The 941,397-nt window shown below is 44.1% G+C and overlaps 8 protein-coding genes across 13 annotated transcripts; 3 read left to right on the forward strand and 5 right to left on the reverse strand.

Moving 5' to 3' along the window:
• Window positions 1-315: 315 nt before the first annotated feature.
• Window positions 316-29,628, reverse strand: NDUFB3 (NADH:ubiquinone oxidoreductase subunit B3). The gene is made up of 3 exons (XM_073646498.1): window positions 29,480-29,628; window positions 10,151-10,289; window positions 316-554 (listed from the first exon to the last, which is right to left on the reverse strand). The coding sequence occupies exons 2-3, from the start codon at window positions 10,285-10,287 to the stop codon at window positions 398-400; spliced, it is 294 nt and encodes a 97-aa protein (XP_073502599.1). The 5' UTR covers window positions 10,288-10,289; window positions 29,480-29,628; the 3' UTR covers window positions 316-397.
• A 120-nt stretch (window positions 29,629-29,748) lies between these two features.
• Window positions 29,749-124,500, forward strand: HYCC2 (hyccin PI4KA lipid kinase complex subunit 2). Of its 3 annotated transcripts, XM_073646499.1 has the most exons (13): window positions 29,749-29,881; window positions 34,927-34,969; window positions 70,063-70,173; window positions 77,554-77,631; window positions 80,535-80,636; window positions 84,351-84,530; window positions 86,872-86,952; window positions 87,524-87,639; window positions 87,726-87,821; window positions 95,328-95,444; window positions 98,073-98,160; window positions 98,724-98,883; window positions 115,308-124,500. In XM_073646499.1, the coding sequence occupies exons 4-13, from the start codon at window positions 77,581-77,583 to the stop codon at window positions 115,892-115,894; spliced, it is 1,578 nt and encodes a 525-aa protein (XP_073502600.1). In that variant the 5' UTR covers window positions 29,749-29,881; window positions 34,927-34,969; window positions 70,063-70,173; window positions 77,554-77,580; the 3' UTR covers window positions 115,895-124,500. The 3 variants fall into 3 exon arrangements, with proteins under 3 accessions (XP_073502600.1, XP_073502602.1, XP_073502601.1); XM_073646501.1 differs by lacking the exon at window positions 77,554-77,631; XM_073646500.1 differs by lacking the exon at window positions 70,063-70,173.
• A 9,727-nt stretch (window positions 124,501-134,227) lies between these two features.
• Window positions 134,228-148,217, reverse strand: LOC141161550 (queuosine 5'-phosphate N-glycosylase/hydrolase-like). Its single transcript, XM_073646507.1, has 5 exons — window positions 148,071-148,217; window positions 142,055-142,392; window positions 141,061-141,320; window positions 139,007-139,202; window positions 134,228-134,602 (listed from the first exon to the last, which is right to left on the reverse strand). Exons 2-5 carry the CDS (start codon window positions 142,389-142,391, stop codon window positions 134,370-134,372), a joined length of 1,026 nt encoding a protein of 341 aa, XP_073502608.1. The 5' UTR covers window position 142,392; window positions 148,071-148,217; the 3' UTR covers window positions 134,228-134,369.
• Window positions 148,218-176,412: 28,195 nt separating this feature from the next.
• On the reverse strand, window positions 176,413-198,234 carry LOC141161551 (queuosine 5'-phosphate N-glycosylase/hydrolase-like). Its single transcript, XM_073646508.1, has 5 exons — window positions 198,107-198,234; window positions 190,680-191,032; window positions 186,680-186,939; window positions 178,058-178,253; window positions 176,413-177,414 (listed from the first exon to the last, which is right to left on the reverse strand). The coding sequence occupies exons 2-5, from the start codon at window positions 191,014-191,016 to the stop codon at window positions 177,182-177,184; spliced, it is 1,026 nt and encodes a 341-aa protein (XP_073502609.1). The 5' UTR covers window positions 191,017-191,032; window positions 198,107-198,234; the 3' UTR covers window positions 176,413-177,181.
• An 11-nt stretch (window positions 198,235-198,245) lies between these two features.
• ORC2 (origin recognition complex subunit 2) lies at window positions 198,246-234,650 on the forward strand. 2 transcript variants are annotated; one of them, XM_073646503.1, is made up of 17 exons: window positions 198,246-198,397; window positions 202,702-202,796; window positions 204,560-204,709; window positions 204,793-204,879; window positions 205,325-205,417; window positions 205,502-205,530; window positions 207,261-207,318; window positions 217,012-217,178; window positions 217,310-217,408; window positions 218,006-218,115; window positions 218,783-218,915; window positions 221,856-221,952; window positions 224,414-224,560; window positions 229,423-229,594; window positions 229,704-229,765; window positions 231,473-231,591; window positions 234,084-234,650. In XM_073646503.1, the coding sequence occupies exons 2-17, from the start codon at window positions 202,703-202,705 to the stop codon at window positions 234,168-234,170; spliced, it is 1,704 nt and encodes a 567-aa protein (XP_073502604.1). In that variant the 5' UTR covers window positions 198,246-198,397; window position 202,702; the 3' UTR covers window positions 234,171-234,650. The 2 variants fall into 2 exon arrangements, with proteins under 2 accessions (XP_073502604.1, XP_073502605.1); XM_073646504.1 differs by lacking the exon at window positions 198,246-198,397 and adding an exon at window positions 202,234-202,595.
• Window positions 234,651-277,555: 42,905 nt separating this feature from the next.
• On the reverse strand, window positions 277,556-294,527 carry BZW1 (basic leucine zipper and W2 domains 1). Of its 2 annotated transcripts, XM_073646505.1 has the most exons (12): window positions 294,374-294,527; window positions 288,518-288,593; window positions 287,650-287,826; window positions 286,832-286,926; window positions 286,686-286,751; window positions 286,076-286,211; window positions 285,794-285,903; window positions 284,903-285,073; window positions 284,674-284,820; window positions 283,296-283,434; window positions 280,309-280,431; window positions 277,556-277,912 (listed from the first exon to the last, which is right to left on the reverse strand). In XM_073646505.1, the coding sequence occupies exons 2-12, from the start codon at window positions 288,579-288,581 to the stop codon at window positions 277,881-277,883; spliced, it is 1,260 nt and encodes a 419-aa protein (XP_073502606.1). In that variant the 5' UTR covers window positions 288,582-288,593; window positions 294,374-294,527; the 3' UTR covers window positions 277,556-277,880. The 2 variants fall into 2 exon arrangements, with proteins under 2 accessions (XP_073502606.1, XP_073502607.1); XM_073646506.1 differs by lacking the exons at window positions 287,650-287,826; window positions 288,518-288,593; window positions 294,374-294,527 and adding an exon at window positions 287,344-287,368.
• A 29,495-nt stretch (window positions 294,528-324,022) lies between these two features.
• Window positions 324,023-860,918, reverse strand: LOC141161552 (aldehyde oxidase 1-like). 2 transcript variants are annotated; one of them, XM_073646510.1, is made up of 36 exons: window positions 860,767-860,918; window positions 820,767-820,824; window positions 793,519-793,615; window positions 786,686-786,794; window positions 778,447-778,573; window positions 777,158-777,219; window positions 777,020-777,070; window positions 776,591-776,668; window positions 761,609-761,750; window positions 760,595-760,687; window positions 723,867-724,018; window positions 720,726-720,819; window positions 701,887-701,990; window positions 700,000-700,184; window positions 692,505-692,667; window positions 685,305-685,391; window positions 644,343-644,512; window positions 637,889-638,006; window positions 636,742-636,864; window positions 634,656-634,752; window positions 634,169-634,293; window positions 631,665-631,798; window positions 631,199-631,286; window positions 629,975-630,061; window positions 627,628-627,819; window positions 619,401-619,628; window positions 613,101-613,196; window positions 611,785-611,913; window positions 610,454-610,528; window positions 605,385-605,437; window positions 601,579-601,693; window positions 599,457-599,522; window positions 595,630-595,818; window positions 591,497-591,664; window positions 589,720-590,405; window positions 553,443-553,478 (listed from the first exon to the last, which is right to left on the reverse strand). In XM_073646510.1, exons 1-35 carry the CDS (start codon window positions 860,818-860,820, stop codon window positions 590,349-590,351), a joined length of 3,966 nt encoding a protein of 1,321 aa, XP_073502611.1. In that variant the 5' UTR covers window positions 860,821-860,918; the 3' UTR covers window positions 553,443-553,478; window positions 589,720-590,348. The 2 variants fall into 2 exon arrangements, with proteins under 2 accessions (XP_073502610.1, XP_073502611.1); XM_073646509.1 differs by lacking the exons at window positions 591,497-591,664; window positions 595,630-595,818; window positions 599,457-599,522; ... (29 more) ...; window positions 820,767-820,824; window positions 860,767-860,918 and adding exons at window positions 324,023-325,851; window positions 332,997-333,164; window positions 334,386-334,574; ... (28 more) ...; window positions 523,154-523,262; window positions 536,142-536,238 and having other exon boundaries at window positions 553,421-553,478; window positions 589,720-590,352.
• Window positions 344,447-347,441, forward strand: LOC141161553 (uncharacterized). The gene is made up of 2 exons (XM_073646512.1): window positions 344,447-344,845; window positions 345,312-347,441. Exon 2 carries the CDS (start codon window positions 345,960-345,962, stop codon window positions 347,115-347,117), a length of 1,158 nt encoding a protein of 385 aa, XP_073502613.1. The 5' UTR covers window positions 344,447-344,845; window positions 345,312-345,959; the 3' UTR covers window positions 347,118-347,441.
• Window positions 860,919-941,397: the final 80,479 nt, after the last annotated feature.

The raw sequence follows: 941,397 nt of genomic DNA on the forward strand, positions 1-941,397 counted from the left end.
ATGCCATAAAGTTACATTATATGGGCAATATAGGGTTAAAAAGCAACACCTTGGTAAATCATTAAAAAGGGTTCTAAAATCATCAATATAGTCTACTGGAGACAAAGAAATGGGCAAGAGCACAGACATTACTGGAAAGTGACCGCACATATTCTTAGCAATGGTACGTAAATTCCAACTATAGTATTAGACATCTATAGCATAGAAAATGGACATGATGGAATAAATGCTTTTCTTTGAAAAAGTGTGAAATGCATGCAGGCATTGTGCTAATCATTAGGAGATTCATGCAATAAAATGAAAATACAAAATGTATATAATTTAGAACAACAAACATTTAATACAGTTTTAATCTACAGATTTCTAAACAGCCAATGCACTCCCCAGCATCATTTGTTCAATGGTGGCCACCGTTTTTCTTGGGAGGAAAGAAAGCGTATTCTACACCAAGTGCCACCACAAAAGCAGCAAACCCCCACTTAAATCCTTTGAACATAACTTGACCGATGGTGATTGGTTTAGAAAACTCTCCCATGAATCGCCAAGCTTCATTCCTGAAAAAGAAGAAGAAAAAAGAAAACAGATGTAACTTTACAGACACAAACCCTCAGTCTTGTTTAGAGTATTGTTTCTCAACTCCAGCTCTTGGGTACCTTTGGGATATCTTAAAGAGAGAACACCGCCCATATCCACATCGGAAGTGGGAGATGCTGATGATGTTCTGACCCTTATCTGAAAAGGCGCATAAATGATCAGCAAGTATTGACCGCTCACATTTCATGGTAGGGGTATGAGTCGTAATGAGATTGGCACCGCTCACTTATAATGTAGAAGTGAGCAGCTCTGGAAGGCGCTGGATATCCCCGTCACTGGATCTGGGAAATACAAGTTTAGCCCTTCTTTTCTCTCTTACAATGTACCCTGAACAATGAAAAGCATTTTTTGCAGGGACTAAAAGGTGGCAAGTTTTCCCCCCCTTACATCCGCAATCAATGGCTGATGACGCGATAGCACCTCAAGGGTATAGGCCATTCTTTGAATCAGATCGCTGTAGCTGAAAAAGGAGATGTCCTTAAAGGGAATTTGTCACCAGGTTTTTGCTACCGCACCTGAAAGCAACATGATGTAAGAGAAACCCTGGCTCCTGCGGTGTCACTTACTAGGCTGCTTGGTGTGGTTTTGAAAAACCCCTGTTTCCTCTGCAGCAGATCTAACAGTTCTCTAAATGCTGAGCTTTTAATAACCCCGCCCACACCACTGATTGGCAGCTATCTGCACACTGTGCATAGGCAGAAAGCTGCTAATCAGTGGTGGGGGCATGGTTATACAGAGCTTATGAATATGGTGGACTACATGGCAGAAAGTTTACTAGTCATCTACTGATAATCTGCTGATAAAACAGTGATTTTATCAAAACTACATTAAGCAGCCCAGTAAATGACAAAATACTGGAATCATGTCTCTGTCTCTATGATATGCTGCTCTCAGATTAGGTGGCAAATACCTGGTAACAGATTCCCTTTTAAAGAAAAATGATGCCTGATCTTCAATCTGGATCATATGAAAATTGTCATATGATGTACATGTAATAACTCCTCAAAACAGGCTGATTCTCATGATCTATATCTAAGCTGATGATCAGGGCTCATGTGACGTCACAAAGGGCCCGATGCATTACAACTGGCATTTCATACACCAGTCTTAGTGACAGATGTGCAAGAGTAAAATGCAACAAATTTGTTAAGAGCCGCACGCCACTTACAGTAATGTATTCTCAGTGGCATACTCCGACTGGAGTAACCTTTTTGGTATAAGTTACACCGTAACCTTTCATGAAATACCTGTATGGGCGCCATCACACACCAGTCCCACCCATAATCCACCCACAATGGCGGAGCTGGCAGGGACAGTTGTGAAAATGCCAGAAGATGCTACATTTTTGCTCAATTTCATTGTTGAGCCAAAATTTTGCAACTTTTCAAAGTGTTTTATGCCAGTTTTTATGGAAATGTTTTGATGAATTGGCCACAAAATCTGTGCTTTAGCTGGAGTGTTGGAAGGAGGGTGACTTTTAGTTCTGTTTGATGTCAATTTAAAAGATAACTATAGTGTCATTTTTTATACATATCATAGGGGGCCCGAGTCCGGAGACACCCAGCGATCAGTCAAAACACCGGTCTGAAGTGCACAACTCCTGCATATATGGGCTAAATCTATGGGTCTTCTCACCACTGAGCGATGTTTGGATCCATAGACTTACCATTATTTGAGCCCATACAACTCTGTGCATGTGGATCATGAATAGCTCACTTCAGAGCAGTGTTTTTCTGAATTGGTGGGGGACTCAGGACCAGGGTCCTCTTTGATCAGCAGCACGTAGGAGCTCCTACAACATATAAAACATTTCATTACATGATTGTTACCCTTTAAGTCAAACTACTAGAATGAAGGAGGAAGGTGCACTAACTAACAAGCCAGAGACAAGTCAGCCTGTGCCAACCTTTTTTTCATAAAACTATTTTCAATTTCTAGATGGAGAGGGGCAATATATTGACACCTCAGGGAAAACACAGAGGAAATATTTTTTACCATCTGGACAGCAAATAAACAGCGGTAGTCTTATGGTGGGGAATATGAGCTATCAATGGAAATTCCAACAGCCTATAAACATAACAGCCAACAATCACAATTTTCACAAGACCTAATACAGAAAATAGTATCCATTTTAGCACATGGCATTTTTATGGTTTTGATTTAGGATTGAACTGTTTAGAGATATAAATCCAGTTATATAGATCTTATGGGGGAAAACAAAGATCCAACAAAGTTCAATCTAAAGAATTGGAAAGAATATGGATAAAGAAAAGTGAATGAGTAAATGTTCAGAATTGTGTGTACCTTTTGTTGATCCAGAGGAAAGTAAAAAAAAAAACAAACCCTGGAAGGCAGGGCCGGCGCCAGAACCGGCAAACCTGGGCAAGTGCCGTGGCCCTAGACCATCAGGAGGGCCCACTTGCCATCGGGGCCCGAGCCGCTCCCCCAGTACCTGTACAGGACCACTGGCACTGCTTGATTGCTGGCACTTCACCAGACATGTCCTCCCGCAGTGTGCTGTGCTGCTGTGTCTGGTAGTAATGACATGGCAGGGGTGACACTGCACCTTTAATTTTTTTTGTGTTGCCCCTGCCGCGTCATTACTAACAGATACAGCCGCACAGCGCTGCCATGTCTGGTGAAGTGCCAGCAATCAAGTAGCGCCGGCAGTCCTGTACAGGTGGTGGGGGAGCGGCCCGGGCCCTGACGGCGAGTGGGCCCCCCTGATGGTCCATGGCCATGACTGTGACGGCAAACATGCTGGCGGCCCTGGACAGCCACATGATGTTAATATCTGTGTATGACTGTGTATATATATTTGTGTTTTTAAGAATTTGTCTTCAAATATGTACATATATCTGTATGTGTACGTATCTGTGTATATTTTTGTGTTTGTGTATGTGCGTGTCTGCGTATTGTATGTGTGCATGTCTGTGTACTGTGTGTGCGCATGTCTGCGTACTGTGTGTGTGTGTACTGTGTGTGTGTACTGTGTGTGTGTACTGTGTGTGTGTGTACTGTGTGTGTGTGTACTGTGTGTGTGTGTACTGTGTGTGTGTTTGTGCATGTTTGCATATATTCCTTATCCTAAGTCATGATCACACTGGATCAACATTCAGAGCATGAATTTTATATATTGTCATAAGTATTTATGATATTTTCTTCCAAGAAATCCTCTAGCTTTTTTTTTTTTTTTTTTTTTAATCATCGGCTGTTCCTGCTGTGACCAGCTCCTGAGGTCGTAGGTTCCATGGATCTCATGGTAAAAAGAAGCTTTGTCTCCTCTGGAAAGTGAACCTCTTTTTCTCAAGATGCATGAAACGCAATTATGTCTTTTGGGGTAATTAGCACATATCTGTTCTGTACCAAATTTTATGTACAGGTTATTTAAATACATAGAAAAAGTTAAAGGAGTTGTCCACTACTAGTACAACCCCTTCTCGATCTGAATGTTTGGCGCCGATAAAATAAAAACAGTTATACTCACCTCCTGTGCCAGCGCTGTTCCCGTGGTGTCAGCACTCGCGGTCCCGGGGCTCTCGTGTAGTTGTTATGTCACATGAGCCTTTGGATGTATTGAATATCAACAGAAGGTCAGGGCTGCGGCTGCTCTCTAACTCCCTCTTGATGTTCGATTTGTCTGAAGGCAGAGAAAGTTACTCCAGCGCTGATTGGGTGCCGGGCTCATGTGTCATATCACCTGCACGGGAGCCCTGGGACCACGAGTGCTGGAACAGCGCTGGCACAGGAGGTGAGTATAAGTCTTTTCATTTTATCGGCACCAAACATTCAGTTCGAGAAGGGGTTGTATTAGTAGTGGACAAGCCCTTTAATCATGCATCACTTACAGTGGGTACGGAAAGTATTCAGACCCCTTTACATTTTTCACTCTTTGTTTCATTGCAGCCATTTGGTAAATTCTAAAAAGTTCATTTTTTTTCTCATTAACCCCTTAAGCCCCGCGGGTGGTTTGCACGTTAATGACCGGGCCAATTTTTACAATTCTGACCAGTGTCACTTTATGAGGTAATTACTCTGGAACACTGCAACGGATCCCCCTGATTCTGAGATTGTTTTTTCGTGACATATTGTACTTCATGATTGTGGAAAAATTTCTTCGATATCACTTGCGTTTATTTGTGAAAAAAACAGAAATTTGGTGAAAATTTTGAAAATTTTGCAATTTTCAAAATTTGAATTTTTAAGCCCTGAAATCAGAGCGATATGTCACACAAAAGCGTTAATAAATAACATTTCCCATATGTCTACTTTACATCAGCACAATTTGGGAACCAAAATTTTTTTTTGTTAGGGAGCTATAAGGCTTAAAAGTTGACCAGCGATTTCTCATTTTTCCAACAAAATTTACAAAACCATTTTTTTAGGGACCACATCACATTTGAAGTCACTTGGAGAGGTCTTTTTGACAGAAAATACCCAAAAGTGACACCATTCTAAAAACTGCACCCCTCAAGGTGCTCAAAACCACATTCAAGAACTTTATTAACCCTTCAGGTGCTTCACAGGAATTTTTTGAATGTGGAAGAAAAAAATGAACATTTAACTTTTTTCACAAAAATGTTACTTTAGACCCAAATTTTTTTATTTTCACAGGGGTAACAAGAAAAAATGGACCCCAAAATTTGTTGTGCAATTTCCCCTGGGCACGCAGATACCCAATATTTGGGGAAAAAACACTGTTTGGGCGCACGGCAGGGCTCGGAAGGGAAGGAGCGCCATTTGACTTTTTGATTGTAAAATTTGCTTGAATAATTAGCGGACGCCATGTTGTGTTTGGAGAGCCCCTGTGTGCCCAAACTTTGGAGCTCCCCCACAAGTGACCCCATTTTGGAAACTAGACCCCCCAAGGCACCTTTATAGATGCATAGTGAGCACTTGGAACCCCCAGGTGCTTCACAAATTGATTCGTAAAAATGAAAAAAAAAACACTTTTTCATTTTTACGAATCAATTTGTGAAGCACCTAGGGGTTCCAAGTGCTCACTATGCATCTAGATAGGTGCCTTGGGGGGTCTAGTTTCCAAAATGGGGTCACTTGTGGGGGAGCTCCAATGTTTGGGCACACAGGGACTCTCTAAATGCAACATGGTATCCGCTAACAAATTGAATGGAAAATCGGCTCAAATTGTTAGCGGACACCACATTGCGTTTGGAGAGCCCCTCTGTGCCCAAACTTTGGAGCTCCCCCACAAGTGACCCCATTTTGGAAACTAGACCCCCCAAGGCACCTTTCTAGATGCATAGTGAGCACTTGGAACCCCCAGGTGCTTCACAAATTGATTCGTAAAAATGAAAAAGTGAAAAAAAAGTGTTTTTTTTTTTCACTTTTTCATTTTTACGAATCAATTTGTGAAGCACCTGGGGGTTCCAAGTGCTCACTATGCATCTAGATAGGTGCCTTGGGGGGTCTAGTTTCCAAAATGGGGTCACTTGTGGGGGAGCTCCAATGTTTGGGCACACAGGGGCTCTCCAAACGCAACATGGCGTCCGCTAACAATTTGAGCCGATTTTCCATTCAATTTGTTAGCGGACACCATGTCGCGTTTGGAGAGCCCGTGATGTGCCTAAACAGTGGAGCTCCCCCACAAGTGTCCCCATTTTGGAAACTATACCCCTCAAGGATTTTATTAAGGTGTATAGTGAACATTTTGAACCCAGAGGTACGGCACAGAATTTGTTTACATTAGGTCATCATATTGAATAAGTTGTCATTATTCTTGAGCGCAAGTGCTTGCTACTTGAGTTTGCATCGGGTACTCAGGTATGCACCATGTACAGCGTGTGCTCGAGTGACATGCTCGAGTCCCTGCTCCGCATGTTTCACGGTTATTAGACACCCAAAAAAAAACATGCGGGGATCGCTCGTGCATGGCAGGCAATCCCCGTAAAGTTTTTTGGCCGCGAAGCATATGGGGCAGAGACTCGAGCATGTCACTCAAATACCCACGATACTCAATGCATACCAGAGCACCCGATGCAAACTCAAGTAGCGAGCACTTGCTCTCAACACTAGTCGCCATATCGTCATCTTTTTTTCTTACTTTTGAAAAAAATCCCAACCCCAGCCCTAGCCCCAGCACAACCCTAGCCCCAGCACAACCCTAGCCCCAGCACAACCCTAGCCCCAGCACAACCCTAGCCCCAGCACAACCCTAGCCCCAGCACAACCCTAGCCCCAGCACAACCCTAGCCCCAGCACAACCCTAGCCCCAGCACAACCCTAGCCCCAGCACAACCCTAGCCCCAGCACAACCCTAGCCCCAGCACAACCCTAGCCCCAGCACAACCCTAGCCCCAGCACAACCCTAGCCCCAAACCCAGCCCAAACCTAACCCAAGAGTTTATTTTTGACGCCGTTCCTTGTGCGGTATAAGTGATTAGACGACTTTATTCTTCGGGTCGGTGTGATTACAGCAATGCCAGAATCATATGGGGTTTTTATGACTGACAGCTGTCACACACTAAAAGACGCATTTTTTTGTAAAATCTAGTTTTTGCATCCCCATATTTTGAGAGCTATAATTTTTCCAGATTTTGGCAGACAGTCATGTGACGGCTCGTTTTTTGCGGGATGACTTGACGTTGTTATTGGTGCCATTTTCAGGCGCGTGACATTTTTTGATCGCTTTCTATTCCGATTTTTGGGAGGCAGAATAAACAAAAACCAACAATTCAGGAATTGTTTTTTTTTTTTTTTTTTTTTTATTCTGTTCCGCGTGTGGTAAAATTGATGAGGTAGCTTTAGTCTTCGGGTCAGTACGTTTACAGCGGTACCACATTTGTATCATTTTTCTATGTTTTGGCGCTTATACACAATAAAAGCTATTTTATAGAAAAAAATATTTTTTAGCATCGCTTTATTCTGAGAGCTATAACTTTTTTATTTTTCGGCTGATGGAGCTGTATGGCGGCTTGTTTTTTGCGGGACGAGATGACATTTTCAGCGGTATCATTTTTATTTATATGTGTCTTTTTGATCGCGTGTTATTCCACTTTTTGTTTGGCGGTATGGTGATAAAGCATTGTTTTTTGCTTCGTTTTTTTTTTTTTTTTTTACCGTGTTCACTGAAGGGGATAACTAGTGGGACAGTTTTATAGGTCAGGTTGTTCCGGATGCGGCGATACCAAATATGTGTACTTTTATTGTTTTTTTTTTTTTTTTATAATAATATTTATTGATGGGTACATTATATTTTTATTTTTGGTGTATTATTTTTTTTATTTTTTTATAATGTTTTTGCACATTTTTTTTTATTTTTTTTTCCACTTTCACACAGTTTATACACTTTATTACTTTGTCCCACTCTGGGACTTTCACTTTTTTTTTTCTGATCGCCTGCATGGCACAGGAATTAAGCACCATCCCTATGCCATGATGGCTGTCAGAAGTGCACAGTGTGAAGATTGCTTGGAGATGCACTGCGCATGCCCAAGCAATCTTCCTGCTCTCTGGTGACCCGGATGTTGTCATGACGACATCGGGTCGTCATGGCAACACCCGGGAAGCCTTTGCAGACTGCGCTGGAAGCCGGAAGAGGAGGTGAGTATCGCCGATCACCTCCCCTTGCCCCCGCAATGCCGCGATCGACTTCGATCGCAGCATCGCGGGGGTTAATGTGCTGGGAGCGGTGCAGGACCGCTCCCTGCACATAGTACCGGGTGTCAGCTGTGACAATCAGCTGACACCCGGCGGCGATCGCGCCCGCACAGCCTGTGTGCGCGCGCGATCGCCATGACGTACTAATACGGGTCTGGCTCTTAAGTCCCAGGGCACAGACGCGTATTAGTACGTCAGATGTTATTAAGGGGTTAAAGTACACTCTGCACCCCATATTGACTGAAAAAAAGCAGAATTGTGGAAATTTTTGCAAATTTATTAAAAAAGAAAAACTGAAATATCACATGGTCATAAGTATTCAAACCCTTTGCTCAGACACTCATATTTAAGTCACATGCTGTCCATTTCCTTGTGATCCTCCTTGAGATGGCTCTACTCCTTCATTGGAGTCCAGCTGTGTTTAATTAAACGGATAGGACTTGATTTGGAAAGGTACACACCTGTCTATATAAGACCTCACAGCTCATAGTGCATGTCAGACCAAATGAGAATCATGAGCTCAAAGGAATTGCTCAAGGAGCTCAGAGACAGAATTGTGTCGAGGCACAGATCTGGCCAAGGTTATAAAATAATTTCTGCAGTACTCCAGGTTCCTAAGAGCACATGAAACTTAAATCGAAGAAGTTTGGGACCACCAGAAGTCTTCCTAGACCTGGCCGTCCAGCTAAACTGAGCAATCGTGGGAGAAGAACCTTAGTGAGAGAGGTAAAGAAGAACCCCAAGATCACTGTGGCTGAGCTCCAGAGATGCAGTAGGGAGATGGGAGAAAGTTCCACAAAGTCAACTATCACTGCAGCCTTCCACCAGTCGGGCCTTTATGGCAGAGTGGCCCGACGGAACCCTCTCCTCAGTGCAAGACATATGAATGCCCGCATAGAGTTCGCTCAAAAACACATGAAGGACTCCCAGACTATGAGAAATAAGATTCTCTGGTCTGATGAGACGAAGATGGAACTTTTTGGTGAGAATTCTAAGCGGTATGTGTGGAGAAAACTAGGAACTGCTCATCACCTGCCCAATACAATCCCAACAGTGAAACATGGTGGTGGCAGCATCATGCTATGGGGGTGTTTTTCAGCTGCAGGGACAGGACGGCTGGTTGCAATTGAAGGAAACATGAATGCGGCCAAGTACAGAGATATCCTGGATGAAAACCTCTTCCAGAGTGCTCTGGACCTCAGACTTGGCCGAAGGTTCACCTTCCAACAAGATAATGACCCTAAGCACACAGCTAAAATATCAAAGGAGTGGCTTCAGAACAACTCTGTGACCATTCTTGACTGGCCCAGCCAGAGCCCTGACCTAAACCCAATTGAGCATCTCTGGAGAGACCTGAAAATGGCTGTCCACCAACGTTCACCATCCAACCTGACGGAACTGGAGAGGATCTGCAAGGAAGAATGGCAGAGGATCCCCAAATCCAGGTGGGAAAAACTTGCTGCATCATTCCCAAGAAGACTCATGGCTGTACTAGCTCAAAAAGGTGATTCTACTCAATACTGAGCAAAGGGTCTGAATACTTATGACCATGTGATATTTCAGTTTTTCTTTTTTAATAAATTTGCAAACATTTCTACATTTCTGTTTTTTTTTTCAGTCAAGATGGGGTGCAGAGTGTACTTTAATGAGAAAAAAAATGAACTTTTTAGAATTTACCAAATGGCCGCAATGAAACAAAGAGTGAAAAATTTAAAGGGGTCTGAATACTTTCCGTACCCACTGTAGATCTAATTCACAATTTTTTTCCAAATCTATTTAGGATTACACTGTATCCTATTGCCTAATCTGTGTCATGTGTTTCTACATAACTATGAGGAAATCCCAAGATTGGGGACGTCCAATATGTTGCAAGAATGTTCTCAGATGTCCTTGCTAGCACTAGTATTTTGTGCAGTATAAACTTCTGTCTGAATGCTACCTTAGCCATGGGTCCTTCAGTCCCTTTTTTGCAAGCTTCTTTTGGACGTCTTCCAGAGGTGTCCCCTCTATTTTCCAGCGCCTGTAATCTGGAATGGGAATCTTCTCATGCCCATGGTGTTCATGTCCGTGGCCCATACCTGTGAAAGACAGGATTTACTTTATTATGCATTTCCATCAACAATTCAGGGGTGGTGGTACCAGTTAAATCCCCCATGTCCCTATTAGGCAAGTAACTGACACACAGTTAGGATTCTGCTTATTGACAATCCGCTCCGTCATCACAAGACTGCACACGAGCGTCTCATACTTCTAGTCAGATGCCATTAAGATTATCTTCCTGGCTCTCACATTTTCCACTAAGAGAAGAATAATGAGAAGCTTGCTGGCATGTAACTACAAGTATCCAAATATGAAAAGTCACATAACAACCAGGCCTGTGGAGTTGGTAAGCCAAACCTACGACTCCACGACTCCGGCTCCCTCATACATGGCTCATGTTTAAGTGATAAATTTGCTGTAGAACAGATTCATCTCAGCTAAAAGTCTAGACCCTTAGATCAGGAATAGGGCAGACATTTATAGGACATTTCATAACTTTCCCAAATTCTTATGAAAAAAAATTCCCCACAAACTGCATTGAACTATTGTACCCAATTTATTATATATTTTATGAGTCGGAGTTGGTCCATTTTATACCGACTCCACGACTCCACAGCCCTGATTACAACTGCAAAAACTATATATTACTCACTGTTAGGATTCAACATCAAATAATTAGATAAGAGTCCCTGATAAAATATATGCCTGGTTCAGAAAATAAGCGTTTCCTTGTTGCTTATACAAAATAGCTTTACTATGTAACACATGGGATGATCTGCAAGTTCTGTCTGACACAAACAGAGTATGATGTCTGCTATCTGCTGGCAAACTAATGTAGTACCTTGATAATATTGCAGAATAATTGTTTGTTTAACCCCTTATGGCTATGTGCCCACGATGCAGAAATGAAGCAGAAAATTTCTGCAGCATTTCTGCATCTCCCTGGCAGAAAAAAAGCATGCAGATTGTGCATGCGTTTTTCCTGCAGAATACATGCGGAATACATGCGGATTCACATGCGTACCCACATGCGTTAACGCATGTGTTTCCGCATGCGGACTGACGAGCACTTTCCAGGCGATAGCATCACTTGGAAAGTGCTTGACAACTAGATCACACTGTATAAATCCATGCAAAAGGCATGGATTTATATAGCGTGACCGTAAAAATAAAAAAATAAAGCTATACTTACCCCCGATCCCCCGCCGCGTGTGCTGTCGTGCTCGTCCTGGCTTCGTCCGGGTTGCCGGCATCTCGCGAGACAGCCTGCGGTCACATGACCGCGACGTCATCTCAGGTCCTGGAAGGTAAGCGCTGCAGGGGCCGCCGGACAGGTGAATATAAACTTTATTTATTATTTTATTCTTTTTTTTACAGGTACAATGGTACCCAGGTCAGGATGAGAGTCTTCTCTCCTCCAGAACTGGGTACCATCCGCACATAGAGACGCATATAATCCGCTTGTACAAATGTACAGACACGCATTCTATGCGTCTCAATGCAAGTCAATGGCGGCGCTTCCGCAAAATTAATGAACATGCTGCGGATTTATGAGCGCTGCAGAAATGGTGCGAAAAAATCCGCAGCATGTGCATTGACATTGCGGAATGTCATTGGGGACCATGGGGTGCGGATTACCATGCGTTTTTGATAAGCGCATGAAAAACGCATCGTGTGCACGCAGCCTAAGGCATTAAATGGACCTTTCACCTAGTTTTTCATGTTGATCTAGACGTAGGATATAATAGAGGCTGTAGAGCAGAATAAAACTTTTTTCTTTTATTTTGCCTCCCTGTTGAGGAAATAATAGCAATCAAAGTATTTGGCAGCTAATCAGTTAATTTTCATTAAGTCCAAGTGGTTGTTTTCATTGGGGGCGTGTGCTTCTTCTCCCTGTATGATGCTGACCAATCATAAGCAGGCAGCAGCACTCAAAACAAAAGAAGAGCACACCCCCGCACCAGCACTCTGAGCTCCTGGTCTAACCTCCTGCATGGGTCACTGTGTGGGGAGGGGAAACTATGTTTAGCTGTGTCACATTAGAAACCATTCTATCATCACTCCTCCTCTCAGCACTGTCAGCTCTGCTGTACTGCCCATCCCTCACACTGCCTGCCTGGAGCAGAAAGCTCAAAGTGTCATTATCACACTTAGGCAGACTGACTGTGCCCTGATAACTCGTGCAAGCATCACATCGCAATCCTCGAACTGGCCATCGGCTTTCCTGACCTGAGTGTGACACCATGAATTTCTATGCAGCTGTTACATTCAGGTCAGGAGAGCCGAAGGCCAGTCCGAGGATTGCGATGCGATCCTCATGTGAGTAATACAGCAGTCTGACTGCACCATTACAGGTGCATCTCACTAAATTAAAATATAATCAAAAAGTTAATTTATTTCAATTCTTCAACACAAACAGTGAAACTCATATTATATAGAGTCATTACAAACAGAGTGATCTATTTCAAGTGTTTATTTCTGTAAATGTTGATGAATATGGCTTACAGCCAATGAAAACACAAAAGTCATTATCTCAGTAAATTAGAATAATTAACAAAAACCACCTGCAAAGGCTTAATAAGCGTTTATAAAGGTCCCTTAGTCTGTTTCAGTAGGCTCCACAATCATGGGGAAGACTGCTGACTTGACAGGTGTCCAGAAGGCAGTCATTGACATACTCCACAAGGAGGGTGAGCCACAAAAGGCCATTGCTTAAGAACCTGGCTGTTCACAGAGTGCTGTATCCAAGCATATTAATGCAAAGTTGAGTGGAAGGAAAAAAAAAAAGTGTGGTAGAAAATAGATCACTCTGTTTGGAATGACTCTATATAATATATGAGTTTACTTTTTGTATTGAATGACAATTCATTTTATCATGTGATGCACTGGAAAACGGTAAAAAAATTCCAAGTGCATTGAAATTGCAAAAAAAGTGCAATTTTACAATTGTTTTGTTTGTTTTTTTATTTACCATGTTCACTATATGGTAAAACTAACCTCACAATATGATTCTCCATTACTCATATACCAAATGTATAGTTTTTTTTTATTTAAGTGGTGAAAAAAAATGTGAAAATTTGTAAAAATAAAAAAAAAAAATAGTCCATTGCCATTTTCCGAGACCTGCAACGCGTTCAATTTTCAGGATATTTTATGCGCCCTAAGCCAACGTTTTTACTGGTACCATTTTTGGGTAGATACGAGGTCTTGATTACTTATTTTTGCAATGTAATTCTGGCGTTTCGATCTCTTTTCTAGTTAAGCCAATTGATTTAAGTTATTTTAGATTTTGATAGATTGTACCTTTATGAGCACAGCGATACCAAATGCATATTTTTTTAAATAGTTTTATTTTTAAATGGGACAAAAGGGGAGTGATTTGAACTTGTCTTTTTTATATTTTGAAACACTTTTTTTTTTTAAAAACAAAACTTTTTACTGTATTTAAAAATCCCTTTAGGGGACTTGAAGCTGCGGTCCTCTGAATGCTTGTGCTATACACAGCGGGGTTTCAGCACTGCTATGTATAGCAGAAATCACGATCTCCTATGAACCTCCAGCTAAACGCTGGCTTTCACAGGAGTATCACAATGACAGGCAACCCATCGGCACTCCATGATCACAGGTGTGCGATAGGTGGGAGGAATTACGCGCCCCCTGCTAGCGCGTGTTAAATGTCAGAGATTGACAGCGATATTTAACAGGTTAACAGCCGTGGGATGAGCACCGCTGCACCTGCAACTGTTATGCACATGATGGCTGATTAAATCAGACATCATCTTCCGGGAAAGATGTGGGCTCGGTGTGCAAGCCTGCATCAAAGTCAGGGACACAACCTTTGACGTACATGTACGTCAAAGGTCATGAAGGGATTAAAATCTATGGTGATAGTCATGTTTTTTGAAGACTGCAAAACCATCACAGTGACGTCCATTTTTTATCAGTATCTAAAGTATCAACAGAAGTGTGTGGGTCTGAAAAAAAAAATCACAATCAGCACAGAGATGGCATCACATTACAGTCCGTGTGCTGTTTGTGATTCTCTGTGTAGCAAGCGGTTGCTATATACAGGAGAGGGAGATGAAAGAGCTCATACAATGACATTGTAGGCACATGCTCTCCCCTGCATATCAGTCTCCCTGTCTTGTGTGTTCCTATGTGTATAGAAAGTGGTCGCTATATACATGAGGTAGAGGAGAGTACACACAATGACATTGTGCTCGTTCTCATGGCTCTCCTGTCAGCATTGGCCGACGCTGCTTTGTGATCCTGTGTGGGATGAGAACTCTGACACTGAAAAGGTTTCGTCCAGCACCGAACAAAAACAATCAGGTTTTTATTTCATCAAGGATTTTTTCTATTTGGTGAAACATTTTCCCCCTTCCCATAGCTGTATTAGGGCTTGATCTTTGCAAACAAGTTGTATTTGTCCATGGCACCCTTCTGGGGTACATATTACATAGTATTTTATTTATGTATTATTATTAACTCTTATGGGGAGAAATGGGAAAAAAATGCAATCCCGGTGTTGCTTTTTAACATCTCAAATTTTCACATGCTGCAGAAAAAGTGATAACTGTACTCTGTGGGAGTATAGTGATACCAAGTTAATAACTCCTTCATTTTACGCTTATTAGTCTTGTACAATAAATGCACCGTTTGAAGAAAATAATGTGTTTTGTATTGCCATGTTGCGAGAGCCATAAGTTGTACATTTTTCCCCCATCAACGGAGAAGTACGAGGGCTCATTTTGTGAGTGACAACATTTGTTTTTTTGGTCCCATTTTGGGGGACATAAGACTTTTTGATTACATTTCATTACACTTTTTAGGAAGAGGAATGAAACAGAAAACACAGCAATTCTGATTTTTTTTTAACACACTTTTCTCCATTCAGTACATGTACACATTAACTTTATTCTGAAGGTCTATATAATGATGAGAATACCAAATTTACGTTCGTAGTGTTAGATTTTTCTACTTTTGCACACACACATACATATATATATATATATATATATATACACACACACACATATATATATATATATATACACACACACACACACAGTACAGACCAAAAGTTTGGACACACCTCATTTAAAGATTTTTCTGTATTTTCATGATTATGAAAATTGTACATTCACACGGAAGGCGTCAAAACTATGAATTAACACATGTGGAATTATATACTTAACAAAAAAGTGTGAAACAACTGAAAATATGTCTTATATTCTAGGTTCCAAGTCATGAAAATACAGAAAAAAATTTAAATGAGAAGGTGTGTCCAAACTTTTGGTCTGTGCTGTATATTTATTTATTTTTTACAGACTTCTGAATTTTTGACAATTAAAATAAAATGTAAACATCCTGACCTGAAGAATCAAGTTTGCAGGTTAATTTGATCACATAATGAATGCCATATTAGCAAAACTCAAGGGTTCACAATCTAAATTCCTTGTAACATACCTGGCGGCGTCCTTGCATAGTGGTCCATCTCCCACTGTGCAAGAGCGCGCACTTGATTTCCAGTCCAGACTGCCACTCTGGCTTCTTTCCATACTGTCTGCTTTGCTCTGCTCTGGCTGCTTAGGGCGACGCCCGCCGAACTTCCTGTTTCTTGTAGCTGCTGCAGACACACCCCTAATGCGTCATCAGCCTATTGCTGTCTGTCACCTGGTATTTAAACCAGCTCCTCCTTGCAATCCTTGCCTGAGCATCTTGTTCTGTCAGTTGGCTTCTAGTCACTGATGTGCCAGGTCCTGTCTATGTTTCCTGCCTTGCGGTATCAGTTCCCGTGTCTGAACTGTGTCCTGTCTGTGTACTCTAGCCAGCTGTCTTTCTGCCTTTCCTGGAGGCTGTATTTCCAGGCCCGTGTGAACACGCTCTTAGCCTGTTCCTTCTGCCCTCTAGGGGCCGCATACCTAGATCTGTTGTCTATGTCTTTTCCCAGTGTCTGTTCCTGCCCTAACCATCTTCCAGCCTGTTTCCTGTCTCTCTCTACGCCCATATATTCCCTTTTTCTGCAGAGTCTGAACTTGTACCTAACTCTTGCTCGTTGTCACTGTACTTCCGTTTGTGAGTTTGTGGTCCACTCGCTACTTCACTGCAAGTACCCTGCGGGTATCTGGTTCTGCCTTTCCCTTCCTGTCTGTTCCGTGTGAACAGAGCCCTGTCCCCTCTGCCCTGCCTTCTTCACCGCTCCGGCAGTCTCGCTCTGCTCTGACCCTTTGCTCACTGCTCCGGCAGTCTCGCTCTGCTCTGACCCTTTGCTCACTGCTCCGGCAGTCTCGCTCTGCTCTGACCCTTTGCTCACTGCTCCGGCAGTCTCGCTCTGCTCTGACCCTTTGCTCACTGCTCCGGCAGTCTCGCTCTGCTCTGACCCTTTGCTCACTGCTCCGGCAGTCTCGCTCTGCTCTGACCCTTTGCTCACTGCTCCGGCAGTCTCGCTCTGCTCTGACCCTTTGCTCACTGCTCCGGCAGTCTCGCTCTGCTCTGACCCTTTGCTCACTGCTCCGGCAGTCTCGTCCTGCTCCGCCCCTTTGCTCACTGCTCCGGCAGTCTCGTCCTGCTCCGCTCTTACTCGGCCCTTGCAGGCGGCCTCGTCTCGCTCTGCTCTTGCTCGCCGCTCCGAGCGGCCTCACTCTGCTGTGTTTGTCCACCGCATCTGCGGTTCTGTTCCTGAGTCCCAGTCTGTACTGGGACCTATCCATTCTGTGCTCCAACCTGTTGTACCTGCCAGTACCTCCCTGTCTGCATACCAGTCGTGCTTACCAGCATCCACCCGTCTGCATACCAGCCGTGTCTGCCTATACCCACCAGTCTGTGTGCCAGCCTAACCTGCCTGTTCCTGTGTTCCCCGGTGTGGGTCAACAGCCGTGTCCGGGGTCTGACCTGGAGTAGCACCTGGTCCCTCTGCTCGGTTCCTCCGAGTGGATACTTAGTTACGCCCCTCCAGGCATTCACTCTCCGGTACGGTCCAGTGGAATCACTACATATACAAGCACACGCCAGTCAGTCCGGGCACGTGCATTACATTCCTTATCAGTATGTCTTTGGAGCGTGGGAGGAAAAAGGAGAACATGGGAGGAAACCCACACAAACACTTGGAGAACATACAAACTCCTTGCAGATGTTGTCCTTGGTGGGACCCAGAACTCCAGTGCTGCAAAGCAACAGTGCTAACCACTGAGCCACTGTGCTGCCTGATATTTTCCTATTTTTCAGCACATTGTATGGCAAAGATGATGGTGTCATTCAAAACTACAACTCGTCCCACAAAAACAAGCCCCCATATTACTATGCTCATGGGAAAGAAAAAAAAGTTAATGTCTCTTGGAAGAAGGGGAGGGAAGGACACACATGTAGAAAAGAAAAGTGGCTGCAGATAAAAGTATTAAACATGATATAGTGTAACATTATAGGTCAATATGATTACAGTGATACCCAATTTATTACATTTTTTTCCCCATTATACCACTTTTTTTTTTTTTTTTTTAAAGTAGTGGTGTACATAATTTTTTTTTTTTTTACAGTACAGGTCAGTATGAACACAGCTATATCAAACATGTGACTTTTGGGAGCGTTTATCTTTTTCCAGGTTAAACCATTTTTTATTGGGAAAACTGAACATGCGAGCCTTTGATTGCATATGTAATGCGCTGCTCTACTTACGTAGCACAGTGCATTTTGCTTCATCTTGCTTCTGTTATACTCCAACAGGATCTAAAAGGCAATTGCATACACTAGTGGCCAAAATTGAGGCAACACCCTCAAGATGTATGAATTTTTAGCATTCTGCCAATACAAATCCAAATTTCATGAATGTTTTTGATTTCACAGTAAAGTTTTTAAGAAGAAATAACAAAATCCCACATAGAAGCACAATACTAGCAGGAGATTTGTTCATTTGTCAACAAATTGGACACTATTGTCACTCAGATGACTGTGGGAGAAAAGCCATTTATTTGTCCTATTTTCCTATCTAACACTAAAATGTTAATACTTAGTTGGATAGCCCTTGGCCTTGATAACTGCCTGGCATCTACGTGGCATGCTATCTACCAGTTTGTGTAAATCAGGTGGTGTGATGATATGAAACCATGATTTGATGATAGCTGCAATGAGTTCCTGCTTGTGTGAAGCCGGCTGTTTTGACACCTCTCTTTTGAGCCGAGCCCAGAGATTCTCAATATGATTGAGATCGGGGCTGTTTCCTGGCCAATTCAATAGCTGGACATTTTTGTCCTTGAACCAAGAGAGACATTTTTAGCTGTATGGCATGGGTCTCCATCTTGCTGAAAAATAAACGGTGTCCTTTCACCAAACACATCACATGCCGAAGGAATGAGTTTAGTATGAAAAAAATCGCTGCACTACTGTATATCGGTGCACAAGTAGGGGCCGAACCCACTGATAAATAGAAAAAGCCTCGGCACTCAAATATTCAAAGCGGTGAAATTTTATTTGCAGTCCATAAGCATAGATTATTTGCAGTCCATAAGCATAAAAAACGTTTCGGTCATAGTGACCTTCATCAGTTAACGTTTGCAGTGTATAGAAGGGTTTGGATAGTTAAATCCTCAGGGATCAATACGATGCGGACCACCTTAAGAGTGAGGGACTTGACAGGCTCCACAACGCGGTGTCCACCGCTTGTTGTTGTGGAATGAGTTTAGGCTGAAGGACTTCCTTGATGTACTTTTCAGCATTAACTGTTCCTTCAATTACCTGCAGCCGACCACCTGCATCTCTGGACACGCAGCCCCATACCATAACACTCAGAGGAGGCTTCATGGTGGATACTGTACACTCTGGCAAGCAATCCTCTCCAGGTCTCCTCGAACGTAGCCGACACCGTCACTGCCAAAGATGGTTATGCGTGTCTCATCTCTCCATTGTTCAATGGTCCAGTCAGAATGTTCTTTGGCCCACTGCAGACGTGTCTGACGCTGTGAGGCATTCAAAAATGGCTTTTTACTTGGTATTCTGGCTCTTAACCCCGCGTTTACTAATCGTCATCGAAACGTCCGATCGGACACTGTCACTCCAGTGTTGACAAGCTCCTTGTTGATGTCAACAGCAGTTGATTTCCTGTTATTTAGGGCGATTCTAACAATTCTTCTATCAGTCTGAGGAGTTGTAGCCTTCTTCCTTCCTCTACCTGGTTTATTCTTTATGGAACCAGTCTCTTGAAACCGCTTACACACTTTGAGAACGCAGGCCGGTGAGATCCTTTTCCAAATTCGTGCTGCAATTTCCTTTTAACTGTACCCTTCTTCTCTTAAAGTAACAGCTTTGGCTTTCTTCTTAGGTGACCACTCCTGTCTAATACTGCTAGCACAATATCGGTCTTAAATCGCACCCAGGTCACTATAAGCAAACATAGAATACATATCGCAGAAGAGGAAGTGTGTTCAAGTAAGTATGTCAGTGAAAACTTTCATTAAATAGTGGTGATGGTGAAAAACTGTAGGTGTTGCCTCAATTATGTCCACTAGTGTATAGCGGATACAGAGGATATTGTTAGGTTCACAATTCACAGTGACCCATTAACACACCGCGATCCTGCTCTCCATCTGTCAAACTCCTCATGTGTTGCTGACGCTATTGACAGGAGTTTGTTTGGGGTTAAACTGCCAGAAACGGCAAGAACGCTGATCAGCACTTACAGCAGAAGCCCGGCTGTGTATATCAGTCAGATCCTGCAGCTGATTGCACCAGTACAGAATCACTGTCCATGTAAGCACCATGACATATACTGTATATACACTCCCTGACAGAAGTTATTCCGCTTATCCATGTTATGTAAATAAAAGCTTATAAACTGACGTTAAATTCATCCATTGCTTTTATAAATTACTCTTTTGAAAGCTGAAACCCTCCCAAATTTGGTTTAGGTTGAGAAAATAAATTGGCATCAATGCTGAAATATTGATCATTTAATGAACACAGAATGGTCAGATTTTCGCAAGACAAAAGTTTTGTCGCCCACAGAAAGTAATGTGATATTCAAACAAATAATTATCTTGAAATACAAATATATGTTGCATAACATTGGTGAATGAAGTTGCGGTGCTATTAGAGTCATATTTAATATTTTGTGTGACTTCCATGAGCTTGAAGGACTGCATCCATGCGGTTCAACAATGATTCATACAATTTATTAATGATGTCATCAGGAATAGCAAAGAATGCCGTCTTACATGCCTCCCAGAGTTCATCTAGATTCTTTGGTTTTGTCTTCCAAGCTTCCTCTTTCATCCTACCCCAAATATGCTCAATGATGATCATGTCTGGTGACTGGGCTGGCCAGTCCTTGAGCATCTTCATCTTTTTTGCCTGGAGGAACTTTGTTGTAGAGATGGATGTATGAGATGGAGCACCATCCTGCTGCAGAATTTGACCCCTTTTATGATTTGGAATGCAAGAGGTAGCTAATACTTCTTGATATTTTAGGGCTATTGATATTGCCTTCCACCTTGCAAATGTTTCGCACACCCCCATACTGAAACCCCAGACCATGATCTTTCCACCACCAAATGTAACTGTTTTCTGGGTGTATTTTGGATCCATATGGGCTCCAGTAGGTCTCCTGCAGTATTTGTGGTGGCTGTGGTGTAATTCTACTGAAGATTCATCAGAGAAATCCACCTTCTGCCACTTTTCCAGCGTCCATCTGTTTAGCAGGCTGTGGGACTTTGCAAATGCCACACGGTTTTTTATTTGCCTTTTGTTTAGTGCTGGCTTCTGGGCATTGATTCGACCATGGAGGCCATTTCGACACAGAATCCTACAAACTGTTCTAGTTGACACAGGGACTTGAGGTGACCAGGCCTGTTGGAGCTCTGCTGCAGGGGAAGAGGGGCTTGCTTTGGATTTTCTAACCAACAAACGTTCCTCCTGAGCAGTTGTCTTGCGGGGTCTGTCGGACCTGTGCTTGTCAAACACATCTCCAGTCTCTTCAAATCTTTTTTTTAATTCTTTGTACTTGATGCTGAGACACATTAAAGGTGCCAGCCACCTCTGCAGTGGATCTGGTCTTCAGCCTCTTGATAATCAAGGCTTTGGTCGCAGGGTGGATTTTTGGCATGTTGTCAGAGCTCAAGTTGCTGTTCAAGTGAAGGTCTGGGGTGCTGGGTTTCTTTTTATACACACCCACTAATTAACCGATCATTTACTGAGCACTGGTGAGGCTGTAAACTAGGATTGGGTGCATTATATGACCAGGCGACAAAACTTTTGTCTTGCCAAAATCTGACCATTCTGTGTTCATTAAATGATCAATATTTCAGCATTGATGCCAATTTATTTTCTTAACCTAAACCAAATTTGGGAGGGTTTCAGCTTTCAAAAGAGTAATTTATAAAACCAATGGATGAATTTAACGTCAGGTTATAAGCTTTTATTTACATAACATGGATAAGCGACAACTTCTGTCAGGGAGTGTACAGGTGCATCTCATTAAATTAGAATATCATCAAAAAGTTAATTTCTTTCCGTTCTTCAATACAAAAAGTTAAACTCATTATATAGTCATTACAAACAGAGTGATCTATTTCAAGTGTTTATTTCTGTTAATGTTGATGATTATGACTTACAGCCAATGAAAACACAAAAGTCATTATGTCATTAAATAAAATAATTAACAAAAAACACCTGCAAAGGCTTCTTAAGCGTTTAAAAAGGTCCCTTAGTCTGTTTCAGTAGGCTCCACAATCATGGGGAAGACTGCTGACTTGACAGATGTCCAGAAGGCAGTCATTGATACACTCCACAAGGTCCCAGAGTTCCAATTTTCATTTGGAAATCAAGGTCCCAGAGTCTGGAGGAAGAGTGGAGAGGCACACAATCCAAGCTGCTTGAGGTCCAGTGTGAAGTTTCCACAATCAGTGATGGTTTGGGGAGCCATGTCATCAGCTGGTGTAGGTCCACTGTGTTTTATCAAGACCAAAGTCAGTGCAGCCGTCTACCAGGAAATTTTATAGCACTTCATGCTTCCCTCTGCTGACAAGATTTTTGGAGATGTTAATTTCATTCTCCAGCAGGACTTGGCACCTGTCCACACTGCCAAAAGTACCAATACCTGGTTTATAAACAACAGTATCACTGTGCTTGATTGGCCATCAAACTCGCCTGACCTTAATCCCATAGAGAATCTATGGGGTATTGTCAAGAAGAAGATGAGAGACACTAGACCCAACAATGCAGATGAGCTGAAGGCTGCTATCAAAGCAACCTGGGCTTCCACAACACCTCAGCAGTGCCGCAGGCTGATTGCCTCCATGCCACGTCGCATTGATGCAAAAGGAGCCCCGACCAAGTATTGAGTGCATTTACTGAACATACACACGTGGTCAAAATTGTTGGTACCTCTCAGTTAATGAAAGAAAAATCCACAATGGTCACAGAAGTAACTTGAATCTCCCAAAAGTAATAATAAACTATAAATATATGAAAATGATCAAATGAAAGTCAGTCATTGCTTTTCAACCCTGCTTCCACAGAATTTAAAAAAAAATTAAACTCATGAAATAGGCCTGGACAGAAATGATGGTACTCTTAACTTAATATTTTGTTGAACAACCTTTTGAGGCAATCACTGCAATCAAATGATTCCTGTAACTGTCAATGAGCCTTCTGCACCTCTCGACAGGTATTTTGGCCCACTCATCGTGAGCAACCTGCTCCAGTTGTCTCGTGTTTGAAGGTTGCCTTTTCCAGACGGCATGTTTCAGCTCTTTTCAAAGATGCTCAATAGGATTTAGGTCAGGGCTCATAGAAGGCCACTTCAGACTAGTCCATTGTTTTCCTCTTAGCCATTCTTGGGTGTTTTTAGCTGTGTGTTTTGGGTCATTATCCTGTTGCAAGACCCATGACCTGCGACTGAGACGAAGCTTTCTGACACTGGGTAACACTTTTCTCTCTAGAATCCCTTGATAGTCTTGAGATTTCATTGTACCCTGCACAGATTCAAGACACCCTGTGCCAGATGCAGCAAAGCAGCCCCAGAACATAACAGAGCCTCCACCATGTTTCACAGTAGGGACAGTGTTCTTTTCTTGATATGCTTCATTTTTCCGTCTGTGAACATAGAGCTGATGTGCCTTGCCAAAAACTTCCATTTTTGTCTCATCTGTCCATAGGACATTCTCCCAGAAGCTTTGTGGCTTGTCAACATGTAGTTTGGCAAATTCCAGTCTGGCTTTTTTATGATTTTTTTTCAACAATGATGTTCTCCTTGGTCGTCTGCCATTAATCTCTTTAGAAGTTATCCTGGGCTCTTTTGTTACCATTCTTATTATCCGTCTCTTTGATTTGTCATCAATTTTCCTCCTGCGGCCACATCCAAGGAGGTTGGCTACAGTCCCATGGATCATAAATTTCTGAATAATATGAGCAACTGTAGTCACAGGAACATCAAGCTGCTTGGAGATGGTCTTATAACCTTTACCTTTAACATGCTTGTCTATAATTTTCTTTCTAATCTCCTGAGACAACTCTTTCCTTTGCTTCCTCTGGTCCATGTTGAGTGTGGCACACACCATGTCACAAAACAGCACAGTGAGTATCTGTAGCCCTATATACATGCCCACTGACTGATTACAAGATTGTAGACACCTGTGATGCTAATTAGTGGACACAACTTGATTTAACATGTCCCTTTTGTCACATTATTTTCAGGGGTACCAACATTTCTGTCCAGGCCTATTTCATGAGTTTAATTTTTTTTTAAATTCTGTGGAAGCAGGGTTGAAAAGCAATGTCTGACTTTCATTTGATCATTTTCATAGATTTTTAATTATTACTTTTGTCAGATTCAAGTTCTTTCTGTGACCATTGTGGGTTTTTCTTTCATTAAACGAGGGGTACCAACAATTTTCACCACGTGCGTACATTTCAGTAGGCCAACACTTCGGATTTTAAAATCATTTTCAAGCTGTTATAAAGTATTCTACTTTACTGAGATAATGACTTTTGTTTTCATTGGCTGTAAGCCATAATCATCAACATTATCAGAAATAAACACTTGAAATAGATCCCTCTGTCTGTAATGACTATATAATGTATGAGTTTCACTTTTTGTATTGAAGAACTGAAATATATTATTTTTTTGATAATATTCTAATTTAGTGAGATGCATCTGTACATCATGGAGTAGTAATTAAAGGGAAGCCATCATTAGAAAATGACCTATTGTTTTTGTATTTTTTTTTTTAAATATTAAAACACAAGAGACATATATGGCAAATACACAGGACATTGCTATAAACATGTGATACATGGAGGTCCTATCTCTGCCTCCAGAATGGGGTCACCTAATCAGGCTACTGTCCGACCACCAGTGAGTGGAGAGGTGGTGGCCCATTCATCAGCTCTCTCCATACATTGCATAGGAGTTCTGAATACAGCCAAGCAGATACTCTCAGATGCAGCTCTGATCTGGAGATAGTTTTCAGATTCCAGAGGTAGCAGCTGCATCCATCAGACCTTTATGGAATAACCTCTGGATATGTCAGAAATGTCTCTCATGATACAACCAGGATTTGGTGCCATTCTACTTATCTCTACTGGCTAAGGCTGCAAAAGAATTTGCTGACACTTGCCTTTTTAGTTTATGCCCTTCACAATCAGTAAGGACTGAACACTGCGACTAATAGTCTCAAGCTTAATCTGTTATCGAACAAATGGGCACAGTCTGATCCTGCCAGGTTTAAAAAAAGAACGATGATGCTGCCACATAATGCAAGAGCACGGCTGTGACTTCTAGGGGTGGGTGGAGGAATGGGAGACCTCATTTATAATATTATAGAGGGAGAGGCACAAAAACATAAATGAGGTGTACGGTAAGGCGGAGAAATCCATGGCTGAACTCTGCATACTCCAATTAGTTTGTTTGGTTCTTCTGTGCATCTTTGCTGGCTCATAGGTGCTTCAAAGGATTACGCCCTCCACATGGATCCAGAATCTGAATAATGAAATAAAGTTCCTGAGGGATCTATCTGGATTCCAGATAGAACCCTCAGGAACTTTATTTCATCTGGATTCCAGATAGAACCCTCAGTATCTTTATTTCATCTGGATTCCAGATAGAACCCTCAGGAACTTTATTTCATCTGGATTCCAGATAGAACCCTCAGGAACTTTATTTCATCTGGATTCCAGATAGAACCCTCAGTATCTTTATTTCATCTGGATTCCAGATAGAACCCTCAGTATCTTTATTTCATCTGGATTCCAGATAGAACCCTCAGTATCTTTATTTCATCTGGATTCCAGATAGAACCCTCAGTATCTTTATTTCATCTGGATTCCAGATAGAACCCTCAGTATCTTTATTTCATCTGGATTCCAGATAAAACCCTCAGTATCTTTATTTCATCTGGATTCCAGATAGAACCCTCAGTATCTTTATTTCATCTGGATTCCAGATAGAACCCTCAGTATCTTTATTTCATCTGGATTCCAGATAAAACCCTCAGTATCTTTATTTCATCTGGATTCCAGATAGAACCCTTAGGAACTTTATTTCATCATTCACAAAATACACGCCTTCACTACAAACCTTCCAATGCTAAAACTAAAGACACCCCACTCCCCCATACATGAAGACTGGTATTCTGTACACCAGTATTGATGAAAAGTGCGCTAGTGTCTACGCCAAATTCTTTAAAAAGTGCCACTAAAATGAACTTGATGCATCTTTCACCGCCACTGCAAGAAATATACGACAGTAAGAGACTAGAGTACATCTGTGGTACTAAAATTAAAAACAAAGCCACAGTAAGAGGAATTACAATTTCCCCAAAAATTCAAGTATTAAAACACAGCAAAAAAGGGGCAGCAGTGTTTACCTGCCCAGGTCATGGAACTAATGCACTAACAGGATGCAGCAAACCCATATAATAAAGATGGCGGCAACACAGGTGCAGAATACTGATGAGACAATCACTCGCAACCTACCAGTTCATGGAGCTCACCCCTCCAGTTCATGGAGGGGTGATTGCTTAGTATTTGGATTGCACACAGAAAAAGCTTGTATAGGGTGCTGGTCACACACCAGGCTGCCCTATACTATATAAATGCATCCCATGAGGAAAGACACCCCAGTTTACAAGATCAACATTTATGGGCCTGGCTGCACCCTGAAAATAGAAAACGTGCAAAAAACACATATGATATATATCAGGTATTGGCCGACATTTTGGCCAGGCCCATAAATGTTGCTCTAGTAAACTGGGGTGTCTGTCCTCATGGGGTGCATTTATATAGTACTGGGCAGCCCGCCTAATCTAATAGTATGGGCGTCACTAATAGGCTGTAAGCCAGACACTGTGCACTACCTGTGTGTGACCAGTGCCCTATACAAGCCTCATCTTTGTGCAATCCTAATACTAAGCACTCACCCCCTCCATGAACTGGTAGGTTGTGAGTGATTGTCTCATCAGTATTTTGCACTTGTGTTGCTGCCATCTTTATTATATGCAGGGCTGTGGAGTCGATAAGCCAAACCTCTGACTTCTCAATTTCCATGCCACCGACTCCGGCTCCCTCATTCATGGCTCATGTTTAAGTGATAAATTTACTGTAGCACAGATTCATCTCAGCTAAAAGTCTAGACCCTTAGATCAGGAATAGGACAGACATTTATAGGACATTTCATAACTTTCCCAAATTATTATGAAAAAATATTACCCACAAACAGCATTGAACTACTGTACCCAATTTATTATATATTTTAGGAGTTGGAGTCAGTGTAAAATGGACCAACTCCACAGCCCTGATTTTATGGGTTTGCTGCATCCTGTTAGTGCATTAGTTCTGAGACCTGGGCAGGTAAATACTGCTGCCCCTTTTTTGCAGTGTTAATACATCTCTACCGCAAATTATCATGAATTTGCTGGATAAGCTCATCCATGCTCCTCTTTATAGAGTTGGCAGAGCTGGCCGCAATTGGTGTAGAAATGCCAAAAGGTTGAAAAATGTTTGGGCAACTACCAGTTGTATAAAAATTATGACATTTTAAGCAATTTTATTTTACAACTCTGTCAAAAACTGCTTGATGAATCAAGCCCTTAGTATTGGCTGTTTGCAACATGTTTGAACAATACTTATTAGAAGTTTAAGGGTATGTGCACACTGTCCAGAGCCGCCTGCGGCCCCAACCCTGCGGAATAGCCACCGATGGCTTCCGCTCATTTTATGCAAATGAGCGGTACCATTTTATTTTTCACCTGCGGACTTTCCTCCGAGGTTAGGTCTATGGAGAAAGGCAGCATGCGGACCGGAAGCAGACATTGACATGCTGCGGACTGGAAAGACGCGCCGAATGTCAGTTTCCGCGGGTGTGCCGCAGACGCATAGTGGACATGGGATTTCACTATGCTGTAACATCTGGCTGCTGCGGGTTTGACACTGCAAAACATGCAGCTTCAAACCCACAGCGGCTCCTGACCGTGTGGACATACCGTTACCAGATTCTGACAAACCAATTCATATATGACAACCAGTTCCAGACTGATAGAGAAGAATGATGGAAGAATCATCAATTGAAGAAAGATTTATTCGAAACATCGCTCTGCAGTCAAAAGAAGATAGGTACTAAAGGAGTCTTCCCTTTTCTTCAAGAATTAAAGACATTGTCTAGCTTAAAAAAAAAAATGTTGTTATATATTCTTAAGGGGTTATTAAATAGGAAAATTGCAAAGTGCTTATAAAAACAATTAACTTATATATTAAAAGTCCTCTTCATTCTAAATAACGGACATATTTTTTATGTTTTTGTATACTGTTCACTACCTGGGTTACCAGCTATTCTCTGCAGTTTATCATAGGTAGCCGGTCTACTAGGCTAGGAGTGTGATGTTTATAAGCGCTCTGCTTTAGAGCTTGTAAGTGCTGCTTGGCAGCTGGTTGGATAGATGGATCTTGTCAGCTTCAATGTCCCTATACTCCTACAATGCTGCAGAAGCGTGCTCACTTTAGTTCGGCGGCTCAACCATGCCACTAGTCCAAACTGTCGCTCAATCAGGAGTGCAGAGCCCCCTGGTAAGCAGGAAGAGGTAAACTCCAGAAGAATGAAAGTGAGACAACTCCTTTAAAAGGGGTTTCTGGGCTTATAATATTTATGACCAACCCTTATGATAGGTTGTCAATATCAGAGAGGGAAGGAAGGTGGGGGAGTCCAACACCTAGCACCTCCTACTGATCAGTTATTAGCTCTGGCAATGGAGAGACGTGAACAGAGTAAGGCATGAAAAAGCATAGGGCCGTTCAACGTGCAGTGCCGCTGCCAGTATTGAAGCTCAGCTCTAATGCAGTACTGTGGAGCGGCCATTACACATTGACTAGAGCTGTGCAGCTTCATTCAATGTTTACATCCAGCAGGAGCTAATAACAGCTGATCTGATATTGATGGGTTATAGGCGCAGATAACCCTTTTATATAAGGTATTTAACACTTTAGGTTTCAGCTCTCCTTCCAGGTTGAACATCGTTTCAAGTGTTTTCATGTGATCAGAGCTGTGTTATTATTATTACAATGTCCCATATAATGAGCAGTCGTTTTCTGCAACAAGGACATGTGATAAGTATACGGCACATCATCAAGGCCGGAGATAACCATTACAGCGCTGGTCACATGACCCGCAACCAAATCTCAAAACCAGGAAGCTTTATTAACTGTGAGTAAACCGGGGCTTTTAGGACACTTTCAAAAGCTTCATTGCAGAAGACCTGGCAAGAGGCTACGTGATAGGAATGTAGACTGTGAGCCCCAGTGGGGAGGGGGATGATGGCGCTATATAAGATATATTAGGGCTAGACAGTGACTTTGGCGGTGCAGATGCATTCCACACTGGAGTCAATGCATTGGGGTGACATGGTGGCATGTAAACTCCGCAGACCACCACACCGGACCACTGGCTTCCCCATCGTAGACCACAATGGCAGTCGTGTGCCACAGTGACTTCCTCGCGACCTGCGTGCAAATTGTCACAGACTGTCACACAATGTCTCGGGGTCTCAGGACTGAGGTCGCCCACAGCACACAGTGATACAGGAGAGTCCTTGGCTTCAGCCTTTCCTATGTAGCACACACACTGTCAGGTGTGGGCAGACACCACTCTGTACATTTCCCCTCTGTCCTCCCTGTATAGCAGCTCAGGAGCAGACACTAGTCTAGCTGCCATGTGCACAGCGGCCAGCTGATAAACAGAATAAGGCCTTACCTGAAATACACACTGCTCTAGAGGAGAGCTCCCAGCAGACAGGAACCGGAAGCAGGCTTCATGAAGGGCGGATGTCACTCTAGTAACCTTGTGAAAAACCTTATGGAATAAAAATATCAATAAAGTTAGTGAAGAAAAAAATGGAACTAAAAGAAAGACATATTGCCCACCAAACAACCAATCAGCGGGCACGTCTCCAGAGCGAGGCTTGGAGCGCAAACAGCTGCTCTCATCTTCCTTGATGACGTGTGCGCCAGCTCGCTCACCAATCAGGGCGGCGCTTGCTTGTGGAGCGGAGTTGTCCTATGGCAGGTGGCGTTGGTGCTTTCCTGCGGCTTGTCAGGAAGAAGAGCTGGAGGGGAGACATGACCGGGGCTCCGGGAGAGGAGGCGGCGGAGTGAGGTAACCGGAGACCGTCGCTCTGTCATGTCACCCGGTGTCAGGGACCCGAGCAATGATTCCTACAGTATAGAAGGTTGTGTGTGAGCGGGACGTGGGCTGCGGAGTCTCCTTGTAGGACAGGACGCTGTGCAGCACGAGTACACTGCCGGGCACGGAGCAGCTGTGCAGAGCCGTGTAATCAGTGCGAGTGCGGGACAGTGATGTCACCAGCACAGGGGGGGTCACCAAACTGTGATGTCACCAGCACAGGGGGTCAACCAAGCTGTGATGTCACCAGCACAGGGGGGGTCACCAAGCTGTGATGTCACCAGCACAGGGGGGGGGTCACCAAGCAGTGATGTCACCAGCACAGGGGGGGGTCACCAAGCAGTGATGTCACCAGCACAGGGGGGGGTCACCAAACTGATGTCACCAGCACAGGGGGGGGTCACCAAACTGATGTCACCAGCACAGGGGGGGGGTCACCAAACTGATGTCACCAGCACAGGGGGGGGTCACCAAACTGATGTCACCAGCACAGGGGGGGGTCACCAAACTGATGTCACCAGCACAGGGGGGGGTCACCAAACTGATGTCACCAGCACAGGGGGGGGGGTCACCAAACTGATGTCACCAGCACAGGGGGGGGTCACCAAACTGATGTCACCAGCACAGGGGGGGGTCACCAAACTGATGTCACCAGCACAGGGGGGGGGTCACCAAACTGATGTCACCAGCACAGGGGGGGGTCACCAAACTGATGTCACCAGCACAGGGGGGGGTCACCAAACTGATGTCACCAGCACAGGGGGGTCACCAAACTGATGTCACCGGCACAGGGGGGTCAACCAAGCAGTGATGTCACCAGCACAGGGGGGGTCACCAAGCAGTGATGTCACCAGCACAGGGGGGGTCACCAAGCAGTGATGTCACCAGCACAGGGGGGTCACCAAGCAGTGATGTCACCAGCACAGGGGGGTCACCAAGCAGTGATGTCACCAGCACAGGGGGGTCACCAAGCAGTGATGTCACCAAGCAGTGATGTCACCAGCACAGGGGGGGGGGTCACCAAGCAGTGATGTCACCAGCACAGGGGGGGGTCACCAATCAGTGATGTCACCAGCACAGGGGGGGGGGGTCACCAAGCAGTGATGTCACCAGCACAGGGGGGGGGTGGGTGTCACCAAGCAGTGATGTCACCAGCACAGGGGGGTCACCAAGCAGTGATGTCACCAGCACAGGGGGGTCACCAAGCAGTGATGTCACCAGCACAGGGGGGTCACCAAGCAGTGATGTCACCAACACAGGGGGGTCACCAAGCAGTGATGTCACCAGCACAGGGGGGTCACCAAGCAGTGATGTCACCAGCACAGGGGGTCACCAAGCAGTGATGTCACCAGCACAGGGGGTCACCAAGCAGTGATGTCACCAGCACAGGGGGTCACCAAGCAGTGATGTCACCAGCACAGGGGGTCACCAAGCAGTGATGTCACCAATCAGTGATGTCACCAGCACAGGGGGGTCACCAATCAGTGATGTCATCAGACAGCGGTGGTTCTAGAGCTGTGGGGTCGGCAGACAGCAGTGGCTCTAGTAAAGGTCTCATCATGTCATGGGTGTTTTGTCTGAGGATGTTGATACTGTGTGGCTGCATACACATCATTATATACCAGTCGTTGTGCCCAGGTCATTATAGAATGAACATGGTGATCCAGTACACTGGTAGGTGGAGAAAAAAAAGCAAATCTTTATTTCATGTGTGCAGCATTAAAAAAGCCATAAAATCCTCAGTCACTTCCACTCCTCAACCAGACATTGCATTTGGAACAATAGTTCAAAACAAAGACCGTTGTTTGCAATGCATTCCCTGGTTGTGGAGCGCAGGTGACTGAGGATTTTTTTTTTTTTTAATACTGCACACATGAAATAAAGATGTGCATCTTACCTGTTGGTGTGCTGGATCACTTTATTCACCTTATTGAGGAGGATACACAAACAAGTGCAGACGTGGTGAGCTGATCATAAGATTATAGTGCGGGCCTCTGTGTGCTGGTATTATATCAATGATACATAGCCTGAATAGTACTTGCTTTACATCTGCGTTGTAGTTAGAGGATCACTTTTCATAAAATGTCAGGTGCTGAGTAGCTGGTGGAGGATAGGAGTCTGCGCTGCTGTGCTAGATTCAAGAAATCCAGAGAACGTCCTCCGCATTTCTTGAATCTTATCACCGCAGCGAAGATTACTACTCCTATCCTCCACCAATTATGCCATACGGCAGGATTTCCCGACCTGAGGTACTGCAGCAGCTGTCACACCCTGATTTCTCATTTGTGGGTTAAACAATCCCTAAAGGTGAGCAATTTCTCTACCTCTCACCTAGACCAAGTTCTCCACCAGATAAGACCCTATTGCGATTGGTGTCTCCCCCTCTTTCTAGGGGCTGAGTAGCGGTATTTATGGGACCTGAAAAGCAGTAGCGTGAGCCCCCTCCGAGCCTTGTATTAGGCATCGCGCAATCTCCTCTCTGGAGCAGGCAGGCATAGACTGGTGACGTCATTCCACAGCATCTGCTCACTTGTTCCGTTCTACATCCCTTAGATATGTGATTTTATTCTTCTCTGCATGTCAGTCTGTGTTCTACATCCACATGTCAAAAGTGAAAACTTCCATCTAGGGGAACTGCCAATCCACTATAAAGGGGCTGTCCTAGATTAGAAAAACATGGCTGCTTTCTTCCAAAACCTGTTCCACACCTACCCACAGGTTGTAGTATTGCAGCTCAGCATTAATTCACTTCAATGAAACAGAAGTGTGATATCAGACACGGCCATCCCATGGACGGGGGCAGCACTGCTCCTGGAACAAAACGGCAAAGATTTACTTTTTGTAGAGACTTCCTTTTAAGTCTAGCTATATCCAAAAACTGAGTAGGCGGGAAAGCGACAGTAAGGACTTTTTTATTTTGTTCTTTTAAGCTTGACTGCCAAATAACCCTTCAGTGTAATGAGTTTGTGGAACTAGGGGGTCGTGATGGCATATGGACATTATAGAGGGGGGTCCCCCTTACTTTGGCAGAGGGCCACCTTGTATTCTGGCAGTCTCCAGCCATCCTTGTGTAAGTCATCTAAATAACTGGCATGTAATACTACAGTCTGCCTGGGCCTGGCTGGCCACAGCATCGTCCAGCAGAATCCGCTGGTTGCTGAGAGTAGGACCCCCAGTGATCAGCTGATGGGCCTGGACCCTGTGATAAACTCCTCTTTAAAGCAGGGCTGTGGAGTCGGTAAGCCAAACCTCCAACTCCTCAATTTCCATGACTCCGACTCCCTCATACATGGCTCATGTTTAAGTGATAAATTTACTGTAGCAAAGATTCATCTCAGCTAAAAGTCTAGACCCTTAGATCAGGAATAGGACAGACATTTATAGGACATTTCATAACTTTCCCAAATTCTTATAAAAAAAAATTCCCCAAAAACTGCATTGAATTACTGTACCTAAAAATTGTACCCAACTTATTACATATTTTAGGAGTTGGAGTCGGTCCATTTTATACTGACTCCACAGCCCTGCTTTAAAGTATAATCTGCAGGTAAAGTGGGCGATCCTAATCAGTGATTGACAGCCTTTGTATAAGTGTAGATTCAGAGAGAGCTGTCAATCATTGATTAGGACCGCCCACTTGACTTTTATGCAGAAATTTTATTGAATGTGATGGTAACAAATGCTGGAAAACAGGTTCACTACGAATACTTTGAAGATGGAGCAGAGATCCACAGACAACCACAAGAACGACTCTTGGGTTTCTTTTATTGATTACCTTCAATAAACAAGGCATTGCTGGGTCCCAGGGCTCATTTATCAATTAAATAAAGGAGCCCTGTGACCCCGAAATGCATAGTCTTAGAATAGATTGGATTGTATTTTCAATGTGACAGGTTTACATGAAAGGGATCTCTCAGCACAGAATGACTATTTCAAAATAATTCCCGGCGCTCAGTGCTTCATGACGAGGCCAATCATTTATATACAAATTCCCACCTGCTTGTTTTCTCTCTATCTCCACCCCCTCTTCTTTGATTGACAGCTCTGCCTTCATAGAGCTAATGAAGGGTGAAGATAGATGGAAACCAAACAGGTGGAAAGGTGTATGTAAATGATCGGCCCCGCCATGGAGCGCCTGTACCTGGTTTGGACAGTCATTCTGTGCTGACAGTCCATTTAAGAGGGAACCTGTCAGTCAGTCGTCCTGCCCAAACCACGGGCAGCATGAATCAGAACCTGATTGCAGCCAGTTATGTTTTCCTCAAATGCTCAAGCATTTCATAGAAATCCTAGCATTCAATTTATCAAAGTGTTTTTGCCCGATTTCTTCTGTAAAATACTTTGAAAAATTGCAAAACTTTTGCGCGACTTTTGTCGTTTTCACTCCAGTCCTGGCTAGATTAGTCAAAGTGGGCAGGACAGGTGTGGTGAAGCTCGCCCGACAAGCTCTTCAAGTGTAACATACACCAGTAATGTACATATCTGATGAGGTGCACGCCAGTGATGACATGCACCTCTTAATGTATTTGCCGCATCTAACTCCAGCGAGCCCATCATTAAGAGTGGTGTGCACAATGCTAGTCTTAATGACTCGGACCTTTAGTTTAACGATCCAGTGGGGACCATAGAAGGAGGAGACTAGTCCAGGGCCACCCCCGGCCGACTTCTCCCCGCAACGCTCGAGTTGATTGTTCTCCCGTATGTGTGCATAGGAGAAGACCTGTCAGTCATCTAAAGCCAAGCGGGGAGAAGCTTACTTTACTTAAAACTATGTTTTATCTGAGCATTTCAGAGGAGTATATACCTAGCTGCAATCGTGCAGCCAGCGACTGATTATTCCCCCCATGGTTTGGGCAACATGAATCCACTTACAGGTTCCATGTGACTCCATGCAAAGAGGCTCAAAAAGTATTCCACTGCAAAATTCCATTGACCACCGATGGTCACAATTAGAGAATACTGGAAATAAAGTTTTCCTAATAAAGTCAATAACTTGTGTCCATTGTATGTTTCTCCAGATGCTGCGAACTCCCAGAATGCTCCACAGTTTACACTGAGAAGGTGAGTTGTCGGTTTGTAGCTTTTTGTTGTCACCAGTTAGTCTATTGGTAGCTCTGCAGATGATCAGTCAGTGGGAGTATTGCGGTGTGATTGAGGACTGTCCTCCGGCTGTAGATAAGACCTGTCGCTGCCGTCTTGCTTGGCTTTAGCATTCAGCAGTCCTGATGGTAGAAGTCCCGATAGTTCATAAAACATTAAGATACAGCAGGACACAGGCACTTCTGGTAAAAGAGCAAACCTTTTACATTCCTGCGTAAATGATGTACCGTATATATTCCAGATATCTGGCTACAGCAGAAAGGTATCAAACAGCGCCACATCTGTGCACAGGCTGTGTTTGGTATTGCAACGTAGTCCCATTCACTTTATTAGATCTGAGTTGCCATAGAGCAAAAATATAGGTGTGGTGCTGTACAGAAGAAGTGTCTGTTTATTTATTTTATTTTGTACAACCCCTTTAAATTATTAATAGAAATTACTAAAAAAAATACTTTATATCCTCCCTTTTAAAGAACATTATCTAGGAGTGAAAACCTATGTTGCCATATTGTCACGGGCACAAAAGGATGACTGCAAAACAGAGCAACGCTGATATCTTTGGGAATAATGTAGGAATAATAGCCAAACTGTGGATGAAACGATCCATATTCACATCTCTTTACACACCCATTAAGGGCCTAGTTATGAAGGATTTTTTTAAATTTAATGTATTTAACTTTTGCAGTTGGGTCTCATGAAAAAAATTTGTACCATTTGGCTATTACAGGCTGTTTGTATCCCTAGAAATTGCTGAATGCAAAATGAGTTATCTATCAGTAAGCTTCTTCTGACCGAGTTTTCTGGGGGTCAGTGTAATGGTTGGATGATGTAGTCAGATAATGCTATCACTCTCAGTGGGCAGTGTAGCGTAGAGTGAGAGAATGATGCTGCCAGTGCACTCTGTTGTCCTTCCCGGCCACTGGGGGGCAGTCAGGCATCCATTGCTGCTGTGACTGCACTGATATTGTGATATGTCGTGACACAGTCCCATCCTTGTGTTGGGGTAGAAGTATGGTAGTCCCTGATACCATTGTGCTCTGCGGTCACTGTACACGTGCTGTAATAACCTGGTAAGCACACGTTCTCTATCTGCATTGTGTCTGGGTGTAGATACGTCGGCCTTCTCCATGATCCTGGCGTAGCTGCTGATTGATGCACCTAGAAATGGCAGCTGCTCTTGGCTTTATTGCTCGGAGCATCGCTGCCTGCAGTCATCTGTGAGTGAGTGTGACTGCTTCCTTGTGACACACAGGAATTCAATCTATCAGTTTGTTTAAGGCAGGATGGCATGTTTGTGGATCCTCCCATGGCATACATCCAGTATTACCATGAAGGTACATTGCTCAATAAGGTTTGCTTTCATGGTCTCTTCACTGTTCAGCTCCGCTTTCCTGCATGGTGGTGAGATTCATAGAAAGCCAGCACTGTGCTATCTCTGGTCTGTGCTATCTCTGGTCTGTGCTATCTCTGGTCTGTGCTATCTATCATCTGGTCTTTCTGATGAAGGAGCCCCTAACTAAAGGTCCCATCCACTGCTCGGGTTACATTTTGTTTTGCACCATTTTCCTTCTTTATCCTCCTTGTTGCTCTGTATATTGCTGATTGCATAATGAGTAGTGATGAGCGAGTATGTTCTGGCCGAGCTCCGAGTATTTACAGCTGCTCGGTGATATGGTTGAATCGCTCCTGTGTGCATGATTTGCGACTGTTTGACAGCTTTGATACATGTAAGGAATGTCTGCTTCTTGCACATTCCTCACATGTAATAAAGCTGTCAAACAGTCGCAAATCATGCACCCGGGAGCGATGCAGCCATATCACTGAGCAGCTGTAAATTCTCGGTGCTCGCCCGAGCATTGTTATGTTCTGTTACCAGAGCTAAGGAAAGAGAGGAGATCTGTCCCTACGATAGAACTCAGCTGAATCCCTACGATGTAACAGGGGACCTGATCCTGCGATCAGACCTGCTAAAGTCCTAAGCTAGTCTGTACGGAGACCTATAGATGTGGGGATGGAATCCCTACAAGTACTAAGGACTGGGAGGAAAATGGACACCTCCTAACAGAAATAGTAGCAGACAGACGAACAAACAAAATATATAGAACATAGAGGTCCGTAGACCAAGCAAACTAACAGAGTTGGATACAGAGCACAGGCTAGCTAGAAAGTAGTTATACAATGAAGTCCAGCAAAGCCAGAAGGGCGGAGCAGGATTAAATAGGCCAACAAGGTCATGTGACCAGCAAAGGAAAAAACCTAAGAGCAAGGTTCTAACAGTACCCCCCCTTCTAAGAGGATCCTCCGGATCCCCTAGGACCAGGCTTATCAGGAAATCTCCTGTGAAACGCTCTGATAAGTCTGGACGCGGAAACATCATCTGACCTCACCCAAGAGTTATCCTCGGGTCCGAAACCTTTCCAGGCCACAAGATACTGCAAACTACCTCTATACCGTCTAGAGTTAAGGATGCGAGAAATTTCATATTCCCCGTCCTCCACCACCGGAGGAACAGAGGCAGAGGCGTCACCATCCGACACAACAGCTTTTTTTAACAGAGAGACATGAAATACCGGATTAATTCTCCAGGAGGTAGGAACCTCCAACCTAACAGCAGATTGGTTGACAACCTGAAGCACCTTAAAGGGCCCTACAAACTTGGGACCCAATTTCTTAGAAGGAATCCTCAACCGCAGATTCCTAGAGGACAACCAAACCATGTCACCAACAGCGAACAAAACCTCCTGTCGTTTCCTATCAAAGTAGTCTTTAGATTTTCTGTTGGCCTCCTGAAGATTACCACGCACATCCGTCCAAACTCTCTCCAAATCACCGGAAAAATTCTCCTCCTCAGGCACGGCAGATCCCAACTTGGAGAACGACCCAAACGACGGATGTCTCCCAGAACAACAAAAAAAAGGCGAACAACCAGCAGAAGAAGATGTATGATTGTTCAGAGCAAATTCAGCAAGTGGCAGAAACTCAGACCACCCCTCTTGATTGTCTGCCACAAAACAACGCAAGAACTGCTCAACATCCTGGTTTTTCCTTTCTGTCTGGCCATTAGATTCAGGATGATATCTGGACGAGAACGACAAATGAACTCCCAACCTGTCACAAAAGGCACGCCAAAAACGAGCCACGAACTGAGGACCCCTATCAGAAACAATGTCAGTAGGAACGCCATGAAGTCTGACAATTTCCTTGACAAAGGCCTTAGCGAGAGTTTTAGCGCAGGGCAGTTTGACGAAGGGAACCAAGTGACACATCTTGCTAAAACGGTCCACGACCACCCAGATGACAGTAAAACCCTCAGAGGGGGGAAGGTCAGTTATAAAGTCCATAGCCAAATGTGTCCAAGGAGCACTGGGAACCTCCAAAGGACAAAGCAACCCCGCAGCAGGAGTATGTGAGGACTTAGATCTAGCACATATAGTACATTGATGCACCCACTTAATGACTTCCTTCTGCCATCCAGGCCACCAAAAACTGCGACCCACCAGTCTCTTGGTCTCAGAGATTCCGGGATGACCTGCCAACCGAGATTCGTGACACTCAACAAACAAATCTCTCCTAAAGGGCCCAGGCACAAACAACCTCCCATGAGGAGTGTTAGATGGGGCATTCTCCTGTGCTTTAAGAATCTCATCTTCCAAAACGGAGTCCAAAGCAGCTATCACAACACCTTCTTGTAAAATGTTCTCCTCTTTCTCAGCACCGACTATGGGAGAAAAACTGCGAGACAAGGCATCCGCCTTAACATTCTTAGTACCAGGGATGTAAGTAACGGAGAAATTAAACCGCGAGAAAAACAGTGCCCACCTAGCCTGACGGGCATTCAGGCGCTTGGCAGCATCAAGATATATCAGATTTTTATGATCCGTAAGAACCTGAACGGGAAATTCCGCACCTTCCAAGAAGTGGCGCCAGTGTTCAAATGCGAGTTTAATAGCCAATAATTCCCGATTACCAATATCGTAATTCAGTTCAGTCTCCGAAAATTTTTTTGAAAAAAAGGCACAGGGATGTAATCCATCCCCGTTATCCTGAGACAATACTGCGCCAACCCCCACAGAGGAAGCATCAACCTCAACCAAAAACGGCCTAGTAACATCAGGCTGCATAAGGATGGGAGCAGAGGTGAACCTCTCCTTGAGATACACAAAAGCTTCAATAGCCTCAGAAGACCACTGAACCGCATTAGCACCTTTCCTGGTGAGATCGGTCAGAGGTTTGACAATACTAGAAAAAATTTTTATGAATTTTCTGTAATAATTGGCGAAACCTAAAAACCTCTGTATCGATTTCAAACCAATAGGCCTAGGCCATTCCTGTACAGCCTGAACCTTAACCGGGTCCATCTCAAAACCTTCGCTGGAGATAATGTAACCCAAAAAACGAATTCTCTGTACAGCGAACTCACATTTCTCCAGCTTAGCAAAAAGCGAATTGTCCATTAACAACTGTAATACCTCACGTACGCTCCGCCAATGAGACTCCAGATCCGGCGAATAAATCAAAATGTCATCCAAATACACAACCACATTTTTACCGATCAAAGGTCTAAGGATGTCATTAATCAGATTCTGAAAAAATGCAGGAGCATTAGTAAGACCAAAAGGCATAACCAGATTCTCAAAATGACCCACAGGAGTGTTAAAAGCAGTCTTCCATTCGTCACCCTCCTTCATGCGCAACAGATTGTATGCCCCCTTAAGGTCAATTTTAGAGAACCACTTGGCCCCCATTAACTGGTTAAATAAATCAGGAATCAATGGCAGTGGGTAAGGATTGCGTACAGTAATTTTGTTAATCTCACGAAAATCCAGACAAGGACGTAAACCGCCGTCCTTTTTTTTTACAAAAAAAAATCCAACCGCCACAGGAGACTTAGAGGGCCTAATGTGACCGGCGGCCAAACTTGTCTGTATGTATTCCTCCAAAGCCTTCCTCTCAGGAATAGTAAGGTTAAATAAACGACTTTTAGGAAGAGTCGCTCCAGGGACAAGTTCAATAGAACAATCATAGTCTCTATGGGGAGGCAAAACCTGCGATTCCTTCTCAGAAAAAACTCTCCAAAAATCCTGAATAGGAACAGGCAATTCTCCCCTATCCAAAGCTGCAATACGCCCGTTACAATACTTGTCATAACATTTATGGCTCCAGGATTTAATTTCACTGGTAGACCAATCCAGTACAGGATTGTGAAATTTTAACCAGGGCAATCCCAATATTACTGGAGAAGGCAAGTTATTCAACACTACCAAATCCAATTTCTCATGGTGAACACCATTAATAGTGAGAGGAAATTCACAGACCTTGAGAGTAATATTCTTCAAAGGGGAACCATCCACAGAAACCACAGCAATGGGGGATGATAAAGGTTCGGGTTTTAAATTGAGTCTTTCCAAGAATCCCCCATCAATTACATTCAGAGTAGACCCACAATCGACAAACACCCGAAATTCCATTAATTTTTCCTGAGCAATCGTGGAAGCAGCTAAAAATACACCCTTGGAATTTAAACAGGCAATACGGGCGTGACTGACCATTTTTTTTTCTTTCTTCATACGAAGCTCACAGCCTTTAATCAAATGACCAGATTTTCCGCAATAGAAACACAAGCCTTCAAAAAGTCTATGGTCTTTTTCTTGAGAGCGAGGTGCCACCGATCCAATCTCCATCGGTTCACCACTGTTAGTACACACATTGTCATAACCAAAAACTGACATAGCAGAGGATTTGCTCTCATTAACCCTTGCACGCAGTCTTCTATCCACCCGTATAGCTAATTGCATAGCCTGTTGCAAATCTTCAGGTGTAGGATAAGCAATTAGCAGGTCTTTAACCCTTTCATTGAGCCCAGCAAGAAATAGACTTTTCAGAGCAGAATTGTTCCACCCTGTTTGAGTAGACCATCGACGGAAATGAGTACAATATTTTTCCACATTACCTGATCCCTGTCTCAAACGTCTTAACTCAGTCTCAGCTGATGCGACACGGTCAGGATCATCATATAATAGCCCCAAAGCAGAAAAAAAACTATCCACTGATCTGAAGCATGTATCACTAGTTTGCAAAGAAAAGGCCCACTCCTGAGGCTCTTTGCGCAAAAGTGACATTATGAACCCTATGCGCTGGGATTCATCCCCAGAGGACTTGGGTCTCAAACGAAAATACAATAAGCAAGCATTTTTAAATGAAAAAAATTCTCGGTGTTCACCAAAAAATAAATCCGGCAAACGTACCTTAGGCTCCAAGAAATGTGCTCCAGGACAGTTACTCACGTGCTGACGGAGCTCGGCCACCTCCAGAGAGAGTCCCTGCAGGCGATGAGCCAAATCCTGAACCGACACCATGATGGAACAGAAAAATCTTTCCTTAGAGAATTTGCAGGCTGGACTTACTGTTATGTTCTGCTACCAGAGCTAAGGAAAGAGAGGAGATCTGTCCCTACGATAGAACTCAGCTGAATCCCTACGATGTAACAGGGGACCTGATCCTGCGATCAGACCTGCTAAAGTCCTAAGCTAGTCTGTACGGAGACCTATAGATGTGGGGATGGAATCCCTACAAGTACTAAGGACTGGGAGGAATATGGGACACCTCCTAACAGAAATAGTAGCAGACAGACGAACAAACAAAATATATAGAACATAGAGGTCCGTAGACCAAGCAAACTAACAGAGTTGGATACAGAGCACAGGCTAGCTAGAAAGTAGTTATACAATGAAGTCCAGCAAAGCCAGAAGGGCGGAGCAGGATTAAATAGGCCAACAAGGTCATGTGACCAGCAAAGGAAAAAACCTAAGAGCAAGGTTCTAACAAGCATACTCAGCAAAAGGGTTAATAGAACATACTCGCTCATCACTAATAATGAGTTAATCAAAAATCCTGCAGCACATTTCTTTTCAGAGTATGTGCACATGACGTCTTTTGCAGGTGGGCCAGCCCACCAAGTTTTCCAAGAGGAGGACACTTCAAGAAATGGCAATGGTTTTTTTTTTTTATATTTTTATTTTTTGTGGTTTCTAGCTCTTTTCATGGTTTTTGACCAGCGATTTTTTTTTTTTTTTTTTTTGCATCTTTTGGTTTTGCTTTTTCCAGACGTTAATTTTAACTACAGTCAATGATAGAAACAAAAAAACCCCACTATTGCTATTTGAAGTAAAAGCATTAGCAAAAACGTTCAGAAAGATGCCCTGATGTTTTGTGTCTTCATATTCACTTCTATTGTAAGGTACAGAGAGCAGAAACCGTGGCAAGAATGGTCCGCTTGCTTCTTTTAACAGCTCAGAGTCTTTGGAAACCTGAAGCGATTAAAGGGGATGTCCAGCCTTGGGCTACAAGTCTGCAGTCTCTCTATGTGACTGTAGACTTGTGAATCCTAGCATCTTGCACACTGTGCGCTGTGAGGATTCTCTGCCTCCGGGAGCGGGTGGTCATGTGACCACAAGTATGTGATTTGCATACTTCCAGCCACATTCCAACTAGACTTGTTCAGCTTCGTTCAATACAGTTGCGTTGAGCGAGGCCGCGCCCATCTATTTGGCACGTGACCGCACGTATGCAAATCACATACTTGCGGTCACGCTCGCGGTGACGGTACTGCAGAATTCTCACCACGCGCAATGTGAGCATTCACAAGTCTGCAGTCACATAGAGTGACTGCAGATTTGTAGAGTAAGGCTGGACATTCCCTTTAAAGGATGCGCAAACAACTGCACATATGAAGAGCAGGTCGTTTTTACATAGAAATACAGGTGTTCCTTCTTTTCAACATCTATGTAGCGCTTTTTCAGACTAATTTTAGAACAGTGTCCACCTGAAAAAGATGATGTGTGTACGTATCTTTAGAGGGTAGGTTACTTTTATTTTCAGACATCTGAGCTTCTCTTTGCTGATTTTGACAGCTGATTTATTGCCTAAATGTTCAGTTCAACTTTCAAGCTGAGAGGAGCAAAGATGAGTTATGAACTCATCCATTAAAATGATCTCACTGACGGATTCTCAGTTGCCTCATATCCTGCAGTAAGCAATAGACAATGCAACACAGAGGCTATAGAAGGCAAATGGTGCAAAGTTTTTAAATGGAACACTATTATTAAAAATACATGCATTTAAGTAAAAAACAAGCCCGTAAAGGTGTCTATTTTTTTGTGAATTTTTAAATTAACAAGACAAATATCTCTTGTCTTATGTAATTTATATAGTGTGTATATATCAGAATAGCGCCACATCAGTCCATGGGTTGTGTTTGGTATTGCTGCTTATCCCCATTCAAGTAATTGGATATGATCTGCAGAATCAGATACAGCCAATAAATACAAGGATAGGTGCAGATGGCCGTATTATCAGTCCGAGTGCGATCTGATAAAGCATTGGATCACACTTGTACCAATGTTAGTCTATGGGGCCGTACACAGACAGTCTGTCCAAGGAAATAAATCTCTCTCTGCATGCGGAGTTTGATCCGATATTTGGAACCCCCTCTGCCATGAAAGTCAATGAATGCGTGGAAATCATCGGACTGCACTTGGATGACATCTGAGTGCAGTCCTATTTCCTCACACTGATACAGTGGAGAAGATGGAGAAATTTTGTTCTCCTTCTTCTCTTCACAGTGTGCTCCAATTCTTTCACCCTTGAGAACGTGATCACACTATGCCTACACTCGAATCAAAATCTTATCAGTGTTTGATTTGCATAAATGGCCTGATTCTCTCGGATTAGAGAATATACGGTCATCTGCACGAGCTTTTAATCTGTTCCTAGGAAAAAGAAGATGCAGCCACCAATTAATACTTCTGTTTTTATAATCGATTCCTTTAAAAGTGGTGGATATCCATTGATATGGCAGGGGGAGTTCCCTTTGGCTTTCCTATACAGATATACAGTGGCATGTAAATGTTTGGGCACCCCTGGTAAAAATTACTGTTATTGTGAGCAGTTAAGCAAGTTGAAGATGAAATGATCTCTAAAAGGCCTAAAGTTAAAGATGACACATTTCCTTTATATTTTTGGCAAATATATATATATTTTGTTATTTTTTACTTTTTAAAAATTACAAAAAGGAAAGTGGACTGATGCAAAAGTTTGAGCACCCTTGGAGATTTGTGTTCTCAGATAACTTTGACAAAGGTTTCAGACTTTAGTCTGTTAGGATTATGGCTTATTCACTATCATCGTTAGGAAAGGCCAGGTGATGCAAATTTCCCAGCTTTATAAAAACTCAGCCTCCTCTAACCTTGTGCCAAAAAACTGCAGCTTTGGGTGCTGCTAAGCAGTTGCCTAGCACTCTGAAAATGAAAATGGTGGAGGCCCACAAAGCAGGAGAAGGCTATAAGAAGATGGCAAAGCATTTTAAGTTGCCCTTTCCTCACTTCAAAATGTAATTAAGAAATGGTAGTTAACAGGAGCAGTGGAGGTCAAGATAAGGTCTGGAAGACCAAGCAAAATTTCAGTGAGAGCTGCTTGTAGGATTGCTAAAGAGGCAATTAAGATCCCCGCTTGACTGCAAAAGACCTTCAGAAAGCTTTAGCAGACTCTGGAATTGTGTTACATTGTTCTACTGTTCAGAGACACCTGCACAAATATGGCCTTCATGGAAGAGACATCAGAAGAAAACGTCTCCTGCGTCCTCACCATAAATTCAGCATTAGAACTATGCAAAATAACATCTAAACAAGCCGGATGCATTTTAGAAACAAGTCCTGTGGACCGATGAGGTTCAAATAGAACTCTTTGGCCACAATGATCAAAGGTATATGTGGAGAAAAAAAACACAGAATTTCAGAAAAAGAACATCTCACTAACCATTAAGCACCGGGGTGGATCAATCATGCTTTGGGGTTGTGTTGCAGCCAATGGCACGGGGAACATTTCACGGGGTAGAGCAAAGAATGGATTCAATGTAATTGTAAAAAATTCTGGATGCAATCATAACACCATCTGTAATAAAGCTGCAGTTGAAAAGAGGATGGCTTCAACAAATGGATAATTATCTTAAACACACATCAAAATTCACAATAGCCTACCTCAAAAGGCGCAAGCTGAAGGTTTTACAATTGCCCTCACAGTCCCCTGATCTGAACATCATTGAAAATCTGTGGCTAGACCACAAAATAGCAGTGCATACAAGATGACCCAGAAATCTCACAGAACTGGAAGAATTTTCCAAGGCAGAATGGATGAAAATCCCTCAAAGAAGAATTGAAAGACTCTTGGCTGGCTACAAAATGCATTTACAAGCTGTGATATTTTCAAAAGGGGGTGCTACTAGGTACTAACCATGCAGGATGCCCAAACTTTTGCATGTGCCCATTTTCCTTTTTATAATTTTTAAAATGTAAAAGATAAAAATATATAATTTTTATTTGCCTAAAATACAAAGGAAATGTGTCATCTTTAACTTTAGGCCTTTTAGAGATAATTTCTTTAAGTTGCTTAACTGTTTACAATAACAGTAATTTTGACCAGGGGTGCCCAAACTTTTGCATGCCACTGTAAAAGTGCAGGTATTGTTATGGAACCAAAGCAGGAGATCCTATGCTGGATATGTCTTTCTTTTATTCTTTGGCTATTGTGACATGTATGTTGTTCTAATGTCAAACATGTGTCTGACCACAAACTTCAGCTTGATTGTCATGTTACTATAAATCAGTTGTGAGATCATCTGAAGAGCAAAGATAAGCGTTATATACAGTTGTGCTCAAAAGTTTACATACCCCGGCAGAATTTTTCCTTTCTTGGCCTTGTTTAAGAGAATATGAATGATAACAAAAAATTTTTTCTCCACTGATGGTTATTGGTTGGGTGAAGCCATTTATTGTCAAACTACTGTTTTCTCTTTTTAAATGCTAATGACAACCAAAAACATCCAAATGACCCTGATCAAAAGTTCACATACCCCAGTTCTTAATACCATGTATTGCCCCCTTTAACATCAATGACAACTTGAAGTCTTTTGTGGTAGTTGTGGATGAGGTTCTTTATTTTCTCAGATGGTAAAGTTGCCCATTCTTCTTGGAAAAAAGCCTCCAGTTCCTGTAAATTCCTGGGCTGTGTAGCATGAACTGCGTGCTTGAGATCTCCCCAGAGTGGCTCAATGATATTGAGGTCAGGAGACTGAGATGGCCACTGCAGAACCTTCACTTTGTTCTGCTGTAGCCAATGACAGGTCGACTTGGCCTTGTGTTTTGGATCGTTGTCATGTTGGAATGTCCAAGTACGTCCCATGTGCAGCTTCCGGGCTGATGAGTTCAAATTTGCCTCCAGTATTTGCTGATAATGTGCTGAATTCATCTTTCCTTCAACTTTTACCAAGTTTCCTGTGCCTTTGTAGCTCACACATCACCAAAACATCAGCGATCCACCTCCATGCTTTACTGTAGGAATGGTGTTCCTTTCATCATAGGCCTTGTTGACTTCTCTCCAAATGTAACGTTTATGGTTGTGGCCAAAAAGTTCAATTTTGGTCTCATCACTCCAAATTACCTTGTTCCAGAAGTTTTGAGGCTTGTCTCTGTGCTGTTTGGCGTATTGTAGGCAAGATACTTTGTGGCATTTGTGCAGTAAAGGCTTTCTTCTGGCGACTCGACCATGCAGCCCATTTTTCTTCAAGTGTCTCCTTATTGTGCATCTTGAAACAGCCACACTGCTAGTTTTCAGAGAGTCCTGAATTTCAGCTGATGTTATTTGTGGGTTTTTCTTTGCATCCCGAACAATTTTCCTGGCAGTTGTGGCCGACATTTTTGTTGGTCTACCTGACCATGGTTTGGTTTTTACAGAGCCCCTGATTTTCCATTTGTTAATCACAGTTTGAACGCTGCTGACTGGAATTATCAATTCCTTGGATATCTTTTTGTATCCCTTTCCTGTGTTTTACAGATCAACTACCTTTTCCTGTAGATCCGTTGACAATTCTTTTGCTTTCCCCATGACTCACAATCCAGAAATGTCAGCGGCTGGACAAAAGATGCAAGAGTCTGTCTGGTTCCCAGAAACTCACTCAGCTTTTATGCACACACACTGATTACAAGCAAACAGGTCACAGGTGAGGATGTTACCTTTAGTAGCCATTCAATCCCATTTGTGTCAAATTCTGTGCATGTTATCAGGCCAAAATCACAAGGGTGTGTGAACTTTTGATCAGGGTCATTTGGATGTTATTGGTTGTCATTAAGATTTAAAAAAGAGAAAACACAGTAGTTTGACAATAAATGACTTCACCCAACCAATAACCATGAGTGGAGAAAAAGTTTTTTGTTATCATTCATAGTCTCTGAAACAAGGCCAAGAAAGGAAAAATTCTGCTGGGGTATGTAAACTTTTGAGCACAACTGTATGTACCGTCTCCCATCAAAACTTTTTTTTTTTTGCTGAAATACATGTACCTTATTTGGGGCTTAAAAATGCAATTGGTTTTATTAAAAACTTTGCACATTCAACTTTAATGCAGTCTGTGGCCATAAATCAGCTGAGAAGAGCTCAGAAATAGTCACAAAATTTCCTGTTGGGTTATGTGTACACATCGTCTTTTTGTTGCCAGATTACCTGTTTAGCCTTTGAAGCGGAAGACGTCTTAGAGAAACTCCAGCATCTTCTGTGACTTCTTTGTAGACGCCATCGTGTTGTTTTTATTTTAAATTATTTGAGATAGTGGCAATTCGCTCTGCACAATTGTTCCGCAGAGTGAGCTGTCAAAGTACTGGGCGTGCTTACAGTTGTTGCACACAGTATAGTGAGAGGTGACAGCCCCCGTCTCACATAGCGAGATCGCTGCTGTGTCACGGTTTTGGTGACGCAACAGCGACCTCACCAGCGATGTCGCTATGTGTGACACTTTGCAACGATCAGGCCCCTGCTGTGAGGTCGCTGATCGCTGCAAAGTGTCCTGGACCATTTTTTGGTCGTTGCTCTCCCGCTGGTCAGCACACATCGCTGTGTGTGACCAGCGGGAGCAGCGATCAGGCTGGTAGCTATGGTAAACATCTGGTTACTAGGGGCACACGCGCACCTAGTAACCCGCTGTTTATCATGGTTACGAGCCTGCTAAAGTGAGCGGTAATCTCCCGCTCACTGTAGCAGAGTGGTAACCATGATAAACAGCGGGTTACTAGGTGCGCGTGTGCCCCTAGTAACCCGATGTTTACCATAGTTACCAACCTGCTCCTGCTTCAGCAGGCTCGTAACCAGGAGCAGGACATCGTGGAAAGATTCTTTCCACGATGTCGCTGCTCCCCTGATCGTTGGTGAGCCTGCCTGTTTGACAGCTCACCAGCGATCACATAGCGACGCAGCAACGATCCCTGACAGGTCGTATCGTTGTCGTGATCGTTGCAGCGTCGCTGATGTCCTGCTCCGGTTACCAGCCTGCTGCTGAAGCAGGAGCAGACTGGTAACTATGGTAAACATCGGGTTACTAGGGGCACACGCGCTCCTAGAAACCCGTTGTTTATCATGGTTACCACTCTGCTACAGTGAGTGGGAGGTTACCGCTCACCGTAGCAGGCTCGTAACCATGATAAACAGCGGGTTACTATGTGTGCGTGTGCCGCTAGTAACCAGATGTTTACCATAGTTACCAGCCTGATCGCTGCTCCCGCTGGTCACACACAGCGATGTGTGCTGACCAGCTGGAGAGCAACGACCAAAAAATGGTCCAAGACACTTTGCAGCGATCAGCGACCTCACAGCAGGGGCCTGATCGCTGCAAAGTGTCACACATAGCGACATCGCTGGTGAGGTCGCTGTTGCGTCACCAAAACCGGGACACAGCAGCGATCTCGCTAGCGATCTCGCTATATGAGACGGGGGCTTAAGCCGCTCAATGCACACATGATAGATAGCCAACAGTGGAGGCGGCCAGGCACCATTGTAACATTGTTTACCTCCAGATTAACCCTGTATCTGCAGGTTAATGGCGTTTTCTGAGATGACTGTTTCCCTGCATGTTCAGCTTCAAAGGAAACTACGAGCCCGTAAAAAGCTACATTTTTAATGAAACACAATTGCAAAATTATTTTCACCCCAAAGTACAAGTATTTAGCAAAAGTAAATGTCCTAAAATGTAGACGACCCCTTAAACTTATTTTACAACCAGCAATAGACAGTGCAACCTATAGGTTGGAGAAGGCAAACGGTGCAAACATCTTAATGAAACTGATTGCATTCGGGAAATTTTAAAAAGATGCCCCCAAAGGTGTCCATAGCCTCATTCCCATGTAGGATTTAATGGCTATCAGGATTTCATTCACAAGCATTGTACTTTTATTGTAGATTTTCAGGCGAGGAATTTTCAGCAGAATTCTGCATGTAATCCACTATAGCCTGACCTTATTGTAGTCATGGAAGGGGGTAAAAATGTAATTTTCCTAATTTGAACATAATGAGTCTTTTATTTGAACATTTCTTACATTTTAGCTCCTTCAGCTAAAATAATCATATATTTGCCCCTTTTGAGAGCATGAAAAAATAGGTTTTGTATTTAACTGCTGCTGTACACATCTCTGCTGCCCATTGTGTAGAGGTAGTTTGATCTGGCTGCTTGGTATTTTATTCCTACAAGACCTTTGTGCAATGTTATCTACAGTCGGCACCTTGCAATCTTTCCAGAAAGGTTTGGGTTTCAGTCGTTTGTGGCGGGAGGTGACTGCACAGCAGCGGTGATGAATGAAGCCACAAAGTAAAAATGTATAGAACTCTCAGAAGGATTCTTGGACTCCGGCCACCATTCTGCAGTGTGTTCATGTTCATCGCCCTGAACCATTATTGATCGTTGTCATTCTGAAACAAGATGGGTTTGGCGCGGGATCCCCAGGCTGACTCATATTTATTTACTATAGATGTAATTTATATGTCTTCTGATATAGAAATCTGAAATGGTACAATGTTTTCTGCCTATACCCTTCGGAGTGATTTGTTTGATAAGGCCGAGCAGGCATTCAGAAATCATATTCTCTCCTGCGGCATGAACTGAAAATAAGCACAATGTACATGGATGAGTATATCTGGGAATCGCTGGTAATGCTGTTCCATAAAATATGTGAGAGTTCACAAGACTATTCCTTTAAAGGGTTATAACTTGTAATTTTGGGAATCGGCTTTCTCTGGCAAATCCATTGACTGGTTGGAGTGGGGGCCGAGGATGTGCACCTCGGAGGCCAGCGGTCAGACCCTTAGCAAAACAGCAAATTAGGAATAGGTGATTAACTTTTCATTTTTGGACACAACCCATAAGTCTTGAATAAGTGTAGGAAAGCAAAATTTTAACTATTTTGTATTCTTTTGCAATTATCCGTACAAGTGAGAAGTAGAGGCGGTATGTGTCCAACCTTTGCTCTATACACGGTATTTCCTGCCATTTTAATTTCAAGACATTCAGTGGGGTCCAAAACCCTTAGACTCTATTGATTGGTATCGGTACCCCACTCTGTTCACGTGCTGAGACAAGAGCTGTTCACCTGAGCTGTGCACCTCTTGGGAGGATTAAGAGGGAGTTTGAGTTATCATTGGAGGTCTCGAGACCTGCACCCCCACCGATCTCAATTGCTTGCATTTAAAAGGACAGTAAAATATTTTTTTGTTAAGAGGGTTTAGTTACTCTTTAAAGCTTACCAGTGGTTCAGATAATCTCCTATTAGTTACTTTGATCTTAAAAGAGTTCTCCATTACTCGGACAACCCCCTTCTCAATTCTTGTTTTTATCCCTTGTAAAATAACATCTATACTCTCCTCTGATGTTGTTGCCGTTCCAGCAATGTCGGTGCCTCGTCTCCCGGGGCTCTTGTGACATTGGCTGCAGAGCTTGCATGACACATCAATGTCACAAGAACCCCGGGAGACCAGGCACCAACATCGGTGGAACGGCACCCACATCGGAAGAGAGTATAGATGTTATTTTACAAGGGATAAAAATAGGGATGCAACCGCTGACTGGCTGCAGAGCTTGCGTGACACCAATGGCACATGAGCTCTGGGAGACCAAGCACCGACATCTTAGTAACGGCGCCCCCACTGCTATTATTTTACATGGATTACATATAGTGATTGAGAAAGGGATTGTCCTAATAATGGACTACCCTTTTTAAAGGAAACGAGCTGCTTTTTTGATTTTTATGTTTACTTAAATGTATATTTTGGACTGAAAAAAAGTGAAATTTTTTTTGCATTTGAGTTACATTGAAGAAAAACTCCACCAAAGGATGTCCATATCCCTTGTTGGGGTTGTCCACATTAAAGAAAAAAAATCACAAAATAAGAAACTGTTATTATATCAACACAATCGTGTTTTTTTGTTTTTTTTTTAATTTTAAAGAATTGGCTGCTTTTATTTATTTTTATTTTTTTTTCCTAAAATGGACAATTGTGCCCAAGTGAAATGAGGGATCATCTGCTCTTGTCGCCATGAGCATTGCTATTTAAGAAAGTGGCAGGACGGATATTTCTTCAGTGAAATGGCTATTGATCTTCCATAAGTTGGAATTGAAAAGCACTTCATTGTGAAAGGTTAACAGTCCTCATTATCTAATTAATATAGATTGAGAACCACCAAGTAGGATTTTCATCATTTGTGCCGTTGCTGGAGGAATCCACGGTTTCTACAATGTCTATTGAGCATCTGAGGCAATGATATCTTTTAAGGATATGTTTCATTGTTCAGGTTTTTGATGCCACAGCCCTAAATTATGAACACTGCTTCAAAAACTGCATGGAAAAAAAACCTTCATGTGGGAACATACCCTTAGCTTCTCTCAGGGTCCGTGTTACTGCTGTTTTTGAGCACGGGTATACGGGTAGAATGCATTGGTTGTATGTCTCTTACATCCATGTTCTTTGCAGTGATTTTATCTTTTTAAAGTGTGGAGGCTTAGTATTTAGCATTGGAAGGACTATATACTAAGTCAGCATTTGACTGAGCCGAGTTTCAGCAGTTCTTGCCAATTCTTCCATTTTCATAATACAAAAGATGAGATAACACGCGGCGTACATTAATCACTGCAGATATTGTCTGGTGCTGATACATTCTGTCTCCTCTTCAGTTACATTTATATTCCAAATAATATGACCATGTAAAGCCGCATTCATGCCTGCAGGAAACAATTACTGACTTACTGCAATGAATGGGTTTGGGGCGGATTCCACCATTAATAAGCTGATCAGAGATTAGTTTGCTGTTAGGTTCTGTAGAGATCTACATTCAGTTGCTGTTTCCCTGCAGTGCCTCCACAGGGGAAATGAAGTATTACACAGTTCCCACTGAGATGCATAGGATGCCAGTATAATGTAAGGATATGTCAGTACTTCTGTGTAAAATATTTGAAGATGGGATTTAGGAAGCAGACAACCCTATTAATATTTCCGTTGTGTGTTGCATCTTCTGTAACTCTTGGAATCCTTCCAATGGGATAATGCATGTTAAATAGATGTTCTACAAATTATTTTGCAGGGTTCGGTCCAGTATCCAGGTCAGTACTTTGTGGCCGTCAGACGGAAGCCCTGTGAGCTGCCTTTTACATGACGGCCTCCCTGGCTCTTCTTTGGATTAGCTGACGTGTCGTCACATGTGCATCACTCTATAACAATGATGTCACATTAGGCTGGCTAATCAAAAGGAGGGACGGGGATGCCGACTGGGAAGTGGCGGCTACCAGGGCTCCTGTCTGATGGCCACAGATCACTGACCGGGCTCCTGCCAAACGATTCACACTAACTGGTAAATGACGATTATAAAGAGGTTATGCCACAATGGACTCTTGTGGTTATATGGCAGAGCCAGGGCAGTATGTTACTGTAGAAAGTGGAGAGAAAAACCTTAATGTTCAATTTCAAGAGGATCATCTTGCTAGGTTGTATTAGAACAGGATAAACACTTTTTTTTAAGAAGACTTGTAACCAAATAAAAAGTGTCCAGTTTTATTCTTGCTGCCCCCGATATACCATTTCTCGTTTTTCTATATTTGCCATACCGTTGTGGAAATATTATTATTATTTATTATTATAGCGCCATATGAGGCTTTAGTGTTAATCTCTATGGTCTTTACAATGGGGTGGTGCTCATGGGGCAATTATGCAGAGCAGCCTAAAGACATGCCCCCAGAGAACCATGTGAGACACCCGCTTGTAAAGACCATAAAAATTAGCACTGAAGGGAGGAATTAAAGGGATGATCAGGTGAGCGTCAGGAATAATAGAAGTGATAGAACTGTCCACTTCTGATCTGGTGACTGGTTCTCTATGGGTTGTCTCATCTCAGCCTTTCACTGCCAGGTTTGGAATAACTCCGTCCGGGCTCTGACCACGGGAGCTGGGCCTTCAGAGACAGCCAGGAGCGCCTGAGCTGTGCTGCTTCCATAACTCACTTATTTCTATGGGGTGTACTGAACCCGAGTCAGCCGGCCGCTGTGCTTGGAGCCTGGGTGGAGTTACTCACATCTCTACCTTAAAACTCCCTTCTTTATAAATGTAGGAGAAAACTCATTATTTATTTATCTGTGTGTATGTATTATTTATTTATTTTTGTGGTTATGTTTTCTTTGTATTATATTGTGTTGATCACTGTGTACAAATACGTATTTAAAGGTTCTAAGGTTTTCCCGGGGTGTAGACTGGCTTCCATTCCCATTAGCACTGGTCTCCATGTACTTATTTGTTGTTCATTATTCTTATTCATCATTTGTCCTTCATTCTTTTACAGTGAATGGCTTGTTATACCATTATACCAATAACGTCCTTGTATAAAGCATTATTTTGTTAACCTTAGTGACTCGGAGCAGAGTACGTCTGTGTCCACAACAATGGCGCTCTTGTCCCTCCTCCGGCCATGGCGCTGTGCATATATAGGAGTCTTTGTATGTGCAGACTGAGTTGCTTGGCTGTTTCTACAACATGGAGCGTTCCTCAGAGGTAACTGGAAGGATAGTTGGTTATACATTATATCAAATGCAGACACTGTCGGAGAAGTGTAGTACCTGGGTCTGATCGCCCGCTGTGGCTGTGCTGCCACCAAACTGCACAGGGGTGTGCAGGTGGGTGTGTGTGCCGGTGAGTGTGTGTGCCGGTGAGTGTGTGTGCCGGTGAGTGTGTGTGCCGGTGAGTGTGTGTGCCGGTGAGTGTGTGTGCCGGTGAGTGTGTGTGCCGGTGAGTGTGTGTGCCAGTGAGTGTGTGTGCCGGTGAGGCTCATTAAAACCACAGAACTGTAGTGATCGTCAGCCAAATCACACTTTTATTTTTTACACTATACACCAACATGACCCTGCACAGCTGTGTAATTATACCATTATATGAATAAGGACTCATTCATGTATGTGTTGGACCTGTTTTGTTTTTTTTTCCATGCATACAACTCTTAGCTATTAGAACCTATAGTGCTATTCACATATCCATATTTTTCACGGACCGTGTGTCTGTGCAAACCACAGGGAGACGGGTCCATTTTTCTCCAGCAGCACGGATGACAAGGGCCGATACAAGTTTATGGGTCCGTGAAAAATACGTACAGCACACGAATGGTACAGTATCTGTGTCATCTGTGTGCTGTACTTGTTTAACATTGCAAAGTATAAGAGAAGCTTTGTCATTTACTTCTTTTTTTTTTATCCATCCATAAAAAACCACTGATGGTAAAAACTGCCACACTGATGACACCGGTACTTTTTTTTTCGCAGACGTGTGTGAATGAGGCAGAAAGGAAAACCTGAAACACATTAATTGGTCAGAGACGTGGGTCCCTTTTGACTTTGCCTGTAGAAGGGAGTGGGGTTATTACAAGGGGCACTCTGACTTCCTTGTTCCCTCATTTGGCAACTGGACAAAATGTGTTTATTTTTTTTTCCTGGGACAATCCCATTAGCTTGACTGGTATATAAAGAGGACCTGTCAACAGGTGAAAAGAGAGCTGTATTTTCACTTATTTTGTGCTGCATATTATGGGATGTCATTTTTTCCCCTGTATTTTTAAATCTGCTCATTGCAGGGATATGGGCACTTTTTATTTAGTGCATTTAATATGCAAATTTTTCTCATCTTTATCAAGGGGGTGTTGCTCCTAGGATTCTCTGGGGGCTTGTCATTGGGCTACTTTGCATTACTCTATCAGCAACGCCTTTTCTGTAAAGCCCATGAAAATTAGCATATTGTGTGCACTAATTAAAAAATATAGATATTTTTTTATTTTTAATTGACCATGTACATACAAATATACATTTTTTTTGTTTTGTTTTTTGGTAAAGGTGATTCATGCCGGGTATGGGAGCTATGGGGTTATGTATAACTGGGCAAACATGTAATGCTGGCTTTGGGAAAACATGAGTAAAATCCCTTGTGGGGACTGTAATGGCAGCCATACCACCCAGCTTTCTCAGAGACAGTTATTCTTGTCTGGTGGAGTTTTCGCTCCCTATTTTTAGTTTTCTGCGGTGATATGGACCCTTGTATAACAGATTACGGTACATCTACACTTTTGTCATTGTAGACCCTGCAATAAATATTTTGATCACATGTAGGCCTATGGTTGAACGTCTTCTTGTACATGCATGTGTGTATGGCACCTGTTTATAATCAGATACTGGTGGGAGCGGGCAGATTGCTGGTGTTGTAAAGGGTAAAGTAGGGGTTATACTCGTCACTTCATCAGCCAATGCTGCAATAAGAGGAATTTCTGATTACATTCTCTGAAGGTATAAATAACCTAGCATCATGCTGTAAGGAGCTGTGATCCTGCTGATTCCCTGTAGTGATCATCAATGTACGGCACTGAACAAGAGTTCTGCTACAGAAGCATTCCCGATATATAGGAGCGGATTCAGATCTAAGGTGCAATGTACATGTATTTTAGGGCTTTTTTTTTTTTTCTTTCTTTCATGGATCGGGCAGCATGTATCAGACACTGGATGTATAATTTCCACCATATACACTACCGTTCAAAAGTTTGGGGTCACCCAAACAATTTTGTGTTTTCCATGAAAACTCATACTTTTATTTATCAAATGAGTTGCAAAATGAATAGAAAATATAGTCCAGACATTGACAAGGTTAGAAATAATGATTTTTATTTGAAAGAATAATTTTCTCCTTCAAACTTTGCTTTCGTCAAAGAATGCTCCTTTGCAGCAATTACAGCTTTGCAGACCTCTGGCATTCTAACTGTTAATTTGCTGAGGTAATCTTGAGAAATTTCACCCCATGCTTCCTGAAGCCCCTCCCACAAGTTGGATTGGCTTGATGGGCTCTTTTTGAGTACCAAACGGTCAAGCTGCTCCCACAAAAGCTCAATGGGGTTGAGATCTGGTGACTGCTCTGGCCACTCCATTACAGATACAACACAAGCTACCCGCTTCTTCCCTAAATAGTTCATACATGATTTGGAGGTGTGCTTTGGGTCATTGTCCTGTTGTAGGATGAAATTGGCTGCAATCAAGCGCTGTCCACAGGGTATGGCATGGCGATGCTAAATGGAGTGATAGCCTTCCTTATTCAAAATCCAATTTACCTTGTACAAATCTCCCACTTTAGCAGCACCAAAGCAACCCAAGACCATCACATTACCTCCACCATGCTTGACAGATGGCGTCAGGCACTCTTCCAGCATCTTTTCAGTTGTTCTGCGTCTCACAAATGTTCTTCTGTGTGATCCAAACACCTCAAACTTTGATTCGTCTGTCCATAAAATTTTTTTCCAATCTTCCTCTGTCCAATGTCTGTGTTCTTTTGCCCATATTAATCTTTTCCTTTTATTAGCCAGTCTCAGATATGGCTTTTTCTTTGCCACCTTGCCCTGAAGGCCAGCATCCCGGAGTCGCCTCTTCACTGTAGACATTGACACTAGCGTTGGCCTTCATTTCTAAGAACAAGAATAGACTGTCGAGTTTCACATGAAAGTTCTCTTTTTTTTCTGGCCATTTTGAGAGTTTCATAGAACAAACAAATGTAATGCTCCAGATTCTCAACTAGCTCAAAGGAAGGTCAATTTTATAGCTTCTCAAATCAGCCAAACCGTTTTCAGCTGGGCTAACATACTTGTGCAAGGGTTTTCTAAACATCCATTAGCCTTCTTACACAGTTAGCAAACACAATGTACCATTTAAACACTGGAGTGGTGGTTGTTAGAAATGGGCCTCTATACACCTATGTAGATATTGCAATTAAAACAAGGCGTTTGCAGCTAGAATAGTCATTTACCACATTAGCAATGTATAGAGTGTATTTCTGATTCATTTAATGTTAGCTTCATTGAACATAAATGTGCTTTTCTTTTAAAAATAATGAAATTTCTAAATGACTCCAAACTTTTGAACGATAGTGTATATTTACTCTGCGGTGTTTCAGAGTACAACATAGTTTACTAGTCACTGGATGCAGAACTGCATGGGAGACGTGTCGGACCATCAGGTCCTCGGTGGCTTTTCCCTTCCCGCTGCTCTGGAGTAATAAGTCTGTGTACTTACTTTGAAAATCTAAGATCTATTTTTAAATGGTTATTCCCATCTTTAGAAGTTCTCATCGATCTATTGAATGAATGATAACGTGCTGATTGGTGGGCATCTGACTGCTGGAACCCACCGCAATCCCAGGAAGCTGGCTGTGAAATGCCTCATCTGAAAACAGAGGTGGCCGAACTAATGCACGACTACTCTATTTGCCATCTTTGGCAGTCATGTGAAAAATGAAGTTCACCCCTTGTTGTTTTTGCCCTTTATACACTGTGGGGCCATTATACTGCATGGAGGGCTATGTGGGGGTCACAGTTGGGGGATTATACTGTGTTGGGGTCACCATACCTTTCCAGGGGAGATGAGGGGTGCGGTACAGTAGGGTCATTATACTCTGCATGTGGAGGGTACTGTAGAGAAATTCACTGTGGGGGTATTGTACTGTGTTTTTGCAATGAAAGGGGACTCGAGGGCTCCAGTAGAGGGAAAATTACTTTGTAAAGACTGTAAAGTGATATGCTCTTCTGTGACCCCACCTTTCTTTTTGGCGGGGTGGGGAGGGATCCAATTAGTACTTCTGCTATGGGGCCCCATGATTTCTATGTACGCCCCCGGTCACCACCAATCAGCAAGTGATCACCTATCCTGTGGCCTGGAGATGACTGCTAAGGATGGAAATAACCCTTTAATGTTTGCAATTTTTATTGTGAGATCTGCTGATAAATTCCTTTAACAAACCACGCCACTGCTGCTCTTGTCTGACATTAGGATGGGTGACCTTACATACCTGTGTATACCTGGAGCAGTAAGTTTACTACTGGATTGAACATTGTGACAATTTACAATCTTGTCACATGATTTTATTTTTTTATACTACTTTGTTTCTTTAGGGGCGCTTTTGCACAAAATATTTGTAGGAAAAATGCAACATTTTTTTTGCTTCAGAAAACAGTGTTTCCAGATGTTAGCTGGAAGTTGTCACAGAGATATTACTTTTTTTTATCTTTTTGTTTTTTTTAATTTGCTGTATTTCTTTAATTATCTTATTTTTTTATAGAAACAACTTTTTTTTTTCCTTTTTTAAACATCCTTTCAAGTCACTCCTTCACCTTTCCACTAAGATGTGCCCTCTTGTTGAGTCAGAGAAATCCTCTACAACATATAGCAAATGTGGTGCAAGGAATGTAATTAGCTTTTGGGCGCAAGTCTAACCAGACTTCTGGAGGACTTTCCGTAATTTAGTAAATCTCCCCTATTATTTAAAAAAAGGCACAAAAATGTAATTGTAGTCTTGTAGATGTCAATGATGGACCTTTTATAATTTATATATAGACTAAAGGCCCCCATACACATTAAACTAAACTAATCTCCGCTGAACCTGCCGATACCGGCAGGTTAAACCGACTGTGTACTGTCTATGGGGGGCGCCGTCCGACTGATGGTCAGAAGAGATATCGATTGCACATGGCCGATCCTGGATTGCCGATTGCTTTGTTCTCCTGGAGTTAAGCAGCAGGGTGACATGTCAGTTGTCGGCTCTCTCATAGAGAACACAGGAGCGTTCGTCCAAAAGAATGCTCCTGTGTATGGGAGAGATGGCTATTGACTGAAGGATCGTTCAGCCGACATCTGTCTAGTATGTATGGCCAGCTTAAGGGCCATACACCGGTCTCCGCCAATAGCTATCATAACCTGTCGGCAAATAGCATCTGAGTTTTATAAAGGGTGAACTCCCATGAAGAAGAAAGTTTCTGCAACTTAAGAGTCTGTTCCATTTATCTGAATACGACGGTTACACTTTCCACAGATACAAATCCGCTACAAATGCCCAACATGTGAACATAACTTAAAGGTAAAGTAAACCAGATTTTGCTGTGAATCCACAGAAAAAAACATTGCAATCAGAATCTCACAAATCTGCAACATGCTAGGGATTTGAAAATAGGATGCATGCCATTAATAGGAAACCTGTCCGTCATGCTGCTCAAGCTATGGACAGCGTTAATCAGAGCCTGGCTGCACTATTGCAATCAGGTGTGTGGGGGCATTTCAAAGAATACATAGTTTAAAGATCCATCCGGATCTGGGGAGGAAGGAGACTTGTCCATCGGCACCCTCACCCAGCTTCTTTCCTGCGCCACTCCAGGATATTGACAGGTCTTTCCTTTGGGTGTACATAGGGAGAGACCTAAAACCACCGATAAATATGTGCCACAGTATAAAGTGGTATGCATGCAACGTAAAAGGGCATGTTCATACTGGCCACCAAACAGACAAACCCCAAGATATGATTCATGCTGCCTGTGGTTTGAGCAGCAAGAATCAGGTGACAGGATCCCTCTCTTTCTGCACCTTTTTTCCCCTTTTTGTGTGTATGGGGCTTTAATGTATTGTACCCTAGATTGTCACAGATTTCTGATGCGGAGTGTGCCAGTGACTTCATGGTCCATGGAGAATAATCAGATTAGTTAACCTTTTGTTACTGTGAGCAGATAATCCCTGTGATTCACACTTTGCCCTGCTTGTCCTCTTCTGAGCCCATGTGATAACATGTCATACTTGAAATTCCTTTGTGACAAACCAGATCTTACAAATGGTTCCTGTTCAACCTTTACTCTGAAACCCGTTTTCGTTTACTTAAAGGGTTTATCTAATATAAACAACCTGTACCTAGATCAAAGATCCCCACTGGGCCACCACAAACCCATACAATTAGGCTATGTGCCCACGATGCAGAAATGCTCCGGCTTTTTCCTGAGCGTTTCTGCATCTCCCTGGCAGAAAAAACGCATGCGGATTGTACATGCGGATTGTACATGCGTTTTTCCTGCCAGGGACAAGCGGATGTGAAGCGTTCTTCACATGCATTTCCGCATGCGGGTTGTCAAGCGCTTTTAGCATCACTTGGAAAGTGCTTGACAACTTGGTCACACTATATAAATCCATGCAACCGGCATGGATTTATATAGTGTGACCATAAAGAATGGTAAAAAATAAATATTATACTTACCGTCTGATGGCTCCGGTGTTCTTGTCTTGACTTGCCGGCAGCTCGTGGTAGATTTTAAGGACCTGCCGACATCAGCGGTCGCGTGACCCGTCACATGACTAAATAACGTCACTGCAGGTCCTTGAGTCTACCGCGAGCTGCCGGCAAGCCAAGACAAGGACACCGGGGGCCATCAGAAGGTAAGTATAATATTTATTTTTTATTTTATTTTTTTTTTACAGGTACTATGGTACCCGAGTCCGGAGGAGAGTCTCCTCTTCTCCACACCCGGGTACCATCCGCACATTGAAACGCATGGATTCCACATGTACAGATCCAGTGATGTGGATTGCATGCGTTCCAATGCAAGTAAGTGGCCGCGTTTATGCAAAATAATTGGTAGTGCTGTGTATTTTTCCGCAGTGGAAATTTCCGCAGCATGTGCACAGCACATGCGGATTATCATTGGGGAACATGGCAGACCTTCTACCAAGCGTTTTTTAAGCTTTTCTGCAGCGGAATCGCTTAAAAAACGCATAGTGGGCACACAGCCTTAAAGGGGTTCTCCTCTGCTTGGACAACCTGTCCTAAATATAACAGGGCCCCGTTATAAATAGAAATTGCATATACTCACCGCTCAGAATGGCACAGTTCCAGCAATGTCTGCGCTGTGCCTTAGTACCTTCCAGTACTTGTGTGACATTGTTGGGCTGCAGAGCTCACGTAGCATCACTGGTCGCTAATGAGCTGCAGCCAATCAGTGACATCACTGGGACAGTGGAGATAAATGCACATCTCTCCCACTGCTGAAACTACATGTAATATATCATTTTCTAAAGTGAGAGCTTCCCTTTGCTGTGTACTTTCGTGGATCTGGTTAAAATACAAGTATAGAACTTCTGAAAATTGTTTGCTGCGGTTGTAAGTGTGTACTTCTGTGAATTTCCAGGATATCGGGCTGATATATTTTCCCTGCACTGACACATAGTATGGTACTCGTGTCAGGCTGCTGGTGTATTTAGCTCACAGGGGAGTTTGTAGACTCTGGTATGAGGAACGTTACATTGGTCGTTTTCTGCCTCTAGGTATATATAGTATTGCTCCAATTTACTATAGCCACAAACCGATTTATTAAAAGTAGTGAAGAATTGAACCGTATGTATTGCAGAACTTCTCCTATTACAATCATCTCGCTTTTAAGAAGCTATACTTTCAGATTGTAATTATTTATTAGGGTGTCTTTCAACAAGCTCCCTAATATACCTATTTGCAAGGCAGAGTATATAATAAAATTAGAGGTTGCACTACATATTTTATTTTATTTTTGGTCGGACCATACAGAGTGCTAGTTAGTCTTGAGCATTGACGCAATTTGAAGCATTTCCAAAGTTATATGCACTTAGCACAGCATCAAAGCCAGTCAATTAGACAATCCAGTGTAATGTAACAAGGCAAGTGGTAATAAATGACTCCTCTATGTGGATAACAAATAGTAAGCAGATTATGCCAGCACTACTGTCTACTTGGTGTCATGCTATAAGTATAAATGCTTTTGTTACTTCCTGGTGTTTGGCTTTGATAAAACTTTATTGATGCACTCATGTGTGGACTATATGCTTTTGATGCGTTTCTCCCGCGTACACATGCATATGCAGTTTTTTACTTGTGAATTATCCGCATCTAATGCAAATCTTTGGGGAAAATCCGCACCGAAAATTCAGTGTACCCGCAAGAAAAACTGATATCTTGTGGATTTGAAACACGCACCGCAGGTCAGTTTACACGGAGTAAAAAAAGAGCACAGTGGGCACAAGGCTCTATAAATCCCATCCACGTAGCTGGAACTGTAAGACGCTGCGTTTTTAAAGCAGCAAAAATACACAGCGTCAAAAATTCACCAAAAACTTTGTGGGAACACAGCCTTAGAGTATTCTTGGCCAAAGAGGTGTAGAAAATTTGCAAAGACTCCAATTTAAATACATAGGCGTATGTAACTTGAAGAGCTCACTGTGTCTGCAGGGAAAGATGATTACATTGTATAACAATGCTTCCATACAGAAATAGAAAATTCAAGTCATTCTAAACAAATCTTACATCATGCACTCCATTTAAGAATTAAGAGTGAACTGAAACCCGACTTGTCTTGAGCACGAAATTGACTGCTCAGTAACAGCGGCATGTAATGCAATGAAAACTCTCAAAATCTAACAAGAACGGTTGAACTTGAAACAGACCAAACTGATTACATAAGTACAGTAACAGATCCAAACTAAAGTAACAAAGGTTACTGTATTCATGCATCAGAAGAAATAAGCTCACTGCATAGAAACCGTAATCGAACCAGGCTTACCACATGGGTACAGTCCCAGAATTAAGTTTACTGCGTAGATACGGTACCAGAACCAAGCTTACAGCATAGAAACAGTATCACAAACCAATCTTGCTTCATAGATAAAGTAATAGAACTAAGCATACTACATAGACATGAGAACAGATTTAAAGAGGTTGTCCGCTACTTGTACATTGATGCCCTAAGATAGGGCATCAATGTCGTATGGGCCGGGGTCCAGCACCCCCACTGATCAGCTGTTATCGGTGTCGGTGGCAGCTGGAAGTACTTACTTGCGGAGCTGGCTGTCTAGTTGTAGTGGCCGCCGTGAGGTACTACACATCCTCCTCGTATTCAATTCAATGAGAGGAGGATGCGCAGTTCCCAGCGGCAGCCACTACAACTAGACGGCCAAGCTCAGCAGGTAGGTACTTCCGGCATGTGACTGCCGACACCGATAACAGCTGATCAGTGGGAGTGCCGGACCCCAGCCGATCAGACAATGATACCCTATCCTATGGATAGGGCATCAATGTATTAGTAGTGGACAACCTCTTTAAGGTTACTATATTGCTATGGTAGCGGAACCAAGCTTTTATTGCATAGATACCATAGCAGAACTAAGCTTACTGTAAAGCTATGGGAACAAGAACCAGAAAACTTGCCCACAAGATCAATGAGTCCGGTGTCATACCAGCAGTAAAGCATCCTGAGACCATTTGTGTGTGGGTTGCTTTTCATCCAGGGCAATGGGCTCACTCACAATTTTGCCTAGCTACCATGAATAAACATCCTCCAAATGCAACTTCTCCCAACGATCCAGAAATGCTTTGGTGATGAACATTGCTTTTTCCAGCATGATGGAGACCATGTCACAATGAAAAAGTGATAACTAAGTGTCTCAATTAACAAAATATTGAAATTGTGAGTCTATGCCCAGGATACTCTCCAGATCTCAATCCCTGGGTTTTCTTGGGTGCCCTAAAGCCTTCACAGCAATTGAACCACTCTTTGAATGAGGTTTTTGCGATTGTTAGTTTCCATGACGAATAATGACTTTGCAGTTCATCTGATCGCTCGTCCTAGCAATCTAGAGAGTTAGGCTGTGTGCCCACGATGCGTTTTTTAAGCGTTTCCGCAGCGGCAATTCCGCTGCAGAAACGCTTGGTAGAAGGCCTGCCATGTTCCCCAATGATAACCAGCATGTGCTGTGCACATGCTGCGGAAATTTCCACTGCGGAAAAATACGCAGCGCTACCAATTATTTTGCGGAAGCGCTGCGTTTTCTCCGCCATTGACTTGCATTGGAACGCATGCAATCCGCATCATCTGTAAATGCGGATTCCATGCGTTTCAATGTGCGGATGGTACCCGGGTCTGGATAAGAGGAGACTCTCCTCCGCACCCGGGTGCCATAGAACCTGTAAAAAAAAGGTGTCTTTGTCCTGGCTTGCCGGCAGATCGCGGTGGACTCTAGGACCTGCCATGACGTCATTTAGTCATGTGACTGGTCATGCGACCGCTGATGTCGGCAGGTCCTTTAGTGCAGGGTTCCCCAACTCCAGTCCTCAAGGCCCACCAACAGGTCATGTTTTCAGGATTTCCTTAGTATTACACAGGTGATAATTGCATCACCTGCACAGGCAAGAATTCCATCACCTGTGCAATACTAAGGAAATCCTGAAAACATGACCTGTTGGTGGGCCTTGAGGACTGGAGTTGGGGAACCCTGCTTTAGTGTACCGCGAGCTGCCGGCAAGCCAAGACAAGGACACCGGGGGCCATCAGAAGGTAAGTATATATTTGGGCTCATAGCCTAAATGTAAATTTCCACTATAAAAACTGAAGCAACAAACTTTGTTCAAACCAAAATTTGTGTCCGTCTCAAAAATGTGGCTCCGTCTTTAACCCATGCAGCAGAGTAAATCTGTCTGCTCTAAAGGATCCATTTCTAGCTCATCATCCGGACTTTGTTTATGGCGTCCCACAACATTTGTCTGTCGAGGGAACAATTGCATACTGAAACAATCAGAGCATTGGACAACGAGACGATAGAAAAGGGGGAAGGGGTAATAGGATTTGTCTTTGTAATTCCCTTTTAATCTAGCTTGGATCAAGTCTTGTGCATCTGTGCTCTGGCTGGTTTATCAGCTGAGCAGAAAATACTATTCCACAGGCCATGATGGTGCAGGTAATATGGAAAAATGGCAAAGGATTGTGTGTAGGAGCCCTCCCCTGTTCTTTTATTTTTCCTACACATTTTTTACAGATATATAATGTAGTTGTGAACTTTATATAAATTAAAGGTGAACTACAACATAACATCAAAATCTTCTCCGCTTACACAAGCGCCCCTGATACTGGAGCATGCTGCAACTAAAAGTAGAAAAACTAAGGAACATGGTAAAAAAATGCATTCACTCTCTACTAAATTAAAAGGGTCACTTATCAGATAAATCATAAAGGAACCGTTCAGAGGAAGAAAGAAAAGTCTACTGCTACTAGTGCTGACAGAATACACCATCTGTGAGTGCGGTGCATTCATGGCTCTGCCGCCCCTCTCTGCAGTGACTGGCAGGCTTACATAGGGCAGCAAATATAAAGGTTCTGTGCCAGTGATGGAAGATATCCCCGATCAATAGGATAGGGAATATCTTCCTGATCACTGGAGCTGAGGTGTATTCTGTACAGCCCTGTTCTCAGGATCCTTGGGGGAGGGTCACAGTAGTCGGTCCTCTGGCGATCAATCAGCAAGTTATCCCTCTAACTTTTCGATTAAGGTAACTTCTATACTGATTTTACTTTTTGTCTCTCTGACTTTCAGACAAATTTTGGAAAACTAACAGCCGAAACTCTAATCAGCCAAAGATTGTTGGCCAATCTGAAGTCCCAGATCATTTTGATCATGATAAAGTGTTTTGCCATAATTTGTCTAAAAACTGTGGCAGAAATACAGCAGCTTTAGAAAATTCTCAGCATTTTTTTTAACAAGTTTTTTTTCAATGCTGTAATCCATTAAAACCACTGTTTGGATGCCATTTTTGTATCCAATATGACCCTTTCTAGGCCAAATGTAGAAAAAACTAAAATGTAAACTATTCGATGGTACAATATGAATTTGCTGTAGATTAAAATAGTTTTTTTCCCAAGATTTTATTCTGTCATTCATTTTTAAATCAAAGAGAATGTAATGTTCTCAATTCTAACCATGGGTAATATCCCAAATCTACAACATAAAATCCCATGGATGCAGCTGCTCCACGCTGCCTGCAGCTTTGTTCTCCAGATTTTCTTTATTATTCTAATGGGATTTGGATAAAAATCCGAGACATCTGTAGTAACAATTTATTTGATCATGCTTTCAATTTGTTTGCTTTTTGCAGAAATGAGTTTATGTAGCGATAGCGGGACATGCAATCATTACCGGAGCTCAGCCGGGAGCTGATAGGGGGTTTTATGTGCTCGGGTAATAGTGGGCATTTATCAAGGTGATTAAAAAAACATTTTTTTCCCAGTGACCTGTTTAATGGAATACAAATCAAATACACCAGTTTAATATTGCAAATTCTTTTTTTTCTTTAAGTTGTAAGTGAGCTATAAAACAAAAAAATGTTGTAAAATCTGAACCTTTGAGTCATTGACACATCACAATTTTCCAAAGCACAGAAGTCCAATCAGTGACTTGTAAAATCATTCCTGAGCATCGATGGACATTTATATCCGTACAATGTTTGCAACCATGGGGGACAGAATTCCTTGCCACTGGGTAAGGGGTCTCCTCACACCGATGATGGCCATTTATCATCATGATTTTCAACCAGCCAAGAAATCATAATGATAATGACCATTGGGATTGCAGCTGACGGTGATAACAGTCATCCACATGTAGCCGCTATTGTGCGGGTGCTGTTAGGTTGCTTTATACTGAAAGTGCACAGAAAGGTATATAGACTCATAGACTTTCTATTGAGCCTGCCTAACACTGTGTGCACATGCTACAGCTCCGTGCTTCTGCCTCCTGTGCAGAATGCGTCAGAGGAGTATTTCTGGAGGGCTCCGGATCCAGACCCCCATCATTTGGCAGGACATACAAGTTATGGTAAAGAAAGGAAAAGTGAAAAAAAAAAGATATGCTTTAATGAAGTATATATTTTCCAGTATAAACTGTTTGCAATCCCCAGACTTGCTCAGTATGAAAATAAAAAATGAGCTTTACTCAATCTCCCCTGCCTCTCTTGGCCCCAGGCTTTGCTGGCAGGCTGCCAATCACAGGGCTCAGCAGTGGTGCCATGGTAAACTGCACAAGACCACTAACTCAGTGATTGGCTGCAGTGGTCACATGCTGTAGCTGTGTAGTTACGACTGCAGCCTGTCAACAGTGGTGGAGAGCCAATACCGGAGCAGCGGTTGGTGAGTAAATCTTTAGAAAAAAAAAAAAAAAAAAGAATTACACTGAGTAAACATGGCGAGTACAAAAAGTTTATATGGATCCTGTTAGCAGAAAACGGATCCTTTACAAATGAAAGAAAAATGGAAGGCTGATTAACAGATCTGTTTTCCAAAGACTTCAATGTTAAAAAAAAAATGGATCCAGCAGAGATCAGCTGTTTAAAAACTAATAAACTTGTGTCTGCAACTTTTTTGCTAACTGATTTCTACTTGATCCTTTCTAACTGATCACTACTGGACATGAGAGCATAGCCTTAGTCTACTTTTTATGTCCGATATCAGGACGTTAAAAACAGTGACGTTTTTAAGGAAGGTTTACGTCTCTGTATCTCCAATGGATTTTGATGTTTCGCCGTATCTGGCCACTTTGTCCTTGGATTGGTGCCCCTGCTCACTGACGCAGCTGCGCTTATGACCTGAGAATTGCAATCCCAGAGGCCTGACATTTCTAAGCAGCACTGGTTGTAGTTTGCACTTACTTTGTACAATTGCAGTGATAATAAATGCGACTTACAACGGAGGTTATATAATTAACTTGATCAATTTACTTTTTTTTCTGTTTTTTAATAATCAAACTAGAGCAATATAAATAGCTGAGCACGATTAATATAACAAGAGGTTTATCAAAATTCAACACAAAATGCCACTTTTAATGACTACTGCAGTCTCGGAATTATTATTTCCCTCCATGAGAAGTGTCTTTACTACTTAGCAGAGCACCTCTGGCTGTTATGACCTGCTGCACATATGATGTATAGCCAGACACCGGCTTCTGGCAGGGTTCCTGAGGAATCTTAGCCCTTTCCTCATGGGCAGTGGCTTTCACTTCACTAATATTCTTGGGTTTCTCTGCAAATTCCTTCTTCCAATCCCTCCGAAGTGTCTCTCTGTGGTTCAAGTCAGGCGACTGTCATGGCTACTCCAGAATCCTCTAGAAATTCTTCTGAAAACAAGCCTTGGTGGAGTTTGAGGAATGCTTGGAATCATTGTCCATTTGGAAAATGCAATTTACCGCCAATCTTTACCTCCCTCACAGAGGTCATGACATTGATACTTGATTGAAGATTGAATCCATCTCCCCCCCTCCATGCAGGTTTACAATGCCTGAGGAACCAAAGTAGCCTCAGGGTATCTATCACTGGGTCAGGCTTCATTGTAGGCACGGTGATCTTTTCATCATATTCTTTATTCTTCCTCCTCTAGATAAACTAGTGATCCATGGACCCCCTGAAAAGTTCCAGTTTTGTATTCTCAATCCACAGAACAGAATCCCAATAGTTCTGAAGATATTTAAGCGGACTTCCCTTGTACTTTTGGGTCAGTAGAGGTGGACGTCTTTGAGAGACTTGCTGTGTAAAGTGAAACTTCATGTCTGCTGCCACCTAATCTTGCTGCAAGTCTGTTGCAATCACTCCAGGGTTTTCAGCAATCTGGTGGCAGCCGGTGATGGCGTCTTCTGTTTGCCATGTACAGGTAGTGAAGGCAGTGTTCCCTTAACTTTGACCTTGTGTATAATCTGTATCTATCCTTGCTGGTGTATGACTATGCATCACATTTGCAGCAGGTTATAGCAGCCAAAGGTGCTCTGATAAGTACTAAAGACCCTTGATTTGAGGGGGGGTGGATTAGTTCTGAGACTGTACTAGTCATTAAAAGTGGCATTTTGTGTTGAATTTGGAGAGTTCACTTATGTTAGTTTTGTTGAGCTATTTTAGTGCTGTATATTAACCATGTTTGCTCCTGGGCTTTAACATCATGCTGTTGTAAATTTATGGCATGGGGTTAAAGTTCCTTCAATCTAGCAGGAACAGGTCGGGTCTCCCGCTGGCGAGAAGACAGAACCTGCTTATCGCTGTTTCTGGCTTCTATTTCACTGGCTACATGATGCTCAATGAGTAGTGTACAGTGTCATCAGTACTAATGATGCGTCTTTAGGACCTTCGTCACATGGTCACCGGATGTTTGCCAGCATAGCAGAGCTGCAGGGTCCAAACAGACAAAGATCCGCTTTGCCAGTGACTTATGTCACTATAAGGAGCTGTGATTTCCTGTAACTTGGCAGCACGGTGGCTCAGTGAGTGGCACAGTTTCTTTGCAGCGCTGGGGTCCTGGGTTCAAATCCCACCAAGGACAACATCTGGAAGGAGTTTGTATGTTCTCCAAGTGTTTGTGTGGGTTTCCTCCGGGTTCTCCGGTTTCCTCCCACACTCCAAAGACATACTGATAGGGAATGTAGATTGCGAGCCCCAGTGGGGACAGTGCTGATAATGTCTGTAAATTGTCTGAATTGTAAAGCGGTACGGAATATGTTGGTGCTATATAAATAAAAATATTAATAATAATAATATTAGCAAAAAACAAAACCAGAAATCACTTTTTCTTAATATAGTTTTATAAAAAAATAATTATATAAATTACACAGTATTTCTATGTACCCCAAAATGAGTGCTAAAGAATGATACAATTTGTCACACATGAAACAAAACAAAGCCTTATGCAGCCACGTCGGTGAATAAATAAAAATGGCCGTCATTAAGTCCTTTTCAGGCATGGTTATTGGGGAGTTGAATTGTTCTTGTTCTTTGCTTACTGCAAACAGCAGAAAGTTTATAAATTTTGCTAAAAAAAATACTTTATTTGCAATGGGGGTTGTATAATTGAATTGCAACTGTGCGGTGATGGCTCCATCTCACTATGCTCACTGGCAGCAACCAATGGACCTCATAGACAAATGATAGTGTTAGTTGATTTTACAGGAAAAATAGTGCTTCATGGTAATGGAACATTAGATGCCAATGTGAATCTGGTCTATACTAAAATTATTTTTCCATTAGTAAATTATTTTTTTATTTTTTTAAAGCTTTAGAGAATCAAGGATGCCTGTACAAGTCAGCAAATGCAGTCCACGTGAAACCCAGCACCTCCCACTGCTCAATGTACAAAACTGATTGAATTTATTTTTTAAATTCAGGTAAGTGTGAGTGTCTCGCTGAGTGTGCTCCATTGATTGAGTGGGATCACCACAGGGATCTGTTAGTCATGAAGGTGATTTTACAAACCTGTACACTTTTGTGATCTCGGTCAGACATAAGATACTCACGATGTTGGCCTGTAACCAAAGAACCTTGTGTGTTTTCGGTGACCTAAATCCCTTGTGCAAGGAAAGTTACTTGCCTTACTTACAGAACAAGTATTCACTAAGGATGGTGGAATGTTTGATTGGGATTTGTAATAAAAAATTCAGAAGTAGATTAAACGCTTATAACAAATGTAAGAGACAAGTCTTCACCACCCAAAGACAGCCCCAATAGTTGGCAAGGAAAGATTTACACAGCATTTCCCAAAAACAATGTTATTTTGGAAAATTTTCACCGACAGGAATGCAATGGATATTCCCTTTTCCTTCTCTGTTGACCATTAGAAAGCACTGCCTGTTTTATGACACCCTTTATCTGCTATATGTCTGATATTCTCAAAGGCATACAACTCCTCTTTGACTTTCCCGCTCTATTAAAGGCATTGTCCAATACTCAGACAACCCCTTCTCAATTACTCATATTTACCTCCTGCAAAATAATGCCTACAATCGGTGCCATTTTAGCTTTGTTGGGACTTTGTCACGTGATCCCTGCGGCCAATCAGAGCTGGCTTCACTTTTCTGGCGTATCGCATATATTGAGATGAAATTAGAGATCAGCAGCTCTCATTTCCTCCAGATATGTGATTTGTCCGAAGGCGCAGAGAGTGAATCCAGCTCTGATTGACCTCAGGGATCGTGTGACATAACAATGTCACGTGATCCCCGGGAGAGCCAGTGCTGATACTGCTGGAATGGCACTGGAGGCAATGGTAGGTATGGTTTCTTTACGGGGGAAACTTTGGGATTGAGAAGGGATTGTCCAAGTAGTGAACAACCCTCTTAATGGATCATGAACCAGTGCTTCTAAGCTTTTACATACATCCAGTCATACCTGTGTAATATGTTTATACACATTGCTGTGTAGGTTCACCAGAAATACAGGATGGGATTTGGTCACAGACTACTTTTAAATGACTGTACATTTGTATTGGTCTATATGCAAACAATGACAAGTATGGTCTTCTAAATCAATGTGTTGTCCCACCAGTATCACCCAGAATTAAGCCGTCTATACATCATTTGAAAATTTTACCGAAATTGTTTACAATGGCCAATAGCAGGCTACGGTTTGCCAAAAACTATGTTAAATCAGGATGGATTTTTATTGTCTGTTGGCCAGGGCTGTGGAGTCGGTAAGCTAAACCACCGACTCAGACTCCTCAATTTCCATGACTCCTGACTCCACAGCATGGCCTCACAACTGAGCGTGTACATAAAGTGCAGCACAGATTCATCTCAACTAAAAGCCCAGACCTTTAGATCACGAACAGAACCGACGTTTATAGGAAATTTCATAACTTTCCCAAATTCTTATGAAAATATTTACGGCACATACTGCACTGAACTACTGTACCCAATGTATTATATATTTTAGGAGTCGGTCCATTTTACACCGACTCTGACTCCACAACTCCAACTCCACAGCTCTGCTGTTGGCTAAAACTACACGTGTATTGCATGATTTGCCGGCCATTTGCCAATTTATACAAGCCTGTTCTATTTTACCCTTTTTTGTTATTTCTCTAAACAGTCGCCCTGATCTGCAAGTTTAGTCTGACATGCCGATAGTGATATCACTTGTATGAATGATCCAGTATGCCGGTGCTCAGCCAACATGCTGGCAAAAACTAATGTTATGTTTATGGCCAGCTATAGACTACTTCTAACCAAAATCTAAGTCGTAATTTAAAGGGAATCTGTCACCAGGTCTTTGCTACCCCATCTGAGAGCAGCCTGATGTAAGGACCGAGACCCTGATTCCACCAATGTGTCACGTACTGGGCTGCTTGCTTTCAATTTGATTAAATCACTGTTTAATCTGCTGCAGATCTAGCAGTTCTCTGAAAGCTAAGCTCTATATAACGCTGCCCACACCACTGATTGTGTACAGTATACACAGGCAAAAAGCTGCCAAAGCAGCCAAGCAGTGGTGTGGGGACGAGGGTTATACAGAGCTCATAAACATGGAGGACTATATGGCAGCAGGATTACTAGTTCTCTAGTGATAATCTCCTGCTGACAAAACAGTGATTTCATCAAAACTACGGCAAGCAGCCCAGTAAATGACACATCACTGGAATCAGAGACTCTGCCTCTATGTTGTGCTGATCCCAGATTAGGAGGTAAAAACTCAGTGACAGATTCCCTTTAAGTCTTCAGTTGAGCACATTTTGTAGACTAAGGATATGTTCACACGTTGTGTATTTACAGCAGATTTTCTGCATGGATTAGCCTGAAGTGTAATATTTTACCAAAGTGGATATTTCAGCAATTCACATGTTGCGGAAAATGTTTGTGCTGAAATCCCAGTATGTGTCAATTTTTTTGTGTGAAATTAATTGAGGATGTCAACAAATGCAAAGCATGAAATCTGTGTCAAATCCACAACACGAACTCATATAATCCATGAAGATTTTGGCTCAAATAAACTGAGGCAAAATACCCAGCATACCTTTCACGGCTATAATCCGTTTGTTTTTTTTGTTTTTTTTAGCATATACAACTTTGTGTAGTAATCCACATAGACGCAGGTAATATACACAAGATTAATGGACTTGGAGAAGACTTTACTCTGTTGAGACATGAAAATGTAATCTTGCAATTTAGAATGCAGGAATTAATAGGATTTTTTTACATGTCTAAGGGTGCGTGCACACTATCAGTAATCGCTGCGGATTGGACGCTGCGCACTTGTACTGCATACAATCCACAGCGGCCAGATGTTACAGCATAGTGGATGGATTTATACAAATCCCATGTCCACTGTGCGTCTCCGTGCACCTGCGGATCACCCACGGACATGTGGCACGTCTTTCCAGACTGCAGCATGTCCATTTCTCGGAAAGAGAAATTCTATCAGTGCAATGTATAGGATGCGGTGAATCCACATGGTTCAATGAACAGATGCGGATTCACCTGCGTGCAGCGCTGTGGACACAGCATAAAGTATACTGCATTCAAAGCGCTGCCAATACCGACCGTCTGCACATAGCCTTACTCGCACCTTTTGCATTTTTTTGTTCTGTTTTATGTCAAATCATTAAATGCCAAAACAAAAATAATATCTTGCAGTAGGCTGGCAATGATTCCTGGTCTCGCCTGGATTGTGCTGAATCATTAGAAGCCTCTGGCAGAGAATGGGGATGTATGGATCACTAAGTATACTTTGCCTCAATCCATCTGATTAAAACCTTTAAATACATTTGTCCAATTTCAGTAATTTATAGAAGTGGCTGAACGATGAACCAGCCAGAAAGCTAAACTGAGGAACCATATTCTTCCCTCCTTGGCAAATGAAGAGAAAATGCTGTATTTTTACGCTGATTAAAAAGAAGCCACGATAGAGAAAAACGCAGCAATCTAGAGAAATGGTGGTTAGCAGTTATTCTGAGTACTTCTGTCCAGTAACATCATAACAGTACCCTAATCATGCCAAGCCGTGGTCAGATATCCTCATACTATGCTCAGGAGCGGTTCACAAGCCCTTATAGTTCAACAATGTCCCCAGATAACAGTTCCCATATAGTGGAAGAAAAGCGCTACAATGCTGCCTGTCAGCACGACAGGGAAGACCTGACACTGTACAGAGGCATTGGATATATACCAGGGATATGCCATCAGTCGTAAAGGGGATGCCTACTACTCGATCCCAATGTTTGTCCCGAGTAAAATAATAACACTTAGGGCGCAGTCATACGGCCATATAACATGAACAACAATCGTATCGCAGTGCACAGACTGGCCGGCGGCTCTCCTGACCCAAGCGCAACACCATGTATTTCTATGCAGCTGTCACGCTCGGGTCAGGAGAGCCGCCTGCCAGTTCGTGCACTGCGATGTGATGGTCGTCCGTGTTATACGGCAGTCTGACTGCATCCTAATACTTTCCTCCAGTGTTGGCGCTGTTCTCTGGCTCGCTTGAAGCTGCAGCTCTCCCTTCCTCCGGATGTATGTGATACGCCCGAAGGTGGGGTAAGTGAAGTGGCCCCTGATTGTCTGTAGGGATTGCGTGACGTAACAATGTCATCCGAGCCCCGGGAGAACCAGTGCAGACACCGCTGGAACGGCACCGGAAGTGAGTATATGTGTTATTATTTTACTGGGGGCAAACAGGAATTGAGAAGGGATTGTCCCGAGTAGGTTGTCCCAGTATTTTCTCCCCTCCTTCCAGTCTCCTGCCTGCCAGGGAACAGTGCGCTCCTGAATGATGACTAGTTTGGACCAGCGGCATCGTCGTACTGTGTACTGTGTAATGGCTGTGTCTGACCGTGCAGGAACATGGTCTGATCATACCACAGCTCCTGGGCAGGGGAGGAAGGAAAAGAGCATATATAGACAGGACAGCATGGGATCGCAAATAATTCTTTCATTTTTTTAAAAAACAGGCAGGGAAATGTTTTATCTCACAAAAAGAATCATCTGCAATCCCGTGCTGTCCTGTCTGTATACTTTCTTGCTTCCCCCCTGCCCAGGAGCTGTGGTATGATCAGACCGTGTTCCTGCATGGTCAGACACAGCCATTACACAGTACACAGCAGGGGCACATTTATAAGATTATCTCAGCACAGGAACATTTTATTTAAATACATTCAATTGTGGAAGTTATTATTCCAAGATCTATTGATTAAAAGCAACTTTAAAATTAACGTTGTTTGTGGGAAAACCCCTTTAAGTGGGGTTCATCATTTTGCCAAGAGAAAAAAAACGCACATGCAGCAATATTTTTTGTCATATGTGAGTGAATCTACAACAGAGCCTATGATTGTAAATTGTGATGGATGAGTTGTGATGCAAGTCTATAGAAAATCCTAACCATTTTGCAGCACTCTGACTTGTGGGTGTTTGGGGGTCAGGTGTGAAGGAGGCCTTAATGATAAAATGTCAGTGTTCAGAGCCCCAGAATAGCAGCGATGTGAGGAGCACGCATTGCTGCACATCATCAGTTACTTGGGAATAGGGCACTGTCACTGAGCTGTAGTCTTTTTCGTTACAGACCTGGAAATTAAAACATTTTTTTCTGGGTAGTTGGTTTTGACCCTGGCCATCCATTAGGGCCATTGATAATGAGCTGATCACCGCTCTCCTCCAGCTATCGGCTACTTTTGCAGTGATGAAGCGAATGACACTTTTCTTTTTTTTTGGTTCCAGCTAATACATTTGGGTCCAAGTTGGAAATTTACTGTCCTTTTTACTTTTGATATGGCCTGACAAAAATTAAGTAAAAGCTTAAAAATTAAAACTACTGTTACTCTTTATTACACATAAAAATAAGCGACTTTGTAATGCATCTTTTGTCACAAATTTGCTTCTTCCCACTCAATGAATGGGTAAAATCTGTGTTCAGTGAAGGCAGATTTTCCCATTACTGAGATCGGAGACGACAGTTGGTGTTTTTAAGAGTCTATGGGCGAGGAGCTAGAGGAACACAGACATTCTGCTCTAGGTTCTCCTGAAACGTCCGTTACAGTTCTCCATAGAATCTTGTGAGCACCAACTGTCATCTCCTATCTCCCTAATGGGACAATCTGTAAAACTGCATTCACTGAGGACAGATTGTACCTATTAATTGAAAATTTTGAGAATGAAAGGAGAAAGAAGCCGATTTCTCTGATTTTAAGATATTACAAAGTTTCATATATTCATATGTCCTATTTATGGAGGAAAGATATATAGAGATGGTTACTGCTTAATAAGTTGTATCTAAACTTTACTACATTGCTCTACACAGCTACTGCCTGAACCTTCACATTGAATGTACTGGCTATATAGCAGTATCTGGGGGTAGCCATAGAAATAATATAGTTCTGGGATCATAGCAACAAATCTCTCCATGTAACCAATGGAGAGCAGCATTTTCTCATCTGTTTGCTTGGCTGTATCGTCCATGCTCACTAGTGTATCACAAATCATTGCTCATTGTGTAGACATAATTTTTGCACGTTTCTTTGGCCTTTGCATTCAGTGCTTGTCCTTCTTTTTTTCCATCCGGGAAGATCTCCTTTCAGTCGGCCTCATGTATATTTAAAATGTTCTGCTGCATCTCTCTTTTTCGGAGACTCTTATCCTGTGCCAAGGGTAAACAGTTTAACCCCGTGTATTCATACTCTTTAATGTCATGCACGTCATTGGTGGACAGATGTGCTTTTCACCAGCTAGGAGTATAAAAAGCACAAGCGAGCGCGCTGTCAGTATATAGGTCATTAACAAGTCCAAAGTGTTTCTGAACTGTTAAGTTAAAAATAGGAACATGTAAAAGCATCAGACAAGCCGAGCATTCAGTCGTGGATATGCAAATCCCTTCAGTTTCCTGAAAAACCACTTTACCAGTGAACGGAGTACCAAACTGAAGGAAGTGGGGAGAGAGGACACGCAGGTGTCTGCTGGGGTTCAGTTCACCCAATGTCATACACTTTGTCTTATTTTTTTTTTTTTACATCGAGGCATTTGTGTACACTTAGGTCTGAAATCTGATTCATTGTCATAGCCAGGCTGTTTCTCACCCTGGGAATAATAACCTGTAAAAAAAAAAAAAAAAAAAAAAGGGTCCAATTATTTTTTTCCTCTTTAAAGTAAGACTTTGTCTAAATCCACCCTTCATAGTGGAAGCCAAGACACTGTTGGATCTATGATGTGAAGGATCTAAACTGGATCACTAGAACCCATTGGTTTAATGAGGTCAATCAGGGTCAGTTGAGGTTTTTGGATTTTGAAGAATAAGAATAGTGATGCATGCTTTACCATTAAATTGATGGAAACGTTAAGATACCCAAGATGAAAGTGTTGATGCCTCATAGAAATGTAAAATGAGGCGAGATGTTACCTAATAGAGATGAGTGAATCGATTGTCCAGTGGCCATGTCAGTATTCCGTGGTCGCTGGATGGGAGCACTGTGAACCTCTGACATGACATGCCATGCCTCTTCTGATTTGTAGGCCTGGCACATCATCATTGTGTGGTGTGATGAACGCATGACATCAGTCCAAGCCTACTAGTCAGAAAACACCCTGAGGATGCAGGGAGGAGGCCGTTCACCAGGCTCTTGGCCAGTGGTCATGAAATACTGTCATGACTGCTGGGCCAGAGTCCTGTGAATCAATTTGCTCATCTCTAATTTCTAATGTACTTTTGTTTTTCTTAAAAGTTCATCTATGTTAGGTTTTTTATGTTATGGACAAGTGTTCAGAATAAACAAGGGTTTCTCTCTTTGTTAGTAAGAGATCAGTGGTCAGGGTAAGAAGATGCTGGGATCTGAACGTGGAGTAGTGGAAGAATGGCTCTCGGAATACAAGGTGAGTTCATTATCGGGCTGCTCTGCTGGAGGGCTGGAAACTTTTTACCTCTTCCTCCAATATCTTCTCCCTTCTATAATTGTATAGTTTGTTTTAAAAATTTCTGGAAAACTCTGAAAACCCTTATTTGAACAGTAAAAGCTGTCATGAAGGTTAAAAAAGCCTATTAAAACCTGATGAGCTAAAGCATCGCTTCCAAAAAGTTTTCTTATTTAAAGTGCACCTGTCAGCAGGATTGTGCTCAGTAAACCACATACACTGCCAGGTGGGCCACATTGCACTGATTAAAATGACACCTTGGTTGATGAAATCCGTCCTGTGGTTCTTGTGTAATCTTTACTTTCAGTTTGGAGATAATGATATGCTCGTGCTCCAGAGTGGCCTGTGGGGGGCGCTCTATCTTGAAAGGGGTTATCCAGTCTAAGAAAAAAAGCCTACTGTCACTCTGACTGCAAGCAGCTGAATTGTGACTGTACATTGTGCACACCGTCATGATTACCCTGTATTCCCTTGAGGGTGGGCGGGCTAATCACGTGACCGCAAGTATACAAATTAGATACATACCATCATGTGATCGCCCACTCACTGTCACAATTTGGTCATCTACAGTCACCCAGAGTGACAGCAAACTTTAATTTTTAGAGTGGACAACCCCTTTTAAGTCCTTACGATTGTGGTGCTGTCATATTTTAATGATGTAGGAGAGCACCATAAAGGGGTAGTTACATAATTTAAAATGAAATGGTAATTTACATAGAATGTAACAATTTTTAAATTGGAGAAATTTTAAACAGAAGCGCCAGTCTGTAGTTATCCCGTTAAATACTTGTTATAGTGCCCCCTGGTGTTCTCGTTATTCCTTCTCAGAACCCCTCTTAGCTACAGAGAAGACACTGCTGTTGCTTTTGCATCAGTTTCTAAAGCTAATTTGTTGCACATTTTTCAATCTTGACATATAACCCACCAGAAAAATGGTAAAAATAACTTGCATTTTAAGCAACCATTTATTGAAAAGCGAGTTATATCGTCATGCATTAAGATGACCTACTGCACCCTTTTCCCATCATAATACTTTTGCATTTAACAAGGAAAAAGGAGGGGGAAAAAAAAGTACATGACAGGCTTAAAAAATGCAGAATATACATTATCCATGACCTTGTATAGAATGGTGACAAGCATAAGACAGAGAGGATGAGAACAGGTGGAATGTTCAAAGACAATGGAAGTACTGAACACATGGTGAATCTGACAACAGTGGAAATGGAAATAGTCCTGCACCCAGCTAGCATCCTGTAGGGTAATGCCCAAACCATTAGGGTGCTTTCACATTACGTTCCATCACCCGTTCAGTGGCCCCATCAGGGCTTACATTCAAACCTCCCAAAAAGGGATTTGGACGTACAGTATGCACTGACTGGGCCATAGACTATAATGGAGATGGCAGAGCGAACGTGCACTCTGATGTGCATCATTTTCTGGCGTTTATGCCTACTGGAGGCAGACGCTACTTATTAGTGTCCACCTCCAGTAGATGTACATGCCCAAAAAATGATGCACGTCAGAGTGCACATTCACTCTGCCAGCACCTTTTCATCCATGCTGCCAGAAAAAAGCAGACACTTCTCCGAGTGTTTTGCACAGAGCAAATGCCTTATGTATCCATGCATACGACCACTTATATAGTGAAAGTTCGTTAACTGTTAGTAGTCGTAACCATGGATACTTAAGCTACTGCAACGCCCTGCACTTGGGGTAAGCGACATAGCAAATCAGAAGAACTATACTACATTTCTAATTGGAGGTATTTGCTAATTATTATTACTACAGCTTCTACATATTGGAATAGGTTCTTGGAAATTTGAATACCCCTTTAACTTCTATATTAACAGATTGGCAAGATAAGTTCCACTGAATCTAACCAGAAATACAAATACGTGCTTATGCTCATACCCCTTTAGCTTATTATTCACAATATAGCAAGACTCTTCGATCAGGTCTTTTAAAGGGAAACTTACAGTGGATACTCGCCGGCCCATCCACAGGCAGCATGTATCAGACACTGGCTGTAGGATCTGAACTAGAGATGTGTGACTCTGCCGCTGCGATTGAGTCAGCCGTACCTGGCTGAGATGATACAGCCAGTGTCTGATACATGCCGCCCGATCAGACAGCATGTATCCGCTGTCAGGTTCCCTTTAACTGCTTGGGTTTGCTGCTGTTTCCACAACCTTATGCCAATGCATTGGGAATTTTCTGCACAGATTTCCTGCTACGCGGCAGAGAAAAATTCACCACGTGAATAAGAAGCATTCGACTTCTTTCAGTTGAAAAAGCTGAGGATTATCCCCTTTGATTGACAATGGGACTAATCCTTATGGATGTTGCAGGGAACAAGAAGAGAAGTTTAATAAAGGGAAAAAAGACATTACTTTTGTGATAGGAAACTTTGTCATATATTTTAACTAGTCTTATGCTACTAATTTATGGAACAAAACCCCTGAAATATCAGGGCGCATTTACTCTGCTCCCTAAACAGGCTACCGATCACCCAATAAAACGCTCATTCATCAGGTGAAATGATCTTTTGCGCCGCACATCATCCTGTGTAAACAGGACTCGCACTGTCGAGGACAATGGCAGTCGATGTGCACAGATTTATCTATTACAGATCGTTCAGCGTGCATCATTAAGCGGGCCATTCAATGACTGCCAATCCGTACTGTTTAATGGCACAAGTTGCCACCTTTACTCTTCATTGTTTGGCTGTGAGTCCACCATGTGCATATACTTTAGCATGCATCATGCACACATTTTATTATTTAGCACATTTTTTTTTTAAAAGCATGAATGTGAATTTTATCAGAAATATTAAAATTAACTAATTTCCCGTTGGTTCTTAACAGGTATTACCTGAAACGCAGCTATCTGCTTATGCTGCAACTCTCCATCGCAAGAAAAGTCTAGTGTCTGCCCTGTATAAAGTCATTCAGGACCCAAATAATGAGGTAATAATGTTAAGATGAATGCTTATTATTATGCAGTGTAATAATGGACAGTATAGTTTATATAACCTGTGTCACTGTTGCACAGCACTTCTTAGATCAGTGGCTTTTCTTAGATTTCTGCTCATTGGGAATAAATTGACTATTGGATGTTATTTCATTTGTAAATGGATTGTATCCCAACAGTCTTATTTAGCCATTCTTTTGAGCTGCATCTGCTATGTGTCTGTATATTGTTTTTTTTTTTATCCGTATAATAAAGGCAGCACACTGTCTCTCTCAGGAATGGTCTTCATAGACACAAACACTATATGCACTTGGCCCTAGTGAGGAAGCTGCTTCATGCATTGAGCTTAGTGGGCATTGCCTAGATTGGGGTACAGCTCTATCCATTACTCAGCTGAAAGCAGGATTAGAGGATTAGCCCTGTATGAGTTTGCCCCATCCTGATGTAAATAAAAATGTTTTCATTCACTGACATAAAATCAGGATCTTTAAAATACATCATGTTGGTTGCCATTTTTCTCATTTGGTGAAGCAGAGGCACACAAAATATAGTTGCAAAGTTAATATGGTTGAAAAAAGGCAAATGTCCATCAAGTTTACCTGAGGCATGGGAAAGGACAAAAGGAAGGGGCACATACATGATCCAGTCCGCCCCAAAAGAGCCGATCCTTCTAATCGTTCTTTCCTGGTCCCGATTGTCCATCCAGTTAACCAGATAATCAGAAAAGAACTTTGCACTTTTACATAAATATATGTATAATTTTCTCCTAAAGCGCATCAATGGTTCACGCTGTGTGACCTGCTCCTGAGGTAGACTACTCCACAGAGTACCAGTTCTCATGGTATAGAAGCCTTGTCTCCTCTGGAGATTGAACCTTTGTTTTCCATGCGGACTGAGTGCCCCTTTTTCTTTTAAGAGGGCATTTTACATGAAGCAGCTTTTGTCCATACTTTTTAGTATGGGCCTTTTATGTCCTTGTACAAGTTAATCATGTCCCCCCTTAGACGTCTCTTCTCAAGACTAAATAAATGGAATACTTTGAATCTTTCCTCACAATCGAGGTTCTGCATGCCCCTGACCAGTTTTGTGGCTCTTCTTTGTATCCTTTCAATGAACTGGTGCCCAGAACTGACCTGCCCACTCCAGATGGTGCTGCACTAGTACTGGTAGTATTGCGTCATTGTCCCACGAGTCCATGCCTCTCTTAACACATGATAATATCCTGTTGGCATTAGAAGTTGCTGATTGACATTGTGCTTTTATTCAGTTTGAGTCTGCGATCCATAAGTACACCCAGATTCTTCTCTACAAGTGACTCTCCTAGTTTTACCCCCCCCTAGAATGATGGCCACATATTAGTTCCCATATCTATGTCTGAGGATGTTGTGGTTTTGTTAGTAGCTTCATCTCATCTGCAGAAACATTCCCGTTTGTCCTCTGGTTCACCTTGTTGTTTTTGGGTGTAATTACTTATCTGTTGAGGAAGTGCTAGGTCCATTAATGTAACCTCTCTCAAATTCATTTACTTAGTGGGAAGATAAATGGAATGAAATGTCCTTTTGTTAATGAGTTGAGTGTCTAAAATAACCTTTCCGATTAGAAGGTTCTCACATTCGCAGATCAAATGCTGACTTGATAGAAGTAGAGCAGAATATTACAGTATGATGGAGCCCGTGCAGCCCTCGGCTATGGCACGTTCTGCCTGCTGGTATAGATGCCCGATGGGACAGCGCAGGTCATTAACAAAGGCATTGAAATTACTTTGATATTTTATCAATGAAGCTAGAGAGCAAACCAGTAATTATGTTCACAGGCAGATTCATTACATGGGAACATAATAATTGTCTCGCAGAGCTCGCCTGTGGCTGAGCGCTCTCAGATTGAGCGGAGATAACGGGTGGATGAGATGTTTGTCGTATAGTACAGATAAGCGGTGCCCTTGAGTGTTTTAGAACAATAATATATATCAGATGGGCATCATTCTCTACTCTTGAGCATAGCCCAGACCTGACCCCTCCCTCCATATCCACAGCATGTCCCCCTGTGTATTTTCCACAGTTTATGCCCAGAGTTAATGACTTGTCGCTTGTCAGCATGTCTACTAATTTAGTTCATATTAAGGAATCAAAAAGACTTGACTTCTTTATATAAGGAAAATAGAAACATGGATATTTTGTAAGGTGTGACTAGTAAAACATTTTGGTTGGACAGCTCATTTACTCATGGAAATAAAATTTCTCTTTTACATGTAAAACTGTTATTTGGACCACGTAAAAAAAAAAAAAAAAAAAATTAAAAATTGAATCAAGAATGTATACTCCTAATACCCATAATGGAATACCTAGAGATGAAAACCTAACATTCCCGGCAATTGAAAGCAACTTAAAGAGGATCTTTCACCAATTTTTTTCCTGTTGAACTATATACACGATTTAATAGTGGCTTCATAGCAGAATATTTTTTTTTTATTTTGTCTGTCTGTTGCGGAGATATTAGCAATCAAAGTATTTGGCATCTTTTTCATAAATTTTCACTATGTCCACGTAAGCATTAGCTGGGAATTTTCACTGGGGGCGTTTACTTCTTCCTTCTGTATGACATTGCCCAATCATAAACAGTCAGGAACACGCCCCACAATACCTTTTTGAAGAAAGTTTCTCAGTGTGTGAAATGTATGACAGACAGCTCTTATCTCCAGGTCTATATATGATTGGAAAGTGCTGGGATTAAAGAACAGATGACCAACACCTTTCCAATAAGGTCAAGGCAGTCAGTGTGGGGAGGGACAGCACAGCTGAGTTTAGCTGTGTCACATTACAGATCCTTCTATCAGCTCTCCTCCTCTTATAGCACTGTCACTTCTGCTGTACTGTCCCTCTCTTCACACTGCCTGTCTGGAGATGTCAGTATCACACTTATGTCTGTTGTGCCTAGAGCAACTACTGTAATTCTCTCTCTGCAGTAAGAGCAGAGCAAGGGGTCATTACATCTCACACAGAAGTAACCTGTTAAAGCCATTGTGTTGCTGCCTGCTTATGATTGAGCAACATCATACTAAGGAAAGAAGTACACACCAGTGAAAACTCTAATAATGCCCATATGGACTTAGCAAAAATTAACTCACTAGGTGCCAAATACTTATAATTGCTAATATCTCCTCAACAGAGTCGAAATATAGTAAAAAAAAGAAATACTTTTATTCCTCCTCTGCAGCTGCTGTTTCAACATGTGTCCAGTTAAAAAAAAAATTGGTGAAAGGTCCTCTTTAAAGAAATTGTCTCAACCTAATTTTTTAATACCAACACTGTGTTCACATAACGTTTTAGCATGCGATCAGTACTTCTGCCTGGCTTATATCCGAAGCCCTACAAAACAGGCTTTGGATGTATGCGCTGACAGGGTCACAGTGTGCTCTCAGACATCATTTTCGTGTCTCTATTCTTATTAGAGGACCGCAGCAAGACATATCCAACTATGTCTTAACTAGGCGCATATAGCCGAAAATTATGTCCGAGAGATCAAGCTGTGACTCCATCTGTATCATTATAGTCAGTGACCAGTCGGCCATCAACTGTAATGTATGATCACTTTTCTGGGTGAGTATTTGGCTTAGAAATGGTACATTTAATTGATTTGGCTTGATTTCATTGACCCTTTCACTGCTTTCTGCTTACAAATAGGCCCTTTCTCTTATTCTCTTGTTTTTGCAGCTTCTGGAACCGATCTGTCACCAGTTATTTGAGCTGTACCGCAGTTCTGAAGTGCGACTGAAGAGGTTTACCATGCAATTCCTCCCAGAGCTGATCTCCATCTATTTGCGACTGAATGCTAGCCGTGATCGGCAAAGCAATGGCTGCATTGAAGCTCTCCTACTGGGCATTTACAACTTGGTAAGAACGTACATTTTGAGAATAATCTGTTTTCACTCTTTGAACAGTGATACTTTTCCATGTGTAGAATATTATTTTTCACCCATTGTTTAAGAGTTTGTGTTTTTCTTTGTGGAATCTTCCAGCTGGTGTCAGACTTATTGTAGTTTTGAATGACTAAAACTATTGCCATATAATGTACTGGATAGCAGAGGAAAAATTCAAGTTTGGTGAAATGACAAAATGCAAATCCCCGTTTTTGTTTTTTTGTTGTGTTTTTACGGCATTCATTGTGTCGTAAAAATGACCTGGAAATATAATTCTTCAGGTCATTATGATTTCAGCGATGTTACATGTATTATATTTTTTCTTTTGCTTTTTTTTTCACTATTTAAAATAATAAAAAAAAGAACATTTTTAAAATAAAAAAGCTAGGATTGCCATTTTTGGAGACCCAAACTTTTATTTTATTTTATTTTTCTGTCAGTGGAGCTGTATGTTTTGCTTGGCGGTCTGATGTTTTTAATGATGCCATTTTTGAGTATAATTTGTATTTGTATTTCCTTTTGACATTTTTTTTTTTTTTACCACATTTTTATAAACGACAAAAAAAAAAACATTTTCCATAGACATGGATAGAACATTGTTACAGTTCGTATATGGATGTACAGAGAAAAAGTCATTCTGTTATATGCCCCAACTATATCCCTCCCCCTCTTTCATAATGGAATGCATTATATATTACATTTTCACTGTTCTCTGACCCCTATCCTAGATTCTGATCCATCATATTACATTTATATAGAATCCCATTCCTGGAGAATCATATTTACCTTTTAGTGAACATGGTAAATAAAAAAAAAACAAACAATTGTGGAACTGCACTTTTTTTCTGCAATTTTAACGCACTTGGAATTTTTTTTCCGGTTTTCCAGTGCACTGTGTTGTAAAATGAATGGTGTCGTTCAAAAGTACAACTCTTCCCTCAAATAACAAGCCCACATATGGTTATGTGGCCAGAAAAATAAAAAAGTTATGGCTGTGGGAAGAAGGGGGGAAGGACGGACTAAAATAGAAAATCGCCAGGTGGTGAAGGGGTTAAATGTCGTTGCCAACGTTGGACACACAGGCCCTTTTTCGTCTATCAGACACAGGCATTTTCCACTGTGTATTCTCAGTAATTAGCCTTGCAGCTATGTGTACATTTGTCTCCCCAGCCCCTCTCTCTGTTGTTGGACTTGAGAAGCCAAAAAATAAATTCATGCTTTGGGTATTTCTAGCCCTCCAGACTTTTTATCATTTTGTAAATGTTCCAGTTTTATTCTTGCTTGCTTCTTTTTCCAAAGTAGAGATCTATACAGACCATGGATTTTGCAAACCAATCTCCTTAGTATCCATATGGGGGTGTTTTGGAGCATACACAAAAGTTGTGGCATTACTATCCTCTTTATTAAATTGCCCACCCCATGACTGACATAGGTGGTTTGTACCATGTGTTGGTTTTTGTTATGAATTTATCCAATAATGGGCTTAGATAAATTTTGATGAAGTGGAGGTCTGTTTGTGATCTGGATACCCACAAATTTAAATTCCATATCCTATCAACAGGTAGCAGCACAGATTGATCCCAATTAATAAGTCTACCAGACCACTTTCCATATTCTGTAATGATATAGGTGTTATGGGTTTTTGAGTATTCCCCAGATAGGTTAGCACATCATTGGCGTATAGGGAAATTTGTTCCTCTATCCCGACACATCTGAATCCAATTAATTTAGAAGAAGACCTTAGCAGGCAGTCCTGCCGCGTGCCCCCCCCCACCCCACCACACCTGAGCAGTATCCATTGGCCCTTATCTGCACACTCGGGTTTGCATATAATCGTTTCACATGTGATTAGACATTGTGATCCAATTCTCAGTCTATGCATTACCCCGCAGAGGCATCCCACTCCACACTGTCGAATGCTCTGGCGGCATCCAATTTTTAGCATTTTTAGGAGACTTGAACCTGATCTCTTGTTTTATATACTGCAATACTATGGTATCACAGTATATAACTAAAATCACAGGAGCAGCCATGGGGGCCTTGAACAGACTCCCTGGCTGCCTATACAACCCATCAGTACCCCATGATTGCATCTCCCGATGGGATTAACAAGTCTTGTACTGTGACAAAGAATACGTAAACCAGAGTATTCTCTAAAGACACCCGTCCTCGAAAAAAGTGTTGTTTTTTTTACCATTTAGCAATACATTTTAGTTTACCATCATAGACTGATGGCAATTTTAAACCTCTCGGGCCAGTTATTATTATAGCTATAAATAAAACCACCTTTGAGCAATGTCTTCTCTTATTTACAGGAAATTGCTGATAAAGATGGAAACAATAAGGTGTTATCTTTCACTATCCCGTCATTATCCAAGCCTTCAATATATCACGAGGTAAGAATGGGAGCGGAAACATTAAACATTGGCCCCATTTTTAACATCCAGCAGTACCCCTCTACTTGATCGGACCTGACTTGATGCCTCTCCTGACAGCTGTGGTGGCCGCCATAGTAGCTTTAGTCATGCGTCATAGCCATCCCCTGACCCTCTGCTTGAGATGTCTTATTTCTGCGTTGTTCTCCTGCACCCTTTATAGATTCTCCGCTTGTAACTTGCAGTGATCTGGAAAAAACATTAATTTAACATGGCTTTTAGAGTATGTCTATATGTGGCAGATTTAATCCCACACATCTGAATGAGGTTTTTTCTGCACTATATATTACTGCAATCTAAATTCAGATAAATGGGTCCGTCACAATTTTACTTGAAGCCATTTGTTTGCGCCAGATAAATACAAGACCTGGAACCTGAGTGCTGCAAGACAACCAGGACTAACCCCTGAGTCACATTGTCGCCCGGATTGTATTGCGCTTCATTGATAATAGTTTCATAGATGAACAAGAAAAAAATAACTTTACAGCACTGATTTATTTTGTTATTTATTTCTCCCCATTTGTGGCATTAGCCGTCATCCTTGGGGTCCATGGCTCTGACGGAGGGAGCTTTGAGCCAGCACGATCTCATCAGAGTGGTATACAGCGATCTTCACCCCCAGAGAGAAACCTTTACAGCGCAGAACAGGTAAGTAGGATTTTGACTTTGAACTCGATGTATATTAAATGTTTCTTGTGGTTGTTGTTCATTGCAGCACTTCACTCTTTTTTCAGGTTTGAAGTACTAAGTTTTCTTATGTTGTGCTACAACTCTGCAATTGTGTATATGCCGCCTTCTTCCTACCAGTCACTATGCAGGATGGGCTCCAGGTAAGAAGACAGATGGATGGATAGAAACTCTGTTAATGAAAGGAATAGGCAAAGGCGGCAAAAAATCAAGTTATTCCCTATCTGTGTAGTAGGGGATAATTTACTGATTGCAGGGGGTCCGACCACTAAGACCTCCAGCGGTACAGAGATTGGGGCTCTGCCATTCTGAGATTGGGGCTTTGCAGTCTCGTATGATCGGAACAGAGATGTGCATGTTCAGCTTCTGCTCCATTCACTGTCTAATGGACAGCCAAGTATATTGCTTCGCTTTTCCTGACAGCCCCATAGACAATGAATGGAATTGAGGCTGTGCATGCTCCCCTCCACTCCTTACAGTATAGGGCTATAAAGCCAAAACTTGTGATGTCTGGGAGTTCCAGTGGTCAGGACCCTCAGCAATTTATCCCTTTATCCTATGGACCCTTTAAAGCACTCATTATCACTGTCCCCATTAGGGCTCGCAATATAAATTCCCTATCAGTATGTGTGGGAGAACCTGGAGGAAACCAGAGAACAAGGGGAGAACATACAAACTCCTTGCAGATGTTGTCCTTGGTGGGGCTCGTTTTTACCCCTCCCAATCATTTAACTGCTATATATTGCAACATCCTACACAAGTGTTTCAGTTGGAAAAAGGTTTAGGACAGACTGAAATGCATTTTATGTATTTACAATAAAGAACACTGTACAAGTAAAGCAAATGCTAGGACCATTTATGCTTTTTACACTGCCTCGGAGCTTGAGCACAGCTAAGAAACAGTGCAAACATCATCCAGGATTAGCTTTGGTGTGTAGATTGAGCAATGATGAGCAGAGTCATGCCACTATCAAAGTATGAAATTGAATGGCTCTGTTGTATTGCTAGGGGTTTTAATAAGGCAGGACAGGAACAATATTTAGCCTTTGGCCTTTTGTGTAGGTGCTTTATTTCTGGGACACTTTTATAATTCATGGCATTTCTCTGTTGGTTGACTTATATTAATTTCAGCAGCTTTAAAGGGGTTGTTCTGTACTATTAATAATTGGCCATTCTATTTTCATGGTGAAAATAAGTATCTTTGTGATTACCTTGCGTTGCTTTTACTGCCTATGAGTGGCGCTATCTCTGGCTACTCACAGGCGTCATGTGACCCCCGGCTGCAGCCGGCTCTGGCAGCCGCTGATGTCAGGTCATGGTTTCGGATGCAGCTGGGGGTGACTTACTTCTGCGTTCCACGGTGAGTGGTGGGCTGTGGGTGGGGTTACTCTGTCCGTCACACCCGGCATCCACCGCGCGCTCTGCCTCTCCTCATTCATTGGGAAAGCGTGCGGTGGATGCTGGGTGTGACACGCGGGGTAACCCCTTCCACAACCCAGCATGCACTGCGGGGACTGCCTCACTTGACGTGACATCAGCAGGGAATCACGTGATGCCTGTGGGCGGCCAAGGATAGCGCCGCTCACAGGCAGCGCAAAGCAAGGTATTTACAAAGACAGTTCTATTAACCATAAAAATGCATTGGCCACTTATTAATAGTACTGAACAACCCCTTTAAAGCTCTTAGTCCCTGCTGTACAGTCTATACAGATAGTGCTTTGTAGTCCCCAAGGAAGAATTAGAAAATACATGCTACTATTTTTAAAAAAGATTATTTTTTTATTAGATTACTATAAGCATCTCATAAGATTTTACCCTTTTATTGACACATATAGTACAGACCAAAAGTTTGGACACACCTTCTCATTTAATATCCAGCAGGAGAGAGGGAAAGGAAAGCAGAGAGCGCACCGATCTAAATGTAGGTGTATGGTCAGATCATAGATAGATGTTAGTTGCACTGACCTTTATTAGGCCTTGGTCACTTGCTTATAGGTCCCTTTTGAACCACAGAACATCCAGTAATGATCTTCCTTTTTAAGCGGTATGCTGCAGATCCCTGGTGGCTATTGTTTAACTCGGGCAGAGTTATCATAGGAAAAATATCCGAAAAAGATTTCCTCCAGGCTATTTGCGCTCCCGAATAACTTGTAAGTACAAGCTATAGTATTATCTTATATGGATCTTTATTATTTCTCCAAAAACATGTACATACAATGCGTTTCGACAAATAAAATGTCTTCCTCAGGTATTTTGTTATAAGTGCTACTTAGTTCTGACCAGCTTTTATAAGAGGTGTTGCTATAATGGTCAGGGTGTGGACCACATATGGTTAATTTTGACACACCCATTCCAATAAGGCACTACAAGTCAGTAGTTGGTAAAAAGGAAGAAATCCCTATATGAATTAATATAAATACATACAGAAAAAATAAAATGTGATATATAACTGCTTACATGATTGTTTGTATGTTACGATACTTTTTAAAAAAAAAAAAAAAACAGTTAAAAACATTTATAAAAAATATATATAGGAAGACTAATAAAAATGATAACATATGTAAAACCATTAATAACAGTATCCAGAGGTATATTAATTCCTCCTATATCCCCTCAATAATATAATTCAGCCCATCTGGGTGTAAAGTGCCCATTTTAAATATCCAAAAGGATTCTTTACGGTTTAATCTCTCAGTGCGGATTGGACAATTCTCAGGGATTTGTTCCACTGGTGTAACTTTTATGTTAAACTTTTTATTGTGTTTCAAACACAAATGTCTAGATAGTGTTTCATAAAGGCGTTTTTCGCATTATGCCTGTGTGCATTCATACGTGTTCTTAAAGTCTGCATGGTACGTCCCACGTACTGAACGCCACAGGCACATGTAATGACATACACCACAAACTGGCTGTCACAAGACAGCTTCTGTATAATTGGGAACCTTTCACCCGTATTGTTGCAAAGGATTGTGTCCACATTGTGGTCAATAATTTCACAACAGCAGCATTTTTTCGAATGACATCGTGTTACACCGATTTTTTTATAAATGTTCTTTGTCTATGTTCCCATTTATTTGGATGATTTTCTGACCTCCCTGTGGTGCTGATTTTAAATTACTGGGAGCAATAATGCCTCTCATGGTTTGTCCCCTGCGAAAGGTGATATTCGGTCTTTGTGGTAGGATTTTTTTCAGATATGTATCCCTTTTGAGTAGATACCAATATTTATTCAATATCTTTCTGATGTCATTATTATTCCGATTGAAGGCTGTTACAAAATTATACTGCCATCTATTGTTTCTTTTTTTTTATTTCCTCACAGTTTTTATTATTTTTATCCTTCTATTTTACCAAACAGTCGTCCTGTGCATAAGCACTCATGGTCAATTTTTTGGGATATTTTTTATCATCGAACCTGTTGATTAGAATTTTGGACTGTTTAATATAGTCATCTGTAGTCGTGTTATTTTTTCTGATCCTGTGAAACTGACTGTAGGGAATATTAGATTTCCATTTTTTATAGTGCGCACTGTAATAATGTAAAAAAACATTTGTATCCGTTGTTTTAAAAAAGGTTTTACTGATGATCCATTTGTCTTTGTGTGATAACTCCAGGTCTAAAAAGTCAATTTAAAAGTCTTGTGACAGCCAGTTTGTGGTGTATGTCATTACATGTGCCTGTGGCGTTCAGTACGTGGGACGTACCATGCAGACTTTAAGAACACGTATGAATGCACACAGGCATAATGCGAAAAACGCCTTTACGAAACACTATCTAGACATTTGTGTTTGAAACACAATAAAAAGTTTAACATAAAAGTTACACCAGTGGAACAAATCCCTGAGAATTGTCCAATCCGCACTGAGAGATTAAACCGTAAAGAATCCTTTTGGATATTTAAAATGGGCACTTTACACCCAGATGGGCTGAATTATATTATTGAGGGGATATAGGAGGAATTAATATACCTCTGGATACTGTTATTAATGGTTTTACATAAGTTATAATTTTTATTAGTCTTCCTATATATATTTTTCATAAATGTTTTTAACAGTGTTTTTTTTTAAAAAAAAGTATCGTAACATACAAACAATCATGTAAGCAGTTATATATCACATTTTATTTTTTTCTGTATGTATTTATATTTATTCATATAGGGATTTCTTCCTTTTTACCAACTACTGACTTGTAGTGCCTTTTTGGAATGGGTGTGTCAAAATTAACCATATGTGGTCCACACCCTGACCATTATAGCAACACCTCTTATAAAAGCTGGTCAGAACTAAGTTGCACTTATAACAAAATACCTGAGGAAGACATTTTATTTGTCAAAACTCGTATGTACATGTTTTTGGAGAAATAATAAAGATCCATATAGGATAATACTATAGCTTGTACTTACAAGTTATTCGGGAGCGCAAATAGCCTGGAGGAAATCTTTTTCGGACCTTCTCATTTAAAGAATTTTCTGTATTTTCATGACTTTGAAAATTGTACATTCACACTGAAGGCATCAAAACTATGAATTAACACATGTGGAGTTATATACTTAACAAAAAAGTGTGAAACAACTGAAAATATGTCTTATATTCTAGGTTCTTCAAAGTAGCCACCTTTTGCTGTTATGACTGCTTTGCACACTCTTGGCATTCTCTTGATGAGCTTCAAGAGGTAGTCACTAGAAATGGTCTTCCAATAATCTTGAAGGAGTTCCCAGAGATGCTTAGCACTTGTTGGCCCTTTTGCCTTCACTCTGCGGTCCAGCTCACCCCAAACCATTTCGATTGGGTTCAGGTCTGGTGACTGTGGAGGCCAGGTCATCTGGCGTAGCACCCCATCACTCTCCCTCTTGGTCAAATAGCCCTTACACAGCCTGGAGGTGTGTTTGGGGTCATTGTCCTGTTGAAAAATAAATGATGGTCCAACTAAACGCAAACCAGATGGAATAGCATGTCGCTGCAAAATGCTGTGGTAGCCATGCTGGTTCAGTATGCCTTCAATTTTGAATAAATCCCCAACAGTGTCACCAGCAAAGCACCCCCACACCATCACACCTCCTCCTCCATGCTTCACGGTGGGAACCAGGCATAGAGAGTCCATCCGTTCACCTTTTCTGCATCGCACAAAGACACGGTGGTTGGAACCAAAGATCTCAAATTTGGACTCATCAGACCAAAGCACAGATTTCCACTGGTCTAATGTCCATTCCTTGTGTTCTTTAGCCCAAACAAGTCTCTTCTGCTTGTTGCCTGTCCTTAGCAGTGGTTTACTAGCAGCTATTTTACCATCAAGGCCTGCTGCACAAAGTCTCCTCTTAACAGTTGTTGAAGAGATGTGTCTGCTGCTAGAACTCTGTGTGGCATTGACCTGGTCTCTAATCTGAGCTGCTGTTAACCTGCGATTTCTGAGGCTGGTGACTCGGATAAACTTATCCTCAGAAGCAGAGGTGACTCTTGGTCTTCCTTTCCTGGGGCGGTCCTCATGTGAGCCAGTTTCTTTGTAGCGCTTGATGGTTTTTGCAACTGCACTTGGGCAAACTTTGAATGTGTCCCCAATTTTTCGGACTGACTGACCTTCATTTCTTAAAGTAATGATGGCCACTCGTTTTTCTTTACTTAGCTGCTTTTTTCTTGCCATAATACAAATTCTAACAGTCTATTCAGTAGGACTATCAGCTGTGTATCCACCTGACTTCTGAACAACACAACTGATGGTCCCAACCCCATTTATAAGGCAAGAAATCCCACTTATTAAACCTGACAGGGCACACCTGTGAAGTGAAAACCATTTCCGGTGACTACCTCTTGAAGCTCATCAAGAGAATGCCAAGAGTGTGCAAAGCAGTCATCAAAGCAAAAGGTGGCTACTTTGAAGAACCTAGAATATAAGACATATTTTCAGTTGGTTCACACTTTTTTGTTAAGTATATAATTCCACATGTGTTAATTCATAGTTTTGATGCCTTCAGTGTGAATGTACAATTTTCAAAGTCATGAAAATACAGAAAAATCTTTAAATGAGGTGTGTCCAAACTTTTGGTCTGTACTGTACATCGAGCTTATGTAAAGGCTCAATATTTAGCATTGACTTTTATTTCTGAAGATTTCTGCAGTTCACCCTGGCAGCTGGATATCCAATTCTGGGCCAAATCCTGACTGATGACAGCCAATTACTTGTCTAACCAGTGCTTGGACTTTATCACAATTTCTAAGTTTTGTTTGTCCACCTGCATTTTGGGGATTGACCACAGGTTCTCAAAGTGATTGAGCTCTGGGGAGTTTCATGTACATGGACCAAAAATGGCAATTTTTATTCACCAAGTCACTTTTCCCGTGTGACATGATGCTCTATCATGCTGGAAAAAGCACTGATCTTTGACTTGAAGGATGTTCAGATGTCATTCTTTATTCATAGCAATCTAATTAGGTATCTTTTGGATGAAAAGCCGCCTAACATATGAGTGGTCTCAGGATGCTTTACTATTGGCATGACACAGAACTCATGGTAGTGTTCACCTGTTCTTCTCTGGACAGTCATTCTTCCAGATGTCCCCAACAGTCTAAAGGGGGCTTCATCAGAAAAACTAACTTTAACTCAGTCCTCTGAAGTTCAATCCTTGTACTTCCTACAGAATATCAGTCTGTCATTGATGTTTTCTTGGAGAGAAGTGGCTTCTTTGCTGCCCTTCTTCACACCAGTCCAGCCTCCAAAAACCTAACTGAGGTGCAGATACTCTGACACCTGCCTGCTTCCATTCCTGAGCAAGCTCTGCTGTGGTGTTGAATCCAACTCATAGCGGAATCATCTTTAGGAGATTGTCCTGACACTTGCTGGACTTTTTTAGGTGCCCTGAAGCTTTCTTCACGTCAATTGATCCTCTCTTTGAAGTTCTTGATGATCTGATAAATTGGTTTAGGACCAGTCATCCAAGTTGCAATGTCCTTCCCTGTAAAGTCCTATTGATATAAAGCAATGATGACTGCACTGCACTTACTTCCTTGGAGGTAACCATGGTTAACAGAAGAAGACAATGATTTCAAGCACTAGCCACCTTTTAATGCAACTAATCAGCATGATAGTGATATCAGCTGCCTTGTCCTTGTTAACCATTTCTCCCGAGCAAACGAGAAGATCATTGAAATAATGTAAGCAGGTCATTTTGTAACAGGGCTGAAAATCAGTGGAAGTGTTTGTTTTTTTTTGTGATCAAGTGAACTTTCATAGCAGGTAATGACTTTGCAGTTTTTGGCAATTCATCTGATCATTGATCATAACAATCTAGAGTTAATGCAAATGCCACTATAGAAACTAAAACAGAAAACGTTGTGAAAACCATAATTTTGTGTCAGTTTCAAAACTTTTGGCCTCAACTGAATACACAAAACCCTTAATAACACTTGATATTACATCTGCATGTAAAATCTATGAATAATACATTATTCTGTAATTGAGATCACTTTGCTTCAATATATTATAAAAGTAGTACTTGCCTTTGCCTACATAAGGAAAGGTCTGCGTGGAGTATTGATTTTGATCACTAGGTCGACAGTTGCCTCGCCCAATGCCGGATGAAATACTTTTTAGTTGATGTGAACATCTCATTAAAATTGAATGAGAAAGAAATCATTTTTTTTTTTCATCACTCCAGATTGTGCGTGAGTGGCTTTCCAAGGCAGCATGAAAAACGCTGGAAGGAACTGTGTGGTCGTGTAGTGTTGGATCCTGCCTTCATGGTCCAGCTGCTCACTGGGGTTTATCATGCCATGTAAGTCTTCACTAATATCCAAACTAGATCTGTTTTTCAAATGACCAATAAAGTGGGAAACTCTGTATTTACACAAATTAATTATGGATCTAATATTCTTGTTTAGAACGTCTTATTGATGGCCCTTACATGAGAAATATAATCTCATTCATGTATAAGTTTAGATGGAAGTGTCTTGTATAAACACTTTCTTATGTAATTTCTAAGACTTTTTAGACTAGCTCTATACTCCATCAGTGATATATTAGAAAATTCAGAAACAATTAGTGACTGCCGCAGAATAAGGAAACTTTACAAATACTGTTTTTTTGCTTTGAATATTTAGTTCCATTTTCTATATGTAAGAGCATAGTGTGTCACCACTGATTGAACTGTATAGACCTTCCCCAATGACTTTTTCCATCAGTATGACACAGAAATGGCCCAACTCAGAATTGTAGGATAGGGTACGGAGCATTGTGCTTTCATATAAAATACAGGTGCATCTCACTAAATTAGACCATCATCAAAAAGGTAATTTATTTCAGTTCTTCAATACAAAAAGGTGAAACTCATATATTATATAGAGTCGTTGCAGAGTGATCTATTTCAAGTGTTTATTTCTGTTAATGTTGATGATTATGGCTCACAGCCAATGAAAGCACAAAAGTCGTTATCTCAGTAAATTAGAATAATTAACAAAAATCACCTGCAAAGTTTTCCTAAGCGTTTAAAAAGGTCCCTTAGTCTGTTTCAGTAGACTCCACAATCATGGAGAAGACTGCTGACTTGACAGATGTCCAGAAGGCAGTAATTGAGACACTCCACAAGGTCCCAGAGTTCCAATTTTCATTTGGAAATCAAGGTCCCAGAGTCTGGAGGAAGAGTGGAGAGGCCACAATACAAGCTGCTTGAGGTCTAGTGTGAAGTTTCCACAATCAGTGATGGTTTGGGGAGCCATGTCATCTGCTGGTGTAGGTCCACTGTGTTTTATCAAGACCAAAGTCAGCGCAGCCGTCTACCAGGAAATTTTAGAGCACTTCATGCTTCCCTCTGCCGACAAGCTTTTTGGAGATGGAAATTTCATTCTCCAGCAGGACTTGGCACCTGTCCACACTGCCAAAAGTACCAATACCTGGTTTACAAACAACAGTATCACTGTGCTTGATTGGCCAGCAAACTCACCTGACCTTAACCCCATAGAGAATCTATGGAGTATTGTCAAGAGGAAGATGAGAGACACCAGACCCAACAATGCAGACGAGCTGAAGGCTGCTATCAAAGCAACCTGGGCTTCCATAACACCTCAGCAGTGCCACAGGCTGATCACCTCCATGCCACGCCATATTGATGCAATAATTGATGCAAAAGGAGCCCCGACCAAGTATTGACTGCATTTACTGAGCATACATTTCAGTAGGCCAACATTTCAGATTTTAAAAACATTTTTCAAGCTGTTGCTATAAAGTATTCTAATTTACTGAGATAATGACTTTTGTGTTTTCATTGGCTGTAAGCCATAATCATCAACATTAACAGAAATAAACACTTGAAATAGATCACTCTGTTTGTAATGACTCTATATAATATGAGTTTCACTTTGTATTGAAGAATTGAAATTAACTTTTTGATGATATTCTAATTTAGTGAGATGCACCTGTATGTGTTTGCTTTCTTTTTTTCTGTGTTGTCCAAAGGGTGAATTTTTGCAATAATAGTCATGATGTACAATACAAAGTTATATTGTGGTACCGTGTTAGCCAGAAAAATCTATGTAAATACTTTTATGCCGAAAAATGACAAAAGTATTCTCAGAGTGATACCTCTATTGGTTAACGAGGAGAAAAAAAATAAAATAAATATATATATATATATATATATATATATATATATATATATATATATATATATATATATATATATATATATATATATATATAAAATTAATTTTATTTTTTTTCTCGCTAACCAATAAAGGTATCACTCTGAGAATACTTTTGTCATTTTTGGGCATAAAAGTATTTACATGCATTAAAGGTGTTGTCCACTACTTTAATTACCCCACCCATGTATTCTCCAGGGGCCCCTAAGACTTTTTGTAAATACCTTATGTTGCTGATAATGCCTGTGAGTGGCGCTATCACTGGCCTCTCACAGGCATCACGTGACCCCCGGCTGCAGCTGGCTCTGACATCCGCTGCAGCCCGGGGGTCTTTGTCTTCTGTGTTTCAGGTGGATGCCAGGCTGTGGCGGGGTTATTCCCCTGCTTCACACCCGGTGGATGCTGGGTGTGACACAGGGGAATAACCCTGCCCAAAACCCAGCAGTCACCGCGGGGACCCCTGCTGAGTCACGCCTCACTTGTCGTGACGCCTGTGAGCGGCCAGCGATAGCGATGCTCACAGGCATTATCTGCAATGGAAGGTAATTACAAAAAGTCTTAGGGGCCCCGGGGGGATACATTGGGGGGGTAGTCTAAAGTAGTGCACAACTTCTATAATAGTCAAATGCACATTCCGGTGTACTTGCAAAGGCTGCAGAAGAGGTGCAGGGAGACTGTGCTACCATGCTGTAGTCTTTTCACATTTTCATGGTCACCCTCTCTGGGTTCTTAGAATTGCTTCTGTTATAAATATGTCTCTTAAACAGATACAATGGACAGTGGGAACAAGGGCAGGAGGTTCTGGATGACATCATCTATCGTGCCCAGCTGGAGCTTTATTCTCAGCCCTTGCTGGTAAGTGACCCCTCTACCCACCGTCCGTCCTACAATCATTTTAAGATTGTATGAGTAAAGATTTGGTTTTCAGTGTACGCTCTCTTTAAAGACAACCTGTCAACGAGTCAAAAAATGGCCATTTATGGTATTCCAGCTGCTCCCCTGAGTTATATATTTTAATTATTTTTTTTCAAAATCCACCATACAGTTCCAGAGATATGGGCTTTTTTTAATTAGTGCTCATTTTTATGGTCTTTACCAAAAGAGTGTGGCTCACAGGGTAATAATGCAGAGCAGCCTAAAGACACACCCCAGAGGATCCTGTAAGTAATGCCTCCCTTGGTAAAGACCAGAACAGTTTGTATTGAATATAAAAACCCATATCTCTGGATCCGTGTGATGGATCTCAGGGAAGCAGCTGAAATAAATAATAACAAACGCTCACCACCACTTTTTGTTTTGGTGACCGATCTTCTTTAAGCAGAAGAGAAACATGGAGTGTTGAAAGTCTTCAGCTCTGTATAAAAAGTAAAAAAACACTGTCACATCAGTCTGTTTAGTTTTTTTTTTTTTTTGTCCAGGTTGCAAATGCAATGAAGAACTCGTTGCCATTTGATGCCCCTGACTGTTCCCAACAAGGACAGAAAGTACTAAAAGTTGAAGTGACCCCAACAGTCCCTCGCATCTCTCGAACAGCTATTACCACTGCTTCAATACGAAGGCACCGTTGGAGGAGAGAAGGTAACCGCAGTAATCTTAATTAGCTCTGTTGTGTTACTGCTCTTGTAACTCTTGTGCCTATGGTAATATCAATATGAAAATCCTTAATATGTGCTTATTGCACAAATGACGTCATACTGCAGTGCCTGTAATGCATAGATATATACATTACATACTAACCAGTATGAAGGGATAGGCCTTTTTGATTTCTCAATTTTTGGAAGACTTTGACATCCCTAGCCTGACCATTGGATGGAGGTAAAATGAACTGCAAGTTGATTTCACATTCCCACCAGTACAATGGCTTCTTGGCCACATCACAAGGGTAACGAAGCGAGCCAGAAAGGGCACTAAAGCTGCAAGTCATTACTCTTGCAGGACCATCTTAAAAAAAAAAAAAAAAACCTGTATTGTGACAATTTCTAATGAGTTGCTAGTTGGTCTGGATGTGATATACATTCTTGTCAATCAAGTATTCTTTTGAGCATCCATAAAGCGTATCATCTCTGCAGCGCAGAACTGCACTTTCATCTCCAGTCCGGAGGCACGGAGTATGGTTTCTAACGTCCCCATATGTGCCTATGGGCTGTGCCCGGTATTGCAGGTTCTCCTCATTCAGGTGAATACCACACACCGCCAATGGACAGAAATGGCACAGTTGTGCTGTAAACTGTTAAAGGGAACCTGACAGCTGATACATGCTGCCTGATCTATGGGCAGTATTTATCGGACATTGGCTGTATGATTTTAGCCAGGTATGTTTGACTTTGAAATGCTGTGGTGTTAAGCTGCCAAGGACCATGCCGCACTGGAGACTAACCGGAAAGGCTCGTCCCCTGCGGCTTCTCCCTGTCTGCTTCTTGTGAATGAGAGTTCTCTCCCCGTGTGTGTGCATAGGGAGAGACATGTGAGTCGCTGCCAGCGGGCAGGGAAAAGCCACCGGGGACCGGCCTTTCCGACTAGTCTCGGTCCCCGGCACCTCTTAAAGTATATTTCTTCTCTGAAATGTTGGATCGTTTGAGTCAAACATATCTGGCTGAAATTATGCAGCCAGTGCCAAAATACATGCTGCCAAAATCACAGGTCAGGTTCCCTTTAAGAGTTGTTTAAGTTAGAAGGCCTCAGGGTGTATGACTATCTCCCCAACTACCCCATAATCATGCCCTGATAAAATCCTTGTATTCCTGCTGACACACTGTAAGATATTCTCTACATACAAGGAGAAGTGACTTCCGCAGTATGTCCCTTTGCCTGTGTCGTATTATACAACCTATTTTCATGAACGTTCTATTTTACATTTTTTTCAGGCCTCCAAGTGTGAAATATCCCAGTTCTCATTCCTTAGTTTATTTGCATTTTGGGATGTGTAGTCTTAGACCAGGCATTATACAAGAAACTGAAAAGTGTGGAAAAAACCCTCCTAATGCAATTTATAAAGTGTATTGTAGGAGCTCCACTCAGTACCCAGCAGCTGAAATCTTAATGCAGCTTTATAAAGTTTTGGTTTAAGTTTGCTATGTGTTTGTTTTTACTGAATTACTTTAATCCGTGAATTCTCTCACTTTCGTGTCTCCTTTTTGACATTATCTACTATTGCACAAGTTGACATGCCAGGCCTGGCTTGTCACTCTCTACCAGGAGAAATGTCACCCCTTAGATCCCATTGTACAAGTTAAAAATCGTTGTAGCATGTAAAGTAAATGCTTATTACTCTGTCGTCTCATTGGGGGACACAGGACCTTGGGTGTTATGCTGCTGTCCACTAGGAGGTGACACTATGCATAATCTGAAAAAGATTAACTGTGGCTCCTCCCCTGCAGTATACACCCCTAGACGGCGTCAGCCATCTTCAGTTTTTGCTTAGTGTCGCAAGGAGGCACACCTCAGACCTTCACTCATCCCTCGCTTCAGCACGGGATTACAGATGAAGAAAAGAGGGTCTCGACCCCCGGCATGGCTCCTTCCTCTGCCCCCTACTATGGGGTGCACAGTTGAAGTTGAGATGGCGTAGCCACCATGCTGCTCCTTCTCCGGGATCCTATAGGAGCCGGAGGGAGTGCAGGCAGCCATGGCACATACAGGCACAGGCCTTCACAGGCTCTGCACCTGCGGCAGCTTTCTTCCTAAAAGCGCCTAAGGGGGACTCTCTTCAGAGCCCCCCTTCCATTTATGCCCCCACCGCCATTCTGCCTTTCAATTCGGGGGGTTCCGGTTCTGGACACATTGCTATCCAACGCCACCGGGGGTAAGAGTACCTCTCTTCCCCAACTGAAACCCGAACGCAATTATAACAAGCGTAACCAAGCTAGATTCCGATCCTTTCGGAACTCTTCCGGCTGGTCCGTCTCTCGGCCAGCATAAAATAACAGCCGCTTCACACGCAGGGAAGACTCGAGATCGACACAAAAGTCGGACAAGACCTGGCTGTCAAATGCAGGCCAATCAAAATCAAAAAGTGGGAAATCCAAAAAATTTCTTCTCATCATGACTCACGGACTCAAAAAGACACTCCACCTGTAGGCGGCCGACTTTTACTCTTTCATTAAGTCGGGCTACCTATTACAGAAGACAGGTGGGTCAGGGAACTAGTATCTTCAGGATACAAAATAAAATTTACTTCCAACCCACCAAACAGATTCCTTATATCTGTTCCCCCAAAACCGCCAGAAAAAACTTTTCACCAAGCGGTCGCCTCGTTCCTTCAAGCACGTGTCATAATACGTGTCCCAACAGCCGAGCGCTTCCAGGTGTTCTACTCCAATCTATTTGTAGTCCCCAAGAAAGGAGGTGGGGCGCGGCCCATACTAGATCTAAAACAGCTCAACAAATATGTAAGAGTACGTCACTTCCATATGCAGTCTCTTCGTTCCATCATCGCATCCATGGAAAAAGGAGAATATAGACATACAAGATGCATACCTGCATATACTGATTCACCTGCCCATCAGAGATTTCTCAGGTTCGCAATCGACCAGGACCACTACCAGTTCGTGGCTCTCCCGTTCGGACTCGCCACGACCCCCAGAGTGTTTACCAAAGTCATGGCAGCCACCATGCACGTCCTACACTCCAGAGGCATAGTGGTCATTCCATACCTAGACGATCTCCTTGTCAAGGCTCCCACCTTCAAGGACTGCGAGCTCAGTGTCTCTATCACGATCGACACTCTGAGTCGCCTGGGCTGGTTAGTCAACCTACAAAAGTCGTCACCAGCCCCAAACCAGTCTCTGACATTCCTGGGAATGCTATTCAATACCTCCAGGGGTCTAATTCTCCTTCCCAAGGACAAGGCACTGCCTCTCCGTTTAGGAGTTCGCACCCTTCTCGGCAAACCCCCTCGATCTCTCCGGTTTGCCATGAGTCCTTGGCAGGATGGTGGCGGCAATAGAAGCGGTTCCATTTGCCCAACTTCACCTCAGACAAGCTCTCCAATTAGACATTCTCAAGTCATGGGACAGGAACCCTTCTTCTCTCGACAGGAAGTTCCAGCTGACGTTGTCAACCAGGAAGTCCCTTCACTGGTGGCTCATCCGGACCGCTCTAACAAAAGGGAAATCCTTTCTCCCAGGTCAATGGAAGGTCCTGACCACAGACGCAAGCCTGACGGGTTGGGGTGCAGTACACCTACACCACAGAGCACAGGGCAAGTGGTCCCCAGCAGAAGCAACCTTGCCCATCAACATCCTGGAGATTCGTGCCATCCTCCTGGTGTTGAGAGCCTTCCATCACTTACTGGCAGCCTCTCACATCAGAGTACAATCGGACAATGCCACGGCCGTGGCATATGTCAATCACCAAGGGGGAGCCCGCCGTGCTAGAGCGATGCAAGACGTGACACGCATCCTTCACTGGGTGGAGAAAACGAGCTCCATTATCTCTGCGGTCCACATTCCGGATGTAGACAACTGGGAAGCAGACTTCCTCAGCCGGCAAGCAATAGGCTCGGGAGAGTGGGCTCTCCATCCCGAAATCTTTCAACAGATCTGCCATCGTTGGGGTACTCCGGACGTGGACCTAATGGCGTCTCACCTCAATGCCAAAGTCTCCAACTTCATGGCCAGATCACGCGACCCGCGAGCGCTAGCGGAGGACGCCCTGGTTCAGGACTGGACCCAGTTCCAGCTCCTGTACATTTTTCCACCTCTGCCCCTGAATTCCAGAGTGGTGAGAAAGATCAAACAGGAGGGAGTACCAACCATCCTAATTGCACCGGACTGGCCCAGGCGTACATGGTACGCCGACATCGTACGACTCACAGCAGACGTCCCCTGGTGTCTCCCCGACCGCCCGGATCTTCTATCACAAGGCCCGTTCTGCCACCAGAACTTAGAGGCCCTCAATTCGACGGTGTGGCCATTGAGACCTGGGTTCTAACCCAGGCAGGTTTTTCGCCAGATGTCATTGGAACCATAATCAGAGCACGAAAACCAACCTCAGCCAAGATTTACTACCGTACCTGGAAAGCCTTCTTTACCTGGTGCGAATCTCGTAACCAAACCCCACTACCCTATTCCCTACCTAGGGTACTCAGTTTTCTCCAATCAGGCCTGGAAGCCAGACTATCCCTGGCCTCCCTTAAGAGCCAGGTTTCAGCTCTTTCAGTGCCTTTTCAAAAGTGCATTGCTCACAAATCGCAAGTAAGAACATTCTTCAGGGGGTTTCCCGATTGGTTCCCCCCTACAGACGACCACTAGAAACGTGGGACCTCAACCTGGTGCTGACTGCATTGCAGGAATCACCCTTTGAACCCCTTAGGGAAGTCCCACTCCCTCTTCTATCACAGAAGGTGTTTTTTTCCTCGTGGCAATCACCTCGCTACGCAGGGTGTCTGAACTCACAGCACTCTCCTGCACACAGCCCTTCCTGATTTTTTTTCCAGGACAAGGTAGTCCTCCGTACGGTTCCATCCTTCCTTCCGAAGGTTGTGTCCAACTTCCATCTCAATGAAGAAATTTCGCTACCATCCCTCTGTCCGGTTCCGGTTCATAGAGTGGAAAAAGCTTTCCATACGCTTGACCTTGTCAGGGCATTGCGTATCTATGTGTCTAGCACTGCGCCCTTCCAGAAATCTGATTCTCTTTTCCTCCTTCTGGAAGATGGCCTCAAGGGTCTGCCAGCTTCTAAAGCTACCCTTGCCAGGTGGATCAGATCCACCATACAAGAGGCCTACCGCCTCAAAAATTCTCCTCTTCCAGTAGGTATTACGGCACATTCGACACGTGCGGTAAGGGCCTCATGGGCCATTCGGCACCAGGCTTCGGCACAACAAGTGTGTAAGGCAGCCACCTGGACCAGCCTACACACGTCTACCAATCACTATAGCGTTCATACCCTGTCCTCAGTAGATGCGAGCCTGGGCAGACGTGTTCTGCAGGCGGCAGTACCCTAATTATAGGGACCCGTCTACACAATATTCGTCCATTGCTTCCCACCCAGGGACGTCCCATGGTCCTGTGTCCCCCAATGAGGCGACAGAGTAAAGGAGATTTTTGTGTACTCACCGTAAAATCTTTTTCTCTTAGCCTCTAATTGGGGGACACAGCTCCCACCCTGTTGCCCTTCCGGGCCGTTAAGTTGAGTTCTCATATTGGTTTTCCTATGAGTTCTTATATAGTTGCCTTTTCATAGGCATGACTATGTTATCTATGTTACGTTCCTCCTACTGCTTTTGCACAAAACTGAAGATGGCTGACGCCGTCTAGGGGTGTATACTGCAGAGGAGGAGCCACGGTTAATCTTTTTCAGATTATGCATAGTGTCGCCTCCTAGTGGACAGCAGCATAACACCCAAGGTCCTGTGTCCCCCAATTAGAGGCTAAGAGAAAGAGATTTTACGATGAGTACACAAAAATCTCCCTTTTTAAATGTAGGTACTGTTTTTGGTTGAGTTTTTATTGCACAGCCTCTTTTTTAACCCTTTTAGACGTTCTTTTTTTTTTTTTTTTTTTTTTTTATAGTCTTAGGATATAGGCACATAACAGAGCCGTAAGCATGAATAGTGCTGCGGGGCAAGGAGTGTGCACTGCTGTACAGGACTTGTTGTATTCCATGTGTGTGGAGATATTTTCCTTATATGCAATACGAATATTCATACAGACTTCAATAGAATATGGCTACATATTTTTAACAAAAAAAAAAAACTTATGTTTTAATATAAAATGTGAGGCATACATCAGTCCGGTAGAAAGCTTGTGCATCTTTCTGCAAAACGTAAGGCTTGTTTAGATGTAGTATGTCCAATAATGTGAACATGAAGGTATGGTTAGGTCCCACTTTTTTATATGAGTAAATCATTTCATTCATGTATCATGCATTGTTTATTTGATTTTTAAGCTACAGATTTGTATTAAAAGGATTGTCCACTACTGGACAACCCCAGCATAGTCAGTTCAGGATCCGAATTGTGTATACTCACCACCTGTACTGGCAGCGTACCTGTGATGTTGGTACCTGCTGATGAGCGTCGTCGGCTGCTACTGCTGCTGATGAACGTCGTCGGCTGCTACTGCTGCTGATGAGCGTCGTCGGCTGCTACTGCTGCTGATGAGCGTCGTCGGCTGCTACTGCTGCTGATGAGCGTCGTCTGCTGCTACTGCTGCTGATGAGCGTCGTCGGCTGCTACTGCTGCTGATGAGCGTCGTCGGCTGCTACTGCTGCTGATGAGCGTCGGCGGCGGCTGCTGCTGCTGATGAGCGTCGTCGGCTGCTGCTGCTGATGAGCGGCGTCGGCTGCTGCTGCTGATGAGCGGCGTCGGCGCCTGCTGCTGCTGATGAGCGGCGTCGGCGCCTGCTGCTGCTGATGAGCGTCGTCGGCGCCTGCTGCTGCTGATGAGCGTCGTCGGCGGCTGCTGCTGCTGATGAGCGTCGGCGGCGGCTGCTGCTGATGAGCGGCGGCGGCGGCTGCTGCTGATGAGCGGCGGCGGCTGCTGCTGATGAGCGTCGGCGGCTGCTGCTGATGAGCGTCGGCGGCTGCTGCTGATGAGCGTCGTCTTCGGCTGCTGCTCCTGCTGATGAACGTTGTCGTCGGCTGCTGCTGCTGATGAGCGTCGTCGTCGGCTGCTGCTGCTGCTGATGAGCGTCGTCGTCGGCTGCTGCTGCTGCTGATGAGCGTCGTCGGCTGCTGCTGCTGCTGATGAGCGTCGTCGGCTGCTGCTGCTGATGAGCGTCGTCGGCTGCTGCTGCTGATGAGCGTCGTCGGCGGCTGCTGCTGCTGATGAGCGTCGTCGGCTGCTGCTGCTGATGAGCGTCGGCGGCGGCTGCTGCTGCTGCTGATGAGCGTCGGCGGCGGCTGCTGCTGCTGCTGATGAGCGTCGTCGGCTGCTGCTGCTGCTGATGAGCGTCGTCGGCTGCTGCTGCTGCTGATGAGCGTCGTCGGCTGCTGCTGCTGATGAGCGCCGTCGGCTGCTGCTGATGAGCGCCGTCGGCTGCTGCTGATGAGCGCCGTCGGCTGCTGCTGCTGCTGCTGATGAGCGCCGTCGGCTGCTGCTGCTGCTGATGAGCGCCGTCGGCTGCTGCTGATGAGCGCCGTCGGCTGCTGCTGATGAGCGCCGTCGGCTGCTGCTGCTGCTGATGAGCGCCGTCGGCTGCTGCTGCTGCTGATGAGCGCCGTCGGCTGCTGCTGCTGCTGATGAGCGCCGTCGGCTGCTGCTGCTGCTGATGAGCGCCGTCGGCTGCAGCTCTTCAATATTCCGTCAAAGCAGATGTCTGCTCTAATGAAATAGTAATGACTACAACTGACGAGCAGCTGCTCATTGGCTGCAGCGGTATGTGACAACAATGTCACATCATCGCAGGAACAGCAGCGCCAAAGCAGGATGTGAGTATGGGGGCCACAGTAACCATGGGGTAATATGCTGCCACCTGAAGGCTGACACTAAGAATACGGGGGAGACAGGAACGATGGGTTAATATGCTGACACTAAAAATACAGCTAAGGAAAAACAAATCTGCCTCCTCCCCACCAAACTACACCCGTACGGCCAACACCCAGTTATTCAGTTTAGCAGATGCAAGTCTTAGCAGAAGGGTGCTACCAGCTGTAGTTGCTCGGCTAGTGACCTGAGGGATTGCTATTCTTCCTTCTGCAGTACTGGTATTAGTTCTCCCAGCCACAGCTTTAGGATGTCTCTTGATTCCTGTGTCCCACAATGAGGTGACTGAGTAATAAAGATGTTTGGTACTCTCCGTAAAATCTGTTTTGTAGTCCACAATAGGGGACAAAGCACCCTCCATTGTTTGAGGAGGGGGTTCTTGCTCATCCTCCTGCTTTTGCACTAACTGAATAACTGCTTGTCTACTGCCCAGGTGTAGTCTGATGGAAAGGAGTCAGGGTTATAGTCAGATATATCCGTAGTGTCAGCCTTCAGGTGGCAGCATATTAACCCTTTGTTCCTGTATCCCCCAATGAAGGCTACAAGAAAGATTTCACGGTAAGTACCAAAAATCTTTATTTTTATTTGGGGTCCTGATTTGATTAAAGAAGCCCTCCCATGAAGAAGTGTGTGTGTGTATGTGCAAGTAGTGTGAGTGTGTCCATATACTCGCCTACTACCGCTTTCTCTGGGATCCAGCGCCGTTCTGCTCCTGTTCAGAGTGAAGTCACTGCTCTTCAGACTCTCATACACAAATGTATAAAAATAAATACATCTTTGAGGGAGTGCTTCTTTAAGCTGGGATTGCCGGTAGTGGACAATCACTTTAACATGTATGTTAGTTTGCTTGTTACACGCTGTTCATATTTTTCTTTTTGGTAAATATGTCAATGGACTTGCTGCTTCTTTATTCTGATCTTGTTTTGGAGCCACAACCAGCAAACAAGTGCAAGAAGTAGCAGTATCTTCAAAAATACACTAAAATGTTCCTGTGTTGAATCCCAGATGGTTTTGACCTCACAACTGACTCGAATCCGGGCTCCCCGAACTTGCGCACCACTCCAAACGTAGCGGACACTCCCGAAGGGGATGTTCTTGTGTACCTGACCCCTGAGACCATCTTTCCAGAAGCTGCCACAGAGGGTAGGCCAGAGATGTGGAGACAGGCGTCTACACGAGAGTCGTGGAGAATCACTGCTCTCTGTTTATAAAGAACCCCTTCCTCTTTCATATTTTTCCCTCCAAAATGCTATAGTTTCTCCAAACCTATGAATCAAGGTCCGGTATTGCTGTTCTGTTAATCAGCGCTGCTCAGCCTCTGATTAACAGGATTTTCCGGCAGACATGCTTGGCATGGCTATGGTATACATCGATAACCTACGCTGAAGGAATGGGATCTCTGCTAGTGAACTCTTATTTCACAATGTGTTTCCATTGTGGCTTCCCAGTTTTGGTATTTTTGCCTGTATCATGCATCTCTGTAGCGTTCATATGGTTTTATAGCTCTGGTTAGTGGCATCAGTTTTTGTACAGTTATATACATCTACTATTCCTTTAATTCTCTGTAGAGCACGATTATATCAATTACCAGAACCATATAATTTGCCGCCGTCTTCAGCTCTTCCCAGTGCCACTTCGGTCTCACTCTGCCATCTTGTGACCACAACTTCTGACTGACCGGATGTTAGAGATAACGTCACAGGCTCTCTGTGTAAGTCTATTGGAACCTCTTTCTGGCTCACAGAGACTTACATTGAGTTGTGACTTCCAGATCGCCCAGAAAACACTCGATCCAGCAGGTCACAAACTGCTGCAGATCGACCGGAGCGGAGCCGGGGCAGAGAACTTAGATTAGTGACACCACTCCATCGCTCCACTTAAATTCAGACATACAAGTAATATTTAATATTCACTTCCCTTGGGCCCTCTTTATCTGGTCTTGGAAATTATGTGAATTCCCTGTGCTACAGTACAGAACATTAGACAAAACACAAGCATTTTCTCCCAATAGCTGTTACATTTCAGCTATAAAAACCATTAGCTAAAACTGTAAAATGAAAACCGAACATCACACGTTTAAGCCAGTAATTTTCAGACCATGACACTGCATTTATTGTGTTGGGGGAAGATTGACTGCAGCATGGTGTTTGTTCTCGTTACATAATTGCTTTGCTTGCAGCAAGGAAAAAGCAACATTAATAAGGTCAACCTACTACAAAAACTTTATAGCGTGGAAGCCGATGAGCTTCGCATCTACCTGCAAGCACAGTTTAGCTAACGATGGGTAGATACAGCAGCCTTCTAATGTCTATGAATATTTTATAGTCTTCATAGATTAATAAAATGTTCAAAGTATATGGCTACATTTATAATTGTCTGATGTCATAGTGTTGTAATGGTCACACAATAGAAGAACGCACCAGAGCTTCGAATGGCCGTATGAAAACTGGGAGCACATCGATCACTATTGTAATGAGACTTCCCAAGTCCTAGAGTCGGTTTAATGAAGCATGTAAACTTTTTAGCTGCATGTGCATGGCTGCAAATCACTCAAGGAAGATTGGCATTTTTCCTTTTCCTGTTTTTGACTTCCAAGCACCCGAGCTGCTTTTATACACCAATTGGGGGCCAAAGTTGTTTTTTTTTATTATTTTAATCATGTTTTTGTGCATGCCCTTTTGAGTCCTTTAGGATGGATGTGAAAATAGATGACTAAGTGAATGTACAGATGGATATTGTATACAGATCAGGTAATGCAGAGCTAAACCGGAAGGAATATTTGATGTTTTGTAATGGGTGCCTAACCCTTACATGCACCCCATTCCATGATCCTGCTTATTGAATCAGATATCATTGGGTTCTTTCTTTAGTGGAACCAGTAGGAGTTTCGATGTTCTAGCCATGTGAGGCTGGCCGGGCCCTAGCTGTGGGAAAAAGCAAAGTATTACCCCGTAGTTGTGCATACAGCAGGATGTGCACCCATTGCTTCAGGATACTGAATCAGTCTTTTTTCTTCACATAATTCTACAAATGGTTTGCTTTAAGATAGAAAATGCCATTTTAGTCATAGAAATTTGGCATTTTTATAACAGGAGGGAAACTGAATTAATAAAAAGCGACCATGAATCAAGGAAAGGAATTGGCACTGTAAGCTAAATTGGTCTTTGTATTCGCCATATACTCCACAACATACTGTATGTGCACAACGGACCGGTCATCCAATTCAACCCACTTTGTTGCTCAGCAATTTACACAGAAGATAAAGTAGCTGCACTCACTATCAATCTTTTTAATTCATTTACGCTGGATCTAGGATACAGATAGAATAAGCTATGGCCGTTTCACATCCTGTTGCCTGGTTAAAGTATCGCAGGGTGTCAAACAGCTGTAACCTGTTTCTATCTGCATCCTTGTTCTGACATGGATGAATAGAGGAATCAGTGGTGAGTGCCGCTACTTTATCTTCTGTGTGGGCAAATAGAAAGCAGTGTCCAGCCTTTTGGACCAGTGCACATCTTATAAAGGGTACTATGGTTATTAATATCAATATGTACTCTTGTATAGTTTGTTGGGTGACTATTCTGGTGTCTCCAGCAGCATGAAGATCCAGTATGGTTACCCATATATTAAAATATTGGTAAGTATGAACTTGGATACCTTCACAGTCTCTTCATCTAGTAGGTGACACATCAGCAGTCACTTGAATATTCCATCCTCTTCCAGTTTTCCTCTTCCAACACTATTCCTGGCCCTGCTAGAAAGAGAACAAAGGAAAGGTTTCCAAATACGCAGGGTTCCCCACATCGCATGTTTGGTCATTTGGGGATTTTATTTATTTATTTTTACTCACTTATATTGCGCCATTAAATCCCACAGCGCTTTACAGACATTATCATCACTGTCCCCATTGAGGCTCACAATCTACATTCCCTATCAGTATGTCTTTGGAGTGTGGGAGGAAACCGGAGAACCTGGAGGAAACCCACACAAACACGGGGAGAACATACAAACTCCTTGCAGATGTTGTCCTTGGTGGGATTTGAACCCAGGACCCCAGCACTGCAAGGCTGCAGTGCTAACCACTGAGCCACCATGCTGCCCTGCGGATAAATGGTCTTGAACATTTCACCCGAATGTTTTGAGGGTTGTTTTTTTGTTAGGGAGCGTAAATCTATAATACTCTGGAATCTGATTCCCCCCCAATAAGGAAATAACATTTTTAATGTATATCATGAATGTATGGCATTAACATACTGTAGATCCCCAAGCGACTGTGTGAAGCGATAGTTGACTGTATGTGTGAGTTATTAATGGAGGATTACCTATTTATGAGGAGTCATTATCTTTTACTTTGTACAGTACCTAGCCCATTGTTAGCAAGCTTCTCTTTGAAACATAATGGAGATTGTTTTAAGCTCTAGAATCTCCTGCCCTGCGCCCGGTATCTGCACTCTAAATATTTCATGCTTGTTGTACGTGAATGATCCATCTCAGTGATTCTCAGACCCTTACTGTCTCTCATATCTATAACGGGTTGGATGGAGGCCATGACTGCCTTTCAGCTAGAGCTACATTAGTGTATGAATGGCCGTGTACTTGCACATCCAGGATCAGACATTTTAAAATTGCCCAAGTTTGAGAAGCACTGCTGCATGTGTAATATATTCCGATATCTGCATGGGTCTGCATGACGTCGGCCCTAATCTTACTGGCTCTGCGCTCATTTTTGTGTATGCCGAAAAACCTAATGCACCTGCTTTTGTCAAATGTGCAATCTCCTGGAGACATGGTGGCCCTGATGGGGCTTCATCAGGTAGGTGAGGAAGATTTATAACCGTGCATCATGTACAATATGTTGTATGTTATCTTGAATGTGCCTTGTACTTTCCACTCTTACGAAACCCATACTAGTCTGGTTGCATACTCATTCCTTCATTACAAATTTTTCAACGCATTCATTAGAATTATTCAATCAGTTTTTTTTATTCTTTTTTTTTTTTTTCTTCATTTTGTTTTGTTTTTCTGATCATATAGAAATATATTTTCTATTTAATGACCTTTCTGATTTACTTTTTTTTTTGCAATAAAATTGCAGGTTTATTGGTCTATTTTTTTTAAGTTTACATTAAAAGAGCAAACAAAGATATTGCTGGACTTGTCTTTGAAAAGCTACACGTGCTCGTAGTTTGGGGGATGAATTCCTGCTGACCCATTCCCTTTAAAGGTTAAGATACAACCTTGGTAACACCCAGTTCTCTATTTATGTATTTTTCAAATGAAATAAAAGAGGAAAAGCACAACCATGAGTTTTAAGGAAAAAAATAGCTCCAGTGTAAATTCAATAAAGATAACGTTGGTGCTGGATGTGGCTCTGCTGTATTAGTCTTCTTTAAATCATTCATTCTTTATGGCAATCATTGACAGCGGATTGGTACTTACAGTAATGTGGGAATGCAAGGTACTCTGGAGTTATCTCATGGAGGGAAAGGGCACTCTACTTCATGGCAAAATTAAATCAAGTGAGAATTGTAGTATTGAAGATGCTAGTTAATTTTTGAATGAAATGGTTTTACGGTTGGTTATGATTGTTTTCTTGCTCCTATAGGGCACAATAAAGTTGTGTTACAGCAATTTTTACCACAATTCGTTAGTGACTTCATGTCCACATGAAGTCCCAGCATAAAATAGTTACAAAAAATATATACCAGATTTTTCGGACTATAAGACGCAACGGACCATAAGACACACCTAGGTTTTAGAGGAGGAAAATAGAAAAAAAAATGTAAGCAAAAAATGTGGTTATGATGCCCTGTTAAGGGGGAGGGGGTCTGCTGCTGACACTGTTATAGGGGTAATGTCCCCCAATTCTGTTAATATACCACCTCCTGGTATATATGGCCCCCTTCTTCCTGTTATACGTGGCCCTCAATCCCCCATCCTGGCATGCATGGCCCCCCTCATCCCTCTTCCTGGTATGTATGGCCCCCTTCATCCTGGTATGTATGGCCACCCACTCAGACCCATCCTGGTATGTATGGCACCCTTCATCCTAGTATACTTGGCACCCCCTGATCCCCGTCGCGCTGCACAGAAAAAAAATAAACAATTATACTCGCCTCCTCTCTCCTCCAGCGCTGTGTCCCGCTCTGTGCCGGAATAGTCACTGCTCCCCAGAGAGGAGGTGAGTATAATTGTTTATTTTTTTTCTGTGCAGTGCGACGGAGATCAGGGGGGGCCATACATACAGGGATGAAGGGTGCCATACATATCAGGAAGAGGGATGAGGGGGGCCATACATACCAGGAGCCACGCTGCAGGCACAGTGTGCCGGCTATTAAGGAAAATGCATATTCCATGCTCCCCGGGCCTCCTGTGCCCCGCTACTCCGCCGCTGTTGCTTCCCCCACATCCCCCACCACCCGCAGCCACAGTATTTATGTATATCGGACTATAAGACGCACCCCCAACTTTCGTCCAAAATTTTGGAGGAAAAAAGTGCGTCTTATAGTCCGAAAAATACGGTATTTGTCCTCCCAATGTGTTTCCTTAGACTGCAGTTTTTTTAAACATGTTTTATGGGTTTCACCAGTTGGCTTTCAGTAGTTTCCCACTATAGTGTTAGAAATGACAGTGGTGCTGCCGTTGGCATCCCAATTTAATTTTTAGGCATTACAGCTTGATCATTGTATTGCTTGCTAACCCTAACATCATGATCTACATTAATTTACCAGGAGGTCTTTGAACAATCCCAAAACTATTCATTGTGCGGTGATGAAAAACTCACTTCATGCTTAATTGTCACTCGATTCAAAGCCTGACTGCACGATTGTAGCCAGGAATGCCTTGGTCTGAAATGCTTCAGCATTTCTGAGAAAACATAGGCCCCAATTCATTACGACTGCCATTTTGCACGCGAGCCTTAGTGAATGGGGACACAGGAGTAAGATATACCTAATTCATTAAGAGACTCACACCAATTTATAAATGAGGCGCATCTTACAAGTGCCGTGGGCCTTTGGCAGACACGTACTCCAGTCGGGGACTGTAATACATTTCTGGAGTAAATTATGCCACTAAAGTGGTGCAACTTTCCATGAATTTGGCGAGCAGGTGTAGCCACACGCCCTTCCACCCATGCCCCGATCAGATTGGCATAGCTGACCGGGATTGACATCACAATAATAAAAAGAGTTCTGGTGTAAATACCTTGATGAATGGGACACATACTTTGAGGAGTCTCCTTGCATGGCTTCTTCCTGCACCTCTCTAGTGGATTGACAGGTCTGTCCCATGTGTGTCTATATAGGGAGAGACCTGTCAATCCACTGGAGCGACGTGGGCTCTTCAAGTTTTTTCTCTGAAACACTGGAGCATTTCAGAGAAATATACACCTGGCTGCAATCCTGCAGCTCTGCTGTGATTCATGCTGTCTGCGGTTTGGGCAGCATTAATCAAGTGACAGGTTCCCTTTAAAATCAAAGCGGTGTCTGATTTTAAGTGATTTAAAATGTAATTTTTGCCTTATTTGTTGACTATTTGTGGTCAGAATACAGCAAAGTTCACAACCAGTCTGCCATCTGTTTATTAGGAGGTAACCTTAGTTCTGCAGTGCAGTTTTCACCTGAAGGTAGGTTTTTTTTTACCACATGGGAGATTAAATAATGTCAGTATTTGAAGCCATTGGTTTGCTAGGATAGGGCTGAATACAAATCTTATCTCGGTTTTTAGTACCCAAGTATACCCTTTATGTACAGTGTCCGGTGATGTATAGGGATGAGAAATTGGTACCAGTTACAGCATAGTTTACAGGGGCATCTGACCTTTCAAGAAATTAATAATTTGCTTTTATTGAGAGAAATTTACTTTATATGGGTTGGGCTGTCATTCTGTTTTTAGACATCAAGTGACTTTGGTTTTAATTTTTTGGGGGGGGGCTTTTTACAAATGGCTTTGGATACCTCTTTGGGGACTTTTTTTTACTAAAATGTTTTTTTGTGTTTTTTTAAATATATATTTTGTTATGTGTTTTGTATAAGAAAAGAAAACATATTGCACAAAGCTAAACAAGATATTCAACTATTTGTCCTCTGCATGCCATGACTGCTGTTAACTAGCCATCTGTCGTGGCGGTCTGACAGCTCAGTTTCCGGCCCCTCTTTCCACTCTTGAACGATCTTCGGGATCTTGAATTGACCATGCATCAGTTTAGAAGAAGCTTTCCATGAGAGCGGAGTGGCTGGGGTGCTTGCACTTAGACCAGCCCATATGACAGATTGCTAGTAAACTGCTCGCTATGTACTGTGATACACAGAACCTGCTGAAGACACAAAATGTTTGATCAGGTTTTTTTTTTTTCTTTTTTCTAAAACCCAATCAAAGTTAAATGCATTTCAGAAAAAAAATGCCCCCAAGGTTTCCAATGCCTTAAACGTACTGATTGTAATAATTTTAATGCAGTTTTAATTAACCAGATGAGAATAGATCCAGTGTATATATAATATCTTATACAACAAAAAAATACATTTTTTGATATTTGCAATGGTCTGCATTTTAATGACTTTCATTTGTATTTTAGGACCTGATGGCACTGTGGCTGGAGAAGACTCCATTAATTTTAATGATGCAGATGAGGGGTTTTCATCTGGAGCCTCTGTCAGTAGCCAACCTGTTGGCATCAAACAGTCGACTTGTCCATCCCAGAGAAGCGGATCAAGGAAAGGAGGAAGTGTGCGATCCACTAAAGAAAAAGATACGCCTAGTCACTCAAAAGCTACCGAAAGTCGTGATTCCACACCAAGGAAACAACCTTCTGCAACTGCAGATTCCTCACTTGAAGCTATAGAGCTGTCGCCTATGAAGAAGCACCTGAGCCTCCCAGCAGGCCACGTGGTGCCAAAAGCAAATAGTCTAAGTCTCATCAGAACCTCCAGCACCTCATCAAGTAAATCCTTTGACTATGTAAATGGCAGTCAAGCTTGTGGAAGCGGAGGAATAGATGGCGTCACTAATCTTTCTGCTTGCAACACCAACCGGTTTTCCACTATAAGCTTACAAGAGGACCGATTAGGAGGAGATGGCAAAGACCTTCTGTCTGCTGGTGCCCCTTTGACCAAACAGTCTAGATCCCCCAGTTTCAATATGCAGTTGATCTCCCAAGTGTAGGGTGTTCCCTCCTCTGTTCCTGTGCTTATTTGCACTGATTAGAAAACAGAGGTAATGCATTTACAAATATTTTTTTGCTTTCAGTTTGTTTAATTCTGTAAATTATAGCAAGAGCAATACAAATTTCTGTTCTCCATTTGCATAACCCGAAAATCTATGTACTGTCCATGCAGGCTCATTTCTTTGCAACATTTATTATTTGGGTGTTGTGCAATTAAGAAGCCGGCAGTTCCATTTCATCACTGGGAGTCTTTTCTCGAAGAAGAATGACGTTCTGGGAGTGTTCCTATAACTTAGGATGTAATGACTTTTCCTGTAAAAAAAAAAAAAAAAAAATATGGGAAATTTGAAAGGTCACTTGATTCGTGTGATTAATGTTACACCCTTTCTTTTGCGTACCTTTGGACAATTTGTGGAAGTTTTCCCAAAACATCTGATCTTCATCAACCAAGAAATCAAGACTTAGTTATTTATATTTTTTATTATTTTTTTTTGTCCGCATTTTGGTTACAAATATGGTCACCGTTTCCATAACTCAATATATTTGTCTTCCCTTCTTCCCACACGTGTGGGCTTCATTTCATCCAGGGACATGAACCTGGAGGAAGAAAATATTCAAGGATAATCTGGTGTGTATTTAGGATAATCATGTTCTGTACTTGCTCATGTTTGCAGTTGGATGTCAAGTTCAATGTCGGGTAAATGAAGGACTCTATAGGCTGTGTTTCTTTTGGCCAAAGAGCCTTCTCAGCTGCTCCCCTTTGTTCCCTCTCCCCTGTTACTACTAAGATCTGAGATCCTTGCACAGTAGTTTATCAGTCTAGTTGGCCACTTGTGGGAACTTTTCCAGGGAGTGTCAGCCTACTGAAATTGCTGTTGTACAAAGTGTAAGTGTGTTCTGTTTTCTTGGTGATCCTCCTGACCACACTGCCTTTGTTATGATCATTCATTTTGTAACCTGTAACAACTTCCCTAAACTTACCTAGCTATGGAAGGGCGAGTGAATAGTGGGTGTTCTGATCATCGCTGTTTTATTCCCACAACTAGAAGCAAACGTAAACGGATCGGTCCTCAGATTTCACAATACAGATAGATCATAGAGCTGATGAAGCTTGTGTGCTTACTTGCTACATAATCCTGATGTTGAGATGAGTCAAGCTGAACAGTTAAGAGCACCTAAATCTCTGCCCACCCAGTCTGACCAACAGCTGCAGCTTACACTGAGCAGGGTGAGAGTTAGGCTAAGGCTACACGACCTACCCTAACTGCAACACAGAGTGACAAATGCTGACCAACAGCTGCAGCTTACACTGAGCAGGGTGAGAGTTAGGCTAAGGCTACACGACCTACCGTAACTGCAACACAGAGTGACAAATGCTGACCAACAGCTGCAGCTTACCCTGAGCTGGGTGAGAGTTAGGCTAAGGCTACACAACCTACCGTAACTACAACACAGAGTGACAAATGCTGACCAATAGCTGCAGCTTACACTGAGCTGGGTGAGAGTTAGGCTAAGGCTACACGACCTACCGTAACTGCAACACAGAGTGACAAATGCTGACCAACAGCTGCAGCTTACACTGAGCTGGGTGAGAGTTAGCCTAAGGCTACATGGCCTACCGTAACTACAACACAGAGTGGCAAATGTTTCCAAATGTCTTGGATTTTCTGTCGCAAGTCGCATGCGAGATTTCAATGAAAGTTTTACACGACTGCGACTTGTCTGCATTTTGGCTGTTATATTTACAGCAGTATCACAACTTTAAAATATTTGTGTATCTCTGACTAGTTGTACAAATGTTTTTATTCGTGCAACACATTGCTGTGTAGCTCTGGCCTTAAGCAGAGGCATGGAGGAGTGACACTGAAGAGCTGTCAATCGTGATAGGAGATAGTTGTTTCAGGAGGATTATACAGTCATTCTGTCATAGATTTTCACAGTAAGTACACCGGCCTTATCAGATCTAAGAGCTCTACTTAAAGGGAATCTGTCAGCTGGAACCCCCCCCCCCCCTCCACCACCACCAAACTATATGTTCATGAGGTTCTTTCAAAGACAAGTCCAGCAATACCTTTTACATGGCCATTCAATTCCTCCACTACTGAGAAATCCGCGTTCAAATTGATATGCCAATGAGTCTATAGATCTGAAACCTCTGTCACTCCAGCTCTATTCCCCGCCCAGTGTCGCCTCTTCCTACTTCAGTCAAGCTAGAGGAGGCAGTGATGGGAATGGAATAGAGCTGGAGTGACAGAGGCTTCAGATCTACAAATAGCTCTTCAGCCTCATTTGCATATTAATTCACCAATTGCTCAGTAACAGAGGAACACACCGGCCATGTAGAGGTATTGGTGGATTCATCTTTGAAAGAGCTACATGCACATATAAATTGCTTTGGGGGGTGAAATCCTGTTGACAGACTCTCTAAATATAAATATATATATATATATATATATATAATTTTTTTTTTTATTTATTTCATGAAACCCAGGGACCGATCTGCATTGTGTGCTTTAGTTTCCCTTCCACTGATCTGGGTGTGAATGTATTGGGATGTTAAATGGCAAACCTTAGAAAGTACGCTCTTACTTATGTGAATACTGTGCTATTATAAATGATAGTCTGTCATGTGGTTGGGTTTTATAGGAACAGGCAGATCTAGCACCTTGGTTTTTAGATGTTTACAGGGATTCTGTTAAAAAGCCAGCTTATCACCTCCTGTCATTTATTTGGCGACTCATTGTTTTTTTTCAACTGCAGATGTTACTGAGATGTACTGTTTTATCTTTGTGGGTTATCCAGATATTATGGCTTATTTGTTGCGAATGCAGACATTTCTATTTTTATGCTGTGTTGTTTCTGTACAGTGATTTTATTTCATGCAGATTTTTTTTTTTATATAATTTTTGTTTGATAAAACAGAATGCCAACTGTCCAACTTGTAGCTCTCGGTCAAATGAAGCTTGAAATGACAAGTAGCTGCTAAATAACCCCCAATTAAATTCATAAAGCGGGGTGTAATACTGTATTAACAAGTGGATGTAATGTTGGCTGCAAGTTGTGTCCTGGGCTGCTGCTATGGACCTGGCAATAAGAAAAAAGAATATACTGTGCATATGTAATGTAGATGCTGAGGCTGTAGGTGGCGCAACTTCAAGGTTACCGTTGATTCAGCTAAGCTCGTGGTGCGCTAGTTTCCATATGTCACTGTTCTTGCATGTACAATCTGTCTTCTCTTGTGTTAGCCATCCATAGACTTTCCCTAGGTGTCTGTCCATCTTCCCAAGGATTGCTCTGACTTGAGTCACGAGGTCTGGTAACAGTATGGACGTATGTAGCTGAGCTCCAGAAGAAACAATTGCCTTCACAAAATCATTTTGATAGAATAATTTAATCTATCTATTATTTAAAGAGAATTTATGTAAAATAATCAAGTATATATATTTTTCTAAGTATAAATGCTGGAATAGAAGTATTTTATATAATTTAATATAGGACACCTATTTATCTAAAGATCAATACTTCCCAATGTTCCCTAGTTCTGAAGGGAAGCAGATGTGCCAGTCACCAGCTACATTGCTGCGGTGGTCTTCATAGGAGCTCGGAGATCCAGCGCAGTGGCCTGCTGGATGCTGCTGAGATCTGCTACATTGCTGCAGTGGTCTTGATAGTAGCTCAGAGAGCCAGCGCAGTGGCCTGCTGGATGCTGCTGAGATCTGCTACATTGCTGCGTTGGTATTCATAGGAGCTAGAAGATCCAGCGCAGTGGCCTGCTGGATGCTGCTGAGATCTGCTACATTGCTGCGGTGGTCTTCATAGTAGCTCGGAGATCCAGCGCAGTGGCCTGCTGGATGCTGCTGAGATCTGCTACATTGCTGCGGTGGTCTTCATAGAAGCTCAGAGATCCAGCGCAGTGGCCTGTTGGATGCTGCTGAGATCTTGTGCCCCCCTACCGCGCGTTCTGTTGTGCTGAGAGGTCGCCGCGCACCACCACACTCATGTAAAGTATATTGTACCTGTGTCACACATCATCATGGTACGATATTGGCCGTAATTTATCCAAACTGACATGAAAATTGGTCTTGTTTTCCCATAGTATAACAAATGCACCACTTTCATTTTTTCCAGAGAGGCTTATGCAGTGAAAGCTAAGCTCTCTTGTGTCTCTGAGCAATGAGGCCAGTTTTGTTTTATTTTATTAAATGAATAAGTACCATTATTTTTAAGGCAGATTCGTCCCCAGAGTTCACAATGGTAACTGAGCACATTATTAATCAGATCTCGTAGACCTGATTAGGCTGGTGTACTTGCTTTGAAACGAGGAACGGCTGTATAATTCTTATTGAACATTTTCCTACCTGGTATTAAATCTGGCAGTGTAGGAGTCCAGATGGACTGAAGTTATACAGCAATTCTGGTAGGGTTTTCAAGTAAGTACACCAGACTTATCCGGTTTAAGATAAATTAATAATGTATGCAGTCAGTTATGTGCATCTGATTTGTCACTAGATTTTACAGATGTCAACCTCTCTACATAGCCTAACAAGACCTGACGTCTGGTGGCCTGTCCTTATCCTTCCCTCCCTCTTTATAATGCTGTGCTTGCTACAAATGTGCAATTGTCTTTATCACTGTATGCTATAATAAAGCATGTAAAGCCCCTAGAGAAACCCTTTATTCTTTATACAGAATAAAGCATGAAAATCGCTGTGCTAAGCTTTGCCTAAAATAGACAAAACCCCAAACCCTTGTATTCTCCAGTCATTACTGTGGCTGTGAGACAATGGCGCACGTTAGACGCCGGTATAGTGTGATAGGACGCGAGTCTCCAGGTTATGAGCAGGTAGTACATGGTCTTTTACCCTGTTTGCATCAATGACTAAGCAATTAGGGACCATCAGCATATGCCCAAGTGTGCCATGGCATTACGGATCCCAAAGCGTATATTCCCATCTAAACGCCATGTTCTAGTTACAGTATTTTGTATTCTACAGATCTTGATTTATAGTGGAAAGATTGGTGACCGGCCTACAATCTAAGGCTCCGTTCACATCAGCATTAGTCAGGTCTATTGTTCCAGTCCATCATAGGAGTAATGGGTCTGTTACATGACCAGCAGAGCCAAAAGGGACCCCATGAAACTTTGATAACGGGGTCTATCATTTTACCGGCAAATAATAGTTCTGCATGTGTCACTGGCTGCATCTGCAGGGAGGGCTTCACCACAGCAGGTGTGAACGCAGCCTTGGATTAGCTCCTGTAGTGCACGAGTGGGGGGGCAGTAATTTTCCGCCATCACGTTACTGCTGTTGGTATAAGACAATCGCTGAATGGTTGCACCTCTCTGGAGCCTGCAGAATTGTGAATCCAGCTCTGGACTAGAAGCAAAATGCTGCATCCTGCAGTTTGGTGCACCTGAATAAATACATATACATGACCGCTACTCCGCTCTTTATGTAATGTATTTATCGGTAATGGTGTTCAGTGTCTCCGTGTATTGTGTGCATCATACAGGATCCAAACTCGGAGGTGTATTGATTTTTGTTTTACTTTTTAATTTCGGTTACAATTGTGTGTTGTGTTTATAGCAGCCTTATAAAAGCAGCTTTTACTAGTTATAGGAAGTGTATGTTCTTCATTTCATTATGATTTTCTAAGCAAAAATTTGGTCTTGTGCTTCTATTTTTTTTTTTTTGTCCTTGCGATCCTTTTTAATGGGGAAAGGTGCCCCCTGATTAGGACCCAGTATAGCTTTGTGTCAGGTCCATTGAGTAAGTGGTTATTGGAGAGTGGTCTGTGTCCCCACTAATTACAGCTGACTGCGGCAACTTTGAGGTTAACTTTGTTCCAGGGTGTCCTGTTATAGGAACCAATGTTGGCCAATACAAGAAATGTCCATCTTTAATATATGTGCATTATTGCAAAACATTGATTAAACTTGTTTTGTATTGCTGACCTGCTTATGCACTTGCTTGCCTTTTTTTTTTTTTGTGCACGTGGTACATTAATAGTGCAGCGCTGAACCTGAGGCTGTATATAGCGGCATTGTGTGGATATTATCCACCACAGTAGCACATCGGACCTTGCCATAAAGAAATCTTGTATTTTCTCATTAGCTTTAGAAATACCGCTGGTAGATTAAATCCTTATATTGATTCGCCCTCATTGGTCCTAAGAATTCATGTACAGGGGCTTATTGTGATGCTTTGGATACAGAAATTAGAAATGACAGTTTGCATTAAAGGGAACCTGTCTCCTCTAGAAACACTATTCACCTGTAGATATATTGGTATCCTGCATGTAAATGGCATTTAAATCATGTCCAGCTGACTTACTAGTGCAACAGCTACAGGGAGAAAAATGACGTTTTATTCCCCCTTCAGCCTCTCTCTTCTAGTTATCGGGGTGGTGCAGGGAGCTCACTGCTCACTATACAAGTGAGCGCACTGTAATCACTCCTAGGCATTTTGATTGACAGCCTGCCCTGCACACACACACTGCACACACACACAGTGGAGCAAGCTATCAAAGTGCAGATGTCACTGTATAGTGAGTGGTGACTCTTAACTGCTTTGTGCACCGCCTCAATGCCTGGAAATGAACGGCTGTAAGGATAATATAAATTTATTTTCTCCCTGTAGCCTCTGCACCTGCCAGGCATGACATAAACGGGTTTTCCCACAAACAAAGTACATTTTAACGAATAGATCTTGGAATAATAATAACTTCCACAATTGGATGTGTTTAAATAAAATGTTCCTGTGCTGAGATAATCTTATAAATGTGCCCCTGCTGTGTACTGTGTAATGGCTGTGTCTCACCATACAGGAACATGGTCTGATCATACCACATCTCCTGGGCAGGGGAGGAAGCAAAAGAGTATACAGACAGGACAGCACATGATCGCTGCTACTGTTTTCTGAAGTAAAACATGTTAAAAACAAGCAAATGTAAAACACATACAATTGTGGATTTTACTTCAATCCCAAGATCTATTGATTTAAAATTAACCTTTTTTTGTGGGACAGCAGCTGTAAGTGCCATTTAGCTGCAGGTTAAAAGTATTTCTTGAGTTGACAGGTTCCCCTGAAATAACAATATTCCCAATTTCTTCTGGTTTGCTGTAATATCTGCTCATGGTTGTCCATGCTGTTATTTTAATGCAACACTGGCAAGTCATTGTGTGATGCATGGTTCGATGACTGTACACACATTGTTGTACTGTATATTGTGGTTAAGGCTATGTGCCCACGATGCAGAAATGCTCCGGATTTTTTCCTGAGCGTTTCTGCGTCTCCCTGGCAGAAAAACCGCAAGCGATTTTAGCATCACTTGGAAAGTGCTTGTCAACTTGGTCACACTATATAAATCCACGCAACCGGCATGAATTTATATACTGTGACCAAAAGAATGTTAAAAAATAAAAAATAAATATTATACTTACCTTCTGATGGCCCCCGGTGTCTTTATCCGATGCGTCTTGGCTTGCCGGCAGCTCGCGGTACACTAAAGGACCTGCCGATGTCAGCGGTCGCGTGACCCGTCATATGACTAAATGACATCATGGCAGGTCCTTGAGTCCACCGCAATCTGACGGCAAGCCGAGACAAGGACACCGGGGGCCATCAGAAGGTAATTATAATGTATATTTTTTATTTTATTCTTTTTTTACAGGTTCTATGGTACCCGGGTCCAGTGGAGAGTCTCCTCTTCTCCAAACCCAGGTACCATCCGCACATTGAATCGCATGTAATCCGCATGTACAGATCCAGTGATGCAGATTCCATGCAGTCTAATGCAAGTCAATGGCGGCGAAAACGCCGTGCTTCCATAAAATAATTTGGTAGTGTTGCTTTTTTTTCCGCAATGATAATCCGCAGTGGAAATTTCCGCAGCATGTGCCCAGCACATGCGGATTATCATTAGGGAACATGGCAGACCTTCTACCAAGCGTTTTTTAAGCGTTTCTGCCGCGGAATTGCCGCTGCGGAAACGCTTAAAAAACGCATAGTGGGCACACAGCCTTATACTTTTCTTGGCCCAGACATACAGCATGGCATTTTTTTAGCTGGAAAGTTCTTTATTTTTTTCCTTATGTTTTAAAATACATTTTTGTCTCCGAATGCTGTATCTACTATTAGGAACTCAGGATCTTTTCATGTATTTGTGCTAGATTATATAAAATACAATGACTGAACTCCTTACATATTTATTCCAGTATCCCAAACTTGAATGACACTTAAATTACTAACTTTGTGATATTAATTGGATTGTGGAACGTCTAGCTGGTACAGGAACATTATCGTGTGCAATATGGTGCCGCAGTGCGCTCAGTCCCCACAAAGACTACCCATAAATCCCTGAAAGTAATGCACGCACTTTGCCTTCTAACTGTACCTCAGCAGTTGTTTTGGTAAGTGGTGCATTTGAAATGAATTATTCTGTACAAATTTCGCATGAGATTAACAATCAGATTATTATCCCTTCGTAAAAAATGACCATTTTACATTATATTCATTATTTTAAGAGTAGATATTGAAGCTAGAAAATGTCCAGGAAAAGAGCGGCACTCACCACTGCTGAATAAGCAAACAGCACTTTTTTGAGGTCGTCACATGACTGTACGAAACATGGAGGGGTGATTGAGCCACAGCTGTTTCGCATATTCTACTCTTCTTCTTGCTAGAGAAGCGTAGAATACGCAGAACAGCGGTTGCTCAATCACTCCTCCACATTTCCTACCCTCATGTGACGACCTCAATAAAGTGCTGTTTGCTTATACATCAGTAGTGAGTGCCGCTTGTTTCCTGGACATTCTCTCTCTTCAATATCTACATTTATGAGACTTGAGTTGTGGTCTGAGCACTTCTGTTTCTGGTTGACCGGTACAAGCTTTTGTTATAATATGCAGCTTTTCCACTGATTTCCTATGTGTAATAGCATTGCCAGAATTTCTGTTCTCTTTTTTTTTCTTTGTTATTTTAAGATCTGAAGATGAACATCAGTCAAAGGAGGAGTCTAGCAAAAAAAAATCCTGGCTCTAGATTGTAACAGTTTTTATTGTTGAAGGTATGATCGAGAATTTCAGGGCCACCCTATTTATGAGCCGTCAGATGTCACCATGAGATTATACATTGAGGTCCTGCTGTTGGCGGCTTACCACTCCTTAAAACATGAAGTCCATTCTCAGTGGGGAAGTGATTATGGAGACTGTCTCCATTAAAGTGAATGAGCGTTACAGATGACCCCCAAATGATGCTTCGTTTTTATTTTATTTTACTTTATTAATTATCTTCAAATAGGAAGAAGGCAGCAGTTTTCCTTTATCCTGTAGAGATCTGTTTTTGGCAAAGCAAAATGGATGGGATACGCTTGAGCGTACATCAGCTGTGTAGACTTCAGGGCTGAGTTCACATACAGCAATTTAGATCTGCATTTAAATCCTTTTTGTGTTACTTTTTTCCCTCTTAAAATTCCCCTTCCTTTAGGATTTGGCGTGGATAGAAAATGCATGGAGCATCTGATTTTAAACTGCCTTAAGTGAATAAGACTGTGGCCCAAATTTTCAGTTACAATTGATTTTAGTACAGTTTAGTTTGAGAACAATTTTGTTATTTTACTGAATACAAGGAGCTGTATGAAAGACTTTTCTAAAACCGGCACCACTTCTCCATGGGTGCCTAGTACTACAGCACTGCTTCATTGATTTGAGCCCCGCTGCAGTACATGACACAACCAGTGTCTAAGGCCATGGCCATTGGCCACAGAGCATGGCATGTATACCATATGACTATTAACATCGGATATCCACCGGACCCAACTAATGAAGAAAAGCCTTTCTCCTCTACCAAAGAGTTTCTGCAATAGCTTATTCATACCATTGCTCCATGTAAATATCTACTGCTCTGTTTTTACTCCCATTTTGGCTGGTTTCCTGGTGCCCCTGCCGCTCATTGAGGCATTCCTTTGCATGCTGTATGAATCCATGTGTATAAGGATGAGGTGCTGCTTTCTCCACCTGCAATCTCCTGCAGGCCCATGTTTGTACAATGACAAGTAAGCTACGTTTTGGCCCTCCGGCATCGATTTGGTGGCATTTATTCTTGCCTCCCGGGACCATTGTATTTTTCTATTTTCTGTTTAGTGCAGAATTAATGCAAAACTGTGGAAGATCACAATATTGCTGCATGTCAGACATATTTATAGTATATCTGTCTTAATGGAAGCTGGAAAATGCTGTTCACTGTTGTTGAAAATGTGAAACTTAGTTGCCGTTAACAAATGTAAATATCTATCAGAGAGTAAAATAAATATTTTAATTCATTGTAAATAGAGATGTACAAATTTCTGAATCCTTCAGAATATCTATACTATGTTAAATAAATATTGTTCTGTTTCTGGCTGCAAGAGTCGGGTCTGTGTTGTTGGAAGCTTCCAGGGTTTGCAACTGGGAAAGACAAAGTCATAGATGGGGGTGGAAGCATTTATGTCAAAGACCCAAAAGTGCACATTTATATATTCAGGTGATTATCCTAAAATGGCATCACAGGAAGACATTTCTGTAATTCTGAGATTGCAATAACAAATGAACAAACCATTCAAGGTTGTGTTCTTTTATTGGTAAACTGGTTCAATCTAGTCCAATTTGCCTTCAGGAGAACTCTCATTGGGACACTTGGATAAAATCTAGAATAAACTAATTTACAAGCTTACATGATAAATCTAAAGGGTTTGAATAAGCTTTCTGGCTTGGCTCTTCAGATTCAAGAAGAGGCAGCACCTTTTCATGAATCATGAGCGTCTGACTCTGCGCACCCCATCATCAAGACCGGCCTGAACAATGCTGGTCTTGATGAATTGGGCTCAAAGTATTCACTGTGCGCTATGCTGGCGTTTCTATTGGAATACCCAAATCACAGGATCTGATGAGAGCCCCAATGGAGCCATTAACTTCAATGAATCTGTCACCATGGACACTGTCTGGCCTCCACACTGACCGTATTCATCTTTTTCAGACACACACACAAAAAAAAAATCTAATGTTTTTTGTGCTGTTTGAAAAAGATACTGCTACCAGAATGGAGGCCTGATAGTGTCCAAAGTAACACCATTCGATTCTTTGAAGTGCGTGGCTCCATGGGGGTCTGGCGGGATACTAGTCCGAATTCCAAGAGAAACTCCAACATGGTGAGAAACTCCAACATGGCGCTCAGTGTAGAACAATATACAGGTGCATCTCACTGAATTAGAATATCATCAAAAAGTTAATTTATTTCAGTTCTTCAATACAAAAAGTGAAACTTATATATTGTATAGAGTCATTACAAACAGAGTGATCTATTTCATGTGTTTATTTCTGTTAATGTTGATGATTATGGCTACAGCCAATGAAAACACAAAAGTCATTATTTCAGTAAATTAGAATACTTTATAACAGCTTGAAAAATGTTTTTAAAATCTGAAATGTTCTCCTACTAAAATGCATGTTCAGTAAATGCAGTCAATACTTGGTCGGGGCTCCTTTTGCATCAATTACTGCATCAATGCGGCGTGGCATGGAGGCGATCAGCCTGTGGCACTGCTGAGGTGTTATGGAAGCCCAGGTTGCTTTGATAGCAGTCTTCAGCTTGTCAGCATTGTTGGGTCTGGTGTCTCTCATCTTCCTCTTGACAATACAGGTCAGAGGAGTTTGCTGTCAATCAAGCACAGTGATACTGTTGTTTGTAAACTAGGTATTGGTACTTTTGGCAGTGTGGACAGGTGCCAAGTCCTGCTGGAGAATGAAATTTCCATCTCCACAAAGCTTGTCGGCAGAGGGAAGCATGAAGTGCTCTAAAATTTCCTGGTAGACTGCTGCGCTGACTTTGGTCTTGATAAAACACAGTGGACCTACACCAGCAGATGACATGGCTCCCCAAACCATCACTGATTGTGGAAACTTCACACTAGACCTCAAGCAGCTTGGATTGTGGCCTCTCCACTCTTCCTCCAGACTCTGGGACCTGGATTTCCAAATGAAAATTGGAACTCTGGGACCTTGTGGAGTGTACGTGACTGCCTTCTGGACATCTGTCAAGTCAGCAGTCTTCCCCATGATTGTGGAGCCTACTGAAACAGACTAAGGGACCTTTTTAAACGCTTAAGCCTTTGCAGGTGTTTTTTGTTAATTATTTTAATTTACTGAGATAATCACTTTTATGTTTTCATTGGCTGTAAGCCATAATCTTCAACATTAACAGAAATAAACACTTGAAATAGATCACTCTGTTTGTAATGACTCTATATAATATGAGTTTCACTTTTTGTATTGAAGAACTGAAATAAACTAACTTTTTGAGGATATTCTAATTTAGAGAGATGCACCTGTATGTATGGGGAACGGTTAGGCTAGGTTCACAGAGTCACCAGACAGAATCACATTTGGTGATCTGATCATGAGTCCGGGCCATGAGGTATTCCAAGTGCATAACCTCTTTCCTGAGAGAGAATCACACCGATTATATGACAAGAGAAGTGAAGTGGGGCTCAGAGGGGGAGGGGTCCCATGCCAGCTTTTCGGAGGAACAGTGGCTAATTATAATTAGTAAGGGGGCTCAGGGCAGAGCTATCAATTTATATTTTGAATGGCGCGTGGCTGATTGTATATCGATGGTGTTGGTCCATATTTGCATTCAAGGGCGCAGTATAGGAGATATTTTATTCAGGAGGAAAATGTGTATATATACAGTATGTGACCTTGTTATTGTCAGGGCTGCGGTGATCAGCGCTTTAAGATGAGTCATGGTCGGAAAATGTCAACATGAATGTCTGACAGCAGATGAAGAAGAAACAAAAGAAAAGCACTCTAAAGCCCCCCGTCTCACATAGCGAGATCGCTAGCGAGATCGCTGCTGTGTCACTGTTTTGGTGACGCAACAGCGACCTCACCAGCGATGTCGCTATGTGTGACACTTTGCAACGATCAGGCCCCTGCTGTGAGGTCGCTGATCGCTGCAGGATGTCCTGGACCATTTTTTGGTCGTTGCTCTCCCGCTGTTCAGCACACATCGCTGTGTGTGACCAGCGGGAGCAGCGATCAGGCTGGTAACTATGGTAAACATCTGGTTACTAGGGGCACACGTGCCCCTAGTAACCCGTTGTTTATCATGGTTATGAGCCTGCTAAAGTGAGCGGTAACCTCCCGCTCCCTGTAGCAGAGTGGTAACCATGATAAACAACGGGTTACTAGGAGTGCGTGTGCCCCTAGTAACCAGATGTTTACCATAGTTACCAGCCTGCTCCTGCTTCAGCAGGCTCGTAACCAGGAGCAGGACATCGTGGAAAGATCCTTTCCACGATGTTGCTGCTCCCCTGATCGTTGGTGAGCCTGCCTGTTTGACAGCTCACCAGCGATCACATAGCGACGCAGCAATGATTCCTGACACGTCGTATCGTTGTCGGGATCGTTGCAGCGTCGCTAAGTGTGACGGGGCCTCAACCAGATGAGACGACTCTGACAAGTTCCTGGATATAAATATTTATTCGTTATTCTGTATGACTTGCCATGAGATGATTGGAGTAAAACAACCGCTTTTAGGCTTTTTTGTGAAATGTCCTTGGACTGCTCAATATTTTTATCGGAGGCACATGGGCCCATCATTTCATAGATCCATTGACACACCTGTAAAAATCATGGATCAGAGAATGAGATCCGTGAGACTTGAGCATGTCCTGTTCTGATCCAATTTTGTATCTAATGTATTCGCTTATTATGTATAGTGCCATCCCTTCGTATATGGTGTACTCTCTCATTATGTATAGCCCCATCCTGTTGGACATAGTCTACTTTCTTATATATAGAACTGTCCCTTAATACAGTTTCCTGTCTTACGATGTGCAGTACCAGCCTTATTACATATCATTCTCTCATTATATACAGTGCCATCTCGTATTGTGTAGCATCCAATGTAGTTATGTACAGTGCTGTCCTCTATTATATTGTCCTCTTTTGTTATGTATAGCGCTTTCTCATTATTGCATAGTGTCATCTCTTAGGTACAGTACTGACCCTTATTACATAGCATATTCTCCTGTAATTTTTGGAATTCATAGTATCCTCACTTGTTATTTAAAAAGTAAAGTGACTGGTAATGGAACATCATGCAACCAGAACAGTCCATCAGCCTCCTCCAATATAAAAGCAGCTTTCACAGTGGGGAAAATACATATTTGATACACTGTCGATTTTTGCAAGTTTTCCTACCTACAAAGAATGGAGAGGTCTGTCATTTTTATCATCGGTACATTTCAACTGTGAGATTCAGAATCTTAAAAAAAAAAAAAAAAAAAAAACAGAAAATCACATTGTATGATTTATAAATATTTCATGCAATAAAATGCAATTTAATTAAGTATTTGATCCCCTACCAACCAGCAAGAACTTTTTTCTTTAAGAAGTCCTCTTACTCTGCACTCATTACCTGTATTAATTGCACCTATTTAAACTTGTTACCTGTATAAAAGATACCTGTCCACACACTCAATCAATCACACTCCAACCTCTCCAAACAGGCCAAGACCAAAGAGCTGTCTAAGGACACCAGGGGTAAAATTGTAGACCTGCACCAGGCTGGGATGGGCTACAGTACAATAGGCAAGCAGCCTGGTGAGAAGGCGACAACTATTAGATAATGGAAGAAACACAAGATGACTGTCAATCTTTCTCGGTCTGGGGCTCCATGCAAGGTCTCGCCTCGTGGGGTAAGGATGATTCTGAGAAATGTCATGAATCAGCCCAGAACTACACAGAAGGACCTGGTCAATGACCTGAAGAGAGTTGGGACCACAGTCTCAAACATTACTGTTAGTAACACACTACGCCGTCTTGGATTAAAATCCTGCAGGACACGCAAGGTCCCTCTACTCACACCAGCACATGTCCAAGCTGTTTGAAGTTTACCAATGACCATCTGGATGTTCCAGAGCAGGCATGGGAGAAGGTCATGTGGTCAGATGAGACTAAACTAGAACTTTGCTATCAACTCCACTCGCTGTGTTTGGAGGAAGAAGAGGGTTGAGTACAACCCCAAGAACATCATCCCAACCAAGACGCATGGTGGGGGAAACATAATACTTTGGGGAGTGCTTTTCTGCAAAGGGACTGGACAACTGCACTGTATTGAAGGGAGATGGATGGGGTCATGTATCGCGAGATTTTGGCCAACAACCTCCTTCCCTCAGTAATAGCATTGAAAATGGGTTGTGGCTGGGTCTTCCAGCATGACACTGACCCCCGAAACACACAGCCAGAGCAACTAAGGAGTGGCTCCGTAAGAAGCATTTCAAGGTCTTGGAGTGGCCTAGCCAGTCTCCAGACCTGAACCCAATAGAAAATCTTTGTAGGGAGCTGAAACTCAATGTTGCCCAGTGACAGCCCCGAAACCTGAAAGATCTGGAGAAGATCTGTATGGAGGAGTGGGCCAAAATCCCTGCTGCAGTGTGTGCAAGCTTGGTCAAGAACTACAGGAAACCTCTGATCTCTGTAATTGCAAACAAAGGTTTCTGTACCAAATATTAAGTTCTGTTTTTCTATTATATCAAATACTTATTTCATGCAATAAAATGCAAATGAATTATATAAAAAATCATACAATGTGATTTTCTGGATTTATTTTTAGATTCTGTCTCTCACAGGGGAAGTGTACCTACGATAAAAACTACAGACCTCTCCATTCTTTGTAGGTGGGAAAACTTGCAAAATCAGCAGTGTATCAAATACTTATTTTCCCCACTGTATGTATGTGTATATATATATATATATATATATATATATATATATATGTATGTATGTATGTGTGTATATATATATATATATATATATATATATATATATATATACACTGCTCAAAAAAAAATAAAGGGAACACTTAAACAACAGAATATAACTCCAAGTAAATCAAACTTCTGTGAAATCAAACTGTCCACTTAGGAAGCAACACTGATTGACAATCAATTTGTGTTGTGCAAATGGAATAGACAATAGATGGGAATTATCAAGACATGCTCAATAAAGGAGTGGTTCTGCAGGTGGGGACCACAGACCACATCTCAGTACCAATGCTTTCTGGCTGATGTTTTGGTCACTTTTGAATATTGGTTGAATATTGGTTGTGCTTTTACACTCATGGTAGCATGAGATGGACTCTACAACCCACAGAAGTTGCTCAGGTAGTGCAGCTCATCCAGGATGGCACATCAATGCAAGCTGTGGCAAGAAGGTCTGCTGTGTCTGTCAGCGTAGTGTCCAGAGGCTGGAGGTGCTACTAGGAGACAGGTCAGTACACCAGGAGACGTGGAGGGGGCCGTAGGAGGGCAACAACCCAGCAGCAGGACCGCTACCTCCGACTTTGTGCAAGGAGGAACAGGAGGAGCACTGCCAGAGCCCTGAAAAATGACCTCCAGCAGGCCACAAATGTGCATGTGTCTGCATAGAAACCGACTCCATGAGGGTGGTATGAGGGCCCGATGTCCACAGATGGGGGTTGTGCTCACAGCCCAACACCATGCAGGACGCTTGGCATTTGCCACAGAACACCTGGATTGGCAAAGTCGCCACTGGCGCCCTGTGCTCTTCACAGATGAAAGCAGGTTCACACTGAGCACGTGACAGATGTGACAGAGTCTGGAGACGCCGTGGAGAGCGATCTGCTGCATGCAACATCCTTCAGCGTGACCGGTTTGGCAGTGGGTCAGTAATGGTGTGGGGTGGCATTTCTTTGGAGGGCCGCACAGCCCTCCATGTGCTTGCCAGAGGTAGCCTGACTGCCATTAGGTACCAAGATGAGATCCTCAGTCCCCTTGTGAGACTATATGCTGGTGCGGTTGGCCCTGGGTTTCTCCTAATGCAGGACAATGCCAGACCTCATGTAGCTGGAGTGTGTCAGCAGTTCCTGCAAGATGAAGGCATTGAAGCTATGGACTGGCCCGCCCGTTCCCCAGACCTGAATCCGATTGAGCACATCTGGGACATCATGTCTCGCTCCATCCACCAACATCACGTTGCACCACAGACTGTCCAGGAGTTGGTGGATGCTTTAGTCCAGGTCTGGGATGAGATCCCACAGGAGACCATCCGCAACCTCATCAGGAGCATGCCCAGACGTTGTAGGGAGGTCATACAGGCACGTGGAGGCCACACACAATACTGAGCCTCATTTCGACTTGTTTTAAGGACATTACATCAAAGTTGGATCAGCCTGTAGTGTGTTTTTCCACTTTAATTTTGGGGGTGACTCCATTGGTTAATAAGTATGATTTGTGTGTGATTTTGTTGTCAGCACATTCAACTTTGAACAGAACAAAGTATTCAATGAGAATATTTAATTCATTCTTTCAGATCTAGGATGTGTTATTTGAGTGTTCCCTTTATTTTTTGAGTAGTATAGATATATATAAATAATACACACACACAGACACACACGCGTGCATCTCACTACATTAGAATATCATCAAAAAGTTAATTTATTTCAGTTCTTCAATCCAAAAAGTGAAACTCATATATTATATAGAGTCATTACAAACAGAGTGATCTATTTCAAGTGTTTATTTCTGTTAATGTTGATGATTATGGCTTACAGCCAATAATGACATATTATTACTATCACAGCACAGATATGAAACACCCTCTCTGTCGGCTGGGACTTGAAACTAACTAATGAACTAATGTATGAAAGCTGCTGTCAATGAACAAATACTCTGAACACTGCTTCCCAATGTCTGTAAGAATAAATGAATGTACGCAACAGAATAATAATACCTTAATGAAGTGTCTTGTGCCGCTGCCCGCCCGTCGCCCCGACGCGCGTTTCGTCTAGCCTTCACCAGGGTGCTGTTCATTGACAGCTGATTTCATACGTTAGTTCAATCTTTTATGCCATAAATCAGTTTGTTCCCATTTTATATATTAAGCGTGGCAGCAGTATTGTCTTATTATTGAATAGTCCATCGAGATCACATGTTCTTTCCATATTGTCTATACCAGCAAGATTTTCTGATACAATATTTTCCTTGTGCACGTAAATTAGCCCGCTCTTATCTGTGAAGCACTGTATTGGGTTTTATTGTATTTTAATTTGTGATTAAATAAAAATTAAATTTTAATGGTTTAATATACTCGTTCAATTCTTCTTTCTATGGGGTACAAGTCCCAGCCGAGAGAGAGGGTGTTTCATGTTTATATTGAGTTTATGATCAGAATTATTATATAGGATTCCATCAGTGGAACTTTGTTGTTAACACAGCACAAATATGTTTATATTTGGGTAGTCCTCTAAGAAAATAGTCAAGTAGGTGTGTCCATTATAATATTGTGTTTAATTTAACAAATTAGCAAGTAAAACACTGTATGTGATATATATATAGATATACTCTATTTAAAAGATATCTTCTGAATCCCCAAGTTTCTTACTTCATGTCATAGTTCGCAGAAAAGTCATACTAGTAATAGATGCAGCGCACTCTGTGAAAGGGAACAACATCTACAGCTTTTCTGTTGTCACGAGCAAAATCCCACAAAAAGTTATTTATAAGTATTGGATTGACTTCAGTGCTTATTTTTCCTCCTTTCTTTTTGAACAGTTCTTGCACTTGCTCATGGATCAGCTCCACAGCCTGGATAGAGCAGCCCCTGATCTCCATCTCTTCCCGATCTCCATTCTTAAACAAACAACCTGCAAAAACAAAGAGGAACTATTCTCAAATCAAAAAATTTGTTCAAAGTATAAAAGTTTTGCCTCTAGTCAGTATAATTGGTCACAAATACATATGATCTTCTCTTGCTTGTAAGTGTGGGATTTTATGAGAAGCAGGACATAATATAACTATGTTGCACGGTTGTAAAATTTTACTGGATTTTCATGAACACCAATCTATCCCAGTTTATCTACAGTACATAAAGAAAATCTCTTACGAAAGTTTAAAATACTAATAATGTTTTTGCACTAGGGTAGTGTACTTATAATGTGCGATCTTAAACAATTGCATTCTTCCATTCCACTCACCATAATATTATCTTCTAATACGACCACCACCTTCTACTGAACTGTTCTATTTTAGATGTTACATATAGACATAACTTATATGGAAAGTTAATTAATTTTAGAAATAAATTCTTTTATTTGTTTTTCATGAATCATGGGTACAACATGTCTTATAATCCAGAGCCTCACAATTATAATTGGATGTTACTAAACAGTTAACAAACCACAAAGAAACAGCTCACATAAGACATAAATTCAAAGAAAATCACAGAAAAAAAACAGCCTTACCAACTCCAGGTCAGATTACCAGTGCACTAGCAGGATGCAGGAGACCCCCATGATAAAGGCTGGGACAGCACAGGTGCAAAATTACTAATTGAGCACCATTCACACACCTACCAATTCATGGAGGGGGTGGTTGCCTAGTATTAAAAATGCACACAGATGAGGCTTGCATAGGACGCCAGTCACACAGATGTGTGATGCACAGTATCTGGCCTACAGCCTACTGAGGACTCCCTTACTATTAGATCAGGTGGGCTGCCCAGCACTATATAGGTGCACCGCACAAGGATAGACACCCCAGTACACCCAACCAATACTAAAGGGCCTGGCTGCATCCTGGCAAAAAATAGAAAAATGTGCAATAAAAAATGAAAAATGATGCATAAAATACACGAGGTACTGGTCTATATTTTGGCCAAAATACGCAAGCTCACAACTCATGTCAAGGGACCTCATACGTGCAGGTCCCTAGACTAAATTAAAAACCGGCTCACATAGGACAGATTCAAGAAAAAACACCAAAAAAAAAGCCTTACTAACACCAGGTCAGATTCCCAATGCACTAGCAGGATGCAGGAGACCCCCATGATAAAGGCGGGGGCAGCACAGGTGCAAAAAAACTGATGGAGAAACTACTCACAAACCTACCAATTCATGGAGGGGGTGGTTGCCTAGTATTAAAAATGCACACAGATGAGGCTTTTTTTCTGTTAGTTAACAAACCTCACTATGAATTTATATTGGAGATATTAGTATACATTTGACCTATTCCACTCTACAGGAATACAGTGGCATATAGCGAGATATTGCCCATAGGCTTCTATTATAAAAGAAAAAAAAGGTTACTGCTTACTACAGTACTATGCAAAAGTTTTAGGGAGGTGTGTAAAAAATATTGTAACGTTAGAATGTTTTAAAAAATAGAAGTGTTAATTGTTTATTTTTATCAATTAACAAAATGCAAAGTGAATGAAGAAAAGAAAAACCTAATTAATCAACATTTGGTGTGACCACGCTTTGCCTTAAAAAAAGTATCAATTCCTCTAGGTATACTTGCGTGAAGTCAGGTATTTTTTAGGATTATAGACAAGTGTATGAGTAGCTAATTATACCAAATAGGTGATAATGGTCATCTTCATGTGCAGGTCTAAACACAGTTGTTAACTGAAACATAAACAGCTGCGGGAGAGGCTTAAAACCGGGTGAGGAACAGCCAAACTCTACTCCAAAGCTGAGGTTGTGGAGGTATCAGATCATACAACATGGCAAGACTGAGCACAGCAACAAGTCACAAGGTAGTTATAATGCATTAGCAAGATCTCTCCCAGGCAAGGTCTCTCCAAGAATTTGGCAATGTTAAGGACTGTTGACAGAACGGTTGGCCAAGGAAACTTACTGCAGCAGATGAAAGATATCATCATTCTTACTTCCTATTGAAATCGGATGATGTCTAGCAATGTGATCAGCTCAGAACTGGCAGCAACGAGTGGGACCCAGCTACACTCATCTACTGTTTGGAGATGTCTGGCCAGAAGTGGTCTTCATGGAATACTTCATTGTGGCCAAAGAGCTATACTTTCAACATGGAAACAATTATTCAGAAAAAAACATGGAACTGAGGTGCAGAAAAATGGCATCAGGTGATCTGAAATCAAAATGTGAAATATTTGGAGAAGTCCAGCCAAAAGTAATCGTCATGGAATAATTGCACTCAAAAAGCAATACCTTCGACTTAGAAACCAGGCCAAGCATCTTTACTATGCACAAAACCTTAGGAACTGGGGTTCAGAAAAATGGCAGCAAGTACTCTGGACTGATGAGCTAAATGTGAAATATTTGGCTATAACAGAAGGCAGTTTGTGAATCGAAGGACTGGAGAGCAGTACAATAATGAGTGTCTGCAGGCAACAGTGAAGCATGGTGGAGGATCCTTGTAACTTTGGGACTGCATTTAAGCAAACTGAGTTGGGAATTTCATCAGGATAAATGGTGTCCTCAATGCTGAAAAATACAGGGAGAAATGTATCGACCGACCATACAGCCAATGTCATTAAGAACTATATTCAGCGTTAAGAAGAACAGGGAGTCCTGCAAGTGATGATATGGCCCCACAGAGCCCTAATCTCATCATCATCAGGTCTGTCTGGGATTACATGAAGAGTCAGGAGTTGAGGAAGCTTACATCTACAGAAGATCTGTGGTCAGTTCTCCAAGATGTTTGGAACAACCTCACTGCCGACGTCTTCCAAAAACTGCGTACAAGTACCTAGAAGAATTGATGCTGTTTTGAATCCAATGTGTGGTCACATCAAATATTGATTTGATTTAGATTTCTCTTTTGTTCATTCACTTTGCATTTTGTTAATTGATAAAAATAAACTATTAACACTTCTGTTTTTTAAAGAAATCTTACTGTGCAGACTTTTCTCTCAAGTGCATGAAACTTTTGCTCAGTAGTACATATCAGGGGGTGACTGACAGCTTGAACAGTACTGTATAAATAGCTTAGTTGACTACGCTATTCTGTACTAGAGATATAAAGAAATCTATTTCAGTTGTTAAAGGGAACCTGTCACACTGTAAATGCAGTCTGATCTGAGAACAGCATGGTATAGAGAAGAGGATGAGCAGAATGATATAAAGGTGTGTTAGAAAACATTCAGTATAACGTGTATTTTATTCATTTGAATCTCTAGTGTTTGTATGTATATTGATGTCGATCTGACACCAGCGGCTCTGCCAGTGTACACAAAATGACCCGCTCAGAGCCGCTCACTGGTTGGTTGCTGCGTTGTAGACTGTCGACGAGATCTAAGAACTGCAGCCGATATCAGACACCGGAAGCAGCGGCAGACTCCGGTAGACTTGGGGACGGTAAGTAAAGCGCAGTTTGTTTGTTTGTTTTTAGAACAGATTGCACCCGGAGACAGGGATTTTCTCAAAGGAGACAGCCCCTTTAAATTTATTGGCCCAAAGCCAAAAACTATACTACTAATTTATATTGAAGACAAAAGGATTTAAATAAGCAAATTCACTGATGTCTCTGCAAATACATACTGTATGTAACTATTCCACTAGTGTAGGGAGATGATATTGTTGTCATTAATGATGAAAAGCCGTACAAAGTCTCATTGCACCTGACCAAAATCACAAGGGGGAATGATGCCATTAGGACCTGTCAGGCTCTGGAATTTGATCTGATACTTCAATTAATCAAATATAGTACCCATTTAACATTTTAAAGGGAATCTGTCAGCGGGATATCACCCCCCAATTATTTATATGTGCATGTAGCTGGACAAGTCCAGCAATATCTTTACATGGCCAGCCTGTTCCTCCATTACTAAGAAATCAGAGTTTGAATCGATATGCAAATGAGGCTGAAGTGCTTTGGGGGTGTGGAAGCTCTTCTCAATCCATTGCCACTCTATTCCATGCCCAACGCTCCTGCCTCCTCCTGTTGGACTGACTGCTACAAGCAAAGAAGCTGTCAGTCAAGCAGAAGGAGGCAGCACTGCTAAAGGCAAATGCCAGCTATGTAATATAGCTGCCATCTGCCCTGTCTGGAGTGGATTCAGTTCCTGAGCCTGCTCCAACCACCCTGACCCCCTTCCATGATGCAATAATATGACATAGAACATTAAGGGATTTAACTAAAACTGTATTAATATAATAGTTATCGTTACATCAGGGAGATGATGATCAGGAATGGCTGCAAAGGTTCCATTCCCAGGAGAGCACATTATTACATACGCTATCCAGCTCTGGTGAATGATAAACCAGTAATTATCTTCCTAAATATGTACTTACCTTCCTTTAGCTTTTTCACGAGCGCTTCTGAATATCTAATGACGTCAAAGTGAAGCAAAGTTTGAGGAACCCGATAGTCAGCAAACATGGTTATTTCATGGATGTCATGGAAGGAGCCCTCATCTTTTCCTTCCAGTACTGCCCAGGTGTCTCCCACTAGGATCTGGGCACGCTTGTAAAAAGCCACCTTCGTACCCTGCAGATGATAAAAGAAATGACATCAGAACCAGCCTAAATGTGGAGACATTTACATGTCCACTTTGCTGGGTAAAAACCTATTTTGCTGCCTATACAGTTCCTACAGGAGCTACTACCCACCGAACCAGTGTGGCACAACTTTGAGAATTTTCCACTTGGTAATTGTTATACATTCCCACAGCAGTCGGCACAAATGATTTCTTGTATCTTTCCTTCTTACACCTTAGTAGGATTCGATGGTTGCTGAAGGTGCTCTTCTGCCTTATGAACAGCTCATGTAATGCGTGTGCGTTATTGTTCATTATCACTAAACATTTCTTCAGTGTTCCTTGTTCCACTAACTCCTCAAAAGTGTCAAGATGGCGGCCAGCAGCGGAGCTTGTCTTCTTGATGAGCTTATTAGCATCAGACATCCGCACACTACTTCTCCAGCATATGATTGCAAAAAACATGGCATTTGCCACTACGGACTGATAGAACATTTCTAACATTTTGCGCTGCACAGATTGAATGACCTTAGTTTCCATAGGAAGTACAGTTTGCTCATCCCCTTCTTGTAAATCTTCTCCGTATGGCACCTCGTCCAGTTGTTTGTGGTCTAAGTAGACCCCCACATATTTATAACTCTCAACCTGCTCCACTTCCTGACCAGCAATAGTGACAGGTGAACCGTCCATCTTTCTACTGCTGTAGTTCACCACCGGCTCCTTAGTTTTCTTTATGTTTGGTTGTAAATAGTTAGCCTGACACCACAAAATCTGATACCACCCTCCTCTATTCCTCCTCACACCGGCCCCACCTAATGCATCCGACTACAATGGAGTCTTCCGAGAATTTTTGAAGGTGGCAAAAATCTGATTTATACCGAAAATCTGCTGTGTACAACGTGAAAAAAAATGGCGACAGCACCGATCCCTGAGGGGCACCTACACAGCTCACTAATCCGCCAGACACAACCGCTCCCATCTGTACACACTGTGGCCTGTCTGACAGGTCGTCCGTTATCCAATGTCTCATCCCCTCCTCCACCTTCAGATCAGTCATCTTTTTGCTTAGTGGCTGTAAGGTATTGAACGCACTGGAGAAGTCAAAGAACATTGTGTGTACAGTGGTTCCATCATTGTCCAAAAATGAATGTACTGTATGTAACAGAGATAAAAAACAATAAATGGCTTAGAAGTTCTGTCACAGACTTACATTATTGCATTGTGCAGTACATTCAGCTATTGGAGGTGTTGATAAGATGATGTTTTGGAATTTGCAGGAGAGAATTCGTTTTCTGAGGACTTACCTATTAAATCAAAGCAGTATCATGTCATATACAATGTTTATTTTAAAGGGAATCAGTTCCCATGGTTTTGATATGTAATCTGAGATCAGCCTGATGTAGGAGCAGAGATCTTGATTTCAGTGATGTGTCACTTACTAAACTGTGTGTTGTTATTTCAATCAAATCTGTGTTTTATCAGCAGGAGATTATCACTAGAGAACTAGGTGCCTCATGCTTCCTGGTCCAACCAGGACCCCAGCACTGATTAGCAACTTTCTGTCAATATACAGTGTACACAGAAAGCTGCCGCCAATCAGTGGTGTGAGCAGGGCTATACTCAGCATTCAGAAAACTGTAGATCTGCAGCAGAGAAAACTGTGATTCTGTCAGAACTGCTGCACCCTGTACATATCACTCTCCTGTAAGATTACATAACAAAAACCCACTGACGGGTTCCCTTTAAGCCTCATTGTATGTTTTATAAGAATTTTTTTTTTTAAATAAACAGTTTTGCTTAAGTGATATTGACAATTAACATTATTCATAAACATATATAGAAATATTTGTTAAATTGCCGTATGCTAACCTGGTAGACCGCCTCATCACGGTAGGAAGGGAAATTCTCCACCACCAGCTGCAAGAGTTTCACTGCACTCTTCTCACTTTTCTTAACACAGTTTAGAAAAGACCCTCCAAATTTTTCCATCAGTATTTTTCCAGTCTGATGAAGGATCTCAAGGCGGGTTTCAATCAAGGTGATGGGAATTTCCGTGTCAGAGCGGAAAACATACTTCAGCTGGTCCAGGGTTACAGTGGAATAATATGACGCTGTAGTGATGGGAATTCCTAGAAGTGTATAAAGTCATATTTAATGAACATGTTCATGATGTCGTTTGCGAGGCATCGATAAATATTTAGCCTTAAATATTTCTGGCAGACAAAAAAATAAAAAGTGCACGTGCTAAATTTTAGCAGAAAAGCTTATGTCAATTTGAAATTGTGATTAAGAAAAATTAACTGCATGAGGTGAAGATTGGAACTTCAGCAAAAACTTTCCAAAAGCGTCTTCTTGCTTTTCTAGGACAATGTGCTGCCCACCAGTCTCATATTGCCCTCCAAAACTTAATGGCATCTGCTTTTTAGTTGTTGATCATCTGCCATATTCTCCTGATTTGGCCTCAACCGGATTGTAGAATTTTTTCTCTAAAGGATTAGAATTTACTTTTTTATCAATGCATTAAATGTAGAGACCCTGATTTATCAAAGTGTTTATGCCAAAAAAAACTGACGTAAAACACTCTGAAAAATTGCAAAATTTTTGTGCAGCACTTAGTTGCCCAAAAATGTTGCAACTTTTAGCTTTTTCATGCCAGTTTTTTCAGCTCTGCAAAAATGGGTAGAGCTGGAGGGGGCAATCGGGGCTAAACAGATCACGGCTATACTCACCTGTCAAACTCATCAATAGTGGCAACGTATCTTATGCCAGAAATGTTACTCCAGCTTTAAAATGTATGGGGGCCTTAAGGAAATAAAAAAAAATAGAAAATAGCCTGTATAGGTACCATAGGCAACTTACTGACCTTCATCCAAGGCTCGGTTTATGGCAGCACAGAATGACCAGTAGCCACTATACTCCTTTCCTTTGTACTTGACCAAGTACTTCTTATCTTGATTTTCTGACCAGAAGGAAAAGTTCAAGGTGTCAGCAAAAAACACCCAATTGACAGCATCTTCCCCAGAGCCCTGCGGATTCAGTTCATGAAGAAATTTCCATCCCTTCAGTGTGAGCTCCTTGTGATCAATCTTCTCAAAGAGCTTCTCAGCGAGGGAGTGGACACCCGCCATGTCCACAGACACATCCTTGCTCTTCTCAGTGATGAACCTGCCAGTATCTCTGGGTCCAAGTGGAGCTGCCATTCTGTTTTGGTACAAGATTTAACATCAATCACAATATTCATATACATTGTTAATGATCCAATTTGTGCGAGTATCACACTGTATAACATTATAAGATACAGAATGAAGTGGAACTATTTAAATAGGTAAAGACCATAATAACAAGGGGGTCCTCCCAAAATAAATATGAGGAACAATACGGAAAAACAGGGAGTTACGACCCAAAAGACAATCAAAAACAGTGTTGCATGTAAAACATAATGACATTTATTGAATCAATTAAAACAAAGTTAATTACAATCATAATGGTGAGATATAGATAATAAAAGACACAAATGTGTGACAAATTTGGCGCTACTATGTAATGAGATGTGGTATTGCACATAGGGTGTCTAGACATATAAGGAAATCAAATGGGACATATTCCATGTAAGGAAAATAGTCCAACAGTATATGTAGAACCAATTATAAAGTTCCTACAACAATGAATGTTAATGCAACCCCGGCTAGCCAAAATGGCCATATATCCAGGGAAACATAATGGTATCCATAGTCAGTAGACTCACCCATAAAGTGCTGCAGTGCCAAGTTGGTCAAGAAAACAGGAGCCCCTATGCGCGTTTCGCGTAGGCTTCGTCGGAGGGCCTGTGTGTTCTATGTGCCAGGTAAGTTTATATATGCCGCCAAAGACATGTGTTCGATATCAGGTACTGACGTGGCGCATGGGGGCGGAGTCTCCAACGTCACTTCTGTCCCGTTCGGCAAATCAAGTGAGCAGTGTGTGTCAGGAAGAATACTTCCTGTGACGTCAATGACACGCATCACGCCGTACTGATGCCATTGGGGGCGGGACGTGCGGGAAATACCGCGCGCATGCGCACCCTGATGATACCGGACATAAAGGTACAGTGTGTCTGACAGAATTTGTGGATATACATTGCAAGAACAATATGCGGACACCCTTACACTAAGGGAATCTGAAGCAATACATGTTAAATACAGTGCAAAGATACAAAATTGTGCATACCAATAGAATAAGAATTTGGTATATGTGCGATTTGATCTTGGAACTCTTAGAGTTCATTTTGACGCATAATTATTTCACCTTTAAAGATAGTTTTTTTCTACAAACACGCGGCACTGCGATGGGCGCGGCGTGCGCGCCATCGTACGCAAACCTCTTTCTAGGGTATTGGGAGAGGGAGGTTTTCGAGGATGGCGCGTCTGCCGCCTCCCAGGCACAGTGCTGGTACCGCTATATTGATGACCTGTTCATCATTTGGCAGGGATCATAGCTGAATTGAACGAAAATCGCTATAACATCAGACTTACTCATAGGTCGGATAGACGACAGATTGACTTTTTAGATATAAAGATCTCAGTACAAGTAGACGATAATATCCAGACTGACGTTTTCCGGAAGGAGACCTCAGTCAATGCACTTTTGCATGCTACCTCCGCCCATATATCCTCTACTATTCAGGCTATCCCCATTGGCCAATTTCTGCGCGTGAAAAGAATCTGCTCTACGCCAGAACTATTTGAAAAACAATCTCAAGAGTTAAATGAACGATTCATGGCCAGGGGTTACAGTAAACACAGTATTAAGAGGGGATACAATAGGGCCAAAAACATTAATCGCAACCAACTTTTATCTGGTTGCAAGAATAGACAAAAGCAGGACCCGATGAGTAGTCCCCCTGTTAGATTCATATCCACGTTCAACAACAGATGGAAGGATATCCGTAACATTTTGGGCAAACATTGGTCCATTTTGAAAACGGACCCTAATATTCGCAAATTTCTACCAGATAGACCTCTGCTTACGGCGAGAAGGAGTAAAAATATTAAAGACTTACTTGTGAGAAGTCATTATGTCTCAAACCCTTCTCTTCCTTTTTCTACGGCTAAACAGAGACTTGGTTGTTTCCCGTGTGGTTCATGTTTGGCAGGCCGCAATATTGTCCGCACGACAACATTTTGTTCAGCAGGAGGCAGGGAATTCAAAATCATGAAGTACATTTCGTGTAGCACGACGCATGTCGTGTATCACGCTACTTACCCATGTGGCTTAATTTACGTGGGCCTCACTTCCCGCGAATTACGTGTTCGCACACGGGAACACGTGAGGGACATATGAGCAGCAGCAAAAGTGAAGGACACAACATTATTGAAGACTATACCACGGCATTTTAGGTCCCACCATGACTGCGATCCAGATGGTTTGAAAGTCAGGGGTATTGATCGCATTCATGGTGGTGCCAGGGGCGGAGACCTTAAAAAACTATTGGCCCAATTTGAATGTCGATGGATACTAAAATTAGGCACTATGACTCCATCCGGTTTGAACAAAAAATTAAGTTTTTCACCATTTTTATGAATTTGACTCTCATGTATAGCTCAATCATTCTAATGATTCTCCCCCTTTTTTCTATTTTTCTCCCCCTTGTCTTCCATTCTCTCCCCCCCACCCTTTCTTTCCACCCCCTCTATCCCCCCTTCTTCCCTCCTCTATTCTTTCCTCTATTTTTCCTTTTCTGTCTCTTTCTCTTTTCTCTTTCTTTTTCTCCACTTTTTCCTTTTTTTATCCTATTCTCTTCTCACTTACCTTTTAGACTTGCCACCCTGGTATTGCTTTTTAATTAATTTTGTATGTTCTGTGTTTATTTTATTTATTTTTATCTAGAAGTTTCCTTTTCATGTTGCCCGCCATCAATCCTGTTTCCTTGTGTCTGACTCTCCTGTGTCCATCATGGAATAGCAACTTTAATACCATCAGCGGCAGTATTTCATTTTCTATGATTGGACATCATGTGTATACTGTACATCAATTTATGTTGATTATATGTACCAAATTCTTATTCTATTGGTATGCACAATTTTGTATCTTTGCACTATATTTAACATATGTATTGCTTCGGATTCCCTTAGTGTAAGGGTGTCCGCATATTGTTCTTGCAATGTATATCCACAAATTCTGTCAGACACACTGTACCTTTACGTCCGGTATCATCAGGGTGCGCATGCGCGCGGTATTTCCCACACGTCCCGCCCCCAATGGCATCAGTACGGCGCGATGCGTGTCATTGACGTCGCAGGAAGTATTATTCCTGACACGCATCGCTCACGTGATTTGCCGAACGGGACAGAAGTGACGTTGGAGACTCCGCCCCCATGCGCCACGTCAGTACCTGATATCGAACACATGTCTTTGGCGGCATATATAAACCTACCTGGCACATAGAATACACAGGCCCCCCGACGAACCCTACGCGAAACGCGCGTAGGAGCTCCTGTTTTCTTGACCAACTTGGCACTGCAGCACTTTATGGGTGAGTCTACTGACTATGGATACCATTATGTTTCCCTGGATATACGGCCATTTTGGCTAGCCGGGGTTGCATTAACATTCATTGTTGTAGGAACTTTATAATTGGTTCTACATACACTCTTGGACTATTTTCCTTACATGGAATATGTCCCATTTGATTTCCTTATATGTCTAGACACCCTATGTGCAATACCACATCTCATTACATAGTAGTGCCAAATTTGTCACGCATTTGTGTCTTTTATTATCTAAATCTCACCATTATGATTGTAATTAACTTTGTTTTAATTGATTCAATAAATGTCATTATGTTTTACATGCAACACTGTTTTTGATTGTCTTTTGGGTCGTAACATTATAAGATAGTAATATATACTAAAAATAAAGTACTTCAAATGCTACAGTAGTATTAGTGTTGGGGAAACAGAGCTAGTAAAAAAAGAAAGCTGGCAACATAAGATCTGGGACAGATACAGTGCCTTAAAAAAGTATTAATACCCCGTGAACTTTCCCACATTCGTTCATGTCACACCCACAAACTTAAATGTATTTTATGTGGATTTTATGTGATATGCCAACATAAAGTAGCAAGTATTTGTGAAATGTACAGGAAATGATAGATGGTTTTCTAATTATTTTAAAAAACATATATCAGAAAATTGTGACGTGCATTTGTATTCAGCCCCCTGAGTCATTACTTTGTAGGACCACGTTTCTCTGCAATTACTGCTGCAAGTCTTTTGGAGTATGTTTCTACCAGCTTTGCACATCTAGAGGCTGAAATTTTTGCTCATTCTTCATTGCAAACTAGCTGTAGCTCAGTGAGATTGTATAGAGAGTGTCTGTGAACCGCAATTTTCAAATCTTGTCACAGAATCTCAATAGGATTTAGGTCAAAACTGTGACTGGGCCGTTCACACACATGAATATGCTTTGATCTAAACCATTCCATTGTAGCTCTGGCAGTAGCTTTAGGGTCGTTGTCCTGCTGGAAGGTGAATCTACGTCCCAGTCTCCAGTCTTTTGCAGACTATAACAGGTTTTCTTCCAGAATCACCCTGTATATACCATCCATTTTCCCATCAACTCTGACCAGCTTCGCTGTCTCTGCTGAAGAAAAGCTTCCCCAAAGTTGGACCCAGATTGATGAAGAGTACTGTTTGTCACTCATTAAGTCCATTCCTCAGAGACTGCAAGCTGTTATTAAAGCCAGAGGTGGTGCAACAAAATACTAGTGATGTATTGGAGTGTTCTTTTGTGTGTTTGTTTTTCGTGATTCCACAATTTTTTCCTCAGAATTGAGTGATTCCATAATTTTTTCCCTCTGCTTGGTCTGAAAAAGATTACCCTTACTGAGTACCACATTTTTAATCTTGATATCTTTTAGTGTTTCTTAAAGTCCTAAAGTTGCCATTTGAAATGACTTTAGTTTTGTGCCATGTCTGTGATCTGCTTTTTTTCAACAACATTAAACAACTGAATGAACATCCTCTGAGCCCGGTGATTCCATAATTTTTGCCAGGGGTTGTATAAGGGCCAGATTTGTGGAATACACAGTGGTTATGGAAAGTATTCAGACCCCTTTAAATTTTTCACTCTTTGTTTAATTGCAGCCATTTGGTAAATTCTAAAAAGTTCATTTCTTTTCTCATTAATGTACAGTCTGCACCCCATCTTAACAGAAAAAAAACAGAAATGTAGAAATTTTTGCAAATTTATTAAAAAAGAAAAACTGAAATATCACATGGTCATAAGAATTCAGACCCTTTGCTCAGACACTCATATTTAAGTCACATGCTGTCCATTTCCTTGTGTATAATTTCCTTTGCACTTCACAAATACAAGCTACTTTGTGTTGGTATATCACATAAAAAGCCCAATAAAAAACATTTAAGTTTGTGAGTGTAATGTTAAGGAATTTGGAAAAGTTCATGGAGTATGAATACTTTTTCAAGGCATTGAATATGGAGAAACGCCTTTAGATAAAATATCACTGCCAAAAAAAAAGCTGTTTAGATGAGGCCTTTTTATCATGTCTTTTACTGTTTTTAATAAAATCCACAGTCTATGCCATAAATGTATGAAAGAAGCGGCCCCACATTTATCTCTAGATCAGGGGTCCCTTACTCGCATCTGGTGCATGTTGCAGAAAGGTGGCCGCACATACAGTACATGGCTCTTTCTATTCACTTCTGTGGGATTTCCATAAACAACCAAAGTCAGTAATATCCACAGCTCCATATACATAATAAAATGGAGAATTTAATGTTAAGAAGCAAAATACTATAAGAAATAATAGTCTCGTGGGACACACAAATGCCTGTTCTAACAGTGAAGTCACAGCAAACTGAACACATAATCAGACTTACCTTGCCCTCTGCAGGAATAATGTGTGAACAGAACAGCAGAAAGGAATATATATCAGCAGGAAGCACGTGGATCGCAGGAGACACGCAGAGGTGACGTGCTATTGCACAATCTAAATTACTTGCCAAAAACGAATGAACATTATTATAACAAAGATCAGAGCAAACATCAGTGAACATGTTTATAAGAGGGGATGAGTCTGGACTTGTCTTCTAGTGACACATTTATGAAAAAAGAGAAAAAAGAAACTTATTTTATAATTCAGATCAACTGGATTTAAAGGGAACCTGACAGCTGCCTGTACTACGGACACCATGAATCAGCGTCCGGTTCAGCCATTTCGGCCAGGTATATCTGCGGCGTTTCTAAGGCGTACATTTAGAAGCCGTCCGAGGACTATGCCATTTGAGTAACTAGTCCAAGAGGCCATTCCCCTTGAGTGACAGGTCTCTTCCTAAACACATATATAGGGAGAGACCTGTTACTCAAGAAGAGCAAGGCGGGAAAAAAATTGCAGGGGATTGTAATAATATAATAATATTTTTTTATTTATATAGCGCCAACATATTCCGCAGCACTTTACCATTAAGCGGGGACATGTACAGACAATAAATTCAATACCAGGTGAGACAGTTTAACAGTTACATCAGGAGTGAGGTCCCTGCTCGCAAGCTTACAATCTACAAGGAAATGGGGGGACACAATAGGTGAAAAGTGCTTGTTATTTCAGGTCTGGCAATTATAATAAATAGGGATTTTCATATAAAGCTGCATGATCCGGTCATCAGCCTGTATGTTCAAGAGCAATACTCAATTACCGAGTGCAGTTACAGTATCTTGTGCATGGAGGGTGTGGAGACAGATGAATAGTAGGGAGCAGATTCTGAATAATATTTAGGAGGGAACAGGGGAAAGTTAGTTTACTGGGTATTTGAGGTGGTAGACCTGTTTAAAGAGATGGGTTTTTAAAGCGCACTTGAAGACATCGGGGCTAGGCATCAATCGGATCGTCTGGGATACAGCATTCCAGAGAACTGGCTCAGCACGAGAGAAATCTTGGAGACGGAGTTGCAAGGTTCGGATTATGGGGGATGTTAGTCTTAGGTCTTTTTTAGAACGGAGGGCACGTGTAGGGCGATAGACAGAGATGAGAGAGGAGATATAAGGTGGTGCAGAACTGTGGAGAGCTTTGTGGGTGAGAGCGATGAGTTTATATTGGACCCTGAGGTGGACCGGCAACCAGTGTAAAGACTGGCACAAGATGGCGGCATCGGTGAAGCATCTGGACAGAAATACGACCCTGGCTGCCGCATTCAGGACGGATTGGAGAGGAGAAAGTTTGGTAAGAGGGAGACCGATCAGAAGAGAGTAGCAGTAGTCCAGAATAAGAGCGACAGTAAGAGTTTTAGCAGTTTCAAAGGTGAGAAAAGGTCGGATTCTGGAGATGTTTTTAAGATGCAGGTGACAGGAGCAATTGAGTGATTGGATATGGGGGGTAAAGGAAAGGTTAGTGTCGAATATGACCCACAGGCAGCGGGCGTGCTGCTTGGGACTTATGGTTGAACCCTCCAAGGTAATTTCGATGTTAGGTAGAGTTGGGTTAGTGGAGGGGAGAAACACAAGAAGTTCAGTTTTAGAGAGATTCAGTTTAAGATATAGGGAGGAGATGATGTTAGAGACAGCAGACAGACAATCCTTGGCATTTTGTATTAGGGTAGGGGTGATGTCAGGGGAAGAGGTGTATAGTTGGGTGTCGTCAGCATAGAGATGATACTGGAACCCAAATCTGCTGATTGTCCAATAGTGGCAGTGTATAGAGAGAAGAGGAGGGGGCCTAGGACTGAGCCCTGCGGAATCCCGATAGTAAGGGGACGAGGAGAGGAAGAGGAGCCAGCAAAAGACACAGTGAAGGAGCGGTCAGAGAGGTAGGAGGAGAACCAGGAGAGAGCTGTGTCCTTGAGGCCCATAGAGTGGAGCATAGTGAGGAGGAGCTGGTGATCCACAGTGTCAAATGCTGCAGAGAGATCCAGGAGAATCAGCAGGGAGCAGTGACCTTTGGATTTGGCTGTTAGTAGATCATTAGAGACTTTGGTGAGGGCAGTTTCAGTGGAGTGTAAGGAGCGGAAACCAGATTGTAGAGGGTCGAGGAGAGAATTATCTGAGAGATAGCGGATTAAACGGGAGTGGACCAAGCGTTCCAGGAGATTAGAGATGAAAGGAAGGTTAGAGACAGGTCTGTAGTTAGCAGTGCAGTTCTGGTCCAGGGATGGCTTTTTAAGTAAAGGGGTTATGATGGCATGTTTAAATGAGGAGGAAAAGACACCTGAAGAAAGAGAGAGGTTAAATATTTTAGTCAGGTGAGTGGTGACCACCGGTGAGAGAGACTGCAGGAGATGTGAGGGAATGGGGTCACTGTTGCAGGTTGTAGGCCGAGAAGAAGCGAGGAGCTGGGTAACTTCTTCTTCTGTAACAGGCTCAAAGATGGCTAGTGAGCTTGAAGTGCGGCAGGGACGGGGATCCAGGCACTGCGGAGATTGGGGAGAAACTGGAGAACCCGGAGGAAACCCAAGCTAACACTGGGAGAACATACAAACTCCGTGCACATGTTGTCCTTGGTGGGATTTTAACCCAGGACCCCAGCACTGCAGGCAGTATGAACAGCACTCCAAGTCCTGGCCTTTGAAGCATCAATCAGGGAGCACAACTCATCGTGTATAATCCCAGACAGACCAATACTAGTGTTGAGCGAGTATGTTCTATTAACCCTTTCGCCGAGTATGCTCGGGCCGAGCTCCGAGTATTTACAGCTGCTCGGTGATATGTTTGAATCACTCCCGTGTGCATGATTTGCGACTGTTTGACAGCTTTAATACATGTGAGGAATGTCTATTTCTTACACATTCCTCACATGTAATAAAGCTGTCAAACAGCTGCAAATCATGCACACGGGAGCGATTTAAACATATCAGCTCCCGTGTGCATGATTTGTGCACACGGGAGCTGCTCTACTATGCAGTGACGTTTTAGAGCATCACTGTAGAGCAGAACGCGGACCGCCAAGATGTTTAGCATCTAAGTAGTTAACATTTGGTGACAGGGAGCCATAACTTGGATGAGCATTTTGAGGGATTTTATTGCACCATGTGTGTACAGGCTCTTTATTCTATAGAACCTTTCCTAATTTGAGAATCACATTCAGTTAGAACACGAGAACCAGAGTGTAAAATAAAACAGTCCTAACACTAAACATTTCACTGACTAAATCCTAGAATTTGTACTTATATTTCTTAACGATTTACTGTAATCTAAACAGGAAATTTCAATGTGATGATAGAAAAGCAATAGTTGTATTTTTCTGGTGCAAAAATAAATGACTCATTTATAGGAATTCTCCTTCCCCTCTATCACCCCATGTAAACAGGCCAGCAAACACCCGACAATTGAACAAAACAAGTATGGCTATCGGCAGCACATTACCCCGTGTAAACAGGACGTTTTGCTGATAACATGAGATTCTATGGGCATTGAATCTTAATTTCCTGTGTAAACAAATCAGCAAACGACCACCGATCAGCTTGTATGTAGCCGATTAAAAGACCACCAATGCCATTCATTGTGCCCTGTAAACCCAGCATAAGTCTACAGTGTGGACTTTTTTTTGCTTGTTTGCTTTCTTGTGATCTGATCCATGTGACATGTTACTTGCTATGGGGCAAAGGCAGGACAGATGTTCTAAATTGATAAAACCAGGTTCAGACGAGTGCCTGAAAAACCCAGAAAAAATGGAGGATTTGTATTTGTATTCCATCCATATGCCATGTGGCATCTGTATTTTTAGTTTATACATCGAATGTCCTTGAACTATGATTAACACATTTTACAGCTCGGGACATGTTCAAACTAGTTTCTTCTGTCCAAGAACGTGTTTTGCTTAATATTATAGTTTGAATAGGATTTTCGCATTGCAGATTGTTTTTTTTAAGGCCCAACAGTTGGAAGCTCCATTGATCCCAAGCACAGGTCTATCCAAAACTTGTTATTGGTGGAGAAAAGGCCATGTATTCAAGAAAAGTTACAAAGTCAAATAGGCAGAGTCTATTTTCAGTTAGTTGTTATCAATGTTTTGCAGATTTTTTTACCCTTGCACTTTTTTGGTGAAACTGTGATTTAACTTTTTGGGGGTGGGGTGGGGGGGTGATATATCAATTCATTTTTTCAGGGGAAATTCAGCCTAAGGCCACGGCCCCACTATCAGTATTTGGTCAGTATTTTTTCTCAGGAGTGGGAGCCAAAATCAGGTGAGGAACAATCAGAGAAAAGGTATAATAGAAACAAGTCACCAATTCTGCATTTATCACCCACTCCTGGTTTTGGCTCCCACTCCTGAGAAAAAATACTGACCGAATACTGACCAAATACTGATAGTGGGGCCGTGGCCTTACACTAATCTGGGTCCCAGAAGCTGTTTTATATACCCAATGATAACTCGAATAGTCATAGGATCACTTATACATTAAGGGAACCTGTCAATAATTTCTTGGTACCTTCCCTGCTCCAGCTTATTGACAGATCTCTCACTATGTACACACATGGGAGAGACCTGTCAATCTCCTGGAGTGAGGCAGGGTGAAGCCTATAGTTCACAATCGGCTTTTCTAACTATGTTTTAAAACATACCTGGCTGCAATCTCAGAGCCAAGCTTTGATTCGTGCTGCCCGTAGTCTGGGTAGCATGAATCTAGTGACAGTTTCCCTTAAGGCGGCATTGTATGCACCACGACTGTCTTTGCTATGGAGGCTCTCTGGTGTACAGATCGCTATCCCTCGCTGTAAAACATTAATAAACTTTTTTTTGCAGACTCCTGTGTGTATGTTTTTGTTACTATATTTAATAACACATTTTTCATATCTCTTTTGGGCATGAGAGACAACTAGTGCCCCCCGATATCTAAGACATTGTTGAAGGATTAAGTGACGTTTCCAATATATAGGCTCCTATTCACTAAAACTGCTGTTTTGTACAAACTTAGTGAAGGCAGCAGTGGATTAAGATGCACCTAATTCATTAGAAGATGTACCCTTCTTAATGAATTAGGGGCATCTTACAACTGTTGTGCGCCTCCATCAGGAGTGTTACTCCAGCCAGGGACTGGCGTACACTTTTGTAGCGTAAATAATGAATTTGACTTGCGGGCTTTGGTGGCTTTTTTGCTAAAAAGTTGGTGAACTCTCCATGATGAATCAGGCTATTGTGGGGTACTGTAGGCTGGCTATAGGGAAACCAGTGTGGTCACAATATGAGTGATGACAGTCTCTGTACTGTGATGAAGAGCATGTGCCAATCAAGGCACTGTCCAATCTCAAAGCTGCCCAAAAAAAAAAAAAAGCTTCAGGAACAAGCGCTTAGAAGATTATTGAAAAACTTTTCAAAAAACTCCTCAAAGGATGAGCATTTCATGAATCTGTTTCCCTTAGAAAACCCATTTTTGAATGCCTCAAAAAAACCTTTTTGCACATGCTGTAAAAAGCTTCCGTCAGTAGGATGAACCCCCCTAAACCGTCTATATGGGCAAGTAGGCCATAGAAAGTTGAATAAAATACCTTGATATCTGCAATCTGATTTCTTATTCCAGAGAAATCCACGATTATGTGTAAATGAGCTGCTAAGATCTATAGACTGACGCTGTGTGCAGAATTATTAGGCAAATGAGTATTTTGATCACATGATACTTTTTATACATGTTGTCCTACTCCAAGCTGCATAGGCTTGAGAGCCAACTACCAATTAAGTAAGTCTGATGATGTGCATCTCTGTAATGAGGAGAGGTGTTGACTAATGACATCACATCACCACTCTATATAAGGTGTGCCTAATTATTAGGCAACTTTCTTTCCTTTGGCAAAATGGGTCAGAAGAGAGATTTGACTGGCTGGCTCTGAAAAGACCAAAATTGTGAGATGTCTTGCAGAGGGATGCAGCAGTCTTGAAATTTCCAAACTTTTGAAGCGTGATCACCGAACAATCAAGCGTTTCATGGCAAATAGCCAACAGGGTCGCAAGAAGCGTTTTGGCCAAAAGAGGCGCAAAATAACTGCCCATGAATTGAAGAAAATCAAGCGTGAAGCTGCCAAGATGCCATTCGCCACCAGTTTTCCATATTTCAGAGCAGCAACGTTACTGGAGTATCAAAAAGCACAAGGTGTGCGATACTCAGGGACATGGCCAAGGTAAGGAAGGCTGAAAAACGACCACCTTTGAACAAGAAACATAAGATAAAACGTCAAGAATGGGCCAAGAAATATCTTAAGACTGATTTTTCAAAGGTTTTATGGACTGATGAAATGAGAGTGACTCTTGATGGGCCAGATGGATGGGCCAGAGGCTGGATCAGTAATGGGCAGAGAGCTCCACTCCGACGCCAGCAAGGTGGAGGTGGGGTACTGGTATGGGCTGGTATCATCAAAGATGAACTTGTGGGACCTTTTCGGGTTGAGGATGGAGTGAAGCTCAACTCCCAGACCTACTGCCAGTTTCTGGAAGACAACTTCTTCAAGCAGTGGTACAGGAAGAAGTCGGTATCGTTCAAGAAAAACATGATTTTCATGCAGGACAATGCTCCATCACATGCATCCAACTACTCCACAGCGTGGCTGGCCAGTAAAGGTCTAAAAGAAGAAAAAATAATGACATGGCCCCCTTGTTCACCTGATCTGAACCCCATACAGAACCTGTGGTCCATCATAAAATGTGAGATATACAGGGAGTGAAAACAGTACACCTCTCGGAACAGTGTCTGGGAGGCTGTGGTGGCTGCTGCACGCAATGTTGATCGAAAACAGATCAAGCAACTGACAGAATCTATGGATGGAAGGCTGTTGAGTGTCCTCATAAAGAAAGGTGGCTATATTCATCACTAATTTTTTGGTTTTTGTTTTTGCATGTCAGAAATGTTTATTTCTAAATTTTGTGCACTGATCTTGGTTTACCTGGTGAAAATAAACAAGTGAGATGGGATTATATATGGTTTTTATTAAGTTGCCTAATAATTCTGCACAGTAATAGTTACTGCACAAACAGATATCCTCCTAAGATAGCCAAATCTAAAAAAAACCCACTCGAACTTCCAAAAATATTAAGCTTGGATATTTATGAGTCTTTTGGGTTGATTGAGAACACAGCTGTTGATCAATAATAAAAATAATCCTCTAAAATACAACTTGCCTAATAATTCTGCACACAGTGTAGATCTCCCTGAGAATCCGCCTCCAGAGCTTATTTTAAATAAAAGAGGGAGTTACTAGTGTGAGACAAGTAGATCAGAAGAGGAGACTGTCAGTCATTACATGTCTCATACTGGTAATGCTCCTTTTTATTTAAAATATTCTCTGGAGGCAGATTCTCATAGATGTCAGCATCTGGCCCATAGGTCTTACCAGCTCATTCACATATTAAGATAAACATGAATTTCTCTGGAATAAGACATCAGATTGCAGATATCAAGGTAACATTTTATTCAACCTTCTATGACCTACATGCCCGTATAGACGGCTTAGGAGGGTTGATCCTACTGACAGATGCCCTTTAACTCTTCTAATTCAGTAGCTTTCTCTTGTCTTAAGCTTAGATCATCGTAGGACACAGACACTAGAAATGCCAAAGTAATACAATCACTGCTTAATTACTATGAGGTTTCGATTCAGTTGTCATGTGTTTTCTTCCCTGTAGGCTTCCAATTTTCAGTCCTCTCTGATCTATTGGGTGAAAACTAGCTGTTATGATGTCTCCTATACACAGTGCACAGAAACAGATGGATTCTTGCTCTTCTTTCTCTGTAGCACATTCAGAAGCAGCAACAATATTTGTTTTAGTGATCCTCCCCTTTTCTCCAGCACATTGTAAGGGGAAGAATCCCCGAAATGTCACCACTAGTGTTGAGCGAACATGCTCGACACTGCTCGGTACTCGCCCGAGCATCACGCTACTCGGGATGTTCGGCGAGCACCGAGCATTTCCGGGTTACTCGGGCGGGAGCTCGGGTCTCCGCCCTGCATGTTTGGCGCTCTTTACAGAGCCAATGAACATGCAGGGATTGCCAGCCAGTCACTGTAATGCCGCAGCCATGTTGTTCGTGGGCATTACAGTGATTGGCTGGCCGCACAGCGTCACCTCCAGTATTTAAAACCGGGCGCCGCCATCTTGGACACAGTCGCTCCGGATCAGACAGTGTAGGGACAGCGCTGCTGATTTAGGGAGAGATATATCCTGCAAAATAGTTAGTGTAGGGTCTGTAAAGGCTGCCAGATCAAACAAACAGTCCTTCTCAGGACTAATATCCATCCCAGGTATATCAGGCAGGCAGGCAGGCAGGCTGTATAGGAGACGCAGTGGTTATACCAGCAAACGCTGCATTACAGTCCTGTGTGCTGCTCCTGTTGCTGAAATTGCTGGACTTAGCTCCAGGTCCCGGGGGCCAGGAAAAATCCTTTTTTTTATCTAAATCCTCTTTTTTTTTTCCTCCTTCACAATGTACAAATACCCATCTTATTAACCTTTTGGTGCCCCTCCCCCCCCCCCCCAAAAAAAAAGTGTGCCTCTGATTTTTCAGACACAAATATATCTGTTGAAAATAGTCTGGTGTAGGCCAGAGAAATAGAAGTGTGGTTTTTGCAGTTCTATGGGCCATTTGTATCTAAAAAAAACAGTTTGAGTGTGTTGCTCACTGTTCAGCCGCAAATATATATATATTTTAAAAAGCCTGGTATACACCAGTAAATTATTACTGTGGTTTTGATGTTCCACGGTAAAACATCTCTATTATCCTGTTTTTGGCATTTTTTGCTGTATAAAAATAATAATAGTGTCTCCCTGATTTTTCAGACACAAATATATCTGTTGAAAATAGTCTGGTGTAGGCCAGAGAGACAGAAGTGTGCTTTTGCTGTTCCACGGTAAAAAATCTCTATTATCCTGCTTTTTGCATTTTTTGCTGTAAAAAAAAAAAAAATAGTGTCTCCCTGATTTTTCAGACACAAATATATCTGTTGAAAATAGTCTGGTGTAGGCCCGAGAAATACAAGTGTGGTTTTGCAGTTCCACGGTACAAACCTCTGTATTATCCACTTTTGGGCCATTTGTATCTAAAAAAAACAGTTTGAGTGTGTCGCTCACTGTTCAGCCGCAAATATATATATATTTTAAAAAGCCTGGTATACACCAGTAAATTATTACTGTGGTTTTGATGTTCCACGGTAAAACATCTCTATTATCCTGTTTTTGGCATTTTTTGCTGTTTAAAAATAATAATAGTGTCTCCCTGATTTTTCAGACACAAATATATCTGTTGAAAATAGTCTGGTGTAGGCCAGAGAGACAGAAGTGTGCTTTTGCTGTTCCACGGTAAAAAATCTCTATTATCCTGCTTTTTGCATTTTTTGCTGTAAAAAAAAAAAATAGTGTCTCCCTGATTTTTCAGACACAAATATATCTGTTGAAAATAGTCTGGTGTAGGCCCGAGAAATACAAGTGTGGTTTTGCAGTTCCACGGTACAAACCTCTGTATTATCCACTTTTGGGCCATTTGTATCTAAAAAAAAACAGTTTGAGTGTGTCGCTCACTGTTCAGCCACAAATATATATATATTTTAAAAAGCCTGGTATACACCAGTAAATTATAACTGTGGTTTTGCTGTTCCACGGTAAAAAATCTCTATTATTCAGGTTTTGGTATTTTTTTCCGTAAAGAAAAACAGTAGTGTCTCCTGACTGTTGTGACACAAAAATATATCTGTTGAAAATAGTCTTGTGTAGGCCCGACATCCCAGTGTGGTTTCGCAGTTCCACGGGTCAAATCGCTGTACTATCCAGTTTTGGGCCTTTGGTATCTAAAAAAAAAGCAGTTTGAGTGTGTCGCTCACTGTTCAGCCGCAAATATCTCTATTTAAAAAAGTGTGGTATACCCCAATAAACAATAACTGTGGTTTTCCTCTTCCACGGTTCTAATCTACTCTTTATTACCCTTTTTCCATTGATAGTGCAAGTGTAAGCTATTTTACTTCATTTACAATGGGCAAGGCGCGTGGCAAGGGACGTGGAAGTGGACGTTCTGGTGATGGTTCGTGCAGAGGACGGGGCCGTGGCCAAGGTGAAAATGTGCCACAACCAACAGCCACATCTTCTCGCTCCCACTTCTTGACCGAATTACTAGGGAAGCACAGAACAACACCAGTATTGAGAACTGATCAGTGTGAACAGGTTATTAATTGGATAGCAGACAATACTTCCAGTTACCTGGGCACCACCACCTCCGGTCTGTCTTCCACACGGTCAACTCTTAGTAGCCGTGAGTCTCAACCGCATACTCCTCCTCACCCTGATGCTCCTTCCTCCCACCATGCAGAGTGTCGTCAGACAGCAAGTGATCCCACACTTGGACACTCTGAAGAGCTGTTCACTGATCCATTTCCATATTTGGGCCCCTCGCCTGATACTCTTGAAGTGGTGGAAGAGGAGATCCCATGTTGCGATGCCCAAATATTTGAACAGCCACGGCCACAGGAAGTCGACGTTGGCAATCTGTCACAAGAGGTGGACGATGACGAGACACAATTGCCAGGAAGTGAGGAGGAGGATCGTGGTGCGCAAGTGGAAGAGGAGGAGGTGGTGGATGATCTAGTAACTGACCCAACGTGGAAGGAGGACATGCAGAGTGAGGCCAGCAGCACACAGGGGGAGGGAGGCAGAGTACCCCAACAGTCAGGAAGAAGCAGTGTGGTGGCCGCAGACAGAAGGCAGGCAACCGTTCCCCGTAACACCAACACGAGGGACGTTGCCAGTACAAGCGGTAGGTCTTCCAGAGTCTGGAATTTTTTTAAAGACTCTGCTGATAACCCCAAAAAGGCCATATGTTCCACCTGCCATGCCAGCATCAGCAGGGGTGACAAAACTACCAGCCTGACCACCACCAGCATGATCAGGCACATGGCAGCAAAGCACCCGACTTTGTGGGGCGAAACCCAGGGTCCACGACCAGTGTCAGCGGGTGTCACCACTGCTTCTTCCACTGTTGTGCATGCAATAGAACCCCCTGTTGTGTGTGCAAGGCAATCCCCTGTCCATACTGCATGTAAAGATGCCCCCTCCTCTCAGTCTTCACTTGTTATGGCAGTTTCTCAAGAAACAGCATCAACGTCCACGTCCACGTCCCACCGCAGTGTTCAATTGTCCATATCCCAGACCTTTGAAAGAAAGCGGAAATTCGCAGCTAACGCCCCACAGGCCACAGTCCTAAATTCGCACATTTCACGACTGCTTGCATTGGAAATGCTGCCTTTTAGGCTGGTGGAGACGGAATCCTTCCGCAATCTTATGGCGGTGGCCGTCCCTTGGTACTCGGTCCCCAGCCGACACTATTTTGCCCGGTGTGCCATCCCCGCACTACACAAGCACGTGTCCCAAAGCATCTGCCGTGCCCTCAACAACGCAGTTACTGGGAGAGTCCACCTGACAACGGACACGTGGACAAGTGCTTGTGGCCAGGGACGGTACATCTCTCTGACGGCACACTGGGTAAACATAGTGGAAGCCGGGACCCAGTCGGACCTTGGGACGGAACACATCCTCCCCACACCGAGAATTGCGGGCCCTATGTCAGTCAGAGTTGCCCCCACAGTGTACAGCTCCTGCGCATCCTCCTCCTCCTCATGTTCAGCCTCCATCTCAGATATCACCACATCAGTTACAAGCTGGAAGCATTGCAGTACTGCCTCCGCCAAGCGGCAACAGGCTGTGCTGAAACTCATAAGCTTAGGTGATAAACCTCACACTGCTTGTGAGTTGTGGACAGCTGTGAAAGAGCAGGCAGATCTGTGGCTGAGACCGCTGAACCTACATCCCGGCATGGTCGTGTGACAATGGCCGTAACCTGGTGGCGGCTCTGAGGCGAGGTGACATCACACACGTACCATGCCTGGCTCATGTGCTTAACCTCGTGGTTCAGCGGTTTCTTAAATCGTACCCCGAGTTGCCAGATCTGCTCGTGAAAGTACGCCGCCTGTCAGCTCATTTTCGCAAGTCGGCTACAGCTTCCGCCGCCCTTGCTGTGTTGCAGCAGTGTTGGCAGCTTCCGGCACACCGACTGGTGTGTGATGTCCCCACACGTTGGAACTCTACCCTCCACATGTTGCAAAGGATTTGTGAGCAGAAGAGAGCAGTTGTGGAGTACCAGCTGCAACAAGGCCGTCGATATTCAGGTCAGACTCCACACATAAGACCTCAGGAGTGGACCTGGATGTCTGACATATGTACCATCCTGACAAACTTCGAGGAGGCCACCAAGATGGTGAGTGGCGATGACGCCATCATTAGTGTCAGCATCCCACTTATCTGTCTTTTGCAACGCTCTCTGCAGAGAATTAAAGAGGAGGCATTGCAGCCAGAGTATGATGAGATGGATCAAGAAGCCGTAGCAGGCGATTACACACAGCCCAGCCTCATCTCATCCCAACGTGCATTGGGGGACAATGAGGGAGAGGAGGAGGAGGAAGAACAGGAGCTGCTATCATGCGTTGTAGACGGTAGTACCTGTACAAGTGTCATACCGTCGGTTCAGCGTGGGTGGCCTGAGGACAGGGGGGAGGAGGAAGAGGAGGAGGAGGAGGAGAGCATGGTCAGTCGTCATCTTGGTGAGGACACGGAAATCTTGCCCGTTACCAGTCTGGCACACATGGCTGACTTTATGTTACGCTGCCTTAACCGTGACCCTCGCGTTGTCAAAATGTTGGGTGACAGTCATTACTGGTTGGTGACACTTGTAGACCCCCGCTACAAGGAGAACTTTCACTCTCTTATTCCTGAGGTGGAGAGGTCTACAAAAATGGGGCAATACCAGAAGGCCCTTGCTGCTGAACTCTTAAAAAAATTCCCATCTGAACACGCTAGCAGCAGAGGTCACAGTTCGTTGCCCAACCAAGGCGTACAGGCGAGAGAGATGCAACTCCAATCCAGCAGAGGCAGGGGAACACTGTCAACGTTCTGGGACAGTTTTCTGACACCCGCCCAGCTTACAGGCCCTGAGGCTCGGGGTACTCTCACAAGGAGTGGAAAGTTTCAAAAGATGGTGAGGGAGTACCTTGCCGATCGTACCAGCATCCTCCGTGATTCCTCTGTGCCTTTTAATTATTGGGTATCCAAGCTGGACACTTGGAATGAACTCGCTCTGTACGCATTGGAGGTCCTGGCCTGCCCTGCCGCTAGCGTGCTATCAGAGCGTGTTTTTAGTGCCGCTGGGGGAATTATAACTGATAAGCGCACTCGCCTGTCAACTGACAATGCTGACAAGCTGACCCTTATCAAAATGAACAAGGGCTGGATTGGGCCAGACTTCTCATCACCACCAAATGACAGCAGAGTAACATAAAGTCAAATCCACTGGGTTATTTCGGGAGGTGTATTCACATGCACCGCTTCACACCCACACATGGGTATACGCTTCCTCGTTTCGGCTGTTTAATCTTCTTCTCCTTATCCTCAGCCTCCACCACCACTATACCACCAGGGTGCCAGCATTGCAAGTTCCTCCGTCCTAATTTTTGGCAGCTTATGCTGGGAAAGCATAAGCAAATACCATGGGACACCCACTCCCCAATAATGGGACTTATGTTTGTAATATGCTGTACTGCATGGCTCTTGTAAGGGGCATTGCAAGTTGCTCCGTCCTAATTTTTGGCAGCTTTTGCTGGGAAAGCATAAGCAAATACTATGGGAGACCCACTCCCCAATAATGGGACTTATGTTTGTAATATGCTGTACTGCATGGCTCTTGTAAGGGGCATTGCAAGTTGCTCCGTCCTAATTTTTGGCAGCTTTTGCTGGGAAAGCATAAGCAAATACCATGGGACACCCACTCCCCAATAATGGGACTTATGTTTGTAATATGCTGTACTGCATGGCTCTTGTAAGGGGCATTGCAAGTTGCTCTGTCCTAATTTTTGGCAGCTTTTGCTGGGAAAGCATAAGCAAATACTATGGGAGACCCACTCCCCAATAATGGGACTTATGTTTGAAATATGCTGTACTGCATGGCTCTTGTAAGGGACATTGCAAGTTGCTCCGTCCTAATTTTTGGCAGCTTTTGCTTGCAAGGCATAAGCAAATATTATGGGACACCCACTCCCCAATAATGGGACTTATGTTTGTAATATGCTGTACTGCATGTGACGCGCCCCCTGGGCCGTGTGTACACGTGTGTGGGATACCCGGTGCCGGGTCTCTGGGGTCTGTAGTCTCCGTGGCGGTGACCCGGTCCCGTGGCTCAGGCTGGTCAAACCAGTGGCAGTCTTTCTTAGGTTTTGAGGTTAATTGTCCGACTGCGCCACCCGTGGATTGCGGTCAGGGAGTACCACCGCTGCGAGGCAGACCGCTGAGGCTGGTGTTGTGTGCGCAGCATAGAATGGTATAACTCCCCTCGGGAGGAGTATAGCCTCAGGGCAGTGAGTGTGGATGATGGGGGTGATGGTGCACGAGCGCAGCAGGAACGACTCAGAGTCTTTGCAGTGCAGTTCAGTGTCTTTACTGATGATTATAAGGTAGACCCTCCCGGGAGTACTGGCTAGCATAAGAGGCCTGGTCAGTCTGTGAGCAAGCAGGAGTTCCCCTGGCCAGGTGGAGTTGTAGGCCTCCCCGTCTGTCTGCACTCTTCCTGGCTACCTTGCTGTAAGCGGGTAGAAGTAGCCCACGTCCCTGAGTGTACCGTGTAGTGCTCACCCGTATGGCTGGTGACTTGGGGCCTTCTGTTAGCCTCCGCTCCACGACGGCGGTGCTGGTCCCTTGCTTGTGACTGAGCCTCCAGGCTTCTATGGCCAGAGGACCTGAAATCCCCTGCCGGCTGGTTTCTGCTGCTGGATATATAAGTCCTCACAGCTTCGGACTCCTGTGTCCGGTTCCCATTGTCTTCTGCCAGGGCGAGCTCTGCTCAGCTTCCAGCCCCTGGTCTTTAGCTCCTACAGAGCTCCTTGCTGTTACTTTCCCTTGCTCTCACTCTGACTCTGACTGTTCTCTGACTCACTCAACCCCGCCCCAGATCCAGTTTATAAGGACAGAATTCTCCCCTCCCAGGACTGGGGCAGGAGGATGTTGCATGTTTAAGGGATCCTGACCAGGAAACCTCCCACTTGCTCTCCGACATAATATCTCTATTACTGTGGTGACCAGACCCCTGGGGTGCCACAGATGGCTCTTGTAAGGGGCATTGCAGTTCCTCATAATTTTTGGAAAGCCTTCCATTCACTGCTTAGGCCAACAGTGCATGGGAGACCCAGTTGCTATAAATCGAAAAAAAGGTTTAGTTAACGCCCTCTGACCTCCATGTCATTTCCAAGGGGCATTGGAGTGGCTCGAAATTTTTGGTAGGCATTGCACTCACGGTATGCCCTATAACTGTGTAGCCGAACCGCTCCTTTTGTTACAGAAACATATCCTACAAGACATATCTGGTTGACTGGCCTGATATTGATGTGAATGGTCCCTGTTCCTCCTGCTCTTTCTCCTTTGCCACCACCTCATCCATCATTTATCACCTGAAGCTTTGTTTTAACGGGAGTCATAGAACTGGGATAGTAGCAGGAAAACATCCAGCAATCCTCGGAGGAGGTAGGATATGCGCCAAAACGCGGACCACCTCAGGCCTAGCCGCTACTACATACATGCGCTTGCATTCCAAGAAAACAAAGCAGATGCTAACTTCTATCATCATCATCATGCTCCTCACCTAGGCACTCTCAACTCCCCTGATGGAGAAGCCAGGGCCCACCGGAGGAGTCTGGTTCTCTGGTGGGCTCGTCCAATGCTGCCCTAAAGCAGGCCAGGCTAAGAAAAGTGTGGGGGAAGGTGACAGGAGAAATCAGGGCGGCTGGGGACCGAGTATGGACACCTGGCCGCCACCTGGCGGCTGGGGACCGAGCGTGGACACCCGGCCGCCGGGCGGCTGGGGACAGAGTATGGTTACCTCGCTGCCGAAGCGGCCATGAGGTAGTGGCCAGCTTCGGCCTCCTCCAAACTAAAAGGTCCCATTTCAAGTGAAAGCTAGCAGTATGGTATTGCAGCCTGCGGGTGGGTGGGTGGTTGGCTGCATATTTTCGCTTGCATTACAAGGAATGGGGGAGGTACAATTGAACACTGCCCTGGGACAAGGACTTGCACGGGGATAGTTGCAAGTCTGCATCTTCTGATGCGGCAAGGATCACTTCTGATGGGCACACTTTTAGACAGTGACCTGGGGGTCAGAGATGCTTCCAGGGGTCTTCCCCATGCTGATCCCTTGTCTTTTCAGCACTGTATGCATGTGTCACACAGCACATAGCCAGATAAGGTTGTAAAATGTTAAAATGACATTTCCCGGTGAACACATTTGTCACAGTTGAAAGCAATACAAAAGTGCAAAAACGCATGAAAAATGCTACTTGTGAACATAGCCCAAGGTGTGGAGGAGTATTTTTGTTTTTGGTTATTTATTTTACCTTATACACAAGTTTTTACCCTGGAAAGGAAATTCCTTAACATATTTCACAGGGAAACCGCTTCAGTTTCGTTTTTGAACGTTTTATTGTGAGCCCGCAAAAGTGGCTTAATACCTCTGACCACGTTGTTGACAGCAGTGACCTGGGGGTCAGAAATGCTTCCAGTGGCGATCCCCATGCTGCCCCCATGTCTTTTGAGCACTGTCACTATCGTTTTGGGCACTTTTTAGGCTTTCTACAGACTGCCGGGGGTGCTGCCGCAAAAATGCTCGGGTCTCTCAGAGACTAACATTGGGCTCGTTGCTCGGGTCGAGCACCCGAGTATCACGGTAAGCTCGGCCCGAGCTTTGAGCACCCGAGCATTTTAGTGATCGCTCAACACTATCAGTCGTCATCTTGGTGAGGACACGGAAGTCTTGCCCGTTACCAGTCTGGCACCCATGGCTGACTTTATGTTACGCTGCCTTAACCGTGACCCTCGCATTGTCAAAATGTTGGGTGACAGTCATTACTGGTTGATGACACTTTTAGACCCCCTCTACAAGGAGAACTTTCACTCTCTTATTCCTGAGTTGGAGAGGTCTACAAAAATGGGGCAGTACCAGAAGGCCCTTGCTGCAGAACTATTAAAAAAAATTCCCATCTGAACACGGTAGCGGCAGAGGTCACAGTTCGCTGCCCAACTAAGGCATACAGGCGAGAGAGACGCAACTCCAATCCAGCAGAGGCAGGGGAACACTGTCAATGTTCTAGGACAGTTTTCTGAGACCTGCCCAGCTTACAGGCCCTGAGGCGCAGGGTACTCTCACAAGGAGTGGAAAGTTTCAAAAAGATGGTGAGGGAGTACCAGCGTCCTCCGTGATTCCTCTGTGCCTTTTAATTATTGGGTATCCAAGCTGGACACTTGGAATGAACTCACTCTGCATGCCTTGGAGGTCCTGGCCTGCCCTGCCGCTAGCGTGTTATCGGAGCGTGTTTTTAGTGCCGCTGGGGGAATTATAACTGATAAGCGCACTCGCCTGTCAACTGACAATGCTGACAAGCTGACCCTTATCAAAATGAACAAGGGCTGGATTGGGCCAGACTTCTCATCACCACCAAATGACAGCAGAGTAACATAAAGTCAAATCCACTGTGTTATTTCGGGAGGTGTATTTCCATGCATCGCTTCACACCCACACATGGGTATACGCTTCCTCATTTCGGCTGTTTTTTTACTCTTCTCTTTATCCTCAGCATCCACGACCACTATACCACCAGGGTGACCGTGGTCCATGTTGCCAGCATTGCAAGTTCCTCTGTCCTAATTTTTGGCAGCTTTTGCTTGGAAGGCATAGGCAAAGACTATGGGAGACCCACTCCCCAATAATGGGAATAATGTTTTTAATATGCTGTACTGCATGGCTCTTGTAAGGGACATTGCAAGTTCCTCCTTCCTAATTTTTGGCAGCTTTTGCTTGGAAGGCATAGGCAAAGACTATAGGAGACCCACTCTCCAATAATGGGAATAATGTTTTTAATATGCTGTACTGCATGGCTCTTGTAAGGGGCATTAAAATTGTCTTGTTAAGCTACTGTGACCTCCACGTCTCTTCCAAGGGTCGTTAATATTGTCTTTTTATTCCACTGCGACCTCCACCACTCTTCCAAGGGGCATTAAAAGCGTCTTGTTAAGCTACTGTGACCTCCACGTCTCTTCCACAGGGCGTTGATATTGTCTTTTTATTCCACTGTAACCTCCACCACTCTTCCAAGGGGCATTGATATTGTCTTTTTAATCCACTGCGACCTCCACCACTCTTCCAAGGGGCATTAAAACCGTCTTGTTAAGCTACTGTGACCTCCACGTCTCTTCCACGGGGCATTGATATTGTCTTTTTATTCCACTGTAACCTCCACCACTCTTCCAAGGGGCATTAAAACTGTCTTGTTAAACCACTCTGAACTCCACGTCTCTTCCAAGGGGCATTAAAACCATCTTGTTAAGCTACTGTGACCTCCACATCTCTTCCAAGGGGCATTAAAACTGTCTTATTAAACCACTCTGAACTCCACATCTCTTCTAAGGGGCATTAAAACCGTCTTGTTAAACCACTCTGAACTCCACAGCTCTTCCAAGGGGCATTGACATGTTGTTTTTAATTACCTCTAACCTCCACGACTCTTGCAACGGGCATTGCATTTCCTCCTAATTTTTGTCAGCTTTTGCTTTTCAATGCATAGGCGAACACTAAGGGAGACCCACTCCCCAATAATGGGTAGAAGGTTTTTAATACGCTGTAATCCACGTCTGTTTCAAGGGGCATTGCAGTGCCTAATAATTTTTGGAAAGCCTTCCATTCCCTGCTTAGGCCAACAGTGTACAGGAGACCCAGTAGCTATAAATGGAAAAAACGGTTTAGTTAAGGCCCTCTGACCTCCATGTCACTTCCAAGGGGCATTGGAGTGCCTCGAAATTTTTGGTAGGCATTGCATTCACTGTATGCCTTATAACTGTGTAGCTGAACCGCTCCTTTTGGTACGGAAACATATCCTACAAGACATGTGTGGTTGGCTGGCCTGATATTGATGTGAATGGTCCCTGTTCCTCCTGCTCTTTCTCCTTTGCCACCACCTCATCCATCATTCATCACCTGAAGCTTTGTTTTAACGGGAGTCATAGAACTGGGATAGTAGCAGGAAAACATCCAGCAATCCTTGAAGGAGGTAGAATATGCGCCAAAACGCTGACCACCTCAGGCCTAGCTGCTACTACATACATGCGCTTGCATTCCAAGGAACAGAAAGCTAAGGAGGTGGATGGCCTCATGATCATGAATAATTTACTCGTTGTGTAGGAGGCCGACCACTGCTGCTGTCTACCTTCTGAACTTTGTGTTGAAGCCTGATTGACCCAGGACCCGCAATCCTCTATGTCTGGAGGACGTGTTGCATCCCAGTGTCCAACTGTGTCCCGGCTTCCACAATATTAACCCAGTGTGAAGGCGTCAGTGAGATGGACCATTCCTGGCCACATTCACTTGTCCACGTGTTTGTGGTTAGGCTGTCCTTCCCACTAAATGCACTGGGGAGGGCACAGGTAATGTTTTGGTATGCGCGCTTGTGTATAAGGCGCACCGGGACAAATAGGGGCGGCTGGGGACCGTTTATGGACACCCGGCCACCCCCACGCGGCTGGGGACTGTGTGTGGGCACCCGGCCGCGGGGCGGCTGGGGACTGAGTATGGACACCCGGCCGCCCCCTGGCGGCTGGGGACCAAGCGTGGACACCCGGCCGCCGGGCGGCTGGGGACTGAGTATGAATACCAGGCTACCGACGCAGCCATGACGTGGTGGCCAGATTCCACCTCCTCATCCCTAAAAGGCCCAATTTCAAGTGCAAGCAAGCTAGCAGTATGGTATTGCAGCCTGGGGGGTGGGTGGGTGGCAGGCTGCATACTTGCGCTTGTATTGCAAGTTATGGGGGAGGTACAATTGAACACTGCCCTGGGACAAGGACTTGCACGGGGATAGTTGCAAGTCTGCATCTTCTGATGCGGCAAGGATCACTTTTGATGGGCACACTTTTAGGCAGTGACCTGGGTGTCAGAGATGCTTCCAGGGGTCTTCCCCATGCTGTTCCCATGTCTTTTTAGCACTGTATGCATGTGTCACACAGCACATGGCCAGATAAGGTTGTAAAATGTTAAAATGACATTTCCCGGTGAATGCATTTGTCACGGTTGAAAGCAATACAAACGTGCAAAAACGCATAAAAAATGCTACTTGTGAACATAGCCCAAGGTGTGGAGGAGTATTTTTGTTTTTGGTTATTTATTTTACCTTATACACAAGTCTTTACCCTGGAAAGGATGTTCCTTAACCCCTTTCCGACCTGGTCGGTAATAGTACGCACCAGGTCGGGAAGGCCGATTCAGCGGGGGCTCCGGCGGTGAGCCCGCACTGAAGCGAGCACATGTCAGCTGATTATTGGAATCGCATTCCACCCGCGGCTGTTAATATGTTAAATCTCTGACAGTGGCATTTAACTCGCGCTTCCGGGAGTCCTAAGCCCCGCCCATCAGTGACCCCGTCACGTGATCGCGGGTCACCAATGGGTGGGCATGACAACTCAGGGTCTGCAGCAGACGCCTGTGGTTGTCATGTCTCAATTGCTATGAGCGCCACCTAGTGGTCAGCACTCATAGCTAGTGAGCATTTCTCCTGCATACAAGCGATCTGCTCATCGCTTGTATGCAGTAGAAGCAATCAGACAACTGCTGCTTCTAGTCTCCTCTGGAGACTATAGAAGCAAGCAGAAAGTGTAAAAAAAAGTTTTTAAAAAAATAAAAAATATATAAAAGTTTAAGTCACCCCCCTTTCGCCCCATTCAAAATAAATTATATATATATAAAAAAAAAAACCACATACACATATTTGGTATCGCCGCGTTCAGAATCGCCCGATCTATCAATATAAAAGAAGAATTAATACAATCAGTAAACAGCATAACGAGAAAAAAATTTTAAACGCCAGAATTTTTTTGGGTCGCTACAACTTTGCAATAAAATGCAATAACGGGCGATCAAAACATCGGATCTACCCCAAAATGGTATCAATAAAAACGTCAGCCCGGCACGCAAAAAATAAGCCCTCACCTGGCCCCAGATCCCGAAAAATGGAGAAGCTAAGGGTCTCGGAAAATGGCGTAATTTTTTTTGTTTTTTTAGCAAGCTTTGGATTTTTTTTTTCACCACTTAAATAAAAAAGAACCTATACATGTTTGGTGTCTATGAACTCGTAACGACCTGGAAAATAATGATGGCAGGTCAGTTTTAGCAATCTGTGAACGTGGTAAAAAAAGGACCCAAAAACAACTGTGGAATTGCATTTTTTTTGCAGTTTCACTGCACTTGGAATTTTTTTCCCATTTTCCAGCACACGATATGGTAAAACCAGTGATGGTGTTTAAAAGTACAACTCGTCCCGCAAAAAATAAGCCCTCACATGGCCATATTGAACGAAAATTAAAAAAGTTCTGGCTCTGGGAAGAAGGGGAGCAAAAAAGGAAAACACAAAAACAGAAAGACCCATGGTCGTTAAGGGGTTAACATATTTCACAGGAAAGCAGTTTCAGTTTCGTTTTTGAACGTTTTATTGTGAGCCCGTAAAAGTGGCTTAATACCTCTGACCACGTTGTTGACAGCAGTGACCTGGGGGTCAGAAATGCTTCCAGGGGCGATCCCCATGCTGTCCCCATGTCATTTGAGCACTGTCACTATCGTTTTGGGCACTTTTTAGGCTGTCTACAGACTGCCGGGGGTGCCGCCGCAAAAATGTTCGGGTCTCCCATAGACTAACATTGGGCTCGTTGCTCGGGTCGAGCACCCGAGTATCACAGTGAGCTCGGCCCGAGTTTCGAGCACCTGAGCATTTTAGTGCTCGCTCAACACTAGTCACCACAGGTTGAGACGTCTCACCCATCATGCAGGGTCTCTGCTCTACCTAACTGGAACGGAGTTTTCCACTTCGTCTACACCTTCTACTTGTGAACTTCTTTAAACTTGGTGAGAGTGGTGATAGTCCTTACTATTTCAATCTAATAAATGATGGATGTATTACTCCTGATGGTATTTGATAAAAGTATTGTAAACTACAGTGTCTGCAGTAACAATTTAGTTTGTCCTTCTCCAAATGAGGAAAGCATGCAATTCTAGAGCATCTATGTTATAGTTTTAGGGTTTACATTCACTGGACCTAAGGTGACCAACCCCATACATGAAGAACATCCCAAGTTCATTATTTCCCCTACATCTAATGAGACTTTTACCATACCCTTATTAATCACCTCAATTAATGTGTCCACTACTCTAAAGTCTAATAAAATGGTGATCTACACCAGTCCAACCTGTCTAGCATTGTGTATGGTGGTCTCCTGACTTCATTTAGGAACTGTTGTCTTTACTATTAACCAGGGCATTTCTAACAGGGTGAAAAACATTATGATTATGACTGGGGGGAGGTGGAGAAATCACATTGCCTCAATGTCATACTAATTATTGGATAGCCATCACTGAACTAAAATGTTGAAGCACAGCAACATAGCATACACTAAAATGTACAACAAGCCAGACTATGGTTTTGTTTTTCTTCAAACTCCCTCTGGCAGATGTATTTTCATCCCAAATGATCAGCCTGACAAGGACAGCCTGGCACTGCAGCACTGACAATCAGACCTAATACGCCCTGATATTTCTCCCTGCACAATTCAAAATGATCATTACGTGGCACAGAAATAGTGGTAAATGGTAAGAGGAACTGATGGGTTACATGTAGACAATCATTCATTTAAATAACAATGTGGTGACCTTGATGGGAAAGTGGCATGCCATGACAGCACCACATTGAACACTTTAGTATAGGGGTGCACAACATTTTTTTGTCTAAGGGCCACATTGCCATACTGAACTGATTCCAAGGGCCGCAATTTTTTTTAAAGGGGTAGTTACATGAATACATCACCAGAACCACCATCAGTACATTCATACAACACCAGAACCAAATTTTGAGTATTTCAAAAGGATTTGAAGAGTTTCTGTCCCCAAAAAAATCAGTGTGAACACATGCTAACTTAAACTGAGTTTTTTGGAGCAGAAACTCAGCGATTTGAGATTATGAGGAAGATTTGCTAAGTTTTGACACTTAAGGTTTAACATAGCCATGAAATACATTGTGGATTGCTACATGTGTACAAGATCAGAACCATTGACAGCACACGAATACAGCGCCAGAACCATCGTCACACATGATGAAGGCACGGGAGCGCTGATCCGCCATTCTCCTTAAGCGACAATATGAATAAGACCCTGGCAGGGTTGAAACGTTAAATTGATGTTTAGTTGTTATTTTCCTGCAACTTTTTATGTCAGTGCTTGAAGTCTTGCTCACTGTTTGTGAAAATAAACTGTTTGCATATTCAACGAAAGAGTGTGCAGTGAATCTCTAGCTACCAGAACCATCGTCAGTGAATGAGTGCAGCACCAGAACCACCATCAGTGCATGACTGCAGCCCCAGAACCACCATTAGTGCATGTATACAGCACCAAGCTCAATTGTAATGTCAAGTCAGACTCAAACATTTGTATTTCACAAACCTACAATTCTCAATATCTCCTGAACAATGGTAAGGATATACTGGGAGTTGTTACCAACCATCATCGGACTGCGGACCATACAGGAACCACAGTTCTGATGAGACGCAGGAGGTATCACAAATAAACATTTACATCTAGGTGCCTTATAGATGAGATCTTCTCTGATTGGAGTTGTTCCCATTCCTTTTGTCTCCATGTAGCATTGACTTCATGATGAGATTTCATGCCCAGAGTTAGTCTCTCAAGACCTGCCTTTTCTCCATCTTCAGCACCACATTACTGCACAGTGCCCTTAAAAATAAAAGTATCATTACACTGCTCCATAAATAAATAATATCGCCTATCTTGTGCCCCTGAATAAATAACTGCCCCTCACTGTGTTTCCTGCAGAAAATACCCCCCCACACACACTGCCCTTCTCCAATATCCCACCCCACACTGCCCTTCTCCAATATATCCCCCATCAATTCACCTCTGTATAATACCCCACTCAAACTGCCCCTTTCCCAAGCCCACCCACCCCACACTATGCCCCCTTTCACAATACCCCCCTTCCTAATTGCCGCCTAATGTCCCTAATTGCCACATTATGTGCCCTCATAGTAACACAACTCTTCCCTCCCTCGACCCTGCTCTTCTAAAATAACAAGACATTTAATCTTCAGCTTCTCCTGGAGCTTCTCCTTCTCATCACGCTGCTGCACGGCGGGGGCTGACGAGTGCTCCACTTCCCTTGTCCCAGCGCCGTAGTGTTCAAATGTATTTGCGTCGGAGATGTGAATACGTTTGAAAATATAAGAGAAGGAGCTCACACATCCCGGACAGCTCCGCGGGCCGTACAACATCCTTCGGCGGATGCATGCGGTCAGCGGGCCGTATGTTGTGCAGGCCTGCTTTAGTGCAAAGGTGTAGTTTGCATGGCCTTAGTATGCATAAAGTGACTGTTCAAACCATGCAGTGCACCTCGTGATAATAAAAAATAGTACCTTTAATGTGCAAATCTGATTTTCCAGAAATTGTTCTTTATTGAGATATGCTAATGGGGTGTTCGAGGCACCCTTGGTGTGGCCGAGAAATTTAGTGCACCTTCTCACCTACATGTTTTAGACCTATCTCCACCCCCTTCTTCTTTGACCGGCAGCTCTGGCTTTACAAGATCCAGAAGAGGGTGGAGATACAGGTGCATCTCACTAAATTAGAATATCATCAAAAAGTTTTTTTATTTCAGATCTTCAATACAAAAAGTGAAACTCATATATTATATAGAGTCATTACAGACAGAGTGATCTATTTCAAGTGTTTATTTCTGTTAATGTTGATGGTTATGGCTTACAGCCAATGAAAACATAAAGATCATTATCTCAGTAAATTAGAATACTTCATAGCAACAGCCTGAAAAAGGTTTTTAAAATCCGAAATGTTCTCCTACTGAAATGTATGTTCAATAAATGCACTCAATACTTGGTCGGGGCTCCTTTTGCATCAATGCGGTGTGGCATGGAGGCGATCAGCCTGTGGCACTGCTGAGGTGTTATGGAAGCCCAGGTTCCTTTGATAGCAGCCTTCAGCTCGTTGCATTGTTGGGTCTGGTGTCTCTCATCTTCCTCTTGACAATACCCCATAGATTCTCTATGGGGTTAAGGTCAGGTGAGTTTGCTGGCCAATCAAGCACAGTGATACTGTTGTTTGTAAACCAGGTATTGGTACTTTTGGCAGTGTGGACAGGTGCCAAGTCCTGCTGGAGAATGAAATTTCCATCTCCAAAAAGCTTGTCGGCAGAGGGAAGCATGAAGTGCTATAAAATTTCCTGGTAGACGGCTGCGCTCACTTTGGTCTTGATAAAACACAGTGGACCTACACCAGCAGATGACATGGCTCCCCAAACCATCACTGATTGTGGAAACTTCACACTAGACCTCAAGCAGATTGGATTGGCCTCTCCACTCTTCCTCCAGACTCTGGGACCTTGATTTCCAAATGAAAATTGGAACTCTGGGACCTTGTGGAGTGTGTCAATGACTGCCTTCTGGACATCTGTCAAGTCAGCAGTCTTCCCCACTATTGTGGAGCCTACTGAAATACACTAAGGGACCTTTTTAAACGCTTAGGAAGCCTTTGCGGGTGTTTTTTGTTAATTATTCTAATTTACTGAGATAATGACTTTTGTGTTTTCATTGGCTGTAAGCCACAATCATCAACATTAACAGAAATAAACACTTGAAATAGATCACTCTGTCTGTAATGACTCTATATAATATATGAGTTTCACTTTTTGTATTGAAGAACTGAAATAAACTTTTTGATGATATTCTAATTTAGTGAGAAAAACCTGTAGATGGAAAATAGGTGAGAAGGTGAAATGAATTGCTCTGCCATACCAAGCGTGCATCAAGTGCCACATTAGCACATTTGATTAAATGCAGAAATAGTTTGGAATACTAAAAGTACTATTTTTAGTGGGACTTTTTTCTATGACATCATAGAAAGTGCGGTGCTTGGTTTGAACAGTCATTTTGTGCTGAAAAATTCCCTTTAAATATTGCATTACTTTATAAAGTTTACTGCATAGCATCTAGGGTAATATATAGCTGTAATATTGTTCTATGACTATAGTCACAAGTCCACTATTGTATTTAAAAAAAAATCTCCCTTGGAGTTTAGGTTGTTTTATTAGAAAATATGTAAAATATCTATGAAATACACACAGAAAAAGAAAAAAAGACCATTATAAATCTGCGATATTGATTTTATTCTATCTACCCATTAATAATTCAGTACAAAATTCCCAGATTGAAATAAAAATACACAAAAAAAGTCCATAGAACATTTAAACAGAGAATGGGACAATAGTAAAACCGGCACATCGTGTCTTGTTCTATATAGTGATGAAAGATATCAAAAAGGCTTGGGATCAAGTAAAGTAATCAGGGTAGGTCCCCTGAAAAACAATCTCTCTCTCACTTAGACCTGATGCACAGACCGGAACGCAGGTCTCCATTACACAGATGAATGATGTGCCTATAGCCGGCTTTGTCCCATCCTGTCCCTCCGTGTGGCTCCTATTTTTATATAGAGACACAGAACGGATTTTAGCTACTGATGAAAATCTGTAATGAAATAAAAAGTTTGGCATGTTCCATTGTATGCCATATTGTACAGAGTTTATGCATATGGCACCGCAGGACGCTACAGACTATAGAGAAAAGAGTCAACTTATCACCCCTGCAAATGATGCTTTTAGGTGTAAAAGAGCCATACACTGATGAAAACAGAGATTTTGCTATGGTATGAATCCTCATTTGGTGTAAGCATTGTGGTACAGTGACACCCCATGTGTTCATTACAAACAATGCCGGCCCTAGGGGGCGCCACATGTGCAGTTTCTTCTGTGACCACTGAGGCATTCCTAGACTTTTATGGCCTAGATACCCAGAACTGGCACCATAATCCCACACTTGCTGCCCAAACCTAAAGAAGGGGTAAAAGATATAGTTACATCCGCTAGTTTACTGACTGGACAGTATAGTTGGCACCTATAACATTAACACAATCTCAGACACAATGTCCAGCTGGTTGTGTGAAGAAGTTTACGTGCAGGTCACTGATAAATTACACAGCCTGAAACAATGGACCCCTAAATATATATTTTGGTGGATGAGGGGAATCTCTAATTTTCTTATGTCCTGATAGATTTCAAGCTACATGTCAACTCGAAATACATATTTTTCTGCTGCAAGCTACAGTGCATTGTGAAAGTATTTGGCCCCCTTGAACTCTTCTACCTTTTGCCACATTTCTGGCTTCAAACATAAAGATATAAAATTCTAATTTTTTGGGGAAGAATCAACAACAAGTGGGACACAATCGTGAAGTGGAACGAAATTTATTTGATATTTTAAACTTTTTTAACAAATTAAAAACTGAAAAGTGGGGCGTGCAATATTATTCGGCCCCTTTACTTTCAGTGCAGCAAACTCATTCCAGAAGTTCAGTGAGGATCTCTGAAGGATCCAATGTTGTCCTAAATGACTGGTAATGATAACTAGAATCCACCTGTGTGTAATCAAGTCTCGGTATAAATGCACCTGCTCTGTGATAGTCTCAGGGTTCTGTTTCAAGTGCAGAGAGCATCATGAAGACCAAGGAACACACCAGGCAGGTCCGAGATACTGTTGTGGCGAAGTTTAAAGCCGGATTTGGATACAAAAAGATTTCCCAAGTTTTAAACATCTCAAGGAGCACTGTGCAAGCGATCATATTGAAATGGAAGGATTATCAGACTACTGCAAATCTACCAAGACCTGGCCGTCCCTCTAAACTTTCATCTCGAACAAGGAGAAGACTGATCAGAGATGCAGCCAAAAGGCCCATGATCACTCTGGATGAACTGCAGAGATCTGTAGCTGAGGTGGGAGAGTCTGTCCATAGGACAACAATCAGTCATACACTGCACAAATCTGGCCTTTATGGAAGAGTGGCAAGAAGAAAGCCATTTCTCAAAGATATCCATAAAAAGTCTTGTTTGAAGTTTGCCACAAGCCACCTGGGAGACACACCAAACATGTGGAATAAGGTGCTCTGGTCAGATGAAACCAAAAATCAATCTTTTTGGCCACAATGCAAAACGATATGTTTGGCGTAAAAGCAACACAGCTCATCACCCTCAAAACACCATCCCCACTGTCAAACATGGTGGTGGCAGTATAATGGTTTGGGCCTGGCTTTCTTCAGCAGGGACAGGGAAGATGGTTAAAATTGATGGGAAGATGGACGGAGCCAAACACAGGACCATTCTGGAAGAAAACCTGTTGGAGTCTGCAAAAGACCTGAGACCGGGAAGGAGATTTATCTTCCAACAAGACAATTATCCTAAACATAAAGCAAAATCTACAATGGAATGGTTCAAAAATAAAAGTATCCAGGTGTTAGAATGGCCAAGTCAAAGTCCAGACCTGAATCCAATCGAGAATCTGTGGAAAGAGCTGAAAACTGCTGTTCACAAACGCCCTCCATCCAACCTCAATGAGCTCGAGCTGTTTTGCAAAGAAGAATGGGAAAGAATTTCAGCCTCTCGATGTGCAAAACTGAGAGAGACATACCCCAAGTGACTTGCAGCTGTAATCGCAGCAAAAGGTGTCGCTACAAAGTATTAACTCAAGGGGGCCGAATAATATTGCACACCCCACTTTTCAGTTTTTAATTTGTTAAAAAAGTTTAAAATATCCAATAAATTTCGTTCCACTTCACGATTGTGTCCCACTTGTTGCTGATTCTTCCCAAAAAAATTAGAATTTTATATCTTTATGTTTGAAGCCAGAAATGTGGCAAAAGGTAGAAAAGTTCAAGGGGGCCAAATACTTTCACAATGCACTGTATATTTAAGGTGCAATTAGGCATCACATCAATTAAGAAGTGTATCACTACAGGCTAAGTGCTAAATTTAGTTAGCGGTTTCTTTCTGCAAAGGGTTAATAGTAGATACACCTAACCCTGTGAAAAGGAACTTCCTTAATTTGTTCCCGATAATCCCGGGCATAATCCCAGAGGAAATGATCAATCAAGACAGGATTAATTTCATTGCTCATTTTCTCTCCATTCTTCTGAAACAGCTCGCGCAGGTGGTCACAGACCAGTTCCACAGCCCAGATTGAACAACCGCGGACCTCCATCTCTTCATGATCTCCATATCTGAAAAGCCAACCTAGAATCAAATAAGAATATATCCAAGTATGACTATTTGGACACAAGTCTGATGAGATCATGGTCACCTACTAGCAAGACTTGTTGGCTTACACTTAAGCCATTACTACTGGAAATAGGCAGCTCATCTCAGCAATCTGCCACATCCATTCCGGGTAAATAGGTACTATCCAGTTTGGTTATCCTGGCTTTGATCGCCTATTATCTCTGCCATTTTAGCACCTACAAAATCTATTAATTATAGCCTCTAATTATACAATTGTTTTTAGCATCACAATCCAGAAGCATGCGAGTGTTTAGTCAATGGCAAGAGGCATTGGACACGGTTTTAATACTTTCTGGCTTTAATTTACTATGTGTACTTTAGGGAAAACGGATATCTAAGAGTCTTCTATAGTTAGAGTGAAGAGCCAGACTACAGAGTTTATTTGTAGTCTGTTACCATGGTGATGTTTGTAAAGGTCAGTATAGGAGCTGTAGAAATTAGAGTTCTGATCAAGACTATGGGAAGGCTGCTAGGATATCAATAATACCTTGGTTCACCCTTCTTTTTACCTGCCTTTGCCTGGCATACATAGATTTAACAATTTATTTTTTCTCATATGTTTTCTCTGAGCTCACTGCAGAAAATACATTATACAAACCCTCTTTCAGCTTTTTTAGTAGGTCTTCTGAATATCTCATAGTGCCAAAATGGACAAGAGCTTGAGGAATCCTGTAGTCAGCGAACATGGTTATTTTATCAATGTCATGGAAGCAGCCATCATTTTGTCCTTCTAACACTCCCCAGGTGTCTCCTACAAGAATCTGTGCACGCTTGTAGAAGGCCACCTTCTGACCCTAGAATTGGAAAACGACATTAGGAAAAAAGAAAGAACACAGAACAACTTTGTATCGGGAGTTAAGTAAATATGTCTGGTTGATTATGCATATAATATACAAAGTATAGATTTCCTTTTATAGACAAACCAATACTTACTAACATGTAAATACCTCAGCCCATCTTTATATGCCTTTACAGCAAAAAAAATAAATAGCAAAATATTCAAAATTGCTGATGTTGAATAAATTTATCAGCAATAGAAAAATATAAGTAGCACAGCAAATCTTTGGCATCAAACCAATGAGAAAGTGATAATAATTGATTCAGTTACTAAGCAATAGGAAGATGAAAGATTACCGACAGACATTTACAACACCAATGGCACCAGAGGACAATCACACTTGTGTAGTAGGAGTAATATGGCCAAGGTCAACAAAGGAGTTTTAGCAAAGAAAGCTTTGTCCTACTGGTTTCATAAACAGCTGTAGCAATACCAGGTAGGCTAGGATTTAAAGGGAACCTGTCACCTCGTTTTTACTTATTAAACTGGCCCCAATGTGCTGTTAGTGTGCAATGCGCATCACTAACAAGTTTTTTGCCAAATAAAAGCTCTAAGTATTATGGTTTTAAAAATACTTTACATCATTAGGGGATCCGCTCACATACCTTTTCTTTCAGTCATAGGGGCATGCGCACAGCTGATATGAAGCTTGCCTGGGTAGCGGGTGGGCACAGCGCACTTGATATGTGGTTGCAGTGACTTCCGGCCAATCACGGCAATGAAATGCAATGCTGTGGGCTTGCCTAATTTCAAAAGTCCGTGACTGAAACGATAAAGTCACCAACCCAATGACTAAGATAAAAGGTACGTGAGGGATCCCCTAATGATATAAAGTTTTTTTTTTTTAACCTAATACTGGGAGCTTTTCTTTGGCAAAAACTTGTTAGTAATGCACGTTGCACACTAACCGCACACTGGGGCCAGTTTAATAGCTAAAAACGAGGTGCCAGGTTCCTAGCTCTGCAGGCTTTGATTAGTGCACCTGGCTAGCTCCGCATATAAACAAGCTAGGTGTTCATATAAGGCAGTCAGCTCAGGGAGGCTGACCAGACTGGATGCGTCTTGGATCTGAAAAGAGAGACAGGCCAGAAATCTCTGAAAGGAGTCTGCACAGGCCATGTACACAGAACCACAAGTATCCTTGGTTGCTATGGACAATAACTGTTTTGTTTGATCGAGCTGGGGCTAGCACAGCTGTGTATCGGTAGCCAGGGTCTGTTCTGTTTAGTAAGTACCTGGACAAGGCTAGGTATTAATGTTTAAGAGTTTGTTTTGGTGCTGTGGAAAGCAATAACAATTGCATGTGTGAACGCTACCTAAGGCCTACCAGATATAGTGAATCCCTACATGGTGTATTTGTGAAACATGCTGCATTGCAAGGGCGCTTTTGTGCAGACAGATGTTACATTAATTCTTTCAAGACATCTGCTGTTCTTGTACAATGGATGTCAGATAAGTGTAAATGGAGCGATCTGCTATTTAAACCCCTAAAATGCCTCTGTCGATCGCTGACTGTAGCAACTAAGTGGTTAGATTTGGGATATGGCTCTGATGGTGTTACCATTGAAGCCAGGCACCTGCAGAAGACTATCGCCTCTATGTTTGTATTGTATATCTATGAAGCTCAGCCTGTAGTTGAGCTTTATAGGAGGTCCGTAATGTGTAAATATTCTGTAACACAAAGTCTTGCAGTGCTTTGATCAAATGAGTTTAACCACCTTTTACCATTCTGGAAAAAAAAAATTTGGTAACGCTGCATCTGTGAAAGTTTGATCTTTCTAAATATGCAATTATTTAATCCAGTCATAGCACTTTATCTAAAAAAAAATGAAATAAAAAGTGGTTAAAGAGTCGTATGCACCACAAATGGTGGCAATAAAAACAAAAAAAAAGAAGCCCACACACAGCTCCACAGAAAAAAAAAAAGGAAAAAGTTCTGGGTCTTAGAACATGTAACAAACCAGATGTAAACTGGTTGTGAATGTAAGGGATGATCGACTACAGTCAAAGATTTCTTTATACATACAGTATCTCAGATTCAGTTCTGTGTAAGACGCCATGTGTGTTCAGCGAAGCTTTAATTAAAGCCTAAAAAGTGATCGTCTCCAATTACAAACGTCGGCAACTCTTAGCTGCAAACACAGGTGCGTTTTTTCCCCCTTTTTTATGGACAGAAGACCCGCATTTCCCACGGTACATTAGAACCAGAGGTAGAAGTTAGAACAACATAGAAAACTCATTACAGACATCAAATAAGTGTTCTCATTGAAAGCCATTCCTGAGATGTTCCATTCATTAGTTCTGGCCGTGTATTAAAGGGAACCTGTCACGTCCTAGTTGCTATGTACACTGCCCCCAATGTGCATCACTAACAAGCTTTTTTTCATTAAAATTGGTGGTAGTATAATGATTTTATAACTTTATATACACTTTGTCCTACCTGCCCGTATTCAGTGATAGGGTTGTGACTCTCTCATTCAGTCATAGGGGTGTGACTCTCTCATTCAGTCATAGGGGTGTGACTCTCTCATTCAGTCATAGGGGTGTGACTCTCTCATTCAGTCATAGGGGTGTGATTCTCTCATTTAGTCATAGGGGTGTGATTCTCTCATCCAGTCATAGGGGTGTGATTCTCTCATCCAGTCACTGCTGGTGCCGCCCATGTACTTGAATACTGCTCCCGGCGAGGTTGCGTCTAGATCGGGGGTGATCTTTTGTGCTCATCACTTTAGCCTCCGATCTAGACGCTTCACTGCTGAGGAGACTAGATCGGAGTTGCTGGAGTGAGGGTCTCAGTAATCCCCTCCGATGTAGACAGTTCAGCACTGACGCCACTAGATCAGAGCTGATTCCAGGATCCTCATACTCACTGCTGTCTAGTCTCCTCTACTGGCTTTTTAATGATTCTCTTATGCTTTTTTATGCAATTTCTCATGTTTTCAATGGAGCAAACATCACAAGTCAAAAATGATTTTTTTACACTGTTATATAATTTATGTATTTTTACACTGTTATATATTTTATGGATTTGGGCAAAATTCTTTTTTTTTTCCTGATTAATGAAACATACATTTTTATTGTCGCTTTATGTAATATAAAAACTTCCCCTTATCGCTGATTGTTCAGTTTTGCCAGAATGTGACTCTTCCAGTTTGTCCACAGTCCTGTCCGCAGCACCGACATTGTGAAGAGTGGGCAGAGCTACACCGTGAGAGGAGTAGAAGAGCGCCCCCGACTGTCACCATAATGTACAACACAGAAGTGACAAATTATTACAGGAATGTGTAAGGTCACTGGAGAACACTGCTGGTATAATTTACGACACTTTTGAGCTGTACATTCTGATGATTCTGTCGGCTGCTCCGTCACTGGCTGAGACATACAGGAAAATTTGAATTCTATCAAAACTGATCAGAGCCATGTGTCATTTTTTATATTACAGAAAGCAAAAATAGAAAAACTCACTTGATTAATAAAAAAAAAAATAAAAATCACAAAGTGGCCGAACTTTCTCCCTCTCACCCTTCATTAAAGGGGATATCCGGGACTTTATGAAAAACAAAAAATGTGCCTAAGCACTACCAGACAGGTAATTGCTACTTACCTGTCTGTTGTTGCCGGCGGCTTTCTTCCCCAGCACAGAGCATTCACAGACCGTTCCTGTCGGGGATTCAGCAGCCTCTGCTAACGGGGCAGAGTGTGATGTCCAACTCATTCTGATTGACAGCCTTCCCCCCCAGCTACAATGGGAATCCAGCTGTCAATCAGAATGACGTAGTCAGTCTCGCCCTGTCTACACAGTGGAGCGGAAAAGAAGCCTCCGCTCTGTCAACGTGACGTCAGCAGAGGCAGCTGAACGACAGGAACGGATATCCCCTTTAATGAAGGGTGAGAAGGAGAAAGCTCGGCCACTTTTTGATTTTTTTTTAAATTAATAAAGTGAGGTTTTTTTATTATCGCTTTCTGTAATATAAAAAAATGACACATAGCTCTGATTGTTCAGTTTTGATAGAATTCAAATTTTCCTGTATGTCCACAAGTCTCAGCCAGTGACGGAGCAGCCGACAGAATCATCAGAATGTACAGCACAAAAGTGTCGCAAATTATAACAGCAGTGTTCTCTAGTGAGAGATATATATATATATATATATATATATATTATATATATATATATATATATATATATATATATATATATACACACATACATACATACATACACACAGTACAGACCAAATGTTTGGACACACCTTCTCATTTAAAGATTGTACATTCACACTGAAGGCATCAAAACTATGAATTAACACATGTGGAATTATATACTTAACAAAAAAGTGTGAAACAACTGAAAATATGTCTTATATTCTAGGTTCTTCAAAGTAGCCACCTTTAGCTTTGATGACTGCTTTGCACACTCTTGGCATTCTCTTGATGAGCTTCAAGAGGTAGTCACCGGAAATGGTTTTCACTTCACAGGTGTGCCCTGTCAGGTTTAATAAGTGGGATTTCTTGCCTTATAAATGGGGTTGGGACCATCAGTTGTGTTGTGCAGAAGTCAGGTGGATACACAGCTGATAGTCCTACTGAATAGACTGTTAGAATTTGTATTATGGCAAGAAAAAAGCAGCTAAGTAAAGAAAAACGAGTGGCCATCATTACTTTAAGAAATGAAGGTCAGTCAGTCAGAAAAATTGGGCAAACTTTGAAAGTGTCCTCAAGTGCAGTTGCAAAAACTATCAAGCGCTACAAAGAAACTGGCTCACATGAGGACCGCCCCAGGAAAGGAAGACCAAGAGTCACCTCTGCTTCTGAGGATAAGTTTATCCGAGTCACCAGCCTCAGAAATCGCAGGTTAACAGCAGCTCAGATTAGAGACCAGGTCAATGCCACACAGAGTTCTAGCAGCAGACACATCTCTACAACAACTGTTAAGAGGAGACTTTGTGCAGCAGGCCTTCATGGTAAAATAGCTGCTAGGAAACCACTGCTAAGGACCGGCAACAAGCAGAAGAGACTTGTCTGGGCTAAAGAACACAAGGAGTGGACATTAGACCAGTGGAAATCTCTGCTTTGGTCTGAGGAGTCCAAATTTGAGATCTTTGGTTCCAACCACCGTGTCTTTGTGCGAAACAGAAAAGGTGAACGGATGGACTCTACATGCCTGGTTTCCAACGTGAAGCATGGAGGAGGAGGTGTGATGGTGTGGGGGTGCTTTGCTGGTGACACTGTTGGGGATTTATTCAAAATTGAAGGCATACTGAACCAGCATGGCTACCACAGCATCTTGCAGTGGGAAGCTACACTGTGTGCCGAATTATTAGGCAAATGAGTATTTTGATCACATGATATTTTTTATACATGTTGTCTTACTCCAAGCTGCATAGGCTTGAGAGCCAACTATCAATTAAGTAAATCTGGTGATGTGCATCTCTGTAATGAGGAGGGGTGTTGACTAATGACATCAACACCCTATATGAGGTGTGCTTAATTATTAGGCAACTTCCTTTCCTTTGGCAAAATGGGTCAGAAGAGAGATTTGACGGGCTCTGAAAAGTCCAAAATTGTGAGATGTCTTGCAGAGGGATGCAGCAAACTTTTGAAGCGTGATCACCGAACAATCAAGCGTTTCATGGCAAATAGCCAACAGGGTCGCAAGAAGCGTGTTGGCCAAAAAAGGCGCAAAATAACTGCCCATGAATTTAGGAAAATCAAGCGTGAAGCGGCCAAGATGCCATGCGCCACCAGTTTTGCCATATTTCAGAGCTGCAACGTTACTGGAGTATCAAAAAGCACAAGGTGTGCAATACTCAGGGACATGGCCATGGTAAGGAAGGCTAAAAAACGACCACTTTTGAACAAGAAACATAAGATAAAATGTCAAGAATGGGCCAAGAAATATCTTAAGACTGATCTTTCAAAGGTTTTATGGACTGATGAAATGAGAGTGACTCTTGATGGGCCAGAGGCTGGATCCGTAAAGGGCAGAGAGCTCCCTCCGACTCAGACGCCAGCAAGGTGGAGGTGGGGTACTGGTATGGGCAGGTATCATCAAAGATGAACTTGTGGGACCTTTTCGGGTTGAGGATGGAGTGAAGCTCAACTCCCAGACCTACTGCCAGTTTCTGGAAGACAACTTCTTCAAGCAGTGGGACAGGAAGAAGTTGGTATCGGTCAAGAAAAACATGATTTTCATGCAGGACAATGCTCCATCAGATGCATCCAACTACTCCACGGCGTGGCTGGCCAGTAAAGTTCTAAAAGAAGAAAAAATAATGACATGGCCCCCTTGTTCACCTGATCTGAACCCCATAGAGAACCTCTGGTCCATCATAAAATGTGAGATCTACAGGGAGGGAAAACAATACACCTCTGGGAACAGTGTCTGGGAGGCTGTGGTGGCTGCTGCACACAATGTTGATCGACAACAGATCAAGCAACTGACAGAATCTATGGATGGAAGGCTGTTGCGTGTCATCATAAAGAAAGGTGGCTATATTGATCACTATTTTTTTTGGTTTTTGTTTTTGCATGTCAGAAATGTTTATTTCTAAATTTTGTGCACGGATATTGGTTTTCCTGGTGAAAATAAACAAGTGAGGTGGGATTATATTTGGGTTTTATTAAGTTGCCCAATAATTCTGCACAGTAATAGTTACCTGCACAAACAGATATCCTCCTATGATAACAAAATCTAAAAAAAAAACACACTCCTACTTCCAAAAATATTAAGCTTGGATATTCATGAGTCTTTTGGGTTGATTGAGAACATAGTTGTTGATCAATAATAAAAATAATCCTCTGAAATACAACTTGCCTAATAATTCGGCACACAGTGTATACCATCCGGTTTGCGTTTAGTTGGACCATCATTTATTTTTCAACAGGACAATGACCCCAAACACACCTCCAGGCTGTGTAAGGGCTATTTGACCAAGAAGGGGAGTGATGGGGTGCTATGCCAGATGACCTGGCCTCCACAGTCACCAGACCTGAACCCAATCGAGATGGTTTGGGGTGAGCTGGACCGCAGAGTGAAGGCAAAAGGGCCAACAAGTTCTAAGCATCTCTAGGAACTCCTTCAAGATTGCTGGAAGACCATTTCCGGTGACTACCTCTTGAAGCTCATCAAGAGAATGCCAAGAGTGTGCAAAGCAGTCATCAAAGCAAAAGGTGGCTACTTTCAAGAACCTAGAATATAAGACATATTTTCAGTTGTTTCACACTTTTTTGTTAAGTATATAATTCCACATGTGTTAATTCATAATTTTGAGAATTCTTAAAAAGCCAGAAGAGGAGACTAGACAGCAGTGAGTATGAGGATCCTGGAATCAGCTCTGATCTAGTGGTGTCAGTGCTGTACTGTCTACATCGGAGTTGATGTTTTGAGGCCCTCACTCCAGCAACTATTATCTAGTCTCCTCAGCAGTGAAGAGTCTAGATAGGAGGCTAAAGCGAGGAACACAAAAAAATCACCCCCGATCTAGACGCAATCTTGCCGGGAGCAATATTCAAGTACATGGACAGCGCCAGCAGTGACTGGATGAGAGAATCACACCCCTATGACTGAATGAGAGAGTCACACCCCTATGACTGAATACAGCAGGTAGGACAAAGTGTATACAAGGTTATAAAATCATTATAGCTGCAACAATTTTAATGAAAAAAGCTTGTTAGTGATGCACATTACATCACTAACAAAGCAATGGGGGCAGTGTACATAGTAACTAGGACGTGACAGGTTCCCTTTAAAGATGGCTGCAACTTAAATTTCTGCAACAAATCGGCTGCTTGTGAATTCACTCTTGAAGAGGTAAAATGCTATATACTAATGTCTTAAAAATAAGTTAGCATTGGAAAATTACAATCAGGTTTTAGTCTTGCATATATTTAAAAAGAAAATCTCAGATTTTTTTTCATATAACAATATTTATTAAACTAAATTAGTAATCGTGCAACTTTCACAGTGGCCCCTAGGGGTGTTTTAGGCTTATACTCCCTGTCCTTTCATGAAAAGTTTACAGCAAGGTCCTTATTAACATTACAGGCAGGATTACAGTGACAGGTAACACCTCTATACACAGCCGATGACACAGGAGCCACCATTAGATGCTTCAGTATAAAATATAGGGTCAGAGTCTATTCATTCTGGATAATGTCCATGATTTGTTTACTAAAAACAAAACAGTGTTTAGTGTGAAAATTGCAAGATTTCAATTTTTTATTATTTTAATACAGATTGTGATATGGAAAAAAATCTGTTGCCAAACTTTAAAAATAAAAATACATTTAAGACAAAAACCTGATTTAACAAAAGGTTAATTTCTGATGATTGCTTCCCCTTATGTTTAGCTACATATTAACAACAATAAATTATTTTTTAACCTGGAAGATCCCTTCATCCCGATAGGATGGGAAATTCTCTACAACCAACTGCATTAGTCTCACTGCACTCCTCTCACTCATTTTCAGGCAGTTTAGAAAGGAGCCATCAAACTTCTCCAGGAGAATCTTCCCAGTCTGATGAAGGATCTCTAGACGTTCCTCAATCATTGGGATAGGAAAGTCAGAGTCACTGCGCAGTACATGTTTCAGTTGGTCCATGGTTATGTTGGAATAATAAGAGGCAGTGGTGAGGGGTATTCCTGAAGAGAAAAAGAAGGGATTCAACAGAATAAAATTGTTGAATACGCTGTGCCAACAGTGATAATAAGTCAGTGTGGGGGTACAGGTTGGCAATATTAAATGTGGACCAATTTTAAAAGTTAGTGAATGAATTTTAATGGCTTTCCAAATGCATTACATTATAATATTCTCCCAAAAATTATTAACTCCTTAAGGATGGAGCCAATTATGTACTTAATGACCGGGCCAAATTTTACAATTCTGACCACTGTCACTTTATGAAGTAATTACTCTGGAACGCTTCAACGGATTCCACTGATTCTGAGACTGTTTTTTCGTGACATATTGTACTTCATGATAGTGGTAAAATTTCTTCAATATGACTTGCGTTTATTTGTGAAAAAAACAGAAATTTGGCAATATTCAAAATTTGAATTCTTATGCCCTTCAACATAAATTTTGACATTTTTCCAACAGAAATGTTTTTCAGCCCCTTATTTTGCATTTTCATAAGAGTAACAGGAGAAATTGCACCATACCATTTGTTGTGCAATTTCTCCTGAGTACGCTGATACCCCATATGTGGGGGAAAACAACTGTTTGGGGGCACGGCAGGACTCGGAAGGGAAGGAGAACTATGTGACTTTTTGAACGCAATATTGGCTGGAATCAAGAGCAGACGCCATGTTGCGTTTGGAGAGCCCCTGATGTGCCTAAACAGTGGAAACTCCCCACAAGTGACCCCATTTTGGAAACTAGACCCCTCAAGGATTTTATCAAGGGGTATAGTGAACATTTTGAACCGAGAGGTACGACACAGAATTTGATAACATTAGGTCATCATATTGAATAAGTTGTCATTAGTCTTGAACACAACCCTCACCCTAACATCTCAAGTGCCGCTAGACGATGGATCAGTAACAGCTGTGCGGGCGTCTACTTAATATGGGTCTCTTACACACAGTGTTACAGCTCCCTGAGGAAGGACACGTGAAACTCGCGTTGGGGCTGCTTCATCTGCTGGTACATAAGGGTGTTATCCTTATTATGACTGCACTTTACTTGATTGGATTATGTGGCCTGCTGTGTATGTGTTGATACATACCACCGGCTTATAAGTCTATATCTGACTCCATTATCTGGTCTGGAGTACTTCCAGATCTAATTTCTATGCACAAGCACCTGATATTTTTTGATTTACTAATTATATACACCTTCTTAGTGGATCAGGTTATAATATGAGATATGTTAATATGGCATTTTGATATATATCAACTATTGTGTATGTATAAATATTATATATATATATATATATATATTTTCTCATCAGTTCACTAGTGATGCTAGTGGCCTGTGTTACCACATATACAGTTGGTCCCAGCCTTAGAGAATATACACCTCCCATGCCCATTACAATATATGTGACTCAGAAGTCCTAAACACCTGTGTCTGTTTTTCTTTTTGACTATTATGTGATTTGTGTTTATTTGGAATTTAATATATTTTGATATTTTTGTTACTATTTTGGACTCTTGACTCCATGTCTCTTATCGAATATAATGTATAATAATGTGTAGACTGTCATTGTGATGCATGTTCAATTCCTTATACAGAAGACCACAGTTTTAACCCTTTTGCTCCCACGGGTTTCTTAACATTTTGCACCTCTGGCTGCCAGGACAATTTTTTCACTTTTGAGGTGTACAAAGTTAATCGAAATTAACCAATAATAATTTGATACTAACCCCCAATACTGATATATTTTCTGAAAGTGCAACACCTGGCACATTATCATGCCATCCCCTTATAAAAAAAAAAGTTTCTTATCTCTTGCTGGGTTGTGGCTACATAATCGTAACTAATCTGACAGGTGAGTCCCCATGGGCTTCACTTGTTTTCAATGGAGACCCACTTTATCAGGTATCTGTAGGTGACACATGATAGCCTTTTCATTGGTGTGGTCAGAGATCACCAAATGGCAGAACGGGACATTTTAATCCCCGTTAGAATGGCAGTGCGCACGATTGACTGCAGCTCCATTCATTCCCTATGTGGCTGATGATGTGTGCTCAGCTTTTTCCAGCAGCTCCACAGAGACTGACTATACTGGTGGTTGGGTGTCCAACCTGCTGCACCATGATGAGGATAAAAGTTCCACGATCTGCTTATTGGTGCCAAAATCTGTCAGTGCGGGATACTCACTGATCAACAAGCTCTTGCCTAGCCTGCAGATAGGTCATAAAGGAGTTGTCCAGTTAAAACAAGTTAAGTGCACATTGTTTAAAATGAAGTACACCCCAAGTGTCACTCAGGATGTGAGAATCCACTCGGTAGCTTAAAACAGCAAAATTCTACCTTTTTTGAAGCCGTCCCACACTATGCCACATGTGAGAAGGCTAATGGCGAGCCATCCAGGAGTTACAGAGGAACCGGACACCTCTGCCAGTGCTCCTCTACAGTTCACAGCTTTGCAATGGGGGAACTCTTCTAACAAAGATATTATCACAAGTAGTCAAACCATTTAAAGACTAAAGTAAAATATTATATGACCATTATTTCAGCACAAAAAAACAGAAGCGATGAACTTCATAAACAGCCCCATAACCATCTCTCTGAGAGGATTTGACAACCATAAAATTGTGAAAAAACAACCACCTGGCGCATTGCCAGCTCCATTCTCCTTGCACCTGGTGCAAATTAATAATTGCTACAAAGCAATTATCCACAGTTACCTATTTTATCAGACCAACCCTAATCTAAATATCATTACCGAAGATGAAAGCCTTTGAAGAACACAAATACTTGAGTGCTCTCTTATTCCCCCTAGAACAGCACAAGAACTGGCCATTTAGTGATGTGTTACAGTTCAGCCCCATTTAGTTAGGACTCGAACCCAGCAGCTCTTGTGCACCAGGCGGCAGCTGTTCCCATTGAGCTATTCAGCTCGCTGGACAGTTCCTGGCTAACTTAGGTTCTAGTACCTGTATTGTTCCTGAGCAGCTCCACCCTATGTTGTTCCTGATTGGCTTCATCCTGATTGAAAACCCTATTTAAACATGGCCTGCCAAATCCTTCCTTGCAAGATTATTGAGAATCAAGTGACTGGCACTGGAGAAATGCACTTATGTGCCAGGAGAATAGCGCTATTCTCTCAGCAGATAAGTGCATTCCTCCAGCGCCAGTAACTTGATTCTGCCTGCTCCTAGTGAACTATATCTTATGGTATTATTGCTTCCACAAACTAGATGCTTGCTGCTGAGCAGTAAACTGTTCTGAGGAAGGCCATAACTGGCCAAAACGTTAATCATTGCAAACAGTGGACAATCTGTATAATAAAAAACCTTACTTTTGCATCAAGTTTGGAGAACCAAATTCATTTATTATTTTATTCTGGAGTGGAACCCTATTTGAGCACCCATAATAGGAGTGCCGCGCAGCCTTTAAAAACTTGAATGAGGCTTTAGGCCTGGTCATACATTATTTTAACAGAGATGAAGGATTAGTGAGGCTGGTGGGCAACTATGATGTACTTATTTTAAAAAAAATTATAGGAATAGGCAGGTACAATCCAAATTGTTAGTTCCTGATTTTCTATTAACAGAAGAATTACGGAATTGTCTGGCAGCTCGAGGAAGCTGAGAAAATCTACATGAATAATTCAAAAGGCAAGACAGTTTTAGTGAACGATTATACAAAAGAAGTGGTTGAAACATGGATAGAAAATTCAGCCACGTGGATGTCCCATTATCTGTGTACCAACCTTCATCCAAGGCTCGGTTCATGGCAGCACAGAATGACCAGTAGCCGCTATACTCCTTCCCTTTGTACTTCACCAAGAACTTTTTATCATCTTTTTCTGACCAGAAGGAAAAGTTTAAAGTGTCTGCAAAAAACACCCAATTGACAGCATCTTCCCCAGAGCCCTGAGGATTCAGTTCATGAAGAGATTTCCATCCTTTCAGGGTGATCTCCTTCCGTCTAATCTTCTCAAAGAGCTTCTCAGCAAGGGAGTGTACACCCGGCATGTCCACAGACACATCCTTGCTGTTTTCAGTAATGAACTTGCCAGCGTCTCTGGGTGAGAGTAGAGCAGCCATTCTGCGTTCTGATTGTCTATTCAAAAATACAAAATAATAGTATTTTATAAGTTATTCATAATGCAATCAATATAGGAAAATGGCAAGATGGTGCACAAACCTAAATAGCATCAAGAAAAAAAAAAAACTGTAAATTTATTTTATGATGCATTTTCAAGGTATTGTCGAGTGAATGGGAGATAAGGTGCAGTAGTCAGCAGCAGTCACTAAATATACGGGCTCCCGTTTTCCGCTCAATACATTGGTTATACTTTGTAACTGCCGGAGAAGACTTCAGTCAATTGGTGAGGGTGTTGGGTGTCAGACCCCAACCAAACTCAAACTGATGACCTCTCCAGAGGAGGATAGGTCATCTATTTGGTCTCGGACAACCTCTTCAACCCCTACGTATAACAGACCACTGCCGCTCCCCCATAACCTTCCTCCCCACCATCACGCAGAGCTTTCTCAGCTCCTATCCAAATCCCACTTCACCACTTGTGCACTTGACCCCATCCCATCACTACGATTATTCCGGCCCTAATATGTCTGTTCAACCTATCATTAACTTCTGGTACCTTCCCCTTCTGCTTTAAAACATGCCACAATCACATCTATCCTGAAGAAACCATCCCTCGACCCGACCTCTATGTTCAGCTATCGTCCCATATTGCTTCTCCCGTTCACCTCCAAACTCCTCGAACAGCATGTCCATGCTGAACTTTCCTCCCTCCTTGCATATAACTCACTCTTTGAGAATCTACGGTCCGGCTTCTGTCCCCATCACTCCACTGAAACTGCCCTGACCAAAATTACTAATGACTTACTTACTGTCAAAGCAAACAGTTAATTCTCTATACTCCTCCTCCTCATTGTAGACCTGTCCTCTGCCTTCCACACAATCGACCACTCCCTCCTACCACAAATCCTCTTTTCCTTTGACTTCAAAGACCTTGCCCTTTCCTGGATCGCCTCGTATCTTTTCTAACCGCACATTTAACGTCTCCCACTCCAATACGACCTCCTCATCCCGCCCTCTCTCTGTAGTTGTCCATCAAGGCTCTGTGCTTGGACCCCTACTCTTCTCAATCTATAAGAATTAGCCTGGGACAACTCATAAAGTCACATGGCTTCCATTACCCCCTATCCCTCCGGTACTCCCAAGACCTTCTTCCCTTCTCCACACTCATATGTTCCTCACCCAATCGCCTTCAAGACTTCTACCGAGTATCCCCCATCCTCTGGCATTCTGTGCCACAACACATCCGCTTATCCGCCACACTCGAAACCTTCAGATGGAACTTGAAAACCAATCTCTTCAAGAAAGCTTACAGCCTGCAGTGACCCCGCTGCCACCTCACCACCACTGGAGCTCATGCAATCCCTAACCTACTGTCTCCTTCCCCATTATCCTGTAGTCTGGATGGGCATGGCCCTCTTCTTTCTGCACCAGTCTGTCATTGTTAGTTTGTTCACCAGGTTTTATATTTTTATCTTGTATGGAACCCCTCCTTATGTACAGCACCATGGGATCAATGATGCACCAAAAATTAATAATAATCTCTTTAATGTTACTCAAGAGAAAAGGTGTCTTACATTGAAACAGTCAACCATTAAAAGAAGACCTGTCTTGTTTAGAATTAAAGGGGTTATCAGGGACTATCTTTTTTTTTTTTTTTAATATTTTTACTATGGGCTTAAGAAATAAAAAGCAGGTTCTCATTCTGCCTGCCGCCGATCTCTGCTGGCTCAGAGGAGTCACGGACTACTCCTGCTGGTGACCACTCTGTGCCGGTGGAGAATGAAGCCGGGCGCAACAGGAACATAGGTACCAACTACCTGCCTGTTAGTACTTAGGCACTTTTTTTTTTTACAAAGTCCCCTTAAAGGATGTGTTCACATGATGTGTTTTTTTTTTTTTGCGGCAAAACTCTATATTTTATAGTACCAGCAAAATTAATACGATTTGAAAAATCTCCTGCACACGCTTTTTTTTCCTTGCGTTTTTTTGAGCCACTGGGCGTGTTGGCAACATGTTAATTCTTCCAGCATTTGTCACCCATTCTAATGAATAAGAAAAAAGAACGCTAGAAAAAAACAAACATGAAAACCGCACACAAAAATGAGGCAAAAAGGCGCTTATTTTACGCCATGTATGGACATATTCTAAGAGCAGTGAAGGAAAAGATAGTCTGAGAAAATGCACCCCTGTATATGAGATATGAAAGGAACATTAACAAGCCGTATAACATAGGAGGACACTTGAGTAAGGCAAAAAATGGATGTAATTTTATTTAGGTACAAAATTCCAAAGTATTAAAAACATACAAAAGTCACAGTAGCAAGGGGATAAGTACCCCGCTCGACCACCCCGTTCCGGTTTTCCTGAGAGGACCCGCTTCATCTCTACCTACAATCACGAGTGGGGGACTATGAGGCGGGTCCTCTCACGACACTGGAATATTCTCGGCACGGAGCCCTCCCTGAGGGATGTTGTGGGACATTATCCACTCATGACAGCCAGACGGGCTAGGAACCTGGGTGATCTTATCACCTCCAGTCACTATGTCCCACCAGCATCCAATCCATTTGGGTCACGCGGGCCCAGGGTGGGATCTTTTCCATGTGGCCACTGTGTGGCTTGCGCCAATGTCCTTCGCTGCTAATTTATGTCATCTGATGGCTCCCGCACCTTCCCTGCCAAGGGAACAAAAAGTGAAGTCTAAACTGAATAATAAATGGTGGAGAATGATAATTAACATGCCAATAGTATCTAATGCAGCATAATAAATTATTACACTGGACTTCACACTGCTATGAGTTGAGTTTCTTCTCCCTTCTGCAGGTGACGATGCTGCTGCCCCAAGAGGTCATTAGCTACAATTCATTAGCTACAATTCATTTCCATCATGCTGCAGTTTTCCCCCAGACACAGCCGGGATCCTAAAGGGGGCAGTATAGCAAAGCTAGATGCCTTCTTCACACATCGGTTACACCGGTGTATTGTGCACACACATGCATGTCATTTTATCCTATTAAATAACAGCAATGACCTTGATGTTAAGGCTTCATTCACACATCTGTGTCTTTTATCTTACATCTATGTAAAACTGACTGTTTTTTTTCCCCATGTGTCATCCATACCGCCAGCATTTTTTTCTCATCCGATTTAAAGAAAGGAAACCAGAAGACTACGTGATCTTTTATTTATCCACTGACTCTGAACAATGGATCAGTTAAAAACAGATGAAACTTGGATGTAAAACTGAATTGCGAAGTGTGTTTTCTGTGTTTAATCTGTTTTTTTGTGGATTCCCAGAGACTTTAAAAGGGTTGTCTGATCTAAAAGGTGTGTGACTGCAGACTTATGAATCCCCCCCCAGCGCAGGCACTGCGGAGATTCACTGGTTTCTGAGTCGCGACCAGCGGCTACGTATGAGTTATACATACTCCCGGCCAGAGCCCGTCTAGTGGGTGCGGCCTCGCTTCACACACTTGTATTGACAGAGGCCACGCCCCGACTACTGACACGACTGTCCAGTGGCCGTAGCCGACTAGAGGGCGCGACCTTGCTCCATACAAGTGGAGGTTTTTTTTTTTTTTTATAAATGGGTGATAGAGGGAAAGCTACATGGTTATTGGGCTCTTCCCAGCCTAATAAGACCTGCTGTCTGCTCAGCCTTAGCTGGTTATTAAAAATAGGAGCACACGGATGACACACTATGTCACCTGTGCGGGACGTATTGATGTCTGTGCTACTGGAAAAAAACAGACATGTCTACGTGTGGATAACACGGACACAAGGCCTGTGTGAACACACGGACATGTGCGCAGCCCCATAGTTAATGGGTGTGTGTATGTCAGTTTGCAGTACGTGTGAAAACTGGCACCAAACGTACTGCAAACAGGGACATGTGAAGGCCTAAAACTGAGTTTTAGTCGCGCCTCTGGTTTTTCTATTTCAGGCCTCATTCAGACACCGATTTTCACGGATAGGCTATGGGCCGATTCATGAGTCCATAATTATTCACGGACAAGCGGTCTGTGGAAAATTGCTGAGACATGTCCGACTTTGATCCAAGGGTCAGATCAAAATCAGCAATGAAAGTCTATGGGTCCGTGAAAAAAAAATCGCACAGCTCTCGGGTGATATCCATGTATGGTCCGATTTTCACAGACTGTCAGAATGGAGAACACTTTTTTTTCCTCCACATATGAGAAAAACTGATGACACTAGGACCACACTCTGCTCAGAATAATCTGTCCGTCTTTTTCTTATGTGAGAAAATCAGATGTCTGAATGAGGCCTGAGAGCCATTCCTAGTATTAGCTAAGAGATGATGTAAGCCAGGTGTAAACGAGGATTAATACCTACAGATGAAACCAGAAACAAGAGCAAAGGGGAAAAAAAGTAAGGAAGAGGAGGAAAGTCACTACAACTACAGAATGATTGTTAGTCTTATTAATCAAATGTATATATAGGGTTCTGTGACCCCACATCTGAGAAATACATAATACGCAGTACAGCCTATTAAAGCAAATCAGGGAAACACATAAAATACGAGGGAGCAGGAATAACTCAAAGGGAACACTAGCAGTATATACTGACACAGATTGCTGACAGAAGTACGACTTATCAAAAACAATGTAATCATATAAAGGATGTCACATGATTTAAATAACTATCCATTCAAGATAGTAATGATATTAGAATGTCAGTACAATATAACTGTAAACATACTGCAGTTCTAAGGAGATGTATAAAGTGTCAGGGACAACCTATGCACATAGAATAAATAAACCCTCTATAAGTACAGAGGTAGCAGAAAAGTAAGGGTACATACACACGATCAGGAGCTGCTGCGGGTTTGAAGCTGTGTGCTTATGCAGCGTCAAACCCGCAGCAGCCAGATGTTACAGCATAGTGGATGGGATTTCTAGAAATCCCATGTCCATTGAGCGTCTGTGCACCTGCGGATCACCCGGAGCCAAGGACATGTGGCGCTTCTTTCCAGATCGCAGCATGTCAATTCCTCTTGCGGAGTCACTAGTCTCCGCAAGAGAAATCTGATCATTACAATGTATTGAATACTGCGAATCCATATGTGTTCATTGAACCAATAAATGCAGTGCTTTGGACCAAACAAAGTATGCTGCGTCCAAAGTGCTGCTTTTCCGTATCGTGTGCACATACCCTAAGAGAAAATGAGAAGATGTCAGGAATTTACCAGCACGGCATCCCCTCACCCCGACACGCGTTTCACCACTTGCTTCTTCCTGGACGCTCCCATGTTTGAGTCTCCCGCGGCTAAATGTTTCTTGGCTGTTAGTCACAAAACCTGCGGGGATTGCCTGACAAAAATGGGACACTCCTGACACTCCTTGCAAGTTTTGTGGCTAACAGCCACGAAACATGCCGTGGAGGGGACTTGAAGATGTCACTCGAGCACCCGCAATACATGGTGCATACCCGAGCACCCTAGGCAAACTCGAGTAACCTGCGCTCATCACTATTCCTGAGTTATGGACCTTTGTATTTAGTGATAATTTTGTATGGTCTTTACAAGGGTGTGTGGCTCACAGTATTCTCAGGGGGCCTTTCTTTAGACTGCTCTGCATAATTACCCTGTGAGCAACACTACCTAGGTAAAGACCATACAAATTATCACTAAATAAAAAGTCCCAAATGTCTGGAAACAAATGGCGGATTTAAAAAAAAAAAAAAAAAAAATCTGAATAAATCAGGGGAACAGTGGGAATAAAATTAAAGCAAAAACTGCCCACTTTAAAAGGGTTGTCCATTATTTTGACAACCCCTTGTGAATCACTGCACCCCCCCCCCACTCTGGTGCCATTCCAGCGGTGTCAGAACTGTTTCTCACAGGGATAGTGTGACATTGTTATGTCACGCAATCCCTGTGAACAATCAGTACTGGTTTCACTCTCCCGGTCTTAGGACGTACCACATTCAGGTGCATCTCACAAAATTAGAATATCATCAAAAAGTTAATTTATTTCAGTTCTTCAATACAAAAAGTGAAACTCATATATTATATAGATTCATTACAGAGTGATCTATTTCAAGTGTTTATTTCTGTTAATGTTGATGATTATGGCTTACAGCCAATGAAAACACAAAAGTCATTATCTCAGTAAATTAAACTAATTAACAAAAAACACCTGCAAAGGCTTCCTAAGTGTTTACAAAGGTCCTTTAGTCTGTTTCAGTAGGCTCCACAACCATGGGGAAGACTGCTAACTTTACAGATGTCCAGAAGGCAATCATTGGCACACTCCACAAGGTCCCAGAGTTCCCATTTTCATTTCGAAATAGATCGCTCTGTCTGTAATGACTCTATATAGTATATGAGTTTCACTTTTGTATTGAAGAACTGAAACAAATTAACTTTTTGATGATATTTTAAATTTAGTGAGAAGAACCTGTACATCCAGAGGAAGTGAGAGTATAGCAGGGTGGACAAGTTAACTATTTTTAATGGGCTGGAGTGAAACAAAGCGCGCTCCATGGGAGGGGAGGCAGAGCAGGGTCCTGTGATGTGCAGGGGAGGGGGGAATATGGTAATTTAGCACAGAGGCGGCGATTTAGGGGAATAGTAAGCAGATAAGAGGGGTTTCTTCCAGTTCCCCGGACACCAAGCCTCTGGAAAACAGACTTTATAAACCCAGATTTCTCAGCAATCAGACGTCTGCTATGGCCATACAGGTCTGTATAGAGTTACTTTTTTATCACCTGTATGGCCACAGTAGAGATCTGATATCGCCCAGGGGGGGCGACACATTCCCTTTAAATGAAATGTAACAGCGCCATCTTCATGCAGGCTTAGGTTTTTCAGTGTGGGTACAGCACACAAGTCAATGCCCTCCTGCTGTTTAACAGCTTGACTCCCATACTATCAGCACAGTGCCCATCCCGACCTACAGTGTCTCCACAACAAGTAACATGAAGCTGTTCACACGGGTAGTCACAGAAGACTCCAAACACTTCCCTGCACATGCGCACAATCGCGCTACTAATATAAACACACTAATTAAAAACAGCCCTAAAGTAACAAAGATTCTGCTGGTAACAGAGCACCAACACGCCGCTCACCTCTAGAACTGCACAATATGGCGCCGCCCACAGGCTTCACGTGTCTCCCAGCCACACCTCTCGCGTAGAAACGCAACTTTTTGAAACAACGAACTTCCTGATTGGTTCGTGTAGCCACTTCCGGTTTGTGATAGCTTTACTTACTATTGGTTGACTGTATCCAAACTATTTGATGATTGGCTCCTGTAATATCCTATGTTTTCTGATTGTTAGAACTTTTTCGGCTCCTACAAGTGCCATGTGACAGCCGGCTGGCGGAGACAGCGAGAGGCCGCGGGACGGGTGACAGAGGCAAGTGTGAGGCTGGAGTCAGCCGTGCTGTGCCGTATGGTGATGCTGCCGCTGCGCACACAGATGTAGCAGAGCCACGCACAGGGAGAAGCCACAGCATGAGGTGCACGGCTGACCTCTCCCTCCCCCCCCCGCAGGGTGAGGTGCACGGCTGACCTCTCCCTCCCCCCCCCCCCCCCCGCAGGGTGAGGTGCACGGCTGACCTCTCCTCCCCCCCCCCCCCCCGCAGGGTGAGGTGCACGGCTGACCTCTCTCCCCCCTTCCCCCTGCAGTGTGAGGTGCACGGCTGACCTCTCCCCCCCCCCCCCCCCCCCCGCAGGGTGAGGTGCACGGCTGACCTCTCCCTCCCCCCCCCCCCCCCCCGCAGGGTGAGGTGCACGGCTGACCTCTCTCCCCCCTTCCCCCGCAGTGTGAGGTGCACGGCTGACCTCTCCCTCCCCCCCCCCCCCCCCCCCCGCAGGGTGAGGTGCACAGCTGACCTCTCTCCCCCCTTCCCCTGCAGTGTGAGGTGCACGGCTGACCTCTCTCCCCCCTTCCCCTGCAGTGTGAGGTGCACGGCTGACCTCTCCCTCCCCCCCCCCCCCCCCGCAGGGTGAGGTGCACGGCTGACCTCTCCCCCCCCCCCCCCCCCCCCGCAGGGTGAGGTGCACGGCTGACCTCTCTCCCCCCCCCCCCGCAGGGTGAGGTGCACGGCTGACCTCTCCCTCCCCCACCCCCCCGCAGGGTGAGGTGCACGGCTGACCTCTCCCCCCCCCCCCCCCGCAGGGTGAGGTGCACGGCTGACCTCTCTCCCCCCCCTTCCCCTGCAGTGTGAGGTGCACGGCTGACCTCTTCCCCCCCCCCCCCGCAGGGTGAGGTGCACGGCTGACCTCTCCCCCCCCCCCCCCTTCCCCTGCAGGGTGAGGTGCACGGCTGACCTCTCCCTCCCCCCCCCCCCCCCCCCGCAGGGTGAGGTGCACGGCTGACCTCTCCCTCCCCCCCGCAGGGTGAGGTGCACGGCTGACCTCTCTCCCCCCTTCCCCTGCAGTGTGAGGTGCACGGCTGACCTCTCCCCCCCCCCCCCCCCCCCCCCGCAGGGTGAGGTGCACGGCTGACCTCTCTCCCCTCCCCCCTTCCCCTGCAGGGTGAGGTGCACGGCTGACCTCTCTCCCCTCCCCCCTTCCCCTGCAGGGTGAGGTGCACGGCTGACCTCTCTCCTCCCCCCTTCCCCTGCAGGGTGAGGTGCACGGCTGACCTCTCTCCCCCTCCCCCCTTCCCCTGCAGGGTGAGGTGCACGGCTGACCTCTCTCCCCTCCCCCCTTCCCCTGCAGGGTGAGGTGCACGGCTGACCTCTCTCCCTCCCCCCTTCCCCTGCAGGGTGAGGTGCACGGCTGACCTCTCTCCCCTCCCCCCTTCCCCTGCAGGGTGAGGTGCACGGCTGACCTCTCTCCCCTCCCCCCTTCCCCTGCAGGGTGAGGTGCACGGCTGACCTCTCTCCCCTCCCCCCTTCCCCTGCAGGGTGAGGTGCACGGCTGACCTCTCTCCCCTCCCCCCTTCCCCTGCAGGGTGAGGTGCACGGCTGACCTCTCTCCCCTCCCCCCTTCCCCTGCAGGGTGAGGTGCACGGCTGACCTCTCTCCCTCCCCCTTCCCCTGCAGGGTGAGGTGCACGGCTGACCTCTCTCCCCTCCCCCCTTCCCCTGCAGGGTGAGGTGCACGGCTGACCTCTCTCCCCTCCCCCCTTCCCCTGCAGGGTGAGGTGCACGGCTGACCTCTCTCCCCTCCCCCCTTCCCCTGCAGGGTGAGGTGCACGGCTGACCTCTCTCCCTCCCCCCTTCCCCTGCAGGGTGAGGTGCACGGCTGACCTCCCCCCCCCCCCCCCCCTTCCCCTGCAGGGTGAGGTGCACGGCTGACCTCCCCCCCCCCCACCCCCTCCCCTGCAGGGTGAGGTGCACGGCTGACCTCCCCCCCCCCCCCCCTTCCCCTGCAGGGTGAGGTGCACGGCTGACCTCCCCCCCCCCCCCCCCTTCCCCTGCAGGGTGAGGTGCACGGCTGACCTCTCCTCCCCCCTTCCCCTGCAGGGTGAGGTGCACGGCTGACCTCTCTCTCCCCCCTTCCCCTGCAGGGTGAGGTGCACGGCTGACCTCTCTCTCCCCCCTTCCCCTGCAGGGTGAGGTGCACGGCTGACCTCTCTCTCCCCCCTTTCCCCTGCAGGGTGAGGTGCACGGCTGACCTCCTCTCCCCCCTTCCCCTGCAGGGTGAGGTGCAACGGCTGACCTCTCTCTCCCCCCTTCCCTGCAGGGTGAGGTGCACGGCTGACCTCTCTCTCCCCCTTCCCCTGCAGGGTGAGGTGCACGGCTGACCTCTCTCCCCCCTTCCCCTGCAGGGTGAGGTGCACGGCTGACCTCTCTCTCCCCCCTTCCCCTGCAGGGTGAGGTGCACGGCTGACCTCTCTCTCCCCCCTTCCCCTGCAGGGTGAGGTGCACGGCTGACCTCTCTCTCCCCCCTTCCCCTGCAGGGTGAGGGTGCACGGCTGACCTCTCTCTCCCCCCTTCCCCTGCAGGGTGAGGTGCACGGCTGACCTCTCTCTCCCCCCTTCCCCTGCAGGGTGAGGTGCAACGGCTGACCTCTCTCTTCCCCCTTCCCCTGCAGGGTGAGGTGCACGGCTGACACCCCCTTCCCCCCCCCCTTCCCCTTCCCCCCCCCCCTTCCCCTTCCCCTTCCCCCCCCCTTCCCCTCCCCCCCCTTCCCCTTCCCTTCCCCTGCAGGGTGAGGTGCACGGCTGACCTCCCCCCCCCCCCCCCCCCCTTCCCCTGCAGGGTGAGGTGCACGGCTGACCTCTCCCTCCCCCCTTCCCCTGCAGGGTGAGGTGCACGGCTGACCTCTCCCCCCCCCCCCCCCCCTTCCCCTGCAGGGTGAGGTGCACGGCTGACCCCCCCCCCCCCCCCTCCCCTGCAGGGTGAGGTGCACGGCTGACCCCCCCCCCTTCCCCTGCAGGGTGAGGTGCACGGCTGACCTCTCCCCCCCCCCCCTCCCCCTGCAGGGTGAGGTGCACGGCTGACCCCCCCCCCCCCCTTCCCCTGCAGGGGTGAGGTGCACGGCTGACCTCTCCCCCCCCCCCCCCCCCCCTTCCCCCTGCAGGGTGAGGTGCACGGCTGACCTCCCCCCCCCCTTCCCCTGCAGGGTGAGGTGCACGGCTGACCCCCCCCCCCCCCCTTCCCCTGCAGGGTGAGGTGTACGGCTGACCTCTCTCTCTCCCCCCCCCTTCCCCTGCAGGGTGAGGTGCACGGCTGACCCCCCCCCCCCCCTTCCCCTGCAGGGTGAGGTGCACGGCTGACCCCCCCCCCCCCCCTTCCCCTGCAGGGTGAGGTGTACGGCTGACCTCCCCCCTCCCCCCTGCTCTGCTGCGGGTTACTTCCCAAATAAACATATTTTCTTGTCCACATGCACAGATGCAGCGTGTGTTCTGCTGTCAGTGTGATCAGGCCCTAACCCTGTGTGTTCTGTGTTATGGTGGCGGGCATGCCTTTCTCCCATGATGGGGGTCACATCACGGGATGGCGGTGACGCTGCGAGTCCATCACGGTCATTGGTAGTCGTCGCCCCCCCCCCCCAGATGATTAGGATATCAATAATAATTCATGGCACTTAATTCATTTACAGGTGATTTCCCATCTGATCCCTGGGGTGCATTACTGCAGGTACCCGCCATCATGTGAGCAGGGGCCCCGATGTCATGTGACCACTGCTCACATCGCTGTCTGTGGGACTGTCATAGATGCCCCCGTAATCTGTGCTGTGCCGCTCTGTTCTTACAGGGGCCCCAGTGTTATGTGACCACTGCTCACATCCCTGTCTGTGGGACTGTCAGAGATGCCCCTGTAATCTGTTCTCGCGCTTCACCACTCTGTTCTTACAGGGACCCCGGTGTTATCGCTGTCTGTCTGACATTTCCCCCTGTAATCGGTGCTGTACCGCTCTGTTGAGGGACCTCTGTGCTCGGATTGGTGTCAGCGGAGGTCTCCCAGTAATCACACATCACTTGTTCTGGGGATGAGTTGTGGTTGTGCCCCTGTAGTGTGGTTTCCCATGTACATGTTGATGTAGTGAGGGTCACATAGTGTTCTGCACACACAGCAGATTTAGTAGCTAAATTGCCCCGAATCGCAGTGAAATCTGCCTGGGTTACTGGCAGGCTTTATGGGGTGACGCATGTAATGTGTAAGTGTCCGGTTTTCTAGGAATAAGTCTCTTGTGTGTAACGTGCTGTTCTCTGCTGTGATTGTCACTAGAGTCTGTTATAAGATAACATGTGTTTCTGTTATAGAATGAGTGGAGACGCTGAGCGTGGGAGCCGGACCCTTCAGGTGCAGTTTGTGGCAGATGAAGATGTCTTGGAACATATCATTGATAAAGCAGATGGTGGGCGACTCTTCTACTATATTCACACACTGAGGGCCGGTGCAGGTGACCTCTAGAATCGGACGAGTGCTCTGTCATTACTCATCCCCATGTAATCCTATGGGGCCGTGCACATGTCCGATTCTTTTTCTTTTTTGTTCAGACCAAATCTGTCCAAGGAAAAAATCTCAGCATGCCCACTTTTGATCCGCTATTCAGGTCACACTCAGCCATTCAAGTCAATGAGTCAGTGAAAAACATCTAGACTGCACCCGGATGACATCTGAGTGCAGTCCCATTTCTACGGACTGCCAGAATGGAGAAGGGGAGACATTTTTTTTTCTCCATCATCTCCTCATTAGAGTGATCATTTGTCATTTGAATAATTGCCCTGATCTTCAGAATAAACCTGTTTGTGCTAAGCATCTACTAGTGTAACAGCCAGAGCTGTATCTGTGCCATGGTAGAGGACTTTTTACTGCATTTATTAATTTAACCTGAGGACCTTCTCCAATTGCAGCTCTTTCATTTATGTTGGAATAGTATTTCTTTTTCATCTGTGACTCTCCTTTCCAAAGTTATGCCACACAATAATAAAGAGTGCCTATTCTAAACGTTTCTCCTTCAACCAGCTTGGCTTACACCACTGAAGTTCTCGGTGGGTGTTTGCGTTTTCTCTTCTGTGATGCTGGCCAATCAAATCACGGCTGCGTCATAGAGGGGAATCGGCAAATGTCTACTGAGGAGGTCACAGCTGCAGTCTGCTTCAGTGTGTTCTCACGCATAGTCGTTGAGTCCCTTCCTGCTATTGGAGCAGAGCAGCAGCGCTACAGGCACTGCACTGTGTTGCTGAACTCTTGTACTCCTCTTTCTGGCGCTGCTACTCTCCAATAGCAAGAGGAGACACAGCATCTGTGCAGTTTATCTTTTTCCCGTGAGACAAATCTCATTTCAGGAGGGCACACTGAGTCTGGCTGCCCCTGTGACCTCTGTGGGCGTCTGTTGTTCTCCTCTATGATGCGGCTGTGTTTTGATTGGCCGGAGTTATAGAGGAGAAAAGGCATACAATCATAGAGAACTTCTGTAGCATTCACCCAATTGGCTGAAAGGAAAATTTGCACATGAGTCATAGGAGACTTGCAATTTTTACTGTATACAGCAATACTGTAGTGTATAGTACAGGGGATCAGATGATCATAGGTTCAAGTTTCCCAAGGGGAGTAACAAATAAAGTAAAAAAAAAAAAAAAAGTTTTAAATACTTTGAATCGCCCCCATTTTTTCCCAGTTAACAATATAGAAATATAAAATAAATATATATATTTGGTATCCAATTGATCAAAATATAAAATTAATTAAGCCGATTAGTAAACGCTGTAACGAGAAAAACAATCAAAACTCCACAATTGTGGTTATTCAGTTGTCACTATGATGCTAAAACATGCAATAAGTAGCTATCAAAGCATAGTATGTACCCCAAGATTGTATAATTAAAAACACCGTCTCTCCACACACAAGCAGACAGTGGAATGCCGACCACTACAGGTAGTAATGGCCTGGCTGCTGTTCTCACAACAGATGACATTGTGGGGTATAAATATTCTAATGATAGAGAAAGTATAACGACCTATGTAGATGTCTAAAACAGCCTCTCGCTGATTATCCCACGTTGGTCACTCATCAGCGACACACGGGGTGAGATGATTCTTGGGTAAAATTTGGAAAAGCCATGAATTCTGTTAAATAACTACATTACCGTCTGTTAAGTTGAGGCCATCATTTCAGGGGTCAAACTTCGAAACAGCACGACTGCGCAGCGCATCAGTCACGTGAAGAGCTTGACGATGAGTTTTGAACAACATCCTGCAGATGATGAAACTTTGGAGTTTTGGAAGGAAAAGGATTATGTGGATGTTTTAGGAACAGATGCGATTGGTAAGTTCGACCAATGCTGATGTTGTGGTATTTCTCGGTTTCGCTGTGGGATTCTGACACATGACATGTTATTCCGCTTGCAGATGTCTTGCAGGAGGGTCCTGGGACAGGAGGAGGAGATGTGTATTCTTTCCAGACAGTAAAGCGCTGCAACAAAATGGCACAGCTCGGTAACTGTCTATATGTAACCTATTTACAATGAAGTTTTCTCAAGTTTCCCAACAGTTTGCTGGTGGCTCTGTACTTGGAGGGTGTAGGCTGTTGTCAAATGCCTAGTCGTCTTCCCACCCCACTTAATTTTGTCCTTTGTTTCTGTGACTGATATTTATTTGAGTGTTAATTGGACACTTTTGTATATTGGAGGAAATCTCCAGGTAAAGATGGGCAATGTAAAAGGGGCTATACGGTCCTAATGCGAGGTGCGTCAATGGCCGCCTGCACAATATCTGCTGGTTACATGGGTTGTATGGAGAATTTAATTTCTTTGGGGCTTCTCTTTATGTAGCTGAAGCAATATGAAGTCATTTATCTGTTGATAGAATTGCTGATAACACATAAACTCAATACAGAAGTGCATATTATAACCTGCGACAAGTTTCTTTTTTTTTTTTGCAGCTTCAGAAATGGCCCGCACACCTGGTAAGACTGTGACGTTCTCCACAAGTGATAGTCCTGAAGAAGCAATCAGTCCCCCTGCGAGCTTCAAAAGTATGTTACTCCTTATAAGATTACTGTATGAGGACCTACCAGCAGATTTCATGAATAAGTAACATTCTTTTCTTGATTTCACAGAAAAATCCACTAATAAAACTCCCTCTAAGGTAAGAATGTAATTCCATATCCAAAATCTAAAACACAAGCAGTCCTTAGGATGTAGTTCTAAATTATAAAGTGATGTTTCCCTTACACTGCAATTTTCTTTGAATATGAAACAAAAAATGTCACTTTACTGCACCCCCTGAAGAAGCTTGATGCGAAACATGCGTTTCTTATAATTGAGGTTTTATTGATGCCTATGTATTTCAGTATATGTGACACTCCCCTCCCTTATTTGCCAACACTATCTTAAATCTTTGTTTTTTTTGTTTGATTCTGGAGATATTGTATGTAATCAGTCACTAGTCTAGACTCCATCTGTATATTGTCTATGCTGACAGGTGATATGATACGTATTCATATATTTTTAGGGCAGGTGTAAGTATTTATGATATTCAAAAACGATGCTTTTGAGTAAAATGTTGACAGTATATATTCTATTGAAAGATGAAAATAAGTATTTGATACACTGCCGGGTGCAAGTTTTCCCACCTACAAAGAATGGAGAGGTCTGTAATTTTTATCGTAGGTACACTTCACCTGTGAGAGACAGAATCTAAAAATAAAAAGCAAAAAATCACGTTGTATGATTTTTTTACATAATTAAATTTCTTTTTATTGCATGAAATAAGTATTTGATCACCTACCAACCAGCAAGAATTCTGGCTCTCAGACTTGTTAGTTTTTCTTTAATAAGCCCTCCTACTCTGCACTCATTACCTGTATTAATTGCACCTGTTTGAACTTGTTACCTGTATAAAAGACACCTGTCCACACAATCAATCACACTCCAACCTCTCCACCATGGCCAAGACCAAAGAGGTGTCTAAGGACACCAGGGACAAAATTGTAGACCTGTACAATGCTGGCATGGGCTACAGGACAAAGGTTTCTGTACCAAATATTAAGTTCTATTTTTCTATTGTATCAAATACTTATTTTGTGCAATAAAATGCAAATGGATTATGTAAAAATCATACAATGTGATTTTCTTTAAGATTCTCTCTCACCGTTGAAGTGTACTTACGATATAAATTACAGACCTCTCCATTCTTTGTAGGTGGGGAAACTTGCAAAATCGGCAGTGTATCAAATACTTATTTTCCTCACTGTGTGTACAGCTTGCAACGAATTCTGTCTGTGCCCTGCTTGTACCCGTGTGCTGCCCTGGCACTATGCTTCATAGTAACTGTGTTTCTGTATATACTGGCTGCCTATATAATGTGCAGTAAGATGAGTCAGGGCAATAACATGTAAAGGCGCCCTGGTGTAGGGTGATGGAGGCTTACTTATTACTCTATCCTTAAGGGTATGTTCATACCGTCTTCTTTAAGTCGGTTTCGGCATGTAGTTCAGCACTGTAAACCGCTACAGACTTTCCATTGCTTTCAACAGAAAATCTACGTTGTCGTTCATACAGCCATAGATTTGTAAGCTGCCACGAGTAGCAAACCGCAGACTAACCTTATTACATAGTGTAATTCTGTGTGTAAGCAACTGCAAATCCACTGCGAAATCTGACGGTCCGCGAGGGATTGCCTCGCAAGATAGAAATAAAAATACACATCTAATTTTTTTCCACAGATGATACATGTCTCATGTGCCTTGTTCTCCTGATCTGACAACATTACAAATTTCTAGCATTTAATTATAGGCTTAAAGAGTAGCTGTAGCACGACTTGCTTGGTGTTATCACAGTGTGACACTCATTGTGTTATGATGGTATTTTGTTTAGGGGAAGAAACCTGAATTTATTTCCACCACCCCCTATAGACTGAGGAAGAGGCTATCAGGTATTTTATATATGTTAGTTGTTTGTTTTTTTCTTTCCTTCAAATTTTTATTTTTGTTCTTTCTTTGTACACATGTCAGAATTAAGTAAAGGTTTTTCTTTATCACTTCATTGGGGGACAGAGGACCATGGGTGTATGCTGTTGACACTAGGCAAAAAAAAGAAAATGGCTCCTCCTCCGCAGTATACACCCGCCTACAGGCATTAAGCTCATCAGTCTTAGGATCCAGGTCTACCTCCTACAGACACTAAGCTAACAGATCCAACCTTGTGGTGTTTTATTAATCTTTCTACATTCTTTTTCAGATACAGCTCTTCACGGTTAACAGGGAACACTGCGTCCCCTGTTACCCCCTTTACACAAGCGACCGAGAGAGCAGTGTGCATTCTCCACATCGCCCACTCTCGGACCCGCTGGGCAGGACTTATCCCCTGTCACCTCCTGGTGTTTCAGGGTGATTTCGGTGGCCAGTCCTTGCCTGTTCCCCACCCCAGCCCCCTCCTCGGAGCGGCCTGGGAGGGAGACGGTGGTCCCTGTGGGTGACCTTCCCCCAGATTCTGGGGTTGACACAGTCTCCTGCACTGTCCAGGACCGGACAGTGCGGGAAGGAGGAAGAGCCAGGATCCCCCTTATCCACGGAGGACCTCCTGGGACTATCCTCAAAGGGGAGAAGAAGAGGCGTCGGGACCTTAGAAAAGATACAATCCCTCCCCCTCCTGCTGCATCAGCAGGCCCCTCAGAGCCCTGACATGGCTTCGCTTACAAGCGTATATGCCTCCTCCCCCCAAGAGGGCTGTAAATTTCTCAGCGCTCCCTGCCACACGCCTACTGCAGCCTCCTCTTCACATCAGCGGCAAGCGCTTATAATACACAGCGCTTACTTACAGCGCTACCCAAGCCACGCCTCTCTCCTCTTTCCTCAAGTCCCCGGCAGCCCCCCTCCTTCTTCTTGCCCACTATGTGCGGCAAAACTGCCTGCGTTTTTTCTTTCCTCCCTCGTGGGGGCGTTCCTCTTACACCCCCCCCCCCCCCTCCAACAATCGGCCTAGTAAGCGTGAGGATCATAGTGATGCATTTGTCACGCCGACCAGCCCTTCCTTCTACCCATCAGTGGCGGGTCCTTTAGCCCGCCCCCTCCTTCCTTCTGCATATCAGAGCCTTAGCGCCCCTTGTCACTCAGGGCAGTGCGCTCTGCTTCTGCTCCGCCCTTCTACGCCGTCATGCCCCTGCAATGGCGGCATCCCTCTCCCTAGCATCGCTGTTTCTGATAACAGCTCACCACGACCTCAGCTCCAGATCTTGGACGGGGGACACAGGACAGGGGTCTCAGGCTACGGCTACATCCAGGACCAGGTAGGCTCTGCCCCACACACACACACACCTTTCCTACCCTCAGGCTCCCACCTCCACAATATCCCTGTCAGGCACATATGCCCAGACCCAGGGAGCTCTCTGCCCGTCCCTCCCACACAGTCACATACCACGCCTGTGCACTTTGCAGAACTAAGTGGCCTGCAGGTCGGACAACTGCTTTCTGCTCGTCCTGCAAACCTCCCACCATTCTGGCACCCCACGAATCCCCCCCCCCCCCCCCCCCCCGCCCAGGAGGAAGGAACTCCCTCTCCTCCAGAGTGGGCTGTTGCTATGTCCCAATCTGTCTCTGACCTCACCAAAGCATCCCAATCTCTGGTTCAGGTCCTAGAACACTTGCCTATGTTATCCACGGCCACCAGTGCTCCAAACGATCCCACGGACGATTCGCAGGCACCCCAGCCCCCTCCTCATAAGGGCAGACTGAGAGTACTTTCTCAGAAACTAACTCACTCAAACTCCTCATCCAGCTCTCCTGTACCATCGACATCCTCCAAGATGCTCCCTGCATCCCACACCTCCTCCCCAGAGGTCTCCCTGGGATCTGACTCTGCGTCTGATTCTGATTCTGGGTCCGACATGGACCAATATTCCAAAATCCAGGACATGGTTGACAGCCTTGTTTCAGCCGTCAACCAGACTCTGCACGTTAAGGAGGACGAGGGCCCTTCTCAGGACGACTCCGTCTCTTTCAAGAAACTTTAAACGCCTAGCACGCACCTTTTCTAACCATGTAGAATTTGACAGTGTCTTTCAAAAACAGTGGGAGCATCCAGAAAAGCGTTTCTCAGGAAAGAAACAGCTAGACATGCTATATCAGTTTAACCATGACCTTGTCGCCAAATGGTCGGAGTCCCCAACTGTGGATCCTCCTGTCTCTCGTCTCTCGGCCAAGACAGTTCTGTCTCTCCCTGACTGCTCCTCCCTCAAGGACACTACAGATAGACAGGTGGAGGCTTTGGCTAAGTCAGCCTTCGAGGGCTTCCTTTGCATCAATTTGGGTATCAAAATCAGTGTCCGCATGGGCAAAGGAGCTTAGGCAGGGCATCTTAACAGCGGCTTCCCCAGACGATCTGGCTGATCTAGCTGATCAGATTGCCCATGCAGGGAAATATCTGCTCACGGCATCCCTCGACGCCGCTGCCTGCTCAGCCCGTGTCTCTAGCAATATTATTACGATGCATAGAATTCTTTGGCTGAATGCTTGGAACGCCAACCCGGCATCCAAAAAATCTCTAACTAATCTCCCTTTTCAAGGCTCCAGACTGTTTAGGTCTAAGTTAGACCAAATCAATTTGGATGCCACAGGGGGCAAGAGCACTTCCCTTCCCCAGCCCAGGCCCAAACTTCCCTTTCCTAGGATACGTTCACTTCAGTTCCGGTCCTTTCGTCAGTTCACCCAACCGGGCTACTCCTCTTAACAGGACCTTACGACAACGCAGAGGGCCAGACGTAAGCCATCCTTTAGGCCCACCCCCAACTGGCACGCAAAGGGTCACTCCACCAAGCCCTCGGGATCCAGATCACGATCCAATAGATTTTTTACAGCATGACGGGTCACCCCCACCTGGGACCTCTCCCAGGGTGGGCGGCCATCTACTTCTGTTCCAAGACTCTTGGGTCTCGGCGATAGAAGACGCCTGGGTCAAGGAGATTGATCTCTGGCTACAAAATTGAATTCAACACCATGCCAGGAACACTATTTCTCAGATCCCGCCCCCCACAACCACCATCTCTGCTTCCAGGCTTCCTTCAGGCCATTGCCTCCCTTCGGCACTCCGGAGTCATAGTACCTGTCCCCTTTCAGGAAAGGTTTTCCAGTTTTTACTCCAATCTTTTCGTTATTCCAAAAAAGGACGGCTCACTGCGTCCGATCCTGGACCTTAAACAGCTAAACCGACTAGTACGCATGCGTCACTTCAGAATGGAGTCCCTCAGGTCTGTAATCGCCTCGATGGAAGCCGAGGAATATCTATGTTCAGTGGACATTCAGGACGCGTATCTCCACATCCCTATGTGTGCATCACATCAGAAGTTCCTTAGTTTTGCCTTCCAGAACGCACATTACCAGTTCACTTCCCTCCCCTTCGGGCTTGCCTCCGCCCAAGGGTTTTCACGAAGGTAATGGCGACGGTCATGGCCATTCTAAGAGCCAGAGGGATTGTAATTATCCCCTACCTCGATGACCTGTTGATCAAAGGCCCCCCACGTTCAAGGACTGTCTCCTCAGACTCCAGATCACCTTAGACATGCTCTCTTAGGCTGGCTGATCAACACAGACAAATCCTCCTTGGTCCCTTCTGAACGTGTGACCTTTCTGGGAATGCAGTTCGACACAACCCTTGCCTGGGTCCTTCTTCCAAGAGAAAAGATAAACTCTCTCCGCCTGGGGATCCACCTTCTCTCCAACCCAAGTCCACCCTCTCTTCGGCTATGCATGCGTGTCCTGGGGAAGATGGTGACTGCTATGGAAGCAGTACTGTTTGCCCAATTCCATACCCGGCCTCTTCAACTAGCCCTTCTGTCAGCATGGGACAAGAACCCATCGTCTCTGGATCTACGTATCACGTTACCTCTTCAAGTGAGAAGGTCATTGACATGGTGGACTTTCCTCTCTTCCTTCAGACCCGGGAGATCGTTCCTACCGTTTCACTGGCAGGTGGTCACGACCGATGCCAGCCTCATCGGTTGGGGGTAGTCTTTCTTCACCATACGGTACAGGGCCGGTGGACTACCCACGAGGTCTCCCTACCGATCAATATCTTGGAGATAAGGGCAATTTACCTGGCGTTACGTCACTGGCAGGATCTTCTAGCAGGGTTCCCAGTCCGCGTACAATCGGACAATGCTATGGCCGTGGCGTACTTAAACCATCAAGGAGGAACGCGCAGCAAGTCCGTCTTGAAAGAAGTGGCAAGAGTTCTTGTTTGGGCCGAAAAGACAGTTCCGGAAATTTTAGCAGTCCACATTCCGGGGGTCGACAATTGGGCGGCCGACTTCCTCAGTAGTCAGGGCCTTGCCTCAGGAGAATAGTCTCTCCATCCCGATGTGTTTCCGCAGATTTGCTTATGGTGGGGCACGTCGAACGTCGACCTCATGGCGTCTTGGTTAAACCACAGTGCCATCCTTTTGTAGCCCGGTCCCGCAATCCACTAGCGATCGCTCAAGACGCGTTAGTAATACCATGGTCTCAGTTCCAGCTGCCCTATCTCTTTCCCCCTCTACCATTGATCCCTCGAGTCATCAAGAAGATCAAGACAGAGGGAGTACCGGTAATCCTAATAGCACGAGACTGGCCCAGACGGGTCTGGTACGCGGAGCTAGTAAACCTGTTCGTCGACTCACCCTGGAGACTACCAGACCGTCCAGATCTCCTCTCTCGGGGTCCTATCCTTCATCAGAGTTCTCGTTCTCTGAATTTAATGGCATGGTCGTTGAGACCTTCAGTGTTAAGGAAGGCGGGTTTTACTGACAATGTCATTCAGACCTTAATTAGCACCAGAAAACCCGCAACCTCGCACATATATCACAGAACCTGGAGAGCCTTCTTTCGTCACTGTGAGGGAGATCAACTAGCTCCCATGTCTGTTTCGTTACCGGTCATCCTGGCCTTTCTTCAGTCTGGCCTAGAGGCGGGTCTCTCCTTGAGCACCCTCAAAGGTCAAGTGTCTTCCTTGTCCATCCTCTTCCAACGTAACTTGGCTGCCTGGCTTCGGGTCAAGACTTTTCTACAAGGGGTGGCGCACCTGGCGCCGTCTTATCGCCCCCCCAGTGGATCCATGGGACCTTAATATGGTCCTAACCGTCCTCCCACAGCCTCTGTTCAAACTCATTCAGGACATCTCAGCCTCTCTTCTCTCCTGGAAGGTGGCTTTTCTGGCGGCTGTTACCTCTATTAGGAGGGTTGTGGAGCTCGCAGCCCTCTCATGTTGGTCGCCCTTTCTGGTCTTTCATCAAAAGAAAGTAGTACTCAGGCCGGGCTCTTCCTTTTTGCCGAAGGTAGTTTCCGCCTTCCACATCAATGAGGACATTGTTTTGCCTTCTTTCTGCCCTGCTCCGCGGCATTCATTGGAAAAATCTCTGCATAAACTGGATGTGGTCAGAGCTCTACGCGTGTACCTTTCTAGAACTTCCTCCTTTCGGCGTTCGGACACCCTCTTTATCATTCCTGAGGGGTGTCGCAAGGGTCTTCCTGCTTCGAAGTCAACCATCGCCCTTTGGATACGCTAAACCACATTGGCCCCAATCTCCTCCCTCTCATGTCCCAACTCTGCATTGAAGCATTATAACGAAATAATGCTATGCGCCTTGGATGAAGCCGCACCTCCTACACAAAGAACAATTCGGCATAGACGGCGACAACCCTGGCACACACGTCAAACACGTTTTCTCCAGCGGTGTTCCAGGTGCGCTGAAAGGCTGTGGAGAAAATTAATCTGCCTGAAGATTTCCTCCATTATAAATTTATGCTGAAAACATATAACTCTGCGCTTCCTCTCCAAACAAACCTACTTTAACAACCTCATAATCTGACTTTCCAATAATCCTAAATGACTTTGACACGTTTCATTCTCTCCTCAATCAAACAGCACAGTCCACAATCACTGACCTCAGCGCAGATGATCTGGCCAATTATTTCAAAGAAAAAATTGACCATATCCGACAGGAAATTTTCTCCCAATCCCCAAACGTTATGCATGCTCTCCCCCGCCACGTTGTATCTTGCTCACTTTCTGATTTCGAACCAGTCACGGAAGATGAAGTGATCAGGCTCCTTGCATCTTCTCGCCCTACCACCTGCACCAGTGACCCTATTCCCTCACATCTCCTTCAGTCCCTTGCTCCAGCTGTCACCACTCACCTAACTAAAATTTTCAACCTTTCCCTCTCATCTGGTATCTTTCCCTCTTCTTTTAAACACGCCAGCATACATCCATTACTTAAAAAACCATTCCTTGACAAGAACTGCACGGCCAACTACAGACCTGTTTCTAATCTTCCCTTTATCTCTAAACTCCTGGAATGCCTGGTCCATTCCTGTCTAATCTGCTATCTCTCATACAACTCTCTTCTTGACCCTTTATATTCTACTGAAACTGCCCTCACTAAAGTCTCTAATGATCTACTAACAGCTAAATCTAATGGTCACTATTCCCTGCTGATTCTCCTAGATCTCTCTGCAGCATTCGACACTGGATCACCAGCTCCTCCTCACTCTGCTCCGCACTATTGGCCTCAAGGACACTGTTCTCTCCTGGTTCTCCTCCTATCTCTGACCGCTCCTTCTCTGTGTCTTTCGCCGGCTCCTCCTCCTCCTCTCTCCTTCCCCTTACTGTAGGGGCTCCTCCAAGGATCAGTACTAGGCCCCCGACTTTTCTCCTTATACACCGCTCCCATTGGATAAACAATCAGCAGATTCGGTTTTCAGTACCATCTCTATGCTGATGACACCCAATTATACACCTCTGCTCCAGACATCACCCCTGCATTACTACAAAAGACCAGTGATTGTCTTTCTGCTGCGTCTAACATTATGTCCTCCCTCTACCTAAAACTGAATCTGTCAAAAACTGAACTACTCGTATTTCCTCCCTCCACTAACCTACCTATGCCCGATATTGCCATTTCTGTTTGTGGCTCAACCATTACTCCCCTGCAACAAGCCCGCTGTCTTGTGGTAATTTTTGACTCAGATCTTTCCTTCACTCCTCACATCAAATCACTCGCTCGTTCATGTCATCTACATCTCAAGAATCAGGACTTTTCTCACCTTTGACTCGGCAAAAACTCTTACTGTCGCTCTTATTCATTCTCGTCTGGACTACTGCAACTCTCTACTTATCGGGCTCCCTCTTACTAAACTCTCCCCTCTCCAATCCGTCCTTAATGCAGCAGCCAGGATCATATTCGTTGCCAACCGCTACACCGATGCCTCTTCCCTGTGCCAGTCATTGCACTGGTTGCCCATCCAATATAGAGTTCAATTTAAACTTATCACGCTTACCCACAAAGCGCTCCATGCTTCAGTACCCTCCTACATCTCCTCCCTTGTCTCAGTCTACCACCCTACACGTGCCCTCTGTTCTGCCAGTGACTTAAAACTAAAATCCTCCATAATCTGAACTTCCCACTCCCGTCTCCAAGATTTCTCGCGTGCTGCGCCAATTCTTTGGAATGCACTACCCAGGACAGTTCGATTAATTCCCAATACCCACAGTTTCAAGTGGACCCTAAAAACCCATTTCTTTAAACTGGCATATCGCCTCCACACACTATCTGTCCATCCCAGTTGTCCGTCCCAGTTTTCCCCCATATTAAAATCTTCTTCAATTTCAGGTTCATACCAACCATGCACGTAATAGCCTCGGTCAGGACTGCACACATACTGGCAGAGGACCAGTCCATGTATTATTTATCCTATTCAGTATATCAAGGCTGCATTATACAATATATGTACATTCTACCTTTTGTGTCTCCCCCATTTCCTCATAGACTGTAAGCTTGCGAGCCGGGCCCTCACTCCTTTCGATATGAGATATGTTTATTCTGTATTGTTTGTATAAGTCCCCCCTAAAATTTGTAAAGTGCTGCGGAATATGTTGGCGCTATAAAAATAAAAATTATTATCACTCCACCCGGGCGGTGGGGGCCTCTTGGGCGGTTCGCCATCAGGCTTCGGCTTCACAAATCTGTAAGTCCGCAACCTGGTCTTCTCTACATACCTTTTCAAGGTTTTACAAGGTCCACACTTACTCCTCGGCTTATGCCAGTCTTGGACAGAAGGTTCTGCAGGCTGCAGTTGCCCGCAGTCCTACTTAGTTTGTGGCTATCTTGGTTCTCCCACCCTAGGAATTGCTTTAGGACGTTCCATGGTCCTGTGTTCCCCAATGAAGCGATAAAGAAAGAGGGATGTTTGGTACTCACCGTAAAATCTTTTTCTTGGAGCCTTCATTGGGGGACACAGCACCCTCCCTGAGTTTGGGCATATGTTCCTCCAGTTGGCCCCGTTGGACAGCCAGTTTGTTTTCCTCTGAGGTGCCCCATTGGGCATAGTAGATTTGTTTACGTTATGGTTTCTCCTACTGCTTTACTCACTAACTGGTGAGCTTGGCGCCTGTAGGCGGGTGTATAGTACAGAGGAGGAGCTATTTTCTTTTTTTGACAAGTGTCAACCTCCTAGCGACAACAGCATACACCCATGGTCCTGTGTCCCCCAATGAAGGCTCCAAGAAAGATTTTACGGTGAGTACCAAAAATCCCTCTATTTCAATCTTCATAGATGGATATTACTGGACAGTTCCTCTTAAAGCAGTAAATTGCAACATTTTTTTTTTTTTTTTATTAAAATTAGCAGCTGTTTTTTGAAATATTCAATTTTTTTTTTTTTTTTTTTTTACAGCTCTTTCCCTAGGAGACCGACCACCACTGCTGCTGTCTAGCTTGTAAGCACTGTGCTGAAGCTGGCCGAGACTAGGAGGTAATGGCGCAATCCTGGCCAGCTTCCAAAAAGTGCTTACAAGTGCAAGAGAAAAGTGCTTGTAAGCACTGCGCATGATCTGCTGTCTAGCAGCAGTGGTCGGTCTCAAAGGCAACGAGCTGTAAACAGAAGTGTTAAAGGAATTGTCCAATAATAAGCAGTAAATTGCAAAATTGCTTGTATTTACAAACGCTATCTGACAATATTCAGCTATGATAATGGAAATAGCCAGCTAAATTGATTATAAGCCTTCACAGTTTTTTCTAACATGAAGATCACTTGCTGAAAGCCACTTCTACTTTTTGGTTACTTCTGTCCAAAATATGGGTGAATATAAAAACCACCATTTTTTCTATAAATGTTAACAGCAGAGAATTTGATGTTACTCTCGCTGAACTACACCAAAGTGATGATCTGCCTAAGTCCACGGCCCCACTATCAGTATTTGGTCAGTATTTTTTATCAGGAGTCGGAGCCAAAACCAGGTGAGGAACAATCAGAGGAAAAGTATAATAGAAACAAGTCACCAATTCTGCATTTATCACCCACTCCTGGTTTTCTCTACCACTCAGGAGGAAAAATACTGACCAAATACTGATAGTGGGGCCGTGGCCTAAGCTTGTAACTCTCTGATGGGTAGTGTGCGCTCTTCAGGTGCAGGAGGTGTCGGGGCTCAGTGATGTAATGGGCTGCTCATCTGATGTCTCGCTATTATATATCTTCTTTGTGCACCAGCAGAAAACTTTGCAATAAATGTAATTCATTATAAAACTACAAGTATATGCGCTTTGAAAAGTCAGTTATGGGAATGTATGTGGTAAAAGATTGTGGTGTTCTGTCTCCAGCACCGGATCTACAATCTGATAGTGAGAGCGACTACTCAGCCTCCAACTCTGATGAGGATATGGATGAGATACCCGCTACAGCTAAAACCCCAAGTAAATCATCCCAGATGCCAAGTGAAGCATCCCAGACCCCTGGGAAAACACCATCCAAAAGAGGAAAGAAGAAGGTAAGAGCCTTCCACCCCTCCACCTTAGGTGGTAAATGGTTTTAGGGGCTACTGTTCCTGTAGTTTAAGGTGCAAAAAAATGTTTTTCAAAATAGATTGCAGTGACGTGAATTTCTTTTTGTCATTTGCAGAGCAACTTGGTAGAAGAGTACTTTGAAGCCCACAGCAGTTCTAAGGTCCTGACGTCAGACAGAACGTTACAGAAGTTACAAACGCCAAAGTTAGACCAGGTAAAAGTCAGGCGTTCATGGGGGGTCTGAGACAACAATGCTTGAGATATTTGTCCTGAATCCAGTGACTGCTGGAAAATTCGTCGGTGATTCTATAGCTGGTGGTGGAAGGTTTAGTGAATAAAGGGCTGATCACAGGTAGGATAGGCAGAAGATGTATATGCTGTGTCTTGGCCTACAGAAAGAAATCTTGTGTGCCTCAGATCAGCGATCGCCTTCTCCTTACTGTCCTGGGTCTTGCTGTAATACAAGATACTGGCCGCCTCTGCTCTGTCCCTGGTGATCTGTCCTTATTGCAACTTAGTGCCATGCATGGCGACTACAAAATGTACAAAGCTGTGCTTGGTAAGCAATAAGAGGAGGCAGAGTGCCTGTCGGAGCACCGCAGCCTCTGCAGTCAGCTCTGGGTGCTGTTAGACGGACCCCCAATGATCTGATATTGATGGCCGTTAGTATCAAAGAGTACACTACGACTGGCTGAAAAAGAACGGATGCATAGCTCGGCAACAAATTCTCGTTTCCACAGTTTGAACTTGTCGTAAAGTGCTTTCCAGTGTTTTGTGATTTTTGCAGTCTCCCACTGTATTAAATCTATAGGAGACCTTGCAGAAGCTCCTGGACCAGTCACCCACGGCTTTTGCTGATGATCTTCGAAATCTGACAGAAAAACATGAGGCCTTCTTCTATAAGTGGATGCTGCAGCTTCAGTAAGTGTGTAATACTTGATTTTAAGAACAGCTAAAAAAACTTTGATTAGTCACTTTTTAAGGGGTAGACTCCCCATAGCTACTTGTCATTTCTGCACCAGATAGATAAGTTGCAAATAACTAAGGGTCAAAGCACTGGGACCCTCTTGTCTCCATAGGTTCCATAGATAATAAAGCAGTGGTGTGCTTGCTGGACCATGACTCCATTACTGTGGATAGGTGACAAGCTGCCACGATGGGCCCACCCTTGCACTGCCCCCTGCATGTTTCTACAACTTGTAATAGGCAGGCTCCATCTATTATATTCCTCTTGATGCTTCCATCCACATCTTTCCACGTATACAAGATACGACCTTGCAGTATGTATTCAACATGCAAAAATTATCCTGAGAAATGTGAAATACTGGTCAAGTGTTACTTGCATGCCAGGAAAGAGAGATCTGTATGGTGCTAGCAGCTTGCATCTCCTTCGGCCATTGACTGATATTGTAGAAAAATGTATATGACACATTATGTACTATATTCAGGTTGTCTTTGTATTAAAAAGTTGTAGATGACTGTGTCCATAGGAGTCTATAGATAGGAGACATCGTAGCCCACGTATATATTCCAAAGATTGCAGATACATATAATTATTCAGTGTTTCGCTGGTTTACTTCTGTTTCAGTCTCGGATTCAATATTGTCCTTTTTGGTTTGGGCTCCAAACGCAAACTCCTAGAAAAGTTCAGGAGTGCACTGCTGCAGGACTCACTCCACATTGTCATCAATGGGTTTTTCCCAAGTATCACAATCAAATCTGTAAGTAATTTTCTCTGTATTGACCAATGAAGAACTTCAGGGCAGCGACATCTAATTTATGTAAGTTGTGATATGGAAGGGATTCGTACTGTATTAATGATTCCCCCATAGTCTGCATCATCTGCTGAAACACATAAAACTATGCTGGGGGGGGGCACTGTGTTTTGTTTTGCCAGCTATACAGTACAGACCAAAAGTTTGGACACACCTTCTCATGTAAAGATTTTTCTGTATTTTCATGACTATGAAAATTGTACATTCACACTGAAGGCATCAAAACTATGAATTAACACATGTGGAATTATATACTTAACAAAAAAGTGTGAAACAACTGAAAATATGTCTTATATTCTAGGTTCTTCAAAGTAGCCACCTTTTGCTTTGATGACTGCTTTGCACACTCTTGGCATTCTCTTGATGAGCTTCAAGAGGTAGTCACCGGAAATGGTCTTCCAACAATCTTGAAGGAGTTCCCAGAGATGCTTAGAACTTGTTGGCCCTTTTGCCTTCATTCTGCGGTCCAGCTCACCCCAAACCATCTCGATTGGGTTCAGGTCTGGTGACTGTGGAGGCCAGGTGATCTGGCGTAGCACCCTATCACTCTCCTTCTTGGTCAAATAGCCCTTACACAGCCTGGAGGTGTGTTTGGGGTCATTGTCCTGTTGAAAAATAAACGATGGTCCAACTAAACGCAAACCGGATGGAATAGCATGCCGCTGCTAGATGCTGTGGTAGCCATGCTGGTTCAGTATGCCTTCAATTTTCAATAAATTACCAACAGTGTCACCAGCAAAGCACCCCCACACCATCACACCTCCTCCTCCATGCTTCACGGTGGGAACCAGGCATGTAGAGTCCATTCGTTCACCTTTTCTGCGTCGCACAAAGACACGGTTGTTGGAACCAAAGATCTCAAATTTGGACTCATCAGACCAAAGCACAGATTTCCACTGGTCTAATGTCCATTCCTTGTGTTCTTTAGCCCAAACAAGTCTCTTCTGCTTGTTGCCTGTCCTTAGCAGTGGTTTCCTAGCAGCTATTTTACCATGAAGGCCTGCTGCACAAAGTCTCCTCTTAACAGTTGTTGTAGAGATGTGTCTGCTGCTAGAACTCTGTGTGGCATTGACCTGGTCTCTAATCTGAGCTGCTGTTAACCTGCGATTTCTGAGGTTGGTGACTCGGATAAACTTATCCTCAGAAGCAGAGGTGACTCTTGGTCTTCCTAGCGCTTGATGGTTTTTGCAACTGCACTTGGGGACACTTTCAAAGTTTTCCCACTTTTTCGGACTGACTGACCTTCATTTCTTAAAGTAATGATGGCCACTCGTTTTTCTTTACTTAGCTGCTTTTTTCTTGCCATAATACAAATTCTAACAGTCTATTCAGTAGGACTATCAACTGTGTATCCACCAGACTTCTGCACAACACAACTGATGGTCCCAACCCCATTTATAAGGCAAGAAATCCCACTTATTAAACCTGACAGGGCACACCTGTGAAGTGAAAACCATTTCCGGTGACTACCTCTTGAAGCTCATCAAGAGAATGCCAAGAGTGTGCAAAGCAGTCATCAAAGCAAAAGGTGGCTACTTTGAAGAACCTAGAATATAAGACATATTTTCAGTTGGTTCACACTTTTTTGTTAAGTATATAATTCCACATGTGTTAAGTCATAGTTTTGATGCCTTCAGTGTGAATGTACAATTTTCAAAGTCATAAAAATACAGAAAAATCTTTAAATGAGAAGCTGTGTCCAAACTTTTGGTCTGTACTGTACATTGGTGTAACCTCCTGCAGAGACGTTTACTTACAGTAGACATGGGCAAGATTCACAATGCGTTATAACAAAAATTTATGAAAATTAAATTTACGAAAATGAAAAGGGAACCTGTCATATCCGCTGGAAATTGTATTTACCTGCAGATAAACAGCAGGTAAATTGGTTTTAAACCATGCCTGGCTGGCTTTCTAGAGCAGCGGCTGAAGGTAAATGGCATTAAAATCATATTCTGATGCCTTACTGGAGCAGCGGTTACAGAAAGAAAATAACTTGTATCCCCCCTGCAGCCTCTCTCCTCCAGTCACTGGTGAGGTGCAGGGAGCTTTTACTGTCAGTGCTTACTACACAGGAAGTGCGCTGTAATGACTTGATTGACAGCTAGCTCTACAGCTTGTGTATAGCATGTGTGCAGAGCAGGCTGTCAATCAGTGTAGGGGAGTGATTACATTTGCACTCACAGTATAGTGAGTTGTGACTGTAACCACTCCCTGCACCTTCCAGATGACTGAAAGCCAGAAGCTGCAGGGAGGATATAAGTTCATTTTTCTCCCTGTAGCTCCTGCTCCAATAACTCGTCCTAACATGATTTTAACATTATTTGCCTTCAGATTAACCCTATATCTGCAGGTAAATAGCATTTCTGGACATGACAGGTTCCCTTCAAGCAGAGCCTTGGCCAAACAAAAACCTGCAAAATTGTAAACTGCGAACAATCTCCATGTTCTGTCTGATCCTATGATCGTTTTACTCCAGTACATCGGACTTTGTCATTTAGTGAGGTAGGAGAAGAGTAAGCGGACTATACACAAGTGAGCATTCATCCAATAGGCTGGCCATACTTATTAGATAGCTAACATCCCACTACACAGGAGCAGAACACAGACCAGTAGGATTTATTATGACTATTTCTAATGTTTACTTATGTTTTATTTTCTATTTCTTGGAGTAATGAGCAAAATAATTTATAAATCTGCAATTATCCGTCGTTGTTTCCTTATGATTGGCCACGTTGCCGTTTATTTAATCTGTGAATACAAGTGAACCCATCAGCTTTTACTTATAAATGTTTCTGGAAAAGTTGGTTGAATATAAGTAAAGCGGCCAATACCACCATCACAAGCATTATGTTAACGGAAATATTGCGCTTTTGCTCTATCCAGATCTTGAACTCCATCACAGAAGAGGCACTGGGTTACCCTGGAACTTTTTGCAGCCCATTGGATCAAATGAACTTTATAGCAGAGAAGTTCAAAGAAGGTAAATGAAGGGAGACAAAATTTAGGTGGTTTGAATTGGATACCTTTACAGGACAAGTGCTGTGTTGGAACATTAAAGGGAACCTTTCTGCTCCAAAAAATATATTTATTGGTAATTTGCAGTTATATAGTGTTTAAATCCTGCCTGTCTACCTTACTGGAGCTGCAGCTACAGGAGAAATTTTATGTTATATTCTCCATGCATCCTTTCGCCCCCAATCATCGCCATAATACAGTGAATGCACTACAATTACTCCCCAACACTTTAACAGCTCGCTTTGCAGTGTGCGCGTGTGTGAAGCAGGTTGTCTGTCAGTGTGCAGGGGAGTGATTACAGCCACGTTCCCTGTATAGTGAGTGGTTACTGTAACTGCTCCCTGCACCGCCACAATGACTGTAAGCGAGCAGCTGCAGGGAGGATATAACTTTGTGTCCTCCCTGCAAGGGACGTTGCAGCATACAGCTATAGCTTGTAATATGATTTCAGATGCTTGGAGTAACCTGCCCTTTTCCCGGATTTAAAACCATAATATAAATCCATAGTATACAGTTGGGCAATGTCTTTGGGATTATCAGACACCTGCTAGGGCTACTTTGGAGCAATAGCGGATAATAAACCACAAGCAGTGCTACACAATCTAGGGCTAAATATGCCAGCTGTTTGTACTGCATGCATTGCTGTGCGGGGCAACCAATCCACACAGGGCATTAAATTAGTTGGATGCAGAAACAAGGGTTAGGAAAAAATGTCTACTCTCCCGCTGGCTCCTGTACAGGTTGCTCTAGTTGTCTTTGATGAGACAGAAAGCAAGGAGGTCTTGTTCTTCGGTTTGTTCTGACCACTGAGGCCTGTGATTGGCTACTGCAGTCATGTGACTGCATTAGAGTGCCATCACGTGTGCAAGTCACCTGATCCCCATTGTGTGCCTATCGTTGCGATCTGATGCAGATGGAGCAACATTTCCTTAAAGCACCACTCCAGTGTTTTTTTTTTGTTGTTTTTTTTTTTCAGCGCTGCAGTGGCGCTTTAAATGTAAGCTCCCTCTCTTATACTCACCTTCCGGCGGCTGCACCTTTTCCAATGCCGTTCTGGTCACATGGTGCCATCTCATGCCCGTAATTTCTGACTGGCCAGAAATCAGACGTTACGTCTCAAGACCTCAACGCAAGTCTATGAGAGCCAGAACGAGTCTCTCATAGACTTGTATTGTAAAGTGACCTCCACACAGCTCCATGCAACACTGGAGACCGACAGGAGCGATGCTAAGAAAGGATGAAGGTGGCGACAGATGAGTATGAGGCAGGGGTAGGGAAATTACATTTTAAAGCTCCACTTCAGCGGTACAATAAAAAAAAAAATGATGGAGTGGTGCTTCTATCTATCGATCATTATACTATTCTCATTCTCATTCTGAATTTTAGACTTTGTCACAATCAGTGCAGTAAAGGAGTCATTTACTCCACTAGTAATGATGAACTTTATTTTGGAGCTTTTTGCTGCTGTCTGGCTGATCAGTGACATTTCCATAATGACTGTGAATTTTCTGCTTCCATTAAAGCTGTTTACAAGAATTGGAGCTTAATGAGCTGATTATGAGTGAGGCAGCTGCACTTCTGCTCCAGCTCTGATAGAGAGACTAGTGTGGTAGAATGCTATTACTGTAATCACTAAAGGCATGCATGTGTACAGCCCTTCTACTATGTGAGTAAAAGCCAGACTTTTATATAATTTATTTTGCAATCCTTATTTGTCAGAGTTCCTATGTTTGCTAAGAATGGCCTAAATTTGATCAGATTAAGTTGCCATAAGCCCTGCACTTTGTGTATCTCAGTGGTTCAAGGAGTGGCACGGACAAATGTCTCTGCAAGGATTTTTTAGAACATTATTGCAGACTTTGCATTTTCACAAAGCTGGCTGTCTGGGATGGCTGGACTCACCATAGAGAAGGCAGAGATGGTTAGTTACCATTTCTGTCTTCCTGATCACTGCATACACTGCTCTAAGGAAGTGCTGTGTATACAGATTAGGAGGCACTTACAGTGCTTCCTGCTCTGGACCCAGCGATAATGTGATCACAAGGTGCTTGGAGGGAGCAGGAGTTGCTGTGTCCAATAAGACCCAGATCAGCAGAAGGCTGAACTTGCCCTGTAATTGGGGCTTAAAAACGTTGAAAAAAAAAAAATGACACTTTTTTTTTTTTTCCCATTTACTCTCAATATCATGAAAAAATACAAATAAAAAAGCTGCACAAAAGTTAGGTCGTACATACTGCGAAAAAGAGAGGTAAAAAATATTTAAATAGCCAAACACGGTCCAGTTATGTTCAGGTAGCTGTCCATCGGTGTACGCTGCATTATGTGATTTGTATGCTCTTCTGGATAATGACGTAGTTGCTGTTTGGTAATTGTACTGTTGATGACTTCTGTGGCTGATGAACAGGTCTTTTCCATTTGTTTTTCAGAGCCATCTCTAGAGCTCTATCTTCTGATCCATAATCTGGACAGTCATATGCTAAGAGGAGACAAATGTCAGCAAGTACTTGGGCAACTGGCTTCAATTTCCAACATCCATCTCCTTGCCTCCATAGATCATATAAATGCCCCTTTAAGTAAGTGAGAAGTTGCTGTACTGGTTTATTGGGTGGCATCATGACATTTAGCGCAACATGTCGTTATAGCAGTAACAGACTTCATTTTGCTTTAGGAAATAAGAAATCACGTTGTGGGCTTGTACATCTACATTATTTCATAGGGTCTCTGCAGACTACTTTATTCCAAAGTACAGGAAGTGCTTACCAGCTACCAATAGAAATATATGTAAAATATATCAAGCTGGTGATTGAGTATCCGAAGTCCTGTCACTGTAATGTGGGAACAAAACCTCTGGTTTCTAGAGGCTATTAGACAAGCACATTTTACAATCTGTATTATGACTGCAAGACCCCATCCCCCACAATTCCTCTGATCCAAACTTTGATGGCCATAGAGATCTACAGAGTGAAGCCATAAGATACTGTTTTACTATTAATTGTATTCACAGATATTACGTTCTCTTGAAATTACCGGTTCCAGTAGTGTTGGAGAATGAAGCTTTCCCAAAGTTTATCCTTCTTCCAGTAAACATTGGATCCACTCCCACTTTTTCTTAAAAAGAAATCACAAATTGCCACAATCCAACAATTGTAGTTTGGCTACATTCCTTGTCCTCTATGGTGATCAGATGCATTTTGAGGTTTCCATCATTGGGTGACACAGATGATGATCTTCGGTGTAGCTGCGGTCACTAGGAGTCAGACACTGACCAAATGTGTTAGCGCCTCCCATGACAATCTATGCTAATACTCCTCTAGTCATCCTGCTAGTGGTCCTTACAACTTGGCTTTATAGATCTCTCTACATTCTTCTTTCAGGGTAGTAGATTTTTGTAGCCACCAAGTCCGAATCAATTGGTGAAGCCTCCCTGCAAGAAACGGTCATAGCTAACACATTTTGCATGTTGAAGTGCAAAATTTCAATGTTGCCAGCCTTGACAATTTTATTATGGCTTTCAAGGAACTTCATGTTGAGAACCAGGACTCCTACTCTTAAATGGAATTTTTCTTCTAGCGTCTCCAGTGTTTCTCCAAATTCTTTCAACCTCTTTATATTCAAATTTGGAAGGAAATGGAACTTTCCTGATGTTATCTATCCCATTTCCAGACATCTCCTGTCTCTTACCTGGCCTTACACAAAATTATGGCAGATTCTGACTTATTTTAAAACACCCTCTTTTTGGGTGAATAGTGTAAAACCGCTCCATCAAAACATTCCTCCCAGCAGAGGTGGTGCAGGAAAAGGTGCAAAGCCTGTCTGGTTACTGGTCCACTCCTCTGAGCCACATCATTCTGCAAATAGCTGTAGAGAGCAGACGTTAATCCATTGATTCAGTGTCTATAAATAAATAAATTCCCAACAATTCTTCATTTTTCTGGTTTTCAACTATTTTTATAGCCTTGTTGTTGTAGGTTGGCCTTTAATTTTTTTGATCAAACTTATGTTAACATTATTTTCATGCACTATTGCAATTGCACTATTGCAATTTATTTATTTACTGCAGGGTATTTGCTTAGTTTGTTTTTATCTTATGTTTTTTCTAGTTTGGCAGCCTACGTGATGCAATTTTTTTTCTGAGGCCTTGATGAAGACTAGCATTCAACTGCCCCAAAACAGTTGGAGCCTTTCTGGCTACACGAACAAAGGGTAGGGCCTATTTTCTTTGTTTTTACTACTGTTCAAGCCTGTGCTCTTCTAACAGGAAGCAAAACGCGCAACAGCAAAAAGAAGCAGCTTTTCTTTAAACCATGTCCCTTGTGGTGCCCTTGTCCTTCCAGGACTACCTCCTGTTAGTCTACCGTCCCCCACCTCGGAGGGTAGGACAACTATTTTTCACTCTATACCCTAAGATCACATCTTCCATTCAGTACTCCAAACTCTACCTCCAAAGCTTAGGCCTTTTGTTTTCCTGGTCAGTTTTGATTTTTTTTCCTCTCCAGGGAACAATCATACAAGTCCCATCTTTTTGTGATACTGAAAAAAGAAGAAAAGTATATCCAATTTTAGATCTGAGGGATCTCAAACATTAAGTCGAGGAGTTTCTGAAAACTATAGTTACATAGTTTTCTATAGTTATAGTTACTATAGATGGTCTTTCTCTGCAGATGCATATCTACACATAATCCATTTGTAAGTCCAACTAGAAGGTCCTTCTTTTCACACTCTAGTCACTACCTGGGACGTTCACATTTGAATTGGCAAAAGCTCTAATTGTCACAAAGATTGTTTCTTTTCTGAGGGCTTTTCTTCACTCTCGTAGTGTTGTAGCAGCATCCTATTTCGTGAGTCCTACCTTATGTCTCTTCAGCTGGATAACCAACAGCCCCAAGCGTTTTCTCTCCCCTTTTCAGTTCCTAACATCTCTGGGCAAGTGCTTCATCACACCCCAGAACAGGATCTTCTCCCATTTGAGAAACTTTGGTCTTTACAGCAAAGTGTTTGGTCTCTCCACTATCAAAATATCACTGCTTGATGATGCTGGGAATGATTATCTCCTCCATGGAGTCTAAATGATATCTCCAGTTCCACCCGCTCTCCCTTCAGAATGTTTTTGTAACTTGGTGGAACAAGTCCACAAACGCCTATAATCGTAACACTCTTCTTCTCCTATCAGTCTCGCACTCACAATGGTAGATACTGTTACCCCAAGCTGGCCCGACTGCTTCTTCCTGTTACCTCAGTGGTTGGTTATAACAACAGGTGCCAGTGTCACAGACAATGGAAGGGTCTTCCAGAATCTGATCGTTCAGGGTGTGTTGAACCCACCGGAGTGCTCTTTGGTGGCCCTGGAAACTCGGGACAACCTTCTGTCCCTTCAACATTGCACCCTCAGAGTTTAGACAGACAGTGCCAAGGCAATTACCTACCCTAAATGATTTAGGCTGCATCCTCAGCTCTGCAGCCATCCTAAAGCGGGCAGAAGCACGAAAAAGCAGCTTTCTCTGCTGTTCACAAGGACTGAACAATTGGATCACAGACTATAGGAACCAATCTACTCAGTAGATTTGACACTTCCTTCTGAAATAATCAGAGAGATCTGCTACTGGCAAGTATCCCGGACATGGACCTCATGGCATCCAGACTGATCCACAAGCTGCCTGGTTTTGTATCCGGAACACAAGATCCCTCTTCCCCAGCCTTAGTGGTAGACTTATTAGCCATCCTGCTCACATTTCCATACAGCTTTTCAACTATCTCACTAACATCTGGATCATCAATAAGGTCAAAGTAGGAGTTGTCTCAGTGGTGTTCATCTCAGTGAGCCTGGTATGATCACTCTACTGGCCGGCACTCCTTGGCATTTCCCATTTGACAGATTTTCTTAAGCAGTCACCATCCTAAGAACACAAAGGGCCTGATACATTATTACATTTGTGCCTTTTGTTGTTTAGTTTATAATATTGTTCATTTGCTCTTTATTCTGTTAAGTTGATTCTTTTTTAAAGTCTATAAAGTTTTATATCTATCCACTTGATCTTTTTATTTATTTATTTTTTTTCATTGTGGACATATTTTTGGCCGATTCATCTTTTTTTTTTTTTGCCCCCACTCCCCCCCCCGAGTTATTTTTATGTATGTCTGAATTTGTGTAAATTTTGCAGAACATGCCTCTTTTTGCGCTAAAAAGGCACAAAAAATGTTACAGATAAAAATAAAGGGCGTTTGATTTTGCACAAAATTCATGAATCACGTGATGCATTTTGAAGAATTTGGCTCAAAAACCCTCAACAAATACCACAAGACGAAAAAGGAAAAGTGACTTAAAAATCACAAATGATGAATTAGGCCCAAATTTTCTTTAGGCAGGTGATGCAGGCCATGTTAAAGACTAGAAAATCTTACCCCTGGATCTACCACAGAACTTGACTCGGCATCCCTTGGCAACAAGATTCATAGTCCATTCCTTTGCATCCCTTCTCTTCGCCAGTGGCTCCATAGGATCATAACCTCCTTGATACTCTGCAGCATAATCTTTTTAAACCCTACCCAGCATCTCCCACTGATCTTAGAAGGTAGGCTTTTTGGTGATTTGTCTGTGCACTTACAGCTCTTTTGTAAATCTTCATGTGTGGTGACTCGCCATGACAAGGTAGTCCTCCGCCCAGCCCCCTCCTTTCTACACAAAGCTTTTTACGTTTTTCAATTAAGGATCACATTCTCCCTTTTCGTCCCTCTCCTTCCCACCCTGGGAATTGGTCTCTCCACAGCTGAGATTTAAGTTTCACATTTACTTTTCTTGCACAGTTTCTCTTTATCGGCCAGACGCCCACTTTGTGGTTCCATAGTGTTTCAGGCTGGGTCTGGCAACTTCCATGGCCACCATAGATCCTGCATATTGGTGAATAGGAAAAGAGCCCCCTTTCCAGATGTGGCCCACTCCCCTTCATTGGTAGGCTAAGAGCTTTGTTCTTCCACCCCCCCCCCCCCCCCCCCCTGGAATGGCTTTTAAACGGTCCACCGATCAAATGATTTCATGGTGATCAGAATCCAAATTGTGCGACTAGGGGGTCGCAGATGAAATGTTTGGATTTTTGGGCACAGTAAAATCTTTGTCAGTCATTTGGTGACATGCCCCATCCAAGTTCATTCATTTGTTATGAATGTTTTCTCAAGGGGTGATATTTTTTTTCCCATCAGATTCTCATATGGTTTTTGTTTTTTTGTTCTTCATTACTATTTATGCCCATTTTATTCCAGTACTGGTTTAACACCGTGTCTGCTGGAGGATCTAATGGTTTTCTTAGTGTCGTCAGTTTTACCTGAAGCCATTATGATCATCATTGTCCTCTAATGAACATGACGGGAAAACGATTCTACACATAAGTAACAATTTATTAATTTTCAAATAATTCTTTTTTTTTTTTCCTTTTGTCTCCAGTGTGGGACCAGTCAAAGCAAAGCCTCTATAACTGGCTCTGGTATGAAACGACAACTTATAGTCCCTACATAGAAGAGACATCCTATGAAAATTCATTGCTGGTGAAACGCTCTGGAGCGCTGGCCCTCAGCTCTCTCACCCATGTTCTCCGCAGTCTCACCCCTAATGCCAGGTACATAAAACTTCTTTCTTGCAGAAAGTACTTGTATGAAAGCATCTTTCTACAGTTGCATTACTACAAAAAAGACCGGTTAATAAATCTAAAATATCTTGCTCCTTAGGGGTATTTTCCGTCTACTTGCAGAGTATCAGATGGCCAACAAAGACAACCCTTCCTATACAGGTATGAGAATGAAAAGGGCAATTCTGCTAGTGTGTTTTTTTTTTTTATGGGTTATATTGTATGGATTAAATATTTTAGATCTTGATAGATTGGACTTTTATGGCAAAAGGGGGAGTGATTTAAACTTTACCAAACAAATTAATTTTTTTTTTTTTTTTTTAGTCCCTTTTAGGGGATTTGAACCTGTGATTGCTTGCACAAGCACTTAAGTTTCATCATATGCTGTAATATTAAGGAATCTAATAAAATCACAGTCTGAGTTTCATAGGAGTATCAAAATACAGGCCCCAGGCTGCCATTGAAAACCATGGGTACCCCACCAGCAGGAGGCAGATGAGTACCTTAACCCCTTAACGACCTTGGACTTGTAGGTACGCCCAAGGTCACCTCCCTCTCTTTGGTGCAGGCTCAGGCACTGAGCCCGCACCTTTCCGAGCACATGACAGCTGATCTGATCAGCTGTCATGTGCCCCTAACAGCCACGGGTGGAATCGCGATCCACCCACAGCTTTTAACATGTTAAATGTCGCTGTCAAACTCTGACAATGGCATTTAACATGGCTGTGCTGAAAGTGCATCACAAACCATGCCCATTGGTGCGCCCGTCACATGATCGTGGGGCTGAAGCCCTGCTATGTGTGACACAAGTGATCAGATGATCGCAGCTTCTAGTCTTCCATGGAGACTATTAAAGAAAGTGGAAAAAATAAATTAATTAATTAATTAATTAAAAAATCTAAAAGTTCAGATCACCGCCTTTTTGCCCCATTCAAAATAAAACAATTAAAAATCAAACAAAAATACACGTTTGTTATCTCAGTGTTCAGAATCGCCCAATCTATCAATATAAAAAGAATCGGATCAGTAAACGGCGTAACAAGAAAAAAAAAAATCAAAACTCCAGAATTACGTTATTTTTGGTTGCCTCAACATTGCAATAAAATGCAATAACAGGGGATCAAAACATCGTATGTACCCCAAAATTTTATGAATAAAAACGTCGGCTCGGCTCGCAAAAAATAAGTCCTCAATCAGCCACAGATCCCGAAAAATGGGGACGTTACGGGTCTCAAAAAATGGCGCCATTATTTTTTTTAACAAACTTTTTTTTTTTCACCGTTTTCCAGTACATGATATGGTAAAAGCAATGGTGTCATTCAAAAGTTCAACTCATCCTGCAAAGAATAAGCCCTAGACCGCCATATTGATCGAAAAATATAAAAGTTATAGCTCTGGGAAGAAGGGGAGCAAAAAACGAAAATGGAAAAACCCAAGGTGGTGAAAGTATTAATTAACTTCTCGTCCCCCTCCCCAGTAATAAATAAATTAAATGCCGCTGTTAGAGTTTGATGTCTGCCACCTGCCGTGAGTGCAGCCGGCTCACACGCACCCTGTTGGGATGTAGTAAATGGGGGCTCAGGCTGGTAATACAGTTCTGCTCCATTTAATTGTCAAAGTGCTTTGGTCCCTTGAAACACCTGATTCCCATGATGCCGACAGATGGTCCTACCCCAACTAGTCTAATTTTGGGGATAGCTTGTGTGTTTTAAAGTCCCAGCTAACCCCTTTTAAGTCTTACTGAGAACTGACCTTTAGACATTTTGGGGTTCACGGAGTTCTCATGCTGACAATCCAGTTCCTGTGTTATTTTTTTTTTAATTCTTGTATGAACTGAATCTTGAATTCTATTTGACACCATTTCTCTAGGTCTCTCCTTTCAAGATTTTTATCAGCAATGTCGTGAAGCCTTTCTTGTTAACAGCGATTTGACGCTGAGAGCTCAGCTGACTGAATTTAGAGACCACAAGCTGATCCGAACTAAAAAGGTAGATTTCTTGTACCTATAAGGCACTATGCATTGTGTTGTTTTTCAGATGGATTGTTCATATTATCATCATACCTTCTGATTTAGCTTTTTTTTTAATGCTATTGAATTGAAAAGTACCATAAACGGCAAAGGAAACTTGACCAAGCTGAACTACAGGAAGTTTAAATAAAACTCTAGATTTATGCTTCCCAATCTGTAATCGTATTAAGTAGAAACAGAGACCTTGATTAATAGCAGAACTGGAGCAGATGGAATATTGTTTTATCAAAACTACAGCAAGAAGCCCAGTAAACAACCCAGCGTTAAAATCAGGGTTTCTGCCCCTTCTTTAGGCTGCTCTCAGATGGGTCAGCATTAACAACTTTAAAGAAAAGATGTTTAAGACCTCCAGAACTTTACAGTATATTAGTGTTATGTTCTAGAAAATGCCTGCTTTCTGCTGCTGTCTTGAGTGCTTTGCTGTGTAGACTGGAACAGAGTCAGCTGGTACACGGTACAATTCCTGGTCTCTTGGTGCTGTAGTCCCATCTCTCTCTCAAAACTCTATTAGTCTATTGACGTTTTGAGAATGTGATGCAGTACAGCACCAAGGGACCGGGCAGTGTACTGGGCACTTCATGACCCTCTTCCAATCTACACAGCAAAGCGATCATGACATCCGGTCTCTTCTTGAAGTTGGCAATGATATAAAATTCTGGAGAAGCCCTCTAATATCATTCGCCCCATAATGTCCTTGTACGTATGAGTACGTCCAAAGTCACATCCCCTTCTTTGGCGCGTGCTTCGGCGCTGAGCCCGCACCTTTCCGTGGACATGACAGCTGATCTGATCACCCGTCATGTGCCCCTAACAGCCCCATGTGGATCGCTGTCAACATGTTAAATGCCGCTGTCAACATGTTAAATGCCGCTGTCAATCTGACAGCGATATTTAACATAGCCGCGGCGGAAGGACGTCACTAGTTCCATCCATCTGTGCCCGTGTCACATAACCGTGGGTTGACATGACAACCCGGTGTCTGCAGGAGACCCCTGCAGCGGTCATTGCGGAGATGCTATGAGCGCCGCCCAGTGGTCGGCGCTCATAGCAAGGGAGCACTTTAGCTACACACATCTGGGCTGAAGTCATGCTGTGTTTAGCACAGGCGATTGAATGATTGCAGCTTGAAGTCTCCCATGGGAGTGGTGAATATTCATGGCTTTTAATAGCGGGCACACTGACAGCAGAGCTCAGCAGGAGCCGTGCTGTGGCTACAGTGTGCACGCTATTAGGGAGAATGAATGGTCACTGCTCCCCATGCATTCAGTCCCGGCGTGGGGAGCAGTGACTATTCCGGCACAGAGCGGCACACAGCGCTGGAGGAGAGATGAGGTGAGTATGAAAGTTTATTTTTTTTCTGTGCAGCGTGATGGGGATGAGGGGGGCTATACATAAAGGGATGAAGGGGGCCATACATACCAGGAGCCGCGCTGCGAGCACAGTGTGCCGGTTATTAAGGAAAATTAATATTCACTGCTTCCCACGCCCATGGGAGTGGGGAGCAGTGAATATTCATTGTCTTTAGTAGTGGGCAAGTGTAGGCTGCAGCAGGCGGCTGCTGCCTTCTTTGTACCGCTACTCCGCCACTGTCTCTTCCCCCACATCCCCCACCACCCGCAGCCACAGTATTTATGTATATTGGACTATAAGACGCACCCCCTACTTTCCTCCAAACTTTTGGAGGAAAAAAGTGCATCTTATAGTCTGAAAAATATGGTAAATGAAAAAATAACCTATACATGGTTGGTATCTACAAACTCGTAATGACCTGGAGAATCATAATGACAGGTCAGTTGTAGCATTTAGTGAACATGGTAAAAAACGAAACCAAAAACAATTGTGGAATTGCATTTTTTTTTTGCAATTTCACTACACTTTGAATTTCTTTCCCATTTTTCTAGTACGCGATATGGTAAAACCAATAGTGTCGTTCAAATGTACAATTCGTTCCACAAAAAAACAAGCCCTTACACGACCATATTGACCAAAAAATAAAAAAGTTATAGCTCTGGGAAGAAGAGGAGCAAAAAATGAAAAAACCCCAAGGTGGTGAAAGGGTTAAAGAGGTTTATGCAGTCCCATCTGAGAGCAGCACAAATGGTCTTTGTTTAGGGACAGTAGGGGTTGTGAAGCTGCCATATACCAAGGTGACTTGTGGTTTTACCACACACTAATGCAGTTGTCAAATGACTGTTAAAGGGGCTTGTTTTTCTCTATAACTCCCCCACCCCATCCCGCTCTTCTCTGATTGACAGCTCACGCTTCATAGAGCCAGAGATGTGTGGAGATAAGTGACAAACAAGCAGGTAGGAAGGTGCATGTAAATGTTTGGCCCCGCTGTGATGCACCTAGCGCCTGTACTTGGTGTGAACAGAACCGGTTTTGGAAAAGGTAAACTGGCATTTAAAAGACACTCATTTGTACTAAAACCACTTGCGTTATCATTGACAGGGCCCAGATGGTGTGGAATATCTGCTCATCCCATTGGATTTTGGGACCTTAACTGATTTTCTGCACATGGAAGACAAAGAAGGATAACAAGTCATCAATACAAGGGCAGGAACTGTGGCCTTCCCTCAAGTGTTTGGTCAATGATGATAGATACTCAGCTCAGGGGGCTAGACCTTCACCAGCAGCACGTGCCTTACAGATATACTGTCATTGTGTATATCTGGGTGCTACAATATTGAGCAGTCTTAGTTTTTGCATCTTGAGATGTAGAAGAACATAGCATTTTCTATTGGCTGCTGTGCGGCGATCGGTTAACATTGATTATGAGCATGTTATAATGCAGAGGGTCAAAAAGAAGGGTAGATTAGCGAAAATTTGTCAAATTCAGTGCAGGAGAAAAGTGGAGCACTTGCCGTAGCCATCTAGTCACTACTTTAATATTTCAAGAGTCCTCTGGGAAATAATTGGTATCAGCTCTTGCTCCGCTTTTCATGGCACTCATTTTGATTAATCCCATTATGTTTTCCACATAGTATAAATAAAAGTGTAATTTTATATTCTCTTACATGATGTCTTCAATAACCATTTGTCATTTTTTGTGCATTGTTTCATGAAAATGGAAGAGCAAAAAATGTTGGTTTATTTTTACCTTTGATTACTTTGTATATTATATATGCTGTAGAAGTATATTTAAAGCAACTTTCTAGTTTTCATAAACGTTCTCCGGTATCTATTGAGTGCTTGGTGCATGCACCCGCAGACCTCCTTTTTTACGTTTTGTGCTGTAGATCCAATTCCCAGGCTCCTCAGCTGTCACTTTAGATTGACACGGCACTTGTTTGACCCCTACTCTTGCAGTGACCTGCTCCACCTGCACAGTTGGCTGTTCTGTGAGCAGAGGGGATTATCCTAGAAATACTGCGGCACGATTTATCAGGTAGTCTGAGAAGTGCTTGAGGTAGTCTTAGGTGACCGTGGATCCCAGGAACCTGCAGCAAAAAAATTCATATATAGGAACCAAAAACTTGAATGTTTCATAACAAGCATCAAGGGGAAAGTTGTGTGGGAAATTCATGAATAGGTAAGGAGGGACTTCATGTACACCAGATATAAAAAGTCTACACATCCCTGATAAAATGCCAGGTTTTTGTCATGCAGAAAAAAAATCATACCAAGAAGAATAATTTCAGAACTTTTTCAACCTTTAATATCACCCATAATCTGTATCTGTATAATCGACCGCCCCCCCCCCTCCCCCAGGCGTCACGCGTCACGTGCGGGAACCAGGACGTCTCACAGGGCTCCCAGTCATGCGCACATCCCTGTGCGACACCGCAAGGGACACAGCTCCGGACAAGAGGCGGGCGCATGCCACAAGTGGGCAAGGGCAGCCAAAAGAATCCCACCCCTAATTACAATCACAGCAAATAAATGTCTGTGTGTGTCATTCTCTTGATGGTTCATCCTATTGATGCAGATACATTGTCTTGATATAAGGTTTCTCCAGGATGATGGGCCCCAAAACAACTCTGTATTGGCTTCCAAAAAGATCACTATTAGGTAAGAGCAAAAAAAATAAATAATAACACAAAAATAGTGATAAAATATCTTTTTATACATTAAAGAAAAAAAAAAGGAACAGAAAAAACCAACCAGGGGAAATGGGGATGCCTACTGGAAAGGTACAAAACTAACAGTCTCATTGAGACCATGTGGTACCATTGAACCCAGAATTGTGATCCATCGAGTCTCATTTTGGGCCATTATCTTTTTTAGGTTGCCCTGTCTGATACCACCATGCACAACATCAATGTCCTTAATGTCCAAGGTCTTCACATTACAGTTATGGAACTGTCTAAAATGTCGTGGCAACGTTTTTAATACAGAGGGGTTGGCCACTGTGCTGGCAGCGACAATGTCTCGAACATGTTCCCTAGTCCTCACCCTGAGCTCTCTGGATGTCAAACCCACATATACCTTCGGGCAACCACATGTGGCATAATATACCACGTGGGTCGTGCCACAGGAGATATATTGATTGATGTTAAATTGACGCATTCCATCGACAGCTGAAGGTGGTGGCACGGTATACATTAGCACATGCCGCACAGTGGCCACATGTAAAGCAACCATGTAGAGGGCGTCTTGCACCAAATGGATTGGAGGTATGGGGAGTATAATGGCTTCGAGTAAGGATATCTTTAAGATTCTTTGAACGCCTTGGAGTCATCATTGGAGTGGCTCCAACGCTTTCCGCCAAACAGGGTTCCTTCATGAGGATCGGCAAATGTCTTTTCATGACTGCCCTCATGGTGTCCCACTCATGGTTAAATGTGGAGATGAACCTGATCTTCTGATCAGATCCACGTCCACCCACTCTAGGTTGGAGTAGTTGGCCACGAGTGGTATTTTTGGCCCTATTATATCCAGCCCTCACACTCCTATGACTATACCCCCTTTGGGGGAACCTGTCCCTCAAGTCACCGGCCTGCTTCTCAAACCTCTCATCTGTGGAGCATATAAGTCTCATTCGAAGGTACTGACCAACCGGGACGGCCCTGATGGTAGCACTGTGATGAGCCGATGAGGCATGCAGGAGAGAATTCACCGATGTTTCTTTCCTGAAGACGTCAGTCTGGAGGAAGGACAGTTCGTCCACCTCCAGACTGACGTCCAGAAAATCAATTTGTTTAGTACTGTATTTGGCTGTGTCATTCGCTGCTGCAGAGATCATTGCAGTGGAAAAGGAAAATGTGTGGCTTCCTTGCAAAGGGCAAAATTCCTACCTGCATCCACAGCATAAATTGACATGCTGTGGAGCTCAAGCCCGCAGCTCTTATCAGTTTAAGCTGCTGCTATATTTCACAGCATGAACATGAGATTTTGTAAAATCTCACACTGTAAAGTGCAGTGGATTTTTTTCAAGAAAATACACAGTTGAAAATTTGCTGTGAAAAATTTTTCTAAGTGGGATCTTGCTTATGAAACTCAGCTTTCAGCTGTCTTCATTATTGGTTATTGAACTGTCTCTTCTAATTATGTTAAGGGGAAGAAAAGCCAAATTCAGAGGGTCGTGAACAGACGATAATTCATGGTATTCGCCGTGGGTCTCCCGCCTCATATATGCCTATAAGCTGTTGAGTTTGGGGCTAGTACATACACCACAGTATGTGCACGGACGTCTGAATTTGGCCTTGGGCTACGACCAGGCTACAGAGGTGTGACATGATTATGATATGTGCAGAAGCAGGGAAAAATCTTATTAAAATATAACTTTTATTTAAATCCGATTAAAAAATTAATACATGAATAAAATGCCCAAAAATACACACACGCAAAAGATGATGGAGTGTGAGCAAAAGATTGCATATACAGGTAAAGAGCACAAGAATCATGGAGGAATCACAGAATACCATTATTACAGGATCTAGTATAAAGCATCAGGGAAGGAGTGTTAATAAAGTCCATGTGGACAAGATAAATCATACCCTGATGATAAAGAAGGATCCCAAGCAATGCCCAGGAGGGCAGTAAACAGTGCAAAAGCTCACCTGACTCGGGTTTCGCAACAGTTAAGTCCGGAGTTCGTCAAAGTTGCTGTTACTAGCAAGCCCCCTGTGTAAATTTAAAAAAAAAAGGGAATTAGTCCTACTGGTAATTGGGTTTCCAGGAGTCCAGCCTGACAGCACACCAGGAGGTAGTCCTTCATGTCCGACTAGGGGCAGGAACAGACGAGAGGTTAAAGGCCCCTCCCCACCCTCCATCGCCAGTGTTTTTCCCAAATACCACACCAGGATGGATGCAACACAATTTTATTGAAACTACCAATGCATGATAAATCCTCACATGCCCTGGCAACTCAAAAAGGAGGAGGGAATATAAGGGTGCTATCAGGCTGGACTCCTGGAAACCCAATTACCAGTAGGACTAATTCCCTTTTTCCAGGACGTCCCTCCTGACAGCACACCAGGATAAATGCCAACTAAATGGTCCTAGGGAGGGACTACTGCCTGGAGTACTTTCCTCCCAAAGGCTGTCTGCTGATTGGACAACAAATTTAGTCTATAATGCTTACAAAATGTATTCAACCCTGACCAGGTGGCTGCATTACATATCTGCTCTGAGGATGCTCCTGCTCTCTCTGCCCATGAGGTAGATATGGATCTAGTGGAGTGGGCCCTTATGCCTTCTGGCACTAACATCCCCCTAGAAACATAAGTATGGGAAATGGCTGCTTTGATCCATCTGGCCAAAGTAAATTTTGATGCAGTCTTTCCTTTGTTTTTCCCCCAGAACTGGACAAACAAACTAGAGTCTTTCCTCCATTCTTTTTTGGCGTCTAGATAGTGGAGAACCGATCGCCTGACATCCACTGAGTGGAAGCCCTGTTCTCCTGGGTTTCTTGGCTGATCGCAGAAGGCGGGCAAAATTATCTCCCTATTTAGGTTGGAGTCCGACACCACCTTGGGTAAAAAAGAAGGATCTAGTCTAAGGATTAGGCGATCGTCCAAAATCTGCATATAAGGGAATACTACTGAGAGGGCCTGAATCTCCCCCAGTCGCCTGGCCGAAGTTATGGCCACCAAGAACACTGTTTTAATTGAGAGTGACCTGATACTAATATCCTGCAGGGGTTCAAAGGGGCTTTTACATAGGGCGTTTAGCATTGAATTTAAGTCCCACGGGGCCACCTTTTCCCTTATAAAGGGCCTTAATCTACCCACTGCTTTCGAGAATCTGGACACCCACGGATGTTTAGCCAAGGGATAGTCTAAGTATGAACTTAAGGCCGAAATCTGAACCCTAAGCGTGCGGGGGCTTAGTCCCTTGTCATACCCTGCCTGGAGAAATTCTAAGACTTCTGAAACTGGTGGGGCCTGAGTCTCTATTATTACGTTCCCGTATACCGAACAGAATCTCTTCCATACCTTTGAAAAAATGGCCGTTGTCACCGGTTTTCTACTTGCCTGAAGGGTCGTGATGACCCTATCAGAGAGGCCCCTGGACCTCAAGATCAACCTTTCAGGATCCAGGCCGACAGCTGGAGCCACTCCGCCGCAGGATGCTTCAGAGGTCCCTGTGACAGAAGGTCGTGTCGCAGCGGGAGAGGGAAGTGATCTGCTGTCATCCGCATCAAGAGGGGGAACCAGCTTCTTTTTGGCCAGAAGGGGACCACTGCGATCACTGTGGCCCTGTCCTCCCGAATCTTCCGTAGCATCCTTGGTATTAAGGGTATGGGAGGGAAAGCGTAAGCTAGTGGCATATCCCAGGTCTGGGAGAGCACGTCGACCCCCGCTGGATTGTCCTCTGGGCACCTGGAAAAGAATTTTTGGGTTTTCGCGTTCTTCGTTGAGGCAAAAAGGTCTATTGAAGGGGTCCCCCATTTCTTAACTGAAGAAAGACTGCTTGGTGAAGTTCCCACTCTGATGGGTCTATCCTTTCCCTGCTCAGGAAGTCTGCCACCTAATTTTGGGAGCCCCTGAGATGAAGAGCTGAGATTGAGGAAACCGTATTTTCCGCCCAAGTGAAAATTTCCTCTGCTATCGCCTGGAGCCATGTATGTCTTGGTCCTCCCTGATGTTGAAGGAAGGCTACCGTGGTGGAATTGTCCGAGAGAATCCTTACGTGTTTGCCTGCTAGTAGCTACTGATACCTCTGTAGGGACTCCCAGACTGCTCTTAGCGCTCTGTAGTTTGAGGACCGGTGTCTGATCTCCTGAGACCAAGCCCCTTGTACGTATCTGCCCTCTACATGGGCCCCCCAACCCCACTGGCTTGCGTCCGTGGTAACGGTAATATAAGGGGATTCTATCCACTGGACTCCTCTTCCCAGATTTAAAGGGGATACCCACCAGGCGAGGGAGCCTTTTAAGTCTGGAGTTAAGGGCATCTTTTTGTCCAGGCCTGACTGACGTTTGTCCCAAGCGGAGCTGATTTCCTTCTGAAGAATTCTGGAATGTGCCTGACACCACTTTACACAGGGGATGCACGATGTCATGGTCCCCAGAACACTCATAGCTTCCCTGACCGTTACTTCCCTCTTTCTGTGAAAGGAGCTGAATTTTTTTACTATGTCCCGAGCTTTCTTTTGAGGGAGTCTGGACAAGCCCCGGTGCGAATCTAATAGCACTCCCAAGAATATCTTCAGGTTGCTTGGAGCTAGGTCTGATTTTCCTAAATGTAGAACTTACCCCAAGTCTGCCAATACTCGCATTACCCGACGCTGATGAAGAATTAACTGCGCGTCTGAATCTGCTACTAGAAGAAAGTCGTCTAGGTAGGGAATTATGACTATGCCCTCTCTCCATAGATGGGTGACTACTTCCGTCACTATTTTGGTGAAAATACGGGGTGCCGATGACAGGCCGAACAGAAGACATTGGAACTGATAGTGGCTTATGCCACCTTTCCCTCTTGTTGCAAACCTGAGGTATCTCTGTCTTGAAGGGTGTATGGGAATATGGTAATATGCCTGCTTCAAATCCAAAGTACACATCACCGCGTCTTTGGGTACCAGAGGTATCACGGATTTTATTGACTCCATTTTGAACCTCTTGTACTTTACCCACTGGTTCAGGGGTCTGAGGTTTATAATTGTCCGGTACTCTCCGGATGTTTTTTTTATGGAGAACAGTCTGGAATAATGGCCCCTGTATCTCTCTGAACGAGGGACCGGTGTTATTGCCCCATCCTGGAGGAGCTGCTTGATGTCTACTTCCAGCCTTCTGAGGGCCACTGTTGAACTGGCTTCCGTGATCTGAAATTGTTGGGGGGGGGGGGGGGGGGGAAATTGAGAAAACTCGATCTTCTACCCGTGTTCTATAAGTTGTAAAATCCACTGATTTTGGGTTATTCTCTGCCAACTTCCTAGGAAATGCTGCAGCCTTCCGCCCACTGGTCCGGCGTCATTGACGCGTCTGTCTCTGAGTAGGCCCGGGCAAGTCCCTGCGGCCTCTACCACCCTTCGGGTAGCTCCATCTACCCTCTTTCCCCTTTCCTCTATAATTCTGGGACTGGGTGGGGCGGCTCCTTCGAAAGGAAAAGGGGCGTCTAGGTCGTCCCTCCGGAAACCCCGCTTTACTATCGGCCGCCTTCTGCAGAATGCTGTCCAGTACAGGTCCAAAAACCTGTAGGCCGGAAAATGGGATAGCACAAAGTTTGTTTTTGAACTGCATATCGCCTGCCCAAGACCTCAGCCAGAGTGCCCTACGGGCCGAATTCGACAGCGCATCATTCCTTGCCGCGAACCGGACAGATTCTGCTGACGCATCTGCCCTGAAATTTACTGCCATCCTGACCATGTATAAAGCCTCGGCTATATCCTCCCTGGAACCACTCTGTCTCAGTTTGGCTTCCAGGTCCTCCAACCATAAGCCTGCTGGTCTGGCCACGGACGTGGCCACAATATTGGTCTTGATGATTGCAGCTGAAGCCTCCCAGGCTTTAAGTAGACCGTCCACTTTTTTGTCCATCGGATCATTTAGACTCGCATCCTCAAAAGGGATTGTTGTCTTCTTGGAAACTCGGGCTACTGGTACGTCGATCTTTGGCACCTCTTCCCAGATTCTGGACTCTCCCGTTTTGAAGGGAAGACGGGACCTAAACTCCCCCGGGATTGATAGACGCTTTTCCGTGTTTTTCCATTCCTCCAGAATCATGGATCTGATGTGCTTATTAACTGGAAAACCTCTACTTTTCCTTGCCTGTAGCCCACTAAACATTTGATCCTGGATGGACTGAGCTACCTGCGGCTGTTCATTGTTCATAGTATTGAGTACTGCCTGTAATAGCTCCTCTTTGTCAGCCGAGGAGAAGAGGTATCTTTTCTTCTCCTCCCCCTGACCACAAGGTAAATCAAAATCCAGCTCCTGGGACTGGTCTGATCCGTAGGCTCCCTCCTCTTCTTCCGAAGAGACTATACAATCCTGCCTGCGTTTTTTGCAGGGAGGTTTGCCTGTAGAGGCCTGTGCTGCTAAAAGGGTGGACACCAAAGACTGCACTTCCTCTTTAATCATAGCATTTACTTCGGCTCTAAATGTGGCCTGCTCCTCAGCCATAACTTTTGCTATACAGTCCTTGCACAGCTGTTTGTTATATGTGTCCAGAAGCCTGGTATTACAAGTTGGGCATCGCCTAGACCTCTTCTTAGGAACTGATCCCTTTGGGGTCCCTTTATCGTGACCCAGGGAGATGGCCGTGGAATCCATGTGCTGCGCGGGGCTACCCTCCATAGCTCACTATAGGTGCAGTGCCTAACCGACAGACACACATGGACAGATTTTACCTGTCTGCCGTCTTCGCCGCCATCTTCCCCAGGCTTCTCCTTCCTGCTGACCTCCTAACCGGAAGTGCGTTCCAGGGTGGAACGCACGCCGCAACCGCGTCACCGGAAGTGCGCCGGCCGGCAGAGGCAGCGCGCCCAGAGCCCTCCGAGGAGGGAAGCGGCGCCTTCCAGGAGCTCCGCTCCACTGGGCTGGCTGAGGGACCGGGACGGGTTTCAGCCGGCAGCCTGTCTTGACAGCGGGAGGAGACAGGTATGGCAACCCCTCCGTCCCCTGGGCTGCTCCTATGCTTTCAGCGCTGCTGCGCCCTCTCATGTGCCTGCCCGACTAGGGACAGGAAAAACACTGGCGATGGAGGGTGGGGAGGGGCCTTTAACCTCTCGTGTGTTCCTGCCCCTAGTCGGACATGAAGGACTACCTCCTGGTGTGCTGTCAGGAGGGACGTTCTGGAAAAAAAATGTTCGATATATAAAAATATTTGTTACCGAATGGGGAACAAATTTTGAAATGTATTTTAGTGATTCCTTTCCACCCATATTAACACCTTACACAACCTATGACATAGGTGCATCATCGGTCGTGCCCCGGCATTTGATGCGCGCTCCAGCTCTGAGCCCGCATCTATTCTGGCACATGATAGCTGATTTGATCAGCTGTCATGTGATCCACCCACAGCTGTTAACATATTGACATTGACAGCGGCACTTAACTCACTTGTGTCACAAGACCCGCCCATCGGCGCCCCTGTCACATGGTCACGGGGCGCCGATGGGTTGGCAAGACAACTGGGAGTCTGGAGAAAACCCCCGTGCTTGTCATTGCTGATCTTCTGTGAATGACGGCATAGGAGATGATGACTTTTGCTACACTTAGGCTATGTGCCCACGATGCAGAAATGCTCAGGATTTTTTCCTGAGCGTTTCTGCATCTCCCTGGCAGAAAAAAAACGCATGCGGATTGTACATGCGTTTTTCTGCCAGGGGCATGCGGATGTGAAGCGTTCTTCACTTGCTTTTCCGCATGCGGGTTGACAAGCTCTTTCCAAGCGATTTTAGCATCACTCGGAAAGTGCTTGTCAACTTGGTCACACTATATAAATCCATGCAAACGGCATGGATTTATATACTGTGACCCGAGAGAATGTCAAAAAATAAAAAAATAAATGTATACTTACCCTCTGATGGCCGCCGCAGTCTTGATTTCCTCCGTGCCCCCGCAGTCTTGATTTCCTCCGTCCCGGCTGCCGGCAGCGGTAGAGTGAAGGACCTGCTGACGTCAGTGTCGCGTGACCCGTCACATGACTCTGACGTCAGCGCAGGTCCTTCATTCCATCGTGAACTGCTGCCAAGCAAGGAGGAGCGCACCGTGGGCCGCCGGAAGGTAAGTATATATTTATTTTTTATTCTTTTTTTTTTTACAGTTTTCATTGGTACCCAGGTCCGGAGGGGAGTCTCCTCTTCTCTAGTCCTGGGTACCATCCGCACATTAGAACGCATGGAATGCACATCTACTTATGCAGTGATGCGTAATCCATGCGGTCTAATGCAAGTCAATGGCGGCGAAAACGCAGCACTTCCGCAAAATAATTGGTAGTGCTGCGTTTTTTTCCGCAATGATAATCCGCAGCGGAAATTTCTGCAGCATGTGCAGAGCACATGCGGATTATCATTGGGGAACATGGCAGGCCTTCTCCCATGCGTTTTTTAAGCGTTTCTGCAGCGTTTTTGCCACTGCGGAAACTCTTAAAAAACGCATCGTGGGCACACAGCCTCAGGCTATGTGCCCACGATGCAGAAATGCTCAGGATTTTTTCCTGAGCGTTTCTGCATCTCCCTGGCAGAAAAAAACGCATGCGGATTGTACATGTGTTTTTCCTGCCAGGGACATGCGGATGTGAAGCGTTCTTCACATGCATTTCCGCATGCAGGTTGACAAGCGCTTTCCAAGCGATTTTAGCATCACTTGGAAAGTGCTTGTCAACTTGGTCACACTATATAAATCCATGCAAACAGCATGGATTTATATACTGTGACCCGAGAGAATGTCAAAAAATAAAAAAATAAATATATACTTGCCCTCTGATGGCCCGCGCTGTCTTGTTTCCCTCTGTCCCGGCTTCCGGCAGATCGTGGTACACTGCAGAACCTGCCGACGTAAGCGTCACGTGACCTGTCACATGACTATGACATCAGCGCAGATCCTTCAGTACATCGCGAACTGTCGGCATGAGAGGAGGAGCGCGCCGCAGGCCGCGGGCCGCCAGAAGGTAAGTATATATTTATTTTTTATTTTATGCTTTTTTTTTTTTTTTTTTTACAGTTTTCTATGGTACCCTGGTCTGGAGGAGAGTCTCCTCTTCTCTAGACCTGGGTACCATCTGCACATTAGAACGCATGGAATGCGCATCTACTTATGCAGTGATGTAATCCATGCGTTCTAATGCAAGTCAATGGCAGTGAAAACGCAGCACTTCCACAAAATAATTGGTAGTGCTGCGTTTTTTTTCCGCAATGATAATCCACAGCGGAAATTTCTGCAGCATGTGCACAGCACATGCGGATTATCATTGGGGAACATGGCAGGCCTTCTACCATGCATTTTTTAAGCGTTTTTGCCGCTGCAGAAACGCTTAAAAAACGCATTGTGGGCACACAGCCTTAGAAATGAAGCCCTGCTATGTGTAGCACAAGCGATCGGATGATCGCAGCTTCAGGTCTCCTAAGGGGACTATTAAAGCAAGTAGAAAAAAAATGTTTTTAAACATATTTAAATCATTTTTAAAAATATAAAGGTTCAAATCACCCAAACCCCTTTTGCCCCATTCAAAATAAAACCAGAAAAAAAATACACACATTTGGTATTGCTGCATTCCGAAACACCCGATCTATCAAAATATAAAGTAAATTAATCAGATCGGTAAACGGTGTAGCAAGAAAAAAAAAAATCAAAATGCCAGAATTACGTTTTTTTGGTCGCCGCAACATTGCAATAAAATGTACTAGGTGATAAAAACATTGTGTCGGCTCCGTCCGCAAAAAACATGCCCTCACCCAGCCCCAGATCCCGAAATATGGTGACGCTACTGGTCTTGGAAAATGGCCCCATTGTAAAAGAATAAATAAATAAACTTTAGTGTTTTTTTTTCACCACTTAAATAAAAAAGAACCTATACATGTTTGGTATCTGCAAACTAGTAATGACCTGGAGAATCATAATGGCAGGTCAGTTTTAGCATTTAGTGAACATGGTAGAAAAAAACCCCAACACTTTTTTTTCCCGCTTTCCAATACACTTTATGGTAAAATCTATGGTGACGTTCAAAAGTACAACTCATCCTGCGAAAGACAAGCCCTCACATGGGACATATTGACAGAAAAATAAAAAAGTTATGGCTCTGGGAAGAAGGGGGGCAAAAAACTAAAACGCAAAAACTGAAAATCCCAAGGTAGTGAAGGGGTTAATAAAAAGAAGAGAATAAAAGTGACCTAAAAAAGAAACCCATGTATTACGAAAAAGAAGATGCAAAAATTTGAATATCCGAACAAGAAAAAAATTTAACTGCTCTTTAAACCGTCTGTATGAAAAAAAAACATGAAAACGTGCCTGGTCAGGAAAGGGGTAAATGGCCTGGTTTTCAAATGGTTCAATTATAAAATAAATAAATATGCAAGTTTGATCTTGCCGTAATCATACTGGCCTGGGGAATCATTTTGCTAGGTCATTTTTACTGCATAATGTGCACCATAAAAAAAACAAAAAAAAAAACAATTGCATTTTGGGGGATTTTTTTATCCCCATTTTCCAGTACATCACATAATCTAATGAATAGTGTCATTTAAAAGTACAAATTGTCACACAAAAAAACAAGACCACAATAAAGTTACGGTTGTTGGAAGGAGGGAAGACAAAAATGAAAAATGTCCTGTCCTTAATTTCCTGTCCTTAAGGAGTTAAAGAACTTATTTTACAAGATGTTGTTCCTAGTGGCTATATCATTGGTAAGAAGAGTTTGCAAATGCAAAGCGCTCTTAAAGATTCTTATTTGAGAAATCTTCCTGATGAACAGAATGACTGTTTAAAACTAAATACAGGCGCTCGGCGCACCCTTGACGTGGCCAAACATTTAAGTGTATCTTCCCACCTGCTTGTTTTCCCTCTATCTTCACTCCCATCTTCTTTGATTGACAGCTCTGGCTTTATAGATTCAAAGAAGGGCAGAGATGGATGCAAAAAAAGCAGGTGGGAAGGTGTATATAAATGACTGGCTCCGCCATGGAGCACTGCGCGCCTGTACTTGCTTTTAAACAGTCATTCTGTGCTCAGAGCTCCTTTAATTCGAAGGACAGTACTTGGTTCCCTACCGAAAGTATTTTCTGCTGTATGAACCAAGAAATTGTGCTACCAGTTCTCCAGCCTGAAGGAGAACCTGAGAATCTTAACTTGGTGAATGGCAAGAGATTGGTTCTTAATTTGGAGAATGCAATTCTTCAGACTCTTAGGCTGCGTGCCCACTGTGTTTTTCAAGCGTTTTTCCGCAGCGAAAATGCTTAAAAAACGCTTGGTAATACGTGCCCCATGGTCCTCAATGATAATCCGCATGTGCTGTGCACATGCTGCGGAAATTTCCGCTGCGGATTATCATTGCGGAAAAATACGCAGCATGTCCATTAATTTTGCGGACACGCAGCGTAATTGCCGCCATTGACTTGCATTGAATCACATAATATCTGCATGAGCACATGTGCATATGCGGATATTAAGCGATTCAATGTGGGGATGGTACCCGGGTCTGGAGAAGAGGAGACTCTCATCCAGACTCGGGTACCATAGAACCTGTTAAAAAAAAAAGTATTTAAAATAAAGATTATACTTACCTTCCGATGGCCCCTGGTGTTTTCTCCGCTACGTCCGGTTTCTTGTATGGCTCGCAATGGTCTAAAAGGACCTGCCATGACGTCATTTAGTCATGTGACAGATCACACGACCGCTGACGTCGGCGATCGCGTGACCTGTCACATGACTAAATGACGTAATGAAAAGTCCTTTCACACCACCGCGAGACCGGACGTAGCGGAGAAAACACCAGGGGCCATCGGAAAGTAAGTATAATCTTTATTTTTCACCATTTTTATTCTTTTTTTTAACTATTACTTGGTCACACTATATAAATCCATGACGGTTGCATGGATTTATATAGTGGGACCAAGTTGTCAAGCACTTTCCAAGTGATGCTAAAATCGCTTGGAAAGCACTTGTCAACCCGCATGCAGAAATGCATGTGAAGAACGCTTCACATCCGCTTGCCCCTGGCAGGAAAACGCATGTACAATCCGCATGTACAATCCACATGCATTTTTCCTGCCAGCGAGATGCAGAAAAAATCTGCAGCATTTCTGCATCGTGGGCACTTAGCCTTAGAAGGCCTCCAACTGCAATTCTATGGTTGTAAGAAAGAGAACAAAGCCAGCAAATCCACTCCAGCCTGATGGCTACAATAGGTCATTAAGGTTTACTATATACGGTACTTGAAGGACTTGGCTCGCCTCTGCAAGCTCATTCCACTAAATCTACTGCAGGTTAATTGGCCAAAAAAGTTCAGCTACTACCATACCAAGTGTGCAAAGTAGCAACATGGTTGTCTCCATCCCCCTTCATGAGGCATTATTGTTTGGATGTCATGACATCAGTATAACAGCCTTTGGTAAATGGGAGTGTAAATCAGCAGCCACCTACTCTGCTGCCTCTGCCGAGTACTGCATTGAAATTCTCCTTGTGTATCTGGTGTATTAGAAATCATCCTCATTTCCTGGAGATGGTAGACAGCACAATAATCCCAATGTAATTGGAATATTTTTTTTTTTGCTGTAAGCGTATGTGCCTCATGGCTCATATATTTGGAGCCAAGCTAAACTGATTGAATGTGTGTATTGCTATTTGTGTTTTCTATCCTGCTGAGCTGTTAATGGACATTAACCCCTTTGTGTATATCTTCCCAACAGACTTCAGGAAAGGATAATTCCAGGTTACAAATTTGACATTTTTTTGGGACTGCGTTACCCAAATTTAATAGGCCACCAAGCATGATTGTTTATGCAAGTGGTTTTGCACTGACCGAAACTGCAGTGTGTGACTTCTCTCGTTATAAGACCCCAGTTTGTGGTTGGGTACAGTCAAATTGCCACTCAATACGGTTGGCAGAATCATTTTAGTTGTGGCCAGTAGTTTTGAGATTGGCACAAATTTTGGTTTTCAACATTTGCTGCTTCAGGTTTTTTTTACTGGTAATCAGCATGAACTCTAGATTGTTATAAAGAGTGATCAGATGAATTGCAAAGTCATTCCTTGCCATGAAAATTAACTTGTTCACAAAAACGCCATAGTCCCTGAATTTCAGGTCTGCCACAACGTTACTTTCTTGCATTCTTTCAATGATCTTGTTTAGTTTAGGAGAAATTGTTAAAGAGGACAAGGCAGCTGATGTAGTTCAGTCAACATGACAGAGTTATAAGAGTGGGATGATGCTTTAAATTTTTGTCTTCTGCTGTTAACCATGGTTACCTCCAAGGAAGCATGTGCAGTCATCATAGCGTTGCCTCAAAAAGGATTTACAGTGAAGGGCATTGCTGCTTGTAAGATTGCCTTTAAATAAGCCATTTATTAGATTATCAAGAACTCTAGCAAGTGCCAGCACAGTCTCCTAAAAAGGGAGTGAGACAATGGCTTTTGGAGGCTTGCCAGGTGTCAAGAATGGCAGCAAAGAAGCTACTTTTTCAGACTCATTGGTACATCTGGAAGAATGATTGTCTGAAGAAAAGGTGAGTGCTGCCATGAGTCCTGTGTCATGCCAACCGTAAAGCATCCTGAGACCATTGATATGTGAGGGCTTTTCATCCAAGGGAGGGAGCTCACTCACAATTTTGCCTAAGAACACTTCCATGCATAACGGTGCTTATATATCCTCCAAGAGCAAGTTCTGCCAATAATCCAGGAGCCATTTCGATTTTTCCAGCATGATGGAAACCATGTGACAAGACAAAAGTAATAATTAAGTGGCTCTCTGAACAAAATCATTGAAATTTTGGGTTAGTGGTCAGGAATTTCTCCAGATAGCAATTTAATTGTTCACTTGCTTTTTGAGGATTGACCACAGATTCTCACAGTAAGGCTAGGGTCACACAACCATATTTTATCTGAGAAAATCAGTCCGAATATGTTAATCACACTCTGATCAGAGTTTGATCAAAGTGTGATCCGATTTTCTCTGATGTGAAGATGGGGAAAAAATGTCTTCATTTTCTCCATTCTGTCACTCTGAAAATCGGACGGATGTCATCCAAGTGCAGTCTGATTTTTATTGACAAATCTATTGACTTGTATGGCCGAGTGCGATCCGATTTATGGATGCAAATCATGCATGCAGCTATCGGACATGAGCACGGCCCCAGAGAATAACATTGGTCCATGTGTGATACACTGTTTTGTCGAATAACACTCGCACCGAAAATGCAGTAGTCTGCACGAGCCTTAATTATGACAAAATCAAGCACGGAATAGATACGAATGGGTTTGGCCCAGACACTGATTTGCAGTATGTCAGTGCAAATTGCAGAAGCCTTGAAAGAGAAGGGTCAACACTGTAAAAATTGGGTCTTTGCATAAACTTGATGAATTTGTCAAAAGTTTAAAAACTTATGAGATGCTTATAATTATACACTGGATTTTCTAAAGGACAGCATGACCACTATGTTGTAGAAAGTTGCAGTTTCTGACAAGTAACATAAATGTGCTGCAGAAAATCTGTAACATCTCAACCAAATTTAGTAATCGACAATTTTTCTGTTCGTTCATTTCAGCAGCTGTAAAGATCATACATCCTGCTATTTGGGCTTTTGAGGAGCTGGCCTTGTTCTAAAGACTATTGAACCAATGCACGTAGAGCGTAGTCCGCGGCTCTAAGGGATGCAGACTTTTTCCAGCACGGAGCACCTGTTCCGTCAATCTTATTATTGTGTTTTATTAGAGATTTGCTTGCTGTGTTTTATTAGTGATTTGTTTGCTCATCAGTTTAGCCTCAGGAATCAATGCTTCCATTCAGTGACAGTAAGCATACATAAGGCCAGATCCAAGATTGGTAATCAAGGAAAGCCACTAGTCTTATTGTGTGGATGGAGATAGTAGATACAGTGGAGCCGTCACCACAGGGGGTCTCACATGCAGTACCAGGTGATGGGCTGTTGGAATATTCTTCATTCTTTCAGCTAAAAGCAAATGTTCAAGGGGGAGGGTGTGAACACTAATGCCCACTCACGGGGCTGATCCCAGGGAGGGAGGAAAAGAAGCCACATGTTTAGTGAAGGAGTTGGTGGAATGATGTCAAAAGGGATAGGATCTAGGCTGAGGTCCTGGAGCCCATGGATGGATGGCCTATGGAGTTTTGGAGATCAGTTACCGACTGGGCTGGATAAAGTACTACAGTTGTGTGATCTGTTTGGATTTAAACTTTCTTAAAGGACTTGCTACTGGATACTGGTGCTTCTATAGTTTTATCTGTCATCTGGAGGATCGTGGAATGTGAATACAGACTATAATGGCTGGAGATATGAAATCTGTGGGCCAAACAAAAGTTTGGAGACAGTGAATATCACCTGGTACAAAGGGAGTGGAAGGGGATCTTGTGGACTGAGACAATTGTATTTTGGCCATTTACCTGGAGTTGTAAAACCTTGATGTAAGGAATAAAATATTGTTGCATTGTTAACCTGCCTAGTTGATTATTTACAACCCACAACCTCAGATATACAGGAAAGTGTTTGTTTTTTTTTTTTGTTTTTTTTCTCCAATAGGACTGTCACATGAAAACCAGGTTAATTAATCAGGACATTGAAAATCCTAAACTAATTAAAAGAAGCTAAGTGGATGAAGTTCTAATGCTGCATTTCCGTTAAAAAGATTATAGTGACTGAGCGTTCTGGAGAACATTTTTCATGATAATCTCAGTGTAAACAGGCTGCCAATAACCAGATGGAAGAGCAAACCGCTTGTTCATCGGTTAAATGATCTTTTGCGCAATGTAGTATTCACCAGTGCATCGTCCTCTGTAAACAGGACCTGTGTTGCCGAGAATAATGGCAGCCTAGGTGCACTGAGTGATGTATTACAGATCGACCAGTGCACATAGTTCCAAGATTTGCCTGTGTAAATAGGCGATTAAATGGCCACTGATCGGTAAAAATTTATCGATCGGCAGTCGTGTAGTGATTCCAGTCTATGTAATTGGACTCTTAGGTTAAAATTGCCATGATGAGGTTTTGATGCTGCATAAAAAAAAACCCACACCATCTTGCAGTTACAGCAAAGTGGATGTGATTTACAGAAATTGTTTTTTTGTTTTTTTTTTACTCTCTGTAAGCTGATCTGCCGTCCATTTTTGAAATCCACAACATGTTGATTACTCCTGCAAGTATGCAGAGTTTTCTGTGCAAATTGTCCCCGTAGAATTGAATTAGATGCGGAAAATCCAAAGGTAATAAAACGCATATGCATTTTAAGTACGTGTCCGCTTCGGAAACAATTAAAACTGTATATAATCCACACGACTATCAAAGTTTTATCAAAACGAAACTAAGCTCTATTGAAAACATGACACGAAAGATACAAAAACCGCTATGTCAAAAACACCTGTAAAATAAAAGCAATGAAAAAAAAGTATGTAACCTATTATGTACAGGAATGCTGCAATCTTCAACATTACGTATAAACTTAATGACTTCAGGTGGGATCCTAGTTTAAGGCCATGGCCCCGCTATCAGTATTTGGTCAGTATTTTCTCTCAGGAGTGGGAGCCAAAACCAGGTGAGGAACAATCAGAGAAAAGGTATAATAGAAACAAGTCACCAATTCTGCATTTATCACCCACTCCTGGTTTTGGCTCCCACTCCTGAGAAAAAATACTGACCGAATACTGATAGTGGGGCCGTGGCCTTAGTCTCACCCTCATGCTGCAGAAATTGATATTGACCTCCAGCATGAATTTCAAATCCTTGCTTTCCATATTGCCCATCTCCTGATTGCAGAGTTCTCCCGTAATACATCCTAAAATTAGGTCTCATTCACATGTCCGTATTTAAACATGTGCATGAAATGGTACTGGTGTCAGTGTTTTGGATCAGTGTGTTATCAAGGTGTCCATTTTTACCTTCAGTGTTTTTCACAGATGGATACACTACAAAGTTTCTTCTATACATTGGAAAGTTAAATACGGACAAGCACACTGATGCCATCTGTGTGATGAACGTGTTTTTTACGGACCCAGACTTTTTTTTTTTTCTATTGCCACTTTTCATTCATGATATCGGACCAAGAACGAAAATTTCTCCATGAGTTTCGCGTGGACACACGGTCCGTGGGGAAAAAAACAACACGGAAATGTGAATAGCACTATAGATTATGATGGCAATGTGTTCTATGCATAAGAGTATGAACACATACATACAACACATGTGAACGAGGCTTAACACATCCCTTCTTTTTGCCAATCACATGACAACTCTTGCAGAGTCCTCTACCAGTCTCTGGTCACACCTGTTGATACTGGGATTTAACCCCTTCATGACCTTAAGACGTATTCATACGCCCTGTTTGGGAAGGACTTCCTGACCTTGGACTTATGGATACACTCCAGCTATTAAGCGTGCACAGGCTCTGTGAGTGTGCGATCGCTGCTGGGTGTTCAGCAAATATGACACCCGGCTCTCACTGCCAGGAATGGTGCCCGCACTACTCCCAGCAGTTTAACCTCCTAAATGCTGCGATCGATAGCCTCACTTATAAAGCAGGGAGAGGGACTCTTCCCCTCCGGACGGCGCCCCTGTGAGGGCCCGATTGTTTCCATGGTGATCAAAGGTGGTTTTGACAACATTTCGGTTCACCAAAGCAAGTAAGCTTCTTAGACCATACTTGGAGCTTGCCAGTGCAGAACTGACCGTTATAAAGCATTGCAATGCTTTATAACAATGATCAATGTGAAAGTCCCATAGAGGGATTAAGTAAAAGAAAAAGATGTAGTTACTTACCGGTATCGGGATTTCTCAGAGCCCATGACTGCACCACAGAGAGAGGGGATCCGCCCTTCAAGGACAGGAAACCTACAGATAAAAGGGCGGTACCTCTCTCCCGCATCAGTTGTTTACAGAGCACGAGAGGACCATCAGGTTAGTAACACAAAATTTAACATTTTTAAGAATCATTAGGGGGGGACCACAGCTCCCAGAACCCTGAAGAAGAGGTTGCGTCTAGGCAGTAGTAATTGAAGAAAGAGGGGGAAGACCAGGTTGCCGCTCTACATATCTGCTCTATCGTGGCACCGGCCTTTTCCGCCCAGGAGGCTGCCAACGCTTTTGTTGAGTGGGCTTTCAGTTTGTCCGGGGCGGCTTCCCCACATGAGGAGTACAACAGTGTGGCTTCCCTTATCCACCTAGCCAGCGTTCCCATGGAAGCTTTTTTCCCCTTTCGAGGGCCCTGAAAACAAACAAAGGGAGAACTATCCTCCCTACACTCTTGTGTCACCTCTAGGTATCGGATTACACACCTTCTAACATCTAGCGTATGCAAGTCTCTTTCTTTCTTGTTCCTAGGATTGGGGCAGTGTAACATACCTGGCGGCGTCCTTGCATAGTGGTCCATCTCCCACTGTGCAAGAGCGCGCACTTGATCTCCAGTCCAGTCTGCTAGCCTGGCTTCCCTCCATGCTGTCTGCTTGCCTCTGTTTCTGCTGCTTAAGGGCGGCGCCCGATCACTTCCTGTTTCTTGTATCTGCTGCAGACACACCCCTTGTGCGTCCTCAGCCTATTGCTGTCTGTCACCTGGTATTTAACACAGCTCCTCCCAAGAAACCCGGCCTGAGCATTGTGTTCTGTCAGTTGGCTTCTGGTCACTGATATGCCAGGTCCCGTTTATGTTTCCTGCCTTCTGTATCAGTTCCCATGTCTGAACTGTGTCCTGTCTGTATTATCTTCTAGCCTGTTGTCTTCTGCCTATCCTGGAGGCTGTATTTCCAGGCCTGTGTGAACACGCTCCTAGCCTGTTCTTTCCGCCTTCTAGGGGCCGCATACCTAGACCCGTTCCTGTATCTTGCCTGTTCCTGTCTGAACACGCTCCTAGCCTGTTCGTTCCGCCTTCTAGGGGCCGCATACCTAGACCCGCTCCTGTATCTTGCTGCTGTGTCTGTTCTTGTTCAGACAAGAACAGACACAGCAGCAAGATGCAGGAGCGGGTACAGGATACAGGATACTCTCCTAGCCTGTTTCCTGTTTTTCTCTATGTCCGTACCTTCCCTTTTTCTGCAGAGTCTGAACTCGTACCTAACTCCTGCTCGTTGTCACTGTACTTCCGTTTGTGAGTTTGTGGTCCACTCGCTACTTCACTACAAGTACCCTGTGGGTACCTGGTTCTGCCTTTCCCTTCCTGTCTGTTCCGTGTGAACAGAGCCCTGTCCCTCCTGCTCTGCCTTGCTCACCGCTCCGGTGGTTCTAGCCTGCTTTGCCTTGCTCACTGCTCCGGCAGTCCTGCTCCGCTCTGACCCTTTTCTCACTGCTCCAGCAGTCTCGCTCCGCTCTGACCCTTTGCTCACTGCTCCGGCAGTCTCGCTCCGCTCTGATTCTTTGCTCACTGCTCCAGCAGTCTCGCTCCGCTCTGACGCTTTGCTCACTGCTCCGGCAGTCTCGCTCCGTTTTGACCCTTTGCTCACTGCTCCGACAATCTCGCTCCGCTCTGTCCCTTTGCTCGCTGCTCCGGCAGTCTCGCTCTGCTCTGACCCTTTGCTCGCTGCTCCGGCAGTCTCGCTCTGCTCTGACCCTTTGCTCGATGCTCCCGCAGTCTCGCTCGTCTCTAACCCTTTGCTCGCTGCTCCGGCAGTCTCACTTTGCTCTGACCCTTTGCTCGCTGCTTCGGCAGTCTCGTCCTGCTCCTCTCTCGCTCACCGCTCCAAGCGGCCTTGTCCTGCTCTTCTCTCGCTCACCGCTCCAGGCGGTCTCGTCTTGTTCGCCGCTCTGGGTGTCCTCACTCTGCTGTTTGTCCACCGCGTCTGCGGTTCTGTTCCTGAGTCCCAGTCGGTACTGGGTCCTATCCACTCGGTGCTCCAACCTGTCGTACCTGCCAGTACCTCCCTGCCTGCATACCAGTCGTGCTTACCAGCATCCACCCGTCTGTATTCCAGCCGTGTCTGCCTATACTCACCAGTCGGTGTGCCAGCCTAACCTGCCTGTTCCAGTATTCCCCTGTGTGGGTCAACAGCCGTGTCCGGGGTCTGACCTGGAGTAGCACCTGGTCCCTCTGCCCGGTTCCTCCCTGGTGCACTGGCGTCGTATGCCGTCGTGCGACCTTGGTCGGATCGGGCAGATACTTAGTTACGCCCCTCCAGGCACTCTCCGGTTCATGGCACAGTGGAATCACTACATACACACGCACACGCCACTCAGCCCGGGCGTGTGCATTACAGGCAGAAAGAAGGGAGGGTGATTTCCTGAGACCTGTGGAATCTTGACGCCACTTTTGGCAGGTAGGCAGAGTCGGTTCTAAGAGTAACTCTATCCTCCAAGATTTGTGTGAAGGGGGAGGGCCTTCAGATAGAGCCTGAATGTCACTGACCCTACGTGCAGATGTCAGAGCTACTAATAGCGCTGTCTTGAGGGATAGGATTTTTAGTGACGCTTCTGAAAGCGGTTCAAAAGGGGGCTTTGTTAAAGTTGAAAGGACGAAGTTTAAATCCCAAGGGGCAGTATTTCGAGAGGGGATGGGTCGGGATTTGGATGATGCCTTAATGAACCTAGATACCCATCTATCTGTGGCCAGGTCAAAGTTGTATAGGGCTTCCAGCGCCGCAACTTGAACTTTCAAGGTACTTGTGGCCAGGCCCTGTTCTAAACCCCTCTGTAAGAATTCTAGGATAGATGTTAATGGAACCTCCCCTCCTAACCTGGAACCTGAGAAAGGAACTTCCTCCAAGTTTTCCCGTAAAGTTTGGTGGTCACGGGTTTCCTACTTTGAAGTAGTGTGGTGATGAGATTTGGGGAAAATCCTTTGTCCCTTAGGAGAGCCCTTTCGAATTCTAGGCTGTCAAGTGCAAGTTTGTTACCTGAGGATGAAGTACCGGACCCTGCGAAGGAAGGTCTGGGAGCTCCGCAAGAACCCATGGATCGGAGATTGACATCATCCTCAGCCAAGAAAACCACATCCTCTTTGGCCAGAAGGGGCTATCAAGATTATTCTTGCTTTCTCTTTCCTGATTTTCCTCAGAACAGCTGGAATCAGGGCAGTCGGAGGAAAAGCATAAGCTAGAGGGTGACTCCATGGGATCATGAAGGCATCTAAAGTATGGGGTTCCCTTTGGGGTCTAGAGAGCAGAATGTGTCTGTTTTCTTGTTCTGACTGTTGGCGAACAGGTCTATGAAAGGACGTCCCCACATCTGTATAATCTGATTGAAAACGTCCAACTCCCACTAGCCCTGTCTTAGCTGTGTGTGGCTCAGGAAGTCTGCCGTGTTATTTTCTATTCCTTTTATTGGTAGGGCTGATAGGGATTGTTAGTTTTCCTCAGCTAACTGAAAGATGACCTCCATCACTTGCATCAGAGAATGGGACCGGGTACCCCCCTGGTGGTTCAGGTATGCTACTACTACTCGGTTGTCCGAGAACACCCTCACGTGGTGATCTTGAAGTGTGTTTACGAACTCCCGGAGTGTAAACTCTACGGCTAGAAGTTCCTTCATGTTTGAAGAAACTGGCTTCAGGTGTTCTGTCCAGACCCCCTGAGCTACAAGATTGTTGAGGTGAGCCCCCCAGCCCCCGGGGCTTGCATCTGTGGTTAGGATTTGAGGTGTAGGGGTTACCCATGGAGTACCCCGGGCTAGATTGTCTATCTTCTTCCACCACCTTAGGGAAAGTGTGGTCTCTGATGATAACATTAGCTGCCCTTCTAAATGCCCTTTTAGAGATTTTTCTGCCTCTAAGATTTCCCACTGCAAGGCCCTGGTATGTATTTGGGCCCATTGGACGGCAGGGAAACACGCAGTCAAGGAGCCTAGAAGGGACATGGCTTTCCGAAGAGTCATAGACGGGTGGGTCTTTTTTAAATTTATGATCGTTCTGTAAGTCCCATCTGGTTTCTTCCTCAGGAATAACGGAGAGTAGAGGCCTTCGCCTTTTTCCCCCGTCGGGACCTCCTGAAGGACCGCTTTCCCTATCAGGCCTTTGATTTCTTGCTCCAAGGACAGCTGCTCCTCATTAAAGGACTTTTTGGGTGTTAATATAAAGTTTGGATGTGGAAATGAGAGGAACTGGAATTTTAGACCTGATTTTATTAGGTTCAGAATCCATGAGCTGTTGGATATTTTTTCCCAGGCAGGGAGAAATTCTGATAGCCTTCCCCCCACCCGGGGAAAACCCTCATTGGGAGGGCTTTTTGCTGTCATTGGGGGATTTGTTGAACAGGAACCCTTTGGTTTTCCTTCTATCCTCCCACTTACCCTGGTCTTTAGGGGGCTTCCTGCGGATAAACCTTTTGCTTCGAAAGGGCTTCCTGTAAGCAGTGTTAGATAGGATAGGGAAACTCTTTTTATTGTCCCCGGCTTTCTCTAAGATGTCATCAAGGGTAGGCCCAAACAGAAATTCACCCTCACAGGGGATGGAGCATAATCTTGATTTCGTTTGTAGATCCCCGGGCCAACATTTAACCAGAGGGCTCGCCTGGCTGCATTAGCGAGCCCTGTCACCCTAGCTCCTAATCTGACAGAGTCCGAAGAGGCATCAGTTAAAAAGGCAGCCACCCCTTTCATTACCGGGATGGATTCTAATATTGTGTCTCTAGACGTTTTCTCTCGCAGCTGTGTTTCAAGCTGGTCTAGCCAGACCATTAATGAACTGGCCGTACATGTAGCTGCTACCGCAGGTTTTAACCCTTCCCCAGCGGCTTCCCAGGAACCCTTTAGGAAGGTGTCTGCTTTTTTGTCCATGGGGTCTTTTAACATGCCCATGTCCTCAAATGGGATGGAGAACTTTTTTGAGGATTTAGCAATTGCTACATCCAGTTTTGGCGCTTTCTCCCAAAAGGAACACGCAGGGCCATTGAACAGGTTCTTTCTTTTGGGGGAAAGGAGGCCCTTTCTTTCCGGTCTTTTCCATTCCTTTTAATTAAAGAGTGAACTTGCTCATTAAGTGGAAAAGATTTCCTCTTTTTTGTTCTAACCCGCTGACCATCACATCTTGGATAGATATTTTGGGCCGAGGGTCCAGCCAGCCCCATGGTGGATCTGACGGCCTTAATGGAACTGTTTCATCAATAGGAAAACAGCTTCGTCCTCCCCTATCCCTAGATGAGGAAGAGGATGACGAAGAATCGGACGTGTCTGAACTTTCGTTGTTCTCCGAACTGCTATACCCGGACTCAGGGGATATGTTTTTGTTTTATTTTAAGTCTCCCCTCCACCCCTTCCCCCCAAAGGGACTTAACAGTATCTTCACCCTGCAACTTTATCAGGTATCTAAGTTCTGAGGCAAATTTCGGAGTTTCCTCGCATATGGTCTGCTCTATACAGGAACTGCAGAGTCTTTTATCCCAAGTAGTGGGTAAATTTTCCATGCACAGCGCACAGGTCCTATTCTTAGTTTTGCCTGTACTCTTTGTTCCCCAATAACAAAAAAGAGGGGGGGACCCTAGTTACAAGGTGAACTTTCGCGAAGATCACTTACCAATCTGACGGAAGAGAAGGTACCAGGTCAGGAGGTGGAGCCATCGTTGTAGATGGGGTTTCCCTCCTAGTAGATGCTATAGTGGAGTCTGACCTGCCAGAGCGCCCGCTTCCACTTTTTTTCCGTTCCCGGCGAAGGCCCGGGTCCTGGTGGCCCGTCTCTTCTTATGCTGAGCTGGTGGCGGCGACAGAGTGCAGCGCCTGCACCACAAGTAACTCCTGGTCACACATACCCAAAAGACAGTGTCAGAGCTTCTCAGAAGCACTTACTGGCGTTCGTAGCTGTCTTATAAAGCCCTGGGGGCCCTCCCCCTCCAGCGGGCCATCAAGTTGTTTGTTTTTTTTGTTTTTTCCATACCGCCTGCGGTGCCTTCCGGTGCTCCCGTCCTCCCCCGCACCTGCAGGGGGACACTCGCGTCAGTGCAGACTGGTTTCCCAGTCATGCCTTGCGGTGTAATGTCATCTGGAGGCGCCCTGCGCACCCGTGCATTGGAGCTCGGAAGTTCCGCTCCAGACCGCCGCCAGGCAGCGCCGCAATCACGCCACCGTATCCAGGGAGGTCCAGAGCAGCAAGCTTCGGCGGGCCACGATAGGCGCCACTCCCATCTTCGTCTGGACCACCCCGCACACCCTAAAGGCCTCTGACCCCAGCGGTGGCGGTTCAGGACACCGCACCAGCTGATGCATGGAACCCCCGCTGCCTGAGTCGGTCTGGCTCCAACGCTGATCTCACTCTTCTGGACAGGAAACCAACTGATGCGGGAGAGAGGTACCGCTCTTTTTATCTGTAGGTTTCCTGTCCTTGAAGGGCAGATCCCCTCTCTCTCCGTGATCCAGTCATGGGGGAAGGAGAAAAAAACCCTTCAGTGAAATTAAAAAAACAAACAAAAAAAAAACAAAAGGGCAAAAAACTGCTTTTTCATCATACTGCCAAACAAAAAGTGGAATAAAACAAAGACTAATGTAAATAAAAATGGTACCGCTGAAAACGTCATCTTGTCCCACAAAAAAACAAATTGCCATACAGCTCCATCAGTGGGAAGAAAAAAGTTATGCCTTTCAGAATACAGCGATACAAAAATAATTTTCTAGAAGGCTGTGTGCCCACGATCAGGCTAAAGCAGCGCTTTGGACGCAGCGCATTTTTGCTGCGTCCAATCCCGCATGTAAATCCGCATGTGTTCATTGAACACGTGTGGCGTTACCGCACCCTATCCATTCTATTGTGGAAATTTCTGTTACAGAGATTACACTAGCGTCTCCGCAACAGAAATTGACATGCTGCGGGTCCTAAAGCCGCGCCACCAGAGAGTTTACGCAGCGTCAAATAGAAGCACAGTGGGCATGGGATGTCTATAAATCCATCCATTGTGCTTCTACTGTACAACGCAGCGGTTTGGACGCAGTGCAGGTGAGTGGCGTCCAAAACGCTGCCACTGTGAATCATGGGCACACAGCCTAAAAGTTTGTGTAAAAGCGCCCAACACAAAAATATAAATGTGGTATCGCTGTAATTGTACTGACCCAATTAATAAAGCAGTCTTATTAATTTTTTACCACACACAGAACAGCATATAAAAAAAAAATTATATTCCTGAATTGCTGTTTTTTGTTCATTCTGCCTCCCAAAGATCGCAGTAAGGCTCGGCTCACATTCATCCTGCGCTGAGCGCTTACACTGGGGTTTCCGTGTAAATCTCTGAAATGCGTGATTCAGGCAAAAAATGACCTATAATGAGGCAGATGTGGACATTGGGCGCTGTCTGACCTGTAATACGGCGGTGTCTGTCTTTTTAGGCGTGCATAAAAGCGTGGTCGGCCAGTTTTATGCACCTCTGAAAAGAACACCGCTGAACAGAAGCCAGACGGAGTCCAGAGTAACTCTGCTGTCTCCCTATAGTGAATGGATCCCTTGGGGATTTCATCTGAATCACATCATTCGGAGATTTAGATGGAAACCCCCATGTAAGTGCTCAGCGCAGAGCACAGGATAAATGTGAACCAAAATGTTTTGTAAAATGTTCCTAACAAAATCTTCAACTCAATCCACAAAAACAGCAAGTCACCACACAGGTCCGTCATCTGTCAATGGAAATATAGGGGTCTTCCAGGTTACTGGTAGCACAGAGGCTCTGTAAAAGCACTATGGCTCCTTACACCCCAAAAGAAATCCAGCGAATTCTATGCTCCCAAACCCAAATGCTCCTCTCCCTTCTGAGCCTCACAGTTTGCCTAAACCACATTTAGCATCCACGTTTGGCATTTCTGTAGCGATGGGAGACACCTAATTTATGGGGTCCATGTCTCCAGAAGCACAATGTACGGTCACTACAAAGGCAGATTTGATGTGTTCACTCAGCAATACCCACTGTTGCTTGCTTCTGGAAAACACTCAGTCAAAATAGTCACTACACCTGTAGATAAATTGCCCAAGGGGTATAATTTCTAAAATGGGGTCACTAGAGGGGGGGGGGGGATTCTGCTCTTCTAGCAGATATGATGTTTTGATCGCCTGCTATTGCAATGTTGCGGCGACCAAAAAAAGCATAATTCTGGATATTTTTTTTCTCATTACGCCGTTTACCGATCGGATTAATTTTTTTTTCATATTGATAGATCAGGAGAGTCTGAACTCTGCAATACCAAATATGTGTAGATTTAATATATATATATATATATATATATATATATATATATATATATATATATATATATATATATATATATATATATTTTTTTTTTTTTTTTACTTTTTACCTGCTTTAATAGTCTCCATGGGAAATTAGAAGCTGTAATTATCAGATTTCCTCTGCTAATGATGGTCAGATAGCAAGTCGGCATTCCAGCTACACACAGGCTATGAGCGCCAACCGCTGGGCGGGACTAGTGACGTCCTTCCGCTGCGGCCATGTTAAATGCCTCAAATCACATCGAACAGATTGTACCACTATCATGAAGTACAATATGTCACAAGAAAATTTCAGAATCAGGGGGATCTGGTGAAGCGTTCCAGAGTTAAAACCTCAAAGTGACACTAGTCAGAATTGCAAAGTTTGGCCTGGTCCTGTAAGCAAAAACTGGCTTGGGGGCTAAAAGGGTTAAAGTCTAGTAAGATACCAGGATATGTTTGTTTTTTTAATTGTCAATCTGAAATAGCAGATAAAGTTTGCACAATTTGGTGAGGGAAAGGACCTTTGCATTAGAAGATAATCAAGAATGAGTGTAGTTTAAAAATAGGAATTATTCCTACCATTAATTACGTTTTCCAGGAGTCCATATTAACAGGAGTTAAGTCCTCTGTTCATCTAGGGACAGGAAACACATGAGAGATTAAAAGCCCCCCCCCCCCTCATCACACCCTCAGTGTTAGTACTAATCACCAAACCAGGATGGATGCAACTCTATTTTATCATATACATATACCAATGTTACATTCACATTATTGTCGAGCAGGGGCGGGAAATACGGTGCCGTTATGATGGACTCCTGGAAGCGTAATTAACGGTAGGAATAATTCCTATTTTACCAGTACGTCCATCATAACGGCACGACAGGAGACATACCAAATCAAAAGAAATGGAACATTTAGGGCGGGACTACTGCCTGAAGGACTTTACGGCCATAGGCTAATTGTTGACTGGACAATACATCCAATTTATAATGTTTACTAAATGTGGATATATTGGACCAGGTTGCTGCCTCGCAAATTTGACCCACTGACGCTCCAGCTTTCTCTGCCCAAGAAGCAGAGATTGCCCGAGTAGAATGAGCTTTAAGGGAAATTGGTGGATCCTTCCCCTCAGATTCATACGCGAGGGCGATAGTCCTTGTCAACCACCTTGCTAGAGTCGGCTTAGAAGCTTTCTTGCCCTTATTCACACCTGAAAATTGCAAAAAAAAGGTTTGAGTCTCTCCTCCAGGGGGCTGTGATTTCTATATATCGAACAATTGCCCTCCTGACGTCCAAGGTATGGAAGGATTTTTCCTTTTCATTTTTGGGGGACTGGCAGAAAGACGGCAGTATTATCTCTTGATTCAGGTTCGAACTGGACACCACCTTAGGGTGAAAGGAGGGATCCAGTTTAAGAACCAATCTGTCCTCCAGAATCTTAAGGTATGGGTCCAGAACTGAGAGGGCCTGGATCTCGCCTACCCGTTTCGCTGTAGTAACTGCCACAAGAAAGGCTGATTTCATAGAAAGTAGGTCTACTGATGTTTCTTCTAGGGGTTCAAAGGGAGACTTACATAAAGCCCTCAACACCAGGTTCAGATCCCATGGCTGTTAGAACCTTGCTCTTAGTTTTTTTTTCCTTTGCTGGTCACATGACCTTGTTGGCCTATTTAATCCTGCTCCGCCCTTCTGGCTTTGCTGGACTTCATTGTATATCTACCTTCTAGCTAGCCTGTGCTCTGTGTCTTGCTCTGTTAGTTTGCTTGGTCTACTGACCTCTATGTTCTATATATTTTGTTTGTTCGTCTGTCTGCTACTATTTCTGTTAGGAGGTGTCCCATATTCCTCCCAGTCCTTAGTACTTGTAGGGATTCCTCCCCCACATCTATAGGTCTCCGTACAGACTAGCTTAGGACTTTAGCAGGTCTGATCGCAGGATCAGGTTCCCTGTTACATCGTAGGGATTAAGCTGAGTTCTATCGTAGGGACAGATCTCCTCTCTTTCCTTAGCTCTTATAGCAGAACATAACAGTAAGTCCAGCCTGCAAATTCTCTAAGGAAAGATTTTTCTGTTCCATCATGGTGTCGGTTCAGGATTTGGCTCATCGCCTGCAGGGACTCTCTCTGGAGGTGGCCGAGCTCCGTCAGCACGTGAGTAACTGTCCTGGAGCACATTTCTTGGAGCCTAAGGTATGTTTGCCGGATTTATTTTTTGGTGAACACCGAGAATTTTTTTCATTTAAAAATGCTTGCTTATTGTATTTTCGTTTGAGACCTAAGTCCTCTGGGGATGAATCCCAGCGCGTAGGGTTCATAATGTCACTTTTGCGCAAAGAGCCTCAGGAGTGGGCCTTTTCTTTGCAACCTAGTGATACATGCTTCAGATCAGTGGATAGTTTTTTTTTCTGCTTTGGGACTATTATATGATGATCCTGACCGTGTCACATCAGCTGAGACTGAGTTGAGACGTTTAAAACAAGGATCAGGTAATGTGGAAAAATATTGTACTCATTTCCGTCGTTGGTCTACTCAAACAGGGTGGAACGATTCTGCTCTGAAAAGTCTATTTCTTGCTGGGCTCAGTGAAAGGGTTAAAGACCTGCTAATTGCTTATCCTACACCTGAAGATTTGCAACAGGCTATACAATTAGCTATACGGGTGGATAGAAGACTGCGTACAAGGGTTAATGAGAGCAAATCCTCTGCTATGTCAGTTTCTGGTTATAAGAATGTGTGTACTAACAGTGGTGAACCGATGGAGATTGGATCGGTGGCACCTCGCTCTCAAGAAAAAGACCGTCGATTTTTTTGAAGGCTTGTGTTTCTATTGCGGAAAATCTGGTCATTTGATTAAAGGCTGTGAGCTTCGTATGAAGAAAGAAAAAAAAAAGGTCAGTCATGCCCGTATTGCCTGTTTAAATTCCAAGGGTGTATTTTTAGCTGCTTCCACGATTGCTCAGGAAAAATTAATGGAATTTCGGGTGTTTGTCGATTGTGGGTCTACTCTGAATGTAATTGATGGGGGATTCGTGGAAAGACTCAATTTAAAACCTGAACCTTTATCATCCCCCATTGCTGTGGTTTCTGTGGATGGTTCCCCTTTGAAGAATATTACTCTCAAGGTCTGTGAATTTCCTCTCACTATTAATGGTGTTCACCATGAGAAATTGGATTTGGTAGTGTTGAATAACTTGCCTTCTCCAGTAATATTGGGATTGCCCTGGTTAAAATTTCACAATCCTGTACTGGATTGGTCTACCAGTGAAATTAAATCCTGGAGCCATAAATGTTATGACAAGTGTTGTAATGGGCGTATTGCAGCTTTGGATAGGGGAGAATTGCCTGTTCCTATTCGGGATTTTTGGAGAGTTTTTTCTGAGAAGGAATCGCAGGTTTTGCCTCCCCATAGAGACTATGATTGTTCTATTGAATTTGTCCCTGGAGCGACTCTTCCTAAAAGTCGTTTATTTAACCTTACTATTCCTGAGAGGAAGGCTTTGGAGGAATACATACAGACAAGTTTGGCCGCCGGTCACATTAGGCCCTCTAAGTCTCCTGTGGCGGTTGGATTTTTTTTTGTAAAAAAAAAGGACGGCGGTTTACGTCCTTGTCTGGATTTTCGTGAGATTAACAAAATTACTGTACGCAATCCTTACCCACTGCCATTGATTCCTGATCTGTTTAACCAGTTAATGGGGGCCAAGTGGTTCTCTAAAATTGACCTTAAGGGGGCATACAATCTGTTGCGCATGAAGGAGGGTGACGAATGGAAGACTGCTTTTAACACTCCTGTGGGTCATTTTGAGAATCTGGTTATGCCTTTTGGTCTTACTAATGCTCCTGCATTTTTTCAGAATCTGATTAATGACATCCTTAGACCTTTGATCGGTAAAAATGTGGTTGTGTATTTGGATGACATTTTGATTTATTCGCCGGATCTGGAGTCTCATTGGCGGAGCGTGCGTGAGGTATTACAGTTATTAATGGACAATTCGCTTTTTGCTAAGCTGGAGAAATGTGAGTTCGCTGTACAGAGAATTAGTTTTTTGGGCTACATTATCTCCAGCAAAGGTTTTGAGATGGATCCGGTTAAGGTTCAGGCTGTGCAGGAATGGCCTAGGCCTATTGGTTTGAAATCGATACAGAGGTTTTTGGGTTTCGCCAATTACTATAGAAAATTCATAAAAAATTTTTCTAGTATTGTCAAACCTCTGACTGATCTCACCAGGAAAGGTGCTGATGCGGTTCAGTGGTCTTCTGAGGCCATTGAAGCTTTTGTGTATCTCAAGGAGAGGTTCACCTCTGCTCCCATCCTTATGCAGCCTGATGTTACTAGGCCGTTTTTGGTTGAGGTTGATGCTTCCTCTGTGGGGGTTGGCGCAGTATTGTCTCAGGATAACGGGGATGGATTACATCCCTGTGCCTTTTTTTTTCAAAAAAATTTTCGGAGACTGAACTGAATTACGATATTGGTAATCGGGAATTATTGGCTATTAAACTCGCATTTGAACACTGGCGCCACTTCTTGGAAGGTGCGGAATTTCCCGTTCAGGTTCTTACGGATCATAAAAATCTGATATATCTTGATGCTGCCAAGCGCCTGAATGCCCGTCAGGCTAGGTGGGCACTGTTTTTCTCGCGGTTTAATTTCTCCGTTACTTACATCCCTGGTACTAAGAATGTTAAGGCGGATGCCTTGTCTCGCAGTTTTTCTCCCATAGTCGGTGCTGAGAAAGAGGAGAACATTTTACAAGAAGGTGTTGTGATAGCTGCTTTGGACTCCGTTTTGGAAAATGAGATTCTTAAAGCACAGGAGAATGCCCCTTCTAACACTCCTCATGGGAGGTTGTTTGTGCCTGGGACCTTTAGGAGAGATTTGTTTGTTGAGTGTCACGAATCTCGGTTGGCAGGTCATCCCGGAATCTCTGAGACCAAGAGACTGGTGGGTCGCAGTTTTTGGTGGCCTGGATGGCAGAAGGAAGTCATTAAGTGGGTGCGTCAATGTACTATATGTGCTAGATCTAAGTCCTCACATACTCCTGCTGCGGGGTTGCTTTGTCCTTTGGAGGTTCCCAGTGCTCCTTGGACACATTTGGCTATGGACTTTATAACTGACCTTCCCCCCTCTGAGGGTTTTACTGTCATCTGGGTGGTCGTGGACAGTTTTAGCAAGATGTGTCACTTGGTTCCTTTCGTCAAACTGCCCTGCGCTAAAACTCTCGCTAAGGCCTTTGTCAAGGAAATTGTCAGACTTCATGGCGTTCCTACTGACATTGTTTCTGATAGGGGTCCTCAGTTCGTGGCTCGTTTTTGGCGTGCCTTTTGTGATAGGTTGGGAGTTCATTTGTCGTTCTCGTCCGGATATCATCCTGAATCTAATGGCCAGACAGAAAGGAAAAACCAGGATGTTGAGCAGTTCTTGCGTTGTTTTGTGGCAGACAATCAAGAGGGGTGGTCTGAGTTTCTGCCACTTGCTGAATTTGCTCTGAACAATCATACATCTTCTTCTGCTGGTTGTTCGCCTTTTTTTTGTTGTTCTGGGAGACATCCGTCGTTTGGGTCGTTCTCCAAGTTGGGATCTGCCGTGCCTGAGGAGGAGAATTTTTCTGGTGATTTGGAGAGAGTTTGGACGGATGTGCGTGGTAATCTTCAGGAGACCAACAGAAAATCTAAAGACTACTTTGATAGGAAACGACAGGAGGTTTTGTTCGCTGTTGGTGACATGGTTTGGTTGTCCTCTAGGAATCTGCGGTTGAGGATTCCTTCAAAGAAATTGGGTCCCAAGTTTGTAGGGCCTTTTAAGGTGCTTCAGGTTGTCAACCAATCTGCTGTTAGGTTGGAGGTTCCTACCTCCTGGAGAATTAATCCGGTATTTCATGTCTCTCTGTTGAAAAAAGCTGTTGTATCGGATTGTGACGCCTCTGCCTCTGTTCCTCCGGTGGTGGAGGACGGGGAATATGAAATTTCTCGCATCCTTAACTCTAGACGGTATAGAGGTAGTTTGCAGTATCTTGTGGCCTGGAAAGGTTTCGGTCCCGAGGATAACTCTTGGGTGAGGTCGGATGATGTTTCCGCGTCCAGACTTATCAGAGCGTTTCACAGGAGATTTCCTGATAAGCCTGGTCCTAGGGGATCCGGAGGATCCTCTTAGAAGGGGGGGGTACTGTTAGAACCTTGCTCTTAGTTTTTTTTTCCTTTGCTGGTCACATGACCTTGTTGGCCTATTTAATCCTGCTCCGCCCTTCTGGCTTTGCTGGACTTCATTGTATATCTACTTTCTAGCTAGCCTGTGCTCTGTGTCTTGCTCTGTTAGTTTGCTTGGTCTACTGACCTCTATGTTCTATATATTTTGTTTGTTCGTCTGTCTGCTACTATTTCTGTTAGGAGGTGTCCCATATTCCTCCCAGTCCTTAGTACTTGTAGGGATTCCTCCCCCACATCTATAGGTCTCCGTACAGACTAGCTTAGGACTTTAGCAGGTCTGATCGCAGGATCAGGTTCCCTGTTACATCGTAGGGATTAAGCTGAGTTCTATCGTAGGGACAGATCTCCTCTCTTTCCTTAGCTCTTATAGCAGAACATAACAATGGCGGTACTAGACTCCTTATCATGGGTTTTAAACGAGAAGTTGCTTTTATGAACCTTGATATCCATGGGTGATCTATTAAGGAGTAGTCCAAAAAAGCACTTAGGGCCGAGATATGAACTTTTAACGTATTTGGCCTCAGACCCTTATCAAACCCCTCTTGGAGGAAATCCAATATCGTTGGAATATTGGGGTGAGACGAATTTCCCACAGACTGACCTGCAAAGCTACAGAACTGTTTCCAAATCCTAGTATAGATGGCTGACGTTACTGGTTTCCTACAGGCTTGTAGAGTTGTAATTACTCGATGGGAAAGGCCCTTAGAGGCTAAGATCCGCCTCTCAGGTTCCATGCTGTCAATTGGAGGAATTGGATGTTCGGATGTAACAAGGGACCCTGCAATAGAAGATCTCTCCTGGCTGGGAGTCTGAATGGGAGATCCACCGACATCCGGTGTAGTAGAGGGAACCAGCTCTTTTTGGGCCAGTAGGGCGCTATCAGAATAAGAGCTCCCCTCTCCTGTTGGATTTTCCTTAGTACTCTTGAGATGAGAGGGACTGGAGGAAAGGCGTACACCAGTTTTGTTCCCCATGATTGAGAAAGGGCATCTATTCCTTCTGGGCTGTCGGCTGGGTCCAAGGAAAAAAAGCGCTGCAGCTTCCTGTTCTTTCTTGTTGCGAACAGGTCTATGAACGGGGTGCCCCGTCGTTGAATGATTTGATGAAACACATCCGGATTTAGCTCCCAATCTGAGGGACCAACTCTTGCTCTGCTAAGAAAGTCTGCTACCACATTTTCAGACCCCCTTAGATGAATAGCCGATATTGAAAGGACATTTCTCTCCGCCCAGTAGAAAATTCTTGACGCCAAGGATTGTAACCATTTTCCTCTTGGACCTCCCTGTCGACGAAGAAAAGCGATGGTGGTGCTGTTGTCTGAGAAAATTTTTACATGATTTCCTCTGAGCAAATGCTGACATCTTTGAAGAGTCTCCCAGACTGTCATTAGCTCCCTGAAATTTGACGACCTGTGTTGTATCTCCTTGGGCCACATCCCTTGTAGATATCTGTTTCCTATGCTTGCTCCCCAGCCTTTTTGGCTGGCATCCGTATGGATCTGGATTGAAGGAAGAAGGATCCAGTCTACTGCATTTTCTAAGTTTGAAGGGTCTGTCCACCAGGAAAGGGAGTTTTTTAGCTCTCTTGACAGTCTCATTTTCTTGTCCAACCCCGATGGTCGTCTGTTCCAAACTGACAGGATCGACTTCTGTAACGGCCTTGAACAGGCCTGTGCCCATTTTACGCTCGGAATGCATGAGGTCATCAATCCTAAGATCCGCATGGCGTATCTGATTGAGGTGGTCTTCTGTTTCTCGAAGTTGTAAATTTCCAGTTTTATTTTTTCTCTTTTCTCCTGGGGCAAGGAGGACTTTTGAAGACTGGAATCTAAGAGTACCCCTAGAAATACTTTTGTAGTACTTGGATGGAAGCTTGATTTTTCCCAATTGATGTTCCACCCCAAATATTCCAGGGTTTCGATCGTATGCTCTTGTTGTCTGAGAAGAAGAGACTCTGACTCTGCCACCAACAATATATCGCCCAGGTAAGGGATGATTATAATCCCCTGTGTTCTTAAGAAGGCCGCTACTTCTGTCATAACCTTTGTGAATATTCGGGGGGCCGAGGACAGACCGAAGGGTAGGCAAGTGAATTGAAAGTGGTGTACTGTGTCCTCCTGCTCTAGAGTGAACCTTAGGTATTGCTGGTGACTTGGGTGAATTGGAACATGGTAATATGCATCCTTGAGGTCTAGGGTGCACATTACCGATCCCTTCTCTATCAATGGAATGCTGGTTTTTATAGTTTCCATTTTGAACCTTTTGTATTCCACCCACTGGTTTAAGGGCTTGAGGCCGAGGGTTTTAACACAGAGAAGAGGGAGGAATAATGGCCTAAACCCTGCTCTGAAGGGGGGACCTGTTTCACCACGTGTAGGGATTGAAGGACTAATATATCCTGCCATAGACTTTTGAGATCTACGGGGGAGCGAGGATGAGTGATTTGGAAACGACGAGGGGGGGCATGGGAGAAGTCTATTTTGAAACCTTCCCCTAAGGAACGTAGGATCCATTGATTTTTTTTGTAATGGATCCCCACTTGTCCTGAAAGAAGAGAAGCCTGCCCCCTACTCCAATGGCATCATGGTCTAGCTGGGGCCCCAGAGGCGACCTGATCGGCTCTGTCCTTTCCTCCCTTCCTGTAAGACCATCTCCCCGTCTTACCCTTACCCCTGTAATCACGTTTAGGGGATCGACGGGGTCCACGAAAGGGCCGGTATCTTTTAACCCTATCCTCGGGAAATCCTTTTTTCTTGTCGGATGCTTTTTCTAGGATCTCGTCCAACACTGGACCAAAGACCCAAGCACCCGAAAAGGGAATTGAGCACAGTTTATTCTTTGAGTGGCTATCCCCCGACCACGTCTTTAGCCATATTGCCCGTCTAGCTGTATTAGATAATACGCTACATCTAGCTGCGAATCTGACCGATTCGGCCGAGGCATCAGCCATGAATTGCGTTGCCAGCTTTAACATGGGAAGAGCGTCTGATAGCATCTCTACAGGGCAGTCCGACCTAATTTGATCTGACAGCTCATCCAACCAAAGGCACATGGATCTTGCCACTGAAGTGGCAGCAATATTTGACTTAATTATGGCTGCTGAGGCCTCCCAACTCCTCTTGAGCATGCTCTTTGCCTTCCTAGCCATTGCATCCTTGAGGCAAGACGAATCCTCAAAGGGGATGGATGTTTTCTTAGCCACTTTCGCTATTGGGACATCTACTTTAGGGATTTCCTCCCAAAGTTTGATGTCCTCCAGATTGAAAGACGGGATTTAAAGTCTCTGGGCACAATGAGTCTTTTCTTCACTTCTTCCCATTCCTCCATAATCATTGATTTTAAATGCTCATTTACAGGGAACATTCTATTTCTCTGAGTTCTCAGACCTGTGAACATTTCATCTGGTCTGGAATGTGAGACCTGAGTGTCCTCCAAGTTCATAGTATGCCTGACGGACTTTAATAGTTCATCCGTATGTTCCGTAGAGAAGACATTTCTTTCTCTCTTGTGAGGGTAACAGAAGCGATCCTCATCCACTTCTAGACTGTGCTCTGATGCGGAATCTGAATATTCTCCTTCCTCAGACACCTCTTCCATCTCCCACCTAGGCCTTTTCTGGCGAGGAGAGGGTTGAACTATTTGGGGTGACGGCTGTGTACGGGAAGGCATGAGGCTCGAGACTGTACTCTGGACCTCCTCACGTATCATAGATCTTATATCCGTCAAAAAGGAAGTTTTTTCTTCCTTTAGGACCTCGGCTATACATTTTTTTTTTACACAGCCGCTTTTTATATGAGTCCTGAAGCTTCATGTTAGTCTATTATTATTATTATTATTTATTATTATAGCGCCATTTATTCCATGGCGCTTTACATGTGATAGGGATATACATAACAAAAGCATTTACATAATCTTAACAAAACGAGTCAGCGACTGGTACAGGAGGAGCGAGGACCCTGCCCGCGAGGGCTCACAGTCTACAAGGGATGGGTGAGGATACAGTAGGTGAGGGTAGAGCTGGTCGTGCAGTGGTGTTTACTGCAGGTTGTAGGCTTGTCGGAAGAGGTGGGTCTTCAGGTTCCTTTTGAAGGTTTCCACGGTCGGCGAGAGTCTGATATGTTGGGGTAGAGAGTTCCAGAGTAGGGGGGAAGCACGGGAGAAATCTTGTATACGATTGTGGGAGGAGGAGATAAGAGGGGAGTAGAGAAGGAGATCTTGTGAGGATCGGAGGTTGCGTGCAGGTAAGTACCGGGAGACTAGGTCACAGATGTATGGGGGAGACAGGTTGTGGATGGCTTTGTATGCCATGGTTAGAGTTTTGAACTGAATTCTCTGGGCAATGGGGAGCCAGTGAAGGGATTGACAGAGAGGAGAGGCCAGGGAATAGCGGGGGGACAGGTGGATTAGTCGAGCAGCAGAGTTTAGGATAGATTGGAGAGGTGCAAGAGTATTGGAAGGGAGGCCACGGAGCAGGAGGTTGCAGTAGTCGAGGCGGGATATGATGAGGGCATGCACTAGTGTTTTTGCAGAGTCTTTGCTGAGGAATGCACGGATCCGGGAGATGTTTTTGAGTTGGAGTCGGCAGGAGGTGGAAAGGGCTTGGATATGTGGCTTGAAGGAGAGATCAGAGTCCAGGGTTACCCCAAGGCAGCGAGCTTGTGGGACTGGGGAGAGAACAGCCATTGACGTTGATGGATAGGTCGGATGGGGGATGTGAATGAGAGGGTGGAAAGATGATGAACTCTGTTTTATCCATGTTGAGTTTTAGAAATCTGTCGGAGAAGAAGGATGAGATGGCGGACAGACATTGTGGGATTCTGGTTAGTAGGGAGGAGATATCGGGTCCAGAGAGGTAGATCTGTGTGTCGTCAGCATAGAGGTGATACTGAAAGCCGTGAGACTCTATGAGCTGTCCCAGGCCGAAGGTGTAGATGGAGAAGAGTAGAGGTCCTAGAACTGAACCTTGGGGGACACCGACAGATAGGGGGCGAGATGAGGAGGTGGTGCGTGAGTGAGTGGGAGACGCTGAATGTCCTGTCTGTTAAGTATGAGGAGATCCAAGATAGAGCCAAGTCCGTGATGCCAAGAGATGAGAGAATCTGGAGTAAGAGGGAATGGTCCACTGTGTCAAAGGCAGATGACAGGTCCAGAAGGAGGAGGATAGAGTAGTGTTGCTTGGATTTGGCATTTAGTAGGTCGTTGGTGACTTTGGTCAGGGCAGTTTCAGTCGAGTGATGCGGTCGGAAGCCAGATTGTAGACGGTCGAAGAGGGAGCAGGAGGAAAGGTGGGAGGACAGTTCAAGGTGGACATGTTGTTCTAGAAGTTTTGAGGCAAAGGGGAGGAGTGGTATGGGGCGGTAGCTGGTCAGAGAGGAAGGGTCAAGGGAGGGCTTTTTGAGGATGGGTGTGATTGCGGCATGTTTGAAACATGAGGGGAAGACTCCGGTTGTTAGTGATAGATTGAAGAGGTGGGTTAGGGTTGGGATGAGGACTGTGGTGAGGTTAGTGATGAGGTGGGATGGGATTGGGTCAAGTTCGCAGGTGGTGAGGTGTGATTTGGAGAGTAAAGAGGAGACTTGACCTTCTGTAATGGTGGAGAAGTGGGGTTTGGAGGAGGAGGGTTGAGTAGATATGAGGAGGGGTTGTGTGGACTTTAGGCCAAAGTTTTGTCTGATGGTGTCAATCTTCTGTTTGAAGAATGAGGCAAAGTCGTCGGCTGAGATGAGAGAAGAGGGAGGAGGTGCTGGGGGACGAAGGAGAGAGTTGAAAGTGTTAAATAGCTGTTTAGGGTTGTGAGATAGGGAGGATATGAGAGATGAGAAGTAGGTTTGTTTTGCTGTAGTGAGTGCGGACTTGAAATTAGTGAGGGATTGCTTGAATGCGATGAAGTGCTCGATGGAGTGAGACCTTTTCCATCTCCGCTCCGCAACCCTGGAGGCCCGGCGCAGTTCTTTGGTAAGTTTAGTGTGCCAGGGTTGCCTGTTGAATGTGCGAGGTGTGGTGTGTGTGAGAGGGGCGATCGAGTCTAGAGCTGAAGCTATTGTGGTGTTATATGAAGCAGCAGCAACGTCTGCATCGTGCAAGGAATTTATGTCTGTGAGAGGAAGGAGGGATTCAGAGAGAGAGTGTAGGTCAAGGTGTTTGAGATTTCTGCGAGGGTGTGTGAGTTTGTGGAGTGGGGATTGTGCACCCGGAGAGGAGAGGGTAGAGAATGTGAGGAGGTTATGGTCAGAGAGAGGGAGTGGTGAGTTAGAGAGGTTAGATAGGGAACAGAGGCGGGTGAAGATGAGGTCCAGTGTGTGGCCATCTTTGTGGGTGGGTGTGGAAGACCATTGAGTGAGTCCAAAGGAGGAAGTGAGGGATAGGAGCTTAGAGACAGACGAGTGGGGAGTGTCAATGGGGATGTTGAAGTCACCGATTATGATAGTGGGGATGTCAGTGGAAAGGAAGTGAAGCAGCCAGGTAGTGAAATGGTCTAAGAAGGTGGTGGCTTGCCCTGGGGGTCGGTAAACGACGGCCAGTTGGAGGTTGGAGGGGGAATAGATGCGCACACAGTGCACCTCAAAAGAGGGGAGTGTAACGGAGGGTGGCAGTGGGATTTTGGTGAAAGCGCAGAGTTCTGATAGGAGGAAACCTACACCTCCACCATGTTTGCCATTGGGGCGGGGGGTTTGGGAAAGGTGGAATCCGCCATATGAAAGGGCAGCTGGGGAGGCTGTGTCAGAGGGGGTGAGCCAGGTTTCGGTGATAGCGAGGAAGGAGAGTTTGTTTGTAATGAAAAGATTGTGGATGAAGGAAAGTTTGTTGCAGACAGCGCGAGCGTTCCATAGAGCTCCTGTTAGTATAGCTGAGGAGGTGGGTATTAGTTGGATGGGTATGAGGTTAGAAGGGTTGCGACAGTTTGAGGAAGGTCGTGGATAGGAGGTAGAAGTGACTGTGGGGATATGGCGAGGAGGACCAGGATTTGGAGAGATATCTCCAGCAGTGAGGAGGAGCAGAGAAAGTGTTAGCAGGTGGGAGCAAGAGAGAGCATGAGGTGGCTGTCTGTGTTTGGAGATCCAGGATTGAATGTTGAGGAATAATTTGGAGGAGGAGGTGAGATGAATGGGGAGGATGGAGGGAGAGATGAAGAGTTTCTTACTTGGTGTAGGGATTTGAGGGGTTATTAGAAAGTGGAGGACTATAGAGGAAAAAGTGAGAGCTTTCAGAAACATAGTTAAAGGAGAGTAAGTGGTCAAAGTGTTTGTTACCTGACTCCTGCCCCGACTAACTGCCTCTGAAATAACTGCCACTTCTCTCCGAAGCCACTTTGCACAAGAAAACGCGTGCACACCCCAGCACGCGTGCACCCCTTACAGAGAGTCTAAATATATAGGCCACATTAAACTATATTAGGTGAAGGGCATTGTGGGAACGGCTTGTGGATAAATTAACAGCTGGTCATTTCAACAGGAGATGGCTGGGTGATCAAAGACAGAGCCAGGACGCAAGTCTCTGCAGTTTAGCACCTCTAAAAATCAGATAAGGTATATAGTGGGGAAGGGACAAACATATGTGAATATTGATTGGAGTGGGACAGATGAAGCAGGGGAATTATGCAGAGCATGTACCAGAGAGATGGGTCAGCAGAGCATTAGATGACAGCATACATAGGAGCAGGGGAATTATGCAGAGCATGTACCAGAGAGATGGGTCAGCAGAGCATTAGATGACAGCATACATAGGAGCAGGGGAATTATGCAGAGCATGTACCTGTGGAAAGAGAAGAAGAAGACGAATGTTAGTCCATGGCCTCTGAAATAACTGCCACTTCTCTCCGAAGCCACTTTGCACAAGAAGACGCGTGCACACCCCAGTCTACACGCAGTCTTGATTTTTTGGAAGAAGATCCAGACCTCTGGGTTCTCCTCTCACTGCCCAGGGACTCTGAAGGGGCTTCTGACCGTGAAGGATTAGCTTCCATGGTGTCAGTGTGTGTGTGTGTGTGTGTGTGTGTGTGTGTGTGTGTGTGTGTGTGTGTGTGTATAGCTGAGGTGTACCCTTTTATAGGGCCTTACCTGATCCAGGTGGTAGCCACGCCCACAACGATAATCGCTATTCTTAATGCCCTGGAGGCTCACCACTGCCACTAGGCACCTGTGCGTTCTGGGTGCCGGAAGCCCCTCTTCTCAATGCCGGAAGGAGAAGCCCATGTGGCGTGCGCTCCACCCTGGAACGCACGCCGGCCAAAGCAGATGTCTGCTCTTCTGACTATGCCTCCCGGCCGGAAGTCTCGCACCGCGCTCGGCGTGCGCTCCACCCTGGAACGCACGCCGGCCCCAGAGCGGATGTTCGCCCTGATGACTCCGCCTCCCGCCGGAAGTCATACACCGTGCTCCTCCGTGGAGCGCACGCCGGCCTTTCAGCCGGTGGGATAGTGCAACGCTCAGAGCCCCCTGTCCGGGGGATACAGCGGCAAGCGGCGATCTTCTGGCTGAGGGACCCCGCGAAGGGGTATCAGCATGGAGCCTCTGGACCGAAGGAAGGGGAGAGTTCACAGACCCCCCCCAATCCCCCTGGCTCTCAGGTAACTTCCATCTTCGGAGAACCTCTCCATAGCGTCCTGTCCTGCTAGGGACAGGAAAAACACTGAGGGTGTGATGGGGGGGCTTTTAACCTAATGTGTTTCCTGTCCCTAGAGGAACAGAGGACTAAACTCCTGTCGTGCCGCTATGATGGACGTACTGGTAAAATACTAATTTCAATTATCTTGCTGTGTGAACAGGCTGTTGATCACCCAATGAACCTACAAAACGGTCATACATTATTTTAGCCAATCTATTATGCAGCATTAACGATGACTTCTCAATGGAGCGTTGTCTTGTGTAAACAATGGCAGCTTATGTGGACTGAGAAATCTAGCAGCGCTCACATCCTCTGGATGGATATGATGTTTCCAAAAATGGGGAAACTGAAATCAATGTCAATTGTTACGCGATCTCTGCAGCCAATGTCAAGCTATCCCTGGGAGAGCCAGTGCTGACACCGCAGAATAGTGACGGATATAGGTATTATTAGGGTTGAGCGAGTATGTTCTGTCCGAGTATGCTCGAGCCGAGCTCAGAGTATTTACAGCTGCTCGTTGATTAGGTTAAATCGCTCCTGTGTGCATGATTTGCAACTGTTTGACAGCTTTATTACATGTGAGGAATGTGTAAGAAATTGACAGTTTTATTACATGTGAGGAATGTCTATTTCTTACACATTCCTCACATGTAATAAAGCGGTCAAACAGTTGCAAATCATGCACACGGGAGCGATTTAACCATATCATCGAGCAGTGGTAAATACTCTGAGCTCGGCCCGAGCATACTCGCCGAAAGGGTTAACAGAACATACTCGCTCATCACTAGTTATTATCTTACAAGGGGGAAACACAGGAATTGAGAAGGGGTTGTCTGAGTAGTGGACAACCTCTAACTTCCAGCAACATGAGCCTGTGTAAAGCAAATAAAAAAATCACGCAAAGCTGCTAGTCGTCGAATATGGCATTTAATCTGCAAATAGTTTCCATAACAAATATACCAAATCAGAGCAAAGTTTAAACTTTTAATTTTTAATAGAAAACCAGGGGATAAAACGAATTGTTAAATTTTGAAAGGCCTTAAATTACATTACAGTAGAAAATACAGGAGGTAGAGGGTAACAAAAATTTGAAACATGGATCTAGACATAGCAATGCTATTTAAAACATGGTTATGAAAACTAAAAACGCTGACCATAAGGGGAGGAAAAAAAAATATGAGTGATGAAAGCCCTTATATCATGCTTGATACAGGAGGTAGGATGTAATAACCAGAAAGACACATAATTGGACATGAGAAATTTTATCTACAGCTCCTGTGTTTGCGGTCTGACAACTCAGTCGCCCTCTTCAGTTTCTGACTCTGATTCTGCAAGAAGGGGAAACAAATAAAAACCAATAAAGATTAAGTTTCATTCAGCTCCAAAAATTAGGAACATTGAATATCAGAATTTAAAAAGTCTTAAAAAGGTGGAAGTATAACCTTATTACAGTGCACAGGCTTGAAGTCTGTTGATTGTACTCTTACCACTCATACATTATGCCCTTCATTTAGTAATTTCATAAATTAGTTTAAGTACTGAATTTCCCTATAGATGAAGCTTGTGCCACAACTGCATCACTCTCCACCACAGATGATCGCTGCAGCGTTGAGGAGTCAAACATAAAAATGGCTGCACACAAGCAAAAATCGTAGTAGCAGGAAAAGTCCTCAAGACAACCTACTCATACTCCTGTCAAACTACGGTGCGGGTGGGGACCCGTGCCATCCTATCAATGGCACCTCTCACTTTGGCTAGCCACTTATTTGAATGGGTGCCACATTCACCTTCTCCCCTTATGCAGTCTATGCATGTGAAGTCACTTTCCATATAATGACCTTTTATGTATAACTTCCTATGCCTATTTTTAAAGATACATTTATAAAATAAAATCATGGCCAAAACCTTCAGTACATAACAGAAAAATCCACCACCATTCTTACCAACGGGAGGTTAGTCCTTTTCCATGAGGCATACCAGGCTCCATTATAGCCAGGGAAGTAGAGGGATTAGCAGAAATTCTGCACTAGGGACAAACTGTCTGCATCTGTTGCTCTATATTTCAGGGACCATCACTTTTCTCAATCGCTTGAGAAAGGGGTAGAGTCCCAAAATTTTGCTTAACAGGTACAGTTGTGTCCCATGGATCTATTGATTTAGGCCTCATTCAGACAGTTATTTTTTTCTACGCAAAAAATGATCCACGTTTCTTCAGCCTTTGGTCAGCTTTTTTTTTTTTTTAAACGATCAGTGTTCAACTGATGGGAAGGGTCAGTCTTCAGTTTTTATAAAGAGAATCATTCAACTAAAATAATTGTTTCCTTAAGGTTATGTTCACACATTGCGTTTTTTTATGCGTTTCACAGTACCAGCAAAGTTTACAATTTCAGAAATCACAGGCACACACCTTGGTTTTTATTTGATCAGTATTTTGTGCTTTGCATGTTTTTTTTTTTTTTTTTTGCAGAATAGAGCATGTCACTTCTTTCAGCATTTTTTCACGCATTGGAAGTAATGGGTGCTGAAAAAACACCTAGTGTAAACAGCTTTCAGGTTTTGATGCATTTTTAGTGAAAAAAAACAAGTACAGCAGTATGTGAAACTCATTTAGTTGTGATTTCACCATCTTGTCTTGGTCACCTGAGATGGCAGTTTGGATTAGTGCAGTTTAATTAAATTAGTGAGGTGTACAGCGTAAACATTGGCTGAGCTAGGTGTGAGATTGAACAATCCCTGAGCAACTCCAAGGTCGACCATAGTGTGAAAATAAAAAAAGTGTCCTACAAGCTCAATGCACTTCCAGTGTCTTAGGTAAACTATTCCTGAACAATCCCCCCCCCCCCCCCCAGTTACATTTAAAATTCTGGTTAATATGGTTTCACATATGTCTTGCATTGGTGACTTGTATGATGCTTCTGTGGTGGAAGCAAAGCTCAACTTTGGGATCCTGAAAACACACCAAAAAACAAGTAAAAAAAACAAGCAAAATTCTGACCAAACGTTCCTGGCAAGAGATCAGGTTTTGCTGCTGAAAAAACACAATGTGTGAACATAGCCTTAAAGAGTAATCTGGGACCTAGTTTTTTTCCCCTATTGAGCCAAGAATTTACGGGCAGGTAGTTGCCAACTCCCTGTCTGTTCTGCCCTGTGATGATCTGTTCCAGCAGAGAGGTCACAGAATAATCCTGCTTGCGATTCTCCTGGTGATGTCACATTGACAGAGTGGCTCCTTCTCTTTCACTCTGCTGTCAGGGTGTCTATGCTGATGTTATGCTGATTGAAAGCGGTCTACCCTTTGCATGGCTGTTAATAAACATGACCTCGGCATTGAAATCCTATTGACAGAGCAGAGCTAAAGAAGAAGAGCTGCTCTGTTGACATGAGGTCAAAAGAAGGAAAGCCACTGAGCCGGAAGAGATCTCTGCAGGAGAGAACATACAGGGAATCAACAACTACCTGACCAAGTTCTTAGCGGAATAGTAATAAAAAAAACCTTAGTCCTGGACAACCTTTTTAATGATTGGTGGGGTCTAGGTGCAGAGACAAAACCCTTTACCCTACCAATCAAAATTTCTACAAAATAGTCAAGTTTTCATTAAGGGTAGTTACACTATACGCCCCTTGGGCTTTTAACAGGCCACATTTTTGAAAAGTCAAGGTTTCAGATTTGTAGTAAAAACATAGAATTATGAGGTTTGCATCAAATATTAAAATGTAAATGTACCTTCTTCGGCATTCTTGAGCCATTCAACAAATTTTTTCATCTGTTCCAGAAAGACACTCTTTCCTTTTGCAACATGTGCATCTTTGTACCACTTCAAAATGGGCTCTTCACTTAGAACTTCAGCTGAAAAATAAATTAAATGGAAAAATTAACTCTTGCATCGTAAAAGACACACAGAAGACAGCTCCTTTACAGAAGTTCCCAATTTCCAAACGAAACGAAAACAAAAGCCTAAAGCGATGAACTGGAATATAGGTTGGTGTGCATGCAGCATGTAGGCGCATGTTCACACAGGCTACTAAACAGACAAAACCTAATACAGAAACAAAATAAGCAACACCGTGCAGTAAATAAATAGCAATGCATGAAAATAATGTAGGGTGCTTAGTGAACATAATTTTGCTAAAAAAAAAAAATGGAAAAGCCATCCCATCACGTTACGGTGACCCTATTCTGGACAGTCCTAACCTCTAGTATTAAGAAGTCCAGTGACTTGATGTGATTAAGGGCCGAGAATGACTGAGACCTGGCTAATTGACACCCAGCCATGGGGAACTATATGAATAATGTCCAGCTAAAAGAAAAGGGACGCCACAGCCTTATTTGCACACAGCGCAAAAAAAATTAAACAAAAACCTTAAAAGATGAACTGGAATATAAGTTGGTGTGCATGCAATGTGTAGCCGCATGTTCACACTGGCCACTTTTTTTTTTTTTTTTTTGCGCTCTATGCAAATAAGGGTGTGGCCTCCCGTTTCCTTGAGCTGGACATTACACTCATAGCTCCCCATGGCTGGGTGTCCATTAGCCAGGTCCTTCACAGCCCTTATTCACATTATGTCACTTGACTTAAGGTAAGGTTTTAATACTAGAGGTTAGGACCATCCCGAATAGGGTCACTTTGAAGTGGTGGGATGGCTTTTACATTTTTTTAATCAAAATTTTGTTAACTAAGCACCCTATATTATTTTCATGCATTATTGCCAAGTATTTATATACTGCAGGGTTTTGCTTATTTTGTTTTTGTCTTCAATTTTCAAACTTGTCAAATCATCACCTATCCAGAGTATAGGTGATACCTTACTGATCACATCTGACTGCAGCTCGGAAATGCCCAATCAGAACGAGTACTATTGCTCTAGTCAATCTTTGTGAAATTACATTTAAAAAGGGAATCCGTCAGTAGGATCAACCCTCCTAAGCTGTCTATGAGCATGTACCGTATTTTTTGGACTAGAAGATGCACTTTTTTCCTCCAAAATTTTGGAGGAAAGTGGGGAGTGCGTCTTCTAGTCCAGCTGTGGATGGAGGGGAAGGGGAGATGGGGAGCAGGTCACAGGAAGCAGGAGCCACCTGCTGCAGCCAACGCTGTGCCTGCTGTTAAAGAAAATGAATATTCACTCATCCCGAGCAGTGAATATTCATTCTCCTTAATACTGGACACACATGATTGCTCAAAAGCTGCAAGAACGGCGGTTGCGGCTAACCGTGTGTCCGCTATTAAGGAAAATGAATATTCACTTCTCCTCATGTCCATAGTCTCAGAAGCAGTGAATATTCCGGCAGCTGACCTCAACGTGTGAGGGTGCATGGCAGGGATATCATCTGCTGCTTACACGCTGATGTCAGCTGCTGGCATCAGAACAGAAAGCAGCTGGAGCAAAGGGAAGGCGAGTAGAGTCCTTTATTTTAGGTGTGCGGCATGAGGGGGCCATGCATACCAGGATAGGGATGGGGGCAGAGCATATATACCATGATGGGGGATATTAGTACAGAATTGGGGTAGATTACCCCTATAACAGTGTTAGCAGCAGACCCCCTCCATAACAGGGCATCATGATCACATTTTTTGCTTCAATTTTTTTTATTTTCCTCCTCTAAAACCTAGGTGCGTCTTATAGTCTGAAAAATATGGTAGGCCATAGGAAGCTGAATAAAATTATATCTGGACATCTCTGATCCGATGTCCTATTCCAGAGAAATCCACGTTTTATTATATGTAAATGAGCTGTCCCAGGCTCGGATGACACTAATCTGCCTCCAGAGATTAATTTTTAATAGAAGGGGAGTTACCAGTGTGATGTGGAATGTGAGATGGATGCAGAGAGGAACCTGCAGATGTCAGGTATAATCACACACAGCTCTGAGATCAGGAGAGCAGAGAGTGGTCTCTGATCTCACTGCAGAGCTGTGTGTGATTATACCCGACACATCTGCAGGTTCCTCTCAGCTTCAGCTTCCAGCTCACAGGCAGACGGTGTAATATTGTTTACAATACAGCAGAGCTCAGAGAGCTGCAGCTTCTAAAGTGTTTGTTATGAGAAAAAGTCCAGTTATTTGGTTCTGTTAGTTACATGTCTCACACTGGTAACGTCCCTCTTCAAGTAAAATAATCTCTGAAGTCAGATTCTCATTCAAATCAGTGTCTGGCCCATAGATATTATCAGCTCATTTACATATAAGAAAACCCATGGATATCTTTGGAATATGACACTGGATTGACTACAATATAAGATCCAGACTTCAAGACATGTAGCAAACACAGCAGCAGCCAGTTCCAAATGCGCTGACTTAGGCTAGGATTATGGGGGCACATTCTCAAGCATTCACATTGTAACCTATCAGACAGCTCTGTGTGTGATGTTTGCATGCTTGCAGTACTAGTCCACCGTTTAGTAAGCTTCAACCAGGGTTGACTAATCCAAAAAAAACACAGCCAAAATACAGGAATACTGTTAAAAATCCAATCACTTGTCTCAGTGGTGTACAGCATGGGGCAGCAAAGGCCAGTGATTGACTGCAGCAGTCACGTAGCCCAGTGATTGGCGACAGCCAATGTAAACAGAATATCAGCAAAAATTGTGGAAATGGCACTGACATGATAGGGATAAAGTGGGTGAGTAATGTTATGTCAGCAGGCTTGCTGTCTGTGAGCTTAACTTGTTGGACAGCCCCCTTGCAGACATACATACGACTTAAACACTTACCTTTGTAAAAAAGCACCACAATTTTCTGGAAGGATTTCATGAAGTGAATGTTGTCATAACAATACTCCTGAATTTTTAGCAGCAAAGTCAGTTCAGACTGACCTTGTGTAGTAAAGGCAGCGAGAAGAGGGCTGTATTGCTGAAGAGGAGAGAAATTAAATGTTACTACACACGTCGTAATATCCACTTTCCTGTTACATGGTCTTTGTTTTTCTGTAAACAAACATCATTTTTCCAGATATGTGGATAAACTAATGAGTCAAAGTGCCCCATCTACAACCCAGATATTAGTGGGAGGTCATCTGCAGCAAATGTGAGCTGTAACACAATGCTCTTTACAAGAACAAAAATACCCCCAAAACACGTTGGAACAATTTAAAGGTTTGTTCACACATTGCTTTTTTGTAGCGGTTTACAGTACCAGCATGGTGAATGAGATTTCTGAAAACTCATGTACATGCTTTTTTTTGTTCCTTGCGGAATTGAAGCAGCTTCATATCTGCAGCATGCCAATTCTTCCTGGGTTTTTCACAAAAACGAATGTGGAAAAAAAACAAACGATCAGTTGTTATCGGTGGCGGCTGCCGGCCAGAAGTACTGGTGGAGCTGGCCGTCTACTTGTATTGGCCGGGTATTGGTACCGCCCATCCACCTCCTATTGATTTGAATAGCATTCAAAACATCATTCTCACAGCTATTTTTGCCGTGTTTTTGGTGCCGATTACTTGTGTAATTTGACTACAGTAGATGTTTAATAAAGTTAGTAGAGTTTTTGGTGAATAAAAACTAAGCGTTTTTACACATTACTTTATATAGGCAATAAGCAAACAAAAAAAAAAAAACCACACAGTGTGAACATGGCCTAAGAGAAGGGAGTTCATAACCTTCTGACCATGCGGTGTCCCTTGCAGCCTCTGTCATCTGTCCGGCACAACCTACCAGAGTAACAGTGACTTTTCTTTATGTAATCACCCTTCTTACCCATGAGCAAACTTACACCTTCCATCATTTTACAGGTGGGTTTTTTGTGTTAAGGCACGGGACAAAGGATATGAAAGGATGTTATACTAGAATATGGCAGAAATACCGAGATCTGACAGTCACAAGGATATAACACAGTAGTGATTAGATTCTACATTAAATACTTTGACATCAGGCCTGTTATAAGAGTTTCCAATAAGCAGAGCAACTGGTTGAGGACTATAGATTTTCACAATCTCACCTGCTTCTAAAGTTTTGCCAACTGAATGGAGTCCCCATAGTTTCCCCCAATCTGTGTCCACATTCCCCACAGTAATCCAGCACTTTACTACAAGACAGGCGCAGAAGAACCTGACAAACGTGAGAATTAAAGCAAGTCTATGTAGGCGAGTGCTACCTTCAAGTGTTTGATGGCTTGCTCTGTAACCAGCTCCTCCTTTTTATTCCACTCCACACAGCTCATAACACTTGACCACAGGATACCAATTACTGTTTGCTCCGAGATGTTATTTTTCTTCATTTCTTCTTTTACGTACATACTAATCTGAAAAGTAAAAAAAGATGTTACATTACATTGGGACTGAAGTGTAGCCAAACAGCAGGAACAAGAGAGAAGCGTAGGTTACCTCTTTAAGAGGCTCTCCTCTTGACATCATCTCTTGGAGTTCTTTATGGAGCTCCTTTCGAGCACCAATGGTTTGTTGATTCCTGACATATTCAGAAAGCTCTTTCAATCCTGCATCAGTGAAGTATTTTGTGAAGTGCTCCACGCTCTGCTTGTTTGCAGGGAAAAGTTCCTGAAAAGAAGATTGCTGGTAAGAGTAGAAATTTCCTATTCACCCAATAAACTGGCAGCCTGGACAGGACAGGCACAAAGTTCATAAATCATTCAGCAACTTTCTGCTCTTCAATTGGGGTCAACATGAGCTAAAATGACATTCCTTTATATCCGTTCAAGTTGGAAAGTTGCCACAAAAAGTTCCAGTAGGATGAAACTGCATGGACTGTACCATACACTTCACAGGAGAAGACAAACTACTTCTACACATGTATGATGTACAAGATCACAGGTCAGGCTCTGACTATATACTTCAACCCAGCAAGAGATGGTACTGATGCAACATAGGATTGAGATCAAGGCACAAAAGGAAAGAAAGAAAAAAGTGAGATCTAAAATTTTAGATGGAAACTGAAGAGAAGAAAACAGGAGGCTGATCTGCAGCTAAGTGGTACACCATACAAAGGAAAGCAGAGTGTGAAGGGCAAACAGGCAAGATGAAGAGGGCAGTAATATGCATATAAAAAATAAAAATATGTCACGTCAATGAATAGCATATAATATATATATATATATATATATATATATATATATATATATATATATATATATATATATATATATATATATATATATATATATATTTACTTCCTTTGAACAGATATGAACAAATCAAATTTAGGATGTATACAAAGCTCATTAATTTCAATTACCAAATAAATAAGGATTGTATAGCTACCATAAGTCTGTTATCCATGTTAACTTTACGAAGACTAGCAGCTACTGCGTTGATATCTTTTTCATTGATCCATGATTTAAATAACTTTACTGCAAATGCAGCTGAAACGCCTGCAGGGAAAAAAGGGAATTTGCAGAAATATACAGTTATGAACAAGATATGGATGAGTAAGACTATTTTATCAACAGAAGTGGTTTAGCATAGGGCAGAGCCGAGTATACACTGCAAGGACTGATTCCGTACAGGTGAGACAGAGCTATGGAAATTACTGAGGATTCTTACCTTCTTTAACCAAATTCTCGTTGTAGAGACTGTTGAGAATTGATGCAGAAAGATTCCCGTTGGCCAGAAGTATACCAGTGAGCATGGCCAGCTTATTCCTCTCAGACTCAGAAAAACCTTTCAGAAACAGCAACAACTACAAAACAAGATTTTCACGCACCATGGTCAGATACGGCAATGCTACAGACCAACAATGAATGTCAATGTAGTCTCCATACAAATACGGCTATGCTAGCCCTAGCAACTAATGTATACTTTATTCCTAGGGCATTTCCTCTGCAGACCTTTCACAGCAAAAATGTATTTATTGCGGAATTCTGTGATTGCAATGCAAAGAGCTAAACCTAAAGTAACATCTACAGAGCCGGTCAATGAACACTACAGATTCTTTGCAGCGTGTGCTGTGAAGCTTCATATGATCTCATACAATATGCTGGTACTGTGAAATAGCAGATTTCCATATAGAAATCTATTGCATCCCCCACCCTGTGGCCACATACCCGTAATCTTTCTTTTCTAGCGCTGTTAACAGTATTAATTGAATGGCTAGTGCTAATGGTTTTCTTTTAAGAATTGGCTACTTTGTGTTAAATAATGAAATGTTACACACCTTCTTGACCTCGTCTTCAAAACCTTTTTCCAGGTATTTATAACGCCTGATGAGCTTGTTAAAAACCTACATATAGGACATGGAAAATTTTAGAACCGTGCTTCCAACAAAGGAAAAAACAAAAGAAAAGCATCTACACTACAGACCTGAGCAAATGCTTGCATGGTCTCTAGATCTTCCTGTGCAGAAAACACACAGACACTGGTACGGATCACGTCATCGGCCAAAGTACCACCTGGTGCTGAAGAGAAATATACAATGTTCAGTTATTTGGGATATGCTTCTTGACCCAGACTATGGCTGTCTCCATCCTGACCACTGCAGTCATCAGCAAGGTTACTTTTACACATCGCATGTATGGCGGAGAACCTATCGCCTTCCATGTTAGAGATGGACGACACGTGGTATCTATTACTGGATGTCTCCAAGTAGACTAGTGTACTCCATGCGGGGATGTGACAGGGGAAAAGTACACCAATCAATACCAGCCCTGCAGAGGCCAAAGAGGACCCCATTATGACCTGTCCAGTAATGGTGGACTATAGAAGCTCGACACAGAGCTTTCTTGGCACATAATCCACACATGCACTGCAAAGTGCAGGCACATTATACACTGGAGATCAGGATAGATGCCGCCAGTGACTATAGGACCCCTTGCCCAGCATCCCGCCGGTGGCTATAGGACCCCTTGCCCAGCATCCCGCCAGTGGCTATAGGACCCCTTGCCCAGCATCCCGCCGGTGGCTATAGGACCCCTTGCCCAGCATCCCGCCGGTGGCTATAGGACCCCTTGCCCAGCATCCCGCCGGTGGCTATAGGACCCCTTGCCCAGCATCCCGCCGGTGACAACAGGACCCCTTGCCCAGCATCCCGCCGGTGACTACAGGACCCCTTGCCCAGCATCCCGCCGGTGACTACAGGACCCCTTGCCCAGCATCCCGCCGGTGACTACAGGACCACATACCCAGCATCCCGCCGGCCACCAGGATGTCAAAGAGTGTTTCTGCATAGCGACGGTAGTCAAGCTTCGCTCCTGAAGCATCAAGAAATTTTGCTACTGCTTCCAAATCGTTGCCAGTTTCGTTTAAGCCTTGAATGATGCAATCTTGGAACTGAGTTGGGTCAAACCTCTCCTTTTCATCTACAGTGAAAAATACAAAGGCATTGGAAACACAGAAATCATCATCCGCCATAACGGTGGTAAAGGCCAATTTACAGCACAGGCCATGGATTGTTAGCACTTTTTACAATACATATCCCACCCGTTTCTGAACAGAAGAGGCTGCCAATCATAAACAGAGGCTGGACAGACATCTGTCTGAGATGATCTAGTGAATCCTGCTTTGAGCAGGGGGTTGGACCAGATGACCCAGGAGGTCCGTTCCAACTCTACCATTCTATGATTCTATGATCTCTGCCATTGAGAGAATGGACATTTCTATTGACCATCATCTGAAAAGCTCAGACGCATTGTTGCCAGTGTAGGAAACTGCAAGGTGCAACAAAGATCACTGAACCCCCACCCCCGCTTACATTTTTTGCTCCCTTCCTCATTCCAGAGCTTTGATGTCAGCATTTTACAGCTCCCATATTAATGTGTGGTCAATATCCGCTCATACTGGAGACACCAGGACCTCATGTAGTTCTGGCACCCACATAAGTAAGAAAAGGTCATCGTGGTGGGGAATCCCTTTAACTATCATTACCTATATCACACTGCACAGCAGAGCTAAGGTAAAAGATGTAAGTGCCAGAAAAGACAAGACTACAGCGATGTGATGCTTGAAATGCGCTATTTCTGTGGGTCAACAAATCAAGAGAAATTACATTACCTCTTTTTCGGGTCTTAAAACGCTGGCCAGATAGCGTTGGCTTTTGTTGCTTTTGATTATTCATAAAAAAGATGCCCTATAAAAGCAGAAATCAACAGGTCAAGAAAATGAAAGTTTAGTGAGAATTCGGTCTGAAAGGGTTTTCAGCCTCTAGGTTTAAAGCATAGCTGTGGTTTTAGGTAACTTTTCAGAATAGTCAGTCGTGTGTACAAGAGGAATAACACCATTTTTGGCCATTGTATGCCATCACTTTTCCCTTCTGCAGACTGAGTTGTTCCTGAGCTAGTGGGTGGAGACGAGCTGCTACACTGCAATCACATGAGATTCCTGCTCTCTCATCTTGTCCACTCTCAGAAGCAGCAGGCATACAGCTATGAATTTAGCATCCTCACCCTTACCTTCCTCCCTTGTCTATAAGCTTGAATAAACAGCTGTAACCTGATCCCTCAATGAGCAATCAGTCTGTCTTGTTTTAACTTCACTTACAGCAGGCGGCACTGGTCTCTGCTTGCTGGGTTGTGTTTCCTCCTTACAATGCGCACTGACAGTGCATTCTCTTGATAGCTTGTCACTTCTCATCCGAGTCGGTAAGTGAGAGCACTGTCACTGTGCATTAAAAAGAATATTGCAGAGACAAGATTCTATAGAGTATCCATCGAAATAGAAAACAAGTCACATGATCAGTAGAGCAAGGACTAGTCCAGCCCCTGAAATGAAAGTCAGTGATGATGCCTCGATTCAGAATGGGGGCAATGATGTGGCTGTGACTGCAACCTCTGTCCCCTGATGATATCTCATTTGAGTATCCTAATATGCACTGGGGGCTCTCAAATAAATCGTCATCACACAGGAAGTACCGTAGGTAAAAAAAAAAAAAAAAGCAGTTAATGGAATTTTTAAATAAAGTATATTAGAAAAGCGATTTGGCAATTAGGATTAAAATAAATGGTCATTTCAGAACACCTGTTTAAGGGTCTTCTAGGGTGAGAATATGATGAGCAGGGGTGTCATCACATCATTGATAGGGTGCCAATCTCCATGATTAAAGAGGTTGTCCACTACTTATACACTGATGCCCTATCCATAGGATAGGGCATCAATGTCTAATCAGCTGGGGTCTGGTACCCCCGCCAATCAGCTGTTATCGGTGTCGGCCGGAAGCACTTACTTGACAAGCTGGCCGTCTAGTTGTAGTGGCCGGCGCGGGTACTACACATCCGCCTCTTAATGGATTGAATTAGAGGCGGATGTGTAGTACCCCATGGCGGCCACTACCAACTAGACGGACAGCTCCTCAAGTAAGTACTTCTGGCCGGCAGCCGCCGACACTGATAACAGCTGATTGGTGGGGGGTGCTGGACCCCAGCAGATCAGACATTGATGCCCTATTCTACGGTAGTGGACAACTTCTTTAAGCATATTTTGATTGTAGGAATTCCATGGTCACACTACAGTTTCTTTGACACCTATTAAGGCTATGTGCACACCGCATCACTTTCCACCTGGATCCCATTTGAAAAAGTGCTAACACAAAATAAAAACAATGAACATACACACAGCAATGTCAAAATGACTTGCTGTGCACATTTTCATCTTCTGTAACGTCTTTCAACAGCTTAAGGGTAAGTGCCCACGATGCAGAAATGCTGCATATTTTTTCCACTTCTCCCTGGCAGGAAAAACGCATGCGGATTTTACATGCGTTTTTCCTGCCAGGTAGAAGCGTTTGTTAAGCGTTTTTGCATGCATTTCCACATGTGGGTTATCAAGCGCTTTTCCAGGTAGATGGGGGGGGGTGCAGGACACCGGAGAAGGCGGCGGGGACGCTTAACCCCGTGGTTGGTGTGAGTGTGTTGCACAGTCCGCAGAAGATAGCCACAGGAGCAGTCCAGTGACCCCCACCACGGCTGAACAGGGTGCACAGACAGATGTTGAAGGGCCCCTAATGAGGGATTCACCCAGCGGTATGACGGGGAGCAGAGGACCGCAGTTTTCCCACCAGTGGCAAATGGAGCTAGGGACCACCAGAGAGATCGGTGAATTTCTCTGCTGTGAAGCACCGGATCTCAAATATAGGGTGTCAGGATGATTGTAATAACGTTCCAGTTATGGCGTGGGACCTATAAGGTAGGGCAAAGAACCATAGGCTGCACAGAGCTCAAGCAGAGTTGCCGAGACCTTTTCCCGCGCTGGCCTGCGCAGCAGACATGACAGGGGAGATCCCTTGTCTGAGGTTCAGCTTACTCGCCAGCTCCAGGAGGGAATATCTTCAGATCTAAATGTCCGATATCCATAGGTCTGGTGTCAGAATGATCCCAATTAGGTGCTGAAGAGGTCCAGAGTGGAAACAGAACAAAAAAAGTTTCTTCCAGTAGCTGTAGAAGTCACTTTAGAGTTAACAATCATGGAGCTCAGGACTTCTGTGGCTTACATCCTCAGTGTCCAGGCCACACCCCCCATCAAGCGCATCACTTGGAAAAGTGCTTGACAACTTGGTCACACTATATAAATCCATGCAACCGGCATGGATTTATATAGTGTGACCAAGTAATAGTTAAAAAAAAAAAAGAATAAGAATGATAAAAAATATACTTACCTTCCGATGGCCCCCGGTGTTTTCTCCGCTACGTCCGGTCTGTTGTATGGGTCGCGGTGGTGTGAAAGGACCTGCCATGATGTCATTTAGTCATGTGACAGGTCACGCGACCGCTGACCCATACAACAGACCAGACGTAGTGGAGAAAACACCCGGGGCCATCAGAAGGCAAGTATAATCTTTATTTTTTATTTTAAATTCTTTTTTTTTTTTTTTAACAGGTTCCATGGTACCTGGGTCTGGAGGAGAGTCTCCTCTTCTCCAGACCCGGGTACCATTCGCACATTGAATCGCATAATATTCGCTTGTGCACATGTGCTCATACGGATATTATGCGATTCAATGCAAGTCAATGGCGGCAATTACGCTGCGTGTCCGCAAAATTAATGGACATGCTGCAGATTTTTCCACAATGATAATCCACAGCATGTGCACATGGCAAAAACGCTTGTAAAACGCATAGTGGGCACACAGCCTTAGACTTCAAAAGTCAAGAAGAAGTGACTGGTCCATTTTTCTGGTCGCATCCATGCCAGCATTTTCCTGAAGCGTTTTCTGCTACAAAAACTATGCGGGTACTCCACCGTCAACCTGTGCTGCTAACCCTACTTTCCCTAGATTTCAGCACCCTACAACTCAGCTGCACACCGCTGCCTATGTATTTGCTTATCCTGACATTTCCTGGGGTTGTTGTGTTTTGTTTTATGTAAATAATCTGTAGGCTATGTCATTCATGGTGAAAGAATTTCTGTTAGTCACGTGGAATAATTTCCCTACACATCAGATATCCTTAAAGGGAACCTGTCACCGTAAAAATACAGTGCAATTTGCAGGCACCATGTTATGAAGAAGGGGGAGCAGACCAGATTGTTAGGCTGTGTGCCCACATAGCGTTTTTCAAGTGTATATGCTGCGGAATTTCCGCAGCGTAAACGCTTGTGAAACGCTAGGTAATCCGCTCCCCATGGTCCCCAAGGGGATTCCGCAAGTTCTATGCCCATGCTGTGGATTTTTCCGCAGCGTTTATGCTGCGCTCAAAAATCCGCAGCATGTCCATTAATTTTGCGTTTCCGCAAGCGAAATTGCCTTGTGCAATGCATTGAAAAACGCAAGTCAATTCCGCAAGTGGAAAATGCACGATAAATGCACGCAGAATTCCGCATGCGTTTTTCTGGGAGAGGACTTACAGAAATGAAGCAGAAATTTTCTGCTTCATTTCTGCAACGTGGGCACATAGCCTTATACAGTTTTGTGAGGAAAGATTCAGTGTTGAGTTTCATTCATTTAAAACTTCTGCCTGCTCCTTTTGGGCTTTGTGGTCAAGTGGACGACAGCTTTCTTTGCATATTTTTACATACAGAGAAAGCTGTCAGTCACTGATGGGACCGAAAAGCTCAGAAAGAGCAGAGGTTTGAATGAATAAAACTCAGGTTATACTGAATCATCGCACAAAACTAAGTCAATTTGCTCTGCTCCTCCTGTGCTATAACATGCAGGCTGCACTACATTTTCATGGAGGGGAAGGGGGGAGAGACAGGTTCCCTTTAACTCTCTAAATTGTAAATGGTGTTCTTTAAGCCTCCTTCTGGTCAGTATAACACAAGACCTGACAAGAGACAGTGAGGACTATTATTCCATACAACTGTATTCAGAAAAACAAAGTGCTACTTCATGGGATTCTGTACCCCACAGGCTGGGACCCTATAGATGTCAGATGACACTGTATGGTATATGTAGGCCTTCCTTATAGTGTACACACCTGGAGTTCTTCACAGCGTATAACACTATAGGCCATGAACGTGATGTGAACAGTGACTATAACATGCTTGCAGTTACACAGCGCTATCAGACAATCATACAGATCCGGCACAGCTTCAGTGGTTATTAACAATGTAGCTGCCTATTTCCCACATAGACACTCCCAGCTTTGGCCTTCACACTTTTTTTCTGGCCCCCTGACCACAGCTCCACCGCTTATGTCTGCTCTCCGGCATCTTCTCCATTCACACTACAAGTCCCATCTTTCCTTGCGCTGGTGATGGCGCATGCCCATAGCAGAGGATGAGGTCTCAGTGCAGTGGCGTTGCAGCGCAGGTCACAGCTGAGCACGTCTGTTCTGCACATGCTCAGTAGCACCGTCCGCTCACAGCCCAGGTAGTCACGTCTGTGACGTCATTTCAGAATCCACAGCCAGGAACATGGAGACATCAGACGCATCACAGGAAGCAACGGGCGTGTCCGCTGGGGCACGATGGAGGGCAGACGGGCACTGGAAGGTATTTAATGGGGTGATCCGGTTGGAGGACATTATCCAGCAATAGATTGGTAATAACTGTTTGGTGGGGGCCAAGGACCCCCATAGATTGCCTGAAACACACTTATCCCAAGAGTGGAGAGCCAGTCACATGATAGACCACCGCTCATTCTCTATGGGACTGATGGAAATAGCCGAGCGTGTCACGCAGCTTTCTCCAGGAGCCCAGTAGGGGGCGGCAGGTGACTGAGCAATCTAACAGGGAGGAAAGTGCTCTGATCTGAAGGTCGATGGGGGTCGAGGGCCTGATACCCCCAATCTGAGGCATCAATGAGACAGGGGCATTCTGATTGGAAGAAGTTAAAGGGCTCATGTTGCCCCAACCACAGCTGCATTACTATACGCAGGCACATTCTTCCCCAGTATTACAGAGAAGACATAGAAGAACCGGCCAGGGCATAGAGAGATGAGGTCAGGCTCCGCCCCCTCAGGCTTGCCCCCGCCCCATTCCAGGTGATTGACAGGCCTCTCCCTATGCACAGCAAACCGGTCAATGACTCTAGGGACAGGTTGATTCCCTTTAATAAAGTGCATCTGATGCTGTTATATGGCAGCACCCGGGACAGTCCCTATGAAGCCACTCCATAGAGATCAGTGGTAATGGAGTAGACAGGAGATGCTCAGTGAGTTGCAGCCATTCCTCAGCACTGCCTGTGTGCAGCTCAATGTACGGACAGCGGGAGGCTCCGGAGCTATCACCAGGACGAGCCCGGCCATGTGCAGGGAGGAGCCGATACATCAGAGGACACGGGGGCAGAGGCCAGGCCGGGGAACGAGCCGCCCGCCCGCGCTGCTTTTAGAGGAAAACGACAAACAAGGAAATAAAATACATGAACACCGGATGGAGAGGCAAAGGCCGCTGTCACACAGGGCCGCGATCGTCTTCCAGCGACACACCGGGCGGTCCGCACTCACAGACCTATCCTGTAACAAGTGCACAGCTCACCGAATGTAAGGCAGGCAGGAAACGGGCCTGAGACGGGGCGGGTGGTTACGGGAAACAAACAACGAAGGCCTCTTCCGAGAGATTCCCCTGTGCTGCTCGACGACCAGGAGAAAGAGAGGCCGGAACGCGTCAAGGTTACGTCACTGAGGGCGGCCCGAGAGGATTGTACCACTGTGTTCCCACATGTGGGGGAGTATAACGTGTTGTGTTTTTTATTTTTAATACAAAAAGTAAAAATTTGATCTTCAGGCAAAATCCATGAATGTGAGGCAAAGAGACCTATATGTCAGCACAGGTGGTCTCCAGTTACAGGCAGTGTTTCACGTGTGTATGAGATTTGTTCATCAGGAGCTCCCCTGTGTGACAGGAACATGGGGACACTCAGAGGTAATTGGCCAAGAGGGTGGAGGCGTGGCCTGTGCAGGGCGGTGACAGAACCCGAGGCGGAAGGGGACATGGACTGGACAGTGTGGGGAGTCCGCGTTGTTGGCCTCCATTTTGGGCTATTGTGTGTCAGTATCGGGGGCCAGAGAGCGCAGAGACGGGGATGGCGGTAATGGGCGGGGATGGCGCCCCCTGCTGGTCATGGCTCCTGATACTGGTGCAGGCCGGCCAGTGGGGGAGATACGCCCTGACCGGGGCAGGAGAGGCTTGTGGCCGGCAGCCGTCATGCGCACAGGGCAATGGCCACAGCCGCCATCAGGCCTCCCCCTGCGGACACTCGGGGGCTGCAGGTGGAGTGATGTCAGTGCTCAGCCAGAAGTTCTGCTGAGGCTTCTCCTAATCCGCTCCTGGATGTCAGCTGACAGTGCGGGGCTGGGGGCCAAGGGCCACCATACATGGCTGGGGCCACGGTACCATACATGACTGTGGGGGCCACGGTACCATACATGGCTGGCTGGGGGCCTCTGTACCATACATGGCTGGCTGGGGGCCTCTGTACCATACATGGCTGGCTGGGGGCCACTGTACCATACATGGCTGGCTGGGGGCCACTGTACCATACATGGCTGGCTGGGGGCCACTGTACCATACATGGCTGGGGGGGGGGCACTGTACCATACATGGCTGGGGGGGGCTCTGTACCATAAATGGCTGGGGGGGCACTACCATACATGTCTGGTGGCCACTGTACCATACACGACTGGGCGCCACTGTACTATACATGGCTGGTATATGGCTATACACAGCGGGAGGCCGCACGGCGCCATCTATACGCAGCGGGAGGCCGCACGGCGCCATCTATACGCAGCGGGAGGCCGCACGTAGCCATCTATACGCAGCGGGAGGCCGCACGTAGCCATCTATACGCAGCGGGAGGCCGCACGTAGCCATCTATACGCAGCGGGAGGCCGCACGTAGCCATCTATACGCAGCGGGAGGCCGCACGTAGCCATCTATACATGGGGAGGCCACACGGCGCCATCTATACACAGCGGGAGGCCGCACGTATCCATCTATACACAGCGGGAGGCCGCACGTATCCATCTATACACAGCGGGAGGCCGCACGTAGCCATCTATACACAGCGGGAGGCCGCACGTAGCCATCTATACACAGCGGGAGGCCGCACGTAGCCATCTATACACAGCGGGAGGCCGCACGGCACCATCTATACACAGGGGGAGGCCACACGGCACCATCTATACACAGCGGGAGGCCGCACGTAGCCATCTATACACAGCGGGAGGCCGCACGGCGCCATCTATACACAGCGGGAGGCCGCACGGCGCCATCTATACACAGCGGGAGGCCGCACGGCGCCATCTATACACAGCGGGAGGCCGCACGTAGCCATCTATACACAGCGGGAGGCCGCACTTAGCCATCTATACACAGCGGGAGGCCGCACGGCGCCATCTATACACAGCGGGAGGCCGCACGCAGTCACGCACACACACAAACATATGCAGACATATACATACACGCATAAACACATTTGAAACACAAAAATACATATAAACAGACATCACACAATGATATCTGCCTGCACACAAACACACTCAATCACTCACACACACACTCACCATCCCCCGGCTCTGCTCCAGTCGTCTAGCTCCTCTCCGGTGTAGCAGTGCAGCAAGCACTGCGTGACGTCACACTAGCAGACACGGCCTCGCACAGGGCCGTGTCTCCTAGCAGTGAACCGGCCGGGCCAGCACTGCACCTGTTAACTTCCCAGTGTGCTGGCCCGGCCGAAGAAGTAGCGGCCGTGCGCCGCTGCTGGGGGAGCGGTCCGGGGGCCCCCTCGCCTCTGACTGCCGGTATGTGCCGCGGCGCCGCAGATATTATAATGAGGGCAATCTGGCCATGGAGCCCCGGGCGGTAGCCCAGATTGCCCTCATTATAATCCACTGGACATCTTAGAGGCTAGGGCATAGTGCAACATTGTATTTATTAATATTTGCACTTTACACCTCTTAGAGGGTGCTGAGCTCAGATATGAGGCTATGTGCCCACGATGCAGAAATGCTGCATATTTTTTCCGCTTCTCCCTGGCAGGAAAAACGCATGCAGATTTTACATGCGTTTTTCCCGCCAGGTAGCAGCGTTTGTCAAGCGTTTTTGCATGCATTTCTGCATGCGGGTTATCAAGCACTTTCCAAGCAATTTTAGCATCACTTGGAAAGTGCTTGACAACTTGGTCACACTATATAAGTCCATGCAACTGGCATGGATTTATATAGTGTGACCAAGTAATAGTTAATTAGTACGCACAGGCTGTAATCCCCCGATTCAGTGAGGGCTCCGGCGGTGAGCCTGCACTGAACCGAGCACATGTCAGCTGATTCATACAGCTGACATGTGCCCGCAACAGCCGCAGGTGGAATCACGATCCACCCGCCGCTGTTAACATGTTAAATGCCGCTGTCAATCTCCAACAGCGGCATTTAACGCGCGCTTCCGGGAAGCGTGTCCTAAGCACCGCCCATCAGCGACCCCGTAACGTGATCGCGAGTCACCGATGGGTGGGCATGACAGCCCAGGGTCTGCAGCAGACGCCTGCTGTTGTCATGAGCTGGTCGCTATAAGCGCCACCTAGTGGTCGGCGCTCATAGCACAGGACCATTTCTGCTGCATACAGGGGATCTGCTGATCCCCTGTATGTAGCAGAGGCGATCGGACAGTTGCTGCTTCTAGTCTCCTATGGAGACTATAGAAGCATGCAAAAAGTGAAAAAAAAAGTTTTTAAAAATATAAAAGTTTAAATCACTCCCTTTCGCCCCATTCAAAATAAAATAATAAAAAACCCTACATAGACATATTTGGTATCGCCGCGTCCAGAATCGCCTGATCTATCAATATAAAAAAAGAATTAATCCTATCGGTAAACGGCGTAACGAGAAAAAAGTTCTAAACGCCAGAATTACGTTTTTTGGTCGCCGAAAAATTGCAATAAAATGCAATATCGGGCGATCAAAACATTGGATCTACCCCAAATCAATAAAAACGTCAGCCCGGCGCACAAAAAATAAGCCCTCACCCAGATCTCGAAAAATGGAGACGCTACGGGTCTTAGAAAATGGCGCTTTTTTTTTTTTTTAACCAAATTTTGGAATTTTTTTTCACCACTTAAATAAAAAAGAACCTATACATGTTTGGTGTCTGCGAACTCGTAATGACCTGGAGAATAAGAATGGCAGGTCAGTTTTAGCATTCAGTGAACGTGGTAAAAAAACTAAATAAAAAACAACTGTGGTATTGCTCTTTTTTTTGCAATTTCACCGCGCTTGGAATTTTTGTCCTGTTTTCCCGTACACGATATAGTAAAACTAGTAATGGCGTTGAAAAGTACAACTTGTCCCGCAAAAAATAAGCCCTCACACGGCTATATTAACCAAAAAATAAAAACGCTATGGCTCTGGGAACAAGGGGAGCAAAAAACGAAAATGCAAAAACGAAAAATCCCAAGGTTGCGAAAGGGTTAAAAAAAGAAGAAGAAGAATGGTAAAAAATAAAGATTGTACTTAACTTCTGATGGCCCCCGGTCTCCTTCTCCAATGCGTCCGGTCTCCCCGGTGTCTCGCGGTTGTGTAGCAGGACCTGCCATGACGTCATTTAGTCATGTGACAGGTCACGCGATAATAATCGATATTATGCGATTCAATGCAAGTCAATGGCGGTAATTACGCTGCGTGTCCGCAAAATTAATGGACATGCTGCGTATTTTTCCGCAATGATAATCCGCAGCGGAAATTTCCGCAGCATGTGCACAGCACATGCGGATTATCATTGGGGACCATGGGGCACTTATTACCAAGCGTTTTTTAAGCGTTTTCGCTGCGGAAATTCCGCGTCAAAAACGCTTGAAAAACACATAGTGGGCACGCAGCCTCATTCTCTTTGGGGCTTCCAGCAAAAAACAAGAGCAGTGCTCGCAGCCACTGAGGGAATGAATGGATTAGTGGTTAAGTCTCACATGCGGCTCCAGTCTAATGGCGAAAAAAGCTCCACATTCTGCCGATTGGGTTCCATCTGTTGGACCCTCTCCAATCAATACGCAATCACTTATCCCGTGGAGAGGTGATTACCGTATATACTTGAGTATAAGCCGACTTTTTCAGCACATTTTTTAGGCTTATACTCGGGTATATACTTTATATAGTATATACATTCCGCTGTTGGAAAGCGGTGGGGAGGGGGTTTGCGCCGGTGGAGGAGCGGGGCACATGCAGTAGCCGGCTGCTGCAGCTACCACGTGTGCCCACTACTAAAGGAAAATGGGAGTGGAGAGGAGTGAATATTCATTTCTTTAATAGCGCCCAGTGTCAGCAGCGCTGCAGCTCCCACTGCAGCTCAGCGATCCTCCGTGCCCGCTATTAGAGAGTATGAATATTCACTCCTCCCCACTCCCATGGACATAGAGAGGAATGAATATTCATTCTCTTTAGTAGTGGGCACGGAGGATCGCTGAGCCGTAGCTGGAGCTGCGGCGCTGCTGACAGTGTGCACCCGCTATTAAAAAACATGGATATTCACTCCACTCCCATGGTTCCGGCATGGAGAGGAGTGAATATCCCCGCAGCACACCTCGGCGTCTGAGGGCGCATGGCTGTTATGTCATGCGCTTCTCAGATGCTGAGATCAGCTGAGAACAGGGCACAGCGCTGGAGCAGAGGGAAGAAAGGTGAGAAGAAGTGTTTATTTTTTTCATGTGTGAAGTGATGAGGGGCCCATGCATACCAGGATTGGGGATGAGGGGGCCATGCGTACCAGGATTGGGGATGAAGGAGCCATAATGTGACGCCAGGTGTGGGAAAGACTTAGTGCAAAACAAAGGGAAAGGGAGCCCAGACACTAGGGAAAGGGGGAAGTGGAGACCTACTAGTCTGATCTGGCATCACCCTGTCTCAACTAGCTTCCCTTTATTGCCTCTTCAACAATTGCGGCACGCATGCCTCGCCCTACTCTCCCTGGTGTATGGCTACGGCTAGGGATGGGAGGAGATGAGCACTAGTCAACCTCCGCTAAACTCTATAGACAACAAGGGTAGACAAAACAGGGGGAAAACAGCTTAGCTTTAGATGACCTCCAAATAAGCACACGCCCTCAAGCTCCAGAGAGGACGAAGTACTGCTCCTGCTAAGCTTCACAAGTAGAAATGAGTATAACCGGCGACTCCCTCTCAAACACACCAGGTATATATGCACCCAGGCCAGATAGCTAATTAGCAAGGGAGAGGTAGCCACTCGGTCCTAAAGACAGCCTCTTATCTAAGGAGCTGTCTGCAATGGCAAACGTAGAGATCTCCTGCAAACCACTACAGGGCGACTGTCTGACACACCCGTGACAGTACCCCCCCTCTACGAGTGGCCTCCGGACACTCAGGACCGGGTTTCTCAGGAAAAGAGGTGTGGAATGAACGAACCTCTGACGCTGAAACCCACATCCTCTCCTCTGGACCATAGCCTTTCCAGTTCACCAAGTATTGTAAAGAACGACGTTGGAGATGAGAATCTACAATCCTCGAAATCTGGAACTCCAGATTACCATCAACCATTACTGGGGGTGGTGGTAGAGGTGAGGGCTCAAGAGGTTTCACATACCTTTTGAGTAAGCACCTGTGGAACACATTGTAGACCTTAAGGGCCTGAGGAAGTTCAAGACGAAACGCAGCTGGGTTAATGACAGCGGTTATTTTATAGGGACCAATAAATCTAGGTCCCAGCTTCCAAGAAGGAACTTTCAATCTTATATTCCTGGTAGACAACCATACAAAGTCATTCACATTCAGGTCCGGACCTGGCAAGTGTTTTTTGTCAGCCATACGTTTATACCTGTCTCCCATGGTCTTTAAATTACACAGAACACCCTGCCATACCGAGGAGAGCGATGAAGCAAACCGTTCCTCCTCAGGAACTCCTGAAGCTCCTCCCCCACTGAAGGTACCAAACTGTGGATAATAACCGTATGCACCGAAGAACGGTGACCTGCCAGTGGATTCTTGACGATGATTATTGATGGCAAATTCAGCCAGCGGTAAGTAGGATGCCCAATCCTGATTTTCGGAGACGAAACACCTGAGGTATGTCTCCAAGTTCTGATTGACACGCTCGGTCTGACCATTCGACTGAGGGTGGAAGGCAGAGGAAAAGGACAGCTGCACCCCCAGTTGAGAACAGAATGCCTTCCAGAACTTGGAAACAAACTGGGTCCTCCAATCAGACACCACATTGGAGGGAACCCCGTGAAGCTTCACAATCCCATTTATGAACACCTGAGCAAGTGTCTTGGCATTGGGAAGTGCAGGTAATGCAACGAAGTGAACCATTTTACTAAATCTAACTACTATGACCAAAACCACCGTTTTGCCTGCAGAAACTGGTAGGTCAGTAATAAAATCCATGGACAAGTGTGTCCATGGCCTACTAGGGATAGGTTGCGGAAGAAGAGTACCAGACGAACAGGTATGCAAAACCTTAGAACACGCGCAAATACTACAAGCAGCTACATGTTCAATTACATCCCAATGCAACCTCGGCCACCAAAAACAACGAGAGAGGAGGTCCGCAGTTGCCTTACCACCTGGATGCCCAACAAGCACAGAGTTATGATGTTCCTTGATTACTTTGCGGCGTTGATCAGATGGTACAAATAACTTTCCTGAAGGACAGGAGGCAGGGGCGTCCCCCTGAGCCTCCAGCACCTCACCCTCCAGTTCAGGATAGAGAGCCGAAATGACTACCCCTTTCTGTAATATCGGGGAAGGGTTCTCATGGTCACCACCACCAGGGGAGCTCTGGGACAAAGCATCAGCCTTGACATTTTTGAACCCTGGACAAAAAGTGACAACAAAATTGAACCTAGTAAAAAACAGGGACCGTCTGGCTTGCCTAGGGTTGAGACATTTATCTGACTGGATATATGACAGGTTCTTATGGTCAGTAATAACAGTACTAGAATGGACAGCTCCCTCCAACCAATGTCGCCATTCCTTGAACGCCAATTTGATCGCCAAAAGTTCCCTATTACCCACGTCATAGTTTCTCTCAGCCGAAGACAATTTTTTAAAAAAGAAGGTGCATGGACGCCATTTACCAGGGGACGAACCCTGAGACAACACAGCCCCAACCCCGACATCTGAAGCATCGACCTCCACAATAAAGGGTTGAGAAACATTGGGTTGACTGAGTATAGGTGCAGTGGCAAAATCATTCTTTAAGGAAGAAAAAGCCTGGAGAGAAGCATCCGACTATTTGGAAAAATGAGACCCCTTCTTAGTCATGTCATTAAGGAGTTTCACTATAACAGTAATTTTGGATGAATTTCCTGTAAAAATTAGTAAAGCCCAGAAAACGTAGAGCCTTCAGGTTCTCAGGACTTTCCCAGTCAAGAACTGCATGGATCTTCTCCGGATCCATCCGAAAACCTGAAGATCACAAGTACCCTAAAAACTGCACCTCCTGAACAGCGAAAACACATTTTTCTAGTTTGGCATAAAGTTTGTTATCCCTTAATATCTGAAGCACCTGCTTAACATGCCCCCAATGAGTCTCAAAATCTGGTGAATCAACCAAAATATCGTCCAGATAGAGCACCTCAAACCTCCCCACCAAATGATGGAAAATATAATTTATGAAATGCTGGAATCCGCAGGTGGATTGGTCAAACCAAAAGGCATAACCAGACTCTCGAAATGTCCTTCCGGGGTATTGAACGCTGTCTTCCATTCGACCCTTTTCTGATTCTAACCAGATTGTAGGCTCCCCTTAAATCCAACTTGGAGAATACCTTAGCTCCCACAACCTGGCTGAACAAATCAGGAATCAGAGGAAGAGAGTATGGATCAAGGATGGTAATTTGATTTAATTCCCGGAAATCTAAACAGGTACAAAGACCGCCATCTTTTTTCTTCACAAAGAAGAACCCTGCCGCCACGGGCGAAGATGAGGGTCTGATATGTCCCTTCTCCAGACTTTCCGCAATGAAATCCTTCATGGCTTGGCTCTCAGGGACAGAAAGATTATACAGTCTAGACTTCGGTAGTTTAGCTCCATGGGTCAGGTTAAAAGGACAGTCATAAGCACGATGAGGAGGCAAATCCTGACACCCCTTCTCAGAAAAAATGTCCTCAAAACCAGACAGAAAAGCAGGTAATATTTCCGTATAGACAGTAGCAATGGAAATATCTAGACAGTTCTCATGGCAGTAATCTCCCCATTCAATAATCTCCCCGGCTTGCCAATCCACCAACGGATTATGTTTAACAAGCCAAGGAATACCCAAGACAATTGGTGTGGGAAGATTGTCCAGAACATGGCAAGGGATGATTTCACAATGATCTGAACCCACCCTCAGTTTTACATTATGGACAATCTGAATAAATGCTTTCTGTGCAAGTGGCGCCGGGTCAATGGCAAAGATGGGAATAGATTCAGCTAAAGGACAGCAATCTAAGACCATGAGTTTTCACAAACTCAGCATCAACCATGCTGACTCCGGCTCCACTGTCAACAAACACAGAAACTTTTTCAGTTTTGCTCTCTAGCACCACCCCTGCTGTCAGGACCAAACGGGAACTGCAGTTACGCCACAAATGCACCCCTTGTTTATCCAACTCCAGACTACCGAGAGTTAATTGAGTTTCCTTTTGTTTAGGAATTTAAGGACAGGTCCCAACAAAGTGTCCCTTTTTCCCACAAAAAAAACATACGCCTTTTTTCTTGCGAATCTATGCGATGTAGAGACACCCCCTAACTGCATGGGTCCCCCCCCCAGTACTGGTTCACCCCCAGACCGCTCCCCTGGCAGAGGTACACAACCCCAGCAAGAAGGCCCAGTAGAAGGTGGTTGCACCCGTCTATCCCAAAGGCGTCTATCAAGACGTATGGCCAAAGACATGGCAGTCTCCAAGGACTGAGGAGTTTCATATACAGCCAAGGCATCTTTCAACCTATCAGTAAGCCCCTCACAAAATTGACTTCTAAGGGCTGAGTCATTCCATTTGGAATTTGTTTCCCATCTATGGAATTCCGAACTGTATGTTTCCACTGACCGAATCCCCTGCTGAAGGCGACCTAACCTAGACTCAGCCAAGGCGACTCCGTCAGGGTCATCATAGATGAGGGCAAGAGCTCCTAAAAACCCTCCACAGATTGGAGACAAACTGAGTCCTGCGGTAACGAAAACGCCCATGACAGGATCGTTCTGCAATAGAGAGATCACAATACCAACCCGTTGCTCCTCATTACCGGAGGAGTAGGGACGAAGTTTAAAATACAATTTGCATGCCTCCTTAAATACAAAAAACTTGTCCCTACCTCTTGAAAACCTGTCCGGAAGGGCAACCTTGGGTTCAGGCTGGACAGGCCTACCTGCAGAGACCCCCATATTGGCGACCTGTAACCGCTGATGCTGCTGCTGTACCTCACCACGGAGGTCATTCACCTCCAGAGACAGCCTGTACAGCCACACTGCAACTGAACCCATACCCAAGGGAGAAAGGGAAAAAAAGGTGCACGCTCAAAAACACACAAAGAAAAAAACAAAATGTCAGTTCCCTTTTTTTTTTTTTCCTTTTCAAAATGTGCTTGGCCGGTTATAATGTCACGACAGGTGTGGGAAACACTTAGTGCAACACAGAGGGAAAAGGGAAAGGGAGCCCAGACACTAGGGAAAGGGGGAAGTGGAGACCTCCTAGTGTGAACTGGCGTCAACCTGCCTAAACTAGCGTCCCTATATTGCCTCTTCAGCAATCGCCGCATGTGTGCCTTGCCCTACTCTCCCTGGCATATGGCTACGGCCAGGGATGGAAGGAGATGAGCACTAGTCAACCTCCACTAATCGCTATAGACAACAAGGGTGGACGAAACAGGGGGAAAACGGCTTAGCTTTAGATGAACTTCAAATAAACACAAGGCCTCAAGCTCCAGAGAGGATGAAGTACTGCTCCTACTAAGCTTCACAAGTAGAAATGAGTATAACCGGCGACTCCCTCTCAGACACAACAGGTATATATACACCCAGGCCAGAAAGCTAATTAGCAAGGGAGAGGTAATCGCTCAGTCCTAAAGACAGCCTCTTATCTAAGGAGCTGTCTGCAATGCCAAATGTAGAGATCTCCTGCAACCCACTACAGGGCGACTGTCACCTCTGACACACCCTTGACACATGCATACCAGGATAGGAGGGACATGCATACCAGAATTGGGGATGAGGGGGCCATGCATACCAGGATAGGAGGGACATGCATACCAGAATTGGGGATGAGGGGGCCATGCATACCAGGATAGGAGGGGCATGCATACCAGGATCGGGGATGAGGGGACCATGCATACCAGGCTTGGGGATGAGGGGACCATGCATACCAGGCTTGGGGATGAAGGGACCATGCATACCAGGCTTGGGGATGAGGGGGCCATGAATACCAGGATTGGGGATGAGGGGGCCATGCATACTAGGCTTGGGGATGAGCGGATCATGCATACCAGGATTGGGGATGAGGGGGCCATGCTTACCAGGATGAGGAAATTTAGCAGTAGCTGCTGCATTTCCCACCCTAGACTTACACTCTAGTCAATATGTTTTCCCAGTTTTTTTATGGTAAAATTAGGTGCCTCGGCTTATATTCGGGTCGGCTTATACTCGAGTGTATATGGTACTTTTACACCAGAGAACCCCTGTAAGTGCATCTCTGACGCTGTGTTCCAAGTATTTAATCTCTAATGGAAATAAAGAATCTTCTCTAATTAATATCAGAGAAAACAAATGACCGCCATACACAACACAATCCACTATATTAGCACCAATTATACCACATACAAGGGAGAAATACCGCCACACCATGACCAGACCACATATTTCCAGCATATAGTGACCAAGTGATACTACATACAAGGAACAAATACCGTCACACCATGACCAGACCACATATTACCACCACATAATGATCGAATAATATCACATACAAGGGACAAATATTGCCACACCGTGACCAGACCACATAGTGACCAAATAATACCACATACAAGGTACAAATACTGCCACACCATGACCAGACCACATATTGCCACCACATAGTGACCAAATAATACCACATGCAAGGCAAAAATACCACCACACCATGACCAGACCACATATTACCACCACATAGTGACCAAATAATACTACATGCAAGGGACAAATACCGCCACACCATGACCAGAGCACATATTACCACCACATAGTGACCAAATAATACCACATGCAAGGAACAAATACCACCACACCGTGACCAGACCACATATTACAACCACATAGTGACCGAATAATACCACAAACAAGGGAAAATACCGCCACACCATTACCACCCCATAGTGACCGACTACTACAATACTGATCACAAACCACAATACCAACAACACTGTTATTACCACCAGTGACATTATACACATGAGCTCTGTATATAGGGCAGTGTACAGGTAATACAGGGATCACCAGGGACATGCACAGGAGCTTTGTAAATAGTGTCAGTATGCAGGTAATACAGTGATCACCAGTGACATTATACACAGGCGCTCTGTATATAGTGTATAGTGTACAGGTAATACAGTGATCACCAATTACATTATACATAGAAGCTCTGTATATAGTGTACAGGTAATACAATGATCACCAGTGACATTATACACAGAAGCTATATATATAGTGTACAGGTAATACAGTGATCACCAGTGACATTATACACAGGAGCTCTGTATATAGTGTACAGGTAATAGAGGGATCACTAGTGACATTATACACAGGAGCTCTGTATATAGTGTAAGTGTACAGGTAATACAGGGATCACCAGTGACATTATACACAGGAGTTCTGTATATAGTATATAGTATGCGTGTACATGTAATACACTGACTCACTAGTGACGTCTCTAGGTGAAGTCTTTCAGCTTTGTTTTTTTTTTCATCTGGCACAGACCACCATTACTTCTTCCCTCCAGGACTCGCCTCTGCAGAAAATAACACAGTCATCAATAGCTGATCGCTTCTAGAGCACATTCCCCACTTTTCCCCCCATCTTCTACAACACGCCAGATGAATAAAAAAGTGATGTAGTGCCACCCTGCACAGTAACAGGGCCTCCCTTTTTGTTCCCCCCATGAAAAACAGTTTCCTAAAAAGTAAATTATATTACAGTAGTAATAATGTCCCTAATTGGTCTCTAAAAAGTAATTATGTTCCCCACTTGCCACCAGAAACTAATAATATATGTTCCTCAATCTGGCCCCCAAACAGTAATTAAGTCCCTCATCCTGGCCCCCTTTATTTAATAACGTGCCCCCAGCCTGGCCCCCTATGTATCTTGTCCAGCCTGGCCCCCATATCTGCATCCTAGCACCCATATGTCCATCCCAGCCCCCATATGTCCCTTGTCCTGACCCCCAGATATCCATCCTGGCCCCCATGTCCTATGTCCTGGTCCCCAGATATCTATCCTGGCCCCATATGTCCCTTGTCCAGCCTGGTCTCCATGTCTCTTGTCAAGCCTGCCCCCCATATGTCTCTCAACCTGGCCCTCATATATCCACCCTGATCCCCCCCGTATATTCATCCTGGCCACCTATGTCCCTTGTCCTGCAACCCACATATAGGAATTCTGGCCCCCCCATATAACCATCCTGGCCCCCATATCCCTTGTGCTGCTTCCCCTCTAATATTTCCATCTGGACCCCCATATGTCCATTGTCCTGGCCCCCATATATCCATGCTGGCCCCCATATGCCTTGTCCTGCCCCCCATATATCCATGCCGGCCCCCCATGCCTTGTCCTGCCCCCCCATATATCCATGCTGGCCCCCATATCTCTTGTCCTGTCCCCCCATATAGCCATCCTGCCCCCCATATATCCATGCTGGCTCCTTGTCCTGGCCCCCGTATCATGCTGCATCCACAGAAGGAAAAAAAATAGATTTCTCTTACCTTCCTGGGCTCCCGGGGCCATGCGGTGTCCTCCACTACAGATCCGGAGTGCTCATGACCTCCGACCTAGCAGAAGCCGGCGGCTGACATGAGTGCGCCTGTCGCAGCCGGCGCATCACAGTGACGTCATACGCCGGCGATGCCAGATCGTCAGTCTTCATCGGGACGCGGCGGTTCAGGTAATGAATGCTGTGTGCGCACGGCCCTGCACATACTCTGCCTGCACTTTTAAAGGGCCCGTGCCCCTAAAAACAGCAGGCTTTTTTTTTTATTCTATTTCTTCCCCCTCTCCTGTGCAACAAGGGCCCACCGGGGATTTCCCTGATACCCTGCCAGGCCAGTCCGACCCATGGGTAAGTATAACATGTAAGCAGCACCAGAAAAAAGGTAACTATCTAATGGGACAAAGTCCAATGGATAAATAATAGCATATTTTGGGCTGCAAACTAATGTAACAATAATTAGATTAATGGCAAGTAAACATATTAGGGAAGTAAATCCATAAGTATACCTGTATTCATCTCCTGTTGGAATGGCGCCAGGTAGGGGGTCAATGACAAATCTGAATAAAATATGACCCCAAGACAGCGGGCATGTTGCTGGGGAGTAATGGTGGAGCCACAGACGGAAATGGTAATATCGGGCATAGGTAGGTTAGTGGAGGGAGGAAACACAAGGAGTTCAGTTTTTGACAGATGCAACTTTAGATAGAGGGAAGACATAACGTTATAGAGACATCGGAAAGACAATCACTGGCATTTGTAGTAATGCAGGGTTCATGTCAGGATACGGTGTGTATAATTGGGTGTAATCAGCATAGAGATGGTACTGAAAACCGAATCAACTGATTGTTTGTCCAATAGGGGTGGTGTATAAGGAGAATAGCAGGGGGCCTAGGACTGAACCTTCAGGAACCCCGACAGTAAGGGGAAGAGGAGCCAGCAAAAGATACCGTGAAGGAGCGGTCAGAGAAGTAGGAGGAGAACCAGGAGAGAGCTGTGTCCTTGAGGCCGATAGAGAGGAGTATAGTGAGGAGGAGCTGGTGATCCAAAGTGTCAAATGCTGCAGAGAGATTTAGGAGAATCAGCAGGGAATAGTGACCATTAGATTTAGCTGTTAGTAGATCATTAGAGACTTTAGTGAGTGCAGTTTCAGAAGAATGTTAGGAGTGGAAACCAGATTGTAAAGGGTCAAGAAGAGAGTTACAGTATCTGAGAGATAGTGGATGAGATGGGAATGGACCAAGCATCCCAGGAGTTTAGAAATGAAGGAAAGATTAGAGACAGGTCTGTAATTAACAGAAAGATACCATATGAGAGAGAGAGATTAAATAATTTAGTTAGGTGAGTGGCGACAGCCGTGGAAATGGACTGGAGGAGATGTGAGGGAATAGGGTCATTGGTGCAGGTAGTAAGGCGAGAAGATGTAAGGAGCCTGTTTACTTCTTCTTCTGTGACCAGTTCAAAGACAGAAAGTGAGCAAGATGAAGTGCAGGAGTGAAGAGAATGCATAATATTAGGGGATTGGGAGAAAATTTTCTGTTGGTAATGGTAAATTTTTTCTTTGAAATAATTGTTCAGATGGGGGCTTGTACTCTTGGATTGAGGAGAGAATGAAAAGTGTCAAAGTCGTTTAGGATTGTTGAATAGTGTGTTGATAAGGGTGTTGAAGTAGGTTTGTTTGGAGAGGTGGAGGGTAGATTTGTATGTTTTAACTGCAGTATTCGGTAGCCGGGCCCGCAGTCTTCCAGGGAGGTCACGGTGGCAGTGGCCCAGCTCCGTGGCCCTGGCCGAGCAGATGAGGGGAGTAATTACAGAGGATTTGTAGTCTTTATGTGACGCCGCCTGTGGTGCCTGGTCACGGATGACCAGCGCTGCTGTGTGGACCCTGGGGGATAGATGGTATAGCAACTGGGATGAAACACTTCCCACGGGTGAAGCGGGCCCCCAGGGATTGAGAAAGCTTATATGAAGGATGGCAGCGGGGGAAGCAGGGTGCAGAGAGCAGGGCGGCAGCAGTGATGATAGTCGCAGTGGTAGCACAGCTGCGGGGAGGCGCAGAAGAAGAAGACAGGCACGAGGAATGCAGTCCGGTTACCTTTACTGCAGAGAAAGCTGTCCGAGTCACTGGTCACTAGGTCCAGGAGGGTCCGGTCAGCCTGGAAGCAGTCAGAGTCCACCCCGTCAGGTGAGTTTGGAGGCCTGCCTGCTGTGCTTCTCCATTGCGGGCCCAGCTGCTTGTGAGCTATCCTGCGGTCCCTTTTCTTCATTCCTGCCCTAAGCTCCGTACTAGCAGGCGGTGCGAACCTATAACGGGTACTGCCGTCTTGGGTGCAACTCCGGGCTCTAGTTATACCGCTGTGCTGCCGGGCCTATGCTTGTGGCCAGGAAACTTGCAGTCTCCTGTCCCCCAGATTCGGTTGCTGGGATGTGCAATCCCTGTACAACCCAGGACTCTGGCGTCCTCTGATCCGCTGCCTGGGGTGAGCTCTTCACCTGCTCTGCTCCCCAGAAGTTTCTCCTGCTCCTGCTTTCTCCCCCTCTTCCTTCCCTCTCACACTCACTGACTAACTCCCCCCCCCAGCCGGAAAAGGCTGCTCCCCAAAATAGGGTGTAGAACTCCCCCTTCAGGTCAGGGATCAGAACCTGTGTGTGCATGTGGGGTTTACCTGACGTGGGGAGCTCCTCCTGCTTCCAAGCGTAATATCACCTCCGGTGAAGGAGGCAACACTACTGTGGCAACCGGCCCATGGGGCGCCACATTAGCATAAACTTATAATGGATGAAATCTTTGGCCAGACTGGATTTTCTCCATAGATGTTCGGCAGACCTGGAGCACCGCACAGTTAAATGACTTTGGGCCACTGATCTCACACCACCCCTACACAGATAGTGATGTCTCACATCAAACACAGGTCACACCAGCCTGGCCCAAATGGATTCTGGGCATCACTATCTATGTATTGGTGGTGTTAGATAGTGACCCAAAATCATTTAACCCCTGAAAAACACCAGTTACTTATTCAAATCTGGGAGAATTGGCTATTTGCCCATTTTGGTGCCAGTTCTGATCCCCAGAATCCGTTTAGCCCTGGCTGCAGTGACCTGAGTTAGATGGGAGCCATCACTATCTATGTAATGGTGGAGTGAGATAGTGTGTAATAGACATTCCTCACATGTAATTAAACTGTCAAACAGTTGCAAATCAGGCACACAGGAGCGATTCAACCAAATCACCGAGCAGCTGTAAATACTCGGAGCTCGGCCCGAGCATACTCGCCGAAAGGGTTAATAGAACATACTCGCTCAACACTAATGGCTGGTCATTGCGATGAGAGCGTCTCTAAAAGTACAGGTCTTGTAGGTTGTTCCTGGTACGCATTGATTAGTACCTACAAAAACTGAGCCAAGAAAGGTCAAGCTGTGAACCAGAGAAGGGTGATGGACATCCAGTCGCATTGATGCATGTGGGAAGTGCAGGATAACCTGTCAAAGAAGGACTACTGTGGCACAAATGGCTAAAGAAAGATTTTCCACCTTTGGGAATTTTTTTTATGTAATTTCAATAAGCCTCTGTGTTGTAATGCCTATTGCTGGCCACCGTATAAGTTAACTGAGAATCCATCAGTGAGCTCATTAGGACTGTGTCACAGGAGAGTTTGTATCTTATCTGACTTTTTCAGAGCTCTTCCCAGCTGAATTATGACCACAGATCACATCAAAGTTGAATGCGTAGGGAAACGTAGAGCCTGTTAAAACAAATGGTGCAGAATTTTTCTTTATGAAAACAAACACAAAAACTATTTTTAGCTCCAAATACAGGCATTTAAAGAAAAAAAAATGTCCCCAAAGTTGGATAACCCCTTTAATACTGGCTATTATTGTAAGGCTGTACATGACCATGACCAGTGCAGCCAATCCTTTTGTTCTCAGCCAGATAAGATGGAGCTTGGGGAGTTTGGCAGCAGCTTTCTCTAGGAGAACTCGGAAGCACTCAGCAGAGCCAGCGCACATGGGTATTAAGGAGTCGGAAGAGATAGAAGCATGAGCCTCCTGCTATGCTCCATATGACTTTTTATTTGGTATTCCATGTGGCTAAATGGTAATTAATATTGGAGCAAAGTTGTATACATTGTAATACTGTGAGGATATCTTTTGGAATTTAACATGCCTTTATGCTGGTATTCCCGGCTTCCAACTGAAGCTTGATGACAAAATGTAAAAGAATGGAACAAAGATTAGTTTAACCCTTTTGTTGAGAAGCATTTCTTGACATTTTGCACATGAAAGTGCGCACCTGGCACATTGTCAAAATGCCTCTTAGCACTTGATACACCCAGGCACCTTTAGGCAGTTTTGCGTCAAAGTGAATTGACTTCAAAATGTATTCTGCAGCTGGACAACGATCCCACATATACAGCCAATGACTATAAGAACTATCTTCAGTTTAAAAAAGAACAAGGAGCCCTGGAAGTGATGCCATGCCCCCCACATAGCCCAGATCTCATCATCAGCAGGTCCGTCTGGGTCTATGTGGAGAGACAGAAGGATTTGTGCAAGTCTAGATCCACAGAAGATCTGCGATTAGTTCTCCAAGATGTTTGGAACAACCTCCCTGCCGACTTCCTTCAAAAACTGTGTTGTGTACCTCGAAGAATTTATGCTGTTACGAAGGCAAATGAAGTCACACCAAATATTGATTTGAATAAGATTTCATTTTTGCACATTCACTTAGAATTTTGTTAATTAATATAAATTAACCATTAACACTTTTGCACAGTACTATATATTATATACATATTTACAAATGATGCTAAGGTATAGGTTGTAGTTAAGTGTTGTAATACAATGAGTAGAATATATTGAGGTTGGTGTTTCATACCCCAGTCTTAATATAAAGTAGTACACAGGCACCACCTTGTAGTAAATTGAGCACATCTCCGGTTTTCCATGCTTCATAAAGTGAAATCCCATGGCTGGGGTAGATTTAATATAGTAAATTTGTTTGGTCGTGTAAGGCCACCATGATCTGTCTACTCCTTAAAGGTTGGCAAGAGCAGCGAGTAAGAGCAAAAAAATGGAAATTATGGAGCAGATAACTGCTGTACTGTCATAGTTACATTTCCCCCATTATCTGCATACTTTCTGTTGAAAAATAGAAGGAAAAGCTGGTGTTGTGGTGCCACACATGATGAATTAAAGGGGTTGTCCACACCTGCAGATAACCTAATCCTAGCGGTGTGTAATACTCACATTGTTAAGATTCGTCTCTCTTGTGAGAACAAGTATGCGCTCACTCATCAACAAGAGTTAATAGAACATTAAAGGGGTTGTGCCACCATATAGAATACTTTTAACCAAGCAGAAAAGGTGAAAATAAATGGTTTTGTAATTTACATTTATTAAAAATTATGCTTTATTCAATAAATACCAAGCTTTTATCTTCTGAAGTATGCTCCGTAGCGCCCCATACTTGGCCACGTGATGAGTGCTGGAACCGTCAAGCGGAGCTGAATCCTAACCGTGTGGTTATTACTCACAACTAAGAGTCAACAAGTTGCAGGGCTAGCTGAAAGTTTATTCAGGGTTGCAAAACATTTTTAACTGTGTTTTGGCAAGTGCGTTGACTATAAAACAAAGTAAAATTTCATGCTGTTTAGTATGTAAGGTTCCTAAGTGTAGTGTGATGCTGATATTGAACCATGGGAAAAAAAATGTTCAGTTTGCAAGAAATCAGAAAAGAAACATACAGGTCATACAGCCAGGCCTGACATCAGCACCCGGGCAAGTGCTGGGACCCGTGAGTGGTGCGGTGCCAGTGCCAGCGCCCCCCTCCCCGCTTGCTCAGGGCCCCGGCAGCCGGCGGCACAATACTTACCCCTCACCGTGCCTCCGCAGCAGCTCCGGTCTCTTCCGTGGCTGCCGCACTGTGACGTCTTTACACCGCGCTCTCTCCTGAGCCGTCACAGCGCAGAGCGGGAAGACGCCGGCATGGGTGAGGAGTCTGGAGCAGCGGTAGCAGGTGAGAAGTGAGGTGAGTATTTGATTTTTTTTTATATGGATGGAGGCATGGGGCATTATATGGGGGGGAGAGGTGACATCCTGCATGGGGCATTATATGGAGAGAAGGGGTGACATCCTGCATGGGGCATTATATGGAGGAGGGGAGAGGTGACATCCTGCATGGGGCATTATATAGGGGAGGGGAGAGGTGACATCCTGCATGGGGCATTATATGGGGGAGGGGAGAGGTGACATTCTGCATGGGGCATTATATGGGGGGGTGACATCCAGCATGGGGCACTATATGGGGGGGAGAGGTGACATCCTGCATGGGGCATTATATGGGGGGAGTGACATCCAGCATGGGCCATTATATGGGGGGAGTGACATCCTGCAAGGGGAAATGACATCCTGCATGGGGCACTATATGGGGCGGAGTGACATCCTGCATGGGGCATTATATGGAGAGGAGGGGTGACATCCTGCATGGGGCATTATATGGGGGGAGTGACATCCAGCATGGGCCATTATATGGGGGGGAGTGACATCCTGCAAGGGTAAATGACATCCTGCATGGGACACTATATGGGGGGAGTGACATCCTGCATGGGGCATTATATGGAGAGGAGGGGTGACATCCTGCATGGGGCATTATATGGGGGAGGGGAAAGGTGACATCCTGCATGGGGCATTATTTGGGGGAGGGGAGAGGTGACATCCTGCATGGGGCATTAAATTGGGGGAGTGACAGCCAGCATGGGGCACTATATGGGGGGGAAGTGACATCCTGCATGGGGCATTATATGGGGGGAGTGACATCCTGCATGGGACATTAAATTGGGGGTGACTTCCTCCATGGGGCATTATATGGGGGAGAGTGACATCAGCATGGGGCACTATATGGGGGGGAAGTGACATCCTGCATGAGGCATTATATGGGGGGAGTGACATCCTGCATGGGGCATTATATGGGGGGAGAGGTGACATCCTGCATGGGGCATTATATGGGGGAGAGGTGACATCCTGCATGGGGCATTATATGGGGGAGGAGGTGTCATCCTCCATGGGGTATTATATGGGGGGGAAGTGACATCCTGCATGGGGCATTATATGGGGGAGAGTGACATCAAGCATGGGGCACTATATGGGGGGGAAGTGACATCCTGCATGGGGCATTTTATGGGGGGAGTGACATCCTGCATGGGGAATTATTTGGGGGGTGACATCCTGCATGGGGCATTATATGGGGAAGAGGTGACATCCTGCATAGGGCATTATATGGGGGGGAGAGATGACATCCTGCATGGGGTATTATATGGGGGGGTGACATCCTGCATGGGGCATTATATGGGGGGGAGTGACATCCTGCATGGGGAAGTGACATCCTGCATGGGGCACTATATGGGGGGGAGTGACATCCTGCATGAGGCATTATATGGGGGGAGTGACATCCTGCATGGGGTATTATATGGGGGGAGAGGTGACATTCTGCATGGGGCATTACATGGGGGAGAGGTGACATCCTGCATGGGGCATTATATGGGGGGGAGGTGTCATCCTCCATGGGGTATTATATGGGGGGAAGTGACATCCTGCATGGGGCATTATATGGGGGAGAGTGACATCCAGCATGGGGCACTATATAGGGGGGAAGTGACATCCTGCATGGGGCATTTTAGGGGGGGAGTGACATCCTGCATGGGGCATTATTTGGGGGGTGACATCCTGCATGGGGCATTATATGGGGGGAGAGGTGACATCCTGCATGGGGCATTATATGGGGGAGAGTGACATCCTGCATGGGGCACTATATGGGGGGAGTGACATCCTGCATGGGGCACTATATGGGGGGAGTGACATCCTGCATGGAGCATTATATGGGGGAGGGGAAAGGTGAGATCCTGCATGGGGCATTATATGGGGGAGAGGAGAGGTGACATCCTGCATGGGGCATTATATGTGGGAGGGGAGAGGTGACATCCTGCATGGGACATTATATGGGGGGGTAGATGACATCCTCCATGGGGTATCATATGGGGGGAAATGACATTCTGCATGGGGCATTATATGGGGGGGAGTGACATCCAGAATGGGGCACTATATGGGGGGAAGTGACATCCTGCATGGGGCATTACATGGGGGGAGTGACATCCTGCATTGGGCATTAAATTGGGGGTGACTTCCTCCATGGGGCATTATATGGGGGAGAGTGACATCCAGCATGGGGCACTATATGGGGGGGGAAGTGACATCCTGCATGAGGCATTATATGGGGGGAGTGAAATCCTGCATGGGGCATTATATGGGGCGAGAGGTGACATCCTGCATGGGGCATTATATGGGGGATAAGTGACATCCTGCATGGGGCATTATATGGGGGGTGTCATCCTCCATGGGGTATTATATGGGGGGGAAGTGACATCCTGCATGGGGTATTACATGGGGGAGAGTGACATCCAGCATGGGGCACTATATGGGGGGAAGTGACATCCTGCATGGGGCATTTTATGGGGGGAGTGACATCCTGCATGGGGCATTATTTGGGGGGTGACATCCTGCATGGGGCATTATATGGGGGAAGAGGTGACATCCTGCATAGGGCATTATATGGAGGGGGAGAGATGACATCCTGCATGGGGCATTATATGGGGGGAGTGACATCCTGCATGGGGCATTATATGGGGGGGAGTGACATCCTGCATGGGGAAGTGACATCCTGCATGGGGCACTATATGGGGGAGTGACATCCTGCATGGGGCATTATATGGAGAGGAGGGGTGACATCCTGCATGGGGCATTATATGGGGGAGGGGAGAGGTGACATCCTGCATGGGGCATTATATGGGGGAGGGGAGAGGTGACATCCTGCATGGGACATTATATGGGCGAGGGGAGAGGTGACATCCTGCATGGGACATTATATGGGGGAGGGGAGAGGTGACATCCTGCATGGGGCATGATATGGGGGGGGTAGATGACATCCTCCATGGGGTATTATATGGGGGAAGTGACATTCTGCATGGGGCATTATATGGGGGGGAGTGACATCCAGCATGGGGCACTATATGGGGGGGAAGTGACATCCTGCATGGGGCATTATATGGAGGGAGTGACATCCTGCATGGGGCATTAAATTGGGGGTGACATCCTGCATGGGGCATTATATGTGGGTAGAAGTGACATCCTGCATGGGGCATTATATCGGGGAGGGGAGAGGTGACATCCTGCATGGGGCATTATATGGGGGGGTGACATCCTCCATGGGGCATTATATGGGGGAGAGTAACATCCAGCATGGGGCACTATATGGGGAGGGAGTGACATCCTGCATGGGGCATTATATAGGGGGAGTGACATCCTGCATGGGGCATTATATGGGGGAAGAGGTGACATCCTGCAAGGGGCATTATATGGGGGGAGAAGTGACATCCTGCATGGGGCATTATATGGGGGGGATGTCATCCTCCATGGGGTATTATATGGAAGGGAAGTGACATACTGCATGGGGCATTATATGGGGGAGAGTAACATCCAGCATGGGGCACTATATAGGGGGGGAGTGACATCCTGCATGGGGCATTATATGGGGGGGGTGACATCCTGCATGGGGCATTATATGGGGGAGAGGTGATATCCTGCATGGGGCATTATATGGGGGGGAGGGAGTGACATCCTGCATGGGGCATTATATGGAGGGGAGTGACATCCTGCATGGGGAAGTGACATCCTGCATGGGGCACTATATTGAGGGGAGTGACATCCTGCATGGGGCATTATATGGGGGGGAGTGAAATCCTGCATAGGGCATTATATGGGGGTGACATCCTGCATGGGGCATTATATGGGGGGGAGAGGTGACATCCTGCATGGGGCATTATATGGGGGGAAGTGACATCCTGCATGGGGCATTATATGGGGGGGAGAGGTGACATCCTGCATGGGGCATTATATGGGGGGGAGAGGGGACATCCTGCATGGGGCATTATATGGGGGGAGTGACAACCTGCATGGGGCATTATATGGGGGGAAAGGTGACATCCTGCATGGGGCATTATATGGGGGGAGTGACATTAAACACCTGAACAAGGAATGTATAAGCGGGGCCCAATTGCAAAACTAGACAACCAACAGAAGATTAGACCCCTAAAATATAACTTTTATTCGAATATGCTAAAAAGGACTCAGTAGTCACCATAACAACAAACACAAAAACAAGACAAAATGCCAGGGAACAGGGATAAGTCACACATCAGTCAGGAAGGATTACGGGCTCTATCTGTCCCTATTTTGTCCCTAAATTCTCTCCCTTCCTGACAGCGGAGGTTGGCACCCTAATTTTTGCTCCGTGGCGCCCCCGCTCAACGTCGGTGTCCCTAATATCCCTGGTAAATATTTATCTTTATATTTAAAAAACCACAATCGTGAATAAAATATAGAGAAAAGTGAACGTACAGATTAAGAAGCCGACAATTCATCATAGATATGCATTTAAGGAGACCCAAGTCTATATATTGCGACAATAATAATAGCCCTGGGAATTTTTAGAAGGTAAAATTTGTCTCAAGATAGCTGGTTTATTACATTCATACACAAGCCAGCATATACTAAATAACCAAAGCTAATAAAGCAGGTTCTGTTATATATGAGACTAATCCCCAGAAGTAATGCCCACAGACCGGTATCACATGTGCATCCTGCTCTATGTCGTTCTAAGTTGTCAGAGCCAGAATGTGATAGAGACTGTAACACATACAAGCAAAACAAATGACCAATTCTAAATGCATTATAACAATCTCAATATCATTTAGTGAGGAATAGCATTTATCATTGGTAATGCATTATGTCACATCTCATAGATATCAAAGAAATAACACAAATCATTAGTGATTCCTAATATCCTATGTCAGAAAATACAGGGACTTAGCACTTATCATAGATAGTCCCTTATATCATGTCCCAAATGCAAAGACAGTCTGATATCATATAAATAGACAGGGAGCAACACTTATCATTGATGATCCCTCATATCTCGTCCGAGACTATCTATGATAAGTGCTAAATCCCTGTATTTTCTGACATAGGATATTAGGAATCACTAATGATTTGTGTTATTTCTTTGATATCTATGAGATGTGACATAATGCATTACCAATGATAAATGCTATTCCTCACTAAATGATATTGAGATTGTTATAATGCATTTAGAATTGGTCATTTGTTTTGCTTGTATGTGTTACAGTCTCTATCACATTCTGGCTCTGACGACTCAGAACGACATAGAGCAGGATGCACATGTGATACCGGTCTGTGGGCATTACTTCTGGGGATTAGTCTCATATATAACAGAACCTGCTTTATTAGCTTTGGTTATTTAGTATATGCTGGCTTGTGTATGAATGTAATAAACCAGCTATCTTGAGACAAATTTTACCTTCTAAAAATTCCCAGGGCTATTATTATTGTCGCAATATATAGACTTGGGTCTCCTTAAATGCATATCTATGATGAATTGTCGGCTTCTTAATCTGTACGTTCACTTTTCTCTATTTTATTCACGATTGTGTTTTTTTAAATATAAGGCTATGTGCCCACGATGCAGAAATGAAGCAGAAAATTTCTGCAGCATTTCTGCATCTCCCTGGCAGAAAAAAACGCATGCAGATTGTACATGCGTTTTTCCTGCAGAATACATGCGGATCCACATGCGGGTTCACATGCGTTTCCGCATGCAGATTGACAAGCACTTTCCAGGCGATAGCATCACTTGGAAAGTGCTTGACAACTAGGTCACACTGTATAAATCCATGCAACCGGCATGGATTTATACAGTGTGAACCGTAAAAATTAAAACAAATAAAGCTATACTCACCCCCGAGGCCCCGGCGTGGCTGCAGCGCTGCTTCCTGGCTGGTTCCCGACTGCCGGCATATCGCGAGACAGAGCGGTGAAGGGCCTGCGGTCACATGACTGTGACGTCACCGAAGGTCTTTCAGCGCTGCTGGCATTCAGAGAGAAGCCGCCGGACAGGTGAATATAAACTTTATTTGTTATTTTATTCTTTTTTTACAGGTACAATGGTACCCAGGTCTGGATGAGAGTCTCCTCTCCTCCAGAACTGGGTACCATCCGCACATAGAGACGCATAGAAGCCGCTTGTAAAAATGTACAGTCGTGGTTTCTATGCGTTTCAATGCAAGTCAATGGCGGGAGTTCCGCTGCGCTTCCGCAAAATTAAATGACATGCTGCGGATTTTTGTACGCAGCATAAACGCTGCGGAAAAATCCGCAGCATGTGCATAGAACATGCGGAATCCCCTTGGGGACCATGGGGTGCGGATTACCTAGCGTTTTACAAGCGTTTCTGCTGCGGAAATTCCGCAGCATAAACGCTTGAAAAACGCTACGTGGGCACACAGCCTTAAGATAGATATTTACGTGGGATATTAGGGACACCGACGTTGAGCGGGGGCGCCACGGAGCAAAAATTAGGGTGCCAACCTCCGCTGTCAGGAAGGGAGAGTATTTAGGGACAAAATAGGGACAGATAGAGCCCGTAATCCTTCCTGACTGATGTGTGACTTATCCCTGTTCCCTGGCATTTTGTCTTGCTTTTGTGTTTGTTGTTATGGTGACTACGGAGTCCTTTTTAGCATATTCGAATAAAAGTTATATTTTAGGGGTCTAATCTTCTGTTGGTTGTCTAATGGGGGGAGTGACATCCTGCATGGGGCATTATATGGGGGGGGAGAGGTGACAACCTGCATGGGGCAATATATGAGGGAGGGGCATTCTGCATGGGGCATTATATGGGGGGGAAAGGTGACATCCTGCATGGGGCATTATATAGGGGGGTGACATCCTGCATGGGGCATGATATAGGATGAAGTGACATCCTGCTTGGGGCATTATATGGGGGGGGAGTGACATCCTGCATGGGGCATTATGTGGGGGCACAGCCTGCACAGGGCATTATGTAGGGGCCAGTATTCTGTATGGAGCGTTATATGGGGGCCAGTATCCTGTATGGAGCGTTATAAGGGGGCCAGTATCCTGTATGGAGTGTTATATGGGGACCAGTATCCTGTACGGAGTGTTATGTGGGGACCAGTATCCTATATGGAGCGTTATATGGGGACCAGTATTCTGCATGGAGCGTTATATGGGGTCCATTATTCTGTATGGAGCATTATATGGGGACCAGTATTCTGCATGGAGCGTTATATGGCGTCCATTATTCTGTATGGAGGACTTAGTTGTGCCCATAATACTGTATGGAGGACTATACTGTCCGGTCTGCACTGTGCGCTGTGAGGATTCGCTGGTTTCTGAGCTATTGTAGAATTTACAATAGATATCACTCATGTAATGTAAGAAGTGAAATCTTTGGCATTGTACTATATCTATATTTCTCCGCCGTATCTCTGCACCATGAATCGCGGTATGTGATAATGGGGCCCACTGAAACTCTTTCGCCCGGGGCCCAGAAAAACCTGGAGCCGGTCCTGCATACAGCAGAGGGACACAACACCCATCTGCAGATTGCATGCAAAGCAAGTATGTTGCATGAGAGTGGTTTAATTTTTTGGAGGCATCTCTGTTCCATGATTGATTATGCTCCAGTTAATTATGTGTCTCATACTTGCGTTTATGTTAATACTAAGGAAAAGGCCAGATGGTGGGATTGTCACGCAGTCATGACTTGGTAAAAAAAAACTTGTGCAGTTGACTCCATGCAGTTTTTGCATAGACAAACAAACTTGGAGAGAGCATTTTTTGGCTACCCCTTGTTTAGCAGGGTCTTTATCACTTGTTTCATGTTGATTCATTTGGCCTTTTGTACATTTACAGTAAAAAAAAAATCTACTGTGAAAGAATGTTAGTTTATGCAAAAGCAATATGCAGTCAATCATACTTGGTTTTTGACCATGTTACAACCAAACCGTCTGGACTCACCCTGAAGAAGCAAACAATATGGTGCAGGGGCTTCAAGTTGAGATTAAAACCAGCAGGTATGGTAAAGAGAATGAAATATCTTATTAAAAGTACTTATTAAAAGGACTTGAAATTACTAAAAGGCCTTTGGAAATATTTTTTAAGACTAGCATTTTATTAATGTTAATGGGGTTTTCCACTTCAAGGAAAGTGGAAATCCCAAATGCTCTTACATTACTAAAATAACAGACAGAGCAGCACTGGAACAGAGGGGGGTGAGAACCTGCTTTGTCTGCTATTTTAGGAATATAAGAGCAATTATTTTCCACTTTCCTTAAAGTGGAAATCCCCTGTAAAATCAAAAACAAAGTTGCCAAGATCCAGGAAATGTAGATTGGCCGTAACTTGGAAGATGAGACCATCAGATGTGAAGACAACTGTGACATCTGTGCAAATGAGACACTGTCCAAGATAATTTGATAGAAGAGGGACATAGTCATAGAATGCCTTGACTTAGTGCTGTTTACCCCATAAAGTGAGGGGGGGGGGGTGCGGGAATGTGAAGCTAGAGGGTGCTAGATTGTGACCCAATAGTGGGGTGAAAAAAAGACCTTGACCACATCCATCCCTGGTAAACTCCAGTGGAAGAGCTCAAAGCAGGTGCTGCCTGTCTCCCGCTTGCAGCAGGCAAACCCTTTGGAGACAGACAAGCGGTTACATCCATGTGATGTTTTTTCTGCTTTTTGAACAAGAAATGTTAACAAAGTTCTTTATGTGTAATTCATGTATTCATTAATTGCAGTGTGATGACACACAGTGGATGAATATATGTTTGTATATTGGCCACAGTGTATTTGAGGCCCTGCATATTAATTTAGTATTTAAGGTGTGTGCTCCTTTTTTGTTTTTGTATAGTTTGCATTGGGAGTTTTTGCCTTCTTTCCCAAAAAAAGTTTTTATTACCAGCTTAGCCTATTTCCTATCTCTTCCCTATTTCATTTGAGGCCTGGCTGGGTATATGGTCAGTCAATAGAGTAATGGTGTTATATACAAACACGAGTAATATATGTGTTTGTGCACCTGCATATTAATCTAATACTTAAAGGGGTTGACCAGCCTTAGGCTGCAAGTCTGCAGTCACTCTGTGACTGAAGACTTGTGAATCCTCACATCCTGCGCACTGCATGATGTGAGGATGATTCGGGCGGTCATGTGAATGCAAACATGCGATATGCATATTCCCGGCCACATTCCAGATAGACTTATTCGGCTTCGCCCAATACATTTACATTGAGCGTGGCTGTACCATCTAGTCGCCACGTGAATGCATGTATGCAAATCGAATCCTCACAGCGTGCACTGCGCGCAATGTGAGAATTCACAAGTCTGCAGTCACATAGAGTGACTGTGACTAAGGCAGGACAAGCCCTTTCAGGTGTGCAGGCCTTTCTTGTGTTTTTTGCTATCATTTAGATAGGTCATCAATAATACCCCACGCTCAGACAACCCCTTAAAGGTTGGCAAAGTGAAGTAATGCCATACGTGTCGGATAAACTATTAAAATTTCCAAACCTGCAATTATATCAAAGCAGAATACAGATAGTTATTTTGGAATACTATTGGCACACACACAGTTTATTTGGTACTCAGCACCACGATCATCACTGTAGAGACCTGTCAACAACAAAAAAAAGTTTTGACCTGCAGCCATAGTGGTAAATGTATAGAAAAATACCGTGTTAAATATATGCAGCAATCTATGTAATTGGAAATCCGATTGCAGGGTAAAAATGAATTATATTCCCCCTGCAGCTGCTTTCAGTCATTGGTGCGGCTCGGGGCAGTGATCAGTCAGCAATCACTATACAGTGAGTGCACTGTAATAATTCCCCCTGCTACTTCACTAACAGCTCCACACACTACAGAGCAGGATGTCAGTCAAGGAGCAGTGGGCGCGATATGAGCCGTTACTGCTCACATCTCAGCACAGCTATGATCACTAGAAGTGAGTGAGCAGCTGCAGGGGGAATATAACTTCATTTTCTCCCTTCAGCCGCATTTCCAGTTACACTGCTGCAAGTTTAAAATATTTGCCCGCAGGTAAAAATATTTTTTCTCTTTAACTTACCCTAACTGTCATTATGTCACAACATAAATATATAATATGTACTATACATTTTATTTATTTATATATATTTATATAAAATCTTTTTTCTATCTGTATGAATTTTTTGACATTAGAAGATGAAATTCCCTGTACATATATTTTTGGGATTGGAAGTTCACATAGGGCATATCGACTTCACAGAGTCCAGGAATGAAGTTCAAACGTATCTTTATTGTGTCCAGTTAGTAGAGTTCAGCAATGTTATACAAAGATTTTTGCAGCAAATAAACATCTTCCCACCTGGGAAATAACTAAACATAAATGCAGGTTTCCTCATTTATACATAAACATTCAGTGGGTCAGACTTCAGGCACCAGGTTCATTTAGTTTTCTCTTTGACTCATGCATTTTGATGAAAATTAACCCCTTAACAACCGCAGATACACATTTTTACAGCTGTCATTCAGAGGCCTTAATCATCAGCGCTGATTTTCTTATCTCGCACTCCTCCTGATGAATTTGGCTCACTGTTCAGCACGATTGGATTACAAAGCGCCAGTCTTGATTTATCGGGGCCAGTATGTGTAAAGAAATCTCTTAAGAACTGGAGAATTTCATCATAGGACTACGTAGGTCATGATTGCCAGTGTTGATATCTTAAAGGTGTTGTCCAGTTTAGAATGACAAATCTGCAGTCACTCTGTGAATCCTCCCAGAGCACGCACTGTGACGATTCACCGGTGACTGGACCAGGAATGGCAGTCAAGTATGCGATATGCATACTCCTGGAAAGAACCCGTCTAGTGGGTGCAGCCTCACTCAATGCGATATGCATACTCCTGGACAGAAACCGTCTAGTGGGTGCAGCCTCACTCAATGCAGTATGCATACTCCTGGACAGAAACCGTCTAGTGGGTGCAGCCTCACTCAATGCAGTATGCATACTCCTGGACAGAAACCGTCTAGTGGGTGCAGCCTCACTCAATGCGGTATGCATACTCCTGGACAGAAACCGTCTAGTGGGTGCAGCCTCACTCAATGCAGTATGCATACTCCTGGAAAGAACCCGTCTAGTGGGTGCAGCCTCACTCAATGCGGTATGCATACTCCTGGACAGAAACCGTCTAGTGGGTGCAGCCTCACTCAATGCGGTATGCATACTCCTGGAAAGAACCCGTCTAGTGGGTGCAGCCTCACTCAATGCGGTATGCATACTCCTAGACAGAACTTGTCTAGTGAGTGCAGCCTCACTCAATGCAGTATGCATACTCCTAGACAGAAGCCATCTAGTGGGGCACCGTCTTGCTCAATGCGGTATGCATAGTCCTGGCCAGAACCCATCTAGTGGGTGCGGCCTCGCTCAAAGCAATATGCATTCTCCCGCCCAGAACCCGTCTAGTGGGCGCAGCCTCGCTGAATGTGATATGCATACTCCCAGCCAGAACCTGTCTAGTGGGTGCGGGCTTGTTCAATACACTCGTATTGAGCAAGGCCATGCTCACTAGACAGATTCTGACCGGGAGTATGCATATCACATACTTGAATGCCGCTCCCCGCTCATACACTGGCGAATCCACGCAGCACACAGTGCATGCGGTGGGAGGATTCATAAGTCTGCAGTCACGCAGATTGTAATAACACTGTCTGCTCTGCTGTACTGTGTATATTACTAAGTTATGACTCTTATTACTGGTATATTACTAGATTGGTCACTAGAATTGCATTAGTTTTATATAAACCTCATGTTTCTTGTTAGGGGGTCTTTTTGAAGTCTGATATAACCCAGTAATATATTTGTATTCAGTACATATCCGGTATTAACAGCATTGCACAAAGCAAAGTTATTGAAGCTCTATATATAAAATATTGCTTGCTTAACAATTATATATCATATTACATTAAAGATAGGCAAGTCAAGGAAAGTATTTTGGGCTCTTGTCCAGTCAAGAGACAAACCCTTTGGTTAAGCACTTTTAATCATTATATATATCACACATCAATGGACCATGGGATGAAAGATGCAGGATCATCTTTTGGAATCTAAAAAAATAAGAACAAACTAATTACTTTGACACGCTTGTCTTTTTCATGCAGTCTCTTATGTAGAGTGTTTTTTTTATTCAAACCTTAAAAAGGTTGTCCAGGTTTGGCATGAAAGTCTGCAGTCACTCTATTTAACTGCAAACTTCTGAATCCTTACAGCATGCAAAACATGCACTGTCAGGACGTGCCAGAGGTGGGTGGCCTTGTGACCACGAGTATGTGATAGGCATATTTCCGTCCACATTCCGACTAGATGTGTGCGGCCTCGCTCAATACAAATGAATTGATTGAGGCCATGCAGGTCTAAGTTGGAATGTGACTGGTGGTCACATGACCGCCTGCTCCCAGCACTGGAGAATCCTGACATTGTGTAATGTGCGCAATGTGAAGATTCACAAGTCTGCAAACCTGGACAACCCTTTTAAGTATAACAATATATTAGTAAATCATGATTTAGAGCAGTGTTTTCCAAACTAAAGTTCTCAGGGCTCCCACCACGTCATGTGTTCAGGATTTCCCTAGTATTTCATAGGTGATTAAATAATTATGAAGCATCAAAAATTTCTGCAGGCTCTCACGCCTGTACAATACTAAAGAGATCCTGAAAACATGATCTGTAGGGGGCCGCGAGGACTGGAGTTTGGGAACCACTGATTTAGAGCAATAGTTTGGTCAGAGGAAGCTGTTCAGTTTCGTTATAATAACACGGACCACGCTACTTATGCTTTTGCAGTCGGCCTTTACAAACATTTGTGAAAGACTGGCTCATTCTATAGAGCTCCCTGATACTAGTGTGGTGCCTTAATAGGATATTACTGTTGAAACAAATCAGTTTGTGAAATTTCTTTGCTCCCAAACATTTCACAATCAATTGAGAGTGTTATTTTTGTAAAGTGGAAGCATTTAGGAACCACAGCAACTCAGTAATGAAGTGTCAGACCACGTAATGCTACAGAGGCGGGTCGGCATAACATATAAAAGTCACCAATACTCTGCTGAGTCAATAAGAGCAGAGTACAAACCTCCTCTGTTATTAACATTGGCACAAAAACTGTGTACTGAGAACCTCATGGCTTGGTTTCCATGGCTGAGCAGCTTCCTGCAAACCTTACATCACCAAGCACAATACCAAGCAATGGATGGAGTGGTGTAAAGCTGCCGCTGCCATTGAACTATGGAGGAGTGGAAAAGTGTGCAGTGACAAATCATGCTTCTCTATCTGGCAGGCTGATACATGAATATGTGTTTTGCAAATGCCAGGAGAACGATATCATCCTGGCTATATTGTGCCAACTGTAAAATTTGTTGGAGAAGGGACAATGCTGTAGGGTTGTTTTTCAGGGGTTCAACAAAGCCTTTTAGCTACTTTGAAGGGGAATATTAATACTTCAGCATACCAAGACATTTTGGACAATTGTATCTTCCAACTTTTTGGGAACAGTTTGCAGAAGGCCCTGTTCTGTTCATCAACGCACAAAGTAGTATGTGTTTGGTGTTAAAGAACTTGACCGGCCTGCACAACGCTCTGACCTCAACCCCATCCAACACCTTTGGGATGAACTAAGCAGAGATTCTGACCCATGCCCTCTCATTCACACTTGGTGCCAAACCTCACAAATGCTCATGAGAATTAAAATTTCCATATACACCCTCCGAATTCCTGTAGAGAGCCTTCCCAGAAAAGTTGAAGCAATTTTAAGTGCTAACATGGGACAAGCTCTATGTTAATGTCTATGAATTTAGAATGGAATATCATAAAATCTCCTGTACATGTGATGTCTCAATACTTCTGCCCATATCATGGATTTTCCTCTATATTTTGATGTTTTTGTAACTTTGATATTTCTCTTTATTTACAAATTTTTCTTCAATTAATTAAAAAGAATTTTTTTAAAAAAAAATAGCATAATAAGCATTACCTATCTGGTGAGACCCCTGCTGTTCCAGCCCTGCCACCTAGTGGTCTTTGTTTACAGGGCTGTAGCGGTGAAGTCACGTCTACAACACAATTAGGCTGTGTGCACAGGTTGGCTTCTTGCTGCTTTTTTTCAGTGCAGATTTGTCAGAAAACCTGAAGGGTTTCCTGATTTCAGCAAAGTGAATGAGGATCCTGAAGTCTCATGCGCACGCTGCTTATTTGTGACTTGCAGATTTGGTGCAGACTTAAATCTGCAGTATGTCAATTCTTTCAGCATTTTTGCTGCAGATTTCACCCATGTTAATGAGTAGGGAAAAATCTATATATAAAAATGCAAGTAAAAGATGCAGTTTTTGCTGCTGTGTTTTTCCTGCCAAGAGATGCTGAAATGGTGCAGAAATTTCTGCATCAAATACTTAACGGGTGCACACACCCTTACTGAGTTCAATGCTCTTTCCGCTGTCTATGATGGCATCACAGCTGACCACAGCGATTGGCTGCAGTGCTCCCATGTTTTAAATGGGACGTCACCACTGCAGCCCTGAAAATGCAAATTGGTGGAAGCATATATTTTATGTATTACTTACATAGAGCTTACAACTAAAGAGGTTTTCCTCTTTCAGGAAAGTGGACCCTAAACGCTGTGAAATACCTAATATACAGTTAGGTCCCTATATATTTGGACAGAGACAACATTTTTCTAATTTTGGTTCTAGACATTACCACAATGAATTTTAAACAAAACAATTCAGATGCAGTTGAAGTTCAGACTTTCAGCTTTCATTTGATTGTATCCACATTAAAATTGGATGAAGGGTTTAGGAGTTTCAGCTCCTTAACATGTGCCACCCTGTTTTTAAAGGGACCAAAAGTAATTGGACAGATTAAATAATTGTAAATAAAATGTTCATTTCTAGTACTTGGTTGAAAACCCTTTGTTGGCAATGACTGCCTGAAGTCTTGAACTCATGGACATCACCAGACGCTGTGTTTCCTCCTTTTTGATGCTCCGCCAGGCCTTCACTGCGGTGGTTTTCAGTTGCTGTTTGTTTGTGGGCTTTTCTGTCTGAAGTTTAGTCTTTAACAAGTGAAATGCATGCTCAATTGGGTTGAGATTAGGTGACTGACTTGGCCATTCAAGAATATTCCACTTCTTTGCTTTAATAAACTCCTGGGTTGCTTTGGCTTTATGTTTTGGGTCATTATCCATCTGTAGTATGAAACGACGACCAATCAGTTTGGCTGCATTTGGCAGGATCTGAGCACACAGTATGGCTCTGAATACATCTGAATTCATTCGGCTGCTTCTGTCCTGTGTCACATCATCTATAAACACTAGTGACCCAGTGCCACTGGCAGCCATGCATGCCCAAGCCATCACACTGCCTCCGCCGTGTTTTACAGATGATGTGGTAAGCTTTGGATCATGAGTTGTACCACGCCTTCACCATACTTTTCTCTTTCCATCATTCTGGTAGAGGTTGATCTTGGTTTCATCTGTCCAAAGAATGTTCTTCCAGAACTGTGCTGGCTTTTTAGATGTTTTTTAGCAAAGTCCAGTCTAGCCTTTTTATTCTTGATGCTTATGAGTGGCTTGCACCGTGCAGTGAACCCTCTGTATTTACTTTCATGCAGTCTTCTCTTTATGGTAGATTTGGATATTGATACGCCTACCTCCTGGAGAGTGTTGTTCACTTGGTTGGCTGTTGTGAAGGGGTTTCTCTTCACCATGGAGATTATTCTGCGATCATCCACCACTGTTGTCTTCCGTGGGCGCCCAGGTCTTTTTGCATTGATGAGTTCACCAGTGCTTTCTTTCTTTCTCAGGATGTACCAAACTGTAGATTTTGCCACTCCTAATATTGTAGCAATTTATCGGATTTTTTTTTCTGTTTTTGAAGCTTAAGGATGGCTTGTTTCACCTGCATGGTGAGCTCCTTTAACCGCATATTTACTTCACAGCAAAACCTTCCAAATGCAAGCCCCACACCTCAAATCAACTCCAGGCCTTTTATCTGCTTAATTGAGAATGACATAACGAAGGGATGGCCCACACCTGTCCATGAAATAGCATTGGAGTCAATTGTCCAATTACTTTTGGTCCCTTTAAAAACATGTTAAGGAGCTGAAACTCCTAAACCCTTCATCCAATTTTAATGTGGATACCCTCAAATGAAAGCTGAAAGTCTGAACTTCAACTGCATCTAAATTGTTTTGTTTAAAATTCATTGTGGTAATGTCTAGAACCAAAATTAGAAAAATGTTGTCTCTGTCCAAATATATATGGACCTAACTGTAACAAATTCAGCAGGTACTTACCCTTACCCTTTGATCACAGTATTTTGGCAGCTGCGGTGACGTCATATTGACAGCCTGCATCACCCTGTAGCTATTCTCTGAGCTGCTCAGCTCAGTGATTAGCTATAGTAGAAATGCTTCCATTTTGAAGTATATACAATGCTTTGATCACCTCTGATTGCATTTTAATACAATGTTGCGGCGACCAAAAACTGTAATTCTGGGGTTTTGCTTTTTTTTTGTTTTATTTTCAATGAGGCAAAAGGCAGGTAATTTCAATTTTTTTTTTTTTTCATATTTTTTAAAACATTTTTTTAAAACTTTTTACAGTAATAAATCAGCATCCTATGCCAGGAAAGATGTGGGCACCATAAACAGAAAATAATTCAAAACTCTGCAAAAAAATGCAATGAAAAGTGATCAAATTGTCAAATCTCTCCTAAAATAGTATCAATAAAAATGTTGTCTCAACTCGCAAAAAGCAAGCTCTCTCAAACATCTTCATATACCGAAAAATAAAAACATTACAGGCTTCAGAATATGTTGACAATATTACATTATTTTATAATTTATTTATTTTTACAAATTCACTTTTTTTTTTTTACTAGTAAAATAAAAAAAAAAAACCTGGACATGTTGGCATCACTGTAATCGTACTGATAAGGAGAACATTTTTACCACACAATGTAAGGCCACGGCCCCACTATCAGTGTTCGGTCAGTATTTTTTCTCAGGAGTGGGAGCCAAAACCAGGAGTGGGTGATAAATGCAGAATTGGTGACTTGTTTCTATTATACCTTTTCTCTGATTGTTCCTCATCTGGTTTTGTCTCCCACTCCTGAGAAAAAATACTGACCAATTTGAGCCGACAATTTGTTAGCGGACACCATGTTGCATTTGAAGAGTCTCTGTGTGCCCAAACATTGGAGCACCCCCATAAGTGACCCCATTTTGGAAGCTAGACCCCCCCAAGGCACCTATCTAGATGCATAGTGAGCACTTGGAACCCCAGGTGCTTCACAAATTGATTCATAAAAATGAAAAAGTGTTTTTTTTTTTCACTTTTTCATTTTTATGAATCAATTTGTGAAGCACCTGGTGGTTCCAAGTGCTCACTATGCATCTAGATAGGTGCCTTGGGGGGTCTAGTTTCCAAAATGGGGTCACTTGTGGGGGAGCTCCAATGTTTGGGCACACAGGGGCTCTCCAAACACAACATGGCGTCCGCTAATTATTCAAGCAAATTTTACAATCAAAAAGTCAAATGGCGTTCCTTCCCTTCCGAGCCCTGCCGTGCGCCCAAACAGTGTTTTTTCCCCAAATATTGGGTATCTGCATGCCCAGGGGAAATTGCACAACAAATTTTGGGGTCCATTTTTTCTTGTTACCCCTGTGAAAATAAAAAAAATTGGGTCTAAAGTAACATTTTTGTGAAAAAAGTTAAATGTTCATTTTTTTCTTCCACATTCAAAAAATTCCTGTGAAGCACCTGAAGGGTTAATAAAGTTCTTGAATGTGGTTTTGAGCACCTTGAGGGGTGCAGTTTTTAGAATGGTGTCACTTTTGGGTATTTTCTGTCATAAAGACCTCTGAAAGTGACTTCAAATGTGATGTGGTCCCTAAAAAAATGGTTTTGTAAATTTTGTTGGAAAAATGAGAAATCGCTTGTCAACTTTTAACCCTTATAGCTCCCTAAGGAAAAAAAAATTTGGTTCCAAAGTTGTGCTGATGTAAAGTAGACATGTGGGAAATGTTATTTATTAACTCTTTTGTGTGACATATCTCTCTGATTTAAGGGCATAAAAATTAAAATTTTGAAAATTGCAAAATTTTCAAAATTTTCGCCAAATTTCCATTTTTTTCACAAATAAACGCAAGTGATATCGAAGAAATTTTACCACAATCATGAAGTACAATATGTCACGAAAAAACAGTCTCAGAATCAGGGGGATCCGTTGAAGCGTTCCAGAGTAATTACCTCATAAAGTGACAGTGGTCAGAATTGTAAAAATTGGCCTGGTCATTAACGTGCAAACCACCCTCGGGGCTTAAGGGGTTAATTTCACCATATAATGTACCCCCCCCCCCAAAAAAGAAAAAATTACAAAAAGGGTCAAAATGGTGAATAACTACAGCTCTGCCACTATTTTTTGAGCTTTGTTTTTACGGCATTAACTGTACTGTAAAAATTACCTGGCAATGTGATTCTTTGGCTAAATACAATTAAGGCAATACCATTTGTATAGTTGTTTTATATTTAGATGGTAAAAAAGGTCAAAACTTTGTAAAAAAAAAAGTAGTTTTAGTTTGTGTTGCCCGGAACTCTTTTATACTTTTGTCGATGGTGCTGTGTGGGTGCTTGTTTTTTGCAAAGAGGGATGTTTAAAACTTTTATATATTTTTAGCATTTTTTTAATATTTTTAAAAACTGTTTTTTTCTTTGCACTTAATTTTTAGTCCCTACAGGCTTGAACCGACAATCATTTGATCGCTTGTACTATACAGTGCAATACTTTTATATTAAAAATCACAATCTCCTATGAATTATGGGAGTACAAACATGGCAGTGAGGGGGTCATCAGTAGACCGTCAGCTGACATGGCAACTCATTGGCACCCTGTAATCAAAATGTGGATAATGGGTGCTCGAATGGATGTCCCACCAACCCAAGACCACTTAAATACCATTGTCAAAGATTGACGTGGCATTCAGGTGGTTAAATAGCAGCGATGGAAGCTCAGCTCTTATTGATGCTTTTAGACGCAGGCACCTTCAATGTATGGACAAAGCTCAGCCCATTAGCCAGATGAATATATCTGCACTGAGGGGGTTAATGATGTTCTTACACCTTAGGATGTAATTGTCATACTATAGCAGCCTTACTGTACCCTGCACATAGAAAGAGCAGATTGTACTAAGTAATTACCATCTCAGTGAATCTGTCTCCACATGCCATACGTATCTTCTCCGGGGTTGCCGGACTGTTCAGTTTAAAATTATTAGACAAGCCCCTTTCCTTTCGAGCAGATGACACTGCGTCCTTTATTGCAAAGTATACAACTGATCCCAAAAAGAGCGCTGCCTCACCGATACCCTAGGGAAATGAATAAAAAAAAAGTAAAAACAGTTGAAAATGTTAAAATATACAAAAAAATTGTAAATACATTCCAGATAAGTAAACAGGGACATTACACATGTAACGTATAAACTTTTATATCAAATTATGGCCTTTAAAGGGAATGTGTCACCCCCTGGGCAATATCAGACCTCTACTATGGGCCATACAGATGATAGAAAAGTAATTCTATACTTACCTGTATGGCCCATAGCAGAGGTCTGATTGCAGAGAAATCTGGTTTTATAAAGTCTGTTTTCCACAGACTTGGCGTCCGGGGACGGGAAGAAACCCCTCCTATCTGCTTACTATTCCCCTAAATTGCCGCCTCTGTGCTAAATTACCATATTCCCCCCTCCCCAGCATGTCACAGGACCCTGTGAGAGGCATGTGACGTGGCCTGCTCGGCCTCCCCTCCTGCGCAAAGCGCTGCTGCCATGGATCGTGCTTTGTTTCCCTCCGGCCCAGTTTGGCTGCGCACTGCCAGCGGAGCGGATGTCTCAGTGACTCACTGTCGCTTGTGCAATACAATGCTGTGGTGCAGTACGCAGCCAAATGGGGCCGGAGGGAAACAAAGCGCGCTCCATGGGAGGGGAGGCAGAGCAGGGTCCTGTGATGTGCAGGGGAGGGGGGAATATGGTAATTTAGCACAGAGGCGGCGATTTAGGGGAATAGTAAGCAGATAGGAGGGGTTTCTTCCCGTCCCCCGGACGCTGAGCCTCTGGAAAACCAGATTTCTCTGCAATCAGACCTCTGCTATGGGCCATACAGGTAAGTATAGAATTACTTTTCTATCACCTGTATGGCCATAGTAGTGGTCTGATATTGACACATTCCCTTTAAAAGGAAAATGAGTGCTCCATACACCATTATTTCAGGGTTATGGGTGCTAAAGCAATTAGTAAATATATGCAGCATATAAAACAGATTGATCACAATGCTTGATTCAGGAACTACTCATTTGTTTGCTCTTTACTCTAAGTTCAATGTACTTTGGTAGTCAGAGACGACCATCCTGGATCTTGGATGGACCAACCTGAGGAGTTTGTCAAACATTTTATAAAGATGAAGATGGAATTTGAAATCTTAGAAACCACAAAAAGATTACAGAAAGATTGGAAAGAGGGCACCCGGAATTATAACGGTGCAATCTACATTTGTTGTCCATTTTTTCGAGTCTTTACTTTAAATGCCTCTTACCTTAGAAGAATAAATAGCATAAACGTTTTCTGAAAAAGGAAGCAGTGATACATTAAACTCCCTTGGAATATCATAAACTGATGGGATCTTGTAAGCTCCTGTCCCATTTGTTAGCAATGCACCCGCTGGAGAGTATTGTAGCTCTTCTGTTGTATAAAGCCCAATTCCTTGGACAAAAGCACCTTCAATCTAAGAATATACATGGACAAAAAGCAATTGTCATCTGCATGCAATCCATATGGCATCTGTTTTTATACATCAGAAGTTAAAGTTATTCAAATTTACATGGTCAAGTAGAGTTTCTCATGTTAAAGAATTACAATGTATCCATAAAAATTCAATGCCACCTGGTTGATCCATATGGAATCCAATTTTTTTTTTTTTTTTGCCCCCATAGACTTGAATAGCTGAGTTTGATCTGACATACGAAAGAAACTAATGCATGTTGTGATTTTTTTTCACTTGCAGATTTGGTCACTGAAAAAAAAACCCTGCTCATCTGAGCAGCATAATGGAATGACATTAGTCCTAATGATGTCCGTCTCATGTCAGTTTTATTCACAGACCGCACTAGGATCAAAAATATGGTCTTGTGAACTTGGCCTAATGGCAATGCACCTTACCAGTTCTTATCTATGGTATTTTGTCCATAAACCATACTTACATCTATGACATTATGGGGTACCCCCAAAAAAGGGAACTATTTTCTATAGGCAAGTGGGTTGGCAGTGCTGCCCTCTCCCGCTAGGTACGCTAGCTCAGTTGGCCAATTAGCGGTCATGAGAAACCATTACAGCGGACGGAGTGATTGTTTTCTTAAGTCTTCTGAATGCACTCAGCTATTTTGAGATGGCAAACTTTAAGGAGCAACGCGCCAACATCACATTCTGTTTCTTGTTAAATGACCAGAGAGAGAACCATCTGAGAGTGTCAGGAATTGTAAGAACAGGCACAAACTGACCATGATTTTTGGTCAAAAGTCATCACAGGGGATGAATCTTGGTGTTACGCCTATGATCCTGACACAAAACAGCCATCCAGCCAGTGGAAGACAGCTTCATTTCTCAGACCAAAAGAAATAAGGCAAGTGATATCAAAATTTGACGTCCATGATGGTTTGTTTTTTCGACAACAAAGGATTCGTTCACGTTGAATTTATTCCTCAGGGCATCACAGTGACCCAACATTACTATCTGCAAGTGCTGAAGCGATTGCATGAGGCAGTGAGAAAAAAGCGACCTGAATGGTGGCGATCAGTGGATTGGCTGCTTCATCACGACAACGCGCCTGGCCTCACAGCATTGTAAATCAACCAGTTTTTGGCGAAAACCGGCATGATAATGATTTCTCACTCCCCTTACACCCGACCTAGCCCCCTGCGACGACTTCTTATTCCCAAGAATGAAGGAAAAACCTAAAGAGAAAGCGTTTTCAGGACGTAGAAGAGGTTAAAGGGGTTGTCCACTACTTTTACATTGATGCCCCATCCATAGGATAAGGCATCAATATGGATAGGGCATCAATGTAAAAGTAGTTGACAACTTCTTTAAGAAAAAAAGCTGGAGGCACTTACCAGCATTGGTTCAGTAGAATATAAATAATGTTTCAAACAGTGGGACAAGTGCAGATCATCTAATGGACAGGATTTTGAAGGAGATTAATGTTTTCAAGATGTTATTTTTAATTTAAAAAAATTAAATAAGTAATTCTCTTTTTTTTTGGCTACCCCCTTGTATAAGCGTAAATTAAAAGCTTCATTCACTTGCACATCAATGTAAGTTGCATGTAAACTGTGAATATCACATGGATGTATCGGAAGGTGTAATCGCTGGATCTCAAAGTGATAGAAATGTCCAAATAGCAACAGAGCCATTTAGCCCAGAATAATTAGCAGCATGTGGTTTAAAAAAAAATGTTTCATCACAAAATGACCAATTGTTTAGATCAGGTTTTTTAATTATTCTTTTTTTAAAAAAGTCAATTTTTTTTTTTCAATATCATGATCCGCATTAAAAAAAAATATATATATATATAAATTTGCAATTTCATACTGGCCACTGGAGATTTTATTTTCTTTAGACCTTTAAGGAAAAGTTTTCAGCAGGCTTCTGTCAGCAGGTTTTTGTTATGGAAGCTGAAGAGAGCATGCTGTAGGGGTTAAAACACAGATTTCAGCAATGCCTCTCTTATCAAGCTCTGTGGTTTTTGTTTGCCTGCAATGATTGTTTTAACACCAGGAGCTTATCATTGCTGTGCAGCTGGTGCCTCCTGGTCCATCTCCGCCCCCTCCTGTGACAGGCTTCTCACTGTCTATGTACATTGTATATACAGAGCCTGGTGTGGGTGGGGTTAGCTTTCTCAGCTCTGCTTCATTACTAAATCTAAAAGCTCTTATTGTGTGAGAACAGCTGCACCCAGAAATTTAAGTCATACCTTGTAGGATTCAACTTCTCTTTGCCTACATCAGGCTGCTCCCAGATGAGGTAGAAAAAACCTGGGGACTGATTTCCTTTAACAGCACAGGCAGGATTATAATAACAGATAACACCTGTATACACAGCTGATAACAAAGAGCCACAATTCACATGGTCACAGCTGACCCTGCTCCTCCTCTTTTCACATTGACTTTTGCACATGCTCATTAGATGCTTCAATGCAAATCTAAGGGTCAGGGTCTGACCATTGTGGCTATATACGTGTTGTTTCCTGAAACACAAAATAAAATAGAGTCTAAAAAAGCCCCAATGACCAGTGGGAATATTTTAAGATTTCTAAATGTTATTTTTAATACAGATTGTGATATGTTAAAAAGCACATTTAAATCCGGTTTCTTTTGTAAAATTTATTTTTTAAACAGTAGTTTATTTTCTAATTATAACTTTCCTTTAAAAAGAATCTGTCACCACATTTGACCACATCACCACATTATTAATATGGGCATACAGGTTATAGACTGCTGAAAAAAGTCCTCCCTGTATGTCTCATATCAGATGTGTTGTTGTTGAGAAATCATCTTTTATCACTTTATATAAATGACCTCTTCCAGGCTATGGGGAGGAAGCTGCCTGGAAGATAACTCTGCCTCCAGAGATTATTTTATATGAAGGGGGAGTTACCAGTGTGAGATAAGTAACTAACACAGAACAGGAGAAATGAGATTTGTCTTCTTGCAAACACATTTTTGCAGCTCTCTGAGCTCTGCTGTATTGTAACAATATTACACCCTGTCTACCTGTGAGATGGAAGCAGAGAGGAACCTGCAGATGTGTTGGGTATAATCACACACAGCTCTGAGATCAGGAGAGCAGAGAGCGGCCATTACACATCACACTGTTAACTCCCCCTTCATGTATAATAATCCCTGGAGGCAGAGTTATCTTCCAGACAGCGTCCTCCCCTTGGCCTTGAAGATGTCATTTATATAAAGTGATAAAAGATGATTTCTCAACAACAACACATCTGATATGAGACATACAGGGAGGACTTTTTTCTGTAGTCTATAACCTGTATACTCATGTTAATAGTTTAGATAGGTCAAATGTGGTGACAGATTCCCTTTAAAATGGAAGGTCATGTAATTCTTTGTCAAATATACCAGGTCTATTGATATATGTTTTGCTCCATTAAAGGGAAACTGTCACAATGTTTTTGCCACCTAATCTGAACGCAGCATAATGTAGGGGTAGATACCCTGATTCCCTTTAAGAGATTTGTTCTACTGTAGAATAATTTTTGTAATGTAAAAATCAATATATTAGTGGAGTTAGTATAGGCTCACATCACTATAAATCAGCTCCATACACAGATGATCTGTTGCTCTATGTTTCAAATCCAATGATCTCATTTCCCTCTATAATAAGGGAATTCAAAGAATTTGGCTCTGTAAGCAATTTTAACCCCTTTACGACCTTAGACATTTCCATAAGTCCAGGTTGCTTGGTACTTACCGACCTTGGAAGTATGGATACATCATGGCGATTTTGCATGCACAGAGACTGTGCACATGCAATCGCCGCCGGGTGTCAGCTGATTCTGACAGCTGACACCCGGCTCTCAGTGTCAGGAGCGGTCCCTGCACCACTCCTGGCACCCATTTAACGAGTGGGCAGGGTGAGAGAAGCCCCTCTGCTCTTGGATCAGAGCCCCCGCGACATCATCACAGTGCCCGATTGTTGACATGGTGACCCAACGACATCCCGGTCACCATGCACTAGCAAAGTAGTTAGATCACGCGCAGTGCATGATCTAACTAACTTGTGTCTGCAGAGCTGACAGTTATAAGGCTTAGGCCACGGCCCCACTTTTAGTATTCGGTCAGTATTTGGTCAGTATTTTTTCTCAGGAGTTGGAGCCAAAACCAGGAGTGGGTGATAAATGTAGAATTGGTGACTTGTTTCTATTATACCTTTTCTCTGATTGTTCCTCACCTGGTTTTGGCTCCCACTCCTGAGAAAAAATACTGACCGAATACTGATAGTGGGGCCATGGCCATAGCAATGATCCTGCATTGCTATGCCTTATAACAGCGATCAGCCTGCAGAAAGTGAAAGTCTCAAAGTAGGAAGAAGTAAAAAAGAAAGAAAAGTGAAAAAAAGTTGTAAAAATATATATATAAAAAAAGTCACAAAATAAAAAAAATGAAAAAAATATATTGTAACCATAAATAAATATTATGAAAAAAACAATAACAGTACACATATTTGCTATCACCGCGTCCAAAACGACCCGACCTATAAAACTGTCCCACTATTTAACCCCTTTAGTGAACACCATAAAAAAACCTATGCTTTATCATCATACCTCCGAACAAAATGTGGAATAAAATGCAATCAAAAAGACAAATGTAAATAAAAATGGTACTGCTGAAAACGTGATCTTGTTCCACAAAAAACAAGCCACCAGACAGCTCCATCAGCGCAAAAATAAAAAAAGTTATAGCTCTCAGAATAAAGCGATGCAAAAATAATTTTCCCTACAAAATTGTTTTTATTGAGTAAAAGCGCCAAAACATAAAAAATATATGAATGTAGTATCGCTGTAAACATACTGACCTGGAGAATAAAGCTGCTTTATCAATTTTACCATACGTGGAACGGCATAAAAAACTCCCAAAAAAACAATTTCTGAATTATTGTTTTTTGTTTATTCTGTCTCCGAAAATCGGAATAGAAAGCGATCAAAAAATGTCATGTGCCCAAAAATGGGACCAATAAAAACGTCAACTCATCCCGCAAAAACAAGTCCTTACATGACTCTGTCGGCAGAAATATAGAAAAATTATGGCTCTCAAAATATGGTGAACTAGTTTGTGCAAAAAAAAAAGCGTCTTTTAGGGCTCTTTCAGATGTCAGTATCTCCAGTACGTGTGGTGACAGTTTCCCACATACTGGAGATACTGACACATGCAGACCCATTCAAATGAATGGGTCTGTGCACATGTCAGTGTGTTTTCACGGAGCATGTGTCCGTGTGCTCCACACGCTGACATGTCCGTTTTTTTGCGGATGCACGGTCCGCAAAACGTCTCACACGAATGACACGTACAGGCGCCTGGGAATCAGCACTACAGTTAGAGCCGTTCCCAAGCGCCGGGTGCTGAATGCTGCCCTCATTATGGTTCCCTGCTGACACTGCGATCAGCACCAGCAGGGACAATGATGAGGGTAGTAGTGTCTGCTCCCGCAGTGTCCCTGTGTAAAAATAAGAATAAAATAATAAAATCCATATACTCACCTGTCCGGAGATGTCCCCCGCTGTAATCCTCTGACCGCTGACGCCGAGGAGCCGGGGAGAATGAGCCGCTCCAAAGCTGCGCTCAGTGAGTGACAAGCCAACACTCCTGAGCGCAGCTACAGGCCCCACTCGTTGGAGCGGCTCATTCTCCCCAGCTCCTCGGCGTTAGCGGTCAGAGGATTACAGCAGGGGACACATAGGACTGGTGAGAATATGGATTTTATTATTTTATTCCTATTTTTACACAGGGACAGACACTGCGGGAGCAGAATACTACTATCCTCATCACAGTCCCTGCTGGTGCTGACTGCAGCGTCGGCAGGAACCATGATGAGGGCAGTGTTCAGCATCCAGCGCTTGGGAACAACTCTAACTGTAGTGCTGATTCCAAGGCGCCGGTCCGTGTGATCCTGATGCGGCACTTGGGCGGCACACGGTTGCCACACATTTGACACACATGGACACACGGGACACGGATATCTCCGGTACCGTTTTTTCCGGTACCGGAAATATACGGACGTGTGAAACTGGCCTAAGTGTGTGACAGCTGCCAAACATAAAAACCCGATATAAATCTGGCATCGCTGTAATCACACTGCCATATCACTTATATCGCATGAGGAACGGCGTAAATAAATAAATAAAAACAATTCTTCACCTGCTGTTGATTTGTTCATTATGCCTCCCAAAGATGCAGTAAGGCTCGGTTCACATTTATCCTGCGCTCTGCGCAGAGCACGTTCAGGAGATTCCCTATAATGAGGCAGATGGAGGCACTGTGGATGCCGTCTGACCTGTGATCTGGCGGTGTCTGTCTTTTTATTAGGCGTGCATAAAAGTACCGTCGGCCACAGTTTTGTGCACCTCTGAAAAAGAACACACCGTTGAACAGATGCCGGACGGAGTCCAGAGGAACTCTGCTGCCTCATTATAGTGAATGGATCCCTCAGGGGTTTCATCTGCATTACGTCACTCGGAGATTTAAATGTAAATCCCGTTATCAGTGCTCAGCGTAGAGCACAGGATAAATGGGAACATTTTACATAACATTTTGAATCACAATAAAAGCTTTCACTCAACCCACAAAAAAAGCAAGTCCCCACTCAGGTCCATCATCTGTTAACGGAAATATAGGGGGCTTCCATGTTACTGGTAGCACAAAGGCTCTGGAAAAGCGAAATGGCCCTTGCCCCCAAAAGAAACTCAGCAAATTCTGTGCTCCCAAATCCAAATGCCCCCTTCCTTCTGATCGCCACAGTATACCTAAACCGCAGTTAGTGTCCACATGTTTGGCATTTCTGTAGCAATTAGAGCCTGCCTAATTTACGGGTGCATGTCTCCAGAAGCACGAGCTGGGCATAACGTACTAGTCACTACAACGTATTGGTATTGCAGTTTGCAATTTTCACTCAGCAACATCCACTGCTGCTTGTTTCTGGAAAACACCCATGTAGTTAAAATCCTCACCAACCTGTAGATTAATTCCCAAAGGGGTATAATTTACTAAGTGGGGTCATTTGAGGGGGAATTCTGCTCTTCTAGCACATAGGGGCTCTGTATATGGAGTCCACAAACTATTCTAGGTAAATTTGCGCTCCAAGAGGCAAATAGCGCTTTGTCCCTACAGAGTCTCGCCGTGTGGCTAAACAGTACTGTACAGCCACATACAGTGGTGGCCAAAAGTATTGGCACCCCTGCAATTCTGTCAGATAATACTCAGTTTCTTCCTGAAAATGATTGCAATCACAAATTCTTTGGTATTATTATCTTCATTTAATTTGCTTGCAAGGAAAAAACACAAAAAGAATTGTCCTAAAGCCAAATTGGATACAATTCCACACCAAACCTAAAAAAGGGGGTGGACAAAAGTATTGGCACTGTTTGAAAAATCATGTGATGCTTCTCTAATTCGTGTAATTAACAGCACCTGTAACTTACCTGTGGCACCTAACAGGTGTTGGCAAATTTGTACAACAAATTTTGGGGTCCATTTTCTCCTGCTATTCTTGTGAAAATGAAAAAATTTTGGGCTAAAACAACATTTTTGTGGGAAAAATATATATTTTTTAATTTTCACAGATCAATGTTGCAAAATTCTGTGAAGCACCGGTGGGTTCAAGGTACTCTCCGCTCATCTAGATAAATTCCTTGAGGGGTCTAGTTTACAAAATGGGGTCACTTGTGGGGTTTTTCCACTGTTTAGGCACATCATGGGCTCTCCAAACGTGACATGACACCCGCAGATCATTCCATCAAAGTCTGCGTTCCAAACCGCTACTCCTTTTTTGAGCTCTGCCATGCGCCCAAACAGTAGATTACCCTAACATATGGGGTATCTGCGTACTCAGGAGAATATGCGCAACAAATTTTAGGTTTCATTTATCCTATTACACTTGTGAAAATAAAAAAAATGGTCCTAAAAGAACATATTTGTAGGAAAAATGCGATTTTTTTATTTTCACAACTCTACATTACAAACTTCTGTGAAGCACATAGGTTCATGGTGCTCACCAAACATCTAGATAAATTCCATGTGGAGTCTAGTTTCCAAAATGGTGTCACTTGTGGGGATTTTCCACTGTTTAGACACATCAAGGACACTCCAAATGCAACATGCCGTCCACTTATTATTCCAGAAAATTTTGCACTCAAAAAGTCAAATAGCGCTCTTTCCCTTCTGAGCCCTGCCGTGCGCCCAGACAGTTGTTTTCTCCCACATATGGTGAATCGGCATGCTCAGGAGAAATTGCACAACAAATTTTGGGGTCCGTTTTTCTTGGCACCCTTGCAAAAATAAAACAGTTTGGGTCTAAAGTAAAATGTTTGCGAAAAAAGTTAAATGTTCATTTTTTTCTTCCACATTCCAAAAATTCCTGTGAAGCATCTGAAGGGTTAATAAACTTCTTGAATTTGGTTTTGAGCACCTTGTGGGGTGCAGTTTTTAGAATGTTGGCACTTTTGGGTATTTACTGTCATATAGACCCCTCAAAGTCACTTAAAATATGATGTGGTCCCTAAAAAAATGGTTTTGCGCATTTTGTTGGAAAAATGAGAAATCACTGGTCAACTTTTAACCCTTATAACTTCCTAACAACAAAAAAAATGGTTTTAAAAATTGTGCTGATGTAAATTAGACATGTGGTAAATTTTATTTATTAACTTTTTTATGTGACATCTCTCTCTTATTTAAGGGCATGAAAATTCAAAGTTTGAAAATTGCTAAATTTTCAACATTTTCACAAAATTTCATTTTTTTTCACAAATAAACACAAGTCATATTGAAGAAATTTTACCACAATCATGAAGTACAATATGTCACGAAAAAACATTCTCAGAATCAGTGGAATCCGTTGAAGCGTTCCAGAGTAATTACCTCATAAAGTGACAGTGGTCAGAATTGTAAAAATTGGCCTGGTCATTAAGGTGTAAACAGCCTTGGGTGGTAATGGGGGTGGAGTCAACTATGCTAAAACAGAAGTCATGAACATGACTTTTAACTCTGAACTGACACAATAATTATTTTCAAACTTTCCCCTTAAGTGTCAGACAGACACAATTAAGTACCAGGGAACTTGGATGATCTGTATTCTTTAAATGATATCCTCATCCTTGAACAAACTTTTCATAATCTAACAAATTATAACTTTAAACCCCTGTCTTGGTTTGGTTATACTAATGTGATCAAAATGGACATCTTGCCAAAACTTCTTTATATATTACAGACCTTTCCTGTTTTTGTTCCTCAGATAATTTTCTCCCGTCTCAACAAGACTATTAGCAAGTTTGTTTGGGGAACTTCAAGGCCTAGGATACATTTTAAAATATTGTGTCGTCTCAAGCACAAAGGGGGTACTAGTCAGCCTGATCTGAAAAAATACCATCAGTCTGCGATTGTTATCAGAGCAATGGATTGGTTGAGGTCTGTGGAACATAAGTAATGAGTGAACTTGGAAGGGGACCTCTCTCCCTGGACATTCACATCTCTACCTTGGATTGACAAAATACATGTACAAACTAAATAACTACCAATACTCACTCAACACTGTTTGCAAACATGGGAGCAAGTCTTAATCTCATTATCTATATCACATAGGTTTGGCCCATTAATGCCCTTAATTGGCAACCCAGATTTCCCTTCTGCTTCAGGTGCAGACTCATTTCTAATCTGGGACAGATCCGCTGGGGTTAGATTGAAACACATTCTCATGGGATCGGGCTCTTTTCCTTCCTATAAGGCCCTGAATAAAATAAGAAAAGGGCCAATGACTGTGAGGGAGTTGGTGTTGAGACCCTTAAGGGTTAATTAAAAGTGCGGGAAAGGTCTGGGGCTGCGTGGTATGCAAATGGTCATACACATGGGAGGAAAAGGCAGCAAAGAACAGTCACACAGCATCTTACCTGAGAAGAAGAAACAAGATGTCAGGCTTGGAAGAGCTTTTGAGGGAGAAAATTGCCCAGGAAGGAGTTGGCTGGTTGCAGGCATTCATAGATAACCCCCCCTCACCCCCCGGAAGCCATGTATGAAACACAGGATAACAGATTACAGCAGAGTCGTCCCAGACGGTGTGCAAGGCCTCCATCACGTCTTAGCTCAAGTCCAGGTCCATGTACAGGAAGACGTCGGGCTCGCATGAATGACACCAGTGGAAGTAGTTCATTTCAAAGAAAAGGACATTCATCTACCATGACTGGACAGGAGAGAATTGCAGCTGATGCGGAGAATTGCGGTGAGCAGGACAATGTATTGCTAACACAACACAGGGAACAGTTTATTGATATAGATAAGGGGGGAGCTGGTACACACAGCCAGAGAGAGGAGATAAGGGGGGGTGCAAGCTGCCTAGAGAACTTGAGGGAGGATGTGACAACAGGAAATGCAAGTTTAACCCCTTCAGGAATCATGCAGATGGAAAGTATTATACAAATGGATACAGAACAGATGTCAGGAAGAGAAGAATCAATAGGCAGAAGGGTGCCTTTCCACAAGTAGGAGCAATTTGATCAATAGTCAAGGCAGAGGTTGTGTTTCTGATCACACAACAAATAGAACTCGGTCCACATATAGATGTGGAGCTGAATATTATAAAAATGTGAATATTATATCGGGGAGGGATGATCGTGGGAGTTGCCGCTCTCATCGCATGAACGGAGATATTTCGGAAGCAGCTTCTTCTTCGGATCATTCTTTTGCAGGGTCCGGCGGAATTACGGAAAGGAAGGCACAGAGACGGAGTGTGATAAGGGGACATCGCAGTTACGGTAGAAGACGACATGAAGGGAAAAGAATTTCGCCGGTCGATAGCCGCTCATCCTCACGGTCTGGCACTTCGGTTTCTTCACCTGAAAAAGAACGGCATATGCGGCACATGGTTCCTTGCGAACGCAGGGATGATCGTTTCGCGGCACGGGGAGATGGAGCATCTGCACGGCCGGTGACGGGAGTTTCCACACAGAGAACAGAGCTGGATATACAACTCAGGAAGCCGGCCGGTGCAACATCAAGGACACAGATCGGGAGTCGTATGAAGGGTGAATGTCCCGTGCTACGGGCATGGTCCACACCACTTCAAACACAGAATACAAATAAAGATTTAGTTGCGGTTTTAAAAAATGTGATAACAAGTTTGGAACAGGAAAGTGGGCAGTGTATCCCACCATTAACACCGGGTGGGGAGTGTTCTCCTCAGCCCGAGGCAGATTCTATAACAGGAAAGTGGGCAGTGTATCCCACCATTAACACCGGGTGGGGAGTGTTCTCCTCAGCCTGGGGTGGATTCTATAACACAAGGTTTAATTTTCAGGGACTCCGTTTATTACGGAGTAGCACCTTGGGGTACTCACATGGTCGGGGAAACAAGGGAGAAGATCAGGCGTTGTGAATATATTGATATTTGGTCTCTTGTTTCCGCTGATCAGGTGTCTATTGATAAAGAACGTTCTTTTGAAAGGAACGACAAAAAGGTTAAAGTGGCCAAGACATTCGGGAATTGGTTACAGGCTTTTCTTGTCTTGGCTCATGAGACCTGTCGGCTACAGCGGGAAAAAGGTCCTGAATTGATGGTTTACATGGATACCATATTTAGTGCGCATAAATTACGCGGGGGATCGGTCTGGTGGAAATACGAAGAGGAGTTCCGCCGACAAAGCCTAGTGAGACATGTTGGTTATACAATGAGGGACACTGCCGTTTTTATGCCACATGCAAATGTAAGCATGAATGCACAATATGTGGGGGAGCACACGCCGCAGTGCGGTGTTTCCGGTGATAAAAACAGAATACTAGATTGGGTTCTGCCAGTGCAAATGAGATCACCAGTGAAAAAGGAAGCTCTACTGTATTGGCTAGATCGGTATTACAAGAGGGAGGAAGCAAAGGTCTTACAGGAGGGGTTTTGTGAGGGTTTTAGGATACCTTTTCAATTTTCAGCAGTGTCTCTGTTCAGTTCAAACTTAAAGTCAATTGAAGATAAAAAGGATATAGTTAAGGAGAAACTGATGAAAGAGGTGGAGCTTGGCAGAATGGCTGGACCTTTCTCGGTTCTTCCAATTGAAAACCTGAGAGTGTCTCCTCTGGGTTTAGTACCAAAGAAGGAGCCTGGCAAGTACCGCCTCATTCATCATTTGTCATTTTCACAAGGGTTATACGTCAACGATGGTATATCGAAAGAAGAAGTGAGCTATACATCTTTTGATAGGGCAATATTCTTGGTCAAACAAGCAGGTAAAGGCGCGTTATTAGTAAAGTCAGACATTGAAGCAGCCTTTAGACTCTTGCCATTACATGTGGATTGTATACACTTACTTGGTTGCCATTTGGATGGAGAGTTTTTTGTTGATATGTGCCTACCAATGGGATGTTCTATATCTTGTTTTTATTTTGAAATGTTTAGTTGTTATTTAGAATGGTTGCTGAAATGGGAGACTGGGTTATGTTCTTTGATGCACTATCTTGATGATTTTTGGTTCGTAGGCCCAGGTGATTCCAAGATTTGTGATTAAACTCAATAAAGTCCGATTTATTGGACAATATCCACACTGGTGAACATCACCAAAATAGATCATAAATCATAAGGAAGGGAAAAAAGGGGGAGAAGAGTGTGAATAGATATAAAATATAACTTTTAATATTAATTCAATTTAAAATACTAATATTCTTGGGTTAGAATCAAATTCTTACCTACATCCAAATGGATGCATATGGGGTCGATATTAGATTGTAAGCTCAGACCCTATAAGTCCTGTATTGTGTGTCACAGCCAATAAATTTATATAGATCCACCACCCATGTCCCTCAAAATTAGAGGTGGGGAATTATATTGTGTTGTCCCTATTAGATGTTTATTTCCCTATTAACTCCACATAAATAATTGTCAAAAATAATTATGGGTCACCGCTAAATTCTAATTGAGATGGATATACAATTTGGACACTGTGGATTACCGTAGATGTGACAGCTGTAACTGTTATATAAATATCTACTGTCACATGTTATTAAGGGTCACTCTTATATTACAAGTGACTCCACAGATAAATGATAAATGATAAATGCGGGATCCCCGCAAAAATCCACCCCAAAAAATATTTCGGGGGTGTATTGTCCCCGTTAATAACGGTGTACAGTACCCTTATTATCAAACCCCGCAGCGGTGTGAGGAGCGGACAGAGATCTGTCAAGGCAGCTATATGCAAGGCTGCACTGTCACTCCTCAATCTCCGCAACGATGTTAGGAGCGAGCAATGATCTATCAGCAGCAGCTATGATCGTAGCTGCATTCTCGCCCCTAACACCGGCAAGCAGTCTCGCACGCTGACCGCGTACACATGGTATGCACGCGGTCAGTGTAATCATCTGAGACGCTATGCTATGTTGCCAGACGGGGACATAGTGGGTGGATAGGGAAGGGAACAAAGAATCTCAGGCTGGCATGTCAAACGCAGGACATAAACGTCCTGACGCGCGTTTCGCCGGGGGTACCGGCTTTTTCTAAGGGCCTGACACGCCTTTCGCCGGGGGTACCGGCTTTTTCTAAGGGCGGGATCGGCCGCCTTCTCAAGTTATTTATACATCCTGCCATGACTGACAGGTATAGCAGCCAATTGAATCAAGGATACGATTTTGTTAAGACAAATTGATGCAAGGTGCAACAAACAAAATTATGAACCAAATGAACATTTCATTATAAATTCTACAAGGATTCAAATGGAATTATCAGCAAATGGATTCCTAATTCAAAGAGAATATTCTTCAAAGGACATGCAATACATATCATACATATATGGTTTGATTATACTCTCAAAGTAAGAACCATCACATATCAAAGAGATGGCAAATAATCTAAAGATATGTCATAAAAGAATATATCATGAAGAGATATGTGATGTATATCAATATATATTTATATAGAGGACAGATAAAATCGAAACCAGTCAAATCCACAAAATACCCTGATCTCACGAATGAGATCAGAGAAAACAACCAAAATTAAAATTCTCATTGAGTCCGTGAGGTCGAACCGTATTCAATCTGAAAATCCATTCACTTTCCTTCTTTAGAAGGATTGAATCCAAATTGCCCCCTCTGATATCCATTTTCTGTTGGAGAATAGCCCACCCTTTCAATTCTTTCCACCTTAGGGCATGTACATCCTTGAAATGTCTGGCAATAGGGGTGGGTGCAAAAACTTTCCATTGTTCTTGATTTGTGTGTTCATCCTTATCATAATTGACGATGCTTCTAATATGTTCTCTCACCCGGGTTTTCAAATCTCTCGTGGTTTTCCCCACATATTGTAGTCCACATGTACATTCCAAACAGTAAACCACTCCAACAGAGGAACAATTAAGATGTTGACGCAAGGTAAAGGTTTTTCCAAAGGCATCTTTAAGAGACCTCTTGGGAACTAAAATTTGGCAAGCCTTGCATGTCTTACAAGGAAAAAAGCCCGGATCTCGAACTGTCACGGGTTTATTATTCCGTTTGAAATGACTGCTCACCAACAGACTCGAAATAGAGGTAGTTTTGCGATAACCTGCAGATGCCTGTGGTGTAAGGCAACAATTGAGATCTCAATCCGATTTCAGGATACCCCAATGTCTATTGAGGATATTCATCATCTCAGACCAGTCCTCGTGATATTCAGTTATGAATCTCACATTGTCATTATTCCGTTCTTTCTGTTTCTTCGGGGTCAAGAGGTCTCTCCTTTCAGTTCTCAAGGCAATATTGTACGCTCTTTTAATATTGCTCTTAGAATAATTCCTTTCCAATAGTCTTTCTTTGAGGTCATCAGCTCTTACTTTAAATCCCTCAAATGAGGAACAGTTGCGGCGTAACCGCAAAAATTCCCCCTTGGGAATGGCTCTGATGGTTGTTGTGGAATGGGCACTTCTGGCGTCCAAAATGCTATTGGTAGCAGTATCTTTCCTATAGAGATCAGTTTGAATCATGTTATCTGCGTCTCTCTTGATCATGATATCCAAAAAAGGGATATTATCTTGATGATATAGAAGTGTAAGCTTCAAATTGTACTGATTATCATTAAGGACGTCAATAAAATTTTGTAAAGTTTCTCCTGTGCCTTTCCAGATGATCAGGACATCATCTATATAGCGTTTCCATGTTACGATCTGATCCACATAGATAGACATGTCCTCCGCAAACACAATTTCCTCTTCCCACCATCCCAGATAAAGGTTGGCAAATGTCGGTGCCACTGCCGCCCCCATCGCGGCACCCCGCGTCTGGAGGTAAAATCGACCATCAAACACAAAGTAATTCCTCTTCAAAATAAACCTGAGAAGGCCAAGAAGGAATTGTTTTCTAGTTGGATGGTAATTTTGATCCTTGGAGAGGAAAAAATCTACCGCCTTACATCCCATGTCTTGGTCTATACTGGTATATAGACTTTCGACATCACATGTCGCTAAAAGTTCATGCTCATCCAGTCTGCTACCTTGTAATTCTTGAAGAACCTGCATAGTGTCCCTGGTATAGGAGGGAAGATCGTATACATATCCCCTTAGTTCCTGGTCGATCCACTGGTTGGCCTTTTCAGTTAAATTTCCTATACCAGAGACAATGGGTCTCCCTGGTGGATTATTGATGTCTTTATGAACTTTGGGTAGCATATAAAATGTGGCTATCCTGGGGTTCTTCACCTCAAGAAAGTCTCTCTCATTTTTGGTGATTGCCCCGTTTTCCCAACCCTGGAATACAATATCTTTATACTCATTCAGGAATTGGTCCGTGGGATTACTCCAAAGGGACTTGTAACAGTCCTTGTTATTGAGTTGCCTCTTAGCTTCCTGGGTATATTTATCTTGTGGCCAGACAACGATGTTACCACCTTTGTCACTGGGCTTGAAAACGACATCATCCAGTCGTTTCAGTTCATTTATTGCCCGTCTATCTTCAAAGTCCAAATGTGGTCCTGAGGTTTTATCAGGTAAAGCTAATATATCCCTTGTAACCATATCTATGAAGACTTTAACAGCTGGACAAGTTTGTAATGGCGGCATGTTAGTAGGCTTAGGCTTTAAAATTTTTTTATGCCAAGTCGACCCTGTTCCTTCCTCAGATTCAATTTTCTCCATTCCATTATCCATGTCAAGTTCCTCAAGTATTTTCAAAATCTGCAGATCTTGGCTAGAGAAGTTAGAAATTATGTCCATTCCTGAAGATAACATTTCATTTGTAGACTCCTTTGAAAACATCTTTTTAAATATCAATTTTCTCCCAAAAAGATGTAAATCTTTAACAATGTTGAATTTATTAAGATGGGTTGGGAGACAGAAATTCAAACCCTTCTTTAGGACATTTGCTTGAGACCCAGTAATAGTGTGTTTAGATAAGTTAATAATTCTGAAAGAGTTAGATTTAACACCAAATGACTCCGTCAATTTCTTTTGTTCCTGCTCTTGGTAGAGCCCCTGAACCCCCATCTGCCTCTGTCCCTTAAAAAAGGCCCAGTGGGGTTATGATTATTATCCATGTCCTTCCTTCTAGTACTATGGGAAGGTTGTTCGGATTCAGACTCTGACAGATTGCTACTTTCTGCGTCAGTCCCAGAAAATTCACGTTTTTGATAGTCTTGTCTACTCGAGGTTTGTTTCCTAACAAGTTGGGATAGTTTTTTTCCCCAATTATAAACTTCACCTTTGGAATGATCCATTTTATTCCTTAGATATTTCTTTCTCTTACGCATCTTAATTTTAATTTCAACCTTGTCAATATATTGCAACGTCTGCTTAAAGCCTTCTTCGAATTCAGATTTGCCCTCCAATTTGTCCATATTGGGGGAAATTTCCTCCAATTCCTTCTCCAACTTCTCTAAAATATATACCTCATCCTCAACAAGAAGTTTCATTAATTCACGAGAGCATTCAGTGAGGGTTGCTTCCCATCTATCCTTCAAGTTTGGTTTAGTAAGGTCATAAGAGGGAAATATAGATACCCGCAGCCCTCTAGAAATTAATCCTTGTTCCAAGTACTGTTCTAGGCTCATCTTAGTCCATGTTGCCTGCATGTGCTTGATTTGGATATCCCTAAATCTTTTTAAGAGATCATCCACTTCTAAGCTCTCTGTGAATACTTCTCTCTCATTTGGAGATTTTTCATTAAAAATGGTTCTCATATCATCTTTTTGACGTGCTAATCTAGACTGCAATTGGCTTGAAATTTTTGATGTAGCCATATCGGAGGGTTAATGCACAAATCCTATACAGACAGTCATAAAGGTTAGTTACACCCAAATTAGGGTCCAAAAAGCGGACACAGAAATGTCCTAGCAGGACACAAAGTCAGTTAAACTCAATAAAGTCCGATTTATTGGACAATATCCACACTGGTGAACATCACCAAAATAGATCATAAATCATAAGGAAGGGAAAAAAGGTGGAGAAGAGTGTGAATAGATATAAAATATAACTTTTAATATTAATTCAATTTAAAATACTAATATTCTTGGGTTAGAATCAAATTCTTACATACATCCAAATGGATGCATATGGGGTCGATATTAGATTGTAAGCTCAGACCCTATAAGTCCTGTATTGTGTGTCACAGCCAATAAATTTATATAGATCCACCACCCATGTCCCTCAAAATTAGAGGTGGGGAATTATATTGTGTTGTCCCTATTAGATGTTTATTTCCCTATTAACTCCACATAAATAATTGTCAAAAATAATTATGGGTCACCGCTAAATTCTAATTGAGATGGATATACAGGGCCCTTAGAAAAAGCCGGTACCCCCGGCGAAACGCGCGTCGGGACGTTTATGTCCTGCGTTTGACATGCCAGCCTGAGATTCTTTGTTCCCTTCCCTATCCACCCACTATGTCCCCGTCTGGCAACATAGCATAGCGTCTCAGATGATTACACTGACCGCGTGCATACCATGTGTACGCGGTCAGCGTGTGAGACTGCTTGCCGGTGTTAGGGACGAGACTGCAGCTACGATTATAGCTGCTGCTGATAGATCATTGCTCGCTCCTAACATCGTTGCGGAGATTGAGGAGTGACAGTGCAGCCTTGCATATAGCTGCCTTGACAGATCTCTGTCCGCTCCTCACACCGCTGCGGGGTTTGATAATAAGGGTGCTGTACACCGTTATTAACGGGGACAATACACCCCCGAAATATTTTTTTGGATGGATTTTTGCGGGGATCCCGCATTTATCATTTATCTGTGGAGTCACTTGTAATATAAGAGTGACCCTTAATAACATGTGACAGTAGATATTTATATAACAGTTACAGCTGTCACATCTACGGTAATCCACAGTGTCCAAATTGTATATCCATCTCAATTAGAATTTAGCGGTGACCCATAATTATTTTTGACAATTATTTATGTGGAGTTAATAGGGAAATAAACATCTAATAGGGACAACACAATATAATTCCCCACCTCTAATTTTGAGGGACATGGGTGGTGGATCTATATAAATTTATTGGCTGTGACACACAATACAGGACTTATAGGGTCTGAGCTTACAATCTAATATCGACCCCATATGCATCCATTTGGATGTATGTAAGAATTTGATTCTAACCCAAGAATATTAGTATTTTAAATTGAATTAATATTAAAAGTTATATTTTATATCTATTCACACTCTTCTCCCCCTTTTTTCCCTTCCTTATGATTTAAGATTTGTGATTACTTGGTACTTACTTTTTATAAGTTGATGAAGGCATTGGGTTCCCCTTTGTCAGAGGAGAAGACAGAGGGCCCAGTGAGTTGTTTAACGTTTTTAGGAATAGAGATAGACACGGAGCAGTTTGTTTTGCGGTTGCCCATGGAAAAAGTTGAGAAATTGCAGTTTTGCGTGGATCAGGTTAGCAGTTCTAAAAAAGTTACGTTACGCTACACCAATTATAGGTTTTGTTAGGTTTGTTGAATTTCGCATGTAAAGTGATACCAATGGGCAGAGTTTTTTTTTCCAGAAGATTGTCTCTTGCAACCAGAGGCATTGGGCAAGCGCATCACTTTATTAGGATGACTCGGAATATGAAGGATGATTTATTGGTCTGAAAAGAATTTCTGCTCACATTTAACGTCAGAACGTTATTTCAAGAGGAGGAGATCTCTAGTGATGATATGGGCTTATTCACGGATGCAGCAGGAGGTGATGGATTTGCAGCGATTTTTGGTAATCAGTGGTGTAGTAAGCAATGGCCTCAACATTGGCATGATTGGGGTCTGATCAAGAATATTGCACTATTAGAATTATTCCCAATAGTGGTGGCTTTGGAAGTTTGGGGTAAACAGTTTAGTAGTAAAAGGATTTGCTGCTGGACAGATAACATGGCGGTCGTATCGGCCATTAATTCACAAACGTCATCATCCCCACCGGTCTTAGCTTTGATAAGACACTTAGTGCTCAGGTGTCTGCAACAAAATATTTGTTTTAGAGACAAACATGTTCCGGGATCACAAAATGTTGTGGCTGATACTCTATCTCGTTCTCAAATGCAGGTTTTTCGGGAACTTCATCCATCAGCGGATCCGGTGGGTTGTCATTGCCCTCATTTCTTGTGGAGCATAGTAGAGGGGAACTTGGCAATTTAGTCAGTAATTCTGTATCGTCTGATACGTGGCGAGGACACGAAAGAGCGTGGATGGATTGGTTAGTATGTTCAAACGGCAAAGCCCCGGATGAGCCCATGGATTTGTTATCGGTAACTTTGGATTATTTAAGAGTTTTAAGACAGGTGGGTGCTTCAGCAAGCAAGGTTACAAAGTGTTTATTTGGCATAGCTTTCTTTCTAAAATTGCATGATAAAAGGGATGTGACAAAGTTTTTCGCAATGCGACAAATAGTAAAAGGATGGCGCAAGGAGACAGTGGTTTTGGACAATCGACGCCCCATATCGTATAATTTATTGGTTAAATGGATGCGTATTATGGTTGCTATTTGTAGGGACATGGAGTAGGTATCACTATTTAGAGCAGCTTTCTCATTGTCATTTTTCGGAGAATTAAGGATTGGAGAGTTAGTTCCGCATTCAAAGAAATCTACAAACGGGCTGTTGGTTTCGGATGTGGTAATTTCCGGGTGAATATTAAAAATATGCATCAGAGGATCTAAGACGGATGTGTTTGGAAGGGGCACTTGGTTATCTGTTAATGAGTTACAGACTGAGTTCTGCCCAGTAAAATTGATAAAGGAGTATATAGCGATCAGAGGTAAGGTAGTTTTTTTCTTGTTACACAGGGATAATACACCTATGACTCGTTACCAATTTTCAGCAGTTTTAAAAAAGGCCATTAGTGAACTAGGATTAGATCCCTCGGAATTTGGGACACACTCTTTTCGTATAGGCGCAGCGACAACAGCAGAAGCGTGCGGTATGTCATCAAATGAAGTCAAAACACTGGGTAGATGGAAATCGGATTGTTTTAGAAGATACATTCGTCCTGATTTAGTGATATAGATTTTATGTTTATGGTAAATATCAAGTGTTTTTATAGTTGGCATAGCATTTTCACTCTATGTTTTAGTTGTTTTTGTCTCTTTCGGTTTCAGGTTTCGGGCCGTAAGAAACGGTTTTTGTAATAGGACATTTTTTCATTTTTTGGGCGGAAAAAAGAGCAGGTATACGTCCATTGGGTCTTAATTTGGGATCTTCACAGGCTTCGGTTTTTTGGAAAGGGGTCAGAGGTCTTTGATGGACACAGGTGCTGCCTATGGTGGTGTAATGCAGCCGACAGTTTGGAGGCAAGGTAATTTTGATAATTCACGCAGGGGGTAATGACCTGTGCAAGGTGAAGGTAGGACATTTGTTATCCTTGGTGAAGCAGGATTTGTACAGGTTTAAAGAATTCTTTTCAAGTGCAACGATAGTATGGTCAGAAATTGTACCTAGAAGCAATTGGCGAGAGGCAAGGAGCGTAGCTGGTGTCGAGCGAGCAAGACGATTGTTGAATTTCAGGATTTCAAAACACGTTCAGGCTTTGGGCGGGGTGGCAGTAAGACATAGGGAGTTAGAAGGGGACAACAAGGATTTACTTAGGAGTAATGGGGTTCATCTTAATGAGATTGGTATGGATATTTTTTTTGTCAGGACTACAGGATGGATTGGTAAGGGCATTTTTATTTTCGGGTGGGGTTGGTCGGAATTCAATGTAGCTATACATTGCCTTCCGCCGTGGCGGTTCTCGTCAGTGCTCGATAAGTTTTATTCACAAGGCCCGCTGTAAACCAGCGGTTGGCCTTTGGTTATTTTATTGTTGGTTAAAAAAGCAGAAAAAATTAGCATGGACGAGGAAGGTTTTTTGGCAATGTATGTACGGTGTTTTTTTGGTTAAATAAAAAAGCTGTGGCCAACCCACATAACCCAACATTGGTTTTACAGTATCTTTATTAAGGTGGCTCCTCAGGCCGCGGTCAATGTTTGGTTAATGCAACCCCAGGACACTGGTAAGAAAAGGTATGGTGATGTGTTACACTCCTCGCAGTCTTTACCGAACTTGGTGGCTCTTGTCCAGGTAGGCATCTATCTTGGCTGGCATATTTCCAGCTCGGGTCATTTATATATTTTTAAGGGTATGGACTGCCCTGTCCATGACCCTGAAGACAGCGTTGAGTGATAAGAATAGTGTTGTGCGGTTTTACTACATTTTATTGTGTCATGTGAAGTGTGAAATTTGTCATGCGGTTTTTAGTAATGAAATGTAACTAATGCATAGTGTTGTAGGTACTGATGCTGCTGTGTAGGTACTGTTAAGGTAATGTCTAGTGTGAGTAATATATACTCAGCTCAGGTGTAGGGAAAGTATAGAATATAGTTTAGTGCTTATGTTAGCGATAGATAGTGACTGTAGGTACATTAGGGCAAGATACAGTTAATGTTTGGGATTAGCCCAGATTGGGAAGTGACTAGGGCTAGTAAAAAGAGAACCACTTCCTGGTTTAGACAGTCTCACCAACTCAGTAATACAGGCACTTCTCAGTCTTTGGCCACGGCACCACTATCAGTATTTAGTCAGTATTCGGTCAGTATTTTTTCTCAGGAGTGGGAGCCAAAACCAGGTCAGTAACAATCAGAGAAAAGGTATAATAGAAACAAGTCACCAATTCTGCATTTATCACCCGCTACTGGTTTTGGCTCCCACACCTGAGGAAAAATACTAACCGAATACTGAACAAATACTGACAGTGGGGCCATGGCCTTAGTGAAAGTGTTCGTTGGAGGCAAGGTGAAGTTCAAGGTGCAATGGGCTGAAATCATGGTGTGTACAAAACGTTCTGGCAGTATGAGGTCGTACAAAATTCCCTGCGGGCATTCCTGCAATGTCCGGAGCCTATGGATCAGTACAGGTGCTATGGAGAGCACCTCAACCCCTTCCGTACAGAGGAAGATGGACGTGGAACTGCGTGAGGGAAACGTAGCGGATCTCGGGAATATTTTGATGCCGGATGGGAAATCCCTCGGGCTAACAGCGTCTGTTAAAGTAGGGATAGTCCAAGCTGAACGTAAGAAAATGATGGAAATGTACTGTGTGAACGAAGCAAGTGGTGAAGGGTGCTGTGCCTGATACTGCGTATTAATGACTGATGTACTTGAACTGTCCAGTAAAGTTGAACTTGTTAAAACGAACCGTGTGTCCTCTAATGAGTGTGGCTGTTCCTGGAACCATGGACGTGGAGACAGGGAAGGCTAACAGTCTGCAAGTGAGTGTACTATACCATTCACAGCACCACACTTATGGACTGGAATACGATTTTCTTGTAATGTGCCAGGGCGTTATGGAGAAGCAGCTCTCCCACGGCTACCGCCCTCTAGCACTTACTAATTCTCACATATGTCTGAAAAGAATAAAGGATGAGCTCACTCCGTTTGAAACCTTAATCACTCAAGTAGGTCCTTGTATAAAACTTGTATCTTGTATATACAAAGCAATACAAATGGATACCTGCAATGACTTTCTATCCTTTACTGGGGTTTGGGAGAAGGAATTCGGTAGTCAAATTTCAGAGGAGGATGGGTAAAAAGTATTTATACTCTCCCACAACTTACCTAGTACTTGTCGTGCTCAGGAGCAAAACTATAAGATTCTATCTAGATGGTACCGTTGTCCCACTATGCTACATAGGATCTTCCCTTTTGTGTCAGACTTGTGCTGGCGGTGTGGTGACGTAGCCGAGTCTATGTTACATATATGGTGGGAATGCCCATTTGTTTGTGGGTTATGGAATTCAATTTTCCACTGTACAATAGTCTTACTAGCAGCAGAGTCACGCCCTTTCCCCAAATAGGCCTACTTTCCATTACTCCGGATTCAATCTCAAAGGCAAAGAAAGATCCTCATGCACTTTCTAACAGCTGTTAAGTCAAATATTCCACATCACTAGAAATCCACAAAAACTCCCATTTTGGGTGGATAGGTGGAAGAAGTTAACAATATTATAAAAGTGGAAACATGATTGCACATGATAACAATCATCTCGCAGCTTTTCACCGCAAATGGACATGTTGAATTTTATTCAGTGAGGGGAATGACCTAGCAATCTTGTTGAAAAAAATACTTAAAATAGAATGTTGTGGTAGATGTGGTCTCCTCTGAAGTGCTGGTTTCAAAATGTCATGTTTTTGTGTTTTGTTTCGTTTTTTTTTTATTTCCCCTCACCTCCTTTTCCTTCCCATTTTTTATCTAGTCCTCCCTCCTTTCTTCTTTACATTTCTCTAGCACACATGATTATTTGGTTAATGTAAGAGCTTATACTAATACCTCATCAAGCTGGTTATACCTATATTATAATGTTTAACGATAACTTATTATTAATAACCGTCAACTTTTTTATTGTTATTGTTGAACGTAACTAGAATGTTCTGTTTTTATATCAATGTTGTTAAAACTCAATGAAAATATTTAAAGTAAAAAAAAAAGACCTGTGTGAATGAACTCTAAAATCACATAAAACTGCAGTACGGACAATCCCAGAGGGTGATGTCTTATAAAACAGCAGCATGAACAGATGTCATTTTAAAAGGCATTTTTTATTTTAATAATTTGTAATCCCTTGCTTAATAAATCTGTGCGTTATGAGGAATCATGGTCTGTTGGGTTACACTACTGGAGATTTTTTGTTCTTTCTTCTGATAGTGATTAAAACCAGAACAAAGCAGATGAGAACGAGCCTTAAACAACAAGAGATGGACACAGCACAACCTGTTATCAATCTAGAAGTATGCAAATAGCCTTTTTAGAGTGGCGTTTTGCCACATGACTTTGGCTTTTATCCTAACAAGAAACTCCATTTGGAGACACTGTTTCAGGATATTTGCCCCTCATCAGTGCAAAGCAGGAGAACAGGATTTGGCTAGATGAGAGGCTTCTGACTGGGGGCCCAATGGGTGAAATTTCTCCTTGTGGAGTGTGTCAAGTTGGCGCAAGGAGACTTATAGGCCATGTAATACTCAGCTGGGAAATTAAATACGTAAATATCTTCTTCAGAGAGGAAGAGGACAGGAACTCTAGTGCCATCTATTGAAAGTAGCAATTCTAAACGTTAATAAATGCCCTTTATACACAAGCATGTGCCTTTAGTGTAATTTTGCATGAAGTGTGAGTGTATATTTTGTAAAAGAATCATAAAAAGTTCATGTGTAAGAAATTTATATGCTCAAGACAGCCTGAAAATAAAAGTTAAATGGGTATTCTGTAGCTTGGAAGTTATTCACTATCCATGGTGGTCCAACTACAGGGACTCCCGTCTATGTGAAATGTGGTGGATCATGCGCACCTCTGCTCCATTCATTCTTAATGGGTCCATTGGAGATAACCAAGTGCTGTGCTCTGCTAGTCTTTGGCACTCCCATAAGAATGAATGAAGTGCCAGTGCGCATGATCAATCACCGCTCCATTCACACGGGGCTCCCACGTTTTGGGATTGGTGGGGGTCCTAGCAGTCGGACTCCTACAGATTGTGAAATTATACCCTATCCATTGGATAGGGCATAACTTCAAAATTTGAAAATACCCCTTTAAATATATGCAAAGCTCATAGCTTGCCACTTAAGATTTTGTCTAAAAGTAAACAACTTCAATAGAGAGCTACCTAGAGAAATGTATAGAATATATAGATATGTATAGAATGCAACAGAAAAAAACTGCTCTGCATAAAATTGAAAGGTATTGGGAGGAATAGTAAATGGCTAATGCACCTCCATGGCTGCTTCTAAAAATGAAGCAGTAATTTGGCCATATGCATGAGCTATTGTCATTAGCAGGAAAATAAATGTTCACTGACAATATACAGTACCTGTCCCACATCCAAGGCTGGATTAATGCTGCAACCAGTATCCATAATGATATCTGCCCTGATGTTCTGTCAATACAAGAACAGTTTTGAAAAAAATGAATTTAAGTTAATTTTCATCAGATTAGTTTATCAAATGTAACTAAACTTTTAAAAGTTGTTTTATATGTTGTAGCCCCTTACTCATCCTGGAGATTGGTAGGGTTTTTCAAATGACCTTGCAGAAGTGCTCAGGACTTGTATACGTGTGCACACATTGGCATATGGGCACATTCAAAAATCTATAGGTCCGTACCCCGCTGTGCACGCTCTCATGCAGGAGCTCAGCATTTCTTCCTGCTAAACTGATCGCTTCTGCGCAATTTTTTGAGCCATCAGTGGTGGTATCAGGATGAGGACCTTCACAGACCTAAAGGATGTTTAAAGGACTACAACATATGACATTTTTTTAATCTGGACTTTGAATACTAATGAGGAATTTCTGAAGCTATAGTAAGATGACATATATAGCTGGAACATAACAGAGGTGAAGCTCAAACAGAAGTAACACATTTGTCATTGGAAAAAGTTTTAATCCGTTACTTTATAATCTCCTGTTAGACAATCAACTTCCACCTCTGAACAGGCAGCCCCAAACACGCAGTATTGGAATGGACAGCCTTCTCCTTTCTCCCAGTCCATGTGGGTCTCGTAACCTCTGAGTATGAGAAGGATAAAACATCACACATTCAACAAAGTGCTCAGACAAAAATGCAATTGCTTTATTTCACTAATTGCTAAGAAATTTGTGATTGCTCGTTCCCATTACTGATACCAGAACTGCTGTGGAGATAACAGCTCCAAGCTTTTACGTCACTATGTTATGACCTTGGTACACTGCACGTAGCAAAGAGAAAACCCATTATGTAAGTGACAGTAAGAGGTTATTTTTTTGTGTAACAGCAGAAAGAAATTAAAGGGTTGTTCATATCTTTTTAAATGGGTAAAATTGCAAAGTGCTTGTAAAACAATCAACTTTACACTTTATCTCTTATTAAAAATCCTCTATATTCACAACGGCGAATTCTATAGTGTGCAGCTCGTTGGCTAGTTTACTGGCTACTAGTGTTCAGCGAGTATGTTCTATTAACCCTTTCGCCGAGTATGCTCGGGCCGAGCTCCGAGTATTTACAGCTGCTCGGTAATATGGTTGAATCGCTCCCGTGTGCATGATTTGCAACTGTTTGACAGTTTAATTACATGTGAGGAATGTCTATTTCTTACACATTCCTCACATGTATTAAAGCTGTCAAACAGTCGCAAATCATGCACACGGGAGCAATTCAACCATATCACCGAGCAGCTGTAAATACTCGGAGCACGGCCCGAGCATACTCGGACAGAACATACTCGCTCAACACTACTGGCTACCTCTGCAGTGCATCAGAGGCAGCAGGTTTCCTGGGCAAGGCGCATGTGCTTGCAAGTTCTTTGCTTTAAAGCCGTGCATGCCTTGCTCTGAAGCTGTCCAGATTACTGCATTGGGGAAAGCTTCAATCCCCCTGCTCTCCTCTGATTCCGCAGCGGTAAAGCTGCCTTTCATTGCAGCATAGTAAAGTGCACAGTGCAGAAAAGTGGTGCAATCATGCTGCCGGCACACATGTTGATCTTTGAGAGGCTTGAAGCTGGGAGGCAAGGGAGCGGTTTTCCCCTGAAGAACAATCATGAAATAATGTGTCCTACCTGAAAAATCCTGTGGCTGAAAGGCTTATTCTCTCATAAAAAGCTTCTTGTACCTGTAAAAAGGAAATCACTACCATGAACTACCATGAAGTGTTTTTCCATAACACTGTTCCCCAGATGAAGGTACCAACACATAGATACTGTATAATAATAATAATAATAATAATATATAGTGTATACAGTAGAGAGATATGCAATCTGTCTAGAAATCAATTATGGGACATTAGATCTTCAAATAACGTCACCTATAAGATGCTTATCCGTCCAGGATTAAGAAAACATGTCTGCTTTCTTCCAGAAAAAGTCTATGTACTATATCCGCTATTGCAACTCAGCAACAATGAAGTAAATTTTTAGAAATTCTTGAAAACCCCTTTAATTGTTAAAATAGATGACCTATGCTGACTGCAAGCTGCTATTACCATATGAATGACTTGGACATTCATCAAAGCAATTACACCAGAATTGTGGCATAAATCGCTTTGAAAAGTCTCAACATTTTTGTGCATCCCAGAGTTGCGCAAAAACTTAGCGACTTATTTTGTATTCATGCCAGTTATGCCAACTTCGACTGGAGTAAAATTTGTGGCAAGGCGCACAGAGGCATATGCCAATTTTGAGATGTGCCTGATTTATTAAGAGGCGTGTGTCTGACTCCCTTATCTTGATGAACCGCGGCCCTGTTGTTTTGCTTGTTGACTGACAATCTGCTGCCACCCCATCCAGTACGACCATGCTTCACACTCTCCTAATGCTTGCTCCTGCTTACATCATTTAAATTAATGTAATTCAGGTAATAATTCTGGAGAAACAATCCAAAGTTCTGAAGCCAAGAGGTTATCAATGACCCAAGCTCCAAGTTGAAGTGTATGAAAGAAGAGTTCTTACAGGTGAAGAAAGCGGACAATTTCTAAATATCTCTAAGGACCAAAAAAGACTAGTCTGGTGTTGTACAAACTAAAAAAAATTGCATTACTTAATACTAAGTAGTCACTGCCATTACAACAAATATATGATTATTAGATGTGTCAAAAGTGTGACACTTTCGTAACCAAAAGTATTTTTTCAGCAAAATTTGCTCTTAGGGTTTGGCCACTAGGTGTATCTCTTTCTTGCAACTTGCTGTAACTGCCTATTGTCAAGACTGATCTATCTATAGTTACAGACGAGCAGGACGATTACAGGAGGTTGGAGAGAGTCCTATCAAGTCCAATGCTGGTCCTGCCCTTACTCAGACAGAATGTTACTGGACATGACTGTAGAGCCACTACATAGCACAAAGTAGGAAAGCTGCTGCACTTTTATCTGCCTGCATCTGTCTATGATTGTTTCTGTCATTCATTCATTAATTCATTCTGTTCAAGTTACCTGCTTGTTTTTCATAGGAGATTAGCAGTGCAATTGTAACCTCTTTCCTCCCTGTCTTGTTTGCAATGACTTCTGTTTTTATACTCGCACTTATTCCACTTACCTTTTTGTATTCCTCCATACTCTCCACTTTTGTGTTTTGTGGAATAGAAAGGCTGGGTTAGAGCAGCGTACACTCAGAAATAGCTGTCCCACTGCTTTACACTCTAGTTATTATAGATATACAGTACAGACCAAAAGTTTGGACACACCTCATTTAAAGATTTTTCTGTATTTTCATGACTTTGAAAATTGTACATTCACACTGAAGGCATCAAAACTATGAATTAACACATGTGGAATTATATACTTAACAAAAAAGTGTGAAACAACTGAAAATATGTCTTAGGCTGCGTTCACACATTGCGTATTTTTGCGCGCTTTTTTGCGAGAGCTTTTTCAAAATACGCAATGTGCCTTGTGTCTGCCAGCAAAGTGAATGGGAAATTCACTTTGCCTTTCAGACACTGTGTGATTTTACGCAGCGCGAAAGCGCAGCTGCGTAAAGAATTGACATGTCAATTCTTTACGCACCGCAGCCTGCGATTTCTCACATATTGTGCCCATTATAAGCGATGGAATTACAGAGCGGTGTTCACACACTGCGTAATTCCAGCGCTTTTTTACGGAGGTGCAGGAGAAACTATGGATACTCACCTATCCGATGGATGGGAGAGGCGTCCGGTCCGGTCCCGCCACTTCCAGCATCTGCCAGTGAACCGATTAGCTGACTGTCAGCTGACCGGCTTGTAAATTAGCTGATCAGTCTAGTCAGTTGATCGGTATACCGACCGATCAGCTGATGTACTAGCCAGTCAGCTGACAGTCAGCTGATCGGTTCACCGGCAGATGCTGGAAGCGGCGGGATGATGCCTCAGTGTCTGTAGGTGCAGGAGGTGAGGCTCCGCCCACCAGCTCCAGCCTGTAGCTCCAGCAGAGCGGCTGCTCCCAGCATGGCCCCTTCTCCCAGCCTCCCCTGTGCTCTCTCTCTCTGCCTCCCCTGTGCTCTCTCTCCCTGCCTCCCCTGTGCTCTCCCTCCCTGCTTACCCTGTGCTCTCTCTCCCTGCCTACCCTGTGCTCTCTCTCCCTGCCTACCCTGTGCTCTCTCTCTCTCTGCCTCCCCTGTGCTCTCTCTCTCTGCCTACCCTGTTCTCTCGCTCCCTGCCTACCCTGTTCTCTCGCTCCCTGCCTACCCTGTTCTCTCTCTCTCTGCCTCCCCTGCTCCGCTCTCCCCCTCCTGCCTTCAGCCCTGCAATTTGCAAGAACACTCTGCAGTCGGGCCCTTTGAGATGGAAGGCTGCATCAGAGAAATGCATCATGTGGAATCATCTGCAGAGAGGGTAAGTCCATGTGTAATGTGTGTGTATATGTGTGTACGCATATGTGTGTATATGTGTGTGTGTATATATATATATGTGTGCATATATGCAGTGGTGTACCGCCAATGGCGGCAGGCCACTCCACTGTTATGGGACCCGTGAGCCTCACCGCAGCGGGCCCTGCTTCTTTCCGTTAGCATCCGCACTGCCCGGCCGCTCGCCCACACAAAATGAAGGGATTGGAAACGTCTTCTGATGCTTCCTCCTCCATCATCATTGCTCACATTGACAGCCGGAGGGGGCCCAGTGCGAGCAATTATGATGGAGGAGGTAGCGTCAGAAGACTTTTCCATCCTCATAATTTTACTCGACGTATGACGTCATTACAGGGCACTCGCTGCTATGAGATGTCCAGCGCTTCACACTGCACGCTGAGGAGACCGGAGCATCAGCTGGAACCAGGAGAGGTGAGTACTGGATCTATTAAAAAAAAACGAAGCAAAAAACGCAGTGTGTGAATGGAGGTGCTTTTTTTACCTGCGTAAAAAAATGCAGGTTAAGGCTGCGTTCACACATTGCGTATTTCCGCGCGCTTTTTTGCGCGCGCTTTTTGAAAATACGCAATGTGCTTTGTGTCTGCCAGCAAAGTGAATGGGAAATTCACTTTGTCGTTCAGACACTGTGAAATTTTATGCAGCGGGAAAGCGCAGCTGCATAAAGAATTGGCATGTCAATTCTTTACGCAGCTGCGTCCTGCGCTTTCTCTCTATTGTGCCCATTATAAGCGATGGAATTACGCAGCGGTGTTCACACACTGCGTAATTCCATCGCTTTTTTACGGCGGCGCAGGATGGATACTCACCTACCCGATGTCAGGGGAGAGGCGTCCGGTCCGGTCCGCTCCAATCCCGCGCTTCCAGCATCTGCCGGTGAGCCAATCAGCTGTTAGCTAACCGGCTTGTAACCGGCCGGTCAGCTGATTACAAGCCGGTCAGCTGACAGTCAGCTGATCGCTTCACGGCAGATGCTGCAAGCGCGGGACGGAGCAGACGTGTCTCTCATGCATCGGGTAGGTGAGTATCCATAGTCTGTACATACACTGCTAGGGACACACACACAGGACACATAGACACAGACAGTACACACACGACACACAGACACAGACAGTACACATGTCACACTGAAATGAAGTGTGACATTACACATGTCACACTTCATTTTCACACTGCGTTTTTTTCTGAGCTTTTTTACGCAGTGTGTGAATGGAGGTGCTTTTTTTACTTGCTTAAAAAAACGCAGGTAAAAAAAGCAGGAAAATACGCAGCGTAAAAAAACGCAGGGAAATACGCAATGTGTGAACGCAGGCAAAAACTGCAGGAAAATACGCGCGCGTAAAAAAAAGCAGCAAATACGCAATGTGTGAACGCAGCTGTAACATACCTGGCGGCGTCCTTGCATGGTGGTCCATCTCCCACTGTGCAAGAGGGCGCACTTGATCTCCTGTCCAGAATGTCTCTCTGGCTTCCCTCCATGCTGTCTGTTTGTGTCTGTTTCTGCTGCTTAAGGGCGGCGCCCGATCACTTCCTGCCTTTTGTACCTGCTGTGGGTCACACCCCTTGTGCGTCCTCAGCCTATTGCTGTCTGTCACTTGGTATATAGCTCAGCAGCTCCCTTCTATCCCTGCCTGAGCATAGTGTTTCCTTCAGTGTGTGCTTGCACTCTGAAGGTGCCAGGTCCCGTCTCTTGTCTCCTGCTTTTTGTATCAGTTCCCGTGTCTGAACTGAGTCCTGTATGTCTCCTGCTTTGCGGTATCAGCTCCCGTGTCTGAACTGAGTCCTGTATGTCTCCTGCTTTGCGGTATCAGCTCCCGTGTCTGAACTGACTCCTTTCTGTTTTCTCTTGTCTGTCCTGTCTGAACACGCTCCTAGCCTGTTCCTCTCGCCTTCTAGTGGCCGATTTCCTAGACCCGCTCCTGTGTCTGGTCTGTCCTGTCTGAACACGCTCCTTGCCTGTTCGTTCCGCCTCTCTGGGGGCCGTATTCCCAGACCCGCTCCTGTATCCCTCTGCAGTGTCGGTCTCCTCCGTACACTCAGTTCCAGTCTGAACTCTCTCCTGTCCTTTACCTGTTTTGCCTCTATGTCCGTTCCCTTCCTTTTTCTGCAGAGTCTGAACTCGTACCTAACTCCTGCTTGTTGTCTCTGCAAGTACTGTGTGAGTATCTGGCTCTGTCTTTCCCTTCCTGTCTGTTCCGTGTGAACAGAGCCCTGTCCTCCCTGCTCAGCCTTGTCTGCACTCTAGCTGTGCTTGCCTGTAACCCTCTGCCTGTATTGTTCCTGAGTCCCGGTGTGTACTGGGTCCTATCCCGCCTGTGTTCCTACCTGCTAGTGCCTCCCTGTCTGCACTCTAGCTGTGCTTGCCTTTACCCCCCTGCCTGCATACCCGCCTGCCTGCATACCAGTCGTGCCTGCCTATACCCTCCAGTCTGTGTGCCAGCCTACCAGCCTGTTCCTGTATTTCCCTGTGTGGGTCAACAGCCGTGTCCGGGGTCTGTCCTGGAGTAGCACCTGGTCCCTCTGCTCGGTTCCTCCTTGGTGCACTGGCGTCGTATGCCGTCGTGCGACCCTGGTCGGATCGGGTGAATACTTAGTCACGCCCCTCCAGGCATTCACTCTCCGGCACGGTCCAGTGGAATCACTACCAATCACACGCACACGCCGCTTAGCCCGGGCGTGTGCATAACAGCATGCTCAGGCCATGGTTCCCGTTGAGCCCCACGGCCTTCGCTCTTTGAGAAGTTTTTCCAGCGAATACATGCATTAAAATAAAATAAATAAATTTTTTTCCCCCTTTAGCTGAGTTCCAGGCGAGTTACGCACCCGTCCAGATGGATCTATCAGCCCTCGTTCCTGCGGATCCGCCACGTTACTATGGGGATCCAAGACAGTGTCGTGCATTTGTGGAGCAATGCATGCTACACTTTAAGGCCTACCCTCTCTATTTTCCTTCCGATTGGGCTAAAGTGGCCTTTATGATTGACTACCTAGCGGGTGATGCCTTGAAATGGGTCACCCCCCTATGGGAAGCATGGGATCCTGTCATCCTTGACCTGCAGGCCTTCCTGGTGGCCTTTCGTATGGTCTTCGAGGACCCTAACTCTGAAGCCCCTGCTGAAGCTTCACTTCCCAATATCCCGGAGCAGCCCCGACGGGTAATGTGTGTGGGTAGCGCAATAGTCCTCCAGCCCAATGAGACTACTGCCCACCCAGAATCCTCACAGGGTGACTACGCTTTCCGGAATACTTCTCTCAACCTCAAGAGGCAGTCCAGACGTGCTAGACTTAGAGGCAAGCCGTCACGCCAGGGTCTGTCCTCCCTGAGACCTCCTGACCCCAACCTTGAAGTCCCTACTGAAGCTTCATCTCCCTGTATCCCGGAGAAACCCCAATGGGTAATGTGCGTGGGTAGTGCACCAGTTCTCCTGGCCGAAGAGACTTCTGCCCATCCAGACTCCACACAGGAGAACTTCCTGCACCCGGCATCAGATGCTTCTTTCTCTTTTACCGGTGTGCATGTCCAAGGATGCTCCAAAGCTGTGGTTACCTCAGAGTCTGTGCACCTCTACTACCTGGCGGAGGATCCCCTGTTGCCTCCTGAACCCTCCGGGATACCACTCGATGACAAATGGAGAGAGACTTCTCTACACCCGGTACTCAATACTTTGTCCGCTTCGTCCTGTGAGCCTGACAATGGGTACCCCAAAGTGGTAGTTACCTCCGAGTCTCTACACCCCTCCGACCAGGCGGAGGATCTCAAGTTGTCTCCTGAACCCTTCGGGGTGCTACCTGGTAGCGAAAGGACAGAGACTCTCCTATACTCTGTACCTGATACCTCGCTCGCTTCGTCCAGTGAGTCCAACTTAGTGTACTCCGAAGCAGAGGTTACTCCTGAGTCTTAACACCCCTCCGACCAGGCGGAGGACCTCCAGTTGTGTTCAGAATCCTTCGGGGTGCCACCTGGTGGTGAATGGACAGAGACTTTCCTATATCCTGGATCTGATACCTCGCTTGCTTCGTCCAGTGAGTCCGACCTAGTGTACTCTGAAGCAGAGGTTACCCGTGAGTCTCTACACCCCTCTGACCAGGCGGAGGACTGCCAGCTGTCTCCAGAACCCTTCGGGGTGCCACCTGGTGGTGAATGGACAGAGACTTTCCTATACTCGGTACCCGATACCTCGCCTGCTTCCTCCAGTGAGTCCGACCTAGTGTACTCTGAAGCAGAGGTTACCCGTGAGTCTCTACACCCCTCTGACCAGGCGGAGGACCGCCAGCTGTCTCCAGAACCCTTCGGGGTGCCACCTGGTGGTGAATGGACAGAGACTTTCCTATACTCGGTACCCGATACCTCGCCTGCTTCCTCCAGTGAGTCCGACCTAGTGTACTCTGAAGCAGTTGTTTTCTCTGAGCCTCTGCACTCTTCTGACCCGGCGGAGGACCTCCAGTTGTTTCCTGAATCCTCCGGGATACCACCGGATAACAAAGAGACAGTGACTTTTCCTCATTATGTACGTGATAACCCGTCTATTTCTTCCTGTGAGCTTGACAAGATGTACCTCGAAGCAGAGATTACCCTTAAGTCTCTGTCCCCCTCCAACCCAGTGAACGACTGGCCCTCGAATTCCCTGCGGAAGATTCTGGCAGGCCTGAAGAAGAGGGGGCGTAAGGGGGGAGGTACTGTAACATACCTGGCGGCGTCCTTGCATGGTGGTCCATCTCCCACTGTGCAAGAGGGCGCACTTGATCTCCTGTCCAGAATGTCTCTCTGGCTTCCCTCCATGCTGTCTGTTTGTGTCTGTTTCTGCTGCTTAAGGGCGGCGCCCGATCACTTCCTGCCTTTTGTACCTGCTGTGGGTCACACCCCTTGTGCGTCCTCAGCCTATTGCTGTCTGTCACTTGGTATATAGCTCAGCAGCTCCCTTCTATCCCTGCCTGAGCATAGTGTTTCCTTCAGTGTGTGCTTGCACTCTGAAGGTGCCAGGTCCCGTCTCTTGTCTCCTGCTTTTTGTATCAGTTCCCGTGTCTGAACTGAGTCCTGTATGTCTCCTGCTTTGCGGTATCAGCTCCCGTGTCTGAACTGAGTCCTGTATGTCTCCTGCTTTGCGGTATCAGCTCCCGTGTCTGAACTGACTCCTTTCTGTTTTCTCTTGTCTGTCCTGTCTGAACACGCTCCTAGCCTGTTCCTCTCGCCTTCTAGTGGCCGATTTCCTAGACCCGCTCCTGTGTCTGGTCTGTCCTGTCTGAACACGCTCCTTGCCTGTTCGTTCCGCCTCTCTGGGGGCCGTATTCCCAGACCCGCTCCTGTATCCCTCTGCAGTGTCGGTCTCCTCCGTACACTCAGTTCCAGTCTGAACTCTCTCCTGTCCTTTACCTGTTTTGCCTCTATGTCCGTTCCCTTCCTTTTTCTGCAGAGTCTGAACTCGTACCTAACTCCTGCTTGTTGTCTCTGCAAGTACTGTGTGAGTATCTGGCTCTGTCTTTCCCTTCCTGTCTGTTCCGTGTGAACAGAGCCCTGTCCTCCCTGCTCAGCCTTGTCTGCACTCTAGCTGTGCTTGCCTGTAACCCTCTGCCTGTATTGTTCCTGAGTCCCGGTGTGTACTGGGTCCTATCCCGCCTGTGTTCCTACCTGCTAGTGCCTCCCTGTCTGCACTCTAGCTGTGCTTGCCTTTACCCCCCTGCCTGCATACCCGCCTGCCTGCATACCAGTCGTGCCTGCCTATACCCTCCAGTCTGTGTGCCAGCCTACCAGCCTGTTCCTGTATTTCCCTGTGTGGGTCAACAGCCGTGTCCGGGGTCTGTCCTGGAGTAGCACCTGGTCCCTCTGCTCGGTTCCTCCTTGGTGCACTGGCGTCGTATGCCGTCGTGCGACCCTGGTCGGATCGGGTGAATACTTAGTCACGCCCCTCCAGGCATTCACTCTCCGGCACGGTCCAGTGGAATCACTACCAATCACACGCACACGCCGCTTAGCCCGGGCATGTGCATAACAGCAGCCTTATATTCTAGGTTCTTCAAAGTAGCCACCTTTTACTTTGATGACTGCTTAGCACACTCTTGGCATTCTCTTGATGAGCTTCAAGGGGTAGTCACCGGAAATGGTTTTCACTTCACAGGTATCCCTGTCAGGTTTAAGAAGTGGGATTTCTTGCCTTATAAATGGGGTTGGGACCATCAGTTGTGTTGTGCAGAAGTCTGATGGATACACAGCTGATAGCCCTACTGAATAGACTGTTTGAATTTGTATTATGGCAAGAAAAAAGCAGCTAAGTAAAGAAAAACGAGTGGCCATCATTACTTTAAGAAATGAAGGTCAGTCAGTCTGAAAAATTGGGAAAACTTTGAAAGTGTCCCCAAGTGCAGTTGCAAAAACCATTAAGCGCTACAAAGAAACTGGCTCACATGAGGACCGCCCCAGGAAAGGAAGACCAAGAGTCACCTCTGCTTCTGAGGATAAATTTATCCGAGTCACCAGCCTCAGAAATCGCAGGTTAACAGCAGCTCAGATTAGAGACCAGGTCAATGCCACACAGAGTTCTAGCAGCAGATACATCTCTTCAACAACTGTTAAGAGTAGACTTTGTGCAGCAGGCCTTCATGGTAAAATAGCTGCTAGGAAACCACTGCTAAGGACAGGCAACAAGCAGAAGAGACTTGTTTGGGCTAAAGAACACAAGGAATGGACATTAGACCAGTGGAAATCTGTGCTTTGGTCTGATGAGTCCAAATTTGAGATCTTTGGTTCCAACCACCGTGTCTTTGTGCGACGCAGAAAAGGTGAACGAATGGACTCTACATTCCTGGTTCCCACCGTGAAGCATGGAGGAGGAGGTGTGATGGTGTGGGGGTGCTTTGCTGGTGACACTGTTGGGGATTTATTCAAAATTGAAGGTATACTGAACCAGCATGGCTACCACAGCATCTTGCAGCGGCATGCTATTCCATCCGGTTTGCATTTAGTTGGACCATCATTTATTTTTCAACAGGACTATGACCCCAAACACACCTCCAGGCTGTGTAAGGGCTATTTGACCAAGAAGGAGAGTGATGGAGTGCTACGCCAGATGACCTGGCCTCCACAGTCACCAGACCTGAACCCAATCGAGATGGTTTGGGGTGAGCTGGACCGCAGAGTGAAGGCAAAAGGGCCAGCAAGTGCTAAGCATCTCTGGGAACTCCTTCAAGATTGTTGGAAGACCATTTCCAGTGACTACCACTTGAAGCTCATCAAGAGAATGCCAAGAGTGTGCAAAGCAGTCATCAAAGCAAAAGGTTGCTACTTTGAAGAACCTAGAATATAAGACATATTTTCAGTTGTTTCACACTTTTTTGTTAAGTATATAATTCAACATGTGTTAATTCATAGTTTTGATGCCTTCAGTGTGAATGTACAATTTTCATAGTCATGAAAATACAGAAAAATCTTTAAATGAGAAGGTGTGTCCAAACTTTTGGTCTGTACTGTAGCAGGGATGGACATATCATTGGTGCAACCTGTGCATCCATATAGGAGGTAAGGGGGCCCATTTCCACCTCCAAAGCAGGTGAAATTGTAATAATAATAATAATAAATTTTATTTCTATAGCTCCAGCATGTTCCACAGCACTTTACATTAGGGCATTATGAGGAGCTATTGGACTGCAAAAGGCACATACATTGTTCTTGCACAGGGGTCTTCTTTATGACATATAGATACGGTGCAAATATATGAATATTTATTGTAAGAAATCAGGAGGTAAGGTCCTGGATGACAGCTATGTGTCACCAAGTTAGTTGGCTTTGGTGATGTAAGTCCCTAGATAAAGTGCACCAGTAACAATAGATTAGTGAAAGGGTTTTTATTAGACTGGATTTTGGGTCCGGGATTTAGGAGAAAGCAAAAGAGCCTGGGTGAGAAAGGTTGGTCCCATACTCCAGTCCAGATCTTACAGGCATGATAACAGGCAGCTGGGTTAGTTTAGCAGAGTGTGTTGTTTTGGAGTTGGAAAAAGACTGTGAATGGTGCAGAGTCTATACTAAAGGCAACGGCTGCACTGTCAGTATTTGGTCAGTACTTTTTCTCAGGAGTGGGAGCCAAAACCAGGAGTGGGTGATAAATGCAGAATTGGTGACTTGTTTCTATTATACCTTTTCTCTGATTGTTCCTCACCTGGTTTTGGCTCCCACGCCTGAGAAAACATACTGACCAAATACTGATAGTGGGGCCATGGCCAAAGACTGAGAATTGCCTGTATTACTGAGTTGGTGTGACTGTTTTGATTTACTTTGCCTTACCCAGAGAAAGGACTGTTTTGATATTCATCTGTTCTGAAGAAAGGACCGTTTGTTATTAATTCATGCTAAAGAAAGGCTTGGAGCTGTAAAGTTTATGAAAGACAATAAACTTTATTCTGTTTTGATATAAACATCCTGTGCCTGTGACTCGCCCAGGGGGATATGGGGGACTCGGTACCTGGGCCTTTACCTTCTTGGGATGTCACGGCAGTCGGCTCCTGGGCCCGTACCCTGGGGTCACTCTTAAAAGGGGGTTGTTGCTTGAAGGGACGATAAACGGTTTTGTCTCATGACCCCACCTGTGGTTCCCGATAATGGGTACCGGCACTGCTGCAGACCTCTGGAGCAGGTGTTAGGGCAGCTGGGTTGGTGCGGCTCTCCACAGGCAGAGCACAACTCCAGGGCAGTGTAGGTGCAGATGGTGATGCTGGGCGTTGTAGTGCAGGAGGGATAACGTGTTAGAAATAACTGACAGAAATAGTGGGGTGCAGTCATCCGAGTTTACTCACAGTTATTTAGGTTCTTCAGGTAGCACTAGATAGCTGACAGGCTCCCACGTCGCGCTGCGTTCACCAGGCAGGTGCTCAGCACTCCCTCAAGTATCTCAAGAGCACTTAACGGTACCCCTGTCTGTATGTTCCTTTCTTAGCCAACTTCCCGTGCTGGGTCTCTCCCTCCTGCCTTGCGCCCCGCCACACAAAGTCCCGATCGGGTACCTTGAGATCCCTCTGGGCAACTTGAAGTTCCCGGACCTTGCTTGGTGCCCTTTTCAGCGGCTTAGGTGCGGATATGGCAACTGCACCTTGAAAGTGCAGAAGCCTCCGGTTTTCTAGCTGAGACTTAAAGTAACTCGGCTAGTCCAGGGACCGGTTCCCTTCTTGCTGCCTGATCCCTCTGATGCCTGGTATATTTGGGCGTATGGGTGCCGTCCTGCACTCACCGTACCTCCCTGGGATCCCTTCTGTTACGGGAGCCTTTCTCCTCCGTTCCCCTCTCACTCTTGGGCCTCTCTTACTAGGCCCCACTCTGGAGCAGAGCTCCCGAAGAGACTCTGCTCCTCTCCTCTTCTCTCTCACTGAATCCACCCCTACACATGATGGCTTCCTTTCTTATATGTATATCTTCAAGTTCTCCCCTGTTCTGCGTCCTCCACCACACCCACTACTTGGTTCCCTCTCACTTTTGGTTCCCCCCCACTCCAGCCAGGGACGGGGCAGCAGAAGAAGTGCATAATGCCCTTCCATCCGGCCTGGAGTAGTGTAGTGTTGAGTGCGGGTGTTGGGGTCCCGGGCAGTACTCCATCCTTACCTGAGAGAAGGAGATGCCACACCTCTGGGTGAGGTGCAGTACCTCTGTGGCAACTGAACCCTCAGGGGCGCCACACCTGTGTGTATCCAAGTGTCTACCAGTGAGCTGAGACCACTACAGTATGTGTATACAGTACAGACCAAAAGTTTGGACACACCTTCTCATTTAAAGATTTTTCTGTATTTTCATGACCATGAAAATTGTACATTCACATTGAAGGCATCAAAACTATGAATTAACACATGTGGAATTATATACTTAACAAAAAAGTGTGAAACAACTGAAAATATGTCTTATATTCTAGGTTCTTCAAAGTAGCCACCTTTTCCTTTGATGACTGCTTTGCACACTCTTGGCAGTGTGAATGCACAATTTTCATAATCATGAAAATACAGAAAAATCTTTAAATGAGAATGTGTATCCAAACTTTTGGTCTGTACTTTATGTATTTATATATATATATATATATATATATATATATATACAGTGCCTACAAGTAGTATTCAACCCCCTGCAGATTTAGCTGGTTTGATAAGATGCAAATAAGTTAGAGCCTTCAAACTGCAAACGAGAGTAGGTGTTATGAACAGAAGCATAAATCTTACAAACCAAAAAGTTATGTTGCTCAGTTGAATTTTATTAAATTTTAAACATAAAAGTGTGGGTCAATTATTATACAACCCCTATGTTTAATATTTTGTGGAATAACCCTTGTTTGCAATTACAGCTAATAATCGTCTTTTATAAGACCTGATCAGGCCGGCACAGGTCTGTGGAGTTATCTTGGCCTACTCCTCCATGCAGATCTTCTCCAAGTTATCTAGATTCTTTGGGTGTCTCATGTGGACTTTATTCTTGAGCTCCTTCCACAAGTTTTCAATTGGGTTAAGGTCAGGAGACTGACTAGGCCACTCAAACACCTTGACTTTTTCCCTCTTGAACCAGGCCTTGGTTTTCTTGGCTGTGTGCTTTGTGTCGTTGTCTTGTTGGAAGATGAAATTACGACCCATCTTAAGATTAGTGTTGAGCCACCCCCGTAGTGTTCGAGTTCGGTTCGGTTCGTCGAACACCCGTGTGTTCGCCGAACTGTTCGTCGAACTGTTCGTCGAACACCTTCGAACACCGTTAAAACCAATGGCAGGCAAACAAAAACACATAGAAACACATAGAAAACACCTTCAAAGGTGTCCAAAAGCTGACAAACTGCTCAGAAGACATAACTAACACATGGAAAAGTGACAAGTACATATAGTCATGCGAAAATAAAAGAGGTGGAGGAGTAAAAGGAGGGGGAGACACAGATATAGGCATGTCATGCCCTTCTAAAATCCAAAAAGTGAGAAGCCGACACGGCCAGTCTGCTCCTGCCCGTGCCACCTCCGTGTCGCCGGGTTTGTGCCAGAGCCGCGGTGAACCCTGATGGCCAGCCCCCCTCTCCCAATACTGGTGCTTGTCCGCTGGTGGGTCGAGCGAGCCCCCCTGTGGTGGAGGCAGCTCTAAGCTTTTTAATTTAAATTGTCTCTCTAATTTGAATGAATACACTTTAAATCCATTTACAAGGATCTATTGGAGGGCAAGTCTCATGCCAGCAGCCGCGTAATTCCAGCTCCAGTAGCGTCCACTAAAGCTGCTGCAGTTAAAAAGCTTTTCTAAGGATCGAGCTCGGCTGTCCACCGCAAGGCATCCTACTGCCAGTCCCAGCCCCTATGCCTTGGGGTGCCTCCTGATGCTCTTCACTGAGTATCCCGTGGTCCCGAAGCTTTTCCTTTGAAAAAATGAAGTGTCCAAACTACAGGTGGTGTAGCTTGCTTAACAGCCGGGATAATCCGCTGACTAGCAGACCCTGCTACTAGGCACAAAGTATTTCCTGGGCTAGATGCAGTTAAAAATTTGTAATTAGATACTCTCGTTGGATGCTGAGAAAGCATTCCATAGAGTCTCCTGGCACGCCATATATGATTCTCTTAAAAAGCTTGGGGTAGGGGTCTAGGGAACCATTTTATAGCCAAAATCACGGCCCTGTATCGCAATACGTCACCTAGGCTGAAGATAGATGGAACTGTAGCACCCTGAGGGCTCGGTTGCTACAGAGGTATTGCACCTCACCCAGAGGTGTGATATCTCACTCTCAGGTAAGGATGTAGTGTGGATCAGGACCCGACACCTGCATGCATTACACCACATTGCCGTGGGGCAGGGCGACCAATATGCCCCTGAGATGGGCACGACAGTCCCTGTCCCTGGCTGGAGTGGGGGGAGGGAACACTGAGGAAGGGGAACCCTGTAGTGCAGGAGCAGGGAGGAAGCAGTTCCTGGGTGCATTGAGAAGGGAGTATAAAAGGTGGGCACCATCTTAGTTCAGTGCAGAGAAGTCTGAGCAGAAGTGGCAGGGAGCAGGGGCTCTGCATGAGCTCTGCTCCGGAGGCGGGCCTAGTAACAGAGGCCCAGGCCTGGAAGAGGGAGAAGGAAGGAAGAGGAGCGGAGAAGGCTCCAGGAACGAGGAACGAAGGGATCTCAGGGGTGCGGACGGGCGAGTCGCCACCGCACGCCAGAATCCACCTGCGTGGAGGGGTCAGGCCAAAGGGGGAGACCGGTCCCCGAAACTAGTGGAGGCAGGAAACGACCCTCAGCTAGAAACAGGAGGCTGTGACATTTTATGTGGCGCAGCCCCTCGCTACACCCGCTAGGAAGGCACCACATAGGGTCAGGGAAACTGGCGCCAAGTTTACCAAGAGGAGGCCCGAGGCAGCCGGACAGAAGGGTTGGTAAGAAAGGCCAGACAAAGGACACACAAAGGGGGTCCTGTGAAGCGCTCCAAAGTTATCTGGGAGTTGTCTGAGCCCCTCACCTGGTGAGCACAGTACGACGTGGGCAGCCGTTACCTGCAGACGTGGTCTGGATAATAAGAACTGTGAGTAAAGGCCCTGGACTGCATCACTGACTCCGTGTCATTACTGCTGCTGCCCTGCACCATCACCCCCATCCTCCGCATACACTGCCCTGAGGCTATACTCCTCCCGTGGGGAGTTATGCTACGCTCTGCTGCACCCACAACACCAGCCTCAGCGGTCTGCCCTGGAGCGGCGGTTCACTCTGACCGCAATCCACGGGTGGCGTAGTCGGACATTTAAACATCAAAACCACATAAATAGTTCCGCCACTGGTTTGACCGCCCTGAGCCACGGAACCGGGTTGCCGCCACGGAGACTACAACCACCAGCATCCACCAAAAAGGGTCCGGCTCCGGGTGTCCCAAGGCCCAGGGGGCGCGTCAGAACATTTTCATCACCTTTCACAATCACCAATGGGACAAGGCAGGGATGTTCTCTGTCCCCTCTCTTATACATCCTAGTGATGGAGCACCTGCTCTCATCAATTCGCCATAACCCCAATATTAGGTGGATTGAGGTGGGAGGCACCGAGTACAAGTGCTCTCTATTTGCTGATGATGTCCTAGTATATATCACTCAATCACATATATCCATCCATGCTGTTATGGCTGAAATAGATCACTTTGTTACATGGTCAAATTTTAAAATCAATGCAGCGAAGTCTGAGGCCCTCGATGTCTCCCTCCCCAAATCCATATAGGATTCCATCCAGTCCAACTTTCCCTTTGCCTGGCCCTCACAGGGTATCAAATACTTAGGAATTCCTATTCATAGAGACCTCTCCCATCTATGTTATCTTAATTTTGGGCCCTTTATTGAACAACTCCATACAGACCACGGTTGGCAAGTTAGAACTGTAAGATTCACTACGTGAACCACTGGTGTTTTGTGGAAAAGCACATGTACACTGTGTTCCAAATTATTATGCAAAAAGTGTTTAGGAGTGATAAGGGAATAATTTGTTTGTTTGTCAGTTAAACTCATTGATGGTGATGTGTGTCAGGGCTCTTTATATCACTGTAAGCAATTGCAGACACCAGTGCTAATTAGTTTGTCAGGTGTGTCCAATGAAAGGCAAGACTACTTAAGAAGGCTCTCTCACATTATTCAGCAGCCTACATTTTCTGCCAAAATGGGAAAGAAAAAGGATGTGTCGGCTGCTGAGAAGCAACAAATTGTGGAGTGTTTAGGTCAAGGCATGACTACAATCAACATTGTGCGATGATCAGGATGAAGTGTCTTGGCAATCAAGAAGTATGTAGCTGATTCACAGTACACACGTGTGCGTGCTGATAAGGGCAAATTGAGGACTCTTTCCTACAGGCAATTACGTCAGGTTGAAAGAGCAGCGGCAAAAAAGCCTTGTCATAGCAGCAGACAAGTTTTTGAAGCTGCTTGTGCCTCCAACGTCCCCCGAACAACAAGATGCAGGGTCCTTCAGAGGTTTGCAGCTGTGCATACGCCATCCTGTCGACCTCCTCTATACACTTCACACAAGCAGAAACGGCTCCAGTGGGCCAAACATTACATGAAGACTGATTTCAAAACTGTTTTGTTCACGGATGAGTGCCGTGCAGCGCTCGATGGTCCAGATGGATGGAGTGGAGGATGGCTGGTTGATGGACACCCCACGCAAACACGGCTACAGCGCCAACAAGGAGGAGGTGGAGTAATGTTTTGGGCTGGAATCATGGGGAGAGAGATTGTCGGCCCCTTTAGGATCCCTGAAGGCGCTAAAGATGAACTCCATAATGTATGTGGATTTTCTCAAACAGCACTTCCTGCCATGGTTCAAGAAGAAGAACCGTGTATTTCACAGCAAGATCATTTTTCTGCATGATAATGCACCATCTCATGCTGCACATAAAACATCTGCATCTCTGGCTGATATGGGCATAAAAGGGGACAAACTTATGTTGTGACCCCCATGCTCCCCTGACCTCTACCCCATTCAGAACCTTTGGAGCATCATTAAAAGGAGTGTCTATGATGGCGGGAGGCAGTTCACATCTAAGCAACAGCTCTGGGAGGGTATTCTGTCCTCATGCAAAACAATTGAAGCAGAAACCATCCAAAACCTGACAAATTCAATGGACGAGAGAGTTCAGAAGCTCCTTTCGAACAAGGGGTCCTATGTGAAAATGTAACATCACCTAGAATAAAGTTTTGAGTTGAAAACTGTTTGATTTCAGTTTCTAACAACCTGCTAATGCTTATAATTTCAAAAATGACCATTTTTTTGGTCTTTATTAAAATGAAAAGGTTGATCGAAAAGTTTGGGGGATCTAAGAGTGTGGCAATCCAGTAGTCATGATTACTTCGAATTCTGACAATATGAGGGTCATGTTGCAGGTAGTGCAGCAAGAAGGCACTTATGTGTCTTGCGCATCTCGGAGCCCCAAAATTATTTTCCGGGCTAGATGCAGCTAAAAATTATTTTTAATTTTAAATCTGGTGGAGCTTATTATAGATGGCCTAATAGGATCAGTGCTGCACACTGCTACAAAGCCCAAATTATTTTCCAGTCAAGATACAGATAAACATGATTAGTAATTTGAAAGCTTAAAACGGTTGGTAGGGTGATTTTAAACAATCATCAAGCTTTTACTCTCCCCAGGATGACACAGGGGTAGAAAAGTCGTTTCGGATCCATGATTTGTTCATCTTTATGAACGTGAGTCTGTCTACATTATCAGTGGAGAGCCGCGTGCGCTTATCTGTCAGCACACCACCAGCAGCGCTGAACACACGTTCAGACAGAACGCTGGCTGCGGGGCATGACAAGATCTCCAAGGCGTAAGTGGCTAGCTCCGGCCATTTATCCAGATTGGAAGCCCAAAAAGAGCAAGGGTCCAGTGACACAGTCGTGGCTTCAATGTTTACTTGGAGATACTCCTGTACCATCGTCTCTAGGCGTTGACTATGTGTCAGACTTCTTGTCTCCTGTGGCCTTGCAAAGGATGGGCTAAAAAAGTGGTGAAATGATTCCGCAAAATTGATGTTACCACCAGATACTGTGGTTCTGTTACGGTTTGAGTGCTGAACACTTGACGGTCCCACGGTTGGCAAGTTGGAACTGTGAGATTCACTACCTGCACCACTGGTATTTTGTGGAAAAGCACATGTAAGATTCTGCAACAGTCTCTGCTGATACTCCTGCATGCGTGCATCCCTTTCTATGGCAGGAATAATTTCTGCAAATTTACTTTTGTACTGGGGATCTAACAGTGTGGCAACCCAGTAGTCAGGATTATTTCTAATTCTCACAATTCGAGGATCATGTTGCAGGTAGTGCAGCAAGAAGGCACTCATGTGTGTTGCGCATCCAGGAGCACCAAGTCCCTGTTGTGTTGGTGGCGAGGTAACAATCATGCTTCCTTCCTCTGTCCTCTCCCCCCAACCTCGCACAACAGAAATGTGATCAAGGTCTCCCTCATCTGATGAGTCTTCCATCAGTTCGTCCTCCACTTCTTCCTGGGCTCCTGCACCTTCCTCACTAGTTTGGCTGCTACCATGCGCCCTGGTAAAACCATCTCCCCCACCCTCACATGCCTGCCGCCTTGGTGCTGCCGACCGTCTGGACCTTGCAGATGTTAGCCCTTCCGCATACAACTCCTCCTCCTCTACTTCCTCCACCTCCTCTTGTGCCACCACCTGACTCCGAATTCTGTTTAACATGTGCTCCAGCATGTAAATCACCGGAATAGTCATGCTGATAATGGCATCGTCAGCACTAAACATCTTCGTCGCCATTTCAAAACTGTGCAGAAGGGTGCATAGGTCCCTGATCTGAGACCACTCCTCCAGCGTGATTTGCCCCACCTCTGAATCTCGTTGGCCCAGGCTATACGTCAGAACGTATTGCACCAGGGCTTGTCGGTGCTGCCACAGTCGCTGCAACATGTGCAGAGTTGAATTCCACCGGGTAGGCACATCGCATTTTAGCCGGTGAAGTGGCAGGCCCAACGACTTCTGTAGAGATGTAAGTCGCTGAGCTGCGGGATGCGAACGGCGGAAGTGAGCACACAGCGACCGTGCCCTCTGCAGAAGGCCATCTAGTCTGGGATAGTGGGCTAAAAATTGCTGGACAACCAGGTTCAACACGTGAGCCATACAAGGCACGTGTGTGACATTGCCCCGGCGAAGGGCCGCACCCAGGTTTGCAGCATTGTTGCACACGGCCTTCCCTGGTTTCAGGTCCAGTGGAGACAACCATTCATGAAATTGGTTCTCCAGAGCTGATCACAACTCCTCAGCTGTGTGACTCACATTTCCCAGACATTTCAATGTAAAAACCGCCTGATGACGTTGAGCCCTACTGCCAGCATAGTAAGGAGGTGTGCAGGATCCCTTCTGCGCAGTTAGAAAGCTTGTGGCATGACCAGACAGGCTTTGGGTGCAGGTGGAAGACCGAGAGGAGGTTGAGGAGGCAGAAGCAGTGGAGGAACTTTGACATAAAGAGGATTGACGCACAACTCGTGGGGACGGCAAGACTTGGACAGCAGCCCCTTGTCCTGCTGTCACCATAGTTACCCAGTGCCCAGTCAGCGACATGTAACGCCCCTGTCCATGCCTACTCGTCCAAGTGTCTGTGGTGAAATGCACCCTGTCACACACAGAGTTTCTCAAAGAAGCGGTGATGTTGTGTGCGACATGCTGGTGGAGCGCAGGCACACCTTTCTTTGAGAAGTAGTGCCGACTGGGCATCTGGTACTGGGGCACTGCGACGGACATAAGGTCTCGAAAATCCTCTGTGTCCACCAGGCGGAAAGGCAGCATTTCTGTAGCCAAGAGCTTGCAGATGGTGAAATTCAACCTCTTAGCTTTCTCATGGCTAGGAGGAAATGGTCTTTTACTTGTCCACATCTGAGGGACCGAGGGCTGGCTATTGTGCTTAGACGGGGTTGATAAGGGTGTCCCCGGCAAACTGACGGTCTGTGAGGAAGATGCAGGCGGACATGTTAGGTTGCCTTGATCCAAAGGTGGTGCTATCGATGTCGGACAGCGCTCAACACCAGCTGCTGTTACCACCTCCAAAGAAAATGATGACCTGCCAATCACGCTGGCTGTTGCGGGTAAAGAGGTGGCAGGTCTGCGCCCCAAAACAGGTGTGACTGCTGTCCCCCCAGTCACAGAGGATGAAGAGGCCGCGGATGCACAAGATATGGCAGACGGTGGTTGGCCCGGCCGGCTAGGCCGCATTGTAGCACACTGAGCTTCCCACTGCAACTTATGCTTCATGTCCATGTGCCGGTTCATGCATGAAGTACTCAAACTATGTATTTTTTGGCCTCTACTTAGCTTTTGCTGACAAATGTTACAGATAACACGAGTTGGGTCATCTTTATCGATCTAAAAAAATGCCCAGGCTATGCAAGGCTTAGCACCCATGCGACCTGAAGAGCCACCACAACTTGTGGTGAGAGGCAGAGTTGTGTTTGAGGATGCAGTTGTTGACGTGCTTCCAGTACTACGTCTCTGTCCAGGAAGGCGCAACCTGACCTCGTCGTCACTAGCATCTTCCTCCACCTCCTCTGCTGACCTCATCTCTTGGCTGACTGTGGGTTGACAGTAAGTGGGATCTCCAACCTCATCATCATCACCCTGTGTGTTATCACACCCGTCGTCCTCAGAGCCAACCTGTTCCTGCCCTGACAAAAAACTAAAGTTGTCGCTCCAATCAGGTATTTGAGTCTTATCATCGTCTTCCTCATTGTCTCCACCAACAGGAGTTACAGTTTGGGAATGAGGGTCTACATTATGGTCAGAACCTTCTGCGTCTGGTCCTGGATCCGACTCATAAAGATTCTGGGCATCAGTGCAGATCATTTCCTCGTCTGGATTCACAGAAGCGCTGGAGTCGACCTCTGATTCCCAGGCTATAGTATGAGTAAACAGCTCTGCAGACTCAACCATCTGTTCTACCTCATACTCAGACGGGCAGCTGGAGATTTGGGAGCTGTGAGGAAGCAAGTGCGATTTGGGTGACACCTTTGAGGACTGGAGTATTTGTGATGTTGAAGTTGATGTGGAGGAGAGCCCACTTAAAGGAGCACTTGATATCCGTTGAAGCAACTGCTGTTTTTGTGCCTCATCTGGAATTTGTAGCGATTGGCGTGGCCGTAAGAAAGGGATCTTATCACATTGTCCGCTAAAAGAAGTAGACATTTTAGTTTGGCTGGAAGATGGTCTTTCTTCTGCAGATGTTACTGTTGCATTTTGGTGGTTAACTAATTCACAACTCTGGAGTTGTTTGCACAAAAAAACAATGGATGGTAACCGAGCAGAGCTGAGTGGCCAAACTGTGGTATTAGGCCAAAACTATTGGCTGGGTTAGATGCAGAAAAAAATATATTCAGTTTGCAACCTGATGGAGGTCAGTATAGATGGACTAATACAACAAGTCCCACACACAGCTAGAAGCCCAAATATTTTTTCAGAGGTACTGTAGATGCAGATACAAATTATTTTTAATTTGCAACCTGATGGAGGTCAGTATAGATGGACTAATACAACAAGTCCCACACACAGCTAGAAGCCCAAATATTTTTTCAGAGGTACTGTAGATGCAGATAAAAATTATTTTTAATTTGCAACCTGATGGAGGTCAGTATAGATGGACTAATAGAGAAAGTCCGACACACTGCTAGAAGGCCAAATATTTTTTCAGAGCTAGATGCAGAAAAAAATTATATTCAGTTTGCAACCTGATGGAGGTCAGTATAGATGGATTAATAGAACAAGACCCACACACAGCTAGAAGCCCAATATTTTTTCAGAGGTAGATGCAGAAAAAAATATATTCAGTTTGCAACCTGATGGAGGTCAGTATAGATGGACTAATACAACAAGTCCCACACACAGCTAGAAGCCCAAATATTTTTTCAGAGGTACTGTAGATGCAGATAAAAATTATTTTTAATTTGCAACCTGATGGAGGTCAGTATAGATGGACTAATACCACAAGTCCCACACACAGCTAGAAGCCCAAATATTTTTTCAGAGGTACTGTAGATGCAGATACAAATTATTTTTAATTTGCAACCTGATGGAGGTCAGTATAGATGGACTAATACAACAAGTCCCACACACAGCTAGAAGCCCAAATATTTTTTCAGAGGTAGATGCAGAAAAAAATATATTCAGTTTGCAACCTGATGGAGGTCAGTATAGATGGACTAATACAACAAGTCCCACACACAGCTAGAAGCCCAAATATTTTTTCAGAGGTACTGTAGATGCAGATACAAATTATTTTTAATTTGCAACCTGATGGAGGTCAGTATAGAAGGACTAATACAACAAGTCCCACACACAGCTAGAAGCCCAAATATTTTTTCAGAGGTACTGTAGATGCAGATAAAAATATATTCAGTTTGCAACCTGATGGAGGTCAGTATAGATGGACTAATACAACAAGTCCCACACACAGCTAGAAGCCCAAATATTTTTTCAGAGGTACTGTAGATGCAGATAAAAATATATTCAGTTTGCAACCTGATGGAGGTCAGTATAGATGGACTAATACAACAAGTCCCACACACAGCTAGAAGCCCAAATATTTTTTCAGAGGTACTGTAGATGCAGATAAAAATTATTTTTAATTTGCAACCTGATGGAGGTCAGTATAGATGGACTAATAGAGAAAGTCCGACACACTGCTAGAAGGCCAAATATTTTTTCAGAGCTAGATGCAGAAAAAAATTATATTCAGTTTGCAACCTGATGGAGGTCAGTATAGATGGATTAATAGAACAAGACCCACACACAGCTAGAAGCCCAATATTTTTTCAGAGGTAGATGCAGAAAAAAATATATTCAGTTTGCAACCTGATGGAGGTCAGTATAGATGGACTAATACAACAAGTCCCACACACAGCTAGAAGCCCAAATATTTTTTCAGAGGTACTGCAGATGCAGATAAAAATTATTTTTAATTTGCAACCTGATAGAGGTCAGTATAGATGGACTAATACAACAAGTCCCACACACAGCTAGAAGCCCAAATATTTTTTCAGAGGTACTGTAGATGCATATACAAATTATTTTTAATTTGCAACCTGATGGAGGTCAGTATAGATGGACTAATACAACAAGTCCCACACACAGCTAGAAGCCCAAATATTTTTTTAGAGGTAGATGCAGAAAAAAATATATTCAGTTTGCAACCTGATGGAGGTCAGTATAGATGGACTAATACAACAAGTCCCACACACAGCTAGAAGCCCAAATATTTTTTCAGAGGTACTGTAGATGCAGATACAAATTATTTTTAATTTGCAACCTGATGGAGGTCAGTATAGATGGACTAATACAACAAGTCCCACACACAGCTAGAAGCCCAAATATTTTTTCAGAGGTACTGTAGATGCAGATAAAAATTATTTTTAATTTGCAACCTGATGGAGGTCAGTATAGATGGACTAATAGAGAAAGTCCGACACACTGCTAGAAGGCCAAATATTTTTTCAGAGCTAGATGCAGAAAAAAATTATATTCAGTTTGCAACCTGATGGAGGTCTGTATAGATGGATTAATAGAACAAGTCCCACACACAGCTAGAAGCCCAAATATTTTTTCAGAGGTAGATGCAGAAAAAAATATATTCAGTTTGCAACCTGATGGAGGTCAGTATAGATGGACTAATACAACAAGTCCCACACACAGCTAGAAGCCCAAATATTTTTTCAGAGGTACTGTAGATGCAGATAAAAATTAGTTTTAATTTGCAACCTGATGGAGGTCAGTATAGATGGACTAATAGAATGATGCTATGCCCAAAAGATTTTACTTCACTAGGTGCAGTAAAAAAATTGGTATTCTATACACAGGTGGTATATCTTGCAGCACAGATAGGCTACTCCACTGACTAACACACTCTGCAATAGGCCAAAAAGGATTAGCTTTGCTAGATTCAGCCAAATGCTGTGAAAAAAACTTGCACAGCACTGGCACAGACCTGCCTGGCAAAAACTGATAGGAACTGATGTAACCTAGTCCTGAAAAGGACTCCAATTACAATTAGTCTTTACTCCCACAACCTATCTATTTAAGAGCACAGACCTCCCTGATAAAAGTCGTAGGAAATGCTGTAACCTAGTCCTTAAAAGGACTGCAATCACAACTATTCCCTACTCCCAAGCTATCTGTATATTTGTGCGAAAATTGGCTTGAAATTAACAAGGTATAGCGCACACAGCAACAGCGGTGCCGTCTAACACGCAGCTGCAGCAGTGAGAAAATGGTGGCGACGGGGAAAATGGCTTGGTCTTATAGGGCAAGGACATGTGACATACACTGCCAATGACACATGCCCTTGCTTGTGTGAAAAAAAGCACTTCGCTCCGTGTGTGCGCTGCTGATAGGCTGACAGATTGCACCTCCCCACTGCAAATGCGGGAAAGAGAAAAAAAAATGGAGATCTTCATTGTTCCTGCAGAGATCCATCCCCTGCCCCTCCCCCCGCCCCGCTGTACACTCAAACTGCATATTAACATTAATTTTCATCATTACTGAGAAAAAATCCAGTTATGATTTTGGTGCACGAACAGTTATTGAACATAACCTCGAACAGCCGAATTTTTATCAAATTGTTCGTGTTCGCCGAACGGCTCGAACACCGCCCAAAACAGCTCGAATTTGAGATTGGTGAACAGTTTGAGTAGAACAACGCTCATCTCTACTTAAGATCCTTGATGGAGGAGCGGAGGTTCTTGGCCAAAATCTCCAGGTAGGCCGTGCTATCCATCTTCCCATGGATGCGGACCAGATGGCCAGGCCCCTTGGCAGAGAAACAGCCCCACAGCATGATGCTGCCACCACCATGCTTGACTGTAGGCATGGTATTCTTGGGGTCGTATGCAGTGCCATCCAGTCTCCAAACGTCACGTGTGTGGTTGGCACCAAAGATCTCGATCTTGGTCTCATCAGACCATAGAACCTTGAACCAGTCTGTCTCAGAGTCCTCCAAGTGATCATGAGCAAACTGAAGACGAGCCTTGACATGACACTTTGAAAGTAAAGGTACCTTACGGGCTCGTCATGGAACGGAGACCATTGCGGTGGAGTACGTTACTTATGGTATTGACTGAAACCAATGTCCCCACTGCCATGAGCTCCTTCCTTGTTGTCCTTGGGTTAGCCTTGACTCTTCGGACAAGCCTGGCCTCGGCACGGGAGGACACTTTCAAAGGCTGTCCTGGCCGTGGAAGGCTAACAGTAGTTCCATAAGCCTTCCACTTACGGATGATGCTCCCAACAGTGGAGACAGGTAGGCCCAACTCCTTGAAAAGGGTTTTGTACCCCTTGCCAGCCTTGTGATCCTCCACGATCTTGTCTCTGATGGCCTTGGAATGCTCCTTTGTCTTTCCCATGTTGACCATGTCTGAGTGCTGTTCACAAGTTTGGGGAGGGTCTTAAATAGTCAGAAAAGGCTGGCAAAAGAGATCTTTAATCCACACATGTGAAGCTCATTATTCTTGGTGCCTGAACTACTTCTTAATACTTTAGGGGGACCAAACAGAATTCTTGTGGTTTGAGGGGTTGAATAATAAATGACACTCTGAATTAACTTTTAACGTTTAAAAAAAAAAAAAAAAAAAAAAAATTTGCTGCAGTGCATTTCCCACTTCCAGGCTGATCTACAGTACAAATGTCACAATGCCAAGTTAATTCCGCATGTGTCAACCAGCTAAATCTGCAGGGGGTTGAATACTACTTGTAGGCACTGTATATATATATATCACACACAGTGGGTACGGAAAGTATTCAGACCCCTTTACATTTTTCACTCTTTGCTTCACTGCAGCCATTTGGTAAATTCTAAAAAGTTCATTTTTTTTTCTCATTAAAGTACACTCTGCACCCAATTTTGACTGAAAAAAACAGAAATGTAGAATTTTTTGCAAATTTATTAAAAAAGAAAAACTGAAATATCACATGGTCATAAGTATTCAGACCCTTTGCTCAGACACTCATATTTAAGTCACATGCTGTCCATTTCATTGTGATACTCCTTGAGATGCTTCTACTCCTTCATTGGAGTCCAGCTGTGTTTAATTAAACTGATAGGACTTGATTTGGAAAGGCACACACCTGAGCTCCAGAGATGCAGTAGAGAGATGGGAGAAAGTTCCACAAAGTCAACTATCACTGCAGCCCTCCACCAGTTGGGCATTTATGGCAGAGTGGCCAGACGGAAGCCTCTCCTCAGTGCAAGACATATGAAAACCCGTTTTGCTCATAAACACATGAAGGACTCCCAGACTATGAGAAATAAGATTCTCTGGTCTGATGAGACAAAGATAGAACTTTTTGGTGATAATTCTAAGCGGTATGTGTGGAGAAAACCAGGCACTGCTCATCACCTGCCCAATACAATCCCAACAGTGAAACATGGTGGTGGCAGCATCATGCTATGGGGATGTTTTTCAGCTGCAGGGACAGGACGACTGGTTGCAATTGAAGGAAACATGAATGCGGCCAAGTACAGAGATATCCTGGATGAAAACCTCTTCCAGAGTGCTCTGGACCTCAGACTTGGCTGAAGGGTCACCTTCCAACAAGACAATGACCCTAAGCACACAGCTAAAATAACAAAGGAGTGGCTTCAGAGCAACTCTGTGACCATTCTTGACTGGCTCAGCCAGAGCCCTGACCTAAACCCAATTGAGCATCTCTGGAGAGACCTGAAAATGGCTGTCCACCAACGTTCACCATCCAACCTGATAGAACTGGAGAGGATCTGCAAGGAAGAATGGCAGAGGATCCCCAAATCCAGGTGTGAAAAACTTGTTGAATCATTCCCAAAAAGACTCATGGCTGTACTAGCTCAAAAGGGTGCTTCTACTCAATACTGAGCAAAGGGTCTGAACATATGCGAACAACTCGCCGGAGAAATTACAGAAATGTTTCTGCTGGGTCAGACAGCTTTGGGTAGACATAAGAACCAACACAGAGTATCAAAAGATGGAATAAAAGCACAGGTATCATATTCTAATGTGCTACAAACGATTGTGCATTTGTTTTACATTTTCTTCAGAATGACAGATATGCTTCATAATCAGCATCATACCAAAGTTATGTGAAATCAACCTACCCAACTTTTCCAATTGCCTTTAGGGTCTTTGCTGACAATTGGTTCAAGCCGTTTCCGAAGTTTCTCACAAGCATCCTGTGTAGAAAGTCAATGAAATAATTTGACTGGTAACAGCAACTATTAGCACATCTGGAAATGTGCCGGTGTAGTTATATATACTTGTTGTAACTATATAATCTGAAATATAGCATACCTTCACTGCCATGCCATTTACATCTGCTCCAATTGTGGCAGCTGTGGCAATGGTATTGGGCACAGAGCCAGTGTTTGTTTCACAAATGTGGATGTAGGACATGGGTATCCCCAACTCTCGACTGGCAATCTGTAGTTTAAGTGAAGAGAATATATGCGATTGTTGAACACTTCTTATAGTTTTATACTAAAGTAATTTTCCTTTTTTTTAACATTTAGTGGAAGTGTTATGCCAGATGTCATTCAAAAATATATTACGACTGACTCCGGTAAAAATTACATTGTAAAATAATAATGACTTGCAAAACAGACAATCAATAATGTGATTTACCTGAATAATTTTGGTATGAATCCCTTGTCCCATTTCAGTACCTCCATGTGACACCAGCACTGAGCCATCACAATATATATGAACCAATGCAGCAGCCTAAATGGATCAATGTAAAATGAATCTTATGTTATACTATTCACTAGTGACCATATACAATATATTACCTATAAACTACCATTTCTAAATAGTAGAATAAGCTTAAAGGGGTTGTCCAGTACTCGGATAACCCCTTCTCAATCCTCATGTTTCCCCCTTGTAAAATATTAACACCTATACTCACCTCCAGTACCAGTGCTGTTCCAGTGAGTTGACACAGTCTCTCCCGGGGATCACGTAACATTATGTCACTTGATCCCTGTGGCCAATCAGTGCTGGCTTCACTCTTCCAGCCTTCGGATGTATCACATACATCCGGAGGAAATGAGAGAACAGCAGCAGCTCTGACTTCATCTGGGTGTATGTGATTTGTCCAAAGGCCAGGAGAGTTAGGCCAGGGCTATTTGGCTGCAGAGATTGCATGACATAACAATGTTACGTGAACCCTGGGAGAGACAGTGCCGACACTGATGGAATGGCACCATCACCGCAGATGAGTAGAGGTGTTATTATTTTACAAGGTGGAAACATGATGATTGAGAATGAGTTGTCTCAGTAGTAGACAACCCCTTTAAGGCTGGGGCAACAAAACGATTCTGGCCATGACACAGTCATGTGGCAAAGATCGTTATGTGTAGTGCAATACAAATAAATATGGTTACATTGTGACCCCAGGGTAGTGCGAGCATAACAAGCAAGTTGCAAAAAATCCAACGCTTGCTTCTCGAGGTTCCCTAGGGGTCAAAATGTGATCCGATTCATTTGTATTGTGCTGCACATAAGGATCTTGGGTTGCATGACTGTGTCATAACCAGAGTCGCCATGAAGCCCCAGCCTAAAGTAGTAGTATGACTACTAAAAAGAAATTTACCTACATTTAGTTCAACTAATTTGATTATTAAAATAAATCTATAGATAAATTTATAGTGTTTACTTGATTTTGAAAAGCCACAATAAAGGTGACAGGAAATTTTAGGGGGATCAATGCTATGCCTCTTTTCTTCCAGGGGTTCTGTTTATTAAATTGTTTCACTGCTTCCATCCTGGCATGGTATACAGAGCTCTCCATACAATCCTCCCAACATCTTCTCAGATTAGTTGTATCAAACTCCTGCTTGTAAGGGGTCATAATAATGTTTCTGTACATGTTGATCTCTCTGACCTAAGGCAAATAAAGAATAATAAAACAATTACAATACCGCTCCTATAGAAATTAAAACTTTTCAAAATTTAGGGAACTTGAAGTGGCCTTCCCAGGGTGTAGTTAAACTGCACTCCTCAACATTGAAACAGCAACATCAAGAAGGGAAAGATGAGGAATTATGCTAATCACAGAATCGATAGACATGTTAATGATATGTAAATGATGGAAAAATGGAAACAAAATTTTGTAAACATTTCGACTTATTCAGTATTTCAGTATTGAGTATGAGCGCCACGATTTAAAAAAAAAACAACAACCCAGAATACTCAGGGAAGCAGTAAAAATAAAATAATAGCAGAAACTGGCCACTTATGACCTGACGACATGTCCTCTGTAATGCAATACTTTGATGTTGAGGCACATTCACGATCGTAAATCTTCCCCAAAATATAACATAGTAACATAGTTTTTAAGGTTGAAGGAAGACTAAGTCCATCTAGTTCAACCCATAGCCTAACATGTTGATCCAGAGGAAGGCAAAAAAAACCCATGTGGCAAACACTAAGCTCCACGTTGGGGAAAAAAATTCCTTCCTGACTCCATATGACAATCAGACTAGTTCCCTGGATCAACGCCCTATCAAGGAATCTAGTATTTATAACCTGTAATATTATACTTTTCAAGAAAGGCATCCATGCCCTTCTTAAAATTTAATAGTGAATCACTCATTACAACATCATGCGGCAGAGAGTTCCATAGTCTCACTGCTCTTACAGTAAAGAATCCCCGTCTGTGATTATGATTAAACCTTCTTTCCTCCAGAAGTAGAAGATGCCCCCTTGTCCCTGTCTCTGGCCTCAGAGTAAAAAGATCAGTAGAAAGGTCTTTGTACTGTCCCCTCATATACTTGTACATAGTAATAAGATCACCCCTAAGCCTTCTTTTTTCCACAGTAAATAACCCCAAGTGTAATAACCTGTCTTGGTATTGCAGACCCCCCAGTTCTCTAATAACCTTGGTCGCTCTTCTCTGCACCCGCTCTAGTTCAGCTATGTCTTTCTTATACACCGGAGACCAGAACTGTACACAGTATTCTAAGTGTGGTCGCACTAATGACTTGTATAGAGGTAAAATTATGTTCTCCTCATGAGCATCTATGCCTCTTTTCATGCATCCCATTATTTTATTTGCCTTTGCAGCAGCTGCCTGACACTGGCCACTAAACGTGAGCTTGTCGTCCACCAATACACCCAGGTCTTTTTCAGTTACAGTTTTGCCCAGTGTTTTACAATTAAGCATATTATACATTTTATTTCCTCTGCCCAAGTGCATTACCTTACATTTATCCCCATTAAAGCTCATTTGCCATTTATCAGCCCAAGCTTCTAGTTTACATAGATCCTCCTGTAATATGAAATTGTCCTCCTCTGTATTGATTACCCTGCAGAGTTTAGTGTCATCTGCAAATATTGAAATATTACTCAGTATGCCCCCTACAAGGTCATTAATAAATATGTTAAAAAGAAGGGGGCCCAATACTGACCCCTGTGGTACCCCACTGTTAACTGAGACCCAGTCTGAGTGTTTTCCATTAATAACCACCCTTTGTTTCCTATCACTGAGCCAATTCTTAACCCACATACATATATTTTCCCCTATCCCCATTGTTCTCATTTTATGTATCAACCTTTTGTGTAGAACCGTATCAAAAGCTTTTGAAAAGTCCATATACACAACATCCACTGCATTTCCTTGGTCCAGTCCCGAACTTGCCTCCTCATAAAAACTGATCAGATTAGTTTGACAGGAACGGTCCCTCGTAAACCCATGTTGATATTGGGTCACGAGGTTATTCTTCTTCAGATGATCTAGTATAGCATCTCTTAGGAAACCCTCCAGGATTTTACCCACAGTAGAGGTTAAGCTTACCGGCCTATAATTTCCAAGTTCAGTTTTTGTCCCCTTTTTGAATATTGGCACCACATTTGCTATACGCCAGTCCTGTGGTACAGACCCTGTTATTATGGAATCTTTAAAGATTAAAAATAATGGTCTATCTATGACGTTACTTAATTCCTGCAGTACACGCGGGTGTATCCCATCCGGGCCCGGGGATTTGTCAACTTTAGTGATTTTTAGATGCCGCCGTACTTCCTGCTGGGTTAATCAAGTGACATTTAATGGAGAATTTTTGTTATCACTAATCATGTTTTCTGTCATGCGATTTTCTTGTGTAAATACGGTTGAAAAAAAATCATTTAGCATATTGGCTTTTTCCTCATCCTCATCCACCATTTCACCCAGACTATTTTTAAGGGGGCCAACACTATCATTTTTTAGTTTTTTACTATTTATGTAGTTAAAGAATATTTTGGGGTTATTTTTACTTTCTCTGGCAATGATTCTCTCTGCCTCAATCTTTGCTGCCTTGATTTGTTTTTTACATAATTTATTTAATTTTCTATATTTATTTAATGCCTCATCACTACCGACTTGCTTTAGTTCTCTAAATGCTTTCTTTTTGTCACTTATTGCGCCCCTTACAGCTCTATTTAGCCATAGTGGTTTCCTCCTATTTCTAGCATGTTTATTCCCAAAGGGTGTATATTGTGCACAGGTACTATTCAGGATGTTAATAAATGTCTCCCATTTGCTTTGTGCAGCTTTATGTCTCAGGATATCGTCCCAGTTTATTGCACTAAGATCATCTCTCAACCGTTGGAAATTAGCCTTCCTGAAGTTTAGTGTCCTTGTAACCTCTCTACTACACATCTTATTAAAGGTTACATGAAAACGTATTATTTTGTGATCACTATTACCCAAGTGACCCCCAACTCGTATATTTGATATGCGGTCTGGCCTATTGGTTAATATTAGGTCTAGCAGTGCCCCCCTTCTTGTTGGGTCCTGAACCAGTTGTGAAAGGTAATTGTCTCTCATAGTTGTCAAAAACCTATTACCTTTGCTTGAACTACATGTTTCTGTCCCCCAATGTATTTCAGGGTAGTTGAAGTCTCCCATGATAATGACTTCTCCTTGAGTTGCTGCTTCATCTATTTGCTTTACGAGGATATTCTCCGCTGCTTCCATTATGTTTGGAGACTTATAACAAACCCCTATCAGTAATTTATTATTTTTTCCCCCTCCCCTTATCTCCACCCACAGGGACTCTACATTTTCATTAGATTCACATATATCCTCCCGCAAGACAGGTTTTAAGGATGATTTTACATATAAACACCCCCCCCCCCCTCGCTTGTTTGTACGGTCATTTCTGAACAGACTATAGCCCTGTAAATTAACTGCCCAGTCATGGCTTTCGTCCAGCCACGTCTCAGATATCCCTACCATGTCATAATTATTTTCCAACAAAATTAATTCTAATTCCTCCATTTTGTTGGTGAGGCTTCTGGCATTAGTGTACATGCATTTTATGTATCTCTCTGTACCTCTATTCCTTCTTACTTTATTGACTGTTCTAACCCCACCCCCAATTTCTTTATTTGTGCCCAGGTCACTATCTGCACTATCTTCCCCACCTATAAAATGAATACCCTCCCCCCCAATCCCTAGTTTTAACACTCCTCCAACCTTCTAGCCGTTTTCTCCCCCAGCACAGCTTCACCCTCCCCATTAAGGTGCAGCCGGTCCCTAGCGTAGAGTCTGTAGCCAACTGAGAAGTCGGCCCAGTTCTCCAGGAACCCAAATCCCTCCTTCCTACACCAGTTCTTGAGCCACTTATTTATCTCCCTAATCTCCCGTTGCCTCTCTGGCGTGGCACGTGGTACCGGTAGTATTTCAGAGAATACCACCTTGGAGGTCCTTGCTTTCAGCTTGCAGCCTAATTCCCTGAAATCATCTTTAAGGACCTTCCACCTACCTTTAACTTTGTCATTTGTGCCAATGTGCACCATGACCGCTGGGTCCTCTCCAGCCCCTCCCAGTAATCTGTCAACCCGATCAGCGATGTGCCGGACTCGAGCGCCAGGTAGGCAGCACACTGTTCGACGATCCCTGTCTTTGTGACAGATTGCCCTATCTGTTTCCCTAATAATTGAGTCCCCCACTACCAGCACCTGCCTAGCCTGCCCTACTTTCCTATTTTCCTATTTACTGGAGCTGACACTCCTCCGGCTTTCCGGGGACATGCCTTGCTGCAGCAGTGCTACCCCTGTACCGTCACTCCCCTCATCTGCCAACTTTGCAAACTTATTGGGGTGTGCCGGATCAGGACTAGCCTCCCTGGCACTCTTCCCTCTACCCCCCCTTCTAACTGTCACCCAACTAACGGCCTCACTGTCCTGCAGCTCTCGACTACCACCCTCCCCCACATCTACCCCAGTGAGCTGCTGCTCAGTGAGCAGCAGACTCCTTTCCATGTTGTCAATGGATCTCAGTGTTGCCAGCTGCTCATTTAGATCCAGTATCTAGGCTTCCAAATGCACAACGTGCACACATCTCGCGCAGCAGTAAGCAACCCCGACCGGCTGTTCAAGGATTGCATACATGTGGCAAGATGTACACTGGATAGCATTGTCAATAATGGAGCTCATTTCCTAATGGGGATTGCAATAGACAGAATGTTAAGTAAAAAGAAAAGCAAAGAATTAATGAAATACAGACAGCAATTCAGTCCAAAGGCCTCCCTTCCAAACTCCCTGAATCCAAGTCACTGAAAAACAAGTCACACACTTACTTTCGTTCGCACTTACACTCCGGTCACACTCAGCTCGTTCACACTCGCAAATTAAGAGATTTAAAGAGTTTTTTTTTTTTTTCCATTTTCCAGCAATGTACCCTTCACCTCAATGCACTTCCAAAGGACTGGATGCCCAACCAGCTGCCCCTTATAAACCCTTAATTATGACCCCTTCCCCTTAATTAACCCGTTGTGAGTAAAGCTACACCTCAGGATTTTAGTGCAATGTAGTTAACCCTTAAATACACAGGTAGTAAACTAAGAAACTAAAACTGTAGTGAGAAAATAGGTTTTAAAAAGCCCAATAAAACTAAACAGGTAGAAAAGCACTCAGCAGGTCACAATGCAGCAACTCACCGCAATTCACACAGGTATTTTCTGCAGGATTCCCAAATACCTCTTCACTGAAAAACAAGTCACACACTTACTTTCGTTCGCAATTACGCTCTGTGTTGTTTTCCACAGAGATTGATGTTCACATGAGTATAGTACATTAAAAGAAATCCAAGTTGACTGTAGTCTATTATCTACGTATGGGTCAAATTCATATTTTGCTCAATACAAATAATTCATGTTAAAAGATAAACCCCAACATTACTCAAACATCTCTCCTATCCTTCAGACTGAAGTCAGCTAAATCACGAAGGAACACATATGAAACAAGAAGTATAGAAACACTTGTGAAACAAACTAGAATATGTGTTACACCTTAGATTCCCTAAAGTACACCCCTTTTGGTCTGATGACAGCTTTATACACACTTGGCATTCTTTCAAGCAGTTTCATCAGGTAGTCACCTGAAATGGCTTTCTGACAAATCTTGAAGGAGAGCCTACAGGTGCTGAGCACTTGGTTACTTTGCCTTCACTCTGCAGTCCAATTCATTCCAAACCATCTCAATTGGGTTGAGGTTGGGTGATTTTGGAGGCTTTGTCTTCTGATGAAGCACTCCATCCCCCTCCCTCTTGATAACATAGCCTATAAATAGCCTGTAGGTATGTTTTTGGTTATTGTCTTATTTCAACACAAATTATGGTCTCACTAAAAGCAAACCACATGAGATGGCATGTCGTTGAGAATGCTGTGGTGGCCATGCTGGGTAAGTATAACTTGAATTTTGAATAAATTATCAACAGTTTCACCAGCAAAGCACCATCACACAGAAACCATCCGCTCACCTTTTCTGCGTCCCGCAAAAACATTTCTGACTCATCAAATCACAGTGCAGATGTCCACTGATCTAATGTCCTGTATTGTTTGGTCCAAACAAGTCTCTTCTTTCTTTTCCGTCCTCAGTGGTGCCTTTGTTGCAGCAATTCAACTATAAAAGCCAGCTTCTCAGTCTCTTCTGGACATTTGATGTTGAGATTTGTATGCTACTTGATATCTGCGTATCATTTATGAGGGCTGTTATCTGAGGTGCTGTCAATTTGCAGTTTCTGAGACTGGTAACTCTGATGAACTTATCCTCTGGTAACTCTGATGAACTTATACTCTGCAGCAGAGGTAATTCTTGGTGTTTCTTTCCTGATTTTGATGAGGCATACCTGTTCATTTTAAGACATTTCAGGTCATGTTGAAGCTGCTAAAGACAAAGCCAAGGGGGTGTAAAGCTGTCATTAGAGTAAAAGGGCAACAGAATGCCTCAGTGGTTAGAGTCTGCAGCCTTGCAGCGCTGGGTTTCTTGGGTTCAAATCCCACCAAGGACAACATGTGCAAGGAGTTTCTATATTTTCCCCATGTTTGTGTGATTTTTCTCTGGGGACAGTGATGATAATGTTTATAAAGCGCTGCGGAGCCCTGGAAGCAAAATTCTTATGAGTGCAAAATTTCAAAAGTCGAAAAAGAAAGTAGCAGTGGTGTTCCTAGTGCTAAGACCGGGGATAGTGCACATACCTTGATCTATGGCTGGATGCCCTGGATCTCTGATATACCTGCTGTGAAGACCCGGGGTCTTCCATGGGCGTAACGCTACTCAGACAACGCAGGGTGAGGGTAAAACAGCGTGGCAATACTTTATTGAATCACAAAGCAGACAATAAACACACAGAACAGTCCCAGCAAATGGCCAAGATGGTACAACATTGCACAGTCTCACCCTTCCTTCTCCGCCCACCTGGGATAGAGCAGCTGCGACTTTGTAAACTTCCAGGGCCAACTACCTCACCAGTTGACCCCCGCTTCTGGCGGGTCCCACAGAGAGGAGGTAGTGGCAAGCTTAGGAAGCTAATAGTCCGTCCAGGTACAAGACCAGGAGACAAAAGGGTCCCACCCTGCCCTCTCCGAGAGTTTCTGTGGGGGCAGGCGACCGGTGGGTCCCTCCTGGCAACTCCAAATGTCTCCATATCTCTCTCTGATGGTTAAAAGGAGCAGATCCGAATCTTTCCTGTCAGGGCCGTTACCCGTGAGCTAGAATCATGTAGAATACAAATCTGTGTCTCTTTGGATGCCATGCAATCCATCTACTTTTCTGAAGGATGTCTCTCATTCTCCTTGTAAAGTCTTTCTGAATCTCTGTCCCAAGACTCACTGCTACAAAAACACATGTCCCTTTTTAAATACACATGCACAGGTTAAGAATTAGGGATGATATTATTCTACAGGGCTTGAGTATCCACAGCTCATCCCCCAAGATTGACTGGTAAACAACCTACAATGGTATTTAACCTATCTAGCAAACATTCATTGTTCTAGCTAATCTATTTACATAGTTTGTATCACAGGGGCTCTTGTAAATACACATCATTGTTTCAGAATCAAAGAACAGATAACATGCAGGGTTACACAAATAATAGTCTGTGTTAATCAACTAAAGAAGAACACAGATTAAAGAGTTCACATAAAAATAAAGGTATGCTGCTCTTGCCATCAGAAAGTATGTCTGGCATAATTAAGATTTTACACTGTATCGTCACATTGCTCCCACAATCTTAATTAGTCAGACATGATAGGATCCCAATCATCCGTCTCCACTTATTGGAGACAGTCCATCAGCATGTCTTTAAGCACAGACACGAATGTAAGAGGTCTCACCTTCATTAGAACAAAACTCTGTATCATCCAGTTTGCTCAGAGCATATTCCACTTCATCCTTGCAAATAAACGCCAAACGTAATTCACAAAAACAGACTGGTATCCATTGTGTCCACACATGCCGTCCTCTGCATCCTCTGGTTTCTGAATTAAATCCGATGATTGTCGGTGGCCTGGTGTTCAATCCGATGAAGCTGGCACAGCTCTTGTAGTTGCCATATCTTGCTGCTGCTGTATATCCTTTCCGGTCCTCCTCCCAAGGCAGGACTCGTGGGGTTGGACATGGTAGCATCCAAAACCCGCTGTATATGCCTCACCTATGGTCTGCTGGGTCTGTCTACACGCCTCTCTGGTTGTGGAGCTCTGTGGACGATGTGTGCTAACACCAGTCTCCTGCAGATCCCCCAGATCTGCTGGGCTGAGTAGTGTCCCACCGCTGCGACCAAAATGTGAAGACTCGGGGTTTTCCGCGGGCGTAACACTACTCAGACAACGCAATGTGAGGGTAAAACAGCATGGCAATACTTTATTGAATCACAAAGTGAGCAATAAACACACAGAACAGTCCCAGCAAATACCCAAGATGGTACAACATTACACAGTCTCACCCTTCCTTCTCCGCCTGCTTGGGATAGAACAGGTGCGACTTTGGAGACTTCTAGGGCCGACTACCTCAACCAGTGGCCCCCCGCTTCTGGCGGGCCCCCACAGAGAGAAGGTAGTGGCAAGCTTAGGAAGCTTGCAGTCCATCGAGGTACAAGACCAGGAGACCTGAGGGTCAAAATCTGGCCTCTCCAAGAGTTTCCATGGGGCCAGGCGACCAGGGGTGCCTCCTGGCAACTCCAAAACAACATATCCATGGGGCCAGGTGACTTCTTTGTCCTCTCCTGGACTCCCCAAAATGTATCCAAAATGGTTAAAAGGAGCAGATCCAAATCTTTCCAGTCAGGGCCGTACCCTTAGTCTAGAATCATGTAGAATACAAATCTGTGTCTCTTTGGATGCCATGCAATCCATCTACTTTTCTGAAGGATGTCTTTCATTTTCCTTGTAAAGTCTTTCTGATGTTCCTTGATTCTCTGTCCCAACACTCATTCTGTCACAGAAACACATGCCTCTTCTTAAATACACATCCACAGGTTAAGAATTAGGGATGATATTATTCCACATGGCTTGAGTATCCACAGCTCATCCCCCAAGATTGACTGGCAAACACCCTAAAATGGTATTTAACATATCTAGCAAATATTCATTGTTTTAGCTAATCTATTTACATAGTTTGTATCACAGGGGCTCTTGTAAATACACATCATTGTTTCAGAATCAAAGCGCAGATAACATTCAGGGTTATACAAATAATAGTCTGTGTTAATCAACTAAAGAAGAACACGGATTAAAGAGTTCACATAAAAATAAAGGTATGCTGCTCTTGCCATCAGAAAATATGTCTGGCATAATTAAGATTTCACGCTGTATCATCACACCTGCATTCTGTGGTATAGCACCAGTCTCTACAAAATGTCAGTACCAAGGCGCAGGTGGTGCAATGTCTTCATTGCGTTGTGCCACCTGTGCCAGCCTGCTTTGGTGCAGGGCAGTAAAAGGCTTGGTCATTCGGATTAAGTGAGTATAAACATTATTTTGTTTGGGGGGGTGGTACAAAGTTGCCATTATTACTTTTGGAGGAAGCACTAATGGGCATTAATACTTTTGTAAAGGTGGAACTCTCAGGGCCTAATTTGTTTTAAGGGGGCATTCAGGGGGCATTATTACTGGGTGAGGAGGCATAATACTTGCCTTGCCCTGGCCCTGGCAACCCACGCTACACCACTGCTATAAGGTAAATGACCGGTGCTATCTGAATCTGAATTGTTCATGACATTTGTTGCACAAAACACAATGAACCATCCATTACATTACTTATTTTCTCTTTCTAATGGTACCTTCAAATAGACTATGTGATATCTATTGGCATACGGAAATGACGTTTATTGATTTTACTTTACAATCTCCATCCTTAAAGCGTAGCTATCATTTCAGAAAACATTTTTATTTTGGATGACAGAAAGTATAATGTTACAATAGATCCAGGGGAATGGACTGGATATAACTAAATAGTAGGGCACAAAACATTAAGGTTCTGAGTATTTGGCAGATTTGTTGCTGTAAGGTAGCCAGCTACAGACATTTGATATTTATGGTTTGGCTGATAGCGCTAATATTGCACTAACAGGGAGATACGTGGCTGTCAGCTTCCACTAATGCTGCATATCTCTGCATGAAGCAAAACATTACCCGCATTAATAGCCAATCTTTAGAATCCTTACTTTCTGGCATTGCACACAGAGGTGCACTCCACTCATTAGATACTCCTGATTCACTAACGGGAATCTGTCAGCAGGTTCTTGCTATGTAATCTAAGGTCAGCTTGATATAGCAAGTGACACACAGATTTCAGTGATTAGTCACTTATTAAGCTGTTTGCTGTAGTTTCCATACAATGAATGTTTTATCACCAGGAGATTATCATTGCTGGACTAGCTCCCTTGTGCCAACTAGTCTGCCCTCACCCCCTTCTCTGATAAGCAGCTTAGTGTCAATATACAATGTACACAGAAAGCTGTAGAGTGAGCGGGGGCAACTTTCTGAGCTCTGCTACATCTAAAAACTCTGATTGTGTCACAACTGCTGCACCAAGTAAACTAAGTGACACATCGCTGGAATCAGGGTGTCTTTCTCTACACCAGGCTACTCTAAGATGACATAGCAAAAACCAGGTCTGTAGATTCAGTAAGCCAAACTTCCGACTCTGACTCCTCAATTTCCATGACACCAACTCCGACTCCACGACTCCGACTCCCTCATACATGGCTCGTGTTTAAGTGATAAATTTACTGTAGCACAGATTCACCTCAAGTCTAGACCCTTAGATCAGGAATAGGACAGACATTTATAGGACATTTCATAACTTTCCCAAATTCTTAGGAAAAAATATTCCCCACAAACCTCATTGAACTATTGTACCCAATTTATTATATATTTTAGGAGTTGGAGTCGGTCCATTTTATACCGACTCCACCAAAATGGACACCGACACCGACTCCACGACTCCAACTCCACAGCCCTGGCAAAAACCTGGTGACAGATTCTCTTTAAGAGGCGTTCATCTCTTAATGATTCAGGAGCATCTGACTGCAACACGATACATCATCAAGACCGGCAAAAAAAAATAAATCGCCAGTCTTGATGAATCGGGGCCATAAATAATAAATATATAATGTATTATTAATACATTATATTAACACATATATAACGTACACAGCTATAATACTATGTATATAGTCTGTGTAAATTTCTGTAAAACAGATAGTGTCATACATATTACACAGCGATTTGCTCTTTTTACTACTTTTTTGTTGATTCACTGAAGAAATTAGGAAACACGATTGAATCAGATATCTAAAAAACATTACTAATCCTTACCTGATGAGGAGGTAAATTGCACTTAGCTGCTACTTCATCTATCCACACTTCTGTAATCAGTGAACACTGAGGAAAGCCAAAGCCTCGAAATGATATGTTTGATGGAAGATTTGTTTTGCAAACTCTTCCTTGACACCTCAGATTAGGAATGTGGTAAGCAGCATCTATTTGCAGCACAGAAACCTCCATTATCTATGACAAATAACAGAATATTTAAGGCAGTGTTCACACTGGTTCTCTGTTTTTCTGTTCGTTTATAGGAATAGAAAAATTAAATTCTTGGAAGAAATGTCTCTGTCCTATAGACGGACCCCATTGACTCTAAGGCCTGATTCAAACGTCCGGGTTTTTTTTAACGTTCAAGAAAAACGGACTGAGTTTCATTAATGGTTTTGATCCAAGTTTCATCTAAGTCATCAGTTTTTCTTGGATGAGAAAATTAAAGGCTTCTCCAGCTTTTCATGGCATCCGAGTGCTTTCTGATTTTTTCACGGACACTTAGACTTGCGTTGCTGATTTTAAGACGACTGCCCCTTTGGCTAAATACGAGATTTGTCATTGAAAAACATGGACTTGTACGTGAAAAACGAACGTCTGAATGAGGCCTAACGAGGTCTGTTTGGTTTCCATCGTCATTTTAACATATAGAAAAAAAAAGCAGAATGCGGCAGGATTAATGAAACTTGCCGCATCCAACCCAAGTGTGAACCTATTCTTGGATTAGATTATTACATAGACACTTTTCACTATAAGATTAGATGGAAATGTCCATTGTCAGTCACGACCAGGCATTCAACAAACTTTCTCCTTATCCTACCAGAATGTGTGAAAAATGTTGCTTCTCTGTCCCATTGACATGAACTAGAATTATATGCAAAAATGAAAGTTTAGTCAGATGATGAACATGTTATATCACCTTTATTGGCTGTGGTGACACATTTGTTATAGACTCAGTAGAGATAAGTTTCAAATCACAACAATCTTTAATTGTAACCTGAAGTTATGATTGAAGATCATTGGGATCTAAAACTGCATCAAGTATTAGCGTATATATCTCCTATATCTCTTACATGTATCAACATAATGGATGTAGCACTCGCTGGCTTAAGCTTTTAATTTTGGTATTTAATTAAAAAGTTTGAGTGCCAGATCATGCTGTGTTTTGGTAACGTTTTGTGATGATGAACTCTATGAAAATACTATTATGACGCATAATGCCTAGCCCCTACTGGAATCAACTTTGGATGATTTTGCAATCATATGAGAAGTGTAGTAAAACTGTAAATGACTTACAAACACAGATTCTGTCCCAGAATATCCGCCATTACTGTACATATTAATATCCGCTGCTACGATTCTACCATCTTTCATGTATCCGATCTAAAAATACACAAAGCATAGACTTCAGTTATTTCTATATTCCTTTTTCCAGTACCAGAAATGAAAAGCTATTAATCATCAATACTCATTGCGCATAGTTGAAAGTTACTTCCACAATTTCTTTTTTCAAATCGAGAAATAAAAATTTACAAGAAAGTTTAGATATTAAATGGATTGCCGATTGGTGAGTGTCTGACTGGTGGAACATACACCAATCAGCAAATTGGAGAATTTTTAATCTCTGGCGGGAAAATCTTTATCCCAGTTACAAAATGGTGTGGCAGGTCGGATGTCCAGCCGCCTCTCCAATATTTCTCTATAATGCTGGGATAAAAGATCCCCCTTCCATCAATCGGTGTAAATCCCAGGATTAGGACTCTCACCGATCAACAAGTTATCACCGGAGGACAACACCTTTAAGGCTAAGTGCCCATGATGCAGAAATGCTCAGGATTTTTTCCTGAGCGTTTCTGCATCTCCCTGGCAGAAAAAACGCATGCGGATTGTACATGCGGATTGTACATGCGGATTGTACACGCCAAGGGACAAGCGTAAGTGAAGCGTTTTGATCATGCGATTTCGCATGTGGGTTGTTAACCGCTTTCCAAGCAATTTTAGCATCACTTGGAAAGTGCTTGACAACTTGGTCACACTATATAAATCCATGCAACCGGCATGGATTTATATAGTGTGACCAAAAGAATGGTAAAAAATAAATATTATACTCACCTTCTGATGGCCTCCGGTGTCCTTATCCGATGCGTCCGGTCTCCCCGGTGTCTCGTGGTTGTGTAAAAGGACCTGCCATGACGTAATTTAGTCATGTGACGGGTCACGCGACTGCTGACGTCGGCGGTCGCGGGACCCGTCACATGACTAAATGACATCACCACAGGTCCTTTTAGACCATCGCTAGCTGCCGGGAAGCCAGGACAGATCGCTGAGGAGACCGGGGTCCATTAGAAGGTAAGTATAATGTATTTTTTTTATTTTAATTCTTTTTTTTACAGGTACTATAGTACCCGGGTCTGGAGGAGAGTCTCCTCTTCTCCAGACCCGGGTACCATCCGCACATTGAATCGCTTAATATCCGCATGTGCACATGTAGTGATGCGGATATTATGCGATTCAATGCAAGTTAATGGCGGCGAAAATGCCGCGATTACGCAAAATAATTGGTAGTGCTGCGGATTATTCCGCAATGATAATCCGCAGAGGAAATTTTCGCAGCATGTGCACAGCACATGCGGATTATCATTGGGGAACATGGCAGACCTTCTACCAAGCGTTTTTTAAGCGTTTCTGCAGTGGAATTGTCGCTGCGGAAACGCTTGAAAAACGCATAGTGGGCACACAGCCTAGCAATAAATCTTTTAAAGGTGTGACTTTTAAAAATGCATCCTGGATAATGTCAGAAAGTACCAATTATACAAGTATTTCAATAACCGTTCTCCACATGCTTGTAATCTGTTCTCACAAACAGTGTAGATCTTATAGTTATACATGAGTTGATATAGGATTTCTTTCTGTTATGGACAGTATACATGCACTACATTCACTCGGGTGTAATCTCTGTTGCAAATCAGCTAGAAAACACACATCAGTTTCCACATGGAAAATCTCTGCGGATAGATGAGATTTGGTAAAATATCATTCACTTGTTTGTACTATTTCATGCGGTGGAATATCTGTTGCAAAATCTGCAGAAAATCCGCCCCTCAAGCATGTACACTAAGACACATTTACTGTACATGTAACCAACAAAAGGAATAATTATGTAGTATGGGCCTCTTCATACACACAGGTTTTTGCCACCACATCTGAGAGCAGCATAATGTAGGGGCAGAGAACCTAATTCTAGCGATGTGTCACTTACTGGGCCGCGTTTTGTATTTTTTTTTTATAAACTCACTGTTTTATCTGAAGACTGAGCTCTTTATAACCCTGCCTACAATACTGTTTGACAGAGCTTTGTGAACACTGTGAATAGGCAGAAAACTGCCAATCAGTGGTGGGGGTGGGGTTTTACAGAGCTCATGATTATGAAGGACTACATGGAACCAGGTTTACTAGCCCTCTAGTCATAATCTCCTGCTGATCAAATATTTTATCAAAAAATCAAAAGATTTTATCAAAACTACCACAAGCATCCTAATAAGTGACACCTTGCTGGAATCAGGGTCACTGCCCCTATATTAATCTTCTCTCAGATTAGGTGGCAAATAACCCATAACAGATTCCCTTTAATATTGAAAACTGAATATAAGAAATCAACATTAGCCAAGTCATATTTCTTATTTTAGCTACATATGGTATAAATCAGGGCCAGGATAAGGTATTTTGGTGATAAGGAATGGGTCAGAGACTAAAATAACAGGACACCTAATGCAATTTCAAAGTTAGATTCAGAATCGTTCATTGTTTGCGGACCATTTACACAATATGAGGGAAACATAGTGATATTCATCCATGACATCCTACATTTTAAATGTCAGACCCAAGGCCAGTCATGGAATCTAATATAACTTAACTATAATGGGGGACGAATGGTTTCAATTAAGGTGTCCAGCATTTGGCAGATACCCTAATGAAAACTAAACAGACCCTATTATAGATAAAGGTATACATATAATGTTTTTTACGTCCGTCATGCGACAAATACCGCTTGCAACAAAACTGATGTTTGGTGGTTCTGGTGACGTATTCTTGTACTGATGGTGACTCTGGTGATGTAGCGGAGTGCTGATGGTTCTAGTAATGTATTCATCACCTGAACCATCATCAATATATAAATACAAAACCAAAATCATCATCAGTGCATAAACAGAACACCAGAGCCATCAATAGTACATGAATACAGCTCCAGAACCATCATCTGTAAATATGACGCGCCCCCTGGGCCAGTGTTGTTTGGGGGATACCCGGAGCCGGATCAGATGGGGGTTGTAGTCTCCGAGTGGCGGTGACCCGGTCCGTGCCCAGGGTGTCAAGCTCAGTGTGTGGCAGTCCTACAGATGTTACTGGATGTTCTTTAGTGTCGACTACGCCACCCGTTGATTTGCGGTCACTACGGCCGCCGCTGCAGCAGGGTCCGCTGAGGCTGGTGGTGTGTGTGCAGCTCAGGTAGTATAACCCCCAACGGGAGGGGTATAGCCTCAGGGGGTCAGTTGCAGAGGATGGTGGTTGTGGAGGTGCAGTGAGGATGGTAATGAAACTCAGAGTCGGGCTGTGCAGTTCAGGGTTTTTACTTACTGCTTTTGTGTTGGTCACTCCGGCCTTGAGTGACCACCCGAGCCGTGCTGCGTCCACCAGGTCCTGGACTCGGCCAACCCCCAGGTGATTCTGGAGCGTGTTCCTGAGCTCCCGTTTTGACTTGTCCTTCTCTCTGGCCTCCCCCACCAGGGATCCACCTAAGTCCGGCTCCCTCGGGCCTCTTGTTGGTAAAACCCTTGTCTCTGGGTTCCCTGACCCTATTCTTGGTTTGCCTTCCGGGTGGATTTAGTGGGTGGTCGTGGCAGATCCTGCCCACGACCTCCGGTCTCTGGCTAAGGATTAGTGCCCTCCACCAGCTTGGGATCCGGTACCCTTGTGCCAACTCTTCACCCTCTGGTCTAATTTTGGGTTCTTGGAGTTCCCTCTTCTCCCCCTCTGGGTCCTTCTTTTCTCCTCTCTCTCACTCTCTTGGCCTTGGAGCTGGCTGAGCTGCTCTGCTTGTCGGACCAAACCTCTACAAAAGACCCTGTTCTAAGATGGTTCCCACCTTATATACTCCCTCTATGTGTGAGCTCAGGTGACCAGCACCCAATGAGCTCCTAGCATTACCCAGACTGCTCCCCCTATCTGCCCCTACACTACTGGGATGTTCCACCCCCCTCCCACTCCAGCCAGGGACAGACGCTGTCGTACCTGCACATTTCTCTAGTGGGAGTACCATTGGTCTGTCCCCCGGAAATGGGATGTATGTAGTGCATGCAGCCTACTGAGCTCAGTTCCACACTCCATCCTTATCCGGGAGTGGAATACCACACCTCTGGCTTGAGGTGCAATACCCCTGTAGCAGCCGAATCCTCAGGGTGCTACATTCCCCCCTGGTAAATCACAGCACGTCCTCGGGCTGTAAGATATAAAAAAACATCCAAAACATACAATTTTTTTCATAAACATAAACATATAAAACATCACATATATTATCAGCAATAAAACTTTTCATATAAAACTTTTCATAAATAACATCCTTGTAAACACTCTTGCTCCTCCGGCCACGGTGCAACTTGTGACCGGGAAAAGTGCGACAGTCTCCTTTAGAAACACGGTTTTCCTATAAAACCTGTAGAGGGCGCCTTAGAAAGCGCAACTATATACAGGGGGAATATGGCCGCTCTCAGTCCTCGGCCAGGTAATGGGAATAGGGACACACGGGTTAACAGTTCACTCTTGTCCCAACGGGGACATATTTAAAGCAGCAACAGTTCACTGTACCCCGATGGGTAACTATTTACAGTCTCTTTACCGTACTTTAACGACGGCGTCCTCCTGCTCCTTCTTTGGATTCAGACCCGTCCGGGTCCTCCTGCTCCTCCTCACACCGCAGCTCCTCCTCCGTCAGGCGATGTACATGGAGGGCGTAGGGTCCTTTGGCACACTTGTGCCGGGTGAAGGTGACCTCGTCCCCTACATACAGGTCACGACCTCTGTGTCCCTCCGGCAGATGGCTTTCTACGTCTCTGCGGGTGACAAAGACGTCGCCGGGGGTATGATGGTCTCTTATGAAGCCCCACCCATGCTGCAGGTTGAATTTAATCACAGTCCCGGTGGTACGGGGACCATGAGCTGCACGGGGATCTCTCCTGGTCCGGCTCTTCTGCTCCGCGCTCCTTATCTGTGCTTGCTGTTCCCGGACCCGCCTCTCTCTCCGCTCCTTCTCGAAGACCTCGAGCTGCTGGCGGCAGCACTCTGCACGCTCCGCTGCGGCCGCCCGAGTCTCCTGAGTGAACCCCATGAGGTCTCCTCCGGTGGGGTCCCACTCAAACTGTGCCTCCTCTAGCGGGGGCTGGGTCCTCCTGACGGGCTTCGGAGCCGGAATCAGGGGCTCACACAGGGGCCTCGCCCTTTGGAGTTCCAGTTGGTAGTACTCCTGGGGCCATATGAAGGGCTGCCCATCCGGGCACGTATGCTGGGCGAACAGGTCCTCACCCAGGTGCGGTACTTTAGGTGTTATGGGCGCTGTGGTGGTAGCGGCGCCCGGGTTGACCAGGCCTTGCGACCAGGCTTGGGGCACGCTAAAAGAAAAGGGCACCGTAAGAACGGCGGCGCCCGTGGTTACTCGGCCCTGCGACCAGGCTGGTGGCTCCGCGGAGGTAGGGGGCGCTGTTGGAATGGCGGCGCCCGGGTGTACTAGGCCTTGCGACCAGGCCGATGGTATTTCCTGCTTTGCCGCGCTCAGGGTTGAAGCGCGTGACGTCACAGGGGTCGCGGCCGCGGTTTCCGGTTGAGGCCTAGTCTGCGGCGGTGACGATGCAGCGACGGGCACGGCAGGGGGAATTTCGGGCTCTGCGACGGGGAGCTGGGGCAGGCACGCGGTTTCCCGGCTCGGGGTAGAGACGTCCCCTTTACCTGCCTCCATTCGTTCAGCTCCCTTCTCGGCGCCGTCTCCGGCCTTGAGTCCTCCTGCACCATCCTCAGAGGCGGTCTGTCTCCTCGTCTCGGGTGGCGTGCTCCGCTGACGGGTTTCGGTCCGCTGGGCCATCTCTCGGCTCCACTCCGCCAACGTCTCTCGCTGCACCCGGGCCATCCTCCGTGCGAGGCCCTCCAGCGCAGTCTGTGCACACTCCCGGTCTCGGGGGAGCTGTGCCAGGACCTCCACTAGGCCTAGTGGGGTTGTGGCTTGTAGCAGGCTCCTGACCACTGGGTCGGTGCTGCCTGACTCTCCCTCCATCTCCGGGTAGGCTTTCTCTGGACTCCTCTCCAGACTTCTTGTCTCCGGGTGCGCTCTCTCCAGACTGCTCCAGGCGACACCCATCTTTGCTCTCTTGTTCTGTCTCCGCCCACATTGAGGGTGGTCCCGGTGCAACTTTGTGATTGTCAGTTCCAGGGGCAGTTCTCTCACGCTGATGGACACTTCCAGCATCATAGTCTCTGTTGGTGGGCGCGGTTTCCGCTTTTGGCGCCATTCTTCGACCTGGCCCACGATGGGAGGTGGCCTTTTGCCACCCTCTGGCACGCCCATAATGGCGTCCGCTCTTCCAAGGCGGGAAATCTTCTGGAAATGGCGGGAATCGTCTCCCAGTGGCGGGAAACGACGTGTGATGGGGTCCGTTGGCGGGGACCCTCCGGAACCGGCGGGAGACTTCTTTTTAAGGTAACGGTGAACTTTTCTTCAGGCACGCAGTACCCGGTTGTTGCGGGCACGTTATCCTGCCGACTACGCCAAAGTTGACGCGCCCCCTGGGCCAGTGTTGTTTGGGGGATACCCGGATCAGATGGGGGTTGTAGTCTCCGAGTGGCGGTGACCCGGTCCGTGCCCAGGGTGTCAAGCTCAGTGTGTGGCAGTCCTACAGATGTTACTGGATGTTCTTTAGTGTCGACTACGCCACCCGTTGATTTGCGGTCACTACGGCCGCCGCTGCAGCAGGGTCCGCTGAGGCTGGTGGTGTGTGTGCAGCTCAGGTAGTATAACCCCCAACGGGAGGGGTATAGCCTCAGGGGGTCAGTTGCAGAGGATGGTGGTTGTGGAGGTGCAGTGAGGATGGTAATGAAACTCAGAGTCGGGCTGTGCAGTTCAGGGTTTTTACTTACTGCTTTTGTGTTGGTCACTCCGGCCTTGAGTGACCACCCGAGCCGTGCTGCGTCCACCAGGTCCTGGACTTGGCCAACCCCCAGGTGATTCTGGAGCGTGTTCCTGAGCTCCCGTTCTGACTTGTCCTTCTCTCTGGCCTCCCCCACCAGGGATCCACCTAAGTCCGGCTCCCTCGGGCCTCTTGTTGGTAAAACCCTTGTCTCTGGGTTCCCTGACCCTATTCTTGGTTTGCCTTCCGGGTGGATTTAGTGGGTGGTCGTGGCAGATCCTGCCCACGACCTCCGGTCTCTGGCTAAGGATTAGTGCCCTCCACCAGCTTGGGATCCGGTACCCTTGTGCCAACTCTTCACCCTCTGGTCTAATTTTGGGTTCTTGGAGTTCCCTCTTCTCCCCCTCTGGGTCCTTCTTTTCTCCTCTCTCTCACTCTCTTGGCCTTGGAGCTGGCTGAGCTGCTCTGCTTGTCGGACCAAACCTCTACAAAAGACCCTGTTCTAAGATGGTTCCCACCTTATATACTCCCTCTATGTGTGAGCTCAGGTGACCAGCACCCAATGAGCTCCTAGCATTACCCAGACTGCTCCCCCTATCTGCCCCTACACTACTGGGATGTTCCACCCCCCTCCCACTCCAGCCAGGGACAGACGCTGTCGTACCTGCACATTTCTCTAGTGGGAGTACCATTGGTCTGTCCCCCGGAAATGGGATGTATGTAGTGCATGCAGCCTACTGAGCTCAGTTCCACACTCCATCCTTACCCGGGAGTGGAATACCACACCTCTGGCTTGAGGTGCAATACCCCTGTAGCAGCCGAATCCTCAGGGTGCTACAAATACATACATCAACAGAACCACCATCAGTGCATGAATACATCACCAGAACCACAATCAGTACAATAATACATCACCAAAACCATCATCAGTACAGGAACACATCACCAGAATCACCATAAGTACTTGAATAGAAGAACCACGCTTAGTACATCAATAAATTGCAATGTCAATTTAGCCCGATACACATTTGTATCGAATAAACCTACAGCTCTCAGTATGTCATTAACAATGGAAAGGAGATACTGAGTGACTGCAGACCATATAGGAACCACGGGACTGATGATATGCAAGCAAGATCACACAAAAACATTTACATCAAGATACCTTTATAGATGACATCTTCTCTGATTAAGATGTTTCCTTTCTTTTCATCTCCATCTTGTCCTGACGCCATAATGACTTTTCACATCACAGCTCTCCTCTGCAGACTTCCATCTTCACCAGTCTTCTGCAGCACATCCCAACACGGTGCCCTCAAAAATAAGAGTGTTATTAAAATGCTCTCTACACAAAAATATCTGTCCATACTGTACCCTAAATAAGCCTCCTATTGTACATGACCTCCACACTGTTCGCCTTAATGAGCTATAACTACCCCACTGTCTGCCACTATTAGCTATAATCGCCACACTGTCCCCTTTGAACCAAAGCCTACACCATAGCTATCCCCTCTCCACTGTTTTCCCTTACACACTCTATATCTCCACATTGTCCCCCGCCATGCTCACCTCTTGCCATACTGTGCCCCCATTTCATTCTGCCCCCTCTCCATTCTGTGGCCCCTCTTCACACTATGCCCTCATACTGTCCATCACACTGCTCACTCCAAACTGTACCCCCTCCCCATACAGTATGAAGGTCTTCACAGCAACCAATACAGTATTGTGTGGGTATACAGCCCACACATTATATAGTATGGTTACCACAGCCCTCCTATTATATAGTATGGTCACACCACAGCCTCCTTATACGGTATGGTGGTCACTCAGTCCCTAATACAGTATAATGGCCCCCGCAGCCCCTTATGTACAGTATAATGTCACCCACAACACCCCATACAATATATCCACCATTGCCCCTTTCCAGTATGGTAACCACAGCCTCCTATACAGTATGATGTCTCCACAGCCCAGGTATTATGTCTGCCACAGCTCCTCATATAATGTCCCTCATATCATGATCCCCCGGCAGCCCCTCATATCATGTCTCCTCGAAGCCCCTCATATCAGGTCCCCTGGCAGCCCCCTATTTCATATCCCCCACAGACTCTCATGTCAGATCCCCCCATAGTCCCTCATGTCAGATCCACCCACAGGTTTTCATATTAGGTCACTCCACAGCCCCTCATATCATGTCCGCCCACAGCCCCTCATATCATGTCCGCCCACAGCCCCTCATATCATGTCCACCCACAGCCCCTCATATCAGGTCCCCCCCGCAGGCCCTCTTACCTGGTACCCCCGCATATCCTGTCCTCTCGCAGCCTCTCATATTATGTCCTGCACATCTCTCACATCAGGTCCCCACAGCCCCTTTTGTAATGATCCCCACTTAATGGCCTAATAATATAAGAAAAAAAAAACAACTTATACTCACCTAATCACTGTACACCGTGGCTGCTGCTTCCTCTTCTATGAAGCACAGCAGTGGGCGCTGCACGGAGCAATGACATCATTGCATCGCCCCATCTGACATCCCCTGTGTGTGCCGTCTTCAACAGGATGCAGGCCAGAAGTGGCCTGCATTTTGCTGGAGTCCCAGTGGAGCAGAAGGCTGATTACAGCTCCTCTGCTCCTGTCTCAGATGCCGCTGACATAAATTGTATTTGCGTCTTACAGACACGGATACGATTGCGGGGAAGGAGCGACGGTCGGAGTGCAGGCAGAGAGAGGGGTGAACAGCGTCAGTGACTCACTGACACTGCTGAATGTGCCTGCGCCCCGGCCGTCACTGTACTGAATGCCTGTGGCCACAGGAAAGTGCCAGGCGGATGCAGGTATTCAGCAACTGCGCCTTCCTTGGTGAGGCAGGAGGTAGTGTCCTAGGACGGTGCCTGCCCTGCCTACCCCTCGTCCTGGTCCTGGTCTTGATTAATGGAGTTGCCCAGCACATAGTCTTTATGACCTATTCTTACAATAGGATAGGTCATCAATTTCAGATTGGGTGGTCTGTCAACCTGGCACCCCTTACCAATTAGTTGTTTGCAGCTCTTCGGCAGCTGAATAGACACAATTTACAGAACTGGCCCACCACAACATCCTAAATTATACTGGTCATTCCCAGGAATTACGGCTCAGCTACAATTTACCTAATCAAAAAAGCTGATTGATGGGAATGTGTCAGACCTCAACAATCCAATATTGATGACATATCCAATGAACAGTACAAAAAAATCCAATTGATAGGTCTTATTGTCGTAGTCCTGGAAACCCCTTTAAATTGGGAGTTTTCATGCAAAAACTTGTAATTTCTATGTATGCACTGTGATTACATAAAATGGAGTTTATAGTTTTTTATTAAAACTTACTTTGTATCTCCCAAGGTAGGGGTGTCTGCCACCCTTTATTAGCATGTCTTCATCTCGTTCCAAAACACAGCGAATAGGATGTTTGGTTCTGCACAACAAGAAGAAAACACTGGATTTACCCTAAACATCCCCACGTATCTCTCTGTATGCATGTCTGGAGCTATGGTCATCCAGTTCAGAAAAGTTTCACTTTACCCCAAATCTTCCTGCTTGGAACAATTTAAAACAGGCTGAGAAGCTGCAAGGACAACGCTCTCACCCAGCAGCCAGAAGTTACATTATATTTAACTGGATTTATGGTAAAAATGAAGGTTAGACATTTTCTAATAATGCTCTTCATGTGATTTCCATATTTCCTCCAGAATCTAGAAAAGCTCTGCATAAATGTTCTCCAGAATCTTTGTTTGCAGGGTTTATCTTCACATGAACCCCTCTACTGTACAGGCTGCAATGGCGATCAGCCGTCTCAGTGCTCCAGGCAAACAGCTGATTCTGCCAAAGGAATTTCTCAAGCAGCAGAAAGTGAAGTAAGGGGGCTATATATTTTACTATGGACCTAAAAACTAACAAACAATCAGGTAGTTGTTCTACGCAGTGCCGGCACAGAGGGGTCATTGCTTCTGCCGGCGATTCAGCTACTCCATGTCAACAGAGAAGCATCTTCCTCTTTCAGGCTGTCTTTTTTGATGGGGTATGACTGCTGACGACATGTTGATTGACAGCCGGCTCCCCGCAGCTAGGTAACATGAGGTTGGCAGTCACAGCTCTGTCGACATGATGTCAGCAGAAGCCTGCTGAATCTCTGGCAGCAGCGGTCTGTGACCACTTTGCGTTGGCGGAGATCAGCGTCAGGCACAACAGGCAGGTTGGTAGCAACTAACTGCCTGTTAGCTCTTAGGTCCATAGTTTAAAAAATAAAAAAATTGTCCCGGACAATTCCTTTAAATTCAGCTACTCAAGAATCGCACTAAGGCCACGGCCCCACTATCAGTATTTGATCAGTATTCGGTCAGTATTTTTTCTCAGGAGTGGGAGCCAAAACCAGGTGAGGAACAATCAGAGAAAAGGTATAATAGAAACAAGTCACCAATTCTGCATTTATCACTAGAGATGAGCGTTGTTCTACTCGAACTGTTCGCCAATCTCAAATTCGAGCTGTTTTGGTCGGTGTTCGAGCCGTTCGGCGAACACGAACAATTTGAGAAAAATTCGGCTGTTCGAGGTTATGTTCGATAACTGTTCGTGCACCAAAATCATAACTGGATTTTTTCTCAGTAATGATGAAAATTAATGTTAATACGCAGTTTGAGTGTACAGCGGGGTGGGGGGAGGGGCAGGGGATGGATCTCTGCAGGAACAATGAAGATCTCCATTTTTTTTTCTCTTTCCCGCATTTACAGTGGGGAGGTGCAATCTGTCAGCCTATCAGCAGCGCACACACGGAGCGAAGTGCTTTTTTTCACACAAGCAAGGGCATGTGTCATTGGCAGTGTATGTCACATGTCCTTGCCCTATAAGACCAAGCCATTTTCCCCGTCGCCACCATTTTCTCACTGCTGCAGCTGCGTGTTAGACGGCACCGCTGTTGCTGTGTGCGCTATACCTTGTTAATTTCAAGCCAATTTTCGCACAAATATACAGATAGCTTGGGAGTAGGGAATAGTTGTGATTGCAGTCCTTTTAAGGACTAGGTTACAGCATTTCCTACGACTTTTATCAGGCAGGTCTGTGCTCTTAAATAGATAGATTGTGGGAGTAAAGACTAATTGTAATTGGAGTCCTTTTCAGGACTAGGTTACATCAGTTCCTATCAGCTTTTGCCAGGCAGGTCTGTGCCAGTGCTGTGCAAGTTTTTTTCACAGCATTTGGCTGAATCTAGCAAAGCTAATCCTTTTTGGCCTATTGCAGAGTGTGTTAGTCAGTGGAGTAGCCTATCTGTGTTGCAAGATATACCACCTGTGTATAGAATACCAATTTTTTTACTGCACCTAGTGAAGTAAAATCTTTTGGGCATAGCATCATTCTATTAGTCCATCTATACTGACCTCCATCAGGTTGCAAACTGAATCTAATTTTTTTCTGCATCTAGCTCTGAAAAAATATTGGGCTTCTAGCTGTGTGTGGGTCTTGTTCTATTAATCCATCTATACTGACCTCCATCAGGTTGCAAACTGAATATAATTTTTTTCTGCATCTAGCTCTGAAAAAATATTGGGCTTCTAGCTGTGTGTGGGTCTTGTTCTATTAATCCATCTATACTGACCTCCATCAGGTTGCAAACTGAATATAATTTTTTTCTGCATCTAGCTCTGAAAAAATATTGGGCTTCTAGCTGTGTGTGGGACTTGTTGTATTAGTCCATCTATACTGACCTCCATCAGGTTGCAAACTGAATATATTTTTTTCTGCATCTACCTCTGAAAAAATATTGGGCTTCTAGCTGTGTGTGGGTCTTGTTCTATTAATCCATCTATACTGACCTCCATCAGGTTGCAAACTGAATATAATTTTTTTCTGCATCTAGCTCTGAAAAAATATTGGGCTTCTAGCTGTGTGTGGGTCTTGTTCTATTAATCCATCTATACTGACCTCCATCAGGTTGCAAACTGAATATAATTTTTTTCTGCATCTAGCTCTGAAAAAATATTTGGCCTTCTAGCAGTGTGTGGGACTTGTTCTATTAGTCCACCTATACTGACCTCCATCAGGTTGCAAACTGAATATATTTTTTTCTGCATCTACCTCTGAAAAAATATTGGGCTTCTAGCTGTGTGTGGGACTTGTTGTATTAGTCCATCTATACTGACCTCCATCAGGTTGCAAACTGAATATATTTTTTTCTGCATCTACCTCTGAAAAAATATTGGGCTTCTAGCTGTGTGTGGGTCTTGTTCTATTAATCCATCTATACTGACCTCCATCAGGTTGCAAACTGAATATAATTTTTTTCTGCATCTAGCTCTGAAAAAATATTGGGCTTCTAGCTGTGTGTGGGACTTGGTCTATTAGTCCATCTATACTGACCTCCATCAGGTTGCAAACTGAATATAATTTTTTTCTGCATCTAGCTCTGAAAAAATATTGGGCTTCTAGCTGTGTGTGGGTCTTGTTCTATTAATCCATCTATACTGACTTCCATCAGGTTGCAAACTGAATATAATTTTTTTCTGCATCTAGCTCTGAAAAAATATTTGGCCTTCTAGCAGTGTGTGGGACTTGTTCTATTAGTCCACCTATACTGACCTCCATCAGGTTGCAAACTGAATATATTTTTTTCTGCATCTACCTCTGAAAAAATATTGGGCTTCTAGCTGTGTGTGGGACTTGTTGTATTAGTCCATCTATACTGACCTCCATCAGGTTGCAAACTGAATATATTTTTTTCTGCATCTACCTCTGAAAAAATATTGGGCTTCTAGCTGTGTGTGGGTCTTGTTCTATTAATCCATCTATACTGACCTCCATCAGGTTGCAAACTGAATATAATTTTTTTCTGCATCTAGCTCTGAAAAAATATTGGGCTTCTAGCTGTGTGTGGGTCTTGTTCTATTAATCCATCTATACTGACCTCCATCAGGTTGCAAACTGAATATAATTTTTTTCTGCATCTAGCTCTGAAAAAATATTGGGCTTCTAGCTGTGTGTGGGTCTTGTTCTATTAATCCATCTATACTGACCTCCATCAGGTTGCAAACTGAATATAATTTTTTTCTGCATCTAGCTCTGAAAAAATATTGGGCTTCTAGCTGTGTGTGGGTCTTGTTCTATTAATCCATCTATACTGACCTCCATCAGGTTGCAAACTAAATATAATTTTTTTCTGCATCTAGCTCTGAAAAAATATTGGGCTTCTAGCTGTGTGTGGGTCTTGTTCTATTAATCCATCTATACTGACCTCCATCAGGTTGCAAACTGAATATAATTTTTTTCTGCATCTAGCTCTGAAAAAATATTTGGCCTTCTAGCAGTGTGTGGGACTTGTTCTATTAGTCCACCTATACTGACCTCCATCAGGTTGCAAACTGAATATATTTTTTTCTGCATCTACCTCTGAAAAAATATTGGGCTTCTAGCTGTGTGTGGGACTTGTTGTATTAGTCCATCTATACTGACCTCCATCAGGTTGCAAACTGAATATATTTTTTTCTGCATCTACCTCTGAAAAAATATTGGGCTTCTAGCTGTGTGTGGGACTTGTTGTATTAGTCCATCTATACTGACCTCCATCAGGTTGCAAATTGAATATAATTTTTTTCTGCATCTAACCCAGCCAATAGTTTTGGCCTAATACCACAGTTTGGCCACTCAGCTCTGCTCGGTTACCATCCATTGTTTTTTTGTGCAAACAGCTCCAGAGTTGTGAATTAGTTAACCACCAAAATGAGTGGAAAAAGGCCTGCTGCTGGTGGAAAGGGGAATAGGCTTGTTGGGAAGGGGAAAAAAGGTTGTGTCCGTGGGGTAGGTGTTAAAGCAACAGTAACATCTGCAGAAGAAAGACCATCTTCCAGCCAAACTAAAATGTCTACTTCTTTTAGCGGACAATGTGATAAGATCCCTTTCTTACGGCCACGCCAATCGCTACAAATTCCAGATGAGGCACAAAAACAGCAGGTGCTTCAACGGATATCAAGTGCTCCTTTAAGTGGGCTCTCCTCCACATCAACTTCAACATCACAAATTCTCCAGTCCTCAAAGGTGTCACCCAAATCGCACTTGCTTCCTCACAGCTCCCAAATCTCCAGCTGCCCGTCTGAGTATGAGGTAGAACAGATGGTTGAGTCTGCAGAGCTGTTTACTCATACTATAGCCTGGGAATCAGAGGTCGACTCCAGCGCTTCTGTGAATCCAGACGAGGAAATGATCTGCACTGATGCCCAGAATCTTTATGAGTCGGATCCAGGACCAGACGCAGAAGGTTCTGACCATAATGTAGACCCTCATTCCCAAACTGTAACTCCTGTTGGTGGAGACAATGAGGAAGACGATGATAAGACTCAAATACCTGATTGGAGCGACAACTTTAGTTTTTGTCAGGGCAGGAACAGGTTGGCTCTGAGGACGACGGGTGTGATAACACACAGAGTGATGATGATGAGGTTGGAGATCCCACTTACGGGCAACCCACAGTCAGCCAAGAGATGAGGTCAGCAGAGGAGGTGGAGGAAGATGCTAGTGACGACGAGGTCAGGTTGCGCCTTCCTGGACAGAGACGTAGTACTGGAAGCACGTCAACAACTGCATCCTCAAACACAACTCTGCCTCTCACCACAAGTCGTGGTGGCTCTTCAGGTCGCATGGGTGCTAAGCCTTGCATAGCCTGGGCATTTTTTCAGATCGATAAAGATGACCCAACTCGTGTTATTTGTCAGCAAAAGCTAAGTAGAGGCCAAAAAATACATAGTTTGAGTACTTCATGCATGAACCGGCACATGGACATGAAGCATAAGTTGCAGTGGGAAGCTCAGTGTGCTACAATGCGGCCTAGCCGGCCGGGCCAACCACCGTCTGCCATATCTTGTGCATCCGCGGCCTCTTCATCCTCTGTGACTGGGGGGACAGCAGTCACACCTGTTTTGGGGCGCAGACCTGCCACCTCTTTACCCGCAACAGCCAGCGTGATTGGCAGGTCATCATTTTCTTTGGAGGTGGGAACACCAGCTGGTGTTAAGCGCTGTCCGACATCGATAGCACCACCTTTGGATCAAGGCAACCTAACATGTCCGCCTGCATCTTCCTCACAGACCGGCAGTTTGCCGGGGACACCCTTATCAACCCCGTCTAAGCACAATAGCCAGCCCTCGGTCCCTCAGATGTGGACAAGTAAAAGACCATTTCCTCCTAGCCATGAGAAAGCTAAGAGGTTGAATTTCACCATCTGCAAGCTCTTGGCTACAGAAATGCTGCCTTTCCGCCTGGTGGACACAGAGGATTTTCGAGACCTTATGTCCGTCGCAGTGCCCCAGTACCAGATGCCCAGTCGGCACTACTTCTCAAAGAAAGGTGTGCCTGCGCTCCACCAGCATGTCGCACACAACATCACCGCTTCTTTGAGAAACTCTGTGTGTGACAGGGTGCATTTCACCACAGACACTTGGATGAGTAGGCATGGACAGGGGCGTTACATGTCGCTGACTGGGCACTGGGTAACTATGGTGACAGCAGGACAAGGGGCTACTGTCCAAGTCTTGCCGTCCCCACGAGTTGTGCGTCAATCCTCTTTATGTCAAAGTTCCTCCACTGCTTCTGCCTCCTCAACCTCCTCTCGGTCTTCCACCTGCACCCAAAGCCTGTCTGGTCATGCCACAAGCTTTCTAACTGCGCAGAAGGGATCCTGCACACCTCCTTACTATGCTGGCAGTAGGGCTCAACGTCATCAGGCGGTTTTTACATTGAAATGTCTGGGAAATGTGAGTCACACAGCTGAGGAGTTGTGGTCAGCTCTGGAGAACCAATTTCATGAATGGTTGTCTCCACTGGACCTGAAACCAGGGAAGGCCGTGTGCGACAATGCTGCAAACCTGGGTGCGGCCCTTCGCCGGGGAATGTCACACACGTGCCTTGTATGGCTCACGTGTTGAACCTGGTTGTCCAGCAATTTTTAGCCCACTATCCCAGACTAGATGGCCTTCTGCAGAGGGCACGGTCGCTGTGTGCTCACTTCCGCCGTTCGCATCCCGCAGCTCAGCGACTTACATCTCTACAGAAGTCGTTGGGCCTGCCACTTCACCGGCTAAAATGCGATGTGCCTACCCGGTGGAATTCAACTCTGCACATGTTGCAGCGACTGTGGCAGCACCGACAAGCCCTGGTGCAATACGTTCTGACGTATAGCCTGGGCCAACGAGATTCAGAGGTGGGGCAAATCTGGAGGAGTGGTCTCAGATCAGGGACCTATGCACCCTTCTGCACAGTTTTGAAATGGCGACGAAGATGTTTAGTGCTGACGATGCCATTATCAGCATGACTATTCCGGTGATTTACATGCTGGAGCACATGTTAAACAGAATTCGGAGTCAGGTGGTGGCACGAGAGGAGGTGGAGGAAGTAGAGGAGGAGGAGTTGTATGCGGAAGGGCTAACATCTGCAAGGTCCAGACGGTCGGCAGCACCAAGGCGGCAGGCATGTGAGGGTGGGGGAGATGGTTTTACCAGGGCGCATGGTAGCAGCCAAACTAGTGAGGAAGGTGCGGGAGCCCAGGAAGAAGTGGAGGACGAACTGATGGAAGACTCATCAGATGAGGGAGACCTTGATCACATTTCTGTTGTGCGAGGTTGGGGGGAGAGGACAGAGGAAGGAAGCATGATTGTTACCTCGCCCCCAACACAACAGGGACTTGGTGCTCCTGGATGTGCAACACACATGAGTGCCTTCTTGCTGCACTACCTGCAACATGACCCTCGAATTGTGAGAATTAGAAATAATCCTGACTACTGGGTTGCCACACTGTTAGATCCCCGGTACAAAAGTAAATTTGCAGAAATTATTCCTGCCATAGAAAGGGATGCACGCATGCAGGAGTATCAGCAGAGACTGTTGCAGAATCTTACATGTGCTTTTCCACAAAATACCAGTGGTGCACGTAGTGAATCTCACAGTTCCAACTTGCCAACCGTGGGACCGTCAAGTGTTCAGCACTCAAACCGTAACAGAACCACAGTATCTGCTGGTAACATCAATTTTGCGGAATCATTTCACCACTTTTTTAGCCCATCCTTTGCAAGGCCACAGGAGACAAGAAGTCTGACACATAGTCAACGCCTAGAGACGATGGTACAGGAGTATCTCCAAGTAAACATTGAAGCCACGACTGTGTCACTGGACCCTTGCTCTTTTTGGGCTTCCAATCTGGATAAATGGCCGGAGCTAGCCACTTACGCCTTGGAGATCTTGTCATGCCCCGCAGCCAGCGTTCTGTCTGAACGTGTGTTCAGCGCTGCTGGTGGTGTGCTGACAGATAAGCGCACGCGGCTCTCCACTGATAATGTAGACAGACTCACGTTCATAAAGATGAACAAATCATGGATCCGAAACGACTTTTCTACCCCTGTGTCATCCTGGGGAGAGTAAAAGCTTGATGATTGGTTAAAATCACCCTACCAACCGTTTTAAGCTTTCAAATTACTAATCATGTTTATCTGTATCTTGACTGGAAAATAATTTGGGCTTTGTAGCAGTGTGCAGCACTGATCCTATTAGGCCATCTATACTAAAGCTTCACCAGATTTAAAATTAAAAATAATTTTTAGCTGCATCTAGCCCGGAAAATAATTTTGGGGCTCCGAGATGCGCAAGACACATAAGTGCCTTCTTGCTGCACTACCTGCAGCATGACCCTCATATTGTCAGAATTCAAAGTAATCATGACTACTGGGTTGCCACACTCTTAGATCCCCCAAACTTTTCGATCAACCTTTTCATTTTAATAAAGACCAAAAAAATGGTCATTTTTGAAATTATAAGCATTAGCAGGTTGTTAGAAACTGAAATCAAACAGTTTTCAACTCAAAACTTTATTCTAGGTGATGTTACATTTTCACATAGGACCCCTTGTTTGAAAGGAGCTTCTGAACTCTCTCGTCCATTGAATTTGTCAGGTTTTGGATGGTTTCTGCTTCAATTGTTTTGCATGAGGACAGAATACCCTCCCAGAGCTGTTGCTTAGATGTGAACTGCCTCCCGCCATCATAGACACTCCTTTTAATGATGCTCCAAAGGTTCTGAATGGGGTAGAGGTCAGGGGAGCATGGGGGTCACACCATAAGTTTGTCCCCTTTTATGCCCATATCAGCCAGAGATGCAGATGTTTTATGTGCAGCATGAGATGGTGCATTATCATGCAGAAAAATGATCTTGCTGTGAAATACACGGTTCTTCTTCTTGAACCATGGCAGGAAGTGCTGTTTGAGAAAATCCACATACATTATGGAGTTCATCTTTAGCGCCTTCAGGGATCCTAAAGGGGCCGACAATCTCTCTCCCCATGATTCCAGCCCAAAACATTACTCCACCTCCTCCTTGTTGGCGCTGTAGCCGTGTTTGCGTGGGGTGTCCATCAACCAGCCATCCTCCACTCCATCCATCTGGACCATCGAGCGCTGCACGGCACTCATCCGTGAACAAAACAGTTTTGAAATCAGTCTTCATGTAATGTTTGGCCCACTGGAGCCGTTTCTGCTTGTGTGAAGTGTATAGAGGAGGTCGACAGGATGGCGTATGCACAGCTGCAAACCTCTGAAGGACCCTGCATCTTGTTGTTCGGGGGACGTTGGAGGCACAAGCAGCTTCAAAAACTTGTCTGCTGCTATGACAAGGCTTTTTGGCCGCTGCTCTTTCAACCTGACGTAATTGCCTGTAGGAAAGAGTCCTCAATTTGCCCTTATCAGCACGCACACGTGTGTACTGTGAATCAGCTACATACTTCTTGATTGCCAAGACACTTCATCCTGATCATCGCACAATGTTGATTGTAGTCATGCCTTGACCTAAACACTCCACAATTTGTTGCTTCTCAGCAGCCGACACATCCTTTTTCTTTCCCATTTTGGCAGAAAATGTAGGCTGCTTAATAATGTGAGAGAGCCTTCTTAAGTAGTCTTGCCTTTCATTGGACACACCTGCCAAACTAATTAGCACAGGTGTCTGCAATTGCTTACAGTGATATAAAGAGCCCTGACACACATCACCATCAATGAGTTTAACTGACAAACAAACAAATTCTTCCCTTATCACTCCTAAACACTTTTTGCATAATAATTTGGAACGCAGTGTACATGTGCTTTTCCACAAAACACCAGCAGTTCACGTAGTGAATCTTACAGTTCTAACTTGCCAACCGTGGTCTGTATGGAGTTGTTCAATAAAGGGCCCAAAATTAAGATAACATAGATGGGAGAGGTCTCTATGAATAGGAATTCCTAAGTATTTGATACCCTGTGAGGGACAGGCAAAGGGAAAGTTGGACTGGATGGAATCCTATATGGATTTGGGGAGGGAGACATCGAGGGCCTCAGACTTCGCTGCATTGATTTTAAAATTTGACCATGTAACAAAGTGATCTATTTCAGCCATAACAGCAGGGATGGATATATGTGATTGAGTGATATATACTAGGACATCATCAGCAAATAGAGAGCACTTGTACTCGGTGCCTCCCACCTCAATCCACCTAATATTGGGGTTATGGCGAATTGATGAGAGCAGGTGCTCCGTCACTAGGATGTATAAGAGAGGGGACAGAGAACATCCCTGCCTTGTCCCATTGGTGATTGTGAAAGGTGATGAAAATGTTCTGACGCGCCCCCTGGGCCTTGGGACACCCGGAGCCGGACCCTTTTTGGTGGATGCTGGTGGTTGTAGTCTCCGTGGCGGCAACCCGGTTCCATGGCTCAGGGCGGTCAAACCAGTGGCGGAACTATTTATGTGGTTTTGATGTTTAAATGTCCGACTACGCCACCCGTGGATTGCGGTCAGAGTGAACCGCCGCTCCAGGGCAGACCGCTGAGGCTGGTGTTGTGGGTGCAGCAGAGCGTAGCATAACTCCCCACGGGAGGAGTATAGCCTCAGGGCAGTGTATGCGGAGGATGGGGGTGATGGTGCAGGGCAGCAGCAGTAACGACACGGAGTCAGTGATGCAGTCCAGGGCCTTTACTCACAGTTCTTATTATCCAGACCACGTCTGCAGGTAACGGCTGCCCACGTCGTACTGTGCTCACCAGGTGAGGGGCTCAGACAACTCCCAGATAACTTTGGAGCACTTCACAGGACCCCCTTTGTGTGTCCTTTGTCTGGCCTTTCTTACCAACACTTCTGTCCGGCTGCCTCGGGCCTCCTCTTGGTAAACTTGGCGCCAGTTTCCCTGACCCTATGTGGTGCCTTCCTAGCGGGTGTAGCGAGGGGCTGCGCCACATAAAATGTCAGAGCCTCCGGTTTCTAGCTGAGGGTCGTTTCCTGCCTCCACTAGTTCGGGGACCGGTCTCCCCCTTTGGCCTGACCCCACCACGCAGGTGGATTCGGGCGTGCGGTGGCGACTCGCCCGTCCGCACCCCTGGGATCCCTTCATTCCTCGTTCCTGGAGCCTTCTCCGCTCCTCTTCCTTCCTTCTCCCTCTTCCAGGCCTGGGCCTCTGTTACTAGGCCTGCCTCCGGAGCAGAGCTCATGCAGAGCCCCTGCTCCCTGCCACTTCTGCTCAGACTTCTCTGCACTGAACTAAGATGGTGCCCACCTTTTATACTCCCTTCTCAATGCACCCAGGAACTGCTTCCTCCCTGCTCCTGCACTACAGGGTTCCCCTTCCTCAGTGTTCCCTCCCCCCACTCCAGCCAGGGACAGGGACTGTCGTGCCCATCTCAGGGGCATATTGGTCGCCCTGCCCCACGGCAATGTGGTGTAATGCATGCAGGTGTCGGGTCCTGATCCACACTCCATCCTTACCTGAGAGTGAGATATCACACCTCTGGGTGAGGTGCAATACGTCTGTAGCAACCGAGCCCTCAGGGTGCTACAGTTCCATTTATCTTCAGCCTAGGTGACGTATTGCGATACAGGGCCGTGATTTTGGCTATAAAAGGGTCCCCTAGACCCCTACCCCAAGCTTTTTAAGAGAATCATATATGGCGTGCCAGGAGACTCTATGGAATGCTTTCTCAGCATCCAACGAGAGTATCTAATTACAAATTTTTAACTGCATCTAGCCCAGGAAATACTTTGTGCCTAGTAGCAGTGTCTGCTAGTCAGCGGATTATCCCGGCTGTTAAGCAAGCTACACCACCTGTAGTTTAGACACTTAATTTTTTCAAAGGAAATGATTCGGGACCATGGGATACTTAGTGAAGAGCATCAGGAGGCACTCCAAGGCATAGGGGCTGGGACTGGCAGTAGGATGCCTTGCGGTGGACAGCCGAGCTCGATCCTTATAAAAGCTTTTTAACTGCAGCAGCTTTAGTGGACGCTACTGGAGCTGGAATTACGCGGCTGCTGGCATGAGACTTGCCCTCCAATAGATCCTTGTAAATGGATTTAAAGTGTATTCATTCAAATTAGAGAGACAATTTAAATTAAAAAGCTTAGAGCTGCCTCCACCACAGGGGGGCTCGCTCGACCCACCAGCGGACAGGCACCAGTATTGGGAGAGGGGGGCTGGCCGTCAGGGTTCACCGCGGCTCTGGCACAATTCCGGCGACACGGAGGTGGCACGGGCAGGAGCGGACTGGCCGTGTCGGCTTCTCACTTTTTGGATTTTAGAAGGGCATGACATGCCTATATCTGTGTCTCCCCCTCCTTTTACTCCTCCACCTCTTTTATTTTCGCATGACTATATGTACTTGTCACTTTTCCATGTGTTAGTTATGTCTTCTGAGCAGTTTGTCAGCTTTTGGACACCTTTGAAGGTGTTTTCTATGTGTTTCTATGTGTTTTTGTTTGCCTGCCATTGTTTTTAACGGTGTTCGAAGGTGTTCGATGAACAGTTCGACGAACAGTTCGGCGAACACACGGGTGTTCGACGAACCGAACCGAACTCGAACACTACGGGGGTGGCTCAACACTATTTATCACCCACTCCTGGTTTTGTCTCCCACTCCTGAGAAAAAATACTGACCAAATACTGATAGTGGGGCCATGGCCTAATAGGAAATATGGACAGAGGTTGCCCCATTTGGACAATTCCTTATAATATCCATAAGTATGTAAAATGTAATTAATTTGTTGAATAGATGACATACTGGTCATAAATATCTAATGGACAATACAAGAATATTCAAGAAAGAGAAACAGCACAGTAAGGTAATTTCATCAGGGACGGCTGCATTCCTCCAATGGGTTAACTCCAATTCCAAAAATGAGCCATTAAAGTGAAGAATGAAAGCTGCACTCCACAAAAGATTTTATATAAAGAAGGTTTATTGTATCTGTGCCCAAAATAGGTGAGGTAGTTAGCAACGCTTCAGCGCTTCCATAGTGCCATTTTTAAGCTGATTACATATAGTGTGATTTAATTTATGCACAAATCCTCACCAGTGATTAAAGAGGTTATCCGGTCTTAGGCTACAAGTCTGCAGGTACCCTATTTGACTGCAGACTTGTGAATCCTCACATTGTGCACACTGTGTGCTGCGAGGATTCTCCGTTGCTAGCACCTGGAGCGGCGAGTGTGACCACAAGCATGTGTTTTGCATAGATGCGGTCACATGCCAACTAGACATGCACAGCCAGACATGTCTAGTTGAATGTGAAAAGAAATATGCAAATCACATAATTGTGGTGACATGACCGCCCACTCCCGGGACTGGAGGATCCGAACAGCACACAGTGCGTGCTGTGAGGTTTCGCAAGTCTGCCGTCAATTAGAGTAACTTCAGACTTGTAGCCTAAGGCCGGACAACCTTTTAAAGGTATTAATGATATAAAAAATACAACAGTATACAGTCAAAATGTCCTATATAAAATATTTCAAAGAAAGGAATGCAGATAAGGTGCTGCACTGCTGGTATTAAATCCAAGAGTTAACAGAAATTAATTATTTGAAGCTTATTCTCAATGCATTTCGAAGCCGCACTGACTTCTTCCTCAGGAGAACCACAAGAGCAGCACCTTGTCCACATTCCTTTCTTTGTAGTTGCTACGTTGGATTTTCCAACCGGCGGAGCAGCAGCTGGATTTGTGTTATTGTGAGCCTACTGAGTGTTGTGTCTTTCAAAGCCACACCAGGTAAGTGCAAAAAAACCCATTAATAATGCATTGTGTCTGGTGAATGCCCTATAGTGCCATCTTTTTAATTTCTAGTTCTATATAAAATGTTATCATACACCTTTACTATACATAAAGTGCACAACACATAATAAATGTGTATATAGTGATAAAGATTAGATGAATACAGTAAAAAATAAATATTTGGCATTAATTTAATCTAATAAACAGCTGGCATTCACCCATGATCACCCCCGCTCTAACAAAAACATAGCGATCCCTAGTACCGAGCATGTCAACAAGTCAACGGCATCCGTCTTCCAGTTGCCCGATCATGTGACAAATTACATGACTACTATGCAATCTTTCCTCCTTAGCTTATGGGTGACGAGAACAATGCTCAGTCACCAAAGAGACCATGATGTCACGTCTCACCCCAAAAGGTAGAGAGACACATAACGCAGCAAGTATTTATTAAATAGTTAATACGGATGATAAAAAAGAAGTCCACTATGGTCAACTGAGAAAAACTGAACTGTGGCTGTTGGACATCTTTCCTCCAAGGTGCATCTCAGTCTTATAACACAACTAATGTATAATATAGTCATGGCCACCCCAAATTCAAACTCCTTGGTGTCATGGTACTAATTCTACTGATCTACATTGCCCCACGTTTTTTAATATTGTCTCCCAATCTCCTTCACGTTTTGGTGGTGGGACATAATATCTATAATCTGATGTTTTGTGACCCGTCTAAAGAAAGTATCTTGGTACAGGTCAATTTCTTAGTGTGGAAGCTTCATTTAAAGTTATTGACATGAATTCTGCATTCAGTAATGGTTTCTCCCACATACTGTAAACCATATAAAATATATAGACAACATACTCAGTTTTGCACATCCAAAAAATGGAATATTACACTCTTCAACAATGAAATTGCAACACCAAGAAGGAAAGTGAAACAGGAGCCATTTTTCAACACGACAACACCAAACCACATGGTTCTCGTCCTACTGTGAGTAGCCTGTGTGGCCTAAATATGCTACCATAGACTGCACCGTCTCCGGACTTGTCCCCCATCAATGACATCTGGAACGTCATTGGTCGACAATTGCAATGGGAGCTGCCAGCAGTGGATTATGATGATTTTCCCAAGTGCATTTAGAGTGGCCAAACATTTTTCACACAAACATTAATAGCCTCATTGATAGCAGCCAAGTGTGCAAGTGGGGGATTTCTACAAGTGATGTTGAATAATTCAAGATGTTTTGACAAATACTGTTTCCATTTTTTCATAATTTGCATATCATGAACATGTCTATCCGTGCTGTGATTTAGTTTACGTCGCACTAATCTGGATGTAATCATCTTGAATCGTTACTGTCTGCCTCACCTATTTTAGGCTTGGAAAGCAATAAACCATCTTCATATCCATTTTTTTTTGGAGTGCGGCTGTCATTCTTCACTTTTATGTGATGGATAATGTAGTGTTAAAAATAACTTACTTTTGAGCTGCCACTGCGCTAATGGCTGCTAAATAAGCCGTCTTTACAATTTTGCCACCGAATGCCCCCCCTATTCTCTTCACATGGCAGTTTATGCGGTTAAAAGGTATTCCAAGGGATCTTGCAACTAGGCCCTTTTTAGGAAAAATTATTAAAATTAGACAAAAAATGGTATTACAATTGGAAATAATGGTTTTTACTTTCCTATTTAAACTATTGCATGGTTATATAGAAGTTTTAAATGTATTAAAATATTTGTTGGAACATATTTTTAATTGCAGATCATTCCATATTATTTATGAATCATGATCACATTGCAGTATAAATACTATGCCTCCATGTCATGAATCCTTTCCAATGCATTTTTTTCCTGATTTTTCAAAACATATGAACTGCAGAGAAACAGAAAGAGTACAACCTGCACTATCTGCGGCTAAAGTCCGTACTAATCAGAAGGAATGCGCCCAAAAAATGTGTCTTCCAACTGTGTCACTTCCAACACTGAAAGTGACACAGTGAACAGTAAAATAATAATGTCGGACGGATTGGAAAGGGTTAAGACTGGTGTTTTGTATGGAAGTGCTGGAATAAGATGGGCCAAATTCATTAAGAGGCACTCGCCACTTAAAGGGGTTTTCCCACGAACGAAAGTTGATTTTAATCAATAGATCTTGGAATAATAATAAGTTCCACAATTCAATGTGTTTAAATATAATGTTCCTGTGCTGAGATAATCTTATAAATGTGCCCCTGCTGTGTACTGTGTAATGGCTGTGTCTGACCATACAGGAACATGGTCCGATCATACCACATCTCCTGGGCAGGGGAGGGGGGAAAGAGAATATACAGACATTACAGCAGGGGATCACAGATGATTCTTTCTGTGAGGTAAAACATTTCACTGCCTGAAGAAAGAATCATCTGTGATCCCCTGCTGTAATGTCTGTATACTCGTTTGCTTCCTTCCTGCCCAGGAGCTGTGGTATGATCAGACCGTGTTCCTGCATGGTCAGACACAACCATTACACAGTACACAGCAGGGGCACATTTATAAGATTATCTCAGCACAGGAACATTTTATTTAAATACATTCAATTGTGGAAGTTATTATTCCAAAATCTATTGACTAAAATGAACTTTTTTTTGTGGGAAAACCCCATGAATTTGGTTCAGTGGTGTGCGTCTTCATGTGCCTCGCCAGAAATATTACTCCAGTCAGGTACTGAAATAACATTTCTGGCATAAGAAATGGCCACACTTTGGAAGAATATGACGGGTGGGCATAGTCACGTTCTGATTCTTCCCCAGCTGCCCCCATTGTGGGTCAAAACTGTTTTGAATATGTCAAAGTTTGCTACATTTTTGTGAAACTTTGTGTTGTGACTTTTTAAAGTGTTTTATGCAAACTGGCAGAACCAATCTGTTCAATAGGGGCCTTTAAGACATGTGGCTCCTTCACCGATCAGCTGGAATACCTGCAAGCAACAGACAAAACCTAAAATAAAATAAAAATGAGCAAATGCTCTGTAATAAGTGAGTAAATAGAAATAGTACAGGTAGACAACATAGGGTACTTAGTTAACACTGTTTTGATAAAAAAAACATAGAAGCCATCCCACCGGAATAAGGTGAGCCCAATCAGGATAGTCCTATCCTATTAAACCTCACTATGTGTCAACAGACCTCAATATAGATGGGAGAAGACCAGGACACAAATCAGACTGTTCAGACACCTGCCCGTGGTAAGCTATATAGACAAAAATACCATCCCAAAGAGGGGAAGCCACGCCCCTGCATGTACAAAGTACAAAAAACGAAAGCAAAACCAAAGAAATGAGCTGGAACATATGTTGGTATAAGTGCAACGTGTAGGTACATATTCACACTGTCATCTGGTGATGACAACAGCTGATCAGTGGGAGGGCTGAATGTCAGACCCCCACCGATCTTTATATTAATGACCTATCCTCTGCGTAGGTCATCAATATAAAAGTATTGGATAACCCCTTTAAATCATGGGAGTGATGTCCTCTGTTGACTTGCCTGCATGTATGTAGGATCCTGTGTTGCTGCATAGATTTCCATTTCCTGGCCTTCTTTGGAGGGGATAACTCGGATGCTTTGGGTCTCCATGTAGAAATGTTCCTGTCCTCCAATATATATCTCTCCTATTCGAAAAGTAACACAACATGAAATTAGGTTGGTATTTTGTCTTTAAGTATATTTACTCTCTATATATACACATATGTGTCTGCCTTACTTTCATTTTTTTGGTTTTTGTTACTATTGTATCTGTGCTATGTTTTATTCTGGGAAATAAGCATTTGACTTGATCTGCACTGAGATATGTTATTTGCTCAAAAGAGGAGAACAAAAATATGAAATGTTCATTAGTGTATGATAAGGGCCACCACTAAATGTAAAGGTGCTGTCATACAGTAGCTCTTTAATAACACTCAGAGACTTCCATTACTGGAGAACTGCAGAACATTCTGAGCTCTGAGCATAGGATGTTGTGTATTTTCACTATGACAGAAATCCATGAGCAGCACCAAAGAAATCTCAGCCTTCATCAAGATCTATTCATTCTGGAATCAGTGGTGATCCCATAACATAGACTTTACCAATGTAAGCACTGAAAAAATTGCATGTAAGTGGTTTCCACCCTCTGCTTTTCCTAGTCTATTTGTCTGACTTTAGCTGCACTATATAAGAACGTACTCATTTGGAGTACAGATCCTGGCATTGAAAGGGTCAGCTGAGCACCTGTGTCTCACTAATTTTGGAGATAAGCTGCTGCAGGAGATTGTTCTGATAACCGGTGGCTAGGAAGTCATATGTGGCTTACGGACCCTTAATGTATGGCTCATGGCTGTCTGCCAGCTTGCTACATTAGCACCAGGTCTAGCAAACATCTATGAAGAACACGTCTCCAGATGGTGACTTCTGTAAGTAGTCCTACACAGAAGAGCAGATCAGGATGGGAATAGACTGGTCTTGGAATAGGATGATACTACCAGTCAGATTGGGTCCTTGAAGCTCAATGCGATAGTGTGGTGGGAATGCCTGATGCGAGAATACCCAATGTAGGTAACGTGGGACCCCCTAGATCTAGGTATACTGCCTTGGGGTGAGCTCTATGAGGAAGCTATGGCTGTCATTATACCAGTAGTCGGGCTTTGGGTGTCACTACTGTGGTGGATTGGAGAGCAGAAGCTGGATGTCACTACTTCGGGGGGCTCTGTATGTGGCTCGAGACCCTATGTCAAAGCTCTCAAGGAAAGAAAGGTTGGGGACCACTGCGATAAGCATAACACTCAGAAGAGGAGACAGGTGCCGGCTCTTTCACTGCCAGCAACTGTACTCCTTGTTAATACATTATGATATCAATACAGCTGAAGGCAGGTAAATAGACCCTGGAAAAGCAGAGGCTTGGAAGCCACTCAATTGCAATTTTTTTTATCAGGAATTAAGAAAAATCCCCTAATAAAGTGATTTGCCAACTTATGTAACTTTCCATGCAGGACAAAATTCTAGAAATAAAAATGACAGCTTAGTTAGTTATGTATTAAGTGTAAGTTGACTTATTTATATAAATGATAAGGACCAGGCAGTGATAATTAACAGAATTTGAAAAAAAATATTGTAAAAAATATTAAGAAGTTCACAGGACCTTGGACTCTGCAATAGGACCCTGCACATCTTTTTGCTCATCTTGACATAATATACATAATACACTCCAGATCCAGTTTAGACTACGAAAGTATGTTACGTGAAGATAAACACACACAACTATATATAATATCTGCCAAAGGCTTTATTTCTAAAAAGAAATCTAAAAACAGAATATGAATAAAAGATACATAAAAAGAGTGGACTGACTGCGAGACTATGGGGACCGGACTATGAGTATTTCTTACACTGGTTTCTCCACTCTTTTTATGTATCTTTTATTCATATCCTGTTTTTATATTTGTCTTTTTACAAATAAAGCCTTTTGCAGATATTACTGTATATATGGCGAGTGTTTTTTTTTTATAGTTGATACTATCACGTAGACACGATACAGTGAATTTAGTTGGTTTATATATGGTATATAAAAGTTAAAATCACAACTCAAAATATGTAATATTGTTACAAATGTGGAGTAATGTTATAACGACCTAATTTATTATCATACCTTCAAGTATGTGGTCTGCGGTTTTGAAAGCCTCGTCAACATCACCCTGTTGTATTTTCTTATCCGGTTCAAAAAAGGAATCCTGTTTTATTGCATCCTTTAATACAGAGCAGAGGAAGACGAGATGAGACAGTTAACACTCTCTTAGAACAAACTCAGATGTTTGTTTTTTTTCTCATATGTGAAAGAGGGACCATTTTTTCAGTGTGTTGGATCCGTCTCCTTCCGTGTTTTACTCATATGAACACAGAAATTATAGAAGTTTTTCAAAGTTTCCTCTTACTGCTCAGTAAAGACGGCATATGGATGACACCCATTGAATGAGCACCGTAAGCAGGATCCCTAGATACTAAATACATAACAGTTTTTAAGGGAATTTTTTGCTACCTTTTTGTAACTCTGTGTGACTGCAGGCTAAGAAATTATGAATAAGGCTATGCTCACACGTTGAGTTTTAACTGCTTTTTTATGCATTTTCTAAGCTGCGTTTTACAGAAATCTCATGCACACACATTGGGTTCTCTTCCTGACTGAATTGGAAAACTGCTTCGTTTTTGCAAACTGCAACATGTCACTTCTTTCAGTGTTTTTGCAGTATTTTTTTCATCCATAGAAAGCAATGATTAAGTGCAAAAACACACTAAAAAAAAAGCAAGTATCAGGTTTTGTTGCATTTTTGGTGCAAAAAAATAAGAAAGTTACATCATCTTTTTTGGGGGGGGGCACTAAACTTTATCAGCATGCACAAGGGACAATAAAAACGCAGCAAATACGCAGCAAAATCTGCTTTGCAATCAGCTTCTTTACTGCCAAGAGAGCAGGTTTTGCCTGCGGAAAAAAAAACGCAGCAAAAATGCAATGTGTGAACATAGCCTGATTGTGAGTATTGGAGTAAAATATTACAATTTGCATACCTGTACTTTACAGAAAATGTCTCCAATTATTATAAAACTTTGCTTAGCAACTAGTTAATTGCTTTAATCTCCACACCAGGGTAAAGTGGCTGGTTGCCAAAGAGTGGCATTGCCAAGTAGATAATCTATAATGTTTCACTTGATCAACTACAGTAAAAAAAAGGTTAATACTGTAGGACTAAAACTGATGAAATAAAGTGAGCAAGTTCTCTATATTCTGCATATTTTAATAGTCATTTGGATATTTTCTAAATAAAATATATTCATATAATAAATGTTGTTTTTACCTCAATAGTGACAATCACTGGTTTTATATCTTCATAGATGATTTTCACCTTTTTGGCGGCTTGCTTTGCACACTCAGGTTTGTCAGCCACGACAGCACAGATAATGTAGCCGACACATAGCACCTTTACAAATAAAAATACAATAAAATTGTGCTTTTCTTCTTATGAATCATGAAACCTGCTGCTAGTTGGATATAGCTTTAGCTATATATGAAACTGACAGGTAATATATAATTTAATAAAAAATTCTAAATCAGACTTTTGCTGGGAATACTGGTTCTTTTTCTGCTCCAATGGACCTACCCGTTGACTTTTCCTTTTGTTTTAACTTTTAAAGAGCGCTCCTCCTATCAAAGTCTTTATCCTCTTAATATATTGCAGTCATCATATTATATAGCACTGTGCACTTACAATTGCTCATTTTGCCTTTCTACTCAGCTAATTCTTCACTTTTATTTGCTCTATGTAGTCACCGGAAATCTGTGAATCATTCCCTCTTCAGCTCCTGACCCAGCTATCCCTCCTCCCCCTGCCAGTGACTTTTGCAGTGACTCAGGACTCACGCAGGGAAAATTGACCTCCTGTTTCTACATAGCGCTTAGAAAGATTCAGCTAGTCAGTTTTTAATCATGTGATGTCATAGACCTAATGGAAAATAGTAAAATTAGCTGGATAGAAAGGAAAAATGAGCAATTGTAAGTACACAGTGCTATGTAATGATGAAGCTATTGCAAAATGCGCATTGGGTCTTTGATGGATGAGTAAGCAACTTCATGATTTTCTATATATAATCTATTTATGTTCCTTGACTGGGGGATACTATTTGGTGAACACATTTATACTTTTATATACCATTTGCTGAGTATATACTATTATTACATATTATTTGATATACTTATTACTCTGCTTGGTTGATAGCCACACTGTTCTATTCTATGTAGTGTGGGGTCTCCTCAGTTTATCACCCATCACTGTATATATCATTGTGTCTGTGTTTTTTTTTCTTTAATGAATTTTTATACCATTTAATAAAATATGTACCTTTTTAACAAGATAAACTCTAGTCCTGGCATTCTCTTTTCTCTATAAGATGTATATCCCAGATAACATAGTAACTTCTCTTGTGAGTCCCATTTTCATTTGAAAAATAAATGGTTGTATGATTGTTCACACTATGTATCTTCTTTAGAGATAAAGTTGCAAGATAACAACCTCGGATATTTGGTCTATGTGAAAGGAGGAATGCCGACTGTTGAGTACAGAAGACACCAACCTCGGATAATCCTCCTTACATTTCACTAACATTGGTTCCGATTTTCTGAGTGTATATCATTAAGCTTCTTTATGGCTTTGTGTTGACAGACATACTTTTTTATAGGTTATATTTGGGCTTTCTGGCCCTTGAGGTTGCATTCCTTAAAGGGGTTAACCAATTACATTTTTTACTATGGGCTGAAGAACTAACAGGCAGATAGTTGCTCACTACCTGCCTGTTGTGCCCAGTGCCGATCTCACAGACTGCTCCTGCCAGCGATTCAGCCGCTTCCCTTGACATCATTTTGACAGAGCAGAGGTTTCTCATTCACTCTGCTCTGTTGACGGGGCGTGGCTGTCGACATCATGGTGATTGGCGGGAAGCCGGCTGTGAATCAGGATCCCGACAACAGAGCAGCCTGGAAGTAGAATAGCTGCTCTGTTGACTTGGAGCAGCTGAATCACCTGCATGGGTGGTCAGTGACCGCCCTGAGCCGGCGCTGGGTTGAACAGGCAGGTAGTTGCTTCTGTTAGCAACTACCTGCCTCTTAGTTTTTGGGCCCATAGTAAAAAAAATAAAATGGTCTTGTATAAACCCTTTAATATAGTTTGCAGTATTCTGCACATTGCAAGAGTGTGACAAGTCCATTGATACCACATTAGAAATAACAAATGGCTGAAAATACTATCAACAAGACAAAGGTGAACCATTCATTTACAGTGGATTTCTTGATTTTACTTGGAATGAGATAACATATTTTTGTCTTAATCGGAATTTTATATAATTATGGCAGTTCACTTAAACAGGACAGAGATGTAAAACCCAGTAATGAATGGAGCGGTAGTGAGTATGATCGACCACTCATGTGAGGCTTGTCAGAGCCCTGATTCTCAGGATCACTGGAGACCCTAGCAGTCAGACCCCCAGTGATTGGGAAGGGGATAACTTCCACACTTGAGCATAGCTCCTTAGGAATATTGTCTGCTTCATGTTCTGGTAGATTACACTCTTTGACGTACCTTATTGTCTGCCAATAACTGGTCAGGCCAGTTATAATAAGAAAAGTTATTTGATCCAGGAACATCTTTGGCAGTAATAATGTCACACACTCCTGGCATGCTCAGCGCTTCTGTTACATCTAAAGATCTTTGAAAGACATGTAGAAATGCATAGGATGAAATAGTGAAAAAGTCATACAATAAAGTTGTCCAACAGCCCCTCAAAACGTGTTCACCTAATTAAATGGACTGTCTCACTAAGCTACACAAGTTGTATATGATCAGTGTCTTATTGGTGTGGGTTAACCATTGTCACTTCGCTGATTGTGTAAATGAAGTGGCCATGTGTTATGAAAGCGAGTGGCCACTTTCTTGAGTCAAGTTGGGTCTGCGTGACATTTTTTGTCTCATTTTGACCTTCACATTGATGACATATCCTAGCAATGTGACATCAATAATACATGGGGAATTTAATATTCTTCTTGGCCAACTGGTGTAAAAAGTAGCAATTTATTGTGCACAGCACATTTACGCCATAATTTGCAACTTTTTGGGTTTTTCCACCACACGTGCCACTTTTCTTAAAATTGGGTGGGACTTACTGATCTATGAGAGACCCAACAAAGTTACAATATTTTCTGTCAATAAATTGTGTCATTTTATGCATGCAAATCTAGATGATATTTTCTGGCACAAGCACAGTAAGCGATGTTCTTAAGTTATTAAGAGATGTGTGACTCATAATAAATCAGGCGCTTGTAACGTCAGCAAGATCGGTGAAAAGTATGCCAGCCTTCATATATCTCCTCTAATGTTGATAGTATGAGGAATATCTACCCGGTGAGAAAAGCATCTCAAAGCTTCAGACAGTCCTAAGCTCTACTTCAGTTATAAAACGGGAAAGTTACCTAACCATGGCTAGTTAATTTGTATAAGAATTCAAATTTTCTTATCTATAATGCTATAAAGTTTTATAAAGTTATATAAAGTTTTGCTTTTAATGGACCGCTGCTCATACTATTAAGACCAATTCTATACATTATTATAAAGAAAACAAATTAAATAGAAGAACAGTGTGACCTTATAACCATTAGGTATACTCACATGATTTTCGCATGAGCTTTTGAGCTTGTGACCAAAGCCAAAAACAGCTCTCCCTCTATGCGAGGCATGTCATCACAGTATACTGCTTCCCCAGACACTTGCATCATGGCTGCATGGTGCATCACAGGACGTCCAACAGCATCCTGAGTGGCTTGATGAGTTGTAATTTCCTAGGAATTATATAAGCAAATGATGTTCTGTCATTCTACTAAAATGAGGAAGAAAAGTCCTTTAAACTAAGATCAAAATAATCCCCCAGATTTACAATTACCATGTTCAAGATATCTGCAATCAAATCAGTCCTATAGCCTTCGCCATGATTTTAGCAGGTAGAGCGATTTAGCACTTCTGATGCTGAAAATATAAATTCAACGTGTTGTTGTCTGCTATATTCTCTTCTCAACATTGAAATTTAATCTAGTAGAAAAACAAAATGAGCAAACACCCTGTAATACATAAATACGTACCATAAATAAATTAATAGTACATGTAAATTACATAGGGTACTTAGCTGACACTGTTTTGATAAAAAAAACCATAAAAGCCATCCCACCACGACAATGTGTACCCAGTCAGGATGGTCCTATCTCTAATGTAAAACCTCTCTATGCACCAGCAGACCTCAATAGACCGGTAACAGACCAGGATCCTGGCCTGACTGTTTAGACACCTGCCTGTTGAAAGCTATATAATAGCTATTATAGCTTTTCACAAGCCGGTGCCTGAACACTCTGGCCTGGGTCCTGCTCTGCCACCGTCTATTGAGGCCTGCTGGTGCATGGAGAGGTTTTATATTAGAGATAGGACCATCCTGACTGGGTACACATTGTCGTGGTGGGATGGCTTTTACATTATTTTTTATCAAAACAGTGTCAACTAAGTACCCTATGTACTTTACATGTACTATTAATTTATTTACTTACTGCAGGATATTTGGTCATTTTGTTTTTATTCTAGGTTATGTTTGTTAATGGCCACAGCATGAATGTGAATCTACACATTGCGCTTATATCAACATATGTTGCAGTTCATTTCTTTGGTTTTTCAACATTGAAATTGCAACAACAACAAGGAAAAGTCAGGGGATTATTGAAATTACAGGATGGATAGACATGTTAGCGATATGCAAATGATAAAAAAATGTAACCAAAATTTTCAAACAATCTCGATTTATTCACCATCAAGTATGAGCACCAGACACATAAATACACACACTTACACACCTTGGCTGCTATCAATGAGCTTATTAATGATTGTCTGAGGACTGTTCTGTCACACTGAATGCACTTGGGCATGCAAATCATCAAGATCCACTGCTAGCAGCTCCCTTTGCAATTGTCAATCAATGATGTCCCAGATGTGCTCAATTGGAAACAAGTCCGGAGACGCTGCAGGCCATGGTAGCACATTTAGGCCATGCAGATTGTTGAAAGTAGCACAAGAAACATGTGGCCAGGTGCTGTCATGTTGAAAAAAGGCTACCCTATATTATGCCACTTTACACCGTCATCCAGAGAGTAGGACTGGTGTGATATTCCCCGTGAAGGCCTCTTGATGGTGTTGCAAACATGGTCTATAGACCAATCTGTTGCTATCATTGCATCCAAAACAAAAGCGGGACTCATTGCTGGAGAAGATATACGTCCATTCCAGTCTCCTTTGCTCCTTTTCAGCCTTCGGTCTCCTTGTGGAGACCAAATGTGTAATGCCATGAAGAGACCATCATGAAGGAACATCACACCAGTTCTACTCTCGAGATTATGGTGTGGAGTGATATAATGAGTGGTAGCTTGACCCCTCTGGTCTTCATACCAGGTAAATTAACAGCTCCGTGTTACATTAATTTGGTCATGGAACCAGTGGTAAAGCCATTTCTCCAAAGTGTCTCAGGACCCATCTTTCAACAACACAATGCCAGGCCGTATATTCCTCATGCTACTATGAGCAGCCTGCATGGCTTAAACGTGCTACCATGGCCTACAGCATCTCCAAACTTGTCTCCCATAGAGCACATCTAGGACTTCATTGCTCGGAATTTGGAGAGGGAGCTGCCAGCAGTGGATCTTGATGATGTCCGTTCCCAGGTGCATTCAGTGTGGCAGAACATTCCTCCGACATCAATTACTAACCTCATTGATAGCAGTTAAGGTGTGTAAGTGCGTATATTTTGCCACGTTGCGCTCACACTCGATACTGAATAATTGATGTTTGAAAATGTCTCATGTTTTTCATCATTTTCATATAATTAACCTATCTATCCACCCTGTGAATTTCCATAATTTCACAATTTTTACTTCTTGCCGTTGCAATTTCAATGTTGAGGAATATGTACAGTACAGACCAAAAGTTTGGACACACCTCATTTAAAGATTTTTCTGTATTTTCATGACTATGAAAATTGTACATTCACACTGAAGGCATCAAAACTATGAATTAACACATGTGGAATTATATAATTAACAAAAAAGTGTGAAACAACTTATATTCTAGGTTCTTCAAAGTAGCCACCTTTTGCTTTGATGACTGCTTTGCACACTCATGGCATTTTCTTGATGAGCTTCAAGAGGTAGTCACCGGAAATGGTCTTCCAACAATCTTGAAGGAGTTCCCAAAGATGCTTAGCACTTAATGGCCCTTTTGCCTTCACTCTGCGGTCCAGCTCACCCCATAGTCATGAAAATACAGAAAAATCTTTAAATGAGAAGGTGTGTCCAAACTTTTGGTCTGTACTGTATGCAAACTTCAGATTGCAGTGACCTAAAATAGTCCTACTCTAAATCTAACAAATAAAGTATATACAGTGGGTACGGAAAGTATTCAGACCCCTTTAAATTTTTCACTCTTTGTTTCATTGCAGCCATTTGGTAAATTCTAAAAAGTTCATTTTTTTTTCTCATTAAAGTACACTCTGCACCCCTTCTTGACTGAAAAAAATAAAACAGAAATGTAGAAATTTTTGCAAATTTATTAAAAAAGAAAAACTGAAATATCACATGGTCATGAGTATTCAGACCCTTTGCTCAGACACTCATATTTAAGTCACATGATGTCCATTTCCTTGTGATCCTCCTTGAGATGGTTCTACTCCTTCACTGGAGTCCAGCTGTGTTTAATTAAACGGATAGGACTTGATTTGGAAAGGCACACACCTGTCTATATAAGACCTCACAGCTCACAGTGCATGTCAGACCAAATGAGAATCATGAGCTCAAAGGAACTGCTCAAGGAGCTCAGAGACAGAATTGTGGCAATTCACAGATCTGGCCAAGGTTCTAAAAGAATTTCTGCATTACTCAAGGCTCCTAAGAGCACAGAGGCCTCCATAATCCTTAAATAGAAGAAGTTTGGGACAACCAGAAGTCTTCCTAGACCTGGCCGTCTAGCCAAACTGAGCAATCGTGGGAGAAGAGCCTTGGTGAGAGAGGTAAAGAAGGACCCCAAGATCACTGTGACTGAGCTCCAGAGATGCAGTAGGGAGAAAGTTCCACAAAGTCAACTATCACTGCAGCCCTCCACCAGTCGGGCCTTTACGGCAGAGTGGCCCGACGGAAGCCTCTCCTCAGTGCAAGACATATGAAAGCCCGCATACAGTTTGCTCAAAAACACATGAAGGACTCCCAGACTATGAGAAATAAGTTTCTCTGGTCTGATGAGATGAAGATAGAACTTTTTGGTGATAATTCTAAGTGGTATGTGTGGAGAAAACCAGGCACTGCTCATCACCTGCCCAATTCAATCCCAACAATGAAACATGGTGGTGGCAGAATCATGCTATGGGGGTGTTTTTCAGCAGCAGGGACATGACGACTATTTGCAATTAAAGGAAACATGAATGCAACCAAGTACAGAGATATCCTGGATGAAAACCTCTTCCAGAGAGCTCTGGACCTCAGACTTGGCCAAAGGTTCACCTTCCAACAAGAGAATGGCCCTAAGCACACAGCGAAAATAACAAAGAAGTGGACTCAGAACAACTCTGTGACCATTCTTGACTGGCCTAGCCAGAGCCCTGACCTAAACCCAATTGAGCATCTCTGGAGAGACCTGAAAATGGCTGTCCACCAACATTCACCATCCAACCTGACGGAGCTGGAGAGCATCTGCAAGGAAGAATGGCAGAGGATCCCCAAATCCAGGTGTGAAAAACTTGTTGCATCATTCCCAAGAAGACTCATGGCTGTACTAGCTCAAAAGGGTGCTTCTACTCAATACTGAGCAAAGGGTCTGAATACTTATGACCATGTGATATTTCAGTTTTTCTTTTTAATAAATTTGCAAAAATGTCTACATTTCTGTTTATTTGTCAATCAAGATGGGGTGCAGAGTGTACTTTGATGAGAAACAAAATGAACTTTTTAGAATTTACCAAATGGCTGCAATGAAACTAAGAGTGAAAAATTTAAAGGGGTCTGAATACTTTCCGTACCCACTGATATATATATATAAATCTATTACTATTGTTTTATGCTTAGCTAGTATTTAGCCTAGCACAGTTGCAAACATATATCATGTTGTGCTAAGCAAGGTTAAGTTAAATAGTTAATTCTTTTAGTCCCAATTTATCATGCCTTATCAGCTCTCATAATGAATGCCTAATCGAAAAACGTACCTGATATTTCTGCATACTTTTTAGTGTCGTATTCTGCATTACCGTACTTTTTACATTGTTTCTCTGGGCTACGTCTACAGGAGAGTTGTGCCCATTCACACGGTACTAAAGGAAAATATACAACAAAAACATTAAAATTTGTGGAAAAATGTAAACTATTTACCCCAATAGATAGCATATGTTCTTCTTCTTTAAATAGATCTGTCACCAGAAAGGGATCCTCTCTGAGTAATGCTACCTACAAGTTTCTCAAGCTTTTAGAGCTTTTTATAATGAGGGTGCAGCGGTGATCAGCACATCTTTGAGGGTCACGCTTCTGACACTCCCAGCAAACAGCTGATTTTTCTAGGGTTGTCCCTTCCATGGTTCCAGTCCCAAAGTACATGTGCTGCTGTCAGAGTAGTTCTCCAGTCTGGCATATAAAATAGAATGAGGTGCCCGAGTATGGGACTCTATGACGCCTGTGTAACCTAATAGGGCATACAGTGTTGCTCACCATTATTGGTACCCCTTAATTTTTTCATAGACTGTACAATATCTTCAGAAATAAATGGAAATGTACCAAAGTTATATCCTCAGGATTTTTTAATTAGTGGTCCAAAGTAATACAACAATAAAACATTGTTTTTCAACTTCCATGTTGCAATTTCAAAGAAAAAACAGAATAAACAGCATGTGCAGCAATAAAGGCACCCCTAATTAATACTTGGTTGCACACCCTTTGGCATTGCTGACGGCCTCTAAACGTTTCTTGTAGCCATCTATAAGCTTCTTGCACTTCTCGGCTGGAATTTTCTCCCACTCTTCCTTTGCAGTTTGTTCAAGCTCTTCAATGTTTGCAGGGTTCTTTTTCCCAGTGGCAGATTTTAGCTCACCCCAAAGATTTTCAATGGGATTGAGGTCAGGACTCATTGCTGGCCATTTTAAAACAGTCCATTTTTCTTTTTCACCCATTCCTGTGTACTTTTGGATGTGTGCTTTGGGTCATTGTCTTGCTGGAGGGCCCATGATCTTCGACTCAAACCAAGTTTTCTTACACTGGTAAGGACATTTCGCTGCAAAATCTCTTGATAATTCTCTGCTTTCATGTTTCCTGCACTATGCTTAACTTTTAGTAAGGAGTTCTTTTCCTTATAAGCTTCATTGCGCCGTCTGTAAACAAACTGTTGCTTTGCATTGCCAAAAAGCTCTATTTTTGTTTCATCTGTCCACAAAAACATTTTCCCAGAAGGATTGTGATTTGTCAATGTACTTTTTGGCAAAGATCAATCGTTCCTTTTTATGTCTTTTCTTCAGCAATGGTTTCTTCCTTGGCCTTCGCCCATAAAGCTCTGCTTTGTTTAGTGTGCGGCATATGGTAGTCGTTGAAACCATGACCCCAGACTCTTCCAGGTTGGCCTTCACATCTTTGGATGTTTGACGTGGTGTTTTTTCCACCATTCGCACCAACCTTTCGAAGACGTCTCTTGTCAACTTTCCTCTTTCCCCCACGTCCAGGGAGGTTCTTGACGGTTCCATGCTTGGCAAACTTCTTAATAACATTGCGCACTTTTGAAACTAGGATACCAAGGTCTTTGGAGATGGCTTTATACCCTTTGGAAGTCTTGTGTTTGCTAATAATAGCAGTTCTGATGTCCTCAGACAGCTCCTTTGTCTTCACCATTGTGACAAAGGAACAGGGCCTACCATGTGGCATTTTAAAACACTGAAGTCATCATTCATTGGCTAATTCATGTCACATGGGCACCAACAATTAATCACAGGAGAATCTCTTTTGTAATTTACCACCGACAAGTCAAAATGTGTTTCCATACTAAATTAATGTAAAGGGTGCCAATACTAGTGACACAGCAAGCTTTAGGTTTTTCTATTTTTCCCTCCTATTGTTTTTTGTTTTAAATGATCGTTTATCATTTGCTCTTTTGTATTTAACACGAGGGCTCTATACAAAAAAACAGTTTCACTTGATTCATTTTTTTCAGGAGATATTCCACATTATGTATGTAAACTTCATGGGTGCCTATAACGATAAGCAGGACTGTATGAGCGAGAATTGTCTTTTGATATAACCCTTTTCACTAGCAGACACAGAGAGAAAAGGGTCCGTGTGCAAGAACAATATATGGGCTCTTTGTAGTACAATAGCATCTCATAATGCACAATTCCACCTGCTTTGGAGGTGTAAATGGGCCCCCTTGCCCCTTGGGCCCATGCTGCATAGGTTGCACCAATGATATGTCCGCCTCTGACCCTTTTAATGACAATGAAACCTGTATAAATACATATGCAGTAAATGCCCCAAATAATAGATGCAGGCAGCCAAAAAGTTATTATTCAAAACTTATTACTGTAAAATTGAATGCAATCAAATTTGGATCTGTGTCTCAGAAGCTATGCTGTTATCAATCTACAGGCATAAAAAGTAGTACAACAATTTTGACTTGTAAATGAATTGGTAAATACAAGGAAGAAGCAATGTGAGGTTTATATTATTGGTCAAATGAATTAATGTGGCACCTTTATGATCTTTGCATACTACCATAGGATAAAGGAAATTCTGGTAAATATATAGGGTGGGCCATTTATATGGATACACCTAAATTAAATGGGAATGGTTGGTGATATCAACTTCTTGTTTGTGGCACATTAGTATATGGGAGGGGGAAAGCTTTTACAGATGGGTGGTGAGTGACCATGGCGGCCATTTTGAAGTCGGCCATTTTGGATCCAACTTTATTTTTTTCAATGGGAAGAGGGTCATGTGACACAAACTTATTGAGACTTTCATAAGAAAAACAATGGTGTTCTTGGTTTTAACGTAACTTTATTCTTTCATGAGTTTTTTACAAGTTTATGACCACTTATAAAATGTGTTCAAAGTGCGGCCCATTGTGATGGATTGTCAATGCAACCCTCTTCTCCCACTCTTGACACACTGATAGCAACACCCAGGGCCGGCTCCAGGTTTTTCTGGGCCCCGGGCGAAAGAGTCTCTGTGGGCCCCTTTTACACATACACGATTCATGATGCACAGATACGGCGGAGAAATATATATATAGTACACAGGGCGCAGCCTGCCACCTCATCCTTCACATATGCAGACATGCGCACGCACACACGGTACGCAGACATGCGCACGCACACACATGCACGCAGACATGTGCACGCACACACATGCATGCACACACATGCACGCATACACGGTACGCAGACACATGCACGCACACACGGTACGCAGACACATGCACGCACACACGGTACGCAGACACATGCACGCACACACGGTACGCAGACACATGCACGCACACACGGTACGCAGACACATGCACGCACACATGGTACACAGATATGTACACATACAGACATACACACATTTTTACACAAATTCTTGAAAACATATATAAAACAGACAAATATATATACACAGTCATACACACTGACATTCACATACATGCACTCACACAGACCCATTACAAATATTTTTAATATGGGGATTGGGGAAGCCTCACTCACCTGTCCCCGGCGTGTCACAGACTTCATGGCCCTGGAACATCAGAGGGGCCCACTTGCGGTCGGGTTCGGGCCGCTCCCCCCCATCTGTGCAGGACCTCCAACGGTGTTTGATTGCCGGCACTCCCCCAGACATGGCCGCGCGCTGTGCGGCTGTGTCTGCTAGTAATGACGTGGCAGGGGCGACACACAAGCACAATTAAAGGTGCAGTGCCAACGATCCTGCCGTGTCATTACTAGCAGACACAGCACACTGTGCGCGGCCATGTCTGAAGTGCTGGCAATCAAGCAGCGCCTGCGTCACTGAACAGGTGCCGAGGAAGCGGCCAGGGCCCCGACAGTGAGTGGGCGGTGGGCCCCGACAGTGAGTGGGCGGTGGGCCCCTCTGATTTTCCAGGGCCCCGGCACTTGCCCGGGTATGCCGGGTGCTGACGCCGGCCCTGGCAACACCGCAGAAGAAATGCTAGCACAGGCTTCCAGTATCCGTTGTTTCAGATGCTGCACATCTCGTATCTTCACAGCATAGACAATTGCCTTCAGATGACCCCAAAGATAAAAGTCTAAGGAGGTCAGATCGGGAGACCTTGGTGGCCATTCAACTGGCCCACGACGACCAATCCACTTTCCAGGAAACTGTTCATGTAGGAATGCTTGGACCTGACACCCATAATGTGCTGGTGCACCATCTTGTTGGAAAAACTCAGGGAACGTGCCATCTTCAGTGCATAAAGAGGGTAGCACATCATCATGTAGCAATTTCAGATATCCAGTGGCATTGAGGTTTCCATTGATGAAGAATGGCCCCACTATCTTTCTACCCCATATACCACACCATACCATCAAGATACGAGATGTGCAGCATCTGAAACAACGGATACTGGAAGCCTGTGCTAGCATTTCTTCTGCGGTGTTGCTATCAGTGTGTCAAGAGTGGGAGAAGAGGGTTGCATTCACAATCCAACACAATGGGCAGCACTTTGAACACATTTTATAAGTGGTCATAAACTTGTAAAAAACTCATGAAAGAATAAAGTTACGTTAAAACCAAGCACACCATTCTCAATAAGTTTGATGTGTCACATGACTCTCTTCCCATTGAAAAAAATAAAGTTGGATCCAAAATGGCCAACTTCAAAATGGCCGCCATGGTCACCACCCATCTGGAAAAGTTTTCTCCCTCCCATATACTAATGTGCCACAAACAGGAAGTTGATATCACCAATCATTCCCATTTAATTTAGGTGTATCCATATAAATGGATACACCTATGTTTTTGTTTTGTTTTTTGCCTTCCCCTGGATCAACGCTGCAGAATAGCTGCAGTGCACAAGAAATAGGCTGAACTGGATGGACGTTTGTCTTTTTTCGGCCTTATAAACTATGTAACTATGTAAATGGCCCACCCTGTATATATTTAATATATAAGTATATATTAATATTAGCGTTGGTGTGAATCAATTTGCATGTCCCAGAGTATTGGCAACGACAGTGGTCTGTGGACGCTAGTGGAGAACCACCTTTTACTTTCCGTCATCCCTGGCTTTTCTTTTGATTAGTCAGCATGGCGTGACGTCATCCTTGAGGCATGATGCATATGTGGTATCGTGACAGGCTGCCTAATAATAAGAAGAGACGCGGATGCCGTCAGGTAAGAGGTGTTTCTCCCACTCCCAACATGTAGCCATAAACCACTGTGGAAAGTGGAATAGGACATGAGAATTTATTCGCACCAAATAGTTTATAAGTACATATAAATCTGAGCTCTTGCAGCACTGATCCTTGGTGTTAGGACATAATGCAAAATTGAAAAGTTCCTGTAAAGTTCCTAAACATTTCATGTAGGTTTTAACTGAGGGATTTTCTAAATTATTAATAAAAATGATTATTCTTTTAGTTGATCATTCTTCAGATACAGTATATGGTTAACACAACATAACCCACCTCTGAGTTCAAAGCTTGTAACACTTCGAGGTAGAATTTGAAAAGAAAACTAACAGTCAATGTTCTTCTGTATTCTACCTTCCCTCCCGGAGCTGAGGGTGTAAGGGAAATCTCATCCAAAATAAATCTACATGCTTCACCCAGTGTCTCCTCATTCCACTGCCTGGTTAGATGAAAGGGTTAAATTAGACTGTATGACCCATATTAATTATATAGCAATGCACCACATAATAATATTACTGCAAACCTTCCAATGACTGCTTCTCTCGCCTTGTTTGCTTGAACCGTGCTTGTGCCAATACCACCAAAGTAAATATTCATGTCTTCAATGATGTCTGAATGGTCTCGGAACAGCACTCTCATTCCTGCGACCACTATAGCCATAGAGTTCACCTTTCTCTGTGCCTGTCTGAAGGCAGAAACAACTTCCCACTGTGGACAGAGGGCAATAATGTTAAAATAATCCCTTGGAAATTCCGTGTAGGAGCCAATGTAAAATATCACATCTTCACAATTTCCATATTGTCATTAAAAAAGCTCCAGCCAATGTCAAAACATATCAAGACTGACATTATGGGGTGTTTTATCATTCACTAGAATACGGCACTGGAAACCTCAGCAATGTTCGTGGATCCTTTAAGACACAAAATATATATAGTTGTCCTTGAAAAGTAGAGAAAGTGCTTTAAACACCTGGATAACCCCATGACGCAACTATGTACACTCTGGGGTCTGCATGTGTGGAGAGAGCTCAGTAGTTGAGCCCACATCACACACAGCAGAGGGCAGCTGTGTTATCCAGCTGGGAGTTGCTGTAAGGCCATGGCCTCACTATCAGTATTTGGTCAGTATTTTTTCTCAGGAGTGGGAGCCAAAACCAGGAGTGGGTGATAAATGCAGAATTGGTGACTTGTTTCTATTATACCTTTTCTCTGATTGTTCTTCACCTGGTTTTGGCTCCCACTGCTGAGAAAAAATACTGACCGAATACTGACCAAATACTGATAGTGCGGCCGTGCAGCAGCAAAGAGAGATAGCTCCAGTCACTGCTGTCTGAGGCTGCGTGCACACGATGCGTTTTTCATGCGTTTCCGCTGCGGAATTTCCGCACTGGAAACGCATCAAAAACACATGGTAATCCGCACCCCATGGTCCCCAATGGCATTCTGCAATGTCAATGCACATGCTGCGGATTTTTCCACAGCGTTTCTGCAGCGCTCATAAATCCGCAGCATGTTCATTAATTTTGCGGAAGCGCAGCGGAAGCGCCGCCATTGACTTGCATTGAGACGCATAGAATCCGTGTCTGTACATTTGTACACGCAGATAATATGCGATTCAATGTGCGGATGGTACCCAGTTCTGGAGGAGAGAAGACTCTCATCCAGACCTGGGTACCATTGTACCTGTAAAAAAAAGAATAAAATAATAAATAAAGTTTATATTCACCTGTCCGGCGGCCCCTGCAGCGCTTCTCCTTCCAGGACCTGAGATGACGTCGCAGTCATGTGACCGCAGGCTGTCTCGCGAGATGCCGGCAAGCCAGGAAGGAACCAGGAAGGAGCGCGACAGCACACGCCGGGGCATCGGAGGTAAGTATAGCTTTTATTTTTTTTATTTTTACGGTCACACTGTATAAATCCATGCCGTTTGCATGGATTTATACAGTGTGATCTAGTTGTCAAGCATTTTCCAAGTGATGCTATCGCCTGGAAAGTGCTTGTCAGTCCGCATGCGGAAACACATGCGTTAACGCATGTGGATACGCATGTGAATCCGCATGTATTCTGCAGGAAAAACGCATGCACAATCTGCATGCGTTTTTTCTGCCAGGGAGATGCAGAAATGCAGCAGAAATTTTCTGCTTCATTTCTGCATCGTGGGCACATAGCCTAAGGCTAAGTGCCCGCGAAGCAGAAATGCTGCTGATTTTTTCTGTATCTCCCTGGCAGGAAAAACGCATGCGGATTGTACATGCGTTTTTCCTGCCAGGGACATGCGGATGTGAAGCGTTCTTCACTTGCATTTCCGCATGCGGATTATCAAGCACTTTTCCAAGCGATTTTAGCATCACATGGAAAAATGCTTGACAACTTGGTCACACTACACTGTGTTCCAAATTATTATGCAAATAATATTTTCTCAGATTTTCCCAAATTACCTATATGAATTGCAGTCATTGTAATTTTCCAGTCAAATAACTATTAGAGTGCAATTGAAAGTTTTTTTGTATAAACTGCCTATGATAACAGTATATTTAAAAAAAAAAACTCAAACTGCACTCAAAATGCATGTTCCAAATTATTATGCACAGCAGAGTTTTCAACCTTTTCATTTTAATAAAGAACAAAAAAAATGGTCATTTTGAAATTATAAGCATTAGCAGGTTATTACAAACTGAAATCAAACAGTTTTCAACTCAAAACTTTATTGTAGGTGATGTTACATTTGCACATAGGACCCCTTGTTCGAAAGGAGCTTCTGAACTCTCTTGTCCATTGAATTTGTCAGGTTTTGGATGGTTTCTGCTTTAATTGTTTTGCATGAGGACAGAATACCCTCCCAGAGCTGTTGCTTAGATGTGAACTGCCTCCCGCCATCATAGACACTCCTTTTGATGATGCTCCAGAGGTTCTCAATGGGGTTGAGGTCAGGGGAGCATGGGTGCCACACCATAAGTTTGTCCCCTTTTATGCCCATAGCAGCCAGAGATGCAGATGTGTTATGTGCAGCATAAGACGGGGCATTATCATGCATGAAAATGATCTTGCTGCGGAATGCACGGTTCTTCTTCTTGAACCATGGAAGGAAGTGCTGTTTGAGAAACTCAACATACATTATGGAGTTCATCTTTACCCCTTCAGGGATCCTAAAAGGGCCGACAATCTCTCTTCCCATGATTCCAGCCCAAAACATTACTCCACCTCCTCCTTGTTAGCGCCGTAGCCGTGTTTGCAAGGGGTGTCCATCAACCAGCCATCCTCCACTCCATCCATCTGGACCATCAAGATCATTTCATGCATGATAATGACCTGTCTCATGCTGCACATAACACATCTGCATCTCTGGCTGCTATGGGCATAAAAGTGGACAAACTTATGGTGTGGCACCCATGCTCCCCTGACCTCAACCCCATTGAGAACCTCTGGAGCATCATCAAAAGGAGTGTCTATGATGGCGGGAGGCAGTTCACATCTAAGCAACAGCTCTGGGAGGGTATTCTGTCCTCATGCAAAACAATTAAAGCAGAAACATCCAAAACCTGACAAATTCAATGGAGTTCAGAAGCTCCTTTCGAACAAGGGGTCCTATGTGCAAATGTAACATCACCTAGAATAAAGTTTTGAGTTGAAAACTGTTTGATTTCAGTTTGTAATAACCTGCTAATGCTTATAATTTCAAAAATGACCATTTTTTTGTTCTTTATTAAAATGAAAAGGTTGAAAACTCTGCTGTGCATAATAATTTGGAACATGCATTTTGAGTGCAGTTTGAGTTTTTTATTTTTTTAAAAATATACTGTTATCATAGGCAGTTTGTACAAAAACCTTTCAATTGTACTCTAATAGTTATTTGACTGGAAAATTACAATGACTGCAATTCATATAGGTAATTTGGGAAAATCTGAGAAAATATTATTTGCATAATAATTTGGAACACAGTATATATGAATACATGCAACCAGCATGGATTTATATAGTGTGACCAAGTTACGATGCTGCAAATGCAGCATCAATAGTAAAAAAAAGAATACAATGGTGAAAAATAAAAATAAAACATTACACTGCGTGCAGAATTATTAGGCAAATGCATATTTTGATCACTTCGATACTTTTTATACATGTTGTCCTACTCCAAGCTGCATAGGCTTGAGAGCCAACTCCCAATTAAGTAAATCTGGTGATATGCATCTCTGTAATGAGGAGGGGTGTTGTCTAATGACATCAACACCCTATATAAGGTGTGCTTAATTATTAGGCAACTTACTTTCCTTTGGCAAAATGAGTCAGAAGAGAGATTTGACAAGCTCTGAAAAGTCCAAAATTGTGAGATGTCTTGCAGAGGGATGCAGCAGTCTAGAAATTTCCAAACTTTTGAAGCGTGATCACCGAACAATCAAGCGTTTCATGGCAAATAGCTAACAGGTTCGCAAGAAGCGTGTTGGCCAAAAAAGGCGCAAAATAACTGCCAATGAATTGAGGAAAATCAAGCGTGAATCTGCCAAGATGCCATTTGCCACCAGTTTTTCCATATATCAGAGCTGCAACGTTGCTGGAGTATCAAAAAGCACAAGGTGTGCGATACTCAGGGACATGGCCAAGGTAAGGAAGGTTGAAAAATGACCACCTTTGAACAAGAAACATAAGATAAAACGTCAAGAATGGGCCAAGAAATATCTTAAGACTGATTTTTCAAAGGTTTTATGGACTGATGAAATGAGAGTGACTCTTGATGGGCCAGATGGATGGGCCAGAGGCTGGATCAATAAAGGGCAGAGAGCTCCACTCCGACTCAGACGCCAGCAAGGTGGAGGTGGGGTACTGGTATGGGCTGGTATCATCAAAGATGAACTTGTGGGACCTTTTCGGGTTGAGGATGGAGTGAAGCTCAACTCCCAGACCTACTGCCAGTTTCTGGAAGACAACTTCTTTAAGCAGTGGTACAGGAAGAAGTTGGTATCGTTCAAGAAAAACATGATTTTCATGCAGGACAATGCTCCATCACATGCATCCAACTACTCCACAGCGTGGCTGACCAGTAAAGGTCTAAAAGAAGAAAAAATAATGACATGGCCCCCTTGTTCACCTGATCTGAACCCCATAGAGAACCTGTGGTCCATCATAAAATATGAGATCTACAGGGAGGGAAAACAGTACACCTCTGGGAACAGTGTCTGGGAGGCCGTGGTGGCTGCTGCACGCAATGTTGATCGAAAACAGATCAAGCAACTGACAGAATCTATGGATGGAAGGCTGTTGAGTGTCATCATAAAGAAAGGTGGCTATACTGACCACAAATTTTTTTGTTTTTGTTTTTGCATGTCAGAAATGTTTATTTCTAAATTTTGTGCACTGATATTGGTTTACCTGGTGAAAATAAACAAGTGAGATGGGATTATATTTGGTTTTTATTAAGTTGCCTAATAATTCTGCACAGTAATAGTTACCTGCACAAACAGATATCCTCCTAAGATAACCAAATCTAAAAAAAACCCACTCCAACTTCCAAAAATATTAACCCCTTAATAACATCTGACGTACTAATACGCGTCTGTGCCCTGGGACTTAAGAGCCAGACCCGTATTAGTACGTCATCGCGATCGCGCGCGCACACAGGCTGTGCGGGCGCGATCGCCGCCGGGTGTCAGCTGATTGTCACAGCTGACACCCGGTACTATGTGCAGGGAGCGGTCCTGCACCGCTCCCAGCACATTAACCCCCGAGATGCTGCGATCGAAGTCGATCAAAGTCGATCGCGGCATTGCGGGGGCAAGGGGAGGTGATCGGCGATACTCACCTCCTCTTCCGGCTTCCATCGCAGTCTGCAAAGGCTTCCCGGGTGTTGCCATGACGACCCGATGTCGTCATGACAACATCCGGGTCACCAGATTGCAGGAAGATTGCTTGGACATGCGCAGTGCATCTCCAAGCAATCTTCACACTGTGCACTTCTGACAGCCTTCATGGCATAGGGATGGTGCTCCATTCCTGTGCCATGCAGGCGATCAGAAAAAAAAAAGTGAAAGTCCCAGAGTGGGACAAAGTAATAAAGTGTATAAACTGTGTGAAAGTGGAAAAAAAAAAAAAAAATGTGCAAAAATATTATAAAAAATAAAAAAAATAATACACCAAAAATAAAAATATAATGTACCCATCAATAAATATTATTATAAAAAAAATAAAAAAAAAACAATAAAAGTACACATATTTGGTATCGCCGCGTCCGGAACAACCTGACCTATAAAACTGTCCCACTAGTTAACCCCTTCAGTGAACACGGTAAAAAAAAAAAAAAAAAAACGAAGCAAAAAACAATGCTTTATCACCATACCGCCAAACAAAAAGTGGAATAACACGCGATCAAAAAGACGCATATAAATAAAAATGATACCGCTGAAAACGTCATCTCGTCCCGCAAAAAACAAGCTGCCATACAGCTCCATCAGCCGAAAAATAAAAAAGTTATAGCTCTCAGAATAAAGCGATACTAAAAAATATTTTTTTCTATAAAATAGCTTTTATTGTGTATAAGCGCCAAAACATAGAAAAATGATACAAATGTGGTACCGCTGTAAACGTACTGACCCGAAGAATAAAGCTACCTCATCAATTTTACCACACGCGGAACGGAATAAAAAAAAAAAAAAAAACAATTCCTGAATTGTTGGTTTTTGTTTATTCTGCCTCCCAAAAATCGGAATAGAAAGCGATCAAAAAATGTCACGTGCCTGAAAATGGCACCAATAACAACGTCAAGTCATCCCGCAAAAAACGAGCCGTCACATGACTGTCTGCCAAAATCTGGAAAAATTATAGCTCTCAAAATATGGCGATGCAAAAACTAGATTTTACAAAAAATGCGTCTTTTAGTGTGTGACAGCTGTCAGTCATAAAAACCCCATATGATTCTGGCATTGCTGTAATCACACCGACCCGAAGAATAAAGTCGTCTAATCACTTATACCGCACAAGGAACGGCGTCAAAAATAAACTCTTGGGTTAGGATTGGGCTAGGGTTAGGGCTGGGTTTGGGGCTAGGGTTGTGCTGGGGCTAGGGTTGTGCTGGGGCTAGGGTTGTGCTGGGGCTAGGGTTGTGCTGGGGCTAGGGTTGTGCTGGGGCTAGGGTTGTGCTGGGGCTAGGGTTGTGCTGGGGCTAGGGTTGTGCTGGGGCTAGGGTTGTGCTAGGGTTAGGGCTGGGGTTGGGATTTTTTTCAAAAGTAAGAGAAAAAGATGACGATATGGCGACTAGTGTTGAGAGCAAGTGCTCGCTACTTGAGTTTGCATCGGGTGCTCTGGTATGCATTGAGTATCGTGGGTATTTGAGTGACATGCTCGAGTCTCTGCCCCATATGCTTCGCGGCCAAAAAACTTTACGGGGATTGCCTGCCATGCACGAGTGATCCCCGCATGTTTTTTTTTGGGTGTCTAATAACCGTGAAACATGCGGAGCAGGGACTCGAACATGTCACTCGAGCACACGCTGTACATGGTGCATACCTGAGTACCCGATGCAAACTCAAGTAGCGAGCACTTGCGCTCAAGAATAATGACAACTTATTCAATATGATGACCTAATGTAAACAAATAATGTGCCGTACCTCTGGGTTCAAAATGTTCACTATACACCTTAATAAAATCCTTGAGGGGTATAGTTTCCAAAATGGGGAAACTTGTGGGGGAGCTCCACTGTTTAGGCACATCACGGGCTCTCCAAACGCGACATGGTGTCCGCTAACAAATTGAATGGAAAATCGGATCAAATTGTTAGCGGACGCCATGTTGCGTTTGGAGAGCCCCTGTGTGCCCAAACATTGGAGCTCCCCCACAAGTGACCCCATTTTGGAAACTAGACCCCCCAAGGCACCTATCTAGATGCATAGTGAGCACTTGGAACCCCCAGGTGCTTCACAAATTGATTCGTAAAAATGAAAAAGTGAAAAAAAAAACACTTTTTCATTTTTATGAATCAATTTGTGAAGCACCTGGGGTTCCAAGTGCTCACTATGAATCTAGATAGGTGCCTTGGGGGGTCTAGTTTCCAAAATGGGGTCACTTGTGGGGGAGCTCCAATGTTTGGGCACACAGGGACTCTCTAAATGCAACATGGTATCCGCTAACAAATTGAATGGAAAATCGGCTCAAATTGTTAGCGGACACCACATTGCGTTTGGAGAGCCCCTCTGTGCCCAAACTTTGGAGCTCCCCCACAAGTGACCCCATTTTGGAAACTAGACCCCCCAAGGCACCTTTCTAGATGCATAGTGAGCACTTGGAACCCCCAGGTGCTTCACAAATTGATTCGTAAAAATGAAAAAGTGAAAAAAAAAACACTTTTTCATTTTTAGGAATCAATTTGTGAAGCACCTGGGGTTCCAAGTGCTCACTATGAATCTAGATAGGTGCCTTGGGGGGTCTAGTTTCCAAAATGGGGTCACTTGTGGGGGAGCTCCAATGTTTGGGCACACAGGGACTCTCCAAATGCACCATGATATCCGCTAACAAATTGTCGGCTCAAATTGTTAGCGGATATCATGTTGCATTTGGAGAGTCCCTGTGTGCCCAAACATTGGAGCTTCCCCACAAGTGACCCCATTTTGGAAACTAGACCCCCCAAGGCACCTATCTAGATGCATAGTGAGCACTTGGAACCCCAGGTGCTTCACAAATTGATTCATAAAAATGAAAAAGTGTTTTTTTTTTCACTTTTTCATTATTACGAATCAATTTGTGAAGCATCTGGGGGTTCCAAGTGCTCACTATGCATCTAGAAAGGTGCCTTGGGGGGTCTAGTTTCCAAAATGGGGTCACTTGTGGGGGAGCTCCAAAGTTTGGGCACAGAGGGGCTCTCCAAACGCAATGTGGCGTCCGCTAACAATTTGAGCCGATTTTCCATTCAATTTGTTAGCGGATACCATGTTGCATTTAGAGAGTCCCTGTGTGCCCAAACATTGGAGCTCCCCCACAAGTGACCCCATTTTGGAAACTAGACCCCCCAAGGCACCTATCTAGATGCATAGTGAGCACTTGGAACCCCTAGGTGCTTCACAAATTGATTCGTAAAAATGAAAAAGTGTTTTTTTTTTCACTTTTTCATTATTACGAATCAATTTGTGAAGCACCTGGGGGTTCCAAGTGCTCACTATGCATATAGAAAGGTGCCTTGGGGGGTCTAGTTTCCAAAATGGGGTCACTTGTGGGGGAGCTCCAAAGTTTGGGCACAGAGGGGCTCTCCAAACGCAATGTGGTGTCCGCTAACAATTTGAGCCGATTTTCCATTCAATTTGTTAGCGGATACCATGTTGCATTTAGAGAGTCCCTGTGTGCCCAAACATTGGAGCTCCCCCACAAGTGACCCCATTTTGGAAACTAGACCCCCCAAGGCACCTATCTAGATGCATAGTGAGCAGTTGGAACCCCCAGGTGCTTCACAAATTGATTCATAAAAATGAAAAAGTGTTTTTTTTTTCACTTTTTCATTGTTACGAATCAATTTGTGAAGCACCTGGGGGTTCCAAGTGCTCACTATGCATCTAGATAGGTGCCTTGGGGGGTCTAGTTTCCAAAATGGGGTCACTTGTGGGGGAGCTCCAATGTTTGGGCACACAGCGGCTCTCCAAACGCAACATGGTGTCGCTAACAATTTGAGCCAATTTTGCGTTAAATTTGTTAGCGGACACCATGTTGCATTTAGAGAGCCGCTGTGTGCCCAAATATTGGAGCTCCCCCACAAGTGACCCCATTTTGGAAACTAGACCACCCAAGGCACCTATCTAGATGCATAGTGAGCACTTGGAACCCCAGGTGCTTCACAAATTGATTCATAAAAATGAAAAAGTGTTTTTTTTTTCACTTTTTCATTGTTACGAATCAATTTGTGAAGCACCTGGGGGTTCCAAGTGCTCACTGTGCATCTAGATAGGTGCCTTGGGGGGTGTAGTTTCCAAAATGGGGTCACTTGTGGGGGAGCTCCAATGTTTGGGCACACAGGGACTCTCTCAAATGCAACATGGTGTCCTCTAACAAATTTAACGGAAAATCTGCTCAAATTGTTAGCGACACCATGTTGCGTTTGGAGAGCCGCTGTGTGCCCAAACATTGGATCTCCCCCACAAGTGACCCCATTTTGGAAACTAGACCCCCCAAGGCACCTATCTAGATGCATTGTGAGCACTTGGAACCCTCAGGTGCTTCACAAATTGATTCATAAAAATGAAAAAGTGTCTTTTTTTTCACTTTTTCATTGTTACGAATCAATTTGTGAAGCACCTGGGGGTTCCAAGTGCTTACTATGCATCTAGAAAGGTGCCTTGGGGGGTCTAGTTTCCAAAATGGGGTCACTTGTGGGGGAGCTCCAAAGTTTGGGCACACATGGGCTCTCCAAACACAACATGGCGTCCGCTAATTATTCAAGCAAATTTTACAATCAAAAAGTCAAATGGCGCTCCTTCCCTTCCGAGCCCTGCCGTGCGCCCAAACAGTGTTTTTTCCCCAAATATTGGGTATCTGCGTGCCCAGGAGAAATTGCACAACAAATTTTGGGGTCCATTTTTTCTTGTTACCCCTGTGAAAATAAAAAAAATTGGGTCTAAAGTAACATTTTTGTGAAAAAAGTTAAATGTTCATTTTTTTCTTCCACATTCAAAAAATTCCTGTGAAGCACCTGAAGGGTTAATAAAGTTCTTGAATGTGGTTTTGAGCACCTTGAGGGGTGCAGTTTTTAGAATGGTGTCACTTTTGGGTATTTTCTGTCATAAAGACCTCTCAAAGTGACTTCAAATGTGATGTGGTCCCTAAAAAAATGGTTTTGTAAATTTTGTTGGAAAAATGAGAAATCGCTGGTCAACTTTTAACCCTTATAGCTCCCTAACAAAAAAAAATTTTGGTTCCAAAATTGTGCTGATGTAAAGTATACATGTGGGAAATGTTATTTGTTAACTCTTTTGTGTGACATATCGCTCTGATTTCAGGGCTTAAAAATTCAAATTTTGAAAATTGCAAAATTTTCAAAATTTTCGCCAAATTTCCGTTTTTTTCACAAATAAACGCAAGTGATATCGAAGAAATTTTTCCACAATCATGAAGTACAGTATGTCACGAAAAAACAGTCTCAGAATCAGGGGGATCCGTTGAAGCGTTCCAGAGTAATTACCTCATAAAGTGACAGTGGTCAGAATTGTAAAAATTGGCCCGGTCATTAACGTGCAAACCACCCGCGGGGCTTAAGGGGTTAAGCTTGGATATTTATGAGTCTTTTGGGTTGATTGAGAACATAGTTGTTGATCAATAATAAAAATAATCCTCTAAAATACAACTTGCCTAATAATTCTGCACACAGTGTATACTCACCCTCCGATGGCCCCCGGTCTCCTTCTCCGGTGTCTTCAGCGGCTCGCGGTGGTGTAAATGGACCTTCCATGACGTCATTTAGTCATGTGACAAGTCACGACGTCGCAGTCGTGTGACCTGTCACATGACTAAATGACGTCATGGAAGGTCCTTTTACAACACTGCGAGCCGCTGAAGACACCGGACACACTGTACAGGAGACTGGGGGCCATCAGAAGGTGAGTATAATGTTTTTTTTTTATTTTAATTATTTTTTAACTCCAGGTACTATGTTACCCGGGTCTGGAGGAGAGTCTCCTCTTCTCCAGACCCGGGTACCATCTGTGCATAGAATCGCTTAATATCTGCATGTGCACATGTAGTCATGCGGATATTATGCGATTCAATGCAAGTCAATAGCGGCAATTACACCGTGTTTCCGCAAAATTAATAGACATGCTGCGGATTTTTCCGCAATGATAATCCGCAGCGGAAATTTCTGCAGCATGTGCACAGCACATGCGGATTATCATTGGGGAACATGGGGCACATATTACCAAGCGTTTTTTAAACGTTTTCGCTGCGGAAATTCCGCGGTGAAAAAGCTTGAAACACGCAGAGTGGGCACGAAGCCTAACTGTTTAGATCAGGGGTCCTCAAACTACGGCCCACGGGCCACATACGGCCCGCTGAGGATTTTTATCTGGCCCGCCGGGTGTTTTTGTCACCACTGCCTGTCCTGCTTAGCAGACGACAGTTCAATGTCGGTGAGCCCTGTAATCGTGGGCGGAACAACGAGGTGACGAGTAAAGGCGATGCGCTGCCACTCCAGAAGACTTGCAGCCCTCCGTATACACTGTGTTCCAAATTATTATGCAAATAATATTTTCTCAGATTTTCCCAAATTACCTATATTTTAATAAAGAACAAAAAAAATGGTCATTTTTGAAATTATAAGCATTAGCAGGTTATTACAAACTGGAATCAAACAGTTTTCAACTCAAAACTTTATTCTAGGTGATGTTACATTTGCACATAGGACCCCTTGTTCGAAAGGAGCTTCTGAACTCTCTTGTCCATTGAATTTGTCAGGTTTTGGATGGTTTCTGCTTCAATTGTTTTGCATGAGGACAGAATACCCTCCCAGAGCTGTTGCTTAGATGTGAACTGCCTCCCGCCATCATAGACACTCCTTTTGATGATGCTCCAGAGGTTCTTAATGGGGTTGAGGTCAGGGGACCATGGGTGCCACACCATAAGTTTGTCTCCTTTTATGCCCATAGCAGCCAGAGATGCAGATGTGTTATGTGCAGCATGAGACGGGGCATTATCATGCATGAAAATGATCTTGCTGCGGAATGCACGGTTCTTCTTCTTGAACCATGGAAGGAAGTGCTGTTTGAGAAGCTCAGCATACATTATGGAGTTCATCTTTACCGACAATCTCTCTTCCCATGATTCCAGCCCAAAACATTACTCCACCTCCTCCTTGTTAGCGCCGTAGCCGTGTTTGCATGGGGTGTCCATCAACCAGCCATCCTCCACTCCATTCATCTGGACCATCGAGATCATTTCATGCATGATAATGAGGGTATTCTGTCCTCATGCAAAACTATTAAAGCAGAAACCATCCAAAACCTGACAAATTCAAAGGACGAGAGAGTTCAGAAGCTCCTTTAAAACAAGCGGTCCTATGTGCAAATGTAACATCACCTAGAATAAAGTTTTGAGTTGAAAACTGTTTGATTTCAGTTTGTAATAACCTGCTAATGTTTATAATTTCAAAAAATGACCATTTTTTTGTTCTTTATTAAAATGAAAAGGTTGAAAACGCTGCTGTGCATAATAATTTGGAACATGCATTTTGAGTGCAGTTTGAGTTTTTTATTTTTTTAAAAATATACTGTTATCATAGGCAGTTTGTACAAAAACCTTTCAATTGTACTCTAATAGTTATTTGACTGGAAAATTACAATGACTGCAATTCATATAGGTAATTTGGGAAAATCTGAGAAAATATTATTTGCATAATAATTTGGAACGCAGTGTACAGCACAGACAACGTGATGACGTCACACGCCTGTGCCAGAAGTAGACGGAATCGAGCGGGCGCCTATTCAGAGCAGTGGGGTACATAGGTGAGTACTGGTATTTTTTTTATTTTTAACGCTGGGTCCGGTCTGTCATGTGACGCGCCCCCGGGGCCTCGGGGGAATCTTTGGGAGAAATCACGGTGGCTGGCCCAGGGCGGTCAGTGCACAAAGGGGTATCCATGATCAGTAAAAGTTCAGAGAGTTCGTGACGCCACCTGTGGTGTCTGGTGAAGGTCACTAGCGCTGCCTCAGTCCTCTGAGGCAGGTGTTAAGGCAGCTAGAGATGGTACAGCTCCCCACAGGCGGAGTGGGCCTCAGGGCAGTGTAAATGAATGGATGGTGCGCTGGGCGTTGTGGTGCGGGGAGGACAAATGGCGCCGGTGAAGAAACAGACAGAGGCTGTTCGATGCAGTCGTCCAAGGTTTTACTTACAGTCCTTAGGCAATTCACAAGTGCACTTTACAGGTAAAGGCCTCCCTCGGCGCAATGCGTTCACCGGACAGGGGTTCAATCCTTCTGCAAGCAGCTTAGGAATGCCTGGCGGAACCCCACTTTCTCGTGTTCCTACTTTGACCATTTTCTTACTTAGTCCTTCTCACCGCTGCCCTACGCTGCCCACTCTCAATCCCGCTCGGGTATGCTGAAGTCCTTCCTGTACGTCGGATCCGGAACCAACTTGATCCCCTGGAGATTAGAATGAAGCAACCGATCCCTCCTGACACCTGGCAGGAGAGGGGCATATGGGTGCCGTCCTGCACGCGCCGTACCCCCTGGGATCCTTTCTTTAGAACAGAGCCTACTCCCTGCTCCCCTCCGTGGCCTTTATCTTGGGCCCTAACTTGTGGAGCAGAGCTCCTGCTGAGCATCTGCTCCCGGACTGTTCCTCTGAACCGCCCTCACTTCTACTCCTTGCCCTAATATGGCTTCCTATTATATACCTACTGTATAAGTGCTTCCTGTATCTACTTCCTCCACCCACAACCACTATTGGTTCCCCCTACCTTTGGGTTCCCCCCTACTCCAGCCAGGGTCAGGGCTCAGCAGAAAACTACATTGCGTCTTGCCCCTCCTGCTGGCCTGGAGCAGTGTGGTGTTGGATGTAGGTGTTTGGGGTTCCGTGCAGCACTCCCATCTTACCTGAGAGAAGGGAGACACCACACCTCTGGATGAGGTGCAGCATCTCTGTGGCGACTGAACCCTCAGGGGCGCCACACATGCATATTGGGGACATTTACTTACCTATTGAGGACCTATGCTGCCTATTGGGGACATTTACCTGCCTATTGGGGACATTTACCTGCCTATTGGAGACCTATGCTGCCTATTGGGGACATTTACCTACCTATTGGAGACCTATGCTGCCTATTGGGGACATTTACCTACCTATTGAGGACCTATGCTGCCTATTGGGGACATTTACCTGCCTATTGGGGACATTTACCTGCCTATTGGGGACCTATTCTGCCTATTGGGGACATTTACCTGCCTATTGGGGATATTTACCTGCCTATTGGAGACCTATGCTGCCTATTGGGGATATTTACCTGCCTATTGGGGACCTATGCTGCCGATTGGGGACATTTACTTGCCTATTGGCGACCTATGCTGCCTATTGGGGACATTTACCTGCCTATTGGGGACATTTACCTGCCTATTGGGGACCTATGCTGCCTATTGGTGACATTTACCTGCCTATTGGGGACCTATGCTGCCTATTGGGGACATTTACCTGCCTATTGAAATACCGGTAAGTTGGTTGATTTAACTTTACTTGTTCTTCATTTTAAATATTGTATTTGTTCCAGTTTTGTATTTTTACTTCAAAATAAGATATGTGCAGTGTGCATAGGAATTTGTTCATAGTTTTTTTTAACTATATTCTGCCCTCCAATGGTCTGAGGGACCGTGAACAGGCCCCTGTTTAAAAAGTTTGAGGACCTCTGGTTTAGATGATGCTATCAGTCACTGACAGCAGTATTTAAACAGAGTGATCTCTGGTGTGAACATGCAGGAATGTTTAAAAATGTTTTAGAAATCTAGAAAATAATAATTCTAATCAGCCCCCTTTTCTCAGTTTATCAATAAACACACGCACACAAAAAAAAGCTCCATAAGCAGAAAAATAAAAAAAGTTCCAAGTATCAGAAAATGGCAGAAGAAAACTTTTTTTTTTTTAATTTTGAATTATTTTATCCCATAAAATAATAAAACTATGCATGATTGTTATTTCCCTACTAACCTGCCAAATCATTGCTAGGTCATTTTAACCGGACAGTAAATACTGTAAAATGAAACCCAAAAAATGATGGCAGAATTGCATTTTTTTTTCACCACTTGAATTTTTCTTCCTATGTGCCTGTCCATTATATGGTGAAGTGAATTGTGTCATTCAAAACTGCAACTCGTGCCGCAAAAAACTAACCCTCATATGGCTGTGCAAAAATGAAAAATCTCATGGGTATAAAAGGGCCACTGGAGAGAATAAATAAAAGCACAGTGGCTTATCTACCGAGAGAGAAAAGCAGTGAGTTTCCAAATACGACTGCCATCATCTTCGACAACTAGTACGTTTTCTCATTTTATTATCTTGCATATGTGGCACCCCAGGGGTCTGGTTTCCACAGTAACGGCAATGTTATGTCTGAGAGCAGGTGGGAGGTCTCTTGGTCAGGGATCCTGTGCATGCCACACCTCCTGCCCAGTCCTGGGAGGGGAAGAACTTCCCCTATATAAACCTAGGGCTGAGGCAGGGTTAGTGAGTAGAGAAGAAGTAGAGACAGAGAAGAGAAGCAGATCTAGGAAAAGAACATCAGGAGCTCTGTGGGAGCAGTGCTATAAGGAGTCAGGGCTGGCAGCTGCAGAGCTCGCCCTGACTGAGAAGCTATCACTGGACCCGGAGTCCGAGGCTGTGGGGACTAATCTTTACCCAGCAGCAGAAACCGCCCGGCAGGGGATTTCAGGTCCTCTGGCCAAGAAACCAGAAGGCACGGTCACACGCGTGGGACCAGCACCGCCGTCGTGAAGCGGACGCCACTAGAAGGCCCCGAGTCACCGGCCATACGGGTGAGCACCACACGGTACACTCAGGGACGTGGGCTACTTATACCCGCCTCTAGCAAGGTAGCCAGAAGAGTACAGTCAGTTTGGGAGGCCTACAACTCCACCTGGCCAGGGGAGATCCCATCTGCTCAAGGACTGACCAGGCCCCGATCACTAGCCAGTACTCCGGGAGGGTCTATCTTTATCACCAGTAAAGACCCTGAATTACACCGCATCGTCTCTGAGTGATTCCTGCTACCCCCATTATCCACGTCGGCTGCCCTGAGGCCATACCCCTCCCGTTGGGGGTGATACTATCACGCTGCACAATCCTACCACCGGCCTCAGCGGTCTGCCCTGCAGCGGCAGCTCCTTCGCTGCATTCAACGGGTGGCGTAGTCGTCCAACATCTACCGCTAATACATCGCCGCTCAGTTTGACTCCCTGGGCACGGACCGGGTCACCGCCACGAGACTACAACCCTCAACAGATCCGGCTCCGGGTAAGCTCCCGTGCGCGCGATGCCGCGCGACGAAGGCCCAGGGGTGCGTCAACTTTTGGCGTAGTCGGCAGGATCTCGTGCCCGCAACCACCGGGTACTGCGTGCCTGAAAAAGACTGTTCAAACTTACCAGTGGTGAAGATTCCCGCCATCCGGCGCCATCTTCTGTCTTCTTCCCGCCATCCGCGAAGTTTTCCCGCCATCCGGCGCCATCTTCTGCCTTCTTCCCGCCATCCGTGGAGTTTTCCCGCCGTTGGACGCCATCTTGAAGACGCCGCGCGGGAAGAAGAGGGGCGTGGACTCCGAAAGCGCGCGAGAATTGAAGCCCCGCCTCATGTCCGGACGTTGCGTATGGTCCTGGAAGGAGCCCAGCAGACGCCGACATCACAGGAGCGCGACGGAAGGTCCTCAACCCTGACGATCCACTGCGGAGCCGCGGCCTACGGAAGAGGATCATCGCAAGGTAGGCCACGGTCCACTAGGGGGGAGGAAGATGTCGGATACGGAGGAGAGCTTCACTGCCTCAACCCCCGCCAGCGCCACCGCTGCTGCAGTCATGCCTTTCACCATGCCCTATATCCCGGGAGCGGCCTGGCTACCCCAGTACTCAGGGGAGTCACATACCCTGCATGACTTTAGAGAAAAGCTGGATAGCCTCTTCCAGGTGTATCCCCTCACAGAAGAGCAAAAAGTGAGCATCCTGGTGGCCCAATTAACCGGGGCAGCCCAAAGGGAGATAAAGTCCTGGCCACCTGGGGGAAGGACTGTTGCAGGGATACTAACCCGGCTGAGGGACACCTTTGATACCCGCACCTCAGCCGAGATCAAGCTTAGATTCTACGGGTGCAAGCAGCGAGCACACGAGAGTATAAGGGACTATGCCCTGAACCTACAAGAGGCCCTGAGAGCCATTAAGCAGACCGACCCTGACGGCGTGGGAGACGAGGACAGGCTGTTGACTGAACAATTTATAGAGGGTTTATATTGCAATGCCCACCGAACCCAGTTGCGGGCAATGGCCTTACAGGACCCTCATCTGGGATTTGCACAGTTCAAGGACAGAGCCATCCGGGTGCTCCGAGAACCGGCACCAGGTGGCGTTGTGACCCACAGACGCCCCACTACCACTTACCACCAGGAGGCGGCACCCTTGTCGGCAGGGCCTGTGGGAGCTGATGCGCAGGCTTTGAACAATGACCCGGCTCCAGACCTGCACCATCAGGTCCAAGAGCTAGCTAAAAGCGTTGCCGCGCTAACCCGAACTGTGCAGTCTTTACAGGTTTCCACTCCAGGGAAGATCCAGCTGGCATCCGGACCGGAGGACATCCCGTGGCGTCGACCAAGGAGGACCACACCGGCCAGAGGAAGACCCAGCGACCGATACAACGAGGACGGACAACCCATCTGCCGCCGCTGCAATCAACCCGGACATATGGCAAGGTACTGTCCTTTAAACTGGCACAACCTGGGGTAGAGGGCCAAACCCCAGGAAAAAGATCATCAGGCCCATCGAACTGGCGCGACAAATATGTGGGAGGACGTCCAGTCTTGCCCGTGGTACTGGATGGCATCCCCATGAGTGCCCTACTGGACACCAGGTCACAGGATACCACTATCCCGTACGTGCTCTTCAAGCAGTACTGGAATGACTCGGATATCACCCGCTACCCTGACGACGACTTGAGTATCATCGCCAGCAATGGTCAGCCCGTGCCACAGATTGGATTTAAAGAGGTGACCATTAAAATCGGTAGAGTCGAATTGGCGGCACAGGGACTGATCATTGTAGACATTGACAAGCGCGAGAGTCACCCAAAGATAACTCTAGGAACTAATGTAATTGAAAATTGTCTTGCAGAGGTGATTTTCCTTTTACAGCAGGTTGCCAAGAACACCAGCTCCAGCCAGCAGCGAGTGCTCCAGAAAGAGATCCGGGCACTGATGCGACGGCAACAGATAGAACTCTCCGGTGGTGAGATTGGTAGCGTAAGAATGTGTGACCCTTTTCCTATTGCCATGCCCCCAAAAAGTGAAATGATGATTTGGTGCCGGGCAGCTATTGGTCTGAGAGGTAGAGATTACCAGGCAATGGTAGAACCAGTTTACTCAGACAGTAGGCCCACCATTTTGACAGCACGGGGGGTGGTCAATGTACGCCATGGGAGGGTGCCCGTTCGTATAATAAATATCGGGAAGAGGGAAGTGTACCTGCCCCGGTATGCCACGCTAGCCAAATTGTATACCATCAATCAAAATTCCATACAGTCCGTAGAACCCTTGCCTCCATCTTCCCCGGAGGAAAGTAACGGCTCTAAGGAAACAATGGAGGACTGGTGTCAGCAACTACATTTGGGTACTGACTCCACTCCCTCACATCAGAGACAGGGAGTCTATCGGGTGGTTCAAGAGTACGAGAGAGTGTTTAGTAAACACCCGTTAGACTTCGGGCGAGTCAAGGGGGTAGAACACCACATCCCCACGGGAGACCATCTTCCCATAAAAGAGAGGTATCGACCCGTACCCCCTGCACACTACCAACACGCCAAGGGGATGCTTAGGGACATGAAGGAGGCTGGGGTGATCAGGGATAGCTGTAGCCCCTGGGCAGCTCCACTAGTCTTAGTCAAAAAGAAAGACAACACCATGAGGATGTGTGTAGATTACCGGAAAATCAACCGTATCACACACAAGGATGCGTACCCCTTACCAAGGATAGAGGAGTCTTTGGCTGCTTTAAGATCTGCTAACTTCTTCTCTACCTTGGATCTCACTAGCGGGTACTGGCAGGTTCCTGTAGCAGAGGCGGACCGGGAGAAGACCGCATTCACCACCCCGATGGGACTTAGCGAGTTTACCTGCATGCCGTTCGGACTCTGTAACGCACCAGGAACCTTTCAACGATTAATGGAGTGCTGTCTGGGCCACAGAAACTTCGAGACGGTCCTGTTGTACCTGGACGATGTCATCGTATATTCCAAGACTTATGAGGACCACCTGAAACACCTGGCGGAAGTGTTCGAAGCTCTGGCAAACTACGGCCTAAAGGTAAAACCCTCCAAGTGTCACCTCCTAAAACCAAAGGTGCAGTACCTGGGACACGTGGTGAGCGCTGACGGAGTGGCTCCCGACCCTGATAAGATCACAGCAATTAAGGAATGGCCAAGTCCCTCCAGTGTAAAGGAAGTGCGGCAGTTCCTTGGGTTGGTAGGCTATTACCGCAGATTCATCCCCGGTTTCACTAAAAAGGCAGCTCCTATGCAGGACCTCCTGATAGGCCAGTCCCGGAAGGCCAAGAACCAGAAGCCGCCCTTCAAATGGGAGAAGTTAGAAGAAGAGTCCTTCCGCCAGCTGAAGATGGCCCTCACGGGGGATAAAATCCTGGCGTACCCTGATTACAGCCAGCCCTTTATCCTCTACACCGACGCAAGTAACATTGGGCTAGGAGCCGTACTGTCCCAGATCCAGCAGGGGAAAGAACGAGTAATCGCTTACGCCAGTCGAAAACTGCGACCCACCGAAACAAACCCTGAGAATTACAGCTCATTTAAGCTAGAGTTCCTGGCAGTGGTGTGAGCAGTCACCGAACGCTTTAAGCACTACCTCGCTTCTTCCCGGTTCACCGTGTACACGGATAACAACCAGTTGACACACCTGGACACGGCAAGACTCGGTGCCCTAGAGCAGAGATGGATGGCCCGTCTGTCCAACTACGAGTTCACAATCAAATACCGGGCAGGACGATCCAATACCAACGCGGACGCCCTGTCCAGGATGCCAAACCTACCGGACGTAGGAGAAGATTCAGAGGGATTGGAAGAAGTCGAACTCCCCGCGTTCCACCGTCATGGGACTATCCAGTATTCCCATCGGGTAAGGAGTAAGCAAGCCGCTACGTTTAACCCCTTGCCTCACTACAACTGGGAGGAAACGCAAGACAGTGACCCTGCCGTCCGACTGGTGAAGGAGATGCTCACTCAGCCAGATGCCCGCCTTGACCCAGACGCTCCGGAGGAAGCCAAACAACTGTGGGCTGAGAAGAGTCGACTGTTCCTTTACAAGGGGAAGTTGTGCCGCAGAATGGTTAACTCCCGGACGCATGAACTAATCTGGCAAGTAGTGGTGCCACGAAGAGACGCAGCCATGGTGATGGAGGCATACCACGACGGGGCTGGACACTTCGGATGGAAGAAGCTGGAGTTCCTGCTGCGCGGGCGGTTCCACTGGGTAGGCATGAGGGGAACCATCGAGAGGTGGTGCAGAGACTGTGGCCCGTGCAACCTAAGAAGGAAGGACCGTGCCAGCCAGAAGACCCCCCTTCAGTCCATTGTCACCAAGCAGCCGTTGGAACTGGTAGCCTTGGATCATGTAAAACTGACCCCAAGCAGAAGTGGCTACGTCTACGCGTTAACCATTGTGGATCATTACTCCCGGTTCTTGGTTGTCGTCCCCGTTAAGGACTTAACAGCTCAAACAGCAGCTAGAGCCTTCCAGCAGCACTTCTGCCGTCCACACGGGTACCCGGACCAAGTGCTGACGGACCAGGGACCTGCCTTTGAAGCGGAGGTCTTCCAGGAAGTCTGCAATCTGTATGGCTGCCGGAAGATAAGGACGACACCCTATCATCCGCAAACTAATGGACTTTGTGAGAAAATGAACCAGGTGGTAATGGATCTTCTGAAAACGTTGCCCCTGGAAGAACGCAGTCTGTGGCCTGAGAAGCTGCCCGACCTGGTGGACCTATATAACTACATCCCTGTAGGTTCCACCAACTGTACCCCGGCTTACCTAATGAGGGCAAGGCCTGGTAAGCTACCTGTTGACCTGGAGATGGGAGTCCTGACACCCGAGGACACTTCACCGGAAGCAGACTGGGACACAGAGAGGCAGCAGCAGTACCGGAAAGTACAGGAGAGCGTGGAGTGAAGTCTCTGTCTCGCTAGGGAAAGACAAGAGAAAAATTACAACCAGTATGCTCCCGCTGTTCCCCTGGTACCCGGAGAGCAGGTCTTGAAGAGGAAGAGACGGCTCCACAAGTTGGACGACCAGTGGGAGAAGGACCCGTACACCGTACTGCCCTCAAGCCACGACAACCCAAAGGTTTGTACCATCAGTAAAGACGGAGGGGAAACCACAGCCATTGTATCCCGGGATCACCTGAAGAAGTGTCCCGAACAGCTACGGAACCCAGAAGGAGAGCAAGAAGACCCTCGACCCGTAGAGGAAAGGGAAGATATGGTTAGTACTGTGCTCGGAGACTTCCCTCGATCCTGGATTCAAGTCAATGGTGCAGTTGTGGTACCCGTCCTCACGTTCCTCCAACCAGCATCCCAAGTGCCTACGGAGCAACAGGTAGAGCTGGAAGAGCAGCCGGTCCAGGAGGCAGCAGACTCCACACAAGCAGAACAGGAGGATCAACCCTCTGCTCATAGTGAGCCTGCCGTACCCCTAGTGAGCCAAAGAGCCCGTAGACAGCTGCCCAGTTTACCCTTGACAGCTCCTACACCCTGTAGTTCAGGGCCAGACAGTCAACTCCGTAGGTCCACTAGGGCCACTAGAGGCCAGTTACCCGCACGTTGGAGGATTTGAAGTGTTTAAATTGTTTTATTTGTGGTCACCTGTCTGTTACTTGTAAATAATTATGTGTTTCTAGTTATTTTTAGGAGTCCTTGGTGGATTTACCGGGAATCCTTGTACAGTTGGTTGGAGCGTAACCCAGGAATGGATTAAAAGACTGTTAAGGACTCGGGGCAGGACAGACCCCTACCTGGTTACGTCTCCCTGTTTTGGTGAAATGGACACCTTTGTTTTCCTCAAAGACTGCACCCGGTTGCGGACACGCCGTAACCATCTTTATGTGTTTTTCTTATTGTATTATTATTGTTTATACCTTGTTATGTTTTTCTAAAAATATGTTTAGTCCCGGAGTACTAAATTTCACTAGGGGGGAATGTGGCACCCCAGGGGTCTGGTTTCCACAGTAACGGCAATGTTATGTCTGAGAGCAGGTGGGAGGTCTCTTGGTCAGGGATCCTGTGCATGCCACACCTCCTGCCCAGTCCTGGGAGGGGAAGAACTTCCCCTATATAAACCTAGGGCTGAGGCAGGGTTAGTGAGTAGAGAAGAAGTAGAGACAGAGAAGAGAAGCAGATCTAGGAAAAGAACATCAGGAGCTCTGTGGGAGCAGTGCTATAAGGAGTCAGGGCTGGCAGCTGCAGAGCTCGCCCTGACTGAGAAGCTATCACCGGACCCGGAGTCCGAGGCTGTGGGGACTAATCTTTACCCAGCAGCAGAAACCGCCCGGCAGGGGATTTCAGGTCCTCTGGCCAAGAAACCCGAAGGCACGGTCACACGCGTGGGACCAGCACCGCCGTCGTGGAGCGGACGCCACTAGAAGGCCCCGAGTCACCGGCCATACGGGTGAGCACCACACGGTACACTCAGGGACGTGGGCTACTTATACCCGCCTCTAGTAAGGTAGCCAGAAGAGTACAGTCAGTTTGGGAGGCCTACAACTCCGCCTGGCCAGGGGAGATCCCATCTGCTCAAGGACTGACCAGGCCCCGATCGCTAGCCAGTACTCCGGGAGGGTCTATCTTTATCACCAGTAAAGACCCTGAATTACACCGCATCGTCTCTGAGTGATTCCTGCTACCCCCATCATCCACGTCGGCTGCCCTGAGGCCATACCCCTCCCGTTGGGGGTGATACTATCACGCTGCACAATCCTACCACCGGCCTCAGCGGTCTGCCCTGCAGCGGCAGCTCCTTCGCTGCATTCAACGGGTGGCGTAGTCGTCCAACATCTACCGCTAATACATCGCCGCTCAGTTTGACTCCCTGGGCACGGACCGGGTCACCGCCACGAGACTACAACCCTCAACAGATCCGGCTCCGGGTAAGCTCCCGTGAGCGCGATGCCGCGCGACGAAGGCCCAGGGGTGCGTCACATACATTGCGGTGGTCAGCGAGTCTTGTAGAGTGGTTGAATAGCTGAGTTAGATGTCTTTTTTCAGCTTTACAGACTATATGACTATGCCACTATGTAATCACAAACATATTTAGACTGAGCCCGAGGAGGCTTCTGTCCTTCCTGCTGCCTGAATTACTGCACTGTTCCTCTTTCCATGAACTGAACATATGGTAAGTGCAGTTTATGTCTACAAAAGTGCTCCAAAGTTTTACTTCAGATAAACTTTCTCCATCAATATTAATAGCTCAACTAATCTACCATGTTTCTTTGAAAATGAGACAGGGTCTTATATTTTTTTCTCCGAAAGATGGGTTAGGGTTTTTTTTATGGGATCTTATTTTTTACCATGAACAACAATCCACATTTATTCTTGAACAAAAAATCAACATTTATTCAAATATTTCATCACATTCTGGAACATCAACACAACTCTCCAAACCCTGAATTTCATCATGAATTTTTTTACTTTTTACACCTGCTGATGAAGAATGATGGGGTTAGAACGATCACTGATAGATCATTCTATCCCTATACATATCATGTTATCGGCAGCGTATCTCCTGTTTACACCGGGTGATGTGCAGGCCAGCCTTAATGAACGGGGCCGATGGAGAAAGATGCACTTAATTCATTAAAAGGTGCCCATCATTAAATAAATTAGGAATCTTACAAGTGCCGTGCATCTTTGGCACAAATGTACATACATATGTATATATACACACACACTGCACATACATACATATATATATACACACACACTGCACATACAGTGGTGGCCAAAAGTATTGGCACCCCTGCAATTCTGTCAGCTAATACTCAGTTTCTTCCTGAAAATGATTGCAATCACAAATTCTTTGGTATTATTATCTTCATTTAATTTGTCTTCAATGAAAAAACACAAAAAGAATTGTCCTAAAGCCAAATTGGATATAATTCCAAACCAAACCTAAAAAAGGGGGTGGACAAAAGTATTGGCACTGTTTGAAAAATCATGTGATGCTTCTCTAATTCGTGTAATTAACAGCACCTGTAACTTACCTGTGGCACCTAACAGGTGTTGGCAATAACTAAATCACACTTGCAGCCAGCTAACATGGATTAAAGTTGACTCAACCTCTGTCCTGTGTCCTTGTGTGTACCACATTGAGCATGGAGAAAAGAAAGAAGACCAAAGAACTGTCTGAGGACTTGAGAAACAAAATTGTGAGGAAGCATGAGCAATCTCAAGGCTACAAGTCCATCTCCAAAGACCTGAATGTTCCTGTGTCTTCCGTGCGCAGTGTCATCAAGAAGTTTAAAGCCCATGGCACTGTGGCTAACCTCCCTAGATGTGGACGGAAAAGATAAATTGACGAGAGATTTCAATGCAAGATTGTGCGGATGGTGGATAAAGAACCTCGACTAACATCCAAACAAGTTCAAGCTGCCCTGCAGTCCGAGGGTACAACAGTGTCAACCCGTACTATCCATCGGAGTCTGACAGAAAAGGGACTGTATGGTAGGATACCCAGGAATACCCCACTTCTTACCCCGAGACATAAAAAAGCCAGGCTGGAGTTTGCCAAAACTTACCTGAGAAAGCCTAAAACGTTTTGGAAGAATGTTCTCTGGTCAGATGAGACAAAAGTAGAGCTTTTTGGGAAAAAGCATCAACATAGAGTGTACAGGAAAAAAAAAGAGGCATTCAAAGAAAAGAACACGGTCCCTACAGTCAAACATGTCGGAGGTTCCCTGATGTTTTGGGGTTGATTTGCTGCCTCTGGCACTGGACTGCTTCACCGTGTGCATGACATTATGAAGTCTGAAGACTACCAACAAATTTTGCAGCATAATGTAGGGCCCAGTGTGAGAAAGCTGGGTCTCCCTCAGAGGTCATGGGTCTTCCAGCAGGACAATGACCCAAAACACACTTCCAAAAGCACTTTAAAATGGTTTGAGAGAAAGCACTGGAGACTTCTAAGGTGGCCAGCAATGAGTCCAGACCTGAATCGAATAGAACACCTGTGGAGAGATCTCAAAATGGCAGTTTGGAGAAGGCACCCTTCAAATATCAGGGACCTGGAGCAGTTTGCCAAAGAAGAATGGTCTACAATTCCAGCAGAGCATTGTAAGAAACTCATTGATGGTTACCGGAAGCGGCTGTTCGCAGTTATTTTGACTAAAAGTTGTGCAACCAAGTATTAGGCTGAGGGTGCCAATACTTTTGTCTGGCCCATTTTTGGAGTTTTGTGTGAAATGATCAATGACTTGATTTTTGCTTCATTCTCTTTTGTGTTTTTTCCTTGCAAGCAAATTAAATGAAGATAATAATACCAAAGAATTTGTGATTACAATCATTTTCAGGAAGAAACTGAGTATTATCTGACAGAATTGCAGGGGTGCCAATACTCTTGGCCACCACTGTACATACACACTGCACATACATACATATATACAGTACAGACCAAAAGTTTGGGCACACCTTCTCATTTAAAGATTTTTCTGTATTTTCATGACTTTGAAAATTGTACATTCACACTGAAGGCATCAAAACTATGAATTAACACATGTGGAATTATGTGCTGTGTATCCACCTGACTTCTGCACAACACAACTGATGGTCCCAACCCCATTTATAAGGCAAGAAATCCCACTTATTAAACCTGACAGGGCACACCTGTGAAGTGAAAACCATTTCCGGTGACTACCTCTTGAAGCTCAAGAGAATGCCAAGAGTGTGCAAAGCAGTCATCAAAGCAAAAGGTGGCTACTTTGAAGAACCTAGAATATAAGACATATTTTCAGTTGTTTCACACTTTTTTGTTAAGTATATAATTCCACATGTGTTAATTCATAGTTTTGATGTCTTCAGTGTGAATGTACAATTTTCATAGTCATGAAAATACAGAAAAATCTTTAAATGAGAAGGTGTGTCCAAACTTTTGGTCTGTACTGTACATATATATATATATATACACACACACACACACTGGTATAAACACAATGTGCACATACATACAAGCCTTCCTCCTCTTCAGCTTTAGACTCCTGTAGTGAAGTGACATTTGGTGACTTCATGATCACATGACCATAATGTCACCAAAGGTCCTTAAGCAGTCTTAACTTTAGAATAAAATGCTGGGGGCCCCTAAGAGAGAGGGGGCCTTGAGAAATTGTTCGACTTGCTCTCACTTCCCTCTAATGCTGGCCCTGCATACCAGCTTTTCTCCTGTTCAGTTCCTCTAGACTTCTGCAGTTAAGAGATCTTTGGTGACATCATGGTCACATGACTGTGAAGTCACCAAAGGTCCTTAGGCAGTCTTAACCTCAGAATAGAAACACTGGCAGTCCCTGGGCAATTGCCCTGTTTGACTTCCCCTAACGCCGGCCCTGACTTGTAGGGCATATTTTTGGAGTAGGGCTTATATTTCAAACAAACTGCAAAAATGCTGTAAAATCATGATAGGGATTATTTTAGGGGTAGGTCTTATTTTTGGGGAAACACGGTAGTTAGTAAAAGATAAACAGGAAATTAGAGCTGTATATGGGGCATTCTGGGACCTGAGGCCAGTGAAGAACATACAGTGTAGACCCTCTAACAGCCACTACAGCATGATATATATACTGTAAATCATGGTTGTATTTGAGTAGAACAAATCTCTGCCATTTATTGTTTTTTTTGGGGCACGCACTTAAAAAGTGCTTCAACTTTATACCCTCAAGCAACTCCGTCCATAGTCAGACCATCTTGGATAGTAGGTTATGTTCACATGTCAAGTAGTTATTTCTATTTTTGGAGATATTTTGACATGAAATAATGGAAATATGTTCAAGCACAGGATCCATTCATTTGAATGGGAACAAATTTATCCTAAAATGTTTTCTGTTTGACTGTAATCCATCAGGTATCCAATTTTTAGCTGGATCAAAAGATGTAGGGCCCGATTCATCAATGCTTTTAATGCAAGTATTCTGGTGTAAAAATCCTTGAAAAGTCACATAGTTTTGGTGCGCTGGCAGCTGCGCTAAAATTACTTAACTTTTGGCATTTTCATGCCACTTTCATCCCAGCTCTGATAAAGGGGCAGAGCTGAGGTGGGACACAGGCACTGCGACCGCCACATGTCAAAGTTATGATAAGCGGCATTTACTAATCAAAACTGATCTGCCACAAATGAGACAAAACCGGAATATAAACGGAAACCAAAGTGAGCATCTGTTTTTGGTCCGTTTGTAACTGATTTAGTTTTTTTAATACTGGATGACAAGCGGAAGACAATTGGACTTGTGAACTGAACTGTATTCAAAATCCAAAATGTACCTTTTGAGTGAAAGGAATGAACACAGACACCAGAACTTCTTCTGGCAGGAGACAAGATGAGGATCCCTTCCATCTGAAGAAGTCATCATTGCAAATGATCCGACGAGTTTTTCCTATGACCAATTATACCATTATTTAGAAAATACAGAATATGGGGAAAAAAACTATTGAAATTGACTTAATTGGCATCAATCATTTATTATATCAAGTGAAAACAACATTTGGGGAAATGTAATAAGAATTTTATCTCAGGTGGTGCAAAAAGAGCTGGCGTTCATGACACGCATTATGTATTATGTGCTTTATACAATATTTGTATCTCACACAATTGCTGCAACATAATGGTGTCAAGTAGGGATCATCCACCTGATGATTTAATGAATTAATTGAATTGAATTGGGAAGGACTCATGTGTACTTTATACTTGTATACTTCATAGATGGAGTCTGATTGGACAAAGATATAAAGTCTTGTAACTTTTTGTGTTCATTTATATGAAGAATCTACAGACCCCAATCTGTATTGATGCACCATATTACTTTTTAGAACACTTCAAGAATTATTTTCTATCATTTACCTTTTGACAGAACATTGAGTGAAGTATTTCCACAGGCTAGTATGGGGTTCAGATCAGAATTCGGGTTCCGGCTAATTATGTGTCCACCTAATGACTGCAACAAAGTTTTGTAGAATGAGTTAAAGTTAGTCCTTGTTATTAAATTCTTTATAAAGTAGTAATATTTATAGATGAAGTGTTCTAATCATGAAAAAGAAACAAAGAATTGAGATACCTGCACTATTTTTCAACTGGTCTTAAAGGGGGAAACTGTCAGCAGGTTTTTGCTATGTAATTTGAGAGCACCATAATGTACGGGCAGAGACCTTGATTACAAGGATGTGTCACTTACTGGGCTATTTTTGCTGTTTCAATACAATCAGTGTTTTATCAGCAGGAGACAAATGGCCTTGTGCTTCTTAGTCCAACCACTGATTGGCTGCTCTCTGTCACTATACATTGTACACAGAAAGCTGTGGTGTGGGCGAGGTTATACACAGCTCAACAACTGAGCTCTGCTAGATCTGCAGCAGAGAAAACTGTGACTCCATCATAACTGCTGCACCCAGTAAACTAAGTGACACATTGCTAGAATCAGGGTCTCTCTCCCTTCCACATAATGCTGCCAGATTACATAGCAAGAACTGCTGTCAGATTTTCTTTAAGGGCTGCTGATATATTGTATTCAGACATGCTATGTATCTAACGTGATATTTTACTAACCACATATATTATGCAGCTTCTAATGGGTAACATTGTTAGAGTTGACATTTCATTGCATTATTTATATAGCAATAGTTTAATAATAACATTTTAACATACAGCCACATTTCTGATCTGTTGTCCTGCCAGGGATTTCAGCTGTTGTAAAAGAACACGAAAAGTCTTAGTCTTCTCATATGAGAGTTGAGACACTGCTTCCTCCAAAGTCTCCTTCAACATGGACAGAGTACATGCAGCACCTATACACAGCCCTAAGAGGGTTACAAAATTTTAAGGTTTGTTATTTACTTGTAATCTAGAAGACTCAAATGAATTACATATAATAAGATTCTTATGTTTTAGAGATGTGTAATGTTCATGCGGATCCTACGACTAAAATTTAAAGCATCTAAAAGCCCTTTTCGTTCAGATGATTTGACCTGCAGGTGGGCCTAGATTTCAAGCTGAAACATGGGTACAAAAATATCTTTACCATTAACCACTTTTCTTTCTACCTAGAAATGATACAAATGTGTTTTTTACTATTACATTTGTCTCATCAAGTATAATAAAATATCTTCAAAAATGCAAGTATCATTTTAGGATTGTTTTATTGTTATCATTTCTCAAAAGTTGCATTAAGATGCCAAGACTAGAACAGTTCTGAAAACAGCATTGTTATGATTGGAGTGGGCACATAGGCGGATTATAATGAGGGCAATCTGGGCTAAAGCCCGGGGCCCCAAACCTCCAGGGGGCCCAGGGCTCCGGGGTGTCTGTGGGCAGATAGGGACAAGTGGTTGCGAAATTTTCCCCAGAGCTTTTTATCTCACAGAAGAACAATGGATTAAACAGACTAAAATCAGACCTGCCCAATCCTTCATTCCCCTAAAGGCAAATGTTGGGGAACATTGGGCAGGCATCATAGACGTCAGTTCATTGGTCGTGCCAGACAAAATAAACAGACCTGTCAAATCAGAACTATAATTATAGTATATACCTACGAAATCAATTTATGCAATTTATGGCACATACCATCCTTTGTATATTTTACAATATTTAGATCTGGAATTCTTCCAATTGAAATTATAACTGGGTAGAAAACTCCTTTTGACTTTATCTCCGGCCCTAAAGGAAATAATAAGTGTTTTTTTGTTAGAGTTTGAACTTTTTCAAATAGGCATATGCACCCACACATACCCCCCCCCAAAAAAAGAGGCCGACGATGCATACTGGTTCTCTTTTGGCATACGGTAATCAGTTTCCATTAATGTGGTTTTACACAAAATATATTTTTTTAAAACAGTTTTTATTAATTTATTTTTAAGCAACAAGAAATGGTACACAGAGTTCAGGCAATCCGCACCAGGAGCAGAGACGGTGCTAGAAGTAAAAAGTCATCAGTTATTTAACAATCCACAAAAGAGAAAAAAAAAGGAGCCAAATGTGGTTTATCTGCGCTGCTGGTAGGCAATGAGGATCCAAATATAAGGATAATTAAGGATATTTTATCTTAGGTTCTTTAGTCAACGCGTTTCAAAGTCATTCCAAACTTCTTCCTTAGGACACAAACACATTGACTAAAGAACTTGAAATATAAAATCCTTTATTATACTTCCATTTGGGTCTTCATTGCCTTTCAGCAGCGCGGATAAACCACATTTGGCTCCTATTTTTTCTCTTTCCTGGTCGGAAGACCTGTGGATCTGCAGCAGCTGTTTTCATGCGTATCCATGGTTGTGTGTAACACAGCCTTATCAGGTTAGCATATCCTTTATTTGCAGAATTGTTATTATCACATAAAAGCCTATTTGCACTTTTTTTGCTCCTAGTTTCTACTATATTTAACAATCCACAGCATACGCAGTAAAGCGGAGTCTAAAAAGAAACATTTTCTTGTTCTATCTCAAACCTTTCAAACCTTACAGTATCTGCTCAGGTAACTATTTCTCACACACCTCATATCATTGCTGGCAATCGTATTAGAGGCTAGAGCGGTTTGAGCCTTGAAACATGGGTGCCACATTTCAAGAAAGTCATGTAGAGCTCCTCTGGCTGGAAATGTTCTCTAATACAGGGTTCCCCAACTCCAGTCCTCAAGGCCCACCAACAGGTCATGTTTTCAGGATTTCCTTAGTATTGCACAGGTGATGTAACTATTGCCTGTGCTGATGCTGGAATTATCACCTGTGCAATACTAAGGAAATCCTGAAAACATGACCTGTTGGTGGGCCTTGAGGACTGGAGTTGGGGAACCCTGCTCTAATACATAGGTAAGAGCATATCAATCAACTGATTCCAAAGGCTTAGGTCTTGTTTCTGGGATGGCTGTAGGTTTTCGTGGGCCCCAGGAGAAAGGGTCTCAGTGTGCCCCTTTAGCACATACCACAATTCATGATGCACAGATACGGCAGAGAAATATATATATAGTACACAGTGCTGACCGGACAGTAGTTCTTCATACAGTATTATGGGCCCCATATAATGCTCCATACAGAATGGACCCCATATAATGCTCCATACAGAATAATGGACCTCATATAATTCTCCATACAGAATAATGGACCCCATATAATGCTCCATACAGAATAATGGACCTCATATAATACTCCATAGAGTATACTGGCCCCCATATAATGCTCCATACAGAATACTGGCCCCCATATAATGCTCCATACAGAATACTGGCCCCCATATAATGCTCCATACAGAATACTGGCCCCCATATAATGCTCCATGCATGCTGGGCCCCATATAATGCTCCATACAGAATGGACCCCATATAATGCTCCATACAGAATAGTGGACCTCATATAATGGTCCATACAGGATAATCACCCCCATATAATGCTCCATACAGGATACTGGCCCCCATATAATGGAAGAGGCCAGAGCTGTGGGGAATGGGGAGAGGTAAGTATTGTGCTGGCGGGGGCCCTGAGCAAGCGGGGGGCCCACTCGCTGGCACTGGACATCTCTGCTCACAGGCCCCATAGCATGCCGGGGTGCCTGACGGCGAGTGATCCCCCCCCCCCGCCTGCTCGGGGCCCCGGCACTTGCCCAGGTGCGCTGGGTGCTGACGCCGGGCCTGTTCTGTTTAACCAGGGTGATGTGCTGCCAAGAACAATGAGTTTTAAGTAAGATTAAAAATCCATTTCACCCGACGAACAAGCGTTTGTTGAGTGATTGGTTGCCTGTTTGGACAGGCTGATAATCCGGTACGCTCATTTCACAATTATCAGCCAGGATAAATGTACCTTATAGAAGAATAGATAAACCACCAAAATAACAGACAATATATAAATAGTTGAGATTGGCTTTCTAAAATTTCTATTATACCCAGCAGTGCGTCTATTGATCGTACAGATAGAGAAGCAAATGGATGAGATAGAGAAGGGGAGAATGCCATGTAATGATGACATTGCTCAGTTCAGTGCTGAAGCCTCAAGATACTCAGACAAAAAGTAACGGTTAATATGCATTACATTTTTATGTCTTTGTTCTCACCTATGCTGGTGTTTCCTACCATAAGAGGAGCCTCGGGATACTTGACTTTTAAATCTAAAAGTTCTTCCAGGTTAAAAACTGTAATCCACTTCACCTTCTCGCCTTGAAAGACTAAGGACTGTGGGCTCTTCTTTTGCATCATCAACTAGGTAGTAAAAGATATGTATATTTTACTACTATATACTGATAAAAGGCTTGTTATTTTGGCTGTATATCCCCTCTAAATTGATTCCATACATTCTCACTAATATTTTTCTTACATTTCTTTTACTTTTGCCTGTTGTATCTCCTCCAGTATTAAGCAACAGATATACTGAACATAGGCTAAAAATATGGTTAAAAACCAAGTTGTCATACTTATACATCAGATCACATGGATGTCATGTGGGACCAGGCTCGGACTGGCTCACAGGAGAACAGGAGAATCCCCCGGTGGGCCCCACTCCACCTATATGAGAATTAGTGTTTCACAATGTACATTCTAGTGCAGCATCTCTTCATTCATTTAATAAACTACCCCGTTTATTATTATATAGAAACATTAGCAAACTCGTGAATGAAGGTAATATGATGTTTGCATGTAGCTGAGCAGTGGGCCCCCCAGAGTCAGTGTTACTGGTGGGCCCTTGGCACTCCAGTCCGGCACTGCCTGGGACCCCTCGCTATGAGTCAGAGCGCTGCTAACAATCAGTGGATCTCACATTGGTGAACCAGGTCAATATAATACAGACAATCATTTGATAAACATCTAGCTGGCTACAAATTCTTCTGCTAAGATGCAGTCATGTCTGTGATAGCTAAAGTAATTTAATGAGCATGGTTTTTTTTAACTCCTTCTCAACATTGGATGTACTGGTATGTCAAATGTTGTGACTACATCTTTGATGAAAACCCCCATGCCTGCCAAAAAGGTGTTCCTGTGATTTTTACTATATATTGCAATACACTAGTATTGCAGTATATAATATAAGCCATTAAAAAATCCCAGGTTCAAGTTCCGTGACGGGACTAAAAACTTAATGAAAAGTTTTTAAAAATATAAAACAAAATTAAAAAAGATAAAAATTCAAGACACCCTCATTTTCCACAAGTAAAAGAAAAATAAAACATATTTGGTATCACTGTGTCAGTAATTTTCAAGTCTATTAAAATATAAAATGAATTAATCCAAACGGTAAACATTGAAAAAAATCGAAATGCCAGAATTGCTCCAACAATGCAAGCAAATGCAGTAAGAAGAGAACAAAACGTGGTATACACCCAAAAATAGTGTCAATAAAAATCTGAGTTTACCACACAAACAAGCTGTGAAACATCTCCATCCACATCAAAATTGAGATATTACAGTTCTCAGAAAATAATGAAACAAGCTAATTTTTGTTTATTTTAAGAGATTTCCACATTTTTTTCAACACTAAAACCAAAAAATATATAATATAAACCTACAGAAATGAGGAGACTATTTAGAAATTAAACAAAATCTTTATTATATATACAGTACAGACCAAAAGTTTGGACACACCTTCTCATTTAAGGATTTTTCTGCATTTTCATGACTATGAAAATTGTACATTCACACTGAAGGCATCAAAACTATGAATTAACACATGTGGAATTATATACTTAACAAAAAAGTGTGAAACAACTGAAAATATGTCTTATATTCTAGGTTCTTCAAAGTAGCCACCTTTTGCTTTGATGACTGCTTTTCACACTCTTGGCATTCTCTTGATGAGCTTCAAGAGGTAGTCACCGGAAATGGTCTTCCAACAATCTTGAAGAAGTTCCCAGAGATGCTTAGCACTTGTTGGCCCTTTTGCCTTCACTCTGCGGTCCAGCTCACCCCAAACCATCTCGATTGGGTTCAGGTCTGTGGACTGTGGAGGCCAGGTCATCTGGCGTAGCACCCCATCACTCTCCTTCTTGGTCAAATAGCCCTTACACAGCCCCTGGAGGTGTGTTTGGGGTCATTGTCCTGTTGAAAAATAAATGATGGTCCAACTAAAGGCAAACGGATGGAATAGCATGCCGCTGCAAGATGTTGTGGTAGCCATGTTGGTTCAGTATGCCTTCAATTTTGAATAAATCCCCAACAGTGTCACCAGCAAAGCACCCCCACACCATCACACCTCCTCCTCCTCCATGCTTCACGGTGGGAACCAGGCATGTAGAGTCCATCCGTTCACCTTTTCTGCATCGCACAAAGACACGGTGGTTGGAACCAAAGATCTCAAATTTGGACTCATCAGACCAAAGCACAGATTTCCACTGGTCTAATGTCCATTCCTTGTGTTCTTTAGCCCAAACAAGTCTCTTCTGCTTGTTGCTTGTCCTTAGCAGGGGTTTCCTATCAGCTATTTTACCATGAAGGCCTGCTGCACAAAGTCTCCTCTTAACAGTTGTTGTAGAGATGTGTCTGCTGCTAGAACTCTGTGTGGCATTGACCTGGTCTCTAATCTGAGCTGCTGTTAACCTGCGATTTCTGAGGATGGTGACTCGGATAAACTTATCCTCAGAAGCAGAGGTGACTCTTGGTCTTCCTTTCCTGGGGCGGTCCTCATGTGAGCCAGTTTCTTTGTAGCACTTGATGGTTTTTGCAACTGTACTTGGGGACACTTTCAAAGTTTTCCCAATTTTTCGCACTGACTGACCTTAATTTCTTAAAGTAATGATGGCCACTCGTTTTTCTTTACTTAGCTGCTTTTTTCTTGCCATAATACAAATTCTAACAGTCTATTCAGTAGGACTATCAGCTGTGTATCCACCAGACTTCTGCAAAACACAACTGATGGTCCCAACCCCATTTATAAGGCGAGAAATCCCACTTATTAAACCTGACAGGGCACACCTGCGAAGTGAAAACCATTTCCGGTGACTACCTCTTGAAGCTCATCAAGAGAATGCCAAGAGTGTGCAAAGCAGTCATCAAAGCAAAAGGTGGCTACTTTGAAGAACCTAGAATATAAGACATATTTTCCGTTGTTTCACACTTTTTTGTTAAGTATATAATTCCACATGTGTTAATTCATAGTTTTGATGCCTTCAGTGTGAATGTACAATTTTCATAGTCATGAAAATACAGAAAAATCTTTAAATGAGAAGGTGTGTCCAAACTTTTGGTCTGTACTGTATGATTAAAAAGAATTAAAAATTTGCAGGAAATAATTGTTGCAGGAAAAATGACTAAGTCCCCTAATACAGCTGATAAAGACTTAAAATAGTTCATATAATAAAAACATGGCTGAAAAAAAGTGCATGTGCTTGAATTGAAATAAATATCCAAAGATAAAGGACCATTATTAAAACGCACCTGTCAGCAGGATTGTGCTTAGTAAACCACATACACTGTCAGGTGGGCCCCGTTACACTGAGTAAAATTATATCTTTGTTGATGAAATCCGTCCAGTGGTTCTTTTATAATCTTTATTTTCATTTTTGAGATAATGATATGTTCGTGCTTCAGGGCGGGGCTTTGGGGAGGGGCTTTAACTAGTGCTCTCATTATGTATTCATATTTCTGCCTTCTGACAGGTCACTGTGCTTTCAGTGACCTGCCTACTATTTTAAATGCTCCCTGTGTAATTTGTGTGCCTAACTTGAAATTTACATGCAACAAAATGGCCCCTTTGCTGGTGGAAAAATAATTTGCCTGCAGCAACATGGCGCTCGCGCGTGCTCAGTAGCATCTATTGCTTGCCGTGCGCAGTAGCATCTATCGCTTTTTCCTCCAGCAAAATGGCACCATTTTGGTGCAGGCAAATTTCATGTGTGGCACACAGATTACACAGGCAGTATTTAAAATAGTGCGCAGTATATTTGGTGCATGCGCAGTAGCATCTATCGCTTTTTTCTCCAGCAAAATGGCACCATTTTGGTGCAGGCAAATTTCATGTGTGGCACACAGATTACACAGGCAGTATTTAAAATAGTAGGCAGGTCACTGAAATCACAGTGACCTGTCAGAAGACAGAAATATGAATATATAAGCAGAACACCAGATAAAGCCCCTCCCCACAGGCCGCCCCGAAGCAAGAGCATATCATTATCTCAGAAATGAAAATAAAGATTATAAAAGAACCACTGGACGGATTTCATCAACAAAGGTATCATTTTACTCAGTGCATCGGCGCCCACCTGGCAGTGCGTGTGGTTTACTATGCACAATCCTGCTGACAGGTCCGCTTTAAATATGTTTCAACAGTGTAATATTGTACTTACTGATCTCAGAAGTCCATAAAGCCTTGCAAATAAATAAAGTGCCTGTGCATCAGTTATGAAAGACAATATGTCAGTAAGTGTAAAGCCCCCGTCTCACATAGCGATATCGCTAGCGATATCGCTGCTGAGTCACGGTTTTGGTGACTCACCAGCGACCTCACCAGCGATGTCGCTATGTGTGACACTTTGCAACGATCAGGCCCCTGCTGTGAGGTCGCTGATCGTTGCAAAGTGTCCTGGACCATTTTTTGGTCGTTGGCCTCCCGCTGGCCAGCACACATCGCTGTGTGTGACCAGCGGGACCAACGATCTGGCTGGTAACTATGGTAAACATCGGGTTACTAGGGGCACGCGCGCACTTAGTAACCCGCTGTTTACCATGGATACCACTCTGCTACGGTGCGCGGAGGCTCCCGCGCACCGTAGCAGAGTGGTATCCATGGTAAACACCGGGTTACTAGGGGCACACGCGCACTTAGTAACCCGATGTTTACCATAGTTACCAGCCTGCTCCTGCTTGCAGCAGGCTGATAACGGGAGCAGGACATCGTGGAACGATTCTTTCCACGATATCGCTGCTCCCCTGATCGCTGGTGAGCCTGCCTGTTTGACTGCTCACCAGCGATGTATTAGCGATGCAGCAACGATCCCTGACAGGTCGTATCGTTGTCGGGATCGCTGCTGCATCGCTTAGTGTGACGGGGCCCTTACTGGCCACTTAGAAAGAATGGAAAGGTCCCTTAGATGCCGATACAAACAGTGTTTACAAATGTAAACAGCAGATAATGCTCCAGTGAGTAAAAAGACACACAATCCAAGAAGGGTGCAGATAACATTACAAATTCACTGAATGAGGACCTAGAAAACTCAAAAAGTCCCAATAAATTAGTCAAAATCACTGACTGAGGCAGACATACAATAAAATGTAACCTTTATTCATACTCCTTAAAAACTATTCAAATTCAAATCCAGCGTACTTTTACAGTCTATCCATTACAACCCTCTTTTGTATTATAGGGTCATATCTCGGATACTAATAAATATTAAAAACACCCATGTAAGTGCTGATGTCCTCCATTTATTATTATATTCACAGTGCCATCATTTATATTATTTCCGTGTCAGGAAATTATATAGCATATGAGAAATTATTTTAGAAGAATTGCACTATTTCCATATAGTATCTGTAGTATAAAAATAAGTTCCTATTTCCCTTAATGTGTTGGAGCTAATGATATTCAAAATTAGATCCGATAATATACTATTGCCCTGTGTGGTATCTAAACAGGAATATTGCACTATGCCCTTTCAAAATCGGCAGCATACCCCAGTATTTAATATTCCTGATTCAATAATTACACAATTCCAATAATATTACACCGTCACCCTGTATGGTCTTTCTACATGTACATTGCACTATGACTATTCAATATCTCAACCATGCCCCAGTATTAATTATTCATGATCTATTCGGTACAAAAAACTACAGGGTCCTATTAATAACCTGACACAACTGAATAGAGGTCACACTGTGAGTGTAAACTAATACAACTGCCCTATGCAAACACTCATCTCTCATAATTGTCTGAGTATAATTTCTGGCTAAGGAATTCCAGTACATCTAATCCCTGTGCTCATCAGATTGTTTCATTTGTATCCTGTCTCAACGCTTTTCACCCCCCCCCCCCACATTTGGTGGGCACATGAGGAGGCTAATACCCATTACGGTGAGGAAAATAAGTATTTGATACACTGCAGATTTTGCAGGTTTTCCCACCTACAAAAAATGGAGAGGTTTGTAATTTTTATCATAAGTACACTTCAACTATGAGAGACAGAATCTAAAAATAAAAAACAGAAAATCACATTGTATGATTTTTACATAATTAATTAGCATTTTATTGTATGAAATAAGTATTTGTTACAACAGAAAAACAGAACTTAATATTTGGTACAGAAACCTTTGTTTGCAATTACTGAGGTCAGACGTTTCCTGTAGCTCTTGACCAAATTTGTTGCACACAATGCAGCAGGAATTTTGGCCCACTCCTCCATACAGATCTTCAGATCTTTCAGGTTTCGGGGCTGTCGATGGGCAACATTGAGTTTCAGCACCCTCCAAAGATTTTCTATGGGCTTCAGGTCGTCTGGAGACTGGCTAGACCACTCCCGGACCTTGAAATGCTTCTTACTGAGTCACTCCTTAGTTGTCCTGGCTGTGTGTTTCAGGTCATTGTCATGCTGGTAGACCCAGCCACGACCCATGTTCAATGCTCATTCTGAGGGAAGTAGGTTGTTGGCCAAAATCTCGCAATACATGACCCCATACATCCTCCCTTCAACACGGTGCAGTCATCCTGTCCCCTTTGTAGGAAAGCACCTCCAAAGTATGATGTTTCCCCCACCATATTTCACGGTTGGGATGGTGTCCTTGCGGTTGTACTCATACTTCTTCTTCCTCCAAGCACAGTGAGTGGAAGATATACCAAAAAGTTCTATTTTGGTCTCACCTGAACACATGACCTTCTCCCATGCCTCCTCTGAATCATCCAGATGGTCATTGACGAACTTAAAACGGGCCTGGACATGTGCTGGCGTGAGTAGGGGGACCTTGTGTGTCCTGCAGGACTTTAATCCATGACGGCATAGTGTGTTACTAATGGTAATGTTTGAGACTGTGGTCCCAGCTCTCTTGAGGTCATTGACCAGGTCCTCCCGTATAGTTCTGGGATGATTCCTGACCTTTCTCAGAATCATCCTTACCACACAAGCCAAGCGCTAACAGGTCTGTGAGAGCCAGAATTCTTGCTGGTTGTTAGGTGATCAAATACTTATTTCATGCAATAAAATGCAATTTAATAATTTAAAATCATATAATTAGATTTTCTAGTTTTTATTTTTAGATTCTATCACAGGTGAAGTGTACCTATGATAAAAATTACAGACCTCTCCATTCTTTGTAGGTGGGAAAACTTTCAAAATCGGCAGTGTATCAAATACTTATTTTCCCCACTGTATATTACTGCTACATACATTCTAGCACAGGAGTCTTATTGTTTAAATATCCGGCCATGATAAGGGCTGCCAACTGTGAATATAATGATAAATGGAGGACATCAGCACATACACGGGTGTTTTTAATATTTATTAGTATCTGAAATATGACCCTATAATACAGAGGAGGGTTGCAGGGCTGCCACCAGGAGTTTTAGGGACAATAAATGGATATGAATAGCGGTACCAGAGCGCCAATAACAGGGCAAAAATATTAAAAGGACTGATTTATTAATATACACACAACGCGTTTCGGTGGACACAGCCACCTTCATCAGGTGTGACAAGCAGCAAACAATTGATCCTTATATACATTTGACTAGGTATACAATTACTTAAAAGGGGCGGGGCCAGATACAGAGTAATACCTCTATATTAACCCCTTGAGTTCATATATGCTCAATAGAGTAAAAAGGATTGTTATAAAATAATGCCTAATGAAGCATATAGGGTTCTTATAAAAAGGATTCGCTGTAAAAAAACAACAACTTGTGAATCCTATAATCTTAATACTTCATAGGATATATTGTCATCTACCACCCTATATTTTAGATTATATAAAAAAATAATAATAATTTTTACATACAACATAAAACAATGCATAAATATAAAGTATAAAATTACAATCAGTTTCTATCATTATAATTAGGAAAAGTAGACGAAGAAAGGAAAGAGAAAAAAAAAAAAAAAAAAAAAAATTCCAAAAAAAAAAAATCCCCCCCCAAAAAAAAACAAAAAAAACAAACAAACAAAAAAAAAAAAAAACCAAAAACAAAAAAAAAACAAAAAATTTTTCTTTAAATTTTTTCTCCCTTCTCTCTCTCTCCTCCCTCCTCCCCTCCCTCTCTCCTTTCCTCTCTTCCCTCCTTCTCTCTCTCCTCCCCCCTCCTCCTCCATATAAAAGATATATATAATAAATTTGCTAAAATATGAAAACAATTATTTAAAAAGTTGTCTTCTCTATATTAAGGTTCAAACCTTCAGGAGACAAGGTTCCCATTTTGAAAATCCAATAATTTTCACGTGTAATGAGACGATTTAGTCTATCAGGGTGTGTATCAACTATATGATCAATGATAGTTAGTTTTAGGTTATTAGGATTTTTTTGATGTTCTTTTAAGAAATGATTAGAAACACTATGTAGGGGAAAGCCGTTTCTAATATTTTGGCGATGTTTATTTAATCTGGAGTGCATTTCCTGGATAGTGCGGCCAATGTATTGCAGGCCGCAGGTGCACTGGAGCAGATAGATCACATATGAGGACTGACATGTAAGTCTAAAGCGAATGGGATATATCTCTCCAGTGACCGCAGAGACGAATGTTTTGGCTCCGTTATCAATGGATTGACAGCATAAGCATTTAGGGACATTACATTTATAACATCCATTATTGCTAATAGGAACTGAATGGTTCGGTCTTCTACCAATTGTTGTATTGCTAGGGGCTATATAGTTTCCTAGATTTTTACTCCTCCGATATATGACATGAGGAAATTCCGGTAAATGACCAGTTAATATTGGATCATTACTTAAAATGAACCAGTATTTTTTTAATAAACTGGATAACACTTGCGTAGGTTTACCATAGGTAGTAATCAGATTTAAACTGAAATCGCTGTATGGCTCTTGGCTGGTATTCTTGGATTTGTTGATACACAGGTTCTGTGATAGGGATCTAGTTTTGGAGAAAGCATCCTCTAATAATTTCCGGGGGTATCCCTTAGCTCTAAAACGTTTTTGTAAAACCTTAGATTCCAGAAAAAAATCCGAATCATGTGTACAATTTTTTCTGACACGCCAATATTGACCGTATGGAATATTTCTAATCCAGCTGGGTAGATGGCCACTGTCAAATTCAAGATAGCTATTTACATCCACTTCCTTAAAGTGGGTAGATGTGGATATTTTACCCGAATTGTCTATATTTATCTGAAGGTCAAGATATTGAATATTACTCTCAGATATGGTAGAGGTAAAGGAAAGACCCCAGTCGTTAGAGTTTAATTCATCAATAAATTTGGCAGCCTCCACAGTATTTCCCCTCCATATAATAAACAGATCGTCTATAAAGCGGCGGTACATAACGATGGATTTATCGGCGCCGAGGGATTGCGTGATGTGGATAGACTCGAATGCCCCCATATATAGATTTGCATAACTGGGGGCAAACCTCGTCCCCATCGCGCAGCCCCTCAGCTGCCGATACATCACCCCCTCAAAAGAAAATACATTGTTCTCAAGAATGAAAGTTATACCCCTCAATAAAAAGTTTTTTTGAGGATCTTGTAAGTTAGGGTCCTCATCTAGGAATTTTTTAATTGCCTGTAAACCCAATACATGTGTGATATTGGAATAAAGAGAGCTTATATCGAGTGTAATAAGAAGACAGCCTGGAAGAGGGGGTAATTCTCTCAATAGTCTAATTAAATGTGTGGAATCCTTTAAATGAGAATCTAGGGATAAAACGTACTTCTGTAAAAAAAGATCAATATAGTGGGATAAGTTGGATGTGATAGAATTAATACCAGAAATAATAGGACGTCCAGGGGGATTAAATTTATCTTTATGAATTTTGGGTAAAAAATAAAAATAAGGGACTTTGAATTTTTTAATGTCTAAAAAGGATTTTTCTTTTTTATTGAGGAAGCCAGCTGTAGAGGCCCCTGCTACAAGTCCTTTGTACTCCAAAAAAATGGTTACAGATGGGTCTGCTTCTAATTTCACGTAGTAGTTTGAGTCGTCTAAGATTCTGAGGCCCTCCTTGATGTACCAGCCTCTGTTCATTATCACAGTCCCCCCTCCCTTATCTGCTCTCTTTATAATTATTTCTTTATTATCCTGAAGGGTTTTTAATGCACATTTCTCCTGGTAGCTCAAGTTATTTACTTTTTTAGAAATTGGGGGGAATGTCCTAAGGTCCCTCAAAATTAATTGTTGGAAAGTTTCAAGGTGTGAACCTTTGTGATGTAATGGATAAAAATTATTTTTCCCCTTCACATTTACATGAGTGAAAGGGTCCAGTAATGGGGGGCCTGGTATATTAGATTCTTGAATGGAGGGGGATACTGTTGAGCATGAACTAATAGGATGTGATTTTCTCTTATCTTCCAATAGAAAATGTCTTTTTAGTGTCAATTTCCTTATAAATTCATTTAAATCACAGAACAAAGTGAAATTATTAAATGGGACAGCTGGACAGAAAGATAATCCTCGACCTAACAAGGATCGTTCAGCTTCAGATAGCACATAGCTAGAAATATTAAAAATGCCCCCACAACCGATAGGGGTTTCTATCTGCAGGGAATTTGTATTCTGGTTCATTGGCAAGATTTCATTTTCTTTATATTTGGATTGTGTCTCAATTTCGGCATTTGGACTATTTTTGTTATTGAGGCCTCGGGTTTTTCCACTCCCTCTACATCCCCTAAATTTCTTTTTCGTTTTGGACAACGTCCGGGGACCACGTGAAAAAAATGTGTAATTTTCGTTTTATTAGTTTGAGATGCAACTGCATTCTGTGTTTGAGGATTTATCAAGATACGCTGCCGGGGGTGTTGGTGAAGCTGGGCGTCCATCTCGGCGTTACATGCAACTAACCTGACCACGTGATCCACCACCGAGAGATCAGGATCTGTGAACGCCGCTGGAAATAGATGACAGCCACCAACAGAGCGGAGCTTGTGGAGCTTTACACTGGGGTTGTGCAGAGGTGCACAACTTCATAAGGTTAGTAGCCATCCTCACACCCCTCTAACAATTGCAATACTGAGTCACCCATTGCGCCTTGTTCTCTCCTCTCTTTACATATTGAGTCTGCTATTGTTGGGGGCTTAGCCTCAAGACCAGGAGCTGCAAATTGGGCGACTCAGATTATTCAACACATCGAGAGACGGAAAAATCTTGCAGAATCGTCAACAGATAAGAACTGTGTTTAAGACTTTAAAATCTAAATTGCTGGATCATTATGGACTTTTATGTGACCAATAGAGAGAAATTTAGATTATCTCTGATCATTACAGCCCTTAGTAAAGACTCTAAAGATGGCGACAGATGCATATATACTAATCCAACTATGCTGAATGATACAGATCAAAAAAGGTTACGTGGACTGTTTTTGAACTTAGAAAATAATAGCAAAATAGAAATAACTAATCACGTAGACACGATGTTTTTAGAACATTACATTAAGGATAACATAATACCCAAGGGATTGAGAATGAATCTCAATTCATCCTTTCCTCAGGATATTGTTTTTACTGAAAGATGGGACAGGTGTATTTCTGATTGCTCAACAACACTGATCAGATTGTTGATTGATAAAAGGAATACTCTGGCTATGCATGCTTTAGAAACAATAGCTAAAATTAAAGGGGATTTGGAGTTCTTTTCTTCATCTGCGGAATATTTTGCCACAGATAATGAGGTAAAACTAAGACTGGCTAAGTTTGAAAATGATTTAATAAATAAAAAAGCCAAAAAATATGAAAGAGATATAAAAGACTCTAAAAAAGAAAAAATCCAATCACCACTTCAAATTTCACCTGTTCCCATCATCTCTATGCAGAGAACAACTAGGGATAATCCATCATCCCCTATTCTAAGCAATGATACTGATAACCATACAAAACAAGTGAATAGTTTTCAAAAACAGTTTTTTATGAATAAAAAACAACAAGCAATATATGAGACTCATAAAAAGAAGTTATCCATTAACAATAATTACAAGAAAAATACTGCATTTAATTCTAATTTGGAAAAAAATAATGACCTTATAATAGAGGGAATGTGTATGGAAATTACTCCTCCCTCCATACTGATTACTGATCCACCTATTTTATCCACACAAGCAGCAGATGTAGAATTTATTGCTAATCCGTCTACTATTTCCACACAAGTAGCAGATATTGATGAACTGAACTTCACATTACATATTAACACACAGGAGATATCCCATAGTGGATCTAATATCTCAGAGCTTTCTAGTGCAATACAGATTCCTATTGCTGGGGAGTTATCTGGACAGATCCCGTTAGCGGATACACTGAATATTTTAAATCAAGGGAGACCTTCTGATAAAACAAATGGTATAAACCACATAAAACCCCCTATAAACAGAATGACATCCTTGGAATTATCTCCGATTTTGAATGAAAATAGTATCTTGATAAATCCTCAAACACAGAATGCAGTTGCATCTCAAACTAATAAAACGAAAATTACACATTTTTTTCACGTGGTCCCCGGACGTTGTCCAAAACGAAAAAGAAATTTAGGGGATGTAGAGGGAGTGGAAAAACCCGAGGCCTCAATAACAAAAATATTCCAAATGCCGAAATTGAGACACAATCCAAATATAAAGAAAATGAAATCTTGCCAATGAACCAGAATACAAATTCCCTGCAGATAGAAACCCCTATCGGTTGTGGGGGCATTTTTAATATTTCTAGCTATGTGCTATCTGAAGCTGAACGATCCTTGTTAGGTCGAGGATTATCTTTCTGTCCAGCTGTCCCATTTAATAATTTCACTTTGTTCTGTGATTTAAATGAATTTATAAGGAAATTGACACTAAAAAGACATTTTCTATTGGAAGATAAGAGAAAATCACATCCTATTAGTTCATGCTCAACAGTATCCCCCTCCATTCAAGAATCTAATATACCAGGCCCCCCATTACTGGACCCTTTCACTCATGTAAATGTGAAGGGGAAAAATAATTTTTATCCATTACATCACAAAGGTTCACACCTTGAAACTTTCCAACAATTAATTTTGAGGGACCTTAGGACATTCCCCCCAATTTCTAAAAAAGTAAATAACTTGAGCTACCAGGAGAAATGTGCATTAAAAACCCTTCAGGATAATAAAGAAATAATTATAAAGAGAGCAGATAAGGGAGGGGGGACTGTGATAATGAACAGAGGCTGGTACATCAAGGAGGGCCTCAGAATCTTAGACGACTCAAACTACTACGTGAAATTAGAAGCAGACCCATCTGTAACCATTTTTTTGGAGTACAAAGGACTTGTAGCAGGGGCCTCTACAGCTGGCTTCCTCAATAAAAAAGAAAAATCCTTTTTAGACATTAAAAAATTCAAAGTCCCTTATTTTTATTTTTTACCCAAAATTCATAAAGATAAATTTAATCCCCCTGGACGTCCTATTATTTCTGGTATTAATTCTATCACATCCAACTTATCCCACTATATTGATCTTTTTTTACAGAAGTACGTTTTATCCCTAGATTCTCATTTAAAGGATTCCACACATTTAATTAGACTATTGAGAGAATTACCCCCTCTTCCAGGCTGTCTTCTTATTACACTCGATATAAGCTCTCTTTATTCCAATATCACACATGTATTGGGTTTACAGGCAATTAAAATATTCCTAGATGAGGACCCTAACTTACAAGATCCTCAAAAAAACTTTTTATTGAGGGGTATAACTTTCATTCTTGAGAACAATGTATTTTCTTTTGAGGGGGTGATGTATCGGCAGCTGAGGGGCTGCGCGATGGGGACGAGGTTTGCCCCCAGTTATGCAAATCTATATATGGGGGCATTCGAGTCTATCCACATCGCGCAATCCCTCGGCGCCGATAAATCCATCGTTATGTACCGCCGCTTTATAGACGATCTGTTTATTATATGGAGGGGAAATACTGTGGAGGCTGCCAAATTTATTGATGAATTAAACTCTAACGACTGGGGTCTTTCCTTTACCTCTACCATATCTGAGAGTAATATTCAATATCTTGACCTTCAGATAAATATAGACAATTCGGGTAAAATATCCACATCTACCCACTTTAAGGAAGTGGATGTAAATAGCTATCTTGAATTTGACAGTGGCCATCTACCCAGCTGGATTAGAAATATTCCATACGGTCAATATTGGCGTGTCAGAAAAAATTGTACACATGATTCGGATTTTTTTCTGGAATCTAAGGTTTTACAAAAACGTTTTAGAGCTAAGGGATACCCCCGGAAATTATTAGAGGATGCTTTCTCCAAAACTAGATCCCTATCACAGAACCTGTGTATCAACAAATCCAAGAATACCAGCCAAGAGCCATACAGCGATTTCAGTTTAAATCTGATTACTACTTATGGTAAACCTACGCAAGTGTTATCCAGTTTATTAAAAAAATACTGGTTCATTTTAAGTAATGATCCAATATTAACTGGTCATTTACCGGAATTTCCTCATGTCATATATCGGAGGAGTAAAAATCTAGGAAACTATATAGCCCCTAGCAATACAACAATTGGTAGAAGACCGAACCATTCAGTTCCTATTAGCAATAATGGATGTTATAAATGTAATGTCCCTAAATGCTTATGCTGTCAATCCATTGATAACGGAGCCAAAACATTCGTCTCTGTGGTTACTGGAGAGATATATCCCATTCGCTTTAGACTTACATGTCAGTCCTCATATGTGATCTATCTGCTCCAGTGCACCTGCGGCCTGCAATACATTGGCCGCACTATCCAGGAAATGCACTCCAGATTAAATAAACATCGCCAAAATATTAGAAACGGCTTTCCCCTACATAGTGTTTCTAATCATTTCTTAAAAGAACATCAAAAAAATCCTAATAACCTAAAACTAACTATCATTGATCATATAGTTGATACACACCCTGATAGACTAAATCGTCTCATTACACGTGAAAATTATTGGATTTTCAAAATGGGAACCTCGTCTCCTGAAGGTTTGAACCTTAATATAGAGAAGACAACTTTTTAAATAATTGTTTTCATATTTTAGCAAATTTATTATATATATCTTTTATATGGAGGAGGAGGGGGGAGGAGAGAGAGAAGGAGGGAAGAGAGGAAAGGAGAGAGGGAGGGGAGGAGGGAGGAGAGAGAGAGAAGGGAGGAAAAATTTAAAGAAAAATTTTTTTTTTTTTTTTTGTTTTTGGTTTTTTTTTATTTTTTTTTTTGGGGGGATTTTTTTTTTTGGAAATTTTTTTTTTTTTTTTTTTTTTTCTCTTTCCTTTCTTCGTCTACTTTTCCTAATTATAATGATAGAAACTGATTGTAATTTTATACTTTATATTTATGCATTGTTTTATGTTGTATGTAAAAATTATTATTATTTTTTTATATAATCTAAAATATAGGGTGGTAGATGACAATATATCCTATGAAGTATTAAGATTATAGGATTCACAAGTTGTTGTTTTTTTACAGCGAATCCTTTTTATAAGAACCCTATATGCTTCATTAGGCATTATTTTATAACAATCCTTTTTACTCTATTGAGCATATATGAACTCAAGGGGTTAATATAGAGGTATTACTCTGTATCTGGCCCCGCCCCTTTTAAGTAATTGTATACCTAGTCAAATGTATATAAGGATCAATTGTTTGCTGCTTGTCACACCTGATGAAGGTGGCTGTGTCCACCGAAACGCGTTGTGTGTATATTAATAAATCAGTCCTTTTAATATTTTTGCCCTGTTATTGGCGCTCTGGTACCGCTATTCATATCCATTTATTGTCCCTTTCCCCCTGTTGGGGTGCGGTAGAGCTGCCTTTAACTTATTGTTCTTTCACCTGTGGGAGGAATTTAATTAGAATCACTACCCTGGTTTTCCAAGCTGCGCTGCCCTAACCCCTCCGGAACGCTGCCGGGGGTGTTGGTGAAGCTGGGCGTCCATCTCGGCGTTACATGCAACTAACCTGACCACGTGATCCACCACCGAGAGATCAGGATCTGTGAACGCCGCTGGAAATAGATGACAGCCACCAACAGAGCGGAGCTTGTGGAGCTTTACACTGGGGTTGTGCAGAGGTGCACAACTTCATAAGGTTAGTAGCCATCCTCACACCCCTCTAACAATTGCAATACTGAGTCACCCATTGCGCCTTGTTCTCTCCTCTCTTTACACCAGGAGTTTTAGGGACCCATACTGGCAAAATTTTCTGGCCCCCTTGAGATTCCACCCAGGCTCCACTCCCACCCCTCAAACCTTCCACAGTCCCACCGCCCACTCTTGGAAAAACTCTACTTTCTTCACCACATCCTTACCAATCACACTTTAGCAATTCCAATCGAACACCATATCACATACATAGCCAGCAGCTTTTGTTTTTGCCAAAAGATTTAAGCCGCCACCAGGACAAGGTAGACTCTTCTTGCGGGGGCCCTACTCTACTCTAACCTGTTAAAAACTTCTTATAATACCCAATACTCTTTTTAAGTATATTTTTATTTATTTTTATTTAAGGGAATGTGTCACATACATTTTTGACAATAATGTCACATACATGGGACAAATACCGTCACACCATGACCAAACCACATATTACTACCACATAGAGACCAAATAATACCACATACAAGGAACAAATACCACTACAGCATTACCCGACAACATATTACCACCACATAGTGACCGAATAATACCACAAACAAGGGACAAATACCGCCACACTGTGACCAGATCACATATTACCACCACATAGTGACTGAATAATACCACATACAAGGGACAAATACCATCACACCATGGCTGGACCACATATTACTACTACATAGTGACCAAATAATTCCACATACAAGGGACAAATATCATCACACTATGACCGGACCACATATTATCATCACATAGTGACCAAATACTGCAATACTGATCATTAATAAAAAAAAAACACAATACTAATATTACCATGCCATTATACAAAGGAGCTCTGTACATAGTATACAGTGTATAGTGTCAGTGTACAGATAACACACTGACTCACCGGTGACGTCTCTAGTTGAAGTCCTTCATCTTAGCTTTCCTTGTTTATCCAGCGCAGACCACCATCACTTCTTCCAGCTAGGACTCGTCTCTGCATAAAATAACACAGTTATCTAGAGCATTGCTTCCAGAGCACATTTCAAAATTTTCCCCCAACTTCTACACTACACCAGATGAAGAAAAAAAAGTGACATAGTACCGCCCTGCACAGTAACAGGACCCCCCTCACTGAAAACAGTATCCTCAAAAATAAAATACATCACAGCAGTAATAATATCCTTTAATTAGTCCCTACAGTAATAATGTCCCACATCCAGCCCCATGTCTCCATCCTGCCCCCACTGTCTCCATAATTAGCCCCTACAGTAATAATGTCCCACATCCTGCCCCATGTCTCCATCCCGCCCCAATGTCTCCATTTTGCCCCCCTATGTCTCCATTCTGCCCCCCAATGTCTCTATATCCTGCCCCCAATGTCTCTCCATCCTGCCCCCATGTCTCTCCATTCAGCCCCCCATGTCTCCATCTTGCCCCCATAGTGTGGCTTTACAAAAAAAAAGATTCTCCTTACCTTGCAGTACTCCAGCGGCGCCAAGCTCTCCCATCACCCGAAGCACAGTCGCCGGCGCATGACAGTGACAGTGCGCGCTGCTATGCCTGTGATTAGCTGGAAGCTTCCCGCATGGTAATAGATTTCATGTGAACGTGTGTCCGAGGACGCACGTTCTGTAACTGAAATGGCAGAATCCTGTTGCTGGGGCCCGGTGAGCAAAAAAACGGGGGTCTGACCGGACCCCTCTGTTCACTGGGCCCCATACGCCAGTAAGGGTAGTAATGCCCTGATGGCAGCCCTTGAGGGTTGTAACGGATAGACTGCAAAAGTACGGTGGATTTGAATTTGAATTTTTAAGGAATATCGATAAAGGTTATATTTTTTTGTTTGTCCACCTCAATCAGTGATTTTGCAGATAAAATGACCTATGTGAACCAATGCTGTATAGAGAGGAAACTCCTAATGCACGTTTTGTATTAGCTTCGTCGGAGAGGTATAGATGCCAAGGCGCCGCTTCCAGCTGCAGCGCATACTGTTTATTGGTAGGTTTATTTATACCTCCTCTCTCTCAGCTCACACTATACCCCTCTGACGAAGCTAATGAGAAATGTGCATTATTAGGGGTGTCCTCTCTCTACAGCACTGGCCCAGATACGTAATGTTATCTGCACCCTTCTTGGATTATATCTCTTTTCACTCACTGGAGCATTATCTGCTGTTTACATTTGTAGACACCGTTCGTATCGGCATCTAAGGGACCTCTTCTTTCTTTCCAAGTGGCCAGTAACACTTACTGACATATTGTCTTTCATAACTGATGCACAGGCACTTTATTTATTTATATCCATGACGAAACCCAAGAGAAAAACAAATTGAACAAATACCCAGCAGTAAATAAATAAATAGCAACAATGCATGAAAATAATACAGGCTACTTGGTTGACATTTTTTTGATCAAAAAGTTCATTTCTTTTGCTTTTTGTTTCAGCCCTCATTCACACATGCGTCATTAGACACGTGTAAAGTTTTAATAATAGAGGTTAGGACTGTCCAGAATAGGTTCACGTGGTGGGATGGCTTTTACATTTTTTTTATCAAAAAATATGCTAACCAAGCACCTTGTATTATTTTATGCACTGTTGCTATATATTTATTTATTTACTGCAGGGTATTTACTCATTTTCGCTTGGGTTTTGTCTGTTTAGTGGCCAGTGTGAACGTGCACTTACATGCTACATGCACACCAACTTACATTCCAGTTCATTGGTTTTGCTTGATAGATATGCAAGGCTTTATGAACTTCTGGGATCACTAAGTACAATATTCCACTGCTGAAACATATTTAATTGTGGTCCTTTATCTTTGGATATTTATTTCAATTTAAGCACATGTACTTTTTTCAGCCATGTTTTTATTATATGAACTATTTTGTTAAAGGGGTTTTCCCACAAAAAAAAGTTAATTTTAAACAATACTCTTTTGTGTACTCCCCTGCCCAGGAGCTGTGGTATGATCCGACCATGTTCCTGCATGGTCAGACACAGCCATTTCACAGTACACAGCAGGGGCACATTTATAAGATTATCTCAGCACAGGAACATTTTTTTAAACCAATCCAATTGACGAACTTATTATTATTCCTAGATCTATTGATTAAAATGAACTTTAAAATTAACTTTGATAGTGGGAAAACCCCTTTAAGTAATTATCAGATGTATTAAATGACTTTGTCCTTTATCCTGCAACAACTATTTCTTGCAAATGTTTAATTATTTTTAATCTTGTATTTAATAAAGATTTTGTTTAATTTCTAAATAGTCTCCTCATTCCTGTAGGTTTATAATTAATTTATTTTTGAGCCATTATAAATATTGGCCAGTTTATAGGTTGAATAAAAAATATACAAGTTTGGTATCACCAAAATTCCACTGACTAGAGGAATCTTATTGCTTTGTCACCCCCCCCCTCCCTTTGAATGCTGTAAAAAAACTCAAAAAACTAAAAAACAATTGTGGAACTGTGTTTTTTTGTGCAATTTCACTGCACTTGGAATTTTTTTCCATCCATATTTCTGTACATCGAATGATAAAATAAATGGTCTCGTTCAAAACTACAACTTTTCCTATAAAATAAAGTATTCGGTTAGTTATGTCATCAGAATATTAAAAAAGTTATGGCTCTTGGAACAAGGGGATGAAAAAAATGAAAGAACAAAAATAGAAAATCATCAAGTCCGGAAGGGTTAATAAACACATTTAACAAATTATAAAAATATCTTCAAATTGTAATAAAAGACTGAGAAACTTTAAGTGTTACTTACAGTAAGTTCAGGAGGAAATATTAATTCCTGTGTTGGGTCCACAGGTAACAAGTCTTCTTTATTTAAAAAAAGTGTAGTTATCTATAGAAACACTGTAATCAGACACAGCTCAACAACACATTATTTATAAAGTTCATACAAAGCCTAAATAATATGACAATATTAGCTATAGCACAACCTCAATTCCCAAAAAAGTTGGAACGCTATGTAAAATGAAAAGAAAACAAAAATGCAATCATTTGGAAATCTTTCATAGCCATATTGTATTCACAACAGAATGTAGAACACAGATCAGAAGGTGAAAGTTAGACATTTTTCCATTTCATGTGAAAAAATTAACTCATTTAGAAATGGGTGGCAGTTCAAACAACACATCTCAAAAAACGGGGTTAACAAAAGGCTGGAAAAGTAAGTGGTACTAATGAAAAACAGCTGGAGGGTCAATTTTCAACTAAGTCACCTGACTATGTATAAAAAGTGTTATGCACACGCCCGGGCTGAGTGGCGTGTGCGTGTGATTGTAGTGATTCCACTGGACCGTGCCGGAGAGTGAATGCCTGGAGGGGCTTAACTAGGTATTCACCCGATCCGACCAGGGTCGCACGACGGCATACGACGCCAGTGCACCAAGGAGGAACCGAGCAAAGGGACCAGGTGCTACTCCAGGACAGACCCCGGACACGGCTGTTGACCCACACAGGGGAATACAGGAACAGACTGGTAGGCTGGCACACAGACTGGTGGGTATAGGCAGGCACGACTGGTATGCAGGCAGGCGGGTAAGCAGGCAGGGGGGTACAGGCAAGCACAGCTAGAGTGCAGACAGGGAGGCACTAGCAGGTAGGAACACAGGCGGGATAGGACCCAGTACACACTGGGACTCAGGAACAATACAGGCAGAGGGGTACAGGCAAGCACAGCTAGAGTGCAGACAGGGAGGCACTAGCAGGTAGGGACACTGGCGGGATAGGACCCAGTACACACTGGGACTCAGGAACAGAGCCACAGATGTGGCGGACAAACACAGCAGAGTGAGGCCGCCCAGAGAGGTGAGCGAGAACAGGGCAGGACAAGGCCGCCTGGAGCGGTGAGCAAGAGTAGAGCAGGACAAGGCCGCCAGGAGCGGTGAACAAAGGATCAAAGCTGAGCGAGACTGCTGGAGCAGTGAGCAAGAGTAAAGCAGGACGAGGCCGCCTGGAGCGGTGAGCAAGAGTGGAGCGAGACTGCCGGAGCAGCGAGCAAAAGGGTCAGAGCGGAGCAAGGCTGCCGGAGCAGCGAGCAAAGGAGTCAGAGCAGGCTAGAACCGCCGGAGCGGTAAGCAAAGGAGTCAGAGCAGACTACAACCGCCGGAGCGGTGAGCAAAGGAGTCAGAGCAGGCTAGAACCGCCGGAGCGGTGAGCAAAGGAGTCAGAGCAGGCTAGAACCGCCGGAGCAGTGAGCAAAGGAGTCAGAGCAGGCAAGGCTGAGTAGGGGGGACAGGGCTCTGTTCACACGGAACAGACAGGAAGGGAAAGGCAGAGCCAGACACCCACAGGGTACTTGCAGTGAAGTAGCGAGTGGACCACAAACTCACAAACAGGAGTACAGAGACAACAGGCAGGAGTTAGGTACGAGTTCAGACTCTGCAGAAAAAGGAAAGGAACGGACATAGAGAAAAGACAGATGAAAGATAGGAGAGAGTACAGACTGGAACTGAGTGTACAGACGAGACCGACACAGGAGCGGGACACAGGAGCGGGTCTGGGAATACGGCCCCCAGAGAGGCGGGACGAACAGGCAAGGAGCGTGTTCAGACAGAACAGACAAGATACAGGAGCAGGTCTGGGTAATCGGCCCCCAGAGAGGCGGGACGAACAGGCAAGGAGCGTGTTCAGACAGGACAGACAAGATACATGAACGGATCTAGGTAATCGGCCCCTAGAAGGCGGGAGGAACAGGCTAGGAGCGTGTTCAGACAGGACAGACAAGATACAGGAACGGATCTAGGTAATCGGCCCCTAGAAGGCGGGAGGAACAGGCTAGGAGCGTGTTCAGACAGGCCTGGAAATACAGCCTCCAGGAAAGGCAGCAGGCAAGAGTACACAGACAGGACTCAGTTCAGACACGGGAACTGATACCGCAAGGCAGGAGACATAGACAGGACTCAGTTCAGACACGGGAACTGATACCGCAAGACAGGAGACAAAGAACGGGACCTGGCATCTTCAGAGTGAAGGCACACACTGAATGAAACACTATGCTCAGGCAGGGATAGATGGGAGCAGCTGAGCTATATACCAGGTGACAGACAGCAATAGGCTGAGGACGCACAAGGGGTGTGACCCACAGCAGGTACAAAAAGCAGGAAGTGATCGGGCGCCGCCCTTAAGCAGCAGAAACAGACACAAACAGACAGCATGGAGGGAAGCCAGAGAGACATTCTGGACTGGAGATCAAGTGCGCGCTCTTGCACAGTGGGAGATGGACCACCATGCAAGGACGCCGCCAGGTATGTTACAGTACCCCCCCCCTTACGCCCCCTCTTCTTCAGGCCTGCCAGAATCTTCCGCAGGGAATTCGAGGACCAGTCGTTCACTTCAAGGAGATCACTTCCACTGTCCACAGGAAAAACTGATCTCATCTGGTTAGCTAGGATGCTACCTCCTATCCAGCCATCCTCAGCAACAGACGAAACGGGTAGAGTACCAGGAACAGCACACAAGGAAGTCTCTCTCCACATATTTTCAGGTGGCACCCCAGAGGGTACAGGAGACAACTGGAAGTCCTTCACCGGGTTGGAGGGGGACAGAGACTTGGGGGTAATCTCTGCTTCGAGGTACATCTTGTCAAGCTCACAGGAAGAAATAGACGGGTTATCAGGTACATAATGAGGAAAAGTCACTGTCTCTTTGTTATCTGGTGGTACCCCGGAGGATTCAGGAAACAACTGGAGGTCCTCCGCCGGGTCAGAAGAGTGCAGAGGCTCAGAGAAAACATCTGCTTCAGAGTACACTAGGTCGGACTCACTGGACGAAGCAGGCGAGGTATCGGGTACCGAGTATAGGAAAGTCTCTGTCCATTCACCACCAGGTGGCACCCCGAAGGGTTCTGGAGACAACTGGCGGTCCTCCGCCTGGTCAGAGGGGTGTAGAGACTCACGGGTAACCTCTGCTTCAGAGTACACTAGGTCGGACTCACTGGACGAAGCAAGCGAGGTATCAGATCTAGGATATAGGAGAGTCTCTGTCCATTCACCACCAGGTGGCACCCAGAAGGGTTCTGGAGACAACTGGAGGTCCTCCGCCTGGTCGGAGGGGTGTAGAGACTCGGGAGTAACCACTGCTTCGGAGTACACTAGGTTGGACTCAGTGGACGAAGCGAGCGAGGTATCAGGTACAGAGTATAGGAGAGTCTCTGTCCTTTCGCTACCAGGTAGCACCCCGAAGGGTTCTGGAGACAACTGGAGGTCCTCCGCCTGGTCGGAGGGGTGTAGAGACTCGGGAGTAACCTCTGCTTCGGAGTACACTAGGTTGGACTCACTGGACGAAGCGAGCGAGGTATCAGGTACAGAGTATAGGAGAGTCTCTGTCCTTTCGCTACCAGGTAGCACCCCGAAGGGTTCAGGAGACAACTGGAGGTCCTCCGCCTGGTCGGAGGGGTGTAGAGACTCGGGGGTAACTACCACTTTGGGGTACCCATTGTCAGGCTCACAGGACGAAGCGGACAAAGTATCGAGTACCGGGTGTAGAGAAGTCTCTCTCCATTTGTCATCGAGTGGTATCCCGGAGGATTCAGGAGGCAACAGGGGGTCCTCCACCAGGTAGTAGAGGTGCACAGACTCTGAGGTAACCACAGCTTTGGAGCATCCTTGGACATGCACACCGGTTAAAGTGGGTGAAGCATCTGATGCCGGGTGCAGGAAGTTCTCCTGTGTGGAGTCTGGATGGGCAGAAGTCTCTTCGGGCAGGAGAACTGGTGCACTACCCACGCACATTATCCGTTGGGGCTTCTCCGGGATACAGGGAGATGAAGCTTCAGTAGGGACTTCAAGGTTGGGGTCAGGAGGTCTCAGGGAGGACAGACCCTGGCGTGACGGCTTGCCTCTACGTCTAGCACGTCTGGACTGCCTCTTGAGGTTGGGAGAAGTATTCCGGAAAGCGTAGTCACCCTGTGAGGATTCTGGGTGGGCAGTAGTCTCATTGGGCTGGAGGACTATTGCGCTACCCACACACATTACCCGTCGGGGCTGCTCCGGGATATTGGGAAGTGAAGCTTCAGCAGGGGCTTCAGGGTTAGGGTCCTCGAAGACCATACGAAAGGCCACCAGGAAGGCCTGCAGGTCAAGGACGACAGGATCCCATGCTTCCCATAGGGGGGTGACCCATTTCAAGGCATCACCCGCTAGGTAGTCAATCATAAAGGCCACTTTAGCCCAATCGGAAGGAAAATAGAGAGGGTAGGCCTTAAAGTGTAGCATGCATTGCTCCACAAATGCACGACACTGTCTTGGATCCCCATAGTAACGTGGCGGATCCGCAGGAACGAGAGCTGATAGATCCATCTGGACGGTGCGTAATTCGCCTGGAACTCAGCTAAGAAAAAAAAAAATTATTTATTTATTTTAATGCATGTATTCGCTGGAAAACTTCTCAGAGAGCGAAGGCCGTGGGGCTCAACGGGAACCATGGCCTGAGCATGCTGTTATGCACACGCCCGGGCTGAGTGGCGTGTGCGTGTGATTGTAGTGATTCCACTGGACCGTGCCGGAGAGTGAATGCCTGGAAGGGCTTAACTAGGTATTCACCCGATCCGACCAGGGTCGCACGACGGCATACGACGCCAGTGCACCAAGGAGGAACCGAGCAAAGGGACCAGGTGCTACTCCAGGACAGACCCCGGACACGGCTGTTCACCCACACAGGGGAATACAGGAACAGACTGGTAGGCTGGCACACAGACTGGTGGGTATAGGCAGGCACGACTGGTATGCAGGCAGGCGGGTAAGCAGGCAGGGGGGTACAGGCAAGCACAGCTAGAGTGCAGACAGGGAGGCACTAGCAGGTAGGAACACAGGCGGGATAGGACCCAGTACACACTGGGACTCAGGAACAATACAGGCAGAGGGGTACAGGCAAGCACAGCTAGTGTGCAGACAGGGAGGCACTAGCAGGTAGGGACACTGGCGGGATAGGACCCAGTACACACTGGGACTCAGGAACAGAGCCACAGATGTGGCGGACAAACACAGCAGAGTGAGGCCGCCCAGAGAGGTGAGCGAGAACAGGGCAGGACAAGGCCGCCTGGAGCGGTGAGCAAGAGTAGAGCAGGACAAGGCCGCCAGGAGCGGTGAACAAAGGATCAAAGCTGAGCGAGACTGCTGGAGCAGTGAGCAAGAGTAAAGCAGGACGAGGCCGCCTGGAGCGGTGAGCAAGAGTGGAGCGAGACTGCCGGAGCAGCGAGCAAAAGGGTCAGAGCGGAGCAAGGCTGCCGGAGCAGCGAGCAAAGGAGTCAGAGCAGGCTAGAACCGCCGGAGCGGTAAGCAAAGGAGTCAGAGCAGACTACAACCGCCGGAGCGGTGAGCAAAGGAGTCAGAGCAGGCTAGAACCGCCGGAGCGGTGAGCAAAGGAGTCAGAGCAGGCTAGAACCGCCGGAGCAGTGAGCAAAGGAGTCAGAGCAGGCAAGGCTGAGTAGGGGGGACAGTGCTCTGTTCACACGGAACAGACAGGAAGGGAAAGGCAGAGCCAGACACCCACAGGGTACTTGCAGTGAAGTAGCGAGTGGACCACAAACTCACAAACGGGAGTACAGAGACAACAGGCAGGAGTTAGGTACGAGTTCAGACTCTGCAGAAAAAGGAAAGGAACGGACATAGAGAAAAGACAGATGAAAGATAGGAGAGAGTACAGACTGGAACTGAGTGTACAGACGAGACCGACACAGGAGCGGGACACAGGAGCGGGTCTGGGAATGCGGCCCCCAGAGAGGCGGGACGAACAGGCAAGGAGCGTGTTCAGACAGAACAGACAAGATACAGGAGCAGGTCTGGGTAATCGGCCCCCAGAGAGGCGGGACGAACAGGCAAGGAGCGTGTTCAGACAGGACAGACAAGATACAGGAACGGATCTAGGTAATCGGCCCCTAGAAGGCGGGAGGAACAGGCTAGGAGCGTGTTCAGACAGGACAGACAAGATACAGGAACGGATCTAGGTAATCGGCCCCTAGAAGGCGGGAGGAACAGGCTAGGAGCGTGTTCAGACAGGCCTGGAAATACAGCCTCCAGGAAAGGCAGCAGGCAAGAGTACACAGACAGGACTCAGTTCAGACACGGGAACTGATACCGCAATGCAGGAGACATAGACAGGACTCAGTTCAGACACGGGAACTGATACCGCAAGACAGGAGACAAAGAACGGGACCTGGCATCTTCAGAGTGAAGGCACACACTGAATGAAACACTATGCTCAGGCAGGAATAGATGGGAGCAGCTGAGCTATATACCAGGTGACAGACAGCAATAGGCTGAGGACGCACAAGGGGTGTGACCCACAGCAGGTACAAAAAGCAGGAAGTGATCGGGCGCCGCCCTTAAGCAGCAGAAACAGACACAAACAGACAGCATGGAGGGAAGCCAGAGAGACATTCTGGACTGGAGATCAAGTGCGCGCTCTTGCACAGTGGGAGATGGACCACCATGCAAGGACGCCGCCAGGTATGTTACAAAAAGAGCACGTTAGAAAGGCAGAGTCTTGGAAGCAAAGATGGTCAGGGGTTCACCAATCTGTGAACAGCTGTGTCTAGAATTGTGGAGCCATTTCAGAAAAGTTTGAGTATTCCACTATCTACGCTACATAATATCAAAAGATTCAGAGATTCTGGAGAAATAGTTGTCAACAAGTGGCAAGGGTGATGATCAATATTGGATGCTTGTGATCTCCAGGCTCTCAGGCAGCTCTGCATTAAAAATAGGCACTATTCGGTTGTGCAGATCACTGTATGGGCTCAGGAGTAGTTCCATAAATCATTGTCTGTGAATATAGTTTGCCCTACAATCCACAAAAGCAAGGTAAAGCTCTGTTAGGCAAAAAAGAAGACATATATCAGCACAATCCAGAAATGCTACCGTCTTCTCTGGGCCAATGCTCATTTAAAATGGACTGAGACTGCATGGAAAACTGTTCTGTAGTCGGATGAATAAAAATTTGAAACTCTTTTTGGAAAACAGCAACACTGTGTCTTGCGGACTGAAGAGATGGACCATCCAGCTTTTATCAGTGCACAGTTCAAAAGTTGCATCTCTAATGGTATGGGTTTGCATTATAGCCTATGGCATGGGCAGCTTAGACATAAAAAGTACTATCAATGCTGAGAATTATATAGAGGTTTTAGACAACATATGTGTTATGATCTGCTACAAGAACTAAGGAAAGAAAGGGAATCTGTCCCTACAATAAGACTGAGCTGATTCCCTACGTTGCAGCGGGCGACCTGTTCCTTGTGAACAGACCCGCCTTCGTCCTCAACTAGTCTGAACGCAGACCTATAGAATAAAGGGAGGGGTCCCTAAAAGAACTAAGGACTGGGACAAAATTGGACACCTCCTAGCAGATGTTGTAGCGGAGCAAAAAGACAAACAGACAAAAAGTACTTAGAGGTCCAAAGGACCAAACGAACTAGAGAGATAGGTACAAAAGCACCTGGCTAGATAGAGAGTCAAATAACACTGAAGTCCAGCAAAGCCAGAAGGGCGGAGCTGGAATAAATAGGCAGCAGGTCACGTGACCAAAATGGAAAAAAACTAACAGGAGAGTTCTAACAGTACCCCATCTTCTATGAGGATCCTCCGGATCCTCCAGGCCCAGGCCTATCAGGAAACCTCCTGTGGAACGCTCTGACAAGTCTAGGGACAGAGACATCATCCGCCCCTACCCAGGAGTTATCCTCGGGACCGAAACCTTTCCAAGCGATGAGATACTGCAATCTCCCTCTATGTCTTCTGGAATTCAGGATACGAGAAATTTCATATTCGCCGTCCTCCACCACCGGAGGAACTCTGACAGTAGCATCCCTATCCGATACATCAGCCTTTTTCAACAAGGAAACATGAAAAACAGGATTAATCTTCCAGGAGGTGGGAACCTCTAACCTAACAGCAGACTGATTAACCACCTGAAGCACCTTAAATGGCCCCACAAACTTCGGACCCAGTTTTTTAGAGGGAATCCTCAACCGCAGATTCTTTGAAGACAACCAAACCATGTCACCCACCGCAAACAAAACGTCTTTACATTTCCTGTTAAAATACATCTTGGACTTTTTGTTAGCCTCTTGAAGGTTACAACGTACAGTACAGACCAAAAGTTTGGACACACTTTCTCATTTAAAGATTTTTCTGTATTTTCATGACTATGAAAATTGTACATTCACACTGAAGGCATCAAAACTATGAATTAACACATGTGGAATTATATATAGTGTGAAACAACTGAAAATATGTCTTATATTATAGGCTCTTCAAAGTAGCCACCTTTTGCTTTGATGACTGCTTTGCACACTCTTGGCATTCTCTTGATGAGCTTCAAGAGGTAGTCACCGGAAATGGTTTTCACTTCACAGGTGTGCCCTGTCAGGTTTAATAAGTGGGATTTCTTGCCTTATAAATGGGGTTGGGACCATCAGTTGTGTTGTGCAGAAGTCTGGTTGATACACAGCTGATAGTCCCACTGAATAGACAGTTAGAAGTTGTATTATGGCAAGAAAATAGCAGCTAAGTAAAGAAAAATGAGTGGCCATCATTACTTTAAGAAATGAAGGTCAGTCAGTGCGAAAAATTGGGAAAACTTTGAAAGTGTCCTCAAGTGCAGTTGCAAAAACCATCAAGTGCTACAAAGAAACTGGCTCACATGAGGACTGCCCCAGGAAAGGAAGACCAAGAGTCACCTCTGCTTCAGAGGATAAGTTTATCCGAGTCACCAGCCTCAGAAATTGCAGGTTAACAGCAGCTCAGATTAGAGACCAGGTCAATGCCACACAGAGTTCCAGCAGCAGACACATCTCTTCAACAACTGTTACGAGGAGACTTTGTGCAGCAGGCCTTCATGGTAAAATAGCTGCTAGGAAACCACTGCTAAGGACAGGCAACAAGCAGAAGAGACTTGTTTGGGCTAAATAACACAAGGAATGGACATTAGACCAGTGGAAATCTGTGCTTTGGTCTGATGAGTCCAAATTTGAGATCTTTGGTTCCAACCACCGTGTCTTTGTGCGACGCAGAAAAGGTGAACAGATGGCCTCTACATGCCTGGTTCCCACCGTGAAGCATGGAGAAGGAGGTGTGATGGTGTGGGGGTGCTTTGCTGGTGACACTGTTGGGGATTTATTCAAAATTGAAGACATACTGAACCAGTATGGCTACCACAGCATCTTGCAGCGGCATGTAATTCCATCCGGTTTGCGTTTAGTTGTTTTCAACAGGACAATGACCCCAAACACACCTCCAGGCTGTGTAAGGGCTATTTGACCAAGAAGGAGAGTGATGGTGTGCTACACCAGATGACCTGGCCTCCACAGTCACCAGATCAGAACCCAATCAAGATTGTTTGGGGTGAGCTGGACTGCAGAGTGAAGGCAAAAGGGCCAACAAGTGCTAAGCATCTCTGGGAACTCATTCAAAATTGTTAGAAGACCAATTCCGGTGACTACCTCTTGAAGCTCATCAAGAGAATGCCAAGAGTGTGCAAAGCAGTCATCAAAGCAAAAGGTGGCTACTTTGAAGAACCTAGAATATAGGACATATTTTCAGTTGTTTCACACTTTTTGTTAAGTATATAATTCCACATGTGTTAATTCACAGTTTTGATGCCTTCAGTGTAAATGTACAATTTTCATAGTCATGAAAATACAGAAAAATCTTTAAATGAGAAGGTGTGTCCAAACTTTTGGTCTGTACTGTACGTCAGTCCAAACTCTCTCCAAATCACCGGAAAAATTCTCCTCCTCCGGCACAGCCGACACCAATTTGGAGAACGAACCAAACGACGGATGTCTCCCAGTACAACAAAAAAAAGGAGAACACCCAGCAGTAGAGGATGTATGGTTGTTAAGAGCAAATTCAGCGAGTGGCAGAAACTCAGACCACCCGTTAGATTGTCTGCCACAAAACAACGCAAAAGCTGTTCAACATCCTGGTTCTTTCTTTCTGTCTGTCCATTAGACTCAGGATGATACCCAGATGAAAATGACAAATGGACTCCCAACCTGTCACAAAAAGCACGCCAAAAGCGAGCCACAAACTGAGGTCCCCTATCCGAAACAATGTCGGTGGGAACGCCATGGAGTCAGACAATTTCCTTAACAAACGCCTTAGCGAGTGTCTTAGCGCAGGGTAGATTAATGAAAGGAACCAAATGGCACATCTTGCTAAAACGGTCCACGACCACCCAGATGACAGTGAAACCCTCGGACACAGGAAGGTCAGTAATAAAATCCATTGCCAGATGCGTCCAAGGTGCACTAGGAACCTCCAGAGGGCAAAGCAACCCCGCAGCAGGGGTATGCGAAGCCTTTGACCTAGCACATACCGTACATTGACGCACCCACTTGATGACTTCCTTCTGCCACCCAGGCCACCAAAAACTGTGACTTATAAGTCTCTTAGTCTCAGAAATTTCTGGATGACCTGCCAACCGAGACTCATGATATTCCACAAACAAATCTTTCCTAAAGGTTCTAGGCACAAACAACCTCCCATGGGGAGTGTTAGATGGGGCATCCTCCTGGGCTTTCAGAATCCCATCTTCCAAAACGGAGTCCAATGCTGCTACCACAACTCCTTTCTGCAAAATGCTCTCCTCCTCCTCGGTACCAACCATGGGAGAAAAGCTGCGAGATAAAGCATCGGCTTTAACATTCTTGGTACCAGGGATGGAAGTAACAGAAAAATTAAACCGAGAAAGAAAAAGTGCCCACCTAGCCTGACGGGCATTCAAGCGCTGGGCAGCATCCAGATAAATCAAATTTTTATGATCAGTAAAATCCTGAACCGGAAATTTAGCACCTTCCAAGAAATGCCGCCAATGTTCAAACGCGAGTTTAATAGCCAGCAATTCCCGATTACCAACATCGTAATTAAGTTCGGTTTCTGAAAATTTTTTTACAAAAAAAGCACAGGGATGTACTCCATCCTTGTTCTCCTGAGACAAAACCGCACCGACCCCCACCGAAGAAGCATCAACCTCGACCAAAAAAGGCTTGGTCTCATCAGGCTGCATAAGGATAGGGGCAGAACTGAACCTCTCCTTGAGATACACAAAAGCTTCAATGGCCTCAGTAGTCCACTGGACAGTATTCGCACTTTTCCTGGTGAGATCGGTCAGCGGCTTAACAATTATAGAAAAATTCTTAATGAATTTTCTGTAATAATTGGCGAAACCCAAAAATCTCTGTATCGATTTCAAACCAATAGGCCTAGGCCATTCCTGCACAGCCTGAACCTTCACCGGGTCCATCTCAAAGCCCTCACTGGAGATAATGTAGCCCAAAAAACTAATTCTCTGCACAGCGATCTCACATTTCTCCAGCTTAGCAAATAGTGAATTGTCACTCAATAACTGCAATACCTCACGTACGCTCCACCAATGAGACTCCAGATCTAGCGAATAAATCAAAATGTCATCCAAATACACAACCACATTCTTACCAATCAAAGGTCTCAGGATGTCATTAGTAAGGTTCTGAAAAAACGCAGGTGCATTGGTAAGACCAAAAGGCATCACCAGATTCTCAAAATGACCTACCGGAGTGTTAAAAGCAGTTTTCCATTCATCACCCTCCTTTATTCGTAACAAATTATATGCCCCCTGGAGATCAATTTTAGAGAACCACTTGGCCCCCACTAACTGGTTAAACAAGTCAGGAATTAACGGCAATGGGTAGGAATTGCGTACGGTAATTTTATTAATTTCGCGAAAGTCCAGACATGGACGTAAACCGCCGTCCTTTTTTTTACAAAAAAAAATCCAACAGCCACAGGTGACTTAGAAGGTCTAATGTGACCAGCAGCCAAGCTCGTCTGTATGTATTCCTCCAAGGCCTTTCTCTCAGGGATAGTCAGATTAAATAAGCGACTCTTGGGAAGAGTAGCTCCAGGAACAAACTCAATGGTGCAATCATAGTCCCTATGAGGAGGTAAAACTTCCAAAAATCCTGAATAGGTACAGGTAATTCCCCTTTTTCCACAGCCGCAATGCGACCGTTACAACACTTATCATAGCACTTAGGACTCCATGACTTAATCTCATTAGTAGACCAGTCCAGTAAAGGATTGTGCAGTTTTAACTAAGGCAAACCTAAAATTACTGGAGAAGGTAAATTATTTAATACCACCAAATCCAAATTTTCCTGGTGAATACCATTGATAGTGAGGGGAAATTCAGCAACCTTGTGAGTAATACATTTCAAAGGAGTGTTGTCAATAGCAATCACAGAAATAGGTGATGACAAAGGTTTGGATTCCAATTTAAGTTTTTCCAAAAACCCCTTATCAATCACATTAAGAGTAGAACCACAATCCACAAATACCTGAAATTCAATCAAATCTTCCTGCAATAAGGAATTCCCTGAAAGAAATACTCCCTTAGAATTCAAACAAGCAATACGGGCGTAACTGACCTTTTTTTTTTCTTTGCTTAAACGAAGCTCACAGTTCTTAATTAAATGGTCAGATTTACCACAGTAAAAACACAATCCTTTGGAAAACCTGCGGTCTCTTTCCTGAGAGCGGAGTGACATCGCCCCAACCTCCATCGGTTCTCCGCCATCCGAGCAGATCCTCTGAGGACTAGGAGCTGCCATTGCAGGAATTCTCTCATCATTAATCCTGGCACGCAGTCTCCTGTCCACACGTATAGCTAATTGCATAGCCTCTTGCAATGTCACAGGTGCAGGAAATGCAATCAGCAGATCTTTAACCCTTTCACTTAGACTGGCAAGAAATGAACATTTTAACGCCGAATCATTCCATCTCACTTCTGAAGACCACCTTCTGAAGTGTGTACAATAATTTTCAACATCACCTGACCCCTGCTTCAAACGTCTTAGTTCTGTCTCAGCAGATGAGACTCGATCAGGATCGTCATACAATAACCCCATAGCAGAAAAAAAATCCTCCACTGAACTAAAACACGGATAATTAGGTTGGAGAGAAAAGGCCCACCCCTGTGGTTCCTTGCGCAAAAGTGACATGATAAACCCAATGCGCTGTGATTCATTCCCAGAGGACCTGGGTCTCAAACGAAAATATAATAAACAAGCATTTTTAAAGGAAAAAAAATCTTGTTGTTTACCATCAAAAATATCAGGCAGTCCTACCTTTGGTTCCACAAAATGCGCTCCAGGACAGCTACTCACGTGTTGCTGGAGATTGGCCACCTCTAGAGACAATCCCTGCAGGCGTTGAGCCAACTCTTGGACAGACACCATACTGATCCCAGGATTTCTTTCCAAATTTAGTTTGGGCTGGACTTACTGTTATGATCTGCTACAAGAACTAAGGAAAGAAAGAGAATCTGTCCCTACAATAAGACTGAGCTGATTCCCTACGTTGCAGCGGGCGACCTGTTCCTTGTGAACAGACCCGCCTTCGTCCTCAACTAGTCTGAACGCAGACCTATAGAATAAAGGGAGGGGTCCCTAAAAGAACTAAGGACTGGGACAAAATTGGACACCTCCTAGCAGTTGTTGTAGCGGAGCAAAAAGACAAACAGACAAAAAGTACTTAGAGGTCCAAAGGACCAAACGAACTAGAGAGATAGGTACAAAAGCACCTGGCTAGATAGAGAGTCAAATAACACAGAAGTCCAGCAAAGCCAGAAGGGCGGAGCTGGAATAAATAGGCAGCAGGTCACGTGACCAATATAGAAAAAAACTAACAGGAGAGTTCTAACAATATGCTCCCTTCCAGACAGCATCTATTTCAGGGAAGGTCTTGCATATTTCAGCAAAACAATACTAAACCACACACTGCATCTAACAGAAAAGAATGGCTTTGCAGAAAAAGAGTTCAGGTGATGAACAGCCCTCCTGCAGTCCAGACCTTTCACGAATAGAGAACATTTGGTGCATCATGAAACTAAAAATCTGGCAAAGGAGATCCAGGACAGTTGAGCAGTGAGAATCCTACATCAGACGAGAAAGGGGCAACATTCCTCTCCCAACAATCCAGAAATTGGTCTCCTCACTTCCCAGACATCTCCAGACTGTTGTAAAAAGAAGAGGCGAGGTTACACAATGGTAGACATGGTCCTGTCCCAACTTTTCTCAGATGTGTTGACGCCATCAATTTGTAAATGTGATGATTTTTTTCAAATGAAATGCAAACATGGCTTCCAACATCTGATCTGTGATTCTATGTTCTGTTGTGAATAAAATATGGCTATAAGAGATTTTGCAATCATTGCATTCTTGTTTTCTTTACATTTGACACAGCGTCCCAACATTTTTGGAATTAGGGTTGTACATTATCTGAAGATCTTGGTGGTCTTTGTTCAACACAAGAAAAAGAGTAAACATGATATCAAAGTTGGATTGGTAATATAATAGTTTACTATTATCGGTAGTCATTTTAATGCTATCTATAGGGGGTCTAACCAGGAATATTTCTCCTTGTGGACCGTGCATAAGGAGACTTATAGGCTCCTCTGGGAAATGGCACTCTCCATAAGGAGAAACATTATCCCTTACACCCGCTGTCAAAGGCCTCTCACCTAGCTAAATCAGACCTTCTGCTTTGCACTGATGAAGGGAAAACACCCCAAAACCATTAGTCTGGTTTGGCTCCATGTGTCTAGGCTTGTTAAAGGGGCGATATTGACTTTTGACAATTGTTACACCCAACAGGTAGCCTCTTTCTCTCTGAAAAGGCTATCTGTTATCTATAGTCAGATACTTTCATGTAGCCGTGTTGCTGTTGAGGCACTTACATTATCCCTTTGGTCATGGTCTAGTTGACCATTCTGTTCAAGTTTACAACAGTTCGGTTCCTGGATAGACAACAAGAGGTCAAAAATTAAAATGAGTGGCAGTGATACATATTGACTGCTTTTAGCCACATTATGTCAATTATTTTAAGTCCTGTTTTAGTAAGTGTCCAAGGCACCACCAATTCAAAGTAGAACCGTAGGCCTTCCTATGCGACATCGTCCTGCTTGAGGAAGGATTGCATGCTGAAGCATGGCTTTTTTTCATTATCAAATTTAGAACATTTGGTATCTGAAACCTCTGTATTTCACTGTATGTAATTCGCTGTAGAATTATCAAAGCATTTTAAAGTCAAATGTGATCCAAAGTATAAGAAATATAAGTTTCAAAATAGGTCCAACAGCAAGACGAACCAAGGCACATATCTACTACATGCATGCATCCAAAAGCATGGTTAACCTCTTGGATTATGCTGATATTTTTCTTCTTTGGTTTTATTTCCCCGCATTCCAGGACCAATAATTTTTAACATTTTTAACATAGCCGTATGAAGGATTGCTTTTTTTTTTTTTTTGCGTGACAAGTTGTAATTTTAAATTATTAGTTATTATTACTATTATTATGGGAGAGTCCATTGATTTACTGAAAAAAGGGAAAAAAATTAAAGTGAGGTGAAATTTAAAAAAAAAAAAAAAATAATTAAAATGGCGTCATTTAGACGGAGCTGCCAAGTTTTCCCAGACGAAACCGTTTCAGGAAAATGCCAGCGTCTTTTACTCTCTACTGTGAGCATGTCAATTGTTTTTTAACTGCTCCTGGGTTTACAAAAAAAAGAAGTGACCTAAGATGGAACATGTACACAGTATTGTCGTTTTGACATTGCTGTGCATTATGTCCATTTTATGGGCGCATTTGCAGTACTTTCTAAGGCTGATTCTGGGAGGACTCTGCCTGAAAAAGACAACTTGTGCACGGTTCCTAAAAAGAATAGATAAAAAAAAATAAAATTACCCCCCACCCCAATAAAAATGGCTTCATTCTCCAAAAATTGACAAGCATACTTTTTTTTAAAATTTTTCTGTTATTGTATTGTTTGAGGGCTTTTTATGCAAATCGAACTTTAATTTTACTAATAGCATTTGGGGTCCATATGACTTTCTGATCACTTTTTGTTTAATTTTTGTTTGGGAGGTGACCTGTGATTTTGCCATTATGATTTTTTTGTTCATCACATGGGATAAATATTTTTATATTTTATTAGTTTGAACAATTATGCACCAAATATGCCATTTTTTTTATTTCTTAGATTTTGCTATTTACATTTTGGAGGAAAAGGAGGTGGGTATACTGAACTTTTACATTTTCAGTTACTTTTTAAATATTTTTAATATTCCTTACATTTTTAATTGGTCTACTTAGGGGACTTGAATCTGGAATCACTTTATCGCCAATACAATACACTGCAATACAATAGCATTCCAGTGTTATGGCAAATTCACAATCGTCTATGAAAAAGCAGGGAACCTTAAGGCTATGTGCCCACGATGCAGAAATGCTCCTGATTTTTCCTGAGCGTTTCTGCAGCTCCCTGGCAGAAAAAAACGCATGCGGATTGTACATGCGGATTGTACATGCGGATTGTACATGCGTTTTTCCTGCCAGGGACAAGCGGATGTGAAGCGTTCTTCACTTGCATTTTCGCATGCAGGTTGACAAGTGCTTTCCAAGCGATTTTAGCATCACTTGGAAAGTGCTTGACAACTTGGTCACACTATATAAATAAATGCAACCGGCATGGATTTATATAGTGTGACCAAAAGAATGGTAAAAAATAAAAAATAAATATATACTTACCTTCTGATGGCCCCCGGTGTCCTTATCCAATGCGCCCGGTCTCCCCGGTCGTGTGACCCGTCACATGACTAAATGACGTCATTGCAGGTCTTTTTAGACCATCGCAAGCTGCCGGGGACCCCGGACGGATCACTGAGGCGACTGCGGGCCATCAGAGGGTAAGTATAATGTATATTTTTTATGTTATTCTTTTTTTTTACAGGTACTATGGTACCCATGTCTGGAGGAGAGTCTCCTCTTCTCCAAACCCGGGTACCATCCGCACATTGAACAGCATGATATCCGCATGTGCACATGTAGTCATGCGGATATCATGCGATTCAATGCAAGTCAATGGCGGCGAAAGCGCAGCACTGCCGCAAAATAATTGGTAGTGCTGCGGATTTTTCTGCAATGATAATCCGCAGCGGAAATTTCCGCAGCATGTGCACAGCACATGCGGATTATCATTGGGGAACATGGCAGACCTTCTACCAAGCGTTTTTTAAGTGTTTCCGCTGTGGAAACGCTTAAAAACGCATAGTGGGCACACAGCTTTAATCTTGTACATGTCATATATAGTACTATGTTTCTTCATTGTTTCTGTTTTGCAATGACTATGTGTATGTTGAGAAGTCAACTTATTGTTGAATGTATTGGTATACACTAGTAAAACAATCCGGCAATCCAGTTTGGCAGGAGCTGCAGTTAAGGCAAAGAAGAGCGCTGATAAACATTGCCAACCAATGTGTTCCCGTGATAAGGCTTAGCTCTACACCTTGAACATCTGATTAAAGACTCATTGCAAAAAACTGGTTTCAGGGCCCAAATTAGAGCATAAATCAATTCAGTCACGTTCCATTTGAACCTGCTCTCCACTTTGAAGATTCTCAATGCTTTTCATAGTTCCTCTCTTTGTTCTTTTTTTTCGCAATAAATTCTCTTCTTCTGTTAAATCCGCTACTGTTTCCATCACTGATCCTGACAGTATGAGATTTAACAAATTCTGGGCTCTAAGAAGGTTCATAGTTTTATAGCTTTTAAGGGTGAAGGTAGACTTTAGTCCATCCAATTCATCCTATACCCAAAAATGTTGATCCAGAAGAAGGCAAAACCCCATGAGGCAGATGTGAATTGGCCCTAATTGAGTGTAAAATTCCTTCCTGACTCCACATACAGAAATCAGACTAGTTCCTTGGATCAACGTCTCAGCACAGAAAGTACCGATAACCTGTAGGATTATATTTTTCAAGAAAGGCATCCAGGTCCCCCTTGAACTATTTTAGTGAATCAATCAACAACCTCGTGTGGCAGAAAGTTTCATAGTCTCACTGCTCTCACTGTAAGAATCTACGTCTATGATTATGATCAAACCTTCTTTCCCCTAGATGTAGAGGATGCCACCTTTGTCACCATCGCAGGCCTAGGTGTAAAATTAGAAAGATCTCTGTACTTTCCCTTCTTTCATTTGTACATTATTCCAAGGTGCTGTCTGCACCCTCAACTTTGCTGCAACAAGCTATCTACCTGACTACTTGTCTCTGCTGTTCCAGGGTACTGTCCACACACTTGATTCTGCTGCATCTAGCACTTCCAGCTCCACATGCTCCATGTGCTATGCTGCATATCCAGCTTTACTGGTCCTTGCTTTTCCCTGATCATCCTACTAGTCCAGATACATTGCATGAATGCCTTCTATCTGTGCTGCACACCCTGACCTACAAATCCACCTCATCAGATGAGCCTATAACAATTTTGTTTGTAGTCAGAAATTTGTATTTTCTTGAAAATTTTGCTCATAATCACTGTATTTTCTATGTTGGTATCTTTCTAAAATTTTTAGCGTAAAAACAGATTTTTGGTCCCTCTGTTCCCTACCACAGGCAGCACATGGATGCAACTTTCACGACATCTGCGTGCTGTCCGTTTTTTTTTGTGTGTGTGTGGGTTTTTTTTGCGTGGACTCACTCGAGTGGGTAACATGTCACCTCCTTTTTTTTTTTTTTGTTTGTGGACCATCGGTTTAAAAAAAAAAGACATGAAGGGCCATAGACTATAATTTGTCCATGTGCTATCCATTGAGAAAATTGGAATGCACACATGCCTAAATAACGGATGTGTGAATGGGGCTTCAGATGATTGTCCATGCACCCTAAAATTATCCCACAGATTTCGTGCTAAGTGTGTTTTGGATTTGCTTTGATAGGAACACAGATTACCTTGCACAAGGTCTTGCATCCATCAAGTATTGCTCTGTATCCTGTGCAGCGGCAGAGATTTCCTAGAGAGAATAACAAGTGTTCTTAAAATACAAAGGATAAGATTATACTGATAGTAGGGAAAAGTGTATATTTAGTTTTCTTTATGTAGAATTTTACCTAATTGTCTTCACTCATCTACACTGTGTCAGAATAGTAGTGTCTTTGTGTCCAGTTGAAACCAATCAGAGTGCAGTTTTACTGCTGTCATTTAAACAATGGAAGATACAATGTAACAGAATGGGTTCTATGATTGAAGGTTTATATATAGGGTCAGTTGTGTTTACAGAACGTACCTCCCAGAGCTTCATATATCTGCTCCATAGTCGGTTCTGGATGATTTCTCAACAGTGAATATACGGACATCACCATTCCAGGACTACAGAAACCGCACTGAGAACCATGAGCTTTTGCTATTCTTTCCTGTAAATATTAACATCATATATGAAAACATAAATCTCCCGTAGCCACCTGTAAATTGATAATCTGCTGCTTTTGATGGATCTGTTAGTTTTCTTATGGGATCCAGTTTTGGGCTCTACATTTTAAAAAGGATATTCAGAAGTAAGAGTCAGTTCAAAGGCAGCAACTAGATTATTACAAGGGATGAAAGGCCTCTAATATGATGAGAGGTTGGAAAAGTTGGGCTTGTTTAGCTTAGAAGAAAGATCTCTGTACAAATATGTGTGTGATCAGTACAAAGGACTGGCACATGATTTATTCCTTATAAAGATTAGGGGGCATTGACTACATGCAGAGGAAAGGTGATTCCAGCAGCTAAACAGGAAAGGGTTCTTTACAGTTAGTGCAGCCAGACTGTGGAATGCCGACCACAAGATAGCAGATACTAGAACAGTATTTAAAAAGACCTGGATGCTTTTCTCACAACAAATGGCATTGTGGGTTCTAGAAATCTAGCGATAGAGAATGTATAACTGCTAGAGGAAGGTTGAACTTAAAGGGAACCTGTCACCAGAAAAAATGCTATTAACCTCAGATATAGGGTTAATCTGCAGGTTAATAGAGTTATAATACTGGCCGGCGCCTGCACATAGCCTAACACTGGGGGGAGAAAATGAACTTTATTCTCTCCAGCAACGTTCCCGTCTCAGTCACGGGGCCTGGCACGGGTTCAGTCACCCCTCTAAGTATACGGCAGGTCATCAAAATTAAACAGCATAAATGGATATAGTCCATGACTTGATCATAGTCTAAGTGGAAGGGTATGTACAGCAATGAATGGTTAGTCTAAACCTTAGTATCAAAGTGCTCAGTGCATATAGAATATAAGTAAAATAACAGGCAAATATTGCTGCAGTGAAAAATTCATAGATACATAATATGCTGTGGGGATGTTACCTGAGCCAAGCGATGGCGCCACTTGCCCCATACTGTAATCACTTCACCTGCTCCTTGACTGACAGCTCGCTCTTTAGTGTATAAGCAATGTATGTGAAGATCAAGGAGTCAGTCAAGGAGCAGGTGAAGTGATTACAGGGCGCTCACTATGTTGTAAGCAGTGACTGTTACATTCCCCAGCGCCGCCAATGCCTGGAAGTCAGCAGTTGCAGAGAGGAGAAAACTTAATTTACAGTAAGTCCCCTGAACATGTTAAAAATGCTATTTACCTGTAGCTTACCACTATATCTGCAGATTAAAGGGAATCTGTCAACTGTTTTTTGCTACCTCATCTCAGAACAGCATAATGTAGGAGCTGAGACCCTGATTCCAGTGATCTGTCACTTACTGGGCTGCTTACTGCAGTTTTGATAAAATCACTGTTTGATCTGTTGCAGATCTAGGCGTAAAAGAGGCATGTTTTTCTGGGCACAGCACGGCTCTTTCTCTTTTTTCCATGCCCCGGGCGTCCCGGACGCCTGCAGCTTGCTTAACTTACACTTTCCCGGTGAGGCACCCCTTCACCTCGTCACTGCAGTCCTCAGGAGCGAGGTCAGAGAGGCAGGTACCAGTAATAGGATAAAAGGGTGGGCCAGAGGGATGTGATACCACTCTGATAGTCTTGGAGACAGGGAGGGCTTATAAATTACCATAAATACAGTATTTTTCGGACTTTAATATGCACCGGACCATAAGACGCACCTAGGTTTTAGAGGAGGAAAATAGAAAAAAAAAATGTAAGCAAAAAATGTGTTGATGATGCACTTTTAAGGGGGAGGGGGCCTTCTGCTGACACTGGTATAGGGGTAATGTCACCCAATTCTGACAATATCCCCCATCCTGGTATATATCCCCCCCCTTCCTTTTATATGTGGCCCCCATCTCCATCATGGTAAGCCTGTCATCCCTCCATCCTGGTATGCATGGAACCCCTCCATCCAGGTATGCATGGCACCCCTCATCCTTATCCTGGTATGCATGGCACCTCTCATCCCCAATCCTGGTATGCATGGCACCCCTCATCCCTGTCCTGGTATGCATGGCACCCCTCATCCCTATCCTGGTATGCATGGAACTCCTCCACCCTGGTATACATGGCACTCCTCATCCCTGTTCTGGTATGCATGGCACCCCTCATCCCTATCCTGGTATGCATGGCACCCCTAATCCCTATTCTGGTATGCATGGCACAGCAATCCCATCCTGGTATGCATGACACCCCTCATCACTGTACTGGTATGCATGGCACTCCTCATCCCTGTCCTGGTATGCATGGCACCCCTCATCCCTGTCCTGGTATGCATGTCACACCTCATCCCTATCCTGGTATGCATGGCACCCCTCATCCTTATCCTGGTATGTATGGACCCTCATCCTTATCCTGGTATGTATGCCCCCCTCATCTTTATCCTGTTATGTATGCCACCCTCAGCCTTATCCTGGTATGTATGGCCCCCTCACCTTTATCCTGTTATATATACCCCCTCATCCTTATTTTGGTATGCATGGTCCCCCTAATCCCCATCATGCTGCACATAAAAAGAATAAACACTCCTACTCACCTTTCTTCTCTCTTCCAGCGCTGTGTCCTGTCTACCCGCACTGATCTCGCCATGTGAGCCGCGTATGGCGTCACTACCATGCACGGCTCACAAGGAGAGATCAACTGCCGGAAGTCACTGCTCCCCACGCCGGGACTGTGTGCGCGGGGAGCAGTGACTTCATGGTCCTTAATAGCCGCAGCACGGCTCCTGCTGCTGCTGGGCGATCGCATGTGCCCGCTCTTAAAGGGCATGAACATTCACCCTCCCCACTGCCTCCTGTGTCCCGCTCCTCCGCGGCTACCGCTCCCCCCACACATCATATATATATATACCCCCTCCTCCCCCAACATTCGAACTATAAGGGTATACGCCCTATAAGATTTATTAAGTTTTATTGGAAATGCTGGATCAACTGCCTTTGTTATATGGACTATTTCCTTTGGAACTTGGATCCATGCACACCAGCATCTGTGAACAGGTGAGCTGATTGCTTATAATTTCTCTTTCCCATGTACATTTACCCACACTGACTCTGCATTGTTGTAGCTTCCCCCAATATCATCATTGAGCACAGGTTTTAAGTTGGATCTTATGAAAATACACACCCCTCCACCTTTTTTGCCTTTCCTATCCTTTCTAAATATAGTGTATCCCTCTGTCACCCAGTCATGGCTTTCATCCAGCCAGGTTTCCGTAATACCCACCACATCATATTCCATGACCGACATTAGAGTCTCCAGTTCATTCATTTTGTTTGTGAGATTCTTGCATTTGCCAGCAGACATTTAATACAATTAGCACATTTGTTACTCCTACTCTGCTCCCTACTTTCCTTGCATCCTCTAGTGAATAATCTCCTATTCATAAAACAGTGATTTTACTGAAACGTCAAGCAGCCCAGTAAGTGACCCATCACTGAAATCAGGTTCTCTGTCCCTATATCATGCTGCTCTCTGACTAAATGGCAAAAACCTGACAGATTCCCTTTAATTAATTTGCTTTTCTAGCCAACCGGTTACTATTAAATAAATGTTTCACTTGATTATAAACTTGAACATTTATACACAGAAAGAAATCAAACTAAAAGATCTCACCTGTACTGGGTGCAATCTGCTTGTTGTGCCTCCAATCCCCTCCACTGTAGTAATTGCTGCACCATATACAGAGCAGACGGGCAACAGACAGGCATTGGCTGAATAGTGACTAGATGTTGTTAAGGTGTCAAATGTCTCTATAGGATTACACTACCGTATGTAAAAAACATCTCCAGGACCATACGATATAACAAGCATCTACAGGACCACTCTATATAACAAGCATCTACAGGACCACTCTATATAACAAGCATCTACAGGACCACTCTATATAACAAGCATCTACAGGACCACTCTATATAACAAGCATCTACAGGACCACTCTATATAACAAGCATCTACAAGACCACCCTATATAACAAGCATCTACAGGACCACCCTATATAACAAGCATCTCCAGAACCATACGATATAACAAGCATCTACAGGACCACCCTATATAACAAGCATCTACAGGACCACTCTATATAACAAGCATCTACAGGACCACTCTATATAACAAACATCTACAGGACCACCCTATATCAAGCATCTACAGGACCACCCTATATAACAAGCATCTCCAGGACCATACTATATAACAAGCATCTACAGGACCACCCTATATAACAAGCATCTACAGGACCACCCTATATAACAAGGATCTACAGGACCACTCTATATAACAAGCATCTACAGGACCACCCTATATAACAAGCATCTACAGGACCACCCTATATAACAAGCATCTACGGGACCACCCTATATAACAAAGATCTACAGGACCACCCTATATAACAAGGATCTACAGGACCACCCTATATAACAAGCATCTACAGGACCACTCTATATAACAAGCATCTACAGTACCACCCTATATAACAAGTGTCTACAGGACCACCCTATATAACAAGAATCTACAGGACCACCCTATATAACAAGCATCTACAGGACCACCCTATATAACAAGCATCTACAGGACCACCCTATATAACAAGGATCTACAGGACCACTCTATATAACAAGCATCTACAGGACCATACTATATAACAAGCATCTACAGGACCACCCTATATAACAAGCATCTACAGGACCACCCTATATAACAAGGATCTACAGGACCACTCTATATAACAAGCATCTACAGGACCACCCTATATAACAAGCATCTACAGGACCACCCTATATAACAAGCATCTACGGGACCACCCTATATAACAAAGATCTACAGGACCACCCTATATAACAAGGATCTACAGGACCACCCTATATAACAAGCATCTACAGGACCACTCTATATAACAAGCATCTACAGTACCACCCTATATAACAAGCGTCTACAGGATCACCCTATATAACAAGAATCTACAGGACCACTCTATATAACAAGCATCTACAGGACCACCCTATATAACAAGAATCTACAGGACCACTCTATATAACAAGCATCTACAGGACCACCCTATATAACAAGGATCTACAGGACCACCCTATATAACAAGCATCTACAGGACCACTCTATATAACAAGCATCTACAGTACCACCCTATATAACAAGTGTCTACAGGACCACCCTATATAACAAGAATCTACAGGACCACCCTATATAACAAGCATCTATAGGACCACCCTATATAACAAGCATCTACAGGACCACCCTATATAACAAGGATCTACAGGACCACTCTATATAACAAGCATCTACAGGACCACCCTATATAACAAGCATCTACAGTACCACCCTATATAACAAGTGTCTACAGGACCACCCTATATAACAAGAATCTACAGGACCACCCTATATAACAAGCATCTACAGGACCACCCTATATAACAAGCATCTACAGGACCACCCTATATAACAAGGATCTACAGGACCACTCTATATAACAAGCATCTACAGGACCACTCTATATAACAAGCATCTACAGGACCACCCTATATAACAAGCATCTACAGGACCACCCTATATAACAAGAATCTACAGGACCACTCTATATAACAAGCATCTACAGGACCACCCTATATAACAAGCATCTACAGGACCACCCTATATAACAAGGATCTACAGGACCACTCTATATAGCAAGCATCTACAGGACCACCCTATATAACAAGCATCTACGGGACCACTCTATATAACAAGCATCTACAGGACCACCCTATATAACAAGCATCTACAGGACCACCCTATATAACAAGGATCTACAGGACCACTCTATATAGCAAGCATCTACAGGACCACCCTATATAACAAGCATCTACGGGACCACTCTATATAACAAGCATCTACAGGACCACCCTATATAACAAGGATCTACAGGACCACTCTATATAACAATCATCTACAGGACCACCCTATATAACTAGCATCTACAGGACCACCCTATATAACAAGCATCTACAGGACCACCTTATATAACAAGCATCTACAGGACCACCCTATATAACAATCATCTACAGGACCACCCTATATAACAAGGATCTACAGGACCACCCTATATAACAAGCATCTACAGGACCACCCTATATACCAAGCGTCTACGGGACCAATCTATATAACAAGCATCTACGGGACCACCCTATATAACAAGCATCTAAGGGACCACCCTATATAACAAGCATCTACAGGACCACCCTATATAACAAGCATCTACGGGACCACTCTATATAACAAGCATCTACAGGACAACACTATATAACAAGGATCTACAGGACCACCCTATATAACAAGCATCTACAGGACCACTCTATATAACAAGCATCTACAGGACCACCCTATATAACAAGCATCTACGGGACCACTCTATATAACAAGCATCTACGGAACCACTCTATATAACAAGGATCTATAGGACCACCCTATATAACAAGCATCTATGGTACCACTCTATATAAAAAGCATCTACAGGACAACACTATATAACAAGCATCTACAGGACCACCCTATATAACAAGGATCTACAGGACCACCCTATATAACAAGCATCTACAGAACCACCCTATATAACAAGCATCTACAGGACCACCCTATATAACAAGGATCTACGGGACTACCCTATATAACAAGGATCTACAGGACCACTCTATATAACAAGCATCTACAGGACCACCCTATATAACAATCATCTACAGGACCACCTTATATAACAAGGATCTACAGGAGCACCCTATATAACAAGCATCTACGGGACCACTCTATATAACAAGCATCTACAGGACAACACTATATAACAAGGATCTACAGGACCACCCTATATAACAAGCATCTACAGGACCACCCTATATAACAAGCATCTCCAGGACCATACTATATAACAAGCACCTACAGGACCACCCTATATAACAAGCATCTACAGGACCACCCTATATAACAAGGATCTACAGGACCATTCTATATAACAAGCATCTACAGGACCACCCTATATAACAAGCATCTACAGGACCACCCTATATAACAAGCATCTACGGGACCACCCTATATAACAAAGATCTACAGGACCACCCTATATAACAAGGATCTACAGGACCACCCTATATAACAAGCGTCTACAGGACCACTCTATATAACAAGCATCTACAGTACCACCCTATATAACAAGCGTCTACAGGACCACCCTATATAACAAGAATCTACAGGACCACTCTATATAACAAGCATCTACAGGACCACCCTATATAACAAGCATCTACAGGACCACCCTATATAACAAGGATCTACAGGACCACCCTATATAACAAGCATCTACAGGACCACTCTATATAACAAGCATCTACAGTACCACCCTATATAACAAGTTTCTACAGGACCACCCTATATAACAAGAATCTACAGGACCACCCTATATAACAAGCATCTACAGGACCACCCTATATAACAAGCATCTACAGGACCACCCTATATAACAAGGATCTACAGGACCACTCTATATAACAAGCATCTACAGGACCACTCTATATAACAAGCATCTACAGGACCACCCTATATAACAAGGATCTACAGGACCACTCTATATAACAAGCATCTACAGGACCACCCTATATAACAAGCATCTACAGGACCACCCTATATAACAAGGATCTACAGGACCACTCTATATAACAAGCATCTACAGGACCACCCTATATAACAAGCATCTACAGGACCACCCTATATAACAAGCATCTACGGGACCACCCTATATAACAAAGATCTACAGGACCACCCTATATAACAAGGATCTACAGGACCACCCTATATAACAAGCGTCTACAGGACCACTCTATATAACAAGCATCTACAGTACCACCCTATATAACAAGCGTCTACAGGACCACCCTATATAACAAGAATCTACAGGACCACTCTATATAACAAGCATCTACAGGACCACCCTATATAACAAGCATCTACAGGACCACCCTATATAACAAGGATCTACAGGACCACCCTATATAACAAGCATCTACAGGACCACTCTATATAACAAGCATCTACAGTACCACCCTATATAACAAGTGTCTACAGGACCACCCTATATAACAAGAATCTACAGGACCACCCTATATAACAAGCATCTACAGGACCACCCTATATAACAAGAATCTACAGGACCACTCTATATAACAAGCATCTACAGGACCACCCTATATAACAAGCATCTACAGTACCACCCTATATAACAAGTGTCTACAGGACCACCCTATATAACAAGAATCTACAGGACCACCCTATATAACAAGCATCTACAGGACCACCCTATATAACAAGCATCTACAGGACCACCCTATATAACAAGGATCTACAGGACCACTCTATATAACAAGCATCTACAGGACCACTCTATATAACAAGCATCTACAGGACCACCCTATATAACAAGGATCTACAGGACCACCCTATATAACAAGCATCTACAGGACCACTCTATATAACAAGCATCTACAGTACCACCCTATATAACAAGTGTCTACAGGACCACCCTATATAACAAGAATCTACAGGACCACCCTATATAACAAGCATCTACAGGACCACCCTATATAACAAGCATCTACAGGACCACCCTATATAACAAGGATCTACAGGACCACTCTATATAACAAGCATCTACAGGACCACCCTATATAACAAGCATCTACAGTACCACCCTATATAACAAGTGTCTACAGGACCACCCTATATAACAAGAATCTACAGGACCACCCTATATAACAAGCATCTACAGGACCACCCTATATAACAAGCATCTACAGGACCACCCTATATAACAAGGATCTACAGGACCACTCTATATAACAAGCATCTACAGGACCACTCTATATAACAAGCATCTACAGGACCACCCTATATAACAAGCATCTACAGGACCACCCTATATAACAAGAATCTACAGGACCACTCTATATAACAAGCATCTACAGGACCACCCTATATAACAAGGATCTACAGGACCACTCTATATAGCAAGCATCTACAGGACCACCCTATATAACAAGCATCTACGGGACCACTCTATATAACAAGCATCTACAGGACCACCCTATATAACAAGCATCTACAGGACCACCCTATATAACAAGGATCTACAGGACCACTCTATATAGCAAGCATCTACAGGACCACCCTATATAACAAGCATCTACGGGACCACTCTATATAACAAGCATCTACAGGACCACCCTATATAACAAGGATCTACAGGACCACTCTATATAACAATCATCTACAGGACCACCCTATATAACTAGCATCTACAGGACCACCCTATATAACAAGCATCTACAGGACCACCTTATATAACAAGCATCTACAGGACCACCCTATATAACAATCATCTACAGGACCACCCTATATAAGAAGGATCTACAGGACCACCCTATATAACAAGCATCTACAGGACCACCCTATATACCAAGCGTCTACGGGACCAATCTATATAACAAGCATCTACGGGACCACCCTATATAACAAGCATCTAAGGGACCACCCTATATAACAAGCATCTACAGGACCACCCTATATAACAAGCATCTACGGGACCACTCTATATAACAAGCATCTACAGGACAACACTATATAACAAGGATCTACAGGACCACCCTATATAACAAGCATCTACAGGACCACCCTATATAACAAGCATCTACGGGACCACTCTATATAACAAGCATCTACGGAACCACTCTATATAACAAGGATCTACGGGACCACTCTATATAACAAGGATCTACAGGACCACCCTATATAACAAGCATCTATGGAACCACCCTATATAACAAGCATCTACAGGACCACCCTATATAACAAGGATCTACGGGACCACCCTATATAACAAGGATCTACAGGACCACCCTATATAACAAGGATCTACAGAACCACCCTATATAACAAGAATCTACAGGACCACCCTATATAACAATCATCTACAGGACCACCCTATATAACAAGGATCTACAGGACCACCCTATATAAGAAGCATCTACGGGACCACTCTATATAACAAGCATCTACGGGACCACTCTATATAACAAGCATCTACGGGACCACTCTATATAACAAGGATCTACAGGACCACCCTATATAACAAGCATCTATGGAACCACCCTATATAACAAGCATCTACAGGACCACCCTATATAACAAGGATCTACGGGACCACCCTATATAACAAGGATCTACAGGACCACCCTATATAACAAGGATCTACAGAACCACCCTATATAACAAGCATCTACAGGACCACCCTATATAACAAGGATCTACGGGACCACCCTATATAACAAGGATCTACAGGACCACTCTATATAACAAGCATCTACAGGACCACCCTATATAACAATCATCTACAGGACCACCCTATATAACAAGGATCTACAGGACCACCCTATATAAGAAGCATCTACGGGACCACTCTATATAACAAGCATCTACGGGACCACTCTATATAACAAGCATCTACGGGACCACTCTATATAACAAGGATCTACAGGACCACCCTATATAACAAGCATCTATGGAACCACCCTATATAACAAGCATCTACAGGACCACCCTATATAACAAGGATCTACGGGACCACCCTATATAACAAGGATCTACAGGACCACCCTATATAACAAGGATCTACAGAACCACCCTATATAACAAGCATCTACAGGACCACCCTATATAACAAGGATCTACGGGACCACCCTATATAACAAGGATCTACAGGACCACTCTATATAACAAGCATCTACAGGACCACCCTATATAACAATCATCTACAGGACCACCCTATATAACAAGGATCTACAGGACCACCCTATATAACAAGGATCTACGGGACCACCCTATATAACAAGGATCTACAGGACCACTCTATATAACAAGCATCTACAGGACCACCCTATATAACAATCATCTACAGGACCACCCTATATAACAAGGATCTACAGGACCACCCTATATAACAAGGATCTACGGGACCACCCTATATAACAAGGATCTACAGGACCACTCTATATAACAAGCATCTACAGGACCACCCTATATAACAATCATCTACAGGACCACCCTATATAACAAGCATCTACAGGACCACCCTATATAACAAGGATCTACGGGACCACCCTATATAACAAGGATCTACAGGACCACTCTATATAACAAGCATCTACAGGACCACCCTATATAACAAGCATCTACAGGACCACCCTATATAACAAGCATCTACGGGACCACTCTATATAACAAGCATCTACAGGACAACACTATATAACAAGGATCTACAGGACCACCCTATATAACAAGCATCTACAGGACCACCCTATATAACAAGCATCTACGGGACCACTCTATATAACAAGCATCTACGGAACCACTCTATATAACAAGGATCTACGGGACCACTCTATATAACAAGGATCTACAGGACCACCCTATATAACAAGCATCTATGGAACCACCCTATATAACAAGCATCTACAGGACCACCCTATATAACAAGGATCTACGGGACCACCCTATATAACAAGGATCTACAGGACCACCCTATATAACAAGGATCTACAGAACCACCCTATATAACAAGCATCTACAGGACCACCCTATATAACAATCATCTACAGGACCACCCTATATAACAAGGATCTACAGGACCACCCTATATAAGAAGCATCTACGGGACCACTCTATATAACAAGCATCTACGGGACCACTCTATATAACAAGCATCTACGGGACCACTCTATATAACAAGGATCTACAGGACCACCCTATATAACAAGCATCTATGGAACCACCCTATATAACAAGCATCTACAGGACCACCCTATATAACAAGGATCTACGGGACCACCCTATATAACAAGGATCTACAGGACCACCCTATATAACAAGGATCTACAGAACCACCCTATATAACAAGCATCTACAGGACCACCCTATATAACAAGGATCTACGGGACCACCCTATATAACAAGGATCTACAGGACCACTCTATATAACAAGCATCTACAGGACCACCCTATATAACAATCATCTACAGGACCACCCTATATAACAAGGATCTACAGGACCACCCTATATAAGAAGCATCTACGGGACCACTCTATATAACAAGCATCTACGGGACCACTCTATATAACAAGCATCTACAGTACCACCCTATATAACAAGTGTCTACAGGACCACCCTATATAACAAGAATCTACAGGACCACTCTATATAACAAGCATCTACAGTACCACCCTATATAACAAGTGTCTACAGGACCACCCTATATAACAAGAATCTACAGGACCACCCTATATAACAAGCATCTACAGGACCACCCTATATAACAAGCATCTACAGGACCACCCTATATAACAAGGATCTACAGGACCACTCTATATAACAAGCATCTACAGGACCACCCTATATAACAAGCATCTACAGTACCACCCTATATAACAAGTGTCTACAGGACCACCCTATATAACAAGAATCTACAGGACCACCCTATATAACAAGCATCTACAGGACCACCCTATATAACAAGCATCTACAGGACCACCCTATATAACAAGGATCTACAGGACCACTCTATATAACAAGCATCTACAGGACCACTCTATATAACAAGCATCTACAGGACCACCCTATATAACAAGCATCTACAGGACCACCCTATATAACAAGAATCTACAGGACCACTCTATATAACAAGCATCTACAGGACCACCCTATATAACAAGGATCTACAGGACCACTCTATATAGCAAGCATCTACAGGACCACCCTATATAACAAGCATCTACGGGACCACTCTATATAACAAGCATCTACAGGACCACCCTATATAACAAGCATCTACAGGACCACCCTATATAACAAGGATCTACAGGACCACTCTATATAGCAAGCATCTACAGGACCACCCTATATAACAAGCATCTACGGGACCACTCTATATAACAAGCATCTACAGGACCACCCTATATAACAAGGATCTACAGGACCACTCTATATAACAATCATCTACAGGACCACCCTATATAACTAGCATCTACAGGACCACCCTATATAACAAGCATCTACAGGACCACCTTATATAACAAGCATCTACAGGACCACCCTATATAACAATCATGTACAGGACCACCCTATATAAGAAGGATCTACAGGACCACCCTATATAACAAGCATCTACAGGACCACCCTATATACCAAGCGTCTACGGGACCAATCTATATAACAAGCATCTACGGGACCACCCTATATAACAAGCATCTAAGGGACCACCCTATATAACAAGCATCTACAGGACCACCCTATATAACAAGCATCTACGGGACCACTCTATATAACAAGCATCTACAGGACAACACTATATAACAAGGATCTACAGGACCACCCTATATAACAAGCATCTACAGGACCACCCTATATAACAAGCATCTACGGGACCACTCTATATAACAAGCATCTACGGAACCACTCTATATAACAAGGATCTACGGGACCACTCTATATAACAAGGATCTACAGGACCACCCTATATAACAAGCATCTATGGAACCACCCTATATAACAAGCATCTACAGGACCACCCTATATAACAAGGATCTACGGGACCACCCTATATAACAAGGATCTACAGGACCACCCTATATAACAAGGATCTACAGAACCACCCTATATAACAAGCATCTACAGGACCACCCTATATAACAATCATCTACAGGACCACCCTATATAACAAGGATCTACAGGACCACCCTATATAAGAAGCATCTACGGGACCACTCTATATAACAAGCATCTACGGGACCACTCTATATAACAAGCATCTACGGGACCACTCTATATAACAAGGATCTACAGGACCACCCTATATAACAAGCATCTATGGAACCACCCTATATAACAAGCATCTACAGGACCACCCTATATAACAAGGATCTACGGGACCACCCTATATAACAAGGATCTACAGGACCACCCTATATAACAAGGATCTACAGAACCACCCTATATAACAAGCATCTACAGGACCACCCTATATAACAAGGATCTACGGGACCACCCTATATAACAAGGATCTACAGGACCACTCTATATAACAAGCATCTACAGGACCACCCTATATAACAATCATCTACAGGACCACCCTATATAACAAGGATCTACAGGACCACCCTATATAAGAAGCATCTACGGGACCACTCTATATAACAAGCATCTACGGGACCACTCTATATAACAAGCATCTACGGGACCACTCTATATAACAAGGATCTACAGGACCACCCTATATAACAAGCATCTATGGAACCACCCTATATAACAAGCATCTACAGGACCACCCTATATAACAAGGATCTACGGGACCACCCTATATAACAAGGATCTACAGGACCACCCTATATAACAAGGATCTACAGAACCACCCTATATAACAAGCATCTACAGGACCACCCTATATAACAAGGATCTACGGGACCACCCTATATAACAAGGATCTACAGGACCACTCTATATAACAAGCATCTACAGGACCACCCTATATAACAATCATCTACAGGACCACCCTATATAACAAGGATCTACAGGACCACCCTATATAACAAGGATCTACGGGACCACCCTATATAACAAGGATCTACAGGACCACTCTATATAACAAGCATCTACAGGACCACCCTATATAACAATCATCTACAGGACCACCCTATATAACAAGGATCTACAGGACCACCCTATATAACAAGGATCTACGGGACCACCCTATATAACAAGGATCTACAGGACCACTCTATATAACAAGCATCTACAGGACCACCCTATATAACAATCATCTACAGGACCACCCTATATAACAAGCATCTACAGGACCACCCTATATAACAAGGATCTACGGGACCACCCTATATAACAAGGATCTACAGGACCACCCTATATAACAAGCATCTACAGGACCACCCTATATAACAAGGATCTACGGGACCACCCTATATAACAATCATCTACAGGACCACCCTATATAACAAGCATCTACAGGACCACCCTATATAACAAGGATCTACGGGACCACCCTATATAACAAGGATCTACAGGACCACTCTATATAACAAGCATCTACAGGACAACACTATATAACAAGGATCTACAGGACCACCCTATATAACAAGCATCTACAGGACCACCCTATATAACAAGCATCTACGGGACCACTCTATATAACAAGCATCTACGGAACCACTCTATATAACAAGGATCTACGGGACCACTCTATATAACAAGGATCTACAGGACCACCCTATATAACAAGCATCTATGGAACCACCCTATATAACAAGCATCTACAGGACCACCCTATATAACAAGGATCTACGGGACCACCCTATATAACAAGGATCTACAGGACCACCCTATATAACAAGGATCTACAGAACCACCCTATATAACAAGCATCTACAGGACCACCCTATATAACAATCATCTACAGGACCACCCTATATAACAAGGATCTACAGGACCACCCTATATAAGAAGCATCTACGGGACCACTCTATATAACAAGCATCTACGGGACCACTCTATATAACAAGCATCTACGGGACCACTCTATATAACAAGGATCTACAGGACCACCCTATATAACAAGCATCTATGGAACCACCCTATATAACAAGCATCTACAGGACCACCCTATATAACAAGGATCTACGGGACCACCCTATATAACAAGGATCTACAGGACCACCCTATATAACAAGGATCTACAGAACCACCCTATATAACAAGCATCTACAGGACCACCCTATATAACAAGGATCTACGGGACCACCCTATATAACAAGGATCTACAGGACCACTCTATATAACAAGCATCTACAGGACCACCCTATATAACAATCATCTACAGGACCACCCTATATAACAAGGATCTACAGGACCACCCTATATAAGAAGCATCTACGGGACCACTCTATATAACAAGCATCTACGGGACCACTCTATATAACAAGCATCTACGGGACCACTCTATATAACAAGGATCTACAGGACCACCCTATATAACAAGCATCTATGGAACCACCCTATATAACAAGCATCTACAGGACCACCCTATATAACAAGGATCTACGGGACCACCCTATATAACAAGGATCTACAGGACCACCCTATATAACAAGGATCTACAGAACCACCCTATATAACAAGCATCTACAGGACCACCCTATATAACAAGGATCTACGGGACCACCCTATATAACAAGGATCTACAGGACCACTCTATATAACAAGCATCTACAGGACCACCCTATATAACAATCATCTACAGGACCACCCTATATAACAAGGATCTACAGGACCACCCTATATAAGAAGCATCTACGGGACCACTCTATATAACAAGCTGTCATATTGTGTAGCATAACAGTATTTTTTAGAATACTACCACTAGGTGTCTCTAACTTACTTTAGGTAGAAGGGGAAATATGCTACTACTGCAGATGGAGTGCATTGTATAATTTGTTAATTAGTAAATTGGATACCGGATCTTCTTGGAAACAGGGTGGATGTGAGATACCATCACAGTGCAGGATCCACAGCCTCCTTCTCCACACCCATATTTTGTACCTGTCAAGTTCACTGGCAAAAAAAATGTCAAGGAATAACTTTCACTTAGTAGTTTTGAGCAGAAAATAATTATTTTATTTTATCCCAGAATGTGGTCTTCACTTAAAACGTAAGTGTAATTATATAGCACCGTGTAAAATACAACCATCTACAATGTGATAATACATGGTTGTTTGGGCAGAACACCACATGTAGAAATTTGGCAGTAAAAGCTCATTCAAGTCTATAGGGAAAATTTGTTAATAAAATATATATATACCGCAATAGAAATTGACATTCTGTGGTTCCAAAATTGCTATCAGGTCAGTTTCCACAGCGTTAAAAAAAGCACAGCGGGCAAGAGATTTATATAAAATCGCACCAAGGACAACATCTGCAAGCAGCTTGTATGTTCCCTCTGTGTTTGCATGGGTTTCCTCCGGGTTCTCCGGTTTCCTCCCACATTCCAAAGACATACTGATAGGGAATCAAGATTGTGAGCCCCAATGGGGACAGTGATGATAATGTCTGTAGAGCGTTGCAGAATTAATGGCGCTGTATAAGTGAGTAAAATCAATAAATAAATCACCCTTTCAAGTCTATGAGTGCGTAAAAATAACCGGATCTCACACTTAGCATGTGAATGGCAGTGGCGTACCGCCAATGGCGGCAGGCCACGCCACTGCTATGGGACCTGTGAGCCAGGGGCCCCGAAGCAGCGGAGGAACGAGGTGGATAGGTGAGTATTGTATTTACTGGAGAAGGGGGGTGGGTTGTGGCGGCGGAGGAGCGGAGCACATGCAGTAGCTGGCTGCTGCAGCTACCACGTGTGCACGCTACTAAAGGGAAATGAATATTCCCTCTTCTCCACTTCCATGGGCATGGAGAAGAATGAATATTCATTCTCTTTAGCAGCGGGCACAGAGGAGTGCTGAGCCGCAGCTTTTGCTGACAGGGCCCGCTACTGAAGAGAATGCATATTCATTCTTCTCCACGCCCATGGTCCCGGCGTGGAGAGGAGTGAATATGCCGGCAGCTCACATCAGCGTCTGAGAGCACGCACTGCTCAGATGCTGACATGAGCTGCTGGGAGACAGGACGCAGCGCTGGAGCAGAGGTGAGGAAGGAAGGTGAGTATAAGTGTTTATTTGTTTTATGTGTGCAGTGATTGGGCCATGCATACCAGGATTGGGGGATGAGGGGTGCCATGCATACCAGGATTGGGGGATGAGGGGTGCCATGCATACCAGGATTGGGGGATGAGGGGTGCCATGCATACCAGGATTGGGGGATGAGGGGTGCCATGCATACCAGGATTGGGGGATGAGGGGTGCCATGCATACCAGGATTGGGGGGATGAGGGGTACCATGCATACCAGGATTGGGGGATGAGGGGTGCCATGCATACCAAGATTGGGTGATGAGGGGTGCCATGCATACCAGGATTGGGGGATGAGGGAGGGGTGCCATGCATACCAGGATTGGGGGATAAGGGGTGCCATGCATACCAGGATTGGGGGATAAGGGGTGCCATGCACACCAGGATTGGGGATGAGGGGTGCCATGCATACCAGGATTGGGGGATGAAGGGGCCATGCATACCAGGATTGGGAGATGAGGAGGCCATGCATACCAGGATTGGGGGATGAGGGGTGCCATGCATACCAAGATTGGGGGATGATGGGGCCATGCATACCAGGATTGGGGGATGAGGAGGCCATGCATACCAGGATTGGGGGATGAGGGGTGCCATGCATACCAGGATTGGGGGATGAGGGGTGCCATGAATACCAGGATTGGGGGATGAGGGGTTTCATGCATACCAGGATTGGGGGATGAGTGGTGCCATGCATACCAGGATTGGGGGATGAGGGAGGGGTGCCATGCATACCAGGATTGGGGGATAAGGGGTGCCATGCATACCAGGATTGGGGATGAGGGGTGCCATGCATACCAGGATTGGGGGATGAGGGGGCCATGCATACCAGGATTGGGGGATAGGGAGGCCATGCATACCAGGATTGGGGGATGAGGGGTGCCATGCATACCAGGATTGAGGGATGAGGGGTGCCATGCATACCAGGATTGGGGAATGAGGAGTGGCAGGCATACCAGGATTGGGAGATGAGGAGGCCATGCATACCAGGATTGGGAGATGAGGGGTGCCATGCATACCAGGATTGGGGATGAGGGGTGCCATGCATACCAGGATGAGGGATGAGGGGTGCCATGCATACCAGGATTGGGGATGAGGGGTGCCATGCATACCAGAATTGGGGGATGAGGGGTGCCATGCATACCAGGATTGGGGGATGAGGGGTGCCATGCATACCAGCGTTGGGGATGAGGGGTGCCATGCATACCAGGATTGGGGGATGAGGGGGCCATGCATACCAGGATTGGGGGATGAGGAGGCCATGCATACCAGGATTGGGGGATGAGGGGTGCCATGCATACCAGGATTGGGGGATGAGGGGTGCCATGCACACCAGGATTGGGGATGAGGGGTGCCATGCATACCAGGATTGGGGGATGAGGAGTGCCATGCATACCAGGATTGGGGGATGAGGAGGCCATGCATACTAGGATTGGGGAGTGAGTGGTGCCATGCATACCAGGATTGGAGGATGAGGGGTGCCATGCATACCAGGATTGGGGGATGAGGGGTGCCATACATACCAGGATTGGGGGATGAGGAGGCCATGCATACCAGGATTGGGGATGAGGGTGCTATGCATACCAGAATAGGGGTATGAGGGGTGCCATACATACCAGGATTGGTGATTAGGGAGCAGGATGGGGAAATTTACCAGTAGCTACTGCATTTCCCACCCTAGGTTTTCTCCATAGGTCGCTAAGGAAAGTATGATGCTGGCTCAGGATCAGAGTCTGCTGCATACCAGACAGATGCCGGCTGTAACTTTAAACTTTTAAATGCCGGTGTCAATCTTTGACAGCAGCATTTAAATTACATTACTACTAGTGCATGTGTACACCGACTCCCATTACCTCCCTGAGATGCGATCACAGGGAGCTAATTGGTTTCTATGTCATTGTGCGGCTCTCCTATGAAGCTCAGGCCACAGGCTTAGCTTCATAGGAGAGCTGTGATTTCACGATATACTACAATACTATGACATTGTAGAATATACAGGTGCTTCTCACAAAATTATAATATCATCAACAATTTAATTTATTTAAGTTCTTCAATCCAAAAAAGTGAAACTCATATATTATATAGAGTCATTACAAACAGAGTGATCTCTTTCAAGTGTTTATTTCTGTTAATGTTGTTAACATGTTGTATCCCGGTAGCTTGTGCACCTTTTTCTACCACACTTTTTCCTTCCACTCAACTTTCCATTAATAAGCTTGGATACAGCACTCTTTGAACAGCCACCTTCTTTAGCAATGACCTTTTGTGGCTTACCCTCCTTGTGGAGTGTGTCAATGACCGCCTTCTGGACATCTGTCAAGTCAGCAGTCTTCCCCATGATTATGGAGCCACTGAAACGCTGAAACAGACTAAGGGATCTTTTTAAACGCTTTGGAAGCCTTTGCAGGTGTTTTTTGTTAATTATTCTAATTTACTGTGATAATGACTTTTGTGTTTTCATTGGCTGTAAGCCATAATCATCAACATTAACAGAAATAAACACTTGAAATAGATCACTCTGTTTGTAATGACTCTATATAATATATGAGTTTCACTTTTTGTATTGAAATAAATTACATTTTTGAGGATATTCTAATTTTGTGAGAAGTGCCTGTAGTATAAGTAATTGAACACTTGCATGTTCAAGTTCCCTGAGGTACTAAAAAATAAAGTAAAAATGAAAAAAAAGTAAAAAAAAGAAATTTCTATAAATATATATATATATATATATATATATATACCTGTATATATATGCTTGAGAAAGGTCCCCACCGTGGACCATAACGTCGCCATATGGGCCATTAAAATCAACTGTTTTCACTGAATTGGAGTGCTGCTTCTATAATTTCTGGATATATACCTGTATATATATTTTTTTGTTGCAATCTTACCGCACTTGGAATTTTTTCCCCATTTTCCAGTACATTGTATGATAGAATGAACGGTGTAGTTCAAATCGACAGCTCGTTCCACAAAAACCAAACCCTCATGCAGCTATTTCGCAGGAAAAAAAAAAGTTATGGCTCAAGGGGAGGAATAAACAAATGTATAAAAAATTAATTCCTGGGTCTTTAGGGGGTTAATGACCTGCATGACCATGTACATCTGGCGTTGTCTGTGTGCTCAGCGGACAGCACATTGATCCAGTAATAACCAGCGTGCCAGTTCACAGCAATGATAGTTTGTGTACAAAAAAATCTCGGAATGCTCTACTAATGCATATCAAAACCAGGCGGCTCCTATTCTCATCCACAATGCAGATGAGCACATGGAGCCAGTCATGTCTGCAATTCTTTACATACGTGTTCTATCCGTGTTTTTCACATATAGAACACATACCCATTATACGGCAGGTGAAATAAGTATCGAACACGTCACCAAGTTTCTAAGTAAATATATTTCTAAAGGCGCTATTGACATGAAATTCTCACCAGATGTCAATAACAACCCATCCAATCCACACAGGCAAAGAAATCAAACCACATATGTCCATTAATTTAGTTATGTGTAATAATGAGAAATGACACCGTAAAAGTATTGAACAGGCTTACTGAAATTTATTTAATTTGTGCAAAAGACTTTGTTGGTGTCCGCAGCTTCAAGATGCCCCCTGTATGGAGAAACTAGTCTCATGCATTGCTCAGGTGTGATTTTTGCCCATTCCTCCACACAAATACTCTACATTCTGAAGTTCCTGTGGGCTTCTTCTATGAACTCTGAGCTTTAGTTCCTTCCATACATTTCTATTGGATTCAGGTCATGTGATTGGCTGGGACAATTAAGATTTTCCTTGGCTGTGTGTTTGGGATCATCGTCTTGTTGAAAGGTCCAGCCTCATTTCATATTTATCGTCCTTGGTAGATGGAAGCTGATCTTTATCAAGAATGTCTCTATACATTTGTCCATTCATCCTTCCTTCAATCATGTGAAGTTTGCCAGTGCCGTATTCTGAAAAACTACCCCACGCCTTGTTGTTCCCACCTCCAAACTTCACTGTTGTTATGGTGTCTTTGGGGTGATATGAAGTGCTTTTTGGCCTCCAAACATGGTGTGTATTATGACATCCAAAGAGTTCAATTTTGCTCTCATATGGCCAGACTATATTCTCCCAGTATTTCACAGGCTTGTCTAAATGTTGTTGAGCAAACTTTAAACACTCTTGAACATGCTTTTAGTTCAGCAATGGAGTCTTGCGTGGTGAGCATGCATACAGGCCCCAACAGTGCTCACTCGAATCTTCAGCAGTTTCAAAATTATCTTGTAACCAATACCATCAGTGTGATTTGAAACCAATAAGGTTGTGAAGGTCTTGAGACAGCTCACTGATTTTACCCATCATGAGATGTTTCAAGTATGACATCTTGATAATGAGACACCTTTTTATAGGCCAGCTGATATTTTTCACTAAGTAGTAGGATTATGTGGCACCCCAGGGGTCTGGTTTCCACAGTAACGGCAATGTTATGTCTGAGAGCAGGTGGGAGGTCTCTTGGTCAGGGATCCTGTGCATGCCACACCTCCTGCCCAGTCCTGGGAGGGGAAGAACTTCCCCTATATAAACCTAGGGCTGAGGCAGGGTTAGTGAGTAGAGAAGAAGTAGAGACAGAGAAGCAGATATAGGAAAAGAACATCAGGAGCTCTGTGGGAGCAGTGCTACAAGGAGTCAGGGGCTGGCAGCTGCAGAGCTCGCCCTGACTGAGAAGTTATCACCGGACCCGGAGTCCGAGGCTGTGGGGACTAACTCCTATCCAGCAGCAGAAACCGACCGGCAGGGGATTGCAGGTCCTCTGGCCCAGAAACCCGAAGGCACGGTCACACGCGTGGGACCAGCACCGCCGTCGTGGAGCGGAAGCTACTAGAAGGCCCCGAGTCACCGGCCATACGGGTGAGCACCACACGGTACACTCAGGGACGTGGGCTACTTATACCCGCCTCTAGCAAGGTAGCCAGAAGAGTATCGTTAGTTTGGGAGGCCTACAACTCCGCCTGGCCAGGGGAGATCCCATCTGCTCAAGGACTGACCAGTCCCCAATCGCTAGCCAGTACTCCGGGAGGGTCTATCTTTGTCACCAGTGAAGACCCTGAACTACACTGTACCGTCTCCGAGTGGTTCCTGCTACCCCCATCATCCACGTCGGCTGCCCTGAGGCCATACCCCTCCCGTTGGGGGTTATACTATCACGCTGCATAATCCTACCACCGGCCTCAGCGGTCTGCCCTGCAGCAGCAGCTCCTTAGCTGTACTCAACGGGTGGCGTAGTCGTCCAACATCTACCGCTAATACAGCGCCACTTAGTCTGACTCCCTGGGCACGGACCGGATCACCGCCACGAGACTACAACCCTCAAGAGATCCGGCTCCGGGTAAGCTCCCGCGTGCGCAACGCAGCGCGACACAGGCCCAGGGGCGCGTCAACTTTTGGCGTAGCCGGCAGGATTTCGTGCCCGCAACCACCGGGTACTGCGTGCCTGAAAAAGACTGTTCAAACTTACCTGTGGTGAAGATTCCCGCCATCCGGCGCCATCTTCCGCTTCCTTCAAGCCATCGGTGGAGTTTTCCCGCCATCTTCGGCCTTCTTCCCGCCATACGTGGAGTTTTCCCGCCATTGGACGCCATCTTGAGGACGCCGCGCGGGAAGAAGAGTGGCGTGGACTGCGAAAGCGCGCGAGAACTGAAGCCCCGCCTCACGTCCGGACGTTGCGTAAGGTCCTGGAAGGAGCCCAGCAGACGCCGACGTCACAGGAGCGCGACGGAAGGTCCTCAACCCTGACGATCCACTGCGGAGCCGCGGCCTACGGAAGAGGATCATTGCAAGGTAGGCTACGGTCCACTAGGGGGGAGAAGGATGTCGGATACGGAGGAGAGCTTCACCGCTTCAACCCCCGCCAGCGCCACCGCTGTTGCGGTCATGCCTTTCACCATGCCCTATATCCCGGGGGCAGCCTGGCTACCCCAGTACTCAGGGGAGTCACATACCCTGCATGACTTTAGAGAAAAGCTGGATAGCCTCTTCCAGGTGTACCCCCTCACAGAGGAGCAAAAAGTGAGCATCCTGGTGGCCCAATTAACCGGGGCAGCCAAAAGGGAGGTAAAGTCCTGGCCACCTGGGGGGAGGACTGTCGCAGGGATACTAACCCGGCTGAGGGACACCTTTGATACCCGCACCTCAGCGGAGATCAAGCTTAGATTCTACGGGTGCAAACAGCGGGCACATGAGAGTATAAGGGACTATGCCCTGAACCTACAAGAGGCCCTGAGAGCCATTAAGCAGACCGACCCTGACGGCGTGGGAGACGAGGACAGGCTGTTGACTGAACAATTTATAGAGGGTTTATATTGCAATGCCCACCGAACCCAGTTGCGGGCAATGGCCTTACAGGACCCTCATCTGGGATTTGCACAGTTCAAGGACAGAGCCATCCGGGTGCTTCGAGAACCGGCACCAGGTGGCGTTGTGACCCCCAGACGCCCCACTACCACTTACCACCAGGAGGCGGCGCCCTTGTCGGCAGGGCCTGTGGGAGCTGGTGCGCAGGCTTTGAACAATGACCCGGCTCCAGACCTGCACCATCAGGTCCAAGAGCTAGCTAAAAGCGTTGCTGCGCTAACCCGAACTGTGCAGTCTTTACAGGTTTCCACTCCAGGGAAGATCCAGCTGGCATCCGGACCGGAGGACGTCCCGTGGCGTCGACCAAGGAGGACCCCACCGGCCAGAGGAAGACCCAGCGACCGATACAACGAGGACGGACGACCCATCTGCCGCCGCTGCAATCAACCCGGACATATGGCAAGGTACTGTCCTTTAAACTGGCACAACCTGGGGTAGAGGGCCAACCCCCAGGAAAAAGATCACCAGGCCCATCGAACTGGCGCGACAAATATGTGGGAGGACGTCCAGTCTTACCCGTGGTACTGGATGGCATTCCTATGAGTGCCCTACTGGACACCGGGTCACAGGTCACCACCATCCCGTACGTGCTCTTCAAGCAGTACTGGAATGACTCGGATATCACCCGCTACCCTGACGACGACTTGAGTATCATCGCCAGCAATGGTCAGCCCGTGCCACAGATTGGATTTAAAGAGGTGACCATTAAAATCGGTAGAGTCGAACTGGCAGCACAGGGACTGATCATTGTAGACATTGACAAACACGAGAGTCACCCAAAGATAACTCTAGGAACTAATGTAATTGAAAATTGTCTTGCAGAGGTGATTTTCCTTTTACAGCAGGTTGCCAAGAACGCCAGCTCCGGCCAGCAGCGAGTGCTCCAGAAAGAGATCCGGGCACTGATGCGACGGCAACAGCTAGAACTCTCCGGTGGTGAGATTGGTAGCGTGCGAATGTGTGACCCTTTCCCTATTGCCATGCCCCCGAAAAGTGAAATGATGATTTGGTGCCGGGCAGCTATTGGTCTGAGAGGTAGAGATTACCAGGCAATGGTAGAACCAGTTTACTCAGACAGTAGGCCCACCATTTTGACAGCACGGGGGGTGGTCAATGTACGCCATGGGAGGGTGCCCGTTCGCATAATAAATATCGGGAAGAGGGAAGTGTACCTGCCCCGGTATGCCACGCTAGCCAAATTGTATACCATCAATCAAGATTCCATACAGTCCGTAGAACCCTTGCCTCCATCTTCCCCGGAGGAAGGTAACGGCTCTCAGAAAACAATGGAGGACTGGTGTCAGCAACTACATTTGGGTACTGACTCCACTCCCTCACACCAGAAACAGGGAGTCTATCGGGTGGTTCAAGAGTACGAGAGAGTGTTTAGTAAACACCCGTTAGACTTCGGGCGAGTCAATAGGGTAGAACACCACATCCCCACGGGAGACCATCCTCCCATAAAAGAGAGGTATCGACCCGTACCCCCTGCACACTACCAACACGCCAAGGGGATGCTTAGAGACATGAAGGAGGCTGGGGTGATCAGGGATAGCTGTAGCCCCTGGGCAGCTCCACTAGTCTTAGTCAAAAAGAAAGACAACACCATGAGGATGTGTGTAGATTACCGGAAAATCAACCGTATCACACACAAGGATGCGTACCCCTTACCAAGGATAGAGGAGTCTTTGGCTGCTTTAAGATCCGCTAACTTCTTCTCTACCTTGGATCTCACTAGTGGGTACTGGCAGGTTCCTGTAGCAGAGGCGGACCGGGAGAAGACCGCATTTACCACCCCGATGGGACTTAGCGAGTTTACCTGCATGCCGTTCGGACTCTGCAACGCACCAGGAACCTTCCAACGATTAATGGAGTGCTGTCTGGGCCACAGAAACTTCGAGACGGTCCTGCTGTACCTGGACGATGTCATCGTATATTCCAAGACGTATGAGGACCACCTGAAACACCTGGCGGAAGTGTTCGAAGCTCTGGCAAGCTACGGCCTAAAGGTGAAACCCTCCAAGTGTCACCTCCTGAAACCAAAGGTGCAGTACCTGGGACACGTGGTGAGCGCTGATGGAGTGGCTCCCGACCCTGATAAGATCACCGCAATTAAGGAATGGCCAAGTCCCTCCAGTGTAAAGGAAGTGCGGCAGTTCCTCGGGTTGGTAGGCTATTACCGCAGATTCATCCCCGGTTTCACCAAAAAGGCAGCTCCTATGCAGGACCTCCTGATAGGCCAGTCCCGGAAGGCCAAGAACCAGAAGCCACCCTTCAGATGGGAGAAGTTAGAAGAAGAGTCCTTCCGCCAGCTGAAGATGGCCCTCACGGGGGATGAAATCCTGGCGTACCCTGATTACAGCCAGCCCTTTATCCTCTACACCGACGCAAGTAACATCGGGCTAGGAGCCGTGCTGTCCCAGATCCAGCAGGGGAAAGAACGAGTAATCGCTTACGCCAGCCGAAAACTGCGACCCACCGAGAGAAACCCTGAGAATTACAGCTCATTTAAGCTAGAGTTCCTGGCAGTGGTGTGGGCAGTCACCGAACGCTTTAAGCACTACCTCGCTTCCTCCCGGTTCACCGTGTACACGGATAACAACCCGTTGACACACCTGGACACAGCAAGACTCGGTGCCCTAGAACAGAGATGGATGGCCCGTCTGTCCAACTACGAGTTCACAATCAAATACCGGGCAGGACGCTCCAATACCAACGCGGACGCCCTGTCCAGGATGCCAAACCTACCGGATGTAGGAGAAGATCCAGAGGGACTGGAAGAAGTCGAACTCCCCGTGTTCCACCGTCATGGGACTATCCAGTATTCCCACCGGGTAAGGAGTAAGCAAGCTGCTACGTTTAATCCCTTGCCTCACTACAACTGGGCGGAAATGCAAGACAGTGACCCTGCCGTCCGACTGGTGAAGGAGATGCTGACTCGGCCAGAGGCTCGCCTTGACCCAGACGCTCCGGAGGAAGCCAAGCAACTGTGGGCTGAGAAGAGTCGACTGTTCCTTTATAAGGGAAAGTTGTGCCGCCGAATGGTTAACTCCCGGACGCATGAACTAATCTGGCAAGTAGTGGTGCCACGAAGAGACCCAGCCGTGGTGATGGAGGCATACCACGACGGGGCTGGACACTTCGGATGGAAGAAGCTGGAGTTCCTGCTGCGCGGGCGGTTCCACTGGGTAGGCATGAGGGGAACCATCGAGAGGTGGTGCAGAGACTGTGGCCCCTGCAACCTAAGAAGGAAGGACCGTGCCAGCCAGAAGACTCCCCTGCAGTCCATCGTCACCCGGCAGCCGTTGGAACTGGTAGCCTTGGATCATGTAAAACTGACCCCAAGCAGAAGTGGCTACGTCTACGCACTAACCATCGTGGATCACTACTCCCGGTTCTTGGTTGTCATCCCCGTCAAGGACTTAACAGCTCGAACAGCAGCTAGAGCCTTCCAGCAGCATTTCTGCCGTCCACACGGGTACCCGGACCAAGCGGAGGTCTTCCAAGAATTCTGCACTCTGTATGGCTGCCGGAAGATAAGGACGACACCCTATCATCCGCAAACTAATGGACTTTGTGAGAAAATGAACCAGGTGGTGATAGATCTTCTGAAAACATTGCCCCTGGAAGAACGCAGTCTGTGGCCTGAGAGGCTGCCCGACCTAGTGGACCTGTACAACCACATCCTGGTAGGTTCCACCAACTGTACCCCGGCTTACCTGATGAGGGCAAGACCTGGTAAGCTACCTGTTGACCTGGAGATGGGAGTCCTGACACCCGAGGACACTTCACCAGAAGCAGACTGGGACACAGAGAGGCAGCAGCAGTACCGGAAAGTACAGGAGAGCGTGGAGCGAAGTCTCTGTCAAGCTAGGGAAAGACAAGAGAAAACTTACAACCAGTATGCTCCCGCTGTTCCCCTGGTACCCGGAGAGCAGGTCTTGAAGAGGAAAAGGCGGCTCCACAAGTTGGACGACCAGTGGGAGAAGGACCCGTACATCGTACTGCCCTCAAGCCACGACAACCCAAAGGTCTGTACCATCAGTAAAGACGGAGGGGAAACCACAACCATTGTATCCCGGGATCACCTGAAGAAGTGTCCCGAACAGCTACGGAACCCTGAAGAGGAACAAGAAGACCCTCGACCCGTAGAGGAAAGGGAAGATATGGTTAGTACTGTGCTCGGAGACTTCCCTCGGTCTTGGACTCAAGTCAATGGCGCAGTTGTGGTACCCGTACTCACCTTCCTCCAACCAGCATCCCAAGCACCTACGGAGCAACAGGTAGAGCTGGAAGAACAGCCGGTCCAGGAGGCAGAAGACCCCACACCAGCAGACCAGGAGGATCAACCCTCTGCTTATAGTGAACCTGCCATGCCTCTAGTGAGCCAAAGGGCCCGTGGACAGCTGCCCAGTTTACCCTTGACAGTTCCTACACCCTGTAGTTCAGGGCTAGACAGTCAGCTCCGTAGGTCCACTAGGGCCACTAGAGGCCAGTTACCCGCACGTTGGAGGATTTGAAGTGTATAAATTGTTTTATTTGTGGTTACCTGTTTTTCTTGTTGCTTGTGTATAATTATGTGTTTCTAGTTATTTATAGGAGTCCTTGGTGGATTTACCGGGAATCCTTGTACATGGTTGGAGCGTAACCCAGGAATGGACTAAAGACTGTTAAGGACTCGGGGCAGGACAGACCCCTACCTGGTTACGTCTCCCTGTTTTGGTGAAATGGACACCTTGCTTTTCTTCAAAGACTGCACCCGGTTGCGGACACGCCGTAACCATCTTTATGTGTTTTTCTTATTGTATTATTATTGTTTATACCTTGTTATGTTTTTCTAAAAATATGTTTAGTCCCGGAGTACTAAATTTCACTAGGGGGGAATGTGGCACCCCAGGGGTCTGGTTTCCACAGTAACGGCAATGTTATGTCTGAGAGCAGGTGGGAGGTCTCTTGGTCAGGGATCCTGTGCATGCCACACCTCCTGCCCAGTCCTGGGAGGGGAAGAACTTCCCCTATATAAACCTAGGGCTGAGGCAGGGTTAGTGAGTAGAGAAGAAGTAGAGACAGAGAAGCAGATATAGGAAAAGAACATCAGGGGCTCTGTGGGAGCAGTGCTACAAGGAGTCAGGGGCTGGCAGCTGCAGAGCTCGCCCTGACTGAGAAGTTATCACCGGACCCGGAGTCCGAGGCTGTGGGGACTAACTCCTATCCAGCAGCAGAAACCGACCAGCAGGGGATTGCAGGTCCTCTGGCCCAGAAACCCGAAGGCACGGTCACACGCGTGGGACCAGCACCGCCGTCGTGGAGCGGAAGCTACTAGAAGGCCCCGAGTCACCGGCCATACGGGTGAGCACCACACGGTACACTCAGGGACGTGGGCTACTTATACCTGCCTCTAGCAAGGTAGCCAGAAGAGTATCGTTAGTTTGGGAGGCCTACAACTCCGCCTGGCCAGGGGAGATCCCATCTGCTCAAGGACTGACCAGGCCCCAATCGCTAGCCAGTACTCCGGGAGGGTCTATCTTTGTCACCAGTAAAGACCCTGAACTACACCGTACCGTCTCCGAGTGGTTCCTGCTACCCCCATCATCCACGTCGGCTGCCCTGAGGCCATACCCCTCCCGTTGGGGGTTATACTATCACGCTGCATAATCCTACCACCGGCCTCAGCGGTCTGCCCTGCAGCAGCAGCTCCTTAGCTGTACTCAACGGGTGGCGTAGTCGTCCAACATCTACCGCTAATACAGCGCCACTTAGTCTGACTCCCTGGGCACGGACCGGATCACCGCCACGAGACTACAACCCTCAAGAGATCCGGCTCCGGGTAAGCTCCCGCGTGCGCAACGCAGCGCGACACAGGCCCAGGGGCGCGTCAATTACTTTCTAATACTGATAGATTTCAGCTACTGTCATAACCTTCTATGGCGTTTTGCACCTCTCTTTCTTCATGTGTTAAATACTTTTTTCCTGTGTAATTTCTCATTATTACACATCATATAATTTATAGCATCTATGGTTTGATTTCTTTGCCTGTGTGGATTGGATGGGTTGTTATCAACATCTGGTGAGAAATTCATGTCAATAGCACTTTTAGAAATATATTTACTTAGAAAATTGGTGACATATTCAATAGTTATTTCACCCGCTGTACATGTCTGCAAAACAGTCATGGAGATCTGTTAATTTTTGATCCAAGTCACGGCTCAAAATCAAGTCTATGGGTCAGTGAAAATCACTGACATCACACATTGCCATCTGTCCAGTTTTAACTTTGTTAACTTTGGTGGGAGACGCTTTGCAGTTTCTTTATTTATTTTTGCATATGAGAAAATTACTGATTAATCTCTGAAATCAAAAACCGACATACAGACCAAACACTGACGAAAATACGATCTGAAAGACTGATAAAAAGCGGTTTGATTTTTTTTTGCTGACAAGAAAAATCACTGATGTCTGAATGAGGCCAAATACACCAAGCCCCAATACTAACACAGGGTACATCAGAAACCGTCAAAGCAAAATCAGCTCACCTATTGCAGAGATGGCGCTTTCCTATAAGAACAAACAGTAGAAACAAATGTCGATGGTCCAGCCAATATGGATAAAAACTTCTTCACGGTTTTATTTTAGTAGCATTTTTAAACATCAGGAAACATTATCCAAATAGAAAGCGTTGCAGAAAAAAAATCACTGCATTAACCAACATGTTTAGGACGTATTTTTGGCTTTAATCATGTACAATAAATAGAAGATTTTGATCAAAAAACCGTAAAAGCCATCCCACCACGACAAAGTGTACCCAGTTGGGACAATCCCAAACTGTCTCTAAAATTAAAACTTTACCTTGTGTCAGCTGACCTCAATGTGAATAAGGGCAGAGCAGGACAGAGGCCAGACTGTTCATTCACCCATTCCTAGGAAGCTGTATAGATGAAACGCCTCAGAAGTGGGAGGCATGCCTCTGTTTGTACAAAGTACAAGAAACTGCAGCAAAACCAAAGAAATGAGCCGGTGCACAAGTTGGCATATGTACAATGTAAGAACATGTTCACACTGTGGCCATATCACAGACAAAACCAAACAAAAAAAACAAAATGAGCATACATTTTGTAGTAACTTCTCATTAATCAATATGAGTATTCCCATTGGAAACCCTTCTCTCTATTGTATCAATCTTTGCTTTGAAACCATATAGTTGTATTAATGTCATTATTCTGTAAATAATGCAATAGTAGTAATAGTAGAACACTTTCTTCAAAAAATAAACTTTTTGAAAAACATACGAGTATTGAACCACAAAAACTTTATTCAAAAAATTAATGAAGAAACAATTAAAATATGTATATTTTAAATGAAGTGCTTCCAAGAAAGTGAGATAAAGGACAAGTGTGCTATGATTCAATTGCACTATGCAATAAGGGACACCTTTATCTCTAATGGTAATTCGATCCAATTATTATATAATTCAAAAAATAATTAAACAATAATGCATTAAATCATTCCCTACCCTCCATAGGATTCTGACCAATTCATATAAGAATAGAAAAGTGCAATGTGCTATATATAAAGTGCAACAGCAGTGCTTGTGAATTCACAAAGTCACTCAAAGTAGCCACCTTTTGCTTTGATGATGCTTTGCACACTCTTGGCATTCTCTTGATGAGCTTCAAGAGGTAGTCACCGGAAATGGTCTTCCAACAATCTTGAAGGAGTTCCCAGAGATGCTTAGCACTTGTTGGCCCTTTTGCCTTCACTCTGCGGTCCAGCTCACCCCAAACTATCTCTATTGGGTTCAGGTCTGGTGACTGTGGAGGCCAGGTCATCTGGCGTTGCACCCCATCACTCTCCTTCTTGGTCAAATAGCCCTTACACAGCCTGGATGTGTGTTTGGGGTCATTGTCTTGTTGAAAAATAAATGATGGTCCAACTAAACGCAAACCGGATGGAATAGCATGCCGCTGCAAGATGCTGTGGTAGCCATGCTGGTTCAGTATGCCTTCAATTTTGAATAAATCCCCAACAGTGTCACCAGCAAAGCACCCCCACACCATCACACCTCCTCCTCCATGCTTCACGGTGGGAACCAGGCATGTAGAGTCCATCCGTTCACCTTTTCTGCGTCTCACAAAGACACGGTGGTTGGAACCAAAGATCTCAAATTTGGACTCATCAGACCAAAGCACAGATTTCCACTGGTCTAATGTCCATTCCTTGTCCATTCCTTGTGTTCTTTAACCCAAACAAGTCTCTTCTGCTTGTTGCCTGTCCTTAGCAGTGGTTTCCTAGCAGCTATTTTACCATGAAGGCCTGCTGCACAAAGTCTCCTCTTAACAGTTGTTGAAGAGATGTGTCAGCTGCTAGAACTCTGTGCGGCATTGACCTGGTTTCTAATCTGAGCTGCTGTTAACCTGCGATTTCTGAGGCTGGTGACTTGGATAAACTTATCATGAGAAGCAGAGGTGACTCTTGGTCTTCCATTCCTGGGGCGGTCCTCATGTGAGCCAGTTTCTTTGTAGCGCTTGATGGTTTTTGCAACTGCACTTGGGACACTTTCAAAGTTTTCCCAATTTTTCGGACTGACTGACCTTCATTTCTTAAAGTATTGATGGCCACTCTTTTTTCTTTACTTAGCTGCTTTTTTCTTGCCATAATACAAATTCTAACAGTCTATTCAGTAGGACTATCAACTGTGTATCCACCTGACTTCTGCACAACACAACTGATGGTCCCAACCCCATTTATAAGGCAAGAAATCCCACTTATTAAACCTGACAGGGCACACCTGTGAAGTGAAAACCATTTCTGGTGACTACCTCTTGAAGCTCATCAAGAGAATGCCAAGAGTGTGCAAAGCAGTCATCAAAGCAAAAGGTGGCTACTTTGAAGAACCTAGAATATAAGACATATTTTCAGTTGTTTCACACTTTTTTGTTAAGTATATAATTCCACATGTGTTAATTCATAGTTTTGATGCCTTCAGTGTGAATGTACAATTTTAAGAGTCATGAAAATACAGAAAAATCTTTAAATGAGAAGGTGTGTCCAAACTTTTGGTCTGTACTGTACATATTTTAATTGTTTCTTAATTAATTTTTTGAATAAAGTTTTTGTGGTTCAATACTCATACATTTTTCAAAAAGTTTATTTATTTTTTGAAGAAATTGTTCTATGTATAGTTGAGTCATTCCGAATAAGTATATGGATTCCAGATGAGAATATAAGTGTAATAGTACTAATAGTACTACTACTACTAATGGTTGGAATTAATTTATAAATGAGTGAACATATTTAACTAAACAATAGTAAAAAAGAAGTGGATTGTTTTGTGACTGTATAGTGGATTGTATTATCACTATGAGCCAGCGGCTTGGCTTCTGCCAAGAGGACATCAGCTGAATGTAATATGGTGAAATGTAATAACATGTAATCACATTATGGAGTCATGTGCTCTGTGCGTTTTTGGAATCTCTTGGATGCTGAAAGTTTAAAATGAATGAGGCTTTACTTTAATTGCACGTGTAGTCAATGGGGTCCATTAAGATGTCAATGTCATGTGAAGGATCAGTCCTTGGTTTCTATTATGTTTTTCAATCCAGAACAGAGGAGCGGAAACCCTAATGCAGATGTGGAATCTTCAAACACTACATTGCAGCTGTATAAAAGGATACATTTTCTTCTGAGATATGGTAGCAGCATTTGCTCTGGATCAGCTTTCTGTTCAATTATCTGTAGTGAAAAAAAAGACTTGAAAAGTTGGATAAATGAAAAGAAAAGTCACTCAACAATCCAGGAATTTCAAAATGGAAGGGATTTATTTACCCGTTACAATACAGAGATTTTGGGGAAATTAAACTTAGAATGCGGCCTTCCTTTTCTCTTTTATCTAAACTAGCTCTTGTGTAAAAAAGTAATAATAGATTAGTTAAAGAGAACGGGTCTCCTGCGCTGCTGGTATGGATCCAAACAAGAATTCAGACAAACTTATGCGGATTACTTGGAAAAGAGTAGAAAATAAACTGCATCATTCACTACCACTTATCACTTATGTTTGCCCGAATTCTTGATTGGATCCATACCAGCAGTGCAGGAGACCTGCTCTCCTTCACTAATCTGCTATAACGTTGGATTTTCCCACCCGAGGTACTGCAGCAGCAGGGATTTCATTCATCTATGTCAGTTTAGTCTATGTTGTGTCTCACACAGCCTAACCAGGTGAGCAAAACGGCACGTGACCAATATTGTTATCCAGATAAAACCTTATTGCGCTATCTTGTCCCATAGTTACCTCTCTAAAAAGGAATAATAAATCATAATAATTTTATTTATATGGTGCCAACATATTTTACAACAAAATTGGATTGGCATATCCATTGATAAAAACATAAAGCTTTATTCCATATGATTAAAAAATCCAGATGATAGAGTGTGATGGAATACCCTCTGACGCATTTCTGGTGTTGCTATCGCCCTTAGTCAAGGGACAACATATTTAAAAGAAATAAAGTGAAAAGTAGTATCTATAATCACACAATAACATGTAAACGAGCGCATATTAATCATCATTATTATAAAATACATTAATAAAGAACATAAACAGCAGATAGAAAACCCCTAGCTGGTCTTTCACTGCTTGGCTTAAACTACAGCAGTATGGATGGACATCCAAATGAGACTATCACAAGCAGGTAATACTAGCAGGGGGAAAGTATATAAAGCCACACCTGAAAGGTGAGAGGGCAGAGAAATGAGTAAATGAAATCACCTGTTACCCTAAAAAGACGGAAAGAAGGATAACAGAAACTAAACACATGGAGAAGAGGTGTATCTGCTGTGGCTTGGCGGACATAGATGCCGACCACAAAGCACAGGCTCAAGGGTTTGAACACAGACGTATGACTCATAGCATCATTCCTATAATTCATACCTCTGGGCTGTTTGGCATCCAGCCTAACAATCTAAAAGACCTCTCTCAGAGTTTCTTTTGACAACCCCCCCCCCAGTCTTTGAGTTTAACACTTGCAATACCGTTATGTACTGCATGTCCAAAAAGTGTTTAACTGCACCCAAATACAATCTGTGATTGTTGTCGATATGCTATAGATATTCCGCTATCATTGTCTTTATTTTTCGACTTGTACAACTTATGTTTTTCATATTACAACTGTTACAATCAATCCAATAAATTATATGATGTGTATTGCAGTTAATGTAATAATATATACTCCAATGGTCATCGATTTTTTTTAGGTTTTTCTTTAGCGTACCAACACATTTTAAGGGGTTATTCACTACTAGGGCAAGCCCTTCTCATTCTGAATGTTTGCCTCAATGAAAATAAAAACCCTTTACACTCACCTCACATGCCAGCGCTTTTCCAGTGATGTCGGCACCCACGTTCCCAGGGCTCACATGAAATTGTTATGACACCGGCGTCACTGTCCTCACCTTAAGACATATAAGTTATCAAGAATTAGTCGGAACTGTGTCTGGCCGATCACTTCTTCTTGATTACTTATATGCCCAAAGGCGGGGACAATCTCACGTGAACCCTGGGAACATAGGTGCTGAAACCACTGGAACAGTGCCGGCATGGGAGGTGAGTATAAATGTTTTTATTGTTATGGGGGCAAACATTCAGAGAGAGAAGGGATTATCCCAGTAGTGGACAACTCCTTTAAATTTATTACCACTACATTTAAAACAACATTTAACAGAAAGACAAGTAGAATTCTCTGTGTGTTTTTTTGTATGTATTTGGTGATAATAAGTCATATTGCCCAAACAATGGTCTCATCTGGCAACGTGTCTATAGCCTTTCAACAATATTTGATTGAAAATTTAATTTTGATAAAGAATAGATACAGTGGGTACAGAAAGTATTCAGACCCCTTTAAATTGTTCACTCTTTGTTTCATTGCAGCCATTTGGTAAATTCTAAAAAGTTCATTTTTTTCTCATTAAAGTACACTCTGCACCCCATCTTGACTGGAAAAACAGAAATGTAGAAATTTTTGCAAATTTATTAAAAAAGAAAAACTGAAATATCACATGGTCATAAGTATTCAGACCCTTTGCTCAGACACTCATATGTAAGTCACATGCTGTCCATTACCTTGTGATCCTCCTTGAGATGGTTCTACTCCTCCATTGGAGTCCAGCTGTGTTTAATTAAACTGATAGGACTTGATTTGGAGAGGCACACACCAGTCTATATAAGACCTCACAGCTCACAGTGCATGTCAGACCAAATGAGAATCATGAGCTCAAAGGAACTGCCCAAGGGCCTCAGAGACAGAATTGTGGCAAGGCACAGATCTGGCCAAGGTTACAAAAGAATTTCTGCATTACTCAATGTTCCTAAGAGCACAGTGGCCTCCATAATCCTTAAATGGAAGAAGTTTGGGATTACCAGAAGTCTTCCTAGACCTGGCTGTCCAGCCAAACTGAGCAATTGTGGAAGAAAAGCCTTGGTGAGAGAGGTAAAGAAGAACCCCAAGATCACTGTGTCTGAGCTCCAGAGATGCAGTAGGGAGATGGGAGAAAGTTCCATTAAGTCAACTATCACTGCAGCCCTCCACCAGTCGCGCCTTTATGGCAGAGTGGCCCGATGGAAGCCTCTCCTCAGTGCAAGACATATGAAAGCCCGCATAGAGTTTTCTCAAAAACACATGAAGGACTCCCAGACTATGAGAAATAAGTTTCTCTGGTCTGATGAGACGAAGATAGAACTTTTTGGTGATAATTCTAAGTGATATGTGTGGAGAAAACTAGGCACTGCTCATCACCTGCTCATTACAAGCCCAACAGTGAAACATAGTGGTGGCAGCATCATGCTATGGGGGTGTTTTTCAGCTGCAGGGACAGGACAGCTGGTTGCAATTGAAGGAAGCATGAATGCGGTCAAGTACAGAGATATCCTGGATGAAAACCTCTTCCAGAGTGCTCTGGACCTCAGACTTGGCCGAAGGTTCACCTTCCAACAAGACAATGACCCTAAGCACACAGCTAATAAAACAAAGGAGTGGCTTCAAAACAACTCTGTGACCATTCTACTAAACTGTCCCAGCCAGAGCCCTGACCTAAACCCAACTGAGCATCTCTGGAAAGACCTGAAAATGGCTGTCCACCAACGTTCACCATCCAACCTGACGGAACTGGAGAGAATCTGCAAGGAAGAATGGCAGAGGATCCCCAAATCCAGGTGTAAAAAAATTGTTGCATCATTCCCAAGAAGACTCATGGCTGTGCTAGCTCAAAAGGGTGCTTCTACTCAATACTGAGCAAAGGGTCTGAATACTTATGACCATGTAATATTTCAGTTTTTCTTTTTTAATAAATTTGCAAAAATTTCTACATTTCTGTTTTTTTTCCAGTCAAGATGGGGTGCAGAGTGTACTTTAATGAGAAAAAAAATGAACTTTTTAGAATTTACCAAATGGTTGCAATGAATCAAAGAGTGAAAAATTTAAAGGGGTCTGAATACTTTCCGTACCCACTGTATGATTCATTTAGGGCTCTTTCACATGTCAGTGTGTCCGGTACGCGTGGTGATAGTTTCCACACGCTCGCTGGAGAGAGCCATTCTCCCCGGCTCCTCGGCTTCAGCGGCCAAAGGATTGCAGCGGGAGACATCTCCGGACAGGTGAGTATAAGGATTTTATTATTTTATTTTTATTTTTACACATGGACATTGCGGTGGCAGACACTACTACTCCCAAAATTGTCCCTTGTTCGTGCTGATCACAGCGCGAGCAAGGGACAATGATGAGGGCAGCATTCAGCACCCGGCGCGTAAACTGATTCCCATGCACCGATACGTGTGATCCTGATGTGGCACATGGGCGGCACATGGTTACCACACGTGTGCCACACACAGACATGTGTGTACAGGTTTTTCCGGTACCGGAAATATCAGGAACTGTGAAACTAGGCTTAATGTCATTAAATTTGAGGCTATACAGAGTGCTAAAAGTAACCAACTGACTATCATGTTTGTAAATAACGCACTGTTTGATTTTCTGCTGTTCTTTTTTAAGGAATCATTGATTGTTCTTTCTTTATATCCTCTAATTTTCAATCTGTTTTTAATAATAAGACTTTAATCCAAGCAAATTCGTTTTCACACGATGAGGCTGTTTTCACTAAACTCTATTTTACTGAGGTATATTCTGCAACACTTTACAATTAAGCGGGGTAAAGTATAGAGACATTTATGGAATTTTGATTTCAACAAATAAATGTTATTCTTTATATAATGAAAGTTGTACATTTTTCTTATTGCAATGTCTATTATATCAAGTTGTCACACATTCCATAATCTCTTCTTTCCAATCATTAAATATGAACTTTAACTCCTTAATTACAGCCCACCATAGGTTACCAGTTGTTTGTAAAGGTCCCTAATCTGCAGCAACATCTTTCAGTTGCTGCATTAGAGCTCCTGCAATCAGCCTATAAAGCACCCAATCAGCGCTTTTTAGAAAATATTGTCAAAATTTGGCAATAACACGGATTGTACTAAACCCAGCAATCACATGATCTCCAGATGTCTCCTCAGCACTACAGAGCTGCTGGGTCTTAGCAGACCCAGATCTGCTCTGCCAGTTACTAGTGAGGGGGCTGTTATTCCTTGTAACTGGCCTTTATGAATGCACCAGTTACAGTGAAAAACTGCAACAGCAAACAATAAAATAAATTGATGGCACCCAGGGGTCTTTTATGACTTTTGGGGGACATATTTTGTATGAAAAATAGCAAATATATGAAAAAAAATGTAATGAAATGGATTGAAAGAGGCTTCTGCCAAAAAAAAATATTTAGAATATGATACATGTTCTTGCACCAACATTATGTACAAACAAAATACTACACCTAAGGTTAATTACTGTAAAATGTGAAGAGTTAAAAAAATTATCAAAAATATTTTTTTTAATTATTTCTTTATTTAGTATAAAATACATTTTCCGGCACAAAGTTTACTGAAAAACAACCAAAAAAAGTATATGCAACCGTAATAACCTGATCAGTTACTTTAATGGGTTGTTTATTAGAATATTTGAAAAGTCTAGAAATAATGGTAAAACTTTTTTTTTCTATATTTGTATTGCAAGAAAAACAATATATACTGTATACATTACACTCTAAAATAGTGTTAAAAAAATTATTCAATTTAACTGTAACCACCATAATCCTGCATCATATGACCAAGACTAGTGACATTTCAACTTCTATGTCTTGGTCAGTGGTGGTTGGGTTTCAGCCTTCCTTACCTCGGCCATACATCTGAGCACTGAAAACCTTGTACTTCTGGGCGCATCAGGGAGGTTGCAGGTCTGGAATATGACAGCATTATAGGATAATGGGTTCCTAGTCGCTTTACGTTTGATTCTTCTCAAATCTTTGGGAGTTGATGTGCATCTTTTTTTTTCCCAACACGTTTTTTTGCAAACCTGTTGACTATATGCAGCAAAACATTTGATGGTACTGTGATCATGCCCCAATATCTTAGCAATTTCAAGAGTGGGGCATCTGTCACGGGTGTGTCAGAGGTGACAGACTGTCGCCCTGCAGTGGGTTGCTGGAGATCTCTACGTTTGGCATTGCAGACAGCTCCTTAGATAAGAGGCTGTCTTTAGGACCGAGCGGCTACCTCCCTCTTGCTAATTAGCTCTCTGACCTGGGTGTATATATACCTGGTGTGTCTGAGAGGGAGTCGCCGTTATACTCATTTCTACTTGTAAAGCTTAGCAGGAGCAGTACGTCGTCCTCTCTGGAGCTTGAGGCTGTGTGCTTATTTGGAGTTCATCTAAAGCTAAGCCGTTAGTTGACAGTGGAGCCGGAGTGAGCATGGTTAATGCTGAGTTTGTGAAAACTCATGGTCTTGCTTGCTGTGCTTTAGTTGAACCTATTCCCATCTTTGCCATTGACTCGGCGCCACTTCCACAGAAAGCATTTACTCAGATTGTACATAATGTAAAACTGAGAGTGGGGTCAGTTCATTGTGAAATCATCCCTTGCTATGTTCTGGACAATCTTCCCACTCCGATTGTTTTGGGTATACCTTGGCTTGTTAAATATAATCCGTTGGTAAATTGGCAAACCGGGGAGATTATTGAATGGGGAGATTACTGCCATGAGAACTGTCTAGATATTTCCATTGCTACTGTCTCTCCAGAAATATTACCTGCTTTTCTGTCTGGTTTTGAGGATGTTGTTTTGAGAAGGGGTGTCAGGATTTTCCTCACCATCGTGCTTATGACTGTCCTATTAACCTGACCCCCAGAGCTAAACTACCGAAGTCCAGACTGTATAATCTTTCTGGCCCTGAGAGACAAACCATGAAGGATTTCATTGCGGAAAGTCTGGAGAAGGGACATATCAGACTCTCATCTTTGCCCGTGGTGGCAGGGTTCTTCTTTGTGAAGAAAAAAGATGGCGGTCTACGTCCCTGTTTAGATTTCTGGGAATAATATCAAATCATCATCCGTGATCCATACCCTCTTCCTCTTATTCCTGATTTGTTCAGTCAGGTTATGAGAGCTAAGGTATTCTCCAAGTTGGATTTAAGGGGAGCCTACAATCTGGTTAGTATTAAAGAAGGGGACGAATGGAAGACAACGTTCAATACCCCAGAAGGACATTTCGAGGGTCTTGTTAGGCCTTTTGGTTTGACCAAGGCACCTGCGGTATTCCAGCATTTCATAAATTATATTTTCCATCATTTGGTGGGGAGTTTTGTGGTGGTCTATCTGGACAATATTTTGGCTTACTCACCTGATTTTGAGACTCATCGGGGGCATGTTAAGCAGGTGCTCCAGATATTAAGGGATAACAAACTTTATGCCAAACTAGAAAAATGTGTTTTTGCTGTTCAGGAGGTGCAGTTTTTGGGGTACTTGTCACGTTCAGGTTTTCGGACGGATCCGGAGAAGATCCGTGCAGTTCTTGACTGGGAACGTCCCGAGAACCTGAAGGCTCTACAATGTTTTCTGGGCTTTACTAATTTTTACAGGAAATTCATCCAAAATTACTCTGTTATAGTGAAACCCCTTACTGACATGACTAAGAAGGGGTCTGATTTTTCCAAATGGTCGGATACTTCCCTCCAGGCTTTTTCTTCCTTAAAGAATCATTTTGCAACTGCACCTATACTCAGTCAACCCGATGTTTCTCAACCCTTTATTGTGGAGGTCGATGCTTCGGATGTCGGGGTTGGGGCTGTGTTGTCTCGGGGTTCGCCCCCTGGTAAATGGCATCCCTGCGCCTTCTTTTCTAAAAAATTGTCTTTGGCTGAGAGAAATTATGACGTGGGTAATAGGGAAATTTTGGCGATCAAATTGGCGTTCGAGGAATGGCGACATTGGTTGGAGGGGGCTGTCCATCCTATTACTGTTATTACTGACCATAAGAACCTGTCATATCTCTAGTCAGCAAAACAGCTCAACTCTAGGCAAGCCAGATGGTCTCTATTTTTTACAAGGTTCAATTTTGTTGTAATTTTTCGCTCAGGGGTCAAAAATGTCAAGGCTGATGCTTTGTCCCGGAGCTTCCCTGGTGGTGTTGACCATGAGAACTCTGCCCCGATATTACAGAAAAGGGTAGTCATTTCGGCTCTTTATCCTGAACTGGAGGGTGAGGTGTTGGAGGCTCAGGGGGACGCCCCTGCCTCCTGCCCTTCAGGAAAGTTATTTGTACCATCTCTTCTGCGCCACAAAGTAATTAAAGAACATCATAACTCTGTGCTTGCTGGGCATCCAGGTACTAAGGCAACCGCGGACCTCCTCTCTCGTTGTTTTTGGTGGCCGGGGTTGCATCGGGATGTGATTGTCATGTAGCTGCTTTTAAAATTTGCGCATGTTCTAAGGTTTTGCATACCCGTCTGTTTGCTACTCTTCTTCCGCTACCTATCCCTAGTAGGCCATGGACACACTTGTCCATGGATTTTATTATTGACCTACCGGTTTCAGCAGGTAAAGTGGTGGTTTTGGTGGTAGTAGATAGGTTCAGTAAAATGGTTCACTTCATCGCATTACCTGCACTTCCCAGTGCCATGGCACTTGCTCAGGTGTTCATAAATGAAATTGTGAAGCTTCACGGGGTTCCCTCCAATGTGGTGTCTGATCGGGGGGCCTAGTTGGTTTCCAAGTTCTGGAAAGCATTCTGTTCTCAACTCAGGATGCAGCTGCCCTTTTCCTCTGCCTTCCACCCTCTGTCGAATGGTCAGACCGAGCATGTCAATCAGAACTTGGTGACATACAAATCAGGAGGATTGGGCATCCTACTTACCGCTGGCTGAATTTGCCATCAATAATCATCGTTAAAAATCCACTGGCAGGTCACCGTTCTTTGGTGCATACGGTTATCATCCACAGTTTGGTACCTTCAGTGGGGGAGGAGCTTCAGGAGTTCATGTGGTGGAACGATTTGCTTTGTCGTTCTCCTCGGTATGGCAGGGTGTTCTGTGTAATTTAAAGACCATGGGAGACAGGTCTAAACGTATGGCTGACAGAAAACACTTGACAGGTCCGGACCTGAATGTGAATGACTGTGTGGTTGTCTACCAGGAATAGATTGAAGACTGAAAGTTCCTTCTTGGAAGCTGGGACCTACGTTTATTGGTCCCTATAAAATAACCGCCGTCATTAACCTTGCTGTGTTTCGTCTTGAACTTCCTCAGGCCCTTAAGGTCCACAATGTGTTCCACAGGTCCTTACTCTAAAGGTATGTGGAACCTCTTGAGCCCTCACCTCTACCACTGCCCCCAGTAATGGTTGATGGTAATCTGGAGTTCCAGATTTCGAGGATTGTAGATTCTCGTCTCCAACATTCTTTCTCTACAATACTTGGTGCACTGGAAAGGCTATGGTCCAGAGGGGAGGATGTGAGTTTCAGCATCAGAGGCGAATGCTCCCAGATTGGTTCGTTCATTCCACACCTCTTTTCCTGAGAAACCCGGTCCTGAATGTCCGGAGGCCACTCGTAGAGGGGAGGGGGGATGGTACTGTCATGGGTGTGTCAGAGGTGACAGACAGTTGCCGCTGCAGTGGGTTGCAGGAGATCTCTACGTTTGGCATTGAAGACAGCTCCTTAGATAAGAGGCTGTCTTTAGGACCGAGTGGCTACCTCTCTCTTGCTAATTAGCTCTCTGGCCTGGGTGTATATATACCTGGTGTGTCTGAGAGGGAATCGCTGGTTATACTCATTTCTACTTGTGAAGCTTAGCAGGAGCAGTACGTCGTCCTCTCTGGAGATTGAGGCCGTGTGCTTATTTAGAGTTCATCTAAAGCTAAGCCGTTTTCCCCCTAATTTGTCTACCCTTATTTTCTATAGAGTTTAGAGGAGGCTGGCTAGTGCTCATCTCCTCCAATCCCTAGCCGTAGCCATACACAAGGGAGAGTAGGGCGAGGCACGTGTGCAGCGATTGCTGAAGAGGCAATATAGGGACGCTAGTTAAGACAGGGTGACGCCAGATCAGACTTGGAGGTCTCCACTTCCCCCTTTCCCTAGTGTCTGGGCTCCCTTTCCCTTTTTCCTCTGTGTTGCACTAAGTCTTTACCACACCTGGCTTGATAGCATCCCTCTGTAAGACTTGTAACAATTAATGAGTCAGTTAAATCTCAAGCTGGGGTTTTATTGACTGTCACAGGCCACTACTGTGCATTGCACCACAATGTTGACGTTGTAGGCCGGCTAATTAAAAGAGGAACCACACGGATGCCATCAGCTGAGAGTCAGTTCTGGGCTCCCATCCAGCAACTACAGATTACTGATGTGGCTGCTGGACTAGGTACTGCAAATTGATTTGCACTAACTCTACTTGTGACTTTACAGAGTAGCTTAATTAACCGTTCCATCATACCACGGCACGACCAGCTCTACCCTCACCTACTGTATCCTCACCCATCCCTTGTAGATTGTGAGCCCTCGCGGGCAGGGTCCTCTCTCCTCCTGCACCAGTCGGTGACTTCTATTGTCTAAGATTTTTGTACTTTTTTTTATTATGTATACCCTTTTTCACATGTATAGCGCCATGGAATAAATGCCACTATAATGATAAATAATAATAATAATAATAATTAAGGTTAATTCAGTCAAGGGTCATAAACAGGTAATGAACAAGCAGGGTTAGGTATCAGAGAAACACCACTTTCAAAACAGGGTCAGTATACACTTATAACTAGCAACTTTCAGCAATATGCTGAGAGTTTAAGTAGGGTGTAGTTCTGCCTCACTGGACACAGAAAGGAGCTGATTACTCCTGCTGAGCTGCTGGACAGCACACTCACTCATTCTGGGTAGTATGACAGGTCCCAGCTAGTGATGGGCGAGCACTAAAATGCTCGGGTGCTCATTGCTCGGGTCGAGCACATTGGAATATTCGACCCGAGCAACTAGCCCAATGTAAATCTATGGGAAACTTGAGCATTTTTCAGGCGGCTCCCCCCGGCGGTCTGCAGAGGGCCTAAAAATTGCCTAAATCGATGGGAACATTGCTCAAATGGCATGGGAAAAGCATGGGGAAGAACCCTGGAAGCATTTCTGACTCCCAGGTCACTGCTGTCAACAATGTTGTCAGAGGTATTACACCACTTTTACCGACTCACAATAAAACAAAATGGATTTTCCTGGGAAACATGTTAAGGAACATTCTTTCCAGGGTAATGACTTGTATATAAGGCAAAATAAATAACCAAAAACAAAAATACTCCTCCACACCTTGGGCTATGTTCACACGTAGTGTTTTTGATGCGTTTTTGTACTTTTGCATTGCTTTCAACCGTGACAAATGCAATCACCGGGAAATATCATTTTAACATTTTACAACCTTATTTGGCCATGTGGTGTGTGAGACATGATCAGACACATCCTGTTTCATTTATGAAGGAGGTACTCTGAAAGTCACAAAGCCTTTTTTTATAGGGCCATCACGCGGCTTTTACTATTCTTAAAGGGCCAGCAGTCGGCCCTCACTATTCGTAGAGAGCCATCAGCCGGCTAGGCTTTGTTGTTCCCATTACTAAAGAGTGGGTGTCCTATACTGTTATTACGTATGAAGTGAGTGGGAGGGCTGCCCAAAATTTGGACGCACCCCAATACCCCTTTGAAAATTTGGACGCACCCCAATACCCCTTTGAAGAGACTTAGAGGAGGGCCTCCTGAAAACAATGTTCCCATTATTAGGAAGTGGGTCTCCCATTGTGTTTGCCTATGCAGTGAATGCAAGGGTTGCCAAAAATTTGGAGGCACTCCAATGCCCCTTGAAAGAGACATGAAGGTCAGAGGGCCTCCTGAGAACAATGATCCCATTATTAGGAAGTGGGTCTCCCATAGTGTTGGCCTATGCAGTGAATGCAAGGGCTGCCAAAAATTGGGAGGCACTCTAATGTCCCTTGGAAGAGACGTGGAGGAGGGCCTCATAAAAAAATGTTCCCATTACAAAGGAGCGGGTCTCCTATACTTGTAATGCCCATGAAACTAAGTGTATGGGCTGACAAACATTTACCCCTGGTGGGTATACATGAACATACTGTATAATTTTTTTTTTCACGGGTATCATAAACACTCTTTAAAAAAATTATGTGGGTGTTGCATCATGGACCACGGTCACCTTGGTGATATGGTGGTGGAGGATGAGGAGAAGGAGGAGGACAAGAGCAAATAGCCAAAATCAGGAAGCGTATACCCATGTGTGGGTGTAAAGAGGTGCATGGGAATATACCTCCCAAAAAAATACACTGGATTTGAGTTTATGTTACGCTGCTATTGACGCACCCCTGGGCCTGTGTCGCGCAGCATTGCGCACGCGGGAGCTTACCCGGAGCCGGATCTGTTGAGGGTTGTAGTCTCGTGGCGGTGACCCGGTCCGTGCCCAGGGAGTCAAACTGAGCGGCGATGTAGTAGCGGTAGATGTTGGACGACTACGCCACCCGTTGAATGCAGCGAAGGAGCTGCCGCTGCAGGGCAGACCGCTGAGGCCGGTGGTAGGATTGTGCAGCGTGATAGTATCACCCCCAACGGGAGGGGTATGGCCTCAGGGCAGCCGACGTGGATGATGGGGGTAGCAGGAACCACTCGGAGACGGTACGGTGTAGTTCAGGGTCTTTACTGGTGACAACGATAGACCCTCCCGGAGTACTGGCTAGCGATTGGGGCCTGGTCAGTCCTTGAGCAGATGGGATCTCCCCTGGCCAGGCGGAGTTGTAGGCCTCCCAAACTAACGATACTCTTCTGGCTACCTTGCTAGAAGCGGGTATAAGTAGCCCACGTCCCTGAGTGTACCGTGTGGTGCTCACCCGTATGGCCGGTGACTCGGGGCCTTCTAGTAGCTTCCGCTCCACGACGGCGGTGCTGGTCCCATGCGTGTGACCGTGCCTTCGGGTTTCTTGGCCAGAGGACCTGAAATCCCCTGCCTGACGGATTCTGCTGCTGGGTAGGAGTTAGTCCCCGCAGCCTCGGACTCCGGGTCCGGTAAGAAATCTTCTCAGTCAGGGCGAGCTCTGCAGCTGCCAGCCCCTGACTCCTTGTAACACTGCTCCCACAGAGCTCCTGATGTTTCTTCCTATGCTGCTTCTCTTCTCTACTTCTGGCATGGCCCAGGAGCTGGGCCCAGCCGGAGCCACAGCTCCCTGTCAGCCCTCCTGGCTGAACTCTCCCTCTGAACTCTCTAACCCTGCCTCAGCCCCAGGTTTATATAGGGGAAGTTCTTCCCCTCCCAGGACTGGGCAGGAGGTGTGGCATGCATAGGATTCCTGACCAAGAGACCTCCCACCTGCCCTCAGACATAACATTGCTGTTACTGTGGAAACCAGACCCCTGGGGTGCCACATTCCCCCCTAGTGAAATTTAGTACTCCGGGACTAAACATATTTCTAGAAAAACATAACAAGGTATAAACAATAATAATACAATAAGAAAAACACATAAAGATGGTTACGGCGTGTCCGCAACCGGGTGCAGTTTTGAAGAAAAGCAAGGTGTCCATTTCACCAAAACAGGGAGACGTAACCAGGTAGGGGTCTGTCCTGCCCCGAGTCCTTAACAGTCTTTAGTCCATTCCTGGGTTACGCTCCAACCATGTACAAAGGATTCCCGGCAAATCCACCAAAGACTCCCATAAATTACTAGAAACACATAATTATTTACAGGATATGGCCGCTCTCAGTCCTCGGCCAGTGGGGATAAGGATTGGCTGCTCACAGTCCTCAGCCTGGTAAGGGATAGGGGATGGCTGCTCACAGTCCTCAGCCTGGTAAGGGATAGGGACACACGGGGAACAATTCACTAATCCCAACGGGGACCATATTTTAATTAGCAGCAGTCCTTGTACCCTAACGGGTAACTATGTACAGCTCTTTATTCACGCTACTTCCCTTCAGTAGCTATGTCCTCTTTGTGCTCCCTCCTGAGGGTAGTCCTCAGACCCGTCCGGGTCCTCTTGGCTTTCCTCGTATTGGTAGTACTGCAGCTCCTCCTCGGTTAGCTGGGTTAGTATCTCTGCGACAGTCCTCCTCCCAGGTGGCCAGGACTTTACCCCCCTTTGGGCTGCCCCAGTTAATTGGGCCACCAGGATGCTCACTTTTTGCTCCTCTGTGAGGGGGTACACCTGGAAGAGGCTATCCAGCTTTTCTCTAAAGTCATGCAGGGTATGTGACTCCCCTGAGTACTGGGGTAGCCAGGCTGCCCCCGGGATATAGGGCATGGTGAAAGGCATGACCGCAACAGCGGTGGCGCTGGCGGGGGTTGAAGCGGTGAAGCTCTCCTCCGTATCCGGCATCCTTCTCCCCCCTAGTGGACCGTGGCCTACCTTGCGATGATCCTCTTCCGTAGGCCGCGGCTCCGCAGTGGATCGTCAGGGTTGAGGACCTTCCGTCGCGCTCCTGTGACGTCGGCGTCTGCTGGGCTCCTTCCAGGACCTTGCGCAACGTCCGGACGTGAGGCGGGGCTTCAGTTCTCGCGCGCTTTCGGAGTCCACGCCCCTCTTCTTCCCGCGCGGCGTCCTCAAGATGGCGTCCAATGGCGGGAAAACTCCACGTATGGCGGGAAGAAGGCTGAAGATGGCGCTGGATGGCGGGAAAACTCCACCGATGGCGGGAAGGAAGCGGAAGATGGCGCCGGATGGCGGGAATCTTCACCACAGGTAAGTTTGAACAGTCTTTTTCAGGCACGCAGTACCCGGTGGTTGCGGGCACGAAATCCTGCCGACTACGCCAAAAGTTGACGCACCCCTGGGCCTGTGTCGCGCAGCGTTGCGCACGCGGGAGCTTACCCGGAGCCGGATCTGTTGAGGGTTGTAGACTCGTGGCGGTGACCCGGTCCGTGCCCAGGGAGTCAAACTGAGCGGCGATGTAGTAGCGGTAGATGTTGGACGACTACGCCACCCGTTGAATGCAGCGAAGGAGCTGCCGCTGCAGGGCAGACCGCTGAGGCCGGTGGTAGGATTGTGCAGCGTGATAGTATCACCCCCAACGGGAGGGGTATGGCCTCAGGGCAGCCGACGTGGATGATGGGGGTAGCAGGAACCACTCGGAGACGGTACGGTGTAGTTCAGGGTCTTTACTGGTGACAACGATAGACCCTCCCGGAGTACTGGCTAGCGATTGGGGCCTGGTCAGTCCTTGAGCAGATGGGATCTCCCCTGGCCAGGCGGAGTTGTAGGCCTCCCAAACTAACGATACTCTTCTGGCTACCTTGCTAGAAGCGGGTATAAGTAGCCCACGTCCCTGAGTGTACCGTGTGGTGCTCACCCGTATGGCCGGTGACTCGGGGCCTTCTAGTAGCTTCCGCTCCACGACGGCGGTGCTGGTCCCATGCGTGTGACCGTGCCTTCGGGTTTCTTGGCCAGAGGACCTGAAATCCCCTGCCTGACGGATTCTGCTGCTGGGTAGGAGTTAGTCCCCACAGCCTCGGACTCCGGGTCCGGTAAGAAATCTTCTCAGTCAGGGCGAGCTCTGCAGCTGCCAGCCCCTGACTCCTTGTAACACTGCTCCCACAGAGCTCCTGATGTTTCTTCCTATGCTGCTTCTCTTCTCTACTTCTGGCATGGCCCAGGAGCTGGGCCCAGCCGGAGCCACAGCTCCCTGTCAGCCCTCCTGGCTGAACTCTCCCTCTGAACTCTCTAACCCTGCCTCAGCCCCAGGTTTATATAGGGGAAGTTCTTCCCCTCCCAGGACTGGGCAGGAGGTGTGGCATGCATAGGATTCCTGACCAAGAGACCTCCCACCTGCTCTCAGACATAACATTGCTGTTACTGTGGAAACCAGACCCCTGGGGTGCCACACTATCATTCGGTGGTATTGAGAAGTCTGGCCCAATCCAGTCCTTGTTCATTTTTATAAGAGTCAGCCTGTCAGCATTTTCAGTTGACAGGCGGATGTGCTTATCAGTTATAATTCCACCAGCAGCACTAAAAACCCGGTCTGATAAAACTCTAGTGGCAGGGCAGGCCAAGACCTCCAAGGCTTAGAGAGCCAGTTCATTCCACGTATCCAGCTTGGATAACCAATAATTATAAGGCACAGAGGAATCACGGAGGACGTTGGTACGGTCGGCAAGGTATTTCCTCAGCATCTTCCCAAACTTTGCACTCCTTGTGTGAGTACCCCGCGCCTCAGGGCCTGTAAGATGGGAGGGGCTGAGAAAATTCTCCCAAAACTTTGACAGTATTCCCCTGCCTCTGCTGGATTGGAGTTGTGTCTCTCTCACCTGAAGTCGTTGGTTGTCCAACGAACTGTGACCTCTGCCGCCAGCGTTTTCAGATGGGAATTTTTTTAATAGTTCTGCAACAAGGGCCTTCTGGTACTGCCCCATTTTTGTAGACCTGTCTGCCTCAGGAATAAGAGATATAAAGTTCTCCTTGTAGCGTGGGTCTAGAAGTGTCACCAACAGTAATGACTGTCACCCAAAATTTTGAGAACTCGAGGGTCATGGGAAAGGCAGCGTAACATAAACTCAGCCATGCTTGCCAGACTGTTAACAGGCAAGACTTCCGTGTCGTCACCAATAGGATGACTGACCATGCTCTCCTCCTCCTCCTGCTCCTCCTCTCTGTCATCAGGCCATCCACACTAAACAGACGGTATGACAGTTGTGCAGGTAGTACCGTCTATAGCTCATGAAACTATCTCCTGTTCTTCCTCCTCCTCTTACTCATTGTCACCCAATCCATGTTGGTATGAGATGAGGCTGGGCTGTGTGTAATCACCCTGTATGGTTCCTTGCTCCATCTCATTGTGCTCCACCTGCAATGCATCCTCTTTGATTGTGAGCAGAGAGTGTTTCAGAAGACAGAGAAGCGGGGTGGTGATGCTAATTATGGCGTCATCGCCACTCACCATCTTGGTGGAGTCCTCAAAGTTTTGGAGGATGGTACATATGTCTGACATCCATGTCCACTCCTGAGGTCTTGTGTGTAGAGTCTGAACTGAATATCGATGGCCTTGTTGAAGCTGATACTCAACTACTGCCCTCTTCTGCTCACAAATCCTTCCCAACATCTGCAGTGTAGAGTTCCAATGCGTGGGGACATCACACACCAGTCTGTGAGCCAGAAGCTGCAAACGCAATGGCAAGGGCGGCGGAAGCTGTAGGTGACTTTCTAAAATGGGCACACAGGCAGCATACCTTAACAAGCAGATCCGGCAGCTCCGGGTAGGATTTCAGAAATGTTTGAACCACGAGGTTAAGAACATGGGCCAGGCATGGTACGTGTGTGAGCTCGCCTCGCCTCAGAGCCGCTACCAGGTTCCGGCCATTGTCACACACGACCGTGCCTGGCTGTAGGTTCAGCGGTGTGAGCCACAGGTCTGCCTGCTCTTTCAGAGCTGTCCACAATTCTTCAACATTGTGCGGTTTGTCACCTAAGCATGTTAGCTTCAGCACAGCCTGCTGCCGCTTGGCTGAGGCAGTGCTGCAGTGCTTCCAGCTTGTGACTGATGTGGTAATTTCAGTGATGGAGGCTGAAGAGGAGGAGGAGGCTGAGGAGGATGAGGTGCAGGAGCTGTAGACTGTGGGGGCAACCCTGATTGACCTAGGGCCCGCAATCCTTGGCGTCGGGAGGATGCGTTCCGTCCCAAGGTCCGACTAGGTCCCGGCTTCCACTGTGTTAACCCAGTGTGCCGTCAGCGAGATGTACCGTCCCTGCCCACAAGCACTTGTCCACGTGTCCGTGGTTAGGTGGACTTTCCTGGTAACTGCGTTGTTGAGGGCACGGCTAATGTTTTGGGACACGTGCTCGTGAATGCAGGGACGGCACACCGGGAGAAGTAGTGGCGGCTGGGGACTGAGTACCAAGGGACGGCCGCTGCCATCAGATTGCGGAATGCTTCCATCTCCACAATCCTAAAAGGCAACATTTCGAGCGCAAGCAGTCGTGAAATGTGGGAATTTAGTAGTGTGGCCTGTGGGGCGTTGGCTGCGCTTTCATTTCAAGGACTGGGGTATGGACAACTAAACGCTGTGCTGGGACAAGGACGTGGACGTGCTTCCTAATGCTGCTACTTGAGAGTGTGCAACGACAGATGCAGGGCAGGAGGCATCTTCGCATGCACTATGGACAGGGGATTGGCTTGCATGCACAACAGCAGAAGAAGCAGTGGTGACACCCGCAGACACTGTTCCTGGCCCACAAAGTCGAGTGCTTTGCTGCCATGTGACTGATCATGCTGGTGGTGGTCAGACTGGTCGTTTTGCCACCCCTGCTGATGCTGGCCTGGCAGGTGGTGCAAATGGCCTTTTTGGGGTTATCGGCAGAGTCTTTAAAAAACAACCAGACTCGGGAATACCTAACAGTTGTACGGGCAACTTCCTTTGTGTTGGTGTTACGGGGAACGGTTGCCTGCCTTCTGTCTGCGGCCACCACACTGCTTCTTCCTGCCTGTTGGGGTGCTCTGCCTCCCTCGCCCTGTGTGCTGCTGTCCTCGCTCTGCATGTCCTCCTGCCAGGTTGGGTCAGTTACTATATCATCCACCACCTCGTCTTCTACTTCCGCACCCTGGACCTCCTCCTGACTTTCTGGCAATTGTGTCTCATCATAGTCCACCTCTTGTGACACTGTCGCCTTCGTGTGACTGTGGCTGCTCAAATATTTGGGCATCGCTACATGCGATCTCCTCTTGCCCCGCTTCAAGTGGACCGGGCGAGAGGCTCGAATCTATAAATGGAAAAGTGAACAGGTCTTCGGAGAGTCTGGTGTACGCCACATAACTATAACTGTGGTTTTGCAGTTCCACGGGTCAAATCTCTGTATTATCCTACTTTTGGCATTTTTTGCCGTAAAAAAAAACTGTAATAGTGTCTCCCTGACTGGTCAGACACCAATATATCTGTTTAAAAGAGTCTGGTGTACGCCACATAACTATAACTGTGGTTTTGCAGTTCCACGGGTCAAATCTCTGTATTATCCTGCTTTTTGCATTTTTTGCCGTAAAAAAAAACAGTAATAGTGTCTCCCTGACTGTTCAGACACCAATATATCTGTTTAAAAGAGCCTGGAGTAGGCCAGAAAAATAGAACTGTGGTTTTGCAGTTCCACGGGTCAAATGTCTGTATTATCCTGCTTTTGGCATTTTTTGCCATGAAAAAAAACGGTAATAGTGTCTCCCTGACTGGTCAGACACCAATATATCTGTTTAAAAGAGTCTGGTGTACGCCACATAACTATAACTGTGGTTTTGCAGTTCCATGGGTCAAATCTCTGTATTATCCTGCTTTTGGCATTTTTTGCCATAAAAAAAAAACTGTAATAGTGTCTCCCTGACTGGTCAGACACCAATATATCTGTTTAAAAGAGTCTGGTGTACGCCACATAACTATAACTGTGGTTTTGCAGTTCCACGGGTCAAATCTCTGTATTATCCTGCTTTTTGCATTTTTTGCCGTAAAAAAAAACAGTAATAGTGTCTCCCTGACTGTTCAGACACCAATATATCTGTTTAAAAGAGCCTGGAGTAGGCCAGAAAAATAGAACTGTGGTTTTGCAGTTCCACGGGTCAAATCTCTGTATTATCCTGCTTTTTGCATTCTTTGCCGTAAAAAAAAACTGTAATAGTGTCTCCCTGACTGGTCAGACACCAATATATCTGTTTAAAAGAGTCTGGTGTATGCCATATAACTATAACTGTGGTTTTGCAGTTCCACGGGTCAAATCTCTGTATTATCCTGCTTTTGGCATTTTTTGCCGAAAAAAAAACTGTAATAGTGTCTCCCTGAGTGGTCAGACACAAATATATCTGTTTAAAAGAGTCTGGTGTACGTCACATAACTATAACTGTGGTTATGCACTTCCACGGGTCAAATCTCTGTATTATCCTGCTTTTGGCATTTTTTGCCATAAAAAAAAACGGTAATAGTGTCTCCCTGACTGGTCAGACACCAATATATCTGTTTAAAAGAGTCTCGTGTACGCCATATAACTATAACTGTGGTTTTGCAGTTCCATGGGTCAAATCTCTGTATTATCCTGCTTTTGGCATTTTTTGCCATAAAAAAAAACTGTAATAGTGTCTCCCTGACTGGTCAGACACCAATATATCTGTTTAAAAGAGTCTGGTGTACGCCACATAACTATAACTGTGGTTTTGCAGTTCCACGGGTCAAATCTCTGTATTATCCTGCTTTTTGCATTTTTTGCCGTAAAAAAAAACAGTAATAGTGTCTCCCTGACTGTTCAGACACCAATATATCTGTTTAAAAGAGCCTGGAGTAGGCCAGAAAAATAGAACTGTGGTTTTGCAGTTCCACGGGTCAAATCTCTGTATTATCCTGCTTTTTGCATTTTTTGCCGTAAAAAAAAACTGTAATAGTGTCTCCCTGACTGGTCAGACACCAATATATCTGTTTAAAAGAGTCTGGTGTACGCCATATAACTATAACTGTGGTTTTGCAGTTCCACGGGTCAAATCTCTGTATTATCCTGCTTTTGGCATTTTTTGCCGAAAAAAAAACTGTAATAGTGTCTCCCTGACTGGTCAGACACAAATATATCTGTTTAAAAGAGTCTGGTGTACGTCACATAACTATAACTGTGGTTATGCACTTCCACGGGTCAAATCTCTGTATTATCCTGCTTTTGGCATTTTTTGCCGTAAAAAAAAACTGTAATAGTGTCTCCCTGACTGGTCAGACACCAATATATCTGTTTAAAAGAGTCTGGTGTACGCCACATAACTATAACTGTGGTTTTGCAGTTCCATGGGTCAAATCTCTGTATTATCCTGCTTTTTGCATTTTTTGCCGTAAAAAAAACAGTAATAGTGTCTCCCTGACTGTTCAGACACCAATATATCTGTTTAAAAGAGCCTGGTGTAGGCCAGAAAAATAGAACTGTGGTTTTGCAGTTCCACGGGTCAAATCTCTGTATTATCCTGTTTTTGGCATTTTTTGCCTTAAAAAAACTGTTATAGTGTCTCCATGACTGGTCAAACACCAATATATCGGTTTAAATGAGTTTGGTGTACGCCACATAACTATAACTGTGGTTTTGCAGTTCCATGGGTCAAATCTCTGTATTATCCTGCTTTTGGCATTTTTTGCCGTAAAAAAAAACTGTAATAGTGTCTCCCTGACTGGTCAGACACCAATATATCTGTTTAAAAGAGTCTGGTGCAGGTCAGAAAAATAGAACTGTGGTTTTGCACTTGGTAACACAGACCTGTAGAAGCGTCTTCACGCGAAACAGCTGTTGTCTGCTTTTTTCTTCCCCGCTCTCCCTGCTTGCCAGACTTTTTATCCTCATGGAATAAAGATACTGCTTTTAAGGACTGGTGAATGCAGCTCATTTTTCTTTCTTATGGTTATTTTATAACTATAACTGTGGTTCTGCAGTTCCACGGGTCAAATCTCTGTATTATCCTGCTTTTTGCATTTTTTGCCGTAAAAAAAACCTGTAATAGTGTCTCCCTGACTGGTCAGACACCAATATATCTGTTTAAAAGAGTCTGGTGTACGCCACATAACTATAACTGTGGTTTTGCAGTTCCATGGGTCAAATCTCTGTATTATCCACTTTTGGGTCTTTTTTACATAAAAAAAACAGTTTGAGTGTGTCGCTGACTGTTCAGCCCCAAATATATCTATTTAAAAAAGTCTGGTATACGCCAGTAAATTAGAACTGTGGTTTTGCAGTTCCACGGTTCAAATCTCTGTATTATCCAGCTTTTGGCCTGTTTTACGTAAAAAAAAAACAGTAATAGTGTCTCCCTGTCTGTTCAGTCACAAATATATCTGTTTAAAAGATTCTGGTGTAGGCCAGACAAATAGAACTGTGGTTTTCCTCTTCCACGGTTCTAATCTCCTTTTTGTTACCCTTTTTCCATTGATAGAGCGAGTGTAAGCTATTTTACTTCATTTACAATGGGCAAGGCGCTTGGCAAGGGACGTGGAACTGGACATTCTGGTGATGGTGCGTGTAGAGGACGGGGCCATGGCCAAGGTGAAAATGGGCCACAACCAACAGCCACATCTTCTCGCTCCCACTTCTTGACCGAATTACTACGGAAGCACACTACAACACCAGTATTGCGAACTGATCAGTGTGAACAGGTTATTAATTGGATAGCAGATAATACTTCCAGTTACCTGGGCACCACCACCTCCGGTCTGTCTTCCACACGGTCAAGTTTTAGTAGCCGTGAGTCTCGAACGCACACTCCTCCTCACCCGGATGCTCCTTCCTCCCACCATGCCGAGTGTCGTCAGACAGCAACTGATCCCACACTTGGACACTCTGAAGAGCTGTTCACTGGTCCATTTCCATATTTGTGCCCCTCGCCTGCTCCGCTTGAAGTGGTGGAAGAGGAGATCCCATGTAGCAATGCCCAAATATTTGAACAGCCACGGCCACAGGAAGTCGACGCTGGCAATTTGTCACAAGAGGTGGACGATGATGAAACACAATTGCCACGAAGTGAGGAGGAGGATCGTGGTGCGCAAGTGGAAGAGGAGGAGGTGGTGGATGATCTAGTAACTGACCCAACGTGGCAGGAGGACATGCAGAGCGAGGCCAGCAGCACACAGGGGGAGGGAGGCAGAGTACCCCAAAAGGCAGGAAGAAGCAGTGTGGTGGCCGCACACAGAAGGCGGGCAACGGTTCCCGTAACACCAACAAGAGGGACGTTGCCAGTACAACCGGTAGGTCTTCCATAGTCTGGAATTTTTTTAAATACTCTGCTGATAACCCCAGAAAGGCCATTTGTACCACCTGCCATGCCAGCATCAGCAGGGGTGAGAAAACTACCAGCCTGACCACCACCAGCATGATCAGGCACATGGCAGCAAAGCACCCGACTTTGTGGGGCGCACCCCAGGGTCCACGACCAGTGTCAGCGGGTGTCACCACTGCTTCTTCCGCTGTTGTGCGTGTGATAGAACCCCCTGTTGTGCGTGCAAGGCAATCCCCTGTCCATACTGCATGCAAAGATGCCCCCTCCTGTCAGACTTCACTTGTTATGGCAGTTTCTCAAGAAACAGCATCAACGTCCACGTCCACGTCCCACCGCAGCGTTCAATTGCCAATATCCCAGAGCTTTGAACGAAAGCGCAAATTCACAGCCAACGCCCCACAGGCCACAGTCCTAAATTCGCACATTTCACGACTGCTTGCGTTGGAAATGCTGCCTTTTAGGCTGGTGGAGACGGAATCCTTCCGCAACCTTATGGCGGTGGCCGTCCCTCGGTGCTCGGTCCCCAGCTGACACTATTTTGCCTGGTGTGCCATCCCCGCTTGTGGCCAGGGACGGTACATCTCCCTGATGGCACACTGGGTAAACATAGTGGAAGTCGGGACCCAGTCGAACCTTGAGACGGAACACATCCTCCCCACACCGAGGATTGCGGGCCGTATGTCAGAGTTGCCCCCACAGTGTACAGCTCCTGCGCATCATCCTCCTCCTCATGTTCAGCCTCCATCTCAGATATCACCACATCAGTTACAAGCTGGAAGCACTGCAGTACTGCAGTACTGCCTCAGCCAAGCGGCAACAGGCTGTGCTGAAACTCATAAGCTTAGGTGATAAACCTCACACTGCTTGTGAGTTGTGGACAGCTGAGAAAGAGCAGGCAGATCTCTGGCTGAGACCGCTGAACCTACATCCAGGCATGGCCGTGTGTGACAATGGCCGTAACCTGGTGGCGGCTCTGAGGCGAGGCGAGATCATACACATACCATGCCTCGCTCATGTGCTTAACCTCGTGGTTCAGCGGTTTCTTTTATCGCACCCCGAGTTGCCAGATCTGCTCGTCAAAGTACGCCGCCTGTCAGCTCATTTTCGCAAGTCGGCTACAGCTTCCGCCCCCCTTGCTGTGTTGCAGCAGCGTTTGCAGCTTCCGGCACACCGACTGGTGTGTGATGTCCCCACACATTGGAACTCTACCCTCCACATGTTGCAAAGGATTTGTGAGCAGAAGAGAGCAGTTGCGGAGTACCAGCTGAAACAAGGCCGTCGATATTCAGGTCAGACTCCACACATAAGACCTCAGGAGTGGACCTGGATGTCTGACATATACTATCCTGACAAACTTTGAGGAGTCCACCAAGATGGTGAGTGGCGATTACGCCATCATTAGCGTCAGCATCCCACTTGTCTGTCTTTTGCAACGCTCTCTGCAGAGAATTAAAGAGGAGGCACTGCAGCCAGAGTATGATGAGATGGATCAAGAAGCCGTAGCGGGCGATTACACACAGCCCAGCCTCATCTTATCCCAACGTGCATTGGGGGACAATGAGGGAGAGGAGGAAGAACAGGAGCTGGTATCATGCGCTGTAGACGGTAGTACCTGTACAACTGTCATACCGTCGGTTCAGCGTGAGTGGCCTGAGGACAGGGGGGAGGAGGAGGAGGAGAGCATGGTCAGTCGTCATCTTGGTGAGGACACGGAAGTCTTGCCTGTTACCAGTCTGGCACGCATGGCTGAATTTATGTTACGCTGCCTTAACCGTCCGTGACCCTCGCGTTGTCAAAATGTTGGGTGACAGTCATTACTGGTTGGTGACACTTTTAGACCCCCGCTACAAGGAAAACTTTCACTCTCTTATTCCTGAGGTGGAGAGGTCTACAAAAATGGGGCAGTACCAGAAGGCCCTTGCTGCAGAACTGTTAAAAAAATTCCCATCTGAACACGCTAGCAGCAGAGGTCACAGTTCCTTGCCCAACCAACGCGTACAGGCGAGAGAGATGCAACTCCAATCCAGCAGAGGCAGGGGAACACTGTCAACGTTCTGGGACAGTTTTCTGAGACCCGCCCAGCTTACAGGCACTGAGGAAGTTTCAAAAGATGGTGAGGGAGTACCTTGCCGACCGTACCAGCGTCCTCCGTGATTCCTCTGTGCCTTTTAATTTTTGGGTATCCAAGCTGGACACTTGGAATGAACTCGCTCTGTACGCCTTGGAGGTCCTGGCCTGCCCTGCCGCTAGCGTGTTATCGGAGCGTGTTTTTAGTGCCGCTGAGGGAATTATAACAGATAAGCGCACTCGCCTGTCAACTGACAATGCTGACAAACTGACCCTTATCAAAATGAACATGGGCTGGATTGGGCCAGACTTCTCATCACCACCAAATGACAGCAGAGTAACAAAGTCAAATACGCTGTGTTATTTTGGGAGGTGTATTCCCATGCACCGCTTCACACCCACACATGGGTATATGCTTCCTCATTTCGGCTGTATTTTGCTCTTCTCCTTATCCTCAGCCCCCACCACTACTATACCACCAGGGTGACCTTGGTCCGTGTTGCCAGCATTGCAAGTTCTTCCGTCCTAATTTTTGGCAGCTTTTGCTTGGAACGCATAGGCAAAGACTATGAGAGACCCACTCCCCAATAATGGGAATAATGTTTTTAAGATGCTGTACTGCATGGCTCTTCCTAGGGGCATTTAAGCCGTCTTGTTAAGCTACTGCAACCTCCACGTCTCTTCCAAGGGGCATTAAAACCGTCTTGTTAAACTACTGCGACCTCCACCACTTTTCCCAGGGGCATTGATATTGTCTTTTTATTCCACTGCGACCTCCACGTCTCTTCCAAGGGGCATTAAAACCGTCTTGTTAAGCTACTGCGACCTCCACCACTTTTTCCAGGGGCATTGATATTGTCTTTTTATTCCACTGCGACCTCCACGTCTCTTCCAAGGGGTATTAAAACCGTCTTGTTAAGCTACTGCGACCTCCACCACTTTTCCCAAGGGCATTGATATTGTCTTTTTATTCCACTGCGACCTCCATGTCTCTTCCAAGGGGCATTAAAACCATCTTGTTAAGCAACTGCAACCTCCACGTCTCTTCCAAGGGGCATTAAAACGGTCTTGTTAAGCTACTGCGACCTCCACCACTTTTCCCAGGGGCATTGATATTGTCTTTTTATTCCACTGCGACCTCCATGTCTCTTCCAAGGGGAATTAAAACCGTCTTGTTAAGCTATTGCAACCTCCACGTCTGTTCCAAGGGGCATTAAAACGGTCTTGTTAAGCTACTGCGACCTCCACCCCTTTTCCCAGGGGCATTGATATTGTCTTTTTACTCCACTGCGACCTCCACGTCTCTTCCAAGGGGCATTAAAACCGTCTTGTTAAGCTACTGCGACCTCCACCACTTTTCCCAAGGGCAATGATATTGTCTTTTTATTCCACTGCGACCTCCACTTCTCTTCCAAGGGGCATTAAAACCGTCTTGTTAAGCTACTGCGACCTCTACCACTTTTCCAAGGGGCATTGATATTGTCTTTTTATTCCACTGCGACCTCCACCATTCTTCCAACTGGCATTGCATTTCCTCCTAATTTTAGTCAGCTTTTGCTTTTCAATGCATAGGCGAACACTAAGGGAGACCCACTCCCCAATAATCGGTAGAAGGTTTTTCGTATGCTGTAATCCACGTCTGTTTCAAGGGGCATTGCAGTTCCTCATAATTTTTGGAAAGCCTTCTATTCACTGCTTAGGCCAACAGTGCACAGGAGACCCAGTTGCTATAAATGGAAAAAAAGGTTTAGTTAAGGCCCTCTGACCTCCATGTCACTTCCAAGGGGCATTGGAGTGCCTCGAAATTGTTGTTAGGCATTGCATTCACTGCATGCCCTATAACTGTGTAGCCGAACCGCTCCTTTTGGTACAGAAACATATCCTACAAGACATGTGTGGTTGACTGGCCTGATATTGATGTGAATGGTCCCTGTTCCTCCTGCTCTTTCTCCTTTGCCACCACCTCATCCATCATTCATCACCTGAAGCTTTGTTTTAACGGGAGTCATAGAACTGGGATAGTAGCAGGAAAACATCCAGCAATCCTCAGAGGAGGTAGGTTATGCGCCAAAACGCTGACCACCTCAGGCCTAGCCGCTACTACATACATGCGCTTGCATTCCAAGAAAACAAAGCAGAGGCTAACTTCTATCATCATCATCATGCTCCTCACCTTGGCACTCTCAACTCCCCTGATGGAGAAGCCAGGGCCCACCGGAGGAGTCTGGTTCTCTGGTGGGCTCGTCCAATGATGCACTAAAGCAGGCCACGCTAAGAAAAGTGTGGGGGAAGTTCAGCGGAGAAATAGGGGCGGCTGGGGACCGTTTATGGACACCCGGCCGCCCCCAGGCGGCTGGGGACCGTGTGTGGACACCCGGCCGCGGGGCGGCTGGGGACCGAGTATGGACACCCGGCCGCCCCCTGGCGGCTGGGGACCGAGTGTGGACACCCGGCCGCCGGGCGGCTGGGGACTGAGTATAGATACCTCGCTGCCGAAGCAGCCATGAGGTAGTGGCCAGCTTCGGCCTCCTCCAAACTAAAAGGCCCCATTTCAAGTGCAAGCTAGCAGTATGGAATTGCAGCCTGGGGGTGGGTGGGTGACAGGTTGCACACTTACGCTTGCATTCCAAAAAAACAAAGCAGATGCTAACTTCTATCATTATCATCATGCTCCTCACCTTGGCACTCTTAACTCCCCTGATGGAGAAGCCAGGGCCCACCGGAGGAGTCTGGTTCTCTGGTGGGCTCGTTCAATGCTGCCCTAAAGCAGGCCAGGCTAAGAAAAGTGTGGGGGAAGTTCAGCGGAGAAATAGGGGTGGCTGGGGACCGTTTATGGACACCCGGCCGCCCCCTGGCGGCTGGGGACCAAGTGTGGACACCTGGCCGCTGGGTGGCTGGAGACTGAGTATGGATACCAGGCCGCCAACGCAGCCATGACATGGTGGCCGGCGTCTGCCTCCACATGCCTAAAAGGCCCAATTTCAAGTGCAAGCAAGCTAGCAGTATGGTATTGCAGCCTGGGTGTGGGTGAGTGGCAGGCTGCATACTTGCGCTTGCATTGCAAGGAATGGGGGAGGTACAATTGAACACTGCCCTGGGACAAGGACTTGCACGGGGATAGTTGCAAGTCTGCATCTTCTTATGCGGCAAGGATCACTTCTGATGGGCACACTTTTAGGCAGTGACCTGGGTGTCAGGGATGCTTCCAGGGGTCTTCCCCATGCCGTTCCCATGTCTTTTCAGCACTGTATGCATGTGTCACACAGCACATGGCCAGATAAGATTGTAAAATGTTAAAATGACATTTCCCGGTGAATGCATTTGTCATGGTTGAAAGCAATACAAAAGTGCAAAAACGCATAAAAAATGCTACTTGTGAACATAGCCCATGGTGTGGAGGAGTATTTTTGTTTTTAGTTATTTATTTTACTCTATACACAAGTCTTTACCCTGGAAAGGAAGTTCCTTAACATATTTCACAGGAAAGCAGTTTCAGTTTCGTTTTTGAATGTTTTATTGTGAGCCCTTAAAAGTGGCTTAATACCTCTGACCACGTTGTTGACAGCAGTGACCTAGGGGTCAGAAATGCTTCCTGGGGCGATGCCCATGCTGTCCCCATGTCTTTTGAGCACTGTCACTATCATTTTGAGCACTTTTTAGGCTTTCTACAGACTGCCGGGGGTGCCGCCGCAAAAATGCTCAGGTCTCCCATAGACTAACATTGGGCTCGTTGCTCGGGTCGAGCACCCGAGTATCACGGTGAGCTGGGCCCGAGCTTCGAGCACCCGAGCATTTTAGTGCTCGCTCAACACTAATAATCTGCTATCAAACCAATAACCTTTTCACACTGCTCTGTGTTCAATAGCGGTGTTCTGAGGTCCCCTATTAATTGGGACAGGAAGGTCCAGCATGAAGATGTGGGTGTTTTTTGTGGCACAATTTCAGCTTGCCCACGGCCTCAGCCTCTGAGTGCACCATCACCATCACGTCCAGTTCCCTGTCCCTTGCCACGGGCCTTGCTCATTTTAAATGGAGAACAATGTCTTCCATGCTCACTACAAATGGCTGAATTTGGAGCAAACTTATATGTGATCCGTGTGACGGACAAACCACAGTTTTAAATAGCTGGCCAGTAGATAACTATTTTGAACAGCAAACCGGTGTCAAAATCTTCGCTGACACAGCGAAAAATTTTTTAATGGAGGCCAATAATGGCAGTATTTTCTGAAAACGTATATGTGATCCGTGTGACGGAGAAAACACAGTTTTGAATGCCTGGCCTGTAGGTAACTATTTTGAACAGGAAACCGGTGTCAAAAACTTTACTGACACACTGAAACAAATTTTTAATGGTCTACTATATACACTGCCTGCCTGATATCTCTGCAGATGGATTAGTCCTCAGAAGGACTGTTTGTTAAGATGGATATGTGTAATATACTTCTGTTCTACCTACACTACCTAATAAACAAGCAAATCTCTCCCTAGCTCAGCAGCACCTCTCCATACACTGTCTGATTCCGGAGTGACTGTGACGAGCATGGCGGCGCCAGGTCTGATATAGACCTGATGACGCTGTGCGGCCATCCACTCACTGTATTGCCCTAACCAACATGGCTGCGGCATTACAGTGAGTGGCAGGCAATCCCTGCATGTTCAATGGCTTTGTAAAGAGCGCCAAACATGCAGGCAGGGGACCCAAGCTCCCGCCGAGCAACCTCGGAAATACTTGGTGAGCTCCGCGCAACTCGAGCAGTGAGCGAGCAGTAGCGAGCATGCTCGCTCATCACTAGTCCCAGCTAGTGATGAGCGAGTATGTTCTGTTAACCCTTTCGGCGAGCATGCACGGGTGCTCCCGAGTATCTGCAGCGGTGCTCGGTGTTATGTTTTTGTCACTCAGTGCTAATGATTTGCAGCTGTTTGACAGCTTTAATACATGTGAGGAATGCCTAAGAAATAGGCATTCCTCACGTGTATTAAAGCTGTCAAACAGTCGCAAATCATGAGCATGGAGTGACGACAACATAACACCCGAGCACGCAGAAAATACTCGGAAAACACCCGAGCATGCTCGTAAATCTCGAGTAACGAGCATGCTCGCTCATCACTAGTCCCAGCCCAATCAGTATCTCTGGTCTGCGTCACCCTGAGATATTGGATGACGGATGATGGAAATGGGTGATTGATAGCGCTGCCCAGGAACAGATGCCACCCTGAGCTATTGGTCATGACTAGTGATGAGCAAATTTGTTCGGCATTTCAAATTCAGGTTCGTGTTCGGGGTTCCGGCTTGTTTGCGCCAAAAAATCGGCTCCGCCCATGAACATCCCTGATTTGCTACACTGTCACGCAAATGTTATCTGCGTGACAGAGTGGTAAATCATGGATGTTCATGGGCGGAGCTGATTTTTTTGGCGCGAACAAGCCAGAACCCCGAACACGAAACCAAATTTGAAATGCCAAACAAATTCGCTCAACATCTCCTCTATCACCAGCACCACTCACAGATTGAATACGGAGTAGAATGTTGACAAAAGCAAACGTCACTGGAGCAGGTCTAAGCAGGGGTGTGATAATGACATGTAGCATTTGGTTTGTTCCTTTATAATCTTAAAGATGGAGAAAACAGGTGTGGATTAAAATGTATTTCTTTATCATTGACGCATAAGATCTATAAAGGTTCCTTAAAAGCTATGGACACCTTTGATATGGAAAAATATTTTTTGCGTGTATTAATGGTTACGTTAACATAATAAAATAACACTTAATTGCATTCTGCAGTCTTCATTCATTTAGACCCCTTAAAATACAGTATGCAGCTCAATCCAATTTTCAGTTTTTTTGTGTGGGAGAGTCTCTCCCAGTAATATAAGCTGGATGTGAGTTCTGTGTGTACACAGGATGTTTAGGTTTTCATTTGCTTTCATGTATCAGCTCAACTCCAATAATGTACTGATTTCCTCTCCTCCTGTTTTCCTCTTTTTCTATTGCCTGCTTTTTCTACCATCCCTGAGATACTTTCTTTCCTCTCCACTGCAGATGTGTACAACGCATTCTCTCTAACTCTGAGAGAAGGGAGTTGGGGGCAGAGAGAACTGTCATGAGCAGGAGCTCAGATGGATTTGAAGCATTTTTGCAAAAACACTTATCTAGATAAAAGACTTAGAGACACAGATGCAAAATGGTAGAATTTTTTTTAATGAAGACTATTGCTTAACTTTTCAATTTGGAAGTAAATGAACACAAATTCTGTGTAAAGGTGAACATAGCCTTTAAAGTACGGTAATTATAATAGGGTTGGCTCTAGTAGGGGAAATTGTACAATATTGGGAGTGTAGGTACTGGAACAGTGGCTTGTTATACCATTTCTCTTTGTTTTTAAATTAGGATTTATACCAGGTTGCTCTAGGCAACTAGATCAATTCTTCTGTTTGAAAGCTCTGCTAAGCATTGACTATTTTTCTAAAACTTGTTGCTGTCTTTAATATTCTGGATCCATATATTGTTATGGTACCATACCAAATGTGTAATACTGACTCATGAGCAATTAAAATGAATACGATCAGCTGTGGGCATCACCGAGGTTTTCCCATGTCTCACACAGTCCATTTAATTGCATCAGTGGTGGTTGGATGCAGAGCCATTTTTTAATTACTGAAGCTGGTGGGTTGTGGTGTTCTGCGCCATTCCACTTCAGAGTTTCTTCGGTAAAGTCAAGTATTTCCCAGTTACCTTGTTTTACAGGATGTTGGTGCTGCTGGATCTGTTCTTGGATATTATTCAATAAATGTCTGTAGTACATATTAGTCAGGCACCTGAAACAGAAGGGACCCTAAAGAGGACCTTTCACCAAATTTTTCATGTTTAACTGGACACACAATGTAATAGTGGTTGCATAGCAGAATAAAACTTTTCTTTTTTTTTCTTTTTAAATTTCACCTCTCCGTTGTGGAGATATTAGCAATCAAAGTATTTGGCACCTAAAGAGTTATTTTTTTTAAGTCCAAGTGGGCATTACCAGAGAGAGTTTACTGTGGGCGTGTACTTCCTCCTATACCAGTATGTTCAGTGATGGCAAGTACTTGATAATAGGACGTACCGTTATGTCCAATGTCATTAAGGGGTTAATAATGTCTCTTATTGGGGTCACCTACATTAATAATGTATGAAGCCAAAATTGGGGACATTACAACTGTAACGGTGTTTAAAAGGTGGAAACTGTGTCTGTGCGTTACATTCTGCAGAGACGAGTCCTGGCTGGAAGAAATCAGAGCAGTCTGTGCTGGATGAAGAAAAAAATGAATTATTTCAATTGGAGACGTCGGCAGTGAGTCACTGTATACACCATGTGTATAATGTCACCGGTGATCACTGTGCTACCTGTACGCTTACACTATATACTATCTACAGAGCTCCTGTGTATAACCACCACTGGTGATAATATTCGTGTTAGTATATAATAAATTAATAAAGAATCACAGTATTAACACTAATATCATCATTAGTGGTGGATTTACACAGGAGCTCTGTAGAAAGTATACAGTGTAAGCGTACAGGTAATACCATAATCACCAGTGACATTATCCCCAGGATGAATGATAACATCATTACAATGGTTCCCAGTAGCAGTTTAGTAAAGTAGGCTCCAGCGCTGAGTTAGTGGAAAAAGTGAGATCTCGCTCTTTTACTGCTGAAGGGGCCATAGAGTGTTGTGGTATCCTGCTGTGCATGCCTGAATCCTACAAGTTCTGGCCTGACTTTGGTAGGACATTAGCGGCACTTATGAATACTTTTAAGAGTAATTTAAATTCAGTAAAATTATCAGTTTTGGGCTATTTCTTTTAAATAAAAAGGGCAGCCCCAGATTGGTGATACCTACTTTTTAAATAGTATAATTTAAATTCCCTTAAGTTTGTCAGGAGTTTGTAGCTGCTTCACTTGGTAAAGTGAGGTGTCTCCTCTGCTAATCCTGACATCTATAATACAACTAGAGATATTTTCACACTCAGTCCAGTTTACTTAAGTGTTGACCACATGAACCTCTCAGGGAACTACCAATGTCTCAAAACTGTTCACACCTGACCTTTGAAATCATGGTAAAGCACTTGGTCAGACAAATCTCCAGTTTGCCTGCATTTCATTGCATGTTTGGAATTAACCATTGATCTTCTGAAAGATACCAGACTGCATTTACTTCTATTACATTGCTGCTATTAATCAATGCCTTGCTGGAAGATACCAGACTACACTCCAGTGATAATCTGCATCCCTGCTGGAAGATATTACTTTTCTATACAGCTACTGTTTCACTCTATATCTGCACATCTGGCTCTGCTTTATCAGTACTTCCTGCTCCGCTTGTTTGTCTGCCATACTGGATACCTTGTTGTCCTGGTCCTTGCTGATCCACAAGTCGTCAGCCAGGACTCGCTGCGCAGCATTATCACCTACATCTGTGCTGTTTACCCAGATCTATGACTTAGAGAAGCCACCTCACCATGTGAGCCCATGACACTCTGATGGTAGTAAAATTACTTGGATTTGGCTAGATAACTATAGGCTGCCTAGATTATCCTCCTTTTCTTTACTAATCTAATAATTTCTCCTAATTTCTTTCCAATTTTCACATGATTCATTGCTAGTTCCCAACTGCATGGCAGTGTGTACATGTAATGCCAAATTCAGACACCATTGTATTACTGTCTGAGTATGGGCAGCGATGCATAGACTAGCCGCAGATCTCCTGACACAAACTTCACAGTCTAATATAAACTAACAAAATTGGTAAATTCGGGTAGGAGACCGGTATCCAGTCTGTGCATTGGGGTCCATGGTCAGACTCATACAGATGTATGAAATAGGCTTAAATCTGTATGATGATGATATGTAGAAATTATAAATTCCATGTTTTTCTAAGTTTATGGAATACCGAAACACTGGAAAAAACGATGTACCGTAATCAAATGAGAATGTAATACATTTATTCAGATTTTCTTAAATTTAAACTATGAAATACAAATAGCCTGCATACAATATGATCAGGTACAGTTAAATGATTCACCTGTTATTGATTTGATATATTATATTTTGCAAAAAGATACAATTTCTCACCAAGGCTACAGTACTAGTAGATGATACAAAATTATAGTAATATACTGCAGAAAGGCTTCAACAAATGGCAGCCTGAGCACTTTAAGGCAACCTGACAGCTGATATGACATGCTGCCTGAACCACGGGCACTGTGAATGAAACAATTGCCTTATCATTTCAGCCAGGTATGTTTTACGGATTATAAGACGCACTCCCCCCCCCCCAAATTTGGGAGGAAAAAGGGTGTGTGTCTTATAATGCGAAGGTACGGCATTTTACCTGGGGGCATTGTCGAATCGGGGTCACAGATACAGGAGGTTGGCGGTGGCTGCGTCAGGAGCGGGGCGACGCTGTGGGCCCCATCCTCACAAGAAGGGTCGCTGATTCAAGGCGGTGGTGGTGGCGGTGGGAGCAGGGCGATGCTGCGGCCCCGTCCTCAGAAGAAGTTGGCAGTGAGCGGAGGTTCCCTATCCCGTACATAGCCCTGCGGTGTGCTTCGGCAAAATTGCCGCCGGAGCACGCACAGATTGAGATCTCAGGAGACAATATCTCGGGAGTCGGTGTATCATACACCGATACCCCATTTGTGGTGGAAAACTACTGGCTGGGTGCACTGCAGGACTTGGAAGGGAAGGAGCGCTATTTGAATTTTGGAGCAACATTTTAGCTGGAATAGATTGCAGACACCATGTCACATTTGAAGAGCCCCTGACATGCCAAAACAGCATAAAGCCCACAAGAGACCCCATATTGGAAAGTATACCTCTCGAGGAACTCATTTAGGGATGTAATGAGCATTTTTAACTCTTAAGTAATTCACAGAATTGTATGACATTGGGCAGAGTAAATGAAAAATTACCATTTTTTCCACTTTAAAGGGAACCTGTCACGTCCTAGTAGCTATGTAAACTGCCCCCATAGCATTGTTAGTGATGCAATGTGCATCACTAACAAGCTGTTTTCATGAAAATCGGTGGTAGCATAATGATGTTATAACGTTTTATATACTTATCTTACCTGCTCGTAGTAAGTCATTGTGGAGTGATTCTCACATTCAGTCATGGGCAGTCGCCGCGTTCACTCAGTGCTGGTGCTGCCCATGACATTTGAATACTGCTCCTGGCAAGCGCTAGGTTTGCACACGTCGGGCCACTGGTCCGGCACGTGTGCACGGAGGCTGTGTGATTACCAGCTTCAGTGCACACGCGCTGTGATCTGTAGCTCCCGGCGCGTGCGCCGTCAATGTATCTTGCGGCCACCGCATGCGCAGTGACACAGCAGCGGTGATTTAATCAGCTGTCATGTGCCTTTAACAGCCGCGGATGGACTGAGGTCCACCGGGGTTGTTAACCAGTTAAACCCTTGGTCAATCTCTGAAAGCTGGATTTAACACACGCCAGCTGGAAGTCCGTCAGAAATCCCGCCCATCGTCGCCCCTGTCACTTGATCAGGGGGCACCGATGGGTTGTAATGACAGCCGGGGGTCTGCAGAAGATCCCTGTGCTAGTCATTGTGAATCATCTGCGTTCATAGGAGATCGTGACTTCTGCTATACATAGCAGGGCTGAAGCCCTGCCATGTATGGGACAGGTGATCGAAAGATTGCAGCTTTAAGTCTTCTAAAAGGACTATTGAAGACAGTAAAAAGTGCAAAAAAATGTTTTTTTAAATATGAAAAAAAAAATACTACTAGTTCAAATCACGTCCCTTTTTCCCCACTGACAATAAAACAATTTAAAAAAATACACGTATTTGGCATTGTTGCATTCAGAATCGCCTGATCTATCAAAATATAAACTAAAGTAATCCGATCGGTAAATGGTGTAATGCGAAAAAAAAAATCAAAACTCCAGAATTATGTATTTTTGATTGCCACAACTTTGCAATAAAATGCAATAAGAGGCGATAAGAACATTGTATCAATCACAAAATGGTATCAATAAAAACATCAGCTCAGGGTGCAAAAAATAAGCCCTCACCCGGCCCCAGATCCCGAAAAATGAAAACACTATGGGCCTCGGAAAATTGCGACAAAAACAAAAACTTTTTTTCATACAAATTACTGAATTTATTTTCCCCACTAAAATAAAAAATAAACAATACACGTTTGATATCTACAAATTCATAATGACCTGGAGAATCATAATGGCAGGTCAGTTTTACCATACAGTAAACATGGTAAATAAAACCCCCAAAAAAACAATTGTGGAATTGAACTTTTTTGCAATTTCACTGCACTTGGAATTTTTTCCCCGTTTTTTAGTACACGATATTGTAAAATCAATGGAGTCATTCAAAAGTACAACTCGTCCCAGAAAAAACAAGCCCTCATATGGCCATATTGACGGAAATATAAAAAAGTTATGGCTCTTGGAAGAAGGGGAGGAAAAAACAAAACTGAAAAAAAAAACGGAAAATGGCCAAGGCATGAAGGGGTTAACATTGAAATATGCAAAAGAAATTGTGCTTGGGAAAAAATGATGCCTTAGAAATGATCTTATTAACATGGATGGATATATCCAGAATCAATATAAAAATTGTATTCTTGTCTTGGGAGATATAATTTTTATGTAAAATAAAGATATTGCCATGATCATTTGAATACCCATCTCAATGGCCCTCAGAAATATGTAGGATATTTATATCCACTTACCTTCCTTCCATTTACATAAAAGATAAGCTGATCAGACACAGCACCTACAACCATGGTTTCAGGTCTCATGCTGCTGGAGCTACAGATCCAAGCAGACGCTTAGCACTAGCAGAGGGAAAAACTAGTGTTTTCTTATTATGTTTTGGAAGGAGGAGTAAAGAGGAGGAGCAGGGGGGTGGAGGAAGATACATTCTAAGAAAGAATTGTGGAAACAAGTACCCATTCATCCTCATGAAGTGGCTCTGGCCTTAAAATGACAGGATATGTTTTATAGTCGTTATGCATTTAAAGGGTACTCTTATGTTTTATACCAGTCCGAGCCCTTTAAAAAATATTTTTGTGCTCTGGAAAACCTCTATACCTATTTACTTTTTAACTCTAGGAAAACAGCCATAGAAAGAATGTATTGGTTGGTGAAAGTGGATGGTCCTGCTAAATAGAAAAAAATACTTTTTTGAAATTAATTTTTACTTTCCGAGAAAGAGCGGAACTTTTTTAGATGACTACTCCACCACTTTTACAATTTATACTTGTGTCTTCTTTATTATTAGATTTTGAGAATGACGTTAATTAAAAGATGGAGATTGCACTTTTTCTCATAGTAGATAAAGAGACCAATGTTTTCTTTTTCATTTTGTGACATCAACGAACCAGGGGGTAAAAGTTTCAGCCTTATCTCTTGGGATCTGAAAAACAGTAAGAAAAATGAACGTAGCATAATATATTATAAAGTCTATAAAAAAAGTTATATACTGTATTATATGTACTAGTAATACAGTATATACTTGTAGGTCACAGAAATCACTTTTCAACCAAAATATACTACTATCTATAATCAAGACTTATTATTTGAGAATGATGAACTTCAAGAATACATTGCTAATACAATGAGCCTCTGAAGTTAGACAATACAAATTATTTGCACCATTATTCTGCAAAAGAGCAGTCAATGCTGGTTTAGCATAAATTGGGTTACATTGCCAACTTATTTTTTTTTTTCCTTTTTTCCGGAAATTTTTTAGCCTAAAAAGCGTGAAAAGTTTTGCAGAGTGGTTTTAACTAGATTTTTGACTCTACTTATATGGGGTTTTCTCCCTCCAGGAAAGTACTGGACTCACTGTCCCCGGGTCCACCACTGTTTTTCTGTCACTGCTGTCGAGATTTGACCTTGACTGCAGCGCTAATGTCACATCAACAGCACAGCAGCCAATCACTGAGCTCAGCAACTTTGCCCATGTAAATGTACACCCTGTTTAAAGTCGTTGAGGTCACTGATTGTCTGCCACGCCATTGACGTGATGTCAGACGTTAGTGCTGCAGTCAATATCAGCTATTGGGAGCAGTGGTGGAGATTCAGCGGTGGACCAATGGAGGGTGAGCAAGGTACAGTTTGTTTGTTATTTTTTTTAACAAACTGGGTGCAGGGATTGATATTTTCTAAAAGGGGACAACCCCTTTAAGTGGAATTGATTCCTGGCTCATGAAACTCTGCTACAATTTTTAGCACTAGAAGAAAAAGAAATAAAATAAAAACATAATGAATCCTTATGGGATTTAATTGAAATTAATTATGCAAAAAAACAGCTGGATGTGAACAATTAAATTAACATTAGGAAATAGTGTCACATTGGAAGGAGCTCGAGGTAATTTCCATTAATCAGGCCTGTTACCTTGCAGTACAGTTGTAATAGGCCGCAGACATTGGATGGCTCGATATTTTTTGTCATACAGTTAATATATAGTTAAAGTCTAAAGTATATACACTGCAGAGCCATACCATTTTTGTTAGGGAGTCTTCACAGGCCATTCTGATTTTCTCAGGAGTCGCTGGGCTGTTGAGTGTGAAAATCTTAGATGAGCCACGTTCCTTCCGCGCAGAGTCCACGGCATCTTTAATGGCAAAATATACAGAACTCCCCAAAAACACGGCAGTTTCACCCACACCCTAGAAAAGAATATTGGATATGGAAAGTGTTACATCACGTAAAGAAGTCCTGTATCTTCTGCATGAGAAGCTGATACAACCTTGCTTCAGTCACATGTACGAGAGATGGATACATTTATATGTGTGGAATTGGATTCTACTTGATTTTACAAAAATCTGTATTATGGAGATTATGGATTTTTTGTAATTCACTCCGCGCTAATTAAGCAAAATAATGGCCGACTGTAAAATAAAGGAAAACGTACCTCACCGGCAGCCCCTGCTGCTCCCTGCCCTCTGCCCTTACATCCCGTTGCATCTCCGATTCAGAGTTCGTTCTAGGCCGAGGCTTCCAGCTGCAACAGGCCCCGGAGTTCACTCTGCAGGATCCAGGGCCTTCTCGCAGATGCAAGTCTCAGGCTTGCGTGAACACTGGGCCATGGCTTCCAACTGCAAGTCCCGTAGGTCACTGCATGTGTAGTTAACTCCGGAATGAACACTGGGACAGTGGCGCGGAGAACAGGACAGTCAGAAGGGAGCAGCCGGAGCTGCAAGAGCGGTGAGCAGTGAGGTGAGTACAAGTCTCTTCTTCCAATTTCTATATGTTTTATTTTTTATGCTCTGGGGTCTACATTTGCACAGAATAACTTCTCTCCAAATCAAATTTACTGGTAAAATCCGCACAAATTTTCTGGCTCCACTTCTTTCCCCCTTCCTCTCACTATTGGGGTTCCTCAGGGTTCAGTCCTTGGCCCTCTTCTCTTCTCTCTCTACATGGCACAAATTGGACAGGCCATCAGCAAATTTGGCTTTCAGTACCATCTTTATGCTGATGACACACAACTATACACCTCATCCCCTGACCTTACCCCCACTGTACTACAGAACACCAGTGACTGTCTGGCCGCAATTTCCAACATCATGTCTGCTCTCTATCTGAAACTCAACCTTTCTAAAACTGAACTATTTCTGCTCCCGTTGTCTACTCACCTCCCTAAATCTGACTTCTCCCTCTCCGTGTGTGGCACCACAATAACGCCGAGCCAGCAGGCGCGTTATCTGGGCGTTGTGTTTGACACCAATCTTTCCTTCATCCTCCATATACAATCTCTTGCCCGCTCTTGTCGCTTGCACCTGAAGAACATCTCTAGAATCCGCCCCTTTCTCACTTTGGAAATAACAAAAACCTTCACTTATGCCCTGATCCACTCCCGCCTTGACTACTGTAACTCTCTATTAATTGGCCTCCCCCTCACTCGACTTTCCCCTCTCCAGTCCATCCTTAATGCTGCAGCCAGGGTCATCTATTTAGCTAACCGTTACTCTAACTCCGCTGCTCTGTGCCAGTCATTGCACTGGCTGCCCATGAATTATAGGATCCAATTTAAATTGCTTGTTTTCACCCACAAAGCTCTCCACAGTGTGGTACCCCCCTACATCTCCTCCCTCATTTCTGTTTATCGGCCTACTCGTCCTCTACACTCCGCAAGCGACATTCGACTAACATCCGCACCTCCCACTCCCGGCTTCAAGACTTCTCTCGAGCTGCACCTATTCTCTGGAATGCTCTACCCCAAGAAATTAGGACCAACCACAACTTACACAGTTTTAGGCGCTCCCTAAAAACACACCTGTTTAGGGAGGCCTATCATGTTCCCAAATCAAAGTCCTTTTATATTCTTATAGTCCATCCATTATTTCTCCAAACATAAGTCTCCACCGAACCCAAAAGCACTACAGATACTGGCTGGTGATGAGCTCATGCAGCCTTTATGTATCCCTCATCCCCTCAAGATGGCTGGACCATCATTGTAAATAAGCCATTGTCCGTTGTGTCACCCCCACCTCATTGTAGATTGTAAGCTCTTACGAGTAGGGTTGTCTTTATTTTTGCTTTAATTATTGTATTATCTTTAGCTATGTTACATATGACTGTTGTATATGAACCTTTGAACTGTAAAGTGCTGCGGAATATGTTGGCGCTATATAAATAAAGATGATTATTATTATTATTATTAAATAGGTGAATTCGAATTTTGTCAACTTTGCTCATCTCTTACACGTACAATGTACGGGGAACATGTTTCTTTCTCCTGAAACCACTTTTAATAGCTGTTATCTGTAACACAACTGTGCATTATAATCATTGGGATCCATCTTACAACATTTATGTCCATCGTAGGAAGGGTTCGTTTATTACAAGAATCTAATATTATTCTTGCCCCCCTCATTCCATACGTGTTACTCCCCTGTCCCGGCTCCATCCTTGGGCCTTGCACCCTTCTCTTATGGCTAGATCTGTACTATTATTCTGGTAACCAAGATAACATCTGTGATATCTCCCACCACGGCCTTTTAAAGCCGGCTCGGGCAGCTGCCAGCATATTCAGGTATAGCACCTTACTATCAGATGCTTTTACAGGATTTTGCTTCACCTTCCTCCAGACTTTGCTCCAGCCAGCTGGTTAATTATCTTCCCTGCAAAGATGCACTGCCATAAAGTTTTTTTTCACTAAATTTGTGTATATGTGTATGCAGTGTAGTGTGAGTGTATCAATATACTCCCCTACCACTGAATTCACTGGGATCCAGTGCTGTTCTGCTCCTCTTCTCAGTGAAATCACTGCACTTTAGACTATCGGGCTCACTCTGACGCTCCATAGACTTATATTGTAAAAGCCACTTCGGGGTCACGCAGAGCGCAGTGTGACCGGAGAGTCTGAAGAGCAGTTACATCACTGAGAAGAGAAACAGAATGGAGCGGGATCTCGGAGGAGGTGGTGGTAAATGAATATATTCACAAACAATACTCTACATGCACATATAAACATGCTTAATGAAAAAAAAAACCTTAATGGGAGTGCTTCTTTACTCCAGGTACTATTGCACTCACAACTGTGCAGCGACAGGTGTCTTATTACATATTCATCTCTACTAATGGTGTTCATACCTTCAACTCTGCTGTAACAATGTATCCAAGAAAAAATTGATTTTTGCTATACTGGTATGATTACCCTTTCATTTCCGCTATTAGGTGCTGTTCACACCTTTATATCTGCAATCAAGGTACATGATTATATTTCTCTCTGCTATTCCTAAGCAGCCCACACTAGCAACTTAGTCCTGCTGCATCATCGCCGCCAGTCCGTGCTGCTCACCCTGACCTACAGCTTAGAGGAGCCACCTCACCACTTGACCCCATAACAGCACCCCAAAGATTATTTTTCCTTTTTTGACTCTTACTTCCCTGATTCCTACTTTATCACCTTAACATTAATGAATTAAAGAAAAGAGGGGGGAGGGTCACTTTATTTACAGAAAGATCACAACCTTTATTCATGTGCTATGGGGATATCCAATCATAAAACTTTCCTTTACACAGTCTTCAAATGGCAGGATAACTCAGGCTGCCAATAGTCACCACTAGGGGCAAGCTTATTGCATGGATAAGGATACAGGTCATAGTTAAAGGGGTGGTGTGGGCAAAAAGAAAAGTTCCCAATGGTCTTGGAGCTGTAAAAAATAACAAAGTTATACTCTCGTAATCGCACCCACCTGGATCCACGGACCACAGTGCAGCCTACACTGACACATAAAGAGGAGATGTCACCTGTTACAGTCTGTGATTGGCTGCAGCGGTCAGGCTGACTTGTGAAGTACATCATCAGATTTTTTTCTGATGGCGTGCTGCTCAAGCTACACAACCGCTGCAGCAAAAAACAGACTGCGGTCCTGTTGCTAGTGGAACGGTGACATCGCTACCTGTCCCTGCAAAGACCACAGTGCGGCCTTCGCTGCATCAAGGTAGGTGCCAGTAGCTGAGAATCACTTAGATTGTTATTTTTTTACAGCTTCAATTCCCCGCATAAGTATATATACAATAAACTGCCCATCCTGTAGAAAAGAATAACAGTTACAATGAGAGGCTCCTGTATATATAGCTTTATGGAGTCTCTAAAGGATAGTAGAGTAACATGGCAGCTCACCTTGGAGGAGTATATTGTATATGGATTCTTGGATGATGCCAGAAGGGAAATATTAAATTCAGTGGGAACGTCACACACCGCAGGTATCTTATACTTATCGGGTCCTAATGTATGCATGTCACCTTGTGGAGAATAATAGAGTTCTTCTAACGTGTACAGACCAACTCCCTGCGTAAAGGCACCTTCAAGCTAATAGAGAGTATGTAGGGAAAACAGAAAAATACATGAAAAATATCGGATGTACATTAGAGCTGTCAGTTCTACAAATGTAGGAGATTATATGCATAACACACCATATACCTCTCATTCTGTAGCTTTTTTTCTACAGTTTTCCTATTTTATTTAGCAATATAAATCTTTCTTATTTTCTGTACAGGATTTGTTTCATGGCTAAATCACTGTTCATTCATAGCAAATTTCCCATGTGGTTTGCAGTGGATTTTGTTGTGGAATTGCTGTTGAGTTTACCCTATACATTAGGATTCATCCAGATGTCAGTTTTTAATGTGCAGGGTGGGCCATTTATATGGATACACGTAAATTAAATGGGAATGGTTGATGATATCATCTTCCTGTTTGTGGCACATTAGTATATGGGAGGGGGGAAACTTTTCCAGATGGGTGGTGACCATGGCGGACATTTTGATGTCGGCCATTTTGGATCCAACTTTATTTTTTTCAATGGGAAGAGGGTCATGTGACACATTAAACTTATTGCGAATTTCTTAAGAAAAACAATGGTGTGCTTGGTTTTAATGTAACTTTATTCTTTCATGAGTTTTTTACAAGTTTATGACCACTTATAAAATGTGTTCAAAGTGCTGCCCATTGTGTTGGATTGTCAATGCAGCCCTCTTCTCCCACTCTTGACACACTGATAGCAACACCGCAGAAGAAATGCTAGCACAGGCTTCCAGTATCCGTTGTTTCAGATGCTGCACATCTCGTATCTTGATGGTATGGTGTGGTATATGGGGTAGAAAGATAGTGGGGCCATTCTTCATCAATGGAAACCTCAATGCCACTGGATATCTGAAATTGCTACATGATGATGTGTTGCCCTCTTTATGCACTGAAGATGGCACGTTCCCTGAGTTTTTCCAACAAGATGGTGCACCACCACATTATGGGTGTCAGGTCCGAGCATTCCTACATGAACAGTTTCCTGGAAAGTGGATTGGTCATTGTGGGCCAGTTGAATGGCCACCAAGGTCTCCCGATCTGACCCCCTTAGACTTTTATCTTTGGGTCATCTGAAGGCAATTGTCTATACTGTGAAGATACGAGATGTGCAGCATCGGAAACAACGGATACTGGAAACCTGTGCTAACATTTCTTCTGCGGTGTTGCTATCAGTGTGTCAAGAGTGGGAGAAGAGGGCTGCATTGACAATCCAACACAATGGGCAGCACCTTGAACACATTTTATAAGTGGTCATAAACTTGTAAAAAACTCATGAAAAAATAAAGTTATGTTAAAACCAAGCACACCATTGTTTTTCTTATGAAATTCTCAATAAGTTTGATGTGTCACATGACCCTCTTCCCATTGAAAAAAATAAAGTTGGATCCAAAATGGCCAACTTCAAAATGGCCACCATAGTCACCACTCATCTGGAAAAGTTTTCCCCCTCCCATATACTAATGTGCCACAAACAGGAAGTTGATATCACCAACCATTCCCATTTAATTTAGGTGTATCCATATAAATGGCCCACCCTGTACATGTTCTATCCTTATTTCTAATGGATAGAATATGTAACCATTATAGCAAAACCGAAAGAAATGAACTGGAGTATAAGTTGGTATACATGCAAAGTATAGGAGCATGTTCACACTGGCCATTAAAAAGACAAAACCTAAGATAGAATCAAAATGAACATATACCCTGCTATAAGTAAGTACAAAACAATAGTGCATGTACTATATTTTTCGGACTATAAAACGCACCGGACCATAAGATGATCCTAGGTTTTAGGAGGAAAATAGAAAAAGGGTAATGTTCCTCAATTCTGTACTAATATCCCCCATCCTGGTATATATATGCCCTCATCCTGGTATATATGGCCCCCCCTTCCTGTTATAAATGTCCCCCACCCCCATCCTGGTATACCTGGCCCCTCATCCTGGTATACATGGTTTCCCATCCTGGTGTACATGCCACCCCCATCCCCATCCTGGTATGCATGGCACCCCCATCCTAGTGTGCATGGCACCCCAATCCTGGTATGCATGGCACCCCAATCCTGGTATGCATGGCACCCCAATCCTGGTATACATGGCATTCCAATCCTGGTATACATGGCGCCCCCTTCCCCATCAGCTGCACACATAAAAAAATAATTCTACTCACCTTCCCTCTGCTCCAGCGCTTTGTCCTGTTCTGATGCCAGCAGATGATCTCAGCTTGTGAGCAGTGCATGATGTCACTGCCATGCGCCCTCACATGCTGAGGTCAGCTGCTGGACTATTCACTGCTCCCCACTGCCAGACTATGGGCGTGGAGAACCGTGAATATTCATTCTCCTTAATAGCGCACACAGTGACAGTTGCTGGCTCCTTCAGCTGCTGGGCGATCACATGTGCCCACTATTAAAGGGAATGAATATTCTCTGCTCTCCACTCCCATAGGTATGGGAAGCAGTGAATTCATTCTCTTTAATAGCGGGCACACATGATTGCTGAGCCGAGGCAGGAGCCGGCAGCTGCGGCTGACACTGTGCGCACTATTAAGGAAAATGAACATTCACTACTTCACATGCCCATGGGCATGGAGAGCAGTGAATATTAATTTTCTTTAACAGTGGGCACAGTGTTAAGTGTTAGCGGCAGCAGACTGCTCCTGCCTCCTGTGACCCACTCCTCCACCACTGCCGCTCCCCCCACCATCCACAGCCGGACCATATATCTGGACTATAAGACACCCCCCACACTTTCCTCCAAAATTTTGAAAGAAAAAAATGCATCTTATAGTCCGAAAAATACGATAAATAACATGGGGTACTTAGTAAATTTTTGATTAAAAAAAGCGCAAAAGCCATCCCACCAGCGCCAAAGGTGATACTAGTCCTAACCTCTAGTATCAAAAATGACCTCAATGTGAATAAAGGCCAAGCAGGACCGAGACCCAATTATGAACATCCAGCAATGGGAAGCTATATAAATGCAATGCCCAGCTCAAAGAAATGGAGACCAAGCCACGACCACTCAGTGCACGCAAGGGCACGACCTCCCTTTCTTTGTCCATTTCTGGCTTTTACGCTTTTTTTTTAATCAAAAACAGTGTTTACTAAGTACACTGTATTAATTATATGCACTATTGCTTTTTCCTTACTTATAGCAGGGCATATGTTCATTTTGTTTGTATCTTAGGTTATGTACCCATTATAGGGACTGTTCACATGTCCATGAGACCTGTAAATTTTTGATCCGAGCCAAGGCTTAAACTCTCCAATGCAAGTCTATATGTCCATGAAAAGTACACTGTCGTCTTCCTAGTTGCACCTTTGTAGTGCTGTCTGTGTTTCATGTTTGTTTGATATGAGAAGTTTGAGAAATGGCAGAAATGCTACTCGGGTTCCTGACAGGCGCCCGCCACATAGGAGAGCCGCTGAATTCATTAAGTAACCTGCGCCTCTTAATGAATCCCACTTCTTCTACTTCTGCAAGACTGGCGTATTGCGATTGTGCCAGTCTTCATGAATCCTCCCCTAGAGTATAATTGTTTAGAAACAAATTGTGGAGGACAAGACGTGAATTATGTTTGTTATTTTTGCACACAGAAATAGTTCCCTGTAGGGAGATAATATAGCTGTAAAGTTCACATACCTGACCGATGTCTATGCCGGGGTTTATGCTTTCTCCAATATCCACAACAATATCAGTGCGGAGATTCTGTTAGGGAGAATTAGGTTTCAATTAAAAAAAAAAGATGTACCGTATAACTGGTCTTCATATACCGCTGGGTAGTAGTAGGTGGACACACACATATCCATTTGTTTTAGAGAGTGGTGAGGACCAAAGGTTGGACTTCACTGCTTAAAATATTATGACATAGTCTAGTGATATCCATAATGTAATATCATAGGAAAACCCCTTTAAGCATGCATAATAAGTCTAGCTAGGTATTTTTTGGAGGCCTGCTATAGACATAAACATGTCTTTATTGAATCACAAAGACAACCAGTCTAGTGGGCACAATAAATCCCGTTCTAGCTGTGCCTAAGTAGAGGTTTCAGTTGACAATAACTGTATTGCGGTTCGTCTGGATTTGGTCACGTACACTGCAACAATAGTATTGCATGGTGCACTTTTCTTTAGATCAATTCAAGTAATTGAAAGACATACAAGGGTTCTTAATCTTAATGTGTTACCAAAGGAAATGTATTTTTTTTATCTGTTTTTATTTTCTGATTGTAGAATTTTCTATTCCATTTTCTGTATGTGAATATGGGGCCAGTCATCATGCGTAAGCTTCTGTTAACGGCATTTAGGGCAGAGACAGACTGCCGTATAACTTGTGTGATGATCACATCGCACTGCACGGACTGGCCGGCACCTCTCCTGACCTGAGCATGACAGCGTGATGGATTCCTATGCAGCTGTCAAGCTCAGGTCATGGAGTAGACAGCCAGTACGAGGTTTATGATGTGATTCTCACACGAGAAATACGGCAGTCTGTCTCTGCCCTTAGAGAGATGCTTTACAGCAGCTACATGGATCATAGACAACGATAAACCCGCTCTGACTCACTGACTTCTATTGGACTGGTTTTCTGGACATGCTCTGTGATCTGGGCAAATGTGTTTATACCATGCACTTATCACAGGAGGCAAGCTGTGACCATCTCCTGTTATAACTGCTGGATCCTTTGTTATCTCCTGTATACAGATGTGTTACCTTTCATTGTATTCCTGTCTGTGGTAATAATGAGATACTACTACAGAAAATTGATCTTTACAGAACAGGATGATCAGTCTTATATTAACCTTAGTGGTTAGAGTGAGTGTTGCAAGGTTTTAGAATTTTTTTTAATATGGACAAGGAAAAATGAAAAATAAAACTTAAATTTGTTGTAGAAGATATGTGGAAAAAAAATTAAGCAATGTGTCACTTTCTAATAACATCTTCCCTTTATTTTAAACAACACTAATATCAAGACCCCATTCCTCCCCTCATCACACTTCTATTAATTAGATTTTTATAAAACAATAGTTATGTGACCGGACATATATTTGTAGATTCTTCTTTAGTAGTTGATCCTATTCATAAAGAAATTAGGAACTGTGTCACTTATTATATAACAGATGTAGGAAAAATTAGATATTTTATTAATGCTTCTTCCTTAAAGGAAATCTGCCTGTAGGTTTTTGTTATATAATCTGACAGCAGCATGATGTAGGGGCTGAAACCATGATTCCAATGATGTATCACTTAGTTTACTGAGTGCAGCAGTTGTGATAAAATCAGTTTTCTCTGCTGTAGATTTAGCAGAGCTTAGAATGCTGAGCCCAGTGCAATCCCGCCCACACCACTGATTGGCAGATATCTCTATACAATCTATAGACAGAGAACTGCTAATCAGTGCTGGGGGCCGGGTTGGACCAGCAGGCACAAGACATTAACTCAAATAATGATAATCTCCTGCTGATTAAACACTGAATTTATTGAAGCAGAAACATGCAACTCAATAAGTGACACATCTCTGGAATCAGGGTTTCAGCCCCTACATCATGCTGCTGTCAGAACACATAGCATAACCCTGCTGCTGACAGATTCCCTTTAAAGCAATTACACAAAGAATTGCTTTGTGCCAGTATGTATCAGGAAATTCAATTACCAAATTGAGTTAACTTATTTAGAAGCATGCATCATATAGGCCATGTGAGATACATGCAATCATTTTCATAGATAGCTGACACTAAATAAAAACATGGAAAGTGCCCCTTACCTTATGCCCTCCAGTTAGACAGTCTAGCTCAATCTCAGAACAGGCAGTCCCATAGATAAAATATGGGGCAATGTGACCTTCTCCTTTCTCCCAGTCCATCTCTGTGTCGTATCCCCTGAAAGAAATGAGTATTTTAATAGCAATTAAAGGGAGACCCCAGGAATGTCTGTTCTAGCTTCTTAATTAAATAAGTTTTTTGTGAGTCAGGGTTAAATCCAACATTACAACAATTCAGTCATATACTTCAATTATAATAATTATTCAAAGCAAGTCTCAACATACAGGTGCATCTCACGAAATTAGAATATCATCAAAAAGTTAATTTATTTCAGTTCTTCAATACAAAACTCATATTATATAGAGTCATTACAAACAGAGTGATCTATTTCAAGTGTTTATTTCTGTTAATGTTGATGATTATGGCTTACAGCCAATGAGAACACAAAAGTCATTATCTCAGTAAATTAAAATAATTAACAAAAAACACCTGCAAAGGCTTCCTAAGTGTTTAAAAATGTCCCTTAATCTGTTTCAGTAGGCTCCACAATCATGGGGAAGACTGCTGACTTGACAGTTGTCCAGAAGGCAGTCATTGGCACATTCCACAAGATCCCAGAGTTCCAATTTTCATTTGGAAATCAAGGTCCCAGAATCTGGAGGAAGAGTGGAGAGGCCACAATCCAAGCTGCTTGAGGTCTAGTGTGAAGTTTCCACAATCAGTGATGGTTTGGGGAGCCATGTCATCTGCTGGTGTAGGTCCACTGTGTTTTATCAAGACCAAAGTCAGTGCAGCCGTCTACCAGGAAATTTTATAGCACTTCATGCTTCCCTCTGCCGACAAGCTTTTTGGAGATGGAAATCTCATTCTCCAGCAGGACTTGGCACCTGTCCACACTGCCAAAAGTACCAATACCTGGTTTACAAACAACAGTATCACTGTGCTTGATTGGCCAGCAAACTCGCCTGACCTTAACCCCATAGAGAATCTATGGAGTATTGTCAAGAAGAAGATGAGACTCCAGACCCAACAATGCAGATGAGCTGAAGGCTGCTATCAAAGCAACCTGGGCTTCCATAACACCTCAGCAGTGCCACAGGCTGATCGCCTCCATGTCACGCCGCATTGATGCAAAAGGAGCCGTGACCAAGTATTGAGTGCATTTACTGAACATACATTTCAGTAGGCCCAAATTTTGGATTTTAAAAACATTTTTCAAGCTGTTGTTATAAAGTATTCTAATTTATTGAGATAATGACTTTTGTGTCTTCATTGGCTGTAAGCCATAATCATCAACATTAACAGAAATAAACACTTGACATACAGTAGAGACCAAAAGTTTGGACACACCTTCTCATTTAAAGATTTTTCTGTATTTTCATGACTATGAAAATTGTACATTTACACTGAAGGCATCAAAACTATGAATTAACACATGTGGAATTATATACTTAACAAAAAAGTGTGAAACAACTGAAAATATGTCTTATATTCTAGGTTCTTCCAAGTAGCTACCTTTTGCTTTGATGACTGATTTGCACACTCTTGGCATTCTCTTGATGAGCTTCAAGAGGTAGTCACCAGAAATGGTCTTCCAACAATCTTGAAGGAGTTCCCAGAGATACTTAGCACTTGTTGGCTCTTTTGCCTTCACTCTGGGGTCCAGCTCACCCCAAACCATCTCGATTGGGTTCAGGTCTCGTGACTGTGGAGGACCCCATCACTCTCCTTCTTGGTCGAATAGCCCTTACACAGCCTGGAGGTGTGTTTGGTGTCATTGTCCTGTTGAAAAATAAATGATGGTCCAACTAAACGCAAACCGGATGGAATAGCATGCCGCTGCAAGATGCTGTGGTAGCCATGCTGGTTCAGTATGCCTTCAATTTTGAATAAATCCCCAATAGTGTCACCAGAAAAGCACCCCCACACCATCACACCTCCTCCTCCATGCTTCACGGTGGGAACCAGGCATGTAGAGTCCATCCATTCACCTTTTCGGCGTCGCACAAAGAGACGGTGCCTGGAACCAAAGATCTCAAATTTGGACTCATCAGAAACAAAGCACAGATTTCCACTGGTCTAATGTCCATTCCTTGTGTTCTTTAGCCCAAACAAGTCTCTTGTGCTTGTTGCCTGTCCTTAGCAGTGGTTTCCTAGCAGCTATTTTACCATGAAGGCCTGCTGCACAAAGTCTCCTCTTAATAGTTAGTTGAAGAGATGTGTCTGCTGCTATAACTCTGTGTTTCATTGACCTGGTCTCTAATCTGAGCTGCTGTTAACCTGCGATTTCAGAGGCCGGTGACTCGGATAAACTTTTCCTCAGAAGCAGAGGTGACTCTTGGTCTTCCTCTCCTGGGGCTGTCCTCATGTGAGCCAGTTTCTTTATAGCGCTTGATGGTTTTTGCAACTGCACTTGGGGACACTTTCAAAGTTTTCCCAATTTTTCGCACTGACTGACCTTCATTTCTTAAAGTAATGATGGCCACCCGTTTTTCTTTACTTAGCTGCTTTTTTCTTGCCATAATACAAATTCTAACAGTCTATTCAGTAGGACTATCAACTGTGTATCCACCTGACTTCTGCACAACACAACTGATGGTCCCAACCCCATTTATAAGGCAAGAAATCCCACTTATTAAACCTGACAGGGCACACCTGTGAAGTGAAAACCATTTCCGGTGACTACCTCTTGAAGCTCATCAAGAGAATGCCAAGAGTGTGCAAAGCAGTCATCAAAGCAAAAGGTGGCTACTTTGAAGAACCTAGAATATAAGACATATTTTCAATTGTTTCACACTTTTTTGTTAAGTATATAATTCCACATGTGTTAATTCATAGTTTTGATGCCTTCAGTGTGAATGTACAATTTTCATAGTCATGAAAATACAGAAAAATCTTTAAATGAGAAGGTGTGTCCAAGCTTTTGGTCTGTACTGTAGATCACTCTGTTTGTAATGACTCTATACAATATATGACTTTTTGTATCGAAGAACTGAAATAAATTAACTTTTTGATAATATTCTAATTTAGTGAGATTCACCTCTATTTTAAGGCAGCCCTGTGATTCATTAAAAGGAACATTGGTTTTTGCTACCTTATCTGGGAGCAGCATGATGTAGGGGCTGAGACACTGATTCCAGTGATGTATCACGTACTGAGCTGCTTGCTACAGTTTTGGTAAAATCCCTGTTTTATCTGCTGTAGATATGCCTGTTCTCTGAATGCTGAGCTTTTTATAACCCCACCCACAACACTAATTGGCAGCTTTCTGTGTACACTGTGTAGGCAGAAAGCTTCAAATCAGTGGTGAGGGTGGGGTTATACAGAACTTATGAAGTTGAAGGACTCCATGACAGCAGCTTTTCTAGTCCTCTAGTGACAATCTCTTGCTAGTAAAACTGATTTTATAAAAACTACAGCAAGCAGCCCAGTAAGTGACACATCACTGGAATTAGGGCCTATGCCCCTACATCATGCTGCAATCTTATTAGGTGGCAAAAACCTGGTGACAGATTCTCTTTAAGCAGATTACAGATGGTCTTATATAGTAGCCTGTGTTATGTCTGTTCAGCAGGTATGTCAAGGGGGATTTAATTTCTGAAGTTGAGCTCACTTTGTAAGTACAAACAATAATTCCGATAGCTAAGGAAATTTGTTAGCAAAAGTTATTGATCTGTTCATTAATGTCATTGCCTAATTGAATAAGTGATATCACTTTGTTCTGAATTGTGATGGATATTTGTTTACGTGTGCAAATTGGACAATTAAGCATTTCAAAGCCATAAAAGGGAAAAAATGCAATATCTACCTGTAATGTCCGACAGCTGAAAGGCTTACTCTCTGACTAAAAGCTGCCACAACCTAGAAAACAGATACCACATTAATTCAGAAATGTATTCGCACATATGATGTTTCATCATCAATGTTCATGTAGCATAAATTGTTTCACCCTAGTTCAGTTGCATACACACACGAACGTTTTCAGATTCTCCAGTACATCCTACTCGATGCAGCTTTAGCCGGTTTCTCCTGCCTTCTAGTCGTTGGTGCTAATAGGGAGAAACCGATCGCAAGCAGGAGGCAAGGAGACAGGCTAAAGCAGCATCGCATAGAATACAGAGACTCTTCAATATAAGGGGACAGTGGATTTATGTCACTAACCTATCACTTGTTGCCCTTAGGAAGAAGTGCAGTATGAGGAGACTCTACCCCCTCAAAGTCAGATGCATTATGAGGAATGTAGCCTACAATCTGAATAGGGGGAACCATATTAGTGGAAAAGAAATAACCCACAAGGCAAGCAACCCAGAAAATGACAAAACAACCAAACCAGATAAATGTAAGGCATACACAAGAGCCTCCGCAGTATTTTTAAATAATAGTTGAATTATATAGGCACAAATCATGTGCTATGAGGAACGGTTACAGGATTTGGGAATGGCTTGCAAAAAAGAAGACTGAGAGGAGACTTAATAGCTGTCTACAAATATGTCAAGGGCTGTCACACTGTAGAAGGATCATCTTTATTCTCATTTGCACAAGGAAAGACTAGAAGCAATGGGATGAAACTAAATGGGAGGAGACACAGATTAGATATTAGAAAAAACTTTTTGACAGTTAGGGTGATTAATGAGTGGAACAGGCTGATACAAGAGGTGGTGAGTTCCCCTTCAATGGACGTCTTCAAACAGAGGCTGGACAGACATCTGTCTGAGATGATCTAGTGAATCCTGCTTTGAGCAGGGGGTTGGACCAGATGACCCAGGAGGTTCCTGCCAACTCTACCATTCTATGATTCTATGAAATCGCTGGAGTGCCACCTCAAGGGGACCTTTTTGTTTTATTATGTAAAATGTATTTACCAGATATAGAATATGCTCTCCATTTGTAAAAGTACAGTGGGGAAAATAAGTATTTGATACACTGACAATTTTGCAAGTTTTCCCACCGACAAAGAATGGAAAGGTGTGTAATTTTTATCATAGCTACACTTCAACTGTGGGAGACAGAATCTAAAAAATAAAAACCAGAAAATCACATTGTTTGATTTTTACATAATTTATTTGCATTTTATTGCACAAAATAAGTATTTGATAAAATAGAAAAACAGAACTTAATATTTGGTACAGAAACCTCTGTTTCAAGTTACAGAGGTCAGACGTTTCCTGTAGTTCTTGACCAAGTTTGCAGCAGGGATTTTGGCCCACTCCTCCATACTGATCCTCCCCAGATCTTTCAGGCTTCCGGGCTGTGGTTGGGCAACATTGAGTTTCAGTTCTCTCCAAAGATTTTCTACTGGTTTCAGGTCTGGAGACTGGCTAGGCCACTCCAGGACCTTGAATTGTTTCTTACAGAGCCACTCTTTATTTGCCCTGGCTGTGTGTTTTGGGTCATTGTCATGCTAGAAGACCCAGCCATGACTCATCTTCAATGCACTTACTGAGAGAAGGAGGTTGTTGGCCAAAATCTCACGATACATGACCCCAGCCATCCTCCCTTCAATACTGTGCAGTCGCCCTGTCCCCTTTGCGGAAAAGCACCTCCAAAGTATTATGCTTCCCTCCACCATGCTTCACGTTTGGGATGGTGTTCTTTGGGTTGTACTCATCCTTCTTCCTCTAAACATGACAAGTGGAGTTGATACCAAAAAGTTCTATTTTGATCTCATCTGACCACATGACCTTCTCCCATGTCTCCTCTGGATCATCCAAATGGTCATTAGCAAGCTTCAAACAGACCTGGATATGTGCTGGCGTGAGCAGGGGGACCTTGCGTGCCCTGCAGGATTTTAATCTATGACAGAGTAGTGTGTTACTAACAATAATGTTTGAGACTGTGGTCCCAGATCTCTTTAGGTCACTGACCAGGTTCTCCCATGTAGTTCTGGGCTGAATCCTGACCTTTTTCAGAATTATCCCTACCCCACAAGGCGAGAACTCGCATGGAGCCCCAGACAGAGTAAGATTGACAGTCACCTTGTGTTTCTTCCATTTTCAAATAATTGTGCCAACAGTTGTTTTCTTCTCACCAGGCTGCTTTCCTATTGTCCTGTAGCCCATTCCAGCCTTGTGCAGGTATACCATTTTGTCACCGGTGTCATTAGACAGTTCTTTGGTCTTGGCTATGGTGGAGAGATTGGAGTGTGATTGATTGGGTGTGTGGATAGGTGTATTTTATACAGGTATCAAGTTCAAACAGGTGCAATTAATACAGATAATGACTATGAGTGCAGAGTAGGAGGGCTTCTTAAAGAAAAAGTAACAGGTCTGTGAGAGCCAGAATTCTTGCTGGTTGGTAGGTGATCAAATACTTATTTCATGCAATAAAATGCAATTTAATTATTTAAAAATCATACAATGTGATTTTCTGGATTTTATTTTTAGATTCTGTCTCTCACAGATGGAGTGTACTTACGATCAAAATTACAGACCTCTCCACTCTTTGTAGATGGGAAAACTTGCAAAATCTGCAGTGTATGGCTATGTGCCCACGATGCAGAAATGCTCCGGATTTTTCCTGAGCGTTTCTGCATCTCCCAGGCAGAAAAAACGCATGCGGATTGTACATGCGGATTATACATGCGGATTGTACATGCGGATTGTACATGCGGATTGTACATGCATTTTTCCTGCCAAGGACAAGCGGATGTGAAACGTTCTTCACATGCATTTCCGCATGCGGGTTGACGAGCGCTTTCCAAGCGATTTTAGCATCACTTGGAAAGTGCTTGACAACTTGGTCACACTATATAAATCCATGCAAACAGCATGGATTTTACATAGTGTGACCGAAAGAATGGTAAAAAATAAATATTATACTTACCTTCTGATGGCCCCGGTGTCCTTGTCTTGGCTTCCCAGCAGCTCGCGGTAGATTAAAGGACCTGCCGACGTCAGCGGTCGCGTGACCCGTCACATGACTAAATGACGTCACCACAGGTCCTTGAGTCCACCGCGATCTGCCGGCAAGCCAAGACAAGGACACCGGGAGCCATCAGAAGGTAAGTATAATATTTATTTTTAATTTTATTCTTTTTTTTACAGGTTCTATGGTACCCGGGTCCGGAGGAGAGTCTCCTCTTCTCCACACCCGGGTACCATCCGCACATTGAAACGCTTGGATTCCGCATGTACAGATCCAGTGATGCGGAATTCATGCGTTCCAATGCAAGTCAATGGCAGAAAAAACGCAGCGCTTCCGCTAAATAATTGGTAGTGCTGCGTATTTTCCGCAATGATAATCCGCAGCGGAAATTTCCGCAGCATGTGCACAGCACATGCAGATTATCATTGGGGAACATGGCAGACTTTCTACCAAGCGTTTTTTAAGTGTTTCTGCAGCGGAATTGCCGCTGCGGAAACACTTAAAAAACGCATAGTGGGCACACAGCCTATCAAAGACTTATTTTACTCACTGTATATTCCTTGCAAAGTTAATGTCTCAACTAAGAATAGAGATGGAATTAATTAAACGGCATTTCTCTGCAAGACGTATGGGGAATGTTACGCATGAGGTGTCTTACAGTAGCTTCTTGCAGTCATCTTTCTGACACTTATGGATTAGAGAAGACTTATTCCTAGATATAGATCTCAGAATATGGAGACACAAACCCATTTTTTTAAGTTTTTGTTTTTTTTTAAAAATAGTAAAACAACTCAAAATTGTATAAATTTAGTATCTCAATAATCGTACTGAGTGTAAGACAAGGATAACAAGTAAAAGTGAAAGATGGCTGTGATGGGAAGGGGTTAATCAGAACGTATCAAGAATAACTATAAAAATGTATAAAATAGACATAAAATAAGCTCTTTCTGGATATCCCTCCAGTTGGAGCTAAATTTTCAAGATTCCACTTTATTTTTTCCACACATTAGCTTCTCTATTTAACATTAAAATTATTATTTCTCCCCATTTTAATATACGCAGCAACAACTGACAAAATCTCCTATACTTACAGATATCTGATGTAAAACTACAGTCACATTGGGTCAACTTTTCTCAAAAGTCACAGTTCATTTCCTAATAAATACCATGAAACAATACACTATTTATTCTAGAATAAATGGATAATCAATTAGTCAGGCATCATCTTACACCGTGAGAGCATCATGGACAGATATTTTACTCATGACACCCGTGATTAACAGGCGCTAAAAAGTTTTCCAGACAACCCTTTAAGCTACTTTTAATAATGAAGCAGGCTGCAGATTAATTTATGATAAACTCTAATGCCCGATTTGTCCATTCCTGATGATGGAGTAAGATGCATCAAATTCATTAAAAGGTTACTAACTTTATTTATTGAATTTGAGCGTCACAAGAAATGCCCTCCACTACGGGACTTGAGTACATTTTTGTCATAATTTATGCCAATTTTGTGACATAAATTCTGATGAATTTTTTAGGCCTGCTCTGCCACCCCACCCCCATTTTGGCTAAACTGTGTTCACTTTTCAAAAAGTTGTCAGAGGTGGCCGGGACTGCTGTGGAAACACTACAAGTGTGCAAAATCTTTCCTGGTTCTAAATTGTTACATGCCTGAATTCTGATGAAAACTGTTTGATAATAGTTTTTTTTCCCATATACAGCATTACAAGGTGCAACTGTGGAGACTAAATGGAAAAATTCAGTCCCTTCATTTTATTATTTATTCAGTGCTCAGATCCCCCGATCACAACTTCTGATAAGCCTCTGTGATTCGTTAGAAGTTGTACAAAAAACAGCTCAACTATGTACAGTAGATTATAATACTAATAATTTCTTTGTCACATTCAGGATAATACTCTTCCTCATAAAGAAATCTCAAAATGAATGACATAAAATAAACTACATGAGTATTTTTGGATGTATTTATAGATAAATGTAAATTTATCTCACCCAGTCTTCCCATTTACCATTTGGATTGTTTTTGACAAAAGGTTCCAGTCTTCCCCAGAGAGTCTCGCAGGCATACTTAAAAAAAAGCCAAAATATAAAATAGAGAGTTTAGGTTTTTTTTTTTACACTTTCAATTATTTTTGTGTTTAATCAATTAATCTTTGAAATAATTAAACATACAACTTTTGATGTATTGGTTAATTAATTTTATATGTTGATAGATCAGACTTTTGTGGACATCACCATACCAAATTTATTTATTTTTTATTTTTAAAAGGTAATAATGTGGAGTGATTCAAATTTTATATATATATATTTTTTATATATATATAAAAAAAACGTTTTTACACATTATTTTTAGTCCCTTTGGGAGACTTGATCCTGAGATCATCTGATCGTTTGTTCTATATATTGCAATACCACAATATTGCAGTATACAGAGAAAATCATTGTCTCTTATGAAGCTGAAGTATCAATATGGCAAGCACGGGGACCTTCAGGAGGCCCTGGCAACAATGGCAACACATTGGCACACCATTGCAAGAATTGGTAGGGGGAAGGGTGGAAGCCAGTGGGTGCATGGACCACATGAGTTAAATGCTGCTGTCAGCAGCATTTAGAGGTTTAACAGCAGCAATTTGAGCTCAGCTCTGATCATTGCTGTTACAGGGTAAAACAGTCGGCGTCTGACATGTTAGGTGCAGGCACAGCTCCTGAGCATGCTCCATAGGCAGGTAGCCAGCATTAAATATATTAGTATGTCGAAAGTGGGTAAGCGGTTAAGTTATTTTTGTACATACTGTAAGATGGCTGCCAGCCAGATCATCAAGGGGAGATATATATCATCGAGGTTGGTAGCCTCAGTGATGCAAGCTTGGAAAAGCCAGCTCCAGCACATATAGTGCTGAGAGTTAATTGGGCATGTCAGGGTCAGTTTACGAGCAGTCAGAGAGATGGGTGGGACTGGCTGCTCACATATCCCCACCCTGGGGCATGGTACGGCAGATAAAAAGGAGACCAGTTGTCTCATTCATTGACAGAGTGGAGGTGAGAAGTCTTCCTGTGTTAAGTCTCCTGCCAGAGTCTTTTGTGCTGTATGTTACGCTGTTCAGGAGGACCGGACAAGCACTTATATGTCACTGTACTTGGACTATTTTTGTTTTCATAACACCCAAGGGCCATTATGCGATTTATTTAATGCACAGTTTATGAAGTTTGGATAAACCTGCCTGGACATTGTTTAAGAAATTGCTTCCCGTGTAAACCTCAAGCGCTGCCGAATGAGCGGGAGCTTTACAATATGTATATATACACATTTTATAATGAATTACCTTAACAGCCAGGCCATAGATATCTGTGCCGATGGTGCCACCAGTTGGAATGGAATTTGGAACAGTCACTGTGCTTGTCCCGGAGATGTAGATGTAAGATATTGGGATCTTAAATTCTCTGCTCGCAATCTGGCATAGCGGTAAACATAGATGATATAGAATGGTGAAGTCATGGCACTACGTTTTACATATTACAAGTGCATTATTTGCCCATTAACAGATATTAGATCTACTGTATTCCAATTCCTATTTCTAAACCACACGTCTATACTCAGGGTTGGACACCACAATAATCAAATATTAGAACGAAAGAAAAATTGCATCAAGTGACTTTGACTTATAGCCTGCAGATGACACTGCCTGAACCTTCGCATTTATTCTTTCATGGTTGGTTAAGTGGAATCAATTCATTTAGAGCATGTGGAGGCTCAAAGGCATCATATGACGTTCCTATATCACTGGGATAGAGAGGTTGTAACACTTCTAAGGTTATTTTACATAATAATTTATTAAATGCTAAATGTTTTCCATGTAAAATAATAAATCTCTATCATAACATCTGGAATTCCGCTTACAGCATATCATTTACTAAAGTTTTAGCTGACAGTCATGAGTTCCCTGCGTGCTTTGAGATTACGGTACATAGTAAAGACTATCTAAAAATAAAAAAATTTCAGGAGTTATTAAAGGGAACCTGTCACTTGGATTTCCCAATATAAACTACAGCCACCACCTTTATTGCCTATTTTACAGCAGTCTAGTAAGCTGGATACAAGTCCCACACCTCTCTGCATAGCCCAAAAAATATGTTTTATTATCCCCCATACGGCGCAGTCACGTCCCATGGGCATCGCTGGCCTTGCTTTGTGCCTCCTCTCTCCTTGCAATCGCCATCCTCCTGCCCTGCTTCAGTGTCCCTAATCGTGCTTCTGCGCATTTGTACTTCGCTCTGCCCTGTCGAAGGCAGAGCTGAGATGCGCATGCTTCGGCTTTACTTTCAGGTCATTGGCGCTCCTTGACCACTCCTGACACGTGTGTATTACAGAGCGAGAAGGCTCCGAAGCAAGACCAATGACACCCATTGGACCGGACCGCGCTGCATGAGGGGAATAATAAAAGTTTTCTTTTGTTTTATGCATAGGGGGTTGGGAACTTATATACAGCTTACTAGACTGCTGTAAAAGAGGCATTCAAGGTGGGGGCTGTAGTTTTTTTATTGGGAAAACCTGGTGACAGGTTCCCTTTAAATATTATTATTAAAGCTTACAATACTCACAGCATGGTACGTGGAGCTACTTAGAAGCGTATAACTATACCTGCATAACCTTTGTGTGGAGGCCTTGCCCTAATTCCACCCCTCCATGACTTACAAGGACTTTTCCATCTCTGTAGATATGAACCAAAGCTGAAGCCTATGAATATGAAAACAGTGAGTTAAAAACATGTATTGTGAGCAAGTCAGTATACATATATATTGTGGTAAAGAGACTTGCTCGGCTCTTACAGAGGCAGACACAAGAAACACTTCTTGGGTTAACTTCCTGCTGGTTTATTAAAATATGGCATAAACCACGGCAGGGTTCCACAAAATAAACATGGCCTCTCCGGGATAACAGGAAACAAAAAGATAAAGTATAGAAAAGTTCATAGGTGAGTGGGGTTTCGCCCGCTCCGGGTAGCACAATGATGTTTCACAAAACAAAAGTCCTTCTGTGGAACTCTCTGGCTTCCACACACAGTCTGTAGACTTCCTTCTCCAGACCACACCAGAGAAAAAAAAACAGTAACTGAGCATTAAACTTCCTCAGCCACACCCTTGATGTGGAGATATGGTGAATGACCTCCCTCCTGCTCTATAGTCGTTCACAAAAAACCAAGCCATTTTAAAATTGTGGTTTAACCCCCCAACACATAACATGCTGGAGAAAACTTCAAGGCTTGGTTTACTGACACAACTGCAGTGAAACATATCTCCCCTCACATATACAGTACTGGCCAAAAGTATTGGCACCCCTGCAATTCTGTCAGATAATACTCAGTTTCTTCCTGAAAATAATTGCAATCACAAATTCTTTGGTATTATTCTCTTCATTTAATTTGCTTGCAAGGTAAAAACACAAAAGAGAATGAAGCAAAAATCAAATCATTGATCATTTCACACAAAACTCCAAAAAAGGCCGGACAAAAGTATTGGCACCCTCTGCCTAATACTTGGCTGCACAACCTTTAGCCAAAATAACTGCGAACAACCGCTTTAGGTAACCATCAATGAGTTTCTTACAATGCTCTGCTGGAATTGTAGACCATTCTTCTTTGGCAAACTGCTCCAGGTCCCTGATATTTGAAGGGTGCCTTCTCCAACGTGCCATTTTGAGATCTCTCCACAGGTGTTCTATGGGATTCAGGTCTGGACTCAATGCTGGCCACCTTAGAAGTCTCCAGTGCTTTCTCTCAAACCATTTTATAGTGCTTTTGGAAGTGTGTTTTGGGTCATTGTCCTGCTGGAAGACCCATGACCTCTGAGGGAGACCCAGCTTTCTCACACTGGGCCCTACATTATGCTGAAAAATTTGTTGGTAGTCTTCAGACTTCATAATGCCATGCACACGGTCAAGCAGTCCAGTGCCAGAGGCAGCAAAGCAACCCCAAAACATCAGGGAACCTCCGCCATGTTTGACTGTAGGGACCGTGTTCTTTTCTTTGAATGTCTCTTTTTTTTCCCTGTACACTCTATGTTGCTGCTTTTTGCCAAAAAGCTCTACTTTTGTCTCATCTGACCAGAGAACATTCTTCCAAAACGTTTTAGGCTTTCTCAGGTAAGTTTTGGCAAACTGCAGCCTGGCTTTTTTATGTCTCGGGGTAAGAAGTGGGGTCTTCCTGGGTATCTTACCATACAGTCCCTTTTCATTCAGACACCGACGGATAGTACGGGTTGACACTGTTGTACCCTCGGACTGCAGGGCAGCTTGAACTTGTTTGGATGTTAGTCGAGGTTCTTTATCCACCATCCGCACAATCTTGCGTTTAAATCTCTTGTCAATTTTTCTTTTCCGTCCACATCTAGGGAGGTTAGCCACAGTGCCATGGGCTTTAAACTTCTTGATGACACTGCGCACGGAAGACACAGGAACATTCAGGTCTTTGGAGATGGACTTGTAGCCTTGAGATTGCTCATGCTTCCTCACAATTTGGGTTCTCAAGTCCTCAGACAGTTCTTTGGTCTTCTTTCTTTTCTCCATGCTCAATGTGCTACACACAAGGACATAGGACAGAGGTTGAGTCAACTTTAATCCATGTTAACTGGCTGCAAGTGTGATTTAGTTATTGCCAACACCTGTTAGGTGCCACAGGTAAGTTACAGGTGCTGTTAATTACACGAATTAGAGAAGCATCACATGATTTTTCAAAGGGTGCCAATACTTTTGTCCACTCCCCTTTTTTAGGTTTGGTGTGGAATTATATCCAATTTGGCTTTAGAACAATTCTTTTTTTGTGTTTTTTCATTGAAGACAAATTAAATGAAGAGAATAATACCAAAGAATTTGTGATTGCAATCATTTTCAGGAAGAAACTGAGTATTATCTGACAGAATTGTAGGGGTGACAATACTTTTGGCCAGCACTGTATAACCAGTGACTCTGTCACAATATTTATTATGTGCCAGATTAATTATAAAGCCTTAAGTGTAAGAAAGCAGGTATGTGTTACTGAGCTGGTATTACAGGGCTAATAACAGGCAGCCAGGAACAGTTCAGTAGAGTGTGTTGTTTTGGAACTGAGGAAAGACTGTTCATGGTGGACAGTCTTTGCTAGAGACTGAGAAGTGCATATAATAGCAAGTTGGTGAGATCGTTTGATTTACTTTGCCTTACCCAGAGAAAGGACAGTTTTGTTACACATTTGTGCTGAAGATAGGCTGTTTTCATTTTTGGAGCTGTAAAGTTTATGAAGGACAATACACCTTATTCTGTTTTGATATAAAAATCATGTGCCTGATTTGACTGGGTGAGAGGCCTATGACAGGGTGTAAAAGTGAAATGTTTCTCTTTATGGAAAGTGCCAAGCCAGTGTAAGGAGGCCATGCAATGCTCCTCTGTGAAATGGAGCTTCTCTATGCTTCTATGTGTTCTTGTGTATTCGACATGTATTTATTGTGGAAGAGTTGTATGGGCTTCACGTAACCAATTTGTGAGTGACATATACGTATCTGCTGTATCTAATGGGGAGTGAAGTGTGTATGATGTATCCGCTGTGTGAATGAAGTGTGTATCGTATCTCTAATTTATTGATGGATGTATCATATATTTAATCTGGGAGTGATGTGTATCATATATTTAATGAGTGAGCGACAAATTATATATGTATACTGTGGTAAAGTGACTTGCTCGGCTCTCTGAAGGCAGACACAGGACACACGGTTTGGGTAAACTTCCTGCGGGTTTATTGTGCAGTATAAACTCCAGCAGCGTCCCATAAAAAAAAAACAGTCCCTCTAGGGGTTAACAAGAAAACAAAAGATTAAATATTACAGAGTCCTCTAGCCAGCAAGGCCTTTGCCGGCTGCAGATAGTCCTGTGAGGTTTCAGCAACACCAGTCATCCGCTGTTGCTCTCTGGCGTCAGCCACACACAGCCTGGAGACTTCAATCTCCAGACCACACACTCCACCCAGGAAAACAAACTGACTGAACATTTAAACCCTGTTCAGTCACACCCTGAGTGGGAGGTATGGGGATGACTTCCCTCCCTCTCTACCTCATTCCCATAAAACCACACCCTTTAAAAGAGTAAACTCCCAGCACACAACATGCTGGCAGAAATTCAGTAGGTCTTAATTCACACAGGAGAGCATCCTGAGTGACACATACCTCCCCTCGCATATAATACCAGTGACTCTGTCACATATACAGTACAGACCAAAAGTTTGGACACACCTTCTCATTTAAAGATTTTTCTATATTTTCATGACTATGAAAATTGTACATTCACACTGAAGGCATCAAAACTATGAATTAACACATGTGGAATTATATACTTAACATAAAAGTGTGAAACAACTGAAAATATGTCTTATATTCTAGGTTCTTCAAAGTAGCCACCTTTTGCTTTGAAGACTGCTTTGCACACTCTTGGCATTCTCTTGTGAGCTTCAAGAGGTAGTCACCGGAAATGGTCTTCCAACAATCTTGAAGGAGTTCCCAGAGATGCTTAGCACTTGCTGGCCCTTTTGCCTTCACTCTGCGGTCCAGCTCACCCCAAACCATCCCGATTGGGCTAGTGTCTGGTGACTGTGGAGGTCAGGTCATCTGGCATAGCACCCCATCACTCTCCTTCTTGGTCATATAGCCCTTACACAGCCTGGAGGTGTGTTTGGGGTCATTGTACTGTTGAAAAATAAATGATGGTCCAACTAAACGCAAACCGGATGGAGTAGTATGCCGCTGCAAGATGCTGTGGTAGCCATGCTGGTTCAGTATGCCTTCAATTTTGAATAAATCCCCAACAGTGTCACCAGCAAGGCACCCCCACACCATCACACCTGCTCCTCCATGCTTCACTGTGGGAACCAGGCATGTAGAGTCCATCCGTTCACCTTTTCTGCGTCGCACAAAGACACGGTGGTTGGAACCAAAGATCTTAAATTTGGACTCATAAGACCAAAGCACAGATTTCCACTGGTCTAATGTCCATTCCTTGTGTTCTTTAGCCCAGACAAGTCTCTTCTGCTTGTTGCCTGTCCTTTGAAGTGGTTTCCTAGCAGCTATTTTACCATGAAGGCCTGCTGCACAAAGTCTCCTCTTAACAGTTGTTGAAGAGATGTGTCTGCTGCTAGAACTCTGTGTGGCATTGACCTGGTCTCTAATCTGAGCTGCTGTTAACCTGCGATTTCTGAGGCTGGTGACTCGGATAAACTTATCCTCAGAAGCAGAGGTGACTCTTGGTCTTCCTTTCCTGGGGCGGTCCTCATGTGAGCCAGTTTCTTTGTAGCGCTTGATGGTTTTTGCAACTGCACTTGGGGACACTTTCAAAGTTTTCCCAATTTTTCGGACTGACTGACCTTCATTTCTTAAAGTAATGATGGCCGCTCATTTTTCTTTACTTAGCTGCTTTTTTCTTGCCATAATACAAATTCTAACAATCTATTCAGTAGGACTATCAGCTGTGTATCCACCAGACTTCTGCACAACACAACTGATGGTCCCAACCTCATTTATAAGGCAAGAAATCCCACTTATTAAACCGGAGAGGGCACACCTGTGAAGTGAAAACCATTTCTGGTGACTACCTTTTGAAGCTCATCAAGAGAATGCCAAGAGTGTGCAAAGCAGTCATCAAATAATAAAAAACACCTGCAAAGGATTCCTAAGCGTTTAAAAAGGTCCCTTAGTATGTTTCAGTAGGCTCCACAATCAAGGGGAAGACTGCTGATTTGACAGATGTCCAGAAGGCAGTCATTGACACACTCTACAAGGTCCCAGAGTTCCAATTTTCATTTGCAAATCAAGGTCCCAGAGTCTGGAGGAAGAGTGGAGAGGAACACAATCCAAGCTGCTGGAGGTCTAGTGTGAAGTTTCCACAATCAGTGATGGTTTGGGGAGCCATGTCATCTGCTGGTGTAGGTCCACTGTGTTTTATCAAGACCAAAGTCAGTGCAGTCGTCTACCTGGAAATTTTAGAGCACTTCATGCTTCCCTCTGCTGACAAGCCTTTTGGAGATGGAAATGTCATTCTCCAGCAGGACTTGGCACCTGTCCACACTGCCAAAAGTACCAATACCTGGTTTACAAACAACAGTATCACTGTGCTTGATTGGCAGCAAACTCGCTTGACCTTAACCCCATAGAGAATCTATGCGGTATTGTCAAGAGGAAGATGAGACACCAGACCCAACAATACAGACGAGCTGAAGGCTGCTATCAAAGCAACCTGGGCTTCCATAACACCTCAGCAGTGCCACAGGCTGATCGCCTCCATGCCACGCCGCATTGATGCAGTAATTGATGCAAAAGGAGCCCCGACCAAGTATTGAGTGCATTTACTGAACATACATTTCAGTAGGCCAACATTTCGGATTTTAAAAACATTTTTCAAGCTGTTGTTATAAAGTATTCTAATTTACTGAGATAATGACTTTTGTGTTTTCATTGGCTGTAAGCCATAATCATCAACAATAACAGAAATAAACACATGAAATAGATCACTCTGTTTGTAATGACTCTATATAATATGAGTTTCAATTTTTGTATTGAAGAACTGAAATAAATTAACTTTGTGATGATATTCTAATTTTGTGTTATGCACCTGTATATATAATGTGTTTGTGCAGTGTGTAGCTTGTATCTAATGATGGAGTGACATATGTCATCATGTGTCTAGTATTGTTCTATGACATTACATCCTTGTCTAGAACACTAGCGATTGATAGCAGCAGTCACATCTCCAGGTGAAAGAGGAACCATGGAGTCTGGCAGGGAACCCAGGCAGTGCCAGAAGAGGAGCAGCATGGTTTGGTAAGGAGAGTATGCTTTTTATTATTTTATTCCATGCAGCATGCATTATAAAAAATTATATTGAAAACTCATTTAACTCAGGCTACTTTTCTTCATATACACTGACCTGGTGAAACAGTTTCTCCACAAATCCAACTGTAAATTTTAGGGGTATAATAGCAATGCCTTTCTTCTTCCAGTAGTTTTCCTTATTGAAGTTTTGGATCTCGGTTCTTCTCTTGGCATAAGAAGATTTATCCAAACATTCGTTCCAGCAACGCATCAGATTGGTGGAATCAAACTCCTGCTTATAATGTGTCCGTCCAATGTCTTTATACATGTTCTTCTCACGGACCTGAAAACATCATAAACTGAAATTACTGCAAAATTTCAAAGCTTATGTCCTGTAATGTGCCTCACCTTTGATAACCACTGCTAAAAAAAAACAGCAAAAAAGGGCACTGCCCAGATCTTCAAAACCAAATTCACTACCAGGGTGCAGCAAACCCACATAAAGATGGCGGCTACACAGGTGCAACATACTGATGAGACAACCACTCACAACCGACCATTTCATGGAGGGGGTGACTGCTCAGTATTTGAATTGCACAAAAAAAGGCTTGTATAGGGCGCTGTTCACACTAGGGTAGTGCACAGTATCTGGCTTACAGCCTATTAGTTATGCCCATACTATTAGACTAGCCGGGCTGCCCGGTACTATCCAAGTGCATCCCATGGGAATAGACACCCCAGTTTACAATGCCTACACTGATGGGCCTGGCTGCACCCCTAGCCCGCCTAGTCTAATAGTATGGGCGTAACTAATAGGCTGTAAGCCAGATACTGTGCACTACCCTAGTGTGAACAGCACCCTATACCTATATATAGCTGCTTGCTACTGTAGTGGAAAGTATACAGAAAAGACACCAGTGGCACAAAAGAATAATGGCAAAGCAGCTAGTGACACCACTTTGGGAAAAATGTTACAGGCCTAGAAAAACTTGGCGGCTCTGCCTCCAGAAAAAAAGATGTAATATACACATACCCTATGAGAGCTCTTTAAACAGCATGAATAGATTTTCTTATATATGCCTAGGTGTGGTTTACATGTGAACAATTTAGCTTCTACAGCCTTCTGTGCGTCATAGTACATAGTAAACTGCAAAATTCATTATCAGTGAATCAGTCAGTGAGCTACTTATTTTTACTGAAACCATCCATCCACTGCAAGACACGACAGAACAGGAAGCAGCATCTGTGGTGGACGTGGAGGCTGGATTAGGTGAATAGAAAGTTTTTTTGTGAGCTGTGGGTGCCATTTTACAGTATTGGGGCTGCTCGTAGGACCATCATACTGTATGGAGTCTGTAAGGGGGCCCATCATACTTTATTTTGACTTTGAGGGGGACCATCATACTGTATGGCGGCTGAAAAGTGGTTCATCATAATTTATTGGGGCTGTAAAGGGGACCATCATACTTTATTGGGGCTTTGAGGATGACCCTCATACTATATGGGGGCTGTGGGGTGCCATCATACTGTATTGGGGCTGTGGGGTGCCATCATACTGTATTGGGGCTGTGAGGGGGACCCTCATACTATATAAGGGCAGTGGGGGGACAATTATACTGTATTGGGGCTGTGGGGGACCATGATATTATATGGAGGACTGTGAGTGGACCATCTCTCCATATTGGAGCTGTGGGGAGAACCATCATGTTGTATTGGGGCTGTGGGGGACCATCATACTATGTTTTGGGAACCATCATGCTGTGTGGGGCAATGAGGTGAAACCATCATATTTTGTGGAGGGCTATGGAGACCATCATGCAGTGGGTAGATCACCATATTTTGGTGGAACCATAATACTGTGCGAGGGAACCATAATACTGTGTGGGGGGCTGTGGTGGGACAATCATCTTGTGTGGGGGAACCATCATACTGTGTGAGGGACTGTGGTGGGACCATCATCCTGTGTGGGGGAACCATCATACTATGTGGAGGGCTTTGGAGACAATCACACTGTGTTGTGTGGGGGACTATAGTGGAACCATAATCCTGTTTGTGGGAACCATAATACGTTGTGGAGAGCTGTGGAGACCATCATGCTGTGTGGGGGGCACTGGTGACTAACTGTGTGTGTGTGTGGGGGACCATCATACTGTATTGAGGTTGTGGGGGACCGTCATACTATGTGGAAGGCTATGGGGGGACCATCATACTATATGGGGCTCTCCATCATACTGTATTGGGCTGTGGGAGGGACCATCATACTGTGTGGGGGGCTGTGGGTTAATCATTATACTGTGTCGGGGGACTGTGTGAGAACCATTATACTGTGTGGGGGGCTGTGTGAGAACCATCATACTGTGTGGCGGACTGTGGATACCATGAGGTGGATGCGCCATCATACTGTTTGGGGAGCTATGGTAAACATTATACTGTGTGGGGGTCAGTGGTTTTAATCATAATGTGTGTGGGTGGGCTGTGGTGACCATCATAATGTTTGGGGTTAGAGTGACCATCTTATTGTGTGAGGTTTCTGGAGCCATCATGCTGTGTTGGTGGAATAATGTGAGAACATCATTCTGTATGTGGGAAATTTTGGGGGCATAATACTCTATTGGGGCCATGAAAGGGGTAACATAGTGTGTGAGAAAACTATGGGGCTTCAGTAGGGGCAAAATAACTAAGTCCGGCAACACATTTCCCTTTCCATGTTTTAAAAGTTTCGAGGTATGACCTATGACTGCGCCTATGTGCCATGATAGGACTTTTGCAAAGGGGTCCTGTATGTAAACCCCTTTGCAAAAAAAACATTATTATAAGGAGGCACGCTGGGGAATCATTATTATTATAGGGAGAGCACAGGAGGCATTATTATAATAATGAACCCGGGATTTTGTAGTATTATAAGGAGGTTGGTGGTCTTTATTATAAGGGGTCAGGGGGAATTATTAATATAAGGAGGCACAGAGCAAATTATTATGAGGAGGCACAGGGGGGTATTATTACTATGAGGAAGTACAGAGGGAACATTATTACTGTGTAGGGGCACAGAGGGGGCACTGTTATTGTGCGGGGCACAAAAGGAGGACACTATTACAGAAGAGGCATTATTACTGTCTAGGGGCACTGGTTATAGTATTATGTGGTTTTATGGTTTGCGTAGAGGTGGTGGAATGTGAGGAGGGTCCTGGAAAAGCAGTAAGCCACAGATTTCTCTGTGTTACATTTTGCAGGGACGAGTTATGGATGGAAGAAGAGGTCATGAATGATATAATTCCAAATGGTCCTCTTGGAACGCAATTTTTCCTCCAAGCAAGAGAAGCCTCTTTATATGATGTTTTATTACTTTGCCAGAATTCTTTTAATCTATACTTCATTCTATGTTGTTTTTGCACTTGGTATGTTAACTTTGTGGAGCAACAATGTTAAGATGATCTTCATTTCCTTTTTTTTTCTCTCTCCTCTTCCTTCCTACCCCATTTTCTCTTTTCCTTTATTTGGTTGCCTTACTTTTCCCTGTATCTCTTTCCTGACCCCTTGTAAGCTATACTGTAAAAAATCCCCTAATAAAAAGAATTTCGGAAGAAGAGGTCACGGCGGTCTTGGTTGAATGAGAAAGAGAAGGAAGGGAAAATGAATGACAACTTTCAGCAATCACATCACTGGTGAGAACCTGCAGAGTACACATATATGGTCTGCAGAGCACGGGTTTAGGACTGATATTACCATTATATGGTCACTGCATGGTGCGCATGGTGCATGGTAGTAATACCAATTCTAGTACCGTGGATTTAGTTTAAGAAGCACTCTCATCTACAGTGGGTACGGAAAGTATTCAGACCCCTTTAAATTTTTCACTCTTTGTTTCATTGCAGCCATTTGGTAAATTCTAAAAAGTTAATTTTTTTTCTCATTAAAGTACACTCTGCACCCCATCTTGACTGAAAAAAACCCAGAAATGTAGAAATTTTTGAAAATTTATTAAAATAGAAAAACTGAAATATCACATGGTTATAAGTATTCAGACCCTTTGCTCAGACACTCATATTTAAGTCACATGCTGTCCATTTCCTTGTGACCCTCCTTGAGATGGTTCTACTCCTTCATTGGAGTCCAGCTGTGTTTAATTAAACTGATAAGACTTGATTTGGAAAGGCACACACCAGTCTATATAAGACCTCACAGCTCACAGTGCATGTCAGACCAAATGAGAATCATGAGCTCAAAGGAACTGCCCAAGGAGCTCAGAGACAGAATTGTGGTAAGACACAGATCTGGCCAAGGTTACAAAAGAATTTCTGCATTACTCAAGGTTCCTAAGAGCATAGTGGCCTCCATAATCCTTTAATGGAAGAAGTTTGGGACTACCAGAAGTCTTCCTAGACCTGGCCGTCCAGCCAAACTGACCAATCGTGGGAGAAGAACCTTAGTGAGAGAGGTAAAGAAGAACCCCAAGATCACTGTGGCTGAGCTCCAGAGATGCAGACCTCCACCAGTCGGGCCTTTATGGCAGAGTGGCACGACGAAAGCCTCTCCCCAGTGCAAGATATATGAAAGCCCCCATAAAGTTTGCTCAAAAACACATGAAGGACTCCCAGATTATGAGAAATAAGATTCTCTAGTCTGATGAGACGAAGATAGAACTTTTTGGTGATAATTCTTAGCGGTATGTGTGGAGAAAACCAGGCACTGCTCATCACCTGCCCAATGCAATACCAACAGTGAAACATGGTGGTGGCAGCATCATGCGGGTGTTTTCCAGCTGCAGGGACAGGACAACTGGTTGTGTGGCACCCCAGGGGTCCGGTTGCCACAGTGGCATTGCCTCCCTCACAAGGGGTGATACCATGCCGGGAAGCAAGGAGGGGTCCCCTAATCAGGTATACCAGCATACAACACTTGCCTGGCTCCAGACCAGAAATGGTAGCTCCTCCCCTTCAAACTGGAATCTGGAGGCGGGGTTAGTAAGAGTTAGTTGGAGAGGAGTTGGAGACAGGAGAGCGACAAAGAAGGACCTGAGGAAGGGAGCTGTGGACAAGCTGACCCCAGAGAGAAGCGCAAAGGAACCGGACACCGGAGTCCATGGTTGTGGGGCACAGAAGGCCCAGCAGCTAAATCCAGAGGGCAGGAGACTGTAGGTCTCCTGGCCCCACCAGCCGCCCGGCGGCTCAGCAGCATTATAAGGCCTAGCATTGCCATGTGGGAGCAACACTTGAGGAAGGCCCGAGCTGCCAGCCATACGGGTGAGGAAGAGACGTTTTACTCAGGGATGAGGGCCGCAGCATAGCTTCAATCAGCAGGGCCAAAGAGAATAGCGCAGAGGGAAGGCCTACAACTCTACCTAGCGAGGTGGATCCCCAACTTGCTTCTGGGCCGCCCGGACCTCCACTACCAGCTAGTACCCATGTCCCGTTCTGCTCCAACAAAACCGCAAGTAAAGATAGAGGAAACCGCCATTAATCTGTTGACTGGTCATTATCTGCGCCATCACCTGCATTACACCGCACCAACAACATCTACCTCCACAATTCTTCATATACTGCCCTGGAGCTTAGCTCTGCCTGTGGAGAGCTGAACCAACTCTGCTGCGTCACCATTAGCTCCAGTGGATCTGCACCGCAGTGGCTGCCCCATATAGCCGCATACCACAGGTGGCGTCACGAACATTATCTCTAAAAACTTTATTCCCGTTTTACTTTTCCTTTAATTGACTGCCCTGGGTCACGGACCGGGTCATTGCCACCGTGACATCCCCAGCACCGACCGGCCTGGCTACAGAGTACCCCATGGCCCCAGGGGGCGCATCAGTTGCAATTGAAGGAAACATGAGTGCGGCCAAGTACAGAGATATCCTGGATGAAAACCTCTTCCAGAGTGCTCTGGACCTCAGACTTGGCCAAAGGTTCACCTTAATACAAGACAATGACCCTAAGCACACAGCTAAAATAACAAAGGAGTGGCTTCAGAACAACTCTATGACCATTCTTGACTGGCCCAGCCAGAGCCCTGACCTAAACCCAATTGAGCATCTCTGGAGAGACCATCCAACCTGACAGAACTGGAGAGGATCTGCAAGGAAGAATGGCAGAGGATCCCCAAAACCAGGTTGCATCATTCCCAAGAAGACTCATGGCTGTACTTCTACCCAATACTGAGCAAAGGGTCTGAATTCTTATGACCATGTGGTATTTCAGTTTTTCCTTTTTAATAAATTTGCAAAAATTTCTACATTTCTGTTTTTTTTTTCAGTCAAGATGGGGTGCAGAGTGTACTTTAATGAGAATAAAAATGAACTTTTTAGAATTTACCAAATTGCTGCAATGAAACAAAGTGTGAAAATGTAAAGGGGTCTGAATAATTTCCGTACCCACTGTATATATATTTTTAATTAAATATGTGTATGATGTGTAGTGTGAGTGTATTAATATGCTTACCTACTGCCACTTTCTCCAGGATCCAGCGTCATTCTGCTCTGCTTCTCAGTGACGTTACCGAAATTCTGACTAGCCAGCTCCCTAGAAGTGGCTTTTACAATGTAACCCAATGGAGCCTTTTTCTGATGCTCCTCAGACTTACATTGTAAAAACCACATCCACATCACGCTAAGCGTTAGCCAGCTAGTGGGAATTGCGGTAGCGTCACTGAGAAGCTGGATCCCGGACAAGGCGGCGGTAGGCGAGTATATAAATGCACTCTCACTACATGCATATATACACACATTTATTAAAGAATATAGATGGGTGTGCTTCTTTATTAACCAGCATGGCGCTATTATAGGTCTTGTAGTAAATCTTGATTTCATGCAGACAGGGTAATTTAAGTAATGACCTCAATCTGGGGAAGTGGATGTGACGCGCCCCCTGGGCCAGTGTTGTTTGGGGGATTACCCGGAGCCGGATCAGGTGGGGGTTGTAGTCTCCGAGTGGCGGTGACCCGGTCCGTGCCCAGGGTGTCAAGCTCAGTGTGTGGCAGTCCTACAGATGTTACTGGATGTTCTTTAGTGTCGACTACGCCACCCGTTGATTTGCGGTCACTACGGCCGCCGCTGCAGCAGGGTCCGCTGAGGCTGGTGGTGTGTGTGCAGCTCAGGTAGTATAACCCCCAACGGGAGGGGTATAGCCTCAGGGGGTCAGTTGCAGAGGATGGTGGTTGTGGAGGTGCAGTGAGGATGGTATTGAAACTCAGAGTCGGGCTGTGCAGTTCAGGGTTTTTACTTACTGCTTTTGTGTTGGTCACTCCGGCCTTGAGTGACCGCTCGAGCCGTGCTGCGTCCACCAGGTCCTGGACTCGGCCAACCCCCAGGTGATTCTGGAGCGTGGTCCTGAGCTCCCTTTCTGACTTGTCCTTCTCTCTGGCCTTCCCCACCAGGGATCCACCTATGTCCGGCTCCCTCGGGCCTCTTGTTGGTAAAACCCTTGTCTCTGGGTTCCCTGACCCTATTCTCGGTTTGCCTTCCGGGTGGATTTAGTGGGGGGGTCGTGGCAGATCCTGCCCACGACCTCCGGTCTCTGGCTAAGGATTAGTGCCCTCCACCAGCTTGGGATCCGGTACCCTTGTGCCAACTCTTCACCCTCTGGTCTAATTTTGGGTTCTTGGAGTTCCCTCTTCTCCCCCTCTGGGTCCTTCTTTCTCCTCTCTCTCACTCTCTTGGCCTTGGAGCTGGCTGAGCTGTTCTGCTTGTCTGACCAAACCTCTACAAAAGACTGGCTGTTGACTTTCAGACCAAACCTCTACAAAAGACCCTGTTCTAAGATGGTTCCCACCTTATATACTCCCTCTATGTGTGAGCTCAGGTGACCAGCACCCAATGAGCTCCTAGCATTACCCAGACTGCTCCCCCTATCTGCCCCTACACTACTGGGATGTTCCACCCCCCTCCCACTCCAGCCAGGGACAGACACTGTCGTACCTGCACATTTCTCTAGTGGGAGTACCATCGGTCTGTCCCCCGGAAATGGGATGTATGTAGTGCATGCAGCCTACTGAGCTCAGTTCCACACTCCATCCTTACCCGGGAGTGGAATACCACACCTCTGGCTTGAGGTGTAATACCCCTGTAGCAGCCGAGTCCTCAGGGTGCTACAGATGGAGCCGGCGTGGGCCTGTGGGCTTTCAAATGCCAGGGCTGAATTTTAGTCTCAGTCCATCCCTGGGCACATTTATAAGATAATCTCAGCACAGGAACATTTTTTAATACATCTAATTATGGAACTTATTTTTATTCCAAGATGTATTGATTAAAGTATACCTAGTTGGTGAGAAAACCCTTTTAAGCACTCCGAGATGTGTAAAATAAAGAGTTATATCTATACATGGCTCCAATGAATGTCAATAGCTAAGCTTACCTGGTCAGGTGGCAGTCCACACTTTGTAGCCACTGCATCCAGAATGGTCTCTGTGATGAAACCAGTTTGGGGAAAGCCAAATCCACGGAAGGCTGTATTAGAAGGCAGGTTTGTCTTGCAAGCCTTTCCCCGGCAGTTAAGATTGGGGAAGCTATATGCATTGTCCATCTTAAGTAGTGCCACTATTATCACCTGAAATTAGAATTAAGACAGCAACCCAGCAATGTAATTTAGAGGTTGTCATATTTCATTAATATACTATATTAATTTCCCTCACCCCCACAAGAAAGCGTATAGATGTAGACAGTTGCCTTGACCTGATATTTCATGGAGTTCTATTAAAGTACTATTGTGGTTGTGCTCTTCTATCCACATTTAAAGGGGTTTTCCCACAAACAAAAGTTCATTTTAATCAATAGATCTTGGAATAATAATAATTTCCACAATTGGATGTGTTTAAATAAAATGTTCCTGTGCTGAGATAATCTTATAAATGTGCCCCTGCTGTGTACTGTGTAATGGCTGTGTCTGACCGTACAGGGACAGGGTCTGATCATACCACAGCTCCTGGGCAGGGGAGGAAGCAAGAGAGTATACAGACATTACAGGAAGGGATCACAGATGATTCTTTCTTTGAAGTAAAACATTGTTTAAAAACAGACAGTGAAATGTTTTATCTCACAAAAAGAATCATCTGTGATCCCCTGCTGTAATGTCTGTATACTCTCTTGCGTCCTCCCCTGCCCAGGAGATGTGGTATGATCGGACCATGTTCCTGCACAGTCAGACACAGCCATTACACAGTACACAGCAGGGGCACATTTATAAGATTATCTCAGCACAGGAACATTTTATTTAAATACATTCAATTGTGGAAGTTATTATTATTCCAAGATCTATTGATTAAAATGAACTTTTTTTTGTGGGAAAACCCCTATAAGGAGGCATTTCCTTTATAGGCCACAATTAATGTGCTATTTCTCTTAATTAACAGCTAATTTTTAGTTCTTTAGGGCATGTTTACATGTAGCAGATAGGCTGAAGATTTTCAGTAGGATTTATGAATGGAAAATATGCAGCAAATTATAATCACAGTTATAATTAGAAGTACAAATCCACCTGCTGTGCAAAATTTTACATCCACAACATGTTAATGTATTCTGTTTATTTTTACAGATGATTTCACCTTTTGCAACACATGGGGTGAAATTGGTAGCAAGTCTGTGGCGAAAAGTGTTGTCACAGATTAGTATGTAGTTTTGCTGCAGATCTGCGGCAGAAAATCTGTCCACTACATTACATTTCATAATTCTCACAACACCAAAAATAACAAAGAATTTCTTTATACTGATACTACATATAGTATAGCTGTAGAAACAACGCAACAGTAAAAGGGAATCTGTCAGCAGTATTTTGCTATGTAATTTGAGATCAGCATGATATAGGAACAGAGACCCTGATTCCAGTGATGTGTCACTTGCTGGGCTACTTGGTGTCATTTTGATATAATCCATGTTTTCTCTGCTGCAGATCTAGCAGTTCTCTGACTGCTGAACTCTGTATAACCATGCCCACAACACTGACTGGCAGCTTTCTTTGTCTACTGTACATTGACAAAAAGCTGCTAATCAGTGTGTGTGTGGGGGGGGGTATTGCACAGAGCAGTTGACTAGGAGGCACAAGACACCAAGTCCGGTAGTGATAATCCTCTGCTGATAAAACACTGATTTTATTGAAACAGCAACACACATCCCAGTAACTGACGCATCGCTGGAATCATGCTCTGAGCCCATACATCATGCTGCTCACCGATCACATAACAAAAACCTGCTGACAGGTTTAAGGATATGGTGACATCTTTTGACTCTCTTTTTACTTAAATTTCTGCATTTTTGGCAAAATTTTTTTTTTGCAATAAGGTTTCATTAAAAATGCTAAACCACTATGAATCACAGTACTGTGACTGCATAATGAGTTATCAGAGAATCCGTCAGTGAGCTCCTTCTGATGGCATGATTTGTAAGCTTTATCTACTTTTGAACTTTTTTCTATGCTGAATTAGCACCAGCTGAAATTTTGACTTTGTGGACATAAATCAGCTGAGAATAAGATATCTGTCTCTGTTAACTCATTCTACACCCAGCTATGTACAGTGATACGTAGCAGATGCTACACAGTATAATATCTACAATACAATATTTGAAGTAGCACTTGGTTATATGCGGTCATTGCCCATAATTACAGCTTTAGATGGATCTGTATGGAGAAGAGTCATTATATTTACTTCTAATAATAATGACTGCCCTAATCGAAGCATCAGCTTATACAATAGGTATGGTATGGTTACCAGAATAGATTCATCAGGGCTGCATCCAGCATTGGCATAGAAAGTGACATCAGCACCTACGATTTTACCATCATTCATAAACCCAACCTGCAATAAAAAAGTAACCATCAGAAGTGGAGAAAGGGGAAATACATCATTATTGCATTGTGGACAGTATAAGTCAAAAATACTGACATCACCTATAAATAATTAGCGTTCATAAGCACCGATGTCATAAGTATTAAATCATGACATAATAAAATGATAATTAAAAACAGAGTCACGGTGGATGATGAGACAACATCATCAGGAACCAATGGAGGAACTTGAAGATATTTTTCTTACAGAAGATCAATGGCTAATTTGGAACATATTAGTAATAAAAAGGAATATGGAATATGGATGCATGAAAAAAGGGACAATGGCTGAGTACAATTAATGTGAATAAAAAAATTAATAATGCATAAATAAATAGTGCTTTATTATACGACAAGTATCAGAATGGGCAAAGTGCATATACTTGAAATAAATCTACTTTTCATATAAAAAGTGTTAATATGTAAAGCGCAGAGTGCTGACGTGAAATCACAGGATATAATCCGGATTCTAATTAGGAATCCATACCAAATGATCACTCCATGGTCCTTGTGATGGCCTCAGCCACGGGAAAGGAGTCGACGCTATCATAGAGGCCGTTTAGTGCTCATTTGATATGGATTTCTAATTAGAATCCGGATTATGTCCTGTGATTTCACGTCAGTACTGTGCACTTTACATGTTATTACTTTTTATATGACAAATAGATTTATTTAAAGGCACATGCACTTTGCCCATTCTGATATTTGTCATATAATACAGCACTATTTATTTATAGATTATTGATGTTTTATTCAATTCACATGTAAAGTGCCATGGCATAAATGGCGCTATAATAATAAATAATAATAATAATAATATCGATTGTACTCAGCCATGGTCTCGTTTTCCATGCATCCATATTCCATACCCATTTTAATACTATTATCATCCAAATTGTCCATTCACCTCCTGTAAGGAAAATGTCTTCATGGTACTCCATTGGTCCCTGTTGATGTCATTTGATCATTTACTGTGACTTTGTTCTCATTTACCTTTTTATGTCATAATTAAATAAAGATTTATGATTTTTTTTTGCATTGGTGCTTATGAACTCTATTTATAGATGATATATTGCAGAAAAGTTCCTAGATTTCGGGCATAACTCACTTTGTATATTCCTTTGAAAGGATGGCGACCTGCCGTCATTAACATATCTTCATTCCGCTCCAGAACACACCTAATGGGTCTTTTGTTCCTGAAACAAATAATACATTAAATATATCAATTGGATCCTAGGCTAAGAAAACTGGAACAATAAAATCATAGAATAAAATCCTGGATTAATGTGTGATTCAATATGCGCTTGTGGAGAAAATTGGAGCACTGGGTTTACATTGCCCTGTAAATGTAGACAACCCTGGGAATAGGGTGCCTGATAAAGAGAACAAAAAAGAACAGAAGAAGGGAGATGTGGTTGCTTATGGATCAGATAATATGGAGTACTTTGATCCCATGTAATTCCAAGTGGTTTCGATTCTAGTAAAATAGCTGTTAATAAAGTAGGCTACATAGAAAGACACACAATGTTGTAAATGTATGAATGTTTGCTCATGTTAGTTTCACTAAGACTTACTTCTGAGCAGCCACAGCTGCCGCACATGCAAAAATGCCTGGCTTGGTAATCTTTCCTCCAAATGCTCCACCAACTCTTTTTACATGAGACATGATCCTGTTAGAAGGAACGTCAAGAATGGAGGCCACTGAAAGCTGCAAATTAATTTTGGAACAAGAAATTTACAAACGACATTCTCTGTTGTTTAAATCAAAATGTAAAAAAAATGAATTAATTGTTGTAACAGGGCTACTTAATTTGTTTTTGGCATTAATGAAAAGGGGGGTATTCTCAAGTCATCTCTTGAGTAGCTCATAACTTTGAAGTCTCCTTATTTCCTAATTTCTGGCAGGGTGGGCTCTCCTCATTGAGTGACAGTTCTGGTGTGTAGCAGAGCTGTATGTGACATGCAGAAGTAGTGCTGTTGCAGAGTGTGACATGCAGAAGTAGTGGTGTTGCAGAGTGTGACATGCAGAATTAGTGCTGTTGCAGACTGTGACATGCACAAGTAGTGCTGTTGCTTTTAAAACATCTAGCAACTGTTAGAAGTAACACAAGCACATGAGACAGAAAGTGTTGTGCTCCAGAAGCATCCAGCAACTAGAGGGGTTAACACAGTCACTGGAGAAGGGGAGTGTTTTAGCAGAACCCCAGTGGGATTGTGGGGAAGTTGTTTACTGTCTGGCCGGAGCCAAAGAGAAAGGTGGCTTATGATCTGTTTCTCACAGAAGGCAAGGGAACAGAATTCAGGTCAGGAGGGAAGCTAAACAATGGTCAGTCAGACTGTCAGTTAGACTCCCTGAGCTAACAGTGTAGAGTATTATTAGCCAGGAAGATAAGGACTGGAAGGAAGCCTGTCATAGATATCATCTCCCTCATCACACCCTTCCCCCCTCCATCTCCATGCAGGATAAAGAATGCTGTGTACTATTGAGTCCTTGTGAAGGAAAAGCCTGTGGTTGTGTATGCATTAAAACTGTGCTGTACTGTGCTACCAGATAATAGACTGTGTACTGCTGTGCTGCAAAGGAGACTGTACTGTTATTACTGGAGCCTGTTGCTCAAAGAGACATTTGCGTTGCACTGGCCGTGCCTCATTAAATGTTACTGTTCTACCGTTTATGAAGACTCTTGTCAGATGTTTCTGGTCAGCAACTAAATCTATTGTGTGCCTGAGAGAAGCTGCAGCCTATGGTCACCCTGAGTAACAGTTCCCACAGGATTCCAATAAATTCATGTAACCGGTCTCGCCCCTATCTGAACTTAAGCGGCGTGCGTGTAACATGTAGTATTAGTAAAATTATATAACTCAGCACAAGTTCTGCTGTAAGACATTCAGCTATCAGTGGTTTGTTCTTGAGTCTACACGGTATCACTATATTTACACATAGAGATAACAGGGCTTTTGAACAAACACACAGCTTTCCTGAGCCATGATTAGGCTACCTGCTCTGAAAGCTGCCAATAGTGGGAGCTGGTGATTTTGCAAGATGTATAACAGTAGCTTGTCAGGAGCCGAGAATGAGGGGGAAGATGCTGAGCAGCTAACTGCTGATTAGAAATAAATGGGCTGGAGAAACCTGACTGGTAGGTTAGGAGTTAACGTCTCTCCTATAATGTAACTACTGTGCACACTCAGTCACCATGCTCTGGTGGCCAGGTTCCATGGAAACCAGCTGTACACTATGTAAGAGAAAAGCTCTCTCAGCAGGAAAAATATAGAGAAAAAAACAAGGTCAATTGCAAACTTCCTTATTTCCATGCTGTCTAACTAAAACAATTTAATGACATGAGAATACTCCTTTAAGAAGTCTCTGGGCAGGTTCTCATTTGCTCATACTGAAATAAGTGATGCTGCCAACTAGGGATGGGATATGCATGCGTCTACTACCAGGAGTCAGGATAACTTCTAATTTATAGTAATAAAGGAAGCCATACATAACATTATCCCTCCAGGACCACACAAAGGGTCCAATTAATTTAATCTGAGTGGAGAGTGGAAAGTTAAAAATGACTTTTCATTGATTTTATTTTTAATTTAAATGAAGTAGCTCATCCAATTGCCAGTGTTCCAATGATTTTGGAACAGATTTTCTTTTTTTTCAGCGCCTTTCTGTTCCAAAGTTCTGCCTTCCAGTTATAGAGATGCAAACTTTCCCTTCAACTAACTGGGCATAAATCACAAAACATCCATGTGGGTAGGGCAGCGATTTGATTGGCCAGCATCAGAGGAGAAAAAGAAAATGCCCACAGAGAAGTTCTGTGGTATACACCCAGTTGGCTTAAGGGAAAATTTTCTTCTTTATTTCCCAGGGGGCATAAGTTTCAAAAGAAGAGGCACAAAAGAAAAAGAAAAAATGTTCCAGAATCAGTGGAACCCCGGCAATGGAGCAGTTATTCTGTTTAAATGAAAAAATCCAATCAAAGAGTCAAAGGTCCATTACTGTGACAGACAATCTGGGACCTTCGGAAATAACTGTTCTTTGTAGGGCATATAAAAAGAGGATGTTTTTAAGGAAACTTACTTGTGCAGTTGTTGGATCCTGGGTGGAGATGTGTATATCAAACTCATTATCTTCTCCCTTTGGCACAACAAGGACAGAATTGGTTTCCATATAAAATTGTTCCTGTCCTCCAATATGAACTTCCCCTAAGAATAATTAATGAACAATGCATTACAATTTCAATGTGTACTATTGATCTAGATAATAACATTTTGACTGCCCACAGCTTTATGTTTACTTAGGAGCTTCCTAAATGCTGGTATATATTTCAGTTCAGTGTATGAGGATCTGTTCACATCAACATGTTTTATTTCTGTTGTAGGAGCAGAGTAGCTAAAAGTACAAAAGTGTTTGTAACTGGAGAAAGTAGCACAGAATGCTGCGATGGAGCCTCAAAGGCAAATTTGGACAGAGTCTAAGCACTAGACAGTAAGCTCCGTCTAATGTCAGCTGCAGACAGATTTTGTAATTCTATTATTGTGAACATACCTAAATATAGATATCTTACCTTCAAGTATCTGGTCAGCCATTTTAAAAGCTTCCTCTACATTCCCATGCAAAATTTGTTTTGAAGGTTCAAAGAATGAATTGTGCTTGACGGCATCCTATAAATGGACAATTTTGCATTGCAACAATAAAAGTAGAGAAGACAAGTAGAGAAGTCAACTTAAAGAGCTCACATATTATAAGTATCAAATGATTTCATTTTTAAAGGGAACCTGTGAGCACGATTTTGTATTGTAAAGTAAAGGCATGGCTGTAATGTTGTGGTGTAATGCAGATTACATTGATACCTTTGGTGAAGAAATCCACTTTGTGGTTCTTCTCTAATCACCATTTGAAGTTTTGTGCTAATTAGATTTCGGTGCACAGGGGCCGGACTGTGCACTGGGTTTTCTCCTCCCTGTTTGCGGTTCCCTGAGTCTCCTCCTGCCTCCAGGCCATGAATGACCTCCCTCCTGTGTTTCACATCTCAGTAGTGAATGATCTGTCATTCACAGACTAGAGGCAGACAGAAGGGCCGGGGGATCACAGACTGGAGGCAGACAGAGGGGCCGGGGGAATCACAGGTGGAGAAGAAGACCTAATTAGTAGAAAACTGCAAATGCTGATTACAGGATAACAACAAAATGGATTTCTTCACCAAAGGTATCATTGTAATCTGTATTGTAGCCTCATTACAGCCATGTCTTTACTTTACATTACAGAATCGTGCTGACATGGTCTCTTTAAGAGCATGAGCAGAGCCAGACCAGAGTTAGGCCAACCATGTGAAAGAATTATGAGGGCACCTTACATCAATAAAGAATACATACACTTATTTTCATTGTAATCTTTACCTTACACCAGGAGTCTGGAACCTTTTTTCTGCCAAGTGCCATTGGGATATTTATACCATCTTTGAGGGGTTGTAAAAATTGCATGCTAGCTCTGCCCACAAAGTACATCCTGACGCTGGCACTAGTGTTAGGACGTAATCTTTCAGTACACGAGCCTCAGCGTTCAGTAGTGAACATTGCGTGCGCATGCTCACAGAGCAAGGAGAAATTAATGGGCCAGCGGCCATCACAATACAGCTGCTGGCCCAAACACTGAGGTCACCGGGAATCTGCCCAGGAAGGGGAAAAAAGGCCCCCTGGGCCTAAGGTTCCCACCCCTGCTTTACACACAGGAATCATCATGGTTGTATGGGATATTAAATCAATGCATGAGAAGTAAACCCTAGTAGCACATGCTTTTCCCCATAATTACAATAACCTGTCAAGGGGTTATTTTCTAGAGTTCTGCTAAGACGTCTACGTTTGTTTCGGAACCTACCGGATAAGCTTAAGGTGAACTAGTTCAACCTGCATTATACCCAGACTCATTGTAATTTTCAAATGTGTGAAAGCCTCAAAAGTAGTAATCCAGAAAGCATGACATAAATAAAATAAGGCATAATATCATTCTTATTATAATCTGTAGGAGATTTTATACAATTTATAACAAATAAAGATGTGCAAAAACTAGCAAACCTATAAAATACTGATATGTAACGAGCTTATATGTTAGAATACGTTTATCTAACATATAGCGAATACATTTGCTCTATAAGTTTTGCATTTCATCATAGGGTCCCTTCAGGAAAAGTCTTAAAGGGGTTGGCCACTATATTATTGTTGGCCTATCCCTAGAGTAGGCTGATCGGGGGTGCATCAGCTGTTACTGACAGTGGCTGGAAGTTCTCGGATGCTGCTGGAACATAGCAGCTCCATCATCTCTATAGTGGCCGTGTCTAGGTACTGCAGATCCACTCCCAGCCACTTTAGTTTTGACGGAGCTGCTGTGTTGCGGAAGCACCCGTCAAGTCCCATCCGCTGCCAGTAACAGCTGATCGGTGGGGGTGTCGGGAGACGCACTCCTACCAATCAGATATAGATAGTCTATCCTAAGAAAAGACCACCAATAAAAAAGTAGTGGCCAACCTCTTTAAGATGATGTCATTGTGATATGTAATGTGCAATTTCCTAAAATAAATTGTGCTAAGTAAAGTTTTGCTTTAAACTCAATTACATATGGAACCAGTGCGTACATTCAGAAACACATTTCGGTACCTCAATTGTGAGAATCAGTGGCTCCTGATCTTTATAGCTTATCTTGACTTTTGCCGCCGCTCTTCTTGCATGTTCAGGAGTGTCTGCGACCACTGCACATATTATTTGTCCCACACTCACAACCTAAAAGGGAACATACAGCATGAGGTGTGAGTATAATTAAGTAAGATCATCTGAATATAGATTTAAATGATTAATGGACAGGACAAAAGTTTAAAAAACGGTTGTCTACTTGCACAACCCCTTTGACACCTATGACACTTGTGAAGCAAAAGGCGTTATAGTCACAGCCACATGGCCAAAGTGACAAAGTGTCCCAAACACACTCTGTGAATGGGTTGACTGTACTCTTCACCATAGCTTGTATTTAAGACCAAGCATGGTCAAAAATTGCCATAAGTCGTAGGACGAGAAAAAGCAAAAAAATGTGTTGTAAAGAATTAGAAAAAAAACACTTCTCCCTTACAGAAATAGCACCACATCTGCAATACCAAATGCAACCTGCGGACAACTGTGGCACTGTTTTTGGAAGAGGGTAGTCACGTTTTTCAAAACCTGGATAACCACTTTAGGTGCCATTTGTACATAAACTAATTGTCTATTTGTACCAGAATAGCTGACATCTGGTAAAAAATCTAGAACAGCTCTGAAATTGTCTGTTTTTGTATCAATCACTCGCCTGAAAAAATGTGGCCAATGCAGGGCCAACAGTTAGGAGGTAAGATTAAACTGGGCCATTATTCCCATGTAAAGCATATGGTCATCTTAAATTGGATGTGTCATTAGATTTATATTAAATAAATCATTGAGACCTGGTGACCCAGGTGTTATTACTTTGATTGTCAGAGTGGCTGTAAAATCCTTATTGAAACTTGTCAAGTCAGATATTTAAATAAGCAATTAGCAGGACACTTAATATTCTCATTTTAATATCAGGCAGGAAAACATTCAATATGGATTATAGAGCCATTCTGATATGGATTTTCACAGTAAGTATACCAGGCTCCTCAGGTCTTGTATATATTTAAGAATGTGTGGAGTTTCTATTGTGAAATCCTGGTGATAGATCAACTCAACACTCAACGCCTTAATGTTAATATTTATAGAATAGCCTTGCAAATGTACATTCTTTGGGACTATTATTTACCTCTTCCTCTGAAAATAATGGACCTTGTCCAGAGATGTCATTGGGTCCGGGGACATCCTTTGCTCTTATAACATCAACTACACCAGGACTTTTAAGAGCATCAGATGCATCTATAGACCTAAAAGTATAATTGCAATTTCATGGTCAAAGTATTTCAATATAAACTGTATCTTAAATCCAGCATTCTAAATGATCTGTTAAAGACATGGACTTAAAGTGGTTTCCCGGCTAAACCTAAATTTCTGCAGTGGCTGCTATTACAACAGTCAAATGAAGAGTGTGCAATATACCCATTGTAAGGATTCTACTCTGTTGCCTGCACAAGTAGTCACTTGACTGCAAGAATGTGACTTGCATACTGGTGGGTATGTGCCAACTTGCAACTTTTCCTGTTTCTCTTAAATGAGTTTTTCCCTTTAAGAAAATCTACATTCCCGTCTGCAAATTGTTATAAAAAACCCCAAACAAACTAATCTTTACTCACCGTCCCCAGGTCCAGCAGAGAGTCTCTGTGTCACGCACGGTGTGGGAAAGACTTAGTGCAACATAAAGGGAAGATGGAAAGGAAGCCCAGACTCTAGGGAAAGGGGGAAGAGGAGACCTCCTAGATTGATCTAGCGTCACCCTGTCTCCCCTAACGTCCCTGTATTGGCTCTTCACCACTAGCCGCACGCATGCCTCGCCCTGTCTTTCCCTGGCGTATGGCTAAGGCTAGGGAAGGGAGGAGATGAGCACTAGTCGATCCCCACTGAATACTAAAGACAACAAGGGAGGACAAGCAGGGGGAAATTGCTTAGCTTTAGATGACTCCAGACAAATACACACACGTCCTCAAGCTCCAGAGAGGAAGAAGTACTGCTCTGGTTAAAGTCTTTACAAGGAGTAATTATTATCGCCGACACCTCTCTCTGATACACAGCAGGTATTTATATACCCAGACCAGGGAGTTAATTAGCCTGAGGAAGGTAGCCGCTGGGTCCTAGAGACAGCCTCTAAGAAGAGGTCTGTAATGCCAAATGTAGAGATCTCCTGCAACCCACTGCAGGGCGACTGCCACTTCTGACACACCCGTGACACTCTTAATTTCCACTATTGGCTGCAGCGCCAATATCATGTTGACAGTACGACAGCCAATCAGTGAGCTCAGCAGCTCTGAAGGAGGTGTCCGGTTTACACAGGTAGAGCTGCTGAGTTCACTGATTGGCTGCCGTGATGTCAATGTGACGTCAGTGTCACAGCCAATACCAGACAGGAGCATTCGGGGAGACTCAGCCCTTGACCCATGGAGTGTGGGTTATTTTTTTATAATAATCTGCAACAAAGGACAAAGATTTTCTGAATGAGGACAAACTCTTTAGTGTTCCTTTGAGAAACTAGGCAGCATGTGGCAGTATGTATGCAAATCTCATACTTGCGTTTATCCACCACTTAAGTTAGCAAAAGAGCAGAATCCTGACAGTGTGTACAGCCACGTTTCTAAAAAATAAACTAACATTGGAGCTGTGATTATAGACTTAGTCATAACATAGTCCTGAAATAATACCCAAATAAAAGCATGAATGCTACATACTGTATAGATGCATTCAATTAATTCATTCATATTCTCTCTTGCATTCTTATTACCAACATTATCCAACTTACAATGGTACAAATTATGGACAACTACGGGTCTGTGTGGGCTCCTGCCTAAAGAGGCACAGAACTCCCAATACCTACGTTTTTTTACGCATCCAGTATACCATACAACAATAATGGCACTTGTAGCCCTAAGAGTATTTTCATATAGATTTTTTGCTGCAAAATTGTTCTTATTTTTTCTAAGATGATATTTTCTGTCCTTCTACCATGAAAGTGGCAAAAAACAGCAGAATTGTAATGTGTTACAAAAACTATCTGCATGTCACAGAGTTTGCAAATTAACCCTCTGGGTATGTGCACACGATGCAGAAATGAAGCAGAAAATTTCTGCATCATTTCTGCATCTCCCTGGCAGAAAAAACGCATGCAGATTGTGCATGCGTTTTTCCTGCAGAATACATGCGGATCCACATGCAGATTCACATGCGTTTCCGCATGCAGATTGACAAGCGCTTTCCAGGCGATTTTAGCATCACCTGGAAAGTGCTTGATAACTAGGTCACACTATATAAATCCATGCAAACAGCATGGATTTATACAGTGTGAACCGAGAGAGTGTATATACTTACCTCTGATGGCCCGCGCTGTCCTGCTCACTCCGTTCTCCCGGCTGCCGGCAACTTTGAATTGAAAGACCTGCCGACGTCAGCGTCACGTGACCCGTCACATGACTCTGACGTCACCGCAGGTCCTACAACTCACTGCAAGTGCCGGGAACCAAGCGGGAGCGCTGCGCGGGCCGACAGAAGATAAGAATACATTTATTTTTTATTTTATTCTTCTTTTTACAGCTTTTTTAATGGTACCTGGGTGTGGATGAGACTCTCCTCTCCTCCACACCCGGGTACCATCCGCACATTAGAACGCACCAATTACGCAAGTACAAATGCTGTCTTGCGGAATTGGCGCGTTCTAATGCAAGTCAATGGCGGCGAAATCGCCGCGTTTCCGCAAAATTAATTGACATGCTGCGGATTTTTGACCGCAGCGTTAACGCTGCGGAAAAATCCGCATCATGGGCACAGCACATGCGGATTTCCATTGGGGAACATTGCTGCCCTTCTACCATGCGTTTTTCATGCGTTTCCGCGGCGTTTACGCAACTGCAAAAACGCCGCGGAAACGCATGAAATACGCATCGTGTGAACACAGCCTCTTACTGTGTTTATTACTGGCATTTATTTTGGTGTAATTTTTTGCTTGTTTTTGACTTTTCACATGTGCGCTGCCTTATGTTTCGATTTTTCTGTTGATATAGTTGCATGGGTCATTTTTTCAGAGATAAGTAGAATGTTTTTTAGGGGATATTTTGCCTTACACATAAGAGAGTGCTTATTAATTTATAATATTTATATTTGAGGAAATGCAAAATGTTTTCCATTTAGTGATCATCAGAAATAGTGGGTTCATTGTATTGGGCAGGTTTTTACAGTTGGTGGAATACCAAATATGTACAGTACAGACCAAAAGTTTGGACACACCTTCTCATTTAAAGATTTTTCTGTATTTTCATGACTATGAATATTGTACATTCACACTGAAGGCATCAAAACTATGAATTAACACATGTGGAATTATATACTTAAAAAAGTGTGAAACAACTGAAAATATGTCTTATATTCTAGCTTCTTCAAAGTAGCCACCTTTTGCTTTGATGACTGCTTTGCACACTCTTGGCATTCTCTTGATGAGCTTCAAGAGGTAGTCATCGGAAATGGCATTCCAACAACCTTGAAGGAGTTCCCAGAGATGCTCAGCACTTGCTGGCCCTTTTGACTTCACTCTGCGGTCCAGCTCACCCCAAACCATCTCGATTGGGTTCAGGTCTGGTGACTGTGGAGGCCAGGTCATCTGGCGTAGCGCCCCGTCACTCTCCCTCTAGGTCAAATAGCCCTTACACAGCCTGGAGGTGTGTTTGGGGTCATTGTCCTGTTGAAAAATAAATGATGGTCCAACTAAAGGCAAACCGGATGGAATAGCATACCGCTGCAAGATGATGTGGTAGCCATGCTGGTTCAGTATGCCTTCAATTTTGAATAAATCCCCAACAGTGTCACCAGCAAACCACCCCCACACCATCACACTTCCTCCTCCATGCTTCATGGTGGGAACCAGGCATGTAGAGTCCATTCGTTCACCTTTTCTGCGTCGCACAAAGACACGGTGAATGGAACCAAAGATCTCAAATTTGGACTCATCAGACCAAAGCACAGATTTCCACTGGTCTAATGTCCATTCCTTGTGTTCTTTAGCCCAAACAAGTTTCTTCTGCTTGTTGCCTGTCCTTAGCAGTGGTTTCCTAGCACCTATTTTACCATGAAGGCCTGCTGCACAAAGTCTCCTCTTAACAGTTGTTGTAGAGATGTGTCTGCTGCTAGAACTCTGTGTGGCATTGACCTGGTCTCTAATCTGAGCTGCTGTTAACCTGCGATTTCTGAGGCAGGTGACTCGGATAAACTTATCCTCAGAAGCAGAGGTGACTCTTGGTCTTCCTTTCCAGGGTCGATCCTCATGTGAGCCAGTTTCTTTGTAGCGCTTGATGGTTTTTGCAACTGCACTGTGGGACACTTTCAAAGTTTGCCTAATTTTTCGCACTGACTGACCTTCATTTCTTAAAGTAATGATGGCCACCCGTTTTTCTTTACTTAGCTGCTTTTTCTTGCCATAATACAAATTCTAACAGTCTTTTCAGTAGGACTATCAGCTGTGTATCCACCACACTTCTGTACAACACAACTGATGGTCCCAACCCCATTTATAAGGCAAGAAATCCCACTTATTAAACCTGACAGGGCACACCTGTGAAGTGAAAACCATTTCCGGTGACTACCTCTTGAAGCTCATCAAGAGAATGCCAAGAGTGTGCAAAGCAGTCATCAAAGCAAAAGTTGGCTACTTTGAAGAACCTAGAATATAAGACATATTTTCTGTTGTTTCACACTTTTTTGTTAAGTATATAATTCCACATGTGTTAATTCATAGTTTTGATACCTTCAGTGTGAATGTACAATTTTCATAGTCATGAAAATACAGAAAAATCTTTAAATGAGAAGGTGTGTCCAAACTTTTGGTCTGTACTGTATTTATCAATTACTTTTTTAATGTGTAGTTATTGAGTGTATTAAATATGTGTTTATTGTACTGTTTTTGTTTCACACTTTAATCTTGCTGTAAATGTAAACTGTAATTTTTTTTTGTCTTTTTACAAAAAATTTACTTTTTTTTCTATAATATGTTGGCATATCTATATGTATATCTGTACAGTATATACCAGTTTCAGTAATGAAAAAGTCACCAGTGAGCGTAGCCATTTTCGACACATGATTTGATTTCTACCCCAATAAAAAGGTAGCTGGTCAAATTAGATTTGGTATTGCATTTGACTTTTTCATCTCCTTTGACCAATCCTTCGTTTTTGTCTTGCAATTTACAATCTGTAAAAGAACACGGAAGTGCTCAGGGATAAACTGGCAAAAATTTCTCTTGACAAAATAGTGGGCCCCTTCCTTTCTCCAACTTGTCATTACCTCCTTGCATTACCCCTAGTTTCTAAAAAGAAGCTTGGTAATTATGGACTGATCTATCACTTTTCCCATCCAAAAGTAGGTGATGCTGGGTTAGAGTGGATACAGAAGAAATATTCACTACCTGATTGATTTCCTACTTGTCACTCCAGCAGGAACTGCCATGGAGGCAACAAAAACAGCTCTTCTGCCACCACAGATCCAATTTATAGCTTGCTGATTCTCAGCTTGATAGTTATTTGTGCTACACCTTTTGTATTGTTAATTTAAATGTAAATTTTGTTTATTTTGTTTTACTGGGTTCTACCAGATCTACCATCTGGATTCTTGTCTTTTTGGTGGCACAGAGGACAAGTGATCGAACATAAGTCAGAAACTTGGGCTTCCATGGACTGGAGGTTTCAGGAAGGGGTATTAAAGGTTTAAGGTTGGCACAAGTCTTCTCAGAGGTCTTGCCGTGAAGACGATCATCCTTTGACTTATCATTATACTCATACTGGTGAGAAACTTCTGTGCCTCCTCAAAGCTGGCCTCACTTGTCACATTAATGTGATCTAGCCTGGACCACTTTCTTGGTTTTTACTCAGAGCTGAAAATAGTTTGGTCAGAGATAATTTCATTAATTATCCAGTAAGGGGCCAGAGATGCAGAGTTGGCTGAGATGGCATGTTCAACTATAAATACCTGTATGGCCCGCTTTCTCCATTTACACTCAGGTGAAGTAGTCAGACACCTGTAATTAGAAGGGTATAACAGGCGGTTGATGAGGCCTGATGGTGTCCACCTCACAGATATCGGTCTCGATATATTTCTTTTCGGACGGCCTGGAGCAAACCCTTTTTTTGGTTGTGGGTTGGAGCGCAGTCTAGGTTTACTGTGCGCCTCTTTGGCTTTAAGTGATGAACACATTGAGTTTGAGAGAGTGGACTTGCACAAAGGGAGCAGAGTCAGCACGATGCTTATGATCTTTTCTGTTGAATTTAGGTCAAGTATTGCATGTTATCCCTATTATTAAAGCTGTGACCGCTCTCCACTCAACAAGATCCTAAGATGTTATGTGTGTTTATTTCCTAGATATTGGGCAATGGAGTGTGTAATATTGGTTGTGTTCAGTCTATCTTCTATTGTTTGCACATGTACCCTCTGAATAGAAAAGTGCTGAGAAATATGTTGGCGCTATATAAGTAAAATAATAATAATATGCTATTTCTCACACTCACACAGCATCTTATTTGAAGCTTCGCCTGAAATGTCATTAATTTGCTTTAGAATTTAAAATATAATTTACTTACACAATCTTTGCATGGGCTTTTGTGCTGGTAGCAAAGGCTATGAAAAGTTCTTCATCCACAGTTGGCATGTCATCTACGTATACTGCTTCTCCAGTGGCCTGCTTAATGCCAGACTGATGTACTATTGGGCGGCCCACGGGATCTTCACCTGGTTGGTTGGATTTCACTTCCTATAATATAATACACAAGAAAGTACATTGGTGGTAAGATAGAATTAATCATTAAAGCATTTTGGTCAGGTAATACATACATACTTGCTGAACCCCGGCAGCATGGATCAGGGGCCGGCTCCCTCATTGCAGTCATCTATATTTAACTGACATGTTACAGTGTTTCAGAGAAACAGTTTTACAATGAGCCGGGAATCCTGTATGATGTGACAGTGGTCATACGAGTGTAATGACGCAAGGATATGGATCTTACAACCATACATACACAACCGAGATTTAAAGGTCCCAATGCAATTCAAGCCTGCTGCTAAATGCCACATGACATGTGAACAGCCCCATGGACTATAATGGACATGTCTATCAGTGAAAAATAGGGAAAGAGCACACGTGAAACAAAGATGTCTTATTCTCGGCCTTAGGCCATGTTCACATCAATAGTTGTAAGCCAAAACTAAGAGTGGGTCAAAAATGTAAAAGTGGTGCAAATATTTCAATTATATTTTTTCTCTGATTGTTCCACTCTTGGTTTTGGCTTACAAATACTGATGTCAAATACTGACCAAATACTGATGTATGAAAGGGGCTGAAGGCTAAATTCATACAAGTGTATTGACAATCGTCTGTTTCTCATCTCGAGAAACAGATAATTTTTCCTTTGTATTGTCACCTGTATGGCCATTTTTGACAACTACCGTTTTTATACATCAATAATTAAAAAATGAAACAAGGTCAACTATAGGTTTCCTATGTTAATAATTGCAATGGATCCATTAAAAATGGATGGTCTTTGTATAGCAACTTTTTTTGTGCACCCACTGAAATATATAAGTGAATCTCATGTGAAATTAGTACATGGTGCAATCTTTCTCACGTATTGCTGTTCCACGTGGAAAAACGTTCATGTCATCTAGCACTGGCGGATACAGACAGAAAAGGGCCTCTGTGCAAGAACAATATATGGGCCCTTTGCAGCCCAAGAGCTTTCAAAAATGCAAAATTGCATCTGCTTTGGAGGTAGAAATGGGCCCCCTCACCTCTTGGTCCGCTGTGCGGCCGCACAGATTGCACCAATGATATGTTCGCCCCTGTGACGTAGCACATTGATTAAGATTGGTCTGTGTGTGGTCCACTTTCCACATAGACAGCACTAGGACAAAAATACATTCATGTGAACATACCCTAAGGAGGGAACTCTTGCGGCATCCCATTTCACTGTCCATACTGGACATGCCAAAGAAAAATTGATACTTCACAGAGATTTTCCCTTAATTTGCAAGATCTGTTTCTGTTAAGTATAAATGTAACTGTAAAAGTCTACATGTACTTTACAACTGCTGAGTTCGCTACCGAATGAATCTGCTTCAGAAAAGTATAAATCTACTTACTGAGAACAGCTGAGTGCGCTATTAAATGAATTAAGGCTATTTACCAAAGGCTCCATTAATGTAATGTGAATTGACAGATTATTACCGGAATCAACCTTAAAGAGTAACCGTAATTTAAATTGTTCTTTCATAAATCAGTAGCACATATGAAAATAAGAAACCTGGTAATATATCTTATAAGATAAATCTACTTCTTTCTCTGCCAGGGCTAATCATTCGTTCTCAAAATTTTCAATTCACGGATAAAATCTGTATTCAGTGAAGACAGAATATGTTACATTTTTGAGATAGGAGATGGCAATTACTTAAGTAGAGGAGGTGAAAGGGGATGAGGAGAGAGGAACTAGAGACAGAGCTCCTCCTTGTCTGGTCTACACAGAATCTTATCAGTGGTATCTGCCATCTACTATTATTATTTATTATTATAGCACCATTTATTCCATGGCTCTTTACATGTGATCTCAGTAATGTAGCATTCTGTCTTTACTGAATACAGATTTTACCCGAGAATTGAGAATGACTGATCAATCCAAGAGGAGAAAAAAATAGGATTTCTCTGATAAGATATATTACAAAATTTCTTATTTTCATGTTCATATTCATTTATGAAATACAAATTTAATTGACAGTTACTCTTTAAGCAAATTGCTGTTAAGTGAACTGGTAAATTAATAAGTTAACTATTAATTTTATAGTCAAGTGAACTGAGGAGAACATCGCCAAGTGGATTGCGATGTGAATGATAATGGGAGTTTTTCAATTAATCTGAGAACATAGCACTATTGTGCAGCTAAGTGAACTGTTAAATATGGTTATTTAAGACCACGCTCAGGTGAACATTTCATTCCACTGGCCAGCCACGTCTGCAAACTGTACATGACTGCCTCTATGTAAATCTCTGCTTGTCTATGTAGCACCCTGAGGATTCGGCTGCTACAGGGGTATTGCACCTCAACCCAGAGGTGTGATATTCCACTCCCGGGTAAGGATGGAGTGTGGACCTGAGCTCGGTAGGCTGCATGCACTACACACATCCCATTTCCGAGGAGCAGACCAACGGTACTCCCACTTAGAAATGTGCAGGTACGACCGAGTCTGTTCCTGGCTGGAGTGGGAGGGGGGTGGTACATCCCAGTAGTGTAGGGGAAGATAGGGGGAGCAGCCTGGGTAAAGTTAGGAGCTCATTGGGTGCTGGTCACCTGAGCTCACACATAGAGGGAGTATATAAGGTGGGCACCATCTAAGATCAGGGTCAGTCTGTCAGAGTCAGTAAGAAGCAGAGGTCCAGATGAGCCTGCAGAGAGAGAGTGGAGCAGAGAAGGAAAGACCCAGAGAGGGAAAAAGAAAGGACTCTGAGAACCCAAATTCAATCACCGGGTGAAGAGTCGGCAATAGGGTACCGGATCCCAAACTGGTGGGGGCAAAAGCACACCCTAGCCAGAGACCGGAGGCCGTGGGCAGCGTCTGCCACGGCCACCCACCACATCCACCCCGAAGGCAAACCACGTGGAGGGTCAGGGAACCCAAGGCCAAGGGTCTCCCAACAGAAGGCCCGAGGGAGCTGGACCTAGGTGGATCACTAGTGGGGACGGCCAGAGGAAAGGACAGAAGGAGAGCTCAGGGTCACGCTCCGGACTTGCTTGGGGGTTGGCTGAATCCAGGACCTGGTGGACGCAGCACGGCTCGGGTGGTCACTTGAAGCTGGAGTGACCGGAACATCAGCAGTGAGTAAATACCCTAAACTGCACAACCCGACTCTGTCTTCACTTAACATCTACGCTGCACCACCACAACCCCCATCCTCTGCACCTGACCCCCTGAGGCTATACCCCACCCGTTGGGGGTTATACTACCAAAAGCTGCACCAACACCATCAGCCTCAGCGGACCCTGCTGCAGCGGCGGCCATAGTGACCGCAATACAACGGGTGGCGTAGTCGACAATAAAGAACTTTATAACATCTGTAGGACTGCCACACACACTGAGCTTGACACCCTGGGCACGGACCGGGTCACAGCCACTCGGCGACTACAACTCCCATCTGATCCGGCTCCGGGTATTCCCCCTAAAGAATATGGCCCAGGGGGCGCGTCAACTTTGGCGTAGTCGGCAGGATTACGTGCCCACAACAACCGGGTACTGCGTGCCTGAAGAAAAGAACAAGTTTACCTCAAGAAGAAGTCTCCTGCCGGTTCCGGAGGGTCCCCGCCATCGGACTCCATCACAGGTCGATTCCCGCCGGTTGTCCGCCATTAACAGCTTTTTCCCGCCATCTGCAGAGTTTCCCGCCACTGGGAGACGATTCCCGCCATTTCCGAAGATTTCCCGCCTTGGGGGAGCGGACGCCATTATGGGCGTGCCAGAAGGTGGCGGGAGGCCACCTCCCATCGTGGGCCAGGACCGAAAATGGCGCCAAAAGTGGAAACCGCCCCCACCAACAGAGACTGTGATGCTAGAGGTGTCTGTCAGCGTGAAAGAACTGCCCCTGGAGCTGACAGTCACCAAGTTGCCCCGGGACCGCCCTCGAAGTGGGAGGACTGAGAACAAGAGAACAAAGATGGGTGCCGCCTGGAGCAGTCTGGAGAGAGCGCACCCGGAGGCAAGAAGCCTGGAGAAGAGTATCGGAGGAGCTTACCCGGAGATGGCGAGAAAGCAGAGCAGCACCGGCCCGTTGGCCAGGAGCCTGCTAGAAACAGAGGAGGGAGAGCAGAGCAGCACCGGCCCGCTGGCCAGGAGCCTGCTGGAAACAGTGGAAGGAGAGCAGAGCAGCACCGACCCGTTGGTCAGGAGCCTGCTGGAAGCAACGACCCCACTAGGCCTAGTGGAGGTCCTAGCACAGCTCCCCCGAGACCGGGAGTGTGCACAGACCGCTCTGGAGGGCCTCGCAAGGAGGATGGCCCGGGTGCAGCGAGAGACGTTGGCGGAGTGGAGCCGTGAGATGGCCCAGCAGACCGAGACCCGTCAGCGGAGCACGCCACCCAAGACGAGGAGACAGACCGCCTCTGAGGATGGCGCAGGAGGACTGAAGGCCGGAGACGGCGCCGAGAAGGGAGCCGAACGAAAGGAGGCAGGTAAAGGGGACGTCTCTACCCCAAACCGGGAAACCGCGCACCTGCCCCAGCTCCCCGTCGCAGAGCCCGAAGTACCCCCTGCCGTGCCCGTAACCGCAACGTCACCGCCACAGACTAGGCCTCAACCGGAAGCCGCAGCCGCGACCCCTGTGACGTCACACGCCTCGACCCCGAGCGTGACCAAGCAGGAAGTACCACCAGCCTGGTCGCAAGGCCTAGTACCCCCGGGCGCCGCAACACCAACAGCGCCCCCTACCTCCGCGGAGCCACCGGCCTGGTCGCAGGGCCAAGTAGCCCAGGGTGCCGCCATCCTTACGGTGCCCTTCACCTTCCAGATACCCCAGGCCTGGCCGCAAGGCCCGGGCAACCCGGGCGCTAACACCACCGCGCCCATAAGACCAAGAGTGCCGCATCTGTGAGAGGACCTGTTTACCCAACACACGTGCCCGGATGGGCAGCCTTTCATCTGGCCCCAGGAATATCATGAACTGAAACGGCAGAGGAAGGCTGGGGCCATGTGTGCACCCCTGATCCCGGCTCCAAAGCCCGTAAAGAGGATCTCGCCCCCGCTAGAAGAGGCCCAGTTTGAGTGGGACCCCACCGGAGAAGATCTCATGGGGTTCACTCAGGAGACTCGGGCAGCTGCAGCGGAGCGTGCTGAGTGCTGCCGCCAACAACTCGAGGTCTTCGAGAGGGAGCGGAGAGAAAGGCGGGTCCGGGAACAGCAAGCTCAAGTAAGGAGCGCGGAGCAGAAGAGCCGGGCCAGGAGAGACCCCCGTGCAGCGCATAGTCCCCGCACCACCGGGACTGTGATCAAGTTTAACATGCAGCATGGGTGGGGCTTCATCCGAGACCACCGCACCCCAGGCGACGTCTTCGTGACCAGGAGAGACGTTGAGTCCCACCTACCGGAGGGACACAGAGGTCGTGACCTTTACATCGGGGACGAGGTCACCTTTACCCGGCACAAGTGTGCCAAAGGACCCTACGCCCTCCATGTGCATCGCCTGACGGAGGAAGAGCTGCGGTGTGAGGAGGAAGAACAAGAGGACCCGAACGGGTCTGAAGCTAAAGGTAACCACAAAGAAAGAGCAGGAGGACGTCGTCGTTGAGTACGGCAGAGTAGAGGCTGTACATAGTTACCCGTCGGGGTACCAAAGAAACTGTTGCTGATAATATAGTCCCCGTTGGGACCAGCATGTGTGAACTGATACCCGTATTTCCCTTAATCCCACTGACCGAGGACTGAGAGCGGTCATTTCTCCCTTATACCTGGCCGAGGACTGAGAGCGGCCATATCCCCTGTATATAGTTGCGCGTCCTAAAGCGCTCCCTACTGGTTTTACAGGAAAGCCACGAGTTTTTCAAGAAAAGACTGTCGCACTTTACCCGGTCACACGTTGCACAGTGACCGGAGGAGGAGCCAGAGGCGACGAGAATGTTATTTATATGAAAAGTTTTCTGATATATATATGATATTTTATATGTTTTTATTATGTTGTTTATATGAAAAAAAATTGTATGTTTTGTGGTGTTTTGTTCTTACAGCCCGAGGACGTGCTGTGATTTACCAGGGGGGAATGTAGCACCCTGAGGATTCGGCTGCTACAGGGGTATTGCACCTCAACCCAGAGGTGTGATATTCCACTCCCGGGTAAGGATGGAGTGTGGACCTGAGCTCGGTAGGCTGCATGCACTACACACATCCCATTTCCGAGGAGCAGACCAACGGTACTCCCACTTAGAAATGTGCAGGTACGACCGAGTCTGTTCCTGGCTGGAGTGGGAGGGGGGTGGTACATCCCAGTAGTGTAGGGGCAGATAGGGGGAGCAGCCTGGGTAAAGTTAGGAGCTCATTGGGTGCTGGTCACCTGAGCTCACACATAGAGGGAGTATATAAGGTGGGCACCATCTAAGATCAGGGTCAGTCTGTCAGAGTCAGTAAGAAGCAGAGGTCCAGATGAGCCTGCAGAGAGAGAGTGGAGCAGAGAAGGAAAGACCCAGAGAGGGAAAAAGAAAGGACTCTGAGAACCCAAATTCAATCACCGGGTGAAGAGTCGGCAATAGGGTACCGGATCCCAAACTGGTGGGGGCAAAAGCACACCCTAGCCAGAGACCGGAGGCCGTGGGCAGCGTCTGCCACGGCCACCCACCACATCCACCCCGAAGGCAAACCACGTGGAGGGTCAGGGAACCCAAGGCCAAGGGTCTCCCAACAGAAGGCCCGAGGGAGCTGGACCTAGGTGGATCACTAGTGGGGACGGCCAGAGGAAAGGACAGAAGGAGAGCTCAGGGTCACGCTCCGGACTTGCTTGGGGGTTGGCTGAATCCAGGACCTGGTGGACGCAGCACGGCTCGGGTGGTCACTTGAAGCTGGAGTGACCGGAACATCAGCAGTGAGTAAATACCCTAAACTGCACAACCCGACTCTGTCTTCACTTAACATCTACGCTGCACCACCACAACCCCCATCCTCTGCACCTGACCCCCTGAGGCTATACCCCACCCGTTGGGGGTTATACTACCAAAAGCTGCACCAACACCATCAGCCTCAGCGGACCCTGCTGCAGCGGCGGCCATAGTGACCGCAATACAACGGGTGGCGTAGTCGACAATAAAGAACTTTATAACATCTGTAGGACTGCCACACACACTGAGCTTGACACCCTGGGCACGGACCGGGTCACAGCCACTCGGTGACTACAACTCCCATCTGATCCGGCTCCGGGTATTCCCCCTAAAGAATATGGCCCAGGGGGCGCGTCATCTACATTGCAGAAAGGTGCGAGAGCTATGTGCCACTGAAGGAGCACAGTCTATTCCAAAAACCGAACGAGGCTAGTGCAATCTGTAATTTCTTTCACACACAGCCAAAATTTTTTATGTGAACTAGCACATTGATTTATATTGGTCAGTGTGTTTGTGTGCGGTCTGATGTGCACATGGACATCACACTGACCAACTATAGTTTGTTTGGACATTGCTAACTGCCCAATTACATGTACTCTAAGACTGTGCGCCCACGATGCGTTTTTTAAGCGTTTCCACAGCGGCAAAAACGCTGCAGAAATGCTTAAAAAACGCATGGTAGAAGGCCTGCCATGTTCCCCAATGATAATCTGCATGTGCTGTGCACATGCTGCGGAGATTTCCGCTGCGGATTATCATTGCGGAAAAAAGTGCAGCACTACCAATTATTTTGCGGAAGTGCTGCATTTTTCGCCACTATTGACTTGCATTAGAACGCATGGATTACACATCACTGTATATGTAGATGAGCATTCCATGCGTTCTAATGTGCGGATGGTACCCAGGTCTAGAGGACAGGAGACTCTCCTCTGGACCTGGGTACCATAGAAAACTGTAAAAAAATAGAATAAGGCTATGTGCCCACGTTGCGGACCTGAAGCATATTTTTTACGCTTCTCCCTGGCGGGAAAATCGCATGCGGATATTACATGCGGTTTTCCCGCCAGGTAGAAGCGTTTGTGAGGCGTCTTTGCATGCATTTCCGCATGCGGGTTATCAAGCACTTCTCCAAGTGATTTAAGCATCACTTGGAAAAGTGCTTGACAACTTGTTCACACTATATAAATCCATGCAACCGGCATGGATTTATATAGTGTGACCAGTAATAGTTAAAAAAAAAAGAATCAGAATGGTAAAAAATAAAAAAATAAAGTTTATACTCACCTACCGATGCATTCTCGGCCCCGTCCGGAGTCTTGAGCGGCTCACGCTGTTGTGTGCAGGACCTGCGGTGACGTCATTGAGTCATGTGGTGGGTCACATGACTCAATGACGTGGCAGGTCCTTCAGACAACAGCGCGACGGAGGGAAAACATCAGAAGATAAGTATAAACTTTATTTTTTCTTTTTTTTACAGGTTCTTTGGTACCCATGTCTGGATGAGAGTCTCCTCTCCTCCAGAACTGGGTACCATCCGCACATTGATCCCGCAGCGCTTCCGCAATATTAATGAACATGCTGCGGATTTTTGACCGCAGCATATTCGCTGCGGAAAAACCCGCAGCATGGGCATTGACATTGCGGAATGCCATTGGGGACCATGGGGTGCGGATATACATGCGTTTTACAAGCGTTTACGCTGCGGAAATTCCGCAGCATATACGCTTGAAAAACGCTACGTGGGCACACAGCCTAAAATAAAAAATAAATATATACTTACCTTCCGGCGGCCCGCGGTGCGCTCCTCCTCGCATGCCGACAGTTCGCGATGTACTGAAGGACCTATGCTGACGTCATAGTCATGTGACGGGTCACGCGACGCTGACATCAGCAGGTCCTTCAGTGTACCGCTGCCGGCAGCCGGGACGGTGAAGCAAGACAGCGCGGGCCATCGGAAGGTAAGTATAGATTTATTTTTTATTTTTTTACATTCTCTCGGGTCGCAGTATATAAATCCATGCCGGTTGCATGGATTTATATAGTGTGACCAAGTTGACAAGCACTTTCCAAGTGATGCTAAAAGCGCTTGACAACCCGCATGCGGAAATGCAAATGAAGAACGCTTCACATCCGCATGTCCCTGGCAGGAAAAACGCATGTACAATCCGCATGCGTTTTTTTCTGCCAGGGAGATGCAGAAACGCTCAGGAAAAAATCCTGAGCATTTCGGCATCGTGGGCACATAGCCTAAGGCTACATTCCCATGTAGCGAAAAAGCAGATTTTCAACTGCGTATTCACTTGTTAAAAATCCTTTGTGTTTTACAGTGCCATCATAGTGGATGAGTCTAGGGGGAAAACATAATATTAGGATAAATGTGACATCCACATGGTTAACTTTGTACAAAGGATCATAAATATGCAAATTGTTTCATCAAGGAGGAACTCTAATACCACCTATTGGAAGTAACAATCCTAAAAGTCAATATCAACCCATTAACGAGCCTTGCCACATGACTTAGGATAAAAGCCAAACCAAAATCTCATTTTTCAGACACTGTGTTTCAGAGTACTGCCCCTTGTCAAAACAAAGTGTGAGATCTGGTTTGGCTGGGTGAGAGGCGTCTGACCAGGATCCAAGGGGTAACGTTTCTCCTTGTGGAGAGTGACATGCGAAGCCTGGCGTGCCAAGGTGAGGAGACTTAAGCCTTGCAATGCTCCTCTGAGAAATTAAATATGCAAATTGTCTCTTCAGAGAGGAAGAGGACTAGAACTCTAGTGCCACCTACTGGAAGTAGCAATCCTAAAAGTCAATATCAGCCCTTTAACGAGCCTTGCCACATGACTTAGGATAAAAGCCAAACCAGAATCTCATTTTGCAAACAGTGTTTCAGGGTGCTGCCCCTCATCAGTGCAAAGTGTGAGATCTGGTTTGACTGGGTCCTGTGGATTTACTTTTGTTCATTCGCAGTCGGAGCCGCCAGAATTTTCTCAACTTTAAGTAGCTTCAATATATGACATGGCTTTTTTGTGTCTGTAAAGCCATGTTCACGTGTAACATAAATACTGTGCTTTTCATTTTCTGCAGATGTCCGCACCAAGCTACAGAATAACAATAACAATCTTCTCTGATTATTGCTGCATTTTTTATGCCTTTTTCTCCTTATTTGATGTGTTGCAGATGTGAAGCCACATTTTCAATGTGTGTTTTATAGTACAGAAAATCTTTGATTCTGCACTTAAAAAATTAACTGCAGTTATGCACTGAGCAGAGAGATGCAGCCCTGAGGAGGAGGAGGTACGGAGCGATGTCGGAGAGAGGTGCAGGTGAGTATTAGAAGCCAGGACAAAAGCCCTGACGGCCAGGATGGCAGGACTGAGCCATCAAATCAGGACAGTCTAGCTGAATCCGGGACGGTTGGGAGCTATGGTTTTACTCCTGGTTTTGACATGCAGACACTGATACAGATTGTTGGTTGGCTGTTGACATGTAAATTAGGTCTTATAGTGAATTTTGGGTGGTACAATGTTTAACATGCGAACGAGGTATTAACATTTGCTGACATGTGAATACGGTCTTAGGCCACGTTCACATGTTCAGTATTTGGTCAGTATTTTACCTCAGTATTTGTAAGCCAAAATCAGGAGTGGAACAATCAGATGTAAAGTATAATAGAAACACGTCACCACTTCTGTATTTATCACCCACTCCTGGTTTTGGCTTACAAATAGTGATTAGTGTTGAGCCACCCCCGTAGTGTTCGAGTTCGGTTCGGTTCGCCGAACTGTTCGTCGAACTGTTCGTCGAACACCTTCGAACACCGTTAAAACCAATGGCAGGCAAACAAAAACACATAGAAACACATAGAAAACACCTTCATAGGTGTCCAAAAGCTGACAAACTGCTCAGAAGACACAACTAACACATGGAAAAGTGACAAGTACATATAGTCATGCGAAAAGAAAAGAGGTGGAGGAGTAAAAGGAGGGGGAGACACAGATATAGGCATGTCATGCCCTTCTAAAATCCAAAAAGTGAGAAGCCGAGACGGCCAGTCCGCTCCTGCCCGTGCCACCTCCGTGTCGCCGGGTTTGTGCCAGAGCCGCGGTGAACCCTGACGGCCAGCCCCCCTCTCCCAATACTGGTGCCTGTCCGCTGGTGGGTCGAGCGAGCCCCCCTGTGGTGGAGGCAGCTCTAAGCTTTTTAATTTAAATTGTCTCTCTAATTTGAATGAATACACTTTAAATCCATTTACAAGGATCTATTGGAGGGCAAGTCTCATGCCAGCAGCCGCGTAATTCCAGCTCCAGTAGCGTCCACTAAAGCTGCTGCAGTTAAAAAGCTTTTATAAGGATCGTGCTCGGCTGTCCACCACAAGGCATCCTACTGCCAGTCCCAGCCCCTATGCCTTGGGGTGCCTCCTGATGCTCTTCACTGAGTATCCCGTGGTCCCGAAGCATTTCCTTTGAAAAAATTAAGTGTCCAAACTACAGGTGGTGTAGCTTGCTTAACAGCCGGGATAATCCGCTGACTAGCAGACACTGCTACTAGGCACAAAGTATTTCCTGGGCTAGATGCAGTTAAAAATTTGTAATTAAATACTCTCGTTGGATGCTGAGAAAGCATTCCATAGAGTCTCCTGGCACGCCATATATGATTCTCTTAAAAATCTTGGGGTAGGGGTCTAGGGGACCCTTTTATAGCCAAAATCACGGCCCTGTATCACAATACGTCACCTATGCTGAAGATAAATGGAACTGTAGCACCCTGAGGGCTCGGTTGCTACAGAGGTATTGCACCTCACCCAGAGGTGTGATATCTCACTCTCAGGTAAGGATGGAGTGTGGATCAGGACCCGACACCTGCATGCATTACACCACATTGCCGTGGGGCAGGGCGACCAATATGCCTCTGAGATGGGCACGACAGTCCCTGTCCCTGGCTGGAGTGGGGGGAGGGAACACTGAGGAAGGGGAACCCTGTAGTGCAGGAGCAGGGAGGAAGCAGTTCCTGGGTGCATTGAGAAGGGAGTATAAAAGGTGGGCACCATCTTAGTTCAGTGCAGAGAAGTCTGAGCAGAAGTGGCAGGGAGCAGGGGCTCTGCATGAGCTCTGTTCCGGAGGCGGGCCTAGTAACAGAGGCCCAGGCCTGGAAGAGGGAGAAGGAAGGAAGAGGAGCGGAGAAGGCTCCAGGAACGAGGAATGAAGGGATCCCAGGGGTGCGGACGGGCGAGTCGCCACCGCACGCCCGAATCCACCTGCGTGGAGGGGTCAGGCCAAAGGGGGAGACCGGTCCCCGAAACTAGTGGAGGCAGGAAACGACCCTCAGCTAGAAACCGGAGGCTGTGACATTTTATGTGGCGCAGCCCCTCGCTACACCCGCTAGGAAGGCACCACATAGGGTCAGGGAAACTGGCGCCAAGTTTACCAAGAGGAGGCCCGAGGCAGCCGGACAGAAGGGTTGGTAAGAAAGGCCAGACAAAGGACACACAAAGGGGGTCCTGTGAAGCGCTCCAAAGTTATCTGGGAGTTGTCTGAGCCCCTCACCTGGTGAGCACAGTACGACGTGGGCAGCCTTTACCTGCAGACGTGGTCTGGATAATAAGAACTGTGAGTAAAGGCCCTGGACTGCATCACCGACTCCGTGTCGTTACTGCTGCTGCCCTGCACCATCACCCCCATCCTCCGCATACACTGCCCTGAGGCTATACTCCTCCCGTGGGGAGTTATGCTCTGCTGCACCCACAACACCAGCCTCAGCGGTCTGCCCTGCAGCGGCGGTTCACTCTGACCGCAATCCACGGGTGGCGTAGTCGAACATTTAAACATCAAAACCACATAAATAGTTCCGCCACTGGTTTGACCACCCTGAGCCACGGAACCGGGTCGCCGCCACGAAGACTACAACCACCAGCATCCACCAAAAAGGGTCCGGCTCCGGGTGTCCCAAAGCCCAGGGGGTGCATCAGAACATTTTCATCACCTTTCACAATCACCAATGGGACAAGGCAGGGATGTCCTCTGTCCCCTCTCTTATACATCCTAGTGACGGAGCACCGGCTCTCATCAATTCGCCATAACCCCAATATTAGGTGGATTGAGGTGGTAGGCACCGAGTACAAGTGCTCTCTATTTGCTGATGATGTCCTAGTATATATCACTCGTTCACATATATCCATCCATGCTGTTATGGCTGAAATAGATCACTTTGTTACATGGTCAAATTTTAAAATCAATGCAGCGAAGTCTGAGGCCCTCGATGTCTCCCTCCCCAAATCCATATAGGATTCCATCCAGTCCAACTTTCCCTTTGCCTGGCCCTCACAGGGTATCAAATACTTAGGAATTCCTATTCATAGAGACCTCTCCCATCTATGTTATCTTAATTTTGGGCCCTTTATTGAACAACTCCATACAGACCACGGTTGGCAAGTTAGAACTGTAAGATTCACTACGTGAACCACTGGTGTTTTGTGGAAAAGCACATGTACACTGTGTTCCAAATTATTATGCAAAAAGTGTTTAGGAGTGATAAGGGAAGAATTTGTTTGTTTGTCAGTTAAACTCATTGATGGTGATGTGTATCAGGGCTCTTTATATCACTGTAAGCAATTGCAGACACCTGTGCTAATTAGTTTGGCAGGTGTGTCCAATGAAAGGCAAGACTACTTAAGAAGGCTGTCTCACATTATTAAGCAGCCTACATTTTCTGCCAAAATGGGAAAGAAAAAGGATGTGTCGGCTGCTGAGAAGCAACAAATTGTGGAGTGTTTAGGTCAAGGCATGACTACAATCAACATTGTGCGATGATCAGGATGAAGTGTCTTGGCAATCAAGAAGTATGTAGCTGATTCACAGTACACACGTGTGCGTGCTGACAAGGGCAAATTGAGGACTCTTTCCTACAGGCAATTACGTCAGGTTAAAAGAGCAGCGGCAAAAAAGCCTTGTCATAGCAGCAGACAAGTTTTTGAAGCTGCTGGTGCCTCCAACGTCCCCCGAACAACAAGATGCAGGGTCCTTCAGAGGTTTGCAGCTGTGCATACGCCATCCTGTCGACCTCCTCTATCCACTTCACACAAGCAGAAACGGCTCCAGTGGGCTAAACATTACATGAAGACTGATTTCAAAACTGTTTTGTTCACGGATGAGTGCCGTGCAGCGCTCGATGGTCCAGATGGATGGAGTGGAGGATGGCTGGTTGATGGACACCCCACGCAAACACGGCTACAGCGCCAACAAAGAGGAGGTGGAGTAATGTTTTGGGCTGGAATCATGGGGAGAGAGATTGTCGGCCCCTTTAGGATCCCTGAAGGCGCTAAAGATGAACTCCATAATGTATGTGGATTTTCTCAAACAGCACTTCCTGCCATGGTTCAAGAAGAAGAACCGTGTATTTCACAGCAAGATCATTTTTTTGCATGATAATGCACCATCTCATGCTGCACATAAAACATCTGCATCTCTGGCTGATATGGGCATAAAAGGGGACAAACTTATGGTGTGACCCCCATGCTCCCCTGACCTCTACCCCATTCAGAACCTCTGGAGCATCATCAAAAGGAGTGTCTATGATGGCGGGAGGCAGTTCACATCTAAGCAACAGCTCTGGGAGGGTATTCTGTCCTCATGCAAAACAATTGAAGCAGAAACCATCCAAAACCTGACAAATTCAATGGACGAGAGAGTTCAGAAGCTCCTTTCGAAAAAGGGGTCCTATGTGAAAATGTAACATCACCTAGAAAAAAGTTTTGAGTTGAAAACTGTTTGATTTCAGTTTCTAATAACCTGCTAATGCTTATAATTTCAAAAATGACCATTTTTTTGGTCTTTATTAAAATGAAAAGGTTGATCGAAAAGTTTGGGGGATCTAAGAGTGTGGCAACCCAGTAGTCATGATTACTTCGAATTCTGACAATATGAGGGTCATGTTGCAGGTAGTGCAGCAAGAAGGCACTTATGTGTCTTGCGCATCTCGGAGCCCCAAAATTATTTTTCGGGCTAGATGCAGCTAAAAATTATTATTAATTTTAAATCTGGTGGAGCTTATTATAGATGGCCTAATAGAATCAGTGCTGCACACTGCTACAAAGCCCAAATTATTTTCCAGCCAAGATACAGATAAACATGATTAGTAATTTGAAAGCTTAAAACGGTTGGTAGGGTGATTTTAACCAATCATCAAGTTTTACTCTCCCCAGGATGACACAGGGGTAGAAAAGTCGTTTCGGATCCATGATTTGTTCATCTTTATGAACGTGAGTCTGTCTACATTATCAGTGGAGAGCCGCGTGCGCTTATCTGTCAGCACACCACCAGCAGCGCTGAACACACGTTCAGACAGAACGCTGGCTGTGGGGCATGACAAGATCTCCAAGGCGTAAGTGGCTAGCTCCGGCCATTTATCCAGATTGGAAGCCCAAAAAGAGCAAGGGTCCAGTGACACAGTCATGGCTTCAATGTTTACTTGGAGATACTCCTGTACCATCGTCTCTAGGCGTTGACTATGTGTCAGACTTCTTGTCTCCTGTGGCCTTGCAAAGGATGGGCTAAAAAAGTGGTGAAATGATTCCGCAAAATTGATGTTACCAGCAGATACTGTGGTTCTGTTACGGTTTGAGTGCTGAACACTTGACGGTCCCACGGTTGGCAAGTTGGAACTGTGAGATTCACTACATGCACCACTGGTGTTTTGTGGAAAAGCACAAGTAAGATTCTGCAACAGTCTCTGCTGATACTCCTGCATGCGTGCATCCCTTTCTATGGCAGGAATAATTTCGGCAAATTTACTTTTGTACCGGGGATCTAACAGTGTGGCAACCCAGTAGTCAGGATTATTTCTAATTCTCACAATTCGAGGGTCATGTTGCAGGTAGTGCAGCAAGAAGGCACTCATGTGTGTTGCGCATTCAGGAGCACCAAGTCCCTGTTGTGTTGGTGGCGAGGTAACAATCATGCTTCCTTCCTCTGTCCTCTCCCCCCAACCTCGCACAACAGAAATGTGATCAAGGTCTCCCTCATCTGATGAGTCTTCCATCAGTTCGTCCTCCACTTCTTCCTGGGTTCCTGCACCTTCCCCACTAGTTTGGCTGCTACCATGCGCCCTGGTAAAACCATCTCCCCCACCCTCACATGCCTGCCGCCTTGGTGCTGCCGACCGTCTGGACCTTGCAGATGTTAGCCCTTCCGCATACAACTCCTCTTCCTCTACTTCCTCCACCTCCTCTTGTGCCACCACCTGACTCCGAATTCTGTTTAACATGTGCTCCAGCATGTAAATCACCGGAATAGTCATGCTGATAATGGCATCGTCAGCACTAAACATCTTCGTCGCCATTTCAAAACTGTGCAGAAGGGTGCATAGGTCCCTGATCTGAGACCACTCCTCCAGCGTGATTTGCCCCACCTCTGGATCTCGTTGGCCCAGGCTATACGTCAGAACGTATTGCACCAGGGCTTGTCGGTGCTGCCACAGTCGCTGCAACATGTGCAGAGTTGAATTCCACCGGGTAGGCACAACGCATTTTAGCCGGTGAAGTGGCAGGCCCAACGACTTCTGTAGAGATGTAAGTCGCTGAGCTGCGGGATGCGAACGGCGGAAGTGAGCACACAGCGACCGTGCCCTCTGCAGAAGGCCATCTAGTCTGGGATAGTGGGCTAAAAATTGTTGGACAACCAGGTTCAACACGTGAGCCATACAAGGCACGTGTGTGACATTGCCCCGGCGAAGGGCCGCACCCAGGTTTGCAGTATTGTCGCACACGGCCTTCCCTGGTTTCCGGTCCAGTGGAGACAACCATTCATGAAATTGGTTCTCCAGAGCTGACCACAACTCCTCAGCTGTGTGACTCACATTTCCCAGACATTTCAAAGTAAAAACCGCCTGATGACGTTGAGCCCTACTGCCAGCATAGTAAGGAGGTGTGCAGGATCCCTTCTGCGCAGTTAGAAAGCTTGTGGCATGACCAGACAGGTTTTGGGTGCAGGTGGAAGACCGAGAGGAGGTTGAGGAGGCAGAAGCAGTGGAGGAACTTTGACATAAAGAGGATTGACGCACAACTCGTGGGGACGGCAAGACTTGGACAGCAGCCCCTTGTCCTGCTGTCACCATAGTTACCCAGTACCCAGTCAGCGACATGTAACGCCCCTGTCCATGCCTACTCGTCCAAGTGTCTGTGGTGAAATGCACCCTGTCACACACAGAGTTTCTCAAAGAAGCGGTGATGTTGTGTGCGACATGCTGGTGGAGCGCAGGCACACCTTTCTTTGAGAAGTAGTGCCGACTGGGCATCTGGTACTGGGGCACTGCGACGGACATAAGGTCTCGAAAATCCTCTGTGTCCACCAGGCGGAAAGGCAGCATTTCTGTAGCCAAGAGCTTGCAGATGGTGAAATTCAACCTCTTAGCTTTCTCATGGCTAGGAGGAAATGGTCTTTTACTTGTCCACATCTGAGGGACCGAGGGCTGGCTATTGTGCTTAGACGGGGTTGATAAGGGTGTCCCCGGCAAACTGCCGGTCTGTGAGGATGATGCAGGCGGACATGTTAGGTTGCCTTGATCCAAAGGTGGTGCTATCGATGTCGGACAGCGCTCAACACCAGCTGGTGTTACCACCTCCAAAGAAAATGATGACCTGCCAATCACGCTGGCTGTTGCGGGTAAAGAGGTGGCAGGTCTGTGCCCCAAAACAGGTGTGACTGCTGTCCCCCCAGTCGCAGAGGATGAAGAGGCCGCGGATGCACAAGATATGGCAGACGGTGGTTGGCCCGGCCGGCTAGGCCGCATTGTAGCACACTGAGCTTCCCACTGCAACTTATGCTTCATGTCCATGTGCCGGTTCATGCATGAAGTACTCAAACTATGTATTTTTTGGCCTCTACTTAGCTTTTGCTGACAAATGTTACAGATAACACGAGTTGGGTCATCTTTATCGATCTGAAAAAATGCCCAGGCTATGCAAGGCTTAGCACCCATGCGACCTGAAGAGCCACCACGACTTGTGGTGAGAGGCAGAGTTGTGTTTGAGGATGCAGTTGTTGACTTGCTTCCAGTACTACGTCTCTGTCCAGGAAGGCGCAACCTGACCTCGTCGTCACTAGCATCTTCCTCCACCTCCTCTGCTGACCTCATCTCTTGGCTGACTGTGGGTTGACAGTAAGTGGGATCTCCAACCTCATCATCATCATCCTGTGCGTTATCACACCCGTCGTCCTCAGAGCCAACCTGTTCCTGCCCTGACAAAAAACTAAAGTTGTCGCTCCAATCAGGTATTTGAGTCTCATCATCGTCTTCCTCATTGTCTCCACCAACAGGAGTTACAGTTTGGGAATGAGGGTCTACATTATGGTCAGAACCTTCTGCGTCTGGTCCTGGATCCGACTCATAAAGATTCTGGGCATCAGTGCAGATCATTTCCTCGTCTGGATTCACAGAAGCGCTGGAGTCGACCTCTGATTCCCAGGCTATAGTATGAGTAAACAGCTCTGCAGACTCAACCATCTGTTCTACCTCATACTCAGACGGGCAGCTGGAGATTTGGGAGCTGTGAGGAAGCAAGTGCGATTGGGGTGACACCTTTGAGGACTGGAGTATTTGTGATGTTGAAGTTGATGTGGAGGAGAGCCCACTTAAAGGAGCACTTGATATCCGTTGAAGCACCTGCTGTTTTTGTGCCTCATCTGGAATTTGTAGCGATTGGCGTGGCCGTAAGAAAGGGATCTTATCACATTGTCCGCTAAAAGAAGTAGACATTTTAGTTTGGCTGGAAGATGGTCTTTCTTCTGCAGATGTTACTGTTGCTTTAACACCTACCCCACGGACACAACCTTTTTTCCCCTTCCCAACACGCCTATTCCCCTTTCCACCAGCAGCAGGCCTTTTTCCACTCATTTTGGTGGTTAACTAATTCACAACTCTGGAGTTGTTTGCACAAAAAAACAATGGATGGGAACCGAGCAGAGCTGAGTGGCCAAACTGTGGTATTAGGCCAAAACTATTGGCTGGGTTAGATGCAGAAAAAAATTATATTCAATTTGCAACCTGATGGAGGTCAGTATAGATGGACTAATAGAACAAGTCCCACACACAGCTAGAAGCCCAAATATTTTTTCAGAGGTAGATGCAGAAAAAAAATATATTCAGTTTGCAACCTGATGGAGGTCAGTATAGATGGACTAATAGAACAAGTCCCACACACAGCTAGAAGCCCAAATATTTTTTCAGAGGTAGATGCAGATAAAAATTATTTTTAATTTGCAACCTGATGGAGGTCAGTATAGATGGACTAATAGAGAAAGTCCCACACACTGCTAGAAGGCCAAATATTTTTTCAGAGCTAGATGCAGATAAAAATTATTTTTAATTTGCAACCGGATGGAGGTCAGTATAGATGGACTAATAGAGAAAGTCCCACACACTGCTAGAAGGCCAAATATTTTTTCAGAGCTAGATGGAGAAAAAAATTATATTCAGTTTGCAACCTGATGGAGGTCTGTATAGATGGATTAATAGAACAAGTCCCAAACACAGCTAGAAGCCCAATATTTTTTCAGAGGTAGATGCAGAAAAAAAATATATTCAGTTTGCAACCTCATGGAGGTCAGTATAGATGGATTAATAGAAAAAGTCCCACACACAGCTAGAAGCCCAAATATTTTTTCAGAGGTAGATGCAGAAAAAAATTATATTCAGTTTGCAACCTGATGGAGGTCAGTATAGATGGACTAATAGAACAAGTCCCACACACAGCTAGAAGCCCAAATATTTTTTCAGAGGTAGATGCAGATAAAAATTATTTTTAATTTGCAACCTGATGGAGGTCAGTATTAGTGTTGAGCCACCCCCGTAGTGTTCGGGTTCGGTTCGGTTCGTCGAACACCGGGATGTTCGAGGAACTGTTCGTCGAACTGTTCGTCGAACACCTTAGAACACCGTCGAACACCGTTAAAACCAATGGCAGGCAAACAAAAACACATAGAAACACATAGAAAACACCTGCAAAGGTGTCCAAAAGCTGACAAACTGCTCAGAAGACACTCTCTTTAAAAAAGCCGGCCGGCAAATTCAGCAGCGGCATACACCGGTACCCGACAATTTAGACAAGAAGGAATAGAGCATCACACATAGATTAGATAGATAGAAACATGTCAGTCACACATATAAGAAGCACAGTGACAGTGTTGGTTACTGCACTTGTCATTTAGTGTAAAGGATTTATTAAAAAAAATATTAGTGTTTTCATGCACCGTCTCTTTAAAAAAGCCGGCCGGCAATTCAGCATCTTTACCCGACAATTTATAACAGACAGAATAGAGCTTCACACATAGATTAGATAGATAGAAACATGTCAGTCACATATATATGAAGCATAGTGACAGTGTTGCTTACTGTACTTGTCATTTAGTGTAAAGGATTTATTTAAAAAAATAATAGTGTTTTCATGCACTGTCTCTTTAAAAAAGCCGGTCGGCAATTCAGCAGCGGTACCCGACAATTTAGAACAGAAAGATAGAGCATCACACATAGATTAGATAGATAGAAACATGTCAGTCACATATATATGAAGTACAGTGATAGTGTTGGTTACTGTACTTGTCATTTAGTATTAAAATAAAGGATTTATTATTAAAAAAATTGGCGTGGGGTTCCCCTTAATTTTAGGCTCTAGCGGAGGTTAAGCAGACGGCTGGGGCAGATGTTTGAAGCCTGGGAGGGGGTAATACCCACGGAGCTTCCCAGGCTACTAATATCAGCCCCCAGCTGAATACATAGCCTTTACTAGCTATTAAAATGGGGGACCCCCCAAAAAAAATGACGTGGGGTCCCCCCTAATTTAATAGCTAGCAAAGGCTAGGCACACAGCTGGGGGCTGATATTAATAGCCCAGGAAGGGAGCCATGAATATTGGCCCCCTCCCAGGCTAGAAACACCAGCCGTCAGCCGCCCCAGAAATGGCGCATTCATAGGATGCGCCAATTCTGGCACTTAGCCTCGCTCTTCCACGCTGCCCTGGTGCGGTGGCAGGGGGTAATAGGGTTGGGGTTGATGTCAGCTTATAATGCCAGCTGACATCAAGCCCAGGTTAGTAATGGAGAGGCGTCTATAAGACACCCCCATTACTAACCCCATAGTCAAAGTTAAAAAAAACACAAACACCCAGAATAAAGTCCTTTAATTGAAATAAAGACACAATCCTTTATTGTTCTAAATTAAACCATACTTACCATCACGCCCATTCCAGCTGAAGCCAACGATCTCCTGCAATAAAAGAAAAATAATAAAGCAACCTCATCCTTACCTTTCCATGGTTCCCACGACAGCTTCAGCTCTGCTACATCGAGATGACAGGCTGGACCGCAGCAGAACGCTGCCATCCAGCCTGTCATCCCGCAGACACTGAGAAGCGCAGGCTTGCTTGCGCTGCTCAGCGTCTCTCTGTGACGACATCCAGATGAGCCGAGTTCATGTCCAATGAACTCGGCTCACCTCATGCACGTCACTGACAGCGTGGGAAAATTCTCACGCTGAAGCGCTGATTGCAGGAGAATTTTCCCACGCTGTCAGTGACGTGCAGGAGGTGAGCTGAGTTCATTGGACATGAGCTCACCTCATGCACATCACTGACAGCGTGGGAGAATTCTCCTGCACTCAGCACTTCAGCGTGAGAATTTTCCCACGCTGTCAGTGACGTGCATGAGGTGAGCCGAGTTCTTTGGACATGACCTCGGCTCATCTGGATGCCGTCACAGCGAGACAGTGAGGAGCGCAAGCATGCCTGGCTTCTCAGTGTCTGCGGGATGACAGACTGGATGGCAGCGTTCTGCTGCGGTCCAGCCAGTCATCTCGATGTAGCAGAGCTGAAGCTGTCGTGGGAACCATGGAAAGGTAAGGATGAGGTTGGTTTATTATTTTTCTTTTATTGCAGGAGATCGTTGGCTTCAGCTGGAATGGGTGTGATGGTAAGTATGGTTTAATTTAGAACAATAAAGAATTGTGTCTTTATTTCAATTAAAGGACTTTATTCTGGGTGTTGTGTTTTTTTTAAATACTTTACTAGAAATTCATGGCGGTCATGTCTAATACTGGCGTGACCCCATGAATTTTGGGCTTGGGGCCAGCTGATAATACCAAGCTGGCCCTAACCCCTTTATTACCCAGTGAGCCACCGCACCAGGGCCCTGGATGAGTTGGGTACAGCGCCAGAAGATGGCGCTTCTATGAACGCGCCATTTTCCGGGGTGGCTGCGGACTGCAATTTGTAGCGGCGGGGGGGGCCCAGAAAGCTTGGGCCTCCCTGCGCTGCAGATTCCAGCCCCCAGCTACCTAGTTGTACCTGGCTGGACACAAATATAGTGCGAAGCCCCACTTCAATTTTTTTAAATTATTTCAGGAAATTCATGAAATAATTAAAAAAAAATTGACGTGGGGCTTCGCACTATATTTGTGTCCAGCCAGGTACAGCAGGCAGGAACGGGCTGCCCCCAACCACCAGCTGCCTATTTGTACCTGGCCGGACACAACAATATAGGGAAGCCCTTTTTTTCTTAATTATTTCATGAAATAATTTAAAGAAAATTGACGTGGGGCTTCGCCCTGTTTTTGTGTCCAGCCAGGTACAACTAGGCAGCTGGGGGCTGGAATCGCAGCGCAGGGAGGCCCAAGCTTTCTGGGCCACCCCCGCTGCAAATTGCAGTCCGCAGCCACCCCGGAAAATGGCGCGTTCATAGAAGCGCCATCTTCTGGCGCTGTACCCAACTCATCCAGGGCCCTGATGCGGTGGCTCACTGGGTAATAAAGGGGTTAGGGCCAGCTTGGCATTATCAGCTGGCCCTAAGCCCGAAATTCATGGGGTCACGCCAATATTAGACATGACCACCATGAATTTCTAGTAAAGTATTTAAAAAAAACACAACACCCAGAAAAAAGTCCTTTAATTGAAATAAACACACAATTCTTTATTGTTCTAAATTAAACCATACTTACCATCACGCCCATTCCAGCTGAAGCCAACGATCTCCTGAAATAAAAGAAAAATAATAAAGCAACATCATCCTTACCTTTCCATGGTTCCCATGACAGCTTCAGCTCTGCTACATCGAGATGACAGGCTGGACCGCAGCAGAACGCTGCCATCCAGCCTGTCATCCCGCAGACACTGAGAAGCGCAGGCTTGCTTGCGCTCCACAGTGTCTCTCTGTGAGGGCATCCAGATGAGCCGAGTTAATGTCCAATGAACTCGGCTCACCTCATGCACGTCACTGACAGCGTGGGAAAATTCTCCTGCACTCAGCGCTTCAGCGTGGGAGAATTCTCACACTGAAGCGCTGAGTGCAGGAGAATTCTCCCACGCTGTCAGTGACGTGCAGGAGGTGAGCTGAGTTCATTGGACATGAGCTCACCTTATGCACGTCACTGACAGCGTGGGAAAATTCTCCTGCACTCAGCGCTTCAGCGTGGGAGAATTCTCACGCTGAAGCGCTGAGTGCAGGAGAATTCTCCCACGCTGTCAGTGACGTGCAGGAGGTGAGCTGAGTTCATTGGACATGAGCTCACCTTATGCACGTCACTGACAGCGTGGGAGAATTCTCCTGCAATCACCGCTTCAGCGTGAGAATTTTCCCACGCTGTCAGTGACGTGCATGAGGTGAGCCGAGTTCATTGGACATGAACTCGGCTCATCTGGATGTCGTCACAGAGAGACGCTGAGCAGCGCAAGCAAGCCTGCGCTTCTCAGTGTCTGCGGGATGACAGGCTGGATGGCAGCGGTCTGCTGCGGTCCAGCCTGTCATCTCGATGTAGCAGAGCTGAAGCTGTCGTGGGAACCATGGAAAGGTAAGGATGAGGTTGCTTTATTATTTTTCTTTTATTGCAGGAGATCGTTGGCTTCAGCTGGAATGGGCGTGACGGTAAGTATGGTTTAATTTAGAACAATAAAGGATTGTGTCTTTATTTCAATTAAAGGACTTTATTCTGGGTGTTTGTGTTTTTTTTAACTTTGACTATGGGGTTAGTAATGGGGGTGTCTTATAGACGCCTCTCCATTACTAACCTGGGCTTGATGTCAGCTGGCATTATAAGCTGACATCAACCCCAACCCTATTACCCCCTGCCACCGCACCAGGGCAGCGTGGAAGAGCGAGGCTAAGTGCCAGAATTGGCGCATCCTATGAATGCGCCATTTCTGGGGCGGCTGACGGCTGGTGTTTCTAGCCTGGGAGGGGGCCAATATTCATGGCTCCCTTCCTGGGCTATTAATATCAGCCCCCAGCTGTCTGCCTAGCTTTTGCTAGCTATTAAATTAGGGGGGACCCCACGTCATTTTTTTGGGGGGGTCCCCCATTTTAATAGCTAGTAAAGGCTATGTATTCAGCTGGGGGCTGATATTAGTAGCCTGGGAAGCTCCGTGGGTATTACCCCCTTCCCAGGCTTCAAACATCTGCCCCAGCCGTCTGCTTAACCTCCGCTAGAGCCTAAAATTAAGGGGAACCCCACGCCAATTTTTTTAATAATAAATCCTTTATTTTAATACTAAATGACAAGAACAGTAACCAACACTATCACTGTACTTCATATATATGTGACTGACATGTTTCTATCTATCTAATCTATGTGTGAAGCTCTATTCTGTCTGTTATAAATTGTCGGGTACCGCTGCTGAATTGCCGGCCGGCTTTTTTAAAGAGACAGTGCATGAAAACACTATTATTTTTTTTGATAAATCCTTTACGCTAAATGACAAGTACAGTAAGCAACACTGTCACTGTACTTCGTATATATGTGGCTGACATGTTCCTATCTATTTAATCTATGTGTGAAGCTCTATTCTGTCTGTTATAAATTGTCGGGTACCGCTGCTGAATTGCCTGCCGGCTTTCTTAAAGAGACGGTGCATGAAAACACTATTATTTTTTTTGATAAATCCTTTACGCTAAATGACAAGTACAGTAAGCAGCACTTTCACTGTACTTCGTATATATGTGGCTGACATGTTTATATCTATCTAATCTATGTGTGAAGCTCTATTCTTTCGGTTCTAAATTGTCGGGTACAGGTGTATGCCGCAGCTGAATTGCCGGCTTTTCATGTTTCACTGTGAGCACTGTTCCCATCGATTTGGGCAATCACTGTAATGCCACAACCACCATGGCTGTGACATTGCAGTGAGTGGCAGACAATCCCTGCATGATTGGTGCTCTAAATAGCGCCAGACATGCAGGACACGCTTTTGGTGCAGGAACAGTTATCGAACATAACCTCGAACAGCCGAATTTTTTGCAAATCGTTCGGGTTCGTCGAACAACTCGAACACCGCCCAAAACAGCTCGAATTTGAGATTGGCGAACAGTTCTAGTCGAACACCGCTCATCTCTAGTCAGTATAGATGGACTAATAGAATGATGCTATGCCCAAAAGATTTTACTTCACTAGGTGCAGTAAAAAAATTGGTATTCTATACACAGGTGGTATATCTTGCAACACAGATAGGCTACTCCACTGACTAACACACTCTGCAATAGGCCAAAAAGGATTAGCTTTGCTAGATTCAGCCAAATGCTGTGAAAAAAACTTGCACAGCACTGGCACAGACCTGCCTGGCAAAAACTGATAGGAACTGATGTAACCTAGTCCTGAAAAGGACTGCAATTACAATTAGTCTTTACTCCCACAATCTATCTATTTAAGAGCACAGACCTGCCTGATAAAAGTCGTAGGAAATGCTGTAACCTAGTCCTTAAAAGGACTGCAATCACAACTATTCCCTACTCCCAAGCTATCTGTAGATTTGTGCGAAAATTGGCTTGAAATTAACAAGGTATAGCGCACACAGCAACAGCGGTGCCGTCTAACACGCAGCTGCAGCAGTGAGAAAATGGTGGCGACGGGGAAAATGGCTTGGTCTTATAGGGCAAGGACATGTGACATACACTGCCAATGACACATGCCCTTGCTTGTGACGCGCCCCCTGGGCCAGTGTTGTTTGGGGGAATACCCGGAGCCGGATCAAATGGGGGTTGTAGTCTCCGAGTGGCGGTGACCCGGTCCGTGCCCAGGGTGTCAAACTCCGTGTGTGGCAGTCTTTACAGATGTTGTTAGTGTTCTTAGTGTCGACTACGCCACCCGTTGATTTGCGGTCATAAGGCCGCCGCTGCAGCAGGGTCCGCTGAGGCTGGTGGTATGTGTGCAGCTGTGATAGTATAACCCCCAACGGGAGGGGTATAGCCTCAGGGGGTCAGGTGTAGAGGATGGTGGTAGTGGTGGTGCAGTGTGGATGGTAAGAAGACTCAGAGTCGGGCTGTGCAGTTCAGGGTTTTTACTTACTGCTGTTCTGTTGGTCACTCTGGCCTTGAGTGACCGCCCGAGCCGTGCTGCGTCCACCAGGTCCTGGACTCGGCCAACCCCCAAGCAATTCTGGAGCGTGGTCCTGAGCTCCCTTTCTGACTGTCCTCTCTACTGGCCTTTCTCACCAGGGGTCCACTTATGTCCGGCTCCCTCGGGCCTCTTGTTGGGTGCACCTCTTCGGGGTTCCCTGACCCTATACCTGGTGTGCCTTCCTTGTGGACTTGGTGAGGGGCTGCTCCACGTGCAATGACGCAGCCTCCGGTTCTTAGCTGAGGGTTGTTTCTTTCCTCCACTAATTTGGGATCCGGTTCCCTTGCGTGCCAACCCTTCACCCTTCTGGTCTAATTCTGGGTTCTTGGGGTTCCTTCTTCTCCCCCTCTGGGTCCTTCTCTTCTCCTCTCTCTCTTCTCTCTGCAGGCGCTCCTGGACCTCTCTCAGGACTGACTAACCCTCTACAGAAGACTGACCCTGATCTAAGATGGTTCCCACCTTATATACTCCCTCTATGTGTGAGCTCAGGTGACCAGCACCCAATGAGCTCCTAGCCTTACCCAGACTGCTCCCCCTATCTGCCCCTACACTACTGGGATGTTCCACCCCCCTCCCACTCCAGCCAGGGACAGACACTGTCGTACCTGCACATATACCTAGTGGGAGTACCATCGGTCTGTCCCTCGGAAATGGGATGTATGTAGTGTATGCAGCTAACTGAGCTCAGTTCCACACTCCATCCTTACCCGGGAGTGGAATATCACACCTCTGGCTTGAGGTGCAATACCCCTGTAGCAGCCGAATCCTCAGGGTGCTACATTCCCCCCTGGTAAATCATAGCACGTCCTCGGGCTGTAAGAAAACAAAACATCCACAAACATACAAATTTTCGTAACAACATAAACATATAAAACATTATATATATATCATCAGCATAAAACTTTTCATATAAAACTTTTCATAGTAAACATTCTTGTTCCTCCGGCCACGGTGCAACTTGTGACCGGGTAAAGTGCGACTGTCTCTGGTAGAAAAACACGGCTTTCCTATAAAACCAGTAGGGGGCGCCTTAAAAAGCGCAACTATATACAAGGTGAGATATGGCCGCTCTCAGTCCTCGGCCAGGTATTAGGAAAGGAATGACCGCTCTCAGTCCTCGGTCAGTGGGAATAGGGACACACGGGTTTCAGTTCAATTTGCTGGTCCCAACGGGGACTATATTTTAACTAGCAGCAGTAACAGTTCTTATACCCTGACGGGTAACTATTTACAGTCTCTTTATCGTACTTTAATGACGGCGTCCTCCTGCTCCTTCTTCAGACCCGTCCGGGTCCTCTTGCTCCTCCTCACACCGCAGCTCCTCCTCCATCAGGCGATGCACATGGAGGGCGTAGGGTCCTTTGGCACACTTGTGCCGGGTGAACGTGACCTCGTCCCCTACGTACAGGTCACGACCTCTGTGTCCCTCCGGCAGATGGCTTTCTACGTCTCTGCGGGTTACAAAGACGTCGCCGGGGGTATGATGGTCTCTGATGAAACCCCAACCGTGCTGCAGTTGGAATTTAATTACAGTCCCGGTGGCACGGGGACCGTGGGCTGCACGGGGGTTCCTCCTGGTCCGGCTCTTCTGCTCTGCGCTCTGTTCCTGCAGCCGCTGCTCTCGGACCCGCCTCTCTCTCTTCTCCCGGTCGAAGACCTCTAACTGCTGCCGGCAGCACTCCGCACGTTCAGCTGCGGCTGCCCGCGTTTCTTGAGTGAACCCCATGAGGTCTCCTCCGGTGGGGTCCCACTCGAACTGCGCTTCTTCCAGCGGGAGCGGGGTCCTTTTAACGGGCTTCGGAGCCGGAATCAGGGGCTCGCACAGGGGCCTTGCTCTTTGGAGTTCCAGTTGGTAGTACTCCTGGGGCCATACAAAGGGCTGCCCATCCGGGCAAGTGTGCTGGGCAAACAAGTCTTCACCCAGGTGCGGTACTCTAGATGTTGAGGGCGCGGTGGTGGAAGCGGCGCCCGGGTTCGCCAGGCCTTGCGACCAGGCCTGGGGTACCCTGAACGTAAAGGGCACCGTGAAGACGGCGGCGCCCGGGGTTACTTGGCCCAGCGACCAGGCCGGTGGCTCTGCGGAGGTAGGGGGCGCTGTTGGAATTGCGGCGCCCGGAGGTACTAGACCTTGCGACCAGGCCGGTGGTATTTCCTGCTTCGCCGCGCTCAGGGTTGAGGCGCGTGACGTCACAGGGGTCGCGGCCGCGGCTTCTGCTTGAGGCCTAGTCTGGCATGGTGACGATGCAGCGACGGGCACGGCAGGGGGAATTTCGGGCTCTGCGACGGGGAGCTGGGACAGGTACACGGTTTCTCGGCTCGGGGTAGAGACGTCCCCTTTACCTGCCTCCGTCCGTTCGGCTCCCTTCTCGGCGCCGTCTCCTGCCTTCATTCCTCCTGCGCCATCCTCAGAGGCGGTCTGTCTCCTTGTCTCGGGTGGCGTGCTCCGCTGACGGGTTCCGGTCTGCTGGGCCATCTCACGGCTCCACTCCGTCAGCGTGTCTTGCTGCACCTGGGCCATCCTCCGTGCGAGGCCCTCCAGCGCGGTCTGTGCACACTCCCGGTCTCGGGGGAGCTGTGCTAGGATCTCCACTAAGCCTAGTGGGGTTGTTGCTTGCAGCAGGCTCCTGACCACTGGGTCGGTGCTGCCTGTCTCTCCCTCCATCTCCGGGTACGCTTTCTCTGGACTCTTCTCCAGACTTCTTGTCTCCGGGTGCGCTCTCTCCAGACTCCTCCAGGCTGCACCCATCTTCACTCCTTTGTTCTGTCTCCGCCCACATTGAGGGTGGTCCCGGGGCAACTTAGTGATTGTCAGTTCCAGGGGCAGTTCTCTCACGCTGATGGACACTTCCAGCATCACAGTCTCTGTTGGTGGGCGCGGTTTCCGCTTTTGGCGCCATTCTTCGACCTGGCCCACGATGGGAGGTGGCCTCTTGCCACCCTCTGGCACGCCCATAATGGCGTCCGCTCTTCCAAGGCGGGAAATCTTTGGAAATGGCGGGAATCGTCTCCCAGTGGCGGGAAACTCCATGGATGGCGGGAAAAAGCTGCAAATGGCGGACAACCGGCGGGAAACGACCTGTGATGGGGTCCGTTGGCGGGGACCCTCCGGAACCGGCGGGAGACTTCTTTTTGAGGTAACGGTGAACTTTTCTTCAGGCACGCAGTACCCGGTTGTTGCGGGCACATTATCCTGCCGACTACGCCAAAGTTGACGCGCCCCCTGGGCCAGTGTTGTTTGGGGGAATACCCGGAGCCGGATCAGATGGGGGTTGTAGTCTCCGAGTGGCGGTGACCCGGTCCGTGCCCAGGGTGTCAAACTCCGTGTGTGGCAGTCTTTACAGATGTTGTTAGTGTTCTTAGTGTCGACTACGCCACCCGTTGATTTGCGGTCATAAGGCCGCCGCTGCAGCAGGGTCCGCTGAGGCTGGTGGTATGTGTGCAGCTGTGATAGTATAACCCCCAACGGGAGGGGTATAGCCTCAGGGGGTCAGGTGTAGAGGATGGTGGTAGTGGTGGTGCAGTGTGGATGGTAAGAAGACTCAGAGTCGGGCTGTGCAGTTCAGGGTTTTTACTTACTGCTGTTCTGTTGGTCACTCTGGCCTTGAGTGACCGCCCGAGCCGTGCTGCGTCCACCAGGTCCTGGACTCGGCCAACCCCCAAGCAATTCTGGAGCGTGGTCCTGAGCTCCCTTTCTGACTGTCCTCTCTACTGGCCTTTCTCACCAGGGGTCCACTTATGTCCGGCTCCCTCGGGCCTCTTGTTGGGTGCACCTCTTCGGGGTTCCCTGACCCTATACCTGGTGTGCCTTCCTTGTGGACTTGGTGAGGGGCTGCTCCACGTGCAATGACGCAGCCTCCGGTTCTTAGCTGAGGGTTGTTTCTTTCCTCCACTAATTTGGGATCCGGTTCCCTTGCGTGCCAACCCTTCACCCTTCTGGTCTAATTCTGGGTTCTTGGGGTTCCTTCTTCTCCCCCTCTGGGTCCTTCTCTTCTCCTCTCTCTCTTCTCTCTGCAGGCGCTCCTGGACCTCTCTCAGGACTGACTAACCCTCTACAGAAGACTGACCCTGATCTAAGATGGTTCCCACCTTATATACTCCCTCTATGTGTGAGCTCAGGTGACCAGCACCCAATGAGCTCCTAGCCTTACCCAGACTGCTCCCCCTATCTGCCCCTACACTACTGGGATGTTCCACCCCCCCTCCCACTCCAGCCAGGGACAGACACTGTCGTACCTGCACATATACCTAGTGGGAGTACCATCGGTCTGTCCCTCGGAAATGGGATGTATGTAGTGTATGCAGCTAACTGAGCTCAGTTCCACACTCCATCCTTACCCGGGAGTGGAATATCATACCTCTGGCTTGAGGTGCAATACCCCTGTAGCAGCCGAATCCTCAGGGTGCTACACTTGTGTGAAAAAAAGCACTTCGCTCCGTGTGTGCGCTGCTGATAGGCTGACAGATTGCACCTCCCCACTGTAAATGCGGGAAAGAGAAAAAAAATGGAGATCTTCATTATTCCTGCAGAGATCCATCCCCTGCCACTCCCCCCGCCCCGCTGTACACTCAAACTGCATATTAACATTAATTTTCATCATTACTGAAAAAAAATCCAGTTATGATTTTGGTGCACGAACAGTTATCGAACATAACCTCGAACAGCCGAATTTTTCTCAAATCGTTCGTGTTCGCCGAACGGCTCGAACACCGCCCAAAACAGCTCGAATTTGAGATTGGCGAACAATTCGAATCGAACAACGCTCATCTCTAACAGTGATGTAAAATACTGACCAAATACTGAATGTATGAATGTGGCCATATAGTGATTTTTGAGTGGTACAATTTTTAGTTACATACAGGTGCTTCTCACAAAATTAGAATATCATCAAAAAGTTAATTTATTTCCGTTCAATACAAAAAGTGAAACTCATATTATATAGAGTCATTACAAACAGAGTGATCTATTTCAAGTGTTTATTTCTGTTAATGTTGATGATTATGGGTTACAGCCAATGAATTCACAAAAGTCATTATCTCAGTAAATTAGAATACTCTATAACACCAGCTTGAAATTTTTTTTTACATTTTTTTAAAATCCGAAATATTGGCCTACTGAAATGTATGTTCAGTAAATGCACTCAATACTTGGTCGGGGCTCCCTTGCATCAATTACTGCATCAATGCGGCGTGGCATGGAGGCGATCAGCCTGTGGCACTGCTGAGGTGTTCTGGAAGCCCAGGTTGCTTTGATAGCAGCCTTCAGCTCATCTGCATTGTTGGGTCTGGTGTCTCTCATCTTCCTCTTGACAATACCCCATAGATTCTCTATGGGGTTAAGGTCAGGGGAGTTTGCTAGCCAATCAAGCACAGTGATACTGTTGTTTTTAAACCAGGTATTGGTACTTTTGGCAGTGTGGACAGGTGCCAAGTCCAGCTGGAGAATTAAATTTCCATCTCCAAAAAGCTTGTCAGCAGAGGGAAGCATAAAGTGCTCTAAAATTTCCTGGTAGACGGCTGTGCTGACTTAGATCTTGATAAAACACAATGGACCTACACCAGCAGATGACATTGCTCCCCAAACCATCACTGATTGTGGAAACTTCACACTAGACCTCAAGCAGCTTGGATTGTGGCCTCTCCACTCTTCCTCCAGACCCTGGGACCTTGATTTCCAAGTGAAATGCAAAATTTACTTTCATCTGAAAACAACACCTTGGACCACTGAGCAACAGTCCAGGTCTTTTTCTCCTTGGCCAGGTAAGAGGCTTTCTGGCGTTGTCTATTGGTCATGAGTGGCTCCACACAAGGAATGCGACACTTGTAGCCCATGTCCTGGATACGTCTGTGTGTGCTGGCTCTTGAAGCAATGACTCCAGCAGCAGTCTACTCCTTGTGAATCTCCCCCAAATTTTTGAATGGCCTTTTCTTAACTATCCTTTCAAGGCTGCAGTTATCCCGGTTGCTTGTGCCCCTTTTTCTACCACACTTTTTCCTTCCACTCAACTTTTCATTAATATGCTTGGATACAGCACTCTGAACAGCCAGCTTCTTTAGCAATGACCTTTTGTGGCTTACCCTATTTGTGGAGTGTGTCAATGACTGCCTTCTGGACATCTGTCAAGTCAGCAGTCTTCCCGATGATTGTGGAGCCTACTGAAACATACTAAGGTTCCTTTTTAAACGCTTAGGAAGCCTTTGCAGGTGTTTTTTGTTAATTATTCTAATTTACTGAGATAATGACTTATGTGTTTTCATTGGCTGTAAGCCATAATCATCAACATTAACAGAAATAAACACTTGGAATAGATCACTCTGTTTGTAATGACTCCATATAATATATAAATTTCACTTTTTGTAATGAAGAACTGAAATAAATTAACTTTTTGATGATATTATAATTTTGTGAGACGCACCTGTATATGCTTCCAATTGTCATCATCCTGATTTACGGTACTTGCTGTGGATAGGCTGCTGAGGGTTTTAAATTGTTTCTAGTTTTAGGTGTTTATTATTCACTATGACTAAGTGCGGCTACACGCCAGGAAGGCGTCAAATGTTCTCTATGGAATGTACGCAATAATTCAACTTGGTGTTTTTTTTGCTCAAGATGGAATAAAATTTGGATATTTTTATACAAGGAATTGGAATGTGCAAATTTGTCTACTATTTTCATTAATCCAGTTGATTGTCTGCAATTTTAAATGGCACTCCCACAGCCTGAGACCAGTTACTTTCAATATCAGCAGACAACAGGATTATAGATGTAAACCCTGATTTTTTTCTTATGCAAGATTGGGTGAGTGGAGATAGATCAACCCCATGCAGTTGCACCCATGTCACATGCTGAGAAGTGTTTTTGTGACAATTTAATGTAAGATAATGTCAACTGATGGATGACTACTGGAGTTATCCTTTAATCGACGGTTACTCTTTAAGCGAATTCCTGTTGATAAGCTAATTGTTAATTATATAGTCAGGTGAGAGGAGGAGAATATTGCCAAGTGCATTGGTAAGTGAATAATGGGAGTTTTTCAATTAATCTAAGAACATAGCACTATTGTGACTGCTTCTATGAAAATCTCTATTTGTCCGCATTGCAGAAAGGCGTGTGAGCAATGTGCCACTGAAGACACACTGTCATCTCCAATAATTGAATTAGGCTAGTGCAGACCTGGGCAAAGTGCGACCCGAGAGACACATCCGGTCCTTTGGCTGTTCCAGTCCAGCCTGCAGACCGAGACAGCTAAATGGCTGAAACAGTGCCCCACAGGCCACACAGTGCCCTCCCCAGCCTGCCGTCACCGCTATCCGCATCTTCGAGATGCAGACAGCGGTGAATACATTGGTGGAGGAGCGGCCGCTGGTCCCTTTTTCCACCAATTAACATGTGAGACAGCTGACGCAATGATATCATTTCACTGTGTCAGCTGTGCACAGCGGAGAGTCAGTGCACTGGAGACAGGAGCAGAGCGCCGGGGGAATGGGAGCAAGGTGAGTATGTGGAGTTTTTTTTCATGTGTATGGGATGTTTGTATGTACATAGGAGACTATGTGGGGGTTCACACTGTATATGGGAGGGTATATGGGGCTCACACAGTATATAATAGGCTATGTAGGGATCACACTGTATATAAGAGGCTAAATATGGCTCACGCTGTATATAGGGAGGTTATGTGGGGCTCATGCTGTATATGGGAGGCTATATGGGGCTCAAGCTGTATATGTGGGCTCAAGCTATACATGGGAGGCTATGTGGGGGCTCATGCTGTATGAGAGGCTATGGGGGGCTCAAACTGTATATGGGAGGCTATGAATGGCTCATGCTGTATATGAGAGACTATGTGGGGGTCCATGCTGTATATGGGAGGCTATGTGGGGGCTCATGCTGTGTATAGGAGTATATGTGGGGGCTCACGCTGTATACAGGAGGCTTTGTGGGGGCTCATGCTGTCTGCAGGAGGCTATGTGGGGGCTCATGCTGTATATAGGAGGCTATGTGCGGGCTCATGCTGTATACAGGAGGCTATGTGGGGGCTCATGCTGTATACAGGGGGCAATGGGGTGGCTCATGCTGTATGCAGGAGGCTATGTGGGGGCTTATGCTGTATATAGGGGGGCTGTGTGTGGGCTCATACGGTATATAGGGGGATGTCAGCATACTTAATTCTGCTCAATATTAAGTGATACAATTAATATTAATATAAAATAATTATTTTAATTAATATGTTAATTTTAATATTGAGCAGAATAAATTTCAGCCTATTGGTTCGGCCTCCACAACAGTCACGATCTCTCATGCGGCCCCTTGGGAAAATTAACCCCTTTCCAACCATGTCAGTAATAGCACGTTGCTGTGCCCTGGGACTTATGGACCAGCTACGTATTATTACGCGCGCTGCGATCGCGCCCGTACACAAGCGGTGCGGGGCGATCCCCGCCGGGTGTCAGCTGATTGTCACAGCTGACACCCGGTGCTATGTGCTGGGAGTGGTCCCGCACCGCTCCCGACACATTAACCCCCACAATGCTGCGATCGAAGTCGATCGCAGCATTGAGGTGGCAAGGGGGAGGTGATCGGTATACTCACCTCTCCTGCCTGCGTACAGCGATGTCTGCGGTGGCTTCCGGATGTTACCATGACGACCCGATGTCGTCATGACAACATCCGGGTCACCAGGAGGCAGGACGTTAGTTTGGTCATGCGCAGTGTGCGACCAAAGCAATGTCTCCCCTGTGTGCAGCACTGACAGGCTGCATGACAAAGGGAGCTGCTGCTCTCTATGCCATGCAGCCGATCAGGCTGCAAAAAGTGAAAGTCCCATAGTGGGACAATGTGTAAAAGTAAAAAAAAAAGTAGAAAAGTGAAAAAAAAAAAAAAAAATGTAAAAATATAAAAAAAAAATAAAAAAAGAATCCCATAAAAAAGAAAAATATATTGAACCCATAATATTTATTTATTATGAAAAAAACAAAAAAAACAATAAAAGTACACACATTTAGTATCGCCGCTTCCGGAACGACCTGACCTATAAAACTGTTCCACTAGTTAACCCATTTAGTGAACACGGTAAAATAAATAAATAAAAAACGAAGCAAAAAGCAATGCTTTATCATCATACTGCCAAACAAAAAATGGAATAACACGTAATCAAAAAGACGAATGTAAATAAAAATGTTACCGCTGAAAACGTCATCTTGTGCTGCAAAAAACAACCCACCACACAGCTCCATTGTCCGAAAAAAAAAAAGTTATAGCTCTCAGAATAAAGCGATACAAAAAAATTATTTTTTTCTAGAAAATCGTTTTTATTGTGTAAAAGCGGCAAAACATAAAAAAACTATATAAATGCGGTACCGCCGTAAGTGCACTGACCCGAAGTATAACGCTACATTATCAATTTTACCACACGCAGAACGGCATAAAAAAAACGCAAAAAAAACAATTCCTAAATTGTTGTTTTTTGTTTATTCTTCCTCCCAAAAATCAGAATAGAAAGCGATCAAAAAATGTCACGTGCCCGAAAATGGTACCAATAAAAACGTCAACTTGTCCCGCAAAAAACAAGCCATCACATGACTCTGTCGGCCAAAATATGGAAATATTATAGCTCTCAAAATATGGTGATGCAAACACTAGTCTTTGCAAAAAAAGCGTCTTTTAGTGTGTGACAGCTGTCACTTATACCACACGAAGAAAAAGTAAAGAAAAAAAAAATTATGACAATATGGTGACCAGTGTTGAGCGCAAGTGCTCGCTACTTGAGTTTGCATCGGGTACTCGGGTATGCACTGAGTATCGCGGGTGCTCAAGTGACATGCTCGAGTCTCTGCCCCATATGCTTCGCGGCCAAGAAAAACGTTGCTGGGATCGCCTGCCATGCACGAGCGATCCCCGCATGGTTTTTTTGGGTGTCTAACAACCGTGAAACATGCGGGGCGGGGACTCGAGCATGTCATTCGAGCACCTGCGATACTTGGTGAATACCCGAGTACCCGATGCAAACTCAAGTAGCGAGCACTTTCGCTCAAGACTAATGACAACTTATTCAATATGAAGACCTAATGTTATCAAATTCTGTCGTACCTTTGGGTTCAAAATGTACACTATACCCCTTGATAAAATTCTTGAGGGGTCTACTTTCCGAAATGGGGTCACTTGTGGGGGGTTTACACTATTTTGGCACATCAGGGGCTCCCGAAATGCGACATGGCGTCCGCTCTTGATTCCAGGCAATTTTGCGTTCAAAAAGTCACACAGTGCTCCTTCCCTTCTGAACTCTGACGTGCGCCCAAACAGTGTATTTTCCCCACATATGGGGTATCGGCGTACTCAGGAGAAATTGCACAACAGTTTTTAGGTTCCATTTTCTCCTCTTACCCTTGTGAAACTAAAAAAATTGGGGCAAAAAGATCATTTTTTGTGGAAAAAGTTAGATGTTTTTATTTTCACGACTTCATGTTCTAAACTTCTGTGAAGCACCTGGGGGTTAAGGGTGCTCACCACACATCTAGATAAGTTCCCTCAGGGGTCTAGTTTCCAAAATGGTGTCACTAGTGGGGGTTTCCCACATCATGGGCACATCCGCTAATTATTCAAGCAAATTTTACATTCAAAAAGTCAAATGGCGCTCTTTCCCTTCCGAACCCTGCCATGCGCCCAAACAGTGGTTTTCCCCCACATATGGGGTATCGACTTACTCAAGAGAGATTGCACAACAAGTTGCATGGTGCAATTTCTCCTGTTACCCTTATGAAAATGCAAAACTGGGGGCTGAAAAATATTTTTATGGGAAAAATGTGAAAATTTTATTTTCACGGCTCCATGTTATAAACTTCTGTGAAGCACCTGGGGTTTCAAGATGCTCACCATACATCTAGATTAGTTTCCTGAGGGGTGTAGTTTCCAAAATGGTGTCACTTGTGGGGGGTTTCAACTGTTTAGGCACATCAAGGGCTCTGCAAACAAAACATGGCGTCCGCTAATTATTCAAGCAAATTTTACATTCAAAAAGTCAAATGGCGCTCCTTCCCTTCTGAGCCCTGCTGTGCACCCAAACAGTGTTTTTTCCCCACGTATGGGGTATCTGCGTACTCAGGGGAAATTGCACAAGAAATTTTGGGGTCCATTTTTTCCTGTTACCCCTGCAAAAATAAAAAAATTGGGGTCTAAAGTAACATTTTTGTGAAAAAAGTTAAATGTTAATTTTTTTCTTCCCCATTCCAGAAATTCCTGTGAAGCACGTGAAGGGTTAATAAACTTCTTGAATGCGGTTTTGAGCACCTTGAGGGGTGCAGTTTTTAGAATGGTGTCACTTTTGGGTATTTTATGTCATAAAGGCCCCTCAAAGTCACTTCAAATGTGATGTGGTCCCTAAAAACATGGTTTTGTAAATTTTGTTGGAAAAATGAGAAATCGCTGATCAACTTTTAACCCTTATAGCGCACTAATAAAAAAAATTTTTGGTTCCAAAATTGTGCTGATGTAAAGTAGACATGTGGGAAATGTTATTTATTAACTATTTTGTGTGACATACAGTACAGGCCAAAAGTTTGGACACACCTTCTCATTTAAAGATTTTTCTGTATTTTCATGACTTTGAAAATTGTGCATTCACACTGAAGGCATCAAAACTATGAATTAACACATAACCCAACCCCATTTATAAGGCAAGAAATCCCACTTATTAAACCTGACAGGGCACACCTGTGAAGTGAAAACCATTTCCGGTGACTACCTCTTGAAGCTCATCAAGAGAATGGCAAGAGTGTGCAAAGCAGTCATCAAAGCAAAAGGTGGCTACTTTGAAGAACCTAGAATATAAGACATATTTTCAGTTGTTTCACACTTTTTTGTTAAGTATATAATTCCACATGTGTTAATTCATAGTTTTGATGCCTTCAGTGTGAATGTACAATTTTCATAGTCATGAAAATACAGAAAAATCTTTAAATGAGAAGGCGTGTCCAAACTTTTGGTCTGTACTGTATCTCTCTGATTTAATGGAATAAAACTTCAAATTTTGAAAATTGTGAAATTTTCAAAATTTTCGCCAAATTTCCAATTTTTTCACAAATAAACGCAAGTGATATCGAAGAAATTTTACCACTATCATGAAGTACAATATGTCACGAAAAAACATTCTCAGAATCAGCAGGATCCGTTGAAGCGTTTCAGAGTAATTACCTCATAAAGTGACAGTGGTCAGAATTGTAAAAATTGGCCTGGTCATTAACGTGCAAATCACCCTCGGGGGTAAAGGGGTTAATCGTCCACCCCTGGGCTAGTGCATTCTGTGATTTCTTTCACACAGATGAAATTGTTCATGTGCACTAGCACATTGACTTATATTGGTCAGCGCATTGTTTGTGTGCGGTCTGATGTGCACACGGCAGCGCACTGACCAACTCTCGTTTGTTTGGACATTGTTTGGACTCACCTGTTACCTATACTCTAAGGTTATTTTCTTACTTAGCAAAAATGCTGCCAATTTTTCACTTGTCAATCAACGGCATTTTACAGTGTCAGCAATTTTAAAAATCTCATGCACACACTGCAAAAAAAAACGAAAAACAAAACAGAAAAAACACAAAGCGACAAGTCAATTTAGGCTGTAGATGTCAGTAGTAATTTCAGCCTCTGCAATTATACGTGTTCTGCTAAGAGTAGTGCTCTGCAGTAAAGAATAGAGATATTTATAATGTGGCGCCCCTGAGGGTTCGGTCGCCACAGAGGTACTGCACCTCACCCAGAGGTGTGGTGTCTCCCTTCTCTCAGGTAAGGAGGGAGTGCTGCCCGGGACCCCAACACCTGCATCCAACACTACACTACCCCAGGCCAGCAGGAGGGGCAAGACGCAATGTAGTTTTCTGCTGAGCCCTGACTCTGGCTGGGGTGGGGGGAACCCAAAGTTAGAGGGAACCAGTAGTGGGTGTGGGTGGAGGAAGTAGCTCATGGGAGAACTCATACAGTAGATATATAAAAAGGTAGACATCTTAACGGTAGTTGGTGAGTTGGTATAGGGACAGTTCAGAGGAACAGTCTGGGAGCAGTGTTTCTGTAGGAGCTCTGCTCCACTACAAGGGCCCAGGACTGAGGCTCAGGAGAGGAGCAGGGAGTAAGCTCTGTTCTACAGAAGGGATCCTAGGGGAGTACGGCGAGTGCACCCCGAACCTGCCAAGTGTCAGGAGGATCTAGGCCGCAAGAAGGGGACCGGCCCCTGGCCCAGTCGTGCAGCTTCAAGCCTCGGCTGGAAAAAACAGAGGCTTCTGACTTCTATAGCCAGGAGCCAAACTCCCACTTCAATCCAAGTGAGGTCAAGCAGGTCTGTGCAACTCCGATGGACAGGGAGGACCTAGCAGCACCCGAACAGGATTCACAGTGGGAAGCGCAGGGCAGGAGGGAGTAAAGACCCAGCGTGAAGTCGGTCTAGAGAGGTACATAAGAAAGTGGGGTTCTGCCAGGTACACCCGAATTGCCTGAGGAAAGACTGAACCCCTGCCCGGTGAATGCAGTGCGACACTGGAGGCTTGCACCAGTGCAGTGCACCTGTGGAGAACTGTGAGTAAATCTTGGAAGACTGCACTGAACTGCCTCCGCTCCTTTATTCCGCCGGTGCCATTTCCTTCCCTGCACTACAATGCCCAGCGCACCTCCATTCAATTACACTGCCCTGAGGCGTGCTCCACCTGTGGGGAGCCATTCCATCTCAAGCTGCCCTATCATCTGCCTCAGAGGACTGTTGCAGCGCTGGTGATCCTCACCAGACACCACAGGTGGCGTCACGAATAATCCCCAAAACCCCATATAACACAAGTTATCCCCCTTTTGCACTGACCGCCCTGGGTCACGGACCCGGCCAGCCACCGTGATATCCCCCAGCAACCAGAGGCCCGGCTGCCGAGTACCCCACGGCCCTGGGGGCGCGTCAATAACATCTGTCACTACAACCAATGGTTATTTATTGGGAAATAGGCACATTTCTAGCTATTAGTTTAAAGGTCTTTATCTAGGCTAATCATTTTAATGATCTGTTCTTAAACTAGAAGCGATAAAATGAATAAATCTCCCCCCCTGGTTAGGCTAGATGTACAGGTCTCTCACTTCTTGTGTTTAGGGAGACACATTTCAGATTAAGACCCTCGTACACTTTAGATGGCTGTCCGCTGAACAATGATTCGGCTGATCGTTTGCCAGACAGCTTTCTCGCCAACTCCCCCATACGCCGAGTGCTCCTGTGTTCTCTATGAGAGAGCCGTGTGGCTGATCTATAGAGAAAAAAAAGGATAGGCAAGCTGAAATTGGATATGCTGGATCCTTATCTCACCCCAACAATCATCTGTCCAGGATCCCCATACACATAAGACTGTCGACCTAACCCGTTGATATTGGGGGATTCAGATGACTTTAGTCTAATGTGTATGGCATCCTTAAAACTTGCAATTAGGGAGCCTGTACATGATTCATTCTGCCTGACATTTGGGCAGCATAACTCGCCTGGTAAAATGTACAAAGTGAACCTATGCTAGAAAGAAACTGAACCTGATTCTCTAAAATGTTACCTGGAAAATCTGTAACGTTTTTGGTACTTTCGTCTCAAAAGATTTGATGGCGCTGAGATGCTCTGGTGCTTTGTCAGAAGATGTGATCTACAAATAAAATATCAGGAGTGATTGACAAATAATAAATATCATATGGGCAAACATAGACATCAATTTCAAAACGATGTCAAACTGAATAGAAATACAATACAATTCTTAGTGACAATTATTTCTGAAGCCACCATGGTGGAATACGAAAGGTTTCCAAAAGTCTGACAGGTGCCTGATTGGAGAGAAGTCATAATAACTGTAGGGAAGCAATTTAAAATTAAGATGGAAAAATTATATTTACACATATAAATGCAATAAAATTACCACTACTGGCAAAAATCTTACAATATTTTGTGTCTAAAGCAGGGATTAAAGGAGTGACACATAAAAAAGAAACTCAAAGAACACCAAAAAGAAAATTCTTAAAATGCGTTTGTGTTGAAATACAATGGCCCTGATTCGTTAAGATTGGCATTTTTCGTGAATTAGGCACATCTTATTTCACTGCTCCCTTCATGTGTGCCTCCGCCAGAAATTTACGCAAGTTATAATTTACTCCACTTTTGTGACGAGAATTATGATGGATTTGAGGGGTGTGCTTGGCCAAGCCCCAGCCCGACATTTTTTAAAAGGTTAGTGAACCTGACTGGGACTGTCATACAAACACCAGTCCCAGCTTTGGGACATTTCCAGTAGCTTTTAATGCCAGAATTATGGGAAAAACTGCTTGATGAATTGGGGCCCATATGTTTCAGAATCATACAAGTCTCCTTGACAGCTAATGAAAGAATACCAGCCATCTCAGTGCTTCTCACTGCATGAAAGGCGCTATAAGGAGCTCTACGTGTTACAGACAGTAGCAGACTCTAACTTTTGGAGTCTGCATCAGCTGTGACATATTCACTTTTAACCTTCTTAAATGCACAGTTGTGAATAGTAGTGGGTGAGCTGCACTTTTGGTTATTGGGGAATCTATATTGGATGTTAAATAATATTTTTGATGACCTGCACACAATATGTTTGGGAAATTTGCTTGATTTTTTTTTTAATCCAAAATGCATCCCAACTAGTGATGAGCGAGTATGGTCGTTACTCAAGGTTTACGAGCATGTTTGGGTGTTTTCCGAGTATCTTCAGCATGCTCAGGTGTTATGTTTGAGTCACAACATGCGCATGATTTGCGACTGTTTGACAGCTTTAATACATGTGAGGAATGCCTGTTTCTTAAGCATTCCTCACATGTATTAAAGCTGTCATACAGTTGCAAATCATGAGCACTGAGTAACTAAAACATAACGCCCGAGCTCGCTGAAGATACTCGGCGAGCACCCAAGCATGGTCGCCAAAAGGGTTAACAGGACATACTCGCTCATCACTAATCCCAACTCAAAGGAGGAAGGAAATGTAATCTTGTGTCCCTACTTCCTTTGTGGTTTGATTTAATTCAGTTATCATATCTCCTAAACATGAACCCAGATGTTTCATCCTTCGGTTGTATTATCCACCTTACCCCAGCTACTATTTTTTAGTCTAAGGTCTGATTCAGACGTCAGATTTTTGTGTACGAGTACCTGTGATAGTCTACGGGGCCATTCACGTGTCAGTGATTTCTTGCCGACCAATCAGTTCGCGGGAAATCACAGAGACATGTCTGATTTTACTCTGAGGCTCAAATCAAAATCAACAACGCAATTCTATGGGTCTGTGAAAAAAAGTGGGGTCCAATTATCAAGGACTGTCAGAAAGGAGAAAGTGGAAAAACTTTTTTTTTTCTTCACGGACGAGAAGAAATGATGACACTTGAAGTGCACACGGATCAGAATATGATCAAAATAATTGGTCTGTTTTTCTCATTTGTGAGAAAAATTGATGTCTGAATGAGGCTTTAAAGTCAGTAGGATCAGACATTTCAAAAAATATAACATAGGTAGTGGTATTATATATTAAAAAAGAATGAATGGTTGTGATCATATGCACCAGAAATCTAAAAGGTGGTGTATAGGCTTCTGTCCAGAGGAAGGCACAAGCCCCAGCTGGCATTTTCATCAATGCTAATTTGGCATAAAAGATAAATCAAATCTACCAAAGCAACAATCTTTCCCTTCTAATGGCAACAAAAACACAGGATATTTAATAAAAGAAAGTATACAGTAAATTGTAATCGGGTGAAAATAAATTGTCTTCTTGAATTTTGTTGAGGACTATATAAGGGGAGGAGAGGAATAAAACTGAAAAGATTAATGACTGTTTTGGGGAGGAATCCAAATAAGGAACCATAAGAGGTGAGGTCACTGTGCAACTTGGAGAATGGGAAGAGGAGTATGTGTAGAATGTTACGCTCACGCCTAGACTGCTTGGCATGAGCGTGGTTTGTGGTCCCACTGGGCCACGAACCGAGGAGCGCCTGGAAGGGGTTGACTAGGGACCACGCCAGATCCGACCCTGGACACATGGCGGCTTAATCGACTCCGCGGTCCGAGGAGGTGACCCAAGTGCTACTCCAGGGCAGACCTCGGTCACACAGCTGTTGACCCATGACCAGCCCAGGGGATGGGGATGACTCGGTACCCGGGCCCTTTGCCTGGCCTTGGGGATGTCGCGGTGGTCGGCTCCCGGGCCCGTACCCTGGGGTCACTCTTTGAAAGGGTGGATATTTGTTAATTTTATAAAAGTTTGTGACGCCAAAAGTTTGTGGTTTCTGATGAGAATCACCAGCGCTGCACAGTCCACTGAGGCTGGTGATAAGGCAGCTTGATGGTATAGCTCCCCACAGGTGGAGCTAGACCTCAGGGCAGCGTATGAAGGGGGATGCAGGACAGGCGAGACCCAGCTGGGTCCGAGCAAGAACAGGGACAGACACGATAGTCACTTCAGTAGCTTTTATTGATGGAAATTCAGCCACATCCCGGAGCACTGTAGGTGAAAGGGTGCATGTCAGGATCCTCCCCAATGAGCGGGTGTAGGGCCTCCTGTTTCTTGCCTCTGCGTAGTAAGTTTCTGACCTGCCTGGAGCTAGGCCTAACTGTCCTGCGCTGGCTGACGTTGTGGTTGGGCCTTCTCTTGGAGTGCACGCTCCAGGCTTATGGGGCCTATGTGTCTCCTGGCTCTGTTACGTATCAGCACTTTAGCGATCCTGGGACTTGTAGTTCTCCAAGGATTCCGGTTATGCCTTACTGGGTCATAGAGATCCCGGTAAGCTTCGGACCCGGTGTCCGGTAAATGCTTCTTCGGGGTGAGCTGGTTAAGCTCCTCTGCCCCCTATGTACTAACTCTCCACTCGCCTTCGGCCTACTCGGGCCCTCACTAGGCTATTCACACTAACGGCAGCTTGCCGCGCTTCACCGATCTTATGGCCCCGGCACACCTAAAGCTCTAACTGAGCTACAACTGAGTCTGGACTGTGCTCCACTGCAGACTAACCTCTCTCAGGCTTCTCTACTGCAGGAACTCTCTCAACAGACTAGACCAGACTAAACTGCCTGGCTCCACCTTCCCTATTTATATCCCTAACGGGCTCCCTCTGGTGGTCTGAGGTGGAAGGTGGAGATGTGTGAATGTTTATGGGGGCCTCTTGTGGAGGAATCCATCAATGCACTCTTCCAGGATCTGTGATCCCAAGCGCAACTGGGCGTCACACCCACACCGGGGTTCGGCTGGTGTGTAGATATGCAACGGCAGGTGTGGTAGGTCCAACGGAAATACAAATAGGCAGGAGAGTACTGGCAGGCACGGTTGATATACAGGCAGGCGGGCATGGCTGGTATACACACAGGCAGGTACTGGCGGGCACAGCTGGTATACAGACAGGTAGGCACTGGCGGGCATACAGACCGATAAGTAGAAAGGTTGGATAGGGACCATTACAGACTGGGATACAGGAGCAGAGCCACAGGTGCGGACGGGAAGTAGAGCAGGGCAGAGCAGAGCCGCTTAGTGCGGCCAGGCGGGCATGCTGCAGAGCGTGGCCAGGCGGGCATGCCACAGGGCATGGCCAGGCGTGACAAGACTCTGTTCACAAGGGACAGACAAGTACAGGAAAGCACAGGGGAATAGCAAGTATACAGAGGATAAGTAGAGGGGCAGGGAAATGGGACAGACAGAGCCAGATTCACACAAGGTACTTACTATGAAGTAGCGAGTGGACACACTTACAAACTGAAATACAGAGACGACAGGTAGGAGATAGATTCTGGTACAGACACTGCAGGATATGAGAAAGGTACTGGAACAGACACAGGAGGTAAAGGGAAGGAACGGACAAAAAGGCAAACAGGTAACGGACTAGGACACAGTTCAGACAGGAACGAGATACAGGTACGAGCCTGGGCATTCAGCCCCCAGGGCGGAAATAGACTAGATGTCACAGGTTCAGGTAACAGGCTGCACAGAACACACTGAAAGATAGTGTTGCTCAGGCACCTCCCACTGAGTGGAGGTGCCTTAAGTACCCAGTGACTCACAGCAATAGGCTGGGGATGCATTAGGAATGCGTGTACTGATCCTTTAAAAATAAGGAAGTGCTGCCGCCGCCGCCCTGAACATGCAGCCAAGACACATGCACACAGCCAGCAGAGGAACACAGTGACTAGCCTGGATTGGTGATGAGTAGGTTGGCGGCTTTGCATGGTGGGAGATGGGAAGCCGTTCCAGCACGCCACCAGGGATGTTACATAAAATAGTGGTGAGGGGTAAAGATGGGACTGGGAACTAGTGTAGGGGGAGGTAAAAAAACAGAGGGCTTTTAACAAAAGGGAGACTGTTAGGTCATATATTTTAGGAAGGATAAGTAAAAGCATAGCAGAAAAAAGACAGCCACATTTATTAACACCAGTTACAAAACTAATGCACTAGCAGGATACAGGAGACCCCCATCATAGAGGTGGGGCAGCACAGGTGCAAAATACTGATGAAACAAAGACTCAACCTACCAATAGGGGGGTGATTGCCTAGTATTCAAAATGCACACGGTTAAGGCTTGTATTGGGCATTGGTCACACAGATACGTGCAGCACAGTGTCTGGCTTATTAGTGACGCCTATAATATTAGATCAGGTAGGCTGCCCAGCACTATATAAGTGACCCCACAAGGACAGATACCCCAATTCCCCAATACCCCAGTCAACACTAAAGGGCCTGGCTGCAAAAAAATGTGCAAAAAGTTGAATAAGATGTATAATGTGTATGAGGTTTTAGTCAATATTGTGGTCAAAATATACAAGCCTTGCCACCCGCGTCAAGGAACCTCATTGTATTGTGAGTCTCTATACTAAATGCAAAAGTAAAACAAAGCAAGAGGACAAAATTGTATTTTGTATTGCTTAGGGTTAAATAGCAGTAGCAGATTGAAAACATGTGACGGTTACACACATGTGATGATCATGTGTTTTTCTCATATAATGGTACAATATATAGCTCTGGTATCATTGTTTAAAGTAGTTTAAATGGTGAAAAAGAAAATATTTAACTAATTCAACTAGTTGATAATATAACACATAAGCTAAAATATTTAAAAACTACATTGCAATGAATAGTAGTGTCCTTTGTTTGTTGATACATGATACAAACTGTAACAAAAAGTATCACGTTCATTGTCATTCATCTTTTGCCCAGTAGATGTCACTTATTTTCCATTTGACATAGAATTGGTTCTTTCTTTTTGTTCAGACCATATGGGCATATGGATTCCTGCTTGTACATGTGGAAAATTTCATTTCTTTTTAACATTTAAAATCTGTTCAGTTTGTATTCAGGTATTTGGTCTGTTGGCATATATTAGTGTCAATAGACCAAATACCTGAATCCGGAGCTGGAAACCGGTTCGTGTGTTTAAAAATCTTCTAATAAAGGAATCGCGCCTCCGATTGGTAAGAGACTTATTTGCTTGGCGGACAGCGCACCCCTGCACCCCCACATACCATCTCTTCACATAATAAATAAGTGACCAAGTAGAGAGGTATTCGATTGCATATTCTCTTACTCACTCACTATTCTGATGAGAATAGGTGAGGGTCGGATGCAATTTACATCTTCATGAGGTTTTTGATGCAGGACATAAATTGCAGCACTTCACATAGAGTTACAGTAATGGTAAAGGGCTCACAGTCATTACAGCCCTATTGTGCAGCTTGCAGGTACAGCTGATACAGATGTGACCAGACTGGATTCAGGTGCAGGCGTGATTGTGAAGCTGGGTGCAGGCATCGCCCAGTTCATTGGGGTGAAGTGTGGTAATTTGTATAAGGCTTACAAATGTATGCCAAGTTGTAATATTTAATAATGCTGTGGTGCAATCCAGTGACCTGTATTTATTCGTGCTAGGAGGAGAGAATTGGGTATACCAGATTCACTCCTTATGAGAATGAAAGGACAAGAATATAATAAGGTCCCTTTCCAAAAAGAAATTGAATTTACTTACACTACTAAACATCAGTGTTTGAATATAGAAATGGATTTCAACTGTTTTATACGCAAGCGTATCATTTCTTTTGTATTATTTTTTGTATCACTACTAACCACAAATCTATTTTGACCTTTTCAACTTCAGAATAATGACCTATGACAAAGCCAGAAGGCGAAACTAGTGGTGCATTATCCTGAAGACCATATCTCCTGCGATTAAGGCTGGGTGCCCACGTAGCATTTTTCAAGCGTTTTTGATGCGGAATTTCCGCAGCGTAAACGCTTGAAAAACGCTTGGTAACACGCACCCCATGGTCCCCAATGGGATTCCGCAAGTTCTATGCACATGCTGCGGATTTTTCCGCAGCGTTTATGCCGCGTTCAAAAATCCGCAGCATGTCATTTAATTTTGCGTTTCCGCAAGCAGAATTGCCTTTGTTCAATGCATAAAAAACGCAAGGCAATTCCGCATGTGGAAAACGCGTGATAAACGCGCGAAAAACGCGCGATAAACGCGTGCGGAATTCCGCATGCGTTTTTCCGGGAGAGGACTTGCATTTATGCAGCAGAAATTTTCTGCTTCATAAATGCAACGTGGGCACATAGCCTCACTGTTGTTTAGATGTTGTATAACTCCAAGACTCTTAGTATCTCTGGGGAGCAGACACTACAACCTGCTCTTAGTTACAAACAGATATCCATGTTTCTGTGCATTTAATTCCTTTCAAAATAGTTTTAAATGTTGAATACTATAAATACAACAGAACTTACAGGTTTATCCAGGTGCTGCTGAACTTGAAGGTAGAATTTAAAGAGAAAACTGATGCTCAACGATCTCTTGTATTCTACCTTTCCATCAGGGGCAGAAGGTGGAATAGATATTTCCGTAAGAACTTGCCTGCAGGCTTCAGAGAGCATGTCATCATCCCAATGCCTGCCAAGTAGAAAACAGGTCATAAAAACTGGTGATTGAACAATAATTTATAATATATATATTGCATTATAATATATTTTCCTGCACTAAAACGGACTTGTTTTACTGGCAACAGCAAATCTGCAGATGTGGATATATATATTTTTTTTTTACGCAGTCTACTTACCAATCTTCTGATGCTCCTGCATTGAGACTTCCGTAGACCCCCGAATGGTCTCTGTTTATCATGTGTTAACAAATCATCACTGGAGCGGAAGAACAGAGATCGGTGGGGGACTAGGGAAGCGTCAGCAAGGAAGAAGCAAAAATAGAATTAGACTTACCGGTAATTAGGTTTCTAATAACCTACCACGACAGCACACCAGAGTATGTAACCCCACCCTAATAGGGACAGGAAAAGTTAAATAGCCCCTCACACATCCTCCCTCCGGTGTTATTATAAAGGACCACAAGAGTATGAATGCTTCAAATTATATTTTATTCTTACTGATATGATAATGTAAGAAATAATAAACAAAGGGAGGGAATTACCCGTGCTGTCATGGTGGGTTATTAGAAATCAAATTACCGTTAAGTCTAATTCTATTTTCTCAAATAACCCCCCCCACGACAGCACACTGGCGGTATACCCAAGAGATATTTAGGGAGGGACAATAGCCTGGAGGGCCTTCCTTCCAAAGCCTAAATCTCTAACGGAGATTAGGTCCAATCTGTAATGTCTGGAGAAAGTATGGACTGAGGACCAGGTAGCAGCTCTGCAAATCTTCTCAATGGAGGCGCTGGCTCTCTCATCCCAGGAGACAGATACCGCTCTTGTAGAATGAGCTTTGAGCTTCTCTGGAGGTGGAAGGTTTTGAATTTGGTAAGCTGCAGTAATTGCTTTCTTGATCCAGTTGGCGATCGAAGATTGACGTTTTCTTTCTTTTATTTTGGCCTTGAGAATGGACATATAGACTTTTGTCCCTTCTCCCTTCCTGTGTTTCCTGAAGACAATGGAGGACCATCCTTCAAACATCCAGAGTGTGGAACTCCTCTTTCTCATTTGACGGATTGTCACAGAAGGATAGGAGATCTATATCCTCAGAACTGTGGAAGCCCGAGACCACTTTAGGTAGAAATGACGGGTCTAGATGAAAAATGAGGCGATCTTCTAGGACTCTTAGGTAAAGTTCATTAACTGAAAGAGCCTGTAGTTCGCCCACCCTTCTGACTGTGGTTATCGCCACCAGGAAGGCTGTTTTCCAGGAAAGTCTGTCTGGTCTTATGGTAGATAAGGGTTCGATGGGTGGAAGAGTTAATCCCTTAAGAACAACATTAAGGTCCCAGGATGGAACTAAGTTTGCCACTTTAGGGTGGATACGGGAGGCTGATGTCATAAATCTTCTCACCCACTGATGTTCAGCCAGGTTCTCGTCGAAGTAGGAGCTTAGTTCTACTACCTGGACTTTAAGGGTACTGGGTCTGAGACCCTTGTCCAGGCCTTCTTGTAAGAAATCCAGTATCTGGGCTATGTTCGCCTTATGAGGGTCTGGATGACTAGGTGCACACCATGATAAAAATGTCTTCCAGATCTTATGGTATATGGTGTTTGTCACTGGCTTCCTGCTTTTTTGGAGAGTTTTAATGACTCTATCTGAAAGGCCCCTGGTCTTTAATATCGAGAATTCAGTAGCCAGGCAGCCAGGTGTAGTCTCTCGGGGTCCGGATGTCCCTGACAGGAAGAAGGACTAGGGGACCGTCTACACTTAGGTTGGTCAGAGTGCCGAACCAGCTTCTTTTTGGCCAAAGAGGAGCCATTAGAATCACCCTGGTCCCTTTGGCTCTTATCTTCTGCAGGGTTCTTGGTAGGATTGCTAGTGGAGGGAAGGCATATGCCAGCTTGAATCTCCACTGGTGAGCGAATGCGTCTACACCCAAGCATAGATCGTTTTAATCCAGGGAGAAAAACTGAGGTACCTTCGCGTTCTGATGTGCTGCAAAGAGGTCTACTTCCGGATAGCCCCATCTTTCGGTTAGAATCTGGAAGACCCTCTGGGTTTAGGCTCCACTCCCCTGGCTGAATCCTTGTCCTGCTGAGGAAATCAGTATGAACGTTGATTGAGCCCTTGATGTGAGGAGCCGAGAGGGAAAGAAGGCGCTCCTCGGCCCAGGAGAATATTCTTTTTGAGATCGATTTTAAGTCCTTGTGTCTTGTACTTCCTTGGTAACGGAGGTGGGCTACTGTGGTCATATTGTCTAAGAGAATTTTTACGTGGGAATTCTGGCTCAGAAATCCTGCTGATTCGAGGACTTCTTCTACTGCTTTTAATTCTCTGAAAATGGATGATTGTTGACTTACTTCTATGGACCAGACATGGCTCCCTATCCCCTTCCACTGGCGTCCACCTTTATAGTGACCAACGGGTCCTGTATCCAAGGGACTCCATTGCTCAGATTTCTTGTGCTCAGCCACCAGGATAGAGAGGACTTTACTCGCGGTGGTATAGGAATTCTTCTGTTCAGAGATTGCAGAGATCCGTCCCAATTTGCCAGAATGTGAGTCTGTAACGTTCTGGTGTGTGCATGAGCCCATGTAGTAGTGGTTAAGTATACAGTAAGCTCCACCTAGTGGTGGCAGCAGATAGCCAGCATGTCTTGTTGAAAGGGAACCTGTCACTAGATTAATGCTGCCTAAATCATGAGCAGGGTTAAAGAAGTTAACTACTTTTTGAATTGCCCCAATGTATTTAGCATGTGGCCATAAGTTTTTTTGTAAATACCTTTAGTTGTATGTATTGCCTGTGAGCGGCGCTATCACTGGCCACTCACAGGCGTCATGTGACCCCGGCTTTTGTCTTCCGTTGATGTCACTTTAAGTGAGGCATGACATCAGTGACGCGGTCCCCATGGTGGATGCTGGGTTGTGGGCGGGGTTACCCCTCGCGTCACACCCAGCATCCACCGCACGCTTTCCCAATGGATGAGGAGAGGGAAAGCGCGTGGTGGATGCTGGGTGTGACGCGCGGGGTAACCCCGCCCACAGCCCATCACTCACCTGGGAGTACAGCTATAGCGCCGCTCACAGGCAATACATATAACTAAAGGTGTTTACAAAAAAACTTATGACCACATGCTAAATACATTGGGGCAATTCAAAAAAGTAGTGGACAACTCCTTTACTCGGAGTTTGGCTGAAAGTTTTTTTCTGAAAAACTCAGGGGTTTTAGGGAATATATAGTTGACATGTCTATAGGCATGGGAGATTCCTGTCAATCACCTAGAGTGGTGTGGGGACAAGCCGGCTGGAGGTGGCATCGGAATTTTTCTCTGAAACATTGGAGCGTTTCAGAGAAAAGATATACCAGGTGACAATCATACAGCCAGGCTCGGATTCATGTTACAAATGCTTTAGGCAGCAAGAATCAGCTGGTAGGTTCCCTTTAAATCTAGGTCTATGTGTAGATGGCGATCTGTATCAGAAAACCAACACTTGGAATGTTAAAATGATAACTTAGGAAATTAACAAAACCAGAATTTTTAACCAATTTAAATAAAAAAAAAAACAACACAAAATAGGTCAAGGGTGAATATTACTTTATGTATTCTAGCTTTGCTTTCTACTATTGACTTTCAGGCTAAGTTCCCACAATGAGTGTTTGGTGAGTTTTTGAAACTGCACATCTTATTGCGTAAAAAATGCAGCGTCTTAAGCCCCCATCACAGTAAACGAGATCGCTAACGAGATCGCTGCTGAGTCACAAGTTTTGTGACGTAACAGCGACCTCAGCAGCGATCTCACTACGTTTGACACGTAGCAGGGACCAGGCCCCTGCTGTGAGATCGCTGGTCGTGCCGAAATGGCCAGGACCATTTTTTGATCGTTGAGGTCCCGCTGGGTAGCATGCATCGGTGTGTTTGACACCTTACCAACGACCTCGTTGGCGACTCAGAACTGAGACACATAGGCGTGCATTTGCGTTGCATCGTTATACAGGTCGCTACGGGTCGCCGTATCGTTGCTGCATCGTTGGGAAGATCTGACTGTTTGACATCTCACCAGCGACTACACAGCGACGCAGCAACGATCCCTGCCAGGTCGTATCGTTGTCAGGATCGCTGTAGCATCGCTAAGTGTGACGGTACCTTTACAGTTCCAGGAAAGTGAATGGGATTTTTAGAAATTTCATGCCCATGGTGCTTTTTTGGGGGGGGGGGGGGGGGGCAGTGTAAAGTGATCTACGCAACACAGAATTTAAAAAAAAATTAAACTCATGAAATAGGCCTGGACAGAAATGATGGTACCCCTGAAAATAATGTGACAAAAGGGACATGTTAAATCAAGTTGTGTCCACTAATTAGCATCACAGGTGTCTACAATCTTGTAATCAGTCAGTGGGCCTGTATATAGGGCTACGGATACGCACTGTGCTGTTTGGTGAAATGGTGTGTACCACACTCAACATGGACCAGAGGAAGCAAAGGAAAGCGTTGTCTCAGGAGATTAGAAAGAAAATTATAGACAAGCATGTTAAAGGTAAAGGTTATAAGACCATCTCCAAGCAGCTTGATGTTCATGTGACTACAGTTGCTCATATTATTCAGAAATTTAAGATCCATGGGACTATAGCCAACCTCCCCGGACGTGGCCACAGGAGGAAAATTGATGACAAAACAAAGAGATGGATAATACGAATAGTAACAAAAGAGCCCAGGTAAACTTCTAAAGAGATTAAAGGTGAACTTCAAGCTCAAGGAACATCAGTGTCAGATCGCACCATCCATCGTTGTTTGATCCAAAGTGGATTTCATGGGAGACAACCAAGGATAACACCATTGTTGAAAAAAAATCATAGAAAAGCCAGACTGGAATTTGCCAAACTACGTGTTGACGAGCCACAAAGCTTCTTGGAGAATGTCCTATGGACAGATGAGACAAAAATGGAAGTTTTGGGCAAGGCGCATCAGCTCTATGTTCACAGACAGAAAAATGAAGCATATCAAGAAAAGAACACTGTCCCTACTGTGAAACATGGAGGAGGCTCTGTTATGTTCTGGGGCTGCTTTGCTGCATCTGGCACAGAGTGCCTTGAATCTGTGCAGGGTACAATGAAATCTCAAGACTATCAAGGGATTCTAGAGAGACTTGTGCTGCCCAGTGTCAGAAAGCTTGGTCTCAGTCGCAGGTCATGGGTCTTGCAACAGGATAATGACTCAAAACACACAGCTAAAAACACCCAAGAATGGCTAAGAGGAAAACATTGGACTATTTTGAAGTGGCCTTCTATGAGCCCTGACCTAAATCCTATTGAGCATCTTTGGAAAGAGCTGAAACATGCCCTCTGGAAAAAGCAACCTTCAAACACGAGACACGTGGAAGCAGTTTGCTCATGAGGAGTGGGCCAAAATACCTGTGGAGAGGTGCAGAAGTCTCATTGACAGTTACAGGAATCGTTTGATTGCAGTGATTGCCTCAAAAGGTTGTTCAACAAAATATTAAGTTAAGAGTATCATCATTTCTGTCCAGACCTATTTCATGAGTATAATTTTTTTTTTAATTCTGTGGAAGCAGGGCTGAAAAGCAATGACTGACTTTCATTTGTTCATTTTCATAAATTTTTAATTTTTTATTACTTTTGTTTGATTCAAAAGTACCATTGTGACCATTGTGGGTTTTTCTTTCATTAAACGAGGGGTACCAACAATTTTGACCACGTGTGTTTTGTGGATTTGACTTGAATGCAATGAGGAAAATACACAGGTAATAACCGCATATGCGTTTTTGTGCATCTCCGCAGTGGAAATACACTGAAAAATGCATGTGATCTGCACATGACTTTATCAATAAAGTTCTACCAAAGCTTAGTAATGGTAAGTATCAAAAACAAAGCAGCTTTATTTAAAACATGACATACCAAAAGGAGACAAACACTGCAGCTGAAAATAAATGCAATGAAAAAAATAAGCAATTAACTGAATTTAGCAAATTGATGCAGAAATGTTGAAATCTGCAACATCATAAACTCACTAAATATTCACCGTGGGAACGTAGCCTTATTGTTTGTACTTAAACGGAGTGAATGATTTTTGGTGAGTGTATACCGATATACCGTATAACAGATGCATCACATTCAGAAATGTCCAGGAGTATGAAGCATGCTTAACAGTCTGTCCCATGTTCATTAACATAGAATTGGAGGCAAGAAAAAAAATGAGAAACTTTGTAATATATGTTGGAGAAATCTGCTCCTTTCTCCACCATGACTGATGTTCAAAATTCTCAATTAACAGGTAAAATGTGTATTCGGTGAAGACGGAATGTGACATTAGTGAGATAGGAGGTGGTAGTTGGTGCTCATAAAGTTTTATAAGGGGGAGAGGAGAAGATGGGTGCTAGTGGCAGAGCTCCTGCTTCTTTATTTCCCATCTACATAGAATCTTGTGTAAAGCAAGAGAAACAGAGATCAACTAGCGTAAAAAATCACATTTTATTAGTAATGTCCCATGACATATAGTGTCAAAATAGGGTTTAAGAATATACAAGAGACAGCAAAGTGCAAAGTGCGAGCAGCATACAGGGAAATCAGAACGATCTGCCATTAATTATTGATACAAAATGTCAGTGAACATTGAAAAGCAGCAGTGAGCGCCATAAATAATGTTTATACAGACATATCATAAAGTGATAGCACAGCCTCATGTGAGGTCAATCCAGGGTAAAAGCGCACACAAGCTTACCCAAACAATCAGTCACCGTCTGAAAAAGACCCTATAAAGAAGGGGGTGATGGAAGGAACGCCTCGACGCGCGTTTCGCCGATGGGGTGCGCAGCTATATCAAGATCTTGAATACACATTTTACCAGAGAATTGAGAATTTTGAGAATGAAAGGTCAGTCCTGGCGAAGAAAGAAGCAGATTTCTCTGATAAGATATATTACAAAGTTGCTTATTTTCACGTGTACTATAGATTTATGAAAAAAATTAAAACTACGGTTACTCTTTACATATTACAGGAAGACACCAGAGAAAATCAGTTTTAGATCTAGGCTAGCTCCGTCAGTCCAAGCGAGTATTGCCTCTTTTACTCAATTCCAAGTGTATTACTCATCGGTATATATATATATATATATATATATATATATATATATATATATATATATATATATATAGGCTCGGACTGGCCCACAGGAAAACAGGTGAATTCCTGGTGGGCCGCTGTGCAGGACAAGGCCCCAACCCCTTATATATTACCTGTAGTTAGCTTATAGAAGCACAGAAAATTTGTGAATGAGAGTAATGTAATATTTGCATGTAACTGAACAGAATCAATGTTACTGCGTGAGTTTGGGTCATACCTGCCTATCAGAGCCTGGCTTGTGTTCTTTGCAGATACAGTGGTAGGACCAATACCACCATAGTAAATGGCAATTTGCTTAATTACATCTGTGCCATTCTTAAATAGTACTTGCATTCCAGCGTTGACAATGGCAAAAGCATTTTCTTCTCTCTGTGCTTGTCTGAATGCGGAAATAAATTGCTCCTATGTAAAAGCACAAAGAACAGGAAGTAGATGTATTGATAAGAAAATAATTCTATACACAATGGAAAGGTGTAAACATCCTGAAAAGGATTAATTAGAGAGATGTTTGCATATAAAAGACAACATTAGTACCCACAGTACCTCTTTGCAAATAAATCTAATTACCATACTATAAGTGCTTTCAATTCAATGCCTGTTGTCAAGTGTAATCCATCTTTGGAAACACAGAAAAAGATTACAGGAAGTAGGACCGGGTCTTTGTCTTTTTTTCCTACTCTTCTGTCAAAATATATACAGGCATAACAGAGAGGCGGGATTTCAGTTTGGGGCAGGAAAACTATTCATTAATGGCAGTTGCAATGGATACTGAGAAGTGAGGGAAGGCAGTTTAAGCACCTAGAGTACTGGTAGAATGCTGATGATGAGGGGCAGTCTGCTCAAAAATAGTATACAGCATTACAGAACTTTTCAAAGAATAGGGACTGATCCTTGACATATTAGATTGATATGTGCATCGAAAGTGGTTTTAAATGGTTGTGGGGGCTTAGCAAGACAATTCTTTCACTCTGGTTTAGAGTGAAATAATAGGTTATCTTTAAACAGGAGTGTTCTCCAAATGTAAAATGATTTCACAACTCTTTCCTGATCTGCTATAAAAGACATCATAAAGAAATGATGCATGTACTCCATACATCTTAACAAATGTCAATTATTGCCAACACCTCTGTTACCTGCCTGAGAAAAATGGAGACTGTCTAGCTTAAAGGGAGCCTGTCATGTCCTAGTTGCTATGTACACTGCCCCCATAGTGTTGTTAGTGACCGCGGGTCCCGTGCCTACGCAATGAGGCTGAGTGATTACCAGCTGCACTGCGCATGCGCTATGACATTATACTACCACCGATTTTAATGAAAAAAGCTTGTTTGTGATGCACATTGCATCACTAACAATGCTATAGGGGCAGTGTACATAGCAACTAGGACGTGACAGGTTCCCTTTAAGGTTACCATGTCTAAAAATTAACAGTTTTAGTCAGTCTTAAAGGGGTGGTGCGATACCTAAAATATTTTTTATACATATTTATTTTTACACCCCAAACACTTTTGTAATTTGCTTTACTAAAGAATTCCCTACCATTCTTCCTATACAGCTAACCCCTAAATGTATTTTTTTTTTTTACTTCACTTCCTGTGTCCTGTGACGTTTTTGAGAAGAGCCTCAAATGAGGAGTCATCAGGAGGCCGGGGCTGCACTCACTTTCCCACAGCGTCCATCACCCTGCTTTGAGGAGGACGTCATTACCATAGTTTTTTCATAGCTGCCCTCTGAAGATGTCCTGAATCCTTAGAACCGATAGAAGCTGTGGGAGAAGTGACCAAGGTGCTAAAACTCTGATTCTGTCTCTACTGCCGCAGCTTTTTACAGTGAAAGGAGACATCAAAAGGAAGCATTGATAGAAGCAAGTTGAGTGACATCAGCCAAGACCCACAATTTCTATCACTGCCCTCAAATAAATTGTCATCAGGGGGCAGAGATAGAATCAGAGAGCATCAGCGCCTCCCCCCAGTGGACAATTCATATCAGGGCAGTGAGAGAACCTTTGGTGTGGTGCTATATACACTGTATATGTGTTTGCTATACTTGGATTTGCCTTTTTTGTCACTCAAAGATCATTGTTAAAAAACAAAAAACAAAAACAGACCTTTGGAGAATATGGGATAAGAACAGAGAGCAAAACCTCTACAGGCTTTAAAGCAGATGAACCTGAGAAAAATGCTTCATTCAATGGGATTGTCCTGATTCCTCCTGTGTTTCAAAGAAAAAAGAAAGAAAATCAAACACTATTACAAGGTTGAAGGTTTGGGAACTGAATCAAATTAGAGGGAATTTTCATGTGTTTGTTGTTTAATACAGAAATTCTAACAAGATAAGAAAGCTGTTTTGTCCTTAGAAGTTTGTTTGAAAAACATTACAGAACTGAAAGCAATTGTCATATTCTGAATGGAAGCAATTGGAATCTATTATATACTGGATCCTGACACATGATGAACTTTAGAAAGTAAAATAAATATTCAACAAAACTGACATACGCTTTTTTTCATTATTTGCTAAGATGTTTTTATTGCCCGCTCAATGTTTTTATTAACTTAAAGAATTCTGGCTTAAAAATTTTTTAAGTCACAACATTTTTGTGCAACCCGAGTTTGTAAAAAAATATTGCGACTTTGCGTCCCAAAATGAGCAGAGTTGGGACTGGACGGTGGTGTAACACCACAGGTCGTCTAATTCATTAAGTCTTCTTCTTCGTCTTCTTTAAGCCAAAAATGTTACTTCTGCCTGTTAATGAATCCGGCACCTCTTACTCCAGCACGCCCCCTCAACGAGACCGGCGTGAGCAACGTCAATCTTGATGAATCTTTGTGTCTGTTAGGTTTTCAATTTCTCGAGATCCTTTTTTTAATTTATGTAATTATAGACTGCAGAAAACAACTTGAAAATGCTGAAGAATGTAAGCACAAAGTCTACTGTAAATTCTGTTTCTATAGTGCAGCCTTTAGGCAGAACAGAAAAGGGTGTTTTAGGTGAGGTTCACTGTGACGCCTCTACTCGTAAAGCCCGTGTTTTACCCTGGGTGTTGGGGGACTCGGTGTCGGGCCCCGTGATGGAGAGGTGGGATGCAGCCGTGGCCCGGACCCGACCCGTGCTCAGGGCCGTCACATTAGAAAGAGATGGTATGGGCTTGTCCGGGTTGAGTGGCTGATTAACGACTACGCCACCTGTGGTGCCTGGTGAAGGGTCACCAGCGCCGCTGCAGTCCGCCGAGGCCTGGTGTCGTGGCGGCCTAAGTTCTCACCGCTCCCCACAGGCGGAGCGTGGCCTCAGGGCAGAGGGACAGGATGGAGGGGGGTCGTAGTAGAGGGGAAAGGATGCCGCGTCCCGCGGTGCGGCGCAGGAATAATAGTCCGGAGGCCATAGGGGTGAACTTCCAAGGCTTTACTCACGTAGATGGCAAAGGAAGGCGACTCCCTGCTCCCCGCGGAGTCCTGCGGTCACCTGGGACGGGGGTCCGACAACCTCCGAGTAAGTCCAGCATTCAGTCGGGACTCTACAGCAGAGTGTTCCTGAACTACAGACCGAATCTTTTCCTGTCCGTGTGTGTGCGAATAGGCCGGGTCTCCCTCTGAGCTCCTCTCAGAACAAGGGCACGGGTGGCAGCTCCGCTCCATCCGATACCCGGTGGGATCCTCAGGGCCTAACCGGGCTTTCCCGTCCAGGACGTAGAGTAGCAAGGTCGGGTGTCGGGGGCCAGTACCTCTTTTGCAGCCGGAGTCCCTCTGAATATATCAGGTTGGCGAGGACAGGTGGCGTACACCGCTCCGTCTGCATCCTGCCTGGGATCCATTTGCTGTGGAGCCACACTCTTAAGCTCCGGGCCTTCTAGATCCTGGTCCTTGGCCGGGTTGAGACATTCCTTGTCTGCAACCTACCTCTCGTCCCAAGGCCAGGGTACGAGGGCTGTGTCCCTTGCTGGTGCAGGCCCACACAGGATCTGCGCTCCTGGAGGGAAGTCACATTACACACAGTACATGACAGCACAGAGCAACCAAGACCGACTTGCCAGGTTGCGCCGAAAGACCGACTAACTAGGACCAGCCAAAAGAACCAAGACCAAAGATGGCATTTTATTAAATATGAAATCTAAAGTGTAACTAACTTGTAAGTCCTCCACCCTCACCCACTAACTGGTTCCTACCACTTTGTGTTCCCCAGTCTCCCTGTAACCAGGGGAGCAGCACCTAGTGCATACTTGCTCCCTCTGGTGGAAAAGTGTGGTGTTGGATGCAAAAGGTTAGGTCACGGCTATAACACTGGCCTTACCTCAGAGGAGGAACACTACACTCCATTAGAGAAGTGCAGCATCCCTGGGGCGGTCGAACCCTCAGGGGCGCCACATCACTATTATGGTATTTTTTTTATTTAAAAAAAAAATTAAAAAAAAGATTATATTCAGGTGTATGGAACCCAAGATGATCAATTTTGCTCTCGTCAATATTACTTTTAGGCTACGTTTCCGTACCATGAATCAGTTAAAAGACGTGACATAAGACTGAACATGTACACCAGGGCCGGGACAAGGGGTAGGCAGGGCAGATCCTAGGGCACTACCTCCTGCCTCCATGACACTGCTGAATGTCTGCGGCTGCCCGGCAGCTTCCTCTAGCTGTATGCATAGGTGAGCAGTGTCAGTCACTGACACTGCTCACCCCTCTCTCTACCTTTGGGCCATCAGTCACTCAATTGTATTCGTGACTATTAGACGCGAATGTAATTGATGTCAGCAACACCCGGGACAGGAGCAGAGGAGCTGTCATCATCGGGAACTCCAGCAGAAGGCAGACCTGCACCCTGTTGGACATGGCGCATGCAGAGTACATCGGACAGCGTAATGCAGTGACGTCATCAGGCCATCCAGCTCCCACTGCTGTACTTCATAGAAGAGAAGTGGGGAGAGGTCAGGAAGCATGGAATAGGTGAGTATAGGCTTTTTAAAAAAAATCTTTCTTATTTTACTTTGCCAATAAATGGGGGCTATAACAATAGGGGTTGGCTGTGTGGACATTATGAGGGTCTCGGTGTGGAGACATTGAAGAGCTGGATATGGGGACAATATGGGGGAGCTTGCTGTGTGGACATTGAGGGTCTGGCTGTGGGGACAATATGAGTGTCTGGATGTGGGGATATTGAGGGGCTAGATGTGGGGACAATATGATGGGCTGGATGTGGGGACATTATGAGGGACTGGATGAGGTGACATTATCAGGGACTGGATGTGGGGACATTATGAGGGGCTGGATGTGGGGACATTATGGGGCGGCTGGCTGTGGGGAAATTATGGGGGGCTAGCTGGAGGACATTTTGGGGCTTGATGTGGGAACATTCTTGGGCTGGAGGTGGGGACAATATGAGGGGCTGGCTGTGGGGACAATACGAGGGACTGGCTGCGGAGACATTACGAGGGACTGGCTGTGGAGACATGACAGGGGCTGGCTGTGGAGACATTACGAGGGGCTGGTTTTTCGGATATTGAGGGTCTGGTTGTGGGGACATTGAAGGGCTGGATGTTGGGACATTATGGGGGGCTGTCTGTCTGGACATTGAGGGGTTGCATGTGTGGACATTACGAGTGGCTGGCTGTCTGGACATTACAAGCGGCTGGCTGTGGGGACATTATGAGTGGGGTTGCCTGTAGGGACAATATGAAGGGCTGGCTGTGGGGGCATTAAAATGGCTTGGCTGTGGGGGCATTACGAGGGGCTGGCTGTGGGGACATTACAAGATGGGCTGTTGGGACATTATAAGATGGGCTGTGGGGGACATTTTATTATATGGGAGACTGTGGGGGACATTATACTGCATATAGAGAGCTGTAGTGGACATCATACTATATATGAGGGGCTATGATGGTGACCATACTATGTAATGGGGGGCTGTGGTGGACTTCATACTGTATAGATGGCTGTGGAGAACATCGTAGTGTATATTGGGGGCTATTGTGGATATTCTGTATGGACGACTGTGGTGTCCATCATATCATGTAGGGGGACAATGTGAGAAGGGGCGTACAGTTTGGAGAGGACAACATGGTTGGCATTATTAGTACATAGTGTGAAAAGGGGGCACAGAATGGATATGGAGAGGAAATGTGGGTACAGTATGAAGACAAATTAGCCTGGCGGGGACAGTGTAGAGATATAGAGAGTGTAAGAAAAAACAGTGGAGAGGGCACAGCCATGGTATAGGCCGTGGTTCATAAGGGCAGACTGTGTGGCAGTTATAGCTGATAATGGCTGACAGTGTGGTGGTTATAGATTGTAAGGTAGACAGTGTGGTGAGTGTAGTTCATTAAGGTAGACAGTGTGGAGGTCATATACTATAGGAGGCTTATTTAGGACATAGTATGGACAGATATTTTTATGCAGAGGGAATTTGAATAACACTTTTATTTTTAAGGTAACCTTGTTGGGATTTGCTGCAGAAGAGCTGAGAAGAGGGAAGTCTGCAGGGAAGAGCTGTGGATGAGAAAAGTCATCAGAGAAACTGGACAAGATGGAGACGAAAAGAAAGAAATGACTCATTCAGAGTAGATGTCACATATAAGGTACTCGGATGTAAATGTTTACTTGTTGATACTATGTCTCATCAGTATTGTGGTTCCTGTATGGTCCGCTGTTTGATAATGTCTGATAACAACTCACAGCATCTCCTTACCTTTGGTAAAGGCATACTGGGAGTTGTAGGTCCATGAGATACAAATGTATATGGGCCTGACTTGACATTACAACTGATTGCTGTACTAAGCTTGGTGATGTAGTCATGTTCTTATGGTGCTTCTGGTGATGTATTCAGGTACTGCTGGTGGTTCTGCTAATGTATGCATGTACTGATGGTGATTCTGGTGACGTATATATGTACGGATGGTTGTACTGGTGTTGTATTTATTTACTGACAGTGGTTCTCGTGATGTATTCATGCACTGATTATAGTTCTGGTGATGCACTCATGTACTGATGGAGGTTCTGGTGATGCAATTATCTACTGTACTGATGGTGGTTCTGGTGCAATATTCATGAATTGATAGTGGTTATATGGACTTATTTATTTACTGATGATGGTTCTGGTACCATATTTATGTACTATTGAAGGCTCTGGTGTTTTATTTATGTACTGATGATGATTTTGGTATTATATGCATTTATTAATGATGTTTCTGGTGATGAACCAGAACAACCATCACTACATGAATACATAGTAGCATAGTAACATAGTAACATAGTTTTTAAGGTTGAAGGAAGACTAAGTCCATCTAGTTCAACCCATAGCCTAACATGTTGATCCAGAGGAAGGCAAAAAAAAACCATGTGGCAAACACTAAGCTCCACATTGGGGAAAAAAATTCCTTCCCGACTCCATATGACAATCAGACTAGTTCCCTGGATCAACGCCCTATCAAGGAATCTAGTATTTATAACCTGTAATATCATACTTTTCAAGAAAGGCATCCATGCCCTTCTTAAATTTTAACAGTGAATCACTCATTACAACATCATGCGGCAGAGAGTTCCATAGTCTCACTGCTCTTACAGTAAAGAATCCCCATCTGTGATTATGATTAAACCTTCTTTCCTCCAGACGTAGAAGATGCCCCCTTGTCCCCGTCTCAGGCCTCAGAGTAAAAAGATCAGTAGAAAGGTCTTTGTACTGTCCCCTCATATGTAACGGGTCTGGGAGGCGGAACCTCTGAGCTACTATACAAGGGGGCGGTCCTTGTAAGGGAGCGGTTGGCGACCAGGGAAGACGGGCAGGCAGTCACAGCAGGTGACCGGGACAGTCTCTGGGTGAACGGGCAGGAGGTCACGGCAAGTGACCAGGGCAGTCTCTGGATGAACGGGCTGGAGGTCACGGCAAGTGACCGGGGCAGTCTCTGGATGAACGGGCTGGAGGTCACGGCAAGTGACCGGGGCAGTCTGTGGGTAAAGGGTAGGTATGACCTGTGATGGCTGAACCTCCAGGTAGGCTAGCAGGCAGATGGAAGGTGTGTGCTCCCAGGTGAGCAAGCGAGAGTCTCTGGATGAACGGGTGGTCACAGCATGTGACGGCGGGTCCTCCAGGTAGGCAAACAGGCAGGTAGCGGAGGAGCGCTCCCAGGTGAGCGGGCAAGAGTCTCTGGAATAGCAGGTGGTCACAGCACGTGACGGCGGAGCCTCCAGGTAGGCAAGCAGGCAGGTAGCGGAGGAGCGCTCCCAGGTGAGCGGGCAAGAGTCTCTGGAATAGCAGGTGGTCACAGCACGTGACGGCGGAGCCTCCAGGTAGGCTAGCAGGCAGGTAGCAGATGTGCGCTCCCAGGTGAGCGGCCAAGCTGGTCCATAGACAGACTGACAGGAGTAGGAAGGCAGACCGTCGGACCACAGGCTAGCAAGCAGGTAGCAGGAATATCAGGCAGGAAACAGACAGCAAACTGGCAGGACTCTGGCAGGAATCAGGCAGGTAACTGACAGGTAACTGGCAACGGGACCTGAGGGCTGAAGCAGAGTAGTGAACAGTGCAACAACATTGCTCGGGCACCTCCATTTTGGAGGAAGTGCCTTATATATGGTGAAGTCCTCCGGCCATTGGCCGGGGACTCCTTAGGACGGCGCGTGCGGCCCCTTTAAGAGGGAGGGAGCGCGCGCGCGCGCGCGCGCCCTAAGCACAGTGGCCGGGAAGGAGCGCGTGCTGCCAGCAGAGCGGTAGGAGGACGCTGGGCTCGGAGCAGAGAGGTGAGGGGAACAGCGTCCCTGCCTAGCAGAGGGCAGGGACGCCGACGCTACAGTACCCCCCCCTTTAGGCCCCCCCTTTTTTAGGCCAGACAGAAATTTAGCAAGGATGAGAGGGGCATGGATGTTCTCCCGGGGCTCCCACGTTCTCTCTTCAGGACCAAACCCCTTCCAATCTACTAGAAAAAAGGTCTTCCCTCTTACCCTTTAGGTGGCCAGAATGTTCTCTACCTCAAATTCGTTTTCAGCGGAAACCGGAGCAGGAGGCGTACCTGTAGACTTGGAAAAAGAGTTAAGTACCACAGGTTTGAGGAGAGATACATGGAAGGAGTTAGGGATCCGCAAGTTGGCCGGGAGTTTCAATTTATAGGCCACCGGGTTGATCTGACTGATGACCTCCAGAGGACCGATGAACCAAGGCCCTAACTTATAGGAAGGAATCTTGAGCCGGACATACTTGGATGAGAGCCAGACCTTATCCCCTGGATGGAATTGAGGAGGATCCAGACGTTTTTTGTCAGCATGTCTTTTCATACGCTCGGATGACAGAAGGAGTGCGGACCGGGTACTCTCCCATATGGAGGAAAATTTGTTAACAAGAGATTCCGCAGCCGGATTGTCCACCGAGGTGGAGACGGGAAACGGGATCCGAGGATGCTGACCGAAGACTACAAAAAACGGGGATTTGGAGGAAGATTCGCTCTCGTGATTGTTGTACGAGAATTCGGCCCATGGCAGGAGATCCACCCAGTCAGAATGGTGGGCATTAACGAAGTGCCGGAGGTAACTGGTCAGGATCTGATTGATCCGCTCCACTTGACCATTAGACTGTGGGTGGTAAGCGGAGGAGAAGTCCAGGGTGACGTCTAGCAATTTACAAGTGGCTCTCCAGAAACGAGAAGTGAACTGTACCCCACGATCCGACACGATGTGACAGGGCAGGCCATGAAGACGGAAGATGTGGCGGATAAAGTCTTTAGCCAGCTCGGGTGCAGACGGGAGGCCTGGCAGGGGAATGAAGTGAGCCATCTTGGAAAAGCGGTCAGCGACCACCCAAATGACCGTACAACCGGCAGAGACGGGAAGATCAGTTATGAAGTCCATCGCTATATGCTGCCAGGGGGCAGCAGGTACTGGCAGAGGAAGGAGGCGACCGGCTGGCAGGTGTCTCGGAACTTTGTTGCGGGCGCAGGACACACAGGCAGAAACAAAGTCTATTACATCCTTGTGCAGGTTAGGCCACCAGTAGTGCCGGGTAATAAGCTGGAGGGTCTTTTTCTGACCGGCGTGGCCAGCTAGTTTAGACGAATGACCCCAGTGTAGGATCTTCTCCCGATCAGGTACCGATACGAACGTCTTACCGGGAGGGAGACGATTTAGACTCACGGGAGCCACCTGCATTACTCTGGCGGGATCGATGATATGTTTAGGTTCTTCCTCGAGGTCAGATACCAGAAAGGATCGGGACAAGGCGTCCGCTTTGATGTTCTTGTCAGCCGGGCGAAAATGTAGAACAAAATCAAAGCGAGCAAAAAACAAGGACCACCGGGCTTGGCGCGGGTTAAGTCTCTGGGCATGCTGGAGATAAGCCAAGTTCTTGTGGTCAGTGTAAATTATTACCGGATGAAGAGCCCCCTCGAGTAGGTAACGCCACTCCTCCAATGCCAGCTTGATGGCCAATAACTCTCGGTCTCCTATGGAATAATTGCGCTCCGAAGAGGAGAAGAGTTTGGAGAAGAAGCCGCAAGTTACCATCCTCCCGGAAGATGATTTTTGAGTAAGTACAGCTCCGGCTCCAGAGGAGGAGGCGTCAACCTTCAGGAAGAACTGCTTGTTGCCGTCCGGACGATGCAGCACCGGGGCGGAAGAGAAGGCCTGTTTTAAGGAAAGAAAGGCCTCCTCTGCTTCGGACGGCCACTTCTTGGGATTAGTACCCTTACGGGTGAGCGCGGAAATTGGGGCAGTCCGGGAAGAGAAGTGTGGTATGAAGAGGCGATAGTAGTTGGCGAAGCCCAGGAACCGCTGAATGGCCTTCAACCCCTCCGGTCGGGGCCATTTCTCGATGGCAGACAGTTTCTCTGGATCCATTCGTAGGCCGGTCTGAGAAATAATGTAGCCCAAAAACGGAAGCGAGGTCTGCTCAAAGAGGCACTTCTCATATTTAGCGAAGAGGTGATTCTGCCTGAGCCTGAGCAGGACCTGATGAACGTCCCTCCGGTGAGTCTGGAGATCCGGAGAGAAGACCAAGATGTCGTCCAGGTACACCACAACACAGGAGTAGAGAAGGTCCCGGAAGATGTCATTGACCAACTCTTGAAAGACGGCAGGAGCGTTACAGAGACCAAAGGGCATTACCAGATATTCATAGTGGCCGTCTCGGGTGTTGAATGCAGGCTTCCATTCATCCCCTTGACGGATACGGACCAGGTTGTACGCCCCACGGAGGTCCAGTTTGGAGAAGACTCTAGCCCCCCTCAGGCGATCAAATAATTCTGGAATGAGCGGAAGGGGGTACTTATTCTTCACCGTGATCTGGTTAAGGCCTCTATAGTCTATACAGGGACGGAGAGAGCCGTCCTTCTTTTTTATGAAGAAGAAGCCTGCTCCCGCCGGGGAGGTAGATTTCCGGATGAATCCCCTGGCCAAATTCTCCTCAATATATTCGGACATCGACCGGGTCTCAGCAGCGGACAATGGGTAAATACGCCCACGGGGAGGAGTAGTACCGGGTAACAGGTCGATAGGACAGTCTTATGGTCTATGAGGGGGTAATGTCTCTGCCTCCTTTTTATTAAAGACATTAGCAAATGACCAATAGGGAATCGGAAGTCCAGGTAGATTAGTTGGGGTAGGAGAAGGACGGACGGGATGAACAGGAACCAAACAAGTCTTATGACAGTCCTGTCCCCAGCGAAGGACTTCTCCGGTCTGCCAGTCAAGCACGGGTGCATGTCTCTGGAGCCAAGGTAGACCTAGTAAGAGGGCGTGAGAGAGTCCAGGCAGAACATGAAAAGAGATGCTCTCAGAATGCAGCATTCCCACCTGCAGAGTTATGGATTCGGTGATGAGTTGGATGGGACGTGGTAAGAGGCCCCCATCCACAGCAGCGACAGATAATGGTACAGCCAGAGGTTTGGTGGGAATGCGGTATTTTTCTACCAGGGACTGTGAAATAAGATTCCCGGCCGCTCCAGAGTCAAGTTGGGCTATTTCGAAATAACGATTCTCCCCGCAGATAATAGAGACTGACAGTAGCAGAGATGGAGAGGATTTATTCTTGTCTAGGTCGACCTCTCTGAGCGAACCTAGACTCAGGTGTTTCCCGACCTCTCCGGGCAGGTACGGATCCGGTGCTCCTTACTGCCACAGTAGAAGCAGCTCCCTTCGGCACGGCGTAAGTCCTGACGGGTTTTGACCATCTTGGTCTGGTCGACCTGCATAGGCTCAGGAGAGTGTACCTGGGGAGAAACGGAGGGAGTGACGGGTTTCTGAAAAGTAGGAGCTAGACGTGGAAACCTCCTCTCACGGGTGACCTCTTTGGCACGCTCCTGGAACCGTAGGTCAATCCGGGTGGCAAGAGTTATTAAGTCATCGAGAGTGGTAGGAATGTCCCGACCGACGAGTTCATCTTTAATACGGCCGGACAGACCCTCCCAGAAGACAGATACCAGAGCGTCGTTATCCCAAGCCAGCTCCGAGGCAAGGGTACGGAACCGTATGGCATATTGGCCCACGGTGAGATTTCCCTGGTGGAGGCGTAGCAGAGATGATGCGGATGAGGTCTTCCGTCCGGGTTCGTCGAAGACTTTCCGGAAAGCCGTGAGAAAGGCAGGCAAGTCGGACACCAGGGGGTCTCCTCTCTCCCATAGAGGATTTAGCCAGGCCAGGGCCTCCCCGGTGAGATGGGACATGATGAAGGCAATTTTGGCCCGGTCGGAGTTAAACTGGTGGGACAGGAGTTCAAAGTGCAGGGTGCACTGATTTATGAAGCCCCGAGCCTGAGCGGAGTCGCCTCCGAAGCGAGGAGGTGCAGAAAGCCGGGGTCCGGGGTAGGATACCATGGTATTGGTGGGCAGCGGAGCTGCCGGGTTGCGAGTCATGGCACTGGCGGTGGTTGCTGGTGGAGCAGTCAGTGTCCAGGCGAGAATTGACATTCCGCAGGTGACCCAGGATGGACTCCTGTTGGGACCTCTGACGGGACAGTTCATGACAGAGGTCCGAGAGCGAGGGAGCTTGGGTGCCACCGGGTTCCATGGCCCGAGCAAACTGTAACGGGTCTGGGAGGCGGAACCTCTGAGCTACTATACAAGGGGGCGGTCCTTGTAAGGGAGCGGGTGGCGACCAGGGAAGACGGGCAGGCAGTCACAGCAGGTGACCGGGACAGTCTCTGGGTGAACGGGCAGGAGGTCACGGCAAGTGACCGGGGCAGTCTCTGGATGAACGGGCTGGAGGTCACGGCAAGTGACCGGGGCAGTCTCTGGGTAAAGGGTAGGTACGACCTGTGATGGCTGAACCTCCAGGTAGGCTAGCAGGTGTTATGATCTGCTACCAAAGCTAAGGAAAGAGAGGAGATCTGTCCCTACTATAGGACTCAGCTGAATCCCTACGATGTAACAGGGAACCTGATCCTGCGATCAGACCTGCTAAAGTCCTAATCTAGTCTGTACGGAGACCTATAGATTTGGGGAGGGAATCCCTACAAGTACTAAGGACTGGGAGGAATATGGGACACCTCCTAACAGAAATAGTAGCAGACAGACGAACAAACAAAATAGATAGAACCTAGAGGTCCGTAGACCAAGCAAACTAACAGAGTTAGATACAGAGCACAGGCTAGCTAGAAAGTAGATATACAATGAAGTCCAGCAAAGCCAGAAGGGCGGAGCAGGATTAAATAGGCCAACAAGGTCATGTGACCAGCAAAGGAAAAAAAACCTAACAGCAAGGTTCTAACAGTACCCCCCCTTCTAAGAGGATCCTCCGGATCCCCTAGGACCAGGCTTATCAGGAAATCTCCTGTGAAACGCTCTGATAAGTCTGGACGCAGAAACATCATCTGACCTCACCCAAGAGTTATCCTCGGGTCCGAAACCTTTCCAGGCCACAAGATACTGCAAACTACCTCTATACCGTCTAGAGTTAAGGATGCGAGAAATTTCATATTCCCCGTCCTCCACCACCGGAGGAACAGAGGCAGAGGCGTCACCATCCGACACAACAGCTTTTTTTAACAGAGAGACATGAAAGACCGGATTAATTCTCCAGGAGGTAGGAACCTCCAACCTAACAGCAGATTGGTTGACAACCTGAAGCACCTTAAAGGGCCCTACAAACTTGGGACCCAATTTCTTAGAAGGAATCCTCAACCGCAGATTCCTAGAGGACAGCCAAACCATTTCACCAACAGCGAACAAAACCTCCTGTCGTTTCCTATCAAAGTAGTCTTTAGATTTTCTGTTGGCCTCCTGAAGATTACCACGCACATCCGTCCAAACTCTTTCCAAATCACCGGAAAAATTCTCCTCCTCAGGCACGGCAGATCCCAACTTGGAGAACGACCCAAACGACGGATGTCTCCCAGAACAACAAAAAAAAGGCGAACAACCAGCAGAAGAAGATGTATGATTGTTCAGAGCAAATTCGGCAAGTGGCAGAAACTCAGACCACCCCTCTTGATTGTCTGCCACAAAACAACGCAAGAACTGCTCAACATCCTGGTTTTTCCTTTCTGTCTGGCCATTAGATTCAGGATGATATCCGGACGAAAACGACAAATGAATTCCCAACCTGTCACAAAAGGCACGCCAAAAACGAGCCACGAACTGAGGACCCCTATCAGAAACAATGTCAGTAGGAACGCCATGAAGTCTGACAATTTCCTTGACAAAGGCCTTAGCGAGAGTTTTAGCGCAGGGCAGTTTGACGAAGGGAACCAAGTGACACATCTTGCTAAAACGGTCCACGACCACCCAGATGACAGTAAAACCCTCAGAGGGGGGAAGGTCAGTTATAAAGTCCATAGCCAAATGTGTCCAAGGAGCACTGGGGACCTCCAAAGGACAAAGCAACCCCGCAGCAGGAGTATGTGAGGACTTAGATCTAGCACATATAGTACATTGGCGCACCCACTTAATGACTTCCTTCTGCCATCCAGGCCACCAAAAACTGCGACCCACCAGTCTCTTGGTCTCAGAGATTCCGGGATGACCTGCCAACCGAGATTCGTGACACTCAACAAACAAATCTCTCCTAAAGGTCCCAGGCACAAACAACCTCCCATGAGGAGTGTTAGATGGGGCATTCTCCTGAGCTTTAAGAATCTCATCTTCCAAAACGGAGTCTAAAGCAGCTATCACAACACCTTCTTGTAAAATGTTTTCCTCTTTCTCAGCACCGACTATGGGAGAAAAACTGCGAGACAAGGCATCCGCCTTAACATTCTTAGTACCAGGGATGTAAGTAACGGAGAAATTAAACCGCGAGAAAAACAGTGCCCACCTAGCCTGACGGGCATTCAGGCGCTTGGCAGCGTCAAGATATATCAGATTTTTATGATCCGTAAGAACCTGAACGGGAAATTCCGCACCTTCCAAGAAGTGGCGCCAGTGTTCAAATGCGAGTTTAATAGCCAATAATTCCCGATTACCAATATCGTAATTCAATTCAGTCTCCGAAAATTTTTTTGAAAAAAAATGCACAGGGATGTAATCCATCCCCGTTATCCTGAGACAATACTGCGCCAACCCCCACAGAGAAGCATCAACCTCAACCAAAAACGGCCTAGTAACATCAGGCTGCATAAGGATGGGAGCAGAGGTGAACCTCTCCTTGAGATACACAAAAGCTTCAATGGCCTCAGAAGACCACTGAACCGCATCAGCACCTTTCCTGGTGAGATCAGTCAGAGGTTTGACAATACTAGAAAAATTTTTTATGAATTTTCTATAGTAATTGGCGAAACCCAAAAAACCTCTGTATTGATTTCAAACCAATAGGCCTAGGCCATTCCTGCACAGCCTGAACCTTAACCGGATCCATCTCAAAACCTTTGCTGGAGATAATGTAGCCCAAAAAACTAATTCTCTGTACAGCGAACTCACATTTCTCCAGCTTAGCAAAAAGCGAATTGTCCATTAATAACTGTAATACCTCACGCACGCTCCGCCAATGAGACTCCAGATCTGGCGAATAAATCAAAATGTCATCCAAATACACAACCACATTTTTACCGATCAAAGGTCTAAGGATGTCATTAATCAGATTCTGAAAAAATGCAGGAGCATTAGTAAGACCAAAAGGCATAACCAGATTCTCAAAATGACCCACAGGAGTGTTAAAAGCAGTCTTCCATTCATCACCCTCCTTCATGCGCAACAGATTGTATGCCCCCTTAAGGTCAATTTTAGAGAACCACTTGGCCCCCAATAACTGGTTAAACAGATCAGGAATCAATGGCAGTGGGTAAGGATTGCGTACCGTAATTTTGTTAATCTCACGAAAATCCAGACAAGGACGTAAACCGCCGTCCTTTTTTTTTACAAAAAAAAATCCAACCGCCACAGGAGACTTAGAGGGCCTAATGTGACCGGCGGCCAAACTTGTCTGTATGTATTCCTCCAAAGCCTTCCTCTCAGGAATAGTAAGGTTAAATAAACGACTTTTAGGAAGAGTCGCTCCAGGGACAAATTCAATAGAACAATCATAGTCTCTATGGGGAGGCAAAACCTGCGATTCTTTCTCAGAAAAAACTCTCCAAAAATCCTGAATAGGAACAGGCAATTCTCCCCTATCCAAAGCTGCAATACGCCCGTTACAACACTTGTCATAACATTTATGGCTCCAGGATTTAATTTCACTGGTAGACCAATCCAGTACAGGATTGTGAAATTTTAACCAGGGCAAACCCAATATTACTGGAGAAGGCAAGTTATTCAACACTACCAAATCCAATTTCTCATGGTGAACACCATTAATAGTGAGAGGAAATTCACTGACCTTGAGAGTAATATTCTTCAAAGGGGAGCCATCCACAGAAACCACAGCAATGGGGGATGATAAAGGTTCAGGTTTTAAATTGAGTTTTTCCACGAATCCCCCATCAATAACATTCAGTGTAGACCCGCAATCAACAAACACCCGAAATTCCATTAATTTTTCCTGAGCAATCGTGGAAGCAGCTAAAAATATACCCTTGGAATTTAAACAGGCAATACGGGCGTGACTGACCATTTTTTTTTCTTTCTTCATACGAAGCTCACAGCCTTTAATCAAATGACCAGATTTCCCGCAATAGAAACACAAGCCTTCTGAAAAACGACGGTGTTTTTCTTGAGAGCGAGGTGCCACCGATCCAATCTCCATCGGTTCACCACTGTTAGTACACACATTATCATAACCAGAAACTGACATAGCAGAGGATTTGCTCTCATTAACCCTAGCACGCAGTCTTCTGTCCACCCGTATAGCTAATTGCATAGCCTGTTGCAAATCCTCAGGTGTAGGATAAGCAATTAGCAGGTCTTTAACCTTTTCACTGAGCCCAGCAAGAAATAGACTTTTCAGAGCAGAATCGTTCCACCCTGTTTGAGTGGACCAACGACGAAAATGTGTACAATATTTTTCCATATTACCTGATCCTTGTTTTAAACGTCTCAACTCAGTCTCAGCTGATGCCACACGGTCAGGATCATCATATAATAGTCCTAAAGCAGAAAAAAAACTATCCACTGATCTGAAGCATGTATCACTAGGTTGCAAAGAAAAGGCCCACTCCTGAGGCTCTTTGCGCAAAAGTGACATTATGAACCCTACGCGCTGGGATTCATCCCCAGAGGACTTGGGTCTCAAACGAAAATACAATAAGCAAGCATTTTTAAATGAAAAAAATTCTCGATGTTCACCAAAAAATAAATCCGGCAAACATACCTTAGGCTCCAAGAAATATGCTCCAGGACAATTACTCACGTGCTGACGGAGCTCGGCCACTTCCAGAGAGAGTCCCTGCAGGTGTTTAGCCAAATCCTGAACCGACACCATGATGGAACAAAAAAAAATCTTTCCTTAGAGAATTTACAGGCTGGACTTACTGTTATGATCTGCTACCAAAGCTAAGGAAAGAGAGGAGATCTGTCCCTACTATAGGACTCAGCTGAATCCCTACGATGTAACAGGGAACCTGATCCTGCGATCAGACCTGCTAAAGTCCTAATCTAGTCTGTACGGAGACCTATAGATTTGGGGAGGGAATCCCTACAAGTACTAAGGACTGGGAGGAATATGGGACACCTCCTAACAGAAATAGTAGCAGACAGACGAACAAACAAAATAGATAGAACCTAGAGGTCCGTAGACCAAGCAAACTAACAGAGTTAGATACAGAGCACAGGCTAGCTAGAAAGTAGATATACAATGAAGTCCAGCAAAGCCAGAAGGGCGGAGCAGGATTAAATAGGCCAACAAGGTCATGTGACCAGCAAAGGAAAAAAAACCTAACAGCAAGGTTCTAACAGCAGGCAGATGGAAGGTGTGTGCTCCCAGGTGAGCAAGCGAGAGTCTCTGGATGAACGGGTGGTCACAGCATGTGACGGCGGGTCCTCCAGGTAGGCAAACAGGCAGGTAGCGGAGGAGCGCTCCCAGGTGAGCGGGCAAGAGTCTCTGGAATAGCAGGTGGTCACAGCACGTGACGGCGGAGCCTCCAGGTAGGCAAGCAGGCAGGTAGCGGAGGAGCGCTCCCAGGTGAGCGGGCAAGAGTCTCTGGAATAGCAGGTGGTCACAGCACGTGACGGCGGAGCCTCCAGGTAGGCTAGCAGGCAGGTAGCAGATGTGCGCTCCCAGGTGAGCGGCCAAGCTGGTCCATAGACAGACTGACAGGAGTAGGAAGGCAGACCGTCGGACCACAGGCTAGCAAGCAGGTAGCAGGAATATCAGGCAGGAAACAGACAGCAAACTGGCAGGACTCTGGCAGGAATCAGGCAGGTAACTGACAGGTAACTGGCAACGGGACCTGAGGGCTGAAGCAGAGTAGTGAACAGTGCAACAACATTGCTCGGGCACCTCCATTTTGGAGGAAGTGCCTTATATATGGTGAAGTCCTCCGGCCATTGGCCGGGGACTCCTTAGGACGGCGCGCGCGGCCCCTTTAAGAGGGAGGGAGCGCGCGCGCCCTAAGCACAGTGGCCGGGAAGGAGCGCGCGCTGCCAGCAGAGAGGGAGGAGGACGCCGGGCTCGGAGCAGAGAGGTGAGGGGAACAGCGTCCCTGCCTAGCAGAGGGCAGGGACGCCGACGCTACATCAAATACTTGTACATAGTAATAAGATCACCCCTAAGCCTTCTTTTTTCCACAGTAAATAACCCCAAGTGTAATAACCTGTCTTGGTATTGCAGACCCCCCAGTCCTCTAAACCTTGGTCGCTCTTCTCTGCACCCGCTCTAGTTCAGCTATGTCTTTCTTATACACCGGAGACCAGAACTGCACACAGTATTCTAAGTGTGGTCGCACTAATGACCTGTATAGAGGTAAAATTATGTTCTCCTCATGAGCATCTATGCCTCTTTTAATGCATCCCATTATTTTATTTGCCTTTGCAGTAGCTGCCTGACACTGGCCACTAAACGTGAGCTTGTCGTCCACCAATACACCCAGGTCTTTTTCAGTTACAGTTTTGCCCAGTGTTTTACAATTAAGCATATAATTATACATTTTATTTCCTCTGCCCAAGTGCATTACCTTACATTTATCCCCATTAAAGCTCATTTGCCATTTATCAGCCCAAGCTTCTAGTTTACATAGATCCTCCTGTAATATAAAATTGACCTCCTCTGTATTGATTACCCTGCAGAGTTTAGTGTCATCTGCAAATATTGAAATATTACTCTGTATGCCCCCTACAAGGTCATTAATAAATATGTTAAAAAGAAGGGGGCCCAATACTGACCCCTGTGGTACCCCACTGTTAACTGAGACACAGTCTGAGTGTTTTCCATTAATAACCACCCTTTGTTTCCTATCACTGAGCCAATTCTTAACCCACATACATATATTTTCCCCTATCCCCATTGTTCTCATTTTATGCATCAACCTTTTGTGTGGAACCGTATCAAAAGCTTTTGAAAAGTCCATATACACAACATCCACTGCATTTCCTTGGTCCAGTCCGGAACTTGCCTCCTCATAAAAGCTGATCAGATTAGTTTGACAGGAACGGTCCCAGAACCACTATCCGTACAGGAATATGGCACCAGAACCACAATCGGTTTTGTTGAGAACTGTATTTGTCACATGACGGACGTAAAAACCATCAGACATATTCCTTTATCTATAATAGGGACCTCAATTGAAACCAAACAGCTCCCATTATAGTTAAGCTATATTAGTTTCCATGACCATCATTGGGTCTGACATTTAAAATATAGGATGTCAGGGATGAATATCGCTATTTGTCCCTTATATTGTGTAAATGGTCAGCAAACAATGAATGATTCTTTACCTAACTTTGAAAAAACACCCCCTGTTGAGTCTCACCCCTAATTTACACCACTTTTTTACATTTGTTGGTGTTTTTGGGAGAAAAAGGTAACAATTCTAGTCAAAGCGGAAGGGGGTACGTTAGTGAACCTGTTACCTTAGTGTCTGACCCATTCCTTTACTTGGGGGCTGTGGGTTCATTGGGGGGGTGGGGGGGCACCATTGACTTCATCTGACTAGGGCACTAAAATACCTTGTCCCGGCCCTGATGTGCACAGTAATGTCGTTTTGACATTGTTGTGCATATGTTCATTTTACAGGACACTTTTACATTGCTTTTACAGAAGGATTCTGGATGGAATCCACATTGTGCTATCCGTTATTTTTGCGGATAAATCTCGGACTGATTATAATGAATATGTCTTTCCACGTGTACTTTTTAAGAAATGAGGACAGGTCCTACTTTTATCCAAGTCAATGGCCCATTGAAATAGAACAGATAGTAATGCATGTCAAGTATTTTTACTGTTTAATAGGTAGAGAAGCTAAGAATTTTGTTGTAAAAGTTGACACAAAGGCCAAAAATGGAACCAGCATGCTGAAATAAAAAACAAAAAAAAACAACCACACAGACAATTTTAACATATGAAAAAAAAAGTCAGAATGCCCCACTCAGGTTATACTTGTAACTGAGTTTGCATTTTGTAGTATTCAGTGGTCCTAAGACAGCAGATGTTTTACCCCAATTGTCACGCCACTTACCTTTAGATGCCAAGTTTAGCATTGCACCCCCTGCAGCAAGAACAGGATTTAGGTCGCTTGTTGCACCCTTGCTGATGACATTTCCCCCTAGAGACTAAATGCACATATTATTTATGTTAGCTACATTCATTGATGTTAAACTCTATGTGATTACTTGCAGCTAAAGAAATAAAATATATAGCTCTTATAGTTTGTATATTTCTTTACAACTATGAAAAATAAAAAAGTTACATGTATCACATACAGCTAAGAGATAAAATTCTAGATGCCTGCAACTGCAACAAGGCGACATTTAGTGCATGTGTATTTACATAGTGTTCAGTGGGAATGGTATCACTTTGTCTTTAAAAAGGATCTGTCACTTGCTAAAAGAAAAAAAAAGTTAAATCCTTTGCAAAAATTCCTGAACTCTCCTGATTCTACCATTCTTTTCCATGTTGTGCTGTGTTGCTCCAGGATATATTCACATTTCTTTCTTTGTTTTCAGTGCAGTATGTGAAATCTATGCTTGTAGTTCAACTGGGCATCTCTTCAGATATTTCTTTGGGGATATGCACTCTTATTCCTCCCTACCAGCTGCTGCCAATCACAGCTCAGCAGTTGATTTGTCGGTCTCAGACAATGCCAAGCTGTTATTGGCAGCATCTGGAAGGGGTGAAAGTGCAAAGAGTCCCCTGAGAAGACTTTGAAGAAATGCCCAATTGAACTATGAGCAGAGATTTCACATACTACTCTCCAAAACCAACAAATATGAATATCTCAGCAATAGAGCAATGTGGCACAAAATGTAAAAAAAAGTGGTAGCATCAAGAGAGCTCAGGGAATTTTACAAGGCATTTAACTCAATTTTTGTAGCAAATCACATGTGTAACAAGTGTCCACTTTAAAACTAGTTCCTACCTTCCCCAAGTGGAGGCTATGTGAAAACGAGCAGGGGAAATAGACCACCATTTTTCATCACAATTTAGGATCTTAGGCTATGTGCCCACGTAGCGTTTTACAAGCGTTTATGCTGCGGAATTTCTGCAGCATAAACGCTTGGGAAACGCTTGGTAATCCGCCCCCCATGGTCCCCAATGACAAGCCACACTTTCAATGTCCATGTTGCGGATTTTTCCGCAGCGTTTATGCTGCGCTCAAAAATCCGCAGCATGTCCATTAATTTTGCGGACACGCAGCGTAATCGCCGCCATTGACTTACATTGAAACGCATAATATCCGTGTCAGTACATTTGTACACACGGATATTATGCGTTTCTATGTGCGGATGGTACCCAAGTCTGGAGGAGAGGAGACTCTAATCCAGACCCGGGTACCATAGAACCTGTAAAAAAAAGAATTTAAAATAAAAAATAAAGTTTATACTCACCTTCCGATGTCTTCCCGGTGTTTTGTCTGCTCCTTACAGTGTCTTGCAATGTTTGATGTGAAGGACCTGCCATGACGTCACTGAGTCATGTGACCCATCACATGGCTCAATGACGTCACCGCAGGTCCTTTACACCACCGCAAGCAGTGCAAGACACTGTACGGAGCAGACAAAACACCGGGAAGACATCGGAAGGTGAAGCAACCAGGAAGCCATTATCCTCCAGGGCTGTCATATTCCAGAACTGCTCCTTCCTTAGAGCGCCCAGAAGTACAAGGTGTTCAGTGCTCAGAGACATGGCTGAGGTAAGGAAGACTGAAACCCGACAGCCACTGAAAAAGACACAGAATACAAGGTGTTCAGTGCTCAGAGACATGGCCAAGGTAAGGGAGGCTGAAACCCAACCACCACTGAACAAGACACAGAATACAAGGTGTTCAGTGCTCAGAGACATGGCCAAGGTAAGGAAGGCTGAAACCCGACCACCACTGAACAAGACACAGAATACAAGGTGTTCAGTGCTCAGAGACATAGCCAAGGTAAAGAAGGCTGAAACCCGACCACCACTGAACAAGACACAGAATACAAGGTGTTCAGTGCTCAGAGACATGGCCAAGGTAAGACAGACTGAAACCCGACCACCACTGAACAAGACACAGAATACAAGGTGTTCAGTGCCAGGAGACATGGCCAAGGTAAGGTAGGCTGAAACCCGACCACCACTGAACAAGACACAGAATGCAAGGTGTTCAGTGCTCAGAGACATAGCCAAGGTAAGGGAGGCTGAAACCTGATCACCATTGAACAAGAAAAAAACATTGAAAAGTCAAGACTGGACAAAATAAATATCTGAAGACAGATTGATCAAAGGTTTTATCGACTGATGAGATAAGAGTGACTCTTGACGGACCAGATGGATGGACCCATGGCTGAATCAGTAATGGGCACAGACATCCACTTCAACTCAGACGCCAGCAAGGTGGATATGGGTTTCTGTTATGGGCTGGTATTATTAAAGATGAGCTAGTTGGCCATTTTCAGGTTGAAAATGGACTCAAAATGAACTCTCAAATCTACTGCAAGTTTTTAGAAGACTTTTTCAAGCAATGGTACAGGAAAAAGTCTTCATCTTTCAAGGAAACCATGATTTTTATGCAGGACAATGCTCCATCGCAGCATCAAAGTCTCCAGTGGTTAGCTGCCAGAAAAGGCCTTAAAGACTAAAGAATAATGACATGGCCCCTTCCTCACCTGATCTAAACTCTATTGAGTTGTGAACCCTTGTGGACCCTTTTTAAATGGGAGGTTTAAGGTGAAGGACAACAGTGACTAGTCTGAACAGTGTCTGGGGTGTGTGGTTGGTGGTTGATTATCAACAGTTTAAAAAAACTGACTCCATGGATGAAGCTTCTGACTGTTATTGAAAAGAAGGGCGACTATATTGGTCAATGATATTTTTCTGAAATGTCAGAAATATATTTTTGTACATTGAGTCATTTGGTTATTATTCTCCTTTTAATAGATGAAAAAAAACAGATGGGAAAATGTACGTCTGTCAATTAGTTGCATAATAATTCTACACACAGATATTCTTCTAAGAAAGACAAAACCTCCCTTTAATTTTCTTAAGTATTCACGATTCAGGTTTATTAACCTTTTGAATTAGCCAACAGCACTGTAGTTGTTCAATAATAAAATTAATAATCAAAAATACAACTTGCCTAATAATTGTGCACACAGTGTATGATAGACAGTATTGTCACTATACGTACCGCCATGCTTCTGATCTGCTCTCCAGCCAATGTGCTTAGCTGTTGTAATAATGCTTGAAATATCTTGGCTTTATCTTGTGGTAACTTAGAGACTTTCTTCAGTAAGATCTGTTTAACTTGAGATAAGCTAACTGCTGCTCCGATTAGGAGTCCTGTAATGAATGTGTATTCATGTTATTTTTTAAATGGATCCCATCACAAACTATTTAACCCCTTCCTGAATGGGCGATTTTCCGTTTTAGCATTTTCTTTTATCCCCCTGTTTTTCCAATAACTTTGAGTTTTTCCACTCACATAGGCATATAAAGGCTTGTTTTTTGTAGGACACTTTGAAGTTTTGAATCACAACCGGCACTTTACCATTAAATATATATTGTAATATAAGTAAAAAAAAATCCAAGTGCAGTGGAATTTTGCAAAAAAAAATCCCTTTTTTAAGGAATTAATTGGGAAAAAAATCTGAAAATGTTGTTTTACTTGGCTTGTGTTTCCATGTTCCGAGGTCGGTAATGTTTTTTTTTAGGGTCAAAGTAACTGTGTGAGGGTTTGTTTTGTGTATCCTAATCTGACATTTTTATTGATACCAAATTAGGGTATTTACAAAGTTTTAATCACTTTAAGGGTACACTCACACTGGCATGTATTCCCTCTTGCAAGAGATTAGGGCTGAATATGCTTACGACACTCAGCTCAAACTCTATCAGAGATTGATCCCAGTGTCATCTGAGTGTGATCCGAATCTCTCGTATGAGAGAATCGCAGCACAGGTGCAGAGAAGATGGAGAACTTAATTTCTCCATTTTCTCCATTGTCTCTGTGAGCATCCGAGTGCAGTCCGATGTTTCACACGCACCCATAGACTTGTATGGGTCCTCGTAATACGACTATCGGAGCCACTCACAGGATGTTGCGATTGTTTTTTCATGCCGATATAGCATGAGAAAATAATCGCAGATCTGCACTGCCCCTTAGTATAACACTGGGCCAAGTGCTGTTCGATAAAACATTGGATAGCACTCGGCCGTGCGTACCCTTAATTGAATTTTTTGTGTTGTTGCGGCAACTGAAAAATCGCAGTTCTGGCATTTTTTTTTTCTCATTACACCATTTACCGATTGGGTTATTTTATATTTTGATAGATCAATCTTTTCTGAATGTGGAAATTCAGTATATGTATTTTTTATTTCATTATTTTAATAGGGGAAAAAGGGATGATTTGAATGTTTATATATTTTTTTATCATTTTAAAAACGTAATTTTGTAGTCCCCTTAGAGACTTTAGCCTTTACAGGCTGGTCTTCATAGGAGTACCATCAAAGCAGACACAGAAGTCTTGTGCAGACCCTCAGCTGCCAATGCAACCCATTGGTACCTCACAATCGCATGGTTGGGGGATGGTCAATGAGTGTGGGCTATGTTGCTTGTCAAAGATTGACAGCGCCATTTAAGGAGTTAACAGCTAGTGATGAGCGAGCATGCTCACCACTGCTCGGTACTCGCTGCCATCCACCATGCCATCCTTCAGAGACATAGCCTGCGCTCCGCAGTGTCTCTGAAGGATGGCATGCTGGATGGCAGCGTTCTGCTCCCATCCAGCCTGCCATCTCAATATCATCCCAGCGTGGGAGAATTCTCCTGCTCAAGCGGTGACGTCATTTGTCAGACCACTTGAGCAGGAGAATTCTCCCACGCTGTCAGTGACGTGCATGAGGTGAGCTGAGTTCATTGGACATGAACTCAGCTCATCTGCATGCCGTCACAGCCAGACACTGAGGAGCTTCACTGAGGAGCTTCTCAGTGTCTGCGGCATGGCAAGCTGGATGGCAGCGTTCTGCTGCGATCCAGCCGGTCATGTCAATGTAGCAGAGCTGAAGCCGTCCTGGGAACCATGGAAAGATAAGGATGAGGTTGGTGAATTATTTTACTTTTATTGCAGGAGATCGTTGGCTTCAGCTGGAATGGGCGATACGGTAAGTAGAGTTTAATTTAGAACATTAAAGTATTGTGTCTTTATTTCAATTGAAGGACTTTATTCTGGGTGTTGGTGGTTTTTTTAACTTTCACTATGGGGTTAGTAATGGGGGTGTCTTATAGACGCCTCTCCATTACTAACCTGGGCTTGATGTCAGCTGGCATTATAAGCTGACATCAACCCCAGCCCTATTACCCCACTGCCACCGCTACAGGGTAGTGGGAAGAGCGAGACTAAGTGCCAGAATTGGCACATCCTATGGATGCGCCATTTCTGGGGCGGCTGACGGCTGGTGTTTCTAGCCTGGGAGGGGGCTAATATTCATGGCACCCTTTCTGGGCTATTAATATCAGCCCCCAGCTGTCTGCCTAGCTTTTGCTAACTATTAAAATAGGGGGGACCCCACGTGATTTTTTTTTGGGGTCCCCCATTTTAATAGCTAGTAAAGGCTAGGTATTCAGTTGGGGGCTGATATTAGTAGCCTGGGATGCTCCGTGGGTATTACCCCCTTCCCAGGCTTCAAACATCTGCCCCAGACGTCTGCTTAACCTCCGCTAGAGACTAAAATTACGGGGAACCCCACGCCAATTTTTTTTTAAATAAATTCTTTATTTTAACACTAAATGACAAGTACAGTAACCAACACTGTACTTATTATATATATGACTGACATGTTTCTATCTATCTAATCTATGTGTGATGCTCTATTCTTTCTGTTCTAAATTGTCGGGTACCGGTGTATGCCGCTGATGAATTGCCAGCCAGCTTTTTTAAAGAGACGGGTGCATGAAAATCGGAGGGCACTAGTGTGTTCTGAGTGCCCTGCTATGTTTTTCATGCACCCTGCTTGCCTGTCTGCCTATATATTCTGCCTGCCTGACGTTTAATTGAGGACTGTTCCCATCGATTTGGGCAATTTTTGACCTTCTGCAGACGGCCGGGGGGGACCACCAGAAAAATGCTCGAGCTTCCCATAGACTTACATTGGGCTCGTTGCTCGGGTCGAGCACCGGAGTATTCCAATGTGCTCGACCCGAGCTTCGTGCACCTGAGCATTTTAGTGCTCGCCCATCGCTAGTTAACAGCATTGGGCAAAGCTCCGAAGATGGCTGAATAGCCTAGCCATCATCTGCTGACACTAATGCAGGCTCAAAGACCTGACTAAGGATGTAATAGTTTATCATATGTTGGGAAGAGGTTAAAGGATATAAACATCTTTGGGTACATGTTTTTGATTAAATACATGTATTTTGGGTCAAAACATTTTTTTGCAATTGTGTTAATTTAAAAAAATTGTACTTTTCACTTTTACAGTTTCTGTCCTTTTCCGAGCTCCTTTATAGGGAAACTATTATTATTTCAGTTATAGTTTAAATTAGTTTTTTGTGTTACATGTATCTTTAAAAAAAATTGGCAATTTTTTTTTTCATATCACAATCTTTATTAAAAGAAACACGCATGTTACAATTTTATGGGCTAAACCTGTATGAATGTGTATGTAGTGTAGTTGTTGTATTAATATACTCACAGATTGCAGTCTTCTCTGGTGTCCTCCTGAGTTACAAAACTGAAGTTCTGACTCTCCGTCTCACACAGGGCTCTATGTGTGACCCAGTAGTCACTATTACAGTATAAGTCTATGAAGCCCTGTTCTGACGCTCCATGGACTTACATTGTTAAAGCCACTTCAAGCTCACATATAGAGCCCAGTGTGATCCGGAGAGTCGGAAATTCATCCACATGACTGAGAGGAGGACTGGTGATGGACACCAGAGAAGAGGGTGATCTGTGAGTATATTAATACACCTACACTACACACACACATTCACATAGGCTTAGCTGCTAAAATTTTTAATGAGATTGCTTCTTTTAAAAACAAAATTAGTAATCTTGTTATTTTCACAGTGGCCACTTGGACTATTTTAGACTTCTTTCCTTTCACAAAGTTTTCAGTAAGGCACCATATTATCAGAAACAGGATTACAATGACAGGATTCACCATTCACTAGAGGTGATGTCGCATCTGACCCTGCTCCTCCTCCCTTCACAATGACCTTTGCACATGCTCATTAGCTGCTTCAATACAAAAGATAGGGGTAACATCATTGTGGCTATGTACATGTATTGTTTCCTGAAACAACAAGAAAAAGCCCAAATGGCCCATGTCAAAATTTCTATTTTTAATTTTAGTACAGATTGTTGAATGAAAAAAAGAATACTAACTTTTTAAAACATATTTAATACAATAACTTGATTTAAACAATAGGTTATTTTCTGACGATAGCTTCCATTTTTGCTGATTTACGATCACATCAAAGTTCAGCTCAACTTTTATGTGGTCTGTGGCCATAAATCAGCATGGATGAGTTCAGAAAAAACACAGATAAAATAGTTACAAACATCGCGTCAGTGGGAGCTCCTTGACAGTTTCTCAGTTAACTAATACTGCAGTCAGCAATGTGCAGTGAATCAGAGCCTATAAAAGGCAAACAGCACATTTTTTTAATGAAACCCAATTGCAATAATTATTGTTAGATGATTTAAGCAAACATATGTCCCTAAAGATGTTTATATGTATTAAAAAGGACCCGACAAAAGTGGCCAGTTTTTGCTATTCTGTTTTTCCCACTGCTCCACTGAGTATTCTGGATTTTCATTTTTTTTTTTTTTAAATCTGTCATACAGTTTGAGACATGAACCTTTTTATTTAGTGTTAATGTGTCACCCTACCTGGATGCCACAAGTGTAAATAAAGCTGTGTCTGAGAGCAAGGGGGAGGTTCTCTGGTCAGGGGAACATTAGCATGCAATGCCTCCTGTCTCAGGCCAGTAGGGGGAGCAGGCTGCCCCTATAAAAGCTGGTACTGGGGACAGGGTTAGAGAGAACTGGATTGCCTGTCTCAGCTTTGAGACGTGTCCCAGAGTGGAGCAGGGACAGAAAGTTGATTGCACCTAAGAGGAAGTGTGGCAGTAGGAGAGAGCCACCAGCCAGAGACAAGAGGCAAAGAGAGCCTGTCTTGGCAGAGAAAAGACTTAATTTTACCAGACTTTGGTGTCTGAGGCTGGAAGGATTCCACATCCCCCAGCAGAGAACCAGTTCGCAAGGGACTGTACTTTCCTTGGCCTAAGAAGCCTGGAGGCCCTGCCACAACCGAAGGGACCAGTAAAGCCGTACCAGGCTGGGAGCAGAAAGGAACCCACGTCGCAGGCCATACAGGCGAGAATACACGGAAAGCTTGGAAACGTGGGCTGTTACCCTATAAAGAGGAGATAGCCAGAAGGAGCGCAGAAAGCACGGTAGGCCTACACCCTCACCCTGACCAGGGCCAATTTCCCCGTTGCTCTCAGACATCCAGGTCCCCTCCTAGCTGGGACTGTTTGTGGGTCAGTTTACCTGTTTAGTAAAGACCCTGGACTGCAATCTGTTGTCTGTGTGCTCCTTGCTCCTCCAGCACTACCATCACTCCCACCATCCACTATACTGCCCTACCATACTACCATAGCTGCACACCTCATCAGCCCCAGCGGTCTGCATGCAGCGGCGGTTCCTATTAACCGCAATCCACGGGTGGCGTAGTCGGACATAATCAATATAACGGACTACCACTGGCCTGACCACCCTGAGCCACGGAACCGGGTTGCCACTGCTACTCCCATCGTTTCCCCCTATTGCCCGGATCTGAGTGCCCCACGGCCCAGGGGGCGAGTCAGCTTTGGCGTAGTCGGCAGGATTTCGTGCCCGCAACCACCGGGTACTGCGTGCCTGAAAAAGACTGTTGTAAACTTACCTGTGGAGAAGTTTCCCGCCATCAGACGCCATCTCGGACCGTTTCCCGCCGTCCGGAGTCGTTTCCCGCCGTCCGGAGCCGATTCCCGCCATCAGACGCCATCTTGGACCTTTTCCCGCCGTCTTCTGCCGTCTTCCCGCCATCCGCAGCTGCTTCCCGCCATCGGACGCCATCTTCAGGACGCCGCGCGGGAAGAAGAGGGGCGTGGACATCAAAACCGCGCGAGATCCGAAGCTCCGCCCCACGCACCGACGCTGCGCAAGGTCCTGGAAGGGAGAGAGAGCGACGCTGACGTCATCGGAGTGCGACGCCAGGTCCTCGTCCAGAGCAGCAGCGTAGCCGCGGCCTACAGAAGAGGATCGTCGGAAGGTAGGCCACGCTTCACTAGGGGGGGAGGAAGATGTCGGACACAGAGGCGCCCACTACCACCAACGCAGCTGCAGCAGCGGTGATGCCCTTTTCCTTGCCCTACATCCCTGGAGTGGCCTGGCTGCCCAAATACTCAGGGGAGCCCCATGCCCTAACTGACTTCAAGGAAAGACTGTATAGTTTGTTCCAAGTTTACCCCCTGACAGAGGAACAGAAGGTCAGCATATTGACAGGGCAGTTAACTGGCGCAGCCCAAAGGGAGGTAAAATCATGGCCCATTGAGGAGAAAGGGACTGTGAAGGGTATTCTGGCCCGGCTGCGGGGTACCTTTGATACACATACCTCCGCTGAGATTAAAATGAGGTTCTACGGATGTAAGCAGCGGGCACAGGACAGCATCAGAGACTATGCCTTAAATTTACAGGAAGCCTTGAGGGCTATTCAACAAACTGACCCTGGCAGTGTGCAGGAAACCGATAAGCTGCTAACAGAACAATTCATAGAGGGTCTGCTGTCCAGCGCCCACAGGGCCCAGCTACGCCTCATGTTCTTCCAGAACCCCGACCTGACCTTTGCCCAATTTAAGGACAGGGCCATAAGGGTGCTCCGTGAATCTGCAACCAGTGGCGCTATAAACCCCCGGCGCCCTGCTATCACCTACCACCAGGAGGCGGCGCCCTCCTCTATGGACTCCGTGGAGGCTGATGCACAGGCCCTGAACCAAGCCCCGTCAAAAGGCCTGCACCACCAAGTCCAGGAGCTGACCAGGAGCGTCGCGGCGTTGACCAGGACCGTCCAGGCGTTGCAAGTGGACCCGTCAAGACCCATCAAGCTGGCTTCAAGTCCGGAGGATGTCCCGTGGCGTCGACAGAGGAGGATCCCGTCGTTCCGAGGGAGGCCCACAGACCGCTACGCAGAGGATGGACAGCCCATTTGCCGTCGATGCAACCAGCCCGGACACATTTCCAGGTACTGTAATTTAAACGGGTCCAACCTGGGGCAGAGGGCCGACCCCCAGGCATAAGATCACCAGGCCCTTATAATTGGCGTGATAAGTACGTTGGGGGGCGCCCGGTTTTACCCGTGGTGCTGGACGGTATCCCCATGAGCGCCTTGCTGGATACTGGGTCGCAAGTAACCACAATTCCTTATGTACTTTTTAAGCAGTATTGGACTGATGCTGATATCACACGGTATCCAGACAGTAACTTGAGCATCATCGCCAGTAATGGCTTACCCGTGCCGCAGATGGGGTTCAAGGAGATGACCATTAAAATTGGTAAAGTTGAACTGCCGGCACAGGGAGTGATTATTGTGGACATTGACCGTCATGAAAGTCACCCCAAAATAACTGTGGGTACTAACATAATTGAAAATTGTCTTTCAGAAGTAATTGTAATTCTACAACAGGTGGCGGTGAATGCTAGTTCCAGCCAACAGAGAGTCCTCAACAAGGAGATAAAAGCCCTGATGAGACGGCAGCAGGTAGAACTGTCTGGTGGTGAGATCGGTAGCGTAAGACTCAGTGATCCATTCCCCATTTCCATGCCTCCCAAAAGTGAAATGATGATCTGGTGTCGGACTGCAATCGGGTTGAGAGGTAGAGACTACCAAGCCATGGTAGAACCCGTGTACTCAGACAGCAGGCCCACCATTTTGACAGCCCGGGGGGTGGTTGATGTCCGTCATGGGAGGGTGCCCGTCCGCATCCTCAACATTGGGGAGAGGGAGGTACACTTACCCAGGTACGCTACACTCGCCAAACTGTTTGTTGTCGAACACCAAGCTATCAGGGCCGTGGAACCCTTGCCTCCATCTCCTCAGGCGGAGGGTAATGGCTCCCAGAAACAAAAGGAGGACTGGTGCCAGAAACTCCACGTGGGTGCTGACTCCACTCCCCTGCACCAAAAACAAGGAGTCTACCGGGTGGTACAGGAGTACGAGAGAGTCTTTAGTAAGCACCCGCTAGACTTCGGCAGAGTAAAGGGGATAGAACACCACATCCCCACCGGGAGCCACCCACCAATAAAAGAGAGGCACAGACCTGTATCCCCTGCACATTATCAGAACGCCAAGGGTATGCTAAGGGAGATGAAAGAAGCTGGGGTCATTAGAGACAGCTGTAGCCCCTGGGCAGCCCCTTTGGTTCTGGTCAAAAAGAAAGACGGCACCATGAGAATGTGCGTGGACTATAGACAAATCAACCGTATCACCCACAAAGACGCATATCCGCTGCCTAGAATAGAGGAGTCTTTAGCCGCACTAAAATCTGCTAACTTCTTTTCTACTTTGGACCTTACTAGCGGGTACTGGCAGGTTCCTGTGGCAGAGGCTGACAAGGAGAAGACCGCCTTCACCACCCCGATGGGACTGAGCGAATTCAACTGTATGCCTTTCGGGCTCTGCAACGCACCAGGGACCTTCCAGCGGCTGATGGAATGCTGTCTAGGGCACCGAAACTTCGACACGGTCCTCCTTTACCTGGACGACGTGATCGTCTATTCGAAAACCTACGAGGACCACCTAAAGCACCTGGCCGAGGTGTTCGAAGCCCTGGCAGGCTATGGCCTGAAGGTAAAACCATCGAAGTGTCACCTGCTGAAACCAAAGGTCCAGTACCTAGGGCACGTGGTAAGCGCGGAAGGAGTGGCCCCCGACCCTGACAAGGTCACGGCAATCAAGAGCTGGCCAAGACCCTCGAACATCAAAGAGGTGAGACAGTTTCTCGGGTTGGTAGGCTACTACCGAAGGTTCATCCCCGGGTTCACTAAGATGGCAGCTCCTATGCAGGACCTCCTGATCGGACAGTCCAAGTCCAGAAGTCAAAAGCCACCCTTCAAGTGGGATAAACCGGAAGAGGAGTCCTTCCGCCAGCTAAAGTTGGCCCTCACTGGGGATGAGATCCTGGCCTACCCTGATTACGGCCAGCCTTTCATTCTCCACACAGATGCCAGTAATGTGGGACTGGGAGCCGTACTGTCCCAAAACCAACAGGGCAGAGAACGGGTGATCGCATACGCCAGCCGGAAGCTGAGGCCCACCGAGAGGAACCCGGAGAATTACAGCTCCTTCAAGCTAGAATTCTTGGCGGTGGTGTGGGCCGTGACGGAACGCTTCAAGCATTACCTGGCCTCCGCAAAGTTCACCGTGTACACGGACAACAACCCGTTGACACACCTGGACAATGCAAGACTGGGTGCCCTGGAACAGTGGTGGATGGCCCGTCTCTCCAACTATGACTTCGTGATCAAGTACCGGGCAGGCAAAACCAACGCCAACGCGGATGCCCTATCAAGAATGCCTCACTTACCTGAAGGTGACGAAGACCCAGAAGAGCTGGAAGAGGTAGAACTCCCCGCGTTTCACCGGTATGGAGCCGCTCAACACTCTCACCGCGTGAAGGAGGAGGATCTAACAACTGTGATGATGAATCCCCTACCTCACCACAGCTGGGCCGAGACCCAAGATAGTGACCCTGCAGTCCGCCTGGTGAAAGATCTGCTGACCCGGGAAGACGCCTGCCTAGATCCAGATGCCCCAGAGGAAGCCAAGCAGCTATGGAAGGAGAAGAGCAAGCTGTTCCTCTACGAAGGCAAGTTGTGCAGAAGGATTGTCAACCACCGGACGCACGAGCTGACCTGGCAAGTCGTGGTCCCAAGGCGAGATGCAGCTATGGTCCTGGGAGCTTACCATGACAGAGCGGGACACTTCGGTTGGAAGAAACTGGAGTTCCTACTAAGAGGAAGGTTCTTTTGGGTCGGCATGAGAGGAGCTGTGGAAAAATGGTGCAGAGACTGTGGCCCTTGTCACCTAAGGAGGAAGGACCGTACCAGCCAGAAGACACCCTTGAGGCCCATCGTCACCACGCAGCCTCTTGAGCTGGTAGCTCTGGACCACGTCAAATTGGCTCCAAGCCGGTCCGGATACATCTACGCCCTGACAATCGTGGACCACTATTCCCGTTTTCTAGTGGTGGTCCCGGTAAAGGACTTGACAGCCCAAACAGCGGCCAGAGCCTTCCAGCAATACTTCTGCCGTCCACACAGGTATCCGAAACAGGTCCTGACAGACCAGGGTCCAGCGTTCGAAGCTGAAATCTTCCAGGAGTTCTGCAACCTCTATGGCTGTAAGAAGATTCGGACAACGCCTTACCACCCCCAAACCAACGGGATGTGTGAGAAGATGAACAATATAGTCATTGATCTCCTGAAGACGTTGCCCCTGGAGGAACGCAGCCTGTGGCCAGAAAAATTGCCGGACCTGGTAGACATGTACAACAATATCCCGGTGAATGCTACAAACTGCACCCCGGCTTACCTGATGCGAGCCAGACCGGGTAAGCTGCCCGTAGACCTGGAGATGGGAGTCCTAATACCTGAGGACACCTCCCCGGATGCGGACTGGGATACGGAAAGGCAACTGCAGTACAAGAAGGTACAGGAGAGTGTGGAGAAGAGCCTGGCCCAGGTGAGAGAGAAGCAAGAAAGACTCTTCAATCAACACGCCCCTGCTAGTCCCCTAGAACCTGGTGAGCAAGTCCTAAAGCGAAAAAGAAGGCTACATAAGTTGGACGACCAGTGGGAAAGGGAACCCTACACCGTACTGCAGTCTGACCACGACAACCCAAAGGTGTGCGTAATCACCAAGGACGGAGGAGAAACCACTAGTGTCGTCTCCAGAGACCACCTCAAAAGGTGCCCCGAGCAACTCCGTAGTGCAGAAGAGGATCAGAGTGACCTTGAACCCGCAGAGGACAAGGAAGAAATGATCAGCACCGTTCTCGGAGAGTTCCCTCAGTCCTGGACTCGCATAAATGATGCCATAGTGGTACCCGTCCTGCATTTCCTGCAACCGGCACAGCAACAACCAACACCAGAGCTGGAAGGTGAAGAGGAGCAAGCGGTTCCAGAGGCAGAAGAGCCTGTACCAGCAGCCCAGGAGAGTCAACCCTCTGCTGACAGTGAGCCTGCCATGCCTGCGGTAAGCCAAAGAACCCGCAGACAGCTGCCTGCCCTACCTGTACACCCAGCTGGTAGCTGTACCCCTAACGCTAGTGGGGAGAGCCAGGTTGGTCCACCACCAGACAGTGGGTTAAGGAGGTCAACCAGGAGCACAAAGGGACAGATACCCGCTCGCTGGAGAATATAGAGTGTACTAAATTGTAAATAACCTTGTTGCCAAATGTTAAAATGTTTGCCAAAGTTACCTGCATGTTTATTAATAGTGTGTTTCAGTTTCTTGCAGCTACCGTAAGGACTCACAGGTTATGGACTTTTTATAACCGGGACCTTGTATGGACTGCGTTCGGAGCTTAACCCAGGAATGAACTAAGACTGTAAAGGACTTGGGGTAGGACAGACCCCCACCTGGTTAAGGCTCCCCGTTGTTTTGGTGATATGGACACCCGGTCACAGACCACACTGTGACCTTAAGAACTCAATTTGTGCGTCGTCTGTCTATTAATGTTTTATTGTTATGCATATTGTCTTTGTTTACTGTTTAGTCCCGGAGTACTAAATTTCACTAGGGGGGAATGTGTCACCCTACCTGGATGCCACAAGTGTAAATAAAGCTGTGTCTGAGAGCAAGGGGGAGGTTCTCTGGTCAGGGGAACATTAGCATGCAATGCCTCCTGTCTCAGGCCAGTAGGGGGAGCAGGCTGCCCCTATAAAAGCTGGTACTGGGGACAGGGTTAGAGAGAACTGGATTGCCTGTCTCAGCTTTGAGACGTGTCCCAGAGTCGAGCAGGGACAGAAAATTGATTGCACCTAAGAGGAAGTGTGGCAGTAGGAGAGAGCCACCAGCCAGAGACAAGAGGCGAAGAGAGCCTGTCTTGGCAGAGAAAAGACTTAATTTTACCAGACTTTGGTGTCTGAGGCTGGAAGGATTCCACATCCCCCAGCAGAGAACCAATTCGCAAGGGACTGTACTTTCCTTGGCCTAAGAAGCCTGGAGGCCCTGCCACAACCGAAGGGACCAGTAAAGCCGTACCAGGCTGGGAGCAGAAAGGAACCCACGTCGCAGGCCATACAGGCGAGAATACACGAAAAGCTTGGAAACGTGGGCTGTTACCCTATAAAGAGGAGATAGCCAGAAGGAGCGCAGAAAGCACGGTAGGCCTACACCCTCACCCTGACCAGGGCCAATTTCCCCGTTGCTCTCAGACATCCAGGTCCCCTCCTAGCTGGGACTGTTTGTGGGTCAGTTTACCTGTTTAGTAAAGACCCTGGACTGCAATCTGTTGTCTGTGTGCTCCTTGCTCCTCCAGCACTACCATCACTCCCACCATCCACTATACTGCCCTGGGGCCGCACTCTTCCCGTGGGGAGTCACACTACCATAGCTGCACACCTCATCAGCCCCAGCGGTCTGCATGCAGCGGCGGTTCCTATTAACCGCAATCCACGGGTGGCGTAGTCGGACATAATCAATATAACAGACTACCACTGGCCTGACCACCCTGAGCCACGGAACCGGGTTGCCACTACTACTCCCATCGTTTCCCCCTATTGCCCGGATCTGAGTGCCCCACGGCCCAGGGGGCGAATCATTAATTTTTATGGTTTTTACAAAGGGGAGTTGCTCACCGGACTCTCTGGGCGCGTGTATTTAACCTTTTCATGTCATTTGACGTACCTACACGTCATGGTCGAGAAGGAGTTCTCGACCAATGACATACATTTAGGTCATGGCGATTGTGTCGGGCACAGAAGCCGCTCCCGGCTCAGAAAATGGCAAATCCTTGCAGAGCACAGTGCACACATTGGCGGGATTCAAAAGTCTGCAGTCACACAGTGACTGCACACTTTATTTTAGACCGGACAGCCTCTTTAAATGATGGCCGAGCTCCGGCTGTCACAGCCGCCCCTGGCTGTTTAGCCCCCTAAATGCTGTGATAAATTGCGATCACATCATTTAAAAGGCTAGGAGAGGGAGGGGGCTCCCTCTCCCACGCGATGGGCACCCCCGCGACATAATCATGACGATGGTAGTCAATCTCCAGGTCTGCCAGCTACAGTGGCCTGTTAGACCATATCAGGAGCATGTGTAGCACTGACAGTTATAATGCATTGCAATGCCTTATAACAATGATCAGAGTAATAAAAGTGAAAGTCCCATAGAGGGACTAAGTAAAAAAAAAAAAACCTAAAAAAAATTGTAAAAATGTTTGAAAAAAAATCATAAAATTAAAAATAAAGGAAAAAAATGTTATACCAATAAATACGTATATTTAAATGAAAACAACAAAAAAAAGGTACATATTTACTGTAGCCACGCCCGGAATGAGCTGGTCTATAAAACTGTCACCATAGTTAACATCTTCAGTAAACACCGTAAAAAATAAAATATGGGGCAAAATAACTATGCTTTTTCATTATACTGCCGAACAAAAACTGGAATATAACGTGATCAAATAGTCAAATGTAAATAAAAATGGCATTGCTGAAAACGACATCTTGTCCCTCAAAAAACAAGCCACCATACAGCTCCGTCAGCAGAGAAATAAAAAAAAAGTTATAACTCAGAATAAAGCGATACAAAAACAATTCTTTTTTCTAAAATTGTTTTTTACAGTGGTAAAGCACCAAAGCATAAAAAATTATATAAATGTAGTATCGCTGTAATCGTACTGACCCGAGGAATAAAGCTGCCTTATCACTTTTATCACACATGGAATGGCATTAAAAAAAACCCAATTCTTGAATTGTTGGTTTTTTGTTCATTCTGCCTTCCAAAAATTAGAATAGAAAGCTCACAAAGAATGATGTGCCCCAAAATGGTACCACTAAAAACGTCAACTCGTCCGGCAAAAAGCAAGCCCTTTCATGACTCTGTCAGCAGAAATAATGAAAAATTATAGCTCTCAAAATATGGTGATACAAAAACATTTTTTTGCAAAAATAATGTCTTTTAGTGTGTGACAGCAGCTAAACATAAAAAATGATATAAATCTTGTATCGCTGTAATTGCACCGACCTGAAGAATAAAGTCGTCTAATCACTTATTCCGCACGAGGAACGGCATAAAAAATAAACAGTACTGCTGCTGTTCATTTGTTCATTCTGCATCCCAAAGATCAAGGCTAGGCTCACATTTATCCTGCGCTCTGCGATGAGTGCTTACCCTGGGGTTTCCGTGTAAATCTTGGAAATATGTGATTCAGACGGAATCCCTGATGGAAAATTTTCTATAATGAGGTAGATGGAGACACTGTGAATGCTGAATAGCCTGTGATCTAGTGGTGTCTGTCTTTTTAAAAGTGCATAAAACACATTCGGCCACAGTTTTGTGCACCTCTGAAAAGAAGAACACAGCTGAACAGAGGCCAGACGTAGTCCAGAGCAACTCTGCTGAATGGATCCCTTAAGGAATTTATCTACAGGTGTAGTGATGATTTTGACATCCATGGGTGTTTTGCAGATACAAGCAGTAGTGGATGTTGCTGAGTGAAAATTGCAACTCTGCCATTGTAGTGCCTGTATATTTTAGTGCCCAGTACATTATAGTGACCAGTACATTATAGTGCCTATATATAATGCCCAGATAGCACTTGTGGAGACACGCACCTTTAAATTAAGCTGGCTCTTATCCCTACAGAAATGCCAACCTTGTGGATGCTAAATGTGGTTTAGGCACACTGTGGGGCTCAGAAGGGAGGAGGCATTTGGATTTGGGAGCGCAGAATTTGCTGCATTCCTTTTGGGGCAAGGTGCCATAGCAATTTTCCAGAGCTTTAGTGCTACCAATAACATGGAAGCTCTCCATATTTCCATTGACAGATGATGGACCTAAGTGGGGACTTGCTTTTTTTGTGGATTTGAAGCTTTTATTGGTAACATTTTACATAACCTTTTGGATCACATTTATTATGTGCTCTCTAGGCTGAGAACTTACAAAGGGTTTTCCATCTAAATCTCAAAATTATGTGATTCAGATAAAACCCCTGAGGGGTATAATTTCCAAAATGGGGTCACTTGAATGAGAATTCTGCTCTTCTAGCACTTAAGGGCTCTGTATATGGAGTCTGCAAGCTATTCTACGAAAAATTGTTCTAGAAGAGTCAAATAGCGCTTCTTCTTTCCCGAGTCTCACCATGTGGCTAAGCAGTATTGTACAGACACATATGTGGTATTGGAACGTTCAGTATAAATTATGAAACATTTTGGTGCCATTTTTAACCATTTTCACATGTGAAAATGTAAAATCTGGGGCTAAAACAAAATTTTCATTTTAAAAATGTAATAATTTTTTCTTCACAGCCCAATGGTATAAAATTCTGTGACACACATGGTGTCAATATGATCACTGCACTCTTAGATTAATCCATTGTAAGATGTAGTTTGTAAAATGGGGTCATTTATGGGGGATTCTGCTGTTCTAGCACCTCAGGGGCTCTCCCAGTGGGTCATGGAACCTGCAAGCCATAACAGTAAAATCTGCACTATAGTATGGCGTTCCTTCCCCTCTGAGCTTTTCACTATGCTTGAAAAGTATTTCCCGATTACATTGTGTAACAAATTGTATCATTCATTTTCTCCTATTATTCCTTTTGAAAATTAAAAACTTGGGGCAAAGCAACGTTAGTGAAAAAAAATAGTAACTTTCCAATTACTTAGCCCAATGTTATAGAATTCTGTGAGTCTCCTGAGGGTTAAAAATGCTCCTTTCAACCCTAGATGAACTGCTCGAGAGGTTAAGTTTCCAAAATGAAGTCACTTGTTGGGATTTTTGCAGTTTTGGCATGTCAGAATCTTTTCAAATGTGACATGGCATCCGCAATCTATTCCAGCCGAAATTGCGCTCCAGAATTCAATTGGCACTCCTTTTCAGGGGCCAGGGGTGGACACTGACAGCTTGGGGCCCCTGTGCAAGAAATATATATATATTGTAAGGTGGCGGTGTTCACACCGTGCAGTAACTGAGGCAGTGACCCAAGCAAGTCCAACATAAACAGCTTTTATTCAGCAACTTACGGGTAAACAGAAAGTCCTCTGGTTCAAAGCTGGGTTAACATGAATCCATGGGCAACGGCCGCGCCGGGTCGCTCAGAGCCTGACGGGTGCAGCGCCTTCCCAGGCGTGGGTTCAGCTACACACAGGCCCGCTGAGCTTTCCTGCTATGCTCCTAGCAGGTCCCAACACTGAACAACACTAATCCTTAATGCAGGGTTTTTAAAGGACCTGTGGCAAGAGCCACTGGAAAACCCGGGTTGGAGGGAGGAGGCCGCCCCACTGCCTTCCTGTAGCCTCCCCCAAGAAATGAAGGCCCTGCCGGGTTTTACTAATCTGCCTTAGTCAGATAGCCTGACCAGGTCAATGGTCACCTTCATTCCTGCATTGCAGCCGCAGGTGTGTCTGTGACTGTAATGCACTCCAATGGATTTAATAGGTCTCTGTACACATTCTGGGGATATATAACGTCCCTCGTATACGATCCCAGTCACTGCCTCATATATCCCCCCCCCTTTGTTCAAACTTGTGAGGTTGGACATTTGTCACAATACAGGGTGCCTGGGACAGGGCATCCCCGTTTGCCTGCGACTTCTACAGAGAGACTGAAATTTTGCAGTGACAGAAACTGCCTGGTGACTCGCGCATTCCTCGATGACTCCTAACTGGAGCATTTGTTTTAACTCAGCCGTGCCGGCTTACCTCCGGGCTTCGGGTACCCGGTATGGTCTCATTTGTACCCTTACCCCAGGTTCGGTGACAATGTCATGTTGGAGAACTGCAGTCCTACTCGGTAGCTCTGAGAACACGTCGGTATTCTGTTGCACCAGCGAGCGAGCCTCCCGTCGCTGCTGTTTAGTGAGCATCACTTATCCTGACCTCTCCCCCGGACGCACCCCTGGCTGAGGGTGCACGTATTACCACCCGATCGCCCTTGTTAAAAGACCTGACCGTGGCTCTTTTATTATATGTGCGCCTCTGTGCTGCCTGGGCATCTAACAGATGTTTTTTCACGCTGGGCATGACCGCCGCGAACCGGTCCTGCATACTAGCCACGTGTTCAATTATACTCCTATGTGGAGTCGTCTCTTGTCCCCACATCTCTTTGGCTACGTCCAACAGACCCCTAGGGTGTCTGCCGTACAATAACTCAAAGGGAGAGAACCCTGTGGAAGCCTGGGGTACCTCGCGGACGGCAAACATCAAATAGGGTAGTAACATGTCCCAATCCCTTCCGTCCTTAGAAACCACCTTTTGTAACATGGGCTTGAGGGTTTTATTGAACCGTTCTACTAGCCCGTCGGTTTGAGGGTGGTACGTCGAGGTGCGTAATTGTTTTATTTTTAGCAGTTTGCACAGTTCTCTCATCACCTTGGACATAAAAGGGGTCCCTTGATCCATCAGGATCTCCTTAGGTAGTCCAAGGCGGCAGAACATGGCAAACAGCTCCCGTGCAATCAGTTTCGCCGAGGGGTGGCGTAGTGGTATAGCCTCTGGGTACCGGGTGGCACAGTCGACGACCACAAGTATATGTTGGTGGCCATGAGTGGATTTTACAATGGGCCCTACCAAGTCTATTGCAATCCATTCAAAAGGAACCTCTATCACTGGCGGAGGTGCCAATGAGCTACGGAAGCTTGCAGTGGGTGTGGTCAGCTGACACTCGGGGCAGTATTCGCAGTACTTTTGAACCTCCGCGTAAATCCCCAGCCAAGAGAACTGCTGCACGATACGCTCTTGTGTCTTTTTAACCCCTAAGTGTCCACCCAGCAGGTGTGTGTGTGCCATCTCCAGAACTGCCCGACGGTACGACTGAGGTACCACTAACTGTTCCACAACCTCGTCCTTGATTTTGTCTACCCTACAGAGCAACTCACCGTTGACCACCATGCGTGGAATCACAGTATCTACACCGGGCTGTTTAGCTACTCCATTTACCTCTAACATCCTTTTCCGCGCCCGAGTCAGGGGGGGATGCTGTAGCTGAGCTGTCCCAAACGTGCCCCTGTACACCTACAGCTCGGAGATCAATGGGGTCTCCTCGACCTCTCCTGACAGCACCTCTAGGGGAAACCTATCGGGGTTACACTCTGTCCCTAGGTTGGACACCCCTACGGCAGGTACCCCTGACTCAGGTTCTTCGGGTACAGCGCCCGTAATAAATTTTACCGGGGGAAGAGTGATTTTTGTTTTCCCACAGAGTTCAGAACAGGGGCAAGTCTCTTCCCAACACAGTCCAGTAGGGAAGAGTTGTTACCACCCCCACCACATGTTTTATGTCTCCAGTAGAGATGAGCGTTGTTCTACTCGAACTGTTCGCCAATCTCAAATTCGAGCTGTTTTGGGCGGTGTTCGAGCCGTTCGGCGAACACGAACGATTTGAGAAAAATTCGGCTGTTCGAGGTTATGTTCGATAACTGTTCGTGCACCAAAATCATAACTGGATTTTTTCTCAGTAATGATGAAAATTAATGTTAATACGCAGTTTGAGTGTACAGCGGGGTGGGGGGAGGGGCAGGGGATGGATCTCTGCAGGAATAATGAAGATCTCCATTTTTTTTTCTCTTTCCCGCATTTACAGTGGGGAGGTGCAATCTGTCAGCCTATCAGCAGCGCACACACGGAGCGAAGTGCTTTTTTTCACACAAGCAAGGGCATGTGTCATTGGCTGTGTATGTCACATGTCCTTGCCCTATAAGACCCAGCCATTTTCCCCGTCGCCACCATTTTCTCACTGCTGCAGCTGCGTGTTAGACGGCACCGCTGTTGCTGTGTGCGCTATACCTTGTTAATTTCAAGCCAATTTTCGAACAAATCTACAGATAGCTTGGGAGTAGGGAATAGTTGTGATTGCAGTCCTTTTAAGGACTAGGTTACAGCATTTCCTACGACTTTTATCAGGCAGGTCTGTGCTCTTAAATAGATAGATTGTGGGAGTAAAGACTAATTGTAATTGCAGTCCTTTTCAGGACTAGGTTACATCAGTTCCTATCAGTTTTTGCCAGGCAGGTCTGTGCCAGTGCTGTGCAAATTTTTTTTCACAGCATTTGGCTGAATCTAGCAAAGCTAATCCTTTTTGGCCTATTGCAGAGTGTGTTAGTCAGTGGAGTAGCCTATCTGTGTTGCAAGATATACCACCTGTGTATAGAATACCAATTTTTTTACTGCACCTAGTGAAGTAAACTCTTTTGGGCATAGCATCATTCTATTAGTCCATCTATACTGACCTCCATCAGGTTGCAAATTGAATATAATTTTTTTCTGCATCTAGCTCTGAAAAAATATTTGGGCTTCTAGCAGTGTGTGGGACTTGTTCTATTAGTCCTCATCAGGTTGCAAACTGAATATAATTTTTTTCTGCATCTAGCTCTGAAAAAATATTTGGCCTTCTAGCAGTGTGTGGGACTTTCTCTATTAGTCCATCTATACTGACCTCCATCAGGTTGCAAACTGAATATATTTTTTTTCTGCATCTACCTCTGAAAAAATATTGGGCTTCTAGCTGTGTGTGGGACTTGTTCTATTAATCCATCTATACAGACCTCCATCAGGTTGCAAACTGAATATAATTTTTTTCTGCATCTACCTCTGAAAAAATATTTGGGCTTCTAGCTGTGTGTGGGACTTGTTCTATTAGTCCATCTATACTGACCTCCATCAGGTTGCAAACTGAATATAATTTTTTTATGCATCTAGCTCTGAAAAAATATTTGGCCTTCTAGCAGTGTGTGGGACTTTCTCTATTAGTCCATCTATACTGACCTCCATCAGGTTGCAAATTAAAAATAATTTTTATCAGCATCCAGCTCTGAAAAAATATTTGGCCTTCTAGCAGTGTGTGGGACTTTCTATATTAGTCCATCTATACTGACCTCCATCAGGTTGCAAATTAAAAATAATTTTTTGTCTGCATCTAGCTCTGAAAAAATATTTGGCCTTCTAGCAGTGTGTGGGACTTTCTCTATTAGTCCATCTATACTGACCTCCATCAGGTTGCAAACTGAATATATTTTTTTTCTGCATCTACCTCTGAAAAAATATTGGGCTTCTAGCTGTGTGTGGGACTTGTTCTATTAATCCATCTATACAGACCTCCATCAGGTTGCAAACTGAATATAATTTTTTTCTGCATCTACCTCTGAAAAAATATTTGGGCTTCTAGCTGTGTGTGGGACTTGTTCTATTAGTCCATCTATACTGACCTCCATTAGGTTGCAAACTGAATATAATTTTTTTCTGCATCTAGCTCTGAAAAAATATTTGGCCTTCTAGCAGTGTGTGGGACTTGTTCTATTAATCCATCTATACAGACCTCCATCAGGTTGCAAACTGAATATAATTTTTTTCTGCATCTAGCTCTGAAAAAATATTTGGCCTTCTAGCAGTGTGTGGGACTTGTTCTATTAATCCATCTATACAGACCTCCATCAGGTTGCAAACTGAATATATTTTTTTTCTGCATCTACCTCTGAAAAAATATTGGGCTTCTAGCTGTGTGTGGGACTTGTTCTATTAATCCATCTATACAGACCTCCATCAGGTTGCAAACTGAATATAATTTTTTTCTGCATCTACCTCTGAAAAAATATTTGGGCTTCTAGCTGTGTGTGGGACTTGTTCTATTAGTCCATCTATACTGACCTCCATCAGGTTGCAAACTGAATATAATTTTTTTCTGCATCTAGCTCTGAAAAAATATTTGGCCTTCTAGCAGTGTGTGGGACTTGTTCTATTAATCCATCTATACAGACCTCCATCAGGTTGCAAACTGAATATAATTTTTTTCTGCATCTACCTCTGAAAAAATATTTGGGCTTCTAGCTGTGTGTGGGACTTTCTCTATTAGTCCATCTATACTGACCTCCATCAGGTTGCAAATTGAATATAATTTTTTTCTGCATCTAACCCAGCCAATAGTTTTGGCCTAATACCACAGTTTGGCCACTCAGCTCTGCTCGGTTCCCATCCATTGTTTTTTTGTGCAAACAACTCCAGAGTTGTGAATTAGTTAACCACCAAAATGAGTGGAAAAAGGCCTGCTGCTGGTGGAAAGGGGAATAGGCGTGTTGGGAAGGGGAAAAAAGGTTGTGTCCGTGGGGTAGGTGTTAAAGCAACAGTAACATCTGCAGAAGAAAGACCATCTTCCAGCCAAACTAAAATGTCTACTTCTTTTAGCGGACAATGTGATAAGATCCCTTTCTTACGGCCACGCCAATCGCTACAAATTCCAGATGAGGCACAAAAACAGCAGGTGCTTCAACGGATATCAAGTGCTCCTTTAAGTGGGCTCTCCTCCACATCAACTTCAACATCACAAATACTCCAGTCCTCAAAGGTGTCACCCCAATCGCACTTGCTTCCTCACAGCTCCCAAATCTCCAGCTGCCCGTCTGAGTATGAGGTAGAACAGATGGTTGAGTCTGCAGAGCTGTTTACTCATACTATAGCCTGGGAATCAGAGGTCGACTCCAGCGCTTCTGTGAATCCAGACGAGGAAATGACCTGCACTGATGCCCAGAATCTTTATGAGTCGGATCCAGGACCAGACGCAGAAGGTTCTGACCATAATGTAGACCCTCATTCCCAAACTGTAACTCCTGTTGGTGGAGACAATGAGGAAGACGATGATGAGACTCAAATACCTGATTGGAGCGACAACTTTAGTTTTTTGTCAGGGCAGGAACAGGTTGGCTCTGAGGACGACGGGAGTGATAACGCACAGGATGATGATGATGAGGTTGGAGATCCCACTTACTGTCAACCCACAGTCAGCCAAGAGATGAGGTCAGCAGAGGAGGTGGAGGAAGATGCTAGTGACGACGAGGTCAGGTTGCGCCTTCCTGGACAGAGACGTAGTACTGGAAGCACGTCAACAACTGCATCCTCAAACACAACTCTGCCTCTCACCACAAGTCGTGGTGGCTCTTCAGGTCGCATGCGTGCTAAGCCTTGCATAGCCTGGGCATTTTTTCAGATCGATAAAGATGACCCAACTCGTGTTATCTGTAACATTTGTCAGCAAAAGCTAAGTAGAGGCCAAAAAATACATAGTTTGAGTACTTCATGCATGAACCGGCACATGGACATGAAGCATAAGTTGCAGTGGGAAGCTCAGTGTGCTACAATGCGGCCTAGCCGGCCGGGCCAACCACCGTCTGCCATATCTTGTGCATCCGCGGCCTCTTCATCCTCTGTGACTGGGGGGACAGCAGTCACACCTGTTTTGGGGCGCAGACCTGCCACCTCTTTACCCGCAACAGCCAGCGTGATTGGCAGGTCATCATTTTCTTTGGAGGTGGTAACACCAGCTGGTGTTGAGCGCTGTCCGACATCGATAGCACCACCTTTGGATCAAGGCAACCTAACATGTCCGCCTGCATCTTCCTCACAGACCGGCAGTTTGCCGGGGACACCCTTATCAACCCCGTCTAAGCACAGTAGCCAGCCCTCGGTCCCTCAGATGTGGAAAAGTAAAAGACCATTTCCTCCTAGCCATGAGAAAGCTAAGAGGTTGAATTTCACCATCTGCAAGCTCTTGGCTACAGAAATGCTGCCCTTCCGCCTGGTGGACACAGAGGATTTTCGAGACCTTATGTCCGTCGCAGTGCCCCAGTACCAGATGCCCAGTCGGCACTACTTCTCAAAGAAAGGTGTGCCTGCGCTCCACCAGCATGTCGCACACAACATCACCGCTTCTTTGAGAAACTCTGTGTGTGACAGGGTGCATTTCACCACAGACACTTGGACGAGTAGGCATGGACAGGGGCGTTACATGTCGCTGACTGGGCACTGGGTAACTATGGTGACAGCAGGACAAGGGGCTGCTGTCCAAGTCTTGCCGTCCCCACGAGTTGTGCGTCAATCCTCTTTATGTCAAAGTTCCTCCACTGCTTCTGCCTCCTCAACCTCCTCTCGGTCTTCCACCTGCACCCAAAGCCTGTCTGGTCATGCCACAAGCTTTCTAACTGCACAGAAGGGATCCTGCACACCTCCTTACTATGCTGGCAGTAGGGCTCAACGTCATCAGGCGGTTTTTACTTTGAAATGTCTGGGAAATGTGAGTCACACAGCTGAGGAGTTGTGGTCAGCTCTGGAGAACCAATTTCATGAATGGTTGTCTCCACTGGACCTGAAACCAGGGAAGGCCGTGTGCGACAATGCTGCAAACCTGGGTGCGGCCCTTCGCCGGGGCAATGTCACACACGTGCCTTGTATGGCTCACGTGTTGAACCTGGTTGTCCAGCAATTTTTAGCCCACTATCCCAGACTAGATGGCCTTCTGCAGAGGGCACGGTCGCTGTGTGCTCACTTCTGCCGTTCGCATCCCGCAGCTCAGCGACTTACATCTCTACAGAAGTCGTTGGGCCTGCCACTTCACCGGCTAAAATGCGATGTGCCTACCCGGTGGAATTCAACTCTGCACATGTTGCAGCGACTGTGGCAGCACCGACAAGCCCTGGTGCAATACGTTCTGACTTACAGCCTGGGCCAACGAGATCCGGAGGTGGGGCAAATCACGCTGGAGGAGTGGTCTCAGATCAGGGACCTATGCACCCTTCTGCACAGTTTTGAAATGGCGACGAAGATGTTTAGTGCTGACGATGCCATTATCAGCATGACTATTCCGGTGATTTACATGCTGGAGCACATGTTAAACAGAATTCGGAGTCAGGTGGTGGCACAAGAGGAGGTGGAGGAAGTAGAGGAGGAGGAGTTGTATGCGGAAGGGCTAACATCTGCAAGGTCCAGACGGTCGGCAGCACCAAGGCGGCAGACATGTGAGGGTGGGGGAGATGGTTTTACCAGGGCGCATGGTAGCAGCCAAACTAGTGAGGAAGGTGCAGGAGCCCAGGAAGAAGTGGAGGACGAACTGATGGAAGACTCATCAGATGAGGGAGACCTTGATCACATTTCTGTTGTGCGAGGTTGGGGGGAGAGGACAGAGGAAGGAAGCATGATTGTTACCTCGCCACCAACACAACAGGGACTTGGTGCTCCTGGATGCGCAACACACATGAGTGCCTTCTTGCTGCACTACCTGCAACATGACCCTCGAATTGTGAGAATTAGAAATAATCCTGACTACTGGGTTGCCACACTTTTAGATCCCCGGTACAAAAGTAAATTTGCAGAAATTATTCCTGCCATAGAAAGGGATGCACGCATGCAGGAGTATCAGCAGAGACTGTTGCAGAATCTTACATGTGCTTTTCCACAAAACACCAGTGGTGCACGTAGTGAATCTCACAGTTCCAACTGGCCAACCGTGGGACCGTCAAGTGTTCAGCACTCAAACAGTAACAGAACCACAGTATCTGCTGGTAACATCAATTTTGCGCAATCATTTCACCACTTTTTTAGCCCATCCTTTGCAAGGCCACAGGAGACAAGAAGTCTGACAAATAGTCAACGCCTAGAGACGATGGTACAGGAGTATCTCCAAGTAAACATTGAAGCCATGACTGCGTCACTGGACCCTTGCTCTTTTTGGGCTTCCAATCTGGATAAATGGCCGGAGCTAGCCACTTACGCCTTGGAGATCTTGTCATGCCCCCGCAGCCAGCGTTCTGTCTGAACGTGTGTTCAGCGCTGCTGGTGGTGTGCTGACAGATAAGCGCACGTGGCTCTCCACTGATAATGTAGACAGACTCACGTTCATAAAGATGAACAAATCATGGATCCGAAACGACTTTTCTACCCCTGTGTCATCCTGGGGAGAGTAAAAGCTTGATGATTGGTTAAAATCACCCTACCAACCGTTTTAAGCTTTCAAATTACTAAACATGTTTATCTGTATCTTGACTGGAAAATAATTTGGGCTTTGTAGCAGTGTGCAGCACTGATCCTATTAGCCCATCTATACTAAGCTCCACCAGATTTAAAATTAATAATAATTTTTAGCTGCATCTAGCCCGGAAAATAATTTTTGGGGCTCCGAGATGCGCAAAACACATAAGTGCCTTCTTGCTGCACTACCTGCAACATGACCCTCATATTGTCAGAATTCGAAGTAATCATGACTACTGGGTTGCCACACTCTTAGATCCCCCAAACTTTTCGATCAACCTTTTCATTTTAATAAAGACCAAAAAAAATGGTCATTTTTGAAATTATAAGCATTAGCAGGTTATTAGAAACTGAAATCAAACAGTTTTTCAACTCAAAACTTTATTCTAGGTGATGTTACATTTTCACATAGGACCCCTTGTTCGAAAGGAGCTTCTGAACTCTCTCGTCCATTGAATTTGTCAGGTTTTGGATGGTTTCTGCTTCAATTGTTTTGCATGAGGACAGAATACCCTCCCAGAGCTGTTGCTTAGATGTGAACTGCCTCCCGCCATCATAGACACTCCTTTTGATGATGCTCCAGAGGTTCTGAATGGGGTAGAGGTCAGGGGAGCATGGGGGTCACACCATAAGTTTGTCCCCTTTTATGCCCATATCAGCCAGAGATGCAGATGTTTTATGTGCAGCATGAGATGGTGCATTATCATGCAAAAAAATGATCTTGCTGTGAAATACATGGTTCTTCTTCAGGAAGTGCTGTTTGAGAAAATCCACATACATTATGGAGTTCATCTTTAGCGCCTTCAGGGATCCTAAAGGGGCCGACAATCTCTCTCCCCATGATTCCAGCCCAAAACATTACTCCACCTCCTCCTTGTTGGCGCTGTAGCCGTGTTTGCGTGGGGTGTCCATCAACTAGCCATCCTCCACTCCATCCATCTGGACCATCGAGCGCTGCACGGCACTCATCCGTGAACAAAACAGTTTTGAAATCAGTCTTCATGTAATGTTTGGCCCACTGGAGCCGTTTCTGCTTGTGTGAAGTGGATAGAGGAGGTCGACAGGATGGCATATGCACAGCTGCAAACCTCTGAAGGACCCTGCATCTTGTTGTTCGGCGGACGTTGGAGGCACCAGCAGCTTCAAAAACTTGTCTGCTGCTATGACAAGGCTTTTTTGCCGCTGCTCTTTTAACCTGACGTAATTGCCTGTAGGAAAGAGTCCTTAATTTGCCCTTATCAGCACGCACATGTGTGTACTGTGAATCAGCTACATACTTCTTGATTGCCAAGACACTTCATCCTGATCATCGCACAATGTTGATTGTAGTCATGCCTTGACCTAAACACTCCACAACTTGTTGCTTCTCAGCAGCCGACACATCCTTTTTCTTTCCCATTTTGGCAGAAAATGTAGGCTGCTTAATAATGTGAGACAGCCTTCTTAAGTAGTCTTGCCTTTCATTGGACACACCTGCCAAACTAATTAGCACAGGTGTCTGCAATTGCTTACAGTGATATAAAGAGCCCTGACACACATCACCATCAATGAGTTTAACTGACAAACAAACAAATTCTTCCCTTATCACTCCTAAACACTTTTTGCATAATAATTTGGAACACAGTGTACATGTGCTTTTCCACAAAACACCAGTGGTTCACGTAGTGAATCTTACAGTTCTAACTTGCCAACCGTGGTCTGTATGGAGTTGTTCAATAAAGGGCCCAAAATTAAGATAACATAGATGGGAGAGGTCTCTATGAATAGGAATTCCTAAGTATTTGATACCCTGTGAGGGCCAGGCAAAGGGAAAGTGGGACTGGATGGAATCCTATATGGATTTGGGGAGGGAGACATCGAGGGCCTCAGACTTCGCTGCATTGATTTTAAAATTTGACCATGTAACAAAGTGATCTATTTCAGCCATAACAGCATGGATGGATATATGTGATTGAGTGATATATACTAGTACATCATCAGCAAATAGAGAGCACTTGTACTCGGTGCCTCCCACCTCAATCCACCTAATATTGGGGTTATGGCGAATTGATGAGAGCAGGTGCTCCGTCACTAGGATGTATAAGAGAGGGGACAGAGGACATCCCTGCCTTGTCCCATTGGTGATTGTGAAAGGTGATGAAAATGTTCTGATGCACCACCTGGGCCTTGGGACACCCGGAGCCGGACCCTTTTTGGTGGATGCTGGTGGTTGTAGTCTTCGTGGCGGCGACCCGGTTCCGTGGCTCAGGGTGGTTAAACCAGTGGCAGAACTATTTATGTGGTTTTGATGTTTAAATGTCCGACTACGCCACCCGTGGATTGCGGTCAGAGTGAACCGCCGCTGCAGGGCAGACCGCTGAGGCTGGTGTTGTGGGTGCAGCAGAGCGTAGCATAACTCCCCACGGGAGGAGTATAGCCTCAGGGCAGTGTATGCGGAGGATGGGGGTGATGGTGCAGGGCAGCAGCAGTAACGACACGGAGTCAGTGATGCAGTCCAGGGCCTTTACTCACAGTTCTTATTATCCAGACCACGTCTGCAGGTAACGGCTGCCCACGTCGTACTGTGCTCACCAGGTGAGGGGCTCAGACAACTCCCAGATAACTTTGGAGCGCTTCACAGGACCCCCTTTGTGTGTCCTTTGTCTGGCCTTTCTTACCAACCCTTCTGTCCGGCTGCCTCGGGCCTCCTCTTGGTAAACTTGGCGCCAGTTTCCCTGACCCTATGTGCTGCCCTCCTAGCGGGTGTAGCGAGGGGCTGCGCCACATAAAATGTCACAGCCTCCGGTTTCTAGCTGAGGGTCGTTTCCTGCCTCCACTAGTTTCGGGGACCGGTCTCCCCCTTTGGCCTGACCCCTCCATGCAGGTGGATTCGGGCGTGCGGTTGCGACTAGCCCGTCCGCACCCCTGGGATCCCTTCGTTCCTCGTTCCTGGAGCCTTCTCCGCTCCTCTTCCTTCCTTCTCCCTCTTCCAGGCCTGGGCCTCTGTTACTAGGCCCGCCTCCGTAGCAGAGCTCATGCAGAGCCCCTGCTCCCTGCCACTTCTGCTCAGACTTCTCTGCACTGAACTAAGATGGTGCCCACCTTTTATACTCCCTTCTCAATGCACCCAGGAACTGCTTCCTCCCTGCTCCTGCACTACAGGGTTCCCCTTCCTCAGTGTTCCCTCCCCCCACTCCAGCCAGGGACAGGGACTGTCGTGCCCATCTCAAGGGCATATTGGTCGCCCTGCCCCACGGCAATGTGGTGTAATGCATGCAGGTGTCGGGTCCTGATCCACACTCCATCCTTACCTGAGAGTGAGATATCACACCTCTGGTTGAGGTGCAATACCTCTGTAGCAACCGAGCCCTCAGGGTGCTACAGTTCCATTTATCTTCAGCCTAGGTGACGTATTGCGATACAGGGCCGTGATTTTGGCTATAAAAGGGTCCCCTAGACCCCTACCCCAAGCTTTTTAAGAGAATCATATATGGCGTGCCAGGAGACTCTATGGAATGCTTTCTCAGCATCCAACGAGAGTATCTAATTACAAATTTTTAACTGCATCTAGCTAGTCAGCGGATTATCCCGGCTGTTAAGCAAGCTACACCACCTGTAGTTTGGACACTTAATTTTTTCAAAGGAAATGCTTCGGGACCACGGGATACTCAGTGAAGAGCATCAGGAGGCACCCCAAGGCATAGGGGCTGGGACTGGCAGTAGGATGCCTTGCGGTGGACAGCCGAGCTCGATCCTTATAAAAGCTTTTTAACTGCAGCAGCTTTAGTGGACGCTACTGGAGCTGGAATTACGCGGCTGCTGGCATGAGACTTGCCCTCCAATAGATCCTTGTAAATGGATTTAAAGTGTATTCATTCAAATTAGAGAGACAATTTAAATTAAAAAGCTTAGAGCTGCCTCCACCACAGGGGGGCTCGCTCGACCCACCAACGGACAGGCACCAGTATTGGGAGAGGGGGGCTGGCCGTCAGGGTTCACCGCGGCTCTGGCACAAACCCGGCGACACGGAGGTGGCACGGGCAGGAGCGGACTGAACGTGTCGACTTCTCACTTTTTGGATTTTAGAAGGGCATGACATGCCTATATCTGTGTCTCCCCCTCCTTTTACTCCTCCACCTCTTTTCTTTTCGCATGACTATACGTACTTGTCACTTTTCCATGTGTTAGTTATGTCTTCTGAGCAGTTTGTCAGCTTTTGGACACCTTTGAAGGTGTTTTCTATGTGTTTCTATGTGTTTTTGTTTGCCTGCCATTGGTTTTAACGGTGTTCGAAGGTGTTCGACGAACAGTTCGACGAACAGTTCGGCGAACACACGGGTGTTCGACGAACCGAACCGAACTCGAACACTACGGGGGTGGCTCAACACTAGTCTCCAGATGGCGTGGACAACACTACCTCCGCAGTTGGGTATTCTCGGAGGTCCCCATGGATACACTCAACCCCGACTGTCCATCCTCTGGGGTTGTCTCCTGCCACCAGTGACTCATGTATCAAAGTCACTAGGCTCCCCGAGTTTAAGAGGGCCTCCGTTGGGTACCCATTAACCAGTACCTGGCACAGTTGGGGTTCACTGTCCGGGGGGGGTCGGCACTTGCAGAGCAGACGGTCTGGATGTACAGTGAGACCCGGCGGTTATACCCGCAGTCCATGGGCTTTGTAGTCAAGGGGCAGTTAGCAACCACGTGTCCCAGCCCCTGACACCGCCAGCACCTAATGGCGGAGGTACTATTAGATCTTGTGACCTTTTTGGAGGGAACCGGTCTCCTGCCACTCTCACTTCAGGGTTCCGCTTCAGCCCGGGTACGGTGCTGACTGTCCTTAGCAGAGGGACGGGACCCCTTTTCCGGATCCTGGTATGGCAGGGTCCGGTGTGACAGCCGTGATGGGGCAGAGTCTCGTATAAAGTCCTGAGAGGCCGAGTACCGCTCGATCAGGCCGACCACCTGGTCGAGGGTGCCAGGGTCCACTTGCCCCACCCAAAGTTGGATAGCGGCCGGCAGAGTCCTCACCAGCCTTTCGACCACTACCCTCTCCACCATCTGGGCTGGAGTCAAAGACTCAGGCTGGAGCCACCTCTTGACCAGCTGCAAAAGGTCATAAGCCTGAGACCGGGCGGGTCTGGTCTCCATAAAGGCCCATGAAAACACGCGCTGAGCCCTCACGAACGTATTGACCCCCAGCCGGGTAAGGATCTCACCTTTGAGCCTCTGGTAGTCCTGGGCGTCCTCCCGACTGAGGTTGAAGTAGGCCTTCAGGGCATCGCCGACCAAAAACGGAGCCACCACTTCCGCCCGGTAGGTTTTTCCTGCTGCTGCTGATTATGCTGCTGTTCCCGCTCCTGCTGTTGCCGCTGGAGACTCAGGTACTGCTCCTGCTGTTGCCGCTGGGTGAGTACCAGCTGCTTTAATAGCTCCTCCATTTTGTCCATGGGATGGGGCTGAAAGGTGGCAGGCCGGATTGTGGTCATGCAGCTGCCGGTGGGGTATGCCTCAGTCACAATGCCCACATTCTCCACCAAGCTGTAAGGCGGCGGTGTTCACACCGTGCAGTAACTAAGGCAGTGACCCAAGCAAGTCCAACATAAACAGCTTTTATTCAGCAACTTACGGGTAAACAGAAAGTCCTCCGGTTCGCAGCCGGGTTAACATGAGTCCATAAACAACGGTCTCCGGGGGCAACGGCCGCGCCGGGCCGCTCAGAGCCTGACGGGTGCAGAGCCTTCCCAGGTATGGATTCAGCTACACACAGGCCTGCCGAGCTTTCCTGCTATGCTCCTAGCAGGTCCCAACAATGAACAGCACTAATCCTTAATGCAGGGTTTTTAAAGAACCTGTGGCAAGAGCCACTGGAAAACCCTGGTTGGAGGGAGGAGACCACTCCACTGCCTTCCTGTAGCCTCCTCCAAGAAATGAAGGCCCTGCTAGGTTTTACTAATCTGCCTTAGCCAGATAGCCTGACCAGGTCAATGGTCACCTTCATTCCTGCATTGCAGCAGCAGGTGTGTCTGTGATTGCAATGCGCTCGAATGGATTTAATAGGTCTCTGTACACATTCTGGGGATATATAACATCCCTCGTATACGATCCCAGTCACTTCCTCACAATACATACATATATATATATAATATATATATATATATATATATATATATATATATATATACTGTATATATATATATATATATATATATATATACACACACACAGTTGTGCTAAAAAGTTTACATACCCCGGCAGAATTTTTGCTTTCTTGGCTTTGTTTCAGGGAATATGAACGATAATAAAATAACTTTTTCTCCACTCATAGTTATTGGTTGGGTATTGGACCCAAAGCATAGTGCTAAAGCAACACTCGAGAGATTTAGGCTATGTGCCCACGTTGCGGAAATGAAGTGGAAAATTTGCGCTTCATTTCCGCATGTCCTTTCCCGGAAAAACGCAATGGGATTTTCACAAGCGTTTATCGCGCGTTTTCGACATGCGGAATTGCCTTGCGCTTTTTATTGCATTGAAAAGGCAATTCCGCATGCAGAAACGCAAAATTAATTGACATGCTGCGGATTTTTGTGCGCATCAAAAACGCTGCGGAAAAATCCGCATCATGGGCATAGAACTTGCGGATTCTCATTGGGGACCATGGGGTGCAGATTACCAAGCGTTTTACAAGCATTTCCGCTGCGGAAATTCCGCATCAAATACTCTTGTAAAACGCTACGTGGGCACATACCCTTAAAGGTAAGTATGTGTAAATTTTTTGGAGTGGCCTAGTCAAAGCCCAGACCTTAATCCAATTGAGAATCTGTGGTCAGACTTGAAGATTTCTGTTCACCAGAGGAACTTGAAGGAGCTGGAGCAGTTTTGCCTTGAGGAATGGGCAAAAATCCTAGTGGAAAGCTCATAAAGACGTATCCAAAGTGACTTGCAGGTGTAATTTCAGCAAAAGGAGGCTCTACAAAGTACTGACATTAGGGGTTGAATAGTTATGTTAAATTCACCACCCTAAATATAGTTATAGAAACTGGTGTGCATGCAGCATGTAAGAGCATGTTCACACATGGTCATTAAACAGAAAAAAAAACAAGGACATAAACACAATACACAAATACCCTGCAATAAATAAATAAATTGCAATACTGTATGAAAATAATAGAGGGTACTTAGTTAACATAATTTTGATCAAAATAATGCAAAAGCCACCCTACCTTGTCACGGTGACCCTATTTGGCAGAGTCCTAACCCTAATATTTAAAACCTTACCGTTTGTCAAGTGACATACATGTGGATAAGGGCTAAGAGACTGAACCCAGCTAGTGGACACACAGACCTGGGATGCAAGATGAATAAACTTTCCATCTTTTCTTTCTGTTTAGTGGCCATACTCTTACATGCTGCATGCACACCAATTTACATTTCAGTTAATTTCTTCAGGTTTTTTCAATTTAGTGTGCACAAGTTCTCATAAGGCTGAGTTCACACGATGCGTATTTAATGCATTTCCGCTGCGTTTTTGCAGTTGCGGAAACGCCGCGGAAACGCATTAAAAACGCATGGTAGAAGGGCAGCAATGTTCCCCAATTGAAATCCGCATGTGCTGTGCCCATGATGCGGATTTTTCCGCAGTGTAAACGCTGCGTTCAAAAATCCGCAGCATGTCAATTAATTTTGCGTAAACGCGGCGTTTTCGCCGCCATTGACTTGCATTAGAACGCGCCAATTCCGCAAGACTGCATTTGTACTTGTGCTATTGGCGCGTTCTAATGTGCGGATGGTACCCGGGTGTAGAGGAGAGGAGAGTCTCCTCCACACCCAGGTACCATTAAAAAAGCTGTAAAACAAGAATAAAATAAAAAATAAATGTATACTTACCTTCTGTCGGCCCGCGCAGCACTCCTGCTTGGTTCCCGCACTTTGCAGTGAGTTGAAAGACGCTGATTTCGGCAGGTCTTTCAATTCAAAGTTGCCGGCGAGGGAGAACGGATTGAGCAGGACAGCGCGGGCCATCAGAGGGTAAAGTATACATTTATTTTTTATTTTTACCACTCTCTCGGGTCACACTATATAAATCCATGCCGGTTGCATGGATTTATATAGTGTGACCTAGTTGTCACAAGCACTTTCCAGGTGATGCTAAAATCATCTTTTTGGCAAACAGTATTCACCATTTGTATCTGTGCCATTTATACTCTGGTTGCTACAATCATCCACATTCACCGTTCACCCACAAATGCGGCACACTTCATCCATATTAATCCCTCACTCCTCTCTTCTCCTATGTACAGTTGTCATGCTCTCTTCACAATGTTATACCACGCAGATCCATTCATTCCCACCATACAACGCAGGAAACGCTCTCACAAATCACTCAATCATCTACTCACTCTCTGTATCTTCCTTCTATTAGTCGCAGGTGATATTTCTCCCAACCCAGGACCCTCCAGTAATAATAACACTAACTCTTTCCCTGTTACATTCAGAAACCCTGCTAATCTCATTAATATTCCCTGCATATCTTCTGTCTCATTCAACTGTGCCCTTTGGAATGCACGCTCAGCTTGTAATAAACTCTCTTACATCCATGACTTTTTCCTCTCTAATTCCCTCAACCTTCTGGCTCTCACTGAAACCTGGATCCAGCAGTCGGACACCACCGCCGCTGCAGCTCTCTCCTATGGTGGCCTACATTTCTCTCATACCCCGCGACCTGACAACAGATCAGGTGGAGGTGTTGGTCTGCTTCTTTCAACAAAATGTACTTTTCAGGTTATCCCCCCTGTACCCTCCCTTATCTTCCCGTCCTTTGAGGCCCACACAGTCAGACTCTACCGGCCCTTCTCCCTGCGAGTGGCGGTTGTCTATCGCCCCCCAGGTCCCCCCCGTCAATTCCTGGATCACTTTGCTGCCTGGCTTACAAATTTTCTATCCTGCGACATCCCCACGATAATCATGGGAGACTTTAACATCCCAATTGGCGATCCTCTTTCCCCATCTGCCACGCATCTTTTATCATTAACCTCCTCCTTCGGCCTTTCACAGCTTGCTAATTCTCCTACACATGAGGACGGGAACACATTGGACCTGATCTTCTCCCGGCTTTGCTCAGTACATGACTTTACTAACTCTCCCCTTCCACTCTCTGACCATAATCTTCTTTCATTCTCTGTCAAGAACTGTGACTCTACTCAAGACACTCCCACCGTCCACACTTATAGAAATTTACGCGCCATTAACACCCAGAAATTTATAAAAAGGTTGCAATCATCATTGGCCCCAATCTCCTCCCTCTCATGTCCCGAATCTGCATTGAAGCATTATAACAAAATAATGCTATGCGCCCTGGATGAAGCCGCACCTCCTACACAAAGAACAATTCGGCATAGACGGCGACAACCCTGGCACACGCCTCAAACACGTCTTCTCCAGAGGTACTCCAGGTGCGCTGAACGGCTGTGGAGAAAATCAAATCTGCCCGAAGATTTCCTCCACTATAAATTTATGCTGAAAACATATAACTCTGCCCTTCACCTCTCCAAACAAACCTACTTTAACAACCTCATCATCTCACTTTCCAATAATCCTAAACGACTCTTTGACACGTTTCATTCTCTCCTCAATCAAACAGCACAGGCCCCGACCACCGACCTCAGCGCTGACGATCTGGCTAACTATTTCAAAGAAAAAATTGACCATATCCGACAGGAAATTTTCTCCCAATCCCCAAATGTTATGCATGCTCCCCCCCGCCACATTGTATCTTGCTCATTTTCTGACTTCGAACCAGTCACGGAAGATGAAGTGATCAGGCTCCTTGCATCTTCTCGCCCTACCACCTGCACCAGCGACCCTATTCCCTCACATCTCCTTCAGTCCCTTGCTCCAGCTGTCACCTCTCACCTAACTAAAATTTTCAACCTTTCCCTCTCATCTGGTATCTTTCCCTCTTCTTTTAAACACGCCAGCATACAACCATTACTTAAAAAACCATCCCTCGACCAGAACTGCACGGCCAACTACAGACCTGTTTCCAATCTTCCCTTTATCTCTAAACTCCTGGAACGCCTGGTCCACTCCCGTCTAATCCGCTATCTCTCAGACAACTCTCTTCTTGACCCTTTACAATCTGGTTTCCGCTCTTTACATTCTACTGAAACTGCCCTCACTAAAGTCTCTAATGATCTACTAACAGCTAAATCTAATGGTCACTACTCCCTGCTGATTCTCCTGGATCTCTCTGCAGCATTTGACACTGTGGATCACCAGATCCTCCTCACTATGCTCCGCACTATTGGCCTCAAGGACACGGTTCTCTCCTGGTTCTCCTCTTATCTCTCTGACCGCTCCTTCTCTGTGTCTTTTGCCGGCTCCTCCTCCTCCCTACTTCCTCTTACTGTCGGGGTTCCTCAAGGATCAGTCCTAGGCCCCCTTCTTTTCTCCTTATACACCGCTCCTATTGGACAAACAATCAGTAGATTCGGTTTTCAGTACCATCTCTATGCTGATGACACCCAATTATACACCTCTGCTCCGGACATCACCCCGGCATTACTACAAAAGACCAGTGATTGTCTTTCTGCTGTGTCTAACATTATGTCCTCCCTCTACCTAAAACTGAATCTGTCAAAAACTGAACTACTCGTCTTTCCTCCCTCCATTAATCTACCTGTGCCTGATATTGCCATCTCCGTTTGTGGCTCAACCATTACTCCCCAGCTACAAGCCCGCTGTCTTGGGGTCATTTTTGATTCAGATCTTTCTTTCACTCCTCACATCAAATCACTCGCTCGTTCATGTCATCTACACCTCAAAAACATCTCAAGAATCAGGACTTTTCTCACCTTTGACTCGGCAAAAACTCTTACTGTCGCTCTTATTCATTCTCGTCTTGACTATTGCAACGCTCTACTAATCGGTCTCCCTCTTACTAAACTCTCCCCTCTCCAATCCGTCCTGAACGCAGCAGCCAGGATCATATTCCTCGCCAACCGCTACTCAGATGCCTCTTCCCTGTGCCAGTCATTGCATTGGTTGCCCATCCAATATAGAGTTCGTTTTAAACTTATCACGCTTACCCACAAAGCGCTCCATGCTTCAGTACCCCCCTACATCTCCTCCCTTGTCTCAGTCTACCACCCTACACGTGCCCTCCGTTCTGCAAATGACTTGAAACTAAAATCCTCCATAATCCGAACTTCCCACTCCCGTCTCCAAGATTTCTCGCGTGCTGCGCCAATTCTCTGGAATGCACTACCCAGGACAGTTCGATTAATTCCCAATACCCACAGTTTCAAGCGAACCCTAAAAACACATTTCTTTAGACTGGCGTATCACCTAAACACACTCTGTCCATCCCAGCTTTCCCCCATATTAAAATCTTCTTCAACTTCGGGTTCAAACCAACCATGCACATAAAAGCCTCTGTCAGGACTGCACACATACTGGCTGGCGACCAGTCCATGTATTATTATTTATCCTATTCAGTATATCAAGGCTGCATTATACAATATATGTACTTTTTACCTTTTGTGTCTCCCCCACTTCCTCATAGACTGTAAGCTCGCGAGCAGGGCCCTCACTCCGTTCGATATGAGATATGCTTATTCTGTATTGTCTGTATAAGTCCCCCCTAAAATTTGTAAAGTGCTGCGGAATATGTTGGCGCTATAAAAATAAACTATTATTATTATTATTATTGTTTTACAAGGGGCAACGTAGGGGATTGAGACTTGGACAACCCCTTTAAGTTTTCATTCCACTACCTTTGCTCTCAGAATGAAACATACAGTCGTGATTTTTTTTTCAAACGCCCGTATCAGAATGTTTTAGAATTATAGCTAAATAACAATAACTAAAATATTCATGTACTCACCTTGATCATTAGCAGAAACAATATGCAATTCTGTAATTCTTAGTGGTGAGATGATAACAGGGTAAATGACACCATCAAACTTCATCTGTATACCTGGAAAACAGAGTATTAGAGTATATGAAGTATTATGGATGAATTCTGTAACCGATTGGGAATCATCATCAATTTTTACAAATGAAAATACTCTAGTTTGTATTTTACTTGAAATGCAAGATATACAAGAACAGCATATCCCAGAAATAGCAATGTGTATGGGATTCTACTATTTTACCAAATCACATACAGATAAATTGTGCACAGAACCACTTGTAAACTGACCTCCAGTGTGGATTTTAAGTCCTCTGAATGTCACTTTATCAACGATTTGATTTGTTGTTGCTTATTTTACTTTTTTAATAAGCTGAATAAAATCCATCCAACATTCAGATGTCAGTGATTTTTCTCATACGCAAATTTTTCTATGTTTCATCATTTTTGATCAGAAAGTCAGAGTTTGGTCAGTGTAGAAGTTTTTATCATTTGAAATTGATCAAAGTTTCATCAATTTTTCTTGTATGAAAAAAAGAAAAAAACAAACGACATTTTCTCAACCTCCTCATATCAAACAGTCTATGAAAAGCATCTGAGAGTTGTCCCAATTTTTTCATAGACCCACTTACATCGGGTAGATGGATCTGAGACTTGGATCAAAATTGGACATATCTGCATGATGATCAGTCCGCAAAAATACCCAGACATGTGAACAGCCCCATAGACTATTATGGGTACGAATTTGATCTGTTAAAAACACAGAACTTATACATGACAATCTGAATGAGGCTTTATACAAGCAAATTGTGCAACAAACTATTTTAACACTACGTTTGTGGCACATTTTCCTTGGTGCAGTTGTGTTCTGTGTGAATGTATGCCTCTTTTACACTAAACACTACTGGACTTTGTTTTGTGATTACTAGAAGCTAAGGTTTTTTATGATAGTGGCTACAACTTATTTCTCCTTCATATTCTGCTTACCAATATTGGTGTTGCCAACTACGAGAGGAGCTTTGGGAAATTTATACTTCACTTCTAGAAGTTCTTCAAGGTTGGAAGGAGAATACCAGGTAATCCTTTCTCCATGAAAAGTCGTCATTTTCTTTGGGTTGCTGAGCATCAACTGAATAAAACATAATTCAATCAATGTGAATGGAATTATTTTTAGGCATTGCTGGATTAACTTACAGTTGTTACTAAACCCTGTGGTCTAAATCCCCAGAGGTCTAAACCTTCCTAGTCCTCCCAAGAGTATACATACTATAATCACCCTAGAACATTATTGATAATGGTTATCCATATTTAAAGTTTTTTTTTCTGGACTTTATCTGGGACTGATATTGATGGCTTATGCTAAGGCTAGAGTCACACGACCGTCTTCCGATATGATTATACTGATGATCAGCGTGTGATCAGAGTGTGAATCGATTTTCTCGGAGGTGGAGACAAAAAAATGGAAAACGTTTCTCCATTTAGCCTGTCTGTGAACATCAGACTGCACTTGAATGTCATTCAAGTGAAGTCCGATGTTTTTGATGGACCCATAGACTTGTATAGTCGAGTGTGATCCAATTATCGGAGACAAATCATGCATTCTGTGATTCTTTTCCTCGGACCACTCAGTCCAAGGAAAAAAATCGGACAGGTGCACGGCCTCATTGAATAACATGGGGACGAGTGCTATCAATCAAAACGATGGTTAGCACTTGTCCAAGTTATACGGTCGTCTGCACGATCCCTAACGCACCCTCATAATAAGCTGACTGAAGGCACTCAGCATGGTACATTCAGTATTCACTGAATAAGTGTGATGAAATGGTAAAGAAAGTGAGATTTTGTCATTGTTTTTTTTACATTTTTCATTCTATGGTAAAAATGACCCAGAAACATGATTTTTTAGGTCAGTTGGATAAGAGCGGTACCAAACTTGCATAGAGTTACGTGGCAAAACAAAAAACCAAGAAGTGTGTAAAAATACATTTTGGTTAGTGCCACCATTTTTCAAGACTCATAACATAGGGTATTTATTTTTCTGCTGATTGAGCTGTGTGAGGATTTATTTTACATGTGGTGAATTGAGAGTTTTATTGATAAGAATTTGTGGTACATACAATGTTTTTACCATTTTTTTATTGCAATTTTTTAGGGAGGTGTGGTGACCGAAAAATGACAATTCTGGCATTTTGATTTATTTTCTCCTTATGATTGTTACAGTATTGGTTAATTCATTTTATATTTTCATAGACCGGACTTTTACAAATGCAGCGATACCAAATATGTTTATTCATTTCTTTTATTGTTTTAATTATTTTCTTTAATGGAGGAAAAAGGTAAAAGGGGACAAAATTCTGAGTATGTATCTGTGTTATATATAAAATGTAACTTTTTTTTAATGTTTTAAATCTTTATCTATTAGTTACAAAAATGACTTGAATCTATGATCATCTAATATCCTATACTCTGTACTGCATTATTGCAGTTTATAGTGAAAATTGTGGTTTCTTATGAAGCTCAGCCTCTGAGTACCAAGATACACAAGATGGCAGTGATGGGGGCCATCAGTAAGCCCCTGGCTGCAACAGTAACCCCACTAGTGTCCCAAGATTAGTCACGGGAAGATAAGGGAGATGCATGTGTGGCACCCCAGGGGTCTGGTTACCACAGTAATAGAAATATTACGTCTGAGAGCAAGTGGGAGGTTTCCTGGTCAGGAGCCCTTAAACATGCAACACCTCCTGTCCCAGACCAGATAGGGGAGGAACCTGCCCTATATAAAGTGGATCTGGGGCGGGGATAGTTCAGTTAGAGCCTGGAGTGAAGTTCCAGACACAGGGAAAGCAACAGCTAGGAGCTCTGTTGGAGCAGGAGCTGAGTGCCAGAGACTGGAAGCTGATATTGCTCGTCCTGGCTGAAGACACTACGACCGGACAACAGGAGTCCGAGGCTGTGAGGACTTATATATCCAGCAGCAGAAACCAGCCGGCAGGGGATTTCAGGTCCTCTGGCCATAGGAAGCCCGGAGGCTCAGTCACACACAAGAGACCGGTACCGCCATCGAGGAGCGGAAGCTACCAGAGGGTCCAAGTCACCAGCCATACGGGTGAGCACCACACGGTATACTCAGGGACGTGGGCTACTTCCACTCCCTTACAGCAAGGTAGCCAGGAAGAGTGCAGATAGACGGGGAGGCCTACAACTCCACCTGGCCAGGGGAACTCCTGTTTGTTCACAGACTGACCAGTCCCCTTATGCTAGCCAGTACTCCCGGGAGGGTCTGCCTTATCATCATCAGTAAAGACCCTGAACTGCACTGCAAAGACTCTGAGTCGTTCCTGCTTCACCCGTGCACCATCACTCCCATCATCCACACTCACTGCCCTGAGGCTATACTCCTCCCATGGGGAGTTATCCCATTCTCTGCTGCGCTCGCCCGGAGCAGCACCAGCGGAGCCGCGGCCTACGGAGGAAGAGCAACAAAAGGTAGGCCACGGTTAACTAGGGGGGCGGAAGATACCAGGAATGGAGGGAGCTCCCACCGCCAGCGCGGCCGCTGCCGCAGTAATGCCATTTACAATGCCTTACATTCCTGGAGCGGCCTGGCTGCCCCAATACTCAGGGGAGTCGCATACCCTAAGCGACTTTAAAGAGAAACTGTACAGCCTCTTTAAAGTGTACCCCCTGACGGAGTGACAAAAAGTGAGCATATTGGTAGACCAGCTAACCGGCGCAGCCCAACGTGAAGTAAAGTCCTGGTCAGTCAGGGACAAAGAGACCGTGAAGGAGATCTTAGCCCGTCTGAAGGACACTTTTGATACCCGTACCTCAGCAGAGATCAAAATGAGGTTTTATGGGTGCAAGCAGCGGGCCCAAGACATTATAAGAGACTATGCTTTAAATTTGCAAGAGGCCCTGGGAGCCATTAAACAGGCAGACCCTGACAGTGTGCGGAATGCAGATGAACTGTTGACTGAGCAATTCATTGAGGGTCTGCTGTCCAACGCCCACCGACCCCAGTTACGTGCAATGGCCTTGCAGAACCCTGGGTTAGACTTTGCAAAGTTCAAAGACAGGGCCATCCGGGTGCTCCGAGAATCGGCACCGGGTAGCGCTGTAACCCACCGGTGCCCTGCTATTACCTATAACCAGGAGGCGGCGCCCTTGTCTGCAGAGCCTGTGGGAGCTGGTGCGCAGGCTTTGGATAAAGACCCGGCTGCAGACCTGCACCATCAGGTCCAAGAACTGACCAAAAGCGTTGCCGCATTAACTAGGACTGTGCAGTCGTTACAGGTATCCTCTCCAGGAAGGATCAAGCTGGCCACCAGTCCGGAGGACGTCCCGTGGTGCCGACAGAGGAGGATCCAATCGTCCAGAGGAAGACCCAGCGACAGATACAATGAGGATGGACAACCCATCTGCCGCCGCTTCAATCAACCCGGACATATGGCAATGTACTGTCATTTAAACGGGCACAACCTGGGCCAATCCCCAGGCATAAGATCATCAGGCCCATCGAACTGGCGTGATAAATACGTAGGGGGATGTCCAGTCTTGCCTGTGGTACTGGATGGCATTCCTATGAGTGCCCTACTAGACACCGGGTCACAGGTAACTACCATCCCTTATGTGCTCTTTAAGCGGCACTGGAATGACTCGGACATAACCCGCTACCCAGATGACGACCTGAGTATCATCGCCAGCAATGGTCAGCCCATGCCGCAGGTGGGATTCAAAGAGGTGACCATTAAAATCGGTAAGGTCGAACTGGCGGCACAAGGACTGATTATTGTGGACATTGATTGTCGTGAAAGTCACCCTAAAATAACCTTGGGTACTAACGTTATTGAGAATTGCCTTTCAGAAGTAATTGCCATTTTACAGCAGGTTGCCATGAACGCCAGCTCCGGCCAGCAGCGGGTCCTACAAAAGGAGATCCGGGCACTGATGAAACGGCAACAGGTAGAACTGTCGAGTGGTGAGATTGGTAGCATTAGGATGAGTGACCCGTTCCCTATCGCCATGCCCCCAAAGAGTGAGATGATGATCTGGTGTCGGGCAGCTATTAGTCTGAGGGATAGAGACTACCAAGCTATGGTAGAACCCGTTTACTCGGACAGTAGGCCCACCATTTTAACGGCACGGGGGGTGGTTGATGTCCGCCATGGGAGGGTACCGGTCCGCATCCTAAACATTGGGGAAAGAGAAGTATACTTGCCCCGGTATGCCACGCTAGCCAAATTGTTCACCATAAACCAAAATTCTGTAAAGGCCGTAGAACCCTTGCCTCCATCTCAACCAGAGGAAGGTAACGGCTCTAAGAAACAAATGGAGGACTGGTGTCAGCAGCTGCATTTGGGTACTGACTCCACTCCCTCACACCAAAAACAGGGAGTCTACTGGGTGGTTCAGGAGTATGAAAGAGTCTTTAGTAAACACCCGCTAGACTTCGGGCGAGTAAAGGGGGTAGAACATCACATCCCCACAGGAGACCATCCACCCATAAAGGAAAGATACCGACCTGTACCCCCTGCACACTATCAGCATGCAAAGGGGATGTTGCGAAACATGAAGGAGGCTGGGGTAATCAGGGACAGCTGTAGCCCCTGGGCAGCTCCACTAGTTCTAGTGAAAAAGAAGGACAACACAATGAGAATGTGCGTAGACTACAGAAAGGTCAACCGTATCACACACAGAGATGCGTACTCGTTACCTAGGATAGAAGAATCTTTAGCTGCATTAAAATCTGCTAACTTCTTCTCCACTTTGGATCTTACTAGCGGGTACTGGCAGGTTCCTGTAGCAGGGGCGGACAAGGAGAAGACTGCGTTCACCACCCCGATGGGTCTTAGCGAATTCAACTGTATGCCGTTCGGGCTCTGCAACGCACCAGGAACATTCCGGCGGTTGATGGAATGCTGTCTGGGACACCGGAATTTCGAGACGGTCCTGTTATACCTGGACGATGTCATCATTTATTCCAAGACCTACGAGGACCATCTGAAACACCTGGCAGAAGTGTTTGACGCCCTGGCAAGCTACGGCCTAAAGGTGAAACCCTCCAAGTGTCAGCTACTGAAACCAAAAGTACAGTACCTGGGACACGTGGTGAGTTCTGACGGAGTGGCTCCCGACCCCGATAAGATCACCGTGATTAAGTACTGGCCAAGACCCTCCAACATAAAGGAAGTGCGGCAGTTCCTCGGGTTGGTAGGCTACTACCGAAGATTCATTCCCGGTTTCACCAAAATGGCAGCTCCTATGCAGGACCTCCTGATAGGTCAATCCAGGAAGGCCAAAAACCAGAAGCCACCCTTCAGGTGGGAAAAGCTGGAAGAGGAGTCCTTCCGCCAGTTGAAGATGGCCCTCACAGGGGATGAAATCCTGGCGTACCCTGACTACAGCCAGCCCTTTATCCTCCACAAGGACGAGAGCAACATCGGGCTAGGAGCCGTACTGTCCCAGATCCAGCAGGGGAGAGAACGGGTAATCGCTTACGCCAGCCGAAAACTACGGCCCACAGAGAGAAACCCTGAGAATTATAGCTCATTCAAGCTAGAGTTCCTGGCAGTGGTGTGGGCAGTGAAGGAACGTTTCAAGCATTACCTTGCCTCCTCCAAGTTCACCGGGTACACGGACAACAACCCGTTGACAAATCGGGACACTGCAAAACTTGGTGCCCTGGAGCAGAGATGGATGGCTCGCCTGTCCAACTATGAGTTCACCATCAAATACCGGGAGGGACGCTCAAATGCCAACGCGGATGCCCTGTCCAGGATGCCGAACTTACCGGACGGAGGGGAAGGTCCAGAGGAACTGGAAGAAATCGAACTCCCTGCATTCCACCGTTATGGGATTACCCAGTATTCCCGCCGTGTAAGGGACAGGCACTCTGCTACGTTCAATCCCTTACCCCACTACAGCTGGGCAGAGACTCAAGACAGTGACCCCGCAGTCTGTCTGGTGAAGGAAATGCTGACACAGGCTGATGCCCACCTTGACCCAGACGCCCCGGAGGAGACCAAACAGCTGTGGAAGGAGAAGAGTAAACTGTTTCTCTACAAAGGGAAGCTGTGCCGGAAAACTGTCAACTCCCGGACGCATGAGCTGATCTGGCAGGTAGTGGTCCCGAGACGGGACGTGGCTATGGTCCTGGAGGCATACCACGACGGAGCAGGGCACTTTGGATGGAAGAAGCTGGAGTTCCTGTTGCGTGACCGGTTCTTCTGGGTAAACATGAGAGGGGCCATTGAGAGATGGTGCAGAGACTGCGGCCCGTGCAACCTGAGGAGGAAGGACCGTGCCAGCCAGAAGACCCCCCTGCAGCCCATTATCACGAAGCAACCACTAGAACTGGTAGCCCTGGACCATGTGAAGCTGGCTCCGAGTAGGTCCGGGTACGTCTACGTCCTCACCATCGTGGACCACTACTCCCGGTTCCTGGTGGTGGTCCCTGTCAAGGACTTAAGGGCTCAAACAGCAGCTAGAGCCTTCCAGCAGCACTTCTGCCATCCACACGGGTATCCGGAGCAAGTGTTGACTGACCAAGGTCCAGCCTTCGAAGCGGAGGTCTTCCAGGAGTTCTGCAACTTGTATGGCTACAAGAAGATAAGGACAACGCCTTACCACCCCCAAACCAACGGGCTGTGTGAGAAAATGAACAATATCATCATTAATCTCCTCAAGATGTTGCCCCTGGAAGAATGCAGCCTGTGGCTGGAGAAGGTGCCAGACCTGATTGACTTGTACAACCATATCCCGGTGAATGCTACAAATTGCACCCCGGCTTACCTGATGCGCGCAAGACCAGGTAAGCTGTCAATTGACCTGGAGATGGGAGTCCTGACACCCGAGGACACCTCGCCAGAAGCAGACTGGGACACGGAACCGCAGCAGCAGTACCGGAAAGTACAGGAGACTGTGGAGTGAAGTCTGTCTCAAGCAAGAGGAAGGCAAGAGAGGACTTATAACCAACATGCTCCCGCTGCTCCCCTGGCACCTGGAGAGCAGGTCTTGAAGAGGAAGAGACGGCTCCACAAGTTGGATGACCAGTGGGAGAAGGACCCGTACATCGTACTGCCTTCAAGCCATGAGAATCCAAAAGTCTGTATAATCAGTAAGGATGGAGGAGAGACCACAGCCACTGTCTCCAGAGACCACCTGAAGAAGTGTCCCGAGCAGCTACAAGGTGCTGAAGAAGACCAGGATATCCTTCAACCCGCAGAGGAAAAGGAAGAAATGATCAGTACCATACTCGGAGACTTTCCCCGGTCCTGGACTCAAATCAACAACGCAGTCGTGGTACCCGTCCTCACCTTTCTCCAGCCAGCCCAGGAGGCAGAAGGATCCAGACAAGCAGCCCAGGAGAATCAAGCCTCTGCTAGTAGTGAGCCTGTCGTGCCCCTAGTAAGCCAAAGAGTACGCAGAAAGCTGCCAGGCCTACCCGCAACACCTCCTACACCCTGTAGTGCAGAACCAGATAGTGGGTTACGTAGGTCCACCAGGAGCACTAGAGGACAAATGCCCGCTCGCTGGAGAATCTAAAATGTAATGTGAATTTGCCTGTAAATTGTCAATGTTGAGAATGGTTTATGTTTTTGTTGTCTGTTTATTGATTATGTTTCTCTAGTTACCCTGCAGGTTTATTTGGACTGACAGGTTATGGACGCTGAGTAACCGGAACTACATTGTAAATAGTTGCACCTGGTGCCTCTTGCGAAGACGGCCACGGAAGAAAAACCTGTCTGGCGTGGTCCCGTGTGGTCCAAAGTAGTCCAAAGTAGTTCGCTTCACCTTGCAGCCACTTCCAGGGCCAACGGTTGGGGTTTGCTTTGGACAGGTCCGCTACTCTGTACTAAGACTTCACCTTGGGTGATATGGACACCCGGTTACGGAAATGCCGTGACCATCAAGACAAAATGTACTTTTTCCTGTTATTGTTTATACCCTTGTATTTGTGTTTTTCTTAAAAATGTGTTTAGTCCCGGAGTACTAAATTTCACTAGGGGGGAATGTGGCACCCCAGGGGTCTGGTTACCACAGTAATAGAAATATTACGTCTGAGAGCAAGTGGGAGGTTTCCTGGTCAGGAGCCCTTAAACATGCAACACCTCCTGTCCCAGACCAGATAGGGGAGGAACCTGCCCTATATAAAGTGGATCTGGGGCGGGGTTAGTTCAGTTAGAGCCTGGAGTGAAGTTCCAGACACAGAGAAAGCAACAGCTAGGAGCTCTGTAGGAGCAGGAGCTGAGTGCCAGAGACTGGAAGCTGATATTGCTCGTCCTGGCTGAAGACACTACGACCGGACAACAGGAGTCCGAGGCTGTGAGGACTTATATATCCAGCAGCAGAAACCAGCCGGCAGGGGATTTCAGGTCCTCTGGCCATAGGAAGCCCGGAGGCTCAGTCACACACAAGGGACCGGTACCGCCATCGAGGAGCGGAAGCTACCAGAGGGTCCAAGTCACCAGCCATACGAGTGAGCACCACATGGTATACTCAGGGACGTGGGCTACTTCCACTCCCTTACAGCAAGGTAGCCAGGAAGAGTGCAGATAGACATGGAGGCCTACAATTCCACCTGGCCAGGGGAACTCCTGTTTGTTCACAGACTGACCAGTCCCCTTATGCTAGCCAGTACTCCCGGGAGGGTCTGCCTTATCATCATCAGTAAAGACCCCGAACTGCACTGCAAAGACTCTGAGTCGTTCCTGCTTCACCCGTGCACCATCACTCCCATCATCCACACTCACTGCCCTGAGGCTATACTCCTCCCATGGGGAGTTATCCCATTCTCTGCTGCGCACACAACACCAGCCTCAGCGGTCAGCCTCGCAGCGGCGGTACACCCTGACCGCAATCCACGGGTGGCGTAGTCGGACAATTAACCTAAAACCTATAAAAGACTGCCACTGGTCTGACCACCCTGAGCCACGGACCGGGTCACTGCCACGGAGACTACAACCCCCAGAAACCCGGCTCCGGGTAACCCACACACGTGCACACACGGCCCAGGGGGCGCGTCACATGCACTGGCATCACTCCATTTAAATACTGCTGTCAGAGATTGATAGTGGCACCTAATGGTTAGCAGCAGCGATGGGAGCTCAGACACATTGTAATATAGCCGGCATCGGCCGCATGTGGACGGAGATCAGCGTCTCAGCCCACTCCACACATGTTAGTGACGCGCCCCCTGGGCCGTGTGTGTGGGGGAATACCCGGAGCCAGGTCTCTGTGTAATGCTAGGGGTTGTAGTCTCCGTGGCGGTGACCCGGTCCCGTGGCTCAGGGTGGTCAAACCAGTGGCGGATCTGTTTATTTGGTTTTTAATGTTTAAATGTCCGACTAGGCCACCCGTGGATTGCGGTCACTGGGAACCGCCGCTGCGGGGCAGACCGCTGAGGCTGATGTTGTGTGTGCAGCAGAGGGTAGTATAACTCCCCACGGGAGGAGTATAGCCTCAAGGCAGTGAGTGCAGATGATGGGGGTGATGGTGCGCGGGAGCAACAGTAACAACTCAGAGTCCAGTGATGCAGTCCAGGGTCTTTACTCACAGTTTTACACTCCAAGCCACTTCTGCAGGTAATGGCTGCCCGCGTCGTACTGTGCTCTCCAGGTGAGGGGCTCGGCCAACTCCCAGGTACCTTTGGAATGCTTTTCAGGACCCCCTTCGTGTGTCCTCTCTCTGGCCTGCCGTACCACACAATTGACCACGTTTCTGTCCAGCAGCCTCGGGCCTTGGCGGGCAAACGTATGTTCCGTTTCCCTGGGGCCTATATGGTGCCTTTCTAACGGGTATAGTGAGGGGCTGTAACACGTGCAATGCTACGGCCTCCGGTTACTAGCTGAGGGTAGTTGTTCTCCTCCACTAGATGAGGGATCCGGTTCCCTTTCTTGGCCTGACCCCCCTACTCTGGTAGCGGCGGGCGTACGGTGGCGTCAGGCCGGTCCGCACCCCTGGGGTCCCTTCACTCCACTCCTGGAGCCTCCTCCGTTCCCCTCCTCTCCTTTCTTCCCCTCCAGGCTCAGGCCTTGTGACTTGGCCTGCCCGCTAAGCAGAGCACGTACAGAGCCCCTGCTCCCTGTCTTCTTCTCTCCTTTCTCTCCCTTTTTCTCTCACCCTGACTCCAAGATGGTGCCCACCATATATACTCCTCTATACAGTGCACCCGGGATCTACTCTCCCCACCCACACACTACCGGGTTCCTCCTTTCTAGGTGTTCCCTCCCCCCCAGTCCAGCCAGGGACAGGGGCAGTTGTGCTCACTCTTGGGAGCATTGTGGCACTATCCCCTGGAAATGTGGTGTAGTGCATGTGGGTGTTAGGGTCCTGAGCCACACTCCATCCTTACCTGGAAGTGAGATATCACACCTCTGGGTGAGATGCAATACCTCTGTAGCGACCGAACCCTCGGGGTGGTACAATCTCAGTCCATCCGCGGCTGTTAAAGGCACATGACAGCTGATTAAATCACCGCTGCAGTGTCACTGCAGTTAGCCCCAGTGCTGATGTACATAGGATTAATAATCAGTAAAGAGTTGCATGTGTGTAATTATTTAGCATTATAATTAAATAAACCAAAGATTTAATTCTTAAATAGAATTTAAGTTTAATAAATCTGTCCTTTAAAGAGGATCGGTCACCTGGTCAAAAGTGTCCAATTTTGCTCTTAGCAATGGGCTTTTCTGAATATTCAATTTTTTTTTTCTAAATCCATATTATGGTCTCAGAGACATGCACCTTTTTTATTTACTGCTAATTTTAATGGTCTTTATCAATGTGATATGGCTCACAGGGTAATCCAGAGCAGGCCAGAGAGATGGCCCCAGAGAATCCTGTGAGCCACAACCCCTTGAAAATACCATAAAAAACATCACTAAATAAAAAGGTCCATATCTTTGGAACCATAGGGTGGATTTAAAAAAAATACAAAAAAACTCTGACATACTCAGGAGAGCAGTGGGAAAAAATAAGAACAAAAACTGGCCACATTTTGACCAGATGACCTCTGGTCCTAAGTAAGTTTCAAGTCCTTCCAGTAAAAAGAGCACAACAGTCTTCTCACACTGAAATAAAGCAGCCACCGATGTTACGCCAAACCTGTGATGATAAATTACTGTTTACAGGTATGATATTCCAAGCAATTACACATTTTAGATAAGGGTTATTACTAGGGTTACCAATTGTCTATACATTCAGGATATGTTCCAGTGTTAATGTAATAAATGTAGCCATAATTTTCTTTTTGTCTCATAAAACAAGTAATACTTCTGCATTGTGATCAGAAAACTATTATGAAGTTCCTGAGACTCACTGAAAATATGCAACATGGCTCCCCAAACACCACGAGCCTACTGAAATACTGTTGTCTTCTTACTTGGAAGAGGGACATATGGGGTCGTTCAGGCGCCAGGGCCTGGGTGTGACTCTACCTTTGCATCCACTACAGCTACACTTTAGCTTAATTATCTCAATTTTACCATCAATAAAAAATGTGTTTTACTTCTGAGTTCTAGAAATATTATTTATCTTTACTTCCATATTTACTTTTCTACTTTGTTAACAAATTTCTCCGTTAGCAATTTTATCTTATTAGTCCCTGAAGAAGCATCAGTGAAACATGCATTATGTGTTTGGTGAGCGACTCGTATCTTGCTGTATTTTTGTGGGGAGCCATATGTACTCCATTCTTACCTTTGTCTCAGGGTATTACCATCCTATTGACACTTATATTGAAACAACATAATATGTGTACCTAACCTTGTACATATCAATTTATCACTTCCCTTTGTTGTCCACATTTTTATAAACCTCCTCGTATTTTTTGTTCATTCCTGTGATATATTTAGATTTTTTTATTTTATATTTAATAAAAATTATGCTTTATTCATTTGTAATTACTTTTGGTCCTTGCAAAGACTGTAGTGTTGTTTCGTCGCTGTGCTTTGGGACCTCCACTCTATCCGCCTTTACAGCCTTTAGTCCTGACTTGTTACCAAAGTTGGCAAACCAGATCAGTGCATTTGAGCACTGTGGAAACACTCCCTGTCTTGTGCAAATCTGGGTGTTTCTGAATTTGGATTATGTTTCATCAAATAAGAAAGCAATTAAAATAATATCTGGAAAGAAACACATCTGTGCTTTTCATTATTCAGAACTCTCAATGCTTGATGATAAGTTCTCATGAAAAAAGTTTACACTGAAGAATTTCTGGCCACATCAGACCACCAGGCTGCTCTATATATGATGTGGTATGTGGTACTCGCTCTTGCAATCCATTTTTGCATGAAAAGGAAGATATGAGCCAAATACAATTTTATTGGCCAGTCCTATATTTTACTCCTACAAGTGTCTATAAAGGTGTCAAGAAAGTGTCCAAGAAGATTAGCCCCGACCGGGAAAACCCCTTTAATGATAATGCAAAATGACACATTGGAGAAAGCTGTGTAGTGAAGTTCTATAAATTGTTACACCCGGTCATTGCCAGAGGCTATTACAGCTTATTGGCAATGGTACTGGGTGACAGACCCCCACCAATCCGATCTCGACGACCTATCTGAAGGATTAATTAGCAATATTATGTGCCCAGAGAATCTCCTCAGTGTTGCCACCCACTACAATACTAATTTCATGGCTCACTTTGAGTATGATGCCCCCAAAAATGCATTTCCCCAAATATAATATACCCCTACAATGTATTTCCCCACACAAGCACATTGTGATGACACCAGAGTGACCCCAGCAGCACACAGTATGATGATCAGCCTCTATATACACAGCATGATAGACCCACAGCTCCCTATATACAGTATGATGTGACCATAGCTCCACTTTATGCTGTATAGGAGCTCCACAGCTCCCCTATATACAGTATGATGTTTACCACAGCTCTCCTATATACATTATGGGTGCTCCCACTGCTCCCCTACAGTATGATATCCCTCACCACTATCTATATGCAATATGATGGCCCCCACAGCTCCTTATATACAATTTTATGGCCCCCAAAACTCCCTTATATACAGTATTATGACCCCCACAGCTCCCTATATGCAGTATGATGACATCAACAGCTCCCCATATACAGTTTGATGGCCTTCACAGTTCCGCTATATACAGTATGGACACACTCCACAGCTCCCTATATACAGTATGATTGCATATAGAGCTCCCTATATACAGTATGATGGATTCCACAGTTTCCTATATGCAATATGATGGTCTTCACGGCTCTCCTATACAATATAATGGTCCCACAGCTCTCCTATACACAGTATGATGGCCTCACAGCTTCCCTATTTGCAGTATGGGGCTGCAAAGCTCCCCTATATGCAGTATGTGACCACAGCTCCCCTACATGCAATATGGGGCCAGCACAGCTCCCTTAAATAGAGTATGATGTGCCCACAGATCCTCTATATACATTATGGGACCCCACAAGTAGTGATTGCTAAAATGATAAAAACACCCTGAAATATTCCCATCGCCGTATTCCCCCTGATGCTCTGCTCTGATATCTGCTGCGTGTGCTCTGTGGCTTGGTGAGGCACACAGAATCTAGTGATGTCGTCGTGCCTGCCACATCCAGTCTCAGATGTACAGTCTGAATGGCAGAGGAGGGAGCTATCTGCTCTCTCCTCTGCCATTGTATTCAACTGTTTCTACCTCCTCAGGAAGTAGATACTGTTGGAATTAAGGCAGCGGTGACATCCCCGACTCTCCGGGGCACTGTTCTGTATTAGGGCCTTCTGGACTCAAGGGGTCCATAGGGGCTTCGAGGTCTGCTGCTGTGGAGGTCCCCAAAGGAGATCCCAGGGCCTACCAGAGGATTCTCCAGTTCTTCGATGGGCCAGTCCGATCCTGCACTCAGTTCTTCTGCCGCTATAGAAACACCATGCATGTACAGTCAAGAGAAATACATATGGGCCAGTGAAAATGTCATAAAGTACTGCCTTTCTGTTGCAAGCTTAAAGGGGTTGACCGTCAAAATCGATAAGTCTGCAGTCACTTTGTGTGACTGCAGACTTATGAATCCCGTCAGAGCACGCACTGTATGGAGTGAGGCGTGGCCTTTAGTCAGACACGCCCACTGGTCGGCCTTGTCACTACTCAGGGCGCGGCCTCAGCTCAATACAAGTGTATGGAGCAAGACTGCGCCCACTGGCCAGGGGTATGGATAACGCATGCATACCCTTCGTTACTGGGTCTGAAACCGGTGAATCCCCGCAGCGCACAGTGTGTGAATTGGGGGGATTCATAAGTCTACAGTCACTGTATTTCTTTCTTTTAATAGATCAAGAATTCTGTGCAAATTGATTTTGTAATGTATCTTAACAGAGTCTGAAGCTGTTTTTCTCTTACAAAGCAGTGCACTAAACCTAAAGATGAATTTATAGAATCATGCAGGGGATTGTTTTGTAGTGTTAAAAAAAAGATTAAAAAAAACCTGCAGTGGATCTGATTTTTTTATTATGTATATTTCATAAAATTAAAAATGAATACAAACAAAACTCCTTTGTTTATGTACCAATAAAAATGGCACCTACGGTACTTAAAGCGGATCTATTAAAACAAAAAACAAAAATCCTCATTAGTCTATGTGAAACAAAAACAAAAATAATTTGCGATGGCCTAAATAAGAGGAGAAAAAAAAATTATTTTAGTTTCTCTGTTTCCATTTTTACATTATCATATTACTCCATGCTTATTTAGCTCTCTGTATAAAAAAAATGATACAGCAACCATTATGATATATGCCCCTTTGGAGCCATAATGACCCCCATCAGCCTGCTAGAAGACTTCATGCCAACAGCCACTGGGTCTTTCCTACCTAACTCTGTGCAAGCCATGACTCCTTTCTATGACTTGTAATGGTTCCTTAGGAGATAAGTACTGTGTATTTCTCCTGCATTGACTGCATTATCAAACAAAGTTAGAAATCTGCTAGGCTTCATTGCTTTGACTCACCATCAGCTCAGGAGGGAATATAAATTCTTGTGTTGAGTCCAGAGGTAAAAGATCCTGTTCATTAAAGAGTTTCGGTGACTGTATACATAAACGTGTAATGGAAATTAGTGTTCATTTTTATTTATTGATGACTATGGTGCATGCTACCATTTAAAATAAAAAACAAAACAAAAAAGCATCTTTACATGTACTGAATAACATATCAAAATGCATATGCTATTTTGGGGAAAAAATTGGTGCATGCCAACCAACAAACACCCACCACTTTCAAACAATAAAAAAACAAAAGCTCTATTAAAAAAAACAACTTTTAGTAACAGATAAATTCCAATTCATTCATGGATAAATGAGTAATTTCTGCATTATGTGTTTTTTTAAAGGCCAGAATGTAAGCCAAAGTAAGAAAAAAGTCAAAGATCGATACTTTACCTTCATATCTGGCAGACTATTATTTTCATCAATTTTGTTTAAACAGCGACTCTAAAAGTAGTCAAACAGCCAATTAGTCTGATATGGAGGGAAACAAAAATGATAATAATTGATAATAATTGTTATGATTCTACATACCTTATCAAATGTCCTAAATCCATCCAAAATGGGTCTGTAACCTGTGCATCTGCAAAGGTTTCCTAGTGTATGAAAAATAATGACAGACCATCTTTAGATGTTCACGTGTGACATCAATGGATACAGGAGGTATAGAATAAGTAGTATAAATTAATACTGTTTAGTGAGAAGATGACACAATGTAATAACTTAATTCTAAATATATTACGGTAGATTTTGAAATGTAACACAAGACATCACCTTGCTTAATGTCCAAATGTAACATAACATCTTTTGTACAAATACATCAACCTCTCTAATCACCTTTGTTCTGGGGTTTGATGCTCCATAGGAGCTAAACAACTACTAGCTGTCCATCTCCAGAAATGAAGATTCAATTCAAAATGTCACAATTTAAACATTAAATGCAATAACTTTTCATCATTTAAAGTTGTCCCTACACATAAAAAAGTCAATCGAACTCAATTACAAAGACTGGCCAATGAATGATGTGTATGTGGGCAGCCTGACAACCTGAAAAAAACCCTCTGGCATGTTGGATTTCAATATGACCTATTCTTTGTTCCTAAGCTGCTTATTCACCATTGAATTTGCATTCACTATAGCTACACTACATGCACTTCTATTAGTTAATATTATGAGAGTGATTATAAGGACGCAGTCAGACGTCCGTATAAAACGGGCGACGATCACATCGCAATGCTCGGACTGGCCGTCGGCTCTCCTGACCCCAGCATCACAGCTGCATAGTAATACATGGTGTCATGCTCAGGTCAGTAGAGCCGCCGGCCAGTCCGAGCATTGCGATGCGATCGTCACTTGTGTTATACGGCAGTCTGACTGGGCCCTAAGACTACGTAAAGGAAATCTGTCAGCAGGTTTTTGCTACCTCATCTGAGAGCCGCCTGATGTAGGCAAAGAGACCCTAAATCCAATGATGCATCGCTTACTTTACTGGATGCAGCAGTTGTGACACAATCAGAGTTCTTAGATTTAGCATGCAGCAGAGCTGGGAAAGCTTTCCCCACCCACGCCAGGCGCTATATGTACATTGTCTATTGACAGTGAACTGCTTATCACAGGAGGGGGCGGAGTTGGACCAGAAGACACAGGCCAGCTAGTCACAGCAATGGTGATAAACCCTTCATTGTAATTAAGCAACAGCACTCAGCTTGATAAGTGACACATTGTTGAATTCAGTGTTTTAACCCCTACCTCATGCTGTCCTCAGATTACTATCAAAAACCTGCTGAAAGATTCCATTTAAGATACAGTTACTGACTACCTACCAGATAAGTATTCTCTGATCTCTTGAATGGTGGGTTCTGGGTTATTTCTCAGTAAAGAGTACATGGACATCACCATCCCAGGACTACAGAATCCACACTGTGAACCATGAGCTTTAGCTAATCTCTCCTAAAAGAGTGGACAAAAAAACAGATGTTAGTGGCAGTGCTGGCAGGCAATGTTATGGGTTAATAATCAAAATGATACACAGGGACCAACTAGCCTTACATTAAAAAAATTGTAAACTTTTAGCCTTTTCCAGTCAAAAATGCCAAGATCTCACACATTAGTAAAAAGTTTCCTCTATATTGAAAAGCTTTGTCATCCATACTATTCTATATGGCAAAAATAAAAATATAGGTTTGGTGGTGCTACGTGAAGGAGAACACAACGAGTTAATGCTCACATTGAATTTTATTATGTACTATAAAGTGTCAAGTGATATAAATAAAAACTCATTATGAAAGGAGAAAAAGCGGTACAAAATATAGGTCACATCAATTGACACAGCATAAAAGATGAATGCAGATACATATAGTCTTAGATTGTCCTAGAGACAATGATCAAATTTGTGTATAGCATGAACTATATACAGTGCCTTGTGAAAGTATTTGGCCCCCAAGAACTTTTCTACCTTTTGCCACATTTCTGGCTTCAAACATAAAGATATAAAATTCTATTTTTGGGGGGAAGAATCAACAACAAGTGGGACACAATCGTGAAGTGGAACGAAATTTATTGGATATTTTAAACTTTTTAAAAAAATTAAAAACTGAAAAGAGGGGCGTGCAATATTATTCGGCCCCTTTACTTTCAGTGCAGCAAACTCACTCCAGAAGTTCAGTGAGGATCTCTGAATGATCCAATGTTGTCCTAAATGACTGGTAATGATAACTAGAATCCACCTGTGTGTAATCAAGTCTCGGTATAAATGCACCTGCTCTGTGATAGTCTCAGGGTTCTGTTTCAAGTGCAGAGAGCATCATGAAGACTAAGGAACACACCAGGCAGGTCCGAGATACTGTTGTGGAGAAGTTTAAAGCCGGATTTGGATACAAAAAGATTTCCCAAGTTTTAAACATTTCAAGGAGCACTGTGCAAGCGATCATATTGAAATGGAAGGAGTATCAGACCACTGCAAATCTACCAAGACCTGGCCGTCCCTCTAAACTTTCATCTCAAACAAGGAGAAGACTGATAAGAGATGCAGCCAAAAGGCCCATGATCACTCTGGATGAACTGCAGAGATCTACAGCTGAGGTGAGAGAGTCTGTCCATAGGACAACAATCAGTCATAGACTGCACAAATCTGGCCTTTATGGAAGAGTGGCAAGAAGCTCAAAGCTATCCATAAAAAGTCTCATTTGAAGTTTGCCACAAGCCACCTGAGAGACACACCAAACATGTGGAATAGGGTGCTCTGGTCAGATGAAACCAAAATCGAACTTTTTGGCCACAATGCAAAACCATATGTTTGGCGTAAAAGCAACACAGCTCATCACCCTCAAAACACCATCCCCACTGTCAAACATGGTGGTGGCAGCATCATGGTTTGGGCCTGCTTTTCTTCAGCAGGGACAGGGAAGATGGTTAAAATTGATGGGAAGATGGACGGAGCCAAATACAGGACCATTCTGGAAGAAAACCTGTTGGAGTCTGCAAAAGACCTGAGACAGGGATGGAGATTTATCTTCCAACAAGACAATGATACCAAACATTAAGCAAAATCTACAATGGAATGATTCAAAAATAAACGTATCCAGGTGTTAGAATGGCCGAGTCAAAGTCCAGACCTGAATCCAATCGAGAATCTGTGGAAAGAGCTGGAAACTGCTGTTCACAAATGCCCTCTATCCAACCTCAATGAGCTCGAGCTGTTTTGCAAGGAAAAATGGGCAACAATTTCAGCCTCTCTATGTGCAAAACTGATAGAGACATACCTCAAGCGACTTGCAGCTGTAATCGCAGCAAAAGGTGACGCTACAAAGTATTAACTCAAGGGGGCCGAATAATATTGCACGCCCCACTTTTCAGTTTTTAATTTTTAAAAAAAGTTTAAAATATCCAATAAATTTCATTCCACTTCACGATTGTGTCCCACTTGTTGCTGATTCTTCCCAAAAAAATTAGAATTTTATATCTTTATGTTTGAAGCCAGAAATGTGGCAAAAGGTAGAAAAGTTCAAGGGGGCCAAATACTTTCACAAGGCACTGTATTATAATATAAGTGCATTGATCAAAAATAGCATGCAATCATGTAAATATATATTAGGCAGCCATCCACATCAACAGACACATACGTCACATATAATAGTCATGAGTGTTTAAGCTAAGAGGAGTTGTTTAACATGTATTCCATGAATTCATACCAATAATTGAGGGAAATATCTGTGCCAATATCGAGGTTTACCCAGTGAACAATCCCCAAAATGGCATGGTAACGTTTTCAAAAGTGAAATGTCATCCACTGTCCTGGCTGCACCAATGTCCATCACGTGCTCCTTTACTCTAACTCTTTATTTTCTAGAAGTCAAACCAACATAGATCATGGAGTACCAGCATGTTGCACAATAGACAACATTTTCAGAACTGCAAGATAGATGATGGTTGATGTTATACTTAAGTTTACCATCAGCTGATTCAAAGGAAGCACAGTGAAGGATAGGACCTCTTGAAGCAAAATAATTTAATGGTCCTGGTACATAGTGGCTCTTAACAAGAATAAGGGTATTTACAGACGATCAGTAAACGCTGCGGATCGGACTCAGCGCACTTATGCTGCATGCAATCACAGCGGCCGGATGTTACAGCATAGTGGATGGGATTTGTACAAATCCCATGCCCACTATGCGTTCCCATGCTCCTATGTCTTACCCACTGAGACGGACATGCGGCACGTCTTCACAGACTTCAGCATGTCTATTTCTCTTGCGGAGACACTAGTCTCCGCAAGAGAAATTCTGCCAGTGCAATGGATAGGATGCAGTGAAGCCGCATGTGTTCAATGAACACATGCGGCTCCACCTGAGAGCAGCGCTTTGAACGTAGCATCAAGTATGCTGCGTTCAAAGCGCTACCATTCCTGACAGTGTGCACATACCCTAACTTTGAGGTTTTTGGCCCGTCTAGATTTCATTAATCGAGATTCAGATAATGAGAGTACTAAGACTGGATCAGTCTTTAGTAGTGTTGAGCGAGTATATTCTATTAACCCTTTCGCCGAGAAAGCTCGGGCCGAGCTCCGAGTATTTATAGCTGCTCGGTGATATGGTTAAATCGCTCCCGTGTGCATGATTTGCAACTGTTTGACAGTTTTATTACATGTGAGGAATGTCTATTTCTTACACATTCCTCACATGTAATAAAGCTGTCAAACAGTTGCAAATCATGCACACGGGAGTGATTCAACCATATCACCGAGCAGCTATAAATACTCGGAGCTCGGCCCGAGCATACTCGGACAGAACATACTCGCTCAACCCTAGTCTTTAGTATTGGCCAATTTTTGCCCAAAATAGATCTCATAGTTTGCTACGCATGGTTCATAGTTCAATTTTGAAATAAAACATATTTTCTCATCAGGATTATTAGTTTTAACAGAATATTGTAACAAATTATTTAGCGGAGTCTTTTTAGGTCTCCTGTAACCTTCTTTTATGCACATATGACTGTACCCCCCCACACTTAATTTAAGATCCGTAGCTTGCATTTTGAATCTATCCTCGGACAAGCAGATCTGCCTCATCCTGAGGAATTGTCCAACTGGGACATCCCTAATGGTGGAAGCATTGTGAGCAGATGATGCATCTAGCAAGGAATTCGCCAATGTAGATTTCCTAAATACATCCGTCTGTATCCATTGATCGTCATCAACCTCAATGCTAGTATCCAAAAAGTCAATCATTTTGACACTGTACTTGTAGGTGAGCCTGATGTTGAATGGATTTTAGTTAAATTGGTCCATAAAAAACAAAAGCTTCTCCGCCCTGCCAATAAATAAGAAGATTGTCTATATATCTAAGCCAGCATTGCACATGGTTCACAACCACCACACCACCATCGCCAATGGAATGCATGTTAAGCAACTCCTCTTAGCAGCTTAAACATTTATGATTATTATATATATCACTTGGCACTTTATAGTAAATAATAAAACTCAGTGTGAGCATTAACTCCTTGTGTTCTCCATTCATTGTTAAATTTGTTGGAGTTGCTTTGGGCCATACAAGCACTTGATCTTTTGGCTGAATGACTTCTTTTTTCTTGAGGACTTGTTTGGCACATGGTGGGTGATTTCGACCCTTCGGTTAACTTTAGCACAGAATTTGAGAGATGAGCTTTCAAGGCACATATGTGACGCCCTGCTGTGCATGGAGTCACAGACCCAAGGGGGGTGCATTTCAGGTTTTCTCCACAAGAGGCCATCAGAGCATGCACACACCTCCACCCTACCTCAGAACCACCAGAGTGAGCCCAACAGGGAGATATAAATAGGGATGGTGGAGCTAGGCAGGAGGCGACTCAGCAGGTTTCTGCAGTGAGAGAAGAGTCCGGATTTTGCTGCAGCCTGAGACAGAGAGACAGTGTGTCAGCAGGTTCTGCAAGCAGTCCAGCAGAGCAGAGAAGGAGACAGCTAGGAGCGTTGCCGACGCTCTAGAGAGCGGCAGAAGAGGCAGCCAGCTAACTGCCAGTGTGTATAGCCTAGTGAGGGCCCAGAGTAGGCCGAAGGCTAGTGGAACAGTAGTGTTGGGGACAGAGGAGCTTCATAAGCTCACCCCAGAAATATACCGGACACCGGCTCCGAGTCTGCAGAGCAGTATACCCTCTGTGGAAAATAGCCGGATCTTTCCTGGAAGACTTCAGGTCTCAGGATAGCCCAGGAGCTGACATGTAGCAGGACCAGGAGGCACGGAGGCTCCGCCATACCAGGAGCGTGCTCTTCAGCAAAAGGCCCTAACACCAAGTCAGCCAGCGCATCACAAGGACTAAGTTGGGTCTAGTTTCAGACGGGTCATAAACTACACGAAGCGGCAAGGATACAGGAGGCCCTATACCTGCTGACTGGGGAGAGACTTGCAGTGCACCCCTCACCCTACAGTGCTCCGGGCGGTACCGCAACTCCACCAGTAAAAAGGTACTGAAGCCAAACGTGAGTGTGTCTCCCATTTTTCCTTGGACCCGGCTGGGTCACCGCCATATCGTGCACCTTACCAAACACCGCTGCCCTGAGGCCTAGTTCCACCTGTGGGGAGCTACACCATCATAGCTTCCGTAACACCGGCCTCAGTGGACTGCCGCAGCGCTGGTGGTCCTCACCAGACACCACAGGTGGCGTCACGAACTTCGACATTTCATTTTCCTTTTCCCCCTTTTTAAGAGAGACCCCAGGGTACGGGCCCGGGAGCCGACCACCGCGACATCCCCCAAGACCAGGCATTAAGGCCCGAGCGCCGAGTAGTCCCCATCCCCTGGGCGCTACATATACACCAAACATAGTTCACAATTGTAATGTGAACATAGCATCAGTTACAGAGCAATACATAGATTGAGTGGGCAGCTCCGGTCTCAATGGTTTGTTCTGTTAATTTTCAGCACTGGGGTCCAGGAGTCAACATCTGACTTAGAACAACATCTATATAGAGTTTATATGATTTTCCCATGTCTTTTCTGCATAATAAAAACATATTTGTAGGTTAATTGGCCTTTTTGTTATTGTAGGAAATTAGATTGTGAACTGCACTTGAGACAGATGTAAATAATCTATTCAATGCAAATTGACTGCACATCAACTGCTGGAAAAAGACCTTTAAATAAATATATATATACAGTACAGACCAAAATTTTGGACACACCTTCTCATTTAAAGATTTTTCTGTATTTTCATGACTATGAAAATTGTACATTCACACTGAAGGCATCAAAACTATGAATTAACACATGTGGAATTATATACTTAACAAAAAAGTGTGAAACAACTGAAAATATGTCTTATATTCTAGGTTCTTCAAAGTAGCCACCTTTTGCTTTGATGACTGCTTTGCAAACTTTTCGCATTCTCTTGATGAGCTTCAAGAGGTACTCACCGGAAATGGTCTTCCAACAATCTTGAAGGAGCTCCCAGAGATGCTTAGCACTTGTTGGCTCTTTTGCCTTCACTCTGCGGTCCAGCTCACCCCAAACCATCTCGATTGGGTTCTGGTCTGGTGACTATGGAGGCCAGGTCATCTGGCGTAGCACCCCATCACTCTCCTTCTTGGTCAAATAGCCCTTACACAGCCTGGAGGTGTGTTTGGGGTCATTGTCCTGTTGAAAAATAAATGATGGTCCAACTAAACGCAAACCGTATGGAATAGCAAGCCGCTGCAAGATGCTGTGGTAGCCATGCTGGTTCAGTATGCCTTCAATTATGAATAAATCCCCAACAGTGTCACCAGCAAAGCACCCCCACACCATCATATCTCCTGCTCCATGCTTCACGGTGGGAACCAGGCATGTAGAGTCCATACGTTCACCTTTTCTGCGTCGCACAAAGACACGGTGGTTGGAACCAAAGATCTCAAATTTGGACTCATCAGACCAAAGCACAGATTTCCACTGGTCTAATGTCCATTCCTTGTGTTCTTTAGCCCAAACAAGTCTCTTCTGCTTGTTGCCTGTCCTTAGCAGTGGTTTCCTAGCAGCTATTCTACCGTGAAGACCTGCTGCACAAAGTCTCCTCTTAGTTGTTGAAGAGATGTGTCTGCTGCTAGAACTCTGTGTGGCATTGACCTGGTCTCTAATCTGAGCTGCTGGTAACCTGCGATTTCTGAGGCTGGTGACTCGGAGAAACTTATCCTCAGAAGCAGAGGTGACTCTTGGTCTTCCTTTCCTAGGGCGGACCTCATGTGAGCCAGTTTCTTTGGAGCGCTTGATGGTTTTTGCAACTGCACTTGGGGACACTTTCAAAGTTTTCCCAATTTTTCGCACTGACTGACCTTCATTTCTTAAAGTAATGATGGCCACTCGTTTTTCTTTACTTAGCTGATTTTTTCTTGCCATAATACAAATTCTAACAGTCTATTCAGTAGGACTATCAGCTGTGTATCCACCTGACTTCTGTACAGCACAACTGATGGTCCCAGCCCCATTTATAAGGCAAGAAATCCCACTTATTAAACCTGACAGGGCACACCTGTGAAGTGAAAACCATTTCTGGTGACTACCTCTTGAAGCTCATCAAGAGAATGCCAAGAGTGTGCAAAGCAGTCATCAAAGCAAAAGGTGGGTACTTTGAAGAACCTAGATTATAAGACATATTTTCAGTTGTTTCACACTTTTTTGTTAAGTATATAATTCCACATGTGTTAATTCATAGTTTTGATGCTTTCAGTGTGAATGTACAATTTTCATAGTCATGAAAATACAGAAAAATCTTTAAATGAGAAGGTGTGTCCAAACTTTTGGTCTGTACTGTATATATTATTCTCACCACCACCCTTGACCTGTCCTACACTGCAGCGCCTCCCAGCCCAGACCCTCCATTTCCCACAAGTCATTGACTAGACCTCACACAACTTCATGTCATGTGCATTATGTCATGATGCTGTGTCAGGCCTTGTCAGCAGTAGATGCACCAAAGAATGAGAGAAGGCTGGACCCTGAGCGAGGATAGGGCAAAGGATAGGGCAGGGAGCAGCGGTAGATGGACAGGTGACATGTGAGGTGAATGTAATATTTCTTTTACTATTTTCACCCTTTCATAGCTCTAAAAAGAAGCCAGTGAAATGGAGACCAACCAACCAACATTTTAACTGAATCAAGCTAATTGAATCACAAAAAAAATTGAATTTTGGCGAATCAAAATTTTTGCTTAAATTTGTAACAAATTTGGAATCAATTTGTTCATATCTGATGCAGATATCTTTTTAGATGAATGACAAAAGGTTTCATCCTTGACTATTCCAAAATCAGTGTCCTTCTGTTATCACAACTGTTATGCACCTGTCCCAGGAATCCTGGGTTCCACTTCCTTCCACTGCATCTGCTGCCCTCTGTTGTGCTCCACATTGGGTTTTGTAAGTTGCCCAGCGTGGCTTGATAACATCATCTCCCCAGGTCTCTTAAGGCCTCTTAAGGCTTACAAAGACACACATCTGTGTTTCAGAATTAAGACACCTAGCCCTAACCGTTCCTGAGGCTTCAATGTTACATGTTACCAGGTGAGCCTAACAATAACATTATTCCAAAAAGTATCACATTTACCTGGACTGGGTGCAACCTGGTGGATGAATTTCCTATTCCTTCTGTTGTGGTGATTGCCATTCCATGCAGGGAGCAAAGTGGAAGCAAGCATGCTGTAGCTGGGTAATGTCTATTGGTTGGTAAAGGATTATGAAATAAAGACCATTTACCCTAAATAAATAAATAAATAAATAAATAAAAAGGAAAGAAAAGCAAGCTAGATGGCAAATTATGATGAATGTTTTCTTACTAAAAAGCATTGCAAATGATATCTATTTAATTTTCCATTGGGATGGAAATATCAAACTTTTGGTGGCTGCCACCTCTCTTCCGGCAGCAGCTGCTAGTGAGGCCTATCAGCCTACTGCACACTGTTATGTAAGCAATCAGCATGTTGTTATCATTAGAGTCCTTCTACCACATGCCATAAATGTGAATGCTGGATTACCCTACAATCACAGTGATGGCATGGGCAGAGATACTTTCCAGGTGTCAGCTGTAATATGCACCTGGAATCCCACAATAAGGCCACGTTCACACATTCACTATTTTGTCAGTATTTTACATTAGTATTTGTAAGCCAAAACCAGGAGCAGAATTGGTGCTTGTGTTTCTATTATACTGTTCCTCTGATTGTTCCACCCTGGTTTTGGCTTACAAATACTGATGTAAAATACTGACCAAATACTGAACATATGAACGTGCGCTAATAGTCATTGTGGCCCTTGTTTGACAGAGTGAGAGCTCCTTCCCACCCAACTGGTGCCCATTGTAGTTAGGATGGGCCTATTAGATTAGCAGTGTGCAGTGACAGGCATCATACATTACAATACAGTAGTTACACAATCAGTTATGTGCTCCAAAACTATGGATATGGAATAACTTCCTAAATTGATACCACCTCTGCCATGTTCATAAAATAGCATGTCTTTGCAGGGTTAATATTACATCGATATATGGAATGTGGAGTTCTGTATCATAAAAAAACAATTCTAACTATTAAAAAAATAATCATTAATTATGTAATATTATGAAAACAATAATGATAAAAGGTGGCAATTTACAAGACTTGCATGAAGACAATAGCAAGCCTTTCGCAGTAGCCAAAGTGAAGCCTAAAAGTCCTATTAAAACACTTATATTTTTAGTTTCTTTTGTGCAAATAATATATAAAGGTTAATGTACATACAACTAATTAATTCTCATTATATTGTTGAGGTTTACAAATGTGTATGCGCCTAAACAATAATAAAATATGTAAAATAAGTGATAATGAGTTACGACATGGTTTTGACCACTGAGAAACCCTCTGACTTTCAGAAGAGCATTATAGCTATACCAGGCATATAATAGCACTGTACTGGGTCACGAGGCATGTTTGGTAATATACAGACACATTTGCAATTGTTTGATTCTCAGGAGATAGTGAAGTTCAACCTCTGTACCTGTCTCAGCTTCAAAACCAAGCCCCCGTACCCTTTCCCTATTTCCGCCGACCTTTGTTGTGCTCCACTTCGAGTCTTATAATGACCTGGTATTTCTCACTGACATAATTTCCCAAGACCTTTTAAAGGTCCACTTGGAGTATTGAGTATGTGTTCTGTTGCTGTTTGCTTGAAATTTGCCACCATCCGGTGTCTTCTGGGCTATTATCTTACAGACTCTTGTGATTTCTACAATTAGTACGTACAGCTCCAAACTTTAGGATAGGCTATGTGCCCACAATGCAGAAATGAAGCAGAAAATTTCTGCAGCATTTCTGCATCTCCCTGGCAGAAAAAACGCATGCAGATTGTACATGCGTTTTCCCTCGAAATACATGCGGATTCACATGCGTTTCCGCATGCGGATTGACAAGCGCTTTCAAAGCGATTTTAGCATCACTTGGAAAGCGCTTGTCAACTAGGTCACACTATATAAATCCATGCAAACGGCATGGATTTATATAGTGTGACCCGAGAGAATGGTTAAAAATAAAAAAATAAACCTATACTTACCTTCCGATGGCCCGGTGTGTGTTGCTGCGCTACTTCCTGGCTGCCAGCTGATCACGGGACACTGCACTGAAAGACCTGCCATCACATGACTGTGACGTCACCGCAGGTCCTTCAGTCCTGCCCGCAAGCACAGGGAAGGAGACCGGGGGCCGTCAGAAGGAGAATATAATCTTTACTTTTAATTTTATTCTTGTTTTTACAGTTTCTATGGTACCTGGGTGTGGAGGAGAGTCTTCTCTTCTCCACATTCGGGTACCATCCGCACATTAGAACGCGCCAATTACGCAAGTACAGATGCAGTCTTGCGGAATTGGCGCGTTCTATTGCAAGTCAATGGCGGCGAAAAAGCAGCACTTCCGCAAAGTAATTGGTAGTGCTGCGTTTTTTTCCGCAATGATAATCCGCAGCGGAAGTTTCCGCAGCATGTGCACAGCACATGCGGATTATCATTGGGGAACATGGCTGGCCTTCTACCATTCGTTTTTAATGCGTTTCCGCAGCGTTTCCGCAGCTGCAAAAACGCTGCGGAAACGCATTAAAAACGCATTGTGGGCACACAGCCTAACCCATCATTTGCAGTAAGCACTACGCACAGATGTTTAGAGACTATTCACTATACTGCATTCATCTATGCAAACTCGTGTGATTTCTACAAACCTCAGGAGTGCTACTTACTGGTTGGCCCATCGTTTGCTGTGAGTATCAAGAACTATTATTGGAGTCTGTTCTCATTATGTTGCATTCTGCTTTGGATTCTGCTATCTACATCTATGTGCTGCTTCAGACCTGCCGTTTTCCTCTTCATCTGCCCTTCTGTTTCTGTTGCTTCTGGTATGTCCTGCCTCGTTTGTATGTCTGCTGTCCACCACAGACTGTTGTCTTAGTCTTTACTGTTCCATATGCCTGCCAGCCTGCAGTGACAATGGCCGGGGATCCATGTGTCAACCCTGGCCTGCGGGTTTGTGAATCCACCTGACCAAGTGAGACTAACAACAGTGCTGCACTATATTTTGTCAATAGAAACATATAAGGGTGGAATAGCTAGAAGACTGTAACAGTCAGAGGAGATAAATGAGGAATCAGAGGTTTCTGGTTAACCATTGCTACACAGTAACATTGTTCTAGGGTATCTATCTATCTATCTATCTATCTATCTATCTATCTATCTATCTATCTTTTTTACGAACTTGCTTGCATGATGGAAAGTTTTGTGATCTGCCAAGAGCATGGTGATTTCTCATATGCAGTTATGTCCTTCAATGCCCTTCCCCATATATTACATTTTATCTTGCTGTAAAAATGTTCTGTATGCGATGTTAGTGCATATAGCCTTCATGTAAAAGGAATGCTGCGGATCAGCATCTGCTGCATAAAAATGATAAATAAGGCTAATTGCTTGGGGCAATGGTGAAGACGTCTTAGAAGAAATAATCAGTTCTGAGATATAAGATATTCATATTAATACATTGAACCAAGGTTGTCACTTGTACTCCATCTAAAAAAGTTTGGAACTTTATTTAATATTTTTATGCATCTGTACAACAGACCACAATGAGGCAGTTTAGTCCTTTCCATGTGATTATCATTTATTCTATAGTTTAACACTTCACATTTTTACAGTTAGAAATAAAGACTTCCAGTCCCAGCAAAATAAATCACTATCCTCATTTTTTCTTTATAGCCCTAATTTTGTGTTCCACTTCAACCTCTCCATCAGCAAGTTGTGAACTTTGCTTACAGTTATGACATCCATCACGCATTATACAAAAACACTTTACTGATAGAATCACTGGCAAAAGTATTGTCATGTAAGGATCAAAAAATCAAGGTCTGTCCAATAAGAACGAAGGCATTCTTAAATGTTGAGGTAGATAAATACCTCCATTTATAAGGTTCCCTACATAATAGATGAAAGCCGGCTGAAGCCATCTATTTCGGCAGGACTGTCTGACCATTTAATGTGCATGGTGGTTGATCAGATAGTTTTAATATTGTTCTCGCCATTGAAAATACATGAATGCTCGGCCCAGCTGAGTACTCATGTACAGTATGTGTGTGTCGGGGGGTGGTTTTGGAAAAAATAACTGCCTGCCAAACAAGCGTTCAGTCAACAGCTATCTGAAATGTTTGGCCAACATTGATAATGTGTTAAATAGGTGTTCTGAAGATGCAACTTTAGGAGTGCATCGCTCCTGGCCCCCAGCACAGAGTGACAGTTCAGACCAATGGCATGGTTGCACCGCTGGTCAAACTGTACTCCCTCCAAGACTTCTAGCAGAAGAAGCTTTGTCTCCACAGTATGTGAGAAGCATAGTGATCCTGAGGCTAGTCAGACCCAGGGACCTTCAATCTTCAGAGTGGTGAGAGCAGGCAATAAAGCATAGAACCTGCTTGTACCACATGGTCCTCAACCTATAGAATGGCTGGTAACTCAATCAATGAGCTGTACACTATAATGTTAAAAATTCCACCATTCTTGAGAACAGAAAGGATTCTTAACCCCTTAAGCCCCGGAGCATTTTTCGTTTTTGCATTTTCGTTTTTGCTCCCCTTGTTCCCAGAGCCATAGCGTTTTTATTTTTTGGTCAATATGGCCATGTGAGGGCTTATTTTTTGCGGGACGAGTTGTACTTTTCAACGCCATTACTAGTTTTATCATATCCTGTACGGGAAAACGGGAAAAAAATTCCAAGTGCGGTAAAATTGCAAAAAAAGTGCAATACCACAGTTGTTTTTTATTTATTTTTTTTACCATGTTCACTGAATGCTAAAACTGACCTGCCCTTCTTATTCTACAGGTCATTACAAGTTCATAGACACCAAACATGTATAGGTTCTTTTATATTTAAGTGGTGAAAAAAAATTCCAAAATTTGGTAAAAAAAAAAATAAAAAAATAGCGCCATTTTCTAAGACCCGTAGCGTCTCCATTTTTCGTGATCTGGGGCTGGTTGATGGCTTATTTTTTGCGTGCCAGGCTGACGTTTTTATTGATAACATTTGGGGTAGATCCGATGTTTTGATCGCCCGTTATTGCATTTTATTGCAATTTTGCGGCGACCAAAAAACGTAATTCTGGCGTTTAGAATTTTTTTCTCGCTACGCCGTTTACCGATCGGAATAATTCTTTTTTTATATTGATAGATCGGGCGATTCTGAACGCGGCGATACCAAATATGTGTATGTGGGTTTTTTTTTTATATATTTTATTTTGAATGGGGCGAAAGGGGGGTGATTTAAACTTTTATATTTTTTTATTTTTTTTTACATTTTTAAAAACTTTTTTTTTTTACTTTTTGCATGCTTCTATAGTCTCCATAGGAGACTAGAAGCAGCAACTATCCGATCGCCTCTGCTACATACAGGGGACGAGCAGGTCCCCTGCATGCAGCAGAAATGGTCCTGTGCTATGAGCGCCGACCACTAGGTGGCGCTCATAGCGACAAGATCATGACAACCACAGGCGTCTGCTGCAGACCCTGGGTTGTCATGCACGCCCATCGGCGACCCGCGATCACGTGACGGGGTCGCCAGTGGGCGGGGCTTATGACGCGCTACCCGGAAGCGCGTGTTAAATGCTGCTGTCGGAGATTGACAGCAGCATTTAACTGGTTAACAGCCGCGGGTGGATCGCGATTCCACCCGCGGCTGTTGCGGGCACATGTCAGCTGTAAGAATCAGCTGACATGTGCTCGGTTCAGTGAGGGCTCAGCGCCGGAGCCCTCACTGAACCGGCGGTACGCAGATATGCGTACTAATACGTCCCCGGTAAGTAAGGGGTTAAAAGGGGTAAATTGTAAAGTTGCTTGTTTTTACAAAAACTTAGCAGTTTTATCCATTTATGAACTTGAGATGACCCCTTTAAGAAGGTTGTACAGAGGATAAAAAAGGTATATGTAAATATAGTATTGATCACCCTCACTGATCCCTGCTCCAACATTTACCTTGTACCCACTGGTCTCAACTTTCTGGTCCCATTATAATCATTTGGCTTACAAGGTCACCATTAAGATGAGTGGTTGGCTGACTGGGCATTTCCGGGTTGCTTAAGTGGAACCAAGAAATAGAAACCAGTGGTTTTTTTTACATTTTAGAAAGGAGGCTGCTGGGAATCAGTGCGGGGGATTATTTATAATTTTTAAAAAAAAATTCTTTCAAAATTTGTATCCTGTGGAAAAGCTCTTTCAGATTATAAGCTTAGTCCAGTGTTAGGACCAATTAATTCTGATAAAATCTCCTGTGTATGAAGCACATTTCCAGATGTTAAATATTAAATAGAGATGAGCGGAGTATCAAGTTTGAGTTGAATTTCCTGAAATTCACGGTTCCACGCAAATTCGAACACTTTGAGATTGGATTAGTAACAAAAAAAGAAACATGTCCTGCACCATTTCCCGTACTGGTGAAGCATCAGAGAGTAAGGTTCACCAAAATGCTTCACCATAATGCCCACCTACGACATCACATCCCAGTTTGTCAAACAGACTATCATACCTTGTACACTCGTGGTCAGTACTATCAGCACTGGGTCATCGAAGATCAGTGGCTCCCAATGGAGCACAGTCGGGTGCAGGACTTGTAGAGTGTACAACAAGTATCTTTTTCTCCTCTCCAATATTGAGGTCTATGTAAATTTATTTCAATCAAATTTAGCGAAGCCAGTGAATTCAAATTTCAAATGATCAACTCATCTCTAGCTTTAACATATTAACATCTAGCATAAAACAAACTGTATTTGCGCTTTGAGTCCATTGTGAGAAAAGTGCAATTCAAATGTTTATTGTAGTTTCAGTAATCAAAGACCAAGAAATAAATCAACTTTGTGATGATCTTCTCTAATGAAGTTGTAAAAGGATACAGGATTTTTCCAGTCATGGGATGAATGGTTGACACCATAACTGTACAGGCACCACAGCCACCTCCTCCACAGCCATATTTTGTGCCAGTAAGACGCACTGATTTGGATACAGTTAAGGCAAATAATGTAGAAATTAAAGAACACAAAAAAGCTTTTAAATTAATGAGTATATATCTTAAAGTGAATTTGCCAGTAGGATCAACCCTCCTAAGCTGTTTATATGGGCATGTAGGTCATAGGAAGCTGAATAAAATTATACCTTGATATCTGCGATCTGATATTATATTACATAGAAATCCACATTTTCTTATATGTAAATGAGCTTCTAATATCTATGGGCCGGTTACTGATCTGCATGAGAATCTGACTCCAGAGCTTATTATGCATGAAGGGCAGGAGAGTACATAGGAATCATGGGGCTCCATAGAAGAAGTTCTGATTGGGCCCCCCCCCCACCAAAAAGTAAATAATTGCCGGGGTCACAGAAGAGCAGATCTCATAACTTTCCATCCTTTACATAGTGATTTTCCTCCTGCTGAAGTTCTAAATCCCTCTTTCATTGCCCCATAAAGTGTGATGCCTACAAAAGTGTCCCCCAAACACAGTATGATACCCCTATGGTGCATTCCTCCACATGCCCAGTATAATGACCCTACTGTACCCCACCTCAACTCCCAAGGCAAAGTATGCTGACCCCAACACAGTATGATCCCCCAAGTGTGAGCCCTAGAGCTAGAGAGGATGGTAGGTAATAAGGGAAGGTGTTATACAAAATAAAAGATGAAACTATACAGCTAAGGATGGTGCTATACATAATAAGTGAGTACACTTTATACTAAGGGACTGTGCTATACATAATAATGCTACATTCCTGCATCTGTGTGCAGTGTCGGTGTGCTGCCCTGTTTTACAGACGCATTGAGCATGTCCTATTCTAATCGTCAAAATCGGATCAGAACAGGACATTCTCTGACCCTCACAGATCTCATTCTCAGATCCGTGATTTTCATGGATGTGTGAATGGATCTATAAAACTCTACGAGTCCGTGGACCATCCGATAAAAAGATCTGGCAGCACACGGACATTTCACACAAATGTGAGAATGCAGCCTAAAGGCCCCGTCACACATAACGAGATCGCTAGCGAGATCGTTGATACGTCACGGTTTTTGTGACGCAATAGAGATCTTGCTAGCGATCTCGTTATGTCTGACAGGTAGCAACGATCAGGCCCATGCTGTGAGATCGCTGATCGTTACAAAGCTTCCTGGACCATTCCTGGGTCATTGCGCTCCCGCCGGGCAGTGTGCATCGCTGTATTTGACACCTTATCAACGACCTCGTTAGCGATTCAGAACTGAGACACGTAGGCGTGCATAAATTGGACTTTTCCGTGCCCCTCGTCCCTGATTGGTGGTCACTACAGCGTTCTCATTTTCCGCCGTGCATAAAGAAGGCAACAGAATAGTGATTCCATCCTTTGTTTCTGACCTCTTGCTGGATTGCAGATCCTAGCAGAATTCTCTGGGCTGTTGATATCCGTTCATTCGACTGAGTCCTGATCTTGCGTAATTTTATGCATGCCTTTGTGACACAGTACTGTCCCTATCAAGGTGTGGATCGTTGCAATAGCTGCTGTGTGAAAGCGTCCCAACAACTGCCGAGATTGTTAGTTAGATCGCTGGGGCGGCCGAAATCGTTGGGAAGTTCTGCATGTTTGACAGCTCTCCAGCGATCACGAAACGACTCTCCTGCGATCCCAAAACCGTGACGTAATAACGATCACGCTAACGATCTCGTTATGTGTGACGGGGCCTTTAGGGATTTTACAGATAACATTATCACTCCAAGTCACACAGTGCAGATACAGAATAATATTTACATCCAGGCACTTACCGCTGACATCTCATCTGATCAGAGCCGGTTTCTGCTGCTTCTTATCCATCTGGTCAGACCTTCGTGTCGACATCTCCCAGCCATGACTTGTCTTGTTACGATGATCTCCAGCCTAGAAAATAACGTCACATATATTGTATATATACAGTACAGACCAAAAGTTTGGACACACCTTCTCATTTATAGATTTTTCTGTATTTTCATGACTATGAAAATTGTACATTCACACTAAAGGCATCAAAACTATGAATTAACACATGTGGAATTATATACTTAACAAAAAAGTGTGAAACAACTCAAAATATGTCTTATATTCTAGGTTCTTCAACGTAGCCACCTTTTGCTTTGATGACTGCTTTGCACACTCTTGGCATTCTCTTGATGAGCTTCAAGAGATAGTCACCGGAAATGGTCTTCCAACTATCTTGAAGGAGTTCCCAGAGATGCTTAGAACTTGTTGGCCCTTTTGCCTTCACTCTGCAGTCCAGCTCACCCCAAACCATCTCGATTGGGTTCTGGTCTGGTGACTGTGGAGGCCAGGTCATCTGGCGTAGCACCCCATCACTCTCCTTCTTGGTCAAATAGCCCTTACACAGCCTGGAGGTGTGTTTGGGGTCATTGTCCTGTTGAAAAATAAATGATGGTCCAACTAAACGCAAACCGGATGGAATAGTATGCCGCTGAAAGATGCTGTGGTAGCCATGCTGGTTCAGTATGTCTTCAATTTTGAATAAATCCTCAACAGTGTCACCAGAAAAGCACCTCCACACCATCACACCTCCTCCTCCATGCTTCACGGTGGGAACCAGTAATGTAGAGTCCATCTGTTCACCTTTTCTGCGTCGCACAAAGACACGGTGGTTGGAACCAAAGATCTCAAATTTGGACTCATCAGACCAAAGCACAGATTTCCACTGGTCTAATGTCCATTCCTTGTGTTCTTTAGCCCAAACAAGTCTCTTCTGCTTGTTGCCTGTCCTTAGCAGTGGTTTCCTAGCAGCTATTTTACCATGAAGGCCTGCTGCACAAAGTCTCCTCTTAACAGTAGTTGAAGAGATGTGTCAGCTGCTAGAACTCTGTGTGGTATTGACCTGGTCTCTAATCTGAGCTGCTGTTAACCTGCGATTTCTGAGGCTGGTGACTCGGATAAACTTATCCTCAGAAGCAGAGGTGACTCTTGATCTTCCTTTCCTGGGGCGGTCCTCATGTGAGCCAGTTTCTTTGTAGCGCTTGATGGTTTTTGCAACTGCACTTGGGGACACTTTCAAAGTTTTCCCAATTTTTAAGACTGACTGACCTTCATTTCTTAAAGTAATGATGGCCACTCATTTTTCTTTACTTAGCTGCTTTTTTTCTAGCCATAATACAAATTCTAGCAGTCTATTCAGTAGGACTATCAGCTGTGTATCCACCTGACTTCTGCACAACACAACTGATGGTCCCAACCCCATTTCTAAGGCAAGAAATCCTACTTATTAAACCTGACAGGGCACACCTGTGAAGTGAAAACCATTTCCGGTGACTACCTCTTGAAGCTCATCAAGAGAACGCCAAGAGTGTGCAAAGCAGTCATCAAAGCAAAAGGTGGCTACTTTGAAGAACCTAGAATATAAGACATATTTTCAGTTGTTTCACACTTTTTTGTTAAGTATATAATTCCACATGTGTTAATTCATAGTTTTGATGCCTTCAGTGTGAATGTACAATTTTCATAGTCATGAAAATACAGAAAAATCTTTAAATGAGAAGGTGTGTCCAAACTTTTGGTCTGTACTGTACATGTGTCTCCCCCACACTGCACCCCTGACTACAGATATGTACCGCCCCCCATTAATATACTATCAGCCACGCACCAATCAAAATATAAAGTGATAAGCACCACCGTGCCCCCATTAACTATAATCTCCACAGGCCAATAATATAAATTATTCAGTCTCTGTTACTCTCCCCAATTAACTGTAAGGCTATGTGCACAAGGAAAATATACAAGCACTCCCATCATTGCTCTGTCCCAGCACCTCCATCATTGCTCTCTCTCTCAGCACCCCTGTCATTGCTCTGTCCCAGCACAACCATCATTGCTCTGTCCCAGCACCTCTATCATTGCTCTCTCTCAGCACCCCTGTCATTGCTCTGTCCCAGCACCTCCCGTCATTGCTCCCCCAGCACTCCCATCATTGCTCTGTCCCTGCACCTCCATCATTGCTCTCTCCCAGCAACCACATCATTACTCTCTCCCATTACCTCTGTCATTGCTCTCTCCCTGCACCCCATGTCATTGCCCTCTCCCTGCACCCCCATCATTGCTCTCTCCCAGTAACCCCGGCATTTCTCTCTCCCTGCATCCCCATTATTGCTATCTCAGAGCACCCCCATCATTGCTGTCTCCCAGCAACCCATCATTGCTCTCCCCATCCCCACCATCCCCATCATCACTCTCCCCAGCCCCACCATCCCCATCATTTCTCTCCCCAGCCCCTTCAGCCCCATCATTGCTCTCCCCAGCCACCTCCATCCCTACCATTGCTCTCCCTAGCCCCATCATTGCTCTCCCAAGCCCCACTATCCCCATCATTGCTCTCCCCAGCCCCATAAGCCCCATCATTACTCTCTCCAGCCCCACCATCCCCATCATTGCTCTCCCCAGCCCCACCATTGCTCTTCCCAGTCCCATCAGCCCCATCATTGCTCTTCCCAGCCCCATCAACTCCATTATTGCTCTCCCCATCCCCACCATTGCTCTCCTCAGCCCCATCAGCCCCATCATTGCTCTACCCAGCCCCATTATTTCTATCCCCAGCCCCATCATTGCTCTCCCCAGCCCCATCAGCCCCATTATTGCTCTCCCCAGCCCCACCATTGCTCTCCCCAGCCCCATCAGCCCCATTATTGCTCTCCCCAGCCCCACCATTGCTCTCCCCAGTCCCATCAGCCCCATCATTGCTCTCCCCAGCCCCATTATTGCTCTCTCAAGCCCCATCATTGCTTTCCCCAGCCCCATCAGCCCCATTATTGCTCTTCCCATCCCCACCATTGCTCTCCCCAGCCCCATCATTGCTCTCTCCAGCCCCATCATTGCTCTCCCCAGCCCCACCATACCCATCATTACTATCCCCAGTAAAATCATTGCTCTCCCCAGCCCCATCAGCCCCATTATTGCTCTCCCCAGCCCCACCATTGCTCTCCCCAGTCCCATCAGCCCCATCATTGCTCTCCCCAGCCCCATTATTGCTCTCTCAAGCCCCATCAATGCTTTCCCCAGCCCCATCAGCCCCATTATTGCTCCTCCCAGCCCCATCATTGCTCTCTCCAGCCCCATCATTGCTCTCCCCAGCCCCACCATACCCATTATTACTATCCCCAGTAAAACCATTGCTCTCCCCAGCTCCATCAGCCTCATCATTGCTCTCCCCAGCCCCATCAGCCTAATCATCTCTCTCGACAGCCCCATTATTGCTCTCCCCTGCCCCACCATTGCTCTACCCAGCCCCATCAGCCCCATCATTGCTCTCCCCAGCCCTATCATTGCTTTTCCCAGCCCCATCTGCCCCATTATTGCTCTCCCCAGCCCCACCATCCCTATAATTGCTCTCCCCAGTCAAGTCATTTCTCTCCCCAGCCCCCTCAGCCCCATCATTGCTCTCCCCAGCTCCACCACCCCCATCATTGCTCTCCTCAGCCCCATCATTGCTCTCCCCAGCCCCATCATTATTCTCTCCAGCCCCACCACCCCCATTATTGCTCCCCCCAGCCCCATCATTGCTCTCCCCAGCCCCATCAGCCCCATTATTGCTCTCCTCAGCCCCACCATCCCTATCACTGCTCTCCCCAGTAAAATCATTGATCTCCCCAGCCCCATCATTGCTCTTCCCAGCCCCATCATTGCTCTCCCCTGCCCCTTCAGCTCCATCATTGCTCTCCCCAGCTCCATCAGCCCCATCATCGCTCTCCCCAGACCCACCATCCCCATCATTGCTCTCCTTAGCCCCACCATTGCTCTCCCCAGCCCCATCAGCCCTATCATCGCTCTCCCCAGCCCCATTATTGCTCTCTCAAGCCCCATCAGCCCCATTACTGCTCTCCCCAGCCCCACCATCCCCATCATTGCTCTTCCCCACCTCCCCTCCTCAGCGTTTCAATTAAAAACAAAACACTTACCTCTCTACCCGTTCCCCTGCAGGCCACAGCATCCTTGCTGTCTGCAACTTCCTCCCTCACACAGGCCCACGCTGCATGTTAACGTCATCAAGCAGCGCGTGCCTGTGTGAGGGAGGAAGCGGCAGGCAGGAAGCAGTGGATGGATCTGTGCAGCTCCGCTGCCATTCTCTCCTGTCAGCAGCGGAGCTGCAGGGATTGCTCCCTGCCCGCCGCGAGCAGGGAGAAGCTGCATTGGTGGGCCCCCCAGCGCAGCTGCCCCGGTGGCGGTATGTGTGCCCATGGACTGCTAAGGGACCTCACCGGCTCACGGGCCCTATAGCAGCCACGTGGCCTGCCGCCATTGGCGGTACGCCACTGATGAAGGGGGAGTTACCAGTGTGAGACAAGTAACTAACACAGAACAGGAGAACTGAACTTTGTCTTCTTGCAAACACATTTTTGCTTCTCTCTGAGCTCTGATGTATTGCAACAATATTGCAACCCTGTCTGCCTGTGAGATGGAAGCTGAAGCTGAGAGGAACCTGCAGATGTGTCAGGTATAATCACACACAGCTCTGCAGTGAGATCAGGAGAGCAGAGAGCGGCCATTACACGTCACACTGGGAAAACTGGTAAGCATTACATATCATTACATATCACACTTGTAACTCCCATCTATTATTTATAATAATCTCTGGAGGCCAATTCTCATGAGATCAGCGTTAGAGATGAGCGTAGTTCTACTCGAACTGTTCGCCAATCTCAAATTCGAGCTGTTTTGGGTGGTGTTCGAGCCGTTCGGCGAACACGAACAATTTGAGAAAAATTCGGCTGTTCGAGGTTATGTTCGATAACTGTTCGTGCACCAAAATCATAACTGGATTTTTTCTCAGTAATGATGAAAATTAATGTTAATACGCAGTTTGAGTGTACAGCGGGGTGGGGGGAGGGGCAGGGGATGGATCTCTGCAGGAACAATGAAGATCTCCATTTTTTTTTTCTCTTTCCCGCATTTACAGTGGGGAGGTGCAATCTGTCAGCCTATCAGCAGCGCACACACGGAGCGAAGTGCTTTTTTTCACACAAGCAAGGGCATGTGTCATTGGCAGTGTATGTCACATGTCCTTGCCCTATAAGACCAAGCCATTTTCCCGTCGCCACCATTTTCTCACTGCTGCAGCTGCATGTTAGATGGCACTGCTGTTGCTGTGTGCGCTATACCTTGTTAATTTCAAGCCAATTTTCGCACAAATCTACAGATAGCTTGGGAGTAGGGAATAGTTGTGATTGCAGTCCTTTTAAAGACTAGGTTACAGCATTTCCTACGACTTTTATCAGGCAGGTCTGTGCTCTTAAATAGATAGATTGTGGGAGTAAAGACTAATTGTAATTGGAGTCCTTTTCAGGACTAGGTTACATCAGTTCCTATCAGTTTTTGCCAGGCAGGTCTGTGCCAGTGCTGTGCAAGTTTTTTTCACAGCATTTAGCTGAATCTAGCAAAGCTAATCCTTTTTGGCCTATTGCAGAGTGTGTTAGTCAGTGGAGTAGCCTATCTGTGTTGCAAGATATACCACCTGTGTATAGAATACCAATTTTTTTACTGCACCTAGTGAAGTAAAATCTTTTGGGCATAGCATCATTCTATTAGTCCATCTATACTGACCTCCATCAGGTTGCAAATTGAATATAATTTTTTTCTGCATCTAGCTCTGAAAAAATATTGGGCTTCTAGCTGTGTGTGGGACTTGTTGTATTAGTCCATCTATACTGACCTCCATCAGGTTGCAAACTGAATATATTTTTTTCTGCATCTACCTCTGAAAAAATATTGGGCTTCTAGCTGTGTGTGGGACTTGTTCTATTAATCCATCTATACAGACCTCCATCAGGTTGCAAACTGAATATATTTTTTTCTGCATCTACCTCTGAAAAAATATTGGGCTTCTAGCTTTGTGTGGGACTTGTTGTATTAGTCCATCTATACTGACCTCCATCAGGTTGCAAACTGAATATATTTTTTTCTGCATCTACCTCTGAAAAAATATTGGGCTTCTAGCTGTGTGTGGGACTTGTTCTATTAATCCATCTATACAGACCTCCATCAGGTTGCAAACTGAATATATTTTTTTCTGCATCTACCTCTGAAAAAATATTGGGCTTCTAGCTGTGTGTGGGACTTGTTGTATTAGTCCATCTATACTGACCTCCATCAAGTTGCAAACTGAATATATTTTTTTCTGCATCTACCTCTGAAAAAATATTGGGCTTCTAGCTGTGTGTGGGACTTGTTCTATTAATCCATCTATACAGACCTCCATCAGGTTGCAAACTGAATATATTTTTTTCTGCATCTACCTCTGAAAAAATATGTGGCCTTCTAGCAGTGTGTGGGACTTTCTCTATTAGTCCATCTATACTGACCTCCATCAGGTTGCAAACTGAATATAATTTTTTTCTGCATCTAGCTCTGAAAAAATATTTGGCCTTCTAGCAGTGTGTGGGACTTTCTCTATTAGTCCATCTATACTGACCTCCATCAGGTTGCAAATTGAATATAATTTTTATCTGCATCTAGCTCTGAAAAAATATTTGGCCTTCTAGCAGTGTGTGGGACTTTCTCTATTAGTCCATCTATACTGACCTCCATCAGGTTGCAAATTAAAAATAATTTTTATCTGCATCTACCTCTGAAAAAATATTTGGGCTTCTAGCTGTGTGTGGGACTTGTTCTATTACTCTATCTATACTGACCTCCATCAGGTTGCAAACTGAATATATTTTTTTCTGCATCTACCTCTGAAAAAATATTGGGCTTCTAGCTGTGTGTGGGACTTGTTGTATTAGTCCATCTATACTGACCTCCATCAGGTTGCAAATTAAAAATAATTTTTATCTGCATCTACAGTACCTCTGAAAAAATATTTGGGCTTCTAGCTGTGTGTGGGACTTGTTCTATTAGTCCATCTATACTGACCTCCATCAGGTTGCAAATTGAATATAATTTTTATCTGCATCTAGCTCTGAAAAAATATTTGGCCTTCTAGCAGTGTGTGGGACTTTCTCTATTAGTCCATCTATACTGACCTCCATCAGGTTGCAAATTAAAAATAATTTTTATCTGCATCTAGGTCTGAAAAAATATTTGGCCTTCTAGCAGTGTGTGGGACTTTCTCTATTAGTCCATCTATACTGACCTCCATCAGGTTGCAAATTAAAAATAATTTTTATCTGCATCTACCTCTGAAAAAATATTTGGGCTTCTAGCTGTGTGTGGGACTTGTTCTATTAATCCATCTATACAGACCTCCATCAGGTTGCAAACTGAATATAATTTTTTTCTGCATATAGCTCTGAAAAAATATTTGGCCTTCTAGCAGTGTGTGGGACTTGTTCTATTAGTCCACCTATACTGACCTCCATCAGGTTGCAAATTAAAAATAATTTTTTGTCTGCATCTAGCTCTGAAAAAATATTTGGCCTTCTAGCAGTGTGTGGGACTTTCTCTATTAGTCCATCTATACTGACCTCCATCAGGTTGCAAACTGAATATATTTTTTTTCTGCATCTACCTCTGAAAAAATATTGGGCTTGTAGCTGTGTGTGGGACTTGTTCTATTAATCCATCTATACAGACCTCCATCAGGTTGCAAACTGAATAAAAATTTTTTCTGCATCTACCTCTGAAAAAATATTTGGGCTTCTAGCTGTGTGTGGGACTTGTTCTATTAGTCCATCTATACTGACCTCCATCAGGTTTCAAATTGAATATAATTTTTTCTGCATCTAACCCAGCCAATAGCTTTGGCCTAATACCACAGTTTGGCCACTCAGCTCTGCTCGGTTCCCATCCATTGTTTTTTTGTGCAAACAACTCCAGAGTTGTGAATTAGTTAACCACCAAAATGAGTGGAAAAAGGCCTGCTGCTGGTGGAAAGGGGAATAGGCGTGTTGGGAAGGGGAAAAAAGGTTGTGTCCGTGGGGTAGGTGTTAAAGCAACAGTAACATCTGCAGAAGAAAGACCATCTTCCAGCCAAACTAAAATGTCTACTTCTTTTAGCGGACAATGTGATAAGATCCCTTTCTTACGGCCACGCCAATCGCTACAAATTCCAGATGAGGCACAAAAACAGCAGGTGCTTCAACGGATATCAAGTGCTCCTTTAAGTGGGCTCTCCTCCACATCAACTTCAACATCACAAATACTCCAGTCCTCAAAGGTGTCACCCCAATCGCACTTGCTTCCTCACAGCTCCCAAATCTCCAGCTGCCCGTCTGAGTATGAGGTAGAACAGATGGTTGAGTCTGCAGAGCTGTTTACTCATACTATAGCCTGGGAATCAGAGGTCGACTCCAGCGCTTCTGTGAATCCAGACGAGGAAATGATCTGCACTGATGCCCAGAATCTTTATGAGTCGGATCCAGGACCAGACGCAGAAGGTTCTGACCATAATGTAGACCCTCATTCCCAAACTGTAACTCCTGTTGGTGGAGACAATGAGGAAGATGATGATAAGACTCAAATATCTGATTGGAGCGACAACTTTAGTTTTTTGTCAGGGCAGGAACAGGTTGGCTCTGAGGACGACGGGTGTGATAACGCACAGGGTGATGATGAGGAGGTTGGAGATCCCACTTACTGTCAACCCACAGTCAGCCAAGAGATGAGGTCAGCAGAGGAGGTGGAGGAAGATGCTAGTGACGACGAGGTCAGGTTGCGCCTTCCTGGACAGAGACGTAGTACTGGAAGCACGTCAACAACTGCATCCTCAAACACAACTCTGCCTCTCACCACAAGTCGTGGTGGCTCTTCAGGTCGCATGGGTGCTAAGCCTTGCATAGCCTGGGCATTTTTTCAGATCGATAAAGATGACCCAACTCGTGTTATCTGTAACATTTGTCAGCAAAAGCTAAGTAGAGGCCAAAAAATACATAGTTTGAGTACTTCATGCATGAACCGGCACATGGACATGAAGCATAAGTTGCAGTGGGAAGCTCAGTGTGCTACAATGCGGCCTAGCCGGCCGGGCCAACCACCGTCTGCCATATCTTGTGCATCCGCGGCCTCTTCATCCTCTGTGACTGGGGGGACAGCAGTCACACCTGTTTTGGGGCGCAGAACTGCCACCTCTTTACCCGCAACAGCCAGCGTGATTGGCAGGTCATCATTTTCTTTGGAGGTGGTAACACCAGCTGGTGTTGAGCGCTGTCCGACATCGATAGCACCACCTTTGGATCAAGGCAACCTAACATGTCCGCCTGCATCTTCCTCACAGACCGGCAGTTTGCCGGGGACACACTTATCAACCCCGTCTAAGCACAATAGCCAGCCCTCGGTCTCTCAGATGTGAACAAGTAAAAGACCATTTCCTCCTAGCCATGAGAAAGCTAAGAGGTTGAATTTCACCATCTGCAAGCTCTTGGCTACAGAAATGCTGCCTTTCCGCCTGGTGGACACAGAGGATTTTCGAGACCTTATGTCCGTCGCAGTGCCCCAGTACCAGATGCCCAGTCGGCACTACTTCTCAAAGAAAGGTGTGCCTGCGCTCCACCAGCATGTCGCACACAACATCACCGCTTCTTTGAGAAACTCTGTGTGTGACAGGGTGCATTTCACCACAGACACTTGGACGAGTAGGCATGGACAGGGGCGTTACATGTCGCTGACTGGGCACTGGGTAACTATGGTGACAGCAGGACAAGGGGCTGCTGTCCAAGTCTTGCCGTCCCCACGAGTTGTGCGTCAATCCTCTTTATGTCATTTTTCCTCCACTGCTTCTGCCTCCTCAACCTCCTCTCGGTCTTCCACCTGCACCCAAAGCCTGTCTGGTCATGCCACAAGCTTTCTAACTGCGCAGAAGGGATCCTGCACACCTCCTTACTATGCTGGCAGTAGGGCTCAACGTCATCAGGCGGTTTTTACATTGAAATGTCTGGGAAATATGAGTCACACAGCTGAGGAGTTGTGGTCAGCTCTGGAGAACCAATTTCATGAATGGTTGTCTCCACTGGACCTGAAACCAGGGAAGGCCGTGTGCGACAATGCTGCAAACCTGGGTGCGGCCCTTCGCCGGGGCAATGTCACACACGTGCCTTGTATGGCTCACGTGTTGAACCTGGTTGTCCAGCAATTTTTAGCCCACTATCCCAGACTAGATGGCCTTCTGCAGAGGGCACGGTCGCTATGTGCTCACTTTCGCCGTTCGCATCCCGCAGCTCAGCGACTTACATCTCTACAGAAGTCGTTGGGCCTGCCACTTCACCGGCTAAAATGCGATGTGCCTACCCGGTGGAATTCAACTCTGCACATGTTGCAGCGACTGTGGCAGCACCGACAAGCCCTGGTGCAATACGTTCTGACGTATAGCCTGGGCCAACGAGATCCAGAGGTGGGGCAAATCACGCTGGAGGAGTGGTCTCAGATCAGGGACCTATGCACCCTTCTGCACAGTTTTGAAATGGCGACGAAGATGTTTAGTGCTGACGATGCCATTATCAGCATGACTATTCCGGTGATTTACATGCTGGAGCACATGTTAAACAGAATTCGGAGTCAGGTGGTGGCACAAGAGGAGGTGGAGGAAGTAGAGGAGGAGGAGTTGTATGCGGAAGGGCTAACATCTGCAAGGTCCAGACGGTCGGCAGCACCAAGGCGGCAGGCATGTGAGGGTGGGGGAGATGGTTTTACCAGGGCGCATGGTAGCAGCCAAACTAGTGAGGAAGGTGCAGGAGCCCAGAAAGAAGTGGAGGACGAACTGATGGAAGACTCATCAGATGAGGGAGACCTTGATCACATTTCTGTTGTGCGAGGTTGGGGGGAGAGGACAGAGGAAGGAAGCATGATTGTTACCTCGCCACCAACACAACAGGGACTTGGTGCTCCTGGATGCGCAACACACATGAGTGCCTTCTTGCTGCACTACCTGCAACATGACCCTCGAATTGTGAGAATTAGAAATAATCCTGACTACTGGGTTGCCACACTGTTAGATCCCCGGTACAAAAGTAAATTTGCAGAAATTATTCCTGCCATAGAAAGGGATGCACGCATGCAGGAGTATCAGCAGAGACTGTTGCAGAATCTTACATGTGCTTTTCCACAAAATACCAGTGGTGCACGTAGTGAATCTCACAGTTCCAACTTGCCAACCGTGGGACCGTCAAGTGTTCAGCACTCAAACCGTAACAGAACCACAGTATCTGCTGGTAACATCAATTTTGCGGAATCATTTCACCACTTTTTTAGCCCATCCTTTGCAAGGCCACAGGAGACAAGAAGTCTGACACATAGTCAACGCCTAGAGACGATGGTACAGGAGTATCTCCAAGTAAACATTGAAGCCATGACTGTGTCACTGGACCCTTGCTCTTTTTGGGCTTCCAATCTGGATAAATGGCCGGAGCTAGCCACTTACGCCTTGGAGATCTTGTCATGCCCCGCAGCCAGCGTTCTGTCTGAACGTGTGTTCAGCGCTGCTGGTGGTGTGCTGACAGATAAGCGCACGCGGCTCTCCACTGATAATGTAGACAGACTCACGTTCATAAAGATGAACAAATCATGGATCCGAAACGACTTTTCTACCCCTGTGTCATCCTGGGGAGAGTAAAAGCTTGATGATTGGTTAAAATCACCCTACCAACCGTTTTAAGCTTTCAAATTACTAATCATGTTTATCTGTATCTTGGCTGGAAAATAATTTGGGCTTTGTAGCAGTGTGCAGCACTGATTCTATTAGGCCATCTATAATAAGCTCCACCAGATTTAAAATGACTAATCATGTTTATCTGTATCTTGACTGGAAAATAATTTGGGCTTTGTAGCAGTGTGCAGCACTGATACTATTAGGCCATCTATACTAAAGCTTCACCAGATTTAAAATGAATAATAATTTTTAGCTGCATCTAGCCCGGAAAATAATTTTGGGGCTCCGAGATGCGCAAGACACATAAGTGCCTTCTTGCTGCACTACCTGCAGCATGACCCTCATATTGTCAGAATTCGAAGTAATCATTGTTATGTTCTGCTACTAAAGCTAAGGAAAGAGAGGAGATCTGTCCCTACTATAAGACTCAGCTGAATCCCTACGATGTAACAGGGAACCTGATCCTGCGATCAGACCTGCTAAAGTCCTAATCTAGTCTGTACGAAGACCTATAGATGTGGGGAGGGAATCCCTACAAGTACTAAGGACTGGGAGGAATATGGGACACCTCCTAACAGAAATAGTAGCAGACAGACGAACAAACAAAATAGATAGAACATAGAGGTCCGAAGACCAAGCAAACTAACAGAGTTAGATACAGAGCACAGGCTAGCTAGAAAGTAGATATACAATGAAGTCCAGCAAAGCCAGAAGGGCGGAGCAGGATTAAATAGGCCAACAAAGTCATGTGACCAGCAAAGGAAAAAAAACCTAACAGCAAGGTTCTAACAGTACCCCCCCTTCTAAGAGGATCCTCCGGATCCCCTAGGACCAGGCTTATCAGGAAATCTCCTGTGAAACGCTCTGATAAGTCTGGACGCGGAAACATCATCTGACCTCACCCAAGAGTTATCCTCGGGTCCGAAACCTTTCCAGGCCACAAGATACTGCAAACTACCTCTATACCGTCTAGAGTCAAGGATGCGAGAAATTTCATATTCCCCGTCCTCCACCACCGGAGGAACAGAGGCAGAGGCGTCACCATCCGACACAACAGCTTTTTTTAACAGAGAGACATGAAAGACCGGATTAATTCTCCAGGAGGTAGGAACCTCCAACCTAACAGCAGATTGGTTGACAATCTGAAGCACCTTAAAGGGCCCTACAAACTTGGGACCCAATTTCTTAGAAGGAATCCTCAACCGCAGATTCCTAGAGGACAACCAAACCATGTCACCAACAGCGAACAAAACCTCCTGTCGTTTCCTATCAAAGTAGTCTTTAGATTTTCTGTTGGCCTCCTGAAGATTACCACGCACATCCGTCCAAACTCTTTCCAAATCACCGGAAAAATTCTCCTCCTCAGGCACGGCAGATCCCAACTTGGAGAACGACCCAAACGACGGATGTCTCCCAGAACAACAAAAAAAAGGCGAACAACCAGCAGAAGAAGATGTATGATTGTTCAGAGCAAATTCGGCAAGTGGCAGAAACTCAGACCACCCCTCTTGATTGTCTGCCACAAAACAACGCAAGAACTGCTCAACATCCTGGTTTTTCCTTTCTGTCTGGCCATTAGATTCAGGATGATATCCGGACGAAAACGACAAATGAATTCCCAACCTGTCACAAAAGGCACGCCAAAAACGAGCCACGAACTGAGGACCCCTATCAGAAACAATGTCAGTAGGAACGCCATGAAGTCTGACAATTTCCTTGACAAAGGCCTTAGCGAGAGTTTTAGCGCAGGGCAGTTTGACGAAGGGAACCAAGTGACACATCTTGCTAAAACGGTCCACGACCACCCAGATGACAGTAAAACCCTCAGAGGGGGGAAGGTCAGTTATAAAGTCCATAGCCAAATGTGTCCAAGGAGCACTGGGGACCTCCAAAGGACAAAGCAACCCCGCAGCAGGAGTATGTGAGGACTTAGATCTAGCACATATAGTACATTGGCGCACCCACTTAATGACTTCCTTCTGCCATCCAGGCCACCAAAAACTGCGACCCACCAGTCTCTTGGTCTCAGAGATTCCGGGATGACCTGCCAACCGAGATTCGTGACACTCAACAAACAAATCTCTCCTAAAGGTCCCAGGCACAAACAACCTCCCATGAGGAGTGTTAGATGGGGCATTCTCCTGAGCTTTAAGAATCTCATCTTCCAAAACGGAGTCTAAAGCAGCTATCACAACACCTTCTTGTAAAATGTTTTCCTCTTTCTCAGCACCGACTATGGGAGAAAAACTGCGAGATAAGGCATCCGCCTTAACATTCTTAGTACCAGGGATGTAAGTAACGGAGAAATTAAACCGCGAGAAAAACAGTGCCCACCTAGCCTGACGGGCATTCAGGCGCTTGGCAGCATCAAGATATATCAGATTTTTATGATCCGTAAGAACCTGAACGGGAAATTCCGCACCTTCCAAGAAGTGGCGCCAGTGTTCAAATGCGAGTTTAATAGCCAATAATTCCCGATTACCAATATCGTAATTCAGTTCAGTCTCCGAAAATTTTTTTGAAAAAAAGGCACAGGGATGTAATCCATCCCCGTTATCCTGAGACAATACTGCGCCAACTCCCACAGAGGAAGCATCAACCTCAACCAAAAACGGCCTAGTAACATCAGGCTGCATAATGATGGGAGCAGAGGTGAACCTCTCCTTGAGATACACAAAAGCTTCAATGGCCTCAGAAGACCACTGAACCGCATCAGCACCTTTCCTGGTGAGATCAGTCAGAGGTTTGACAATACTAGAAAAATTTTTTATGAATTTTCTGTAGTAATTGGCGAAACCCAAAAACCTCTGTATCGATTTCAAACCAATAGGCCTAGGCCATTCCTGCACAGCCTGAACCTTAACCGGATCCATCTCAAAACCTTTGCTGGAGATAATGTAGCCCAAAAAACTAATTCTCTGTACAGCGAACTCACATTTCTCCAGCTTAGCAAAAAGCGAATTGTCCATTAATAACTGTAATACCTCACGCACGCTCCGCCAATGAGACTCCAGATCTGGCGAATAAATCAAAATGTCATCCAAATACACAACCACATTTTTACCGATCAAAGGTCTAAGGATGTCATTAATCAGATTCTGAAAAAATGCAGGAGCATTAGTAAGACCAAAAGGCATAACCAGATTCTCAAAATGACCCACAGGAGTGTTAAAAGCAGTCTTTCATTCATCACCCTCCTTCATGCGCAACAGATTGTATGCCCCCTTAAGGTCAATTTTAGAGAACCACTTGGCCCCCAATAACTGGTTAAACAGATCAGGAATCAATGGCAGTGGGTAAGGATTGCGTACCGTAATTTTGTTAATCTCACGAAAATCCAGACAAGGACGTAAACCGCCGTCCTTTTTTTTTACAAAAAAAAATCCAACCGCCACAGGAGACTTAGAGGGCCTAATGTGACCGGCGGCCAAACTTGTCTGTATGTATTCCTCCAAAGCCTTCCTCTCAGGAATGGTAAGGTTAAATAAACGACTTTTAGGAAGAGTCGCTCCAGGGACAAATTCAATAGAACAATCATAGTCTCTATGGGGAGGCAAAACCTGCGATTCCTTCTCAGAAAAAACTCTCCAAAAATCCTGAATAGGAACAGGCAATTCTCCCCTATCCAAAGCTGCAATACGCCCATTACAACACTTGTCATAAGATTTATGGCTCCAGGATTTAATTTCACTGGTAGACCAATCCAGTACAGGATTGTGAAATTTTAACCAGGGCAAACCCAATATTACTGGAGAAGGCAAGTTATTCAACACTACCAAATCCAATTTCTCATGGTGAACACCATTAATAGTGAGAGGAAATTCACTGACCTTGAGAGTAATATTCTTCAAAGGGGAGCCATCCACAGAAACCACAGCAATGGGGGATGATAAAGGTTCAGGTTTTAAATTGAGTTTTTCCACGAATCCCCCATCAATTACATTCAGTGTAGACCCGCAATCAACAAACACCCGAAATTCCATTAATTTTTTCTGAGCAATCGTGGAAGCAGCTAAAAATATACCCTTGGAATTTAAACAGGCAATACGGGCGTGACTGACCATTTTTTTTTCTTTCTTCATCCGAAGCTCACAGCCTTTAATCAAATGACCAGATTTTCCACAATAGAAGCACAAGCCTTCCGAAAAACGACGGTCTTTTTCTTGAGAGCGAGGTGCCACCGATCCAATCTCCATCGGTTCACCACTGTTAGTACACACATTATCATAACCAGAAACTGACATAGCAGAGGATTTGCTCTCATTAACCCTAGCACGCAGTCTTCTATCCACCCGTATAGCTAATTGCATAGCCTGTTGCAAATCCTCAGGTGTAGGATAAGCAATTAGCAGGTCTTTAACCCTTTCACTGAGCCCAGCAAGAAATAGACTTTTCAGAGCAGAATCGTTCCACCCTGTTTGAGTGGACCAACGACGAAAATGTGTACAATATTTTTCCACATTACCCGATCCTTGTTTTAGACGTCTCAACTCAGTCTCAGCTGATGCGACACGGTCAGGATCATCATATAATAGTCCCAAAGCAGAAAAAAAACTATCCACTGATCTGAAGCATGAATCACTAGGTTGCAAAGAAAAGGCCCACTCCTGAGGCTCTTTGCGCAAAAGTGACATTATGAACCCTACGCGCTGGGATTCATCCCCAGAGGACTTAGGTCTCAAACGAAAATACAATAAGCAAGCATTTTTAAATGAAAAAAATTCTCGGTGTTCACCAAAAAATAAATCCGGCAAACATACCTTAGGCTCCAAGAAATGTGCTCCAGGACAGTTACTCACGTGCTGACGGAGTTCGGCCACCTCCAGAGAGAGTCCCTGCAGGCGATGAGCCAAATCCTGAACCGACACCATGATGGAACAGAAAAATCTTTCCTTAGAGAATTTGCAGGCTGGACTTACTGTTATGTTCTGCTACTAAAGCTAAGGAAAGAGAGGAGATCTGTCCCTACTATAAGACTCAGCTGAATCCCTACGATGTAACAGGGAACCTGATCCTGCGATCAGACCTGCTAAAGTCCTAATCTAGTCTGTACGAAGACCTATAGATGTGGGGAGGGAATCCCTACAAGTACTAAGGACTGGGAGGAATATGGGACACCTCCTAACAGAAATAGTAGCAGACAGACGAACAAACAAAATAGATAGAACATAGAGGTCCGAAGACCAAGCAAACTAACAGAGTTAGATACAGAGCACAGGCTAGCTAGAAAGTAGATATACAATGAAGTCCAGCAAAGCCAGAAGGGCGGAGCAGGATTAAATAGGCCAACAAAGTCATGTGACCAGCAAAGGAAAAAAAACCTAACAGCAAGGTTCTAACAATCATGACTACTGGGTTGCCACACTCTTAGATCCCCCAAACTTTTCGATCAACCTTTTCATTTTAATAAAGACCAAAAAAATGGTCATTTTTGAAATTATAAGCATTAGCAGGTTGTTAGAAACTGAAATCAAACAGTTTTCAACTCAAAACTTTATTCTAGGTGATGTTACATTTTCACATAGGACCCCTTGCTCGAAAGGAGCTTCTGAACTCTCTCGTCCATTGAATTTGTCAGGTTTTGGATGGTTTCTGCTTCAATTGTTTTGCATGAGGACAGAATACCCTCCCAGAGCTGTTGCTTAGATGTGAACTGCCTCCCGCCATCATAGACACTCCTTTTAATGATGCTCCAAAGGTTCTGAATGGGGTAGAGGTCAGGGGAGCATGGGGGTCACACCATAAGTTTGTCCCCTTTTATGCCCATATCAGCCAGAGATGCAGATGTTTTATGTGCAGCATGAGATGGTGCATTATCATGCAAAAAAATGATCTTGCTGTGAAATACACGGTTCTTCTTCTTGAACCATGGCAGGAAGTGCTGTTTGAGAAAATCCACATACATTATGGAGTTCATCTTTAGCGCCTTCAGGGATCCTAAAGGGGCCGACAATCTCTCTCCCCATGATTCCAGCCCAAAACATTACTCCACCTCCTCCTTGTTGGCGCTGTAGCCATATTTGCGTGGTGTGTCTATCAACCAGCCATCCTCCACTCCATCCATCTGGACCATCGAGCGCTGCACGGCACTCATCCGTGAACAAAACAGTTTTGAAATCAGTCTTCATGTAATGTTTAGCCCACTGGAGCCGTTTCTGCTTGTGTGAAGTGGATAGAGGAGGTCGACAGGATGGCGTATGCACAGCTGCAAACCTCTGAAGGACCCTGCATCTTGTTGTTCGGGGGACGTTGGAGGCACCAGCAGCTTCAAAAACTTGTCTGCTGCTATGACAAGGCTTTTTTGCCGCTGCTCTTTCAATCTGACGTAATTGCCTGTAGGAAAGAGTCCTCAATTTGCCCTTATCAGCACGCACACGTGTGTACTGTGAATCAGCTACATACTTCTTGATTGCCAAGACACTTCATCCTGATCATCGCACAATGTTGATTGTAGTCATGCCTTGACCTAAACACTCCACAATTTGTTGCTTCTCAGCAGCCGACACATCCTTTTTCTTTCCCATTTTGGCAGAAAATGTAGGCTGCTTAATAATGTGAGACAGCCTTCTTAAGTAGTCTTGCCTTTCATTGGACACACCTGCCAAACTAATTAGCACAGGTGTCTGCAATTGCTTACAGTGATATAAAGAGCCCTGACACACATCACCATCAATGAGTTTAACTGACAAACAAACAAATTCTTCCCTTATCACTCCTAAACACTTTTTGCATAATAATTTGGAACACAGTGTACATGTGCTTTTCCACAAAACACCAGTGGTTCACGTAGTGAATCTTACAGTTCTAACTTGCCAACCGTGGTCTGTATGGAGTTGTTCAATAAAGGGCCCAAAATTAAGATAACATAGATGGGAGAGGTCTCTATGAATAGGAATTCCTAAGTATTTGATACCCTGTGAGGGCCAGGCAAAGGGAAAGTTGGACTGGATGGAATCCTATATGGATTTGGGGAGGGAGACATTGAGGGCCTCAGACTTCGCTGCATTGATTTTAAAATTTGACCATGTAACAAAGTGATCTATTTCAGCCATAACAGCATGGATGGATATATGTGATTGAGTGATATATACTAGGACATCATCAGCAAATAGAGAGCACTTGTACTCGGTGCCTCCCACCTCAATCCACCTAATATTGGTGTTATGGCGAATTGATGAGAGCAGGTGCTCCGTCACTAGGATGTATAAGAGAGGGGACAGAGAACATCCCTGCCTTGTCCCATTGGTGATTGTGAAAGGTGATGGAAATGTTCTGACGCGCCCCCTGGGCCTTGGGACACCCGGAGCCGGACCCTTTTTGGTGGATGCTGGTGGTTGTAGTCTCCGTGGCGGCGACCCGGTTCCGTGGCTCAGGGCGGTCAAACCAGTGGCGGAACTATTTATGTGGTTTTGATGTTTAAATGTCCGACTACGCCACCCGTGGATTGCGGTCAGAGTGAACCGTCGCTCCAGGGCAGACCGCTGAGGCTGGTGTTGTGGGTGCAGCAGAGCGTAGCATAACTCCCCACGGGAGGAGTATAGCCTCAGGGCAGTGTATGCGGAGGATGGGGGTGATGGTGCAGGGCAGCAGCAGTAACGACACGGAGTCAGTGATGCAGTCCAGGGCCTTTACTCACAGTTCTTATTATCCAGACCACGTCTGCAGGTAACGGCTGCCCACGTCGTACTGTGCTCACCAGGTGAGGGGCTCAGACAACTCCCAGATAACTTTGGAGCGCTTCACAGGACCCCCTTTGTGTGTCCTTTGTCTGGCCTTTCTTACCAACCCTTCTGTCCGGCTGCCTCGGGCCTCCTCTTGGTAAACTTGGCGCCAGTTTCCCTGACCCTATGTGGTGCCTTCCTAGCGGGTGTAGCGAGGGGCTGCGCCTCATAAAATGTCACAGCCTCCTGTTTCTAGCTGAGGGTCGTTTCCTGCCTCCACTAGTTTCGGGGACCGGTCTCCCCCTTTGGCCTGACCCCTCCACGCAGGTGGATTCGGGCGTGCGGTGGCGACTCGCCCGTCCGCACCCCTGGGATCCCTTTGTTCCTCGTTCCTGGAGCCTTCTCCGCTCCTCTTCCTTCCTTCTCCCTCTTCCAGGCCTGGGCCTCTGTTACTAGGCCCGCCTCCGGAGCAGAGCTCATGCAGAGCCCCTGCTCCCTGCCACTTCTGCTCAGACTTCTCTGCACTGAACTAAGATGGTGCCCACCTTTTATACTCCCTTCTCAATGCACCCAGGAACTGCTTCCTCCCTGCTCCTGCACTACAGGGTTCCCCTTCCTCAGTGTTCCCTCCCCCCACTCCAGCCAGGGACAGGGACTGTCGTGCCCATCTCAGGGGCATATTGGTCGCCCTGCCCCACGGCAATGTGGTGTAATGCATGCAGGTGTCGGGTCCTGATCCACACTACATCCTTACCTGAGAGTGAGATATCACACCTCTGGGTGAGGTGCAATACCTCTGTAGCAACCGAGCCCTCAGGGTGCTACAGTTCCATTTATCTTCAGCCTAGGTGACGTATTGCGATACAGGGCCGTGATTTTGGCTATAAAAGGGTCCCCTAGACCCCTACCCCAAGCTTTTTAAGAGAATCATATATGGCGTGCCAGGAGACTCTATGGAATGCTTTCTCAGCATCCAACGAGAGTATCTAATTGCAAATTTTTAACTGCGTCTAGCCCAGGAAATACTTTGTGCCTAGTAGCAGTGTCTGCTAGTCAGCGGATTATCCCGGCTCTTAAGCAAGCTACACCACCTGTAGTTTGGACACTTAATTTTTTCAAAGGAAATGCTTCGGGACCACGGGATACTCAGTGAAGAGCATCAGGAGGCACCCCAAGGCATAGGGGCTGGGACTGGCAGTAGGATGCCTTGCGGTGGACAGCCGAGCTCGATCCTTATAAAAGCTTTTTAACTGCAGCAGCTTTAGTGGACGCTACTGGAGCTGGAATTACGCGGCTGCTGGCATGAGACTTGCCCTCCAATAGATCCTTGTAAATGGATTTAAAGTGTATTCATTCAAATTAGAGAGACAATTTAAATTAAAAAGCTTAGAGCAGCTTCCACCACAAGGGGGCTCGCTCGACCCACCAGCGGACAGGCACCAGTATTGGGAGAGGGGGCCTGGCCGTCAGGGTTCACCGCGGCTCTGGCACAAACCCGGCGACGCGGAGGTGGCACGGGCAGGAGCGGACTGAACGTGTCGGCTTCTCACTTTTTGGATTTTAGAAGGGCATGACATGCCTATATCTGTGTCTCCCCCTCCTTTTACTCCTCCACCTCTTTTCTTTTCGCATGACTATATGTACTTGTCACTTTTCCATGTGTTAGTTGTGTCTTCTGAGCAGTTTGTCAGCTTTTGGACACCTTTGAAGGTGTTTTCTATGTGTTTCTATGTGTTTTTGTTTGCCTGCCATTGGTTTTAACGGTGTTCGAAGGTGTTCGACGAACAGTTCGACGAACAGTTCGGCGAACATACGGGTGTTCGACGAACCGAACCGAACTCGAACACTACGGGGGTGGCTCAACACTAATCAGCGTCCTCCCCAGAGCCAGGAACAGCTCATTTACATATAAGAAAAACGTGGATTTCTCTGGAATAAGACATCAGATCGCAGATATCAAGGTATAATTTTGTTCAGCTTTGTATGACCTACATGGCCATATAGACCGCTTAAGAGGTATGATGCTACTGACAGATTTCTTTTAAATGCTCTGTAATAAGGGACTATGTTTATATTATACAGCATATAATAATATAACATAGTGATAGATAGATAGATAGATAGATAGATAGATAGATAGATAGATAGATAGATAGATAGATAGATAGAGTTCTCCACAGTTATTTAGTTCACATGACACAAGGCTCAATATTCACTTAATGACCTACCATCTTGCCCACAATAGAAGGAGTCTTACATGAATTTTTGTCTGGATTGGACATTTGCCCCAATTAAGTTAACAGACTCTTCCACTAGAGGCAATGCTGTTTAAATAAGTGAAAAACTGATATTCAGGACACACAACGGCAAATACATGTAGCGATGATGGGTTATTTGAGACTAGAGTAGGTTGTCTGTATTCCAAACTTTTATTTGCAAATGAAAGTTTAATCATTTAATCATTAAACTGTAAATATTAAATGTAAGTAAATATATGATGGGGCATAGTGAAGCCAAAACAAGCTATTATATAAAATACCACATATGCCCTTAGAATATATCCTAAGTAAACCATGACTTGGCATTATTCTCCAAACTCAAATAGGAGTTGCAAAGTCTTATGCAAGTACAGCTCAATGATTGTAAAATGAGAACTGTCTAATACATCTTGTCTAATTTGCCATGAATTAGGCTTGGGACTCTAACACCAGCTGTAAATTCCTCACCTATATTTAAAAGTACACTACTTTATATTACCCCTCCAATGCATCCCCCCGGGGCCCATAAGACTTTTTGTAAATACCTTATGTTGCTGATAATGCCTGTGATCGGCGCTTTCACTGGCTGCTCACAGGCATCACGTGACACATGAGATGGGTACATAGAAATCGTACAGCACATACATGGTCCGTGTGCCATGCGATTTTTTTTTCGCACACATTGACTTGCATTGGCGAGTCACAGCCATTTTACATGTCCATTTGCAGCATGCTGAGACTTTTTCCTCACCCTAATTCCAGGTGAGGAAAAACTTGCAAATCAACACTGCCTAATTGAATAACATTTTTTTTTTTCTCACATTGCACTTGCGATTTTTATACGCACATGTAAGCGTACCCTTAGGCTATGTGCCCACGATGCAGAAATGCTCAGGATTTTTTCCTGAGCGTTTCTGCATCTACCTGGCAGAAAAAAACGCATGCGGATTGTACATGCGGATTGTACATGCGGATTGTACATGTGTTTTCCTGCCAGGGACATGCGGAAGTGAAGCGTTCTTCACATGCATTTCCGCATGCGGGTTGACAAGCGCTTTCCAAGCGATTTTAGCATCACTTGAAAAGTGCTTGTCAACTTGGTCACACTATATAAATCCATGCAAACAGCATGGATTTATATACTGTGACCCAAGAGAATGTAAAAAAATAAATCTATACTTACCCTCTGATGGCCTGTGCTGTCTTGTTTTCCTCTGTCCCGTCTGCCGGCAGATCGCGGTACACTGCACTGAAGAACCTGCCGACGTCAGTGTCGCGTGACCCGTCACATGACTATGACGTCAGCGCAGGTCAGTACATCGCGAACTGCCGGCATGAGAGGAGGAGCGCAGCGCGGGCCGCCAGAAGGTAAGTATATATTTATTTTTTATTTTATTCTTTTTTTCACAGGTTCTATGGTACCCGGGTCCAGAGGAGAGTCTCCTCTTCTCCACACCCGGGTACCATCCGCACATTAGACGCATGGAATGCTCATCTACATATACAGTGATGCGTAATCCATGCGTTCTAATGCAAGTCAATGGCGGCGAAAACGCAGCACTTCCGCAAAATAATTGGTAGTGCTGCGTTTTTTTTCGCAATGATAATCCGCAGCAGAAATCTCCTCAGAATGTGCACAGCACATGCGGATTATCATTGGGGAACATGGCAGACCTTCTACCATGCGTTGAGTGGAACAATCAGAGGAAAAGTATAATAGAAACACGTCACCACTTCTGTATTTATTACCCACTCCTGGCTTTGGTTTACAAATACTGATGTAAAATACTGACCAAATACTGAACGCGTGAACGTTACCTAGCGTTTGTAATCAGCTCATGAGTCCATCAATAAAGTTTTGTCAAAGCCAAATGCCAGGAAGTATCAAAAACAAAGCAGCTTTGTTTAAAACATGACATACCATAAGACAACAAAAACCACACCTTCAAAAACGTGAAAAAAACACACTCAAAAAAGCAATGAAAAAACACAAGTAACCTAATTTACGTAATGGTGCAGAAAATCTGCAACTTCAAAAAACTCACCAAAAGCTCATTGTGAGAACATAGCCTAAGGGACTACAAAGTAAAAGTAAAAAAAAATAAAGATTTTAAAAATATGTAAAAAAATTAGAATCTCTTCCCTTTTCCCAAATATAAATAAAGAAATAAAAAAATACATATTTGGTATCCCAATATTCTTAAAAAAAGTCCAAACTATCAATTAATCCAATCAGTAAACACTGTAAGGCCACTGCCCCACTATCAGTATTTGGTCAGTATTCGGTCAGTATTTTTTGTCCAATTCAAATCTATGGGTCTGCCCACATGTCAGTGTGTTTCCATGCACCATGTGTCCGTGTGCTCCACATGCTGACATGTCCATTTTTTACACACTGCACAGTCCACAAAAGTGTCTCACACTGAACACACGGATGACATCCGTGTGTCATCAATGTGACTCATACTGGCGCCTGGGAATCAGTGTACAGTTAGCGCTGTTCCCAAGCACTGGGTGCTGAACGCTGCCCTCATCATTGTCCCCTGCCGGCGGTGTGATCAGCGGGGCCCTGCACTGAGCTCACTGAGTGACAAGACACCGCTCCTGAGCTCAGCACAGCTCCGGAGCCCACACGCTGGAGCGGCTCATTCTCCTCGGCTCCTCGGCGTCAGCGGTCAAAGGATTACAGCAGGGGACATCTCCGGACAGGTGAGTATAAGGATTTTTTTATTTTACTCTTATTTTTACAGTTGGAGACAGCGGGAGCAGACACTACTACTCCCAACATTGTCAACCCAACATTGTGATCAGCATGAGCAAGGGATAATGATGAGGGCAGTGTTCAGCACCCGGCACTTGGGAATAGCACTAACTATACATTGATTCCCAGGTGCCAGTACGTGTGATCCTGATGTGGCATACGGGCGGCACATGTATGCCACACGTGTGCAACACAGGTGCACACGGACACAGATATCTCTGGTACTGTTTTTTCCAGTACCATAAATATTCAGACGTGTGAAACCGGCCTTAATGAAGTGGCTTGCTGGAGTACAATATACCTAATTCATTATGTGATGCATGCCATTTAATGAATTGGGCACATCTGTTAACTGTCGTGTGCGGCAACCAAAAATGTACTCTAGTCAGTCTGGAGTACACTTCTTGAGTATGTGAAACCACTAAATTGGCGTTACTTTTCAAGAAATTGCCCGCGTCAACTGCCATATTGGCGTAGGTCTCCAAAAGTAGCGTTTACACACCAAATGTCACAATTTTTTTGCAACTTTAGAGTTGCCCAAAAAATATTGCAACTGATTAGAGTTTTCTTACAACACAATTCTGGGGTAAACGCCTTAATGAATGGGGCCCTTGAAGTTTATTTTAATTGTTTGGCAAGAATAACATCTCAATTTTCACTTTGCTCCAGTTTTGACACATCTTTGTCACTTTGAAATGCTTAATGCAGACTTTGAATCCCTGTCCCATACTCTGCCTCCTCGAAGACCATCGGAAAGAGAAATCATAAACACCCCCTTCAGGCCCTTCACTGGAAATAACATTGTTATTTTTGTTTTAAGAGTACGAACAGTCATCTTATAGGTTTTCATACTTATATAACTACATCATTAACATTGCGCTACACAAAAGGATACAAGTTTTCCTCAAGTAGGGAAGCAATAACATTTCGGGATCTGCATTTTTTTCAACTATCTAGAAGGAGAGAATACATAAAATTATTTGTTAATACATTGAAGTAACCAAAGCAATACAGAAAATACAATACAGAGAGAAAGATAAAGGAGTGTTAAGCAATTATATATATTAGAGATGAGAGATTTGATGCAAATCAAATTTGTGTTCAATCTCATGAAATGTTCAGGTTCCGGCGAATTCAAACATTTTCAAACAGAAAGTTCACATGAAGTCACGAGTGGTCGCACAGACTTCGCCTTATTGACATGCAGCTCTCACATGACATGATATAGAGGAGCCAATTTGGAGGGACCATCAGAGCCACTATAAAAGCTGAGGCAGGGAGAGCAGCAGCCATTTTAGGGTTTTACAGCTTGGAGAGAGGACCCCACAGCTCAGAATTAGAGATTGGAACATAAAAACCTAAAGCATTATATAAAGATATCAGCCACACTGTGTTGTACAACTGCAACAATTTTAATGATGAATGTCTGGGAAAAATACATAGATTCAATTGAAAAGAGATAGAGTTGACAGCAGCAGCACCAGACTCAGTGTGATAAGATGTAGCTGGCATCTGTTCCACTGCACATTTTTATTATCTTCCCTCATGCTCTAGAAAGCAGCAAGATAGTCACTCAGCTTAGTATTTTTTACATAAAAAATAATTAGAAATCAGTGTCACTCATAGAAATTGTGCTTCTTGTCACAAGAGACTGTACCGAGCTTTTGCATTTCTTGTGCAACTGTGTTTGATAATTGTGTGATTGTTTTTTAAAAACGCAAAAGAAAATTCCTTAAAGTCCAGAACTTTAACTACAATTGTCTTCCTTACAAATTATACATGTCACAACTTTATAACTGTTTTATTCGTCAAAGTTTATATCTGCACATGCCACTACAATGCAGTGCCCTGTTGCAAGTGCTCTTTATTAGGATGTGTACCTAACTGGCATTTCTAATTACATCCTTTCTGGGAAAAGAGTTAAGTTTGGTTAAAGAAAAAAAAGCTACATGTTTAACTTTTCGCGTACCTGTTTTACAAGACCAGTATGACAACCATGCACACCACAGCAATACTGCGGACTGTTGTTACCACAATTTGCTTTACGGATGTGTACCTTCAATGTAGCATTTTTCATTATTGTCATGGGAGGAGGGGTGAAATAGTGTTTCTGGGCATGTAGATACCAACAAAACATTTTTGGCTATGGTTGGTTAAAATTTTGGTTATTTTTAAAGAAACTAAAAAAATATATAGATATTTAGCTTTTTTGCAGTTCAACGAGTCCAATTTGACAGAACAATGTACATGCCATGACTATACTGTGGGCTGTTTCTACACCTGAGAATATACCTACCAGACTTTTTTTAGGTCCTTTTTGGGCAAAGGGATTTAACTTTATTAACAAAAATAAAAATCTACACATTTAACTGTGCAGGTCAGTTTTAGCACATAAGTAGTCAAACTTGAGAACATTACATGCCACCCAATCCTTTTGTACAGTGGGTACGGAAAGTATTCAGACCCCTTTAAATTTTTCACTCTTTGTTTCATTGCAGCCATTTTGTAAATTCTAAAGAGTTCATTTTTTTTCTCATTAAAGTACACTCTGCACCCCATCTTGACTGAAAAAAACAGAAATGTAGAAATTTTTGCAAATGTATTAAAAAAAACAACTGAAATATCACATGCTCATAAGTATTCAGATCCTTTGCTCAGACACTCATATTTAAGTCACATGCTATCCATTTACTTGTGATTCCTTGAGATGGCTCTACTCCTCCATTGGAGTCCAGCTGTGTGTAATTAAACTGATAGGACTTGATTTGGAAAGGCACACACCTGTCTAAATAAGACCTCACAGCTCACTGTGCATGTCAGACCAAATGAGAATCATGAGCTCAAAGGAACTGCCCAAGGAGCTCAGAGACAGAATTGTAGCAAGTCACAGATCTGGCCAAGGTTATAAAAGAATTTCTGCATTACTCAAGGTTCCTAAAAGCACAGTGGCCTCCATAATCCTTAAATGGAAGAAGTTTGGGACCACCAGAAGTCTTCCTAGACCTGGCTGTCCAGCCAAACTGAGGAATCGTGGGAGAAGAGCCTTGGTGAGAGAGGTAAAAAAGAACCCCAGGGTCACTGTGGCTGAGCTCCAGAGATGCAGTAGGGAGATGCGAGAAAGTTCCACAAAGTCAACTATCACTGCAGTCCTCCACCAGTCGGGCCTTTATGGTAGAGTGGCCCAACGGAAGCCTCTCCTCAGTGCAAGACATATGAAAGCCTGCATAGAGTTTGCTCAAAAACACATGAAGGAGTCCCAGACTATAAGAAATAAGATTCTCTGGTCTGATGAGACGAAGATAGAACTATTTGGTGATAATTCTAAGCGGTATGTGTGAAGAAAACCAGGCACTGCTCATCACCTGCCCAATACAATCCCAACAGTGAAACATGGTGGTGGCAGCATCATGCTATGGGGGTGTTTTTCAGCTGCAAGGACAGGATGACTGGTTGCAATTGAAGGAAACATGAATGTGGCTAAGTACAGAGATATCCTGGATGAAAACCTCTTCCAGAGTGCTCTGGACCTCAGACTTGGCCGAAGGTTCACCTTAATACAAGACAGTGACCTTAAGCACACAGCTAAGATAAGAAAGGAGTGGCTTTAGAACAACTCTGTGACCATTCTTGACTGGCCCAGCCAGAGCCCTGACCTAAACCCAATTGAGCATCTCTGGAGAGACCTGAAAATGGCTGTCCACCAACGTTCGCCATCCAACCTGACGGAATTGGAGAGGATCTGCAAGGAAGAATGGCAGAGGATCCCCAAATCCAGGTGTGAAAAACTTGTTGCATCATTCCCAAGAAGACTCATGGCTGTACTAGATCAAAAGGGTGCTTCTACTCAATACTGAGCAAAGGGTCTGAATACTTATGACCATGTGATATTTCAGTTTTTCTTTTTTAATAAATTTGCAAAAATTTATACATTTCTGTTTGTTTTCAGTCAAGATGGGGTGCAGAGTGTACTTTAATGAGAAAAAATGAACTTTTTAGAATTTACTGAATAGCTGAAATGAAACAAAGAGTGAAAAATTTAAAGGGGTCTGAATACTTTCCGTACCCACTGTAAGTGCCAGTTTAAAACAATTTATAAACTGTCACGCAATAAACAAGAATGTGGTCCTATATGAATAACTCAATATAACAAATATACACAGCATAATGCATCGAATATCCGATATAACAACTGTAAAGGACATATTGATATTCATGCTATGGCAACTCCATCTTGTCTGCTTGCTTCAAAATCATGTTATTATACTCTTTGCATAACATACATTCTTTCCTTCTTTCCTCTTGATTCACATGCAACTTTCCCACACTAACCTTTTCTCTCAGGAACATTCTATGAGACACCCTGCTCCTGTTATCTAGCTAGTCTGAGCCGGGATGTATAACCTTGTAACTTTCCATCGTACACCGAACTAATGATAATATGACCATATGTGTATTTCCGTAATAATTGTACAAACATTGGTTCAAGCTTGTAGTATGGCTGTAGGTGATTGGCCATTGATATACTCAAAACAATATAAAATGCTAAGTAGAAATAAACGGTGTTAGAGATTCTTTGAATCCTCCCATAAAAGCTTTGTCTCCGTCTGGTTTTCTATTGGATTGCGCAATCAACCTTGTAAAATAATTTGACACTCACTTGGTCAACCGTGAAGGGTCATTGCTGCCCTCCCTCAACACAACAAGTACATGGAACACAATTGTAATAATAAACCCTGTAATGGGGAAATATGCACAAAAGATCCGTATTGAAAAACGAACACAGTTGACCGTTAGATAATGAGTATTTATTTTATTCACTTATATGGCACCATTAATTCCACAGCGCTTTACAGACATTATCAGGCATGGGATCTGTAAGTTGAGGCAGAAGAGGGAGGAAGAAAATCCCACGCGTATCGCCACTATAGCTGTGGCTTCATCAGGGGTAAAGACTGTGATTTTGGAAAGAAATTTTAAAAACTGATAGATGTGTCACATATGAATATATCCTAAGGAGTCAAATATGCCTAATATGGATCTTTTATTTATAATTTGTTCCATTTTCTGTTTCCGTATTCTAATCTATACTTGTTCTGCGTCCTGGTTTGTTTGTTTAATATTTAATGTTCAGGGTTTTTTTGTTTAGGATTACCATATTTTTTTTACATATTATCTGATCTGCAGGTTGGATATTGTAGAGCAAGAGCATCATATACATCTTCGTGGGATAAGATTTAGTAGCATAAGAGGTCAGTGATTTGTCCTATTCCACAATTGACAGTATTCCCTGTGCATGCAGAGATAGCTGTAAATCACCAAGTAGGATTTGCCATTGAACACATGCACACCAACAACAGGGATAAACCTATATATCATTCTGCTCAGAACCCCCTTCTATATACCATGCTGTTCATGTACTGCATATACAATGTGTCTGGATCCCTTTAAATTTAATCTATTGACAACTATAAGTTAAAAATGATAACCCTACGGATCCATTGAAACATCCTATTTATATAAAAAAAGGAAAGAATTGTAGATCATGACATTGAGATATGTTGTTGCAGTGCCATATCTTTTTCAGTGTAAGAAAAATTCAGAAACCTAATACATATTTGTGAAAAAGCCCTAAAGGTGTTATGTATGTAGACACCTTTTATGTGAGTATTTAATTACACAATTATGTTGCAATCAAAGAGTCTGTAATAAAAAGATTATATCAAGTTCCACAACTTAGAGCACAGTGTGTGATTGAGAAATACCTTATCTATTGTATTCCAAAAGCCCACTACAGCTGTCATAGTAAACTTGTTCATGAAGTGAATGTCCAGATTTAGAATAAGTTCACAGGGGCGTAAAAAAAATGTCTGATTTTCATCCACAAAAAAGCTAATGATTTTTCATCTGCGTGGGATTCATTTTTACACATGAGCAGGTAATACAATTTACTAGACCATTACAAATACAGTTTCCTGCTTTATGATTTGCAATATATCTTTAAAATTGGATGATATACGGTTACTCCGTATGGGATCTGATTTTTTTTTCTCCCACCCATAGACTTGAATAGGTGAATCTCATCCGAAATACAGAAGAGAGTAGTGTATTCTGCGACCTGAACAGCCTAATTGATTAACATCAGTCTGTGTGATGTCAGTTTTTTTCACAAACAGGACTCGAACTGAAAATACAGTCATGTGAATATACCCTTAGGGTAAAGCCAGCTGGATAGACAGCGATATGGCAAAGGATTTTGCAGAACTATTTAACTTGTAAAACTTTGTGGCCATTAAAATCAAATGTGCGGACTTGCGAGAGAAACTGTTGCATATTACGGCAGAATCTTCTGACATTGCAGAAGCATGAACTGTTTTAATTGGGACATACAGCAGCCATAATCTTCATCATAATATGGAAGATTACAAGAGAGAACAGCCAAAAACAAACCAAAAAGGTAACACAGTACAGTATTAAAGCACCCCTCCAGCGTTTTCTTTTTTTCAGTGTTGGAGTGGCGCTTTACTTGTAAGCCTCCTGCTCCCGGTCATACACTCACCCTCCAGTGTCTTCCCTGGTTTTCAGCACCGCTCTGGTCCCACGTCGCCATCTTGTGAGTGCAGTTTTTGACAGTCGGAAGTCTGCAGCTCTGCTAACGAGCTCTCAATACAAGTCTATGAGAGCCAGAACGAGGCCAGAACAAGGTACTCATAGACTTGTATTGAAAAGTGACCACCACACAGCTCCATGCAACACTGGAGCTGCAAGCAGGTCACTTTTCACAGGAGACGAACCAGAGCGGTGGGAAACCAACGAAGGCGGTGGAAGGTGAGCATATGACAGGGGGCAGGGGACTTACATTTAAAGCATCACTCCATGAGTGCAATAAAAAAAAGTGCTGGAGTGGTGTTTTAACAAACGCTAACAATTAACACAGTGCCACCTGTTGTCTGCTCAACACTGTTCCTCGCCTCCCACCATGTTGTATACTCCAAGAGAAACAGCTGCTGCCCTACAAATTCTTGCAAAAGTAACAATTACTTTAGAAAACTGTAGCCAATACAGGCCAGACCGGCTTAAGGGAAGGGGCAAGAGATTTGCTTTTCTGTTATAGAGTTCTGAATTTCCATGATTCCCTTCACTCAGACCAAGAACCTGTGTTGAAGCCTACAGACATCTCTCCTAAAGCTCAACAGACTCCATCATAAGTTATTGGCATCTCTTTGGTGTAAACAGCCAGAGTATAATAATAATAAAACTTAACTTTTAATTAAATATGATAAAAATTACATCATATGATAAAGTGCTCATGGTGCCAGTGCTCATTTTAAAATCACAATCTCACCCACGGCTTGATACATCAGATGAGTTCAGAGTACCAGGTACATTATCCAGAATGCCGGAATCCAAAAACAATATTCCCTATGTACCCTGTCGTGCCCTGTTAGTCTCCCACTCTCACAAGAGCAGTACTCAAGTGTAGTCTATTATAATTAGATTAACCCCTTAAGAAAAATAGCCCTCCCAAGGCATTTCAATAATGAGGCCTCATCAGGGGAGTAAACTTGTATTTAATAGAGAAGGACAACTGTCCATCCCTAAGTGGGGCAAAAGAAATGGAAGCTGCCAGAAAGCTCCTAACTACACGCAAACAACAAATTCCAAGTGCTGCCTTAAGTATCGCAAACATAGACAATTTTGTAAGGATCTACAGGACTTCCGGGACAATAGAATCTATCAGGTTCTAGGTGACTGTCGAGAACGGGGGAACTTGGAAAGCGAACTGTCATCCTCAGGGACAAAAACTTCTGATACCGATACGAGACCTAGACCACAAAGGGGACACTACAAAGGGAGGGGGAGAGGTCAATACAGGGGCAACCAACAGTCAAATAGGGTTGTTTTTTTTAGATAGGAACTATACCCTACGCAATCGAAACACATTATGGAGGGCCAAAACTCAGATACACAGGTCATTAATCTATCTGATAGGCCTTTGAATGAGGTGGAACTTTCTGTGTTGAAAAGAGGACTTTGCTTTGTGCCAACAAGTGACTTCTGTATTTTTGAATGTATTAAAGATCTAAATCTCTTTGCGAGGAAACTACGGTGGCGAAAGCATTTTATCCAACAATATAGGAAACCAAGTGCCGATCTAGGGATTCCAGTGGAGATTTTGTCTGAAGTTAGGTTTCTGGCAGACTTAGAGACCCTTCCCCTAACCGTAACTGGATTAGGTCCCTTTAATACATTAAAACCTGCAAGCTCAAAAATGCCTCCCACCACAGGAGATGTATCAGCCATTGATGTGTTTCTAAATGTTGTCACAAAAGAGATCACAGAATTGGGAAGAATTGGAGGCCAGCATAATCTATCTAAAAATGAGATGACTGCTCTCTGTGAGTTGGAAAGAGACACCTACATAATTGTAAAACCATCTGATAAAGGTGGCAATATGGTAGTCAAAAATAGTACATCATGCGTAGAGATGTGTCTTTCCATTCTAAATGACCAGTCCACCTATGCCAGACTAGCGGCAAATCCAATCAGAAAAATGCATGAACAACTCAAAAAGTTATTGAATAAAGCTTTAGAGGATCATTTAATAAGAGAGGATGAACGTAAATGTATGCTGTTGGAACATCCTATTATGCCGACATTCTATGCCCTGCCGAAGGTGCATAAGAGACTATCACCTCTGAAAGGCGGGCCAATTGTATCGGGTATAGGTGGATTGGGTCATGGTGCCGGATCCTATCTGGACAAGGGTTTGAAACCATTTATTTTAACTCTGCCATCCTATGTGAGAGACAGTAATGACTTTTTGAACTGACTGGACATCGGTGATCTAGTGGGCACCAAACCCAATATAACCTACCGAAAAAATTGCTCGGTGGGTGACAGAGTGGTACAAAGCCATTTTGTAGGCATAAAAACAAGGGAAACCTGGTTGCCCAAAAGACCAAACGGTTGTTTTAAATGTCAGGGCTGTGTAGCTTGCTCATTTGACCAAACGGGCAAAACCTTTATTAGTCAGGTGATGGGAGACCAGTATAAGATTCGAGATTTCAACTATTGTAAAACAAAAAACATCATATATAAGGCCACATGCAGATGTAACAAGGAATACATCGGGAAAACAATGTGAGAATTCCGTAGAAGGGTTGGTGAGCGCATCAATGACATTAGGAATGACTGTGACACATCTTTGGCTCTACATATAAACGTGGAGCATGGGGGAGATACATCCATGATTAAATTCATGGGAATTGATGTGGTTAAACTCCCGAACAGAGGAGGAAATGTGGACAAACTGCTTCTCCAAAGAGAAGCCTGTTGGACTTTTCGTTTGAAGACACTTAATCCTTCTGGGCTGAACGAGTATATAAATTATGGATGTTTCTTGTAAGTTTTCCACATTTGTGGGATGGAGCTTTGAATAAACTATTGGACTCTCAGTGTTGTCCACTGGGGATGGTTTGAATGGCAAAATACCTTTTTATGATATAATGAATAATTATGACTTACTGTATGGGTATTGATCCCCACCATATTATTGGAGAAACAAGAGGATATAGGTGTAATTTGGAACATTATAAGGCCTTTGGTATATCTGGCGCCTTTTTTGTATAGACGACATCAGATTTGTTAAGGATTGAAATTAAATAATAATTGATACGCTGTGGGCAAAGTGCAATCCTAATGCATTGAATTGTAATTATACTTGTCAAGTCAGTGATTTCTATGAATCCTGAGTACCAGAGATGATTTGGTACATTGGCCTATATAGCCGATGATAACAGAATTTGTAGTTATTAGACAGTTTAAAAATTAACTTTTAATAAATATACTTTAAAACACTGTAATTAAAAAAACAAACCACATTATTAGTGTTGAGTGAGCACTAAAATGCTCGGGTGCTCAAAGCTCGGGCCGAGCTCACCGTGATACTCGGGTGCTCGACCCGAGCAACGAGCCCAATGTTAGTCTATGGAAGACCCGAGCATTTTTGAGGCGGCACCCCCGGCAGTCTGTAGAAAGCCTAAAAAGTGCCCAAAACGATAGTGACAGTGCTCAAATGACATTGGGACAGCATGGGGATCGCTCCAGGAAACATTTCTGACCCCCAGGTCACTGCTGTCAACAACGTGGTCAGAGGTATTAAGCCACTTTTACGGGCTCACAATAAAACGTTCAAAAACAAAACTGAAACTGCTTTCCTGAGGAATATGTTAAGGAACTTCCTTTCCAGGGTAAAGACTTGTGTATAAGGTAAAATAAATAACCAAAAACAAAAATACTCCTCCACACCTTGGGCTATCTTCACAAGTAGCATTTTTTATGCGTCTTTGCACTTTTGTATTGCTTTCAACCGTGACAAATGCATTCACCGGGAAATGTCATTTTAACATTTTACAACCTTATCTGGCCATGTGCTGTGTGACACATGCATACAGTGCTGAAAAGACATGGGAACAGCATGGGGAAGACCCCTGGAAGCATCTCTGACACCCAGGTCACTGCCTAAAAGTGTGCCCATCAGAAGTGATCCTTGCCGCATCAGAAGATGCAGACTTGCAACTATCCCCGTGCAAGTCCTTGTCCCAGGGCAGTGTTCAATTGTACCTCCCCATTCCTTGCAATGCAAGCGCAAGTATGCAGCCTGCCATCCACCCACCCCCAGGCTGCAAAACCATACTGCTTGCTTGCTTGCACTTGAAATTGGGCCTTTTAGGCATGTGGAGGCGGAATCTGGCCACCACGTCATGGCTGCGTCGGCGGCCTGGTATCCATACTCGGTCCCGAGCCGCCCCGCGGCCGGTTGCCCACACACGGTCCCCAGCCTCCTGGGGGCGGCCGGGTGTCCATAAACGGTCCCCAGCCGCCCCTATTTGTCCCGGTGCGCCTTATACACAAGCGTGCATACCAAAACATTACCTGTGCCCTCCCCAGTGCATTTAGTGGGAAGGACAGCCTAACCACAAACACGTGGACAAGCGAATGTGGCCAGGGATGGTCCATCTCACTGACGCCTTCACATTGGGTTAATATTATGGAAGCTGGGACACAGTTGGACACTGGGATGCAACACATCCTCCAGATATAGAGGATTGCGGGTCCTGGGTCAATCAGGCTTCAACACAAAGTTCAGAAGGTAGACAGCAGCAGTGGTCGGCCTCCTACACAACGAGTAAATTATTCATGATCATGAGGCCATCCATCTCCTTAGCTTTCTGTTCCTTGGAATGCAAGCACATGTATGTAGTAGCGGCTAGGCCTGAGGTGGTCAGCGTTTTGGCGCATATCCTACCTCCTCCGAGGATTGCTGGATGTTTTCCTGCTACTATCCCAGTTCTATGACTCCTGTTAAAACAAAGCTTCAGGTGATGAATGATGGATGAGGTGGTGGCAAAGGAGAAAGAGCAGGAGGAACAGGGACCATTCACATCAATATCAGGCCAGTCAACCACACATGTCTTGTAGGATATGTTTCTGTACCAAAAGGAGCGGTTCGGCTACACAGTTATAGGGCATACAGTGAGTGCAATGCCTACCAAAAATTTTGAGGCACTCCAATGCCCCTTGGAAGTGACATGGAGGTCAGAGGGCCTTAACTAAACCGTTTTTTCCATTTATACCAACTGGGTCTCCTGTACACTGTTGGCCTAAGCAGTGAATGGAAGGCTTTCCAAAAATTATGACGAACTGCAATGCCCCTTGAAACAGACGTGGATTACAGCGTACTAAAAACCTTCTACCCATTATTGGGGAGTGGGTCTCCCTTAGTGTTTGCCTATGCATTGAAAAGCAAAAGCTGACTAAAATTAGGAGGAAATGCAATGCCCGTTGGAAGAGTCGTGGAAGTTAGAGGTAATTAAAAACAATATTTCAATGCCCCTTGGAAGAGCTGTGGAGTTCAAAGTGGTTTAACAAGACGGTTTTAATGCCCCTTAGAAGAGACGTGGCATTCAGAGTGGTTTAACAAGACGGTTTTAATGCCCCTTGGAAGAGCTGTGGAGTTCAGAGTGGTTTAACAAGACGGTTTTAATGCCCCTTGGAAGAGACGTGGAGTTCAGAGTGGTTTAACAAGACGGTTTTAATGCCCCTTGGAAGAGACGTGGAGGTCACAGTAGCTTAACAAGACGGTTTTAATGCCCCTTGGAAGAGACGTGGAGGTCAGAGTGGTTTAACAAGACGGTTTTAATGCCCCTCAGAAGAGACTTGGAGGTCAGAGTGGTTTAACAAGACGGTTTTAATTCCCCTTGGAAGAGACGTGGAGGTCACAGTAGCTTAACAAGACGGTTTTAATGCCCCTTGGAAGAGACGTGGAGGTCAGAGTGGTTTAACAAGATGGTTTTAATGCCCCTTGGAAGAGACGTGGAGGTCAGAGTGGTTTAACAAGATGTTTTTAATGCCCCTTGGAAGAGACGTGGAGTTCAGAGTGGTTTAACAAGACAGTTTTAATGCCCCTTGGAAGAGACGTGGAGGTCACAGTAGCTTAACAAGACAGTTTTAATGCCCCTTGGAAGAGACGTGGAGGTCACAGTAGCTTAACAAGACGATTTTAATGCCCCTTGGAAGAGACGTGGAGGTCACAGTAGCTAAACAAGACAGTTTTAATGCCTCTTACAAGAGCCATGCAGTACAGCATATTAAAAACATTATTCCTATTCTTGGGGAGTGGGTCTCCCATAGTCTTTGCCTATGCCTTCCAAGCAAAAGCTGCCAAAAATTAGGACGGAGGAACTTGCAATGCTGGCAACACAGACCACGGTCACCCTGGTGGTATAGTGGTGGTAGAGGCTGAGGATAAGGAGAAGAGCAAAAAACAGCCGAAATGAAGAAGCATATACCCATGTGTGGGTGTGAAGCGGTGCATGGGAATACACCTCCCGAAATAACACAGTGGATTTGACTTTATGTTACTCTGCTGTCATTTGGTGGTGATGAGAAGTCTGGCCCAATCCAGCCCTTGTTCATTTTGATAAGGGTCAGCTTGTCAGCATTGTCAGTTGACAGGCGAGTGCGCTTATCAGTTATAATTCCCCCAGCGGCACTAAAAACATGCTCCGATAACACGCTAGCGGCAGGGCAGGCCAGGACCTCCAAGGCGTACAGAGCGAGTTCATTCCAAGTGTCCAGCTTGGATACCCAATAATTAAAAGGCACAGAGGAATCACGGAGGACGCTGGTACGGTCGGCAAGTTACTCCCTCATCATCTTTTGAAACTTTCCACTCCTTGTGAGAGTACCCCGCGCCTCAGGGCCTGTAAGCTGGGCGGGTCTCAGAAAACTGTCCCAGAACGTTGACAGTGTTCCCCTGCCTCTGCTGGATTGGAGTTGCGTCTCTCTCGCCTGTACACCTTGGTTGGGCAACGAACTGTGACCTCTGCCGATAGCGTGTTCAGATGGGAATTTTTTTAACAGTTCTGCAGCAAGGGCCTTCTGGTACTGCCCCATTTTTGTAGACCTCTCCACCTCAGGAATAAGAGAGTGAAAGTTCTCCTTGTAGTGGGGGTCTAAAAGTGTCACCAACCAGTAATGACTGTCACCCAACATTTTGACAACGCGAGGGTCACGGTTAAGTCAACGTAGCATAAAGTCAGCCATGCATGCCAGACTGGTAACGGGCAAGACTTCCATGTCCTCACCAAGATGACGACTGACCATGCTCTCCTCCTCCTCCTCCCCCCTGTCCTCAGGCCACCCATGCTGAACCAACGGTATGACAGTTGTACAGGTACTACCGTCTACAGCGCATGATACCAGCTCCTGTTCTTCCGCCTCCTCCTCCTCCTCTCCCTCATTGTCCCCCAATGCACGTTGGGATGAGATGAGGCTGGGCTGTGTGTAATCGCCCCCTATGGCTTCTTGATCCATCTCATCATACTCTGGCTGCAATGCCTCCTCTTTAATTCTCTGCAGAGAGCGTTGCAAAAGACAGACAAGTGGGATGCTGACGCTAATGATGGCGTCATCGCCACTCACCATCTTGGTTGACTCCTCAAAGTTTGTCCGGATGGTACATATGTCAGACATCCAGGTCCACTCCTGAGGTCTTATGTGTGGAGTCTGACCTGAATATCGATGGCCTTGTTGCAGCTGGTACTCCACAACTGCTCTCTTCTGCTCACAAATCCTTTGCAACATGTGGAGGGTAGAGTTCCAACGTGTGGGGACATCACACACCAGTCGGTGTGCCGGAAGCTGCAAACGCTGCTGCAACACAGCAAGGGCGGCGGAAGCTGTAGCCGACTTCCGAAAATGAGCTGACAGGCGGCGTACTTTGACGAGCAGATCTGGCAACTCGGGGTATGATTTAAGAAACCGCTGAACCACGAGTTTAAGCACATGAGCCAAGCATGGTACGTGTGTGATCTTGCCTCGCCTCAGAGCCGCTACCAGGTTATGGCCATTATCACACACGACCATGCCTGGATGTAGGTTCAGCAGTCTCAGCCACAGATCTGCCTGCTCTTTCACAGCTGTCCACAACTCACAAGCAGTGTGAGGTTTATCACCTAAGCTTATGAGTTTCAGCACAGCCTGTTGCCGCTTGTCTGAGGCAGTACTGCAGTGCTTCCAGCTTGTAACTGATGTGGTGATATCTGAGATGGAGGCTGAACATGAGGAGGAGGAGGATGATGCGCAGGAGCTGTGTACACTGTGGGGGCAACTCTGACTGACATAGGGCCCGCAATCCTCGGTGTGGGGAGGATGTGTTCCGTCCCAAGGTCCAACTGGGTCCTGGCTACCACTATGGTTACCCAGTGTGCCGTCAGGGAGATGTACCGTCCCTGGCCACAAGCACTTGTCCACGTGTCCGTTGTCAGGTGGGCTCTCCCAGTAACTGTGTTGTTGAGGGCACGGCAGATGTTTTGGGACATGTGCTTGTGTAGTGCAGGGATGGCACACCGGGCAAAATAGTGTCGGCTGGGGACCGAGTACCGAGGGACGGCCACCGCCATAAGGTTGGGAAGGATTTCGTCTCCACAAGCCTAAAAGGCAGCATTTCCAATGCAAGCAGTCGTGAAATGTGCGAATTTAGGACTGTGGCCTGTGGGGCGTTGGCTGTGAATTTGTGCTTTCGTTCAAAGGTCTGGGATATGGACAATTGAACACTGCGGTGGGACATGGACGCTGTTGATGTTGTTTCTTGAGAAACTGCCATAACAAGTGAAGACTGAGAGGAGGGGGCATCCTTGCATGCAGTATGGACAGGGGATTGCCTTGCACGCACAACAGGGGGTTCTCTTACATGCACAACAGCGGAAGAAGCAGTGGTGACACCCGCTGACACTGGTCGTGGACCCTGGGGTTCGCCCCACAAAGTCGGGTGCTTTGCTGACATGTGCCTGATCATGCTGATAGTGGTCAGGCTGGTAGTTTTGTCACCCCTGCTGATGCTGGCCTGGCAGGTGGTACAAATGGCCTTTTTGGGGTTATCAGCAGAGTCTTTAAAAAAATTCCAGACTCTGGAAGACCTACTGGTTGTACTGGCAACCTCCCTCGTGTTGGTGTTAATGGGAACGGTTGCCCGCCTTCTGTCTATGGCCACCACACTGCTTCTTCCAGCCTGTTGGAGTACTCTGCCTCCCTCCCCCTGTGTGCTGCTGGCCTCGCTCTGCGTGTCCTCCTGCCACGTTGGGTCAGTTACTAGATCATCCACCACCTCCTCCTCTTCCACTTCCGCTCCACGGTCCTCCTCCTCACTTTTTGGCAATTGTGTCTCGGTCATCATCCACCTCTTGTGACAAATTTCCAGCCTCGCCTTCCTGTGGCCGTGGCTGTTCAAATATTTGGCCATCGCTACATGGGATCTCCTCTTCCACCACTTCAAGTGCAGCAGGCAAGGGGCCCAAATATGGAAATGGACCAGTGAACAGCTCTTCATAGTCTCCAACTGTGGGATCAGTTGCTGTCTTACGACACTCGGCATGGTGGGAGGAAGGAGCATCAGGGTGAGGAGTAGTATGCAGTTGTGGCACCCCAGGGGTCTGGTTTCCACAGTAATAGCAATATTACGTCTGAGAGCAGGTGGGAGGTCTCCTGGTCAGGAATCCTAAGCATGCCACACCTCCTGCCCAGTCCTGGGAGGGGAAGAACTTCCCCTATATAAACTGGGGCTGAGGCAGGGTTAGAGAGGAGAGAAAGAGAAGAAGAGGAGTCCCAGACAGAGACACAGTCTGGTCTGGAGTGAGGCAGCTATAGGGAAAGAGAGATCAGGAGCTCTGTGGGAGCCGTGTTAAAAGAGGTCAGGGGCTGGAAGCTGTAGAGCTCGCCCTGATTGAAGAGTTCTCACCGGACCCGGAGTCCGAGGCTGTGGGGACTAATCCTTACCCAGCAGCAGAAACCGACCGGCAGGGGATTTCAGGTCCTCTGGCCAAGAAACCCGAAGGCACGGTCACACGCAAGGGACCAGCACCGCCGTCGTGAAGCGGAAGCTACCAGAAGGCCCCGAGTCACCGGCCATACGGGTGAGCACCACACGGTACACTCAGGGACGTGGGCTACTTTTACCCGCCTCTAGCAAGGTAGCCAGAAGAGTACAATTAGTTGGGGAGGCCTACAACTCCGCCTGGCCAGGGGAGATCCCATCTGCTCACGGACTGACCAGGCCCCGATCGCTAGCCAGTACTCCGGGAGGGTCTATCTTTGCCACCAGTAAAGACCCTGAATTACACCGCACCGTCTCTGAGTGTTTCATCATCCATGTCCGCTGCCCTGAGGCCATACCCCTCCCGTTGGGGGTTATACCATCCACGCTGCACGACCGTACCACCGGCCTCAGCGGTCTGCCCTGCAGCGGCGGTTTCGTAACCGCATTCAACGGGTGGCGTAGTCGAACAATATCACATCTGCCACTAAAAACATCGCCACTTAGTTTGACACCCTGGGCACGGACCGTGTCACCGCCACGAGGACTACTATCCCCAACAGATCCGGCTCCGGGTATTCCCCTAACATGGCCCAGGGGGCGCGTCAACTTTTGGCGTAGTCGGCAGGATTTCGTGCCCGCAACCACCGGGTACTGCGTGCCTGAAAAAGACTGTTAAACTTACCTGTGGTGAAGATTCCCGCCATCCGACGCCATCTTCTGCCTTCTTCCCGCCATCCGTGGAGTTTTCCCGTCATCCGACGCCATCTTCTGCCTTCTTCCCGCCATCCGTGGAGTTTTCCCGCCATTGGACGCCATCTTGAGGACGCCGCGCGGGAAGAAGAGGGGCGTGGACTCCGAAAGCGCGCGAGAACTGAAGCTCCGCCTCACGTCCGGACGTTGCGTAAGGTCCTGGAAGGAGCCCAGCAGACGCCGACGTCACAGGAGCACGACGGAAGGTCCTCAACCCTGACGATCGACTGCGGAGCCGCGGCCTACGGAAGAGGATCATCGCAAGGTAGGCCACGGTCCACTAGGGGGGAGGAGGATGTCGGATACGGAGGAGAGCTTCACCGCCACAGCCGCCGCCAGCGCCACCGCTGCTGCGGTCATGCCTTTCACCATGCCCTATATCCCGGGGGCAGCCTGGCTACCCCAGTACTCAGGGGAGTCACATACCCTAACTGACTTCAGAGAAAAGCTGGATAGCCTCTTCCAGGTGTACCCCCTCACAGAGGAGCAAAAAGTGAGCATCCTGGTGGCTCAATTAACAGGGGCAGCCCAAAGGGAGGTAAAGTCCTGGCCACTCGGGAGGAGGAGGACTGTCGCAGAGATACTAGCCCGGCTGAAGGACACCTTTGATACCCGTACCTCAGCCGAGATCAAGCTTAGATTCTACGGGTGCAAGCAGCGAGCACATGAGAATATAAGGGACTATGCACTAAACCTACAAGAGGCCCTGAGAGCCATTAAGCAGGCCGACCCTGACGGCCTGGGAAACGAAGACAAGTTGTTGACTGAACAATTTATAGAGGGTCTACATTGCAATGCCCACCGAACCCAGTTGCGGGCAATGGCCTTACAGGACCCTCATCTGGACTTTGCACAGTTCAAGGACAGAGCCATCCGGGTGCTCCGAGAACCGGCACCAGGTGGCACTGTGACCCACAAACGCCCTGCTACCATTTACCACCAGGAGACGGCGCCCTTGTCGGCAGGGCCTGTGGGAGCTAATGCGCAGGCTTTAAACAATGGCCCGGCTACAGACCTGCACCATCAGGTCTAAGAGCTAACTAAAAGCGTTGCTGCGCTAACCCGAACTGTGCAGTCTTTACAGGTTTCTACTCCAGGGAAGATCCAGCTGGCATCCGGACCGGAGGATATCCCATGGCGCCGACCAAGGAGGACCCCACCGGCCAGAGGAAGACCCAGCGACCGATACAACGAGGACGGACAACCCATCTGCCGCCGCTGCAATCAACCCGGACATATGGCAAGGTACTGTCCTTTAAACTGGCACAACCTGGGGTAGAGGGCCAACCCCTAGGAATAAGATCACCAGGCCCATCGAACTGGCGTGACAAATACGTGGGAGGACGTCCAGTCTTGCCTGTAGTACTGGATGGCATTCCTATGAGTGCCCTACTTGACACCGGGTCACAGGTCACCACCATCCCGTACGTGCTCTTCAAGCAGTACTGGAATGACTCGGATATAACCCGCTACCCAGATGACGACTTGAGTATCATCGCCAGCAATGGTCAGCCCGTGCCACAGATCGGATTTAAAGAGATGACCATTAAGATCGGTAAAGTCGAACTGGCAGCACAGGGACTGATCATTGTGGACATTGACAAGCGCGAGAGTCACCCAAAGATAACTCTAGGAACTAATGTGATTGAAAATTGTCTTGCAGAGGTGATTCTCATTTTACAGCAGGTTGCCAAGAACGCCAGCTCCGGTCAGCAGCGAGTGCTCCAAAAAGAGATCCGGGCACTGATGCGACGGCAACAGGTGGAACTCTCCGGTGGTGAGATTGGTAGCGTGAGAATGTGTGACCCTTTCCCTATTGCCATGCCCCCGAAAAGTGAAATGATGATTTGGTGCCAGGCAGCTATTGGTCTGAGAGGTAGAGATTACCAGGCAATGGTAGAACCAGTCTACTCAGATAGTAGGCCCACCATTTTGACGGCACGGGGGGTGGTTGATGTACGCCATGGGAGGGTGCCCGTTCGCATAATAAATATCGGGAAGAGGGAAGTGTACCTGCCCCGGTATGCTACGCTAGCCAAATTGTATACCATCAACCAAAATTCTGTACAGTCCGTGGAACCCTTGCCTCCATCTCATCCAGAGGAAGGTAACGGCTCTAAGCAACAAATGAAGGACTGGTGTCAGCAACTGCATTTGGGTACTGACTCCACTCCCTCACACCAGAAACAGGGAGTCTATCGGGTGGTTCAAGAGTACGAGAGAGTGTTTAGTAAACACCCGTTAGACTTCGGGCGAGTAAAGGGGGTAGAACACCACATCCCCACGGGAGACCATCCTCCCATAAAGGAGAGATACCGACCCGTACCCCCTGCACACTACCAACACGCCAAGGGGATGCTTAGAGACATGAAGGAGGCTGGAGTAATCAGGGATAGCTGTAGCCCCTGGGCAGCTCCACTAGTCTTGGTTAAAAAGAAGGACAACACCATGAGAATGTGTGTAGATTACCGGAAAATCAACCGTATCACCCACAAAGATGCGTACCCCTTACCAAGGATAGAGGAGTCTTTGGCTGCTTTAAAATCTGCTAACTTCTTCTCCACTTTGGATCTCACTAGCGGGTACTGGCAGGTTCCTGTAGCAGAGGCGGACCGGGAGAAGACCGCATTCACCACCCCGATGGGACTTAGCGAGTTTACCTGCATGCCGTTCGGACTCTGCAACGTACCAGGAACCTTCCAACGATTGATGGAATGCTGTCTGGGACACCGGAACTTTGAGACGGTCCTGCTGTACCTGGACGATGTTATAGTTTATTCCAAAACCTACGAGGATCACCTGAAACACCTGGCGGAAGTGTTTGAAGCCCTGGCAAACTACGGTCTGAAGGTGAAACCGTCGAAGTGTCACCTGCTAAAACCAAAAGTGCAGTACCTGGGACACGTGGTGAGTGCTGACGGAGTGGCTCCCGACCCTGATAAGATCACCGCGATTAAGGAATGGCCAAGACCCTCCAGCGTAAAGGAAGTACGGCAGTTCCTCGGGTTGGTAGGCTACTACCGAAGATTCATTCCCGGTTTCACCAAAAAGGCAGCTCCTATGCAGGACCTCCTGATAGGTCAGTCCAGGAAGGCCAAGAACCAGAAGCCGCCCTTCAGATGGGAGAAGCTGGAAGAAGAGTCCTTCCGCCAGCTGAAGATGGCCCTCACGGGGGATGAAATCCTGGCGTACCCTGATTACAGCCAGCCCTTTATCCTCTACACCGACGCAAGTAACATCGGGCTAGGAGCCGTACTGTCCCAGATCCAGCAGGGGAAAGAACGGGTAATTGCTTACGCCAGCTGAAAACTACGACCCACCGAAAGAAACCCTGAGAATTACAGCTCATTCAAGCTAGAGTTCCTGGCAGTGGTGTGGGCAGTCACCGAACGCTTTAGGCACTACCTCGCCTCTTCCCGGTTCACCGTGTACACGGATAACAACCCGTTGACACATCTGGACACTGCAAGACTCGGTGCCCTGGAGCAGAGATGGATGGCCCGTCTGTCCAACTATGAATTTACGATCAAATACCGGGCAGGATGCTCCAATACCAACGCGGATGCCTTGTCCAGAATGCCAAACCTACCGGACGTAGGGGAAGATCCAGAGGAACTGGAAGAAGTTGAACTCCCCGCGTTCCACCGTCATGGGACTATCCAGTATTCCCACCGTGTAAGGGGTAAGCAATCCACTACGTTTAACCCCTTACCTCATTACAACTGGGCGGAAGCGCAGGACAGTGACCCCGCTGTCCGACTGGTGAAGGAGATGCTGACTCAGCCAGATGCCCGCCTTGACCCAGACGCTCCGGAGGAAACCAAGCAACTGTGGGTTGAGAAGAGTCGACTGTTCCTTTACAGGGGGAAGTTGTGCCGCAGAATGGTTAACTCCCGGACGCATGAACTGATCTGGCAAGTGGTGGTGCCGAGAAGAGACGTGGCTATGGTACTGGAGGCATACCATGACGAAGCTGGGCACTTCGGATGGAAGAAGCTGGAGTTCCTGCTGCGCGGGCGGTTCCACTGGGTAGGCATGAGAGGAACCATCGAGAGGTGGTGCAGAGACTGTGGCCCATGCAACCTCAGAAGGAAGGACCGTGCCAGCCAGAAGACTCCCCTGCAGTCCATCGTCACCAGGCAGCCGTTGGAACTGGTAGCCTTGGACCATGTAAAACTGACCCCCAGCAGAAGTGGCTACGTCTATGCGTTAACCATCGTGGATCACTACTCCCGGTTCTTGGTTGTAGTCCCCGTCAAGGACTTAACGGCTCAAACAGCAGCTAGAGCCTTCCAGCAGCACTTCTGCCGTCCACACGGATACCCAGAGCAGGTGCTGACGACCAAGGACCTGCCTTTGAAGCGGAAGTCTTCCAGGAGTTCTGCACTCTGTATGGCTGCCGGAAGATAAGAACAACACCCTATCATCCGCAAACCAATGGACTCTGCGAGAAGATGAACCAGGTGGTGATAGACCTTCTGAAAACATTGCCCCTGGAAGAACGCAGTCTGTGGCCTGAGAAACTGCCTGATCTGGTGGACCTATACAACCACATCCCTGTAGGTTCTACCAACTGTACCCCGGCTTACCTAATGAGAGCAAGACCTGGTAAGCTGCCTGTTGATCTGGATATGGGAGTCCTGACACCCGAGGACACTTCACCAGAAGCAGACTGGGACACAGAGAGGCAGCAGCAGTACTGGAAAGTACAGGAGAGCGTTGAGCGAAGTCTCTGTCAAGCAAGAGAAAGACAGGAGAAGACTTACAACCAGTATGCTCCCGCTGTTCCCCTGGTACCTGGAGAGCAGGTCTTGAAAAGGAAGAGACGGCTCCACAAGTTGGACGACCAGTGGGAGAAGGACCCGTACACCGTACTGCCCTCAAGCCATGAGAACCCAAAAGTCTGCACAATCAGTAAGGATGGAGGAGAAACCACAGCCATTGTCTCCCGAGATCACCTGAAGAAGTGTCCCGAGAAGCTACGAAACCCTGAAGAAGATCAAGAAAACCCTCGACCCGCAGAGGAAAGGGAAGAGATGGTCAGTACTGTACTCGGGGACTTCCCTCGGTCTTGGACACAAGTAAATGGCGCTGTTGTGGTACCCGTCCTCACCTTCCTCCAGCCAGCATCCCAAGTGCCTACGGAAAAACAGGTAGAGCTGGAAGCGCAGCCGGTCCAGGAGGCAGAAGACCCCACACAAGCAGACCAGGAGAATCGACCCTCTGCTTATAGTGAGCCTGCCGTGCCCCTAGTGAGCCAAAGAGTCCGTAGACAGCTGCCCAGCTTACCTTCAACAGCTCCTACACCCTGTAGCTTAGGACCAGTCAGTCAGCTCCGTAGGTCTACTAGGGCCACTAAAGGCCAGTTGCCCGTACGTTGGAGGATCTAAAGTGTTTAGACTGTTTTATTTGTATGTACCTGTTTATAGTTGCTTGTAAATAATTATGTATTTCTAGTTATTTTATAGGTGTCTTTTATGGATTATCCGGAATCCTTTGTATATATGTTTGGAGCGTAACCCAGGAAAGGACTAAGACTGTTAAAGACTCGGGGTAGGACAGACCCCTACCTGGTTACGGCTCCCTGTTCTTTGGTGAAATGGACACCCTTGTTTTCTTCAAAAACTGCACCCGGTTGCGGACACGCCGTGACCATCCTAATGTGTTTTTCTTTATTGTACTGTTTCTGTTTATAACTTGTTATGTTTAAAAAAAAAATATATATATATGTTTAGTCCCGGAGTACTAAATTTTACTAGGGGGGAATGTGGCACCCCAAGGGTCTGGTTTCCACAGTAATAGCAATATTACGTCTGAGAGCAGGTGGGAGGTCTCCTGGTCAGGAATCCTAAGCATGCCACACCTCCTGCCCAGTCCTGGGAGGGGAAGAACTTCCCCTATATAAACTGGGGCTGAGGCAGGGTTAGAGAGGAGAGAAAGAGAAGAAGAGGAGTCCCAGACAGAGACACAGTCTGGTCTGGAGTGAGGCAGCTATAGGGAAAGAGAGATCAGGAGCTCTGTGGGAGCCGTGTTAAAAGAGGTCAGGGGCTGGAAGCTGTAGAGCTCGCCCTGATTGAAGAGTTCTCACCGGACCCGGAGTCCGAGGCTGTGGGGACTAATCCTTACCCAGCAGCAGAAACCGACCGGCAGGGGATTTCAGGTCCTCTGGCCAAGAAACCCAGAGGCACGGTCACACGCAAGGGACCAGCACCGCCGTCGTGAAGCGGAAGCTACCAGAAGGCCCCGAGTCACCGGCCATACGGGTGAGCACCACACGGTACACTCAGGGACGTGGGCTACTTTTACCCGCCTCTAGCAAGGTAGCCAGAAGAGTACAATTAGTTGGGGAGGCCTACAACTCTGCCTGGCCAGGGGAGATCCCATCTGCTCACGGACTGACCAGGCCCCGATCGCTAGCCAGTACTCCGGGAGGGTCTATCTTTGCCACCAGTAAAGACCCTGAATTACACCGCACCGTCTCTGAGTGTTTCATCATCCACGTCCGCTGCCCTGAGGCCATACCCCTCCCGTTGGGGGTTATACCATCCACGCTGCACGACCGTACCACCGGCCTCAGCGGTCTGCCCTGCAGCGGCGGTTTCGTAACCGCATTCAACGGGTGGCGTAGTCGAACAATATCACATCTGCCACTAAAAACATCGCCACTTAGTTTGACACCCTGGGAACGGACCGGGTCACCGCCACGAGGACTACTATCCCCAACAGATCCGGCTCCGGGTATTCCCCTAACATGGCCCAGGGGGCGCGTCACAGTCAAGACTCATGGCTACTAACACTTGACCGTGTGGAAGACAGACCGGAGGTGGTGGTGCCCAGGTGACTGGAAGTATTATCTGCTATCCAATTAATAACCTGTTCACACTGATCAGTTCGCAATAGTGGTGCTGTTGTTTGCTTCCCTAGTAATTCGGTCAAGAACTGTGAGCGAGAAGATGTGGCTGTTGGTTGTGGCACATTTTCACCTTGGCCACGGCCCCGTCCTCTGCACACACCATCACCAGAACGTCCAGTTCCACGTCCCTTGCCATGCGCCTTGCCCATAGTAGATGAAGTAAAACCACAGTTCTAGTTATCTGGCCTACACCAGACTCTTTTAAACAGATATATTTGTGTCTGAACAGTCAGCGAGACACTCAAAATGTTTTTTTTTTTATTGAAAAAAGGCAAAAAAGTGGATAATACAGAGATTTGAACCGTGGAAGAGGAAAACCACAGTTCTAGTTATCTGGCCTACACCAGACTCTTTTAAACAGATATATTTGTGTCTGAACAGTCAGCGAGACACTCAAAATGTTTTTTTTTTTTATTGAAAAAAGGCAAAAAAGTGGATAATACAGAGATTTGAACTGTGGAACTGCAAAACCACAGTTCTATTTATCTGGCCTACACAAGACTTTTTTAAACAGATATATTTGTGTCTGAACAGTCAGCGAGACACTCAAAATGTTTTTCTTTATTGAAAAAAGGCAAAAAAGTGGATAATACAGAGATTTGAACCGTGGAACTGCAAAACCACAGTTCTAGTTATCTGGCCTACACCAGACTCTTTTAAACAGATATATTTGTGTCTGAACAGTCAGCAAGACACTCAAAATGTTTTTTTTTAGGCAAAAAGGTGGATTACACCCAGATTTGAGCCGTGGAAGAGGAAAACCACAGTTCTAGTTATCTGGCCTACACCAGACTCTTTTAAACAGATATATTTGTGTCTGAACACTCACAGACACACTCAATTTTTTTTTTTTTGGGGGGGGGGGGGATACCAAAAGGTTAATAAGATAGGTATTTGCACAGTCTGACTGAGGGGGAAAAAAAAAAGAGGATTTAGTTGAAAAAAAAAAGGATTTTTCTTGGCCCCTGAGACCTGGGGCTAAGTCTAGCAATTTGAAAAGCAGCACACAGGACTGTAATGCAGTGTTTGTTGGTATAACCACTGTGTCTCCTATACAGCCTGCCTGCCTGCCTGATATCTGGGATGGATATTAGTCCTGAGAAGGACTGTTTGTTTGATTTGGCAGGCTTTAGAGACCCTACACTACCTATTTTGCAGTATAAATCTCTCCCTAACTCAGCAGCACTCTCCCTACACCATCTGATCCGGAGCGACTGTGTCCAAGATGGCGGCGCCCGGTTTTAAATACTCGAGGTGACGCTGTGAACTTTGTAAGAAGAGAAACGTGTTGAGTTAATGTCTGGGTTGATTAGGCTATATTTGGATTCTATACCTAATGAATTTATGTTTGGGCTGATTTGACTATATTTGATAATACCATGCTATCCATCATTATGATGCCGTTTGTTTAAATATAATCTATTAAGCTCTGTCATTGAATTATTCTTAATTGAATGCATACTGGGACTCCAAACATATATTTAAAGAAGCTGTCCACTACTTTTACATTGATGCCCTCTCTGTAGGATAGGGCATCAATGTATGATCGGCCGGGGTCCCGCACGCGGCACCCCCGCCGATCAGCTGTTATCGGTGGTCGTCAACCAGAAGTCCAAACCTTCCAGGGCTCGGCCGTCTTAGTGTAGTGGCCGCCGCGGAGTAGTGCACATCCGCCTCCCATTCAGTTGAATGGGAAGCGGATGTGCAGTTACAAGCGCCGGCCACTACAGTTAGACGGCCGAGCCCCGGAAGGTAAGGACTTCCGGCCGGCGACCACCGCCGCCATCACCAATAACAGCTGATTCTCCTCTGCGTTTCTCCTCTTACAAGGTTGATCAGGAGTAGTTAATCAGGCAAAAGTTTCATATATATCAAAGGCTACTTATCCGGCTCCATTGATTTGTCCAGATAGACTCTAAAGAGGACCAAGCCACATAGTGCGGCGTTTCAGAAATGTTCCAGGGAGAAGCCCCCACACTCCCAGTGTCTCAATAACGGGAAGCTCTTATGAGAGCGTGAGACTTACAGGGCACGACAGAGTACATAGAGAAGCTGTCCCATTATTGAGGCACTGGGAGTGTAGGGGATTCTTCCTGGAACATTTCTAAAATGCCGTGATTGGCTCCATGATAGGAAGCCTCTGATTGTCCGATGGGGGGGGGCGTCAAAAGGAGAGGGGCGGGGAGATATCTATAAAGGTTTGGGGTCCGTGCCGCTGAACGTGGCGAACATCAATGCCAGAATGTAACTCCTGTTCATGTGATTAGAGAAACAGCACAGTATGCAAAGCAGACATTCTATGTAACTAATGATAAACTTCCTGATGTGCCCACATAAACGCTGGGTGAAACGCGTCGAGGTGGACAGTAGAGGGCGATGGTGTGCATGAATAACAGCATTAAAAAGTGCTTTCACACCCTAGACAGCTGCTAGTACCTTATCTGTGACAGTGAATCAGCAGTAATAAAGATCACTGCACTACCTTGGTATGAGCTGAAGGTGGATGACAGGGCCGGACTGGGACAAAAAAGCAGCCCTGCTACATAAACCCCACTATCCAACATACTATAACACTCATTACCCCCAATCAGTAAATCTGGCTATACTTTGTCTTGCCCCTTATCACTCCCTTTAAGGAGTTATTTGATGATCCACATGTGAATGGTGCAGCAGTGTGTATGATCCACCATAGCCCCACTTACATGGTGCTCTTCAGAGCTCTGGATCTCTGGATCATGGGGGTCCCAGTGGTCAGACCCCCAGCGATTAAAAAGTTCTCGGGATAGGGGATTACTTGGGATGATCCGTTTAAATAGGTTTTCCAATATTTATTCTTATTTTCCCATAGGAATATTGAAAATAATAAACCAATATTAACCCTCCCAAAGTCTACTGTCGCCTCTCTGACAACAGGACACAAGAAGTGGTACCATGCAGAGTATATATACAGGACAGGAGAAGTGGTACTGTGCAGTGTATATACAGGAAAGGAGGAGTGGTGCTGTGCAGTGTATATATACAGGACAGGAGAAGTGGTACTGTGCAGTATATAGTATATACAGGACAGGAGAAGTGGCACTGTGCAGTATATAGTATATACAGGATAGGAGAAGTGGTACTGTGCAGTATATACAGGACAGGAGAAGTGGTACTGTGCAGTGTATATATACAGGACAGGAGAAGTGGTACTGTGCAGTGTATATATACAGGACAGGAGAAGAGGTACTGTGCAGTATATAGTATATACAGGACAGGAGGAGTGGTACTGTGCAGTGTATATATACAGGACATGAGAAGTGGTACCATGCAGTGTATATATACAGGACAGGAGGAGTGGTACTGTGCAGTATAAATATACAGGGCAGGAGAAGTGGTACTGTGCAGTATATATATACAGGACAGGAGAAGTGGTATTGTGCAGTGTATATATACAGGACAGGAGAAGTGGTACTGTGCAGTGTATATACAGGACAGGAGAAGTGGTACTGTGCAGTGTATATATACAGGACAGGAGACGTGGCACTGTGCTGTGTATATATACAGTAGAAGGAGAGTGGTACAGTGCAGCGTATATACAGGACAGGAGGAGTGGTACTGTGCAGTGTATATATACTGTACAAGACAGGAGGAGTGGTACTGTGCAGTGTATATATACAGGACAGGAGAAGTGACACTGTGCAGTGTATATATACAGGGCAGGAAAAGTAGTACTGTGCAGTGTATATATACAGGATAGGAGACGTGGTACTGTGCAGTGTATATACAAGACAGGAGGAGTGGTACTGTGCAGTGTATATATATAGGACAGGAGAAGTGGTTATGTGCAGTGTATATACAGGACAGGAGAAGTGGTACTGTGCAGTGTATATATACAGGACAGGAGACGTGGTACTGTGCAGTGTATATATACAGGACAGGAGACGTGGTACTGTGCAGTGTATATATACAGGACAGGAGAAGTGATACTGTGCAGTGTATATATACAGGGCAGGAAAAGTGGTACTGTGCAGTGTATATATACAGGACAGGAGGAGTGGTACTGTGCAGTATATATGTACAGGACAGGAGAAGTGGTACTGTGCAGTGTGTGTATATACAGGACAGGAGTGGTACTTTGAAGTGTATATATAGAGGAGAAGAGGAGTGGTAAAGTGCAGTGTATATATACAGGAGAAGAGGAGTGGTACTGTGGAGTGTATATATACATTTGTACCCTGCAAAAGCCAGCCCATGTGACGACATTTCGGTTCCATAACAGAAATGTTCCGTTATGAATCTGAAACAGTACCACATGGGCTAATAAAGACCCCTCCACTTTTTTGACAATTAATCGAAGTATATAAATAAATAAAAATATATATATATATACACACAGACTGTATACACATACTGTACATACATACACACATATATACATATATACAGTACATATATAGACTGCTATATATACATTATGTATGTGATACTGTGACTGTTGTGTATACATTGTATTTACTGCAGTCTCAGTATCACCTATATAATATATTGGTGATACTGTGATTGGTGTGTATAATAGGAGTGTCACCTATGTAACATATATACAGCAGTATCACCTATATAAATGTATACACAGCAGTCATAATATCAATTATATATTGTATATAGACTGCTGTATATACATTATGTATGTAACACTGCTACTGCTGTGCAAACATTATATAGGTGATACTGCAAATATACACAGCAATCATATACATAATGTATACACAGCAATCATAGCATCACCTATGCATCATATATACAGCAGTATCACCTACATAATGTATATAGACTGCTGGATATACAATATATAGGTGATACTGTGATTATATACAGCAGTATCAGTATCACCTATATACACTGTGTTCCAAATTATTATGCAAATAATATTTTCTCAGATTTTCCCAAATTACCTATATGAATTGCAGTCATTGTAATTTTCCAGTCAAATAACTATTAGAGTACAATTGAAAGGTTTTTGTACAAACTGCCTATGATAACAGTATATTTAAAAAAAAAACTCAAACTGCACTCAAAATGCATGTTCCAAATTATTATGCACAGCAGAGTTTTCAACCTTTTCATTTTAATAAAGAACAAAAAAATGGTCATTTTTGAAATTATAAGCATTAGCAGGTTATTACAAACTGAAATCAAACAGTTTTCAACTCAAAACTTTATTCTAGGTGATGTTACATTTGCACATAGGACCCCTTGTTCGAAAGGAACTTCTGAACTCTCTCGTCCATTGAATTTGTCAGATTTTGGATGGTTTCTGCTTCAATTGTTTTGCATGAGGACAGAATACCCTCCCAGAACTGTTGCTTAGATGTGAACTGCCTCCCGCCATCATAGACACTCCTTTTGATGATGCTCCAGAGGTTCTCAATGGGGTTGAGGTCAGGGGAGCATGGGTGACACACCATAAGTTTGTCCCCTTTTATGCCCATAGCAGCCAGAGATGCAGATGTGTTATGTGCAGCATGAGACGGTGCATTATCATGCATGAAAATGATCTTGCTGCGGAATGCACGGTTCTTCTTCTTGAACCATGGAAGGAAGTGCTGTTTGAGAAACTCAACATACATTATGGAGTTCATCTTTACCCCTTCAGGGATCCTAAAAGGGCCGACAATCTCTCTCCCCATGATTCCAGCCCAAAACATTACTCCACCTCCTCCTTGTTAGCGCCGTAGCCGTGTTTGCATGGGATGTCCATCAACCAGCCATCTTCCAGTCCGTCCATCTGGACCATCGAGATCATTTCATGCATGATAAAATACTTAAAATAACAGCCTCACCAGGTCCTTGCCCTTTCACTTCCGCTCCGGACCGGGATTATGACCACAGCTGTGACGTCATGCCACTGAGCTCAGCACCATGTGTCATCAACCTTGGCGCACATTCTCAGTGACCGGCTGTAGCAGTGACATGCACTGTTGACATAAAGTCACCACTGCAGCCAAACCAATGGAACCAGAGTCGGGAGCCAGCGTTGGACCTGGGGAGGGTGTGGACATGCTGAGCTTTAATGTTAAGTATTGTACACAGTTGGGGGCTCACTTTCCTGAAACCTTCCCTCTGACAGTTATCCCTGCAAGGAACTGTATGGGAAGCCATGACATAACAGCAGAGGAGGCTGCTCTAGCTGAAGCTTAACATGTCTGACCAGCTTCTTTGTAGACGAGTGCTCCAGGCCTCCCGGCTTCACATCGAACTTCTCCATGTTAGCGGCGGCCCGAATGTGATTGCTAAGGCACAGCTGGAGCACTGCACTGAGGACTGTCACCGCCATCGTCCGCCCGCCCGGCTACTACTCTACTAGTGTAGGCGACTTGGGGATAGACCAGAGCGCAACGTCAGCGGGGCCGGGGGATGACAGTTACGTGACCGAAACGCGGCAACCTCCGCAGGTCCTCGCAGGTCCTTTCAGAATCTATGACTGTCGCTCCGGACCGGGGTTATGACCCCGCAGCCACTTACATGCTCTTACAAGGGCCGCCGCGGCCCTTGACAGCGAGTGAACGCACTTTGTAGTTCAGAGCCACCGGCCCACCGGGAATCTGCCTGCCTTGGCAGATTAGCAGTCCGGGCCTGGTGGATGATATAATACTCACCTATATAACAGCAGAACCCAGGGATGTTAGGCAGCTGTATGAATATATCTATGGAATAATAGTCTGAAATTAGAGTGTATAACAGAGCAGTCTGTCTGGAGCACTGTACAACACTGTTAGAGGTCTAATAGGGAAAATCTCCAAATTTGATAATAGGACCCCTATGAATGAAACAGCAGAGGAAAAGGTCATTAAGGGTCTAGTGTAATATAGTGAGACTGTCTATGGTGATCAAATAGATAGTAATGTGACTAGACCTGGTGATATAATTAGTTGTATACTGTTGTTAGTCAAGATAACAGAGGTAGGAGGCTAGTAAGGGCTGAGTGCAATAAGCAGTAGCCATTACAGTTGTTTAGTGCCTTCTTACGTAAAAATAGAAGTGGCATATTTGCTGACAGTGTTGTGTAGCTAGATAAATATGCTAGCTTATTTTATAATTAGTATCGTGGTCTGACTGGTTGTTCAGACCCGATAAGACTGCATATAAGTACGGTGGAATTCTATGTAATTTTAAAAATAATTTAATAAAAGTTGTATTTTAATGCTAAGTCCACCTCAGTCAGTAAGTTTTAGGAACTTTCTGGCAGCTTCCATTTTTTCTGCCCCACTCTGGGATAGACAGTTGTTAAATACAAGTTTACTCCACTGATGAGGCCTCGTTATTGAGGCAGAAACATGTTGGGAGGGCTATTTTTCTTAAGTGGTTAATCTAATTATAATAGGCTACCCTTGGGTACTGCTCTTGTGAGAGCAGGAGACTTACAGAGCACGACAAGGTACATAGGGAATATTGTTTTTGGATTCCGGCATTATGGATAATCTACCTGGTACTCTGAACTCATCTGATGTATCAAGCCCTGGGTGAGATCGTGATTTTATAATGAGCACTGGCACTGTGAGCACTTTATCATATGATGTAATTATCATATTTAATTAAAAGTTAAGTTTTATTATACTCTGGCTGTTTACACAATAGTTAATTGAGGAGTATTCCGGTATTATTTGTTGATTGGATGTTGCTAGCTGTTTAGTGGATCTGTTTGGTGCCAACAGTGTTCACCATGTGATGACTCCAGCAAAGCGTTGTGGCTTTTGTTAGAATAATAGGCCACAGCACAAATGTGAATAGAGTATCACTGCTGCTAAAGATCCAATTCAATTTTTACAAATAGGAGTTCATCACTGACTAGCAAAATTGCAGCAGATACAACAGTGATTTTATTAAAACTACAGCAAAGAGGCCAGTTCAAAACATAGGGTAATTAGGGCTCGGTCTACACTGTAAGCTGCCTTCAGATTGGGAAGCATCAGATCACCTTTAAGGAATAGACAAAACCCAAGATAAAAAAGATAATAAACAAATACCCTGCAGTAAACAAATAAACAACAATAGTGCATGAAAATAATATAAGGTGCTTAGTTAACATAATTTTGCCCAAAAAAAATGTAAAAGCCATCCCACCACATCACGGTGACCCTATTCGGGACCGTCCTAACCTCTAATATTAAAACCTTACCATTTTTCATGTGGATAAGGGCTGAGAAGGACACATCCGGCTAGTGGACACTACAGTCATGTAGTTCCCCATGGCTGTGTGTCCACTAGCCGGGTCTGTCCTTCTCAGCCCTTATCCACAGGCACGTCATTTGACAAATGGTAAGGTTTTAATATTAGAGGTGAGGATCGTCCCGAATAGAGTCACCGTGACGTGGTGGGATGGCTTTTAAAATTTTTTGATCAAACTTATAAAACCTAAACAGAAGCAGATCACCGCAGTGAAATGCAATCTCCAAATATTAAGACAAAAACCAAACTAAAGTCTAATAGGTATCATAAAATAGATCCAATAAATAGTAGACTAATAAGAAAAAATAAGTAGATACCCAAGACACATTAGAGATATATATGAAATATTATAGTTTTATTCACAAAAATACATAACTATGTAAAACGCATCACATGAAAGGTTACGGGAAGAAGACAGCTAAAACAGTAAGGATTACAGGGTATATAATCCCCAAATATAACTAGGCAGAATTGTGAGCATAAGCCCAGGTCAATGAAGCTCCTACACAGATTATAATATGATAATATTCAACATAGTGATCAAGGTAAAATACCAGCCAGAAATAGATCAATCACATAATAGACAAAGAGATATTTTTATAATAAATATACAATAGCAAAACTGTGTATATAGAATGTCAATAAATATCAAAAAATAGGGTAACATTTGTGCTAAAGGTAGTGCACATGAAGCAATGACAGATAACTAAGTTGAATAGCTGATAGGAACGCTATGACCTGCTGACAGACAGTAGTGTCGATCTCTCAGATCAAAATTGATGACCAGGGACTCATAATAATGGTCAGCCTAATATCTCAATTGGTCATACAGTATATTGATCAAAGAGTTAGGTGTAATTACCTTGAGTCATCTTATGAAGAGCAGGGGTGCTTGTAATGACAGTCTGCCCAAACGCCTTATGTTAACTAAGCACCTTATATTATTTTCATGCACTATTGTTTATTTATTATTTACTTACTGCAGGGTATTATGTTTTTATTTTGGGTTTTGTCTGTTTCATGGCCAGTGTGAACATGCGTTTACAAGCTGCATGCATACCAACTTATATTCTAGTTCATCTCTTTAGGTTTTTTGTTTTTTTTCACCTTTAAGGAATAGCCTAGACTGTATAATTCAAAGATGGACAAATGGACATTTCCTTTTTCCAGACTAAGGAATCAAAGTATAATTATTTATTAGCCTCCTTATTACATCATTGTCTGTATTCAAACACCTCATTTGCCTAATGAATTGTTGGGCCTTTCTAAAGTTTACCCATGAACTGAAGGTTTAAAACCATGACTTCATCTGAATTGTGCATATCTTGTTTTTTGTACTTTCTGGAAGTAGAAGAAACTCTAAGAATTTGTGTTTAGTACGCATCAGTGAATCTTTTGATTTTCAAATTCAACAGCTTCAGCTAACTTTTCTAAAAAAATAGATTTTCAGCAAATTGCTAGTACCCTGAAAGCCTTGAAAAGATTGGTATAACACTCTGAGGTCCCCTTGAACTATATCCAACAACTTTCCAGCTCTTTAAAGGATTATTCTCAGGTTTTCTCTTGAGCAGCACACAACTCTACAGTCTCCTTACTTCCTGGTTGCTGGTAGTGGGTTGTGGGGTATAGACATTTATCCATGAGTGACACTTCTGGTTAGTTGCTTCTCTTGCTACTTTGATTCATTAACAGTCTGTCAGTACTTGTTATGAAGTCTACACTGTTACCACTATGTTTACGCATAGAGATAACAGGGTTTTTGAACAAGTGGTTGGGAGAATTTACTCTGGAAAATGCTGCTGCATTTGATGGCAGTTTGTGATCTTGCAGGACTGATAACAACAGCACAGGAGCTGAGAGGGAGGTGAGCAGCTAACTGTTGTATAGAAATTAATGGGATTGGGAGAGCTGATTGGTATCTCAGAGACAACTCCTCGGCGTGGAATGTAGCAATTGCGCACACTTAGCTGGGATCTGGTGGTTGATCTCCTCGGAAACAAGCTGTACACTATGTAAGCTAAAAGCTTTGACAGCAGGAGAATGACAGTAGATGGAAAGAGTAAGTCAATTGCAAACTTGCTTATTTTCATGCTAACTAAATATACCAATTTAATATGTAGCAGAGTCAATCTTTGTCATGGGACCTCCTTATTATGGATTTAAGGTGGATCCTTGTGGATTACTTTTATTTTTAATGATAATACATGGGTAAAAGAGGGTAATTGTTGGGGTATTATTTTTACAACTAAAGGTCTTTTCTCTGTGTATTTGTTTATTACTTTTGACTACAGGGTCCTCTTGCTTTGTGAGGCTCCATCATTTTCATTTTCAGAGTGCTAGGCCACTGCTTAGAAGAACCCAGGGCAATCGGGAAGAGCCGAGGCTAAGCGCCAGAATTGGGGAATCTAATGGATGTGCCATTTTTAGGGCAGCTGAGAGCTGGTGTTCTTAGTCTGGGAGGGGGTCAAAATCCATGGCCCTTTCCTGGCCTATTAATATCAGCCCGCAGCTGTCTGTTTAGCCTTTGCTGGTTATTAAAAATAGGGGGACCCCATGCCGCTTTTTTCATTTATTTATTTATTTAATTAGTAGCTAAATACAAGTACAGAAAACTACACACACATATCACCAATTATATATCTCTTTGACATATTTCTATCTGCAGTAGTGTGAAAAACTGTTTGTCCCCTTCCTGATTTCTTATTCTTTTGCATGTTTCTCACACTTAAACGTTTCAAATCACAAAACAAATTTAAATATTAGACAAACATAGCACAAGTAAACAAAGAATGCAGTTTTTAAATGAAGGTCTTTATTATTAAGGGAAAAAGAAATCCAAACCTATAGGGCCCTGTGTGAAAAAGTGATTGCCGTCCCCTTAAAACATAAATTAAGTTCATCACATTAAGTTAATCACATTCTTGGGAAGCTGAATTCAATTTCCCTAGCCACAAACAGGCCTGATTACTGCCACACCTGTTCTCAATCAACAAATCACTTAAATAGGACCTGCCTCAGTAAGTGAAATCCGAAGAAGTTCAGGAACAAATAAGAAGCAAAGTAATTGAAATCTATCAGTCTGGAAAAAGTTATAAAGCCATTTCTAAAGCTTTGGGACTCCAGCAAACCACAGTGAGAGCCATTATCCACAAATGGCGAAAACATGAAACAGTGGTGAACTTTCCCAGGAGTGGCTGGCGGACCAAAATTACCCAAGAGCGCAGCGTCGACACATCCAAGAGATCACAAAAGACCCCACAACAACAGCCAAAGAACTGAAGGCCTCACTTGCCTCAGTTAAAGTCAGTGGTCATGACTCCATCATAAGAAAGAGACTAGGCAAAAATGGCATGCATGGCAGAGTTCCAAGACTAAAACAACTGCTGAGCAAAAAGAACATAAAGGCTCATCTCAGTTTTGCCAGAAAACATCTTGATTGATCGCCAAGACTTTTGAGAGAATACTCTGTGGACTGACGAGACAAAAGATGAACTTTTTGGAAGGTGTTCCATTACATCTGGTGTAGAAGGAACACAGCATTTCAGAAAAGGAACATCATACCAATAGTAAATTTTGGCTCTGGTAGTGTGATGGTCTGGGGCTGTTTTGCTGCTTAAGGACCTGGAAGACTTGCTGTGGTAAATGGAACCATGAATTCTGCTGTCTATCAAAAAATCCTGAAGGAGAATGTACTGCCATTTGTTCGTGACCTCAAGCTGAAGTGTGCTTGGGTTATGCAGCAGGACAATGATCCAAAAAATGTCTTAAGATAAACAAAATTAAGACTTTGAAGTGGCCTAGTCAAAGTCCTAACCTTAATCCGATTGAGATTCTGTGGCATGACTTTAAAAAAGCGGTTCATGCTTGAAAACACTCCAATGTGGCTGAATTACAACAATTTTGCAAAGATGAGTGGGCAAAAATTCCTCCAGAGCGTTGTAACAGACTCATTGCCAGTTATCGCAAATGCTTGATTGCAGTTTTTGCTGCTAAGTGCGGCCCAACCACTTATTAGGTTTAAGGACAATCACTTTTTCACACAGGGCCCTGTAGGTTTGGATTTCTTTTTCTCTTAACAATAAAGACCTTTATTTAAAAGCTGCATTTTATGTTTACTTGCGTTACCTTTCTCAAATGTCTAATTTTTTTTGTGATCTGAAACATTTAAGTGTGACAAACATGCAAAATATTAAGAAATATAAGAAATCAGGAACGGGGCAAACACTTTTTCACACCACTGTACCTATTTATCTATCTATCTATCTATCTATCTATCTATCTATCTATCTATCTATCTATTTTTTATCTTTGCATATCTAACACCTAGACATCTGTCATTTCTTTTCTGCATTCTATTCCCGTACGTGTCACACAGATGGTGCACACGGATGCCACATGGATGGCACACGGATGACGCACACGGACACAGGGATGGCACACGGATTATACACATGGACAGCACCATTACTGTTTTTTCCAGTACCGGAAATATCAGGACGTGTGAAGAGAGCCTAAGACTGAGTTTCATAGAACATTTTTTCACCCATAACATGAAAGCAAGATTAATACAATAACTTCTTATGCGGGGCTGCATGAGTGCTGCTGGTATCGGGGAGTTACTTTCATTGATGGTATCATGAATTCACAGATGTACTTCTCTATATTAAAAGAGTAGATGCTACCATCACTCCATGCCCTGGGTAGATGTGCACTTTTCTAACATTACAATGATCAAAAAAAGCACATCTGTTGCATAACTGAAAAAAAACAAGGTGAAAGTGATTCAATGGCCAGGTATATTCAGGTGGATAAGTATCTGCCTGTATTTCTCAGCTTTGAGAACACCAATAATCCTGACCAAATAACCAACTTTATTTGCTGAGATGCTGCACCAAACTTGAAAGGTACCTCCACCATGCTTCACTGTTGCCTGCAGACCCTTATTATTCTATTGCTCTCCAGCCCTTCGCAAACAAATGTACAGCCAAATATTTCAAATTTTGACTCATCAACCCAAAGCATCTGCTGCAATTATTTTGCTCCCAAGTTCCTATGTATTTATGCCTAGTTGAGTCTCTTGGCGCCTTGTTTCCATTTAGTATGGGTGTAGCTGGGCCCCACAGGTTGCTGCCAGCTCTGAGCTTATGACACTGCTGGAGATCTTCCAATTTCAAATAGAAGTAAGCATAATATTTCTTTCATCTGCTGCAGTAAGTTTCCTTGGCCGACCACTGCCTTTATGGTTCTTAACATTGCCCATTTCTTGGTTTCCTCAATACTGAGAAATACAGGTAGATACTTATCCATCATGCAATACCATTAGGGAGGCATCTGACTCCCAACTTTATTCTCAAGCAGGACAATGACCACAAACTTACAGCCAATGTCATTAAGAACTATTTTTAGCGTAAAGAAGCAATGAGCCCTTGAAGCAATGATATGGCCCCCCACAGAGCACTGATCTCAACATCATGGAGTCTGTCTTTGATTGCATGAAGAGGCAGAAGAATTTGCGCAAATATTATTCCACAGAAGATTTGTGGTTAGTACTCCAAGATATTTGGAACAACCTCACTGCCAAGTTCCTTCAAAATCTGTGTGCTACTAGAACAATTGATGCTTTGATACTGATTTGAAGGCAAAGGGTGGTCACACCAAATATTGATTTGATTTAGATTTATTTTTCTTCACTTAATATGCATTTTGTTCATTGATAAAAATAAATGATTGTCTCCTCTATATTTGAAAGACATCCTACTTTGCAGCCTTTTTCCCCATACCTGCCTAAAACTTTTGCACAGTACTCTATATAGCTATCGGAAAACATTGATAACCATACTTTACTGCTCTGCTGTCACACACGCGCTATTTGTACAGTTTTTTTATTTTTTGGGGCTTTCTGTCCCTCTCTCTGTTGCTGAGTTGTGACGTCCTTTCACTATCCAGATTCTCCCCAAAATGGTTGCTCCATTCTTTGTCTCTGCTTTTATACAGGCTATGATAGTCCTTTCTAATTGGCTGTGCTATACTATGTGATGTAATAGCTGCAAGTCATTATGGGGAAGTCAACCTGAATGTGCCCAAGATCACATGAGTATTCTCTGACTGATGAAGTCATCTGCATTGCATAAAATGGTGGCAGATATGTTTTGCGATTTGCTCAAAGCTAATGGCACATTATCCAGATTTGCCTGGTGTAGCAAATTTTCTACATTTTTTACACCAATTCAATTTGCATTGTAACAAATCACTCATTTCTACTGTTTAGTTATATTATATCACCCTTTATTTTGTTACTGCTTTGCATGCAATTTCATTGTGTTTCTTTTTGTAAGCACAGAACTTTTGATATTACACTTTAATCCCCTTGCACACCTTGATTTAACTGTATGTCACAATCAGGGTGCAAGTGTGTTAAACAGACTCAGGAGCTGAACCCATACTGGAAAAGTGCCTGTTGTGTTATACAGCCAGCATCTGCTTCTAACAGCAGTTACCAGAATAAGCTCCGATCACTGCTGTATGTGTAGTCTGACCAATCAGATGCCACTGAAAATCACTGACAGTGGCAATTAAATAATCTGATTGCTGGGGTAGATGTGCCCCTTCTTCTGAAGTATATCTTTTAACTACAGTCCATTTAGTTATTAGATATAGGTTGTCTAGCATTTATCTTCTACATACTTTGAGCGGCTCAAGCGGTATTCATGTGCTAAGTAAATATGACCAGGATATGATCAGGGGCACTTCATTTACACACTTAATTGAAAATTTATTTTGGTACTATGCATGTTTTACAGTGTAGTGTGTATTGTAGTATTTTTGATAAAAACACATACAGTCATGGCTGAAAGTGTTGGCATCCTTGAAATTGTTCAAGAAAATGATGTATTTCTCCCAGGAAATTATTGTAGTTATACATGTGCAGTTATACACATGTTTATTTCCTCTCAACTGAAATTTTGGACCACTCTTCTTTTGCAAACTGCTCAAGGTCTCTTAAAGGGTACCTTACCCCAACATCAATTTTAAATTCTCTCCACAGGTGTTTAATCGGAATTGGATGCCGTCCACGTCTGGGGAGATTAGCTACAGTGCCATGGATTGTAAACTTCTTGATTATGTTACGCACCGTGGACAAAGGAACATCAAGATACAGTATCTGGAGATGGACGTATAACCTTGAGATTGTTGATATTGCTCAACAATTTTGGTTCTCAAGTCCTCAGACAGTTCTCTTCTCCTCTCTCTGGTCTCCATGCTTAGTGTAGCACATACAGACACGCAATGCAAAGATTGAGTCAACTTCTTCCCTTTTTATCTGGTTTCAGGTGTGATTTTCATATTGCCCACACCTGTTATTTGCCACAGGTGAGTTTGAACAGCATCACATGCTTGAAACAAAGTTGTTTACCCACAATTTTAGAAAGGTGCCAACAATTTTGTCCAGCCCATTTTTGGGGTTTTGTGTGAATTGATGTCCAATTTGCCTTTTTTCAGTTCCTTTGTGATGTTCCAATACACACAAAGGAAATAAACATGTGAATAACAAAACATATATAATTGCAATAATTTTCTGGGAGAAATACTTCATTTTCTGGTTCAATTTCAAGGGTGCCAACACTTTCGACGATGACTGCATTGTTTTCTTTGCTGTTTCATTTTTTCATTGCAAACTTTGTCTGCAAAATATAAAATAATTATCCCTCCAGTACGATTTATATGATATGATATAATTTATCTCTACCACTGTGCAAAATATAATATGAAACACAAATAGGAGCTACAATGTAACTGCACTACAAAGCTGAATTCAAACAAAGTTTCTAATACCGCTTCAGTCAAAATATAAACTCTAGGGAAGTGTTTCCCAACTCCAGTCCTCAGGAACCACCAACAGATGACGTTTTCAGGATTCCCAGGATCACCTGGGCAATACAAATTATGAAAACGTGATTTGTTGCTGGCTCTTGAGGACTGGAGTTGGGAAACACTACTCTACGACATAAATCAGTCTGTTCTTTCATGACAAATTTCCACAATGATTTTTTGGTGAATTTTTGACATTGAGTATTTTCACTGACCAAAAAACACAGCATCTGATAGTTCCAGCAAAGTGGATGGGATTTACAGAAATCTCATGCTCACTGAGCTTATTCAGGTAGGGTATACTGATCTGCCATGCATCTTTCAAATCTGCAGTATATCAGTTTTTTTATTGCGGGTACGCTGAGTTTTATGTGCAGATTTTCCTTATAGAATTGCATTAGATGTGGAAAATCTGCAGGTAAAAAAATGCATGTTTTTAGTGCATTTCTAAAATCACAAGTAACCCACACATCACTATATCAATAAGCTTTTGCTTAAAAAGCCAAATACCAGGGAGTATCAAAAACAAAGCAGCTTTATTTAACACATAAAATGGCAAAAAGATACAAAAAACGCAGGTTTTGCTGCAGGAATGCTGCTGCATCAAAAACTCACAAAATGCTTACAACAGAAACTTACCCTTTAAAAGAATGGATATGTGAATCCAGCCTAAGAGAACTGCATGAAGTATCATTGTGGCTAGGCTGAACAACCATTAAGTTTAAAATTCATAAAACGATTAAATGACACACACAACCAAATATTCACATTTAAACATACCTTCTTCCCATTGACGAAAAAAATCAGATCATCTGAGTTCGGCTGAAGAGACATCTCTACAAGTCTGTGGAACTCTGCAGAGAAGTCTTTACCAAGCTATTACCCAACTTCATCAAGGTGTATTATATATGACAAAGGAGCCTGGGGCGGACAGAGGGAAATTTTTTTTTATTAAGCTTGTACACTCCCCAAACAGGTCATCATATTTCAATAACTGGCAAGTATCTACTTTGACATTAAACAGAACTTACTTGAGATTTTTCACACTAAGAACTATTTACCATCAAAAGTTTGAGCCATACAGTACAATTCTGAGCATGTTTTTTGATTGCATGTTGTTTAGCTGGATCTTTACCAGAGGTGTTCCACTTTGATTAAATTGTCATATTCAATTTGTGTCATGAAGTTGTAGCATGGCGCGGGGCAATAGACACGGGCGACACACTCATCTCCCTTTACGCCTTGATGCACTGCATGAAAGTATGAGTCCTGGTTGGGTTTGAGGACTTGTGCTGTGAGAGCCTTACGCCCGTGAAGGCTGCGGGTAGTCGGTAGTGTTGTCTGGCCAGGACAATAGGTTCCACAGTTCAATAAAGGAGACAGTTGTACCAACATAGACTCGTTACTGAACGATAATATTAACTGAACGGTTATATGCAAGGGATAGCGGATACAAAGTGTTATGGTCGTTTCCTCTAAAGCATACAGCATTCTCCTTCACACAGTATCCTTCCTCAGTAGTCTACTCCAGGGCCAGTGAGGCACACTGTTTCGCCCTACTTTACCCAGCTTCAACGCCACAATCCTGATTAGTGACTCTCTCTACTCACTCATCGGTTCTGCATCCTATTTCTTCCACTATTGGCATCACTGGATCTACCACTTAGGACCCCCACGAGTCTCACGAAACTCAGTCCTGTTTAGGCCCGTTACCTTCAGCATTGAAAGCTCTGGGGTTTCGTGACTGAACTACGTGGCACTGTGACTGACAGAACTTGTTCAGTAAACGTGACTGAACTATGTGGCACTGTTGACTGACAGAACTTGTTCAGTAAACGTGACTGAACTAGGTGGCACTGTGACTGACAGAACTTGTTCAGTAAACGTGACTGAACTACGTGGCACTGTGACTGACAGAACTTGTTCAGTAAACGTGACTGAACTACGTGGCACTGTGACTGACAGAGAGACCCGTGCTGCCTGTGCGCGGTCAGCGATAGCGCCGCGCACAGGCTGTATTGGCAACATGAGGTATTTACGAAATTCATTAGGGGCCCCGGGGGGATACATTGGGGGGTTAATTTAAAGCAGCCGCGGCAATATCTCCGATTGGTCGCGGCCGGCCGGGCGCGACCAATCAGCGAAGCGTGGTTCAAATCCCGTGCCAATACGCGGCCGGACTGCGCCTGTCACTGATTGGTCACGGGCGGCTGGCGCGACCAATCAACGACGCGAGATTTCCGTTACCAGACAAGCAGACAGAATTAGACGATTATATATATAGATGTCCTGCACTGTACATTATTTATAATACTACTACACACTGCACATAACCAAATCACAATATATACAAGACACAGGACACTACACACATAATGCGATTCATGTCTTCAGGGGTTAGGAACGCTGCAGAACAGTCACCATCCCTACACAGTGAAAAAAATCACTGTCTACATCATGCTCAATTACAGTTAGGTCCAGAAATATTTGGATATTTGGACAGTGACTGAATCTTTGTAATTTGGGCTCTGTATGGAACTATTTTGGATTTAAAATAAAATAACTGAGATGCGATTGAAGTGTAGACTTCCAGGCTAAATTAAAGGGGTTAAACCGTTTTCTACAAAGGGGTTCAACTTAATTGGACAAATTCACTTTACCATTAATAAAATGTTCATTTTTAATACTTTGTAGAGAATCCTTTGCAGGGAATTCTGGGTTTCCTCCTTTCTGATGCTGTGCCAGGCCTTTACTGCAGCTGACTTCAGTTGTTGCTTGTTTGTGGGTCTTTCTGCCTTTAGGTCAATTGCGCAGTTTCCGCACATTGAGTATTTGGTGAGTTTTTTATCTCAGTATTTGTTAGCCAAAACCAGGAGTGGGTGAAAAACACAGATGTGATGTACATGTTTCTATTTTCTCTGATTGTCCCACAACTTGTTCTAGCTTACAAATACTTAAGGAAAAACTCACCAAATACTCACCATGTGTCATGCAAGGTGTGGGAAAGACTAAGTGCAACACGAAGGGAAGAGGGGGAGGAAGCCCAAACACTAGGGAAAGGGGGAGTGGAGACCCCTAGGCAGATCTAGTATCACCCTGCCTACCCTATCGCCGAGCAGGAACCTAAGCCCTGAATGAGCTTGATCCTAGATAGGGAGGGGACAGGTTGAGTACTAGTCAGACCCCACTACAAAATAAAGACAACACGGTAAACAAACAAAGGGGATACACTTAGCTTGAGCAGACACCAGAGAGCTGACACCAACTGTCCTCCAAGGGCACCAGAGACGAAACTAGCCAACTGCTAGTGCTCCAAGCCTACAGTCTGGCGACTCTCTAGAGAAACTAAGACTATTTAACTACCCAGCAAGGGTGTGTCAATCAGCAGCAGAAGGTGGAGGTCGCTGCTGGGTCCTAAAGAAAGAAGGTTATAACTATACTACAGAGATGTGGGAATCAAGAAGGCGTCTGCAATGCCAAGCGCAGTGACCTTCTACAGCCGACTCCAGAGCGACTGTCTGCTACACCTGACACACCCGTGACACCATGTGCAGGTGGCCTTAAGTTTTGTCTTAAGCATGTGAAATGCTCATTCCTCAGCACATATGTGATTTGCACACTAAGGCCAAGGCCCCACTATCAGTATTTGGCCAGTATTCATTCAGTATTTTTTCTCAGGAGTGGGAGCCAAAACCAGGAGTGGGTGATGAATGCAGAATTCGTGCACTTGTTTCTCTTATACCTTTTCTCTTATTGTTCCTCACCTGGTTTTGGCTCCCACTCCTGAGAAAAAATACTGACTGAATACTGATAGTGAGGCCGTGGCGTTAGTCACATGCCGATGAGGAAGAAAAGCTAGTTGTCACATGACCGTAAGTATGAAAATCGCATATGAGTGAAGTGGCCATATGATGACTGATGGAACCTGCAAGCAAAGTTGAATCCTGACAGTGAGTATATTACACATTGTAAGGATTGGCTACAGGGCTTCATTTTATAATTAAAGGGCTCGTACAGGTTTGATATGAAAGTCTGCAGTCATTCTATGTGACTGCAGGCTTCTGAATTCTCAGAGCGCATGTGCTGCACACTTTTAGAATTGTCCCTTGCAGTGGCAAGAGTGGATGGTGATGTGAGCACAAGTATGTGATTTGTATACTTCTGGCCACATTCCGACTAGACATGTCCGACCTCGCTCAATTCATTTTCATTGAGTGAGGCCACGCATGTCTAGTCGGCACGTGACTGCATGTTTACAAATCGCTGGCACAAGAGAATCCTGACAGTGTGCCGTACGCACTGTGAGAATTCAGAAGTCTGCAGTCACATAGAATGACTGCAGACTTATCACAAGCCTGGACAACCCCTTTAATGCTCCTAACATAAACAAAAATATAAAAATGTCAGCATCACAAAAAACATTTACATCCAGGTACCTGGAGTTGTTCTCTTTTTCTTTCTCTTGTCCAGACTCCATGATGACTTTTTTCATCCACAGCTCGTCTCTGCAGACTTCTATTTTCTCCGGTCTTCTGCAACACATCCCCACATGATGCCCTTAAAGATAGCAGTGTCATTATAATGCTCCTGAATAAAAATATCTGCCCCACGCTGAGCCCTTGAATATATGATTGCCCCTCACTATATTCACTGCACAAAATATGACCCACACATTGTCCCTCATATGGTAAATGCGCTCCACACTGCCTTCTCCTTTCCATAGTGGGCCCCCTCTTCACACTGTGTCCCCTCATCACACTCCCCCTTCTTAGCATACTGTCCCCTCCTGACTGTGACCTTACACTGTCCCCCCATGCTACGCCTTCACACTACTCAGTCTCTATTCTGTGCCCATTCACACTTTTCTTCCCCCATACTGTCTCCTCACACTATTCCCCTTAATAGTCTCCTTACACATTTCCGCCTACTCCCTCATATTTCCTCCTCACACATCCCCCCAACTCCCCATACTGTGTCCACACACATCCCATCACCCTTGCTCCCCATACTGAGTCCGCACAGATTTTTCCCCTCGTTTCCCATAATGTGGTTTTTGCCGCTGAAACTCCAACCAGGCATGGTTGTGTGTGATAATGCCAGCCAGAAGCTGGAAGCTCTGCAGCACTGCCTCAGCGAAGCAGCAAAAGGCTCTGCTGAAGATAATTTGCCTAGGAGAGAAACAGCACACCATGGCAGAGTTACTTAAAGGAATAACAGACCAAACAGATCTGTGTTTTTTGCCACCTCCAACCAGGCATGGTCGTGTGTGATAATAGAGGTAAGCAGGTGGCGGCTGTGAAGCTTGGCAAGCTCACACACGTACCATACTTGGCACATGTGCTCAAATTGGTAGTTCAGCGATTTCTGAAAAACTTATCCAGATTTGCCAGAGCTACAGCTGCCAGCGCTCTGGCAGTGCTGCAGCAGCGCACGCAGGTGCCAGTTCACTGACTGGTGTACAACGTGGCCACGCGCTGGAACTCCACACTGCACATGCTGGCAAAGCTTTGTGAGCAGCAGAGGCCAGTTGTTGAGTACCAGCTCCAACATGCCTGTGTCAGAAGTGACAGACAGTCACCCTGCAATGGGTTGCAGGAGATCTCTACATTTGGCATTGCAGACACCTTCTTAGATGCTGTCTTTAGGACCCAACGGCTACCTTCCTCTGGCTAATTAACACACTGGCCTGGGTGTATAAATACCTGCTGTGTTCCAGAGGGAGGTGTCAGCAATATTTATTACTCCTTGTGAAGGCTTTAGCAAGAGCAGTACTTCTTCCTCTCTGGTGCTTGAGGATGTGTGCGCATTTGTCTGGAGTAATCTAAAGCTAAGAAATTTCCCCCTGTTTGTCCTCTCTTGTTGTTTTTAGTGTTCAGTGGGGATTGACTAGTGCTCATCTCCTCCTTTCCCTAGCCTTAGCCAAACTCCAGGGAAAGAAAGGGCAAGGAATGCGTGCGGCGATTGGAGAAAAGCCAATATAGGGACGTTAGGGGAGACAGGGTGATATTCCACCAGCCAGGTGGTCTCCACTTCCCCCTTTCCCTGGAGTCTGGGCTTCCTTTCCCTCTTCCCTGTGTGTTGCACTAAGTCTTTCCCACACCTTGAGATGACATTCCGTCGGTATTCTGGTCAGCCTCTGCACATTACAACTGAAGAGTGGGCATCGATGTCTGACATTTGTGTGGTTCTCCAAGATTTTGAGGACTCCACAAAGATGGTGAGCGGCGATGACGCCATAGTCAGCACAACGATCTCACTTCTGTTCCTACTTAGCAGTCGCTGCTCACAATTAAACATGAAGCTTTGTATGCGCACCAGGTGAAGATGGAGGAATACATAAGACAGAGAGATTCTACCCAGGCTAGCCTTATTTCATCTGATCACTGCGGATTGGGCAGTAATGAGGAGGTGGACACTGATGAGGAGGAAGAGGAGGAACAGGAGCTGGTGGCTAGCGCAACAGAGGCTAGTACCAACACAACCTTTGTCCCGTCTCTCCGACGTGGATGGGCTGAGGATGGGAATGAAGAGGAAAATAGGGAGGAAGAGATGGAGACTTGTGATCATGGTGGAGACAGGGAGGTGTTGGCTGTGGGAAGCTTGGCACATATGTCAGACTTTATGTACCGCTGCCTTTCCCATGAGCTTTGCGTTACATTCATTTTGGACAAAAAAAGAGTACTGGTTGTTCACCCTGCTAGACCCACACTACAAGGAGAACTCTGCATCTCTTCTTCCTGAGGTGGAGAGGTCTTCTAAAACAGTACTATACAAAAAGGCCATTGTGGAAATTATGTTGAAAAAATTCCACCAGACAATGCTAGTGGCAGAGGGCAAGCATTGTTGCCCAACCAAAGGGGAAAGGCCAGGGAAACACACAGCAGAGGCAGGGATACTCTGTCAAAGGCGTGGGACAATTTGATGATACCAGCCCAGCTCCCAGGGCCTGATGACTGGGTATTTGTGACAACGAGGGAAAAGTTTTAAAAGATGATAGCAATACCTGGCCAACCAAACCAACTTACTCTCTAATTCCTCTGTGACTTTCAACTATTGGGTCTCAAAACTGGATACTTGGCATGAGCTGTCCCTCTATGCCTTGGAGGTGTTGTGCTGCCCTGCTTCTAGCGTCTTGTCTGAGCGAGTTTTCTAGTGCCGCCAGGGGGGTCATAACAGACAGGCGCTTTTGCCTGTGAACACAGAATTCTGACAGGCTCACTCTCATAAAAATAAAAAAAGCCTGGATTAACCCATACTTTTCCACACCACCAGATGACAGCAGCACATAAAGTGTGTTTTTAATATTCAATATTTTAATGAGGCACGCCTGTGGTTGCCTTTCAGGGGTCTATGGATGACCCTCTTTATAATTTTTGTCTGGCTTTGCACTTTCTGCAAAGCCTTTATGATTGTATAAGTACATCAAGTACACTTTTAAAATATTTAGTTCAAATTTTTTTTTATGGATTCAATGACTCATCCATATAGTTTAACATGGTTATTGTTGCATTATGTTGGTGTCACGCCAGGTGTGGGGAAGACTTAGTGCAACACAGAGGGAAGAGGGAAAGCGAGCCCAGACACTAGACACTAGGGAAAGGGGGGAAGTGGAGACCTCCTAGTCTGGTCTAGCGTCACCCTGTCTCAACTATCGTCCCTATATTGCCACCTCAGCAGTCGCCGCTCGCTTGCCTCACCCTACTCTTCCTGGCATATGGCTATGGCTAGGGATGGAAGGAGATGAACACTAGTCAACCTCCACTAAACTCTATAGACAACAAGGGTGGACAAAACAGGGGAAATGGCTTAACTTCAGATGAACTCTAAATAAGCACAAGGCCTCAAGCTCCAGATAGGACGAAGTACGGCTCCTGCTAAGCTTCACAGGTAGAAATGGATATAGCCGGCGACTCCCTCTCAGACACAACAGGTATATATATGTGGCACCTGAGGGGTCTGGTTGCCACAGTGGTAGAAATACCATGTCTGAGAGCGAGCATGGGTTTTCCTGGTCAGGAGCAATATTGCATGCCACACCTCCTGCCCCAGTCCAGGGAGGGGAGGATCCTGCCCTTTATAAACTGGATCTGGGGCGGGGTTAGGGTAGTTAGTTCCAGGAAATGGACAAAGCAGCAGCTAGGAGCTCTGTAGGAGCCAGGAGCTGAAGACCAGGGACTGGAGCAGAGCTCGTCCTGGCAGAAAGACGCAGAGCACCGGACTTCGGAGTCCGAGGCTGTGGGGATATCTACATCCAGCAGCAGAAACCACCTGGCAGGGGATTTCAGGTCCTCTGGTCATAGAAAGCCCAGAGGCTCAGTCACACGCAAGGGACCAGCACCGCCATCGAGGAGCAGAAGGCACCAAAGGCCCCAAGTCACCAGCCATACGGGTGAGCACCACACGGTACACTCAGGGACGTGGGCTACTACACGACTACAGCAGGGTAGCCAGGAAGAGTGCAGTCAGACGGGAAGGCCTATATCTCCACCTGGCCAGGGGGACTCTTGTTCGCTCACAGACTGACCAGGCTTCTAATGTTAGCTAGTACTCCCGGCAGGGCCTTCATTACCAACAGTAAAGACCCTGAACCGCACTGCACGGACTCTGAGTCATTTCTGCTGTGCCCACGCACCACAACCCTCACCATCTACAGACGCTGCCCTGAGGCTATACTCCTCCCGTGGGGAGTTATACTACCCTCTGCTGCGCACACCACACCAGCCTCAGCGGTCTGCCACGCAGCGGCGGTTCTCAGTGACCGCAATCCACGGGTGGCGTAGTCGGACATTTAATCATGAAAACCACATAAATAGACTGCCACTGGTTTGACCACCCTGAGCCACGGGACCGGGTCGCCGCCACGGAGACTACAACCCCCAGCATTATACAGAGACCCGGCTCCGGGTATTTCCCCTACACACACGGCCCAGGGGGCGCGTCATATACACCCAGGTCAGAGAGCTAATTAGCAAGAGAGAGGTAGCTGCTCGGTCCTAAAGACAGCGTCTTATCTAGGAAGCTGTCTGCAATGCCAAACATAGAGATCTCCTGCAACCCATTGCAGGGCGACTGTCTGTCATCTCTGACACACCCGTGACAGGTGGTATGTAAAACTTACAAAAAGCATTGAGAAATATTTCTGTATTAGATTACTCATCCATAGAGTATTACATACTGTACTTTCTGTCATATTTTGATGGTATATAAAACTCCAAAAAAGCATCTAAAAATTTTGCTTGTTTACATTTCTTTACCCATACACTATTCTGTGGTCTGAGGTACATTTCTGTGACCTATAAAACTGAAAAAGCGTTCCAAAGTTTTTCAGGGTTAAATTTCTCAGCCAAACACTATTCCGTCTTCTGGGTTACATTTTGGTGATTTATAACACTCAGAAAAAAGCGTTTAAAAATTTGGCGGGGTTAAATTTCTAACCCATACAGTATTACGTGCTTTATGGTCCTTTTCTGTGGCATATGACACTCCAAAAAAGATTTAAAAAAGTTTGCTGGGTTACATTGCTCACCCATACACTATTCTATATTCTGTTGTACATTTTTGTGACATATATAACACGCCAAAAAATCTTAAAACGGTTGGATTACATTTCTCACCCATACTCTATGCTGTGGCCTGGGGTACATTTCTGTGATATATAACTCTCCCAAAAAGAATTAAAAAATTTTCCTGGGTTAAATTTCTCACCCATACACTATTCCGTCATCAGGGCTATATTTTTGTGACATATAACACTCAAAAAAAGCGTTTAAAAAATTATGTGGGTTAAATTTCTCAACCATGCAGTATTACGTGCTTTGTGGTTAATTTCTGCGGCATATAACACTACAAAAAGCATTACAAAAGTTGGCTGGATTACATTTCTCACCCATACACTATTCCGTCTTCTGGGGTACATTTCATTACATAACCCTCAAAAAACTTGTTAAAAAATGTATCGGTATTATATTGCTCACTCATAGAGTAATATGTTTTAATATTTGCTCATCTGTAGACTATTCCAGGGTCTGGAGTACATTTCAGTGGTATATAATCCTCAAAAATCGTGTTCAAAACTTTATTGTTGTTATATTGCTCACCCATGCTCTCTTCCGTATTCTGGAGTACATTTTGTTGGAATTTAGCAAAAAACTTGTTAAAAAATGTATCGGTATTATATTGTTCATTCATACAGTATAACGTGTTCTGGGGTACGTTTCACTGATATATAACACTCCAAAAAAGAGTTCCAAAAATGTTAGGGATTGAATTACTATAATAAGCCATACAATGTAACGTGCTTACTGGGCGCCAAGGCAACAAAGATGTCTGAATCCCGTGAGACTCCCGAGGGTGCGACTAGAGGAATATCGGAGCCAGACCAAGCTGGTGCGACAGTGGAGGTGGTAGGAGCCAGGGTTCTGGAATTGGCTGCTTTATCAGAACTACTAAAGCCAGAACCCAGGCTGCAGCTTTCACTGCTGGGGTTTTTGCGGACTGCATACAGGAGAGCCAAGAACAAGCAACAAGTGAGCGGACTGCGGGGCCTAGGCTGGTCAGAAGAGAGAAGTAGGCAAGCCAGGACCAGGCAGGGCTGGAGAAATGCTAGCAGGCCCACAAACCGCAAGGTACCGACAGATGGCATCCTGAGGGAAGGTCATTACGTATGACCTGCAGCAGACAAGGGGGCTCATCGAACAGTTTGGGATCCGTCATCACATCTCATTCAAGTAGAGATGAAACACTTGCCTTGAAGGCTGCAAGAACTGACTGGAACCAGGGTCACGTTTCTCAAAATGGAGGGTCAACATAGCTGGTATGCAGTGTGTGTGATGCCAAAAGGAAGGGAGCAGGATGAATCTTTCTTGAGAGATGATTGAACCTGGAAGAGACTCCTCGAGGTGGATGGAGAAGGGACTACCACCCCTGAGAGATCGTATTGTCCTTTGAGTTCCCCACCTCCTATGCGGGAGCAGGCAAAGGTGCAGGTGACACAGGGACCTGTCGTCCATTTCTACATGCCGGGAGCTTCAGCACTACCCGAACCCGGGTCACTTATGGCCCAGGCATCTGGGAGTCGGGCTCCAGGAAGCAGGTGGAGGCACTCAACCTTACTAGGAAGGAGAAGAAGCAGACACCTGAAGAGGATTACTGTGTTACCCTCCTTAGAATTTTTTACTGACTTTGTAAAACTTACAAAAAGCGTTGACAAATATTTCTGGATTCAATTACTCATCCATAGAGTATTATGTGCTTTCTGTCACATTTTTATGGTATATAACACTCCAAAAAAGCATCTAAAAATTTTGCTTGATTACATTTCTTACTTTATGCAAAGCGTTTATGAGTGTAGGTGTACATAAAGCACACTTTGAAAATGTTTATGTTCAAAACTTCTAAAAAATTTTATGGATTCGATTAGTCATCCATACAGTTTAACGTGTTTATTGTTACATTACAGTGGTATAGAAAAGTTTAAAAAAATTACAACATTTTTTGAGGATTCAGTGAGAAATCCTTACAGTTTAACATGCTTTGTGTAAAATTACAGTGGCTGACATTTTTTAAAACCATTTGTCCTGGTATAATTAGAATATTTTTGTGCCAAAAATGTAATATTGTCATTTATACTCTAAAAATTATTTGGTGTGAAATTTCGTTGGTTTTAAAATCCCACAAAAGTGGGGCTGGTAAAGGTGTAAAAAAATGTGATTGTTCAAAAATTGACTATTGTCACATATACTGTCCAACTTGGTTTATGTGAAATTTTGTGGATTTGAAATAAAACAAAAAAATTGTCCTTATACAGGTAGAAATTTGTTCCTTGTATTCTCGATCCTCAGCTGCCACTGTTTCTCCCATTGTGGCGTCCTTGTCTTCTACCAGCATGTGTTCAGGATCATCACTCATGCCCTTATCAACTCAGCTACTGGAATTGTCCACTTAACGACCGACACATGGACAATCGCTTGTGGCCAGGGATGCTACATTTCACTGACGGCACACTGGTCACACCCTGGCACGGCATATGTGGTCCCGAAGCCGAGAATTGCTGGCCCTACTTCTTTCAGGGTTTCCTCCACCTCCTACACCAGATTCTGCATCCCCTCCTGCTCCTCTTCATTCTTCATCTCCGATGTGTTATCTCAGAGCACTTCGTTCACATCAGCCAGAAGCTGGAAGCTCTGCAGCACTGCCTCAGCGAAGCGGCAAAAGGCTCTGCTGAAGATAATTTGCCTAGGTGACAAACAGCACATCATGGCAAAGAGTTACTTAAAGCAATAACAGACCAAACAGATGTGTGGTCTTTGCCACCTCCAACCAGGCATGGTTGTGTGTGATAATGGGGGTAAGCAGGTGGCGGCTGTGAAGCTTGGCAAGCTCACACACGTACCATGCTTGGCACATGTGCTCAACTTTGCCAGAGCTTCTTGTCAAGGTACGCCGTGTCAGCGGTGGTTTATGCACGTCAGCTACAGCTGGTACCGCTCTGGCAGTGCTGCAGTACACCACACACTTAAACTCTACACTGCACATGCAAGCAAAGCTTTGTGAGCAGCAGAGGCCAGTTGTGGAATACCAGCTCCTACACCCCCATATGTATTCTGGTCAGCCTCTGCACATAACAACTGAAGAGTGGGCATGGATGTCTAACATTTGTGTTGTTCTCCAAGACTTTGAGGACTCCATAAAGATCGTGAGCAGCTATCACGCCATCATCAGCACATCGATCCCGCTTCTGTGACTATTTAAACAGTCACTAGTGACAATTAAACATGAATCTTTGCATATGGACCAGGTGGAGACAGAAAAAGACACGAGACAGGGAGATAATACCCAGCCCAGCCTCATCTTCTCTGCACGGATTGGTTAACAATGAGGGGATGGAGGCTGAGGAGAAGGAACAGGAGCTGGCTGATAGTGTAAAAGAGGGTAATAATAATAATAATAATAATAATAGTTTATTTTTATAGCGCCAACATATTCCGCAGCACTTTACAAATTTTAGGGGGGACATATACAGACAATACAGAATAAGCATATCTCATATCGAAAGGAGTGAGGGCCCTGCTCGTGAGCTTACAGTCTATGAGGAAGTGGGGGAGACACAAAAGGTAAAAAGTACATATATTGTTTAATGCAGCCTTGATATACTGAATAGGATAAATAATGATACATGGACTGGTCGCCAGCCAGTATGTGTGCAGTCCTGAGAGAGGCTATTATGTGCGTGGTTGGTTTGAACCCGAAGTTGAAGAAGATTTTAATATGGGGGAAAGCTGGGATGGACAGAGTGTGTTTAGGTGATACGCCAGTCTAAAGAAATGTGTTTTTAGGGTTCGCTTGAAACTGTGGGTATTGGGAATTAATCGAACTGTCCTGGGTAGTGCATTCCAGAGAATTGGTGCAGCACGCGAGAAATCTTGGAGACGGGAGTGGGAAGTTCGGATTATGGAGGATTTTAGTTTCAAGTCATTTGCAGAACGGAGGGCACGTGTAGGGTGGTAGACTGAGACAAGGGAGGAGATGTAGGGGGGTACTGAAGCATGGAGCGCTTTGTGGGTAAGCGTGATAAGTTTAAAATTAACTCTATATTGGATGGGCAACCAATGCAATGACTGGCACAGGGAAGAGGCATCGGAGTAGCGGTTGGCGAGGAATATGATCCTGGCTGCTGCGTTCAGGACGGATTGGAGAGGGGAGAGTTTAGTAAGAGGGAGACCGATTAGTAGAGCGTTGCAATAGTCAAGACGAGAATGAATAAGAGCTACAGTAAGAGTTTTTGCTGAGTCAAAGGTGAGAAAAGTCCTGATTCTTGAGATGTTTTTGAAGTGTAGATGACATGAACGAGCGAGTGATTTGATGTGAGGAGTGAAAGAAAGATCTGAATCAAAAATGACCCTAAGACAGCGGGCTTGTTGCTGGGGAATAATGGTTGAGCCACAAACGGAAATAGCAATATCGGGCACAGGTAGGTTAGTGGAGGGAGGAAAGATGAGGAGTTCAGTTTTTGACAGATTCAGTTTTAGGTAGAGGGAGGACATAGTGTTAGACACAGCAGAAAGACAATCACTGGTCTTTTGTAGTAATGCAGGGGGGATGTCTGGAGCAGAGGTGTATAATTGGGTGTCATCAGCATAGAGATGGTACTGAAAACCGAATCTACTGATTGTTTGTCCAATAGGAGGGGTGTATAAGGAGAAAAGAAGGGGGCCTAGGACTGATCCTTGAGGAACCCCGACAGTAAGAGGAAGTAGGGAGTAGCAGGAGCTGGCAAAAGACACAGAGAAGGAGCGGTCAGAGAGATAGGAGGAGAACCAGGAGAGAACCGTGTCCTTGAGGCCAATAGTGCGGAGCATAGTGAGGAGGAGCTGGTGATCCACAGTGTCGAATGCTGCAGAGAGATCCAGGAGAATCAGCAGGGAGTAGTGACCATTAGATTTAGCTGTTAGTAGATCATTAGAGACTTTAGTGAGGGCAGTTTCAGTAGAATGTAAAGAGCGGAAACCAGATTGTAAAGGGTCAAGAAGAGAGTTGTCTGAGAGATAGCGGATTAGACGGGAATGGACCAGGCGTTCCAGGAGTTTAGAGATAAAGGGAAGATTGAAAACAGGTCTGTAGTTGGCCGTGCAGTTCTTTTCGAGGGATGGTTTTTTAAGTAATGGTTGTATGCTGGCGTGTTTAAAAGAAGAGGGAAAGATACCAGATGAGAGGGAAAGGTTGAAAATTTTAGTTAGGTGAGTGGTGACAGCTGGAGCAAGGGACTGAAGGAGATGTGAGGGAATAGGGTCCCTGGTGCAGGTGGTAGGGCGAGAAGATGCAAGGAGCCTGATCACTTCATCTTCAGTGACTGGTTCGAAGTCAGAAAATGAGCAAGATACAATGTGGCGGGGGAGAGCATGCATAACATTTGGGGATTGGGAGAAAATTTCCTGTCGGATATGGTCAATTTTTTCTTTGAAATAATTGGCCAGATCGTCAGCGCTGAGGTCGGTGGTTGGGGCCTGTGTTGTTTGATTGAGGAGAGAATGAAACGTGTCAAAGAGTCGTTTAGGATTATTGGAAAGTGAGATTATGAGGTTGTTAAAGTAGGTTTGTTTGGAGAGGTGAAGGGCAGAGTTATACGTTTTCAGCATAAATTTATAGTGGAGGAAATCTTCGGGCAGATTTGATTTTCTCCACAGCCGTTCAGCGCACCTGGAGTACCTCTGGAGAAGACGTGTTTGAGGAATGTGTGCCAGGGTTGTCGCCGTCTATGCCGAATTTTTCTTTGTGTAGGAGGTGCGGCTTCGTCCAGGGCGCATAGCATTATTTTGTTATAATGCTTCAATGCAGAGTCGGGACATGAGAGGGAGGAGATTGGGGCCAATGATGATTGCAACCTTTTTATAAATTTCTGGGTGTTAATGGCGCGTAAATTTCTATAAGTGTGGACGGTGGGAGTGTCTTGAGTAGAGTCACAGTTCTTGACAGAGAATGAAAGAAGATTATGGTCAGAGAGTGGAAGGGGAGAGTTAGTAAAGTCATGTACTGAGCAAAGCCGGGAGAAGATCAGGTCCAATGTGTTCCCATCCTCATGTGTAGGAGAATTAGCAAGCTGTGAGAGGCCGAAGGAGGAGGTTAGTGATAAAAGATGCGTGGCAGATGGGGAAAGAGGATCGCCAATTGGGATGTTAAAGTCTCCCATGATTATCGTGGGGATGTCGCAGGATAGAAAATTTGGAAGCCAGGCAGCAAAGTGATCCAGGAATTGATGGGGGGGACCTGGAGGGCGATAGACAACCGCCACTCGCAGGGAGAAGGGCCGGTAGAGTCTGACTGTGTGGGCCTCAAAAGACGGGAAGATAAGGGAGGGTACAGGGGGGATAACCTGAAAAGTACATTTTGTTGAAAGAAGCAGACCTACACCTCCCCCTGATCTGTTGTCAGGTCGAGGGGTATGAGAGAAATGTAGGCCACCATAGGAGAGAGCTGCAGCGGCGGTGATGTTCGACTGCTGGATCCAGGTTTCAGTGAGAGCCAGAAGGTTGAGGGAATTAGAGAGGAAAAAGTCATGGACGTAACAGAGTTTATTACAAGCTGAGCGTGCATTCCAAAGGGCACAGTTGAATGAGACAGAAGATATGCAAGGAATATTAATGAGATTAGCAGGGTCTCTGAATGTAACAGGGAAAGAGTTAGTGTTATTATTACTGGAGGGTCCTGGGTTGGGAGAAATATCACCTGCGACTAATAGAAGGAAGATACAGAGAGTGAGCAGATGATTGAGTGATTTGTGAGAGCGTTTCCTGCGTTGTATGGTGGGAATGAATGGATCTGCGTGGTATAACATTGTGAAGAGAGCATGACAACTGTACATAGGAGAAGAGAGGAGTGAGGGATTAATATGGATGAAGTGTGCCGCATTTGTGGGAGAACGGTGAATGTGTATGATTGTAGCAACCAGAAAATAAATGGCACAGATACAAATGGTGAATATTGTTTTCCAAAAACATGACCTGGAAGCAAGTTTGTTTGTTTGTATTGCATATCTTACCTGACTCCTGCCCTGTCCAACTGCCATTTTCTAACTGCCAGGGCACTTTGATAAATTATGGCACTTCGATAAAGTATGCATAAATGCTATATGCATAAATGCCCCCGCATAAATGCTGCCCCTAGACTAAGTCTCAATATATAGGGACGTATCGGCTTAGATCTACACAGATTTAACTCGTTAGCAATCAATCACTAGCTTAAAAGACAACAGGAGACCGTAAAGTGCAGGGAAAAAAAAAACAACAAAAAAAACAGACTAACAAACTCGGCATGGATCATAAACTCTTAAAGTAAGTGTGATGACCTTTAAGTATCATGGAATAAAAAACGTAGAGGAGTGAAAAAATATATACCAGAGATTGATAGGCTGCAGAGCATTGCATGGAGATACAAGGCAGTTTTCAGAATAGATCACACAAGCAGTGAAAAATATATACCAGAGATTGATAGGCTGCAGAGCATTGCATGGAGATACAAGGCAGTTTTCAGAATAAATCACACAAGCAGTGAAAATATATACCTGTAAGAAGAGAAGAAAGATGAATATTAGCAATGCCATTTTCTAACTGCCAGGGCACTTTGATAAATTATGGCACTTCGATAAAGTATGCATAAATGCTATATGCATAAATGCCCCCGCATAAATGCTGCCCCTAGACTAAGTCTCAATATATAGGGACGTATCTGCTTAGATCTACACAGATTTAACTCGTTAGCAATCAATCACTAGCTTAAAAGACAACAGGAGACCATAAAGTGCAGGGAAAAAAAAACAACAAAAAAAACAGACTAACAAACTCGGCATGGATCATAAACTCTTAAAGTAAGTGTGATGACCTTTAAGTATCATGGAATAAAAAACGTAGAGGAGTGAAAAAATATATACCAGAGATTGATAGGCTGCAGAGCATTGCATGGAGATACAAGGCAGTTTTCAGAATAGATCACACAATCAGTGAAAAATATATACCAGAGATTGATAGGCTGCAGAGCATTGCATGGAGATACAAGGCAGTTTTGAGAATAGATCACACAAGCAGTGAAAATATATACCTGTAAGAAGAGAAGAAAGATGAATATTAGCAATGCCATTTTCTAACTGCCAGGGCACGTTGATAAATTATGGCACTTCGATAAAGTATGCATAAATGCTATATGCATAAATGCCCCCGCATAAATGCTGCCCCTAGACTAAGTCTCAATATATAGGGACGTATCTGCTTAGATCTACACAGATTTAACTCGTTAGCAATCAATCACTAGCTTAAAAGACAACAGGAGACCATAAAGTGCAGGGAAAAAAAAACAACAAAAAAAAACAGACTAACAAACTCGGCATGGATCATAAACTCTTAAAGTAAGTGTGATGACCTTTAAGTATCATGGAATAAAAAACGTAGAGGAGTGAAAAAATATATACCAGAGATTGATAGGCTGCAGAGCATTGCATGGAGATACAAGACAGTTTTCAGAATAGATCACACAAGCAGTGAAAATATATACCTGTAAGAAGAGAAGAAAGATGAATATTAGCAATGCCATTTTCTAACTGCCAGGGCACTTTGATAAATTATGGCACTTCGATAAAGTATGCATAAATGCTATATGCATAAATGCCCCCGCATAAATGCTGCCCCTAGACTAAGTCTCAATATATAGGGACGTATCTGCTTAGAGCTACACAGATTTAACTCGTTAGCAATCAATCACTAGCTTAAAAGACAACAGGAGACCATAAAGTGCAGGGAAAAAAAAAACAACAAAAAAAACAGACTAACAAACTCGGCATGGATCATAAACTCTTAAAGTAAGTGTGATGACCTTTAAGTATCATGGAATAAAAAACGTAGAGGAGTGAAAAAATATATACCAGAGATTGATAGGCTGCAGAGCATTGCATGGAGATACAAGGCAGTTTTCAGAATAGATCACACAAGCAGTGAAAAATATATACCAGAGATTGATAGGCTGCAGAGCATTGCATGGAGATACAAGGCAGTTTTCAGAATAGATCACACAAGCAGTGAAAATATATACCTGTAAGAAGAGAAGAAAGATGAATATTAGCAATGCCATTTTCTAACTGCCAGGGCACTTTGATAAATTATGGCACTTCGATAAAGTATGCATAAATGCTATATGCATAAATGCCCCCGAATAAATGCTGCCCCTAGACTAAGTCTCAATATATAGGGACGTATCTGCTTAGATCTACACAGATTTAACTCGTTAGCAATCAATCACTAGCTTAAAAGACAACAGGAGACCATAAAGTGCAGGGAAAAAAAAACAACAAAAAAAACAGACTAACAAACTCGGCATGGATCATAAACTCTTAAAGTAAGTGTGATGACCTTTAAGTATCATGGAATAAAAAACATTGAGGAGTGAAAAAATATATACCAGAGATTGATAGGCTGCAGAGCATTGCATGGAGATACAAGGCAGTTTTCAGAATAGATCACACAAGCAGTGAAAAATATATACCAGAGATTGATAGGCTGCAGAGCATTGCATGGAGATACAAGGCAGTTTTCAGAATAGATCACACAAGCAGTGAAAATATATACCTGTAAGAAGAGAAGAAAGATGAATATTAGCAATGCCATTTTCTAACTGCCAGGGCACTTTGATAAATTATGGCACTTCGATAAAGTATGCATAAATGCTATATGCATAAATGTCCCCACATAAATGCTGCCCCTAGACTAAGTCTCAATATATAGGGACGTATCTGCTTAGATCTACACAGATTTAACTCGTTAGCAATCAATCACTAGCTTAAAAGACAACAGGAGACCATAAAGTGCAGGGAAAAAAAAAACAACAAAAAAAACAGACTAACAAACTCGGCATGGATCATAAACTCTTAAAGTAAGTGTGATGACCTTTAAGTATCATGGAATAAAAAACGTAGAGGAGTGAAAAAATATATACCAGAAATTGATAGGCTGCAGAGCATTGCATGGAGATACAAGGCAGTTTTCAGAATAGATCACACAAGCAGTGAAAAATATATACCAGAGATTGATAGGCTGCAGAGCATTGCATGGAGATACAAGGCAGTTTTCAGAATAGATCACACAAGCAGTGAAAATATATACCTGTAAGAAGAGAAGAAAGATGAATATTAGCAATGCCATTTTCTAACTGCCAGGGCACTTTGATAAATTATGGCACTTCGATAAAGTATGCATAAATGCTATATGCATAAATGCCCCCGCATAAATGCTGCCCCTAGACTAAGTCTCAATATATAGGGACGTATCTGCTTAGATCTACACAGATTTAACTCGTTAGCAATCAATCACTAGCTTAAAAGACAACAGGAGACCATAAAGTGCAGGGAAAAAAAAACAACAAAAAAAACAGACTAACAAACTCGGCATGGATCATAAACTCTTAAAGTAAGTGTGATGACCTTTAAGTATCATGGAATAAAAAACATAGAGGAGTGAAAAAATATATACCAGAGATTGATAGGCTGCAGAGCATTGCATGGAGATACAAGGCAGTTTTCAGAATAGATCACACAAGCAGTGAAAAATATATACCAGAGATTGATAGGCTGCAGAGCATTGCATGGAGATACAAGGCAGTTTTCAGAATAGATCACACAAGCAGTGAAAATATATACCTGTAAGAAGAGAAGAAAGATGAATATTAGCAATGCCATTTTCTAACTGCCAGGGCACTTTGATAAATTATGGCACTTAGATAAAGTATGCATAAATGCTATATGCATAAATGTCCCCACATAAATGCTGCCCCTAGACTAAGTCTCAATATATAGGGACGTATCTGCTTAGATCTACACAGATTTAACTCGTTAGCAATCAATCACTAGCTTAAAAGACAACAGGAGACCATAAAGTGCAGGGAAAAAAAAAACAACAAAAAAAACAGACTAACAAACTCGGCATGGATCATAAACTCTTAAAGTAAGTGTGATGACCTTTAAGTATCATGGAATAAAAAACGTAGAGGAGTGAAAAAATATATACCAGAGATTGATAGGCTGCAGAGCATTGCATGGAGATACAAGGCAGTTTTCAGAATAGATCACACAAGCAGTGAAAAATATATACCAGAGATTGATAGGCTGCAGAGCATTGCATGGAGATACAAGGCAGTTTTGAGAATAGATCACACAAGCAGTGAAAATATATACCTGTAAGAAGAGAAGAAAGATGAATATTAGCAATGCCATTTTCTAACTGCCAGGGCACGTTGATAAATTATGGCACTTCGATAAAGTATGCATAAATGCTATATGCATAAATGCCCCCGCATAAATGCTGCCCCTAGACTAAGTCTCAATATATAGGGACGTATCTGCTTAGATCTACACAGATTTAACTCGTTAGCAATCAATCACTAGCTTAAAAGACAACAGGAGACCATAAAGTGCAGGGAAAAAAAAACAACAAAAAAAACAGACTAACAAACTCGGCATGGATCATAAACTCTTAAAGTAAGTGTGATGACCTTTAAGTATCATGGAATAAAAAACGTAGAGGAGTGAAAAAATATATACCAGAGATTGATAGGCTGCAGAGCATTGCATGGAGATACAAGACAGTTTTCAGAATAGATCACACAAGCAGTGAAAATATATACCTGTAAGAAGAGAAGAAAGATGAATATTAGCAATGCCATTTTCTAACTGCCAGGGCACTTTGAGAAATTATGGCACTTCGATAAAGTATGCATAAATGCTATATGCATAAATGCCCCCGCATAAATGCTGCCCCTAGACTAAGTCTCAATATATAGGGACGTATCTGCTTAGAGCTACACAGATTTAACTCGTTAGCAATCAATCACTAGCTTAAAAGACAACAGGAGACCATAAAGTGCAGGGAAAAAAAAAACAACAAAAAAAACAGACTAACAAACTCGGCATGGATCATAAACTCTTAAAGTAAGTGTGATGACCTTTAAGTATCATGGAATAAAAAACGTAGAGGAGTGAAAAAATATATACCAGAGATTGATAGGCTGCAGAGCATTGCATGGAGATACAAGGCAGTTTTCAGAATAGATCACACAAGCAGTGAAAAATATATACCAGAGATTGATAGGCTGCAGAGCATTGCATGGAGATACAAGGCAGTTTTCAGAATAGATCACACAAGCAGTGAAAATATATACCTGTAAGAAGAGAAGAAAGATGAATATTAGCAATGCCATTTTCTAACTGCCAGGGCACTTTGATAAATGATGGCACTTCGATAAAGTATGCATAAATGCTATATGCATAAATGCCCCCGAATAAATGCTGCCCCTAGACTAAGTCTCAATATATAGGGACGTATCTGCTTAGATCTACACAGATTTAACTCGTTAGCAATCAATCACTAGCTTAAAAGACAACAGGAGACCATAAAGTGCAGGGAAAAAAAAACAACAAAAAAAACAGACTAACAAACTCGGCATGGATCATAAACTCTTAAAGTAAGTGTGATGACCTTTAAGTATCATGGAATAAAAAACATAGAGGAGTGAAAAAATATATACCAGAGATTGATAGGCTGCAGAGCATTGCATGGAGATACAAGGCAGTTTTCAGAATAGATCACACAAGCAGTGAAAAATATATACCAGAGATTGATAGGCTGCAGAGCATTGCATGGAGATACAAGGCAGTTTTCAGAATAGATCACACAAGCAGTGAAAATATATACCTGTAAGAAGAGAAGAAAGATGAATATTAGCAATGCCATTTTCTAACTGCCAGGGCACTTTGATAAATTATGGCACTTCGATAAAGTATGCATAAATGCTATATGCATAAATGTCCCCACATAAATGCTGCCCCTAGACTAAGTCTCAATATATAGGGACGTATCTGCTTAGATCTACACAGATTTAACTCGTTAGCAATCAATCACTAGCTTAAAAGACAACAGGAGACCATAAAGTGCAGGGAAAAAAAAAACAACAAAAAAAACAGACTAACAAACTCGGCATGGATCATAAACTCTTAAAGTAAGTGTGATGACCTTTAAGTATCATGGAATAAAAAACGTAGAGGAGTGAAAAAATATATACCAGAAATTGATAGGCTGCAGAGCATTGCATGGAGATACAAGGCAGTTTTCAGAATAGATCACACAAGCAGTGAAAAATATATACCAGAGATTGATAGGCTGCAGAGTATTGCATGGAGATACAAGGCAGTTTTCAGAATAGATCACACAAGCAGTGAAAATATATACCTGTAAGAAGAGAAGAAAGATGAATATTAGCAATGCCATTTTCTAACTGCCAGGGCACGTTGATAAATTATGGCACTTCGATAAAGTATGCATAAATGCTATATGCATAAATGCCCCCGCATAAATGCTGCCCCTAGACTAAGTCTCAATATATAGGGACGTACCTGCTTAGATCTACACAGATTTAACTCGTTAGCAATCAATCACTAGCTTAAAAGACAACAGGAGACCATAAAGTGCAGGGAAAAAAAAAACAACAAAAAAAACAGACTAACAAACTCGGCATGGATCATAAACTCTTAAAGTAAGTGTGATGACCTTTAAGTATCATGGAATAAAAAACATAGAGGAGTGAAAAAATATATACCAGAGATTGATAGGCTGCAGAGCATTGCATGGAGATACAAGGCAGTTTTCAGAATAGATCACACAAGCAGTGAAAAATATATACCAGAGATTGATAGGCTGCAGAGCATTGCATGGAGATACAAGGCAGTTTTCAGAATAGATCACACAAGCAGTGAAAATATATACCTGTAAGAAGAGAAGAAAGATGAATATTAGCAATGCCATTTTCTAACTGCCAGGGCACGTTGATAAATTATGGCACTTCGATAAAGTATGCATAAATGCTATATGCATAAATGCCCCCGCATAAATGCTGCCCCTAGACTAAGTCTCAATATATAGGGACGTATCTGCTTAGATCTACACAGATTTAACTCGTTAGCAATCAATCACTAGCTTAAAAGACAACAGGAGACCATAAAGTGCAGGGAAAAAAAAAACAACAAAAAAAACAGACTAACAAACTCGGCATGGATCATAAACTCTTAAAGTAAGTGTGATGACCTTTAAGTATCATGGAATAAAAAACGTAGAGGAGTGAAAAAATATATACCAGAGATTGATAGGCTGCAGAGCATTGCATGGAGATACAAGGCAGTTTTCAGAATAGATCACACAAGCAGTGAAAAATATATACCAGAGATTGATAGGCTGCAGAGCATTGCATGGAGATACAAGGCAGTTTTCAGAATAGATCACACAAGCAGTGAAAATATATACCTGTAAGAAGAGAAGAAAGATGAATATTAGCAATGCCATTTTCTAACTGCCAGGGCACTTTGATAAATTATGGCACTTCGACAAAGTATGCATAAATGCTATATGCATAAATGCCCCCGCATAAATGCTGCCCCTAGACTAAGTCTCAATATATAGGGACGTATCGGCTTAGATCTACACAGATTTAACTCGTTAGCAATCAATCACTAGATTAAAAGACAACAGGAGACCATAAAGTGCAGGGAAAATAAAAACAGCAAAAAAAACAGACTAACAAACTCGGCATGGATCATAAACTCTTAAAGTAAGTGTGATGACCTTTAAGTATCATGGAATAAAAAACGTAGAGGAGTGAAAAAATATATACCAGAGATTGATAGGCTGCAGAGCATTGCATGGAGATACAAGGCAGTTTTCAGAATAGATCACACAAGCAGTGAAAATATATACCTGTAAGAAGAGAAGAAAGATGAATATTAGCAATGCCATTTTCTAACTGCCAGGGCACTTTGATAAATTATGGCACTTCGATAAAGTATGCATAAATGCTATATGCATAAATGCCCCGCATAAATGCTGCCCCTAGACTAAGTCTCAATATATAGGGACGTATCTGCTTAAATCTACACAGATTTAACTCGATAGCAATCAATCACTAGCTTAAAAGACAACAGGAGACCATAAAGTGCAAGGAAAAAAAAAACAACAAAAAAAACAGACTAACAAACTCGGCATGGATCATAAACTCTTAAAGTAAGTGTGATGACCTTTAAGTATCATGGCATAAAAAACGTAGAGGAGTGAAAAAATATATACCAGAGATTGATAGGCTGCAGAGCATTGCATGGAGATACAAGGCAGTTTTCAGAATAGATCACACAAGCAGTGAAAAATATATACCAGAGATTGATAGGCTGCAGAGCATTGCATGGAGATACAAGGCAGTTTTCAGAATAGATCACACAAGCAGTGAAAATATATACCTGTAAGAAGAGAAGAAAGATGAATATTAGCAATGCCATTTTCTAACTGCCAGGGCACTTTGATAAATTATGGCACTTCGATAAAGTATGCATAAATGCTATATGCATAAATGCCCCCGCATAAATGCTGCCCCTAGACTAAGTCTCAATATATAGGGACGTATCTGCTTAGATCTACACAGATTTAACTCGTTAGCAATCAATCACTAGCTTAAAAGACAACAGGAGACCATAAAGTGCAGGGAAAAAAAAAACAACAAAAAAAACAGACTAACAAACTCGGCATGGATCATAAACTCTTAAAGTAAGTGTGATGACCTTTAAGTATCATGGCATAAAAAACGTAGAGGAGTGAAAAAATATATACCAGAGATTGATAGGCTGCAGAGCATTGCATGGAGATACAAGGCAGTTTTCAGAATAGATCACACAAGCAGTGAAAAATATATACCAGAGATTGATAGGCTGCAGAGCATTGCATGGAGATACAAGGCAGTTTTCAGAATAGATCGCACAAGCAGTGAAAATATATACCTGTAAGAAGAGAAGAAAGATGAATATTAGCAATGCCATTTTCTAACTGCCAGGGCACTTTGATAAATTATGGCACTTCGACAAAGTATGCATAAATGCTATATGCATAAATGCCCCCGCATAAATGCTGCCCCTAGACTAAGTCTCAATATATAGGGACGTATCGGCTTAGATCTACACAGATTTAACTCGTTAGCAATCAATCACTAGATTAAAAGACAACAGGAGACCATAAAGTGCAGGGAAAATAAAAACAACAAAAAAAACAGACTAACAAACTCGGCATGGATCATAAACTCTTAAAGTAAGTGTGATGACCTTTAAGTATCATGGAATAAAAAACGTAGAGGAGTGAAAAAATATATACCAGAGATTGATAGGCTGCAGAGCATTGCATGGAGATACAAGGCAGTTTTCAGAATAGATCACACAAGCAGTGAAAATATATACCTGTAAGAAGAGAAGAAAGATGAATATTAGCAATGCCATTTTCTAACTGCCAGGGCACTTTGATAAATTATGGCACTTCGATAAAGTATGCATAAATGCTATATGCATAAATGCCCCGCATAAATGCTGCCCCTAGACTAAGTCTCAATATATAGGGACGTATCTGCTTAAATCTACACAGATTTAACTCGATAGCAATCAATCACTAGCTTAAAAGACAACAGGAGACCATAAAGTGCAGGGAAAAAAAAAACAACAAAAAAAACAGACTAACAAACTCGGCATGGAACATAAACTCTTAAAGTAAGTGTGATGACCTTTAAGTATCATGGCATAAAAAACGTAGAGGAGTGAAAAAATATATACCAGAGATTGATAGGCTGCAGAGCATTGCATGGAGATACAAGGCAGTTTTCAGAATAGATCACACAAGCAGTGAAAAATATATACCAGAGATTGATAGGCTGCAGAGCATTGCATGGAGATACAAGGCAGTTTTCAGAATAGATCACACAAGCAGTGAAAATATATACCTGTAAGAAGAGAAGAAAGATGAATATTAGCAATGCCATTTTCTAACTGCCAGGGCACTTTGATAAATTATGGCACTTCGATAAAGTATGCATAAATGCTATATGCATAAATGCCCCCGCATAAATGCTGCCCCTAGACTAAGTCTCAATATATAGGGACGTATCTGCTTAGATCTACACAGATTTAACTCGTTAGCAATCAATCACTAGCTTAAAAGACAACAGGAGACCATAAAGTGCAGGGAAAAAAAAAACAACAAAAAAAACAGACTAACAAACTCGGCATGGATCATAAACTCTTAAAGTAAGTGTGATGACCTTTAAGTATCATGGCATAAAAAACGTAGAGGAGTGAAAAAATATATACCAGAGATTGATAGGCTGCAGAGCATTGCATGGAGATACAAGGCAGTTTTCAGAATAGATCACACAAGCAGTGAAAAATATATACCAGAGATTGATAGGCTGCAGAGCATTGCATGGAGATACAAGGCAGTTTTCAGAATAGATCACACAAGCAGTGAAAATATATACCTGTAAGAAGAGAAGAAAGATGAATATTAGCAATGCCATTTTCTAACTGCCAGGGCACTTTGATAAATTATGGCACTTCGATAAAGTATGCATAAATGCTATATGCATAAATGCCCCCGCATAAATGCTGCCCCTAGACTAAGTCTCAATATATAGGGACGTATCTGCTTAGATCTACACAGATTTAACTCGTTAGCAATCAATCACTAGCTTAAAAGACAACAGGAGACCATAAAGTGCAGGGAAAAAAAAAACAACAAAAAAAACAGACTAACAAACTCGGCATGGATCATAAACTCTTAAAGTAAGTGTGATGACCTTTAAGTATCATGGAATAAAAAACGTAGAGGAGTGAAAAAATATATACCAGAGATTGATAAGCTGCAGAGCATTGCATGGAGATACAAGGCAGTTTTCAGAATAGATCACACAAGCAGTGAAAAATATATACCAGAGATTGATAGGCTGCAGAGCATTGCATGGAGATACAAGGCAGTTTTCAGAATAGATCACACAAGCAGTGAAAATATATACCTGTAAGAAGAGAAGAAAGATGAATATTAGCAATGCCATTTTCTAACTGCCAGGGCACTTTGATAAATTATGGCACTTCGATAAAGTATGCATAAATGCTATATGCATAAATGCCCCCGCATAAATGCTGCCCCTAGACTGAGTCTCAATATATAGGGACGTACCTGCTTAGATCTACACAGATTTAACTCGTTAGCAATCAATCACTAGCTTAAAAGACAACAGGAGACCATAAAGTGCAGGGAAAAAAAGAACAACAAAAAAAACAGACTAACAAACTCGGCATGGATCATAAACTCTTAAAGTAAGTGTGATGACCTTTAAGTATCATGGAATAAAAAACGTAGAGGAGTGAAAAAATATATACCAGAGATTGATAGGCTGCAGAGCATTGCATGGAGATACAAGGCAGTTTTCAGAATAGATCACACAAGCAGTGAAAAATATATACCAGAGATTGATAGGCTGCAGAGCATTGCATGGAGATACAAGGCAGTTTTCAGAATAGATCACACAAGCAGTGAAAATATATACCTGTAAGAAGAGAAGAAAGATGAATATTAGCAATGCCATTTTCTAACTGCCAGGGCACTTTGATAAATTATGGCACTTCGATAAAGTATGCATAAATGCTATATGCATAAATGCCCCCGCATAAATGCTGCCCCTAGACTAAGTCTCAATATATAGGGACGTATCTGCTTAGATCTACACAGATTTAACTCGTTAGCAATCAATCACTAGCTTAAAAGACAACAGGAGACCATAAAGTGCAGGGAAAAAAAAACAACAAAAAAAACAGAATAACAAACTCGGCATGGATCATAAACTCTTAAAGTAAGTGTGATGACCTTTAAGTATCATGGAATAAAAAACATAGAGGAGTGAAAAAATATATACCAGAGATTGATAGGCTGCAGAGCATTGCATGGAGATACAAGGCAGTTTTCAGAATAGATCACACAAGCAGTGAAAAATATATACCAGAGATTGATAGGCTGCAGAGCATTGCATGGAGATACAAGGCAGTTTTCAGAATAGATCACACAAGCAGTGAAAATATATACCTGTAAGAAGAGAAGAAAGATGAATATTAGCAATGCCATTTTCTAACTGCCAGGGCACTTTGATAAATTATGGCACTTCGATAAAGTATGCATAAATGCTATATGCATAAATGTCCCCACATAAATGCTGCCCCTAGACTAAGTCTCAATATATAGGGACGTATCTGCTTAGATCTACACAGATTTAACTCGTTAGCAATCAATCACTAGCTTAAAAGACAACAGGAGACCATAAAGTGCAGGGAAAAAAAAAACAACAAAAAAAACAGACTAACAAACTCGGCATGGATCATAAACTCTTAAAGTAAGTGTGATGACCTTTAAGTATCATGGAATAAAAAACGTAGAGGAGTGAAAAAATATATACCAGAGATTGATAGGCTGCAGAGCATTGCATGGAGATACAAGGCAGTTTTCAGAATAGATCACACAAGCAGTGAAAAATATATACCAGAGATTGATAGGCTGCAGGGCATTGCATGGAGATACAAGGCAGTTTTCAGAATAGATCACACAAGCAGTGAAAATATATACCTGTAAGAAGAGAAGAAAGATGAATATTAGCAATGCCATTTTCTAACTGCCAGGGCACGTTGATAAATTATGGCACTTCGATAAAGTATGCATAAATGCTATATGCATAAATGCCCCCGCATAAATGCTGCCCCTAGACTAAGTCTCAATATATAGGGACGTATCTGCTTAGATCTACACAGATTTAACTCGTTAGCAATCAATCACTAGCTTAAAAGACAACAGGAGACCATAAAGTGCAGGGAAAAAAAAAACAACAAAAAAAACAGACTAACAAACTCGGCATGGATCATAAACTCTTAAAGTAAGTGTGATGACCTTTAAGTATCATGGAATAAAAAACGTAGAGGAGTGAAAAAATATATACCAGAGATTGATAGGCTGCAGAGCATTGCATGGAGATACAAGGCAGTTTTCAGAATAGATCACACAAGCAGTGAAAAATATATACCAGAGATTGATAGGCTGCAGAGCATTGCATGGAGATACAAGGCAGTTTTCAGAATAGATCGCACAAGCAGTGAAAATATATACCTGTAAGAAGAGAAGAAAGATGAATATTAGCAATGCCATTTTCTAACTGCCAGGGCACTTTGATAAATTATGGCACTTCGATAAAGTATGCATAAATGCTATATGCATAAATGCCCCCGCATAAATGCTGCCCCTAGACTAAGTCTCAATATATAGGGACGTATCGGCTTAGATCTACACAGATTTAACTCGTTAGCAATCAATCACTAGCTTAAAAGACAACAGGAGACCATAAAGTGCAGGGAAAATAAAAACAACAAAAAAAACAGACTAACAAACTCGGCATGGATCATAAACTCTTAAAGTAAGTGTGATGACCTTTAAGTATCATGGAATAAAAAACGTAGAGGAGTGAAAAAATATATACCAGAGATTGATAGGCTGCAGAGCATTGCATGGAGATACAAGGCAGTTTTCAGAATAGATCACACAAGCAGTGAAAAATATATACCAGAGATTGATAGGCTGCAGAGCATTGCATGGAGATACAAGGCAGTTTTCAGAATAGATCACACAAGCAGTGAAAATATATACCTGTAAGAAGAGAAGAAAGATGAATATTAGCAATGCCATTTTCTAACTGCCAGGGCACTTTGATAAATTATGGCACTTCGATAAAGTATGCATAAATGCTATATGCATAAATGCCCCCGCATAAATGCTGCCCCTAGACTAAGTCTCAATATATAGGGACGTATCTGCTTAGATCTACACAGATTTAACTCGTTAGCAATCAATCACTAGCTTAAAAGACAACAGGAGACCATAAAGTGCAGGGAAAAAAAAAACAACAAAAAAAACAGACTAACAAACTCGGCATGGATCATAAACTCTTAAAGTAAGTGTGATGACCTTTAAGTATCATGGAATAAAAAACGTAGAGGAGTGAAAAAATATATACCAGAGATTGATAGGCTGCAGAGCATTGCATGGAGATACAAGGCAGTTTTCAGAATAGATCACACAAGCAGTGAAAAATATATACCAGAGATTGATAGGCTGCAGAGCATTGCATGGAGATACAAGGCAGTTTTCAGAATAGATCACACAAGCAGTGAAAATATATACCTGTAAGAAGAGAAGAAAGATGAATATTAGCAATGCCATTTTCTAACTGCCAGGGCACTTTGATAAATTATGGCACTTCGATAAAGTATGCATAAATGCTATATGCATAAATGCCCCCGCATAAATGCTGCCCCTAGACTAAGTCTCAATATATAGGGACGTACCTGCTTAGATCTACACAGATTTAACTCGTTAGCAATCAATCACTAGCTTAAAAGACAACAGGAGACCATAAAGTGCAGGGAAAAAAAAAACAACAAAAAAAACAGACTAACAAACTCGGCATGGATCATAAACTCTTAAAGTAAGTGTGATGACCTTTAAGTATCATGGAATAAAAAACGTAGAGGAGTGAAAAAATATATACCAGAGATTGATAGGCTGCAGAGCATTGCATGGAGATACAAGGCAGTTTTCAGAATAGATCACACAAGCAGTGAAAAATATATACCAGAGATTGATAGGCTGCAGAGCATTGCATGGAGATACAAGGCAGTTTTCAGAATAGATCACACAAGCAGTGAAAATATATACCTGTAAGAAGAGAAGAAAGATGAATATTAGCAATGCCATTTTCTAACTGCCAGGGCACTTTGATAAATTATGGCACTTCGATAAAGTATGCATAAATGCTATATGCATAAATGCCCCCGCATAAATGCTGCCCCTAGACTAAGTCTCAATATATAGGGACGTATCTGCTTAGATCTACACAGATTTAACTCGTTAGCAATCAATCACTAGCTTAAAAGACAACAGGAGACCATAAAGTGCAGGGAAAAAAAAAACAACAAAAAAAACAGACTAACAAACTCGGCATGGATCATAAACTCTTAAAGTAAGTGTGATGACCTTTAAGTATCATGGAATAAAAAACGTAGAGGAGTGAAAAAATATATACCAGAGATTGATAGGCTGCAGAGCATTGCATGGAGATACAAGGCAGTTTTCAGAATAGATCACACAAGCAGTGAAAAATATATACCAGAGATTGATAGGCTGCAGAGCATTGCATGGAGATACAAGGCAGTTTTCAGAATAGATCACACAAGCAGTGAAAATATATACCTGTAAGAAGAGAAGAAAGATGAATATTAGCAATGCCATTTTCTAACTGCCAGGGCACTTTGATAAATTATGGCACTTCGATAAAGTATGCATAAATGCTATATGCATGAATGCCCCCGCATAAATGCTGCCCCTAGACTAAGTCTCAATATATAGGGACGTATCTACTTAGATCTACACAGATTTAACTCGTTAGCAATCAATCACTAGCTTAAAAGACAACAGGAGACCATAAAGTGCAGGGAAAAAAAAACAACAAAAAAAGCAGACTAACAAATTCGGCATGGATCATAAACTCTTAAAGTAAGTGTGATGACCTTTAAGTATCATGGAATAAAAAACGTAGAGGAGTGAAAAAATATATACCAGAGATTGATAGGCTGCAGAGCATTGCATGGAGATACAAGGCAGTTTTCAGAATAGATCACACAAGCAGTGAAAAATATATACCAGAGATTGATAGGCTGCAGAGCATTGCATGGAGATACAAGGCAGTTTTCAGAATAGATCACACAAGCAGTGAAAATATATACCTGTAAGAAGAGAAGAAAGATGAATATTAGCAATGCCATTTTCTAACTGCCAGGGCACTTTGATAAATTATGGCACTTCGATAAATTATGCATAAATGCTATATGCATAAATGCCCCCGCATAAATGCTGCCCCTAGACTAAGTCTCAATATATAGGGACGTATCTGCTTAAATCTACACAGATTTAACTCGTTAGCAATCAATCACTAGCTTAAAAGACAACAGGAGACCATAAAGTGCAGGGAAAAAAAAAACAACAAAAAAAACAGACTAACAAACTCGGCATGGATCATAAACTCTTAAAGTAAGTGTGATGACCTTTAAGTATCATGGCATAAAAAACGTAGAGGAGTGAAAAAATATATACCAGAGATTGATAGGCTGCAGAGCATTGCATGGAGATACAAGGCAGTTTTCAGAATAGATCACACAAGCAGTGAAAAATATATACCAGAGATTGATAGGCTGCAGAGCATTGCATGGAGATACAAGGCAGTTTTCAGAATAGATCACACAAGCAGTGAAAATATATACCTGTAAGAAGAGAAGAAAGATGAATATTAGCAATGCCATTTTCTAACTGCCAGGGCACTTTGATAAATTATGGCACTTCGATAAAGTATGCATAAATGCTATATGCATAAATGCCCCCGCATAAATGCTGCCCCTAGACTAAGTCTCAATATATAGGGACGTATCTGCTTAGATCTACAGAGATTTAACTCGTTAGCAATCAATCACTAGCTTAAAAGACAACAGGAGACCATAAAGTGCAGGGAAAAAAAAAACAACAAAAAAAAACAGACTAACAAACTCGGCATGGATCATAAACTCTTAAAGTAAGTGTGATGACCTTTAAGTATCATGGAATAAAAAACGTAGAGGAGTGAAAAAATATATACCAGAGATTGATAGGCTGCAGAGCATTGCATGGAGATACAAGGCAGTTTTCAGAATAGATCACACAAGCAGTGAAAAATATATACCAGAGATTGATAGGCTTCAGAGCATTGCATGGAGATACAAGGCAGTTTTCAGAATAGATCACACAAGCAGTGAAAATATATACCTGTAAGAAGAGAAGAAAGATGAATATTAGCAATGCCATTTTCTAACTGCCAGGGCACTTTGATAAATTATGGCACTTCGATAAAGTATGCATAAATGCTATATGCATAAATGCCCCCGCATAAATGCTGCCCCTAGACTAAGTCTCAATATATAGGGACGTATCTGCTTAGATCTACACAGATTTAACTCGTTAGCAATCAATCACTAGCTTAAAAGACAACAGGAGACCATAAAGTGCAGGGAAAAAAAAAACAACAAAAAAAACAGACTAACAAACTCGGCATGGATCATAAACTCTTAAAGTAAGTGTTATGACCTTTAAGTATCATGGAATAAAAAACGTAGAGGAGTGAAAAAATATATACCAGAGATTGATAGGCTGCAGAGCATTGCATGGAGATACAAGGCAGTTTTCAGAATAGATCACACAAGCAGTGAAAAATATATACCAGAGATTGATAGGCTGCAGAGCATTGCATGGAGATACAAGGCAGTTTTCGGAATAGATCACACAAGCAGTGAAAATATATACCTGTAAGAAAAGAAGAAAGATGAATATTAGCAATGCCATTTTCTAACTGCCAGGGCACTTTGATAAATTATGGCACTTCGATAAAGTATGCATAAATGCTATATGCATAAATGCCCCCGCATAAATGCTGCCCCTAGACTAAGTCTCAATATATAGGGACGTATCTGCTTAGATCTACACAGATTTAACTCGTTAGCAATCAATCACTAGCTTAAAAGACAACAGGAGACCATAAAGTGCAGGGAAAAAAAAAACAACAAAAAAAACAGACTAACAAATTCGGCATGGATCATAAACTCTTAAAGTAAGTGTGATGACCTTTAAGTATCATGGAATAAAAAACGTAGAGGAGTGAAAAAATATATACCAGAGATTGATAGGCTGCAGAGCATTGCATGGAGATACAAGGCAGTTTTCAGAATAGATCACACAAGCAGTGAAAAATATATACCAGAGATTGATAGGCTGCAGAGCATTGCATGGAGATACAAGGCAGTTTTCGGAATAGATCACACAAGCAGTGAAAATATATACCTGTAAGAAGAGAAGAAAGATGAATATTAGCAATGCCATTTTCTAACTGCCAGGGCACTTTGATAAATTATGGCACTTCGATAAAGTATGCATAAATGCTATATGCATAAATGCCCCCGCATAAATGCTGCCCCTAGACTAAGTCTCAATATATAGGGACGTATCTGCTTAGATCTACACAGATTTAACTCGTTAGCAATCAATCACTAGCTTAAAAGACAACAGGAGACCATAAAGTGCAGGGAAAAAAAAAACAACAAAAAAAACAGACTAACAAATTCGGCATGGATCATAAACTCTTAAAGTAAGTGTGATGACCTTTAAGTATCATGGAATAAAAAACGTAGAGGAGTGAAAAAATATATACCAGAGATTGATAGGCTGCAGAGCATTGCATGGAGATACAAGGCAGTTTTCAGAATAGATCACACAAGCAGTGAAAAATATATACCAGAGATTGATAGGCTGCAGAGCATTGCATGGAGATACAAGGCAGTTTTCAGAATAGATCACACAAGCAGTGAAAATATATACCTGTAAGAAGAGAAGAAAGATGAATATTAGCAATGCCATTTTCTAACTGCCAGGGCACTTTGATAAATTATGGCACTTCGATAAAGTATGCATAAATGCTATATGCATAAATGCCCCCGCATAAATGCTGCCCCTAGACTAAGTCTCAATATATAGGGACGTATCTGCTTAGATCTACACAGATTTAACTCGTTAGCAATCAATCACTAGCTTAAAAGACAACAGGAGACCATAAAGTGCAGGGAAAAAAAAAACAACAAAAAAAACAGACTAACAAATTCGGCATGGATCATAAACTCTTAAAGTAAGTGTGATGACCTTTAAGTATCATGGAATAAAAAACGTAGAGGAGTGAAAAAATATATACCAGAGATTGATAGGCTGCAGAGCATTGCATGGAGATACAAGGCAGTTTTCAGAATAGATCACACAAGCAGTGAAAAATATATACCAGAGATTGATAGGCTGCAGAGCATTGCATGGAGATACAAGGCAGTTTTCAGAATAGATCACACAAGCAGTGAAAATATATACCTGTAAGAAGAGAAGAAAGATGAATATTAGCAATGCCATTTTCTAACTGCCAGGGCACTTTGATAAATTATGGCACTTCGATAAAGTATGCATAAATGCTATATGCATAAATGCCCCCGCATAAATGCTGCCCCTAGACTAAGTCTCAATATATAGGGACGTATCTGCTTAGATCTACACAGATTTAACTCGTTAGCAATCAATCACTAGCTTAAAAGACAACAGGAGACCATAAAGTGCAGGGAAAAAAAAAACAACAAAAAAAAACAGACTAACAAACTCGGCATGGATCATAAACTCTTAAAGTAAGTGTGATGACCTTTAAGTATCATGGAATAAAAAACGTAGAGGAGTGAAAAAATATATACCAGAGATTGATAGGCTGCAGAGCATTGCATGGAGATACAAGGCAGTTTTCAGAATAGATCACACAAGCAGTGAAAAATATATACCAGAGATTGATAGGCTTCAGAGCATTGCATGGAGATACAAGGCAGTTTTCAGAATAGATCACACAAGCAGTGAAAATATATACCTGTAAGAAGAGAAGAAAGATGAATATTAGCAATGCCATTTTCTAACTGCCAGGGCACTTTGATAAATTATGGCACTTCGATAAAGTATGCATAAATGCTATATGCATAAATGCCCCCGCATAAATGCTGCCCCTAGACTAAGTCTCAATATATAGGGACGTATCTGCTTAGATCTACACAGATTTAACTCGTTAGCAATCAATCACTAGCTTAAAAGACAACAGGAGACCATAAAGTGCAGGGAAAAAAAAAACAACAAAAAAAACAGACTAACAAACTCGGCATGGATCATAAACTCTTAAAGTAAGTGTTATGACCTTTAAGTATCATGGAATAAAAAACGTAGAGGAGTGAAAAAATATATACCAGAGATTGATAGGCTGCAGAGCATTGCATGGAGATACAAGGCAGTTTTCAGAATAGATCACACAAGCAGTGAAAAATATATACCAGAGATTGATAGGCTGCAGAGCATTGCATGGAGATACAAGGCAGTTTTCGGAATAGATCACACAAGCAGTGAAAATATATACCTGTAAGAAGAGAAGAAAGATGAATATTAGCAATGCCATTTTCTAACTGCCAGGGCACTTTGATAAATTATGGCACTTCGATAAAGTATGCATAAATGCTATATGCATAAATGCCCCCGCATAAATGCTGCCCCTAGACTAAGTCTCAATATATAGGGACGTATCTGCTTAGATCTACACAGATTTAACTCGTTAGCAATCAATCACTAGCTTAAAAGACAACAGGAGACCATAAAGTGCAGGGAAAAAAAAAACAACAAAAAAAACAGACTAACAAATTCGGCATGGATCATAAACTCTTAAAGTAAGTGTGATGACCTTTAAGTATCATGGAATAAAAAACGTAGAGGAGTGAAAAAATATATACCAGAGATTGATAGGCTGCAGAGCATTGCATGGAGATACAAGGCAGTTTTCAGAATAGATCACACAAGCAGTGAAAAATATATACCAGAGATTGATAGGCTGCAGAGCATTGCATGGAGATACAAGGCAGTTTTCGGAATAGATCACACAAGCAGTGAAAATATATACCTGTAAGAAGAGAAGAAAGATGAATATTAGCAATGCCATTTTCTAACTGCCAGGGCACTTTGATAAATTATGGCACTTCGATAAAGTATGCATAAATGCTATATGCATAAATGCCCCCGCATAAATGCTGCCCCTAGACTAAGTCTCAATATATAGGGACGTATCTGCTTAGATCTACACAGATTTAACTCGTTAGCAATCAATCACTAGCTTAAAAGACAACAGGAGACCATAAAGTGCAGGGAAAAAAAAAACAACAAAAAAAACAGACTAACAAATTCGGCATGGATCATAAACTCTTAAAGTAAGTGTGATGACCTTTAAGTATCATGGAATAAAAAACGTAGAGGAGTGAAAAAATATATACCAGAGATTGATAGGCTGCAGAGCATTGCATGGAGATACAAGGCAGTTTTCAGAATAGATCACACAAGCAGTGAAAAATATATACCAGAGATTGATAGGCTGCAGAGCATTGCATGGAGATACAAGGCAGTTTTCAGAATAGATCACACAAGCAGTGAAAATATATACCTGTAAGAAGAGAAGAAAGATGAATATTAGCAATGCCATTTTCTAACTGCCAGGGCACTTTGATAAATTATGGCACTTCGATAAAGTATGCATAAATGCTATATGCATAAATGCCCCCGCATAAATGCTGCCCCTAGACTAAGTCTCAATATATAGGGACGTATCTGCTTAGATCTACACAGATTTAACTCGTTAGCAATCAATCACTAGCTTAAAAGACAACAGGAGACCATAAAGTGCAGGGAAAAAAAAACAACAAAAAAAACAGACTAACAAACTCGGCATGGATCATAAACTCTTAAAGTAAGTGTGATGACCTTTAAGTATCATGGAATAAAAAACGTAGAGGAGTGAAAAAATATATACCAGAGATTGATAGGCTGCAGAGCATTGCATGGAGATACAAGGCAGTTTTCAGAATAGATCACACAAGCAGTGAAAAATATATACCAGAGATTGATAGGCTTCAGAGCATTGCATGGAGATACAAGGCAGTTTTCAGAATAGATCACACAAGCAGTGAAAATATATACCTGTAAGAAGAGAAGAAAGATGAATATTAGCAATGCCATTTTCTAACTGCCAGGGCACTTTGATAAATTTTGGCACTTCGATAAAGTATGCATAAATGCTATATGCATAAATGCCCCCGCATAAATGCTGCCCCTAGACTAAGTCTCAATATATAGGGACGTATCTGCTTAGATCTACACAGATTTAACTCGTTAGCAATCAATCACTAGCTTAAAAGACAACAGGAGACCATAAAGTGCAGGGAAAAAAAAAACAACAAAAAAAAAAAACTAACAAACTCTGCATGGATCATAAACTCTTAAAGTAAGTGTTATGACCTTTAAGTATCATGGAATAAAAAACGTAGAGGAGTGAAAAAATATATACCAGAGATTGATAGGCTGCAGAGCATTGCATGGAGATACAAGGCAGTTTTCAGAATAGATCACACAAGCAGTGAAAAATATATACCAGAGATTGATAGGCTGCAGAGCATTGCATGGAGATACAAGGCAGTTTTCGGAATAGATCACACAAGCAGTGAAAATATATACCTGTAAGAAGAGAAGAAAGATGAATATTAGCAATGCCATTTTCTAACTGCCAGGGCACTTTGATAAATTATGGCACTTCGATAAAGTATGCATAAATGCTATATGCATAAATGCCCCCGCATAAATGCTGCCCCTAGACTAAGTCTCAATATATAGGGACGTATCTGCTTAGATCTACACAGATTTAACTCGTTAGCAATCAATCACTAGCTTAAAAGACAACAGGAGACCATAAAGTGCAGGGAAAAAAAAACAACAAAAAAAACAGACTAACAAATTCGGCATGGATCATAAACTCTTAAAGTAAGTGTGATGACCTTTAAGTATCATGGAATAAAAAACGTAGAGGAGTGAAAAAATATATACCAGAGATTGATAGGCTGCAGAGCATTGCATGGAGATACAAGGCAGTTTTCAGAATAGATCACACAAGCAGTGAAAAATATATACCAGAGATTGATAGGCTGCAGAGCATTGCATGGAGATACAAGGCAGTTTTCAGAATAGATCACACAAGCAGTGAAAATATATACCTGTAAGAAGAGAAGAAAGATGAATATTAGCAATGCCATTTTCTAACTGCCAGGGCACTTTGATAAATTATGGCACTTCGATAAAGTATGCATAAATGCTATATGCATAAATGCCCCGCATAAATGCTGCCCCTAGACTAAGTCTCAATATATAGGGACGTATCGGCTTAGATCTACACAGATTTAACTCGCTAGCAATCAATCACTAGCTTAAAAGACAACAGGAGACCATAAAGTGCAGGGAAAAAAAAAACAACAAAAAAACAGACTAACAAACTCGGCATGGATCATAAACTCTTAAAGTAAGTGTGATGACCTTTAAGTATCATGGCATAAAAAACGTAGAGGAGTGAAAAAATATATACCAGAGATTGACAGGCTGCAGAGCATTGCATGGAGATACAAGGCAGTTTTCAGAATAGATCACACAAGCAGTGAAAAATATATATCAGAGATTGATAGGCTGCAGAGCATTGCATGGAGATACAAGGCAGTTTTCAGAATAGATCACACAAGCAGTGAAAATATATACCTGTAAGAAGAGAAGAAAGATGAATTTTAGCAATGCCATTTTCTAACTGCCAGGGCACTTTGATAAATTATGGCACTTCGATAAAGTATGCATAAATGCTATATGCATAAATGCCCCGCATAAATGCTGCCCCTAGACTAAGTCTCAATATATAGGGACGTATCTGCTTAGATCTACACAGATTTAACTCGTTAGCAATCAATCACTAGCTTAAAAGACAACAGGAGACCATAAAGTGCAGGGAAAAAAAAAACAACAAAAAAAACAGACTAACAAACTCGGCATGGATCATAAACTCTTAAAGTAAGTGTGATGACCTTTAAGTATCATGGAATAAAAAACGTAGAGGAGTGAAAAAATATATACCAGAGATTGATAGGCTGCAGAGCATTGCATGGAGATACAAGGCAGTTTTCAGAATAGATCACACAAGCAGTGAAAAATGTATACCAGAGATTGATAGGCTGCAGAGCATTGCATGGAGATACAATGCAGTTTTCAGAATAGATCACATAAGCAGTGAAAATATATACCTGTAAGAAGAGAAGAAAGATGAATATTAGCAATGCCATTTTCTAACTGCCAGGGCACTTTGATAAATTATGGCACTTCGATAAAGTATGCATAAATGCTATATGCATAAATGCCCCCGCATAAATGCTGCCCCTAGACTAAGTCTCAATATATAGGGACGTATCTGCTTAGATCTACACAGATTTAACTCGTTAGCAATCAATCACTGGCTTAAAAGACAACAGGAGACCATAAAGTGCAGGGAAAAAAAAAACAACAAAAAAAACAGACTAACAAACTCGGCATGGATCATAAACTCTTAAAGTAAGTGTGATGACCTTTAAGTATCATGGAATAAAAAACGTAGAGGAGTGAAAAAATATATACCAGAGATTGATAGGCTGCAGAGCATTGCATGGAGATACAAGGCAGTTTTCAGAATAGATCACACAAGCAGTGAAAAATATATACCAGAGATTGATAGGCTGCAGAGCATTGCATGGAGATACAAGGCAGTTTTCAGAATAGATCACACAAGCAGTGAATATATATACCTGTAACCTGTGAGAAGAGAAGAAAGATGAATATTAGCAATGCCATTTTCTAACTGCCAGGGCACTTTGATAAATTATGGCACTTCGATAAAGTATGCATAAATGCTATATGCATAAATGCCCCCGCATAAATGCTGCCCCTAGACTAAGTCTCAATATATAGGGACGTATCTGCTTAGATCTACACAGATTTAACTCGTTAGCAATCAATCACTAGCTTAAAAGACAACAGGAGACCATAAAGTGCAGGGAAAAAAAAAACAACAAAAAAAACAGACTAACAAACTCGGCATGGATCATAAACTCTTAAAGTAAGTGTGATGACCTTTAAGTATCATGGAATAAAAAACGTAGAGGAGTGAAAAAATATATACCAGAGATTGATAGGCTGCAGAGCATTGCATGGAGATACAAGGCAGTTTTCAGAATAGATCACACAAGCAGTGAAAAATATATACCAGAGATTGATAGGCTGCAGAGCATTGCATGGAGATACAAGGCAGTTTTCAGAATAGATCACACAAGCAGTGAAAATATATACCTGTAAGAAGAGAAGAAAGATGAATATTAGCAATGCCATTTTCTAACTGCCAGGGCACTTTGATAAATTATGGCACTTCGATAAAGTATGCATAAATGCTATATGCATAAATGCCCCCGCATAAATGCTGCCCCTAGACTAAGTCTCAATATATAGGGACGTATCTGCTTAGATCTACACAGATTTAACTCGTTAGCAATCAATCACTAGCTTAAAAGACAACAGGAGACCATAAAGTGCAGGGAAAAAAAAAACAACAAAAAAAACAGACTAACAAACTCGGCATGGATCATAAACTCTTAAAGTAAGTGTGATGACCTTTAAGTATCATGGAATAAAAAACGTAGAGGAGTGAAAAAATATATACCAGAGATTGATAGGCTGCAGAGCATTGCATGGAGATACAAGGCAGTTTTCAGAATAGATCACACAAGCAGTGAAAAATATATACCAGAGATTGATAGGCTGCAGAGCATTGCATGGAGATACAAGGCAGTTTTCAGAATAGATCACACAAGCAGTGAAAAATATATACCAGAGATTGATAGGCTGCAGAGCATTGCATGGAGATACAAGGCAGTTTTCAGAATAGATCACACAAGCAGTGAAAATATATACCTGTAAGAAGAGAAGAAAGATGAATATTAGCAATGCCATTTTCTAACTGCCAGGGCACTTTGATAAATTATGGCACTTCGATAAAGTATGCATAAATGCTATATGCATAAATGCCCCCGCATAAATGCTGCCCCTAGACTAAGTCTCAATATATAGGGACGTATCTGCTTAGATCTACACAGATTTAACTCGTTAGCAATCAATCACTAGCTTAAAAGACAACAGGAGACCATAAAGTGCAGGGAAAAAAAAACAACAAAAAAAACAGACTAACAAACTCGGCATGGATCATAAACTCTTAAAGTAAGTGTGATGACCTTTAAGTATCATGGAATAAAAAACGTAGAGGAGTGAAAAAATATATACCAGAGATTGATAGGCTGCAGAGCATTGCATGGAGATACAAGGCAGTTTTCAGAATAGATCACACAAGCAGTGAAAAATATATACCAGAGATTGATAGGCTTCAGAGCATTGCATGGAGATACAAGGCAGTTTTCAGAATAGATCACACAAGCAGTGAAAATATATACCTGTAAGAAGAGAAGAAAGATGAATATTAGCAATGCCATTTTCTAACTGCCAGGGCACTTTGATAAATTTTGGCACTTCGATAAAGTATGCATAAATGCTATATGCATAAATGCCCCCGCATAAATGCTGCCCCTAGACTAAGTCTCAATATATAGGGACGTATCTGCTTAGATCTACACAGATTTAACTCGTTAGCAATCAATCACTAGCTTAAAAGACAACAGGAGACCATAAAGTGCAGGGAAAAAAAAAACAACAAAAAAAACAGACTAACAAACTCGGCATGGATCATAAACTCTTAAAGTAAGTGTTATGACCTTTAAGTATCATGGAATAAAAAACGTAGAGGAGTGAAAAAATATATACCAGAGATTGATAGGCTGCAGAGCATTGCATGGAGATACAAGGCAGTTTTCAGAATAGATCACACAAGCAGTGAAAAATATATACCAGAGATTGATAGGCTGCAGAGCATTGCATGGAGATACAAGGCAGTTTTCGGAATAGATCACACAAGCAGTGAAAATATATACCTGTAAGAAGAGAAGAAAGATGAATATTAGCAATGCCATTTTCTAACTGCCAGGGCACTTTGATAAATTATGGCACTTCGATAAAGTATGCATAAATGCTATATGCATAAATGCCCCCGCATAAATGCTGCCCCTAGACTAAGTCTCAATATATAGGGACGTATCTGCTTAGATCTACACAGATTTAACTCGTTAGCAATCAATCACTGGCTTAAAAGACAACAGGAGACCATAAAGTGCAGGGAAAAAAAAAACAACAAAAAAAACAGACTAACAAACTCGGCATGGATCATAAACTCTTAAAGTAAGTGTGATGACCTTTAAGTATCATGGAATAAAAAACGTAGAGGAGTGAAAAAATATATACCAGAGATTGATAGGCTGCAGAGCATTGCATGGAGATACAAGGCAGTTTTCAGAATAGATCACACAAGCAGTGAAAAATATATACCAGAGATTGATAGGCTGCAGAGCATTGCATGGAGATACAAGGCAGTTTTCAGAATAGATCACACAAGCAGTGAATATATATACCTGTAACCTGTGAGAAGAGAAGAAAGATGAATATTAGCAATGCCATTTTCTAACTGCCAGGGCACTTTGATAAATTATGGCACTTCGATAAAGTATGCATAAATGCTATATGCATAAATGCCCCCGCATAAATGCTGCCCCTAGACTAAGTCTCAATATATAGGGACGTATCTGCTTAGATCTACACAGATTTAACTCGTTAGCAATCAATCACTAGCTTAAAAGACAACAGGAGACCATAAAGTGCAGGGAAAAAAAAAACAACAAAAAAAACAGACTAACAAACTCGGCATGGATCATAAACTCTTAAAGTAAGTGTGATGACCTTTAAGTATCATGGAATAAAAAACGTAGAGGAGTGAAAAAATATATACCAGAGATTGATAGGCTGCAGAGCATTGCATGGAGATACAAGGCAGTTTTCAGAATAGATCACACAAGCAGTGAAAAATATATACCAGAGATTGATAGGCTGCAGAGCATTGCATGGAGATACAAGGCAGTTTTCAGAATAGATCACACAAGCAGTGAAAATATATACCTGTAAGAAGAGAAGAAAGATGAATATTAGCAATGCCATTTTCTAACTGCCAGGGCACTTTGATAAATTATGGCACTTCGATAAAGTATGCATAAATGCTATATGCATAAATGCCCCCGCATAAATGCTGCCCCTAGACTAAGTCTCAATATATAGGGACGTATCTGCTTAGATCTACACAGATTTAACTCGTTAGCAATCAATCACTAGCTTAAAAGACAACAGGAGACCATAAAGTGCAGGGAAAAAAAAAACAACAAAAAAAACAGACTAACAAACTCGGCATGGATCATAAACTCTTAAAGTAAGTGTGATGACCTTTAAGTATCATGGAATAAAAAACGTAGAGGAGTGAAAAAATATATACCAGAGATTGATAGGCTGCAGAGCATTGCATGGAGATACAAGGCAGTTTTCAGAATAGATCACACAAGCAGTGAAAAATATATACCAGAGATTGATAGGCTGCAGAGCATTGCATGGAGATACAAGGCAGTTTTCAGAATAGATCACACAAGCAGTGAAAAATATATACCAGAGATTGATAGGCTGCAGAGCATTGCATGGAGATACAAGGCAGTTTTCAGAATAGATCACACAAGCAGTGAAAATATATACCTGTAAGAAGAGAAGAAAGATGAATATTAGCAATGCCATTTTCTAACTGCCAGGGCACTTTGATAAATTATGGCACTTCGATAAAGTATGCATAAATGCTATATGCATAAATGCCCCCGCATAAATGCTGCCCCTAGACTAAGTCTCAATATATAGGGACGTATCTGCTTAGATCTACACAGATTTAACTCGTTAGCAATCAATCACTAGCTTAAAAGACAACAGGAGACCATAAAGTGCAGGGAAAAAAAAACAACAAAAAAAACAGACTAACAAACTCGGCATGGATCATAAACTCTTAAAGTAAGTGTGATGACCTTTAAGTATCATGGAATAAAAAACGTAGAGGAGTGAAAAAATATATACCAGAGATTGATAGGCTGCAGAGCATTGCATGGAGATACAAGGCAGTTTTCAGAATAGATCACACAAGCAGTGAAAAATATATACCAGAGATTGATAGGCTTCAGAGCATTGCATGGAGATACAAGGCAGTTTTCAGAATAGATCACACAAGCAGTGAAAATATATACCTGTAAGAAGAGAAGAAAGATGAATATTAGCAATGCCATTTTCTAACTGCCAGGGCACTTTGATAAATTTTGGCACTTCGATAAAGTATGCATAAATGCTATATGCATAAATGCCCCCGCATAAATGCTGCCCCTAGACTAAGTCTCAATATATAGGGACGTATCTGCTTAGATCTACACAGATTTAACTCGTTAGCAATCAATCACTAGCTTAAAAGACAACAGGAGACCATAAAGTGCAGGGAAAAAAAAAACAACAAAAAAAACAGACTAACAAACTCGGCATGGATCATAAACTCTTAAAGTAAGTGTTATGACCTTTAAGTATCATGGAATAAAAAACGTAGAGGAGTGAAAAAATATATACCAGAGATTGATAGGCTGCAGAGCATTGCATGGAGATACAAGGCAGTTTTCAGAATAGATCACACAAGCAGTGAAAAATATATACCAGAGATTGATAGGCTGCAGAGCATTGCATGGAGATACAAGGCAGTTTTCGGAATAGATCACACAAGCAGTGAAAATATATACCTGTAAGAAGAGAAGAAAGATGAATATTAGCAATGCCATTTTCTAACTGCCAGGGCACTTTGATAAATTATGGCACTTCGATAAAGTATGCATAAATGCTATATGCATAAATGCCCCCGCATAAATGCTGCCCCTAGACTAAGTCTCAATATATAGGGACGTATCTGCTTAGATCTACACAGATTTAACTCGTTAGCAATCAATCACTAGCTTAAAAGACAACAGGAGACCATAAAGTGCAGGGAAAAAAAAAACAACAAAAAAAACAGACTAACAAATTCGGCATGGATCATAAACTCTTAAAGTAAGTGTGATGACCTTTAAGTATCATGGAATAAAAAACGTAGAGGAGTGAAAAAATATATACCAGAGATTGATAGGCTGCAGAGCATTGCATGGAGATACAAGGCAGTTTTCAGAATAGATCACACAAGCAGTGAAAAATATATACCAGAGATTGATAGGCTGCAGAGCATTGCATGGAGATACAAGGCAGTTTTCAGAATAGATCACACAAGCAGTGAAAATATATACCTGTAAGAAGAGAAGAAAGATGAATATTAGCAATGCCATTTTCTAACTGCCAGGGCACTTTGATAAATTATGGCACTTCGATAAAGTATGCATAAATGCTATATGCATAAATGCCCCGCATAAATGCTGCCCCTAGACTAAGTCTCAATATATAGGGACGTATCGGCTTAGATCTACACAGATTTAACTCGCTAGCAATCAATCACTAGCTTAAAATACAACAGGAGACCATAAAGTGCAGGGAAAAAAAAAACAACAAAAAAACAGACTAACAAACTCGGCATGGATCATAAACTCTTAAAGTAAGTGTGATGACCTTTAAGTATCATGGAATAAAAAACATAGAGGAGTGAAAAAATATATACCAGAGATTGATAGGCTGCAGAGCATTGCATGGAGATACAAGGCAGTTTTCAGAATAGATCACACAAGCAGTGAAAAATATATACCAGAGATTGATAGGCTGCAGAGCATTGCATGGAGATACAAGGCAGTTTTCAGAATAGATCACACAAGCAGTGAAAAATATATACCAGAGATTGATAGGCTGCAGAGCATTGCATGGAGATACAAGGCAGTTTTCAGAATAGATCACACAAGCAGTGAAAATATATACCTGTAAGAAGAGAAAAAAGATGAATTTTAGCAATGCCATTTTCTAACTGCCAGGGCACTTTGATAAATTATGGCACTTCGATAAAGTATGCATAAATGCTATATGCATAAATGCCCCGCATAAATGCTGCCCCTAGACTAAGTCTCAATATATAGGGACGTATCTGCTTAGATCTACACAGATTTAACTCGTTAGCAATCAATCACTAGCTTAAAAGACAACAGGAGACCATAAAGTGCAGGGAAAAAAAAAACAACAAAAAAAACAGACTAACAAACTCGGCATGGATCATAAACTCTTAAAGTAAGTGTGATGACCTTTAAGTATCATGGAATAAAAAACGTAGAGGAGTGAAAAAATATATACCAGAGATTGATAGGCTGCAGAGCATTGCATGGAGATACAAGGCAGTTTTCAGAATAGATCACACAAGCAGTGAAAAATGTATACCAGAGATTGATAGGCTGCAGAGCATTGCATGGAGATACAATGCAGTTTTCAGAATAGATCACATAAGCAGTGAAAATATATACCTGTAAGAAGAGAAGAAAGATGAATATTAGCAATGCCATTTTCTAACTGCCAGGGCACTTTGATAAATTATGGCACTTCGATAAAGTATGCATAAATGCTATATGCATAAATGCCCCCGCATAAATGCTGCCCCTAGACTAAGTCTCAATATATAGGGACGTATCTGCTTAGATCTACACAGATTTAACTCGTTAGCAATCAATCACTGGCTTAAAAGACAACAGGAGACCATAAAGTGCAGGGAAAAAAACAACAACAAAAAAAACAGACTAACAAACTCGGCATGGATCATAAACTCTTAAAGTAAGTGTGATGACCTTTAAGTATCATGGAATAAAAAACGTAGAGGAGTGAAAAAATATATACCAGAGATTGATAGGCTGCAGAGCATTGCATGGAGATACAAGGCAGTTTTCAGAATAGATCACACAAGCAGTGAAAAATATATACCAGAGATTGATAGGCTGCAGAGCATTGCATGGAGATACAAGGCAGTTTTCAGAATAGATCACACAAGCAGTGAAAATATATACCTGTAAGAAGAGAAGAAAGATGAATATTAGCAATGCCATTTTCTAACTGCCAGGGCACTTTGATAAATTATGGCACTTCGATAAAGTATGCATAAATGCTATATGCATAAATGCCCCCGCATAAATGCTGCCCCTAGACTAAGTCTCAATATATAGGGACGTATCTGCTTAGATCTACACAGATTTAACTCGTTAGCAATCAATCACTAGCTTAAAAGACAACAGGAGACCATAAAGTGCAGGGAAAAAAAAAACAACAAAAAAAACAGACTAACAAACTCGGCATGGATCATAAACTCTTAAAGTAAGTGTGATGACCTTTAAGTATCATGGAATAAAAAACGTAGAGGAGTGAAAAAATATATACCAGAGATTGATAGGCTGCAGAGCATTGCATGGAGATACAAGGCAGTTTTCAGAATAGATCACACAAGCAGTGAAAAATATATACCAGAGATTGATAGGCTGCAGAGCATTGCATGGAGATACAAGGCAGTTTTCAGAATAGATCACACAAGCAGTGAAAATATATACCTGTAAGAAGAGAAGAAAGATGAATATTAGCAATGCCATTTTCTAACTGCCAGGGCACTTTGATAAATTATGGCACTTCGATAAAGTATGCATAAATGCTATATGCATAAATGCCCCCGCATAAATGCTGCCCCTAGACTAAGTCTCAATATATAGGGACGTATCTGCTTAGATCTACACAGATTTAACTCGTTAGCAATCAATCACTAGCTTAAAAGACAACAGGAGACCATAAAGTGCAGGGAAAAAAAAAACAACAAAAAAAACAGACTAACAAACTCGGCATGGATCATAAACTCTTAAAGTAAGTGTGATGACCTTTAAGTATCATGGAATAAAAAACGTAGAGGAGTGAAAAAATATATACCAGAGATTGATAGGCTGCAGAGCATTGCATGGAGATACAAGGCAGTTTTCAGAATAGATCACACAAGCAGTGAAAAATATATACCAGAGATTGATAGGCTGCAGAGCATTGCATGGAGATACAAGGCAGTTTTCAGAATAGATCACACAAGCAGTGAAAATATATACCTGTAAGAAGAGAAGAAAGATGAATATTAGCAATGCCATTTTCTAACTGCCAGGGCACTTTGATAAATTATGGCACTTCGATAAAGTATGCATAAATGCTATATGCATAAATGCCCCGGATAAATGCTGCCCCTAGACTAAGTCTCAATATATAGGGACGTATCGGCTTAGATCTACACAGATTTAACTCGCTAGCAATCAATCACTAGCTTAAAAGACAACAGGAGACCATAAAGTGCAGGGAAAAAAAAAACAACAAAAAAAACAGACTAACAAACTCGGCATGGATCATAAACTCTTAAAGTAAGTGTGATGACCTTTAAGTATCATGGAATAAAAAACGTAGAGGAGTGAAAAAATATATACCAGAGATTGATAGGCTGCAGAGCATTGCATGGAGATACAAGGCAGTTTTCAGAATAGATCACACAAGCAGTGAAAAATATATACCAGAGATTGATAGGCTGCAGAGCATTGCATGGAGATACAAGGCAGTTTTCAGAATAGATCACACAAGCAGTGAAAATATATACCTGTAAGAAGAGAAGAAAGATGAATATTAGCAATGCCATTTTCTAACTGCCAGGGCACTTTGATAAATTATGGCACTTCGATAAAGTATGCATAAATGCTATATGCATAAATGCCCCCGCATAAATGCTGCCCCTAGACTAAGTCTCAATATATAGGGACGTATCTGCTTAAATCTACACAGATTTAACTCGTTAGCAATCAATCACTAGCTTAAAAGACAACAGGAGACCATAAAGTGCAGGGAAAAAAAAAACAACAAAAAAACAGACTAACAAACTCGGCATGGATCATAAACTCTTAAAGTAAGTGTGATGACCTTTAAGTATCATGGCATAAAAAACGTAGAGGAGTGAAAAAATATATACCAGAGATTGACAGGCTGCAGAGCATTGCATGGAGATACAAGGCAGTTTTCAGAATAGATCACACAAGCAGTGAAAAATGTATACCAGAGATTGATAGGCTGCAGAGCATTGCATGGAGATACAATGCAGTTTTCAGAATAGATCACATAAGCAGTGAAAATATATACCTGTAAGAAGAGAAGAAAGATGAATATTAGCAATGCCATTTTCTAACTGCCAGGGCACTTTGATAAATTATGGCACTTCGATAAAGTATGCTTAAATGCTATATGCATAAATGCCCCCGCATAAATGCTGCCCCTAGACTAAGTCTCAATATATAGGGACGTATCTGCTTAGATCTACACAGATTTAACTCGTTAGCAATCAATCACTAGCTTAAAAGACAACAGGAGACCATAAAGTGCAGGGAAAAAAAAAACAACAAAAAAAACAGACTAACAAACTCGGCATGGATCATAAACTCTTAAAGTAAGTGTGATGACCTTTAAGTATCATGGAATAAAAAACGTAGAGGAGTGAAAAAATATATACCAGAGATTGATAGGCTGCAGAGCATTGCATGGAGATACAAGGCAGTTTTCAGAATAGATCACACAAGCAGTGAAAAATATATACCAGAGATTGATAGGCTGCAGAGCATTGCATGGAGATACAAGGCAGTTTTCAGAATAGATCACACAAGCAGTGAAAATATATACCTGTAAGAAGAGAAGAAAGATGAATATTAGCAATGCCATTTTCTAACTGCCAGGGCACTTTGATAAATTATGGCACTTCGATAAAGTATGCATAAATGCTATATGCATAAATGCCCCCGCATAAATGCTGCCCCTAGACTAAGTCTCAATATATAGGGACGTATCTGCTTAGATCTACACAGATTTAACTCGTTAGCAATCAATCACTAGCTTAAAAGACAACAGGAGACCATAAAGTGCAGGGAAAAAAAAAACAACAAAAAAAACAGACTAACAAACTCGGCATGGATCATAAACTCTTAAAGTAAGTGTGATGACCTTTAAGTATCATGGAATAAAAAACGTAGATTAGTGAAAAAATATATACCAGAGATTGATAGGCTGCAGAGCATTGCATGGAGATACAAGGCAGTTTTCAGAATAGATCACACAAGCAGTGAAAAATATATACCAGAGATTGATAGGCTGCAGAGCATTGCATGGAGATACAAGGCAGTTTTCAGAATAGATCACACAAGCAGTGAAAATATATACCTGTAAGAAGAGAAGAAAGATGAATATTAGCAATGCCATTTTCTAACTGCCAGGGCACTTTGATAAATTATGGCACTTCGGTAAAGTATGCATAAATGCTATATGCATAAATGCCCCCGCATAAATGCTGCCCCTAGACTAAGTCTCAATATATAGGGACGTATCTGCTTAGATCTACACAGATTTAACTCGTTAGCAATCAATCACTAGCTTAAAAGACAACAGGAGACCATAAAGTGCAGGGAAAAAAAAAACAACAAAAAAAACAGACTAACAAACTCGGCATGGATCATAAACTCTTAAAGTAAGTGTGATGACCTTTAAGTATCATGGAATAAAAAACGTAGAGGAGTGAAAAAATATATACCAGAGATTGATAGGCTGCAGAGCATTGCATGGAGATACAAGGCAGTTTTCAGAATAGATCACACAAGCAGTGAAAAATATATACCAGAGATTGATAGGCTGCAGAGCATTGCATGGAGATACAAGGCAGTTTTCAGAATAGATCACACAAGCAGTGAAAATATATACCTGTAAGAAGAGAAGAAAGATGAATATTAGCAATGCCATTTTCTAACTGCCAGGGCACTTTGATAAATTATGGCACTTCGATAAAGTATGCATAAATGCTATATGCATAAATGCCCCCGCATAAATGCTGCCCCTAGACTAAGTCTCAATGTATAGGGACGTATCTGCTTAGATCTACACAGATTTAACTCGTTAGCAATCAATCACTAGCTTAAAAGACAACAGGAGACCATAAAGTGCAGGGAAAAAAAAAACAACAAAAAAAACAGACTAACAAACTCGGCATGGATCATAAACTCTTAAAGTAAGTGTGATGACCTTTAAGTATCATGGAATAAAAAACGTAGATTAGTGAAAAAATATATACCAGAGATTGATAGGCTGCAGAGCATTGCATGGAGATACAAGGCAGTTTTCAGAATAGATCACACAAGCAGTGAAAAATATATACCAGAGATTGATAGGCTGCAGAGCATTGCATGGAGATACAAGGCAGTTTTCAGAATAGATCACACAAGCAGTGAAAATATATACCTGTAAGAAGAGAAGAAAGATGAATATTAGCAATGCCATTTTCTAACTGCCAGGGCACTTTGATAAATTATGGCACTTCGGTAAAGTATGCATAAATGCTATATGCATAAATGCCCCCGCATAAATGCTGCCCCTAGACTAAGTCTCAATATATAGGGACGTATCTGCTTAGATCTACACAGATTTAACTCGTTAGCAATCAATCACTAGCTTAAAAGACAACAGGAGACCATAAAGTGCAGGGAAAAAAAAAACAACAAAAAAAACAGACTAACAAACTCGGCATGGATCATAAACTCTTAAAGTAAGTGTGATGACCTTTAAGTATCATGGAATAAAAAACGTAGAGGAGTGAAAAAATATATACCAGAGATTGATAGGCTGCACAGCATTGCATGGAGATACAAGGCAGTTTTCAGAATAGATCACACAAGCAGTGAAAAATATATACCAGAGATTGATAGGCTGCAGAGCATTGCATGGAGATACAAGGCAGTTTTCAGAATAGATCACACAAGCAGTGAAAATATATACCTGTAAGAAGAGAAGAAAGATGAATATTAGCAATGCCATTTTCTAACTGCCAGGGCACTTTGATAAATTATGGCACTTCGATAAAGTATGCATAAATGCTATATGCATAAATGCCCCCGCATAAATGCTGCCCCTAGACTAAGTCTCAATATATAGGGACGTATCTGCTTAGATCTACACAGATTTAACTCGTTAGCAATCAATCACTAGCTTAAAAGACAACAGGAGACCATAAAGTGCAGGGAAAAAAAAAACAACAAAAAAAACAGACTAACAAACTCGGCATGGATCATAAACTCTTAAAGTAAGTGTGATGACCTTTAAGTATCATGGAATAAAAAACGTAGAGGAGTGAAAAAATATATACCAGAGATTGATAGGCTGCAGAGCATTGCATGGAGATACAAGGCAGTTTTCAGAATAGATCACACAAGCAGTGAAAATATATTCCTGTAAGAAGAGAAGAAAGATGAATATTAGCAATGCCATTTTCTAACTGCCAGGGCACTTTGATAAATTATGACACTTCGATAAAGTATGCATAAATGCTATATGCATAAATGCCCCCGCTTAAATCTACTACCCACGCAAGCTTTATCCCGTCTCCCCGGTGTGGATAGTCTGAGGATGTGAATGAGAAGGAAAAGAGGGAGGAGGAGGAGATGGAGAGTCATGATCATGGCGGAGACAAAGTGTTGGCTGTAGGGAGCTTGGCACATATGGACAACTTTATGTACCCCTGGTTTTCCCTTGACCCTAGCGTTACATTCATCTTGGCCAAAAAAGAGTACTGGTTGTTCTTTCTACTAGACCCACGCTACAAGGATAACTTTGCATCTCTTCTTTCTGAGGCGGAGAGGTCTTCTAAAATGTTGCAATACAAGAAGGCCATTGTGGAAAATTTGTTTAAAAATTTCCCATCAGACAACCCTAGCGGCAGGGGGAGGGCTTCGTTGCCCAATTATGAAGAAGAGGTGAGGGAGACATACACCAGGTACAGCAGAGGCACGGGTACACTGTCAAAGGGCTCTGCCACTTTGATGACACTCTCCCAGCATCCATGCCCTCATGACCGGGTATTTTTGACAAGGAAGGAAAAGTTTTAAAAGATGGTCAAGCAATACCTGGCTGACCAAACCAGGGTACTCTCTAATTCCTCTGCGACCTTCAGCTACTGGGTCTTAAAGCTGGACACCTGGCATGAGCTGTCCCTCTATGTCTTGAAGGTGTTCTGCTGCCCTGCCACTAGCGTCTTGTCTGATTTTTAGGGCCACGGGGGGGTGGAGGATAATAACAGAGAGGCGCCATCGTCTGTAAACAGAAAGTGCTGTCAGGTTCACTCTGATAACAATGAACGAAGCTTGGCTTGGACCCGACTTTTACACACCACCAGATGGCAGCAGCACATAAAGTGTTTTTAATTTTATGTTTGAATGAGGCATGCCAGTTGTTGCCTTTTAGGGTCTATGGAGGAGTACAACAACTACACTTTGTTCACAATGTTTGATTGAGGCACTACAGTTGCTGCCTTCAAGGGTGTATGGATGACCCTGCTTGTAATTTTTGGCAGGATTTGCACTTAGTGTATAGCCTTTATGAGTCTAGGAGTACCACTACATGACAATTTGAACAGAATGTATATGAGGCCCACCTTTATGTCTAATACAGGGTGTATCCGAGTCCCTCGGAGTGCCTAATTTTTGGCAATTCTTGCTTCATTCATAAATTACACTCAAATTTACTTTTTTTCCCTTAAAAAAACATTTTGGTTTACTTAAATTATAATTTTTTTAAAATCTTTTTAAAATTTTGTCTTATATACAGGTCATTATACAGGAAAAAAATGTTTCTTAACATTTTTTTTCTTGTCAGTTGCAATTTCTCGTTGATTTGGAATGTTTTATTGTCACTCCTTAAAGTGGAGTAAAAGTTTGACAGCATTGTTCTCAGCAGCAATCTGGGAGTCAGAGATGTTTCCAGGGGTGTTCCCAACGCTGTTCTCCTTCCATTCAGCACTTTTCCCATCCATTTGATCATTTTTATTGCCCTCCAGACCTCTTGTATGGTCTGCTGGCAAAAATGCTCAATTTCCCATTATACTCGTAACTTGAAATGAGCAAGCAAGCATTAGGAATTGCTGGGTCCGAGTAACGAGCACTCGAGCATTTTAGTGCTCGCTCATCTCTAATGTATACCTTATAATCATAATGATTTATGATGGTTTTCCAATGTGTCCGTAATAAATATTATTTGTCTGTGATTGTTTGTTAAGCTGTCCAGAAAAATTAAGAACGCAAGTTGGCTACCCTGCAACATTTTATATTGCTTTTATGTCCTGTAGAAAACATGAATTACAATGTTAACGTTTTTAGTAGATATATATTTAAATTGTGTCTTTTCAGGCATATTTTAAATTATTTAGAGAATTCTATGGGAATCTACCTGAAAATGCACTAGACTCAGATCATTCTGCATTTTGAAAAAACAGAGTTTGCTGTGTATTTTCACTATTGACTTTCAGTTAACATCTAATCGCACCATTTTTTCGAACATAAACGTCCTATAGCTGCATTTTCAAGAGTAATTTTTGAGTACACAATCAAAAGCCAGAAAAAAACTTTATCAGGTCCCATTACAGATCAAACCATTTTCAAAACGCATTGTCTTGGAATAAATATTTGATGCACCTTACTTTATTTGGACATTCCTGACTCGCTACTGGTAGTGAATTTTACTCCAGCAATAATTTGTTATCTTTTGATTTTTTAAGCGAATTTACTATACTATGCTGTAGAATCTGTCAGAAATTATAGTGCAAATCTACATCAGCTCATTACTGGTGTAGATTTAAATTTCTAGTGCATGGAGAGAAAGAGATGAGCCTAAGTTATTGAGAGGCTTTACTTCAAGTTGCAGTGGTTCTGAAATGCTATTTTCAGTTGTGTGGGTTTTACAGGTAAAACATGTATTTCATATGTGAACATAGCATGGCTGAAAGCTGCCTCACAAAATCACGGTAAAACCATTTGCAAATTTTAATGAACGACAGGACTCGAGTTTTTTCATCAGAACAAAGCCCAGATCATCACACTGCCTCCACGGACAGGCCTTCTTTGAAAAGTGTATCTTGGTGCCATCTTTTTTCTAGTAAATAGATGCATACACTCCAGACTGTCCACATAATATAAAATGTGATTCATCAGACCAGGCTACTATCATATTACTGACACATTAAATGCTGCAGATTATATTGTAACAGAATAAACTAAACTCTAAGACTGAATGAGTAATTATATTATTGTGAGGCAGTCTGGGCAAGTTTATTGAACTACCAGATATTGTCAGGAAAGCTTCCAAAGACAACACCCACAACACAGAGTAATAATAAGGTCATTAAGATGACAATACAAAGATTTATTTTCCTGATTCCTGTAAAATACAACTATGTATTTTTGATCCAACTCATTAAAGTACAGTCATGGCCAAAAGTGTTTGGACCCTACAATTTTTTCCAGAAAATGAAGTATTACTCCCAGAAAATTATTGCACATGTTTTGTTATACACATGTTTATTTCCTTTGTGTGTATTGGAACAACACAAAAAAAACAGAGGAAAAAAAGGTAAATTGGACAGAATTTCACACAAAACCCCAAAGATGGGCTGGACAGAATTATTGGCACCCTCAATTTAGTATTTCTTTGCACATCCGTTGGAATAAATAACTGCAATCAGTCGCTTCCTATAACCATCAACAAGCTTCGTACACCTCTCAACTGGAATTGTGGAACACTCTTCTTTTGAAAAGTGCTCCAGGTCTCTCATATTTGAAGGGTGCCTTTTCTGAACAGCTATCTTAAGATTTCGCCACAGGTGTACAATGGGATTTAGATCCAGACTCATTGCTGGCCACTTCAGAATCCTCCAGCACATTATTTCCATCCATTTCTGGTTGCTTTTTGAAGTATGTGTGTGGTTGTCCTTCTGGAAGACCCATGACCTAGGACACAAACCAAGCTTTCTGACACTGGGATCCTTTCGTAATCTCATATTTTATGATGCCTTGCACACAGTCAAGGCACTTAGTGCCAGAGGCAGCAAAAGAACCCCAAAACATCTTTGAAGCTTCAACAAATTTGACTGTAGGTACTGTGTTCTTTTCTTTCTAGGCCATATTCCATTTTCAGTAAACAGTAGAATGATGCACTATCTTGGTCTCATCTGTCCACAAAATGCTTTATCAGAAAGATTTTGGCTTGCTCATGTACATTTTGGCAAACTGCAGTGTCACGTCGGTACCACGATAGAGAGGGGCCAGGAGATCATGGGGTCTGGTTACACAAACTCCTGCACCTATTACAACTGCTTCAAAATCTGTGGAGATACTGGAGTCAGTGGGTGTTCTCTAGTGTTGAGCCACCCCCGTAGTGTTCGAGTTCGGTTCGTCGAACACCCGTATGCTCGCCGAACTGTTCGTCGAACTGTTCGTCGAACACCTTCGAACACCGTTAAAACCAATGGCAGGCAAACAAAAACACATAGAAAACACATTCAAAGGTGTCCAAAAGCTGACAAACTGCTCAGAAGACACAGCTAACACATGGAAAAGTGACAAGTACATATAGTCATGCGAAAAGAAAAGAGGTGGAGGAGTAAAAGGAGGGGGAGACACAGATATAGGCATGTCATGCCCTTCTAAAACCAAAAAAGTGTGAAGCCGACACGGCCAGTCCGTTCCTGCCCGTGTGACCTCTGTGTCGCCGGCTTTGTGCCAGAGCCGTGGTGGACCCTGACGGCCAGCCCCCCTCTCCCAATACTGGTGCCTGTCCGCTGGTGGGTCGAGCGAGCCTCCCTGCGGTGGAGGCAGGTCTAATCTTTTTAATTTAAATTGTCTCTCTAATTTGAATGAGTACACTTTAAATCCTTTTACAAGGATCTATTGGAGGGCAAGTCTCATGCCAGCAGCCGCGTAATTCCAGCTCCAGTAGCGTCCACTAAAGCTGCTGCAGTTAAAAAGCTTTTATAAGGATCGAGCTCGGCGGTCCACCGCAAGGCGTCCTACCGCCAGTCCCAGCCCCTATGCCTTGGGGTGCCTCCCCGATGCTCTTCACTGAGTGTCCCGGGGGCCCGAACCATTTCCTTTGAAAAAATTAAGTGTCCAACTACAGGTGGTGTAGCTTGCTTAACAGCTGGGATAATCCGCTGACTAGCAGACACTGCTACTAGGCACAAAGTATTTCCTGGGCTAGATGCAGTTAAAAATTTGTAATTAGATACTCTCGTTGGATGCTGAGAAAGCATTCCATAGAGTCTCCTGGCACGCCATATATTATTCTCTTAAAAAGCTTGGGGTAGGGGTCTAGGGGACCCTTTTATAGCCAAAATCACGGCCCTGTATCGCAATACATCACCTAGGCTGAAGATAAATGGAACATTTTCATCACCTTTCATAATCACCAATGGGACAAGACAGGGATGTCCTCTGTCCCCTCTCTTATACATCCTAGTGATGGAGCACCTGCTCTCATCAATTCGCCATAACCCTAATATTAGGTGGATTGAGGTGGGAGGCACCGAGTACAAGTGCTCTGCATTTGCTGATGATGTCCTAGTATATATCACTCAATCACATATATCCATCCCTGCTGTTATGGCTGACATAGACCACTTTGTTACATGGTCAAATTTTAAAATCAATGCAGCGAAGTCTGAGGCCCTCGATGTCTCCCTCCCCAAATCCATACAGGATTCCATCCAGTCCAACCTTCCCTTTGCCTGGCCCTCACAGGGTATCAAATACTTAGGAATTCGTATTCATAGAGACCTCTCCCGTCTATGTTATCTTAATTTTGGGCCCTTTATTGAACAACTCCATACAGACCACGGTTGGCAAGTTAGAACTGTAAGATTCACTACGTGAACCACTGGTGTTTTGTGGAAAAGCACATGTACACTGTGTTCCAAATTATTATGCAAAAAGTGTTTAGGAGTGATAAGGTAAGAATTTTTTTGTTTGTCAGTTAAACTCATTGATGGTGATGTGTGTCAGGGCTCTTTATAATACTGTAAGCAATTGCAGACACCTGTGCTAATTAGTTTGGCAGGTGTGTCCAATGAAAGGCAAGACTACTTAAGAAGGCTGTCCCACATTATTAAGCAGCCTACATTTTCTGCCAAAATGGGAAAGAAAAAGGATGTGTCGGCTCCGGAGAAGCAACAAATTGTGGAGTGTTTAGGTCAAGGCATGACTACAATCAACATTGCCAAGACACTTCATCCTGATCATCGCACAATCAAGAAGTATGTAGCTGATTTACAGTACACACGTGTGCGTGCTGATAAGGGAAAATTGAGGACTCTTTCCTACAGGCAATTACGTCAGGTTAAAAGAGCAGCGGCAAAAAAGCCTTGTCATAGCAGCAGACAAGTTTTTGAAGCTGCTGGTGCCTCCAACGTCCCCGGAACAACAAGATGCAGGGTCCTTCAGAGGTTTGCAGCTGTGCGTAAGCAATCCTGTCGACCTCCTCTATCCACTGCACACAAGCAGAAACGGCTCCAGTGGGCCAAACAATACATGAAGACTGACTTCAAAACTGTTTTGTTCACCAATGAGTGCTGTGCAACGCTCGATGGTCCAGATGGATGGAGTGGAGGATGGCTGGTTGATGGACACCCCATGCAAACACGGCTACGGCGCCAACAAGGAGGAGGTGGAGTAATGTTTTGGGCTGGAATCATGGGGAGAGAGATTGTCGGCCCCTTTAGGATTCCTGAAGGGGTAAAGATGAACTCCATAATGTATGTGGAGTTTCTCAAACAGCACTTCCTGCCATGGTTCAAGAAGAAGAACCGTGTATTCCGCAGCAAGATCATTTTCATGCATGATAATGCACCGTCTCATGCTGCACATAACACATCTGCATCTCTGGCTGGTATGGGCATAAAAGGGGACAAACTTATGGTGTGACCCCCATGCTCCCCTGACCTCAACCCCATTCAGAACCTCTGGAGCATCATCAAAAGGAGTGTCTATGATGGCGGGAGGCAGTTCACATCTAAGCAACAGCTCTGGGAGGGTATTCTGTCCTCATGCAAAACAATTGAAGCAGAAACCATCCAAAACCTGACAAATTCAATGGACGAGAGAGTTCAGAAGCTCCTTTCGAACAAGGGGTCCTATGTGCAAATGTAACATCACCTAGAATAAAGTTTTGAGTTGAAAACTGTTTGATTTCAGTTTCTAATAACCTGCTAATGCTTATAATTTCAAAAATGACCATTTTTTTGTTCTTTATTAAAATGAAAAGGTTGATCGAAGAGTGTGGGGGATCTAAGAGTGTGGCAACCCAGTAGTCAGGATTACTTCGAATTCTGACAATCTGAGGGTCATGTTGCAGGTAGTGCAGCAAGAAGGCACTCATGTGTCTTGCGCATCTAGGAGCCCCAAAATTATTTTCCGGGCTAGATGCAGCTAAAAATTATTACTAATTTGAAAGCTGGTGGAGCTTAGTATAGATGGCCTAATAGAATCAGTACTGCAAACTGCTACAAAGCCCAAATTATTTTCCAGCCAAGATACAGATAAACATGATTAGTAATTTTAAATCTGGTGGAGTTTAGTATAGATGGCCTAATAGAATCAGTACTGCACACTGCTACAAGGCCCAAATTATTTTCCAGCCAAGATACAAATAAACATGATTAGTAATTTGAAAGCTTAAAACGGTTGGTGAGGTGATTTTAACAAATCATCAAGCTTTTACTCTCCCCAGGATGACACAGGGGTAGAAAGGTCATTTCGGATCCATGATTTGTTCATCTTAATCAACGTGAGTCTGTCTACATTATCAGTGGAGAGCCATGTGCGCTTATCTGTCAGCACACAACCAGCAGCGCTGAACACACGTTCAGACAGAACGCTGGCTGCGGGGCATGACAAGATCTCCAAGGCGTAAGTGGTGAGCTCCGGCCATTTATCCAGATTAGAAGCCCAAAAAGAGGAAGGGTCCAGTGACACAGTCATGGCTTCAATGTTTACTTGGAGATACTCCTGCACCATCATCTCTAGGCGTTGACTATGTGTCAGACTTCTTGTCTCCTGTGGCCTTGCAAAGGATGGGCTAAAAAAGTGGTGAAATGATTCCGCAAAATTGATGTTACCAGCAGATACTGTGTTTCTGTTACGTTTTGAGTGCTGAACACTGGACGGTCCCATGGTTGGCAAGTTGGAACTGTGAGATTCACTACGTGCACCACTAGTGTTTTGGGGAAAAGCACATGTAAGATTCTGCAACAGTCTCTTCTGATACTCCTGCATGCGTGCATCTCTTTCTATGGCAGGAATAATTTCTGCAAATTTACTTTTGTACCGGGGATCTAACAGTGTGGCAACCCAGTAGTCAGGATTATTTCTAATTCTCACAATTCGAGGGTCATGTTGCAGGTAGTGCAGCAAGAAGGCACTCATGTGTGTTGCGCATCCAGGAGCACCAAGTCCCTGTTGTGTTGGTGGCGAGGTAACAATCATGCTTCCTTCCTCTGTCCTCTCCCCCCAACCTCGCACAACAGAAATGTGATCAAGGTCTCCCTCATCTGATGAGTCTTCCATCAGTTCGTCCTCCACTTCTTCCTGGGCTCCTGCACCTTCCTCACTAGTTTGGCTGCTACCATGCGCCCTGGTAAAACCATCTCCCCCACCCTCACATGCCTGCCGCCTTGGTGCTGCCGACCGTCTGGACCTTGCAGATGTTAGCCCTTCCGCATACAACTCCTCCTCCTCTACTTCCTCCACCTCCTCTTGTGCCACCACCTGACTCCGAATTCTGTTTAACATGTGCTCCAGCATGTAAATCACCGGAATAGTCATGCTGATAATGGCATCGTCAGCACTAAACATCTTCGTCGCCATTTCAAAACTGTGCAGAAGGATGCATAGGTCCCTGATCTGAGACCACTCCTCCAGCGTGATTTGCCCCACCTCTGGATCTTGTTGGCCCAGGCTATACGTCACAACTAGAGATGAGCGTTGTTCTACTCGAACTGTTCGCCAATCTCAAATTCGAGCTGTTTTGGGCGGTGTTCGAGCCGGTCGGCGAACACGAACAATTTGAGAAAAATTCGGCTGTTCGAGGTTATGTTCGATAACTGTTCGTGCACCAAAATCATAACTGGATTTTTTCTCAGTAATGATGAAAATTAATGTTAATACGCAGTTTGAGTGTACAGCGGGGTGGGGGGAGGGGCAGGGGATGGATCTCTGCAGGAACAATGAAGATCTCCATTTTTTTTTCTCTTTCCCGCATTTGCAGTGGGGAGGTGCAATCTGTCAGCCTATCAGCAGCGCACACACGGAGCGAAGTGCTTTTTTTCACACAAGCAAGGGCATGTGTGATTGGCAGTGTATGTCACATGTCCTTGCCCTATAAGACCAAGCCATTTTCCCCGTCGCCACCATTTTCTCACTGCTGCAGCTGCATGTTAGACGGCACCGCTGTTGCTGTGTGTGCTATACCTTGTTAATTTCAAGCCAATTTTCGCACAAATATACAGATAGCTTGGGAGTAGGGAATAGTTGTGATTGCAGTCCTTTTAAGGACTAGGTTACAGCATTTCCTACGACTTTTATCAGGCAGGTCTGTGCTCTTAAATAGATAGATTGTGGGAGTAAAGACTAATTGTAATTGGAGTCCTTTTCAGGACTAGGTTACATGAGTTCCTATCAGTTTTTGCCAGGCAGGTCTGTGCCAGTGCTGTGCAAGTTTTTTTCACAGCATTTGGCTGAATCTAGCAAAGCTAATCCTTTTTGGCCTATTGCAGAGTGTGTTAGTCAGTGGAGTAGCCTATCTGTGTTGCAAGATATACCACCTGTGTATAGAATACCAATTTTTTTACTGCACCTAGTGAAGTAAAATCTTTTGGGCATAGCATCATTCTATTAGTCCATCTATACTGACCTCCATCAGGTTGCAAACTGAATCTAATTTTTTTCTGCATCTAGCTCTGAAAAAATATTTGGGCTTCTAGCAGTGTGTGGGACTTGGTCTATTAGTCCATCTATACTGACCTCCATCAGGTTGCAAATTAAAAATAATTTTTTTCTTCATTTAGCTCTGAAAAAATATTTGGGCTTCTAGCAGTGTGTGGGACTTGTTCTATTAGTCCTTCTATACTGACCTCCAGCAGGTTGCAAATTGAATATAATTTTTTTCTGCATCTAGCTCTGAAAAAATATTTGGGCTTCTAGCGGTGTGTGGGACTTGGTCTATTAGTCCATCTATACTGACCTCCATCAGGTTGCAAATTAAAAATAATTTTTTTCTGCATCTAGCTCTGAAAAAATATTTGGGCTTCTAGCAGTGTGTGGGACTTGGTCTATTAGTCCATCTATACTGACCTCCATCAGGTTGCAAATTAAAAATAATTTTTTTCTTCATTTATCTCTGAAAAAATATTTGGGCTTCTAGCAGCGTGTGGGACTTGGTCTATTAGTCCATCTATACTGACCTCCATCAGGTTGCAAATTAAAAATAATTTTTTTCTGCATCTAGCTCTGAAAAAATATTTGGGCTTCTAGCAGTGTGTGGGACTTGGTCTATTAGTCCATCTATACTGACCTCCATCAGGTTGCAAATTAAAAATAATTTTTTTCTGCATCTAGCTCTGAAAAAATATTTGGGCTTCTAGCAGTGTGTGGGACTTGGTCTATTAGTCCATCTATACTGACCTCCATCAGGTTGCAAATTAAAAATAATTTTTTTCTTCATTTATCTCTGAAAAAATATTTGGGCTTCTAGCAGCGTGTGGGACTTGTTCTATTAGTCCATCTATACTGACCTCCATCAGGTTGCAAATTAAAAATAATTTTTTTCTGCATCTAGCTCTGAAAAAATATTTGGGCTTCTAGCAGTGTGTGGGACTTGGTCTATTAGTCCATCTATACTGACCTCCATCAGGTTGCAAATTAAAAATATTTTTTTTCTGCATCTAGCTCTGAAAAAATATTTGGGCTTCTAGCAGTGTGTGGGACTTGGTCTATTAGTCCATCTATACTGACCTCCATCAGGTTGCAAATTGAATAAAAAATATTTCTGCATCTAGCTCTGAAAAAATATTTGGGCTTCTAGCGGTGTGTGGGACTTGGTCTATTAGTCCATCTATACTGACCTCCATCAGGTTGCAAATTAAAAATAATTTTTTTCTGCATCTAACCCAGCCAATAGTTTTGGCCTAATACCACAGTTTGGCCACTCAGCTCTGCTCGGTTACCATCCATTGTTTTTTTGTGCAAACAACTCCAGAGTTGTGAATTAGTTAACCACCAAAATGAGTGGAAAAAGGCCTGCTGCTGGTGGAAAGGGGAATAGGCGTGTTGGGAAGGGGAAAAAAGGTTGTGTCCGTGGGGTAGGTGCAGAAGAAAGACCATCTTCCAGCCAAACTAAAATGTCTACTTCTTTTAGCGGACAATGTGATAAGATCCCTTTCTTACGGCCACGCCAATCGCTACAAATTCCAGATGAGGCACAAAAACAGCAGGTGCTTCAACGGATATCAAGTGCTCCTTTAAGTGGGCTCTCCTCCACATCAACTTCAACATCACAAATACTCCAGTCCTCAAAGGTGTCACCCAAATCGCACTTGCTTCCTCACAGCTCCCAAATCTCCAGCTGCCCGTCTGAGTATGAGGTAGAACAGATGGTTGAGTCTGCAGAGCTGTTTACTCATACTATAGCCTGGGAATCAGAGGTCGACTCCAGCGCTTCTGTGAATCCAGACGAGGAAATGATCTGCACTGATGCCCAGAATCTTTATGAGTCGGATCCAGGACCAGACGCAGAAGGTTCTGACCATAATGTAGACCCTCATTCCCAAACTGTAACTCCTGTTGGTGGAGACAATGAGGAAGACGATGATAAGACTCAAATACCTGATTGGAGCGACAACTTTAGTTTTTTGTCAGGGCAGGAACAGGTTGGCTCTGAGGACGACGGGTGTGATAACGCACAGGGTGATGATGATGAGGTCGGAGATCCCACTTACTGTCAACCCACAGTCAGCCAAGAGATGAGGTCAGCAGAGGAGGTGGAGGAAGATGCTAGTGACGACGAGGTCAGGTTGCGCCTTCCTGGACAGAGACGTAGTACTGGAAGCACGTCAACAACTGCATCCTCAAACACAACTCTGCCTCTCACCACAAGTCGTGGTGGCTCTTCAGGTCGCATGGGTGCTAAGCCTTGCATAGCCTGGGCATTTTATCAGATCGATAAAGATGACCCAACTCGTGTTATCTGTAACATTTGTCAGCAAAAGCTAAGTAGAGGCCAAAAAATACATAGTTTGAGTACTTCATGCATGAACCGGCACATGGACATGAAGCATAAGTTGCAGTGGGAAGCTCAGTGTGCTACAATGCGGTCTAGCCGGCCGGGCCAACCACCGTCTGCCATATCTTGTGCATCCGCGGCCTCTTCATCCTCTGTGACTGGGGGGACAGCAGTCACACCTGTTTTGGGGCGCAGACCTGCCACCTCTTTACCCGCAACAGCCAGTGTGATTGGCAGGTCATCATTTTCTTTGGAGGTGGTAACACCAGCTGCTCTTGAGCGCTGTCCGACATCGATAGCACCACCTTTGGATCAAGGCAACCTAACATGTCCGCCTGCATCTTCCTCACAGACCGGCAGTTTGCCGGGGACACCCTTATCAACCGCGTGTAAGCACAATAGCCAGCCCTCGGTCCCTCAGATGTGGACAAGTAAAAGACCATTTCCTCCTAGCCATGAGAAAGCTAAGAGGTTGAATTTCACCATCTGCAAGCTCTTGGCTACAGAAATGCTGCCTTTCCGCCTGGTGGACACAGAGGATTTTCGAGACCTTATGTCCGTCGCAGTGCCCCAGTACCAGATGCCCAGTCGGCACTACTTCTCAAAGAAAGGTGTGCCTGCGCTCCACCAGCATGTCGCACACAACATCACCGCTTCTTTGAGAAACTCTGTGTGTGACAGGGTGCATTTCACCACAGACACTTGGACGAGTAGGCATGGACAGGGGCGTTACATGTCGCTGACTGGGCACTGGGTAACTATGGTGACAGCAGGACAAGGGGCTGCTGTCCAAGTCTTGCCGTCCCCACGAGTTGTGCGTCAATCCTCTTTATGTCAAAGTTCCACCACTGCTTCTGCCTCCTCAACCTCCTCTCGGTCTTCCACCTGCACCCAAAGCCTGTCTGGTCATGCCACAAGCTTTCTAACTGCGCAGAAGGGATCCTGCACACCTCCTTACTATGCTGGCAGTAGGGCTCAACGTCATCAGGTGGTTTTTCATAGAATCATAGAATCATAGAATTGAAATGTCTGGGAAATGTGAGTCACACAGCTGAGGAGTTGTGGTCAGCTCTGGAGAACCAATTTCATGAATGGTTGTCTCCACTGGACCTGAAACCAGGGAAGGCCGTGTGCGACAATGCTGCAAACCTGGGTGCGGCCCTTCGCCGGGGCAATGTCACACACGTGCCTTGTATGGCTCACGTGTTGAACCTGGTTGTCCAGCAATTTTTAGCCCACTATCCCAGACTAGATGGCCTTCTGCAGAGGGCACGGTCGCTGTGTGCTCACTTCCGCCGTTCGCATCCCGCAGCTCAGCGACTTACATCTCTACAGAAGTCGTTGGGCCTGCCACTTCACCGGCTAAAATGCGATGTGCCTACCCGGTGGAATTCAACTCTGCACATGTTGCAGCGACTGTGGCAGCACCGACAAGCCCTGGTGCAATACGTTCTGACGTATAGCCTGGGCCAACGAGATTCAGAGGTGGGGCAAATCACGCTGGAGGAGTGGTCTCAGATCAGGGACCTATGCACCCTTCTGCACAGTTTTGAAATGGCGACGAAGATGTTTAGTGCTGACGATGCCATTATCAGCATGACTATTCCGGTGATTTACATGCTGGAGCACATGTTAAACAGAATTCGGAGTCAGGTGGTGGCACAAGAGGAGGTGGAGGAAGTAGAGGAGGAGGAGTTGTATGCGGAAGGGCTAACATCTGCAAGGTCCAGACGGTCGGCAGCACCAAGGCGGCAGGCATGTGAGGGTGGGGGAGATGGTTTTACCAGGGCGCATGGTAGCAGCCAAACTAGTGAGGAAGGTGCAGGAGCCCAGGAAGAAGTGGAGGACGAACTGATGGAAGACTCATCAGATGAGGGAGACCTTGATCACATTTCTGTTGTGCGAGGTTGGGGGGAGAGGACAGAGGAAGTAAGCATGATTGTTACCTCGCCACCAACACAACAGGGACTTGGTGCTCCTGGATGCGCAACACACATGAGTGCCTTCTTGCTGCACTACCTGCAACATGACCCTCGAATTGTGAGAATTAGAAATAATCCTGACTACTGGGTTGCCACACTGTTAGATCCCCGGTACAAAAGTAAATTTGCAGAAATTATTCCTGCCATAGAAAGGGATGCACGCATGCAGGAGTATCAGCAGAGACTGTTGCAGAATCTTACATGTGCTTTTCCACAAAATACCAGTGGTGCACGTAGTGAATCTCACAGTTCCAACTTGCCAACCGTGGGACCGTCAAGTGTTCAGCACTCAAACCGTGACAGAACCACAGTATCTGCTGGTAACATCAATTTTGCGGAATCATTTCACCACTTTTTTAGCCCATCCTTTGCAAGGCCACAGGAGACAAGAAGTCTGACACATAGTCAACGCCTAGAGACGATGGTACAGGAGTATCTCCAAGTAAACATTGAAGCCACGACTGTGTCACTGGACCCTTGCTCTTTTTGGGCTTCCAATCTGGATAAATGGCCGGAGCTAGCCACTTACGCCTTGGAGATCTTGTCATGCCCCGCAGCCAGCGTTCTGTCTGAACGTGTGTTCAGCGCTGCTGGTGGTGTGCTGACAGATAAGCGCACGCGGCTCTCCACTGATAATGTAGACAGACTCACGTTCATAAAGATGAACAAATCATGGATCCGAAACGACTTTTCTACCCCTGTGTCATCCTGGGGAGAGTAAAAGCTTGATGATTGGTTAAAATCACCCTACCAACCGTTTTAAGCTTTCAAATTACTAATCATGTTTATCTGTATCTTGACTGGAAAATAATTTGGGCTTTGTAGCAGTGTGCAGCACTGATCCTATTAGGCCATCTATACTAAAGCTTCACCAGATTTAAAATTAAAAATAATTTTTAGCTGCATCTAGCCCGGAAAATAATTTTGGGGCTCCGAGATGCGCAAGGCACATAAGTGCCTTCTTGCTGCACTACCTGCAGCATGACCCTCATATTGTCAGAATTCGAAGTAATCATGACTACTGGGTTGCCACACTCTTAGATCCCCCAAACTTTTCGATCAACCTTTTCATTTTAATAAAGACCAAAAAAATGGTCATTTTTGAAATTATAAGCATTAGCAGGTTGTTAGAAACTGAAATCAAACAGTTTTCAACTCAAAACTTTATTCTAGGTGATGTTACATTTTCACATAGGACCCCTTGTTCGAAAGGAGCTTCTGAACTCTCTCGTCCATTGAATTTGTCAGGTTTTGGATGGTTTCTGCTTCAATTGTTTTGCATGAGGACAGAATACCCTCCCAGAGCTGTTGCTTAGATGTGAACTGCCTCCCGCCATCATAGACACTCCTTTTAATGATGCTCCAAAGGTTCTGAATGGGGTAGAGGTCAGGGGAGCATGGGGGTCACACCATAAGTTTGTCCCCTTTTATGCCCATATCAGCCAGAGATGCAGATGTTTTATGTGCAGCATGAGATGGTGCATTATCATGCAGAAAAATGATCTTGCTGTGAAATACACGGTTCTTCTTCTTGAACCATGGCAGGAAGTGCTGTTTGAGAAAATCCACATACATTATGGAGTTCATCTTTAGCGCCTTCAGGGATCCTAAAGGGGCCGACAATCTCTCTCCCCATGATTCCAGCCCAAAACATTACTCCACCTCCTCCTTGTTGGCGCTGTAGCCGTGTTTGCGTGGGGTGTCCATCAACCAGCCATCCTCCACTCCATCCATCTGGACCATCGAGCGCTGCACGGCACTCATCCGTGAACAAAACAGTTTTGAAATCAGTCTTCATGTAATGTTTGGCCCACTGGAGCCGTTTCTGCTTGTGTGAAGTGGATAGAGGAGGTCGACAGGATGGCGCATGCACAGCTGCAAACCTCTGAAGGACCCTGCATCTTGTTGTTCGGGGGACGTTGGAGGCACAAGCAGCTTCAAAAACTTGTCTGCTGCTATGACAAGGCTTTTTTGCCGCTGCTCTTTCAACCTGACGTAATTGCCTGTAGGAAAGAGTCCTCAATTTGCCCTTATCAGCACGCACACGTGTGTACTGTGAATCAGCTACATACTTCTTGATTGCCAAGACACTTCATCCTGATCATCGCACAATGTTGATTGTAGTCATGCCTTGACCTAAACACTCCACAATTTGTTGCTTCTCAGCAGCCGACACATCCTTTTTCTTTCCCATTTTGGCAGAAAATGTAGGCTGCTTAATAATGTGAGAGAGCCTTCTTAAGTAGTCTTGCCTTTCATTGGACACACCTGCCAAACTAATTAGCACAGGTGTCTGCAATTGCTTACAGTGATATAAAGAGCCCTGACACACATCACCATCAATGAGTTTAACTGACAAACAAACAAATTCTTCCCTTATCACTCCTAAACACTTTTTGTATAATAATTTGGAACGCAGTGTACATGTGCTTTTCCACAAAACACCAGTGGTTCACGTAGTGAATCTTACAGTTCTAACTTGCCAACCGTGGTCTGTATGGAGTTGTTCAATAAAGGGCCCAAAATTAAGATAACATAGATGGGAGAGGTCTCTATGAATAGGAATTCCTAAGTATTTGATACCCTGTGAGGGCCAGGCAAAGGGAAAGTTGGACTGGATGGAATCCTATATGGATTTGGGGAGGGAGACATCGAGGGCCTCAGACTTCGCTGCATTGATTTTAAAATTTTACCATGTAACAAAGTGATCTATTTCAGCCATAACAGCATGGATGGATATATGTGATTGAGTGATATATACTAGGACATCATCAGCAAATAGAGAGCACTTGTACTCGGTGCCTCCCACCTCAATCCACCTAATATTGGGGTTATGGCGAATTGATGAGAGCAGGTGCTCCGTCACTAGGATGTATAAGAGAGGGGACAGAGGACATCACTGCCTTGTCCCATTGGTGATTGTGAAAGGTGATGAAAATGTTCTGACGCACCCCCTGGGCCTTGGGACACCCGGAGCCGGACCCTTTTTGGTGGATGCTGGTGGTTGTAGTCTTCGTGGCGGCGACCCAGTTCCGTGGCTCAGGGCGGTCAAACCAGTGGCGGAACTATTTATGTGGTTTTCATGTTTAAATGTCCGACTACGCCACCCGTGGATTGCGGTCAGAGTGAACCGCCGCTACAGGGCAGACCACTGAGGCTGGTGTTGTGGGTGCAGCAGAGCGTAGCATAACTCCCCACGGGAGGAGTATAGCCTCAGGGCAGTGTATGCAGAGGATGGGGGTGATGGTGCAGGGCAGCAGCAGTAACGACACGGAGTCAGTGATGCAGTTCAGGGCCTTTACTCACAGTTCTTATTATCCAGACCACGTCTGCAGGTAACGGCTGCCCACGTCGTACTGTGCTCACCAGGTGAGGGGCTCAGACAACTCCCAGATAACTTTGGAGCACTTCACAGGACCCCCTTTGTGTGTCCTTTGTCTGGCCTTTCTTACCAACACTTCTGTCCGGCTGCCTCGGGCCTCCTCTTGGTAAACTTGGCGCCAGTTTCCCTGACCCTATGTGGTGCCTTCCTAGCGGGTGTAGCGAGGGGCTGCACCACATAAAATGTCAGAGCCTCCGGTTTCTAGCTGAGGGTCGTTTCCTGCCTCCACTAGTTCGGGGACCGGTCTCCCCCTTTGGCCTGACCCCTCCACGCAGGTGGATTCGGGCGTGCGGTGGCGACTCGCCCGTCCGCACCCCTGGGATCCCTTCATTCCTCGTTCCTGGAGCCTTCTCCGCTCCTCTTCCTTCCTTCTCCCTCTTCCAGGCCTGGGCCTCTGTTACTAGGCCCGCCTCCGGAGCAGAGCTCATGCAGAGCCCCTGCTCCCTGCCACTTCTGCTCAGACTTCTCTGCACTGAACTAAGATGGTGCCCACCTTTTATACTCCCTTCTCAATGCACCCAGGAACTGCTTCCTCCCTGCTCCTGCACTACAGGGTTCCCCTTCCTCAGTGTTCCCTCCCCCCACTCCAGCCAGGGACAGGGACTGTCGTGCCCATCTCAGGGGCATATTGGTCGCCCTGCCCCACGGCAATGTGGTGTAATGCATGCAGGTGTCGGGTCCTGATCCACACTCCATCCTTACCTGAGAGTGAGATATCACACCTCTGGGTGAGGTGCAATACGTCTTTAGCAACCGAGCCCTCAGGGTGCTACAGTTCCATTTATCTTCAGCCTAGGTGACGTATTGCGATACAGGGCCGTGATTTTGGCTATAAAAGGGTCCCCTAGACCCCTACCCCAAGCTTTTTAAGAGAATCATATATGGCGTGCCAGGAGACTCTATGGAATGCTTTCTCAGCATCCAACGAGAGTATCTAATTACAAATTTTTAACTGCATCTAGCCCAGGAAATATTTTGTGCCTAGTAGCAGTGTCTGCTAGTAAGCGGATTATCCCGGCTGTTAAGCAAGCTGCACCACCTGTAGTTTAGACACTTAATTTTTTCAAAGGAAATGCTTCGGGACCATGGGATACTTAGTGAAGAGCATCAGGAGGCACCCCAAGGCATAGGGGCTGGGACTGGCAGTAGGATGCCTTGCGGTGGACAGCCGAGCTCGATCCTTATAAAAGCTTTTTAACTGCAGCAGCTTTAGTGGACGCTACTGGAGCTGGAATTACCGCGGCTGCTGGCATGAGACTTGCCCTCCAATAGATCCTTGTAAATGGATTTAAAGTGTATTCATTCAAATTAGAGAGACAATTTAAATTAAAAAGCTTAGAGCTGCCTCCACCACAGGGGGGCTCGCTCGACCCACCAGCGGACAGGCACCAGTATTGGGAGAGGGGGGCTGGCCGTCAGGGTTCACCGCGGCTCTGGCACAAACCCGGCGACACGGAGGTGGCACGGGCAGGAGCGGACTGGCCGTGTCGGCTTCTCACTTTTTGGATTTTAGAAGGGCATGACATGCCTATATCTGTGTCTCCCCCTCCTTTTACTCCTCCACCTCTTTTATTTTCGCATGACTATATGTACTTGTCACTTTTCCATGTGTTAGTTATGTCTTCTGAGCAGTTTGTCAGCTTTTGGACACCTTTGAAGGTGTTTTCTATGTGTTTCTATGTGTTTTTGTTTGCCTGCCATTGGTTTTAACGGTGTTCGAAGGTGTTCGACGAACAGTTCGACGAACAGTTCGGCGAACACACGGGTGTTCGACGAACCGAACCGAACTCGAACACTACGGGGGTGGCTCAACACTAGTCACAACGTATTGCACCAGGGCTTGTCGGTGCTGCCACAGTCGCTGCAACATGTGCAGAGTTGAATTCCAACGGGTAGGCACATCACATTTAAGCCGGTGAAGTGGCAGGCCCAACGACTTCTGTAGAGATGTAAGTCACTGAGCTGCGGGATGCGAACGGCGGAAGTGAGCACACAGCGACCGTGCCCTCTGCAGAAGGCCATCTAGTCCGGGATAGTGGGCTAAAAATTGCTGGACAACCAGGTTCAACACGTGAGCCATACAAGGCACGTGTGTGACATTGTCCCGGCGGAGGGCTGCACCGAGGTTTGCAGCATTGTCGCACACGGTCTTCCCTGGTTTCAGATCCAGTGGAGACAACCATTCATGAAACTGGTTCTCCAGAGCTGACCACAACTCCTCAGCTGTGTGACTCACATTTCCCAGACATTTCAAAGTAAAAACCGCCTGATGACGTTGAGCCCTGCTGCCAGCGTAGTAAGGAGGTGTGCAGGATCCCTTCTGCGCAGTTAGAGCACAGAGTTTCTCAAAGAAGCGGTGATGTTGTGTGCGACATGCTGGTGGAGTGCAGGCACACCTTTCTTTGAGAAGTAGTGCCGACTCCCAACCTATCTATTTAAGAGCACAGACCTGCCTGATAAAAGTCGTAGGAAATTATGTAACCTAGTCCTTAAAAGGACTGCAATCACAACTATTCCCTACTCCCAAGCTATCTGTAGATTTGTGCGAAAATTGGCTTCAAATTAACAAAGTATAGCGAACACAGCAACAGCGGTGCCGTCTAACACGCAGCTGCAGCAGTGAGAAAATGGTGGCGACGGGGAAAATGGCTGGGTCTTATAGGGCAAGGACATGTGACATACACTGCCAATGACACATGCCCTTGCTTGTGTGAAAAAAATCAGTTTGCTCCGTGTGTGCGCTGCTGATAGGCTGACAGACTGCACCTCCCCACTGTAAATGCGGGAAAGAGAAAAAAAAATGGAGATATTCATTATTTCTGCAGAGATCCATCCCCTGCCCCTCCCCCCGCCCCGTTGTACACTCAAACTGCGTATTAACATTAATTTTCAGCATTACTGAGAAAAAATCCAGTTATGATTTTGGTGCACGAACAGTTATCGAACATAACCTCGAACAACCAAATTTTTTTCAAATCATTCGGTTCCCCGAACGGCTCGAACACCGCCCAAAACAGCTCGAATTTGAGATTGGCGAACAGTTCAAGTCGAACACCGCTCATCTCTAGTGTTCTCGTCTGCTGGCCTGGCTGTCTTCAGAAAGACCGCATGAACCAGGGCTCATCCCACTGAACACCCACTCTCCTTTCCTGTGGGCAGAATACTACTCAGACACCACAGTGTGAGGGTAAAACAGTGTGGCAATACTTTATTGAACTACCAACAGACAAAAACATAAACAGGTGCTTCTCACATTATTAGAATTTCATCAAAAAGTTAATTTATTTTGGTTCTTCAATACAAAAAGTGAAACTCATATATTATATAGAGTCATTACAAACAGAGTGATCTATTTCAAGTGTTTATTTCTGTTAATGTTGATGATTATGGCTTGCAGCCAATGAAAACACAAAAGTCATTATCTCAGTAAATTAGAATACTTTATAACAACAGCTTGAAAAATGATTTTAAAATCCGAAATGTTGGCCTACTGAAATGTATGTTCAGTAAATGCACTCAATACTTGGTCGGGGCTCCTTTTGCATCAATTACTGCATCAATGTGGAGTGGCATGGAGGCGATCAGCCTGTGGCACTGCTGAGGTGTTATGGAAGCCCAGGTTGCTTTGATAGCAGCCTTTAACTCGTCTGCATTGTTGGGTCTGGTGTCTCTCATCTTCCTCTTGACAATACCCTATAGATTCTCTGTGGGGTTAAGGTCCAGCGAGTTTTCTGGCCAATCAAGCACAGTGATACTGTTGTTTTTAAACCAAGTATTGGTACTTTTGGCAGTGTGGACAGGTGCCAAGTCCTGCGGGAGAATGACATTTCCATCTCCAAAAAGCTCATCAGCAGAGGGAAGCATAAAGTTTCCTGGTAGACGGCTGCGCTGACTTTGGTCTTGATAAAACACAGTGGACCTACACCAGCAGATGACATGGCTCCCCAAACCATCACTGATTGTGGAAACTTCCTTGGAAAAGTAAGGACATTTCTGAGTGCATGTATTTTGCTGGACTCTGGATTCTGGAGAGTCTTGGACTCGCTGGGGTTCTAGGACTATACTTTGCTGGGGTTTTAGTTGTTCTTGTATAGTGTTTGTATTTGTGTTTTTGTGCTTTTTTACTTTTCTAATTAAAAAAGAGTTCCAGTTCTGTCTGCTGGTGCTTTTAATCTGTAAAAGCACCAGCAGACAGAACTGGAACTCTTTTTTTCTAGAAATAGCCCCAGGTATCAGAGGCCAGGAATAATTTTTTTGGGATCTTAATCCTGATAATTTGCTTAAAAAGCAATCCATAGAACACAGTTTTTCTGCTCCATTTGCTTGTTGGCACTGCAGAATACAGCCAGGTCCTTTCCATATTACAGCGCTAAAAATCCAGCTATTTAAAACTGTGGTTTGTCCGTCACACGGATGACATATAATTGCGCTGAAAATTCTGCCATTTCTGGCCTCCATTGAAATTTTATTGCAATGTGTCAGCGAAGTTATTGACACCAGTTTGCTGTTAAAATAATTACCTACAGGCCAGCTATTTAAAACTGTGGTTTGTCAGTCATACAGATCACATATAAGTGCTCTGAAAATTCTGCCATTTTTGGCCTCCATTGAAATTTTGTTGCAGTGTGTCAGCGAAGTTGTTGGCAAGAGGTCGCTGTTAAAAATAGTTACCTACAGGCCAGCTATTTAAAACTGTGGCTTGTCCATCACATGTATCACATATCACTGCGGTTCAAATCCAGCCATTTGTACTGAACATGGAAAATATTGTCTTCAATTTAAAATGGGCAAGGTGCATGGCAAGGGACGGGGAAGTGGACGTGATGGTGATGATGGTGCATGCAGAGGACAAGACCGAGGCCGTGGGCTAGCTGAAATTGTGCCACAACAAACACCCACATCTTCTCGCTCGACCTTCCTGTCCCAATTAATAGGGGACCGCAGAACACTACTATTGAACACAGAGCAGTGTGAAAAGGTTATTGCTTGGATAGCAGATAATGCTTGCAGTCACTTAGCCACCGCCACCCTGTCTTCCACGCGGTCAAGTCTCAGTAGTCGTGAGTCTGGACCGCATATTTCTCACTCTGATCCTCCTTCCTCCCACCATACCGAGTGCCCGGAGACAACTGATCCCACACTTGGACACTCTGAAGAGCTGTTCACTTTTCCATTTATAGATTCTGTCCTCTCGCCCGGTCCACTTGAAGCGGGACAAGAGGAAATCGCATGTAGCGATGCCCAAATATTTGAGCAACCACTGTCACACGAAGGCGACAGTGGGAAACTGTCACAAGAGGTGGACGATGATGAGACACAATTGCCAGAAAGTCAGGAGGAGGACCAGGGTGCGGAAGTGGAAGACGAGGTGGTGGATCATATTAGTAACTGACCAACCTGGCAGGGGGACATACAGAGCGAGGACAGCAGCACACAGAGGGAAGGAGGCGTAGCACCACAAGAGGCAGGTAGAAGCAGTGGGGTGGCCGCAGACAGAAGGCGGGCAACCGTTCCCCGTAACATCAACACGACGGAAGTTGCCAGTACAACTGTTGGGTCTTCCCGAGTCTGGTTGTTTCTTAATGACTCTGCCGATAACCCCAAAACGGCCATTTGCACCACCTGCCAGGCCAGCATCAGTAGGGGTAGCAAAACTACCAGCCTGACCACCACCAGCATGATCAGGCACATGGCAGCAAAGCACCCGACTAAGTGGGCCGAACTCCAGGGTCCAGGAGCAGTGTCTGCGGGTGGCACCACTGCTTCTTCTGCTGTTGTGCGTGCAAGCCAATCCTCTGTCCATAGTGCATGTGAAGATGCCTCCTGCCCTGCACCTGTCGTTGCACACTCTCAAGTAGCACAATCAGCAAGCATGTCCACGTACTTGTCCCAGCGCAGCATTCAGTTGTCCCTAACCCAGTCCTTGGAACGCAGGCACAAATACGCAGCCAACGCCCCACAGTCCTCTCTACTAAATTCACACATTTCGCGACTGCTTGCGCTCGAAATGTTGCCTTTTAGACTCGTGGAGATGGAAGCTTTCCGCAACCTGATGGCGGCGGCCATCCCTCTGTACTCGGTCCCCAGCCGCCACTATTTTTCCCAGTGTACCGTCCCTGCATTACACGAGCACGTGTCCCACAACATTAGCTGTGCCCTCAACAATGCAGTTAATGGGAAAGTCCACCTAACCAAGGACATGTGGACAAGTGCTTGTGGGCAGGGACGGTACATCTCGCTGATGGCACACTGGGTTAACATAGTGGAAACCGGGACCCAGTCGAACCTTGAAACGGAACACGTCCTCCCGACGCCGAGGATTGCGGGCCCTGGGTCAATCAGGGTTGCCCCCACATTCTACAGCTCCTGCACCTCCTCCTCCTCTTCAGCCTCCATCTCCGAAATGACCACATCAGTCGCAAGCTGGAAGCACTGCAGCACTGCCTCGACCAAGTGGCAACAGGCTGTGCTGAAGCTAATATGCTAAGGTGAAAAAACACACAATGCTGAAGAGTTGTGGACAGCTCTGAAAGAGCAGGCAGATCTGTGGCTGACACCACTGAGCCTACAGCCAGGCATGGTCATGTGTGACAATGGCCGGAACCTGGTGGCGGCTCTGAAGCGAGGCGAGCTCACACACGTACCATGCCTAGCCCATGTGCTTAACCTCGTGGCTCAGCGGTTTCTCAAAACATACCCGGAGCTGCCAGATCTGCTTGTCAAAGTACGCCGTCTGTGTGCCCATTTTAGAAAGTCACCTACAGCTTCCACCGCCCTTGCCATGTTTCAGCAGCATTTGCAGCTTCCGGCTCACCGACTGGTGTGTTGTCCCCACGCATTGGAACTCTACATTGCAGATGTTGGGAAGGATTTGTAAGCAGAAGAGGGCAGTTGTTGAGTACCAGCATCAACAAGGCCGTCGGTATTCAGTTCAGACTCCACACATGAGACCTCAGGAGTGGACATGGATGTCAGACATATGTACCATCCTCCAAAACTTTGAGGATTCCACCAAGATGGTGAGCTGCGATGATGCCATAATTAGCGTCACCATCCCACTTCTCTTCTGAAATGCTCTCTGCTCACAATCAAAGAGGATGCATTGCAGGCGGAGCACGATGAGATGGAGCAAGGAACCATACAGGGTAATTACACACAGCCCAGTCTCATCTCATCCCAATGTGGATTGGGTGACAATGAGGAAGAGGAGGAGGAGGAGTTAGTTTCATGCCCTATTAGCGTGGAAGGCCTGAGGAGAAGGAGGAGGAGAGCATGGTCAGTCGTCCTCTTGGTGAGGACACGGAAGTATTGCCTGTTAGCAGTCCGGCACGCATGGCTGAGTTTATGTTACGCTGCCTTTCCCGTGACCCTCGCGTTCTCCAAATTTTGGGTGACAGTCATTACTGGTTGATGAGTCTTCTAGACCCATGCTACAAGGAGAACTTTCTATCATTCCCGAGGCGGACAAGGGCCTTCTGGGGCAGTACCAAAAGGCACTTGTTGAGGAATTATTAAAAAAATTCCCATCTGAAAACGCTGGCGGCAGAGGTCACAGTTTGTTGGACAACCAAGGAGTACAGGCAAGAGAGAAACAACTCCAATCCAGCAGGGGAACACTGTCAAAGTTCTGGGACAGTTTTCTCAGACCCTCCCATCTTACAGGTCCTGAGGCGCGGGGTACTCTCACAAGGAGTGCAAAGTTTGGGAAGATGGTGAGGGAGTACCTTGTCGACCGTACCAACGTCCTCCGTGATTCCTCTGCCTTATAATTATTGGGTATCCAAGCTGGACACGTGGAATGAACTGGCTCTCTACGCCTTGGAGGTCCTGGCCTGCCCTGCCGCTAGCGTTTTATCAGAGCGGGTTTTTAGTGACGCCGGTGGAATTATAACCGATAGGTGCATCCGCCTGTCAACTGAAAATGCTGACAGGCTGACTCTTATAAAAATGAACAACGGCTGGATTTGGCCAGACTTCTCAACAATACCGAATGATAGCAGCGTAACCTAAACTCAAAAACAGTGTCTTTTATTGGGAAGTCTAATTCTATTCCCTTGCACCTCTGTCTTCACACCCAGACATGGGTTTATGCTTCCTGATTTTATCTATTTGCTCTTGTCCTGCTCCTTCTCCTCATCCTCCATCACCATATCATTCACCACCATATCTACCATATCACCTCCTCTACGTGTCTTCAAGGGGCATTGGAGTTCCTCCAAATTTTTGGCAGCTTTTGCATTCACTGCATAGGCAAACACTATGGGAGACCCACTTCCTAATAATGGGAACATTGTTTTTAGGAGGCTCTCCGACCTCTATGTCTCTTCCAAGGGCATTGGAGTGCCTCCAAATTTTTGTCAGCTTTTGCATTCACAGCATAGGCGAACACTATGAGAGACCCAATTTTGTAATAATGGGAATATTGTTTTTAGGAGGCTCTCCTACCTCTACATCTCTTCCAAGGGGCATTGGAGTGCCTCCAGATTTTTGGCAGCTTTTGCATTCACTGCATAGGCAAACACTATGGGAGACCCACTTCTCAATAATGGGAACATTGTTTTTAGAAGGCTCTCTGACCTCTACGTCTCTTCCAAGGGGCATTGGAGTGCCTCCAAATTTTTGGCAGCTTTTGCATTCACTGCAAAGGCAAACACTATGAGAGACCCAATTTCGTAATAATGGGAATATTGTTTTTAGGAGGCTCTCCTACCTCTACATCTCTTCCAAGGGGCATTGGAGTGCCTCCAAATTTTTGGCAGCTTTTGCATTCACTGCATAGGCAAACACTATAGGAGACCCACTTCCTAATAACAGTAACATTGTTTTTAGAAGGCTCTCTGACCTCTACGTCTCTTCCAAGGGGCATTGGAGTGCCTCCAAATTTTTGGCAGCTTTTGCATTCACTGCATAGGCAAACACTATGGGAGACCCACTTCCTAATAATGGGAACATTGTTTTTAGGAGGCTCTCTGACCTCTACGTCTCTTGCAAGGGGTATTGGAGTGCCTCCAAATTTTTGGCAGCCCTTGCAGTCACTGAATACGCAATAACAGTATAGGAGACCCATTTGTTAATAATGGGAACAACAAAGCATAGTCGGCTGATGGCTCTCTAATAATAGCAAGGGCCGACTGCTGGCCCTTTAAGAATAGTAAGAGCCGCCTGATGGCCCTATAAAAATAGGCTTTGTGAGGTTCAGAGTCCCTCCTTCATAAGTGAAACAGGATGTGTCGGATGATGTGTCACACACCACATGGCCAGATAAGATTGTAAAATGTTAAAATGACATTTTCCAGTGAATGCATTTGTCTTGGTTGAAAGCAATGCAAAAGTGCATCAAAAACGCTAAGTGTGAACATAGCCCAAGGTGTGGAGGAGTATTTTTGGTTTTGGTTATTTATTTTGCCTTATATACAAGTCATTACCCTGGAAAGGATGTTCCTTAACATATTTCCCAGGAAAATCCATTTTGGTTTCGTTTTTATATGTTTTATTGTGAGTCCGTAAAAGTGGTGTAATACTCTGACAACGTTGTTCACAGTAGTGACCTGGGAGTCAGAAATGCTTCCAGGGGTCTTCCCCATGCTGTTCCCATGCCATTTGAGCACTGTTTCCATCGATTTGGGCAATTTTTAGGCCTTCTGCAGACCGCCGGGGGGAGCCGCCTGAAAAATGCTTGAGTTTCCCATAGACTTACATTGGGCTCGTTGCTCGGGTCGAGCACCCGAGTATTACAATTTGCTCGACCCGAGCATCGAGCACCTGAGCATTTTAGTGCTCGCCCATCACTAATGATATTCTAATTTTGTGAGAAACACCTGTAGAATAGTCCCAGCAAATACCCAAGATGGTGCAAATTACAGAGTCTCACCCTTTTGCTGGCTCGCCGGGATTAGAATCGCTGCGACTTCGGTGCTTCTATGGCTGATTACCCCCACCAGTGGCACCCTGCTTTTGGTGGGCACCCAAAGAGAGGAGGTAATAACAAGTTTAGGAAGCTGACAGTCCACTGATGTACTTGACCAGGTGACCGGAGGGTCCCAACCTGGCTTCTCCGAACGTCTCCATGGGGCCAGGTGACTGGAGGGTCCCAACTTGGCTTCTCTGAACGTATCCAAGTGACCATTATCCCAAATGGTTAATAAATATACCTCAAAATCAATATAAACATATCAAGATAAATTATTCCCTTAATAAGGAATTTGAAACACAAGCAGAGATCCTGAGGAACAGATTTATCAAACGTAAATACTCAAAAGAACAAACCCCCCAAAAAATCCTTGATACAAATGCTTTGAATCCAATTTCATCATCACTTACTGCTCTACAAACAAAAAAAATGTGACATTTTACAAAAACATTGGCACATTGTTCTTGATGATCCCATACTTGGTCAATTCCTCCCCAGAAATCCAGGGTGATGTCACCTACCATTAATAATATACTAGCACCGAGTAGGTCAAAATGAAATACAAATAATACCCACTCCAAAAACAATTCCAGCTTAGCTCTCACAGGGTTTTTAAATGTGTTGCTACAAACTGTCTTTGCTGTTTCTCTATTTGTCACTGACAAAAAAAACATTTACTCCAGCGTTTCTGGCGAAGTATATCCTATAAAATATCATATGACAATAACTTTGTCATTTATCTCATCGAATGGCCACGTAACAAACAGTACATAGGGAGGACGACACAACCTCTCCATCATGGACAATCTAGAGATTGTGCTATTATAAACAACAAGGAGTACAGAGGATTGTGCATCACTCCCATTGAGCATGTACTGATAAACATTCCCAATTGAAATAAACAATTAAATCGAAAAGAAGTCTTCTGGATCTATAAATTAAACATGCTTCAAGCACACGGCCTGAACGTGGTGTCTGATATTTTTTATTAACTCCCATGAAGTTGTTAATCTTTGTTCTCTTTTGTTCTTCCACTTCGCTTTTTGTTTCTTCCTTTATAAATTTTAATTGCAT

This window comes from Phyllobates terribilis, unplaced genomic scaffold (genome assembly GCF_046119375.1).
Source record: "Phyllobates terribilis strain yellow unplaced genomic scaffold, ASM4611937v1 Scaffold_9__5_contigs__length_417890890, whole genome shotgun sequence".
Lineage (NCBI taxonomy): Eukaryota > Metazoa > Chordata > Amphibia > Anura > Dendrobatidae > Phyllobates > Phyllobates terribilis.

Excerpts from the sequence above, each read along its gene's own strand:
- ORC2 (XM_073646503.1), top strand. The coding sequence starts at position 202,703 with ATGAGTGGAGACGCTGAGCGTGGGAGCCGGACCCTTCAGGTGCAGTTT. Across the intron at positions 202,797-204,559 it reads TATCATTGATAAAGCAGATG|GGGTCAAACTTCGAAACAGC; the intron begins GTGGGCGACTCT and ends CCATCATTTCAG. Across the intron at positions 217,179-217,309 it reads CCAAAAGAGGAAAGAAGAAG|AGCAACTTGGTAGAAGAGTA; the intron begins GTAAGAGCCTTC and ends TGTCATTTGCAG.
- NDUFB3 (XM_073646498.1), bottom strand. The coding sequence starts at position 10,287 with ATGGGCCACGGACATGAACACCATGGGCATGAGAAGATTCCCATTCCA. Across the intron at positions 555-10,150 it reads CTGAAGGACCCATGGCTAAG|GAATGAAGCTTGGCGATTCA; the intron begins GTAGCATTCAGA and ends CTTCTTTTTCAG.
- LOC141161550 (XM_073646507.1), bottom strand. The coding sequence starts at position 142,391 with ATGGCAGCTCCACTTGGACCCAGAGATACTGGCAGGTTCATCACTGAG. Across the intron at positions 141,321-142,054 it reads AAACCGAGCCTTGGATGAAG|GAATTCCCATCACTACAGCG; the intron begins GTCAGTAAGTTG and ends ATACACTTCTAG. Across the intron at positions 139,203-141,060 it reads GTGATGAGGCGGTCTACCAG|GGTACGAAGGTGGCTTTTTA; the intron begins GTTAGCATACGG and ends TATCATCTGCAG.
- BZW1 (XM_073646505.1), bottom strand. The coding sequence starts at position 288,581 with ATGAATAATCAAAAGCAACAAAAGCCAACGCTATCTGGCCAGCGTTTT. Across the intron at positions 286,927-287,649 it reads GGTGGCCGGCGGGATGCTGG|CACCAGGTGGTACTTTGGCC; the intron begins GTATGTGGTCCT and ends ATTTCTCTTCAG. Across the intron at positions 286,212-286,685 it reads TTGAAGACGAGGTCAAGAAG|TTGTTGCTGTTTCTGAAAGG; the intron begins GTGTGTAACATT and ends CTTGTTTTGTAG.
- LOC141161551 (XM_073646508.1), bottom strand. The coding sequence starts at position 191,016 with ATGGCTGCTCTACTCTCACCCAGAGACGCTGGCAAGTTCATTACTGAA. Across the intron at positions 186,940-190,679 it reads GAACCGAGCCTTGGATGAAG|GAATACCCCTCACCACTGCC; the intron begins GTTGGTACACAG and ends TTTTCTCTTCAG. Across the intron at positions 177,415-178,057 it reads ACTAAAAAAGCTGAAAGAGG|GTTGGCTTTTCAGATATGGA; the intron begins GTTTGTATAATG and ends ATTTGATTCTAG.
- HYCC2 (XM_073646499.1), top strand. The coding sequence starts at position 77,581 with ATGCTGGGATCTGAACGTGGAGTAGTGGAAGAATGGCTCTCGGAATAC. Across the intron at positions 86,953-87,523 it reads AGCCTTCAATATATCACGAG|CCGTCATCCTTGGGGTCCAT; the intron begins GTAAGAATGGGA and ends TTGTGGCATTAG. Across the intron at positions 98,884-115,307 it reads GCACCGTTGGAGGAGAGAAG|GACCTGATGGCACTGTGGCT; the intron begins GTAACCGCAGTA and ends TTTGTATTTTAG.
- LOC141161552 (XM_073646509.1), bottom strand. The coding sequence starts at position 589,788 with ATGAGACCTGAAACCATGGTTGTAGGTGCTGTGTCTGATCAGCTTATC. Across the intron at positions 519,541-523,153 it reads GCAGATTGCACCCAGTACAG|GAAAGAATAGCAAAAGCTCA; the intron begins GTGAGATCTTTT and ends TAATATTTACAG. Across the intron at positions 442,110-447,455 it reads TACAAGCTTTGAACTCAGAG|TACCGTGTGAATGGGCACAA; the intron begins GTGGGTTATGTT and ends ATTTTCCTTTAG.
- LOC141161553 (XM_073646512.1), top strand. The coding sequence starts at position 345,960 with ATGGTCGGGGAAACAAGGGAGAAGATCAGGCGTTGTGAATATATTGAT.